This window comes from Microtus oregoni, unplaced genomic scaffold (assembly GCF_018167655.1).
Source record: "Microtus oregoni isolate MIOR12 unplaced genomic scaffold, Mior012 000001F_ref0000356, whole genome shotgun sequence".
NCBI classification, from domain to species: Eukaryota; Metazoa; Chordata; class Mammalia; order Rodentia; family Cricetidae; genus Microtus; species Microtus oregoni.
Genome location: NW_024543060.1, coordinates 72,350,594 through 73,504,026, shown reverse-complemented (window position 1 = coordinate 73,504,026; position 1,153,433 = coordinate 72,350,594). Strand labels below are relative to the sequence as shown.

The 1,153,433-nt window shown below is 38.5% G+C and overlaps 1 protein-coding gene and 2 pseudogenes across 6 annotated transcripts; 2 read left to right on the top strand and 1 right to left on the bottom strand.

The window, feature by feature from the left end:
- Positions 1-197,187: 197,187 nt before the first annotated feature.
- Positions 197,188-208,173, top strand: LOC121463701 (annotated as a pseudogene).
- A 109,101-nt stretch (positions 208,174-317,274) lies between these two features.
- Positions 317,275-1,026,618, bottom strand: Nav3 (neuron navigator 3). Of its 6 annotated transcripts, XM_041665541.1 has the most exons (39): positions 1,026,498-1,026,618; positions 804,007-804,414; positions 536,796-536,913; positions 536,090-536,142; positions 515,744-515,816; positions 515,122-515,305; positions 498,119-498,187; positions 495,000-495,139; positions 479,898-480,933; positions 468,140-468,255; positions 449,972-450,080; positions 448,785-449,168; positions 442,303-442,422; positions 402,038-402,170; positions 401,028-401,295; positions 399,419-400,127; positions 397,045-397,533; positions 393,194-393,235; positions 391,280-391,440; positions 384,679-384,867; positions 381,477-381,529; positions 377,481-377,504; positions 374,422-374,499; positions 369,325-369,408; positions 361,149-361,260; positions 354,397-354,518; positions 352,753-352,925; positions 351,094-351,247; positions 348,805-348,979; positions 341,694-341,791; positions 339,321-339,416; positions 338,527-338,695; positions 337,285-337,520; positions 330,468-330,622; positions 329,386-329,457; positions 328,574-328,770; positions 327,580-327,698; positions 324,087-324,290; positions 317,275-320,180 (listed from the first exon to the last, which is right to left on the bottom strand). In XM_041665541.1, exons 2-39 carry the CDS (start codon positions 804,076-804,078, stop codon positions 320,061-320,063), a joined length of 6,906 nt encoding a protein of 2,301 aa, XP_041521475.1. In that variant the 5' UTR covers positions 804,079-804,414; positions 1,026,498-1,026,618; the 3' UTR covers positions 317,275-320,060. The 6 variants fall into 6 exon arrangements, with proteins under 6 accessions (XP_041521475.1, XP_041521481.1, XP_041521499.1 ...); XM_041665547.1 differs by lacking the exon at positions 393,194-393,235; XM_041665565.1 differs by lacking the exon at positions 397,045-397,533.
- Positions 1,026,619-1,038,339: 11,721 nt separating this feature from the next.
- Positions 1,038,340-1,039,197, top strand: LOC121462622 (annotated as a pseudogene).
- Positions 1,039,198-1,153,433: the final 114,236 nt, after the last annotated feature.

The following is a 1,153,433-nucleotide window of genomic DNA, read 5'->3' as shown; positions in this document are numbered from 1 at the left end:
GCAAAGCTCTAATTGTGAGAATGTTCCTTATGTTCTATCCCAGCTTACAGTAACACTGAAGACAAACTAAGTTGATCCTTTCCCAGAAGGAAGCTATCAAAGATGGAAGGTAATAATATCCTGACGGACAAAGCCACACAACTGGTCAACCTTAGATCTGTTTCTTATTCATTTATATTGGTAGGGATTTCTTCCCTATATTTAAATGTAGCATAGAGATAAAGTAGGAATCATAATCATGTTGGTTAGCATTGAGAGAAAACAATAAAAAAAATTATATTACATTTAAAGTCATACCCAAGTGTAGTTTCTGAGATACACATTTTCAGGTTTTCAGTGAGTGGGTCTGGGATGTATAGGTAATTGTCTAGGTAGGCTCTAGCTTTGATTTTTGCATACATTGTCACACCAAATAATTTGAAGTCACTAGCTAAATGTAAATATTAAATCTTACTTGAGTAAAAAATATTCTTTACCAACTACAATCAAAGAAGACATCACTTAGGATTGAAGCAAGAAAGGAAATGCTGAAAGAAAGTGAAAACAGATTCAAAGATAAAAATTATAAATAGTATAAATAATAAACAGTATAAGCATCTGCATGCAAAACAAAAGCCAGAATAATTCCCAAGTACAGCAACAGAAAAAGGTGACGAATATGGCAGACAAAACTATGGGGCCCAGGGCAGCGTGGCCACACACACATAATGGGGCAGATGGAGAGTTCAAGCTTAAGCCTGAATAAAGATTCTTTGCTAATACAAAGGAGTGCCGACTTCGTGGTGGTTTTGGAGAGACCCTGCCATTTAGGCTTAACAAAAGCTTTAATCAGTTTCTGTGACCTCAAAACTTAACAAGAAAAATGCCTTTTTAAAGAAGAAATAGGGATAATTTCTAAAAGAAATCTGAATAGTAAGCAAAGAAAAGGGTTGTTTTTAAAAAGCAATCAGATACAAATCAAAACAGTAAAAGGACATCATGTATTAGCAATAAGGAAAAGTGATCAAGTATGGCTCCACTTCCTACCAGGAACCCAAAGACACCATATGTGGTACAGACCGTGGTAAGTGTAGATCTCACCTCTCTTCTTTGATGTTCCCTAAACCTTAGGTGCTGGAGCGTGTTAAAGATTTATCCACTGGGGCTGGTTATCTTGTGGTCAGCTCTTCTCTGTGTTGTGACTGACATTCTGTAATGGTCTCCTTCAACTACCAAAGAGGTGGCATACGCCTTTAAACTCAGCACTAAGGAGTCAGAGGCAGGGGCATTATCTGTGAGTTGGAGGCCAGCCTTGACTCTCTAAGGAGTTGCAGGCCAACCAGAAAGAAGGTATGTGCTCAAAAGAACTCTTGCCAACAGCGCACACAGTGAGTGTGAAAATGAGAAAATAGATTAATCATGGTTTACAGTGAAGTTTCTCTGTCAACTAACAGGGATTGTGCAGTCTGTCATATTACTGTTCTCCATCAGTGAATCCTGCAAATAAAAGATCATGAATTAAGTCTTGAAATGTTTTGTAGGTTTTAAAAAAATTTCCTTAAGCAAACCACAGTGTTATTTACAAGTTTTATCCTTTTGAACAAAGATTTCCTTTTGGAATAAATGAGTGATTGTTGTTGTGAGCATGAAGTCCTGATTCTTAGTCTTGTATGGATTTTTAGGCATTTGGGTGCATCACACATGCTAAAACATAGCTTAACATGGCTGCCTTCATCAGTCTGAGCTATAGAAGCAAAGAATCACAGATTTTAAGCAATCGATATTTATTTCTCACTTGTCTAGAGGCATGAACATCTGGAAGCAGAGATCCTGGTGAGAGCTTTCTTCCAGGTGACAAGCTGACAACTTCCCTTGATATTACATGGCATTCAAAATGTCTCTATTGGAGATTGGGATGTAGTTCACTGGTGGATATCTTGTCTAGAATGTACAAGGCTTTGGCTTCATTCCCCAACACTGGTAAACCAAAGCACTCCCAAGTCTTGATTTCCAAGATTGGGAAATGATAGAATCTCTAACAGACAGAGACTAGGGGGACACTTGAAATCACTGACAGCATACTCTCGAAGGGACTTTACTAGAATCTTCTTTTAAAAGTTGACCACAAGGTAAGCATTGCTTTTCTGCATGTTCCTACCAGGATGTGCTACTTCACTAAGGGCCAAGATTGACAGGGCCTACCTGCTTAGACTGAAGCTCTTGAATCTAAGCAAAGAGCAACCTTGTATCTGGACACTTATCCCAGAATTTAGCTCTGGTGCTTGCATAGTATCCTCTCATGGTACAAACACATCTAACCGTACCCCTGGCCTCTTATAATAGTAATAAATGACCAATGAATGCTTTCTTTTTAAAATGCAACTATTCCCCCAAGTTGGTACCTAGAGCATAGTGACCAACTAGATTATTGTATCATAAGGCTGGCCTTAGCTCTACTCAAAACATTACCAACTGGGTATTTCAGTCATTCGAAGTTAGAGACTATGCTTTATATATCACATGCATGCCCATCTGATTTCATGTAACATGTTCACGTACACCCCAAAAAGACACTCTCAGCAACCATTCCTGATTCTCTTCCTGAATGATCCCTTTGCCTTCCGCCATACTAACCCTGCTGTCATGTTCACCTCTTGCTCCATTTTCTCCTGTTTTCCCTTTACCTCACTTAGCTGCAGACATATTTCCTTTCCTCAGCTCTTCAGGCAGGCTTCTTTGGGCCTCCCCTCTTGGGCTCACATAGAGCTCATTCCCTTGACTTCCTCAAGTTTTGTTCAAATGTCTTCCCAACCAGATCTCCTGTGAGGACTTGATTTATAATTGAAATTTTCCTCAATCCATATTTCTACTACCGTTTGTCTTTTTTCTCTGATTCTTCTCAAACTAAACCATGCTTTATAATACGATGCAATTTTTCCTCAAAAATTTCTCTTCACACATATTCATGAATTAAAATGCTAGCTTTGAGATTGTTATATTTTCACTTTTGTTTACTGCTGTCCCCAAGAACATAAAGTCCACTTGCCCTGGGACACAGATGCATACAATACATGTTTGTGAAGAGAGTAATTAGTGAAGATATACATAATTATACCTTATCTAATAATTACACAGAATCTTTAATCTTAATTTTATCTAATATCATACAAATTAGTTCCTTTTTTTTACAAAGCTTCAACATTTTCAGAGAAGACTCATAACTGGATGTTTGCTAAAACTCTTTTATGCATTAAGTAGGTCAAGTTATGGTTGATATTAGACTTGATACTTTTTATAAAGCAATTAATTGTGTCAAGTTTCTATGGTCCCATCATCCACTTTGCCTTCTCCCATCTATTAACCAGTAACTAACTGAGGTGTCTACTGTCTCTTCCAATCTGTAATTTCTTTCTTGAATTATTTCTTATATTAAAATACCTATCATTTCTCATAATGACAGTCTTTTAATAAATCCATTCAGATGACTGGGGATTTAATACTACTTTGGTATTTATTCCATATATATATATATATATATATATATATATATATATATATATGAGAATATGCTGTAAGCAGGAAGATCAGCATATTCCAACTATATAAATCCTTGAAATAATTTCATCTACAAACATCTGACAGTCGAACTTGTGCAATATGTCAATTGACAACTCTGAACTTTTCTATTAATCCAATACTTATTTACAAAACAAAAATGAGCATATGTCAATTGCCATATTAAATACTACATATGCTTGGATGGATCTATCTTTTTATGATTCTGTAATAAACCAAAAAAATGACCATTTTTGTGTCATCTTTCTTGTTTACACCTATATATTCCCCCCAAAAAGTGTATAGGAACATAGGAGTGAGGATTTGGGGGTCGAGATAGTAGGACTGCTGGCTTCCTACTGCAATCTGTTCAGTTTGAAGAGTTGGGGTTTGGCAATGATGAGTGGGTTGATGAGTGAGTGCCAGTTGATCCCAAAATGTTCAAAACGATTTAGGCAGCCCCGGAAATAACGGATCTGACTTTTGCTACCCATCAGAAGGTGAGAGCCCAAAAGGAGTGGGTAAGCCTTAGCTTTGCAGGTGGCCCTGATACTATTCCTTGTTAGTCAAACTTGATTCGCATACCTAGGGCATCAGAATTACCCAAGAACTAACAAGAAATGAAGAGTCCAAGGTGACTATCAATCCGCTAAGTCAAAATGTGAATTTGCACAGAAGTCCCAGGTGATGGTACAGCCGTGAAAATAGATGGCTCTGTTTGTCACTTTGATTGAAATTTGTCCTTGTGGTGGTTGAAGTCCTTCCCTCTCCATTGATTACAATATTGATTAGAGTGACAATAAAACTGAAAAAAGTCAGAAGTCGAAATCTCTCTCCAGCGATGCTAGCACCAAGCTTTGTTAGACAACGTAGACAAATGAGGGTTTTAATGGAATGATGACAAAGACAAGTGGGGAAGTCACTCAAAAGTTTTGCCACCTGTTGACATGATTGAAAATGCCTTCAAAGCGATTTAAAATCCTCAAGCAAGAATAATAATGTAACCTGCCAGTCAGGAGCCTTTGGAACACTTGTAACTAATTGATGGCCGCCACTCCAGGCATCCAATGCAATTACTGTTCTGCTTGGGATACCATTTAACTTCAGGGTCACAAGTGGAATGCAGAGAAAACTGCAAACCATCAAAGAAGGAAAAGTCCACGGTGAAAGGGAGCACCTCTTAGATCTGAACACACAAGACATTGACCCAGCCTAGCACCACAGGCCTGATTCCTGGTGTTCAGTATCAGAGACATTTTAAGTTGGTAGGATGTGTCAGAGAATAGCTTGCAATAGAATGAATATTGGGACTGTATTTTTATGAAGATAGCTAAGGCCTTATTTCTAACCGTTTTACCATAGGAGAAATAGTTGGGGACTTATATTTCACTAGGTGCAGAATTGGATGCTGAGTCTTCCCAGTGGACTCTATTAAATGCTCAGAGCTGGGGATCAGCAGTACTAAGGACGGTGTGAGAGTGGCGGGTTATCTACATGCAAACACATCACACACCCAATAGTTTATTATTTATTAGACTTAGCCCAAACTATTTTTAACTCGAAATTTATTCTTTCTCTAAGTAAATTTTATTGCTGTAGAAAATGTAGTCCAAATTATGTGACCATCAAGCAATTCTGGTTTTTGTTTTTATAATTTTCTAGCAATGCATGGAAAGATAATAAGAATTTCTATAATCACTCAGTAGATTGGCTGCAGCTCTACTGCTTTCTCATGCTGCTTCCAGTTGCCACACACAAACACACACACAAACACACACACACAAACACACACACACACAAACACACACACACAAACACACACACACAAACACACACACAAACACACACATTATTTATATGATACATAAATTACTTCCACCTACAAATCATTTTGCTTTTGAATCCCTAGGCAAGTGTGATTTAATGGTTTTCTTTCTGCTCCTTTTAGAGAAAAAGTGAACAAAACAGATATATGTAACATCATATTCACTACTCTCAACCGATCAAGCAAGTTTACTGAAGCATGGTCTATTGATGTCATGGAGACTTTGAGATCACATACGATTAGACATTATAATGCTTTTAAAGAATAGTCTGTCAGATTTTTTTTTCTTTAAATTGCATATGCCCGTGACATGCATACACGTGTGTAGATATGTGTATGAGGAGAATACAGTAGCTTGGGTGTTTTTGTTGCCTGTAGATGCATCCGATGTAGCCACTGTGGTGCATATTAGCTATTTTCAATAACTCAATTCCCCTTCCTCCCAGTCACGTGGCTAGAATTTATTTCCTAGATGACTTTTAAGTTAGAAATGTCTGGGTAACTGTGTTCCATGCTAGAGAAAGGAAAGGTTTTATAAGTCCTGGTTCCCAGATAACTGACTATACTAAAATTTCTCCTAGAAAGCAAACATATTTATTCTTCCATAAATCTGCCCATTCCCCTCCCTAGGGCCCATTTATATTTGTGAGCAAGATAACCTCTGATTTTTAAACCACTATGATTTGAGTTTAATTGAGAGCGTAGCCAAAATATTTTCTCCGATAAGATTAAACCTTAATCTCAGAACAAGCATATAGCTGATTTAAGAAAAGATTGCCAGTCCTGATCTTGCTCTACCACCTAATACAGATCAGTGTGAATGTGGAAGAAAATTATAAGCGAAAAAGGAGGAGGAATGAAGAACTGTAAACAGAAATGGGAGTTTGCAAAGAAGCTAGGTTTGGGATAATGGCACCAAAGACAGCCTTTACCCCATGAATATCATTAAGGATCACATTGATTATTAACCTCCTCATTCTGAGGACTTCTTATTTTTCTGCTATTCACAGCTGCTCTCACAGCTGCCTTCTTCTGTCCACTCTCATTCCCATGTTCCACCTCAAACACAGCCTCCACTCTCTAACAGCTGCTGCTTCAGCCTCGTCACCTTGCTAATAACATTTATCTTGGTCAGAGTAACATAGCTCTGAGAAAAACTAAAGTTCAATAGTTTTTAACACTCCTGAATTTTGTCCAGCATCCTTTGGAGACAGCTGCTTTTTCTGCGCATAAAAACAAATTTGATTGAATGTGGAAGCATGACTGCAAAGATGAGGGACCACAAGCTAAGAATCAGACAGAGGTAAGAAGGTTCAAGATAGTCTCAGTAAAGTGTGCACATCCAAGGTGAAGAGGTTCTTATTTTAACTTGCAAAGAAGTTATGGAAGCTTTTTCAAATGCTGACAGCATATTAAGAATATATGGGCCTATATGCAAAAACATTTTATAAAAGAGCCCGTGAATTTGAGAAACAGAAAGGGAGAGTATAAGGGAATATTGGACGTAAGAAAGGGAAGTGGGGGAAATGATGTAATTATAATATGATTAAAAATATAAAAGATACCATAAATTAACAAAAAAGAAAAGAAAGCGTGGGCAAACTGGGCTCCTGCCCATTAGATGTCATAGTCTCTATCTTTGGGTAATCATGATAGGTAATGGGAGAAAAGATGGGAGGAAAAATTAAAGTGGTCTTTAGTAAACCAGAGTGGTAAGTGCCACCTGTAGGCCATCAATAGCACTGATGAAGATAACACAAAGAACATTTATTGTGGAGTAAAGGATAAAGGCACAAATTAAACAAGAGTCAGAGTTCTTGGGACAGAATAATACCCTGATAAAATAAGTCCCAGAAAGCCCTGCATCCCTCTTTCTACTTTGACTTAGTTACTTATGATAAAATACCACAACCAAATCAACTTATACAAGCATCAATCGGGGCTCAAAGTTCAGAGGGTGAGTTCATGACTACCCTGGTAGAAGGCACATGAGCAGGCAGGCAATCATGGCTCTGGAGCAGTAGCTGAGAACTCACCCCTGGAGACAACAATCACAAGACAGACAGAGAGAATCAGAGAAACATAGTCTGATGGAGAAGGAGACAGACCAACAGAGCTAACGGGGAATGGACTGGGCTTTTAAAGACTTAAAGCTTACCCTTAGAGACAAACCTCCTCCAACAAGGCCCACACTGCCTAAACTTACCAAAGATTTCTACCAACTGGGACCACGTATTTAAAGAAATGAGCTTATGGAGACCATTCCAGATCAAACTACCACATTCCCCTATGAAGATAAACAGAAAGAAATCTAAAAACTAGGTCATTCTCATCAGAACCAACCATCCTGATCTCTTGCTTCCAACATCCAGCACGTGAATAAATAAAATTCTGACACAAATAAGCAACCCATTATTGTGTATTCTTTTTTGGTTGGTTGTTTGGTTGGTTTCCTTTCTTTTCAACAGTTCAAAGAAATAAATGTAATAAATAAAACAAGTTACCAAAATAGCATTAAGTGGCCAAGTTGATGTTAAGTAGTTTTTACCTTTTGTTCTCAAACCTTTGGGTCCACAGATTTTAAAAGAATCAAAATTAGTTTTCTGTGTTTTGTCTTCACTGCACACATTACATTTCTGGACTGAGAGATTCCAGGCAGAAAGCAAGTGAAGTCTGCTGTAAGTGCAACAAGACAAGAAGCTACATATTAGGATATAATGCTAACGTCTAGCTTCAGCTTAGAACGTGTCAACTTAGGCATAAAATAGACATTTGAATGTGATCAACACGAAAACATTTAGAGCTGATAGTGCCTTAAGATTTGAAAATGAGGTATTTATAAAATACTCATCTAAAACCGAATATAAATCACATAATGTTCGACAGATGAGTTTATGTAAGACATGACAGTCATTGATGAGCATTCTAATTTCAAACATGAATTACAGTTACCTTCCTAAGAATATTTTAAGAAACTGTTGTTGTGTAGAAATTAAGAAACATAAGCCGGGCGGTGGTGGCGCACGCCTTTAATCCCAGCACTCGGGAGGCAGAGGCAGGTGGATCTCTGTGAGTTCGAGACCAGCCTGGTCTACAAGAGCTAGTGCCAGGACAGGCTCCAAAGCCACAGAGAAACCCTGTCTCGAAAAACCAAAAAAAAAAAAAAAGAAACATGTACCGTAAGCATCTCTAATGTAATTCCCAATTGTACTCATCACATATATAATGTTACTCATTTTAAGTAATTCTGTTCCTTCTCCTTCCCAAAAACTGCTATTCATGGAATATAATGAATTGTTTGTTTACAGTAAACAAAAACTAAACCAAAAATCCAAAAGAAAGAACACCCTGTGTCTTTCGCCAGAGGAGTTGACAGCACACACCATCCCTTCAATTTCTCTTCAATATCTTTTTTTTTTTTTATCTTCTACTTCAGACATGAATCACGGTCTACTAAATTTGATTCTCCCCTCCTATTCCTTTCATTTCATTGGCTCTCTTAGTTCTGTTACTGGAAGACCCCTATTATCAATGTCTACACAGAGCCATCATATTTCAAGAACTCACTGTCCGCACCCTGAGTACTGTCCCTATTCTGCCACCCCCACTACCTTTTCTTCCTTCCTTCAGTCTTACACTTGTTCCACTCCTAGTTTTGCTTTGCTGTGGTGGTCTACTTTACTAACTAGTCCTGATTTTCCTGTTGCCTTTTGATACTTCTCCCTCTTATCTACTCGAGATCTCATTGTTAGATTAAATTTAGGACCTTAAGCATTTAAGATAAGAAAAAAAAATTACTGATGTGTTAAATGTACATGAACATCTTTAATGTTTACAGCTTGGTGTAGCCTAAATATCTGTACATAGTTGTGAAACTAGCACAAAAATACATCACAATCTTATCCATCACATCAGTTTTTTTATTATTATTTTTATTGTGAAAAGGAAAAAAAAATTATCCGCCTACTCCCAGCCTCCCATTTCCTTCCCCCTCCTCCCACCCTTCTCCCCCTCCTCCAAACTACTCTCCCCCTTCCTCTCCAGTCCATAGAGCAGTCAGGGTTCCCTGCCCTGTGGAAAGTCCAAGGTCCTCCACCCTCTGTCCACGTCTAGGAAGGTGAACATCCAAACTGGCTAGGCTCCCACAAAGCCAGAACATGAAATAGGGTCAAAACCCCATGCCATTGTCCTTAGCTTCTCATCAGCCCTCATTGTTCGCTATGTTCAGAGAGTCCGGTTTTATCCCATGCTTTTTCAGTCAGAGTTCTGCTGGCCTTGGTGAGCTCCCAATAGATCAGCACCATTGTCTCAGTGGGTGCACCCCTCGTGGTCCTGACTTCCTTGCTCATGTTCTCCCTCCTTCTGCTCCTCATTGGGACCTTGGGAGCTCAGTCCAGAACTCCAGTGTGGGTCTCTGTCTCTATCTCCATCCATCACCAGATGAAGGTTCTATGGTGATATGCAACATATTCGTCAGTATTGCAATAGGATAGGGTCATTTGAGGTTCCCTATCCTCAGCTGCCCAAGGGACTAACTGGGGACATCACCATGGGCACTCTAGGGTCAAATTTCTTGCCAACCCTAAGGTGGCTCCCTTAACTAAGATTTGTGCTTCCCTGCTCCCCTATCCAACCTTCCTTTATCCCAATCTTCCTGTTTCCCCCAAGTTCCCCCCATCCTCCCCTTCTCACTTTTCTCTCCCCATCTCTTCTTACCCCCATCCCACCCCACCCCCAAGATCCCAATTTTCTCCCTGGCAATTTTGTCTACTTCCCATAGCCAGGAAGATAACTATATGTTTTTCTTTGGGTTCACCTTCTTATTTAGCTTCTTTAGGATATCAAATTATAGACTCACTGACCTTTATTTATGGCTAGAAACCAATTATGAGTGAGTACATCCCATGTTCATCTTTTTGGGTCTGGGATACCTCACTCAGGATAGTATTTTCTATTTCCATCCATTTGCATGCAAAATTCGAGAAGTCATTGTTTTTTACCTCTGAGTAGTACTCTAATGTGTATATATTCCACACTTTCTTCATCCATTCTTCCAATGAAGGACATCTAGGTTGGTTCCAGGTTCTGGCTATTACAAATAATACTGCTATGAACATAGTTGAACAAATGCTTTTGTCATATGATAGGGCATCTCTTGGGTATATTCCCAAGAGTGGTATTGCTGGGTCCAGGGGTAGGTTGATCCCGAATTTCCTGAGAAACCAAAACACTGATTTCCACAGTGGTTGCACAAGATTGCATTCCCACCAGCAATGGATGAGGGTACCCCTTCCTCAACAGCCTCTCCAGCAAAGGCTATCCTTGGTGTTTTTGACTTTAGCCATTCTGACAAGTGAAAGATGATATCTCAAAGTTGTTCTGATTTGCATTTCCCTGATTGCTAAGGAGGTTGATCATGACCTTAAGTGTCTTTTGGCCATTTGAACTTCTTCAGTTGAGAATTCTTTGTTCAGTTCAGTGGCCCATTTTTTAATTGGGTTAATTAGCATTTTAAAGTCTAGTTTCTTGTGTTCTCTATATGTTTTGGAGTTCAGACCTTTGTCTGTTGCGGGGTTGGTGAAGATCTTCTCCCAGTCAGTAGGTTGCCTTTTTGTCTTAGTGCCAGTGTCCTTTTCTTTACAGAAGCTTCTCAGTTTTAGTAGGTCCCATTTATTCAATGTTGCCCTTAATGTCTGTGCTGCTGGGGTTATACATAGGAAGCGATCTCCTGTGCCCATCTGTTGTAGGGTACTTCCCACTTTCTCTTCTATCAGGTTCAGTGTGTTCGGGCTGATACTGAGGTCTTTAATCCATTTGGACTTGAGTTTTGTGCATGGTGATAGATAAGGGTCTATTTTCATTCTTCTACAGGTTGACATCCAGTTGTGCCAGCACCATTTGTTGAAGATGCTTTCTTTCTTCCATTGTATACTTTTAGCTCCTTTATCGAAAATGAGTTGATCATAGGTTTGTAGGTTAAAATTCAGGTCTTCTATATGATTCCATTGGTTGACTTCTCTGTTTTTCTGCCAGTACCACACTGTTTTCATTGCTGTAGCTCTGTAATAGAGTGATAAACCCCTATCCAAACTAATCAAACGGCAGAGAGAGAATACGCAAATTAATAAGATCAGAAATGAAAAGGGGGACATAACCACAGACACAGAGGAAATTCAAAGAATCATTAGATCTTACTACAAAAGCCTGTATACCACACAACTGGAAAATGTAAAAGAAATGGTCACTTTTTTATATAAATACCATATACCAAAGTTAAACCAGGACCAGGTGAACAATCTACATAGACCTGTTAGTCGCGAAGAATTAGAAGCTGTTATCAAAAACCTCCCTACCAAAAAAAGCCCAGGACCAGATGGTTTCAATGCAGAATTCTACCAGAACTTCCAAGAAGAACTAATACCTATACCCCTTATTGTATTGCACAATATAGAAACAGAAGAGTCATTACCAAATCCCTTTTATGAAGCTAAAGTTACTCTGATACCAAAACCACACAAAGACTCAACCAGGAAAGAGAATTACAGGCCAATCTCACTCATGAACATAGACGTAAAAATCCTCAACAAAATACTGGCAAACCGAATCCAAGAACACATCCGAAAAATTATCCATTATGATCAAGTAGGCTTCATCCCAGAGATGCAGGGCTGGTTCAACATACGAAAATCTGTCAATGTAATCCATCATATAAATAAACTGAAAGAAAAAAACCATATGATCATTTCATTAGATGCTGGAAAAGCATTTGACAAAATTCAACATCCCTTTATGATAAAAGTATTGGAGAGATTAGGGATACAAGGGTCATACCTAAATATAATAAAAGCTATATACCGCAAGCCGACAGCTAACATTAAATTAAACGGAGAGAAACTCAAAGCCATCCCGCTAAACTCAGGAACACGACAAGGCTGTCCACTCTTGCCATATGTCTTCAATATAGTGCTTGAAGTTCTAGCAATAGCAATAAGACAACATAAGGGGATCAAGGGGATTCGAATTGGAAAGGAAGAAGTGAAACTTTCGTTATTTGCAGATGATATGATAGTGTACATAAGCGACCCCCAAAACTCCACCAAAGAACTTTTACAGCTGATAAACAGCTTTAGTAATGTGGCAGGATACAAGATCAACTCCAAAAAATCAGTCACCCTCCTATACATCACATCAGTTTTTTATGTCTTCCTAGTCATTGTTATTGACAGTAGAACAACACAAAAATCTACCTTCTAATGAAAAATATAAGGACAGTACAATACTGTTGGTCACTGATATCATACAATATGGTAAATAAATCCTAGGGTCCCTTCATCTTGTGCTAGTAAATAAAGCTTAATTCTTAGAATATCAAGCAAGTATCCAAAACTCTTTAATGACTATGTCCAGAATATTCATTAAGCTGTGTCTTTACCTAGTCTATTTAATATGTTCAATTTCTTCCCCAAATTTCATGCAGCTTTAGAGCCTGTCCTAGAACTAACTCCTATAACTAACAAGGCTGGCCTCGAACTCACAGAGATCTGTCGGCCTCTGCTTTCCGAGTGCTGGGATTAAAGGCATGAAGGAGGCAGAGACATGCCACGTTTCCATATGAAACATTTCATGCCATATTCATTATTGTTTTATTTACAATAACGTTGTCATACAATATATTTAAATCATTCTTTCACCTACCCTAACCCCCTTCCAGATTCTCCCTACCTCCACAGCTTCATGTCCTCTCTCCCTCTTATATATACATAAAACAAAGACAAAAACAAACAAATAAAGAAAATCCCAATAAGATACAAAATACCAAAACAAAGCATACTGCAAACAAAAATATAGAGTACACGTCTTGCTAGCCATCTCCTCCTGGTCATGGAGCCTACTCTGAGTGTGTCCGATATACCCATTGATGCTCCCCTGGAGAATACTGATTTTCCTTTCCCCAGCAGATAGCAATTGCAAATAGCTTCTTAGTTAGAGGTGGGACTTTGCAACCACTTCTCTTCTGTGTTGTAATTTTATCTGGTTTGACCTTGTGCAGGTCTGTCGCATGCTGTCCCAGTCTCTGTGAGATTATTAACGCTATTGTTTCTGGAAGATGCTGTTTTCTTGGATTCATCCACCACCTCTCACTCTTACAAACCTATCCCTCTTTTAATATACCACGCTTTGCAATAAAAGCAAAGCAAAGCATTCACAGTGTGTGATTTATTGATTTTACCGATATGCTCAGGTCCTATACCAGAAACGTCCACCAATTAGTTATCCAGCTCCCTGTGTGAGTTACCAACCACTTTTCAGAAGTAAAATAATACTACCTCTTCAACTATCCCTAACTTAGGTAAGATTTCTTTCTATATGACTGAACATTTCAGGGAGTGAATGGGATTGTCAATAAAAGGATAAACCTCTTTAGATTGGCTGCTGTTATTGTTCCTTATCCTTAGGTCTCTTGAGATTTAATGACTCTGCTTCTCATTTATCCTTTCCCTTCTCTTTGCGTACAAAGGGGGAAATATACAAGCATAAACCCGGTAATGATGCTAACAACATATTTTAATTCCCCAATACAGAAAAGTTTAGCTTTGCAAAGTCATTGATGTCAACTCAGGTCAGGGCTCCCCTTCTCATGTCCAAACTTTCAGTGGAGGCTTTGAAATGAGCACTTTGAAGCACCTTGTTAACCTGGTAGGCTCTACAGAATGTTCATCCTTTTTTATATAAACATCTGAGGTGGCAGGGTTTGAAGTATAAAAAGAGTCTTTGCACCAGTGTGGGTTCAAGAACCCACAAATACATTCTATTTTATTTCCATGGCTAGGGGTTTTTAGGAATTCCACTTTGCAAGACAAGATAGCTAAAAAATGGAAGAATTAAAGAATTCACCCAAACTTTATTGCTAGAGAATGCCCTAAATGGGAAGACGGCCAATGATTTGCTTGATCAAGCTAGATTATGTCAGAAGCAATCAATAGATTAATTAATTCATGATTTAAGAAGCCTAACTCGGTAATCCTCGGCACCAATCTATTTGAAAAGCATCAAGTGGAAATACACTGTGCAGAGCCAACTGAGAAGGCAACCCTATTTGAGTGAGCTCGAACTTAAGGAATAACTAGTCAGTGTGGGGGTGTACCACTGCAATGACATCAGTGCTCAGTAAGCTAAGACCATGGGAACATAAGTGAGCAGACAGCCTAGAACTACATAGTGAGTTCTAGCTCAGCCTAGGTAACAGAGAGAAAGCCTGTCACATCCCGCAAGCATAACAAAGAAATATCTACCATATACAGATGCGATTTTTCAGGATGCTAATTATCCATTTGAAACTAACTCTTTTAATGACATAAAAGCGAAGTGGTCCTTTGCCATCACTCCCACTTTCAGGCGAGCATGGCATATGCTACCCCATCAAAGTTCAGCTCATCAGAAATAGGTGACAGACTAGATTGAGAAAGCCAACATCCCAAAGCCCAGCTTTTGCCCTCACTGAAAGTATGGTCCTCATGCTAGTTACTAATCTCTTTTGGGCTTCAATTTTTTTTTTTTTGCTCTACAGAATGAAGATCAATGCAATGACCAAACAGAATTACTGCTAAGAACAAGTGAAATAATAGCTTTTTATTAGCAAGGAAACTTCCTCTTATTTGGGATGCAATGTCCTCGGCTTTTACTTTCTCCATCTGTAAAGTAAAAACAGTATGAGTTATCTGAATCCTATCAATGTTCAGAAAGTCTAGGAAGAGAATTTAGAAATACTGAAACGCAGTAGTAGCTGAATCTGTGGTTGTTCTGAATATTTAATAGTATCATTTGCTTAGATCTGTAGGATCTAAATGATGACATTCTAAACCTTCCCGAAGGCATTACTAATTATTCTTGACTTCAATGAGCTTAACTCACAAAAACAGTAACCACTTATTCATCATTTTTAAATCCCTTCGTTGACTCATAGGCAACTTTTGGCTAACGTTTTAATTTCTTTTCCTAATATTTCACATGTATGCAGTGTGTGCTTCCCAAGGAGCTTTTTATCTTTCATGTATGTCTGGACATGTGGAGGATCCACTTTGTTAAGTCACCTAGTATGTTGGTTGCAGTGTAGAAAAGAAGAAAACCAACCCCTGTACTTCAACCTCTCAAAGAAACCTCCATTACAACACATCATTGAGTATCCAGTTTCCCCATTACCTCTTTCTTGTTCCAAAATTCAAGCCACTTATTCCCATCTTCCTTTCCTTCACATCTTTCTACAGCTGACTTAATTGGAATAGCTCTGAAGCTTAATTTAAAAAATGAGCATCAAGTTTATATAATTTGTCCAGGTAAATCATATAACCTCACAGTGATTATTTATTGATGTGGACATTAAATTTGTGTGCTTTCAGCTCTAGTGGGCTAAACAACATTTAAATTTTTTAAGCACCTTAATGTCCTTGTTGTGGGGTTTAATTAATAGGAGGAGACAGTGTCGACAAAGCTCTCGGTCTTAACTGGTAGAAATTAATGATGGCAATGAGAGTAGTATATCATCTACAGAGTCCATGATTCATTTTCTGGTACTGGACTGCTTCTGAAGCATACGCAGGTAATTATATAATAATCACGCGCAGATCTCACCCAAAGCAGACATGAATACACCTTGATGATGTGTCTGGTTACAGTCAGCTGCACAGCGCTAGACTTTCATTTAGGTATCAAATATATTGCAGGAAGAACTAAGCACTTGCTATCTTAAAAGAGGAGATGACAAACAAGAGATATTCAGGATAAGGTGGGGCTTTTAAAGAATGAGAACATCATAGTTAAAGGTCTTAAAATGAGGTGAAGCAGAATGAAAAGCGGTAGTTTGATCCCTAAAGACTTTGTTCTCCCAATTAAAAATTCTAGGCTCAGGGTGACAGGAAGACTTGAGTTTGATTCCCAGGACCCATGTGAAGAGAAGCTGGGTGTGGTGGGCATAAACTTAGAATCCCAGAGGTGGGGAGAGAGAGATAGGCCAATCTTCCTGGTCAACCAGTCTAGATTTATAGGTGAGTTCTAGACCAATGAGAGACTCATTCTCAAAATAAGATGGATAGAATCCTTGAATAGTGACATAAGGGAGTACTCTGAACTCCGTTCTCTCTCTCTCTCTCTCTCTCTCTCTCTCTCTCTCTCTCTCTCTCTCTCACACACACACACACACATTCACACACTCTCTCACACACATACATACACACTCACACACACATACACACACTCTCTTTCTCACACACACACATGGTGAAGTCATTGTGAAAATAAACATACAAATGTTCACCCCGTATCAACCTGGTGTATTGGAAAGGGTATTCTGAGACACAAGTGACTATTAAACCTGTAGGCTGAAAAAAACAAAGATGAGTATGAAGGAGATTTCTGACAGAAGAAGTAATATGCAAATGGAGATCAATGCAGTTACAAAGCCTGCAGTTATACACTGGACTTGGGCAGTGTGGGGGAGGGGAGGTCTGATGGGAGATGAGAGGTGAGGCAGAACATGTGGGCATGAATGGTACTAAGATAAGCTTGACGTACATAGGTACCACTAGTCAACTTTAGTCTCAGGACAAAGATATTAATTAATGGAATCATTTTGTTTGTCTGCAGAAAGTCTTCCTCTTTGCCCAGTGGAGCAAAGTAAAAGTTACTATAACACATTAGAAATTATTTAATACATCCCTTTCTTAAATATCTACTATCTGCAAGGTCCTATAGTAGGCCCTAGAAGAGACAAGAAAAAAGATAGTAATAACCTCACGTCTTTGTTTCATTATTTGTGTGACTATTATTTTAATTAATTGCCTACTATGTGATCATTGGTTAGGACATAATGCTGTAGCAAACACAAGCCAAGCAGGGACTTTGCTCTTATTCAAATATGTGATAATAAGAGAGGTCTATGGCACTTTGGGAGAACAGAGGAGAAATGTCAAGTAACCCCTGTTTCTCTCCAGTGCTTTTTAAACATGGTAGGTAAGAGAGACTTTTACAGAAACAAATAGGAGAAACAGAGAAGAGCCTGCTGCACATTCTGGGGCTACTGTGAGATCTACTAAGTATATAACTAACTCTAGGACAAAAGTCAGACGACGGAAAGACCCTTCCAAAAAGCCTTTCCTCCTCAGTTCATAGAATTTGAGTGAAGAATTAGATGTATTCATTTGTTAAATATAAAACTCGTTGCATTCAGATGATAGTCGGTTAAACTGGACGGAGTCTAGGAACTGGGAGAAGGGAGCGTTACTATTTTAATTTTCAATAGCTTATTTCTATACCTCTAATAGAGGTCTGCAGCTGGGAAAGGGAGGCATAATGCAGATAACTATTTTTATTTAAATTGATGTGTTGTATTCATAGAGATTAGAGCAGGAAGCTGCAGCTGCGAGAGGAAATTTAAAATTAGAGCAGCTTCAATACGGCTACTCACATTTGCAGCCAAATTCCCCGGGTTTGCTCTATAGTAGGCATTTTTTTCTCCCCTGCATTTGTGACGTGTGTGCATATGCAAACTCACACGTTTAATATTTTCATGGGAAATTGAGACCCAGTCGCTCTAGGGTGTGAAAATAAGATGCTCGTCTGTGGGATAATTCTCATTCAGTCTCCTCTCTCTGCTTAAGTCCGTAGCTTTATAATCATGTCAAAACAGCCAGCTCCTACCCGCAGTTCCTACCAATAAAGCAGCCATGGTCACATTTCCCGGATCTGAGCAGGTATTATTTGTTCCATATACAGCAGAATTATAAAAACTTCCCCCTAGTGTTATCTGACCAGAAATAATTGCTGTGTTTCAAACAACGGCTTATATAACTAAGACGCCCTACATTCCTGCAGGCATCAAGGGTCACCTTGGCTTTTGAAGCCCAAACAAGAATAGTTCAGCCCCCTGCTCCCTCCATCTAAAGAGGTCTGTTTTGTTTTGCTTCTGATTTTTCTCCTTTCTGTAGGTCTGGGACTCTGCATGGAAGTCTCAGGCAAGCTCCATCGCAGTACTGAGTCTCACCTCCAGGAAGGGCACTAGGCAAACTCAATGATAATCTTTGTTTGGGTTTGTACAGAGGCTTTCAGAGGGCCCTGGATTGTTCATCATCTCATTCATCTGACATTGTCTGCTCCCCAACGCGACTTCTATGCTAATGACATACAGACTTAACTGTAGATGGGATCTATATTTTATGGTTCCCGGTCTGGTGCTAACAATGCATTGCATTATCTTGAGTCATTTGAGGATGTTTTCAGTCAAATGAGCTAATACACGTGAGAAAACACCGAAAAGGGTAAGAGCGTGCCAAATAATTCAATGTTGTTTTATTTTGGTGCCTTGTTTGACACAGCGGAAGGTGTAACGGGCCAGGCTTTGCCTTCTGTTGTATTCTTTGAGTAATGATCACATTAATCTCTCTGTGTTCAGCACCTATGACTCTGCCAAGCATATAGGGATGCTTAATTCTGAGAATGCCTTTGCGTACAGTCCAAGCTACTAAAATGCAACAGCGTTAGAAGTTTCTTAGCTCAGGGGAGTTTAGGAAGCTTGACAAACCTGCCTAAGGTATACTTCTGCTTGCCCTCCTCTGCCAGGCTCGCAGTGTCTCTGCAGACAATAGATGAGCCATTGGTAAAGTTAGCAGAATTACAAGGATTTGGGCAAGGACAAATGGGTGAGGATTACCCTGTGGGAAGCAGTGGCAGTCTGGCTTGCCCAAACATACTTGGCCACTGTTGCAAAGTCTTTTTCATGTGGTAAGTTCTCATCTGGCTGAGAAATTCCAAAGGAAATCGTGCATGACCCAATTTTCCGCCAGTCTTGCATAGAAACACCCAGTAATAAGTCCACAGAGCAGAGAGAGCACCAATTGCTTTCCAGTCTTGCACAGGCCACAATTAGAATGTCTCCCTCCTGCCCAGACATGTGCTGTGAATGGGGTAATCTGGAGACTCGGTGGGTGACTATTTGCAGGGAATAGTGACAGCACCTAAATTGCCTGAGACTGGAAATACATTTGAAGGATTTTTTTTTTTTATATAGCAAGCATGCCTCGGTTTCTCAGTGTATTCATTTCTTGCCAATGTGATTTACCTTCAGTTCTTCAACATATTCACATATATCACACCTGCTGGGTTTTTAATGTATTTTTGAACTGACTTTAAGAAAGCATTAAAAACTGTATAGTGATGGGTATGGTATATACAGTCTTTAAGTCAGACTAAACATATCTGCCTCTTCAAATTATTATTATGAGAATCGTTTAAAAACCTTATCTTCTAGTCATTTAAAATGTCCCTTTCTCCCATCTAACACTTCCCTCATCTATCAAGGTTCCAGGTAACTAGCACTCAGCTCTCAATCTCTGTGATACAGTTTTAGAATGGATATCTGAGTGAGATCAAGGAGTTCTTGGCTTTCTGTGGCTGGTTTATTTTACTTAACATGAGATCTCCCTATCCTTCTACATTGTTGCAAATGTTATCATTGCATTCCTTTAAAAGGGAGATAGTACCAGTGTGCATATGCACATTTTCAATTTCTTTATCTTTCATCAGCTAATGACACCGAATTTGTTTCCATTTCTTGGCTGTTACAAACATTGAAGTAATAGCATGAGAATACAGTAAATTTTTTTTGATGTGCTGATTCCATTCCCTTTTGATGTCTACCCAATAGTAAGTTTCAGAGTTCTATTTTTACCTTCAGATAGTCCTTCATTCTCTTTTTCATAATGGCTATTGATTTACATTCCCGCCACCAGTCTACATCCCCGCCAGTGTGTATCTTTTGTCTTTTTGATAATAGTCATTCTTACTGGAGTGAGGTGATATCACATTGTGTTTTTGATTTGCATGTCCATGAGGACCAGAGATGTTGGACACGTTTCATGTGCCTGCAATGCATTCATATGTTTTGTTTTAGGAAATCCCTACTTGGTCTCATGTCCATTTTAAAAATTAGCTCACCTTCGCTACAGAGCTGTTTCATCATTTTATATAGTTTGGAAGTTAGCCTTTTGCAAATATTTCTTCCTATTGTACAGACTGTGACTTCATCTTAACGGTTGTCTCCTTTGCTTTGTAGAATCTTTTAAGTTTGAATTCATTCTACTGGCCTACTTTCTTCTCAAGGCTGCTCTTTAAAACAACTGTTTCAAACTCTCCAAAGGAGCATGACACCCAGCTATTATTTCTGGCACCTTATTTTGACTATTCTGTGAGGTCATGGATTTTATAAGTACCTGTTGTTGCCACGCAAACAACACTTTGATGTATTATATGAACATCAAGGGATGATGCGTTTATTCCAATTCGAGTCTTGCTGATCTAGCTTTGGCTGTATGGATCTATGCATCAATTTTAAACAGGCTGCTTGTGTTTGTTTGACACCATAGCCACATCTGCTAATTCAGCACTGGATAGCACCATGTAAGCAGAGCTACAGGAGATTGCTATTGCTGTATGTCTGCTTAATTGTACAGGGAAACCTAACCTTGGGCTTATCTTAAATATGCTGTTCCTCTATTGTACCCTCCAAAAAATAGTCTACAGTTGTCCGTACCCACAAGCCTCTCCCTGGGCCAGGGTAGTCTCAGATGTCTTGCTGACAGTTACTAGTTTGAGGTTAAACCACGTTGAGATTCTGACAGAATTAGGATAGAACAACCATGAATAGAGGAGCTGCAGGTGCATATGCCACACCAGTAGCAACTAATGGTAGAAATACGTGTCACACAAGTGATCCCGCGCTCTTTGAAGGTCAACAATGCTCTGTTTTGCCTACTGGTAAAGTGACTTGGCTGATGACCTCTGTGTCCACCCACACATGATGCTAGTTAGAATGGATGTTCCACAGGGTCATGTATCTTTCTTTATTATTGCATTGGCAGCCTGCTCCAGAACCTCTCTGCAAAGGCAGGGCCAGGAATGAAAACCCACAGGGTATTCCAGTTGCTGTGCTTGTCTAACCTAGCATAAATTCCATTGCAAACTAGGTCTTATGCCATCCTGCCTTGCCCAAGGTTAGGGTAGCCCCTTCCCCACCCAAGCTGATGCTATGGTGTGCACTAGTATCATGCTTGAATAGTCTCAGAGGTGTACCAAAGCATTATTCCATGGTGCTGGGGCAGTTCTAAAGTCCCTTATGTAGTCAGGCTTCAACATTGAACCTTTGGGTTTTTTTGGGGTGCTATATTGTACCATGGTGGGCTTCCAACAAGAATCCTTCTTGGTGGTCATGTCCTGATCCCAGCATACAAAGTCTTTATTCAAGCTCTGTAGAGTTGTGAAGTGGGGGGTGGTTACATTCAGCTATCTGGCTAATACAATTCCAATTCTCAATCCATTAACCCATGACATTAAAATGGATTGGAATCATAGAGCTTTTATTTGTGAGGGATTTCCCTGGGGTAGGCCTTAGAACTACCTTCAAGCTAAATCGTAGACTTAAATTGCTGAAGGGTGATGCAAGTAACTCTCGCTTCTGGAATTTTCAAATTTTTCTCCTTTGATTAGAAGAATGACAGGTACTTATAGTATCTCACCAGATATCATTTGGTCCTGTGAAGGTATTGAAGAATGGAAATAGCTACTGAACTTTGCCTTTCTATGGTGCACACACATACACACACACACACACACACACACACACACACACTAACAGGTCTTCACTGCTGCTTTTAATCTGCCTTACTACTGTTTTTCCAGTTTTTAATGACATATAGAATGCAAATTAAGTGGTATTCCTATCTGCAAAAAAGATTTCATCACCCCACCTTTTGTCTCAGTTCCCTTTTACCACTATGGTAAAAATAAACATGGCAAAGCTGGCCATTATTGATTTCTCTATCAATGCATAACAAATATTAAAATGAATAATGTATATATTTAAGAATGATACTTTATAGATGTGAGTTCACAAAATTAAATGTAAATCAAGGAATATAGAAAAATAAGTATATAATGAGCAAGGAATATTATCATATATAAATAACATGCACCGTTTATGCTATAATAAAATATCTATATTTATATTTATGGCACATAATTCCATACCATATTTTATACAATATTTGATATACTTTTCAGAGAAAATTTAATCAATTTTCTATTATATCAATTGTAAAGGAAATATTTATATGCGTATGTGTGTATGCTTGTATACATATACATACATATACATATATATGGGTATACATACATAACTTTTTTAGTCTGTGTGTAAAAAGCAATAAATATATCGAAAGGGAGACTCTTACAATAGAACATTGACTTTTCACATTATATTAAATAAAGAGGCTTTATATTTAAACTAACCTGGTTCATATGTCTTGAAAATTTCTCATATCTTTCACGGGCTATCCAATGTAGCCACTATGAAAACTCATTATCATTATAGATACTGATTTTCTGTGTTTGTTTTTTTTTGTGAAAGAAAAATCCATAATTCCTAAACATTAATATGACATAAAATCATGCTTGTTAAACCATCTAGAGATATAGTATCAGGAACTAAGCAGGTAAAGAGATGGTGTACAGAATGTGAGAAAAATATTAGGTAAAAATATATCTGACAGAACACTGATATCTATAATATGCAAAAGAATCAAAACTAAACAACCACCACAAAACACAAACAATGAATTTGTTAATGAAATAAAGAGACAGTTCTGAAAAGATGGCCACATGACAGAATTTCCCCCTTCACTGGTCATGAGACAAATGAAAATGAATATTTCATTGTGTTTTCATCTTATCCCCATAATGTCTGTTATCAGGAAAACAGAAGCGATTCTCACATGAACACCAAGCTAAGAGCCATAACATCATATCCACAGAGGAGCTGGTATACACCCATGAAGATCCAAGGTTTGCCTTTTCAGTCTCAGTGAGCCCATTATTTTAAATGAAATATAGAAGAGTACATTTCTTTATTTAATTATGTTCAGCTATCTTGGTCTTCAGGTGAGTCCAGGAACTCACACCAAGTGAACCATAGATGTGGATGAGGGCTTCACTCATTCTAATTCTAGTCGACAGCAAGGAAACCTAAATCAGTGTCTGACTTTTTTCCTCCTAAGATATTTTATTACTTACACAGATATTCCCTAAATAGATATCGTCATACCCTCAGCAAATGTTCTCTGCAAAAATATCTTGGCATTAAAATAACTTTATCAAGTAAAGTATCTGTAAAAATGAATTCAGAAAAGTTCACTGCTACATCACAGAAAGTGACAGCAAAAGAAACCTAAAAAGATTGACATTAAAATAAGTAGGAAATATTTGCTAAATAAAATCAACTGGAAAGGTTATTATATATCCCCAAATTACAATCAACAACAAACAAAGACATTTTGAAATATTTTATCCATTTATTTTTACACACGTCAGAGACCAGCTTCTACAAAAATACCACTTACCAGGGTAGAGGTATGGGGATCAGAAAACTTGGTAAAGAGGACAAAGACACAAGTGAAAATAATGAAACAGGGCCGGGCGGCGGTGGCACACGCCTTTAATCCCAGTTCTCTTTGGAACAACTGGAGCTCTGTAAACTAAACTCATAGAGATCTGCCTGCCTCAACCTCCTGATTGCTGGGATTGCAGCAATTACTGCATGTGCCACCACAGTCAGGCTTCTAAGGTAGCTAATTCCAATGCACTTCTAAACAATTATTTTTCTGAATCACAGATTCTTCTCTAAGACATTTCCTTTGGAATCAAATGAACTTTTTTCCCGACAGAATACCCATCTTACTATGACCTAAACTCCTACATACTGCCATAGAGACTGATCAAATTGCATCAATTTGAAATCCTCTTAGTTTGACATACACAAAAAAAGTATATTTGTGTTTACAAATGTAATCAATATCAATAAGGCTATGTGTAATTCTGCCTGAAACCTGAAAGTTTTAAAAGTTATAAAAGATATTTTTCTAACCATATACTTACACCATATAAGTTTTAAATAAAAATCTACATATTTTAAGAAATTTGTAATGAAAATAAACATTTCTAAACATTGTATGAATCCATTTGTTTTAAGAATGACTTGCATATGAACTTAACACATTTTGTTCTGAAAAAGAAACAAGTAAACAAAATCATATTTAAAGGCTTTTAAAGTATGACAACAACATGTTTCTGGAATGAACTAAAAAGAGAGCTAAATGCATCTTTGATTATATTTCAAAACCAAAAGCACTCTCCAGAGATTGACCTTGTCACCAATGCTTAATGAACTTCTTTGAAGCTATTTTATTACTAACTGAAGAATTAGATGCTCTTAATTATATCCTACATTAGAAATGTTTTAATTTTCTCATACAACCATGGAAAAACTATTACCAGTCAGCCCTAAATATAGACATATGTATATATATAAATATACATATATGAATGATAATCAGAGAGGTCACTAATTTGAGAGGCAATGGGGAGTGGACACAGGAAGAAGTACAGGAAGATAAGTGGAAAAGATGCAAATGCAGTACTGACATGAAATTCTCAAAATAATAGACAAAGTATTTCAAATTAATAGAAAAATATTTTCTCTAAGTTAAGCATTCCTTACCTAAAATGTTTTGAGAAGAGAAGTGCTTCATGTTTTTATTTCATTTTCATTGAAAATAATTATAAAATAATAAGCACGGGACCAAAATCTAGACATCAAATCTACAAATTTGTTTTATTTATTTATCTATTTATTTATTTATTTCAAACCTCCATAATAGGAATATTCAACCTAACATGGTGCCTGCTATCTTCCCTATGCTCCAAACATGAAGACGATTGCAGCTGCAACCTCTAAGCATGAGAATCTTGGCACCAGTACATACTATGTCATTATCTGTCCTAGTGAGTTATAGCTTTTAAACAAAATTTAGGATTTGCCTTTGAAAATATATCTGTATTTAGAAATGAAGTATATGAGCTCCTTGTAGAATGTGAAGAAACAGAGAGAATAATTATTGTTGGGGTAGCGGTAGGAGAAGATAAGTAAAGAGGAGATGACTAAAAAACAGATTTCAGCTGGAAATACTTTTTCTAATCTGCTCTACAGAATAGTAGCTATAATTACTAATAGCATTGATGTGTACTTCAAAATTCTAGTTCCTTCTTTTTCTGACTAGTAATGTTAGAAGCAACACCCATATAATCCCACCAACATAACTGCTCAAACATGAGCTTTGTATGGACAACACCAATAGATATGCTCAGCTTCACTCGTGTTCATGTGGACTGCTGAACTCCACATAGTAGCTTTGCAGGTGGTTGTAACTGCTTCCTAAGAACGCAAGCCTTCTATCTTCACCGAGTGATCTCATTTTCTTTTCATTTTCTATACTCACTGCATTTTACTGAACTTTCAGAAAACTAGCTGGTGTTAGTAAAAGCAAATATCTTTATTTTTTAAAATTTATTAGATTTAAAAAAAATACCAATACATGTTCCCACTCCCTCTCCTCCTTCCACTCCCTCCACACACTCTCCCACCCCACCCTCACCCAAACCTCAGAGAGGGCAAGGCACATTGCTTTGTGGAAGGTCCAAGGCCCTCCCCACCATATCCAGGCTGAGTAAGATATACATCCAAAGAGAACAGGATCCCAAAAAGTCGGTACATGCAGTAGGGGTAAATCCTGGTGCCAATACAAATGGCCCATCTGCCCCAGCCATACAACTGTCAACCACATTCAAAGGAAGTACTTTTGTCCTATGTTTTTTTCCTTTCCAGTCTGACTGGAGTTGGTGTGCTCCTATTAGCTCAGGTAAACTGTTTCAGTGGGTGAATCCATCATGGTCTTGACCTCTTTGCTCATATTCTCATTCCTTCCACTCTTCAACTGGACTTTGGGAGCTCAGTCCAGTACTCTGATGTAGATCTCTGACTGTTTCCATCAGTTACTGCATGAAGGTTATATGGTGATATTCAAGATATTCATCAGTCTGACTACAGGGCAAATCAAGATCGGGCCCCCTCTCCTCTATTCCTTAGGGTCTTAGGCGAGCTCATCCTTGTGGATTCCTGGGAATTTCTCTAGAGCCAGGTTTCTGCTAACCCTATAATCGCTCCCTCAATCAAGATATCTTTTTCCTTGTTCTCATTTCTGTCCTTCCTCCATCTCAACTATCGCATTCCCTCAAGTCCTCCTCAACCCTCCCTTTCTCCCCTACTCTTCCTCTTCCCCCACCCCCATGCTCCCAATTTTGTCAGGTGATCTTGTCTGTTTCCAATTTCCAGGTGGGTCTATATATGTTTTTCTTTGGGCTCACTTTATTACTTAGCTTCTCTAGGATCACAAACTATAGGTTCAATGTCCTTTGCTTATAGCTAGTATCCACTTATGAGGGAATATCATATTCAAGCTTTTGGGTTTAAGTTACCTCACTCAGGATAGTGTTTTCTAATTCAATCCATTTTCATGCAAAATTAAAGATGTCATTGTTTTTTTTTTTACCGCTGAATGGTACTCTGATGTGTAAATGTGCCACATTTTCTTTATCCATTCTTCAGTTGAGGGGCATCTAGGTTGTTTCTGGGTTCTGGCTATTGCAAAGAATGCTGCTCTGAACATAGTTGAACAGAGGCTTTTGTAGTATGATTGAGCATCTTTTGGGTATATGCCCAAGAGTGGTATTGCTGGATCCTGAGGTAGACTGATTCCCAGTTTTCTGAAAAACCACCATACTGATTCCCAAAGTGGTTGTACAAGTTTGCGTTCCCACCAGCAATGGATGAATGTTCCCCTTACTCTACATCCTGTCCATCATAAGCGATCAATAGTGCTTTGGTTCTTAGCTATTCTGACAGGTGTAAGATGGTATCTGGGAGTTGTTTTTGATTTGCATTTCCCTGATATCTAAGGATGATGAACATTTCCTTGAGTATCTTTTGGCCATTTGAAATCTTCTGTTGAGAATTGTTCTGTTGAGAATTCGCTGTTTAGTTCATTTTTAATTGGGTTATTTAGAATTTTAATGCCTAATTTATTGAGTTCCTTATATATTTTGGAGATCAATCCTTTGTCTGATGTGGGGTTGGGAAAGATCTTTTCTCATTCAGTAGACTGCTTTTTTGTCTTATTGACTGTGCCCTTTGCTTTACAGAAGCTTCTCAGTTTCAGGAGGTCCCATTTATTTATTATTGCTCTCAGTGTCTATTCTATGGGGGTTATATTTAGGATGTGGTCTCCTGTGCCCATGCATTGAATACTACTTCCTATTTTCTCTTCTATCAGGTTCAGTGTGGTCAGATTTATATTGAGGTAATTAATCGATTTGGACATGAGTTTTGTGCATGGTGATAGATATGGATCTATTTTCATTCTTCTACATGTTGGCATTCAGTTATGCCAGCACCATTTGTTGAAGAGGCTTTCTTTTTTCCATTGTATAATTTTAGATTCTTTTTCAAAAAGCAGGTGTTCAAAAGCATGTGGATTAATATCTGGGTCTTTAATTTGATTCCATTGGTTAGTGTCTCTGTTTTTATGCCAATACCAAGCTGTTTTCATTACTGTAGCTCTGTAATAGAGTTTGACGTCAGGAATGGTGATGTCTCTGGAAGTTCCTTTATTGTACAGGATTGTTTTGGCTATCCTGAGTTTTTGGTTTTTCTATATAAAAGTTTGTTATTGTTCTTTCAAAGTCTGTGAAGAATTGTGTTGGGATTTTGATGGGGAGTGCATTGAATCTATAGATCACTTTTGGTAGGATCACTATTTTTACTATGTTGATCCTACCTATCCAAGAGCATGGGAGATCTTTCCATTTTCTGGTATCTTCCTTAATTTTGTTCTTCAAAGACTTACAGTTCTTACCAAATAGGTTTTTAACTTCTTTGGTTAGTGTTACCCCCAAGACATGTTATGTTATTTGTCGCTATTGTGAAAGGTAATGTTTCTCTGATTTCCCTCTCCACTTCTTTATAATTTGTGTATAGGAGGGATATTAATTTTTTTGAGTTGATCTTGTGTATACTGCCATATCACTGAAGATATTTATCATCTGTAGGAGTTCTCTGGTAGAGTTTTTGGGGTCACTTATGTACACTATCTGCAAATAACAAAAGTTTGACTTCTTCCTTTCCAATTTGAATCCCCTTGATCTCCATTTGTTGTCTTATTACTATTGCTAAAACTTCAAGACCTATGTTGAAGAGATATGAAGAGAGTGGACAGCCCTGTCTTGTTCCTGATTTTAGCAGAATCGCTTTGAGTGAGTTTCTCTCCATTTAATTTGATGTTGGCTTGCTGTATATTGCTTTTATTATAGATATATTACTTGTATCCCTGATCTCTCCAAGACCTTTATCATGAAGGTGTTTTGGATTTTGTCAAATGTTTTTTTCAGCATCCAATGAAATGACCAAATATTTTTTTCTTTCATTTTATTTATATAATTGACTATATTGATAGATTTTTTGTACTTTAAACCAGCTCTGCATCTCTGGGACCAACTTGATCAGCTCCTATCGCTCCTATTTCTCTCACTCTCCCCTTCCTTTGCTTCCTCCATATTTTCCTTCCTTTTCTTCCCTTCCCTCTCACTTTCTTTCCTTTTTGCTTCCAGAATTTCTTTAGATTATAAAAGAAATGGTTCAATGGCACATATTTTTTTAATATACCTCAAGGTCATATGACTTTTTAACATGTTATATACATCCAGACTTGTATTGTATCCGATGTGAATATATAACTGTGGATGGAATGATAAGTGGACATTTTTTTAAAATGGATCCTTTATTTTTGTCCTGTTACTTCCATGTTTTATTTGCAACTGTTACTTGCATTATCTACAAAACTGTAAATAATGATCCAGTGCTTCTCTGTTAGATAATAGGAGAAATGAGAAACGTCTTGTTAAGCTACAAGGCTACACAAATGATAGCTCATATAAGTTTTATCCCATGCTAAGTATCTAGGCAGAATTGTATATTATAGGAGTTTGCTTAACCCAAAAGCATTCAGTCACTTAAAATAGATTCCAGCAGGAGTGTATGAAGTCAAAGGCCCTTTTCTGGCTGTGCCTGAAGCTTGTATTATAGATTATCTTCTCTGTGGTGGCCTAGACCACAGCTCAGCATCGAACAGCAGGTGGTGTGAGACAAAAAGGACAGAAAGCAATTCAAAGGAGCCAGGAGGAGTAACGGGCAGCAGTACTGCCAGAATACAGGGCACATCCTTCCACTGGTCCTCTGAGTCAGTATTCCTTCTCCTTCTCTTTGTGCAAATTATGTGTAAGCACCATGTCTTCCAGCCCCCCACCACCACTCCCCTTGTTATTTCCATATTCTCCTTGATATGATTCTTATAGCTCTGGAGAGAGTACCTTTTGTGTTCAGGTTATGTCATCCATCTGTGGTGTTATCTACAAAGTTTTCCTGGAATCTTCTTACTTCTTTTAACATCTTTATTGTCCAAAGAAAAAAACTAAACCTTACCCCAAAGACTGAAAACTCTCATTACATTGCAAAGTAATAATCTCTTCCACATTTATCAGATTCTATGCTGTCTATAATTTATAACACAATGTGCTCTTAATCAATACACATTTCTCTACATACTTAAATATGCTGTCTTTTATGTTATGGATAGGATGCTGTATTAGTACTAACCCTATATTTATGATGAGGTTAAACATTTTGCTTGATAAAAGGAAAATAGGGAAAGAGTTTGAACAGAAGTATTTTACATGGAAGGGACACTACCTCCCTGAGAACATAGGAGTTACTTACAAATATCATTGTTGTGTATGGGGCACATTTCTATAAGTATTTAACCAGGAAATCTCAAGAGACCCCTCAAAAAACCCAAGATGTTGCAATTGCTCTTGGTTTCCCCATAGAAGACCCTGCTGCTGGAGCCACCACATTTTGGTTGTATACAAGAGAAACAGAGTCAGAAATGACCTAAAAACTTGCTCCTTGCTGACTAAATTTCGCAAGGCTTAGAAGTGCCCTGCAGGCCTCTGGAGGAGAAAAGCCATCAATGATGTTATCCAGTGGTAGACCCTGTATGCTATAAATCGTTCCCTCCAGACAAGTTGTACCCACTATTTGAATATTGTCATGAAGGTTCTATGATAACCAACCACTTTTGCAGTGACTGAAGTCAGTAGACTCTAGAGAAGAAACTATCACTACTTTGCTAAAACTACGTGTTATTAAATTTCCTTATAAATATTAATGCTTATATACATGGTTCAGTATTACCTTCGTACTTGGCAGGAGAAGATTCTTTCTGTAGCAGTTAGCAATTATTTCAGAAACTCAAAATGAGTGAATATGATTAAGATACATTGTTCATGCATTTGACATTGTCATAGAAAATAAAAATGTTCCCTTGAAATAAGAGGGAGCACCATCAAGAAAGATATCCAACCATGATCTCTGGTCTCTACATTTGCTCACACATATACATGCCCGCAAACACATGCAAATATCTATATCTATATCTATATCTATATATCTATCATCTATCTATCTATCTAGAGAGAGACAGAGACAGAGACAGGAAGAGAAGGAGACAGAGGGAGGGAAAGGAGGGTCCAGGTCATAATAACAGTGAAAATGCAATTCATAATATGAACTCCATGGTGGTAATGAACTCAGAGGGTGAATGTTTATGCTCTGTCCTCTCCCTGATGTGGCGCCACTTTATTACCCATGAGTCTATAGCAGGGATGTTGAGAGAGTTAACCTCCAGGGTTATGTAGCTTTCAGATTTCCCTACTCTGTATTGAGTAGTGTTTCTGAAGAAGAAAGGCTGAACAATGCTAGCTGATATCATTGCTATAACAAAAGCAAAGAAAGTAAATTTTTTAAGAAAGTGAATGAACAAGAATGAAAATGTGTTCACACAACAAGAATAATCAGTGAAACAGTTAACTATTTGTCCTAATAAAGAATGCAGCTAGGAGCAGCTGGTTCAAAGACGGTGTGAAGAACAGAGGGAAATAAAATGGGCTCTGGGTTGTGAGATGACAATGTGGGTAAAGATAATGTGATTGTGTTTCCTGCTATTATGAAACAGAACCATTAAGAATGCAGACAGCTGAGATGCATAGAGGAGGGGAAATATTTTATTTTTAAAAATTTTAAGCTACCAAAACCACTGTTCTTACTAATTTTATTTTTAAATGTTCTATAGAAATTGTTCTTACAGGGCACCTACTATGGTATATTTTAACATAGGTACACCATGCATAGAATTGAAATTAGGATGAGCATATTTCTCTTTTCAAACACTTTTTCTTCCCTTGGAATAAAAACATTTTAAATCTCTTCTCTTAGCTTTTCAGAAATGCATCGTACACTATCTTCATGTATAATCATCTCTCTACTTGACAGCACAATGGAACATTTAATTCTTCTCTGGTTGAGACTCAATTTCCATAGATCAGTATTTTGCTTTCCTCTGAAAGCTTACTCTCCCCACCTTCTGGGTACCACCATACTACTGACATCTTTAATGGGATAAGCCTTCCTCTTTTCGGTGAATGAGATTACACAGCACTGTCTTTCTGTAGCTAATTTCACTTTACATAATGATTTACTGTTCCATCCATGTTGACATGGATGACAGGCGTCCCTGCACTGGCTAGTGTACTGCATGTATACAATCGTATCTTCTCTATCCAGTCATCTGCATTTAAGATGTGATCAAATGCATTTGTTCTGAGCATCCTCTATATCTTCCTATCAGGAGACTCAAAGTTCATTTAAATACACTTATATACAACTCCAGGGGGTAATTATACATACATAGACATACATATACACTATATATATGTATATACATATACACTATACATATATAGTGAGTATATAAAGAAACAGTCACAGACAGAAATGAAAGAAAACAGGGAGAAGAAAAAGGAGGAGAACAGAAAAGCTTCAAAACCATTTCCATGTGTTAAGTGACCAGAAAGAAAGAAACTCAAAATTGTAGATTAGCTTCAAAGTCCAATGGTTATGAAGTATGTCCATTCATCATTAACAGAAGCTTAAAACAATTTAAAATCATCATACACATATTGGGCTCAGTGGCTTCCAACAGCAGGAAAATTTATGTAACTGAATAGTGAACCCTCTCTTAACTGTCTAGTTTTGTAAGCCTTAATGAGCCTTGTCTTTCACCCCTGAAAATTCAGCATGCCTCTCTAGTCCATATTATGCAGCTTTTGTGTGTACAATTACCGTCCCCTCTTAGTCCTACTGTATGCCAACTTTCTTGGCTTTTGTTTTCTGAAACATTTAATTCCCTTAAGCTGAAATGTTCTCTAATCCCTCCACTGAAAACCAAAAATCAAATGTTTAAAAGAAAATGTGTCCATAAAATCATATTGAATTACTTTTAACATCAGTTTATTAAGTTTTAATACCTATTAAACTTTTGCTAACATAAGAAAATGAAAATAAAATCTTTTCATAATTGTCTGTGAATGCAAAAGACTGAATAAGGAATGTTCCAACTTTCATCATGTTTGTTACATTTGAGTTTCCAAATAATTTTGTAGATTAGGTTCAAGGGGAGATATCTAATTTCAAATATCTATTTGTTGTTCCTATAAACCATTCAAATATCCTGCAAATTCCATCACCACATTACAAAAACTATCTCTCCCAGATGGCTTCTCATACCCAATAATGGAACTAAACAAATTGCTGGAACATGAGTCTTGATTTTGGATTTGTAACATATGGTCTTACATTTATATCACACAATAAAGCACTTAAAAATAGATGGAACTTGTGAAATTTGCATAAACTCTTCCTGTGTGCCAATATATTTGGGCTCTTTTGTCTTATTGCCTGTACTAATTGAAATTGCATTACTTAGTAATCATACCTAGTACTTGCTTAATGATACTTGATTTTTTTTACCTGAGTGGTGATAAAAACAGAAGGAGACCTTCACGAGAGAAAAGCTGTATAATGTCCGTGATTTAATTAGTATACACTTAATAACCAGAAAATCCAGAAATACCAATAAAAATATGAACCTTGCATTCATATTGTAAATATTTTTTATAGTTTTATGCATTCCTATCATTATATATATATATATATATATATATATATATATATATATATATATCATAGAGGGTCCATTTGGGATCTCCAAGCAACACACCAAACTTAAAACGTGCAAATATGTGCCAAAAAAGAAAGGTTCTTGCTTAAATGGTTGCACTTGACACATTTCTTTCTCATTTCAAACACAGTAAAAAATATGACCTAGAAAACTTCTCTAGAGGTGAAACAACAAGACCTCTGTTTATGAAGAAAGAAACCAATTGTGTAATCCTATTGCCTTGCCCTGGGCCAAACATGCTTATGTGTTGAAAGGGATGAATCTCCTTGTTATAGCTCTGTACATGTGCCCTTTTGAATATCCCCTTGGGTTAGAGCAGCCTCCAGCAGCTAGTTCTGATGGGTTTCACTCTGTTTTCCATTATTTGTATTTCCAAAAGCATAATGGTGAAATCAACATGCAGCACCCATTCCTTACATAACTCCATAGATGGCTTGCTAATTTCTGCTATATTAATATACTACCTCCCCCAAAAAATTATTATCTAAATTTGAAGAGATCATTGTCTTCATTTTAAAACCAAACACATTGGTTTGAACTAAGAATAGAATCTCAAAGTCAAGATCCTTAAAGGGAAAATACTTTAAAAAACTAGCTTGGCAATTTTTCTGGCAAAGATGATTCTAATGGCTTTTCCATTTTAAGTCCTACAGGAGTGTTTGCTGTTTATTTACATTAGAAGAAGGATTGCTTGGTTACAGGGAAGCTGATATCATGTTTATTAAATTCATGCTTCATGTAAATATTAAAATGTATATTGTTTCCTTGTGGAGCTTAATAAGAGCTTTTTGATTAATACAAGAATAGGAGTTAAGCTGTAAACACCATTAGTCAATTAAATTGAACCAACTTAATATAAAAATTTTGGTGACCTCTTTTACGTCTGTTAAGAAAAAGAAGAGAGAAACTCATGGAAACTTTATGCTGAGAACAAAGGGTCCAGTGTCCTGTCTGGAGTATGCAACACATTTTTAATACAGCAGATCCTAGCAAAGCTCATACTTCACACACCTGTAGAATAATCGTAGCATAAAATGTATAGATCAATGGCTGAAATTTTACTCTAAACTTACCTAATTGATTAAAACATAATTGAACTCAAGAATTTAGCAGATTAGTAAAAGAACTTCTTCTATTGAATTTTTAAGAAGTTAGGATTGTTTGAATTATCTTCACATCTAAAGCAGACAATCTCCGATGTAATGTAAAATTATTGCCTCTTCTTAAGAGATATGATAAACAATGGGAGAAGTAAATTCACTATGATCTCACCCGGAGTAAACAGGAAGGAAACCACTTCAGGAAGCCTAAGGAAGAAGTCACATTCTTTGAAAGGCTTACAAATAAAGGGACAATATAATATCAAAGTTCAATGTCAATGTCAAATCAAAACATTGTGGACCGTGGCTGAAGCAGGAGTATAGTTCTGAATCTCCAGACTATACCTTGAATTCAAAGCCACCCCAAACTACAGATAAGAGGCTGTCATAAGAAAAAAAAAAAGCAAGACAATAAATATTTAAAATACATTTGATATTATATGATGTCACATGTGTGCCCTGTGTATATATCACTCACTCCAAGGTTGAGGTAACATCATAGAAAAGGGGACAAAAGAATGTAGCACTCCAATGATGAGGAGAAGAGACCATGAAATGCTATGAGGGGTATAACATTGCCTGATCATAGCAGGTGAACTCACGTCAGGTGTGGTTGCCTTGAACAGGGCAGATAGGCTGCTGAGTCCAGGACCATTCAGCTATAGGTGATTGAAGTTCATGAAATTCAGCCCTGCCTCTCCAGGGGAGTTACTGGCAACTGAAGGCTTCTATGGAAGATCAGATAACTGTCTTCAGTGATAAAGCCACTGGCAAGTCACTCTGGATTTCTGGATAGCTTAACACTCATTCCCAAGCCAGCAGTTGTGGTTAAATCCCAGTGAGTCACAAAGAAAAATAACAACAACAACATAAAATCCCATAAAGATATAAATGTAGGACAGAAACTCGGTACAAGGATGAACGGGGGTGACTTAGTAAAGGATGGGAATGGGGGTGGAGCATACTGCGGAAAAGGAATGACGGGGTGAGTACAGCAGAAATATATGAATGTGTGGATATATGTGTATGGTATTGTGAGACTGTCAAAGAATAACATAATAATAATAAGCAAACAAATAGAAGCGACATCAGCTTCCTCTGTATTTGTACCCTTTGTTCTCACTCAAACTCGGAAAGATGAGTACTTGTATCTTTTTCTTGCCCAGGAGATAATAATTAGAGCCGCATTCAAAGAGAAAACAAAAGAAAAAAAAATGAATAGAAGGAGAGGTATTTGCAATGCCCCTACCTTTTATATCTTGTCATAAGAGCTTTAGGATGTGGACAAAATATCAATCTACATTACTGTCAGTCAGCACTAATAATTATACTACCGTATTCACCCCAGGAAAGACAATTGACAATCTTATTCAGAGGTTTATCAATAAAATAGACCAGTTTTGAAGCAGGATGTGAATAATTATAACACGAGAAACACACTGGCTATGTACGTGTTATGCATCCTGGTTAATTCTAACCCCCAAATTATGAAACATTGCCAAATAGCAAATTTGTGGCACTGGGTTTACTTAAATCTTTCAGTGTGACAAGACTAGCTACTCAAGTTTGTGAACTCAGGTTCATCAGTGATTTAGAACTTCAGGATTCCAACTCCAATTAGGAAAGTACTATTCAGAATACTAATAACATCACTACGGGCTTTTTCATAGCTCCCTCTCAACGTAATTACTCTGAAGCAGTGACATATTTTCTACTGTGGCCCCTGCACAATCTTCTCTGAGGCTCACTGGATTGATAGCTTCTTTTGGTTCCCCTCCCCTTCTTGGACTCTTCCACAAAGGTTTATTCTCTTCACCCTTGCTTTTCAACATTGAGGTTCCTTGGGTTTGCAGTAAACCTCTCTCTTATTTCTGCCTTCCATTTGTAGCTACCACAAAACCGTTGCCTTTTAGGAAAGAGAATCAACTGGTACATCATTAAGTCACTACCTTTACCTGATTTGCAAAGGCTTGTACTGGGGAAGAAGACCAATATAAATATTTAGCCAGAAAGTCACCTAATATTCTGTGAAATTCCAAGGTAGGCGGTAAAAACAGTTCTCTCAAGAGAAATAGACTATTCTTATGTTTTACTGACCGTTCATTTAAAATTTATCAAGAGGATGGTAGGGACAGGAACTAAAGTCAGATTCAAAAGGAATTTGGAAAAAAAAAAACACTGGCAGGTTCAAGGGCATATGAGGAACAAATGGAAAACATTTTAATCCTCTTTCAAGTTAATTAGCATAATCCTGCTAAGTACCGATGTTTATTACTTCCATTATCTTTGTTTTCAGCAACTTGTGTTTATAATCGCTTATTAAATTAGCAGAATATTACAATTTGGGAAGAAATGCTAATTTCTTACTGGACCATGCTATGCAGTAAATTATCACTGAATGAACAAAACATCAAGACTACATATTTTAAAAAGCAATATAGGCAAAATTGGCATGCACTTTGCACAGATCCTAAGCCCTGGGAAGTCAAAATAGCAGATGTGGTAGGGTTAATCTTCATTATCAACTTGACTAACTCTAGAATCAGCTAAGAAAGGTTTGTCTGTGAGGTGAGAAGATGCACCCTAAATGGAGGCTTGGAGCCACCCCTGAATCAAAGTGGGGGGAAGCCCAAAGAAAGCCGGAGGGTCACCAGCATCTACCTCTTCAGGTTTCCTGACTACAGATGCAATATGACCATCTGTGCCACATTGTTCCTGCATACCTTTCTACCCTCACAGGCTAGCCAAACAATATCCTTCCTTAAGTGATTTGTTGGAAAGCGTTTTGTCACAGCATGGAGCAAAGTGACTCATAGCATATATATTTTGAAATATTCAGCCAATCAAAACAAAAGTCATGTGTATAGAAATCAAAATGTAAAGACTGTTTTAAAACAGGAGTGAGGAGTTGGGGAGTACAAATAAAGATATCAGTGTAAAGAAACCTGATAGGGGAAAAAGGAAAAATATAGAGCCAAACTTAAGAAAAAAATAGGAATGTATTATAGCAGGGTGTGTTCTATACCAGATGAAAGAGAAAAAGCCTGAAGCATAAAACATCGGATGGAGAGATGTCTCAGGTTATAGCAACTGATAACATCGGGAATGTACATGAAACACCTTACCGTCGATGTCAGGTGAGACTTACCTACTCATGCATGGTTACATAAAATCATTTACTTAGATTGAAAGATGGGAAAAAGCAATACATTTCAAGAAACTAAGGAGAATGGAGATTAGCAACATATGGCTCTAGGAGGCCCCTCGGGAGTCTGACTGGCTGGAGCTGCAGGCTGGCTGCCAGCCCCTATTAAGTGGGGACTTGATTAGAGGAGACAACGGGAGCCTTAGCATGATTTAGGAAAATGGATTTCCAAACAAATTAATGACACTCTAAACATGAAATCTGCAAACGTGAAAATCTGTGCTCAGACCGACAATGCAACAGACAATGGTTGTGTTCTGTTCCTGTTCTGTTGTTGTTGTTGCTGTTGCTTTGGTTTTTGTTTCAGTACAGGTTTTCAAAACCTGTGCAGGATGTTCAAGATGCCAGGCTCTACTTTACTGCATTTCTGCAAGTCATAAATACATTTGAAAGGAAACTTCTTGAATGTTCAACCTCTACTACAAGCCACTCTGCCCTTTTTCTTATCTCTTAAACTCATCTTGATTCTCATCCAGTGAGCTTAAACGTTGCTTCCTGGAACATTCTACCTCACCAGTATGTATGTGTATCAGCTCACAACCACATATTTAATAAAAGCCTAAGAGTCAACACAGAGACACTATACCTATAAATGCATCAGTACTTTTTGTTTGGTTTTTCTCTCTTTATTCAGCCTCCCCTCCCTACACTCCTCCTCCCAGTTCCATCCATCTCCTTTACCCCAGACCCACTGCCCCTAGTTCACTGCATAGTTTTCAGCACCAATGAGTTGTTGACCAGCGAGGTCCTATAAACTCCCAAGCATCACAGCCCGTTGCCGTTACTCTAGGTTACTCTCTAGAATTTGGCGATACGATTTTACTCTCTTATAGTTTCCTAACATGCATTTCCCATGATAATGTTACTGAAACTGGTTTCCCATACTTGTAATCAGAATCTCGACTAATGCAGAGAGAACTAAAGATTTAGAAAAGATCATTTTGTCCAAGTAAAATATTCTTTTCAGATAGTTATCTGCATATTCAAATAAAATCAAAAAAAAAGTTCTGGGTTGCTTTGACATGCACACTGCACACAGACAAAATGAAGCATGTACCCAAAGCTATACTGTAATAATCCCAGCAAAAGTGCAGCTGGCTGTTCTATGAGTAGATAGATGTCCCTCAACACTGATGGATTATTAATAAATCTGAGTTCTGAACATGTATGTCATGTATGAATATATACATACATATAGCTATTCTGAGTAAGTCATGTCACCAGTAAAATTGAAAAGAATGGGCCACTGGAATGCTTTATATTTGAATGGATCCAATTTCTTGACAGTATGATCACCATTTATTGCTTCCACCAAATGTCAAATTGTAGAGACAGCCTCAGCAGGATTAAACACCAAAATAGGCTTCATATGAATTTTTGACATTTCTCTCTTTGGATGCTGTTGGGGGAACTGACAAGTACTTACTTTCGAAAGGCCTGCTCGACTCTTATGAATAATCAGGGAATTGGATGAGCAAGAGTTCTGATCATGTAAATGTACTTTAAACTATTTATACCATGCCTTAAAAGTTGGGGATGGTAACTTTTTTTTTCATTACAACTTCTAATCATTCTAATCTCCCATCAACCACTGGACAATGTGAAATGAGAATCTACTTATTTCTAGCATGACAATTGTTTGGTCCTGATATAAATAAAGGGTAAAGGAATAAACATTTGATGAGAACTTGCTGGACTTAGGCCAGAGAATTTGCCATGTTTTTTCATTTTCTTTAATAATGATCATTTATTTGATTCTTACTCTTTCAAAATAAGCAAGCAAACATTTGAAGAACAACACTCAGATTATATAACTTGCCTTTCCAATGACTGAGTCAGAGTTGGGATTGAAAGAAACTAAATTCTGACTGCAAGACTATACTCTTCCCTATTCTATTGTGCTATAATTATTTAGCTTGTATCTTAAAAAATTAGAAGTCAGGTTAGATCGACTTCACACATACATATATGTGTGTGTCCGTATATATAGCAACTAAATGTGTGTGTCTGTATATATATAGCAACTAAATGAAGTGTAACAAACCAATTTATTCATGTTCTGTTGTGTATGGAACTTTTGGCTTTTTGAATCTTAGGTTTGGTTGCTTTCTGTTACTGGCACTGAAACAACTTCTCATCTTCAGATACTTCACAACAACTGTGAAATCAATCCTCCTAGGGACATGCTATGAAGAGACAATTGGGAGATAAGATACAGAAAATGCACTTAAGGCATCTGACATTTTCTAGCCCTTCTTCTTTCCTTTCAAGTTAGTGTCCAGCATAGAACTTTCACTAGGAAACAAAACCAATCTGATGCAGAGAATTCAGAGAGAACGATTCTGAAATATGCAGTTCCTTTTTCTAAAATATAACTTAGAAATGCCAGCTCAAAGTTCTGCGAGATCATAACCTGCTGTAAAACTCAAAGAGAAATTAGTCCTCATGTGAACAGCTCTGCCCATGCATTGGCTGTTTTGGTTCTAGATGTAGGAGCCAAAATGCCCTGCTTGTTTCCTCCCGTGTTATTTGATGTGTTGTGTCTGAAAGGGAGGATTGGTGTCAGGAACTCCATCGACAAGGACTATGCAGTCAGGAACCTTGCGGAATTCATGCAATCCCTCCCCATTTTTAGGTAGGGGTTTCATATTTTATTTTCCCAGGGGCATCTTCACAGTGGAGTATAAATAAGCCTGCCTGCACCCCACTATGTCGTTGGGTGCTTCTGTATAAGAACTAAGTCCTCCAGCTGGCTCAGAACACAAGCATCGACTCTTAGGCTCTGTTTCTTTAAAATTTTTCCAGCTTTCAGTTCATTGACAATGTCTATACCATCCGTAGGTGGCAGATCATCATAGTGGCTGTCATGTATTTGAACCATTGGTGCATTCTCACAAGCTGCTAATCATTACTTTTGCAAATGCGGCACAGAATTCCAAGCCTGCAAGTAATAGATAATTAAAAAGAAAGGTTTTGAGATGCCTTTGTAACTCTCAGAGCTTGCCTTCCAGATGCTTAAATATACATCGATATCAACCTCTCCTCTCTGCCTGATTTTTATATGAATATAAATAAAATTGCTCTTTATTACATGACAGCTTCAATAAAGTAAAACTTAAGTTGCATTCAGGAAAATGTTTGCCTACCACATACATTTTCAAGAAAGTATTTGTATCTAAACCATGTGTATTATGTACATGAAATTATTTACATGCAAATTTAAAGGAAAAAAGTCCTCATTTTGTGAATGAGAAAGGTGTTCAATTACACATGAGTAAATGAGATTACTCAACTATTGAAGAAAGAGTTAAATCCTGAATGACCAATAAATATTTGTAGAGTTTTTCTTCCCTGTAGTTTAGAGTAAAGAAAAAATAAGTTAAAACATGATATGTCATTCCAAAGTCTCCACCATGCTAAAATATAATACCTTGGGAACTGGAAAGGAGATCAAACAATTAGTATTCTTCTGCAGAAAACCGAGTTTGCACAACCATTTCAAAGTCTAACTGATACCATGCCAATGCATTCCTACAGCCATTTCCTAACTTGGTATTCACAATGATTTGTTGAAGCTCCCATTGTGCCCCTGTGTTCTCTCTCTCTCTCTCTCTCTCTCTCTCTCTCTCTCTCAAATGGTCATTCCTAGTAAGTTATCAGTGAATGTGCTCCATGTTGCTTCTATACGAAAACTCACTCATCACTTGTGTCTCTTCTTCATTCAAGACAGGCTGTAGCTAATGGAAACCACTTTCCCAAAGGACATGAGCCAAAAATAATTTGAGAAAAAAATACTTTGATGGTACAGTTATCTGAGAGGTAAATTAGTTTTGGGGCACACAAAAGTTCAAAAGGAAACACGGGGAATGAAAAGTGTGGAGAGCATTGTAAAAAAATTAATATCACTTAGAGTTCTAGGCACCCATACATTATGAGCATGACACCATCTGGTTACTTGTGATTAGCTTTGTGCTCAGGCATCCTAAGGAATTCTGAGTCCTAAACTCTATGACCCTGAGCCTCTACTCAAGGGGAAAATAATGCTAAGCCACTTTTAAACTGTACCCAAAGTCCCTCAGCAAAGACTGAGAAAATTATCAGTTACAGCAATTTATGATCAATAAGTAGATGTCCACTGAATAAACTGAATGACATTATTGCTACTTCGTGGGCAAAAGCACAAGCTTTAGATAATTCATCACAATGTGGTCTCGGAGATGATAATATGTCTTCATCACGTACACCATCAGTCCCATTCTGCATGTTTCCCCAAGGCTGCTGTTTTAGAGATTAAACCCGTAGTCTGATAGGTCCTACTTAAGTGCTCTACCACTAAGCAACATCCTCAGGACTTTCTACTTAATTTGTTCATGTAAGTTCTCTGAAGTCTCTATATTTGCTTGCATACATTGACTTTAGACCTTAATTCTACTCCTCTTTCTGAATGCCCATGACATAACTGTCAGAATATGACCTTATCAGAGATTATTGGGGATTTTTTTTTTCTACATCTGTCCCTGAAACTGAGTGTCAGAGAAGTCTTTCACTCAGAGGGTGATCTTGTTGTCTAATAATAGAAAAAAACTTGGAGCTAAAATTGTTTCTGTGACAATTATCCAGGAAAGCAAAACAAAACAAAAAATGATTGCAGGAATTTGTGAAGTTCTTCCTTGTCTCTGGAGAACGACACCTGGCAATTAGTGACAAAGAATCACCTGTAGAAGATGAGAAGGAAGTGGCTATCAGCACTGACAGGTGCATCTGACCTTGTGACACTGTGACACGATATTGTTGTCCACAAAGCTCACACTCAAGGACTGCACGATTGCGATATGGATTGCAAAACAAAAATCCCGTAATGTTCTTTGTACATTTACTATTTTGTTTCAGCCTGTGTTCCTTGTTCCCCTGGACTCTGTGCAGTAGTTCATGGGTTCTGAGTAGGAAACTCCTGGAACTTTAAGCAAAGGTTGAAGCAAAAAGTGATCAATGCAAAGACTCTACGAACAGGTGTAATGTGTGTCCAGAAAGACAAACTTCGTGTAATTTTGTCAAAGTGATAGGAGCCAAGCCATGTAAAGGAGATCAGCTGGTCATGGTGATCGTAATAATGTTGAAATGTATTTCACTTTTGTCCCATGCATTTAATTAGAATAAGAACTCAAGACTCTGCAACCACCCTCCAAGTAAAATAATATTCCTTATCATTCTCTCCACTGCCTTTTCCATAGTGAAAATTCAGAAAATATTCTAAATACACACTCAAGCTTGTTACTCTTGGGTCATTTTGTTCATAACTACTTGCCAAACAGAAGATATTTTTACCCAAAATATTTGTCAGTATTAAAGTTTACTGATTGAAAAAGCTAAACATTGAGAAATAATAAAATGTAAAAGCACAAGGGAAGAGAGAAGCCTGCAAAAGCCTGTTCTACCCATAAAAGGCCTGTGAAATTCATTTGAGACCTCTTTGACCTCTAGATCTCCTTTTTCAGCTGTCTGCTATCCCTATTATCCCTATCTATCTATCTATCTATCTATCTATCTATCTATCTATCTCTGTTCTGCTACTCTAAGTCTTCAGAAACCTATATGAAAAGCTAGCATGAATTAACATTTAAAACCTTGGATTCAATCAATTCAAACCTACTATTTAAAACTCATTATAGCAGTCAAGCAGGGTCTATGTCAAAATCAACGTTCTGGGGAAACACCTTCAATCACAGTTAAATGTTTTCATTATCAAAAGAGCAATCCAAGATCTTTATTGATTAATGCTGTAGTCCTCTTATTGACTGCCATAAAAGAATACCCAGCAGCATTTTCATGTTGAATAAACTTCATTTTATCCGAGTAGGATATACTCACTCACCTGAAATAGTAAAAATTCTCATCTGGTTGGCTAAAAAGGAGAGATCATGGGGTGGGGGAGACTAAAACAGGAAAATAAATGTGTTCCTATTTTAATTAAATTAGATGGGGAGGATACATTCATGGAGTGAGGGGAACAGAGAATAGTGCCTCAACCTGGGTTTTAAAAAATAAGTAACCTTACAGCCAAGCCAAAACTTGCAGACAACCCAAACACTAATTCCTAAGTATTTAGTTCAGAGTAGTACTGATTTCTGGGGAACACAGGCAATGTGATTGAAACTGTACTAAATTTAGGAGGATAAATTTAGGAGGATTCTGGATTAAAGCTGTCTTCATTTGTAATTTACATTTTTTTTACTACTTAAATGTATATCACAAATCGATAATTCTAGCTTCATAAAGGACTTTGTGTGACGTTGTTAAAGGATCACACTTTCCAGTTAACACTTCTATTAAAAATTCATTTTAGAATCATTTAAATGAATATAATTGCAGATATCAGTGGGAATGAATTCAGGTGTGAGATCAATTTCCATGAAAGGAATTTGTTTCTCCCTTCACGTATTTGTTTGGCAAGCTCTTGGATTCAGATTTATGATTTTACTAAGTCATTATACATATATTGTAGCACCTTTTCTTGATAACAGAACAACTTAACTGCCTTGAATTCAATCAATTCCTTTCTTCAAACTTCTATTGAAGGGAAACTTGTGGCTTTGGAGAGAATGTTTATTCCTCTTTCCTTATACCACAAGTATTATCTTAATATTTCTTTCAAGTATAGGATATCATAAATATGAATGCATAAATTTGCTTCTGTCGACATTTCTGAGCTATGTTCAGGCAATTTTAGAAATATTTTTGAAGATGAAGCAGATAAACATGAATAAAAATTAAAAGGAAAACACTCCTTTCAAAGAAGAGTTCATGTCAATACTCCTCAAATTATCCCGCAAAATAGAAATGGAGGGAATTGCCCAATTCATTTTAAGGGCCCAACAAAGAAACAAATTACAGAACAACTTCCCTTGTGAACATAGGTACAAAAATATTCAATAAAATACTTTCAAACCAAATCTAAGATCAGATCAAAAGGATCATCCACCGTGATCAAGTAGGCTCCATCCCAGAGATGCAGGGATGGTTCAATATATGGAAATGGGTTGTGGGGGTGATACACAGAGACAGCGAAATTAGGGGACATTTGAGAGATAGTATAGAAATGTAATACAGTAGAAATTTCCTAAAATATAAACACAAGTGAAGGTGATCTAAATGAAATTGCTGAATATTGGGGAAGATGGAGTCCCAACTGGCCATCTCTTCTCATAAAACAAAACTTCTAGCACCAAGATTGTGGTTTACATAGAATTGAGTTCTTGGCCATATAGGAATTCTCACAGGGCAGGGAACCCTGACTGCTCTTTGGACTGGAGAGGGAGGGGGAGGGGAGTGGGGCGTGGGGAGTGGGGGGAGGTGGAGGGAAATGGGAGGTGGGGAGGAGGCGGAAATTTTTAATAAAAAAAAAGTTAAGAGTAAAAAAAAGAAAAAAGAAAGAAACAGGGAGTATACATCTGAAAAAAGAAAGCAACTCCAACAAATATTGCCAGTCAAACCAAATGGCTGCATACTTAAGAATGCAAATAAATCCATACTTATCACTTCACGCAAAATTCAACTCCAAGTATATCAAAGTCCTCAACATAAAACCAAATACACTGAACCTGATCTAAGAGAAAGCAGTAAATAGGCTTGAACTTCTTGGCACAGGAAAAGACTTTCTAAACAAAATACCTTAGCACAGGAACTCAGACCAACAATTAATAAATAGGACCCCATGAAAATGAGGAGCTTCTGCATGACAAAGGACACTGTCATTTTGACAAAGCAGCAGTCTACAGAATGGCAAAAGATTTTTATGAACTACACATCCAGTAGAGAGCTAGTATTCAAAATACATAAAGAACCTAAGAATCTGGCTACCAAGAAAAGAAATAACCCATTTTAATAATGTGGAATAGATTTAAACAGAATTCTCAACAGAGGAAAGTTAAATGGCTGAGAAATACCTAAAGAAGTGTTCGGCACCTTAGCCATCAGGGAAATACCAATAAAAACTACTCTGAGATTTCATCTTACACCTGTCTGAATGACTAAGATCAATGAAAGATGTGAAGACTCATGCTGGTGAGGATGTGGAGTATCATAGGTACATTCCCACTTTGCTGATGGGAGTGGAAACTCACAGAACCACTGCCTTGAGATCGAGCCATAAAAACTCTTGGGCATATACACAAAGGATGCTTCATCCTACCACAAAGACACTTTCTCAACCATGTGCATTGCTGATCTAGTTATAATAACCAGAAATAACCAATTTAGCTATCCCTCAACAGAAGAAGGGATTAAAAAATGTGGTACATTTACACAATAGAGTTTTACTCGACTGTTAAATAAAAAAAAAAAAATGACATCATGGCTGGGCAGTGGTGGTGCACACCTTTAATCCCAGCACCTGGGAAGCAGAAGTAGGCACATCTCTGTGAGTTTGATGCCAGCCTGATCCACAAGAGCTTGTTCTGGGATAGGCTTCAAAGCTACAGAGAAAATCTGTCTCAAAAGAGAAAGGAAAAAAGAGAACGACATCATGAAAATTTCAGGCAAATGGATGAAACTAGAGACAATCACCTTGAGTGAAGTAACCCAGACTCAGGAAGACAAATATGGTATATATTAGATTATATGCGGCTATTAGCTGAGAGCCAATGATAACTAAACTACAGTCCAGAGAACCACAGAGGGTGGGTATAGAGAACTAAAGAGAACAGATAGGTCTCATTAGAAAAGGTAAATAGAGTAGATAGTTATGGATGGATGAGGATTCTGGAATGGGAAAATTAAGTTGGGAGGGGAAATGGGTTGTGGGGGTGATACACAGAGAGAGCGAAATTAGGGGACATTTGAGCGATAGTATATAAATGTAATACAGTAGAAATTTCCTAAAATATAAACACAAGTGAAGGTGATCCAAATGAAATTGCTGAATATTGGGGAAGAGAGAGTCCCAACTGGCCATCTCTTCTCATAAAACAAAACTTCTAGCACCAAGATTGTGGTTTACATAGAATTGAGTTCTTGGCCATATAGGAATTCTCACACAATCCAGGATATTGCCAAGACTACAGGTTGCTTTTCTCAAACTGACAGCATGGCCCCACTGTTTAAGGCAATACCTCCACAACTTGTGGAAAGTGGTTGTCCAGAAGGTGCCCACATAGATACTTATTTCATCCCTATATTCCAGCATCCTTGGCATAGGAAAGTACTCTGCACATGCTCAAAAGAGAAATGTAAACACCAAGACAGCCACAAACCCTACTACATGCAAGATATGCTAGGGGAATGATGGCACAAAACTTTTGGGAGTAGCCAATTAAAAACCCGATTTGACATGAGAAGAAAATTATACCTGATGCTAATTGGGTGCCCAATTACCTGAGACTAGATAGCCCAGAGATTTAGGGTAACACTAAAAAATACTGGTGTAAAAAGGGAAATAAACAAAGTAGTGATCAAATGACTCTTAATTGTATTGTTATACTCATAGATCAATACCTTGTTTAGTTATCATCAAAGAAGCATCCTCCGTCAGCAGATGGAAAATATTGCAGAGAACCACAGCAAGATATACAGAATAAGGGACCTTGGAACACTCTGAGTCTGAGGTAGCATGCATAGGGTCTGTATGTGTTTGCTTTATTTTTCTCTGCTTTTATTACTATTTCCAAGTTAGTGTTTATATGGGATTCCTAAATGTACAAGAAAATGGGTCCCTGACTCTTGTGCATTCTCTTGGCCTCTTTTTCTTCTGATTGTTTGTCTTGTTCAACTTCAATGTGATAGTTTCTGTTTAATCTTAGTATTTCTATCTTTTAATGTTCCTCTCCCCTTTTACAAAATGTAGATTCTTTTCTCATACAATTTAATCTGAATAGAGTCCCTGCCCTTTACTTTGCCCAGTCCCTCTCTACCCGCTCTGCTCTCTGGATCTACTCCCTTTCTGTCTCTCATTAGAAAGGAACAAAACATGAAAAATAAAATATAATAAAATAAAACCAAGACCATCATGTCAAAGTTGGACAAGACAAGCCAATAGAAAACTGAGAGTGCCCCAAGAGCAGGTACAACAATCAGAGACCCACTTATTCACATATTCAGGAATCTCATCCAAGCACTAAGCTGAAAGCTGGAATATTTATGCAGAGGACCTGTGAAGACTTGACTTTCATTGCCCAGCAGCCCAGTCCTGAGTAATCACAGAGAAACTTATATTAATTACAAACTCTTTGGCTGATGGCTCAGACATATTTCTAACTAGCTCTTACATCTTAAATTAATCCATTTCAATTAGTTTATATTTTTCATTAGTCTCATGGATTTGTGGCTTGTTATCTCTTATCTTGTTTACCTAGCAGCTGGTGGCATCTTTTCCGCTCCTTCTTCCTCTCCATTTCTTTGTTTGGATTTTCTTCCCAACTCTATTCTGCCTGACCATTGGACAAAACAGCTATACTCATCAACCAATGAGATAAACACATATTCACAGTCTACAGGACATCCTACATCATAGACCTGTGTGGTTGTTGCTTCAGTGTCTGTGAATTCCTATGAGCTTTTCTCTGTTGATTTAGTGGGCCTTGATCTCCAGGTGTCCTTCATCCCCTTGGTCTCCCTCACTTCTTCTGACTCCCCTTCTTCGAAGTTTCCTGAGCTCTGAGGGAAGGTATTTGATGTAGACATCACATTGAGAACTGGGTGATCCAAGGTCTCTTTCTCTGTGTGATGCCTAGTTTTGGGTCTTTGCATCTGTTCCCATCTGCTACAGGAGGAAGCTTATCTGATGATGGCTGAATAAGATACTGATCTATGAGTACAACATAATATCATTAGGAGTCTTTTGTTAGTTTTTGTTTATTTGGTCTTTTTTTTAGATCTGTAGTATTTGATTTTACCCTAGGTCTCTTTGTAACCCAAGAATCAGAGTCTCAGAATGGGTTCCTTCTCATAATCAGAAAGAAAGAAAGAAAGAAAGAAAGAAAGAAAGAAAGAAAAAAGAAATGAATAAGTGAAAACCTAGTCACTAGGATCAAGGATAACAATTAAACTGCCACTTATACGTGTTGGAAGAGGGAAAACCAATTTTCCCCAATACAATGACTCTGGGTATATTAATCACTTCAGGACAGGCCTCATGCTCGGGAATTATTGACCAATGTGTAGAGGACTCCAGAGTTTTGTTGTGTGTTTTTATATTTGGTTACAGTTTGGTGTTTTCTTTTCTCTGGGTGGGACATTTTGTTTTCTTGGTTTTAGGGGATTTTGTTATAGAATTTGGTTTTTGTTTGTTTTTTTTTTTTTTTGAGAAAGAACTTGAAGTTAGCTGGGTAGGTGTGGAGAGGGGATTGTGAGACTTGGAAAGGTGAAGAATATGATTAAAATTTACTTAAATTTAAAATTTGTTTTAAATAATAAAAGTATAATTAAGCAGGCCATCTGAAGCCTTCTGGGTCTATTTTTAGCAGATGGACATTAGCCACTTGCAGAACTAATGAGCTTAAAAGTTAACAATCTGATTCTTTAAAATGTAATATGCTTATCCTAATTTATAAAATGTTCCAGAGTCTGAGGCTATCAACAGATTATCAGTGCCAGTGTCTACTTATTATTGCGTCGATAAAATCTCGTGAGCACCAATGTTTTCTGGAAAATCCAAGTTCAGTTTATAATAAGCTCACAGCAACCTCAGGATTCTGCCTACTGGTTAGTGAAGGCCATTGTAGATGAAAATATATAGGAAACACAGGTGGTAACATGAAATTATTTATATTATTTTCTCTAAATTAAATCCGAAAACCATTATGTTCTAATTTGGAAATTATTAGGAAAGAGTATCATTTAGATGGGTTAAAAGCAACATCAGGGTGGAAACTGAAAAGGTAAAATCTGATACTGTTTCCCTCTCACCCTTAACCTCCTGATCTTTTTTTCCCTCCAAGTTTAAGGTACTGATTTACATCATTAAGTCCAACTTCAAAAGAAGACCTACCTCAGGATTTCTGGAACATTCTCAACTAGCTCCACCTTTTAAAACTCACTAGAGAAATTACTAATTTCTACCTGCCATGTACCGCTATTCCCCTAACATAGCTGATGAGAATTATCTGAGTAAGTTTATAAATACACCTGTCAGGATCCCACCTCAGGTATTCTGCATCCTAATGACTGGAAGGAAGGCCTGCAGAACTGGTTGGTTTTGTGTGTCTACTTGACACAAGATTCATCAGAGAGAAAGGAGCCTCTGTTGAAGAAATGCCTCCATGAGATCCAGCTGTAAGGCAATGTCTCAATTATTGAACAGTGAGGAAGGACACAGTCACAGTGGTTGGTGCCATCCCTGTGCTGGTGGTCCTGGGCTCTATGAGAAAGTAGGCAGAGCAAGCCAGAGGGAGTAATCCAGCAAGCAGCACTCATCCAAGGCCTCTGCATGAACTCCTGCCACCAAGTTCCTGCCCAATTTGAATTCCTCTCCTGGCCTTCCTTCAGTGATGAACAGCAATGTAGAAGTGTAAGCCAAATAAACCCTTTCCTCTCCAACTTGCTCTTTGGTCATGGTGTCTTGTTGAAGCAATAGAAAACCTAGCTAAGACACCCGTAGATCATTAAGGCCATTAACTTCCTTGATGCTCTTGATAATCAAGTTTGAGTGATACCTACAGTGTTGCCTTCCAGAAAGGAGAGCTGGTGATTGTTAAAAATAAGTTCAACATAATTTGTCCCATTTGCATTCTTTGGGATCTTGTTCTTGCCAAAGATATGATGGTACTTGGGACACTTTTAGATGTGAATGCATTTATTCTTCAAACACCTATTCAATACTGTTTGCCAAGTTTACATTATCATGCAGAAGAGAGACAGCAAGAAATGGGATGTTACGCTTGCAATGACAAAGCCAGCTTAGGGTAATAACAAAATAAAAATAAAACAGATGAATTTTAAGCACAATGTGCTATCATGACATAATAATTATATTTTTAGTTATAGCTTCTGGCCAGGGCTCATAAAAGTGTAGTTCAATATCTTTGAACACAATTTTTAGTTTTTACTGAAAGTGTAAAGTGAAGAAAGATTTTTTATATTCCTTATGAGAACATGTAAACCAATTTGAGTTTATGTTGATGAATTGACCTGTGGAAATCTCCTGCAAAGGAAAGTTTGGTTCCCAGAAAAACAAATCACATGATTAGAAAGTTAGAACCATCAATCTTTAGGGAGGAGAGAGAAACTAGAAATTTAATTATTAGGGACCAACAATTTGATCAAACATATATATTACATATATTATTATATATTAAAATCTCCATCAGACTTTAAATAATTAATTCTATAGAATTTCTACACTGACAAGCCTGGAAGTGCCAGGAGAGCAGAGAGTCCAGACAGGGCAATGGAAACTTAACGTGTCCATGATGACATAGCCTCTTTATGTATGTCTCCCTTTATGATAAACTGTAAGTACATTCATGCATTCTAGTAAAATATCAAACCCAAGGAAAAAACTCTGATAATGTGTCTACCACAAGTATGAACCTCTAAAGGTTCAGCCAGGGGGCGGCAGCCTTTTGTGACCAAACCTCTAATATGGATTCTGTGGAAATGTCAGACAGCGTTGTAATTGAGGTAAATTACAGGAAAAAATTGGTGTGAGCAAAGAATTAGAGAACAGCTTAATGAAGAGACTCCCCACCTACCCTTCCTTCAACATACTATATTTGGTGTCAGAAGTATGAGAGTGACTCAGAACAAGCTGGTTTCCCCTTATTTACACAATAATATGAATATGAACAAAAGCATCCAAAAATTAAAAGTAGAGAAAATCTAATCCCTGCTGGTAGATAGAGACACAGTAAGATGGAACATCATGAAGAACGAATTAGTGTAGTGGTATCAAGCGCATGTGGCTTTCTAACATGGGTGAGATTAGAAAGAGAATGACTAGTCTCCATTGTTTAAATAATTTCTTTATTAATTATTTGAAATTTTCACATCCTCTCCTTCTCCGACTCCTCACGTACCACCATCAAATTTGCCAATTCCAATTCACTCAACTTCAACATTCTTACTTTTCCCCCATCGAGTCTAGTTTTTATTACCCTATGACTCTTGGGCCTGGAGCCTCTACTAGTGAGTGGTTGACCTACATACACATCATTAAAGAAAATTGACTCCCCTTCTCTCCACAGCTATAATGCCAATGGCTCCTCAGCTAGTGTTGGTATTTTGTGCCTACCACCTCCAACCATGCTGGCATTCTGTCTGGCTTGAGTTGTCTTAGGTCTTAAGCATACTGTGAGTTCATATGTGTAACTGCCCTGCTACATCCAGAAAACACTTAAAAAATAACTTATCTACCATGTTTGACCTTTACAATCTTTCTATATTTACTTCTACTAAGATCCTTAAGCTTAAGGTGAGGAGTTCCTCTAAAGCTGAGAGCTCCAAACTCTCTTATTTACTTCCCATCGATCAGTTGAGTCTCTGTGCTAAATGCCACGTACTTCAAGGAAAAGCTTCTCTGGAAAGTGTTGAAAGACTCACTGAACAATAAATAAGTCATTAGGAGTCATTTTAACACTCTGTCCATTAAACAGAATAACAGTATCAAGTTCTTCTCTAGGACCTATCTAGCCATAGGTTCTTGACTCATTATAAGGCCTTAGAGTCAACTATAAAGTGGTTGGTTACTCCCATATATTCATGATAGTATTGCACCAGTGGTAATAATATTGTCAGGCAAGGCAGTGTTGTTGCTTGCAGGGGTCAAATGTAAGTGAGACTGCTGGTTAATTTTCTCCTCTCAAAGCATGCAAGGTAACTTCCAGTACCATGAAAGCTAGCCAGTAGGGATCTAGCATACAGACAAGCTGCTGTTATATAAAACTGGATTCATATTTTATCTTCAAACTCATCCTATCTGACTTTTCTGATTTTCTGCATGATGACTTATTTCATAAACCCGGAACCAAAAAGAGATACCAGGTAGCATAGACTCAGGCCTTTCTAGGGGTTCTGATTCAGTGGAAGATAGTCAATTTGCATAGATTTTTAAGGTAGTCAAAGAGCTACAAGCTACTCCAGGGCCACATTTTCCTAAGGAATCTGGTCCTTGAATGATAAATGATTTCTCTCTGTCTCTATACTACATCTTCCAAGTTAATATTACTATACTAACTTTACTGTTAGTTCTATTCTGGGGAGAGGGTGAAGATAGGGGATACTATTGACTGAATACGGGAAACAGAAGCCTGAAGCACAGATGAAGGGTTACAGGAGATAAAGAAATTTGATTGAAAAAAAGGCAAAATATTAGATAATTAAATAATGAACATGCCACAAATTCTTTACATTTCACTATAAGCAGTTCATTTTCTTAATGCAGAAAATAGCACAAATCAGTTGTTAACACCAATTTCACCTGATATATTTTGTTATTTTGTGCCCCTCTACACACCAGGAGCTGAGGATCACACACAGGACCTTGTGCTTGCTTCACAAGTGTTTTACTGTGGAGCTAAATCCCCAACCCCATCATCTGATATATTTAATCCTTCCTACTTTCTGTCTAATACTCAATTTCAAATCAGTCCCTTCAATCATGAAACTTGATTCTCCAAAGCAGAATATTCTTCAAGCAACACTTAAGTCCATCTTACTTCATAGGAAAAGGTTATTTTAATCTCTATTTTCCATTTAGTACTTTCTCTTATAATTTATTGCAATATTACAATAGTGAGCTTTATATTTGAAGGTTAAAGTGAAGAGTCATATTTACCTGTTTGATAGGAAATTTTTCCATTCTTACTTTTCTCAGAGTCCCCAAACCATTATTTTTCTGACCCTCTGTGCTCTCAGGGGCACATATAATGATCACCTGGTATTGATTCCTCCTTGAGATCTGTGCCACAGCAATTGTGACCTCTGACTCCACATTTTCCCACTGAAAATGCACATTCCGCTCCTGCTAAAAAGCAGCCCACATGTTTTGTCTTTTGAAGCTGAAGCCTCAGCCTAAAATTTTATTTGCTCTTACATTTCCTTTTCTTTCAGCAAAAGGAAAGGTTCAACGAGTGAACACCATTCATTCAGCAGCATTCTTTTCTACTGGAGACTGCACAACATCTGAAATTGCAGGCTCAAACAGGGGGTCAAACGCATAGTAGCAAGTGATGGGCTTTGAAAGCTTTTTTTCCACTTTGCTCAAAAATTCTATGAGCTCCACACTGTTCTAGCACAGTGAGACTTTCCTGAATAACTTATATTCAAACTTTTGCTTTGTTGTATTCCTAGAATTTCACTTATAAAGTAAGGTTCACAGGGGTCAAAGAAATACAGAAGTATCTGAATGCTAAGACTGTTATTATAAAGCCAAGAACAGTATAAATTCTGGCATTTGCCTCGAGAGAACAGCTGTGTTTTTAAAACCTATTATTGTCCCACAGATTTTGCGTGTTTTCAAGCTTTAAATCAATACAAAATCCTATCAGAATGTTTTGTTCATTTAATAAATATTTACAAAGAATATCCCATGAGGCTGTGGAACAGGCCTTCTCTTCTTTTAAAGGGGATACACAGAAATGAGAAAGTTGGACTCATGGTGCTAATTAGACATTTATTTGAGGAACGCAATGGAGAATATCCACAATTCTCAAAATGGATTTTTTTCTCTGTTTTCTTCTAACCATTCAATAGTATATGACAGCAGACTATGGGGAAGGAACCATATTGTAGATGCCTTGCTTAAGAAAGAATGGTACAAAGAAAGCACACTGCCTTAGGGATTTTACTTTAGTCTTTTGTTCACTCACTAAATCAGGCAGTGAATGTCACCTATGTTTCACAAACAGATCATATACCTTCAAGCATGCTGTTGTTATCAAATCTCAAAGAACCTCAGTTCTCATGAAAAAGGAAATATATCAAGAAATATCACAATTATCCAACTATAAATCCAGAAGAGTTCTGTAAAGAAACCATGAATCTAATGCTAAACAACAGAAGCCATTCATAATTGCTCTATTCTTAACATGCAAATCAAAGCTGTTAGGACGTTGGGTAATTTTACAGAGAATAAAAATTCCTCAGTGAGACATCATTGTTGCCATACATAGACTGGTACTCTGAATATGTTCCCATGAACAGAGAAGAAATCTCTTAAAACCTATAAGCTTACGTGTTCTGGTCTTCACTTTATTCCCAGATGATAAAGCATGACCTCTTCCTTCTTTCATTGTTGAAGACCTAGTTCAGTGTCATTACAGAGGCACAATTTATGAAGTAACAGATCTCCCACTAGAGAGTCTTTATTCTAGACCTACATCAAATTTTTCCCATCTACAATATGGAATACTACTGTCTCCTGTGGAATTATCATGACAAATGAATTATACAATTTGATTATTCAATCTAATCTTGTAACTAATAAATGCAATGCAAGATAGAGTATCCTTCTGATGTCCTCTGTGTTGGTGTGTGTGTGTGTGTGTGTGTGTGTGTGTGTGTGTGTGTGTGTGGAGTGTGTGTGTGTATGAGAGAGAGATAGAGAGAGAGATGTTTTCTCATGAACACCCCCTAATTTGACTTGTTTTTTTTTTTTTAATGGTTCAGTTTCCAAGACAAATCATAGACAACTTCACAGATGACTTCTTGGTCATGTCATCTAAGAAACACTTCAAGCTGAACATTTCAAAACCCGTGACATTATACACTGTTTTTTTTTTATTTTTTAGCATATTGCCACAGTATTTCTCAGGGCAGCAGCAGAATTACAGGACTGCCCAAGTTTGAAGTCATACTTGTCTTTTCTTTATCCATGAAACTTTATGTTTATTAATCTAAAAAACTGTGTTGACTTTCAAATCCTACTGTGAGCCATATTAGCTCTCTGATTCTTGAGTCTACATAGTAAAAAGAGTGGCACTTCTTAAATAGATAACAGGTGTCATTCACCCACTCCAAAGTGTGACTTTGTGTTGCATTTGTAATGAAGGCCAAAGAACGGCCTAGAAGGTATGTGCCCCTTTATGATTTACTTTGTGAACTACATCCATAATTGTGATACTCTATTATCTCACTTCATTCTTTACATTTTTAGTCACTTGCTCTTATTCTACACACTATTCTGTCTGCTTGAAATGTTCTTCCCTAAATGTCCACCAAGGTCAGGCACTCAACTCTAAAAATGCACCCCCTAATTATATTCTTTTATTAAAATAAGAACACCACAGCCTGGTCTAACAGAGCTAGTTCCGGGACAGGCACCAAAGCTACAGAGAAACCCTGTCTCGAAACCACCCCCCCTCCAAAAAAAATAAGAACACCATTCTCCCATTTCAAACCATCTGTAGACTCCTCTAACTTTAAAATACAGGTGATCATGCCAATCTTCCATGTAGCAGGTTCCATATTCTTTCAGGGTAGCAACAATGAGCGCACTGTCTACCCTTCTATTTCACTACAACTTCTTCCTGTCTTAGTTTTGCCCCTGAAAACAGGGAAACATTCTTTGGCATTGTAAGAATAATGCCTGGATTCAAAGCAACTGCCTCTTCAGTTCTGACTCTCTATTCTCACAGTTATATCCTTTGAGGAAAAAAAAAGAACAGAAACAAAACAGGAAACAAATATAAGAAATTTGCCGTCGTTTTGATTACACACTGTGCTCTGATTTCCCTGTTCAGCTCTGTGCTTCGCAACGGCAACGTATTTTACAACTCTGGTCTAGCATCTGAAGTTAAGCTTCAGGCTTCCCTAGAGCCATTTGAAAATGAAAACCATTTTCCTCTTCATGCATTTAACTTCATAGGTGCCTTGCTGTCATCAACACTCTGCCCATCTCCAGTCAAGTGGAGATGAAGAACAGTAGGGTTGACCATTGCCACCAGACAATGGCGTTCGGTAATTGACTGTTGCTCTTCCATCTGCTGAGTCACAGCCTATCTAGAAGCCTCAGGGAAGTCTTTGACAGAGAGACAGAAAGTGTAGAGAAATGTCAACTGATAAAAATCGTCATGGCTAAATACATCTCTTTCCTTTAGATTCTTTTACCCATAACCCTAATATTTAGGTTTTACTCTGACATGTTTATGATCCTATTTATTTCATCCATTTTGCTTCCAGCCTACAAAATATTTATTCATCACCTCTTTTGAGTCATACAATTATTATAATGAGGATATAGGGTAAATAAAGCACACTGGCTGGCATATAACAGGTACTAAATTATACCTTTAAGTGAGAAATCGATGACCTGGAAACATATTACTGATCCAAGACAATATTAGGACATTATACATAATACAAATTGGTCTATAAAATAAACCTATGCAGTTTATTGACTCCCACGTGAATTAAATTATTTTAGAGGGGTATAACTGGTAAATAAGAAGCACAATGTCAAACCATATATTAATGATTATAACTTTATAGAAAATCAAGCACATATTTTAATATAAATATATAAGGAATAAAGGAGATTTAAGCTGAAGTAGAGTTAAAGTTTGATAACCTATTGGCCAAGGGGGCCCAAGGAGGCCCAAGGAATAATCTCACTGGCTACAGTAAAATGTGTGCTAGCAGATCCAGTTACTTAATTGAAAGGACCAAGAATAAGATGAAAATACAAGACTGGGTCTAGTGTAGAAAGTCCACCACATAGAAATATGAAGCTTTACCTTCATTTCCAAGTCTTTCCCTTTTGACATTTTTCTTGTTATCTCCCAGTTAGTAACATTCTTTAAACATTTTAAAATTTAAGACATGAGGCTAAATTGTACCATTTGTTCCTATTTAGCATTATCAACTTTAGGTGCAGATACAATAATATTTAAGACAAGTGAAATTAAAATAAATGAATTAAACAACTTTAATTTTCTAGAGCAATTATTATGTCATACATATTTCAGTCTTGCCAGAACACTAGAAATGCTGCAAACAGTACACAGGGTGATCCCATGCTTCAGTCCCATAAAGATCTATTACAGTGGGTCCCAAATTACAGATAATTTTATTTTTGAGCAAGTTTAAAAGGATAATGGAACAAGGTACAGCAGAGATGCGTACAATATATATGTTCAAATTTCCTTATGCAACTTGTTTGCACACATCATTCAAATACATAGGGGGAGAGTGGAGAACTACAAGAATAGGAAATGCATGGTAACCCCACAATTCCTTTTCCTTTCAGTCTTTTGTGGTTCTTCAATTAGCTAACATGCACAACAATCTTAAATATGTATCATGATATGAAATAAAAGCAGTTCACATGTTCTTAAAATGAACCCCGACTCTAACACACAGAACAAGAACCAGAGATGTGTCTATAAAATTTCCGTGAAAGAAGAATTTACAGAGCTCCAAGCTCCAAAAAAGGTGCAAACTATGACAAAGTGTGACTAGATAGGTAGGCCAGGGCAGATTTCCTTTTGTCCTTGTAACCCAAAAGACAACAAGCATTCACATTCAGGACTAAGACGCAGGTAGGGGAACTAACAGTGTAAGATGTTTGGCAATAAAGCCAGAGTTGAAAAACTTCTGCATCTGTTTGCTAGAGAATTCATAATTTCATCATCTTGGTTTCCTTATCAAGGTAAATTTGGAATAATTCCTCAATTGGGTTGTTCTTCAGAGGCGCACACTACATGCCCATCAAGATCACACAGCCTCTGAACTCTTCACTTGAATAATAACTAAGCATGCATTATGAATCAGGCACTTAGACAGTAGCAGCTGCAAGGTGAAAACTTAGTAAAAAAAAAAAAAAAAAAAAAAAAAAAAAAAAAAAAAAAAAAAAAAACAACAACTGTAGCTGAGAGAACCTGTGGACCTAAATTAGAAAGTGCAGTCCTACAGGAGAGTGTAGAAGCAAGCATTCATCAGGACAACACATGCCGTTGGAGAGGAACACTGTCTTACAGCTGGCTAGTTTAAGAGCTCCTTCATCAACAAAGAAGCTGGATGTTCTGAACTTATATACAGGCAAGTAAGAATAGATAGAGAGGGAAAGTTATGTCTGTATATATTTAGGTGTGTGTGTATACAGATATGGATACATGAAAAGAGGCCATGATTTTGAGAACATGCAGGGGTATGGTACATGGCAGGGGAAAGGGAAGCAGAAAATGACATAGATTAACTTAAAAAGATTCAAAAAGGAAATTGGGTATGGGCCAGTTTCAGTGTCAAAAACAGCACTCTCAGATATGTTACAGAAAGTCCATGAAAATGTAATTCATTCTGATGGGCTCCCTTGATGGAGGAAGGTCATTGGTTAAATAAAAAGAAACTGTTTGGCCCTCACTGGTTAGAAGATAGGTGGGAGGAGTAAACAGAACAGAACGCTGGGAGGAAGAGAAAGTGAGCTCAGACTCGACAGCTCTCCTCTCGGGAGCAGATGCCTCAGAGAGACGCCATGCTCCTGGCTCCTGGGCAGACGCACGCTATGAAGCTCCGACCCAGGATGGACATAGGCTAGAATCTTCCTGGTAAGCGCACCTAGGGGTGCAACACAGATGATTAGAAATGGGCTAAATTAATATGTGAGAATTAGCCTAGAAGAGGCTAGATAGAAATGGGCCAAGCAGTGATTAAAAGAATACAGTTTCCGTGTAATTATTTTGGGTAAAGCTAGCCGTGGGGGCGGCCGGGTGCCAGGGACGCAGCCCCGCCACCCTTATTACTACACTCCCTATGAAATGGAATATACAGTGATTATACAACACACAGTCTCATATTCCTCCTTGCCACATAACAAAGGGATTTGTCCAGGGTTAGAGAGATGATTCGGTTGTTAAGATTATCTCCTGTTCTTCAAGAGCACCTGAGTTTGAAGTCCATTACCCACATCATACCCCACACAAATATATGTAACTCCAGGTCCAGCAGAGTCTGATATCTCTGGTCTCTGTAGGTACGGTACCTGCATTTATGCCCATATGCCCATAGACAGACACGTGCACACTATACACAATTAAAAATAAAAACAAACTAGATATTTCTTTAAAAGTGTCATAACAAATGCTTTAAAAATCACCTATAAACTAGGAATTTAAAGGGAGATTTCCATAGCCAATTCCATGAGGTTTTAGTTATGATAGATATAGGTCCATCTCTTCATAAATGTTTATAGCTCATGCGTACAAATTTGCTCATTTTATAAAAGGAATATTTATTCATATGTTTGAAAGTTCTTTCCATCAGTAAAGTTCATAAAAATATTTAGGATAATTCTTAAGCTGAAAAAATTAATTGTTACTGTTCTAATTCAGAAAACTGGTTTGATATGTACCCACTCACAACAGGAATCAGTAGTCACCTATAATAGACTTCCATTTGTGCTCAGCCACATTTCACTTTTTCCAGTCTGCAGCAGAATTTCCAAGTTATAAATCAGGTATCACTGTACTGTATGAAACCCTTAAACAACAGCCCAATGCAATTAGAACAAAATCAGAACCACTCAAGAAAATGATAGACATTGATATTGTCTTCCACCTCCATTTCAGTTATGAAATAGCTCAAGAAGTCTAGTTTCTTGAGTTCTCTATATATTTTGGAGATCAGACCTTTGTCTGTTGCGGGGTTGGTGAAGATCTTCTCCCAGTCAGTAGGTTGCCTTTGTGTCTTAGTGACAGTGTCCTTTGCTTTGCAGAAGCTTCTCAGTTTTAGTAGGTCCCATTTATTCAATGTTGCTCTTAATGTCTGTGCTTCTGGGGTTATACATAGGAAGCGATCTCCTGTGCCCATCTGTTGTAGGATATTTCCCACTTTCTCTTCTATCCTTTTCAGTGTGTTCGGGCTGATATTGAGGTCTTTAATCCATTTGGACTTGAGTTTTGTGCATGGTGATAGATAAGGGTCTATTTTCATTCTTCTACAGGTTGACATCCAGTTGTGCCAGCACCATTTGTTGAAGATGCTTTCTTTCTTCCATTGTATACTTTTAGCTCCTTTATCAAAAAGGAGGTGTTCAGAGGTTTGTGGGTTAAAATCCGGGTCTTCTATACGATTCCATTGGTCGACTTCTCTGTTTTTATGCCAGTACCACACTGTTTTCATTACTGTAGCTCTGTAATAGAGTTTGAAGTCAGGGATGGTAATGCCTCCAGAAGATCCTTTATTATATAGGATTGTTTTGGCTATCCTGGGTTTTTTGTTTTTCCATATAAAGTTGATTATTGTCCTCTCCAGATCTGTGAAGAATTTTGATGGGATCTTGATGGGGATTGCATTGAATCTATAAATTGCCTTAGGTAGAATTGCCATTTTTACTATGTTGATCCTCCCAATCCAAGAGCAAGGTAGATCCATCCATTTTTTGGTATCCTCTTCAATTTCTTTCTTCAATGCCTTAAAGTTCTTGTCAAATAGATCTTTCACTTCCTTGGTTAGATTTACCCCAAGATATTTAATGCTGTTTGTGGCTATCGTGAATGGTGAAGCTTCTCTGATTTCCCTCTCTGCTTCCCTATCCTTTGTGTATAAGAGGGCGACTGATTTTTTGGAGTTGATCTTGTATCCTGCCACATTACTAAAGCTGTTTATCAGCTGTAAAAGTTCTTTGGTGGAGTTTTGGGGGTCGCTTAAGTACACTATCATATCATCTGCGAATAACGAAAGTTTAACTTCTTCCTTTCCAATTCGAATCCCCTTGATCCCATTATGTTGTCTTATTGCTATTGCTAGAACTTCAAGTACTATATTGAAGAGGTATGGAGAGAGTGGACATCCTTGTCGTGTTCCTGAGTTAAGCGGGATGGCTTTGAGTTTCTCTCCGTTTAATTTGATGTTAGCTGTCGGCTTGCTGTATATAGCTTTTATTATATTTAGGTATGACCCTTGTATCCCTAATCTCTCCAAGACTTTTAACATAAATGGATGTTGAATTTTGTCGAATGATTTTTCAGAATCTAATGAGATGATCATATGCTTATTTTCCTTCAGTTTATTTATATGCTGGATTACATTGATAGATTTTCGTATGTTGAACCAGCCCTGCATCTCAGGAATGAAGCCTACTTGATCATAATGGATCATTTTCCTAATGTGTCACTAAGACACAAAGGCAACCTACTGACTGGGAGAAGATCTTCACCAACCCCGCAACAGACAAAGGTCTGATCTCCAAAATATATAGAGAACTCAAGAAACTAGACTTTAAAATGCTAATTAACCCAATTAAAAAATGGGGCACTGATCTGAACAGAGAATTCTCAACAGAAGAAGTTCAAATGGCCAAGAGACACTTAAGGTCATGCTCAACTTCCTTAGCAATCAGGGAAATGCAAATCAAAACAACTTTGAGATATCATCTTACACCTGTGAGAATGGCTAAAGTCAAAAACACCAACGATAACCTTTGCTGGAGAGGTTGTGGAGGAAGGGGTACCCTCATCCATTGCTGGTGGGAATGCAATCTTGTGCAACCACTATGGAAGTCAGTGTTTCGGTTTCTTAGGAAATTCGGGATCAACCTACCCCTGGACCCAGCAATACCACTCTTGGGAATATACCCAAGAAATGCCCTATCATATGACAAAAGCATTTGTTCAACTATGTTCATAGCAGTATTATTTGTAATAGCCAGAACCTGGAAACAACCTAGATGCCCTTCAGTGGAAGAATGGATGAAGAAAGTATGGAATATCTACACATTAGAGTACTACTCAGCGGTAAAAAACAATGACTTCTCGAATTTTGCATGCAAATGGATGGAAATAGAAAACACTATCCTGAGTGAGGTATCCCAGACCCAAAAAGATGAACATGGGATGTACTCACTCATAATTGGTTTCTAGCCATAAATAAGGGTCACGGAGTCTACAATAGGTGAATCTAAAGAAGCTAAGTAAGAAGGGGAACCCAAGGAAAAACATATAGTTATCTTCTTGGCTAAGGGAAGTAGACAAAATTGCCGGGGAGAAAATTGGGATCTTGGGGGTGGGGTGGGTTGGGGGTAAGGGGAGATGGGGAGAGAAAAGTTAGAAGGGAAGGAGGTCGGGCCTTGGGAAAGCAGGAGGATTGGGATAAAGGAAGGTTGGACAGGGGAGCACGGAACCACAATTCTTAGTTAAGGGAACCACTTTAGGGTTGGCAAGAGACCTGACCCTAGAGGGGCTCCCAGGTGCCCAAGCTGAGGTCCCCAGTTAGTTCCTTGGGCAGTTGAGAATAGGGAACCTGAAATGACCCTATCCTTGAGCAATACTGATGAATATCTTGCATATCATCATAGAACCTTCATCTGGTGATGGATGGAGATAGAGACAGAGACCCACACTGGAGCACTGGACTGAGCTCCCAAAGTCCCAATGAGGAGCAGAAGGAGGGAGAACATGAGCAAAGAAGTCGGGACCACGAGGGGTGCACCCACCCACAGAGACAGTGGAGCTGATCTATTGAGAGCTCACCAAGACCAGCTGGACTGTGACTGAAAAAGCCTGGGATAAAACTGGACTCTCTGAACATGGCGAACTATGAGGGCTGATGAGACGCAAAGGACAATGGCACGGGGGTTTGATCCTACGTAATGTGATGGCTTTGTGGGAACCCAGCCAGTTTGGATGTTCACCTTCCTAGATATGGATGGAGGTGGGAGGTCCTAGGTCTTACCACAGGGCAGAAAACCCTGACTGCTCTTTGGACTGGAGAGGGAGGGGGAAAGGAGTGGGGTGAGGGGGAGAAGGGTGGGAGGAGGAGGCGTTGCGGGGGAGGAGGGGGAGGGAAATGGGAGGCTGGGAGGAGGTGGAAACTTTTTTTTTCTCCTTTTCTCAATAAAAAAAAAATAAAACAAAAGATGATTAACATGAAAAAAAAAAAGAAATAGCTCAAGAAATCAATTCCGCAAACTATGCCTTCTTCTCTTTCTCCTTCTTTTTCTAAAATAATAAAGACGGCTGGGTAGTTGTGGTACATGCCTTTAATCCCAGCAATCAGGATGCAGAGGCAGGAGGATCTCAGTGAATCTGAGGCCAGCCTGGTCTATAAGAGCAAGTTCCAGGACAGCCAGGGCTGTTGTACAGAGAAACTCTATCTCAAAGAAGAAAAACACACTACATAGCTGTATGGGTTCAAGACTTGCCCAGAGTTGACTTATTCCTTTGTTAAAGATGGGGTTTTTAAAATTTTTAATTATGTGTAAATGTATATCTGTGTGTGGGTATAGGCACATAAGTGCATGTGCCTGCAGAGGCCAGAAGAGGGCATCAAACCTCCTGAAGTTGGAGTTACAGGTGGCTGTGAGCTGCCTGATATAGATATTGGAAACTAAACTCAGATCTTCAAAGAAATCAGTACATAGTTTTAATCCCTGACTCATCTCTCCAGCCCACCTTCTTTTAGGATTACCTTGTTTGTTTGTCTGCTTAGTGTGGTAGGTATGTGGGTGTGTGTTCTTGTGTGTCACTATGTGGATAAGGAAGTCAGCTAACAACCCACAGGTGTCATTTCTCTCCCATGATCATACAGTTTCCAGGGATCATACTTAGATTGTCTGGTTTAGCAGAGAGTGCCTTTCTTTTCCTCTTCACCATCTGGCCACTCCCAGAGCTAACATATATATTTGTTTAAGTTGTAGTTATAAATATTTTCCCAGGAGAAGTCCTCTTCTCCTTCCTATTTGGTTTGTGTTATTGTTGCTATTTCTTAATTACAGGCTAGCCTGTATGCCTTGTGTTCATATGGTAGGCTTGTGTGTTTTATTGGTTTTTATCTTAAAATGTAACTATAAAAAAATTACTTATCAATCCATCACCCAAAAATCCACCCAAAACCAATTAAGTATTTGACTAACTAGAGAACTGATTGAGTAAAAAAAATTACCTTTGAGGTTTCCTTTTTGGGTATCTGTATTTTTCCATTATATAGCTCAGGGTGCTTATTAAATGTAAAAAAAAATTAATCACCTGGTGTCTAGTTGATTAATGCCATAGTGTGTTAATATTTGATTTGTAAAACTTTCTGTGGTTCATCTTTTCCAGGCAGCATAAAAATCATCTTATTTTCTAAAATGCACACCAATAATATGAACCCACTTGTTGTAGATAAATTACAAAGCACATGATACCAAAAGTACTACCTCAACAGTGTTAGCAACAGTAACTCCAAACACATCCATCTGGAGCACAGAAATCATTCATTCATTTCCCCATCCTATCAAGTTCTCTTCAATTTGTCAACTCTATGAACCATCCCTGCAACCTCGATTCTACTCAGTTATAATTAATAACTCATGAATCCAAACACCTACAGCTACTTATATCTACCACTAGAGTGAAAAATCTATTTAACTCTTCTGATATCTGGCTCTCACATAAAACCGAATCATCTCTTTGAATTCAGGTCACAGTGATTTATCAATTTTTCTCTCATACTTACTGTACAATAGTAATCAAATATTGTAATGAATTTACACTTTTAAACTAAACATAACATCCTCATCAGACTCAGTTTAAGGACATATATGGGCACCCATCACTAATCTTGGCACCTATCAATCATAATATTAAAAAATAACTAGCACACTATGCTCTATCATCTTAGCCCTATTTTCACGCACTAAGAATGATTTGTACAGTTATGAATTGTTATTTTTGTGATTATAACTTGATTATAATATCTTTCCTTTTACTTCTCTCCCTTCAAAATCTCCTACATATCTCCATACAAAAATGATACTTTGTGATATACAAGGAAAAAGGCACAACATCCTTAACAAAGTTCTACTGAAACTCAATAAGGTTCAATATACACTGCTCCAAAATGGAGCACCTATGTACCCGAGAAAGCAAACCAAGAAGGGTAAGGTCATTGCCAGCTTCTTGTCTATCCTGAAGTTAATAAAAATAAAGGCTAGGAATGGTTTCCTGATCACCTCTTTCAACATTTGCCGAGACCATCATAAGACCATAATTCTCTACCCAGAGGAAAGAGGGTGTAACTCGAAAGACAGAGAACACTGAGAAGATCATACTCCTTTCTGAGATATCCTCCTCATCTTTTGATCAGACCCTTTCTTTATTCAATCCTATTTTTCTGTGGCATCCTAATGTTTCATCAAACCCGGTAAAGGGTCTTATTAGGCTTAACTGTTCCTTTGGTTCAGAATTTCCTAATGAAGGCTTCTTGGCCAAGCAGGACTTGTACAAAATACACCCATATGCTTTATTTTGCTAATGTGCCTCTTTTTAAAAGATCTGGAGCCAATTATATATGATATAAAAGTTTTTTTTAAAGACCTACTCACATGGTAACATTGCGATATAGTTGAACAATGATGTTTTAAACTGTATAAATGACTGAACTTTTAATATTTCCTACCTGGTCTTACAGAAAGAAATCAAGGAAAGGGTTGCTATATTAGTCAGGGATATCTCACTGGAAAGCAAAAAAGCATTTATTTCCATGAAATTTTTTTGTGTGTGGGGGGGGAATTAGCTCTATTCAAACCTTCTCCATCTTCTATCCCCTACTGTTCAGTGTACAGACACTTGTGGGCAAGGGCACTTGGCATTCAACCCTACTAGTCTCGTTTTCTAAAGCAATGTCATATTTTCTGGGGCAAAACCGACACCGTTTCTAATTTGTTGACACTTGCAAAAATACTTCCTGAATCTATAAACTGACCTAAAAATTAAGGACATTCTTCTCAGGCAGTCCTTCTTACTTCCTTAACTGACTTCTCATGAAAATGGCTTTTGTGGGGGAACTATGCTGTTGCTCCACTCAGTGATATATCTCAAAAGAAAGTCAATATTCTCTTAAGCTTCCAGGACAAAATTAAAGAAAAGGAAGGAGGAAAGGGGGGAGAACAAAGAATAGGTTTATTCTTAGACTTTGTAAACTAATGGAATAAATAAGTTGACATTTTAATTTATTTGATGATAAATTCTAGGGTTAATTAAAATGAAATGCTGAGAGAAAATTAGCATGACATTTTTTTGTACCAAAAAGTCTTTCACAGATATGTCTGTGCTTTGTGCTTTCTTTTTATTTATTGACTTCCTCACCTCCATTTACAACATCCAACACAAGACTAGAAAAGCATGCTTGTCCACAAATGCAACTTCCCACTTCTCATTTTCCAAGTAATCAACAAGTTTGAGCGGCTGACAGAGTCTATGAATTGTTACCTAGCACTACCGCCCCCAATTAACATCTCCCCTGGGCAAATCCATGCAAAATGAAGTCCCGTTTGTCTCTAGACAGTATCTTAAGGAAACAAGATATAAACTGATGAAAGAGGGAGAGAGATCTTTTAGTTTGAGTCGGTTGGGAGTACATTTAAGCAGCTGTCTTTTTTTGGTCTCCTTAACACTTACAAAAGCAAACAAATGAACAAACCAACAAACAAACAACAGCAAAGAGGCCTTAAAATATTTTTCGAAGTAATCCCTTTCCAGAATAATTGCAAATGATATTCAATGATGGGTAGGAGGCCGTAAATATTATGCCCTGTATCTTTAGTGAAAGATGAAATGCAAAACCTCTCTGAATAGTTTTCATCATTTCAGGATAAAGAGTCAAATCACTCTCTCCCAGGTTCCAAAAGTCTAACTAAAAAAAATTAACATACATGGACACACACACAACTCAAAATTCACGGCACTATGTCTAACTGGAAAATGCTGGATATTTGAAAATTAGTCCAGCCCCATGGATTCTTTTCTACTTAGTGGTAAACTAAAAAACACTACAAGTGTTCTTTCTATCTTGTTCTCTTCCCCTTTGAAAGAAATAGCATTTAGATGCTCCTTGCCTCAGCCATGTAGCCGGAGAAAAGGATTTTACAATTTCAAAGCTGGAGAAAGAGCTACAGCATAAAGATATAACAGCTGATAAAAGTAATGCTGACCAGGAAGCTTTTAAATTCCTTTCAAAATCTTTTATCAAGCTATATTCTATTACAGAATATGGTAGGATTTTAAATTGGATTTTCCTGTAGCTGTAAAAGCAAGTTTGTTGTCTATTCCCTTTGTGGAAGCCCCAGGGCTATTAAACCACTACCTTAGCAGAGACAGAAAATGACCCAAAGCCTAAGGGAGGACATGAATCTATGGGTGTTCAGAGAAAACAAAAGAGTATGTCTGTTAATTCAATTGATATTTATGATGTACTAATATGTGCCAACAAATTGATAAAAATTCCTGCCAGTTTAGAGTGCTCACTATTAGCTGAGTGAAAGAAATTGTAGATAGTAAGCATATCACATAGGTGAGTGACTTATTAATCATACAGTAACGATTACTGCTGTGGAAAAAAAACAAAGTAAAGAAAAAGAATTGAAGATGGGGAGAATTTTACATGGTTTTATTAATTGGCACGCATTGTAAATTTTGTGAAGAAAATGATATTTATGTCACTGAAGAGTGAATATTCAGGAGAAATATTCTAGCAAATGAAATATATGCATAATGGTCTTGAGTTTGACAAACACCAGCTTGTTTGTCAAAGCACAAAGACTTGAGTAGCAAGATTATAAAAGAGTGACGCTAAATGCAGTTAATTTAAGGGTGAAGAGACGGATCAGAAAATGATTTAGAGTCATAATTTGAAACATGTTTAGGGCCCCACCAGCAGATTTGTGGAACAGCATGAATATACTATTATATTCCAGCTGTGTGATATGTACTTGGGGATAGCATGAGCATCTCAGAGCCTAAAATGTATTATCTTTTATGAAACATTTCTTGCCTCATATTAAATGGGGTAGTATAAAACTAGTGCCGTTAACGTTGTTTAGGACACAAGAGAATTTACTATTTTCAGGCTTTTGATAGGATTAGTGTTCTTCTGTTCCCCTAAGAGGTCATGAACAATTGTTTTGCTTTCCATCCATAACTCTTCTGATGGACCGAGAACTGTGACAATAACAGAGGAAAGACTAAAGTTTTGGGTCCGTCTAACTTGTCTCATAGCTGAAGTGTGGATGATGACCTTCATATATTCTAGATGTCACAGTAACTATACTGCTATCTATCCAAGCCAGAGTATTACTGCTGATGCTGCAGAGTCAAATTGCAGAAGGCTGTTCTCACCGTGAGAAGGATAGGATATAAGTATATGTAAAATTTGTACAGTTATGAGTAGGGGAGGTGCTGACAAGATGAATGCCAAGTATCTGTAACTGATGAGATCAGATCTGCTGTGCAAAGTGTAGGAGGAGAGGCTTAGTCTCAAGTCATGTATGTCACCAATGTTAAATGACAATACCAGTTGCTCTAAATGCTTAGTAAGAGAATGTGCCATAAGAATGCTTGGATACCAGTACTTATTTCCACAATATGACATGCCCATGTCATGGCTCAGGAGGGTAACTATACATAACAAGAAGTCTTGTAGTTAGGGTTTTGAATTGTGGCAATTTAAATGTAAATGGCTCCCATAAGCTCACGGGGAGTGTCACTATTAGGAGGCATGACTTTATTGGAATAAGTGGAAGAAGTGTGTCACTGTGGAGGCAGACTTTGAGGTCTCATGTGCTCAAGCCATGCCCAGTACCCCAGACCACTTCCTGCCAAATGTACATCAAGATGTTGCTTCTCTCCTCTTAGCTCCTTCTCTAGAACCATGTCTACCTGCATGCCAGCATGTCCCAACATAATGATAAAGGACAAAAATCTCTGAAACTTTAAGCCTCCAATTAAACGTTTTCCTTCACAAAAATTGCTGTGCTCATGTGTCTCTTCACAATAATAGAAACCGTAACGAAGACATGAATATACACATTATAAAGACCTAATTTTAAGATCATCAATATGCTAATTATCCTGATTTCATTGTAACTCAGTATACAAATAATTCAAAACACCACATTGTACTTCATCAGCACATACAAAACACCGTCAATTCTGAACCTGTCATAGCAAAGGCAAAAAAAACAGGTTCTCATTAGCTGAAAACTTAATAGAATCATGTTTGTTAAATGTCAAAAAATGAGAGTAAAATATTTCCTAAGATTATAACTATATAGCAAAATAACAATGTGCAGTAAACAAAAATGGTAGTATAATATACAACTACAATCAATTCATGTATAAGAGGAAAGTCAAAACTTATCCAAATCCTGACTATTGCATTAGCAAGAACATCAACAGCTAAAGACAAATTTAAGCCATTAAGACAGTGTCTCTATGAAGCATAGGGTTAAAAATGTAAATAAAATGAATTAGTCAGAAGTAGCAGCATTTCAGCCTCTTGACTAGAATAAAAGGAATAGGCATAGCAAATATTTTCTGCTAAGGGAGGCCTAGTAAAATAGAGATAGAAAACAGAAAGATTTGATGAAAGAAAATAATATCCATTGGCCTCCTGTAATTTTTGAAAATGATCTGTAATTAAATCTGAGAAATTCTACTTATCTTGAAAAAAGGAATAAAGAAATCAAGTGAGGAAATCCCTTAATACCTAACAAAGATACTAGAGGGATGCTCTCCACTTTTGCTGTTTTACTGGTAAACCTGCCATATATTGTGTAAAAACTGTTTTGTGTCTCTGTTTACAAATTTAATTTAACTTGGAAAGATCCCTGATGTAGGAGGTCCTTCTGTTTGTGTGTTGCTTTCATTGGTTAATGAATAAGGAAACTGCCTTGGCCTAGGTGGTAGGGCAGAACTTAGGTAGGCAGAGAAGACAGAAATGAATGCTGGGAGGGAGAAAGCAGAGTCAGTGGAATGCCATGGAGCCACCAGAGACAGACATGCTGAATTTTTCCCAGTAAGCCACTGTCACATGGTGATATACAGATGAATAGAAATGGGTTAAATTAAGATGTGAGAGTTAGCCTATAAGAGGCTAGAACTAATGGGGCAAGCAACGATTTAATTAATACAATTTCTGTGTGGTTCATTTGGGGCTAAGCTAGCCAGGCAGCTGGGATGAACAAATGGGCCCTCCTCCTACAGATCCCCTAAAGTCTTTAATCTCCATATAAGCATCTCTTCTCCCTGACAGCCCAAAAATTTACTCTGAAATTCATGTATCAATCAAAATCATATTCTTTATATTTATGTAAATATTACACAAGAATGAAAAATTCTTTAAATTGTTTATGGTTGTCCTACCATCATTTTTGGTGAATCACTTCTAATGGTTTTTACCATAAGAGTGAAACTGTTCTTTGTAGGAAAATCTCTAGTTCTTTTTTTAAAAGAGATTTCTCTTTCATTTTACATACCAATCACTTCCTCCTCCCTCTTTATCTCCTGCTACTTCTCCCCCCCCCCCCCAATGCCCCATACATGCCTCAAAAAGGGGAAGGCCTCCCCTGGGGAGTCAGCGAAGTCTGATATATTAAGCTGAGACAGAACCAAGCTGTTCCTGCCTGTATCTAGGCTGAACAAGGAATCCCTCAATAGAGCATGGGCTCCAAAAGGCCATTTCATGCACTAGTGATAAATCCTGGTCCTAATTCCAGTGGCCCCCACAGATTGCCCAAGCCACAGAGCTGTCACCCACATTCAGAGGGCCTAGTTCGCTCCTGCCCAGGTTCTCCAGCTCTCTGCTCAGAGTCAGTGAGCTCTAACTAGCTCAGATCAGCTGTTTCTCATCATGATCTTGACCCCTTTCCTTATAAAATCCCTCCTCCTTCTCTTTTACTGGAGTCTGCGAGCTTGAACCAGTGCTTAGGTGTGGCTCTCTGCATCTGCTTTCATCAGTTACCCAATGAAGGCTCTATGATGACAATTAGGGTGGTCATCAATCTGATTACAGAAGAAGACCACTTCAGGCACCCTCTCTACTATTGCTTGGAGTCTTAATTAGGGTCACATTTGTGGATTTCTGGAAATTTCCCTAACACCACTTTTCTCCCTAATCCCATAATGGCTCCTTTTATCAAGATATCTCTTTGCTTGTTCTCCCTCTCTGTCCCTACCCCAATTAACCATCCTGTTCCCTCATGTTTTTAGCAGACAAACAAAATCACCTAGTGCTCTTATCAAGTGCTCTAAAAATACAAGCATGTTAAAGGGTCAATCTCTAATTTTTAATTGCCTCCTATCATCTTACCAACAATCACTTTTTATTAGAACTTTAAGAACGAAGGAAACTATAGAGATGAGGTCATGAAGGCAATATTCCAAGGTAGTTCACAAGACATCATGACATAAAATGATATATATTCTGGGAGTTGAGATGGGATACAAAATTTCAAGTTAGATATCTTAATAACTCTAAAGGAAAATGTCATATACATGTGCACACATGCACAAAAATACACACATCTGTACAGAAAGGTAGCAAATTATTTTGAATCAGTCATTGGACTCAGTCATCGAATCAAGTCTGACCATCCTAAGTTCAGTGCTTTAAATGATCAAAACATTCTACTTCTTGTTCAACACAAAAACAAAAAGTCAAGGGAGTTGAGTGCTGTGGGATAATGCTCTTGTACCCTGTAAAGATTTATCACTTTTATTGGTTTTAATAAAATGCTGATTGGCCAGACTAGGAGAATTCTGGGAAGAGGAAAGGCTCAGTCTGCGGTCATCACCCAAATGCAGGGCAAGCAAGATGAAAATCCTGCACTGAGGAAAGTTACCAAGCCACATGAATTATGGGTTAATATAAGTTGTAAGAGCTAGTTAATAATAAGCTTGAGCTAATAGTTCAAAAATTTATAATTAATATAAGCCTTGATGTTTCTTTGAAATGGAATAGCTGCAGGACTGGGCAGGACAGAAATTTCTGTTTACAAATGGCACTCAACATGGGACAACTCCATCCACATAAAACCTTAGAGAGCTTGAGAAAGGAATTTTAGACATAAAAGAACAGAGTTAAGCACAACTTCTTAGTAGAAGCATTTTGTAGGGTTGACTCTGTCTTCTAGAGGCTAGCAAAGACACACCTCCTTTAAGAAAGGCTCCCTGACTCAGCATTAGCAGCAAAAACCTTGAAGCTCTTTTAAGAGGTTCTGCTACCAAACACTTAAATGGTGTCTATGAGCCACTGACATCAGGCTTCTAGGTGGTGGCATGGACCTAAAACCTCCATGGAGTTGTGGTAAAAAATGTGGCTTCTGTCAATACCTCCACCATGAAGCTATTCTCTCAGGAGGCCAAGGAGTGGGGTAGATTCAGTCACCCAAGTCACAACTTAAATCCTTGTCATGTCACTTAGCAGACTAAACACTCATGTGGTCAGAAAAAGAGAGATATACAGTAAAGATATATCCAGACGAAAATAACTTCTAAACAGTATACAGTGTTTTTAAAAATAAACATCAACTTGGGAGAGAAAAGAAAAGGGACAGAAAAAGTCATTAAAAAAAGAAATATAGTCAGGAGTGGTGGCACACACCTTTAATTCCAGTACTTCGGGGACAGAGGCAGGCAGATCTCTGTAAGTTTCAGGCCAGCCTGGTGTACAGAATGAGATCCAAGATATCCAAAGAAAACAGACTAACCCTGTCTCAAAAAACCAAAAGTCAAAAATAAAAGAAATAGAGTTTTTTATAAAAGCCACATAAAAATGGAAAATACACAGAGAGTCTATATACTGCATGTTATTGTGTTGTCTTTGAACTGACTAATAAGGAAGAAGCCATTCAATTATTAATCCAACCTACATACTTTGAAAATGCCTTGACTTCAAAAATAAGTTAGAAGATATGTTACTTTGGAGAAGAGGTTTTACTTTTGCTCCCACAAGAAATGAGAGGTTGTGGATTCATTCTGGGTTAAGAAAAATCAGGTTTGATCAAAAAAGACCCCCTGAAAAAATCTCCCATAGGAGCCTGTGGCCCAGATGATCCAATATTTCACAGTACTTCTGCTGCAGTTTCCTCTGTGTTCTACATCGAGAACAGCCTCGAGACTGCTGACCGAGATGATCCAACCTCACAGAATTCCCCAGTCAGGACTTGATAATAATCCCAAATTTTCTTTGGGTTCCCATAAGATTATCAGCATCCCCAATCAGCAGGAAGTAACCAAAAAACGATGTCCACATTCCCAAAATATGGATTATAGATGTTTCATTTTATTTAGCATATTGCTTACAAGCTGTTATAAATAATGGTCAGAAAAAAAGCTAAACCAAAGAAATTAGATTCAGGGCCTTGTTTTGAAAAGAAAAAATGGGGAAGTGCTGTGGGATAATGCTCTTGTACCCTATAAAGATTTGTCACTTTTGTTGGTTTAATAAAATGCTAATTGGCTAGTAGCCTGGCGGGAAGAATAGGTAGGGTGACCAGAATAGGAGAATTTGGGGATGAGGAAAGGCTCAGTCAACAGTTACAACCCAGACAGAGAGGAAACAAGATGAAAATACTACGCTAAGGAAAAGTATTAAGTCATGTGACTAAACATATATAAGAATTATGAGTTAATATAAGTTATAAGATAGTTAATAATAATCCTGAGCTAAAAGACCAAGCAATTTATAATTAATATAAGCCTCTGTGCTTTTTTGAGACTGAATGGCTACAGGACCAGAGGGGATAGAAACTTCTGTTTATAGCTGAGGTCGTCTGGGAATTGCTATTGGGAGCAACAACTGACAGAAAACATCAAGTCCATCCTAACAACTTCCTATTATCATTAAGGGAAATTCTTGATTCACACCAACAAAATGGTTCAAAAAGCAGCATCAGGCTTTTTTTTTTTTATTTTGTTATTTTCACATTTTACTTTTAATGTAGATGTAACATGATTTGCATCTGTATTATGTATTCCATGCAGGCAGGATTATGCATTTGCTAGGGAGAGTCATTTCCATTAACTTTCCTCCCCTTGCTTTTGTCTTTTGCCTCCTGAATGTATTGCTTCCTTGCCATCTGGATAAAGCAGATGCTTTATTTACCCTGTGAGATTCTGGAAAGAGTAGAAGCTAACAGGTTTTGGACACCTTGTAAGAGCATGTGAGATATCATTGATAAGATCAGATTTGTTTCTTTTATGTTTTTGAAAATCTTTCTTTTTCCATTACAATCATACTAAAAACTACAACACCTTACCTTTATGTAGGAATCTTTAATGGCTTAAAAGATTTTTAAAGGACCATAAATATTTGATTTTAAGAAGTACATCCTTTATTTCTTTGGAAATAGTGTCTTCCCAGTTAGGCCTATCTCTAAAGTCACCTGGCTCTGAATTGTTCTGTTTGGATTAGAACACTTCAGATGATAGAACCAATCTATCCGAACCTGCAACTCATTGCATTCAGTAACCTGGCTGTGTGACAAAAGCAAGTGCCTATTAAGGCCTGGTCAAGAAACATTCAACAGTAAAGCCAGTTCAACTGACTTGATTTCCATGGGCAGCTGCATAAAGCATTACATTCTGGGCTCTTCTGTTCTGCATGCTTTATTGACTAATATGTAAACGAGGCTAGGGAAATCCTACCAGTTCCTTGACATGCAGCCAAAGTTTTATTTTTTTATTACAGAATAAAATTCCTTCAGGAAAGAGATTTTTTAAAAATCACTCACTGTCAAGCAAGTCAGAAAATATTAGTTCATAATGCACCTTTCTAAATGCTTAAACATTCAAGATGGTGAAATACAAAGGAGGATGAAAAACACTGCACAGGGAATAAGGTGGGATCTTAAGAGTATACAAAGGAAAGTAGAGTCAGTACTGGGTTTTTTCTGCCTGCCTGCCTATCTATCTATCTATCTATCTATCTATCTATCTATCTATCTATCTATCCATCCATTTATATACCTACCTACCTATCTCTCTAGCTACGTATCTATCTCTAAATCTATCTATCTTTTATTTATTATGTATCATCTATTTATTATCTATCTTCCTCCCTCCCTTCCTGCTTCTTTCTTCTCTTACCCAATTCTTTCTTTTCTGTTTTTATTTTTTAACTTTCATTTCCCCATTGACTTCCCCCTTATTCTTCCTTCTTCCTTTCTTTGTTATTTATTGGAAAAAATCAGAATTAACTTTAGATATCTGACTGTAGCTATTGAGGCCCAAAAATAAACTTGCGTGACTCAGAGTTTGTGGATGGTCCTTCACAGCTCTCAAATCATGATGATCCTATTCGGAGAATCTCTTCTTTTATGCACTCATCCAGCAAATATCAAGAGTTACTACACACCAAACACCATCTCAGAGGACAGAGATCGAAATAAAAATAATACCTAGAAATATAGGCGATATGGGGATTCAGACAATGAAAAAAACAGATACATTTTCATAATATTAGGTCAAGTTATGATTAGAGAGGCCACAAGCAGCTGTCTTTTAGAGAATAATAAGCTTAGAAAGAATGACCTCATTTAAAACTGCACTAAAACACAGTGAAACACAATTCTATACTGTCCAGTACAAAAGAATAATTTGTCTGAGATAGTCAAACATATTAGCTGATAGCATAGTTCTTTAACTCTCAGTTTGCTAAAAGAAATATAAAACAATATTCTGATAAATACTAGTGTCACTTGTATACATATTATTTATCCACCATAGAGGACACAGTACTTAGCTGGACCTAGACTTGGATTTTTGTCAGTTTATAGTAGGATATTTATATAAACGGTAACTACATTCCAAAAATTAGACTAATAGAAACATAGGAACCTTTTTTAAAAAATCTACAGTTTATCACAGGAATTATTCTTTTATAACATCAAATAAGTTATGGCAAGCCTCAGCTTCAACCTCCAAATGGCTTCCTGTTTCACTCAATATAAATGTAAAAGGCCTGGCAATGACCTTCAAGGCCCTGAATGATTTGGTGACTATTATGTATTTGACCTTCTTTCTCACGCCTTGTCTCTATAGCTCACTGTTTTCAGTCATACTGAATTGCTTGCTGTTTTTTAGAAAACTTTTCTAAAATACTATCCAAGATGAAGGCCTTAAAGCTGTCTCTCTTTAAATATTCATGTGGCTAATCACTTCTCTCAGGACTTTGCTCAAATGTTACTTTCTCAGTGTTCGTGTGTTTGCTGGCAGATGTTAATATGACCTCTATACATTCCTGTATTGACTTCCTTATTCCACTGCACTTATCTTCTATCATACAGAGAAAGTCACTTGGGTGCTATATGTGCTATCATTAATTTCTGCTAATTAAAAACACAAACCCCATGTATCTGGGAGGTTTCATATCTTAATCCTATATGTATCCTAAGAATCATAACAATTTCTGAAACACAATAGGTTTCTGTATTAGTCAGGGTTCTCTAGAGGAACAGAAATTACAGAATGAGGATAAATATGTATGTGTGTGTGATTTATTATATATAATGGATATATATATATAATGGTGATGCATACACACACACACACACACACACACACACACATATATATATATATGTATGATTTATAAGAGTGACTTACAAGCTTACAGTCTGTCTTCCAGATAGTCTAACAATAGCTATCTACCAGAGGAAGGTCCAAAAATCTAATAGTTGTTCAGTCCCTAAGGCTGGATGTCTCAGCTGTTCTTCAAAATCCCAATACATAAACTTTAATATTAGCAAAGAATGATTACGCTTCCTTCTCTCATGCCCTTTATATAGGCTGGCAGCAGGTGAGGTCCTGATTAAAAGCAGATCTCCTATCTCCAAAAGCCTGGATTAGAGGTGAATCTTCCCACCTCAAAAATAACAAGTGTGTCTTCCAACTTCAAATGATTTAACTAAAAAAAAAAAAAAAAAAAAAAAAAAAAACTCTCAGAGCTGTGCCCAGCTACTTGGGCTTTAGTTAATTCCAGATGTAGACACGTTACCAACCAAGAATGGTTAAAGGAATACCTATAAGTTCCGATGAAAAATGAATGAGTGATAAGCTTTGACAGGAGTATAGACATAGTAAAAGAATTAGACATGACTTAGTATGTGAGAGAATACCATGAATATATAGACAGGGAAAGTGCTTCTGTCCAAATCTGCCTTACCTCGTATTATTGCCATTTCAAAGTGTTTAAGATACTTTCAAACAGAGCTAAGTTCATGAATCTTCTTATATAACTTTTTATTGAATAAGTATGAGTCACAGGGTATGATGGAAGAGCACATATATTTTAGTGTGTCATTGTCCAAGTATTTGCTTGCTTCCTTTCTACTGGGTAAAATCTCAGAGAGTATCGTGACTCTTGTGATCATTCTTGGAAATTATTCTCTTTGACTCAAAGCTACAATCTCAGCTTTTCAAGTGGAGTTTCAAGTTCATTTTTTTCAACAGCAAGACTTAATCTCTTCCTTCTGTCTATCATACTCAGGGAAAGGTAGGATGAGAATGAGGGAAGAGGAGCCAATGGTGAAGGAAGGAGGGGAGTTGAACTTCTCTTTGTCTTATCAGCACTTTAAGCACAGACCCCCTCCAAAGCTGGAGTCAGGATGGACAAGGGTAAACAGAAAACAGAGAAGACTTTAATTAAGAGTGTCTCAAGTAGATGCTTATAGGTTCTGATGGCTTTTTGGCATATAGCCCTTCTCTATTGGTATTTCCATTGTTTCTCAATCACCTCTGATCTCTTGTATACTGTTCCTTAAGCACCAAGAGAATCTCTATAATGAGTGCTCAGTTGTCTTCTCAGCTCACATAAGCCAGAGGGAAAAGGGATCAGCAGGCAGCCACTGACATGAGATCCAAGAACAATAAGTCTCTGAAAGTTTCTCCAGTTCCTCCCTTTTATAGCCCTATAGAAAATACTCAAACATTCACTCAACAAAGCATTTTGTCCTTATTGTATCTACTATCATAGATGTGCAACCATTTTTCTCTTTTGAAAATATTCAAAGCATGAACTGTCTGCCCAGTGTATTTGCTCACCTCTGTTTTTGAAGTCTCTTTCATAGTATAGCATGGCCTCCATTTTTAACATCTCTATTACAGTATAGAATGTTCTTTTAAAACTTTCCTCTGAAATTGTGATGCAGGAAAAGCATGTGCAACTTTTCTCCACCAGAATTAGGGCTGTCATTCATACCACAGCTGGCCTCAACCTGGGCTCAGTCTACCCTTAGGAAATTCCACATTCTCACAGCAGTATTGGATGAGCTAAAGAACTATAATATCATGAAGCACTGTTTTTAGAAAGCAAGAAAACACTCTATTCACGACCATCTTTCTACTTAGGGTGGGATCCATTTACTTAGAATTTGGGCCCTAACTTTTATTGTTGTCATCTAATTCCATTTACAAAATTTCTCTGCCTCTTCATAGCCCATAAAGTCAATTCCAAATTCCTAACCCTTGCCTCCAAAATGGTGACATGATCATATTTATCTTTCAACCCTCCTTCCCATCATGCATGTATAATATTTCCAAGTATCTTTCATTCTGTGAGATTCCCATTGCTTTCTTCCAGTCTACATCCTGCACCTTGGTTTGAATACATCTAAGATGAACATGACAGAGAGTTTCCTTTTTATCTGAACATATCATAAATTGTTACTTTCCCCTTATTATCCATGTTTTAGAATAATATTTTATTCTTCTTCAGACAGGGAACTCTATGTCTTACTCCTGCCATGCCCTAAAATACCCTTCTCTGTGGATCCTTCCCTGAATTCTATGAGCAGAATCCATTGGTTTTTTTTATGTTGCCTTCACATTGTATTACTTTCAGCCAACAAACTGATACGTTGTGTTATAAGCTGTGCATATCAGAGCTGCCTATGCATAGAGAGTTGTACTATGTTCACATTTTATTATAATAGTCACTCATCTCAGTAGAAAAAAATAGAATTTTTGTGTATATCTCTATATAGATATTTGTATTTTACATATAAATAGGTAGCAAAATGCTAGTAGGTCCTTTCTAGGTGCTAATAATATGTATTGGAGAATGGAAGACCTAAAAGCAGGTGGGGACCAGGACTGTGCTGTGGGCCAATTATCCTGTCACTTGTATTATTTTAATACAGTGATGCTTGGCCAGTAGCCAGGCAGGAAGTATAGACAGGGTGACCAGGCAGAAAGTAGAGGTAAGGCAATGAGAACAGGAGACTTCTGGGAAGAGGAAAGCTCAGTCTGCAGGTGTGATCCAAACACAGAGGAAGCAAGTTGTGACTGCCTCGCTGAACAAGTCACATGGCTAACATAGACAAGAATAATGTTATAAGAGTTAATAAGAAAATCCTGAGCTAATGGGTGAATAGGTTTATAACTAGTGTAGACCTCTGTGTGATTCCTTTGGGACTGAATGACTGAAGGACTGGGAGGAACAGAAACCTCGGTCAACAGGACTGGAAATGAAGGTTAGTTGGTGCTTACTGTTCTGCTCAAACCGAAGTGTAACCAGCCTGACAGAAATGAACATATTTTAAAGAGACGCTTGTGTCTTTCAACCTCTATAGACTGTGAAAGCATTGGACCCCAAAGAAATGGTAAACTCCCCAGAAATTTCATGTTAGAAGTATGAGACTCCATACTAAACTCCAACCAGAAAAGGAATTTGTCTCTTAGAAAGAGAGTTCACACAGTTCTACAGGTTAAGACTGAAACCCAGATAGTAATGGGCCAATGGTGAGCAGGGCCCACGCCTTTGTCAGGACTGCTTAGAAATAAAAATCCGTGGCCTTATTTGTAAACTTAGATCTTACTTCAGGACCCCTAAGACAGACATGAGGGGTATGCTGGTCTATTGATTCCTCTTCCCAATACGACCACATTAAAAAAAAAATCTTTTTCTGTTTTCAACTTTAATTTGGTCCTTTTATCTGGCATATTAAGGACAAGTGGCCAGACCTGAACTGGGCAAAAGTTGTGACCCCAAAGTTTGATAAGATAAGGACGTAAGTTCTTATTCCTCACATCCATATGCACATGGACATTAAACCCTGTGCTGAGGGCTGAGGTAGGAGACAGGCAGATCTCTGGAGCACAGCAACCAGCCAGTTTGGTGATATACTTGTTCATAAAGATCTTGTTTTAGAAAAACAAGGTAGAAAAGTATGATGGAAGATACCTATCAACCTCCTGTTTCCATACCCACATGGACATACACATGAACATTATACACACACACACACACACACACACACAGTTTCCAAACTAAAAGAAAATGAGACAGTAGGAAAGACATGGAGATGCATGTGTATGAACAAGCAAAAGAAATCTAAACATAATTGTAAAAAAAGACATTAACAGGCTAGAGCCTTAAGAAAAATATTCTGTCAGTATTAACACAACACTATTTGAAAGAAAACAATTTCCAGAGAGCTGTCATTAGAGCCATAAATGCACAACAGGGTATGGAACTGCACAAATGTCACACGAACCACTGCGGAGCAGGGAACTCCTTCATCAAAGCATCAGAAAGAGGAGCAGCAAAAGATGCTCTGAGTGATGGAAGGTGATTGGCAGAATGATAGCACAATTGCTATGGGAGTTCAGAAGGGGATGAAGATGATTCTGATTCTGGGTTGGACATGCTAATTTTATGGGCAAGAAAGATGTTCTATTAAGATCTGCAGGAGACAGACTGAAGCACTGGCGAGCTGATAGGGCCCACTAGAAAGGATGTGAGTCGAGAATTGCAATAGTTTGTGACAAAGCCCAGACCCTTTTCTGGTAATAAAACTCTATGAAGTGTATGCTGAGCTTTTTAATGGGTTACTAACTCAAAGAGTGACAAGAAGGATAACCGCATTATAATCATCCCAAGATAAGAAAAGAACACCCGTATGCAATTCTCCTTAAGAAACAAAAGGGGAAAAAATATCAAAAAGACACTGCCCCTATGAACCAAGAACTGAAAACAAAGAGAAGGAAAAACTTTTGATCAGCAGCAGTTACCGAATTTCAAAACAAATACTTTAGTCCGAATCGACAATTAGCAGACTTGACATTGCAAAAAATTTAATTAGCAATTTACAGGACAAATCGGAGAAGACACCAAAAGCTCCACAAGAAAAGGTCAAACAGTCAATGATGGTGAAAATAAGCAAAGCAGCAAAACCTAAGATGCAGTCCCTGTGAAGGAGACTCCATCAGAGGTAACAGGACACGTGGAATTTAAATAAGACCCACATGAAAATTTTGGGAGAAATTATCCAACTTAAATAAAACTGATATTTTGAAATGGAATAGTTATTTTCCAGAGAAATTAACCAAAGACACACTCCAGTACATTACTTGCTGATAATGCTGAGTTTTAAGCAAAACAAACATGTCAAACAGAAATACAAAAATATAAGAAGGTTTGACACAGCTTTTGAACACCAAATGCCAGAACACAAGGGAACCACATCCCTGGAAGTAGAAAAGAAAGATCACAACCAGTTTCCACACTCAGCCAAGTTGTGGGTCAAATGAGAAGGAAATTCCTGGGCCCAGTCTCATAAAATGAAAATGCCTTTCAACAATGAATCTGTGTGACAGGTGAACAAAACAAGATGGGGGACGATAAATCAGACAGTGAGGGACTGTGAAAAGGCACTAGTAGTTCAAGAGGGAAAAAATACGTGTAAGACTATTCAAAATGTGGTGGCTTAGTTAGGGTTAATTAGTTAATTAGTTAGGTTAGTAAGTTAGTTAGGGTATTACTGTGATGAAACACTATGACCAAACCACCTTAGGGAGGAAAGGGTTTGTTTCAGCTTACTCTTCCAGGTAACAGTCCATCACTGAGGATGGTCAAGGCAACAACGCAAATATTCTGGAGGCAGAAGCTAATGTAGAGGCCATGGAGGGATGCTGCTTACTGGCTTGCTCCTCTTGGCTTGCTCAGCCTGTGTTCTTATAGAACCCAGGAATACCAGTCCAGGACCCCACCATAGGCTAGACTCTCCCTCAACCACCACTAATTAAGAAAATGCCTTATTGCTGGATTTTATGGAGGTATTTCCTCAATATTATCAAAAGGAGTTCTGTCCTTATAGATAATACTAGTTTGTGTCAGATTGACATAATGATAGCCAGCATATATGGCATATCTATATGAAAAATTGGATAGTTTTTGTTCAAGGAGGGTTTTAAAAAAAAACATTTTTAAGGTGGTTGTGCCTCATGAAACTAGGCACAGCTGATGTAGAACAGTATAGACACTGAATTCTTTTTGCTTTTCAATATTTGTTTGTTATGTGTATAGTGTTCTGCCCTCATGTATGCCTGCACACCAGAACAGAGCAACAAATCTCCTTATAGATGGTGGTGAGCCACCATGTGGTTGCTGGAAGTTGAACTCAGGAGCTCTGGTGGAGAAGCCAGTGTTCTTAACAACTTAGCCATTTCTCCAGCTTTAGACACAGTGAATTCTAAGTATTCTAATTCACTACCATTGTCATTCACTCAACATGGAGAAAAGAGATAAGGTAGACAGAGAGCTTAAAGACTCAGGGTTATATTTTTATTTGAATTAAATATTATATAAATTCAAGAATATTCCATAAATTAAGTAAAACACATAGAGGAAATAAAAATAAAATAGAAAAAAATAAAATTCATAAAAACATTTATAGCACAAAGAATATTATTGAAAATATTTTTCATGTCATATATTCTGATCACAGTTTCTCTTCCCAGAGAAATTATAACTACATCTTAAATAATGGGCTAAAAACAATCCTCACAGAAGAAAAATACAGACTGGCTAAGCTAGGTGAAATTTATAGATACTATAATATGGTGAATAGGGCTTTGTGTTAGTTTGGATAAGATGGCTTTCCAGGCACAGCAAATATCTTTGGCGAAGTTTCCTCTGTTGTTTACTGCTTGAACACCTATCTGCTTTCTCTCATTAGCACATCATTGTCACCCATTCTTATTTTTAAGATGAAGGTTATTTGAAATTTAAAACTAAAGGAAATATGACTAAAAAGAAACTAAAGGAATAGTGTGGATTTTTTTTCTTGTTTTGCTTTTATATGTAGTCTTAGTAAAAATGCTTGGAGACAATTTGTGTTAAAACCTTCTATTTTCCCTCACTCTCTGGACAATCTCTCATCTATGAGAATGTTCCTCTTTCTCACCATCTCCATTGCTGCTTATACTTTGAGAATCACTGTCTTAAACCTCTGAATATTGCTACTTCCTGAAATTCTTTCCAAAAACTCACATTCTGCCCATTCTCCTTGATTCATCTTATACATCCATCCCCAGGGTCCAGTTACTATTTCTTACACATGGAGAAGATGACAGCTTTAATCTCTAGCCAGACTCCTTCCTGAGCTCCAGACTCCAATTTTCACTACTGTCTGAATCTCCATTTGGATAGAATTCTTCCTCCTGGCTCACTCCCAAAGTATCAGTCCTCTCCATCCCACTGAGCTGGGTACCCAAACAGTCTTCTTTAGTATTTTTCTAGCTCCTGTCTTTTATCTCATCTAATTATCCATATTAGGATGAGAATATTTTTCTAGAATGCTATTTTCATCACTTTAATTATTCTGTTAATAATGTTATGCTTTCTTCCTGCCCCTGGGAAGAAGGCTATCTTGCTTAACACCCTTGAAAGCATGGTAAGAAATGTCTAGCATTCACTTTTCTCTTTGTCGTCTGCTACAATGAGTTCTTACCAGGGTCCCTGTTATTTTCCCCACTTGACAATGTAGTCCAGAGTTGCATAGCGTGCTTTCCCAGCACACAGCATTTCCCATCTCTTGACTTACAAATTTTCTATGCCCATCTATATTAGTCAGTATTCTCTAGAGTCATTGAACTTAAGGAATGATTGTGCTTGTGTGTGTGTGTGTGTGTGCGCGCGCACACACACACACACACATACACACGCACATGCATGTGTGTGATTTACTGCAATGACTTACAGGCTGCAGTACAACTAATCCAACAATTAATGACTAGCGTGAATGGAAAATCCAAGAATCTACTAGTTGCTCAATCCCATGAGTCTATGTCTTTGAGCTGGTCTTCTATATAGGATGGAGCTCCAAAGACGTAGGCTGCATTCAAAGAGAATAGGATCCTTGCTCAGCCTAGATGTAGTACAGAGGGCCTTGGACCTTCCACAAATCAACGTACCTTACCTTCTCTTAGGATTAGAGGGGGTGGGGTGGGAGGAGGTGTGGAGGGAATAGGAGGAGAGAAGGGAGTGGGAATTTAAATTGATATTTAGAAAAAAATAATAATAATAAAAGAAAGAAGTAGGCTCCAATGCTAGTGAAGGAATGGGTGTGCTGAAAAGGCAAGCCAAGCATGCGAAGAAGGAAACCTCTCTTCTTCCATTGTCCTCATAAATCCAGCTGAATGTGTGGCCCAAATTAAAGGTGTGTCTTCCTGCCTCAAGATGTGGCTCAAACGCCTGTGTCTTCCAGCCTCAAGACCCAGATAATAGGTGAGCCCTCCACTTCTGGATTGTAGTTCAAGATATAGTCAAGTTGACAATGAAGAACAGTGGTCACACCATTTTTCTTTTTATTTAGCTTCCCCACTAGGCCACAATTTTGTGCAGGTATATACTGTGTTTTAAACACCAGTCTACTCTTAGTTCAAGACATGAGACTAAGTATTGTTTCAGGGTATGTATAAAGAAGCAAATGAAAAAATATAATTTTTAAATTAACTAGAAAAGCTACAAATAAAATATAGCAGGTATCTGTAGGAAAATACTATTTTAAAAATATCAAGAATAACAGTAATAACAGTGTGTAATTTTACATAAGAACTATCAAATGTTCAAAGCAATACATAATAGAAAAACATAATGATTCAAAAGTATCAAAATAATATTATGCTACATAAATATAAAATCAGAATGGATAATACAATATCGGTACCAATTCAAGGGCAATTGATAAATATATAATGGCATTGATAAGCTTAATTTAATATTCACTGTTACCTAACTTTTCAAAGTAAAATTATTAATCAATTTACTGCATACTTTCTAGAATAATTTATGTTTTAAATTTAAAATAGTAATTATTCTGAAAGTGACTCTTAAAAAAGATTATATGAGGAAAGAGAGTGGAATAAATTACCCCAGTCTTACTTATATTATTTTTTAATATTTCATTTCCCTTTCATATAGCTTTCAGTACAAAATTTCAAAATTTTATCAGCAATAAATATCACTTCTATCAACAGAGAAATTATAATTAGATTTTGAAAAATGAACCGAAAAATTCACACAGAAGAAAATTATAGAATGGCTAAGTCAATGAAGGTTCTAGGGATCATACTCTTGGTAAACAGGGCATTATGGCAGCTTGGATAAGATGGCCCCACAGGCTCATATATTTTAATGCCTGGTTCCCAGCTGGTAAATTATTTAGGAAGGGTTTGGGGTATGGCCAACCAGAAGAGGTGCATCACTGAGATCACTGAGGTTGGCTTTGAGGTTTCCAAAGCCCATGCCTGACTCAGTCTCACCGTCTCTCTGCCCTTTGCTAGTGGATAAAATATAAGCTCTCAGCTACTGCCTCAGCACCATCTCTGCTGACCTGCTGCCATGTTTCTGCTGGATGGTCATGGACCACCTGAAAGTGTAAGCAAGGCCCTGAATTAAATGCCTTTTGTCTTACAAGCTGCCTTGGTGATGGGGTCTCCTCACAGGAATAGAACGGCCACTAAAATACCATTTATGGTTTTCAGAGAGAATGTTCAGATAGGTGGCCCATCAATCAAGAGTGAGAACCTACTACTGCCCCATTACCAAACCAGGATAATTCTTAACTATACTCTAAGTACTTATCCTTATCCCCACATGTAATGGAAGATCTCACCTCCCATCAAAGGAGCTTCTCTTTGCAGTAGGCAGAGACCATTACAGAAAACTACAAGCAGTCTAAATGCAGGAAAACACTGAACATGGGGTGCCCGGTCCCAGTGGATACATCTACAACACAACCCTTAAACCTAAGGTTCAGTCGGGGAAGAGCAAAGGAAAGGGGCAAGAAGCGATTGTAAGAGTCGGGAGAGCATAAAGTTTGCAGTTGAGAGTGTATCTTTCAGCTATGCCAGGGAAGCTACACCAGAGAAATGTTACCAATATAGCTACCCAAAGAAGACCTGGAAAATTCCATCATCAGCTGACATGGCAAGATGGATGAGGGAAACCTCATCGGACCCCATGTCCAGATGAAGAAATATAGGAAAATAATGACTATTGAGAGTGGCAATTAGTCTTCCCCAAGGGATGAGTCCCCTTATGGATTTTCTAATACCAACTGGTATGTCTTTAAAACCTACACACTAAGTAAAGCCAGTAGCCTGCACTAATGTGTACTTGTGTATATGCATGCGTGTGTGTGTGTGTGTATGTGTGTGTGTGTGTGTGTGTGTGTGTGTGTAAAACAATAGTAATTAGAGAAAAAGAGACCATGAATCTGAAAGAGTGCCACAGGGATATATGTACGATTGAGGTGAAATTATATTTAATTAAAAATAAATTTTTAAAAATCAAAATTAAGGGCTGGGATTATTGTTCTGTGAAGTATGGTGTGTTTGCTCACCTCACTCAAGTACCTTGGCTTCATGTTCATCTGAAAAGGCACACAGACAAGAGAATTACTAAATAAACAAATGAATTTTGCCTTAGGAAGAGTGAGCAGGAAAGCAGTTGCAAATGGAGGCTCTTATGAAAAGTTCACTAATTAAAAAAGTGTGGCTGCAAGGGGTAACGAGAAAGCCGTCAAGGGAGAAACAGCCATTGTATTTAGAACAAGAAGACATGGATTTACTATGGTTGACGAGTTGCCTGCAGATGAAAGAGGGGTAGCTGCTTAATGGTGTGGACCAGGAAATCTATGATAGCACATGTGGATGCCAGCTCTAAACTGGAGATGCCTCTCTAACAGAAAGAAAACGAAGAACATACACAGATTTTTAAAAGTGCAGGAAAAGAAGGGAGCATAGAAAATAGCCAATCTGATTACGATTTTCAGTTTTTACAGGAAGGCAACAGACAAGGTCATAGGTAGGAAATGAAGGCTGTGGAAAGACTCAGCAAAGAGGAATGCAGTTATGGAGTTATTGTGAGGAGAGCTGGACAGATGGCTCAGCAGGTAAAAGAGTTTGCTACAGAGGAAGACCTGTTTTAACACCCCTGGAGCCCATGGAAGGGCCAGATAAGTAAAATGAGTGTCTATAATCAAAGCTCCACACAGAGTGATAAAAGGCAGTGGTACAGGATGATGGGAGGCAGGGAAAGGAGACTACTAGAAGCTCTCAGGACTGCAAACCTAGCCTGTGATCCAATATTGTAGAAGGTAAGAGATCCAACGCCAGAGATTATTCTCTTATCTGCATACACCCATCATAAAATACACACCCTCATTGATACATATAAATGAAGGCATCCACACATGCATCATACATATGGACGAGAATAATAAACAAAATATTCTGAAGAAGCAAAATAGATCAAAAGGAATTCTATGATTGAACTATAGCACAGGATAGGTAGAATTTGTTGTTTCTCTCTTCTTTCCCTATGTCACCAGTCCTAAAGATTTAATGTCACATTTATTCCACTTATTTTCTTTAAAGCAGTCTAGTTGTTTACTATATTCACAACACTGTGTTTTTTTTTCCATCTGCAATCTTCCTCTGAGGGATTCATTTCATCTTATTTGACATTTCCTTCGTATGTGGCATTGGTAAATGCTTCTTGGCAAAAGGTGATTTGAAGAGGCAACTCAGTCTATAAGCCTAAGTATAGTTCTTAGAAGAGAATTGGATATGCACAATGGCTTATATGCAGAAATCATAAATAGAGAGGGGATTTCAGAGTGTGATTTCTCAGAGTGTAGAGATCACAGATACGTATAGATTACAGAAAGAAAAGAACAGAATGAGAAGGGGAAAAGAGAAGAGAAGAAAAGAGAAGAGAGATGGGGAAGAAAGGGGAGAGAAGAAGATAAGGGAAGGATAATCTATGGGTACAAAAATCTGTGATCAGAGACGTTACAAGTGTTAATTAGGTTGGCAAATCTACATTTGCAAGTATACTCATTCAAATAGACACACCACTCTCGAATCGTCAGTCCACAGTTGGGCAGGTACCAGTAATACCTATGTTCCCCAAAGTAACCCAGAACCCCAGTCTTTTCCATCTCTGAACTCTGTCATCCCCTGACATCCTTCCATCATGCAAATAATCCAAACTCCCCTTCCATGACCACATCTTGGACTAGTCTACAAGAAAGGCAAAACCTTAAGGTGACCCACCAAGCTAGACATGGAACAGGCTTGAACTTAGTCTCATGATACATGTGAAGAGAATAAAAAAAAAGCAACAGTTGCAAGGACAGTGGTAATACATTCCTTGTTCTCCTAAAAAAGACTACAAACAAAAAGAGAATGAATGGATGGTAGACTGGTAGACAGCCTCAGATACAAAGCCAGACTACAGGTTGTATAGCAAGAGAAAGAATAAAAAAAAAAAAAAAAAAAAAAAAAAAAAAAAAAAAAAAAAAAAAAAAAAAAAACAGGTGCAAATCAGTATGAAAAGAAAACCTGAAACTTTTCCTGACACATAGGTAAAGAACTTCAAAATGGGTTTTAGAGTAGTGGTTCTCAACCTTCCTAATGCTGCAACTTTTTACTGCAATTCCTCACGTTGCAGTGGTCCCCACGCACTGAACTATTGTTGTTGCTCTTTCATAACTGCAACTGGGCTCCTGCACGTATCTGTGTTTTCTAGTGGTTATAGGTGATCCCTGGGAAAAGACTTTTTGAACCCCCCCAGGGGCTCACAACCCACAGATTGAGAACAGCAGTGTTAGATGAATACAGAATTACTGAATATCACTATCAATGGTATAACTTTCACATCTGTTTTTTTTTTCTGAAGCTGTTTAGGAGACTAATGACATTGCCTACCATTAGCCAACAATGAGGAGAACTGGGGTGGCAGCAATGAGCTCACTGGGTTGTATCTGTTGCTCTCATTGTCACTGGAAAAGCCTCAGCACTATGCTTTTAGAAAGGCAGTGGCCTGGCATATCACATCACATTTTGCATCAGAGCCCTTGAAAAGTCTTATGCCTGCTATCCGGTGACCTCTTGGCTATTCACTAATAGATTTCCAATCCACCGAGAGGCAAACCTTCACAGACACTTTTCAAACTTCCAAAGCTATGATTAAATGCGCCTTTACATCAGAAATCAATCTTTTCTAAGGCATTCGAGGGATTTGCTCTGCGGAGCAGAGACTAACATGCCAGACAGGCTTTCCTAGACTTTAAAAATATCTTTCATTTCCCCTTGCAGGAAGTCATTATTCCAGGGGCTGTTTACACAGGTAGGGTTTCAATGGTCCCCAAATCTCATTTAAGATCACATTGGCTTAAGTGCATGCTCCCGTTTATTGCTCAATATTCTTTAAAGGATACAAAAATTGCTTGCTCTTAATGTGATGATCATTAATTAGTAGCTGGGCCTTTTTATACTTGACTGGTTAGCCAAGCAGCAGATTGTCTTCACTTGTAGGAAACACTTAAGAGGTATTTTTACAGGCAGGCTATTATCTTTTATGGACTATTTGTAGCAGTTCTATGAAAAAAAGAATTTTTTGTTTTCTAGAATTGTCATATTAAAACCAAACAGCACACACACATTTATAAATAGCATTTATGTGGTTCCTGTGAACAAGATGACTGTTGTTCACACAGACAATGGTTCTTATTTAGTCTCTGTAGCTTTAATGGTTTCTTGTGTGGTTGAATAAAGCTTTTCCTATCAGATAAAGCCATTGTGAGGATAGACACCCCAACTTGGTTTTGTTTAATTTTGTCACCATGCTTAGCACAGTACTAGAAACTCTCAATAAATACTAATGATAAACCTTTAACAATAGAGAAACCCAATTACAGTTCTAAAGCTTTTATGTGGAAACAACAGCACTACTCACTTCAGGGTATGAACAGCAGATTGAGATCAAAAGGTCCTATCTCCATTGATCCAGTGTCATGACTCTTTCTAACGTCTCTGTTGTGGTAAAACTGTAATATTGAAGCAGGCAATTTTGACAATTGTCCTAAATGTCACACTGACCTCTTGGGCTACTTGGAGTCATTCTCTATTACATTAGCTTTTCTGCTATTTCCTTAACTTTCACATATTCTGCTACTCAATAAAATAGCATCTCTCCGTATTTTCCCACAGTCTTTGAGGCTTTCATGTTTATTCTGTTCATTTTCTAGCACACCCCTTAAGTGGACTTAAATTAATGGAGGAGGGCTATGTATGACCACAGATTGCTTGGCAGAGTCTGGGATAACAGAAGCCAACAGAAGGCTGAACTCATTTATCAGCTTCAAGAAGTAGGTCCTGAAAACCAGTAGCAGATGTCCGACAGGAACACAGGAGGAAATAACGGTGCCTTGTCTTTCTGACTGAATAATGCAACCATTAAAACCGAACCCAGAACTGAGATAACCAACTCTGTCTCAAATGCACTCTATGCCTCAGATTACGGAGCACTTTTGCCAGGAATCTTGCTGTCCCAGACTGCAGAAGTCTTTTTCATATAGTCAACCTTTAATGATATGATTATTCTATTTTCTTTGTATCTTTCAAATTTGGCTCATTTGTTCTTCTCCAAGGACCACCATTATAGATAGCTTCTGTTATCCCTCCTCTAGCAAACTGAATAGTCTTTCAATTCATTTCTACTCACTATGCTATCTACCCTTTTACTTCCCAGTCTCATAATTGCTCCTCTTCAGCTAAATATCCTTCAGAGATTTATTCATTCAGAATCTGAAAGATAACCATCCAGATTCTCTACCAGGACAATCATACTCCTTTAGATGCAATTATGGGGCAGCTCTAATCTTATGTTCCTTCATTGCTAGTGACATGGTCTTTTCCAGGAATCTTCCACTTTGGGCACGTTATGTGCTGCTGGTCTTTTAGCTGCATCCCATCCTCACACCCCCTCTGTTTATCTGAATAACTTCAAACTATAAAACACCCACACCATTTTTGCTTCATCTTCTTCAGAGTTCAATGCTTGTTTTATTTTTTTTAAGTCCTATTTTCTTTGTCGTTTCTGTCTATACTTTACTGAAGACAAAAGAAAATAGAGGTATTTCATCGGGGCATTTTGGGGAATCACGTGTACAGCTAAGCTTTAGAAACCTAAATGATCAAGACAAGAGCTATGATGTGGGATTCCCCTCTGCATGCTGTGAATATCATTAGTTAATAAAGGACTGCTTTGGGCTTGTGCAGGGCAGAATATAGGTAGGTGGGGAAAAACTAATGCTGGGAGAAAGGAAGGTGGAGTCAGGGAGAAGCCCAGTGAGCCACTGCCACGTGATGATACACAGATTAATAGAAATAGGTTAAATCAATATGTAAGAGTTACCTAATAAGGAGCTAGAACTAATGTGCCAAGCAGTGATTTAATTAATACAGTTTCTATGTGATTATTTCAGGGCTGAGTGACCAAGAAACAACAAGCGGGTTTTTCCACAGAGCTAAAATAAATAATAATAAGCAGCAAAATATTCCAGAGCTGAAATGAAACAAAATTGCAAAATTTGCTACAGAAATGTAAGAAAAGCAAGGGATACAAAGGATGGTACTAGTTCCACATGCCAACAGTGTTCTATACTTCACAGCTGAGAATAATAATCATTATATAGGAAAAAATGAAGCAAGAAAATAGAAATTAAATGTAACGAATGACCACAGATTAAATGTTGAAAGCAATGTAAATTCATTAGCTTACAGCTTGGGAGGTCAAAGGTCAAAAGTACAGCATCTCCTGTGGTTTCAGCCTAATACATTAGCTTAACTGTCTTCCTTTCTGAGATTACATTTTCTCACATTGTTCTTTACTTCTTCCACGCAATTTTATATTTCCTGATTAGTGCTCACTTTCTAGTAATCAGCAAAGTCCTTCTCATATAGAATTGCCCTAGCCTTGACTCTCTTCTTTCCTTCTTTTAGAATAATAATAATAGCTAATCAGGAAGTATAATTCAATCCATTTTCTTAATCTAGCTTCTCCTTGTAATCCACTGTATTCACAAACTCCTCTTAGTCCAGGAAGACCAAAGAGCTATGGATAAGAAAGAAAACCCCATGTGAGCATCCCCAGACAATTGCTGGAGACAGGTGTTGTGGTTGGCTGGCTTTGTGGGGTTAGAGAAGGCCACAGAAATGGAGAAAGCACAGAGATCACTTCAAAAAGCCCAACAGAATACTTCTAATCAATGGATCATTACCCTTCTGACACAAAGACAGTTAGGAAATATTGTACCTCTTTTAGCACTGTGCTAAAAACATCTCTTGCACTAAACATGAATCCTAAACATTTTCACCCTGAATATTTAGAAATCTCTGATTTTAATGGAAGGTAGATCACATAGGAAGTCTTGTTCTAGTGTATCACGGGGTATGATGAAAAGAACGACGCAGAGCAAAGCAGCCTGGGCAGCTGCATGGTTAGCTATCTGGCAGCAAACAGATGCAGGCGCATATGGAGAGTGAGTCAGCAGAAGCATGAGAAAAGGTCTCCAAATAGCCTACAGGAATGAGAACTTAGTTTTCTGGAGGAGGGTGAAGGTAAGAGAAGCTGTTGATTTCTAACCTCATAACAATGATGTTCCAGGAATTAAAGCTATCCAAATAGTTGATTGTGCCATGTGTTGATGACAGCTGATATTATCATGGAAAGAGATGATCTACGTTATTAGAGTACTAACAGAAGATCCTTGGGAGGCAAAACTAGATGATGGAGAGGGAGCCCCAGTAGTGGTCACCTCTACCCAGAAACCACACATTGAATAGTTAATCCCGCACATAACTGCCTTCACAAGAGCTAAGGTAGCCAACTGAAAGGTGACAACACCTGGTTTTTTAGCATAATAATAATAGATACATAGAGGTAGGCAGGAGGAAGAATTTGGGTAGCATCTCCTCACCCAAGTTTAAGCAAACCTGTGTAGAAAGATAACTTCTTGGAGAATGAAAAATAAGTTTAAACCACAGAATTATAATCCATAACCATTGAAATCCAGTACTAGAAAATGCCCCACAGCCCGTACTGCTGGTCTACGCCAATAAATAGAGTTACTGGACCTTGACATGAAAACCAAGAAATTTCCTTCAATCTCTATCATACCCATGAGTACATAGTACTGAAAAATAACCCATCTCCTGACACATTGACTAGGAAGAAAACCTACAAATGTTCCAGATTGGCCAAACCAAACACTGAGATTCCATTCCCTGTTTAAGGCCAACAGACAAGAGTTTCTGAAACCTTTACAGTATCAGATATCAATGAGATAGACTTCTATTCTTCCAGCAATATCTGCAACTGTGTACAGCAATGTTGGACTGCTTGGAGAAAAATCACAACAGGCTTACCTTAGACCTCTATCCCAGCACCAAACTTCATGCTTTAATTTCCTCAGCAATTCTGATCATAGAAAAACCTACCTATCTTCCTTCTAACAGGCAGCACAACATAGTGGGTGTCATTGTTTGCCAAGAGGAGAAGAACTCAAAGTAAAATGTTTTGCATACAAATGGATGGGAATAGAAAACACTATCCTGAGTGAGGTAAGCCAGACCCAAAAAGAGGAACATGGGAAGTACTCACTCATAGTTGGTTTCTAGCCATAAATAAAGGACATTGAGCTTATAATTCGCGATCCTAGAGAAGCTAAATAAGAAGGTGAACCCAAAGAAAAACATATACGCATCCTCCTGAATATTAACCTTCATCAGGCTATGAAAGGAGACAGAGACAGAGACCCACATTGGAGCACCAGACTGAAATCTCAAGGTCCAAATCAGGAGCAGATGGAGAGAGAGCACGAGCAAGGAACTCAGGACCGTGAGAGGTGCACCCACATACTGAGACAATGGGGATGTTCTATCGGGAACTCACCAAGGCCAGCTGGCCTGGGTCTGAAAAAGCATGGGATAAAACCGGACTTGCTGAACATAGTGGACAATGAGGACTACTGAGAACTCAAGAACAATGGCAATGGGGTTTTGATCCTACTGCACGTACTGGCTTTGGAGGAGCCTAGGCAGTTTGGATGCTCACCTTACTAGATCTGGATGGAGGTGGGTGGTCCTTGGACTTCCCACAGGTCAGGGAACCCTGATTACTCTTCGGGCTGATGAGGGAGGGGGCCTTGATCGGGGGAGGGGGAGGGAAATGGGAGGCAGTGGCGGGGAGGAGGCAGAAATCTTTAATAAATAAATAAATAAATAAATAAAATGTGGAAACTAAAGCCAGTCAGCTCTTGTACATTGTAAATATTTATTACTCATACTGGTTTCATAAAATGCTGATTGGCCAGTAGTCATGCAGGAAGCATAGGCAGGGCAACCAGACTAGGAGAACTCTGGGAAGAGGAAAGGTGGAGTTACTCACCAGTCAGATGTAGAGGAAGCAAGATGAGCATGCCTCACTGATAAAAGGTACTAAGCCACATAGCTAACAGACAAGAATTATAGGTTAATTTAATTTGTAAGAGCTAGTTAATAATAAGCCTGAACTAAGAGGTCAAGCAGTTTATAATTAATATAAACCTCCGTGTGTTTTTTTGGGACTGAACAGCTATGGCATGGCAGGGGTTAGGGGAAGGGGTAGAAACTCTGACAACATGCTGAGGTCCAATATTTGACAGAATCTTCCTGTTTGTCCACAGATCATTGACTATGGACCGGGCATCTGATGCTTCTTTTCTTCCAGGTGGATAAAGGCTTGTGGGGATGGACTATCTTTGTCAGAGGGTCTCCTAGTACAACCAAATGACTATATATTTCTAGGAAATTTTAACTGAGGAGACCCTCAAGTGACTAAAAGGTGACAAAACACCAATAACAGACTTGAGGCAATGCTGAACTACATGTGACCTCTGGTGGTAAGGTAGTAACAGTTACCACCAGCATAGAGAACAAATCAAAACCAAAATAAATTAGAGAGAAGGAAAGAAATACCTACCTCTTCAATTGCATATGTTAGACTTTAAAATACTCCCCAGTAGAGAAGAGAGAGTGGTAGAAACTGATCACACACACACACACACACACACACACACACACACACACACACACAATTGGCAAGTGTGATCTCATGGACAAAGGATTGAAAGTTGATATTCTTAGGTAACAAGATTGACCTTCAAGAAGAAGTAAATCAAACAAAATACTCTGAAGATTGATTATCATAGGAAGTTTGCAGAGATACTGTTGTAATCAAAATATATTAAACAGAATTCTTGATGCTTCATATATTCAGTGAGTCTGATTTCTCTTTAGAGTCTATCAATCTTTTGTGCTTAAAGTGTAATAAGTGACATCAGAAGCACAATAGAAAACACCAAACGCAGAACAGACTAGACAAAACAATCAGCAAGCTTGAAGGCGAGAGTCTGAAAATATACTGTCAGGAAAGGAGAAATCAGAGTAAAGGAGGGTCCAGAGGTGGCAGTTTCAATCTTACCACCTTTAAGCGTGGAACCGAAGGTGGTAGCACACAATCCCAACACTCCAGAGGCAAAGGCAGGTCCTCTGAGTTTCAGAACAACAAGAAGTACACAAAGGAACCCTTTCTCAAAAAACCACCACCACCAAGAACAACAACAACAACAACAAAGATAGAAAGATAATAGATAGATAGATAGATAGACAGACAGACAGACAGACAGACAGATAGATAGATAGACAGACAGACAGATAGATGATCTTTAGCTGGATGATGGTGGTGCATGTGTTTAACCCCAGCACTCAAGAGGCAGAGGCAGGTGGATCTCTGTGAGTTTGAGGCCAGCCTAATCTACAAGTCAAGTTCCAGGATAGCCAGGGCTACATAGAGAAACCCTCTCTCAAAAAATCTCAAAATAGAAAAAAAAAAAAAAAGGAAGAGGAGGAAAATGGATGGGGCAGATGACTTGGTTAACAGCACATACTGCTTCTGTAGACGACCATAGTTCAGGTCCAACCCCCAACATGGTGGCCCACAACTGCCTATAGTTCTAGTTCTAGAGCATTTTATACCCTCTTCTGGTCTCTGCAGGCACCAGCATTCACAGAGAGCACATATACTTATGCAGGTTCTCATGTATGCATATAGACTTAAAAAATAATAACATCTTAAGAGTAAAAAACCTGATATTTTAAGGACAACATCAAAGGAGTAAATGTTTAGATTATCAGTGTAAAATTGCTTGAGAAAGCCAAAGGGCTAAAACCATAAAACAAGTGATAACAGCAGAAAAATTCCGCCCTTGAGAAGTATCCCCTTCAAGAAGGCTGCCAATCCAATCCAATCCAACCCAGTCAGTGTTATACATCTTATAAGAAGGCTCTTCAAAGACACAGAGAGAAAAGAAACAGATGATCCCCAAGGGTGTGGCAATGTGTTTTATAGCAGACTGCTCAGAAAATAAGGTTTTCACGATTTTGAGGAGAAAATATAATGAAGAATTCCATACTCAGTCAAGCTATTCTTCAGATATGAAAGATGAAGCCATTCCAAAACCTCAAAACAGAGATCCATCCTCAGAGAAATACTAAAGAAATCTCTTAAACAACAATAACAAAAAACCCTACATGTTAATGAAAGGTAAAATCAAGAGAAGTTAGAAAACTCACCGGAAATAATGAACATGCAGATAGTATCAGAACACCTAATAGGCTAGACATGATACAACAATCATTTGACATATTTAACATGAGGGCTAACAGGATAAGACAATAACCAAAGTATTGTGTCGAGAGAGACTATAAAAAAACATGAAAAGGGGCATTAAGATCCAAACATGTGGAAAGAAGAGAAGGCAACCTTAGCAGTGTGTTGTTGTGATTTTCATTTTTATTTTTGATTCTTGTTTTAGTAGGAGTATTCATTCTTTTTTTTCAGTTTCTTCTTTGTTATCTTTTCAGCCAGAGTTAAATTGCTGTCATTTCAAAATTGCTTTATACAATCAAAAATAAACTGTAATAAACTTATCAAAAATAATAAGCAAGACACCAGAGAATACTTTGAGGGAAAAGAGACTGCAATTACCTTAGAGGAAAAAAAGTAAGAAAACAGTAATAATAAGACACTAGCTGTCAATAATTACCATAAGAATAAATAGATTAAATTCTCCAACTAAAAGAAAAAATGATACACAGTAGGTAAAAAAAAGAATAAAAGCTTATTCTAAGCTGCTCACAATAAACCCATTTTGCCAATAACATATGTGAACTAAAGGCAAAAGAGTGGAAAAACATATTTGTTAGAAATAAAATAAAAAGAAAAGCAAGACTTTCACACACACACACACAGCAGGCAAAACAGACTAAGTCAAAATCATTCAAAAGAGATCAGTACATAGAATGGTAAATGTGTCAATTCAGTAAGAGGAAGTAACACTTATAAATAGGTGTGCATCCACTATGGAAATTAACAAAAACATTAAATATTAGTATACCTAGGGGGAGAGATAGCCTGCAATCCAGGAAGAGAGGGGGACCCTAGCACCCACTTTTAGTAACAGGTAGACTACTCAGGCATGAAAATCAAGCACAAAAGAAGGCAAAACCGACACAAGCCCATAACCCAGGCTCCTTGGTTTGAAGACAGGAGACAGCCTACCTGTTCTACAGAGCAAGTTCAAGGCCAGACTGGTAAGCTTATCAAGACCCTATTTCAAAGATGTAAAAGAGCAAACAATAGGAAACAAGAAATATGAGTACCTCAGTGGTAGAACATGTAAAACCCAAGGTTCAATCTTTAGTAGGTGCCACCTCCTACCACAGACAAAGTTAAACCGGACCCTTGATCAAGCAGAGACCCAAAGGACACTCCACTCAGTAGATGCAAAACAATAATCTGATCAGCACATGGAACATTATCTAGAACAATATAAAAATGCTACCAAAGGAATTACTATGTATATTAAAGGACAAAAGGGAGACCTGGAAAGAGTAAGGAAAGAAAGTTAATAAATGCTCACTTTAGTGCAAAACACAAAAACACACACACACAAAACATAGCAATACAGTGATTATCATGGACCCTGTCCATGGGTATCATGCAGATTTGTATCACTGTCCATATTACGTTTTAATATAATAAGTAAACTGTGACATTCTGTAGCACAGCAAGATGAATGGAATTAATAGCCATATGTTATGTCTCAGTATATGAGAAGCAACCCCATAAGGAAGAATGGTTAACCTGTCTCAGAGCACAAAGAAATAAGAAAAGTGAAAATGTTTGGGCTTAATTTTTCAACAAGTGAATATTTTACCTTAAAAGATATAAAAATGAATAAATTATACAAATATTCAAAAAAATTCGAATTCGATTCTATGCTGATTAATTTGAATATACTTAGTAGGTCGCTAGAACTTGAACAGATTAACTTACAGAAAAAAGACATGTGAAATGCTTTTCCTAATTTGAGAACAATTCTAAGATTTTCAGAGCAATTGAGAAGTGTTCTGAAAAGATAATTTTTAATATAAATAAGATGCTATTTTAAAAATCTTCCAAAGTAAAGTATTCTTCCAAATAATTATGTCATGTTTTAGACTATTACATGAAATTTTTATGTAACAAATTTATAACCATAGCAATACAAACAGTTATTTATGGAACTAAAACATTTAGCACATAGGCCAAAAATAAAAGATGTAATCTTGATACAGTATCTTCCATTCTTCTTGAATACATCTTATTTCTTGTGGTACAGATGTTCCAATGACCTTTAGTTCTAAGATCTATTATAGATGCAGAATTTAGTTTATAATCCTTTAAATCATATTGTACCACTGCCAAGGATCTAAATAGTAGTAAACTCATTCACAACTAAATAAAACCTAAGTATTTCAAAGCCCAATTAAGTGTCAATTCAATAAAGCAACTCTGAAAGGAATGTGTACAAACACACGTGGGAACATTCCAGAAGCCCCACTCATCCCTGTCTTGGGATATTCAGGCATCTGTGAAACCTTCTCCAAGAATGAAAGGATGTAATTTGCTGCTAATTACTAGAGTACCACAATTCAGTCACCTCCAGAATTATACTTGAAAATTTTATGACATATGTCCAGCTGGGAAATCCCTTGAGCATGCTAGCATTAGTTAAGCAAGTGATCGTGTTGGGAAAACTCATTCAGGAAGGTACTGGGGTTGACAGAGATTGAAGAGCTGAGTCTATCAGTCCATGACAGCCCGTGTTGATGTGACTGCGTGAGTCTACAAGCCAATTTTTGGCAAGATGATACCCAGGCATGCCTGCTTCCCACTGGCTTTGAGACAGGGTCTTGCTATATAGCTCAGGTTGGTATCACTTTTCAACTGCTGAAATGAATACATGTCGAATTCAACCACTGGTCCCTGACTGACAATCCGACGGCAGCTTCTTACAAGATCTACCTAAGCCATGGCTAAATTTCTACTCATGAAAAAGAAACAAAACTGTGAGCAGAGAAATACAGGTCATTGAGAAACCAAGGTAGAACTGAGCTGGAAGCCACCCTTCTGGAGTTAGCACTTAACAGTGCAGAAAGGTCTATACAGGCTGCTGGGGAAGGAAACTCATTAATGGTCTCACCAGCTATAGACCATGTATCTACAAAGCCAAGGCACCAAGCAAGGTATGCCTACTAGCAGCACAGTTATTTGGTAGATAACCTGGTAGCTGTATTTATGGCATGCTCAATGGGAGCGAATACACTTGATACCTATACAAATATGCACAAAAGGCCATGACTACAAAGGCCATGGGTACAAGGTAGGGATCGAATACCATGGTAGATATGCTATTAAACTGGTTTCTAAATATTTATATATAATGTCATAGACTAGACCAACACTCAGCCAAGTACAATAAAGCTCCTTTGTTTAAAGGCAGTAGATAATGCATAGATTTATACCTGGTCAAATTGCTGCAGCTATGTAGCTGATAAATCTTAACCAGAAATGCCATAGCTGTTGCAGCCATGGGTGTCCAGCAGTTGTAGGTATCTGCCATCACATTGGGCCCTCCAACTTTCTATCACAGACAGAAGAGGGATCAACGATGTTACATCCTTTCCTAAGGAACTAATAACTATTAATGGTCACTTAGGAGTGGTATCATTTTCTGTAATGGTGCAGCCATGGGGAGATGAGGTGGGAGGAAGAAAGGGTTCTGATGAAAAAGAAGGGGACATCAAAAGATAACAGGGGTGAATACAGTTATAATATATTGTATACATTAAATTGTCAAAAAAGAAAAGTTTATAATGAACATTAGATGATGCCCCTGCAAACCCACAAAAAAAAAAAAAACAATGCATTCTAAATTTGATTTCTGTGTGTAAGTGCCTATATCCCTGGCTGCCTGCCTGCCTGTGTGGGTTTTGCACATTTTTGTGTTGGTATGTATATGAGTGCATGTGGCCACATATGATCCTATAGAAGCCACAGATCTTCACTGAGTGTCTTCCCCAACTGCTATGCAATATGGTTTTCTTGTTTGTTTTGTTGCGTTGTTTGAGACAGGGACTATTACTGGGCCTGGAAGTGACTGGTTGGATAGATTGACCAGTGAATCCAGAGATCCACTTGTTTCCATCCCCTGGCCCACAACATTGTGGTCACAGCCATGAACAACAAAGACCTGCTAAATATACAGATGATGGGAATCCTCATACTTTCCTGGCAGGGATTTTACCTACTAAGCTATCTCCACAGTTCTTAGTTAACATTTTAAATTCAAAATGATTTTGGCTCCTATGCAAGAGCCACGGTTACTGCAGATCTTATCTCATATTCCTTCCACTTTCCACAAATGGAAAATTTTACAATGAATATATTTCAATACAATCAAAAGCCAAAACCTTCCCATCACCCTAGGTATCCACTTGTTCTCTCTTCATAATGTCAATACTTACCCCCTCTATTCTATTCTCTACTTTACGCTTGAGAACCTTTAATATCCCAACCATTTCTGACACTTTGCAATTTCAAGAATGTTGTAAAAATGAAATCATGTAGTGAAGCATTATTAATTAAAACTCAGGGTCAGAAATTGGGGTTCAACCTAAATATCCAAAAAGCAAAACAGCCAACCATTGGATCTTACCTTGACCTCAGTCTGAAATGGCGATCCTGCCTCTTGGAATCTCAGAAGGAGAATGCATCTGAGAGCTGTTTTCCCCTGTCTTATATGCTTCTCTAGGGCTGGAATTAAAGGCATGAACAACAGTCATTAAAGGCATGCACTGCCCCGTTTCTATGGCAACTAGTGTGTCTCGTGGGATTAAAGGTGTGTGTCATTATGGCTACTGAGATTAAAGGGGTGTGTTACCATAATCTGGTCTGTAAGGCTGACCAGTGGGGCTGTTTTACTCTCAGATCTTCAGGCAGTCTTTATTTATTAAAATACAACTGAAATGCCACTACAATGTATAATGTAGCTTTTTAAATAGGTTTTTCTAACTATCGTGATTTTCTCAATAATCATGCAAGGTTTTTATTGCTGTTGCCTACTTGTAACATAATTTATCTTATGATATTACTCATAGAGCCATGGAGAGTTTACTCAGATCTGAAGGATATCTGAGTGGTTTCCATTTTGGAGATATTGCATAGAAGGATATAGAATATATAGAGTATATTCCAGTAACTGGATGGCTTTAGTTCTTTGGGATATACATCTGCAGTATAATCATTAGGTGACTGTTAGTTGTTTATCTAGTTTTTAAAATAAACTGTTAAAATGTTTCCCATTCTCTGAGTAGATAAACTGTAACATTCTCAAAAACACTTAGTGAAAAGGGAATTCAAGTTCCCTCCCAACAACTGGTATCCCCTTCCCTTTCTCCCTCTCTCCCTGACTCCCTGCACATGATTTCGATGCATATAGAGTGACCTTATTGTGTCTTTATTTCTCGAATGTATAATGCTATCAAACATCCTGTTGCGAACTTACTCTATCACATCAGTGAAATGTTGCTCCACTGCCACACCATCTAACTTTTATTCTATTACTAATCTATTTAATTTTAACTTTGACATTAATAATTCTTTATATATTATATATGCTACTCCTTTTGTACCAATCTTTTCTTCCAAACCATATTCTGTATTTCAGTTCTCTTCTCAAGCTCTCTTCCAGAGTGATAATTTTTAATTTTGATATAAACTAAATTACCACTTCTGAATTTTATAGAATGAACTCTCTTGTTATTCCGCCTAAGAACAATGTATCCAACCCTGAAGATTTTCTCAGAGTTTTGTGTTTTACAGTTAGATCCATGATTCATTTCTAATTAAAATCCCTGCCTTTCTAACTATTATAATTGTCTACTAATCATTATTTCTGAATTCTTATAGTGCATTAGGACCACTCAAAAACACTTTACAAAGTTAAAAATCCCCAGGCTTCAGTCCAGATTAATTACATAAAGCTAGCTAGGCATGAATCCCTTGAGTTAGTAACTTTTAAATGTATTGTTCAGGTGGTCTTGGAAGCTACCATTCTAAGCTTTTCTGAAATTATTAGCTGTAAAAGATGACCAACAATAAGACAATGGCATCTCTACCAAAATTTGCTGTAAGACATAGCGGTATGCAATCTAGTTCAGCACAGAGTACCCCAATACTGAAGCACAGTGTATGTTTTATGCCTGTGTTCATGGTCCAGCTGCCACACTGCTTAGTCCTCACAGACAACCCAGAACTTGACAGCCTATTTCCTCTTTCATTAGCTAGGAAAAAAAAATGGTTCTTAACTCAGTGTTAGTAAAGGTAGAAACTGGAAAATGTGCTTTAAAGAGGCACCTGCTCTGGGTACATTTGATCTCGTTCTTTCTTCCCAAGTTTTCTTTGCAAAATATGTGTTTAATCACCCTAGTCATGAAAACATTTCAGATGGAGTTTTAACTTTGAGGAAGAAGGAAGACATCTTTAACTAACCCAGAATTCAGGTGCTGTTGATACTATTTCTTCCTTCCTTCCTTCCTTCCTTCCTTCCTTCTCTTTCTTTTTATCTTTCTTTCTTTCTTTATTTTATCTTTCTTTCTTTCTTTCTTTTTTTGCCATTGATACACTGTGCTTTTCAGCAAGATACTCTTTGGGAGTTACTCAGGAGTTACTGAATTTTCAGAGACAAGATGTCATCCCCAAGGTACTTTTCTTGATTTTCTAGAAGGACTTCTAGCATATATGTGTATCTAGAATGCCTGTCCCAAATTGTCAGTCTTGCAAACTCCTGGGATATGCAAAGAGTTAGTTTTGAGATGTGTCTCTGCATTGCCTACTTTCTCTCACCCTGATAACATTTGTTCAGCATCCACCCAGGTGAGTTATAGAGTGTGTGAAAAAGACCTCACAGATTTCAAAGATGGAATGCAAATTCCAGAACTGTGTCAGTACAGCACAACATATCCACCCATCCAACCCAATCAGCCACTTATAGGCAAACACAAAGAAATATGTGAACACACACACACACACACACACACACACACACGTGCCAACATCCATGCACACATAATCTCAGAACTCTTAGGTTTGACATTTTGATTCAGTAAGCAGTGATATAACCCATGCTTCTCCTTATTTGAATCAACCAGAAACTAAGATTCTCTAACAGCCACATAATGTTTACACTGGAGACATCTATCTTAAAGAAATAAAACCACCCAGTCACTAGAATGTATCATACATATTTATCATCTCTTTATGTGCAATAACCCCAAACTGCATATGACCCAAATATCTTTTGCCTCTGAACAAACTGTCCATAATTTGTTCGTTACTACAAAATTATTCTCAGTGTGGCTAATAAACCAAACTATGAGATCCTCTGTCTTGTCTTCAGACCTATTTTATTTTTAGTGGTTGCAGAATTAACATCTAGAGTATTGCTTATGGAATTATATAATTACACTAGAATAGAAGTTGAGGGGCTAGAACAAAGGCTCTAGAAGAAAGAGAACTTTCTGCTCCTATGGAGGACCTCTGTCCAGATCTCAGTACCCTAGACAGAGCATTCACAACCCCTGTAACTCCAGATACAGAGTAGCCAACATCTTCTCCTGACCTCGATGGGCATCTGCACACAGAGGACAGACACACAGATACACAGACACACAAATAAATACATAAAATCATAAATCTCTTTCAAAACATCAAAATTTGAAATAATCCATTATGGAAACCTGACTGGCAAAATCCTTCCATCTTCAATAAAGACAATATAAAATGAAAAAGAAAAACACAGTGGCAACAGAAAGTTATTATACTGACTATTCACTAGCTATGAAACTATAATAAACACAGCTCGTTTTAAGGAGGTTTCACCAACGTATTTCAGGAAAAAAAAATCATCTACAACAAAACTGAGTCATTTTTAAAGATAGCTTATATTTTCTAAACACAATCTTCTGATGTGAGGCTGGGTTTAATTTGGGGGCAGTGTTTTGAAGCCTCCTCTAAAACGGTTATTTTTACCTCGGTCATGATATTCTTTTCCCTCTCAGAAATGGTTTTGTGGAATCAGATTCAGGGATGAGGAGGCTGAAAATAGAACAGAGAGCAACCCACAAAAGCGTGTAGCAGTGGTGTGCAGATGGGGAGTGTTCAGAGCAGCGATTTGGGGGTCCTAGCCTTTTGCTTCCTTTGCTTTTTTTTTTAATTTGAAAAGTTTAAGCCTTTTCATTTCCTTGACTCTAAAGAAGAGCAAAGCAGTTCTCCCCTATTTCAATCTACACCAAGCTCCCATTTTCCTACTGGAAAATACTATTATCTTCCCTCTGAGAAAGATAGCTTATAGAAGAGCCGAATAAACAGGACTCCATTTAGGCAACCTTGAGAGTGTGCACAATGAGCCCAGGAATCAATGGCAGCCCCTTTGACGGCTGAAATTAGATAGCTTCTAATGTTTTGCCAGCTTCATAGAGCATTGTGCGTTTTCAAGATGCCCTCTTTTTCTTGCGAGGTCTTATCTCGCTTTGCCTTTCTTCTCAAGAGTACAATTCTGCCCTTTTGCTAACATTTCATGGCTTTAGGGACGTACTTATAAGACCTGGCTACAAAAGCTTGAATTGGTGGCATAGACATCGCTAACAGCAAATTAACTTGGAAGAAAAAAATAAGCCTTGGGGCTATTCAATAGCGCATTATCATCGATAATTTCTGTTTTCAGGTTTACACCTTCCCTTCCTTTCATGGCCCATGATACCTAGACAAAAACAAACAGTGCAGAGAGTCGCCCTGACAAAAATGAGTACCTGTGACTGCATATCAGTGACAGTCCCTTGTCTGAAAACTCAGTAATGAAACGCAAGGTACAGGTTTCAAATGAGGAGAAAGAGACGGACAGCTAAATAGCCAGCTAACTCCAAGTTGTTTACTTGGGTACAGGGAAAACTGCCCATTAAAAAAGATTGACAGAGACACACTGTCAACTACAGGCTGCGTGCATTTTCATAAACTCTTTCGACCTGATCTTTAAAGATGATTTTATTTTATGAAAAAGGTAAGAAAATGACTCATTCCAGACCTCATTTCTTTCATTAATAAAAATAAAATTACAGTCCTTACAGGCTTTGGGGCCTACCCGATCTTTTGTTTAAAAGTCCCCATCTCACTCCCGATACAGCTTCCCAACTTAGCTTGTTTTGCCTCTTTTTATTTGCATACGCTACAAGAATTATGAAATGTGGGTTTGTTGTTGATTGTAGAGTTTATTGTACTGACATGTCAAATCTTAAGATCCTAATTCATTGATCTATCCCAAAAATGCAGGTTAATGCCAGGCACAACAAATTTAATGCATGGTATGAGATAAATATAGTCTGACTCTCAAACTTGGCCAGTAGTTTAATTCCCCAAGTGACAATGAAAGCGGAAGCCAAAGAGTTGGATGGTTATGGTGTTTAGAGCTTGGTTCCCAAGACTGGATCCTGGCCACTTCATGAGTCGAGAAAGACATAGTCATAGCCTTTACCTTACCTCCCCTTTCCATGTGAACCCAGTCTTACCTCCCAATAGCCCACCCAGCCACACATTCATTAATGGTCTAACCCGCTGATTAAGTCAGCACTCCCATCACCCACCCAACCACCTTTTAACAGAATCATCTCATGGTCATGGAATCTTTGACCCATGAGTCTTAGGAGAGGTACTTCATCTTCATATCAAAACCATGACAACCATGTTGAAATCTACTGTTCAAATATATATATATATATATATATATATATATATATATATATATACACACACACGCATACACTACTACTACTACTACTATTACTACTACTACTACTACTATGTCTCCATAATTTTATTGCTGGGCAGATCTTCCTGCTAGAGATTATTTCATTTTTCCCTCAAAATATGTGAACTAGAATGATAACATCAATTAATTCATAAAAGGCACAAACTGGAGACAGCCCAAACAGCTTTCTATGGTCAAATGAAGAAAGCAACTGTGAACTAGTCTTCTATGTGAGTATATGCGCTTATAAATGAGCAGTCTACAGCTATGTTAAATAGCATGAATGCCATAAACATAATGCTAAACTATATAATATAGTCATACATGCTATGTGGTTTCATATAAACTAAGTACAAAGGTCAGTAAAATTAATATAAATTGTTAAAAGCCAGGAGAGTGATTATCCTTGAAAATCAGTACCTGGAAGGGAGAACGAAATTTTTTCTGGGGGGCTGTTGTATTGCTTGTCCTGAGAATTCACTGAACTGCTAGTTTATGGTATGTGCTATTTATACCTGTTCATTATTTTCAATAAAACTTTTTAAAAAACTGTATGAAGTAGAGAAAGATAGATACACAAAGACTGGCATGTATATGACCCTCCTTTCTATATGATGCTTTATGTTATGTTGAAACTGCTTGGAGAAAGACTACCACCAGATGTGACATCTAGAGTGTGGGCCTGAAAGCCGGAATAAACAGTTTTTCTTGAAAATGTATTCTGCCTCTGGTATCTTTTGTATTAATGAGAAATGGAATAACAGAATGAAGAAATGAATAAATAAATGATTAAATAAATTGATGAATGGAGAATAACCTGCACATATTCTTCAGGATATTTTTGCATGTTTTACAGTGTAAATGCACTGGAGCCCGACTTTGATTTGACCTTGACATTTAGTATATGTATTAGTTATTTTCCATAATGCAATTTTTTAAAAATTGCTTTTATTTATGTGAATGTGTGTATGTTTATAACTGTGTCTGTGTCTATGTCAGGGTGTGTTTATGCATCATCTCTGTGGGTCTCCATGGTGACCAGAACAGGTGTCATATCCTATGTAGTTGGGGACACAGGTAATTGTTGTAGTAATAGGAGCAGCAGGGCTGCGTCCCCAGCACCCTGGCCACCTGGCTAGCTTATGCCCCGAAATAACAGTTGTATTTAAATGTTGAACACAAATTGTATTAATTTAAACACTGCTTGGCCCTTTAGCTCTAGCCCTTACTGGCTAATTCTGATATCCCGATCAACCCATCTCTAATAATCTGTGTAGCCCTGGTCTTACTGGGAAAGATTCAGCATGTCTGTCCTGGCGGCTTAATTCATCGCGTGTGTCTACCCGGGAGCGGGGAGCATGGCGTCTCTGCTCCAGAGAGCAGAGCTGTCGAGTCTGAGCTCACTTCCTCTTCCTCCCAGCATTCTGTTCTGTTTACTCCTCCCACCTATGTTTCAACCTATGAGGGCCAAGCAGTTTCTTTATTGATTAACCAATGAAATCAACAGATTGATATATGACACTCCCACATCACTTCCACTTTTTCTGTTTAAACAAAAAAAGGAAGGCTTTAACTTTAACATAGCAAAATTACATATAACAAAACGGTTATCAAGTAAAAATTACAATAATCTTTATCATAACTAAGGAAAACTATAACTATAACTAACTATTCTTAACTCCATCAAAGACTCCAGAAAGATACAATATTACCTAAGCAAACAAGAAAAAATCAACTTTCAAACTCTAGAAATGACAGAGACATCTCGCTGCCTGGACAGTCATCCAAAGTTTCTCTGTACCGTTGGGGCATCCATCTTCGGCCTACAGGCCCATAGTATCCAGAGACATTTCCATGAAGCAGGAAAATTCAAAGTCAGTTCAGTCACTATCTGTTGTGTCCTGCAGAATGTCTCGCAGACTCTTTCATGAATCAGGAACCCCGAAAGATCATCTCACCATTAGGCAAGTTCAGTAGTCCTCTCTCTGTGGGGTCTCTGTGTCCAGTTTATGCAATAGTCCAGGCAAGAGCAGTTTCTTGCCCAAATGGCTATCAAACTCCATAAGGATCCTCTTCGATGCCCATCTTCTTCTTGAAGTAGATTAGTGTTGCCAGGAGCAGACATGTCCCATTGTCATGAAAAACCCAAAGTTATTAAAACATTTAAAATGCCATATTCTATAATCTTTAAAAGATATGAAGAATGCCTATCTAAAATATATCTATGTACATCTAGAAAATCTTAACTAACATGACTACAAACTTGACTATTATGATTATCTATTAACAACCTATATACATTACATTTTAATTGAACTATACAATCTCAATACTTTAATCAAGATCAGAAATACATATAGATATAACAAAATTGATCTTAAATCTCTATCAATAAAGCAAAATCTATACAAATGCAAATTATTCATATTTATATCATATCCCCCTTTAAATGTAAAAGAACGTTTATAAACCATATTTGGGAACATGGGTCCAGTTTTTTCTCTCCAAACTGCTTCCTGCTGAATGAGGGCATCGTTAATGAGGTCTTTCATGGTATAACCTGTGTGCTAGTTTCATCTCAGTTGGCAGTTGAGTGAAGCAATTTTCTGAAGATGTTCACAGCAACCCTTCAGGAGGGCGTGGTCCATCATACCATATCGGAATAGAAGAAATGAACAGGGTCTCATCCTCTGTGAAAACAAAATAAGAAACTCCTTTCCAAAGCATCATGTCCTTAGATCCAAATTTCAAAGTCAAGGCATTTTCAAAATATCTATGTTGGATTAGTACAGCAGCATTTATAAATAAATATCTTTTAGCAGCTGTTGCTCTTTCCTCAGCATTCAAATAATTCAAAGAGCGCATAATAGCATACAGTATCAAGATTCTCTGTGTATTTTCCATCTTTGTGCGTTTTATTTTAACCTCTATTTTGTTTATTTTTATTTTTTGCTTTTTGAGACAGGTTCTCTGTATCTTTGATCTGGAATAACTCTGTAGACCAGGCTGTCCTTGAACTCTCAGAGATCTGCCTGTCTCTGCCTCCTAGGCATTGGGATTAAAGGTATAAACTACTACACCTTGAACTCACAGAGATCTGTTTGTCCCTGCCTTCTAGGCACTGGGATTAAAGGCGTGTGCTACCACACCTTGAAGTCACAGAGGTCAATCACCCTCTGCCTTCCAAGTGTTGGGATTAAAGGTGTGTACTACCACACCCAACTACTCCTTTCTTCCTTATTTTTGTTTTTTACTTTAAGAACTTTAATGTTTAGCATGTATATATTTTTAACACACCTCAAACCATTTAAACATTTTCTTTGACTTTGAATCTTTCTTTTACTGTATATGTCTCTTTTTTGACCACACGAGTCCTTAATTTAGCAATCAATATCAGTAGGATTAAAGCCGGGGCTTTGCCAGCTAGATCCAGTCCATTCCTTAGCTTTCCAGCCTCATGGCTGAGGTACTGGCCATAGCCATGTTAACTGCCACAACTCTATGGCATTTCAAGGTCCTTGCCAGCATGCGAGCTTCAGCAGCCTCTGCTTGCAAACCGCAGGAACTGCCTGCATAAAAGACTCAGAGTTTGCCCTGGCAGGACAGCCCCAAGAAGCTGTGCTTTAAAATGACGCAGCGTTTTTTTTTTTTTCTGCTGCTGTTGCCGAATCAGGAAATCTCTCTACAGCATGCCACCAACAAACAGCAAAAATCTGTGTTAAACTCTCTCTCCCTTATCTTTAAACTGTCTCAGGTTTTTAAGTGGATTTAGTCCATCACGTCTGGGTGCCACTCTGTCTGTACCTTAATTCAAAAGGTGTGGCTCTCTTTCTTCTTCTCCATCTTCCTTCTACCGGCAACTGCCAAGATTGCACCTTGTCTGCAATGTTATTTTTCTCTCGAATTTTCCTCCCCTCCAAAAAAAGATTTCAAGCCTCCCTCTAAGTCTCTTTCTAAATTATTTTATTAATAAACTAAGGGCACCAAATTCAACAATAACTTTATAAACTTAAATTCTGTGATGAGAAAGAGACTAGAGTTCCTTTTAGTCTAGATAATATTAAGGGCTTAATTTTAAAGGGGCTATATAAGTACCTAATATTCTGCTTTGTTTCAGCATTCTAAAAAATTAATTCAGTATTTATAGCCCACAAACCTCCATGATTTAAAATAAACAAAACCAAAAAAAGGACCAAAAAGGAAGAAACTATATCATTAGGTATTGATGTAATGGTTTCACAAAAGCTACATTAATGTGTTAAAAGAAATCACATTTGTAAGATGAACCACACAGCTCTGCAAGGAGCTTGTATGTCTCACTGTCAGGTTTTGAAGTTCAGAAAGAAGAGCCGGTTTCAGCCTGGAAAGTGATTCTGATATTTGAATGAGTTGTCAAATCTGTAAGCTTTCTTCCCAATCTGATACAACAATAAAGTGGTCTGTGCTGGGATTCTGTCTCTGCAAATGGTGGAGACAGGGCAAACATCTCCCAAGCAGTATGAGGATTCCATACTAACTCACCTGTGCAATAACAAGAAGGAAAGACGTTGTTAATACCTGACATCTAACATGAAGCATCTCCAGCAAGCCCAGTCTGGCAGCCATTGCCTGATGGTTTGTTTGCTCTATGACACATACCCACATCTTAGCTCACTGAAAACATGAACAGTTTCTAGCTCTGATCCAAGACCATTTGCTGACCACTAGATGACTCTGTCACAGGAACTGTCACAGGCTTCATTATGTCACTATCACCCTGTCCATCAAATTCTTATGCTGAGGGCCCAGTTCCCAAAGAGCATCACCATAACACAGGGAACCGTGGAGATTATTCAGTGAATAAAGTGCTGCTGCTCAAGAAGGAGAATCTGACTTCAGATTCCCAGAACCCACATAAAAGCTAGTCTTGCAGGAATCCATAGCTAAGTTCTGGGCTCAGGGAGACAAACCTACTTCTGGAGTTAATCAATCCAGCTCACTCAGGGATCTTACATTTAGTGAGAAACCTTGCCTCATGAAGTAGAGAGCAGACTAAAAACTATTCTAACTTCAATCTTTGTTCTCCACATGTACAACACAAACATGCACACATATCATAGCAATAAATGAAAATGAATCCCTATGTGTTAGAGCTTACAATATATTTTTGTTTGTTTTATTTTGATAGAGTCTTGCTATGAAACCTGCAAATCCCTGGTTGGCCTTGAGCTTGTAGCAATTCTCCCTCCTAAACATTGGAGCTTCTGATTGGAGCTGACATTTTTATTCCATGCTATCAACCCTGGAAAGCAAATATGAAGCTTTCAATCTTTCAAGTTTGCCTTGTCTCATCCCACAGTTGCAATCCGAACCCAGGTCCTCTAACTTCTAATTCTGGCCTATTATAGTGTCACCTCTGTGTTCATGTGGGTTTAATTCCTTTCATGCTAATTTGTCTTAGGAGAAAGAGTATTCTTTTCTTCAAAGCTTAGGTAAGGTAATTATGTCATTTGTAGCAATTTTCATGGTATAACGGTATTTATTTATTTTTTTATTGAGAAAAGGAAAAAAAAGTTTCTGCCTCCTCCCAGCCTCCCATTTCCCTCCCCCTCCGCCCACCCTTTTCCCCCTCCCCCCACTCCTCTCCCCCTCCCTCTCCAGTCCAAAGAGCAGTCAGGGTTCCCTGCCCTGTGGAAAGTCCAAGGTCCTCCCCTCTCCGTCCATATCTAGGAAGGTGAACGTCCAAACTGGCTAGGCTCCCACAAAGCCAGAACGTTAAGTAAGATCAAAACCCCGTGCCATTGTCCTTGGCTTCTCATCAGCCCTCACTGTTTGCCATGTTCAGAGTCCAGTTTTATCCCATGCTTTTTCAGTCATAGTCCAGCTGGCCTTGGTGAACTCCCAATAGATCAGCCCCACTGTCTCAGTGGGTGGGTGCACCCCTCGTGGTCCTGACTTCCTTGCTCATCTTCTCCCTCCTTCTGCTCCTCATTGGGACCTTGGGAGCTCAGTCCAGTGCTCCAGTGTGGGTCTCTGTCTCTATCTTCATCCATCACCAGATGAAGGTTCTATGGTGATATGCAAGATATTCGTCAGTATTGCTATAGGATAGGGTCATTTCAGGTTCCCTATCCTCAGCTGCCCAGGGAACTAATTTAAAAAAATAAGTTGAAGTTGCAAATAATTCTCATGGTGAGATTTCAGCTCAAGGCTCTAAAATTATTCAGCTGTGTAGGGTTGTTACCTGCTGAAATGTGTTATTTGCTATTTCAGCAGGCCCATGACTACAATACAGAAAAATTTCAATAATTTAAGCAGAATATAGTGGGTCATCATATTACTACTGAATATTTACTGTCATTAGATCACAACTGATTAATTTTCATTTGTATGTTTTTATTTACTGTTGTGTAATTAATCTTTCAAATGAGGAAAGGGTATGTTTTTCATTAGTATCTAGCAATTATATATAGTACACTTTACATACATGTCAAGAGAATGGAGACACAGGTTTTCATTAAATTTGAGGCCTACAACCATGACACTACATAGTACTTTGTGTTAGAAGGTTGCATTTGTTACTTTCTACTTTCGCTAGAACTTTGTATATAAAGGAGACTTCCCTTATTTGAAAATTTGCTTTCAGTAATTTTGGTGGGCATGGTTGATTAATGTCTCATGATATTAATGGAAAAGTCCAGAAATAAGTACATTCATTAAATATTCAATTGTTGTCTTTTGAGCGTTGTGGTGAAATCACATGTTATCCTGTTCCAACTCATATGCATAAGAATCATAGCTTTGTCCAGAACATTCATAATCTCTATGCTACCTGCCCCGATTGGCCACTTACTAGCCATCACATCCATTGCAGATGGAGGTTTCTGTCCTACCTGGTCCCACAGCCGTTCAGTTCCAATGAAATATACAGAGGTTTATATTAATTATAAACTATTTGGTCTTTTAGCTCAGGCTTATTATTAACTAGCTCTTACCATTTAAATTAACCCAGAATTTTTTCTATATTTAGGCATGTGGTTTGGTATCTTTTTCTCAGTAAACCATTCTCATTTTGCTTTCTTTGTGTCTGGCTGGTGACTGCATCTCTGCCTTTCCTCTTCCCAGAATGCTCCTAGTCTGGTTGCCCTGCCTATACTTCCTGTCTGGCTAGTGATCAACCAGCATTTTATTAAACCAATATGAGTGACAAACCTTTAGAGTGTACAAGAGCATTATTCCACGGTAATTAACTGTGGCAGCACAGCAAATATTATGTTCAAATAAACCTCACACTGCTTGGTGATGGGATAATGGTGACAGAGCACAAGAGTAGTGATGGTAAAACAGTTCCATGACGTGAAATATAGAAAAACATGTTAAGTTTGGTACTATGTAAGAACTCTGTAGTATATATATGAACAGCACATACATGCTTCAGAACTACTTATAGTTCCAGACATTTACTGGCATTATTAGAACCCACCAATAACTATGGATGTGGAGGAGAAATGCATCTTTTATCTTCTATTGATCCTGTACAATCAAGTTTTTAGCCTCATTCATGCTTGAAACCCCAACCCCTATCAAATTTATAATAGATGCTCAGCAAATATTGATTTCATAAATGAATGAATGAGTTAACAACAAATAGGGCTTCTATTCATTTATCATGCTTATTAAAAATGAGAGTCAAATGAGAATAACTCAGTAAATTAATATTTCATATCAAAGAAATCTTCTGTGCCAAAATAAGGGTATTTATGCTTTTGTCATATTTTAAACAAATGGAACACTCAAAGCAGATGGCAGCTCTTTCAACTGTGATAAATAAATGTTATATTAATTTATGAATGGAATTTATCAAATTCTTGTGGCAGAGAAGCATAACCTTCCTTAAATTCTGCCTTTGGTTTCTTACTTAAGGAACTTTAAGTTCATTACTTTGTTTATTTGTGCCATCGTCTTAGGTCTTTGGATTCCTTGGGACTGAGTCTTCTTGCTGCTTCAATTAACACTCTAGAACACTCATTATCTTCCATAGAAATTCTCTTTGAAGCATTACTACCCTTCATCTGAAAATATGGTGGTTTCTGTTGTTGCTGTTTGCTTGTTTTTCACTGTTCTGACAGAGAAGGCACAGGATTTTTATTTTATTTTTATTTTTTATTACTTTATAAATACTACCAATCAAAATTCCCACTTACTCCCATCCTCCCACTTCCCTCCAACTCCCTCCCACACACCCTCCCCTACGCCCCTCCAGTCTTAAGAGAGAGCAAGGTAACCTGCCCTGTGGGAAGTCCAAGACCTTCCCCCTTCCATCCAGACTTAGGGAGGTATGCATCCAAAGAGAATAAAGTACCCACTGAGTGAGAAAATTACAAGTGGAGAGTGGCTTAGACAAACCCTTTGAGAAAGTGATCACCAGGTCTTTACCATGGATCGTCAAACTAGCCAAGTCCTAATACCAGGGTACAACAGAGGTTTAAAGGCAGGAAACCTTTGTGACCATATATCCATAGCAGAGGACTTCCCTTTGGAGATATGTGCAATAGCAGGGTGACAAGGCCTGCCTCCTCACTCTGTTGCCCTAGAGCACTTACAGGACAGACAGCACTAAATTTTCCCCAGTTCCACCGTGTGACTCTAGCCTTTAGCCAATAAGGTTTATTGAACCCATTTTCTATGCAAATCTTGCAACTAAGCTGTGTATAGCACAGAAAGCAATCTGAAAATAACTCTAGCCTCCCAAGATCCCCAGCATTGGAGAAACTCACAGAAGATGTTCATTCAGCACCTCCTAATTCTCTCACTGGACTGCACAGAAAGCGACACAGATCAATACAAGCGGGTGCTGCCAGAGTCATTTCTTCTTCCTGTGTATACTGTAACGAGCAAGACCTGCGTGATAAAATCGGGATACTGAGCGTGCACAAACCATCTTTATTTTTAGGCAAGTACCCTACATGAATTTGAAAACACATGCCACTTACTGAAAGGTGGCCTTATTAGGAAAATTAGCACCTACATGCTGCAAAGGCACGAAATGCATGAGAAAAACATTTCTAAAAATACCCCAGTGCACCCTCACATTTTTAGGCAGGAGGTTTGATTCGCGCTGGTGAAGTCATGGCTTAGCAAGAGTGCAGTCTATTTTCCAAAGCCATTGTTTTACCATGAACAGTTGGAGGGTGTCCCACGAAAGGTTTTTATTACCATAACGGCTGCTGTTCTGCTTTGTGGTATTTCGTGTCTTTTCCTTGATGCTTTCTGCAATCTCATTCTATTGTTGGAAATAGAGCCTTCTGAGAAAACAGGAAAAAAACAACCCAACAAAACCTGGAGCAAGCCACGGAGACAGGGACATCAATTTCTAGAAGCATGGGTGACAGCAATTAATCTCTCCTAATACAGTTTCCCTTGCAATGTGCTTTATGATCAATCAATAAACTTTCTCAGTGTTCTTGGAATTGATTGGCTTCATTGAAGGCAAGGAATGTATTCTCTAGTTTATTTTATCTATCTCCAATATAGCTCTGCTCCCTGCTTACTCCCCCACTCATATTTTAGAAGAAAAGGAAATCAAAATTAAAAAATGTGACTGAGCTGGTGAGATAGCTCAGGCAGGAAAGTGCTTTCCTTATAAGAAATGAGGACTCACTTTGACTCAGTTTTTAACAATCACAAGGCTAGGCTTATAGGGTAGGAATTTCCCCCTATCAAAGTGCTCACCAAGGCAGGTGTTGTAATGCCCCCCCCCAAATAAAAGTGTTATTATGCATCACAGGGGGGAGTTGGTTGGGAGGACAATGTTGCGATTCTCAGGCTTTAGGGTTGGCTAGGACGGTTGATTACTTTTCTTGTTTAGTTGCTGACACAGCGTTACCCTGAGGATTCATGGAAGCAGGATAGCTCTCTTTCAGTCTGAGGATTTCTTACAAGTAAGAGCTCTCTACTGGCTTGGATGCTTTGCTTTTCTGATCTTTAGCTTGAACCCTAACATCTGACTCTGGGTTTCTATTAATCGTGCTACAAACACTATGAAAGCTAGTCTTTAGAGAGGAGGGTTTCCAGGGTGGTTCCAGCTTGATTCTGCCAAGTCTTATGTCCAAAGGGTGTGGTGTCTTCTGTAACAGAAACTACCTTGAAGCTCTGGAAGGCAGCCGAATACAATTGCAACAATTTATACCATTTGGGGAGTTGTTGGACATCCCCAAACCACATCTTTAAGGGAGGTTTGTTTTAGGTGGTGCTGGGATTTTCGCTAGATAATCTATGGCCCTTGTGGGGAATGTTATCACTCCATGTGACATAATTCCACATAAACTATCATGTGTAATATGTTTTTAAAATAGCCTTAATATGGTTCCTTATGGCTTATTCAATCATCCTTGTGTCATTTGTCTTTCCTTCCCCTATTTCTCTCTAAATTACTCCCCCACCCAGGTAGAATATATACCTTTGTCTCCCCTTCTAATGCAACTGTGTCCTATTATCCCTTCTCTACAGTTTTTTTTTTTGTCCCCCTCGTGGTTGTATTATACTTTCCTTTCATATGTGGTTACTCCAGGTTATATAAAGAAAGCTAAAAGTTAGGAACATAGATTTGCAAATAAGAGGGAACTGGGTCTGGGTTACAGACTCAATGTAACATTTTCCGGTTCTAATCATTTGCCTGCAAGTATCACCATTTCATTTTTCTTTACAGTTGAATAGAATTCTTTTGGATATGTGTGCTACATTTTCACCATTCATTTATCACTTGAGTTTGTCTAAGTTGTTTTCTTTTGTCTTTCCCTCCGCCTTTCCCCAACTCCACGCAGCATCCACTCCTCAGAGAGGGAAGGCTTCCCACGGGGAGTCAACAAAGTCTAGCACATTGCTTTGAGGCAGGACCAAAGCCCTCCCCACTACATCTAGGTTGAGCAACTTGAGGTTGTCTTTTGATATACACACACATACACACGTACACATTCACCCACACAAACACGAGAACACACACACATATACATATGCATACACACAAACATACACACACAAAGAAAAATTGTGATTAAAAATGATAGTAGATATTTCTTTGACAAATGGTTGCAGGGTGGGGGGAAGCACACAGTTAAAGGTGTATTTCTGGGTACAGAAGATCTAAGTTTTTTTATGAGAATGAAAGAACACCTAAATTTTGGAAACTCAAAAACATCAAATAATCGGTTCACAGTGTTAAAAGCAATGATTAACTGGTTCTGTTTGAGCAGACCTTTACTGCCATGAAAGAATACTTTCAAACTTGTGTGCCTTCTGAAAACATGGTATTTTCAGAGGTTAAAATAGCAAAGACTTCCCACTGACAAGATGCTTCTTCTTAATATTCTATAACAGAACATTTCCTGGGAAATTTTCTCTTGATCTGTTAAGCTGCTGCAGAGCCTAGCAATTGAGAGAAGCAGGGAAACTGGAGTTTTCCAGGAAGGGAGTGGGTGGGAATTTCATTAGGAAGTCATGGTAGCCTTCTCTAAGAAAGAAGTTAGTTCAAAAAAGAAGCATTTTAATGAAACAAAGGTAAATTAAAGAAAATAATTCCAAGTTCTATAGTTAATGCTAATAGGAATCTTATTACTTTGAAGGTAAGGTGAACCAAACTTTAAAGGACACAGCTGTGATATCTTTTTATTATTATAATTATTTGAGTTATTTAAGGCATTTTAGCATTTGACATGGACTGACTTTCATGTTATGTGGGTATCACTGTATATATTACTGAATGAAAGGGAACTATGATATTGTCTGCGTTTTAATTTCATTAGGTTTCATGCTTGAGACCTTTTGTAAATATGAAATACAAAATAATAAAAGTGTATGTGGGTATGCTTAGAATGTTAGATATTTATTTTTGCTCTGAAGGTAAGGGATAAATAAAACTATCCAATGATTATGGCTCTTTATAGGTTTTTAGGAATACACACAGTTGAGAGAAAAAGTTTTTTGATCTACAGAGTTTATAAGTAGAGAGAAATTATAGGGTACATCCAAATCCTTGTTGTTAAATAAAATGCATTCAAGATTATTATGTTACAAAGTTTTACAAATTTGAGAGAAGTAAAAGAATGGTAATTCTGTATGGACAAGCTATGAAAGCATTCATTAAAGTAGGAGCCCATGACTTGTGTCTCACATTCAAGCAAGAATTAGACGGTATAAAGGCATTAAATCAAGAAGGAAACTTTAACAAAAGTCTCAGGAACACAGTCTCTGAGAATAAATCAATCTCTCTACCTGGACAGTGGAGTGTGAATAGAAGACAGAAAAGTAATCCTAAAATGAACCTCTCATAATCTTGAGTGACAAGTGAAACAAAATCCTCAGGCAATGAAGAAGAATAAAAATGACTATAATTTACATATTTTTATATATAACTGAATTTTTAAAAGAGCTTCATAAAGAAAACAATTTTCATTCAGGAGCTCCTAAATGTGATTCCTTTACATGATCGTGCTGTAATCATGACTAACTTGGAAAATTCCATGAAGCTATCAGATTACTTCTCACCCTCAACTGTTTATGGACACAGATACACAAAATACTTCCTACACACAATGAACAGTTCTGTTCCCTTCAGAGATTCCTCAAAGTGTGCAAAAATATGTCTTTCTAGTTCCATAATTCGGTACCATTTCAAATTGGAAATATATTTTAAAATGTTAAAAAGTAAATTATTCAATACAATCATAATTTTTCACAATCTATCAATAAGGAGAAAATGTAAATAACATAATTATAAACCAATATAATTTCTTTACCCCATGTTTTAGAATGTTCCTGCTTTATAAAAAAATGAAAGAAAAAAAACAGCAAAGAAATTAACAACAAAAATCAGATTGGGTCAAATCTGAACCACATTAAAAATCAACTCCATTCCGCCAATGTTTCAATGGTTCTCCTTTCCCTTCTGTTTTGTATTTACTAAAAATCAAATCTTCTCTTTTTGAAAAGAGTGCAAATACCACTCTTTTTTCATATCTTCTGATTTAAATATGAACATTTTCCTCAATTAAAAAGTACTGTGTTTCATAACATACCCAAATATGGAACACAATGAAAGCAGTGTTAAGAGGAAAGTTCATAGCACTAAATGCCTACATAAGAAGCTGGAAGTATCTCACAGTATTGAATTAACAGAACATACAAAAATCTGTCAATGTTATTCACTATATAAACCAACTGAAAAATAAAAACCACATGATCATCTCATTACATGCTGAAAAACCTTTTGACAAAATACAACATCCCTTCGTGATAAAGGTCTTGGAGAGAGCAGGGATACAGGGAACATAAGTAAACATAATAAAGGCAATATACAGCAAGCCAATGTTGAAATACGGAGCGGCAGGCTGTGTCCCGCCACCCGGCTAGCTTTACCCAAAATAATTACACGGAAACTGTATTCTCTTAAACACTGCCTGACCCATTAGTTTCAGTTTCTTATTGGCTAGCTTTTACATATTGATCTAACCCATTTCTATTAATCTGTGTAGCCCACGAGCTGGCTTACCAGGAATGATCTTAACCTGCATCTGTCTGGAGTGGGAGAATCATGGCGACTCCCTGACTCAGCTTCTTTCTCCCAGCATTCCGTTCTGTTTACTCCGCCTACCTAAGGGTTGGCCTATCAAATGGGTCTAGGCAGTTTCTTTATTAATAAGAAATCACTCCCACATCATTTCCCCTTTTTCTGTTTAAACAAAAAAGAAAGGCTTTAACTTTAACATAGTAAAATTACATATAGCAAAACAGTTATCAAGCAAGAATTACAGTTACAATATTTATATCTATTTTATCTTTTATCATAACTAAGGAAAACTATAACTATCTATTCATTCTTCAACTCCATCAAAGACTCCAGAAGGATATAATACTACCTAAGTAAACAAGAAATAAGAAAACTCTAGAAATGACAGAGACATCTTGCTGCCTGGACAGTCACCCAAAGTTCTTTTGTATGGTTGGGGCATCCATCTTCAGCCTTCAGACCCATAGTATCCAGCAGACATTTCCATGAAGCAGGAAATTTCAAAGACAGTTCAGTCACTATCTGCTGTGTCCTGCAGAATGTCTCGCAGACTCTTTCATGAGTCATGAACCCCAAAAGACCGTCTCACCTTTAGGCAAGTTCAGCAGTCCTCTCTCTGCGGGTTCTCTGTGTCCATTTTATGCAACAGTCCAGGCAAGAGCAGTTTCTTGCCCAAATGGCTATCCAACTCCATAAGGATCCTCTTCGATGCCCATCTTCCTCTCAAAGTAGATTGGTGCCACCAGGAACAGATATGTCTCATTGTCATGAAAAGTCCTAAGTTATTAAAATATTTTAAATGCCATATTCTGTAGCCTTTGAGAGATATGAAGAATGCCTATCTGAAATATATCTCTATATATCTAGAAAATCTAAGTAACATGACTACAAACTTTACTATCATCGATGATTATCCATTAGCAACCTATATTTCCTAATTATACATTACATTTTAAAAATGAACTACACAATCACACCTTATTCAAGATCAAAAATACATATACATATAACAAAATTGACCTTAAAACCCATACCAATGCAAATTATTCATACCTATATCATATCCCCCTTTAAATGTAAAAGAACATTTATAAACAATATTTTGGGAACATGGGCGCAGTTTTTTCTCTCCAAACTGCTTTCTGCTGAATGGGGGCGTCGTTAATTAGGTCTTTCATGGTATAACCTGTGTGCTAGTTTCATCTCAGTTGGCAGTTGAGCGAAGCAATTTTCTGAAGATGTTCACAACAATCTTTCAGGAGGGCGTGGTCTATGATACCAAATTGGGATAGAAGAAATCCACAGGGTCTGGTCCTCTGTGAAAACAAAAGAAGACCCTCTCCAAAGCATCATATCCTTAGACCCAAATTTTGAAATCGTAATACCCTTATATCCATTCTGGTTTAGCTTGGCAGCCCATGTAATGAAATGTCTCTCTGTACTTAGCTCCTTTACAGTCAAAAATTTTAAAGAAAGCACAATGTACATAATCCAGACTCTCTGTGAATTTTCCATTTTTATGTGGCTTATTTTTCTTTATTTCTTTTAATCTCTTAACTATCTGTACTCTGTCTCTTTAAAGACTACCTTTTTTTTTAAACCATTAACTTTATTCTCTATATTCTTTTTCTTCTCTCTCTCAAGCCTACGTACATTTATCCAACAGTGTGGTATTTTATGTCTGAATCTGTTTTATTGTGAATCTCTAACATTTTTTTACTATCCAGGAGCATTTCTTAAAATGTTAAGCAGTTCTTAAAAACTTAAGTTGCACCATGTACAAGTAATACAGTACCACCTGTGTCCTGCCCAGTTGAAACCTTAAATGCGCTGTTTTTATGGTAATTACGGTAGTTTCTGCCTGAGACCAGCACAGTTCAGCATGGCAGAGCTGAGCCAAGCTGCTCCTGCCTCAGAGCCATTTGGTGCCCCTGAGCCACACACAGTTCCAGGCACACAGCAGTCCACATTGCCATCAAGCAAGCCATAGAGCTTTACTCCAAATGCTCCATTCAAAAGCTCTGTCTCCCACAGGAGCCAGACAGAGATCGAAATGGCGGCACAGCCCAGAAAGCCGGCATTTTAAAACAGCCAGTTTTTTCCTGCTGTTGAGTCAGGACAATCTTTTTGCGGCACGCAACCCATAAACAGCAAAAAGCTGTCTTAAATTCTCTCTCTCTCCTTTTTAAGCCCTTTCAGGTTTTACGTGGATTTCATTAGCATGTTGGGTGCCACTCTGTTGAAATACGGAGCGGCAGGCTGTGTCCCGCCACCCGGCTAGCTTTACCCAAAATAATTACACGGAAACTGTATTCTCTTAAACACTGCCTGACCCATTAGTTTCAGTTTCTTATTGGCTAGCTTTTACATATTGATCTAACCCATTTCTATTAATCTGTGTAGCCCACGAGCTGGCTTACCAGGAATGATCTTAACCTGCATCTGTCTGGAGTGGGAGAATCATGGCGACTCCCTGACTCAGCTTCTTTCTCCCAGCATTCCGTTCTGTTTACTCCGCCTACCTAAGGGTTGGCCTATCAAATGGGTCTAGGCAGTTTCTTTATTAATAAGAAATCACTCCCACATCAAGCCAACATTAAACTAAATGGAGAGAAACTCCCAGCGATTCCACTGAAATCAGGAACAAGACAAGGTTGTACAGTCTCTCCATATCTATTCAACATAGTTCTCAATATTTAATAAGACAAAAAAAGGAGATCAAGGGCATACAAATTGAAGAAGTCAAACTCTCACTATTTGCTGATAATATAATAGTTTACATAAGCGATCCCAAAAATTCTACCAAGGAACTTCTCCAACTCATAAACACTTTAAGTAACATAGTAGGATACAAGACTAACTCAAAAAAATCAGTAGCCCTCCTATACACAGATGATTAAAGGGCTGGGGAAGAAATCAGAGGAACAATACCCTTCACAATAGCCACAAATAGCATAAAATATCTCAGAATAACTCTAACCAAACAAGTGGAAGACTTGTATGACAAGAACTTTAAATCTTTGAAGAAAGAGATTGAAGAACACACCAGAAAGTGGAAAGCTCTCCCTTGCTCTTGAGTAGGTAGAATTAACATAGTAAAAATGGCAATCTTACCAAAAGCAATCTATAGATTCAATGCAATGCCCATCAAAATCCCAGCAAAATTCTTCACAGACCATAAAAGAATGGTACTCAACTTCATATGAAAAAGCAAAAACCCCAAGATAGCGAAAACAAACCTGTGCAATAAAAGAACTTCTGGAGGCATCACAATCCATGACTTCAAACTCTACTACAGAGCTACAATATTGAAAACAACCTGATACTGGCATAAAACAGACAGGTGGACCAATAGAAATGAATCAAACACCTGGATATTAATCCACACACCTTCAAACACCTGATTTTTGATGAAGAAACAAAAAATATCAAATGAAAGAAAAGCATATTAACAAATGGTGCTGGCATAACTGGATATGAACATGTAGAAGAATGAGAATAGATCCTTATCTATCACCATGCACAAAACTCAAGTAAAATGGATCAAAGACCTCATTATAAAACTAGTCAACCTGAACCTCATAGAAGAGAAAGTGGGAAGTACACTTGAATGCATTGGCACAGTAGACCACTTCCTAAATTTAGCCCCAGTAGCATACACATTGAGAGAAACAATTAATAAACGGGACCTCCTGAAATGGAAAAGCTGTAAAGCAAAGGACATGGTCAAGAAGGCAAAACGACAGCCTGCAGAATGGGAAAAGATCTTTACCAATCCCACATCAGACAAAGGTCTCATCTCCAAAATATGCAAAGAACTTAAGAAATTTGTCATCAAAAGAATAAATTATTCAACAAAAAATGGTTTACAGACCTAAACAGAGAACTCTCAACAGAAGAATCTAAAATGGCTGAAAGACATTTAAGGAAATGCTCTACACATCCTTAGTTATCAGAGAAATGCAAATCAAAACAACTCTGAGATTTCATATTACACCTGTAATAATGGTATAGATCAAAAACACTGATGACAACTTGTGCTGGAGAGGTTGTGGGATAAAAAGAATACTCCTGCATTGCTGGTGGGAGTGCAAGCTCGTACAGCCCCTTTGGATATCAGTGTGGTGAATTCTCAGAAAATTAGGAAACAACCTTTTCCAAGACCCAGGAATACCACTTTTGGGTATATATCCAAAGGATGTTCAATCATGCCACAACTATGTTCATAGCAGCATTGTTTGTCATAGCCAGAAACTGAAAACAACCTGAATGCCCCTTGACTGAAGAATGAATAAGGAAAATATGGTATCTTGAAATCTGCAGGCAAATGTATGAGTTAGGAAACATCATACTGAGTGAAGTAACCCAAACCCAGAAAGACAGTTATCACATTTACTTACTCATAAGTGGTTTTTAAACATAAAGCAAAGAAAACCAACCTACAAATCACAAACCCAGAGACCCTAGACAACAACGAGGACCATAAGAGGGACATGCATGGATCTAATCTACATGGGAAGTAGAAAAAAACAAAATCTCCTGAGTAAATTTGGAGCATGGGGACCATGGGAGAAGGTTTAAGTGGAGGGGAGGGGCAGGGGAAGGAAGCAGAGAAAAATGTAGAGCTCGAGAAAAATCAATAAAAACAAGAAAAAAGAAGTACTGTATTTCAGTTGCTTAAATGAGATGAAGGTTAATATAGAAGTTCTCAACCTGTGGGTCATGACCCCTTTGCCAAGCCTCTATCTCCAAAACTATTTACATTATGATTCACAACAGTAGAAAATTACAGTTATGAAGTGGCAGTGAAAATAGTTTTATGACTGGGAGTCACTACAACATGAAGAACTAATTCTGTCAAAAGGTCTCAGCATTAGAAAGGTTGAGAACCACTGGTTGATGAAAAAGTGACTACATCTGGGTCTTGCATTTGATCTTATGAGCATCAACATGTCACGCTGTATTTAAGACCTTAAAATTTTTTGCCATATTCTTTTTCAGTAAAACAGGAGTAGAACAAATACGTCTCCCCTCAGAGTCCTGTTACATGTAGAAGGTGTACAAATGTTCAGAATACCGCAATTAGTAGTGTTATTTTATGGTAACCATTCTGAAACATCTAGTTCTCGTACAGGCATTATATTTGGGAACTAAATAATTCTAGAAAGCAAAAATAGAAATAATAAAGTCACAGAATAGTAAAAGAGACACCTAAGAAAATGGCACTTAGGTGGAGTAAAAAACACACATAAGATACCAGGAGAAAACAGAAGAAGAACTATAGGATGATTCCTGTGGGGTGCAGCAAAATGTAACAACCAAGAGGAACCTTCCAGAAGGCGATCTCTAGGTTGACTTGGCTTATTTTAGAAGTGAATTTTATGTAAACAACAGATTTCCCTTCTTATATATGAGCCATGCAAGAGTGCTTAGGCTTCAGAATATATTTTTTCATAGGGGAAGATTGTTATAATATAGTATAAATGCTGCATTTAGGTAGCTATTAAAGCATTTGCATCATGGTAAAAGTACAATGTCTTTTTAGTTACATAGGGAAATTTATTTTATCCTTTTGTAATTTAGATATCACAACTAAACTACTTTATGTAAACAATATTTATATCACAATGCAAATTTGGAAATTTAATTTTCAGAGAGAATTTGATTTCCCACTATGTATAATCTAAAAGACTAGTCATTGATTCTTGACCATTCATTTATTCATATTAATTAGATTTTTTCTGTTGTTTAAAATCAATTTTATAGATTTTTCGTTTTTGTTTTTATTATCCACAGAAAAACTTTTATTTTCATCTGTGTTGGAGTGAATCTGGGACAGAAAGTTGGTTGGGGAGCAGCGAGGAGGAACAGAGGGAAGAAAGCTGTGTTTGGGTGTATTGTATGAAAGAAGAATCTGTTTCCAATTTTAAAGAAGGGAGGGAGGAAGGAGGGAGAGAGGAAGAAGATCGCAAAGACTAGGTAAGGCTGTCACAGACCTTCTTTCCTCTTTTTCCTGAGACCCAATGCCCAGAGTCTTCCTTAGCACTGCAACCAAACACAAGCTTCAACCTCCCCTCCCTCCTGTCCAAGCCTCCTATGGCTCTCACAGTCTAACTCCACCTGCCCTCACCCATGGTCTCCCTTCCCCCATCACTGCAGTGTCCGGTCTCCAATTCTGGCAGATAACACCCTCTCACCTACAGTCCATGTCTGCCAGGAGACCAGGCAGGCTGCCTGTGGACCTCCTGCACAGTTTCCCAAAACCCAGTCATCAGGGTCATCCCTAGTGCAGCAACAGATCACCAACTAGTCTCCCCTTCCTGTCTGCCAAAGTCTCTTATGGATCCCACAGACCACCAGCTTCCTATAGTCCCCTACCTCACCCCCACTTCCAGTGCCAGCAAGCATTCACTGTTAACACACCAGTAAGCAAGCCAGTAAACACGCAACACACAGACATCACAACCAGAGAGGAAACAAAAACCAAAGAACACAACACCCACCCTACAAAGACAAACCCAGAATCAGCACCTAGACCTATGATCATTTCAAACCCAGACGCCTAGATACCAGTGTAAGAACACAATCAATAATAGGGCAATGTTTCTTCAGTAGAGCCCAGCAACCCTAACAGCAGGCTCTGAATATTCCAGCATACCTGAAGCACAAGAATAAGTCCTTAAAGATGATAAAAGTTCTTAAAGAGGAAACAAAATAGATTCTTTAATGAAATCTTTAAAAAAAGTGAACAAATATTTGAAGGAAACAAATTCCTTAAAGAAAGACAAGAAAACACAATTGAAGAAAATGAATAAAACTGTTCAAAAACTGAAAATGAAAATAGTCATAATAAAGAAAATACAAATCCTGGAAATGGGAAATCTAGGTAAGCAAACAGGAACTACAGAGGCAAGCTTCACCAACAGAATAGAAGAGATGGAAGAGAGAATCCCAGGCACTGAAGATACAAAGAAGAAATGAATACTCTGATCAAAGAAAATATTCAATCTAAAATTCCTGATACAAAATATCCAGGACCTACTCTTTCCTGAAGGGAAATGGAAGGGCAGGGATATGAGGGAGTGGTGAGGTGGGTGGGAACTAGGAAGTATGAAGGGAGGGAAGCTGGCATTGATATGTAGTATATGAGGGAAGAAAAAAAAGTGATCACATCTTAAAATTATATTTATGGAATACGTCTATGCTTTCAAATTGAAATGTAAACTGTAATACACATTTTCATATTTTTTATTTCTGTAGTATGGGAAGCAGTTGAGTTTTCAGAAACTATTATCTTTGCCAGTAATATATTCCTGAATTAAGCAAAAATTACCGTGAATTTTCACAGATGACGGTGGGATTAACCAGTACATTAACACCTCTGATACATACTATCACAAATAGGGTTATGATAGTCAAGCACCCAGGCTGAGAATTACCAGATATGAAAGAGCACTGTTTGCTGGTACAAACACCTAATTTTCTTAGCTTTTGTTAAGGTAGTTGGTGGACAAATAACTGCTCAGCAATTACTAGGCAATATTTATTCAGATGTCATTGGATCCGTATGTGAGAGGTGGGTATTATTATTCTGTATTATTATTTTGTATTTAGCAAATACAAAAACTAAACATGAAAATATGGAAGAGTTTCTCCAACTAGGATATGGCTCCTTATAATGTTCCTGTACTCTATATGCCTAAATTTCTCATGGGCTGGAGAAAATTTGAACCTCAGAACTAGGTAAGTCTCCATACTTCATTACTCCTCATGTATTTATCCAATGAGACTTATTTTAATTTCCCAAACTTGATATTATGTGTTTTTCTTCAAGTATATGAGTAAACTGGGAACATCTGTAAGTCAAAAATTATCAAATTTCGCAGGGCGGTGGTGGCGCACGCCTTTAATCCCAGCACTTGGGAGGCAGAGGCAGGCGGATCTCTGTGAGTTCGAGACCAGCCTGGTCTACAAGTGCTAGTTCCAGGACAGGCTCCAAAACCACAGAGAAACCCTGTCTCGAAAAAGCAAAAAAAAAAAAAAAAAAAAAATCAAATTTCATCTATAGCCCCTTCCTCTAAGGCTAATAGTATACCTTAGAAGAGGGATAGGAAGAATATAAGAGCTGGAGGATGGGGAAGAAGGCTGTCCAATTTTGACTTCTGGGCATACACAGCTATTGCTGTCCTGAACTCAGTAGTGATTGTTACCTTAAAAAGATCTACACAAGATTGACTTGTTAACATCCCATCTGTTACTGAATAGCTATTACCTGTTAATGGTTGTTGTAGGGATGGAAAGTCATTTCTCCACAGTGATGTAGACACTGGTAAAACTACCTATAATATAGTAAACAACCCCCGCCCATGCCCAAGAAACTCCAGTTAAACTCATTGTGCCATGCGAAGTAGGAAGAGGTGAAATAGGATGGGGGAGTTATTGGGAAAAAGAATGGGTTCAGAGAGTGTAGGAAAGAAAAGGAGAGACTACTGGGAATGAATAATACCAAAATACATTATTATAAGTTTGTGAACATATTAAAAATCAAGAGATAATTTTTAAAATTTCCATCTTTTTTATATGAATACTTATTCCAGTATTCAAGAAATGTATTAGACTTTAGAACTTAAAATGGTCACCTTCACCTGTGAAGTCCATTTAGTCTGCTACAAATGGCAAATGCAAATCATGACTGCAATGTCACATGATTTGAGAGCACAACTCACACCCAGGTATTCAAGGCGGTGGAACATTCATAAATTATGTTAAAGACAACTTCATTTACATGGGTCATCGGTGCACGGAGTACTTGTATGGTTTAAGCATCAGATTTGCATTCCACTTACAGCAAGATATTTATTAATATTTATTTAGATAAGCAATTTCTAAATCTAAAGGTGAGACCAAGAAGACAATGCCTGCTGTGATAACAATATCTTCCCTCCAAAACACACAATGCTATCTGTCACTGCCACATCTCTTCATCAAAGACAAGTCAGAACAAAAGTATTTCTTCTGCAGGAGATTATTTAATAGAAACTTGAAAATTTAATGTAAATAAAAAAGGAATATACTCTCCTTCCCACTGCACGGCATATCTACAGATCTGTTGCTTCCTCCCACAGTTCTTTCACTGCTTCCTCTTACATCATGAGCTCCTCTGGGTAGTGATTTTTGTTTCTTATATGATGTTATAATTCCCAGGCACACAAGCCATGCTCCTTAAATATATAATAAGATGAATAGGAATACCAACCTCAGAACTACAAGATTAAGCCCATGGGTGATCAACCTCATGATTGGTGTGGGGCTTTAATTCCCATCTTTCCTGAACTTGGATGAAGTACTCAGTACTCTTTCCATCCCTAAGGAAGGACTAAACCTGACCTTCAAATCTGGAGCTCATCAAAGGTGGTCAGTCCTTACCAATCAATCATGGAATGATATGTTGGGGTCTGGTGGCAGTCCGGATCATAAATTATTTCTCTTGACCAGACCCCAGCATAAACTATCTCTCTCTTGACCAGGGTGCAGATGTGAGAGTAAAGATACAACTCACATGGCTATTTCAGGAGGGAGATTCACAGTGATCTCTCATGACTTCCTGAGTTCACATCCTGGAGAGTTTCTCTCATTTATTCTCCAAACAGCCTAATATATCAAAACATAAACTGAGGGGGAAATTCATTAGCATTATGTTTCCTAGGTAACCAGGTGAATGTCTCAGGTCACATCTACCTCTTTGACCATACCTTTCTATGCCCATTTTGTCACACCCCCCCCCCTTCTGTCTTCTTCCTCTGTATGCTCACTCAGTCACATAGGCTTGAATTAGCATCTCTATCCAGGCATCCCCCAAATTACAGAGAAAGGAGAAGAGCAACATCCTGACCTTTTGTTAGGGTAGTAGGCCTACAGTGATAGACATCACCAGAAAATTTATAAAGCTCAACAAAGAAATTTACTCATAATTAAGTTTAACAATTACCCCAATCCAATCCAATGAGGGGATGGATGAAGTACTAGGAGTCCACCATAGGAAAGAAAGTTTCCTAGTTGACTGTTTATATGGATTGTTTGGGAATATGAAATTAAGACCTAAGTACATACAGCAACTTCCATCCAAGGAAAGATTTGTCCAAATGTATCCTTACAAAATGCTGCAGGATGACGTATAACTGCAAAAGAAAATATCAAAGTAGAAAAATTGTATAGTATTGCTTTGAACAACTATAATGCCTTCAGTTACATAAGGAGACTAGAGTAGAGTCTTTTAGTTTTCTCTCTTTCTGAGGAAGGTATGTAATTTCTGAGCTAGAGGCTTCTGTGTACATATGTGTGGTATCTTGCCTTCAGAGTGCCTTCTTGGGGAAAGATAACTACATTTTGTTTAATAAATCTGGCCAAATCACTCCCTTGGTCTAAGGAAAGGTAAACAGGATAGTGTGCATAATTTCTAAGCTTATGAATTCATGGTTTTCATGGTCTCTGATACCTTATAAGCTCACTGGACTGACCAGAGTGACTACTAAGTTAGTTACGCTTGAGGCTAGAGCATCCTCCAGAGTCTCATCTGTTGAAGGCTTGATCCTCAGATAGTAGGTGCTGTTTGGAGAGGTGATTTAAAGTCAGAGATGACAGCTAGATAAAGGAAGTAGTTTCCTGAGAGTGGCACCTCTTATCCCTAGACCCAATCCCTATCTGACTTTTCCTTTCTCTATATGTGTGCTTTCTTTTTTTTTAACTTTTTTTTTATTGAGAAAAGAGAAAAAAAAAAACAAATTTCCTCCTCCTCCCAGCCTCCCATTTCCCTCCCCCTCCTCCCACCCTTCTCCCCCTCCCCCCACTCCTCTCCCCCTCCCTCTCCAGCCCAAAGAGCAGTCAGATTTCCCTGCCCTGTGGTAAGTCCTAGGTCCTCCCCCCTCCGTGCATTTCTAGGAAGGTGAACATCCAAACTGGCTAGGCTCCCACAAAGCCAGCACATTACGTAGGTTCAAAACCCCGTGCCATTGTCCTTGGGTTCTCATCAGCCCTCATTGTTGGCCATGCTCAGAGAGTCCAGTTTTATCCCATGCTTTTTCAGTCACAGTCCAGCTGGCCTTGGTGAGCTCCCAATAGATCAGCTCCACTGTCTCAGTGGGTGGGTGCTCCCCTCGTGGTCCCGACTTCTTTGCTCATGTTCTCCCTCCTTCTGCTCCTCATCGGGACCTTGGGAGCTTCTTTGCTCATGTTCTCCCTCCTTCTGCTCCTCATCGGGACCTTGGGAGCTCAGTCCAGTGCTCCAGTGTGGGTCTCTGTCTCTGTCTCCATCCATCACCAGATGAAGGTTCTATGATGATATGCAAGATATTCGTCAGTATTGCTATAGGATAGGGTCATTTCAGGTTCCCCATCCTCAGCTGCCCAAGGAGCTAACTGGGGACCTCGGCTTGGGTATCTGGGAGCCACTCTAGGTTCAAGTCTCTTGCCAACCCTAAGGTGGCTCCCTTAACTAAGAACCGTGCTTCCGTGCTCCCCCATCCAACCTTCCTTCATCCCAATCCTCCCCCTTTCCCAAGCTCCCCCCCATTCTCCCCCTCTCCCCCCTCTCTCCCCTTACCCCCATCCCACCCCACCCCCAAGATCTCAATTTTCTCCCCGGCAATTTTGTCTACTTCCCATAGCCAAGAGGACAACTATATGCTTTTCCTTTGGTTCACCTTCTTACTTACCTTCTTTGGGATCACCAAGTGTAGACTCCGTGACCCTTGTTTATGGCTAGAAACCAATTATGAGTGAGTACATCCCATGTTCATCTTTTTGGGTCTGGGATACCTCACTCAGGATAGTGTTTTCTATTTCCATCCATTTGCATGCAAAATTCGAGAAGTCATTGTTTTTTACCGCAGCATAGTACTCTAATGTGTAGATATTCCACACTTTCTTCATCCATTCTTCCATTGAAGGGCATCTAGGTTGTTTCCAGGTTCTGGCTTTTACAAATAATACTGCTATGAACATAGTTGAACAAATGCTCTTGTCATGTGATAGGGCATCTCTTGGGTATATTCCCAGGAGTGGTATTGCTGGGTCCAGGGGTAAGTTGATCCCGAATTTCCTGAGAAACCGAAACACCGATTTCCAAAGTGGTTGCACAAGATTGCATTCCCACCAGCAATGGATGAGTGTTCCCCTTCCTCCACAGCCTCTCCAGCAAAGGCTATCATATATGTGTGCTTTCTAACTGCCATGAAGTGTGTAGCCTTGTTCCTCTAACCTTACACCTTGATCTTCCAAAGTGGTTGCACAAGATTGCATTCCCACCAGCAATGGATGAGTGTTCCCCTTCCTCCACAGCCTCTCCAGCAAAGGCTATCATATATGTGTGCTTTCTAACTGCCATGAAGTGTGTAGCCTTGTTCCTCTAACCTTACACCTTGATCCTCAGCCTCACTGTGTCCTAGACACAATAGAGTCAGCCAGCCATAGACTATAAAACCTCTAAAACCCATGAGCCCAAACAACATTTTCCAACCAAGCTGTTTCTCTCAGGAATTTGTCAGAGCAACAAGAAATAAAAAAATGATGAACACAGTCATTGACACAGAACAAAGAGAATGTAGAGAAGAGCAACAGATGCCTCATAATGGACAAGTTGCTTTAAAAGGAAAAAAAGGAAAAATATCCTGTCATTTGTTTGTCTATGCCTTTTGATAAGCCACTAAAACTTATTGCAAGGAGGGGCTGCTAGTTCATCCAGGCTGCCCGGCTAGCTTAGCCCCAAAATAATCACACAGAAACTCTATTAATTAAATCACTGCTTGGCCCATTAGCTCTAGTTTCTTATTGGCTAACTCTTACATCTTAATTTAACCAATTTCTATTAATCTGTGTATCACCACGTGGCAATGGCTTACCAGTGTCTGTGTCTGGCAGATCCACGGTGTATCTCTGACTCCGTCCTTCTTTCTCCCAGCATTCATTTCTGTCTTTCCTGCCTACCTAAGTTCTACTCTTTCAACAGACCCAAAGCAGTTTCTTTATTAACCAACGAAAGCAACACAAAGACAGAAAGACCTCCTACACCAAAAACTTGTAACTGTTATCACAGAATTTAACATCACATCTGATCCACTACATCCTCTTCAATACACTGGAATTAGTCAAGGCTTTATTTCGAGCAGAAAACACCAAGAGATGTCATGATACCCTACACTCCTCAAGTCTGATTTAGGATGTGTTGTATTTCTGTTTCTGGAACCACACAATGCCCTAACCAGCAAGGCCTGTCATTTGACTTCCCCATGAGAAATGAATTCCAGTCTTTGTGTACCTTCCTTAGACATATCAGAAACAGCAACAGATGGAAGGGAATGGATGCCAGGAATATACAAACATTTTATTCTAGAAAAGTTTTTTTAAAAAAGTATCAATCTAAGAAAAGGGGAGAAGAATTCCCTGGATTGAGTGTTTCCAGGAAGAATAAAACACACAGGAGTGAAATATCTCAGAACAACCAAGTACATCAATGCAGTGCAGTTTTACTTTTGAGTTGTTAGCCTTTCAAAGTTCTTTGAAGGCAAGTAGAGGGAAGGAAATGTTCTTGTTCCTCAAGAGGATTGGCAGGAATTATAAAGATGAGCATGGAGAAACATATGCAGGAAAGATGGGGGTCTTTTCTAATTTAAAGACCAAAAAGATACAAAACACAGGACTTGACTGAGGCTGATGAGACACCATTTGGGAGCTGCCATGGAAAACCAAATAGACCCAGATTTTGTTAGAGAAAACTAAGGCATTTGTCTCATTCTCAAAAACAGAGCATCCTGTTTTGAAATTTTCTCCCAAATTGGATGATCAATTATAAGTTTAGCATAAGTTCCAAGGCAAAGGAATAGCCAGGCAAGGATGTGTTTTAATTCATTTTATTATTGCATTTACTTTTGTTTGCCTTATTATTTACAGTTGTATTGGAATTAAAAATCATAATGACTATTTGATAAACACACCTCATCACAGCAATCATAATGTCAACCTAGGCTATTTATGGAATATAACATCCTTATAAACCATGTTTCTGAGCACATCTTTTGTGTAATCTTTCCAACATGCTTTTTCTCAGCCCCCAACCATGAATGTGGCATCTGGCAAGGCTGCCCGATGAAACTTTGAACCTGCATTTTCACCTCTGGGATGGGCTTGATTGCCCTGGCCTTTAAATGTCAGGGGCTGTGAAGGAAAGGTCAAGACACTGCTTTTGGAAAGCTAGCAGTACCAAGGTCCTCCCTGCCAATGGAGATAGACAAATATTTCATTTCTTTTAAAATCTGGAGAGTTTACCTTCCTCAAATTAAACACCCTGAGCAAACATGTCTCTCTTTTGTCCTTTAACTAACAGAGAGCGATTAGACCTAGCAACTTTCTTAAAGGCAGCCTTTAATCTCCAAAATAGGTGTCTGAAGCACATTCTTGAAGGAAAGGGTGAAACAGAAGAGACAAAGCCATCTCTGGAGGTACAGAGTAAGAACTGAAGAAAAAGAAGAGCTTGGGTTACTAACAAATGCAGCTATTAGCCTTTATTCATTCAAGTGCAGTCTATCATGTGACTACAACATCAAAGTTCATAGAAGGAAAATACAAACTATAGAAGGGATGACGGTATAACTCACGCGTCTATTGAACCTCTGCAGTCATTCATACACATAGAAGGTTTGATGGAGGAAGGTCATTGGCTAATAAAGGAACTGTCTTGGCCCAGTTTATTGGTTAGAGGATAGGTAGGAGGAGTAAACAGAACAGAACGCTGGGAGGAAGAGGAAGTGAGCTGAGAGACTCCACAGCTCTGCTCTCCGGAGCAGACGCCTCAGCAGAGACGCCATGCCCTGTTCCCTGGCAGACACAAGCGATGAAGCTCCAACCCAGGATGGACTAGGCTAGAATCTCCCCAGTAAGCGCACCTTGGGGTGCTACACACAGATGATTAGAAATGGGCTAAATTAATATGTGAGAATTAGCCTAGAAGAGAATGGGCCAAGCAGTGATGAAATGAATACAGTGTCCATGTAATTATTTCGGGGCATAAGCTAGCCGAGCAGGCGGCCGGGGTGCTGGGAACGCAGCCCCGCCGCCACCCATATTACTACATATGGCACCCAGACGTGTGGACAACTAAACCCATTTAAAAAACCTGAGAAGGCTTAAAAATAAGGGAGAGAGAGTTTAACACAGATTTTTGCTGTTTGTTGGTGGCGTGCTGTAGAGAGATTTCCTGATTCGGCAACAGTAGCAGAAAAAACGCTGTGTCATTTTAAAGCGCGACTTCCTGGGGCTGTGCCGCCATTGCGATCTCTGTCTGGCTCCTGCGGGAGACAGACCTTTTGAATAGAGCATTTGGAGTAAAGTGCTACGATTTGTTTGATGGCAACTAGACTCGCTGTGTTCTCGGGTCTGCTCTGCTTGTTAGAGGCAAGCATGCGCCTTATCTAAGAGAGGCTTCCTGACTCAGCTTTAGTTGCAAAGCCTGCAGCTCATTAAGAGGTCCTGCCACAAAACACTTAAATGGTGTTGACGAAAAGCTGAACGCATGCTTTTTGGTTTTCAGCCGTAGCAGGAAAAAAGCTGCGCCGTTTAAAAATGCTGGCTTTCTGGGCTGTCCTGCCAGGACAAACTCTGACTCTTTTACGCAGGCGGTTCATGCGGTTTGCAAGCACAGGCTGCTGAAGCTCACTTGCTGGCAGGAACCTTGAAATGCCATAGAGTTGTCACAGTAAACGTGGCTACAGCCAGTACCTTAGCCATGAGGCTGGAAAGCTAAGGAATGGACTGGATCTAGCTGGCAAAGCCACGCCTTTAATCCTACCCATATTGCTCAGTAATTTAAAGGCTCGTGTGGTCAGAAAAAGAGAGATATACAGTAAAGAGAGATTCAAAGGCAAAGAAAATTTCTAAATGGTTTGAAGTGTGTTAAAAATATATGCAGACTAAAAGTTGAAGTTCTTAAAGTAAAAAACAAAAAAAGGAAGAGAGTTGTTGTGTGTGGTAGCACACACCTTTAATCCCAGTGCCTAGACGGCAGAGACAAACAGATCTCTGTGAGTTCAAGGTGTAGTAGTGTACACCTTTAATCCCGAATGCCTGGGAGGCAGAAACAGGCGGATCTCTGAGAGTTCAAAGACAGCCTGGTCTACAGAGTTACTTCAGGTCAAAGATACAGAGAACCTGTCTCAAAAAGCAAAAAGTTAAAAGTAAAAATAAACGAAATAGAGGTTAAAACAAAGCTGTACAAAGATGGAAAATACACAGAGAATCTTGATACTGTATGCTATTATGCTCTCTTTGAATTGTTTGAATGCTGAGGAAGGAGCAACAGCTGCTAAAAGATATTTATTTATAAATGCTGCTGTACTAATCCGACATAGATATTTTGATGCCTTGACTTTGAAATTTGGATCTAAGGACATGATGCTTTGGAAAGGAGTTTCTTATTTTGTTTTCACAGAGGATGAGACGCTGTTCACTTCTTCTATTCCAATTTGGTATGATGGACCACGCCCTCCTGAAGGGTTGGTGTGAATGCCTTCAAAAAATTGCTTCGCTCAACTGCCAACTGAGATGAAACTAGCACACAGGTTATACCATGAAAGACCTAATTAACGACGCCCCCATTCAGCAGGAAGCAGTTTGGAGAGAAATAACTGCGCCCATATTCCCAAAAAATGTTTATAAATGTTCTTTTACATTTAAAGGGGGATATGATATAGGTATGAATAATCTGCATTAGTATAGATTTTGCTAGAGATTTACGGTCAATTCTGTTATATGTATATGTATTTCTGATATTGATTAAGGTGTTGTGATTGTGTAGTTCATTATTAAAATGTAATGTATAATTAGGAAATATAGGTTGTTGATGGATAATCATAAATAATAGTCAAGTTTGTAGTCATGTTAGTTAATATTTTCTAGATGTGCGTAGATATATTTTAGATAGACATTCTTCATGTCTTTCAAAGATTAGAGAATAGGACATTTAATGTTTTAATAACTGAGGACTTTTCATGACAATGAGACACTCTGCTCCTGGCAGCACCAATCTACTTCAAGAGGAAGATGGGCATCGAAGAGGCTCGTTATGGAGTTTGATAGCCATTTGGGCAAGAAACTGCTCTTGCCTGGACTATTGCATAAACTGGACACAGAGAACCCACAGAGAGAGGACTACTGAACTTGCCTAAGGTGAGATGATCTTTCGGGGTTCCTGATTCATGAAAGAGTCTGCGAGACATTCTGCAGGACACAACAGATAGTGACTGAACTGACTTTGAATTTTCCTGCTTTATGGAAATGTCTGCTGGATACCATGGGTCTGAAGGCTGAAGATGGATGCCCCAACGGTACAGAGAAACTTTGGGTGACTGTCCAGGCAGCGAGATGTCTCTATCATTTCTAGAGTTTTAAAAGTTGCTTTTTTCTTATTTACTTAGGTAATATTATATCTTTCTGGAGTCTTTGATGGAGTTATGAATAGTTAGTAATAGTTATCGTTTTCCTTAGTTATGATAAAGATTATTGTAACTTTTACTTGATAACTGTTTTGTTATATGTTATTTTGCTATGTTAAAGTTACAGCCTTTTTTTTTTTTGTTTAAACCGAAAAAGGGGAAATGATGGAGGAAGGTCATTGGCTAATAAAGGAACTGTCTTGGCCCATTTTATTGGTTAGAGGATAGGTAGGAGGAGTAAACAGAACAGAACGCTGGGAGGAAGAGGAAGTGAACTGAGAGACTCCACAGCTCTGCTCTCCGGAGCAGACGCCTCAGCAGAGACGCCATGCCCTGTTCCCTGGCAGACACAAGCAATGAAGCTCCAACCCAGGATGGACTAGGCTAGAATCTCCCCGGTAAGCGCACCTTGGGGTGCTACACACAGATGATTAGAAATGGGCTAAATTAATATGTGAGAATTAGCCTAGAAGAGAATGGGCCAAGCAGTGATTAAATGAATACAGTGTCCGTGTAATTATTTCGGGGCATAAGCTAGCCGAGCAGGCGGCTGGGGTGCTGGGAACGCAGCCCCGCCGCCGCCCATAGTACTACAGAGGTTAATAAACAGAAATTATTTCTTTAAACTATCGCTGCTCAAATATAGACAATGTAAGTTACATAGACAACTTCAATCTTTCTAAAATATTCAGACTGCATAAAAGAAAACAATTTAATTTAATGATTGAACTTACAAAGTAATCAAATCAAACTGAAGATCCACTGCTTTGGTTTGCAACTTGACTTTGAATGAATTAAAATCAAAGTGTTTGTTTCTTGCTGGAAAGAACAGCAGTTCAAAAATCTAGAAATCGCATATGCCCAATGTTCCCAGGACAAATGGTGAAGCTCTAGGATTACCTTACAAGAATTTAGGGAAAGGAGTCTTAAATGGGGAAAGGAATGTCAGGCTACCCAAGCTAGAAAGGAATGTATCTTCGCTGCTGTTCTATTGCTGCGAAGAGACACTGTAATCAAAGGAAGGATTTAATTGAGAGTTTACTTACAGTTTCAGACGGTTAGGTCATTTTCATCATGGTGGCAGGTGGGAAGGCAAGGTAGTAGAGCAGTAGGTGAGTTTTACATCCTGATCTGCAGGTAGTAATGGAGAGGGAGAGGGAGGCTGGGTCTGGCAGGGGTTTTTGAAATCTCAAAACTTCTCTTCAGTGACACACCTCCTCCAACAAGACACATCTCTTGTCTTAGGTTTCCATTGCTGTGAAGAGACACCATGTCCATAGCAACTGTTATGAAGGAAAACATTTAACTGAGGTGGTGGCTCACAGTTTCAGAGGTTTAGCCCATTATCATTTGTAGCATGATTAATAAAAACCGAGAAACAGAAATTGGGTTCAATCTGAAGGTCATAAAAGCAAAACAGCCAGTCACCTGCTCTTACTTTTACCTCAGTCTGAAAATGATGATCCTGCTTCCAGTAATCTCAGAATGAGAACATGCGTGAGATCTGTCGCATTCCATCCTATATTCCTCTCTAGTGCTGGGATTAATGTCATGTACCCCTACTGCTCGGTTTCTCTGGCAAACTGGTGTGGCTACTGGGATTAAACGTGTGTGTCACCACTGCCTTGTCTGCAAGGCTGATCAGTGGGGCTGCTTTACTCTCTGAGAGTAAAGCACTATTTAATAAAATACAAATGAAATATCACTACAGTCATTGTGGTGGGGAGCATGGTGGCATGCAGGCAGGCATGGTGCTGGAGAAGTAGCTGCTGCATGTTGATATGCAGGCAAAAGGAAGCAGACTATCTCACTGAACATGGTTTGAGCATATTTGAGACCTCAAAGCCTGCCTCCACAGTCACACTTGTTCCAATAAAACCACACCTCCTAAAATTGCCACTCCCTATGAAGGCCATTTTCTTTCAAACCACCACAATTTCTAGTCTTTTCAAATAGTTCATTAACTGGGGAGCAAGCAAGCAAATATTTGAGGGCTACTCTCACTCAAACCACCACAGTCTGCAATCCCAACAATGCCCCAGTAAGTTTATAATAATTCTCCTAAGTAAAACTTGTTCACCTTAAATGAACAATAGTGAAAGTTTCAGTTTTACTTGCCAAATGGAGCACATTGAAGGCTTTCCCTAGCTCACATTAATAATGCAGATCTATGAAGAGGAATTTATTGATTATGCTGTAACACTCCAGGATTTCCAAGAGGTAGTCTCCCTGGCACACCCAGCCTGAATGTGAGAAGCAGGCTCACTGATGGACCACATGCCCCTTGTATTTTATTCTGGATCCTTTTATTCAAGAATCAGTCTAACATCTAAGTGGATGCAGGTATTCTGTCCCCTGGTTTTGTCTTCATCCTTTTTGCTGGCCATTGGGCAAACCATTTTCCTGAAAGCTCTAGAAATAAGCGCACACTGAGCCATAGCTAGATTCTTTTTTTTTTTAACATTTCCTTCCAGACAACTGGCCACAGGCTGAGTCACTTCAGTTATCTCAACTGTAACAGATGATAGATCTCCTTCACTGTGGGACTGCTCATTCATCAGAGAGCATACTGTGCCCTCTGTACAAATAATACATCATGGCAGGGCTCAGAGCCATAAGACATAAGAATCATAAAGAAAACTATACAAAGTTTTCTGCCCAGATGAGATAGGACTATGTCAAGGAAACAAACAGAAACTTAAAACTTTCTTGAAGTGTGAGCATATTTTCATTATGAGAGCCTGCTTGACTCATACTTCTGTCTGCTGTAGACAGACATCTTTTGTTGCTGCATAAAATTGAAAGTGATCATTGGCTTTTAGGCCTTCTATCTCTGTCATTGAATTAGTTCCTAATGCCCTGGACTGAACTGGGAACTGTCCCAGCACCTTGTCAACTCCTTTTATTTTTGTTATGAAGCAGGTTTTACCTGAAGGAGATGCCCATTTGTTGCCAAAATTAATTAGGGAGAGCTGGATCTTTCAGGACAAGGATGGGAGTCTCAAATAGCAAAGAACATTCTCTCTGTTTGCCTGTGCAACTAAAACATCTTGTTCTTTCCATCTAAATAAACAGATGAAAGAGAATATTCTCAATTGATGCTTACATGGTGCCCATTATTGATAGCCATTATCCCCATTTAACAGGTGGAGAGATTGAGATAGTGGGAGATAATTGGAGTTACCTAGGGCTACAAAATAGCATACCATGCTAGAAGTCATTAGCTCTGTCTGCTTTCCCCGCACCGCTGAGACTCTGTGGTTTTGAAAATGAACAGATGGTAAGTGAAGGCAAGGACTAAAGATGGAGGCCTTCCTTCAGTAACTTGGAAAGCTGCACGGTGCTATTCCGCATGCTAAACAGGATAGAGATTCCAGACACGGAAAGCAGGTCACACTGCTTTACATGAAGTTATAAAAGGGAATTCTTTTTGGAAAGAGCTTCTAAAATTAAAGTATCCCTCAGCGCTCTATTTTAGGGAGTCAAACTCTCACAGGCTTTTTTTAAAAAAGAAAAAGGTGGTCTTCGCAATGATCTGTGTTAATTGGGTTACCCTACAAAATTTGCTACAGTTATACCTTTTAGAGGAAATTCCAGAGGATTTTTTTTTCATTCAGTTATAGAGCAAATTCACAAATAATTTAAGACACAAACAAAGTCTATCCACATCTCTAATAAATATGTCCTAAACTATTAAGGTTTTGCTTTTCTCCCTGAAACCTGAAGCATGATTTCTTTTTCTGCAATGAAAAATGTCTTGAAGTCTAGATAATTTTCTTATGTGATATTATGTTCCATGTGCTAATGCTATTTTGTTTCCATGGTATACCAAAAAGGAAGACAACATTTCTTGTGAAGGCCAGAGAGTTATGGTATATCATTTCTTTCTGACATATTCTTATCTGTCATTGATAGTGCTAAATTTAATACTATATAGCTTTTTATAACATGGCTCCAGTTAAGTTAAACTATTCATTTTATGTATATATGTTAAAGCTTTGCAGTTTTGCTTGGTTATCTTGTGAAGTATGGCTAATATCAACTGGGTGATGCTAACATATAAAATATATGCTGACCGAGCAGTGATGGAGCATGCCGTTAATCCGAGCACTCAGGAGACAAAAGCAGGAAGATCTCTGTGAGTTCAAGGCTAGCCTGATCTACAGAGAGAGTTCCAGGACAGGCTCCATAGCTACTGGGAAACTCTGCCTTGAAAAAAATGTATGCAAGTCATTGAACACATTAAACATTAAACTATGAACACTAGGTAAGTATCAAAAACAATGTAAGGTATATTGATACTTTTTAAGGTTGAATACATACTGAAATAATAATCAGAATACATTGGAGTTAGTAAGATATACTCTTAACATTACCTTACTTGCTCTGTTTATTTTTTAATTTACATTATATGGTTATCAGAGACTCAAATCTATATATGTGGCTTATTATGATTCTATGGGGCATTATGATAGAGCACCAGTAATAAAATATTCCTTGTAAAGATCCAGAAAACCCAAAGAGTATTATTTTAAGATTTCTACACATCTAGTCTTTAGTTCAATTACTCATTCTGCTATTATAGCATAGAAGTGTGCAGAGAAAATAGATTCATAAGTGAACCAACATTTTATGCCAATAAAACTATTTATGGCTGAGAAATTTGAATTTCATTTAATTTTATGTATTATGAAATGTTCTGATTTTTCAATAACTTAAAAATTCATGTGTTAGTATAATCTTTATTGTGATATATTGATATGGAGCCTATAAGAGGTAATTATGTCGTGAAAATCTGCCTTCATGAGTCAGTTAATCTATTTAGAGGTTAGTAGAATTAATGGGATGATAATGTTCTGCCCAGTCACATGCTGCTCTCCTACCATGAGATAGTCAGCAGGAAGACACTATCAAAATATCAATCAGAGCCAGGTGATGGTGAACGCCTTTAATCCTTGCACTTGGGAGGCAGTGGCAGAAGGATCTCTGTGATTTCGAGGCCAGCCTAGTCTACAAAGTGAGTTCCATGACACCTAGGATTGTTACACAGAGAAACCCTGACTCTAGAGGGGTTCCCAGGTGTCCAAGGAGATGTCCCCAGCTTGTTCTTTGGGCAGCTGAGGAGAGGGTGCCTGAACTGGCCCTATCCTATAGCCACACTGATGAATGTCTTGCATATCATCATAGAACCTTCATCTGGCAATGGATGTAGATAGAGACAGAGACCCACATTGAAGCACTGGACTGAGCTCCCAAGGTTCAAATGAGGAACAGAAGGAGGGAGACCATGAGCAAGGAAGTCAGGACCATGAGGGGTGCACCCACCCACTGAGACAATGGGGCTAATCCAATGGGAGCTCACAAAGGCCAGCTGGACTGGGACTGATGGATCATGTGATCAAACCGGACTCTCTGAACGTGGTTGACAAGGACGGCTGACCGAGAAGTCAAGGACAATGGCACTGCGTTTTGATTCTACTGCATGTACTGGCTTTGTGGGAGCCTAGTCTGTTTGGATGTTCACCTCCCTAGACCTGGATGGAGGGGGGAGGACCTTGGACTTCCCACTGGGCAGGGAACCCTGACTGCTCTTTGTACTGGAGAGGGAGGGGGAGGGGAGGGGGAGGAATATGGGAAGAGGGGAGGGGGTGGAAATTTTTAAAAAGGAAAAGAAAAAACAAAGCAAACCAAAAAAAAAAAGCCAACAGGTATCGAACAGATGTTTTCAAATATCCAGATTCAGAGGTTAATGGAGATTCTGTTTGTTAGCCTGTCTGTGGTATTTTGTTAAGGCAATAGAAAATGTACTAAGACAATAAGTTAAATAAAAAGGGGATAGGGTATGGTCAATAATATTTGACTCATGAAATAGCTTGACAACTCCTACCATACAAAGGGAATTACAAAGACCCACTTAATAAGAAATAAATCAACTACGCACTGTTAGTGAAATCATAGTTATCTGTGGGGAATTTATAATCACTAAATTATTAAAACAGCATAATCACTAATTACAATAGGTAAGCATTTATCCTTATATCCACAGATAAGTGTTGTCTTCCTCCTCATCAAGAAAACTTTTTTTTTTTGCAACTGCCATTCAAGATTCACAGTAGTAGAGCCCAGGATACATCACAAAACACTTGTCTTCTGCCTCTTTTCAACCCCACTAGCCAATGAACCTATTGTACAAGAAAAGAGAAACTGAAACACAAGTAAACAGATGAACATCTATAGATCATCTCCCTTATGTTGTGACTTTATCATCTCTTTTATTTTAAAAAAAGTTGAAAAATAGCAGCCTAAGTATCATTTGAAACCATCAATAGTACCCATTCTTGAGTCAAAATACAACATGAGAACAGGACTGGATTGCTACCCTATACTCTCTATTTCTCTCCAGAGCCCAACTGATACTCTGGGACCAAATCACTAAATCTCAAAGTTCCTGGTTGTTGGAATAAGGCTGCTACTTAGTTTTCAGCTGCTTAGCCCTGAAATGATCACACAGAAACTATATTAATTTAAACACTGCTTGGCTCATTAGCTGTAGTTTCTTATTGGCTAACTCTTACATATTAATTTAACCCATTTCTTTTACTCTGTATCACCACATGGCTGTGGCTTACCGAGTAAAGTTTTAGCGCCTGTCTCCAGCAGGGCTATTTGGCTTATCTCTGACTCCACCCTTCTTTCTCCCAGCATGCCATTTAGTTTCTCCCACCTATCTAAGTTCAGCCCTATGAACAGGCCAAGGCAGTTTCTTTATTCATTAGTGGTAATTACAGCACACAGAGGAAAATCCTACATCACCTCCCCTTTTCTGTTTAAATAAAAAAGGAAGGTTTTAACTTTAACATAGTAAAATTACATATAACAAAGGAAGTATCAAGTAAGAATTATAGTTGTAATATTTATATCTACTTTATCTTTTATCATAACTAAGGAAAATTATAACTAACAATTCTTCAACTCCATCAAAGACTCCAGAAGGATATACTATTACCTAAGTGAACAGGAAGTGCATTGTAAGCAACTTCCAAACTCTAGAATTAACAGAAACATTGACTTTGCCTGGATAGTCATACAAAGTTCTTCTGTACTATATGGGCAATCATCTTCAGGCTACATGCCCATGTATCTGGCAGATTTTTCCACGAAACAGAAAATTTCAAAGAAAGTTCTGCCTATTTTGGCAGTTTGTCAGTAACTTTCTATCAACAGGCAAAGGCAGTTTCTTTATTCATTAACCAATCAAAGCAACACATAGACAGAAGGACCTCACAGACCACAGGACTACATGGCTTCTCTCTGACTCTGCCCTTCTTTCTCCAAGCATACCATTTAGTTTTCCCCACCTACCTTAGTTTAGCCCTATCAACAGGTCAAAGCAATTCCTTTGTTCATTAATGGTATTCACAGCATATAAAGGAAAATCCCACACCTAGTGGTAGATTTTTGCCTCTGGTTCCCTGATGTTTTAGGTACTTAGAATAATACTCATAAAAAGTTGGGGAACATAACTTGAATAAATGAATAACTTGATATTAGAGAAAATCACATGGAGCTCCTACCTTAGCTTGAAGTATTCCCAAGTATTCTGCTGGAAAAGTATTTCCACTGAGCCCTGGAACTCCCTTGTCTTTGGAACACTAATACTCTATCCCTGTTACTCTCTAATTCACGCTCAACAAGAATGGGTCTTTCCCCAAACCCTCTAAGGCAAAGATTATTGATACCAATTAAATATATTATCTCTTCAGTGACATTTGCATTTCTAGTATTGATGTCTCCATTAAAGTACTTTTCAAAGAAGTGACTTCCTGGGTGATGGAGTATAAGGGATGGTGACAACCAAATAGAAACAAACTTGATGTTTGTGTCCTTGTAGACACACTGAAGAAAAAAAACCATCTTATTACTAGACTGCAAATAAAATTAATGACATAGTCATTAATAATTTTCTATTCATTGAAGCTGGCATTGATGATGAATACTATCTCCTCTGACAGTAGAACTAGTGAAGCCATGCACTCTCAGAGATGCAAAGGATCTAAATTATAGCTTGTACAGTTCAACTATAGTTTTTAAGAGAGATTTTTTTCCTTCTTCATCTCAACTTTAAATGATCATACAATTTGAACTTCCTCATAAAACAACTCAGTGCATTGTGAGCACCCAGGAAATGAGACTAAGTTATTTCCACAATTTCTCTCTTCCTCAAATTTTCATTTGCTGGTTTTACACTAGATCTTCTCAACAGATATTTTAGTGCCAACTATATAGTGGGATATCACAGTGAGTCTGCCTGTGTCATCCTGTCATTGGGAGCTCATCTGAAGTGTGATTCATCTTCCCTGTGACACTGCCTCCATAGCTTCAGAGGACAGTTATCCTTAAAGATATGAGAAATGGTTCATTTGTCTTTCTGAGGGGTTATTTCGTTTGGTCACTCTGTCATAACTGCCATGTGTGAGTTGTTAACCCAAGCATTGCAATTATTTTTGCATAGGACAGATACAGTTTTTATACTCATGCACTTATAGCTCACTAAAAAGTTCATGCATCAGAGAAGTTGATATGACATCATGTATTATGCTAAGGCAAGAAATGAGACTAGGAAATGCAAACCGCCAGAGGGTGAGGTTCTGAATGCACTAGTCTTTATATAAATGGAAAAGGCTAAAGTTGATTGTGGTGGGAAAAAGAACAGAGAGATGATGGAGTTACAGGAATAGAGATCACACCAAATAAACAAAATATTACTTGTATTTGGAAGGAAACATGTTAGAAGGGAACCTTTTATGAGCTGAACTGGACGGGTCATCAGGATCCATGTTCTGAAGCCCTGTAACTTAATTTGATGTTGTTTTACCTTCTGAAGCCAAAAACCAAGGACACATGGTTGCGTTTTGAGCATCACTGTGACAAGATCAGTTTTGACTTGTATAATGATCACTTTGCTTCGGTTTTCCAAGTAAAGTGGAAGAGAATAACACTAGAGGCAAGGAGCTATGTCAGTGCTGCTTAGGAAGTAACACCCTGACAGAGCACCTACAGGTCTTCTCAAGATGCAAATGAGTATGTATGGTAGAATATGAGATTTTATGTCAAGTTTTCTGGCATGCACTTAAGTGATGTCGGTGTAGATAAACAGAGATTCTTAAATGCACCCGGGGAATCTGTAAGGTGAGAGATGAAAGAGATAAAAAGATGTGGTGAAGGGGAGTTGGAGCAGTGCAGATGAAGAGGAAGGTGACGTTTACATGAAGTTTAGGAAGTAGACTCATCAGGTCTTCATAAATGATTGGATGAAGGAAGTGAACACCAAGTACTTCCCCTACCCACTATGTGGCACACAAAAGAGAGGTCGTGGTGTCTTTAAACACATGATGTTACCAACCAAAGCAAAGCTAAAGTCCCAATTGTTTTCAGCTTCTCATAAACAGAACAATTTATTCTATAGTCAGTTGTCTCTGGTCCATGAAATCCCATGTATTCATTCTAGGATGTGTTTAGTGGCTTAGAAAATGTATGAGCTCAAACATATTACCTTGATAGGGTGTTTGGATTCTTCAATAACCAACAACCCAGGGATTAGTCTTCTGTATACATAGCAGCATGCACATTCAGAATCTCTAGCTTTGCAGGCATGCAGATCTATACTTCCAGGGCACACCGAGGATTTCTTCACTGGCTTGCACACCAATGGGCTTCATTCAGCTTCAATGGCAGGAATGGGTAACTAGAGAAGAAAAGGCTCATTTCCTAAATTTTTACTACTGGGGTGGTAGTAATAGTGGCAATCACATTTCCGTGATAAGCTGACATGCCTTTTAACAGCGAGGATTCTTTTCCCCCACACCCACAGCACATTCCCGGGAATACTTCTGTTAAACAGAAGATGTAATTTAAAGGTTTGAGTTTTATTATTATGGATTTTTGAAAGTTTGGCCCACAGAGCAATTACAGCCAGCCTTGCCAGAACATTTGAGAAGACAGAAAAGAAAAAACATGATGTGTTGAAACAATGAATCCACTTGTTGAGAGACAGCTCTGTTGTCTCCTGTCTGAAACATCATTAACCATTGCACGTTTCAGGACAAAGTGTTTATTTGCTCAACTATTCAGGCAGAGGAGTGACAAACTGGTCCAAGCTTGTTAGCCGACTCAGAGAGCTAAAATGTTCCTGGTTGCTAGGCTTTTAAATGATGGTTGCTTACGCTATATATTCTATAGTTTTCCATCTGCTTAAATTGAAGTTGAAAGAAATTCAAAGTCACTGTCTTCTTTATAATGAGATGCTTTGTGATGTAATTGCAGAATGATACATCTTGACTGAAGAAGGATTCTCTACCGAAGAAATGGTATTCAAAAGGTGTACAGGTTACTGATAAACAATCTGAGAAGCTAGGTGAGTAACAGTGCAAGAAAGTCAGTTTTTGTACATCTCCTGAATGCTGTCAGAAAATAATCTCATTTAGATGAAACAAACAGTTCAAACTGAGCCTCCAGAAGGAACAATCAAAGCAAAGCAAGGTGAGCTTGTCTCCCATACGAGACATCATTTTGCTATCTGCCCGGCATGAGACACTTCTTTTAACAATGTCCCTGCTGACTAACCAGAATGGGGTCCTGTGACAAAGATCACTCCATTTATTTTACTCTTGGGTTCTGGATAGAACAAATCTCCCAGCCTCCCTCATAAAGTTCAATACGCCCAGTGAGATAATGAGAAATAGAACGGGCATCGAAGTGCTCAGTGCCACTTCTAAATCAAGTCCTACAAGGGCTTCTCTACCTTGTTGTCTCTCTCCACTCTATGATCATTGAAGAAGACTCATTGAGTAATTCTGATACCACAAGATAAACCAAAACTCCAAAGTCACACCTTTAAAAAAAAAATAGCCTTTCATGTGAGTACTCTATGATCAATAGTCCCTAGAGCCATGTCATGGTAGGGTCCAACTTAATTATATGAAGTTAATTGTTCACTTTTGGTGGGCCATGTGCTAATGGCCTGAATAAAAGACTCCGTTGACCCCACCTCTGTAACTATGGATGCCAGGTTTGTGTTTGGAGCGTATCTGGTTATATGCAGAAAGAGATAAAATGCCATAGAAGTAAACACCTAGTTAGCCATCCCAGAAAGAAATCACAAATGCTTTTTTTTCTAGTTTCTTTTCAGTTTTCTGTTTTGTTTTATTATGTTTTGTTTGTTTTTACCATTTAATCTCACCTAGCCTTCCCTTCTCTCTCTGTCTCTGTCTCTCTCTCTCTGTCTCTGTCTCTCTCTCTCTGCCTTTGCTCTGTTTCTATTTTCTTTTTTTCCAGCAGTTCCATTGAGTTTTATAAGCTACCCAGAACAAAATTTCCAGGCAATTGGGAGTACTAAGCCATACATGGGACATCTATATCAACCTGTCGCCCCATCACTTGCTAAGCCTCAAGGAATATCATAGGAAAATACAAGGGCCAGAGGATAGAGTACTGTTTTGAAATGCTGTCTTCTGGACATTTTATGGTTATCAAATACATGACTCATAGCAGCTGTGGTTACCTACATAAGGCCCACCCATGCAAAACTAAGCCCTTTAAAAACTCCAGCATGGGAGGACACCAGGATCTTCTCCCAGCAGAGAAACTGAGTAGTTGATTACTCTGGAAGAGTCTTTTTTTTTTTTTTGTAGGTGTAGCTGCTTGTAAGTCATCCATCCCACAGAGGAGGAACTCCACACCCAGGAGGATACAAGCAGTGCTGGTTGAACTCGTTCAACTGAAAAGTAAAGAAAAAAAATAAATTCAAGTAGGAAGATGAAAAGCTGTATTGGAGAAAGTTCAAGTGAGCAATTGGGGGTTATAGGAGTCAGATATGACCAAGATGTATTTTATTTATGTGTGAAAGTTTCAAGCAATGAAAAGTATGTTTTTTTAAAAAAATATATATCATCTTACTGGTTTCTCTAGGTTTTGGGAAAGTTCTGAGAATGGATCTTAAACCGAAGTTATTTATTGCTTTTGTTGCATGAAATTAATATTATGCTTCTTCTAGCTAAGACTGATGAGGTCCAATCTTACTGTGTCTGTCCAGTAACAAATGGTGATCTCCCAAACTGCAAGTGGGTGGAAGAGTTGCTATCCCAGTTTCTCAGCATGTTGCTTGCTGTTATGATACACATTCTACAGAACCGACAGCTTTTAGCTAACCAGAGACCTCTCTGACTTTGATTAAAGGGAAGGGAGGACAAAAAAAAAGTTAGAGCATTAGGATTCAAAATAGTAAGAAATAATGAAAGAAGGGAGACAGAAACAAATACTAGTTAACAAGGAGCAGATTAGAAGCAGGAAATGGGAGAAAAACACATGGGACAAAAGATTGGGCTGGCCAATCTTAGCACTGCTATGAGGCAAGTTCTACAGAACAAAATGGAATACATCTTGCCCTGGTGACCTCCAGGAACGTATGGTACTCAATACATTTTATAGCTGTAAGAAAGAGGGAGTTTGTTCCTGAGGTATTGAGAGAAATAGGGTAAGAATTTGTGGATTAATGTCGCTAATTTTGTGCAGAAGTTTTCAACTGTCTGAAATTGTTTGCATGTATATATGGAGATGGAGTGGGAATCTGTATGCAGATAGGAAAACTAAATAAAAATTTGTAGGCTTCCCGAAAAGCCTTTTATGTATATAATACATTTTTAAAATGGGTTGGCAAGCCAACTGATCATTTTTGAGCAATGATCAATTATCCCCATTTGTTTTGGATTGTGTTTCCTATCTCATCTTTAATCTCCCTGTCTCTGTTTCCCCTCCACTCAATTCTTCTTTCACAGAGCTACCAGAATAATATGTTGACAACATCAATCTGACTGTCTATCCCGAGAGTAAAATATATCCAGGGGCTTTCCATATTTTCTTAAGTAATGCGTCCTTATCGGTCCACTGGAAGCTTCATTTACATAAATATTTGAACCTACGTTTTCTTTTCTTTTTCTTCTGTGTGCAATCACAGTGAGTTCCTGCCTCCTTCCTTAAAATGTGATGTGTTGTTTTTGTGAGTCCAAAGTGCCCTTTCTATCTACCTTCCTTTATAAATCATTGATAATCTTTAAAAAGGATCTTTAAAGGCTGTCTCCCTGGTTATGGATTCCAGCGCATAGATACCCTTTAACAGAACTGGCAAAAGAATAGTGGCATGGCTTCTCAACAGTAACTTACAGAAGAATACAGATTTTAGGCTGCGATGGAGTACACATCTGGTTATCTCTAGTACAGGTGGCCACCAATGGGTAAACATCAGATCCAATCAAATAATGTAAATCTTTCATTTTGAATTTGAAAACTTCTTTTGCTATTATTTCTATGAAATAAATTTCTCAATGTGAAATTGTCGGGGAGTTGGGCCTTGAAAGAAAATATTTTAATAGATCTGAATATAAAGGATTCTTTAGAGCATAAAATAATGTTCATTCTAAAACTTGTTAAAATGAATTATTCCATAATTTCAACATGGTTTCTCATAGCTTTTAAAATTTTTTGTTTTCCTACTTTTATTTTTACTATACTGATTTCACTAAAAATAATTACCATCTCAGTGTAATAACTATGTTTGTCCCTTAGTATATTAACTATGTAATTTGTGTAGCATGCAGTGGAAAATTAAAGTTTTCTTCCAATTTCTTTGACTATCATCCCGCCAAATTGATATTGTTTTAGTCTAGGTGGTTCCAATGGATTTGTATGCTAGACAGAGATGTGACCTCGTCTTTGGTTTGTCTCCATGCTCATAGCAGGAGAGTATGTTGTTTACTCATTTTTACATGTCTCATATGAAAGCCTTAGCACGCCTGTTAGCATCAATAGTCTGCAATTCTTTAAATGAAGTTTTTGCTGAATGCTGTCCATGTCATTTTTATTTTAAAATTTTATTATTTTATAAAACTATTTTATAAAATATAAATGATTTGTTACCAGTTACTTTATTTTCTTCCATGTTGTAAATATTTTTAAAGTCCAATGAAATCACATATAAAACAAGAATTAAAAACAGGGGCAAGGTCTTGCCCTGTCCCTTTAAAAGAACTCCTAAAGTTTTGTTAGCTCACTTCAAATGGCTGCAGTAATTGCTATTAATTAGACGTCTTGCTGCATGAGCAAGCAGCAGTGGCCCGCTGCTGTGTTCATTTTAGTATGGACTATTTGTTGCTGATTACTCGTCTTGTTATATTAGTATTGAAGCGTATTTTCTCCAAAAGAAAGAGCCATGACACTCCAATGTGCCAGAGACAAGCCTACACGGCCTTTCTCAAGAACACTGGACCAGAATATTCGAAACTTGGAATGCTGCACTGCCATCTGGGGGATGAAATTTTAACAATACATTTGCTGTCGGCTGAAATGGAGGGCAGGATTCCAGGAATCAGACGAAGCCACAAGCAACGGGGCTGTTTGGAAGATACAGTGTAAAATCCTGCACAAGACCTTGAGCCAACACACACACCACACACACACACACACACACACACACACACACACACACACACTTGCTTTCCTTGTGAGAACAGATCACTTTCTTTTATTGTTGATTGTTTATTTCCTTTAAGTTATGATCTGAGCTTGAAGAAACTTCAGGGCTCATTTACTCTCGGGCCTCGTGGTGAAAAGGAAAAATGGATGACCAGATATTTCTACAGTCTTCTCTATCACAAAGGCTGTTAGAGACTCAGCAAGAGTCACAGTTTTTCATTTTCCTCAGTGTATATTCTCTTCTGCAAAACCCAGCTCCCGTCTATGGAACAACAAAAGCACATCCCAACCTTCTAACACCAATTCACCCAGTCGTCTCAGAGAAAAACACACATACAAGTGAGTAACAGGTTTTCAGATCTTATTACAAACGTTCCTTTGGTGGACGGCAAATAAATAAGATATTAAGGTGGGAAACTAAGTGGAACCAATTGATTTCTGTTCTTACATTAGAGTTCAGTACATTCTTTCAGTCTTTTAATATTTCTCTCACAAAGTCCAAACAGAAGTTGGAAAAAATAGTAAGTAAGTAAATATCACTGTAAGACGTAAATTCTAATTCACATTAATTTGACCTCACATTAATTTAACTAATCACTGTGTCATATGGGAGTTAGAATTAAGTCATAATTTACCAAGACAGGCTGCATCACATTGGCAAACACGTTGAGGGTTGCTTTTCTGATATTTTGATAGATTTGCTGTAGGCAAACAATAACATCCCATTTTTGTCTGGTGCTAGGAAGCAAACCCAGAAGTTTGTGCTTGTGTGTGCTATACAACTGAGCTACACTCCCAGACCTCGTTTACTAAAGACAGATAGGGTCATATGTAGGGTAAGTTGGCCTTGAATTTGCTGTGTAGCACAGGCTATGCTTTAACGCATGGTTACCATGAACCTCCCAATTCCACCTTATAAAGGATTGCTACCATATCCAGCACCCTTCATTCATGAACCTTTGAGTTTCTATTATATAGCATTTCCATTCTAAAAATATTAGACAATTTAGTGATATGAACTAGAATGAAGTCATTACCTGCACTAAAATTAGAAGTCCCAAATAACTTCTAATTAATGAAATTCCCAAGTATCTAGGAAATAGCTTCTTGGTGTTTATTTAATCATTTGGGCCCAGGATACTGTACTCACTAGAGCTTTGGGAATCTCCAAGACAGAAGGTCTGAAGGGAGTGATTCCATTTGGAGTAACTACCTACAGACAACATTTCCAAAGAAGCATGAACGACAGTACAATTGTTATATAGAGACACTGAGTTCCTGACCTTTGCACCCACTTAGGCATCATGAAAACTAATCATGGCCTCACGACAAATAAAACAGTTAAGAGAACAATAGACATTTGATTTAAATCAAATTGCTAGAATTAGAGTAAGTGTAGCAGAATAGTCTATTTAAAGTTTTAAGAATTACTTCTTATAGCAAATAATAAATTTGCTAATAATACATATATATTCACAAATTAAGCTATCTAGTTTTATAAACAGTGAGACATGAAATAACGATAATTTTTTTAAAAAGAAGGTCATGTCTCTCTTCTTATGTTCACAGTAAAGGGCCTCGAATCCTGGATAGATTTCATATTTAATGGTATCTTCAAGCCACCTTTTTTTGTGCAAGATGGCTACACAACCTCTCAGCACTTCACCTGCACTCAATGAATGGGGAAAAAAGGAAGAGAAATACAAATTTCTCTTGAAGCACAGTCAACAGAAATTGTTATTTACAACAGTTCAGTTCATAGCCCATTAGCAAGACCTAACATGAAGTCCCATTCAGATGCAATAGACACTGGGAAGCATAGCTGAATAGCCACAGAATGCATTGATTTCCTATTCTAAATAAAATGCTGTGACACTGAGAGAAACAATAGCTCTGATTATTTTAGAAAGGTCTGCAAAATGCAAAAGAAGTTAAATAAAGTAAAGCATTATATCTGAGAAGTTTGGTATTCATTTAGGTAATTGGATGGATGTTGGCATCTCTATACATACCACATACCTCCCATTGTTATGAAGGGACAGAGACCATCCTCTCTTCAAAAGATGTGAATATGAGGAAAAGAGGTTGAGAAGGTATCTCTGTTTCTTAAAACACTGGTTAAAGATAGAGTTTTAATGTGTCTGTCTCATGTACATTTGTTGAAAGGAGTTATCTGATCCCATGTATTGGGAGAAAGGGAATAGAAACTATAATCCCTGCCGCAACATCTCCTCTTCAGGATCACTCTGTGCTGTGAATGCTATGATAAGTTTTGTGGAAAGTTCCTGTTATCCACAGCTGAGAATTAGAACAGACGTGGAAGTCGTCTTCTGTCTTTGGGACCATTGTCTATTTAAGTGACACTTTTATTCTCATCCATAGTCAAGATATAACCCTGCTCACCTTCATTCCATGACAGGCATTTTCCAATTTCATTCAGGTTCTCTAAAGAGTCTCTCATTTGTCTATGCTACAAATTTTGATCAATAAGAAATGGATCATCTGGGATCAGAAATTTATAAATCAAGGACAAGTTTTTGCCTCTCACTTCCCAGCCTAATATAGAGTATGAAGAGGAACAGGGCAGAAACAGTGGACAACACAATAATGCAAAAAGAGTAGAAAAACATGGCAGTAACTTGTCATTGTCACTGCCCCAGAGTAGGTCATCCTGTCAAGTGACTTGGGGCTCTGGAGTATACTCTATGGGGTACACCTCCTTGGCCAAAATCCTTCAGGAAAGATTTCACATGATCATTACCTCCATGGTCACAGATGAAATCAACTTTGGAGAACATTACAAAATTGGAAGCTTCAGAATATTGGCACACTGCTTCTTCATGTCTTGTTCTAGTTCACAAAGAGACAACTATGGCTGGCTTTCAGAAGCTTGGCGCACAGTGTGTTTAGCAATACGATGTCTTAACAAACATTTTAGTAGGCCTGTGGGCTCTAGTTCTATCAGTTCTGGATACAAACAAATAAAAGCAAAGTTCTCAACTCTATGTCCCCTTTTAGCCTGGAAACTCTGATCTTTTGTTTACTTTCTTATGTGCTCTTTCGATCACCCTCTTGCTCAATTTAATAGTGACTCCCTTCAGGAGAAATAAAACAATTGGCTTCAGTAGGAAGGCAACATCCTTAATCTAATGTCTCCCAGTCGGCTGACTCTCCTTGTCTGGTAGTCTTAATGGCTTTGCCCAGTCTTATCTCTTCCTAAGACTGCTTCTTGATGTAGAGACTCATTTTATCACTGCCTCAGTTTGGGCACCGAGTCTTTGGTTTCTGTCAGGACTGATTTACTGTGGCCTTAAATTATAAGACTCTCAGTCAATTTGATTCAGAAGCAGAAGAAACAGCAAGCCTGCCTTGCCAGAACCATATTCTCTTCCTATTCTGCTCTCTGGAGGCTGGTTCTGAGTTGACTGTATTTCTTTGGTAAAACTATGTGTGCTTATCATGGTAAAGAAATAATAATAAAAAAAATCAGTCTATAGGCAACAATGATATGAGAATATTATTTTCATTGGAAAATAGTTTTATGTATATTCTCTTCAAGACAACATAGGCTAGTATTATACCACAATATACTTAAGGTCAAAGGCTTTCTAGTACCCAGAAGCTGTCTTCATCCCCTGCTTTCTCGTAACTAAGGCAACAGACTAGGCAGATGTTGCTGCTATTTCTCCATTCAACATCATCACAGAGAATCCAAATGAACAGAATTTTAACCAAGAAAGCTGTCTGTCTATTAATTGGAAGTCACCTGGAGGGCCATGGATGACATGGAGCTGCTACAGTCTCTAGAACACCAGGTTCATTCAATTACCTTGCCCTGCCATTTTCAAACTGTGACATATCCTCTGGTACAAATGGCTACCTCAGATTCCTACAGTATGTCTGAATTTTAGCTAGAACAGTAGTTAGGAGAACGGGGAAAACAAATTTCTTGTAGCCCCAGTGAAACACACATCTTTCTGTCCACATTCCTCTCCAGAATGAAGTCACATGGCCACAAGGCTAGGGAATGGCGGGAAATGTAGGAAACATGCACTACGTACTTTAAAAAAAAAGAGAAGAGACTTGCAATAGGAAAACCTCCAGCATTTTTAAAATTGAAATTTTGGGGGACTTAATGAAAAATATAAGACCATAAAACATATTTTATTTATTTTACTTTCCATCATTTTCTATCGAAGTCTAGGCCACCAAAGTTGATAAACAAAGTCACACAAATAATTGATTTCCTTATGAATACATTAACACTATGGAATGAAAATCCTCCATGGGGCTAGAACTTGTGTCCAGGGAAGGACAAAGTCAGGTATGAGCAGCACACCCTTCAGCCTAGTTCTGTCTACAGGAGTGAAAAACAAACCTACTCTGAGACATAAGACGAAACCACAACAAAAAGAGAGGGAAGGTAAAACAAAACAAACCTCTCCTATAAGTCTTTTACTGGAGAAGAAATCCTTGATAACTAGAGAAAAAAAGGCTGAGAGGTGCCATTGCTGGAGGTGGTTTCATGGGGCTGTCAGTGGGGTTTAGGAGTTGTCTCACCCTGCAAGGTTGGCACGGTTTACCACACTTGCTATTCAAAATAAATATCATACCTTTATTAATAGATATCATATCCATGCATCCTCCTGGGCTCACACCCACAGCCTGTCTGGCCTTGACTTGTACCCTGCACATAATGAGGGTCTAGAAATTGGTGTCTTGTCTTATCAGTGGTCTAATGGTGTACAGCACATGCTTTCAGAAAAGGAAGGAGAAACAGGAGTGGTGAGAGACAGAGATTAAATAAAGGCAGATAGAGAGAGAGGCGGGAGGGGAGGGAGAAAGCGAGGAAGACCCAGAGAGCACAATACCACTGAAGATTTCAAAGAACAAATTTTCTTGTTTGCTTGGCTTTTTTTTTCTTTTCAAAATTTCAGTATTGGAATTACTTGGAACCTAAAGAAAAATAACTTGAGATTCTCAGTGGTTAAAAATTTCCAACAGGCAATGATGTTTTATAAGTGTTTGCTCAAAAACAAGACTCATTTTGAAGAAAGACTAGAATTAATGTGCTAAATCTTTGGAGAAGGTGTGGAGACTAACCTTTGATGTTTTACATATGATGTAAATATATATGTGTGTGTATGTATAAATACATATAGATGTAAATAAATGCATACACGCATATAAATACATACATGTGTAAATTTATACACGTGTAAGTAAATTTATATATGTGTACATTTACATACACACATCTATATGTATTTCCTATAAATTAGCTTCTGCTCTAAGATATTTTAATTTTAGAAATAACTGAGCATCTCATAGGTGTTTCCATAGAAGTTGTAAAATAGCACATCCATTCCAGAGTAATAACCTAGTATTGTGCATATTGTGACAAGCTAACAAAGAACCTCCATCCATCCCCAACAACCTCTTCTGTAACACTGGCTTCATCTAACATACTTGTCACTTTTCATTCCACTTGAGTTCAGTCACGCTGTAACTGACGACTGCCTAGTCCAACATCTCCAGTATTTTCACATAAGAGTATGTAATATCCAGAAACAAATTTTCTACTGATTATTAGTTTTTTTTACATAAATACCTGTTTTTCTACTAAAAAACAAAGAGCACTTGCAAGCAGATGGCATCCAGAAGGTCATATTTCAGAGTCATGTTTCCCTTTATGACTCCCTCCTCTTGACTCTACCAAGGCTTCCTTTAGCCACCACTGGGAGGAGTCAAGCTGACCTGGGGGGCTGTTTAGTTCACACAATCTGTGGAGTGACCCAGATTAGTGCCACCAATATGTGGGGCTGTTAGCTGCAAATCCCATCCCTCTTTATCTTGAACTAGTAACCCTGAGCAATGCTCAGTCAACCTAAATATTATGTGGCTCCAATCCAAGCTTCTTTTCGCAGCATCTGCTTTATCTGGAACGAGTCTCTTTGTGTTAGGAGCACCCGCCATCTCCCTCCTTTAAGTTCCTTTAAAAATCTCATGTTTAGGCTTAGCCCATATACAATTATTGCTTCTTTGTCTATGTGTGCTATCTTTTAGACCATGCAAATCTCAAGAACTCATTTTGCTCATTTTGTTTACTCCAATGTCGAAAACAACGTCAGCCAAAATAACTCCTTAATAAAGTCTTCTTAGATGAATACATAAAGATATACAGAGGAAAGGGCTGAGGACAGCCTGAATGCCGAGCTGGACAGCAAGACCAGAGGGAAAAGAGAGAGGTCAGTGGCTATGAATGGGGAGATACAGAACTAACTGTGCCTCAGGACAGTACCCATTAAACATTCGCATCTTGTAATTCTGACTCATGGATGGTTTCCAAACTTTCAGTTGGTTTGGATGTAACTGCAACCATATTTATAAGATATAGAAGCAATGATCTGGGTAAACATTTTTATTCTCTCAGTTAACAGTCTGTGATCTTGCCTGAGCCAACTAACAGACATCAGATTTTTATCCTAAATCAAGTTATATAATGTCTCTTCTGTGGTCTAAATATTGAAGCATCTGTAATAGTTGAGCCTAAAGTTTCATATGACTGATTGTCTGCCTTCCAAACCATCAAAAAAAAAATCTTCCAGAACACACCAAAATTGAGTCTCCAAAAGTGGTATAGAGGAAATCATCAGAGTAGTCGTTTCTGTTCTGACAAAAATATGCCAAAATAAGGCTGGGGAGATGGCTCAGCATGTAAGAATGCATATTGTGCAAGAAGGAGGACTTGAGTTCAAGTCCCCAGTACCCACAAAGCTGGTTATGACCATGTGCCTCTAACCCTTGCTATTGTCAAGACAAAGATGGGAGGATTTCTGTGGCTTGCTAGGACACAGAGTTTAGTTAAACTTTGTCTCAAGAGAATGAGACACAGTATGGAATTGTACTAAGGAGAATCTTTTTAAAATATATACATATATGAAGGAAATCTAAATGGAATCATCAAATAACCACAGAGACAAAGCACCAATTAGACCTCTTCTGCCACCAAGTAAAACCTCTAGTTCCAAAAATGGGTTGTATTTTAATTGAGCTGTTGGCCAAAGAACTCAATGGAAACCCCAAAACGACTCAGGCTGTTGCCAAGTATATTAGTTGCTCTGCCCAAACTCATTGTAAGGCAATATTGATAAAGAAACATCTACATACATCACTGAACACGGAGATAGTCAGATGATGCTTAACTAGACCCTTCATCCCTACTAACCCAGTTACAAACCTTGTGATGTACAATGGAGACCTGTCTGCATGACACACCGGTGCAATAGTAACACAAAAGTTGTGGGAGCAACCAAAGATTATCTGATTGTATTTAAGTCCTACTCCTTGAGATAAAACCCATGCAGGATACTGCTCGTGTGTCCAACAACCTGAAAGTAGACAGGCCAGGGAAGATATGATACTGTTCTGCTAAAAAGACACAGCAATAAAATGAGTACTATTGACATTCTGCTACACGCATAGATCAATGCCTCACTTAGCCATTAGTAGAGAGGCATCTTCTTGCAGTAGGTTGGAACTAACACTGAGACCCACAATTGAACAACATGCAGCAAATGAGAGGTTTCAGAACAGTCCTAATAAGGATGTCTTTATGAACTGCCCCCAACCAACGTCTCAGGGAATTCTTAAGGTGAAGGAGGCAGAAAGATTGCAAGATTGCAGTGGTCATGGAAGACACAAAGAAAACAAGGGCTTCTAGATACAGCAGAACTGACACATATATCAGCTCCCAGAAAACATGGCGGCATGTACAAGCCCTGCATGAGCCAGATAGGATCCTAGCACTGAAAGGGAATGTGGATTTGAACTCCCATCCCTAACCCAGAAGCTATTTCCAACTGACAGCTACTTGCAAAGGAACTTTTAGTTTTCTCCAGTGGAATTTCACTGGGTATACAAACCACACTTCAGAAAGCCCCATGCTCAGCAGCAGATGGCCAAGACAAAATGAACTCAGTGGTATTTGCGTTTTTTTTTTTAAATCATACTAGTGTTCCCCTTATTGCTTAAGGTTTCTGATTTTGTGCTTTTATGGGTTTTCTCATGTGCGTCTGTGTCTCTGTGTGTTTATGTCTCTCATGCATTTCTTCCTTTAATTGTCTATTTCTTTGTTTGTTTATTGGCCAGGAAAGAGAGAAAGAAGGCATGGAGTTGGATAAAAGGGAATTGGGGGAAGATCTGGGAGGAGGCTAGGGAAGGGAAGTCATGATGAGAACAAAATCTACAAAAAGTTATTTTAATTCAAAAGTAGCCTTGTTAATCTTTTTCCCTTGGTGTCAAATTAGTCTCAAACAATTAAAAATTAACTTGTGAATATCCTATTACCATGTGGTTATTTAATAAATGAATATTTCAACCACTTAGGAAATATGAGTAAATAAATTAAATAATAAAAAAACAAGCTATAAATAAGTAAGAAACAGAGAATTAGAACAAAATTCCCAATGTCCTATTTTGGCCTCACTCCACGTGCTTGAATACTGGTATAAGCAACTGCAGGCATAGATTTGCAAACACAGCACACATCACATATCCACATATAAACACATACTCACAAATAAATAAATACATAAATGAATAAGTAATTTAGTTGGGTATTGAATTTATACGGATATATAACATATAATGGGAAAGTAACAGATGAATTAACTGTTATTTTAAGCTTTTATGAAGATTCATTTTATTGAATATTTTCAAAGTGTATTGTGGTAGTTTGAATAAGAATGACCCCCAATAGGCTCATGTTTCTGAATGCTTAGTCACCAAGGAGTGCCAATATTTAAAAAGGAATAGGAGGTCTGACCTTGATAGAGGAAATGGAGGTTTTAATAAGCCTAAGCCAGGCCCAGTGGCTCTCTCTTTCTGATGCCTGTGGATACAGAAGTAAACCTCTCAGTTACTTCTCTATCACCATATCTTTCAGGCATTCCGCAATGTCCCCCACCCATAATGAAATGCACTAACCCTCTGAAACTGTAAGCAAGCCCCAATTAAATGCTTTCTTTCATAAGGGTTGCCATGGTCAAGGTATCTCTCCAAAAAAAATCGAACAGCGGACCAAGAAATATTTCACTTATGTTTGATTTTCTTACAGGAAAAACTTTAATTTATAAGAAAGACATTTGTACCAAAATTTTGTGGGCCACTGTGGAAAAAAATGTTCAAATAGTTACATATTATTTATCCTACAAACTTAAAAAGCACATTTCTTAAAATTATTCCTCAAAAGGAGTTCATAGGGACAGGCTTCATTACAAAGTCATTCCTTATTCTTTATATTAGAAGTCCTAAAAAATTCAACTGTACTTGGAGTGAGTTGGTCTTACACTTTGCATTATCCTACACTGTCCTTTAAGAAAGAATTTAATAGACAGTGATGCACTGCTGTGGGACTGATCAACAAGATAGAATTTGGCCTCTTTTTTATTTTTTATTGATTTTTATTGAGCTCTACATTTTTCTCTGCTCCCCTCCCTGCCTCTCCTCTCCCCTTCAACCCTTCCCCCAAGTTCCCCATGCTCCCAATTTACCCAGAAGATCTTGTCTTTTTCTATTTCCCATGTAGATTAGATGTATCTCTTAGTGTCCTCATTGTTGTCTAAGTTCTCTGGGATTGAGATTTGTTGGCTGGTTTTCTTTGCTTACTTATTCCAAACCAAGTTAATGAGAGCTTGTGCCAGCTTGTGCATAGCTCAGATGTTTTATGGGCCAGCAGGGGGCGACAAACATGTAATAAGGGCTATAGAATGGGTTGGTTTATGCTCAAATAGTGCCTCACTGTACAATGAAATAACGGGCACAAAGAAGTTGACCAGCTTGGCAGAGAGTCTTCATAGAACAAGACACACAGAGAAATGCAGCTACTGCAAGAAAAAGAAAAGAAGGAGGATCAGAGTGGAAATGGATGCGTGTAAGAGGGGCTGACAGAAAGGGAAGGTAAGAAAGATGGCCAGTAATACCATACCTGAAATATTTCCATCTCATGTTGATAACACCGAAGAACATGGGAATGGTATCTAAGGATGGAGAGGAAGATTGGCCAGGGAGCTTCTGAAGTAGCAATGGTCCAGAAAAAACAAGCTGATTGAATTAGAAATAAGAATACACAGAAATGGATAAAGCCAAGAGATGCTACTGGATTGCTACCACACACACACGCACATACACACAAGCACACATATATATCTTCTTATAATAATGAGCTCAGGAAAAGTCACTGTACACAGAATAGGTGAGTATCTTTTTTTCCAAAAAAAATAATCAACAGTGATAATAGAATAAGATCAGCATCTGAGGCCCAGGCCCAAACCTACATCTTGGAGTGCTACCCTCATCTTCATAGGGCAATGATTATGACTCCATGACGAACTGAGAATGGTGTCTGCACCTCTTTTTTACTATGTTCCTGGTATATATGAGCCCCAGTTTCCTGCATGTATAATCTTGGCCCATTCCAAGGCTGGTTTGTAGCTTTTCCCTCATTGGTCAGTCTGAGAAAATTTTTAAACAAATCCAGGCCAATGGTGTAACTAGGGACTACATTTTATAGACAAATATAGCACTCAGGTGAATGGAGGTAATATCAACACACAAGTGAAAGAATCCTTTATAGTATGGGATAGAAACATGGTGGGTAGGAAAAATCAGTCAAAATGGACCCTGGAACTCAACTGGGGGAAACCTTTTTTTTTGTTTTCTTTTATTTAAATATGCATACATGAAAAGCCCAAGACTTTTAAATTTGAACTTGACTTTCTACATTGTTATGAAAGTCTAAGTGGAAGACGGGAAGACAGATATTAGATATATCTCTCAATTGACAATGTTTAACTATGTATTTAATATGTGCAGATCTTTATGTGCAAGCAATTCAGAGTCATGAAATGAAATGGGGAATAGAGCTTCAGGGAAAATGTCATTGTGTAGAAAAAAGAACCAAATACAACTGGAATATGAAGTAAGATTCAACATATACTTTAAAGATGCAGGGCAGAGTCCACAAGAACATGGGGAATAACTTTAGTCAGAGAATAATACAAAATAGATGAAATGCATAAAAGAGTCTAAAAGAAACAAGGTAGACAATTAGAAATGCCTTTCAATTTAAAGAGGAGAATAGGGAAATACGTGGAATCAACTTGTTTTGAAGGAAAATGCTTGAAACTTAAAGAACATAAGAGTAACCAGAGATGATTTTTCAGTTTCAGGTTCCTCAGCAAATCCAATGCTAAACTAAGAAAACACAATTCAAACCCAAACTCCTGAGCAAAGTTCAGAAATCAGATGCTCATATAAGGACAGATTGTTTATCAAAACTAGCACATGCAAAAATTTTGAAAACCATCAAATCCAGAAAGGAAAAATAATGTGTCTCAAGTGTCCCCAGCTGCTCTTGAACTATGGAATTAAAGGTGACCTTGAACTTCTGGTTCTTTTGCTTCCACCTCCCTCGTGCTGGGATTATAGGCCTCCGTTATCATGCCTGATTCATGCAGTGCTAGAGACCAGTCCTAGGGCTTCTAGAATACCAGGCAAGCATTCGACCAACTGGATTACATCTCCGACAGATAGAAATAATTTAGAATATAAGTTTCATTTCTGTAGCAAAAATGGTTAACATGAATGAATTAAACCGATGTTGACAATAAACAGTAATATTTGTCAAGATCATATCTAATTTGCAGAGTGATGAGAAATGAAATATATCCTTCCAGCATCTTGGCCCTAATCTCTTGTGCTTCATTTAGAGAAAGGGTTTTTACAGAATTAATCAAGATAAAAGTGAGCACATTGGAATGCAACGTCATCCAAAACGAGTGGGTCCTAACAAGAAGCAGAAATGGCCCAGAAGCAACAATGCTTCTGGAAAAGGTTTAGGAGGTCGCAAAGATTGGGGACGTGTTTATTTCAGCAAAAGAGGTCATTTTTCAATACTGAAAATAAGGAGATGACATTACAATGAATCATTTAGTGGTCATTTCAGTCAGCCATGCTACTTGCAGCCAGTTGGTGTCATAGACTTTTTTTTAACCCACTTGCTAGGTAGTCACATGACATGCTATTTTTAGATAACATCTCAGTTGCCTGAGCCTTGTTTCCTATCTCTTAGCTTCATTTTATCACAATGCATCACTTTCTAAATGAACCAAGTACAGCAGTTAAAAAGATACTGAGGATTACCAATTCTTGTAGGCATTCACAAAAGACAAATGTAAAATATCTTGGGTTTTAAGTAAGTTTACTGTTCTAAATTGAAATACTGGGGGCCCATAAAATAAAATCTAAAAACGTATACTTTCTGAATGGTAGATTTTTTAGCCTTTGTATGAATGAATATATCACTGCATTCATAGTAGAAAACCCCTTTCTGTATGTCTTATCTGCTTTATGAAATCATTCTTGTACACTTTTCTGGGGATGGGGAATTATATATAAAACTTCAGTTAGGAACATCCAATATACACATTTTCACACTTTTTGGATAAATCATGTTACAGCCCAGCTGAAAACTAGTATAGTAATTGCTGTTAATGTTGAGAGATAACTAACAAAGGATGAGTGACTCCAATTGAGCAAAAAGAGTAATTTTAATACTAAAAAAAATATAACAGTTTTAGCTTGCTAGAGAAGCATTCACTATTGGTTAAACTCTTTAGGGATATGCTGTACCAATTTCCCAAAATTTAATCCACAAATGTATATTTTCTATATTTTCATATGTAAACTGCATCATCTATGTAATTGAGACGTGCTTTAGCCAATGTAGAATTATATATTGTTACTGTTTCATATTAAGTAATGGATTCACAGCAAACTTACTGCAGGCTTCCAGGAAAATCAGAGGTAACCATGAACTCACTCAGAACAGAGACAGCATGCATATTAGTTTTATGTGGTTAAGTCTAGAATTTCTCTACCTTAGCATTATGTGGGTGCACTTGTGTATATGGTTGAGTCTATACTCAATGGTAAATGTTTGCCATGATCAATACAAAAAGACTGGAGAATAACCTCAATTGTCAGTCTTTACCTACCGTTTTGGGGTTCAATGCAATGAATTCATGATCACCCATGAGTGTTCAGAGCCTCTCCTTTCTCTGCCTCCCATCTTGCCACATGAGTACTGGGATTGTATGCTACCACTTCTGGTGTTTGGCTTTGAAGGAGATGCCCCCATGAATCTCAGTCATTTGAATACTGGGCTGCCAGTTGATGGCTGTTTGCTGAGGATTAGAGGTGTGTTCTTGTGGGAGGAAGTATATTATTGGGAGTTGGCTCTTGACATTTTGAGATAGCCCTCTCTGTTTCCTGTTTGTGGTTTGAAGTGTGGGCTTTCAAAAGCTGCTTCACATGACTGCTGCCTGGTAACTCTGCTCTGCTGTAACAGACGCTAAGCCCCCGGGATATATAAAAAGAAAGTAAACCTTTCTCTTCAATAAGTTGCTTTGGTTATGGTATTTTATCACAGCCATGGAAAAGTAACTAAGACATTTGGAATTACATGGATTCTGGGAATCTAAAATTATCTTCACAATTGCACAGAAAGTGCCTTACCCACTGAGCTATCTCCTAGCTCAACCTTTTGGATATGCTAAAATACAGAATTCTTGACAAAGAAGAAGGATAGGAAGCTGGCCCATGTATTTAAGATGGTAGCAGATAGCTATGGACCAACATTTTCTAAACTATTCTAACCCTACCAAAGTATCTATAGACACTGCCAGGGGACATGGGGGATCAAATTATCATTGATTTAAGTTCATCCTTAATTAAATTGAGTCAAAGCATTGATTTAAATAAAAGTTTTCTTAAATTTCTCTTCCTTCCAGCTTTCCCAGACGAGAGTCCTTCATTCATTGTTTCACTCTAATGTAATTTTATTTTAGACTAGGAACAGGACCTACATGGAGTCCATAAAATCTCGTCTGAGATAATGATTGTCATTTGTATGGAAGCCATGATATCTATGTAAGGCATAGTTCTTGCAGGATATTTATAACATAGGTTTAGACACTTTTAGTTCTCAAATGTATGCACTGGGGAAGCTCATTAGCATTCTCTTGGCTGACTCTTTGTATTAGAGATCTTGGTTACAAATAGAATCTCAGTGCAAATTTAATTTACAGGAAGAGGAGGCTGAGGCTATTTTGCAGAACCCAAGAGAAAGATATCACTGGGCTATCAACACCCTGGGATACTGGGAGGCTCAGAATGTTCTCAATCATCTTATTTCTGTTTAAACATCCACTCTATTCTCTGATTTAAAATACTTATTGCAAAAAAATCAGTCATGCACAAAATTAGAAGAAATAGTATAATTAACACCAATTTACTAATAATTTAACTTCATTAACAGCAATACTCTGTCATTTCTGCTTCACTTTTTTTGAGGCAGGGCTTCTCTGTGTAACAGCCCTAGATGTCCCAGAACTTCCTTTGTAGGCCACACTGTCTTAGAACTCATAAAGAGCCACCTGACTCGGCCAAGTTTTGGGATTAATGATATCTGCTTTACGTTTTATCCTACCATATTTTACTCTGCTTGAAATAATTAGAAATTATGAAAGCAAATCCTATACATAACAACATTCACTACTAAACATTTTGGCATATTCTGTTAAGTATTCAAAGAGAATTCTGAAATGTAGCCATAAAACCACTGTCATATTTATATTAAAGAAAAATAATTTATAAAATTTATTTTATTTCACAGTGTTCAACTGTGTGAAATTTTTCATAAATGTCTTTCAATGACTGATATTTAAGTTAGAATTCAGAAAAGCTAGACATATTGTTGATGAGCCTCCTAAATCTGTTCTAATCTATAAAAGCCCCCCACACCCCAAATACAACCTTTCTTCTAATGTCTTAGCAGTGTAAAATAAATAGGTTGCCTACTTATATTTTCTAAATATTTCTAAATTTTCTAAATTCTTTATTTGAGTGACTACATCACCATGGATTACCCATCTGTCCTCTGAATAACCTTCAAGATTTAAATTTTGATGCTGTTCAGTCTCAGGTTCAAACTTTCTCACAAGTTATACTATATGAATTGTATATCACATAAGTAAAAATAAGACTTTTAAATGTCAGTCCATCTTTTTGTGACATTGTATATCTTTATCTAATTCTTTATTAAATTTCTATTTGTCTAAACACATATTTGGCGTTACAGTCTTTCTTGGTCCTCAAGACCGGTGACAGGTGATGCTAGAAAGTCAGCTTGTATGACCTGCATGGATATAGTTCCAGGCTCCTACCTGGGAGGTCATCTGTTGTTTTCCAGCTGGAGGGGACTGACAGTTGAGGTGGGAAGTCCTTCTGTATATGTGGTGCTTTTATTGGTTAATGAATACAGAAACTGTTAAAATGGCCTATAGTAGGGCAGAACAGAGCTAGACAGGGAAAACTAAACTGAATGTTGGGAGAAAGAAGGCAGAGTCAGGGAGATTCCATATAGCTACCAGAGCAGAAAGACATGAGCTGACAGCTGGAAATAAAATAATGGGTTAACACTAGATGTGACAGCTACCTAGCAATATGCTTAAGTGATTGGTCAAGTACTGATTTAATTAATACAGTTTCTTTGTGATTATTTCAGGAGTCTGGGCAGCTGGGAAATGAACCAGCAGCCTCATACTACAGACAGTATTCTAGAATCGAACTGTTTCCATAAACAATTAAGTATTTCGACCAGAAGCTGCGACTCAATTTTAATAATACAATGAGTTTTATTCAGTCATAACTAAGAATGGAATTACACCCTGGGCAGGGAAAATGTGTATGACTGGAGATCATTATCTGAAGTGAAGTAGGTCAAACGTAGACAAACGTCATGTTTTCTCTCATTTCTGGCTCCTCGTTACAAAGGCCTTAATATCTGTGAATTAAAATTTAACATGGCTTCATACCACATTGAACCGAGGCATTCAAAATTCACAATTAGATCTCTGGGAGAAAATGGTGACAATGGATAGTTGCACTGATTTCTAGTCAGGCTGAATAGAAAATGAGTAAAAATTGAAAGGCACCTTTGGATGCCCAAAACAGAAGCAATATTTAATTAACTTAGTTATATCATATATCTATGTCAGGGTTACATGCTAGACAGAGAAGTACATCTTAAGATTTAAGATGCATTTAATGTCACTGCGCCTCAGTAAGTGCTGAATGGGCTCTGCTGCCCCTTGACCCTACAGCTCCTGCTGCTCCTCCTGCACTGTCTGTTTTCATTTGTAAACAAACAAGTCTCCAGTCTGAGAAAGCCTGGCCTTTAAGATCACTAATCTTAAATGCTTGAGCTGGGGTATCTACCTAAGACTGAGCTAGGTCCTCTGAATGTGGGCAACAGTTGTGTGGCATGGGCAGTTTGTGGGGCCACTAGCAGTGGAAACAAAACTTAACCCTAGTGCATGAATTGGCTCTTTGGAGCCCATTCACTATGGAGGGATACCTTGCTTAGCCTAGATACAGCAGAGGGGGCCTTGGTCCTGCCTCAAGTGAGGTGACAGACTTTGTTGACTCCCCAAGGGAGGCCTAACCCTCTCTGAGGAGTGGATGGGGTTGGGTTGGAAGAAGGTGGGGAGAGCTGGAGGACTGGAGAGAGAGGGAAATGGAATTAGTATATAAAATAAGATTGTCTTAAAAATATAATAAAAAAACAAAAAAGATGCTTTACACACTCAAAACTATAGGATATAACACACAATTTTCCCTTATTTCTCTTTTTAGTTTAGTTCTATATGGCTACCTCTATAAATAAGATTAAAAAAAAAAGAGACTTCTCCTTTCACAGCTGGCATTTGTAGGGGGTTAGCTGAAAGAAAGTGTTCTTTCTTCTTATCTGGGTTTACTGCACTGTGAGTTGTTGGAATGACTCTGTTTCTTATCATTTACTTAAGAAATGTTACTTGTCTTTCAGATTAACACCTGCATGATTTTGTGGGTCCTTACAAGCTGGGTAGAACAAAGAGGGTTAGCAGAAGCTGGAAGAGAAGCTGGCAGAAATTAGCAGAATATAAAGAGGATAAAGAATATAGGAAAATGAAGAAGAGGAGAAAAAGAAAAGAATGCAAGAATTGAAATCAGAATTAGAATTGAGATAAAGAATTAGAGTTAATTCTGAATTAGACAGAAGAAATAGAATAGTAGGCAGAATAAAGAAACTTTTTGTAGAACAATAAAGAGAGGTGCTAAGGATAAGTCATGTCTGAATGGATTCATTTCTTTTATACTTAGATATTTCCCTCGCCAGCTTAGCTGGACCATAAAGGGGTCTGAAGAGTTGGTACACCAAGAGACCCCATTTATAGAAAATTCAATGAAGTGCAAGAACTAATGAAACTGATACAAGACTTCATCAAGACAGTATCTAAAGTGGACGAAACAGTAAAATACAGGCAAAATCCAAAATACATAGGGAAATTCAGTAAGGAAATTGAAAAACAGTAAAAGAACCAAATAGAAATCTTTAAAATAAATGTTAAGGCAAACACAGACACCATCAGAAAGCCTACCAATAGATCAGCATGCAGTAGAATTTTTTTCAACCATACAGGACAAAACTGAGACAATAGGGCACACACACATACACCATATATCCATACATATATTCATATATACCTATGAAAAGCAAGTTAGTAATCATGACCATTGTCACGAAGCCTTGGGTACATTCAAGAAGCTTAATTTGAGAAGCTATAGGATAGTATGAGGTATAGAGATAACAGGAAAAAAATGACAAACTTGTGAAATTATGGCAGAAATTTTATCAAGTTTTATCAAAGAAAAGTGATAGACATTGAAACAGTAGAGGTACCCCAAATAGACATAAAGAGAAATCTCTCTAAAACACACGGTAGTAAGTATGTCCTAAATATGAAATAATAAAACAATACCAAAAGCAGAATGAGAAAAAAAAGCCAACTCATAAAAAGTGTTTAAAAGACATCAGTCCTTTGATTAGCAACTCCCCAAACCAGAAAAACAGAGAATGATATATTTCAAGCTCTGAAAGTAAATAACTATGAATCAAGAAAGCAAAACCCATTAAAATTATCTTTCAAAGTTGATGACTAAATAAAGATATTTACGACAAGCAAAAGACAAGGTAATTTACAATAATTGAGCTATCACATCAAAAATAATGAAAGCAATGAAATATTGGGAGTAGAGAAGAAGAGATGAAAGCATATATTCTAGGGAAGGAACACATCAACAAAGAAGAGCTGGGAAAGAACCAATCATGTCTGATGCAACAAAGAAACCTTTAAAACTAATAGGGGAGAAGCAAACCAAAGCATCATGTAACAAATACTTAGAAAATAGAAAACCACTTTCAGTAGTAACCAATGACATAAATGTCTTTAACTATCCAGTAAAATATATGTATAGATAGATAGATAGATAGATAGATAGATAGATAGACAAATCTACTGTATTAATGCTCCCAAAACAGCTCTATGTTAACTCTAAGAAAGACACTTCTCTAGCAAATATATTCAAAAGCTGAATATTAAAGGGTAAAATCGAACACCTGCAAAGAGAGGCTATAAACAAACATGTATAGCTGGTCATTTATCTAATAAAATAGACTTCAAAGGAAAAATTAAAAAGGCTATAACACACAAATGAATGGAATAATACCATTATCAGTTACTGGAGCCCCCAACTTTATAAAAGAAACACTAAAGTTAATAAAAGCAAATGGGTGCTGGCATGCTAATGGCGGGAAACTTCAATACTCCCTCCTATATTTCCATAGTTCATCAAACCTAAAAATAAGCAAAAAAATCAAACTTTCATATATCATAGATCAACTGAACTTAACAGATATATGTATGTAGAAAATTCTGTCCTATAGGCAAGAAATACACATTTTTCTTCATGGCACATGGAACCTTCCCAATACTGATCTTATAAGTCACAAAGAAACCTTAACAGACAAAAATATAAAAAGAAGTGAAATGATTACTCATATCTTGGCTAATCACAGGGAAGCAAAAACTAGAGACCAACAAAAAAAAATCTACAAGAACTACAAAATAATTGAAGACTGAACAAATATATTTTGGAAAGAGAAATGAGTCATTGGAGCAATTCAACAAGAAATGAAAAGAATTCCCATATGAAAATGAGAACACAACCTACCAGAAGCAAATGCCCACAGCCAAGACAATCTGAAGAGGTTTGGAACTCTAAGAAGTTTGCTTCTCTAAACACGCACAGGTGGGCGGTCCTTGAACTTCCCACAGGTCAGGGAACCCTGATTGCTCTTCAAGCTGATGAGGGAAGGGGACTTGATCGGGGGAGGGGGAGGGAAATGGGAGGCGGTGGCGGGGAGGAGGCAGAAATCCTTAATAAATAAATAAATAAAAAAAATAGAGGAATCAAATAAACCTATTGTTGTTTTTTAAGGGTCTAGTAAAATAGCAAGAAGCCAATCCTAAAACCAGTAAATAATATAGATTAGGGAAGAAATCAGAGTAATAGAGAGTGATAGAACAATGCACGTAATTAATCAAACAAAAAGTTGGTTCTTTGAAAAAGTTATTAAGTTTTGTATATCTTTAGCTAAACTGGCAAACTAAGAAAGAAAACTCAAATTAACAGAATTAGAGATAAACTATTGTTACAGCAGATTTCAACAGATTTAGAACATCAATTGTGATGACTTTAAAAACTTCCACTAGACAGAGACCCACATTGGAGCACAGGACTGAAATCTCAAGGTCCAAATCAGGAGCAGAAGGAGAGAGAGCATGAGCAAGGAACTCAGGACCGCGAGGGGTGCACCCACACACTGAGACAATGGAGATGTTCTATCGGGAACCCACCAAGGCCAGCTGGCCTGGGTCTGAAAAAGCCTAGGATAAAACCGGGCTCTCTGAACATAGTGGACGATGAGGACTACTGAGAACTCAAGAACAGTGGCAATGGGTTTTTGATCCTACTGCACGTACTGGCTTTGTGGGAGCCTAGGCAGTTTGGATGCTCAACTTACTAGACTTGGATGGAGGTGGGGGTTCCTTGGACTTCCCACAGGACAGGGAACCCTGATTGCTTTTCGGGCTGAGTGGGGGGGACTTAATTGGGGGAGGGGGAGGGAAATGGGAGGCGGTGGCGGGGAAGAGACAGAAATCTTTAATAAATAAATAAATTTAAAAAAAGTAAAAAAAATAAAATAAAAAAGCTGAAAAAAAAAGATTTTAAATAAAGACGGGATTGATATGACAAAAAAAAAAAAAAAAAAAAAAAAACTTCCACTCCAAAATCTAAAAATCATAGAAGAAATGAATGAGTTTGTAAAATGCACAGGATCTACTAAAATTAAAGGCAGACAATATATACAGTTTAAATAGATCAATAGTAGGCAAACAGAACAAATCTATAATCAAAAGTCTACATAGCAAAAAGCTTAGTGCTAGATGAATTCACAGATAATTTTTAAGATCTATTTTTAAAGACTAATTTTATTTTTAATTATGTAATTGAGCACGTGGGTATGAGTTGCACAGGAAGATAAAAGGGGGCATGGGACTCACTAGAGCTAGACTCAGAGGCAACTGTGAGCCATCTGATGTCAGTGCTACGAACAGAATTCTGGGTCTTTTCCAAAAGCACTAATTGCTCTTAACTGCTGAGTCATCTCTCGCGACATCCTTATCACACTTTTAAGGAAAATTTAATCCTAAAACTTATCAAATTGTTCCACAAAACAAAAAGGGAAAGAATACTATTAAATTCATTCTTTGAAGCCAATATCATTCTATTATCAAAACCTAGAAGAAGCAAAAGCAGGCAGAGGAAGAAAAATAAAGACCATTTTTCCTGATGAACACTGAAGCAAAACTTTTCAACAAAATATTAACAAGGTGAATTCAGGAACACAGCAAGATCATAAATCATGACTTAGTGGACTTCATCCAAGAAGAGCAACATATATAAATCAATTAAATATAATACACCTAAAAATATTTAAAGACAGAAACCTCATCTCAATTGATGATGAAAATTATTTGAAACATTACAATATGTCTTCATGATAAAAGTTCTAAAGGCATTAAGAAAACAGTGAACAGTGAACATACCTCAAAATAATAAAGTATATATTCAACAAAGATATAGGTAACATCATACTAAAAGGGAATATAAAAGCATTTCTTCAAAAGTAAAGAATGAGATAGAAATGCTTGCTCTCACATCTCTTATTCAATATAGTTCTTGGAGCAATAAGACAAGAGATAGGCATAAAGGGGGTAAAAGAAATCAAACTATCCCTATTTAGAGACAACATGATTCTATACTAAGAGACCCTGCAGAATCTATGAGAACAAGCACTTAATAAAAATTTATAATAAAGTTGCAGGCTACAAAATCAATATACAAAAACCATTACTCTTCATGGCTATGAACAATTAACTTACAGAGCAAGAAATAAATTTAAAAAAAAACTACCTTATCGATAATAGCTCCAAAATATATAGAGTATCCAGAAATAAACCTAGCCAAGAAAGTGAAAGATCTCTTCAATGAAAACTTAAAAATATTGAAAAGGGAAATCAAAGAAGGTGTTAGTCAATCGGAAGAAATTATATGCTCCTGCGTTGACAGAATTAATATTACAAAGACGAATATTTTCTGAGAAGCAGTAAGGAGATTCAAAGCAATCCTTACCAAAATGATATAATTCTTTACAGATCTGGAAAAAAACAAATGAAGAATTCATTTGGAAACACAAACACCACAAATAGCCAGAGTCATCCCAAGGAGAAATATTAGAACTGCAAATATAGCGATACCTGACCTCAGATTACACTGTGACTCTATAGTGACAAAGACAGCCTTGTAGTGTCATGTAAAATGGAACGTAGATCAATGTGACACAAAAGAGGACTCCAGAATAACTCACAGAACTACAGCCATGTGGTTGAAAAGAGACCGTCTGTTCAACAGAGGGATCTGATGAAACTGGATAAACACCTACAGAAAATGAAATTAGATTCACCTTTCACGTTGCACAAAAGTCAGCCCAAGGAGGATCCAAATAGAGATGCTGAAACTGCTTGAGAAAAGTCAAGGAATGAGCTTTAAGGCATTAGTAAGTGTCAGCAGCGGTACAGGAGAATTGTCTGTATTCTGTCAATCATGTTTTAAATGAATGCTGATTGGCCAGACAGGATGTATAGATGGGACAAGCAGATAGGAAGTAGAGGCAGAGCAAGGGGAATAGGAGAATTCTGGGAAGCAGGAAGCTCCCTTGGAAGTCCTGCCCAGACCACCAAAGAAGCAGGATGTGACCTGCCCCACTGAAGAAGGTACTGAGCCATGTGGTCAACATAGATAAAAACAGTGGGTTAATATAAGTTCCAAGCGTTAACAAGAAGCCTTAGCTAATGGGCCAATCAGTTCATGATCAACGCAGACTCTCTGTATGATTTTCTTTGGGGCTTACCAGCTATGGGAACTGGACAGGACAGAAACCCCCACAAGCAGGCCCCTCATGTTACACGGAAGAAATATTCGACTCTATGTGGGGGTGCACATGTGTGCACGCATGCGTGTGTGTGTGTGCAAACTGTGTAGTTGGTCCTCTCCTTCTACCATGTGGGCCCTGGATACAGAACTCAGATTATTTGTCTCAGTGGTCAGCATCTTGTTCCCTATCCCATCTCACCAGCCTAGCCATAACTTTCTGAAGAGAATACCCAAAGCACCGGAAATATCCCAGAGATGCAATGAAGGAAACTATATAAAATTAAGAAGTTACCACAGAGAAAATAAAGCTATAAGGAGAGTAAACAGACATCTCACAGGTTGGCATAAAATCTTTACCACCTATACTTCTGACAGGAGGTCAATACCCAGGATATACAAAGAACGGTAATGATTAAATGCCAAAACTCAACTGCCTGTTAACAAAGGGGTTAAGAAAATAAACAGACAGTTCTCAAGAGAAGAAACACATATGGCCAATATTTTTCAAAAAGAGATCAACATGCCTATTCATGAGGGAAATGAAAATTAAAATTACTTAGATGTGTAGCTCCCCTAAGTCAGAATAGCTATTACCAATAAGTCTAACAGTAAATACTGGCAAAGATGTGGGCAAAAAGGAATTCTTTCTCACTGCTGGGAGGAGTGAAAACTTGAGCAGCTATTATGTAAATCAGCATGGAGGGTTCTCAAATATTAAAAATAGAACTTCATATTATCCAGCTACATTGCTCCTGGGCACATACCCAAAAGACTCTATATCTTACCACAGAGATACTTGCATGTCCATGTCTATTACTGCTAATGTAGTAATAACAATATCAAAAAGTAGAACCAGATTAGATGTCCTTCAGCAGATGAATGGATAATTATGATGTGTCAGACATACACTAAAGAATCTTACTTATCTGTAGGGAAAAATTAGATTTACCAGAGAATAGATATGAAGGAACAGTGTTCAGAGAGGTGATACAAACAGCAAAAAAGGAAAAGGCTCATGTTCTATCTTATGGATGGATTCTAGTTTATAATGAAATGTATACCATGGAAAATGTATATATGTGTGCAGATTGGAATAAAGCCTAAAATATTACAAAGGATACCAAAAGGTAAAATTAGGTGCTGAAGAAGGTTCATATATGGTCACTAGGACACATGAGACATGAAGAGAGAGAGGAGATGGTGGAAGAAAGTTACAAAAGTGAATCAGAACAAAAGGGCCTGGGATGGGGAAGATGAAGTGATTCTACTAAAATATACTTTGGTTAATAATGCTATAGTGATATCTGATACCTTATAGACTAATAGAAATGAGAACAAACAAAACCAGAGGCCTAAAAATAGCTTAGATGGGTGTGTTGGGACCTGCCTCTAATCCTAGCATTCAGGAGACTGAAGCAGAAAGATTCTGAGTTCAAATACAGTCCAATGACTACACATTGAACTATAGGCTAGTTTGCCCAACATGAAACCATGTCTATAAATAAAAAATTTTAAGGTCATGTCAATGTTATACCCATGGATGCTTTATAAAGCATTTTGCTTTTCTAGCATTGTAAAGAATGGAACTTATCAACAACTGATTTTCGGGGAATCATAATGCAGATAAAAATTGAGGGGAGGGGCTGGAGAGATGGCTCAGAGGTTAAGAGCACTGCCTGCTCTTACAAAGGTCCTGAGTTCAATTCCCAGCAACCACATGGTGGCTCACAACCATCTGTAATGGGGTCTGGTGCCCTCTTCTGGCCTGCAGGCATACACACAAACAGAATATTGTATACATAGTAAATAAATATTTAAAAAAAAAGTGTAGGGGAGAAAAGTAAGCTGAAACTGTGATGTATGATAGGGAGAAATTTTGAAACAGAATTTGAATTAGTAAGAGCTGTGCCGTAAAATTCCTCACCATACTGTTAACTGTTAAATATTTCAAAATAATTTCAACCAGCCTGTATATTTCATATTACATATTATAAAAGTTCGTATTACTCTTTGATGGAGAAATATGGTTTGTGTGGGTCATTTATATTCTAAAGTGAATAAAATTGTTTAATATTGCAGGTTTACTCCTGAGAATAAAGAGGCATTTAATCAAAAAAAAATGCTGTTTTAAGGATTTGAAGGTGGAGTACCGACAAGATATATGAGTCCCAGTGATGTCCAGGCAGAGCACTTTCAATTCTGTGCTGTAGGATGATGCCTTGTAGGACACTCACCAAGGTTATTTATTTGGTATGCAAATGATCTTTGATTCATGATGGGGTTATGTCCCAACAAGCCCATTGTAAATGGAAAATACAGTCTGTTGAAAATTATCTATTACAATACACCCTGCTGTAGCAACAGGATGCTGTGCACATTTGGTTATTTACCCCCAGAGTTGCTAGTTTAAAGACTGCTAGTTCACTGCCCTTGCTCTGAATCACAAATGATTGTCCTACTACCTTTGAAAAGACCCAAATTCAAAATTTGTAGCCAGGTGTGATACACACTTGTAGCACTTGGAAGACTGAGACATGAGGGTTGCTTGTGTGTGAAGCTGGTCTAAGCTGCATAAGGAAGACCCTATCTAGAAAAAAAGTGGGTGTGGATGCTGAGGAGATATTCCAACGGGGAAAAGCACTAGACTTTCTGTCAGAGAATCTCTGTTCAGTTCCCAGCACATGCACCACATGGAAGCTCGCTGTCTGTAACTCCATTTCCACAGGATCTAAGGCCCTTTTTTCTTTGCCCTACACAAGCCACTGGCATGTACATGGTCAATATACATACATGAAAAAAAGCCAATCATACCCATAAGATGAAAATAAATATTTTTTAAACAGGAAAAATTAAAGTGTAGCTCCTACAGAGCATGTAGTGCTTTTGTGCCATTATAAATTTGAAAAATCACAAGTCAAACCACCATCTGGGGCTGTCTTTGTGTGTTTAGATACAGTCATAGAGAAAGGTTCTTCTAGCAGTTTTGATAAAGACAGAAGAGGAAGGTGATGGTATGCACAGAGAGAACCAACAAATTATTAAAATAGGAAACGAAAACCTAGAAGGACAAGAGACATGAAGAGACAGCTAAGGCACAGATCATAAGGCCCAATGCCACCCGTTTCAGCAGATCGCTGTTTAATTTTTTGGGGTCCTTGGGTTTTTGTGCTTACACACCTATTCATTTCATAATAATAAATGCCCCAAATCGCATTACTTGGATAAGCACACAGATAACAGTTTCTTCGTCCCCAGCATACAGTGTGTCTAACCGTGCCTAGAACATTGTGTGTCATGAATATTTTAAGGTTCTTCACATATCTAAAATACTGTAAGCTTAGTAAAACCTAAAACCAAATGTGGGGCACAGTGAGATACCTTAGAACACCATTGTAGTCAACCTGTGGGTCATGACCCTTTAGGGGGTTAAATGGCCCTTTCACGGGGGCTGTCTAGAGTTCATTGGAAAACACAGATACTTACATTATGATTAATAACAATAGCAAAATTACAGTAATAAAGTAGTAACAAAAATAATTTTATGGTTGGAGGTCTCCACAGTATGAGGAACCGTATTAAAGGGTTGCAGCACTAGGGAGGTTGAGAACCACTACTTAAAGCATAAAGCTTCTTTTTGCTTTCAAGCCTCAGGATGTAGGTTTGCTACCTAAAACAAGGAGGAAGAAGGCAGCTGATTCCCCTCCCCAATTTGCAGGCTGTGTTATGACCTCCACATTCATGATGTGGCACATACATGCCACCTTCCAATAATAGCTGCCATGATCCAATAAATGAATGGAATCTTACTATACATTTGTCTTTATTTTAGACTGTTAGGAACCTGACTAGGAATCAGCATACACAATAACCACCAAACACCTGTGTATTTATTTCTATAACAATTCAATGATCATATGTATGCACATGATAAGTAATTATATCTCTCTTTAATTTCATTTTTCATGTCAATGTGGGTATATATGTGGTTATATATATGAATGCATGTCTGTGTGTTGATATGTGTCTAAATGGGTACCATGGGTCACTGATGTCCAGGCCAGAATTGAAAGACCAGGATGTACAAGGAAGCGCACATGCATGTGGACATTCAAAGTTGACATCAAGTATCTTTAGTGATAATTCTTTCCTTAAGTTATTGTGGCATCGTCTCTCATTTGAACCCAGAGCTTGCCAATTAGCTAATCTGGCTGGCAAGATTGTTCACGGATTCTCTGTTTTGGCCCCCTCAAGCATGGGATTACAGGCTGTCACTATGCCCTCCTGACTTTTTTATATAGATCCTAGGGATCTGAATTCTGGTCCTCATATTTGAACTGAAAGTGTGTTTTATGTACTGAACCATCTTCCTGGGACCCTAAAATGTATGTCTTTTGAGCCCAAATATGACAAGAATTCTATCACGAGTAAAAGAAAAATAACATAAAAACCAGAATATCTATAAGGTAGAAATAAAGGAATAATTATGTATTGATTTGCTACCGTCTGGAAAGAATAGAGAGCCATAATAAAAATCAGCACATAATTATTTGAAATAATAGAGTACGTTGTGTTTCTTCATATGACTGTGAAGCAGGCATAATTGCTGAGAGAAAAGCCCTCAGTGTATTGTACAGAACTGAGAATTTAGTGAGGCTTTTGCTTCCACTGTATATGCTGATTCAGAAAACAATACTATTCATCAGCCTAGTGAGGGATACTAGATCAATATAAGGCTAGTCTATTACCAGTCCCTTGGTCCCATGCCCCATACTAGGGTGCTGCTCAGAGTAGCATAAGGGTGACTTTCTCTCTCCCTTTCTGATATTTTCATCCTCTTTAACTCTCCTATATATTTTATGTGTTATAGATTTTGCTTTCTCTTTCATATTTAAATGCACTCAACACCTATTAAAAGCAGACTGAAATGTCTGTCAACCTGTGATGATTGACATGGTCTAGGTAGGATTCTTATACAAGAATACAAGGATACAAAAATTACCACTGATTGACCACCTCATGCACAGCCTCTGTACCAATACTAGGGTAGTCACATTCACTAATTTGCCCATGCATCCAAATCCATTCATCTATCCATCCACCCATCCCTCCCTTCATCCATCCTTCCCTCCATTCATCCATCCATCCCTCCATGCCTCCATCTATCCTTCCTTCCATCTACCCGTCCATCCACCCCATAAATATCTACTGAATAACTGTTTGTTACAAGTAATAGTCTAGCCTGATACACTGAATGATTTCCCTCTTGGAACTTACACTATAGTTGTTTATTTGGGAAAAAAAATGATGGGGGATGAACATGCAGTTTTCTAGCATACAGGAAGCCCTGAATTTAAGCAATCCCTGGTACCACACAAACTGGGTATAGTGGTACAGAAGGAACAGAAAATAGCAGGAGGAAGACCAAAAGGTCAGTGTCATCCTTAGGTACATAATGTGGTGGAGACCAACCTGGACCACATGATCCTGGCTTTAAAAAAGAATGGGAAAAAGAAAAAAAAATATCTCAAGCAAAAATGATATTAGGGAATGTCTAAAGAGAAAGATCCAAGGCTTTCTTCCTTCTGATCAACTCTGTACAGGCTGCTGCCAAAGTTTTGAGGCTGGCTATGACATATAAACTTTAAATTTTAAACATTTTAATATGAATTCTGAAGAGGATGACTGTCTATTATCTACAAATCCTAGATTTTGAGTTTGATTTCATATATGCTTGTTTTGTTTGAGAACAACTAGGGTATGTTAGGGTAAAAGAAATAATATTTATTTAAATATTTGAGTGTCTTCTTGGGGAGACAGATATTTTAGTCTCCCCAGTTGTGTTCTTTTGTGATTCCATAATAAGAGATTTTATTTTATTTTTTGGAAAAAGGATTGTTTAATTCTTCACATTTCCTGACGTTTGAAAATAGCTACGGCTTTGTTCAGGCCAGTGGGAAATGGTTGTGACTATCATGTCTCGTTTCCAATTCATGGCATTAAAGGACAGAAACGTACCTTTAGTTTTCTATTTCTATTGTTGCATTTGACTTCCCAAGACACCATTACGTCACCAGGCACATTTGGAAGCTTTGAATATTAAAAAGAAACAAATTAGAAATACCTCATATATTTAATCATAATGGAATTATTATACTAGTTTGGACCTAATCCATAGACTTTCCTGTGCAAGAGATTAACGCCAGATTGATTGAACCACTGGCACCTTTGTTCTCTACTAGAGAGCAGAGAAACACACAAATTAATATTTTACTCAATTCCATAATAATTTAGTAATCACCCTCTTCCCATGTGATATCTGGTCCTGTCAATGCCTTGTTTGCATTTTAGTTTTGTTTCAATGCAAGGTCTCAGTGTGCAACCCTAGCTGACCTTGAACTCACAAAGATTGCTTGCATCTACCTCCCAAATACTGAAATAGAGTATGTGCCACCATGCCTGCTTTCTTTAAATATTTTATTATGTTCAAATAAACATGACATGACATTATTTTCAAAAATATCATGGAGAGTAGCTATAGGCATTATATAGCATTCCAAGTAATATTAGATGGTCTTGAAGAAAACTATAATTTCAGTAGACATAGGAACTTAAAATATTAACAAATTGCTGTTCTTGATTGTCAAAACCTACAAATTTTCCCCACCTGTTATTTTAAGAAAATGCTAGCATTTGCCTAAAGTTCCTAATATAACTTTTTTTTTACACTACAAACTTTCCCAAAATAGCTGAGCAGTTTTAAATTTTTTTTATAGAAAATCATGTCTGGTGGAAGGCAATCAGCACAAAATCTCTGACATCTATAAACACTTAAGGGAAGATAATTTTCAGGAGGCTGTTGTTGAAGTACGGATCGGCGGGCTGTGTCCCGCCACCCGGCTAGCTTTACCCGAAATAATTACACGGAAACTGTATTCTTTTAAACACTGCCTGACCCATTAGTTTCAGTTTCTTATTGGCTAGCTTTTACATATTGATCTAACCCATTTCTATTAATCTGTGTAGCCCACGAGCTGGCTTACCAGGAATGATCTTAACCTGCATCTGTCTGGAGTGGGAGAATCATGGCGACTCCTTGACTCAGCTTCTTTCTCCCAGCATTCCGTTCTGTTTACTCCGCCTACCTAAGGGTTGGCCTATCAAATGGGTCTAGGCAGTTTCTTTATTAATAAGAAATTACTCCCACATCATTTCCCCTTTTTCTGTTTAAACAAAAAAGAAAGGCTTTAACTTTAACATAGTAAAATTACATATAGCAAAACAGTTATCAAGCAAGAATTACAGTTACAATATTTATATCTATTTTATCTTTTATCATAACTAAGGAAAACTATAACTATCTATTCATTCTTCAACTCCATCAAAGACTCCAGAAGGATATAATACTACCTAAGTAAACAAGAAATAAGAAAACTCTAGAAATGACAGAGACATCTTGCTGCCTGGACAGTCACCCAAAGTTCTTTTGTACCTTTGGGGCATCCATCTTCAGCCTTCAGGCCCAAAGTATCTAGCAGATATTTCCATGAAGCAGGAAATTCCAAAGACAGTTCAGTCACTATCTGCTGTGTCCTGCAGAATGTCTCGCAGACTCTTTCATGAGTCATGAACCCCGAAAGACCATCTCACCTTTAGGCAAGTTTAGCAGTCCTCTCTCTGCGGGTTCTCTGTGTCCATTTTATGCAACAGTCCAGGCAAGAGCAGTTTCTTGCCCAAATGGCTATCCAACTCCATAAGGATCCTCTTCGATGCCCATCTTCCTCTCGAAGTAGATTGGTGCCACCAGGAGCAGATATGTCTCATTGTCATGAAAAGTCCTAAGTTATTAAAACATTAAATGCCATATTCTGCAGTCTTTGAAAGATATGAAGAATGTCTATCTAATTGAAATGTATCTCTATATATCTAGAAAATCTAACTAACGTGACTACAAGATTGACTATTATTGATGATTAACCATTAACCTATATTTCTTAATTATACATTACATTTTTAAATGAACTACACAATCACAATATCTTAATCAAGATCAGAAATACATATACATATAACAAAATTGACCTTAAAATCCATACCAATGCAAATTATTCATACCTATATCATATCCCCCTTTAAATGTAAAAGAACATTTACAAACAATATTTTGGGAACATGGGCGCAGTTTTTTCTCTCCAAACTGCTTCCTGCTGAATGGGGGCGCTGTTAATCAGATCGTTTAGGGTGTAACCTGTGTGTCAGGTTCATCTCAGTTGGCAGTTGAGTGAAGTAATTTTGTGAAGATGTTCACAGCAACTTTTCGGGAGGTCGTGGTCTATCATACCAAATTGGGATAGAAGAAATCCACAGGGTCTGGTCCTCTGTGAAAACAAAAGAAGACCCTCTCCAAAGCATTATATTCTTAAACCCAAATTTTGAAATCGTAATACCCTTATATCCATTCTGGTTTAGCTTAGCAGCCCATGTAATGAAATGTCTCTCTGTAGTTAGCTCCTTTACAGTCAAAAATTTTAAAGAAAGCACAATGTACATAATCCAGACTCTCTGTGAATTTTCCATTTTTACGTGGCTTATTTTTTTTATTTCTTTTAATCTCTTAACTATCTGTACTCTGTCTCTTTAAAGACTTTACCTTTTTTTTTTTTAAACCATTAACTTTATTCTCTATATTCTTTTTATTCTCTCTCTCAAGCCTACGTACATTCATCCAACAGTGTGGTCTTTTATGTCTGAATCTGTTTTATTGTGAATCTGTAACATTTTTTTATTATCCAGGAGCATTTATTAAAATGTTAAGCAGTTCTTAAAAACTTAAGTTGCACCATGTACAGGTAATACGGTACCGCCTGTGTCCTGCCCAGTTGAAACCTTAAATGCGCTGTTTTTATGGTAATTACGGTAGTTCCTGCCTGAGACCAGCACAGTTCAGCATGGCAGAGCTGAGCCAAGCCGCTCCTGTCTCAGAGCCATTTGGTGCCCCTGAGCCACACACAGTTCCAGGCACACAGCAGTCCACATTGCCATCAAGCAAGCCGTAGAGCTTTACTCCAAATGCTCCATTCAAAAGCTCTGTCTCCCGCAGGAGCTAGACAGAGATCGCAATGGCGGCATAGCCCAGAAAGCCGGCATTTTAAAACAGCCAGTTTTTTCCTGCTGCTGAGTCAGGACAATTTCTTTGCGGCACGCAACCCACAAACAGCAAAAAGCTGTCTTAAATTCTCTCTCTCTCCTTTTTAAGCCCTCTCAGGTTTTATGTGGAGTTTATTAGCATGTTGGGCGCCACTCTGTTGAAATACGGAGCGGCGGGCTGTGTCCCGCCACCCGGCTAGCTTTACCCGAAATAATTACACGGAAACTGTATTCTTTTAAACACTGCCTGACCCATTAGTTTCAGTTTCTTATTGGCTAGCTTTTACATATTGATCTAACCCATTTCTATTAATCTGTGTAGCCCACGAGCTGGCTTACCAGGAATGATCTTAACCTGCATCTGTCTGGAGTGGGAGAATCATGGCGACTCCTTGACTCAGCTTCTTTCTCCCAGCATTCCGTTCTGTTTACTCCGCCTACCTAAGGGTTGGCCTATCAAATGGGTCTAGGCAGTTTCTTTATTAATAAGAAATTACTCCCACATCAGGCTGTGCTCCTGACCACCCCTGAGTATCACCACCTTCACAGACTTTGGGAGGAGAGCGGGAGACGGTCATTTTATCTTCTGTCATTTCATGGTTCTTCTGAGATTTGGGGGTTAGGCGTTTGTTTTTTCCTCTATCATTAGATTTGTGGTATTTTGCAAACATGTGTAACTGTAGCATGGTCATTGCAAAGCAACAAGAATGAGAAACTTGAAAGCAGCGAGGATGAAAACAGGCAATGCAATTTGGAATGAAGACAAGGAAATTAGGCAACCATTCAGGGGGCGATGCTACAGAGGTACACAGAAATATTTCATTATTTTTTTTTAGATGCCTGTTTGTTTTCTCATGAAAGAGGAAAAAAAGGATATAGATTTGGGTGGAAGGGAAGGAGGGGGAGATCTGGGAGGAGTTGGACATGGGTAAACCATAATATATTATATGAAAAAAATCTATTTTCATTTTTAAAAATAGGGAAAAGGGAAAAATAGCAGTAGGGAGCATCAGCCTAAAGAGTAAACCATGTGAAACACGGCAAGTTCTTTTACCTACATGATATTGGACAAACAGTGACAAGGGAAACCTCAATTTGGGAAACTGGAAATTCAGGTTTGTGTTGCCAGGTAAATTCTTTCCCAGTTTTTTTTTTTTTTTGAATAATGCAACCACTGGGAAAACACTAAAAATTTGACTCTTACATTCTCCATAAGCTGATGGCAAAACCCTATTGCAAGACAACACCTATACAACTCATTCAATATGGAGAAGTAGAGCTAGTGAGTACAGAGAAACTTCACCCCTATATTTTAACATTTTTGGTACAGGAAGTTACTCTTCATGCTACCAATAGAGAAACAAACACCAACCAGACCACAAATTTTTAGAATGTATGCCAGTGTAGTAGTAGCATAAAGCTTATGGGAGTAACCAATCAGTATCTGATCGAACTTGCAGCCTACTACATGAGATGGGAACTATACCTTGTTGTGGGACAATGGTCTGTACCCTGTCACTCATATTTTAAATAAATGCTGATTGACCAGTAGCCAGGCAGGAAATATAGGAGGGGTGATTAGGCAAAAAGTAGAGGTGGGGCGATGAGAATTCTGGGAGGAAAAAAGAGTCCTTCTGCAGTTGTCACCCAGACACTGTCAGAAGCCAGACACAGAGCAAGCAAGATGTGATTGCCTCGCTAAAAAAGGTACCAAGTCATGTGGCTAATGCAGACAAGAATTATGGGCTAATATAAGTTATAAGAGTTAATAAGAAGCCTGAGCTAATAGGCCAATCAGTTTATAATTAATGTAGACCTCTGTGTGTTTTCTTTGGGACCGAATGGCTGTGGGACCTGGTGGGACAGAAACCTTTGTCAACAATACTTGGCACTGTTTGGGTGACCACAGTCCTGAGACTGGACAGCCCAGATGATGTAGGGGAAATCAAATACAATTCTAAAACAAAAGAAAATTCACAAAAATGTTCCAATAAAACAACTTCTAATGATATTCTTCTCTACTCATAGACTAGTGCCTCGCTCAGCCATCATCAGTGGAGTCTCCTCCTGAAGCAGATGAGAACAGATGGAGCCAGACACTATATGAAGAATGAGAGAATATGGAACACAAAGCCCTAAATGGGATGTTTCCATCAAATTCCTCTCTTCAGGGATCAGAGGATCACACAGAAGAAGAGATGGGAAGAGTATAAGAGCCAGAGGAGATGGAGTATATCCATAAAATAAGGCCTTCTAAATCAGCATGATAAAATACATGCGAACTTCAGAGACTGAGGCAGCATGCACAGGGCCTATAAGGTCTGTACCAGAAAGTGAATAGGGGAGGAGGGGCTTTAGTTTCCCCCCGAACTGTGATGCCTGTGAATCACAACAATGACCAGCAAGGCAAGATATCCTTAAGGATGCTCTAATGACATCCACATCTCGGTAGTAACCACAGCTGTTTGAATGTAAGGCATGCTCAACAAAAGGAGAATAATTCCTGGTATTGTAAACCTAGCCAACTACGTGGGACTAGTAAGGTCATGGGTCATAGATAAAACGATTTCACCACTCATATTTGCTAAATATTCTAAATATTTATCCTTACACTCAGTAATAAGTACAGATTCACCCCTAATCAAGAAAACCTTCTCCTGTCAGAAGATGGAAACCACAGAAAACCACTCTAGTCAAGCTACAATGCAGCTCCTGCACCTGAGGTTTAGGGAACAATGAAGAAGATGAGGAGGAAAGATGGATTGAGAAGTATAACATCGTGTTTCCTAGAAACCACAGGGACCCATAGCCACAATACCACAACTTTGTGGTTACCAAAACGGACACCAACAACGGCAACACTAATAGGCACGCAGATATGAAAGGGAAATTTTAAGGGACTCCATTCCTAGACAGGGACCTACAAGAAATAACAGCTGCCATCTTTCGAGATGAGCTAGGTTATCCAATACCAAGTGGTCATCCCTAAAAATCATGTATATATAAGCACCACTAAATAGAATCAGAAGGTTGTATCTATATATTTATGCATTAATAGTTTTGGCTACTTTTAAACTTTAAGAAGTTTATATTTATGCATTATAGATAAGTTTGTGTGTTTGTACATGCATGTATTAAAATACAATTAAAATACAATAATAAAGAAAGGAGGGAGTAGGAGAAATTGGAGTCAGAAGAGAGATGGAGGGTAGAAAGGGAAAGGAGAAAATAATGTAATTTTATTTTAACGGAAACTAAAGAAAGTGAACAGCTGAATTATTCAAACCTTAAACTTGATTGTAAAGCAAATCTAATTGCAAAAACTATTTCAAGCTTCAGAGGTATTTTAGTTCCTTTTTTCTCTGCTACGCAATTTAACAGAAGGTTTATTTTAATGGGCTGTATAGGGTGCAGCTCACTGGGAAAGGTATGGCAATGGGGTGGGAACTCACAGCTAGAATGGCTCCATTCTACCAGCACTATGATGTATCAGGCACTATTGGTCAATGCCCACACCTACAGAGACTTTTGCCAGCGAGGCTGCCCCTCTGAGAGGATAGATAACTACCAGAATCAGCACCACCGTGCGGGGGCCAAATATGAAAAGACATGAATTATGGGGTCTTTTCATATTCAAACCAAGACAGTGAGCCAAATTAGAATAGTCCTCAAGAACAGGCATGGTTCTTAGGATTCTGTAAGACAGTACTGGTCAGGAGACCATGCCGTGATGGAGATACCCTATAGTTATTGTCCAACAGTGCAACCTCTCCCCCTGTGTGACTTTGGTAGACTGTTGAGTCACAGCAAGTACAGTGTAACAAGTCATTTTCTAGTAAGAGTCTTTAATATGTGATGCCACATTAAATTACTGTGATAACAATTTTAAAATAATTTGTATTTATTTACATTTTAAATACCATAAATGCTAATCTTCTTGGATAATGCAGTTGCAAATTAATGCCAGAAAAGAAATTAGAGCATTACCTGATCCACAGATTTTTAAAATTGAAAAAGGGAATTGCTTATTTTAAATAATCATGCCAGCTACAACATCATATGTTCAGGACAGAAATTACAAAACTTCTTAAAAGTGCCAAAAATACATATACACGTATTCTTGTGTTTACTAAATCTTAAACTTAAATCCTAACTTGTAGATCTGGAAATTATGCAAGGTTTATTAACAGGCTTTTAGAACAAAACATACATCATAAATACGAATTTATATGTCATAGATGATATTGGTTAAATCATCTCTATTCTTTCTATACGTAGATATATGTCAATAAGTTTCATTTCTAAATTCACATGGAAGCAAACATGTAGAAGTATATGATAGAAGCTGATGTCAGATTTTCCATCTTTACTAACTAGAACCATGTGCATTCCATGCGATAAATATATTAATGGCTTTATGCACACTTTATTTGCCCTCATAATTATCCCCTCAGGTACTTTCATCTGCAGTTGCCACATTTTAGGTAACTGAGGACATGACAATTCTTTTCCTGTATTTTACGCAGCTCATAATTTTTAAACCTGAATGCTATATTCCTGTCATGCCTAGTAGTAACAACTATCACACTATCTTTATATTGCAATATTTAGAATGCAATTTTATCGATATTCAACGTTTTAACTAGTCCATTGAAACAATGGCTCAATCAAGAAAAAAACAACTACTATACAAGGTGTTAAAGAATGCATTGTTAATTCCTTATTGTACCACTTGTATTTTATAACTCTCACCAACAATAACTTGCACTAAGTCAAATTCTGAAAACCACACAAAAGTACATTACTATTCATAGACAGGAACAATTGATCTGTTTCTATATCATTTCCTGCAGTTTTACTAAGGTGACAATGAGGGAAAAGCTAGATAATGTCATTTGATTTTCCCTTGCCATTTGGTTTTCTAACAAGTCATTAAGGATAATTTAACCAAAACACACTTCCACAAGAACTTGCTGACTTGTGTTATTTCTTCCAAATGCATTCACAGAGTGACAATGGCATTTCATGCCTAAAATTACTGCTAAGAGATATTTGAGCACTTGGAAAAAGAAAAAATTTTCCAAGCTGCTGAAGTATAAGAACGAAGAGACAAAATCAGGATAAAGGAGGACACAACTCTGGCACCACATGCCAAATGTCAACCTCAGCTTCTCTCCAGAGAAATGTCATGGCCTTTGGAATGCATGATGCAGCCATACCAGGCCCTTTTCACAGGGTGTGGGTTGAGTGTTCCATAGTTTACTTTATATTCCACTAGCAACCACCTCACCTTCATCAGTCAATGAATTTTCCAAGGTTATTCTCCCAATGTTTGAGGAAAGAGCATCCCCCAAAGCTTCCTTTCCTTGCTCCAAGTTGCCTTTTTGTTCTATCACATCACCTTACATTAGAAGATTCATATTATCCAATTTCCACGCTATCTTTCTGTTGTATAATATAAATATACATTCTTAATATATAATATAAATATATATTCTTACATGTTTCAATCTTTTCAAACCTGAAAGGTCACATAAATGAAGTCAAACTTCAGTAACTAAAGTAAGTGATTAATTGAATTCAACTATATGATAGACACTATGATTTAAACTCAGCAATTACTACTGTTTTCATTTTTTATTATAATTTTTTATTCATTTTACATACCAACCGAGTTCCACCTCCCTTTCCTTCTCATGCGCCCCCCCACACCTTTACCCTATCTCTTCTTCAGAAAGGGTGAGTCCTCCCTTGGGGAGTCAACATAGCCTGCCAAATTAGGTTGACGAAGGACCAAGCCCCTCCTCCCTGTATCAAGGCTGAGCAAGGCATCTCACTATAGGAAATAGGCTCCAAGAAGCTAGCTCTTGTACCAGGGATAGGCTGGTCCCACTACCAGGTGTCCCTCATACAGATCAAGCTACAAAACTGCTGACCTCATACAGGGGGCCTAGTTTTGTCCCATACAGGCTCTCCAGCTGTTGGTCTAGAATCCCTGAGCCCCCACTAGCTCTGGTCAGCTGTCTCTGTGGGTTTCCCCATCATGATCTTGCTCCCCACCCCTGCTCAGGTAATCCATCCTCCCTCTCTTCATCTGAATTGCAGGAACTCAGTCTGGTGCTTGGCCATGAATCTCTGCAAAGTCAGTTGCTGGATAAAGGCTCTCTGATGATAGTTGCGGTCGTCACCAATCTGGTTACTAGGGAAGGCCAGTTGAAGTACCCTTTCTACTCTTGCATAGAGTTCTAGCTGGAAAGAGACATTAGTTTCTTACTTTACCACAAAGAAACAAATTAAAGTTGAAAGGTAAATACTGCTCCCGAAATAACTCAGAAAATGGTAATGGTGTCTTGCAGGAATGCCATAACTCAACCATTCTGAGTGTAGAGAGAGGCATACGCCTCGACCCAGCTAAAAACATTCTGCTCCTTCTTGTCTGAAAATACACTTCCATAACTTCCATAGAAAATGGCAATTGTGAAGACATCAGAGGAAGGGACTATTAGTTTCTAAAATATCCTGTATTTTAATCTAAATTATCCAGAAATTATTTTCTAGAAAGAATTTATATCATTTATAACATGATAGAGTCATCTTTCCCCCACTATTATTAGTTAATTTAAAATTAATTAGTAAAGTATAAGCATGAAGACCCGAGTGTGAGTCCCCAGCACCCAAGTAAATACCAAGTAGGATGGTAAGGACCTGAAACTCTGGCATTAGAGGTAGAAAATAAAGGAAGGAGATCCTTGGAGTTCACTGGCCAAGCGGCCTAGCCAGTTGGTGAGCTCCAAATATAGTTCTACCTTGTCTTAATATAACAAGGTAGAGAATAGTAGCAGAAGAAACCCGACATGGACTTCTGACCTCCATAAACACACACAAAATTTAAAAAACTTTGAAATCATGAAATTATCAATTTTATTTGATAATGTTAAATGCTATTAAGATTAAAAAAAAAACCTGAGGGGAAGGGGCATTAGCACATCACTGCAGACCAATAGAAGGGATGCTAACCCAGTTTAAACAATATAAGCCCATTCTTGTGGCAGATCACATGACTGGGCATTTTCACAGTCTGAGAGTAGGAAGGCCTTCCAACCTAGAAGCTTAAATCCACTTAGTAACTTGTAATTCATTAATTTATAGGTGCAAATTCTCATATAAATATAAGTCGAGATATATGGATCTACAAAACATTTAGGCTGTTTAATGACAAGCAAAAGCAAATTTAAAATTATATTCCAGTGTACATATCATGGAAAGCATATATTAAAAGCTTTTAGGAATGAAAATTGAAAATTCACCCCCCGTACTAAGGCCCGGGAGGCAGGTAAGCTAGATGGAGATCTTCACCTCTCCCTCCTTATCTCCAAATCCAATGCCCTAGACTTACTCCCAGCTCCAATAAAACTGCCTGTGGCATTATCCCCTCCCTGTGTGCTGTGCCTTATTTCCAGCGGATCATACACATCTTCCCCATCAATTTTCCTTCCCCTAATTCATCACATTATTTCAGCCCCCAACTCCATCAGGCATTCCCTGAGAACCCAGCAGCAAAGTCTACCAGCGAAACAGGTCTTTAGATCTCCGAGACTTCAAAGTAGGCAGCCTTTAGATCGTCACTCTCCCTTCTTTCCTCCAACTTCAATTCCCCCAGCTCCGTAGCAGATCATCTAAAAGGCCTCTCCTCATTCTCTGCCCCCCTTCCCAGGGTACTAAGCAGATCTTGTTGGAACACCTTGGTATCCTGTGGTTCTTCTTAGCCATTCCTAGCCCATCTTCATTTCTCAATGTCAGGACTCAATACATAGAAGCACATTTTACCGGGCGTCCACAGTGGTCTCACCTGGCAAGATCACACTAGAGTCCCTATCAGGCAACATACAGCCAAAACATGATGCAATACGAAATTGATTCAATTAGGAAAGAAATGAAGAAATTCCCTTTGGCGTATAATAATTAAAACAACCAAAACTTACCCAAAGAGAAATGGAAGGACACAACATACTCAAAGAAAAATTCCTCAAGAGATCACTGCAGTCCTTAAATCGAAGCACCAAACACAATGGGCACCCATGTTGATAAGCTTAATGGGCACCCATGTTAATACAGCTTAAATCACATATTGAGTCCAGATTCTGAAGTGGGAGTCTTCTGTATGACACTGACTCCAATAGATTGGTGATCTAGACAACTAAACATAATGCTGGAGCTAAATGACATAATAGACCAAATGGACCTAGCAGATATGTATAGAACATTTCACCCAAATACAGAAAAGTATACCTTCTTATGAGAACTTCATGGAACATTCTCCAAAACTGACCACATACTTAGACAAAAATCAAGTTTCAAAAGACAAAAGAATTTGAAATAACACTCTGCATCCTATCAGAACACTATGGACTAATGTTGGACCTCAACAATGACAGAAACAACAGAAAGCTTACAAATTCCTGGAAACTGAACAATTCACTACTAAATGAAAAACGGATCAAAACAACAAAGAGTTTCTAGAATTGAATGAAAATAAATATAAGCATTCCCAAACTTATGGAATACAATGAAAACAGTTCTACGAAGCAAGTTCATAGCATTAAATACCTCCATGAAAATATCGAAGACATCTCATACAATTGATTTAACAGCAACCTGAAAGTTTTAGAACAAAAAGAAGGAATAATACACAAAAGTAGTAGAATACAAAAGTAATCAAACTTCACGACTGAAATCAATAAAATAGAAACAGGCAACAAAAAAAAACAGTAAAAAGAATCAATGAAATAAAGAGCTGATTCTTTGAAGAGTCAATAAGATAGAAAACACTTATTCAAATTAATTAAAAGGTGAGGCTAGATTATCCAAATTAACTAAATTAGAGATTAAAAGGGGAAAATGACGAATGCTAAAGAAATATAGGGAATTTTAAAGGTACACTTTAGAAACCAGTATGCCACCAAATTTGAAAAACAAAAACAAATTGACACTTTTCTTGACACATCCCACTTAGCAAAGTTAATGGAAGATCAGATGAACAATTTAAACAGCTCTAAAATCCCTAGAAAAATAGAAGCAGTCATTAAGTCTGCTAAACAAACAAATAAGAAAAGCTCAGGGCCAGATGGTTTTATCGTAAAATTCTACCAGACTTTAAAAGAAGAGATAATTGCTCAAATTATTCCACAAAACAAAAACAGAAGGAACCTTGCCATTTTATTAGGCCACAGTTACCCTGATACCCAACATAAAAACCTAACAAGAGCAAAACGATTACAGACAAATTTCCCTTAAAACTACATATGCAAAAATCTCAGTAAAATACTTTCAAATCATATACAAGAACACAACGAAAAGACTACCCACCATGATCAAGTCTGCTTCAACCCAGAGATCCAGGGATGATTCAACATATGTAAATTGATAAATGTAATCCATCACATAAATAAACTGAAAAAAAAGTGATCATTTTATTATATACAGAAAAGGCCTTTTACAAAAATCCAATTCAACTTCATAATAAAAAATCTAGAGAGAATGAGAATGTAAGGAATATACCTAAACAAAATTAGGGCTCCGTATAGCAAGCCAATAGTCAACATCGACTTATAAGGAAAAACACTCAAAGCATTTCTAAGAAAATCAGAAACAAGACAAGATTTTCCACTATCTACATACCTATTCAATATAGTTCTTGAAGTCTTGGCTAGAGCAATTAAACAAATGAAGAAGATCAAAAGGATAAAAATTAGAAAGGAAGAAGTCAAAAGTGTTGTTATTTGCAGATGATATTATAATATACATACCCTAAAAATTCCACCAGAGTACTCCTACAGCTGAAAAACACTTAGCAGAGTAGATACATTAACTCACAAAATTAGTAGCTCTCCTATACATGAATGACAAACTGAGAAAGGGAAGCAACACCTTTTACAATAACCTCAAATAATATATCTTGGGATAATCCTAACAAAGCAGGTGAAAGACTTGTATGATAACAACTTCAAGTCTTTGAAGAAAATACCAGAAGATGGAAAAAAGTTACCATGCTTATGGATTGGTAGGATTAACATAGTAAAAATAGTCATCTTGCCCAAAACAATCTATAGGTTCAATGAGATCCCCATCAAAATTCCAATACAATTCTTTTGAGACTTTGAAAAAAAACAATACTCAATTTTATATGAGAAAACAAACAAACAAAAACAGAATAGCTGAAAAAAATCCAAAACAATAAAAATGGTGCTGGAGGTCTCATCATTCCCAATTTCAGGTTTTAGTAATAAAAAAGCATGGTATTGGTATAAAAACAGACATGTTCATCAATGGAATCAAACAGAAGACCCAGATATAAATCTACACACCTATGGACACATTTTTGTTATAAAGAAGCCAGAAATACACACTGGAGAAAAAAAAAAGACAACGCCTTTAACAAATGGTGCTCCACAAACTGAATGGGTGCATGTAAAAGAATGCAAATAGACCCATACCTATTATTCTGCCCAATATTCAAGTCCAAGTGGATTAAAGGTCTCAACATAAAACAAGATACCATGAACCTGGCAGACCAGGAAGTCAGGAATAGCCTTGGATGTATCGGCGCAGTAGACAACTTTCTGAACAGAACACCAACAGCACAGGCACTAAGATTAGTAACTAATAAATGAGAGCGTATGAAACTGAAAAGCTTCTGAAAGGCAAAGGACATCGTCAATAGGACAAAATGACAGCTACAAATGGGAAAAGATTTGCACAAACTCCATATCCGATAGAGGGTTGATACCAAAAATATATAAAGGTACTAGGTATCACAAAACCAAGTAATCCAATTTTAAAATAGGGCACAAATCTACACAGAGCATTCTCAACAGAGGAGATGCAAATGGCTAAGAATCAGTTAAAGAAACAGTCCTTGAAGAAAGAAATTGAAGAGGATACCAGGAAATGGAAGGACCTCTCTTGCTCTTGCATTGGGAGGATCAACATAGTAAAAATGGCAATTCTACCAAAGGCAATTTATAGATTCAATGCAATCCCCATCAAAATCCCATCAAAATTCTTCACAGATCTGGAGAAGACAATAATCAACTTTATATGGAAAAACAAAAAACCCAGGATAGCCAAAACAATCTTATACAATAAAGGATTGTCTGGAGGCATTACCATCCCTGACTTCAAACTCTATTACAGAGCTAGAATATTGAAAACAGCTTGGTATTGGCATAAAAACAGAGAAGTCGACCAATGGAATCAAATAGAAGACCCTGACTTCAACCCACAAACCTATGAACACCTGATTTTTGATAAAGGAGCTAAAAGTATACATTGGAAAAAAAGAGAGCATCTTCAACAAATTGTGCTGGCAAAACTGGATGTCAATCTGTAGAAAAATGAAAATAGACCCATATCTATCACCATGCACAAAACTTAAGTCCAAATGGATTAAAGACCTCAATATCAGTCCGAAAACACTGAACCTGATGGAAGAGAAAGTGGGAAGTACTCTACAACACATGGGCACAGGAGACCACTTCCTACATATAACCCCAGCAGCATAGACATTAAGGGCCTCATTGAATAAATGGGACCTCCTGAGACTGAGACGCTTCTGTAAAACAAAGGACACATTCACTAAGACAAAAAGGCAACCCACTGACTGGGAGAAGATCTTCACCAACCCCGCAACTGACAAAGGTCTGATCTCCAAAATATATAAAGAACTCAAGAAACTAAACCGTAAAAGGCTAATCAACCCAATTATAAAATGGGGCACTGAGCTGAACAGAGAATTCTCAACAGAAGTTCAAATGGCCAACAGACACTTAAGGTCATGCTCAACCTCCTTAGCGATCAGGGAAATGCAAATCAAAACAACTTTGAGATATCATCTTACACCTGTCAGAATGGCTAAAATCAAAAACACCAATGATAGCCTCTGCTGGAGAGGTTGTGGAGGAAGGGGTTCCCTCATCCATTGCTGGTGGGAATGCAAACTTGTGCAACCACTTTGGAAAGCAGTGTTTCGGTTTCTCAGGAAATTCGGGATCAACCTACCCCTGGACCCAGCAATACCACTCTTGGGAATATACCCAAGAGATGCCCGATCATATGACAAGGGCATTTGTTCAACTATGTTCATAGCAGCATTGTTTGTAATAGCCAGAACCTGGAAACAACCTAGGTGTCCTTCAATGGAAGAATGGATGAAGAAAGTATGGAATATATATATATATATATATATATATATATATATATATATATTAGAGTATTACTCAGCAGTAAAAAACAAGGACTTCTTGAATTTTGCATACAAATGGATGGAAATAGAAAACACTATCCTGAGTGATGTAAGCCAGACCCAAAAAGAGGAACATGAGATGTACTCACTCATATTTGGTTTCTAGCCATAAATAAAGGACATTGAGCCTATAATTCGTGATCCTAGAGAAGCTAAATAAGAAGGTGAACCCAAAGAAAAACCTATAGGCATCCTCCTGAATATTAACCTTCATCAGGCGATTAAAGGAGACTGAAACAGAGACCCACAGTGGAGCACTGGCCTGAAATCTCAAGGTCCAAATCAGGAGCAGAAGGAGAGAGAGCAGGAGCAAGGAACTCAGGACCGCGAGGGGTACACCCACACACTGAGACAATGGGGATGTTCTATCGGGAACTCACCAAGGCCAGCTGGCCTGGGTCTGAAAAAGCCTAGGATAAAACCGGACTTGCTGAACATAGTGGACGATGAGGACTACTGAGAACTCAAGAACAATGGCAATGGGTTTTTGATCCTACTCAGCGTACTGGCTTTGTGGGAGCCTAGGCAGTTTGGATGCTCACCTTACTAGACCTGGATGGAGATGGGTGGTCCTTGGACTTCCCACAGGTCAGGGAACCCTGATTGCTCTTTGGGCTGATGAGGGAGGGGGACTTGATTGGGGGAGGGGGAGGGAAATGGGAGGCGGTGGCGGGGATGAGGCAGAAATCTTTAATAAATAAATAAATTTAAAAAAAATAAAATAAAATAAAAAAAACAGAGGTTAAAATAAAAAAATTAAAAAAAATACTCAAAAAAAAAAGAAAAAGAAACGGTCAGCATCCAAGCTATCAGTGAAATACAAATCAAAACTACTTGGAGAATTCATCTAACACCTGTCAGAATGGCTAAGATCACCAACACAAATGACAGCACATGCTGGCAAGGATATGGAGTAAGGTGAACACTCATCCCTTGCTTATGGTAGTACAAACTTGTACAGCCACTATGGAAAACAGTATGGTCGAACCTTAGGAAGATGTGACTTCATCTATGGCAAGATCCAATTATACTACTCTTTGTTATATGCCCAAAGGACATTTCTTACCAACACAGAAATGCTTGTTCAATCATGTTGATTCCTGGTATTTTTGTAATAGACAGAAATTGGAAACAACATAAATATCCTTCAACAGAATAACAGTTAAAGACAATGTGGTGTATTTACACTGTAGAATATTACTCACCTGTTAAAATTAAGGAAATAATGAACTTCATTGGTAAATGCATAAAATTAGGGGAAAAATCATCCTGAGGTATTCAAAGATAAAGAGAAAACAGTACAGTATGTAGTCACTTACATGTGGAGAGTAACTGTTAAAACCAATGATAAGTAAGACACAATCCATAGATTGAAAGAGGTTGTGTATAGTTTAAGGAACTACAAGGGAACAGATAGAGATCCAAGGGGAAGTGGAATAAAATTCATAGTTATGTATAGATTCAGGGGCTGGAACCAAAGGATCAAGTGAAGAAGAGGAGGAGGAAAGGGGGACATGAGGAAGCAATTAATGGGAGAAAGTGCTAACATTAAATGCCAATTCAGGGGTGGTATTGAAACCCTATAGAGTAGAAACTTCCGAAAACACATACATATTTGAATGTGATCTAAATATATATGTTTGCCAAAAAAATGGGAGAAACTGAGACTTCCCTGTACATCTCTTATCACCAAATGAAACTTCCCATACTGGGAATAGGTTACATCTAACTGAGCTGTTGGACAAATGCATCTCATGGGAATCCCAAACAACCAAGGCTGTTTCAAGGCTAAAGGCTGCTGTCCCCAAACTGACAGCAAATGTCCATTGCTAAAGACAGCACCTGCATAACTCAATGAACATGGATAAGTAGAGCTAGTGCCTATCCTTTGTACTCTACCAAAGAGGAAATGCAAGTTCTTTGGTCTACACTGGTTTCTTTGGTGGCACGGAGCTTGTGGAAGTAACCAACCAATATCTGATTTGACTTAAGACCCACTCCATGAGATGGAACCCATACTTGACATTAGTAACCAAGAACTTAAGACTAGATAGCCCAGGAATGAAGGGTAAAACCAAATGTTACGGTTCTACTGAAAAAAGTAGCAATAAAGTGACTCATAATGACATTCTGCTCTGTTCATAGATCAGTGCCTTGCTCAGTCATCATCAGGGAAGCTCCATCCTGCTGCAGATGGGAACAAATACAGAGATGCGTAGGGAGATGATAAGCCGAATGAGAGACCTTGGACCACCTAGCTCTAAATTGGTATCTCCACCAATTCCCTTCTCTTCAGAGTACAGAGAACCCTAGGGAAGAGCTGGTAGAAAGGGTGTAAAAGCTAGGAGAGAAGACACCGAAGAAACAAAGCCGTCAAAATAAACAAGAATGACACATTTATAAACTCACAGAGACTGTGGCAGCATACACAAGGTCTGCATGAGTATCTTAACAAATGGAGTACTGGAACTGAAAGGTGGGGTAGACACATGCCTCCATCCCTAACTCAGAAGTTATCTCTGGCTTAAACCACTTGCAAATAAAAATTTAGTTTTGCCAAGGGAGTCTTACTGAAGGATACAAACTCTCTTAAAGGTAGGCCTCGTGCCCGCAGAACATGTCCAACAGAAAATGAACGCAAGGGCATCTATGGATGATTTTTGTCTTCTGGCTGTGTCAGCGCTTTTCTAAAATTCTTTATCTCAATTCTTATTTTATTTATATTTTCTCTCTTTTTACCGTATACGTCATTTGTATATATATTATGTCTTCCAGTTCACTGTTTTATTTCATTCCTGAGTGTGCCAATGAGTTGGTCTCTGAACATATGTGTTTCTTGAGCCTTCTCTTGGGCTCTTTTCCTTCAATTTTTTTAAATCCTATCCCAGCATGTTTTTATTTTACCTTATTGCACTATAATTTTTTAAAAAGATTATCTTTATCCCTTGGAAGCCTGTTTGTTTTCTAATGACAGATGGGGGTGTATTTGGATGGAAAGGGAGGTGGGAAGGAACTGAGAGGTGAAAAGTGGGGGAGTGTAATCGGGATATATTACATAAGGCAAAAAACTATTTTCACTAAAAAAAAAAAAAGAAAGGTATTAAATTTTCTTTCAATTTAGTTACTTATCTTTTACACACCAAAGGATGCTATCGTTTGTGGATTAAAAGGAAAACATCTCTCCAAAATATATAAGCAAAATCAGAATAAAAGGATATTATATAAAGTGTTAATCACTGCCAGTGACACAAATATTTAACCTCTTATACATATGTTACACATATATTAAAGATCTAAAATATGCAACAACATTTTGTTGTCACATTTGTAAGAAATAGTTTATATATATATATATTACTAATCTATATAATAATGAGCCTTCAACTGGAAATGCATTGACTCTCCATAAAAGAATCATTCAGTCTAAAAAGATGCAAGCTTGTATAGAAGATAACATATACAGAAAACCATTCATCACCACATTTTATTATAAATATAATAGTAGAAGACTAAAAATATACACACATAATAAATCTACAATTATCAACAGGGCCATATTTCAAATATTTCATATTTGAGTTAAATACATCTTTGTGAATAAATCTTTCATATTTTAATTTTGTCCTCACATTTATACACCTCAGTTTTGTTATAAAAAGGGAAGATAGCTAGCCTATAACCACATGGAAATTTGAGATCAAGACCCAAAATGAGACACAAGACGTTATCTAAGACTGTCTGAAGAGAATTCACATGAATTCCCTTGCCTTGAAAAGGATCCAGCAGAGCATTAAGTCAAAATGAGGGAAGGGGCACTGACTCAGGTCCCATGCAATGATTACTTTTCAAGGGCATAGAACTCAAAGGAAGAGGATTGAGGTCATGGATTAGGAGAAGAAACAGATGGAAGAATCAGTTGACTCATATCCAGATATTCCAGAAATAGTGACAGAGCAAGCAACAAAGATGTGTGCTTCACAGATTTCTGCAGCGAAATTGGCCTCTGATGATTTGGGAAGCAATGTCAGAAATCTGAGGAGGTTTGGCAGAAGCTGGTGAGAAAGCAAGGAAGCCAATAAGTCCTCCGTAAGTGTTTAACCTTCACGAGGTACATTTAATATGATGGCAGCTTGTAGAACTGACAAGCTTTAGGTATTCCTCTAGGCACCTGCCATCCAACCATACAGGAGCTGTACAGGAATGTGTCAGAACTTGACTCATAGTTGGTATGCAAATTAGATGAAGAGATAGAGAAGCAAAATTCCCAGTGGCTAACAGTTCAGTACAGACCCAGGCTGACCTTTGCATCAAGTGAGAAAGACTAAAATGTGCCATAAATGAAAAATGCCATAAGACAGAATAACTGTCTTCCACTTACTGATTCTAAGACTGAATTCCCATGAGATGGATTTCTCAGAGAGAAAAAAGGGAGGGGAAGAGAATGTCAAAGGTAAGCATCTCTTGTATTGCATGCGGCCTGCAAAGTGTCACTCATTACTGACATTTTCCCTAATTGGTCTCATGAATAGTACAAGTTACACATTATTTTCTTCCATCATAAAGATGAGAACATGAACTCGGAGTACCTTCAACACTCATGTAGCTATGATCACAAAGAGGAGGAGACCAATAGTTTGATCAAATGATCTGATTCTAAAATTTTTGTTCCTTCAGGATACAAATGCCCACTGTCAGTGATACATTTCTGCAGAATACAGCTAGGTCTGCTGGGATTTTACAGATAGTGACAGAGAGAAGATCTTCGTGACATTCAAGGAGGAGGATGCTGCTCAGGAAGTCACAATAGCCGTGGAACAGCATTGTCACTTATATTCAAACAACACAGGCAATAGTGAAGAGGATCCGTGTATAGATGGTGGCCTGCAATACAAGATAGGAGCCCTGATAATAGGAGTCCATGCTTTCTAACTGGCAATAATCATGTACCCCTCTTGACTTGAAAAGACACATTGGATTATATAGGACTCAGACTCTCTATGTCTCAAGACCATTTTCTAAAGATATACTTGGAAAGATTTATCTAGATTAAAAATCATTGGAGCTCTGCTTACTAAAGATGTAAAAGAAAGAATTTTAAGGAAAAATGTTCATCAAAGCAAAACAATAATAGCAGTATTGTTAAAAAGTCACACCAATGTTTTGAAGTTAGTTTACAATTCCTTCAAATAGTCTGAATGTACTCTTTTCATAATATTTTTAATTGAGTAGGCACAGAAATAGTCTAAAATTAGCTTAAAGGGAAGTTATTTAATTTCTAGAAAGTAATCATATGCACACAATTATTTTGTATTTGCATTTTAAAATTCCTTAAGTTCAAGAATTGAAAAATATGTCTTATAGCATTTTATAAACACTCTATATAAAATAGATGCATTGCTTGTATGCAGGATAAGTGCTTATTTTTCTGTAGTATTTTCATTTAATTGCACTTCATTAAAAGAATGTAGCAAATTCATGAAATACAGAATACTTAAGCAGCATTTTCAAGGTTGTATTCTAGTAGAAAACTAAAAAAAAGTTGTCTCACAGTGTTGAGACAAACTCAAATTTCACCTACTTTTCCTAAAATTTATTTCTATATTGCATTGATTCTAGGTAATCTAGTTAAGTTATTAAATTTAGAATTGTACATAGAGTGACAATACACATGGATGAGAAAGCCTCTTGGTAAGGGGATGCAAAGTCCTTTGGGTATATACCCAGGACTGTAATAGCTGTACCATAGCCCACCTAGATACAGAACACCAAATAAATGGGTAATGAAGATGTAATACATATACACAAGAGAATTTTTTCAGGAAAAAACTAAATTATAAAGCTTTTAGGTAAATAGATGAAATTGATGGAAATAATTTTGATGAAGTAACCCAGGCAAAGTAAAACAAACATTATCTGTTTGTTCTCTGTTTTATGAGGACTCTTGTTTTTAATCTCTAAGTCTGAATGATCAATGCAGAATGACTGTAGAGGCCACAAATCTAGAAAGAGATCATTAGGAGGCTGACTTAAGAGAGGGATATAGTGGGATATAGGTAATATCAAAGTAGAAGAATAGTTGAGATGGACAGTTTAACAATGGAGGTGGTGGTAAAGTATGTGGAGAAGATAACTAAAAAAGATGGCATATTCAAAACCCCATATGGGAAACTACCGTTTCATGACCAAAATAAAACACACACACACACACACACACACACACACACACTTATACCACCCTCTCCAGCACTTAGGGAACATTGCATAAGAGGAAGAAAGAATGTAAGAACCAGAAGATTTGCAAAAAGGAGAGACATTTTGTGAGCAAGGCATAGCCATGGCTATATCATGAACTTTTCATTTCTGAGAATGACAATACTGAGTCTGTATGAGAACAGGTCCATAAACATCTGTACATGAGAGGAAGAAGTTCTCAGGGGCTCTATCCATCACTGGTAATATAATGTCTCCTGGTTGATTCAGGAAAGAGGTTATCACTGTCTTCGGTGCTGTACCCATTGGTGGCCCCACTAGGCTCCAATACATAGTCATAGTCCTAATTCAGAGGTCATACCTAAGATAATCACCACACAAAACATATTTTCTTCAAAGTATTTCTATATGTATTATCTGAGTTAATATCCAGAGAAAGGACATCATACATCACTTTATTTGACTGTATTCTTAGTTGTTAAATCCCTGAACTACTATACTTGACTTATGATGACCAAGCTTATTCCTTGAATATCAGGATGACTTTTTAGTGGCTCATACTCTACTGACACAGGAAAATTAGGTCACAAAGTTCTCTATTAAATTAAGGCTACCCTAACATGTTTTAGTTTCCTGTTTATGCTCTTGGAGCCATGTATAGTACATTTAGTCTAATTCCTGCAAGGAGGAATTTGCCTTTCTGCCAAATGCTCAGTTTTGAACACAAACATACCCGATGTTTGAGCTATTATATGCTTAATTATATAAAAATTAAATATCTAGTCACAAATGGACCGATGAAAGTAGAAAACAATTCTGTCCACCCTGAGCTGATACGCTGTACTTTTATTAGCTTGGAAAATTTCCATGTTGCTTTCTGTTCCTTTTGTGTCAATTACTGGTTCTGCACCTTATCTCAATTACCCCTTTCTTCTTTTTGTGGGATGGGAGAAGAGTGATACTGGAAGAAAAATGTTGAAATACGGAGCGGCGGGCTGTGTCCCGCCACCCGGCTAGCTTTACCCAAAATAATTACACGGAAACTGTATTCTTTTAAACACTGCCTGACCCATTAGTTTCAGTTTCTTATTGGCTAGCTTTTACATATTGATCTAACCCATTTCTATTAATCTGTGTAGCCCACGAGCTGGCTTACCAGGAATGATCTTAACCTGCGTCTGTCTGGAGTGGAGGAATCATGGCGACTCCCTGACTCAGCTTCTTTCTCCCAGCATTCCGTTCTGTTTACTCCGCCTACCTAAGGGTTGGCCTATCAAATGGGTCTAGGCAGTTTCTTTATTAATAAGAAATCACTCCCACATCATTTCCCCTTTTTCTGTTTAAACAAAAAAGAAAGGCTTTAACTTTAACATAGTAAAATTACATATAGCAAAACAGTTATCAAGCAAGAATTACAGTTACAATATTTATATCTATTTTATCTTTTATCATAACTAAGGAAAACTATAACTATCTATTCATTCTTCAACTCCATCAAATACTCCAGAAGGATATAATACTACCTAAGTAAACAAGAAATAAGAAAACTCTAGAAATGACAGAGACATCTTGCTGCCTGGACAGTCACCCAAAGTTCTTTTGTATGGTTGGGGCATCCATCTTCAGCCTTCAGGCCCATAGTATCCAGCAGACATTTCCATGAAGCAGGAAATTTCAAAGACAGTTCAGTCACTATCTGCTGTGTCCTGCAGAATGTCTCGCAGACTCTTTCATGAGTCATGAACCCCAAAAGACCGTCTCACCTTTAGGCAAGTTCAGCAGTCCTCTCTCTGCAGGTTCTCTGTGTCCATTTTATGCAACAGTCCAGGCAAGAGCAGTTTCTTGCCCAAATGGCTATCCAACTCCATAAGGATCCTCTTCGATGCCCATCTTCCTCTCGAAGTAGACTGGTGCCACCAGGAGCAGATATGTCTCATTGTCATGAAAAGTCCTAAGTTATTAAAATATTTTAAATGCCATATTCTGCAGCCTTTGAGAGATATGAAGAATGCCTATCTGAAATATATCTCTATATATCTAGAAAATCTAAGTGACATGACTACAAACTTGACAATTATTTATGACTATCCATCAACAACCTATATTTCCCAATTATACATTACATTTTAAAAATGAACTACACAATCACAATACCTTAATCAAGATCAGAAATACATATACATATAACAAAATTGACTGTAAAATCCACACCAATGCAAATTACTCATACCTATATCATTTCCCCCTTTAAATGTGAAGGAACATTTACAAACAATATTTTGGGAACGTTGGCGCAGTTTTTTCTCTCCAAACTGCTTCCTGCTGAATGGGGGCGCTGTTAACCAGATCATTTAGGGTGTAACCTGTGTGCCAGGTTTATCTCAGTTGCCAGTTGAGTGAAATAATTTTTTTGAGGGTGTTCTTAAGCCCTCTCAGGTTTTACGTGGAGTTCATTAGCACGTTGGGCGCCACTCTGTTGAAATACGGAGTGGCGGGCTGTGTCCCGCCACCCGGCTAGCTTTACCCAAAATAATTACACGGAAACTGTATTCTTTTAAACACTGCCTGGCCCATTAGTTTCAGCCTCTTAACCCATTTCTATTAATCTGTGTAGCCCATGAGCTGGCTTACCAGGAATGATCTTAACCTGCGTCTGTCTGGAGTGGGAGAATCATGGCGACTCCCTGACTCAGCTTCTTTCTCCCAGCATTCCATTCTGTTTACTCCGCCTACCTAAGGGTTGGCCTATCAAATGGGTCTAGGCAGTTTCTTTATTAAAGAGAAATCACTCCAACATCAGAAAAAAATGTAAGACTTGAGTTAATGGTTTTAGCCCCATATCTCCTAAGCCATTTTGACATCTTACTGTCAAAATACAGTGGATTTTTACATTGATTTTTTAAATTGATATTTCATATTACTTTGAATTTTGTGAATACAGTTATATAAATGCCCTGAGGTGAATATCATCATTATATAGAATAGCACAAAACTAGACATTTCTAATTAATAATGGTTGTAATTAATTTTGAATCATGTGAGCTCTTACTTGACCTGATGCTGAGCTGAACATTAAGTTTTATGATAAACAGCTTCCTACATGGCCTACCCTAGTTCAGATGTAGTAGCTGCTTCAAATTCATATTAAGCAGAGTATGAAAATACAGTAAAGCAGCCATTACAAAGTTCATAGCGAAAACCAGCATTGAAATGCTGACTGACACTTACTCCAGGCTTACTAGCATTAATCTAAGCAATTATGAGGAGGTCAGAATAATAAGGAAAAACTGGGCTGCAATCAGATATTCTGGCTATTGTAACAACAGATCTGAGGCAGTTGTTTAGAAATTTGTTATAGATGCATTAAAAATAACTACATAGATTGGTAAAGAATCACTTCAATTATGCATAAAAATACAGGTTAGATTTTCAATAGGCAGAGTCTCAGCAATATTAGGGACATGAATTTATCTTTTCTGTGAGTATGTCAAAAAGTCTTGCAAGTGCTAAGTCAATAGTTAATGAGCTTATAAAGTTGAAGGAGACCATATTTTAGCCATATAAATCTTATTAACTAAATTATTTCATACTATATAATTTAACTCTCAAGATAGTGAAACTGTAAAAATTATGACGTTAGAATGATGTTGTGGTCCTAAGACAATAAGAAACACAAGCTTAATGACACATATGGTCAGTATGAACGCCTTGGCTTAAACCAATAGTCAGCAAGTTAATCAGTACAAAACTCACCCAAAGTGATTTTGTTTGAACATACTGGAATTTTGCTCTTTAAAAACATTGTTTGGCTACATTAATTGATCATTTCATGCAAAAGAGTTTATTATGTGAATATAATTACTTTCTAAATCTCCATATCATAGAGATGGACAAAATTAGATTTGCTAATTAAATCTAAATGATCTGGTATTATTTATTTAATTAATGCAACAGTGAGTATTTGTGGTTCTTTTTCAAAGAATTCCTATCTCAAGTCATTACCATAAGAAGGAGTTACTTGAAGGACACATATATCAGCTAGAAAAAAAATTAAACCTCTCAGAATGATATAGCATGTGATTTGTTCTGTTTGAAATTATATTTACTCATGAATAAATTACAAACAATTTCATTAGAAGGGCTTTTGAGAGTCTGGTTTTTAGATTGATTATTTTAATAGTCTTGTCATGTATTATAAAGTTGTTTGTTACAATGCTTATGGAATTTGAACTGTAAGATTGAACTAAATTCATTCCAAGCCTGACAACATTATTTAATTAGATGAGACCTTGCAAATGGATTGCTTAGGATGTCAGAATCAGATAGAATGCTGCAGGAAATATTCATTTAAACTAAATATAAAAACCTTCCATGAAGAATATACATCGTTTGGGAGATTTCAACCGAATTCAGTCAACTTCTTTGCTTAAGTTTCATTCCGTGTCATAACAGCATAGAATTCAGTTGCTTTGCCTGTGAGAAGATTAACAGAATCACAGGATGGAGCCGTCTGTGGCAGAGGAAGATGTTTTCCTAGAATAAGAAGCCTAGACCTGCTGGTGATGCTGCTGTAGATTACAAGAGCTTATTGATCAAAAAAAGACTGATGGTCTAGAGAAAAAAGACAAGCCCAGCAGACACAGCCATCAACTGGCCCTAACTGACCAGAGATACTTTCAGTTGCTGTGCAGTATCAATTCAGATATTCACAATCCTCAAGCTCCAGCGATTATTTATAAACAGAGCAAGGGAGGAGCCAAAAACTTCAATAAAGATATTGTTCAAGATTGTGGATTTGAACATCTAGTTCCTATGGTAAAAATGTGGGCAGATGAACTGACATCTTTAAAGGTCAGAAGAGGTTGTCAGATCCTTTGGAACTGGAGTTATGGTTTTGAAGCATCATGTGGATACTGGGAACTTAGCCTGGGTCTTCTGAAGACCAACAATGGTTCTTCCTGCTAAGCCATCTCTCCTGCCCTGGGTGTGGGACTTCTTGGAAGATGGATAGGTTCTGAAATTGGACAGAGGTGGTACTTTGCACCACTGTGAAAAGATGAGAACCATAAAACTGTGCAAGTAAAGGATTTGTATAAGTCCTTAAAAATATAGTGTGCAGCACTTGTACATTGGCATAATTTAAAGAAAGGGGATGAAAATGAAGGTGTCAAAGTAGAAGATCTGTTGTTTATGGTAGATACCATGTTGGAAGAGGCTGAGAACAAGAAGGAGAGCCCCGACATGCCAAACTTTCAAAAGTTATGAGCTATTGTTTCTCACTTCCAAAAGCTATTTGATGTTCAGTCTTTAAAGGAAGTATATCCCCAGAGGAATAAAGGGTATACCAGGCTTGGAGAAAAGAACAATGTGGTCAGAGACCTGCGGGAGCTCTTAGGACTAGACAGTCCATCCTCATTATGTTTTGTGGTCAGCACAGTTGGAAAACTGTGTAAGATGATTAATGATGATGCAAATGAACAGGTTAGGAACTGAAGACCTACAAAGCATCATTCACAAATTGGAAGAACATGAGAAATTTTTTCCAGCATTTCAAGCTTTTGCTAATGATCTTCTTGAAATCTTAGAAATTGATGAGTTGTATGCCATTGTACCTGCAGAAAAGAAATTAAAAGTACTTTCATACTCAAAACAAATCAGAAGAAGAAGAAGAAGAAGAAGAAGAAGAAGAAGAAGAAGAAGAAGAAGCTTTAGTGTAAAGAGATGAAGAATACAGAGACCCAAGATCAATTTCAGTCTTAAATTCCCCTAAAGAACTAACTTTTGGAAACTCTGCATTTCTAGAGGTAGAAATAGTTAAAAGTCAAAATGATTCTAAGAAAAGGTATTAGAAATGAATAACTGTACACTGAACTATTGTGGAAGCAAAGCCCTAGCTCCAATAGGGTTGTTAGCTGCTCTGCTGATAATTTTTTAAAAATGGAAATGCTGATATGCTGGTATCCATGCTAATGTAGTCCACAGAGATGAGAAGTTGGTAGCCTCATCCTAACATCTTTTCTTTAATAAAATAAATGATTAGAACTCAGAATCATCCTCCCCTGAGAGATGGTGATATTCTCAAGCCTTCCCTGAAAACCAAGCTGTGGCTACATGCGGCGAGCTCCCTGACCAGCAGGAAGGAACAGCCACCAGACGAGGATTCTTCTCAAATCACGCTTTATTGGAGCCTCTTGGTTGTAGGGAGAGCAGAAAGCAAGGGGCAAGGGGCTCTGAACTATAGCTGCTTATATAGGGAGTCTGCCTAGCAACTTTTGATACTTTGATACTTTAACTATTTTTCTGGAGACCCACCGGCAGGAAAGAAAGCAGGGGAACATCCCTGTCAATTACAGACCAGGATGTTCCCCTGCCGGTCAGGGGAAGTGTGGGCAGCTAGATCACAACAACTCACAGTGTTTTCCGGTGGAAGCACTGCAACCCTAATATGGAGTTATCTATCAAGCAAGGCTGGGGCCAAATGTCATCTTGTAATGGCAGCTATTCAAATCGGCTCCCAGCAGCTACATGGTTGAATTCACAACAGAATAGCAGACTAATGACAACTTCCTCCAGTCTGTAAAATGAAACTGACTTTCCAAGCAGTATGTTCCTCACCAGTTTTCATGGGTCAGAGCTCACCCTACAATACCAAGCACACTATACTTGAAGACAGGAGATCCTGTAGGAAGGAAGTGCCTACCTAACATTGCTGAGAGCAGGTCTACCTCAACCACTGTGATGGGCCTGATTATTAAGTGAAATTGCCATTAAAATCAATTCTATTATATTTGTATAACACTAAAGTAGCAAATATAACATATTTAACACGAAACCATCTAAGCATCTTTATCCCAGGCCAAGTCTAAAATGCTCAAACAAATGATAATTAGTCTAGTCTAAGGCATGACTCCAGATAGTGTTAGAAGGTAAATTTATATTGTGTAGATGTCTGATATTATTTTCTCCCAAAACCTGCCAGTTTTTTTTTTTTTTTTTTTTTTTTTTTTTTTTTTTTACAGTCTCACATAGTCTCACACCATCAAAAGAACTTCATATATTTGAGGAAAACAGTTGCATTGCTCAGCCAGAAACTAAATGCCAATTCTTTCAACCTTTTCGAGGCAGACTTTTCAGCCCTTTAATCATTGTGTCACTGTCATGCTTGTCTGGATGGTGTGCAGTTTCTCGGCATTTCTTTAGACTATAATGATCACTTGTGAACGTTAACTGCACAGAAAGTGTTCAATCTCTACACAAAGGGCTCAAGCATCTTGAATCTATAAGCTTGGTAATGTTAGCTACTTGGAACCTCAGAGTCAACATAACATTTCCCTCACAGTCTATGAAAACATTATTCTTTGTCTAATTATTCTGGGCTGCTATAAACAACCAACTTTACTATTTGTGTGTTGATCACTGGTATTTCTTCCAATTGTGAATTTTACTATGTTCATGTAACTATATTATTTTTATAACTATTTATATATATATATATCATACTTGGATCTTAATTCATCATACTGAAGGCCAGTTTAGCAATAAAATTTCTACATGAATAAGAAAATATTCATTGAACAATCATCTAATATGTCCAGGTAGATTCAGTCATATCATTAACATCTGATCCTGAGCATCTATACAGTGTAGAGTTGCAATAAAATCTGCTCTCATCAAATGAGTTCTATTTTTCTTACCTGATAATTAGATTTTGTCTTAGTCTGGTTACTCTGGACTAATTTCTTTGGTTATGAACTACTTAAAACTGGATGGACTGTAAACAAAGAAGTAAATATTCAGCTCACACGCTTTGGAAGCAGAGTTAAGGAGTGGAGGGGCACATCTGACAAGGGTCTCCTGCTGAGTTATAAAATGACAGATGCCATCACGTGACAGGAATATCTGTGAGTGAGATGATCAGAAGCCTCCAGAAACATAAAACATGGGAAAATAAATTGCCTGATTAGAGCAGCGATGAATTCATTCCTGCAAGATCACGTGCTCACTTACTTCCTACATGATAGAACATCAGTCTTTTCATTAGGGGTTAGCCTCTGTGGCCCACAGACATCATTCTAGGCCAACACTCCTATTGACGAATCAGGAAACCAAGTATCAATATGAGTTCCAGTTCAGAATACCATATTCAACCAAAGAATCTTTTTATTTTCTCTAATGAATTGTTTTGACGTTATAAAAAATATTTAATAGGAATTGTTTTGTATAGAAATTTCGCCTATAAAATAATGTAAATTAACAAATAATTTTTATAAACAAATCTGTTTTGCAAAACAATGTATTACTTTTTCTTCTTTTCTATTACAATTTTTCATTTATTTTCCATGCCAAACAGTTTACCCTCCCTCTCCTCCTCCCATTTCCTCCCCACAATCTCCCCTGTTCCTAACTCTATCCACTCCTCCACTGTCTCTGTTCAGAAAGGGGCAGGCCTTCCAAGGTTGTCAATACAACAAGACATATCAAGTTGAGGTAGGACTAAGATTCTCCCCTTGTCGCCTGGGTCAGGCAACTAACTATGGAAAACAGGTTCCCAAAAGTCAATTCAAGCATTAGTATCTGGTCATGATCCCACTTCTAGAAGCTCCACAAACAGACCAAGCTACAGAGACTGTCACCCACATGCAGAGGGCCTAAGAAAGTTGCAGGCAGGCACTCTAGCCATTGGTTGAGAATTTGTGAGCTCCTATGAGCCCACGTTATTTGCTTCTGTGGGTTCTTTTGTAATGATCTTGACCATCCACCAGTGGCTCATACAGTCCTCCCTCCTCTCTTCAACAGAATTCCTTGAGCTTGGTTCAGTGCATTGCTGTGGTTCTCTATATCTGCCTTTCATCAGTTACTAGACAAAGGTTCTCTGATGACAATTAGGGGAGTCACCAATCTGGTTACAGGAGATGGCCAGTTCAGGCACTATTTCCACTACTGCTAGGAGCCTTAGCTGGGGTCATCCTTGTGGATTTTGGGGAAAGAATCTCAGATGTTGAAGATACAATAGAAGAAATAGATTCATGGGTCAAAGAAAATGTCAAATCCCTAAAAAGTCCTAACATAAAACATGCAGAAAATCTGGGACACTATGAAAAGACTAAACCAAAGAATAATAGAAATAGAAGAAAGAAAAGAACTTCAGCTCAAAGGCACAGAAAATATATTGAACAAAATCATGGAAGAAAACTTTTCTCGCCTAAAGAAGGACATACCTATAAAAAGTACAAGAAACTTACAGAGAGCACCAATACACTGGACAAAAAAAAAAGTCTCCTTGCTACATAATAATCAAAACACTAAATGTACAGAATAAAAAAAAGAATATTAAGAACTGAGAAAGAAAAAGGCCAAGTAACATATAAAGGCAGACCTATAAGAATTATACCCAACTTCTCAATAGAAACTCTAAAAGCCAGAAGATTTTAGACAGACATTTTGCAGATACTAGGAGACCATGGACATCAGCTCAGACTACTATACCCAGCAAAACTTTCAACCATAGACTCTTAGAAGAGAAATGAAGGTACAAATCAAGGTTCGCAGACACACCGCACAATACAAGATTGCTTGTCTTCTCATCCATAGTGTGTATCATTACCCTAATGGTTGCCAGTAGTTGTCATGTCCTAGAAGAGGTCAAATGGTACATATCAGTTTATGCCTTATCATCAGGAAATCTATTTCTCATCAACCCTACCTAATAAGCATCTCCTTTTACTCTAATGGCCCAAAGTACACCAAATGGCTGCACACCTTCCAAAGGAAGACCAGGAGGCTGTAGAGATGGATCAGTGATTAAAAGGGCATACTGTTCTTGGAGAGTCCAAATTATAATCCCACTATTCTGGCAAGAAAAGGAGAGATAGAGACTCATAACTCTCCAATTAAATGTGTCACAGTTTCCATTTTGGTCTTAGTGCACTTTCAGCACGCCAAGCAAATGTGTTGATTTTGTTTTCTCCTAGTTGGTTTACAGGACTACACTGTCACCACTCACAGGAGCACATTATGCTTTCCTTGTATGCTTTGGTGTTTCTCTTTAATTCTAACATCAAGCAGATTAAGAAGCAAGTTCATTACTTGCAATGTGTGTTCTACTCAGAAATTCTGCAATGACTTAATTATACCCAGTAAACATACAAGTATCCTGGGCATGCCACCAGGCTTATGTGGTTGTATCATTGTTACATTGTTTATAAATATGATAACTGGATTTTGGTTCTTGTGATTACAATCTTCGTAGGGAAATTAGAAACGGTCCAACAGGTCTTAGAGGAAACTACTCTTGCTTTAGGATAAGACAGAGATAACCAGGATTGTGGTCTTTATTTCTTATTATTGGGTGAATATTGTCAAGGCCAGTAACACTGATTTCTTTTCTTATCTGAAAATTAGGTTTAGGATATCTCCTTGTAAGACAAGGTTCACAATAACATCTATCACCCTGTATCTCCAACCTAGCTTCTTGCTAGAATTGCCTACCAGAAAAAGGAATTCATAGCATTAATTTCCAACTTTTGTAAAACTTTACTTCAGGAAACTTAAGCAAAGACATTGTTAGCATGCATCACACCTCTGAAAGCTGACAAGCATTAGAAAAAGTACACAAAAGCTGTTATTTTCCATCCTGCTAGCTCTAGAATTATAGATCTGTAGGCAAACCGTGGCCTTTATAGTTTTTATTAAAAAAAATTTGTTGTATGTGCTTTCCTAAAAATAATGCATTAAATGTTGAAACACTGACAGCTACAAAGATCAAAATGGGGTACCCACTCATCATAATCGTGTTCTAATCTCTGCTGTAAACTGGGAGTTTCTGTCTCTCGCTTTGCTCCTTTGCATATCATGTTCTTATAGCCTTCACTTTCATTATATACCCCTGGGCATTGTGGATGATTATACGGGATACTGAGAGAACTTGCTTCAAAGCGTTCTAAAATTTCTATTAGAAAGAAAACATAGTTCATTCGCAATCTGTGCTGACTTTTCTGGGGAAGTTTTAAATTCATTATCACTTAACATAAAAAATTTGGCTCTGTCATTAAAAATAAAATTGTAATAGTGTCTCAATATGCAGGGCTATATACAACTTCTCCAGGTTATGCATTAAATATTCTTGATCAATAATGTGTTCTGAAATGTATGTTAAATGAAACACATTTTAAATAATTAACATTCATATGGTGTATGTATTAATAATTAAATAACATATGGTGTAAGAGATCCTTCTATCTATGTTGCTTTTATTGGTTAATGAATAAAGAAACTGTTTTGACCTATAGCAAGGCAGACCTTAGCTAGGCATTGAAAACTGAACTGAATGCTGGGAGAATGAAGGCTGAGTAAAAGAGAAGCCATGCAGCTCCACTGGAGACAGATGCTGGAACTTTACCTGGTAAGCCACAGCCTCGTGGTAATACACAGATTAGTGGAGATGGGTTAGTTTAGGATATAAGAGCAAGCCAGAAATATGCTTTAGCTATTGGCCAAACAGTATCGCAAATAATACAGTTTCTGTATGATTATTTAGGGACTGAGCAGCCAGGAAAAAACAATTGGCAAAGCAGCCTCCTACAACAATTGTAATTACGTCCTGTTAAATCACATGAAACAACAGACTCTTAGGGAGAAAAATATGTGATCTTTCTGGTGTAAAACACAAGGACTATTTCAATTCTGACTTCAGGCTAAAGGATGAGATTGCAACCTGAATATTTCCACAGATATTGGCAGATAAGGCACCTCCCAGCATCTTTGGAGATAGGGTTACAGATCCCTGATAAACTCTAGGGTTGATGCTTATCATTTTCTCTGTCTACCATCACCAATATCTCAATATAGCCTTACTGGTAAGAAAGAAGAAAACTTTATCTGTGAGGTAGTAACTATTGATGCCTATGGCTTGAGGAATGCAGTGGTGGTTTGAATTGTCCCAGTATGCATCTCAGGAGAGAAGTCCTCTTTTTAACTCAACATTCAGCAGATATTCTTATTCTAGAAAATTTTAAGTGTCTGCTTTATTATTCTTAGGCTACCTATAGCAGGCACAAGTATAGCTTAATGATATTCAGTATGTGTATTGAAGTGACCTAATACACTAACAGATCTTAAATAATTTTTCTATTTTAGGAAAAAGTGAGAAGATAACACTTTCTTTGCTTTTTCTTCCAGTGTAAAATGGAAGCCAAAGGTGAAAGAGGGAATAGAATGTGACAACTAATATATACACAGTTTCTTTGGGACAACAAAGGTTTATGAGATTGGCTTTGAAAGATATACCTTTTCCAAACACTTTCCTCTAAAACATATATTGAATTGTATCCTTTCACAGGGTGAATTTTCTAGTATCTCAGTAAAGCTGTTATAGAAAAGGAGTGGAAGAGAGGTGGATTGCCTATGCTGACCTTCTCTTTGTAGTCTGGATGGTTTAATCATTTCCCAGCAGTACTCTAGAAATTTCTTCTTTATGTACATGATCACACTTTTAAATGATGAAGTTTATAAAGTTTCCTAAAAGACTAGAGTGTAGTTAGTGGTTTGTTTTGTTTGTATTTTTAAGGAGAAAGTAATAAGAAAGTCTGTTCTGGGGCCATTTTGAGTGATTACGGTGACTCAGGACATACAATCTGTTTTCCCTCAATTTTATATTACAGCGTGGAAGCTGGAAACTTGGGGACTTAGATTAGTTCCATGAGTGTCGTAGTTTTGCGGAACAAAGAAAGTCATAAATCAAGGAAAGTCTAAAATACATCAGAGGGGAAGGCACAAAGACAATCTTATAGGTTTTAGGAAGCAATAATGTGCAGTATTTAGGAACTCTCAAACTTATGGAGAAAAATGTTGTGTGTTCAATTTCTGCCTGTACGTTTGCTAGTTATACAATATAGGGCAAATCTATTACCTTTACGTAAGCACACTCACATAAGCCAACATACATGCTAAGTATGCTTATAATCTCACTGATAAAGATGATCAATGGCATATAGCAACTACCTGATAAGTTTTCAGTGGGATGAAGGAAAAATATAGCAAGTAAGAACAGTATTATATAAAATAATTTGACTTCAAATCCTAAAATTTGAGCACTATATATTACTATGACTTCTGAAAGTTGCTGTATTTATTTTCTCTTCATCTTTTTTATCCATAGCATGGTGTTTCTGGTCATTTATTGACCAATCATTCCAAAGACTGAGGTGGGCAAAATGAATAATTATACATTTCTTGCTCCATAGGCTGCTTGGTCATAGCTGCTCACTTCTCGCGTGACTTTAGGCAGATAGATGCTGGGACAGCATATATGGTCCTTACAGGTGGGCCACAAAGATGCCACCCATGGTTGACAGTATTTTTTTGAGTCTAAGAAGTCGGAAATAGAGGTTTATATTCCCATTGCGAGTGTATGACCATGCCTCACTCACCGACTTTCTTCCTGGGTATGTTTTCTCATCTGGAAAGTAGGGGGGCTTAGATTAGACCTCCAGCCCCTGGGCTAGTTCTACTCAACCCTATTTCATTACTTCTTCTGTGACATTATACATCCCATCACCAGCCCTGCATCACTCCTCTCAGATGCTGCAGTGAGTCAGCATTGATTTCCCAGAGCCCCATTCCCTGGTGGGAGCTGGTTGATCGAAATAAGAATGCTTCAAACAACATTTTCTCAGAGCAATGGAAAATGAGGCTCAGGTGCATATCCACACTAGGCGAAGTGACAGAGAAATGGCTGAGCACATTAAGGCCAAACAATATTAACATCAGGCAGCAGACGCCATCCAAGCTCATGGCAGGGCTGGGGGTGGGTGTTGGCAGATCCAGGTATATTACATGTCAGGAACGGGGACTTCTAAGCTGAGATGCAGGATGAGCACCAAGCTCTGAAGTCCCGAGGAGTTGTTACTCACTCCTTTTCAATGGGCATATAGGCACCTCTTTTCATTTCTATCCTTATGCGTTCCATATGAGTTCTCTGCAATACGTTTCTGGGGGAGACAATGCCTACCAGTGAAGCTCGAATTTTGTTTCTAAGTCAACTTCTAAATGCTTCTTTGAAAGTGACCTTCTTCTGGTTTGTATTCATTGCTTGCATGGGAAAATTAATTCTTGAACTAAGGTTTTTTTTTTTTTTTTTGCTCAGTCCACTTTTTGTATAATTCTTCTAAACTCAAGGCATCTGTTCATTCTAAACTCTTTCAATCAGTTGATTTTAACATGCCTTTTTGTTTATTATAGTTTCAATAGGGTATCACTCTATGAAAATGTTTTCCCTCAATGTCCTAATCCCCAGTTCATAAACGTGTGGCTTGTCAAAAATATCACAATCTTAGCAATGCAGGCAGGATTACGCTTGCCTCACACCAAGCTACATGCTCTAATTCATCCTCTTGGGGTCTATTCTGAAGTGTACAACTGAGTATTTCTAGAGCCAGATACTAATATAATAATAATGCACACTCGTCGAGTAATTACTACTTGACAGTCATGGTTGTTTGTTTTACACTGCTTCCTTACATTTTACATAACTGTTTTAGGTGGAAAATATTACCATACCAATAATAGAAAAGAAAATGAGTCACATATCTGTCATATATAGATACACACAGACATGTATCTACAAATATAATTTTTAACCCTGTTTATTTGATCTCGAGGTTCATGAATACAATTACTATGCAGATTTATTTTTTAAGCTAGCCTGGACTGCTAAAGCAATTTCCAATCACTACATATGAAAGCAGTTTTAAGAGACTACCATCCGTGCTAAGTGACGTTTGTGCCTGGTGTTAGCAAAGAAGCCATAGCAATGAAATGTTTTCATTATTATCTGCTATGGAACCATCTTTATTTTCTCAGCTTTCTTTTCCATCCTCTTGAAAAAGTTCCATATTCTGTATGCACAATACATAAACATGAAGTCAGGTGGTCCCTACTAAGGACTAACCTCTGCCACCCACTGTACTTTTCTGTGCTGCATCATAGCAAAGCATGAAGCTGTGATTATTTACAGCTCTGCCTCACTTTAAAACACTGTGATCACAATGCTGCCTCTGTGTGCCTGGCCAGAAACAAACATGAGCAAGCAATTCATTTATTCTAAGTCAATTACCTCGTATGATGCCTTGTTAATTATGTTTGTTGGTATTAAGACGAGCCACAAGCTTCTATTTTCCATGATGCAAATCTTTCTTAACAAATTTTGACTTGTTATTTAAAAAAAAAATAGAAACAAATCCTTTAGTTACCATTCAGTCAAGCTATGATATTTTGGAATATAAAAATTCCAGTCATAATATCAGCAATTATTTTGGGATACACAGAGCACTAGAAACATAAGCATGGAAAGAGAGCATGTTACGTAGCTAGCCCTTAAACTAGAAATCCTATTTAATTGGAATTCCTCAATGGTTTGTTCCTTATAAAACTCAAAATTTGAAATGAAGCCAGACATTGCAAACTATTCAACTCAAAAAAGTCCCAGAAGTACTACAATATACAAACAAATGCTTTGTGGGAAATAAAATAAATTTTGTCCTTATAAAAATAGAGGATTAATTATGAGATCAAAAATGGGAAGACAGGGATATAGGATATAGAGAAAATTCTGGCCAGTCTGGGCAAAGACCCTGAGTTTGATTCCAAGTGCTGCGAAAACAAAGAAATGATGCAAATGAAGAAGGGAAGCCATGAAAGAAGCTGAAGTTTGAGCAAGATGGTAGAGAAAACCCAAGGAAGATTATCTAAATAGAAAGCAAAAACGGTTGAAAGCCACCATGGTGACTTCGTAAAATGCCCAGCTATTTTCTATCTCCTGTGACTCTGGATAGGCTGTGAGGAAGAAGAACCACAGACATCCTTGTGGGTCTGACTCTGCTCTCTTGTGTATTAGTTCCTTGTGGCTGCTGTGACGGCTTTCTGCCAATAAGGTAAATTTGTGATCTGAGGATGATGAAGGTCACATGGGAAATTCAGAAGATAGGCTGGTGTGCACCCTTCAAAGACTCTAGGTAAGTTCCGATAGAACATCCCCATTGACTCAGTGTGTGGGTGTACCCCTCGCAGTCCTGAGTTCCTTGCTCGTGCTCTCTCTCCTTCTGCTCCTGATTTGGACCTTGAGATTTCAGTCCAGTGCTCCACTGTGGGTCTCTGTTTCAGTCTCCTTTCATCGCCTGATGAAGGTTAATATTCAGGAGGATGCCTATAGGTTTTTCTTTGGGTTCACCTTCTTATTTAGCTTCTCTAGGATCACGAATTATAGGCTCAACGCCCTTTATTTATGGCTGGAAACCAAATATGAGTGAGCACATCCCATGTTCCTCTTTTTGGGTCTGGCTTACCTCACTCAGGATAGGAACTCACCAAGGCCAGCTGGCCCGGGTCTAAAAAATCATGGGATAAAACCGGACTCACTGATCATAGCGGACAATGAGGACTACTGAGAACTCAAGAACAATGGCAATGGGGTTTTTGATCCTACTGCATGTACTGGCTTTGTGGGAGCCTAGGCAGTTTGGATGCTCAACTTACTAGACCTGGATGGAGGCAGATGGTCCTTGGACTTCCCACAGGGCAGGGAACCCTGATTGCTCTTCGGGCTGACGAGGGAGGGGGACTTGATCAGGGGGAAGGGGAGGGAAATGGGAGGCAGTGGCGGGGAGGAGGCAGAAATCTTTAATAAATAAATAAAACAAACAAAGACTCTAGGTAATGCTACATTTTTCTTCTATCTTCTGGTGCCAGTCACCCTTCCACATTACACTGTTGGTCTCAGGTCTCCCTCTTTTGCTCATAAGCAGTTATTAGGATCTGAGTCCACCTGGACAAATCAGGATGATGACACCTTTGGATCCACCATTCAATAATATTTGCAAGGATTTCCTTTTTTTAATCAAATATGATAAAACTAACAGGTTCCAGAGAACTTATTAATAGTTAATATCTAGGCCAGATATTTCCATTTTCTGGTTGTTTCATTGAAGAACAATATAAAGGAACATGAAAATTGTAAATCAGTAAAGAAACTTCATTCGAAAACAAAGCAACAGTACATTTCCGAAAAATGGTGTCACTCTTGAGAGCTGGTCACGTGACTAGTGCATAACCAAGGGCCCCAGTTATCATTTGGGGCATCCTATTATGAGATTCAGGAGAAAGAGGAGTTCAGATGTTAAGAGGTGTGACGGAAGTGGTTCTTGACTTTGATTGACAGGCTTGGATTATTTAAGCCTTTGTGTATGAGTTTGATTTGGGGCATATGATTGCCCAATTATGCACTCCTATATGGCGGTGAAAAGAGCTTCCCCTCCACTTCTAAAACCTCTCTGAGAAATCTCAGTCTGTCCTGATGCACAGGCATCCAAAACTATTTTAGCCCAGATCACTCCATCTTCCTCCATTTCAGGGATTTCTCTGGGATATATTTGTCCAGGTCTGGTGCTAGCTCCGACATAAACCCTCTCTCTGGACCAGCGTGGAGGTGCCAGAATAAATGGCTTTATCAGGAGGGAGACTCTCAGTGATCCCTTAGGAAATCCTGAATTCACATCCTGAAAATTCCTCTCGTTTATCATCCAAACAGCCTTTATACCAAAAGGTAAACTGAGGGGGAAGTTCATTAGCATTCTGTTTCCTAGGTAACCAGGTGAATACCTTTAGTCAAGTCCACATCTACCTAAGCCTGCTCTATAAGGTAAGCTGAAATAACATCTCAATCCCATGAATCCTCCAAGTTACAAAGAAGGAGCAAAACAATATTCTGACCCTGTTAGGGTAGCAACACTGGAAGGCTAAGTGACCACCTCAGGTGCTAATTATGGCTCGAGAGCCTGGCTGCCATACCATGTGGAAATATGGGCCTACACATATTTAATAAAAATGTGCTGTCATTAAGAAGATACTAAGTAGAGTCATTGATTTATCTTCAGGTTCAAAAGTAGCCTAATGTTTTGATGCAAATGTGAGGGTCACCAACGGGTTGCTAGGAGCATTACTATAAGAAGTTTATGCATATAGTGCAAAACAAGTATTAGTTCAGATTGCTAAGCCATACCTTATGCTTGCCTTCATTAGACAAACAGACATAAATGCCACTTGAAGGTCTGCAATTCAACTTTCTTAGTCATGACTTGCTTCTCCCAAGACTATCTCTGATTCAGTGAAACATCTCATTTCAGGTTGTGATCTTCCCTCATTCAGATGAGATGAGCTTGTCTTACTGCAGAATAAACAGGACCCAAGAGAAAAGGTTAAGAGAGGAACTCAGACAGGGCAAGACAATGCAGAGGTTCCTCCATCTTACATTCTTCCTGGGGTCCTTTCAGATTGTAACTAGAATTTGATCTCTTGGCTGGAGAATCTCTGGAAACCTACCCAACTCTACTCTAGGAAGCCAAGGTCAAGATGCCCAAGCTTACTTAGCTTCTATCAAATTTCCTGCTTGTGCGAACCTCTCCCCTCCAGTTAGTTGCTTATCTTAGCCTCCAGTTAAACTGTTTGCTTATGTAAACCTTCCTCTGTAGCTGCTGAGCGAGATAACAAGATGATTTTTGTACTTTTAAAAGCCCCTTGTTCTAAACACTCAAGACTCCACTTGTGTCCCGAAATACCTTAATGTAGTCCCACCAGAATAAAGACTTTCAATTGGATATAAACGGTTGCTAGGTGGTCATCTCTAGGGGGCTCCCCATAACACTAGCTCATCCTCAATATAATCCTGGTTCACTGAATGATATTATAATGTGTATTCTCAGTAGCATGATCTTTAAAACCAATGGAAACATAGATATAAAATTTCTATACCATGGAAGATTTTTCTGAGGATAAATTGGTTATTTAGAGAAAATATTCTCTTTCTCAGACCACTGGGGATAGAGTAAAGGATTCTAATACTCACAAATACTTGCATGCTTGAATGCACCAAAAGAAAACATGTTTAGTCTGCTCCCAGAACCTGAGAAACTGGTTTGCTGGAGCATCTGGCGAGAAGCCACACTTAAACACCTTTGCCTTTCTGCAGTAGGCACTGTCAGGTCAAAAAGGTACCAACCATATTCTCCTCCAAATGGGCAGACCCACTGATTTGGTCCTAAATGACAGTCTTGACTCAGCATGTGCTGGACTCTAGGATTGCTGGAGAACAATTTCATTATTCTCCAGGAACCAGAGATAGGGGTTTCTGTCTCCTAGGGAGAGTTACTTCCTTATCTCCCTTTCCTTCTGCCTTTCCCTCTGGCTCCTTATGGCTGTACAAGTCTGGTGCATACCATGGTCAATGCTAGCCTCCAGACTCCTCCTGTCCATAGCTACACATACTTCTTATACAGCTCAAAGTCCACAAAGCTAGAATCTGGACCATTCTCACCCCCTCCTCTACCCTAAACTCCCTGTCTGCTGCAGTTGAAGGGCTCCCCTCCTCTCAATCACCCATGTTTTTATAACCCACATGATTTTTCCACGCCATGCTTCCCCATCACTGGCCGTGTCCAGCTTGCTTTCTTTTCTCTGTGTTCTGAACTCTTCTGTATGCCTCTGGATGCTCTGTCTTTTTAGACGCAATCAAAACCTTCCAACTAATGACAGAATAACCCTTTAGGTGGTTTCTTTAGTGTCCCCTTGCTTACACACACACTGTATCATCCCTAGAGAATAAACGGCTAGCTTCATTTTCTTTTCATGTACAAGGAGGACTAATTTTTGACTGACCCAACACACAGTTGCATTTTTATTGCTCTCTCAACTAAACAATGTCATACCCAGATCCTGGAGTCCCTCCCAAAACCAACTAGGAGATCAAATTTTGTATGGAAAAACAAAGAGACTTTATTCTTACACAAGCTTGCAAACTCCGTCTCTCCATGTGTTCAACTTATTGAAGTGATAAGAGCCCCCCGAGCTCAGCAGGGTAGCAAAGGTGGGGGTAAGGGATTTGAGGTTCAGGACCCCTGATTGGCTGACATTTGTCTAGGAGTGTCCTGATGAAAAGCAATGGGTGTGTAGTGGCAGGTGATCCCATCCAAACTGGTTGGAAGGTTAGGAATTTCCTTTGGATGGTCTGTTCCTTGGTGGTGCCTGGGTAGTCCCAGTTTGTAGTCTTTCTTGGAACCAGGGTAAACTACTGAGACTCAGGCCTCTATTGACCTTGCCATGTCTGGGTCCTACAAACAACCCATTTGTTATCTTAAATACAGACAACTAAGAACTCGAGAAGCAGTTTCAGAAACTAATTCTAGTTAGACCCACAAAGTCAAGTTTTCCAAAATCAAATTACAGAATAATGATGCCAACTATAAAAGTCAATGCTTCTGAGAAAGCTAAAAGTTGACAATTGAGCAAGCAAACTCGAAGATTAACTCTCATAGTGTATACCATACCCTGTGTAGACACAAACACAAAAAATACTTCTCTCATCACAAAATGTATAAAGACATTTATTCTGGGGCCATGACCTGGGAACAGATGTTGCTGACCCCTAATTCCATGTTCCATTGTGAAAACAGTTTCATGGTTTAATCATTATATAGAAGGGAAAAAGCCATAAATCAAGGCAAATTTAAAATATACTGCTAGGTACATCAGATAGGAAAGGCTTATAACAAGATGGAGGAAGCATTCCTGTAGGCCTAAGATGCTATCTGATGCTATTCTTAGCCTTGGGGTTGGTGGAAGCAAGGAGTCTAAATAAGTTCAAAGATCCCAAAAGGTTTTGATCTATTTGTCACAGGATGTGAGTTCTGGCACAGAAGCGGGCAAGGGATGGCTGTTCCCAGGGCTAAAGCTAGCCCAAGAGGAGGTAATTAGCCTCCGGACCTGCAGCCTTCCAATCTCTCCGCAGTAGGCTGCTGCTCTAATCAGTCAGTCTGTCTCTGCAGACACAGCTCCTCTCCAGGAGTTCTCTTCACAGGCCAGAGAGGCAGAAAAACAGAAGCAAACAGCACAAATGGTCACACAATAAAGGCACAGGGGCAGCTCCAAAGTCTGACAAATGGCTTCCCCTTGTTATTGTTTTTAGTCACCCAAGCTTGTTTACCATGAGACCAGTACTTGGCCAGAGAAGAAGAAGGTGGGTAGTAGAACTGAGTTCTACCTTAGCTACTCTATTATTCTTTCAGTTTCCTGGGGGGTGGGGGGGGGCGGTCTTCTTAATTCAGGGCTATCATCATCAAAATGCCTTCTTTATTTCATAATTCCTCTTTAACCTTCATCTATTGGTCTCTTTAAAAACATAACTAATTCACTCAAATCTTTTGTTCCACTGGATAGCTTATGGTTCATGTTAATCTGGAGGAAAATTTCTGGTCATCTTTAAGATTGAGGGGTTAAACACTGCAAGACAACAACAAATGGCTTTGTCTCTTGCTGTTTCTCTTTTCCCTCTTCGTCCTCCCTTCTTATTCTCCTCTCTCCCCACTCTCTTTGGTTCCCATTCCCCTGGCTGTCTTTTCTCTGCTTCCAAATGAGAACCCAGCTGTCAGGACTGTGCTGCAATAAGAGGTGTCAAGGACGTTGTGCTGGGCAAGGAACAAGGAGCACTGATCATTGTTTTTCTGCGTTGTTTACAGAGCATGTCTAGGTAAAAGGAAGGGTCTTTTTCATGCAGAAAGAACTGAAAGTGCTGGAAGGTCTTTTTCTTTGCAGAACAACATTATTTAGGCTTATTAAGTTCTGAATATTTAGCTTGCTAAAGCGACTCAATGCATTTCATTCTTACCGTCTTGGTGAAAGAATGTATATATTTATATCCCCAAAACATAAATCCACAGTTTCCATACAGTGAATATGGGGAAAGCAATTTTTACCTCTGCCGTTCTATATTGAAGCCAAACAAAGTGACAAACAAAACACTCAGGCACAACAATTTTAGTCTTATAACTGCTCACTTTGTAGACAAAAAAGAACAAAAGCAAAGAACACTGAAATTACCATTTGCAAAATAGCCCTGAATTTTTAGCATACAGCCCGCGCCTCCGGAGCAACACACGTTGTTCTCTAAACGCACTAGATAAGCTTTTAAAGTTATGGATCTGCAGCACAAACAAATTTAAACCCAAGAAGCCATCCCGTTGCCATGACAATATGATCCGCCAGTTCCCTGACAGGATGAATCACGAGCTCCGGGATAGGATCACACCATTGTATATCAGGTTCTGTGATAACGGCAAGGTGCTTTGAAACCTTACTACTTTGACATTTTCTTTTAGTCTTTAATTTAGGTAAGTCTTAGGCAAACAATGCAATAAAGTTTCAAAAGCATGTCTTTGAAAAGAGGTTTTTAGAAAATATTGACAATAACAATGAACTCGACAGCACAATCTTTAGGATAGAGAGATGAGAAATTATTCAAAAGGAATTGCTTAAAACTAAGAATTACAGGGGAAAGGAAAAAAAACTAAGAATTAAAACTTGTCAGACTGCTAAATTTTAATAATTCTACAGACAAAGAAACAATTTTCTAATTTGAAATATTCACAAGGATATACTTTTAATTCATCAGATTTTAGTGACCATAATTATGCTCTAAAATCAATTTTTTTAAAAAAAAAGAAGAAGAAGAAATAGAAAAAAAGCAGAGGAAAGTCTTGACTTGTCACAGATCAAATGGTCAAAAAGAAGCTCTTTGAAGCACAAAACCAAAGGGTGAGAAATTTCTGTCAGGACAGGAAAGTGGCTAGCTGTTGTCAGTAGTCTGACCTTCCTTCCCAGCTGTCTCCTCCTTCTCTTATGATCTAGCTAAGAAGGGAAAGCTAACTGGAGCCACCATTAATTTAATCTTTCAGTAATACTGTACAATATTTGTTTAGAAGGAAAAAAAATAGAAACATAAGCTCATCTAGTGGTGAAGGCAAAGATGAGAAAAGTTACTACCATAGAACGTTAAAGTATGCAATCCTGGAATGTAACGGATTCTCTAAAATCACTCTCCAGTGTGGGCCTCCAACAGGCACAGTACAACTCCAGAGAAGTCAAAATTGTGGAGAGCATTTTCTAGGCGATAAAGGGGCGAAGCGGGGGCAAATGCATCAAGGAAAGAATGTGTACAAAGGGGCAGAGTTTTGGATTTCGGGTTCTATTTTGGGAAATCCCACCAAGCCTGTGTATGAGGTACATCTGGGAAAGCAGCATGAAAACAATTTGCTATAATTTGGAGTTGGTACTTTGTTCTATAAAGTACAGGAAGCCATCAAAAGTCCCAAGCCATGGGAAAACAGAGGTGGAGAAGTGGTGTTTCAAAACAATTGCTTAAACAGTAAAAAGAAGGGGTGCATTGGGATGAACTGAGAGAGTGAAGGAGTTGCAAGACTAATAAAACAGTGCAAATAAAGAAAGATAATGTGCAACTATCAGCAGAGAGACTTAGGAAAAGGGGGAGGGAATCTCACAAATGCTGTGCAAGTTGAGTGTACAAACTGAACAAATAATGCTTTTGATTGAATGCTATCGAATTTTTCACAATCAGGAAATCCGTGAGATAGACATGGAGAGATGATAGTATATTTTATTGAAAAGCACCAACCGCTAAGCTTAAGAGAACTAGAAAGGGAAAAACAAAAGAACAACGGATGTTGAGAGATGTATTGACAAGGCATACAGAAGAGAAATAGAAGAAATTCTTTTGACTAAAGCATCTTAAGAACAATAAAGTTGGCCATGTTAGAATGTATAAAATGACGGTTCTAACATAATGAATGCCCACATTCCTGTGGAGAGTTTACATATAATATTGAACAGCTTATGATTTTTACATACACAATCAATAAGCCTCATATCCATTGTCTCAGAACAACTACACGGTGAAATTCCTTATAGGTATAGACAGTCAATATCCTTTTTTTTTTCTCTGAACATGAACATGTTCACACAAAAACAAGGTGTGTTTTATCTTGTTTAGCTCAATGTGTTACTATGGGGCTCAGAGACTTTGAATTTTAATTATATGTAGTGATTTCATAGCTCAGTCTCATAGCAAATCACTTTAATAAACACTTCAAAAAAAAGCCTCATTTCTCTATGCATAATACAAGTATCAAATACAATGACCTTTCCCATATTCACACATTATTCATCTTAGTAAGGATAATGAATTCCTTTGCTTCTCAGTTTATTCTTTGTTTTGTGAAATATTAATCATCTGGTATTCAAAGTACTTCTTTATAAGTCAGATTTTAAACTTGTTTTGCTATCACCAAAAAAAAAAAAACAGAATTCTCGGGTAATAATTATGGTTTCCTTAAACTTCTCTACAGATTTTCGAGTTGGTCAGTAAAGCATGCCTACAAACAGGCAAACAAAGGAAAGAAAGAAGTCACAAAGGCTTTCTCCCTAGGATATTCTTATGGATTGATAGGATTTCCTGACTGTAGCTGCATCCTTTGGAGTCTACAGATATGCACATGGCAAAATCAATACTAGGAACCCAAAAAGGTATTTAGCTTGCTGATAATTAGGTTCTGTGGACATTTGTAGGGTAAAAGTTGTCTTCCTTCTCCTGAAAGTCTGATTAAAATATTCTGACCAATGAAACTGAAGGGATAAAGGATTTATTTTGGCTCAGGATTCAAGGGAACAGTGTGTCATGTCAGGAAAGCCAAGGGTGTAGGGACCAATACAGGTGTATCCCATTCTTTATCATGAAGCCAAAAGGGATGAAGGCATGTACACCGCTCTGCTCCCTCCCTTTCTCTATATCATTCATTCCCACTTTCCTTCCTTCTGACCTTTAACCATCTTGAGAATACAGTCAAAAAGTCCAAAAGTAAGATACAGCTTGCTGAGTCCATCTGGATAACTTATTTTGCTCTCTATAGCGTCATTCCCTACCTCCAACGTGCATATAACAAACAGAGTATAACCTAATATCACTGTGAAACTTCAACAACACAGGAGCATGGCTCCACATCAGAATACTTACCATGCATATGTGAGGGTGTGAGGAGATGCCCAGCACTATAAAAATTTAAAACTTCTCATTAAAGTAAATATTCAGTGACTAAATTAAGCAAATATTTAGCATCACTATTTTACATGGCTAATTGGGTATCAACATTGAACATTAAGATTGAACTGACAAATAGCTTAGAATGTACCAGGATCAACACTGGCTTAAGTAGTTCTGTATATATGACTATGGGCTTCTTAAAAGGAAGGAGGTATAACTAGCCCTGTACAAAGTGAACTGTTTAAGGTAATTAGACCAACAGACATAATGCTTTAATATTTGACATTAGTGTGTCTGCCTAAGGGCCTCTCTACATTGTCACATATCCATTCCAAAGAAAGAACTAAAGCTGGAACATTGCTTCGGCTATAAAGTAGATGGAACAGCTTATGGCGAGATAACCAAAATATATACATATATTATATTTTATATTACATATGTTATGTATAAGTATATGCCTAGCAACCATCACACACATATAGGGACAAAATATGCTGTGGAAATAATGAACAATGTTCGGCCTTCAAATTTCCTTTTGCCTGCCCAGCTCGGTTCTTCCTTCACACACCGTCTCCTATGCCTGCTATATAGTGGGAAAGGAGGCACATGGAGGTCAGTCACCTTGAATTTATAAAACCCCTTAGGCACCCTTGAAAAAGAAAAAGCAGAAAAATTGTAGGATAAACAATGTTTGAGAAATATAGGGTCAACCGAGTAAGCATGCCCTAGAATTAGGAGTAATAATAAAAAATTCAGAAAGCTGCCTGATAAATAAAAATGAAACATGTTTTTTTGGCCAGAGACCTACGTTGACCAGACAGGATGACAGTCACTTAGGAAAGGCCTGTACACCTAAGGTAACACATGAGCCATCTGCCCTCTCTCCATAGGGATGTGTGTGAGCTGCCAGAATATAGCCACAACATGAATAAGAGGAGGGAGAGTCCAAATTATTAGCTCATTCTTGTTATGAGACTATAATGAAAGCACAGACTGAATATCACATTTTTCTATGAAACAAAATTGTATTTTCCATACCAATTAGCAACTTAGGTTTACAGATACACATCCAAGGTCTGTCTCTATCTGTCTCTATGATCATCTAATGTGTGTGTCGCATAAAGAAATGACATCTGTTCAGCCATTAAATTATCCATTTAATTTCTAGTAAACTCTCTATGTGGGTACGACATAATTCTTCCTCTAGGAAACTACAAAATGGGTAAAGGCCTGTTTTATTTATTTTTATATCAGCAGCAGAAGATGATCTTCTAGAAATTAGTGAATATTTATGTTTTCAAATATTTTGTAGCTGATAGGGATGGGTCCATGTATGAATAAAAGCATGAGGACTTACATTCAGATTCTCAGAACCCATATAAAATCTCAGGCTTAGCTGTGTACATTCATAGAGAGCAGGGAGAGAGTAAGATCACTGGGGGTTATTGACTGCCAGGGTAGAAGAAAAACAATGGGTTTAGTGTCCAGTGAAAGACTGAGTCAGGTGGATCAGGCAGAGTAATGATAAAGGACTCCCAGTATTTTTCTTTAGTCACCATAGATGTCACCACTGATGGGCACACCCGTATGCATACACACACAAACACACATACGCACCCCACCTACACACACTGTAAATGATTCATGTATATATGTAAGAAGATTACATGATCAGTATGTTCTGAAAGCTATTAGTTTAAAAACTTCATGTAAACAGAAAGCAAAGAAAGCAAGCCTACAAACCACAATCCCAGAGAACTTAGACAACAATGAAGACAGTAAGAGACTTACATAGATCTAATCTACATGGAAAGTAGAAAAAGACAAGATCTCCTGAGTAAATTGAGAGCATGGGGACCTTGGGGAAGGGTTGAAGTGGGGAGGGGAGAGGCAGGGAGGGGATCAGAAAAAAATGTAGAGCTCAAAAAAAAAAAATCAATAAAAAAAAGGGAAAAAAAAACTTCATGTGAAAGTCATTAAAACCCCCGAGGGAAGTGTGCCTTTCTAAACTAGCTTGGTGGCCCTGGGAACAAAGAGGATGAGATCACCAAGTGCAAATGGGAACAACTGGGCAACTTTCCTATTTTGGAAGCAGAGGTCTTATGGACTTGAGCCTGGAATATATTTCTATCGCTCGGCAAGTGCTTAGGGGTGTGAAGTAAAGATTAACTGTCAATGATATTAAGAAACGAGTTTAAACAGTTCCAGGGAAGCCTGGAAGCAGGGCAGTCAAGTAGTTCATCCATTTAAATCCACCACACTTACATATTCTATCTAGTCAAAGCACAAACCACATCTGATAAGACTTTTCAAATACTCTTTGTATGTTCTAAACTATATTACTAGTACTGCTCTAAGTACCATTTTTAAAGTTATACTGCTGAAGCCAATGATCTATTACAATGACTGTCAACCACACAATTGCATGTGCTGGAGCCTGTCCTTTCAAAAAGATCTTAAATACAAGTGAAATTATACACACACACACACACACACACACACACACACACACACTATTTAAAATATTGCTCATTCTTCACTTATAGAAATATGGTAGTAAGTTCTGAAACGCCTGGGGTCCTTATCTTTAAACTTTGCTGAAATAGAGTCTTACTTAGAGAAAAATTAAAGAGATTTATGTCTTTATAAATAGATCGTGATGAGAATTAAAAATTTACCATTAAATGGCATAAAAGTTCACACTGCACCTTGTAAATAACAATGTATACAAGTATGTTGTGGCATTAGAATTTTGACTGAAAACAAAAAACAATCAGGGCTGCAGAAACAGCTCAGTGGTTAAGAGCACATCCTGCTCATAAAGAGGACCTGAGTTTGATTACCAACACCCATGCTGAACAGTGTGCAATCCCCCTGTAACCCAAGTGACAGGAGATCTGACACCCTCTTTTAGCTGTCACAGGAAATTACACTTAAGCCACATTCCAACACAAACACATATAAACATGAAATCTCTTCTAGAAAATTAACTACCCCCCCTCAAACCTTAAAAAAATCTATAGAATTTAATATCCATCCCATAGTCATTGCCTTAACTGCTTTATTTTCCAGAGTATGTGCTAGAACCAGTGAAGAATTACAAAGTCTGTCTAGCCTTTTATGAGTTCCTTTCAAATTTAAGGTTTTATATTTATTTTCTTTACTATAACCTATAAGGGAAACCAGGCCGTATCTCAGGGAACTTCTTTGGAAAATAAATTTGTGTAATAGAGTTTACCATAACCTCAATGTCTGTAACTATGCAATGGAGTGGAAATCGCTTTTGATAGTCCTGTATTTTTAATTAAAACATCAAGAAACCCAACAGTGCAAACCAAATAGCGTTAGTCACACGTTTAGCCAGAAGCAATCAAACTTGTACAGAAAGAAAGGCATGAAAGAAAAAAAGTTGCCATTACAAAAATGCTGGTATAATAATTGCCAAATGTACATGATTAAATTAAAGTGCAATACTATTCTTAGAACACTGAAAGTTTGTGTAAGACCTGGGATAGAAGCTGAAGAAGATGAGTAATGAAATACAATGATAAACAAGAATGGGGATGGGGGGGGGCAGTTGATGAGCGTGGACAAGTCCTGTTGAGGAAAAGGCAGAAAAATCAACCTGTAATTTTCCTAACTGCACGTGTTGCCAGCCTATCGGCCCCTCCAGTTCTTTTACTACCACCATTTCCCTAGGACTTGTGACTGCCCAGCTTACTTGTATAATGCCACGAAACCCACTTATACATTGCGATATATATTGCATACATTTCATTACTCCATTACTGAGTTAGTTTTATTTTATAAAAGGATAATTAAGGATAGGACAACAATAAATATCTCAAATTTCTACCACAACACAAGCAATTTAGATCAAAGTGACCAGTCCAATGCTGCATTCTATGAGGACGGTGACCTAGGCAAATGGTATCTGAGAATTCAGACTTCTGTCTCCCCCCTTGATTGGAAATGACTATACCTAATAGACTGCTTCAATTTCTCATCCACAACTACCTCTAAATGTTTCTCGTGGGGACTGAAATCGACATGAACTTCCACTGTTGTGGCATTTTGTGTAACGAGCCATCACTGTACAGATTCCAACAGTTATAGGCTGTATCCACTGACATAGCTACATAAGAGGAGCATTACTGTGTGCTGGCCCCACAGTTGTAGAAGTTGATCACAATTTAATTGCATCAGGCAAAGAGTTTTTGATGATAGAGATAAAACAACAACAGCAAGAAAGCAGAGGCTCATAAAAACATTAGAAGTGAGTTCTGAGCAGTAGACAAGAATTTGTTGCTGGGCTGGAGAGATGGCTCAGAGGTTAAGAGCACTGCCTGCTCTTCCAAGGGTCCTGAGTTCAATTCCCAGCAACCACATGGTGGCTCACAACCATCTGTGATGAGGTCTGGTGCCCTCTTCTGGCCTGCAGGCATACAAGCAGACAGAATACTGTATAAATAATAAATAAATATATAAAAAAAAAAAAGAATTTGTTGCTTGCAGGAAGAGCCATAGAGGGGGGAAAAAGGCATCTAAAGCATAGAATTCCAGAGCTAAAATCCCAGGTCCTGAGGCAGCAGTAAATATCCAAGAGCAACACTCCACCTTCCAGATGAAGTTCCAGTGCACAGAAGACCCAGCTACAAAGTATGTCCTGCTTTTTCCTTCTCCATATGCCCCTTTCTTCTGTCCATCATTATAATAAGCTCCCATTCTGTATGTATTTTCTCTAACCTAAAGGGAGAAAACACAAAAGGGCCACCTAGGTCTGAGAGAGAGAGAGAGAGAGAGAGAGAGAGAGAGAGAGAGAGAGAGGAGAGATTCAACCACTCATTAAAATGTTGAACATCATATCTCTTTGTCTGCCTTGCTTCCCTCCATGCCAAGATCTGCTAAACCACCGCTGTGCTAGGTCACTGATTGAACCCCCTGCTGTCCTGGTGGCTGGCTGCTCATACTTCCAAGGGTTTCTTGTCCTTGTGCATGCAGAGCTTTGGGTCAGTGCTGGCTCCAAAACATCAGCTCACTTTTACTGTCACTGTGAAAACCGGCTGCAGTTTAGAGGGACAAGGTCCTGCTGAGGTATTCACAAGGGCACCAAGGAGTTTGCTGCCTTCCCTCTGAGAGATGCTAGAAATTGTCTGAGAGACCTTCTCTTCTCTGACCCTTAGGATGCTACTGCTTATAAATAGAGGACTGGGATTCGAACTTGCAATGTCTTCAGTTGCCCTGTTTTAGAACTAGTATCTCACTGCCTATCAAGGCCAACCATAAGACTGATGTCAATCACATGAATGGGTTCAAGTCAGCAGAGCTGCTATTTCAAAAGTCACTACCATTTTTATCCTTTCTGGGTCGCAACAAGAGGTTGTTGCAGCTCTTTACTTAAAAACTTAGGTGGGGGGCTGAACAGATGATTCCCCAGTTAAGAGTCTTGGCAACTCTACCAGATGTTCTGAGTTTAATTCCCAGCAACCACATGGTGGCTCACAGTCATCTATAATGGAATCTGATGCCCTCTTCTGGTATGCAGGTATATAGATAGACAGAATACCATATACATAAAATAAATAAATCTTTAAGGAAAAAAGAGCTTAGGTAGTGACATAGTTATTTTTCTATTGCTATGGTCAATGCACAATGATTAAGACAAGTTTAGAGCCGTTTATTGGCTTCCATTTTTACAGAGTGAGTCCATGACCATCATGACAGGAAGTATGGCAGAAGGAAGGCAGACATGGCACTAGAATAGTAGCCGAAATATTACATGTGATCCCCAAACAGAAGGTAGAGGAGGAGGGAAGAACTAATGGGAATGGGTAGACTTCTGAAACCTCGGAGCTCACCTCCAGTGAGACAGGTCCTCCAACAAATCTATACCTCCTGATTCTTCCCAAACAATTCCAGCAACTGTGGACCAAGCATTCAAACAGTTTAGCCTATGGGGTCCATTCCCACTCAAGCACCACTGGTCGGTGTCCTCAGTCTTGGGGATTTATTTTAGTAAAGGAGAATAGAACATATGCTGGGTAGGCTTCACTATTTAGATGGGTATCCTGTGGCATTGTTTACATGTGTTTCCTTATTCTGCATGAACACTTACTTGCCAAAGTTCTCATTACTGCTTCCCTCCTGTGTACATAGGCCATTCCTCAAGACCAAAGAAAGAAGTCAGTATCGGTCATCATTGCCTGAAATTATTTCAACCTTAACTATTTGGTTAATGTCAGTACTAATTTCTGTCTGTCCAAAAGCTGAAGGTAGCTGTTTTCTTTTTTTTTTTTTTTTTTTTTTTTTTTTTTTTTTTTAGTTTTTCTGAGACAGGGTTTCTCTGTAGCTTTGGAGCCTGTCCTGGCACTAGCTCTTGTAGACCAGGCTGGCCTCGAACTCACAGAGATCCACCTGCCTCTGTGCCTTTGCCTTCCGAGTGCTGGGATTAAAGGCGTGAGCCACCACCACCCGGCCAAGGTAGCTGTTTTCTTTCCAGTCTTTCCCTAATCTCTAAGCAAAGGAAATAAATTCCTCTCTGGATTGCCAGATAATAGGGGATTTTTACACTTGGCTATGACTGACTTTTCCAAGGCATTGGTTCTCAACCTTCCTAATACTGTGACTCTTTAATACAGTTCTTCATGATGTGGTGACCCTCAACTATAAAATTATTTTTATTGCTACTTTATAACTATATCTTTGCTATTGTTATGAATCATAATGTAAATAACTGATATTTCCAATGGTCTCAGGTGGCCCCAAGGAAAAGGTCATTTGAAACCCAGCGGGTTACAACTCACAAGTTGAGAACTACTGCTCTAAGAAGTTCTAAAGAGCACATAGCTTACTCCCTGAGAAATGATTTGTAGCGAAGAGCCCTTTTAAATACAGATGGCAAGGGGTTTCTTCCTGTTACTACCACTCCAAATAAGTTTGCATATTTGATCAGTTCCAAGTCACAGAAAAATTTCAGAAAGAGTACTCATAAACTTGTTGCTTCCATATTCATATCTTCCACTATTACGATAACAGTTGTATAATTAGTGCACCAATAGTGGTATATTTATTATCATCTAAAGACCACAGTTGACTCATGCTTCTTTTGTTTTCTCTGAAAGATCATGCATCATACATTCTATGTAACTGTCATGTCTTTTCAAGTCCCTCTTTGTTGGGACAGCCTTCCAGACTTCATCTTTAAATATCTTTGTGGCTTTGAAAAGTTCTGACAAGTAATTTTTTTTTTCAATGTGTCTGGTCCTATGTCTGTTATAGTATTGGAAGAAAAGACTGAACAGGTAAGGCTGAGTCATTGGTTTTAAAGATAATTGCTACCCTCTTATCTCAAAACTACATATCCTCAGCTGGGCATGATGCAGCTGAGCTGTCACTTGCCTTGACTATGAAATCCTTCTCTCCTCTGTTTTTCACCAGTTCAGTTTAGAAGGAAACCATGTTAGAGGCCTGACATGCTTGTTTCACGTCTTTGAGGGCACAGCACATGCATACATTATTAAATATTTTTCTACATGAAGAATTTGTCTACTCCATTCCATTTGCTCATCTGTTTAACTATTTATACCAATATAGAATGCAGATATGAATTTTATATTTTGTGTAAAAAGAAACCTCATCGTACTTGATCAAATGGGTCCATCAACGGCACTTGGGAGCTCTTACAGCTGATGCATGAGTTACTCTAACATGCCTCTAACACATTGTACATGTGTCTGTCTTGGATTTTCTGAAATGACAACATACTTCAGGCTTCTCTGACCCAGTTTTAGAATTTTTCTTTTATTCAAAGAGCTCTAGTGACCAAGGTCTTCATCCTGTTTGTGTTCTTTGTTGTTAACGTGGCAATATCCATATTACTTGCATTCAAGATAACAAGGATTTATAAATGTGGCCTTGAGACAAAAGTCATCTGCCTCCCTTACAAGGCTGGTATTTCCTACTAATGATGAAATCTAATGTGTAGTCAAGAACTTTTCTCAGAGTCAAAGGTTGCAGAAAGCATTAGAGCCATCTTCTAAGGAAAGACATGGAACATCCCATTTTACCAACCAAGAGAACTGTAACTCTGTGCTCAGGTCACACTGATGAGAAAGATCGGGGGTTAAGTCTTATTCTTTTATTAACACACAGTCTACTGTTCCTTTGCCCTGAGAATAAATTTTCATCTACTGTTTATCCATGAACGTTGTATCTTACAAAGAAGCTGAAGAAACCTGGTTTATTTTCCATTCCTAAATGAAGATAAGTTGGCAGTGTTTATAGAAAGGCCAAGTGGGGATGCACCACAAGATGGTGGTGCACATGGCAGATGTCACTGATGGGATTCAGTATTTTGCTAATGAGTCTCCATGACCCTTGTAAAGTTTCTTATCATGGCTACAGCAGTGACTGGCAACGAGCCAATGTCACCATCTCTTTGTAGAACTACTTGGCAATATCATTGCAAACCAAATGAACATATGTGTATGTCAGATTAAACAGTCCTATAAGGGCAAGGGATGATTGCCAAGTCCCATTTAAAGCATACACAGTGAGTGGAGGAGTCAGTCTCCAAACAGAGATCTTCCAGGGCAAGGTATGTAGCTCTTGGAATATTTGCCACCGTGTCTAAAGCTCTTGGTTCAATCTGTAGAACCCATAATCAGAGCATGGTGGTAAAATCCTGCAAACCCACTAGGGAAGTAGAGGCAGGAGGATTAAGAATTTAAGGTCATCTTCAGTTAATTTACGAGTTAGAGACCTGACTGGGCTATATGAGAACTATCTTTAAAAAAAAAGATCAATTGATCAATCAAGCACATAATCGAACAAACAAATTACACATAAATACTCCAGACTAAGTCAACATGCCATGAACATGACCCCCTGATTCAGACATTTATTTTCCCATTACCAATATCATGCTTCTCCTTAACCCGAGTTCTGAAATGGAAAGGTCAAATTTATGGTTTTCCTCAATTTTTTTATCTATCCCCATTCCCAGCCCTGGGTCTGGATAAAATAGACAATCTTTGATGATTTATTTTACCAGGTCCGTGAAAGGTATTTTCTCACTTACAATGGGAATGGTGCAGCCTTCACCTTTGACAGGTGAATGACCACACATGAGAATTTGCCAATGTTTCCACGGAATAGAATTTAATCTTTCTTTCTTGCACTAGATTCTCAAGAAGAGAATAAAATTTTCTGGCAATATGAAGAACATGGGCCAAGACATTACATAAACAAATGTCTTCCCTCTTACTTTCGCCTTGGACAGGTAAAAGATGTCATTTGTTTTTTGTTGTCTAAGTTAAAGAGGGCATCCAAAGTCAGAAAAAAAAAACTGTACCTTTCTGAAATTTGAGAATAATTGCTGGCTGCTAAAAGAGTCCAACTGCCAAGAAGAATAAACTACCTTAAACCCAAAGTCCAAAGACTTTCTAGCAGCCTTAGTGTGGATCTGTGGTGGGAAACGGTGACGCTGCTTTATTTTATTTATCATAAGCTAACTGTCAGAGGAGAATAGAATTTGGTCTGTGGGAAAACCAATTTGAAGAGAAAGAATGATAACAACATAAATGTCTAAGACACAAACTAATGCTGCAACCAGACTCCAAATAGAGCAGCTTCTTTCTCATCTAGGAAATCAGAAGTCCTGTATGCTCAACTCATGAGGATCCATCCCCAAATTTCTCTAACAACATGCTTCATCACAACTGTGGATTTGCTTAAACAACCGATCGCTAATGAACAATTTTGATGAAAAATGATCTCTATGGGCATAAAATACAAAGCAATTATCACAAAGTCAATACAAAAAATATAAAAAAAAGCAAAAGGTGAAATCTAATCTCCATAAAACAGCCGATTGTTTATTAATATCAGCTAACTACCATCACAACTTATAGACTAACATGTTAGGTGAATCAAATCAATACAAGATAAGTTCTTTGCCTGGAGAGATGCCTTAGTGGTGATAAACATTTACTGAGAAAGCAAAAGGACCTGGGTTCAAACCCTAAGTACACCATGATACAGGAAGACTCCAGAAGCCTTCCTCTGCCCTCTCTCTGGATGCACATTGATGCACACATCTGCATACACACGTGTACACACACCATACACACAGGCACACCAAATTTAAGATTAAGGAAAGTTCTGGGAACTTGAGAAACTTCTCAGTTGCCCCCTACAAAGTATGTGGGTTTGAGGTGGGATCTCCATTATTCACATAAAAATCAGTTCTCCCCTAATCTCAATGCTGAGGCAGCAGGGATGTGAGGATATTTGAATTTGCTGACCAGCCTTTCTACCCCCCATCAGAACTCCAGATTTAGTGAGACCGAGTCTCAAAAAGCAAGGAGGAGAGTAACTGAGAAAGACACCCAAACTTGATCTCAGGCCTTCACCTGCACACCTGCCTGCACACACAAGATGTCCAAATACATACATGCACATACAAAATGGATAAATTTTCTAATACTTAAAAAATATACAGGTATCTTTACATGTCCATAATTAATATTCTACATATTTATAGTAGTTTAACTGTATTATTTTATATAATTAAATACAACATACTTAATTTGATATTAATGTACATATAATGTTACTCTAAAAGTTTCAAGACATTCAGTGTATGCCCTTCTGTATATGGTTGATGACTTTTATGATAAATTGTTAAAGGTAGAATTGTTGTATCAAATTTGTATATTTTAACAATGAACATACAATGCCATATCATTGAATTGGAAGCCCAGCTATAAATGTTCCGGCTAATCTATTAGGCTGCGAATTTCTCAAACTCAGAGACTGCTGTGGTCTGCATCTGTTCCATAGTCTCAAAGGTGCATCTATAATGGCCATGCAGTCATCACACAATAAATATTAGTTGAAGAAATTACTATTGATAACAAAAAATATAAAGGACCTAATCTGCATGGAGTTAATTGCATATTAAAATCAACTTTGGGGCTGGAGAGGTAGCATAGCATTTAAGAGTATAGACTGCTGCTGCAGAGGACAAAAGTTAGGGTCCCAGAACCACAACAGGGGGTTCGCAGTCACTTATAACTCCAGCTTTATGGGCCACTGTTCTGCCTGACCTTGTGCTCATTGGCCAATATTTTTGAGTCTCCAATTATTTTATTATTTGTAGAAAGAGTATTTAAAAAAAAACACTTTGTTTGCCTGTCAGGATTGTTATGTGATTTAAATATTATAGTGGGAGGCAAAATCTCTTTGTACCCAATAAAATCATCAACAAAAAAGAGATTAACAATTAAAGACAGGTTTAATGTTCTGAAATGTATTATATTCAACTCACATTAGCCTGAAAAGATTTCAGGAAACATCTCCAAGCTCCAGGCTTAGAGGCTAGGTGTCTTGAGTCCACCTGCAGAGGACACGTCAGAGTGATGATTTTTCTAAGATGGGAAAGTGGCATGTGTTTTCACTTTTATCTGTCACACTTAGCTGAACAATACTTCCTATTGATTTGTGGCATCAAAGTCGGTTCCTTTTTTTTCCAAGCGTGACATACGCTATTATCTCTTTGAACGCTCAGAAATCTAAAAGCAACACCATAAGAAAAAGAAAATCAAAACCTCAGTAGCTTAAGTATTGATTAAAAACAAACGTGGTTCATTAAAAACACTGCTGGGATTTGAAGCACTTAGAGGCAATCTTTTCTTTTCTTCAGCATTTAAAAACTAAAGTGATTTACAGATCTTCTTGGCACTAAGAAGGAGTTCCTGGTTCTTTAAATTTGCTTTGCATTAAAACAAAATCAAAGGATTATAAACTATCATCTCCCATTACTCTTCTTGATGCTTACATAGAGATAGTATGTTTGGCTTAAAATGTTGATACCTGTGCATGTCATGTAAAATTGCATAACAACTCTTCTATAATAAATATCTTCAGCTAATGTGCCCTATACTTCTGTTTTTATTTTGAAATTTGTTAGTGCTTTTTTAAAAAAGGGACAAGGTCACAAAACTGTTGGAGGAGATCCTGAGCAGGCAGAAGTGACTGTCTTTAGATATCCCAGAGAGGAAAAAACCCATGCTCCTGTCAGAAGGAAATATATGTCTTCATCTCTAAGTACTGCATCGTGTTCCCCTTCTTGCCAGGTGTCTCGGTGGCTAGAGGAAAGAAGGGTGAGTCATAAAATGACCCAGTCCTTGCACCCTCTTGGAAGGGCATTCAGCTCAGCTAACTAGTAGCTTCCTGTAAGCATGGTAGAGTCAAAGACACTGTATATTGAAAAAGTTTCTTAAATGTGCTTAAATCTTGGCACAATTGTGTAGTGGATTTATGTATTTAGCTTTCTATGTTTTTTTTAAAACTGATTATTTGGTAAATCTGTGCTGCTACTCTTCAGCATTAGCAAGTATCTCTCACAGATTTTTTTCTATGTCTATGTATCAATTATACCATTTTTTTATTGGTTCCTTTACTTAAATACGTTTTTTAACTATAATATAGAGGATAAGAACGTGACAATAGGTGCCCAGCCCTATTCTAGATGTATTATGCCATGCCACTAAGGCTGAGACAGTCACAGAAGAGGAAACAGAAAGAATGTAAGAGCCTAAAGAGGAGGAAGGATTGCAAATGTCTAAGCTGCTGGGCGTGGCACAGCCATGCAATCAATCTCACAGCAGCTACAGTGGGCAGCACAAGATGGAGTCTGAACTGTGAAGCACGGACAGGGTAGGGGCTTGTGGGGTATTACGAACACATGCTAAACTTTTAGCTACTGATGCATTATATTGCAAAGGATTGTTCACCATTGTGTTTAATTATGTACCCACTCGTGAGCTCAGCAGGCTGCAATGGATAGTTCCACACCCATGGTCAAACAGATGGTCCTGCTAACGTCACTGAGTCATAGAACAGGACAAAAGACTTGTAGAAAAGAAGGAAAGTTTGGGGTAAAAATCATGAGAATGCATTGTATGCCTATATGGAATTGTCAAAGAACAAGATTAATAAATATTTTCTGTTCTTTTTTGCTTATTTGTTTTTTGTCTTAGTTTGGTTTGTTTTTGATTTTTCAAGACAGGGTTTCTCTGTATAACCCTGACTGTCCTGGAAAGGAATTCGCTAAACAGATCATGCTGAACTCAAACTCATCGATCTGCCTGCTTTTACCCCTGAGTACTGGAATTACATGCATGCGTCACCACCACCCAGCAATAATTTATCACACTGTATAAATTTAAACAATTTAAAACCCAACACATTCAAAGCAGTAGTAAAATTTGGTTACTATCGATGACCACAAAGCTGTTTTTTTATTTTAAATGGAGTGATGGAAAGAGTTAAAGAAATCAAGAATATAACCGTAAAAGATGCTTGCCTCTGGTTGGTCAGAAGACCGGGAAAGAACTAAAAATAAAGTTCTATTCTCAGGCATTGCTTTGTGACAGTGTGCATGTACTCTCTGAAAGACCTTGCCCCAACCCAGTGACACATCATTAGGAACCACAGCTGTATTATGTCCCCACGGTGCATCCTGTCCACTGATCAGCATCCGCTTCTCATGCATCTGTTTGAAAGGATAACACATAACAAGCCCTCTGCCATGAAGACAAAATACAAAGTGAATGGCCTCATTTTCATCTGGATTAAGTGATACCATATACATTTGTCTCAGATACCCATGAGTGAAACCCTACAAGTAAGATCAGAAAACAGAAACCATTTTTTGTCTAGACGTTTTATCCAGAATCAGTCTCCCCCAAACACTTTGGATACATTAACACTGTGCAGGAATGCTTATACTTACCTGTACCTATCAATCACCAGAAGATGCTAAAAATCAAGTCTGGATAGACAGACCCTGAGATTTCCACGTTTCCATATGATGTTGATGTCTTGATTTAGTGGCTTCTCCTTGAGTAGCAAGAGCTCACTCAAAGACTAGGTGCCCCATCCTGTCTCTTGCTTTACCTGCTCAATCCCATCTGTTTTGTTCCCTGATTATGTGAATGTCAGCAAATTATTCAAGCTTTCAACTCCTATTTCCTCCTCTGTTGAGCAGCACTTGAAGGAGGGAGGTGCTTTATTGCATTGTGATAGAGAACACAGAGTTAGCTAATACATATAAAACATACTGGAAATGAGCAGCATCTTGATGAAACTGAGGATGACTGGAAAATTATGAACAAAATTATATCTGATTTGGTATCTACTGCTCCTAGATACGCTAAATTCCACCATCAAGGGGTATTTACCTCCAAGAGCAAATCAATAACCTTCAACTTAATAATCTTCTTATCTTGTTCTTTTTACCATTCACTTTATTACTTTGCAATAGCACATTAGCTCTTGTGGTTCCTTCATTAGTATGTGGAAACTCCCGGAAAGCAAGAATCATGACTTACATACCATCAATGCTAGGTAGTGTAGCATGATATCTAATGAGAGTGTTCACTATGCTGATTGGCATGGGGATGCTAAATATTTGTTAGATGAATGAAACTTGAAAATTTGTGTCCTCTCCTAATTCACACAAATTTCCTTGTGTCATAAAAACAACTTTAACGAGTCAGCATTCAGTAGATTCTGAAGGACTACTACTTTGAAGAATTTACATAACATGCCAGATTTACCCATTCCTCATAATTATCCATATGTTACAGGTAAACTTTTGGCATGTCTTGTGCATAGTTACACAATATGCATGCATGCATGAATGTGCTTCAAAACACAATGATTTTATACTACCATAAATATTTAATTTCTGAGCTGGCATATTTTTCAGTATGTCTAATAGCTCCATAAATATGACTAAATTAAGAACATACATTTATTGCATAATTATGGTGCAGAAATGTTCTTTCCTTTCTGACATTTGATGTTACAGGACTTTACCTGGGAATACACAAAGAAATGTCTACGCACTGTTGATAGGGAGGGTACCAGGAAACCAAATAAAGAATTCTGCCCAAGTCCAGTTGGTAAACACATAGATTTATTGTGGGTTAGTTGCAAGAGCATTGTCAACTCACGGGTTATCACAAGACTTGGGAATTCTCTGATAAATCTTACGCAGTCACACCATGAAAAAGCCCAGCCCCTTGTACTGCCAAAAGCCCTTATTCCCAACAAACATTCCTATATTTTCTAGTGACAACTGGACATTTTCAGAGGGAAGTTTCTTATGACGCTCACCTGAAAGCCTCGTGATGTCTTCAGATCCTTCTTCCTTACTCTACGGAGGACTGTTAATGACGCCTATATCTCCTGAAGGTCTCATATGAATGATCACAACTATTTTGCCTCAAAAGAGCAATAGCTTTGTCTATTCCAGAGAAGTATACACAAAAGATTTGAGACGTCCAATATAATTTCAAAAAAAAACATGGAATTTTATTATGCATAGTTTCATATTTCATGTACTTTTATATTATTAAATATGGGCATTTTGTGTGTATGCTGTTAAGGTCTTGGTCATGCTAAATAAACACACTATAGTAAGCTATATTCTTATTTATAATTATTGTCATTTTTAAAAAATAGGAACTTACCTGAAATTATAAGAGATAACATTTTCTTTACTTTGAATTATATAACATCATGTGTCTTAAAATAATTATCATCTTTGACATGATTTTATTATATTGAGAAAGCAAGAGCTTCGTACCATTTGATGAGCAGGTTCAGATGGTAACAGAAGAGATATGCCCAGAATTCGGTCAGAAAACTTGATGTAACACATGTAAACACAGTAAGAAATTTTGATCTTTTCTTGAGAAATTTAACTGCTAAGAATGCCTAAGATCTTTTAGTTACTCATGTTGACTGTCTTGTAGAAATACTCCTTGAAGGTTTCTACAAGTGAAGAGGTAAGAGTGTCAGTTTTAAGTCTGGCTATAATGGGATAGTTCTATGAAACCATCTTTTCCATCAAACAGCAACTTTAAAAGCTGGTATACAATGCATGTATGTTTATAGTTAGTGAACAAGCAAGCATATAGCCAAGATTTCAAAGTAAGATATATAAGCTTATTGTGATTACTGGTACATCTTTGTTTGTTCTTGCAGTATTTGCTAGATCATTAGTGATAGATGAACCACTAAATGGACTTCAGCAGTTTCCAAATGTGAACTCTGAAATGCTGCGGCATGACTAGTCTAACAAGATAAGCCCACTTTTGCACTAATGGCACAAATGTTATTGGAGTAATCAACAATTTTCTGATTGGATCTAAGGTCTGAGATGGAATCTGTACTTGGCACTGCTAAAAGGCCAAAAAGTTCTGGCTAGGTAGGTCATAGGCCTTAGATAAGAACTTATTGTTATTTTGGTCAATGAACATAGTTATTTTTGTCAATGAACACAGTAACTAATGACCTACTTTATATACATAGATCAATGCATTTTTCAGGCCTTACGAGGAATCTAAAAGTGTAGAGCATCTTTGACAGCTATACATGTGGTAGAGGAACAGTATCAGGACTATATACAGAGCTCAAAACATAAAAACAAAACCACCATTTTTGAAAACGAGCAAATGGATCTTAGCAGACTGTTCTCAAAAGAAGACATAAAAATGACAAAAGGAGTATCTCAAAGGATGTTCAACATCCTTCGCAATTAGGAGAATGTAAACAGAGAAAGCTTGGGGATTTCATCTCATACCAGTCAGAATAGCTAAGGTCAAGAAAACAATGGTCAGCAAAGCCAGCGAGGTTGCAGGGAAAGGGGGTGGGGTGGGGTTCTCATTCACCATGGATGGGATTGCAAACCGATGAAGCCACAGTAGAAATCAGGGTGGGGAATTATCCAAAGCTAAAAATAAATCTATCTTATGACCCAGTTTTATTGCAGCTTAGCACATGCCCAAAGGACTTGTTCGACATCCTACTGTACAGATACTTGCTCAACATGTTCAATGCTGCCTTTTTCACAATAGCTAGGAAATAGAAACAACCTAAATGCCATTTACTGATGAGTGGATAACGAAAATGGAATGCCTATACACAATACTGTTCTATTCAGCTGTAAAGAAAATTAAAATCATGAAAAGTTGGAAGTAAATGGAGAGAACTAGAACATACTATACTCTAAGTGAGGTGATAGAGACCCAGAAACGCAAACATTACGTGTTCTCTCTTTAGTGACTCTTAGCACTGGGTCCATAGACACGAGCATCTACTATAGAGTAATCACAGAAACCAGGAAGATACAAAAGGATGAGGAAGAAGAGGCGCTCTAGAACGGGAAAGGGTGTCTTATGGGTGCTGGGAATCAAACCTGGCTCCTCAAGAAGGTAAGTTAGTGCTCCTAATTGTGGGGCCATCCTCTATCTCCCCCCAAATTCTATTTGTAGGACATACAGTCTTGATTTATTTATTTGTTCATTTTGGGTTTTGAGACAGGCTTTATCTATATAGCCTTGGTTGGCTTAGAATTTGGCCATGAGACCAGAATGGCCTTCAACTGAGAGAGATTCACCTGCTTCTGCTTCTAGAGTTAAATTAAAGGCCTGAGGCAAGAAACCCTGGGGATGTCTTTGGTTTGACCACCAGCATGGCATAGATCAGACATGACAGTATGTGCCTCTAGTCCCAAAAGGAAAATCAGGCGTTCAAGGTCATATTTGGCTTTATAGAGAATTATAGGCCAGCCTGGGCTATAGTAGAGACTATCTCAAAAACTATCAGAAAACACACACACACACACACACACATACATACACAAAACATCAAAATGAACCATTCTTCTTTGTAAATTATCTTAAATAATTTGTTATTATAGTATGAGCTTGACTAGCATATTCACCTAGGAAGGTAGTCCTAAAAGCCATTCTTATGCAGAGGCTTCTGAACTCAATAAAACATATTTGGTTTGTCTCTTAGATAAGTTAAATATACAAAGAAGGAACTTGACTTCAGTTCAATATACTTAAAGGCATTTAATTTATCGAGTCTGTGACAGGGAACAAATGATAATCAAAATTTGCATCCAAATGAATGGTTTTGTTTAATATACAATCAGATAATATTTATAAGCTGAACTTAAAATATTAAAAATCCAACTAATATTTTAAATCAACTACAACTGTTATAAATGAAAGTTGACCTTGCCAACTTTTTTACTCAGCTAATTAAAGTTAAATGCTCTCCTGCTTCAGCAAATGCCATTTTGGAGGCCACTGAAAACTCACTTAAGCAGCACAAAATTTAGGAGCTGGTGAGTTTTTATCATAATTATAATTCACAATACAGAGTGATAACTTGCAACAAAAGTAATTAATTATGATGAGGTTATTATTGTTTTATGTCTTGAGAACGAAGTCTTCATGTACTACTGATCTCCAGCTAATCTTCGGTAGATGTGTCACAACCTATTAAATTGCCAGTGTGGTAATGATAAAAGAACATACTCACCAGAAGAAATTTATTCATTTAACTGATGAATGTAGACCAGATGTTTTCAATGGTATCTTTGTTACTATATTTAAATTTCAAACTTTGCATAACACATAGTTTTTCTCTGTCTCTTCACTGAGACATGACTATGAGTGAAATGTGTAAGAATAAAATGTCTGAGAACCGCTCAAGCTTAGAGATGGCCCTTCGTGAGGTGCAGTTTGGATGAACTAAACCACAAAGATGAGAGCGATACAGGTGCCATAGCTTTTTCGACAACTCATCCCTAAGTAAGGAAACACTCAAAGTTATTGCATTAACTGTCTCTTTGTTCCTGTCTTTCGTGTGAGGTGTTAATCCATTTACCTAGCACATTTTAACTTACAAGTACAGGACTCTACTTTTCACCTCTCAGGAGCCTGTGATTGTAATATCCTTTCTGACAGAAAAGCGAATTTAGGATGATCTAATATAGCTTGTTAATATTACAGTAGGATTTGCAGACATGGAGGTAATGTGCATCACCCCCACGTCTTTCACCTCATGCGCAGTCAGCCAAATTATGTATTTATTAATTTTGTTAAGCTGGCCTCATGAGTCAATAGATTGAATAGAGTCTCTGTTAATTAAGTTTGCTGATGAAATGACTAGAAGCTTGGAGAATAGCTTTGGAATTAAAAATGAGTTTAACCAGCTGGAGGGGATTTATGCTTTGGATAAGTATTGAAACAGATGACCTCGGTGGTCTTTCTGAACTCTGAAATTGTGTGAGACACTGAGAAATCAATACGACAAGAACTTATATTAAATGAATTTAATTTAACAAAAAGTTAGGTGGAAGACACTGATTAAAAATATTCACATGGAATCAAACGTAAAAAGGAACGCTACCCTTGTAGATTCCACTAGAGACAGGGTCGAAGTACATGTCCGCATGGCAGGCAGATTTCATTAGGACACTGAGACGATTCGTGTTTAAAACTCATTTCTAAAGAAGAAGTTTTAGTGTGATGGATATTAAACAAGACCTCTCTTTTCTACTTCCTCATTTATCAGCAGCGAGGCCGTTTCCAATAGCTAATAACACTCCTGTAGCTAATTAACTTTTAACCAGTAGATTGTGGTTAGAAGTCATATACATCAATTTCAGACCTTCCCTGTGAGTTTATCCTCACGGAAGTCTCCATTTAATTTCTTTCGCCAGGGAAGTGACCTCAAACCATCTCTGATGCTTCCTCTCAAAGATGGACTCATCTGAAATACTCACACACAAATGACTATGATTTTCTTAATGGGCATTTTTAGACAGTTAAATCAGATAAAAAGCATTACAAAAAAAAAGAATAAAGAAAAGGGATGTATATGTAAAAGGGCACTCAACTTTCTTAGTCATCAAGAAAATGCAAGTTAGAACTTTAATGAAAAGACTATTCTAGTCCTGTTAGAAATTGCACTGCTGAGTATGGTCAGGCTATGAATCAACAAAATTTCTTGCCCTCCGACACTGACACCTGGGAATAGAGGAACTAACGGAGGGAGTTGATTCTCTAGAGCCAACCATGAACACTATCTGTGCTCTAGCAACTCCACTGGAGATATTTTCCCAAACAAGAGCAATCTTCATGTTTCCAAGTGCTGGGCAAGAAGATTCAAAACAACACTATTGTTGAAAATCAAAATGGGGAAAGTGTCTCTATGTAGTCAAATGAGGAAATTGTATCACGATATTCATGATAGAATCACAACGAACAGTGAACTCAATTAAACTCTTTCATTCTAGAATTATAAAATGATAAAATATTGAAGAAAGAATCTCCCTAAAAGGCCATCAAATGATTTCATTAATATATTTCTCAAACTAGAGAAAACGCAAACAGGTGTAGACAAAAGAAAAACAGTTATCTTTAATGTGTGCCATGGGATATGGGAGAAAGGGATCATTACTTCCAGAGAACAGATGGAAGGTTCTGGAATGATGGGGTAATACATATTTTCATTCAAGCTATAATCATAATACAAGGATTTGTTTATATTTTTAAAAAGTACCATGGTACTATCAGCATCTATTTATCTTTAGGTTAAACATCGAAATATGTATCTGAGGGCTAGGAAGGTAGCTTAGCCGGTTCATTATTGTGTAGTACACACTTAAGCCCTTGATTCAGTCCCTAGCACTGTATAAAACTGGGCATGATGGTACAAGTTTGATATTTTAGCATTCTAATGGAAGAGGACATGCTCAGCTGTCTAGTTAGTTCAAGGAACTCCTGGAGAAAAGAGACCCTGTATCCCAAAACTACAATACACACCACACACAGGTCATACATACATGCATGCACGCATGCGCGCGCGCGCAAACACACACACACACACACACACACACACACACACACACACAAAACCACCCCAGTAACACGGCAGAAATGCTATACAATTCCTTTTCTCACATAGTGGTTTAAAGCAATCATGTCTAGAGGCAGGCTGGGAGATTAAGCGACCTTTCCAGTTCCCTTTCTGCCCGGCGATCCTCTATTATTTCCTACAGAGTGCTGTTTTTCGTAAAACCCCCTTCAGTCTTCCTCCTCCTTTGCTATCGAGTTGCGCAAGACTGGATTTAATACTCCAGAGGTGTTCTCGCAAGGGCAATGTCAGTAGAAAGTCCACCAGCTCCCTAATAGGTAATATGATAGGGCTGTATCCAGAGGGAACTCTTGGTGGCCTTTGTGCGGTGCAGCTACAGTTGGATGGATAATGCAAGGTCACATCCAATTCCCTCTCTGCTCTCACCTCTGGATATTTTAACATCATTTCTTCACAAGTTTCCCTTCATCTCTCATGCTTTGCACTGGATTTATTTTCTCCCCTGGAGGCACTAACCGACTCCCCTTTTGTCAGCTTTAGAAGAATTCTTTGAACACTCTCAGTCTAAATACATGGGATGCAGAGTTCAGGTGATTTTAAGAACACTTTTTTGTAAAAAAAAAAAAAAATACAATGGGATTACTACTAAATTAACAAGGGCATTAGCTGACCAAATAAATTTTTTCATATTAATATATACAATTATCAAACAAATTCAGTAAAAATTCAGTAAAGGGGAAATGAGAATTATTTAAATGATTGGAAATTTGAAATTTTTACTCTATGTTTTCACTCAGGGGAATTATAGAGATTGTTGGCTACCACTACAATGTCCCTTATTTTTTTGGGTGGGGGTGTTTTAGAGACAAGGTTTCTCTATAGCTTTGGTACCTGTCCTGGAACTAGCTCTTATAGACCAGGCTGGCCTCGAACTCACAGAGATCTGCCTGCCTCTGCGTCCCAAGTGCTGGGATTAAAGGCATGCGCCACCACCGCCTGGTTACAATGTCCCTTATTGATTGAAATTCAGATATTATAAAATAAACTATTTCATATTAAAGAACACTGTAAAGTGAGTCCGATTCTTATTGCTGATATAACTTAATAAATTAAAACGTGATACTATTATCTTTTTCGCTTTGTGAAATAGGCTACTATTTTGTGTTTTGACACAATGTTGTTGATTATCTCCGAAAGCCCAGCACTGGCTTGTTCACTCTCAGCACAGCCAGCACAGGGACATTTTATGTGGAGAGTTCACTGGCTCTGAGAAGCCTGTTATTTCTAGAAGTTCCCGGAGCAAAACATTTACTCTGGAGAAATAAGCTCACAGATTTGAAGACATCACCATTAATTGACACTGTAACATTTGTTCCCAGACTTTTAAGGCTCTCCAAAGGCTATGGTTTTAGGCCACCCATCCAAAGTTTATGTCACGGAGTGGTTCGGGGCAATAAGAGATAAGAGCACTGCACAGGATTTGTGAATCTGTGCATGCAACCACCTCAAAATGCAGCTAATGGAATCTCAGTGTGAAGCCAGAGAAGACTTTTTTCCTCCCACAAACTCATTATAGTCATAGGTTACTCTAGTTTGAAACTTGATTTTATACTAGCAAGGAAAAAAAATCTAACTTCACAATGTCATCAATCATTTGAAATATATAACTATTTCTATGCATTGAGGCATGGATATCTAGATACAGAGCTTACCCATTTACAATTCATAGAAAATTTCCATGTCATTCAAATGCTTCGAGAACGTCGCCATAAACTTGGAAATGATTTATCAGAATACAAATAGGAAATTATTTATTGAGGAAAAAAATATTTTTGAAATACAGAGGTACTCAATCATAAGACAACTCAGTCAATGAACTATCTAGTAGAGTATAATATCATGTATTAGCCAGAATTGCTTTTCTTTCAAAGGCTATCTTTTCCCTCATATCTAATGCGAAAGAAAAATGTCTAAATAATATACACATCTAAAGTGCAAATGATAAAGATTTTATTATTTCAATGATTAAACATTTTAATGTAACCATCTGAAAGCCTTCAAATGATGAAATTTCATTCATCATGAAGTTTTTCTGTTTTTCGGTATCACATGACCCAACTTCTTGGTGGCAGTAGGACATCTGTCCTCATGTTTTCAAAAACTAGGAACTCCAGCAGTATTTAATATCACAGGATTGGTTTTAACCTTCTGTTGAAAAATCACTGATATAAGGACTTAAAGATAATCACATCCTTTTAAAGATACTTCAGAAATACAATCACAAACCCAGTGTAGTGTGACGTTTTACTCTTAGCTTTTTGAGGTTCTCACCAACTAACTCCCAAATAAATCACACGCAGAGGTTCATTTTTGCTTATCAATGCCCAGACTTAGTTGGCTTGTCTCTTACCAGCTTTTCTTAACTTAAATTTTCCCAACTACCTTTGGCCTTTTTCTTTTTCTTAATTCTGTATAGCTTACTTTTACTCTTACCCCATGACTGGCTGGGTGGCTGGCTCCTGACATCTTTCTCCTCTTGTTATGTCATTGCTTCTCCTGCTCATCCAGATTTCTCTTCCTAGTTATCGTCTCTGCTTCCCAGCCCAACCTATCCTTGCTCTTGCCTTGCTATTGGCTAGTCAGCTGTTTATTAGGACCACCAGGTGTTTTAGATAGTCATAGAACCACAGCTTCACAGAGTTAAAAAGTGCAACATAAACAAAAGTCGCACACCTTAAAATAATATTCCGCAACAGTGCAGGCTAGGGGCCTGCTGCCACAGGCCCATCACACAGTCCTTATATAAGTCACAGAAGACTCTTGTTCCTATTCACAATACTAGCATCTTTGACATCCTCTTTAAAGATGTTTCTAACCTGCAGGACACATCCTGCAAGATAGCTGCCAACTTCCTGCTTCCTGGTACATGCTTTCTTGTGTTGCTTCCCTCAGTGTGGGGAAGGCTTAGGGAGTCATTTCTAACAAGTAGAACACAGAGAAACAGAGGGAGAATGATTCTGATTCCCACCTCTAAAGACACCTTCAATCTCTACCTTGGAAGCTCATTCTGTCTTGCTCTTTATCTCACTTGTAACAGAAGGAAGTCAATGTTGCATCCTCAAATTCACTATGGAAAGAACCACGTGGCAAGGAAATGGGGAGGCTCTATAGCCAACAAAGAGCAGAGAACCACATCCTGCTATCTGAAATGAGGCTATCTTCCTACCAAGCTGCCATAAAACACCTGATGCCTATGAGAAAGATCACTGAGGTTTTTTGGAGAGTCATAAATTTCAATGGGATGACGAATGGGTTCTGAAGCAGTATTTGTAATTACTCAAATTATTTTAGGATAAAGTTATAAGGTGTTGTTATAGGCGCCCATGAGTAATGCCTTTACAGTGATGGCCTGATTTCTTCTGGTAGAAAAAAAAAAATGACCTTTATTTTTCACCAATGCTTCATGTGATCCCTCTACCACTAGAGGAAGACATGGGGATGTTTTTCTGTTTCAATTGCTCCTTCTTAACACACATCCTTGAGTGTGGAGGACACGGGCTATGTTTTCTCCTTGTTCTTGAGAAACTCCCCACCTTTACTCATATTTTATGAGTAGTTTTATTTAGAATGACTGACATGTGTTCCTACTTACTTCAAAGTGGGGTTGGATTTCATTCTTATTATCACTCTAGACCCTAAAACCTAATACCTATCCAATATCATCATTCTAAGTCAAAACTGGCTCAAGTGTGTGAATTTTAGCCTAGAGCAGTGGTTCCTAATCCATGGGTCATGACCCCTTCAGTCATAGCATGCAGATATCCTGAACATCAGATATTTACATTAAGGTTCTTAACAGTAGTAAAATTAAAGTTATGAGGTAGAAACAGAATAAATTAATCTATTTTGTTTATTTAACTATTTTATTATTTTATTTATTTTATGCTGGGGGGTCAGCCACAACATGAGGAACTATATTAAAGAGTTGCAGCAAAAGGAAGGTTGGGAACCACTGACTCAGAGCCCTCCATTCTAAGTTCTAAAGTTACATGTAAAGAGAGTAGACTTTGAGTCTTTAAAAACTCTCAATCTATTTCCTAAAAAGAATTCACAACAATAAACTTTGACACAATTAAAAAGAATGTGTTGTTCACAAACTTATTAGATGAGACATTCTAATGTCAAAATCGTCAATCAAAGGGGGCTGGTACACAGTTTGCATGATACCTCTTAAGCAGCACCCAAGGTAGGAATGTGGCTCCCCAAGAATGAAGACTGTAGCATTGAATAGAATATCAAGTATCCCAGAAGTGATAGACAGTTTCTAACTGCCAAGCTTGATAAAATCAGCTGAGAACAGAGTCTTAATGAAGGAATTGTCTGAATTGGGATGATGTATATGCATGTCTATGGGGGATTTTGTTTGTTTGTTTATTTGGTTGGTTGGTTGGTTAAGTGATGTCGAAAGACCATGGCCAAAATGAATGGCACCATTTCCTAAGCAAGGGGTCCTGAATTTTATAAGAGGAAGCAAGCAGACCTGCACACATTTCTTTCTCTTTGAACTTAATTGTGGGTATAATGTGACTAGATGCTGCAAGATGCCACTGTGACTCCTCCATTAGGATGAACTATCTCCTGAGATAGCCTGTCTGCCCTAAGGTGCTCATTGTCCGGGTCTTTTTATACCGCATCAGAAATGAAAGTAGAATACCAGCTAACCAAGGCCCACATCAGTGATGCTGCAAGGGAAATGAAAGCCTAAGCATCATTACAGAGAGACAATTATTATTGTAGAAGAAGAATGGTCTTTACCAAAGAATACACAGTGCCTACCCTTAATTCACCTTCTGTGCTTCAGAAACCATTCCTTGTCACCGACTGAAAATAAAACTCTACTTTATTAATGGAGATAAAAAGAGGAGAAAAGATGGCAATGAACTACTTATATTTAAGAATTATCAGTGAATATTCACACATTTTTTTTCTTCAGTACACGTTCATTGGACATCTTCTTGGGGGCATGCCTTATTTATATACAAAGAATAAAGCAAAGTAGAGATACAACAGAATTTGTCTGGCAAAAGAAATTGAGTTATAAGTGAAAAATTAACAATCGAAGTGCAGTGTGTCATATGAAAACACAGAAGAATATCTAATCTGGATAGGAGGTAGAGAGGGAGTCTCCAAGAGGAGCGAGCTCTGAGCTTAAATCATGGAAGTGAGGGAGATCTAGACAGAACGACATTGTAAGAGAGAAAATAACATGGACATTTCAATGTCTTCTCTAAAAGTCAGCCATTCTGCACAATTTATGTGGGGAACATGGGGAACTTCTGCCGATATTAATTTGCCATTTTGACAATGTCTTTCATGAAAAGCAGCAAGATGCATCCCATCGTGAAGCTAGGCTCTACAGAGACTAAAAATTCCATTAGGCAGAGTTAGCCACACATGTTTTCCTTTTTTCCCCCCTAATTTTCCTAGTGTGGACTGTATACACTCTCCCAATAAACTGTGATTCTGCTTAAGTCAGCCTGTATAGGTTTCTCTTATTCACAGCCAAATCCCCGCAACAACTCAGCCTTTAAATATTTTAGCAGAAGAGGTCTAGGTAGATATGTATGTTTTACAACTGATATAGCTATGGATGCTATAACAAATGGGACTGCAACTATTATAGGATCGGGGACTCAGATCTGTGAGGTCACCAACAGCCTGACTGGAGAATATGATGACCTCACTGTTTCTAATGGTAGTACCTAGCCAGCCTGTGGCTTCAAGAGATGCTGAAGCAGAATTACAGACATTGTATAGAGGGTTAGGGAAGTAGAAAACAGGGATTGTTTTGTTCATTCCCATGGAAACTCTTTACTGACCAGCTTCTGGATTTATGTCTTTTGTATAAAAGCCTACCACAGAAGGCAGAGAAAGAAGAAAAGGATAAACCTAAAAGACCTAGAAGAAAGGAGATAATGAAAATATAACAGACAAGAATTAAATGTGGAAAAAACTGTCTCAAAATGTTTCCAGACAAGGTGCTGTTGGTCCATGTCTCTACAAGTTGAGTGGGAGATTTGACTTAATTAATCTAAGCTTGGATTTAATTCCATTGCACTGAGGATGACTCTTTCTCTTTGGGGGTATTTTCCTCTCACTTGGACAATGCAGATAAGGCATTTGAAGATGATGAATCTGGACTCAAAAGTGAGGAGAGAAAAGAGGCCATTTCTTTTTGTTTCTCTTAATGGAAATTAAGAGACATTATTCCAGAGCCTTTTGGAAACCTTTTTCCATTCACCATTATTACACACTGTGGTATGTCTTCATTCCTGAAATAATTGTGTCTGGAAGAATTTCATGTGTGACAGCTCAGGCCCTGATTCCTCCAAATTAAAAAAAAAACTGATAAAGAAAAAATTTTTACATGATACCAATAAGAAATAGGATGATACTAACAATTTCAAAATATTTTAAAAAGTAGAAAATTTTAACTAAAACCATCATCTTTAACCCTATTTAGTCTGATATTAGGCTTTATGAATCTTACATTTCACATATGAGAAATTAGATGATACTTATATGAAATTATTGTGAACTCTAACCTTTAAAAAGATGAAAAATAAAAACCAAAGCCTAAAGGAGTCTATTCAAGCAAATAGATTTTTAATAAACTCAAAAATTCAAAATGTCGGTTGAAATAATGTATTTTGAGTGAGCCACTCAATATAAAACATTGTTCTATTAAACTAATAGATTTTATGACAAAGATACACCACAATAGTCAATTGGGCAACAGAACTGCTATTTATAAAAATAGTCCATAGAAATCAAATATATTAGCCTAATGTAATGCTGTCAACACTATAGGCCATAATTTCTAATAGTAAAATATGTGATTATTTTCTATAATTTAAAAAGTGAAGCAAGTATTGATATATCATTAAGGTATTGAGTTTCAATAAACGCAATATTCTGTAAGATTTTCAAAATTAATCAGATGTTACCAGGATATACATTTGTAAAAAAGGATAAATCAAACCAGAATCACGTTTCTTCAGCATACTGATACTGGATAATTTGATATAGTGTTTATACTAATATTTGTTAAATTATTTATTTTATCATGCTGTATTTTTTAACTTTTCAAAAAAGAAGAAAAATCAATAAAAAAAAATGAGTTTCTGCAGAGAGAAACATGTTTGACTCTGTGAATCAATGAAATTAAATGTTCCACTAAGGTTATGTCCTGAGTAACCATTTTTGACAAATCTTCCACTTTTTGAGCAAAAGTTTTGCACAGAAGTAACTTGATAACTTAAAAGTATTTTCAGCTTGTGATAAAAAAATAATACTAAAATCTATTTAACAGCACATAGGGGAACCGTCTTAGGAATAAAATCTAAATTGCACAGGATACACACAAAATATCAAAATAATTTCGTCTCCCTTTCTTTGACATGGGCATATGGATCTGTATCACAATCTTTGTTTTAAAATTGTGGTCAATAACTTCCTCTGCTTACAAACAAAGCAGCATTATAGAACTAGGAGCCACCATGATTAAACCAATTGTGAGGCATAAAGGACTAAGTTCAGAGGAAGTTAATCTTTAGGGTTTTCAACATAGCCATTTAACCATTCTATTCTGTCCTTGCATGCCATTTATTAGTTGCTATAGCAACACATGATATATATTTTATGTCTGGAGATAGCATTGATGCCTCTCAGATGATCCAAAAAAGTTGGGATGCTTTTTCCAAAATTACTAAAGTGTTTCTTTCTAATCCAAAAACTGTTAGATATTTGGCAGTTTGAGATGGCTTAGATGACTTTAGTTAGACTTGGGATAGGTTTTATGGCTTCCTTGAACCAAGAGAACAGAAAATTTTTAAACTAATTTTTATGTTAGTTATTCTAAATTAACATGAGGACAATAATGACTGTTTTTTGTTTGTTTGTTTGTTTGTTTGTTTGTTTTATAGTACCAACCAGCAAGGGGAACTTGATTTTGGTGCTTCTCCTCCTCAGGTTGGAAGCTTGGGAAAGAATGGCTAGCTAAACCTGAAATCCACACACTGCATGACAATGAACTATGAATCCTAAGTATGCTCCTGCTGAAATATTTATCACCATTCATTCAATTATGAAGATTCTACATGATTAAAGTCCAATTTGAGATTCATTGTCTCTAAATTGTCTTCTCAATTTATTAAAATGGCATATAATTTCTGCCTGCAAGCTCATTTCAGGTGTTGCATAAACCATGTTCAGAATTGTACTGGGAGAGCTTGTCTGGGTCAAGCTTCCTTGATGGAGGAAGGTCATTGGCTAATAAAGGAACTGCCCTGGCCCATTTTATTGGTTAGAAGATAGGTGGGAGGTGTAAACAGAACAGAACGCTGGGAGGAAGAGGAAGTGAGGTCAGACTCGAAAGCTCTCCTCTCAGGAGCAGACGCCTGAGAGAGACGCCATGCCCCGCTCCCGGGATGAAGCTCCAACCCAGGATGGACATAGGCTAGAATCTTCCCGGTAAGCGCACCTTGGGGTGCTACACACAGATGATTAGAAATGGGCTAAATTAATATGTGAGAATTAGCCTAGAAGAGAATGGGCCAAGCAGTGATTAAATGAATACAGTTTGTGTGTTGTTATTTTGGGGCATAAGCTAGCCGAGCAGGCGGCCAGGGTGCTGGGAATGCAGCCCCGCCGCCCATATTACTACACTTCCTCCCAATGAGGAAACAATTCCCTAAGATAACAATGCTGGAAGTAGTTGGGACAGCTTTTATTAATCCCTGCTCACACTTACAAACCTTGGCAGAGAGTTCATGTGGCTTTTTAAATACCAAGTATCCCAATCCCCTCACTCTTTCACAACAGAGACACCAGAGTCTAATAAAAACAAACCTGAACATGCATAAGGGACATTTAAAGAATCCTCTGCAGCTTATATTGGTACTGGAAAATAACTGTTGCTAACTGCTGAGCCATCTCTCCAACCCTAATAGTCAGGCATTCTCTTATAGATGCTTTCTCAACTTGTTGGGAAACAAACAAACAAACAAACAAACACTTTCAGTAATTTCATCCAAGTATTTGTCAAAAAAAATCAACATTAATCTTTTTTCTTGTAGAGTGGTGGAAGATTTTGCGCCTCTGTTCATCTAGTTCCTCCTTCCTGGCTGCTGGGATTGCAGGCATGTGTTATAATGCCTTTTCTATGATGTGCAGAGTCTCCAGTCAGAGCCTCACGCTAGGTGACCACTCTACCAACTGAGTTACATACCCAGCTCTAATTTATAACTTTTAAATAAACATAAAGCCCCACTTGTACTTGTGTGTATGTTGGTTAGCAGAAATCTATGTGTATGTGATATATATAACATACGTATATGGAGGGTTCATATGCATGTAAGCAAATGCAATCTAAAAAACTGACAGCAAGCTTCTTTCTCCAATCCTTGCTGACTTATTAAGGGAGAGTGCCTCACTGAATCTGTAGCTTATTGATTTGGCAAGACTGCCTGGTAAGAGAGATCAAGGCATCTGTCTGTTGCCACCCGCAAGCACCCCACCATTACACCCCCAACTCCAGGATTACAGGTGTGCTTTGGCGTGCTTTGGTCTTTACATGTGTTCTGGGTCTGGAATTAATATCTTCATGCTTTTGTGGCAAACACTCTGCCAATGGAGTTGTCATCTTCCCAGTCCAGTACTTGACTTAAGAAGTGACTTTTTTTCTTATACTTGCTCATCTTTGGTTGTTTGTATTTTCGCTGGTTTATTTTTAGTGGCATGCAAAAGTGAATGGTTTTTAATTAGTTTCACTTTTCTAATCCCTAGATATCTCTTTTGGTGTTCAATATCGTTTGCCGTCTAGTCACTCTGATTACTGGCCTTTATACCTATTTCTGTAGCACCAAGCCAAATTACTGAATATGGAGATAATATTTAATTGTGAAATACTATATAGATATTAACTATTTGGGTATATTTCTTTAATTGTCATAGCCTTTTACTTTGTAGAAAGCTCATTTTGGAGGACTTCCTTGGAATTTCTCACCCTCAAAGATAAAAAACATGGAAAGAACTTGGATAGCTCTCATTCAATTTTAACAGGATTTCAAAACATTACCACTTTGCTAATAACTACATGACAAGAATTAATTAAAACTAAACAGGGATGTTTTGCTCAAAGTCTTTTGTAAGTTAATTGAATTATTTCAGTTGCATTAGAGAAGTAAAATATTTAAAGAAAGCTACGGTGAAGCCTTTTACAACTACAGCGAGCCGCCCTTTATTCGCCAATAATTCATCTGCTGAGTTTGGTGTTGCTCGAGGCAGAATCTGTAAGATACTAGCACTCTCGCTAGTGAGTTATATAAGTTTCACCCAGGATTTCTGCTAACAATTTGAATAGTTGTCATGGAAACTGGAAAAGAGACAAAGGGTGCCTCTGGAAAAAAAAAATAGCAGAAACTCTTGCCGTGAAGTATTCTAGTAAAAGCGATTTTTATCTGGAAGCAATTTGCTGGTACAGCCCAGCTTTATCCTTGGTGATCCCAAGGCGACCCATGGATTAAGTGATACTTCCCACCATGAAACCCACCCAAGCTGCTTCTACTTGGTGGATATTCGCGTTGTACCTGGGAAGCTTTGGGTTTTAAAGTCAGTGGTTATTTTTCTGCCCTCCCCTTCCTCTTTGTGGAATTGCACACGAGCATAGTTCCAGAAACTGCAAATTCTCATTTATGGAACAGACTATCTAGCCTCAACTTCCTGGAGTTGTAGAGTATTACCTAACATGATATATATCTATATCTATCTATCTATCTATCTATCTCTATCTATCTAATATATATATATATATATATATATATATATATATATGAGAGAGACAGACAGACAGACAGACAGATAGATATAGGAGCTAGAGTTAAATAATACGTATTACCTGACGAGCATGTGAGAGCATTAAACAGACAATATATTAATCACTGCTACAGAAAGCAAGAAGTTCCCATAAGAGAAATCAAGATAAGCTTACACTGGCAGCTTTTGTTTCAGGTTCTCATCGGAACCCCATTGTCCTGACAAAACTTCACAATAAGTATGAAATATGCATTTTCTGATGAAATATTAGGACAAAAAGGACAAAAAGTTAATTTCTCTATTATAGGTAATGAGAAGTACTTATAAGAACAGGGAAAGGTCTTATAATTAGGAAGTTAATTATTTATAAGTAAGTGGATGCTTCGAAATTTTATAAGCTAAAAAAAAATTATCAGTGCTGAAAACAATTTTTATTATATTTAATTCTTTCAGAATATTTTTTGACAGTACTGGTTACATAATTCATTATGTGTAGCACGGTATCTATTCATGGAATTCATAAGGAAGTATCAAAGCAGGCACTATAAAAAGAAATTCTAAATCAAGGAAATTCCAAATATGTGTAATCCTAAATTCTCCAGCAGTATGTTCTTCTGATTTTATATAAGGACAGCAGAAATAATGAGGCTGGGATTTAACCAGGGGTACCCTGAGTACCATTGCCCATAGAGTGGCATTCCTGGGATCTCAGTACTGGGGAAATGGAGGCAGGAGAATCAGAATTAAGGTCATCTTTAGATACATAGTGAGGGCAGCTGACACTTAAGACCCCCCACAAAGGAACAAAATAATAAGAGAGATATCTGGTGAGAAATGCACAAAGAAACTATCAGCTAAGCCTTCAAAAAACACTGTCAAATATCAGAAAATATGTGTTATTATGGGAAAGGCATTCAATTCTTGACAATTTCCTGGTATTTATGAATAATTTCCATCTGAAAGAAAACATGTGTTTCTTATAAGGCTTTTACAAAGGGAACAGATTTTTAAAATTGTTTTCCTTAAAAGCAATTCTCAACTATTATATGGATCACATTACCATGCAATTCTGTTCTCTGTTTTCAGTAAGGGCTGGTGTAAGGAAGCAGTCTGCAAACCAAACCAAGTTGTATTGCTTTCAGGCAGATTGAGTTTAGAGAGGAGCGATAGAGACGGGAAAAAGTGGAGAGCAACTTTTCACGTTGTAAGGATCACATAGTAATTGTGAGTGTGCCCTTCATGCTGAGTAAGTAATGATTACTCTGCCACCTTCCCTATATTCTAGCAGTTTTGACTGATACTTAGAAGAAATATTACTACATGTTTGATTCAATCATACTCTCCTCAAACCTGCTTTTCTTTTATTATTTGGAAAACTGACAATAGACGATCTACATTGCATTCTGTCAGAGAACTTGAAGGTTTCAAAATTGACTTCCTTAAAAGGAGAGTGTCTGTCCACCCAACCTGGTTGTGGTGATAAACAGTGTTGGTCTCTGGACCTGGGCTCACCACCTTCTGTTGAACTCAGTCATACCATCATTATTATGGGTTGTCTGCTGACTGGTTGATCTCAGCTGTCCTTTGTTATTTTATAGCCCTTTAATATTCAATGATAACAAGCTGTAAAAGGACAGCAAACATAGGGCAAATTAGATCATTGCCCTACTAAATTGAATGGTACTGACTTACACTGTCAAAATTTTGTGGGCAACATTTTCTATTTTTCCCTTTATCATTTCCAGCTCTGTTCCTTTTTTCATCAATGAATGAAATCCACTGGTAAAGCTGATGATCAAAAATCTGTTTCTTTTTCTATATTATCGCTAAGTTCTGAGATATTTTTCATTGGTTTCTTTCCGATTATTGCAAGTATTGTGGTTCATGATAAGCTCAATCAGATCTTGCATGTTAGAGCTGTACTTTAGTGCGCAGCTCCTTCTGGAGTAGAAACAATTCCGTGAGAACGGAGATTAGGCTGACATCCTAAAGCCTGTGAAAGAGAGCAGGGAACACTCGACATGCAAAGAGATGCATTTCCTAATAACACGATTGCTCTATGCAAACAGAAGAGGCAAGAAAGACACTAAGTCCAGAATAATAGAAAATCTGAGGGAGAGAGAAGAGACCCAGTTTAATGCTAGCACACTGATTTCTGGACTTTTCATCCCGATCACATTTCCAGCAAGCCCACATTGCTCACAAATTTACAATTCCAATTGATTCTGAAGATTATTGTGGATATCAAGTATGAACAATAGAAAACTGACAGTCGTTTTCTGTAAGTTGAGACTGAGAAACACTTTGTAACTTAGTTCTTTCTGTGAGTGAAATAAATTCCTTTCCTTTTGAACATATGCTTTCTCCACTCTCCCTTTTAATCTAAAAAGTTATTAAATAATGAAGTTGCACTTACTGTCCAATTATAAACTCTTATGCTTCTATAAGAACATCATGATGTCATGTAATCAGCAACATATTTTACATCTTTTCTTGTATTGCCTTTGATGACTTCTGAAACACTTCACGTCTTCTTCTAATTCGCTCATATTTAAGAACAAATGTTTTCATGATCAAAATTTAATTCATATCCTAACATCAAAATGTTTTATTTTCTTCTTCCTAATCTATCTCCTCCCTATGCAACCATCCCATACAGACATATGATAATGTTTTATGAGACATATGAATTCATATTGTGGAACATCAGGACAGCTCATCACCTGGGTAAACTTTATGGTACAAACATTAACTATTCAACAATCTTCTGTCAAAAGCCTTAAAAATAAGGCTTATTCCCAGACCTCTGAAAAAAGTTCAATATCAAAGTTATTATTTTATATATTTCCTGAAAGCAGGACTCATTAATGCAGAATTCTTGCATGTTTGTACTGGGACTGTGAGTAAATGTTTCCGGATAATGTTTGAGCTTTTCTCCTACAGCTGCAGCCCCACCATCATTGACTTCAAGTTCTCATTTCTGTGTTAGCAGCATCAGGAAACTGACAGTGAGTCTACTTGACCCACTTAGGCAGAGTCTGGGTATTCGGGCTTTTCAAAACAAATGCCTGTTGTACAATTCAGAGAGGCTAACAAAGGGCCAAAAATACCAGGTGAGTCAGTGTTTTTAAATCTGTGTGTTCTTCTCATGGTCATGGCATTAACGCCTTGAAAGTAGAGGGCTTCAAAGCACATAACATGAGCTTAAATGCATCACAAAGGTATTAGATTATTCCTGCAGCTATTTTGAGAAGCGGAATACTAGGATAAAGTTTTTGAAAGCTTGAGATATGAGGGTTTGTTTGTTCGCTTCTGTAGCATTGTGATTTTCTTTTGTTTTTATTCACGTTTTCAGCACTGTCTTGCTAGAGAAGAAATTCCACTCTGAAAATAGAGAGGGTAGAGAGGGTAGCAGTTCTCTGATTAAAAAAAATGGAATGAGCCAGGAAGCAAAAAGGTGTATATATATATATGTGTGTGTGTGTGTGTGTGTGTGTGTGTGTGTGTGTATGTTCTTCAAATAGGCAGAATGGTCCATTTGTATATTCATTCAATAACTGAAGCAATAAATATCTATTTATGATGTCTTTATGCATAGACATCCTTTCTTATGCTAAAAGTGAGGTAGCATAACAATATAGTAGCTCTGATGCCTATCACTAAAGAGCACCCCTCTAGTGGAGGAAACAAAACATTAACACATCTGGCAAATAAAGAGAACGATCTCATGATTATCTCACTGGTATACTGGGGTGGCAGGGAGAGAAGGCACAGTATGGCATATATAAGAAAGAAGAGAAATTATTTTATTGAAATTATATGAAAGAGATTTTGAAAGAAACTGTCATTTGATTCATGGCATATGGAGTAGGTGGGAGCTTCTAGAGCAAACATTAAGATTAGCGAGCACGAATGAGTGGAGTTGGGCAATGGAAACAGCCGAAATGTTAAGATACTGAAGGACATTAAAATGGTGCCATTTCTCCTCTCCTTCATTTTCCTCAGCCACCACTTAGATTTTTGTAGAGTTTGATTTTCTTGGAGCTTGTAAGAAACGAATGTTCTGACTTCTCTAAGAACAGTTGCCTTTTATTGTTGTTTTGTTCACTTTGGGTTTGGTATGGTGACTAGAGACAGTTGCTTGCTGTGTGGCTCAGAGTGGTGTGCAGCTCACTATATAGCTAGACTGACCTTGACCCTTGATCTTTTTTTCTAACCTCCAAAGTGTTAGGATTAGATATTTACCAGCATGTCTAACAATTACTTTTTAATGTTTTAAATCTAATCCATACGAAGTTGTTGAGAATCCTTGCTTCCATATCAACTGTGATTTTGAAGTGAATCTTGCATTTCATCCTTTGTTCCATGGCTTGAACCCATGCTCACACATTGGGCACACTCAGCATGGGTACTAAGTAGGTTCTACATGGAGAATCATGTATATAACCCCCAAAATAAGTCTGCAAGATTTAGTATTCTCTAAAATTTGCCTTAAAATTTTAGGAGGAATTCTGTAGTATTTGATTTCTGTCTTCTTTGTAAAACTATTTTTATTGTATAACACACCATACCTATTTTTATCTTGAAGTCTATAATCCATATTTTCCCCTTTATACCAACTATCATTTTCTGATTTTTCCATTGCTCATTTTCTTTCCTTGCTTAATGTTTTCCCATATATCACCCTAACAAAATCCTATTTGGCTTTAAAAACTCATTTTACAGTGTTTCTCTCCTGTGTTTGTCCTCAGTTAAGGACTGGAAGGAATTATTTATTTCCTCTCTTCTGGCAACTTGGCCTTGTATCAAGTCCATTCTACTTAGCATTGCTTCCAGAGCAGAGCTTTCCCAAGCAGGACAGAGTTTTCTACCTGTGTACATCTCAGAGGAGGAACAGCAAGAAGAAGAGATGGGGGGAAGAAGTTCATTGTGCTATACTTTTCATCCTGAGGAAAGGCAATGCAAATCCTAAGAAAGAAAGCACGGAAGAGCATAAAGACCCCCCTCTGCTTCCCAAAGGAACAGTAGTTGTGTTGATGAATAGAGGCAGTGATGGTAGCCTGAAGATACCATCCTGTATTTTGTTGAAACCACCACGATGTCTCACGGCACAGCCTCTGACTAGAAAGGCAGGCTCTGTGCATCTTCATTTTGCAAAGGTAAGAACTCTCATTCTGAAAACAAGTTTTGGGAGGGATGTTTGTATAACGTGTTTGTGATTCAAGCATTTGGAGGCCCAGATAGAATGTTCATGAGTGTGAGCCCAACTTAATATATATAATACACTTATGGACAGCTTAGGGCTCTAAGCAGTATCCTTTCTCCGGTAGATGATAGATAGACAGACAGACAGACAGATAGACAATGATATTTGGTAAAGAGAAATGTGCACATGAGTATGTAAATTTTATTCTAAAAGAAATAATATTGGGAAACTGGGCTATAGCCACATATCTGGAATATATATCTAAGTCAGCTTATTAATAAGAAAGTCATGGTACTGTGACCTTTAACTCTGCAACTCTATCTATAAAAATTCATACTAACCAGCCTAGTAAGGTATGTCTACAGGTACAAGAGAGACATGGCTGTTAAGGGAGCAAACAACCACTTTCTATTTGGACTTAAGGCCCATTCCACTGGAAAGAATTTATGTTTTCATGGATTACAGTATGGTACTGCAAATCCAACCGACATCATATGGCCCTAACGGATAATCTACTACTATTATTATGCTAAATACAGTCTCTAGCTAATGGATTAGTGAATTTTCTGGTCCTTTCAGAGAAGCATCTTTATGCACTGGATACTAGGTAACATGGATATTGAAAGCTGGTCAAATACAGAGAATAAACGACAGTAAGGTGCTCACCTCCTGATCCCCAAGAGTAAGGGAATGTAATGGAAAAGCACTGGAAAAAGTCTAAGAGCCACATATTGTAGAAGATTCATTTAGAACAGTGTCTTCTGCTCAAGACAGCATCAATACGCTCGTGAACTCATAGCAGCTATGCTTGCCTACATAAAACTTGCACAAGATCAAGCCAATCAACAACCCACCATGGATGGGGAAGGGCTCACAACGTCCCAAGGAGGAGCTATTGACAGTTGATGGTTGCTGAGGGAGGAAGAGTCAGTGTCCCATTAAGAGTGTAATCCCTGGTATGTTGTTCATGCTCCAGGGGATAGTCCTATATCCATGTTCATTGAACGCTCTGGGCCACTTTAAAAAAATAAAGGAGGAAGAAACTTAGAAAGACATTTTGAAGAATTTATGGAAGCAGCTCGGGGTAAGGTGGTAAACTTCAGGGTGGATATGGCTAAAATACATTTTATAGATAGGAAATTCTCAAAGAAATAAATGATTGCATTAATTTAAAAAGGAAAAGAAAAGTAATAAAAATTCATCATTAAGTATTTGATGGATGAAAGAATACCAACAAAGGCCTTATAATTCACTTGACTATTTCAGGCTTCTATTTTAGGCCTTAAGAGTCTCTCTCCATAGAAAATTAAATGAATTCAGATAAAACAAGAATGAAAAGTAATCAGTATTCTTTAATTCTATTGCCTCACCTGGCAATTGAAAAACCACATAAATGAGGCAAGTTTCTATTTCAATCTTTCTAAAACAAAGACTCTCTCAAGCTTTCAAGGTTAAAGTCCAAGCGCTAAACATCTTTCCTTTTTGTCACTGAGACACAAAGTCATCTGCAGAGCTCCAACTCCAGAACTGTGCCGCCAAGTTACAAAAAAAAAAAAAAAATGCAAAGCCGTCATAATATTGTATGATTTTGGGTTGCATTGCATGTATAGCTATCCTCAGCTGCAACAGTCCTAGACCTTGGGTGGCACACACCTGCAAGTCTAGACACACTGAAGATGCAGATTCTCTACAGGCACACAATCATTTTCAGTTTCAAGGAAGCTCTTGGCAAGAGCGAGCTCAGGAAAATTCTTTGCATTCTGTCTAAAAAGAGCATGTTTCTAAAATAAATACCATGAATCACATCAAAGAACTAGAAGCCTGAATTCATCAGCAAAACAAAATGCAAGTGAGAATCATATTGTCTTTTATAAAATGACTTTTAATCCTTTCCCACTGGTTCTTTGGAAAGTTTAAATACATTCTAGTGGTTTTTCTCTGTAATAAATACCCGACAATTTCTGGGAAGCAGATTATACCTACATTATTCTGCTGGAATGTAGCAATTACTTACAGTTTAATCATTACCAAGAAAAATTTTCTCTACATGCAGCCCTTATTTCTGCGGAATTTTAATTTAGATTTTAATTCATGTATGTGACAACTTAGACCATTTCCATTTTTCCTTTCCATGAATTTGACATTTATATTTGTGTTCACTGGAGGGGAACTAAAACTTAGCTGTCAGGGCCAGTGCGATCCCAGTAGACAGGCTCACTTCCTAATGACACCCAACAATGTCTGAAAGGGGAAACTCCACATCCTGGATTTTATGATCGCCGCTGAATCTCCTTCTGCTGGAATCTCACCATTTAATCACATTTTTCACAAGTTATAAAAAGGAAAGAGCCTGTTACATAGAAGAAGCACTAAGATTTTCTGAGTCTAAAAATGTCAAGGAGGAGAGGCAGTATAGTTGCTAGGCATGTACGACTGAACGAACACCAGATTGTACTGAACTATTACAACTCTGCTTGTGTGCAAATTGTCCCCATCGCCACTCAAAGTCAGAGTCCTGGCCTTTCAGGAATAGATAGCTTGGCACTTTCAGAGAAAAAGCTGGCTTAAAATATGATCTCTTGTGTAAATCAACTTTCCTAAAGGGGAATTTGAGGGTGGAGTCCGGGTCTTCAATACATCCACATATTCTAAGATGACTACCTCCTTCAACACTGAAACCTATCAGTCCCAAACGTGATGTGTTCCAATGGCCACAGAGAAAGATTCAGAGATATATTTGTAACCCAAACCAGACCAATGAGAGCTCTTCCCCGGACTCCACTTCACTAGGAGTTCTGTTCCTCTTCAGGAAACTCTCAAGTGCTGGGACTCAAAAGCACGCAGAAACTGCCACGTTCAGGATGAGGATAAAGTCTTTCATCCAAGTGAACATAGGTGATCAAAGAGGTAGACAGAGAATGGTGGGAAAGTTCTGGTTTCAACCAAACCACAGTTGCTTTTTCCTTAAGATCCAGGAATTGACAAAGTCTGAGCTATACCATGGTTATGAAAGAAAAACAAAGCAAGCAAACAAAAAAGACAAAAAAAAAAAAAACCTTCCTTTATTTTTTAGACTAGTTCAAGATTGGCTTCTGTCACTTGTTAACTAAAAAGTCACAACAGGCCATCCTTCAGGCTGTGAAACAGTGGTTCTGGATGCCTTGGTCCTAGAGAGAGTCTATTACAACAGACCACACTTCAGTCTATGAAATAGTGGTTCTGCATGTCTTGATCCTAGTGAGAGTCTTCTCTTTAACTGAGTTGCCAGTCCAAGTTATCAGCAGATTACCTTCACTGTCCCCAATGCAATACAGACTCATCCTTTATCCTTCATGACTTTCTCACTCTTTGTGAGGGGTATCATTTCGTCAGATCTGAAAGGTAATGGATCTCATCAAAGGACTTCCTTTTTGTCCCTTTCCCTCATCATTCTTTAAGATGTTCACTTGTCACCTAGAATTTTGGTCGGAATCTTACACAAAGCTGTTCATTTACTTTCTGTTACTCACTGTCTCCAATATCCCGCTTTTACAGCATCCTACCTGAAATACATTGGTGAGCAACTTCAGATGAGGGTTTTGTATGGCTCTGTTCTTAAAGTAGAAATAAAGAGACTCCTATTGACTTTCTGCTCTTCTCATAGATCAGTGCCTTGCTAAGTCATCATCAGAGAGGCTTCTTCCAGGAGCAGATAGGGACAAATACAGAGATCCACAGGCAGAAACTAAGCAGAGTTGAGAGACCTTGGAACACTCAGCTGAAAAAGAAGGTATCTCCATCAAATACCTCCTCGCAGGCCTCAGAGAACAGCAGAAGAGAAAGTGGAAAGAACCTAGGCACCAGAGGAGATGTGGGATACCACAGAAATAAGGTTTTCTAAACACAGCAGGACCTGTGCACATGTAAACTCCAAAGACTGAGGCGGCAGGCACAGGCCTGCATGGGTCTGAACCAGATGGGGTCCTAGAGCCGAAAGAAGAATTGGACAGAAGCCCTTATCCCTAACACTAAAGCTATCTCCAATTGATAACCACTAGCAAAAAAACAAACAAAAATTAGTTTTCTTCAGTGGGATCTTACTGGGGAAATAAACCACCTTGAAGGTAGGGCTATGCGCAGCAGTAAATGGCCAACACAAAACAAACTCACAATAGCATCTTTGGAGGTTCTTTGTCTCATGAATGCATAATGTTGAGTCAGGGTTTTTGTTTTGTTTGTTTGTTTTTTTCTCTTCACTTGACCATACAGGTCTGTTGTGTATATATTATGGGTTCCCGTGTTGTGTTTCTATGGAATTGCTGTGTATGTGAATTTGCGTATCTCTGCATCTATAATCATCCAATTTCTCAGCTTAAAATTCAAGGCTATCTTTGTGGCCTAAACCTGTCATTTCTGCCCAACTTTGTTTTGTTTTGTTTTTTAATCCCATAATTGTCTGTGTAATATTCCCTATTCCCATAGTTATGTTTCTTTCTCGGCAGCTTTCATTTTGTGAGAATGCCTTTCCTATTTTCATCTTATTTTCTAAGCTCTGTCAAACTCAAGCACGATTTTCCCCTTGGAGGGTGCCTTTGCCTGGAGGCTAGCTAAACTAATCAAGAGGAATTGAAACTAAATGTGAAGAGGAAGGGGAAAGCATCCCGATAAATATGTAAATCAATTTACTATGGAAAACAGAAGATGTGGTGTTCAAGGAAGATAAACATTGTGGGTGGTGCCAGTTATTCAGAGGAGAAAAACACTTGCATCCGCGGAGATAATGCTTAAACCCAAATGCAAATGTGTGTCCTTGTGCAGACCAAGTTACGTGAAACTTACATTTTAGGGGAAAAATAATAAGACAGTTTATGGATTCTGTGAGCTTTTCTAAAGCATCTCAGCATTTGAAGTCTATGTAGCAGATGTGCTTACAGTTCCGAGGACTTTCTCCAACTACCTAGGGAACAAAGATTCTCAAAGTTGGAGATAACTGATGAATATCTAGAGAATCCTAAAATAAGTAAACAAATAAGCAAAAAAAGCTTCAGTAAATGAGCTATATTCCCATTTTATAGAGTGAGTGCCTCGTGCGCATTGAGGCCCAGATATGGTGGCACAAGCCTGTCATCACAGAACTAGGGAAGTAGAGACAGGAAGATTAGACGTTCAAGATTCAAGCTTATCTTTCCTCTATACTAGTTTTAGGTAAACTTATAAAACAGGAGACCCTATTGCAAATGGGAAGAAGGAAGGGAGGGAAAATAAAAAGTCAATCCAGCCTAGCGGTGGTAGCTCACGCCTTTAATCCCAGCACTTGGGAGGCAGAGACAGGCAAGATCTCTGTAAGTTTGAGGCCAACCTGGTCTACAAGTGCTAGTTCCAGGACAGGCTTCAACGCTATAGAGAAACCCTGTCTTGGAAAAAACAAAACAAAAAGTCAATACAAGATTTTATAGAGATGGAATTCAGGTCTCATGATCAATATTCACCTTAAAAAATGATCCACAGGCCTTCCTACAGCCTGATAGTTCATAAGGCATTTTCTTAATCAAATCTCCCTCCTCTCAAACAACTGTAGCCTGTGTCAAGTTGACATAAAACCATCCAACATAAATATGATATGATTGTATATGTAACTGGTCCTAAAATTCTACCAGGAAACTCATATAGCTAACAAGCACATTCAGCAAAGAAGAAAGGTACAAAATTAATATGGGAATATTGGTAGCCTTCATACTGAAGTGAGAAATTGAAGAAGATATGAGAAGATGGAAAGATTCCCCAACCTCATGAATCAGCGGTATTAATGTATTTCACAAATCTATGACACCTGGTTTCTAATCAAGAAGCCAGAAATACACACAGGAGAAAAAGACAGCCTTTTCAAAAAAAAAAAAAAAAAAATGGTCCTCGTCAAACAGGAATGCTACATGTAGAACAATCCAAATAGATCCACATTTTCACCCTGTACAAAACTATAAATGATCCAAAGACCTGAACATAAAGTCAGAGACACTGACTCTGACAGAAGAGGAGATGGGTAATAGCCTTGAACTCATTGGTACAGGAAAAGTCTTTCAGAACAGAATACCAGGAAAAACAAACAAACAAATGAAAAATTAGTAAACAGGATCTTATGAAACCGAAAAACTTCTGCATAGCAAAGGACACCATCATCTAGACAAAATAGCAGTCTACAGAATGGGAGAAGATTCGTACCAGCTATACCTATGATAGATCTATTCTCCAAAACCCATTAAAAATAACTAGATATCAAAAAACAAACTACCCAATTTTGAAATGAAGTACAGATCTAAAGAGAGCATTAGTAAAAGAGGGAACTCAAAGGGCTGACAAACACTTTATAAAATGTTCAGTATCCTTAACTATCAGAGAAATGCAAATCAAAACGACTTTGAGAATCTATTTTATACTCACCAGAATAGCTAAGATTGATAAAACAAATGACAGATCTCGCTGGCAAAGATACGGAGTGAGGGAAGCATTCATCCATTACTGGTCGGGTACAAACTTGTATTGCTGCTACGGAACTCAACATGACAGTTCCTCAGGAAGATCAGAACTGAGGAATCTGCTTTAAGACCCAGCTGCACCACTCTTGGGCAGAAACCGAATGTGCCATCCTGCCACAGAGGCACTTGCTCAACCATGTCCCTCTTTTCACAGTAGCCAGAAGCTAGAAAGAACCTAAAGGTGAGGTACCCCTGACCCAGAAAGACATTATGTGCTAACTATTCAGTTATATGTGTGTGCTGTTAAGTCTTTAATAAGCAAGCTACAATGGGGCAGGATACAAGCTCAGTGTCCCCAAAAGGCTGAATTTTTATGGCGCCCGCTCAAAATGTAGAAAGCCACAATGAATTTAAGGGTTTAAGTGCCGAGTCTCTCTCTCTAGTCATTCAACACATCCAGGTGAACAGAGCCCCTGAGGAGCTAAGGTGCACTGTGAAATTTACAGAGCTCATGGTCAGATTAACCCGTGCATGAACTCCCCTGCGGCAATGAGGTAATCCTTCCTGGGAAGGGACACGTTGTTCATAAATCAACAGAACAAGCTTCCCAGAAGAAAAAATACTCCAGAACAAGATGAAGAAACAAAGCCCTATGGCAGAAGAATAAATTCAGCATAAATAAAGGCTATCACATATTTTAAAAGTAAATAAATCAACATTTATATCTAATGTTCTGCTTAATAGTGGACTTTTTCTTAAATCTAAGGATGCTGAAAAGTCAGAATAGCTTTTTGTTGCTGATCACTGTACTAAAAGTCTTGAAAAATTCAGTGAATAATGAAAAAATATTTATTGGAAAATTTTAAAAGTAAAAATTTAAAAAGAATTCAACTTTTTTATGGTTGGTTTGTTGTTTTTGTTTTGTTTGTTTTTTCGCTTTGTTTTTGTAAAATCGGAAAAAAACAACTAAAAAATAAAAATGTCAAGTTACATTTATATAGTGCTCAAATATTATATATTTGGAGACTTATAAAATATGTGAGAGGCACTAATAAATACCAACATTACTAAAATTATTTAAGAAAATGCCTATATGTCTGGTATTCTCCACCATGCTTATAGATTAAAAAAGTAATATTTATAAGATATTAATTTGTTCCCAGGTGCTGGGATTAAAAGCATGTGCTACCACTGACTGGCTCAATCAGGTTTATTTTCAACCTAGGATCAATGTGGAGCAAATTAATATCTTGTCTGTTTGTTTTTGAGACAGGGCGTCTCTGTATAACAGCCCTAGTTGTCCTGGAGCTAGATCTGTAGACCTGGTTGGCTTCAAACACAGAGAGCCCAGAAACAATAAAACGTCAAAAAAAAAAAAAAACTGATTCAATTTTGCTTATTTTTGAAAAAAATAACAAGTTGTAAAATTCATATGAAAGTATCAAGTATATAGGTCATCAAAAATCATATTAAAGTAAGAACAATCTTAGAGAAGTCATGCTTCTAGACTTTAGAGTTCTCTATGTGCCAACATAATCAAGACTGGGCAACTCTCCTATAAGAGTAATTATATACAAGATCAGAAGACAAATTCAGAGAGCAAGAAGCATCTATAGTTGGCTTAAGGTAAAATATTCAATGGGGAAAAGATACTTTGTGATAAATTGAAAGAGTGTGGTAAAGTACTATGTGCTCATGAGAAAAAAAAGACGAACCATAGTCCGCATTATCTCCTGCCAAATACTAGGCTCAAAGTCGATTGTAGAGCTAAACGAGGCTATGACTGATGTTATTTGAACACACAGAAGAAAATTTCTGCCATGTAGACAATAAGAAAGCACATATGATATTTCTGAGAACACAAAGAGGACACTGAATGAAGGGAAAAGAGGGACATGGTAGTAGCTTCAAAATTCATATTCACACTTACTCTGGCCCCTAGAGCAATGCCCAAAACATTAACTTGTTTTCTCTCCCATTCATTTTCTGATCTTTTTTTAATCCATATGTATTTTAAGAAATGCTGACACAAAGCAATTTTTGGTTAGAATAAACAATGACAGAACATTACTTGTATTTCAAAGAGTTCTCTGGCATCTCTTATCCCTCCCTCTAGGCTCAGAGAAGAGGTGCCTGAGAGAATGTAAGAGCCTTTTATCCGTCCCTCTAGGCTCAGGGGACATCAGAGGAGAGGTGGCTGAGAAAATGTAGGAGCTAAGATGACAGGAAGGAGGGCTGGGAAATGGTATCTTCTGGACAAGGGACAAACATTGCAATCAGCATCTCGCGGCAGCTATAGGCCTGCACAATGCTGGACCTGCCAACAGTCAGTCATGGATAGGGAAAAATCTCATAATGCCTTCCCTAGGTATTGGTAACTGATGGATACTGGGGCAAGGGAATCTTTGTCTTCATTTGTGTAGCTAGCCATGTGTGAGCCTACCATTATCCAATGGCTAGTTCCACCCCCATGATTATACAGACAGACCTTATTAAACTCAGTAGGGCACAAAACAAGGAATATAATGTGGGGCGGGGACTTGTAGGGAAGGGGAGCGGGTTGACAGAGTTGAGACGGCAATGTGAGGATAGGGTGAGGGGAATCAAAGAATTCTACATATGAATAAATTTTTCAAAGACTATATTTTCTTTGAAAAGTTCTTTCCTCTGATTTTTCTACATTAGGTAGGTTCTCTGGGGCCCAGCCCAGCAAAAGAAAGACAGCTGCTTGAATTTAAGCACCAATTAAATATTTTGCTGCTTTTAGACACTTTCTTGCACAAGAACCGTCTTCTGGCTGTGTACTTAGAAAGCCAGTACTTGAAATAACTTACAAATTCTCATGGTCACAGATATATTGCTAGAGATTTTCAACAGGAGCTTCAAATACTAGAGGGTAACATAAATTAGAACTTAGGTACAAAATGTAACTGTCAGTATTTCATGTGTACTGCCTTATTTGGTACCATGATGAAGTCTACCGGTGCTCCTAGAAAACTTCAGCCAAACAGGCAACTCACCCAAAGACAGTCTCCCCAACACATCTGAACTCAGGCAGTCTGACTCCACAGTCGACAGACAGTCTTTACAGCCCACTCTGCCGAGTAGCTTCTTTTGCAAAAATCAGCCCTTTGCAAGCTTCAGCCAACATAAGACTCGCCTGGGAGGTTCAAGCAACCTGTGTTCCAGTCCAGGGTCAGAGAATCTGGCTCTAAAGATCTCTCAGGTGATGCCCACCGAGCTACTCCCCAGATTGTACATTGCTAGAGGCTGTGTGAGAGAGGAGGAGGACAGTTTGAAAGCAAATCTTCTGCTAATTATATTTAAAACAAGACGGGTTTATCAGGCCTCTGCAGTAATAATATTGCACTTTAGAACAGGAGAATGGAAGGGACCCTTCAAATCCGCTGACTCCCTGAAACCCTTTTCTAAATCGGTGTGCTTTAGCACCCAGAGACATGATTTACAGACTACTCAGTGTTCTTTACCTGTCAAAAGGCAGAGAAAAGGAGTGCATTCTGTAAAAGCTTTTTTTTTTTTTTTAGAAGGCATTCTTCGGGGAAAATAGGGGCTGGGATAATAACACGGTGCACTCGGCAATCTGCTGGGTTTAAGGGCTGAACTCTGTCTGCCATTAGCTTGCAGGTTAAGAAGCCAGAGCAAGAATTTAAGCCAGGCCCCTTCTTCAGCTCTGCAAGCAAGATGGCATTCTACATGAGGAGCTTTTCACTCGGTTTTGCTTAAAGGAGGAGGTTAATTGAAGGAAACATACAACTCTTACCCCTAGAGGGAGGCTAGCAGGGAGCTGCTTCCAAGGAATCAGAGTGCAACATTAGGCAGGTTCTCTGGGGCCCAGCCTAGCTTCAGAGAGACAGCTGCTTGAATATAAGCACCAATTAACGATTTTGCTGCCTTTAGACACTTTCTTGCACAAGAACCTTCTTCTGGTTTGTGCTCAGAAAAACTAGTCAACTGCATATTCAGCTTACCATGAAAAAAAAAATGCAGTCATGTATCATAGAAGCAAATGTTGCAGGAAGTAACTGTCAAGGGAATTGTCAGCATAGGAGTGAATGGAAAACTCTTTGCCAGTTGTGAGTCGCTTATGCCCCTAAATGTCTAACTCATCACCTTCCAGCTGAACATGAGAATGCAAGGTTCACGTGTTAAAGGCATGCTTTTCTGGCAAGCATCTTTACCTAGCCATGTCTTAGCACATCCAAGTTCTCAGAAGTTAAAGATTTCTTCCTGTTTCTGCTATGTTTATCCTGGGAAAAAGAAAACCGGGGCCACTGTGATGACTCAGCAGTTAAAGATGCTTCTTCTGCAAGCGTGATGACCCAAGTTGGATTTCTGAACTCTAAATGACTTACTTATGATTATTATTGCTGTGATGAAGCACCGTGAACAAAAGGAAATTGGAGAAAAAAGAATTTATCTGACTTACGTTTCCACGTCAGTGTTCGTCACTGAAGGAAGTCAGGGCAGGAAGCTGGAGGCAGGACCTGGCAGACAGGCTGTGAGGGATGTTGATAACTGGTTTGTTCAGCTTGCTTTTTTTCGTATAGACCATCAACCTAGGGGTGGCACCACCCACAATCAGTTGGGCCCTCCCCTATCAATCACTCATTAAGAAACGCTTCACAGGCTTGCCTGAAACCTGATTGTACAGATGTATTTCCTCAATTTAGGCTCTCTCCTCCATCCTCTACCTTGTCAAGTTTACATAAAATTAGCCAGCTCCTCATGTAGAGGGAAAAGGAGAGAATAGACTCTGAAAAGGTGTCCTCTGACCTCACAAGGGCACCATGACACATGTACCCACAATATAATCATAAATATTAATAGTAATAACAATCATGGAACTAATTCTTTTAAAACCTGCATCGGAAAAATCAGTGGGGATAGAATGGAAAACATAGTATTTCTTGATGTCTCTGGTAGTCAAATAAAAACCAAAAATGAGAGGGATGTAGGAAAATGAGCACATTAATCCATGCCATTTGACGTAACAATTCTAGTATTGTCATTGGTTTCATTTAAGAAGTATTTCAAACTTCTGTCCCCCAGAACTATTACAGAATAAATTTCTAATGTCTTTCCTGTTTGAAAAAATTTAGACTGGGGCTAGAAAGATGGTTCAGTAGCTAAGAACATCAGCTGTTCTTCCAGAGAACCCAGGTTCAATTCCCAGCATCAACATGGCTGCTCAGAACTGTCTGTAACTCCAGTTACATGGGGTCAATGCCGTCTTCTGGTCTCTGCAGGCACCAAAACACACATGTATACAGACAAACACTCACACAAAATATCCATACACATAGAGAGACAGATAGATGGATGATTGATGGATGATAGATACTTTAAATTTTGCTTTAGCTAACTGTTCATCTTGAGGAGAAAGCTATCATTTGTGTGTCAAAATGCAGGCACAGAAAATGTTCATGACCTGCTTTAATGAACTTTGATCAATATTACTATAGCCCTTACAAGAAGCATATTTTTTAAAAATAAACTTTCTTGTTATTGGTAAAGGAGTTTAATATAGCTGTGTACCTAAAACCTCTCAGACGAGGCTATTTTCTGCTTGATTCCTCATACAGTTCTGAATGTTCCCAAGTGGTTGCTTTCACAATCCAGTGGCAAGCCCAGGAGATGCTGGATTCTACTAAGCTAAATCTGTTTTAATTTGTCCCCTGTTACTTAGTAGAAAAGAGCTATCAGAAGAGGAAAAGATGCCTATTGATACATTATTTGTGCTTACCATTATGTCTTAATTCTTACCAAACTGCTCTTCAAGAAAATTTATTTCACACTAAATACAATGGTCTAGCTTTATGCTGGTGATGTTACTAAATATCTGTCTGGTTTGAAGAGCCCACTAATATACAGTTCAGACTCTGTAGGGATTTTAAGACATGCCTTATAAAGTGCAAAAGGTTTCAAGATGGACTCCTTGCCTATAAGGAAATTATATAATTCGTGACAAGGAGAAAAAAAAAGCCACAGTCACACAGCCGGTAAATTTCAAAAGTCAATGCATGTGTTTGTTTAATATGCCACAGGAATAAGTCCTACGCAGTACACAGTGTAATGGAATGAAGGTACTTGACCTGCCAGGAAAGGAAAGACTGAGAACCTGACTTTTCATATGATGCTAAGTCAGTCTGGACCGGCTGATGGATAGGACCTATGGGAAGGAAAAGGAAGACTGCAGCTCACCGTTAAGAGTGACTAGGTGCGGCACACGGCGCTCTATGTGCCACCATACAGTTCGTGAACCAGGCGAGGCGCTGGAGATTGAAACACAAAAAAGGCTCACAGACAGAGACACGAGTCATCCTTGAAACAGGAATGCCCGAAGAATGCCTCCTTTGTTGTGCTCAGGAGCAGCTTATATAGAGATAGCCACGCCCCAGTCAAACACCAGAAACCACTCCTCTGCCATCAGGAACTCCTGAGGGTCGCCTCTTGCTCAGAGCTGTCTCTGAGCAGAGGAAAACAAGTTGTTTACAAGAAATTCAGGATCTGGGGGGTCACAGCTCCCAACAACAGTGGGTTTGAAACAGCAGTATCATTGAGGATTTGCCTCTAATAAACCCTCCTCGGGGCATTGCGGAGACATCTTTTGAGGGCAGAACTGGAAGCAGTCTACCAAGCATCATTGTTTGCTCTCTTCCAACTAGGAGAGTATCTCTGGACACCAAAGCGCCTGTGATGGAGATGAGTAGATAGGTTAATTGGCAGAGGGAAGATAGATAAAATGACATGATAAGGAATAAGGAGCTATCAAGGATGATTGGCAGATTTTTGGTGCTTCAATCTAGGCAGCTTCTTAATGTAAAGAAGTAATACCCTTTGTGGTGAAGCTACTGAAATCTGGGGAAGGACAACGGGGGCGAAGTTGATGGGCGTAGAAACCCAGGATACTTTTGGCCACATGTAAATGCATGAGAATTTCACTTTAAATTCCATCTTTAGGACCTTATCCCAAATATTGTACAATTCTAGGTAACTTTAGGGGATTTCTGTTTCCCATCTTAACAAGACATAGGGTAAAGTTTTACAATTAAGGCAGTTCCTAGGAGCCCTGCTAACAGGGGAGATTATATAACTTTGCTAGGAGATCGAGCATTCTCTACAGATTTACCAACACAAGCTAAACATTTGCTAGGCATTCGCTTCAGTCTGTATGCAGATACTGTTTGTGCAATGGTTTTCTCCCCCTAAAATTTAAATATTTATCTCCTCCCACTCACAGGACAAAGTGCCAAGTGCTATTCTCTGATCAGCTATTGATTTTGTGCCATCTGTCACCTGTGAAGCCTGATCTCAATGATGTGGCAATCTCTTAGCTTAAATTGTCCTAGGCAACCACGGCTTTCAAAGTGCTAGACAGGAGCCTGTTTATTCCCTGTCTGTCACTGTGAGTTGTTTATGATTTTTATTGTTTGTAATTTACATCTAAATGAATTCACCAACTATAGTGGAGATTTGCATGTGAGCTGATGGGCTGAACAAAGAGTTTCAAACCATTATTTTCCTCAATCAGGAGGTACTTATGGGTGTGCCAGTCATCCAAATGGACTTTTCAGGATGACATAATTTCCTAAAGGCTTTCTTTACCTATGCCTCACAAAGCCTTAAATTTCTTGTTTGGAAAAAAAAAAAATAGCAATGTAAAAAAAAAAAAACTGTCATTCTTTGACTTGAACTTTCCTATTTATTAAAAAGGAGATTGTGTCCATGGATATTCTTATAACAATCCTGGTCAAAATAATAAGTTTGCTTCAGTGTTATCATCAGAATCACAATTATATTTAGTTTTAAGAAGATGTAGCAATGAATGAATTGAACATCTATTATTATTTCACAAAATGCAATTTCCCTTTTCCTAAACCTTTGACCTCTCTTTTCTCTGCTTGCCCATCCCATCTAATTCATGTGTATTCTAATTATGTTCCCTTTGTTTCCAAGGACCTGAAATATATTCAGTCAAACTAAAAATGAAAAGGTGAGGCTATGATTACAATAATAACTGTACTAATTTATTGGGTGCTTAAATGGAAAACCATATCACTGCATCTAGCTGTGGCTAAGACAGGAAGTTGCCTCGAGGGCTAAGACAACTCAGTCTTTTTGTCAGGTCATCAAATCTACTTGTTATGCATTTATACTGGACAACATGGTTGTGCAAGGCACTTTCTGAGCAGCATAAAAGAGAAATTGATTCTGACTTTGCTCGTAGACTTGTATATGAAATTTCACTCAAAACTTCACCAAACCAGCAGGCACCAACAGATTTGGAAGGAAAATGGTAGATGTTTCTCAAAGGTTTTTCTGGACTTGAAGCACTAAACAGAAGGTGAGCAGGCCATGTGAGTAACAAAGCACACTTAATAGAACTGCATGCTGTCTAAAGCCTTTTTGTTCATTCTGCATACTTCAGACTTTACCCTCGAAGCTGAAGTATGTATGTTTCACATCGGAAAACTGAACCCCCGTTGTCTGACTCCGCTGTGGTCTCAACTGTTAAATGCAGACTTCGATCAACTCTGCCTGACTGTGGAAGACATGGTTCGCCTTAGCTGGGACCACTGGTCCACTTAGCTTGGAAAGGAGAGAAATTTATTATATCCTAAAATTCTTAGCACAGTGACTCAGGAAGCATCAGAACTGAGAGGCTACCACAGCTACTAATAGCTAGGCGTCATGCTTTGCATTTTTTTAAAAAAGAATAATTCAAGGTTTTCCTTACTAACATTAAGAATTAAATTTTTAATAAAATTAAAAATACAAGATTAGGGGCTGGAGAGATTACTTAGTGGTTAAGAGCATTGCTTTCTCTTCCAAAGGTCCTGAGTTCAAGTCCCAGCAACCACATGGTGGCTCACAACCATCTGTAATGAGGTCTGGTGCCCTCTTCTGGCTAACTGTATACAAAATAAATAAATAAATAAATAAATAAGATTATCTCAGTGTGATAATAGACTCCTTTAATCCCAGCACTTGGAAGGTGGCAGAGGCAGGTGGTTCTCTGAGTTTAAGACCAGGCCTGTCTGTATACCAAGCTCCAGGTGAGCCAGTTCTGCATAGAAAAAGTTCTGCATGTGTTAAAAGGGGAAAAAAAAAGAAAACATGATCACATTATCAACAATTTATCATTTTGAGCTATGTAAATTCTTTTTTATTTGAAACTGGTAATTTATGTTTTATTTTGGTTTGGAGATAAAAAAAAAAATTCATATAGCCGAGGCTGTGCACAAACTCTCCGTGTATCCGGGGATGACCTTGAACTCCTGATTCTCCTGTCTCCTCCTGGAAAGTGTGCAATAAATTGTAGGTGTGCACCATCATGATCATCTTTGAATACACTTTAAAGATAATCAGTCAGACACTAGATTGATAAAATACATAAGAACAAAAACTCAAGACCGTAGTTCCAAATTATATTTGGGAGAATTTATGAATAAATGGAGATTTAATTTGTAGGAAATGGAAATCCACAGACAAGAAACTGCTGACAACTACAAGTACGCAGGAGGACGATGATTTTCTTGAATCTTGGAACAATTCTGAATAAGCAGCTCAGAAGAGATGATTAGCAAACGTGGGCACACTCTCGACACCCCACAGATTTTCACATCATTCTGTACCAGTGGGTGCGTAGGTGGAGGGTGATGGAGAAAAGGCTTCCTGTTCTGTGGAGCACTTCATCTGTTCTCTGACTTGCCTCTTTTTATTTTTCCCAGTCTTTTTCTTCATCATTTTTCCTTTTAGTCTCTACCTCTCAGTTTCCCATGCCTTTCCCGGTATCTTTTTCTCTGAGGATGTTCTGATAAGCTACATTGTACATTTTCCAGATTGGGTGAAATTACAATGTTATTTTAATGTTGTTATTTTTAATATGTTTTTTATAGTGTACACTATCTTAGGGCTTCTACTGACGTGACAAAGTACTATGACCAAAAAGGAAGTTGGGGAGGAAAGGGTTTATTTGGCTTACATTTCCACATTGCTGTTCGTCAATGAAGGAAGTCAGGACAGGAACTCAAACAGGGCAGAAACCTGGAAGCAGGAGCTAATGCAGAGAGCCAAAGAGGGTTGCTGCTTACCCAGTTGTTTCTCCTGGCTTGCTCAGTCTATTTTCTTATAGAACCAAGAATCACCAGCCCAGGGAAGACTGCTGTGGGATAATGCTCTTGTTCACTGTGAAGATTTGCAACTTTTATTAGTTTAATAAAATGCTGATTTGCCAGTAGCCAGACAGGAAGTATAGGCAGGGTGACCAGACTAAAATAATTCTGGGAAGAGAAAAATCAGTCAGTCACTAGCCAGATACAGAGGAAGCAAGATAAAAATGCCTTACTGAGAAAAGATACCAAGCCACATGGCTAAACATAGACAAGAATTATGGGTTAATTTAAGTTGTAAGAGCTAGTTAATAATAAGCCTGAGCTAATAGACCAAATAGTTTATAACTGATATAATTAATATAAGCCTCTGTGTTTCTTTGAGACTGAATGGTAGGACAGAAACTTCTATCCAACTTCCAGATAGTGCCATCTACCATGGGCTGGACCCTCCCCCACTGATCACCAAGTAAATGCCTTACAGCTGTACCTCATGGAGGCATTTGCTCAACTGAGGTTCCTTTCTCTTGAATAACCTCAGCTTGTGTCAAGTTGACACACAATACCAGTCAGCACAAACACCATCTGAAATTACTGCTTTCAGGCAAAAATCAATGCAGGAGATTCTCTTCGGTCTCTTTATCTTAGTGATCTTTCACAACTAAAATGAAAATTCACTTTTAGAAACATGCTAGTTGTGGTTCACCAGCACACAGAGCTAAGTGTGTGCCATATTAGGCAATAGGCAAGCAAATTATTTGTTTCCAGCTTCAATATTTTTTCCCTAACACTAGCATTCTAGTGACAAATATTATACAGAGACTTTGCTTGAGATTTAAATCTGCTAATATATTGCCATTGCATATAAATTTGCATTTTGATATACATAAATTTCACAACCTGGTGAGGAGCATGGAACTCATAAATAGAGATCTGATAACCACAATGGCAATGATGGACCAGATACAAAAATTTCACAAAGTTTCTGCTACCTACTGAATATTGTTAAGAAAATAACATTGGGGCTGGAGAGATGGCTCAGTGGTTAAGAGCACTGACTGCTCTTCCAGAGGTCCTGAGTTCAATTCCCAGCAACCACATGAAGGCTCACAGCCATATCAAATGGGACCTGGTGCCCCTTCTGGCTTGCGGGCACACATGGAAGAAATGCTGTACACATAATAAATAAATAAATATTAAAAAAAGAAAATAACATTGTTTTATGATAAATACCAAGTGTTTCACCATACTACAAACCAGAAAGAATTTCTTACATAGATGAAAGTAAACAAAAGACCCTACAACAAACATGTAATGCTTGGTTTTCATCTTTTTTGGAAATTTTCTTTCCTAGTAATCAAATTATCTAAAGACTTTTCTTGTGGCTCGTCTTCAAAAGCATGCACGCTCATATACTTTGTGTGATGAACTGTGATATTTACCCACAGCCCTCCATCGTTTGTGCTAACTCAGAACTGACTTACCATCTCTCTAGGTTTTTGTTTGTTTGTATTTTGTAGCTTGATGTCATGTCTCCATTATTCATCATTCTCCAGGCAGAATAACCCAAGCCTTATCAGGTAATTCATGCAATGTTATTTAGCTAATGCACCTTTAGTTTAACTAGTGTGGCTGTGTTTACTACATGCCTGACCATTTGAAATGAATGTTCCCACTCATTAGGGGGCCTCTGAATGCACATATGGTGTTTTTATGCCTCATAGTCCTTTTCCCAAGGCACTGACATATCTTGACAGACGTTTTCATGCCTCTCTCTCTCTCCCTCTCAAAAAAAAAAAAGTTTCTTAAATGATTTTGCACTGATAGAATGAGACTAATGCAGAAGAGCTAAACTTGGAAAAATGCACACATATTCATTTGTTCAATATTTTTACACATGTTCAATAGATTACAGACATGACACCCTTCAGTTACTTTCGGAGAGTACATTGAGAAACTTTAAGATGTGTATTAGTTGAATTAAAATCTGTATTAACTAATATATACTGTTAAAACATGTGGAATTTAGCCAGGAATTACATGGAAATGTGAACAAATTTTAGCTCATTTTAAAATCTACAACCCAAGTTGGCAGTAGGTTCAATCGACACACACACACACACACACACACACACACACTATATATATATATATATATATATATATATATATATATATATATATTTCACTTCTTGTTTCATCAGTTGGGATGTCATCCTTTCTTTTAGGAGACCATTTACACCCCTTAGTTCCCCAGTCCTACAAATCATTTCCGTGCTGAATTTTTATCCTGTGAAACTAAAATGGGGAGAAACAGCAAATCCCCTTTGATGATTCATGAGCTCAGTAAGCAGCTCTTTTCCAACACCAAGAAAGCCCAGTCCATAACGATCTCTACCCACGAAGAACTTCCTTTTTCTCCTGTGGAAATATAAAAGGATTAGCAAAGCATAAACAATGTTCCCGGCAGAATCGCTGAGCAATATGGGTATAAACAGCTATGGTTCCACAGGTGGGACTTAGTATGTGTCAGTCAACGTCTCTCAGAGTGAGAGTGTCCTCTTTTCACTTTAGAGACACGTATATTTAAGAGATTCGAGAGTTCTACTGATCTTAAGTGATGCGAAACCTGAGACTACACTCCAGGTCTATAAAACAGAGTCAAAACTCAGGGGGCTTTCTACTGTGTATTTCTCTATAAGTGAACAGATTCATACTCATCCATCCATCTATTGATCTGTCTTTTCCTTCAACCTTTTCTGAATACTCATTTCAACAGAAATCTTATGATCTTGCCTGATTATATTCTATGTATATTAAAATGTTTGGAAACGTGTGTGTGTGTGTAGTTCTGGGAAATAAACCCAGGCCCTTTTACATGCTACTTAAATACTCTAAAAAGAGATATACTCCCAGGCCCTGAAGAATTTTAGATATTCCTTCAGAGGCAAAGAAGAGAGAGAGAGAATGGTTTGAACATTTCAAGGGTCCCCACTCATCATTCCCTTTAGCAATCGGATGTAACCAGGATGTGTGACAAGAGATGAGGCTGTGAGCTCTCAGCAGCTCTTACTTTCCATGTGGCTCTCATAGAAAGAGCAAGAAAGCATGAGTCAAGGAACTGAATATGATATTTGTATTTTTATGTCATATGTTTGTTTTTTGCAGAATTTATGGAAAATTATTTATGAGCCCATTTATAAATTTAGGATGATATTTTGATTATATATATAATAATTTTAAGTTCTTTATAGCTTTAAAATCTAACTTTATGCTAAATGTTTATTATTATCATAATTATTAATATTTTTTTCAAAACAGAGTATTTCTGTGTATCCCTAGAAAATTACTTTGTAGACTAGACCAGTCTCAAACTCAGAGATCCACCTGCCTCTGCCTTCTAAGTACAGGGATTAAAGGTGTGTGCCACCACTGCCCAGCTTGTTTCCAAAGGGCCTTCTATAGGCAGGCAAGAGTGAGCAACAGATTACAAGGGGTTAAAGAGTAAGTGGTGAAGATTTGGAAGCAAGAAGACCTTTCCTCTTATTTATAGTCTGATCTGTCATAGCCCCTGAAGAACAATGATGGAAATGAAGCAGTCAAAAAACAAAAAACAAACAAAAAACCCAATACTGACTCTAATAGTCTTACAACATTAATTCTCTGGGTTTGAATCAGCATGTAGACATATGTTTTTGACCCTGCTATATTAAAGGTTTCTTTATGTGGGGATATGTACCTATGTCATGTATGTATTGTGCTGTAGCATATACCTACCAGGAATTTGTTGGACAAATGAATGACCCAGTTGAATACTCAAAGTCTTAAGACCGCCCATTCCAAATCCCACAGGAAATGCACTACCGCTCGTGAAACAATTCTTCTTTAAAAAATTAATATGCAACTTGAAACAAAGAAGAGATGTCGAACCTTGGTTTATCTTGTGGTTTCTGAGTGACAGACTCTGGCATACCTGGGAGAAGAGCCACCAATGCACAGGACACATTGGCAAAGAGCAGAGGCATGAAAATGGCCACTCTGCTGGCAATTTTCTGAGACAGACTCTCAAGCCTAATGTGCTTTTCCATTTATCTGTCATCTTACAAGAAAAGAAACCTCTTTTTTCCCCGAGTAACTAGCTACAGGCATTTATTTAATTTCATTACTGCTCTCTGCACTGCTCCCAGGCAAATCTCCTCTGAGCCTGCTCTGATTAACACTATGGTTTGCACGTGTTTGATTCCCAAGTCCAACTCAAATGGAAGATGTGGTGTGGACCTACGGAGCATCTCCCAGCTCTGTACTGTTTGGAAAGGATGTTTGGGATGGACATAGGTGTTGGGGAGCACACCACATGGTACACACACGTAGGTGCAGAAAGGAAGGACAAAGGGAATATTCTGGAACAAAAGCAGCAGAACTGGGTTTTTCAGCAAAAAAAAATATTCAAAGGAAATGGGAATCAGAGTAGTCAAGGCAAAATTTCATAAGCATTTTATCACCCTGCTTGAGCCTTCCTCTGTAGGCTCTTTTTCTTCTGTGAAGCCTGAAAAATATGATCAGAATGTTTCTAGTTAAGCTTGTAATCCAAACATCTGCTTCTTTGACATTCCTAGTCTCTCCAGCTGGCCTTGGTGGTTACATCCACAATACTTGTGTGGACTTGACTTGAATTTGTTGAATATTTTATGACTATTTGAGTCAAGATGTGGCAGGCATATTTGCACGTCTTTAGCTTCTTCACCGCACACCATGTTCTACTCCTGAGCTCTTCTGTACGGCCAAGTTGTCCCCAAGTCTCATACTCGCAGGTCTTAAGCCTCTGCAACTGATACGTGTTTCATATTTTATTTAATCATTTGGAGACCAGAGGTGGGCAGATATAGTCACTTATCTGCACAGCAAGAAAAAAGATCTTATATTTAGTTTTATATTTATATTTATATCTTAAAGTTTTAAATCCTTGGCTTTTAAAACTTCTCTGGATTTTCTTCTTAAATCTACAGGAATTCCAGCTTTGTAGCGTGATGCTCCCTGCCTGTCTCAATAGACTGAGCTCATGTGCCGGTAGCTCCCACCCAAGGTTTTACATCATTTTTGCTGCACAGTGCTAGCTAGGCCTTTGTTTGATCATCAACCATCTGTTCATGCCCAAAGGGCCTCATTCTCATATTTATGACCAAACATGACTCTTCTCTCCCTAGGAGGAATTCTGTGCCAGCTCTTAAAGTAATATATTTTTTCCTCCTTCTGCTACTTCACAATAAAGCTTGTATGCTTGGCCCTCCATGCGGGAAATTACGTGTTTATGTTGTTATACTCTCATGGAAAGAAAACAGTGAGGGCATCAAGATTTGTTATTTTTACTTCAGGGCTTCTGGCCCCAAAGGATTCATCCTCATCTCCCTTGTCCTTGAACTCCTATTCCTTCCAGAAGTCTCAACAAAATAGAGTAAAGGGAACAGCAGAAAATTTCAGTTCAGAGCTGTTGGCATCTTCCCACACCGCACCACAACTCAGCACAGCCAGCAAGTTTGTTTCTTTCTTCCTCTTCCAGGCATACCCATTAATCCCAGGCTATTCAAAACTCCCAAACTCTTGAGTTCATATCAGAAACACTTTCTTTTCTGTACTTCCCATGTTAAGGTATCCATTTCTCTAATTTGTTACTGAATTATGTGTCCTACAATCCACTAAGGAAACAGACACAGCCTCACTCAACAAACTCATTTTTTGGAGACAGAAATGAGCAAAAGTCATCACTTTGTGTGACTGAAGAGTGGCGAAGAAGGTTGGATACAGAGAAGTGGGACAGAGAGTGGAGAAAGTTGGGATTTTACCTGTAGTGGGGAGAGACGAGATCACCAAGTCATATTGAAAACAAATATGGCTGTGTTTATTTCCTGTGTCTGCATTAACAACAAACTATCAGAAGTTTGTTGGCTTCAAACAACAAATGTTTACTCCTTTAGAGCCCAGTATCCCAGAAGTCAGGAGAGTTTCACTGGGAGCTTGTGCAGAGGGAGGCTGGGCTGCTCTTGCTCTGGAAATTGAGGGAGATTGATGTTTTCATGGGAAGTACCTTCTTTGGCTCCTTCCTCCATTTTCAAAGACAGCAGTAGACCGTGTGCCTCTTTGGTCACCTTACTACCTTTCTGCATCAAATCATCCCCTGTCTTCCAGGCAAAGGGACAGTAATGGCTATATTCTAGGCCCACTTGGAAAATCTGTGACATGTCTTTGTCTCAGAATCTTTTTAAATCTCGAGACAGGGTTTCTCTGTATAGCTGTCCTGATACTAGCTTTGTAGACCAGGCTTGCCTCAAACTCACAGAGATTCACCTGCCTCTGCCTCACAAGAGCTGGGGTTAAAGACATGAGCCACCAATGTCCAGAGCAGATCGTAAATGTAGTTACATCTTACAAATGTCTTTTGTTGTTTTGATTACTCCGGGTTCCAAAGACTAGAACCTGGATGTGTTTGAAGTGCTGTGAGCCTGAAACCAATAGCTAAAGAACAAACTATTCACATGTATGTGTGTGTGTGTCAAGTCATTTTCCTAATTTGTGACATGAGACAAATGATGGGTTCTGAGAACGTCAGCATGACTGGAATGAAGAAAGGAGAAGGGAGGAGCAAAAGAGATCAGACATATTAAGATGAAGGCCCACCAGTAGAGTTGTGTAGCCACACAGTTTATGCCTACAAAAACTAGTATAAAGATTATAGCTCCTAGTCTGAGTTGAGAGACTGCTGATGTATAGAATTCATGTAACTGCTCCTCTTCCATCCATTGACAAAAGTTTATGACAATCTATATACTTACACCTTCTTTCCATCACGTATCTATACTCAAAAATGTCACTACTAATTGTTTGTAAGGCCCTCCCCCAACCCGCAAAGTATTAAAAGTGCCTCCAATATAAAAGTTGAGGATTTTTTCCCTTTCCTAAGCTAAGTACTGTCGGGCAGCATTTTGGGTGATCACTCTGAAGTTCATTGTAAAGGTTTTGGTTTCTATTCTGATAAACAAGAGAATGTGAAGAGCCACTCTGGTGAACCTATTAAGAATGATGGCAAGGCCGGAGATATGGCTTGGTCAAGAACATGCCCACCATGAACACACGGTGATGTGCGTTCTGATCTGTGACATTCATGCAAAACCCAGGTTGGGTGGTATGCATCTCTATCCCTTATAACGGGAAGACAAGGAGATCCTTGAAGTTCATTATAGTGCCAGGCTAGACAATCAGTGAGGCCCAGGTTCAGTGAGACCCAGTCTTAGTAATGATAAATAATAATGACAATATTAATAATAATAATGAGGTGGAGAATGATCAAATAAGACCTGATAGTGGTCTCCAGCTTCTACACACTTTTACATTCATGTACACATGCACTTACACACTTGCACATACTCTCTGGTAAAAGCAGACGTATGTACTACAAACACACAGACACGTACACTCTAAACAAATTAAAAATAATACAATCCTGGATTCCCTTAAATCTCTTTGCAAGGTTCACTCTTTCCAATTTCCTTGCGCTCTTCTTTCTGTTTTGAATATTTTCCTTTAAAGATTGACGGTGAGTCAAAGCGGGGGGGGGGGGGGGGGGGGGGGGAAAGGGAGGGGAGACCAGCGGGGAGAAAAGCTTGGTAGAAGGGCAATGAAATGGGTGTCAGTACGGGCTCCAAGCACAGGCGGGACTTACCTGGGCACGTTCAGGCAAGTTTTAATAGGGAAATTACCTGGCATTAACAAGAGCTGCTAATGAGGCTCCCTAGCATGAGAAACACAATGAGCTTGCACAAATGGCATGCACGGGCTGCAGGCTTGGCTTGTCTCCCGTGCTTCTCCCTGGCAGAGGGTCTGACAACATTCAACAGTCTCCTGGCACTGGCCATTGTTTCTGCTGGAGGCTTGCAGAGCCAATTTGGAAGGCAAAAAATGAACCTTGTCTGTTTCTCTTTGCGTTTCTGCCACAACAGTCTAATTCTCCAGGTAACGTGCATCCCCCGACTCTCTAGGGGGGGGAGATCACATGCAAAGGAGTTCGGGTTCAATATTTCAATGTATTATCTCGGTGCACAGAGCAGTTACATATCCAGAAATATATTATTTCTCAGGAGGCAGGGGATAAAGTAAGCAAACAATTTGGAAGGAGAAAATTTAAAACTGGAAAGTGGTTATACTTTTATAGAAACAAAGTAGGAAATCTATAGACTTTAAAATTCACAATGATTTGGTTGCTTCCTCCCCTTTCTCCTGAGATATTTGTTCTACCTTCCTTGGGGTATAAATAAATCTATAGGATATCCTACACTGTAGTCCTTAGTAGCTGATGAGGTTTTATTCTGTGTCTAACGGGTATTCAGCACAATCCAGGTGGGTTAAACCCAAGTCACTTACGTGCTTTACCTTAGATTTTTATCTATAGAGCTTTGGTTGCCATTTGCAAGGGGACATTTGGGGACAAAGCATGGGCATTGAGCAGAAATAAGAAAGAGGAATGGGCAGAGTAGCAAATCCAGGAAGTGCTTCTAATGGTGGCAGTCCCCAGCCACCTCAGTAGCAACCGGCCTGGCATCTCACTCTGTTGGTTTCCCAAAGGTAAGATGTTTCTCAGTTGCAGCCCGTGTATGAGCCATTTATTACTGAATCAATATTTTTCTGCACCTACTACAATGCACACGTCTACCAGGTTGACTGGTACACTCTAGTGCTTCTGTACCCACAGGCACTGATTGTACTATGCTTGTTTTTTTACACAAACATGAAGGATGGCATGTTGGTCTGTAGTTTTTCTGTTCCCCGGGAGTGAGGAATCGCACATTCTACTTTGTGAATCTCTCTTAAGAAAGCCTCCTTTCTTGGATTCTAACGCATAAGTAAAATGTGGGTGCGTTGATAGCCAAGAGCCTATAAAGAATAAGTCCAATAATGTCAACAGTGGACACATGTCCAAGACAGAAAAAACAAAAATAAAAACAAATGAAAGGATCCTAAGTGTCCCTCAAGAAGGCAAGAGAATGGCTATGAGGAAGAAAGTGACATAAAGAAGTACAACCCCCACCCACCCCTATCCCCCTAAAAATAGCATAGACACAGGTGGCCGTCAAGGTCCACTGCTTTAGCTACAGTGGCCACATTGTTATGCCACCGATTAGGAATAGTTGACAGGCTAGATAGCTAAGATTAAGGCATCAGCACTGTTTCATGTTTCCTGAGGCTTTTCTGTGTGGCTCATAGATTACTTTTCTCTCTCCAGACAGACTGATTTTCCTTTACACACACACACACACACACACACACACACACACACACACACACCTGTGGCTCACTGTGTGTCCAGATCTTCTAAGGATACAGTCAGATTGGGTGACACCAGCACGACTGGCCTGCGGTGCACAATGCCTGTCTGCGCTCTATGTGCTACCATACAGTTTCCGAGCTTCAGGCAAGGGGCTGGAGGTTGAAACACACAAATACACACAGAGACAGAGAGACAGAGACACAGACCTCTAGTCACTGGTAAGAAGCCCTTTATTCAATAGCACCCTGAAGGCTTATATACCCAACAGTCAAGTGGGCCAACAGGTGAAAACCTTATCCTCTGATCCTCAAGGCCAAGGCAACCCATGCTCGTGAAGCAGAGCTGGTAAACAACTTTGACACAGCTTTCAGTAACTCAAATCAGAAGGAAAGTAAAGATCTCTAGCAGGGAAGAGCAGCTGGAGGCCAGGACTCCAAATGATCCCAACACTGGCCTTCTGCTCATTTAATGATCCTGTGAAGGGGACTATGTTCTAGATATAGTCAGGGTCTAAGTACTACAGGGGGCTGAGGGTAGGTGGGAGTGTGGTAGAATTTTAATTGTGTTCGTTTATTTGATGTCAGCAGCCAATTTCCTCCTAGGATTATTGCAGGAACCATCACCCTGGGGAGTCTGCAGAGAACCCCACACCCCTAATTGTGTTAAGAATCGTTCTATGGACAGAGCCTACCCCACACCCAAATTGGCTGTTAATGGAGAGCTATCTGTTAGCCGGAACCCGCCCCACATTCCAAACTATCTAGAGAACTAGGTGTGTCAACTTGTGACTTTCTAGCCTATGTGACCAATGAGAACCACATGACCAACGTGAAGCACGCGGCAAGAGCCCAGGCCCCTGTGCCCACCCCCCAACTCCTTACGCTATATAAGCTGTACCCCATCTCTAATAAACGGAGGCTTTGACAGGAACCCCCGCTTGGCCTCCTTCTTGTCTCCTAGCCCATTATTGTCCAGATAGTGCCTCTCCGGGACCCTGGAATAACTGAACTGCCAGGCGGGTTACAAACCCCTAGACTAAGTAACCCGCCAAGGCAATCAACAATTTGAGAAAACATAATAGCATAGCATTTATCTATTAGAAATACTATTTTGATTTAGTTTATAAAACAATTTCCAACCCTACTCATGACAAATTTCTTTAAAACAGAACAGAACAGAAAAAAGTTATTTTTAAACTTACATGTGCAGGGCAGGGTCTTGCCATGCAGCTATAACTGATCTGAAATTTGTGGCAATAGTGCTTCCTCTGCCTTCTGAGTATTAGGATAAAAGAATTCCTAGTCAATCTCAGCTAAAAATTATTTTTTTATAGTGTCAAGGACTAGGCATGGTTGAGCATACCCTAAATCCCAGCACTCAGTAGAAAGAGGCAGGGGGGTTTCTATGAGTTCAAATCCAGTCTGGTCCAAATTGTGAATTTCAGGCTAGCCAAGACTTCCTAGTGAGACTTGATATAAAAAATTAGAAAGACAAAGGGTGCCAGATGTAGATGTTTCATGACAAAATTCTATTAACTGCCAAAAAAAAAAAAAACCAGAACAATCCCAGTTATACATAAAGCATTCCAGAATACTGGAAAAAAAACGAAGATTCCTAATTAAAAATTTCAGCAAGAATTTTCATTTAAGATAGAGAGTATAAAGAAATCAAAAATGGAAAGATTTCCACTTTGAGATTCAAGGGAGACACTGAGAATAACTTTCATTTTAGGAAATAGAGGTATTGGTTATTAACTTTGCAGACAGATAGGTAGACAGCAACAGGATAGGGGCTCTGATGAAGCCAGGCTTGTAAGAGAGAATGGCACTTTTGGAAGAAGGGAGAGCTCTAGTCTGCTTTGGTAATGAGCAGTCCAGGGCACTGGATTGCAGCCAGGCTGCCCCTCCTCATTCCTGGGTCGCACATGGAGAGGCTCCTGCATTCTAAAGCAGGTGCGTGAGACTCCAGCATATGGGGGAAGTGAGAAAAGAGGATCCCATCCAACGGAGGGTTTGAGCGGCGTTTTGTGGACCACCAGACAGCTCCCATCTTGACGCGGAGACTTCTTATTCATTGTAAATACTTGGCCTTATCTTATGCTTGTCCCATTCATTCTTACAACGTAAACTAAACTGCTTCTCTTCATCTACCCTTCGCCTCCTGGCTTTTTATCTCTTTTATATTTTCTATGCCCTACTCCATGTCTTCCTGGCTGGCTGACCCAAGATGTCTCCCTCTCTTTCTCCCAAGCCTGGATTCCTCCTCCTACTTATTCTCTCTACCCACCAGTCCTGTCTATCCCTCTACTGCCTGCCTATTGGCCATTCAGTTTTTAATGAGACCAACCAGGAGTGCTAGGCATGCAAGTTGAAACAAATGCAACTCATCTTTACATAGTTAAACAAACGCAGCATTAACAAGTTCAACACACCTTTGCAGAGTTAATGTAATATTCCGCAACATAAACAAATGTTAACACATCTTTTAAGTTAAAGTAATATTCCACAACACCTTTTCTACCTGAATCTTTCTGATGTCTTGGGTCTGGTGATCTGAGCCTATAAACTCCATTGGGAACTCTGAAGAGTCTAGGCCTTTCTGGAGTGGGTTAGAGATTTAAACAAATCTTTGAGCGTGATTGTCATTTCCTATCCCTTGGCTGTAAGGAAGATGCTGCTGCAGGTGGGCGTGGCCTGACTGCCGTGTACCCTGAAACTAACAAGGTCAATATATTCATAAAAATGGGATCAGTGTAATGACATCCCAGTAGCACTGAGCACAAACAGCAGCCAAATATTGGATTTTAAACACTATTCTCCAATAAAGAGGAGGAAGGATCCTTGGAGAAATAATTGATTGCAGGACCCGAGCAGTGGAAATGCAATCTAAACGTGGCCATTATATGGTATTAGGCACACACACACACACACACACACACACACAAATAAATAAATAAAATGGAAGAGGCTTTGTCAAAAATCACAGGCACTAACATAGAGGACTTCATAATGACAAGAGCTAGGATTGAGAGGGAAAAAATAGCATTAGTTTGTAATCCATAAATAATAAATAACCACAAACTCATGCTTTTCTGTATAAGCAGCTGAACAAGTGAATAAGGGAGAAGAAACAGCTCTGCTGTACAAGACTCTAGTTAATAAGGTAGAGGAAAACACCAAATTACCATTAGCTGATTCCTTGGAAAACCTCGTAGCAGATAAAATCAACAGAGAGATGCTGAATTCAGTAGATGAACGCTTCCAGAGAAAATGGACTGACACAATCTCACAAATTGGTGCCAACACTGTGTATTAATTACAGAGGGACTGGAATCAAATTAACAGTAGGGGGGTCAGCATAAACTGCTCATAGCGATTGGTCCCGGCCAACCTCACTGGTACAAAGCATATGAGCATCATGGATCCTTAATGGAACAGATTGAAGGAAACTCATGATGGGACACACTGCATCATTTCTGTGAACATCATAATCAGAAACTCCTGATATAATTCAGTCCTAAGTAAACTCCAGTTAACCACAAGTTAAAGAACACTCGACAAAAGAGCAGATTGATAATATTAAAAATTATCAAAATCATATGTTATGGGAACCATTCCACGAGGCACACAGGACAGAGGAAGTGTCACATATGGACAAATATTATGGATAAATGGTAATGAAATTGGAAGTGGAATACCAGGTGGCATTTTTGGGACCTATTACTGGCGAAATCTGAGTCAGGACCAATGTGGGAATAATTTGTATGAAAAAAATTATTGGGTTATACCACATGCCTTGAATAGCCATATCCAAGGGAAATAACACACTGGAATTTTCATTTCTAGGTTTTGATAATTACAATATGGCTATGGGCTGTAAATAAAGGCTACAAATAAATTCTCTTTGCTAGCTATGGAGATTGTCTGGACATCTACAAGCACTTCAAATTTCAAAAGAAAAAAACGATGGAGTCTTCCCAATTATACAGCATAATTGTGTCTGGCATAATCAAACCATTTCTCCTTGGAACTCCCCTCCCATCTACCCTGTAAGAATGCTCCTAGTTCAGATTTTCCTTTGTGTGCCTTAATCTCTCTCCTATTGCTACTCAATAACCATGTTTGAGGCTCAAAGGATCAAAGTTAGACATTGTGTATAAACAATCAAAGAAACACAGCTGCTATTGGCTAGCTCACAAGTTAGAGTTCTCAACTGTGTTCAAGGTTTTGTGTTTCCCGGGACTTATAATTCAAGAGGAAAATTACTGCAAGAAAATAACACAAATAGCATTTTGTATAGTCTGTGTTCTTTTTGTAAAGTTGAAACTAAAAGTGAAATTCAAACAATTCTTAAATATAAATATAAGGATATAGATAGAAGAAGTGGGCATAGGCACAAGAGCATTAACCAATGATAAGTTTTTCTGCTCTCAATTTTAATATGCTATAAATCAACTTCCTGTGTGTCCTATGTTATCTAAATCTGAGAAACCACCCTATAGAACGGGAGGGGTGGACATACTAGCTAACTTCTTGCTTCTCATGGTGTATCTTCAATATGAGCTTGCTAATTTCTTTCTTTCTTCTAGTCCTTTCCTATATTTCTTTTATTTTTTAAATTCATTGTTGGGGGCTGTGAACTCCCAGACCCTGAATTTCCTGTAAACAACTTGCTTGCAGCTGCTCTGAGCAAAACAACTTGTTTTCCTGTGTTTGCACCTGCTCTGAGCACGAGACAGGGCAGGGGAGTGGTTTCTGATGGCCGCAGCTGAAAGATCCTAAGAGCTGGGGGTGTAACCAGAGGGTTATATAAGCTGCCCCTGAACACAATAAAGTTGGCATTCTTGTGTCCCCGTGTCTCTGTCTCTATGTCTCTTTCTGTCTCCCTCCCCTTCCCCCTTCACCGTGTGTTTATGTTTCCATACCCTTGCCTGAGACTCGGAAACCATACTGCAGAGCGTAGAGCACAAAACAGGCATAGTGCTTTACAATTTATTCATTCATTTATTTAGAAAAACTATCTTTTCTCATTTTGCATACCAATCCCAGTTCTTACTCCCTCCCCTTCTCCTACTCCCTCCACCCCCCTCAAACATCCCACTTCCCATCCATCCTCAGAGAGGAAAGGCTTCTCATGGGGAGTCAACAAAATCTAGCACATTGCTTTGAGGCAGAAACAAGGCCCTCCAAACTATATCTAGGCTGGGCAAGGTATCCCTCCAAAGGGAATGGGTTCTAAAATGCCAGAACAGCAGTAGGGACAAATCCTGGTCTCACTGCCAGTGGCCCCACAGTCTGCCTCAGCCATACAACTGTCACCCACATTCAAAGGGCCTAGCCTAGTTTGGTCCTATGGTGGTTCCCTTGCTGTCAGACCGGAGTTGGTGTGGTCTCATTATCTCAGGTAAGCTGTTTCAGTGGGTACTCATCATGGTCTTGACTTCTTTGCTCATAGTCTCACTTCTCCCACTCTTTTTGACTGGACTTCGGGAACTCAGCCCAGTGTGCTGCTGTGCTTCCCTATACCTGCTTCCAGCAGTTGCTGGATGAAGGTTCTATGATCACATTTAAGATAGTCCTCAATGTGACAACAGGGCAAGGCCAGTTCAGGCACCCTCTCCACTGTTGCTTAGGGTCTTAGCTGGGGATCATCCTTGTGGATTCCTAGGAATTTCCCTAGTACCAGGTTTCTTGCTAGCTCCAAAATGGCTCCCTCAATCAAGATGTCTCTTTGCTCTCCATCTCTGTCTAAGAAGTTTTCTCCATGCATATGGCTTTTAGTAAATTTGTGTCTTGAGTATGTGTCTGTAGCGTCATTTATTTAACACTTAACATGTTGATTACAAAACAAAATTTTCAAATAATAAACAACAGAAGTCTTACCTGGGAAAATCACTTAGGTTGGGTTTTTGGAGAATTTGGTTAGACAAATCCATGGGGATGCTATTTCCAATTTCCTTTTTCCCAAGATGACACAATATTTCATAGTAAAGGACAGAGGAACAAGGACGACTCTTTGTTTATTTTAATTAACTTTTTTGTTTATAAAATGAAGCTATGAGATGAGGCTGGAGGCAGAGGTAAAAAGATAATGCAATAGAGGATCTTTCATTACTTGACATTATCTTCCCTTTGAGAGTTGGCTTTACGGATCCCCTTGACTAGAGAAAGCCTGACTTCATGATGTCCAGATGAGACCTTTCCCTAATACAACCTGTCTGCTTGCATATTTTAAACTCAACATAGCAAACATTACCTCCAGACTGAACCTATTCTCTGAATTCCATTATTTTTGGCATTGTAGTCCACTCAGAAGTTAAAAAGTCCTTCTTTTTCCTTTAACTTTAATCTTTACTCTTAAGAGCTAATGACTGGATGAAAACCACTCCATATAATACAAAAGGCATTTATGTGATTGTAAATGTTGATCTTGTCTTAAACACACACACACACGTGCACGAGCATGCACACACACATTTATATTTATCTATTTATTTATTTATTTATTTATTTATTTATTATGTATACAATATTCTGTCTGTGTGTATGTCTGCAGGCCAGAAGAGGGCACCAGACCTCATTACAGATGGTTGTAAGCCACCATGTGGTTGCCGGGAATTGAACTCAGGACCTTTGGAAGAGCAGGCAATGCTCTTAACCACTGAGCCATCTCTCCAGCCCGCACACACACATTTATAACTTTCATGGTAGTATTGATCAGTTAATTAATCTTCACAGTTCAGTAAGTTAATATAAAATTAACAATTACAACAGTCGGTCATCCTTGACTATTGACTTGGAATCCAACAATCACCTGACCTCATCCGCTCCATTTATGAGCCTGGCCCAAACTTCAGTCTCTTGCCTGGATTGCTTCTTTCACATTCTCCAAGTTTCCCAAACTTTACCATTGCATATTCAGCACAGGCTCCCAACTTTCATTCCTTTGTCCTGCTCTTCCTTGTGCCCAACAATATTTTATTTCAAGCATTCAGATGACAGTTCAAATAATTTCCTGCTGGGACTCATTTCGGTGTCACTATGTTGGTCAGCTTTCTGTCGCTATAGCAAATGTTCAAGATAAACAATTTATAAGGATGAAGGATTTGTTTTGCCTCACAGTTTCAGAAATTTTGGGCTATGGCTGGTTGGCTTTATTGCAATTTCTTCTCTCACGATCAGGGAATATATGACCAGAGAACAGGAGAGAAGAAATTGCTCAAGTTTTGAGAGTGGGAGTCAAGAGAGGAGGGACTGTGTTCCAACGTTTCTGCTAACGGAACTTTTCCAAGTAGTCTTTTTTTTCACTAGGCCACTGGTACCGAACCACGGACTAGTGACTGAAGCCTTTAGCAAATGGGCCTGGGGGACATTTCAGATCTGAGCTACAGCAATTAGCATTCCAAGCAGACTTTCTGTGACTTCCTCTGTCTCCTATAATGACATATGTCTCTCTTTTCTGTTTTCTGAATTTTGTGGATCATGTTAATTGTTTTTCTCACTTATGAATTACCTTTCCCTCTCTAAAATATAAGAATTATGTGTGTGTGGCATGTACATATGGGTGTAAACAAGTGTGCACTCTGCAAATGTTATCAGTGTGTTCTAGATCCTCATAACTTGCATGGCATATAGAAGGTACTCAACAATACTAGTTTAGTGGTGGAAGGGACATCCAGATATTCACTCTATTAACGTTGTGTGACTTGGGTTGTAAGCATTCCAAGTCTATTAAGTATTATCCAAAGTAGAGGGAACAACAGTTGTGCAAACATTAACTTTAGACAAGACATGAAGAGGACAGTGGATAGTGTGATTCAAATGCTAAGTTCAAAGTGAAGGCAATTTGTATACAATGAATTTGGGTTAGAAAGGGGGAGTTGGTTATGAACACCTTGTATAAGCTTTATGCAAGGTGAAATAGGAAAAGATTGTCAGGGACGGAGTGGCAAGTTCCATTGTCACTGAAACAGATCACTAATTTTAACACAGATAAATATATTAGGGACAGACCAGCAGGAAGAGTGACTGCCTTAACACTGTCTCACAGCAACAGGATCCCATCCATGTCTTTGGGAGAGAGAGGAGGAAAGTGGTAACGTTATTAAAGATGGGACTTTATCCTCAACATTAAATGCAAACAAAAATTATTAGAAAAGAAGTGGCTGGGCTGTAGGGGAGGGAGTCATTTTGAAGTAATAAACAAATACAATTATAACAATGGTTTGGGCTCACACAGGAGGGGAGAGAGGAGGAACTAATTATTTTCACTCTCTGATGTACCTCCTGCTGCTCATCAGGTTTGCAAAATAAATGCTTTAACTCATTACATTTCCATAAATCCCCCAGAAGCACCTTTGTCTTTTATCAGGGCACAAACAAAATGAATTGATTTTATAAGACTTTCTAACACTTTTTTTTTGCAATTAGTATACTTTTATTAAATTTATACTTTTATTAAATTCAGTTTTGCAACATGTGAAATATCTTATCAACTTATCGCCATGAGTATAGATTTGAGAATCAATTAAAGTTTGAAAATTTAATTTCCTCCCTTATGAATATAATCCACCTCTTCTCACCTTCTGCATGATACCTACTGCATTTATTAAATCAAACAATCACGTGCCCTTATCAGGTTGAGGTGCTGAGCCTTAGAAAGACCTGAAAAATAAAACAAAGTATCCACAGGAGATTGCAAGCTACTTTTTAAAAATAAATTCCTGGCATGTATTTCTGTGAATGTGAATTGTTCATCCTCAGGAAGAATGTGTGGTTTGCAAGTTGATATGTAATATTATATTAAAGTAAAGAGCAATTCCCACCCTTTATTATACTTGTTAAGTAAATCAGAATAACAACTATGCACATGTTTGTGCTTACTGTGTTGAGTATTCCCCCCCCCCCCGCCAAAAAAAAAAGATGGAGTGTCTTTCATTCTCTCTTCCATTGTCTGAAAAGGTAAGACCCTAACTTTAGCACAAATTTTGCAGTGCAAATGGGCTTTACCCCAGTCCCAGTCTGTGTCTTTCAGTATCTTTTCACTAGCTCAATGGAGTGTCTTTAAAAGTGGTCCTGCTATTGGACAGCCCATTTGGGTGCTCGTCCCTAATTTTCCTGCTCTCAATATTTCTTTGTTGCCTATAGTTCTTTGTCTTTGTCTAGGGTAGGGTTGCAGGGTCCCCATGCATGTTAATGTGTTGATTGATGTCATCCTTCTTTGGGTTTTGTTTAGGCAGCCATGGCAAGAGGTCAGCCCAGAAATCATATACATACCAGTAACATTTTATTGACTGAGAAGATTGAATTTATATACTTACAAATTCATATTTATTACAATAATTATAAAAGTAGAGACCACAAACTTGAAATAGAGCAAGGAGATGTATATGGCTGGGAAGGCCAGGAGGGAGAAAAAGGAAGAGGGAAATTCAGTATTCTGTATTATATTTCAATTTCAAAAGTAAAACAGCCCTGCTTTCTGGGAGTTAATGCGTTCTCTTTTCTGTATTACTTTGTTACTGATTGTTGTTACTACAGTAGAAGACTGGAATAGCTCCTCTTTGTCTGATTCCATCCAATGCTGGTTTTCTCTAACACCTTCTAGACTCATGTCCTCTACCATACAGTCAGAACCCTTTGTAGACCATAGTTTTAATGGCTTAGCTCAAAGGGTCAAAAATGGCAAAACTGGGGAAAAGGATACACGGAAGCGTGTGTATAGATCAGAAGTCAGGGACAGCCTTCCTTTTGTGGGGGGTCCCTGGCCATGATAATCTTAAGTCTGGGCAGGTGACCCAAAGGAAGTTCTTTATTTCTTTTTTTTTTTTTAACAGTTGCTGAAATTATTCTTTTTTTTCTTTTCTTGAAACTAGATTCTATTTTCTTTTTTTTTTTATTTTTTAAATTTATTTATTTATTAAGGATTTCTGCCTCGTCCCCGCAACCGCTTCCCATTTCCCTCCCCCTCCCCCGATCAAGTCCCCCTTCCTCATCTGCTCGAAGAGCAATCAGGGTTCCCTGACCTGTGGGAAGCCCAAGGACTGCCCACCTCTATCCAGGTCTAGTAAGGTGAGCATCAAAACTGCCTAGGCTCCCACAAAGCCAGTACGTGCAGTAGGATCAAAAACCCACTGCAATTGTTCTTGAATTCTCCAGATGAAAGGAGACAGAGACAGAGACCCACATGGGAGCACCGGACAGAAATCTCAAGGTCCAAATCAGGAGCAGAAGGAGACGGAGCATGAGCAAGGAACTCAGGACCACGAGGGGTGCACCCACACACTGAGACAATGGGAGTGTTCTATCGGGAACTCACCAAGGCCAGCTGGCCTAGGTCTGAAAAGGCATGGGGTAAATCCGGACTAGCTGAACATAGGGGAAGTTCTTTATTTCTAACCATTATCACCTGGGACTCTTAAATAAGAGGCCTGAGTCACAGTAGTTTACCCTAAAGCAATACCTGGTCACAGGAAAGAACCACAAACTGAGATAATCCTACCCCCACCCAAGGGCAGACCATTCAAAGGAAATGCCTGACATTCCAACTGCAGTAGATAGGCTCACCTACCAGCACATCTCATCAGGACACCCCTAGACAAATGTGAGCCAATCAGGGGTCCTGACCCTCAGAAACCCCTCACCCCCACCTTTACTACTATAAAAACTCTATTCTAATAGAGCTCGAGGCTCTCCCGATATTCCAATATGTTGGACATGCGAAGAGACTGAGTTTGCAAACTTGATTAAAATAAAGGCTCTTTGCTTTTACATATAGAACTCCGGCTCCTTTGTTGGCTTTTGTGGGGACCCCGTGGATCTGGGCATAACACTTTGGCTTTCCTCTTTCCTTTTGAGAGTTGCCAGAAGATCATTGCCATGTCCCAATCTTCTATGTGGAAGCAGATAAGGTATCTGGCAACCATGGAGGACCCTGAAGAGTAGCTCTAGGTGCCAACCAAGTAAGTTCTCTGTTGTTTTTTAATCAATAATTCAAGTAAAATTTTAACCTTCTCAAAGATCTCTGATGCGGTTTGACAGCTGAGTGGTTTTGTCAGTTTAAAAGGAAAACCTCACCAAACATATTTCAGTAAAATACAAATACAAATTATTAAGGCGTGTACCTGCAAGTTATAAAGGTGTGAAGACAAATACAAGTTATCAAATTTCTCTGTCATGCTGCCTTTCATAGTCTTAAAAGTACTTTCATTCTGATATAAATATACTACTATTTAAAACTTACATTTTCACAAACCCAAAGAATTCTTGTGAGTTCCAGGGAGTTAAATTGAAAACTCCACCTTAAATAGGTCAGATATGCCCTTCTCAATTCACTGGTCATGAAAATATTTTTTTTTTTCTTTTTAAACTTAACTTTGTCCTCGTTCTGCCAACATCTTGCCAGTTCCAAGAGACACCGAACAGTTCCATACCACAAACCCTGGACCACCTACCCCACAATGTGACCAGCTCTCAGGTCCCCCCTCCCAAGATGATGCCCACAAATAAGCAGAAAGCAGTCTTGAGAATCCACCGACTCAATTCCTTTAACCTGTTGTGCCTAACATCCCACCTTTTTATTATAAGAAAGAGATGAGATTACTATGATCTGCTGGCCTGAGCTGTCACCTGGTTACCCTGTCCCTTTAAGAGACAAACCCTGCCCTCTCCCAAACCCTCCCCTTCTGGATATCCCACTTCCTTCAGCCTCCTCTCTCTCTCTTTCTCTCTTTCTCTCTCTCTCTCTCTCTCTCTCTCTCTCTCTCTCTCTCTCTCCCCCCCCCCTCCCCTGCCCTGCCTCTTTCTTTCCCCCTTCCCCTTCCTTCCATAACCCACTAAATAAACTCTATACTCACTCTGCATGATGTACCTATCTGACTCTCACCAGTTGCGGTCTCCCACCTGCCAAGGTGACTTGCCAAGGCCTCAGGGGACTCACCAAGGCCAGGGGGACACACCAAGAGCTCGGATCACACGTCCCTACCCCTCGTGGAACTAGCTGCCCTTCATAGGACCAATCTCTCACCACTATATCTTTAAAAAAGAGTACCAACCACAGTTTCTGTGAGTTCATATGAACTTAGATCATGTTGATGTAGAGGGCCATGCTTTCTTGGTGTGCCCCATCCCCCTGCCTCTTATACTCTTTCTTCTTTCTCTTTTGCAAGGTTTCCTGAGTTCTGAGGGTAGGGATTGGTGAAGACATCTATTTAGGGCTGAGTGTTCCAAGATCTCCCACTCTCTACTTAATATCTGGCTAAAGGGCTGTGTATTTGTTTCCATCTGCTACAGGAGGAAGCTCAGTGATCCTAGTTTTCTTGACCAGGAGTCTTTTTTCTATTGTAACGCATGCTGGCCAGGCAAACACGTTATTGACTGAACTATCACCAGCCCCGAATTTACTTTTAGCTGAGATGTTTTCTCAGCTAACCTATGTAACTTTGGGAAATCATTCCTGAGCCAGAAATTCAATACTCTATAGAGGTATAGGGGATATGAGAAAAGTCATACAAAAATCATACAAAACCAAGCATGATACAGCCGCGCCCACTCAGACCACTGAACCTAATGTTATTATTTTAATAACAGACTTTTATAGAAGTTGAAACAAAGTGTCACAAGCCTAACCTAATCCACTGCATTTCTGCTGATGATAGAAAGTGTTGACATGCATGTATTAAATAACATTTTTTTTTTAATTTTCGAGACAGGGTTTCTCCATAGCTTTTTTGGTTCCTATCCTGGAACTAGCTCTTGTAGACCAGGCTGGCCTCCAACTCACAGAGATCCGCCTGCCTCTGCCTCCCGAGTCCTGGGATTAAAGGCGTGAGCCACCACCGCCCGGCTAAATAACATTTTTTAAAACAACTGAAATAAGACAGTCTATATAAAATATGGGAAGGTCTTATTTCTTTTTTTGGGTCCCCTCAATCTGGGAAAGATAAGCATTTGACAGTGCAGGTGATGCAATGTTTTTTATACAGAACTAAATGCCCAAGATTTGAATAGCTACTTCCCTGTCCTTAAAGAGTTTCTGTCGCAAATATATCATGCTTCAAAGAGATCTCATTTTCTGTGAGCTTCAGAAAATAACGGTGTGAAGACAGCCACTTTCTGAACACCCATACAGGAAGGCGGAACCTGTTTTGTTCTTGAATAAATATATCTTGAAGATAGCAATTAAGTTACAACATATTCAAGAAAAGCCTGGAAAGACATCTCAAAAGGCTAAGGACAGAATAGTTACAACTAAGTGTAATTACAAAACAGAAACCAGGCAAGGTAAAGAAGGAAGGAATACTGGTGATTGATGAGAGAGGAGGAAGGGGACAGATGTTTGTGAATGGAATGTAGGAAAGCCACGGGTAAAAGCATTTGCTCTGGATGGATATTACTAAGAGCATTTTCTTTTTCTTTTGTTCTTGCTCTTTTATCGAGCAAGGAGTGACATTTTTAAGGACACTGTGTGACTCAGGAAAAGGAAGATACTGAAGTAAATTGCAGGTCTTAAGGCTGAGCTGTTTCAGCTAGAAAGGGTTGATCTACCTCTGAGAGCTGCTGGGAAGAATTGTATGCACATTGCTGAGGGAGACATTCAGACCTTTGAAGCTGCTCCCCAATTCAAACAAAAGCCAGGACACAATCAACATAACAAAAGAAGTGCCGATTACCTAATATAATTCTACCGCATATATCAAAAGCCTTTCTCTCTTGAGAAACCAGGTCTCCACAAGCGGTTAGAAACCTCACAGAGTTAATGAAAGCCATCATCCAAGAAGTACTTACATCCTCATTCACCTGCAGAAATGTAGGCTGGATATGCTATGCAAGAAAATGTCCATTGTAAAACCCCTTCCTCAGGGACATTGACCACAGCCCCAAGTACCAGGCCTGAGGAGGAACAGAGATTGTGAAAGAACATACCAGTCCACCATATCTTTCTTCGAGACTGAGAAGGAGGAGAGTATCTACCAATTTGAACATTCTTTGTTGCCACCCAGAACACAGCCATCTCTGCCAGAACATCTAGTTACCTAAGCAACCCATATTGGTCGATCTACACTTAAGGTAAACACCCTTCTCAGGACCTTAACAGAGATAATTCAAGAAATTATGGCCAGAACTATTGAGCCACAAGCAAGGCATGATGCCGTGGATAAACACGAACCCCAAGGCAGAGAGAAAGAAGCAGTATGATATAAAAGACGCGTTTCTCAACCTGTGGGTCTTGACCCCTATGGGGAGTCTAATGACCCTTTTGCAGGGGTTGCATTGGAAAACACGAAAGTTTACATTATGATTCACAACTGTAGCAAAATTACAGTTATAAAATAGCACTGAAAATTATTTTATCATTTGAGTCATCGCAACATGAGGAACTATATTAAAGGATTGCAGCATTAGCAAGGCTGAGAACCACTGGTATATATTCTGAGTAACTGAGGCAGAGGAAGTAGATGACTCTAACAAACTTGTTTAAAAAGACAAAAATGATCTTTATTATCTACCAGCAACTTTTATTCAGGTTGTATTTTTTACTTTTTAGAAATCTCAGTGTCAGCTCTAAACTGGATTATTGTAGTAAAGTGGGTAATACTTATTACCCAGCTACATTAAGAACTATTCTAATTGAATATGAATTTATTAAAGCAATCCTGTCATTATTTTTATTTTAGGATGGTAAGAAAACAGATGTTAGAAATAACTCGCCTAAAGTCATATATACTGGTGACAAGAGAGGGGGTAACTTAGGCTTTTCTGCTACTATAACAAAGCACTAGAGACTGGGAGTTTATACACAATTGAGACTTACATTTTTTGCTGGGACCCATATCAACTGATGACTTTCTCAGAGGTCCCCATAAAAAATCAAAGGGAATGTCAGCTCTGTGTCCTTACAGGGGCAGACTCTGCAAGGTCCAGGCTGGGGCTGGAGCTAGACCCTGGACTGGTTAAACTTTTGGTTCCTGGAAACATGGTTTCCTCCCCTGGAGAACTGTGGTTATCAGTCCTAAGACAGCTGTGTCTGAGGAATCCTGGCTTTTCTTGCCATCATTGTCTAATTTAGCTCTCTGCTGACCTTGATCCATTGCTGTGGGACAAGGGTCTTGTATACTGTAAAGATTTGTCACTTGTATTGGTTTAATAAAATACTGATTGGCCAGTAGTAAGGCAGGAAGTATAGGCAGGGCGATCAGAATAGGAGAATTTTGGGAATAGGAAAGGCTCAGTCTGTAGTTGTTACCCAGATGCAGAGGAAGCAAGATGAGAATGCCTCACTGAAAAAGGTACCAAGACATGTGGCTAACACAGACAAAAACACAGACAAGAATTATGGGTAAATATAAGAATTAATTAATAAGAAGCCTGAACTAACAGGCTAGCCAGTTTATAATTAATGTAGGCCTCTGTGTGGAACTGAATGGCTGAGGGACCATGCAGGACAGAAACCTCTGTCAAAAGTCCATCCTTCCCATATATATATATATATATCATGAAGTACTTAATAAATTTGGTTGGCATACATCAGCTTGTACAAGTCTATCTACCTGGTTTGTCCCAGGTAAGCATCTTTTTTATTTTTTATCCCTGGGCCTCTCTACCTCACCATTTGGGATCCTTATTCCTGTGAGTTCAGGTGACATTTCAGAGTTCTAGAGGGTAAAGAGTCCAAGATCATGTCACCAGGATTGCTATTTGCTTCCAGGATGACACCTCTTGCTGGTACTTCCACAGGGGATATTGTACTCTGTCCTTCCATCCCCAAAGGGCAGAAGAACAGAAGGACAGGGGCACTTTCCCTAAGCAATTTATAGATTTGCTAAAACCATTCAAGAAGGCTCATAACTTATCATTCCTAATCACCTTACTACTTTAAAATATTGATTGGGAATTAGTTGTAGTGCAAATTTTGATGGTTATACAAATATCAAAATTATAATTGGTAGGATTTGAACCCATACAGACTGGTTCTAAAGGCCATGTTTTTAATATATTAGTCCGCTGCTATCCTAAACTAAACCATTTCCTGTTAACTATAGGATAATTCCCCAACATCTTATCCTGTAATGAAAGTGTCTGATCATCTAACTCACACTTGCTTCTGTGGATTCCATGATTTTGACCATTTATTACCACCAGTCTCCACTACATGCCTTCTCTGTAGAACAAGACCCATCTTCCCCTATACCGGCCCCTCCCTCTCTGTGGCTATCTCTGCCCCCTCTATGGCTTCCACTTTATTATCCCTATATTTCTATCTGTAGTTCATTTCTACCTGTCTCTATCTTTCTCCATCATGAAGCTGGAAATACTTCCTGGATGAGTTGGAAACTCCCATAACAAACTCTATACAAAGAGCCTCCCCAACAACTGCCTTGGTCTCATACATCTGAATTCCCTGCAGAATGCAGCATAGATGAACAATGCGATTCCTTCAGCCTGTATTATAAGTGCTTATTTAGTCTCCTGCCGAAGAACAAGGCAAAGGAAATTTAGTCCCAGGCTCAGTGAGCATGCTTTTACTCTCCCATAATTTATTTTTTTATGACAGATTCCATTTTCTGCTGCTGGCATGATTGCGCAGGAATACATTTGTCCACTGAGAGTACATTTGTGTCATTTGCATGGGCTAACTCAGTGGTAGCATTTAATTTCTGCAATATCATCCACTTATCAGACCAAAAACAGTACATGTTCAGAATGACTAAATGTACTGAAATGTTATTATAAGATTCAGCCTTGAGAGGCAGGAGGAGTGCCAATGCTTAGCTCGAGATTGCCTCATTATCCTTGAAGCACAGCTCTTGTTGAGACGATTCATTTTCGGGGAAATTTGGGTTGGGAGAGGTGAGAATATGTGCTTTATCAGAAACGATGTGTTTTAGCATTGTCTACTGCTGTAGTAGAAAACTCAAATTCTTGCATAGGGAAGTAGGGAAGTTGGTTAGGAATATGCTAAGAGTGAGGGGGAGTTGGATTAGAAAATTTCCTCAAAGGGGGAAGTGGTCACCTTTAAGACATAATTAGTTGTTAAAACGGTACAATCGAGGCTGAGGTCAGAGACTGGTTTTTAAGAGAGAAGGCATTCCTGGATATGTATATGACTAGGTTGCAGTAAAGGTAAGACAAATTAAAAAAAAATATATAAATACTACTCCCCCCTTTTTAATCAAATAAAATTTGAAAGATTATTTCTATTAACTTAGGGATAAATTTCTACCCAACCCGGCCCTAAAAATAAAACCCTTTGGTTAATGTAATTTTAAAAATTAAAGATGATTAATCAGCAACCATCAATTCTAGAAGCCCTCACAAATCTCTTCTTATATAGTCAGCATCATTAATTGAACATCTATTATGTCCAAGTCACTGTCTTATAAATGGAAGAATAAAACTTGGCCAAAAGAGACAAAATGCCTAGTTATCTCCAATGCTCTTATTATCCCTGTTTTCTAATCTTTTTGTTACAATGAAGAAGTGAACATGTATAAGTTCTTTTTAAAATGCCAACAGAGATTTCCTAATCATACTCCACTATCATCCTACACAAAAACAGAGAACAAATGATACTTGAACTTGCCTGCAGGAGGAGAAGCAGAGGCTGTCCAGCTTCCTATCTGCTTCTGATGCCTGCAAAGGCCACTAGGAGCTCCTCAGCTGGATCTGAACACATACACATGGAGGGGGAAATTTCCTTCCCTTGTGGCATACTACATGCCATACTCTTCACACAAGGTGTCCCAAATGTGTGCTTTCTTAAAGAACATGTATGTAGGTTCATTGTTCTGAGTTCTACAGCATGGGCTAGCATCTGGTGTGGGCCTGCTGACTGCATTGCATAATAACATGTTAGAAAGTTTCATTTGGAGAACATGGCAGAGAGAACCTTTCTTTATTTCATTTTGGAGAACAAAGCCATCCCCAATAATCCACCAATCTATTCATCTAAGAACAGATTAAGCACTGAATAGGGCAAAGCCATCTTGAATCTAAGATCTCCAAAATGTCTGACTTCTAAATACCCTCAGTCTGTGAATTTGAGGAGTAAACTCCAAATACATGGACTTTGTAGACATGCCAACCTCTAGGCCTTGAGGAAAAGTCTTTTCCAGAGGACTTTTACAGATACAAAATGCTTGGGCCACGAGGCCCTCTGCTTTTACCATGCAACTTCAGATTTCCTAGCCCATCATTCATTATTTTGAGGGCTACACTGAAAGGTTTTCCTTGGCATTTTCTGTGGTGAAATAGCTTTTTCTTGCAACCCCAAAGAATCTACCCTTCATTACCAAGTAATTGGCCTATAAACTACGTATTAACTTGATACGGTTATAAAATATATATGAACAAACTAAACAAACGCCTCATTTTGAGAGTCACAGACAAGTGCTACAATTTATTTTAAAAGGCTGAGACTTATTTGAAAACATAGCTAGCAATGCTTTTACTTTGAGATGTTTCCAATTCGTGCTTTCTAGAGATGAAATGAGCATGTTTTTTAACTAACCACTTACCCTTTGCACAGCAGTATTTGTTCAGGGATTCTATCAACTTTTCCTTAGGTTTTGATATCGTATCCAAAATAAATTATTTAACACAAAAATGTCTAAACATTAGTTCCAATACTTACTTTGTATTATTAAAGCAGCACAACACACTTGAAGTTATATTTTATATAAAAAGTTGTATTTTTTCTTATGATTCCCCCCCCTAAATTAACACTGGTTCTGGAAAACTGCTTTCAGTCTTAATTTTCAAGTTCCCCTTTTTATCTGTGCCTTACAGATGTTGCTGAGATCTGCTACTTGACCTTTCTTTGAAACTAATGGTCACATACTGACTGTAGGTCTGACTCTAGCCATATCAATATTTGCTTGGCTGGAGAAATGCTTTCATCTGTTTGCACATGATCTATTTTCTAGTTCTCTGGAGGTCTTACATATCCTTTGCAATTCATTCTATGAGAAGGAAATTTCCAGGGCAGACTGCAAACCCACAGTGTCCTTCAGGAGTGAGGCGGGAGGCCACTTTCATAGTGAGGACACCAGCTGGCCACACAGACCTTTCTGCCATTATTTTCCATGCTGATGGCATATAGACACAGTATTTTCAAGTTCACAATTAAAACAAAATTAATGGTAATTCCAATTTTGATGGTAAAATTAACTAATTTTACTTAAGTCTTAATGCTGTTAGATATTGGTGATAGTAATAATTTCATACATCTGAACAATTACTCAGCATGAAAGGCATTTTCTTCTCAAGCTACTTAATAAAATTCCCAGTTGATGCCAAAGAAACCAAACAGCTAAAGGGCACATCAGAAATAAAATAGGTCAAATTGCTGTTTGTACTCAAAGAGGAACGACATATAGTCAGTCTTGTAACTTCTACAGACAAACTACATTGCAAGTTTCAGATGTTAAAAAATATAAATAAAGCACTGAAGAGTCAAAACAAAACTTTAAGTCTAATTATATTTATACAACTAATTTATACTAATAAGAAAGCATACCTAATCAAGACGTTTGTTTGATATTGAAAATAATCATTAAACATCAATGTCTAAAGACAAAGTTGTTCAAATAAAGGGGAAATATGTTTCACTTTAAAAGACTTTCTACAATTCTTGCTAGGAGGGAATAGATTCTCCAGTACAAAGCTGACTGAGAAGCAGTGAACATTGGCATAGAAGGTCGAGAAGTCAGAAGGAAGCTTTATGCAGGCTAACGACAGTGCTGCTTTAGTGGGCTTCCCCACCACACAGGCTAGGGACAGTCCTGTTTTAGTGGGCTTCCCCACCACATTTAGTCCACACACATAGTTTAAATGCATTTGTAGATTTTTCTTGCTAATTCTGGTATTCCCGCTCACTCTCTCAAAAGCTCCCTCATTTGTATTTGTAGATGTTAAGGTGATGTTTATCTGCAGTGAGATTCTGATCTTGCTTTGGGAGCTATTCAAGTCCTTAAAATACCTTTTTGTTGTTCTTAAAAAAGAAAAATCTACAGAATCTGACCTGAAAATTCAAATAATGATGATGATGAAGGTACTGTTACTACCCAATTATAGGAGTGAGAGGTTATGGACTGACTTTTGTGTCTCCATAAAACACAGGAGCCAAAATCCTAGCCTCTTATCTTGAACAGGTCAAGAGAGGAGATCTTAGTAGGTGATGGCTCCTGAGTGTAAAGCCATTGTCAACAGTATCAGTGTATGTAGGAAAGAGATATGAGATAGCCCGTTCACCTCCCAGTCATATAAGAATGAAGAGAGGACATTGTCTCTGAAGAACGAGCCCACCAGACACAGAATCTGTCAGCATTTTAATCTTGGACTCATCACCCTCAAGAAGAATAAGAAATGCATTGCTATTACATATAAAACAGATAGTTCATGGTAATTTTTTATAGTTACCCCAATGAAGTTAGAGAGCAAGAAATCATTGTTCTGCAACTCTTATTTTTTAAAAAAATTGACAACAAAGAGATGGCAAAATAGAGATGACAGATGACAGATAGATAAACAACAGGTTAGATATATGCTATTTGGACGAATAGGTTGATACAGAATTTTAAACTAGTTAAAGTGTAGTGACGTTCATTAACGTCATAATTAAATTCATGGCTTCATATACATGGTGGAAAAAAATACTAGGAAAGACAGATTTGGATGGCTGTTACCTATAATAGTGTTAGTTCTCAACTTAACCGATCAGTAATTACCTAGGAAATGGATCTCTGGGAGTGCCTGTGGGAGATTATCTTGAATCTATTCATTGATTTGGGAAGACCTGGTCATTGTGTGGGCAGCATCATTTTCTGGCTGGTATCCTGAACTGTGAAAATAGAGAAAGGGAACTGGTATCCTGAACTGTGAAAATAGAGAAAGGGAACATGCATCATCACCTCTCTGTTCCTGACTGGGCATGTGACCTGACCAGCTGCTTCGAGTTCTTGCTACTTTGACGTCAATGTCATAATGTACTGTACCTTTGACCATTTCCACCACCCAAAGTTGCCAGCATTCTGTCAGAATGCTTAACCCAACCAGCGGCTGGCACTTCTAGGTTCCTCTGTGCGTGTGCCACCAAGCATTCAGGCAACTTACATAGGCCCCCCCGGGGTCCTCACGACCTACGTGATCACGTGATCTATGTGTGATGTGGCCAGTCCTGGAACTAGCTTTTGTAGACCAGGTTGGCCTCAAACTCAGAGACCCACCTGCCTCTGCCTTCCTTGTGCTGGGATTAAAGGCATGTGCTACTAACACCCGGCTCTGTTAATAAGTGTGTTACGTTTTGTCTTGTGATCCATCCTCCTGCCTGGTAATTTTCATATCCTTGAGCCAGAATAAACCATTTCTTCCTTAAGTACACTGGTGACACAGCAACAGGAAACAGAAACTAAGACATTGTCAAAATCTGAGGATAAAGAAGTGTAGTTTCTGCCGGGAGGTGGTAGCACATGCTTTTAATCCCAGCACTTGGGAGGCAGAGGCAGGTGGATCTCTGTTGAGTTCGAGTCTAGCCTGGTTTACAAGAGCTAGTTCCAGGATAGGCTCTAAAGCTACAGAGAAACCCTGGTTCAAAAAAGACAACCAACCAACCAACCAACCAAACAAAACAAACAAACAACAAAAAAAAACCCCCAAAAACGGGGGGGGGGAGTAACTTCTGCATAGTAGAAAACTGTACAGTGAAATTCTAACTACCATGGGTCTGATCGTTTCTTCAAATAGAGACAATGCCCTATAAGGCGCCTGGGCTGGGCAGTAAAGGTTTCTCAATCAAACACTCTGGATACTTGATAAAGTGTAGCTAGAATTCTGTTGTCCTTTTCAAAAAGCCAGTTTAGTACTTGAGAACACTACAACTTAGGAATTCAACATTTAGTGTTATTTTTGTGGTAATTACTAACATTTAAATTCAAAACTGATGCTGACTTTCAGTATGTTTGAACAATTTATTTCAATCTTTTCCTTTCTCTTTTTGATATTTAAATGCAAGCAAAACTACTCTGATGGAAGTTTGATATCTAAATTGTAAGCATTTAGTATATGACTTGTGAGGGTTTAAAAAATTGCACAAATGATAAAAGATGAAATCAAGCAAAAAATAGTACTTTAAATATTTAGTTTTATCATTTATTGAAATAATATTTTTGATATATTAGTAATTGTTTCTATCAATGTGGTCACAAAAAAAAATCTAAAATTGCCAACATGGTTCTTGTATTTCTCCTGAGAGCCGTATTCGAGTCTGAGTTACATAAAGCCTCATAAGTGAACAGAGAAGATGAAATTCCCTTCCCTGAGAACCCACTGATACTCGATTTTCCTCTGGTCTCTACACAGCAGCCAAATTGTGAAGTGACATTATCACTACAGCAAGCTGACTCTGGTTCTGCATAGTTCTTATTTTAAGTCTCCTAAATTCAATCACGGCCAGGTTTCTGCCTACCAGTGCTTTGTCACTAAGTTTCTAATCCCATCAGGAAGAGGCTAAAGAGACTACCCAGTCTGAGGAACACCAGCAAATAAATCAACTAAAGGAAATAAAAAAGGGAATGCAAGCCACTTACCAGCAAGCCACTTGTCTGGGAACAGGATAGCCCACATTCAAAGAGCTGAAAATTCTTGGAAAATTTCCACTTCACTACACTGTCTAAATGGAGTTTGGACCAGTATCTATACCTCCCTTTATGCAACATGTCCTCAGGATTAACATAGGCTGACTAATAAAGTCACTATATTTTCTAATAAGCACATACAGGTTTTATTGGATAGGATATGAGAAGATGTGTAGACATTCTATTGCCTATTGGGGGATATTGGCTAGATACACATTCAATTTCTAAAGAATGTTCCCATAACATTGACTACATTTTGTTATCCATCATCATTTTAGGGTAAGAAATCTCATCCCAAGAACGGAATGGCTAGAACAGAGATATTCTGATCCATTTCAATAATTCCTCAGATACACATTCCTGACAAATGTCCCATTAAATTCATGCAGCTATATTAGTAAGAGTGAAACATTAGGTGGGAAAAACCCAAATGAACAATGAAGATCAGTGCTGCTCCCTTCCAATTCTATTCTTAGTTTTCTCTACTTTGTCAGGACCTTTCCTGTGGGGAACCGTTTCTGGGCTAAGGATTTTTATTTTCATATTTTCAGTTGGCACTGGACTTCCAGATTCTACCATTTCATTTTCAACGGCTTGTTGTCTCTTCTTTGTTAAAAAAAAAAAAAGCCTCACATATTCAAATTGTCCTGTACACGGCTAAGGCAACCAGAGAGTTGAAGAGCAGAAGAAAGAGGAAACTTAAAACGGAGGTATGCAGATAATTACATCTAAATGGGGAAAGAAAGCATTCTGAATTCATGGCAGTAGACGGCCTTTAGTTAGCCCTTAGGTTACCTGTTTCCTCCTCTAGCTACCAGTTAGCATTCTAATTAGTAGTCAGACTTCTAATTAGCAGTCTGGCTTCTGAGGCAGCACCACTCTCAAAGGTGATCACTCCTCTACTTAACACCCTTGTTTAACAAGTGGTAGGATTAGTTGATGTCTCCAGACTCAACGATCCTTTTCTTCAGTCTACTGTTATTAGAATGAAATGCATTTTAGGGTCTGAGAATGCCATATCATAGTTGGGTATCTCTCCTTCTCGTCCTCCACCCCACACATTCACGGACCGGTCCTCGAAAAGAAGATGATTCACATTCTTGACCTAGTTTGAGAGACAAGGAAGGCTTATCTGAAACATTGCAAGTTTGACCTGGCATATGAGAATATATAAAGAACAAAAGAAAGAATATTTCCTAAAATAAAAATAGCGCTCTAACCTGGACATGGCGGCACACCTGTATCAACCCATGGCTTTGGTTGAGGCAGAAGATGAACCATTTGAGTATCATTCCCAATCTGACACAGACAAAATGTCAAGCATAATATGATTTGTGAATTTCTTTTTGAATAAATTAGAATACATTAAGGAATTTTCATTAATGACTTAACAAAGTTTGAGATTAATATTTATCCTATAGAATCAGTCACTCACTCTTCTACTTGATTGCCAATGAACGACCTGAAACTCTTTCAACAAATAATTGTTTGGTTTGGTTTACTGACATTTTCTAAAAATATGTAGCAGGAAAGAACCTCTCAGGTTCTCCCTCTAAAGTTTTCAACATATGGGAGATCACAGTAGAACACTGACACATGCTCACATAGCTATACTGTCCAGAAAGTTATCGTCCTTGGTTTAATAATTGTCTTTAGATTCTTCATTGGGTATTGTTATAGCGAAGAGAACCAAAACTGTAAGCATGGTGAAAAAGAAGCTGAGGGTTGGGACAATCAGCAAAGACAGGAAGAGTAGCTATTTGGTCTATTAAAGAGTGGAAGGAGAAGACCGCATTTTATATATGTCTTCAGACTTCTGCAGCATGACCATCGAGGAGAAGTATGCCTGTCAAGTAAGCCACACAACATGAGCATGATATTTTGTTTTAAAGACACTCTCAGTCAAGTTGAAAGACTCAGGTGAATTCTAGCACTACAGTTAATAAACTGACAATAGCACTGTTTCAGCATTCAGTCATCACTAAAATTACCCAGCTAATGGTATTTCACGCGGAAGGAAGATCTTAATGAAGATTTATCCACACTGTTTTGATGTGGGGAGAAAATGGATGGCATCTCATGGCATCTGATGCCAGAAGAAGCCTGGCATATGTTAGGCATATAATAAAGTTCCATTGAATAATAATACCTAACACCGGGGAAGAATTTAAGATGTTCCGACTACTTTTTTCAGAGCTTTCTGCATTTAAAAATACCCAGTTTTCAAAACAATCTTATGAATAAATATGTGACAATACTAATAGATACATGAGCAATTGAGCAAGATACTCTTTTTAAGAAGGCACTCCCACACATTGCAAAAATCTCACACAAGCATGCACGCATGTACATAAACACTAAATAAATCTTTTTAATTTATGGCAATGCGAATATAACAATAAACAACTATTGACTTGGAGGCAATGTTTAGAGCACTTTAAGGTCCATTCCTCAGTACTCTTTACAAGTTTTTTTCCATAATATTTATTGAGCTCTACATTTTCCTCCGCTCCCTCCCTGCTTTTCCCCTCCCTCCTTCAACCTTCCCCCAAGGTCCCCATGCTCCCAATTTACTCAGGAGATCTTGTCTTTTTATACTTTCTACTTCCCATGTAGATTAGATTTATGTAAGTCTCTCTTAGTATCCATATTGTTGTCTAAATTCTCTAGGATTGTGGTTTGTAGGCTGGTTTTCTTTGCTTTATGTTTAAAAACCATCTATGAGTGAGTACATGTGATAATTGTCTTTCTGTGTCTGGGTTACCTCACTCAAAATAATGTGTCCTAGTTCCATCCATTTTCCTACAAAATTCAAGCTGTCGTTATTTTTTTCTGCTGTGTAATACTCCATTGTATAAATGTACCACATTTTTTAAAATCCATTCTTTGATCGAGGGGCATTTAGGTTGTTTCCAGGTTCTGGCTAGACAAACAAAGCTGCTATGAACATAGCTGAGCACATGTCCTTGTGGCACGATTCAGCATCCTTTGGATATATACCCAAAAGTGGTATTATTGGGTCTTGAGGAAGGTTGTTTCCTAATTTTCTGAGAAATCACCACGCTGACATACAAAGGGGTTTCACTAGCTCGCATTCCCACCAGCAATGCAGAAGTGTTCCCTTTTCCCCACAACCTCTCCAGCATAAGTTGTCATCAGTGTTTTTGATCTTGGCCATTCATACAGGTGTAAGATGGAATCTCAGAGTTGTTTTGATTTGTATTTCTCTGATGACTAAGGATGTTGAACATTTCTTTAAGTGTCTTTCAGCCATTTTGGATTCCTCTGTTGAGAGTTCTCTGTTTAGGTCTGTACTCCATTATTTTTATTAGATTATATGATCTTTTGGTGTCCAATTTCTTGAGTTCTTTGTATAAATGAGTATAATCACTGGCTTCATTTTATACATGGTAAAGCCAAATTTAAGATACACTCTTACCAACATTTTGGAATAGATGTGCAGTTCAGTCGTAGATCATGAGCTCACAGTACATGATTTCCTATGTTTGTTTCCAGCACCCAAAACCAAAAACCTATTCTAAAAATAACTTTTACACATACTATTTTTAAGAATACTGAAAATAGGGTAATGACTATTTCCTATGGCTTTTGGTGAAAATAGGGGAGCTATGCACTGCCCATAGCATTTTCATGTAATAAATAACATTCGATTTTCACAGTAACCTTTAAGAGGGGTACTTTCCTCACATTTTATAGTGAGAAAATTGAGGCTTACAGAGTTTCAATAGACACATGAGAAGAATGGTGGCATTGGGATTCTGACTTATGTAGTCTGATGTTTCATTTAAAAGAGTCATCTTCAGGTTTTGTTTTCTTCCTCTCAGGAAAAACAAAATAAAGCAAAACAAAACAAAACAAAACAAAAAAAACCATTAAATCCAGTGCCTCCCACATGCTAGGTAAGTGTTCGATCATTGAGATACGCTGCCACGATCAAGCACTGGATTAATTCATACTCTGAAAAGGAACTGTAGATGTGTCCTATATCTCTCAACTGACTATAGAAATAAGACACTGATTATAGTTCAGGATGGATCAGAAATGCCAGTAATTTATGTGTTAGAATTAAAAAACAGAAAACAACCAGATATACATCCTACTACTAGGATTCAAGAAATGTCCAAACTATTTTGAAAGGAATTATAATTTTAAAGGAAGTTTATTCCTATTTCATAAACTCTTTCTGCCTTTTTGTCTTTGTCTATCTCTCTCTCCCTTCCATTCTTTTTACACACACACACACACACACACACACACACACACACACACAGAGTTACTTTTATTTTAAAATCATCGTTATTACTAAAAGGCCCAAAGTGAATTTGATGGAATAAACACAAAGAAACACATAATGAGTTCATTTACCTCAGTGAATATAGACATTTTATTTTGATATTAATTTGTACTTCGTCATTCAGGCATATTGGAATCACACTCAGAATTCTCATAAAATATTCACTGGATAAATTAAGTCTTACTTTCGGAGCTGCATATATACTGCATGTAGTTGCATGTATGTACTTGAACCTTTGGAGCCCTTCCGATGATGCTTATAAAATATAGGTTCACAAAGATCCCTACTAAGGACATGTTAATAATGAGGCAGCATTTTAAAGCTTGACATGTCCCTACACATCACCATTCAAAATTTCCCCATACATAGACACCACACCTTGTTGTCAATAAATAATTCCACTTTAATGGCAAAGTAATAATTTAGACAGATACAGGGTGCACATTTGCAAAAAAATATATGCAAGCTGGTTTACAAGCTAGAGGAACAATAAACCAATAGAAAATACATCATTCAGTAAGGTCCGTTGACACCAAGTACTGATTGTTGGGGCTTTACAAAGACTACAAAATTTCTCAGGTGATTTCTTTCACTGCTTCTGCCTATTTACATGATATGTTACATCCAAAAAATGTACAAAATATAAAATGTATACAGACAAATGTTTCACAAACTAGTTTATGTTGTAAACTAGGCGTACCTACTGGGATGTATTGCAGGAAGTTCTGTTGATGCTCATGTGTGGACCGTGTTTCTCGAAATGGCAGGGAAAGATTAGCAATGTCCTTAGATCACATATCATACAAGGGCAACTAGTCACTCATCCAGCTACGTGCATCGATGTTGCACGGCAGATTTGATCCAAAGTTGAGGCTTCAAAGTCGGGGTGACAATTCTGTGTGCACAAGTTCAGTCTGATTTCCCTCGGGGCAATAGCACCATGTGACGACCCATTAACTTAATGACACTCTGAAATCTGCACAGATACCTCGTGTTGTTAATTTTGCTCTAGAGAAACCAACCCATAGATGGTCACAGAAGGTAGCACCAATAACATGTCCCAAAAGGCGCACAGAGCTACATCTATACCATGGCATAGACCTTAAGTTTCCTAAACTTTGAACCCATCCTTTGTGGGTGGTGTCACTTTGCCAGTGACTGATCAGTTTTCACACACTGTCTTCATAGCCTGCCACAAGAGATGTACTTTCAGACAGTTAGTCATCCAAAAGTGTACTGGCCTCATGTACAGTCTGGAAGCATGCTCACTCTAGCACGGATAGCTCCTGCATTGTCACAACAACTTGTAAGTACAGGACAAACACACCAGATAATAACAGCTTCGAGGGGTTGCATTCTGTATTGGTTTGCAACATACAGGAAATCTCAGCAAGTGGAACACCTCGTAACACCAACAGGATAAGATACAATTTTGTGTTAGTTTTGATTTTGTGCAAGTTTGAAGGAAAGGAAAATCATTATTTACAATACCTACCCAGTAGAGTGTGCAAATCTAACCGTTTTGTACAGTATAAATGCTTCCTCTTCCACAGCGGCTGACTGCCTCAGTGTTCTTTAATGCTGAATGTCTCGTGTACAACAATAGCAATCAAAACAACATGCGTCAAAACTAGCATTTTCTTTTCTTGGAAAGATAAAGACGAGGGAAGGAAAGCCAAAGAGTTGTGCCCATGCTAAACCCAGGGCTTGTATTTCACCTGGCTCCGAGTTAGAAATCTCCCCCCTTCCGAACTGCTTTCATTTAGCCCTGCATGGAATAAAGCCACACGTCTCTGCTTCGAAGTGATGGGCACAGAGGGGTTCTAGGGTTCTCAAATTATTGGCAGGATAGGCAAAGAAATCTCTTTATTCATAAGATAAAAAATACTGATCTTTCTCCTATCCATCTCTTTCAAGAAAAAGAAAATAAGAAAAACGAGCTCGAGGAGTGAGGCTGCTGTGTTAACTGGTGTGTTGCTTGGTTGTAAATGAAGAGACAGTGGAAATTACCAATGGTTTAGGATCGAAGCCAACTGTTAAACTGTTGGAGAAATCTGGTTTAAGGCAGTGAGACAGCACCATAGAAAATGTTCCTTCTTTCACTGAAAAGGCAAAAACAAATACAGCCCTAGAAAAGCCTTTTGTCAGTGTTGACTAATAATTGGTATAAAACTCTGGTTCAGGGAGTGGGCAGGTGGTTTGAAAAAGACCACTGTGGTAAAAACAACCTTATAAAACCCATGACTCATACACTAAGAGGGTAGCGCACTTGGGGAGAACACAGCGGTTAGAAGGAAGCTGGCCCTTCCCGTTTGCCACAGTAGTGTTTTCCTGGTGGTTGCACAATTCCCTTTGTGCTTACGGTGAGGACTGGCCTCCTGGAGTCATTCTGCAATGGAGTGAGTGCACAACACAGACACTCCCGCATCCCTGTCACCAGCACCATGTGGCCACAAAGGCTGTTGCATGGATCAGAAGAGCGGACCCTGCCTGAGGAGGGCAGTCCCTCAGAGGAAACAAAAGAAAGGCACAAAAAAAGAAAGGAAAAGAAAAGGAAAAAAAAAAAGGTCCTGCATTGTAAACTTTGAAAGAGGAAGAAAATAAAGTCCGGCCTGCTATCCCATGTGCAATCTACTCAGTTGCCCTGTCGTCAGCGTCCTTTCCAGTCACATAATGAGGCGCCCTTGCTGACTCCATGATTATAAAATGCCTACGAATAAAATAAACTAAGCTCCCATTTAAATTTAGCATCTCGGTGCTTCCAGCTTAATCTTGCTGCCTCCTTGGAGGTCACGACTGCTCTGGGTCAGGGCTCTGGACAGGGGACTTTCATACTGGCAGTGGTTTAGTGACAATACCTGTCTTTAAAACACCTCTGAAAGGCATCGTCCTTCGCCTAGCTCCTCCCACCCTTTAGAGAGTGGACTCAAGTGAGGAATCCAAACCGTCTTCATGGTGGTGGATGCTATCGCTGTCGCAGCTTTGTGTGCCCGAGTAGTTGGCTGCTTCCTGGAGTTTCATTAGCATATTCATCTGAAGAAAGAGAAAGAGACATCCCTGTGAGCACGGAGTCAGCCAGCCCCAGAATGAGCAGGGCCCTGAGCCATCTTGGAGATCCTTCTCTTTTCATCCCATCCAAACGAAATGCACAGGGCAGTTTTCGCTCACTGACCTGGCGCCTGAATTGTTTCTCTCAAATAGGACTACAGGTCTACACCGAGAGAACAAAATAGGGCCACAAGATAACTCTTTCATTTGGTACTGGGAATGAATTCTGCTCCAGCAGCGAGACTGGAAAGGAAACTATCACAGCTGGACATCTGGGTTGGTTGCTGGAGAACAAGCCAAGCTTCCCAGCTTTTTGGCTGGGAGAAGCAGAGAGCGCTGAATGGCAAGTGAAAGTCATGAATGTTAACACACACACACACACACAGACACGCACGCACGCGTGCACACACACAGGCTCGCAAGCACTGTCCTTTGAGAGGAGCGGGGGATGGAGTGGAATGAAGCCAGCCGCTGCAAACAGCACACCATCTGTTGTTCAGGAGCTGACCCCCCGAGAGGGGTAACCGGAGGAAGCAGACCATGAGCATTTGAAGAGGGAGAAGGAAAGAATCACTGTCAAGTGTTTGCTGTCACTGAGGCTCTGGCTGAAATATGATTGATACATCACGGAGAACAAAAGCCACCTTCTGGAACAATGGCAGCCTTCTCAAGCGTCTCAACTTCACAGGAGAAAGGTAGCATTTGTTCCAGGAGAGAGGATTGTGCCTGAGAGCACCTGGGGAGAAAGACAGCTCTCGGATGTATTATAAAATAAAAGGCTTGGATTTCAATAGATCTGCAGTTCCACTATTAGAGATCGGAGCTAGGAAAAAAAAAAAGGAATGTTTAAAAGCAGACTTGGAAAATAGATGGCTCAACAATTTCAGAAGGCACAGGGTAATTGGCGCCTGTCTTCGTGAGGGTTGGAGACTTGTTTTCTGATTGAAGGCTTCTTCCAGGACAATAAACTTTATATTGCTTAGTGCCAAATACTAACTACAGTACTTTCTGGAACAATCAGAGTTGTCCTTTATCTTTCAACTTAGAGAAATAGAGAGGAGATATCTCAAACAAGATTTCTTAGTCTTCAGTCGGGCCATGAATATTTGTATGTCAGTATAAAAATGTATGCTTAATAAAGCTTATGAAATAAAGAATGAACTGGCAATCATCAGTTCCAGCAGGAATGCCATTTTGACAAAGAGGCGGTGGTTATAGAGTATTTTGAAATCATTTTGATAATTTTCAGGGCATTTTTCAATAGCATTTCAGCCTTAACTACCATAATGTATTAAACCACCTACACAAGGATATGAGATGAAAATGGTTTGTGATAACATCTGAAACTTAAGCATTTGACTGAAGCTGGTTTATAGAAGTATTGTGTCTGAGCACCCTCCACACTTAACAAGAGAAAATACACTTTGAACCTCAGTGGGCACCAGGCATACGTATTGGCGCACACACATACATGCAGGCAAAAACACCCATATACATAAAATAAAGTAAATAAAAGAAAATGGTGCTGCTCTATAATAGGTTCAATCAGCATCAGCTCCCAGTCTCAGATCTGTAATAAACACGTACCAATGTGATTCACTCTGCTTTTGGCCATGTTGTTGTATTCAATTGCCATCAAAAGATATGATAAAAAGAAAGTGAGTTCACATACAACTCAGTTACCATTGTGATGGGTCTGGATTCTCTGAACATCATTTTCCCCTGGTCTCCCCTGCATCCTTCCTATCTATACTCACAGCCAAGATAATGCCAATTACTTTAACACATTCTTCAGTTTTTCTCAGGTAGTTCTGCCAGCTACCCCAGACCCATGCTTTCTCCTCTGCTCTGTTACTTAAATCATCTTAAGCTAAACAGATAAACAATGATGCCCCACTGTCTGTGTGATCAAGTTTTAACTACATGTAAAAATAAAATGACTCAATGAGATCTAACAGCTGGATAAGTCTATAGTTTTAATTCTTCTGACCAACTGTTATTTAGCCTCTAACTCTCAATTTTCACTGTGCTGTTTGGCAGTGTTTTGTGTGATGATGTGGGAGTGTCATATATCAATCTGTTGATTTCATTGGTTAAGCAATAAAGAAACTGCTTGGCCCTGATAGGTTAAAACATAGGTGGGAGGAGTAAACAGAACAGAATGCTGGGAAGAAGAGGAAGTGAGCTCAGAGAGAGGCCATGCTCCGCTCTCCCGGGCAGACACACACGATGAAGCAAGCCGCCAGGTCAGACATGCTGAATCTTTCCCGGTAAGACCGGAGCTACACAGTTTATTAGAGATGGGTTGATGGGATATCAGAATTAGCCAGTAAGGGCTAGAGCTAATGGGCCAAGCAAAATGGGACAAGCAGTGTTTAAATGAATACAGTTTGTGTGTTGTTATTTCGGGCATAAGCTAGCAGGCGGCCGGGGTGCTGGGGACGCAGCCCAGCCGCTCATATTACAACAGTGTGATAATTCCTTGATTTGAGAGGTTCTGCATTCAACTGCACAAACAATGCCAAAGCCTGTTTCAATACCCAGCTCAACTATCCCATCTGTCAGGTCCCGTAACAGACTCTCAACTTTGTCCATCAGTTCTCCCGTACCTGCTGCGGTCAATGCAAGCACACGTCTCGCATCGCTATTGCACTATGTCCTTTTAAGATCATAAACAGTGACACCTACTATGATCACCAAATCGCAGCATTCAGCACACATGTGTCAACATTAAACATTTTGACGATGCATGTTCATTTCATTTTAAAATAATGTTCAGTGTACTAGAACATACATTCTTGTTCAGATTCAAAACCAGACTCCTGATAATAATAATTTCCCTACTAGGTTTTCTAATTTAGATTAGACTGCAATATATTTTTGCTTTCTATCAGAGATTATACAAACATACGGAAACAAAGACAGAGGCAACATTTGTATGTTCACAACAGAATATATCTGACCCAAGGTTTAACTTTAGATGATCCTTTTTGTCACTGAGCATGCAAGGTAATAATTTCTTGAGGTTCTCACTAGTAGAATACTATGAGTAAAAAGCAGATACACTAAAATGGGTCTTTATTGCTAATCACAATACGTACTTAATACTCTCATAATAGTCAGACATTGGAGTTGTATACACTTAAACTATTGTAGTGCTTTTAAAACTAAAATTATATGGTCTAATACCATGAGGAACATGGAAAGACTACATCTTTTTTGATTGCCACAGAGATGTCTTAGCAGTTAAAGGAACTGACTGTTCTTCTAGAGGACCTGGATTCAATTCCTAGCACCCACAAGACAGCTCACAAACTATCTGTAACTCTAGTTCCAGGAGGTCTAGAACCCTCTCACAGACACAAATGCAGGTAAAACACCAATGCACATAAAAAGAAATAAGTCTCATAAACAACAGAGCTTATCCTTTCTTCCTGAAAGCAACAGAACACTAACTGTGCATTTAATATGGCTAGTTTATATATAGAAAATAGGCTTTGTTCTGTGTACATTTGATCATATTTTAGTTATAGGCAAACTTCCAGTTTTCTCTTAAATACCCAGTGGATTGTCAGGACAATTAAAATACAGATTATCTAAATATCAACACAATTCAATGTATAATCAGAGAAAAAGCATACTTACACAGTTTGAACCAGTTTCAGGGTTTCTTACATTTTTTTTGGACAAATAAGTTGAATTTTGTTTTTGTTTTTTTTCTTAAAGAATTTGAACAGTGGAAATTGCTCTAGTCGTAACAGTTTGAATGATCAGCCTCATCAGGCTGATTTCATACATTAACTACAGTAACTGGTCTTTGATAATGATGGCTAAATGCCAATGACTACAGACTGATGTGAAGATATAACTGGAATAGCAGGCCATGCTTACCAAGGGGTCCCCTTCTGTATCAGTCTGGGGAATGTGCTTTGATGCTGTGGCTTCCTTCGTCAATGTGCAGCCTTCATACCCAACATCTTCTGGCCGCAGCTGCAATAGTGCTGGGCCCTCCTGAGGCAGGGATACAGGATTCCACGGGTAGGTCTCAAGGACCCACTTGGAGGGATCTTCCCATGGGGCGCGTTTCCCGTACATCTAAAAGTTCACCACATTACAAAGGTCATTTATGTCAGTTGAGAAAAGAATCAGGTAGCTATTTTCACATTCAGTCCTCAGGAGAATTTTCCAGATTTTAAATGTAGGTACATCTACAGAGGTCACTTTAAAACCCCAATTCTACAGGATGAAAGGGAGCACCTGATGTGAGGGAAAGCACCAAGGAGGTTTATTATATGGAAATAAAGGCATTCTTGTACATGTTTGCTGTTACAAATAACTTTAAAAACCTAGGAGAAATGAACAAACAAACAAAATTCTCCAGGTTGATAAACAAGATCTAAAAAACAAAATCTGTTTTTACAATAAAGGGAGTTCTCTAGTAAAATGTACTTTGGAAAGATGAAGAATGAAGAGGTGTTTTCTCCATTCATTATACTGAGACAGCCATTCCCCTCCCCGCCCCGTAATTCCATCTCTTCCGTTTGGAAGACTTTTGATACACTTATAAATGAGAATACTACAAAAAGAGGGGGAAAATGGAAACCTAAATATGAGTTCTGTAAGAATCTATGGGAAAATCATGAGCACAGGTAAGAAGAAGATACAAGAGACTGGAGAAAGCAGGCTCAGTATAACACAGGGAGATGATGATCCATGAGTTTCTATGTTATAAACAATGTTATAAACTGAAGAGGAGATGGTGCCTGGCGGGATTTTGTAAACAAGGAGTAAGGCTGAGAGACCATGGAGGAAATGCTACACTCAGGAGGAGGCAATGGTGTCCTTTCTTTTCCTTTGTGACCTGCGTCACCTAGGATCATTCTGGCTACCAGGTGCTCTAGTGACACAACCTCAGAGGACAACTTGTGATTTCTCTGTTGACAGCCGGTGCTTTTAGAGTTTCATTGAGACAAAAGAAAAATACAGGCACTATGAGTACAAGCCCATGGAATGCTTTTAAGGTTCTCCAGAAATTATATTAAAATTTGAATCCATGATAATGCAAAAATTATCTAGGTCCCAATATTTCTTTTGTAGGTAGGAACTGAGGCAGAAATCTGAAGATTATTTGTTTTCCATCACTTTTTTGTTTTGTTTTGTTTTTTTTAAATATCTCTCATATGGGAGCAGGAAGTTTTGTATCAGCTAAAAACTACTTAACATAGGGTAAAAAAAATACAGATATGTGATCAACTGACTAAAAGGGAAAATGCACAATTCTTTTTGAGGGGGAATCAAGACAGGTTTGTCTGTGTAGTCCTAGCTATCCTGGAACTCACTCAGTAGACCAGAGATCCATCTGCCTCTGCCTCCCAAGTGCTGGGATTAAAGTCATATGCCACCTCTGCCTGGCAATGTACAATTCTTAAAAAGTTTGTGTTTAGGGGTTTGAGGGATGGTTTGGTGGTTAAGAGCACTGATGATGCTTTAAGAACAGCCAAGTTTGATACTTAGCACTGTCATGACAAATTACAATCTTCCTTAACTTTAGGTCTAGGGTAACTGACACCTTCTTCTCACCTCCAAAGGCTCAAGGCATATATGTGGTGCACATACATACATACAGGCAAAACACTTATCAACTAAAAATAATAAGTAAATCTCAAACAAAAAAAACTGTAAGTCTAAAATTGACATAAAAAGACTTGAGAGTGCATAAAGAGTTGATGCCAATCTTTATAAAGAATCAGCTAGGACAGCAAGAGTACAAAAGATCAATCAATCAATAAAAATAACAAGAAAATAACAACAGAAATCTAAACATTCAGAAAAAAGATGATTTAATCGCTGACATTTCAAGAAAGATGGAATCACCAGAAGAACTAAGATTGCGTGTGTCAGCAGCATCCTTTCCAATCTGAACATGTGTCACAGAGCATCCCCCAGATGGTCCTCAGTGAAGCACCAGCCTTCATCCAAAAATGACTTTCCTTTTACAATCCTCTAAAGTGACAGACCCAGAATCATGTCTTCACTTATTCCTCTAAGATAAGGTCACTATGAGATCCAATGACCTTTTCTGCCCTAGAGGTCATGGATGGGGCCTTCCAAGATTCCCATTATCTAAATTCTTTCGCATAGTAAGAATTTCCACTACAACAAAACAGTCCATTGTTAAAAGTGTACAGTTTCTGCCTATTCCATGTGCCGGCTCTAAGCTTGACTTCTATATCTATAAGGTGACCTATTTAGCTGCTTACACTAACCTAGTACCAAATTATCAGAAACCACAGCAAGAAACTTGAAATTGATAGACTTCGTCTGAGAGGTTATGATTACTAAAATGAGCAGGACTCTCACCCAAATGGAAACTTTACACAATCATAATGTTCAAGAAAGAGTTTTACAAATATTATTTACTATAATATAAAAAAGATGCATGTATCTCCAAAGATAGAATCTAAGGAAGTTAAGCAGTTTATGTATTACTGATTTGGGGCTCATAAGAGGCTTCTGTTGCTTTTTGTTTCTCAGCAAGCAAATATAAAACATCAATCTACAAACAAAGATTAAGAAAATAGCTTATTAATATGGAAACTGTATCTGAAGGGAAAACACTTCATCTAAACGTCAATTTTATCAAATAACTTCTCTAGTATAAGTGAGTTTTCATAAATGATGATACTATTTTTAAAATAAATGAAATTTGAGAGATCAGCTTACATTGTATGTAGTATAGTGGTTTTTGAAAATTCATAAAATGCAAAATGTTTGAAATAAAGTCATATCTTTTTCCTTGAATCCACTTAATAGTCTGTGTCTTACAATGGATAACTGTAATTACATATCTATTTAACAAGAACATTATCAATACCCATTGTAATAATTTTGGCCTTCAATGTATTGCTGGGAGAGTTACTTCTTTACAGACATGTACATACACACACACACACACACACACACACACACACACACATATATATACACCCACACACCTATACACACACATGTATATACACAATACACATATATACATCCACACATATATACATATACACACAAATGTATATACACAATACACATATATACATCCACACATACATCCACACATATATACATATACACACATATGTATACACACAATACACATATATACATCCACACATACATCCACACAGATATACATATACACACATATGTATACACACATACATATGAGCCTTGTGATAGGAGACACACTACTGTACATTTGTTGCTCTTTAGTTTTCTGCATAAATATTAAAAAAAAAAAGGAATGGATTTGTTTTTGAAAGAAAGAATAGGGGTTTGGCTTCTTTTTTCTTACTTTGTTTTTCTACACAGTAATACAAGTCAAATACTCTACCTGAAGGCCTTCCCTCACTGCCTCCAGAACATACGGTACCAAGGAATAATTCCAAAGGTCCATGAACCACACCCTAGAACCTTCGACATCCATAGGGCAAGGAAGAAAAAGCCGAGGACCTGAGAAGACACGAATGATAAAATGTTTCAGAAGCATTGTATTTACCAATCCAAACACATGTTTAGAGACATTTTGGAGAAATATAGCACACCTATTCCTAGAAAATTCTAATGTTGGTCAGCCCAATCGTCATGAAAACATGTTCATGGAAGGTCAAGCCTCCCCTCCAGGCCTCTTGTTTTCCTACCAATGAAACATTAATTGTTTAATAACACAGAATGAGAAGAAATAGTGATATTTCTGCTCCAGTCCTATTTTACAGACACTATAAAGTTCAGTAGCACAGACAGGAATTGTGGATTACGAGATGTCATTCATGGTAGGATTTGGAATCAGTCTAAATACTTTGAGCTGAAGATAGGATTCATGCCTGCAGCTGAGGATATTTAATGGCTGATAACAGTGGGAAATGTAGTTCTGCCATGAAACTTAAGGAGTAGACAGACACCACTGTGCTCCCCAAAGAGGGGAACTCAGTTTTATCTTTTGAAAAAAACGTGAAACACAAAACTTATTTACCAGAATGCTCTTATTTTTAACTGAAGTCTTCTCTCAATGACATATCTGAATAAGTTAATTAATAGGAAAAAATCGGCGAAGTATTCTTTTTAGCAAAAAAAATTACTCTGAGAACTTTTTATTTGGACGGGTGGTCTAATTTTTGGATACTTTTCAATTTCAAATTTAATTTCCATCAGATTCAATAAAATAATTGTAGCTGTAACCCCCAGAGAAAGATGGTTTTACGAAGGAAATAATCCCTTAATCTTTGGAAGCTTTGAGAAGCCTAGCTTTCTTTGTTGTTTCGTCATCCAGTCTGGCCACCTTTACACAATGCTCACAGGAAATGTGATATTCTAATTCTGGAACTTACCGATGGTCACATCAGAAGAACTATGTGTTTCCAAAAAGCTATTGAGGTGATGCCATGTCTTAGGAATCCAATCTATGATTTTGACTAGGTCATTATTCCGTATATTCCTTTCGATTTCCATCTCTATCAATTTCCTTCGAAGATACCTGCCTAAGAAGCCTTTCACTGGTTCTGTGTGGTTTGCACACAACACCCACCTGCAAAAAAAAAAAAAAAAAAAAAAAAAAAAGAAAAGAAAAAAGGAAAATCCAATGTCCTTTTGGAGAACTTAAAATGTATTTCCATAGTAATTTTCATTGCAATATAAAGCACTAATGTTCCTCTATTAATTAATAGCCACAGTGTGATACTTGCAAGCATTTAGAAAATCTATTATCATTGGAGTTTTACTTCATAGCTTCCAAGGAGCTTATGTTCCTGAGAGTGAGTGGGTGCATGCATGCTGAGAGGGCCGCTGTGGGAGAGTGTAGATCCTGAAATAGGAGCTCTCTTCACAGCCTTCACTCAGAAGCAGGATGCTCTATTTTAGCCAGGGAAGTAGTGTGCAGGAAGAGAAACACTTTTGATGACAGATTCAAGATCACAGAATGTCTGCTTGAGAAAGGGTGCCAGGAGAGTGAGAATTATCCCCACGACACAGGTCACTGTGGGCAGGAGTGTCAACAAGCAAAGGGAAAAACAGCCGTTTTTCTGATTAGAAAGAAACAATAACATGTGCACACAAGAGCACAGCTAGGAAGGCAGGTGCATGTATGCATGCGTACACACACACACACACACACACACACACACAGAGTCCTTTAAGTCCTTACCTGAAATTGTGATGTAGCTCTAAATTTGGTGACGAAGAGACTCCCTGATTCATTGTTCCAATAATATAAGGACTAGGAAAAATAAGAGAATGGAGCGTTTATACATGCTAGAGGGAAAAGTGATGCAATTGTCTCTGGCATGGACCACATGGCAACTGTTGCTGCTTGACCAAGTTCTGCATTTAACACTGCAGACCACACTTCATTTTTAATGATTCCCAATATTAATGCCTTTCCTTCCGGGAAGTTTTTGTTTGTTTTTGTTTTTGTTTTGTTTTGTTTTGATTTTTTGGTTTCTCTGCATAACAGCCCTAGCTGTCCTGGAACTAGCACTGTAGACCAGGCTGGCCTCATACTCACAGAGATCCGCCTGTCCCTGTCTCCCAAGTACTGGGATTAAAGGCATGTGCCACCACTGCCCGTCTCCCTCTGGGAAGTCTTGTGCAGGCTTTAGTAAAAGATAAAATTGTACACAATGGTAGCCTCTCTAAAAAAAAAAAATAATAATTCTTTGAAAACACTCCCACCACCATGGAACCAGGAATGCCATTGTGCCCTCCTAATTATACCAAGAACAGGAAGATTAGAGATTTAACAGATACCCCTGATCCCAAGAATGAAACATCTAGCTATCACATTCCCTATTTAAAGAATCCAAACATTACACCATCCACACTGGCATCCTAGACTTCTGGTATGTTTACGGAAACTAACATCATCAAAGAAGGCATAATGCTTGCATAAAAGTACCCAAAGATCAGGTGCAGTAGTTTGGGAAGAGAGAGGCAGGGGGATTACTGTGAAGCTGAGGCCAGCGTGGTTAAGATAATGATACCTTGTCTCAAAACAAAACCAGCATCTAAACAAGCAAACAAAGCAAGACAAACCCCTTCTAGAGACATAACTGTGGATAAATAAGTATTCTAAAGCAACACATGCAGATTCTACGGAAATTTAGGATACTATTAGAAGTTTTGCACTAATGGTATCCACTAGAAGTGTTAAAACATATAAAGGTACACAGAAGTCAATGGCATCACCATTTCTTAACATGATTGGTCCGATTATTTTCATGCGCTTACCATTTGTTATATTTACAGTTGAGGAAACCATTGAAGATATCACTCAAAGAACCCACATGGTGAAGATTATCCAGAATGATGACAACGGGGAGCTCCACGCCATTATTGTCAGCACTGCACTGCTCAGCCAGGTTGGCAAGATACTGCTGCAATTCCTTAAAGAGGCCAAGCGAACACATCAGAGATGAGCCTCCACCACAGGCAAGCAATTGACAATTTTAGGAATATCACACTGTGTCCTTTGATTTCTTTTTTTCATTATTGTCATGAACGAAGCCCATTTAAAATTGAGAGGCTCATATTTTTAAAGAGAAGAGGGGAAGGAACAGTATTTCCACAGGATATCTAAAACTGAATACAAGGTTGCATTTCAGTGGTTCCTCCTCAGAAGGAAAGCCAGAGAAGCTCAAGGCGGGAATTTACATGGTAAGCTATAAATGTCAGGTATCTTTTTCTTTTTGAAATTTCAATAAGGTAGATTTTTATCAAAGTTATTTCAGTTACAGACTAAAACCAGAACGGCACCTTTTAGGTCCTTATATACTTTCAACATTTTGATTTAAATTATTTAGATGAGTTGAATCTAAAAGTATATCCCTTGTCCTCAGACCACTCCCCCCCATAGTAGATAATTATTTATTTATAATCTGCAGGTGACTGCTGACATTTTAAACAAAGAAAGCACTTCTTATATTTTACAGGATAATTTCGTATCAGCGCTTGATATTTCTTCAGCTTCCTGGTTATTTTCCATGCATTATTCTTGTCTAATATCTTTGAACCTAAATATGATAACAAGTTCTCTGATTGACGGTTCTCACAGATGGGTAGGTCAGGAGCAAAATTAGGTTCCTCAGAATTATCCTAATCAGTAAGAACATTTCCATAATATTTGCATATTTATAATGCCATTCTCAATTTGTAAATCTTCTTCAGGGTTAAAACAATTCCACGATCCTGATTTCTGGCAGTCAGGTAAATACATATCCCCCCCCCCCCCCCACACACACACACTGGATGCTTCCTCACTGTATCTCCAAAGTTAAGCTAGAGAACCAACAGCAGAGCGAATAAAGCAGCAAAAGGGCATGGCAGAGCACTGAGTAACAGTCATTCAAGGTGGCCTTTGAGATGAAACTTGGACAATAAGTAAAATTCCAAGTGCTAAGTTTGAAGTTATTCATTGTTTCAACACACCTTCATTACGAATTTACTCTGTGCCAGGTACACTGGCATTGAGAACTCAAGGACTCAGTTTCCAAGAACATCCAGTAGATTAGCAGACAACCTAGGCAGTAAGAAAATCACAATACCATACAGACGGCGAAATGCATAAAACACCGCACTGAGAGTTAGAGGAAGCCTGCCCTAGGTTCAAACAACAAAAATATAATGAGGCAAAGTGTTTAAAATATTCAGAACAACCCTCCCAACATTATAGAGTGCAACTATAAGATATATTTATGGAAATAATAAAGAGTTTTGCTGTAGCAGTGGGAAACAGTGTATGGTCGTGGGATGTGAAAAGGATTGGAAAGAAAAAAGAGACTAGATTCATAAATAGGGAATTAGAATGCCTCACATAGGAAAGGATAGACCTATGGACCATTGATGCCTTTGTTTGCATGTCAGTAGGAGGGAGCAATTTATTTATCAAAAAGATACGATGACTAATGAAACTAAAAGCATCCCAGAAGCTTATTATCTACAAAGAAGCTAGGCAATATACATATAACTATAATTAAGATAAACTTGCATTATTTTCATATATTTTGTTTTACAGGATGTAAAGATTACTCACAGCCTCTGGAAAAGACTCTGAAATAGCAGAAATACTTCCCACTAATTTTTTTATGGCTAGGAAATATTGCGGTAGCTAAAAATGAGAGAAGAGCTTCCCATGTAGAAAGACAGGAATAGGGAAAGTCAGAAATGCAAAAATATGACGCTCGAAAGACAAGTGGAAAGAATGAGCTTTGTGAAAGGAAAACACAGGTAAATAGTTAAGAAGAAAGTTAACAATCTGAAATGGTAGGTAAGATCATGCAGCATCTCCTGGTGACCACACAGACACATGTAATATTCATGGGATGCAATAAGGCCAAATTACGATTGCATAAGGAGAAAAGGGATGAGCCCAGAGAACATTGAGACTTTTGAAGCCAAGGGACACTATCATTCTGAACAGGAAAAGTGTGGTATTTTGGATTGAGTGAAGAAAACAACCCAAAACACTGGAGGATGATAATTGAGCTAGATTTTAAATGAAAAGAGATTCTATTTTCCATGCCATGAATGGATAGAGCTGACAAAAGAGTCATGGGGAATTTTAGAGGGAAACTGTAGGAATCCGAGGAAACAGGAAGGTGGTTGGGTAGAGGTTAATAGTACTGGATGGGCCTCTGATGCAGGGCCCACATCTGTTGTTTCTAAATATAATTTGATCAGATAAACTAGAACACACCTGTAGGTTGAAAGTAAACCTTGAAACGGGAGAATGGGCATGGCTAATGATGCTCAGTTCATGCCTACCCTCCAGGTCAACACACAAGAAGGCCACTAGAATCATTCAAAGGGGAGCAGGAGAGACAAGGATAGAACATTAGGAACATTTTCATTTGTGAAGGTAAAAGCAAGCAGTAAAAATGGCCAAGAAAGATCTTACCACAGAAGCAGGAAGGAAAGGAGGAGTTAGAATTATGAAATCAAGAATTTTCAGAAAGGAAATTCTTCTAATATCAACATACTATACACAAGGAATCAAGAGACTTCAGACCAGCAGAACAATGGATGGGTATGAAATAGGTTCTGGAGAATATGATAAAAACCATGGGCCACTCATTTTTATAACCCTCCTGGAGATCACTTTGTGATTCTCAAGCCAGCTTATGGGATATAAAAGCTTAGATGAAGGGGGTGATGTACTTCATTAAGCCTTTGCCATTTTTACCAAGTTAGGCAAAATAGAGCAGCACCATATGCCAGATGGGCATGGCAATGAGACAAGTTCATGGTTAGACTTTGAGACCATGGACAGAGCTACTGTTCCAGTCCATTGCATCCTTGTTTTCTTGGGTTTTGACTCTAGACATTACTGATGAATCTGTCCATGCCAGTTTTCTGATCTTTCCCTACCTAACATTCCAAGTGGCTTCAGATGGCCACAGACTCTTTACTAAACCCATATCCATCCTTCTGGAGCTGTTATATCAAATGTCACAAAGCGTGATTGTTTGTGTGCTCTGCTCTCAATCACAATATTCCAGCTGGCAGCTTGAGGGGAGGGCGTGAAGTGTGGGAAGAAGAGGAACAGAATGTAAAATAAAGAGGACAGAAAACAAGAGGAGGCACTTTTCTTTTTCTCTTTGATGGCTTATTGTTAGATTTTATTTTTTATTTTTTGAGTAAGTGCTTTCTGGCCATGTCTCTTCAATGCTTTCTTGTGGCATAGCACAAAACAAAGCAGCAATTTCACGACTCTATTTTTTTTTGCAGCAAAAGACTTATTATTTCATGCCTCATTAGCATTTTATTTTAGAAAAATCTATATTCCTCATGGGTACCCCTAACACAGTCTTAACTTGTCATTCCTCTTCATTTATATCATCCTCCCACTCACACCCTCTCCACTCCAAAATCCAAAAACCTGTGGATTCTCTGTCAACTTGAAAATAATAAGACATAGTCTCTGGCTCTAATACTGTATCCAGTCTGACTGACAGCTTATTCACACATAACAAACCAAGGGAGAAAAATTAACATCTTTCATTTGTATTTTGTGTTTTCTCGATTAATATTATATGATTTGTCTAAGATTTCTTCCTATCACCAAGTTTTATTTAAATACTCCTAAGAATTCCACCCCTGACTACTTAGCAGCGAGAAATCTGAGCTGAACAGTCCCCTTGCCAATCTGAAAAGCAAAAACAAACAAACAAACAAACAAAAAAACCCACAGCCCACTAGCCCCACTGGAGACAGATGTGAGAACTTTACCTGGTAAGCCACAGTCTCATGGAGATACATAGATTAATAGAGATGGGTTAAATTAAGATATAAGAGTTAGTCAGAAACATGCTTAAACTATTGGTCAAACAGGATAGCAAATAATATGGTTTTTGAGTGATTATTTCAGGGCTGAACAGCTGGAAACAAACAAGCAATGTCCTCACAACAACGTATACATAAATGGATTTTCACAAGAGAATATTTTGCTAGAGGAATTGACCCACCAACTTTACATTGTCAAACTGCTTCTCATTGAATTTTAGAGCTGATATATTTAATTCCAGCCATCTATAAAATGATCCTCTGCTTTATCAAAGTCCATTGGTCTCCTCTTCCAAATCCATTTTACTTATTTTCTAACCACTTTTTTCTTTTGTTTATTTTTTTCAAGGCAAAGAACTTGTATAGTGTTCTGGCATGTCAACAATGAGGAAAAGCCGAAGAGAACATAGGGTATGCCCAAGAGACCTCAGAGTTCTTTTATCTTTTGATTGGAAAGAAAAGCACAGTGGGCTAAAGGGCTTTCATGTGGAGATACAAAGAAACAGGAACACAGCATACATTAAATATGCAGGTGGGAACAAATGAGCAACTGTCTCCTTCTAATGCAGCTTAAAGAGGAGTCAAGTTTTCCATGTCGGAATTTGTGCAGTTCTTCAGTCCCGATGACAAAGAATGGCACAACCACAATTTGAAAAGTGCTCAACTCCAAAGAAATACTCATAATTTACAGGACCCATGTATTTAAGCCTAAAATTCCCCATTGCACTTTATGTATATTACTGTTTGAAAAGAACTTTGAACCAAGGTATGTGTATATTGTAGAGTATGTGTTCTTAGGCAAGAAATCTCCATTGGTGTGCTTGCTATCTTTCACAGTTTATCTCTGTATTTTTCTGTATAGCCACCAGCTGCAAAGACAAAACAAAGCAAACCCACTTACATTTTCTTTGAGTTCTCACCACAACCTTCCATTTCCCCTCATCCCACAATTGAGAAAAAATGAAGGTGCTAAGGAATCTAGTAATAGTCCCCAATGCTCCTCCTAGTTAATGTACCATCCCACTGAGATGGGACTGCTCATTGTACCAAGGGGTGGCCGCTAATATCACCAATTGATCAGTCTACTGATGAGTTGATACTGAATGGGCTAATCAATGGGAGGGTCTGGTGAAAGGGTGTGGTTCCCTGGGGCACGTCTTTACAGGGTATGCAGGCCCTCCCTTTCTCTCTGATTTGAGGCAACCCTGAGATGATCCTCTCCACCTCATCAAGTTTTCTTATGAAAATGCTGTTCTGCTTTGGCAGGTTAAACAAAGGGGCCAGCTGTCCATGAACTGAACTCTCAGAAACTGAGCCAGAAAAAATCAACCTCCCTCCCTCTCGGTTTATCTCAGGCATTTTTATCGCAGGGAGAAGAAGCTGATGAACATGTTAAGGGGCTTGGTCAGTGTACACCATCCAACTAGGCTATTTTGAAACTGTGGCATGACTCTCTCTCACTAGGACTCCATCAAGGTATCCCTGGTGACAGTTCACTTTCCCAAGAGCCCCTCAGGTAGCAGCCTCTGAGATTTCAACAAACAGAACAGTAAACAGGTGTACTTCCTACTTTAGTGCTCTTCACTTTATGAAGTAGAACTGTGCCAATGAGGTTGGGCATTTTGTGTTGATTTGTTTGTTTTTCCAAGACAGGTTTTGTCTATATAACAGTCCTGGCTGTCATGGAACTCACTCTGTAGACAAGGTTGGCCTCGAACTCACAGAGATTCTGCTTCTATCTCTTGAGTGTTGGGATTAATGGCGTGCACCACTACCCCCAGTGACTTGCCAGTGAGTTTTACAGTCTCACATTGGTGTGAGGAGTCTGTCTGTATATTTTTTGTTTTTATTGGTTAATGAATAAAGCTTTTTCAGTCAATAGCTTAACAGAATATAGCCAGGATGGAAAAGATAAAAGATATACAGAGAGAGTAGGTGGAGTGAGCAAGACACCTTATAGCCACCTGAGGAGAAGGAAGTGAGTCACCAGCCGGAACCTTGCCAGTAGGTCACGAGCCTCGTGGTAAAATTTAAAATAATAGAAATGGGTTAATTTAAGATGTAAGAGCTAGTCAATAAGAAGCTAGAGCTAACAGGTCAAGTAGTGATTTAATTAATACAGTTTCTGTGTGGTTATTTTGAGTCAAGGCAGTCCAGGAACGAATGAGCAGCCTTTGACAACATCACAGGCCAATATAATAGCAGAGACAGATCAAATTGCTATAGTAGATTAGAATGGTAGCCAACTTCAACATTCCTCACTTTCCCAAACTTCTCGTGCAGAATTTCTCTAGAGACAAGATGTCAGCAAATTGCTACTTTATCAGTATTTCTGCAATAATTACAACTATCTCCAGATCAATCTCTATTCCTGCAACATCCCCATTAATTCCTGTTCATTGATTGATGCTTAAACCACACATTGCCTTTTTATACTGCCTGGCTCGGCCTATAGAGTCATTTAACCATCATCCTTTCCATAGCACCATAAATTGCTGCCTTTCTTGTACAACACTTTGTAAACACATAGTTTAGGGACATCCACAACAGAGGCTCTGCCATTGTATTAGACATAATCCCAGTGACTTTCCAGTTACTGTACAGTAACAGTAAGTGACTGTTACTAAAAACAGAAGATTTATGGACATTAATTAAAGCAAAATTTGTTGAGAGTGCTGACATGAAAATTGCATGTGATTTTAAAACTCGACTGCTCAGGACACTCCTGGATAAAAGACAGTTATTTTCTTAGTTTTCTGTGACATACCTTACTTGACTTGTGGTCCACATTAAAAGTAGCAATTGCATCTTCTGTTTTTTTCCTCCCAGATTTGGCTATTACATATTCAGCAAGCTTGTTGGCTAAATAGGTCTTTCCAGTACCACTTGGTCCTGAGAGTATAATTCTGTGGTGCTCCATCAGCAAGTTAAAGTACCTTTGGGTAATTGGTTTGGGGATCAGTGTATCAAAAACAAAACTGTCCAGACTATTTTCTTCTACCCCTGAAGGAAAAAAAAATCAAAGGCAATAATAAGAATTATTGTTTTTTCTGGGGGGGGGCAGAATTAGAAATATATTATGAACTCAAAATAAATCTTTGTTATTCATAAGAATGTAGTTCTTGCAAAATAATTTTCTGGCTATTCTTAACTCGCAAGCATTGGTTGTCATTTGAACACTGATAAGAAGGCATAGTGAACATCAAAGCTGCTTTCTTCTGTTCAAGCTGCCCTCCACTGCCAGCTGCATGCTCTCCATTATTAAAGAAAGAAATAGGGGCTGGAGAGATGGCTCAGCGGTTAAGAGCATTGCCTGCTCTTCCAAAGGACAATGCTTGGTCTTTTTTTCCACCCCATCCTTATTGCCTTCTCTTACTCATGAAGTACCCCAGCTGTATAGCCATGTAAGCTTTTGGAAAAAAATACAAATTACAGTATTTGTCTAAGGATTAAGAAGAGAGCAACATTATTTCATTATTTCCTTTTACTAACACAATTACTTTAATCACAAAACCAAATATTGACAAATCCTGCTATTAATCCACAGTTTATTTAGATACCTCCACATTTTCAAACACACTCAAACAGAGAACTAGAGAGGCAAGCCTGTGTCAGTTGTTGCATTAGCTATAACTAGACACAACACCCAAAGCATGACTCATTCCTGGCTCTTGACTTTCAATCTGCAAGCCCTGTGGATGTTTATTAAATACACATACTTTTAGCTTCAAAATATGGTGATGAATATATTAGTTCAGTAAACCCAATAACGTTAATTGAAAGCTTGTCTCAGAAAGAGAAGTTAGGAAAAAAAACGAAAAGCTGAAATCCCCCTAGTTACCTTTCTTCTACAAGTCTTGGGGATGGTACAGAATTATATTTCTACACAAACCAATATTCATTTCATACGTTAATACATTTTATAAAAGTATGCAAACTTTAACAAACTATAAGTGCAAAAGAAAAAAATGAGGTGTCTGGGTAAAAGTTGTCCTTTTTTATTTTTTACCTTTCAAGTTCACAGTGATGATATTATTATCTCCAACCAGGTATCCACAAGGCAGCAGTTCAGGCACTTCTAGGTTATGGGATCTAATTAAATCTCCTATACAGTAGCTAGCGATACAGTCAGAGCTCAGACCAAGACTAGAGGATGTGTCGATTCGGAACACATATTCCTAAGGTGGTCCACAAAAAAGAAAAGTCAAAACAGAGCTTCAACTCATCTGTAACAAAGATAAATTCATGAAGATACAAAGCTGGGTGTTAAGAATTTTGATTCATAATTCTGTCTATAGTCAGATCACCCTGAATGCACCCGAGTTCCTCTGATCTCAGAAGCTAATTGGGGTTGGGCCTGATTAGTGCTTAGATGGGAACCATTGGGATACTTAGTGCTGTAGGCTTTTGGGGTATAGAGATGACTCACTAGTTAAGAACAGTTGTTGCTTTTCCAGAAGACCTGGGTTCAATTCCCAGCACCCAGGTGGCAGTTCACACCACTTGTAACTCCAGGCCCCCAAAATCTGATTTCATTCGTTTGAGCACAGACATCAGGTATACATATGGTGTGCAGACTTAAATGCAGGCCACTCAGACACATAAAACCAATATATCTTTAAAAATTAAAAGAAAATTTGGACCAACTATATAAGAAGTGTTATATTAAACAGTGCAAAGAAAGAAATCTTTCCCTATTGAGATGGGGGAGAGGATCAGATACATTTAAGCTATGAAAGTTAAATAAATTATCAAAAAGGTGAAAACATAAAAATTTATGTCAGGCTACCTTTAAAAACTTACCTTAAAGAGACGCCTAATGACACCATCTAAGACATCCCATTTAGTTTTTCCACTCACACCAATGGATCCTATCAAATAAGCCTGAGACTTCTGGTCCTTAATGAGACAAAAAGAAAAGAAGGCCCAATAGTTTATTAATTTATCACTATACTTCCCATTAAAATGTACTAATCTAGTTCCTGCTTAAGACTGCATATGGCAGGTTATATAAAACAAAATATACCTCAGTGAATTAGTCAACTGAGCAAATAAAGTAATAGCTAGGACAATAACTAAAAAAAGAGCTTAGATGACAGAGTAGGAAAAGGGAAAGTGGTGCATAAGATGTTCAGAAGGAAGGCAAGGTGAAGGTGTCCCAGAAGAGCTGCTTTCCCACACTGATATACTTAATGTGTTCCTCCTATTAGCAACCGTGTGGAAGGAAGACACAGAAGACAGAATGGAACTCATCAAACAAACATAGGACTTCATCTTACTATTTTAAGATTTTTATCTTTGATAAAGCAAGTGCGCAGAATTTCTATCTTCAACTTAAATTTACTAAACAAAGCATCATTAACAGCAAAGATATCCACACTACTGTGAAATTTACCTATTTGGAAACAGGTGTGATTTTGAAGTTATCAGAAAATTTCTAAGAACCAGAAAGAAAAACTTACAGGACTTATTATGGAGCTCACTTTAATAGTAGAAGTGGTCGTCTCATATCTATATTATTTATAGGATTTATTATTAATTTTTTTCTAGGAATATGAGAGATACAAAGCTTCTGTCAGCTGTAGTTAAGTTAGAATTTTTTTATTGGTTAGGTGGAAATAATAATTGTGATGCCAGTAAGTAGAATTGATTAATAATTGCAATCCTGGTTTCTATAGTCTAGTGGTCATTAAAATATAGTAAAATAATTATTGAGCCAAACCTTTAGAATACAAGAATTCTACAGCACATAGTAGCTACAGTAAGAATGTATCTACTTATGAAGAAAGCATCTCCTTTTTAAGAATATGATGAGAGGTCAATCCCTCAGCTGACTCTAAACCTCAGTTTCTTTATCTGTAATAATTAACACTCGCAGTGTAAACATACATTACCCTTTCTACTGCCATGTATCTGAGCTAGAAGTCTAATCTTTCTTTCTTTTTTGTTTTTTTTTTAAGAAAAAGTTCACAAAAGTGTTTTTAATACTTCCTTTAGTGCTATTAGGAGTGAAATTTTTTATGTTCCCCAAATTACTTTGTTGAAGACTTGCTCTCAGTATAATAATGACTGAGCAATGAGGCTTCTGGAGGGGGGGGTGTTTGGGTCAGTGCAGACATGACAGTGAGGACATCAGGGTAAGAGTAATGTCTTTGTCACAGCCTCTCTCTTCCTTCCAGAGATGCCAAGAAAGGCACTATAAGAACCCATCAAGACGTTGACAATCTGCAACCCAGAGTGCCCACACCAGCATCCAAACTGGCTAGAAGCTCTGTCTTGGACTAGTCTGCCTCTGGAACTGGCGGGGAATAATTTTTAAAGCCATCTCTACTATGTCACCTTTTTTGTGGCAGTCATTATATACCTAGACAACTCTCATGAATTGTTCTGGAAAAAGATGTTGGAACACATTCATTGTTCCTGAGAGTTTTTCTGGGTAGGAAAACGTTTTCTTCTTCTGTGTTTATAGTGTAGTTTCTAGTATGTTTACTGTGCTTACACAATACAATAGAACAACTGCTTTTAAATTAGATGTAGTTCAGGTTTCCCTCAAACCACAAGACATAAATGGTCACGTGGGAAAAGGAGGCACAAGTCTACAGCTCAGGAGAAAGATTATAATGTGGGATTACTCCCAACATTTTCAGAAGCAGAATGTCATTATTAAAATTCAAGTGCTCTAACTATTCTTAAACTTTGAAATATTTTATTATTTTTGATTGAAAATATAAATGTGCATTCTGGGCTACTGAGTAACAATTTAATTAAAAATCCCTTTGGGTTAATTAGGACACAGAGTCAAATGGCATTAATTTAAAGAGAATATTTGAATACAGAAGTGAAGTTACATAGTTGCCTGATTAGATAGGACTATGCTTAAAATGGACATGGACAAGTAGAATTAATGGAGTATGAGCTACTGATTTCAATGGACTCTCTCTGATGTCCAGAGTATTCATTATCTTACAGGCTCCTGTTTGTACAAAGACCACACCAACAATCTGCACATGGTGATGTCCTTTCTTTGCTGTCTCTATACTTTCATCTTATAAAACATGTTTAGCTGGCACCAAAGAAGCAGGTAACTACAAGAGCAAACCCTCAGACATACACCACATCTAAATTAGTAAGTGTTTTAATTCCTGACTTACAGAGAATATAAGATTAGAGAGATACCTTTGCTCGACCATAGCCCTTGCTTATGGAGACTATAATTTTCACACTGCGGCCATCCTTATGTCCAGTTGCATCACCAGTGTCTTCTAGCAAAATATCTACAGAATCAAAAACAAACATAATTACTACAGGGTAAGATTAACTCAGGGTTGCTTCCAGTCCATCTTTTTCCATGTCTATATTGTAAATATTGTCCAATGGAATCTGCTCACCATATTAGCCTAGCTGATTAGAAAATCCTCAGCTCTCAAGAGGATGGATTATGTGATGGTACTAAAATTTCATCTTAAGAATTTATTTCTGCTTGCAAAGATTTTTACTTAAGTGTTGAACCATTGCCTCTGAATGAGGAAATAAGTTTTATTCTATTGCAGATAGGTCTAGATAATACTTGAGGAATATCCAGGCACCATTTTAACTGTAACAAACTGAAAAGGAACCTAAGTTTTCATTTTATGAATGCAAAGGTGCTGAGATGTGAGTGGTTATCAAATGAAACATCTTCCAAGCATATAGTATATGATATAGTTGTGATTGGACTTTCTATAAATCTATCATTACTAGATATTGTTATGACATTATACATACCTACTGAAGTATGTTATTCATTATTCTCCTGTACCCTACATTAACAGCTTCAAAACTAAAATTCTGTTTTTAGCAATATTCTAGTAGTTACTGAAGCATGCTAACTCTTACTGGCACTTATAATACTAGCTTTCAAATGAGATTAAATACTAAAATTTAAAATAAAGCAAATAAATACCCAATTTGAAGAATTGGTATGGAAAGCCTCCTACATGTATGTTTTCCTTCAGCAATGATGCTATTATTGAGTCATGCATGCCTAATATGAAGACATTATTCTGTAGACAAATATAATTTAGCTATATGCTAAGGAATCAAGTGTTTGATCCAACTTCACTAATAATTTCATACAAATACTGTGACTATTAGCATCATCAGAACAATTTATTAAGATGACTCCTAAAAATGATAAGTTTCTATTTTATTTGAAATAAGATATTGTTCTCTTATAGGCTAGAAGAGTTCTTATAGAACTCATGGCAATCCTTGTCTGGGATTACAGATGTGAGCTACCATACATTTTTGGCATGGTTTCTGTTATAGGAATAATAATAATATCTAATTTTGCAAAGAGGCAAAAATTACTTAAAGATCATATAATGAATAAAGAACTTTTAGAGTTATGGTATATGGAAAATTTATACAAAGTTTTATTATTATTATAACTATTAATACTATTAATATCATTTTATGTAGGGTCAATGCAGGGTTTTGTGAATTCTTTTTTCTTTTAAATTTATTTTGTGCTATTGGGACAGGCTTTCTCTTTGTAGCCCTAGTTGTTCTGGAACTCCCTCTATAGACCAGTCTGGCCTTGAACTCACAGAGATCTGCCTTCCTCTGTCTCTGGAGTGCTGAGATTAAAGGTGTGCACCACCACTACCCAGAATCTTTTTGTGTACCCACACACAGAGCTTAATCCCAGCCCTCTCCTTCACTGTCAAGTTTTAAGTCATCAAAGAAGATCTTTACTAGAATTTAACTTATTTTATTAGAAGACACTGTCAAAGACTTTTTCCTTTTTAGCTATTGTCTTCAAAAATAAAGGTTTATATAATTATTTTTAGCTATTCTTTAGTAAGAAAGGATAACTAACAGTCCAAAGAGTCTATGACATATTTCAGAATGATTAGAATGAATTGCTCCAAGGATAAAAGTGATTGTCATTTGAAGAGATGGAAATGTTCATCACCTTGAGCTGGTGACTACAGAATGTACATATATATTGAATCATAAAACTTATACAATTGAGATAAATAAATTTTAGCCTAATAAAATTGTTTCTAAAATTATTTTGTTCCGAATTTCTGGGGTTTAGAGCAACACACCATTGGTTGTTCATATTTAAACTTCTTATAATTCCTGGCCAAACTTCCTGCTCAGTTACTCATAAATATTCATAACTCTTAGTTACTCATAAATATACATAAGCATTCAGTAAATACTTAGTAGGCATAAAAAAAGAAAACTTCATCTGGATATTGAGGTGCATGCACATTAAAGTAGAAAAAAAAACCTTCTTGCTTCTCTGGATACATGTTCTCAACAAAGTGATTTTAGAATATGCTGGAAATAAACAGGGTGGTGAAATGGACAGGAATTGACAGGAGAGTATCCTAGATATTTAGGCATTTCTATCTCATGTGGGGTTTGGAGTAGACCACAAGGCTGAGAAGTCAGTCCTCAGCAAGCAAAAAGCCAGGAAAATTGGTTCAGTCAAAAAAAAAAAGAAAAGGAAAGGAAAGGAAAAAAAAAGTTACTTCAAGAGCTGAACATGAGCTTGGCATAGCAGTAAATGTAATCCAGCACTTGTGAGAAAGAGACAGGGAAATCAGGAGAGCACTTCAGTCCTAACTACATAACGAGTTCAAGTTTCATGCTTGGGGCTACTGGTATACCTACATAAAAGCCTTAGCCTAAAACCACACTCATTAAAAACACAAAAGGCTGGGAATTCTAGGAACATGTTCATTATAGAGAGAAGACAAAAAAGAAGGGAGGGCATGGAGTCCTTTGAAGTGATGTTGAGTGAGTAGTTGTCCTTCAAATGGGATAGACCTTGCTTGCTCACCCGACATGTCTATTATTCACTTCATGTTATATTAACTCATAAAACAAAGCATAAAATACGAAAATCTCCAAACAATTTGGAGTAAACACAACCTTTAAACGAATGAGTGATGTTCTTGGCCTTTACATAGATAGTTAATTAAAAAAAAATAAGTCAAAATGCCAGACAGTGATTCATGCAGAACAGGGTTTAAATACTACTTGCTGAGTATATGATCTTGACAAGTAGGACCACAGTCATTTTCCTAAGGCTTGGTTTACACCTATGTAAATGGGGTGGGGACTACCAACTTTGAAGGATTATTGAGGGATGAAAGATAATTTTAAAAAGACTCATCTTACATGGCTCATAAGTTGTGTTGTCTATGATATTACTCGTTTCTCTGTGAGCTCAGCATTTAAATTCCCCTCTTGGCAGTAGGATGGTTATAGCATGTCTCACTCTGATGAGACTCCCAGATCACCTGAGGGAACAACTCCCAGGAGAATACAAGCTCTAGTCATAAATTCTCCATAATTGTTTAGTGGAATAATAAGCTACAGTGATATGGGACAGAAGAAAACAAAAATTAAAGAACAATTTTATTGCCCCTAATCTCATAATCCTTTGTTATTTTGAGTCTTTGAAGCTTTTTGTGAGGCAAAAATATTATCTAAAAATTATAAGATTAAAATATATATTTTAAAAGTTTTTATCATGATATTAATGGCCATATAGAGTACTAACTAGTTCCAGTAAATGGCTTCATTGAGCTTCCTGTACATGATTTCGGGTTTGACTATCAGGTGACAAGGAATTAAGTTTTGAAGTCTAGATGTTTATAACAAATATTGATTCTTTAACTTCTTTGAAATGTTCTACACATGACATTTAAAATGTTTAACTTTTCTGTAGTGAACCAATACCATGCCTAACAGTGATATCTGAAGTCTTCAAAAGGAGGGTGGGACCCCACAATGATGATTCCACCATGACTATGATTATAACACCACTAAGCCTGAAAACCCAACCTAAAGACCAGCTTTGGACTACAAACTGCTCAAGACAATTTTGAGGTAGCTAGCTGGGAGATGATCCAGTATCACACACTGCTCTAGCCAGGATCTGAGATAAGCCCTGTACTTTCCCATTATGCAGAGACTGGGCTGTACAACAAATGATAGAGCTTTCTCTTCTAGTACTTGACATTTAACCCTAATTTTTCCTTTCTGGATTCCCTAAAGATGCCGTCAGCCCCAGACAGCAGAAAGCACATTTAAGAATATGATGCCCACATTCCCAAGAGGTCAGGTGGGTGGTTTCTTGTTACTCAGTAGGTTATGGATATTCATCATTTTTAGCGGGGGTGGTGGTTACAAATTGTTATTGGTTATGGTCAGGAGAAAGTTAAACAAAGAAGGTTAGAGCCACAGAGAAACCCTGTCTCGAAAAACCAAAAAAAAAAAAAAAGTTCTTGTTTTGAAAAAGAAGATAGGGCATATAGATATGGTAGGATATAAGGGTACATTATTGAATCTACTCTGAAAGAATTAGGGGGATATAGAAATAAAGTTAAAATGTAGACTTTTCAATCTACTTTTATACCAAAAAAGCAAATATTAGTTTTAAATATTTTACATTGGCTTGGATTTTTTTTATATTGATACAATATTGAGATTATTTTTTTTAGAATATACTGTACATACATTTCTAATTTTGCTCAAGGTATGGTACCTTTGTAAGTCATTTAACAAAGTAATTCAAAATTCTAGCTCTTGAAAGTTATTATTACCAACTATTTCGAATTAAAAGGAAATGCAGGTTAGCAATTTTTCACTTATTATAGTTGAACTTATAGTCATGTTAGGTATATTTTCAAGGTCAGAGATCTACAGGATATGGTATTTAAGGTGTTTTAATAACTATGTTCTTTCATTTTTTTATGACAATGAGTCTTGTCTGTTCCTGGCAGCACCAGTCTCTTTCAGAAAAGATGATGGGAAATAAATAAACTCCATATGGAGTTTACTCTCTTTGTGGCAAAGGTTAGTTGCTGGGTAAGAAAGTGTTCTTGCTTTGACTGCTGACAATATGCGGTACAAACTGGACAAGTGGGATAAAAAAGGACTGAACTTTATCAACACAAGATAGGACAGTCCTTCAGAATATCCTGCTTCACAGAAAAGTCTATTAGATATGCTAGGCCAACAGGACAAATTGGATGCCCCAACATTGCAGAAGAACCTTGGGTGACTATCCAGCCAGCCAGCTGTTTCTGTCATTTCTCACATTCTTTTGGAAGTTGCTTGCTTACAATTCCTACTTACTCAGTTAATATTAATTTCTTCTTGCATCTCTGATGGAGTTGAAGACTTTATAGTTATAGTAACAGCTTTCATTTTTACCAGATTCAGAAGAGAAATTCTCTAAAGAAATTTAAAGTGTATAAGGTTGAGAGACATAAAAAGATAGTTTTGGTAATACAAGTTAGAATAGAAAGGGAATTAGGTACAACTTATGGACTCAACAAGATAGGATAGCTATGGAGTATTTTCTCTAAATTTTTCAGTTGTTAATGGACTAGACATTGTTAATATATTTATTGCCTACATATGATTATTATGCTTATTGTAGAGAGTTTTTCTTATATTAATTATAACCTTTTAAAAAAACTTTTAGACAAAAATTAAATGGGAAAATTGTTGATATCTTGTTTGTACAAATAAAGCTTGTCTGAAGGTCAGATAACATAGCTAGTTACTAGCTAGCCACAGAGGTCTAGAGGACTGTACAGACAGACAGGAAGTGATATGTCTGGGCAGAGAGAGGAAGTGATGAGGCGGGAGGAAACAGGAACTCACTTTCTTTTTGGCTGGGAAGTCAAGCAGGTAAGGTGGTTGTGGCTTGACTCCTTCATCTCTCTGATCTCTCAGCATTTCCCCCTGTATCTAACCATGGACTTTTATTATAAATACCTATTAGAACTTGTGCTATAGTAGAGTCTTGGATGATTACAAACATATAAATGTCTGAATTATTCCAAGTGTTAGTTGTTTCACTGGTTATACAAGGAAGGAAAGTATTTTAGAGCATTTTTATATTATGAAAGGCCACTAAAATAGAATTTTGAAAATTCTGACTTCTATTTGAAGATGTCCTTAATAAAAATACAATCAATTTCAACATTTAATATCATTTCCTTATCTTCCTCCATCTCATCCTCTGATGCTTGTGCATCTAGGTGCAATTGATTTAGAATTCTGACTCCACAGTGCTGTCTAGTTACCCAGGAACATGTATATCATTGGTTTCCAGTGTCACCTGCTGGTTGTGCCATGCAATTACCACAGATCCCCATGTAAACAATTTCTAAAGGAAATGCTATGTCTGTGATTGAAAGTCACAGGAAGAGTTATATCTTATAATTGAATTATGCATCAGATATGAAGATGAAATTATGTCATATGACTCTATTTGAAATCAAATCAGATCTGTACCCTTGTTCTATCATTAGTATGCTGAATACAATAAGAGAATCCAGCATGTTCTTTTCCTTTGTTGAAAATTTAATAGAGCTACAGAATGGTGATAGAGGAGCATCATGCTCTCTAGCCAGCATCATGAAGGATAGCACAGTCATTTAGAAGTTGGCTCGGTGCACTGAAAACTCTATTAACTGGCATGGAGCTATTTTTGTTATATTCAATGAGGACCAATCACCATGGAGAATATTTATTCCTCGTCTTCTTATTCATGACCATAGAAGAAGTACTTCACTGTGATTTCTAGACTGTATCTATCTCTAAGACTCGGTATTAGAGAATGCTCTTCTAAAATTACAAAATAAGGTTTGAGGACTTGAGAGGGAGAGGCAGCCGGAGCTCGGTATGTTCAAGGTCTGTGTTGGCATTTCATCTGTACTTTAATAAACAAAACTGGCCCGAAGATCAGAGAGGAAAACAGCCCCACTAATTAGCCTTACAGTCTAGGCAGTGGTAATATACACCTTTAATCCCAGTAGCCACACTAGTCTGCCATAGATAGTACATGATGTTAATCCCAGTTGTGTGGACCTTTAATCCCAGCCCTAGAGAGGATTATAAAATGGGAGAAGACAGCTCACAGTTTCAGTCTCATTCTTAGATCCCTGGAAGCAGGATTGCTATTTTCAGAAGGAGGTCTAGGTAAGAGTCAGTGGTTGGTTGTTTTGCTTTTCTGGTCTTCATATTGAACCCCAATTTCTGTCTCTGAGTTTTTATTGATCATGCTACAATGGCCAGATGATTTATATAGCTAGTTTCAGGCCAAACCTAGTCTCTTCAGAACTAATTAAATAAACAATATGCACAAGTCTATATGATAAATTTTAGCTATTTCTGAGGATTTTGAAGATAGGTAAAGCTTTCCTGACTGACCCAAGGAGAATAAAAACGAAGCTTGCTGGACTTTGAGTACACACATGCACTGACTTACCTGAGGTAATGGACTCTGTGATGTTCAGGTTGTTGAGCGAAAGCCCTAAGGATTGGCGAGAGGAAGAGGATGATGCGGTGCTGGAGGACTCAGATGGAGGCCGAGCAGGTTTAGCTGTGTTACCGGTTTCTGCCTTCAACCGGTCATTTTCAGCTTTCAATATTTCAATTTCGTTCTGTTGAGAAGATGTAAAAGGTGAAAAAAAAGTTTGATAAAATGACACAAATTTTGTATCAGTAATTTTGTAATCTGTATGCTTATTAAATACAAATCTCAAGCAAACCTAAATTATGAAAACAGAATTTTATTCCAAAGGAGAAACTCAAATGTGTGAGTTGCTACATTATCTAATACAAGCACAATCATTAAAGACATTATGGTACTGAGTACTAAACCAGGGCCTCACACACATGAGGCAAAAGTTTCTTACTAAGCATTATGTTCCATCCTGTTGCTAAAATATACTTTTCATAAGTTTTAAAGTTAAGCATACAGCTCAACATTTGAGTGATTGGCTTGCATTTACAAGCTCCTAAATTCAGTTCTTGATACTGCCAAAAAATAGACTGAAGATTGTTTATATTGGTTATAAATCTAATTTTTATACCTGATATTTGTTCTTATTGTATATAACTTTGTATAAGGCTTAGGACTTTCTTATTTAAACAAGAGAGGGAGGTGCTGTAGGAATTCCTACTGCCAGTAGTCTTTAAGTTACCTGCCCACTTGGGCGTGGCCTCTGTTATACTATATATGCCAATGTAGAGCATGTGTTTGGCCTCTTCTGGCTGTGGGATTCTGTTGCTATTCCCTGTTCCAGCAAAGAATTGTAATCTTTGAGTCTACCTCTAAATAAATAGCCCTCTATTATACTCAGTTCGGAGCTAGTGTGGGATTTCTTTTAAATGCCCTTCTTAGATTCTAGCACAGATATAACAAGCTGAATATCCTGTGTATTCTTTTAACCCCAGTTCTTAGTGGGGCAAACTGGGGATAAAGGCAGGGGATCACTGTGGCTTTCTGGTTTCTAGGCTAGTCATAAGTTCAGGGAGAAATCCTACCTAAGTGGAATACGAAAAGAGTGATAGAAGACACAAAGAGAGGATAGGACCTTCCGGCCTATCTGTATGTACATAGATGCACACACATGTGCTTATATGTTCAGAAAGACAAAGACAAATGAACTAAATCTTAAAATGGTTCCTAACATGTTCCTAACATTTTAATTTTTAAAAGCAATTCAATTATGTGTCTATGTGTTTGTACATGGGTGGGTTTGTGCTTGTGAGTGTACTGTCTCCGGAATCCAAAAGAGGGCAGCAGATTCCCTGGAAGTGGTGTTTCAGGAGTTCCTGAGCCACAGCACTTGGGTGCTGGTAGCTGAACTCAGGTCCAGTGGAAGAACAGAGATTCATCTGAACACTGAGCTTTCTCACCAGACCTAATACCTTTACTGTTAAAAACCATATTAGACTTCCACAGGGCAACGATGCCGGTTACACTTCTGTGAATTCATGCCAAATGGAAAAACCAGGCAAAGCAAAAGTAATTACAAGATGGTTTGCGTTCCTTCCGCATCCTTCCTAACAAAGGGGAAAGGTTTTGTTTGGCAGAACAGGGCACGGCACTCATACAAACCACAGAATCCTTTCTGTTCATCTCGACAGCAGTAGGTAAATGGCTTAGCATTTGCTTTTCTTATTTGAAGAGACTGGGGGACCAAGTCATCCCTGCTTCACAATGATAAGATGGAAGGAGTCAGAGCACAGACCCTTTCTGAACTTCGACTATAGATGCTCCCCAAAGTGCAAAGTCTTTGCTGTCAAAGGCGGTGTTCAAAATCACTTCTACTCCTGTATCCTAAAGCCTGCGATAAATGCCTCTAGTTTTCCTCATTATTTTTGCTTTTCAACAGAAAATGGGTAAAAGCCAGATTTCAAAAGAACATCTTTGAAGAACCAACACAAAGGTAGCTCACGGGAAAGTAAAGAAGCCAGAATCATAGTAGTTTCTTAAAACTCAACTCCCTGCCTGTATCCATTCACTTGTCGGTGAATCTTGAATTGCCCTGTTTGCCCATTTGCCTTCCCCTCTGCCTACCTGGATTTGAGCAAATCCCCCATTTGGTATTAACAACTGAGTTGCAAAGACTGCAAAAAAAAAAAAAAAAAGATAGACTATGTTTCCATGGTGGTTTGAAAAGTAGAATTTGTTATCTAACGGCTGTGAGGAGAGAAAAGGCTGGCTTTTATCTTTCCATTTTGTTCCGTTGAAGTAGGACGCACAGACCTGCATCCGGTTCATGGCTTCTCGGATCTGATCAAGATGGTGAGCTGAGCTGAGGGCCTCCAGCCTGATGTCCGTTAATTTTAATTCCTTTTCCCTGAGCTCGCTCTTCAGCTGCAGAATGATCTCTGCCTCGGCCTCCGTGCATTCACAAATCCTAAAGGAAAGCCAGACACAAACTAGGTCGTCAGGGGAAGCCGAAGGATTAGGGAAAGAAATGGTTCTTTTAAAGGTTGAACTGCAGTAATCGCCGCCAGGTACAGATGTTTTCTGCTGTTGGCAAAACCTACAGCGAAGGAGAGTTTTACCAGCGCTCATTCATAGGTTCGAAACTGAAATCAGCTGCTTTTCTTTTCCTCTTTTTGTCCTGTTTTCTGAAGTTTAAAGGCAGTCTGGTATTAAGGAAGCAAAAGCGATCCTCAGAACTCCCTGGTGTCTGATATGGATAGAATAAACCATTGTGACATTTCAGTGCGTATTTGTCAAGGGGCTTAACCCTCCGTTTGTAACATGAAATTCTCCCTTTTTAAAAGCCAAATCATTATATTCTCAAAATGTTGATTTCTCCCTTTCTAAAACTGTGCAAACAATAACCTTATTTGCCTCCATGCTGTCAGTCAGCGTCCATGAAAATCCAATATAAATATTGTAGAAAATAAATTACAGAGATTAGTTTTGGACATTTAAATAATGGATGAGTGTTACATAAACTTCCTGTCGGACTCTGAAAACTTAGGAGATCATAGCTAATGAAGCTAAGCCACCAATTTCAACCCACGCCAGCAAGCTAACTGGAGGCTGCATGAAGGTCATATTCCCTATATCCTTACTACTTTGTTGGGGGTTTATGCATAATCTGTCAAGAGATTTCTTTATATTAACTAATAACTTAAAATCTGAAGGTTTAGACAGTTGATCACAAAAGTTTTCCTTATGTAAGTGATGAAATCATGTAATCACAGCATGGTGGTACTCTTTTCTTTGCATGTCTGGGATAGTCGTTTTTGCTGAACATACAAGAACATTTGCACAAAGTACTTTATAAAAACATATGAAATTATTTCGCCAATTACATTTTACATGCTGTGGTTCTTATTTTTTTATACTATAAAATTTGGCTACTATAGAAAAGTCATGATATCTAGTGCAACCAAAGGCAAACGGATTTGGGGTTGATTTGGGGAAACTATTGTTTAGTTGAAAAACAAAGGACTGTGTGAAGATGGAAACGCATGCAAAGGATTTTAGAAAAGGACAAAAAAATCCACGGCGAGGTTAGAACCTGTGTCTTTACAGTTTCATGCAAAACACGCTCTTTTACCGGGATCTATGCTTGTAGATCACAGGGCCATTTTTTCGTTTCTTGGGTGGCCAGACAAGGGGTGACCTGCATGTATGCACATTTAGACAGACACATGGATCAATGCAAGTAAAAAAAAAATGATTTAGAAAAGCGTAGGATGAGATTGCGAAACAGCAGATACTAATAGAAAATAGAACAGAAACAAAGATTGTCCACCATTCCTAGCAAGAACTGTAATGATGGATAAAAACAGATGAGCTTGTGAGAGCGAGTCGGACTGCATTTAGGACGTAGCCACTGGCCTTGGCTGAAGTCAGTTTTGAAAAGTTGGTCAAAATGATACCAAGGGAGTAACTTACGCTGAGGCCGACTGGGAGGGCTTCATGGATGTGGAACCACAGTCGCCAGCATTGTGGGGTAGCTTGGGGGATGCTGGCAGAGAGGAATCTGTCAGCTCTTCAATGTCCGAATGTGAGGAAGGTGGCTTCGTGGACTTTTTCTTCCCAAAGGCTTGTTTGAAAGAGCTTCTCAGCTGCAAGGAGGACAGAAGTTACCCTTTTGCCCATCTGAATGCAGAGGGATTATTGGCTGTGGGGAGTTAGTTAGCAGGCACCATCCTAGCCACTGCCTGGGGTGAGTATATGTAAGCAGAGTATTAACAATGGCGGCACAGTATCCCTAAGACATCAATACTGTGCTCTGTAGTTCCCTTTTGTTCTTGTATTAATCCAGCAGAGCGCAAACATGGAGGGCTTTTGAACAGCGCGAGGTCAAGGGCATGGCTGTCTGAGCACTCATTTAAAACTAAGTACCTTGAAGGGATCTCTGTTCCCAAGGCTTCTCTCTTCAAGGCAATTTGTTTTAAATGGCCACTTTAGCGCCACAATCAAGTCATGTCCTGCTGACAGTCCAAACTTAAAAAGCAAAATGAAATCAAATTCACCTGACACTTCATTAATTGTGATTTTTTTTTTGGTGGCTATTCAGATTTCCAATAACAAGACTATTCAAAACCAGAATTGGTATCCCCTACAGCTCTATTCAGAAAGTGGTTTTACTTCTCTTGAAAATTTGAGATTAAAATGAAAAGGCACAAAGGAAAGACATACAAGGTAATCTGTTTTTAAAAGGTATAAAAGCCTGCTGCCAAAATGAATAGCATTCATGCCGAGGTAGGGTGTTTTGTATAGATGCATGCCAAATGTCCACGGTTACATATTCACCTCACTTCCTCTAGAGTTCACCTTGCAGAAATATGAAAGAGTGTAGAATTACAAATCAAGGGAATGAAGGCTGATCAGTATTTTAAAATATTACCTGCATAAACATTTGTTTGAAACAAAAAGATATTTGTTTTCATTATTTCCAGAAAATCACCAGTAAAAGTCTCAACTTGCTTTGAGTGTCCTCAAAAAGCTTCTATCTGTATGAAGGTTGACTTCTGTCTCAAGGTAGTGATAGAAATTCTGTTCTTTACTGTATTACCTTTTTTTCTGATTAATATTTTCATAAATAATAAAAATATCTCTAGTAAATTTATGCATAGTTCTTCTAGAGTTCATTTCTATATTCCCACTATGGTCTACTTAGTATTCCTATTATGCTCTGTTAGATAAATACATATATGCCAATAGAAACTAACGCATTTGATTTCTTATGGGCTGGTGCTTTCTTCATTGTACATTCTGTAGAGTCCGAGTGTTGGGGAGGCCTTTGGTTTCAAGGTTTCTCCTTTCCCTCTCCCACCTCTATTTCCACCATCCTCATCCTAATCATAATCTTCCTCATCTCCATTGTGATAAGGAAGCCCCACCCTTGATCTCCATCCTAGCCCAACCTCTGTGCCCTTCAGCGCCATGTCTGCCTAACTTTAGAAGTAAAGAATCTGAATGGGGCTCTGTCGACTGCTGGAGATTTCTAACCCCTCCACCCCCAGCCCCAAGTAAACAGCTAAGTCCTTGTGTCACCCTAAGTTCTAACTTTCACCAGAGGGGATGTCTTACCCAGTTTTTCTTTTTCTTTTTCTTGGAGTCGGCATCATTACCACTGCCAATGCTGGAGTGGCTGGTGGCGCTGTTGATACTAGAAACGCTTTCAGAGGAATGCTGTCTTCTGATGCGGAGATCTAGCAACAGACAGAGGGGGTCAAGTTCACTCACCATCTCAGTCTGCAGGCAGAGGGTGTGTGGCTTTCCAGCTAAGCACGGCTTTCTACAGCCCACTGCAGTGCAGTTTTGGTCTGCTGTATTTAATAAAGTATAACTGTATTTGTTTTAATTAACTGGGTCGTACCCATGAAGCGTCAATGAGAATCTCAAATGGGCCCATGGCACCAGAGGTTTGAAGAGTTTTGAGTGTAGTCCAAAGCCGAATGGCTAAGCTCTGTGATTTTTTACCAATACCTAATTAGACAGCCCTTCCAAAAATGATTTGTTTCTAATGATTAGTTCCATGGAGCAAATGGAAATTCACAAAACGTGAAGAATGAATTCTGTCTCTCTAATATTTGTGCTATGAATAAAAGTACCAAGGCCAAATTCATTAACTTTCCACTTAATGGAATCATACCAGACCACTGCTGAAACATTCCTTGCAAGTCATGCACGCAAACTCTTCATTTCATAGGTGAGGGGCATGAACTGCAAAGAAGGTCTGTATATGATCAATGTTAAAGAAGGGGCGAGGAAAATCTCCAAGCAACCCCTGATCAGATAAAACTAACTCCCCCGTCTAACTCTTCATCTATGTGTTCTTAATTCTTGTGCAAGAGAAAGTGGAAGTGGCTATTTGAAAATTAAACAGACAATAACTTTATTATAGTACAGTTCTTAGAAGCACATCCCTGGTCCCTGACCCAACAAAGAATAGTAAAATCAAAAGCAATAGCAGCTGGGCAGTGGTGGTGCATGCCTTTAATCCCAGCACTCGGGAGGCTGAGGCAGGCGGATCTCTGGGAGTTCGGGGCCAGCCTGGTCTACAAGAGCTAGTTCTAGGACAGGCTCCAAAGCTACAGAGATGTCCAGTCTCGGGGAAAAAAAAAGCAATAGCAAATCTAGACGTCTCCTGATGTACTTAATTTTATTGTTAAAGCAATAACATGTCTTTAACTACTAAATATAATCTGCACACAGTTACACACATGAAAACTGATGGTGTGAGCATTGGTGCTACATTAATTTGTACTTCAACTTAGAGAAGATATTTGGAAGAGAACAGCTTTTGGTATTCAGTATTCTATAAAGGCATCTACTCATCCCAAGTAATTAGCTTATAGCAGGTAGGTAGATATATTAGAATTAAACTTATTTTGAAATTTCATCTATTTGCAACAACCTGATATTTTCAGTGGGACACTAAGACAATTGTAAAGAAAAATTTGCTTTTAGGATATAACTTGTAGTATATTTAATTTGCATCGGTATAGATTAGCCTAACAAATACAAATTTTGATGGGACTTGTAGGATGTCAAAAATTGCTATATAATTGCTATATAACATTTAAAATGTTTCTATGGGAAGCCTGGTCTTTTCTGAAGGGAAGCAGAGTAAGAGTGGATCTAGGGAGGGGGTAACTAGTAGTAGTGGAGGGAGGGAAAACTGCAGTTGGAATGTATTGAAAACAAAACAAAGAAAGAAAAGAATTCAAGAGAAATAAAATAAATTAAAATATAATAAAACTAGTTTTGTCAATAAAAACGTTTCCATAGAAATAATAGTGTGAAATAAAGTTTGATTCAGTTATCAAATTAATAAAAAGTAAGACTAGCAGATGTCAGTGGATAATAAATTATTCTAAAAAGTATTTACTGTTATCCAATTTCATACATAAACACTCACATACATTTCTGTATAGATAACATATAATATAAAATATCATATTTTATATAATTATATATAACATATATTGTATTTATTACAAATAACTGATCAATAGTTGATAACAAAGGAAAAACTCCTATAAAATGATATTATATCTGTGTAAAGAACAGGAAAATTTCCATACTTTCAACTTTCAACCTTGTAACATTTTTATTATACTTTTCAAATATAATCATATTCGAGGATGTATTTCTATTCCTTTATTTTAAATGTCATTTAATCTAGTAGATTAGTTATTTATATCTATTTCTTTATTTAAGACAAAATAGAATACCATGTACAAAAACTTTGATATATCTATAAGTGAATTCATATTTTTGTGATAGGTTTACTTACCAGACTGGTAATAAACATAGCATAAAAATTTAGAGAACAACAGTGGGTTAACAGATGGGACTTTTGCCAGATTGGCCTGTGTAGAAAAGTGTCACCTCGCTGCATATATTTATCCTAGGGCCAGATGTCAAAATGTAGAGAAAACTGCAGTTTCAAAGCTTCAAAGACAGCATTTCAACCTCATCAGCTGAATACCCAGTGAGAGCTGCATGGCTTGGACAGGCAACTATTTTCGCCATGCAACACTGGCTGTCAATAGAATACAAGCAACATGCTTGTAGTAACAGAACTGAATGATGTTTCAATACTTCAGAAATATGAATCCTGCTACATATTCAACTATTCTGTCTTCTGATTGTTCTCAAGGTATAATATTTAAACATTTTTAATGATTTTGGGTAAATTTAGACTTAACCGATTATCCAGCCCACACTTGCAAGCAACAAAATTCCTATATTTGAATTCTAGAAGATACAGTAAGCTACCTGTTGCCTAAGATAAAAGGCGTCATTCCAGAAAGCCTCACTTCAGTGACTTGTGTTGTATTAAGGGAAGGATTAAGCCTTTTTAAAGCCCTTCTGGACCTATTTACGACACGAAGATTTAGAACATAAGCTGCTTTATTATAGCTCTGAGATAAGCCTTAAATATGCAGTAATTTTCCATGCAGCATATAAATCAAGTTCCCTACATGGAAAGTTGCTGAATTTTTAGCAGAAGTAGCTCAAGAAAATAAGTGTGTTTTTCACAGTAAGTATACCCCTTTACGTAATTTTTTGTAAAACTTAAATTCAACCATATAATTTTTGATTTTGTTATTCCTTTCTATAAACTTTGGATAAGCTTCCATGTGGCGGTTTGAATAGGAATGACCTCTGTAGACTCATGACTTTGAATGCTTGGTTCATAGGGACTGGCACTATTAAAAAGTGTGGGCTCAATGGAGTAGGTGTAACCTTGATGGAGGGAAGAAGTTTGTCACCGAGGGGGTGGGCTTTGAGTCTCACAAGCCCAAGCCGAGCTTAAGGGTTCAGGTCTCATCCTGCTGTCTTTGGATCCTGGTGTAGAAATTTTAGCCCCTTCTCCAGCAGCATGTCTACCTGCCTGCCACCATGCTTCCCCTGATAATAACAACGATGGACTAAACCTCTGAACTGTAAACCAGTCCCAATTAAATGCTTCCTTTAATAAAAGTTGCCATGGTCATGGAAATTCTTCAAAGTAATGGAAATCCTAACCAAGACACTCCTACACACTTAAGGTATTGCCACAGCCAAAATACAAATGAAAAGATTTTCTAGCATAAATTTAAGAAGATAGATTTAATAAGTATAGGGGAGAAACGTAAATATAAATACTTTCCCAGAAATATATCACAGGGGACTTGAACCAGTTTAGGGGGCTAGGAGGCCTGCTTTGGCTAAATCCTGCAGTTTTCTAAAACGTTTTGATTTTTATCAAATAGAGGAGAATATCAGAAGTGAGCAGGGTATAATAAGAAATTCAGGCTGGAGAACAATTTCAAAATGGAGTGCACATTATAACACAAAAGCAAGAGGCAAATTCAAGAACTACGAATTACTGAATATTTGTTGAGTGAGGCAAGCTGGTAAGGAGATGTAGTGTCATATTTAATAGTCCGAATTTCTCACAGTAGACAATGGAGTCCTGGTTAGTACATGTTTTTACACAACTTCTCTGGCTTTGATGTGAGGGATGTTGTAGACCAGTGGTTCTCAACCTATGGGTTGTGATGCTTAAAAAAAAAAAACTAGAAAACACAGATATTTACATTACCAATTATAACAGGAGAAAAATTACAATTACGAAATAGCAACACAATAATTTTATGGTTGGGGTCACCACACATGAGGAATTGTATTAGGGGGTTGTAGCATTAGGAAAAGTTGAGAACCACCGGTGTACTCTGTAGAAGATTTTTCATCTGTGTGGTATTAGGGATTAGAATTAGGGCCCTGTGGATGATAGATAGGCACGCTATGGCTGAGTTATATCCCCTGTCCATAAGCAGGAAGAAGTCAAGAAACATCGAGCCTATGTAGAAGTCCATAGTCAGAGTTCAGGGGAGAGATGGAGGATGGTGGATAAAGTCAGAGAAAAGAGAATATTCAAGAGCTATTGAAGGCATGGAGTCAATAAACCTATAGATATATTGAATCAGGAGAACAGTGCTTATGACTGACATGTACCATTTCTGGCTATAAAAGAGAAAAGATGGTAATATTCACAGACAAAGGATGATGAATAGAGAAAGTCTGAGAGGAAAGATGGCAAGTACAGAATGTTGATCTTCAGGTGCCAGAGTTAAACCCAAAGGCATCCTAGTATATCTCTCCTTTGGCATTAAGAGGTGAGCTTGGCTTCAAGGCATAGTAGACCAGTTCGTACTAAAAGCAATAATTGTAGCTTGAGCAGTAGACAAATTCATAGACTTTTAGATAGAATATATAACATCATATGGTAAGACTCATAATAAAGAAGAATATAGGATACCAAAAATTAAAAATGGATACAGAAGAGTGAATGGATATTTACCACAGAAAAATTTACAAGGAATTAAAAAGGATTAGAAATATCACAGTAGCTCAAGAAATGATCCCAGCAGTTGGTACAAGGGATTGTGTGCTATTTAACAGTTTCTGTACAACAAAGAAAGCCATCAGGCAAAATAAAGAGATCGCCTACAGAATAGTAGGACATTTATCCCAACTAAACACACAACAGGAAACTAACATGTAGAAACTATAAAGGACTTCAAAAATTAAATATCATCCTTGAGAGATAGCTGAGTTGTTAAGATCACTGATTGCTGTTTCAAAGGACCCATGTTTGATTTCCAGCACCCACGTCACAGAACCCACATGACAGCACCCACGTGACAGCACCCATATTTGTCAGCCCAGTCCCATGGGATCCAACGACCTCTTCTGGCTTCTGTGGACACTAGGCACACATGCTTTGCTCAGACATCCACTGAGGCAAAACACTCATAAATAAATAATAAATATAAAAACTTAAAATATTATATACCAAAATAGAAGTCTCACCCAATCGATAAGTGGACTAGTGAATTGAATAGCTAGTTCTCAAAGAAAGAAGTTAAAATAACCAATATATATTTGATAAAGTGTTCAGCATCATTAGGCATCGGGAGATATAAATTAAAACAGGCTATGATTCCACTCTAGCCAGAGTAACTATTACCAAGAATGTCAATGGTAAACGCTGGCAAGGGAGAGGGGAGGATGGTAGCTGGTCTACAATAACAGGTACAAAGTAACTACTACAGCTCCTCTGGAAATAAGCGTGAATTACTCACAGAAACTAGTAACAGATCTATCATTAGACCCAACTATACCACCGAAGGTATATACCTGAAGGATTCTCGGTCACCATACCATAGAGATACTTGCACAGCCATGTTTACATGGCACTATCCTGATAACCAAGATAAAGAGCTAGCCTATACGTTCACCAACAGACACTAGGTAAAGGCAGAATAATGTTCAGGAAGATAGCAGACCAGAAAGAGGGAAAGAAGGATGAGAAAAGAAGACGGATTGTGAGGGAAGCAAGAATAAAATATAATGACATATATGTATGAAATATCATGGCGATTAAAAAATGCTGCATGAAGAACAATGTAGGGCAGCACGAATATTTGCAAAAATAAACATTTCAAGTGTGAGGGTTTGGGCATCACTAGTAGAATCTGTTTTCCTACCTAGTACAAGAAATTGAAATATTTAATGAATTAAGTATTACATATGTCACTATTGGTCCTGGACAAAATATTTTTGGTATAAGGGTGGGAATAGGGGGTGTCATCCCAGTGGGTTGGAGAGTGATGAGTAATTGGAGACATGGGAAGAATGCAAAACTATTTATCAGAACTAGTCTGGAGCTGAGAAAAGAGGGGAAAAGGCATTCAGGATTTAGAAAAGGATTTGAAATTGAAGGAAGAACAATGTACTTTAACATGCTGATGTCAGGATATAAATAAATAGAACATAGGTAAAGAAGAATTAGGACTTTAAAAAAATGAGCATTTTTTTCCACGGTGTTCCAAGGCATTGGCATGGTGGCAAAAAAAAATCACACAGGCATAGTACTGATACACTTTTATCTGGCTCCTTGTCACATTAAAACTCCTGGCTACCAGAACTGTACCTTTTCATTGACCCTTCCCATAAGACCTTGCTCCCGGTGTACATTGGATCTTGATTATCATATCCATTCTTAGGCTTGATTTGCTTGAAGTCAGACAATTAACCAACTTTCAACCTACCAGCTTCAATGTACTAGTTCAAGCAGAGAAAAATGTGTGCATGACTCGTTACAATTTCATAATCTAAAATTCACTGGATAATGAAAGCTAACGTTCACAAGGTTTGGAATTCTGGAGCAGTTATATTACTTACTATAAAAGGTGGCACCACTGAGTAAGTAAAACTACTGTGACTAATCCCATGCCCGTGTTTACAGTATGGGGTGACACAGGGCACAGCTTGAAGTATACCTTTGGGAGGGTGGTCTGGGCCATTCAGCGCACCCTGAATAGCCGCCTGGGCAGCAGAGTTCTGGGCTTTCAGCATTTCAATCGTTTCCCGTAGTTCTATGAGTTCCGATTCCTGTAGAATGAACAGAATTTGGTAGTTTAATGTCTAGAAAGAAATAAAAGGTCATTGTTAATACTTTCCTGTCAAATAGGTTTGATAGTATTTGGCCCTATACTCCTGAAGGAGTTGGAGTCTTGGCTGACCTTGTCAAATTGTATCTAAATTTTTGTTAGCTAAAGAAGGAATTTTAACAATCCTATCCTATAAAAGTAATCTCAGGAGTCCACAATCCTTTCAAAGGGAGGTACATGGCTGATCCCTTCAAAGCAAGGCAAGATAAACCGTCACTCAGTTTAGCATTACCTCTGGGAACATTAGATATTAAATCTCAATATTTCAACATAACACTATGTTGCCTTTGGTGTCCAATGGATACCCTGATTTTAGATTTTGTCTGAAATGCTTTGTACCTTGGGAATTGATTCTCTGTCTTTAAGCATAAATCTTGGCACTCATTCGAAGCTCATTTCTTTGAACTGTCACCCTACTGTGTTCGGAGGGCATATTAAAGTCACCTTAGAACCCTGATATGATTTTCATGCAGCAGTGAATGGAAACATAGGAAATACAAAGACTTTATATATTAAATTATAAATAATATCAGTGTCCTTTCTCGGTGTCTCATAGATTACAAGGAAAAGCTAAGCAATTTCATTGCAGAAAGTTGCCTCATATGTTGAAATGTCCAGTAACGATTCGATTCTAATCTTAGGTAGACATGGCAATTGCTTGAAACGACACGGGAAATTAGAATAGATACACAATCAGTGTCTCGTGATTGTTTTCCCACTCTCTTTTTCTCTTTTTTCGGAGAAAAGATTTCCTTCTGTTGCTCAGGCAACAATACAACGTCTTGGCCTCCCATGTGCTGGGGTTACAGGCTTGAACATCATGTTGCCTTTTATACATCTATTTGCTTGAGTATGTCACATGTTTGTGATGGACACTGGTTAGATTGAAAAATAAACTCTTGTGAACATTAAACAGTTTGTAAATACAAACCTCATAATGAAAATTAGAAGGAAATTACATATTCATCTCTCGTAAAGGAAGCATATCACATTGTAGACACAATTTACAACCCTGTCCATCATAACAACTTTGTCTCCCCCAACTTCTGCTTTGTGTCTCTTGTTCAATTACTACAAGTAATTTTACTAAAACTTGATGTTTCTACTTGAAACTCTGGAGAGAGAAAGTATTTACTGGAAATAGATTCACATAATTTAAAAATCAATTTTATAACCAGTGCTTAGGTGAGTGCTAAATTTTAATTAAAGTCAGAGTTTCATCCCTGGATTTGGAACCAATGATGCTTATGCTGCAGACTTAAAAACCTGCTAAAATATTTAAAATATTTGACTCTGGCTTTACAGAAAGAAATGGAAATAAGATCTTATGCAAATGTAATAATTGAGCTTAAGTTTGAGCTAGCTGAGTTATTTAAGTGCCAAAGCTTTAATCTCTTCTAGAGAAGTCTCGTCTATAAACTTTGTTTTTTCAAGACAGAGCTTCTCTATGTAGTCCTGGCTGTTTTTGAACTAGTTCTATAGACCAGACTAGCCTTGAACTCACAGAGATACCCCAGCCTCTGCTTCCAGAGTGCCAGGATAAAAGCCAGGATTAAAGGTGTGCACCATTACATTGATTTTTTTGTCTAACCCTTTAAAAGTGATTAAAAGTGAAATATTCATAGAATATGGCCTTTTTGCAACAATGCATTTAATACATCTTAGAAGAATGATCACTTTGTAAAATTAAGGTTTACTTTGAAAATGGCAGATATCTTTAGACCAATTGTTTTCTGTGATGGTTTAGTTAAACTAAGTGAAGGATAACTAGGTAAGAAATGTATTTACTATATGACTTTGAAAACTTCTATCTGTTAAAAACTAGCTGATATGAATTCATGTTGGTGTTTCTACAGGGCAGCTTTCTAAGCATAAATAACTGCCTATAACAAATTCTGTAAGATTTTAATTAAACTGATAGCTAAATTCCATAAGGATGGATATGATCTGTTCAAAACTATATTTCTTATTCCCTACATCTTCAAAAATTTCCAATAATGAAATCTACTCTCATTTTGTCATTCAAGCTACAACCATGACCTTTTTGAGAATTTCATATGATGTTTACCTTTTGCCAAATATTCTTTCCCTTACAGGCCAAAATGAAATATCCCTGTCAGAAAAATAAAATAAAAGAGGTCCCTTTTATACCATTTAATGGAATATCTTATTTTGCTGCTGAGAGATCATTCTTTTTGATTGATTTATAATTCAATTTATAATGCTGGAGTGATTTTATGAAAAGTTCTGGTTTACACGCAATAGATGTACTTGTTCTCTGAAGAAAAAAATTTCAGCTTTACTACTCACATATAATAGGATTAATGTGTTTTCAACTAGGGAGTACAGGTGTTATATGAAAACATCAAAACTTTCACAGTGTATTATAAACAGAAAGTCTCTGCAAGGCTAAGTAAGTAGAACTACCTTTACTGAGTAGTAAGGAAGTCACAGTTCCCTTTCTTTCTTCCCTGGTAGAAGAATAGAAATTAACAAAAAGTACTTTAAATATGTGAATAGGATTTAGAAAATTTCCAATATTATTCTGGCCCTCATTGTTCTTTTGTCATTAGAATTGGTTGTTCATATTGATTTTCCTGCACATTTTTCCAGGATTACTGTGATGCACTGAAATTACAATGTTGTCTCAAAACACGTACATGTATCTCCACCCCTACTTCTCTTTTGCTTCCTTGCTGGTGAGACAGTGGGATAAGGACTATGGTCAGTAATGAATTCCAGAAACAGATGATGACAAAATCGTAAGACAATCTGAAATGTCTTCAAATGGTCTCTATTTTGTTGTGGGCAACAGAAAATACTTAAGTCTAGAGAGTTACTGGTCAGCCTTTATGGAAATACTCTGAGAAATAATTATATCATAAAGATGACTGTTTAGTCTGTTGTTCAATACAGTCATTCAGACTTCTTTTCTGAAACACAAGAGAAAGCAGGTCTGACTAATTCCACAAGGATGCCTAGGAATTAAGATGTCAGATAGTATTTTGTTGTCTCTCTCCAATTCCTGTAATAAATTCAATAACCATTCCATGACTTCTGTAGACCATGTAAAAATATACTTTGATGTGGTTTCTAATGTGGATAGTTGCCATATATATTTTAGGCTATACAAGTTATGAATATCATCTTTGAAATGCTTCAAAAACAAAGTAATCAAGTATTTCCTTGATACTAGCCTTTGATATTCTTTCCAAACTAATTTCCTAGTTGTTCTTGGCCTCTTTCAAAACTTCTCATTAAGTTCCACTAAAAACCCTACAAGCTTGACAACAAATCTTGTGAAAGAACTGAACCTTCTAGGCAAGGCTGTTCAATTTTACACTAAATCTGTCTTTACTTCCTAACAATGGTACTCAGTTAATCTCACAGTTTAGTTGTGGTTTTCTTGAGAACATTCTTCTCTCCCCAGTCTTCTCTGCATTTGCTTTGAAATCTACCTATTTTTAAAATTCATATTATTTTCTTCTTACCTCATAGAAGTTAATAAAAATTTGCTGAAATACTAAATGGGCAAATGAATCTTGAAACTAGAGACTGAGATTAAAAATACAGTTCTATATTCTTGATGCTTTTTCTTAAGATTGTTGGATCAGAGAGTGATATACCCTTTTTATCTTAGTTCCCTGGCAAATGCCTTTCCTGAAATATTAAATGTTATGCCCTCGGCTTTGAGAAAAATGTCGAAGTGAACAATGTGTTTTGTCTTCTGTTATTTCATGACCCCAATTTAAGAACCCTTGAGATACATTTATCCTTAAATCCAGGGCCAAGATGTTAGTCTGTTCAATCTAAATCATACTCTTTTGGTCAGACAAGGAGAACAAAACACACCAAGAAATCTCTCTTTGTTCCTTAGCTTCCCTGAAAGCTGCTCAATTTAGGGCTTTGTCACTGGTCCATGCGGTTTAGATACATTGCATACATTCATCTCTTGATTTGATGCAGTTTCTGTCACTGAATTACACCATAGTCCAAGTTATTTTATAGATTTCTTCAAAGAAAAATAAATATGAATTCACAAATTCGAGATGCATAGAAAGCTATCAAGATTCATGTCTCTGTATAGCTCTGAACTGAAGAGGAATTACTTTATGCTTAGTTAAAAGTCGTAAAGGCAATATCACACATGATATTTCTGGACAATTTCCAACAATTTTGATGATGTCATTTGATATGTACTATGTATATAATAACAAAAGTCCTTATATTAAGGAATTATATTTTGTGGCTGACTACATCCACGTAAAACCTGAGAAAGCTTGGAAAGGAATTATAGAGACACACACACATACAAAACCACAAAGATTAGCCAAATTTTTTGGGCTGGTGGTGTGCTACCGCTCCCTTAAGAAAGCTCTTCATGATTCAGTGGTAGCAAAAAACAAAACAAAACAAAACAAAATGCGTGGTTTCAAACAGCTTCCTGGTTTGGCAGCAGAAATGGTTCTGACTCTTTTGACAGGTCAGGCTACAGAGCATTTAAATGGGGTCTATGAATGTACTGTTACAATTTGCTTAATGGCATCATAGACCCACTTTGTGCCTAAAAATGGGGCGATGAAAATGGCTCTCAGAGGCAGTGAAGGGACCTTCAACGTGCTGGACTAGGCAGGGCAAGCAGGCAGGGCCATGTTGGCCCTCACCATGCCCACTTAGTATTAAAATAACGTGCACTGCTGGCCAGAAAATAATTACAGAAACACAATAAAGACAAATTCAGACATAAAAGACTTCTAAATGAGACACAGTGTGTTTTAAAAAGGTACATAGGCTTGGGAGAGAGAAGAAAAAGAGTTTAGAGAGTTATAAAAAGAAGTAAATTTTTAAAAAAATAAACCAAAGTCTTTAAAGAGACAGAATACACTTGTAGGAAAAGTAATAGAGTAAGAAAAATAAATCATGTAAAGATGGAATATACAGAGAGTCTGGATTATATACCCTGAAATACCTAAATAACAGCACCCCCATTCAGCAGGAAGCAGTTTGGAGAGAAAAAAATGCACCCATGTTCCCAAATATGGTTTATAAACATTCTTTTACATTTAAAGGGGGATATGATATAGGTATGAATAATTTGCATTGACATGGATTTTTGTTTTAGGGATATAAATTTAAGGTCAAGATTCTTATATGTATATGTGTTTCTGATCTTGATTAAGGTATTGTGATTGTGTAGTTCACTTAAAATGTAATATATATAGCTTGCTAATAAATACATAATAGTCAAGCTTGTAGTCATGTTAGTTAGATTGTCTAAATGTACATAGATATATTTTAGATAGGCATTCTTCATATTTTTCAAAGATTATAGAATATGGCATTTTAAATGTTTTAATAACTTAGGGTTTTTTTCATGACAATGAGACACTCTGCTCCTGGCAGCACCAATCTACTTCAAGAGGAAGATGGGCATCGAAGAGGATCCTTATGGAGTTTGATAGCCATTTGGGCAAGAAACTGCTCTTGCCTGGACTATTGCATAAACTGGAAACAGAGAACGCACAGAGAGAGGACTACTGAACTTGCCTAAAGGTGAGATGATCTTTCGGGGTTCCTGATTCATGAAGGAGTCTGCGAGACATTCTGCAGGACACAACAGATAGTGACTGAACTGACTTTGAATTTTCCTGCTTCATGGAAATGTCTGCTGGATACTATGGGCCTGAAGGCTGAAGATTGATGCCCCAACGGTACAGAGAAACTTTGGGTGACTGTCCAGGCAGCGAGATGTCTCTGTCATTTCTAGAGTTTTGAAAATTGCTTACTTTTTGTTTGCTTAGGTAATATTGATTCTTCTGGAGTCTTTGATGGAGTTGCAGAATAGATAGATAGTTATAGTTTTCCATTGTTATGATAAAAGATAAAATAGATATAAATATTGTAACTGTAATTCTTGCTTGATAACTGTTTTGTTATATGTAATTTTGCTATGTTAAAGTTAAAGCCTTCCTTTTTTGTTTAAACAGAAAAAGGGGAAGTGATGTGGGAGTGTCATATATTAATCTGTTGATTTCATTGGTTAAGCAATAAAGAAACTGCTTGGCCCTCATAGGTTAAAACATAGGTGGGAGGAGTAAACAGAACAGAATGCTGGGAGGAAGAGGAAGTGAGCTCAGACTCGACAGCTCTGCTCTCTGGAGCAGAGACACTATGCTTCCCCTCTCTGAGGCAGACGCGATGAAGCAAGCCACCAGGTCAGACATGCTGAATCTTTCCCGGTAAGACCGGTGCTACACAGTTTTATTAGAGATGGGTTGATCGGGATATCAGAATTAGCCAGTAAGGGCTAGAGCTAATGGACCAAGCAGTGTTTAAAAGAATACAGTGTCCATGTAATTATTTCGGGGCATAAGTTAGCAGGCAGCCGGGGTGCTGGGGACGCAGCCCCGCCGCTCTTACTACTACAGAGTTTCTCTGTGTGACAGCCTTAGCTGTTCTGGAACTTGCTCTATGGTTGAATTCACAGAGATTCATCTGCCTCTGCCTTCTAAGTGCTGAGATTAAAGGTGTACACTATTACCGCTTTGCTAAGACTAGATAATTCTTAAGAGACACAGTCAGAATTCATGTTCAAGGTTTCCAGTTCCAACGTTATTAGATATTCTTTCATGCTTGGCTTATAAAGGACCTTATAATCATGTTTTCTGGGTTCTTATGCTACACAGTGAAGTAGCAATCCATAACAAAGAAGGAAATTACAAAAGAGGGAGGGAAGGAAAGGGGATAATGATAGGAGAGAAAAAGATGAGGCAGGGAAGGAAGGGAGGAACAAAGAAAGGGGAAGGAGTCGAAAGAGGGAAGTTTAAGAACTCGGAGGGGTTTGTTAGAAATCTTCTAGAAAGATTTGATGAAATTGGATAGAATATTGTTGTGGGCAGAAATCTAGGCTCTAAAATAAACTAGTGGACCTGGTTGTATTAGGTAATTATACAAGGATATTACATTATACACCTTTTAATTTGACTATTCATGTATTTTCTAAAAACAAGTTTCATGCACTTACAAAACTTGATAATGCAACACCTCACAATAGCTAAACACAAAACTGAAACTATCCCTATAGCAAATATTGGCACAAGTTGAAACTATCCAGAACTTCTTAGAATGTAGATCTGTATGGGAATCAGATGACTACAGGGACATCTGCCAATGCTTTGTATATATGCAGCTTTTATAAAACATTTCCATGAGCTCCAGAGACTACACCAGTTTCTATCAACAATATAAGAAGGTCAAGGACACAGAACAAACGACCAGGAAAGAAAACTGGTCTTCATAGGAGAGTGACCAACATCTTTCTTGCTAGATCAGGATATTTAAATGTATGTGCCTCTGACAACTCAATTCTGCTCCCTTCTTTTTGGTATTCTTTATTCAACACTATAAAATCCTTCACATGTCTTTTAAGGTTTTGATGTAACTGAAGTAATGTTACTTCAAATAAACATAGCATCTCAGATGCCCACTAATTTTTGATGCAAAAACACTTAAAATTGTTCCTATCATAACTGGTACATTCTCATGTCTCCTACTTCGGAATTCTAATGCTTCTAGGCATCCTTCCTGATGTGTCAGCTTACAGCCATGATTTACTTATAGGCTTCTGGACCACGCATTTTTGAAAGTTTTCATTTAAGTACATTTCGTATTAACTACATAACAATATGAGCATATTTGAATTCTCCTACACAAAGCTTCCTCTTGACATTTGGTTTTCATTTACAGATGCAGTTGGAGGTAAAGAGACAGACCTGTACCTCAGAACTTGGTGTGCATTTGTGTCTCTTTGTGCTCATGTAGACAATCTGATTGTGTCTTTAGGTTACAGCTGGAAAGGAAATGGCACCGTGTACTCATGGCTTCAGTTTATCGCAGAATGGGTGCTCTGCGGTATTGTTTTAAGGCACTAACACCTTCCTGATATTCAGCGTTCTGTGAAGTATACTTTCCCCTTTCGGGCCTCAGTGGCAATTACTGGTCATACCTTTTGTTCTGCTGTCATGGTCAGACTCTGCAGTCGGCCAGTCATATTCCCTAAACTCTTCTCAAAAGCTGCTACGAGGTGAGCCTGCAAAGAAAATAGAAGAAAGATAGAATGTCAGAGTCTCCTGTGACTAAGATAAAGTCCTTCGTTTTACAAAATGCTTAATTTGAGCTGTTCCAACGTTTTAAGTGACGTGACTGTCGTGGTTAGGTCTCAGTGCCGACGCTCCTTTAACACATATCTCCATTTTCCATTTCTAAATTTTGGTTTCCTAAAAATCAGCGTTTCAGTCTTTTGACATTTAATATGGCTCGGCTTCCAAAAGGGGGTGGTATTTTTTTTTCTTTTTTGCAAATAACAACACCTCTGACTTGCACTTCACGCAGCGATCTGACACCCTAAATGCCGAATGAATTTCCCAGCTGCCACATTTTTAGAAAAGAAAGCCCGAAAGGAGGTCACTGAAATAGTCAATGGACAAATGTTCCTCATTTCTCGACTTCCGTCATGACCTTTGCGGATATTGTTAGCGCGTCTATTGTGAGGACATTCTCCTTCAGGTGTCAGACATCTGCTGACAGCTAGAACATTATCTTTCCTCTTTTTCTACTTACAAAGAACTGGGTGGAAAGAGTTGTCTTCACTTTCAAATCTCTGTAATAAAAGGCCTTTTCTCCCTACTTTCGATTCCCTTCAGCGAAAGAAGTAGAGCTGGCCCAGGCAGAAGGAATCACAGGTCCAAATTTAACATGAAGCTTTGGTGCCCTGGGGGTTTTATTTTCAATTTTAGAGAATTGCACATATTATAGCATATATTTATCACACTTATGATTAGAAATGCTGGAAGATACAACTGTAAACAAGGCCGTTTCTTCCTGATTCCACAGCATGAAGTGTGAACGCTAAGTATGATGGGATGCTTCAGTCAGTCCTGTGAATTTAGAAACAACTGTGGGCACATTATCCCACACTGACGTTATTTATTGTATTCCTATGAAGATCTAAAGATTAAGTGTTTTCTAATATCGATCAATAACAAGCCCAAACTGGGTAAAATCTGGTCAATTTTGGCAAGCGATTGATTTTAGTTTTCTGAAGGGTGTGGTGTGATGGGACTCTAACACATCATTTTTATTGCTGTTGCAGAGCTAAAAGGTGGCACCTCCAATCAAATGGCTAGCAAAAATCCCCATGAAAGTCATCCTCTGGTGGTCCATAATTAGAGCAAGTGCCTTCGCTCATCATGGGCTGTGGTTCATGGATACTGCAGTAAGGAGAAAAACACTTTGTGGAGAACACAGTTGAAGCATTCATGAACACTCTTTGATCTCTTATTCAGTTACTGGGGTCTTTCCTTTCCTGAGATAACCATTAGGTCATCTTGATGTGGCTGCTTTCTTGATATTTTTTATAGCTAACTTTGCATTCCCAAATACTATGTTTTTTATTTATTTATTTATTTATTTATTTATTTATTAAGGATTTCTGCCTCGTCCCCACAACCGCTTCCCATTTCCCTCCCCCTCCCCCGATCAAGTCCCCCCCCTCATCTGCTCGAAGAGCAATCAGGGTTCCCTGACCTGTGGGAAGCCCAAGGACTACCCAAATACTATGTTTTAATTTGACCAATTTTACAAAGTACCCAAGTACTATCACATAGTTTTCATGAGTATTTCTTCTTTTTAATAATAAATTTGAAAATAACCATTCTTACCTCTGAATTTACAATATGTTTGTCATGCTGGATTTCTGTATTGATTACAATTTTGCCTTTTCAAAATAATCCCTTTATGCCCTTGAACAAAGGTGCTAATGCTAAAACTAAGGTTGCCACCCCCATAAAAAACACGTGAGAAGAAAAAAAATTCTTATTTGATAAAGAAAATAATCCTGAACACTGTGATATTTTACTTCTCAAAAAGACAAGAAAACAAATATTTAATTATTGGGCCTTTGATAAATACATTTGTAGAAAATTACTTAATAATTTATTTATGAAATCAAATTAGTTGGAATTAAAAATATGAGAATATTGGGATTATAAAAAATAGGTTGTATGCATAAACTATGTTGACTATATCTTATAGGTCCAAGTAATGATAAAGTATTTAACATTAGAATATTGTGCTATTTAGTCTTATGTCAATTTGACCCATGTTAGAGTCATCTGGAAGGAAGGAACCTCTGTTGAGAATATGCCTCCATAAGATCCAGCTGTAAGACATTTCCTTTATTAGTGATTGATGGCGGGGGACAGCCCATTTTGGGTGGTGCCATCCCTAGGTTGGTGGCCCTGGATTCTATAAGAAAGCCAAATGAGCAAGCCACAACGAGCAGGCCAGTAAAGAGTACCCTGCCATGGCCTGTGCATCAGCTCATCAGGTTTCTGCCCTGCTTGAATTCCTGTCCTGACTACCTCAAGGATGGAAAGTGATATGAAAGCGGAAGCCAAATAAGCCCTTTCCTCCCTGACTTTTTTCTGTATTGGTCATGATGTTTCATTGCAGCAATGGAAACCATAACTAAGGAAAGTATAAATTTCTAATCTTCGTAAATATGCTTTTAACTAATATTTCATGAACCCTTAATAATTGGTTACTAAATATCATCTTGAGTCAAATTATTTTTAGTGGAAAGTATGCTTTAAAAATGATTATTTCATATTCATATCATTTTGCCTTTGTTTATCAGGTTAACTTTATTACTTCAGAAGTAATAAATCTAAAGTTTCTCACTAAGTACAAAAACTAACAGAAGAATAAAGGGGTAAATGTGGGACAATTTTTCATCAATAATTATTTTTATTAGTTTGTCTGGGAAGCTTTGGGACTTTTAAAAGAAAATATGATTTTCAGGGTGGTTGCAGTGTTTACTAGATTGTAACTAATTTTTTCTAGCAATTTTTCCCCAAAATAGTATTCAAAATAGAGTAGAATGTATTAATATGAGATAAAACAAGAGATGCCTAAGTGTTAGTTAAGAGTAGCTATTTCTCATAATGGCCATGGAATTACACTATCTAATGTAATACAAAGAAAATTACTGTGATTTTTTAAGAGCAAGATGAAGTGTGATTATATATAATGCCTACAATGCATATATGAACATAGAATGAAATAAGTTTGTACACTAGCAGAATGGGCTTTCTGTACAGTCTCTTGTGGCTTGATACAGATGTTTCTGGAGCACATCTGTAAGGAGGAAAGGATTGCTATATGCTGCACTGACTGGTCCTGTACTCTGCTTAGCCCAATGAGAAGACGGCTCACTCAATATCATCTTTCTCTCACTTTGCTCTACTGAACAGTGATATAGCAAGTTTAAACAGATTTATTAATGTTAAGTCCCAGCGCGCAACACACAAGTCACAAAAATGAACTTAATCAGGTGAACTCACTAGGATCTAATACATAGATTAAGAGGAGGTGAATGTTCCTTAAATGATTATTAAATTGAAAAAAGCTCCTCAAAATCTGTCTTTTTGACATATACCTACTGCACTTTCATATGCCAAGCCATCCTGTAGAGAGCACACATTTAACCAAATACAATATTTACTTACAGTCTGAATAAGTTAATAGGCTAAGACTAATACAGCCAGTTCAGCTAATAAACTGTATACATTTGAATAAAAACACCTGGCTTTACCCACAAATAGAAATTGCAAATTAGAAAAAAATAACTCCAGGTCTAGATGTGGCTCCGGTGATAAAAAAAAAAAATAGCCTGGCGTATATGAGTACGTGGGTCCAAAGCCAAGTACTAAGAAAGCAGACAAACACGTAACAAAACATGTGATCATCATGGATGAGGTGCTCACTGAGGCTTCTTAACCACAGATAAACGCAATCCGACATGTCATCTGGGTGTAAGTTCGGGAACTCGCCAGTTTAGCAGTACACTATAGACGTAGAGTAAAATCTACATTAGTCTCAAAATTATCTCTTTAATAAACTTAGAGATCAACAGTGGATAGACTACTATTTTCTAGCAATGCTGAAAGGAAAAAAAATTCTGCTTTTATTGTTAGGCATTTCATAGAAATCTTTGTGAACAATCACAGTCTATCTCAAATGACTATTATTCCCTAGCGTTAAAGCATAATGTCAGCAGACACAGAGCTAAAATTAATTCCCAGTGAGTGAAATGACTTATTTCCTGCGGATTCCTATTACAGAGTCATACACTACAGTCCCGCACCTGCTCGTTTTTGGTATGTGATGCTTTGTGGGGAAGCAAGAACACCTCCACGGAGGGGCAGAGAGGCAGCAGTGGAGGAAGAAGGAGAAGCCCAGAGCCCAACGGCAGAAAGGACTGAGCGAAGACTACAAAGGGCATATGGCAGCATAGCATGACTTCTGCACCCCCTGCTCTTGCTTCTCACACTGCTCCTCCCTAGCACTGGGCACAAGGCCACATGCTCTCCCCCGGTTACAGTTCATTTAATCTACTTTGAGTTCTCCTAGGAGCGTGGAAAGACATTCAACAGAAAAGGTTAATGTGTTGACCGTCTTCCGGGTGCCTATTTTCATAAATGTAAGTTGCTTTAGTACCAGCAAATGTAGTCTTCTAAATTGCTCTGAGAAGTGGGGTCGGGGGGTGGGGTATATTTGAGAGAATGGTATTTCATTTACAGTCAAGCTAAGCTTCCTATTTAGATTCAAGTTAACTTATTTTAAACTTTATTGTATGTTTCATTAACCATTGAAAGGGACAGGACCCATGGATATTTTGCCTTCCACAGTCAAATACCAACAGACCTTATTAGGTTTCAACTTGAGCACACCTTCTACATGTGAAATGACAAAAATAAGAAACAAGAAAAGAGGCAACACTTGTTATCATGACCACTGTTTGTAATTTTCTAAGCTACAATCTTTTTTTTCCCCCGTTGATTTGTTTTACCATGTTGTTTCTCATCAACTTAGGTTTATATTTTATTAGTGAGTGGGCAAAACCCTTTCATTTCACATGAGTCCTACCCTCTAGTGCCTTCCATGGTGTGACCATGGACACTTTAACCTTGTGACTCAAGCTATTACCTCGATTTGGATACAAATCTGTTCTGGTATCTTCAAACAATAAAAGGCAACTTACATTCGCCGACAGCTGAGATGTGAGGGTAGCGACTTTCTCCTGGGATGCAACCAGTTCTCTCCGTAGCTTATGGATTTGCTGTGCAATTAAAAAGTCCAATGAACTAAATGATCCGTTACAATGAAGCTTTCGGTACAAGACAGCAAGTACAGTAACCGGAGGCGAATCAGTAACAAGTCCTTCTAGAGGGCAAACACTAGCTGTGCTGCAGCTCCCAAAGGCTACTTATCCAGAGAGGAATGCATTTCTAACTTTAATATTGGGACCCAGATCTGCGCACCAAACTAGTCTACTGACTTTACTTGTAAGTCCTGAAGGACTGACAAAATAGTTCTCTTTCTCTGTGGAGTCTCCTCCTTCTAAAACAATATTGTGATTAAAACTCAGGCATAAATTCTCTTTAAAAATTCATAAAGATTATCAACATACTTTTCCTGATTTTATGTAAATGATTTGCCACATGATTTCTTTGAAAATCTCACGTTTTCAAGATACATTTTAGTTTTCTATATTTTATAAGATTTTCAAAAAGTATAGACTATCAGCCGGGCGGTGGTGGCGCACGCCTTTAATCCCAGCACTCCACTTGGGAGGCAGAGGCAGGTGGATCTCTGTGAGTTCGAGAGCAGCCTGGTCTACAGAGCTAGTTCCAGGACAGGCTCCAAAGCCACAGAGAAACCCTTTCTCGAAAAAAACAAACAAACAATATATATATTATCTTAATAATGCAGAAGACCTGGATTTAAGTACTTAATGAGTCTATATTTGAAAAATAAATACTTTTTTTCTTTTTGAGATAGGTTTTTATGTAGCCCAGGTTGTCCTCAAACTTGTGATTCTCCTGCCTCAGGTTCTAGAGTACATGAATTATGAGCATATATCACTATCCAGAATACAAAGTAATTTTATGGAATGGAACTTTAATGGTGAATAGAGAATTTATAGCTAATGCTTCTTAGAATACCTTCATCCAGTGACCTATTACTAGCTCTGAGCAGAAATGCTTTGTAGGTATCCAAAGTATAAAATATGGGGCGAAATTATGAATATCGTACATTCACTAAATAAACCCACAGTATAAATATTCTTAAATGGTTTTTGTTTTTACTAATTTCACTTTAGTTACACAGACATATCAATATCATACCATATTATGCATTCAATCAGTCACATCCCATATTGCCAGGAAATGTAAACAGTGATTAAAATGGTAAGATATTTGCAAGCATATGAAAATTGCTTCTACAAGTGTATTTCTTGTCTCAAGAGAATCCAGTTCTTTAGATGCCAAGTATTCTACATGGATGCTTCTCTTAACTCCTAAAAAATAAGTCCTCAACTTGGAGTTGGACAATTTGAATGCTTTCTAAGTCTAAAAGGACATGTTAGAATGGGCCGTTAAATGCCTTATCCCCTTCTAGACAATACATTTTATTTTGGGAAAGAAATAGCAATCATTACTGAGAGGAGTGAGCAAAAGGAGTGATATTTATCTCAATATAGAAATAGAGAACAATTATACAGTTTCTACTCCTATTGCAGGAGAAGGAGGTAGTCATTAATATCCTGCTCCAAAACTTGTGACCTCTGTGATGTGCCCTTATACAGTTTCACCAAGTATAGTTTTCTGTTATTTCTTATTTTTAAAATGAAGATCTACTTCAGTCCCGATGAATGTTTGTGTTACTTTCCTATAATGATGCATTTAACCCCAGTAAGCAAAGCCTCTTTTATCATTCAGACAAATACAGACAGAAAGAGGCTTTCTCACCTTACACCTTTATTATATAATTCTAGTTCCTGTAGCATGTAGCCCAGAAAACTATAAAACAATGTATAGTACCTTTTTGAAAGCCCATGACCCCCTCTGAGCATCATAACAAAAGGAGAGTTGGATAGCTACTACAAAGGCAAACAGACACTGCTGAATTTCCAAACCTCAGTAACTGTTTCATGACCAACACCACAAGTCTTGCTGTGTGTCTATGTGATGTAAAAAGAGAGTTTCAGTTAAAAAATTGTGTGTGTGTGTGTGTGTGTGTGTGAGAGAGAGAGACAGGGAGAGAGGGAGAGAGGGAGAGAGGGAGAGAGAGAGAGAGAGAGAGAGAGAGAGAGAGAGAGAGAGATCAATATGTACTCTCAGTAGTTTTGAACATATTTTGGAACAAGTTTTAAATTTAAACATTTGTGAAATGAGCTCAGTCAGAATGACATGCTCTGCAAGATCATTTTTGAGGTATTTTTCTTATCAGCATCAGTGTAAACCTATGAGAATTGGTACTATGCCCTGGAGAAAGTTTAAGATTTACTTTTAAGTTGTATGCTTGTGTATGTGCCCATGGATGTGCATGTGCATGTGATTTGGAGTTCCGTTAGAAGTCAGAAGAAGGAGCCACATCCCTGATTGCTGGAGCTACAGATGTTTGTGAGTCTCTAGAGTGGGGTACTGAGGCCTTCTGCAAGGGCAGCACACTCTTCAGGGGCTGAGTCATCTCTTCAGCCTCCATGAATAAAGTCTTAATTAACTCTCACTGCTCTCATAGCCTAGAAATCTTTTTTAAAAATTTTTTTTAACCTTTTCTCCAAAGAGAAGGTTGATTCTGTACATGATTGCAAGCAAGCCAGACGTATTTGTGAAATGTTTCCCCGTACAGGAAAAGGTAATTCTAGAGGTGGCATAGGATGTGGTCCTTGTGTGGAGAAGGTCCTGCGCCTTGTACAGTTTCATTAATCCTAAACAGAGTGTATCAGGCTGTGAGGAAAGGACAGTGAAATGTTCTGTTTTAAAGCTCAATTCACTAATGAATGAATGAGTGCCAGCTACTATAGATAACGTAGTAGTTGTTATCTGGAACGACATAGCGGACAGAATATGACAGGAAAGTTCACTGCTAGAATTCACTTTCATTTTCTCTAAGAGTCAACCTCAGAAACCACAGATCAACTTCTAGAAGCCCTAAAGTTATGCTGCTGCATCAAGCACCCTCTAGTGGCAAGAAAACTGATTTCATCCTAAAATAAGGCTGGTTTGCAAGTAATAAAATGGTACAGAATTTTACCTCTGAATGAGCCTTTTCTTCAGCCTGTAAAAATAATAGAGATTTTAATTATAAAATTAATGTCAACTTATTCTATATGTATAAATGAAGAAGCTATTTGAACATGTATTTACAACTTTTATGATCTAACATGAGTAAAACACTAGACTGTTTAACTAATACAATAAACCAGCATACTAGAGAAATAAAATGGACAGTTATATATGACACAAAGTACTTTAGAGGTAATAGATTTATAACACGCCTTAAGACAATGAAACAGTTTATGATCTACAGAGACCACAAAAGCTCATTATAAACTTATACTCTAAATATATGGATGTGTGGGATCATGAAATGTTGTTTTATATATCAGACTCCATAAAATTATGTAAATCTTTAGCTAATATTTAGACAAAAGTTTGTCTTCTGATTTATGTATTATGAAAATGACAAATGGAGTTGAAGGGGAAATGCTGGCCAGTATTGTTAATAATAGAAAGTAGAGGATACTAATTCCTACTTGCTTTCTTTTCCTTAGTGACTATTAAGTTGATCGGCAGACACTTCAGCTAAACAACAAGATACTTTGTTTTAAAGTGGCAATAAATAAGACAGCCAAATAACATCAGCTGTGCAGCTGACGGGAATGAGAACTGCTGTACAAAGTGGCCAAATGTTTTGTGCTTCTATGCAGAAATTCCTAGGTCTTTTTTCCATCTGCATGCTGGGGCTAAGAAACCCCATCAAATGAGATATCTGCGCCATCCCATTTGGGAACCTGCCGCAATCTGGGAAGAACTGGAGGATGTGTAATGTTGCTGAACAAAATGACTCTCTGCCGGCTGTCATTTGCTGGAAAAGGCTGCAAAACCATCTTGTCACCTGTGGCTGCTTTGGGGACATTTTGTGATGACTTAATACATGGTTTTGGTCTGTTTTCTAGAAGCAAGAAAACACACGCATACACGGAGGCACGCACACACACACATATACATACACACACATACAAACATACATACAAAATGCAAATAGCACAAATGCCTAGGTATATTTTATTCATAAGCATTCTTTTTAAACTGAATTTCATGCTTTTTAAAATCTACCTCTGAAAAGTGTCAGGATGTATGTTAAGATATTTGCTATGTGCTACTATAAAGACTTTTATTGTCTTCATATGTAAACTTTGTATTTAAAGACAATGTTAATATTTGCCTTGGTCATTTTTAAAACTCAATTTTAGCTTTCAACATATTCATTTTTAAATTCTAGTAATATAAAGTTATTAAATGTGGTTTGGTATTCAGATGTGCAGTACATGCAAAGGATGTTCAGTCACTAACTTGATTAAGCCTTATTCATGATTTTCTTTGACTACATAATACTTTATACATTCATTTGGTTTATTATGGTTGCATTTTGCCTTTAGACTTATTCAGATTGCTTTAAAATTATAATGACTCAATAAATAATTGATGTGATTTTTTTTAAAAAAAAGATCTACTTTATTTAGATGAAACAAAATATGATCATCACATCATATTTTCATTAAAATAACTCCAAGTTACAGGGGCTAGTTACATATTAATGTGCTGTATGGCATGAATCTTCTCATAGCTGACTTTCCAAGACTTGTTTTCTTTAATCCTTGCCTTCTTTTCATATTCCATGGTTGTTTTTACCAGTCATACCCATTACCATAAAAATGGAGCAATGAGACAAACATAATATTCTATCTTCCCCCAGTGGCTTAAATCTGGGATTAATGATATTATGGTGAGGTTTGATTGCATGATATTTTTAGTGAGTGTGTTAGAGCAAGACTAGCATACTGAAGGACAGTAAATAACAAAAAGTATTCCGCCTAAGTAAAAATACCAATTGATTTCTGTATTTCTCAAGCCAGTTAAGTTTATTACTAACAACCACTTCTTAGTGTTGCTTTTGTGTTAAACAGTTTGTGAAGGACACGCACAAGGATGAAGCATGGACCTGCTTCCCATGAACTCCGTGGAAATTGGAATATAAACACAGAATGGAATCAATAATAATTTTATATTTTACCACTGAAAAATTATACTGCAGGAATCAATAATGTAAAAGTTTAACAGTACCATACATATAAAAATTAAAAGAATCAACATATTAAAAGTTGATAATCTAACAGCGCTTTACGCTACCCTTTATTTTGTATTTTAGCAGATATAAGTATTAAGAAATACAATGATGATCAACAACACAAACTTCAATGTAAAAGAGAAAAGAGAAGGTGGCAGAGGTGGTGGTTTATCTAAAAGCCCATGTCATTACCTAAAGAAGACTGCAAATGAGGAAAGATTCATCTAAGAGTCGTTGGATATTTCCATTATTATCACTATTATTGAGATACGGTCTGTCTATTTAGCCTTAGTTGTCCTGAAACTTGCTATGCAGGCTAGACTAGCCTTGAATTCAGAGAGATCTGCCTGGCTCTGCCTCCTGAGTGCTGAAACTAAAGGCATGCACCACTGTATCGGGCCTTACAAAAAAAAAAACACAAAACAGAATTCTGAAATTTACATTCTTTTGACAAAATCCACAGATTGTACAGTGGGTGTGTATCTTAAAATGAGCACACAGATTTTAAGTTTCTAGAGGTGACTCCTTGGCTGATGACAATAGACCTGTGACTTCCAGCTTGCAAAGACCTCTTAGGGGTGGAAGTCAGCTCTTGACTTGGGAAGGAACAGCCCATGACATATATAGTCATTGCTAACCGAATCAGGTTAGAATGAAAATCTATTCATTCGTCCCCTAGCATCCCTAGGATACTCTAATGGTAATTATAAATGGATGTTTCAGTTCATAGTGTGAAAAGCATGTCTGCAAGTGGATTTTGCAATGTAGGTAGAAGAGGGTGTCAGATCCCCTGGAATTGGAATTACAGATGGTTTCGAACCACTCTGTGGGTACTGGGAATTTAACCCAGGTCTTCTGCAAGAGCATCAAGTGTTTCAAACCATTATGCCATCTCTTTGGGCCTAATATAATGTTTTGGACAAACCATTTCTCATCTATGACTTCTTATTGTTATAGTTTGCCTTCCCATCCCTACCATTCTATTGTTTAAAACCCTTTATTGATGAACTATTGGCTACTGATAGATTCTGGAGGAAGATCCTATTTAGTGTATATGTACTGCTAAGTCTACCAGGCTTCAAGTGATAGCTCCAAACCCATGGCCACATAGATTGCCATGGTTAAACTCAGTAGATCGCAAAACAAAATGAATAGACATAAATGGGAAAAAAAGATTAGTGAGAAAGCGGGCTTCTGGACAGGAGGGTAGGGAGATAGAAAAGAGTAGAGAGATAGGAGAATATAGGAATAAATTTGACAAGTCAAATTAAATAGTTTATAAAATTTATCCTCTTGTTATTTTAATTAGCATGCCTCAACTCTGCATATTAAGAAGGTTCAGTATTATGCATTATGTGTTAAAAGAACACAATCTGCCTTTTTGTGCTAATTCAGTCTTTTTAGGTTTTTTTTTGTTGTTGTTGTTGTTTGTTTTTTTGAGACAGGGTTTCTCTGTGTTGCTTTGGAGCCAGTACTGGAACCAGCTCTTGTAGACCAGGCTGGCCTCGAACTCACAGAGATCTGCCTGCCTCTGCCTCCCGAATGCTGGGATTAAAGGCATGCGCCACCACTGCCTGGCTAAGCATAAAACTTGTATTATATAAATGAGCACCTTCTAAGCACACCTGCTCATTCAAATGGAGATTGAGACGAGACAAGCAGTCTGTAGATGCAACACAAACAATCAATAGTAACTTAGAACCCTCAGTTATGATATTAAATTGTGTAGAGAAGATGATTATTATTATAGGAAGAGCTGTTAGACCCTAGTGTAGACCGTCTGATTTTTTTTCCCTGAAACCTATGATCCATTTGCTTTTAAATCATAATGGAAATTTTATTTAGAGATACGGTTGTCTGTGCATGGCAAAGGCAGAAAATAAAAGGGACCAGACTTACCGTAGAGTAAAGAGAAGACGTGCTAGAGACCAATGACAGGGAAGAGCCATGGACTGGAGAAAACAAGAACATGGTTAAAGCAGAGAAGTCCACATGTAAAATCAGACATCTACTGAATACATAAAGATCAGTTGGCTAGAGATGTAAAATAACCACAAAAAAAGGACCTGGTTATGAAAATAATTGTCTGGGAAACTTTTAGAGATTTAGTTACTTAATGTTCCAAGGTCATTTATATGCTAGCAGTAGTCACCAGGTTACAGAGAGAAGTGGGGGCATGAGGCCCACCATATGTGTACATTGGAAGCTGCAGGAAATCCCCATATAAGATGAACAGAAAGCTAACATCTCCTTAAAGACTTTCAGGTCTCCTTTACTGAATTTCGTTTTCCTAACATACGGATTCAGGTGCAGAATTATTCTCTAACTATTTTCAAGGAAGTAAGTACTTGATTCAATTTGGTATTTCCTTTTTGTGATGAGCTGATGGTGCTATTTGAAATGGGGGAATTAATTCTTTATGAATTTTAGTGATATAAAAACATTCCCACTTCAAGAGAAAGATGACGGTGAAAATTTCATTCAGGTTCATTGATATAAATCAAATACACTGTCATCACAATTGAAGATAAGTCATTTCCTCAGGACTTACAATGCATTATTAAACTGAAAAGATGGGTAAAATTATACTTATTATATTTGTATGTAAGTTCTTCCTTTTTTTCCATATGAAACAGTGCTGTTCACTGCCTTTAATTCATCCCTTAAATAAATAAACATTAGCTGAAGACAGATAATGTCTGACACCACTGCAAGATTCTGGGATCACACATACATGGGATACAACCCTGACAGTCCAAAATGAAGCCAAAAGGCATAATGAAAACAACAGTTACAAGAGAGGAATCCGCAGTCTTTTGAGATCATTGGGTAGTTTAAGGGCTATGCCTCTAAGCTGGTTTGCAGAGGGCTCTGCAAGCTACCTGGGCTAGAGCCAACCCGGGTGAAATAAGAGGGTGAAGTTTGAGAGAGAGCAAGAAGAAGCATCTTTTCATTTTTAGTTTTGGTGTGTGTGTGTGTGTGTGTGTGTGTGTGTGTGTGTGTGAGTATGCATGTGTGTGGTCTTGGTAATAAGTACACAGAAGATCAGCATTTGCTCAAGCATGTATGCTAGTGACCAGTGCAGGGTGTCAGTTGCTTCCTCTGTCACTCTCCTCCTCATGTCATGAGAAGGGTCCCCTGCTGAAGCGAAACTTGCTATTTTTGACTAGTAGGCTCGTTCAGGGAGTTCTGGGAATCTTTCTGTCTCTGTTTCCCAGTGCTAAGCTTACATTGTGCACAACGGTTGGCTTTTTACATGGGTATTGGGGTTTCAACTTAGGCCACCATGCTTGTAAAGCCAACATTCTTACCCATGGTCCAACTCCTTTATTTTAGAAGTGTTTATTAGGATATAGATGTTTGTGAAAGGGGAAAAAATTACCTCTAAGGATTGAGAAATGCTATTACTTCATCAAGTGTGCAAATCATTTGAGTCCATTCTTTCAATGTTTATATAACTTTTTAGTGATGCTGAGAAAAATGACTAGAGTTATTTTGGGGGTACCAGAAGGAAGACAGACAATGGCTCAGAAAAGCCCACTCTCGTTCTCTTCTTGACACTTTTTTATTGTTGTTGTTGGCCTATGACTTCATAGCTTCTGGTTTTGTTTTCTCATATGTCAGTGTGGGCATTGAGCAAGAATTCAATCCAGTTCAAGACGGCCTTCATTCTAGATCACAATTTAAGCAGGCCCTAAAGGATTAGCATTCAGTGCATGGCTATAAAAGAGTTCATTTTGTCCACTAAGGCTAGCTCCAAGCAATTGATATTATTTAAATGCCATACACTGGATGCCAGATTTCCCAGCAATGAACATCATCCTACTTGTATATGAGGCCCTCTACAGAGCCACCCACATGTTTAGCAGAGTACAGAAGGCTTAATAGGTTTCTGCGCAAGCACACGACACTATCACTTCATAAACACAAGGGCCTAACATTTCAGATTAGAGATTTTGAACTATGCTGCACCATTAGCTGGCCACCATTTTTAACAGGAAACTCAGCAGTTTGTTTATTATTCCCAAAGGCAATGGCAAAGGTGGGCAACTTAGTGCTAGTACAATATATTTATAGTAGTGACCTGAGGTCATAAGATACATACATTACACAAGAAGATACAATGGTGAAAGAAGAAGGAAGAGCTACGCTTATGCCCATGTCATCTACATGAGAAATGTTCAAAGTGAATGGGACAGAAACTAGAGCTCACAAAGCTAAGAAACTTCCCTGAGTTCAGCCTATGAATAACTGACGGCTAAATGTTCACCTTCTGGTGTCTTTCAAGTTTAGGGGTTCTGTGTTATGTGCAATTATTAAATGGTGGCTTTTATGTTTGATTTTCCTCTAGTCACTTTGGATTTCTATGCTTAGTTTGGTTTTATCCTTAACTGACATGCTTTGTGATGTACATGCCATATGCCTTCTTCATGGGTAATTAAAAATGTTTCATTAAATTAAAGGAAAATTTCTGTGAGTTAAGTTTTGTGTAATATGTACACAAGGGAAAATATGTACTCTTGAGCATGTATGTAGCTTCCTGAGATTTTTGCATGGACTTCTGTAGAGCATTCATGTGAAATTGTATGACAAAATGACATTTATGAGGCAAGATACACATTTTATTATGGTTGGAAAAAATATGACCCGTATTGGAAAATGCAGGTAGAATATAAATTCTAAAATGGTACAGTAGCTAATATCACATAGACCTAGGAATAAAAATTAGCAACATAAAATAATCCTTTTATGACTTACATATCTTTATAGCTCTTTAATAAAGGTTTCAACTAAAATGTTTGTTTTAATATATGACATATATGTCAAGGTTCTCTAAAGCCCTATGTCTATCTATAGGAGAGCATTAGATTTACCCAAACCATTCTATAGTCAAGCACCAATATTTAAAAGAAACTGACACACTTCATAATATATAAAGAAATAGTAAAGTATCTTCAAGCTTTAGCAAACCTAAAGTGAGAATTAGCCCGCTGATTCTTCTCCTCCTTGAGGATCCTTGTGCTATGGATGATGAAACACGTTTCCGTTCAGACCTACATGAAATAACGTTATTCCTATCTTCCCCCATTCCCCTCATTACCTTCCTCCAAGCTGTCTCTGAATGAACCTGAGTGGCTGATAGCACGTGGTCTTTCCTCCAGAGATGTGGCGCTCCCACAAAGCTGGGCATCATCATAGAGGTCGAAGGAGGAGTCTTGGGCGGGAATGCTGTTGGAGCGCATCATACTGGGTCCAGGAAGATTAAACTGAGACAGGTTGGTGGGACTCACTGAAAAACAAGGAGCAGAGGCTCAGAGATTTGGGCAAGGAAGATAATAGGCTAAAATAAAGTAAACACAATGCCAATTCTTGTAAAAGTATGCATGTTACAATCCCAATTTTAGGGAGGTGGAGGTTCCACCTGAGAACTATCAATAACAGGAAGTTTGAGCCTTCCGCCTCATGCACTCTCATGGTAATAATCCTGCCAATTTCTAAGGCAACAGAAATCACTGCCAACAAGTCACCTTGGCTGTTGTGTTAGAGATATAACGACAGAAAATAATGAATATTTTCTGGCAAGTGATAAAGAAAACACTGGCTCTCCCAAGGCAACAGGCTTCTTTTCTAGAGAATAATCATCACTTTAATAGGAAGAGCATAATGGAAAAGAAAGTAAAATATGAAAAGAAAACTCTAATCTCCACAGGAAGAGCTCGGTAGGTATTTTCAGGCAAAATAAACTATATTGATGTGAGTTTATTAGAACAAGGTCATAAAGAAGAATAAAAAGCATTTTCTTTAAATAAAGTACATATGGTGTCTAGTCTTTTACAAAGAGAATCATAAAAAAGCCATTTTCTGCTGAGTCTGAGATGAAAATATCAGAAGGAGGTTGTCAAGACAAACATATTTCAAAGAAGTATCTTAAGTGCCCAGTTTCAAATAAGATTCTGTCAGTTATAGCTCTGCCTTATAGCTCTTATAGTAGCCTGTGATTTAGATCAAGTGTTAATCATCAACCGAAAAAGGAAAAAAAAAACAGATATGGCTGATTAAGTAACCAATTCAATCAGAAAACACCACAGTTTGAAACTTGGTATAGGATTGAGGCAAAAATTGGAAAACAACCATATGAGTTTGTCGTACTGAATTCCTCCCATTAAAGAAAAGTAAATTTGTTATTGCTATATGAGAAACAATCCGGAGCCTATAAAGGAAACTGCTATAAGCTATAAAGAAACTGCTGAGCACTCTTAAAAAAACAGGAGAACCATATCAGCTATGCTGAATTGAATTGGGTTGAGTTTTTAAAACCTGCTCTAATTTTTGACAAATGGCACATATTCATACAACGACTTGTCCTCAGGAGAGAGTTAAATTGCAAGCTAAACCCTGAAATAAGCAAAACTGTGTATCTACTGTTTACAAGGAACTATGCCTGATACTTCACAAAGTTAACTGAAATATGACACAGAAACAACCCTCTGATAGTTATGCATTGGAGTTAAATGAAATGTAGACAAAGAATCAAGTGAAGAAATATAATCAAAAAGGAATTAACTACATATTTGTAAAGTATATAACAGGAGGAAAGAAGATAACTCAAGGACATAAGGAAGTAAATGATAAAATAAGAGAAACAAAGACGGAGAAAGAGAGGAAGGAGAGATCAAGAGACTGAGAGAGACAGTAGGACGGAGGGAGGAGTAGAATGAGATTTTGGGGGGGGCATTCTTTCAGTCCATAGCAGTGACCATTATTTCTAGATCATTGTGGTTTCTGATAAGAGGCATTAAGCTTGCAATAGGTCATTCAGAACTTGAACGCTTATGTTTGAAATTATGAGGAGGGGTACATTAACCTGTTCAGTGTCTTCATCAAGAAATGACTCTTGTAAAGACGGCGTTCAGCCTAGTTACATGTGCATCACTTTAATATTTATACCAGCACTTAAAAGGACATTTGTCACCTGTTTTTTTGGTTACTAAAATGAACATAGACATATCAATGCAAGTATACTTCCAAATATACCATTTTACCCACTCCTGATCAAAGAACAATGAAATGTTGCAGAATATTTGTTTATATTTTGTGAAGATGTGTCACTGTGAGTGGTTTAATAAAGAGCTTGATGGCCAATATGTAGGCAGGAGAGAACAGGCAGGATTTCCTAGAGAGAGAGAGAAAACTCTGGGAAGAAAAGAGGTGGGGAGTGGCCAGTGAGATGTGAAACAAGTTGGACATACACTACAGAGGAGAGATAAATAGGCCATGTGGTGAAATGTAAATTAATAAAAACAGGTTAATTAGTTATAAGGACTACTCAGGAAAAAGCCTAAGCTAAGGCCTAGATTTCATAATTAAAAATAAGTCTCCATGCCATTATTTACAGGATGGTGGTCCAATAGTTTGACAAAAAAGCTAACTATAATGAAAGTTAAAAAAAAAACTTTATAGGAAGTAGATGAATTCGCAAGGATTATTGATTATTTTCCACTAGAAATATACCAACAATACTCAAGAATGTTCAGTTATAGTATTGATGAAAGGTTTGCTTGTTTTTATAGTTGAACTGGAAGGGAAACATAACATGGTATCTGATTTCAAAACTGTCCACCAGGGGGAAAGGACCAAAGTGGAGAAAAGCAACACGAAGTGCTGTGAGACAATGGCCTGTACCCTGTCACTTATGTTTTAAATGAATCCTGATTGGCCAGTAGCCAGGCAGGAAGTATAGCTGGGACAACAAGAATTCTAGGAAGAGGAAAGTCCTAGTCTGCAGTCTTGATACAGCCACAGAAGAAGATGTGACTGCTCAAAGAATAAGATACTGCGCCACATGACTAAAATAGACAAGAATAATGAGCTGATATAAGCTATAAGAGTTAATAAGTAGTCTGAGCTAATGGGCCAATCAGTTTATGATTAATGTAGACCTTTGTGTGATTTCTTTGGGACTTAACAACTGTGAGACCAGGTGGGACAGAAACCTCAGCCAACAACAAACTTTTATGTTGTTGTTGTTTTGCTTTGTTTTGTAATAGAATACAAAAACTACTATAGTGGTTACACTGATGCTTTAAAAAAAAGTTTAACTGAATCATCTACCTTTGGCAAAATAATCAAATATTACTTTCAGAAAATGATGAAAATAATGAGAGAATACATGACCTTTAAGATCTGCACAAAGGCAGGAGTCCATCTCTGAATAGAAGAGAAATACAGAGGGCAATCTATTAATAAAAGGAGGTGACTGACTTTGCCCTAAATCAAACACACAGAGTAAAACTATTGATTTTATTAATATTATGTGTTTGATAATTAGGAGAACAGGAATCAAGGGAAAACTGACTGGGATTTATGTGTATACTAGTGACTGAGCTATCTGATCAGCTTCTGGGCCAGGCTTTTAAATAACTTTAAGACAGTCCACACCCTTGCTTCTTTAGAGAGATATTAATCATTGGATTTATGACACTGTTTCAAATAAGAAAATCTTATATAACCTAAATCTAGAATGTTATGTGAAATCTAACTAAGGTCATGCTTGAAAATTCCAAACTAAAAAAAAAAAAAAAAAAAAAAAAAAAACAGGAAGAATAAAATTCTAAAATGTGTGTTCAAATTTAGATAGTTGAAATAGTCTCTGTTATGTTTAGTTTATAATGCTATGAAGCTTTATTTATTATGTGGGTGGCCGAAACAAATGTGTTTCTACCATGAGAGTCTTTTCCTCAGTACATATGGCAGGGTTCACTCTGAATATGCTTAAGGGTGAGTGAGGGGAATGATATTCTGATGTGCCTACCAAGTAGCACTTCTGCAAGGCCTGATGTGCACGACTGAGAAGGTGTCCATGACTCGACGTGAGGACACCTGAGACAAGGTAGAACATACACCTAAGTCCACTCATTTTTCTCACATTGACCTTTGTTCCTCCTGACTCCACCCTGTGGAGTGTTGAGGTTACCGAACCTACAAAGCTTCCACATTTTGTCCAACTGACTTTTCCTTTCATCTATAAAAAATGTGTAAATACTTAAAATGTTTAGAAATATTACTTTAAAATTCAAAGATAACAAATTTCATAATATAAGATTGCCTAAAACTTATTTCATTTTCAGTATACTGCACCAATCACTGCTAAAGCATGGTTTGTATGTAGTCCTTGCATGGTAACTGTAAATAGAAACAGTTGGTCCTTAAAGTTCTACAGAAATGGTCTGTTATCAGTAGAAGCACAATTCTTTCATGATGTGTTTAAACTCTTAAAAACTGTAAAAAAATATAATCTTAAACCATCAATTTTTAAATACCTGTAACCATAGGCATTTTGTCTTCAAGTAACACAATTTAAATTTTACAAACTTCAAAATATATCTCTATACAAATGTTTGACATTCTTGGTAGAGAAGCCTTAATTCAAATGTCATAGTTGTATTCTTATATTTTTGGTTGTGAGCCTGGATTTAATGGCTGAGCCCTCTCTCCAGCCCCATAGTTGTATTCTATATTTATATGATGACACTTTGATTTATATTCACATTAAATAACATAGCCACTAGTTTGAAATTATATTGAATTAAATGCAGGTAAAACTGACAGCTGTTCTTTTATAGTATGATATATGCTTTCTTTAAAAATGCTTCATTTCAGTGTCTTAAGTCTTCAAGTATTACATGGCCTTCCCATTCATGATATCAATCTTTCTTTGGAGGGTGACCTAGTTATTATATATCTGTTCAGCTAAGTTTTAATGACTGCCCCAAGGGCAGATAATAAAAATTAGGGAGGGGTTATGTTTTATCTAAGAATAATAGAGTAAAGGATTTATTTAGAATATCAAGCGTAGGAAAAGTATCATATATATTCAGCTAAATAATTAGTATCAATTAATAAAAACTTGATAGGACACAGGAGGTATTTAGGAAGTCTACAGTGTTTGGGGTAATCTGGATTCATATTTCAGATGTTCTATTACATGTGGTTAGGCTTTACATCCTCAAGATCCTACAAAAATATTTTCAATTTTAAAAAATGTTTCAGTGTTAGACTTTTTACTGTTTCATAATTATGCACCAAGTTAAAAAGAAGATATACATCTTTTGCCATTATGGGGCAAAGAAACATTATTATGTGCAGGTGCAGTAGTAAGTATTGATGTTCATACCATTCAGTAGCTCACATGCAACTGTGAAAAAGATTATAGTCTATGTCTTAAAAGTTCTAGCAATTATAGTGGGAAGAACTGAAATAAGCCTTGAGTCCTTTGGGGTTCAAAGTTGAAATGTTCAAATTGTTCATTTGTGAATGGTCTGTGGTGACATCTAAAAAACATTTTTTTTCTAGGCTGACAAAACAAAATAAGGAGACTACTTCATATATGACTTGACAGATGAATCAATTTTAAAATATTATTAATAACAATAATGTGCACACGTGCTGTGGGACAATGGTTTGTACCCTGTAAAGATTTGCTAATTAACCAGTAGCCAGGCAGGAAGTATAGGCAGGGTAACCAGAACAAGAGAATTCTGGGAAGAGGGAAAGCTGAGTCTGCAGTTGTAACCCAGATGCAGAGGAAGCAAGATGAGAATGCCTCACTGATAAAAGGCACAAGGCCACATGGCTGACTCAGACACAAATTATGGGTTAATATAGGATGTAAGAGTTAATAGAGTTAATAAGAATCCTGATAGGCCAACCACTTTATGATTTATGTAGGTCTCTGTGTGTTTCTTTGGGAAAGAACTGCTGCGGGACCTGGCGGGACAGACATTTCTGTCAGCACACATGTGTCTATGTGCAGTTGTGTGTACTGGGAGCCCAGATGCCCAGAGTCTGGAAGTACTACATCTCCCCAGGACCTAGAGTTATAGGAGGTTATAATTTGCCCTATATAGGTGCTGGGAACTAAATCTGGATCCATTGGAAAAGCAGTATCGGCTCTTAACTGTCGTGCTGCCTTTCCAGTCCAAGAAGTTAATTTTTTACATCATCACTGAGTCTTTTAAATGATAACTGCCATGCTTAGACATGTTCTATGCTTCCTCAATCTTCTCTATTTCTGTGACACTTACGTAAATGACTACACTTCCCACAAATGACACAAACGGCTAAGACAGTCATTTGTTTTTCAGTCCTCTAAAACTGTTCACAGGATGCTTGCTGTCTTCGGTGACATATTATGCATGATAAGGAGCACTTTGATTTCAATAATGTTTCAAGAAATTATCTTGCAGTCATATAATTGCATATTATTTTCACTCTAATTATTTCTATATTCTATCTCTCTCCATAAAGACCATTATTTTGTTCATCAACAACATAAACTAAGATGCCTTATTGAATGTCAATAAGGACTTTGGGATAGAATGGAGAGGGTGCTGGGCTTGAGGTCAAGTGTTTCATCATTTGTCCCCACATCTGATACTTACAGTGGTCTGTTTTGTGTAGTTCAGATTTAGCTCACAAAATGACAATAATTCTATTATAATATATTCTCAACATTAAGCATTTCTCATAAAAATAAGTGATACATTATTTGGAAATTATTCTGTGTACTGTAAGCAACATGCTGAGGTTCCCTCTCTCCCTTTCTCTGCCTCTCTCCCTCTTTATGGAAACACACTAACATATTTCCATATGACAGGGCTGTGAAAGAAGAAGAAGAGAATTGATGATTTAGAATATTTTACCCAAGTTGGAAAAGTGGTATTTTCCCGTGGCTGAAGACGACATGGAAGAAGGGGAGACCAGCGGTGACTGGTTGCCAGTATCCTGCAGCCCTCCAGTGGAATGGGAACGTAGCCACTCTTTGCCTTCTTCCTGGTTGGCCTGCCGAGATGATGGGGTGTATCTGCAAAACAGCACAGCTGAGACGCTTGAGCATATCTACAAGGGCAAGGCAACATTAGGACATGAAAACAATTGAGGAGAGCTCGCTATTCAGACTGCACAGCAATCACAAACAGATCGGATCTAACGACAATCGCTCAGTTCCTCCAGATGATTTGGCACCATCTGTTTGATCCCACAGGGAAAATAAATAGAGGCACGTGCAGAGAAAATGATGCTTCTGCGAGATATGGACTGGAAAGTCATAAGCAATGAGGAGACAGCCAAGTTAACGGAGAAGGACCCCAAACCACTTTGTTGGGGGAAGGGCATGGGAAGGTGACAACAGTGATTCATCATGGTAGACTGTGGTAGACCAGAAGTCAAGGGAGGCGCAGTGGGAGGCACAGTGACAGTCACAGGACAGCACAGGAAGTGGAACACACACTGAGAGCTTGGGTTTTCCTTCAGTTCTTTGGTTAAAATGCCACTTCCTGTTAGCTGTTTTCTCTGTATCTTTTTCTCAAAAAAAAAAAAAAGTGTAAGACAAGTTCATTGCTATGAATTCAATTTTCATTTTATTTTTATTCTAAATTGAACAACTATTTAGAAATTTCTAAGTGACATTAGATTAACTTGGATTTAAACTGATCTGGCAAATATTAAAGCAGGAAAGCAGAAATTGGGATTGAGTTTTTATAAAACACAATCTGTAAAATAATACCTTAATTGCCATACCTGCCCTGTGATGATAATTTTTGTATTTACTCCATTTATAGCCTACTTCAGCCTTCCATCCTTACTTGTCACGGGTGTAGACTATGTAGGTTTGGGGGACTATGGAGGTTCTATGGGCATCTGTACATGTATTAATGTCTATAGTATATGTGTGTGGGTTGTGTGCCTGCATGCATGCGGAGGTCAGAGGAAGAAATCAGGCACCATGCTCTATTGTTTTCTGCCTTACTCCTTTGAAAGAGAATCACTATAGTCTCACCAAACCCAAGCTAAGCTGTGAACCAGTGAGTGTCCTGTCTCCTTCACTCCTGTCAGTGTTGGAGTTAGTCCATGGAACTCTGCTCAGCTCTTTATGTGGGTGTAGGGGATTTGAGTTCAAATCCCCACACTTGCTTAGAAAGCATTTTTAACAACTGAGTCAAGTTCCTAGTTGCAGTTTTGAGGTTTGGCAAACATATACTTCCGAGGAGAAAAACCTGGAGAAGCAATTTTTTTTTTTAAAGTTCATTCTGGGACTTTTCTTTTTTTATATATATATTTATTTATTTATTATGTATACAATATTCTGTCTGTATGCCTGAAGGCCAGAAGAGGGCGCCAGACCTCTTTACAGATGGTTGTGAGCCACCATGTGGTTGCCGGGAATTGAACTCAGGACCTTTGGAAGAGCAGGCAATGCTCTTAACCACTGAGCCATTTCTCCAGCCCCGAGAAGCAATTTTATCTTAATAAAAGAGAAGTGGTTCTGCCTCCTACCACTAGCCACTCCCCTCCTGAGCAAAGCCTCAGAGGAGTTCCTTTTATTTGATAATGGTGATATCCCTAATGGAATCCATGCGAGTCAACACCTCCACACTCATTGGCATCCCTTCGTAAGAAGCATCACCACTCTTGCAGCCAGAGAAAGCATCAAGATTAAGAGTGACTTCATATTCCAAGTCAGATGCTACACAGCAAACAGATAAGGAAAAGACACAGCACACAGAGTTTACACGACAACAGAAAGAGGCAGCGGTTGTGCTGAGAGAAATATATACCTTAGTCCCTTTTTGGGTAGTGTATTTCTGTCAAGCTGCATGCTGTTAAAACAAAGAAAACCCCTAAGGACATAATGCAAACGAAATTTCCAAATCACATACTCAACAAAATTCATTCTCTGAACTACACAAAACAACGCTCTGCTAATACACACATGAATACTGAGCTGGCTGGGAAAAGCTAACTAAGTGGCGGGACCTTTGTCGCTGCAATAAACGTGGAATTTCTTTCTACCCTAGTGACATTCAAACTTAATTAGAAAATGCATTGAATCATGTTAGCCTAGCATCCCTGTGGAAGCTGTGGTGCCCTCCTTTTCCTGTGGAGTGGACTAGACTTTTGCTGTGACTTCATCTGCAGGAGAATCATAGGGATGATAATGACACCTGCTGTTAAAGTGACAAGGCTCAATAACAAGACAGGATGAAAAAAAAATCACATCCTAGTTGTATCTCATCTAGTTAATTTTAATAAAAATAAGGGTAGATTTGTTTCCCACTTACATATAAGAAAGAATTTAATATATAGTATGTATTCTCTTTAAACAATGTTTCTAGTATAATTTACTTAAATATATTACTGAAGTGAAGCTGTTTCATCTTTAAGAAATCATTGATTGGGTATTTGAAGGGTTATGTATTGTATCACCATTATTTTAACTAAATCGCAGTTCGTCGGACATAGGGCTAGAAAGATGTGCCTAAATTAGTGGGAAATGACTCTCTGGGATGGAAAAGAATGGCACACAGCCAGAAACTCCATGCTAACCTCTAGCACGCAGATTGCCAAAGTGGAAAATGAATATGGACTTGCAGAACTGCTGTTTTTGTTGCTGAGAATATCAGATGATCAAAATAAAATACGTAGCGTGTGCACAATGGGGATGATGGAACAGAAATGCAAAACAGACGGACTTCAGATTGAACCACTTAGAATCAAAGCTAAAATGTTTTCTTCCACAGGTACTCCATCTCTTAAACTATGCCAACGAGGAATTTGTTCTTGTCATATTTTATGATCATAAAAGTTCCTAACTGGTGTGAACAATCAAACCAAAAGAATCATATTAAGCAAATAAGACAGCTCTAAATATAAAATGTATTGGGCTATGCATTTATGCGATTATATGTCATTATTTCTTTAAAATATTATAGAGAATTAGACAACTATTATTTTTCCCAATGTTATCAGGTTGTATAAAAATTACAGTTCATATGTTCCAGTGAAATAATTCAGAAAACACACTTAGGTTGAATAATATAGAACATTTCTTAGACTCTAGAACAGTGGTTCTCAACCTGTGGGTTGAGACATCTTTGGCAAACATCTATCTCCAAAAATATTCACCCTAATTCATAACAGTAGAAAAATTACAGTTATGAAGATGCAACAAAATAAATTTAATGGTTGGGGATCATCACAACACTAGGAACTGTATGGCAGGGTCACAGGTGGAAAACCAGTGCTCTAGACATTCATGGCAGTATTATGTTGGCATTTCTGCAAAGCTTCAAGAACCAGTGTCAGCCATGGCTTGGGAGGTAGAGAAGCAAGTGGAGATTTATATTTATGCACTGTTTGTCTAAGGACAACAGTTGTGTGCAACACAGTTGTCAAATTTCACATTTAATGACAAACCAGACATTTTCAAGGTTGTCTCTGACTTTAAATTACTTTAAAAATATGCTTTGGCCACAATAAAATAAAATAAAACAAAGCAAATAGGGGCTTTCTTTATAGTTATAGTCATTGAACCACCAGTGACTACATGTGATGAGCATGGCAAAATGAAAAAAATATCATTTGTGTATTTTCATTTTTTTACTTTTTAACTTTAATGAAGAATAATTTATGTAAATATTGGAATTAGTATAAATACCCACTGATTTATTAGCCTAATATGTGAAGATCAAAGTGTAACAAGAGGAGTCAAGAGCTTACATACAACATATCATCTATCATATACATTTCAAATTAACTAAAAAAATCACACCTTGATACACTTTTATACTTTCAATTTAGAAATTTACTGGCCAGTTATGTCAGGATACGTACATGAGATATTCTTAAATAGACCATGCACTTCCTCATATTCACTGTTAAGAGTTAAAATGCACTGTTAGAATTTGCAACTTCCTTCCGAAGAAAGAGTATGCACAATGTTTTAAATCAAAAAAAGATTTATCTAGATATTTGCTGGAAGAAAATTATTACTATCAGTTTTATATGTCATTCTTAATAAGATAGCCACATTGACTTTATATGACTGAATAGTCACTAATAGATTTAAAACATATTTTAGAAAGTTTTTTATTTATTTGTTTATTTATTTTTGGTTTTTCAAGTCAGAGTTTTTCTGTGTAACAGCCCTAGCTGTCCTGTAACAGATCAGGCTTGCCTTGAACTCACAGTGATCCACCTGCCTCTTCCTCCTGAGTGTTAGGATTAAAGGTGTGTGCCACCACTGCCTGGCATCTTTGATTTATCCTAATATCAGGTTAAAATTAGACTATATCTAATATTGCCTAACTATTAAGAGGATTGCTTTAAAATTGTAAATAACTATATATTTATTGTTGTATTTCTTTAGTAGACATTTTTATAGAGCTAAAATGTAGGAAAAGTACTAAAACTGGATTCCAGTATAGCTATGTAACATGTTGATTTTAACATGAAGTTTTGATTTGATGGTGTCTTGTTTATAGTGATGTATTTGACTATGTATTTAATGTTTGAAGGCTAACAAATAGGTTGAAATCTATATGATCAACTTTATGTTTTCATCTTTATAATTTAAAGATTATCTGCATTTTGGAGAATGATTGCTACTAATAAATTGTAACCTGCTTGTTTGATTTAGCTATCAACTCATTGTTTTAATTTCTCACATATGCTCTCATAATTCTAGGATATATTACTTAAATAAGACTGTTACTACATTTTCAAATGTAATTCTATTTATTTGACATAAGTTTTATGCATGATATGTGATCATGCCCATTTACTTTATAAGTACTGAAACCAGGATCTGAGCTATAATTGAAAGTCTAATTTCTTTTGATAGACCATTTAGTCCCAGTTCTTTTTATGTTGTATGTACTAACAAAGCCTAAAAGGGAAGTGAATACATTTTTTTTTGTGTGTGTAGAATCCAGTTGTCAGGATTAAAGCTTTTTATGAATGGGAAAACACAGATTCTGTAATTACCAGCCCATCACAGCATTGAGCGCCAATGGTTCATTTAGGTCTCAAGTGCTTTAATGCAGTAGACGCACCGATTGCACGGCTGTCGGTGTGCACTAAGGTGATGGAATACTTGATTTTGAACTTCACACAGGCAAGAGAATCCAGAAGGTAATAGTTGTAAATAATAGATTAATGGACCATTTGAGCATTGTAGGATATGTCTTAATAAGGGATTAAAATTCCACATATTTCTTAGAGCACAATTGTAGAATCCATTTGAATTCGATCGTTGACAAGGTTTTCATTATCCTAAGGATCTGTGGTGTCTTGAATCTCAAGCCAATCATTAGAAAAGTCTTGAGAAGATATCACCCATTGCATGAATGCCTAGTTTTTCAAAAATTGCCTACAGACTAGAAAGGCATTCACGTTTAAAAGTAAGCCAATTGCCCTACCTTTAATGATTTCATTCCTTGTCAAATTTGGTAACAAGAGAGAAGAATAAGACTGGCCTTCCCAACATAAACTCTAAATTTAAGTTCATTTTTATGTCACTGCACAGTTGTGCTCACCGTGGAATAAGGGAAATTTAGGAGGGTGGGGTCATGGGCACAGTGCAGGAAGAAGGGGTTAAGGACTCATGGGTGCCTCCAGGGAAGCTCACCTTTCTGAGAGAGTAGATCTCACACTACCCGTTCTCATGAGCAGGCTCTGCACCTCGTGAGTGCCTGTGGTCAGTCCAGACAGGGAGCCATGATGGCTGAGGGGCAGGTCAATTGACTCAGAGCTCGTATGGAGACTAGTCATGGACTGGTAACTCGGAGTGTCCTTGCTGCCGGCAGAGGAACTGCTCAGATTGGCAGCCCACACAAGACCACCCGATGTGAAAGAGTGAACCGATGCTGGGCTGGAAGCCAAGGAGTGACTTAAGCTTATAACATCTGTAGGTAGGTCTGAGGGCTTATTGAAGAGAGGGCTGCTGCTGCCGCTCAGCCCACCAGCACTGCCCATGCTGCCCGTACCAGACGACGGTGACTCCAGACTGCCTTGTCGCGCTAATGAGGTACTAGGGCTGGGCAGTACTGAGGAGGATTTCACCCCCTCGGTATTAGGTGCAGAGGCAGATTTGCCACCTGCCTTGGCACCAAACAACCTAAAAGAAAAACAAATAACAACTTCAGTTGTTCCAAGAGACTCATATCCACATTCCATAGGGTTTCAGTCCACAGAGACAAGGGTGCTTTGGTGTAGTGAGCTACCAAGCACGTCCAGCCTCTATGTTCCTGAAGGTGATATGACTGGCCTTGGTATTAATCAACTATTAATAAGTTCTTACAATATCTTAAGGGGAAAACAGCACTGGGGCGCAACCAAGGTGAGCAGAGTGGGCAAAAGCCAAACACGACCATGCTTGACTTTTACATTTGTAGCGATCAGAGGGTCTCTTAAAATATTTTAGCGATTCTGGCAATGTCTATTGACCATTATAATGAAACAACTTCTACGCATTCGGTATATGACTCTTTAATGGAGTTTCCTCTTTGTAAAATAGGTTCCTCGAAAATCTAACGGGGACAGTTAAGGCAAGGTTAAGGAAGCAAGGTAAAGTCTGGAGGCTTGAGGGATTCAGCTGGAAATATTGGATATTGTTGGCAACTTTACAGATTTGGGGGAAATTTTCCCATGGAAAAACCACAGGGAGTTCTGTCAGTAGCCAGAGCTATTCAGATACATACCAGTGATTTGAAATATCATTGGTGCTAAGTTAGATACTGGAGTTTAGTTCAGAAAACATTTTAGTTTTGTAAATGAAACAGATGATATAATCAAATTTATGCAAATATGGAAATAACATGATATGAAGTAATGGCATAATGGTGACTAATTCAGCTGCAATGAATCCATATTTCCTGCAGTGGAAGATTTGTATGACGAATATGAGAAATTGTTTCATAGGTAATGGGCCACAGGAGGGCACTATTGGCTTTCACATAAACAGTGAAAATATTTACTCTTGCTAGAACTGTAATTTATTCTTTCTAAAGAATTGACAATTCAAGACATTCTTCACAATTAGTACTTCTAATGAAAAATTTGACTATTTTTCAAATAGTTATGCTTTTAAGGTTGCTTAAATGTGAGAGCAAATTTTTAAAGACTCTAATTCTAAATAAATTCAAAATTCTAGGTAAACCTGTTGAATAAGAACAAACCTTAAATATTTAACAAGTAACAAAAAATAAATGATACTATATTAATTTGAACATGAGGAAATAGAGGCAGGTATATTTAACTATTTGTCCTAAATCATCCACTAATTTCCCCCATGCTACTTACAGTATCTAAAATCTATTCCTAAACAGAACTTCATAATACTTAATATAATCGTGGTGCATACATCATACTTAATCCTGTCAAAGAACACTGACAAACACTTATCAATGTCACCTTACTCGTGAGTTCTTACCCTGTGTTAGACATCTAAATGTTTTAAAATCTAAGAATCACATCATACCTTGACCTTTTGTTTTGTATCTTACTATGTTAAGAGTAGCCCTATAAATTGGTCCAATATAAACAGTCATATGGAATACATCCTCTATATTCATAACTACCAATGAATGCATTAAGAGTTAGTCAAGATAATGTATATTAGAAGTAAGTGCAGTGTATATCAAAAGCCATGCAGGTTGATTTTTTTTTAACTATGGAAAGGAGAGATGAAAACTACTGAATTATTTTACAGGCTATCACTTATGTTATCACTTATGTTTTAAGCATGTTGGTATGCTGTTCATATTTCTCGCATACATCGTATTGACAGTAGAGCTGAATGACTTAACCGCTTCTCTACATGGGCATCACTTTTTACACTAGCAGTTCACACAATCAGTTCTATAGAACTCAATATATTTTAAACAAGTCTAGAATACTGAATCTTCAAATATTTAGAATAAATTAAAATACCTTTGTGTAGAATAGATACGTGTTATATACTACCTTTTACGTTTTCCCAGCATCCCTATACATACCCTTACCTTCGAAACGTAGGTGAGGCAATATCTGGATATTTGGACCCTGGCTGTCTGAGCCCTTGAGCACCACAGGCACTGGCAGAGGTGGGGCTGGATTTGGGGGAACCTGACAATGAAACACTCTCTGAATCGGACACTGCGACTTTTTCCTTCTCTTTGTCTGTTTGGTTGACAGTGACCGGACTCGAGCGCCCTGAGCCAATCTTCGTGGGTTCTCTAAGTTTGGAGGTGGTGGCCCCCGCTGACTTGCTGCTGACGTTAGAATCGATGCTGCTGGTACTGGATCTGTGGCCGCCTCGCCCAGGGATACCACTGGTGCTAGACTTGGAAGGGCGGGGCAAGCTGCGGTACTGAAGGGTGGTCTTGGAGCTCACGTGCAGGACAACATCATCTTGATTCTGGGACCCATCTAGGCTGGTTTTCCTTCCTGCATTGGACTTCCCACCAATGGCAGCCGATTTGGGGATCTTCCCCAGTGTTGCTGAGCCACTGGTTATGGTGGCCCCACTGTTGGTAATCATAGTTGAGGAGCCTACAGCACTTGGCTTCTTATACCCGAAAGAATTGCTGGCTGAGGATCTTCCAATGCCCGAAGGTGGCTTTTTCCCTTCATCTCCGCTGCTTTTTCCTGCATCTGAAGGAGACCTTTGCAAGGATGACCCTTTCAGGGGAGTTTTCCCTTTCTCTGACACTTTGGCATCATCCGTCTTCCCTAATTAAAGAGAAACACACAGATGGGTTCATTTCAACGCTTTGACATCTGAACACCTCCAAAACCAAATGTAAAACGTGAATGCTCTTTAGCTCTTTCTATCACTTCAGTTCTGACGTATTTCTTGTTTCAGATCTAAACAGGCACATTCTATGAGATGATTGAGACTATAGCTAAATATATATATATATATATATATATATATATATATATATATATATGTCTGTTGGTGGAAATGTAATGAGCTCGAGGAGATAAAGTGAAAATGTGATTTTCTTGTTTGTTGGTGTTTTTTATCTTACAACACTCCTGTTTCAGAAGGCTGTCACTTATTCCAATCAAGTTGACCACTAGACCAGTGGTTCTCAACCTTCCTAATGCTGCGACTCTTTAATACAGTCCCTTGTGTTGTGGTGACTCCCCAACCATAAAATGATTTTCATTTCTACTTCGTGACTGTAATTTTGCTACTGCTATGAATGACAGTGTAATAGACACTATTTATAAAATAAGGGGAGAGTCTTTCAGCTCTCAGATTTGCAGCAAAAAGTAGTGACGTCTGTGAAATCAATACTGAAAACATGGGCATTTGTAAAATCAATATTGAAAATATACATTAAAAAGTCAGGAAAAGTGAGTTATTGTTTATGCAGAACCAATACTTTACCTGTACACAATGTGACCGGATTGTAAAACAGCTCGTAACAACCCAATGTGACAAGTGTGTCCCCTATATGCGGACTGATCTGACCAAGTATGTGGATTATAGAATACAATTATTTAACTGTGTACAGAATAGCCTGATTATTAAAGGGAGAGTGAATACACGTGAACCCAGATGCAAAGCAGCACGATAGGTTAAAATTCTTCTGCAGCGCGGACCCTAAGTGACAAACTTACCAGGGGTCTTGAGTGCACTCGTGCCGGTTTTCTGCCTAGCTGGGGTTCCTCCCTGGGCAGACATGCCTCTCCTCCAGGAGCCTGTCTGAGACACAGACAGGCTGGCTTTTCCTGTCTTCTCTGGGTCTTCAGCCAGTCCAGAGGTAGCGCCCTTCCACTTGGTACCTCCATCACCGTGGCTGTCAAAATCTTCTTCGCTCTTCTTCAGATCCTCTGGACTATCCCAGGTTTCATCAGCTGTTGAACGTTTTTCTGCATCTGTTTTTAGCTATAAAAAAAAAAATTCCCATGGGGGAAAAACACCTATAAGACCTGAATCGGTAACTGGGACGCATTCTCAGATACATAGTAGGAAAAAAATAACGAAGCAGCGACTTCCACTCCTGAAACATGCCAAAACGATTCTATTTATAACTGTTTCCCTCATGTTTCATCAAATTCAGCCATATAATTTCCTCTCGTAGATATTAGAGAATGTCAGAATAAATAATGTTCAGAAAAGCCTAATTAAACTCTACAAAGGAAGGGATTTTTCTATGACAGACATGACAAGAAAATCCAAGACAAGATAGGATGCATTCAATGCTCTTTCTTGATTCACCGTTCACAAGGGAGCCTAGTAATTTGTTTTTGACATCATTAAAAAATTAGTCCAGAACAATCCAATGTTAGACTCTTTTTAAACTTGGCTTTTAAGTAAATCAGTATTAGAAGGGGAAAAGATATCAAGGTAGGTCTTTAAGGGTTAGAGGTCAGCAAATATGTCTAAGCTGTTTACAATCTTCAATAGAGGCTGGGGCTGGGCATTGCTATAGCTCTGAGGGGCGCAACTCTAGGGGACCTAAAATAAAAATACTTCAGATTCCAGTGTTGGTGAATCATTAGTATCTCTGCTTATTCAACTTGTGCAAATACTTCAGATTAAATAGTAAAACCACAGTTTAATAAAGTAATTTTGTTTGAGGAAGAAATTGATAGAATCACTGTGGGAGAGAGAAAATGGGTCTCACCTGAGTGTTCTTCCTGGAGGGGACAGTGATGTTGGAGTAAGAGCTGAGGGAGGATGCTGTGTTCAGGTCATCTGTGCTGATGTTATCAAGTGTGTCACTGAGACCGCTGCTCACTGAACTGCTATCATCCCAGCTAAAGATAGGGCACAAAACGGCAGTGAGCTGGTCACAGAACCAACAATGCAAACCACCCGTATTTCCATACAATGCTTTTGTATATCACAAAGACATTAAAAACACTTATTAGGAGAATTTGCTCACTATCCATTTTGGGAATATCATATTTAAAAGAACTGAACATCTACTCAATAATAGCCATATCTGGTATTTAGGAAGAACCAGAAGACATGGGTTCCAGGTGAACAACTGAAGTATGAATGGAAATTTTGAGAGAAGAGTAATACAAGAATACCTCATACCCACAAAAGCAACCTGGAATCAAAAAGTATCTAAGAATTAATTCTCTGTTCAAAAAATGTTTGCTTTAAGCCGGGCGGTGGTGGCACACGCCTTTAATCCCAGCACTCGGGAGGCAGAGGCAGGCGGATCTCTGTGAGTTTGAGGCCAGCCTGGTCTACAAGAGCTAGTTCCAGGACAGGAACCAAAAAGCTACAGAGAAACCCTGTCTCGAAAAATCCAGAAAAAAAAAAGTTTACTTTATTTAGTCAGGCATCTGAAAACCACTCCTCATGTTTCTATCTGAAAATTACAACCTTCAACCAGGCTGAAATATTGAAATCCACCCCAATTCCAAACAACATAAGATAGTCTCCTATCTGGTGCTCCTCCTGCTGTTGGCCTTTGCCACACAACTTCAGTGGCAGCATCTGAGTGAATGATCAAAAAGGTATATTTGGAGCCTAGAGAGATGTCTTAGCTGCTAAGTGCACTTGCTACTTTGCACAGGGCCCAGACTTAGTTCCCAGGACTAACCAAGAGAGGTGGCTGTGAGCTGCTGTGTGGGTGCTGGGAACTGAACTCTTGTTCTCCGGAAGAACATCAAGTAGCCTTAACCTCCGAGCCACTATATCAGCTCCATTATGAAAGTTTTGAGCAACATTTTGTTCAATATAGTTCTTTGTTAAGAAAACTTAAAGTAATACTCTTTGATGGTTAATGGAGTTATTTTTTTAATCTTAAACTTCCATGACATTTGACTTTCTTCTTTGATTTTGTAGATAACCAAATTCTCCATAGCCATGATGCAATTAATTCTGTTGATTGTCACACATTTAATTAAGTTGAGAAACCTTAATAGAAAATAGTTTTTAATGAAAGAATTATTAGCATAATTAGCTCTGAGTAATAGGTCTCAAAACTCATCAAATATTTTTTCCATCTTTCATTTTTAATTGCATTAAAATCTGAGGGTTTTTAACTATATTATGCATAAAGGGCACCTCTTTATTTTTGCCAAATTACACATCCATAATTCTGATGAATTTTTTTCCCTCACAATCTATAACAAATTCAAAATTATGGGATTTGTTACACACACAGTTTTTATTTACACATTGTATAGTTACTATCTTGAAACAATAGAAATAAAATCATTGAAACATTCACACACAAGTCTTCTCATGGACATGATCCTTTTTTTACTGGGTAGGAAGGCAGAGTTGTACTTACATATGTCTTATTACATTCTTGCCTTGGCCTCTTATTTTTGTCACTACTGTCAATCAACATACTACTCATCAAATTCATTCATCATTTTTCTAACTGAAAAACATTATAACAATCTGTGAAGGCCAAAGAGATTTATTTTGTCCATGTTTGTTTTTCATTATATCAGAGAAAAATATCTTGATTGTAAGAGGCACTCAATCAAAGCCAGCTTTTATAAATCAATCATTAATGGTTATTTTCTCATTTAATTCTCCATGCCGACAGTAATCACCTAAGTAGAATAATATATATTGCATTGGATGTCTGAAGACCCACATCTATTCGTGCCTTTAAGACACAGGTTTGATTTACTAAGCAGGTCTTGAACCATGCCCAGACTATATTTCCATTCTGAATTCTAAACGAAAGCTCAGACATAGTTGGCTCCATTTTTAAGCAATCCAGAAAGTTTGTAAAACTTGCAAATAACATTGGGAATTACATATAACTAAGCACAAATTCTGCAATCAATTTTTCATTAGTAAGCAACTGAGCCCTACATTTAAAATACTCATTCAAATTCTTGAGATCTATGAACAGTTGTCAAATCTCTAGGACAATATTCTCTATGTACTAAGAAACAGCCTGGTACTTCGATGATAATGGAGATGTACATTTATTTCACCAGTGTTGTCCTAGCAACATTTCTGTTGCTGTGATAAAAGACCCCGACAAAATGCAAACTGTCGGAAAAGGGTTTATTTTGCTCACCATTTCAAGTTTTACTGCATCACAGCGGAGAATGTAAGCAGGCAAGAGCTAGAAACATTTAGCTATATCACATCTACACTCAAGTGCGGAGAGAGAAATGAATGCCTGCACAATTAGTACTCGGATGACATTCTCCATTAAACAGTCTATGACCTAAACCCTAAGGAATGCTGCTGCCTAGAGTGGATTGGGTCTTCCCACCTCACTTAACACAACGGAGCCAAGAACCCACAGACAAACACACAGGTGAACTGAATGTAGACCATCCTTCATTGACATTCTCCTTCTGGGTGATTCCACAGTGTGTCAAGATGACACAAAAAATTAGCCTCTTCAAGTATTTATTACAATATTGGAATTTTTCAAGCATTGTTGAATTAGCTGACAGAAATAAAATTTCAGTCTAAGTACTAGAAGATGCAGGCTCCTCAAGTGTCAGAGAATGTCAGGATTCTCATGAGATAGTAGATGAAGAAAAACAATTATTTTCTCTCCAACCTAAAGGAGGCAAATGGCATAGAATACAATGTAGTGACTATTTTAAAGATTTTACTGAATATTTCTTAAATATGAAATAATTGCTTAATAAAAAGGAAAAATGTAATCCTCATGAGATTATTTTGTAAAAGTTTCTGGATATTTCATCCTGAAATAAAGGGGAAATTGGATAATATTTACACAGCAGAATGGAGTCACTAAAAATCCTTTCATATTTTAGGATGTATTTTTCTGTACAATTATTAAAATAATGGGATGCATTTTACTTTCACAGTATGTTCTAGATGCGATGACCTTTGCCATGTTAAAATGTTGAGAACTGTCTAGGCTGTGAATTCTAGAGCCAAACTATTAAGTCCCTGACACTGGTCCTCACAGCTATGTGAACATGCAACTACTTCTTTTATTATACAGATTTGTATGTAAACACAATTCAATCCATGCCAGCTTTGGATATTTAGCCACTGAACAGTAAATTCATTATTACTTTAGGGTCATTGATAGAAAACAACATAGAGTTATTTCAAGACAGATTAGTTGAGCATTTTATTTATTTATTATTTATCTATTTATTTATTCACTGTAAATAGAGAAATAAGCCATCAGCGGAGATTTCAAAGTGGGAAAACTCCAAATTGATATATTAATATCTAAATTTTAGATTAAATAGATAATCTCTCAATTAATAACCTTTATATGGCTTTATTATAGTTTAAACAAATTTCCTTATACCCACCCATGTATCATATTGCCACTGCATATTATCTGAATAATTTGGTTTACAATAGAACTGAACCAGCATTTCTTCATGAATCCTTCCATACCTTCCCAAAATTCATTAATTGTCCACGTCTCTATTTGCCTCTATTCAGCCTCTAATCTCCGGAGACATTCTGCAAAAAGCTGTTCCAGTCACAGCGTTATAGCCAAGTGCAAAATCAGATCCCTTTTCTCAGCCACAGAGCCCAACCTAACTTTGACTCGGTCTAGTTCCTTAATGTTTATAGACTAAATCAGAAAATTCTCCAGTCTCGTGATGTTACAACTCACAGCCATCATATGTGATTACTAGCCTCTGATCCTCAAATGAATTTCCTTTTATGAATTATCATAAGAAAAAGGTGAAATGGGAACAGAACTCAGCGAGGTCGGGGATGAGTAAGTTTGGATTTAAAAAAACCTGTTTACTTAAAGGAATCTCATTGAAAGAATAAGTGGGTAGACAGCTGAGAAGTAAAGCCTTCTGGGAGCGAAGAGTGAGAAAAGATAAACGTGCACAAATGGAATCCCAAAAATACCCAGACCCAAGAGACATATGGGACTAGAGTGGTGGGTGCGGGAAGAGTACAATTGTTCAGGGAGAGAGCAATCCGAATTCTCTGCTGGAGTCTGTGCTTAGTGGGGAGACAGAGCTTGCAACCAGGACAATGGAAATCAAAGTATTTTCAGCAATGAAATAAAGTGTGTGTGTGTGTGTGTCTGTGTGTGTGATAAGTGTTTATGTGTGGCTGCACTTTAATACATATGTGTACACATGTGAAGACCAGAAGTCAACATTAGGCGTCTTTCTCAATATCTCTTCAGTTTACCCTTTGAGTAGAGGCTCTTATAGTATATGGAGCTTACTGATTCAGAAAGACTAGTAAACAACCCTCCAGGGTTCTCCTGTCTCTGTTCCCCAGCACTGGGATTACAGGTACATGCTCCTCCATCTGCCCTTTTGCAGGGTAAGGGAGATCAGACTCTGGTTCTTACGACTGGAAGGCAAACACTTTAATAACACTTCCCTTCCTGAAGGTGAATATGATAGATATATTAGAAATAAGGCACTTAAGGAAGCAGATGAGTTGACATTTCAATGTTTGTAAAGAAAAAAAATATACATGCAAATAAAACGAAGAAAAGAGTTGCAAAAATCATTCTGAAGAAAACACCAGCCCTCCCTTAGGCTGAATGAAGGAACTGACCTGGGGACTCAGCTACCTCCTTCAGACTGAATGGTGTCCCAGCACAGCTGCTCTGATCACAGGGAGAAGCTGTCCATGCTAAACTAAGTCATGATCCTGAGGAGTTCAGATGAAGCAACTCAAGTTAACACAGATGGGCAAAGACGTCTACTGGGCAGAGGCCTCTTCCCTGACCTTTTCTCACTGAGGCAGTGTCTCTCCCTTCAATCCTGGAAATCCACTTCACCCTCCTAACACAAAAGGCATGGCCCCATCACAGTCATGCTATAGCCACTGTCATTAGCACTAGAGATGCCAACATCCCCAATCACTCTAAGGCTTGTATTGAAAATGCTTTAAGACATTTTCAACACATCTTGTACCTGAATGTGAACCAACTTGAGGGTACACCCATTCTTCTCATTCCAAATAAGTTAAAATCCCTATATATCAGAGGAAAGAGCATAGGGGCATTCTATTATGGCACTTACACACAAAGATAAGCCTTCAGAGAATTTATTTTGTTGATCTGAAATGCCAATGGCAAATTGAAAAGAAAAGCTCTGTAAAGTGGCTGCAGGTAGTTCAATTAAAAAAAAAAAAAGAAAAAAGAAAACACCAGAAGGTTTGCTGATACTTGGAATGTGGGCAAGAGAAAAGACTTGTACGAGCCAGAGAGGAAGACTTCTGGAACAGTAAGAAAAGAACTCATGAAGAGTATTCAAAACACAACCCTGAAGAATACTGTGTTTGAACTTGCATCATCTCCTTCCATGTCAAAAGATGCTGGTCTGTTTATTTCTTTGTAGCTAAGATGATAATCTTTAATAAACTGACAATCCATATAAAAAGGTTAAAAATCTTCACGATTATAATTTTAGTGTGATATAAAATTGAGTTTAATCTATGAAATGTTAGGGGATTACTATTAATAGGATGTAGATTTGGAAGCAGACAGCAATCCATCAGGTACGCACTGGCCTTCTCATTTCCTCTTCTGTTCTTGAGAAAACAAATAATGAAGACTTACATTTGTTCTCTTGGAGCATCAGATAAGGATAGATAAAGAACAAAATGAAAAGCTCTCGTTCTTTATCAAAGAAAGCCCCAGGTAATCTCTGTCAAATTTAATAAATAATGTTGGTTTAAAATGAATTTATGCAGTCAGGCAGAATTTTATATTTTAATAATATTTGAGGCAGAGAAGAAAAATAACTATTTTTTATCATGTGGGCTGAAATCACAAGAGCAATAAAATAATGCCATTAAAAATTCATTCAAACACATTACTAGAATAATGCCCATAATAGTTTTGAAAGTTTATTTTATTGCTCATTTTTATAATAGTGCTGTATGAATGAAAAAAATATCATATTTCTGATAAGTAGAGAAATTATGGCAAACACATATACATTAAAATTATAAAAATGAAGATTGCAACCTGTTTATATGGATTTAAGAATTCAAAAAGACGACTAGTATATATTTTATATCATATATGATTTAAAAGCCAATAAAGACCTATAATGTCTAATTTGCATTGTCTACTTGGCTGCCTTTGGAATCACTCCAAGGCACATCTCACAGTGTAACTCTGAGGAAGTTTCCAGAGAGGTTAAACTGAAGAGAGAAGACTCATTTCTGCTATGGGCTGGGGTCTTGGGTTCACAGATAAAGGACAATGGGTTTAGCACTGCCTTCTCTGCTTCTTGTCCACAGCAGCAATGTGGCCAGCCTTCTTCTCCTTCTCCACCATAGTGAATGGACAAAATAACATCTTTCCTCCTCATGCTGCTTTCATTCCGTATTTTATCAGAACAAACAGAATAATAACGAATACAGTACTTACTATTGACAACTGGCCAGAAATACATAACCATAACAGAGTTAATCATCTGTAATCTGCCTAGAAGTAGTCAATCTAAATATTTTAACCATTTCTGAATCTTTCTGGATGTTACACATATAGGTAGACATTTTCCTTCTTATAATAATGCTTTATGTGTATGCATTATGCATTCACTTTGTGCAATATTATCAGGATTTTAAATTTCAAGGCTGTCTAAATCATTACATATGTGTGCAATGACTATAAAATCATCTTATATAAAATATATATTTACTAATAATCTATAGTAACCTATAAAAAGTTTATCATTTTCTATCAATCATAAATAAAACTTTAAGGAGTATTACAGATTTATGTAGTATTAATCTTAATTGTGGTTATATAACATAGAAGGGTGTCCTTAAATGTTCTAAAATGTTTGAGATTGAAAAGAGTTGAGAATAACAGTTACATTTATCAAAAATTAGTTAAGTTGAATTTTCATTAATTTTATCACCTATTCTCCTTTAACTTTCTTTTATGTTTTTTTTGCAAAAGTATTAGATAATCCATTTGTATTATATTATTATAACTCTCCTTTGTTCTTGAGGAATTCTTAGATTTGTGCAATGAAATATGATCGTATCCTCCATTTTCTTTCTGTGACTTTTCCCATTTTTCCTTTAACATGTTCCCCTCTCAACTTTATTTCTTCTTTTTTGATAACCCACTAAGTCTAACTGATTGTAGTTAAGCTTTATATGTTCAACATTTAAACTATTTTCACAATATATTACTTTTATTAATGTCATTTTAGTAAATTTTATAAGATGTTGGTTTTTTTTTTACCTTATAAATAGTTCATGATCCTAGAGAAGCTAAGTATAATAAGATAAACCCCCAAAAAACCATATATAGACCCACCTGGGAACTGGAAACAGACATAATTTCCTAACAAAATTAGGGGCATGAGGGTAGGAGGAGAAGGGAGGGTAGAAGGGGAAGAGGAAAAGAGAAGAGGAGAGTTGAGGAGAATTTGAGGGAATGGGATAGTTGAGATGGAGGAAGGACAGAGATGAGAGCAAGAAAAGAAATATCTTGATTGAGGGAGCCATTATAGGGTTAGCAGAAACGTTGCTCTAGAGAAATTCCCCGGAATCCACAAGGATGACCCCAGCTAAGATCCTAAGCAATAGAGGAGAGTAGACCTGATCTTGACTTGCCCTGTAGTCAGACTGAGGATTATCACCATAGAACCTTCATCCAGCAACTGATGGAAACAGAGGCATAGACTCATGTCAGAGCACTGGACTCAGCTCCCAAAGTCCAGTTGAAGAGTGGAAGGAATGAGACTATGAGCAAATAGGTCAAGATCATGATGGGTTCACCCACTGAAACAGTTTACCTGAGCTAATGGGCGCTTACCTACTCCAGGAGGACTGAGAAGGAACAAGCATAGGACCAAACTAGTCCTTCTGAATGGAGTTGACAGACTCACGGGTTGGGACAGTCTGAGGGGCCACTGGCAGTGGCACCAGGATTTATACCTACTGCATGTACTGGCTTTTGGGGAGCCTAATCTCTTTGGATGTATACCTCGCTCAGCCTAGATATAGTAGGGAGGGCCTTGGACCTTCCCCAAAGCAATGTGCCTTACTCTCTCTGAGGACTGGATGGCGGTGGGGTGGGAGGGTGTTTGGAGGAAATGGGAGGAGGGGAAGGAGTGGGAACGTGGATTGGTACTTTTTTTAAAAAACAAAAAATTAAATAAATTAAAAAAAATAAAAATAATATTTTCTTAAAGTTCTGCACAAATATTTTGATTTCTATGATTTTTCATTAATTTTCTCTTGTTAAAAGAAACATTTTTAAATTTTATGTGTGTGAGTATTTGCCTGCCTACATGCATACAGTACCTGCGGACCCAGAGACGGCATCAAATCCCTTGAGACTGCAATTAGAGACTTGATTCTCTCTCTCTCTCTCTCTCTCTCTCTCTCTCTGTCTCTGTCTCTGTCTCTGTCTCTGTCTCTCTCTCTCTCTCTCTCTCTGTGTGTGTGTGTGTGTGTGTGTGTGTGTGTGTGTGTGTGTTAGGAACTCATTATCTGTAGGAACTCCAAGTGTCCTTGACCATGAAGCCATCTATAAAATATTCCCTTTTATCTCTTAGAGGAAAGCATTTAGTGACACCCACTTTTTCCTGTTTATTATTATGGTGTACTTACACAGTTTCAGCATGTGATATATGGACACTCTACATATTATCACATGTATTCCTCTCATGGCATCTTTTCAATTTTATTGTGGTAATATGCTGTTATAAATATGACATAGATGGCTGTATCTATAAACTGCAGATTACCACTTTAAAATGAATTTGTGTTTAAATTTAAATAAGTGTGCATTATTAGAAGATTCAGAATTTTAGATGTTCTATTATTTTAAACAACGATTACCATATTTATTCATTAGACCATCAAACATTTATCAAATGACATGCACAGAAAATATAGAAATAAGATGTTATAGGGACCCGACATTGACCTTAACTTTGATAACATATAATTCTCACTTTTGGGAATTCACAGATTGGTTTTTGGACAGCAGAACATTCGTTACTAGCTCTCTATTTAATCACAATCATAGCTATTAGGCCTTAGCTAAATTGTCTCCCTTCTCAAAATCCCCCTTTCTCATTTGAAATATTCTTGGCATTAGCTATCTGTTTCAGAATAATAGAAGTGCCCAAATGACTATAATTTCAAGGCTGAGTGAAAAAAAGAAAACATTGTATAGAAAAGAGGAGCTTAGGCAATGCTCACCAAGTTGGCTACAAATCCATGAGCAGGATTTGAAACACAACTCCATTTATTTCCTGCTTGCTTAAAGGAGTATGCATTCAGGCAAAAGCACAATGACACACTTTTACTTTATGTAGACAAATATTTTTAACAATGAAGAAATATTTTTGCTATAATATAGCAAAATATATATCATATAAAACTGCTATAATAAAAATCTATTTTTCCTTTTGAAAAATCAGAACATTGCTTCAATAAGAAGATTCCTTTGAAAAGGTGGAAGGAAGGAACAAAGGGAGCAAGGGAGGGAGGGAGAGAGGGAGGGAGGGAGGGAGGGAGGGAGGGAGGGAGGGAAGGAAAAATGGCACTCGAGTGAGCATCTTCAGAGGTCTTCAGAGGTGAAAGACAGTTCAGCATTAGGGAGCTATTTGCCCAGAAATCAGCTTCCCCTGCCCATGAAGGACAACAGATGGCAGCAGTGACAAGGAAAACTTGCAGCAGATTCTTCCTGGCACACTTACAAAACATCTATGTTTCTTTAGCACAAAGAACTAACTGTCCTTTCCTCATACTGTGCAATGACTTTAGGATACAGGATAAAATAGGAGAATGACCCTTAAAATATCTTAACAGATCGAAAGGATTAAACTGCAAAACTGGGCTGAGGTGGTGACATGGCCCTAGCTGGGCTGGTCTCAGCTTTCAGACAATTAACAGACAGGGTCCTTATTGTTGGTATGTCACATGAACTACGTTAAGATCTCATACAAAGCCAGCCACCTGCTTTGGGCCACTGCCTGTCTTTTGGCACGATGGTCACTATTTCTGACTGTATCTAGTAACTCAATTTTTTTTTTTTTTGCTCCTTCTCTTGCACAGAGGCTATCTGTGCAAGGATTGTCCTTGTTCATCTGGACGATCTCATCCTTTCATCAGATACATCAGACTCAGAGCTCTCACACAGAGATGCGGGTCAAACAGACGCAGGCAAGTGAGGGGGTCACTGAGTCTGCACACTGCCAGAGGCTGTGGATTTAAGGAGCGGCCAGTCCTCCGAACATTAACACGTGAGATGAGATACTGAGTGGCAACAAAATCCTCTGACAAATGTAGCCGCTCTTCTTAAGCAGAGGGGGTCACATCGTGAGAGGAGAGTTCCACAGGGTTTTACAATAGAAAGCAGAAAGGCCTATGAGGAAGAAACAATTGTAAAGGATGTGAAGTAAAATGTTTACATCGATAAGCCTGCAGGAACTCGCATCACGGGTGAAGGTACTTCTGATGAGGGGACTCTGTGGATTAATCTGAGTGGACCCCTTCTTTCCCAATTACTACCTCCATGTTTACTGCACCCATTAGAGACACTGAAGACTCAGGTGGGTAAAAGTCAAAATAACTGAATCAAGAAATTAATGATATCAATAAGTGTTATCCCAACCTGTGTCATCTCTTCTAAATTTACTTACTTACATGTATAGTATTAACCAATGAGGCTAGTACCTCAGCATACAGTTAACCTTCTAAGTCAGGGGTTTCTGCACATATGCATGAAATTAGTCACAGACTGAAGATACCTTGGGAAAATGCATTTCTGGCAAACATGCCCAGAATTTTTCCTTGCCATTATTACCTAAACAACAGAACATGACAATTATTCACACAGAGTTTACATGATTTTAGATGCAAGAATATAAATATGACTTAAAGTATATGAAAAGAGCCGGGCGGTGGTGGCGCAAGCCTTTAATCCCAGCACTTGGGAGGCAGAGACAGGAGGATCTCTGTGAGTTCGAGGCCAGCCTGGTCTAGAAGAGCTAGTTCCAGGACAGGAACCAAAAGCCACGGAGAAACCCTGTCTCGAAAAATCCAAAAAATAAAAAATAAATAAAGTATATGAAAAGATACACAGAGAATACGTGAAAATACACCACTTTTATCCAAACTACTGGGCAATGGAACCACCCCTAGCAGATAATGAATAATGATTACAGAAGTGTCATTTAGATTTCAGATGTGTACTCATGACTGGCGTGTAAACCTGCATATCCAGTATATCCTGTGTCCTGCTGTGGATCCCCATCCCTAAGACAAAAACTCATCTTTCTTCGACAAACATAATATCAACCTTCATTGAGCTGGCACCAAGTATAACTGATCTGTGTTCTTTGCATCTGTATTCCCAGGAATCTTGACATTTCTCAGTAAACTGTAGCTGTCATATCCTAATTAGTCCCCGAGCCTCTGACCTGGGTTTCTAATGCATCTTTCAAAGACCCAGAATGAATTCTGAAAATCATAGCCTGGGATGAAGACTTCAAAGTCTGCTCATCGGTGACTTGGCCTACTTCTCTACAGTTCCCAACACAGTGCCACAATGGTTCCATTTCAATCTCTCAGTTGTCCTTTTAATTTTATGGATCTGTATTTTCCTGACTTTCTGCACATATACATCTCCTGAATCTTACAGGTCCCCAGCTAAATAACTTTGCTTTAAAATCTTTCAAGCACACAATTCTCTTAAATGACATTTCTTGGTAGTTTGTGAGTCTACAGTCCAAGTACTTATAATCCCCATTAGAGTGATACATTTCTCATTACTCTGATTAATTTATCCAACTTTCAGTTATACATATCCTACTTACAAGTAGTTATGGATAGATTTATTATTACATACATACATACATATATAATTTTGTAAATATATTAAAATTCAAGTAAATTTAAAAAATATATTTATATAAAATTAGAAGATTTAACTCTTAAATAGTAATAACATTCCAACTCTCAGAATTAAGTGCAGTGTCTTTATTGGAGAGTTTAAAAGAGGTCATCATAATTTGTTAATGTTTTCTATGATACATACTAATACAGAAAAGGGTTATAGGTTGAATAAAACTCAAGGGAGACAGAAGATAAATATTTTGTGTTTTTAAGTAAGTCTTTCCTATACTCGTCCTTCCTTTTCAGTCTTTATTGCATAACAATGTTCAAGCCCTTTTGAAAAATTGTAGTTTCTCAATACAGCCCTGTATGAAGTTACTAGCTAATATTTAGAAGCTAAAATCTGAGAAAAGAATACATCTTTAAACAGTAAGCTAATGTTTATCACACAGTGCAAAAAGCCAGGGACAACTGAAAGCTAAAATTCTCACAAATAGCCTCTTTACACACACACATGCACACACACACACACACACAGAGAGAGAGAGAGAGAGAGAGAGAGAGAGAGAGAGAGAGAGAGAGACTCACACACACTCACTCACTCACTTTGGGGTATAGATGTTCAATTACAAAGGAAGAAGGAAATGCCAACATGAACTCCCCTCTGCTTTGCTCAGACTTACTCAGGTCTTCTCTTGCTCCTTCCTCTCTCTTGCTGTCATTTTTTAAAAAATTGAGCTTGAGATTGAAGGAGGTATAAATAGTCATATCCATTAATTAAAATATCTGCATATGGTATTTGTATAAGTTATAATGCATTCTTATATATTGGGCCATAGTACTATATTGATACAGCAAATATATTGCCTGAAACATCAGCTGTGTTACCAAGGTAGCATGTATTTTTAATAGCATTATGTATGAACAATTATGCTAAACATCATTTACTTCTTATTTATAATCTGATAATTAAAGTTACCTTTACTTTTATTCAATGTTATCATATTCTTCAGATTTTCTTTCTGAATAAGTAAATAATATATATTTATAATTATATATTTAAAATAGTATAATTATGACCTCAAAAGTTTAAATGATCCAGAATGTTCATAATATAATAATATAAGTGCTAATATTATTGTTAATCACAATGCATAATTTTTGCTTTAGGAAATTATTTTTATCTCCTTAACATATTACACCATTAAATTCAGTGGATCATTTCAGTTATCAATCAACAGCCCATTTTTTATAACTTGGATATAAAGGTATACCTCAGGCATTTGAAATACATGTTTCCCAGATTGCATTTGGTGTGAAGAACATAGGATTTTGCAGTTATAAACTGACAGCAAGGGCTCCATTGTCAAGGGCAATATTTAAACAGCCGATTGAATGTAGAGAGGTTGAGCTGGTGCCTTCAAGGAGCCTTCACCCCTTGGTTCTAGACTCTTTGTTATGGAAAGGTACTCTTCAGGCTACTAAAAACACACACACAAAAAAACAAAAACAAAACAACAACAACAACAACAACAACAAAACCTGGGCAGCTAAAACCCTGCCCTCACGGTGCCAAGTAGCAGCCCCTTCCCTGGGGGCTTATTCCAGACTGCTCTTGAGAAACCCCACCATAGGTAATTCCTCCCTAAAAGATGCCTGGGACCACACCTACTGGCTACTTGAGATAGGCCTGTAGATCTACCACTTGTGCCCTTGTGTTCTGTTCCCTGCCTTCCTAAGGGTCACCCAGGAATGCTCTGCTTTGCATTGCCCTGTTTATTAAAGATGGATTTATTAATTTGGTCTGATTCAGCTTATTGTATTGGCAGCAGAGGAATCCAGCAATTGGGGATCCAATACTTAACAATAAGGAAGAAATAAATTTTACATTTAATTATATTCTCCGAGGGTTTGATTTCTGATTAATTCTGTGTTAGGATTTGCTTTACTTTGACGGCCGGTGTCCCTTTGTAAAACCAAAGCGGATTGCCTGGCCTCTGATCCTGCGTTTATTTCATCACACCAGCAAATCTTACGTCATTATCAATGTGTTTACTTCCAAAAGTTCCAACTTTTGACTCATAGGATAATTTTGATCATAAGGTATCACATGAGATCCCAGGGCATTTTTAATTCCTTTACTCTGCAGTTGGTTAGTTGGATTTGTTCTGTTTCCAAGGTCCTTTATTAGTTCATGATTACATAAGGGTAGATAAAAATTATCTTTTATCCTCAAAAAGCATAAAAAGGCAGATGGTTAAATAACTGTAGCTGAAACTTGTTATTTTAGTTCTTTGAAACCCAAATAATAGAAAAGTAAAAATACATAATGTAAAGGCTATATTCAAAGTTACTTGTGCCTATAATAATCAATCACAAGTGGTATTATAGGCATGAGAAATTTTATTTCAGCAATTCACAATCATTGTTTATCATTATATCATTCTTATTTCACTTGTTCATTTAGACTCCAGGGATTTTTCTAGGTCTGTAATGGGCATATAAAGATCAACTGAAGAAAAAAAAAATGTCCTTGTCTTAGTTAGAGTTTCTATTGCTGTGAAGAGACAGCATGACCATGGCAACTAGTATAAAGTAAGACATTTAAATGGGATGGCTCCCTTACTGTTTCAATGGTTCAGTCCATTCTCATCATGGCAAAAAGCATGGTGGTGTAGAAGCAGATGTGGTGCTGGAGCTGAGAGTGCTACAGCTTGCAGGCACCAGGAAGTCAACTGAATGTCACACTGAGGGAAGCTTGAGCAAAAGAGACCTCAAAGCCCACCCTCACAGAGAAACACTTCCGACAACAAAGTCACATCTCCTAATAGTGCCACTCCCTTTGGGGGTTACTTTCTTTCAAACCACCACAGGACTCCTTCAGGATCTGATAAATGGAAATTGTCATAGAAAGTAGACAGTTTTGCCAGAGAAATTAGCCAACCAACTAGGTAACAGCTCTTGAGCCAAGAATATACCTTACTATATGCTTTGTAACAGTAAATGCATGGGCAAATGCATACATATGCACTCACACATACACACACACACACACACACACACACAAGAGACAGAGACAGAGAGACAGAGAGTGAGGGTTGTCGATATAACTTGTGAAGTCACAATTGATTATTGGTTCACAATAGAATAAATTCATCAGTGAAATCTAACTTGGTGACATTTAAAACACAAAACTAACAACACTCATCATGACTGTATTTTAGCATGGTAGGAACCAACAATACCTCTTCAAGGAATCTATTGTGATTATACTATGAAGTCAAACTTAAGAATACAGAAACAAAGTTCTGTTATTGCTACATTTAACTGAGTTTTTAAAACTTTATAAGCAAAGTCAGGGGATAATACGGGGCTAGATAGAAATGGGCCAAGCAGTGTTTAAATGAATACAGTTTGTGTGTTGTTATTTTGGGCATAAGCTAGCCAGGCGGCCGGATGCTGGGGACGCAGCCACGCCGCTCTTATTACTACAATGATCTTCACTACCTCAACCACATATATTAAGTAGACTCTCTGGATGTCAATTGTATAAAGAGTGGCATCTCACACAGGAGTTTTGAAACAAACTACACAGACCTCCAGGAAATGAAATTCTTTTCTAAAATATTTATTGAGTAAAACCCTAAAATTTGTATCAGTTTGGACATATTCACACATAGTATAAAAACAGATCTAACACTCGGAAAAATGCCACATATCTTTTACTTTATTTCTCGAGTTTGGAAGAGAAAGGATAGATCCCATCAAAAGACTGCTAGGAAATGTTCACATCTTTTTGACTTTTATCTCTGTTGTCAGTGAGTGTTAGAAATATGAAAGCAACTATTATAGTTGCCTTTAAAAATTGCCTCAGAAAGAGGTCATAAGGACAGTTGTATGATGTTCCAGTACAGTCATTTTTATAGTGTAAGAATTTTGAAAATATGTGTGCTGGCTATTTTAAACCTAACCTATAAAAATGCCCAGAAGTTATTCTGTTATCGAGCTAAGAATATGTCAACAAACTTTCACTCTATTACGTTACACACTTCGATCAAAGAAGAAATATGTGACAGAAATAATTTGAGAAAGGATTTAGTTTGGTTCATGTCCTCAAACGTAATCTGTTCACCAACGGCATAGGGGACATGACAGAGAATAGTCTTTCATAATATGGTGACCAGCTAACAGGAAAGGGAGATAAATAAGAAGGGACCAAAGCAAAACAAAGTCGCCAAAAATACACTTTGAGTGATCTACATTCTCCAATGAGGATTCATCTTTCATACTTTTCTTCATCTCATATGTCATGTTAGGGACCCATCAGGAGGTTAAGGGATGGCTTGGGTCAGATTCACCAAGATCCAATATAGCTTCCCCCAAACATACCAGTCAGCGACTACACATCTAAAGCATTTCATACGCAAACCACGACAGGCACCACGAACATGGGACAATATTCCCCAAAGCTCATCAGGATTTATGTTAATATGACAATGTGGAATGATTTATAGTCAAATGTCTATTGCAAACTCTAAGACCCATCTTCAAGTAATGTGGCTTACCTCAGATTACCCAGGATATAGTATGCATTTCTCATGATTTCTGAATTTTACATCACCTAAATGATAGCTTGTAGGTTAATTTGCAGCACTAGCATCAAAGAATTACCTTTTGAAGAGTATTTTCAATTTGAATTTAATTTCGCACACATACCGTGCATAAACTACAGGATGGTGAGCCTAACGTATACCCTTTCTAACAAGGATTCAGTTCTCTGTGTGCCTGAATGGTTTTATGCTTCAGCAAAGGATGAAAGTGAAAGGCAAAATGTAAGAATAATGGGTTTGCTGAATTTTTTCCCATTGCTCTCTCAAGCTGAAATATTTGCAGTACTAATTCTGTGCCATAGTGTATGATAACAGCGTTGCTTCCCTTGGCAGAAAGGCATTTGGAAGAAAAAGACAATGATGAAATAAGCCTATTCATTAACCTTTTATATTTCATACGTCCATCATGGACTATTTTACATGTTACTTTAAAATCAGCTCATGATGTATAATTTATATCCAACATCAATTGTATAGTTAAAGCAATAAAGATTAATGCTTACTGAAATCTCTAAAATTCTTTCAAGGGTAGTGATAAGAAGTAAAGAAAATTTAATGAATTTATGTGGTATCATACTGGTAACCCAATATCGAATATGGTAGAAGATGAGCAAAGAAAGAAAAGTGTTACATCAAGTTTTTGACTCACATAAGGATTCTTTTATTTAGAAAAAGCCTTTTGCAATGTCTTATTGCTTTGACAATAAAAACAATAGTTGTTATTAATTATGTTGATATATAAATTAAAACGAATATGCTGTTCTCTCTGATTTCATCATCAAAGAAAATAGGTTAATAGGGACTTAATTAAATACAAAATATCCACAAAGCTATAAAAATAATTAATTAAAAATGTTTATTTTCCAGATCTGTGAAGAATTTTGATGGGATCTTGATGGGGATTGCATTGAATCTATAAATAGCCTTTGGTAGAATTGCCATTTTTACTATGTTGATCCTCCCAATCCAAGAGCAAGGGAGGTCCATCCATTTTTTGGTATCCTCTTCAATTTCTTTCTTCAATGCCTTAAAGTTCTTGTCAAATAGATCTTTCACTTCCTTGGTTAGATGTACCCCAAGATATTTTATGCTGTTTTTGGCTATTGTGAATGGTGAAGCTTCTCTGATTTCCCTCTCTGCTTCCATATCCTTTGTGTATAAGAGGGCGACTGATTTTTTGGAGTTGATCTTGTATCCTGCCACATTACTAAAGCTGTTTATCAGCTGTAGGAGTTCTTTGGTGGAGTTTTTGGGGTCGCTTATGTACACTATCATATCATCTGCAAATAACGAAAGTTTAACTTCTTCCTTTCCAATTCGAATCCCCTTGATTCCATTATGTTGTCTTATTGCTATTGCTAGAACTTCAAGCACTATATTGAAGAGGTATGGCGAGAGTGGACAGCCTTGCCGTGTTCCTGAGTTAAGTGGGATGGCTTTGGAGAGGACAATAATCAACTTTATATGGAAAAACAAAAAACCCAGGATAGCCAAAACAATCCTATACAATAAAGGATCTTCTGGAGGCATTACCATCCCTGACTTCAAACTCTATTACAGAGCTACAGTAATGAAAACAGTGTGGTACTGGCATAAAAACAGAGAAGTCGACCAATGGAATCGTATAGAAGACCCGGATTTTATCCCACAAACCTATGAACACCTGATTTTCGATAAAGGAGCTAAAAGTATAAAATGGAAGAAAGAAAGCATCTTCAACAAATGGTGCTGGCACAACTGGATGTCATCTTGTAGAAGAATGAAAATAGACCCTTATCTATCACCGTGCACAAAACTCAAGTCCAAATGGATTAAAGACCTCAATATCAGCCCGAACACACTGAACCTGATAGAAGAGAAAGTGGGAAGTACCCTACAGGAGCTGGGCACAGGAGATCGCTTCCTATGTATAACCCCAGAAGCACAGACATTAAGGGCAACATTGAATAAATGGGACCTACTTAAACTGAGAAGCTTCTGTAAAGCAAAGGACATAGTCAATAAGACACAAAGGCAACCTACTGATTGGGAGAAGATCTTCACCAACCCCACAACAGACAAAGGTCTGATCTCCAAAATATATAAAGAACTCAAGAAACTAGACTTTAAAATGCTAATTAACCCAATTAAAAAATGGGGCACTGAACTGAACAGAGAATTCTCAGCAGAGGAAGTTCAAATGGCCAAAAGACACTTAAAGTCGTGCTCAACTTCCTTAGCAATCAGGGAAATGCAAATCAAAACAACTTTGAGATATCATCTTACACCTGTCAGAATGGCTAAAGTCAAAAACACCAAGGATAACCTTTGCTGGAGAGGCTGTGGAGGAACGGGTACCCTCATCCATTGCTGGTGGGAATGCCATCTTGTGCAACCACTGTGGAAGTCAGTGTTTCGGTTTCTCAGGAAATTCGGGATCAACTTACCCCTGGACCCAGCAATACCACTCCTGGGAATATACCCAAGAGATGCTCTATCATATGACAAAAGCATTTGTTCAACTATGTTCATAGCAGTATTATTTGTAATAGCCAGAACCTGGAAACAACCTAGATGCCCTTCAATGGAAGAATGGATGAAGAAAGTATGGAATATATACACGCTAGAGTACTACGCTGCGGTAAAAAACAATGACTTCTCGAATTTTGCAGGCAAATGGATGGAAATAGAAAACACTATCCTGAGTGAGGTGTCCCAGACCCAAAAAGATGAACATGGGATGTACTCGCTCATAATTGGTTTCTAGCCATAAATTAGGGCCACGGAGTCTACAATAGGTGAACCTAAAGAAGCTAAGTAAGAAGGTGAACCCAAGGAAAAACATATAGTTATCCTCTTGGCTAAGGGAAGTAGACCCAATTGCCGGGGAGAAAATTAGGATCTTGGGGGTGGGGTGGGATGGGGGTAAGGGGAGATGGGGAGAGAAAAGGTAGAAGGGAAGGAGGGGGGATTTGGGGAATCAGGAGAATTGGGATAAAGGAAAGGTGGATAGGGGAGCACGGAACCACAATTCTTAGTTAAGGGAACCACTTTAGGGTGAGCAAGAGATTTGACCCTAGAGGGGCTCCCAAGTGCCCAACATGAGGTTCCCAGTTAGTTCCTTGGGTAGCTGAGGATTGGGAACCTGAAATGACCCTATCCTAGAGCAATACTGACGAATATCTTGCATATCATCATAGAACCTTCATCTGGTGATGGATGGAGACAGAGACAGAGACCCACACTGGAGCACTGGACTGAGCTCCCAAGGTCCCAATGAGGAGCAGAAGGAGGGAGAACATGAGCAAAGAAGTCGGGACCACGAGGCGTGCACCCACCCACTGAGACAGTGGAGCTGATCTACTGGGAGCTCACCAAGGCCAGCTGGACTGTGACCGAAAAAGCATGGGATAAAACCGGACTCTCTGAACATGGCGAACAATGAGGGCTGATGAGACGCCAAGGACAATGGCACGGGGTTTTGATCCTACTTAATGTGCTGGCTTTGTGGAAGCCTAGCCAGTTTGGATGTTTACCTTCCTAGATATGGACGGAGGGGGGAGGACCTAGGACTTACCACAGGGCAGGGAACCTGGACTGCTCTGTGGACTGGAGAGGGAGGGGGAGAGGAGTGGGGGGATGGGTAGAAGGGTGGGAGGAGGGGGAGAAGGGTGGGAGGAGGGGGAGGGAAATGGGAGGCTGGGAGGAGGTGGAAACTTGTTTTTTGTTTATGTTTTTTTTTCTTCTTTTCTTAATAAAAAAATTATTAAAAAAATGTTTATTTTAATTGTTGTTTCAGATATACATATATACACACACACGTTTTCTGTATGTATCTGTTTGTGTAGATGCATGTATCTGTGTACAGACACATGTAAGTGCTGTTCATGGGTATGTAGAGGCTAGAGGTGAACAGTATGTCTTCCTCGGTTGCTCTCCATCATATTTTTTTGAGGCAGGGACTGTTCTTGAACTTGGAACTCAATAACTTGGCTAGGCTGACTAGAGAGCAAGCTCCAAGATGGATTTCTGTGCACTTCTGCAGTGGTGGGGTTATAGGTCTGTGCAGTCTCACCAGGCCTTTACCTGGGTGCCAGGGAGCCAAACACAATTCTCACATGTGTATGACCAATGCCTGACCAACCCCCATCTCACTTGTCCAGGGTGCATTCATTTAAATATCCGTTACTTACATATAGAAAATTTTCAAAAGTTGACAATAATTTTATAAATTTTCTATATTATTCTTTGTCGGAAAATGCTTTATAGTAAGGTATTACTTTGTACTATAATGCTGATCTTATTATCATAAAATATTTTAAAGTAAAATATTGAATAAAACTGAATGCTACATCTCACTGAGTAAACCACCCACCCCCACCCCGAAAGCCCCCCCCCCTTTTTGCCTTATAATCTCCAGGAGGCAGTGTACTGTTATATAGACTCTGGAGATTCTTCGTAATATGTCAAACTGCCTTACAGCCTCCTCTGTACAGCACCAAGCAGAAGACACATATGGACACCAAAATAATCTTTAATGCTTCCTGAGGCTGTCAGTTTTCAGCAAGGACTTCGATTTCTAGAATTAGCTCATACATGTCAAAGTCTGTTACAAAATCAGCGCTCCTAGAAAATTTATGTATCTTGGCAGCTTAACAAAGAAATCCTCAATTTCAGTGAGATCAACAGAACCATTTTTAGAAAATTACTGCCAGACCTGAAGCTGATTTTCCCTCATTCCACAACATCTGTACGTCTCCTATAGAAATCTGGGTTTGAATAAGCCCCGAGGCCTAACAAATGGATAGTGAGGCTTAAAGAAAATAAACACCAAACACCATTTGAAAGGAAAACCACCGGATACCATGCAAGAGAATACGGCTACAGGCTTTAGAATACTTGACAGTTTTTAAAACTGCACAGGCAAAAATAGGAGCAATGTACTGGGACCATATAGGAAACCTATACTACACTGTTTAGTGTTATGAATGATGGCCAATGATGCTCCTAGGGCTCCAACACACAGACGATGGCACAGAAATGCCAAGAAAGGAGAACATAGCAAAGGACAAAATGCAAAGTGGAATGGGACCACAAGTCAGCTAGAGATGCCGCTGAACAGGTGACTGCTCCCACGATTTTTAAGTTATAGCCAGCTTCCAGTTTGCTCTTGTTTATTACTTCAGACTAAATGGATGATCTTCAGTGGAGAGTAATCTTTTAAAACTTCTTTGCTCATTAACCTCTAACATCTCATTGGATACAAAATATGAAAGGATAAAGGGAAGCAGGAGCAGCTCCGCCCTAACAGCCTTTCCGTATGTCACTGTGATAACAACACTGATAAGAAGGCTGTGTGCCGCCGGCAACATTCTTACAATGATCCAGAACTGAGCATGTGGGAGACTACGATGTCAGTCAAAGTGTTGCACGTATCTGATAATTAAGTTTAATCTTATTTTCATTTTTCATAATATTGGTTAATAACATACATCCCAGACTTTCTTAAGCTGTCAAGAGAATGCCTAAGACTAGTAAATTAAGAACACATGCATTATCTAAGTCCATGGTTAATGCGAAGATAAATGGAGACAGAGTGAGTGTTTGCTTTGAGGTAATTCTGTTTGCAAACTCTTTTACAAGTTGTATTGAAAATGAGCCAAGGACTGTTTGACTATTTTCCAGGCATCATCTCATGTAATCCTTCCACAGTTCTGCAAGGGCAAATGCTATTACACTACTTTTCAAAAAGAAAAAGAAAAAGGCTAGAGCCAAAAGTAGAGGAATGTGCCCAATCTCGCCAAAAAATTACGAAGTGAGTGAGCAGGAAGATAAAATCAGTTCCTGGATGTTCAGATTTGTGGTTCTGCCATTGTTGTTTTAAGGTTTAACAGGAGCTATATGTGGAAGGGGTTTTCCTGCATTTATGGGTGTGTATCACTTGCATGCCTCGTGATCACAGATGCTAGAAGCTGGCATCAGATACCCTGAGACTGGAGTCCCAGATGGTTGCAGCTTGTCATCTGGGTGCTAGGAACCTTATCCAGGTCCAGACTGTCAGATCTCCAGTACCCTTTCCCTAGACTTAGTTTAAAATTTTCATGCCATCTGAAGTATATGATGAATTTACAAGATGTGAAACCCATTGATGAATGACTCTGAAACATTTGAAAGCAGATCAACAGTCTACATGTCTGTTGGGTTTTATTCTACCCAGCCTCTTATCATTTAAACTGGGCACTCTATTTTCTCTACTTCCGTAGTTTTAGTGTCCTTCACTAATAAGCACACAACTCTAAATAATTGGTTCTTGGATCTCTTTAGACGCTTCAACCCTGACCTTTTCCCCAGGCGCAATTTCTGCTTCAAGCTGCCTGCCTGTCATCTCTGCCTGGATGTTCAGCCCACACACAATATGCTTTTCACTGACTTCTTTCTCTTCACAACCCTTCCCTTCTACTAGATCTTCTGTTTCTGTCCATCATCTTGACAGTCCATTCGGCAGTGCAGACCCAGTAAAAATCATGAAAATGAGCTGTATCATTATTCACACGGTGCTCATCTTTCTCTTTCAGTGACTACACCTATCTATCCCTTTGACTGTGTCAGTTTATAGTAGAATGTGGCTCTTAGCACCAGGCCCAGACAAACACATTTCCAGAGCATTTTTCCCTCCCATTTCCTGCTGATCAAGGTGATTCTTTCTGAAGTCACATTAGATTATTTTCTCCTAGGCAAACAACCCATGTGATTTCTTAAGTGATCAAATAATAAAATGAACCTTTTTTAAAAAAAAATTTTACAATGTTCTAAGGAAGATAAATTGACATCAACTAGAGTCACCCACTCCTGAGCTGAGTCTTTCTGCATCAATTAACACAATTGAGACAATCTCCCACAGGCATGCACACAGACAAACTAAATCTAGACGATCCCTCACGACAAGCCCCCTCTCAGGTGACTGCAGACTGGGCCGTGTTGACAATCAAAAGGAGCCATCACAGCAGGCTACACTGTATGAGTGAGCTGCAGCCACACCCTTCCATTTGAATGAGTTTGAAAAAGTGTTTCCCCTAGTTACTTTCAAGCACGAAGAAGCAGAGTGGATGAAATAATACATTTACTTGGAGTATCTGTTTTGCTAGACAAATGAACCAAAAGATGTTTAGTTGAAAAGGAGGACTACTCAAAAAGGAGTTAATTTTTTTTTTTGATGAATTGTGGAGTCTAACCTTCACAAAGAAGGAAATGGACAAACAACAAGGTTATCAATTTTTGGCAGGTTAATGGATTGTGCCTATGGTAACATGCTGTAGTTTTAGGATAATAAAGAGATTAACTTAGAAAGGGAGTAATAGTTATTAGCGAGAGTGAAAGCCAAACGTTTATGAATAAAGAGAGTAAAGTTAGTATTAATGATAAATGATAAGGTGTGACTATGAGGACCAGGTGTCATGATCCTCTGCAGAGAGGCTACGAGAATATCAACATCTAACAAATTATTCTTACTAAGCAGATCTAGAAAGTGAGTAATGATTTGGAGCTCAAAGTTTGGATAATACAGGAAGTGGGACTTGAAGTTCTTGGAGGATCACATTAAGGATAAGGAATTGTGGGTACTGAATTCTAGGATACATAAAAGAAGGGTGTTTGATAATAGGAAGACATGGAAAGAGGAGTTTATTTTATGTGATGTATATATAACATTGTATATGATGTGAATGTATTATATTGCATTCACATTGTGTATAATGTATATAGCCACACATTCACATTAATGAAGCACACTGGGGTGAGTCCATGTGCATCTGTGTGCTTATGAATATGGATGGAAAGATCGATCTCAGGTGTCTTTCTCCATCACACTACTGTCTGTATAGACACAGGTTCTCTGCCTTAAATATAGAGACCTGTGAGTCACATGATAGTCTAGCTCACTAGCTTGCTCAGGCATCGCCTGTCTATATGTCCTGGGATGACAATAGGTTCACCACATGCACTGGCATTTACATGGGTTCTGGGATCTGAAGTCCCCTTTTTATCGCTTCACTGTAACTGCTTTTCTTACTAAGCCATATCTTGCACCCAAAAATGAAACTAAAAGTGGGAATTTAAAGAATTACAGATGTGTGGAAATATGAATATCAGATATAAATTTGACATATATATTTGACAGGTATTTGCTTATCAAATATCTTTCAATAAGACTTTAGTGTAAAAAAAATCATCACATCTGTTGTTCCACAAGAGAACATATAACAGAAATATGTATGTATATATGTGTACATAATGTATATTCATATAACAGAAATCATATATGTATCTAGTAAAAAAATCAGAATATCCAAAGCTCAAGTCACTACCGTAAAGTTAGAATTACGAGAAAGGTTTAAAGAGCATGTTCCTTTGAACAGATGTGTATAGGTATTTGTAAAAGAGGTCATAATTACATTAAGTATTAACAAGGAATAGTTAATAGAAGATTATCTTCGTGGTGTGGGTGAAGGCAGAAGTATATGCATTGATTACAAAGAAAGAACAAGGTCATTGTTGAAGTCTCAGAATGGAGGCCTCCTGACATCCTGAAGGACAATTAGGTTTTTCTCCCTGAAGGAGAAGAAACATTTCATTTCCTTATAGAAGCAATGGCATACAAAAAGCACCTCCACAAGCATTTCTCCTACTTCTCATCCATGTGTCCAATGAGATTTTCAATTAGGCAAACAGGATTGCTTTGAGGTTTTAGGAGAGAAGAATGCAGGATACAAAGGTAAATCGTGCTCGTGTTCAAGATCACAACCAGATGGACTGCTGACTTGGCTGAGAGGCACATCAATAACAAAGAGCCCTTCCTCTGCCTCGCACCACCCACTGTTCACAGCCAGGAGGTCACCACAAGGGCCCTCTTAAGCTATGCTGAGCATGGAGATCTGCACCTGCCCTAGTTATTCCGTGAGTCCTGAGGTACTGAACTGCCGAGCTCACTATTCGTATCTGTGCAAGAATAACAAAAGGCTTGAGAGTCTTCTCCTTTGAGAATATTCCATGCACCTGGAAAAAAATTGTTGCTTCTTTCGATTATAATGATGCAATAGTTCATGAGACCTAAGAGACATTACTGCAAGATAATTAATTAAGTATTCACATAAAACATGAAAGACTCATACAGTCTAGTATGTTTGTCTCTTAAAACATAAAATTCTAACTCTCTATTTATTGTTTTTAGGGTTGCTTCTCATATCTGTTAGCTTGGCATGTGAGTACAATCTCCGATAGCCACCACACCCCAGTTTGTGATTCCTAAATTCCTGCTGATAGGATTTCGAATTAGTCTATTTGATCCTATCATGCACATATGCTCAAATTAACGAAGACACAAACAAGTTTGAGATATTTAGATGCAGCTGACAATACCTGGAGTATTTACTTTACCTTTCTGATTAGTTCCCCTCAGTAGGCTGCACTCACCGCCATGCTCTAGGAGACACAGCATCAAAGTGGAAGAAGAGCGCAGGGACCCCCTACGACCCATAGGATAGCTGAACACTATTATCTAACCATGAATAAATTGGTCTGATACCTTGACAAAACTCCAAAGCAGCAACCAATCAAGAACTATGATCTATTTCAGAAGGAAGCTAAACTATCAAGAGAAAAATAAGATGTGAGCATTGTAATCAATACTGACACCCACTGAGTTAATGAGCCGCTGTCATTATGGTAACAATGGGAGAAAAATGTGGAGACGAGAAACTCTCCAGACTGCGGTGATTAAGCCTTTAATCTAGAGAACATTTATGCAGGTGAAATTTATTTTAAGGAGCATGCCTCTAAATGGAAAACACTGAAAAGTTAATTTAAGATTCACTCTCTGTATCACACAGACAACTTAATCTTACAAAAGGGTTGTATTGATCCTCGGAAACCAGAGATGCCTGCTGCTCCTGCAGCTTCTAAGACTTACATTCTAGTTTCCTAGTTTCTACTGGCCTGGGTACGTTTTTATATTTTATAGCTCAGCTTCCATTATGTGAATACCTGTGAGACAGGTATTTGTCCCCATGGATATGATATAAGACTCTATTGCCGGAAGAATGGGTGGGGAGAATGGGGAGGCTCGTGAGGCACTGAAATATGATAGATGATTTTACCTTCTGTGCTTCAGTTGGTTCACTGAAATCTGCAGAATAATGTATCTTGGATTATGATCAAAAAGCCCTTGACAGAGTACCTGCCATACAGTTAAACCAAAGTCAACATTCTTTCCCTTTGCTGAACTATGCAGAGAAGAGAGTAGCCATCCCGCCGGCAAGGGGCTGATGAACCTCCCTTTGGATCACAGGATGACCTGATCTCTACGCCAGGGTTCTTACTGTGGATCAATCTCTACCACATGGTAGGATCAGAACTCCTGGGATTCTGACTCATTCTCCGATTGAAGAAGGCCCAAGTTCTTTTTCCATTCTTATTCATAAAGAGTTTTAAATATATTGACTCTGACTAATACTTTCTTTTAACCAGAAAAGCAGAATTATGTCCTTTTGTAATACACAAATAGTGTACAATCTTATGTATTTGTGTTTCTTTTTAATGCGCAGATGATTGATTCCAGGCCGCTGAGCATGCTAAACAAAAGATCTATTGCTCATTTATATTCCCAGCTCCAAACATATTCACTGTGAACCCCTATGAAAATAGATTTGAGATCATTCATGAAGACACCATCAATATCAAATAACAAAATGTACTGCCTAGTTTTTCTGATGAAACATTTTCAACCACAACCGACAGATCAATGGCAGACCAATGAATGTTCAGAGACTGCCTTCCCTCAACAAGACCTGAACAATGATAACATCAATAGAAATTCTACTAAGTGGGGGGGGGGTGGAATTTCACAACCCCCATCCCTAGACAATGAACTACAAGCAACTAATGACTGCTAAGAGACAGAGAATAGGATGGAGTACCCTAATTGGGTAGCCAATACAAAGTGGTTAGACCTGAAATCGTATTTGTACAGCAAGCATCACACACACTCACACACACACACACACACACACACACACACAGAGAGAGAGAGAGAGAGAGAGAGAGAGAGAGAGAGAGAGAGAGAGAGACATCAGTTTTAGAGAGATTGGAGCATGGAAGGGATGAAGGAAGGAAAGAGGAGTGGAGAATAGTGTAATTCTAATTAATTTTTAAAAATTAAGAAAAAAATCTTTCTGAGATTAGCTGTATCGGGCTTTGTTTTAAAACACATTTAATTGAGACAATGGGCTAATTTCTACAAAGGCAGTTCCGAGCAACTAAAGTATAAATCTAAGTCCTCGTGTCTAAGAATGCTTTGCAGCATTTTCATTTAAAAAGCAGACATGTGGGGATCTCGAACTAGCTCACCCTTGTGCTGAATATGAGACTGAATGTTTGAACCAAATTTCCATGCTGAGACAGAACAAGCTGTAAAAGACACAAATCCAACAGCAAATCATATTCACACCCGGGGATTATGAGTAAAAGCTTCATCCTACAGTAATTCCAGAATGCTGCATGGGCACAGGAGTGTGTTATCTGTGGCAGAGTATTTTCTTTATCTATTTACAGAATCAGCATTATGGTGGATAAAGGCTGGCAAAAATACTTGTTAGACATAGGATAAAAAATGTTTTAACTCTTTTTAGGATTGTTTTTTTTTTAATTTTATTGATTTTTATTGAGATCTACATTTTTCTCTGGTCCCCTCCCTGCCTCTCCCCTCCCCTTTAATCCTCCCCCAAGGTGCCCATGCTCCCAATTTACTCAGGAGATCTTGTCTTTTTCTACTTCCTATGTAGATTAGATCTATGTATGTCTCTCTTAGTGCCCTCATTGTCTAAGTTCTCTGGGATTGTGATTTGTAGGCTGGTTTTCTTTGCTTTATGTTTAAAAACCATCTATGAGTGAGTACATGTGATAATTGTCTTTCTGGGTCTGGGTTACCTCACTCAAAATGATGTTTTCTAGCTCCATCCATTTTCCTGCAAAATTCAAGGTGTTATTTTTTTCTGCTGTGTAGTACTCCATTGTGTAAATGTATCCGGAACAATGGCTCGGCCATTAAAGGCTAGGATCACAAACAAAAATGTTTTAACTTAATTTGACTTTTCTAAATATTGCTTCTCTGCTGCTAGAATAACTGAACATTCATAAGATGGCCGCTATTCAATGAGATCTTTAGAGTTATTGGAAAGCAGGGAGAAGTGGGTCGCAGAGATCACCTGGCACTACCTCATTGTAGTTCTTTTTATCTGTTCTATGTGAGACAAGCTCTTACTTTATAATAGAAGAGAGGACAGAAGAAGATCTAACTCCCGCACTTTTAACTTGATCTTCTAAACAAAAGTCAAGTCTGATACAGGGCTCTCTGAGAAAGAATGCCATAGGCATATTATGGGTGTGTAGAACTCAGATATTGAAGTCCTTACCACTGGTCCCTCAGAACATGACCTCATTTGGAAATAAGGTCTTTATAGACATGTTCAAACTAAAATGAGCACATGGCTTAATCCAATAGAATTGGTATATAAATAAGAGAAGAAATTGGAATGTAAATATACAGAGGAAGACAACCTGAAGAGGTAGCCAAAAGTAGGGAACAAATAGATCATTCTTACCTAGGGAAAAGCAACACTGCTCCCACCCAGTTTACTACTGTTATAGCTCAAGACAATAATCTCTGTACTTGGGAGGCTGCAACAAGAACATGGTGAGTTCGAAGCCAGCCTGGGCTACACAAAAGACCATATTTCTAGAAGAAAAACAAGGGGGTAGAATCACATCCTTCCTTCAGTTATCTCTTATTGGAGGCTAAAAATGTATCATAGACCCTGTAGTTTGGGATAAGAATCTAAAGTCACATAATATGGGATAAATACATTCAGTATAAGATATACTATCAGTTGCTCTAAATATTAGTAACTATGAAGGTAGCACATAGTTGAATGGAACTTCAGAAAAGGAAGTGCATTCTTTGTGACAGGAACGATATCTGATTTGGGAGATCAGAGAAGAATTGAAGATAGTTCTTATTCATTAGGTCATAGGACTCTGGAAGGGACAGGTACATACGGATCCTCTAATAAGATAGCAAATCATGTAATTGACATAGCACAGAAAAGGGACACCACGGTTCCTGAGTGATCCTGAGGCAAGTTCACAGGGGAGACGGCACCAGTGGTGAGTCCTTGAAGAAGAATAAATTGTGAGAGATGACATCCTAGGTTAAATATGAGAACCCAGACATAAGCAAAAACAGAGACCTACAAGGAATGATGTGTTCTGGTGTGGCAAGGGGCAGCAACAGGTAACGGGTATTTGAAAAGAGTAAACTGAGCCCAGACAAGACAAGAAATAAGGAAAGTCCATAAACTGGAAGCCAGAACCAGAGGAAAGGACAGTGAGTAGAGACAGAATGGGTAATTCTGCACCCATGGATTTGGTGATGAGCATGGGATATGCAGAAGGTCTTGGCTTCTCAATCCAGGTTTCCATTAAGGACCTTGTAGAAGTGGGCTTCTGCCTCGCTGGATTTAAGCCTAGAATCATGGGGGACTGAGAGTGTATTGTGATCATGGATGAACATTTAACATACTCTATATATACTGCAGCCAAGCTAAGAGGTACAGAGAGGCAGGGTGTTGATAGGTACAACCACACCAAAATTAAAAGCTAATTATGGACTTCCCAGTTTGCAAGTAATCCATGTGATTGATATTATTTTATTTTTTCTTTATTTTGCATTCCAACCACAGTGCTCCCTCCCATTCCTCCTCCTATACCCTTCCTCTCCTACAGCCCATCCTCCACTCACTCCTTCCAATGGGTAAGAGCTCCCATGGGGAGTCAACAAAGTCTGGCATATTAAGTTGGGGCAGGACATGGGCTTTTGTCTTAAGGAAAATGTAATATGATTTTAGGGTTCCATCTAAAGAAGTCTATAAGTGTTAGTAGTCATTAATAGTTCATTCACTTTGCCATATAAATATCAGGCTGAGGGAAGTAAATAACTTACCTAGGTCTTCCAAAAAGCAAGTATCCAAGATACAACCAGAATCCAGGAATCTCTACTCTAAACCCCCTTTTAATAAACTAATTTATGGCAAATCCTATTCCCAAAACTTGAATGTGTACCAATGATGGGGATTAAAGAACTTGAAGATAGGCTTGGAAATACAGCCTATAATACTAGAACTCAAGAAAATGGGGCAGGACGTTGTCTATACATTCAAGGAGAGCCTGAGCTACACCTATAAGGCTTTTTCCAAAACACCCAAACCGAAGCAAAAACCAAACACAAATAAAAAATTCCCTTATGCTTTTGCACACCTTTGTGGTGTCTATAGGGTAAATGACGGTCTTGACTACAGACAGACAGACAGACAGAAACACACACCTGTTACCTGGATTATAGGTTCCAAATAGTAGAGAATCTTACTGCTTATGTAAACTTTAAGTATCCCACGGTCAACTCTCAACTGTACTTCCCCTGAGAGACATGAAAGCTATTTTTTTTCGCACTTCTTTTTCGTAGTATTCTCAGAGGTTGTTATAAACCTATCCAGCATAGGTTCACCAAGATCTCTGGATCTTTTGTGAAGGTGTAATTGCTGCTAAATGCCTCCACTATTGCCACTTGTGTGATGTGGCACCGTCAAGACCATTCTCGGCGGAACTGAAACCATAGTAGCACGATGCCCGGAGTCTCCAAAACTGTGAGATAACTTAATTTCTTCTATTTCTTAAAAAAGAAGCTACATAGGCAATTCATTAATCAAATTAATTCATTAATTAATAAAAAGACAATCAATCCATATATTGTTTGTGTGTATGCATGCATGTATGTATATCTAAACTATGTAACTAGAGACAGTGGGCAAGCCCAAGAGAAGTATTTCAAAACAACTTTGGTTGTCCTTACGATGGGGAGAAAAATGGGCTATTTTTATATTTCCTTTTGAACTTTTATAAATGCTAATTTTCTTCAATACTTACATGGAAATTTTTATAGGAACAAAACCACCAACATCTCTCAGAAGAGTAAGCACTCATCTTTAATGAAAACGCTTCCCTTTACAATTTATCTGAGAAACCATATGGACGTTCTGTGCATGCTGACAATAAACACGGCAGCTTACTGCAAATAACCGTTTCAAAAACAAATTAAGTCAAGCAATAATACAAATGGAGGACAGATGACACCAATAAATAAACCGTGGCCACACGCTCTGTAGAGTCACGGCGAAAATGCCACAGGCTTTATCAGGTACTAGCCAGAAGCCCTCCACTTAATGATTCTAGATTGGTGCCTCAACCCATTAGTTAGCCCATTAAAAAAGGAATTTACCCCCCTCCCCAATTCTTAAAAGAAAAGAGTTTCACATATTCATGGAATTTATTAAATAAAGCTATACAATTAAATTAGGCAACATAATCTCTCCAGTTTTATTGCTTTTCATCTAAAAAATTCCTATAGTATTAAAGGTCCAAGTTGCTTTTCCATTCTTGTAAGCTCTCTGTAAGGATTTATCTTTGTACACAAGAAGTCACTTCTCCTCACTTTACTCCTTCTTCTTTAAAGCCTAAAGCTATTTCTACAGTTAGTTATTCAACGTCAATAACAGCTCTAAATGCATAGGCACAGAAGCACAAACCTGCATTCTCAGTGCTATGGTGGCAAAAATGGGAAGTTTGAGGCTAGCTCAGGCAATATAGGCAATCCTTGTCTCAAAACAATTTCCAGTATTATGACAAAGAACAGAAATCTCTAACTTGCTTTACTGGCATCAATAGAGTAGACATTCCTTAGATCAGTGCTTCCCAACCTTCCAGGTCTGTGACCCTTTAATAGTTAGAGTTCCTCATGTTGTGGTGACCCTCAACTATAAAATTATTTTGATTGCTACTATATAACTCTAATTTTTCTACTGTAGTTAATCATAATATACATATTTGTGTTTTCTGATGATCTCAAGTAACCCCTGTGAAAGGGTCTTTTGACTCCAAAGGGGTCATGATCCACAGGATGAGGACCACTGCCTTCAACAACTCCAGAACAAGCACATTGGGTCTCATGTGTTTTTACATCTATTGACAGTTTGCAGTAGAAGTAGAATATATTCATATACTGAGCTGACCCACATTTAATTTTTCATTTCTGGAGCGGAACTAAAAAGTCTGTTCATATTCTAAACAGATATATTTAGAATAACAGAAAAAGTTTTCAGAAAAATCAGAAACTACCATTAAGACATGATAATCTTAATCTAATTTATTATTTTAAATAACAGTAAAAATACAGGAACTGGGTTCAAATAAGTTCTCATGGTTTATTAACAAATTCTTCAGGCAAATTACTTGATCTGGAAACTCTTTTTTAGAAGGATTTACTCTTATTATGATGAACATTTAGTGTTACTAAAAGGTAATAATAAAAGCTATCATGGAGCTGTTGCAAGATAAAATAATGTATTTTAACAATATAACCCATGTACAAACTGGTTCTTCTGTGCTATTTTCATTATAATAACCTTGACTCCTATCTTTCTTCTATTCTCATCATTACCATTTTCCAAAGGTTCAGCAATAAATCATATTGCAAACATACAGTGAAGAATCCTATATAAACTAGAGTTCCAAGACTATGACTTTTATTGAGAAAACCATTACAAAAAGACAAAGTTATATTTTGCCCAATCTTAATATTAAGAGAGTTTTGAGATGGGTTTTATTGTTTAGTCCAGGAGACCTTAAAATGGGCAAATAACAGAGTCTGGTCTCTAATTCCTAACTATCCTCCCTCACCCTCCAAACTTCCAAAATACTAGACTTACAATTACACTTACAGTACTACCCTTAATAAACTATATATAGCCTGCCCAACAAGTTTTTCAAAGAGATCACGTAGCATTTATAACATTTGTATATTTGTTCTTTTATTCTGAAAGATATTGAAGGAAATTCCAATTAAAGCATGTCTATGAGCTGGGATGGTTGCACTGTAAGTGTATATTTTGAATCAACAGCATTTAAGATTTTCACAATCTTCATTCCAGTGACCTTCTAAAGTCAAGACTTCTGAGTACAGTATCTCAGTGCATGTGTGGTATGATCTGACTTTAGGAGTTCTGCCTCCCATGAAGCTTATATGTTTATTCACTATGGGATCAGCCAGCCCTCATTATTGGGTGAGGGGAAGTTCATCATCAACACATAGGCCTGATATGTGAGCAGAGTAGAAAAGGGAGGATAAAAGGATATCAAACAATAGTTGTTACAGGTCCCTAATATTTTCCATTTAGCTCTCTTTATTTAGAGGCAAGGTCTATGAGCAAAATGGCAGGCCATTTGATTATAAAATTAAGTAATGACATTTACTTTATCTATTTTCACCTCAGCCTATTACTTTTTTATTTGCTTTTAATTACTATTGAAAGCTAATAAGCTAATGAAGGAAATACTGAAGGTATGGGACTATACTGTTTCTGTGATTACACCAGAGCAAACCAACACAGAATAGAGCGAGTCATTATAGTGTATGTAGACAAAAGGCAAACATAACGAATCTGAGCCAGAAAATATTTGCTTGCCCTCTTAGGAGAAATGTTGACTTTATTTTTTTTTTCTGTGTGGAGCAGGTATGGGAACAGCAAAGGCTTCCCCCTCTCATGCACGCTTCCCCACGCAGTTATGACAATGTTCTGTGAGTCTCTTTGCAATGTCAATGAACAATGGTAGGTTTAGACACCTGGTGTGACTATCTGCTTCTTTTTTCTCTGTATGAAGAACAGCCTCCTCATTTCCATCCTTTCATAAGACATCCCCAAGGACTTCTAAACTCCCACTGGATTTTGGAAACATTTGTCTCATGGTTTAGCAACATCCTGTGCTTCACCTCCATCTCAACTCAGCTTGTATCCAATCTTTATCATATGCAAGAATAATTATAATTTCAATCTTCATCATTTCACACACACACACACACACACACACACACACACATTTATAATGAGTCACAAATAGTGGCATATGCCTGAAATCTCAATAACCCAGAGTGTCTGAGACAGGCTAAGGAAATCCAAGGCTAATTTAGGCTATAATCCAAGATTCCATCTCAAAACTCAACCAACCAACCAACCAACTAGACAAGCAAAAACCAAAAACAAGAGCAAATCTTATTAGAGTCAACCAGCCAGTTGTCAATTCTGGGAAAATGTACTTTCTCTGCTCTTCTACACAAGCCACCAAGTAAGACATCAGAAATCATGTCCACTCTTGAATTTACTATAAACTAATTGCTTCAAGTGTTATCTGCCTAATCACAAGTTATGTCAAGTATTCTAGTACTGAAAAGAATAAAGTGCAAACATCCAAATTTAATATTTTGTGCTTCATATCCTTAAAACAAGGTATAAAATATTATTAACTCATGTTATCACCCTTGTTAATGAATTGCATCCAAAATTATACTGTTAAAAGGTGTTAAAAGTCACTAACTAGAGGATATCTCAATTCCAGCTCCCAAAAGATTGAAATGAAGGTTTCAACAAAGGAGTCATATATTTATACACGTACATATGTATAATACTTATAAGACAAAACTGGAATTATCATACTTTGCTTACAGGAATGGTGCTATGTGGCAATTTGGAAGACAGGCAATAATTTTAAAAAGTTAAACAAATTTGTCATAAGATCTAAACATTAAATATCTAGATATCAACCAGGGAAAATAAAACACATACCCCAACACAGAGTTACACATGAATGTTTATAGCACCATTATTCTAAATAGTTGGAATATGGGAATAATTAAATTGCCCACAAACTGATGAACCAATAACACACAATACTATCAATATCCACTCAATGATATAACACTTGACAGTAAAGAATAAACTAGTGAGATATGCTTCGTTCTTGAATCTCAGAAGCATACTTTGGGAAAGAAACATCAGGCTGCAGACTGTAGGAACCCATTCATGTAAAGGATACAGAAAAGGCAGTTCCATAGGCTAAAGCACAAGTGTTGCTGGTGATGATTGAGTATCTGATTATCGATTGGCAATAGACATTGGGGATAATTCTGGGGTACGGGGAATGTTCTATGGTTGGTTATGAGCAGTGTTTGTTTGTGTATATTTACTAAAACTTGCTCACATATCCAATGAAAGTGGATAACTTTTGTCTCCTGATTTTGATCCCAGTGAAGTTGATAGCATTTTAATTATGCTTTCTCTATCTCTCTAGAAAGGTTTTATCTGTAGTACTTTCATTAACGTTCAGCCATAATTGTAAATTTGGACTGATTTCTCAGGACTACAACCTCAATTTCAGTAGCAATTGAGTTTCTACAGAGGAACAGATTTAGAAACCGCAGGTATTTTTTCACCCTTCTGTACTAATGTTGACAGCACCTTTTCTGTTTTAGATGGAGTTCTTTTGAACTACTTCTCTCAAAAGCTACACCTTGCTTGTCTGTCCAGACATCCACAACAAAATTCTATGGACTTAGTGGCTTTGAAATGGCATCAGTTTGTTTCTCAATTGTAGAGGCTAGAAGACCAGAATACTTTAGACAGCAGCAGATATGATGTCTGGTGAGTTTCTGCTTCCTGTCACAGATAGAGATTTATTTATTTATTTATTTATTTACTTACTTACTTACTTATTTATCTATCTATTTATTTATTTGGTTATAACTTGACATTGAGAGAAATCATTAGCTCTCTGGAGACTTATTTTCTAGGGAAATAAATTCATTTATAAAGATTATACTCTCACAATCTAATGTGTTTCCAAGACCACACATCTAAATATCAAGAGGAGGAGGATAGGCATCAAATCTAAAGAATATATATAATCTCTTTCCAAATTATTTTAGTATCCTACATATGAAATCCACCCCTAGTTCAATGGATCTCAAACTTATAATGCTATGCCCCTTTAATATACTTCCTCATGTTGAAGTGATCTCCAGGCATAAAATTATGCTACTTCATAATTACAATTTTGTTACTGTTATGAATCATAATGGAAATATCTGATATTCTTGCTATCTGATATGCAACCCTCAAAGGCCACAATCATAGGTTGAAAAATGCTTTCCTCATTTGTCTAGAAATTTATTATGCAAGTTCAGATCCTTGCACATATATGATGGTTAATTATCACTGTCAGTCTGATTGGATTAAGGAGCAATGCATTATGAAGTACACGTGTGGATATGCCTTTGAGAGCTTTTCCACAGGAACTTAGATCTACAGAGCTCTGGTCTCATACCTACATGATCTAATTCATTTGTGGATTTATATGATACCACTGCAAGGCAGTGCTGCAAGGTGGGCCCCTTGTTTGTCCTGGCTGCCCAGCTAGCTTACACTTGAAATAACCACACAGAAACTATATTAATTAAAACACTCCTTGGCCATTAGCTCTAACTTCTTATTGGCTAATTCTTACATCTTAATTTAACCCATTTCTATTCATCTGTGTATCGCCACATGACTGTGGCTTACCGGCAAGATTCTAACCAGCATCCGTCTCAGGCAGAAGATCCATGGTGTCTCCCACTCTGCCCTTCTTCCCAGCATACAGTTCTGTCTTCTCTACACACCTAAGTTCTGCCCTATCCGGCCCAAAGAAGTTTTTTTTTTTTTTTTTTTTTTTTTTGGTTTTTCGAGACAGGGTTTCTTTGTGGTTTTGGAGCCTGTCCTGGAACTAGCTCTTGTAGACCAAGCTGGTCTCGAACTCACAGAGATCTGCCTGCCTCTGCCTCCTGAGTGCTGGGATTAAAGGCGTGTGCCACCTTATTAATTAACCAAGGAAAGTAGCACATGAACAGAAGAACCTTCTACACCAAGGCTGTTGTGAGAAGACTATGGGGCCTTTTAAAGAAAACAACTGAGGGGTGGGAGGCACATCTCTCAGTGCCGTTCCTTTCCCAGGTCGTTTCCTCTGTCCCTGCTATTTCCTTCTGGCCATAATGAACTGCTATGTTATGCTTTTCTTGCCAAGATAGAAGGCACACTCTGAAATCATGAACCAAAATAAATCTTTCCTCTATTAAGATGATTTCCAGTGAGGAAGAGGCAGCAAAATTAATCTCTGCGATACAGCAGAGCAGCTCAGCAATCATATTTACTTTGATTTGGCCCTTGTCCTCACTCCTGTTTGCATGAGCTTCAACCTTCCCCTTGCTGTTTTGACCTTATTGCTTCCCACTTAATTTTCCTGTTTCCATCACCTGGCACTTCCCTTTACCACTTCAGGGAAACTAGGTTAGATATAATGACTGGTAAGAAGCAAATGCTGGAGTCATTTGTTCACAGTATCTGGCACTGCCGTCTGTTATGTCCTATTCCATTTCCGATGTTTCAGTGACTCTCATGGTCCTTCACTCTACATTAGAACTGAATTTACCTCCTCAATAGTTTTATCCTCTTTATTTATTCTTCAAATGTCAAGGATGCATATTAAGGGCTTGGTTTCTCATTCTGCATAGAAATTCAAATGTGATTTCAGTGTGCATAGTGTTTGTGAACATAGCAATTTCACACATTTTAATTACTACCAAATTACAAGCCCTAGGCAAGCTTGAGGCCAGCTCTTCTCAGAAGTGCTCAGGTTGGGGCAATGACCTTAGATTTGTGCTGTTTGTATTAAAATTAACTGGGAGACTGAGAGAATAGGTTTTCACAGTTCTGCCTAGTGAGATGCTTCTCCCACCTGATGACATCACATTCTGCGGTGCCATCATCACCAGTTGTATCTCTTACATTGGCTCAAGAGAATTCATTTAAAAACACAATGATAGCATGTGTTTTTGTTTTGACACTTAGAAATGAATTAAAATGAGAAAAAAAATCTTATCATTTACTACTTAAATGACTAGACCTGATACTCTACCTCCTTATTTCTTGCCTCAATTTATTTGCTTACCTTACAGTGAGGGCCCTTTTGTCAGCCTGACGGACTACATACACTAAACGAATAGATTACTTATGTTCATTCACTAAAACAAGCTTTTGTTAATGCCTCAATGCATGGTGATCGTGACATCATTTGTACTGATGGATAAAGACAGAATGTGTTTAGGAAGAAGCGTACTTCCCCAATAATGTGACCTTGAGCTGAAACTGTAGGCAAAAAGGCCAACGGTGTAGCAAAGAATACACAGGCAAGGAGCAGCAAGTCAATGCTCTCAGTTAAAAATTAGTCTACATTGTTTGAAGGATGGAAAAAAATAACAGGGGTTAGGGATAAAGCTGCTGTAATAGTCAGTGACCAGAAATGTCTGTGAATTCAGAGTGCAGAGGAGAGAAATGTTTCCACACATAGTTACATGCTCCACATGCACCCACAAAGATATGTGTGCACACATACACATAGAGAGACTCAAGACTGGGCTAACGAGTGCAGAAGGATGAGAGCTGAGATTGCTCTTCTGGTTGACACGATTTATAAGGTATTAATGTAGAATGAACCAGACATGATTGATAAGGTATTAATATAGAATGAGTCAGAAGAATTCACTACCTCCCTTTTGGGTAGAACTATAAAAAGTACACTAGATGGACACACTCTTATTTCACAATGTGACTATCTTAAGTTTTAAGATGTTGTCTTTATCATCAATGAGCAATTAAAAAACTCTTCCATATATTCATATTACTTATAGAAATGTGCAACGCCAGCCAGGCGGTGGTGGCATACACTTTTGATCCCAGCACACGAGAGGCAGAAACAGTGGATCTCTGTGAGTTCAAGGCTAGCCTGGTCTACAGAGCTAGTTCCAGGACGGGCTCCTAAGCTACAGAGAAACCCTGTCTTAAAACAAAACAAAACAAAAAGAAAAGAAAAGAGCAATTGCCTTCTTGTTCAGTAAAATGAAAGTTTGGAGTGAAACACTAAATAAATCAGTTCCAGAAATATATTTTATGTTAGTTGACAAAGACATGGATCTCAAATAATGATGATTCTGAGAAAAGTCATCTGAAAAGTTCCGGTAAAACAGACTATGTCTGAAACAGGCGCACGCGCGCCCACACACACACACACACACACACACACCCTCCTTAAGGAACTGGAGCTAAAAGAGAACAAGACGTTAGCCTAAAGCAAGAGCAGCATGTCTTCAAAGTACTCTCAAGAGAAGTATCGAGCTTATTGTACCTATTGTAATTGATGGTTTGAAATGCATGTTTATAGTTGTATAATTAGCCTCCAGGTAAATCTAAGTGCATCTGAACTGATGGATAAACATTAACAACGTGGGTTCTTTTTTTTTCAAATTAGGAAAATTAATTTATGCTGCTTCTAAGTTTTCTCTTATAGCAACTGAAATTTTAAATACTTTCTATCAAGAATATGTTGTGTCAGCATTACCGACAATGTTCTAGCAAATGAAACTGCCTTTGTTTTGAAAATATTGCAAAGTAGAAGTTAGAGTTTATAGAGCAAAACCCTTGTGACCTAATAGATGGAATGACTTCATGCACGTCAGCATCTTCTATGCTGATAGCATTACCTGTCAGCATCCACTGTCACGTCATGAACCCCTCGCTGGATGACATCCCTGGAAACTGCTGTGTCTGGTACTCGGTTCAGACTTCTGCTATAGAGGCTGAGCCCGCCGTCTGTCATGTACCTAAAAGGATTTGCCAACATGACATTATCAAGAGAAAATTCAATGACCTTATCTACATGACTTAATAGACCTACCGAACTGTGAATACTTGAAACAAACTCTACAAAATATATAAATACTCTCAACAGAAAGAAGTAAAAACTTACTTAAAAATCAATATTCTTTACTATAAAAAGTCAGTAACCTTTAAAAAAAATTTTTTTTGACAGGGTTTCTCTGTGTAGCCCTGACTGCCCTGGAACTCATTCTGCAGACCAGGCTGGCCACAAACTAAGAGATCTACCTGCCTCTGCCTCCCAAGTGCCAGGATTAAAGGCATGTGCCACCACTGTCCCATCAGGACCTATGTTAAGTCATAAGTATATCAACAAAGGTATCGCCATTTTAAATGAAGAACACAGATACTATAACATTTAATAGCACCCTCTCTGTTGGCATTCTTCCCCCTCATGTCCCTTTTTCTAGTTTCCGGACCCTGCTGGTACCTCAAGTTAAATACACAACCTAAAGGTTTAAAGCTGGAATATATATACAAGCTGGGTTACATCTGTATAAACATATACACACATACATATGTAATATATAAGTATATTTCCAATTCCATCCATTTACCTATAAAGTTCATAATTTTAATAGCTAAATGTCCCATCATATATATATATAACACATTTCATTTATAGACTGATTGCATTTTCTAGCTATAGCAAATACAACAGTAATGAACATGAAAAATGCTCTTGGAACATTTTCTAACAAATGAACAAAAAGTTGGGTGGGTGATGTAGGAGGAAGGATAAAGCAGAGTGGGAAAGGGAGTAGGGGTATGATCAAATCATGTCGCATGAAATTCTCAAGCAACTAGTGAAAATGCAAAACAATTAAAAACTTGAATAGCTACTAGAGGAAGAATGGAATTACATTGATATTACTCACCCTGTACAATAATCAACTCAAAATGGATCGAAGACTTTAATTTAAAACAAAAATATGGGCCCAATGATGGCTCACTTGGGAAAACTGCATGCTGATAAACTTGAAAAGCTGGTATCCAAGATGGCAGGAGAAAAAGCTGTCTGTCCTCTGAGCTCCACGCTACTACATATACCAAGGCAGTAGACATGAACCCACAGGTACACACACACACACACACACACACACACACAAACACAAACACATACACATGTGCGTACACACAAACACATACAGATACAGGCACACAGACACATGTGAACACACACACAACCATATACACAACACACAAACACAGACTAAGTAAATAAATGTAAAACCTTAAATGTTGAAATGGCTAGAGGAGAAAATAAAGAAAGCCTTCAAATTACAGGAATAGGTAAAAATTTTCTTAAGTGGACTCCAGTAGCACAGGAAGTAACCACAAGAACTGACCAAAAAAAAGTGGTGTGGGGAGAATAATAAAATACATGAGACATGAAAATAGAATGAATTGTACACCTGCAATGGGGTAGGCACAGAGTCACAGATAGCGTGAAGGTGGGTGCAGAAGGGAACCAGCCAAAACTAAATATGTGCGAAAATGTCATGAGAAAACTAGTTACTTTGCCTGCTAATTAAAATAATTAATCTTCAAAAAGAAATTGTTTATGGCATTTTTGTGTGGGGTAAATATATGTAGCTTAGTTGTTTGTTCGTTTCTAGACAGAATCTCATCTTGCATTCCCACCTAACCTAGACTCTGTAATCCAGAGTAACCTCTATCTCATGGCATCCTTCTGCCTAAGTTTCATGAGTGCTAAATTTATAGACACAACACCTAGCTTTTGGTTACTTTTAAAATCTCGAGGTTTGTTCCTACCACTTTTACTTTTATTGATATACTGTTGAACTTGATGCTCTATCTATAGTTCTGCAAGGTACTAGCTGTGTGGGCTCTGAAAGAATTCCAATTATATATGACAACGTCTTAAACTGTAAAATGGAAATGACAGCAGTAATAAGCTTACTTCTGGTTACATTGAGATAGCAATGATAAAAATCACGTGGGGTATATAAATATCCCCAAAAGAAATTGCTTATGGCATTATTATCTAGGTTAAATAAATGTATGTGTATATGTATTTTATATGCATATATATGATGTATATAAATATGTATATGATGTATATGTGTATGTATATATTTATGTATATATATGTATTCAAGTATATATACATTTGTGTGTGTGGTCTGTAGGTGGGGAAGAGCATTGCCTATCATGGAATAGCACTGTGTACATAGTGACTGTTTGGCTGGTGTTTGTACTATGCAAGTTCCTGTGTTAACATAAAGTGTCTGGTAACTTGAATATGAAACCAGAGTCAGTGTTGGAAACTTGTTGAGTTCACGTGAAAGACACACTCAGGTTCTAGAGCCTTCCAGTTGCTGTGCCCATGTCATTCAGCCCATGTTATTAGGAGAATCGAGGGAGGAGCAAAGGGACTAAAGTGTATTTCACTTCCTATTTTTAGTTTCGTCCCTCAGAATTCTTCATTTCTTTCATGTTTGGGTCAAATGACTTAAATGGAATTTGGTCACCTGTTCAGAACTATTTCTCACTGTGATATCTAAAGATAATGTCAATTTCTACTCAATTAAAACATGTAACTTTTCTCTTAAATTTTCTTTTGTTGCTTCATAAATGTACTTTTCCAACTCATTATAAGTAAGAGTTCTTCCTCTGACTAATTCCTAATTACTGACAGCTTCGCATTCCCGAGTGTGTGAAGTAATTTCAAAAGGAGAAGTGTGAGATAAGGAAGCCTCTGCATGCTTCAACCAATTTTGAATTCTGAGAATACCAACTATGTAATTTTATCATTCCTATTCAGAGTACATGGAAAATGCAGCTCCATTCTCATTTGCAATGACCTTGTAAACAGAGTCAGTTTGTTTGTTTCCCAACCGCCCAGACCCAAATAATCACACAGAAACTATATTAATTACAACACTGTTTGGCTGATTTCTCAGGTGTATTTCTAGCTAACTCCTACATCTTAAATTAACCCATTTCTATTATTTTATATTTTAACCACAAGGCTCGTGGTTTGTTACTTCTTCCTTCTTGGGCAGCTACATAGTGTCTCCTTGACTTCCCCCCCTTTCCCCCCCCCCTCTCTCTCTTCCAGCCATAGGCCAAAGCAGCTTTATTCATTAACCAATAAAAGCAACATAAATACAGAAGGACCTCCTACATCAGACCTCATGGCATTCACAGAAAAGCTAAATAAAGCATTTCTTTAAATATTTAAACAATAACTGCCTGTTAAGCTTTTTGTTCCTTTAATCAGTAAACCATGCTTTTAAAATTGTGAAGAGCAAGCAAGTCTGTGATTCATTTTATTTTTCAATAAGGTGTAGCCATAGCTTTCACATCAAATTAAAACATTCTTGGACCACCTCTGATCTCATGTCCTCCACATTTCCATTCAACACTGAGATAGCAACAGTGGCTTACTATATACTCTGGAAAGTGGTTTTCCACGCATTGTTCTCCAATCAGCCTCTAGCTGAGACCAGCCTCATTTCCTGCAGAGAACAGAACTCTGCTGTATTTTAAAAGTCAGTCTCTATGTACGCTATGTCACAAAAGAAGTTTCAAACTCTAATTATAATTATAATATGATTATGTATTATAATATATCATAAGAAAATGATTCTTCTAATCATAGGCAAGAGAAAAACAATATCTTTCAGTGAGATTTGATACAATTTTCATTCATAAAACATGTAGATCACTGATGCACATATAATAGACTTCCTATGAAAGACTGGTGGAGACGAAATGAAAGAGACCAGAAGTCTGAATTGAGCTCCAAATGAAAAAGGAAACAAGTCAAGTAAGACAAAAGATCTGAAAACATTGCTTTCCCTCAGTAGGCAACTCAGTAGGGGTGACAGCCAGCTGTTATCAAAACAGTTTCCTTGTTCTCTAAGGCACACAGCTGAGCCATGTTTCCTTGCCTCTTGCAGGTAGCTGTGGCTCTAAAGGTCTTCTGGGCATGAGTGTAAGCGGAAAGGAACTGCAAAACATCCAGGGCTGAGGAAGACAAATTATTCTCCCGCTGTGCTTTCTTCATCACCATTGCTGTTTGTCAATTTAATGGTGATGATCAGGGTGATATTGGAAACCCGATTAGATAAGAGCAGAATTATCAAAATTCTAATTCTCTAAATAATTTGGGCTGACATTCCTCACGTGATGATCAGAAACATCAGGGACAGAGCTTGCAAGATAACTCAGTGATTGCATTTGCTGCTGAAGCCTGAGAACCTGACTTGGGTTACCTGGACTCACTTTGGGGGCAGGAATAAACCTGATTCCTATGAGTTGTCCTCTGACAACTACATGTGTACCATCACATGTGTTAACACACACACACACACACAGAGAGAGAAAGAGAAAATTAGTAAGTGAAATGTATTGAGAGAAAACACCAGGACCATCTGACACGAAACAGAAATGAGCTTCTTTGCCGCAGGCTTAAGATTTTTGAGACTTGTCAAAATAAAAAGAAGTATTAGCTAGCATATTTAGATGTCCGGAAAATAAAGGCTTGTTCGGTGGGTTGGGATGTTTATAATAGCTATCATAGGCAGAACTCGGGGGTGTATGTGCATCTATGCACATATGTAGATTTGTGTATAAATATACATGCATACTGTAAGCTCATTAAAAAAAAACCGAGTGCTCAAAACTGTAATTGCAAGTGTACAAGCATGGGGTTTCCCATATTGTATTTATTAATTCTCTCTGCCTCTGTGTGTGTATGTGTGTGTGTGTGTGTGTGTGCACATTTCATAGCATATGTGTGGACATCAGAATACAATCTCTGGTATATTCTCTTCTTTACCAAGACACCACGCATTGAAATCCACCACAGTTTGGTGGAAGGTGCTTTTCCTGCTAAGCATTCTCATCTGCCCAGGATTAGTTTTAACAGAAATGTCCTATTGATTCCAAAGCTCATCATCCTATACCTAAACCAAGTTGTTCAAGGTGTTGCCCAAACACCTTAAGAATTTTAGATCACAAACTATATTTTTTGGAATGTAATAGGAAAAAGAAGAAAAGATCACACTATTTTAAAGTCTGAAAACATCAACAAAGAATAAATCAATCTATCTAAACTATCAACTCTGGTACTGTAGAGACAGCTCAAAGGGTAAAGGCATCCGCTGTCAAACCCGAATTTAGATCCTTGGTCCCCACATGATGGGAGGACATAACCGACCGCTGCGAGTTGTCCTGTGAACTCCACATGTTCACCATTTCACACATGAGCCCACACACAGACACACAAAACAGAAACACACAAAACGCAATCAAAACTTCAAAAACCCTTTGACTCTGAAATGATTCCCCCTGCAATCAGACTGGAAGCTCTTGATTGAACAATGCCACAAAGTACTTATTCCTCACGGCAGTGTGAGCCACCCAGACCCAAACCAGAAATACAAGCAGTTCGTCACAACTCCTGTCTCCTTCTCATACCCTAAGTAACTATGAAATCTGTTACTTAGGAACACATAAGACTATTATGAAAGCTACTAAGGCCATATCTAATTCTCTAGACCAGGCTTTCCCACCCTTTCTAATGCTATGACCCATTAATACAGGGTCTCATGCTGTAGCTACTTCCAATTGCAACATTATTTTCATTGCTACTTCATGACTGTACGTTTGCTAGTTTGTGAATCATAATGTAAATATGTTTTCAATGGTTTCAGACAACCCTTGTGAAAGAGTTGATTGAACCCCATAGGGGTCGTGTCTTACAGGTTGAGAACCACTTCTCTAGACAAACAGCAGAAAAACTTAATGACTGATCAAAGGAATCTTTGAATTTTGAAGGAAAATAGATGGAGCTAGAAAACATTATTTTGAGTGAGGCAACCCAGACACAGAAAGACAATTATCACATGTACTCACTCATAAGCAGTGTTTAAACATAAAGCAAAGAAAACCAGCCTAAAAACCACAATCCCAGAGAATTTAGACAACAATGAGGACACTAAAAGAAACTCACATAGATTTAATCTACATGAAAAGTAGAAAAAGGCAAGATCTCCTGAGTAAATTGGGAGCATGGGGACCTTGGTGGAGGGCTGAACGGGGAGGGGAGAGGCAGGGAGGGGAGTAGAGAAGAAAATGTAGAGCTCAATAAAAATATAAAAAGAGAAACCTTCAGTATTTTTGCTTTCTACAAAGGAGCAGAAGAGGTCCTGACACATCATAAATCATCTCAGAGTATTAATGACCTAGGTATCATCTATGTCCCCTTCCCAGCTAACATATCCTCACACACCCCTCCTGGGCAATAATGTTTGCCATCCTGAGGGCCACTTACCCACTGTTGATGTCATCAGCTCTCAGACTCTTCCCAAGGATGTCTCCGTCACTCATGTACCCACCAACATCCACTTCCGAAGACACGTCCAGGTCACTGCTTGCTTTCTCGCTCATATCTGTTTGTGACATGTTTCCCAGACGGGAGACAGCGGCTCGGCGGAGAGGTGTTGTATACATGAACCTGGAGGGGTCTGTGTGGATGAACCGGCTGGTACCGCTTCGAGGGTATCCAGCGCCCATGGAGGGGGCATCTCCAGCCTGAAGACGAGGACATGCCTGACCCAGTCTCCAGGTCATGGGAGTAGGTCGGCTTGTCAGGTTGGGGATGGTCCTTCCATTTACTTCAGTTGTCACGGTAGTATCAAATGTTGTCTCCAGGGTGCTGTCAAAAAAAAAAAAATGAAGAGCTAACTAGACATTGGTTCACTAAGACCAAGATTCAAGGTGACAGAAAAGGCTAGAGTTGAGTGACTCTGGCTAGAAGCTCATCGCTCTTATGAATGTGAATGGTGCTCGGGTTCATTTTATGATCCCAATCGTCTCTGCAGATGTCAAAATGTAGGAAGTCACTCTGATTCAAAGTGATTGCTTTCCAAAGAGAGGCTGCCAGTACATTTTAGACTAACCAAGTATTGTTTCACTCTTGAAAAGTAAAATGCAGAATTTCACCCATCTTAAGATTCTCAGAAGCAGGGCGGTGGTGGTGCACGCCTTTAACCCAGCACTTGGGAGGCTGAGGCAGGCGGATCTCTGTGAGTTCGAGGCCAGCCGGGTCTACAAGAGCTAGTTCCAGGACAGGCACCAAAAACTACCGAGAAACCCTGTCTCGAAAAAATCAAAAAAAAAAAAAACCCAACCAAACAAACAAAGATTCTCAGGCCCATGCAAGAATTCTGCTGCAGGCATGCTTGCGTGGATCCCTGGGAAGCCCTCTTCTAGCAATCTCACTAGAAACATTTGTTGTTGAATAGCTAATTCAGACTAACAACAAAGTTCGATTGGAGACAAGATAGAAGAGTAAAGTACCTGACATCTCTCAGCTTAAGGATTAATGAAACTGATCGCCATGTACTGAGGAAGAAAACAGTAAACAACACCAAATTTCTTCTCTGCATCCTAAGAGGAATCAACTGTTGCATTATAGTTTTTCCTTATCCCTCCAAAGATAGGTAGAAGTTCTAGTACCTGTGACTTATCTGGGTCCCACGAAGACTGGACATGGTCTCTTCCAAGTTCTGTCTCAGGTCCGCTATGTTCTTGACTGTGCGCATTCTTCTTGTTTCAGGGTCTTCACCTGGAAACGAGCATAAGACATTCACTGTGGATGGCATGGTCTGTGCAAGGACAGATGTTTACACATATGAGCAATATAAGCCCCTCTACTTTAAAACAAAATGACAGGTAGAAAATTCCAGATAACTCTTGTCATCTAAAAATTGTAATTCATTTTTACAACCACAACACATTTAGTATCACAAATAAAAATTCTGAAGTTTTAAAACTACAATAATACTCATAAGTCTATGATCATAGTCATTACAACATTTTAGACAATTAGAAATCCAGTGTACAGTACTTCCAGCCGTTGGAGTGAATTTTAAAGTTTAAAATTATTTGGATATTCTGATTTTAACAATTAACCATTTCCTTCCCTTCCCTTCCTTCCTTCCTTCCTTCCTTTCTTTCTTTTTTTTTTCCAATAGGATTTTTCTGTAGCTTTGGAGCCTGTCCTAGAACTAGCTCTTTTAGACCAGGCTGAACTCACAGAGATCCACCTGCTTCTGCCTCCCAAGTGCTGGGATTAAAGGTTTGAGCCACCACTGCCTGGCAATTACCCATTTTCAAGCACATCTGGAGTAGCTGAGATGCACTTCCTTACCTAGCATTATACATGCACAGTAAAGAATGCTGACACACCTTTTCTCACAGAAATTTCTCTGTTTGTCTTCTTAGACTCATGGAACAAGATTCACAACACTCATTTTTCGTTAATTCTATATTTTGCTTAGGAAACCAAAATGTCCACTTGGAGACGTCACCGATCAAGCATAGCCAAAGGTATTCAAACCTAACCACATCTTTCTAATCCGCATGGAACAAGAAGTTCTGATCATGTGGTAACCACAGGCAGTCCGCATGAACAGCCATCTTTTGGGTACAAAACAGTCATTAAACAATGTTTATAGTTACAAATTTGCAGAGGAAGGATAATGGGTATACTATAGTGACAGAACAAGTTTGCACTCCCACCAGCAGTAGGTGAGTGCTCTCCTTTCTCCACATCCTTACTAGCATGAGCTGTCATTTGTCTTATTGATATGAGCCACTCTTATCGATATAAGAATGAAATATGATCTACTTCCCTTAGCCAAGAGGACAACTATATGTTTTTCCTTGGGTTCACCTTCTTACTTAGCTTCTTTAGGTTCACCTCTTGTAGACTCCGTGGTCCTTATTTATGGCTAGAAACCAATTATGAGTGAGTACATCCCATATTCATCTTTTTGGGTCTGGGACACCTCACTCAGAATAGTGTTTTCTATTTCCATCCATTTGCATGCAAAATTCGAGAAGTCATTGTTTTTTACCGCAGCGTAGTACTCTAGCGTGTATATATTCCATACTTTCTTCATCCATTCTTCCATTGAAGGGCATCTAGGTTGTTTCCAGGTTCTGGCTATTACAAATAATACTGCTATGAACATAGTTGAACAAATGCTTTTGTCATTTGATAAAGCATCTCTTGGGTATATTCCCAAGAGTGGTATTGCTGGGTCCAGGGGTAAGTTGATCCCGAATTTCCTGAGAAACCGAAACACTGACTTCCACAGTGGTTGCACAAGATTGCATTCCCACCAGCAATGGATGAGGGTACCCGTTCCTCCACAGCCTCTCCAGCAAAGGTTATCCTTGGTGGTTTTGACTTTAGCCATTCTGACAGGTGTAAGATGATATCTCAAAGTTGTTTTGATTTGCATTTCCCTGATTGCTAAGGAAGATGAGCACGACCTTAAGTGTCTTTTGGCCATTTGAACTTCTTCTGTTGAGAATTCTCTGTTCAGTTCAGTGCCCCATTTTTTAATTGGGTTAATTAGCATTTTAAAGTCTAGTTTCTTGAGTTCTCTATATATTTTGGAGATCAGACCTTTGTCTGTTGTGGGGTTGGTGAAAATCTTCTCCCAGTCAGTAGGTTGCCTTTGTGTCTTAGTGACCATGTCCTTTCCTTTACAGAAGCTTCTCAGTTTAAGTAGGTCCCATTTATTCAATGTTGCCCTTAATGTCTGTGCTTCTGGGGTTATGGGATCTTGGGGATGGGGTGGGATGGGGGTAAAGGGAGATGGGAAGAGAAAAGGTAGAAGGGAAGGAGGGGGGACCTGGGAAACAGGAGAATTGGGATAAAGGAAAGGTGGATAGGGGAGCACGGAACCACAATTCTTAGTTAAGGGAGCCAGTTTAGGGTGGGCAAGAGACTTGACCCTAGAGGGGCTCCCTAGTGCCCAAGATGAGGTTCCCAGTTAGTTCCTTGGGCAGCTGAGGATTGGGAAACTGAAATGACCCTATCCTAGAGCAATACTGACGAATATCTTGCATATCATCATAGAATCTTCATCTGGTGATGGATAGAGTTAGAGACAGAGACCCACACAGGAGCACTGGACTGAGCTCCCAAGGTCCCAAGGAGGAGCAGAAGGAGGGAGAACATGAGCAAAGAATTCGGGACCACGAGGCGTACATCCACCCACTGAGACAGTGGAGCTGATCTACGGGGAGCTCACCAAGGCCAGCTGGACTGTGACCGAAAAAGCATGGGATAAAACCGGACTCTCTGAACATGGCGAACAATGAGGGCTGATGAGACACCAAGGACAATGGCAGGGGGTTTTGATCCTACTTAATGTGCTGGCTTTGTGGGAGCCTAGCCAGTTTGGATGTTCACCTTCCTAGATATGGACGGAGGGGGGAGGACCTAGGACTTGCCACAGGGCAGGGAACCCGGACTGCTCTTTGGACTGGAGAGGGAGGGGGGAGAGGAGTGGGGGGAGGGGGAGAAGGGTGGGAGGAGGGGGAGAAGGGTGGGAGGAGGGGGAGAAGGGTGGGAGGAGGGGATGGGAAATGGGAGGCTGGGAGGAGGTGGAAACTTGTTTTTTGTTTATGTTTTTATTCTTCTTTTCGCAATAAAAAAAAGAATGAAATATGAAAGTAGTTTTGATTTTTTCTCATGACTAAGGAGCAGTGTTGGATGGGTGGGGGGAGTTTAGGAGAGATCTGAGAGGAGATAGGAGAGGGAAAACAGTGGTCAGAATGTATTGTGTAAGTTTTCAATTTAATAACAGAGAGAGATAAGGAAAGGAGAGAGCAAAGAAGAAAAGAACTAGAATGAATGGACTAATAGGGAAAAGTGAAGGAGAGAAGTGGGAGGAGCAACAAATGAGAGAGTATAGCAAGAGAATCAAAGGGAAGTGGGAAGAAGAGAACTGCATTATGAAAATGATCATGCAGATAAGTCAAAATCCATCACACACACACACACACACACACACACATGCACATTCTGTTTTAACATTCTAGGTCCCAGTCATTTTACTGATATACTTCCTTAGGATTCAGACCAAATTTCAAAAAAAAAAATGTACACAGATAAATTTTGTCTCTTTAATTACAGTTGTAGAGTTGATGGGGGGGGTGCAGAAACCCATCTATGGGAATGACCTGTGACTCCCAGGGGACAGGAACATCTATTTCACCTGCATCTGCAACACTGAAAAACTCTCTACCTCTCTCCTCCCAACATTCCCGGGGTCTGATGATGAATATATTTTTGAGGAATGAACCAAACTATCTCTTGAAAGCTCTACTCGGTGGATCCAAAGACTCTGAGAGCAATTGAACAAACTTACACTATCCCGAGGCAGCCCTCAAATCATGAACGACTACTGCTGTTTCCTTTACCATCTGTCTCAGGCACACATTACCACTTTGTTCACTACCCCTCAGCCTGGATGTCAGCCCACACAGCCCCTATTCTGCTGCCAGTGGGCAAACTTGTTGCCGCTCATTTACAAATGATCTGTACAGTTAAATTACAACTAACAGCAGCATTATTATTCCAAATTGAGCTTATATTATATTGCTTCGCTAAAAGAAACATACTTTAAGAAACAGAAAAAAAAAGTAAGACAGGACTCATAAATGTGGCAAAAAAAAATGTTCCCACATGAATCTGAACTATGCTATCTCTAATCCCATAAATTAACATTCTCAGAAACTAGGTCTGTTTCTAAGACCCAAGATGCCAACCATATCCTCTCTAGAAATGACACGCATGATCCCCATTAATGTGATATAGTGTGGTTGAGAAGTGGCCACTGAGATATTCCCTTTCCTCTTCTAAGTAATGTGCTACAACTATGGGGAATAAAAAAAAGGGGGGGGTGCTTGCAAAGAAAAATGTAAAGAGCGATGAAAGAATATAGTTATAGGCAAAGGAAAGGCAGAAGCAGCAGAGTGGGAGAAAAACAGTGAGGAAGTTTAAAGATGAAGAGACACTGGAGACTACAGGAGGGGGACAGATGTGTGGCCGCCACCCGGGGAGAGCAGGCACCAAGCACTGTCTTGAAAAATGTTTGTGGGCTATATCAGTACCTGTTACCCATCCCTGACCCAATTGCAGTCAGGCTGTATCCTAACCACTTGTCAGATAGACCAGTATTGGAATGGATATTTAAGTTATTGCCCATATATTTTAGTAATAATTTTAAGACCTATTACTGTCACAGGTTGCTTCTCTGAATGTTTTCCCTATCTATATACTTTTGGTTGTCCAAAAGGAGTGTTTGATTCAAGGACCCTTCCAGGTGAATTTTGGGGCTTGTTTATGTGTTTCTCTCAAGTATCAGAACTGCATTATTTCCCTTCCTCCCTCTTTTGATTTTATCCTAATGAGATTCACACATGACACCATGCCACTCATGGCAATCAGACAGATGGATCTCTGCCCTCCAACACTTACACACCACACCATCTTTGCTGCCTCATTCATTGCATGAAGGATACCAAGCAAAGCAAAATGCATTGCTTAAATAATTTCAGTGGCCCATGAAAGGCAAGATAAAAACTAAGTGTGTTTATAATTCCCGGGGGGAGTGGTTGCACAGTCTGGAATGCCCTTCAAAGTGATATTCAAATGTAGGAGAGTGGAAAGACCCAATAAAAGGATGCATGCATCTAACTGTTTAGCAAATAAAGAAAAGTTAAAAGAACAATACAGATGCAAAGCTTACTTAAACATTAAAGTGCTTCATTTCTTCCCATTGACCTAATCTCAAACCCAACTATTATTCCCAAGGGAGTCTTCTCATCTTTGCCGATCACTGTGGCAGGGACTTCCATGCATTTTTTAAGATGATATATTCTCTAATCTACTTGAATTCTCAATCTGGCACAAAATGCTCTCCAACAGCTTCCAGGACAGCAGGCTCAATGTAAATAAAACTGAGCATTTAATTTGGGTGGTGTGCCCTTGCTGTGCATGATACGTATTATAATTAACATTGTCACACTACCATCTTTTAATGGAAATCAACTGGTATATGTGTGAAATCTAATTTTATAACTAGATTCTTCATAAATTCATTCTTTATACATTGTTATTGAAAGGCTATTTTTTGAAAAGTAACCCTATGTTTGTGAATGACCCTACCCATGATTTTTAGATTAAAAACTTCAAACTTATCTTTATAATGTTGACATTTAGGAGGTTACAAAAATATGGTTGGTGGTCACAGAGTGGCATTTTAAAAACTGTCCTACACATTTCAAGCACAGATCCATGCCAATTCTAATGTATTAGGATACTCAATAGTAAAAAGTTGAACTCATGAAACCTTGGCCAGAGCTAACTTATGAGAGGCCATTTTGAGTCAGAGGCAGAACCTTATCAAGAATGCAGCAGAAATTTCATAAATTTCAAACAACACAATCTAGGGAATTTCCCTCTCACACCTGATATGGAAATACGATTATTCACATCAGAACTGTATGAATGTGAACCTCCTTCCTTGCTTGCATTTTTGTGTGCTGGCACCAGTGGGTGGGAGGGGCAACCCTTATGGAGAATAAGCACGTGAATGTGATTAGCAAGATCTCAGTTCAAAAATGCAGCATGGCTTAGACACTTCTATTGGGAGCCTGTTCCATGACAGCAATGATCCAGGTTATTTATGCACAACAAGCAAGATTTCATATTTATATCCAACCACATCTTGCAATAATTTAACACAGCAACCCCCAAATACTGCCTGGGGATTGCACTCTGCTCACATCATTGAAAATACTAACATGAAAGGTACTTAGAACAAGATGAATGCTACAATTTTACAAGCCAAAGAAGAATATTGTTTGATTCGACAGTTCCAGAGGATCAAAAAGAGATCGGAAAATAGAGCAAGAGACACGAGGACTGAGACTTCCTCTGGTCTTTGTACTATGCAGAGCTTTCTTTATGAGAAACAGCCCATCACCCTAACCAGACAATAATGTAGAAATACACCTCTGGCATCTGAGTCCTAGGAGGATGCAGAGTCAGAAATTACTATTCTCCAAACAGTGGAATCGTTACTCTTTGGAAGCCAAACTGACATGAAAAATTGAGCCATATTTTGCCTCAGCGGTCTCTCTAAACTTTCCCATTCCAAACCTGTTCCCTAAAACATCACAGGCAACCTCATTGAACACCTTGTCATAGGACATTCACAATGAGAATAAAAACAAACCTGCACTTAGCACCATCTGGGTGTGGGAAACAAAGAGATCACCAGGCAGGGGTAGTTCTTTTCAACTTACAGGACACCATAGGAAGTCCTTTCTGCAAATCTGCACTGACAGAAACGATGATGTGCTCTGTGGCTTCATGTTTAGGGAGTTTTGAGGAGACTACATGATGAAAATATATGTCCATGGGAAACCGGATGTAGAGAGATTAGATATGGACATTTCTTTAGGTACCCTTGTAAGGTAAGTGACAAGGGTGGCATTTCAAGTTTCACCACAGAACCCCTCATATCTAGTTGAAGATAATGTCACTGAATGTTGAGGCATTAAAGGGGCCCAGTTTGTAGAGTATGAAACAGTTAATGGTCAATCCCCTGGTTTACTTGTAACATCAATATACAGGAACAGCTCTTCCCAGACACCAGAGGAAAGAAAGGAAGGAAGAGAGGAAGGAAGTAAGTAAGGAAGGAAGCAAGGGAAGGAGGGAGGGAGGGAGGGAGGGAGGGAAGGAGGGAAGGAGGGAAGGAGGGAGGGAGGAAACCAAGGCATGGCTAGAGAGCTCAGGCCTCTGCATTCAGAGTGCTTGAAACATCAAAGAAGGGCAACCATCTATTTAGGTAACTCCAAAGCAGCACACGAAAGCATACAGAAAATGTACACAGGAGACCCTTCCATCTTCATTACACATGTAAGATAAGGTCACCTTGAGAGAAGTTAAACAAGACTCCGTAAATGACTAAGTGGATAGCATGCTGACCTTTAGGACTCCCTAGACTCCCCGTCAGCGATAACCTCAGCTGAGACTATTTACTTTTCCCGGTTAAATTTCAAAACAGGTACTCACAGTTCCGTTGGACAAGGAGAATCGTTTCAAGAAAGAAGAAAAATCAAAATTCTGAGCACATATATTTCATAAGGAATTAGACTAGAAAAATGGAAGACTCCCATGAATCCCTCCTCAGCAGCCTGGACTCACCTAGTAAGTCAGTGTAAAGTGCCTGCTCCAGGTCACCCAGCATGGTGAGGATCACATCCTCATCCAGGTGAGCGGTCCCTTCCCGCAGGCAGCTTTCGCCCTCCTCGGCTGCCCAACTTCGGCTTATGCTGCTTGGCTTGGAGGGCCCGTTTTCATCTTCGGACCTGCTGTCTTCATCACTGTCCCCTTCCAACCCTCTCCTTGCGGCCCAGTCCTCCAAGTCATCAGCACAGGACTGACTGCCTCCTGCAGGCAAGAGGCTCCAGGCTCCTGAGCTGCTGCCATGGTACAGGGACTGCACGGACCTAGAGAGAAACCTGGAGAGTGAGCCTCTCTCTGCATAGCTGGCTTCTCTCTGGCTAGCCTTGGCAGCGTTTCCAAACCAGTTGGAGATGCGCACAGTGGGTCTCCTCTCTCCCTCGCTGGTCAGGGAAAGGTTGGTCAGCGACTTTTGTTTCTGAAGGCAAGCTCCCTTTCTCTTGACTTCTTTACCCCGGAACACAGAGAGCTCCGCTGACTGCTGCATGATCCTCCCGCTTTTCTCTCTTCAATCGGACTTCATATTGTCTTTTGCCGCTCCAATTGTAACTGTCCCCCACCCCACCCTACCCCACCCCTTTTTTTGGTTTTAATTAGCACGTGCACTTCAACAAAAGCTCAGGCTCAGACATTCACAGGAGATTGCCGAGACGGGGTAGACACAATCATTTTCCCACAGCTGAGCACGCCACATCGCTTCACTGATCGGCAGTACTTACAAACATTTTGCGTAAATATGTCTTAAGCAGAAAAAGAGTTCACGGAAAGACTCTGCTCCAGCTGAAAAGTAGCGCAGAAGCCAACTACGTTTTCCCGTCTTCATCCAATCGTGTGTCTCAGCAGGATGGTGTGTCCACATTTCCCTCTAATGCTTCTGTGTTCCGAAACGCAAGGTGGTGAAGCGTCGCTGGATGTCTCTGGGTCCCGCCCCACACCCCTGCTTCTCACTAGCCCTTCCCTAATCCAGGTCTGCAAGCTGACACAGTGCAGTAAGTACGGCTTCCGCAGCAGAGCCCAGGGACAGCAGAAACGAAGCTCCGGAGCCCAGCCCTGCTTGAGCCTCTGTCGTATTTTAGTATTCCACCTGCATCCTCAGATCTATGGTTCTCCCTTGCTGCTGCAGTGGATGCTGCTGGCTGCCATGGCAGCAAACACCCTGCTAAATTAAAACAGAGGCACGGCAGCAGCTGGCCAAGCGAGAATGCCACAGGTTTCCGAGCCAAGCGAGAGGCTATAGGAGGATCCTCTGCAATTCTAAAAGACTCTCAGCCTCTCAGCCACCCCAGCCGCCCACACGGGAGCACACATGCTCTCTCACACACTCTTGCACAGCGTGCTCTTCCTGATTCCGAGAAAGACAGGCTAATTCTCTATAGCTGCAGGCAGCTGAAGCAGGCGGATCTGTCTTCTGAATGTCGGGATCCGTGCTGTAAAAGCACAAATCAAATTCAAGAGCTTTGTAAAGGACCTAAAAACTGGAGCCCGAATCTCTCTCCCCTCTGGCAGGTAATGTTTTGAAGGGAAAGCTCTCATCCTGCCTTTTAAAATCTTGAGATAATGCTTAAGAACAAGTTTAAATTCTTAAGATAATGAATAAAATTCTAACGTGATAATGAAAATCAAGACTTCTTCCTTATTTCCTTCAAAAACATAGCGGAAACAGCAACAACAACAAAAAATTTTAGTCAAAGCATTGTTACTCACAGCACAGACCAAAAAAGTTTATAGCCCAGTGCAGACATAACAGGGTGTGAAGTAAAATACACAAAGTACATTATTGTTATATACCAAGCAGTATCTTAAGTCAACCCATAAGCCTAGTGCAGTATAATTAATTCCTAATATTACATATATTGATGAATGCAGAAAACTTAAAATATAAGTATCTTATTTATAATCTCATAGTGTGTGTGTGTGTGTGTGTGTGTGTGTGTGTGTGTGTGTGTATACCATACTATTAGGATGCAATCCTGATTTTTAGGAAAATTTATTTTTGCGAATATGTGGTCTATCAGAAATCACGCATCACGTGGACGGTGAAGAAGGGTATTAAAGAACAAAATTTCTAAAGAATTTTATGTTCCCAAATATCACATGCTAAAAAGGGGGAGGGGAAAATAATTCAACAAGATAGTCACTGTATCAGTCAAATTGCATGTAAGTCTTGATCATCTTTGGAGATGGCAAGTGACATGAGCTGTGAGTTCCCATTTTCACTTATAAACCTCGGTGGGGAAAAATGTCTTCTTCACTAGCTAGATAAAACAGCACAGTAATATGCCATGCTTATTCTGTTTCACATGATGACAACGTTCCTGGGAAAGGTAATGCCGGCTCGTGGTCTCACTCAGTGCAGACTGTCCTTCAGTCCATGTCACCAGTATGCACGATTAGATGTGAAGAACCAACTGCTACCAAAATGATGCCATCAACCAGGAGTTGGCTGTGGATGCTGATTCTCAATTCTCACACCTTAGAAACTGTGTGCATGCAATATATGTTTAAATAAAACTAATGCACATAAATGGTCTCTGAAGTACAACACTTAGGCTTCAAAAACAACTTCTTTTTCAAAAACCACGTGTGTCTCCAGACGACCAGAACACAGTGCAGTTCTCAAGACGCAAACATTCTGTTTCTGTGCTCCATGTAACATATACATTGCTTGACATATGGAAATGTACCCTTAGGCCTCACTGATTCACAACATGGAAAACCCTAACATTTTATAGGTCAAAGAATTGAACTTCTGCGTGTATACATGAAAACGGTAATTAGACCCTTCCCTTTCAAGAGGGTGTTTATATGCCAATCACCTTAAACAGTGGTTTTCCAGTTTTTGCTAAGAACCATTAGGAGGACTCATTAAAGTCCCATTTGCAAGGCACCGGGCCCGCAACTGTTCATTTTGTAGGTCTGAGAAGGTCATGACATTGCTTTTCTAATCTTTTCCCCAAGTACTGCTGGCTCTGGGACCCTGCTTTTGTGAACCGTGCAGCTGAGGTTAGTGGTTTCTAACGGAAGATGACTTTTGTTCCCTAGGAGACATTTGTGATTCCAATGGGAGAGGGTAACATCTGAGGGCCAATGATGTTGTTAAACATCTTACGCTGACAGGTTCAGAGCCCACAAAAAGGAATTATGCCCCCTCTAATGTCAGTGGTGTCAAGGTTAAGAAGCATGGCTCAAAGTGCCTTTCAAACTAACATTTCTCTTTCCAGACACTAATATGCACCCTGTACCGGTTAACAGCTCCTGCTTAGGTATATTTTTCTCTCAGACCCATGACAAGACCACCGCCTGGCACATAATGCTCTTATGACAGAGAGCAGAGATGTGTACTCTAAACAGGGGATCTCACCGTTTCTGTTCAAGAGTGGACTCCTGTCATTTTTCTACTTGCATTTAATTTATCAAATCAAATTGCACGTTCCATCATAATTTTCCTGGCCCAGAAATACAGCACTCTCCTCACAGGGTGAAGACAGCAAAAGTGGGCTAAAGTCAATGAAATCGAAGAAGGAAGAAACCGCAGACAAACATCACCAATAATTTTGGAAACATATTCCAACAAAGGAAACACCAAATGGGGGGTTGCCATGTTTTGTATTTATTTAAAGGTTTTACAACAAGCTTGTAATTTCAGTAGTTTTGCCCCTGGAACTACTAGATGTAAATTTACCCTGACAACTCTAGGGAGTCCACTTACATCACGACAGGCATCCATCCCTGCTTTGTTGAGTGTGAATAACAAAGGCTATTTTTATTTATGTGGACTTACACAGAGAAATGCATGTTATACACGGTGGAGGAAAAGCTTCCACACAAAGAGAATAAAAACAGTGAACTGCAGAAAGGTGATTCATTCTAAATTTTATCCATATATAAAATAAAATATCTCCACTGTAACGTCCTGGAAAAGAAAGCTCTCAGGTCTTTTGTGAACACTGTTTTCCTATTTGGCTATTTGAGTAGAATATGTAAGCTGATTTGAATCACCAGAGCTTGATCTTCTCAGACTCCACAAACATTCAAGAAATGGGAAATTCTGGTGATCATTTGCAAAGGCCTTAAATGCCACACATTCCCTATTCTTTAGTGTGGAGTGTGCACAATCACTGCCTTTGGTTAAACCTATATGCTTGATTCTAAAATAATTCCCTGGAATCATCTTCTTATTTCAATATTACTTCTTAGAAATCAGCATACTATTTTTTATATTTAAATATATATTCCAGTTAAAAGGTTAAAAACTGCACTGAACAAATGTAAACAGAGTAGATACACATGGGAGCAGAGAATCTTAGGCAAAATAAAAAAGTAAAAAACAAAGGCCAATGTGATCTTAAGTAGAAAGCACAATCTGAAAAGCATTTTACAATGGAATGAACATTTAATCTCAATTACAGCTGATCTCTTGGCACTTACAAGAAATGGCCTCAGAGAAGAAATTCTCCCTGTCAAGGAGGGTAAAAATACAAACAAAGCTAACGCAATGAATGTACATGATAAATTCACCCAGAAATGTAATATCAACATGGTGACATGAATCCTAGAGCTTGAAGGTGCTTTGGGCAATTAAGAAGATTTATTCATTGCTGTGGGCTGAGCAGTGCATAGCAATGCATAGAACCCACCACTATCAGATCCGGGAAAGGCCATGGAGCTTTCTCCAGAAGAATGAGACAAGTAAAAGAAATCTGCGTGCCGGTCTCACAACGCTGGAGAATATTAAAAAGTCGCAAAGAGTCTTCAAAGGCCAAGTGAGGCCTCTTATCTCTAATGCTTGTCTTCAAGCCTAAATTCATCTACATTAAAAGAAAATCCACAACGTTTTCTTGGCAAAGACATTTTAACCGCTCCTAGTGAGGTATTACAGCAAAAAAAATTTAAACAGGTAGCCTCCCCCTTAGTGAATTCCTCTGACCAACTTACACTGCAGTATGAACAGAGCTTGCTCCTTAGGAGTGCTAGAATTTTCACAGGCTATACATCACGTGGTTAATGGAACAAAGATGGGTTTGACAACTTTTTAATTAACAGAAAAAGGACTCCCCTTCCCTGGAGAACATTATCAACCTTTATAGAGGAAGGGGGGGGGTAGTTTCATACCTTATATTTTTTTTAAAAAAAAAATCTATGGATAATATAATCAAGATTATTTTGTGTTTCTTTTCAAGTCTGTACTAGTTACATTCCTCATTGATGAGACAATGTTTGAGGAAGGTATTCCATCAGGTACAGCAGGCATGGCAAGAGCTGGAGTAGACTTGTCATACAGACTTTGAGAGTCAAGAATAGAGAACAGAGAAGTAGGTGACTGTGAAACTGAAAGGCCTGCCCCTAGTGACCCATATCCTCTGGCAGGGCTCCACGTCCTCAAAGTCTAACAACCTCACTGAGTAGCACCACTTGCAGGGAACAAGTGTTCAAACACCGAGTCTCATGGGGAAGTGTCATCTTGAAAAACCACAAAATTGTCAGTGTTTTCATTGAGTGCTAATCATTCTGCATTACTATGAGCCCTATTGACTGGGATGTCATCCAAAGCCCATAGTGGCTCTCCTTTTTTTTTTTTTTTTTGCATGTTCCATACACCTAAATATTGTTAGGGTTCTGTTATGGCTCAAAAGAGAATGTCCCCCAAAGGGAGTGGCACTATTAGGAGGTGTGGTTTTGTTGGAGTAGGGATGGTTTTGTTAGAGGAAGTATGTCATCATGGAGGCAGGTTTTGGGGTCTCTTTCTCAAGTTTTATTCACTGTGACAGTGGCCTTCTGTCAATGTCAATACTTCCTGTTGCCTTCTGATCATTATGTAGTCAGCACCATGTCTTCCTGTACACTACCATGTTCCCTGCCATGACGGTAATGGACTGAACCTCTGAACTGTAAGCTGCCACCTTAGTTAAATGCTTTCTTTTTAACAGTTCCTGTGGTCATGGTCTCTTCACAGCAATTGAAACCCTAACTAAGACAGGCTCTTTCTCATCAAGGGTCCCATTTATGCTTGCATTTTATTCATTTCATAAACACTAATTGGGTGGGAATTATGAACCACTACATACTAGCATACGCCAGTTAATAAGGGCAAAAATAGACATGCAAAGATGGACTCTATTCTAGATAGATCTCGAAAATATAATTATTCTATTTTAAAAGTGCCTAGAATGTTAGGTTTTGGGGATTTTTGTTTGTAGTGTTAAAAATTTAATTTATGAATTATCATTTGATAGATTAGTACTCTCCAACTGAGCTATATTATCAGAACAACACTTTAGTTCTTATGGAATGACATATACAGTGTCACCAGTGTTTATTGAGCTTCTGAGATCTGACAAAACAGCAAACCATCAAATACTGAGAAGTGTATCAAAAGCTTATTCCCAGTTTTCTGAAAGCAAAGAGAATAAGCCCTTCACGTAAGGTCAGTAACCTTGTGTAACCACTAGTCTTCAGGTGTCAGAGCATAGATGAGGTCACAAATGAGGCTTGCATTACCAGTAACCAAAATGGAGAAGAGGCAGACGAAGGGGCTTTGAAGCCAGATTTAAGATTTGTTTTAAACATAGTGTATTGGAAGTATCTGTGAGATATTTAAGGATATTTATTATTTAAGATATTAATGTAGGATATTTATTTAAGATATTTATGTATTGAGATATTTGTATAAGGAATTGGAAACTTGAGTCAGGTTACACGGGAGAGAACTAGAGTAGAGAAATGTTGGTGGTCATCAGTATATGGATCACATTAAAAGCCACAAATTACTGTTACTTATCAAGGAAGAATGTATCAATAAGTCTTGGGGGAGAAGCTGAATTGTTTCAATGATAAGAATTTAGGGTGAAAGGCACAGCTAGAAAAGATTACTAGGAAAGAACAAACAGAGAGCTATGGGGAAAATCAATGGAATTTTGACATCAAGCCAGAAATGTTCTTTTATAAGGGGATTTCTTTTCTAAGAGGGCAGCTTCCTGGTCAGAGGTGAAGAATTTGAGCCACAAGGCTTAATCCTTGGATTTTTCCAGGTCTCCAATAATATCAGTTTCAATTAAGAGCAATCTCAGTGCAGACATGAAGTAAAAAAAGCTAGTTCGAGTAACCTAGGGCAACAATGAGAATGGTGAGAATGGTTTCATAGTCGGTTTGAAGGCTACTCAGAGTAGGACAAAAGAACTAAATTACAACTATGTTGGAAGGCAAAGGAAAGCTGTATTATATTGAAGTTCTGGGTACATCTTCACTTTGTGGTCTAAAGAGATGGTTTGGCAGAGAGGGGTTACATGAGAAGGTGAAAGAGATGACAGCAGCAGAAACCAAAGGAAACAGGTATTAAGTAGATGCAAACAGGTACGAAGCAGCTGTAAACCCTGAGTGGGTAGACATAGAAGTAGAGCTCATGGACTTCCTTTCTTGTTTCCCATTCTGCAAAGTGACCTCGAGGTTAACAGTTAAAAATATTAGGACAGGCAGTGTTGGAGTTTGGTGACAAAAAAGGTAATCTAAGAATTTGAGAGACTGAACAGAATTAGGGAACCATGTTTACTGGGGTTGCTAGAAATGCATAAGGCTAAACTGATCACTACAGAGTCACCTCAACCAGCATGTAGATTTCCTCTTATTCGTTCATTATTGATATAAACAATTTGAAGAATTGAATTCATTTAATTAAAGAATTAAATAAGACTATACTTATTTGGTGAAGTGAGAAAGCACAAAGGAATCAGGGATGTGTGTGGGTGAGGAGAATAATTCTTCTTGTTACCACAATTACTATGCTGATCAAGAAGGAAGAAGACATTGGCAGTCTGATAAAGGGAAATGATAAGACATGAGGCTCATACTCTAGAAATCCTAACAGAATCATTGTGGAGTCAGGGAACAGTGGGAAGAGCACTGTAAAGACAGGGAACTTTAAGCAGTGAGAATAGGATTTATGGGGCTGGAGGTATGGTTCAGTGGTTAAGAGTACTGGTTGCTCTTCTAGAGGACCAGGGTTCAACTATGGTGTCGCATGGTGGCTCACAACAAGCTGTTACTTCAGTTCTGCGCCATCTGTCACTGTTTTATGTCCCCTGTGGGTACCAGGGACCCATATCCTCTGCAGACATACACGATGAACAAAAGAACTACCAACATAAAGCAATTTTTAAAAAACCAAATAGGATTCATGGCAAAGATGTTGTCGAGAAGTTACATTTCCTGATGGTACCCAGGCCTAGGCACCAACTATGAGAATGTGTAGCTCAGCTGGGATTATGACACAAAGTTCCTGGATGAGGCTAGGTTCTAGGGAAAGTCATTTATTCAAACCCTCAAAATATCAGAAATAAAAGCAGGGGTTGCAATGGAGGGAGGGACAGTGATCTAGAAGGAAAAGCTAATTTCAAACAGATAAGGGCAAAAATGATGTAATAGCACAGGACTCACTCCGGCATCTACTTTTTGTTTCCTTTTCTTCCTCAAATTTCCTACCCATATTTCTATGAATCACTAGTTCTTCTGCTAAATCCATTACATTATTACACAAATATCTGGTTTATATTACATTTTTCAAATATTCTATTAAAACACCAGAACATTAAATAGAAATATTAATTACAAATATGAAAAAATGATTCAAGGTAGACAGAATAAGATGCTGTAAAATTAAATATGGATTATTTGCTCCATGAGAGCTACTCATTGAGGTGCTAACTTCAGAAAACAGTTTTCCTTGGTGAAACAATGATCACAATTCAAATTCCACTGAAATTCACTTCCAACTGTAGATTGGAGCACTGCACTTCATACTCATAAAGCAGATGTTCATACACATTCAATATGGAAATTGAAGCATCTTCACACCACAATTTATAAAATAGCTTGTCACAAGACAGGGAGCAGAGAGCGCCATCTTGACACTTCCCTGTAAAGTCTGATGTCTATAAATACACCGCCAGAGCAATATCTTCACACCATAATTTATCCTGTTTCTCCTGCACTGGCCCTGGGTTGTATCTGCTATCTGAAGACACAGATGCAGATGGAAAAGTTGCACCTGGAGTATTGTTTTCTCATTTCTGTCGCTACCCAGTGATAGGTGTTTCAGGAAGAGCTCACACTAGCTCAACGGAATTTCTTGGTTATCAGTGTGTAGACCTTTCCAGTTGTAATTTTTTTTTTGCTTTTTTTGTTCTTCAAGATGGGAATTACAGGCCTTGAATTAATACAGACATGTTTGAAACTCAACTTGATTCTTCGTTTTTGCCATTGGAATTGGCAATGAACAAATGAGGGCTCACCTGCAGATTTGCTGGAAAAAGAGAGGCTCCTCTACTTGCAACCCTACCCAAATTTCTTAAATTCTCTGCAAATAATGACAATACAGCTTTCTAAGAAATTACTTTGGTCCTCATGAATGATTAAATATGAATATATTATACCTAATAAATATATACATAAAATTAGCCAGGTGGTGGTGGCACACACCTTTAATCCCAGCACTCGGCAGGCAGAGGCAGGTGGATCTCTGTGAGTTCGAGGCCAGCCTGGTCTACAAGAGCTAGTTCCAGGAGAGGAACCAAAAAGCTATGGAGAAACCCTGTCTCGAAAATCAACAACAACAAAAAAAATTATATACATAAAATTACACGAAAGGTTTTCCATATAATCCTAAGCTTATATGAATCAGTGGGAAAATACTCAACTCAAGCAGAAAAATCCTTTTTCATACAGTTAAAAATAATTGTATCTGGGAGATTTGCTCTTTTATATCACCTACATTTGTACAATGAAACATTGTTGTAACTAGATTTTTGCCAAGATGGACAATGTAGAACTGGTGCAAACATCACAGAATTATATATAGGATAGAACTGAATCAATTATAAGCTTCAAAGTTATGCTTAATCTTTAGTATAACTTCAATCTCCATACAGATCCAAGGACTACCTGATGTGGATTCCCCTCTGTATGCTGTGAATTCCATTACCTAATAAAGAAGCTGTCTTGGCCTGTGGCAGGAAAAAAGAATAGAGCTAGGTAGGGAAAACTAAACTGAATGCTGGGAGAAGAAAGGTGGAGTAGAGAAAAGCTATGTAGCTCAGCCAGGGACAGACATGGTAAGCCGGTAAGCTACAGCCTCGTGGCGATATACAAATGAATGGAAATGGGTTAATTAAAGATATGAATTATCCAGAAATACCCTGAAGCTATTGGCCAAATAGTATTGCAAATATCATGGCTTCTGTGTGATTATTTCGGCACTTAGCATCCAGGAGCAAACAAGTGGCCCCCTTACAACAACTACCCTACTAACCATGGAAGTTTCCCTAAAGGCAAAATGACTTGAAGCAAACTACAGTTTCAGGTTTTGAAAAAACCACCATGCTTTTCATACTTTTCAGAGTAACAGAGAGATCATCCTGACCACAACATTCAAATATGTGAGAAACTCTGAGGCATGAAATATATGGAACCCAGTCTTGCAAAATTCACAGAGCAAATGTGACTTAATAAAATAGACTTTCAAGGAGGTTACAAGAACTCTGTGGTTTGACTTTTCCATTAATCGGCAGCTCACTTACCAGAGATCTCTTCTAGGCACTGCTTAGCCGTCTTATTATATGAAGAGTCCATCTTTGTGGGGCTGGTACAGGAGTCAGCTGATGATAAAGAGGGGCCTTCGTTTTCTGAATGTGCTCTGAAGTTAACCAAAAAACACAGAGACAAACAACTGCGGTCACCAAGGACTCATCTTAGCATGAGGAGAAATCAGCTCATTACAGATTTTCCATTGGGTTCGGTAACTCTTTTCTGTGGCTGGGATGTTCCAGAGATATCTCTCTGGATGAGAATTTTAGAACTTATTTTATACATAACACCCAAGTATGAGTGAAGTATTGAATCATATCTCCTAATTTTTTCTGCATTTGTAAACCTATATTTATCGATAGTTGATTGCATTGAGTGAAACAAGAAACAGGGGGTCCATTCTATAGAAATCTGACCACATAAACATATATAAGCATAGCAAATCATTGCAACCACACCTGGAACTCTTTTTAATGCCTACCTTATAAAATGTATCCTGTAATATAATGCATAAGAATAAGTAACAAACAGGCAGTAAACTATAACTGCAAACGCTAATGATTTAGCTACATAGGAGTCTGGAACATTATAGACAGCCAGAACTGATCTTTCGTCTGTTTATATTTGTGTGCTTGTCGATAGTGCATGGGGAGAATGAGGTTAGCAAGTAAGGGTTTATCTAATAAAATGGAAAGCGTTCACCAAAGGAAGCAAGTGCCGTTGATATGCCAGTCTCGCTTTAAGGCAGTTTCTTTCCTCTATACACAGGTGAACATTTGAAGAATCTCTTGATTCAGACACAAATGCACACATAGTTCATTCAACAGCTCATGTTTGACAAAGTCACAGCAGGAACCACCGAGACACCAGAGTCAAACGGGCACAGCACGGTGTGCTGCTGGACTTGTTTGTTTGTAATAGTCTCCCCTTGTCTTACTTAAAATTCTGTCCACAGTACTGAGTCTGAAGCATGTCAAGTCATCTGCTATTATTTCTTAGTTTAGGAACATCTACAGAAATATTTATCTGTGAAGTAAATTTTAGTATACTTTTGATTTACTTTTGACTGATCTATGACTTTTATCCTAAATCTTGGTTTTGAGAAAAATACAATATAAGCATTGATATCAGAACTAGTTGATATCTGCCCATCACTTTGGGGCAAGGAAGTAATCTCAGTACTTCAGAGGTAGAGACGAGAGCATCAAGAGTCTAAAGCTAGCCCGGGATAGCCTCAGATATATGGTGGGACTGATCTGGGGTGGCCTTAGTAGAAAACAGGGAGAGGAAGAGGGATGGAGAGATGACTCAGTCTGTAAAGTGCTTGCTACATAAGCATGATCTGTGTTTGGACCCCAATGCCCACATAAATATTTAAATGCAGTGGTATGTCTAAAATCGCCCAGCAAAGATCGTTCAGTTCTGCTGGCTATGCCTCTCTTGTCCCTTACCTGAGACACAAAGTGTGTTCACATTTCTAATTCTAGCACTTAATTCAGATATTCCCATTATATTGTGTGATTGTGGGAGTACATACTTCTGACTGATTATCTTTTGATGTTTTTTTAGTTTATGGCACAAGAGAGTATTATTTATTTTCGAGTTCTTTGATGGCTATGTCATGGCATTCTCAAAGTGAGTAATTTACAGCAGCAAAAATATGGATACAGAGGTAGAAAGATCACTGGAACTCACTGGCCAGTCTATACATCTGAAATGGTGACCTCAACTTTTCAGTTGGAGACCCTGTCTCAAAATATAAAGTTGGCAGTAATGGAACATCCAACATTAACATTCAACTTCCATATGCAGGCATCCATATTCACTCATGCAAACAATGGACGAACATGTATTTATGCTTCAGACATATAACACGCATGCATATACACACACATACATATTCACAACTGTTATTGAACTGGCAGATACAAAAATTGAAAAGCTCATTATTTTTCAAGAAATCCCTTAACGCCATATGTCATCCTTGGATGGATGTGTCATATACATGAAGTGAGACTCATAAACAAAATGAAGCAAGAATTTTTATGTCTAGCCATTTTGACCTCCACTAATTTCTGGCAGAGGGGCCCTACTTTATTTTACCTTAAACAGTATAGCAAATTGAAAAGTGTCGGCTTTCAATTAACAGATCTTATACAACTGCATCAGCAAAGACCCCCAGGGATGCTCATTCAGCTGCCATCTTTATCCTTCACTTCGTTTGATAAATTGGGGACATTTTGAACATTAGACCTTCCATTTCTTCAAGAAGCGCTGGCCTTCATTTCTAAAACCCAAATTCTCCATTTTGCTTCCTCGTATCTTTGGCTTCTATAATATTTATTTGATGGATTTTTTTATTTGTCCTTTGAGTAAAAACGAAATCACTAAATGTTGCAGCTGTGGTTGGTAGGAGACCCAGGAAACAAAACTTTGGAAGGCTCTTCAAAGGCTCACCCTAAGAGTCTTTTGCATTTCATTTAACAATCTTCCCAGGTGGTCTCAGTCATATTCACTGAATTAAGTAGTACCTGTGCACATGTGATGGCCATTCTTGGTTGTCAGCTTGACATATCTGGGAGGAGGGGACCTCAACTGAAGAAATGCCTACATCAGACTATCCTAGCTTATGAGGCATCTTGTTGATTATTAATTTCTGTAGGGGAGCCAAGTTTATTGTGTGCAGCACCATCCCTAGGCAGGTGAACCTGGTCTGTTTTAGAAAGATCCGTGAACAATGAGCCTGGATCAAACCAATATTCAACTTACTAGTCAAGACTAATTTCTTGTGAAACATTGTATTTTTCTGACCTCTCAGCAGTCTGAATAATGAGGCAAATGTCCTCTCAAGTATTCTAAGACTTCTTATTACATGTTGAGCAAGTTTGAGTATGAATGAACACTTGAGACTCTTTAAAAAAAACTACCAGACTACTGTTCAAGCAGTGTGGAAAAGACACCCTGCCTTGGCAAGCTGGCTGGGAGCCAAGATTGGTTTGCAACCTTGCAGGTTTAGCATTTAGGGAGTTATCTCCCAGAAGCTGGGTTACCTTACATGTTTACTGGAATGACTGTCTAAAGCTCAATGCTGGCTGCTTCTTATTAGATCAATACCAGCAACTGTCATGGGAGGCAAAATATGCGATCACTGAAGTTATAAAAATCCACAGGATGTCCCTCTAGTAAAGTCTGTATGGACCATGAAAATATTTAGAATGTCTTGACAGTAGGGTTTTTGCTCCATGCAAAACAGATCTTAGAAAACACTTCTGAGATGAATGACTACCTTCCTCACCACATGAGACTGATCGTTCAGTTCTGCTGGCTATGCCTCTCTTGTCCCTTATCTGAGACACAAAGTGTGCTCACATTTCTAATTGCGAGCTCTTAATTCAGATACTCCCATTATATTGTGTTATTGTGGGAGTACATATTGCTGACTGCTTATCTTTTGATGTCCTTTTAGTTTACGGCACAAGAGAGTATTATTTATTTTCAAGTTCTTTGGTAGATATGTTATGGCATTCTCAAAGTGAATAATTTACAGCAGCAAAATATGGATACAGATTAACCATTACAAGGAAAGTGAGACACTAAACGTCATATCCTTTACATTATATCCACAAGTTCAGATCAGGCATCTGGATTCCATGTATTTTATAAAACTGCCACTTACCTATGGAAATACATTTATAAAAGTAGTAGCACTAGCTTTTAACTCTGGCCTACTGGGCTGTAATCAATGCTCATTAGTATAATTTTACCTTTTATTATAAATAATGAAAAAGGCAAATTTCTGGACAATTCCCAAATGCCCTCTATTATTGTGACTATTACATATTTAGAACAAGAATATTAGGGTCTTGTTATGACTCAATAGATGAAGACTTCAAACTCCACAGGTATAATTTAACAGAGTGAATACTGCAGGCCATCCTTGACTGTTCCCACAAACTGGCATGACAGTGGCACTCATTACATGGGCCTACTGAAGTTATGACATGGAGTTGGGAAATACTATTTAGTTAATGTAGAGTTCTACTTTTCCAGGTCTACAAAATGTCACTAAAACTTGCAGAACTAATCAATCTCAATCTCCACAATGATTAGCACAGAAATGAAACTCCATTTTTATGTACTGTCTGTGTAACAAGTATTGGTCTAGTGCAATATCTTTGCAACACCACTAAACTTCACTCCAATTCTGCAAGGTATGTGCTACAAATAAACAAATTACAGTTTCCAGCTGTCTGCCCAGGTACATGCTTAACCCATACTTGAACAAGGCTGCCTGAAAATGGTGAACTTATCAATCACTACTTTGACAGTTGGGCTGCATTTAAATGCCCCTGGACACTCAGTATTGTATTTCAAGTACCTCTTACTAATAGTCAGTTTAGTCTATAAGAGACAACATTGACTGTAACAGCATCAACTGATCTATTCTAAATGTTACACTTTCCTGGCCATTAAAGAAATTTGATAACACATATTAGGCACTATCAAAACTGAAATATTATAAAAGCAATTTTTATATTAACCTATATTTAACTGCATAATTTCTGATGGAAATGCGTATGTATATTCTTACCCAGATAACTTAGTTTTGACCACTTAGAAAACCTAGAAGCAATAACATGGTTTGAAATATAATTCCCCATGAATAGAAATTAGGGATAATTAAATGACAGATGAAGCTAATGTAGGGAAAGAACAGATGAGTCAAAAGCACGTTAGGCAGGGAGTTTCAAAGAATGGTCATGCTTGTTTAAAGGTTATACAAAGTGGCCTAAAGATGTCTCAGTAGCATAGTTAGGGAAACTGAAAACATGAAAATAAATTATGGCAGCAATGGATTATAACACGTGAAATAAAATTGAATTCTATTAATCATTACATTATAGAGAATGGGGAGAAACTGCTTTCTTACACTAAGGTGGCAGGAAGTAAACACAGAGGAAAAAAAGAATTATGAAATAATCCTCTTTAGAATACAATTTTAATTCAGGCAAGTAGCCTCAATGAATGTTAAAAGTTATGAATGAATGGATATAAAGAATAAAATGTTTCATATAGTTTCAAAATACCTTCACAAATGCTTATTAGAAATAGTGGAATTATTTTTTAAATAAAAAAAATCTATAGGAAGTATCTTAAAGAAGCAGACTAATCTTATGCCACAATAACAAAAATATAAATAATCATATAATAAATACCTCTAGCCTAAACAATGGAGTAAACATAGCATTATTTATGTGACATTGGAAGAAAATAAGTCCATTTGTCTAACAATGGGAAATATCAGACCTACCTAGATAAAAGGAAAGTACTGAAAATTGGCCTTCAAAATAGGGATTGTTATAAAAGTCAAGGAAATACTGAAGAAGAGACTGAGGGCTGCTAGAGGGACATGACTACTACATGCAACATTAACTTTAAATTACTGAGAGTGGTATTTGGGAAAAAATTAATAAAATTAAGTAATGTTTTAGGTACCATAAATACAGTGTGTGTGTGTGTATATATATATATATGTATATATATATATATATATATATATATATATATATATATGGTATTAGCAATATTGCTTTGCCTTTTTATAAATTTAATAGTTTTGAATATCAGACAGCAAAATTCAAAAGCCCAAAACAGGAAAGGTTGTGTATACCCCTCTATGCTTAGAGAACACCAGTTTTCAGCAGGATCCGATATAATAGCCCATCTTCCAGCAGCATCTCTGTATTTCATCTTTAAAACACTGCAGTGTGAGGGCGTTTAAACTACTCCCCAGTGCACATAAATATATCCAGCCTAGTAAAAGACAAGCTTGCAAGGCAAGAATTCAATAATCTTTAGTGTGTGCTGATGACCAATTATGCCCAGTTCCCATAAATCTCCAACCGCACTATAATCTGCAGAGGTTGCTTGAGGGCATACCGTGCTTCATCTGAAAGATGGTTATATGCTCCATATTTCAATCTTTGTGAACTCACAGCTCCTCCTACTCGATTTATTGTTCAACAAATAACCTAAGCCTCAAACCTTGTGAGGGAGCCAGCCAGAAACGAATGCTTTATAGTCTTTTCCTTTCAGAATACAGCGTATACAAATGATAGCTTTCCAAGGCACTCCCTGGGCAAATCTGGACTGTACAACATCTTACGACCCAAAGCTCTGCTAGCAGTCTAAGATGCTATCTCAGAAGGGGTATGATTTTACATCAAAGTGGAAAAAATGCTTAAAACCATTGTTAATTCATCTAATTTTATAAATATAGAGAGTTACAGAAACTTGCAACTCATATTTAATAAATTTCCAACACTTAAGTGATTTTCTTTTCTTCACTAGTCATGCTTTGCCCGCTAAGGATATTTTTCTCTTCTGAGAACTGCCCAGGCAGACCCTGCCTCAACTCTTTTGCTTGTAGGGGGCCTACACTATATTAAACACATCTTTTTATTGTCATTTACAATATATGAAAAGAAAGAGTGGAGAAACTCACTGGCATTTAGGTGGGAAGTGGTAAACAGAAATAGGAAGAAACGCATAACTCAGGTGGTGTTGTGGAAGAGTTGGCAGGACGAGTGAAAAGTGGGATACTTTTCTGGGGGAGTGGTTAAGAGAACAAAACATGAATTTTTCTGCGCCATTTATCTTCTTTAGTCCTTCAACCACCTGGGCATGAATCCATGATGTGGGCCTTGGCAGCTATTTTCGTTTTTAGGATGCGTATGGCACGCCACCGTTTATTCCTTTGCTCCTTTTAACCTAGATTGTAAAATTGCCAAATACCAGATCTAGACACCTGACAAAAAATCCATGTTTTTCTTCAAGTCTCGCTTCGTACTTGACACTAATTGGCCCAACATGCTTCCACATATTTAACAAGAACTTTTTCTTCGATATAAATTCTAAAGCAATGTACTTTTAGACCAGCAATGTTTACACATTCCAGTACAGTCTTATCATGTCCCCTTCCTTTGTGTCATTCTTGAAAGTCACCTAAAAGTGAAGGATGGGTGTATGGAGAGAATCGTATGTGGTGACTCCCTTTTCTTTAGCGTCTGTCAAATGATCATGTGACCATCTCATAGATGTTTCTGTGGACACATTAAGACTTACAAGGGCTGGCTATTCCCATTTCAAAGAGCTGTGATTGTTATGAATCTCTACTGTTGCGTTTATGTCTTCTATTAAATTCTCCACCTTCTAATGTTAGTTACTTCTGCTCATTAAGTGAGTATCACTCATAATATATTTACAATCTTCATTACTTTGTGGGGATAATTGAGTTACAAAAGTGATATAAAATATGTTATGTTATACTTTATTAAGAGTTAGATTGCATGAAACCCTTTAACGATCATAGCCTGACATTTTATTTATGCGACTCTGGATATACAGTTGGTAAGAATGAATATTAGGATGCAAATATTAATGTTCCACTAGGGATGATAATTAAGAAAGTGTGCTGGTGAGATTCTGTAAACTTGACACAAGTCAGAGTCATTTGGGTAGAAGGAACCTCAGTGGAAAAAAAAATGCACCTTCCAAACGGACTATAGCCAAGCCCGTGAGGATGTTCCTATATTAACGATTGACTCAGGGGAGCCCTTCACATGAGGGCAGTACCACTTACTGGCAGGTGATCCTGAAATGTACAAGAAAGCAGGCGTAGAAAGACATGAGGAGCTAAAAAGTTAGGTGCTCTTTTGGTTTATGCTTTGGTTCTTTTCTCTGGGTTCCTACCCTCCTTGATGCTCTGTTCTGAATTTCTCAGGGACAGACTATTACCTGGAAGTGAAAAATGAAATAAACCTTTCCCTCTCCAAGCTGGTTTTGGCCATTGTGTTTTATCATAGGAAAATTTATCTAAACTAAGATTAAGAAAGACCTCTATAAGGCTTTAAAGAAAAGAAAAGAAATCACCTGGGGTTTAATAATCTGTGTAGGTTACTTAAGTGTATTTAAATATATATTCATATATAAAATATGCATTATGTTAATTTATGCTAGTTAATAACAATTCACAATTTCTTATTATAAATGACTTTTTGAGGTGTACTCTTTCTTCTAGCAAGGCTGGCCATGACCATGCAGTCTCCTATCTTCCCACGTACGTTGTGGGATTCACAGGCGTACACCACCATGCCCTATCTATAGGGGAGTTCTGATTGAGAAACTTGCAAGCATATTACTGACGTTTTCCTAGTCTGAATTTCCTGGTAATAATGCCCATTCTTCCAACATTGTAGAAAGAACTGACAAGCAAAGGCAACTATGTCCTCACGTTCAGGCTCACTGAAGAGAAAATGTGTGCCGTCAGTCAGAAACTGTTTCACAGGCAAATTGTTGCCGACTCTGTAATTTTCAGAGATCATTACTACTCTGAATCTCAATCACTGGTTCTCCGTTTCTGATAAATAGGAGTAGTATGACATCCTCGTGGATCTGTGGTGAAGTTTAAGTCAGGAAATGAACATCAGTCTTACAGTGTGGAGGATTTCAGTAAGTAACCACTAACGGATGGTATTTTAAAAGATGGTACTGCCATTATAAAGTAATAAATCAAGAATATTATCATCTCAAATAATTAACGACCCTATAAAACATGTCAGGGTGCTTTCAAGAAGGATTCTTAACATGAGCAGGGATAGTTAGAATTAGGAAAGACATGTGGATCCATACTCAAAATGTTATGAATCAAGAATCCAAACCTCTCCCACACATGGTGGGAAAGTATGAGTATTGAAAACTCTGCTTTTAGAGGACACATTTTTATCATTCATAAAATTTTGTGATATGTCATAGCTGTACCAAATATAGAATACTGCAGAATGTGCCTTGATAGTTTTATTTATTTTATATTATTGACAATGCAATACCCCAAGAAGTATTATTGGCATCAATGATAATTGTTTTACATAGAATTACTTCCTTAAATCCCTTGAAACAACTAGTATGTATGAACCACTATATGAATGATTCGGAGGAGGCTGCGTAAGACCGAACAGATGTTCTTAACATAGTACACATACCAGCCACGATCTTCAAAAGAATCATGTGAGGTAGGCTCACTTACTTCATCTCCATTTTACAGACTGGAAAACTGAAGTGCAAAGTTAACCTACCCGTAAGTAGGTTGCTAGAAGTCACATGACCAGTCATTGGTGGCAAGCCATGGCTGTGACTCGAAGGGGCATGATATCGAGAACTCTAGACCAAGTTTCTCAAGAGTAGTGATGCCAGATTTTTTCTACTCTTTTTTTCTCCTAACCGGTGGGCTATATCACCCCCACATCTATAATATTCACTTTAAAGGGAGAAATGAAATTTCGAGGTGTAGAGAAAGTCTGTTTGGGTGACATGGCATACCCACAAGGGATTCCTGCTAAGCTTTTAGCAGGCAAATTGCAACCATAAATAGCTTTGTTGCTAATATTGATCACAGGTGTCGTGGAATATTTATCAAGCATAAAGATGGAGAACGCCTGTTATTTGAGGCAACATATCTGGAGGACAAGAAGGTACGTAAAGTAAGTCAGGCACAGAAAAAGAACATTGTCTTTCCTATACTTGGGATGCAAAAAAGAAAAATTACCTGATCTCACAGAACTAGAGAGTAGTGATATATTAGTGGCAATGATGTGTGTAAAGGGGTAGTTTGGGGAATTATTGCTCAGATACGGAGAATTTCTTTTTGAGAGGAGAAATAAGTTTAGGAGACCTAGTGTTCAGTTTAATATGATGATTATATGTGATAATAATAGACTGCATGCAAAATACTGTTGAGGGAGTATGAAGTATGCTCAAGACACAATTGGTAACTATGTGCGAAGATGCATATGTTAATTATCAACGCTAAATCATATTCAAAAAGATCATATACATAGAAATGTATTGATTTTAAAATTTAGCTGGGAACTGGTGATGCACACCTTTAATCCCAGCACTCGAGAGGCAGAGGCAGGTGGATCTTTGTGAGTTCGAGGCCAGCCTGGTCTATAAGAGCTAGTTCCAGAACAGGCACCAATGCTACAGAAAATACCTTGTCTTAAAAAACAAACAAACAAAAAATTAAGGAACTATGACCAAAGAGTTCTTTGTGGTATATAGGTAAATTCAATAGCAATACAGCATTATTTAAAATGTTAAAGAAGATTAAGAGTGCTGAATCAAAAACATATTTTCTAATGCAATGGAATCCACTAAATTTTCAGCTGCTGAATGTTTCATCACAAACAAACAAGCAAAAATAAGTCTGTTGTCACTTGTAGAAATAAAATGGATAAATAGGTAAACACAGGGATTCATTTCCATTGGCATTCGTATTTGATTTAAAAATGATTGATGTCTTTGCAAAATATGCTTGAAACAAACAGATTGCTAAGTGTGATGTATTTAAAGGTTTCTTGTTTTTCTTATACTGTTGAAATGTGGATTTTGATTTGGACATCTTAAATTTCGATTAGCCAGTTGGGGACTTTGGAGCCAGAAACAATGGACTTTCCTGATCCAGGTACAAAGGCTTAGATGTCATGTCACTGACGTCACGGCAATTTGGACGGAGATACTTACCAGGGATGTGGCAAGCAAGCCCCACAAATCAAATGTAACTATTAGAAGTTTGCTTGAATCAGTGTGTAAAGTCTGAGAGAAAAGCATTTAGTTTCTCTCAAAGGAAAAAAAATAATAACAATTACAATTCTTGGCTTTATTTTGAAAAAGCCATAATTCAATACATATAAATAAAATATTTCACTGCAGTCTTGACTCCATGGTCATTATAGCAAGTCCTGTTAATCTATTCTTAAAACTTCTTATCTGCTTAAAATCTGACAGCCTGCCAAAGGATGGGACCAAGAAGACATTTTTCTTCCCTTGGCTGGGTCTCTACTAAGCAACCAGTGAATTAAATTAGATCGGCAGTGCTCTAATTGATGAGTCAGGTCCCCACACTGGGAAAAGGGGCTACTTTGGTAACTGTGCAGAAGTCTGCATATTTTTAGATATAATATAAAACTGCATGCTTAATGTATACAGTGTAGAATTAATATACAAAATACAAGGCAGCAAATATTAATATACTGATTTTATAAATAGCTATTTTTATCTGCAAACTTAGAAGATTTTACTATGATTTACTTTGAAATGGTATACCTATGAAAACACTTCATGCTTTGCACTATACTAGAATACAGAATAAATAAATCAATTACCTTTGTTATTATTTTAATCTCTACTAAGAGTTGAAGGAATGAGACTAGGAAATTTGAAGCAATTTGTCTAACATCATAAAGCTGGTATATGGCACAGCTGGGAATTCAGTACATATGTGTATGCTCTCAAGGCCACCCTCTTTAACCGTTATGATCTACTTCATCCCAAACATGACAACAAGAACTTGGCTGCCAGCACCTTTAGTCCGACGATTATTTTAAGGGACAGCTTGAGCTAAGGACAGTTGCTAGGAACCAGAGGTTACAGGTGTGATGAAGACCCGAACATGAAAAAATCAAGGCACCTCAATTCCATCGTGCCCTTGAAAAGATGTACGTTCATTTTTGAAGGCCTCAGTGTCTAAGAGAATAGGGTCTGACACGTGAGAAGATGTCCCCAGACTAAGCTTTTCTACAGAATTCTAGTCCCGTAGCTTCGAAGAGAAACATTCTGAAATGGCCATTTAACTTAATATTACACATCTCACTATGCAGATCAGTGAACACGGGGCCAAGGGGGCCATCTCACCTGTAAATGAAGGGAGCCACCGTGGCAGTGTTGGGGTGACTATGTTGCTGTTGCTGGGGGAGCTGGACGGCTCCATTGCCGGTGCTCTGTCCACTGCTGTGTGCCACCTGCACGCCACAGGAGCTAGAGGGGGACGCATGGCCAGCTTCCCTCCCCTCCTGGGGAGCCTGGGGAGCGGAAAAGCCGTGTGTGCTTGCTTTCTCCGTGGTGATGGGCTTGGGGAAGGCCTGAGAAGGGCTTCCCTTGGTAGTCCTGAATTTTTCAGACTCTTTGCTTGCTGCACTGCCGGGTGAAATGCTTTGCTTTGCCGTGGGTACCTTTGACCCTGGCTTTGGGATCCCACTGGATGATGGAATTAAGCTCTCTTTCTTGGCTGCTGCGGTCTTGCTGCCCTTGGGGATCAAGCTTGCGATTTTAGAGGTCTTTTTGGGGGCTGTCTCAGTAACCTGGTCCTTCTCTTCCTTTCCGGACTTCTCAGTGCAGGCTTTATTTTTGTCCCTGTTCTTTTCCTCCTTTTCTTTTGGCTGCAGCAAAGACTTTTTATTGCTGAAATTTTTGCTTCCTGCTTTCGGAGGGGTTAATTTAGGTGACACTTTGGGACTGCTATTTGTTGAGCCACCGCTATTCAAGCCACTATTAAAACCTTCCGTGTCTCCAGATTCAGAAAAGGCATCATCGTCTTTCCCACCATCACTAGGTCCCGAACTGGGAGACTGAGGGGGGCGCAATGCAGTCCGGGCGTTCACCAGCTTGAATTTTTCAAGCATAGATTTCTGTCCCGAGGGAGCACTTTTAACCCCTTCTGTGGCAGGAGGCTTCAGTCTGTCAGAAGGTGGTGTGGGCGAGGTGGCTGGGCTGGCCTGCTTCACCGTCAGCATGCTGGAGGTGGCACTGTGCTTGACATTCATGGACTTGCTGCGCCAGGGCTTGCTGGCACTTGGGGAAGGGATGGCAGAGGCTGGGGGTTGCCCAGCAGTGCTGGGAGGCTGTGTGTTTCCATTGATACCTGAAGATGGTTGAGGTCCTTTGGAGGAATCTGTACATAATTAAGGGGAAAAAAAAGGGAAAGATTTATTTGTCTTGGTTGCTTATTAAACACAATTACACATTTACTTTTTTTTCTTCCTTAAAAAAATATAGGTATCTCTGTGTGTATGTGTGTGTTGGGGGAGCATGTGCATGCCTATTTCCATGTGAATGCAGGTATAGGCAGAGGCCAGAAGAGGGTACCAGGTTCCTTGGATCTGAAGTTGCAGGTGGTTGTGAACCATGTCTTCTCAAAAATGTTCTACTGTACATTCTGGGCCACTTAGCCATCTCTCCAGGACCCCTTATTTCTTAACTATAGACACATATTTATTCTGAACTGAAAAGCAACATATTATGCATATTTACTTACTTCTGTGATACAATTTTCTTTGTTTGGAAAGTATCAGTTTCGCATACTCCAGATACTCTTACCAAATGGAAGTTATTAGTCCTGTGTATTTATATATTTGAAGATAAATAAAACAACATCCCTCCTTTATGAAACTCTTTGTTATCCAACCACTACAGCTCAATCTAATAAGTGAATATTCTACATTGCCTATGAAATGAAGAATTTTTAAAGTTATAAGGAGATTAGCTACTTGTTATATGGCTACATATAAATGTAGCCTTTTAATTAACTGTATTTACTAGCAAAAATTACCACTAAAGTTATATTTTGTGGTGTGTATGTGTTTGTGTGTGTCTGTCTGTCTCTATGTCTATGGTACTGATACGAAAAACAGGATCTTGTGTATGTTAAGCCTGCATTGATTAGAGCAAACAACTTAAGGATACATCTCTATTATTTTAATCTTTGTGTGTGTGTATGAGTGTGCATGTGTGTGTGTCTATCTGTCTGTCTTTCTGTGGTAGTAAGATTGAACAAGTCTGCATTGATTAGGGCAAACAATTTAAGGATATATCTCTATTATTTTAATCTTTGTGCATGTGTGTGTGTGTGTGTGTGTGTGTGTGTGTGTGTGCACGCATGCGCACACATACACACGCACAGGGATCTTTTGGAGTTGCTCTCTCATCTTTTACTTTGTTCTGAGGCAGGGTCTTTCTTAGTGTTTCCACTTCTCCATGGTGCCCTCTAGGCTAGCCAGGCTGTGACTTCTATGTGGCTTTCCTGTCTCTGCCTCCCTTCCTTCTCTTTTTCTAGCTGTAGAAAAGCTACAAATATGGGCTTTTGCAATGCACTCTCTACATGGATTCTGAAATCTAAATTAGGGTCTACGGAACTGCGTGGTGTGTGCTTATAGACATTGAGACTTCTCCCAAACATCAAAATCTATTGCTCCTTTTCTTTATGATGATCCTGAGATGGGGGTATCTATTATCAGATCCCCCAGGGAACCTCCAGTACCTGATTCTCAGCATACATTTACATGTTTACAGATTTTAAGAAATTACTGTCATACTATTCTGCTCTTTCTGGGAATATTAATCAATTTGATTTAATTACTTCTATCTAAAGAACCTAGTCTAATCATATCATCTGTTAGTATTTACTGAGTGGCTTCTGAATTGAAGGCACGCCTACATTGTATAATCCTGTTTGAATAAAGAAAAGAGCTGTACAATGAATGTCACTGGATGCTGATATATTTTAGACATCAGAAGAACAGGATATAAGGAAGATGTGGTAGAAATGATGAGAGTTGCCTGAGGTCATGCAGGGCTGCCTAATAAAGACAGGACAGATGACATGGGGGTGGGGATATAACTGTTGAAGGCAAGAGAGTATTCATGAAATGTCTTTAAGGAAGTATACACGTTTTCCACCTATAAAGATTTATATACATATGTGAGGAAATAGGTTTGTAAAAAATGCAGTCACACAAAATTTAACCATGTTTTACAGAGAATACAATTCAGAGGGCCATTACTTCACCAAACTCTTCACATTGGCATCAAAATCGATTAGTGTATTTGCCCATTCGACAAGGAAAATAATGTTAACATTGCTAACATAACCATTCCATACATAAGCCTACTGAAGATTCCTTAACTTCACTATTTCACAACAGCCTTTGAGGTGGGAAGGGCTTATGTTTCAAGCTTATTAAACTCAGTGAGTCTAAGTAACTCCTTCAACAGTTTGCACCAAACAAGAGTTCCTGCACTGTGTGACTCTGCAGTTGGCTTTCTTTGAATGCTTGGTATTTGGAGCACAGGGGGTTGTATAGTTTAATGTGATCATGTGCTATCTGGGGATCTTACTGCATGTGATATGCTATGATCTTACTGCTATGATTCAGCAGTTCTTCCAATTCTAATAGTCTACAAATTTAACAAGCTACCAGATACTGTAATTGCTACCCGTCACAAGCTATGTTTGGAGTAGACAGGGCTGAATTCATTCTTTGACCTTGTTTCTTAATATTATATCATCCATGTTGGCTAAATTAATAAATGTTCCACAATTACGCAGTACTCATATTTTTGGTTCTTTGATGTTTGAGAACCTTGTTTAGGTCTGAGCTCATCAGGGCATTGAGCAGTTTGTGGTGATGAATCACTAAGGAATAATCAAGCATATGAAGAGATCTAAAGTCTCTTTTATCCTCATTTTAGGCACAAAATCAGTCCAGTCTACTGTCTATTTGCAACTTCATTAACAAATCAAAAACATCCTGACCGAGAGAATCAGGCACTGTAGCAAGGATAAGAATGGTGGAAAGGAATGAGGCAGGATGCTGTTGAAATGACTGTCAGTGGTAGACAAGAAAAGTAATGATGCTCCTTTCTTAGAAAACAAGCTGAGGGTGTTAACTCCATAGACCACAGAAGTTCAAGTACAGAAGAGGAAGGTATCATGGCTACACCCAGAATAAGACATGTGGGACTCGATGTTATGGCACTCACATACAACACATAGCAACAGCTGTAACATCAGCTTCAGCTGAGATCACTCGTCTAAGACAGATTTCCATGCCTGCCTCTAAATCTATCCCCAGTCTGTTTTTTTTATAGCAGCAATAAGAAACCCCAGATTTCTTTAACAGGACAAACCACAGTGTCAGGTCTCTCGGTGTCAGAAAGATGTTCGGATGGAGAGAGCTCCCCGGACTCCTCATGATAGAGTGTATAGCAACAGCAGCTGAAATGGCAGCATGGTGGGACCCAGTCATGACAAGTTCACTAGAGGCCTGGGTCTCAGAACTGAGACTTTCCAGGCTCCACCCAGGAACAGACCATCCAAAGGAAATTCTTAACATTCCAACCATTGTAGATAGGATCACCTGCCAGCACACACTCATCGTTTTTTTTCACAACAACACTCCTAGACAACTGTCAGCCAATCAGGGGTCCTAAACCTTAGAAATCCTTCACCCCCACCTTTGCAACAATAAAAACCCAACTCTAACTGAGCTGGAGTCTCTCTGATCACTCCAATACATTGGACAATCAGGGAGACCAAGTTTGTGAACTTGTGTAAGAATAAAGGCTCTTTGCTTTTACATACAAGACTCAGTCTCTTAGTTGGTTTGAGGGGGGACTTTGTGATCTGGGCATAACAAGCATCAGTACCTTCTACAGAATGGGTAAAGCGGAAACCTTAGGATCTGTCAGTCACATTTTCAATATTAAGCATCCTACGCCCAATAACATGGTTCTGAAGGTTGATTAAGTCTGTTTATCACTCACTCAAAATTAATCTTTTTATAGAAAGAAAAGAACAGATGCCTCATATGCAAATGTAAAGGTATTTAAACAGTGTGACTGTGCCTTGCATCTTTATGGCCTTTCTTTGTTTATGGTGATAACCTGTTATCTCTGGTCTCCAAATAACAATTTTCTATTAATCTTCCTCTTCTTCCATCTAGATACCAACCAACTCTACCATAACCACTAACTAGGGGTTCTCAATGAATTGTTCAAAGCATGTTGTGAGATTTTTGTCCACAGTATCATATTAAATCTCATAATAACCACCCATACACACAAGCGTTCTTTTGCCAGAAATAAGAAAATGAGAGCTTCATGAGAGAAAGCAACTTGTACCCAATAATACACATAGCAAGACTTAGAAAACTCCAACACACTGAACCAGATTTATCTGACTCCAATACTTGGAGGATTTAAATTCTGACAGTATTTCTTACCATGGAGAAGCTAAATGGGTATCTGAATTCTGTTTGTCTTCTTCCTCACTGAGCAGAATTTAAATATGAATAACATAAAAGACTCTGCCCAGTGCACTACTCTATTTCCTTTGACAGTCTGCTCACACACATTCCTCAGAGTTAATGTAAAAATATATCTCTTCATTCAGGCTTACAAATATGCCTAAACTTCCTCAGTCAATGTTTGGCTTCCTCACCTGGCAAGCGACACTGTCAACAATTCGGGTGCAATTCCAATCTACTCCTAAAGTGAATACACTGAGGTAAATATGGTGACGGCAACAGACACAGGAAAATGAGGAATGAGGCCATTGATAAACTTTAGGGCTTTAGAGCTTAGATACAATAGCTGACAGTGTTACCAGCTTCATAAGCCACACAGAAAACATCCTGAATTTGTACATCTATTTTTCATTGCACAGTATCTTAGATAGAAGAAAACTAACTTTTTAAAAGTTTGTTCATTTATTTTACATCCTGACCACATTTTCCCCTTCTTCTTCTACTCACATTCCCTCCTCTCCTTTACTGCTGCACAACCTTCCCCCAATTCACTTCTGCTCTGTTTCTGTTCAGAAAGGGGCAGACTTCCCATGGGTGTCAACACAGCATGCTATATGAAGTTAAGACAGTACTAAGTTCCTCCCCTTGTATTAAGGGGATAGGTGGCCAAAAGCCAGCCAAAGTGTTAGGGACAGGCCATGCTCACACTGGTCCGACATGTAGACCAGTAGAACAAGCTACACAACTGTAATATACAGAGGGTATAGGTTGGTCCCTTGCAGGCTCCCTAGCTGTGGGCTCTATGTGAAATGTGAGTTTCTATGAGCCTAGCCTAGGTTAGTTGTTTCTGTGGGTTCCCTTGGGATGACATTGACCCCACCCTTTGGTGGGTATAGTTCTTCCTCCCTCTCTTCAACAGGATTCCCTGTGCTTGGTGGATCAGTAGAAGAAAATTGAAGACCCCAACATAAATCCACACACCTGTGAACACCTGATTCTGGACAAAACAAAAAGCCAAAATTATACAGTAGGGGGAAAAAAGCATCTTCAACAAATGGTGCTGACATAACTGGATGTTGACATGTAAAGAATGCAAATAGATCCATATCTATAACCCTACACAAAATTCAAGTCCAAGTGGATCTTGGACCTCAACATAAATCCAGTTACACTGAATGTTACAGAAGAGAAAGTAGGAAATAGCCTTGAGATGGCATAGGAGACAACTTCTTGAATAGAACACTAGTAGAAGAGAAACGAGATCAACAATTAATAAATGGGATCTCATGAAACTGAAAAGCTAGGACACTATCAATAAGACAAAATGGCAGCTTATAGATGGGAAAAGATTTTCACCATCCCCACATCTAATAGCGGGCTGATCTCCAAAATATATAAATACTAAAGAAATTACACATTAAAATACCAAATAATCCAATTAAAAATAGAGTATAGAGCTAAACAGAGAATTCTCAACAGAAGACTCTCAAATGGCTGAGATACACTTAAAGAAATGTTCAAAATCCTTACCCATGAGAGAAATGCAAATCAAGACTATGAGATTCTGTCTTAAACCTATCAGAATAGCTAAGATCAATAACACAAATGACAGCTCATGCTGGAGGGGATGTGGAGCAAAGGGACCACTCCTCCATTGCTGGTAGGAGTGCAAAATTGTACAGTCACTTTGGAAATCAATATGGCAGTTTCTCAGAAAATTGGGAATCAATCTACCTCAAATCTCCACTATACTGCTTTTGGGTATATACTCAAAAGATGTTTAATCATACCGCAAGAACATTTGTTCAACTATGTTGAGAACAGCATTATTCATAATAGCCAGAACCTGAAAACAACCTAGATGCCCCTCAACCAAAGAACAGATAAAGAAAATGTGGTCCATTTACACAATGGAGTATTATTCAACCATTAAAAGCACTAACATCAGGAAATGTGAAGACAAATATATGGAACTAGAAAAAAATCATCCTTAGTGAGGTAACCCAGACCCAGAAAGACAAACATGGTCTGTACTAGTAAGTGGACATTAGCTGTAATAACAATGACCAGGCTACAGTTTACAGTCCCAGACAGGCTGAGTAACAAGCAGGGCCCAAAGTGGAATGCATAGATTTCCGTGGAAAACACAAGGATAAGAGATTTCTTGGGTAGCTTGTGGGTGAGGGGAGCAAGAATGGGAACAGGAGGGATAAGTTTGGAAGGTGGAAAGAGGGAGAGAGAACTGAAAGTGATGTTTTCATATGGGCTCATTTTGGGGTCAGAAAGAAACCTGGTACAATGGAAACTCCCACAGATCTACAAACGATGAGGTCAGCTAAACTTCCTAGCAACACTGGATAGGTAGCCTAAACTGACCAGGCTCTGTAACCTCAATTATCGCGAGAGATCCTTAATCCAGTAACTGATAAAAACAGATGTAGAGACTCACAGAAAATAAACCTTTAACTAAGAATCTATAAGGTGATAATGAGGATGACAATATCCGCATTCTATGAAGTGTTCTTTGCAGAGCAGGCAGAGAGTTGGATAATACTGATAGCCTTGGATACAGGACATCCTAAGCACAATAATTCTTGCGGAAGGAAAGAAGCAAAAAGAGTTAGAGGTTGTAATAAGATTAGAAATAATCAGTCTCTAAAATACCAATCTGTTTCTCGATAACATACCGAAACACCTTTGAAGAATGTGAAAAGTCATAAAGGATGGCCCAGATGCAAATGTCTTCTCTTGCCTCTATCGTGTCGCAGTACGTAACCTTGAGAAGGTAACTGCTTGTGAAATGTTCCAGTCATCAATTTTATAATGGCTCAACAAAAACCTAGGATGCTATTGCAGAGACAATGTCCTCTCCGCATATGCTTTCCTATACTATTTGCAAAGTCAGGGAGCTGCTTTGTGAAAGGGTGTGATATTTGGGACTGTTTCTATTTATGCACCAGCTTTTATTATCTTCAGTAATAAACAAAGTCCCTCACTATACACATAGAAACCAGCAACATATTTCATGAATATTACTTAGTGATAGCACCTTGTTTGTACTGAGTGTTGACTAAGAGTTGAAAATTTCTTAGATTTCAGAAATTATGGTATTGCTACCTTATATCAAGATAAACAAAGAGTCGTGGAAAGCACAATAAAATTATCAGTAATTAAAAATAATAAACATACGCAGTGAGGCTAGTCTTGTAAAGGACCCATGTTAGGTTTCCTGAATCCATGGACTGCTCATAGTTGTCTATAATTCCAGTTCCAGGATTTCCAACACCTGACTTCCATAGGAACAAGGCATGAACGTGATGTGTATACATACATGTAGGCAAACACACACACACATACAAAGCAAATAAATAAGTCTTTAAACATACATATTATCTAAGAGAAAAAAAAGAACCACACTTTAGTTCCCTACAGATATTTAAAAAGAATTATGGAACAAAAGAGCCAGAAAAAAATGTGTTGAAGAATGAAATATCTTTTGCTTAGCTAACAGCAAGCAACTGAAATTCAGTAGCTAATACAAAACTCACATGAACTGTAATGGCTTACAACAATGAGTCAAAATGTTGCTAGATCTTTGGCATCAATCCTGCTAGTTCCAGGTTGGGGATAAATAAAAGAAAAAAAATGGCTCATATTAGATAGTGCTTGATGCTGTTCTCTTCCGTAATGGTACATGTTCAGTGTAAGAACCATTTGGGAGAGACAGTGAGATGATAGTAGTGTTCCCCTGGGTACTGAGGCATGTTCCTTAGCAACATGGAAAAACACATCTCTAAGGAACTGTGTCAGGCAACCCAAGTTTAGTAACTCGGGACTCTAAAATGTAGCTCACAACTGGGTCACAATGAAACAGGGGAATTTACATTTACAATAACTGAGATATTTAGTATTCCCTTTCAAACACATTGCATGTACTTTGTAGAACAAACTAATCTATTAACGTTTCTTGAAACACATAAAATGTGTGCCCAAATGAGTCACAGCATGGTTTTCTCAAGCTCCAATACCTAGTCATCCGGTATGCGTTTTATTTTCAGAGGACACATCTGCCTAGAGCCCTCTTTCAGAGGGCACGGGCTCTGATAAATGCAAGGATCGCCTGCATTCTTCATTGTCAGCTTTTGAATGGCTGGTGATCAGGAGGAGGAAGTGAAGGGGAGTCTGAGAAGCCTAACAAAAGATGCTCTTTTAATTTCTCGATGTATTCTGAGAAATTTGTTCCTACCTCCCACTTCCACGGAACAGTGAGATGGTATTTCATTCTCCTCTAACATTTCTATCACAGCTGTCTTTACAAGAAATGATTTATGGCAATGTGCACTTATATTTTAATTCGTCTGCTAAAATGAGCACACCTGTTTTTGGGAAATGCTTAGTATTGAGACGGTATTAGGTATTGAAGTGAGGTTGATGGGTCTCTGGTGATTCCATTCAATGTCACGGTTTATGGAAATCACCCTGTATCCTTCTACCCCCAATCATACCAACTAACACTGCTGTGCTTAAAATAGCTTGGTTTTCTTCAGTATGGAAGTAAAATTGTTCTTATACATACATAAATATTTTTTGCAACTTACAAATTTTAGAGAGTTCTGAATTTTTAATTTGTTTAATTCTTCAGACAAAATCTCTCTCTCTCTCTCTCCCTCTCTCCCTCCCTCTCTCCCTCCCTCTCTCCCCCTCTCTCTCTTTGAGATACTGTAAGCTTGAAGAACTGGGAGGCAACCATAAGTTCCAGCCATTCCAGGCTCTATTACTGAACTATATACACTTGGCCCTAAAAATAGATCTTCTCAAGTATTCATAGAATAATAAAATAAATTCAGCCTCTCAAGCTACCTCTGATGAGTTACTTTAAATTTATTTTTGATTGCCCTATTTGCCTGTTGTTTCTTGAAGGCTTGCTTTTTTTCTGAAAAAGAAATAGAAGATGTGGCAATTTGAATGTAATTGGTCCCCGTAAGTTCATAGGGAGTGACACTATTAGGAAGTATGGCATTGTTGGATTAAGTGTGGCCTAGCTGGAGAAAATGTATCACTGTGGAGGTAGACTTTGAAATCTCATATGTGCTTAAGCTATGCCCAGTGACTCAAATAACTTCCAAAATCCTTTATAAGAGTTGCCGTGGAGCCGGGCGGTGGTGGTGCATGCCTTTAATCCCAGCACTCAGGAGGCAGAGGCAGGCGGATCTATGTGAGTTCAAGGCCAGCCTGGTCTACAAGAGCTAGTGCCAGGACAGGCTCCAAAGCTACAGTTGCCGTGGTCATGGTGTCTCTTCATAGCAAGAGACACCCTAATTAAGACAGAAATTGGTACCAGGGACTGGGGAATTACTGTGATAGACCAGATCATGTTTTTGTTTAGAATAATATGGATCTTGGCAGTTTGGGTTAGGAAAGCAGTGGAATGCTTGAACTTCTGCTTCATGGCCTAGTAGGAGCTTGGAAGACAGAGAGCTAAGAGTTATTTGAACTGTGGGGACCTGCCTTAAGAGGTTTCAGAGAAGAATTTTAGTATGCTGTCTAGAGGTCTTTCTTGTGTTCTTTTGATAAAGAATGTGTGTGCTGGAGACTGAAGTGAAGAGTTTTGAATTCTTTCCATTGACAGAGGAAATTTCAAAACAGTCCAACATAGCTTCTGTTGTATGACTGTGAGTGGTAACTCTAATGAAGAATTATGATGAAAGGAGCAAGCAGAGCAAGTTAAAATAGAAAATATAAAATTTTAGGAGAAAAGGACCACCAGGGAGTAGAATGGAACTAAGTTCTTTGTTCAAGGAGATAAACAGATTAAAAACTGGAATAAAGGAGGTGGTGACCTCAGGGCACGATCCACCCAGCTACGGTTCCAACTTGTAAAAAGGAATTAAAGAAAAGCTTAGAGTTGTGTGTGGTGGTGCACACCTTTAATCTCAACACTCCAGAGGCAGAGGCTGGTGGATCTCTAAGTTTGAAGCCAGCCTGGTCTACAGAGCAAGTTATGAAACAACCAAACTTAGGCAGTGAAGGTAATCAACAACAACAGGAAGCTGGGAAAGATATAACTAAAAGATCTCTGAGTGCAAGGTCAGCCTAATATACAGCTTCAGGACAGCCAAGCTTAGGCAGTAGAGGAAACTTTTGAAAACAGAAAGCTGGTAAAGATGTAATTGAGTGAGGTGGCCATGTTCCAACCCCAGAAAGCAGTAGAACTTATCAGCTTCAGCCACATGGTTCTGGCTTTAGAGTCCAGGACAGAAAAAAAAGGGGGTTATATAACAGTCCTCTGAAACTAAGGAAAGATGCTGAGGTCAGGCATGTGTAAGGGGTGTCTCTACGAACCAGAGAGGTCATTGTGTGTAGTAATAAGAGTGGCGGGGCTGCATCCCCAGCACCCCAGCCGCCTGCTAGCTAATGCCCCGAAATAACAACACACAAACTGTATTCATTTAAACACTGCTTGGCCCTTTAGCTCTAGCCCTTACTGGCTAATTCTGATATCCCAATCAACCCATCTCTAATAATCTGTGAGCACCGGTTTTAGTGAGCACTGGTCTTACCCGGAAGATTCTAGCCTACGTCCATCCTGGGTCGGAGCTTCATCACGTGTGTCTGCCCGGGAGCAGGGCATGGCTTCTCTCTGAGGCGTCTGCTCCCGAAAGGAGAGCTGTGGAATCTGAGCTCACTTCCTCTTCCTCCCAGCGTTCTGTTCTGTTTACTCCTCCCACCTATCTTCTAACCAATGAGGGCCAACAGTTTCTTTTTATTTAACCAATGACCTTCCTCCATCAATTGTGTGAAGTTGTGAAGTAGAAGCATAGATTGCCTTGGATGCCTCAAATTAAAGCTTGTAGTACTTGCTCGGACACAGAGTGGGTTATAATTTGTCGCAGTGTAGTATTACAACTGAAATGGCTCTGCATCCAATGACACAAATAATTCTAACAGCAAGTGCATTGTACATGCAAAACTGTTTTCTATCATGCGAGTTTATCTAAACTTATTGACAATTTACTTACACTTAATGCCCACATATGTGTGACAAGTCTACAAATCTGTAAAAAGGATCTACAAAGTACAGCTTTCATATTGCCTCATTATCTGGATTATCAATTACACATCCCTCTCCTACAACTCCTTAACCCAAAGGGCATAAGTGACAAACTCTTCAAAATATTGCGAAAATTTCAGGTAGCTTTATTTAAAGCGCTAAATGTTAATTCACTATGTCTTTACACCTTTTGCTTTCTCTGGTAAGTGATCAAGACTACATATTGCATTGTATCTGTCTCCATCTTGTGGTAATTAGAAATATTGCTATATACAATGTTAAATTTCTAGACATCCATGAGAAGCTGAGCATCTTTGGGAGAACCTGGATGCTTATCCATCTTTGGAGTTGTACTTTGAGATACCAGAAATAAAAACTTTGAAAAAGCAAATATAGACACTTCATTTCATCACCTTATCAAAATATTTAGATCACTTCTAAATCTTCTAGTATCAGATATGTATGTGTAGAAACTAATATAATAATATATATGGAGCAATATATATGTATATACACATATATACAAACATAAATGTGCAGATGGTAGCATGACAATTTTAAATAAGTATTGGTAGTTCGTTCAACACACCTCTGTTTGCAAGTTTGTTAGCCTCCTCTAGAAATTATAGAGCATATACTTGTAGAATTTGTTTGAAATTATCGAACGCTTTCTAAAGTCCCACAATGAGGGGAGTGTTTACTTCCAACCAGAAGTTCCCATTTCCCATTTGCTGTCTTCCCAAGAAAAGTAAAAGGCTCAAGGGTATATTTTTATTTAAGTGAAAGAAAAAATAGAATGCTCAAAATCACTGAGCCTATAAAAGAAGAGAAACCAAACTTGGGCTTGAAAAGTAGGCATATGTGTGGTATTAAACATTATAAGAAATAATTGAAACTCTTTTGATGACTGAAGAGAATTTTTTTTCTTGTTTTAAAATGTTCATTGGAATCATGTACGCATAAAGCTGCCAACCAGGAAGGTGAAAACCAGTTGATTTTAGAGTATTATGAAGGCCAGTGGCACTCACAATTATGCCAGCAATAACTTTTTTATTAAAACTTTAAACGTACCTGGTCATTATGAATCAGTGAATGCGCAATCACTTGCTGACAAAAGGAGACTTTCTTCTTAATTTTAAAGCTTCAGACTTCAAAATGTATACAGTATTTCCTCTCCCCTTCCCTCCACTCGAGTCAAAAGTGGGAGGCATTTCAGGCATTAAGACACACTGCTTTGCTATCCAGGGATTATAATACTCCAAAATTTGCTTCAGTCCAAAGGAAAGATCCTCACAAAACAGTTTCTTGTTCAAGGTTGACCCTGTCAATTTATGTCTGAGTAAGAGAATGCTGCCTAATTCCCTATTGACATAAGTGGTAATTATCTAACCTGTACAGAATAGTCCATGCTTCGTTTAGCCATTCATACTCAGCTTTCCATAGTTCTCCTAACTAAACATATGAATCACTTCTTAATTTCATAGACTACCCTGCACTGGGTAGGGAACGACAAAGGGAAATAGGACATTTCACTGATGTGGAAATAGTGTTCTAACTGTCACAGTATTTGCAAAGCATGCCTTTTTGATTTCCCTTAGGATTCAGGCATAGATGTACATCCATTCTATTGAGCCCTGTTCCAAATAGGACAGGTTCTAAGTCAGAACCTTTAAAAATACACACCTTGCCGGGCGGTGGTGGCGCACGCCTTTAATCCCAGCACTCGGGAGGCAGAGGCAGGCGGATCTCTGTGAGTTCGAGGCCAGCCTGGTCTACAAGAGCTAGTGCCAGGACAGGAACCAAAAAGCTACGGAGAAACCCTGTCTCGGAAAACCAAAAAAAAAAAAAAAATACACACCTTGCATATCATAGAGAACTGTGTGGCTTGTAGAGCATTTATAATCTACTATTCACATATATATTTGTGTCTTTTTTACCTATTCATTCTGTGATTTTATGTTTCTAGTAAGTACTTTAAGAATATATATATGGATAATTTGATGTTTTGGGAACAATGATGTCATAACGTTTCCCATTACTTCTGCTTTCAAAGACAGACACTAGTGGATGGAGATATGATCCAGTGGTTAAGAACACTGGCTGCTCTTCCAGAGGACCCAGGTTCAACTCCTAGCACCCACATGGCAGCTCTCAACTGTATGTAACTCCAATTCCAGAGGATTTGATACCCTCACACAGATTTACATGCAGGCAAAATAACAAAGCAATAGAGTAAAATAAATAAATCATTCAAAGACGAAAGCTTATCACAAACATATATCGACTATTGTTCCTACTTTTTTGGAAATGCTCACATACACTGTTATCTTGCCTAATTGGGGACTTACTACATAGCCCACATTGGCCTCAAATTTGCAGTAACCTTCCTACCTTAGTCTCCTGAGTACAGGAATTCCAGGTATATAGTCCCACAGCCTATTCACTATATCTCAGCTTTTAATACATCCACCTTAATTACTGTCCGCATTTTGTCAGTGACGTAAGGATTAACTGACACAGGAATTCAAATAAGTTTAAGTTAGCTTCTTGATTCCAGGATAAATTTTCATGAAGGACGAAAGGCGTAAGAAAACTCTATGCATATACATCTGGGGTAACTAATTCTTTTGTGAAACAGATTTTATGCTTGGCTCTATAATTAACAATCTACTTTAAAATACATGAACTCATTTCCTTGAAATGTTCTGCAGAATAGAAAGGACCAGGAGGAAGCCGCAATTCATGATGGCGGGGGTTAGGAAACTTCTCGTATAAGATTCTCATCCCTAAGCTGCCCCATTGTTCAGCTCTCAACATCCCTGTGTCAATCCACAAGGCATACATTAGACTCGGACCAGGCTGATGTGAAAGGTGCACACTTACCTTTCTCATTTCCGTTTGCATAATTTGGAGGCTTGTTTTTGTCAATGCTGTTAAAGCTCTGACTTCTCCTATTCAGGTTGGAGGCTCCTGGAGCCTTGTTGCTGCTGCTTGCAGCTGGCACCCTAGAGGGCCCTGGAAGCCTGAAATAGCACGAAAAAAAAAAAATACATCATTATTGTACACTTCAAAAAATAAGGAGAAGGGAAGTATGAGCAAGGAAGAGTTGGTGGGAAACCCACAGTACGGGATCGTCTACGACCTACTTAGCAGAAAATGATGGGTTAAGGGACAAACAGCTGGGCACCAAGTAAGAGACTGGGAGGAAAAGCTGGGTTTACTTCTCAATAAACATGCCTCTAAAGATAAGAAAATTAAAACAAAGTGGCCTTTAACCATAAAAAAAAAAACTTGCTCAGATGAATAAAAGTTTATGTTAAATATACCATTCAATTATATGAGAAGAGCAACACTGGCTTTAACCTCATAGAATTTTTAGCCCATTACTCAATTATTTGTAGTTGCTAAAATTTCCCTTTCAGTGTACGGAACATAGTTCTAGCTAATTCAACTTTTCCTAAGCCTTGAAATTTAACGGCAAGAATAAATCATTGAACAAAAGGCAAACACCAATGGTATTTTGACTAGCTAAGCTTAAGCTTCTAAGCTACATTAAAACACAGTGCCAGGACCAAGGTCGCGATCACGCTATACACAGCTGGGCTGCTTCACAAAAATGTTTCACTATCTTGTGAAGAAGGGGACTGAGATATATTTTTGGTGATTATTCGCATGAGCCCACCGCATTGCATAAGGCAGAACGGGATGCTAACCAACCTCGAAGGAAGAAAACCACTGTGAGTACAATGATAGTTGAAATATCCCTAGAGCGAAGGAAGTCTCGGTGATTTTTGTGTATGAAGAACGAGTCAGGTGGAAACTCATGCCCTTTCTCTCATCACCAGAGCAGCGGGGTAGATGCCGGTCACCTGACACTATTGGATTAAGACTAGCATCAAGTTTCAGTTTGGATCAGTTTACATTTTACTATTTTTTTCTTTAAAATTATACTTCTCCATCATTTCATGAACTGTACCTAATTTTTAGTTTACATTACTATTGCATTTTGCATATGTACCATAAGCTCAGCCCACATGACTGAAAACCTAGAATTTAATGGCCACCTAGCGTTGACAATTTTGAGACTTGACGTGGATACTGCCAGCATTGTGTGTCTGTGCTGCCACCGTGTGGATAAGCTTGTGTACTGCTCTGAAAATTCCTGCCTGAAAAGAAGATGGATCAATCTTTCCTAAGAAACAGTGCGGATCTTTTCACAGCTCTTCTTTTAAAATAAAAAAAATTTAAAATATTTTTATAACTGCATTATATGTCCAAATTGCTCATCTAGTTAGAACAGCAGATTTCAGCACATCTCTACTGTTCTACCAACTTTGAGAAAGCAACCCCTCCCCAAATAAAATGTTTTATAGTAGTAGAACTTCAAGATGCAATGAACACCAGGAAAATACAAATACAAAAACTGCACTTAGAGGCTCTTAAGAGTGTCAATTTTTGACTGCACTTTCGTGATTAACATGTTTAAACACATCTGGCTAATAAACAGTCTCTGCAACTATTCTAATAGTTTGAGGCTGTGTCAAATACAAGATTAGAATCTTTCCCAAATGACTTCAGCTTTTTATTTTTTTCTCAAATAGCTATACAAGGGATTGTAGCTACAACATCATAACCACAGACTCTAGGAATTTACGGCCCCAGTGATTACTCTGCACAGGAAGAAGTCAAATAATTAATTGGGCTATGTGTCCAATCTCAATAAATATGAGAGCAATTTCTGAAAACATAGCCATAGACTTTGAAATTCATTCCATACTCATGTGTAAACAGTGTGTCCTCCAACTTGCCCTGTTTGCAATGAAACTTGACCCACTTCTAGAAAGCAATTAAGATGCATTTTAATCTTTACTGTGACCCATGAAGTTAAGTGATCTTCAGTCCTCAGAAGAACAAATTAAAACAAATTAAAAGATACATTTGCTCTTCTCATTACCCTAATTTGACTGGCAGCCAGAGCCTCCACATCATTCATCAAAGCAGTAAAAAGGGAAATGAGATGGAGAAAAAAGAGAGAGAGAGACAGTGTGTGACACAGGAAAGTTCCATTAGGACAAAGTGCTTAGAGGATGTCGTGTATGTCCACATTTTACAAGAGTCCTGAAGGTGCTTACTGCTCATGGGTGTCACTGCCCTCACAGATGTCATAAAATGACATCTGTTGTCATTTTAACTAAACCATTTGAAACATGCTGTGGAAATTCATGTAAAAAAAATTAAAACAAGGCACTAATGTCATTGAGCCATCAGAAGTAGCCCTCATGGCGAAGCCCTGGACAGCTTGATTCATGGCTGAAGCAATGACTGACAAATCACCACTTGACAGCTCCTAAGAAAGGAGAATGCACATAGCATCATACATCAGAGTGCAAACTTTTGCTTTGACTACATCCAGCTGACTTGAGCTACCATTATTCCTTTATCAGTAACATGAACAAAAATAAAGCTCTCCAAATACTTTACAAATCATTGTTTTATAAAAAGCATAAATATATATTGATCTTTAAATCCATATGTTATCAAAGCATAAATTTGTTATTATATGTAGAACATCGTCCTAAGTTAATTTCCCCACAAAAATCATCCAACCCAATTCTGCTTTTAGAGTGTATAGTAAGTACCACATGCCTATTTCAAAATAGTTAAAAATCTTGCTGTGTAACTTTCAGATTATGAGACCTTGAAAGGGTCAAAGGGCTTTCAAGGTCATTTTTCCCCACTTACTCTAAATCTAGGACACAGCTTTCGCCCATCACATAACTGGACATCACTAAATCTCAATCAAAGCCAGACCTTTAAACCCATTTAATCACCTAACATCCTCATCCCAAAGTCTCCATATCCACCGGGGAGAACCGAGTACTTAAAACTTAGTACTCTTAGAAGTGTATACTGCTTTGGACAATGTAAAGTGGTAGGACAGCATATCACTGGCGTTTACTTGAACAGCACTAACAAACAATAGATTAGAGACGTGAACTGACCTAGTAGGCTTTTTCTGACTGGTTGCAATTCCACTGTGATTACACTGAGCTGCATATCTGGCTGTCAGACTGTATGAGGAGAAACAGAGAAATGGAATTAAAGGGATTCTTTGACCATGGAAAGAAAGTGCAAACTTACAAGAAAGTTATGAGTCAATGAAATGCAATTGAAACACACAGAAACAAATATATATATACATAAGAACATCATGGTAATGCAACACATATGCCATGAGAATGCCCTGTGAAGTAATGGGGCCCATCTCCTGTATCAAAAAAAAAAAAAGGGCCTCGTTGCTGACTTCGAAGTTATAATGTGAGATGCTATAATTATAGATATTTAATATTATTTTATCTAATAGAATCTTAACCTTCATCTGACTGTGAAAACATTAAATAGACTAAAGTTTTAATCATAAGATTCCTTTCTCCAGAATAGTAAGAAGAAAAGTATGAGTAGAGAATTTTGTCAACTCTAATTTGCTCTGTTAAACCAAATATTCTGAAAAGCAATTTATTAAAACTGAGTTTATGACACATACACATTATTATTGACACCTAACACCGTGCAATTTAAAAAGAGTTTACAATATAGCAACTTTGTTTAAAGAAAGCTGTGTACCAGAGTTGAAAATTACTTAGAGTTAAGGTCTAGCAAAAGAGTAAAAGAATAAAAATTCTTAAAACATCTGATAATTCCTGAATATTCTTGAATTATATTCAACAAATTATTTTAGTGTGTATAGTGGGGTGTGTGTGTGTGTGTGTGTGTGTAGGCTGATTCATGCCATAGTATGCATGTAACATCAGATATCAGAAGGTAATTCTGGGATTGATTCTCTCTTGCCACCTTGTAGGATCAGAAAGCTGAACTTAGGTCTTCTAACATACAAACTTTATCCACTGGTCCATCCCACTAGCACCACAACCATTTTTAAATTGAATACTTTGTTCAAAGAAATAAAAGAAAGCATTACTTAACTCAAGCTTTGAAGAGTAACACTTTATCCACAAAAAATGCAAATTTGGACCTTAAATTGATATCTGTGTTGTTAAAAGTTGAAGAGATGCTGGGCGGTGGTGGTGCACGCCTTTAATCCCAGCACTTGGGAGGCAGAGACAGGCAGATCTCTGTGAGTTTGAGGCCAGCCTGATCTACAAGTGCTAGTTCCAAAACAGGCTCCAAAACTACAGAGAAACCCTGTCTCAAACAAAACAAAACAAAACAAAAATAGTTGAAGAGATAATGTTTAGGAAAAAAAAAACATTCAATAGATTTGAGTGTCTATTGGCACACCCAGGGTAGGCAAGATTAAACTTCTTGGAGAATCACTTCCCAGGGGCATTAGATCTCTGCATGATCACATCTGGCATGTTTGAACAGTCACTAGTAGTCAGGAGGACTATAGATTAGCACTGGGGTGACAGCATCAGCAAAAAGGGTCACTGGAGCCCTATGGTAATTGATTAGTTTGCTCTGTTGCTTAGCAGAGAGGATTTGGGCAAGAGAAACTTTTCTTCTGGTCTTGTTTTGTTCTCTAGGACATTTCTCACTCTTCTGAACCAGCCTGTGTTGGGAATGCGAGTGTCCTTACTGTAGCCTAGGGTAGAGTGAACACATTATCATATGGAAGGTATTTTTGTGTCAATAGAGTGCATGTTCCTCACATTCATTATTTGGTACATTGGTATTTGTATACAAAACAATCTGTATTTTAACTAGACCATGAACTGAGACAAGTGGTCAAGCTACTTACTTTGCTGTCAAAAATATCATAGAATAAATGTAAAAGAATAAGCTGTTTCAATGCAATCAGATAGAAATTAAATAAATCCAAATACATTTTTAAATGCAAGCAAGGTGAGGAAATCTCTTTTGAATTTCCAGTTAACTTGTAAATCCTCCAGTAAAAGGACCAATTTTTCTTTATTGATCTCCCCACACTGAACATAGACAAGATTAGTGAAAATGATACGAGACAAAGGGTTTTCTGGTAACTAAGGCTAGCCCATCATTTCTATGTATAAGTTTTAAAGAAATAATATAAATTTGGGCATTCAATTAGGAATAGGCAATAGGAAATTCCTGTGCTATTAAATGATTCAGTTAAAGTCAGTTTGGCTTTATGGCTGTGTTTCTGATTGGCTGTGAAAGAATATGTTGCATGCTGACTATCTTTGTACCAACACCTCTTACTTTATTTAATTCCTTGGTATTTAGTATCTTCAATTTATCTCTTGGTTTTTTTCTGCTTGGTTTACTGAGGCACGATGACACTACACAGCTCACACTGGCCTGGAACATGCTATGTAGCTCGAGCTGGACTCTGAGCCATCATCCTTGGTGGCCAGTGTCCTAAGGGTTGTGATTATAAGTAAGACCTATTGCTAAGATGTGTGACGTCACTATCTTGAACAACTCTGGGGTTTTGTTCATTTTTACTGCTTTCTAAATTCTTGGTATTATTCATAGTCTCTGCTTGTTACACCGTCCCCTACCACAGCAACCTGACCTGTGTACCTGCCGCTCTTGTCTATTTCTTTTACTTTTTCATTACACCTGTATCCCTCAACTCTTAAAGGCATCATTTTCTCTGCAGAGACTATGGCCCCTATACCTCTTTACTTCTAAGATTCCAGCTAAACTTCTTCAAACTGCAACATGCATATCAAGGATTTAAAAGACTTGTCCAGTTACATAATGTTCACGCTTACCCACGACAACGAACTTACCGTTCGTCTTCATTCATCTCCAAAGTTCCAATATACTTCTTCTATTCACTCTTTTTTTATTAATAGGATCATGATTTACCCATGTGTGCTCAGAATTGATTTTCCCTTTCCCTCTCAGTCATTGCAGATGTCAGTGTCTGCCCTGTTATTAGACAAACACCAACCACATGCTTCTAAGTTCCCCTTCAACCTTCATGTCTATTACACTGACTCATTCTCTTGGTGTTTTTATAAAACACAGGTGACCAACCACCTTGGCATCACTTGGGACTTGTAAGAAATACACAATCTCAAATCCAATCCCAATACATTTGCATTTTAACAAGGCCCTCATTATTTTCTCTCATCTTGAATTTAACTTTCTCTTATCTTCTCTTATCTCTTATCTTATCCTCTCTGTATAATAAATCTTACTTCCACAGTAGAACATAAACTCTTTTAATAACTCTTTTTATAAAGTACATAGATGCTTTGAAAATAATTTACTTTAAAGTAATAAACAAGTAAGACAGAAGCTTTCCATTCAAAAGTTTATAAAGTGAAGAACACACATAGCTATTGGGATAAGTGTTCTGGTGTTATGGTCCTCTCATTATAGTAAGATTATTTGAATTCATGAAACAAGACAACGAATGAATCATGAAAAATGATGCTGAGTGACTACTGGCTACGTATTGCCAAAATACTTAAAAGATTTAATTTATTAAAATAAGTTTAAATGGTAATAAGTGGTGCTTTGCCTACAGAAACATAGCTCATAATCATGTATATTAATTTGTAAGTTCTCCATAAAAGTATAGTTGGATATGTAACAGGAACTACATTTATTTCCAGCTTAGATATAGAAACACAGAAATGCCCAGCAAGTGGGCAAAGAGTGATGAGTGACATATTTACTGTGAAAGAATAAACTAAGAATCTAGAATTAAAGAGCTATTACATTGTTCATACCACAGACCCTGGAAGTAGACCGTTATGGCTGGCTCATCACCCACTGTGGTAGTTTGAATGTAATTGGCCCCCAAATCTCATGGGGAATGGCACTAGTAGCCCATGGCTCTGTTGGAGTGGGAATGGCCTTGTGGGAGGAAGTGTGCCACTGTAGTTGTGGGCTTTGAGTTTTTCTAGGATCAGGATACCTTCCAGCATGTCAGTTGACTTCCTGTTGCCTGCAAGATGTAGAAATTTCAGCTATTCTTCCAGCACCACATCTGCCTACAAGCTGCCATGATCTTTGCTATGATGACAATGGACTGAACATCTAAAACTGTGAGCAAGCCAACCCAATTAACTGTTTATTTTGATGAGTTTCTGGATTCATGGTATCTTTTCATAGTAATAGAAACCCTAACTAAGACAACCACTTAGTTGCTCTGCTTGCTTCGCCATCTGTTAAATGAGGTTGATAACTCTATGTATGTCAACTTTTTCCGAGAATTTAATTTAACATGACCAAAAACAAGTATCTGGTACAAACAGATCTTTATAAAAATGAAAACTAACATGTAATGGAATAAAGAATTCCTAAACAGTCTAAAATTCTGAAGAACTCAGTATATAACATGACATTCTTTATTTATTAGAAACAACCCTGCCTTTCTATGCTTCACTGTTTTCTTTGTTGGATACAGGTCACTTGATGTATTAGTATTCTTATCAGGAGTTCACAGGTATGGTCCTTTCAGGATAATGTCTGAGATTTCAACTATGGCTCTTAGTCTCTACAGTGGCCCTGCCTTATAATATTACATGCCCTGCCTTATAATATTACATGCCCTGCCTTACAATATTACATGACCTGCCTTACAATATTACAGCGCATTATTTACTCTTCTTAAATCCTGAAGTTGACCATATGAACCCCTAAAAAACCTTGTTCTACAATGAATCAGCACATGCTGCTTCAAGAAGTACCTAAGAACCACCATGCCCAAAGTAACTCTTAAATCTATACATAATCCAACAGCACCAAAATTTCAGACATGGTATTTAGCCTCCAAAGACTAAAACTGCATCTCTCTTTCCCTTTTCTTGGCTCTATTATCATATTATCTTTTTTTCCTATTAAAATGTATCATCAGTCAAGTACTCAATAAAAACAGAAATGTAGCCTACTCCTGTCACCAAAGGCTGTCTTTCTATGTTAGTAGAACAATTCAGCCTTCCACTGAGAAAATCCCTAGCCACTGCTGAAAAACTATTGGTAACAGATGCTGCTAGGGAGGGAGGATTAGTTCTTTTCAAGGATGTGGCTCCCAAAAGGCTGTATGGTTCAGTAGATAGTCTTATAACCATACATTTAAAGGAAAGGCAGTCCTATGTGAATCTAGTGGGTTCTAAGATACAAAAGCGCACATGAGAATGGGAGGGGAAAGGGTCCAAAGGAGCTATAGAAAAATTTGAAGACAGTAGAGAATGGATTTAGTCAAACATGCCATACACATGCAAAAAACTCAATATAATTGAACATAATACTCAGAATCAAGATTAAAAGATCATTTAAAAACCTGTATTATAGAAGATCCCTCTTTTGAAAACTCCTATAAAATGATAACTGACAAGCTAACAGCTTGTAGAAAGAAAGGACGGCTTCAACAGTCATTTCTTTTGTATCTTCAAACAATCTAGTTTCCTTCAAAATCCACATAAGACCTTTTGTTGATATTTGCACTTTAGAACTTGTGCCATCATACAATGGACACATGCTTAAATTTTGCTAAGAATTCACAAAACCATGAAGGAATTAGAAACTTAGCTTCTCACACATGTTTCTTTTTAGTGACTGGGTGGCTGAAATAACATCCTCGTGGCCTTTGAGACAGCTTACGGTGATACCTTATGCCATCAGCAGACTGTGGCATGAACACGCGTTATAACTTCCTGACATTTCCACACACAGTTAGTGAAGCCACCTGCACAGTCTGCTTCTGTGCGATCTCAAGACAGTAACTAAAGAGACAGATCACGGAAGAAGATATTACAGAAATAGTCTCCTGCTAGTTTGCAGCATCCAACTCCAAGATATAGGAAGATCAGGAATCTAGATTCATATTTCTCTCACTGTTTCATCATAAACTACATTTCTACAATGTTTTCCCTCATACTCGGCTTTTAGAAAATCCTCTATTGCTCTGTACCTCTTTTTTTATTTAAATCTACAGTCTTCACTGCACAGCAGAGCTGTATCTCAATACACCAAGAGCGTAATCACAAAAGTCTATTAAAAATACAAACCACCTTAAATGGACTAAGATATTTTTCTAACTCATGAAATTAAATTAATTTGACAAAGACTATGCAGGTTAGTGAGAAAAAAGAATAAATAATATTCCCAAAGATTTAAAACACACAGTAGTCTGTACAGAGTATGTTTACAAATTATTTATTAATCTATTTATTCATAAAAATTACTCTTTTTATCAAATTTATAAAATAATAATTTAAATCCATTTCTCTAAGTTATATAAATAGTTCCATAAAATAATTTTTGAGCTTTTATCTTTGTGCTATTTCCAATTTATTGTAAATTATATGTGATCATCAGCATTTGTGAGTTCACATAATTAAATGATGGCTGGATTTCACATCCTTTTTTCAAGGTATACCTCTCAACCTTAGGGGAAGAAAGGGCGAATGTAAAATACAACTTATAAAAAAAAACCAAAAAGTAAAATACAACTTATAACATGAAAAGGTTAACCCAAAAGCACTTAGAAACAAGCGATGGGCAAGACAAGATGTGAAAATATAGAAATGAGACCATAAAGAAGATACCTGTGAGATAAGGCTTTGTAATAGAGATAAGTGATTAAAATCTCATGGGAGAGATCCCTCCAGTTGTTAAAGGTTTGCTCCCTAGATTGGATTCTATATTCACCCTCCAGGCCTTTGATTACTGCTTGATTTTTCCATATTGAGTATTATTGATAGGAAGATGATGAAATCATCACACAGGTAGAATTATTGTAGTTTTGCCGACAGTTGCTATTTCCATTTTAAATCAGTAAGTTGAAATTTGGGGGAAAATTGTTCACTAGAAAACTGATTACCACATGATAAGTTTATAAAATATAAGAACGTCAGTAAAATAAACAAGCCTTTGTGTTATGCTTTATTTGCGAACTAAAAATAAAGTATAATTGAAACCAAATTTCTAATATATAAGGAAAAGATTATAAACTATATAAACAGGACATTAAAACTTCCTGTTGCAAACTTTTAAAAAGGGATGAATCACACATACTTTTCCTGAGTTATAGCTCTAGATTAATAAACATTTCTCTCTTTCCAGAATGATATAGAGTCAGTAATGATTTGCATACCTGCAATCCCAGCACTGGGAAGTAAGGGGCCTCAGTTACTTGAGTGCAAGACTGCTTAGATTATGTGAGACCATGTTTCAAAGACGCACACACACACACAGAAACATTGATAGTTCCTTTGAAAGGCCAGTATATAAAGTAAATTATACCTTTTGATACCCAGGAAACGTTCTTAAATGATTGTTATTTTATGAATCTAAAACCTTACAATCTAGGATGACTGTCCCCATACCTTCTAAAGTTTATTTGCTGTTCCTTGTTTTTCTCATATGATGCCATTTGATAAAGAAATAATAAAGAGTTAAGTTCATTACTTCAAAGAAAACAGGTAAAAGTCATGAGCTGACAATAAGCAAGAGATTTTGAAGAACCAAAAGGAGCAGAGGAATGTTGATTAAAAATGTTGGCATGGAAGAATGCCTTTATGGGTTTGATATGGTCCAACCAAAGGACTTTAAAATGAACTCTAGTCAATATCAAAGTTATCTGGTATTTTATGCTCAAATTTAAACAAATAGCAATAGAGACTTTCAAAATCAGATGACAAAAAGAGTCATATTCTTAATTCTGAATACTTTTCTGACATATGTACATTTAACAATCAGATACTACATTGGTTTCAAACTTTCAAATCAATCTATATTAGGAATATGTGAAAATAATTCACAGAAGAGTTATTAATCTTGTGGACACTGAAAACAAAGCAAAAAAACATGTACAAAATCCAAACAAACAATAAAAGGAAACATGTGGACCAGACGAGGGAAAACTGAGCAGCTGTATTCTATCATGTTTTCTGTGAGGGGAAGACAAAGGAAACTTAGATTAATAGATTAATTAAAAAGAGATAAAGATGTCTCTTCATTATATAAGTTTGCAAAGATAGCCAATGGAAAGTCAGAGGGATAAAATGTAATTGCATTAGTATAATTCATTTTCTATAATTTAATTTATAAAAAAAGTTATTTTTTCCTTTCTCTCATGTTAATTCCTACGGAACAGATAGATGTTAACAGAACTACCACAGGGTGAACTTCACTGATACTGACTGATGTCAGCTTGGGTTACTCTGCAGTTCTTGTCCTATTGGCCTGCAAGAGTCCAAGCAGCCGAGTTTCTGCGGACATATTTAGGAAACAAAGTTCCGTATTATAGGAAACAAAGTTCCAGGTCACATATCCTGGATTCGACTTTAAGATGAGTCTCTGTGAAACTTTGCCAAGTTAAACTGCTCTATCTACTTTCCGTTTCCTTAGATGGAAGGTAAGATCACCTGTATCACATGGTTGCTACGAGGACATAGTGAGAGAACACAGGCATAGACTATCCAAAGGTGACTGGATCGTGGCGGGGGGTGCCTCTCTGATATCCATCATTATTTCCATTCTTCTTAGAACATTTTTTTTCACTTTCTTTCCAGGATACCAAGCTTTCTTAATTTGGGCTTGATTTTGTAATCTTACTCTATAATTTCCTCTACACAGTCCTACTCTATGTCTGATCTCTATAAACACTGGTGAGCTGCCGACCGAGGGACTTAGTTTGATCACCCGTACATAGCTTTTGGTGATTTACTGCTTCTAGTCTCATAGAGTTTTAAAGCTAAATACTATGTCCATAATGTGTATTAATAAACTATATCTGCTTCATATACCCCATTCTCCCAACCCCAATGTCCTTCTTACAGACATTTTAAAGCTGACGTGTGGGCCACCGAATTAACTTCTTTCTTCCTATACCAAACTCACTTCTCCTACACGTATTTTCTTTCCAGTACAAAGATACATCTTCTCACAGCTAATGCCAACAATTTAGAATCTCGTTTCTAGTCATCCAATGCAAATCTGTCAGCTGATGCTACCGACACTTCCCTCCAACCACATTTGGAATTCAACTTTTTAACCCTACCTCCCAGGACGGTACAGACTTGCTCCATCAATCAGCTATAATTAGCCTCTCTTTACCTCAGAGTAACAGGAGGACTCTTCCACTTCTACTCTGTTGCTATATCTTGTCATGGAAAATGATAGCTTCTCATTGGACTAGGGAACAAAAGTCAAAATCCTTACTCTGGTGGTAGAGTCTTTCTCTGAATTGTATCTATCCCACACTTCGCCTTCTTTACTGAGATCCAGCCCAAAGGGCTATTTCCTCTTCTCAAAACGAAACAGACAGTACTCTGGGATAGACAGCCAGCAAGTTCTGTACTAGGGCAAGGTCATCATTTGGCAAGGCTGTTCCTGAGTATCATTTTTATAGTCATAAAAACATAACTCCTGTATGTTAATTTCCCTTTTCCCAATTGATCTTTCTTCGCCTGTCTAATGATTACTTGTAGTATTTCAAAATTGTTCCAGTTTATTACCAGAATGTGGTCCTCATGCCAGCAAACCCCTTTCTTCTATTTGACGCTATACCCTACCGTCAATGTCTCCACAATTGTTTGGGATATATTGAAGCTTAAATATTTCTATTAGGTAAACCAACTGTAAGATAGCTCACTGTGAATCAGCAGACAATAAAAAACAGATGAACTAAAACTAATGGTAGAATAGTATTTTATTAACAATAGAGGAGCCATTGCTAAATTATTTAAATATGTGTGTAGTTATACTGAGTATGGAAATGATTGAATATTCTTTAACTCTTAATTATAGAGATATCATTACTTGGAAATAATTGTACAAGTTTAATAAAATTTAGAAGTGAAATGGACTTGGTTGATTAAAGGATGTGGTCCAAGTAGGAGGCAGAGTTGAGACTCATAATGTTTCTGGGAAGCCAAATATTTGATAATACATGAGATATGAGGTTTAAGTGAGAGAAGGAAGTGAAAATAGTGAACTTGGTGGTTATGTGTGTTAGCTAGTTTATATGTCATATCTAGGCATGTTGCATATAAATCTGTTCACAGAGCCTCTTCTACAGCCTTCTCTAACTTTAGGGGTGAGATCAACAGTCCATCAGGGGTTTCATCTCTCATCCATGTTACTCCACTGGCAATTGCTGAAATTCACATGGGCATACTCTTTAAAACAAAAATCATAGAGCCATGTCTTCACAGCAACAGAAGTGTCAGTGGTTGTCTAGTCTTTAAATAAAATGGTAGATATATAAACACAAGAAAAATATATGCATAATATTAGATACTTGCATGTCTGTGCATGTGCTAATATACATGGTGTGCATGTGTGTGCACACACATACACACACATACACACCTGCCCTACCCACGTATCCACTCACACACATGTTGTGTTCAGATTTGTTTCTGATATTATCACCATCAATCTTCTTGGTTTTTCAATATCTTTAAAAAAAATTCCCTTCATTTATATGTGCCCAGAGATGAAAGGTCATACTTTTGTTTTCTTAAGATTCATAAAATATCCCTACTTGTTTTCATTTTCTTAAAACCTTGAGTCCTTGACTTAAGAAAGAACACATGATAGACCACAACACAGAACTGAGCAGAGTAACTAATTGAAGCCAGGATCCCGAGGGCTTAAATTACCGCAGTCTCTCTGTCATCCTAAATTAAAGCTCCCTATACACATTTCATGATTTATAACCACGCGACCAAAAGCTGAAAAGCCTCCCAGACTTGGAGCGCATTTCCCCGAAGGAAATGGTGATTCCTGGAAGAGAAGTCCTGAGAGGCAAATATCCGCAATGGAAGAGGACACTCAGAACAAAGTGTGTGGCAAGGGTCATGGTGTTCTGAGGGGGCCTCCCTGGGAACTCAGAGCGCATGCCCAGGGGTTCTGTCAATCAACTTTGAGTTCAGTCAGAGCGACTCCAGGCACAGGGAAAGTAGATGCCTCTGTGACCTGCTCTCCAAAATTAAATGGGGCATAGCAACTGACCACCCGGGGATAAGCCTCTGTGTTCTTCTTAAGAACACTTGTTATAACCACACCTTTACTTCTCATGTCATCCAGTTGCATATTTCTTCAACTCTACTTCACTTCCAGGGATTTTTACAATTTAGTTCTAGAAAGTATGTTTCATGTCATCATGTGATTTAATGTGTGAGGTGGTGAAAGTCAACCATTATCTGACAGGAGGGGTAGAAATCATTTGCTCATCTTTAACAGAGATTTTTTTTTCAATTGCTTGTCATTTATTCAGTTTCATTTTTTTTTTATGGAGCTCTACATTTTTCTCTGCTCCCCTCCCTGCCTCTTCCCTTTCCTTCAACCCTCCCCCAAGATCCCCATGCTCCCGATTTACTCAGAAGAGCTTGTCTTTTTCTACTTCCCATGTAGATTAGATCTATGTATGTCTCTCTGACGGGTCACAATCCTAGAGAATTTAGACAACAATGAGGACCCTTTAAGAGAAATTTTTAAGAAAAAAAAAAACCTTATTTTTATTTATTTATTTATTTCCTTTTGGTAAACAAAAGATTATCTTTCCTATATCCTATCATTTAACAACTTATATGAACTAGATGAGAGTAGTCTATTATCTCCGTGATTACTATATCTTACCAGATAGTCCCCCATTAAACGCAGCCATTCATTAACTTGGCATTATTCGTTGGATTCCTGGGTTGAGAAATGAATGGAGGTCCTCTGGAAGAGCTGACAGGGCTCTTAACTGCAGAGCCCTCTCTCCAGCCCAAGGGTGGCATTTCTGTCCGATTAGTCATGCTATCAATATCTTTATTAGCCTCTAATTAAAACTGTATCACTTCACTATGCTATCAATTGTAAATTAGCTGTGTCCTCTCTAAATACTAGATCTGTTACCTTGTTTGGCTCTTCTAAGCAAACCATAACACAGAAGAAAGGCGTGATAGTCATGAACGGCTTTCAGCTGTGAGTGACATCATAAAGCTAAAGCACTTCGTTCATGTAGCCTATTTATTTTTTACAGTTCTTCAGATGGTAACAATCTTGGAAATCTCTATATCACATTCTGAGTGCAGAAATCACATGCAGAATCAGAAAATAAACTATGGACACAGGCAGCAGTAGTGATTATCATAAACAACACAGAAAAAGAAGGTAAACCTAGAATCTATACAGACTGGACAAAGAAGGCATGATACCCACTAAAGTAGAAGCAAAAGTTTCCATGCATCTTGATACTCTCTGGTTATTCTAATTGTCATACTGAGACCAACCATAGCTGAATATTAAGAGTAACTCAAAAATGTATTTTAATTATCATATTATACTAGACTGATAAATTTATAAAAAATTAATTATAAGGCCAAAATTATAACTATAAACTTTTTCAATGCTTCACCTTCCATTTGCATTTAAATTGACACATAGTAATAGTATATTTGTGGAGTATAGTGTGAGGTTTCTATACTTGCATACATTTCAAGATGATTTGATTAGGGTGAATGGCATTTTTACCACATTATACATAAATCATTTTTGTGTTATGACCATGCAAAATCTTCTCTATTACCTACTTTGAACTATTCAATCGTTTGCATATCAGTTACCCTGTGAGCTATAAAGCATTAAAAATAATTACTCCTGCCCATCTGTACCCTACATCTTTAACTACTCATTCCCCACTTCCCTCTGAATTCCCAGTGTAGTCAACAGCTATTCTTCTTCAAGTTCTTTGAAATCAACTGTCCAAGTCTCATTTATTATCATGAACTCATGATAATTGTCTTTTGGTCCTTTTAGAGGTGTAACTATAACATTTCCCTAACTAAATTGGAAAGAGAAGTAATACAGAGTTGTTGTTATGCTTCTTTAAAAAATTTATTATGAAGAATCTACCGAGTATAATGTTCTCTGATAATGCTTGCATTCTAGTAGTGACAAAAATGGGGGGGGGGATTTTTATGTTTACTTTCCAAATGGTGACATTAGAGATAATGAACAAGGAATATAGACAAATAAATTTTAAGTTAGAAGGTGATTAGAATTTGGACAGAAGAGAAGTAATTTGAAGACCAATGCTGGACAGGAATGGGAAGACTGCAGTATTTAAAGGATGGCCAAAGAATCATCAAGAGTTCTAGTAAATCCACACTACAGAGAAACATGAGCCTGAGCAAGTGTGGTTTGCTCATCATGTAGACCAAGCTTCCAATATGGAGGACCATTTGTAAGATTCATAACAGGGAAGAAGGACAAGCCAGGCAGGTTCTGTCTTATGTGCATATACATATAACTTCTTATACAATCTTTTGACATCTCATTTTATTTTCTTCACGAAGTAAGGAGACTGAACCAAAAAGATGCTTTGTAGGGATGCTAGGTGTCACCTGGCAAAACAACTGGAGTCCTAGGGGTGACAGGTCTTCCAAGTACATCTCTGAAGGCTTATTTAGCCTCAGTGTATGTCTGTAAGGGATCATCTTGTTTAGGTTAATTTATGTAGAAAGTTCCACCTTAACTGTGGGTGGGACAAATACCTGGGCAGGGATGCTGAGCTCCGTCAAAAGGAAAAAATGTACTGAGCACTGGGAAGCATCACTCATTCCTGGTTTTGGATTCTATGTGAATAGCTGCCTCAAGCTGTGTGACTTCCCTACTATGCTGGAATTTTCCTTTAATTGGGATCCAAACTAACCCCTTCCCTCTTTAGGTTGTTTTTCTAAGGTCTGTTATTATAACAAGAGAAAAATGACTACTAGAGAAGTTACATAGATTTCATAGTTTGGAAAGAGTGACTTGGAATGCAATCTCATCTGTAATTCTAGAGGTGAGCTTTTAATGATGAAATTTTTAGGTGTATGCCTAAGTAAGAGCTGTTTAAATGATGAAAACACATGAATTATTTTCAAAATGCCAAAGAAGACAAAATTCTTACTGTATAATGTGGAGACCTATACAATTATGATTATTTTAAAAAGAGCAAAAACCACTTTCTCACTGAGCTGCAAAAAGGTGGCCTATGAAATTTTTATTAGTCTACAAAGAAAAAGAATTCTTGCTAACTATTCAGAATAGATTAAATTTTCATTTAAACCACACAGTGAGGAAGAACTCTAAAATTAATACAAAGGTATCATAAATCATACTTAAGGCTCATGCCTTCAGCAATATGTGACAGTAGGTTTTTTCTGTATTGATTGTCTTGATTTTAACAGAAAGACATTATACTGCTTTTTTTGTATGTTACTACTATGGGTTTTTGAAAAATGCTTAAGGAACACTGCTATGATAAGTTCACATAAATTATAATTATAGACAGTGGGCTTGTATGAAGAGAAGAAAATATTGATGACTGAAGCATAAAATTACATCTTTCAAAATGTGTAGGAAACCGTCTACAAGGTGACACTGAACCCCACTGTATCAGGGCCATCAATGCTATACTTACCAAAGCAGGTGCACTAAAAATTTATTAAATTAAGTATCAATTTAAAAACTATGAAGCTTTATGGCTTCAGAATGGCCGTTATAATGGCACAGTTAGACTTGGGTCAGGTTAATTTTGGTGTATGACTTTTTTGATTCAAGTATTTACAATAAAGTTTTAATAAAAAACTAATTAAATCAATTTTTGTACAATAAAAATTAAAAATGTATCCAGTCTTAAAAGAAAAGTACAGAAAGAAGAATACTTTTATTAAATCCCTGCCACAAAAAATAATCTACGTCTTCCCCAAATGGTATGAGTGGAGCCATTTTATATTTAAAAATAACTTGTAATTGGAAACCATCCATGCATATCTCATGTGGGAGTGATTTCTTGTTAATAAAGAAACTGCCTAGACCCATTTGATAGGCCAACCCTTAGGTAGGTGGAGTAAACAGAACAGAATGCTGGGAGAAAGAAGCTGAGTCAAGGAGTCGCCATGGTTCTCCCACTCCAGACAGACGCAGGTTAAGATCATTCCTGGTAAGCGCACCTCGTGGTGCTACATAGATTATTAGAAATGGGTTAAGAGGCTGAAACTAATGGGCCAGGCAGTGTTTAAAAGAATACAGTTTCCGTGTAATTATTTCGGGGCATAAGCTAGCCATGTGGGCAGCCGGGTGCCAGGGACGCAGCCCCACCGCTTGTATTACAACACATATCCACTGAGAAGCAGAAGAAAAGAGACATTTATTCCAAAAAGGAAATACTATCAAGGAATTCTGGGCAAGAAATTCCGCATCATAGACATAAGAACAGAGAGGGGGACACTCTAACAAATGACACTTTGTCACTTCCAAAACCGGTTTTCTTTATACAAAATCACTTCATTTAGATTGCTCTTCTACTACTATTACTGCCTCTTGTCCACTCAAATTGCTTAAATCAGTCTCTAGGAAGTATCTCTGCTGTCGGTAGTAAGAACCGACATGTCCTTGCCAACTGTATGCAAACAAACTAGTAATAAATAAAAAGATTTCCTCTCCTCTATTCCTTCTTCTGAAGAACATTCAGTAAATTATCTTACAATGTTTCGTTTGATTTTGATTGTTCTGTCTTCTTGTTCCCTCTACTAAAATTCAAAAACTTCACTAGATATCACAGAAAGACAAGGTGTGCCTAATAAACAGAAGACTATCCATATAACTGAATTCGGGATAGTGAAAACCATCTTCATTGTTCTATGAATGAGGAACGCATGGCATCTTCGTAAAATTATGTTCTTTCATCATTTACAAATCAGCTGCTAATCAAAGCTCTTTACAAAGAGACGAGAATTTGCATGCAGAGGACAGTGGGTCCACAGCAAAGCTGGCTGGAAATTCTCGAGTCAAACAAGTAACACTTGGTAGGGAATAGTTTTTGAAAATTGTTTTGATATTTTAAATTATTTTCTGTCAAATACTGAGTGGTAAACACAAAAAAAAAATCAAGGTAAGTTTAAGTTGAGTACTTTAGATTTCAAAGATAGAAAAAACCAAATACTTATGTGTGTTTCTTATATTCATATATTTTTAAGAAAGGTAATGCATATTTTTATGCTTTCTCTCTTTAACAAAATATTATTCCTATTTATGCACAAGAACAAATTACTCCATATAGCTTATCTTTCTTCAGGAACAAAGCTAGGGGCTGACATGAAAATTGTTGGTTGAAATTATGCTTGTCATTTTCTGATATTTCAGACAAGGTGACCCATAGACCTAGTTATCCCATGAAATACTGACCTGCATGCTGCATGGATATTATTAGAGGGCAGCAATTCAAGTCCATGATCAATTGCTAAATAATCCTGATGTAAATTCAGCCAGTTGAAAAATTCTAAACTTTGACCCAGGCTTTCTAGAAAGAGGGCATTTCCTGCCCTCCTGTGGGGTTGCCTTACAGATTTCACTTGCCTCTTCAGCACCACTAAGCACACAGGCTGCACCTGCAAGGACCAAAACTCAAGCTACATAAAACACACATACACGTGTGTGTGTGTGTGTGTGTGTGTGTGTGTGTGTGTGTGTGTGTATACACACACACACATATATATATATAGATATAGATATATGTATACACACACACATATATATATAGATAGATAGATATAGATATATGTATACACACACATATATATACATACACATATATATACAAAACACATATTCCTAAAAAGAGTGTTTCTCAAATACTGGAAACAGGGGGATCACCATGACTTGCCACCTTTTGGCCCAGTTTTGAAAAATGTAATCAGCACAAGCTATCAATAAAAGGTAACCATACCTCTTTACCAGGATTCAAAAGACACATGATACGCACTAAAGTATTTGACTGGAGGAAGAAACCATACCACTTTTCTTCCACCAGGGACATCTTGCATGGTACGATATAGAAAAGTCACCACTAGAAAATAAACAAAAGGTTGCATCCTAAAAATATGATAGACCTTTCTTGTCAGATCCAGAGAGAAGGGGTTTGAGCCTTTTTTTTTTTTTACACAAATCACATATCTGGGTCACACGAAAATGAAAGAACACAAAGATAATTTTAAACTCACAATAATTTAGAGAGTCAAACTGCGTCCAAACAAACTCGTTTGAAATGCGTCCCCGTCCTTACCTAGACTGCATATCTTGCTGGGTTTTGACCTGACTGGGTTCCGACTGAGGAGCGGTGTGAGTCACTCGCTGCTGAAGCTCCACCAGGGACTGGTAATACTGCTGTTGATGGTGTTGTTGCTGCTTGTAGCGAGACAAACTGAAAAACAGTCCTAGAATGGCTTTTAAGTTTCCATTTCTTATTTCTGTATCAAATGGAAAAAAAATGTAAAACATGGTCAAATAAATCGAATTGATTTTTCCTATATGACTAAAAGTCTAGATGTAATCCGCTTAGGCGAGATCTATGAGGATAAAAACACAAGTTGCTCCCTAACTCGCAATTTCAACTGATTATGAACGTCTCAGTTCTGCCAACATTACAAAGTGACTTGTGATAGCATGGGGCTCGGGGGAGGGGGGGACAGAAGGAACAAACCCAACTAAACAAAGATGCTCTATGGGTTGTGGTTTTCCTTACTCTTGAAAGAGGATGTGCTCACTGCCTTGGGGTAACGATTTTATTTTGCACACAACTTCTCTCCCAAATGCACACACAATAGCCTACATAGGCTTGTCTATGGAGAAATGAAACTGCTCAAACATCCACCGAGGCCGTTTGGGACAACAGCACAGTTCCTTACCTTCAGCCGACAGGCCTTGGACATTGACTCCGCGAGCTGCTAGAAAGCTAAGGCAGACCTCAACATTTTCAATCTGCAACATGAAAAGCAGTGAAAAGGCCCCTTAGAGGATTACTCTTCGGTAAGCGCATGAGCAAGAACGAAACATGGGGGGAAAAAAAACAAGAAAGAATTAATACTTTACATTCATTTCATTCTAGGGAGAGTTACGAGAGGTTTACGAGAGTGATCTTGGCCGAATACAGAGTGACCATAAAGCTCCCATTGTGCACTTTGGTGTGTGCACACAATTGATAAAGGCACAACCAAGAATGGCATTCCTGCATCATAGCAACCCACCTACGTAGCATAAAACCAGATCTGTGTTTTACAAATAAGCCTCAATGAAAACATCCATATGAGAAGAGATTGTAGCCCTGCAATTATGAAAATATTAGGATGTGGGATATTGAACTCAGTCGCTACTATTTCTTAAGTTTCCAGAAGCTGGATAAAAAGGAGAGTTATTATATGAAATAAATGAGGCTTATTTTTAACTCTACACCAGAAAAAAAACTTCATTTTCAAAGTTGTCTTTGCATTTTGACAGTTGAGGAAGCCTATGATTAAATGCAAATATGACCTTTCAAATTTTAAAAGGGGCAATGTACATGGCTTTTAAGTAATCATTTTAGTATGACAATCAACTTGTAAACATTTGAAATGGAGGAGAGATACTGAATCCACCAGGCAAAAGACTACTCTCAATGTTGATCATGGAATTACAAAGTTAAGTTACCTAGAGGACTGTTTAAAGCTAGAGGCTTCCGATTGATTGTGATTTTGTTAATACTCTAAGAGTAGTGCATGATAAAGAAAATATTTAAAGTTAACAACTAGTAAGGTATTAATTTCTGTCTTATTTACTTCTCATCAAAAGCCATAAAGACCCATAAACTTCTGCCAATGCCTTTTTAGCTCAGCATCACAGGAAGACAGTTATGCCTCTGAAAAATAACAATATATCAATAATCCCTCTATCCAAATGAGAAGGTTATATTCCTTCTGGAATATAATCTTGTACAAAATGAAATCTAAGCCATAGCATTCAATGAGCTATTTTTATTTATTTATTTTTTTGGCTCACAAATAAAGCCAAGGCATACACATTTTCTTTGAGAAAAAAAATATACTGGTAAGAAAGTATTATTTAAAGTATTTTATTGTTAAATTAATAGAGCTGAAACAGACTGACCAAAGTGTAACCTAATATATTTTATTCCACCATCAATATCTGAGTCTTCAGGAAGGGTATGATGTTGAAACTTACATCGGATCTTTTCCCATGCTGCTTTGCTATTGGAAAAGAATGAAATAAGAAACAAAGGACTAGGGAGATGAATCAGTGGGTAAAAACACTTTCCATGCACACATGAAAACTGGGTTCAAATCTTCAGGCCTCCAGGAAGAAGCTGAATTTGGATGTAACAGCTACAGTCACAGTGCTCAGTTCCGGCAAAACTGGAAACAGGGGGATCACCATGACGTGCCATCTTTTGGCCCATATCCATCGCAAGAAAGATTATCTCAGGGCAATAAGGAGGTGAAAGAACGGGACATTAGATCTTCTGCTCCCTTTAGTGTAACTGAAGGCATCAAGCCATACTTTCTGAAGTTTCGTAAGCATGCGCTCTCATTTATTTGGTTGTTGTTAGCAAGGTTATGTGTGTGTCTTGCTTTTTTAATGTTTTATTTTTCCCTGTAGGTATGCGGGTATCTAGCTGTGTGAGAGTAAGGTGTATGTGAGTGCAGGTGCCCACAGAAGCCAGAGGCATCAGACTCCCCTGAAGCTAAAGATGCACGCAGTTGGTAGCCACCTAACGGGGATGCTGGGAAATGAAGTCTAGTTCTCAGTAAGGGGAATGTGGGGTTCTAATCTTGAGCCATCTCTATAGCCCCTAGTGTAGTATTTTGAATGCAATGGGTACTCAACAATGCTTAAAAAACAAAGGAGAAAAATAAGGCTATATATATATATATATATATATATCTCACATCTATCTTCGTTTTTATGAATGAACTAGATAAAACTAAAAAATAGCAACAGTGAACCAGTGGTATTTTAATTTAAGTCTACACATTATAAAAATCACACCTATTTCCTGTATCGGGCTCTAGGAAAAAAATGAATCATAAGGTTTATTGAGTGGGACAATCTATCAGTAGGAATTTAGATTGTAACTCTTAACCTGTAAATCTCCTGTTGAGATCAGTGAGTCACCAGATCCTGAATTTCTTGTAATCCCCTGATCTGAGTGCCTACAGCTGCTCTGAGCAGGAGACCTTCAGGAGTTCCTGATGGCAGGAGAGTGGTTTCTGGTGGGTTTGGCTGGGGCGTGGCTATCTCTATATAATCTACCCTGAGCACAATAAAGGGGGCATTCTTGAGGAATTCAAGGATGACCCGTGTCGCTGTCTCTCTGTCTGTGTGTGTCTGTGTATTTTAACCTACAGCCCCCTTGCCCGAATCTCGCTAACTGGGTGCCAGCGCACAGAGCACAGACACGGGGGCGCGGTGCGAGGCAAGGCAATATATCACATCTATCTTCGTATTTATGAATGAACTAGATAAAACTAAAAAATAGCAACAGTGAACCAGTGGTATTTTAATTTAAGACTACATGTTATAAAAATCACACTTATTTCCTGTACCAGGCTCTAGAAAAAAATGAGTCATAAAGTTTATTGAGTGGGACAATCTATCAGTAGGAATTCATATTGTAACTCTTAACCTGTAAAGCTAACCTGTTTTTTTCCACGCAAAGCATCAGATATCCATAGCTATCATAGAGATACTCAAACGAAACAAAAAACCAAGAGCACACTATATAATACTCAAAGGATATGAGTTAAAGAACAGTGAAGAAAAACAATAGAAGCAAAAACTATAATGCCTGTGAACATTAGATTGATATAGTCTAAACATACCGGGATACTGGAAGTAGAAGCTTTTGACATAAACAACAGATGCATATGTGTGTGCGTGTGTGTGTGTGTGTGTGTGTGTTTGTGTAAATCATTCGGCTATGTGTCCAGTGCTACAGTATTTTATGTATCATTGAAGCATGTTTAATCTGCATTTCTCTTAGAGTACTTTAACCATTTTATAGTGTTTTATCTCAATTTGAAAACAAGGATAAGTTACTGGTCTCTTGTAGTAAAAGTATTACAAATAAAACTGTTCTGAGTTTCACGCCTGCCGTATTTCTCATCTAACCCCATCATTCCCAATTTCCATTGACGGATAATCACTCCAAAGACTTTTGCCTTCCTATTATTGTGTGCGCAGTTGTAAGTCCTTTGTTCTCTAAGTGACTTACCTTTGACTGGTATGGAATGCCTAACTTCCCTCTATCATGTGTTAAATTTTATACTGACAGTACAATGAAAATAAAACACAAAGTTCCTATCTTCTATATTCAATAAATATATTCAGAAGTATCAAAAGTTACAGATAAACTGAACATTTAAGCTTTTGGACCTCTCTAAACATTTAATGGTATTATAAGCACCTAAACTATAACCTTACTGTAGGTAGTAATTAAAATATACTTTCTGACTTACATGTTTGTGTGTGTGTGTGTGTGTGTGTGTGTGTGTGTGTGTGTGTGTGTGTGTACAGGTGCAGAAATCTGCAGAGGCCAGAAGGGGACATCAATCCTGCTAAATTATATTTACAAATGGTTGTGAAGCACCTAACATGGGTATTAGAAATTGATCTTAGATCTGGTACATGAACAATAAGCTCACGGCTGGAGAGATGTCTTAGAGGTTACGAGCACTGGCTGCTCTTCCAGAGGAATTTAAAAAGAAAATGAAATTTATGCCCTGGGAATGCTGAAGCATGCATGGGAAGCCCATATATGGCGGTTCTGTTGAACTTGTCCATATATCGGTTTCATGGTCTAAGTTGATGAGGATGAATGACTAGGTCTCTTCCTCAGGAGGGCACCAGATTTCATTACAGATGGCTGTGAGCCACCATGTGATTGCTGGAAATTGAACTCAGGACCTTTGGAAGAGTGGAAAGTGCTCTTAACCCCTGGGCCATCTCTCTAGCCCTTTTCCAGAGGTCCTGAATTCAATTCCCAGCAACCAAATGATGGTTTATGACCATCTATAATAGTATGTGAAATAGAGGCATAAAGCCAATGGAGTGTATATATATATATATATATATATATATATTAATCTTTAAGAAACCAGCAAGCTCTATTAACCACCAATCCATTTCTCTAGTTTTAAGGTTCATATTATGAATTGTATATAGCTTCTATCTGTATAATTTTTATCATATTGGAGCACGGCCATTTAGGTTTATATTATAAAAACTAGATATTCATTCATTCATTCATTTATTCAGTACTTATCTCCATACCTAAGAAAGAGACACTGTCCTAAAATGTTTTAAAGAACATTTTAAGAACATAAAGAATTGACCAATTTCCAATAATTTCATATAGTCCCATAAAAATAGATTCAATTCGCAAAACATCAATAACTTATTGACTTGTAGTTATACATTTAAGTTGATCCTTAAGAACTTATTAAACATGGACACGTCTAACTGCTAAATTACAAACTGAATTTCAAATGAAGAGAGGGAGAAATCTACCTATCTTTTCTCATTTATAAGAAACTCAAAATAGTCAAAAATAGCTTTGATTATTTTAATTACAGGTTAATGTATTCTAGATATAAACACAACATCTATATTACAAACAGCTCCATTTATTGATTTGGGCATTGAAAAATCGACTTCAAACAGAATCATCTTTACAGTGAAATAGTGTACCTGGCTCCATAATTATTATAACACCTTTGTATTACAGCAAAACTGAGCTAACCTGCTTTAAGAAATGAACTTGGAGGAATCTTTTACAATATCAACAGACTTTGTGTGCTCACATGTTTCTTTCCTAGTTAAGAATATTTAATGACTTTGAGACATTAAATGACTGAACGAGATTAATAGTATCCTTGGCATCCATGTTTAAATATTAGCCATGGTGCAACAATTAACACCATGTGATTGGTTCATCCAGCAAGTCTTCACTATTTATTATGAGCAAAAGGGCGCTGTGGGATGGTGAAGGGATATAAAAATGAATTACAAGGTCTTTGGTTTTGTGAGCTTAGAAAATAGCTGCTGAGACAGTAAGATTCATCACTACGATACAAGACACTGTATAATAAATTCCAGAAGAGATATAGAAACAACATGGGACACTGCTAGAGAGAATGGAGCCATCAATTTCCAGTACAGATCTGCAGACGCCTCCACAGAGTGTCATTTAGAGTTGAAAGATAATTCGGGTTTTGGTAAAACTAGACAAGCAGCAGAGGGTAGAACAGGGCTTGTCAACCGGAGCTACCACACAAGAGACCTGCACATGGGTTGTTAAAGAGCGCTTAACAGCACCTCTCTCTCTCTCTCTGCAGTGACATACTCAAGAGATGATCTTCACCTGGCCCGGAAAGGGTCCATTCTGCCCTTTGACTCAAATACCACGCAACAGGAAGAAACAAAGACGCACAGTCTAAGCTGCAGGCATGACAGAGCTGGAGTCATTTCCTGCATGACTCAAGTAGATGCCTATTGTGAAGAAATCAGGAAAGTCTTACTTTAGCCCTCTATGGAGAGGACTTTATTAGGATTTTATTATCATCATCATCATTATTATTATTGTTATTGTTGTTGTTATTGTTGTTGTTGTTGTCGTCATTATTTTTTGTTTTTATTATTAATTTATCTTTACTTTGAGATAAGACCAAGCTATCTACCCCAGACTGGACTGAAATCCTGATCCTCCTGCCTCAGTTTACCCAGTGCTAGGATTATAGGCAAGTGCTGCTATCCCTGGCATCTGCTATGCTTCTGTTTCCCATGATGAACTCCTGACTATACAAATTAGTCAAATAATTATGTAAATTAAATATATATATCATTTCTACCAAAATAAAAATGAGATGGCCCACTGTCATCCAAATTGCATTATAATATATTTAAACAATTAGATTTCAGCCAAAATATTCAACTGAATATAAACTCGTATAAAGTAAAATATAGTGACTATTTTGTATTAGAGAAAGATTATATGATGACTGTTTTTGTTTATTACTTTAGCAATTGTCTAAATTTTTTTGGAGCTCAATGAGACATTATTGGAAAGGAAAACTATCCTGGGTCAGGCAAACTGTAAATGTTAGAAGATGCCCAGGGATGTAAATGGAGGAAAGAAGGGGTTATCACTGCCCTTTGAGGTTGTACATGGCAGAGAAGCAGACACATGTTCAGAAGGGTCCTTAGAGAAACCCTAAAGAAGCCCCAAATAGTAGGAAAATATTTTTTATGGCAGACACAGAAATAATAAAATGAAAAGTGGGGCTTTTCTGTGTACTTCAGAGAAGCAGGCAGACTTTGAAGACTCCTGGCTGTGGCCCCATACCTTCTGTATGAAGGCAGGAATTCTGGGGGGAAGAGTATAGTATCCCACCAAAGAACTGATTATTCTCCCTACCTCTTTAGCATAGCTTACCACAAACCCCAATCAGGTAAGAGATTCTATTCTCTTGACCAGAACTTCACCTTCGTGCCTTTATTACAACTAGCACAGCTCCACTGAGCCAACCCTGATATTATTTAGGAGCCAGATTTTGGATCACAGCCCTCAAGCAGACCTCCTATTCACAGAATCAATCTCAAGTTCTGAAAAAGCATTTTTTGACTTCTATTGTTGGTTGTTGGACAATTTGGTACCCATATAGTGAGCGTTCTGATTTTCACCCTCATTTCCATCCACCGCTCTTGTGCTCCCTCCTCTCTTCAGCCCCTTCTTGATTCACGGTTTGAAAAAAAAAACATATTTTTATAAATGAGAAATAATTCAAATGTAAAACAATGACTTAACGTTATGCTTTGAGAGACAGACTCCTGAAATCAAACCAGAAGTCGATTTTCAGTCAGATGCCCAAAGGACCAAGAAACAATAAAGTCTGAAACCTGTATAGAATTGTTACAAAGGCATCTTCTTCTAAAGGGGCCAATTTTATACCCCATTATAAGGAAAAAAGTACTGGACCATGAACTGAACTGATGTATTTATAGAAACAGCCTACAGTTTTCACCTCCGCAGTTTGCTGATTGAAAAGAAGCCTGCTTGGTCTCCAGGCAGGCCAGGGAGGATTAGCTAATTGAGGAGAGATGGTGTGAGGTGAACCCATGGGCCAAGTGATGGCTGAGCATGTCACAGACAGGAAACATCTGAGGTTACAGGACTCAACTCCAGAATAGCCAGAGATCCAGAATACTCAGCCTCTCCAGTGTCTTTCTCTACAGCTCCTGTTTGTCAGTGTGAAAATCCTAAGTATCAAGGTTTATTGGGGTGACAGCCCCCTAAACCTCTCAGAATCCAGAAGGAAGGCTACAGTAGGTGAAGACTGAATAGAGGGGGTCTGAGGGTGACAGGAACGAATCAGCTCATGTATGTCTGTCTCCTCCTGTTCCATCATGTATGTCTGTCTCATCCTGTTCCATTTATTCTTCCAACATTCTCACCAATGCTCTCTTGATTCTCTCTCTCGATTTTTCTTTTGATCCCACAAGGCTTCTAGTTTATATACGCACACAGACACAATTAGGGATTCTCCGGCAATAGCCAGGATAGCAGGGTCAATAAATCACATAAGGTTGGTATCTGTTTGCCTACGTAGGTCTCAGAGGGAGCGTGGCTGTGAAACACCTGGGCATATCTGAAAAGGGTGAAAAGAAGAGGCTGTGATTTCTAAGAGGGGGAGAAGGGAGTTTATGTGTTAACTACATCTGGGTGGTTAGTTAAGCTAGTTTGTAACTGGTAAATGTAGAAAAAAAGGAAGAAGACCACAGCAGGGCTGCTCACTCTCCGAGCGCTTTCTTCCACAGCTGCTGGGAAAGCAGCTTTCTGGTAACCACTGCAACTAGCGTAAGCTGTGGAAGGAAACCTGATTTTGCTTGATCCGCATCTAGCATTTACTCAAACGCTGAATTAAGGGGAATTTCTTAGTCCTAGAGATAACATCCGAGGTGGCCAGATAACAAGGGGAAAGTGGTAAGGTAAAATCCAGAATCTAGCAATTCCAGCCTCCAGGTCAAGCAGTGGCTTTGTTCCCGCTGACAGCTCCCCCACCAGCCGCACCCCACCATGAGAAGAATTTCCTTTCTCCAGGACCTTTTCGAGAATTCAAGGCACCTAGTGTGTGTTCTATATGTCAAGATTATGTAGGGAAATGAAAAGTCATCCAGTAGAGAGTACATGAGAGAGTTATGCCTTTGGGAATTGGTGTGGGGAGAGAAACCTCCAGCTACAAATGGCGCACAACGTTCAGCAAATATATCCACATAAAACCTGAGAGAGCTTGGGAAGGAATTCTAGACACAAAAGAGGAGAGTCAAGCATGACTTCTTGGTCGCTGCATTTTCTTAGGTGGGTTCTGTTAAGCAAACATAGGCCCGGCTCCTTTAGGAGAGGCTTTCTGACTTAGTATTAGTGATAAAAATCTTGCAGCTCTTTTAAGAAGTGGGAACCCTGATTGCTCTTCGAGCTGATGAGGGAGGGGGACTTGATCGGGGGAGGAGGAGGGAAATGGGAGGCGGTGGCGGGGAGGAGGCAGAAATCTTTAATAAATAAATAAATAAATTAAAAAAAAGTTCTGCCATCAAACAGTTAAATAGTATTTATGAATGGCTAGTGGCATGTTTCTTGGTGGTGGCATGGACCTAGGAACTCCATAGAGTTGTGGCAAGAAACATGGCGCCCACTTGTACCTTAAAAAAAGAAATAGAGTAGGTGGATGTGGTGGTACATGACTTTAATCCCTGAACTTGGGAGGCAGAGGCAGGAGGATCTCTGTGAGTTTTAGGCCAGCCTGGTCTACAGAGTAAGATCCAGGACAGCCAAAGATGCAGAGAGAAATCCTGTCTCAAAAAAACAAAAATTAAAAATAAAAGAAAAAGTTTTTAAAATGCCACGTAAAGATGAACAATACAGAGAAAATCTGGATACTGTTATTGTGTTGTCTTTGAATTGTTTGACTGTTGAGGAAGGAGCAACAGCTGCTAAAGGACATTTAATTATAAGTGATGCTGGATTAATCTAACCTATGTATTTTTAAAAAATGCCTTAACTTCAAAATTTAAAGGACATGTCACTTTGGAGGAGAGGTGTTGCTTTTGTTTCTACAGGATATGAGAAGCTGTGAATTCATTCTTTTATTTTACATAGTTTTACTGATAAATGGTAAGAAAATCTTCACAAATCAATTTTACCTATGATGGATTCTTTAAACAATGATTTTAATGTGTTTCATTTTTACAGCATAGCCCTAATACTCTAGTTTCACAGAATGCTGCATGGAAAAGGAGACAGTCTACACATCTTATATTACATGCTAAGTATCAAAGCAAGAGGAGTAGGCTAGATGCTACTTTTCAATTTTCACTACTCCAGACTTGTCAGAGCTAGCAGCGGGAGAAAGTTGAAAAGCAATTTTTAAGCACCCAGCTATTTATAAAATAAAATAGAAACCTTTCAAAAAATCTTCCTCATAATGTTTGATATGATTAACATTGTTTTACCCATCTACAAAATAACTTAGTGAGTCTGCCTTGTATTGTGTGTGTACACTGTTAATAAATTATACATCCAAATTGAAACACAAACACAGAAACCTGCAGTAAAGCTGATATTTCTCTCACTGTTCTGACAAATGTAATGTAGACATTGAACTATTTCTTCCCCTGGCTAAGTGTCTACACCATTGGCACATGGTTAAGAAACACAATCAAGCATAAACGAGTTGTCTAATAAATGTCTGGTGGGTGCAGTATGTAAAGATAGAATAATGTGTGAACTCTATTTGCCCCACATATTTTGTAAATTTACAATGTTTAAATACCTACGAATTATTTCTTAAGTACCTAATACCTTTGTGCATGTACCGAGAGCAAAGCATGTGATCACTGATGTGACCACAATCCATGGACTTTAAGCATGCACCAAAAGCCAGAAATGACACAGAATGAAATTCTGCTCTGCCATTGTAAAGAAACATAGGTCAAATGACATTTTGATTTTGACCTGGTGATAACTACTTCGGTCCTGGCCTCAAGGTCGGGATAATATTTCAATGCTTTTAATTCACTGGATTGGTGATGATTAGGTACAACAGTTCCCGGAGATAATTCAGTTATCTGCAGAGGAAATCAATAGAAATCGCACCTTGTGCAAACCAGGGCAATCTGGGCCAAAGTGGGCATCGCCTCTCCAAGTTTCATCTTCTGAAGTTGTGATGATTTTTTATTAGAAAAAAAGAACAATTCTTCAGAGAGAGAGAACAAAAAGTTCGATTAGGTGCCAATGTCACTGAGATGTAAAGCTCCCATGTTTCCTGCTCCCAAACTTGTCGGGCAAGACAGGGAAAATTTCAAGAGAATTCTATTTGTCTCTTGTATATATGTTTTCCTTGTTTTTTCAGGATTTCGATTTTCAGCTGTTTCACAGTTAGATAAGTGAAATGCTTTACTTAAGAGACACCATGGTGAAGTGTATAAATGTTTTGCAGTCAAATAAATCTAGTCTTCATTTGGGCATTGCAATGTATACCTTATTAGAAACTGAGCTAATAATATCTAAGTCTTATATTCCTAATATATAAAATGGAAATGAATATACTTTTATTTCCTTTTTTAAAATCTTACATGAGGATTAAAAAATGAGGAGATCAGCTGTATAGTAGCAACTAGGTGTGTGTGTGCATACCTATGTATCTTTCTCTAGGAATATAAACATATACTCATATTAAAAATAGAGAGGAATTAATTTCTGTTTATATGTAATTGTATATATATATACACACACTGTTCATATGTAAAAATAAACTTATCCTAAATACATATTTGCTGTGATACAAGTGTGTACATCCTACATGTATGTGTCTATATGTTGATAAATATAGGCACAAATATTGAAAGTTCACAAGGATTTTATCAGAAAAGTTTTCTTTGGCTCAAGATCTCTTCAACTTTCCTTTAACCAACTTGGTAGATAATAGTAAGTGTCAAATGTTAACAGTTGTTTTCAGATACAAATGACAGTGAGTCATCATGACTCTGCCCATTCTAATGGGCAGCATGAAGCTGCATTCTAAAGCTTCATCAGTGTCCATTGACCTCAGGAGTTCAGGATTTTAAATCAGTTCTTCCTTTCCAGTTGGTCCTAAGAAACAAAACCAAAATGGAGCCTGTGTGTTTTCTCATGAAGTCACAAAACTAATGAGTAATTTAACCATAAAAATCTACAAATAGTATTTCTGTCTTATGACCACACCCTTCCTCAAATACATGGGCATTTATATTCCTGCCACAAATGGAAGAAACACATGTGGTCTTAGAAAAGAATGCTTATTTATGTCACAAGTTTGCAAGCAGGAGAGGAAAAAAGAGATATGAAAATGAGAAGAAAATGAGAGGGAGGGAGGGAGGGAGAGAGAGAGAGAGAGAGAGAGAGAGAGAGAGAGAGAGAGAACAATCTCAATCAAACCTCAGGAAGTAATTTTGTAAACAATGAAGAAATGATTCCAATGTATGAAGAGGTAAAAGACACAGAGTAGCTGATAGAACACCACAAAATGAAAAGAATAAAATTGGCTACTCATAATCCCTGATGTCAATGCTTACAACAGAACTACAGTATCAAGGCAGTGTGGCAATAAAAAAAGAATATAAAGATCACAATGGACAGAACAGAGAGCCTATAAAAAAAAAGAGGCACAAAAGTATAAACAACTAAATTTGACCAAAAATCAAGGGAAGTATTGTCAAAAAGTAGATGCTGAAATAACTGGATACCACATGGAAAACATCCAGCCTAAATGGAGGTTTTACATACTTTCTAGAAAATTAATTTAACAGTGAACAATAAATTTAGATGTACACCACCAAAAGTTAAACTGTGTGGGCACAGGGAAAAAAATCTGGGCCATCTAGGATGTGGCAATGACTTTTTTAATGCATCATGAAAAGTAGGGTCTGTGAAAGAAATGAGAAACTAGACTTCAAACTTCTTGTCTGAAAAAGAAAATGGTAAAATAATAAAGGAACAATAAGTGTATGGAAATATTTCCCAGAGATGTCTGTTATCTAAAATATACATGGGATATATAAATTTGAATAAAATGCATACACTGGACATGTACACTATTTATATATATTTCAGATATATGTTATTTATAAAGTAGACATGACTAATGAGAGAGGACATAAAGCTAATTGTTTTCATAGTTCCAATTCTGTAATGGATCTGTTAATTTTTGTTTTGATAGTGGGTAAGTATATAAAATTTATCCAATAGTAAAAGCAAAAAAATTAATGTAAAGCTTCCGGCTTCCACATCAAATGCCAATTCTTGCTGCAATGAATGTTCATTAAGTTGTATAGAGTTTGGGTGTATTAAATTTTTGCGTATTTGTAAGGTTTTTATAATAAAGTTTGTTAAAAATAAAATGCACAACGATCCCTTAAACCTCAAAAATAAGGAAAACAATCTGATAAGATGGAACCAAAGTTCTTAAAAGAATGCAGCACTAGGGAAGACATTCTGACAGCAAATAGCTTATGAAAAGATGGTTATGACCCTCTGTCACCAGAGAGCCATATTAAAACTAAATAAGCTAATACTACATACCTAACTACTGTATCCAAAATGTAGAACAAATCAAGCTCACCAGATGTACAGAACTGAACTTCCATTTCAAATAGGGATACAAGCACTGCTGAGGCCCTTGTAGGTAGTGTCACTGTCCCACAGAACTATACAAAATTACTTAAATTGTACAATCTACAATAGTGATCTCAGATATTAACTAAGCAATTTATATAGGAAAACATGTCCATATAAACATCTGCTCAAAGACAATGTTAGCAACTTCATACAAACTTCCCAAGACTTGGAAGTCAACTGGATTACCTTCAATGAGCTAAGGGATGAACACTGAGTAGTATAAACACAGACACAGTAGGATGATATTCAGCACTAAAATGGAATGCGTTATCAGATCAGGTAATGATGTGAAGGGATATTCAATGCACACAGCTAAATGAAAGAAGCCAATATGAAAGGCCACTGCCTATAATATGAAGGATGTGAAGATTACCATAACGGAATTTCAGAGAGTTGAAACTATTTCACTGGTGAATAGAAGCCAATATACCTTTTCCTAAACCATCACTAGTGTAAGCTATGGACTGTGAATAGTAAGGGTGTAACAAAGTAATCAATACATTACAAATGACTTACCACAATATGGAAGGTTGATAATTGGGGAACGTATGACTATAGCAATAGAAAGTCTAGGGAAAACCTTGGTACCTTGGAAATTCGCTGCATGCCTAAAACTTCTATTAAAATTTATGTGTTTTAAATCAAAGGAGGGGGAAGAGAAACAGCCAAAAATCCAGTGGCCTAAATTCCAGATTGCATTCTGTCCTACCATTTTTATAAACAAATCTGAAAGTTGTCAGGCTTGGATTGAGGCATGAGTTCAAGCCACAGTGTCCACACTTACACAATATGGACCACATGTATTCTCGATGAGGCTTAGTTCTTATGTAGTTCTGTTCTGATGACAAAAGAGTGAGTGTAAGCAAATCATCAGTTCCAGCTGTGTATGTGTGTGTGTGTGGTTTTGTGTGTTAAAAAACCAATCAACCAATTATCATGACCAATTGTCAAATTCTCAGAATTACCTCGAAAATCTGGATTTGACAAAATTAATTTCTAATATTTCTTTGACACATGAAATGTGAACAAAGTTTTATTAAAATGTAATAAAAGTTTTGCTCATGACTATCCACATGATTAATTAAATTCTTGTTAGAATCATTTAATTATAATTTTGAGAAGCAAGTATCTTGGACTCATCTACTAAGTTTTGAACATATATCTGCTGAAAGGCCAGCGTTTAAATGGTATACCGAGACCAGGTAGAGCAGATGTCTCCTGCTTCATTGTTGCTTCTCTTTACTGCATCTAATGCAATTTAGGAAACATCTTTTTTACTCTGTGATGAAAGCAAGTTAAAACATCTATAAAGATAGAAAATGGCATGTATTATAAGACAAAATGTTAGTAAGAAAAATCATATTTTTTCAGAATTAAAAAAAAAACATAAATCCTATCAAACCAGAATTCCAATGGACTTTGATATTGGTTGTCCACTTTTTTTCATAGCAAGATAGAGCCAAATTCCAATTCCCTTTTCTGGGACACAGCCAGAAGCAGAATTAATTCGACCAATTCATCCCATATAACACATCTTGACAGTTCACTAAAAAGTCAAGTAACTCTATAGAGACTTTCACTTTTGAAAAACCATCAGTATAAAAGCCTCAAAACTTAAACATACATTCACTAAAAGAGCAGTTTATTATATTCCTTCCAAATTTAGAGATATGGAAACAATGAAATCAGTAAGGGAACTATGAAGCATAATTTTCCTGTAGTGTTTCTAAATACACCAGGGAAATATTTGCATTAAAACACGTGTTTTCATAAGTCTCTTGATCTCGCCATTTCAAAATCAGCAACTTCAAAATGGCAGGGGGACCATGCGGATACCTAAAGTTGGGAACTGGACATTCCTGTAAGTTTCTACTCACAGGCTAGAATCCTAGAGTGTGCATAACATAAATTTTTACTAAAATTTAACAGCACTCTAGTATTTTATCTCTTCTTATCTTATGTAAAAAACCCTCAAGAGAACAACAATCACAGGCAATGACTCAAGGAATTACAACTTTGAAGGGCACAAAACTGGTGAAGATATGGAACACATTCTCATCATAAGCGGGTCACTTCCCAACAAAACTAACTATAGAAGTGGGTAAAACGTCTGTGAAATTTGGAAAGAGTTTCTTTTAGAAGCTAGTATCTTATGGATCATGGAATCATATAGAAGGGCACACTAAGCTCTACTTTTCCATCTTCTAGGAACAAACTTAAAAGAAATTAAGAGGGAAAAACATTCCAAAACATCATTTATTGGCAAATTTTACACAATAACCTACAGAAGATGATAAAAGAAAAAAGAGTGCAGCTGAAGACTGTGATTAAACCATAGTTGAGCTAAAAATAGGGTCACGTAGAGGACTTCAGTTTAAAGACCACAAGACAGACTTAAGCCACACATTTGTAATCCTCAACGATGTCAGAGAAAATAATTTTTGCCTGGCAAAGATTCCGAACCATCAAATTCCTAAATCATCTGGGCACTTCTGAAGATCCCTAAATATAACAGTCTATCTTAAGAGGAAGAAAAACTTGTTTCAAAACAATTTTCCTACATGTCTGAGATTCTTGCTTGAGAATCTCACACTTGTGCCTCTGCCTTTCAAATAAATGTTGGGCATTTTTCTTTTGCTATTTTTAATCTATTAAGCATTCGGGATATTCCTGGTATTTGTAGTTTACAAATTTATTTCCTCATGTAAGCTCAGCAAAGTTATGTCATGCAGCATGTATTTTAGATCTTGAGTAATACCTACCTAGAAATGACTCAACAGGTGTCACCCATATTAATAACTTCAGCTTCAAATGATGTTAAATATAGTGTTTGTTCAAATCCCGCAAAACTATTTCAATGTTTCAAGATGATGATGATCTGAAATTCACTGATAAAACATAGCTATTTTTTTTTAAACCCAGAGTGGGATAGCCAGACATTTCAAAGGGGATAAGTTTATATTTTTCTTACATATGTGATGTCTGGACCATGCTTTCTAAAGTACGATTGTTATATTCCTTTTTATGCATGTACATACATAAATTTGCTTTCATCTTACAAGGTACTATATAGTTCAGAGTGTATATTATACAATATATTAATGTTTTATTTATTATAAGAAAAACAATAGAGAATAACAAAAAGAGTATATTAGCATTATCTAAACTTCTGGTCCTTACTAAAATGATTTAAATTTCTGAAATTTTAGTTTATTCTACTTAAAATACTGACTCTTCATACATTTACATCCTCTCTGACTTATATAACATGACATAGAGGAAAATGGTTTTGCTTTGTCTTTATCATTCTTCCATAACAGCCAATTTTCTATAAAGACTTCACAATTTCTTCCTGTGTCACTTCCTTTAGCAACTCATACCATCACTTACATCCTTGCGGCCATGAATCCTCTTCTCTCTCTGCTGCTGCATTCTTTTTTTAAAAGATTATTTATTTTTATTTTATGTGTATGAGTGTTTGGCCTGAATGTATGCCTATGCACCCTGTGTACCCGAAGCCCATGGAGGCCGAAGAGGGTGTCAAATCCTAGGAACTAGAGTTAGAGACATTTCAAGTTACCACTGGGGTCCTGGGTATGGAACCTGAATCTTAGATAAGAACAGAAAAGACTCATGACCTGAGCCATCTTTCTAGTCCCTACTGCAATCTTCTCGACTTTTCCCACAACTGAAACAAATCTCCCTTCAGCCAAGATGTCTCTCAAGCATCTTTTCTTTTTTTCTCTTTGATAGGCTCTCCTAAAAGTGATGAGTAGTTCATTTGGTACCACAGTGGCCATTACAACTTAATAGACTATCTCTCTGTAGAAGGATCCTCTTGTATCGGTTATGAACGCTCATCTGATTACCAAAGCTGACTTCATTCCAGCATATTCGCCAGACTAGGCAGCATGTGACAGCATCCTATTCAACTCATTTTACTCAGTATTTGTGCTGAAGTAAACACTGTACCTTAAACTATAACATTGATCCTGAGCATTAGCAAGTTACACCTGTGACCCCACTGTCTCTGTGAGGGCTGTCTCACCATTCTCCCTCTCCTGATTCCTACCTTATAAATACTAATGTCCGCCATCACAAACCTTTCCCCTGCTGAATTTGCACAGGCCTCCTGTAAGATTTCCTCCTTGCTGTCCATCACCTATATATGAAATGGTAGCTTCCCCAGATAGAAGCTCAAGGTAGCAACCTAGTTATTCCTTGCTTTATGTTCCAATGGGCATCAAACTTTACCTGTCAAAATATAGACATGTCATTTTCCTTTCACCTTTGAGCCTCACCTTCTTCATTTGGCAAAAAATAAAAATAAAAAAATAAAAAATAAAAACCAAAATGAAGTGTTTGGAAATCCCCCTTCTTTGCCATCCTCCACATCTAGGTGAAGTCTAATATACATCCTATTATCTTCAGGTAGCCCTGTAAGCAATTTTAAACACTTGTATCAGATATTGACAAAGACAAGCATTAAAAGTGATCCAATTTATCCTCTCCTGATTTATAACACCAACATAAGCTCTCTACATGGCCCTTCCATGATTAGGTTCTGTCTTCCCCTTCTGACATCCCTAGCCAGACTCAAACCCCAGAGTTCGTTCTAGAACACATCAAGATCCCTCCCCTCCTGGGTCCTTTTATTCTTCCCCATTCATTTCTGTTGTTGTTCTGCACTTATATTGCAACTCTGATCTTCATCTAGACCTCGGTCAAATGTCCCTCTCCCTGCTCCTTTAAGGCTTGAGGCAGAGAGGGACCAAGTGTGAATGACCTGGTTGTTATGAAAATGGACCAATACACGGCAGCTCCATGTCACCAGAAACTCTAGTATTAAGTGCTTCAAATGATTCTAGAGAGGTCATAGAGCATGAAACATAAATCCAGATAATCTAGTACTGGAAGGCTTTGTCCTCTTTGATTGTTGTTCATGTTTTGTTATTACTAAACACAGACTTCAGCCAGGGTGACAAAAGACAGGATATGTAAGATGTGCTGAAAGTTCTTGTGAGCAAGGATGGCACTCTATGACTAGGTAGCACCTTGCATGGTGCGATAACAGTCAGCTGCATCCTCACTAGAGCAGACGCTTGATCCATTCACCTAGTCATGTTGCCATACCTAGCTGTCTTTTCCTTTCTGGTCTCGGCTCTAGTCTGGGTCTTGTACTTATTAATTACACAGTGCCAATAAAAACTCTAAAGAACAGTGACGAAAACAGTCCAGTCAGACATTACATTTTTTTTCACAGTGTTTCTTCTGAATTAACATTGAGAGTTCATGCTGACTTCAGACTTGAAGTTCAACAAGTCAGAAAGAAATAAACCAAGACATCCTCATTCAAGACGAAATATAACTCCAACTAACACTTTAGAGGGAGCCACAGTTTTCACAACATCATCACTTTCGAATCTTTGGGTTTCTTTCTGTCTTCAGAAGCAGGGGTACCATGCATATCAACCGTTGCATAGCGGGGCTAAGAACAATCAGGAAGCCATAAGAAAGTAACAGAGTCTATGCTGAGATACTTTTCCAGATGGATAAAAATGCTAGGTGCAGATACTTTAGATAAACATCAGAGGATTGCCTGTCTAATGTTGAGCTTTGGAGATTTTTTCCCTGTAATCAAGTATGAGCTTGTCTGGAATTCAGATCCTCAAAAAGAAGTATAAAATTGGGATAGCAGAGTAGATGGAAAGCACTAGACCATTGGTTCTCAACCCATGGGTCACGACGTTGGGGGTCAGATGACCCAGGGGTCACCTAAGACCACCAGAAAACAGATATTTACATTCTGATTCATAACAGTAGCAAAATTACAGTTATGATGTAGCAACAAAAATAATTTTATGGTGGGGGGGTCACCACAAAGTGAGGAACTGTATTAAAGGGTTGTTGCATTAGAAAGGTCGAGAACCACTGATCTAGATTTAAAACCATTTATAGTGTCTACCACTTCTTCTTTGTTAAAATAATGAAAACACAATCAAGTTTTAGGGTTAAGAAGACACATACATGAGTTCCAGGGACAAATTTGTCAAGTGAAATGCATTACAATATTTGAGCAGGTGTTAATCCATTCATATGCTACTCATAAAATTTCCAATAAAATTACTCTGTATTTGCATATTATGTTAATTAGTGTATATATAGGCACTAATTTTTATGTAATAAATAAAAACATTCAATTAACATGTCTTTTGCAACTGAGAAAGCCCAGAGAGTTTGTGTGTTTTTCCAACATCACACAATTATTATTGCAGCAGAATCTGCAGTTATTCTATTGTAGCATGCCAACAGTAAAACTTTACAAAACAAATGAAATTAATTTCCACAGAGAATCATTTACGTGGGGGAGTAATTAGATCAGGAAATACCCATAAAGCTGAAATCTTTTATAGAGACCTTATCTTTTATGGTGAATTTTATTTATCACAACAAGTATAGATCATGACATTTTAATAGGTTTTTTTTTTTTACTTTTCAAGTTTTAAGCAGTCTAATGAATCACTCTTGAAAAATAAAATTTTTATTACATTGGATTTCAGTCTTTTGACTTTAAGTGAAGCAGGTTTAAGTGAAGGGTTTAAGAATTCCATGAGTTTTTCCTTTGAACAAACCCATGACAGGGAATCATTAAACACTCAAAATGCCTACATTGTGCTAACAGGAGGATTCTCTGAAGCAATCTCACTTGGAGAGACTTGGGCTGTTTGTTATTCGGGTTGGAAACTGCCTGGAATGTCTTCACTGGAGGCATTCTGTCTTCAGTTCACCCCAGAAAATGAAGTGGTGGCTTTGTGATTAGGGTTTGCTTGTTTGTTTGCTTTTATCTCAGCAGCCTATCAATCTATGCTTCTATTTATAAATGTTAAGCTTCGCTAGTTGGGAAAGGGGAGGCATGGCTGGAGTAAGGGACCTTCAGACAGAGGGCTTTCTGGAAGGTACAATGGGCCTTATCTCAGAATTGCACATTGTTTTGAGAATATGCTATAGCACACCTTCAGAGCGGTTTCCAAGGGTGGCAAGAACCCATGTGCTCACCCTGAACTTCGTGATGAACAAGTCACACAGTTATACTTTCAAAAGGCACATGGCTAGCTCTATTATTTAAAACAGCTGCTCCAGCAAAAATGTGTGACTTTCAACTGGAAATCAAGTTTACTGACAGAAAGCCCAGTGTAAAGTATTACGAACTATAAAACATCAGAACAAACAAAAGAAGAAAAGTAAAAGAACAAAAAGAAGTCGAGGCTCAGAATAAACACCTAGGAACATGTTACACAGTAGTCCAAATTGCCCTCTGCATGATGCTTCCTCATTGATCCGGAGGACACGGAAATGCAGAGGGCAGAATGGGACCCCATGGTCTTTTACACAAGCAGGAAGGCATGCAGAAAAGTCTCTAAGCAACGGTGCAAACGCAGTTGACTTGGAAATGGGACTAAGTGCGGAGATTGAGAAGAAATCAGATTCTTACCATCTGAGAATGACTCCTAGGACATCCATTGATATCTTCCACTTTCTCATTGGCTAAAACCAAAAAATAAAACAAAAGAGAGAAAAAAAGAACAACATGCTTAAGCAATGAAGTGAAACACGCACAGGGGTGAATAAAAAGAGGCGATCTTTAAAATAAAATAAAAAATTAAAAAACACCAAGCAGAAATGCCACTGCTTCCCCTACTCAGCCTCCCAAGCCAGGGACAAGGGAGCCAACTTGTTATCAGCCAACAATTCCATGTGCACAAATCAAGCAAAGGAAAAAAGGGTAAAAAAAAAAGTGAGTGAGTGAGGAGGAAGTCGCTGCTGGCTTTCCAGCTGTGCCAAATGACGGCTGACATGAAACCTTTCACAAATGTCCCGGCTGGATCAGGATCCAGTTTCAAGGAGTCTCCGTGTATGAGCTCCTCCGGTTAAGGAAACACACACATGGGAGGCATATGGTTTAACGAGGCTTTCCTGTCTGATAATGCTATATATGTAAAGACACAGTTTGAGCTATTGCAGAGTGCGGCCAGAATGCCCTTTTCAGTCTCACGTAAACATACTCAATTAAATCGGAGACAGGAACACTCCTGTCTTGGACACAGGAGACCATTCGGTAGGTATCAGACCTAAACTACAATGTAGCAAAAGAGTAGCGAGCAGAGAGCCCCTCCGAGTTGTCAGAGGGCAGGTCTCACCGATGATCTGGATGATCTCAGCCAGAAGGACCCCGTCTGTAATGTCCTGCTGCAAATCCTTAATCAGCCGCTTGTGGCCAGATTTTGCCAGGTAGTGGTTGGCCCAGTCAGTGTAAATCTGTGGAAGACAGGGAGGGAAGAAGTGAGATGGGGCGTGGGAGCAGAGAGACAAGAAAACTGCTCAAGGCAAATGCGAGACTCGGAGGGAAACCGTTCAGGATCGCATTCCAGCTAAAGAAGTCACAGCTCCAAAGGAAACAGTTGTAAAGTCATTTTTAAACGGCTCTTTCCCCCACTTATCTCTTGTTTCAAAGGACGATGAATCATTCCTTTCAAAACCATGGACTAGTCAGTTGTGACCAAGCAAAACTCCCTTCCCAGCTGACTCGGGAGGAGATCGCTAATGGAACCAGTTCGGGTTTTCTCTTTGCTCTTTTCCTCCCCCCTTTATGTTGAAAATAATCCTGTCTGTGTAAAGGGAAGCCACCTGGTCTGACTTATGGAGAAACTTTGTAAAAATGTGTTTCTCCGAAGAGACGTTATTGAATTTGCCATCTGAGATACTATATGTGACAATATTTTGGCATCCTTTTATGAAATAATTGCAAATGCCTTCCTGTCTAAGATATTTTGTTTGGACTGTCATCTCTTATTTTCAACCTCCCGAAATGTGTTTGTATTAGAACAGGGAGGCAGCAAATGGAGTTACGATTACAATACAGAACAGAGAAGTGTATTGTAAACCACAGGGTTGGCAATTTGGCTTATAAATAGGTGATCCCAGAAACTGGCCGGTCATGCTATAAAGGAAACCTGAAGTTTCAAGAATGCCACACACATAAGCACAAAAAGAGTTACTTCTTAAAACCTTACTAGTCTATTAGGCTTGAAGATGTTTCAATTGCATGGGTGGTTCATTAGTAATTGTGTTACAAGGTAGATTATGATAGGACATAATATTTTTTTAAAAAAATTGAAAGGAGAAGAGAGAAGGGGAAACAAGAAACAGACAGAGGTGGCTGCAATCATGGCTCCGAGGTTGAGAGTATGCGTTGTTCTAACAGAGCACTGACTTGGGGTTGCTCACTGTCACCTGCTGCGTCATCTAAGATCCCGGGGCTCATATGCACTCCTCTGGACCTCGAAAGCAATACACACCAATGCATATTCCCATACATAGACATATGTAGGTACACACGATTAAAAGACAAATCAGTTTTAAAAAGCATACAAAAGTGGTATAAGAAAATAGTGGGATCAGAGCTGGGATGATAAAACTCAGTTATGAGAAATCCATGAAAGAGTCTTCCCTTCAGAGGGTGTGACCCAGGCAAGGAAGAAGCTTCAGAAATGCGGAGTCTAAGGAGAAACTGTGGTAGAAACTGAAATGAGTACAGCCTAGGTCAAGAGAGTGAGTTTTATCTCAGCCAACAAAGGCCAACAAAGCGCAAAACTACTATTTAAAGATTTAGGTGCTGATTTGGACCTTGAGATTTCTGTCCGGTGCTCCCATGTGGGTCTCTGTCTCTGTCTCCTTTCATCGCCTGATGAAGGTTAATATTCATGAGGATGCCTATGTGTTTGTCTTTGGATTCACCTTCTTATTTAGCTTCTCTAGGAACATGACTTATAAGCTCAATGTCCTTTATTTATGGCTAGAAACCAAATATGAGTGAGTACATCCCATGTTCCTCTTTTTGGGTCTGGCTTACCTCATTCAGGATAGTGTTTTCTATTTCCATCCATTTGTATGCAAAATTCAAGAAGTCCTTGTGATAGAGGTGGGCAGTCCTTGGGCTTCCCACAGGTCAGGGAACCCTGATTGCTCTTCGAGCAGAAGAGGGAGGGGGAATTGATCGGGGGAGGGGGAGGGAAATGGGAAGCAGTTGCGGGGACGAGGCAGAAATCCTTAATAAATAAATATATTTAACAAAAATAAATAAATAAAAAAAAATCAACCACAAAAAAAAAAAAAAAAGATTTAGGTGCTGGAGAGACTCCTCGGAGTTAAAAGCACTTACTGCTCTTGCAGAGGACCAAGGTTAGGACCTTAGCACCCACATGGCAGTTCCAATTCTGAGGGATCTGATTCCCTCTTCTGTCCTCTTTAGGAAACAGTTAAGTATATGGTAAACATATATGCACACACATGAAATAAAAATTTAAATAAGCTAAATGTATTGTTTTCTTATAGTAATAGAGCTCATATCTGGTCCCTTTCATAGGCAAGACAAATACTTTACCACTGTGCTAGAGATAAGCTCTCCCGAAAGTGACTGGGTCAGCCTTGAGTTTCTACTGTGGCTTACTCAATCATAGACACTGTGATCCTCCTGTTTGAACCTATGGAATAGCTAAGGATACAGAGCTGGAAAATAAGACCTGGCTACTTCTGAGAAAACAAAAACATACGTTGTAATTGATAAATCAGAAGTATATGAGACAAAACAAAACTGGGAAGGTTTCCCAGAAGTTGCGACCCTTCATAATTTTGATTGGCTTGCTGCAAAATGTTCTATAATGAGTATGGAGTATGCCTAAACAACAGTTTACCATTTTAGCACATTTTTATACACACATACACATAGGCATACACACACACACACACAGAGAGAGAGAGAGAGAGAGAGAGAGAGAGAGAAAGAGAGAGAGAGAGAGAGACAGGCAGACAGACAAGGGTTACACAGAAACAAAAACACAGACACACACACACACACACAAAGACACATACTCACACACAGACACACACATATAGATGATACACAGACAACACAGACCCATACCCTATTAGGTACAAAATTAAAACTGCATTCTATAATTTTTGCTTTTTAAATAATAATTTAACAGAAATTCTAAAAGTCATTTCATGTATATTTGCATCAATATTCTTGATAGCATATTGCAGAAAAAGTTCAGTACTCCTGTGAGAGGATAATTGATATTTCTGACTATGACGTTACTGAATTTATAACTGAATATTTATAGGAATACTAATACACTGATACTTTATATGGTTAAACATATAAGTGGGCCTGAAAAATGTTTTCAGGGTATTACTAAGTAGAAACATTCCAAAACTATAAAAACATATAGATGATACACTTTTAGAAAATATCAAGGAACATCTTAGGTATATCTGGTGATTCTTATTTACCTCACTGTGTGAATAATTAAAGGTGTATAGATATGTAAGAAAGACTAGGTTGGTAAATGCTAGTTGATGTTTAATATCTATGATCTATATTATTGTAAAGTAACAAAGCTCTGATTCTCTTGCCTGCTCATGGGACCCTTTTCTGCCTATTGGGTTGCCTCACCCAGCCTTGATATGAGGATTTGTCCCTAGTCTTTTTGCATGCTGTTATGCTATGTTCATCTGATATTCCTGGGAGGCCTGATCTTTTCTGAAGAGAAATGAAGGAGCAATGAATCTGGGGGAAATGGGGGGAGGGACGCTAAGAGGAGGGGACGGAGGAGAGGCTGAAGTCGGGATGTATCATGTGGGAGAAAAATAAAGAAAAAGAAAATGACTCACAGCTCACTCTAAATCACAATGCGAACAATTTCTAAATGCATTTATTTGGCAGTCCTTTCATATCTACTTACTTGGTGAAACTTAAGGTTGTTTTATATTTGCAGGATGGAAAATATTTCTTTCGCTGTTTGTAAAGATTTATACATTTAAAACATTTAGTGTTATCCTTGTATCTGCACTTCATCCAAGTAGTAGAGTTCCAAGTTCACCGTTCCAGATGAAGAATGCCCTGAATTTGACTTGGATTGTAGAAGTCTCTCTCTCCATAGGCAGGGGTCACTGAGCTCTTGGCTGACAAATCTGAGGCCCTGGAGAATTCACCACCACTGTGAACTTAGGAAAGTTACCTACGCTAGCTAAACTGTAAAATAGGATAAATAATAAACCTTGCATCACAAAACTGTGCCAGGATGAATAAAGTAGCACCTCTATAAAGCCTGTGACACAGAGTTACTCCCAAAGAATTCCCTGACACCACGGCCAGCATTGTGGCAGCTAGCTGTTCTTCGCTAGGCTAGCTTGAGAGAAAATGCTTACTCAGGTTATTGCCTCATGGAGATAAAGCAACTGGAAAAACCAGGGCAAAGGCTGAAGAACTTGCAGGGCTGACTTCTGGCTCTATACTTCTGTCAGATGCTTATCTTCTAATTAGCTGCGGCTTCTGGGTTCTCTGCCTCCTGAGCTATGAGACTGGATTGAAGGACAGTGGTCACCTCAGTACCTCTACTAAAGGCTACTGCATCACCTTCCATGCTGCCTGGATTTTATTCGAGGAGGACACTAGCTAACATGAAAAGAAATGTTCATTTTAAATAACAAACTGAATGAAGTATATAAAAAAATCAAAATAATGGTTTTACCCACCAATGCATGCTGAAAGAGCATTATCATGTGTACAACTCTTTCAGGAAATTTGGGCAAACAAACGGAAGCCAGTCAGCTGGCTTTAACTACCGATAAGAAAGCCTCAGGCTGGTCCGGCAGACCTTGTGTGTTTGCTTCCGGATTTTCTCCAGGGGATTTCACACCTGAGGTCTTTGCCTGAAAGTATGCCCTGACTTTCATTGTTGACAGCAAAATCAGTGACTAAATGAATGAACTAAGAAGTCATTTCTGATTAAAAATTGCACACACAAACTTTTTGTTAATTATCCTTTTGCAAGAACATATATACTTTCTGTAAGTAAAAGAAATGATAGCCTATGAGGAAATCACGAGAGGGGAAAATTGTACATCCCAGAGGAATGTCATAACTGGAAAAACATAAAATAATTACAGCACAAAATATCATTATATGTTATAAATGATTAAAACATATTTTATATAGATTACTTATTAACTCATTTATTTATAAAAGATCTGTTATATATCTCAGGTTAATTTTAAATTCATGTTTATGCCCCAGATGACCTTGAAAGTGCAGCTATCCCCCTGCCTCGGTTTCTCAAGCACTAGGATTACAGGCATGCACCACCCTACCCAGATTGTTTCTTCAAATTCTTAAATTGAAACTATGTGAGTTGAGGAAAACAGTGGTGATGTGGGAGTCCCCTCTGGATGCTGTGATTAACATGAATGAATAAAGAAACTGCTTTGGACCTATAGCAGGGTAGAACTTAGGTAGGCGGGGACAACTAAACTGAATGCTGGGAGAGAAGTGGAGTCAAAGAGAAGCCATGTACCCCTGCCAGAGACAGATGCCAGAACTTTGGGCAGTAAGCCACAGCCACTTGGCATTACACAGATTAATAGAAAAGGGTTAAATTAATATGTAAGAGTTAGCCAATAAGAAGCCAGAGCTAATGGGCCAAGCAGTGATTTAATTAATACAGTTTTTTCATGGTTATTTCAGGGCTAAGAAGCCGAGAACAAACAAACAGCCTCATTACAACACAGTGGGGAGAAGGAGGTGTCTCTCCAATGGGGAAGTGGGCATGAATAGAAGACATGGTAAGAAGTCAAAAAACTCACTAGTCAACTTTCTGTTATGCTCTGATGAGAGAGAATGCAAACAGCCCTGTCAATTTTCATTATCTTCTGTTGTTTGAACTGATGTGGAGGGATGATAAATTATGTTCTGATGCTGGGTTTGGACTGGAGCTTCCTTTGGTTCATTAACATACAACACAGTCATTCTATGATACTTTTCAGCTCCAGTTGATTGAGTTAGGAAACGTTATATTTCCCAGAATTAAACTGTGAATTAATAGAAGTTCTTAAGTGAAGAAATTCATATAAATGGGAGTAATATAAAATGAATATAAACTCAATATTTGGCAATTTCTATTCAAACTCATTGAGTATTTTCATCACCAAGCTTTAGGCCAATGCTTCAAAAGATTCAAATATTGCTAACTCCTAATTTCCAAAGTCAGTGTTCTTCAAGTATTTTACCTAACAAATGGTGTATACATCTCTATGAATTATATACTTTGGAAATTAGATAAAATTTAATAAGATTACATTAACCAAAAACTAATCAGAAATTATATTACAAGTATTTATACATATATATGTGTGTATTTATGCATATATAAGGTCATTTACATTAATTAGAATAAGTCAAAGGTATCATGCATCAAAATGCACTTTTGGCCTATTATATAATATGTGCGTTTAGATGATGCATTCTACAGCATTAAGTTTAAGTTCTATCACTTCCCATCCATGTAAGGTCCACTAACTGAGTACTTATTTACTCAGTACCAGGGACTCCTCATTCATAAAACAGGCAATATTACCATTATCTCTGAACAAAATTTCTCTGAAGTGTAAATGAAATCTGACATAGCCTTTCACTTAATACACTTATTGTTACATATATTACAGCTAGTTTGCTATTTTAATATATATTTTCATTATAATGCGAATTGTAATAATTTTTAAAGAACCATAGTTACTGTTAACTCCTTAAACCTAAAATATTCATCTAATTATAATAATATGAAACAATTAAGGAAATCAGTTACAAGTTGTAATGACCTCTTAGGAATATGTCCTTATTATTATTTAATTTCATTTTTATTGAAAAGAGACTTTTTTCATGCAATACATCTTGATTATGGCTGGTCCTCCCCAACTCCTCCAAGATCTCCCCACTTGTCCCACCCGTACCCACCCAAATTCACAGTCTTTCTCTCTTTCATTCAAAAACAAACAGGTATTTAAAGTAATAGTATCAATAAACTAACATAAGATAAAAGTAACAAAAAAAACAAATGAAACAGAATATTAAAAAACAAACAGAAGAAAAGGGGCCTAAGAAAAGACACAGAGAACACATACAAAGGCAGATACACATGCATTCCCGCTCACAGAAAACCCATTAAAAACAAAGTTGGAAACCACAAAATATTAGAAAAAGACTTTAAGGTTAAAAAGAAAAAATGACTATAAGGGTCGAAAGAAAAAAAGATCCCAGACAAATTATTATGAAACAAAAAAAAAATCTACAAAAATACCATTGAGTTCACTTTGTGCTGGCCATCTACCGTTGACCACAGGGACTTGTCCTTGAGTGTGGTTTGTATACCCAGTGAGACTCAGTTGGAGAAAACTGACTTTTCCTTTGAGTGATTATCAATTGGAAATAGCTTCTGGATGAGGGATGGGCTCTGTGTCCACTTCTCTGCTCAGCCCTGGGACCCCATCTGCCTTGTCCGATGCAGGCCCTGTGCCCGCTGCCATAGTCTTTGTGAGTTCATGCGTATGCCATGTAACACATATAATAAAATACTTGTTTTATTATGAAGTTAAAAGATGATATAAAGCCAATACATATGAATAGTACATATATATATATATATATCTATATATATATATATATATATATCTTGTGCCATGAACCCATCACAGAAAATAACATCAGAGGAAGATGTATTTTGATGCCCCTCAGAACCCTAAACTTGATTTGTGTTATTGGCAAAAACATACTGCTTTTTATTGTTATTTTTGGTTTTATTCAATTTTTCATTTATTTTACATATCAACCACAGTTTACCTTCTCTCCGCTCTTCCCATTCCTTTCCCCACCTCCCATATACCCTCCCATCCAATCCTTCTCCCTTCAAAAGGGGCAGGATTCCCAGGGGAATCAACAAAGCATGGCATATCAAATGGAGGTAGAAACAAGCTTCTCCCGCTGCATCAAGGCTGGGCAAGGCATCCAAGTATGGGGAACAGGTTGTAAAACGCCAGTTCATGCATTGGGACAGGTCCACTGCTAGGGGCCCCATAAACAGACCAAGCTACACAACCGTCACCCACAGGTGGAGGTCCTAGGTTGGTCCCATACAGGTTCCCTAGTTGTCAGTTCAAAGTCTACAAACTCAGGTTTGTGTCTGTGACATACTGCCATTTAATTCATCCAGGTAAACTGCTCTTAATTGTGTAAACCATTGCTCATTTTTCTTTCTTTCTTCTTCTTCTTCTTCTTTTTTTAATTTGTGATAAGGTTTTTCTGTGATCTACCTGGCTCTGCCTCCTGAGTTCTGGGATTAAAGGCATGCGCCACCACCACTTGCAAGTTCAATTTAGTTCTTGACGAGTGTGCAAGGTATAACCTGCCATTCAGCTACATATAAACATTTAGGCCTGTTTGATTTACTCCATAGATAATATTAAGCTACTTATGTGGATGCAATGATTTATGTTCAATGAATGGCAAGTAGTCTACGGAATGGAGGCTATCAAGATTCTTCAGTCGGAATTAGATTTATCTGAATGAAAAACATGATGATCGCCGGCGTGTTTTATAAATGCAGCATGTGTGACTAGATTTCCAAGCAGCGGGTGAGTCAAGGTCACCCTGCACTTATTCATCACATACTCCTTTCTTCTCTGCACTAAGGCAGTAACACTGCATTCCTTAAAGAACTGTTGTTCCCCAGACACAGAGACTCTTCTTGTTCTAGAATTAAAATTAATCTATTGTAAGATAACAAATTATAAATTAATAAATATCTCTTGGGTTTCAAGAGACATTAAGGTTCATGGTTACAATGCTAGTTTACATGTCTATCAGCTTGAATGTTCGTCATATTTTACTAATGATATTTAAAAGGTACTTTTCTATTTTCAAAACTATTTTGCACTGATATTAACTGTAAACATAATACTTACAGTTTATATATATGTATAAACCTCAGACAACAACAAACGAATAGGTACACTGAGATCATGAAGAGCGGCTGAAGGAGAGTGACCAATGATGTGAGCATTCCTTGGAACCAAACATTAGAAAGAAACGAAAGGCCAGAGAAAGAACCTGACAGGCATCCCTTTGGACTGAGTTTCACAGGAGCCCTTGGCCCAGAGAAGAAAAAGCAAATGTTCAATGCCAGAGCCTAGGAAAGCATTCATGCCTCGCCCCTTCCACAGGCATCTTCTCAAGAAAGAAAGTAGTGAGCCCAGAGATAACGGGAATCAAAACAAGGCAGGCAAATTGACCTGACACTGGGAAGTAGGAAGGCCAGGAGGATGCAGACAGGGTATGGTCACTCAAGTCTGACAGGCATCATTACATCTGGGCATTTATGAACAATAGTGGTGTTGTCACGATAAGCAGCAATCTTGCGCACTAACCAGACAATAGTTTCAGACAGAAAAGAGAGAGAGAAAAAAAGGGAGAACCTGGATATGAGAGAGCCTTTTTCTCAAAGACTGAATTTCTGAATTTTAACCCATAAGTAACTAAAGCCACTTCTAATACAGAGCAGCATGTTCTTGCAAATGGTACAAAACCTTAGGCTTGAGAGAAATTATGTATTATATTTTTATTTAATAAATCATGCATATAGTATGTTCTGATCCAATCTACCTACTGTTTCCTTCCTACCAATTCTTCCCTTGTTCCCCATCACTTTTCCCTACCAACTTCATGTACTCTTTTAAACCCATTGAGTACACATAGTATGGGAATGGCTGTAAGACCATCTTTCCTGAGTAGCTTCTCAGTGTCGGCATCCCTAAATAAAACAGGTTCTCCCTACATCAGCAATCACTTTTGTCAACAGAGGACTGGGACTCCATGATCCCCTCCCCTATCCCTGCTAGCATGTTGGCAGGTTTAATCTTGTGTAGGTCTTGTGAATAAAGCAACAGCTGCACAGAATGTATACAGAGCCCTGTCATGTCTGACAAACATGTTTTGCCTCAGATATCTACTACCCCTGACTCTTAACGTCTTTGTACCCCCTTTCCATGATGATCTAACTACACATTCTGTTTATGTCTTTACAGTCTTGTAGACTTTAATTTTTTGAAGAAGAAATCAAGAGTGGTTGGACACAATCAACAAAGAAGGTTGGAGAATCACTTAAGACTCAAAACAAGGTACTTTTGCTTAGCTTGAGAGAGTTGATCACAGGCTGCACCTTAAATTGGCTACAGAACTCAGGGGACCAAGAGATCAGTGAATTCCCATTCTGGTTGCAGATTGCTAAAGTTTTGATGCAGTTTTTCCTTGAGGAGCTCATGTTGAGCCTCAGTTCTATTTGTGGCTATGCAGGCATAGGATTATTTAAGAGATGGAGCCTAGAGGAAGGTATTTAGGTCACTGGAGAAATGCCACTAAAAGGGATCATTCTCCTGAGATTCCTGAGTTAGTACTAATGAGAGGGTAGTCATAAAAGACAAACCTGACCCTTGCCTAGTCACTTGGTTTCTTGCTTAGCACTTTATTTTCCTCCTCTCAACGCCCACAGGGATGCTGTTATCTACCATGGGGAGATACATCCATAGGAAGCTTCACGGTAGCTTTTTCCAAGTTGTTGAGTCTCCAAACTGTGAGCTAAATAAAACCCTTTAAACGTACAGTGCAGACTCAGATATATCAGACTCACGATAGGAAAAAAAAAAATGACTAAATCACAAAATCTCTAAGAATCTCAATATTGAGCATCACTTGAAAAAATTATCTATTGCATCCATTTGAAAGTTTTTGGTATAATAGATACCACCACAATACACATGTAATAAGCTTACCATTAAAGAGAACAGCATGGCTACACATTTCCCAGTTATGAAGATTTTTTAACAATGAATACATATTAATGAATAACCTCTAAAAATAAATGGATGGCCTATGAAGTCAAGTAGGTTTGTAAGCCAACATGTAGTCTAATGACTTCCTTTTGAATTCTTTTTTGCATTTATTGAGTCAATAAATGAGCCAGTCTTGAAAAATCTGTTTTCTTCATACCTATTGACCCTGAGACATCATCAGAGTTTTAACGGCCTCACTTCAATTTCTCAACCCAGTTCCTCTAATATTGCAGAAATAGTCTCGGAATTCAGGTGTGACAAGCAATAAAGTATACCTTATATTATTTTAGCCAACTATAACTTTAAAATAAAAATAAGAGTATATTATCTTCCAACTAAAAATCACATAATAGATCTCAATTACCTTAAAAATGTTTCTTCAAGCCGGGCGGTGGTGGCTCACGCCTTTAATCCCAGCACTCGGAAGGCAGAGGCAGGCGGATCTCTGTGAGTTTGAGACCAGCCTGGTCTACAAGAGCTAGTTCCAGAATAGGCTCCAAAATCACAGAGAAACCCTGTCTCGAAAAACCAAAAAAAAAAAAGCTTCTTCATAAAACAATTTTTAATAGTCCATTTTTAAGAATGAATCATTTCATTTTTTAGAATGAATTCAGTTTAATAATTTATTTTTAAGAATGAATTATTTTAAAGAAAAAAAGCTGGCAATGACAACAATAACAAAAACCATGGATGAAGCTAACAGAAAAATGATAGAGAAGTGACGCCCACCACACAAAGGGGACAGCTTTGGCAGGAGGAGAAGATTCTTTCATGAAATACAAGGATAACTAAAATCTACAAAGGAGCAGAAAAATTGGACAAAAGAGTAAATTCAGAGAATCATGAAGGTTTTGATTTGAATAGACCATGGAGAAAGCACATATGGGAAGTCAGAAGTAAGAGGTTAGAAAACAGGAAAGCACCAGGCAAAGAAGTAACTCACATAAGATAAGGTAGCTGACCTCAGATTTATCTTATCTTCTTATTATTCCCTAGATGCCTGTTTGTTTTCTAACAAGAAACAGAAAGGGTGTGGATCTGGATGAGAGGGGAGGGGGAAAGGGAAATTGTAATCAGAATATACTGCATGAAAAAAAATCTATTTTCAATAAAAGACAAAAAAAGAAGAGATATCTTCAAAAAAAATTAAGGACTACCAAAAATTTGATGAGATAAATTTAAGTATTATTAATATACACAGATACAACAATTCCAAGTAAAACAGTTCAAGTGAGGAGCAGAAGAAAAGTCAAGGAAATTATAATTAATATCCTGTACTCTACTAAGAGGAGACAGTATATCCACCAGGAGAAAGATACACACATGCAAACAAACACATAAATATTTGAAGAAACATGGCATAAGGTGTTTTGAAGTCAAAACTATTAGAGCTAAAGAGGTTAAAAGACTAGAAGATTAAATTGGAAAATTTAAAAATGAAAATTTAAGCAATACAAAATAGCATAATATGTAGCATCATGTTGAAGAATAAGTCATTAGATTAAATGTCAGTGAAATGTATATTTCCAATAGAAGAGACATTTTGAATAAAATCATAAAAGTTTTCAGCGTAGATAAAAAGTTAAACAGTAATACCAATAGTCAAGGGATAACAAAAATATCCTAATAGCTAAAGGGCCACAGAGAGGAAAACAATTTCAAGTTCCTGTCAAAAGGAAGCATGAAATGACATCGCCAGTCTCAATAACCCTCCTAAGTCTAGCGGTTTTAGAGAAGTTCCTAGATTCTGGAGAACGGTGGTTTCCAATCTCAAATACTATGCAGGCTGCCAGAGGACACAGCTAGAAAAATCAATAGATAAAAAAACTTGTTCAAAGTGTTATGAAAAAAATCTTCTTATCTATAACCCCTTAGGAATATATGGATAAAAATAAGAAAATTCATGCAGGTGGCCGAACACAGGAGGAAGGGAAAAAGCATTTTCATGTGCATGCCTTGGCAGCATGTCGTCTTCCTGTGAGACAGAATAGAGAGCTGTCATTTCAATGGAACACAGAGAGCTGACTTTAGAATTATTGACAGTGGACAGATACTACAAGTAACACGCATTCTGACTGCTTAGATAAAGAAAAATTTTACGGAGATGCCCTTTACAGAGCAATTGGAAACCATAGAAAAAAATTGGATACTGGTTTTTAAACATCTAAATTAAAAAGGGGTGCTATGATTATCAGCGGTAGGCACAAAAAAAGGACAACAAATTTTGCTTTAGAAAGGGCTGTAATCAGGGTATATTGTATGTGGTTTGGCAGTGAAGGATATTTACATGGAAATAACTTAAATATATGGATTTAGATGAAAATTATAATGTAAGTATATTGGGGATAGGATAAATGGAATGGAAAAAAGAGAGGAACCAAATCTCGTTTTTATAAAAAGCAACATAAAAATCTCTATAATCTATACATTAATATTATGGCATATCACTTGGAGATGTTGAAATGAGAGTCTCAGGAAACTGTTAAATAGTACAAAATCAGTTTCCTCTGTTGTGAACAAGAAGGGGAGGTAGTAGAGGATGGCTGTGATTTTTTTGAGATTTTATTCGTTTTTGAGATTTTATTAGTTTTATTTTCTTAAATGGGTGGTTTTTATCTCCATGTTATCTGTGCACCATGTTCATGAAAGCCTGTAGAAGCCAGGAGACATCAGACGCCTTGGGAATGGAGTTAAGATGTTTGCTAGACTCCATGTGGATGCTGGGAATGGAGCCCAGGTCCTCTGGAAGCCAGCATCTTAACTGCTCAGTCATATCTCAACTCCATGACTCTTGAAGCTATTTTGCATTCATTTTCTGATAATTATTTAAATGACTTTTTGAAAATATGAAGATATGGGAAGAGCCAGAGTAAGAGATATTGCAGCCATTAGCCACAAAGGTGTGGAGATATAGAAAGTGCAATGTTCAGTAAGCAGTCAGCAGGGTGTGGGGGTCAACCAGAGTCAGTCAGTGGAAAAGTTCAAATTTGTAATTTAGGCTGGCACTAGAACTAGTTATATTGTTAATCACTTAACAGACACTGGATAGAGATTGGTTTAAAGCTCATAGAGTCATCAACAGGGAATCCACAGGTATTCTTCTAGAGCTGGTCATATCAGGCTAAAACAAAGGAACTCAGCTTAATGAAGTCTATAGAGTAAGGATATATTTCAGTAGTAGAATGTTTGCCTAGAGAATTCTGGGTCAGTTCCTAGTACTGCCCTGCCCCAAACAGATAAACAAACCCCACAGAGATTCCAGTAGAGCCAAGTATGGAAGTGAACATCTATAATTCTAGTAACAAGAGAGGAAAGAAAGGAGGCCAGGAATTCAGAGCCAGCTCCAGCTATTTAGAGAGTTCAAAGCCAGCCTGAACCACATGGGATCAAAAAAGAAGGCAAAATACACACTGACTTAATTTTTAATGTTTTAAATTATATTATTTGACTGCTTATCAATAAAATTCTGGAATGCGCCATGAGTACTGTTAACTTCTTGACGTGTGTGATTACCAATTAAAGAAAATAAAATATGACATTCATATTTGTAATACTACTTTCTTTTGTCACCATACTGATCTTAATACTTTTGGAGAACGGCTTCCTCCCTAAATCGTTACACCTTGGCAGGCTACTGTGGTGATTCCTATCATAAAGCAAGATTAAATCGATCATATCATTAGCAAGCTAGTCTACCATTTCCAGACCTTCTGTGTTGGACAGACATCAAACACACACTTAGCTCAAGGGTTAGATGTTGTGGAACAGAAATTAGGCGGATATTTCTATTTACAACTGCATTTATCATTGTAAATTCGCAACATGAGTTGTCTCTTTGGAATCCTCTGGTGTCTCTCTATTTCCATATCAGCCATGGGAAATTTTTAGATGAACAGAAATAGACATATATGTAAACTGATCTGAAAGGAACGGGAAGGGTTTACATACTAACTATAGACCAGTCTGATTTTTTTTTCATGTGTAGTTTCCTTATGGAGAAAATGACAGACCAGACATAAACTGTCCCATCCATAACCAGATGAAGTCAGCCAGCATTTATGGGGAAGTGCTGTGTTTGCCATTGTGGCCACAGCATAAATGCTAATGTCCATAGTTTGTCCTTGAAGACGGCCAGAGAGGGGGAAATGGTAAGGGAGCGGAGTCTGTGAGCACTTTCCATCTGAAATGATGACGGCCTAGGCTCCCCATGCTTCTGCTTGCCCAGGGGACCTCAGCACTGCCCCTCTATCCAGTTCATCTCCCTCACATTTTCTTTCACTCATCTGAAGCCATGTTTTCCACTCCCTAACCCTTTTTACTGTTTCAAATGGGCTAAACCCTTTGGTAACTCAGTCAGCATTTTCTCCCCTAAGTGTCCCAATCATCCGGGGCAATTTCATGGTCAGTGTGAACAATCAATCAAACCAGCCTGGCAGAAATCAAATATGTAATGAAGAACCGTCTACACTGCCTCTGATAGATGATCTTGCTTCCTACAGTGCATGCTTTTAATAATTGGTGTTAGGGAAGGGACTGAGTGTTATAACCGTACAGCACAGTCGTTGACTTCATTCCCATTGCATTTCCATTGCCAACAGCAACCTGCTAAGGCTGTATAGTGTTCTTCACAACACTGTATTGTGAGCGAGACGCCTCCACTCAGTATTTCAGAGTTTAACTTACTTGATCCTAGGAGGAAGTTCCCTGAGAGTGACACAATTCCCTTACAAAGAAAAGGATCCTGAATCAAGGGTGAGATGTTTTCCCAAGCTGATGGTGTTAAACACTGTACAGAAAACACAAACAAACAAAAAAAGGCCCCTGTCTCAAGATTTGTGCTCCTGGTGCATGCAAAAGGACTATGTCACTCATGACATGGTGTCAACTCTAATATCCTCCAGCTATTCCCATTACTTGAGACAGCCGTCTCACAATATGGGGAAAAGGCTCCTTGGCTATTACCATATCTGGTACTTAAAATGAACACTGGGAAGACTCCACACTAATGCCTTGCAAATGTTTAACAAGGCAAGGGAATAATGGAATTTTTTTTTTTGAAAAAGAACAGCACAAAAACTTTTAGATTCCATTTTGATTTTAGGACAACAAAATAGAACAACTTGAGTTTTTAAAATATTATTTTCAATACTTGAAGATATTCTGCTATGGTCACCGATTGGTGTCTAGCCCAATTGTCACAAAAGAGGCCTCACCCAGCAACTAATGGAAACAGATTCAGAGATCCATAACCAAACACTATGCAGAGCCAAGGGAATCCTGCAGGAGAGAGAGAAAGGATGGTTGAAATGAGAGGTTTGAGGATACCAGGAAAACATGGTCCACAGAATCATCTAAGCAGGGCACATAGGGGCTCACACAGACAGAGGTGACAATCATGAACTCGGTGTGTTTGAGCAGGTCCTCTGCATTTGTGTTACAGTTGTACAACTTAATAGTCTTTGGTGACTCCTAACTGTGAGTACTGGGTGTCCCTGGTTCTTGCTTTTGCTTTGGACCCTTTCCTTCCTATTAGGTTGTCTCATTCAGCCTTAATATGAGGGTGTGTGCTTTGTCTTATTGTTATTTGTTATGCTGTGTTCGGTTGATATCCCTGAGAGGCCTGCTTTTTTATTTCTTATTCTTTTTTTTAAAAGAAAATGCAGGAGGAGAGAATCTGGGGAGAGGGGTAGTGTCTGAGTATATAATATCTCACTCTAACAATTAATGACAAACCGATTGATGGAACCTCATTAGCATGGGTCAATGCTTCTCCAGGTTGACACGGAGACCATCACCATAAGAGCGATCTATGAACTTTCATAGGTGCATATCATCTGGACCCACCCAAATCTATTATCTTATAGGCTGGGGATGATGGAGACAACCAACTGTCTTAAGGAGGCCTCCGCCTGGGTCTAAAGGTGGAGGTGAAATTCTGTTTACAAATACTAGCATGAATAAATACTATTTACAAATTTAAAGCAATCTGATTTAACAGTTAAGCTCCTTTCAACACACAAGACACGTTTGCTTCTGAATCTATAGACTATACAAAAGCAGCATCTCTGCTTTTCTCATGTCCCACCAAGAAAACACAAGGTCACAAGAGGGCATATGCAAACGTTCTTTGCACAACTCATTCCTATGATGGAAGCCCTTAATATCATCAATGATAAAGTTGGTAAATTTTCTCAAGAGAGAGAAATAACATTCTTTCTTTTTCTACCTTCTTCTTTCTTTCTTATTCTGGTTTGCAGTTTCTTTATTATTAACTGTCTTGTGGGAAAAATCATACTTTACATTTGCTTAGTCTTAAAATCACTGCAGTTAGAAACTGAGAGGGAACATTCTGTCTGCTGTGTTGAAAGCCACAGTGAAAGTAATAGAGCTAAGAACTCAACAGCCCAGGCATACTTCTGTACATCCTGTATTGACAGGAAATAGCAATGAAACTTTCAGGGCAAAAGAGACTTTAAAACACAGAATTTCTTGGCATTTTTATTTATTTCTTGCTTCATAAGTTCTAAACAAACAAGCAAGTAATTAAGCAAACAAACAGCAAAAACAACCAATAAATCCCAAAAATGATCGGGAAGGTTTTACATATATGTATACATATATGTATATATGTTTGTATACGTGTATGTGTATACATAAATAATATACACACATATATGCAAGTATTTTATATATAAATACACATACATTATGTATATACGTACATATAGACATACAATATATGTATTTATATATGCGTATGTGTATGTACATCTAAACATAATATAATAAATACATAATACATGTAATATATATGCATTTCTATATACGGATGTGTATGTATATATAAACATTACACATGGTGACATCTGGCTTCTGTCTCTTGTTAAGGTCACCTTAACAATTACAAAATTTTGGACGTGTACGATTCCCTTTCCTTCTGCAACATGCTATAGCTACTAGCACCACTGGGTGGTGCACAATGAACATGCCTGCAAGACAATCAGCCAAGAGGCAATGTGTCTGAGGGCTTTGTCACACTGAAAGGCCAAGCAGCTCACTGATTCAGAGAACCACAGGACCACCACAGAGCACCAAGACTTCAAATGTCATCATATTAACAGCCACCTTAAAAGCGCCCAAATTTCATCTCAGAATCCTTTCATTTCAATGGACCACAATTGCTAGATGGCTAAGGAGATCATCTGAATCCATAACGAATCATCAGACTTTGTGAAATAAAGTGGAAAATAAAAGCGACAATGAAAACAAAACAAACCAAAACCCCCCAAATGACAGACGTACCATCTCCATATCATGTCCACATGTCATACTGTGTTTATGAACATGCAGGTTCAAGTCTCCAAATGATTTTTTAAAAGATTCTTTTTTTCTTTTTATAAACTTTGTCCTGTGATTGAAGCAGTGTCTCAAGAAATACGTGCAACAATAGGCTCAAGCATTTTTAGAACACACAGAAAATACAAGCAGCAAATTTTCTTCCCAGACAGAAGGGAAGCTGACCTAAACTGATGTGTAATTTCCCCAATCCCTTAACCTCTCCTCCCCAGCCTGCTGCCCCCTCTCCGCCATAAAGTTAAATTACTGAACCGTTTAGAAGGACAGAATTTGGAGCCTAGAGTCAGAAGCACTGGGCAGCTCTCCCAGTCCCACCACTTACTACTGGGGCTGGATTTTCCTTCTCGAAAATGCTGGGATCGGATTCTTATCTGCCTTGCCTATCTCACAGCAAGGATTAACTCTAATGGGAAACATCTGCAAAAGCAAAGTTTATCACGCAATATAAAGCATCACTATTATGATTAATGGAATGTGGTATCTCTGATTTACATTTTAAAAACCTATTCTACAGTAATAGAACGCTTTCACGTTCTTATTTCTAAGCGTTCCACAATTATTTTAAGCCATTGCACATGTCTTGCTTCATATTGCTTGATTTTAATTATCTTCTAAGCAAACATAAAATAATTTATTTTCACACACTACCTTTATTTTGAACTTATTCTCTGCCCACATTTAATATATCCCTGGGAAAAATATATTCAGATACAAATTTAGACACAGTCCTCTGCATATTTCTTTATGGTTAACTATGTTGAAACAGGGGAGATAACTCAGTGTGTAGGAAGCTCGCTTGAAAGCATATGAACCTAAGCTTGTGTTGCCAGCATACATGGAAAAGTTAGCCATGACTGTACGTGTCTGCGACACCAGCACAGGGCAATCAGAGACAAATAGACAACGGGGGCTCATGGATCAGCCAGTGTAGCCATCCCAGACTGTTCCAGGTTTAGTGAAAGATCCTTAAACAAAACTCTAAGAGAGATAGCAACAGAATATGACTCTTGACATCAACCTGTGGCCTCCATCTGCCCACATACATGTGCACACAGACTCAAACATATACATACACAAGTCACCCCACACACTTGAGTGTTGTGTATTTTTATGCACTCAAAACTGACTTCGAAATATTGCCTCACTGAGATGAACGGAAATTAGTAAAACAAAAAAGTGGTGAAGCCATTTTTCTTTTCTTTTTTTTCTTTTTTCTTTTTTTTTTTTTTTTTTGGTTTTTCGAGACAGGGTTTCTCTGTAGATATGGAGCCTGTCCTGGAACTAGCTCTTGTAGACCAGGCTGGCCTCGAACTCACAAAGATCCGCCTGTCTCTGCCTCCCGAGTGTTGGGATTAAAGGCGTGCGCCACCACCGCCTGGCTAAGCCATTGTTTGAATTCCTAGAAGCAGCACAGTAATCTGCATTCAAAGCATAAACATGAGATTTCTTATGTACTATCCCCACATAGAGAAGCATGGGTATCATGAGTTTTCAATGAAGGGCACTGGCCGAGATACCTAGAATCACAATGGACAGCGGTTGAAACAGTGCTAGCATAGTGTTCAAAAATAATGAGGCTTCCATTGCAGGCATAGCAAGATCCTCCACAGGAGAGTAAGAAATCCTGGACACACCCGAACTGCCAAAGTCAGAGAAAATCACCACTAACGATGCAGAATGTTTCCCAAATAGAGGAACTTATATTGGGGATTAAGGGATAAAAAAAAAAAAAAAAAAAAAAAAAAAAAACAGAATGCTCTTGGGTGCCCTGGTGACAGCAATGAAGGTGATCTGAAGGACTTGCCTCAGCAAGGGCAGAGCTTTGGGACGTTCTGTTATTTGTTCAAAGACAGACTACAAAGAGTTGTAAAATTATCCAAAGTTGGATGGTCTGGTATCTTCTAGAAAATGGGTAGTTAGAACCCCAGACTGAACTAAGAAACACCTTCAACGACCAGAGACTTACTTCAAACTCAAGGGCAAAGGGACTCAGAGAGAACTTTGATCAACTGCTGCATCCGCTCTTAAGTCATAAGGACATGCCTCCCTCTGAAGGCGAGCTTTTATTCCCCATGTGTCAGTCACTGTAGTTCTGCTCCACATCGTCCTCCTCTGAGCCTATGTTTTTATGGACTCAAAGATGACTGCATCCGTTTGGGGACCTTTCATGTTAGTCAGACGCAAGTCAGCTATGACACTGTCCCTCCCTTCTCTAACACCTATTAATTTTTACTGACACTATTCCGCCTTCATTTGCATGTACAATTAACGACCAGTGTTAATTAGTCAAGCTACATGGCCTTCTGTTTCTTAGTATGCAAAATATTCTTCTCAACAATGTTTGATTTTAACTCCATAATTTCCAAACATCTCATGTCTGTTTGTAACAGAAGCACCATATTAACTCCTAGATAAAGGACTTTAGCTATACCATGTAAAACATTTTTCCTAAGTCAATTCCAAATTGTGCTTCCTAATAAGAACATAACATTCAGAGTCTAGTGTACTTTTATTAATAGTTACAATTTGTTGATCATTCCAGGCTCCCAGTGTTTATTTATAAGCATTGGGAATTGCAACTATTAATACGCGTCTCCTCTGGCTGTCGAGGTTTCTGTGGGTGATCTGCATGATTGCAGGAAGATGACGGCCATAAGGCTCCTTAGATAACTATGGAGGGCTATGATCAAGCCATGACTTATCAAGGGCAAGGCTAGGTAGAAAACACCTGCAGCTCTGAAAACATTAAATGCATTTGGCAAATATAACTTCAAAGGGTGCTAAATGCAAAACCTGCCACAACACCTCTAACATGTTCATAACAAAGTGATCATTTAGTTTTTTTAGAGATCATGTGTTGTTTACATCAAATTTCAAACCAAATTGGCCCCAAATGAGCCGGGACCATCAGATAATCATAGTCTTTAGTCTTTTAGTCTTTCAGCAGTGGTAAATAGGCAGTGGATTTTGGAGTGCCAGCATCCTAATGATGAGAGCTGGCAGGAAGCATGCCGAGTGTGACTGCCTCTGAGCACAGTGCACAGCAGACTCTCTCCTTGAGAATGTGAATGTTCTCAGAAGGAAGCAGATGTGGGCTAAGTTAATGTGATTTATTTTGCCTTTTCTGAAAAATACGAAAAAAGAGAGATGTCTTTCAGTAGTTGCTAGGAAACGTATTAAAGTTTAAGAAATAAGCTAAATTACAGATCTTGGAACACTTGCCTAACATATATCATGACAAACAGAAGACACGAAAGGAGATAAATACATAAGACAGTTGAGTCATTTGAATGGTACTTTTTTTTTCCTTTTTACTAGACTTGTTTCTACAGATCCTGAATTCCTACAGCATCTCTTGGGTTAGGATAGCTACTTCAGATCTTCCAGAGGCGGGAGTCTGAAGCACATGGATCTTCTGAAACATTCTAAATACAATAATTATCTTTTGTTTACTTCATGTGGTGAAATCAATATTTCAAACCACATCAGCTCCCCATCAAGAACTGAAAGAGCAAGCCCTGACCACAGCCTGACCTTTATCTCAGACCAATCTCTGACTAGAAACTGGCTCTCCATTAAGTCATTTCTCCGTTGACAGATACCAAATGTCCTTTTTGTTTGTCCTTCTTTCTTTCTGTGATGTTCATTCTCATTTGGAAACTAAGGCTAAGTTTATAATTCTCCCATTATCCCATAGAAAAGTATCTTCCTGCATGCCCCACTCAAAAACAGTTTTAGTTTATTATATGCCCTGGTATAAATGAGATACTGGTCCAGTTATACATCTTCTATGTGGTGGATTATAATGATAGTCACAAAGTCCACTCTACGGAGTTTGTTTCTCTAGCACTGAATTGGGGTTGGACACCTAACTGCTTCTGTCCAGTGTGATTGTCACACACATATCAAATGGTGATCTTTGCTCACTATTCGTGGAACTATTCATTTGCAATGTACATCTAGGGTATCTGAAAGGTTAGTGAACATCATATGGACTGATCAAGCCTTCATCACCTATGCTGCTAAGAGCCATATGATCTCCCAAAATCCCCACTTCCATGTCTGGATGAGATGGAGTAGATATGAGCTTGATTGGTATGAGTCCAGACCAGGTGACCAATCAACAAATTGCTCACTAAATAAATGTTTACTATCTTAGGACATGGAATACTGATTTATTTTGTTATCATTGCTGTTTCTTTCTTTTCTTTATTTGGTTAAAGGAAAAATTTATTCAGTGCACCTCTTCTAATAACTGAAATGACTGTAAATATGTGTCATATGACTGTCATGGAGGTCCAAATGATATCAGCACTCATGGTATCATCAAACATTCAGTTTAGTTTATGAATTATTGGTGAAGACAATGCAGAAGCAATATACAAACTGATACTTTTCTGAAACAAAACAGCTTTGACTATGAAATCCTAACTAAAGTAAACTCATAGTGATGTTAAATGTATTTCACTTGGAGTGAGCTCTAATAAACTGAACTATAGTCAGTCAGTGGAACCCCTGGGGTCCACATGAAAGGGGAAAATGTTATATGCATTCTATATGGATGACAGATGACAGCTGTAAGCTCAAAGAATACTTCTTGTATATGATTAATTCAATCTGGATTCCACACGGTTGACACTCCTGCTGGAAAACAACGTTCCTGGTTGGATGTGTGAGTTAATTTTCCTAAGTTTTATTTATTCTTTTCCAGTTCAAGAACAGAATTGACCAACTATGCAGATCCATTTAGCTTCAACCTTTATACGAAAAATGTGATTCTATGAGTCCAGGATCTAATTGAGGAATAAAAAGTCTTCTAGTTATTTTGAATACAAGAAATCTGCTTTGGAGATTTGATTAGAAATTATGGAGCAACCACGAAAATAAACAGTGTGTGTTTACATAATCCAGAACAGGAAGCAACTGTCACATTTATAACAGGAAAAGAGATAGAAGGTTATCACAAAATCTCAAATGACTGAAGAGACAGAAGAACGTAGAACTAGACAGCGAGAGAAATATTGCACAAAGGGCTTGCCTACTCACTTCCAGGAGTAGGGGACAGCATCCAAAATGTATCCTGCCCTTCCTATGCTTCCTGCCCTTCATGGTCAGACTTGGTACTTTCCACAGCTGCAGACTTTGGCTAATAAGTTAAAGTATAGTTTCATGAGAAGTTGGGGGGGTAAACAGGCAACTCTCAGACACCACAATGAAGACCACCGGAGAAAAGAGCTGCTTAGCATGCAAAGCACTGGTTATACAGAATCTTGTCAGCTCCAGAAGGCAATCTGAGTAATACACTTCAGTAAATGACTAAGAAAGATGACATAAAATATATCTATTTCCTGCTCATTCAAATTCTTCTTAAATAATGTAATAACTTAAAAACATTATCAGTATTTCAACCCAAAAGTTAACATTCAAAAGTAATGGGATTCATGAACTATAGGGTGGTGTACCAGCGGCTCACTCGTACAAAAGCAGAGACAGATTACCCTGACTTGAGATCTCCATTTTGGGAGGGAATAACTTTGCTGTTGTTAGGAAAGTAGTGAAGTCACAGTTTTCATGTGCAGAGAAATGGGCAATGATACACTGGTGTGGGACAATTCTGTATTCTGTCAATTATGTTTTAAATAAATGCTGATTGGCCAGTAGCCAGGCAGGAAGTATAGGCGGGACAACCAGACAGGAAGTAGAGGCAGGGCAATGAGAACAGGAGAATTCTTAGAAGAAGGAAGCTCTTTCTGCAGTCCTGGCCAGACACTGAAGAAGTAGGATGTGACCTGGCCCACTGAAAAAGGTACTGAGCCATATGGCTAACACAGATAAGAATGATGGGTTAATATAAGCTATAAGAGCTAATATGAAGCCTGAGCTAATGGGCCAGTCAGTTTATGATTAATGCAGACCCTCTGTGTGATTTTACCAGCTGTGGGCAGGACAGAAACCCCAACAAGCAGGCCCTCCTGTTACAATACACTCTATGTCATTTAGTTATATATAAGATTGAAATGCTAAGGCAGCCTAATCAGTTTGCAAAGCATATGGCATGGAGTAGAACATTAGAAGATAGGCTGAGTGGTGAGCTCTTACACACCGAAATGCATGTTACTGGAATTATCTTATGTGTTAAGATTTTAAAGATCTTGTATTGCTCATTATTACTTTCATTACATCGCATCATTTACAATCAATCAAAATATATTGATTGTATTACAATCAATATAAAACATGGAAAGGGAAGATACTATTGACTTTGTCTTTTGCATTAAATCTGTTTCCTCTGTCTTTGGTGTTGACTTTTTAATATTAAACATTAAATATGTCATCACTCTTTGAACATTATATTTTCTAGAGTCTACCATAATAATTGATAAACAGTTATGTGGTCCTTGGGAATTATGTCAATTCCTATATTGTTATTTTCCACAATTTATTGTTTGATCATGTTTATCAACATCTATTTAGACTTTTAACTCAAAAATCAATAGAAAGATAGCCTTTGCATATGCTTTGTTTGGGGACATTGTAGGTGAAAGGTCACTCACAAATTTAAATCCTTTTCATGCAATGGAGAAATAAATCTTGTATATTTGAAATTTCAAGCTTCATTGAAGAATCTGTGGATAGCCTTCATTTAATCCTTCCAATGAACACCTAACAGCCTTTAGTACAATCACTGTATCTTTTTTCTCACTCAGTAGGATGAATAATTCTTTCCCCTTTGCCTTTGTGTTGTTTTTCTGAGGAGCTGTCAAGGTACAATCAGTTGTGGTCTTTCGTCTGTTTTCCTTGAGAAGTCCATGAATGAATGCGGAATGCTCAAGGCCGTGAGAATACACAGCAAAGTTAGCTACCAATTTAAAATTTCCTCCCTTTCATAGCTCTACTAGGGAAGATAATAGTGTTGTGAAGTCAGTTGCTTCAGACAAACTGACTACCTTATCTTGAAGATACGGTTCCTCCCATCTTGACCAAATTTTCCTGATCAAAATTGGCAGAGTTACATTCAAAATTTTCTATAAGGAATACATTCTCTGGATGCATTTCTGGTTTGTGGCTGGTAGATCTTTGCTTCTTTCTAATATAAAGAGACCCAGTGGGAAATCCCTGGCTGAGCGTCTGGTTTTATAAAGCATGCAACTGTAGCTGGTAATCTCTACATCTGCTATTTATTTGACAGGTCTCTCGAGGGCCATGGAGGGGAAATTTCAGAGAATCACTAAGCAAACTCGCAAGCTCCACTGAGTGCCAGAAAGCATGTTTAGCTGGAATATCAGTGTTAGGTTTAAATGAATCGTTAGCACAAAGGGTTCTGACTCAATTCCCCGTATGAAACATATCATGTTAGATTCAAGGAGGGCTTTCTATGGTGTTGCGAAATAAAGTTAATTACACATTGAAATCAGGCCTTCCCAGCTCTAGGAGGAGGAGATGCCAAAGAAAATTGGTTGCTGCTCAAGAAATACACCCAGGATGGAGTAATTTTCCCTAGGGAAGGAGGACATGAATGATTAAAAGATACCAAAGAAGAATTCAGGGGTTTGAGGATTTTTGAGGGGGTCTAACAACTAGAATCCCAACATGGCATGTTCTCATCACTTGAACACATTTGAATAAGCAGAAATATCATTAGAAATTAGTTGTGCTGCATTTCCTTAAGTTTGAAAATGTTCGAGGTCAATCTGGTCTACAAGAGCTAGTTCTAGGACAGGCTCCAAAGCTACCAAGAAACCCTCTCTCAAGAAACCAAAAATAAAAAATAAAAATAAAATATAATTTAAATTTTGTATTTTGCAACTTATTTGCATTTATTGACAGGTTTTAGGTGTAATGTAGAACACAGCACACCCCTAAATGAAACACAAGCCATTCTGAATTTTGTAACCTCGCAAAGATTTCAGTTTATGGATATAAACTTCAATGGGCAGATTTGAAATTAAAACAGATATCTGAAAACTGTTCTGCACACTGTACAGCATTAACTCTCTTCTACAGCACACTTGAATGGCCCGTGGGTTGTCACTCCCTATTCACACAAGGGAAGGAACAGCAAGAACAGATTATCCCACAGGGTATCTGATAACCTTTGAGAGAACTGAATCAATGCCTACAATAATAACTTATTTTAATGGAACCTCCCAAAACCAAGAAGCTGCCCTTCAAATGTGATTTTTAAACAAAAGCCAAGTATTTATCTTGTGATTTTCATGACATGGGAACATCTACAGTAAATCACGAGAGAGTAGCACAGACTAAAATGTCAAAGTCACTGGTTCTTTTGGTGCCAGATGAAGGCTGGGCAGCATCAATCCTATGTGTATCTCTGAGACCATTTCCCTTGTTCTCGGATGATTGACTGATTGACTGTTGAGCAATTGCATGCACTGAGCTCCTGGCAGCAGCCTCTTTACATGCCAGTAGGGCAGGATTAGTCTTCCGAAGAATGTTTGCTGACGCTCTCTGAAAGTCGTTTCCAAAGTTGGCAAAGACACAACGTGTAAAATTTACGGGAAGTATTAACCAGCTAAACAGCTGCTGAAGTTTTCATTCAATTAAAAGCAGAGAGTCTCATAAAACCTCAATTTGGCTTCCTCAAAATGTCATGGCTCTGAGGTGGGGTGGGCTTTTGCTCTGGATGTGATTAAAATCCACAAAGAATTAAGAATTAACAACATCTCATAAAGCCAGCATTCACTGAGTGGATGGTACACATTCAGACACTAGGACAGGGAAAAAAAAAGAAGCTGATGGGAAATCTGTTTCAGTTCAGACTGGAAAGGAGTATGTTGAACAGAAGGAAGAGACTCACAACAAAAAGATGCTTTTAGGGTCTCAGGTCCTCTAGAAAAATGTCTGAAGCCCAGGATAAAGTCAGAGTTGTGTAAAGTGCTTGGATCTCAGTTGTGGGACACAGCTTTTCTTTGTTTTGAGATAGCTACGCTCCTTGAGCATGAAAAGACCTTGCATAAATGAGTCAGGGAGTTAAATCATGTCTTATATGTGTGTGTGTATACAATATATCTTTAAATACAGATACATGTATATGTAGCACAAATGTGATTTGAAGGCCAATTTTTCTATCGTAAAGTATCTTTTCTTATACATATTATTCATGTCATAATTGAACTTTGAAAACTTCATCAAATCTGCCAGGACTTGGTGTGATTGTACAAAGCTGCAACCCCAGCCCTTGGAGATGACAGTGGGAAGCTTGCTGTTAGTTCAAGACCAGTCTGTGTTGCATGGAGAGTGTCTGTCTCAACAAACAAACAAACAAACAAACAAAAAAACCCAAACAACAACAGAAACCCAAATACACCACCAAACAACTGTCATTATAATGTAAATAGCAGTATGGTTCTGAAAATAGAAAATACTATTAGGATTTCGTGAAATAAGTGAGAGAATGGAATAGGTGACAGAAATTATCAAAATATTTTGTGTAACAAATTCAAGTCCACTTTACTTATACCACACAGTTCTTTAAAATATTCATGAAAGCATCCATACCAGTACCATCATACATACTGAGCAGGTTATATTTAGACTCAGCAGTTAAGAGCACTGCCTACTCTTCCAAAGGTCCTGAGTTCAATTCCCAGCAACCACATGGCGGCTCACAACCATGTGTAATGAGATCCGGTGCCCTCTTGAGGAAGAGACTTAGTCAGTGCATCTCATCAACGTAGACTATGAACCCAATAAGGACAAGTTCAACAGAACCACCACATATGGGCTGCCCATGCATGCTTCAACATTGCCAGGGCATAAATTCCATTTCAAAAATTTCATGTATATATGTATATGGATACGATAATAATTAATTGAAAAAAGAGGTGATGAATTTTAGGGAGATCGGGGAGGGGTTAAAGTTCAGAAAGGAAAGAGTCAGATGGTATCGTACTATAATCTCAGAAAAATTCATGTCACAATCCCAGAGAAACTAGACAACAAAGAGGACTCTAAGAGAGACTTTCATAGATCGAATCTACATGGGAAGTAGAAGAAGTCAAGATCTCCTGATTAACTGGGAGCACGGGGACCTTGGGAGAGGGGACGGGGGAGGCAGGAAGGAGATCAGAGAATAATGTAGAGTTCAATAAAAATCAATAAAAAATTCATGTTTTGGGGCTTAGAGAGATGGCTCAGTGATGAAGATGACTTGCTTCTCTCAGAGAACCACACCCACATCAGTGTCCCCACAACTGTCTGCAATGCCAACACCAGGGAATCCAACACCTCCTTCCAGTCTCCAGGAAAAATTCTGGGCTCACAAGCACATACTCACAAATAAAAAGGAAACATATTTCAAAAATAATGTCTAAATGTTAGGGATTTATTTAGTTTTTATAAAATGGATTGGTCATTTCAAACTGAGGAAAATGCATACTGGTTGACAGTTGACATAAAAAACACTCCCAGTGAGAATTACAGCCCTTCATGTCATGGGTTCAAACTACATGGATTGACTTCCTTTAGTAGATTTTTTATTTTGGAGATTTCTGATAATTAGAAAATATTTACAGATTGACCAAATAGCTATGATGTATCTAAGAATTGAGAGAGATGAATAGATCATAAATGTTTAAAATATATATGCTAGTTTATTCTGCTTATTCATTACCATAAATACATATACTTTAGAAAATGCACCAAAATACACACATATAGACTGGGAACGGTAACACTTGTAATCAAAAATAAATATCAAAATAGGGGGCACTTTGTGCATGTTTACATTAAGACTAAAGAGGCTGAGCAGGCAGAAGAATCATTAGTTTGATGTGAGCCTAGGCTATATAATATACTGTCTCAAAAATAAGTGAAAATATAATATTTAATTTCAACTGCATATAATTAAACCTATTATATATTAATTTGTTAATATGAAATGCTAGAATTTTCATATTTGGATGCACAGCTAACTAGCCCTGGATGTAGTGGGGAGGGCCTTGGATTTCCCACAGGGCAGGGTTCCCTGCCCCTCTCTCAAGCAGGGAGGGGGAAGGAGGAATATAAGTGGGGGAGTGGGAGGGGAATTGCCGGAGGGGAGGAAATGTAAATTCATGAATGGAAAAATTAAAAAAAACCCAAACAAACAAAAAAGAAAACAACAACAAAAAAACTACCAAAAAGCCCTATGGTTTTTGATAACATTTCATAGAGAAATGGTATTTTACTCCTTCCCTAAATATATTGCTGCCCTATTATTTTAAACCTAATGTTGTACAGAGTGACACATCACTCTAAGGGCCACGATTCACTTGTTCCATCATATAGTTCCTTTATGTGTGCACACTATTTGATAGGTGACATAATATTCAGGTTGAAGAGGTAGCAAACAAATTTCACTCACTTCTTTTCCAAATGCATTGCTTTTGCGGTCTTCCCTTTGGTCTTGAGTTACTGGTCCCCACACATCAGTATCGATACTGGCCCCATCTCTCACCCTTCATGACTTATTTTATTGCCTTCCATCTTTTCTTCTACATCTTCAACCTCACATACAATGACTTGGTGGGGGCAGAAGACACAAACCTTATTGCCCAGGTTCATGAAACTATTCTGAGCATTGAATACCGGCCTTGTTCTTGCATGGAAGTCATGTGTTTGGGGACACAGAGCTTTGTGTTGAAGATGTGAAGTGGTTTTATATATATATATATATATATATATATATATATATATATATATATATTATAGATTCTGGTATAATACACCTGGTACACAGATGGAAGCCACTTGATGGAAGTGAAGGTCAGACAAAAGTTTACACAAAGGTAAGGGTGGTTTGGGATAAAAACAATTTTGGAGCAATAATGGCTCTGAAAAAATGTCCTAATTTCACGTTTTTGTTTGGCTTTTGTTTTTTTGTTTTGTTTTGTTTTGTTTTTTGCCTTTATCGCCCTACTCCAACCTCCTCAGCACACCTCTCTTTCTGGGTCTGAACTCAAACACTATTTACACTAAGCACTTGTTCTGCCACAGAGCTATATTCCTTACTCCAATTCCCTTTGTGGTTGAGCTCTCTGTAGGACATAGTTTAAGAAAGGCTTCATGGTACCATAGTATAATTCTAATGAAAAATGACATAAAAATAGTACAAGTATCACAGAGAAGGCTCACGAATGACAAGAGTAAATATATTTGCATAATACTTTAACCATAGTGGACTACCTTAGTTGTCCAACTTAATCTCACAAGAAAAAAAATAGACATCTAACCTATATTTAGACATTTATATTTCGGAGTATAAAGTATGATTTGATACTTAAGTTTTTCCAATCCAGCTGGGGCCTACACCAATAATTTTGATAATACATTTGACTTTCCTAAAGTTGAAGAGAGATTACTGTATGATTTTATAATTTTCATGAAAAATGGTGTACAAAAATTATGAAACAAACTGTCAACTTCTACACTATCATAGAGTTATATTAGAACATAGATGATGGGACACACATCACCTAGGGGCTGTCTAAGAATCTTCCAGGAGCTGACTTTAGAAGGAAAAAGGATATTGTGTCTGCTAATCTTTCAATAAAGTGACATTCTTATTTAAAATAAAAATAACAAGTTAGTCTGACTTTCCTCTGTGACTATAAGGCCGTACTGTACCTATTTTGCAGATAAAGAAACTTAGGCAGAGTGAAATTAAGTATCTTGAGCAAGATCAAAGGACGAAGGTCTTGATTTAAATTCTATTTCTACTCATTTTCTCTGCTCTTGACTATGGAATTTTGGATTTCATTTCATATTCAATTTCTTTTAATATAAACTATGCCATATAGTTACATAGGTAAGACCAAAATATGTAAAAGAAAATATCTCGTAGGAGGATATACTGTATTTATCTCTGAGATACAGTGAATAGAAAATAGTTTAGAAAATAATCATTCATTAATCATAATATTTTTGTGATCACTAAGGACATCATCGAAGGAAGCAGATGCTTTTGTGACAAACAGTATTCACATACATTCAGTAGAAAATGCAAATATTACTCTGAAAGGCATTAAATACAAAAATCAGTAAATTTGTTTAGACTCTAGAAGTCAAAGGGATGCAATATATACTCTCTTGAAATTGTACTATACACCCCTAAATCCTAGTACCTTTATTTCTCTTGCCTCTGAGGAATGCATTTGCGTGCATTTTAGTAAATGCTGCCTGCCCATTTGGAAACCATTCTACGTAAGAGGCTTCCAAACTCTTCAGTGAATCACAATGTATTTAGCCTATATGAAGTCATAAACCATATGTCAGTTCCAATACTTTCTTGAGACATATGCTGTTGGCTTTATACTCTATTTACAAAATAGTGATTTTAATATTTATGTTTATTATCCAATATGTAATTAGAAGTCTATGTGGAAATAAGCAATTTTGAATATAAGTTGTTTTGGAACATCCTGCTGACGAACATAGTTTGTAACTGCTAATTATGCACAATAGCCTATTATGTTTTAAAGTAACAAAGCATGAGAAAATATTCTAAAACCCACAGCCAACCACAGCCTATAGCTTCTGTATGGGACTAGTTTATTTCTGGCTTTTCAAAATAATATGGAAGTCACATACAGCTACCACTGTGTGTTTTATACACAGGCCACAATCTTCATTCAGCTACTTACTCTGAGAAAGGGAAAATCATGAACAGCTATTTCCATGTATGTGATACAGAGGTAGCGTAGGATGTAAGAAGTGGTCAGTTAACTTCTTTTGATCCTGTTTACTTGCCCAGCATAATGCATGTGCCAAATATATTAATAAATTACTCCTCTTCTAAGAGTTCATAGTCCTAAGAAGTAGATACCAGTGTCTTTATCTTCTTAGAAGCAAACAAGGTCTCAACAACAACAGATATTCTGTAGAGCGCTGTGGACACATTTGTCAATCAGGCAAAGAGAGAACTGGCTACCAGGCTGTAATCTAGAAAGATGTAACACTTAAAGATATCATTTCAGATCTCAAATGAGTTGGTAGATGCTACACAGAGTCTAGAAGCCTGCTGGAAGGTGAAGGATGATGGGGAGATAGACCATCTGTTGGTGAAGATGTGAAATCATGCAATTGAAAAAACATATGAGAAAGAGACCACTCAGTAGACAAACACCTACACTCTAGGAATTATTTCTTTTCCTCAAGATTATGAAGACTTTGGTTGTTTTAATTCTAGCAAGTAGAAGTAGTAATAGTTACATTCGTAACACTACAATAAACCAACTCTGGCGAGCATTCATTTGAATCCTTCCGTGATTAAAGCCAGTAAGTCCTCATAGCAACACTATGGTTATGCTTCTGTCTCCTCTTGCAATGGAGAGATCGTGAAATTGGTGTAACCCTCAGAACATATAGTGGAATTGGAATTTGGACTCGAGCTACATGGCTTACATCTGTAGGTATTTCTACATATTGTTTTAATGTGTCATTCAGATAAAACAACAACAACAAGCTTACTTTCTTGCATTGCTCACCCTGACTGTAAACTCTGGAGCGAGGATTTACCTCACAGGAGAGTTTGTTATAATGATTCAAAGCTCAGCCTCAATTTATGTTATGCCAGAGAAGTTTAATGTAAAAAAAATAAGAATAATGGTCCAGAGAATTGGAGGAAAGTTAAGAATCGTAAAGTTAGCCCCCATCTGAAGAGTTAGAAGGAGCACACTCCCAGTGAGCTTCATTTTCTACGTCAGCCTTAATGGAACTTTCTTCCTGCTGATATTCTTTGTGCTAAATCTTCTCGGTGTCCTGAAATTGTCCCTTCTTCTGTCCTCATACTGATTAAGCCCTCAGTGTAGTGCTACAGATCAAGTGACAAAGAAAAGATGCCAAGATCCCCTTTCAGAAATAAACAGAGCAGCTGACAGCAGACCCATTTGTATGGAAACTTTAATGGAATTTTAATTTAGAAGAAACTGGACGAAAGGGAAACTGTCTCTTTTACTGAGGTCTATCTTCTAGGTTCAAAGGTGAAAATATCAAAAGGCAGTCAAGATGTCAAAGGGTAGCCAAGGAAAAGATCTATTTTTATACAGTGGAAGAAGCTTTAGGACAAAGAGAAGGAAAACAATTATTATGAATGGATATTAAGTTGATTACATGATGGGTTTCTGGCAACCAGTGAACCAGTCGTACATTTTGAAATGGTCTTCAAACTTGCATTTCTTAACACAAAATATCTTTCTGTATGAGGATTTGCAATCCTTTCCTCTTCAAAAATTAACAGTAACTCCCACCCTGAATGAGCAATCATGCCAGTTTTCCCCAGAAATTTTGACCACTCATTTGTATTTACATAGATGTACCCGTTGTATTTCATGAGCCTATCTTTTATCCTTGCCACACATGTGTGGTCAGGCAATATTGTCTTATCAGTGGCCAGCTGTTATTTTCCACATGGCTTGTCTGACATGTTTGACTTAGAAAATTGTCCTTCCTTCATGTGGATTCAGAGATAACAATCTCTATGTTTTCTCCCTGCTTTCCTGCTTCCATCTCTAGTCTCCATCAATCCTTCCTATTCATTGCTTTTGTTCTACTGGAGCACTATATAAATGCCAAATTTCAATTTGTACCTTTCCTTTAAGAATATATCAACTTAAATCCCTTTAAATGTCTTTTTTTTTCACACACTACCCACTCTGGTATTAGCAAATATGGTGTTGACCTTTTCCTAAATATTTGATTCAGTTGTTCACTTAGGAAACTGGCTTGATCTCCATAAAATTCTCAAATAGGATTTAATTCCAATTTTTACATGCTCATTGCTATATCTGGTGAATCAGTTCCTCCTTTATTCTTCTTTGTCCCTTTCAGGCCAGCTCTTTCCTTCCTGTAATTTTCTCTATAAACAAAATTTTATGTATTTGTAAAAGTATATAATTCGTCATATAATCAACCTAGTTTCTATTCATAATCATCATTTTCCTCCTCTTTGTCCTGAAGTATCTTCCACTGTATAATAATAGATATTTATTGGCTATCCTTTAGATATCTTGACCAACTTTTCATCTTTTCAATTCTGAACCTAAAGGCCATACCTCAGTAAAAGAGACAATTTTCCTTCTTATTCAATTTCTTCTAAATTAAAATTGCATTAAAGTATCCATATAAATGGATATGGTGTCAGTTGCTCTGTTGAATTGAGCTAATATCTTGGTGATATCATTGGCTTCCCTCTTTTCATATTCTTTATATGCTCTATCCACAAATTAAAAACCTTATGCTTTTATAAAGATCACTTTGGCTAAGCAGTCATTAGACTCAGTGGAAGCAAGGAAATAGGAAGCTATTAATGTAATTTAAGGGAGAAATCTTGGTGGTTTGGATGTAGATGGTAGCAGAGGAAGTGGTAAGATGTAGATGGATCATGGTCATAAAAAGCCAGCAAAGTGGATAGTTTATCATCTATAATAAACCTATCTATGCTCTCCAAGTCTTGGATAATTGTAAAGATTTTTTACTTGGGTTAAAAAATCCAAGTTAATTCTGACAGGAAATTAAATTAATTGTTCTAGATCTAATAGAAAGGACATGTACTAAAAGGCCTTACACACAAACACACACTTTAGGGAGAGAAGGAGAAGGGAAGAGAGGGAGAGTGGGACAGACACAGGGAAAGGGAGAGAGAAAAAAGAGAGATTGGATGAATGAGTGCACTATTTCATCCTTAAAATTGCTTAATGAAATTACTTAAATTTGAGTTAGTTCATGCAGTTTCTCTGAAACAAAAAAAAAATCCAAAACATTTGAGCTTCTTATTATAATTCTGGTACATTTATTCCTGTTGACTTATTTATTCCTCTTATTATAAACATAGAATAAAGTCTTTATGTGGGATTCTTTATTGCTACCCCATTTTACTGTATTGTGAAAGTAGCTCAAATGTATTATCTGAGCTTTCCACACTTAGCATGAATTCCCAGGTTCACAGTTACTGTGGTTAGTTAACTTTCAAGCTGATGAACCTGAAAATGGGACAGTAACGATGCACTTTTTCTTTTGAGAACGCTCTAGCTTAGTGTATAAGAAACTAAGGTAAAGTTTAAAACAAAAATATAGCCTTGCTATATTGCTCAATTCATTAACTTGTTTACAATAGTAATTTTACATTCCTTTAAAAGACTTCTTCTAATCTAAAAATAGCAAAAGAAAAGAGTATTCCCTTTTTATCATAAAACTGAGATCAAAAGGCAAACTAAGTGACCACAGAAGATCAGAATATATTAAATTCCACTTTCAGTGGTTATAAATCATAATTTATATTTTCATATGATTCTTCTTGTGGGAAGGAGTATGGAACATTAGTCCTCTTTTACCAGATCTCTGTGTTAGGTTTACAAGGAAGCATAGGGTAAATGGTTCCAGACAAGACTTAGAAGAAAAAGAGAAACTTTCTCTCTCTCTCTCTCTCTCTCTCTCTCTCTCTCTCTCTCTCTCTCTCTCTCTCTGTGTGTGTGTGTGTGTGTGTGTGTGTGTGTGTAGTAGCAGTAGCACTGCTGCTGCTGTTGGTAGTAGTAGAGGGTGAAGTATCATGGAAGGAAAGTATATCCAAAACAAAACCATGATGCCCACTCAAAGAGATCAATCTATAATAGTTAACAAAGCACTATCTATGGTATACACACACACACACACACACACACACACACACACACATCGGGGGCAACATATTGAGAGGAGAATTTCTGAAAACATTAGCAACATCAAACGAAAGCCCTTGTTCGAGAATGTTCTAAGCATATACTTTCCAACTATATGCCAAGGACTCAAAAAGCATTCTTGAGTTCCATATAATGGCTCTTCAGAAAATTTGAGAACTTTAATCATCCACAATTCAATATTCTCTGCTCTTCTTTGGAATATTCCCAGTCAGTACCACTTCCTTCTGAAGTGGTTTTAACAAGGTCATCTGACCAACAACTGATAATTCTACTGACTTTCCACCCTCGGTAACTCGTGTTAGCATTGCTCAGTTCTGCAGTGGATGAACTGGGAAAACATGTTTTTACTATGATTTTACTGCTTCTTTTCTCTCTTCTCCTTCAGCCAGAACATACCACCCTTTAGCTCTCTCCTCCAACGTACTACAGGCTACTAATATTTCTGTCAATTATCCATCTGCAGCCAGGACATTAGATGACATGAGAACAGGACAAAGGAGAAATTAGCCATTCAAGTACAAGTAAAAGTTGGATCAACTACCAAAAAATGCTTCATTCAGTAATCATAAGGTTTTAAAATAATTAAGTATTTTAGAGCTAAAAATATTTCATATCAAGTTCCAGATTTTTAGATACTTCTTGAGAACAAGAAAAATCTATAGGTAGTCCAAATTTTGCATGTTGGTAGTGACTACTGCTATTTATTTCCTACAGATTCTAGAACCCAGCCAACCAGCTTTATTCTCTCTTACTGATCTTCAAAGTAACATTCCTCCCTGAATTTAGGGACATTTGAGTTTACACCTTTTTGTGTTTTTGAGATAGGGTTTCTCTGTGTAGCTCTTCCTATCCTGGAACTTGCCCTAGAGACAACGTTAGCCTCAAACTCTGAGATTTGTCTGTCTCTGCTTTCTGAGTGCTTTGAAGCAAATCTGGCAACTTCTTGCCAGTATTGTTGCCCATAGATGGCAGCATTTGTCAAAATGATGAAGTCACAAAGATTTTTTTTTTGTTTTGATTTCTTTTGTTTAATTTTCTAATAATGAATCCTGCCATGGTTTAGCTGTCAACAGATTGTTTTCCATTGCTACATGACTGAGGTCTTTATATTAAAATGCAGTGTCATTTGAAGTAAGAATTAAAGCAATGTAACAGATGTAGGGTTTTTTTCTGACCTTTACAGCGGCATATAGATTTTACTCTGAATCTTATTTTGGGGATAGAAACCTTTCTAGGTTCTGCTCGTAACTGCCATGCTTAGAGACCAGTGACAACATCATCTGGTGAATCATGTGGAAAGGGATCTGGGGAAGTATTGGGAAAACTTCCAACAGCAGCAACCAAAAGCTAACTGCAGCAGTTTCTGGAAGCTGAAAGGTAAGGAAGAGGCTGGAGTTCCAGACCACAGTCAAATCCTGCTTTTCAGAAGGGAAACAAGGCTAGAGCATTGAAGTGGAGGAAACAGTCATGGATGGGTAATAGGAGCATGGTCTGAGCCATCCTTTGTGTTTTCTGCTAAAGTTGGAAGGCTTTTGGTACCCAGTTCTCTTTAACATAACTGCAGTAAAGAAATAAGATACACTTCTCATGAACATAACATACATACACTGAAAATCAGAAGGATGTTCTTAAAAGGCCTGGGCAATAGTTCTCCACCTTCAATACTCTTGCTTTCCTGAAAATAGCCCTGGGGCAGTTCTGATTAGGAGGTCCTAGGCCTTACTTCATACAGGAGCTTTTCTTCCCAATCAGATTTTGTTAATGATTCTGGATGCTTGATTCTGCTTCTGAACAGGACTCATTATGTGAAACTCACAATCAGCTGCCCTAATATAACATACATTAAAAACCATTTCACTTTAAAATAAACTGTATCATTTCCATCTTCCTTTTCATTCCCTTTTAACCCTCTCCAGAGCACCCCCAATTCTCTCTCAAACTCATGGTCTTGTTTTTTTTTTTAAGTACTATATCTTATGAATGAATATATATGGCAACCTACAACCTGTTGAATCCATTTGGTGTTTTTTGAATCTTTATGTTTTAGGTCTGATGAGTTGAACAATACTGGACAATATACATTTACTTAAATTGGTTATCTTAATTTTAAGATATCAAATTACTTATAAATAAATAGGATTCTCTCTAAAAGACACAATGTCAATCTTTGTGATCTATGCTATTTATCACTAATATAAGCACAATAATATTAAGGACTTTGCTTCCTTAACTTTTATATTTACTATTTATATATGAGTATTTGCAGTTCTTCTAGAAGGCAGGACAACGTGAGAGGAGTGTAGTGGCTGCAGAATAGGGTTTTGTAGCCACATCTAAAAAGACTGAGATCATACACAAGACTTCAGGCTTCAGTTTCACTGGCAAATGTTCGGTAAATTGTTAGTTCTGCTTGTGATTTATATGACACAATATATTATATTAAGTCACTTTAACTTAGGTAGTTACTGATACAAAAAAATATGTGACAAGCCACAAATAAGCAGACTGGAAATCTACTAAAGTGTCTGGAAAAAAATAACCTAGGCTCGAGAATAAAAAAGCATAACAGTCACAGGCCCAATAGAAGGCATTCATTTATCTACCAAAAAAAAATAAGGAGATATAAAACAAGATATTTTATAGACTATGTTGAATTCCATACTCTGTGCAAACAATGCCAACCACAGTAACGTTATATTGTATCACAGCCCAGATACAAATGACCATTCCTAAAGCACTGGGTACATTTGATTTACATACTTCAACATGTTTCATTTATCAGCATTTCAGACACCAAAACCGGAGAGGCATTCTAATGTTTCCCAGGGAACCCTACACAAATAGGAAGTTCTACTTAAGAAATGGGATAATCCTGCCTAAGAGAAGAAAGGGTGGAGAATATTCGATTACTCACAGACAGTTTCAAAGAATTGTCTTGTGTCTAAACCCTTTATCCTACTACAGTATTGGGCAAGATCTCTTCCTTTTGAACATCTTTATGAAAAATCATTGGCTTGAAGCTTTTCTCAGGAGACCATAGGAGGCTTGGGAAGTGTACACAATCCTAACCAGTACGTTTTAAATATATCCAATTGGCATTTACAAGGCACTTACAACACAGTACTTAGTTTGAAAGAAGTTTCTACATAATATAATTCTAATTTTGTATTGACTTTTATGTGAGTTTCCTCATAAAATGAAGAAGACCACAAGAGATACTGCATATATAGCAATAGAAAGTGGATTTTCTTGTAGATTTAAAAAAATGAACGGTAAAAAAAAATATGCCACTTATGGCCCAGCCTAAGACTAAATGGACATGAAATAGATGTGTACTTGTATTGATCAGATAGTCTTATTTCATATTTTAAAACTAAAGAAGAATAGATTATGAGTAGCTAAATTCTCAGGCAGTTCATTTATCAAATAAATCATACCGAGAACTATGATTTCATTTAATTATAAATTGATAAAATGAGTTTATAGAACAAAAGCTTATAACATTAATATAAAACATATGTCAATGTAGAGTATCAATTTCTATGACTTATTTTCCTAACTTTGATCACTTACTGGCTTTAACTTTTGGTTTACTGAAAGCCATGGAAAAAGAATAGTAGCAACTGAATGTATTTATAAAGAGAAGATTTTTGATAGCTATTCATGTACATCTAAGAAAAGACTGTTGATGCCCAACAGCTGAATGATGACCAGGACATATTTTCTTATGTCAGTCTGAAGACTGGCACATCCTTCTTCCCTGGACACATATCTCTTACCTAGAAGTAATATTAAGAATATATAAAAGTTATCATTCAATATAGAACTCTAATAGCATGAATCCTAGTTGAAGTAAATGTTGGTGGAGATAATGTTACTTTGTTTCAGTCTTGAAATAATGTGAATCAGCATGAGTCTGGCATGACATTAGTTCAGCATAATATGAATGATGGCAGATCAAAAGATTAATCACTGAGCAGCAATTGAAATAATCTAGGTTGTTGGCAGAGGCTGTTCATTCATTCCCAGCCACTCAGACCTGATATAATCACACAGAAACTATATTATTTGCAATATTGCCTGGCCAGTAGCATAAGTGTATTTCTAGCTAGCTGTTATATCCTAAACTAACCCACCTCTATTAAACTGCGCATCACCATGAAGTCATGGCCTACCAGCAAAGATTCAGTAGGCTCCGGAGAAGGCATCTGTCTCCTGTGGCAGCTACATGGCTTCTCATTGACTCTGCCTATTTTCTCTCTATATCTTTTGCTGGCTCGCTTTACTCTGTTAAACCATTGGCCAAAAGCAGCTTCTTTATTAACCAATGGCAATAAAACCCATTTATAGCATACATCACCTCCTACATCTCCAGGTTAGTAATATATTGTAATGCATCTTCCATTAAATGTCTAATATTTCAGTAAGTTCACGTGTATTAGCCAATCTTTTCTTTAAAGGTGAAACAAATGAGAGGTAGATAGAAAGAGAGAGAGCGAGAGAGACAAAGAGAGAGAGAGGCATAGAGAAAGAGAGAGAGAAAGAAGAGAGAGGGAAGACAAAGGTACAGAGAGACATCTGAATGTATTTATAAGGAGAAGATGTCTGATAGCTAATCATGTACATCTTGGAAAATGTCATAGATGCCTAAGAACTGAATGATGACCAGGACATATTTTCTTATGTCAGTCTGAAGACTAGCACATCCTTCAGTTAAATTATCAGCCCTTCCAGAGACTGGGCAAAAAACACACATTGAAATAGTGTTTCTAAGTCCTTGGCAAAGCTAAGGATGAACTCATATCTAATTGCATCACCCTATACAACACCAGGAGAACTTATGGTCAGGACCCACTCCTGAAATAAATTATCAAAGAAAAATAATACAATGAATACCTTCAGGAGATAGACTGAGAGACACAGAAAAGCATAGGTAGATAGGTAGATAGATAGATAGATAGATAGATAGATAGATATGAAAGATGATAGATAGATAGATAGATAGATAGATAGATAGATAGATAGATAGATAATACATCTGGAAGCTGAGAAATCCCCAGAGCTGGAGCTATACTCTAAGTCCTTCAATACACAAGGACCTTAGAACTAGAAGAGCTCATTGTACCAGCTGACTACAGGGTCAAAGGACAGAATGCTAAAGCTGTGGATCAAGCAGGCAGGCAGGCAAACTCCCTCTTGACTGGGGTTTTCTTTGGGAAGAGAATCTTAACTGTCTAAGTGCTCCCCATATGAGGCAGAGTGATCTATTTAGTCACTCTACTGATCCCAAAGGTAATTACATCCAGGCCTACCTTTATTCGCACTTTCGGGATAAATGTAGGATCAATTGACACACAGGAAAGGGTACATAGAAAAAAATCATTTAACCAACCAAAATTTGGATATTAGTTCTTTTGAGTAGGGTAAAACACAGGGAGGTGTAGAGGGTTGACGGTTATTCCAAGGATAAACACTCATTGATATGACACAGGGTTTCGTCAGAGCACTGGTGTAAATTACTGAACAGAACACTGGCCCTATTCTCATGAGTTCACATACCCCATACCTATGAGAGAACAAAAACAAAGATCTGCTAGGCTCTAGAATAGTTAAAGTTTCATTAAATATGTATTCCAGATAGCATGCTTAATTCCCATGCTTCATTCTCCATCAATGTAAACTATAGACCCTTAGCCAGGAATGACATGCAAATAGGAACAGCATGTTTTGGAGTCATACCTCCTTTATAATTGTTTATATTAATTAAAAAATAATTGTTTGAAATTATCAGTTCTTCCAGAGACTGGGCAGAACATACGCACTGAAATAATGTTTCTAACTCCCTGGCAGAGCTGAGGATGCACTTGTATCTAATAATATCACCCTATACAACACCTTGGAGAACTTACAGTCACAAAGCACTCCCAGATCTAATTAGCAAAGAAAATAATGCAATGATATTTGTGTCTTTAATGTGCTTTGCTGTTTGTTTTATTACATAATTATAATTATAAGCTTCAAAAGGTTTCAATTACCTCTTTCATCTCTTTTATAAAGCTGGAAGCTGAGATAATTGGAGTATAGTCACATAATTAATTATTTTTTAAAACTTATAATGACATCAATTTATTGTTTTATTGAACATTGCTTCTACTGCTTAAAAGTTGTCTCTCTGGCTTAATTGCTTTGGTAAAATGAAATATTTTTCTTTTAAATTATATTATTTATTTTTAGATGAATTAATTCATATGCAGTAAACTAATTTAAAATTCTAAAAGGATGAATTACTGCTGCAGGAAAATTAATTAAGGAGAAAATATAATATTATATTAAAAGGAGAGTGGCTCAGAAATGGAATGTGGCACACCCTGAGTTGAATCCTCATCACCACACAGGTACACACACACACACACACACATACACACATACACACATACACACACATATACACACATACACATACACACACACACGTACATACAATTCCTTAGTGAATCTATCTAAATAACTGAAGAGAAGATAATTAACATAATCACTCTATTCATCTCTCATCAATTATTACTTAATTTCTAGTATATTAGGGATTTTCTAAATGTTGATCTTGTCTGAGTGAATAAAGTCATCATAGAGCTTATAATGCCATAGGTTTAAGAAGGATCATACAGTCACATGAATATACACCACTTTTGATTGTGAAAAAATATGGCCCTAGATACAGCAAGTCAAATTCTTACCTTGGATATCGATTCTGAAGTTACTAAATAAGGCAAAGATTACTCATAATACATTTTTCTTTTAATCACCCTCACCTTACATGTAAAGTACAGGGTACATAATTTACTATACTCAGCCTATAATGCTGTGTGAAAATTCAAACCAACTAAGGTGTTCTTAGCTTCTGACTTATAATCACCAAAGGGTATAACTGATGGAAGTGATGGACAGACTTTCTCAGAACATTGAATTATCCTCTTGGTCCTTATATCATTCCCATGCCAGTCTCTGTCATTGAACTTCTATGAATTTACTTATGATGGCACACCATTGTGAGTGATTCCTCTATATTCCAGAGTAAGAACAATTTGAAGGCAAGAACAGGGTTTGCATTATTGGCACCTTACGCTATAATACTGGAAACTAATACGTGTTTGGCTAACGAGAATGGCAAAGTGCTGTGATATTCCAGTAGTCTCTGGAAAGATGCTCCTTTCTCCAAGAGCTTGGCATCTATTTTATGCAATGTGCAAACAATGGAAAAATCTTATACAAAGACGTTTTTGACTATGATGACTAAATCAAATGATAGAGTTATAAATCATGGCCAAAGGCAGCACCAAATTGGAACCACAATTACGCAGATCATTTCAGGCCAGTAATAATTTACTGCTAGGCACTGTTCTAAATATTTATTTAAGAAGAAATACTTTTTCAAAGTATCTTCAAATACAGAAAGATAAAGAGAATGATATTAAACACATATCAGATTTGGGTGCACCATATTTCAAAGCAAGAGAATGAGGGGGAGAATATGAGATGTATTCAAGCAGAGCTCACCAGGCAGGTCTACTGAGATGACAATGATACCCAAGGCCAACAAGACATAATTTTACATTAAATTGTATTCATTAAAATATGAAATCTGTGCCCTGTACTAATAAAAAGAGCTGGGTAATGTTCACTCTTTATAACATATGAAATGCAAAATATAGGGGCAAAAGCTGCACTCTTTGTAGAGAGGTTATGGAAGTTTAAGGAGTCAGAAGGAAATATTAACTATGAAGCAGCAGGAAGTATGAGGAAAGGCATCTAAGGCAATTACAACAGAGTAATGGATCTTAAAATGAGTGTGGTGCTCTCAGAACATCTTATCTGCCCTGCTGTGCAGCTGGACGTTCACTCTGATGCCCTGGAGAATTGGTACTAACACAGTATGGCCATAGTGACTTTGCTCAAGGAGCAGCTAAAGACCACATAAAAGGCAATAAGATGGTGTGGGGACAGTCACGTAACAAGATACATTTAGAACTTAAAGATAATGATTGAAACTAGGGAAGTGATAACAGATGAGGTGATTGAAAAATATTTAAGAAGTAAAGTAGGTACGACATGGTGACTGCACTGGCTTTAGAAATTAAGGAATGATAACTGCCTGCATGCATAAACAGTAAAGATTTTTACTGAAAAGTATTGTGCCTGAGTCCTGGGAACCCCAAGAAGACCTCCATGGAGCCACACTTCCAAATGCAAAAGCAAGGTTTTGTTTATTAAGTATGGGCTACCTCGGGTCCTCTGCCTCAGAGTCTGACAGAGCAGATGGAAGGAGAAGGACCCCGTCTACTATTGTAAAAGGTTTATAAAGACAAAAACCACAAAACAGTCACAAGGTTACAGAATCAAAATACAAAATTACGTATCCTATACTACAATTGGCTAAAGATTAGGTAAAGCTAGCTGTTTGTTCCTGATGGGCTATTATTATCTAAGTTGGAAAGCAATAGCCACCCTCGTTACCTCTTCCAGACATCTGCTGACCCTTTGCTAACTGCAGGGGCTGGTTGAAATATTACCCAACTGATAGGGGGAAGTTGGGTGGTCAACATTCTCTGTATGACTACTGGTGGGCTGCAGTCAGCAACTTTGTGTAATTTAGGTTTCTCCATTAGCTAATGCTTCCCCTAAAGAGGGGTCCTGAGGCCTTCAGCTTTTCCTGGGGCCAGCACAGAAATAAAATCTTTTCTACCTTTCAAAACGAACGTCAAAAGTCAACTATTTGTTTAAGTAAAGTGTTATTTAGCAGAAGAGTACAGATGATTCCATTATCAAGGAATGTGAGAAAGTAAATGTAACTATAAGACTCATATTGGATGAAAAATAGTGCCTGAAGGAACAGACAGGGGATGCAAAATGGCTAATTTGCCTTAGAAGAGTTCCTTTAAAAATGTCACAACTCCAAATTATTGTAACGGACCATCACTCAACAGAGAAACTCAGCTCAGCAAGCAGGTACAGGAAGTGAGAATGGATACTAGAAGTCTTTGCAGTATAAGATCTGAACATTTTAGAATATATTATTTTACCAAATTCAGTACCTCTGGTGCTGTCAAACCTTCTCGAAGTAACAGATGTGTATAAACCTCCAATATTACTTTTGATTTTATGTTTCACTGTAGCACAAACCCAGAGTCATATATTGAGTATTCAGTCTGAACCAGATACTTTGTATGTTGCTATATTTTGTCTTTTCCTAAAAACAAGAGACAAGGCATGCAGTTAGCAAAAAATAAAAAAATAAAAAGGCAAACAGTGGAGTAATTTTTGGCAAAAGGCTTGGTCTTCTTAGATTTTAGACAGGCAACGGGCACCCTTAGATACCTGAGTTTTAGTGGTCTCTGAGATGCCGTGAAATAAAGGAGAAATCTACTAACATGTTGAAAAGGTTGAACTATTTTCCCTAGCTTATATATTCATAATCCATCTCTACAAAAAAAAAAGAGAAAGACTTTACCTTAAAAGAAGTGACCAACATTTTAACGTGATGCTTTTACTAACAGAGAAGATTCTCCAATAGCTCCACCCATCACTGTCACCTCTTTCTTACTTGACTGATGCTATTTATAACATCATTCCTGGAGCTAAATCTTTCTTTTTTCTCTAAAGAGTTATTAAATTGCTATAAACCTGAGGATTGTTGAAATAAAGAAATAATCAGGGCTATATTCTGTCAATAATTGATACTGTTCCTACGATTCAGATAAAAAAAATACCCTATTGGTATGTTGAACAAAATGACCTAAGGAGCAATGTTAGCATCTTTTACTTGAGTCCACTTACGACCAATGTGACGTTACAGTTGGACACTGCGACAACCTGAGAGGTTACTGCTAGTTTTATTTTAAGTCGAAAGACAGATGAGATTTTAGGTGTTCAGATACAATTTTCTGCATCTTAATAAGAAGATAATGGCAGCAAACATCAATCATATTTTTTTTTCTAGGAAAGAATTCTCCACAGAATTTGAGTGCTGATTTAACATTGTAAAACTGGTACTGATGAAAGAGAACTAGAAAACCAACAATATAGTTGTAAGTCGTGACAAACAGACAAATAATAATGCAAAGGAGAACAGATCTTAGGGAATAAAAAAATATCTTTTTTTTTTTTTATTCAGGTGAAAGTGAAGAACCAACCAGGCTGCCTCCATCTTAGGCTTAAAGGCCATTTCACAGTAAAGACAAATGAGGTTATTTCCTGTTTATGATTAAATCTCTGTTTCTCAAAGATTGGGTTATGTCTGCCTATAACCTTAACTACAAATGGTTCTGTACCGCTTGTTCCAGGAGTAGCAATCATGTCTTTGCGTAAAAAGTTGTCTAATTCGTCTTGCAATGCTATTTTTGTTTCAAAAGTTTATATGACCAAGTATGACTATCTTGTAATCACTATAACTACTTTGCTATGCCCACCTCGCAACCATGTCTTTGTTTTAAGAGGTCATTAGGATTAATTTCTGTTTGTCCTGATCGTATAACCCCTCGTATTTTGCCCTCAAATCTCTCATTTGGAAATTCCCTACTCCTGAATTATAAAAGCCTTTTCTTTACCTACATTCAATGCTGACCTCTGGAAGCCCACACTAGGGGAGGCAGCCTCTGCAAATGAATAAAAGAGAAGCTTGATTCCATTAATTGCTTGTTTTAATTAATTTGGCCATGACGATTTGGGTTGGTGGTCTTTCTCCTCCTATCTCTAGGATTTACAGAAACAAAAATGAATTCTACAGTGAAAATGTGGTCATTGCTATGCTTCAATATTCTATTCTGACCATCCCTCATCTCTGTGTGTTTGAAGAAAATATGTATTTGACTAACTATAATTTCAAATGGTATCTTAAATGATGTGTTTACATATTTTATTGTAGGGTCAAACTAAGTTACTAACTTTTTCAAATATATCTATATTGAAGATTTCACCTTCAGTAATAAAGTTAGCATTAGAATGTGTGAAATAGGACAATACACAGCCATCACGTCTACTATATAATAAATTCTTCAGGCCAGCTCCTGAAGTCAAAATCAAATAATATATAATGAAAATTCTTTTGTAAAGGTTATACTCATAATAAATTTATATACCCTCATATTTTAGAGTTACTAGTATGGCTGCCTCAAGAAAATATGAAAGAGTATGTGGCCATTCTATCTTGAATATAATTATACATTATTATTTGGCAGAATGAGTTGGAAGAGCATGAATGAACTACATAATTCCACAGGTCGCCATCCAGATTTCAGTATCTATGAGATACTCTGGTCTCAGTGACGCTGCCACATAACTATGAGTGGAGACAAAAACTATTTTGCCTGCAGTGTTTATCCCTCTTCTTTCAATACAGTAACGAAACACTATCATAAGCATCCACTTTCCAGGCCTTTAGTGTGAAACGACACCTTACCTGATGGTTAAGCACTACCGGGTAAAATGTCTTGCCAAATAAAGATATCTACCATTCATTGGGCTTTCTGTTGGTCCCTTCCCCGAATTAGAGGAACAATACACCATAAGCAAAATTATACCATTCAATATGCCTTCACTACTTTAAGGTGGAGGTTTTAGGTCAATTTTTAGGAGGCTTCACTGGGAATTTAATAGGGCTTAGGGCCCTGTTTATCTTGACTGTTGTTGGATCTTAAAAGAATCATTAACAATAACTACTTACAGTTTAAACCTTTAATACTACACATGTAAAGAAATATGACCACACAATGCTCCTATAAGGCAAAGTCACAATGTATGTATATGGAAAACCAAAAGTAATCAGTTTAGGCCATTTTTCTAAGCACTGGGTAGTAAATAGGTTAGCGCTTGCACTCTTTTCTGTAGGATTTAATTATCAACTACTTTGTTCTACAAACTATAGAAAAGTGACTTTTACCTAACTTGACAGATCACGTTTTAGCAATTTACAACTAACAGTGAAGCAAGCTGTTTTCCAAACTAGCAAACTCTACTAAGACTATGGAATAACAAGGTGCATCTACAAGAAAACCACTTTCCAGTTGTCATTTCTACATGAATAGCTTCATTCATGGCAGTCCTATGGCCAAATATCATTTGCTTCTCATTTTAATACGAATTTAGTTAACTGTGCACCCAGAGAGAGACATATTTAGATTTCTATATTATCTATAACTTTACGACCCTATAACTTTTTTGCTTCCTAAGCATGCACAGGGTTATTCTGGACATTTCCCAGGTTACTAACTTAAGCTAGACTAAACTGCAGTTCTTGGTACCAACTAAAATTGTTTTTATACCATCAGCTGTATTTGGCGGCATGATCTACTAACATGGAGGCACTCTTCCCTCTATTTAGACCTGCTTCCATCTTGAGTGAGAATAAAAATAAAGAAACAGTTGTCTGAAACAAATGGTATGTAGGCAGTAGGCAAAAATATAATACACTGTGATTTAACTCGGAAGGTTCAGACTTCCCTGTAAACACCTTAGTATGTTGGTTAGAAGTTCCATCGAAAGAAAACTGTGCATAGGAAGTTAGCACACCCTGCTCTCTATCCTCAATTTCAAACCAAAGTTATTTTTGAGAAGTCCTAAATTTATAGAGAATTGAATAAAATCATATAAATGAAGAAGTCTCATGTCATTATCATCCATTTTTTTCCCTATAATTTTCTTAGTTTGCCATAGTGGACTCGTTAGAGTTAAAGAGTCACTAGTGGTCCATTGCTAACCCAACTCTACTTCTCATCCGGACTTCCTCAGTTTTTAATTGGTCTTCCTTGTTACATGCTCCATGATCATTCCACGAGTCTCATTTTAGGATTTCCCACTTTGTCAAGGTGCCCTGCAGTCATCAAATAAGCAATATTATGAATTAAACTGAAGCACTAGGCATACTCACTACATTCCTTACCTCTGAGGCATCCTAATTTTGAACGCTGCTCACTAAATGGGGAAGGATATCTGTGTATTTTATAACATTTATTCATAAATATGTAGCTATCAGCACTTCATATTTAACAACCCACAAGCACACTAAGTAAAATCTGAATGTATAAAATTATTCCGAATTCTAAACTATTTCTACATTTGCCATTATATAATTATCAACACTTCTTCAAGTTGTTTACTACTTTCAGATGAAAAGTACACACACACACACACACACACACACACACACACACCAGATACAATCCCTGCGTGGCTGTGAGGGACTCCTCTAGACGGCTTAGAGAAAAGTTTGCTCATTATAATGCTACATTTGCACACAGAGGATGGTCTCCTGAGCCCTGTAATATTCTCAGAACTGAAAATTTGGCAGGATAAGAAGTGGAACTATAAGCAGCTCTCGTTTTTAACGACCTCAGTGTTCTAATTTGAAAAATAAGGATACTTATAAGACATCAATAAGTGCTATGCAGAAAAAGTGTGATAAGGAGGGGATGACATATTTTTTTTTTAAAAAAACAGATAATATCAAGAAGTATTAACGAGAGAGCCAGAGGAGTAGGCTAAAGCCCTTGAGGTGGAGAGAGACCGGGAGGGCTCTGTCCTGACGACACCATGCATAGACTGTCCAATACCAGCACTTACCTATCTAAAAACTCTTCAATGTTGGAAGGTAAAGAGGTTTTTCTAAAATATTTGGAAGAAAAATAAACTTAAATGCATCTATAATAACTATAACAAACCAACATGACCTAGTTGTGAATCAATCTCTAACAATTATTTAATTAACTACTTAAATAAAAGATTTGGTTTAATGTCCAGCACTTGGCAATTTGAGCTTGGTTGATAGGCAGGAAATCAGGGATCAGGAGCTATCCCTAAATCACTCCTCATGTTATCCTTCCCTTATCTTACACTGAATAATACTCCTCTTATCTAATAGACAGGAAAGGAAGTTAGACATCAAGGCACGGCTGTGCATGCGGCGTATAGGCCATTCCCCTGGTAGTGTTCCACAGACAAGTGCAATTCAAGGGAAAACTGACTCTTCTGCACCCAATATTCACCTTCGAAGTAAAATATACATGTCCTCAAAGCATGGTTGTATAACTAGTTATATAACTTAATAATCAAAAAAGTGAAAACAGTCTGATGATTCCCACTAGGCACTTCCTTCTTAACATCTCTGGGCCACAACAAAAACATCCAAGTTCCTCTGATGAGGTCTGCTGTCCTGCTGCTCCCCAGTGGGTCTGGTTTTGCTCTCTCAAGCACTTCCTCTTCTAAATAAAGCTTTTGCCTGTTTGCTTCTGTGTCTGTAAATTCTTTTATAGATGAGAGGAAGTACCTAACACAAAGATGCCTGATTTCCCCTATAGACATCAGCAACAGAATACCGGTAGGGGCTGAGGTTACAACACATGAATTTACCATTGCCAATGGCTTGTACTTGTAAGTTAAAACAAATGCATTTTCTTATAATGAAATATAGACAGATTTTGCTTCCTCCGTTGATTACCTTATACCTTTCTCATCAAAGATTTTAACTTAAAGCAAAATAACGAAATCCACAAAAGAAGGAAAATTAAACAACCTTTTCCTGTGAGAAAGAAAAGAAGGAAAAAATACAAAAGAAACAGAGGAAAACAGAGAGGTAGGAGAAAAAAGGAAGGAGCCATTGTTAAATGGCCTTAGTTGGGACGGGGCACCCAATGCTCAAAATGTACAACATACAGATATACAAATGTAGTAAGATGATTTTTTCAGGTAGTGAATGGATATATCATTATATCAGTGACAAGTTTTAGAAAAAAACTATTTTGAATATATTTATCACTTCAAATAATTTTATTTGATATCACTAAACATGCAAAAATTTTGGCCTAAAACAGTTTTCTTATCTGTTAAGAACAGTATGTTGGTCAGGTGGTGGTGATGCATGCCTTTAATCCCAGCGCTCAGGAGACAGTGGCAAGTGGATCTCTATGAGTTCTAGGCCAGCCTGGTCTACAGAGCTAGTGCCATTACAGACACCAAAACTTCACAGAGAAACCCTGTCTTGAAGAACAAAAGAACAGAAAAAGAACAGTATGTTGCTATTTCAGTGAATCCTCCAAACAGTTAAGAAGTTCTAGCTTGGATGGTAAGACAATTTATATGGAGTTGTTACAGACTTAAATCAACCCTCTCTAAAGATGAGTTATTATTTGGCCTAATTTCCTTCACATAGAGAAGGATTTAGTAAAACATAACATGTTTACGCCCACCAGATTACTTTAAACAGCCCACACTGACACTCTGGGGGAACTTTTCATGGTTTTATTAAAGACACTTGTCCTTGTAAGTAAAGCGGGTTTCATGCAAGAGAGATATGTTTTTGTAATAATTCCAATTTTAGTTCTTAGAAAAAAAATCTGGTTTTCCCCCCTCATCAGATTATCTGCAGACCCCCGTGCCCAGCATGCTGCCTTTGGGTTCTCAAGTTCTTGGTAATTTCTGTAGCCTCTAACTCAGATTCCTATGGGAGGTCTAAGGACAGGAGAACACATGACTTCAATTTGTCTAAGATCACTTCCTCTTTGCTCTGTTATAGAACCAGCAATTCCACAAGCACAGACTGGGCTGGAAATACAGAGACTAGTTGGTGTGAGTTAACTCATCTTTCTGGTCCTCTACAATAACCTAATATTTCTATATTTTTATAAAAATGTTTCAGTCTGGCCGGGCGGTGGTGGCGCACGCCTTTAATCCCAGCACTCGGGAGGCAGAGGCAGGCGGATCTCTGTGAGTTCGAGACCAGCCTGGTCTACAAGAGCTAGTTCCAGGACAGGCTCCAAAACCATAGAGAAACCCTGTCTCGAAAAACCAAAAAAAAAAAAAAAAAAAAAAAAAAAAAGTTTCAGTCTTCTATATGATGTGTGGCCAGATCCTTTCTCTGAACAAATATCAATAAAAATCAATAAAGTCACACCATGCACAAGGGTCCAGAAAGAACCAACATGACTGACTTTTCTACCCCAGCTGGAGGCAACGCATCTTTTAGCTTTGGGTCTTGTGGATAGAAACCATATTCACCTATACATGCTACACAGATGTTCTTCTACTGTGCTATACACCAAAAACCACCTAGCTACTTTTTACACTGGCATTAGTCATGCTCTTATTTGGATTTTCACGGAGCTATTTGTATTTTATCAAGGAAAAATAAATAATTTTTCAAATTTGTTTAATTAAATTGAGAAGGAATCAAAAGGTTGTCAAAAGTTCTCCTGAGGATTTTTGCTGTTCAATAAGAGAGTCTTTTAAGCAATTCTTTGATTGGAAAATGATTTCTTCCCATTTGGTACTAAGGTATTGAAGATACACACTGAGTTACTCAAGAGCCTTGAGCTATGGTAAGCATTTCAAGCTTTAAACAAGCAAGCTTTTAAACATTCATTAAATGATACGCTTCTTGTAACTAATGTGATGCTCAAATTACCATTTCATTTTTTTAAAAAAATTCTTATGTGATTGTAGTTAAGTTATAAAATCTTACCTATTGAACTTGATATGGTATATAAAAGGGTGTATGTCGGGAGAGGATATATTGTAGCTTCCTAACTTTCCTGACCTAAAGCAAGGTGGTATCATAGATGCAGACACCAGGAAGCCTGTGGAGCTGACCTGGGTCAGTATGATGGCAAGGGTTTCCAACATTGCTCTCTGTTATCTAATATCATTGAATGAACTTTGAAATTATTCTAATGAAAATGTCATCCTTGGGTAGTCAAGTCCATCTTCCCAATAGAATGTGGAAAGAAAATGTTCTTTGGATCACATAATTCCCCTGCCAGCTGTAATTCATTCATATTTTATCTGTGTTTGGTGGCTGTCACTCAACATTAACATAACTGTTCAAAATTACTTTTCTATTGCACATCTGAAATATTTTTAGATAAAGATAAAGTGTCTTTGGCATTCTTCCATTGTTAGAATGGATTTGGAAAATTGACATTACAAAAGTATTAATGCATTTTGTATGGCACCAGAAAGGCAAGATCCCAGTTCATGTGAGATCAGGGCACAACACTCCTAAAAATGACTTTACATTATGTTCTTCTTACATTAGGATATTGATTATCTATCATGCATAAAGGACAGGATTAAAAATCTTAATAGAGAGGGGTGGTAGAATTTTTTCTAAGCAGCTACTAAAAACAATAAGAGGATCCATCATAAAGGTTAAACACAAATTGATAGAGACACCATCAATATTCCGAGGATAGTCATATACACCAAGGCCCACAAGTGTTTCTTTCAAAATACATTTGTAATAATAGGCAACAGGACAACAATAGTCCACTTTTGTTTTTTGAAGAGAGACTTTAAAAGGTACTGTGACAAGCATTGTGCTGCAAAGGTAAAAAATCTATTGTTTTTCTTGTAAAATAAAAATATTCATATCAGTTTTTCTCCAAACTCTAAGCAAAAATGGTATAAAATAGAGTAATAACAAGTGGGTTCATCATGAACAACAAAAGAGCCTTGAACTGCATGGCAAAAACTCCAGCTTAATTATTTGCAAAGCAGACACTCATGAAAATAAACACATCTGAAGTTCAACTACTATTAACATCTTGTCTAAATTTTTCATCCATTGGCCAGAAATTATCTCATAAGTTTATTAATTTAATGTCTATAAAAAATTATAAGACCAACCAACTACAGGAGGGCCATTGCACAGAACAGCAAACATTCTAACTGCTTGTGGGCCTGTTCCTTAGGCTAGCTTACTCATCCGTTATACTAGGCATTTATTGAACATTGACTCTGTGCAAGACATTAAATACATCTTATTTTAGGGTCAAAATAGATAATCAGGTAACTTTTCCATTTTTAGTGCATGCAGACCTCTTTTTAAGCTAAACAAATGAGTCAGAGAATTACATGTCGATATAAACTCTGTGGGAAGAGTAAAGTTAATGTATGCTTACATGGTTAATGTATGAATGGAGGACTTTAGAGAGGAATGGGTGGGCCTGCTTTACTAGAGTACAGACCCGAGGACTGTTTTCTTCTGCACCAGGGAGCCCAACTGTTTCCATCATCTTTGTCTCCTCAGTGTTGTGTTTAGGATGTAGTTTGTTTCCAATGACTCGTGTGTTGGAAGTTTGGTCCCTAGCATGTTGGCATTAACAAGGAGTATGGAACTCGTAAAAATCTGAGACTAGTGGAAGTCCTCAGAAGGTATAACTGGATCCACATTGCTCTCAAATTCCTACCTAGAGAAATCACTTGTTATGACACAAGCTTCTTCATGATGCCACCAAACAGCAGTCTTGCATAAGGCCAAATCAATGGGCCAAACTGTTGTTGTGTGACTTTCATTCTCCCACACTGTGACCTGAATCAACTTTGCTGCTTTATAAAATAGTCAGCCCCTAGCAATTTAGTATAGTATTTCAAAATACACTAGCACACTCAAACATTTATATATTAAGTCATCCTTTATCAGAACTCTAGAACTGCTTATTATATGTATTGGCATTTATATAGCAAGAGACTACAAGATATTGCATCAAGAAAACACTTATAGTGGCCATATTCCATTGTTGATGTGATATATTTAAAAGAAATTAAGACTCATACCCAAAGCTGTATCTCACCAAGGCATTTAACCAATTACACTATCTTAGATAATTGAACTTATAAATCACTCGCTTTTACTGGTGATACTGAGTAATTGATTAAGCAAGGAAAAAATATGTTGGTTTAATTCAGCGAGTCATAAAGGCAGGAAGATGATGATGTTTTAAGCAAGGAGAACAGAAAAAAAGTTGTAGAAAAAGTAAAGTATAAACCAAACTGAGATGCCTGAAACACTAAGATAAGTAATATCAGATTTAGGAGAGCTCAACAATGTTCCCAAGTCCTGCCACCTTCATGTGATCATGTCACATGAAGCATGATGATACTAAAAACTAAATTAGTATTTACAAGTTTGTAATTATGATTCCAGACTCTTAAGGGTTTTGCTTCCTCTTTGGTCTTCTGGCTTGATAATCCTGTCACAATATTAAATGGAACTATTGCTGGAATTTGGGACAGGACATCCATGCTACAGACCCCAAGTTCATGTCCAGCTCTACAAAAGCCAACCAAGCAGAAAGACACAGGATAAATAAAGTAGACAAGTAACTGTTTCCATCTTAAGTCTACATTTTCCTGCTTTCAAATGCTTTTCTTACTATGTCTCATTGATTTGAGGATTATTGTTCTCAAAGTAAAAAATTCAAACTTTTTTGAAATCCAAAATGACACCTTACACCCTATAAAAATTTTGCCATACACTTCTGTGTGAAACACTTCAGGAATTGTAAAATAGAAAGATCAAAACTGAGGTCTGTCAAGAGCCATACCATAAAATTAGAGACGTTCTAAAAAAATTCAAAGATGATTTTCCTCTTATTTATTTTAGGACAAATGTAGTTGAAATAATTAGGAAAATTCCAAACAGCTGTTGATCAAATGGAGCCTACAAAGAAACATGCCAGATTTTACCTGGTACCAGACATTGTCCTCCCAGGCTCTTGAAGAGAACCAAGTTCCTTTATCTTTAGTTAGGTGTAGATGTTTCACTATAATGATGCTTCGATCACTATGTGAAGGTGTATTCTACAAATATATATTTGCATACATTTATCTTTATTAAAATCCCTGCTAGTTTACATTTGTGTTTCTTTTTTTTTTTTTTTTTTTTTTTGGTTTTTCGAGACAGGGTTTCTCTGTAGCTTTGGTGCCTGTCCCAGAACTAGCTCTTGTAGACCAGGCTGGCCTCGAACTCACAGAGATCGGCCTGCCTCTGCCTCCTGAGTGCTGGGATTAAAGGCGTGCGCCACCATCGCCTGACTTGTGTTTCTTTTATCTAGTGCCAGTTAATTTCATATTCCCATCCCATCCTTTTCAAATAAAAGCTTGTTTTATTTGATATGAGTAACCCCAAGTAACTTCAATAAGAATTTTTACGAAACCAAAGTCTTAAGCAAAAGGTTTTTGTTCATCAAGAAAAAGGTAATCGAGGGTGGTTACACGATATGATATTTTACAGAAATGAAGGAGGAAAACGCTTAATCCTGATTTTTTTTTAAATGAGAGAAAGGAAGGTGACCTTCTAAAACTGAGCGTGACAATATACTCCTTCATCCTGTCTCCATTCAAGCCCCAAAATAAACAGTTGTTTCTTCCAAAAACTTCTGCCTGCTTGAAAATTGAAAGATTAGATAGCTATTGTTGCACAAAAATGATGATGTTTTAAGCACAGAAGTGACACTTCCTCTTTGGGATTTCATGATTGAGAAACTTAAACTAAGCTAAACTATTGATGCTGTCCCTGCGCAGCTCACAGTCATAATAAGCTAAGATACCCATTGGTTTTGGCAAGAGGAACTGCAGAAAGGATTATTGATGAAACACATATCTCCTCTTCCATTCCAACTCAGAACATCAAAAGGCGAAGGAAATAATTCAACTTAACAGAGCCTACTGATCGGCCACAGTAGGCTTAGTACCAGTCTCAGAGGACCCTTCAACTCTTCATCCATTCTCTCCTGCACTCCCCAGCATCACAAAACTAAGCCAGTTTCTTTTCTGAGATGCAGACCTGCTTCAGGTAAAGCAAGATCCTTCACTGTCTTATTCATTAACCATCAGGTAATTAAAATACCATAATTCTCCTCTAGTAGACACTTCAAGAACAATCAATGAAAAGCTTTTTGATGCATCTAACCCAAAAGTATTTAAAATACATTTCAATGTTAGAAAAATATAAGACCAGAACATGCCAATAGTACTCAATATTCTTCAAAATACTCATGACAAGAAAGAGCTCATTCTGATGTGTGCTCATTTTGTTAAGTGAGCCCAAGGCGCTGAGTACACAGTGCCAACACCAGAAAACAAGTCAGAAACGAGACAGCACAAAAGGAACTTTTTTCTAATTTATGAAATTCCTTGACATCTGATGGTTGATGTTTCAAAGCAACTTTAAAGAAACAAAATTTCCATCAATTGAACAAACGGATTACACTCTAAATATTCACATGGAGGAATGCAGTTGCATATTGAATGACTAAAAAAACCCATTTAGTCTAGATTTCAAAATGATGGCGTCTAAAGAGACTATATGATAAAATATAGACAAGTGAATAGCTTACAGGAAAGCACTTAAGATTTCAGGAATTTCACAGCTGCCATAAAGATTTCTGTTTTCTCCAGAACCTACCTCCTTTTCAACTCCAGCAACAGAACATAAAACAAGTCACAGAAAAGTGTCCTGTGGTTTATATAGCAGGCAATGAACGTCGAGGAGATTTAGCACGTCATGTTTGACTTATGATGCAAATGTGTCTGCTTCATTTTCTTTCACAATACAACACAAAGTCCATTTGCGATGCTGAAATGTTTCTTAATGTTATACAGAGACATAAAGACAGGTTTTATTAGTTCAGACCTTCAGGTTAAGTAGCAGGTGACCAGAACGCAATTGGCAGGAATTTGACTATTTTAGTATTGCCCTCATACATCCTGGAAGATACTGCATGCATGGTAAACAGAAAGCCTGAAGGAAAAGTAAAGATCTGGATGGGTCAGGCTAAGTATGAGTAGGGTTAAAATAGATGCATTATAAACTTTTTAAATAATTAGAGGCATGCAGAAATTATTTTTCTAAACTCCAAAAGGTTTTAATCAATGATGATCCCATAAATACCATGGAGCTATATGGTTACAAAGTCATTAGCTAAATATTTCATGACATAAGATGCATACTTGGTTACAGATTCGAAAAGCTCCCGGCATTCGTGACAAACAGCTCCATGATAAAGAAATAATGGGATTTCTGAAAGTAACATTTGAAGTGACTTTTCTGAATGTCTTCTCATATGAACATATACAAAATTAATACTACCTAGCCAAATAATTCAGACCAAAATTGTTGGGCCCCATGGAGGTGAACCATTCCTCTTTGACCAAAGGGTCAAAGGTCAAGGCCTATTCTTGCTCCTTCAAGAATATGACAGGAGGCTTGACCCAGGGTGTGTTTGTCTACAGGATGCTTGGCCTAAGGTATGGTTGCTGCATGTCCTGCCTAAACAACAGAATACTTAAGTCAGGATTTTTTGTTTGATGTTTTGGGTTTTGAAGAGGTAATGACTTTCTTTATTCCTTGTTTGTATTGTGGTAAAGAAGTCTTGGCTTCTTCCTCCCTTTTAGGATTGGGACATATAAAACATATGGAAAATAAACCTGGGTATATTAATGAGGGCAGGTTGTCCTCCAGAATCTATTATGTTTCTCCTCTGTCCTTTTTCTTTAATCTGTTATTTTTTTCTGCCTGATATTCCTAATCCACGTGCCCTTACTCTGAAACAAACCTACCCACGCTGGACCCCGATGGATGTTGCCCCAACATGGGACCACAACACAATGAAGGATAGTTCTGAACATCACACCTTTCTCCCTTTTAGAGGCGAATTAAAACAGTTCAATAAAAAAATTATTGAAATGCTAAGCTTATTGCCATTCAAATCATATAAGCTATTACCAGAAGCCCTCCCCACTTGGTTTTAAAACCATATGGAGCTATATTTAAAAACTTAAACTTGACTTTAGACATTCACATCTGCATCTAATATTTTGACAGTAAAACCAATTCACTCTACCTGAATGTCAAATGCAGACTTAATATTGTTTTTTGCTCAAATAAAATCATGTCAATTCATTATAATCCCAAGTAATAAAATTTTATTTAATAATTATAATTAATGGCCTACCAAGACAACACTTAACTTATATAAAATATTGTGTAGCTATTACAAAAATATTGGTAACATTTCCCTGTTGGAATATTCATTATTGTTTGCTTTGATAGGACACTATTCTGGTAGTGACTCTTTCTGAATTATATGTAAGGAAGACATATAAATTTTGATTAAATTCCAACAAGCTGTTGGTGGAGGAGCTCAAATTTTGAGTGATATAAATGATAAAAATATTAGATAATATAAAACACACATGTACATGCATAAATAAATATCTATATACAAGTTCACACATAGTTTATTTCTCTGTATAGTGTATCTAGTGCATAAAATCTAATCTAAATAAGAATTGATACATTTACATAGGATTTACTTAAGTGTACATATATGCATATATGTAAATTAATGAAATCTTATTTCCACAATTGAATCTTAAGGTTCTCAGTTACTCTCCATTCTAAGAACCAATGTCATCATTTTCTTATACATGTATATAGAGACAACTTATACATGTACAAATTCATGCAAATATAGTAATATATTCTCAGACATATAATGTGTTTTATTACAGACATGGTTGCATACTACCTTTTCCCCAAAGCAACAGAACTTAAGGCTAAAAATAAATTCATGTATCTCCCCTACATTCTTTTTCATTATGCAGAGAAATACTTTAAATGTGCCTTTAAATTAACTGGAGGAAGTTGATTCAATTATGATGAAATAAAATTAAGTGCAAAGGAATAATGAACATGGCGACAGTTTGAGTGGGAAAAGAAAAAAAGAGACTAGGATTATGAGGTTTCTCGGGGTTCAAACTAGAACACAGACATTTCCCTCTTTTGTGGAAAGCAAGACAACATCACAAAGCTCACCACCTAGGTGTTTGCATTGCCTGAAAAGTTCTCTGAGAGAACCACATCAAAGTTTCCTAGAGCCTGAAAATTACTGTAGGTTACAACCTTTTTCTTAGGAGCCTAAGCCTTATTTCAGGGTGCTCTTTCTACATTTATCTGAGGAAAAAACAAAACAAAAATTTCAAGATAGGGCTTGTATATTAAAACATTTCAGAAACAAGTTTGTAGGAAAAGTTTCCAAAGTCTGACAGCATAATTACTAAGGGGACAATTTAGGGACATGGCTGAATCCTGAGGCAATTCATTTCAGATTTCAGTAAATACTTTAAGAAATGCAGGAACTAAAGAAAATCTCAGCTGAAGTGGAATTAGAGATTCCATGTTGTTGGCAGATGAATTTCTACTTCTCACTCTTTGGAAGAACGATCGAAAGTATACATTGTTTTAGATAACACAATCATTCGTTTACAAATACCCAAAGGGTCAACACTTTCTGTAACCCCAGAGAATATGATGGAAAGAAATACCTGTGAGATCGTGATGCCAGTCAATGAACAGGAACATTCTATGGGCTCAGGTTGGGGTAAAGAATCTTGTCTCTCCCTCAGCAGGAAACCACAGCAGAATGGCCCAGAGAAAGCTCTCTGGGAAGCCCAGCATATCCAGTTGTGACAAGCTGCATATTTCAAGAGATTTAGTTCCGTTTCATTTGGATTGGGGTTTCAGGAGAACAGCCATTGTTGTATGGATAGGCATGCTTATGAAGCAAGAGTTTCTTTTTATGTCTGTTCCTGGGGTTTAACATGAGCAAACGCTTGATTTGTGAGCTTTTGCTTTCCCTCAAAAAAAAAGCGGTTAGACTGAAGTGAAAGAAGAGACCCTCTCCATCCCGATCCTGGAAGAAGAATTCCCACAGTGTCAAAAAACCACAGTGAGATAGTGTAACAAAATATGTCTGTGAGTTCCCATCTGTCCTCAGAATATCTGTTCTCTCAGCCATTCTTTCTGCAAATCTCTATTAAAGTTGTGCGTGTCAACAGCTGGAATCTTCAGATACTGAACTGAACTTGGTTACACGTATTAAAGGGTTCCTGAGACTCCGAGATATGCTTCAAACTTTGAAAGCCATAATTAACAACACAGCCCTACAACAACCATTCCCTAGAACATGTGTGTTTTGAGTCAAGTTCTTCATCCACATGGAATCCAATACCCTCTAAAACCCCGGCCTCCCGTTTTCATCTTCTTTTCATGTTTTCCACCTCCCATGAAAAGAAAAATCATTAAGTCGTACCCTAGAGCTTAAATGGCTGCAGTGTGCTTTACAGTATGGATGACAGGTAACTTTTTTTGAAACATTGTAAGTGATCGAGCTTTATTTCAGAAGCCACTGCCAGAGGAAAATCATGGGCCAGATTCCTAACTCCCTTGGAGCTCTCCTATAGAAATGACCCCGTGAAATTCCTCAAGCCAGGAAATAAATATGGATTAGACTTTGTCTCAAATGCAGAAAGCACTTTGATTCTTGGCAAATTGCATGGATAGCTTTGGGTTTGGATGTAGATTTTCGTTTGACCCATGTACTCTCTGCCTTATGGACGTACTGACAACCAAAAAGCAAACATAGCAATAGAAACTTTGTGTTTTAATCCTGTAGCATTGGAAACACAAGTGGGTACGTTTCAGCCATATATTTTGCTTATGTGATACTGACCACTTTCATTAGCTCCAGTTTTGAATCAATGACATTATATCTATTTTCTCAAATATTAAAATATGATTAAGTCCTTTGATAAAAATTAATCCTAAGGAGACTTTTCAAAAAGACGTTATCCTCTCTATAAAGGAATTTAAGAAATACCGCATATATGTAAAGATGTTTTAATCCATCAAAAGGAATTTCAAAAAGAAATATGATAAACCAATACTTTATTAAAACTATTGCTAAATAATTGAAAAATAAATATAATCGGTCATATCTTTTTCATGGAAACTAAATAAAAGTTGACCAATTAAGAAGCCTGAAACTTCCTCGTCCCATGCTTTTGTTACCATAAAACAATTCCCTTATCGTCTACTGATGTCTTATGACTTTTCAAAGAATTAAGGTCCAAACTTTAGAGTTATTTAAAAGAGATTATCGTTTATTAAAAAGTTGAATAGCATTCTTCTGAACACGAGAGTAAGATACCTACTTCTTATACAATCTATAGAACGTCAAGTTGTACACGTTAGACATTAGAAAACTCTCATAAAACTGAAGTGACGCCTCAAGAGAAGCATGGAAGCTTAATCTTCCCTCGATTTGTTCTTTATTTTTTTTTTGATTACTCAAAGGCATGCATGTACTCTAAAAAATATCAAAGATTTAATTAAGCCATCAAAAACAGTTGCTAAAATTTGATACGGTTAAATGAAGCTTCAACAATTAGCACAGACTCATTCTTTCATTGTCCAACGTAAGTATGCCAGGTTAGAGCCCATCAAGAATTGGAGTGTGTTCTTTTTCCAGAAATCATAAAGAAACCATTTAATTCTACAATGGCTGGGAATACAATTCAAATACTATTTCACATTCATACACTACTTAGGAAAGAGATAAAGATAATTTCATTCAAGTTAAGATTTTACTGTTATGATTTTCACAGAACAATAAAATAATTTAAAGGTATTTATTTTCATTATTTTATGTCTCCTCATGGCATTTCAAAACCATGACATTTTTCCTATTAGAAAATGGTTCAAAAGATAATAATTATCAGGTTTGGTAAGACAGCTCACTACTTAAGAGCAGCGACTGCTTTTCCAGCAGAATTGGTTTTAATTCACAGCACCCACACGATGGTTCAAAATCTTCTGTAACTCCAATTCTAAGGAATCTAATGGCCTACTCTGACTACGTTTAACACTAGCACACACGTGGTGCACATACATACAGCAAGTTAAACACCCACAATACACAGAAGATAGATAGATGGAGAGATAGATAGATAGATAGATAGATAGATAGATAGACAGATAGATAAATAGATTCTTTAAAGGTAATTTGAAGTTATATTTGGAGAGAGAATCTTAAGTGGAAGAGAAATATATTTCTGATGTGTAATGTTACATATCATAACAAAGGTGACATATCTTGTTGTGGGGGCATTCTGGGTGAGAATACTGTCCTCAGGGCTTGATGGCATGAGTCATTATTCATCGCCTCCTAGGTTTTCACCCTGTCATCATTATGTAAGAAAGTGTTGTTTATTTTTGAAGGCTTTAATATATACATGAGAACAAAGGATAAGAATACAGGAACATGTAATTTTGGCTCAAGCCTGCTAAAAGGTCTTTCTGCCATTTTGTCTGGGCTCACTCAGTTATAGTAAGTGTGCAGCCCATCACTGACTCACACATAAATATAAGGGGTACATTTGCTGGCTGTTTATTGGAGCCTGGGGTATTGTGACAGTGATTATCCAGTAGGCTTGCCTACGTTTATTTATGTGGGGTTCACAAGTACAAGAGCCTTGCATTGCTAAAGTGAAATTGTGGAGGCTGGTTCAAATTCAAGGTGGCTCTAGACAGACATCTCTTCCCCACCTTGAAACTAATGTACAATTTTGATGTGTTTCAGAATGTCCAGATAAAGACATTGTAATAAAATAGAAGCGACTCATCAACTACATTTTGCCTAAATAATACGTAATCCCAGTGGTATGATAGAAGGGTAGCCTATATTCACAAATATTTAATTACAATTTAAGAATGCTAAGATCACTGTTTGCTACCATATTTTTCAGAATTATGCTATGTAGTGTTTATTTCTAAGTAAAAAATGAATAGGTGTAATATTTGATAACCTTCCATTTGATAGAACATTAACAAAGAACTAAGAAAATAAACTAAGAATAGGCAGTGTGCCAGAGAAGAAGACAACCTTGAAACTAAGAGACTGAATTTTAAAACACTATGGAATTACACAGGAAAGACTGCAGGAATATGTTGGAGCATTTATTTCCAACTGCCCCAAAGCATGTTTGCCTGTCCAGCACACAACACAAGCACATGATTATATGGTGTACTTGTTGCTTTTCATTCTGCTTTTTTAAAAAAAAATTATCTAGAGTAAAACACAGTTTTTCAACCATGAAAACTTGTTAGAACACAAAATTTCTAAGGACCAGCAAGTCTTCTGTTTTCAAAAATTAACTAAAAGCAAAGGAAGATACCTGTTGGATAATAATCATAAAAGTAACACTTCAGGCATTTACTCATGTTGGTTTGGGTTCAGTATGCACATATTATGAAGCACAACCAAAAAGATGTTATAGTTGATGTAGGCCAACTGCAGAAACAGGCTGTCTTCCAGGTGAAGAGAATAATGGAGCCATTCATTGTGTCTGTTGGCAAAACATCACTTGGCTAGTTTGCTTTCTATTAATTCTTAACTTTAACTTTGAAATGCTAGTAGCTAATTTGTCTGTGTCTAAAATGACTAACCCAGATGAGGGCTCTAAAATGCATACAATGTGTGGAATTCAGAGAAGCCCCTTTCAGAGCAGAGCAGAATAACGTGAGGCATTTCATATCCTTAGTACTGTGTAAGACAATGAGCACTCAGAAGGTCAAGATATTCTCTCTCCTCTCTCTCTCTCTCTCTCTCTCTCTCTCTCTCTCTCTCTCTGTCTCTCTCTCTCTCGGTGTGTGTGTGTGTTGGGAGTGTGCATTTGTAGTGATATAAATCCAACATAGGGCCTTGAGCATGCTAGACAAGAACTGACTCCTGAGATTCAATACATCATATGTTTTATACATTTCTGGTTTCTAAAGTCAGCTTTTATTTCTATTTGCATGACTAGAAAACATAGATGGGTGTGTAACAACTTAAGATTGTTGAATACATGAATGAAATAATAAATTAATGAGTCAAAAGTAACAAATGGAAATTAGAGACAGTTTTCTAAATTGGTATAAGAAAATATGTTTATCTTCCGAGATGCTAGACCCTAATATTAGAAATAGCCTGCCTAACTAATCATGAAAAGATACTACATTTATTGAAGTTTTATTAAAATATTTTATGAACCAGCTATCTTGTGAAGTTTATATCCAGAATAGTAATAAAGAAACTCTACTTTCTATAAATTATTGGGGAAAGTGGATTCACAGTCATCAGAATAGGCAGTAAGCAAAACCAGACAGTATAGGCATCTAATGTCAAAGAATAGTCAATGATAGATTAAATTACAGAAAAATGATCAAATGCAGTAGTCATCATATAATTGTAGATCTCAACTTTACTAAAATCTCATTACACACAACCTAAGACTATGATGTCATGGTAATAAATTACCTGGGAGCTTAGACAGAAGCATCTAGAGATATATTCCGCGTGGTAAGAAAGCAATTTGTCATAACAAATTTGAAAACGAACTAATAAATTCAAGCATATTCATCTCTGATGATTTAGCAATTTCACTATTGACATTTCTTCATAGATTCTTACTCTTTTTTTTCTCATTGTAAGGTTCTGACTGTCCTTGAACTCACTCTGTAGCCCAGGGTGACCTCGAACTTGCAGAGGTCCACTTGCCTCTGCCTCCCAAGTGCTGGGATTAACAGTGTGCACAGTTACCACACGGCGATAATCTTAACGTCACAAAATAGAATAGCAGTGTTGTTCACAACAGTGCTGTTCATCAGGCTGTAAATTACACATGATCCAAATTCATACATTCGCTATAGAATGAATATACACTATGGAAAATTTATACAGTGGATAAACATGTGTATGTGAATGTGTTTTTTTGCACGTGGTGTGTAAAAACAATCCAAGCTGCAATTGTTCGTGTCAGACGCTGCACATGTCTGTTTCCTGTTTTGTACTAATTTCACAGGTGTATTCCTTAACTGAAAACTCATCAGCCCACATTGGTGACATGCATTAGACATTAATACACACAGTAAATGCTTATAGCAGGCTAGCTATTTGACAAAGCACTGTTGGGAGCTTACAGAAAAACGCTTGCTTTATAATTCTTTGACGTGAAGCTCTTTTGAGATGTGTTATTTCATCACCACATGGGGACTCTGGCAGTCATGTTATTTCTACCTTTACTTTACAGAGCTATGCCGTCTCGTAAGTTAGATGCACTGGCTTTGTCTTCCAATCTTACTATTGAAACAATAACTCAAGTTCGATCAACGGAAATTATAGAACCCGCAGTCTCTGGTTTCTCTTACTGTTGCTTGGCACTTTCGCACTTTACTTGTCCCATTTGTCAACTACACATGAAGACCAAACGAGGAGGCACTTCCAATCTCTCCAGCAGTGCTGGCCAGTACACAAGAGGTCGATGTTATTCCTGGCTGTCGCTGAAGTTGCAGGGATACATGCATATTAAAAGGAAAACACCACGGAACATCCCAGTAAATTGAATTCTTTGAGAAGGCTACCATACCATGATTATATAGTCATTTTCTATTTGTGGCAGTTTGTGTCTGAAACTATCCAACACTATTTTGGTTCCTCTTTAGCTCTTTTTCTCAGCTAACCTATGATTTCTCTATTCACTGAGTTAATGGAAAAAAGAATCCAACCTAGCTAATGTAATTCATTGATCAGTTTTAAATGTATTAAGCCCGTGGAGATAAAGAAGTCCTGAAAGCCTGGTTTTACTGAGTGAGAAGATAATTTTCTGAATTCAAAAGCTCCCCATGACCCACCAAATGCAAAATCTTTGGCGCTGGAGCAAAGAGCTGCACCCAAAAATCGAATGCAGAGGATGCAAGACAGATTTTTCAGAGAAGCCATAAATTGAGATAAGTAAAATGTCAAATAGCAGAAAAGAAACAGATATATTAAGAAAGGGTTTATGGAAGGAGATGAAAGTATAGGAAACTCAAGATGCTTGCAGTGCTTATTCTCTTGCCACCAGGCCCAGGATTAATAGGTAATAGAAGTACTAAGAAAAGTTTCAGAAAAGAGTAGAGAAGGTGTCTGTTCCACATGCACTCAGTAGCTGCTGGGCTTTAGTACCCCTTCCATTTATGCAGCTTCCACAGCAAAGGGGACATGATAAGTCTTTATTAGATAGCTGAGGTTCTGGGTTTGGGCTCTAGGTCACTAATGGAACAGGTGCCTAGCATTTCAGAAGTGATGGACTCAATTAGGAGTGATGCATACACACAATTCCAGTGTGCGTGAATCCAGAAATTCTTAGGATCTTAGTATGTTTATGTAGTAAGGCTGAAAGGCCTTTAGTTTCCCAAATAGGTGTTAGGACAAGGCCCATGGCAATGTAAATGACACACAATGGCCACCAGTCATAATAAATGCTCACATTTCAAGAGAGAAAGGTGCCCATATCAATTGATCAGGCTGGATGTGTTATCTCTGCAGAGAGGCCAAGGGTATAGACAGAAACAAAAGGTCATCAATTATTTCTGTTCAGCAACCTTCTTTCATCAGGAATCGAGGTTTGCGATGAAGGAGAAACACATTACAGAATACTGAGATACATTTTCTTATGAAAGGAATAGTGTATTTTAAAGACATTTGAGTAACAGCTATAAATTGCGGCATACTTGGTTGATTTACTATACTGCAAGGGGATTCTGAGTTCTTAAAGGAAAATTTAGATAAGGCATGGTTATAGATAATGTGGACTCTATTAATATTCATGAAACTACTGTAGCCAGGACTATGGATGCCATGACTGAATACAATTGTCTTTCCAGATCACTCTGACGAGGAAATGAAAAATGTCAAGACACTCTTGCATGTATCATATCTTGAACATATCTCATAACCCTACTGATTCGTTTTGTTGTTGCTATTTTTTGTTTGTTTATTTGGTTGGTTTGGTTTGGTTTGGTTCTTCTTCGAGACAGGGTTTCTCTGCGGTACAGTCCTAGCTGACCTGGAACTAGCTTTTGTAGACCAGGTTGGCCTCAAGCTCCCAAGGATTTGCCTGCCTCTGCCTCCCAAGTACTGGAATTAAAAGTGTGTGTCACTACTGCCCAGCTTTAACCCTACTGATTCTTAAGCACAAGGTTCTAACTAGCTTCTTGAAGACTCTGAGGCTTGAGTGGAATTCAGAAGTCATTCATTTTCTCATCAGGTTAGATAGTCAAGTCTAAGTAACAGTTCTGAATAAGACATGATATGATATAGACTTTTATATACACGTTTAAAACACAGACATGGAAATGTATATATCTCCTTTTTAAAATGATACAGTTTGGGAACCAATAAGTATTAGGAAGGAGCTTGCCATGCAAGTTTAACTACCTCAGATCAATCCCCAGAAGGCATATATAGGAATGAGGATAGAAGTGAACATAGCATGTTGATCTCTGATCCCCTCATGCCATCACTCCACAGCACACATGCATTCTACCACACGCAAGCATTCTATGGCACACATGCATTCTACCACATGCAAGCACTCTATGGGACACATGCATTCCATGGCACGCATACACTCCATGGCACACATGCCATAGCATAAATGCCCATATATATGACATATGCCTCCATGGACAATAAATACCACTTTAAAGTTGTTTTCAAATGACAATTTCAGATGACTCACTTAAATTCGCTAAGCTTTAGTTTTAGCTTGGCATTCAAAAAAAGATAGGTCTTGTAGAAGCCCCTCCATTATTCCTTTCATCTTCAATATTCTGCATTTTATGATCTTCAGACACCTAAGATCACCAGTGATTGGAGGTAGTTTTGCTCTAGATGATTTGGTCACAAACACTAAAACCTAAACTATGATACTTTGCATCACTGTTACACAGAAATGGCAGAGGTCATGTTCATAGTCATGAAAATATGAGTAGGATCTAGTACTAAACTTTATGAAACAGGTACACACAACCCACCTGTCAATGGAATAATAGTATAAAAATCATTTTCATTTTCTCATTTCAACAAATATGTTTCAACTTTTAATCATATTTAAGAAATTGTGTTAGGGACACTTGTGAGACATAAACATGAATTATATGAGCCTCTCATTAAGAAAGAGTTTATATGAGAAATTTCCCTTTAAACAGGTTGAGTGAAGCTCAAGTAATTGGCAAGATCGTGGCTGTTGGAAGAGACTATTTGTCGAATAATGTCTCTGAAGAGCAAGACCCAAAGACTTTCCTGACACTTACAATGTACAGCGTCTAAAACTTGACCAAGGGGCAATTAGCATAAACTTTACTTTTATGTATGTATCAAACTGCATACAATTATTTGGAAAACTGCTCTCTTGGCCTGTATAGGGATTTTTTTTCCCTTTTACCAGACTCTTCCGTTTAGAGAAGAGGTTGACAACCTTCCTCATGATACAAGCATTAAATGTAACTCTTTATGTTGTAGTGACCCCAAGCATAAAATTATTTTCATTGCTACTTCATAACTTTAATGTTGCTATTGTCATGAATATAATGTAAACATCTGTGTTGTAGGATGGCCTTAACTGACCCCTATGAAAGGGTCATTTGACCCCCAACCCACAGGTTGCAAACCACTGATCTCAAGTACAGAACAATGGAACCTAATCAGCCACTGCTCCACAGCGCATGCCAGAGGCAGCTCAGGGCTCTTCTAAAGAATTGAAGGTGGTTAGCACACTGGCCTTTATACTTTTGCCAGTATAAATGCTCCATATACTTTGCAGATCATGAAGCATACTGAAAGAAAATATGAGCTCATTCTTCAATATTTGTAGTGGAAGACAAGCTTCCCATGGTCTCCAACTAGACTACACCCAACAGAGAGGAGGTTTGGATTTATTTGGACTGAAACACTTGGACTCCAGTGGAGCACAATAAAGACTTCTCATGGAGGCTTCTTGCCCAGAAGTTTCAGGCCAACCCAGAAACTCCACAGGATGGCTCTCTTATTCAGTCGGCTGCCATACCTCACAGCTAGTAGGGGCTTTGGCTTCACTTGGAGTGCTCTTGTTATTTTAACGTGGCTGTTTCTATTTATAAAGTTACACTATCCACTTGGTTCCTTCTTCCTCCCTGTCTGAGGCATGGTTTACAAAAAAAAAAAAAAAAAAAAAAAAAAAAAAAAAAAAAAAAAAAAAAAAAAACCAGTCATCCCATTAATGCATTGTCAGGAAACCCAACTATTGTCTGCTAGAACAGCCTGAGGAAAAAACAAAACAAAACAAAACAAGGCACACCTAGACTTGTGTCTTGCTTAGCCCTCCTCACCTCCACTCTCAGAGACTCTTCCTTCTGACTGAACTCTGAAGTTTCACTGTGTTCATGTGAAGGCTGTCTTTGCTATTTTGCTCATGTGGTCCTTTCTCACAGGCCTCTAAAATGCCCTCTAAGCGAAAGCTTGACCCACAATGGGAAGCATCCACTGCCAAGTTCTTTGATGAGTAGCAATGTGATCCCAAGGAGATCCAGGTGTCAAGACATTTAACGAGAGTTTCAAACAGCAGCATTTGAAGAGAAGAGAGACAAGGGAAATGAACCACTGAGTTTGAGCCCAGCTCTTGCTAACTGCACCAACTTAGATGTGTCAGACAGGTCCACAGAGGGTATTTATGGGAACCATCCCTGGACACTAAAGGAAACTGCATTATGGCAGAGTACACACGGGGATAAGAAATCCGAGTTTCTCTCACAGTTCTTTAAAATATTCAATTTCATCAAAATATAATTGTGAGTTGATCAAGGGTGCAGAAGAGAAAGGGAAACACGACTGTCTATGAATCCATCCTCTGGGAGGATTCTTTTCTCGGGTACATCATGAAAAAATGTCATAGAGGAGGAAATCCAAAGAAAATCTGGATACCTCATGTTCTTAATTATTTGTTTATGATCAACTCTTCGCTACTTAGTGATCCAAACAGTTACCTCTCAGTTGTGTTTTGTCTTTCCACTCTTTTAATCCTCTCATTATAGTCCTGCGAATATTAATCCACAGGGTGGTATAGCATACAGACGGAATAATGAAATACACTACACTTCAGTGAGGAATTTATCCGGTGTCTAGTTTCTCTGATAAAGTGAGCTGTAATTCTCTCTTTGAATTAAAAGAAAAGTTCTTATTTTGGAAACAGTTTTCCATATTCAATCCAAACAGGTTAAGGACAAGGGTGACATTAAAAAACAGATCCTTAAAATCTATTATTAACATGTAGCAAAAGCCTCTGATAATTTTAGGTGTAGACATATCCTCTCTTCCTCTTAGCATGCCACCAACTTTCCGTCAATAGTCTATTGTTAAAGCATGGACGTTCTCCCAGACCACATCCTGTCTGTCCTATAGAGAGGCATCACACTGTTGAAGAAGAAGAAAAATCCTCATCTCCGTGTGCAGCTGCTGAAGGAAAAGAGAAAACAAACTCAGTGGGATCCAAAACACCATTGTATTGAACTTGGGGTCTAAAATTTATTTTGAAAACTGTCGAAAGAATTTCAGGAATTACAAAAGGAACTAAGACTTTAATTCAGATTTTTGACCAGAAGTTTGGTAATATCTGATGATACTACTACTGTCTTTACACTATATTCAACAGACAATTCATATTTGGATTATATGAAAAAGCATGTACATGTAGCATATATGAATATATACATGAATGTATTCCTCCTTTCCAATGAGTAAATGTTCAATAGACTAACTAAATGATCTTCAAGTTAGTCACATATAGAAACACAAGGCAAGAAAACAGTCACTAAATCTAAACAAAAAATGACAGAAAAACTGTCACAGAATTAAATCTAAATTAAATGCACATAGGACAGATTTGTTTCATGGCTAGAGGGTGAGTCTTCTGAGCAGGCATTAGTTGGTGGAATAATACCTTAATAGTAATTCCATTTCAATGTAGCACCTTTGTAGATACTTTCCGGAAAGGTAATGAAGTCGCGAAAATATATCCTATATGTAGAAACCTAGGACCATGATGTAAGGACTAAACAACCAATCCACTTTGGACTGGCCTTCCACCCCATGAGAATGTATCACTCCTACTTCCTCAGAAGAATGCAGCAACAGAGTGCCATCTTGAAGGCAGGGACAGCTTGTGACACAAAGTTTCTGAGGCCTTAATGGTTGACATTCCGTGAGAAGTACACCCACTTAGTTATGAATACCCTGTGAGTGATGTAAAGTTAGAGCAGTGCAAATGGATCAAGACAAAATAACATCACTGGACTCCACCTTCAGGCCACAGGTATTCATACGCAAGTATGCTTACATATGAGAAATAGGTGTATGAGTGTGCATATATGTGATATATATGCATATGAGAATTCTCAGTATATGTTTTTATAGATAAACTTTTTCTCTGAATTATCTTTCCCCATTGCTTGGTACTTCTTGCATTTTTATTTTTTTTATTTATTCTATTTATTTACATTTATTTATTTGTATGTATATTATAAGCCCATATTTCTATATGGTATGGCAGGCAGGCTCTCAAGTCATAGGCCACACCCGAGGTGGTCATGTAACCTTCCAGATATGCTACCCTAAGAAGGGGTCAGGATGTTGTTTTGCTTTTTCCTTTGTAATTTGGAGAATGCCTGAATAGAGATGCTAATTCAGGCCTACGTGACAGAGCTAGCATACAGACCAGGGAGATGTGACAAAATGGGCATAGAAAAATGTGGTCAAAGATGTAGATGTGACCAGAGACATTCACCTGGTTTCCTAGAAAACAGAATGCTAAAGTATTTCTCCCTCAGTTTGCATTTTGGTATAAAGGTTGTTTGGAGAATAAATGAGAGAAATTTTCAGGAGGTGAACTCAGAATTTCATGAGGATCACTGAGAATCTCCTTCCTGATTAAACCATGTGAGTTGTGTCTTTATTCCCACACCTCCACTCTGGTCCAGAGAAATAATTTATGGTGGGGCTGGCCCTACTATGACAGTGTATGAAATCTTACACACACACACACACACACACACACACACACACACACATATATATATGCTAAAGCCGACTAACATTTTTAAGTAAGTCATGTTCTAAATTAGTGATTACGAACTCTCGGCAATCACCGTTACATATGGAGAATAGAAACCTATTTAAAATACAGGAAGCATATCTCAAACTTCAAATAAAGGTTTTTGAAAAATGACATTATTTCTGATATTGTTAAGTTATATTATATAGGTGTTTGCTTTCCCAAAAAGAATATACTGAATATACAGTCTCAAGAGATCCCCAATTGTTATAATTACACTTAATACAGTGTATTTGAAATTATTTTATTATATATGCACACATTTACACTAAAGTAGCATATATGTGAACATGTCATGTGTGTGTATACACACGGAACAAACATGTGTGGGTACACCGAAAAACTCAATGAACAGCTAACAAAGGCAAAAAAAGACATCTAAGAGTCCATGATGCAGACATCGGAGTGTTGCCAATACGGAGATTTATACTTACTGAAAAGGCAGCTTTATATAGGATATAAAAGGTCTAGCATAAATCTGAGAAAAATAGCTCTGTGAACATAGTGTTGAAGAGGGTGATCAGCCAGAGTTCAAAGGAAAATGCAAACCACAGTGAGGATATCGAGAAGTCAGCCAAAGGAAGCAAGAAATGGCTATAAAAAGCAGACGGCTTAAAGAGAAAAGAACTGTGACATGACTTTTTAAAATGGGCCAAAATAATGGCATAAATTTTTGGCAAGAATTAATCAGATATAAAAACAATAAAGGCAGAAAAAGATATTAAAATATAAGAATTCAGAAACAAAAAAGAAAGAATATACAATCTCCATGATTTAGGAGACTGAAAACTGATCAAGTTTTTTTGAATGAACGTACAATAAAATAACATCCATCATTGCACTTAAACATCTTTGAAACCCCCAAAAATATTTTGGTGAATATACAAACAAATAGGCTGCATTGTGACAATTTTATACATATATGATTATTCATTTATTCATTCTATCATTTATTTTTGAAACAGAATCACTCTGGTGGGGACCTGCTATGTAGTTAGGGTTTACCTTAAACTTATGATCCTCCTGCCTCTACCTCCCCATTGCTGGGCTTACAAGCATGCCTCACCATGCTGTGTTAGGATGGAAGCCAGGGTTTTTTGCATGCAATGTAAGCGTTCTGCTGAATTTCGTTCCCAGTCGATATTTTGTCCTTACTCATCTCTACCCACAGGGAAGTCCTTTAGTCCCCCTCTTCACTTTTCGGATCTACTGTTTCCCTCTCCAATTCTCACTGTTGCTTTCATGACATATATTCCAATAATATATTAAATGAAGGGAGAACCCAAGATACATTGTCATTGCACAATGTACTGTAATGACAAGTTAAACCACTCAGCATTCATCTCATGACTCAAACGAGGTATTACAAATACTGTTCTTTATAAATCCTTTTCATAGAATCTAAGGATTATAGTATGATTTTCTTCTTTCAGTATGAGGGATGAATTTTTTTCAATGATCTGTTCCCCAATTCCCACTCAATGGCTCCTTGGAAATGGCATATAATGTGTTGACAGATGTTGCAGAATGCATCCAAGTCAAGAGCAGACATTCCATTATACACCTGTGTAGCCACCCACTGACCAATATGGAAAAGTCAATGAATGCTGCTTTCCTGCTGGGTCAACTCTCTCTACCGGGACTCTTTAAATTTCACTTCTAAAATCCAGATATTACACTTCCTTAGCCTTCTGGGTCATATTGCTGATGGAGAATTTCCAGTAACAGCAAAAGACCAATTCTAAAGCCCGTGTACTAGAGGAAGTAGGAATGAGTGTCAGGTCCAAGAGTAACTTCAGGATACCAGTATGGATCGACATGTTAAAGCACAAGAAATATAAAACTGTCAGTTAAATCACATAGTGGAAACAGCCAGAGAAGCCAGGGAACCACAGTGAGCCTTGTATATGAGAATTTTTAAATATATGTCAGTTTTATGTACTTGTTATATTTTAAAAGTTGGATACATTTCAAAATCCTTTTCTTCTATATTTTGGGAATTACGGTTTTCCTCTGATGTGGTGTTCTGCTTTTAGGTAGATATTCTTGCAAGTCAATACAACTGAGTGACAACATTTAAGACACTATTGAGTACTTTAGAAGGATTTTAATATAAAAAAAACTAATCTTAAAAATCTGATGTAGTTAGAGATTTAGACCAATTCCTAAAATAACAATATGCCCGTTAATACTTCATCAAGCTATGCTCTTCTTGTTTTATTCTTCGTTCTTTGCTTTTCTTTTATGAGAATGGCATTATATTATTTTGGTAGGGAAAGGATACATTTGTGCCATGATCGCTCTCATCCAGTGACTTTTTTTCTAATTAAAACCATAATACATTTTTATTGATTTTTATTGAGCTCTACATTTTTCTCTGTTCCCCTCCCTGCGTCTCCCCTACAATAATTTTTAACTTTTTCTTCAAAGGTCATTGAAGAAATATTTAAGTTCATGCATCAGATAGTTCTCTATTATGAAGATTCATCTTTGATACTCAGTCTGAATAGGAACCACAGACAATGCATATAAAGCATGTCTGTGTTCAAATAAAACTTTACTCTAAAATGTATGTGCCAATCCAGGTGTATCTTATATAAGTTTGTCATTCCTTGGCTATGCCTGGTCATGAAAGGAATGAAATACATATTTCTACCGTGTTAAGTGCGGGATATCAAAGGATTATACATTATAGAACTTAGTATCACCTTAATTATCAGGGTGTCATTTTGACTGTATCTAAATTTATTGCAACTTATTTCATTATAAACAACTATGGACTTATCCAAACTCAGTTTTCTGGTTTTCAGAATCAATATGACAAAAAAAATGCTTTCTTTGTTTTATTCTTTGTCCCTTCTTTTCCTTTTATGAAAATGGCATTAAGTTGTCTTAGTAGGAAAATGATACATTTCTGCCATGATCTTTCTCATCTAGTGATTTTTCTCTAATTAAAACTATAATGCTTTTATTAAATTGAGTTTTATTGAGCGCTACAATGCTTTTTAACAAATGATTCCATAATTTGGAAAGGGAAAGTCCTGCCATGTAAGCAATTATAAAACTCTCCCAGGATATCGAATTCCTCAACCAGGCCCCAGTAACCAGTATTCCAATGAAAGACAATTCTTTCTTTTCCAAAATCTAGAGCAGCAGTGGGAACTGAGAAGAAGAAAAGAACAGAGTGAAACTCGTCAAAGATTAATTCAGCACTCCTGGCATGAATGCATAACTTTCTCCACTTTTCTCTGGAAAATGGTCTCCAAACGTTAGTGAAGGGGAAAGAATATTAGGGATATAAGAGTCAGGCAGAACTCTACTGTAATCCAACCCTCTACTGCATCTCTGATCTGTCTATAATTATTGATAATAATAAATTAGAAATATATATCATCTAACATGCAGTAGATGCTCAGAACATTGTGAAATATCATCATTTTATATGTTCCAAATTAAAAAGTTCAAATTGTGTCAAACATATCTGTATTCTTTACATAGAGAAAATGTATTTAGTGACTGTTACAAGACTTAGAATGTGGATAATTGATAACGGGTGAGTGAATTCAAACACCTATGTCTCTTTTCCTAAAGTGATATTCTTGATTGTGTTTGGACTTGGTTCTGAAATAAAGAAAAATCTATCTTTTATGCTTCTATATTCTGGAGCTTCAACCTCTTCCTAATTTGACCCTTCCATGCTACACTTCATCATTATGCTTCTAAAAACTTGATACACATGTCACCTTGATACCTGGCCACGTCTGCTCATTCTGTAGAGGGTATATCCAACCTCATCACTGAGACTTCATTTCCCATCTTTCCAGTGTGATAATCATCTCTGTCTTGCCCACATTCTATTAGTTAGACTTTGGTAATATTCTCTTCTTTGATACAGTAGCATTCTATTTCATACCTTGGTAAACAATATTATCTCTGAAACACTTTGAAAAGTACTTTATCCCATGTTTTCTTGGCCAGAAACAAAAATTCATTCCAAAAGACATGGTTCAAACATAACTTTTACCATAAACAAATATTTAACTAATAACCTTTGCCCTAGTACTTTGTTAGAGTTTTATATGAAATGATTACTTTTATATTATATGCATATTAATAAATGTTGAATAAATATGTATTTTCATTTGATCTATAGTTATATACACTCAATTATTTAATCATAAACAAGCTTATGAGTTAATTTATATCATTATTCTCATTTTAGAGACAGCTAGCCTTAAGTATTAATTCATTTGCCAACATCATTTGCTAATAAAGTCTGGATTGTTCTAGAAAGACTATTGCTAGCAGATTTCAGATGCTGGCTGTCTTTGTCTTCCACTCTTACTTTTCTTAGCATCTAGAGATAATTTTTGTTGTCATAGCTGACATAACTGATTTGTAAGTGGGGAGGAAGAAATGCTACTACATATTCCACAGCTTTTATAATAATTTGATGTGGGAATCCCCTCTGTATTCTATGAATATGTTTTATTACCATTGATTAATAGAGAATCTGCTTTGGCCTACAGCATGGCAGAATATAGCCAGGTTGGAAGAGATAGAGAGAATTGGTGGAGTCAGAGAGACACCAGGTATGAAGAAGAAAGAAGCCAGAAACCCTTACCAGCAGTCCACACCCTTGTGCCAATACATAGATGAATAGAAATGCATTAATTTAAGATATAAGAGCTGGCCAGAAATATGCCTGAGTTATTGACCAAGCAGTGTATTAACTAATATAGTTTCTGTGTGATTATTTCTGGTCTGGGTGGCTGGGAAATGAAAGAACAGCCTCTGCCTACAAAATGACCTACCCTTGGCACAAAAACTATCAGGTTCCATTGTTACTGGTATTAAAAAAGGTTTTATAATTCCTAGTCCAAAGAACTAATAGGAGTGAAAGAAATTGAAAACACGCTAGGGAAAACAAGATTTTAAAAAAGGGAACAAAATCAGGAAAGAGAAAGGGAGAACATTGTAAAAAATGTTACCCTTGAAAAACACTAAGTGTATAGAGAGCAAGCCTAGCATATCAGCGGTCCTGGTCAGTTTCCACCATCTCATAAATGGGGTAGTTATGGCAACAACACGGGCCTAGAATCCCAGACACTACACATGTGGCAGTGTGGAGGATTCCAAGCATTTTCATCAGGAATTATTCTTATTTCACTGAAGTTTTTGAAGAGTAAAGACTGAATTACCTATGTTTTTTTGGACTGAGCATACGGTTAGTTTATGGCCTAGAGGGCCTAATACAAACTCCTCTTAATTATACTTCATAAATTACTTAATTATACTTCATAAAGAAAGTTTCACATTGATTATGGGTTACAAATCGCATTGTAACATTGAATCGCAACATTGTTACAATACAATGTACCATTGTTCGTCGCATTGTAACATCATTACATTGCGAAATAGTAACATTGCATTGTGACATGTTACATTGTAGCATTGTAACGTTGCATCGTGACATTGCATTGTAACATTGTAACATTGTTACAACTTATATTTAACATGCGAGCCAATAAAAACTCGGTTCAAAAATCAGTAACACATCTATTGGTTTCATGTTTGTATAAATAATATAGTTAGTAGTTTTTCAAGAAAAGAAAGATGGTTATAATATTGAAAATATTCACTTAACATATTAGCACATTGTCACAAATATACAAATGAAGTAAAAAAAAACAGACCAAGTCTATAGAGAATTCAGTAAGATACATCACCTGTAAAAGTTATGACTTTTCAATATGATTTTGCTGTTTAAATACTGAGATAAAATATTTGATGACTTTGCATAACACAAAAAAGAGACAGCCGTTTCTGATTGCCAACATTTACTCAAGACAATAAATCTATTGTAGTGAAAAATTATTCCAGCCAAGAGAAAAAAAAATATGTTCAAAGGTAAGCATCATTTCATTATTTTTATTCAAGTGCTACCTCAAAGACAAAAAACAAAAACAAAAAACAATGAAAGCATCCCAAACAGCTTACTGACGGAAGTTATCACTATGAAACGGAATGAATGATCATGTTTCTTTAAATGCCAATAACAGATTGTACAAGTACATCAGGGACAGGCAAGCCAGGCCCACTTACCTAGGGGACTGTGAGCTGACCAGCAGCTGCAGGGCAGGCCAGCTCAAGAAAAGCTGCCCTGTGAAGGAGCCAACAGGAGCTCTGACAGCACTATGCAAGCAGGCAACCTCTCCAAGAGCAAATAGCTGGAAGCCAGAGCCTGGCTCTACTCAGTTGACATCTGCAGCTGTATTTCTATCTTGGGGCTACTTCTATTCATTTCTGTTTCTCATACAATCCCGTAGAGGCCATGCATCAGCTAAATTGTCTTCTCCTAATAACTGTACATACCTGAACATAGCCAATGTCTTACTTACAATTTCTAGAAATGGTGATTTGCAACCTTAAATGTATCTACGTAGAAATCAAGGCTACCAATAACCTTGTAAGTCCATCTGCTATTGTCAAGAGTCTTCATTTTGGTATTTTAATTAGTTAAGAATTAACATTTTCTACAACCACATACTCCTACTTTGAACCTGAATTCCACTACAATTTAGTCTCAAAAAAGGGGGTCAGTATTTTTACCTTTCTAAATCTCAGTTTCTTCGTGTGTAAAATTAGAGCAAAATACATCTGTTATCCAGCTGGTTTGAGAACTAAATATGATATCCTACAAAGCACCTAGGTCAGTACCTAGAATATTGCAGTACATAATGTTAATTAAAATCAAATGCTTTTAACCATGGTTTATCTAAATATCACTATCATGGTAATTATGTCTAATTCTATTTTAAGATCCTACTCCTCAGCCAGACAGTAATGAAACCTTCCTTTAATACCAGTACTTGGGAGGCAGAGACAGGGAGATCTGTGAGTTCGAGGGTAGCCTGGACTACAGGATGTGTTCCAGGACAGCTAATGCTACACAGAAAAAGCCTGCCTTGAAAAACAATGACAAAAATTAAAAAAAAAAAACAAAGAAAACTTTTTCCTTATCTACTTAACTAGCTCAGCCTCCACTGATCCAATCCTGCTACTTCCCATAAACAATATCCTTCAATTATAATATTCTACTCGCTGGGACATTCTGCACATCATTTTCACTAAAACCCACTTTTACCCTCTGTACCTCACCGTGTCCCACCTGCCCACTAAATACCAACTGTTACTTTTCTACATGGGCGATTCACAAAAGACTTCTCATAGCCTTATAAATTGACAAAACAAGTTCTCCCATAAGTAATACTACCTATCCAGTGTATTTGCTTATCTGCCTTGACATTTGGGTTGATTTTGAATATGAGAATAGGGCGTGATGACCCACACATGTAGCTTCAGCACTCAGTACACTGAGGCAAGATGGTCACTGAGTTTGCTGCCATCCTGGATTACATAGGGGGTTAAGGGTTAGCCTAGGCTACAGGGTGAGGCCTGGCCTCGAAACACACTGAGGTAAATGGAGATAGGGGAATTTCATGGGGAGAGAATGCTCAACATATTATATACATATGTGTACATAAATATATGTATGAGTGTGAACTAACGTTTAAAATAACTAACTGACATGTCTCATCATAAATCACGGTTTTGATTGTCTTTTGTTTGAAAGTATTAGACTGAATCTTTTGAAAACACATGAGAAAGAAATAATTTCTCATATGACTATCCTTAGAAAACATTGAGTAAGATCACCAAACAGTAGATTCCTATTAACATGGGTCAAATCCTCTCAAGAAATACTTTAGATCTTCTCAGAAGGACACAAGTTGTCTTTGTGTTTACTACAATAATGTATATTTTAAAGCACTTTTTGAACATTTGGAATGAACTGTAGGTGGATAATATTTGCAGAATATGGTAAACCTAGAAAACATACAGAAATTATTTTGTGGAGAGAGCGAGACATAATAGAGAATCAAAGGTTTATTTCTGAGATTTAACTTTAAAAATCTCAAGCAAAGACTTCAGGTCTACAGTTATATTAAGCTTCTTGTTTATGGAAGAACCCAGGAAGAGTCAAACATCAAATGTGTATAAGGAGAGAGGTTAGATAATTCAGACTCATAAGTGGTTTTTAAACGTAAAGCAAAGAAAACCAGCGCACAAATTACAATCCCAGAGAACCTAGACAATAATCAGGACCCTAAGAGAGACATACATATTTCTAATCTACATGGGAAGTAGAAAAAGACAAGATCTCCTAAGTAAATTGGGAACATGGGGACCTTGGGGGAGGGTTGAAGGGGAGGAGAGAGGCAGGGAGGGGAGTAGAGAAAAATGTAGAGCTCAATAAATCCAATAAAAAAGAACATTCAGATTAAGTAAGAAATCAGAAAAGATATAGCAAAAGAAAACATGTGGGAGCCCTTGACATGTTTATGGAACATTTTCCAACTGCACATGGTAGAGAATAAAAAAAAGTGTGTGTGTGTGTGTGTGTGTGTGTGTGTGTGTGTGTGTGTACCAGGTTGCAGAATAGGCTGGACTTGAATTTATAGAGATCTGCCTCCCTAGTGATGGGATTACAGGTGTGCACCACCAATGCCTGGCTGACAATATCAATTTTAATGTAAACCAAGAACAGAGATGCTGAACTGAAGGCATTTCTGACATGGTCAGAGGTTATGTTCTCGTTCTCTCTCTCTCTCTCTCTCTCTCTCTCTCTCTCACTCTCTCACCACATTAAAAAACTGTTTGGTGCAGTGAGTAGCTGCATACTCCACAAAAATGCTTTTTAATGACAGTCATTTATTGTGGTTACTATCCAGGGTTTGCTTCTCTTAGAAATGGAACCCATAATTTTTAGATGGGCACAGAGCTGCTTAGGATAAACACTGCATTTTTTAGTTTCTCCCACAGCTAGGTAAGGTTGAAGAACTTTAAGGAGGCCAATAGGATGTCATAAAACCTATCTAAGTAGGGTATGTCTTTAACCAGAATGGAATTCTATAATCCACTTAAGATGGAGAGGTGGAAACCACTAATAATGGAGAGGATCCCGCTCTCTGACAATGTCCTGACCCCACCATTGATCTCCAGATTGTATCACCTGACAGAGAAGCAATCTATCCTGTTGTCCAACTACTATGATATTGAATACCGTGTTACATTCAACCAAGTCTAACTATGCTTAATATATGTACCTTGATCATTTCTGCTATTTTCCTTAGTTCTTTAATTTAAAATATTATAAATATGTTTCTTACATAGAAAGATTTTTAAATGCTGCTGAAACATTCTTTACATTGGCTGAAAATTCAGGTTTAAATCTGATAAGAGATATGGTGAAATTATTCCTACATATATAATAATTCTCATGATTTTTTTATACCGTGGAATTTAATTGAAATATTAGATGCTTATTTTATATTTGTTGAACAAAGTGATCTACCCAAATTCTATTTAAAATAGTAATTACCGTAGCGAAGTTCTAAATTATGGCCATTTAGCACAGTAGAATTTGAGCAAACATAATAGGTAACAGTCATGTATTCTACAGAGACAATAGATCTATCTATCCATTTATCTATCTGTATATTTATTTACCAGCCATCTATCTAGCCATCTAGTTATCTCTCTCTATATATATTACCAATAAAGTATCATCTATATAATTTTCTATTTAATTAGATAGTCATTAAGTGAGCATAAACTATAATAGAGTTGTGTGATATTCACTTTTAAATATTTTCATAAAGTTAAAAATCCTCTATTTTACCAATGTATTATACTTTCCCAATGTTACTCAGAATTTTCACATTGCACTGAGAAATCTGTGTATAATCAAGTAATTATTTAATTGAAATTTTTAATTGAAATCTTGTTACAGCTAGAAAACTTTAAAATGTTCTTGCATTTAAAACTTCCTTTTCATATAGAAGAAATGACACCAAGAGATTACTGATCTTTCTGTTTGTTCGTTTTGTTTTCTGAGACAGGGTTTCTCTGTGTAGCTCTGGCTATCCTGGAACTCACTCTGTAGATCAGGTTGTTCTAGAACTCACAGAAATCCACCTGTCTCTGCCTCTTGAGTGCTAACATTAGAGTGTGCCACAACAACTTGGCAAAATCAATGGTTTTAAATGACCTTTCTTGTAATAATAGTTTTATTCAGTCATTGATTCATTTACTCTTACATATATTCACCAAATTACTGTTTCAAGTGTATTATTATATGTGAAACCTGAGGCGGAGTAAGAAGGCGCCTCAGTCCAGACTGAATATAATCCCTACTTTCCGCATAGTTACACCTGTTAGATCAGCAATACAATATAAAGTGTATGGAATTAAACCCACAATGACAAATATAGACATCGTAGCCATTTCTACAGACAAAAGAAAAGATCCCAATAAAGTAAACGAGTTAGGTGATACCTGAAGGCTTTACAAAGAAAGGCACATCTGGCCCACGTTTAAAAACCTGAACAGGAGAAGACAGGTCAACTAGGCATCCTTGAGAAAGGCTCTGGCATTACTGTGCCCTGGCAGGAGTTTGTGTACAGCAGACACCCTCGATTACTTTATAGCTTGCATTTGTATGTAAGCAAGTAAAATACCATTATTTCCTGTAAGTCAGAGAGGAGACGGGGACCTTGGAAACCTTTTGAAAGATTGATACCATGTTTTATGCTTCACTCCAAGTGATACTTATGAAGGCTTAGACCAGTGGTCCTCAGCCTTCCTGATTCCAGGACACTTGAACATAGCTCCTGTTGTGGTGGTGACTGATCCTCCACTGTAATATTGCTTCACTGTTACTTCATAACTGCAATTTTGCTACTGTTGAGAATTGCAATGTAAAGATCTATGCTTTCCCCTGGTCTTTGGTGACCCCTGTGAAAGGGTCATTTGACCTCCCAAAGGGGTCTCGACCCACAGGTTGAGAACCACTGCTTTCGATGCCTCCCCAGTGAAGGGCCTCAGCTGTTGGGCTGAGGTAGCACTCTGTCCCTGGAGCAAACAACCGAAGAAGAAGGCTCAGCAACTAAGAGCTCACAAAACACAGGGCAGTAAATGGCTGAAAAGGTGATGCCAGTGATAAGAAAAACAGAGGTTCAGACAAACGTGGAAGGACAAGTCTTTACTTTCTTCACATTACAATAAATTAAGCAGCTAGTGAGCAAACGCTCAAACTGTGAATGTGAGCAAAGGGATGGCATCTGCTGGGGACTTTACAACCTGATCTACTTTTACAGGTAAAATAGATGAAAGCGTCCCCCCCCCCACCCGCCGCCCATTCCTTACCATTGGGACTAGTTGTAGGTCAATGACAAAGCAGTATCGAGGAGTAAGTATATTTATAAGTAATTAAGCCTGCCACCATTAAGTGTACTTGTTATTACATATGCATATTCAGAATTGTGTTAATGACTTTTGCAGCTTTGGGCTACAATCCAGTTTTCAGGTAAATGCTCAGTCTCTCAAAATTCTGCACCCTAGTACACAAAATTCAGGGCGCATCTGAAGCAAAATGTATCTCTGAGTTCTTTAAGTCTGCAGCGCCCTTCAGTGACTCACCTTGCTGTCTTCCCTCTCCTTAGCTGTTCTCTGCGGGGCTCTCTTCTCTCCAAACTCACAGGTTGATTTTAAGGTGAGCTGACAGGAAAGCATCGAGCACTCCGGTGTAGCAAATTCCAAAGGTCTCAAAGAACGCTGCTGGGACACTCCAATGCCAAGATTCGGTATCGGTGGAGCAGTGTGAACAGGCTTTGACCCAATAGCTGGCTGTCTCAGTTTGGAGGCAACCCCAAGGACAGGCATGGCTTCTATACAAGTATCTTCTTGTTGCCAAAGAAAATGCTCCTAACCTCAGTCTGGTAGACTCCAGTTTTAGTATTTCCAGAAAAAAAATACTTTAAACAAAACTAGCAGTCATCTGGATTTAAGACACACACACACACACACACAGAGAGAGAGAGAGAGAGAGAGAGAGAGAGAGAGAGAGAGAGAGAGAGCAGAAACAAAAAACAGATAATAACTTTCAAACTAACTTTCAGGAAGAGACAAAATTTTTCATTGAGTTCAGATTCTCACATTCATAATCTCTCTCTCTCTCTCTCTCTCTCTCTCTCTCTCTCTCTCTCTCTAGTTCAGTAAGTAGCATCTGCAAAATAAATGCTGCAAAGCCCCTTCTGTAGGATTATAGCGTTTCTAGTTTCTAGCTTTGCTGTCTTCCCACTACAAGAGCAGAGTCTGATCTTTTTCAGAGGAGGGGGTGGGGGAGGTGGAGGACTGGACGACAAAGGAAAATCCCTTCGGTCTACTTTCAGTCTAATTGTGAAAGAAGCCAAAGCCAAAAGACCACAATAGCTAGGAGTTCTTCCTGACTTCAGAAATAACCACAAAAAAAAAAAAAAAAAAAAAAAAGAGCAGGTCAACGGCCAAAACAAACAGCTGTTGGAAGAACTTTTAGCCCGGAAACAATTTCAGCAATGAAGCTGTTTGTCTAATTTCCAGCTATTTTTCACTCTTGACAGCCAGGAGCCATGGTGTTCATTCTGCTTCATCCCATGAAATCAGGCTAAACTGGAGTAACAGGACAGCCAAGTAAGGCAGCTGAAGCCTTCAGCAGACCCTGCCTGCTTTGGTTACAAACTGCAGTAAACACAGGAAGCCAGGCACTGGGTGCACTGTGATTTCTGAATGCGAGGATGATGTTGTCATTCCCAGGACATCCATGCCCACGTGACAGTTACAGGGCTAAGCACATCGGCAATGAGCGGAAGTAACTTCTGAAATCACATGAAATCCACAAACTTATTGTATGCACTTTGTACAAATGGGGCAGAATAGAGACTAGAAACCCAAAGATCAAGATTAACATTAAAGAAGCCAGTTTGCAGTTTCCAACCTGGAGCTGTGGGGCAAAAGCAAGTCAAAACTGGCAAGGTTGGCATTCTATATATGTCTTCTAACTGGGTTCCGTTCTCAGCTCACTAGACCACTCTCATCTTCACACTCTTTCTTTAATAAGCCATCCTATTTCTGTATCTAATAACATTAGATGAGCTTGAAATCAGGTGCCTTCTGAACCCAGGTCCTCCCCAGTTCCTTAATTTCCAGCATGACCTTCCCAACACTCTTGGAATTCCTTGCTCTATTTCTAACCCGTATCTTAAAAGTCATGACTTTTTCTCCATCTCCTCTCTCTCGTGGCTGTTGGAATTTTCAACTTGCCTGCCCAACTGATTCACCTTCAAACTCTAATAAGACTGTCTTTGAGCTTCCTCTGACTCTGCTTTCATTGGTTAGACAAAGAATCAACATAAAGCAAAGAAAATCAGCCTAGAAATCACAATCCCAGAGAATTTAGACAACAATGAGGACACTAAGAGAGACTTACATAGAGCTAATCTTCATGGGAAGTAGAAAAAGGCAAGATCTCCTGAGTAAATTGGGAGCATGGGGACTTTGGGGAAGGGTTGAAGGGGGGAAGAAAGAGGCAGGGAGGCAAGCGGAGAAAAATGTAGAGATCAATAAATCAATTAAAAAAATCAAAAGCAGGAACGCCAAATTACACTGATAACAAAAAGGAAATTTTGATTCTCATTTGGGTGATGAAACCAAAGTCAGGAATCAGAAAATCAAGGAGTTTTCACCTTTAAATTTTAAAAGCTCTCTGAAAAGTCAGTTAGACAATAGCTTTTCAAGTGTTACCCCACTTGAAGTTTTATGCTCCTAAACAGTCTCCAAATCTCTACTCATTGAATAATACTGATCCAATCTGTAAAATATCAGATTCTGTGTTGGTTGAATGCACACAAGGATTTGTGTTAAGAAAACATGCAATATGCAGGTATCAATGTCTTGAAGTACATGTGTACACAGAAAACTTCCCACCGGTTAATAAAAAAAAAAGCATGTGTGTGTGTGTGAAGATACTGATATGTCAGTAGTGGTTCTTACCAATAAGACGCTTTATTTTGTATCTCTCGTGTTTCTATTAAGGAATTCCTTTGTGTATCTCTTTTTATGAATTAAATGTATTGACAGTTTCATACATGTTTATAATATGTTCTGTTTGGTCACATTCTCCAGTTCCTTTTCCCTCTCACAAACTCACCCTATCCATTTCCTGACAACTTACTACAGTCACATTGTTCTGGGTTGTTTATTTGTTTGGTTGGCTGCTTTTTTGCTTGTTTGTTTCTACTGAGTTTGATCAAGGCTATTGGTGGTGCTTATTAACTGGTATCGAAAGCAATGACTCCTCCTCTTCCAGAATCTACCAGTAGCCAATAGCTTAACAGCGAGAGATATGACGTCCTCAGCATCTTCTCAAAACATATCTAAACGCTGAGGCATCTGTACTGCTCAGACTCGCTATAGGCATTTAGAACTGCAATGTCTGTGTTATGCCTAGAAGACAGCATTTGCAACCCTTCTTTCTATTCTCTGTCTCTTATATTCTTTCTGCCCTCATTTCCATAGAGGCTTTTGAACAGTGATAACAATGTCTTGCTTAGAGATGAAGCATAACCTGTCTCTTCTTAGTATTTTGGAAGTCATAAGTTTCTTGAGTCACCACTATTTATTGCAAAGAGAAACTTTTTTTTTATTAAGTCAGAGTGTAGCATTTATCTATGGGTATAAACAGACACATTTAGAAGGCAGTTTTATACTATTTCAATTTAGTCGAAAAACACTACAGAGAGTTTATTGTTAGGTCCTGTGATCTCACCAGCCTTTGTTATATTATACCTAAGGTTATAATACCAGGGATTAATCTCCTCCTGTGATTCAGAGAGCAGTTGATTATCGCAATAACAGCTATACCACTATTGTACAGATAGATATACATTGCCCGAGAAGTCGGTATAATTATAGAGTTGACATCTGAGGCCTTTCACCTTTTCTCCCAGGACACTACACAGTATGTTCAGGAACTAAGAAGGCTATCCAGGATGGAGGACAATTCCAGCTTAGATTTAGCCTCGGTCTTCTCTATCTTGCAACCTAGATTTGTTACATGTTATGTGCAATAGGATCTACTTCTGATGGGCAATCAAGACTAATAGCAAGCACCTATATTGTTCTGGGGTCTCTCTAACCAACAATGTATAGGGAAGTGCCCTACAAGTGTCATTGGGATTTTTGTCTTGGGATCAATTGCTTCTAAGAGTAGTAATATCTAGCCATAACAGTTCACTCCCTTTAAAGTCTACTTTTTAAATTATACTTTTAATTAGAAAAAAAGTACTATGTTTCCACATGGCTTTGTAATAGCATACATCATTTACCTACTCTATTCACAATGTCTAGAAAATGAAATCAGCCTACAGATCTATCACCTGTGTAATTGACACACATACACAATGGAATTATATTCAGTTGCAAAGTGATGAAATTGGTAGAAAAATAACTAGAAGTAGGAAAAAATAACTATGAGATGAACCATGGCCAGGGAGACAGACACAAGTTCTCTCTCAGATGTGAATCCTACTGAGCTATAAGTAATTCATTTTGTGAGTTTTATTTGAAACCTACAGAAACCAGCTACCTGGAAAAAAGTCATTGGTGTATGACTCAGAGGAGAACAGACAGAAAATACAGGTGGGTGGTAGGAAAACATAGCAAATATTGCGGTAGCAAGGGTTAAGCAGGGTGAGGGAAAGAAAACAGGTGAATGGATGGATGGAGGAGGACAGTTAATTCTTCAAAAATGTCTAAAGGTAGATTTTATTTCTGAATTTTTACTTGTTTAGGAATCTGATATTCTAATCATCAAAAATAAACAAATTGAATTATACAAAGTCTCTAGAGAAATAATACAAATACAAACTTGAGTATTGTCAAGTAATATAATCATGATTATTACTACAGAAAATACTGCTCTACAGGAAAGAAATTAAATTTCTTTCTTTTTTTTTTTGGTTATTCAAGACATGGTTTCTCTGTAGCTTTGGAACCTGCCCTGGAACTAGCTCTTGTAGACCAGGCTGGTCTTGAACTCACAGGGAAAGAAATGATATTCTTAATTGGTGGTTTACTATAATACATAATCTTGCTATGCAATTAGACAATTCATTGATTTTCCACAAAACGATATTTTTGCCTATTCTTACTAGCATCATAAATATTATTTTAAGGAAGAAATAATAAGGTGAAAGAGTCAATAGGTAAAGTAAAACATGTATGTTCTTTCTGGTGCAACACTAAAGAAAACTGAGCACAAGCCAGAATTCTTAAAGAATTTTTTTTAAAGCAAATCAGTGTGCTTTGTAGAATAGGATAATAAAAATGAAGCCATCATGAGCTGTAACTGAGAAGTGAAGTCCTCTGAGAAAGTACATTACTTTATACTTAAAAAAAACATTTTAAACAGTGTAAATTCCAGAAACTATTAATTTACTGAGCTAAGGACTGTTCATGTTAGCACACAGTATTAAAGTGATATAAAAAGAAATGTACCTTTTAAAATCCTCACATTGAAAACAAGATGGTCCAACTATAATAAATGCTTGTGTTTAAAAAAGAATTCTAGGAATATCATGCAAAATATGTGCAATCAAAAATTCAGCTCAGTGTAGTATTATTTAAAAATAATTGATTAGAAAATCTGGCAAAACTTTAAATAGAAATGGTGGGGGAAATCTAGCGAGAAGGCAGACTCTGAACCAAAGAGCTTGCCTTTGAAATACAGAAAGGATCTCTCAAATGTATAAAAGCTGAAAGGATAAAAAGGTATACCTCATGTTGAATGGAATTAAAACACAGGGCTTAGATGTATGGTTCTTATTTCTATTTTTAGTATTCTTAAATATAACTCCAAATCCTGTTGAGTACAAATCTTTCATGATTACAACTTTTGTTTTCTCAACTAAGGATTCTTCTCTGATTATTCTGTTTCTCTTGACCTAGAATAAATCATGGGAATGATAGACATGGCTTTACATGGCTTCACAGAGCTCTGCAATGTGAACATTAACACAAAATAATTAACACTCTTATCAATAAACAATTAAGTGACATTTTAGAAAATATTTTGAAGTACAACACACTGTCACTCTGGGAATGATCAAAATGGAAAATAAGGGTGTATGTTTTTTAAACAGTATCTATTTACTTTTCATTTCAAAAGGTCTTTGATATACTAGGCAATCACATGACATTGGGATTAAAAGATGGAGTAGAAAAGTGTTGCGGGAGGTCCTCCCGCTCCTCCAGCCTAAAGCCGCTGAGATACCAGCCCATTGGGGCTTGGTCTCTCTCCCTTTAAAAAAGCGGCCACTTCCCTCTCCTCTCTCTCTTCACTTCCTGCTCCGCCGGCGACTAGACTCCCTTCCTGGTTGCGCAGAGGGCTGTTGTCTGGGACGGTGATCTGTAAGTTTTTTCCCCTTTAAATAAATACCATCCTATTAATCATAATACCAAACTGGTGTGGCATTGTTTGTGACTTACGCCTTCAGTTGGCGCCCAACCTGGAGCAGCAATTTCTTGGGTCTACTCTGCTTGCTAGAGGCAAACAAGCGTTCTCATCTAAGAGAGGCTTCCTGACTCAGCTTTAGCTGCAAAACCCTGCACCCCATTAAGAGGTCCTGCCACAAAACACTTAAACGGTGTTGATGAAAAGCTGAATGCATGCTTTTCGCTTTTCAGCCATAGCAGGAAAAAAGCTGTGCCGTTTAAAAATGCCAGTTTTCTGCGCTGTCCTGCCAGGGCAAACTCTGACTCTTATGCAGGCGGTTTGTGCAGTTTGCAAGCACAGGCTGCTGAAGCTCGCTTGCTGGCAGGAACCTTGAAATGCCATAGAGTTGTGGCAATAAACATGGCTACAGCCAGTACCTCAGCCATGAGGCTGGAAAGCTAAGGAATGGACTGGATCTAGCTAGCAAAGCCACGGCTTTAATCCTACTGATATTGCTTGCTAAATTAAGGACTCATGTGGTAAAAAAAAAAGACATATACGGTAAAAGAAAGATTCAAAGTCAAAGAAAATGTTTAAATGGCTTACAGTGTGTTAAAAATATATGCAAGCTAAAAGTTGAAGTTCTTAAAGTAAAAAAAAAAGGAAGAGAGTTGTTGTGTGTGGTAGCACACACCTTTAATCCCAACACTTGGAAGGCAGAGGGAGATTGACCTCTGTGACTTCAAGGTGTGGTAGCACACGCCTTTAATCCCAGTGCCTAGAAGGCAGAGACAAACAGATCTCTGTGAGTTTAAGGTGTAGTAGCATATGCCTTTAATCCCGAATGCCTGGGAGGCAGAGACAGGCGGATCTCTGAGAGTTCAAGGACAGCCTGTTCCACAGAGTTATTCCAGGTCAAAGATACAGAGAACCTGTCTCAAAAAGCAAAAAGTTAAAAGTAAAAATAAACGAAATAGAGGTTAAACAAAGCTGCACAAAGATGGAAAATACACAGAGAATCTTGATACTGTATGCTATTATGCTCTGTTTGAATTGTTTGAATGCTGAGGAAGGAGCAACAGCTGCTAAAAGATGTTTGTTTATAAATGCTGCTGAACTAATCCAACATAGATATTTTGAAAATGCCTTGACTTTGAAATTTGGATCTAAGGACATGATGCTTTGGAAAGGAGTTTCTTATTTTGTTTTCACAGAAGATGAGACCCTGTTCATTTCTTCTATTCCGATATGGTATGATTGACCACGCCCTCCTGAAGGGTTGCTGTGAACATCTTCAGAAAATTGCTTCGCTCAACTGCCAACTGAGATGAAACTAGCACACAGGTTATACCATGAAAGACCTAATTAACAACACCCCCATTCAGCAGGAAGCAGTTTGAAGCGAAAAAACTGCACCCATGTTCCCAAATATGGTTTATAAACGTTCTTTAACATTTAAAGGGGGATATGATATACATATGAATAATTTGTATTAGTATAGATTTTGCTTTATTGATAGAGATTTAAGGTCAATTTTTGTTATATGTATATGTATTTCTGATCTTGATTAAGGTATTGTGATTGTGTAGTTCACTTAAAATGTAATGTATATAGGTTGTTAATAGATAATCATAATAGTCAAGTTTGTAGTTATGTTAGTTAAGATTTTCTAGATGTACATAGATATATTTTAGATAGGCATTCTTCATATTTTTCAAAGATTATAGAATATGGCATTTTAAATGTTTTAATAACTTAGGGTTTTTCATGACAATGAGACACTCTGCTCCTGGCAGTACCAATCTACTTCAAGAAGAAGATGGGCATCGAAGAGGATCCTTATGGAGTTTGATAGCCATTTGGGCAAGAAACTGTTCTTGCCTGGACTATTGCATAAACTGGACACAGAGAACCCGCAGAGAGAGGACTGTTAAACTTGCCTAAAGGTGAGATGATCTTTCGGGGTTCCTGATTCATGAAAGAGTCTATGAGACATTCTGCAGGACACAGCAGATAGTGACTGAACTGACTTTGAATTTTCCTGCTTCATGAAAATGTCTGCTGGATACTATGGGCCTGAAGGCTGAAGGTTGATGCCCCAACAGTACAGAGGAACTTTGGGTGACTTGTACAGGCAGCGAGATGTCTCTGTCATTTCTAGAGTTTTGAAAATTGCTTACTTTTTGTTTGCTTAGGTAATATTGTATTCTTCTGGAGTCTTTGATGGAGTTGAAGAACAGATAGATTGTTATAGTTTTCCTTAGTTATGAAAAAAGATAAAATAGAAGTAAATATTGTAACTTTTACTTGATAACTGTTTTGTTATATGTAATTTTGCTATGTTAAAGTTAAAGCCTTTCCTTTTTGTTTAAACAGCAAAAGGGGAAATGATGGAGGAAGGTCATTGTTTAAGTAATATAGAAACTGCTTGGCCTCATAGGTTAAAACATAGGTGGGAGGAGTAAACAGAACAGAATACTGGGAGGAAGAGGAAGTGATCGATAGCTCACTCACTCGATAGCTCTGTTCTCTGGAGCAGAGATGCCATGCTCCCTGCGCCTGGGCAGACAGATGCAATGAACTCTGACCCAGCATGGATGTAGGCTAGAATCTTCCCGGTAAGAGTGATGCTACTCAGATTATTAGAGATGTGTTGATCAGGATGTGAGAATTAGCCTGTAAGGGCTAGAGTTAATGGGCCAAGCAGTGTTTAAAAGAATACAGTTTGTGTGTTGTTATTTCGGAGCATAAGCTAGCCAGGCACCCAGGGTGCTGGGGACGCAGCCCCGCCACTCCTATTACAACAGAAAGTATAGTCACTGTTAACCAACTCTGTCTAACAAGATCTATTAGCAAGAACCAAAAACAAATCTATCCAAAAATATTTACCATCATGAACAATAACCAACTCTATCCAACACTATCTACCACTAAGAACCATAACCAACTCTATCCAACAAGGTCCACCATCAAGAACCATAGCCAACACTATCCAACAATATCTACCACCAAGAGCCAATCAAGAAAAAAAAAATCAACTTTTAGAAAATCTCGCTTGTGCCTGTCTGCACTTATCACGTCATTTCATTCTAATGAATATCATTGTTGGAGAAGTAAGAGAAAAAAGTCAATCAGATTCACTTGTGTTGGTACATGCATGTAAGCTCAGCCCTTTAGAGGTGGAAACAGAAGGATTATTTTAATGTCAGTCTCAGCTATACACAACTGAACCTTGTCTTCGAATACTCCAAATGAAAAGCATTCTCAAGGAGTTAGTAAACTAAGGTCACAGTTACTCAGATGACACACCGTAAATTCAAAAATGAGATTTTTTTTCCTGCTCAGTTCAGCAACCCACCACCTAGATGGAATGCTTGTTAATATCTATCTCAATTAACCCAAACCTACACAGCAAGAATCATAATGATGGCACAAGTCTAAAAATCATATTAAATATGTTGAGCTTCTTCATACACTAGAATTTAAGAACTATAATTTATAGTACATATCACTTGATAGCCGAGGAATTATGTTCTTAAACTGATCCTCCTGTAATCAGATACCAACTTAGTTACTTAGTAGCTACAAGAATAAGAAATAGGTAGGTCTCCATTTTATGAAATCCTAAAAATTGCAGACATAATAAGAATCAGAGAGAATACACACACACACACACACACACACACACACATATATTTATACATACATACATTTTTAGAAAACTACATTAAGTAAGTGTTCTCTGGACGTCAGTATTATATCACAAGAAGAATTAAAGTCTCGTGGAATAGAGAATTGGGAACAAGGGGCATACTATAGCTATAGACATAGCTCTAAAAAAGACTGAACACAAAGGCAGGGGTATGAAAAGTGGCCCTCCTTACTTCACCTCATCTTCACTCTCCAGTTTCTTTTTTTCTTGTGCTGTTTAAGAAGCTAACATCCCTAGACTTTTTGAGGACTAATAACTTTTTACACTGCAAAATCAATAAAATGTCTCGACTCTATTTGAGATGTCTGTCCCACAAATATATAAATAGTGCCTCTACAAGTGAGAGGGGATACTTCTTTCAGGGACCTAGGCCTTTGACAATTGTTTAATGGGTCACTAATGTTTTATAACCTGTACACATATTCAAGTTAAGCGGGAGGTTTGAGTATAACCCTCAATACAATTTCAATGCAAAAATTAGGACTTGCATTCTTTCCTGCCATTAAAACAAGAAAAAATGTTGAAAGTTGTTAGTTTATCATTAATTCTCAAGAAATTTTTATTCCATATTATTCTTAATTCAGCTATCCTCCATAAACTTTAGAGAATAAATTATTCCGGTGGGTTGCAAATTGTTTGACTAAGATGGCATATCTTTAGATTTAATGAAGACATTAAGTTAGAAAAAAATAAAGTAGATGCAGAGTTGAGAATATTCTCTACACCTGATTTACAAAACATAAAATCCTATGGTCTATCTTGTAATATCTTTTGCCAGATTACCTACTAGTGCCATTGCTGTTCAGATATATCTGAGGGGAAATGGAACATAGAAAACTATTGTGTTCGTGGTGTATTTGAAGAGAGAGTCATCCAAGATATTCCTACACTGTAATTTAGGAAAACAAGAGTTCACTGGCTGGCTAAAACACTGGGATGATCACCAGGGACAAAAGACAAAGTAATAGTTAAATGATCTTTTTAACTGAAGACAGTGCCTGGGAGAACTGGAAATGGCCTACACATTCTCTATGGCACATATATACTATACTATTGATGTCATCAATTGACCAAGTAAAATTCAGAAGGCCTTGTAGCTATAAAAAAGAAATGAAAAGCAAATGCATTAAGGTTTGGAGTCATATTGCATATGAATACAGGGAGATGTGAGTCCCTCCTGCCAAGTCCAAAACATACCCATATGGAGCTGGGTCAACTATTTTATTAAAACAAAATCACTTGGCTAATTTGACTGATAAGTTCCAGTGCTACAAAACTATAACAAGAAGACATAGATATGAAACATATTAATAAGGAAAATTAGTATCTCTGCAGAAATATTGAAAGAAGCACTTCTGTTGATATATATATATATATACATGTTCATATACAAATACATGGTTATGAAAGTTGAGAAAAATACCTTGAAAAATGCTAGAACAGTTTGGTCTTGAGAAATGAGTTCAAATATCTTTGGATATAAAATAAATCCTGACTGTTTATAAAGGAATCCATTTTGAAACTGTCCCCTTGTCAATCTGACTATTTTTAGTTACTATACTCATCAAAATATACTAAAACAAAACAGGTAGCTTACTAATGAGTAAAACTTAAAATATATCAATAAAATGTTATTTTGAGTAAAAGTACTTGTGATATAATTGAAGCACAAAACAGGTTTCTCATCTGTCAGATTTAAAAATTTATAGAAAAATTAGCATCAAATAGTTTGCACAAAATTAGACTTGGTGTTTTAATGCAATAATAAATTGAAAAATCTTTTTAATGTCATTTGTTTAAAGATGATAGGAAGAAAAGTCGGTTCATGAACCTACAGATCCAGAACAGGATCTCCAAGACAGAGGACAACAGGATAACCAAGAGCAGCCTGGCTGAGGGCCCTTATCAGCGGTGTAGCAGAAGTCAGAGGCCTCCAGCCAGACAATGAGGTCAATGGCTCCTGGGACTGAACACTTGCAAGCAAAGATGAAGGGACTAAAGGGTGACTCAACAGCCACACTAAAACTTCCAGGGATTCTTCTCCTTTTTTTTTTTTTTGTATTTGTTTTCTCTTTGTTTTGTTTGTTTGCTGATTATGTTTGGTCTTTGTTTTTTTTTTAATTTTTTTTGAGGGGGGTTGTTGGGATGGCAGAGAGGGGATGCAAGGGGACAGAGAGATAAGTGGGATTAGAAAACACAATGTGAAATCCACAAAGAATCAATAAAAGGTAAAGAGATTTTTTTTTTTAAATAAAAAGCAGCGAAACGAAGAAAAAGGTAACATGGTATTCAAGCAATGACCTACAGAAACCCACTCACATCCAGACCATGCGTAGCCTACTTTGAACACTGTCATCACTATGTGTGGATTTTGTGGTGACTGAGTAAATAAATTAAAGATATAGTTTTTCTGAAGGCTTTGCATTATACTTTGAGGGTAAACTAAAAGAAAAACAGTGGTTTAGGCACAGCCCATTGAGTTAGATTCCCTGGGCCCACAGGACAGGTGGAAAGAACTGACTTCATCTAGGTATCCTCTGATCTGAGAATACACTGTGACGTGTTTGTGTGTGTGTGTGTGTGTGTGTGTGTGTGTGTGTGTGTGTACGTGTGTGTGTGCGCGCGCATGTGTATATGTGGATGGGTGGGTGCACACTTGCACACAGAAAATAAAGTTTAACAAACATTGAATAATAAGGTTAATATTTCAAAACATGTAAGCTCCAAATGTATATGCAAATACGTTTACATATGTACATGGAAATAAGTCTAAGTGGATACTTCCATTTTCCTTTCCCGTCTGTGTTTCTCTTTGTAATATTGGTGTTGGTGTGTGTGCGTGTGTGTGTCTGTATATGTCCTCTCTTCTGGGTGCCGCAGAACCCAATCCAGGGCATGGTGAAAGACACAAAAGTTTCCTACCATTTACCCAAATCGCCAACTTATCAATATTTTATTTGGGCAATGACTTTGCTTTCCATGTTTCTTGGCCAGCTTGCTTTCTTACTGGAGGTGTGATTCTATCATGCTATCTCTGCTTCTGTGAAATCCATAGACTTTCTTCTCGAAATTTCACAATGAAGAATGACTTGACACCAAACTCAACCATTGCCCAATTGTTTTTGATGATTCCTTTGCTTATTATTTTAATGAACTCGCATATTCATTATCCTAAAACATCTTTTTTGCTTTAAATACTTTTGTAATGATAAATATGATCATAAATTAAAAGCACAATAAGTTTTTTCTTCTTCTGTAGCTGGGATGCTATATCCAAGAAACGATTAATATTGATAATATAAAGTTATAATTTTTAGCAACATTGGAGCTTAGGGTAAATGTTCTGTTTCTTATTCTTTCCACAATGTGTCCATCAAATTATTTAAAAAAAATTTAGAGGACGGACACAAATATAAGTAGAGTACTTGAAACTGTAGATTGTAAACTTTAGAAGCTAAGATCTCATTTTATTTTCCTTATACACTAATCACATTTTTAATGAACTGAGGAAATTACACAAAATTTAAAAGAAACAAGAAATTAAACAGGAGAAGATAAATATTCTGTTAAGTGGAATACCTCAAGCAAAAGATAAACCTTTCTCTCTTGTGGATATCAGCTTAAAATTTAAGGAATACTAGCCATTTTCATTTTAACTAATACATTTATATTTACTTTAATGATAATTTCAGATATAAACAAAAATGATTATGATTAAAATAAATATCAAAAATATTATGTACTTCTTAGTGGTAATTACAACAATTCCCAGAAATGCCTATTCCAGTCATGAGTTTGCACTGCCATACTTTTCAACAGCAGCCAGAATCTTGAAATCAATCAATCCAAATCTCACTGACACTTGCCTGAGACTCTAGAAATATCATTGATTTATTTTAGGAAAGTGGATAACAGGTTCACATTCCCCCAAAAAGGTGGAAACAAGGGCATTAGACTCGCTGAGATGGACTCAGCTCAAAACTGAACAATGTTTAGGACACAGACCACTTCTGAAACTCTAACAAATTATATGTAATCACAGAATTGCATAACAAAGCGATTGGGCAATTCTTTAACATCCTTAATTTTTCATGAATCAAGCTTGTTTTAACGCAAACACATATTTCCTTTATCAAAAGCAAAATGAACACTTAAGCAGTTTCTGAACTTGACTGCATATGTTTCTTCTCCTAAATAAACAGGATGGAGTGTGAAGATGTTGTCTCATCCCCTCTTCATATTTTGCTGATGGAGACAAGCAGACCCTACCCTGGATTCATGCCCTGATTTGCTCAATGCTCTGAGAAGGGGGGACAACTTGAACATGAGGACACTCAGAGTGAAGGAGAAGACACTGCCAACTTTCCACACTTTGTGACACTAAACAAACTGTAACAAAAAGCAAAACAAACAAACAAAAAATCTTTGAACAAACACAAATGGAAAATTTCGCAATGCTAATGGGATGGGAAGGTCTCTTCTCTCATAAAGCCAATTTCCCTGTTTTCTATTACATATTAAAACTGCTCATTAGAGAATATATTATTTTCCACAGGACAGTTAAAAAGGCTTGAAGTCACTCACACTGCTGAAGTTTGTTTCCACAGTTCTTTTCTGGAACAAATCTATTTCTAATGTTCACATCCTGGATTTCCATGGAAGGAGGTAGTTGATGTTTTTGTAACAATAGCAGTGGGGAAGGTTAATATGTGATTTAAACTGTAGCAATGTTTCTTTTCTAAATAAGGGTTAAAGGTCAGATATCAACGTTTTTCTGGCCAGGCAGTAATTATTTTAAGATACTTGGACAGAATTCACCAAGATTCAGTGGCTTCATGGGATCATATACACAGGTAAGCAACATATATTATTACTTATTTTAATGTAGAAAAACTATGTATAATTTAAATACAAATGTAAACATTTTATGTAATATGTCTACTACTAAATATGCCCAAATATCAAATATTTTAACTTTTCTGGGAACTTTTATTTATTGGCATCTGAAATGTACAATGAACAAATCATCATATAAGATAACAAACAGACAAACAAAAACCTCAGCCAGACGTAGTGTGGCACACCTTTTATTTCAACACTCTGTAAGCAGAGGCAGGCAAATCTCTGCCTTTGAGGCCAGCCTGGTCTACAAAGCAGGTTCCAGGACAGCATGGCTACACAGAGAAATCCTGTCTTGAAAACAAACAAAAAGGGGTGGGGGGGGGAGGAAAACCAATATACTAGGGGGAATATGTTTATGTTTGATCTTACAGTTTATTCGCACTATTTTTTTTATGTTGTAAAATTTTCGTTTTCTTTAAATAGTTATTGTTTATATACATCAAGAAGAAATCTTTCTGCCATTTGTTGTCTGGCTGTGGTATTTGAGATGATAAAAGAGGGAGATAAATAGAAATTCAAGGCTAACCAGGGGTATAAGGTAAGAATTGCTCCCCCCCGCCCCCCAAAAAACACAAACAAATGGCAAATCTTTGTCATCTTTCCTTTGTTTATCTCCTCACAAAGGAGTTTCCAATTCCTTGAATTTTGGCTAATCTCAAAAATCTTATCTCAGTCTCGCAGGTACTATCAAATCCTCTAGTTGCCAGCATCTCCCTTCCTGATGTTGAGAAACTATACATATATACTCTAGGACATCTGAGAGATTCTTAGAAATACATTCAGCTAGCTTAACTCACTTCATACTAAAATGCAATAAATGTAGATTAGCATTGCTTTTTCTTCTTTCTTTAACCGCTTACATCCATCAATTGTTTTAAGAGCTAGTGTAGCCAATGTGGCAAACTTACACACCAAGAAGAAAACTGTTGAGAATAACATGTCATGAGAACGATCATTAAGGCACAGTGTTAACTCCACTGCATATCTGGCTTTTGCAAAGCACAGGACTGTGGGAGAGATACTACTGTGAAAAAAAAAAAAAGTAGAACATGGTCCTGATGGAATTGCTAGAAAGGCTCTGCAAAGCATCAAAATTGGTCAGAAGAGATCCCAAGGATACTTGGATGAATAAAAAAGAAAGTTTTAGACTAATAAACGGCACTTTGTCCTCTTGGATTTTACTCCCGAGCACTTGATTTAAACAAAGCATCCCTGGCAGAGAACAGGACTTCCTAGTGTGTCATGGAATATTCCAGGAACTTATAAAATTACTAGTAGCTCTTAAGGAGGATGTGGAAGTTACAGGCAAACGTAGAGCGAGCTGTTTCATATAGACAAGGTTTAAGTGGATTTGTTCTTTCATTCAAATTTTACTGCGACCCTTCCTCCCTCAGCCTCTTAGCTCCTAGAAGAACTCTTCCATTAATGAATCATTAAGGCATACACAGGAAATTGGTATTAAGGGCTTCTAAGAATTCACCCTGAATATGGGACTACAATATAAACTTGACAATAGAATTGAAATAAAATGAAATATAAAAACCAGTTATCCATGCAGACACAAACAGTTCAGTTGGTCAATAAGCAACTCTTCTAACAGTTACCACATACATAGCAGCTAACTTTCTCTAAATGATTCTCCATCAATTTTTATCTCTGTTATTTCAAGATTTGAACATGGACAGAGCTGTGCTGAAAAAAAAAACTGTCTTAAATCTACGTGACAGGCTGCAGAAAAACTAAGCATCCTGTTTCCTATGATACAAAACTCACGTTCTGTTCCTTTTCTGGCTAACGAAGCAAAGGAAGCAGGGTGTAAGTGTGGGCCTAAACAGAAGAAAATAATGTATCTACAAGTAGTGATCTATCCTACCAGGCATGGAGAGATATACAGAGTTGACTAGTGTGTGTAGGATTCACAAATAGACACCGAGCAAGAATGATGTCAGTCACTTTCACAGGACCCAGAATTTTTGGGTGATACTATACAAATAACGAGAGGGGGGGGAGGGGAGGGGAGAGGAGAGAGGAAAGTGTATCAAATAACGCGATTAAAGAGGTTAATTAAAGAGGTTACCATAAGCAGTGGCCCAGTAATCAATCATAAAAATAAGTGAAAACAAAGACATTGTAGTGCATCTACATCGAATCAGTTTGACAAGTCTTTAAATTCCCTAAAAGTGGGTCCTCTTCTCTCACTACACTGTGCTGAAAACTTACATATGAATCATGTACACATGAACAACCATTTCTGAGAATGTAGAATATAGGAGGAAACATGTCAAGAGTACAATATAAAATTAAAATCTAGATTTCCACATGTTCTGCTTGTAGGATTTTAAAATCTACACTCTTCATCTCAATGAATGTTAAATTCATCTTCCCAGCGTTTGGAATTACAATGAATTTCCATTAATTTATGCATAATTATTCTTATTAGACCTTTGCTTAACTTTGAAATTCCAGTTCATATTTCCCAGTGCTCTGTTCTTAGCTCCAAGTCTTTGAAAATCATTTGATATGTGACACCAATTTTACATAAAACGTATTGTGTTTCAGTGTCTCATCCTGTTGCAATTTGTATGAAGTTTCTAAACATTATTAAATATTGGTAGACATTCATCCTGTTTTATTTAGCCATTAGGTTATTATTGTACTGAACTCTGTAGAAGCTGCTGAGGGCTACAACCAAGGTCTCATTTTGATAGATCATACTTGGCAAACATAAAAATTACACTGTAATTTTTTAGAAATGATGTGGAGATGAGTTGTAAGGGTCAAAAGATTTGATGAATTATGACATCTCTGTAAGCCATGACCACACTTTAAATTAGAACTAAGATATTTTAATATAAAGTGAAAATTATAAGGGACTATGATATAATTTTGAAGAGCTGCAACTTACTGGAGACCATAATTTGGAGAGCCATTCATTAGCTGAAGCAGGAATTTCAATGCATTCGATTCAAAATATTTAACCATTGTAAAGACCTTGGATTTCCCAAAAGCTTAAAAAAATACTCAATATTTACATATATTCCTGAAAATACATATGCTGTTATTCTAGTGAAGAAAAATAATCACATAATAACATAGCAGTGTCTTCACAGGACACCTCTTACGACTTTTAATGAAATCACATCACTGTCCATTTACGTATTTTCCTGACCCAGGGATATGTTCATTTGCTTTGATATAAACAATGTTACTTTAATCTCATCAGTAAAAGACCATGCAGAGCTAAATAGCAGTTATGACTAAAACACATTATTTGCCTTCCCCCCTTTTTATTCAGCCTAAAATTTTGAGTTGGAAATAACAAAGAATGTCTGATTTGGGAATAGAACCAGCCCTGGAACATGGATCCCTTATAGCTTCAGGGCCAACACCCACTCCAGTACAGTGCCATGCATGCAGGGCCAAGCTTATTCCCCTCTGACAGAGCTCAAGGACCCCTTCCCAGCACAGCCAGTTGACGTGGTAGTAAACTTGGAACATCTTGTGCAAATGAAGAAAATTCTTTCCCTTCCCTGAAACGTGGGAGTCCCACTGTAGCAAATCTTGAATTTTCCCTCCTTTAATGATCCGCTGCAGCCTATAAACTTCAACGAGAGGGACACCTAAAGTCACCTGGACCCACTTGAAAATCGCCCATCCGGAATATGACTTTTTGGCTGCTGGTTTTTAGTCACAGGTGAGTATCACTAATGGAGCAATTTCAGACTCATCAACGAGGAAAGTAGGCCTCTGCTCCTGGGGACGCAGTTCTGAGTAGACATGGCGCTCCGCTCCTTGGCAGTCCCTTCCCGAGGCCCTGATGTTTTTCCTTCCGTCCTGTTCTAATTGCCTTTGCTTACCACGCATGGCTTGCTTTCCTTGGCTATAAGCCAGTTACTCTCTTTGAATTCTACCTCGTGTTTTCTTGGTGTTGTTTTTCAAATAGACATCTTCACCACCCTGGCGCTTCTTTATTTTTCTTTAATTTGCATGATGGAGAGCTTGGTTACTGTGGGGTGCAACGTCAGAACACTGCAGAAAAAACAGAATGCCTGATCTGGAGACACAATTTTACAGTGGACTCTTCCGAAATCTGTCACAGGGCAGGAAATGTTAGGAAACATTCGGAGGCTCTTCCAGCATCGGCTCTATCTCACACACATGAGGCTTCTTTTGTTGACATGTCCGGAAATGTCGTTTAGTCTTGTGTCCGACATTTGCAGGCCAGTTAGAACAATGGTTCTTTAATGATCTTGCACCTCAGGCCTGTTCAAACGCTAGAGATCATGCAAAAAACTCAGAGGCTGGAATCTGCCATCTCTAGAGAGGTACCTGGAGATAGGCTGGTTCCAAATTAGTTCCTAATACTGCTGTTGCCGCTGAGTCAGGAAGCTTTGTGATAATATTGACCAGAACAAGGCCACAGATTAATTTCTAATAATAATTCAGTTGTATTTAAATTATGCTCAAGAAAAGATACCATCGACCAAGCAAGTACAATGAGGTTGTACTTACTGCTATTTTACTGAAACGTTTTGAATCCCGTGAGTACATATTTCCTTTCAAAACTTCCCTTAGAGCTAAAGGCTTAGAAATATAATTACCCTGTCTGCTTTGAGTCCTTTATGCTAATGGGATCTGTGATCTACAGGGTTGTTTTTTAGTGAAATGAATTTAATATCTGAGATATTTCCTTCAAAAGTAATGAAGAATACACAGAAATACATAAAAAATTGTAGGAAAAAATAAACTAGTGATGTCTAGTGATCTGAGAGCCAGTAACTAATGGGCATTTCCAAAGTATGGTCCAAGATCAATTCCCGATTTGATGTTCCACTTGCGGATCATATTCCTGGAAAAGTAACGTGAGATTCAGAGAGTTCCAACTCCATGTTAATACTCACTTCTCTGGGTATTTGCAATGCATTCCCTGTTAATATAAGCATTCAGTCAGCAAATATTTCAGAGCCAACTATTTGCTAGGAATTTAAAAAGTATGAATAAGCCTCTTTTTGGGACTGGAGAAATGGCCCAGAAGTTAATAGCACTGGCTGCTCTTCCAGAGGTTCTGAGTTCAATTCCAGGAAACCACACGGTGACTCACAACAGTAATGACATTTGGTGCCCTACATGGCAGAACACTGCATATATAATGAATAAATAAATCTTTTTCAAAAAATTGTAGAAGAATATAAAGTTATATGATAAAGTAAGGTTAGGTATAAAACTTACAACCATTTTTAACAGACTGATCATATAAATAAACATAGGATTAGAACTGGTAGTGATAAATGAATGGTCCCTGTGAAATGTATTCATCATAAATTAATTAGTTGTTAACACAAGTTATTTTTCCAGTAAACTCATAAGCATTCAAAAAACAAAACCCATACATTTTGTGATAATATACAAAGGAAAATACCACATAGATGTCTATGTTATAGATAATACTGAAAAATAAAATATATGATATTTTAAAGTTCATAAGTTCTACTTGATAATAAGAAGAGATAAAAAGAACTAAATGAAGAGACATTAGTACTATACATTAAAAGACTGAGAATAATTAATAAAATGTTGAAGTTTTAAATTCCTCCATTATGCATATTTAACTTGTTAAGTTTTTGTATGCGATTTTGAATAAAAACATTTTTCACTTCATGAACCTAGTTGTTTTCTATTATCACTTGTTAGATGAGGAAAATTTGGTTTTTTTATTTTACCTATTTTTTAAAATTTTGATTATGTATACATATATATGTTTGTGTGTGTGTGTATGTGTGTGTATGTGTGAGTTTGTGTGTGAGTGTGTTGTGTGTGTGAGTATGGTGTATGTGAGTATGTGAGTGTGTTCTGTAAGTGTGTGTGTGGTGCGTGTGTGTGGTGTGTGTGTGTGAGTGTGGTGTGTGTATATGTATGTGTGTTGTGTGTGTGTGTGTGTGTGTGTGTGTGTGTGTGTATGAATGTGTGTGTCTTATGAGTAGTATATGCATTTGACTGCTGGTGCTCTTGAGATCACCAAAGGGTGTGGCATCATTGTGATTTGCATTGCAGGTGAATGATGTCGGTGCTAGGAAGCAAACTTGGGTCTCCTGGTAGAGCAATAACTTAACTGTTTACTACAGGGACATTTCTCTAGCTTCTGGAAATGTGAGTTCAAAAGCTTTTATTTTTTTTCTCACACTTTACGTGATTTTGAAACAGCTAATCATTTGTTAACCAAGGAGAATAAGTAAAAACAAAACAGATTTGACACAAAGAAAAGACTTAGAAAACAACTTAGAAAATGGGTTTACTTTTAATTTTGCCAATTTATATTTACAGTGGCTACAAAGAAATATTTGTTGAAATATAGAAAAGAAAAACAAGTAACCAAATACTGAATGGAGATATTTAATCAGAAACACACTGGCTGGCATTTTAACTACAATGTCTTAGTCCTACTTTTATTAGGACCCAGAACACATTTCCTGCAGAAAAGAACAGTCCATTCAATCTTTGCGTGTCTGTAAGAATATACTAAGTGAAAGATCAGGCAAGCCTTTAATCCCAGAATTTGGGACGCAGAGGCAGAAGGATCTATAAACTCATGGTCAGCCTGATTCACAGAGTGAGTTCCAGCACAACCAGGAATATATAGAGAAACCTCATCTTGAAAAAGCTAAATAAATAAAAAATAAAAACTTAGAAGTGGTAAACCAATTTCTGCCTCAAACAAAGTTATTAGTCTACTAATAGAATCAAGGCATGCCAATCCAAATACCCCAGCTTTTCACTGAATAGTATGTAAAGATTAATTTGTAAAAATATAATCAGTGTCATTAAAAATAATTTGTAAAAATGTCTTACAAAGTTCAGAAAATCAACCAGCAGAACTTGAAATTCAATTGGAAAGGAAGGCAAAATCTCCCTCAAACCCGAGCAAAACAGAATAGTCACAGGCATGACAATCTGGTTTTAATCTGCCCATGATTTGGTATTTTCACAACAGCAACAGTGACAGTCCAATAAAAATATTTAGCAACTCAACTTTTGCTGCATCAGAGCAACAGGGAACCCAACCAAAGACAGACCTGAATCATGAAGGAAGCAGTTTGCCAGAGATTAGAGCCAAACTGATTTGTAATCAACCATGGAAAAGCTACACCACACTGACATTGCTGTAGAGTGGAAATAAGTTATTTCACCCAATTCACGTGATAGAGTTCAACTACAATAAACAAATACGTAACAACAGGTTTCATTTGTTTTATGACTTAGTAAACAAGAATCCTGGTATCTCACACCTATAAACCTATGCTTCAAAAGACTAGGAAGAAGGATCAGGAGTTCAATGCCAGTGTGGACTATGTAGTGATACCTTGTCTCAAAAAAATAAAGTAAAAATAGGTTTTGTTAAAGAGGGTAACATAATCTTTGGGTTCACTGGCTAAAATCCAAAAAAGAATATTTAGGAAGAAAGCTAAATGATGGCATATTTTTATGGAAGTATCACAAAACGCAGGATTCCTGTCATTAATGCCCCCTTCTACACTACCTTCAGGGGATTTAAAAAACTAGGTTTGTAAAATACCACCACGTCCTGGTTTTTGACCCTGTTGCATGATTTTCTTAGTGGTACTTAACTTTCAAGCTAAGGAGGAGAAAGGTGAAAGAAAGAATAAAATAATATAGTACATAAATCACATAATTAAAGGCTCACTTGAACTTAGACAAAATCATCATCACTATCATCCTCACAATAAAAAATAATAAGCATTAGTATTTCTTAACAATCACAGCTACTAAAGTTAGGTGCAGTCACTTCTGAACTAAAATTTAGAATTAAACAAGGCTGAATAAGGGAACAATACAATTCTCTTCTAAGTTTACTTTATGCTAGGAGCAGGGAAATAATCTCACATAAAAGATTCTATACAATTATGAAAATTAAAAAATAAATAAACTGTATGTGGTAGCCTGGACAATCCCCCCATGAATCTTGTCTCTTATCCACAATCTTGCAGCAGCTGCTCTCACATCCATGATCCTACTGTGTGTTAGTTCAACAACAGAATACCAAACAAAGACTGTCTATGATGTAAAAGAAATTAATTTCTGCTGATAGCACCAGAGGTTCAATTTCAAGGGTGTTCTATTGTTCTAAGCCTTAAATGTCGGTAACATATCATACAGAGAAGGGGGTCTCCTTCATGCTAATTTCATGCCAGAAGGAAAGGCCACATTTCAAGCTAAACTGCATACCATAAGATATGACAGTCCATGGCTTTATATCTTTTGGGTATGATTCAATGATCTAAAGATCACTCACTCAGTTCCCATCAATTACCATGCAGATGACCAAGTCCTTTAATATTCCACAAGCATTTGGGAAACATCCAACAACCCAACTCTCCTACCAGTTTGCATAACCAAGGGAAATGAGAGAAGCAGGAGACATCTGAGCATCTGAAGGTGCCTCCTTCTGTTTTTACTCAGACTTGAACCAGTCTTTTAAAACACATGTCCCCTGCGAGAATGCAAGTACCAATCACCAAAGATACACGAGCTGGTTCATTAGGAGCCGCCTGGAAGTCAAACCACATGAATGAAACACAAGGCAAAGATAAAGCCATAGCAGTTGAACCACAGAAAATTTTCCCAATAAATAGTGGTTTGGGATGTTTTTGTTTTCTTGTGTTGTATTGTAATGTAGCCAGCATTAGCTGAAACAAGAGCTCTCCTCCAAAGAAGTAATTTCTAAATTATTATTTTGAGTTAAAACTGGTCTCATTTCATGATTTCAGTAATTCATTCAGTGGTACATACATTGACATTGATGGCCAACATAGTGAAATGATCCTATATGAAGCCTGCCTCAAGAACTTCCTCACAGTATCATGGGATTGGGAAAAGGATATACCCAAAGAATAACCTTAACTGAAAAACAGTGAAAAAAATAAAGTTTTAAAAATACAGCATAACTTAGTAAAAAATCATATAATATCTTGGCTAATTAAACAAACAGTCTGTAAAATAAATTTACCTAAGACTAAAATCTTACTCTTATTCCTGAGGTAAGAAAAATTAAGCTAGAGAGGTTAAATGACTAGGCCAATGTGTACATCCATTAAATGGAATATTTTCCTAGAAATACAGATTTTCAGGTATGTATTTATATGGCTGGTATAGCTTTCTATGCTAAAGTTTTCAAGTAATATTGTTAGAGTTAGGGCAAAATTTATTTCTGTAGCACAGGTAAATATTAGGCAAGGGTTGTAGCTCAGGTGGTGCAGTAGGGTTTGACCCCTGTAATATACCAATCAAGGACAGTGGCATATTCCTGTAATTTCAGCACTTGAGAGATTGAGAAAAAAGGATCAGAAGTTCAAGGACTTCCTCAGCTACATATTGAGGTCGAGATTAGCATAAGATATATCAGACCCTTTTTCATACGTGTGTGTGTGTGTGTGTGTGTGTGTGTGTGTGTGTGTGTGTGATGCTTAATTTCAACTTCCTTTTATTAAGGTGAATTTTTATTCTCATATCTAGTATTACTACTCCAAACCTACTTTCTTTCTTCAGCTATCCTAGACTATATATGAATTCAAAACACATTTAAAATTTCTCTGTAGAAACCTTAGACAAAAACCTAAATCAATAAACTAATATGTTAATCAAATCACTATACCAAAGTTTACAAAATATACAGTAGTTATTTTAATAAATTTTGCACCTACAATGCATGTAGACAGCTAAGTGGCATTCTTTTCTTAAAGGCCACAGGTAGAAAAAAATAATAAAACCAAATGAGACCCTGCTCTGCAGAGTGATACTCTTGTGAACTCTATCACTCACTTGTCAGACAAAATTGAGCTTTTTATGCTTTGGCTTTCTGTTTGTTAAACTCAACACCTTATTTCACTTAGATAAAATTTGACATCTAGGGAAGGTTAGTATCACATAAGGAAGGCTTGAAACCAGGTAATCTGTCAGCTTGAAGGCACATTACTTACAATAGAAATGAAGTTGAATTGCAAGCAAGGATTGCTTTATTTGCTCTTCACTTATACATAGGAACTAAATTTTATACTTGGTACTTGTAGGAGATTAAAGCACTCCAAACAGTAGAGAATAGTTGGTCTGAGAATATGTAGAGTGAAAAGGTAGAGAAACTAGAAGAAAATAGTGCCTCCATAAAATATTAATGAAAGTAAACATATATAGAGTTGATAAAACGATATAGGATGTCTTGCTATTAAATTTAATAGTGCATGTGGGTCTCAATAGTATATTAGACTCTTCACACGCCTAAAGTGAATCATGCAGTTCTTAGCTTTATGAATCAACCTCTACACAATACATTCTAGGATGTTATATGGATTAAATAAGATAGTATGTTTAAACCACACATTCGAGGCTTCAGAGAATTGAGACGATTGGAGATTTTTCATAAAATTTACTCATTATACTATGGAAAATACCTGTTTCTTTGTTTAGAGTCTATTCATGAATGAATCAAGAAGGAAAGAAATGACCAATTAGTAAGGAAAAGTACTTATTGTTCTATGGAAAGAAAGCAAGCAACAAGATAGAACCAAGCTTCCTTTAACTCCTCTTTATTCCCTCCTTTCAGAGAAGATTCTAGAGCACATATGTGGGAAGGGAGTGGTGTTGTTTAAAAGGTGAGTGGAAGGAAGCATGATGGCAAAATGGACCTTAACCAACACAGATCAGTGTCTAACAATGACTTGAGAGTATGGCCCTGAAGACCCTGTTTGTTGTCAATCTACAGACTACTACAAAGACCCAGGGCCACAGAGCCAGAAAACTGTCACCGCTAGAAGCTTCCAAAATGAGGAAGTGGGAGAGAGAGGGCCAGATGTGTTCAGACAGAAAGATGAACGACCCAGGAACCAAATGATAGATCCCACTGAAGTGAGGTCCCTCCTGCAACGATCAGGAAGCAGATGGACAAAGATGAATATCCTAGAGATCAAAGCAAGTCGGTGCCTCTTTACCAGGAAACTCATTTCTTTAGCTCAAAAACTATCGAAAGCACTCAACCCTACAAAGCTATGCCTGAAATGATCTAAGATAGAAGATAAAAACTGCACAAACAAAAGTGATGTCTTTTCTTTTAGAGATGCTGAGTATCACCTGAAAAGCCAGTTTAATATATTCACTGAGTTCTTGGTAAGTCAGAAAATAGGGGTCTTTGTATAGACCAACTAAGGTTCAAGACAATCCACAGCCACCGTGCATCTCAAGTAAAGCAAAAATAAATTGACTATTATTTAGTAATGAGAGCATGGTGCCAACCAGACTCATTATCATTAGCATAAAGTGGTGTGGTGCATAAAAATTTAAGTTGTAGAATCTATCAGGCATAGTCTTGCTGGGCAACTGGAGTTCAGTGAGCCATCACCTAAAAGACACCGAATAGATGAGGAAAAGAAACCACTGCATACAGTGAGAATCAGGAATAAAGCTTGGAGACAGGTGCTTAAAAGAAATACAAGGAAAAGAAAGTATACCAAGGTTTAGAGCATAACACATCAAAAAGAAGAGAAACTAATGATCTACAAATCAAGTTAAGCAGCAGGTAGTTGACAAAAAAATTGGTAAAAATTTGAATGCAATAGTGATATAAATCCCAGGTATTTCAACCTTGGCATACAAATGGTGAAGGAATGGAGATATTTGAAAGCGGAATAAGTTTGAATTTGGTTGTACTAATCTAGGCAAACACTGCAGCCTTGTCTAAAGCAACAACAAGGAAAAAGGAATTGGAAGGCTGAATAATCAAGGAACAATTACACTAATAACTTTGGTGCTCGACTATTGTGGTTGGGGAAAATGGGGTCAAGGGACTCTTTGAGGGTGGCTTCCACATTTGAGGGTGGTTTCCACATTTGAGGGTGAAATAAGTTGAAGCAGCTTAAGAAGGGAATTTGAGAAGTTAGAGAATGGAAGATAAGGTCAAGAGGCAAAATTAAGTTTTAGCATTGTGTTTATCCTTAACTTATGCTAAGATTTTAATCCCTTGGAACCTCAACAGCTATATTAGAAACGGAAGTCTCCTACTTTCTACTTGAATGCATAGATTCTAAAATCTCTACAGATTTGGCATAATAGGAGGAAGGAGGAGGAAAGGGGAGAGGATTGGAAAGAGGAGGAGGAAACACCTGAAAAAATTTTTTGTTAAAAAAAAGCAAAACAAAGCTGGAAGCTCTCAAGAGTGCACCATGTGCAAAACTCATTAAGTCAAAGCACACTGATAGATTCATAGAGTTTTGGAGTCACAAGTCACCTTAGAGATCACGTAATCCAAGGCAGCATTTTTATTGATGAGGCAACAGTGGTTTAGAAATGTTAAACCACTTGACAAGATCGCACAGAGAGGCCATCTCTAGCCTGGTTCCCAAGATACCAATGTTGCCCGTACTGACCACACTTAGGAATGACAGGAGGTAGAATCATGCAAAGACCAAGCATCCACTATTACACATGAGCCTGTCACTTTGTATCCAGAGTAACATCACTGAAACATCTCTACACGTTTCTAAATAACCTTTCAGAAAGTAAACTTTTAATTTACTTGTAATATGCTTCCACTAATCATGCAGGAAAGATAGTATTTATGTCTGTTGACATTTGCTACAGTCCCATGGAGATAGTTCATATTTTATAGGCACGGGACATGTGAAATGCCTTACTTGTGTTCACAGAGGTAATAATTTTGGGGATCATAACTTGAGCCCTGGAAATCCAGTTGCTGGATCTATATTCTTATTGCCATTCAGAGTATCGTGAGGACATTCGTACACTCAATCACTCTGAAATATAGCATAATTTTAAAACAACTACATTTATGCTATCATCATCTGTATTAACTTCTAAATGTGCTTCGAAGTCGTCTAGGTAAACCATTTTTTTTTACATAAAGTGCTCATTTTTGAAACTTGATAAAGACAAGACAGAGTGCTTTAAAAAAGTTTTTAACTTAGTTCTAGTACTGCCTACAAGGCAGAGGCTTATAAATCCAGAATTATTACATTGACCACAGTGTAAAAATATGCAATAACAATAAATTGCATACCTAACACCAGTATTTGTAAGTAAATTCTTCTGTGACTACATAGGTCAGAGCTTCTGATGTTAAAGAACATGTGTAACAGGTAGGCTGTATAAGTTGGCAAACCCTTCACTCCATCCCTGAACTCATCAACATTTCAACCACAAAGATGTCACAGCCCAAACAGGCAGGGGATTAGAGGCAGTTGTTATCAACAACTGAAATAAATGTTTCTCAAATATGGTTCTAATTCTTGTGTATGCTATCTAAGCAGAAGTATTGTGCAGTAGGATGGATTGTGAAGTACACCAAGTGTTTGAGGAAAAGGCAAGCTTCAGAAGAATCATATGGGCTCCTCGGCCCTGACTCCACCATGGTGTTGGAATGGGAAGGAGACTCTGAACAAGTGTGGCTGACAGAAAACGTTAACTGACTAGGGATAGGGATGACAGCAAATCCACTAACGTCAGGAGAATAAATATGTCGGTTTGTTGTTAATTATTCAGGGATTTTTCCCACATGACTTTCCTTCTACAACCCCACCTCATCAATTTGAACATTTCCCCTAGTGTTGTGTGCTATCTGCATGTTAATTAACTAAAAATGTTAAAAAGAACTATGCTTTTTGCTTGAGCTACAGGGCTATTCACATGCTGCCCAGTGTGGAAAAAAAAAAAAGCCACAGGACTTTCTTTACCATGAAATAGAGTGATGTTTGAAAATATTTTCTTTCAATATCATAGTGTCACAAAGACAAAGCTGCCCTGCAGTTTTATCATATGAACAACATTAAAAGGACACAGGAGGAATATTAAAATACATATATTGGAGTCAGCCTTTGAAAATGATGGCAGGCAGAGGACCGTATGATGAACAATCCAAAAACAGATTTTTAACTCAGAAAATGAGCAAATAATTACCAGTGTTCTCTTATTTCAAAAGGCCCAGGGCTATGTTATCATTCTCAAAATATAGTAACACATAGCAGTGCAGGGCATAGAAAAACAGATACCTTTAATTAATTTTGAGAAATGATTTAAATGGGGACTTTTAAAGAAAGAAAAAAAAAAGAAGGGACTATCTGGCCAAAATCTTAAGTACAAAGATTTTTACTGGAACGACTTCAAGAAGCTCACAGCTTTGGTGGCACTGTTTGATCCTAAATCCCAAACCACAAATCTTACCAATCTCCACCCATTAGGTAAGATTACACCACTCCTCATGGGCCCTAACTTGTTCAATGTGTCAGATGACAAGCAACTTTCCATTGTAGTATACAGGGTTCTCTGTTGCTAAGAGACAGAGAAGAAGGTCACATGAGTGGCTCCAGGTTCTGGGGCTCCAAAAGATGCCATGCAATGCTGTCCATTACAAAACGCATCTTCAAGTTCATATGACAGCTCACTTTGATCCCCTCCACAGGACCTTTGGGTTCCCCTTCCCATTTAGCATTCACCCAGTGATATCCTATGAGGTCTCTTTCTACTTAGGTATGGGAGGAAATCCTATAGCTACCACTCAGCACCATTGTTGTGTTGATATGAGCAAGGCTTCTGCTTTTATTTTGACTTTTATTATTTTTTCTTTCCTCATAGCTACTGATGACTGAGGGTTGTTTACAGAATTGAAATACTGTCATAAGCCCATGGGCTATGAGATTGCCATTAGTGCCTTTAAGTTTTTAATAAGGAAAAGGCTTTTTGACAAATTTCATTTTCACATCTTCAAATCATGTAAAATTACAAGTAAGCCATGTTCTTAGATGATACGTCTTTTGTCATAATACCCTTTATCAAAGTCTCCTCTCAGCACTCCATTTTTAGTCTCTTATGATCCGGGTCAAATGTTCACTTCAACATCAAGCTTACTGTTCTTCCTTTGGAAACAAATGACCTCTTGTTTTAATTCCCTTATCACTTGACTCTCTCCAGAGCAGGCTTTCCTTCCACCCCATCCACACACTGGGCTGCTCAGCAGCTCACATTGTGGTTTTGTCTTCTCCATCCCCCGTCTGTGCATTGTGTCCTTCCATGATAGGTTTCAACTGTTGGCTTCGCTTAAGCACACTGCCTGGATATATTCCCAGCACATCTTGTGGGAAAGAAGTGTGGCTGCCAGACACTGAGCCTCTAAAGCCACCAGAACTGCACTTGCTCCTTGTCCTTTGCAAGTTGCAGAATTCATGTTCTCCATCTGTGAAGGTTCTTCCTAACCCTGGGTCTGGGCAGGCCATATGCTTATACTTTACAAGTACAAAGGAGAGGACTGTCAGTTCCAACAAGGAAATAATAAAAGAGCAACTGAAATCTATAGCCAAACCTGGGATTAATGCAACAGCTTTTAAAATGGTATCCTCACCATCACAAATTGAAAAACAAACAGTCATTTGGAGAACTGATGCTACAAATGATTATTTAAAAATATGTTTCAAGGATGACTTTGATTGGATGCCCAGTAAAATGATGAGAGAAACAATTGCTAAGATGTTTCTTCCTGTGCCCCTGCCTCCCACCTCCGCATCACCTCCAGAGAGGCTGCTGACTCAGACTGAGACACTGCGTCATCATACGTTCATTATTTTCTCTAACACTATTAGGATCGGCAGCAAAACTCTGCCAATGAAGAGAGGACAGACAAGAGTACCCTTATGCATATGGAGGTGCCTGTGCACAGTTGCTCACTTAAGTAAACGCTAACAGCTCTCAGCAAATGTGCCATGACTCCCTTTAGGGACACTAAGGTTGACTGAGGCTGGAAAGAGTGCCACAAGAAAATAACAGCACCTATTCCAAAATGGGTTCTCAGTTCCACGGGAATACCCTTATAACATGTTTACAGTGAATTACATGTTCACAGGTGTACATCATGGGGGCATAGCTGTACCTGCTATTTTTTTAACCAGTGGACAACTTACAAGAGGTCAAAGATTTCTTGAGTGTTTAGAGTATGCACAAGCTAGAGAGGACTCGGTTGTAGAATGTGTCCCTTTCATTGGAAGAACTTATGTTTAGGGCTTTGCATAAGCCATGTTTATCAGAAACACAATGACAGAGTGTGATATCGGCATTTCTCGAGGTCCAGGGAGGGTCAGTGCAGTACCTTTGTCCTATTTCTGGTGACTTGTGGGTGCATGAATAAATGAACTCTCCATAATCAATGGCTAGAGTTTGTCAACTAAAAGCTGATTATTTGTAGAGATCCTATAACAAATTGTATACTAATGCTCTTGTGTGTTTTTGTATAGGGTGCTCACATCAAGCTCCCAGGAAGCATGTGGCCTAATAAAAAGTTCTTAAATACCAGAAGAGCATAACATTAATCCAAACAGAATTTTTTTTAAAAAAATTAAACATGTGTCTATCCTACTGCATGGCCTTCCTTTTCTGTGAGAGGAAAGCTGATTAATTTTGCATATATGTTTATAAAAATGTCATCTAAAACCATCAACTTATATCTCTATTCTCTTTTCCTTGGCCAGTCTCATGTGGAACATAAAATATACTTCTAACTTAAGAGTAGACTCTGGGAATGTGTCAGTCGGCAATGATGCCTCCAAAACTCAGTCACACATTGCCTGAGGATCCAGCAGCTAGAGTCATTATGACACTTATGAATCAAGGACATGAGTCTTGATCTTACTCTGAGTCCTTCTGGAGAATATAATATCTATGTTTCAGTCATGCAAATGGGATTACATAGACTGTGGCAATCATGTGTGTACATAAATCATAATCATACGCCTACAAACACTACTCTCTGCCCTAGATGTAAAACCTGCTTCTTTTAGCACACTCAAGAAAGTAAACAAGGATTTTTACCCTCAATTCTTACCAATTGTAAATGTGTGCTCTTGCTATTAAAGATGCTCAATAACTGATTAGCTTTAGTGATCATTACCTAACATATGTATTTTACTTCTTTCTTGTTTATTGTCTGCAGGCTCACAAGATCTTGAATTCCATTAGGACAAGAATTATTTTTCCACTTCCCTAAGCCGGTGATTGCAAAGCACCAGGAGAGATGTGTCTCCCATCTCCTAAGCACTTGATGACTACCTGTGAATGACCAGAGTAATTTGCAGTCATTTTGCCTTCAAGTACACAGAAGACCTTGCACAGACCAGTCAAATAAGAGTGGCATTAGGCCGAGTTTTGTTTTCTTTTGTTCACGATGGAAGATGCCATTGGCTACATTTATAAGTAAAAATTATATAACCTTTTGACTTTTGTCTACAACAACTTCAGTCCATTATTTGTAAGAATTAGACTAAAAAACATAAAAACCTAGTAGTATTAGCAAAGAGCATTCTGAGAAGTTGATGTAGTAATGACTATCAGTTGATGAAATATGGGGGGGGGTTGATGATCCATTGTTTATTTGTGATAGACAATGCAGCCAGATCAATAAAAATAATGTCATTGGATATTTTAATAATCCCCAAACATACAGGCAGCATCTGTATATTTCTGCCTCTCAGGATGGATAAAAATGGAGATGGCAGAATCTCAGAAACTAAGCATTTTATTTTCTACTATACAGGTAAGTGTGTGTGTGTGTGTGTGTGTGTGTGTGTGTGTGTGTGTGTTGAAATGTCTGGATTTATATATCTGGTGTTCATGAAGAGTCACAATATGGACCGTGAAGGATGATGGGAACATTTGGGAGGGAAGGCTGCAATCTGTTTAGTGAGTTAAGTCAGGTCTTCTTGCTATCATGTAACATGTGTGCCCCAAAGGCACATTTGAACTATCAACAATCACCATACAGCTCAGCAAGAATTCATCAGCGGTTCCAACAGCTTGAGCTATCATGATGCATCCTTTGCAACCTGCTTCTCATGTGGCTGCAAGTGTAGCCACTGAAACGGGACCACTCAAGCGAAGGAAAGAAATTTAAGACAAAATGTTCCCCTGACACTAAACTCAGCTCAGGTTTTCTGCATCGGGGTAGTCCTATCTGCTAATTTTCTATCACGGTTTGTCTCAGGAAATCCAGTGCTGGTGTTCAAATTGTTTATCACCAAACAGCATGAATTTTCGTGTGCAAAGAAAAAGACTCATAAATGTGTGATGAGTTGAAGGCAAACCTTCGTGAATAAACACATTTAATTTATCACATGGCACTATTTATTTCCTAATTAGCAACATGATTTTATACCTAAAGCTTTACTGTTATGATTTGCAATCATCTTACAGTGTTCTCATTTGTTGCTATACCATATAGGCTTACTGAATTCTTGATAGACCTTGAAAGAACAACTATTTTTAAAAAGAGACTTCATGGATATAAGTTCAAACACTGGCTTTCAATTTTCAAGGTCGATTTCTCCAAAGTTCTGAAATAGTTTGGGCAAAAGGCTTTACTAATATCACTCTGATAGCCATTGTCAATGCCAAAACACTAATTGGTATGACCCTGTGATATACTTCAGATATACTCAGCTACAACGCTACATCTGTAAGGAGCCTCTGGGTGGTATCTGGACTCTGTTCTGTTCATTCAGAAATGACCCATCATCTAGAGCAGCAGTTCTCAACCCATGGGCCACAATCCCTTTGGGGGTCTATAGAGGTCACATATCAAATATCCTTTGTATTAGATATTTACATTATGATTCATAACAGAACAAAAGTAGAGTTAGGAAGTAGCAACGAAATAATTTTATGGTTGGGCATCACCACAACAGGAGGAGCAGTATTAAAGGCCCCCAGCTTTAAGAAAGTTGAAAATCATTAATCTAGGTCAATTCCCCTGAACATGACTGATCTTGTCAAAACTGCCTAACCATGGAGATCACAAGCATACATCCTACTTCCATGCCATGGGCATATCATCTTCATTGCTTCTGGAAGCTTCCTTCCTGACATTATACACTTCATCACCACAGACAATTAGCACCCGTAAGTGCCTAATATCACCAATTCTAAGAGAGAAAGAAGGAGGGTAGAGGAGAAGAAAATAGAAGAGGAGGAAGAAGCAGAGGATGAGGAAGAGGAAGGGGAGGAAGGGGGAGGAGAAAAGCTATATCTCTAGCCCCAATCACACATTTACTTCAGTCATATCCTTCCAAATGCATCTTGGTATGTTAAACACAAGACATACAAATTCAAAGCTATTCATTTATACTAAAAACATCCTTATTCATTCTCCTTATCATTATAGCTCTATGAATCAAAAGTATATTTGACCAATAAATTTAATATTTCAGACATATGTGGAAAATTCATTATTAACACCTTTCAATCATTCTATTTACTAAACATACTTACTGATAATTAAGTCTTGTAATAGAACAAGACAGTTTATTTGTTTTTTTTTGTTTGTTTGTTTGTTTTCTCTTGGTTTTTCAAGACAGGGTTTCTCTGTGGTTTTGGAGTCTGTACTGGAACTAGCTCTTGTAGACCAGGCTGGTCTCGAACTCACAGAGATCCGCCTGCCTCTGCCTCCCGAGTGCTGGGATTAAAGGTGTGCACCACCGACAGTTTATTTTGAATTGATATGTGTTGCAGAGTTAGGTGAAATTATCAATTCAGGAATGATAACAATAATAGCAACTGTTCACTTCCATGATGAGAAGGCCAACTTCTTAAAAGACAATATATTTTAAACATGGGATCAAAAGACATTAATTCAGTATCAACACAAACAACTTTAGCTGAGATTATTAATAAAATATTTCAAAGATTCAATTTTTCATTATTAGTAATAAAAAAGTAATAATTGTGTATGTTAACCCATGATCAGAATTATTTTCAATAATCTTATGATTTTTTTTCCTCTTTTGATATTTCTGAGACAGGATCCTGACGTATGACTCAAGTTGTCTTTACCATATGGCAATCCTCCTGCCTCAGCCTCCTCAGATCTGTAGTTTATAGAGATGAATTACTTGGCTCTTGGGACTTTGCTTTGGTAGATTTATATCTTCTCTTATATGGAAATGTATATATATATATATATATATATATATATATATATATATATACACACATATATATATAGTTTCAAACATCAAAGTCTTTATCTGGAACAGTGTATAAAAACAACCAACAGCCCCTTTTCCCCAAAATAACTTTTATATGAAAATACTTCTGACAGAATAGAAGGCCGCTCAGAGAGTTAAACCTCTGTTAGTTATTACTGACAAACTAGGCAATTTACATATGTCTAAAGTTAGACCAAAAATGATATTTGAAATCTCGAAAGGCATATACAACAGACTTTGTTAAAAACAGATATAATTTATACCAAACACAGAACTGACTAAGAATTATATCATAAATATTCAGTGATTCTAAAGTACTAGGGTAAAAGCATAGGCTTTGGGATAGGGATCAGGTTGGATTGCAATCTGGGCTAAATTATTCATTATTCCAGTTTATATTGAGAAAAATTACAAAATCTCTCCATGCTTCTGTTTCCCCAATTATAAAAGAGCAATGAAAACAACCAGATTTTATAAGGACTAAATATAATATTTCATTCTAAGGACTTAATCCTGTTTCATAAAAAGGCTTAATCGTTGTTCGCTATTGCTTTTGGAGGAGAGTAATATGTCCAACTCAAGTTAAAGAAGAGGCTCATAGCAGATCATCAGGCCACACCATTCCTCATGCTTGAGCTGGCTGCTTCATACGTATCATCCTGGTGGTGTCACAACAATTATGTGGATGACCATGAACCTACCCTTATCCTGAAGTCCCAATGGAGCCCTAACAAGTTCAACAAACCTAGGTCAGGACACTCATCTGCCAGTCTAGAAACTAAGATTGGAACCTTAATCCTATAACTACATGGATTTCCACACACAAAAAAATCCTATTGTCATGGGTACCCCATATAATTTTTACCATAATTTTAGAATTTGAAATTTTAAGGCTGGGATACTCTAGAGATAAAATATACACAGCCCAGAATTCAAGAAGCTTGTCTGGGACCCTGCAACTATACTTTTTTTTCTGTCTTTGCCCATGGTATATACATATCTTACTTTGAGAACATTAAAAAGCATCCCCTTCGTCATTGTCCCTAGGAAAGAACAATCTGAAGACTGTCAATTTAAGGTCATAGTAATAAAGGGACAAAATGGGGCATCTTACAGGGGAAATCATGATTCAAGTTCTAAGACAGATAAAAGAACCATCACTGCTGGTCTGCTAGAGTTGAGCTCCATTTCACGTACACAGGAAATACCGGGAGAGAAGGAAGATGGACTGATACATGAAACGACCTGACAGATGCTCCAAACCTTATGTTAGAGCAACCATAATCCCTTGTATTTCCTTTATCTTCACTGCCTTCCTTTCTCCTATCCCCTTCCTTTCCCTTCTGTGAGCAACACATTCTAAATTACCCTAACTTGGAATGAGGGACAAAAATAGATCGCCTGAATAAGTCTTAGTTGGCACTATGTTTTAATCCCCAAACAGGCACATGGCATCTGTGTGTTTCTACCTCTCAGAATGGTCTTTCTGTAGTCACCGCTCAATATAATCTTTCCTACATCTCTTACATTTTAATACGGCAACTTAAATCTCTTCACTGCTTATCAGAAAGCAATCGTATTGTGAAATTCATCAACCATGTCACTTTTTTCATTTGGCTTCATGCCCTTGCTAGACATTTCCGTCACTAGCTCTTTTCTCCTTTGTCACATCCTCATATTCCCATGTTATAATTCTCTCTGGGTTCCCCTGTTGTTATCATCTTCTTCCTCCTCTTCCTCATTTTTTCTCAGTATCCTTATCTTTACTAGTCGGAATTATCTTCTGTTAGCAGCCTGCAGCCTAACTCGGGCTTCTTTAATCATTTCCCCTAACTGTACCCTATCCCACCTTTCAGGATTGATTTCTTATGCTCCCCATCTAGACTCTGACCATGAGGGTGCTCTGATACCTATGTTGTTTCAGAACTTCTAGCTTCTATTCAAGTTATTTCTTCATCTTCCTTCACCTTAAAACATTCTGCATTGAATGTATAAAATACATCCTTCTTCTGAGGTTTCTGAGTTCAGTAAGGTCATGCAATCCAATTCTTTTGCAATTACATTTCTCCCTTGTAGAATCTTTCCCTCCCCAAAAACATTTGAAATAGACCATTTGTCTTCCTTGCTTAGAGAGTGGATATGGTATCTAGAATTCAGGAGCTTCTTTCACAATTAAGTGTATGATCAGTGAAGAAATATGGAGTGGTGGTATCTAAAAAGGCATCCCACCAACAATTTAAGAGGGCTGGAAAGGGGTTTCTGCCTGAGAGTCTCGAAGAGGCTAAAGAAATATGGGGATGAATTAATATCAATAGTCAGGAAATGCCCAACTGCATAGGGTTTGAAATACTTATGTTCATCCATCAAGATTTTATTATAGAAAGAAGTTGAAAAGATTACAGTTCTAGGAGACTTCACTTTCAAAATGTTGTTTCTACACTTGACAGCCTTCATCATGTTTTATGCTGATGGAACTTTTAGGCAGGTTTTTAACGTGACACGTGTGATAATGTACCACTGAGAGATTTTTATACGAAGGCATAAGTAGGATATTCTTGCTGCTGCATGTCCAGAGACTTTCTGGAGAGGATATACCAACTATGATGTAGGTTAGTTTCCAAAACGGTGACCTGGAGTTGCTGTTCCTGTATGACAACCCTAACATAGAGAAATGAGCACTGTAAGCTACTCCATTTGTGAGTGAAATACTCACTGGACCTGCTTCAGGGACATAGAAATCCTGTGACGAAATAAAATAAATATTGAAAAATAAAACTCCATGATAGTAGCCCCAATCAAACACTGTGCAATATTTCAAAGTATTGTTAATGCCACTTTAATAAACCGATCTCTCTTATTAACATGATTGAGAGTAAATTAATAAAGAAAACTAATAAATAGCCTGCTCTGGTCAGTGGAGTATCAACTTCGGTCATGTTGAGTTCTAGCTTGGAACTTGATTAAAGTGGTCATGAAATGTTTCAAAATTGAATTTGTTTAAAACCTCTAAAACAAAATTGTTCCATTTAGTTTATTTTCATCGCCTTTTCATGAAAGACTGGTACCAATTAAAACGTGGCCAGGGCCCCCAAGAGCCTTAAAATGGGAACCATAAAAAGTGACTGATTGCGTATGTGGTAATACGTGCAATTGAGAAGTGACAAACAGTGTGATTGGAGTCTGAATAGATCCTCCTCCTGGGTACACAGATACAAAAAACAGACATGAGTGCAGAGATGATGCATTGCACTACACGATACCAGACTATCTGTGCAGAGACAGCCACACACAGAAAGGAACGCATCTGCACTATTGTACTGCCGAAAGCAGTGAATCTCTTGAGGGTATGGCTGAAGGCATTGAGGGAGATGGTAGATTTGGGGAAGAAAAGATGGCTTAGTGTAATAAATGAAGCTGTTTCTTATAACTAAATATCTGTGGTGGTGAAGGCTTTCTTTACTACAAAGAAAGTGACATCCCTATCCTGGTACCCATTTTTTGAATGAAGTGCCTTTCTGGAAATAGTCTTTATCTGATGCTTGGACCTACCGCCATGATCTTCAGGAAATGGTCTCCAAAACCAGACTAAAACCTCACAGAATATATCACAACTTTGCCTAGCTGAGGCTCCCCTTAATACTTTATCCCAAGTATAGTGTTGGCCAGAAGTTCTGATGAGCTTAATAATTCATACCCATCTCAAAACCTGTTGACCTTGTCCTTTTTCATGAAAGTACCTTGGTTAGGAATACTTCACGTGATGTAACAGGGAACTTATTTTAGAGAACTTATCAGAACTGACTGTAAAAATGAAATAAATTTTGGGTAATATTCATTAGGCATGGCATGTTCAAATTTTTATTTAACTGATAGTCTACCCCTGGTATTGAAGTTTTAGCCTCATAAATATATGCATCTTTGTTCAGCTTGTCTTGTTCCAAAAGCACTAAAACCATTAGTCAATAGCACAGGGACGTAGCAAGGATAGCAGTAGACATTGTATATCCTGTGGCTCTCTTTCCCACTGGAAGCAGGCCTTCTTGGCTAGTCCTTCTTGTTCACAGGAACAGGGAACGAATTCTGTGGTGAGGAACAAGTCTTTGTCCTCCTAGACAAGCATCCAGAATTATTTTTCTTGAACAATTACTCATAGGCTCCTCTCATAGAAGTCCTATGTTGCCTCCTACAGCGACACAGTGATACCATGCTTCTCAAAGACTATTTCTTTCCCTTGAATGGCACAACTTTTCTTTCTGTACCCAAGGATATCTATCTTCCCACTCTCTACTGACACGAGCGTGCAGCAAACAAAGCATCCATCTGTATTTAGAAATCATAGTTTAGTAATAGCCCAATGATGTCAAGAAGAGGCAGAATGCTAGAAAGTAGAATAATCGCCCTTTGAACATTTTTTTTTCTGTTAGAATACAAACAATGATGACCAAACTGTTGATAATGTTGAGAGAAAAGAGCAGCACCAATCATTTTGACTCCTCTAAGCAAGCATCCCTATTTTGGAGACTATCTGACAATGGGGACCCAGGAACTACCACACTTTATGTGAAGTGTTTGCTCTAGTACTTTGTCATTGGCCTTTGTGTTTGTTCTACAGTCTTTGGTATCTACCACCTGACAGACAAATGCTGAGGTATAATTGTAGCTCTTACAGATGTTCCTGACAGCTTTGGCTCTCTGGAGAAGTCCAATAGAATTATTAGGAAGGATTTCTTTGCTTGAAATCTCTGTGTCTATTTGATACCCAAAAGTCTAGTCTGAAGCCTGAGATGAATTTTACACCTCAGCTAGAAATAGAGTATTCTTGTTGTTATTGTTTGATTTTAAAGTGGTCAGGATTTATATCATCATCATCATCATCATTATTATCATTATTTGCCAATAAACCCATTTCATTGATAAGCTCATATTACTTAAAGTTAATTATAGTCCTAACTTCTATTATTCTTAATTGATAAAATTACAGGTGAACAGGCAACATTTGGATATCAAGCACACTAGGGTTATGATCTTTCTTGCATCCCTTTTTGAAGGGTATGTTTTCTTCTGAACATATTGAATCTTATCCTGTAGGTCAGCAATAAAATAAGTCACATAATAAAGTTTATAAGACCGATAGTGTTTCTTTTGATTTGTAACAAGAAGCTCCTCTAAAATAGGATTCTTTATAATGCAACTTCTTCATAATGAACACCTTGAAGTCCTGCTGCTAACATCCTCAGCAATATTAAAAAGCAAGACTGTAAAGACTTGGTCTTCTAAAACTCTCCAACTGCTACTTGCACAAGCGACATTAGCCAACAGCCAAAGTCAGCAGTGCAGGCCCAGGGATGTTGATGCAGGCTAACATTTGACTTTGAAATTCGTGCACATGGTGAAGAACCTTACATCCAAAGCAAACTCTCCTGCTGTTCTGTGGTTCCCCAGAACAGGGTCTCCCCATTCCCAGTGAGAGCCCTGGTTACCAAGCCAAGCCATTTATTCAGCATAAAAATGTTCTCCACCCATATGCGTAACAAAAATCCTAAGAAAAAGAACACTGCTTTGGGATAAGAATCAAAGTGCTTTGGCATAGTTACCCAGTAACTTAAAAGACTATGTTCTCCTTTTATTTAACACACAGCTATTTCTTGGCATATCTGGGGCTAACAGTGATTGAAACTATAGTATGAGACATTAAACTTATTTTGCACCAGATATAGTCTGACATTCATGAATGTTCAAATGCCTAGGAAAATTCAAGCCTTCATTAAAAGGTTTTCAAATCCCTTGGATCTATAATTTGTCCTAGGATCAAAGCATACATGCATTCACATATATAAAGATGAATTTTCCAGCCACTTTTGGGACATCTGCTCTAATAAAAATCTCACTGCATACAGCAGAACTGTTACTTCAACCTGGTTAGGCATCATATGCTCAAGGGTTAGTGTTTTAGGCAAACAACTGGACTAAAAAAATCACAGGACGATGGTTGGTTTGTAATAAGTCTAATGCCAAAATATTTTCTTAAAAAAGACTATGCCTCTATAAATAACGTTTACTTTTGCACATTTATAAGAAAAATAGCCTCAACAAGGCAGATCAACATTTTTTAATTTGAACAGACAAACAGGTAAATTATGAAATACAATTCATTAAGAACATTTCTCAAATTCACCTTAGCTACATTGGGTACTAGGAATGGGTTTATTTGTTATGATAGAAAATAAAGCTGGAGAGATGACTCAGAGGTTAAGAGCACTGGTTGCTCTTCCTGAGGTCCTGAGTTCAATTCCCAGCAACCACATGGTGGCTCATAACCATCAACAATGAGATCTGGTGCCCCCTTCTGGCCTGTAGTCATATATGGAGGTGGACCACTGTATACCTAATCAATAAATAAATCTTAAAGAAAAAAAAAAAAGAAAGCCTGGCAGTGGTGGCGGTAGCAGTGGCACACACCTTTAATTCCAGCGAGTTCGAGGCCAGCCTGGTATACAGAGTGAGTTCCAGGACAGACTCCAAAGCTACATAAAGAAACCCTGTTTCAAAAAAAGAAGAAATAGAAGAAGGAGAAAGAAGGGGGGAGGAGGAGGAGGGGAGGAGGAGAGGGGAGGAGGAGGAGAAAGAAGAAGAAAGAGGAGGAGGAGGAGGAGGAGGAGGAGGAGAGAAGAGAAGAAGAAGAAGAAGAAGAAGAAGAAGAAGAAGAAGAAGAAGAAGAAGAAGAAGAAGAAGAAGAAGGAAAACACAGAAGGCTCTCATTAGAACTTTACATTTATTTCACTAAATACAGCTTCATATTCTATTCTATTAAATAAAGTCTCACTAATTGCTCTCTAAAATCTTGGGTTCCACACTTATTTCTAAAACACACACACACACACACACACACACACACACACACACAAAGAAATCAAAGGTCTGAGACTGAATCCCAGTCCTACCATTTAAATTATGTGGATTTTAGCAAATTTGTTAACCTTTCCTGATTCAATGCTCCTTCTTACCTTATTCTTTTTATTACTAAAATTTAAGTGAAATTTTAAAGCAAATTTTAAAAGTGATTTTAAATTTTAAAAGGTATTTTTAAAAAATCTCTATGATCATAGGACAAGTGACATGATAAACTTCCCACTAAGCAAAATTTTTTTAAATTCATAAAATATGCATATTTTTGTCTTTGTTAAACATCATTAGGCGGGACAACAGCATTTTAAGCTAGCAACAGAAAGTATCATTATAAATTGGTGAAGGGGGGAGGATTAGAACCTTTCCTAGCAAAATGGCAACTAGTAGCCATAGCAACCCACAATCTCTAGAATGTTTTCAGCACAGACTGATATGCATCATAACCACAAACACATGGCAGGCCAATTGAGTCATATGAATCATGTCACCGATATTAATAGGCTTATACTGAGGATGAAATGAAGTCTATGTCAGGTGACAAACCCAAATAAACAAAGCAAACGAGTGAGGGCAGAGAGTGACACAGGCCCGATGCTCTCGAGCATGGTCACTAGCCTGTCTGATGAGACGGTCCTGAAGAACAATGAATGCTGGGAAAAACTTCACAGATTTTGAAGGAAGCATATCCTAGCGGGAAGAGAAGAGGCTTCGATGCTGAGGGTGGGGTTTGTGGACACAGCGCAGGTTCTAGATTGTCAATGAACCCATTGTCCATGAATGTGGATCCATTGACAATCTAGACGCCCGTATCTCTAGTAAGGAAAGGAGCTATGCCAACAACATGGAACATGAAGCACACAAAAGGCTTCTCTGATTTCTTGGTGCAAAGAGGTGTATTAACGGGATCTGATGAACTTGACCAAGAGCATTGCTTGTGGAAGGATGTACAGCCAGCAAGCTGTGCCACACAACTCATCCTGAGTGATTTAACATCAGAGGTTCTAAACTGTCTCCTGGAGAGAAAACTAAAGATGACAGTGATTAAAATAACCAAACCCAAATAGCTAGCAAATCACAGGAGTGGAATTTCCACTTCTGTTGCCCTCACTTTATATGTTCCAGTCATTTGAAATTTAGCATCCTAAAGATCAAGAGAAGATTAATTCATAGCAAACTATATTTTCCCCAGTATATATAGAAGAACAAAAAGGGTGGAAGTTTAAAGTATCATTAGCTTTCAACATATGCCCATTTCTGTTGAAGTTTATATATCTAGAGTGCTAGATGTCCCGCGTATAGTTAGGGCATTATAGGTACATTGCATCCCAGGAAAGAACACCACTTTTCTTAAGATAGCAACCATGAAAAAACTGCAACACAACCATTCCTACCAAGCCCAGAACACTTTTTATCATGCCATCTACAGATTTTACCAAGCACCTTGCTTTGCCTATAAGTTAATTTTGAATCATTTGAAATTTGAATAATTTAAAAATCATTTTATGGGGTAAGGAACGACACTTTAATGCTGAGGGTATATTTAGGAGGTTTTGTTTTGTATTTTTAACATATTGAATTACTAAGAAGAATCTTTTAAGGAATAAAATAAATCTATTCCATAGACTTTTTAACAATACACAGTGGTTAAATAAATAACCCAATTTAAATGTGTCAACTGAATCTAGATGACAAAACTTTGCAGCTATTTTATGACTCACAGACTTACAGAGTACATACTTGCAAACAAGGCAATAAGATTAGCTCAGAATTTCATTTTAAACCCATTATTGGAATTTCAATAAGAAAACATTCCATTGCGGGACAAAATTAAGTATTATAGCTTTCAAGAAAAATGGAAGAGAAAAACAAACTTGCCCCAGTTGGTGAGATGGCTCAGCCAGTACAAGTGCTTGCTGCAAAACTGGATGGCCTGACACCCAGGAGCCGCACGGTGGTCTGAGAGAGGTGATTCCTTCACATCTTCCGCCCATCTCCACATGTTCGTTGTAACATGTGCATGAATGCACACACAAAATAAATCAATGCAAATAAAAAGAATAACTGAAGGTGCTGTGAATGCTCAGATATTAAGCCATTGCCTATGAATATTAATGAAGGAATATAAGTGATTATATATTCTTTTAATATAAGAAATAATCTTTCTCCAAAACCGAAAGACTGATTCAAAGTATCATATTCAAAGTCTGATAACTGATTCCCTATTATGCCAATAATTTGAAGTGACTGTCTTTCAGCAATAACTATCTGAGAATGTGCTTTGGGGTTTAATGTAAAAATAGGGGCAAAATAATAGTATTATAAAAATCACAACTCTGGCATCAGTTGTGTCTTAAGGCAGAGGAAAGGAACCTCCAAAATCACTGGTCTCATCAGAAATTCAGATAACATTTCACATAAACAGCGAAGCCATTGGAAGCACAGCCAAAAGGAGCATTAAGATTTTCCTAGGATTTTCTTAAAGTCTCACTAATTGTAATCAACATGGTTGACATTCTACTTTTTAGTCACAAGAAACATGACATTCTGATGAAGAAACTTCCTTTCTACAGCTGTCCAAGTTTTACTGGGTAAAGATGAGAAACTCAATTAAATTCAAAGTCTGGGAACAACTGTTCTATGTGGAGTTGAGAGTCTGGAAGAGAAAGACTGCATCCTCATCACCCGAGCAACCTGTATGTGAAATGGTCAGAGTATAGCTGATATCATAGCCATGCTCTCCAAGAACTTGAATGTGTAGCTATTCTTTCTCCTAGTGACCATATAAAGCTAATTAAGCCTGCGAGTAATTCAATTGATATCCTTCAAATTGATACCAAGTGACTGAATCAATGCAACCCATTCTGTGTATCAGCTTGAGGAGAGGACCAGAAGGCAAATGATTACAATAGGACACAGAAGCAGATGAAGCTGGAAGAAAGATATGTCTGTGTGAAATGAGAAGATGGTTATAATTTCACTGAAGAACCCCATTAAAATATTTACAAATAATCTCAGTGATAAACCTAATGAGCCATGATCAATTTAAATGATCAGTTGCCCCCGAATCAAAACTAAGGCCTATGAAATTGCACTTGTCCCCAGGTGAAGATTCAAAGTATCAGGTTCAATTCTAAAGCCTTTTAGTGGCACTAAAAGTGGTAATTGACTAATATGAAGAAACTTGAATCCTTGTTAGTGAATAAAGGCGAAGTCATAAATTATCTTCAGGCCAAATATCCTTCGGTGCATTAAATTATGATTTCAATGAGCAATAATTACTTTCATCCTTTAACCATTTCATGGTGAGCAAGAACTTTTCATATAATGTGTATCACTGCTATGGAATGAAATGAATTTTATGCCCGGGGAATGCTGAAGCATGCATGGGGAGCCCATATATGGCAGTTCTGTTGGACTTGCCCATATTGGGTTTCATGGTCTAAGATGAACTGACCAGAAGAATTGTAGAACAATAGAGATTGCATCAATCCCACTCCTACTAAGCTATATCATGCCATTTTTTAAAGAAACTTTATGACACTTCATTTTGAAGGCTAAGATCATTTTCCATATGATCTAAGCAGTAAAAACTTTTGTAGATAGATCCAGCCCTGGGGATTGAGGAAGAGAAGAAACACACATGGGAAGCTGTTGTTAAGGGCTGGAAGGAAGTTTGCTTTCAGCTACTATTATGCCCAGCCACTGCTACTGCTCCACCACCCAAATGCTTATCTACAATAAAAGAATGTGATTCAGAGAATATTTTCAAAGGGAAATTTGCTGTGCGGGCTTTGTCATAAACCTCAGTTGCAAATAAATTTTATGAGGTGCCATGGGATGTGTAAGACAGTGTGCTCGTAAGAATGGATAAGCTGTTCTCTCTTCTGCATGGGTTGAAGACACTTAATAAATATAAAGGAATGAGTTGATCTGACAGAAGTCAGCAGGAATTTCTTTATTTTTTTTTCATGTTATGGTTGCTGTAGGTACCTCTTTACATAGCTCTTACAGAAGACCGTTGGGATTTTAACCAAAGTATTGATGCTTAAATTACCCCCTTGAAAAACACTAGCTCTTAAAAATTCCTAATTGTCAGGGCTACCGGGGATGCATTTCAAGTCTCCTGCCAGATTTGATAGGTGACGATAAAGAAGAGGAGGCTAGGGTACCCTTTGTCATTCACCCTACTGGTTATTTGCCTTTTTAATACTTATGACAGTTCTAAAATTTCAAACAATATGTTAGTTTACAGACCTAAAAAAAGAAACGCTTCAGTGAAGCTAAATATTTAAATATATAAATAGAGGCAAGATTTAAAATGAGGTCGTCTGATTATAGACCTTCTACACTAGCCAGTCAATTCTATAGGATTTCAGCAACAAAATGCCCATCATATCCAAGAAAAATGTCTGTCTTAACTTGCTCTGATTTCCATTAGGCTGAAACATTCTGGGTGCCCATATCTGCTCTTACCTACCAACTAATAAAAGTGAAATCTTGCCTGGATGCCTTCTAAAGTAAACCCAAGCCTGAGCTTGTGGGTACTGGCACTAAGGCTTGGGCAGTAGTTCTGTCCTGTAAGACAAACACAAACATCCTGTCTACATGGCCCCTTAGAAAATGGTCAGCAAACAGTTTCCTTCCAAGCTTCCATGTCAAAATGGAGTATGTTTCATGTTTTACACCAAAGACCAGATCTGAGCCAAGTTTAAATTAAGAACAAAAGTTAGAGTAAGGGCGCATCAGTTGTGGGTTTGGCAGTGGCAAGAGAAGATAGCCTCAAAGAAAACTCATACCTTTTATGGAAACCAAATATTGACCACAATTGGCACACAGAAAACTGGATGGACAAACAAAACTGCTGGATAAACAAATCCAAATTACATAGGAATCTGACACCCATTCTTTACGGTGGAAAAACCAAAGATAAAAATGAGTCATAATTTCATATTCTTGGAAAGGATAAATGCTCACCCATCTGGTAATATGTTTTAAAAATAAGGATATCTAATATTTCCAATATTTTCTTACATAACAAACCAAGAATAACTTTGATGTGTTAATGTCACAAAAGAAGTGGTTATATACTCAGTTGTGGAAGGAGAAAATGCCTTTCATTGAATAATGTGTGATATGGATGATGTGATTAAGAATAAAGAATCTATTCTTGTATTCAGATACTATTTCTAGAAAACAAGAGGACAGTTTGCTCATATTTATGTGTGTGTAGGCACGCACAGTTATTGGACTAGAGAAGGAAAACGTCATTGCAAAGGTGACTTTGGGCCATCTCCCTGAAGCTGCGTGGTCCCAACGCATCTATGCAGTTTATTTTGTAACAGAGTAGCTTTATATATACCATAACGCTCATTGTCAACAAATTTCTATGTGCTTATTGGAAAAAGGAAGAATATTTTATTTGTTGAAAGACCTATTCTGTCTCTCTAAAATCATACAGAAGAACTCTTACCCACTCTCCAAAAATAGTAAGAGAAAAGGGGTTATTTTCAGAATCAGTTATAGAAATGCAGACATTCACAGCACATGAGAAGAAAGCTCACTGAGCCAGACCCTTTCCACTCAGGCTTGAGTGAACTAGACTTCAAAACGCTGCAACCCTGTTAGTTCCTGAAAGCATTCAAAGTTTATCCACAATCACTTCCAGCGACTGTCTTGTTCTGTGGTTCTAATTTCTCTTTCCCAAATTCTAATGAAACCCGTGTGTCACTTGCGGACCTTCCCTTTAAAATGTTAATGGTGTGCTCTTATCCCAGTTGTCTTTACACATTAAAAATTTGTGTCTGTTTCTGTCTTACTTGTTGCCCCGAGGTGCACAGGACCTGCTTCCCAAAGCACAGAAAGCTAATCAAAGGTGAGAGTGCTAAGAAAACCCGCCTCACTGCTGAGGCAGGGGGATCTTTCTTCATGCCTTCAAATAATTTCACTGCATTACTGTCCTCTGTAAGAAAAGGTAAGATCCATCATTTAATCCTCACTAAATGGAAGAATCCACATTATGCAGCTCTCTCGCAGTGGCTGTGCATGGTGGAAGTACCAAGGCTACTTCTTGAAGATTTTTCTTCAGAGAAAAACCTCAAGGGTGAGAGAGATGGTCCAGTGAATAAAAGAGCTTGTCAGGCATGCTGGGACAACTGGGGTCAGATTCTTCAATCTGAGGGTGGAAGGAAGCCACCTCAACTGTGGGTCATAACAAATATGTTTGTATGTGTGAATATTCTTCCCCCACACACATACACACACACAAAGAGTAAAAAGCTAAAATTGAATTAAAATTGTAATAATTAACTCAGGATTAGTACTTTTGGTCATTTAAATAAAGAGATCTCCCACCAGCCTCCTTTGGATCCATCTCTTCTATCAGAAACTGACTTGAAACAGTTATGGGCCCCTCGGATATATGGCCACCCATCCGGGAGCACAGTGTACCCGTGACTTTCTTTGATCCTTACTACATTGCTATCATGCCTACAGTTTTGATGTTTATTTTTAGCAACCGCATCATATTGCTGGCTCATGTTAAATTTATAGTCATATAAAAAGCCTCGGCCCAACCTTCAAAACAACATCATTTGCTATCAAGCTGTGTCTCTGCGATTTAAAAATTCCTCACATTGATTTTTTTTAATATTAAAAATGTATTTTATTAACAACACTAAAAACATCAAGAGGAATTCCAATTCCCGCTGGTTCAGTATTTCTCAAACATGATAACCAAATGAGGTGAATAGACAATTAAGACATTTAAATGTTCATAAGTAAGGACTTAAGAAACCACAGACAATAGAGTAATTTTCTTTGGTGTAATAAAGAAACCAAAGGTATTGATTGATATTGATTCAAATAAGGTACATAACAGCAACCTTATAGTTAAATTATTAGATAAAACTAATCCTTTGTTCTTCCTGGTGAAAATTCATACAATCTCAAAAGCCCACACCAGTTCCAGTTAACTCTACCTCTTACTTCCAGATCAGATGGAACCAGGCATTCCACTACTGCTCCAGAACATGCTTGCTTGCCGCCATGCTCCCCAACATAAAGGTCACAAACTCATTCTCTGAAACTGTTAAGCCCCAATGAACTCTTCTATAACACCCTTGGCCAGGGTGAATATCCCTCACATTGATTTTAAAAAAAAATAAGTATTTACATGTAAATGTCACACTATTATTCTGATGTGCTCTGTCATCCCTTTATACTTCCATGCCCGGTTCTTTCATCTGCCACATTCAAACTCGCACTGTTTGATCACCTGCCATATATATATTTTATGAATTCATTTCAGTTTTACAACTTTTTAAAACCATTTTCTGCTTGACATTAACAGAGCCCAGGCCTGATCCTTGAATGTCCCTCAACGGAGTTCTCAGCGTCAATTCAATAGATAGACTTTATTCCTCCCATTCTGGTTATATTCCTTTCCCTGTTTACTTCCTGTCCGTTTATCACAGAAATGTTGTTCATACAATTTTCCTTCTCTTTATGATGAAACTTGAATCTTAAATGTTCCCTTCCTCAGCAAAGGCCCATGCTATAGATTTGATCACCAGTCAGTGTTGCTATAGGAAGTAGATGCATGAAGATAAGCCATCGGGAGCATACCCATGAACAAAGTATTGATATTGGTTGGCATATCCTTGAATAGAATACTGGGATTGAACCCCCTTTTCTCTGTCTTATCTGATAAGCTGTCATGACATCAACAGGCCTCTTTCACCATGAACCCTTATCATGAAAGTCCTGGCCTGGCCTAGGACAAGGCCAAACAACCTTTGAAACTCTGAACCTAAATAAATCTTTTCTCCAATTAAGTGAATTTTTACCAGGCATTGATCACAGATAAGAAAATGTGACAAAGACATAAACTCTTGTCAGATCCATGGAGAGTAATTTTTCAAGATGAATAATTTCTAATATGAATTTGTGCAAACTATTGATTTCCTCAAATGTAGACTGGTAGATGTATACATCTGAAGTGCATGGTGTGACAGATTGAAAAAAACATATGCTCAAATTAAAACCACAAGCTATCTCACACATGGGTATTCTTACCTAGTTATTATTTTTGTTGTTTTGCTTCATGACAAGAACATTGGAATGTGTCTCAGCAAATGGTAAATATCTAGCACAATATCATAACTATAGTCACCATACTGGCCAATGGAGCACTGGAACTTGCCCATTTAAGAAGTCCATACCCTTTGACCAACACCTGCTCATCTCTTTCAGTTCTGGTGTCTGGCCACCACTATTACACTATTACTATTCCATTCTGCTCCTCCTCTTCTTCTTCTTCTTCTTCTTCTTCTTCTTCTTCTTCTTCTTCTTCTTCTTCTTCTTCTTCTTCCTCCTCCTCCTCCTCCTCCTCCTCCTCCTCCTCCCTCCTCCTCACTCCTCCTCCTCCTCCCTCCTCCTCCTCTCTCTTCCTCCTCCCTCCTCCTCCTTCTTCTTTTTTGAGTCTCCCCTGAGAATGGGATCATGGAACATTTCTCTGCCCATCTCTAAGCTTCATCCACTCTGCTGCCAATGTCCTTGGTGTTTTCTACTGTATGTGATTGCATGCAATGACTTTTTGATTTTTAAATCATGAAAGGACACAGGTTGTTTCCCATGGTTGGCTATATTTATCAAAATTCATGAGGCAATTTTTAATCTAAGCTTCCATCTAGGAAAGCTTGACATGTAAAGGTTTGTTACTAAGAATATAATTTTGGGGTTGCCAGTGGGTTTATAAAAAACTTGGAAATTGGAAACTGAACAGTTCTCAGAGTGTGGCAGAGATATGGCCATGACAGTAAATGCCTGATCAAATTTTCATCCCAAACTATCAGATTGCCTTTTATTGTGCAATTACCATTAGTGGATGATGGCTCCAGGTACTTCCAACAAGCTATTCTGTAATAGCAAAAGAAAGTAAGTTGATAACTGTTTTTGTTAATTTTTATATACTGTTTTCTGGCTACTTCAAAAATTGGTTGCACTCATTTTAAGAGGTTTTCTAACATGATAAGTGATAAGCATTAAGGAAATTCATCTACCATAGCTTTAATTTTCCTTATGAACAACATTACAAAATGTAACCAAAGGACAGGAATCTATTGTCCTGTAAACATATAATATAGAAATGTCAGAACTACCCCCTTAAAGCCTCACTAACATGGCTATCGAAACATGACTGAAACAAGAAAGGCACCAATAGATGTGCTAATAGGGAAGGGGTAAAGCTCACAAGGCCTGAACCCTAAACAAAGAACTACAGGCCGCTAAAGAACACTGAGAGGGGGAGAAATAGTCTCCCCAGTAAAGAGAACACCAATAGATTCTCCAATACCAAAGGGTCAGCCCTGACATACATACATACATACATACATACATACAAATATACATACATAATACACATATACGTATATACAAATAGAATTATAGGAGTCGAGAAGGCCATATTTAGGCATCCAGGAATATGTGTGTGTGTACACATATGTACACACGTGTGCATGCACACACAAACACACATACACACTATAATATTAAATAGAAGCCATGAGTTTGAAAGAGAGAGGGGGAATACATGGCATACATGAGAGGGTTTAGAAGAAGGAATGGAATAGGAGAAATGATGTAATTACATTTTAATCTCAAAAAATAAATTTTTTAATTGCCAAAATGTTAACATATTAAAGCATAGTAAGGTCGTAGTTTCAAGGCACCAAATATTTTAGGAAAACATTATCTTAGCTGCTAAAGTGTAATTGAATCTGAAAACCATCTATTTAACTTTTCGATATATTTCACTCTTAATAACAATTTAGACTCTGACACTTAGCAGAATGAGGAAGCAGAAATAATAATCCTGGAAAGATGAGTCATTAGTTCATCCTTCCAAACCGGAAAGTAGCTACAGTGTGGTGTGTAAGAACCAAGTAAGTTCCCAGTTGGAGTCTGCCTAAAATTATGACCTCAGGGCCAAAGATAGAGAAATTTTCCTTCTGTGCATACAAGCATTCTATATTTATAGTCCTTGAGAGTCACTTTGTTTCATATTTTATAATTACTACAATATTCCCGATGTTCTTTTCATCACCTCTTTTTATAAACACAATAGCAGTTTTCTGAGGAGAGGTTAATTTTTGAGCTTGCACACGTACTTCAAAGGCAATGTAGTCCAACATATATGCACACACATGCCTATATAGATGTGTTGATGTAGACAGATAAGTAGAGCAAAGCTCTTGAATAAATCACTGAGCAGGTCAATCCATTTCCGTAAGGACCTCATCACTGTTTGCAGCTAAAAGGTGGCTTTGCTCTCATTTCTAGCGCACACAACTACCTTTCTTCGTATAAATACACTTGGATATCATCTCAAGCTGTTTCCATGCTGTGAGAGTAGAGTTGAAGGTCAGACTTAGAGACTACATGGTCCTCTGCCCCTCCCCACAGTCAGATATACTTATCATCTACTACGGTAAAGCAAGGTTTGCCAGCTCCCCGTGTAGGTGGAATACACAGCATGGTGTTACTTTTAGCCAATATCAAAGTCATGTTATCATGTTATCATTTGCCTCTGTTTTTCAAGAGCGTTATAGACTATCCAGTGACTCGCTTACTAACACTCACTAACAGAGCCAAAACTACAGCCCTATGTTGAGCTCTTAAGCCATTAATCATCTTCTGAGTCTGCCTGGAATTTTATTCTGAGTTTCGACTGCTAGATTTTCTTGATCCCATGTAAGAGTCTGTGCTGCCATTCATTTTAGTCTTCCCTGCTGTCCTCTGTATTTGAGGGTTTATTTTTCTTTGTTATTTTCTGTAATGGACTTCAAGACAGCTTACAAGTCATTCTGAGGGACTCTAGTAAGTAATTTCACCAGAGCTCACTGCCGTTTAGCAAAACCTTGACTCTATACTGATGTCACTGATTCTTAGGACAAAGGACCCTGAGCTCTCCTACTATCATCAAATACCCTTGGTGACCCTTCTCTCCTGTGTACCTTCTCTCAGCTCACTCTAAGGTTGTTTAAAGGAAAATTATCTACATGGAAAATTATCATCCCTAGGGATGGCATCTTACACTCCTTCCACTCTGTCTGAAGATGCACCTGGCCTGAGTCGCATGGAGCATTTTCTTCAGCTCCACTTCCTTTAAAAATGTGCTCGATACTTCTTTGCTCATGTTCTCCCTCCTTCTGCTCCTCATTGGGACATTGGGAGCTCAGTCCGGTGCTCCAGTGTGAGTCTCTGTCTCTATCTCCATCCATCGCCTGATGAAGAAGTCAGGACCACAAGGGGTGCACCCACCCACAGAGACAGTGGGGCTGATCTATTGGGAGCTCACCAAGCCCAGCTGGACTGTGACTGAAAAAGCATGGGCTAAAACCGGACTCTCTGAATATGGCGGACAATGAGGGCTGCTGAGAAGCAAAGGACAATGGCACTGGGTTTTGATCCTACTTGATGTTCTGGCTTTGTGGGAGCCTAGCCAGTTTGGATGCTCACCTTCCTAGACCAGGATGGAGGGGGGAGGACTTTGGACTTTCCACAGGCCAGGGAACCCTGACTGCTCTTTGGACTGGAGAGGGAGGGGGAAAGGAGTGGGGGGGAGGGGGAGATGAATGGGGGGGGAGAGGAGTGGGAGGAGGGGAAGGGAAATGGGAGGCTGGGAGGAGGCGGAAACTTTTTTTTTTCAATAAAAAAAAATGTGCTCGACATGAGCTATTGGACCCAGTCATCTCTTAGGCTAATCTGACCCTTGGGTTTCCTCTTTCATTGCTGTCTTGTCACCCCATTCAACTGACTCTTGGTAGTACAAGGGAAATAACTGCCACCTAGCCACAAATCAATCAGGATAATAAAGTCAAAGAAAGTCTTAGCTGCACACAGAATGAATAAAACCTAGCAGTAGGAGACTTCTTATTCTCCCATTTGTCCTCAAGAAAAAAGGGACAACAAAGAAATTTAGTATTACAGATCTGGTCCTACTGAGATACTGGAATTTTCCAGTACTGAAAATACACCTTTATTAATTTATAATGAGTTCTAATAATAATTACAAGCTGTAATGTTTAACATAGTACTTCAAAATAATTTTTAAATTAATAGAAGAATGAACAGCAGAAATTACAGCAAAGCTATTATATAAGGGGGAAACGGAGTTCTAAATTACTATAATCTTAATGAAGGATATTTAACCAAATATATGGCATTATATTTATATAAATATTTGGCAAATATACTTAACCAAAAACATGACAATATAGCTGGATACTTCTCACAATGTGTTTTATATAAGGATCAATTAAAACGAAAAAGCATGAAGTCAGAAAAACTCATAACTAAAAAAAAAGGTTAATTTCTTCTCATGCCTATCTGTGAAATTAAAATCCTGGGTAAATATTGAGTAGCAAGGACAATTTTGAAGAGAAAAAAATGATCTGACTTTCTTATTGAAAAGAGTCTTTTTCATACAATACATTCTGAGTATGGTGCCTCCCCAGACCCTCTCAGATCCTTTCACCTTTCTATCAATGCAAAGGAAACCATTCTTTGTTCTCTTTTATTAGAAAATTTAATTAAATAAAGAAAAGAAAACTAATAAAGATAGACACACCTTAATTGGAAAAATAAACAAATGAACAACAACCAACAACTAAACAAAACACAAAGAGCCAAAGAAAAAGCACAAGAAACACACGTAGATGCTGGGACACACACATCAAAAGGCACAGAAAATCCCTAAAAACACAAAACTCGAAACCATAATGTCTAAGCAAAAGATTTATAAGGATAAAAAAATAGAAAAAAGCCCAGACAAAGCATTAAAGAGAAAATTATCATTAACCATTAAATTTATAGCCATCCAATTCTTACTCATAGATGAAGTTATAAAAAGATATTATCAGTGATACAAATACTATTTACCAAGTAAACTGTTTGCACATGTACTCTAAGTAACTTTGAAATCAAAAGTCAGATTCTGAGTTAAGGAAATGTTGGAAATAGAATACTGGCAATGAGAAATGAAACTGAATAATAAAAATATGATTTATAACAAAATAATAAAACTATAACAAGAACAGCAACTCCGAGAGCAACACACAAAAACTTAAAGCATTCAGATCTCTGAAGACAGTCTATCAGATGTGAGTCACTTCTTTGCCCAATCACCCACTTGTTGTACTTTTAATTCTTCCTACAGGCCAGCCTGCTCTTTTCCAAAATTTCCCCAGTCTGGTTTGATCTTTGGGAACCATTAAATGCTTCTTAGTATTACATCTATTTTCTTACAAAAGCCTCACATGAATTAATTCAGTACCACAGTAGTCCCCGTGAGAGAATGGAATTTACTGATATGAACAACGTAGTAGGCAAATCAATATATTTAACTTGAACTGTATTCATCTTATTAAAGTATGATGTTCCCTAATTCCACAATAGTGATGTAATTATAATTAGGATTAACATAGTATTTCAAAATTATATTCAAATAATACAGACATACTCCCCATTACATTCTTTCTTTAAACAAGAGTGAGAAATCTTTATTTTATTATATAGTGTTTTGTGTGCATACATTTGTCATCAGAGAAGCTTCATCAGCAACTGATGGAAATAGATGCAGACTCTAAACCAGGCATTAATTAGCCTAAGCTCAGAGAATTCTGCTGAAGAGGGGGAGCCAGACAGGTCAAAGACACAACAAGAAAACTCACAGAATCAACTGATCTGGCCTCATAGGGACTCCCAGAGACTGAACCAACAACCAGGGAACCTATATGGAATTGACATAGGCACTCTGCATATATGTTAGTTATAGAGTGAAAGGGGAGGGGTTGGGAGGAGAGAAGGAAGAAGAAACTGTGACCAAGATGTAAAATAAATAAATACACTTATTAAAGAAAATAAATATGGTTGTAAGCTGCCAGCTGGGTGCTGGAAATGGAACCAGGGTTCCCTACAAGAGTAGCAAATACTATAAATCACTGGGAATGTCTATGTATTCATTTTCTCAAAAATAATATTTTTTCATCAGTGAAGTCCATTTTTCCTTGCCTAAAACTCTTATCTCTGTTTTGCATTATCTTTTACAGTTGCTAAACATTTGACTCTATACTTAGAAATGCTACTTTGAAAATAAAAGATTGATATTTGCATATTTTATATAGATGATATTTTATATAAAGCACATACCAGTGTTAACTTTATCACTACATTTCTTATTTGTTCATTTCTACATTGGGTGAAAGTTATAAAAAATTAATAAGAAAGATACAAAATCTATCAAGTATAGGAATTGAAAATTAGCATATCTTAAGTTGTAATTATAACTTTTTAATAACAAAGGTAAATTAACTGAAATTTTTATTTATTATACTACTAAAGGAATATAAAAATTGTTCATGATAATATGGCTAGAATCAACTGACAGACATAAATCAAAGTTGTCTATATCTTTGAAGCATTGCTGACATTCTTCCAATCCACATAAATGACTGTTCAACCACACTTTATAATTCCTTTTATAGTTTTATTTTAGGTGATTATAATGCAAACCTTCGGGAATTGTAGAAAAAGTATCATAATATTTATCTTTTATGTTTTAATACTGAAAGCTCCTGAATGAGAGCCACTCTCTGTAAGATACTTCGGCGTGTGGTTCCAAACTGCCCCTCATCTGACATCACTTGTATTACCTTAACTTTCTGGAATCTGCTAAGCTGAGTAGAATAGTTGAGGTTCAGATAAAATCTGTTTGCCTCTCATCAACTTCTTTTCATATCACTTTTATAATTTGCTACTAGAAAAAAAAGCTATGTTCTGGATGGGCTTAGCTTAAGTTTGTATGATATGATATTCACTATGACATAAGAGTTTTCTATTTAATCAGTTTTCCCACACATGTGTGGAGGGATATGAAGTGATTTTAATACACAGTGTTCAATCAGCCAAACATGTTAATTTTGTTTTTACTCATTGTAGAACCAAGTTCAATGTTTACATACATGCAGAGGTAAAATACAAAGGCTCTATTTTCTTCATGAAGATGTATATTGTCTTAAAAAGATAATGGATATACAAAGAAAATGACTGATTCCTTTAAAGTATGTACAGATATGGATCATATTAAAGAATATGATGCATTCACACCCACCTACCCCATCTATCCATCTATCTGTCTATCCTACCTATTTTAATGCTATTTTTCATATGACAAATTTCTTTAAGTTCAGCAGCAAACCTGTGGACAAGAACAATAACTATCACGCATGTTACATGATATGTGTCAGTCTATGTTTTAAATCTTGTGTTACAGTCCTTGAAACAACAGATCCGTAAGGCAGGTACAATTTATGCGGAAGAAAACACTAATTATATTCCTCAGACCACACAGATACCTAAGATAAAGCCAGGCTGGAACTCTAAACCTAATTTTAGAAGTCACAATTTTAACCACTATTGTTTTATGTGCCTATATAATCACAACCTGTATGTACATGAATATTCGCTTGTATTGCATCTGTCTTTCATTCATTATGCTTGGTTTATTTTAGCTGTGTGTATAGGTCAGAGGACAGCCTGCAGGAATTGGTTCTCTACCTCTCCCATGTAGGCTCTAGAGATCAAACTCTGATTGCCAGGCTTAGTGGCAATTTCTTTACCCACCAAGTCATCTCAGTGGCCCTAGGAAGAGGAACAAGTCAATTATTATCAAGAAAACAATAATAGTTGATACTACTTATGCATTCACTAAGTAACTACAAGTGGTCCAGTTAGTACTTCCTATAATGTTGAAGAACAATGCAACCTTGTTTCCATTTCACAATGGAACTGAAACACAAAGAAATTAAGGAGGACACAGCCACGTCTGGGCACTTTCATTCCAGGAACTGACAATTCAAATATTTTAGAATAAGAAGACATGACAAAACGTGAATTTAGACCAGTTTTTAAAGTTCGGAAAAGAATTTCAATTATCAGTTTAAGTTTTATTTGCAAGCCAGAATCAAACTCAACTTTGTGGGATGTATACATTGAGTCATTACTGCACTACAGACCAGAAGATTTTAAATCAAAAGTGCAGATCCAGGAACCTGTGGGGGGAAAATGAACCGAAGAGCCTCCTTCAGGTTTTTCTTGAAATACGCACAGATTTTGAAGACTGCAGGACGATGGTAGAGGGAGAAGAAAGAAGAGCTACACCACAGAGTGGTCTCAAGATTGATGAGAGCTAATGAAACTGTCACCAACAATGACAAATAGAGAAATACGGGCTGTCAGTGTAGAAACTTTCAGACTACATTCCTATTCATCAGACCAATGTGTAATACTGGAAAGACTTGTAACTAGAGACACGGTGACTGCTGGTGTCATAAATGATGGAGGATGTACCCATTATACAAGAGGACATGGGTGACTGTAAATCCTCCCCCAAAGTTCATTAAGTAAGTTTACCCATAAATATCTCAGAAAGCTACAATTTTTCTATACTAAGATGACATTTATAGATACACTAGCAGATTGCTCTATCATACTGACATTTTCCCCTGTATTGAATGCTCACTCTTAATACTCTTTGTCCTTGCTCCTTGGTTGTGGGTATAGCAAAGAATCTCCTTGATAATTTTGAAGTAAGGTCTATGTCTGCTAACTACTGGGGAGAAAGCATATACAAAACATCCTTGCTAGGAATTCAAAGTAGGACTTTTTTTTCTTCATTCTAGAATTATGAAAGAGTAGGAAATTACCAGAATGGAGGGGTTTCATTTATCCTAGTAGATTCTATATACTTCTCTTTAAAAATAAGACACATATTTCTTTGTATCTGTAGATATGTGTAAACCTCTCCACAAATCTCAAAGCTAATGACCACACACTTTTCATTTGTACTCTGTATCTACTTCTTGTTCCAGATGTATATAGCCATCTGGCTACTAAGTCTTCTACTTGCACATCTAAAGAAACCTCAAGCCAAGTAAGAATGCTATGATTCTCTTTCCCCTATACTTTTGATTCTTTACCCTCTTTCAGAGTTACAAGGAGGCCAAATGAAAATTTAGACAAAGAGTAGCCTATGTTTAAGTTCAATTCATTTCTCCCCTCAATTATTATACAGTTCTTGAATTGGCCCTAGTTACCATCATGTTTCCCCCTGCAATCCATCCTGACAGTGCTGCCCAGAAGGCTGTCGTGACCATTTCAATAATTTTTGTAAATCCATGCAATGGGACCATCCACATAGGGAAAAATAAAAACCAAGATGAATCTGGCAGAATGCAATGCCCTTTAAGAATAATGAGCACACACAGCAGCTAGAATGTAAATTCTTTAGAACAGTAGTGCACTGTTGGCTGCCAAAGACCAAATTCTTCAATATTCAAAGGCTCAAATGCCCTTATAGAGTCTGACCCATGGAGCTATATTTTTCTTTAAGTATAACAGGTTCCCTACTTGTTCTGGCACAGTGGAAATCCCTATGTTGCATGTGTGAAACCCATTCTTGTCCCTCTGAAAAAGAAGCATTAAAAAAAAAACAGTCACTAGTTTACCCAGAGGCAAAGAGATAAGACTTGAGGGGTCAGGACTCACTTTATCTTAGCCTCTCCCCAATCTGTTAGCCACAGACAGTTTAAGTAAACACTAGCAAGACTAGATAAAAATTCTGTAGTGAAAATATCAGAACCTGATTTGATAAATTTTATGTTTGAAAGTATTAACTATTTCCTTGGGGGTACTTACTATGAATCAACAAAAATAAAACCAACACAGATTGCATATGGCTTCCTAAGTGAATGTCCCTTCTATTTAATATATAGGTGTGCATATGTAAAAGCCTTCATAATGATAAAAAAGAACTTGACTCATAACCTTCCAAATTAATGACTATTTAAAGAAATGACCTATAGTCCATATGACGTGAATAACATTTGCTTGGATATTCCACACGAAGAATATCATAGTAGGCAACACAAACTTTCTCCAACTCTCTAAACCTGTATTAAGGATGCATTACAGAGTAGGAATACCTGGATAGAGAGCAAATTTGATACATGGTATTTACAATCAGTTTTGATGAGAAATGAAGAAATATCCAAGCAAACCTAGTTGTCCTGTTCAATGAGGTGATAAAAATATGGACTACTGAATTTATAAGTCCCTTTTAAGGTTTTTTTTTTTGTTAATGTAACAGGCACTGCATTCATTTGAGGTAAATAGGTACCGTTTGAAAAGATATGAAAGTAATCAATATTTTGTAGTATAAGAAAAAATAACAGGGGGTATTTTGTTATACTTCTCTGTTCTATTTTAAGCAGGTTCTTGTTATGCAACCCAGGCTATCTTCAACTTCACAGTCCTCCTGCCTCAGCCTCATTGGTGCTGGGAACAGAGCTATAAACCACCATACTTGGCATGGAAAGTAACATTTTGAAATAAAATTCTATATATGAAAATGAATTGTAAGGCATGTTTTACTAAATTCAAACTATATTTTTCAGACATTGTAATACCAAAAAGAAGACAACTGAAAGAATATTCATAATTTTAAAGGAGAGAAAATATACCCCAAACCTAGGTATAGTCCTGTTGGAGGAAATGTGTCATTTGGGATGGGCTCTGAGAACTCAAAAACACAAGCCAGGTCCCAGTGTCCCTCTCTTCTTGCTCTTTAAGAATATGGATGTAGAATTCATGTTCCTCACCATTGATAATCCACCAAATCTCTGAAACTGTAAGCCAGCCTCAATTAAATGCTTTCTTTTATAAGTTGCCATGGTCAACACTAAAACAATGTTTTTACATATTCATTTGTATTATACTTTAGATCTCAGTTAATAAGTAAAGCAAGCTTTTGTATTTAGCATTAAACATTTTAACACATAGTTGCTTAAATATGTTGAACAAATGAAGTTTCTGAAACTTTAGAAGAAACTTCAGTTTTTTCACACCTCATTATTTTTACAATTTATATTTAACATATTTTACAAAAATTTGCAACTATGTGAAGAATATCATATTCCTAATATATGCAGAAAGAATTACAGTATTATTCAGGGGTACATATATTTAATGATATTTATACATTTATTTCCATATCTGTATTTCTCAGAAAATTGAACTTCACCTTGTTCTTGGTGGGTTTGACTTTTTGTAAAACATCAAGGTTATCAGAGGGGAAAAAGAAACCAAAACAGATTTCAGATTAAATGAAGGAAGTAACCTTGATTCTGCCCTTGAGTAGAAAGTGTGCTGTTTTTGGTTCTTTGTGTTGACTTTTACTCAGTGGGGACAGTCAAGGTTGTCACATTAGGCAGTTCCATGAAGCAGAAATATTTTTAATAGAAATTTTCTGCTGGAACTGGCTTTGGGCAGTGCAAGGTCCCTGAAACTGGCACTTTCAAGTCCCAAACAGGCTGACTCATTCCTTCCACATTTAGAGCCTTAAGAATAAGTAAATAAATAAATAATGAGACACATCTTGCAATTATCTGCATGCCTATCTTTGAGGCCAGGTTGTAAATCATCTGTGTGGGCTGTAAAATTATATCCCATACGCAGACCTAAAACCTCAGTTGTTATTACTGCCTGACTTCCATGGGTCTCATTGATTACTGCTTCAACATTCAGTTTGAATTCTAGGTAAAGTATTCATTATGTGTAGACAGCAAAAGTTTTACTTAAAACTTAGCATTCGGGCAACCTATATCCTGACTCTGGAAATGAGAAGGACACAGAGGCATAGCTTGGGATGTCAAGTGCACAGTAATCCTGAAGCTTCAAAGGAACACAGATGAAGATTACAAATGCAACAAGAATTCAGAGATAGGAGAAATGGTTACAGGCAGAAAGGTAAAGTAGAGGAACTTGCCAGATTATAAGAACTCCAGTGTCTAATGCTACTTCTGTCCTCACAGTACCATTGAGCAAAAACATGTCCATCCTGACTGCATCCAAGTTCAGTGTCCTTTCAGGCTGGTCACCACCAAAATGGTTTTCAATTGCTGCCCCCCTTCTTTTTGACATGATCTCTTCTTATATCTTTGGTGATTTTTCCTTCATATTTCTTAGATAATAAAATTATAGATATCTATGACGGTGGATCAGTGGATAAAGTAATTGACAAGTGAGGACTGAAGGTCAGATCTCCAGAAGCCAGGTAAAGTCCACACGTGTGTCGGCTCACCTGCAATCCCAGCCCTGCGTTGGAAGAAACGAGGTCCCTAGGCAAACCGGCTACTTAGACTATGCAAAAGACAAAATACAGATTTAGCAAGTCACCTTACCTCAATAAATAAAACTGAACCGTGATTAACACACCTGGCATCAACCTTGAGGCTCCACATGCACATGTACCCTCACACATAGTAACACATGTGTCCATACCCAAAATACACACACATGAAAACTCTCCAACAGAGTGGCATCTCCATAGCTGAATTTACCATCGTTCTTTCCTTCCTTTGAAATGTCTAACGTCTATCTCTTAAACTGTGTTTATTCCCTTATTTCTCTATACTCTGCAAATAAGTTATTCATTCATTCTCTAAAACAAAAAAGAAAGGGGGTAAAAGCATAAAGAAATGAAACCAAACCAGTAACCAGTAACCAGTAGAGTCTCCAAAGAGTTCAATGGCACATTAGTGAAACCAGCTCACTCCCATGCTGGAAGTCACTCCTGCTCCCCTTTGTTAGGTGAGCCCATTCTTTGCTGTTTTCCCTCAGAACTCTGGCCCCTCTCTAGTATCCTCTGTGGTCTTTTTTTCTGGCCACTATGTTCATGTAACCTCTCCCTACAAATATAATTCTAATGCTTGCTCTTCACCTCTTAGTTACAATTACTTACCAAGTGAGCACAGATAAGGTTCTGGAACTTGGCTCTATCTCCTTGGAGTGTTCGTCACGGTGTCCAGTTGATATGGGTAACCTGAACAGATGATCTACACAGAAGGAAGCTCAGACCCGTCTGCACATGCCCTCTTTCTCCTAGTGTCTTGAGACTTTAAGCCATATACTACATATTTCCACATGGAATTCCACATACACCACACAGACTATGTATCTCTCGAGCAAAACTCACATATTTTGCCTCCCAAATACTATTTCTCCCGCTTCCCCCATCATGTCACTGGCTCTTCATCTCTGCTTACCCAGCTACACATGCAGGCATGAATGCCCTTTCCTCTCCTATCTCTATCCCTCCTTGAAGCATCTCATCTGCCCTGCCTCTTTCCCTCTTACGGATACTTTATGTATTAGCCAATGGCAATCTAGTAAGTTTCCTCATTATTCTACCCATTTTTTTGTAGTTCCCCTTACTTTTATAATATTGCTGGAAAATCCTTTAAAATACAAGTCCCAAACCCATTGCACGGGTTTCCCATTTCAGTGGCTCCTGCTAAGGGTCAAGCTAAAGTCTTAATGTCTTCTACCCAATTCTGTTCATGATCGCATTTCTCTTGTCTACAGACTTCCTCTGTAGGAATGTTCTTTCTGGGTCAAATTCTTCTCCAGTCTGGCTAATGTGCATCTCCCTTCCCCAATCCATACCCATCTGTTCCTCATTACAGTTCAACAACCCAACACTGATCCTTCTCCGGAGCACCTCTTTGAGCCCCCTGTAGCACTTCGGACCATGACCTCAAGGGCAGCTGGTGAGCTGAGAGAGCAGAAAAAAGCTAGGAATCCCTGACAGAAAAAAAAAAAAAAAAAAAAACATACCTCAGCAGAGACTCTCGTCTTTTGCTGGGGCTCCAATTCTAGGAGTTCGATTTGTGTGCTATTTTTCCTGTTCACTTTGTTTTCAAATTCTTCCTTGTCTGCTGACTCATTCCAACAGCCTAGAAGCCAATTCCTACTTCTCCCACAGGAAAATGCTCTTCCCCTCAGGCCAACTGCAGGGGTGGGCCTCTGTGCACTTCCTTCTGGCCTTGATGGCTTCATTCTGACTGCCACTGGGCTACATTGGTAGTTTCTGCTTGTTCAACCATTTTTTTTTAATTTAAAACATAATTTTATATTAAAAACACTTCCTGACACATTTTAATGTCTAATACCAGTCTCATCAGCAGGTTCAGTTCACGAAAGGCAAGTATGTTCACCCATTTAGCTATTTCTTTTTAAATTTTTTTCCAATGGGTCAGTGTTATCCACGCTCGTCCCCAACATTTGCTCATTCCACAGTTTTTTTCATTTCTTATACTGGAAAAGGGGATTTTTCCCTCTCTCCTAACTTTGCTTTTCCTCCCTCATAAGACTTCTCCGACCACAATTTGAACAGAAATTAGCATTACAGTAGAGTAACAAATCAGGTTGGTGCTGGGTCAGAGATTACTCTGCAGATAATTTATTTTATTGCTTCAGTGACTGGTTTTCATAGATATTTCATCTTCTTTTCTTTTAAATAAAATATAAGGTAAAATAAAAACTAACACATCGATATTGGACAAAACGAACAAACCGAAGGAAATAAGCCCAAGATAACGCATAAGAATCAAAACCCGCTCATGTACATGCTCAGAAAACCCATAAACACACTGGACTTCAAGGCATCATATACAAGCTGGGACCCTCGTGCAGACCCAGATATGCCTTGTGTATGCGGCCTCAGACTCTGTGGGTTCACATGAGCTTTGATTAGGCCTAATTAGAGGACCTTGCTATCTATCTCTTCTTGCTCTTATATACTCGTTCTATCTCCTCTTTCATGGGATTCCCTAATCCCAGAGGGGAAGAGTTTGAAGGAAATACCCCTTTTAGGACTGAGTGTTCCATGGTCTCTCACTCTACATAATATCTGCCTGTGGGTGTCTGTATTTGTTCTGATCTGCAGCATGAGAAAACTCTATGAGGATGAAAAAGGTAGGCACTGATGTATGAGTGCTGTGGGATAATGGCCTTGTACCCTGTGAAGACTGTCACTTGGATTGGTTTAACAAAATGCTGATTGGTCAGTAACCAGGCGGGAAGTATAGGCAGGGCAACCTGAACAGAAGAATTCTGGGAAGAGGAAAGGCTCTGTCTGTAGTCATGACCCAGACAGAGAGGAAGCAAGATGGGAATGCCTCACTAATAAAAGGCACCAAGCCACGTGGCTAACACAGATGAGAATTATGAACTAATTTAAGATGTAAGAGTTAATAAGAAGCCTGACCTAATAGGCCAAGCAGTTTATAATTAATGTAGACCTCTGTGTGTTTCTTTGGGACTGAATGGCTGAGGGACTGGGTGGGACAGAAACCTCTGTCAACAGTTAATAGCAGAAAGTTATTAGAAGACATGCTATTATTACATTCTTATTTTGTAGAAAGGTAATATTTGATTTTACCCTAGGTCCTTTGGCTATCTGGTATCAGATTCTTGGTCACCCAAGCATTGTGACCATCTTCATTTTTTTTAACAGGAAGAAAGAGGTGTTTATAATTTTTTCCTAGTTCTTTCACTTTTTGCCCCCAAATTTTCTTAGTAGAGCTCTGGATCACAGAATCCTTGCTTACTTCTCTGTGGAAGTCTCATCAGCTAGAATAATACAAAGCATACAATATATTTAGTATAAACTTACCAATCATAATAATTATGATTCTAAGCTTCTTGGTGGATTTTGCTTAGGTTTCATTTTTGATAATGATTCACTTTGCCCTTTTCACCTACTTCTAAATCCTTTCCTAATTTCTAGCTTGTGAACTTATTATTACTCCATAATTTCTGGAATGGTATTTTCATGTTTCAGACCTTTATATTCAATAGTAATTAGTTCACCTGTGTTATTTTCCCTCTGAGTTTATTTTAATAACTAAGAATATTTGCTTTTCTTATGAGTTAGTTTCTATCTGATATTTGATCTCATAAAATCATCTCTTTGAACACAGTCTTACTATATAGCTCTAGCTCTTCTCGAACTTGCTATGCAGACTAGTTTGGCCTTAAACTCACGGATACCACCTGTTTACGCTTCACAAGGTTTGGGGTAAAAGTTGAAAGTATTTCTTAGGTGTTTTGAATATGTAATATTCTGAATAATTTGTATTCTACAATGAGACACAATAAACAGATTTCAAAGTCTAGTTAATGAGTGATTAATGGCTTCATGAGTTTTACAGTTTTATGTCATGAAATGAATAGGAAAATGCTGTTTTTTACTTTGTTTAAAACTAGCTTCAAAGGTAAAACTACAGACATATCTCATACTCCAAACCAAGACTTCCTGAGAAAGGAAGCATTTACCCCCCCCCCCCCTCTCTCTCTCTCTCTCTCTCCCACTAGTCAAAATACTTCTGATCGCAATTCATAATAACCTTCTCAGAAAAGCTCAGGCATTCTGTGGACAACATTACCTAAATGCGAAGAAGGTGGCTTGTCTAAGTGGGACTCGAGCGACTCCAGGATCTGAATTCAGGAAAAGGTCTTTTTTACTTTCTTGTGTATACTAGGTTCCTGCACTAACCCTGAGTGTGCCCACAGAACAGAGACCAGCCATTTAAAGTGCTTCTCTCATCAACTTCATTGGCCGAATGAACTTTTATATCCTTCTTCTAAATTGTTTAAACATAAACGAATTCAGTTTTTTTCCTACCCTCATAGTCCATGGGTTGGAGAAGACTGATAGAATTTACTAGAATGGATAGGGGTGAAGTGATATACCCTAAAAAGAGTACAGCTAGAATTCTTATGATAACAGATGCCTACTGTGCAATCCAGATTGATTGGACTTGCATCCTAAATGTAACTTAGATGAACCGATCTTTTCAAAGGCCCCATTACCTCAGGTATGAAAGACAGACAACGGGAATAATTATCTCACAGACTTGTTGACTTTGTAACTATAAAAATGATATAATACTCCGTAGTAAGTGCTAGATAAATATATGTCACGAATAAACAATATTAGTTCTTCTGGTTATGATAAAGTTCAGTATAAACCTTCCTCTATGGTCAGTTGAGTGTGACTCAGAAGTGGATGACCAACGTACATTTTCATCCCTCTTGGTCCTTTCCTGAGTTGTTGCTATGAGCTGATTTTTCCTAATTCTATCCGCCTATGTCAGCTAAGTTTTATTCCAACAATAAAGTGTGTTTAACTTCGATTTTGCATTTTTTATGATATGTGATGCCCAAAGTAACCAAATATTTATATAAAGGAATTTTAATAACTGTTAAGAGTCAAAACAATAATAAATCTTTTACTTTCTCTCTTGACTTCACTATTCGGGGTGCTTTATGTAAAGTTTCCTGCAGACAAAACACCTGTTGGTCCAGATGCTTAGACCTTTAATATACTGTAAAGCTAAGCACGGGATTCTCCATGTTGATAACTTAATGATATTCTAACAGCACATAACCAAACATGAACTTCATCTTCCAATGACCATAGATATTCCTCTTCCTCTAAGAGTCCTTGTAAACATAAGTATCAAGATTACTTACCACACACACATGAGGAGCTGAGCTAGGATATCAAGCATATAGGTAAAATGTCAAGCATGATGGTGCATATCTGTCACCTTATCCCTGGGGGAAAGGGTTTGATGATTAAGGAAGGTCATCTTGGGAGTTAGCTAGCCTGTCTACGTGATCAGGGACCACAAGGCTCAGTGATGTAACTCATCTCAGAAAGTAAGATGGAGGTTAGATTATCATGTAGTTGTTGACATGAGAAACCACAAACCACAACCATGGGTGACAAGTACTAAGAACAAATGAGTACACAGAAATAATGTCCCAACTTTGAACATATCTAGAAAATATGTATGAGGTGGTAAAACAACCCTTATCAACAAATGTCCATACTATGATCTTAGACGGGAAAATACAGTTTCCAGGATATATAAATAGGGAAACTGTATTCTATCACGACCTATTTTAGTCTTCAGCCCTTCAGAATGGTAATAAAGTAGTTCACTTTTTAAAGACTCCATGTCATAGCAGCTTGTTACAGCAGCAACAAGCAAACAACACAAGAGGATGCTTCAGCGTGGGACAGTTTTCATCTATTCTCCTTTTCAAAGTCTGTATGGATGCACAGGCAAGAGTTCTATAATGGCCATCTTTTATGTTTACAGCTTTGCTTCTCATCAGAAACTATAGTATTTTCTTAAGACTGCTATATTTCTCTTTAGTAGTTGAAGTAAATAAATAAAATCAAGAGCGACCATTTGGCTCACAACGACCTTTGACAAACATGTATTAATTACAAAATATGTCAAATTTTGTATTTTTTAGCTAAAGCACTTAATACATTTTGTCAGCTGCAGTAATAGCACTAAAAATAAAACCTAGAAAGGACCTATAGGGTGGTGGCTTTTTATAATGAAATATAGAAAGCAAAGTGTTTACTTTTAAATGCTATTTTAGCAATAATTAAAAATAAAAATAAATATTTGATTAGGGGACCTAGGGATCATGTTGTATTTTCTAAATGAGGAAGAAAGGGGAGAAGGCTATCAAAGGGAAAACATATGTTAACAGTTCATTTATACATATTAAAGTTTCTATGTGGCAGATGGACGTATGTGTGCAGCAGGGCATGCCTGTACTTGCACACAGGCCACAGAAGGACATGGCGTATGCTTCTATCACTTTCTACCGTCACTTGTAAGATGGAGTCTCTCACTGAACCTTGAGCAAGGTTAGCAGCCAGAAAACCCCAGATACCCTTCTGTCCCACTTTTCCTGAAGGTAAAGGTACAATAACCCATACCTGCCTTCTAAGTGGGTGCTGGGATCAAAACTCAGACCCCTATGCCTTCTGAGCAAGCCTATAGCCCATGGAGCCACTGCTAGGATCACTTGTGGATATTTAATTCTTAAAATTTGTAAGAGAACACTGTTCAACCTTAGATATTCACTTTAAAGATTGTAAAAGGAATTCACATGGCCACGCAGCCTTCTGCCCTCTCCTACTAAAAGAGTGTAAATCTGTACATAAAGGTTAATATATGAAATAGTGGTATATGCAGCCTTTGCTTATAAACGTAACACAAATGTGAATCTCACTGCACAAGCCCTACCCCAACTGCACATACACATATATAAATAGTTCAAGGCATCTCTAGTCATTTCTTGGTGAATGGAGAATAATTTTTTGTTTTTGTTTCTGCACATGATCAGATCTCAGTGATATATATCCACACAAAGAAGGGGTCATCAAGAGCAAACAGGAAACAAAACAAAACAAAAAGGGCAAATCACTCACTCAGACTCCTGAAAACACATTCATTGCTTTTTGTTTCCCTCTAGCGCCTTCTTGTGGCCAGTACATGTATTGCTGAAACCTGTAACATGATATTTATAGCAAACCCCATGCAAAATTTGAAGTTGTTTCTTTTCTTTTATTTTAATTTAACCTGTAAACAGCTTAAACATATTTTAAATCTACCTTCCCAGTCATGGACTTATAATGTAAGCATATCCCATAATTCAAATTGTATTGCCTTCCAGAATTGAACATCTCTAAGTTAATTTAACTGCAGACACAGTTTTCTCGATGTTTTGCAAGCATTACAATGTGTTATATTGTCCGGATTATCTGTAAAATTAAAGAGAAACACACACCACCTTCCCTCATTATCTTGAGAGTACTGCATTTAACATATGTGGGATCTAATGCTTCCTGACACTTTACGTGTACAACAAGAAGTTTTTAAATTAACATATTTGGTCTTTCTGGGGGTAAAAAAGGTGAGAAGTGTTACGCCTATTTAGTGGAAAAAGAGAAGTGATACTTTGCGCGGCAAATAGAGAAACTCAAAAAACAAAGAATCAAGTGCACTTTCGTGTTCAAAGAACAAATGATTGCGAACACATATTCATCAGTTAACACAGCATATGTAGCAAGGCCAAACATTTGGGACTGCAGCATGGAATGGCCTTTAACTACAGTTAGAATTCTTACTGCATAAGTTGCCCGAGGCAGAAATGAAGCTGAGAGTAAACCATGGTTTCCTTTCGTAGAAATTCATGTGTCAGTGGTCAGGACTGCCAGGGACCAGTAGTAAAAGTGTGTGGAGACGCAAAAGGGGCACCAACTCTTCCAATGCAAGCATTGCATGCAACTGTCAATCTTGACTGGCAGCTTGTTTGGATTAAGAAGCACCTGGGCAAGGATGCACACCTCTGGATGGGTAGACAGCGACATTTCCAGAGATGACCTAATCCTGCAGGCTCGGGTCTAATGCATGGATCAACGGGTTGATGGATTCATTGCATACTGCTGTTATTGAGAGTTAACAAAATGTAGGGACTGTGCTCTCACAGGAGGAAGTAGGTCACAGAGGACAGAGGGGTTTGACCCAAAGCTAAAATCTGTCCTAGCCTCTTCCTGTATCCTTTCTCCTTTTGTATTTATTTGTTGTTTTGGTTTTTCATTACAGGGTTACTCTATGTGACTTGGGCTATGTGAATCCTAGGATTCACTCTGTGGATCAGACTGACTTCCAACTCACAGAGATCAGCCTGCCTCTGTCTCCTGAATACTGGGATTAAAGGCGTGCGCCACTACCACCTGGTCTGTAGCTGTTCTTTCTGCTTCCTCCCCACCATGATTTAAACTGCTATGTTGTGCTTGATGCCCATAAAAAACCAATCTGCAGAAACTGAGAACCCAGATGAATCTTTGTCGCTTGCAATTGCCAGGTCCAGCAATGGGTCACAACAGCGCCAAAGCCTAACTAATATGCCTCTTCTATACTTCCATGATCATTAACCAACCAAAAAATTACGATTTGGCTGTGCACCTGGATTTCCTGCAGGGAGACGACGTGTCAGCCAGAACACTCGAGCTTTCCACGGCATCTGTCTTAATTTGAAATTTATTTGTACGAGTGGGCACAAGTCATGTCTATTTTGTTTATCACTGACTTCTTAATAGGTACCAGAGTGTTGGGCACACAGGACAGCCTTGTAAACATCTGTTCGGCTCTGTTGGCCTCAATAGCCTGCCAGCCTTCCGAAAGCAACATCTCGGCCCAAGCCCTTCACAAGTCAATTTCTCTTGCGTTTTTCAATAGCATTCAGTGTAACAGGGAGTTGGCATGGCTACACAGAACTGAAAGGTCATCTGGGCATATGGTTTTGTTTATTGATAGTTACTGCAGCAAGAGGCAGGGCTAAGTAATGGAAAACTAGATGGAGCACTAAAAGGGGGGAGGGAGATATTTAGCACACCGCACCATCTCCCAGAGGCCAGCAGTGACACTGTTGTCACCTCTGCATGTGGCCACTCTGTCCTGTGTGCGGCATGTAGTAGGTAGACAATGAAATACCTTTTGAAGAGTATGAAGACCTGGTGGGCCCTCCCTACATGGAGAGACTATGAGTGTATTTGAAGGAACTCAGAGCAGCAGAGGAAATACTCAGTGAAAACAGGGCTGGACGGAAAGACCGCACATACTCACCTGCATCCGATCCCGCTGAAGCTCGTGCTGCAGCAAATACAAAAAGACAGCAATACCATCACTTTCAAATTCAGAGGGCTAACTTTAATGAGTAAGAATTTTTGTTTGCTCAGAAAATTATTATTCCCCAAAACCATTTCCAAGGAACAAGAGGAAATTTCTATCAGCGATGCCATGCTATAAATATTTGGCCTAATTCAAGAACACGCCAGATCACTCCTTTATTGAAACCAGTTCCCTATATAAACAAACCAAGAAAACAGCCTGGACTTTCTTCAAAGAAGCCTAACACAGTCAATGACCCGTATAATAACATTATTTAACATAATCCCTTCAGGCTTGAGCTGAATAATTTTCCATTTTTTTCCCCACAATCCCATGACGTATATGTAATCTGAATATGGCCTTTATAAAACTGTTTCATAGTTAGATTGATATTAAAGCTACCGCTAACATGAATAGTGGGTTGATGTTTGTGCAGCACTGGTCAGCAGCCTTCTTGCATTACCTGATGCTTTAACAATCACATCAGCCTAATGCTGTTCTGGAAAATGACAAGTGTATTTATTACAAGGAGACGTGATCTTTTATTTTCTTCCTTAACAAAGGGTATTTACAATTGCTATCAAGCAACATATGTTAGTCATAGTCGGTTCACAGTCCAGACCAAGCGCAGCTGAACCCTTCTCGTGTTTTCCCTTGTCTGCAGAAGCCCACTCCTACACTCAAACAAAAAACTAAAGGAGAATGAGCATCGTGTTGACGAGTTGTCTGCCGGCTTCATTGTTGCTCTGCTTCAATGAAAACCTTTGTCCAGCAGAAAATTGAGTCAGGATTTCAGCGTTGTAAACTCACAAAGCACAAGTGTGCTGCTGATGGACTATGCTGTCACAGTTCCTTGAGATGCTGGCCTCGTGTTTCCACCAAAGGAAAACCGAAGCAGTGCAATGGTTTCTAGGCCTGGGTAGAGGTACCTCTCTGGGATAAGACGAGCCCGTGGGGACACCCTTCCTTAGTTCACAGTGAACTTTAAGAAGACACAAACATATGCTATCTTCCACTATTAGACAATGGTCATGAATGACTTTGAGTTTCTCCAAAAAAAATCTGCAGTGGAAAATGCCACACCTTTGAGAAAGGTAAGGAGTTTACTGTGTTTTAAACCCCACAGAATTAGGATCAATATCTTAATTGTTTTAATGGGCAGGATAAACAGAGCCAAAGGTTTAGGAAAGAAACATATAAATGGGATAATTTTTTCCATCCGTGATTCTGTTCCTCATGTTTTATGGTATTTTATCACTCAGAAATATCGGGTATAAACGTAAATGCAAGGTAGCTACCCAAGTTATTGAATTTTACAATTTCAGGATATCGGGAAAGAAACAGGTGCAATCATAAACAAGAAAGTTAAATGAAATACAGAGGATACAGTAAAACTTATAATTTAGAATAAACTCATATTTTATTAGTTTGTTAAATGTAGAGGAAAGAAAAGATAGCCAAATTAAACAACCTGCATTAATTAGTTAGCAAAATGCACATGCTCAAGATTTAATCTGTAATGATTACTTATAATCAATGCTATGAGTTTAGAATTTCCAGCCTTACAAAATTTCTACAAGGATCCTGATGAACAGTTCACTGTTATCCATGTCTCCAAACAAAAGATTACATGCCTGGGCCCCACGGCTTACACTAGGGCTATCTACTAAGTTTGCATGGCGATTCCATTCCTCGCCTGCAATACCGCATGCTTCTCATGTTACCGGAACCAAAACCAACGATGAAAAAGCCAATCTGGGAGCTTAAGCAGTAAGTAGCTTAGAGGATAAAACCACTGACTACACTAGCATCAGGAAGGACCCGAATTCAGATCCCAGCATCCCTGTCAAATGCCAGATGTGAGTGTGCAACCTTAAGTCCAACAGTGTGGTTGCCACAAGCAGGTGGCCCGATGAAGCCTGCTGACTTGCTATGAATATGGTGAGAGTCTCCATCTCAAAGGAACAGCGGGTGAATGCTAGACACTGGAGGTCCTGCACACAAGCAGAAGCACATAATAGACTTCCACAGTCATATCTGCACACACCACCACACTTGCCACACTGTCGTAAATACACAGACTCCCCTTCTCTCTCTCTCTCTCTCTCTCTCTCTCTCTCTCTCTCTCTCTCTGTATCTCTCTCTCTGTCTGTCTTTCTCTCTCTCTCTCTCTCTCTCTCACACACACACACACATATTTATATATATATATATATATATATATATATATATATATATAAACCTATCTTTTAAAGGGTCATAACAGATTCACGCTAGGTAGTGGTGGCGCATACCTTTATTCCCAGGACTTGGAAGACAGAGGCAGACAGATCTCTGTGAGTTCAAGGTTAGCCTTGTCTACCGAGCAAGTTCCATGACAGCCAGGGCTATTATACAGAGAAACCTGTCTTCAAAACCCAAAAACCAAAACAAAAAACAAACCATAGATTCACATCACAATGTTGTGCTTAGGTCTATAGCCACAAAGTGAGGATTGGTATGTAAAATATCTCTGTTCATTAACTGCCAAAGAAGATAAAAAGGAATGCAATATCAGCCAGGTGCTAGGGTAGAAACTCTGAGCCGCTACGTTCCCCCCTTCAAGAACACAATTCAACAACAACATGGACCAGTTCCCTTTGTGAGAAATCCAGAAAACAGTTACGAGGCTTCCACCACAGTGAAGCTGAAACCAAGACAAGTGAACCCGGGAGGAAATGAGTCGGCTGTTATCTCTCTCTTTTCTCAGCGCAGAATAACTAGAAGAAAACGTCCAGCTTCTTCCTAGGAAGGGAAAAGCATGGAATTTGCAGTCAACATGGATTAGTACTGTCTTACCTCCTATAGCTCAGTGATGGGACTACTCTCTGGGGCCTGCAGTAAGAGAGAAGAGACAGCTTGTAATAGAGAAGGCAGCTAGCTATAGTATAGGAAGCTTACCTCCTATAACTCAGTGATGGGACTACTCTCTGGGGCCTGCAGTAATAGAGAAGAGACAGCTTGTAATAGAGAAGGCATCTAGAGGAAGGTTGAGAAAAAAATGCAATACTTCAGGTAGGCACTAGAATCATCCAGAGATAAGCTTCCTGAAAATGGTAACCAGCTAATCCTTATCATTGAGAATTTGCATTCATTTAGCTAGGGAAGATATGTCTATAGAAAAAATGAGAAACTCACAGAAGCCTTCCCCAGACTAATAAGTGAAGGTGTTTTCTACACAGATGCAATCCACACAGATCAAGAGAGAGCCAAGCCTCATGGTGCTCACTGGCATTCTCAGTATTAGAGCCAAACAGGAGGGCAGGCTAGTGAGATCCTTTTTGAAATAAAGTGGACCGAAGACGTCCTGACTACCCGTCCATCTGTGGAGTACTGAGCAATAGAACAGTATCAGACTTCAAGCTGGGAGTGATAGCTCTGTGGTGAGGCAGGAGAATAACAGAATTGAGTGTACCCTGAGCTGCATAGCAAGACTTTCTCCAGCACACTTCTCTCACCCCCTGCAATTGGGAGAAATAACCACTGATATTCACTTATGCTGATAGCAATGCAATCAAGAAAGGGGTATGAAGAAATAAGGAAACAACCCAACAACAGAAAATTGGAATGTACTTTGCAGTTTTTGAACGGATGAAAAATTTTGACAAGCCCATACATCAAGAAACAAAGACTCAAAAATCAAAATAAAACAGAATGCATCATAAATGACATGATACGCATATAGATGCTCCTTAATTTATGACAGTTGTATTTCCCGAAATACTTACAGTAGTCAAAAACATATTTAACACACTTAGCCTACACGTGATGGTTACTGTGGATTTGGAAACAGGAACAGATTGACAGACACCTAGGAATTCACTTAAAGCACACTTCTGTGTCTGTTCAGAGGTAACGGGATCATGGGTTGGGGTTGGAGTTTCCTAATTAAATCAATTCATTGACTGATGGATTCCAATTTTTAATAAAATAATGGGGAATACTGGACCTATGAGAGGCTGGACTCAGTTGGAAAAAAGCAGATGAACGGCGGTATGTCTTGGGAGAGTATACTCATTCCCATGACTCTACTCTCATTCCCAGATATCACGTGACCACTCTGCTTTATCCCATTCCATACCAATGATATTCTACCTGGGGCACAAAGTCATAGAGTCAGCCAATCTTTGAATAAAATTAAAATATACATAAAAGGAAACTGTTCTCTACTTAAGTTCTATTTACATGTATCTGGAACAGTGGTAAAAAGCATAGCATAGCATAGCATAGCATCGCATGGCATCGCATAGCATCGCATAGCATAGCATAGCAGTATACATCATAACTTAAGGCACCATAAACTGTACTTGGCTTATCCTCCTGATCATACTATCAATATGGAGGGCCTGCACACTGATATTGCTTAGAAAGTATAAAAGGAGGGGTAATGGGAAACTCTTGAATGCACAAAGTCTCAGTCAGGCAAGGGAGAAAGGGATCTAACGATCTAATGTGATCCAATGACGTGCACACAGCCAATGAAACTGTTCTGGACTCTTCAAATTTTGTCAAAATGATTGACTTTGTTAAGTATTTTCACGACACTTCTAAAACCAAGCACAATGAATGAAGACCTCAGCACTTCCTTCTGCACAAAGGCATGCCCAGCACCTACGTAGAGACAGATGTTTCCTTTGTAACAAGCTGGGAAAACAGTGTTTTCTTTCATACCATGTTCCCCTCCCACAATAAAGATAACAGGTAGTTCCTAACAGCCTGGCCGTAGAGGATTTGTGTTGCTAACACGAGACGTCTTATGTGCTTTCCAGATGGAGTATGCTTCATGCACAGCTAGTTTAATATTCATGAAAACCTGGTATGCTGGGATGTGCATCCCCTTTTTTTTTTTTGCTAGATAAGAAAGTTGAGCGTTAGAAGTGTTAAACAAGAGTAAGTGGCATAGGTCAGATTGCAATTAGACAGACTAGTCTATGATCAAGGTTATTACTCAGGATTCTAAACCAAGAGGAGAACTGTGAATTCAGATTGTTGACAATCTGAGTTGTTATTATGACAAGGAAGTCAGAGAAATAATGTCTCTTCTCCATTTGCAGTTGGTAAACATGGAAAACTTACAATTAAAGAGATGTATAAAGTAAGAATATAAAGAAATAATATGTCTTATTCAGACCAGCTTAAACTTTAGAAGAACTGCAGAAGCACAGAGAATTGGTGATTCTGTGTATAAAAGTTGCATGCAGTATACTTATTGTCAATAATTTCCTCCTCGTGACAGTTTGAAGTTCTGGAAGAAAACAAAACATTTCTCATCTACTCTTTTTGTTAGCGAAAATATACTCTTACAAAAAATTCTGTTGATTTCAATCAACATTTTATACTATGTATACAATGTACTCCCTATATGAAAATGACCCTATAAAGCAGTATAGGAGGAGAAGTAAGAGCTACGGAAATATTAGTTTACCAAAGATGCTAATATTAGAAGTAAAGTTCCTTTCCCAATGTCAGTTGCCACAAAGTGTAATAATCACCTATGAGCTTAGTATCTAAATTTGACTGAATTGGCTATAGCTTTATATCATGTCGCATCCATATCCTTGCATAATCTTAGTACAGGTGAATCTCTCCTTGCTTTGTCTCTGAAAACTGACAGCAGAAAATCATTTTAGTTACATAGTTAAGCACCTGTAATTTGACGTCACCACTGAAAGTGTTCAGGATAATTAAAGTTCATATGAGTAAAATTAAAGTTTTTATTAAGGTTGGTATTCCTGTAAGTCAGTTTGTCTTCCAGATAGATAAGTGCACTCAATCAAATAGGTGTCAAGAAAAATCTCATTACCCTTCAGAAAATCCAATACTATTTCTAGAAGCTCCAACTTAAAAACCACATAAATACCATAATATTCAATTTAAACTCTTTGTGTAAAAAAGTCTCAATTATCTCTGTGTTTACATGATAGGGAAACACCCTTAATGACTAAAGTCATTTGAATCTCATCCCAAAAATGTGAAGAAACTTAAGGGGTACAATGTTGCCGTTACAGACTACACATTGAAATGTAACTTCTACATGTTAGACGTTAAGCAACATTATTCTCCTTTGCCTTCAAAATATTCCGAGTGGGCTCACATTCATATAGCTCTGGACACCCCACTCCTAGGATGAAGCTACACCAAAAATGTAATGCATCAAAGTTATAATTTTATAAATACCCAATGTCCTCATCATATAAGCAAATATTTCACAAAATGATGATGGCAATGATAATGCTCCCACTCTAGGTAAAATGGCACACTGCAGAAGAAAGGATATGACAGGATGTGAAAAATATGGTGAGCCAGCAAAACTTAGTTTTCCAATCCTGTATGTGACTACTACACTTTGTGATATAACAAAAGACATTGGGAAAGGGACTTTACTTCTAAAATTAGCATCGTTGGTAAATTAATATTTTATAGTCCTTACTTCAAGCGGTGATAGAAGAACTCTATCCATCAGGTGTGACCTATCACGTAGAGACATATATATGGTGTGGCTCTTGACAAGTGGTGGACTTGTGAAAGCTCTTCCTGATTCTCAACTTGAACTAACTGAAATAGAATTAACTAAATACTAAACAGAATTAGGTAAAACCCAACTACCTGGGCACATCTGTGAGGGAGTTTGTCTTACTCATATCAATTAAAATGGGAAGATACACCTTTAATCCCATTCTTTTTAGATGGAAAATCCATCTTTAATCAAGGCCAAAATTTTGCTGACAGCCTGATAAAGGGTATGGAAGAAGGAAGCTTACTCTCTCTTTGCCTGCTTGCTCTTGCTCTTGTTAGCAAGTCCATTTCTCTACTGGTAGTAGAGACAACTTCCTTGGGATTCCAGAGAATATCAAATGAGCCATTCACCCCTGTAGATTGAGTAACTACTATATCTTGGACTTTTATTTATAAGAAATCATTGCTGGATTCGCTGCACTACGATTTGTAAATGATTCTGATAAAATCCCCTATAAGTTGTTTCTCTAGAAAACCCTGACTAATACATGTGGTAATTATGACATACACACCCATATGACTGTATCACACCCTTGAAAGAAAAGAAAAAAAGAGTAGCAAAGAACTTCAAAAGACAGTTTCTCTCCCATTGGGATACTTATATAAATTACCAGTAGACACGGAGCAATGAGGATTTCACGCAGACATTTCTGGTCTGTAGATGTTCCCTCCCTGGGAAGCCCTCTGTCTCACTGATTTCCTGTCTGGCATCTGAAGAAGCAGGACTGGCAGGCCACCAGCAGAGTCTGCCCTTCAACTGCCCCAGACACCACACTTCACAGCAAGAAGAAAGTCAGATCCTACTTGGAACTTCCTTTGTTCCTTAAAAGATAATTTCGTGGTCAAGTCAAGTCTCGCTTCTTCTCTCGGAGTTCAAAAGTTGAAGGATTGGGACAGAAAACTAGACCAGTCGTCTTTTCATTTTTGACAGCTCCTCCTAAGGTCAAGGATAGAAAAATCACAAGAGTACCATGGAGGTCCTGAGAATTTCCCACAGGGCTAGCAATGCACTAGCAGGAAAGGCAGGACCAAAGCCTTAAGCAGAAGAGACTCAGAGATCTGCTACCAAGATTGGACACCACCGAAGTTACTTATGAGAAATAAGGAAATGACACAGGCCTTGAAAACTGCTTGCTTTACAAGGTCTCCAGTTTGAAATGGAATCAATAAGTATCATGATACAGAAGATCTGAACAACAAACACTAACACAAAATTCTTAGAAATAGTGCTTTACAAACTTTGTTTAAAAGAAGCAGACAAAATAATTCAAAGACAGGTTTAACAAGCAAATTAGATAAGCATGTTTAATCCTTTGCCAGGAGCTAGAACAGAGAGGAAAAAAAAAAACCTGTGTATGTCTAGAACTAAAAGTGATGTGAAATGCCAGGTTTTTTTTTCAAATGCCATTAGCCATAAAACTTCAAGAATGCAGAAGCAAAGAACAAATTCCCGATTCTGCACAAGTCAAACACACTCTTTTAGGACTCCGTTCTCTAGAAGTTACATAATAACACATTTATTAAATTAACCACTGAGCAATAGTGGTACAATCTATCAAGTTCTCTAAAGTAATTTCTGCTGGCATCTATGGGGGAAGGATTATAAATCACACTAACCTCCATTTTCCACATGGGAGACTTGGTACAAAAGAAGACAAGCGAGTTCTAGCATCACAGAGAACATTGGCGGACTCAAATTTGACTCATTTGTCTGCTGCTGCCTTTAATCTGCTGTGCCAGTGACTTTCAGGGCACACAAGATGTTAATTATTTGCCATCAGTGTCGATGAGGCAAATAACCGAGTCGGGTAAATCTGAATAATTTTAGAACTATGAGATAAATCTAAGTTTTAGGATTACTAATCTCACTTCCTAACAGCCCATCAAAGGATACTGTTTATGATAGGTTGTTGAGTGGTATGGAGTGAAGTCATTTGATCATTTAAGTGTGCTATGCTTGGACTATATGAGGATATTTGAAAAAACGCATAGCTTAATTTATAATAATTCATTGCTGCATTTTAAGTTCTATTTGGGTCTCATGAATAACTACAGACTATTGAAATGAAGCTAAGACACAAACTAACACTGGCTGGCATTTGTCCCTGCAGAAAGAAGTTCAGACTCCGGTCATATTAAAATAGTTTCTGATTGTGCTAATAATTCACCGGGATTTGTGTTATGTAATTAAGTGTGCTGTGTTTGGTTTGGCCCAGTAAGGGCAGCAAACAGAACATTGTTTAAAGGACAGTTTCAAAATCTATGTGCGAGCAGAGATTTGTTGATTAAATATCTGTTGAATTGATATCTACATGATGTTGGTGCAATACTCCTTGTTGGAAATGCAAAATCAATATTGGGAAAGTGGCCATTCAGCCAAGGGGTGAGGCAAATTCAGAAGAAGTCGTTACATTTGTGCCAGGGAGATGGCTCGGACAGAAACATGCTTGCTGCGTGATCACGACGAACAGAAATCAATCCCATGAAACGCACATCAAAAATCCTGTGCAATGTTGTAAGCCTTTAATCCTTTCGTCTTAGTACTTGGGAGGTGGTCGCAGGAAGATCTCTAGGGATTATGGGTCAGCCAGTCTAGCTCCAGGTTTGGTGAGAGACTCTGTCTCAAAAAATAAGCATGGAGAGCAAGCAAAGGAGACACCTGAAATTGACTTCTGATCTCTACATGCAGACACACGGACAGCACATGCACCTGTGTATTCATATGCTCCCACACCCCTCTCCCCTCTCTCCCCCCCTCTCTAAATTTGCTAGTAAATTCCTTGCATTAAAAACCCCTTTAGCAGACAATAATAATAGACACATTACCCAGGAATCTGATACCCCAATTTTCTTTGTATTTTTTCAACTATCATATAGGACATACCAAACTATTTTTTAAAGAAAGCAGAGTAGCTTTTATATTTAATAAATGTTCTGTAGTTTAAAAACTATAAATGATACTTTATAATACTTATCAAAGAAATTTGTTTACATATATAAGTGATATATGCACATGATACATAAGTAGCTCAAGTCCCATAATCTCATTTATTGATGAGATTGAGGTAAGCATATTCTTTAGCTCTTGAAGGTCTACCTGGACTACAAAGATTGCTCAAGGTCATTCTGCGCAACTTAATGAGACCCCAACTCAATGTAAAAAGTCTTTTTACATGAACAATAGAAAAGCATCTTAGACTCAGGAAATATTGGAAAATAAAATCCAAGAAGTATAATTTATTCAATAAAATTGTGGTGTAATTCTTTCAGCATTCAAAAATGAAACTATTAATGTTAATTTATTTGGCAATGTGATTAACGGGCTCCCTGGGGGTATTTTGCACAGTGATAAGTCTACATAAAAATTTATTAAACTTCTATTAATTCATATCTGTGAACTACTCAACAGGGTGGCCTTTGATTTGAAGCATGAATAAAATAGTTAGAGATTGTTTAAGTAATAAGTTTCATTCTTTTTATAAAAGATCTTTACTTGCTCAGTTATAAATAGCTTAGACTATAATATCCCCATTTATTACAAAAGCTTTGGAAGGGAAAATACAACCACAGTATAAACACATAGACTCAATCCATTTTCAAAAACACATGTGGAAAAATACGGAATTTACAACCAGGAAATGACTATTTCCCAGTATATGAAAATTCACATAGCATGCATAAAAATAGCATGCATAATCAAAAATCCATTAAAAACAGCAGAAATTACCAAGTCTGATGGTACATGCTCATAATGCAAGCTGAGACAGGAAGAGTGAAATTTCTAGACCTACCTGAGCAACAGAGTGAGTTCAAGACCAATCTAGGTACTTTACTAGGATCCTGCCTTAAAAATACGATGATAGTGGTGGTGGTGGTGGTGGTGGTGGTGGTAATGATGGCGGTGATGATGGCGGTGGTGATGGTGGAGGTGGTGATTGTGGTGGTGATAGTGGTAGTGATGGTGGTGGTAATGATGATGATGGTGGTGTAGATGGGGGTGGTAAAGATGGTGGTGATGATGATGGCGGTGGTGATGATGGTGGTGGTGATTATGGTGGTGATGATAATGGTGGTGGTAAAGATGATAGTTATAATGATGGTGGTGCTAAAGATGGTGATGGTGATGATGGTGACAGTAAAGATGGTGGTGATGATAATGGTGGTGGTGGTGATTATAGTGGCAGTGGTGATGGTGGTGGTGGTGATGGTGGTGGTAAAGATGGTGGTTATGATGATGGTGGTGGTAAAGATGGTGGTGGTGATGATGATGGTGATGATGGTGGTGGTGATGATGATGGTGGTGGTGATGATGATGGTGATGATGGTGGTGGTGATGATGATGGTGATGATGGTGGTGGTAATGATGATGATGGTGGTATAGATGGGGGTGGTAAAGATGGTGGTGGTGATTATGGTGGTGGTGATGATGGTGGTGGTATGGTGGTGGTGGTGATGATGATGGTGGTGGCAATGGTGGCAGTGGCAGTTGTGGTGATGATAAAGCTAGTATAGATATAGCCCAGTGGCAGAGAACTTGCTGTCATGTGTAATGCCACACTGTAATCCCTAGAACTGCTCTTTCCCTGTAGAACTAACAATTAAACTCACTACATCGTCAGTCTGCTGCTAGGGATCCAGCTCTATGGTGGGATACACTGAAGCTGTTTGTTAATAACTTCTACCCTAGTACCTATGGTCCTGAAGATGCTTAACTACCTCGCATAGTATGGGTAGACACTAATCCAGGAGAAACCTTGCTGGCTCTGCTGAACTTAATACACATCTTGTCTTGTTCAAAGGACTGTGGTTTATAGTCTAGGCACACAGAAGGAAATGCCACTAAAGAATAGAGGGAAGTAATTTCAATGATAGAACCGTAGGGGTGGGTCAAAAACACTTCAGAATTACAAGTTCCCTGTCACTATTGACCAACAAACACCCTTTGCACATCAAAGTTACCTTAAGCTCATTTCTTCTAGACTTCTCATCACCAAGGAATAACAAAACCAGATTACTCCAAAACAATGGAACATATTCACCTAAGAAATATGACTGTGACCCTCTGCCTCTTCCTACCTCTAGGATCCTAAAAATACGAACATTTCTTACCAAGTTTCTAAAGTGATAACATGGAATCACTTCATAAATACCAATAATATTTAAAATTTATACCAGGAAGAAGAATGCTATTCTAAAGACTTCCACTAGAGTCAGAAACTGCCTAGTTGCTTAACGGTTTTATTTAATAGGACACATCCGACGCATGATTGATGGAAACCTTGTCCTGTACATCTTTAAGGCTCACTGGGTGAATTTTTTCATATCAATCCCTTTAGCCCAGTTTCTTCACTCTTTTACATTATTTCCTCTATCAACAAATAACTGTGGAAAGCATGAAGGCTGGATAATTGAAGACTTTTTTCAGGAAGAAAACACGGCATGCTTTGCTTGATATTTTACATGAAATGCCATAAAGTTGCTAAAGGGTTTAGTGGAACGATTGCTGAGCTACCAAGGGATTTTCCTGAGCCAGTGTACACATCCTACTTTGTAGCTAAAGCCAGCAGGAATCATAACTACTGCAAGGGCTAGCATACAGGATACAGCGACTTTTCTGTGTGCTTCAAACACAAGCTCTATTAATTATGTTTCACCAAAGTCTGAATTGGCACCAATACTAATCCAATCTAAGATCAACCCTCGCCAATTATTTTTAAGTTCTATATATGGACATGAAAGAAATATTTGCAAAATTAATACATTAAAATCCAATTTCTTTTTAAATTGTACATTTTAATCACAGACGATAGAATATATTATAATAATTTGATGAAAACACACAATGTGTAGTGTTCCCCTTAGACAAATTAGTATTTCTACCTCCATTTCAATCCTTTGTGTTCAGAACCTGTGAACACCTAAGGCTTCATAGAATATGGACTAGGTCTTTGTGCATTGGTCATCACGCAGTGCTGGTCTATAGCAGAAAATATTCTCATTATCCAGTCCTGTTTCCTCCACATTATTGAACTGCCCTCTCTTCAGTCTCCCCCCCCCAACTTCCTATCATCTAGAAAATACTCTTCTACCCTGTTCTTTGAAATCAACCATTTTAGCTTCTGCATATGAGGTAGGAGACAGCATTTGCCTTTGTGTGTCTGATTTACGACACAGAAGCCTTGATTTCCAGAGCCTTCCATTTCATTGTAAAAGACAGAATTGCATTCTCTTTATGGATGAACAACTCAGCCTCTCTGTTTCTGTCTACCTGTCTGTCTCCCTTTCTTATACACACACACACACACACACACACACGTTTGTATGTGTTTACACATGTGCTCACGCCTATTACATCCCTTTATCCATCATCTGTCAACTGCTACTTAGGTTGATTCTGTGTCTGGATGTCTTAACTACCATGAATAGTTCTACAATATATAGGAGAATATAGTTATCTCTTGGTTAGACTGATTTTATTTCCTCGCTAAATGTACAGACTTGAGATAGCTCATGCAACTAAATCTATTATCTACTTTAAGGAATTCCTGTACTATTCTCCATAAAGGTTGCATTAATTTGTGATATTTCTAGCAACTGATAAACTGAGATTTTCCTTGCATTTCTAATAAAAACACTTTTTGCTTTTTTTAAAAAAAAAAAAACGTCATGCCCATTCTGAGTAGCATAAGATAGAATCTCATTCTAGCTTAGATTTGCACTGTGTTGATGCTAGAGATATCAACGATAACTTCTGTGTAACCCACTTGCTACTTCTATTCTTTAAAAAATGCCATTCAGTCTATTTGGATATATTAATGCAATTACTTAAAGGGCATTACTGTGTCACCAAGACTTTCATATTTTTTTCTGTCATAAGAGCAATTTAAAAATACTTCCTTCCAATGACAGCTGCTGTCTTCACTCCAATGTTTCCTCCCCTGTGCCTAAAAGTTTGGTTCTATATAATTTCATTTTTCTATTTTTGCATGCTTTGTCTCAGAGGTCTTATACAAGATTTTGTTGCTATTGTTTAGTTGGTTGATTGTGTGTGTGTGTGTTTGTATTTGCCAAAGGCTTAGTAATTCTGCGATTTTGTCTGTTTTACAATACTAGATAACTGAACCTGAAGCTTCATGCATGCTACACAAATATTCTACCATTGAGCTGCATCTCCAGCCCTCTCTTTATTTACTGAATTTAATTAAATTTTTTGGAGACAGGATGTCACTAAATGATCTGTGATAGCCTTGAACTTGCAGTTTTTCAGGAACCTTCTAAGAACTGGGATTCTAGTCCTATAACACAGGCTTGGCCCTCCCAGTCGGGTCCCTTTACAGTTTCATAGGCTTGGGTTTGGGTCTTTGATCATTTTGCGCTGACGTTTTAAAGGATGAGAGACAGAAGGTAAAGTTGTATAAGTTTTCATATGACTATCCAGTTTCTTCATACTATGTACAGAAAAGGCTGTTTCATCAATGACTCCTTTTAATCTCTTCATTGATAAACAATTGATTATAGAATCGTGGGTTGATTCTTGCTATCTATTTTGTTTCACCAGATGATAAATCAGTTATTATACGTGAAGCACATTGTCTGGCTTATTATATTTCTGTAATATGTCTGGAAAATTGGTATTAGTGTTGCAGCAACAGAGCTTTGGCTCTAAGTAGCTCTGGTGTATCTGAGATCATCTTTCTTATGAACCTTTGGGAGATTATTTTCTATTTCTGTGAAGAATGTCATGGTAGTTTGATGTAGACGGCACAAAATCCAGAAACTAATTGGGTACTAAGGCCATTTATGAATACAAATCTCCCAGTCATTAGCATGGGAAGCCTTTCTGTTTACTCATTATCTTTAATACGTTTTCCCTGGGAAATTTGAAATTCTTGTTCACAGGTTATGTACTTCCTTAGTTCACATTTTTTGTACATGTTTTCATTTGTACAGCTGTTATGACTGGCATTATCTCTGTAGTTTAGTCCACAAGTTCTGTGTTGATACCAATAATTTTACTAATTTCAGAATTAAAAACAAGAAAATACCCACTTTGTGGGTTTAATACACCGTCCAAAAGTCTATAGAACAAAGAAGAAATCACGAGAGGTGCTGGAGAGGGTTCTCAACTTAATGATAATCAAGATACCATACAAATTTTTTGTGGGTGCAATTCAAATGGTGCTTAAGGGATATTTGTATATTCAAATATCTTTACTAGAAAAATTAAACAAGTTTTAACGTGTTTCTATCATAAAGATCTAGAAAACAAAAAGAAGTAGTCAAAAATAAAAACTTTATAAAGTTGTATCTTTGCATATTTATTATGTTAATTAACACCTTTGATAAATAGCTACTTTTGGAACTGAGGGATCAGAGGGGGAAGAAAGGAGAGACGAAGAGAGAGAATGAGAGAAAAAAGGGAATACAAATTTCATTCATAATAAATCAAAGAAGTCTGTTGTGCTGATAGGCTTGTGTGTCAACTTGACACACACTAAGATTTTACGAAAAGAGGCAACCGCAATTTAGAAAATGCCTGCATGTCCTTGACCTGTAGGCAAGTCTGTGGGACATTTTCTTAACTGATGATTGATAGGGGTGGCTCACTGTGGGTGCTGCCATTCCAGACCACCAGGTCCTGAGTTAGAAGAGGTAAACAGGCCGAGCAAGCTGGGAGGAGCAAGCCTTATGGCCTCTGCACCAATTTCTGCCTCGAGGTTCCTGTCTTTGGTTCCTTCCCAGATTTTTCTCCATGATAGACTAAAAATTGTAATGCAAAACAAACCCTTTCCTCTTAAAGTTTCTTGGAAATGTGCATTTTGCCACAGCAATAGAAAATCTGTCTAAGATACCTATGACCAAAGATCATAGATGCTCCAAGGAACAGTATTAGGGAGCTGGCAATAACTCTGGCAACTTTAATTACAAGCTTAAATTTTTTTGAAAATTAAAATACCCCAAAGAACCAAATCAGAAAACTAAATTAGCTTTATATAAAAGATAAATTCAATGTTTGCCCAACTTTTCAGCAAAGGAATGCCATTCCAGACTATTTTATGGATGGATTCCATTTAAATTCTAGAAAGAATCTTAATCTTATACAAAATTTCAGAAAAAGATAAAGATGGGACTCTCCTAATTTTTTAAAGAGATCTGTCACCCTAATACCAAACCTCATATGTGCAAAGAAAACATAAATCAAAATAACTAGGGAGATTTAATTCAAGACAATAAACCTTTTATGATTAAACAAAATTACTTAGTGAGATATAAGGAAAACATGCTAAAATATTTAAAAGTCAATATTCACTCACTCAATAGAATCTACTGCATGGATTTGAGAGTATATTTTAAAAAATCATTCAGTTCAGCTGACAGTAATGATATAAAAGAGAAAAAAACGGCGGAGCATCTGCATAGAGGTATGAATATGTGTGACAAGACAAACCTCTATTCATAACAACTAACTGATACTCAGTGAAATCGGAGGGGAAGGGTACACAGTGCCTGTCATTCTGATAGAGGACAGTCACTGAAAGCCACAGTCAACTATGAAACAATGAAAACGCGGCGTGAAAAGAATGTTACCGCCAGTTGAATATGAGAAATGAGATTTGGGGGCTAAAAAAAAATGTCCAGAAGCACAAAATAAATCATATTTATTTTGCATACGGTTGAAAGAGATTCAGAAACTTGCTTGTGGCTATAATTTACAAGCAATCAGGATTATATCTACATTCTCTGAAGCTTTCAGCTCCCGTGCATAGAAAATTACTTGTAGTTATTTTGACGCGTCCATCACAGCAGACGGGTGTCTAAGGACAGTTCTAGGGAAAGGAAGGGGAGGGTGAGGACGATGACAGGAAGACACTGTTTTCTGTAGGCAAAGAAAATGCTGGGAAAGTACGGGGCTGGAAGAAGCCTGAAGGGCCAGGTCACTGGGAAGAAACAACACAGAGGGAGTTCGTTAGCCACGACAGCCTCTTCCAGGCCTGAAGAGGTACACAAGACTCCGAGACCTGGCACCTTTGGGAAGCAGAAAACTGGGCCAGAAGCAGAGAAAAAGGGCTCTTTGATAGGGTGAAGTGCCCATCTGCCAGAGGCAGGGTAACAGTCAAAGGAAGTTTGCGACGCTATCACCACACGCGGAGCTAATGAGCCAAGTATCAGTGGCTATGTAAGCTGAGATTTTGAAAGAGCAGTCGATAAATTATCAAAGCGGTTACAATCTGTAACATAGGAAATGCAGGTAGTAAGCATGAGCAGTTTGAGTATATTAATATCCAACTAGCACTGCATTAAGAACAAGCGAGCAGTGTGGTGGGAAAGCCTGTACATCGTTTCTATACAAACATCACATAATATCATTCACTCAGGCAGCGAAAGCATTTGAAGTACCCTGCCTTGGGCATAGGGATAGTCATCAGAGGGATAAGAAACGGCTCTTCTGAGAACTCAGAGCTTTGGCACATGCCACAAGGGGGAATAAATAAGAGCCTCATATGTGGTAGAATTCTAAAAAATCAGTTTTGGCAGCTCCAGAGACAAATTCGACAGTGGCAGAAAAAAGAAAAAGAAAAAGAAAAAGAAATGTATGCTAAATGTTTTAAAGTTTTAAAAACAATGTAAAGTGCAGAGTCTGTGACTTGCTGAATCTCTCTTCTCTAATGGAGCCACTGCTTCTGTGAGGAAGGAAGAAAGACTTTTAAACAATAAAAGTAACCTGCTTAGGAGTATGTTGTGACAATCAGTATCTGAAAAAAAAAAATCGCAATAAGGATGGCCATCACGGTTTTATTTCTTCTCCACACGCTGATCTCTTTCATGGAAAATTTTCTGCCCTTTACCCACGAGTGGACATGAAAACACAGGGAACCACTCTTCAGCATCCCTACTGTGTAGGGAGCAGGAGCTGTATCACAACCATTCGTTCTCATTGAAGGCCTCATTTCCACCCCAGCATAGGACCGTGAGGGCTGTCAGAAGACGTCATCCCGGGAAGGGTCACTTGGTGTGTGTGCATATGTGCAGGGCAAACATGCATACAGAAATGAGGAGGTCGCATGCCTTAGAGAGCAGCAACTAACATACAGGGAGATGTTATCGTTAGGATAGATGCATCCGCTCAACTTGAATCCCTGCTAAATTTCCCTCATTTGATAGTCCAGTTCTATATTTCTGATTAGAAAGTTATCATAAGCTGAAAATAATACACTGTATTATCACATAGGCCTGTAAGGAAAGGAGGTCAAAGGCAGGTGACCTGAACCTTTTGCTTCTGATTTCCTGTTCTGTGGAGGCTACAGTGAGGCTCATGGACAGGACTGACATCTCATTTAAGGGCTCACTTTGGAAGAAATCCATTTCCAAAAACTGTAAAGCTGTTGGCGAAGTTTAATTTCATACAAACTTTTTTAAACTGTAAGTATGTTTTCCCTGGCTGTTAGCCAGAGGCAGCCTGTAATTCTTCACCACTTAAGTCTCGCCAGCCAGCAGCTGTTTCATCAAAACCAGCAAGGGAGAATCTCTGCTAGCAAGATAGGAGTTGCAATGTTGTTAAAATACTCACAGAAGGGTAATATCCTGACTTTTGCTATATTCTAATGCTCCAAAGCTTATCAAGAGACTAGCCCATATAAAAAAAAGAGGAGCTCTTCCAAGGTCCATTGGGGACATTATGAGGGTACCTGCATCTCACAGTGGTGGGACTAGTTAAGATTTAAGAGGTGACCTTCCTATGATACTTTCATTACCTATTTCTTAGAATGATTGAGCACCATCCCTAAGGACAGGGATGTCAATAGCCAAGGAGATGGCAAGTGTAGCTTCAATATAAGGACCCTTTACAATCATTGCTGAGGTAAAAAGCTGGGACATGAACACTGCCAACTACAAAATTTTGAGGGGGAAAATTTTATAGGATCCTATCCCTGGATAAAGAGGTATGGGTAATCAATGGTTGCAGAGAGAGGGGTAGTCAGATTTATCTGAGATCCATGATAGATTATCCAATCTCAAGTGATCAGCCCCTAAACACATGTACATATGAGCAATGCTAAGTGGATTCAGTAGGTTTGTATGCATTTATGTAGTAATGTAGATATGTGTGTGTGTGTGTGTGTGTGGTACTATATTTCTATCTCAGTGTGTGTATGTGTGTTAACAGTAATTTAAATTCTATGATGTCCCCCATAAGTCTCTAAACATTTGATTACTTTGTTCTTAGTAGAACCATTTGAGAAGGATTAGGAAGTGTGTAACTGTGGGTGAGGCTGAGGTTTCAAAAGTCTCCTGCCTTCTCCAGTGTGTTATTTTCTGCTTGCAGGTGTGTGTGTGTCTGTGTGCACATGCGCGTGCACGCTCGTGTGTGATAGATCTGATAAAGAGCCAAAGGAAACATGTTAGGAGCTGGTAGGTAGAGGAGAGGTGAAAATCCTGTAAATGAAATACTTCAGTTTGAAATTCTGAAAAGATAATACAATTAAATAAGAAAGAATAGCTTTGCAGTAAGCTTTCAAATGTCTTCACATGGTTCAGATTAATCTTGTTCATCCCGGACAGCTCATAAGACATCTTACTGTTTCAAAGAAAGAGAGTACTTCTTGCATAAACACCCATGGGAACAGACAGCGTGGCCATGATAACATCTGTTATAGATTGAATATGAAAGGGCCCCCACCAGCTTATGCATTTGAACACTTGATAGCGAAAGGTGGTGGTGTTTGGGGAGGTCGTGGAAACTTCAAGAGGTAGACTTGGCTGGTGAAAGGAGGTCAGTAACGATGAGTTTATGAATTATTGACTGACCCTGGTTCCTGCTCAAGTTCCCCTGTCTGCTGCCATTCTTCAGGAGCTGTGTGAGGAGTCTCAAGTTTCTACACCTAGGCAGGAGTCTTAGCCAATGTGTCTCTTCTTCATGAGCTAAAAGAAATCCTTTTGTCTTCTAAGTTGCTTTTTGCCAGCTATGTATTGAGTCGCAGCAACTAGAAATGCAGTTAACATAGCATTCAATCCCTAAGTTCTATTGCAAATTTCAGAATTATAGAAGAAACTTGGAACTACATACAAATAGAGATCCTGGGTAATTTGTTGCTTGATGTAAGAGATAAACCAGGGCATCACAAAGCAATAGCAAAACCCCTGGAGACTGCAAGATACAGAGTTTGGGGATAAGGAAGAAAACATCCTCCCCACTCTCCTTGAGTATGGATGTAAGATTAGATAAATATAAACAGAGGAATGTTCTCTTCTATGCGTGCCCATTTGCAGACATTAAAGGGTACACACACACACACAAAAAAAACTGTACTGAGTTTTTCAGTCTAGAAACTAATAGAGTAAGTTTTTGAGAATGTACAGAAAATTCAGAGTGAATGAATGATCAAACCATTTTTGTTTTAATAAAAGCCACCAGGACAAGAAGTCACCTTGGCACCTTTCCCAAGGCCTGTTAGGTTTGGCAAATGATAACAGGTGTTGCCTCATATCAGAATAACAGGGGAACAAATTGCTTATCTCCAAGACAATTTTAAAGTAATATATAAAGGTAATAGGGGAAGCTTCAAGTGTCCCTAACCAATAAGTAGAAGCTAATATAGTAACAAGTTACCAAAAGGGAACTTCTTCCAACCTAAAAGTGATTCTGTTATGGGCATGTATGGAGTCTCACAAAATGATCCCTCAGCTGATGCTGGATTATGTTTCTGGTGAGAATGATCTCTGGATTTCAATAGTTAATAAATAAAGGGACTACAAAATCTTGTAATTGCCTGTTGCTGAGCTGTGAGGCAGAGGCACTGGTGTGGGGACACGTGCTTTGGGCTATAGAGACATAGATATCCCATTTGTGAATGGAGATTGCACTTTCATTTCCCAGCGACCCAGCCCCGAATAATCACACAGAAACTATATGAATTGTAACACTTTTTGTTCAATGGCTTAGGCGTATTCCTAATTACCTCTTACATCTTAAATTATCCCATTTCTATTAGTTTATGTATCACCATGAGGCTGTGGCTTACTACAGTAATGTTTTGGTATCTTTCTCCTTCATCATCTCCCAGACTCTGCCTACTCTTTCTCTCTGCATCTCTGTTCAGATTTCCCACCTAGATTTATTCTGCTAAGTTTTTTTTAATCAACCAATAAAATCAACACATATACAGAAGGACTTCCCACATCACACATGGCATCACATCTCGGGATTCTGCAGGGTTCATTCTCCATACTCTCTTCTCTGTATTCTGGGTACTTCAGTCTCCTTTCTGACACATAGAAGACCTCCATACATGCTTCTCTATCAAGGATGTCCATCAGGAATGCTTACATTTTCTAAACCGTATAATCTGATTATTTCCTATTGTTCATATTTTAATTGAAGCAGGACTCCCTCATAGGAGACTATGATAGTTCCCTAATTAGGGCATATCTATCTGCTATTCCATTCTAAATCCATGTGCTTAGACTTTGTATTCCTATCACGCTTATAGTTTCTGTGATTCTTGTCTTTCCTAATATTTTCGTAAAAGAAAACCCGTGTTCTTGTTTTTATAACATTCCCTTTTCACATTCTTCTCATGTACAATAGAAAAAAAGTAACTTAGACAAAAATACCTAAGTGTACCTATAAAATAGTCTTCTTAAACCTATTTTAAAATATAAACCTATTGCTTTAGTCTATTCATTATCATGTATTTATATCAACTATTAATTCAGAGGTGTGGTATAATAAATAGGAGCCCCTGTAGGCAGTAGATTAGTGTACATTCAAGGTATATGGTACACATGCTCAATGGAGAACTCAGACAATTTAGTCATATCCTTGCTATTATAAGCAAAGCTATAAGGGCTGGAGATATTTGCATATAATTTATTGACACACTAACACTTAGAAAGGAACAGAGTTACTCAACAATAAAGGGCTTCTAAACAGTACAGCGGTTCATTTGACCTGAATTGTTTAAGCCCTGGTCTGTTTCTCTTTCAAAACGGTAATGGCTGGCCAGGGCTCAAAGACAAGAAAATTGAGAGAATGATAATAAATTACTAAACAAGGAAAAATTCATCTTTTGTTGGTATAATCTTTGTGTACATTGTATAAGGATGTGCTGTTTAAACTCACCTACCTAAGACACCTTCCGATTGGTTTGATAAAGATATTAATGGCCAATTGCTAGGCAAGAGAGGATAGGCAGAACTTCCAAGGAGAGACAGGAACTCTGGGAAAGAATGAGAGGTATGGTAGATTCACCAGCTAGTCATGGAGTATCAGACATATGGTACTGAGGAGAGGTAATGAGCCATGTGGTAGAAAATAGATTAATATAAACAGGTTAATTTAAGTTTTAAGAGCTAGTTATAAACAAGCCTAAGCTGAGGCTTTCATAATTAATAAAAAGTCTCTGTGCTATTATTTGGGAGCTGGCAGTCTATAAAATGAGCAGCTACAATTCCTCTTTTAAGAGAATAAGAAAATGCATGCAATTATAAACAATTTTTGTAAAGAACCTGGTATGTGAAAAAACTATATATACAAACTATATAGAACTATATATACAAACAAATTAAAGACAGTACTTCACACAATTTTTAATTAAAATTATAAGACAGAATATTGTTTTGAAGAACTATCTCTTTCAGTCTATCAATGGTGTCTTAAACTGCCATCTATACATTTTTATGTAGTCATTTTCAGCCTTCCCCACATGACATGCCAGACCCCCAGTCACCATCACCACTGGAGCATCTAACTAATACAGATGCAGGTCCAGATAGAACAATCAGAAACCAGGAATTCTGTATTCTCCCATAATTCCTATAACAAAATAATTAATGGAAGTGACTTAAGGGAAGGAACCTGCATTTTTATCCATGGTTCAAGGGACTGTAATCCATCATTGTAGGGAAGGCATGGTGACTGAACTCCTCCTATGGTGGCAGGACCTTGTCACAGGTCCAGGGATTGGAAAACAGAGAGCTTCTAGGGGAAGTGGAACTACCTACAACTTTCCAGCCCATTTCACGAGTGTACAACTTCCTTCATATTGGTTCCAACTCCTGAAGATTCTAAAGTGCGCCAAAACACTGTCTTAACTCAAGACAGTTGATCAGTAGTAGACTCAAAAACAGGGGATCAAATCCATTCTAATCTACCTTGCCAACTTATACCCAATCCTTGGATTTCTAGCTATTTAATTTCCCCTGATACGTTCTTATTGGAACTGGAATTTTCATTAATAAGTGAAGCTGCAATGCCTAAATTTTCTTAAAAATGTAGGAACAATGCTTTTTTAGATGCACATCAGAATCACAAGTGCTTTAATTTAGTTCTTATATGACAGGAACCAACTTTCTATGTTATTTTAATGAGGCTGACCTTAGTAATTTATATTTTCTTTGACTAAGGCTTGGTTGACTGTCACTCAAAGCATGTACTATTTGATATTTAATTGCTGAGAAAAGAAGACTAATAGATTTATCTGACTTAGATGCTAGAAATTTTATTTTTTCCTTACCTATCCTTAGGACAGATATACTATAATATCTTTCTGAAATTGTTTTATCCAGAATATTTCTTCCGTTTAATATTCCTGAGTATAAACATAATTTAGTTAGATTGCTTTTTAACTGAAAACTTTCTATAAAAAAAAACAATGGATACAATTAAATTTTATGGAACAGAGTCAAAACAAATTTATTGTGAGTCTTGAGATGTTACTTAAAATTTTAATTTTAGCAATTTCATTTACGGAAACGTGAATTAATTAAATAGCTAACACTGAAAATCAACCATTTTAAATCCATTTTATATAAGGGAGAGAAAGAAAAGAAGCAATTTTGAGATTATATTAGTATAGACATCACATTTTCATTTAATTATACACAACCATTCATATTGAAAATGAAGAGAATACCCACTTTAATGGAACACAAAACCGATGTTGCAACTGGAACACCTGTGACCCTGAACAACCCACGCGTCCCCATGCTGCCATATTGCACTTAGCACAGAAAACATGAAACAAGAATGTCTTTGACAGCAAAAATGATATAAGCTTTCAGAATTTGAGACATATTTTGAAATGGGGTTTTTAAGGACTAAAACATTTTAAAGGACTTATTGAATTTTAGATCCTGTGTTTATAATAATAAACAATCCCCTTTCTAAATAATTGATTTTTCTATGAAATTGTACTTATTGCCAAGATATGAGTGTCACCACCTTTAGGCATATCTTTCTTGCTGGTCATTGTCATTGTTCCTAGACATTACATCTGGATGGGACTATTGATTGATTCCCTCCCTTGGTAGCTTGCACAGCATCTTTTGATACCACAAAAGTTGGCTACAGGTAGGAGATTTCCCATGCTTAGCACATGACTCTTAAGGGGAGTATTCCCAGCCAAAGTACATAATTTCATTTAAGAGATAGATACATAGGCAGCCACTTACATGTATTATATATAATTTAGATAAATATAAAATAGTAACTTTTCAAGTCTTTGCCAAATATCCTTAGTGTTGTGTTTTCCTCCCTCCACACTACCCAATGAAGGCCCCTCTCCTCGTTTTCACATTTCCCTCTTTGTTTCACATGGTAATAACAGACAGCTATCTAGTTGGAGTTAGGGTCTTGTCAGAAGGAGGGAAATCATGCCTAGTACCAGAAACTTAGCAAATTGCCCATGGTTAGTGAGGTCATTGATCTTAGAGGACAGCCTACCACTACCACTTTACTAAACCTGCCTTATTCCTAACTGTACTCTAAACCTTGTCTTTATAACCACAGATACGTGGCGCTCTCCCCACATAAAAGAAGCTTCTCTTTGCAGAAAATGGAGGCTCTTACAGAAAACCACATGGGAAACAATTGAGAAATCAGCTGATCCGGGTGAGCCCAGCGCCAGTGGATACATCTACAACACAACTCTTGGACCTAGGGCTCCGGGAGCATCACAGAAATGGGAGTAGAAGGATGTTAAAGACCAGATGACCAGGAAATCTGCTGTGAGATTGTGTTTCCTAGAATTGACAAGGAAACTATTTTCATGAAAACTTGAATGTGTGGGTGCCTAAACAAGACCTGAGAAATGATAGTATCAGAAGATATGCTAACACTGAAGGAGGAAATCTCGTAGGCTCCCACCCCTAGACAAAGTACTACAGGTAAATAATAACTTCTGGGGATGAGAATTAGAATAAGTTTTCTAAAGTGATTATCCAATACAGATTGGTCAGTCATGACATCATAAACACACAAGCAACACAAAGTAGAGTTAGCAAGATATACTTATATTTTTATGCATAAAATATATTAATATATTATTACTACATATATGTATATATATATAATTGTTATATTGTAAAAATACGTAACAATAATAATGAAAGAAAAAGAGGTGGCCAATTTGAGAGTGAGGAGGGGCTTGAAATGATATCCTAATAATATTTTAATCAAAACAGTTAGTAATCCTTCTATGAACTAAGTGAATATAAATTTATTTGCCTTCTTTGGAGTCACTTACTTGTCACCCACACATCCCAGAGGCATCATGCTGAGACTTGTTATTTTTTCCAATGTTGTCTAGGAACCATCTGCATTGACATAGCCTGTGGAACTGAGATGGATTCAGCCCACTAAAGCAGAGCACTTGAGAAAAGGACCAGACAGGTGACATTTTATCAAACACCCCTATCACTGTGATATAAACAACCCATAGATTAGCCTGGTAAAGCTGATGGCTATACACTAATACAAAACATGTACCTATGAGAAGAAAAATAAAGTTCAATGTTAGTGATTATTCAGTTTTGGTTCAAAATAAAAGATAAATAAAGCACCATGCAGTCATATTTATTTCTTCTATGATAATCCCCCTGGGAGACTGAATGCTGCGGTCAATAGTGAACATTCCAATCTGTTATCATTAGTCATGCAATAGTGTGACTACTAGAATATTAAAATCTAGCTTTAGGCTGAAGGTATGGCTCCGAGGATAAAGTCCATGTCCTATAAGCATGAGATTCTGAGTTAAAATCCCATGAATGAGGCAAAGCTTGGCACTGTGGTGGGATGAATCTGTAAGTTCAGCATCCCTATGCGCCTACTTTAGGAAGATGGAAAATGCAGATGGGACAATGTGCAGAAGCTTGGGAGCCTGCTAGTCTAAAATATAGCAGAGAGCAACTGAAAAGGTGTAAAACAAGGCAGAAGGCACAGATCAAAATTCAAAGTTGTTCTCTGACATCCACAGTCATGCTGTGCCACGCATGTGCGCTCTCTCTCTCTCTCTCTCTCTCTCTCTCTCTCTCTCTCTCTCACACACACACACACACACACACACACACATACACACACCATTCAACATCATTAAATTATAATAGCACTGAATATGAACATTTCTTAGAGTACTGAATTCCTATTTAATTATTTAAATGTCTAATTATAAACTTAAATAAAAATAACTAAAAAGGAACTTCCTCTTTGGTAAGTTATGCTGCCTCTATATGAAACATTGACTCAGGTGAGATTTCTTGTTACTTTTCTTTCTTTACCTTTCCTCCCCCTTTCCCCCCCACACTTCACTACAGCTGAAAACTAAGATATTATTTCTACAGTCAGCTCTCAGGGAACATGTCTAAGTATTGTAAGTTGCATCAGTTGCTATGGTAACCACCTTCTGCTCCTCCATCAAAAGTTCTGAGTTCATTTTAACACACCTTTCTCAAATACTCAACATAAAAGCCACTGCTGAAATAAACTTGAGCTCCTTTGTATTCGTTTTACATCTCAGATCGGAAAGCTTTTGGCAGCAAAAGACAAAGGTATTTTCAAAAGATGTTAGGGGGTACTAAAATGGAAATTTGCACGAGTTGATCCTGATTCATTTAATGATGTCATCACTACTTCTACGTGAACAAGGAATATAATCAGGTTTTCTGAAGGTTTTGTTTATCGTCTCGTGGCTTCAGATGTTCATGACACTAGAAAAGCATATTTTTCTTGGCAACACACGTAGTAGTTGCAAGAGGGAAATTTTATCTTCCTAGGCTTATTAACGTTCATCCCCATCATTTCAGTTCATTGAGATCTCCTGTATTCTGGCTACTGATAAAGTCTCTAATCGTTGTCTTTTTCTCTTTACTCCCACTAGTTCTAAATCATGCACTGTCCCTGTTTTTCACCTTCTGTTACCTTGGCTTCCACTAAGCATCTTTACAAAATACATAAATCTGTTGCTTCATAATTCAGGTTTTAAATTTTTAGTTGGCCCAGTACTCCTGGGAGCTCCTTTCAATGTGCTTGCGGTGAACTGCCCAAAAGTACTTCAGCCTAATCTTCTAAAGCTGCTCTCTAAACCATTCCTCATTCACTAGAATTTCCATTGCTTTTCACTGCCTTGCCTTCTTGACTGCTCATCAGTCTCTAATACCCCATGGTGTAGCTTCTTTGCAGTCTGTTGTAATAAAATTTCTCTGAATTACTAAAGATATTTCCACTACCAAATGCAATTGGAATAACTTACCTCTCACTCCAACTGTGCTTGATTTGATCACTAGATTTTTGTCATGCTCAACTCGTCTTGTCATATTCCCCTTGGCTCTAATATTGTATCTTTCACACATTGATTGCTTAATCATAATAGACTGGACAAATACTCCTTTTGCATCTATTACTATCCTCCTAGCCCTTGAAGATGAAATAGTCAATAAAACAACAAGGATCTTATACTCATGATGGCTAAACCTAGAGAGAACAAAAACCCTATGATAAAACAGTCATTAAGAAAGTGAGAAAAAAAGAAGTACATGCACAATAAACACAAACAGGAACTGAGTATAATCTACTCCATGGGTGCAAGGTCAGCTTTTCTCAAACTTGTACATCTGCAATCACATGCTGTTCTCACTACTTCTTAATCCCATCAGAGATAGGTTAGGAATGAATATTGGGGTAACAATAGCAAATTTAAGCTCATGAACTTTATTACTGTTTTCCTGTTTTGAGGCAGTGTTTCCTTTTAGCCCATGATGGTTTGGATATTATTGTCCACTGTCCCCAGTCTCTCCAGTGCTGGAAGTAGAAGCGTGCAACCCCACACATAGGTTATACTTATTATTGGATTATGTTTTTATATTAATGCCTATTGCTGATGATGTTTGTATGGGAGAAGCGAACTGGAGATGAAAATTCTAAAATAATGTTTAATAGCTTAAAATTTTCCCATTCATTAAAGTTGAGTTGAAACATATAGAAATTAAATGGATGTCAGCTGGCTTCAAATAGCTCTAATACACTCCACTGGATATAAGAAAAATATGGAGAAAACACATATTTATATAATTAACATTGATAGTGTTCTGAAATGTTTATCTGTATGAATATATGATGAAAAATATAAACTCAGTCTAAAAGATTCTTTACATGAATATTTCAAAGGAACACTCCAACAAAAATTTTAAAATCCATATGAAACGTGTATTTAAACATTGTTTATAATCAATCAGTAAGGTGAAACATACATCAGAATATGCCTTTATCCTCAAGAAACCTACAATCCACAAAATCTTGGCACACAGCCTTCATTAGACCTAACTTACAGAACCTGAGTTCTTATTAACCTCTGATAAAGTCTGCAATCTCTACGTTCCCTTTAATGAGCTGGAATGCTTCCACATGTTTGTTTCCGATGTGCAGAATAAATGCGGTCTGTTACTGATCAACTCAAAAGTCCATTGAAACTCTGGTAAGTATAAGCTTGCTTAATTAAGACCTTTCTTATCTCTAAGCATTTCCTGGGTCCATTCTAAAACTCTAGATTGTTCTCATCATTAGGAATTTAATTAGTATCTTCTTAGAATGCAGTTGGGAATAAACTTGGAGATGGAAGAGTAAAACATATACATAAGGCCTCCTAGATGAAGATCAATTCAAGCATAGTTTTCTTCCAGATGTTTGTTCTCATGCTTATGCCTCTCTCTCTCTGTCTTCCATTACTTCCTCTATCTCCACCTCTCTCTTCCATATGGTCCAAATATTGAAGAAAATGAATAAAAACCAAGCATGGTATCTACAACAATAAAATAATCAATATATTACCCTTTTTTGTTGCTAATTTATTTCCAGTTAAAAAACTAAAAGAGAACACTACAAGAAACCCTGTCTCAAAAAAAACAAGATGAAAAGAAAAAAAAAGAGAACACTACACATGAACTGCTCATACACTCAAGCAATTGTAGAAAGAAGAGAAATCAGACTGACCTAAGATATATATTATAAATGAAAGTAGAAAAAAATGAGATATACAATGAGACTGAAGCATGGGTATTCCCACAGTTGAAAGAAATTAGAGATTGCATTAATTGAAGATACATGGAGACTAATGGTGGCTCCTGCTGATGTAATTATCATCATGGAAGAGAGACCCCATCAAGAGACAGCATTACATCATGGATATGTACACGGCCTTAGTTTTGTTTCTTTTCCTAAATTTTTTCTCACAAAACTGCATTTGATTATTTCAACATGAATTTTTAAAGAATTATTTTAAAAGTGTTTTCATATAATACATTTCCATCATATTCTTTCTCCTCCCTAACTTCCTCAAGATCCTTCCTACCTCCTCACCCAACTTTAAGTGGAGTAACTGTGATTTGATAAATTCAACACAATCTTTTAAGAAAATCATTATAAGGCATAAAATAACTGAAATAGCAAGATGGATAGTAATATGCATTAATGATTTGAATTATGATGTCAGGAAGACTAAAGCTTCATTCATCATGAGAAGTCTGTACAAGACACTCCCAGACTTCTATCCTCAGCATCCTTATTATAGCTGGGACTATGATTAAGTAGAAGGATGCACAGGCATATGTAGCACTTAGTGTTGTCATGAGTTCCTAAAATGATTTGGACACTTAGAATATCTTTATGCAAAGATGTGTGAAATTTCAGATATTGTACACATGAAACATAGGTAACATTACAGAATCAATGATTGGTAAGTCTGAATTCAATGTCAAATATTCTTTAAACAATTTTTAAAGCTCTGGATGGTCACTCTAAGACTTGTAAAATTAGGTTTTAACAGAAAGAGGAATTCTACATGTAGGTGCTTCATCTGTCAGTCCGTCTCCTATCATCACCCAATCCAAAGCTTAAACATTTCTCTATAGTCACACCAAAAAAACCTTCAATATGTTGGCTAGGAACAGTTTTGAGTCTACAGGAAACATTTTCTACAGTTTCTTAATGTTCTCAATCATTCAAAATGGCAAGAGTATGAAAGAAAGATATATTTTCTGTATTTAAATTCTTCTGTTCAAAATATTCATAATTCATAACCATTATTCATAATAAAAACTGTTACACTATTAGGACAGAGACCTTACAGAGCAGTTAAGAAATGCTCAAAACAATAATCTTTAGTGAAGTTTGAAATGGACAAAGAACTGATTTAAAAAATCTTTCTTACATCCTCTCAGGCTTTCTTATGTCCTATAAAGAAAATTTAAAATAGGCTTTGAAGAGACTTGGTAATGGGTCATGAAAACTAAAAGTAGATAAGAAACAAAACATAAATAAATCACATAGTGCATACATGTGTTAGCAGTTTCTTAAATATGGCTGGATAATCTGTCATTGAAAACATTGAACAAACGAAGAGAAGCAAGCTGAATTACTAACCATGAAACAATGTCAATCAGCAGATGGAGCATATGAGAAAAAAAATGATGTTTCTATGCATAAAAGTGTTATTTTAGATGCTATTTATTTATAAACATATAGATACATGTAACAGAATATAGAGGGCAGAAATGTATTACAAATCTACTCAATTACTTTCTAGCAAACAGGTTAAGAGCACACAATAGAAGAAACGGTATTTTTTACTAATGGTGTTTAGAAAGATGAATATCCAAGTGTTGACAAATGAAATTAGCCACATCATGCACATATATCAAGATGAATTTTATTTCCCTCACTCTGTATGTATGCCTCTCCCTCTCTCTAAACAAACAAACAAAAAGAACAAGTAAATTAGACCTGAGTGTAAATCTAATATATGAAACTCCTAGAACAAAATATAAAGGAAAAGCTTGATGACATTGGACAAGAACTCTTTTCATACCACACCAAAATGAGACTACAAAGGGACAAGCTTAAAGTGAAAGCCTACTGCATGAGATAATATTTTTGAATGGCAGAATTTATTTGATTACAGGAGAAGCTGTAATCAAAATATATTGCATAAAAATATTTTATTCAATAAAAAGGGGGAAAAGATTGCTTTTGCAGAAGGGTCTGGTTCAGTTACCAGAATCCATATCAAGCTGCTCACAGACTGGTAATCCCAGGAACATAGGATCACATACTCTCTGGGCTCAAAAGGTGCCCACATGCATGAATTTTTTTATTTCTTTTTTTATTTAAAAATATCTATTCATTTTACATACCAATCCTAGTTCCCCTTCCCTTCTCTCCTCCTGCTCCCCCCACTTTCCGCCATTCCTTCCCTCACCAACTCCTCAGAGATGGTAAGGCTTCTCTTGAGAAGAAAACAAAGTCTGGCACAGCATGCTGAGGCAGGACCAAGGCCCTCCTCCCTGTATCTAGGCTAAGTAATGTATCCCTTCAAGGGAATGGGCTCCAAAAAGCCATGCCATGCACTATCAATAAATTCTGGTCCCATTGCCAGCGGCCCCACAAACTGCCCAAGCCACAAAACTGTCAACCACAAAGGGTCTCTAGTTCAATCCTATGCCAGTTCCCCAGCTGTTAGTTCAGAGTCATTGGGCTCCCTCTAGTTTGGGTCAACTGTCTCTGTGGGTTTTCCCATCATGATCAGGAGTGTTTTCTAAAGAGAGTTTTCTAAAGAAACCTTTGTGTGGGCCTTTTAAAAACCAGAGCCAATGTGGGTCTATTGGAGCACAGGACTGAAATCTCAAGGTCCAAATCAGGAGCAGAAGGAGAGAAAGCACGAGCAAGGAACTCAGGACCGCGAGGGGTGCACCCACACACTGAGACAATGGGGATGTTCTACTGGGAACTCACCAAGACCAGCTGGCCTGGTTCTGGAAAAGCCTGGGATAAAACCGGACTCTCTGAACATAGCGGACAATGAGGACTACTGAGAACTCAAGAACAATGGCAATGGATTTTTGATCCTACTGCATGCACTGGCTTTGTGGGAGCCTAGGCAGTTTGGATGCTTAACTTACTAGACCTGGATGGAGGTGGGGGTTCCTTGGACTTCCCACAGGACAGGGAACCCTGATTGCTTTTCGGGCTGGGGGGGGACTTAATTGGGGGAGGGGGAGGGAAATGGGAGGCGGTGGCGGGGAAGAGACAGAAATCTTTAATAATAAAATAAATTTAAAAAAAAGAAAAAAAAACAGATCCAAGCTGGTGATGAACCTACTTTGTCTTTCTCAGCAAACCCTACTTACTTACCACCACAACTGGTAAATACAGAGACTTACAGCCAGTCATTATATATATAGAGAAAAAGGCCTTGGAGCACAGCTCTAAGTAGAATGTCTCCATCAAATCTTTCCCTTCAGAGCTCAGGAAAACAGATGGAAGGGGAGGCAGAAAGAATTCAAGAGCCAGAGCAGATGAGGACACCAGGAGCATAATTCCCTCAGAATCAACTAAGCAAAGCTCACTAGAACTCACAGAGACCAAAGCAGCAAGAACAGAGCCAACAGAGGTCTGCATCAGGTCCCCTGCATATATACTATATCTTTCACCTTCATATTCTTATGGGACTCCTGAGTGTGCGAAACTGTGGGTCTCTGATTCTTGTGCCTTCTCTTGGGGTTCTTTTCCTCAGTAAGTTTGCCTTGTCCAACTATTATGTGATGAGTACTTTTTTACCTTATTATATTTTATTTTGTTACATTTTCTTATTATATCTTAGAAGCCTGTTCTTCTCTAATGAAATATAGGAAGGAACTGGATTCAGAAGCAAAGGAAAGTGATGAGGAATGGGGGCGAGTAGGGAAAATAGAAAGTGTAATCTGAATATGTTGTATGAGAAAATAACCTATTTTTGATAAAAGCGTAAAAATAAAAAAAAAACAGAGCCCAACGAAACTCAATTTTAAGGCAAGGGCTCCAGTCTGTACGCCAGAGGGGCATATGCTCCCTGAAGATTTGCTCCATGAACTGAGGACTTGACCTTGTCACCCGTCTCCTAATACAGAATTCTTACCAGTTCTGTTCCTCTTACTGAAATGTGACATGGATAGAATAATGTTTATCAAGAAAATTAAAGTAATAGTGAATAACACAAAATATATTACATTCTAATACACACATGATATCATGTGTGTATTAGAATGTATAAATAATATACTTCAAAGATATCAGTGCTGGCCCTTCTTTACCTTTAATTCATTCATCCTGTACTCCATTCTTCCAGTCACAGCATAAAGACCTTAAGAAATTCTATCTTGGTAATCAACAGATCAATTCAAATCCTGCTATTATATATACCTACAATGTTTGTTTTAGTGATGTAGCATTTACTTCAGCTGAAATGAATATTTGTTTGGCGCTTATCTGTATTTCTCTCTAGAGCTTAGGTTCTATGAACATGGATCCTATGTCTAATAGGAACATTAATAAATCTTTATTTGAGTATTCTCAATAACACTCTTTAGGTTACAATGTGGGCATTCAATGGACAGCATTGGTTGGATATATAAAAATAAAAAGCTATTTTTCAAAAGCCTCAGATTCAAAATTTGAATATGATTTGAAAATACCTGCATTTGGTAACTGGTCCTTAGATGAATCTTTCAAAGAACACTTGGCTAGCAATCAGAATGAAGAATTAAGGGCTAAGAAATAGGGTCATAAGTATCTAGCTTTGACTATGTGGACAGACTATTCAATTTTATGAAATTCTTTTTACTAAATATAACCAAATTACACAAGCTAACAGTGACTCCAAACCACCACTTCCTGAAGAAAATCTAATAAGGCTGTTTCCTAAATGTATACAGAATTTTTATATATAGATACAAAATTACAGATTTTATGGCTCTGTAAGACAGTTAAGTATCATATTTTCTCAATATTCTTGATTGTATTTTATGCTCTCCTTAGAAATAATGATTCATCTCATAACTTAAGATATTAATTTGGAAATTAAATTTAAATAATAGGAATATAGAGAGCTGTAATTGTTTTAATAAAAATATACAGAGACACTCAATACAAACCAAATTCTTGTTCTTTTAAAGAACACAGTTGAATGTGAACATCAATTACCACTTTGAAAAGCAATATTATAATGTACATGAATCATGAAATGTTAAAATAAAAGCAGATATTACAATATAACCTAATTTTACAGATTTAACAGAATAAAAAAGAAATATGTCCCTTAGAGCATCCCATTATGGAAGAATATTCATCCATCTCATGTTTTATTTCCTTTGTAAGTGGCTAAAATTATGAACTATGAAATCAAGTTCACCATATAAAACTTAGAAAAAGAAATGCACCTTCAAGTGGATTGCACACCAATTGTGCAGCAGATTTCTTGTATTTGTATTAAATTATTAAATATTTTATATTTAAGCAGACAAACATGTTCATCAAAAATGTTTCATACATGAAAGTGGATTTAAGAACTTTAAAATTCATATTTTGTGTTTGATATTTAGAAAATTGCTGTAACAGCCTCCATGGATAATACTAAGGCTTCCAATGAATTTTAAGGATTCAGTAGAATACCATTAACTAAACATTTCACTACAAAATGTTTAGCATCAATGATACTGTCAGATGGTCTACTTTTTGAATATAAATATATATTAACCGTATCTCTGATGACTATTCTTGGTTGCCAACTTGACTATATCTAGAATTGATGTGGGATTCCCCTATGTATGCTCTGAACACCACTGGTTAATAAAGAAGCTGTATCGGGCCTATGATAAGGTAGATCAGAACTTGGTGGGGGAAACTAAACTGAATGCTGGAAAAAAGAAGGCAGAAAGAAAGAAGCCATGGAGCCCCACCAGAGACAGACACCAGAACTTTACATGGTAAGCCATAGCATCATGGCAATATACTGATTAATAGAAACAGGTAAGCCACAGCCTCGTGGCAATATACCAATGAATAGAAATGGGTTAAATTAATATGTAAGAGTTAGCCAATAAGAAACTAGAGCTAACGGACCAAGAAGTGTTTTAGATAATATAATTTCTGTGTGATTATTTCAGGGCTGAACAGTCAGGAACAAACAAGCGGCTCTCATTACAACATAGAATTAACTAAAACTCAGATAAATGGGTATACCGATGAGGGGGATTTTTTTTTAATTAGATTATTTGAAGTGGGAAGATTCACTTCTAATCCAGATCTCTTAGGTGGGAACATCCACCTCTAATCTTGGCCATGGCTTCTGCTGGTAGCCTATGTACAGCATATGGAGGAAGGAAGCTTGCTCCTCTTGGCCTCCTTGCTCTCATTCTCCCCGGCAAGTCCACCCCTTCACTGGCATTACAACACGCTTCTTCAGGATTTCAGCTCAGACATCCAGTCTCATGGACTGAGAAATTACTGGATTCTTGGACTTTCTTACATAGTCCATCATTGCTAGGTTAACTGGATCACAGTCTGTAAGTCATTCTAATAAAGTCCCCTTTTATAGATGAGTTCAATGAATTTTGCTTCTCTAGGGAACCCTGAGTCATACGGTGTCAAATGTGTCAAAGTTTTGAATGTTTGCAAGTAAAGGAATAAATGTTAAGTATGTTATGAAGACTTTCATTGGACATCACCAGGAGTATATATACAAGGGCACTGTAGAATATTATTCTGACTTGTGTTAAGGAAGATCATTTTCATGAGTGTTTAAAGGGAGTTTGAGTTCATACACTGCTAAAATTGATTAGTTCAATCATCATTACACATTCACCTAAGTCCGCGTTTTATTAGTGTGACATGAGTTAAAGTCTGAATTACATGGTGTTTTTCAATTTTGATAAATTTATATTTATCAAACTCTACATAAAACCCAAGGGTTAAATCTACGAAATAGTTTATATGCCCTAACCTCTGAGAAATACTACACTAAAGTGTTCCAACAATAATTCAAAATGAAAGGTAAAATACATTAATTGCTTATTGTATGTTAGGCATTGTTGAATCAAACTATGCACACACACATACATATATATACATATATGTATATGTATGTATATTCACATACACAGATATATACAATGGGATTATCTCATACAGTTAAAGAAAGCTAGCATAATCCACAGCCAAATTTAAAAAGTCTTGGTATATTGACTCTATTTTGCATGTTTGTGCTGTACAATAATTTTTATTTGTGCCTTTACTTTACAAATTCATTCTGTTTTATAAATGACAAACTGAAAACTTCATGAACCTGCCATTGAACTAGAATGAGGTGTGTACTGACCTATATCTTAAGTAATCAGAACACAATAAATTTATCATTGCACAAGCCAATTTTATGGAAAAAACGCAGTTTTTATTTTATATAGTTAAAAATATCCCAATAAATTTCCTACCAAAGCATAAAATGAATAAACTTAGCTTAGACAGTTAGTTTATAAGACACTTAAGATGAATAAGAGGTTTATGTTTAATGTATTTTTAAAGAATATAATTTACAGTACTTAAATGAAAATGAAATAGAGTTTTGTGGCTGGAAATTGCAAATTATACAGCGAGAATGACGAGATGAAAAGAGTTCTCTGTAATGAAATCAAGACTAAGAGCGATATTTGCTAACATGGTATTGATAAAGCATTCACTTTAAATACTCATTATTGGGGCAACAGGGACATTTTACCTACAAAGTTGTATAAGGTAACACAAATCTATTCTATTACAAGTATGTAGGTTCTTTTTTTTCTCCACATCTCCAATGTCTTCCAGAAATGGTGCTAAAGCATGGAAATTAGTAATTTTAGCTACAAGGAAATATACAAATATAATAATCAGAAATGCATGTATAGTTTATTTTTATAAATTATTCATCATAGTTAGATTAGCATGATACCATACAGAAATATATGCTATGATCTGTTGTGTCATCTAGGCACTCATCAAATATCTCCTATATTACTGACAACATAGAGTCTGTCTCTGAGAAACATCCAGAGATGGGGTGGCTCTATAAGGAGTTTACTTGACCTAATAAAAGTATTCAGATACAAAAATGCAAAATTAATATAAAAACAATTATAGTTATTTGTATTATGGGTGAAAAGAGTCATTAAAAATAATGTGGCAGCATGAAATGAATACAATTAATTAAAATTGATTTAATAGATGTTCAAGACCTATGAATTAAAAACTCTAAAATATTGTTGAAGGAAATCAAAGCACAATTAAAATAATGTAATCCATATGTTGAGATGGAAGATTCTATACTGGTAGGATGGCAATCCTCGCCAGCATGTCCTACAACAGAACCTCCGTTAAAACCCAGCTAACACTATTGTAAAACTTTACAAGCTAACCCTATATTTTATATGGAACAGCAAAAATTCTAGAACAATGAAAATAATTTTAAAAGAGAAAATCAAAATTAAAACACTCATTTTATAAGTGAATAGACAGCTATAATAGCCAAGACATGTCCTATTCTCATGGATCTGGGTATATAAATACTCATTATCCAATAGAGCATGATGCCATATAGAAATATGGCCTCCCATTAATCAATGATTAAGCCATGCAACAGGGAACTCAACTCCCTCTTAATAAATGATCTACAGATTTATCTTTGAATTACAAAATGAAACTAAAATTTATCATATATCTGAATATATTAAGAAAAACTACGAACTATCTAGAAAATTGTGAATAGCAATAAAACAAACATCTCTAGTATATTGTACGGTATGGTGTCATACCAAACAATGGTCTGAAGAAAAAAAGTGGTGAGGTTCTTCAAAATCAGTGTTCACAAAGTCAAAAGAGAATATAGATAGTAAAATAAGGCACCTACATGTAAGCCACATATTCACAATATGTCTGGTCTCTGCATGAAAAATCAACCAATGGATAAGAGATAAGGCATCTGCACAGACATTTCTTTAAAGTTAGTATATAAATAGCTAATACATAAAAGCATCCTTAATATCATTACTCATTATAAAATACAAACTAAAGCTACATATAAAAGTATGCTATTGCACATACATACACATACACACACACCTGTATAGCTACACAAAGACAGGCTAAACTAGCAAAACTAGAACTGACATACAGTACATGGACAAATTTAAGAGAGCATCCATATTAGAGATGAGTTTTCTCACAAAGCTAATCAGCGTGTGACTGAACTTACACACGCGCACACACACACAACACAGAGTGATGAAGACCTAATTATGATTACTAGTAGGCACCGGTTTCTAATAACTACAAACTGACAAAATTCTAACTGTTAACATCTGTAAAAGTGACTGCATTTCTTCAGACACAGAATACCATCATCATCTATACTGAAGACATTTCAAAAGTTATAAACAACCCTTGCAATTGAAACCAATGGGCTCCACATCCAGGACCTCAACAATTATGGATTAAATATTTGGAAAAACTTCTATAGGCACTGCACATGTACAAATATTAGACATTTTAAAAATATCATTAATATACTACCTATGCACATCACATTTGTATTGTAATGGCTATTATAGGATAGATGATAGATATATGTATGGATGGATGGATGAATAGGTGATAGATAGATAGATAGATAGATAGATAGATAGATAGATAGATAGATGACAGATTATAGATAGATTGTAAACTGATATTATCCTATAGAAGGAAAGTAAGCATTCATGCATTTGGGTATCCATCGGTGATTCTGCAACCAGTCTTTGATAGATCATGAGCTATAACTCTATTTTGTAAATTTCCTGTGTAAGATTTGTAGCTCTTTTACAAAAGAAATACGGACACACCTAGTGTTGTTCTCATTTATCAACTCATACTTATTATTTTATTTTTACATAAACAAATACTGCTTGATAATGGAGTTGACTATTTTTTCAGACAGTCTGGTTGACTATTTTTTCAGACATTTCCATGGATATAATCTATAATTTAACACATATCACTCATACCAAAGATGGACAATCCATTTATTTTTACTAGTGTTTGGATATTGTTTTTATTTTTCTTACATATTTGATTCAATCTTTTACATCATCTGTCAAGGTGTATGAAACTGGGTGTATTGATTATAGGTGTTTTGCCTCCTCTGTTTTTCAGACTACATATTTTTGGTACACTAGCTTGTCTTATGATTGATTTGTCAATTTTCACACTTTTATTGCATCTGAAAACAAAAAAGAAAAATAGTGCAGAACTCTGACTTTGAAATTTGTAGCCTCAAGACAATCATCCATTAATGCTTATTGAAGGTTCTTAAATACATATAATAATAAATTAATTGAACTTACCCTTCCTAGAGAGCTTACAGGCTTAGCTTTATCATTTATAGACTATAATCCTGGGAAAACATACAAACTGGTGCCTTTAGTTATATAATTAAGATAATTTCGTTATGCATCTCAGGGGACCTCTGGAAGGATCTACAAGAGGTTCTGAAACATTCAAACTGAGTGAAAACACCACATCTTTATGCAATTGGTACACATTAATTGTATATTCTTGTATCAATATGCTTTTAATTATTAAAATGTCTCTTGCCAAAATGATAGGAACCTGGTAGCATTTGCCTGCTGACAAGAGTTAAAAAACAATTGTAGGTAGAAGACCAAATCTCAGAATAGAAATTTTGAACTAAGAAGTTACTGTGCTAGAATCCATGGACTGAGTATATTTAACCACTCTAAGAAAAATTTTCAACATCTAGGAAGTACAGTTTCTATTACTGGTCTCTAAAAGAGACAATATGATTATTTTATCAAATAACATATGAGTTATTTTAGGGCAAATATTAAGAAATGAGCTTGTAATACTTGAAGGAGTAGAATTTGGACTTTCTAGGGATTGATTTGAGATATTGGGAAGAAAGGTGCAATAACACAAGGAAAAAGTTTAAAACTATAGAGCAGACAATGTGACTATGTAGATTTAGTCTGAGACGGCACGAGTGTCACCTCAACCAACCCCTCCAGTGTGACCTTGGACAGGTCATTTAGACCTCCCTGAATCACAATTCTACCACTGTGAACTGAAGGTGATTATGCCAATGAGTGCTTATGATTTGTTAAACACTAGTTTAAGTGCTTCTACCTTCACTGCTGATGAGTTTTGACATAACAACAATATGTTCATTTGTGGCCAAAGACACCAGAGGTGAATCCCAGAATGCAGGGTAGAAGATCTGCTGTTTCACCTTCTCAAAGCATTTTTGATGACCGTGTCCCTCCTACTGCTGTGAAAGCTACTACTTCTCCACCAGTGCCAAGACTTTACAGAGGCAAAGTTAGAGAATAGGGCAAAGTAAAGGTGACCAGATTCTTATTGAAGTTAGATGTCCAAATTCAGGGCTTCTACTGCCACTCCATGTAGTCTACGGTCTCTAATCTTTTAAAATATAGGTCTTCAACCTCACCTTTACTACACACATTGGCAAACATTTTTCCACAGTCAGTCTATGTATCACTGGCTTGTTTTACTCTGCTACATGTAACTGAAGTAGAGAAAAACATAATAATAAATGCTAACTGAGTTAAAAATGCATTTCCTAGTCCCTAGAAATTTATAATGGGTCTGGCCCATTAAGCATTTGATAAAGTGTTCACATTGCTAATTGCCATGCATGCAATTTGGTTCAGGGAGGTGAAGAAAGAGAAGAGCTGTGTTAATTAAGGACAAGTTTTAAGAGGTTCTGTGTTGATTTTAGGTATTTTAAAAATACAAACGCCTGCTAAATAATCTTATCTAATCACCAATCATCCCAGCAGGAAGAACTACTGACAAAAAAAAGCCTGGGAAAATATTTGAGAAGTAACACCTTGAATCAATAACAAAATGGGAAAAAAACTTAAGCCTTAAAGGATTAAGGGCTCACATAGGAAAAGCAGTAGAAAATTCACTTCAATATTTTTTAAAGCCAGCATAAACATGATGGGAATGCCCTTGTGTTTTGATGAACAAATGTTCTAAAGAATTGATAAAATTGTGTTTGCCAAATGAAAATTATAAAATAAGATAGAATGATATCACAATAGTCTTACAGATAATTTCACTCAAAGGGATTGTGGATAGTTTTAAACCTTCTTCCTTGTAAATGTATCAAAATATACAGCATATTTGTCCGCTGATGTGCCTTAAATGTTTAACATCCCACTTTAATGACTTTTCCCAGCTATTACCTGCATAAATTCTCTCACATATAGAATATCTGGCAAAATTATGAGAAATCTGATTTGTAATCCTCAGTATTCAACTAGATCCAGTCCCTTGAAATCAGAGAGCTTTGGTGCTATCCCAATCACTATCAGTATATTCATTGTTGATCATAATAGTGGCCTAATCATAGATATCAACAAGACTATCTCTATGAATCTATTAGTGTGTTAGTAAGCAAGAATACAAATGGAAATATTAAGACAGTATGCTTAATTAATGTCCACCCACATTTCCAGGCTTATGACCACTGTTCAAAAAAACAAAAATGTATAAAGTTTTGTCATAGACATAGTAAACAATAGAAACAAGTCAAAGTTTAGACAGTACCATACTGGCTTACTCCTCTCTGTTGATCTTTTACATTTTAATCTTTCTTCTTCCAATCATGAAGTAGGTTAATTCAACATATACAATACCAAACATTTACTGCTAGACCTCACTGAAATGCATCATCCCAAGAATCAATTTCTTTAGTATTATTTGTTGTTTTCTCCAACTACAAATATTCACCATTAATATTAATGTCAATCTTCATAGAAGACAGTGTGGAGCAATCCCCATAATGGTGAATAAATTTTATTTCTTATCACAATTTTAAAATATACACCATAAGTGGTGTTTTTGGATCTTGAGGAAGGTTGTTTCTTAATTTTCTGAGAAATCGCCATACAGATATCCAAAGGGGCTGTACTAGATTGCACTCCCACCAGCAAAGCAGGAGTGTTTCCTTTACCCCATAATCTCTCTAGCATAAGTTGTCATCAGTGTTTTTGATCTTGGCCATTCTTACATGTATAAGATGGAATCTCAGAGTTGTTTTGATTTGCATTTCTCTGATGACTACTTTTCGGTATCTATACAAAGGATGCTCAATCGTCCCACAAGGACATGTGCTCAACTATGTTCATAGCATCATTGTTTGTTATTAGTCAGAACATGAAAATGACCTAAATGCCCCTCAGCTTAAGAATGGATAAGGAAAACATGATAGATTTACACAACAGAGCACTACACAGCAGAGAAAAATAATGACATCTTGAAATGTGCAGGCAAATGGATGGAGCTAGAAAACATCATATTGAGTGAGATAACCCAGACCCAGAAGGACAGTTATCATATGTACTCACTCATAAGTGGTTTTTAAACATAAAGAAAAGAAAACCAACCTACAAACCACAATCCCAGAGAACCTAGACCACAATGAGGACCCTAGGAGAGACATTAATAGATCTAATCTACATGGGAAATAGAAAACAACAGATCTCCTGAGTGAATTGGGAGCATGGGGACAATGGTAAAGGGTTGAAGGGGAGAGGAGAGGCAGGGAGGGGAGCAGAGAAAAATGTAAGGCTCAATAAAATCAATAAAAAAAACAAAAAAATACACCATAGTTCCAATATATTAAATTTAATACACAATGCTTAGGTGATAGCTCCATCTGTAAAGTGCTTGCCTTGCAATCACAAGGACCCATAGTTGAACCACAGAATCTATAAATAGGAGAGAGACAGGAAGCACTGTAATATCAGTGCAGGGAAAATAGAAAAAAGCATATTTGGGTCTCAGAGACCAGACACCCTATTCAAATTGGGAAGCTCCATGTCACAGAGAACACCTGTCTCAGTGAACAAGATAATTGGCTCCTGAGGAATGACCCTTGGGGTTGTCCTCTGCATTCCACAGATAAGTATATGCATGTGCACATGTACCAACACATACAGAAACAGACACACACATTAATACACAAGCAAACTATTCAATTTCTCCTCATAATTATTCAAGGAAAGTTTAAATTCTCTGAAAAATGATGTAACTATAGCAGGTAACGAGGACATTAGCTAAGGCCATATGAGGTAAGATAAAAGTCTCAGGCAACAGGGAGATGTAGAAAGTCCTTCTGTATATGTGCTGCTTTTATTGGTTAATGAATAAAGAATCCGCTTGTCCTTTGATAGGGCAGAGTAGAGCTAGGCAGGGAAAACTAAAGTGAATGCTGGGAGAAAGAAGGCAGAGTCGTGAGTTGCCATTTAGCCACTACCAGGGATGATCCAGAGACCTTGCTGGCAATATACAGATTAATGGAAAATGGTTAAATTATGACGTAAGAGCTAGCCAATAAGAAGATAGAGCTTATTATTATCACTAGGATAAGCAGTGATTTAATACAGTTTCTGTGTGGTTATTTCAAGTCTGGGCAGCTACGGATGAACAAGCGGCCTCCTATTACAGCAGAGGAAAGAATAGTATAACCATATCTTGGACACAAAAATGTATCTCTTATCATACTTGAACCATGATCTTTATTTCATCATATACTGGTTAAATGATTCATGAAATACACCAGTGAAAATTAAGGAGAACATTAAGAACTTCTTAGTGAATAAAATAAAACTACTGCCAAAAAAGAAAGATCATCATTAACAAAGAAAAAAGAGCTATTATATCATTCATTTTTGAAGGCTTGGGTCAAAATCTTTTGGCATTTAAATTACAGCACATAGAAAAAATAATATAAGCAAAATCATTCTTTCTGTCCCAGTATAGAATCCCTATAAAGATCATTTCTAATAAGATTACAATATAAAACCTGCAATGTTTTAGGTATAATAAACATGAATTTCAGTCTGTTGTTTTATAGTTCCAAGAGAAAGCCAGCTTTTCCTGTTGCCATGTTGAGTTGTACTTTGTGACTCAAACGTAATCCAAGAATTCAACAGTATAATGAGACACAAATAATATGATGTGTTAGTATATTTCTTTTTATTTATAATTAAATTAAAGCTTTAAATGTGTGCCAACAGAACAAAAACTAATATCATTGTACGACATCTCATTAGAAGTGCCTTTTGTCATTTGATTAAATTATTATGGCATTACTATCATATACAGAAATAGAAATAGACAAATAGCATTAGACTATGAATTACCTAAGTTCGTTTTATATTTTGTTCTTTGTATTGTCCTCAATGCCTACGAGACACATCATCTGAATATATCATAAACATTTGTGGATCACACAAATGGGCATTTCGCCAGCCAACTAAGTTCTCTCTGTAGTTACTGCCTTAAGCAAGGTTTAATCCAATACTCTTATATAATTTTTAAGGAACTCAAGATGAACACAACACTGAAAGAAACATAGATCTTAAGGATTATTTATGGTGGGCGTAGGAATGAGTTATGGAGGCAGCAGATCTCTGGAGCCCTAGTCTATCAGAGTTCATCTGTGACTTGCAGCAAGTATTAATGATGATTAGTAAGACACTGTGAACAGTAAAATCAGAGGATTTTTCAATCATAGAAAAAACCATATTTCTTCAGGAACAGTCAATCACTAATACGATTTGCTAGGCAAACACAATAAAATGTATGATAGCACCACAGAAATTATATTTTAAAAAACTTCCAAAGTCTCCACAAGATATATCTTTCATGCACAAGGAAAACCTTAGATAGCAGTTAAAAGAAAACAAAGTTCATAGTGCTACAATTATTAAAAAAGACAGATAGCTAAGGCTCCACTGGGCATAGGTAATAATAAATTCAGAAGATCTCTTTCCCTGGATCTACAGCTCATAATCAGGAAGCAGAAATACTTGAATAATCAAATTGGCTCAGATTGGTATTACCATTTAATAACCAGTCAGTAAAAGAATTTTAGACTCTGTAATTTGTGAGATATAAATACTGCTATCCAGCTACTTGTCTGCAATATTCACCGTCTTTTATGTCTTTGACTTACAACACCACAAATGACTTAGAGTCTCCAACCAGGAGCCCAATTAATTAAGTAAAATTAGTGGTGTCTGAGCATGTGTCTGAGCTTGCATTTATGAAAAGATAATAAAGACCAGGTCTCCAACTACAGCTGCATTATAAAACAATTCAGCATCAGGCCATGTTTGATGGTAAATTCCAGAAGCTTCTTGGCTTTGATACTCCCCCAAAGAAATTCCTTTGAAGCCAGTGCTTTGTAGCAGGCTAAGCAGAAATACCCCTATGCCTTTCGAAATAGACATGATTGTCCAAATAGGCACAAAATCTCATTTTGGCCAATGATAAATACTTCAACATCCAGGAAAAAAAATCAAGCTCTATTTTTTTTCTCTTTGTTATGTCATTATTTTGAACTGCTGTCAGGTTCTTCCGTGGTCTTGAGGGTCCAAATGTAGTATTACTGAATTTCCTCATCTGTTTTTCAGGGAAGTTGAGATGTACACTATAAATTAAAATAGAGAAAACCACAGCTTTCGCACATGTGTTATGGGAATTGTACGACTACGCTTTTAAATCAAGCAATTTCCTGAGTGGCAGCCTTTATTTTTCTCAGGAAGTAAAGCACAAGAGAGCAGAAATATCAATAGGAAGAGTGTACACCTATATTACATTGTTCTATCCCCATAAGAGTGGGCACACTTGAACAATAAAGCTGACTGTAACATGTTCATAAATCACCTCATTTCTTAAAAAAATCAAATAGAATAGGATATGAAACGTTCCTGAAATAAGCGGGGACTAAATTCTGATTACATGTCCTTATGTATGTTTCCGTAAGAGCTACATGTCCTTACATATGTTTCTATAAGAGCTATCAGTCCTTACATATGTTTCCGTAAGAGCTACATGTCCTTACGCATGTTTCTATGAGAACAGGAGTAAAGAAAAATGGCCATGAAATCAATGCTCCTAAATGTTTTTAAATGTCTGAGGTTAAAAGAAGGAAATGTCTACATAGTTTAAATAACTGAAACCATGCCAAAGTTATGCAATTTCAGAAGACGAATAACTTCAGAATCTGTAATTTTAGCTGATGTACAAGTAAAATAAAACTTACAGTGTGTCGGTTAAGGCACTTAAGTCTTTGTTTTAAATGTCCAGGGTACCACTGTTCCTCTGTCAAGAAAAAATTGCCATATTTTTAACTGTAAGTAAATTAATTTTCCAAGGTGGATATGTTACACTTAGGTGTGTATCAAGTCATATACAACTGACATTTTTTAGGTTAAAAAAATAGCTAAATATTGGTGATTTCAATTGACTCAAAATATTTGAGAGTACAGTTTAGAAAACTGACCTCTAAAATGGTTATGCTTTCCCAAGTGTGTGTATATGTGTGTGTGTGTGTGTGTGTGTGTGTGTGTGTGCGTGTGTGTGTGTCTAACAGGATCTTACTCTGTGATCCAGAAAAGGGTAAAACTTAGTCCTTCAGCATCTGCCTCACAATTGCTGGACCATATTCAGTGTATCTGCTTTTGTTTATTATTATTATATACACAAAAGGTGCATGACAAGGTATAGTATATATATAAATATAAATATTTAACTTATCAATATAAATTAATACACACACTACTTTTCAAAATGATCATTTTTGTATGCTGTAAGAACCTCTTATTTATTCTTGATGCTTCAATGTGCACTATGGTACGATTAACTTGAATACTTATTCTGTAATTTAAGCTATTGAAGAGCATTCTGACTTCCACTAGAGACAACAAGGATAGATAGGTCGTGCTAAGTAAATAAGCAAAGCTCAGCAGAAACGCTACACTATTTTTTTCATAAGAACCGTGAAAGGGGAAGAATGTTTAAACAAATAGAGGGTAGACCTGTGCTCCAAACAAGCTCTGGGGAGTAGAAATGAGATATAGGAGAAAGAGGAAAAACTTCAGGTTTTTAATGAAGAGTATTGCTACCAGGGGCTAAAGAGACGGTTCATAAGTAAAGATCACTGGCTACTCTTCCAGAGGCTGTGGGGAGTTCACAACATTCGGTAATTCCAGTCCCCTTTTCTGGCCACCACACAGTTGTCACACGTAGGTGGGTATCAAGCCATATACACTGAATTTTGGATGACTCAATATATTTTAGCGTAGAATTGTTTGGTTACTTCAGGTTTGTTGGATGTGAGAAAACTGACCTCTAAAATTGTTTTGCATGTGTGTGTGTGTGTGTGTGTGTGTGTGTATGTGTGTGTGTGCACTGCATGTGTGTTTGTGTGCATGTGTATAACAGCATCAAAAAAGCACGTTTCTTAGATGAACATGCAGGCAAACACCCATACATATAAAATATTCTAAAATTAAAAATCAAATATTAACGAAGTTCTATTTTAGTCCTCTGTTTTCTGAAAAGCAAATGTCTATGCCTTGACCTATGAATGGTTTCTTCACATGGGCCACACCCAGCTTTCTCCACTGTGTGTCTGTAATTGGCTTCCTAGAGGCACCCTTTTCTCTGCACCGTACATGTGACAATTGCCAACCTCTGTTCCTCTGGTACAGTATAATACCCTAGAAATCTAAATGAATGGAAACCATGTCTGTTCAGGGAAGGAGTCTGATGTACGAATGGTTCTGATGACTTCATCTCCCATATCAGGACTTGGGACTTTACATTGTAATCTCATTTTATTAGGGTGCTGTCCTTAACGGATAACCCTTTAGCCGTCTACTTGATTCCTTTCTGCACCATAGCCCCATTTGAAATACTTGGCATGGACCTTTATTTGCATGGGCTCCAGTATGTTCTGTAGCCTCGAACCAACTTCTTGTCTGCCACTTTTCTTTGTGTCTGTGTGGCAGAGGCCATATGAAAGTGAGGATGGCTAACACTCAGATGTTTAAATACTATCTTCTAAACATGTCTGATGGAATCCTCAAAATAATAGTCTACTCAGGTAGTGACACTGAATGAAGAGTAATAAAATTCACATGCGATCATTAAAAATAGTATTCTTTAGTTAGAATGGCTGTATTATGTCTAATAACTGATTTTATGTTGTTTGTGGAGATTTGAGCTTTTCAAGTATGATACCAAAATAATTAGCATACAGAAATGTCAAAAATACAAGATAATCCAAGCTTAGATTTTCACATCTGAAAATCCAAAATCTAAAACATTACAATCTGAAATTTTTTATTAATGCATTTGTTAACAGAGGTTTCTGTCCTGCCCAGTCCTGCAACCATTAAGTGACAAAGAAGCACACAGAGGTCTACATTAATTATATACTGGTTGGTCTATTTGGTCAGGGTTCTTATTAACTCTTATAACTTACATTTAACTCATAATTCTTGCCTGTGTCAACCACATGGCATTGTACCCTTTATCAGTGAGGCATCCTCATCTTGGTTCCTCTGTGTCTGGGTGATGACTGCAGACTGAGTCTTTCCTCTTCCAAGAATTTTCCTGTTCTCATCACCCTGCCTCTATTTCCTGCCTGGCTACTTGTCAATCACTGTTTTATTAAAACAATACAAGGGACAGGGTACAAGACCATTGTCCCACAGCACACATATTTGTAAGCATATATTTATTATGGATATTTACAGAGTATACTATGCTGATTTCAGATACATATAAAATAGCTAATAGATAATTAGAGTAGTTAGCTTTCTATTTTCCTCAGGGAACTCAAAATTTTGAATAGCATTAGCACTAACAAGTTTCTTTGGAAACTGCTAATTTTCAGATGGGGGGGGGCATCAATTCATGAAATTCCATTCCTAATATCTGAATACTCAGAAATCTGAAATACCTCTGGTCTCAAAAATATCAGAGAGGGCCTCTTTATCTATTTTACTCTATTACCCATCATTTTAGAGCATGAGGACGGAATTTAGCACCTGAGAGATTTGCCGTTGAAGAAAAAGATAACCTCAGTCATACAAAGTACAAAGTTATGATTTTACATGGAATGTATGTGTCCACACTTGAGAGGGTGATGTGGGAATGTCATATATCAATCTGTTGATTTCATTGGTTAAGCAATAAAGAAAGTGCTTGGCCCTGATAGGTTAAAACATAGGTGGGAGGAGTAAACAGAACAGAATGCTGGGAGGAAGAGGAAGTGAGCTCAGAGAGACGCCATGCTCCCCGCTCCCGGGCAGTCACACTCAATGAAGCTCTGACCCAGGATGGATGTAGGCTAGAAGCTCCCTGGTAAGTCACCTCGTGGGCTACAGCAGATTATTAGAAATGGGCTAGTCCAGGTGCGAGAGTTAGCCTAGAAGAGGCTAGATAGAAATGGGCCAAGCAGTGTTTAAATGAATACAGTTTGTGTGTTGTTATTTTGGGCATAAGCTAGCAGGCGGCCGGGGTGCTGGGGACGCAGCCCCGCCACTCCTTTTACAACACATGAGGACGGAATTTAGCACCTGAGAGATTTGCCGTTGAAGAAAAAGGTAATCTCAGTCATACAAAGTACAAAGTTATGATTTTACATGGAATGTATGTGTCCACACTAGAGAGTGTAGCAAAAAGATAACATATTAAGAAGTGTAAACATATTTGCATGGATAGTCCATATATTAACTATTGATGACATTGAGGAGGTAAAGAAAAAAATATATTTATTGGGGTTAGAAAACTCCAGAGATAAATTTCAATGCTTTATTCTTTTTGTCTTCAAACCAAAAATAAGGAGATATAACCATGAATTTATTCCTGGAGCAGGATGGTATTATGAATTTGGTAATTAAAAACCATCAAAATAGTCTATTTCTAATTAATATATATTTAATTGGGATGAGATAGTACTTTTTCCCCTAGAACACTATTGTTTCTTACTTAATGAGCAATTGTGAAGGAACTCTATACAGAAGAAGACTAGTGTGTTGTCCTCTAGTGCACAGATAAGATGACAAATGACATCACAACACATCAAACAGTTTTGTACCAAATAGTATCAGCTGAGAATGTATCAAAAATGTCAATTAATTCAGAAGTTTTCTATGACAAGAGTCAGATAGGAAATAGTATTGAAAACAATGACTCCTCCCAACACAACTGAAAAACACCTATGCACTTTGGACTCACGGCAGACATCCCACAGTCTCTTAATAGAACACAGAATTGTCAAATACATGCATCATATTTAAAATAAAAATAGTAGACTTGTATTAGGTAATAAGAAGATTATTTCTATGAGGCAAAATTTAGCATGGATTCTGGAATTACAACAGATTGAAATCAAATTACTATTTTCATTGCCTATAAAATACAAGGAAGTTTTCAATGCCCCTTTTCTTCTATAACTTGTATAAAACTTGAAAAGATATCATATTTTGATCAATACTGGAAATTACTTACAATCTAAATACCCAAAGTAAATAACAAGGTTTTGTTGTTATTTTATCTTTATTTTTACATTTTTGTTGTTTTTACAAAATTCTCCAATTTCCATATCACAGAAGTATTTTCTTGCAACCCTAAAATGACAGCTTCAACTATAATTGCAAATTCAGAAGTCAATGTTATATCTCAGAGATGGTTGAATATTGCAAGGTCTGTTATTAATTGCTATTATTACCCTAATAATCTCTAAATAATCTCTAAAATAGTCATTTACATAGTTGAAGTAATTCAGTTTTCCCAGCTTAGGAAATATTTATGTCCATATTTTTCTGCTGCAATGAAATGTTATATAGAGGCTAAGAGATGGATTTTGGAATTCAACTTATCGATAAATTAATTCTGTAATTTTGTCAAGTTTATTTTTCTGGCCTTCTAAATAGGAATATTCCCACTTCACAATGTTTTTGTTGAGAAGATGAAATGATTACATAATAATATTTATCTCAAAGTCTAGATTACAGGGCACTCTCAATAAATGAGGTGCAAGAAGACACATATAATTCACGTTAAAACAGAAACTGCGTTTCAATAAACCAAAAAAATTAACAAGTCTCAACCGATCAAGAATTACAAAGTAACATGATTAACATTTTAGTGATGGCAAATTTTCTGAAAACAGTCTGTAATTTAAACTCTAATGAAACATTGCTATTGGCCTACATTTATGGAATTTATCTTTAAAAACTGATGTACAGTAAAACCAATTGCTTTGTGCAATGAGTACATGCTAACAAAAAACTGACATATTTTGGTAGGAAATTCTGTGTAGGTTTCCCAATCGCAATTACATTTATCATTTTATATAACTGATTCCTTCATTTAGAAGGCAAATAATCTTTAAAATATTTTCTTGAATTATACTATGAAAAAAACATTCAGAAGTTTTTACAATTTTTATTATTGTCTTACTGTTTTCTTTTAACTTTTATTGTCTTAGAAAATTCAGTTGTCATAGACACTATGTATCTTCTAAATGATGACTAGGAATAAAAACTACAAATAAATTAAATTACTGCTAAATTATTTTAAAAGGAACAGAGAATTTCTATCATTTTACACAGAGAAATGCTTTCAAGATATTGCCAAAATGGAATAAAGATGAGTCCTACTCTAAAATGTCACACTGAGATTTTCTTGTTTTCTAGGTTAAAACCTACATTTTCATGTGCTTGAGAATACACTAGTTACCATCTGTTAAAGACAGAGATGTTACAAATAAAACGACACCTCTTTTTAAAATGTTTTCATATCCACTTAGCTTTTACTTGTTGTGGTTCCCAATATATATTGATTTTCAACATCAGAAATTTCTATAATCCCAGCACTTTGCAGGGTTAAGTAGGAGGGTTAGTAAAAATTTGAGGTGATTCTTGACTGAAAAGTGAGTTCTAGATCTGCCTGGAACACAGACTGTGACCTTGTTTTGTTATAAAGATTCACTAGCATGTTTTAAGATATGACATTTACAACAGAGAACTTACTGTATAGACTGATTGATAAAGTTACCTACCTAATCATCTTGTCTATAAAACCAAGAAGCACATAATTTCCGGTACGAAGCCTGCACTTAATTGTGATACAATTTCTACTGTAGTAATACACTTCTCAAGTACCGCATAATACGTATGTTTTGTTATCCTTATGCAAAAAAAGTTAAAGAGTAAGAGAAACATTGGGCTTTTTAACCACTCCATTAATAACATGTTAGTTTAAGTTTTATACTTTTATTTAAGAAATAGATTGTATCATATATAGTTGGAATTAAGCTAATGTTAGAATATAGATAGAAATAAAAAACATAGTTAAATAAATTGGCACATCTGCCTGCCACTTTTAAAACCTCTCTCTCTCTCTCTCTCTCTCTCTCTCTCTCTCTCTCTCTCTCTCTCTCTGTGTGTGTGTGTGTGTGTGTGTGAGAGAGAGAGAGAGAGAGAGAGAGAGAGAGAGAGCATGTGTGAGACTATGGGTGTAGGTACATGCTTGCCACAGCATCTTTGTCAGAGGTCAGATGTCAGAGGATGGTTTTCAAAAGTTGGGTCTCTATTTTTACTGTTGCAACTGTGTCCTCCTCACTGCCTTCTGGGCAATTCCTCTGGCACCACTTCCCATCTCCCTGAAGGACAATTGGGATTGCAGATGCATGCCACCAGACCCAGCATTTTAATGTGTATTTTTCTGAGAACAAACTCAATTGCTCAGGCTTGCACAAGCTAGCATTTTTTACTGACTGAGCTGTCTACCCCCCAGTCCTCATCACACTTCTGGGGAAACAGCTAATCTACTTGGTTGGTTATGGATAAAATTATTCAAAGTGGAATCGTGGATATGCAGAATGAAAGCTTCTGTTATCGCTTTATTTGTATAGAAAGTATTTGACTTAAAATTCATATTCATACAAGCTATAGAGCAGTTTTAGAAACATAATTCACTGCTATCAGTTATGTATGATTACTAACTTTAATATTAACATAATAAAAGTACAACCTTAGACAAAAGTGGTTTTAATATTTAATATTAAAAAGTGGTTTTTAAATATTTAAGCAAAAACACTTAATATTTGTGAAAGGATTTGAACTCTTCTGAATTATCTTTCTCACATAAGTGTCAAAAATAAGGAAATACAAACAACAACATCAAAACCTTGTGGATAGAGAGGTGGCTCAGGAGTTCAGAGTGCTTGTTGCTCTTGCAGAGGACCCAGGTCCTCAGTACTTACACGGTGGTTTACAACCCTGGGTAACTCCAATTCTGACAATTCCAACACCCTCTTCTGACCTCTAGGCATGGGGCATACCCATGGTTCACATACACAATCAGTCAAACACTCGTACACACCAAATAAAATAGATAAACCTAGAAAAAAACAAACATTAATTTATTTCTTTTAAAAGGTTCTTCAGTGCTTGAAGCGATTAAGCTCTGTGAGAAACAGATTTCAGAATACCCTTTGACATAGCATTAAAATTATGAATATTTGTCATTCTTAAACAAGAGTATATTGAAAATAGACAGCTATTAATGCTTCTATAGAAAAGATTTCACAACCTAGCCTCATTTCTTCACATACCTTATTAGAAAGCACATATACATCTACCATAATGAATAGACACAGCTCATGCTTAAGTTTTCAGGTGGTGTCTCTAGGAGACACGACAATAAAGGACAATATTCATTATTCTACATCCCTTCTGCCTTACCATGTGTATCTGAATCACAGCGATGTGAGCAGGAAGGTCCTCAATCTGAAACTTTTTCCTCTTTACATCCCACCTATGACTTGGTCAGTTGATGGGACTGGATAAAGTTCTAATGACTTCTGGGTACCGGAAGCAACATTGGAGGCTGCCAAGATTCAAGCAATTGCTGCCATGAGTCAAGCAATGCATTTTGGGGGCTTGAAAGAAAGGACTAGGCTCTTTTACACCATCATGAATAACCTCTATGTACCACAATGTTTTCAAATGTTAAGATGAACTATATGATAAAACACTATTTCAGTATCCTGTACTGAATCCTGAGGTCTATGCATTCTAGACAAGCATTCCACCCCAAGCTCTGATAATACTCCAAATTAACACGTAAAACCCACCTGCACCAAGAACCAGGTAACCTCCTGGAATGATGGGAGGTGTAATCCTTGATAAACAAGAAGACCTCAGTAGGGCAATGGCGGTGAATGCCTTTAATCCCAGCACCTGGGAGACAGATGCAGGAGGATTTCTGTGAGTTCCAGGCCAGCCTTGTCTACAAAGCCAGTTCTAGGACAGGCTCCAAACCTACAGAGAAACCCTGTTTCAAAAAACCGAAAAGAGAAAGAGGGAAGGAAAAGGAGAGAGGGAGAGAGGCAGGGAGGGAGGGAGGGAGGAAGGGAGGGAGGGAGGGAGGGAGGGAGGGAATAACAAAGTTTCATGGGAAAGTTTGTGGCTTGTGGGTTTTGTCTTTATAAGCACCTGCATTGTGTGTCTTGGGGCCACTCAGCTAGAAAATTCCAGGCAGAGATTGTCATCCATGTCCTCTTGGTCAGTATTTAATATTTAAATAAAGTTTCTTCAAATTTGGCTCAAAATGGCGCACTTGGTTTTTCTCACACAAATATCAGAATTAACACTCTATCCACAAGTCTCTTTTACCTTTATTTCAATATAGAACCTCATTAATTTAAAGTTCTGTCCTTGAACTTAGTCTGTCGTCAGCACAGCTCACGAACATGCCGCCAGATTCCATTGTAGCTGGGATTACAGACCTATGCCAACAGGCTTGCATGAAATTATTTTGGAAGTTCACTGTCCTCAAAGGCTGACAAGTTAAGATATCCTGGCATAAAAAGGAAAGATAAATCTAGCTAAATTCTTGTAACTATTGGTTCTGACACTGTCCCTGTGAGGTGTGGTTGAGAATGAGAATGTTCACTGTCCCTTCATTTGCAGCACAGGGAAAGCTAGGGCTTCAGGTTTCTGGTTTTATTCAGAATCTCTGCTTGGATCTCAGACTCCAAAGCCATTCCTGTCAGCCACATCTTCCTATAATCTGCTGATGCGCTCTATGTTTATACTTTCAGGAAAATTAACATAATGCCTCTTTCTGCTTTCCAGGGACATTTTTGTACATTAAAGCAACACTGCCTTAATCTCTGTAAAACGGTCTTTGTTCCTTTCTACCCCTTGCCCCGGGATGAATTTGTTCCCTGGGGTAGTTTGCCAAATGGTACCCTGGTGTCCAGAAAGAGTTAAGGCAGCTTGTACATTTGCATAACTTACCACGAGAAAGTAGCTCTGGGATTGGGCAAATCTGGTTCAGTAGGCCATTTAGAAATTCATTAAAATTTATTCACTCTTTATGCATTAAGAATTTTTAGAACCTGAAAACATCAAAAACATCTTTCTAAAGGTAACACAGGAATTAACATAAAACTGGTATGTTTATATCTGCAGCTATAAACTCTTATACCACCCCAATGTTTTGGGGTAATTTTTTTCCTTAAGTATCAAAACGTATTCATATATTCACGTTAGGCACTTAATGTAACAGAATAGAGGTTGCTATAGAAACCATGTGGTATGCCTAGTACTTAGAGAGGAAATGAACACTTCTAATTATCACCAAATGTATGATATTCCTGCCTCTGTAGCCTACATTTTTTAAAGTACAATCTGTTTAATAAGCAGCAAGTTGTTAACCCAATGTTCAGAGATGGAAAGGGCCCTAAAAATAGACAATAAAATCCTCAGATCTTATCTGAACATTTTATTGACATAACACAATAACATTTGTATCCATCTTCCATCCAAACAAGAAGACGAAATGTATTCACTTCTAAAAACTTTAAGTATAAGTGAAGGAGGATTATAGTAAAGCACCAGAAAGAAGAAATTATCTCCTATCTCCCTTAGTTCTTTAAGCTATTTCACATAGTCAGTCAAACACCAAAGAAAAAAATGAATAACACCTAGCTAAGAAGATATTTCAGCAAGCAAGATACTGTGGAAAACTGGAGGTCTGGTCTGATGGCACATGATTGATTTGATTCCAGAGCCAACTCTATTGGGTTCCATAAGGAATTACAAAAAAGCTTGCTATTGGGAACACAGAAGGTACCAGATTAAATTTACGCCAGGAAACTGAAGCAAGCCATTCTGAGCTGATATCTTTGAAGGAAGTTACAACTTCTGGCTGAATGAGGTACTCAGAGCTGCCAGAGGCAATGATTAGCTAATCTGGAGGCAGAGTGTACTCCTGAACTCAGCAACTTAGATGGATGAATCTGGAGATTCCTCACCATAAGGAAGAGGAATCTGCAAATGAGGGACATGCTGTTCACACTCCTGCCCATGAGGGGCATGCTGTTCACACTCCTGCCCACAGTTTCAAACAGAGAATCTAGCAGCCATTCTGTTAGATTTCATGACTTTCATGCTTGTCTGTTGCTTCCTAGAATCTATTATCTACACAGTCTAATAACTGTGGTCACACTTTGTGTATACATCACCACCTGATAAGCGTGGGGACCCTCAGATGTGAGCCTGTTCCACCTAGACCAAAGGTCAGAGAGTTTGAGTGTATTTTTGCTCTTTCAAGGCTGTTGACAACAGGCGTGGCTACAATCAAGAGATCTTGACCTAGGGTGTGGTCAATTAGTATTTTGAGTATAGAGGTGGATCTGCTCCACCTTGCTATTCTGCTCCTTCGAAGGAGGTTAGGAGGTTTCAGGGAGTAGCTGCCTGCAAGATACTTGGTGTATTCCATATATCATGTTAATGAAGTCTGTTGCCTCCTTCCCCCCTTTTGGAATGCAGGATATAAACATATAAAAAATAAATGCAGATGGGTTCGGCATTCACTGAATTTTCCTACCAGTGCTGTTCTGTGTTTCTTGTTTTTTTATTTCTGTCATATCTCTGTTCCTTTTGCTTAATAATTCTAATCCTTACACCCCTATCCTGGAATGTGCAAATTTCAACGTGCGGCTTATGACAGATAAATCCATGGTACCTTCTTCAAAAGCTATTTCTGCAACTCCAGTTTCTGTTAATTGGCCTCTGCACCAACTCCTTTGCAAAGGCTGTGGTTATGCCATAGTGGGAATTTTGAGGCCAAAGACCAGAGTCATAGCACTAATTGTAATACCTTCAGTGATCTTGGCGTGGGTTCACACTCCCAATTCTTCTCAAGTCTGCCATATTTCTATTTCTAATATTTTAGGTACTTTGCATAGTCTATATATTTTCAAAGGAGATGGAATGAACCGAGAGAGTTCAACTCGAGTATCAAAGTAGATATGACAGTTTAAGAAGATAGAGTGCATTATGGCAGTAATACTTTAAACACTAACCTTGGTGATGTAGATCGGTAACACATTGCATACTTGATGTTAGAGAATTTATTCTAGGGCCACACTAAAGTTAGCAAAAGGTATGACTCACTGCAACAGTCCAAAAAACAAAGAGGAGAACCAGGGAAATAGGAGCTCTATCACACATAAGGTTCTAAGCACAATTTTAGGTTGAAATCACAATGAACATTAAATAAGGACCACTGGACCAACATCTGTGAATATGCTAAGGTTGTCAAGTCAACTTCAAAATGTCAAACTAAAGGCCACTTATCTTAAATAGACTTCAAAAGCTATATTATTTTATGCTTGGTTTGATTTGTACAGCATTCTCAGAATCCCTATCTCACTTCATTTAGCACACAAAATTTATAAATAGACATTAATCAAGCTACAAATGTTCATTGAATACCTACGTCAAGCCAGTTGGAATCCTATTATTACACTTCAAACAAAAACAGTATTAATGAACTTTTTTATAACTTTATTATTTTATGAGAAAAAATTAAATTAATAGATAATAATATCTGGTAACTCTTTTAGATATTTCTAAATTTTTTTAAATATGATAAAATTTGTTTTCAAACTAATGAACAGTTAAGTTCATATACTACACACATTCAGTTTACTATCCTCAGTGAAATTCAAAGTGCCTCTAAGACACTTAAAATTTTGGAAGATGCCAAAATACTTTTAGCTTATGGATTCTGAGAAAGAATTTGCAATATTGAAAAAACATCAAATGACGGAAAATAGATGGATGATACAAATAATAACTGGAATACTTTTATAAAGCATTGATAATATGCTTCTTCTCACAGAAAATAAATATAAAGCAAGTTACAATGCAAGAATAATAGAATGCATAAATTAGCATGAATCATTACTTTTGTGCAAACCTCATTTTCAGTTGCTCATTTTGGCTTGTTCAGTTTGTTGATTATTCAACTTCCGGGCTTCTGTAGCTTCCTATTTTTATTCAAATCACTATATATCTATTCTTATTATCAATGGTACTAATAGGTGATAAAATTATTAACATAATAAAAAGTCATTAAGTACCAAGCATTGCACAGAACATTTTTATATATTAAGTAATTAAATCCCCTCAATAACCCTAGAAGCAGGCAATATTATGATTTCTTACTTATAGATGGGAATACAGTGGATAACTTTCTTAAAATGGACGATGTTTAATAGTGCTCCCACAATTAAACCCTGGCAGGCTGCTTCTAGGAAACACAACCTTAATCAAACTATTATTGATACTTCACTCTTCCACCAATCATTGCTCAAATCTCATCATGTGAATTCACTCTTCTTAGTACCAAACTGTAGAAGGGAAAAACCAGCTGATAGAATAAGCTGCAACGTAAAGTGCATCACGAAAATGCTGTGAATCAGGCAAGAGTGCCTTATATTATATTGAAATAGCTGAAAGGTCTCGAGGTGGTTAACACTGTGATTAAATGAAGTATTGTAACTGAGGAATAAAATGCTAATTTCCCTTACAAATATCAAATAAACTTTTAGCAACGAATAAGCATGGAGCAGTCCTTGACTTCTACTTCCATCCCACCTCCCTCTATCCCCATATGTTTAGAGTCTACGTTCATCATCCATCACACACCTTCCATACTTCTGCAGCTTGGCCAACTCCAAAGTCCTCAGTCATAGCGGCAGTACCAGCCTCCCGCTTCCCTTCTCATGATTTCTACACTGAAATCACAGAGTTTCTTTGCTTGAGAGGTTCATCAGATCATAGCTACATCCCGGGGCTCGTCTAGTAGCTTCTCGAGTAACTGCCAGTAAAATGGTTCCATGAGTCCCAGAGTTTCTCCCATGCTTGGTTTGGGCTGCCTCCTTTCCAACTTCATTCTCTGTGTGTAGGCCTCCTTGTGTTTTCTGGTTCCCTCCTGTTGCTCATACGGAAAATACACTAGGAGTGATTTGCTGCTCACTCTGCTTATGCACTTTGACTCCGCCCTTTATTTTCTACTTGAAATGCCCCATCTAAAATCACACTTTTAAATCCTCACCTCACACCCTGATTTTCTGGTGTCCCCACACTACTTGGCTTATTACTTAAAGTCTTCTTCTAACTGTGTGATTTCTTTTAAGAAACTACTGGATGCTTCATTCTTAGAGCAATGTCTGGTGCATCAAACATCATTTTGAATGAGGTAACCCAGACACAGACATACAATTATCACATGTACTAACTCATAAGTGGTTTTTAAACATGAAGCAAAGATAATCAGCCTACAAATCACAATCTCAGAGAACTTAGACAACAATGAGGACACTAGAGGGAGATACATGGATCTAATCTACATGGGAATAGAAAAAGACAAGATCTCCTGAGTAAATTGGGAGCATGGGTACCTTGGGGGAGGGTTTAAGAGGAGGAGAACGTGGGGAGGGAAGCAGAGAAAAATGTAGAGCTCAATAAAAATCAATAAAAAAAGATGTGCAAAGAACTTGTGTTAAAAATGGGGTGAATCAGAGCACAAGTCTCTTCCCGTACTCATTTTACTAGTACAGAATGAGTAGACAAATTCAGCTCTGCATGATCCTACTTTCCTTGAGGGGATTTATTCTGAAAGTCATATTTTTTGAAGAGATGCTTATATCTATAATTCTTCCCTGGGAGGTATTGTCAACTATTTAAAGGTCAGAATGCTTGTCATTAGGATACTAGAGAGAATTATCTTTCTGATTCTTTTAAATGAGAAAAGCAAGGAACTTCTTCGTGTTAGGGTGTTTTCTGACATGTACATAAAAATTCCTCTTCCAGACAGCATGCTAGACCCCTGTAGCTGCAAGAAGGAACCAAACGGATTTTCCCAGAGGTCCTTAACCCTAACAGCACTGCCTCCCGGGAGACATTCCCCCAGACTCCCACGGGCCTCAGTGTGTCTGTCATGTGCAATAGTCTGCACCAGAACTCTTTGGATTGTAGATCTCTTACAATGCAGGAAATGTAACCCTCCTGACGCCCACCTTCTGCAATATCACAGACTTCCTTCAGGCACTGTAAAATCTGCAAACGACTGCAAACTTTGAAACACTCCAAGTTATGACTTCCTTACAGCACAAGGCCCTTGAGGTTTGCTCTTGTTCTGCAACATTCTCCACGCTGACTTAATCATGTCTTCCTTCTAGTCCACTGCATGTATTATTGTCAGATTAATCTCACAGATGGACGTCACCAATCAAGATGATCTCATGGCTCTCCACTGCCTAAGGGAGAGTGGGACAAGGATCTTATTTTTTAAACTTATTTTTATTATTTTTGCAATAAGAGAAATTTAATAGAAGCACAAATCTGGTTTCAGTAGCAGGAAAATATCATATTTTATTCAAAAAGAACGAATTGATGAACACACTAATGTGTTACAGCCTCAAAAGCCACCCTGCACCCAGACATCCAAAGCAGACACTTTAATGAATCACTTGCTTGCCCTGATGTATGTTCAGTGGCTAGTCTCTCCACATGGTTTGGTACCCATCAATTTCTAATAAGATGCTGCCTGACATGAAACTGTATTACCAATGTTTCTGTTTGAAAATTTCTGTGTATCTTCCATGTTCCCTGGGTATGTCCAAACATGTGCTTTATATACCAATATCGATGGCAATAGAGTTAATACAAATATGCCTGCTTTCAGCAATGTTTACATAATAATGCAATTTTTAAATATACATGTGTGGGTATGTGTGTCTGTCTATATATAGATGCACAAATAGTTCATCATATTTCAGACAAATTCACATTTTATCAATTAGCTACATCATAATTAATTAGTAAATATTACACAACTACTATGATTCATACAACAAAAAAAGCAAGGAACTAAAACATAAGAACTAATTTTTTTATACCTTGGAACAATTACATTTAGCTTTAGATCACGTTTTCTTAGTACTTACACAACAATTTCTCTTCAGCTTCCAATTAAAAATTAATATGGATGAACGCCATCCGGAATGTAATGGACCCTTATCAATGTGATGGGGTGAGAAGCAATGAGGCTTTCAACCACTATGGTCCCCTGCCTTCTCCACTCAACTGAAATAACGAAATAATAATAATGCCTGGAACAAGTGCTGTGCCAAAAAGGCAAGGGCTAGAATATCTGGTGAGAAAACCATAAACCTTGAATTTGAATGGGTCTACCACTCCCTTCTTTCTTTCACAGACGTTTCTATCCTGTAGTCACTCAAATATTTATGTTCCTTGAGTCCTAGGATATAAAATGATAAAATGCCGGGCAGTGAAATAAATTATGTGTGTGTCCGTCTCAGGGAAGGTCGACTTCGTTTGCTGGAGCGGCTTCATACCATACAGGGGGTGCAATAAATCTTTCTGGTTAACGGCTAGAGTTGCCCGAATATAGTATTAGCATCTGGCTCCTCTCTGAGGGTTTAAACAGAACATGTGCCAGCTTCTACCAAGTGGCTACAGCGGTTCATTTCTCACATCCTGATGAGTTGTTGGCGGGGGGTTCTGGGTAGAAGGGTATTGCTAACATGTGTGTCAATGTCTGTAACCATGGCAACAACAGCCCAAACTGGGAGAAGGAAATATAATATTAACCATCCCCTCAGCTTTTGTCTCAAGTGATGCAGAAAATATTTAAAAAATAATCTTATAAATAATAAACTTGTAGGAACCAGAAGTTGTCTACTAATTTCAGAAATATACCATAGAAAGACAATTTCAGAATGGGCTTTCAAACCATCAAACCCTATCGTTATTTAATAATACCTTATTTTATGCATTAACAACCTGTCCCACTCATTTTACACATAGTGAGCTTCTCTGAGTTTCAAGTTAACTGATGTTGCATCATACACTTGATTCAAATCATCATCAGGAAGTTACTTATGTTTTCCAATTCTTACTCCCCCAATGCTCTGTGAGTCAGTCATAATCTGTGAAATGTCCAACACCTTATTCAATTCTTATATACATGGGAAAAACGGTTCCTTTCCTATTCTTTCAAAGCTAGCCATCTTGGATCCTTTCTTCAAAGAAGCTCAAAAAAATGGGTGATGGAAAGGCTGGAAAGATGGCTTAGTAGTTAAGATCATGTTCTGCTCTAGCAGAGAAATGAAGTTAAGTTCCTAGCATCTGGGTTGGGTAGCTCACAACTATCTGTAATTCCAGCTTCTGGTATCTGACACACACACACACACACACACACACACACACACACACACTTTTCTAGCCTCTAAAAACATCGGCACTCATGTGCACATACCCACATACAGAGACACAGAATTCAAAATAAAATAAATCCCTTAAAAATGGGTGATCTAAACAAGAAATGCAAATTTAAAGACAGATCACAGGCATAACCATATTTTTCTATATGGAAATTCTACTGGGATATTTTTTATTTTATAGAAACACCTGACATCACCATCACAACTAATAAATCCGACTGTTGGGGTGCTGGAGAGATAGGTCAGTAACTAGTTCATCTGGCAGAGTACCAGGGTTCAGATCCCAGAACCCACATGACAGTTCACAAAAATATTCAACTCTAGTTTCGGGGAAATCAATACTGTCTTCTGGCCTCCATAGGCACTGTGTTTATGTGGTATACATATGTAAATATAAATATTCATACATGTAAAATATATAAATAACTCTTTTTAAAACTAATTTATTGAATAATGACAATGTGTAAAATATTGTGTGATAAACAATATCCAAAACCACTAATGTTAAGACAGTCGTATCTAAAGATGAAGATGGGTCTAAAAAAGATGAATGGCTCTTTCTAAAACTTCATATCTAGCTAATGAGTGATGAAATTTGGCAATTTGAGGAACAAGCTAAACCATGAAACTTAAGACCACAGCAAGAGCCTCCTAAAATTACACCTCTTTATTCTGGGCCTGAAATGAAAATGAGTAACTTTAATCTTACAAGGAAGGAAATTCATTCACATGCAACTTGAACAATGACACTCAGAATAAAATACCTTTTGTTCAGAGTTCCCTTAAATATTTTAAATGTCCAAACCACCGTGTGTGTGTGTGTGTGTATGTGTGTGTGTGTTTGACAGAGAGAGAGATACAGAGAAACAGAGAAGTTGTCACCTTAACTTTCCATTTTCCCAACTGTAATAAAATAAAATCAAATCTGTCCATTCTAATTCATTTAGAGAATGGAATGCCTCCCCATGTTCCTTTAAAAAGGGAGAAAGAAAGGCATAAAAATAAAAAAGTGATTTAAACGAAGCAATTCATACCACATCAAACTATACTTATTCACTTTCTTCCCCAAGTCCCCTGTGATAGTAAATACAGTTCCTTCAGCAGTCCACAAGCAATTAATGCCATACATCATGTGTATCCTCAGCTGGCATACGCACACCATGAATAGCCTCCACAGCGTGTCTGCTCAGAAGGCCAAATAGACCTGCAGCCACAACTCAAAGAGAAGAATCTAGGCTGAAATTGACATAAATATTTTCAGTGCATATATTCTAGTTACTTAACCAAATGAGGAATTGTCAAAATTAGGGAAATACAAAATGCACTGGGCCTAGTCAGGAAGAATGGTCAGTAGAACAAGAAGTCTGATTTTAGATCTGTCTGAGGCAGACAATAGCCTTGATTAGCAGAAGCCTGTGGGAATCTCAAATATGTTATCAACGCGTATGGGTTCTTATGAGATATTTCATGACATTTTGTGACTTAAGATGGTGTTAGACATAAAAGGGTAGCAATGAGGACAGGGCTGTGTAATCAGAGAGAGCACAAAGGTCATGCCTCTATGCCAATGTGATAAACCATCTTCACAGAATAATAAAGCAAGATAAAATAAAGTTACGAAGGTCAGCTGTGTTAATCGTCCAGTGTACTGACAGGGTTTATAAGAATGTGTTCTTTCCAGTGATGATGGCAATACTATTTTAATATTGTAAGCAAATACCCTGAGCCAATTGTTACATCTCTCACAACCCGTAGCTCTGGTTCTTGATTGATTCATACAGAATGCATCCAGACAATGGATAAAGAAGAAATGTACCAGACGAGCTTCATCTAGATAACTGATCGCTTATTTGTTCATTTATTATTTGTTACCACGTACTTTCCTTATTTGATTTGTTCAAGAGGGCTAAGGTATATGCAGTTAGTTCTCTGTGTCCTTCTTTTTATTCCTGTATCTAAAACATGTTGGAAAAATGGCAGCAAAATAATACTTAAAGATTTTACCATTTTATGAGGGTTGAAATCTCTTCACATGACAATATTATAAGACATTTTTCATATGTGTGTGTTTAAATGCACTGTCCCATGTTTAGAAGTGAATCACATACAATCGTTCATAATAGTGTTAACACTAATATTATAAATGCTTTCTACAGTTAATTTATTTTAAAATTACATGAGTGCCAGTAGCATCCATTAATTTAACACCTAACATTGGGTTATAATAGTGAAAAAATGAAAAAAAAACACTTATTTCAGTTTGAATAGATGACCATAAGCAAGGAACTTAAATGTATCTTGTACATTTCAAGAGATTGTCAAAAAGAAGTTTAAAGTCACTCCAATGACTCTTATCTAACTGTGACTCAGGGAATATATTCTTCCAGGTCCATGTCTTAGAACATGAATGTCATTTCATAGTGTCTGAGGGTGATTAATTTGTAGCAACTCAAGCTCAAGCTTTTCATGAACATGTTAGTCTGGTGACAACTAAGACCACTGAGGACATAGGATTTTCCTCCTACATATCATGTTGAAAGTGAGACAGGGGCCTTAGTTCTTTAAAATGTGGGTCTTTCCAAAGAGTTGGTTAGGTGATCTCATAAAATTGCGGTCATATTTATTCCAGGTGGAAAAAAATCCAAAGGAACAAGACAGAGACCCTGGTGGATTTTATAAGCTGCTGTGACACTCCTTTCTAGCAACACCTTATCTGATACCCAAGACATCCTACTCTGTGTAGGAAGACCTGCTCAAACATGAATGCCAGGGACCTGGGGCTTTATCAGTAGACCATACAATAGAATCACTAAAATCTAGTTTTTTTATTCCGAATTCTATAATTCCCCAAATTAAAGACTTGTACAATCTGCCCTTGGAAATGAGTGTCCATCCTCCAAAGGACTTCTAAGAGGTCCAGAACTCAGAGAGGAGATGAAGCATGTCAAGATAAAGTCACAGGAGACTGCTTCAAGAAGCTAGCACAATGGGTAAAGGATTATTTAACATCTTACATCGCTTTAATGACTTATTCTCTGTCTAACGCAAATAGCAAAGTAAACAATAATCCCAGACACTTGAGCAGAAGTTTAAGACTTTAAAATATGGATAAGATGCTGAGCTTCTTTTCACAGCATCATTCTACCCTGGTAGACATGCTACTAGCCTTTGACAAGGGGCGTAGCCACATAGCCATATGGTTCGTGCCTTAGTATTTTACTCTGTATATAAACAACAAGATCTGGTGTAAGACAGACTTGGTCTAATGAGTTAATAAAGGATAGTAACTCGCTACTGCTGAACCCAATTTAATCACCTGTAAACCTGCTCTAACTGCTCTACTCATTTTTCTATGGGTCACAGAAGACCGTGTGTGTGTGTGTGTGTGTGTGTGATCAATACCATACCACGAATATTTTAGAAAGGAGTAAGATTTGATTTTGAATACCAGGCGGCTGGATTTCATCATGTTCCGCTCAATGTTGATTATGTTCCTCTTCCCATATAATAAAATAGTTAATGTGAAAACGGAAGGCAGACAGACATCTATTAAGCACAAATTGGGCTTTAACATATTTTAAAGGGAGATGAAAGAATCAAAAAATTAACTTGGATTTTCTACTTCTGTGACTAGAAGAATTCCAAAATTAGGCAGGACTACCCTTGAGATCTCAAGGATGACTAAAGGGTCCAATAAAAACTCATTAAGATGATATAGTGAATACTTCATAGAGTTTTCTAACACAATGAGCTTTCATGAATTATGAATATGAAGAAATACATATTGGCTCCAATAGACTGCATATTTAAGTAGTTCAAGGAAACATTATCTAATTGTTTTTACTTCGTAAATTATATTGTCAAAGGAAAGGTAATATTTACACTGAATGCCCTTCTGCCAATTATGATCTAGTTATCTCTCAACTGAGGGCTGAAGGCCCATTTCTTCCCCCTAGAAATGCCCCCGATATTGCTACCACCTCTCCACTCAGTACTGGAGGCTACTGACACATCCCTGATGATATGCTGTGGATGAAGATGCTGGTGTGGACCACAGTTCCCATTCCATAGCAGTGTGGTGCATGTAGTGCCTCTGTGTGAATCCTTCACCCTACAAGTGTGCGCAAGCAGACAGTATTATCTTCACGGTTTTATTCTCTATGGTGAAACAGAGGTTCTCACAGTGTTCCTCAAGATCACACACATAAAGAAAGGCTACTAAGGAACTACTCCTCCAACGTGGGTATTTCACTGCAGTGCTAATAGTCTCTACCACTAAATGAGTACGGCCTCATCTCATTGATTTTAAATGTTCATTGTATAGGAAAGTCCCTGGCTAACAATGAGTCTCAAGTCCACAGTTCAAAATCATGTGATAAATGAATTGAAATATTCCATTATAATGACAGATGCTTAAAATACTAATAAAATGTATTCTCTTAGTAGCATAAATGAGGAAATAAGAGGGCATCATGTGTGGCTTAATGACTTTTGCCTAACCTAAAAGTATCAACAATGCAATAAAGTTAAAATGTCTTATATATGTATATTTTTATGAACATATTTCTTGTATATTACATATTAAATATATATTTCATATTGAATTTTAATACACTTACTAAAACTTAGGGGATCTCCACTATTTCCAAAAGTTCTATAACTTTCATAGATTGTTTTAAATTATATTTTATTTACTGTTTTGTGACAGATGCACACGGAGGCCCACAGGCCACGCATTCCATGTGCAAATACAACTTTCAGAAATTGCCTTTATTTTGAATGATGTGGGTCCTGCAGATCAAACCAACTCAGGTCCCTAGGCTTGGTGGCCAGCTCCTTTACCAGACTGCTCCATCTCACAGACCAAACATTTCATATCTAAATAATAATTTTAATGCATAAAATAGTCTAATGAAGAAGAGATAGAAAAAAAAGCACTACCTTAGGAAGGATGAATCTTGACATCTGATAGCATAGAACCTCATAAAAAGTTATTGTGGAAAAGAATTATTGAACTTATTTACCCTCTTTTGGCCACTGGTTATATGCCAGGAAACAACCCAATATCCCTGAATGTCTCCACCAAGAAGAAATGCTGTCTCAGCAAGGAACAGAGGCCTAGTTGCTATCAGAGACAAGACTCACAGTCATAAAAACATTCCAAGTCAATCTTCCCACATAGCACAAGCAGATAATTGCAGGGAGAGAATACCAAGTGGAAAGATCTCAATGTATATCAAACTGAAAATCAGATGTCGGGTAAACAGTAAATAAACAAATGATTTCTGGAGGAAAGTCCCTAATGGGCAAAAGAGACAACTCACAGTGAAGCCATAAACTCTCAGTAAATTGTGATGTGAAACAAAGAAAATGGGAGTATGTGCGGTTTATCTCATACAATATCTCTTCACATGCAGCTGGTCCAGCCTTGCCCACACACACTAGAAACAATGACTTTTTGCATCTCACAGGAGTGCTCGCTGGAAAGAACCTGGGTGCCTGGAATAATAAGAAGGGTGCTTCACTTTTCTCAATAAAGCAAAGTTCACACGATGGCAAAGGAGAATAATGAGAGAAAATACCTGCCTCAGGGAAGGGGCAGGCTGTGTCTTTGAAACATGAATTTCATTTAGAAGGCTATTTATCCCTTTCTGTCACTAAGCAATGCCGCTAAATCATTTTAAAGACCTCTTTACTGCAATATCCCAGAAGGTCCCCATGTATGCACCCCTATGGCCAGCTTGCTTCAAAGGCAGAAACACAGTGAAAAGAAAGCTATTGGATTTTTTTTTTAAATAAAAGACAAAGACAACAACTTACAACACAAAAAGAATGATACATACATAAAATCCACTGGCAACACTGTTTAGAATTCAGCCCTCAGCAAAGAATACAAACAACTGGCAACCACAAAAATAAAGTTATTCTTCTGCCATGGCAAAATGAATAGAAAAGTCAATGAAGGATTAAAATGTACTGCTAATGAAGACATTTTCCAAATTGGATGGGGGTGGCATTTTAAACTATGAAGAAAGAAAACAGGTCACACAAAATACTTCTGTACAGATAAAATCTCAAAACACAATAAAAACAAAATAAAAGAAAAGAATATATTCTTACAGTCACAAATCTGTTGGTGTGGCCAAGGAATTTGCAAAGAGCAGGCATAAGTTTTGGAAATGCTTGCCCTGGTTAAGTCAAATTAGAGTGGAGAAGCAACAAAGAGCTGGCCTCCTCCACTGCTTCCCACTTTGAAAATGTGGGTGAGGGAACACCAATTCTGATAGCAAGAGTTCACAGAAAACTAAAACATGAGGGCGAGCCCTTTACCTGTAGGAGCAGACGACCAGCCTTCACATACCTGTCAAAACCTGACGTAGAAACGTTGCAGAAGATGCTTGACATTGACCTCTGACCTCCTCAGGCACGTGCATGTTGACGCACACACACCTTCATACACATGTGAATGTATACATAAACACACACATACCACACATGAAAATACCATATTTTAACTCCAAAAAATACCCAAAAGATTTTATATGTTTTTAACCACAAAAATGTTGGATATGATTTAGACATTATATCACACACATGTATATATGCACATACACAGGAAATATTTTATGACCCCCATTACCATGTACAATTTTTGTCTTCAAAAAAATTAAAAATAGATTTTGTTTTATAATAAGACCTATTTTTGAGAAAAGTCAATATAAAAAGCAGGCTGTTTGGGTAGTTCTTTATCAGAGCCCTGCCTAGCATTGTGGGGAACTCAAGTTTGATACTCAGCACAGAAAAAAAAAAGTCAAATTATAATTAGTTAGAAACAAAATTAGGTAAATGATGAATGAAAGTGTTCTCTTTTCTTAAAAGTGAAAGTATTACTGTGTGGTAAAAAGCTTGCTTTATAAACAATTTTCAGTCATTTCATTCACCTCTATAACAGCTAGAAAATCAGAACACCTGGGCACACATGGATACACACAAGATGTATATATGTCCTGTTTTACATTTCCTTCCGGTTGCTGTGCAAATAATCATGATCAAAAGGAACTTTGGGGTGGAAAGGGTTATCTGGCTGATACTTCTAGATCACAGAACATCACTGAGGGAAGTTGAGGCAGAAATTCAATGTAGGAACCTGTAGCAGAAACAGAGGAGGAAGGCTGCTTGCTGGCTCATCCCCTATGTTCTGATAACTTTCTTATATGCACTAGGCACACTGCCTAAAGAGTGTGCCACCCTCCATGGGAGGAGCCCACTCACATCTCTCATTAATCAACAGTCAGACGTGTCCACAAGTCAACTCAATTGAGGAAAGCTCCCAACTGAGAGTCCTTTTGATCATACTATGTAAAGCTGATGACAACTGAAGCTAACTAATGGAGTGAGGGAGGTGTGTGTGTGTGTGTGTGTGTGTGTGTGTGTGTGTGTAGAAAAGCATACACAAAAACTAGTTAATGGATATTGTCTCTAGGGAATGGAATTTTGTTTCAAAGCCTATTTCTGAATGACTTTTCATTAATCATTTGGATTTTATTTGTGTGCTTACATTTTTAAAATTTAGAAGAAAATCGCTTTAGTATTTTCTAGTAAAAAACAATGTTTCATTGGAGAAAAATAGCTAGTGTTTATAGCTATCATTTTATTCTTTTGTTCATCCTCTCAAACACAATTGGAATTATAATGTGTTTTTTTCCAGGAAGCACAGGTATAAAATTTTAGACCCTGAATCTAATTTTCTCTAACTCAGGGAAAAAGCTTTTGACAAGGGGAAAAGATAAACAACGTGGACCATTAAAATAAATGGAAAATTAGGGGGAAATTGCTTGTCAGAGCCGAGAATTTTCTAGAAATGAAGGCCTTGATTGTTATCTAGGTTTAAACACTCTGATTTTCACATTCTGGTATTGAGTCCTCCTATAGGATTAAAGTCTACTTTCATATCTTCATTTTAAATGAAAAAATGCATATGAAAAATTCAGAATTAACAAACAGATACTACTATTAAGAAAATCTAGTTTGTAATCAGATCTCTAGCATCTGACTACTGAACATGCTGCAAAAATCTCAAAGGCTTACTTTATGCCTCTTTCCTATTTTCTCTGTTTTATTTCTAATATATTACCGATCATACAGACGTTGATCAAACATTCCTAGACTATTAATGTGCCCCATATTTCAAATACAAAGGCAGAGACAAGGCTCCAGTCTTGCATCTTTCAGCAGAGCATACTGTTTCATTGTACAGTCAGGAAGCGGAGAGCCTATAGTTGCGGGCACATGAGAGACAGTCTACAAAATTCCTCTTTCTCCAGTCTAGCTGATGCTAAGATGCACTCTGGCACAAGGAAGGGCTGCTCCTACCCTCACTTCACAGGCGATAAGTCAAGCATGACAACCATGGTCTTTTCTTTCTGTCTTTTACTTTTATTTATCTATTTACTTAACCACCATTGTTAACCGCACTAGTTGGCAGCATGGCACAGCAGGAGTCTGGGAGAGCAAGTCTTAAAAATAAGGCAGACTGAAGTCTTATGCGATAACTTACTTTATTCAGAGCATCAGACAATTTATACTCTGAGAGTTAAGGCGAGTCACCTGAGTAAAGTGGACAATCACAAGGACAAGCAACACATGGTAAATACACGTTTTTCCATAGAGGCCCATAAACAAATAACAACAGCAAGTACAATGAATAATCTGAATTGTACTCACTTTTATCCACTACACCTGGGAGGGGCTTGGAAGCACAGTCCAAGAACAACCCATGTTATGAAGGAGCAGAGATTATAAGACCTCGGTTTCCTCACACCATCTCACAAATCTTGCCCAGCTTCATTCACAGTATTGAGACATAATGTGATCTTTGGCTCTGAAATGATTTCATACACAACTACATGATATTTTCGTTGTTTTACCTCTGTCCCTCCAACTCTTCCTGTGTCCTCCACATTCCTCTCTCCAACTTCTGTACTTACTATTGGGACACAGGCACACATAACTTACTGAGTCCAGCTAATGTTGGTTATATGTATTGGGGTGTAGGGCTATGAAAAGAACCTAATTCTCCTTCTGTTGTGAGAGGTAGAGCCTTGTAAGCTCTTAGCCATACAAGTTGTTATGTTGGTTGGGGCATTTCATACACACACACACGCTAAAAAAAAATGGTATCTGTTTTGTGTTGGCCTGCTAGAGCACATGGCCTGCTTTGTAGTTTGGTTGATATAGACACTGACACTCCATTGAAGAAAACTAATCGCCCCTAGAAAGTATTGACTACAAATGGCTTCTCTGTTAGAAGCAGAACTTTGTGTTCACTTCTGCCTTCTCAGTGCTGGGAATTTGTCTGGTTTGAACCTGTGTAGGTCTTAGTTATTCTGCTACAGTCTCTGTGAGTTCAGAGTCATGGATGACTCTGAAGGAAATAGCATCTTTTAGCTTCTTAAGGAGAAATATTACTCAGGATTAACTTGGGTGACTAAGAGGGGGAAGCACTGTATACAACCTTGAAGGCTATCGGTCAAAGACAGAAGCAAAAACCATGGCTGAAGTTTCCAAGCAGTTGATTTCCATTCAAGAACGTAGTTTGAACTTCTCTCTGACCGATCTCTAAACCGCAGATATGAGAATCTAAGATTGGGCAGGAAATGAAATGAATTCTAGAGGAGCATGAAAAATCTCATTTTGATTGAGTAGGCGATAATGTGATAAGAGGCAGAAATACATGCCGGGAAGCATGCTGAGGAGTCCTGCCATCTGGAGCCTCGGGGTTGCTCCACAAAGACAGTACCTGAGTTATGGCAGCTGGAAAAGGTAGAAAACATAGCCTTACAGTGCCAAGGACTAACAGGAAGCTGTAGATCCCGAAGGGGATTCCCTAGAGCAGCAGCATTGGAAACCACCTGGAAAGTCTCAGATAAGCAAATTCCCAGGTTAGGGACTGTATATGTATAACATTACACAAGGGATTATGTTCTGGATGACTGACGAGCAGATTGAAATGCGAATATTACTATAATATATAAAGGAATTGTTGTAAAAGCAAGTTTTTTCAATCACTGATAATTTTCAAATTCAGGATCAGTGAGTTTGTAGCATCAGAATAAAGCAAAGAAACAAAGCTAAAGCCCCGTGGAATAATATGGATTCCTTCTAGTCCACAGTGACATTTTTCTAGGTTGTATGGATGAACTTTGATCAAGTTTGGAAACTGCCAGATGAACACTGATGGGAACCAAACTTGAGATCAGGATGCTGACAGGTCTAAATGCAAGCTTGATGAGTATTTTAGCCATGTTTCTGTCGGTGTAAGGAATATCTGTCATTATTAGCTTTTAGGAAATAAAAGATGTATTTGAGTTCACATTTTGAAGGTGGTGGTCCATTGTTGATTGCTTACCACTGTCAGAACTCAGGTGCGGTGGGGGTGGGAGGGTTGTCCGAAGCACAGCATGTAACAAGAAATGGTTGAATTCGATATTTCACTCTGTGATGAGGAAGTGAAAAGGAAAGAAAGGAAGAGAACAGGGTCCTATGATGCCTTCATAGCATGTGTCCTGCACTTGAAGGTGTCCACGCATGCCCTAATCTCAGTTTCCACCATCTCCTGATGTTGCCATGGTCTGAGAACAGCTATTAACAAATGAACCTTTGGTGCAATGATTCTCAACCTGTGGGTCATGACCCCCTTTGAGATGATCAAAGAACCCTTTCATGGGAATCGCATATCAGATATCCTGTATATTAGATATTTACATTGCAACTCATGATGATAGCAATATTACAGTTATGAAGTAGCAATTAAAAACATTTTATGGTTGGGGATCACAATATGAGGGACTGCATAAAAGGGTCACAGCATTAGGAATGTTGAAAGACACTGTTTTGAAGGATGCCAACCAAATCATTGCAATGAGTCAAATTTCATGGGAATGTCACAGAAAGAGCCAACTCAGTGTTTGATGTTTAAAGAACAAAACAAAAAAACTTTTTAAATTGAAATGTATAAAAGTAAGTAAACTGAACAAGTTATGCATAACAGAGCAAAAGCTGTATCAGGCTTGAGTACATAAAATAGTAAGGATAATTACCAACCATTGACTTTCTTGAACAGAGAGACAGATATTGAGAGGGAGCCAAGCAAATGGCTATTGCCACCACCAGCACAATATACCGCACTGCATCCAGAATGTTGCCATGGGACTCTCTGGATTTGATGTTACCAGACAGGAGAAAGTGAGAAGAAAAACCAGAAAATATAGATGTCCTGACTGAGGTCACAGAATACCAATAAGAACCAAACTAAAGCTAGACATTCCGACCCCCAGCTCATGATCCTTCTATTATATCACAGTGCATGCCAGAAAAATAAGGGATGTATCAACAATTTCCAAGACATAATCAGTAGGACTTAACCAAGGAGTAAATGGAGAGAATGAATCGCAAACTTCCAGGTCACTATGGAACCCATGGTTCTAGGTAACTAAATATGGCTACCAGTATGGACAATTTAATAGACCTAAAAGATGTTATTATTGAACACGAGAGGAAGTAGGCTCGGGTGCTTGGAAGACCAAATGGTATTAGCATCTTCATATGGCCTCATTCCATATCTAAAACACAGGAAATATTCTACAATATGATAAAGCAGTCTGTTTAAATTTCATAGAAAGGATAACACTATGATTAATTCTAATAAGAGCTTGCTCTAAAGTGTTTCTGGCAGACACCAAAGGCAAGCACTTCATTGTCTACAGCAGCAAATATGGAAATAATAATAATATTGCACCATCATTTCTCCTTCCTCTGGATCTGGTTAAGAAGGCTGTTTCAATGACATTAAAGACGATATCCATATCTTGAAATTTTTATGGAGGGAATGTAAATGTAATGACATAGCCATAAAATATCTTCCTTTATTATCCATTTTGTTTGAAAGTCATTGGAAATCTGGCATCAGCGAGGCAAGTAAAGTTATTTCAAATGTGTCCACACTCTATGAAAGTCAATTCTTTCCTTTCTTGTGGGTTTTCTTTTAGTTTTTCAAGTATTTACATATCTTTTATTGTTAAGAAAAGGCAGTTAATAATCTTTCAAGTGAGCACACAAACAAAATAATGAGTTTCATTCACACAAAGACACGCACCCATATGTCTAGGTCAACATACCGATTCATCCTCTTCCCCAATAGTCTCCTGCACCCCTGTACCCCTGCTCCTGCAACCCAGTTTCTCTCCACTTAACTTGTCTCCCTTCTACTTTGTGTCATTTGTACCGCATCCCCCTCTCTTTTACTCCCTCTCAAGAAACTTTTAAACTAAGACTCTCTCACCACCTTAGTACAACCGCCTTTACCCAAGTCGCCATGGAACACCATGTAACTGAAACCACACAATATTTATTCTGCAGCTATTCCCTGTCAAAAGATATAGACTGCCAAAGTGGGTTTCAGGTGGGAATGAGATAAAAGTGTCTCTATCTGCTTGTTTTCTCTCCTCAGCAAGAAGGTGTACAAATGGAAGCAGTTATGCGAGACTACAATAAAACACCAGGTCAGAGAATTTGCAAAGGGCAGCACTTTTGTGAGTTTGAAAAGACAGACTGCAATAGCCTTAACTGCCTGATGTTCAGGTTGAGGTTTTATACACAAACAGCATCACCCCCAGGACGAACGGGGGGCATAGGTATAATGCCCCTCCTGAGGAGTGCTGGCCTTCTCCTTTCAAACTGTAGGTACACACATAGACCCAATCACTTCTTGAGAAGTCAGAGCATCAGTGGTGACCCCTGGCATGATTGTGAGTCTGTCATTTTGACGCCTTACATTTTCCCTTTTGAATGTTTGCTCCTCTCCATCTAGTAATATGGACAACTAACTATTATCAACACATAATTCATCTCTTCTTGAAAACTAAACTTACTCATAGATTTTAGACTTTCTAAAACAGTGCAAAGAAACTGTCCACTATAACTTCCAAAGCAGTAGACATTTGCTCACAAATGCACCACCAAATTTACTTTCACCCATTTAAATATCTTTACCCAATACTTTTTGTGTTTGAAATAGTGAAGAACAGTATTTTTCAGATTTCTTTCAAATTAAATAGAAAAGCAGTCTAATTTCCATACATGTTATTGACAAATACTAGAAACTTGGAATTGAATCTTTCAGTTATGCTGGGTATTTTTTAGTGCATCCTTGAAATCATTTTTCACACCCCTGGAAAAGCAAATTCATATATTCTGTGCCTGCCCGTATCATTGATTTAATGATGGCTTACTTAAATAGTATCTGCAGAGTGTTTCAGGATAAGTGAGTTGGGACAGAGATTCTTTATAACTCTTAAACTGGTCCTGCTTGCTGAGTGACAGGTCAAAGAAGGTTTGCACCACCACACTCAGCAAACCCATTTTTCATATAATTTTCCTTACCAAGCAACAAAGAAAACCATCACACACATATGCAGTTCATGAACTCAAAAGACATTTGGTGATCACATACAATATGTTAGGTTCTGAGACTAAAGCAGAAAGAAAATTAAAATAGATTCTCCCTTCCCTGAGTTATCACTACTCTAACGGATTACTAAAGAAATAGACTGGTCTAATATACTAGGATGATTAAGAAGCATTGGTAGAGGATAACGTAACATGAGAAAAGGGGGACTTATAACCCATGACTTGGTTCATTAGAAATGAGCTTAGTAACAGCTCAGCAGGTAAAAGACTTACCCTGAAAGCTGCCAACGTGAGTTGGAATTCAGAAGCCTTGGAAAGGAAAGAGAGAACCAACTCCACAGGGCTCCCCTCTGACCTCTAGATAGGCATCCCAGCACATAGGCCAACACACAATTAATTAAAAAGTAAAAAGAGAAAAAAAAGCTGTCAGATGAAACACCAGTCAGTAAACAACACAATTAGTTCTTTGCAATTGAGTGTGAAGCGCCTCCGGCTTCAACAGTAAATTCTCTCATGACACAATGAAACCCTTGGAGTTGCCAATTCCCTTCTAAAATAAATCACCGTTTATTGTAGGCATGAGAAAGACATTTCAATAGATGAAACACAAACTATTTACTCGAGTTCCTACCCGGTAACTTATTTTACCGGGTGGTGTTGCAGAAGGCACCTCTCAGGATCATGAACTTTAATTCAGAGAAGTAAAAAAAAAAAAAATCAATCACTATTTAGCAAAACCTAAAAAAGGTAAGATAGTAGTTAGATATTAAATACATACTTCTGTATGCACAAATGTCCCTGGGGCTCACACACAATGCAGGAAATGAAAGCAAGCCAAAGATTAGAATGAAGTCAAGGCAAATGCCAGTTATTGCCACCCATTTTATGTCTGTGTACTCTTTTACTATGATCAGAGGTGCAGAGGTGCCCTTTCCTCTCTCAAAAGATTGCATCTTTAATTTAGAGGACATTATGAACAAGGTAAAGAACTCCCAGTGGAGATTATCTTGCATCTCACAGGGCAAAGAGAGCAGTTGGCTAGAGAAATCCCCATCTAGATAAATATGCAGAAAGAAAGCTGTGTGGTCCACATCCTTTTGCTTGGGTTTGTAAAATACAGCCAAATGATACTGAAATTCTGCTGGTGAGCATAGAATACAAAGGCAAGTAATTCAGGCTTCTATGAAAACAGAATTGCTAGAGAGCTACCCTAAGCACCGAGAGTTAGTGGCCACAGGAGAAGCGCTATCGATTCAACCCTCGAAGCTGTCTTGTTGCAGTGATCATTTTCATTTCACAAGTGAGGGTGTCCACTGTAAGGGAGCTTTAAGGACAAAATTGAAGGACTTTATTAAGGTACACAGTGAGGCATGATTTTTCACTGATTTCACAATCCTACCATTTTAATTTCTGCAGCTAACTGGCATCTCCAAAGCTCATCAAGGGTTCCTCTTTAGCCGAGATACAGATACTTCATTACTGTCACCTCAACACTAAATCCTAAACGCATTCTCTATCAATTGAGCTTCATCATAACATGGCAGTTCATGGAGAGCCCACCTAAAAATGTGAGCAATCAAATTTAACCAATGTGTTTCCCAGGCTAAAGATAATTTCTGACTATAATTTTTTTTCTCTGCTCTTATTGCTCTAAGAATTTCCAGCACATATCTGAGCTTATCTCAATGTAGCATAAACTCAAAGCCAGAAGGAGAATCTGATTGTGCTTTTTCTCAGTCCAAACCCTCTATGGCTCCTCAGCCCACCCTCCCAAAGAGGCTTAAGTGGATATTAGAAATGCAAGAATGATTGAATCAATGGGAAAATACAATATGTTCCTTGAAAGAAAGTATTATCAATGTAAATTCTCCATTAACTAATTACTGTGAATTAAATACAATTTCATTTTAAATTTTACTGGAGACATTTAGTAACTTAAATAATTTATAAAGTTCTTCTAAAGAATAATTTTTGTTACAAATCATTTAATACTTAACTATAACCATTTTAGTTAGAGAAAAAAGAAACGAGGTTATGGAACCAGTTGGCACATCTAGACTATAAACATGCATGGTAAATACACAAATACATAAATGTACAAATAAAACTTTTGAAAAGGAGGCTGTAGAGTTTATGTTATCAATATGGGTCCATAAAATCACAATGAAAATGTACAAGTATAATTCTAACACCACACACACATAAATGGTATTATCAGCCCAGTTTATGAAAAAAAACATTTCTGGTATTCTTTTCAAGTACACATGAAATACTGTTTAATAAATTTAAAGCAACAGATATGTTTCTACAAAGAGAATGATGCTAATATGCTCTGTAGCAGATACTGAATACATTTTCTATATAAATATATCCTTAAGCTAGTTTGAACTTTACCAATAGGAACTGTTATTTACTACATTTAAGTCTGGCTACAGTAATAAAGTCACAAGGACTATAACTGAACTAAGAGCTATCATTGATTCTCAAGGATGACTCTTTTAAATTTTGACTTTATATTTGTAAGAATCAGTGTTCACAGAACTATTATGCTCGATCATTTTCCATAGAGTATTCAACAGAATAGATGAGATACTTTCTGCCACATTATAATAAGTTTGTTGGATGATTTTTGTTAAAGGGTTCTGAGCAAGTTTAATGGTGTCACTAGGTAAAGTCACTGAGTTTATTTTAACCGATGGGTTTTTCAGTTAGTGGTTGCTTTTATCAGGATTTAACTGCTTCATAAACTAAAAAAAATTCATACTAGATCAGGACAGACATCTTCAAAGATGGTAAAAAGAAGAAAAGGTGTTATCGCAAAGCAACACAGTCCTTTGTCCAACCTGTTTCTGGAGAAGACAGCATTCTGGGGAGGCTTTGTCCCCAAAGTAACCTCTATTCAAAAACAAAAGCAGAATGAAGAGTAAAGTTATGTTCTCTAAATACACAAACGGGCAATTATTTTAAGAATATAGACTTTGAGTTTCTCTCCGTTTAATTTGATGTTAGCTGTCGGCTTGCTGTATATAGCTTTTATTATATTTAGGTATGACCCTTGTATCCCTAATCTCTCCAAGACTTTTAACATATATGGATGTTGAATTTTGTCAAATGCTTTTTCAGCATCTAATGAAATGATCATATGGTTTTTTTCTTTCAGTTTATTTATATGCTGGATTACATTGATAGATTTTCGTATGTTGAACCAGCCCTGCATCTCAGGAATGAAGCCTACTTGATCATAATGGATAATTTTTCGGATGTGTTCTTGGATTCGATTTGCCAGTATTTTGTTGAGGATTTTTGCGTCGATATTCATGAGTGAGATTGGCCTGTATCCCACTTAACTCAGGAACACGACAAGGCTGTCCACTCTCCCCATACCTCTTCAATATAGTGCTTGAAGTTCTAGCAATAGCAATAAGACAACATAATGGAATCAAGGGGATTCGAATTGGAAAGGAAGAAGTTAAACTTTCGTTATTTGCAGATGATATGATAGTGTACATAAGCGACCCCAAAAACTCCACCAAAGAACTCCTACAGCTGATAAACAGCTTTAGTAATGTGGCAGGATACAAGATCAACTCCAAAAAATCAGTCGCCCTCTTATACACAAAGGATATGGAAGCAGAGAGGGAAATCAGAGAAGCTTCACCATTCACAATAGCCAAAAACAGCATAAAATATCTTGGGGTACATCTAACCAAGGAAGTGAAAGACCTATTTGACAAGAACTTTAAGGCATTGAAGAAAGAAATTGAAGAGGATACCAAAAAATGGATGGACCTCCCTTGCTCTTGGATTGGGAGGATCAACATAGTAAAAATGGCAATTCTACCAAAGGCTATTTATAGATTCAATGCAATCCCCATCAAGATCCCATCAAAATTCTTCACAGATCTGGAGAGGACAATAATCAACTTTATATGGAAAAACAAAAAACCCAGGATAGCCAAAACAATCCTATACAATAAAGGATCTTCTGGAGGCATTACCATCCCTGACTTCAAACTCTATTACAGAGCTACAGTAATGAAAACAGTGTGGTACTGGCATAAAAACAGAGAAGTCGACCAATGGAATCGTATAGAAGACCCGGATTTTATCCCACAAACCTATGAACACCTGATTTTCGATAAAGGAGCTAAAAGTATAAAATGGAAGAAAGAAAGCATCTTCAACAAATGGTGCTGGCACAACTGGATGTCATCTTGTAGAAGAATGAAAATAGACCCTTATCTATCACCGTGCACAAAACTCAAGTCCAAATGGATTAAAGACCTCAATATCAGCCCGAACACACTGAACCTGATAGAAGAGAAAGTGGGAAGTACCCTACAGGAGCTGGGCACAGGAGATCGCTTCCTATGTATAACCCCAGAAGCACAGACATTAAGGGCAACATTGAATAAATGGGACCTACTTAAACTGAGAAGCTTCTGTAAAGCAAAGGACATAGTCAATAAGACACAAAGGCAACCTACTGATTGGGAGAAGATCTTCACCAACCCCACAACAGACAAAGGTCTGATCTCCAAAATATATAAAGAACTCAAGAAACTAGACTTTAAAATGCTAATTAACCCAATTAAAAAATGGGGCACTGAACTGAACAGAGAATTCTCAGCAGAGGAAGTTCAAATGGCCAAAAGACACTTAAAGTCGTGCTCAACTTCCTTAGCAATCAGGGAAATGCAAATCAAAACAACTTTGAGATATCATCTTACACCTGTCAGAATGGCTAAAGTCAAAAACACCAAGGATAACCTTTGCTGGAGAGGCTGTGGAGGAACGGGTACCCTCATCCATTGCTGGTGGGAATGCCATCTTGTGCAACCACTGTGGAAGTCAGTGTTTCGGTTTCTCAGGAAATTCGGGATCAACTTACCCCTGGACCCAGCAATACCACTCCTGGGAATATACCCAAGAGATGCTCTATCATATGACAAAAGCATTTGTTCAACTATGTTCATAGCAGTATTATTTGTAATAGCCAGAACCTGGAAACAACCTAGATGCCCTTCAATGGAAGAATGGATGAAGAAAGTATGGAATATATACACGCTAGAGTACTACGCTGCGGTAAAAAACAATGACTTCTCGAATTTTGCAGGCAAATGGATGGAAATAGAAAACACTATCCTGAGTGAGGTGTCCCAGACCCAAAAAGATGAACATGGGATGTACTCGCTCATAATTGGTTTCTAGCCATAAATTAGGGCCACGGAGTCTACAATAGGTGAACCTAAAGAAGCTAAGTAAGAAGGTGAACCTAAGGAAAAACATATAGTTATCCTCTTGGCTAAGGGAAGTAGACCCAATTGCCGGGGAGAAAATTAGGATCTTGGGGGTGGGGTGGGATGGGGGTAAGGGGAGATGGGGAGAGAAAAGGTAGAAGGGAAGGAGGGGGGATTTGGGGAATCAGGAGAATTGGGATAAAGGAAAGGTGGATAGGGGAGCACGGAACCACAATTCTTAGTTAAGGGAACCACTTTAGGGTGAGCAAGAGATTTGACCCTAGAGGGGCTCCCAAGTGACCAACATGAGGTTCCCAGTTAGTTCCTTGGGTAGCTGAGGATTGGGAACCTGAAATGACCCTATCCGAGAGCAATACTGACGAATATCTTGCATATCATCATAGAACCTTCATCTGGTGATGGATGGAGACAGAGACAGAGACCCACACTGGAGCACTGGACTGAGCTCCCAAGGTCCCAATGAGGAGCAGAAGGAGGGAGAACATGAGCAAAGAAGTCGGGACCACGAGGCGTGCACCCACCCACTGAGACAGTGGAGCTGATCTACTGGGAGCTCACCAAGGCCAGCTGGACTGTGACCGAAAAAGCATGGGATAAAACCGGACTCTCTGAACATGGCGAACAATGAGGGCTGATGAGACGCCAAGGACAATGGCACGGGGTTTTGATCCTACTTAATGTGCTGGCTTTGTGGAAGACTAGCCAGTTTGGATGTTCACCTTCCTAGATATGGACGGAGGGGGGAGGACCTAGGACTTACCACAGGGCAGGGAACCTGGACTGCTGTGTGGACTGGAGAGGGAGGGGGAGAGGAGTGGGGGGAGGGATAGAAGGGTGGGAGGAGGGGGAGGGAAATGGGAGGCTGGGAGGAGGTGGAAACTTGTTTTTTGTTTATGTTTTTTTCCTTCTTTTCTTAATAAAAAAAATTATTAAAAAAAAAAAAGAATATAGACTTGTGGATGATTTGTTCTACGTGCTGTTGGGGGCTCACCATCAAGTACCTCTGTCATGTTACTGAAGTAGCTGTGTATATAATTTTAAGCCCACCGAATCTTTTGGGAAATCTTTTTTTAATCTATTACTGTTATATCGCACTTATTTCCCTACACAGTCTCAAACTATAAACATCCTCACTTCATTCTTCTAACCTATTTGCCAATCTCTTTACCTTGGAATAAAGATAACTGTTGAGTCCTCCCCAAGTCCTTGGAACTTAAAGTGTTGCAGAAGAAAGTCACCCATTCATACTGGTTTTAGTATCTGAGTCCCTCTAAAGCAGGGTTTTCAACTTTTGGGTCATGACCACCAGAAGGGTTGCCTTTCAGATACTTACATTGTGGTTCATAACAGTAGCGAAATTACAGTTTAAAAATAGCACGGAAGTAATTTTATAGTACACGTCATTACGACACAAGGAACTATATTAAAGAGTCACAGCATTCAGAAGTTTGAGAACCACCGAGCAGGACCATCATGTTCTTCCCCTCTCTCTGTATTATCTCGTAAGTCCCTTCTCACATAACCCCTCACTCTCCTGGAATACTCAATCTGCCAGTCCAAAATAGTTAGTAAACTAGCTGTCTAATTCACAGGGGGGAGACTAAAATTAAAGAACTCTCAAATCTGTGCCCTCAAACTCCATCTCTAAACTTTTAACGTAGACTACCCTACTTCTGCCCTTCGCTTCTATATTGCATCGGGCGGTCTTTCCCCACATTGAAATATGTCTCTCTTGTGATGCCTGCGCATCTCGTTCTTCCCATCATCCTGAAAATAAGCATCAAACTTCCACAGGCAGACAACAGAAAGAGGAGGAAGGATAGTGAAAGAAAGATTTGCCCACAATTACTGGCACTGCCCCACCTCCCCCACATCCCAAGAGACACAATGCTTGTCCTTGGGGGTCTTTAAAAGCAGTCCGCATTTTCTGCCTTCACTTTCTCAATTTTCATTAGCCACAGAGCACTGTATTCTGTCCCACGCGCTGTGCCAGTCCTCCATCTGTTGAGACTAGCTAGAGCTGAGATCAGAGTTCACTATGCGCCTCATACCCTTGTTAGAGTTCTCAACTTTTCAGCACTTGTTAATTCCCAACACTTACTCAGTTCTCACAGACAGGCGTGCACGCATTGCTGTGCTTGCACATGAGCGAAAGGCAAAGATCCTTTGAAATAATTCTAAAGTTTATCATCCATAAAAGCCACCATCAGGAGGCCCGAGGCGTTCTGAGGATACTTTCTTCCATCTCCTTCATAAGTAGAGAAATGACCAAAAAGCAGCGTCAGGAAAACATACAGATCCCCCCTGCTGGGTCTCACTCCATGTGGAGAAGTTAAATGATAAATAATTTCGGGAAACTGAGGGAAAGTGAATCGTTCATTTCCCAGAATTGACAGCGAAGAACCTTACAATTTTGGGAAATCCCCTGGTGTTTAGTAATAGTCACTTGTGACTAAAATGAATACTAGGTTGAGGCCATGTTGGAATTAAGAATGGACCCTGGGAGAACCTGGGGGATGTTTTCTCATAGGCAAAAGGCTGCAGGGTAGCTTCAATTTTACGGGCATGAAGTTGAAGACAGCTGTTACAGAAGCAATAAAATGGGACCAATGGCTTAGAATTCACAAGTGAATTCGAATGTTATTCTTTCAGATTTTTCTTCATATCTTTCCCTCTGCCATTTTAAAAATAAAATATGACTGTGTTCTTTTATTTCCTGTCCCGGCCTCAATGCTGCTGGCCTTTAGGGTCATGTCCTGGTTCACAGAATTCTCCATTAATAGTCTTCTCAGACTGTGTGACACAGCTTCAAATTGCTGAATCTTTGTCAATCTGCCCTCCCAACAGGACAAAAATCTTCATACCAGACTATGTATTGGACATATCTATTAATACACGTTAAATGTGTCTATCATTGAGGAAAGATAGACATATACCAGCCTTTGTAACACTGAAGACTCTATATTAGGATTGGGCTGAAAAATATGACTGAGAAGAAAAATTTCCCTCCCTGTAAGTTCAGTTGGACAATCTGAACCTTGTATAGCAGTTAAAGCAGTATTTATGTAATACACAACCAATTCTGCAGGCTTCATTTTCACAGACTTTGCTTGAACAACAACTGTCTAAACCTCTGGCTTAGAAGCGTCTGATGACTAACACCCCTCAGACAGACCACAGTTTATTCTTCAGAAATCTCATATAAAACACATCTTGTTCATCAGAACGTCTGAAATTCGTCATTATGTACGAAAGAAAATTGAACTGTCTCTGTTTGGCATACATATATATTTGAACTCCTCACTTCCTATCTCTTCCAAATATGATGCTCTTAGCACACAAAATTCTTGTTATTGTGAAACGACCTAGTCATCCTGTAACATGGCACATTCACTCAAACATGCTTATGACTTCAAATTCTGTTGGCCAGGAAAGATCCTTCTTAACCCTTTGTTCCCCATATAAACTTCAGCAATCCTGAGAAACCTACCAGCAGAGAGTTCTTTATTTTCTATGCTTTCTTACATTTACATGCTTTTACAGAGCATAATAAATCATATTTTAATTTACTTGTTTGTATGTCTGAGACAGTTTGTTTCTGAAAGACGAAAAATCACCTCTAATTCATCTTAGTATCAACATCAGCCTGGCTATAGACGGTGACACTTGGCAGACTAATAGCTTCTCAAAAGTTCAAGAAGCTATACCACTTGCCATTATGAAAATAAAGACACCTTTGACAAAAAAATGCAAAATGGCTAAAGTCCCTCCACCTGCCCCAAAAAATCAGCCTGCAATCTACCATTATAATCCTTTCTATGTTCTTCAGAGGAAATACAAAGCTGTGGTATTAGCCTGCCTGGCAGTCATAAGATACATGATCCCCTTTTCAAATTTCACACTAACGTTCAACAGCCGCATGACTTTGAACATGTCACCCACCTTCTGGGTTTCATTTAGCTCATGCAAAACGTGAATGATAATTGCCCTACATCATGGGGTATTTGTAAAGACAGAGGTATTTAACAAACAAACGCACTCAAACCAGACACTATATTGTCAAATAGTAAATTAGGGTGTTGATGATTAAAAATTCAAACACAAAGTGACTTCTGTATTAAAATTGCATAATTAAACCCATTGCTGTGTATGAGGTTTTTCAAAGTGGGCGTTACTGAGTTTGCATCTATTCTCAAATTTTTTTTTTTTTTGGTAAGAACACACTTCTAAAACCTATTAACCATGAAACTGATTATTGACTGTGTTTTCATGGTTAAACTCATCATAGAAAAATCAGCTAGCTATAAAATGGCAAGTTACAGTGGGGCCAGATTGGGAGGATTAGTATCTGGAATATATAAAGAACTTAAAAAAAACAGCAAGAAATGAACAACTTATTTTTTAAGATGCATACTGGAAGTGAATAGATGACCCAACAATAACACTCCTGGACACATACCAAAGGACTCTACATCCTTCTACAGAGATACCTGCAAGTGTTCATTCATATTCATTGCTACTTGGTTAATTTTCAATGAAAGTCTGTTAAATGTCTTTCTTGAAAGCACAATTGAATGGTGCAAGATTTTCTAAAATATAATTGCCATGGATGTCACTAGTGTGCCATAGAGTATTCAGATTTGTCTTTAGGTTCTATCACTAATCTGCCCTTTATCAATGACATAATTTTATCTCTTTCCACTCCATCTATCAGCTTTACCTTCTCACAAAGGCATCTGGATGCTCAAAACCACCAAACTGGCTCAGGTTTCTTATCCCTTCAAATGGCTACAACCTTGTTCCCCATATACATAAGGGAAGCCAGCAGAGCCCAGGAGCCCCCTCTAGTGGTCAGCCCCACTGTGTTCCTTATGTCATCTTGGTACCAAACACAACTGTGCTTTCCTCTGTACACCATTGAAATGTTTTTCTTAGTCTTTGGTCACCTTAAAAGTGGAGAAAGTGCCATCTAAGGTCTGTATTCTTAGCACATGATTTAGCAACTGGAAATGAAAAATTGCTCCTTGAACATATTGTTCAGGTACTCCTATTTTGAAAATTCCAGTTTACTACAGAATGTTGAACATCCTATATAATCTCTGGAATTGGTTTAACATGTGGCTGTCCAAAATAAATCCCAGAGTGAAATTTTATGCAATTTCATTTAAGATACAAGAAATTTTAATAGTGAATTTTATTCTCCAAACACATTACACCTAGATTCTTATTTTTATTTTGATTAGATTAAATGGTAACCACTTATAGTAAATGAACCTAATTTGATCTGTTGACACTATCAGGAATTGTTACCATGCATCATGGACGTAAAGTTTCACACTATGTTGTCTTTCTAGCAACAGTCCCAAGGATGCTATTGTTAACACAGCCCAGAAAAAAAAAATCATGTTGAAGAGCCAGAAGAGACAGAAAGCTGGGATTTGGACCTAAATTTGCCTGGCTAACCTCCCAGACACTACTAGTTACCAGACTGGAACTATTGTTATGGTAAGCCTACTTTTATATGAGACATATATTTTAAAAATTTCTCTTTCTTATATCATCACCAGAAACTCAACTGTTAGAATTAAATCTGAATGAATATAACAAATATTTAAGTTTAAACATAAACATATGTCAGATTGTATACAATGTTTCATCTCTTATATAAAATTTTGCTTAATATTAAGTATTGTGGCAAAAATAAAAGTAAATTATACTGGATCCTATAAGTAGTCACTTACAATGTACTACATATACAGCACTGAGCTTCAACGAAATGCCAAAGCATTCTTTTTAAAATAAAAATTATGTATCTTTTGGGAATATAGGAATGCATTTTGCTACATATAGAAAAATGTTTACTGCAGTCAAAGTAACCCACAAAGCACCTCCTTACAGCGTTACTGTATGCATTTATGTGAGAAACTTGAAGTCTAACTCTCTCAGCCTATTCCAAGTACACAAAAGTATTAATGATAATCACCTGGCATAATAAGATCCCTGAACTTTCACATCTCAGACACTTGCAATCTTACGCTTAGTGAACAACCATGCAGCATTTTCCTGCCTCCTGCCCTGGGAAATACCTTTCTAGTAGCCATTTCAATGTCTCTGGCCATGTCATATGGCATATGTAAGTGAGATCACACAGATTTGTCCTCTGGTACTTAGACTCATCCACCTATTATAAATTATAAGATGTCCTTTTAAGATCATAATTCATTATATATAAAGTCACAATATGCAACATATAGTAATGTATATTATCTATAATAGATTCCATAGGCATGCATACTTCTTTATATATATGTATCACAATTATATCTACTCATCCATTCACAGACACTTACACCATTTTTGCCCAATGCCCCTCAATATTGATGCAATGAACAGGGCGGAGCCGTTATTTCTTCGAGGTTATGCTATTTATATGCATTTCTGTATTGTATGTCTGGCTTATTTGTAATTTTTTGAGGAGCAAGCTTTTGCAATCATTCCCATCATGGATATGTAAATTTGTATTCTCAATAGCATATCAAGATTTCCTTTTGTTCACACTCTGGCCAACAGCCATCACGTTGTATCTTCCGGATGGGAGAACTGCACAGGTGTGAAGTAGAGCCTCTGGGTTATGACTTGTATTTCCCTGATGATTGCACATGTTGCATTTCCCTCTGTTATCTTTTGACTGCATGTGTATCTTCTTGGGAAAACGGTCTACTTAGAGCCGGTGCCCATTTTTAATTAGGCTAGGTGGGGTTTTTCTTTGTTTAGTTACTGAGTTTTACGGATTCCTTGAAAATTTTGGCTTTTAATCGTTTGTCAGAGAAATGGCTTTCTCCCAATCCATTGGCTACCTTTTTATTGTTCTGTTTTGTTTGGGTTAGGTTTTCTCAATATTTGAGGTGGATCCCAGGGTCTTATACCAGCTAGGCAAGCTCTTCACTGCTGAACTGCCTCTCCAGGCCCTGTTCTTCATTCTGTTATTACTTCTCTGACTTTGGGGTACCATTTTTATGTTTCTTTATTACTTTGGGTTTTTTTGGAGGTTTTTTAAATTGATTTTTATTGAGCTCTAATTTTTTTCTCTGCTTTGTTTTTGACAGTGTAATACATGTATATAACATTTTCTGGTCATGCCCCTTCCTTCACTCTGTCTTGTCCTCCACTTACCCCTACCAACCCTTTCCCCTGCCAATCCCTTATCCCACTTCCATATATTCTGCGTTGTCATTACAGATTTTGCTTTGTGACTCATTAAGTTTAACTGAGGTTACTTTTCTGGTTATGGGCTTGAAGCTAGCCACTAAGTCATGAAAAATCCATCAATGGCCACATTGGAAGACAATGGCTTCCTGCCCCTCAGCAGCCCCCAACTGCTAGTAGCTCCACTGGACAGCCAGAGTCTCATGTGCCTCTCCCTACCTATGACTGAATGTTTCAGGCTCTACACAGGCAACCATGGCAGATCTGAGTTCATGAGTGTCATGGCCAAGTCATTCCACTAAGACCATGTCTCACATTTCTCCTCCCCATGGTCCAGCTCTTAAAATCTTTCTGTCTCTTATTCTTCAGTGTTCTTGGAGCACTGAAGGGGGTAATAGGAATGTCCCTGTCCCTTTTAAAGCATGGTACTCACCAGCTACTTGCTCTCAGCACTTTGACCAGCCATCTTTCTCTACATTAGCTCCAAAAAGAAGTCTCTCTGATGAAGGCTGAGGACAGAGTTAGTCTACAACCATGTATATTAATTTTTAGGAGACAGTTTGACAGTGTGTCTCTTTGGGAATACAAGAGTAGCAGGTTTGGCCCTGGTGACCACTGCAGCCATGAACCTTTGAGCAGGTCTACAATGGAGTACTGTTTATACTAACAATGCATGTTTTTATCACAAGGAAATTTCAGTCTATTCAGGAGACATTCCTTTGCTCCAGTTTTAGGCAAACAGGGCATGTCAATGATTGTGTCAATGTATTCAGTCACCCAGATTTATTTCAACTCATTACTACCATAGAGAACTTTTTGGTTAATGTTCTTCAAGAAAATATACATTGTCATGAGATCCTTAGAAGTAAATAAATAAATAACAACAACAGAAACATTTTATGATCCTGATCACAAGCTATAACAAGCCATTTATAGAAGTCAGTTTTGGTTGAGACAATAATGAACTTTTCATTATTGTTAAAATCACACATTTATGAGAAAAATATCAAGCCACCACACAATGCCCCAATACATGCCAGACATGTTAGACAAAACACAGCCAAATTAGGACATTTTCCACAATCAGCACCACATTGCAGTCACTACGAACTTGTACCATAGAAACACTTTGTAAGTATTGTATTCTGGTAATGAATTCTTTTCTTCTCATAATGACATTTTATTTCCTGGCATTTATTAAAGATAATTTCCACTTAAGAAAAAGAATAGCTAACTATAAGCAGTATCAAGTAAAACAATTATAGACCAGGTACCGTCTGCTTTCTATTTAAAAGACTAGCTAGGAAATCTTGGGATGGGGTGTTGTCACCGAAGTCCGTGTATGACAAGGGTCTCATCCCATCCTCATCGGCTTTAATTGACTAAACTGTCTGCTGCCTCTCTATGCTTTACGCTCAGAGCCCCGGGCTGGCACTTCAGTGCTCTCAAACCAAACAGCAAGCTTATTTCAGTTGGGGAACATTTCTTCTACGAAAATATGCAGGCTGTTCTACCAGATGTTCAGCTAACAAAATCAATTACTGAGCAATGCTCTGTCCGGTATTGCTGCTGGCAGACCATTATGATACACAACGACTTTTGACAAGTCAGTGATAACCAGTTATAAAATTTGGGTACATTTACTTAAAAGCTGGAAAGATCAAGATTATCACATTTATTCTTTCTGCATGAAGGTAGATGCCAGTACTCTCATAAGTAAAGGTGTTTTGCTTTTTTAAAATATCTGTGATAATATGTTCAATATAGTAAAATTATTACCCTCTTCCTTCCTTCCCAATTCCGCTTTGGCCATGAATGAATGATAGGAACAGATAAAAAGGTGTCTACAGTTGAAATGCATGGGAAAACCCCTCCTCCGAATTCACTAATGTAATACATGAAATTGAACAGTAGCTCTTATTATTGTTCAATCATGCATGGGTATTTGAGTAAACTATACCATTCTTACATTATTTTTTTTATTATTGGCATTGCACAAATTGTTGAAAATGACAACAGATAAAAAATTATGTAAAAATTGTTTAAAACTCAGTACCTAAACATCACATGATACAAGCTGAGCCAAAATATATCCAAGATATAAGAATCATGTGACATCAATGGTGACATAAAATACTGAGAAAAACATTTGGCAGATTACCAAGTTTTAAACTCCTTCCTATTTTATCCCTCCCCCCAAAAAACAACCAATCACAAAGAAAACACATGTTTTCACATTGGGGAGAAGAAATAGAGTATCTGGGGAGAAAGAGGAAGGTAACAGTGTCAAGAAAAATAAAGTCCTCAGTTTTATATTATATAAATTTGATATAGGATTAAATACACTGGCACAGACAACAATAAAGAAACACATATACATCATAGGGTTAACATGTGTGAAGGTGGAAGTGTAATAATAGCATCCATTTTCTATCAGATCCCTTATTAAACGCTGATGGCTTCTAAACACCCAAGGGTGATTCACCTCACTCTGTTCTGAGATGCAGTCAGCCTTCTCCGAGAGCTGGCTTCCCTTTTCCACGCAGGCTGGAAGAAAGCAGGGCTGCTTCATGGCACCGTACCAAGTCCTTTAACTGGAGACTCATACCATTTCGAAGCGCGGCTTTTTCTACCTCCATCTGTTGCCCAAGAAGAATTAGATCCCAATTGTCTAGGCCACTGAGAAGGGATGTTTGTCGAATTCCTCTGGCATTTACTAATACTGGTGGCCTTTCCATTCAAATGTCAGCATTTTCTTTTCATTTAAAAGACTTTGCTGGACAAAAACATTTATGAAATGGTTTCATAAACGTAAACCAAATTCACAACATCCAGTATACTGACAACCTGAGCAATCTAACTGCCAGAAGAAATCACTCAGCCAAAACATCCAGCAGAATTTAGGAGAGCTTAGCAATTTAGCATATGTGAACAAGAGCGGCATACGTAGGAGCAGCGACCAAGACATCACACCAAATGACTAGTCGCAACTGCTAGTCTATGGGGCACAACATGACTAATAGGATTGTCTTCATTAAGGGGAATGCAGCACATAATGCATTTCTTGAGGCTTTGCTCTATGACAAAGGGATTGACTGAACATACAGGGATCACTGAGTGAATGCAAAGGGCTACTTCATTAAAGCTTCAGGGGGAAATACAAAGAGGGCCATTCAATTCATATCAATAATGCCTGGCAAGAAACCTAAGAATGCCCATTCTCTTATTTGAAACTTAAAAAATAGAATGGCAAACACCGAAAACATTCCACACTTTGAAACTCATACACTTCTGGCCTGTTGACAAATTGGAAACACCCTGCGCCAAGCCCTGAACAGCATGAGCTCAGGTCTCCCAGGGTGACCTGGGAACCAGAGCTGACAGCCCCAGCCCCATGTTGACACTCACTGGGTTTCCTAATGACACGCAGCAGCTGGCCTTCAATTTTGTGATCAAGAAGCCTGGGAGGGAAGCCGAATGAGTAGGCACAATCCAAAGCAGAATCTGACACCAGAGACTATGCCAAACACCCACAGACTCTGTCTATCAAGTGGCCTAAAATGTCTAGTTTCTAACAACAATGAAACAACCTATCATTGAACTCCACTTCGGATGGCTTACTTCAACAGAAGGGAAACACATTTAAAATCAATCAACCATCTCGGGAATTCCTAATATTTAATTCAACAAAATCTCTGATAGGCATCTAAGTAAACCACAGTAATTATGCCATAAAAATATAAATATATATATATATATTTACAGAAACAAATTCATGGTTATATTAATGTGTACCTATATCTTTATGCTTTTACTTATGGCCTTATGGGTACAATTATTTTCATACTAGCAAATCTAGAATAATTTTGAACTCAACTGACAGTCTTGGATATGACTGATCAAACTGTTATTCATTTGATTTCTGATCAAGAATTTTATGGTCTGGATCTAAACATACAAGAAATTCATTAATCTCCAAACATCAGTTTCTTCCATCTGTGCAAAAATAATACTATTGACTCTTTATTTTATGCATGTTCCAGAAATATCTTTAACTTCAGAGTTTTCACAGAAAAAAATAAATGAGAAAAATCATAAGATTTTCCAATCCTATAACATTTTCTACTGAGAAAAATACTAAAAATCTACATGGAACTATGGCTAAGATACATCCTATTATCCATCAGAGCAAATATATCAGCCTACAGAGGTGAATGAAAGGAACAGGCTATTGAATAGTTCCCTGATTTTTTTTCTCTTATACAGAGAAAATTTATGTGACGCAACCTAATTCTTGAGGATATTTCACGCTTTCACAATAGGACATGAAGAAATCAAGTTAATGGTGATTTGGAAAGCCCTTCCTATGTAATAGTAGTCATAATTCCAGAAGGTGCTATGCATTCTGCTAGGAGAGAAAAGTGCAGCCTTACCCAGCCTGTGAACCCTTATAGCTACAGAAATGACCAGCCAGGCAAGATATGCCCCTGGAAACAATAGTGGCATTAGTGTTAGAGGCGTAACAGTTTTCTAATTGTATTTAAGAACTAGCACACTGCAGAAACTCATTCCTTATACCAAACATCTGGCCAAAAACTCAGGGCTAGGGGACTCCTTGACCCTATAGGAAATAGTAACCCTACTATTATTATGTTAAATGTATGTAGTTTTGAACTGTCTTATTTCTATACTAATAGATCAGTGTAGCTCTCAGTCCTTATCAGAGAAACTCCTTTGTATCATGAACGACGATTAATACAGATACACAACTGGGTGAAAAGTGAAGAGATATTGTCTATTTTGTACTGATGAACTATTTACAGGACCCCCTACATCATAACCCTTCCCCAGAGCCCAGGGAAATAGAAGGAAGAGAGAGCAGAAAGATCAGGAAGGACTGCTGCAAACCGTCTTCTTGACATGACAGCTCGGATGATTCTCTCACAAACTCACACCAGATGTGGGTGCCCACACACGATTAAGCCAGCATGGATGAGGGAAGGGTACATTATTTCAGAATAGCCAAGAGGCTTTATTATGGGTATTCAACAGGAAATACAGACTCACAAATACAGGACAAAGTGAAAGCCACCATGGGTCCAACTGCCATGTCCCACCGTTCTGCCCAGAAGAGATGTGAACAAGCAAGACCCACGTCTGGTCTGACCTCCCAAGAGAGAGAGACCCCTCCTCTTCCTTATAAGAGATCATGTACACACACAGAGCCATGCCCTAAGGTTGGTACCCCAAAATTATTGGCAAAATGAATTCCCCTAACACTTCCCTCGTTTGTCTAAATAAAAAGGTTCTAAACCTAATAAAAACCTATATATAATAAGAACAAATATCAAGCATTGTCCAAGAAAAAAAGGGTAATAATGTACACAAAAATAGAACTGCAACCAACAAGAATAACATCAAGCAAGGAACACAAACACATACTAAATGTTCAGGCTCTAGGTAAAAGGCAAATAACAGAGATTATTCCATAGCTGCCCTATTCTGAGGAGTCTAACTCTTGTACCTAAAATGTCTTAGTTAAGATATGAGAGGATAGTAACTGTGACTATCAGGTGATAGGGGTTGTCCTTCTGTGTTCTGTAAATATGTATTCCTCCCATTGGTTAATAAAAAAAAAAACCTGCTCTGACCTATAGCAAGACAGAATAGAGTCAAGTGGGAAAGTCAAACTGAATACAGAGGCAAAGGAAGGCGGGGTCAAGAAAGATGCAAGCAAGCTTTGATAGAACAGGATGCCAGAACACCTAGGGTAACACCACGGCAATGTGGCAATACACAGATAAGCAGAAGTGGGTTACTATATAAGAGAGAGCAAGCCAGTAATAGCCAGAGCCATAAGCCAAATATTAATATTAGCCTTTGAGTGATTATTTCAATAGCAGCTGTGGGGACCACCAGGAGGGAGAGAAACTGGTTCAATGGACCAGAAGGAACAGAGAATACTTCCAGCTACAGGTACAAGAATCCCTACCCCCAGCTGAGGCAGTATTGGAAATTGATGGTTGCTAAGGGAGAGAAACTCATTTTCTTCAGGGATCTGCCCCAAGGAAGTTTGACCAGTGAATTGCTTCACAGCCAGGCATATAGGAGCAGAATTGGTTGGATTCAGTGGGTTATAAAAAGAAGGAAATGGAAGTGGGAGAGGCATGGGTGGGAATACAGAAGGAATTAGATATGAACAGTGGGGGAAATTTTGTTCAAAATGTGTTCCCTCTTTAAAGAAAAGAATAAACACTATATAGTTTTGAATTCTCTATAGGGAGATGCTAAGTTGGCATCATGTTTGTGGCCTTAGCATGAGCATCCCAAGACCAATGCAGCAGCAAAGTGTAGCAGTCTATGTCTGTAACACCAGAACTAGGGGGATAATACGGATAGATTCTGGGGCTTCATAGTCAACCAGCCTAAGTCATAGTAAGTTCCAATTTCAATAAAGTCTGTCTCATAAAAAGGGATAGAGACCAGTAGAGAAAGACAGCTGGTGCCAAGTTCTGTCCTCTGTACCAGCACGCATGAATGAATGAACACACACATAAATCCACAAACAAAAAAATTAAATACTCTATGAAAAGAACAGTATTTATCTCACAGATATTGTGCTATCTCCCAGGATTTTCCAGCTGAATGGTGTCTAGAAGCATTCTAAGAAACCACTCTGTGAGGAAATACATTTGTTTTGTGAGGTTATTCTTTTCCTCCTCTCTGGTTGTTGATCATTCTTATTCAGTGGTATCTACTATAGAACTCATACACCTGCCTCATTGTCTCTGAGTATGTTTAGTGTTCAAAGTACACGAGTACTTTGAAATTGAAGGGATTATGTGAACACAAAAGTGAGATACAATCTTGCTATTCATATCTGGGTCTACAGGGCTCTGCAGTCTGCTCTTTCATTCACTGTAATATCGCATGTAAGGTTGTGCAAAAATTCCAATCCAGACTTATTGCAAAATTGTAAATCTGTATGAGTAAGCACAATTATGTGAATAACTAAAACTAGAATGTGGAGTCTCTTTATTTCTTCTTGAGGAGAACATGCTTTGAATTCTTTTCATCTGAACTGTATTTTAATGCTAGCAAAGTGCAGGGAGCTAATCTATGATGGAGCATGTACAGCTCTCTGCGGTATAGCTAAGTTCATTCATCAGCCTGACATAAATTGCTGAAGGCAAATTTAGATACAAAACCCTTCTGTGCAAATTCTTTCCTAGTAAGACTATGTAGTGGTGATTCTGTACATAAACAATGTTCTTGCTTCTTAAAGCGTGCAAGCTGTTTTAATCTCATCATGGTGGACTCCCAGAAAACAATGCAATCAAATCTTTCTGGGGGATTACTGCGTTTCACGTTTGCAGCTGTTATCTTCTTTAATGTTCTTCAGACCCATGTGGGAAAATACTACAATCGCTCCTAGTTTATAAATAAATTAAGCAAGTCTATCAAAGTAATTTTCAAATTGATCAACTTGGAAAGAACAGAAGCAGTGTTTAAATGCAGAAGAACTCTAGAGCTGAAACTCTATACCTTTATACTTTGCAAAATGCAACCAGCAATTTCTTCCAACATGATTGTGTTTAGGGTCATGCATACCACACAGAGGCTCTTTATTGGTTTCTATTTAAAAATCAGCAGCTTTAAGTTAGTTTTGCAGGAAGAGACTCAACAAAGTTGGGAGTGACTCAGATTCATAAGAAAAATCAACATAGCTTAAATCAATGAGTCAATTTTATTGTTATTGATGATGGGCATGATATCACGTGCTTTTAATCCAAGCACTTAAGAGGGAAAGGCAGGCAGATCTCTTTGAGGCTAGCTTGGTCTAGAAAGCATGTTCCTGGACAGTATGGGCTACAAAGAGAAATCCTGTCTCAAAAAGAAAAAGAAAGAAAGAAAGAAAGAAAGAAAGAAAGAAAGGAAGGAAGGAAATGTAATATACATTTGGCATTAGGGTATTGTGGGCATCTCCCCACACACTGGTCTGCACTGGCATCCACACTCCAACACCAGGCTGAGAATGCCTGAGGGTATATCCACAAAGACACCATGGGGTAAGCTAGGGGAGTGAGAGAGAACTAAAGCAGAACTTTCTTTTTCTACCCCAAGCCGATGAGACCCGTGAAAGCTAGCACAGAGCAGGCCAGACCTGGGTTCATGCCCCACCTTTCAAGCTCCAACCTTCCAGAGTAGCTGAGTCCTAGAAGCAAAGATTAGGCCCAACACTCCACAAACTCTCACTGCCCTCACTTTGGACAGAGGGAAAGAAAGGAAGAGCTGATCCCAAAGGATGCTATGCAAAAAGTTAAAAGATTAAAAACTTACTGGGAGAAAGGTTCCCATGCCTTTTTTTTCTTCCAGTGTGTTAGACGCTTTCTGATAAAATGGGAACCCAGAGAAAGGTTGGGGTACCCATGCCTCACAGATAATCACTATGCAGTGGCTCTCCAAAGCTGGAGTTTTTATTTGCGAAAGTTTTTGTTTTCTTGTGGGATGTGGGGATTGATGGAGGGGAAATGAGCCAGAAAGAAGTTTTGGCTGAAACCCAGGCAGAAGTCTTGGCTCAGACCTCAAAAGGCCCTCAAAAGGCCATGATGTAAAAGATCTCTGTACCGCAAACTGACCACCACATACAGGGTTGGGTGCACTGCACAAATTCAGTGCTGTTACCTTGGCGAGCAACTCACAGACAGTTTCCCATGGGCTGTAGCTACTCCATCAATCTCTGGAACTTGGGGGGAAAGCACTGATTAATGTTATCCTCTGAGAAGTTGAGCTTTGGACCCATCTGCTCCATGATGCTCTTTGGCACAGCTCAGGGTTAGCAGGGACATCGTCCTTCTATTGCCTGTGCTGGGGAAGGTGAAGGATGAAGCTCCCAGAAGACCTGATGCTCAGAAGCATCAGATGGCCAAGTTCACATCCCTTTCTTTAGAGGATCTGGATCTTAGTTATCGTCCATCTTACAGGTCTCAATCAAGGATTCTATCACCCAGAATAGACTCTATTTCAGATTCACAGTGGCTTAGCAGACCTGAAGAAGAATTGATGGAGGAAGGTCATTGGCTAATAAAGGAACTGCCATGGCCCATTTTATTGGTTAGAAGATAGGTGGGAGGAGTAAACAGGACAGAATGCTGAGAGCAAAAGGAAGTGAGCTCAGAGACTCGACAGCTCTGCTCTCTGGAGCAGAGAGACGCCATGCCCCGCTCCCGGGCAGACACACGCCATGAAGCTCCGACCCAGGATGGACTAGGCTAGAATCTTCCCGGTAAGATGGGTTCTCACAGATTATTAGAGATGGGTTGATCGGGATATCAGAATTAGCCAGTAAGGGCTAGAGCTAAAGGGCCAAGCAGTGTTTAAATGAATACAGTCCGTGTAATTATTTCGGGGCATAAGCTAGCCGAGCAGGCGGCCAGGGTGCTGGGAATGCAGCCCAGGGGCTCATATTACTACAAAGAATATCCTAAGCCTTGACTTCCAGAAACCTAAAACAGCCCAAGGAGCCACGTGGTAAGTTTTTTAAGACTTTGATTTGAAATCCAGCTAACTTTTTCAGATATTCATAGTAGTATATATAGAATATGCATGCATATACATATATAAGTATATATGAATTGCTCATATATAAACATATGTGCACACATACATGAATATGTATGTGCTTATATATATATGTTCCACTTAACAATAAACATTTATTTACTGGAGGATACAGTGAAAAATAAAGAGATGCTCTCTGAGTATACATGTTTGAGAATATGGATGCATGTGAAATACTGTTTAAAATCTTTAGAAAATTGTTAACATGGTACACATGCAAAAAATTCAAAAACAAAAACACGGCATTGAAAATATAATTGTAATTATTGATATGAATGAGGTACTCACAGGAAAAGATAAGATGAAATTCACCCTTAAAGAAAAGAAAGTAGTAAGGTATTTACTATTATAATGGGCTGCTTGATTTTTTTTTTAAAGAATCAAGTGGTGGGCTAGAAATCATCACAAGTCTCTAGCCACAGTGTTGACATTACTGAGGAGCCAACCTTGGGTGAGCTATGCTGCTGACCCTGTGTCTTAAATACTGTTCTACTACAGTAGCCAAACACCATAACTGAGGCCATTTATAAGTTAAAGCTCTTAAACTGGGCTTATGGTTGCAAACAGTTAGAATGCATAACCATATAGGCATGGCAGAGACTGTGGCAACAGTCAGATCAGCATGGCATGCACAGGAACAGTCCAAGTGAGTTGTAATCTTTAGCCAACAGTGTGACATAGAGAGGGAACTAGAAATGGCATGGGCTTTTGGAATCTCAAACTTCCACCCCATCAGAAATATACCTCCTCCAACAAAGGACACTTCCTCATCTTTCCCAAGTAGTTCCCTCAACTGGGGACAAAACATTCAAATACATGAGCCTACGGGGGCCATTCTCATTCAGACCATCACCTTGGCACTATGTGTCCTTATTTTCATAAGAAATCATGCAATTGCTAATGTTATCTGCAACTGTAATATTCTGTAGCTACTACACAAATAAATTATACAATAATTTCATAATCAAAATGTCCCTAATAAGAATTAATAAACCTTATTTGAGGTACCACCTAAATCCATCCTACTCAAAATCCCCAGAGGGTATCACAGTCTTACCACACATTTCTGGGTCCTTCTTGATTTTTACCATTGAGCCAGAAATGCTCTGCTATTAACGAACTGGAAATGAAATAATTGAAAGAATACATGTTTCAGGCCAATTCTTTCTGAAACATAAACTTAAGAAGGGATACATTTGATGACAGACTAACATTATACTACTTTTAACTTTAGCAAATTCTCCATCCAGGAGGAGCTTAGAGAACATATGGTTCTGTTGTTCTTATCATTTGACTAGGAGAAAATAAGTGCATGAGAAGGATGAATTGCACTACAATATTAAGGGATACCTTCATGAGTTTAAATCATTTGCAAAATGATGGAAAATATTATGTATGAATTCTTCTAGATATTCTATAACTCTTTTTTGACCTCAGTGCTTTATCCCGGATGCTAATTTGTTGGCTGACCCGATTGTAGTCTTTGAAACAGCATTTAGCCCACCATGAGATCATGGAAAGTGTTTTTACAAGTCTAGATACGCATTTCACAATGAAAAGTTAACAAGTAATTTATTATGGATGACTTCCATAACCATGAAATATTCCAATACTCATATGCTTGATGCTGAACTGATTCGTGCATAAGCTTCTGGTTACTCCTTGATAACAAGGCTAATGTAAATAGTTCAAATACTTACTTTAGTGACCAATATATCCGCTATATAAAGCAAAACATTCAGTTTTGCTAAATTTAAACCAGGAGAAAATATTATTGTCCTTGATCTCTAGAAAGGTGCTGTGCTCGCTTTCTAAACTTATGCTCTTGATTGTAAGAAAATATACAAAAAGCCCTTCTGTGGCTGTTTTTGTCCAGTGGTCTAATGTGGACTTTGGTTTTTATGACATATTTTTTTATTATCTCTTAAAGTTATTCGTGTGTGTGTGTGTGTGTGTGTGTGTGTGTGTGTGTGTGTGTATGTGTGTGTGTAGAAGTCAGAGGACAACTTGCAAGAGTTGGTTCTCTCCTTCTGCCATACGAGTTTGAGTTTCAGACACTGAACTCAAGTTACTAGGCTTGGGCATAAGTACCTTCATGCACAAGTTCTTATCATGGTCCCCTGACTTCTTTTTCTGCATGCCATTCTAACTAGTATCTCTGTCCAATAGAACGGTGCAGTGCTGGGAGTGTTCTGTGCCCTTGCCACGATGTCTTCATCAGCCGTGGGCTATGGTTCAGCACATGTCATGAGGCTAGTGAAACTGAAAAGCAATTCTTTATTTAATTTCATTTAATTCAAATTTAAATAGATAAATGAAGGTAATAAAAGTGACGTCACTCAAAAAGGAAAGAAAGGAAAAGAAAAGCAGCAGAAAGCAGCAATCAGATACTTTCAAAGCTCTGATTTCCAGGGTCTAAATTCCTACTGGGTACTCTCTAATACTTTGAAAAAAAAAAACAAGCACCACTTTAGTTAATCAACGTTCTATTAGAATTAAGCTTTCCTTGACAAAGACCAATTTTGAATGACGTTGGTAAACAAGTGGATGAAAAGTCCATTATCTTTGAGAAAAACTGAAACAACATTGAGTGCTAATGGACCCCTACTACTTCTGGATATAATAAGAAATCTATAAACTAGGTGAATATGATTTTACTTTGCTCATCCAAGAAAATATTTCCTATATTAAGTACCCAAATCAAAACCTCCCAGGGAAAATTCTTTATACTCTCAGTCAGTCAATCATAAAACCTTACACGAAAGAGTTCCTTTGGTATGGAGCATAAAATTATAGCAGTAAAATGTAATTCTAATTTGGGTTTTGGACACATAGCAGGAGATGAAACCTAGGGCCCGCTGTCTGCTTGGTAAGCACCCTACTAGTCCTGAGCTATATAAGCACAGCAGATTTTGAATATTTGTCATATTTGAGTGGTAAAGAAACCAGAAAGCTTTGATGCCATATGTTTTATAATACTAGTAGGTCTCTGTAGAGAATAGAGTTTTATCCATTTTCCGATTTCTCTTTCCTAGTGAGACATTTCCAAAAACTTAGCTTGGACTCTTTGAAATTGACTTTCTAGGAAATTTTCCTTAAAATGCCATTAACCCAGAGAAGGGAGTGTGAACAAGAACGCTGTGAGAGGAGAAAAGGGAAGGGATACATGACCATGAGGAACGAAGCTGAACAATAAGAACCTGGAAGTAGGCCAAGACAATGTCTCTGATCCAGTTGATGCCTAGAAGGCGGGTATGTATGTGGCATGAAATGCTGGATATGGCAGCTGCAAGTTGCCAGAGAAGATCCTAGCTTAGCTCTAGGAAATAGGCTCGTGTTTCAGAGAGTACCCTGCAGGAGACGGGCATCACCAGTGAAGCAGTCCAGAACACCTGCCAATACCATCTGGTTACAGGAAACAATGGCGTGGACTAATGTGCCTGGATTCAGCCTAACTTGAATGTTGCATGAATGAGCTCGCCTCCCCATTCGTTCACCTCCATCAACACTACCACTCAAGAAACCAATACTAGACTCTCTGCTCAAAATCCAAGCACTCATAGATGACCCAAAATCTCAACAAAATTTGGCAATCTCTCTATCCTCCATGTATTGAAGAGTAGAAAAGTCTTTAGACAATGATCAAACTATGACTTTGATATCTTTATACAGCCAGTATGAACACTGAAAATTAAATTCTTGCACAAATACCTGAATCTGTTAGTATCCAATGTTTCAATGTCCTAGGTAAAGTTTCACTTCTGACTATAAAATATCTTAAATAGATTCATAAGTAAATGGCTAATTTGTAAGAAAAAGTATAAAATTTTAAACATGCCCTTCTGCTATGGGGCAATGGTCTTGTACCCTGCAAAGGTTTGTCAGTTGTACTGGTTTAATAAAATGCTCATTGGCAAGTAGCCAGGCAGGAAGTATACACAGGGCAACCAGAATAAGAGAATTCTGGGAAGAGGAAAGGTCAGTCTGCAGTTATCACCCAGAAGCAGAGGAAGCAAGATGAGAATGCCGTTCTGATAAAGGTATCAAGCCACATGGCTAACACAGACAAGAATCATGGGTTACCCTAAGATATAAGAATTAGTTAACAGGAAAGCCCAAGCTAATAGACCAACCAGTTTATGATTAACGTAGGTCTCTGTGTGTTTCATTGGGACTGAAGGACTGAGGGGCTGAGCAGGACAGAAACCTCTGTCAACACACTTCCTCTTGTTTGCAAATGCTTGAAGACCTTGGAGACTAATAAATGCAGGAGGTTACATCAACCATCATGCTTTGAAAGTTCTGTTCATCCTTCATAGGGAGCAGCAATAAGGAACCACAGAATGTATTTACCCCAGTCAGGAAGACCTCACTGTAGTGTTTTCCTACTTTCTTAATCTAAGTTTTATTTCTCTAAGAGTGGCTTTGGAGTGAGAATATAGCTTTACATTTTTTTTTAAATCTTTGCTGCTGTCACTTAGATTTGTATTTTAAAGTGCACGTAACTAGAAAAATCCCAATTATTATTATTTTCTCTGAGTAAACTATAGCTTAAAGACTCACACAGGCATTTTTTTTCCTGGCTTCATTGCAACAGCTATTGAGTTTGTATCACATGCAAGGTGGCTGATCAAATAGAAGAGTAACCAAACCAGGAACTGTCCTTGACTTTATAGACACAAGCCATACATGAGTGGCGGCAGCAATGGAAACGGTTGTAAAGAAGACACCAGCATTCTTCCTATATAACAAAACCCAATGACACATGAGTAAGAGGAATACAGGATTGAGAGAGGAAATAGCATTAAGACCTGATAGGTGAATAGTGTGAAACCTGCACATGCAAAAAAAGGAAAAACAACGTTCAATGAGGGCTCACAGCAGAGATCCTAAAAGTGGGAAAGAAGCTGCTTTATCCAAAGAACTTAGACATGGCTTTCCAAAAGAGCTGGAGAAGAAGGGGGGGGCAGGAATAAGTTGAGACTGTGCAGGGTTTTCCAGTCTTGTTAAGGAGTGGGCATCATAACCAGAAGCTCTGAAGGTTTCAGTCAACAGTTTTAGATTGTAGGAAAACGAGTGGATGAGGAGGTGACCCCGGCACATGTTTAGCGTTATAGCTAGTCACATCCCTGATTTGGTTCCTAGTGATGGATATGCAAGAAATTTGTAAGACAGAAAGTGCTAGAATACATCTTTATGTATTGGATTATCTTATAATTTTCCTCCAAAGCAATGCAGGAATCACTTCATCAGTTCTTAAATACATAAAAATATTTTATGAATAAAAGCACACGAAGACATTAATTAAGAAGTTCACATTGCTTTAAAAGTGTTACCTTAAGTTCTTTCCCAATGTTAATTAGAAAATAGTATGTACATACAAGGTGTTGTTTATCAGCTATTTGCAAACATTGCAATTTGCCAATACTGGCAACTGTTAAAAGACAGAGAGCCTGGCTAAGATAGCACAAGGTAAAACTGCTCCATCTTACCTAACAATGCTATTTAATCAAGCAGCAGCTAAAAGTCTATAGGAGAACATTGAACTTTAATGAAGAATATAAAAGAAAATTAACTACCAGCAGCAAAATGTAAAAAAAGTAGCAAGCGTCTGTTCGGTTCAGTCTTAAGAAAAAAAAACTAGCATGAGAATTTGTATTTGATAAGTTTGCAACAGCTCTGAGCATCAGTGAAAACACCAATGTTAGGGAAATATGATGCTTGTAACTGCAGCCCTCGTTAAAGATATTTATGGAAATAGAAAATCTGAGGGGACATAAAAACTGTGTAGGTATTCATTTCATTGTACCTACACATATCAAGCACACTTGTAAATGAGGCCCAGAGGTGAACATACCTCTACTTTAAAAAAAAATCTTAAAAAGATAATGTTTCTGAAAAGACTAGCAATCTTATCCCTGTGACAGGCTGAACTCTCATCTATTTCCAGCATCAAGAACAAATGTTCAATGTGAACAATGTCCAACAGCAAACCTTGCCTCTCTCTGGGAGAGAAAGGTGGCTCACATCCATGCCTGTTCTCATTAGTCATCTGCACCACATAGAGAGCAGAAAGCTTTGTGGTGTCTGATGATCTAGCGAAAAGTGAGAAACTAAGATTGAGATTGGACCTTTCCTATGTGGACTGAAAGTTTTCTCTGTGTAATTTAACAAATTACAACATAAAATATTCCTAGCAACACATTTTTACAATATTGGGAAAAATAACTTCCTAATAATAGATGAGCTAAAAGTAGTTGAAGTAAGACAGGGTTTTATTTTGGCTCAGTCCATCAAAGTAAGAAATAGGGAGCAGCAAAGGAAGCGGTAATGAATTGATGTGCTCAGTTCACTTTAGACTTTATTCAGTCTGGGCCTCCTACCTTTAAAGTAGGTCTCCCCTCATCATTTAACCCAGAGTAGATTTGCTTCGCAGCCAAGCTCATAAATTTATATCTTCAGTGATTCTCTCTATGGTGTGGTGGAAAGCCAACATCAACTCTCACAACTGTCTGATCAATATTAAACTGCACAGCCATCAGCCATAGGGTGATAGTTGTAAGTTGCTGTTGATGTCCTGTGTGTTGTCACCTGTCAATTGAATGTTTCAGAGCCAATCATACAGAGCAAGTGCTGATAGTATCACCACCTGGATAAACATCAAGGATGTCTACGAAGAAAACAGGAATGAATAGAAAGGATGAAGGACGTCTTGGAAAGTTTGGATTCGAAATGACTATGCTATAAAAAAACTGGCATGAAACAAATCCATTATGTCAATACCAGAATTGCAGGCATAGAGTACCTTGATTAGTGCTTCCTCAGATGAAACCCAGCACAATAATACAAGTACAAGGAGTTCAGTCACTGGGGATACCAGGAAATACTAAAAGTAGGAGGGGTCAGGAAAGGATTCAAACCAACAATTTGAGAAAGCAAAATATAAAGAGTGAGCAATCAAATGCATCACAATGCTATCTATTTATCTATGTCTATGTATATTAAATAAAATATATAATTTCTCTACCAAGGATCTCTCAGCAGTGCTCGCTAAGTTGTCCTCCTCAAGCACAGATGAGCATTATACACAAGCTGTTTATTTTTTAAACTCAATTTGATTGAGCAGGTATAGAGTGGAGCCAGAGACTACACCTTTCAGTTGTCACATGCCAGCGGTACTCCTAGTTCTTACAATGTACAGATCAAAGATTTCGAAGGTTTCCTACTGCCCTTCTCATTTAGTATGTGCAAATCAAAGAGAATTCATTACCCGCACCTAAGGGAGGACAGATATGATTTTGAAGAATCACTGTATCGTGTATTTATGTGAATGTGTGCCTGTCTGTGCATAGAGATAAACAAGGAGTCAGATGTGGACCTGGAGTCACGGGTGGTTGTAAGATGACTGTCATTGGTCCTGGGAACTGAATTATAGTCCTCTGAAAGAGAAGCAAGTGTTCTTAACAGCTGAGTCATCTCTCCATCCCAGGGTGTATCTTTAAATCTGTTTTGTTTCTTATAATTCTTATCCAAGTCACAGAGTAATCAGAGAATATCATCAGTCTTGGAGGGGATTTTTGGCCACATTCTGAGTAATATATTCCAACCTTTCTGTCCACCCTACCCTGTTGCTCTTCTGCCAGACAGTCTTGCTCTTTAGCAGGCAGTGTACCATCAATAGAAGCAAATCAAGTAGGTCATCCTCCTTCTGATGTCTCCCCCCTCTTTTCTGCTCACCCTCTTGTTCCTCTTCCTCGCTCTTTTGAATGCCAAATCATGCTTTGACTTTTCTGATTTGTCTCAAACCTTTGACCCTTGCAGATGAGCAAAGATCTATTTTACTGGTCCTGACACTCAAAGCTTCCATGAGATAATTACAAGTACTCCTGGGTTCTTAAGCACTTGACTGTCTCCCTGCCAAGCAATCTGGAATAGCACCATCTGGCTAAACTATAGGGTCTCCAGAGAGCTAGAAATATACCATGGAACTACTGTTTTTATAAGACTATGCAATGTTCAAATGACTATGTATTTTTGGGTGTGTCAAATTGAGAGATCTCAACCCTCTAAAATACAATCTAAAGGAAAAATACGTATAAATCTAAAAATCACATGGCATATGTACAGAATGCTTAGAGAAAACCGGTGTGATGGTTTTTTATTCTGTATTTTGGCATTGATGGTATATACACATTTTACAAATTTTATAAAAGAAATTTAAACTCATTCTTAGTTAGTAGTTTTTACAATGGTAATGGCCATGGACAATTTCCATGTTAGTGTCAAGACAAGAGGAAGGAACTCAAAGAGAAATAGGAATTCTAGAGAGATGGCTCATTGGTTTAAGCATATGTTGCTCTAACAGATACCCTAGGTTCTGTTCCCCGTACTCACAGGGTGACTCATAACCACCCATGAGACCTACAGGATTCAACACTCTCTGCTAACCTCCTCCTTGGGCTCCAGGAATACATATGTAGGCAAAACACTTATACATATCAAAATAAACTTTGTAAATTTCAGAAAAATAATATAGGAATTAAAATGGGCTTCATGGGGTTTGGAGAGAAGGGTCAGTGGTTGAGAGTGTCCTTGCAAGGGACCCAATGTAAGTACCTAGCATTCACATCATGTGGCTCACAATCACCTGTAACCCAAACTTCAAGGGAGGCACCCATCTCCTGACCTCTGCTGACACCCACACTCATGTGATCATACCCACACAGAGACACACTTGGACACATAAATAATAAACCCACACACCAGCACACACACATACACACACATAAAAAATCCAAACACAGACAAACATGACACATTAATAATTGGAAGTAAAATCAGCACTCAGGTGAACATACCCACTCACAGATACACAGATATACATTAAAAAAATAAAATCAATCTAAAATATACTGAATCTTGTATATTAGTTATTATTTTATTATCATCAAAATTATATTGAAAACCACTGTTCTTACCTGTTTGGGTATAATTTGTACCTTCAGTGCTCAAAAGATTTGTATGGCTGGGGCAGACTGTGGGGCGTCTGACAGTGAGACCAGGATTTAACCCTACTGCTTGTTCTGGCTTTTTGGAACTCATTCTCTTTGAAGGCATACTTTGCTCGACCTAGATATAGGGGAGAGGGCCTTGGTCTTGCAGTGAGTGCTGCTTGCAAATGCTACATTATTTAACCACCTGCCTAAACTTCATTTCAAGTCCAAAATACTGCAGGGGCCAACCTTAAAGTGGCAGGCTTTTCCTACAAATTAGCATTTCTGTCCAGCAATTAATATAATAATATCTTACTTTAAAATATTCTCCACATTTCGAACATTCTGTCTTTAGAATGCACTATTTTTTAAATAATGGCTGTCTTTTATAAAGGCATTGTATAACAGAGGTTCATCATGAGCTTTTTCACAGCAAGTATTGTTATTTGCCTATAGCATATATAAAATACTTGATTTGGTGAAGTAAAACCTGAGAGAAGATTAATCCTAAACATTTCATAAATTTAAATATGCTCTATGTGTATATAATTTATATGTATGTGTATATATGTGTATATATGAGCATGTGTATATATATATATATGAGTATGTGTATATGTTTGTATACACATAGTCTTAATCTCATTCTGATTAAAGCAATGAAGCAAAAAAATGTCTGCAACAGGTCACCAAGCATGTATTGCAATCCATTGCCATAATTTTAAAATGTGTATAATACTACCATTTTAATACTATCTACTACATCATTGACAGTGATAAATGCTTTCATTGAACACGTAAAATATTCATGGAGCCATGAACTTGTGTCCTAGGGTTGTGTGAAATGCAAACTGCTTCTGTTACATTGACAGTAAAATCTATTGAGCTCAGCTTTTCAGATCAAGGTCACACCTAATTATATGCCAGTGACATTTGTATCTATTGGGTTTTCATCGTCCTATGGGTTTCGCAGAAACAATCCCATAGAGCAATAAAAATTAATGGAAAGCAATCTGCCAACATTCCCAGCATGAACATGCAAATAAGGTTGAAAAGGGAAAATTTTAAAGATACAGAACCTCATTGTGTACACGTGGGAGATTTGAAATGTCTTGGTAACTTTTCCATCTGGGACATTCTAGAAACTAAAGGTCAAAATTCAGACTGTGGTCTGGTATGAACTGTAAGTTCTACTGATCCTTAGACTTACTCTCTTTAATTCCTAAAAGATCCACTCCTCTGTTTATTGATAATAAAGTGTACTTTAGATAAAACTTGTGTTCACGAGACCTTGTTAAATTTCAGGTATGTTTTCTTCTGTTCAGACACAGGCAGCACTACTTAAAAGCAACACCCTAACTCACACATCTTTCTAAAACCGCACTTTTGAGGTTATATGTTCTTGAGTAACTGATAATTATTTTTGCATTTGGTTTATATAGTTTAATAGAATTATAACATTTAGGAAGTGAGATTCCAGGAAAAGTGTCCACCAAGAACAAGGATATCAGTACCAATTAAAAATAGTGATTGCTACACAGAAGTGATGTTTATTGTCAGAGAACCAAAACACCTAAGACAGTAAGTGCCGATTTTTATCTTTGTGGGAAGATAGTATATTAATAAACTGCAAAGAACCAGCATATTCCTGAGATCACAGAAAGGGCTGTAAACACTCTTTTCTCTCATTCACCTAATCACCTCCATAGACGGCTTGCCAATGCACACACTCTCAGAAACGAAGCACCAAAAGCATAAATCCATTTATTAGAGAAATAAAACTAAAGCCAGGCAAGGTGTTTGTAGACCGAATGAGAGATTAGCTGGGTAGTAGATGGAATGGGTGCCTTTGACCGCTCTAGTTTGTTATATATTATCTTAAATATCTAGTGTATTCTAATTACTGAAAATAAGGTACATAGGTAAAAATATTGGTGACACGTTTACCTCTGCAGGAGGTGACAGCTAGGGTGTGCACATTTTATTTCAATGGTGTGGAACACCAAACCTATGAAATTCATTCTTCTCGAAGGATTGCAAATACTTCAAGTAATTACAGGCATAATTTTATGATCTCTGCTAGAAATTACGTGGTGGCAAACCTGAGGTCAGTTCTTTGTCTGCAAAGATTTATGATAATTCATTTCCTTTTCCACTACAATGCAAACTCACAAAAGTGTCATTGACACTAGATATTCTAGCTGACACTTAACAAATCTGAATTTAATTTCAAATGCCCCATGTATCTATTTATCTCTCTATCTCTCTATCTCTATCTATCTATCTATCTATCTATCTATCTATCATCTATCTCATATGCTTCTATTGCGTGCCTAGTTATCAATATATGTAATCTAGTATCATTTACTTATTTATATATTTAAGTATCCATCCGTCTATGTTACCTTCTAACTTATTTGTCTGGCTTGTATATTAACAGGCTCCCTCTGAAATATCCAATCAATGGGGTGGTCAAAGGGTCATTAGAACCCATTTTCCATTCTTCTTCTTACCCATTGAAAATGTTCCCTCTCTTCTACTTTCCCCTCAAAAGGCTAGAGTAAAACAGCACAAATGTTTGGAACCCTGCAATCCCCAAACACAAAGCTGATATTTCTAGTTTTCCCACAGAATTATGACTCTCTATGATTTTTATAAACTCCATTAGTATGAGTACATATTTTATGAGCTGAAGAGTCTTTTGTGAGCTGGCCTGGGAATTTACACATGATTACAGACCATTGTTTAAAGTTTCTTTGAAAGCTATGTGGAAAACTCTGTGAGAATTCATTTCATTCTTTGGCTTGCATTCCCTTTATGTTAACAGAAAATGCCTTATATAGGAAATGAATAAATGACTCTCTCATAGGTACTTTTCATTCCTGTCAATAAATCAGGGAATCTAACCAAAGTTAGGCCTTTTTAGTAATAAGGGTTTATTCCCCCCTCACCCTGATCTTTGTCTAACAACGGTAGGTAAATTGTCATCAGCGTTAAAGACATTTTAAAAAGCATAAACAAGTAAAATGATTAATTGACTCCCCTCCTGCAGGGAGCTGAAGATACTTGTAGCTCAGGAGTAGAACACTTGACTAAACTACAGGTGGCCCTGGGTTCAATCCTTCTGAGAACTACCAAATGAAGAAATGAAGGCAATCAAACAAAAAGAAAAAGAACTGTAGTGCATGCCTTTAGGCTGAAACCAGAATAGAACTATGCAGGAAAACTAAGCTGAATACTGAAAGAAAGAAGGCGGAGTCAGGGAGACACCATGTAGCTGCTGAAGGAGGTAGATACCCCAATACCTTAGCAGTAAACCACGAGTCTTGTGGTAAAATACCCAATAATAGGAATGGGTTCATTTAAGATGTAAGAGCTAGTTCATAAGACATATAAGCCATTGGGACAAGCAGTGTTTCAATTAACACAGTTTCTGTGTGATTATTTCAGTTCTGGGAGGTGGGGAATGTGGAAGCTGTCTCTGCCTACAACTACTCATCTCCTTTGAGTTAGCAGCTTATTGACAATGGAGAAAAGTTCTATGCTTTAATATAAACTGGTTATAATTAATAATATTCTTAGGAATACACTCAGATTCCTTTCTGTATGTTGTAAATATGTTTTATTAACACTGGTTTAAAAAAATGCTGCTTGAGCCTATTACAGTTCAGAATAGACATTGCAGTAATTTCAAGGAGAGCTTGAGGAGAAAAGAAGGCAGAGTCATAGAGATGTCATGTAGCTGCCAAAGGAGACAAATGCCTGGAAACTTACAGGTAAACCGCAAGCCTCGTGGTAAAATATGAAATAACAGTAGTGGTTTAATTTAAGATGTAAGAGTTAGTTAATAAGAAGCCCAAGATAATAGGCCAAGAAGTATTGTAATTAACATAGTTTCTGTGTGACTGGGTGGCTGGGAAATGAACAAGCAGCCCCTGCCTACACAGGTGTAGCAATATAAAGTTTACAGGCACAAGGAAGGGAAAAGTGGTTCTAGGTACCCTGGACTTTACTATCCTTAGTGTTTTCTGAAATTTACTTTCCTAAAAGTACAGCCGGACGGTGGTGGCGCACACCTTTATTCCCAGCACTCGGGAGGCAGAGGCAGGTGGATCTCTGTGAGTTCGAGGCCAGCCTGGTCTACAAGAGCTAGTTCCAGGACAGGAACCAAAAGCTACGGAGAAACCCTGTCTCGAAAAATAAAAAAAAAAAAAAGTACACCCAATGAATGACTCATAATAGCCATCACCCTCAAGAAAAGAGGTACCCATTGCTGTTTTTTTTTTTTCATCGCTAGGGGATGACTGTGACTGTCCTAGGCACAGTAAACAAAAGAGCAAAAGAAATTAACCAGCATTTGACTCAACATAGCCTCTTTTAAACTTTGTAACACAATGGACTGGAGTTTTTAGGAAAATGCAAAGTGACTGGTAAACAAACAAGATTTCTAAGATGCATGTAAAATCAACTCATTTTTATTAGTTCTCTCGTACATGACATCCCTACTGCAGTTCCCCCCTCCATTCTTCCCAGTCCTGTCCCTTCCATCTCCCCCATATGCACTCCTTCTCTGTTTCCCTTCAGAAAAGAGCAGGCCTCCCAGGGATATCAACCAACCATGGCATAACAGTTACCATAAGACAATGTACAAACCCTCATATCAAGGCTAAATGAGGCAACCCAATAGGAAGAAAGGGGTCCCAAGAGGAAGTGAAAGAGTCAGAGATACCCCCATTCCCATTTCAGAAATCCCACAAGAAGACCAAGCTACACAACCATAGCACATATGCCGAGGGCCAAGGTTAGACCCATGCAGGTTCTATGATTGTTGATTCAGTTGTAAGACCCTATGAGCCCTGTTTAGGTGATTCTATCAGCTGTGTTCTTTTCTTTGACCCCTCAGACTTCTACAATCCTTGCCCTCTCTTCTTCCTCAGGATTCCCCAAAATCAAATGTTTTGTTGTGGGTCTCTGCATCTACACCCATCAGTTGGTAAAAGCAAATCTTCATCATGATCTGTACATGCTTAAAAACTCCATTTATCTCACATTCTTGTTCATGTGTCTTAGCGACTGGATCTCCACATATGTGTCCTGTGCTAACAGGAGTCAATGGAAACATCGCATAAGGTAATATATTCATTATTAGCAGAGCCTCATCTCCCAGTCATTATCATTGACCCTTCTTATAAGCGACCATTAAGTGGATCTCACAAGAGTGCAATACCTGAGCAAGGAAGAGTTCCTTAATAGGTTGAAAATTGAATTTAAATGTGATCCCTCAGGTGTCTAAGCTTCTTACTCCACAGCTTCCAAACTTAATCTTCTAAAATTCTCAACAACACCCTCTTTTGGATATATTTCCATTAGTTGTATTGACATAACACATAAGTAATTAAATATAAGCTCACATTTGTCTGAACTTCCAGCACTATAAAAGTGATAAGGTCTAGGTTGACATGCCGAAGAATAAGAAATGGAATTTTACATGCACCTATGCCTTCTCATAGCAAGAAGGCAAGTGTTCTTCATAGCAGAACTTTAGTTCACTCTACTCTTTCAAAATTGTTTTACTCTTTATATGTAAGAGTTGGTCACATGATGTGAGTGTAACATGTCACTAGTCACTAGCATTGAAGACAGTACACAGCAATACTTAACAAGCTATTGAAACATGTATGTGTGTGCATGTGTAGAATAATATACATATTCTAGAGAACCAATCCTAGAAATAAAATCTCCAGCTGACAACAAAGTCCAGATTCATAGCACCCTATACTTTAAAACAGGTTAATTTTTATGAACTAGCATACCATTTTACCTCATCTCATTTTACAATGACAAAAATTTACTTTCTACATATAAGCAGATGAAACAAAGGAATTTTTACATCTCTTACCTTCTTCTGGTCTTCCAACTTGTGACTCACTGGATTCTTCCCATGTCTATTCATCTCTGAAGATAAATCCATCACATTAGGTCCTCACCCTACAAAATGCAATCTCGTCAAAATGGCAGCAAACTAATCCAAGAGGCAGTGAGTAGAAAAACACTGGCATGCCACATGTCCCATCACACGCCGGCTTCAAACTTCATCTCTTCCAAGAACCAATTAAAAAATCCATGGATCAAATGACAAAAGGAAAGTTTGCAACTTAGTTCCAGCTCCTTCCAAACCAGCATAGCGTTCTGTAATGCTGACTTCTCCTAAGTGAACTATTCATCCAGGAACATCATCTCCAACTGCTACCTCTTCCTCTCTTCAATCTTCTCCATTTCAATACAAAAGTACAGTACTCCTATACACCTGTAAGAAAAGAAAAACCAGTAAATTCCCTGTGCCTTGTATCATACAGTTAAGGAGATAAATTGTTGTTTGAATTTATTTCAGATAAAAGTAGAGTAAAACATGTACTATTATTTATTACTAAATAATGTGTAATGACTAAATAAAGCATGAATAGCAGTAGTTAAAAGCCTTATTCTTTGCTGTATGATAACTATAACATCAATTAATTAATTAAACCTATACAAAGTATTAATACCAGAGACCTACATCACACTGAAATAGAAATCAAGAAGAGATACGAATGTGATCTACCAAAGAGTAGTTTTAAAAAAGATTGCAAAACTACCAAGTTCTGTACCGTATACTTTTCAAAAGCAATTTTATTTTAACTTCAAAATGAATCAGTAAGATGTTTGTTATCCTTCTGCTTTAAGATGAAGAAAGGAATGCACATTTTTGACAAGTCTTATAATTACTAAAAGAACTAGAATTTGAATTGTGATTGCATTGGCTTTAAAACTTATTCAGTTCTAGATTTATTCTTGCCAATTCATATTTCATACTTTGTACACAAGGATACCATAGAAACATGGTTGACTCTTTGGAACATTACATGCATACCATGTATGTTGATATTTTCCACCACATCCAGAGCTCCCATACACTTTTTAATGTATTTATACAAATCAGCAGTCTCCAAACCCAGCCAAAATAATAAAATCACTGAATAACAGTATCAAAAAAAAACCCTCAGGTTAATTGAAGTATATCTACATACATACTATTATCTATTTTAATGAATTTGATAAATGCGTCCATGGAAACCTAACTATAAGCAAAACAAATACAGAACATTGCCTGCCCCACCCCCAGCTGTTGTTTTTCACTCAGTCCACATGCTCCATCTCAACCCTGGACCACAGTTGATCTACTTTAGTCACTTCACGCTTGTGTTCCCTGATACTTGCATGTTTGGCATGTCTAAACATCGAGTCTTATCTGTGGACATCTTTCTTTGAATATGATGCTTTGGAGATTAACCCATGCTGTTATATGTATCGGTAGTTTCATTGTTTTTACTGAGAACAATTTTGATGTAAAAATGCACCATGGTTCATTTAGACTAGCAATCTTAAAATCCACAGTCCTTCCTAGAGTTTTCCAAACTTGTAAAACAGTGATCTCACTTATGAGCTCTCTCAACCTTTGATCTTACATTTCAACCCACAGCAAGTAATTTTAGAATCACTGCTGCAGCCTAAACTCACTTTAGACAACTGACTAGTTAGTGTCTGAATACATTAAACAATAAGAAACGTACTGTCTAAGAAGACAGTTCTTTATAAATGGAGGCAGTTAATAGTCTTTCTTTAATTTTAATTTTTATGTGCATAGATGTTTTGTCTACCGTTGTATATCTGCACTATTTGTGTGCCTGGTGCCACAGAGGGCAGAAGAGGGCAATGGATGGTTGTGTGCTGTCATATGGGTGCTGGGAATCAAAACCAGGTCCTTTGGTAGAGCAGTCTTTGGATCAACGTTCCCAACTTTGAGACTAAGTCTACCTTCCCATCCTTTTGTTCATTTGCCATTGCTGACAATCTTTCTCAAAGAAATAATCTTTTTGTACACTGTAAAGATGTGTCACTCAGACTGGTTTAACAAAAAATTGAATGGCCAATAGATAGGCAGGATATTCTGGGCAGAGAGAATACTGGGAAGAAGGAGAAGCCAGCCAGATATGGAATGAGTCAGACACACAAAATGGGATAGAGGTAAAAGTCACATGGTAGAGCATAGATTAATAAAAATATGGGTGAATTTAAATTATAAGAGCTAGCTAGAAACAAGCTTAGGTCATTGGCCCAGTTTTCATAACAAGTCTCAGTGTCATGATTTGGGAGCTATCAGGTAAGACAGAAAAAACCAGAAGAAACATTTTGAAATCAGCTAATTGTTCTGTACAAATCCCCATGCATTTTTCCCTCTCTAAATCTTTCTAGTGACCTTTGCTCATTCTTTATTTCTTCTACTCTGCCATGGATGTATTTTACATTATACAGTATATGGTTCTGGTATAAGAAAAAAATATGGGAAAGGGCTTAGCCATAAGCAAGAACATTGCCAATTTGAAGATCTGAAAGAAATCGAAGGAGGAACCACTGATAATTTGGGCTGCTCCATTGCCTGACTAAGAACCAAGATTCAGGAAAGCAGATCCACCTTTAGTCATGCTAAATAAGTACGAGGAGAAGCTGGAGAGATGGGTTAACAGGTAAGAGCACTTGCTCTACCAGTATCCTTGTTGGGTAGCTCACAATTACCTGTAGCTCTAGCACTTGGGTATCTAATACCTCTGTCTGTGAGCATCTTCACATGTGATATAAGGATTCAGAGACATCCTCACTAAATAAGATATGGTGCTCTTCCTTACCAGAATTCCCACTTCCTACTGCAGTGGCTAACAGAGCTTTGCAAGCCTGCTCATTGGTCTGAAATACTAAAATCACTTTTCTTGTCTTCTGTGTTTTCTCTAAGCATACTTCCTATAACACTCTTGGACTCGCTGTTTCTCTAAAATTCTTCTTTCTACCATGTGGCCACTTGTCAGTCATGTGGCTGACCTCCATGTCCACCTAACTCATAGGGCATGACGTTCTTCCTTATTCTTCTCCATCTCGCTCCTCTGGGCAGCTGCTGAGATTTGGTTTGCTTGCTTTGGGGTTTTCTTTTAAACCTTAATAAAACCATCACTGAATTTCAAAAAAGAGGGGGTCAGGAATATGGAAAAATGGGTAGGAAGATCCAAACCTATCACCAAGATCCATTATGAATATCATTAAAACAATTTAAGGAATAGACAATGGCTATCTTGGCCTGGCTTATGAATTGACTGGAGGGAGTGAAAAGTGAGTGTTGTATAATTTGAAGGCTGCTGCGGATGGAACTGGTTATTAAACTAATCTTGGGCTCATTGTTTGATGGCTCCTGAAGATATAAATGGCATAATTACCTGAGGGAACAAACTCAAGAAGCACTTGGGGGAAACAAGTTTAAAAAACTAGTTACAAACTATAAGTATTGCCAGAAATTTTCAAACAAATGTCATGATTGAAAAAAATCATAAAATACACATGAGCAAATGGAATCCTTCAATGTAAAAATATGAATAATATATGATGTCTAAGTTTGTATTATCCCTGAAATGAAAAATTGGCTGGAGGTTTTAAACAAATCAGTGTAATTTACCACATTAATGAAATAAAGAAAAATGATATGCTCATCTCTAATGGAGTAGAATTATAAAATGATAAATACTGACTCATGAGCAAAGAAGATTTCTGAGCAAATGTAGAACAGAGGGAGGTCTTTTTGTAATCTTTATCTAGAATAGCATTTTCAAAAACACAAACATGATACACACTGCTTAAGTATTTTTAAAACTGCTCATCTAATTAAGAATAACACACATCTACCTCCTAACAAATATTTTCTTCAACATTAAACTTAAAGTCCTAGTTAGGCAGCAAGACAAGGAAATATGAGAGTAAGAAAAAAGAGAGTAGGGAATTTAGGAAGGCAGGCAAGCAGCTGAAAGGAATAAATAAAATTTACTTGCAAATGTTTTAATATCTACATATAAGTATGTTAACAAACCCAAAGATTAATTACTAGGATTAATGAATGTGCTTAGAATGTTTCCTGGATAAAAAGCCACCTTATACAAATCCCTTCTGTTTCCTTCCAATATCAGCAAACATTAAGAAAATGAAACTTTAAAAGGACAACATTTACAGTAACATGAAAAATACCAAATGCTCTGGAAAAGGTCTCACAAAATAGTAAGACCTCTTTGATGAAACAATTGAACAATGACAACCACAGTAGACATGTTAAAGAGAATGGGGGAAACCCACAAGGCCTCAAGACTAGAGAAAAAAACCAAAAGCACCTAAGGGATGCTAAGAACAATCAGGTGACAAGGGGCAACACTGTCAAGGAAGGGAATGTAGGGAGTGACAGTTGGAATTGATGGGCATTGCAGTCATGTTGTGGGAACTTAGAGAGGTAGAGATTTCCTAAAATACATGAAGGAAATCCTAATAAAGTCTCCTTATAGTGGGAAAGCTGAGTCCCAACTGGCCATCTCTTGTCACTAAACAAAGCTTCTGGTACCAGGATTGAGTTACATACAATTGAGTTGTTGGCCAAAGTGGTCCCATGAAAATCCCCAAACAACCTAGGCTGTTACCAAGACCACAGGCTGCACTCTGCAAATTGACAGCAGGGCCCCATTGCCCAGGACAACAACCAGTAACTTACCGAATATGGAGAAGTCTAACTGGTACCTATATAGAACATTCCCCTACATTCTAGTGTCTTTAGTATGGTAAGGTACTCTGCAGGCTAACACAAGATAAATGTATACACCAACCCAACAACAAAAGTCTTTCAACTACAATCTGTCCTGCCTACAAAATAAATATGCTAGGGAGTGGTAACAAAGCTTGGGGGAGTAGCTAACCAATGTCTAATTGACTTAAGGCCCACTCCACAGGATAGAAACCATACCTGATACTCCTTGATTATCAGAAAAGAACCAAGAGACTAGGTAGTCCAGAAAGCAAGGGAAAAGCCAAATATGATTAATCTTAAAAAATTAAAAGTAACAATAAATGATTCCTAATGACTTTCTGCTACATTCATACATCAGTGCCTTACTCAGTTATCATCAGAAAAGCTTCCTCCTGCAGCAAATGAGAACAAATACAGAGATCCATAACTGGACATTACTCAGAGAGTGAGACCTTGGAACACACAGTTAGCTCTAAACAGGATGTCTCCCTGTCCTCTCAGCTCAGTGAACCCCACAGAAGAGGAGACAGAAAGAGTTTAGTAGTCAAAGAGGATTGAGGACATCAGGAGAACAAGTCCCTCGAAATCAACTTATCAAAACTCATTTGAACACACAGAGCTAGAACAAGACCAAGAGGAGTCTGCACCAGGTCCTCTTGGAAATATATAATAGCTTTTAGTTGAGTATTTTTATGGAAATCCTGAGTGGGTCTCTGATTCTTGTGCCTTTTCTTGGACTCTTTTCCTTTGCCTTGTCCAACTTTGAAGACATTGTTTTTGTTTTATCTTATATTTTACTTTGTGACACTTGGTTGTTATCTCTTAGAAGTGTGTTCTTTTCTAATGAAACACAGAAAAGGAGTAGATCTGCATTGAAGAGGATGTAGAGAGGAATTGTGAGGAGTAGAGAGAGGGAAGACTGTAATCAGGATATATTGTATAAGAAAAGGATCTATGTTTAATAAAAGTGGAAAAATTAAAAGAAAAAAATGAGTATATGTCAATACAAACTTGAACAATGAGCATATCAAAAAAAAACATGCTAAGGAAAATCATTTGAAATCGAACTTCTCACTAGCCAAATTAAATCAAAGGAATGACAAACCATTGACAAAGATGTGAGATAAAAAGAACCATGTACTGAAAGAATAATGTCAAAAAATTAAGATGTTTACTAAGTTTAAAGATCCATATAATTCATGATACATCAATAGTAATTCTAATTGATAACACTTAAGATAGGTGTACATGTATAAGACAAATACAAAAACTTTGTCTTTAAATAACATTTTTAAAAAGCCAATAACAAAACAGTCCATCAAAGTAAGAATAGATGAATGTTAGCTTGACTACATATAGAACTGTTAACTATAAAAATGATAAAAAAAAACAAACTATAGATGTATTTAACAATGTATAAATCACACAGGCACTGATTTTTCCAGACCAAATAAATGCACACTGAATGATTCATTTCTATAAAGCTGAAAGGCTTGTGAAAGAGTCAGGATAGTGGCTACCTGTGAAGATCCAGGAAAAATAATGGTTGTAGCATAATGGTTATAGCATATACAAACTGTTCCTGGTTGGGTTTGAGACTTGCCCCACAGAAGGGAATTCATATGTCATATTATAAACCTACTCAAGAGCCCATTGTCTCTGGGACTGAATCTACTATTGTTATTTAGCTGAGCAGGTATGTTGTCAAATTGTCTGCTAGGTATTTCTGTTTATAGCCATAGACTAGGGATGCTCCCACCATGATCCATTAAACATCTCTTTGCAGTGAATACCACTCAAATAAAGATGTGCATAACTGCTCAAACTTCTGAGAATGAGAGATTGAGTACTCAAACCTTTACCACCTTCTTCTCAAGTTTCTGACAGCATTATGGAAGAAGAGATAAAAATAATATTGTGAGACCTGAAGGCTAAGGAGGGGTGCTGTGGAATGCTTTCGTCTGGATATGATGTAACTGTTGTACTCATGAACTCAGAGCAGATGTGACCTATCCAATTAAGTCAGCCAAAATTTCAACATGTATAAGGTATGAACTCAGAAAGGTCTGCTCCCAAATGAGGAGCAATTGCTGTTTGTGAATGCTGAGGGAGCGAGAATTATTCTTCTTTGAAGGTGTGGCCACTAATACGTTTCACATGCTCCCACGGATGGCCTCACACCCATGTAAATACAGACATCTTTAATTATAGAAGGTCATGAATTTGGGAATGGGAAATTGAGGGTGGTCTTCTGGGTTATTATTGTATTTAATTATATGTGTGTGAAATTCTTAAAAAATTAAGTCTTAAGATTAAAATATCCCATGAAAAAAAGACATTAAAATTTCACCTCTAGTTAAATGATTGATAAAACATACTACACCCATGCATGCAGCAAAATCAGAATACAAAAAAGTCAAAATTGAAACTATATACATGTGTAAATAAACATGTGCAGGAATGTGTGTTTTCAATGTTTACAGGTCAAAGTCAGAATTCTTACAAAAACAAAGATGATGCAGAAAAACCTAAAATGAATAACAATAGAATTTAATTTATTCAAGGAGAAAAATGGATGACAAACATACACATTAAAAACTTAAGTGGGGGGAAAAAAGCAGCTGGGCGGTGGTGTCACACACCTTTAATCCTGGCACTCAAGAGGCAGAGGCAGGCAGATCTTTGTGGATTCGAGACCAGCCTAGTCTATAAGAGCTAGTTCCAGGACAGGATCCAAAGCTACACAGAGAAATAGAAAAACCCTGTCTCAAAAACAAACAAACAAACAAACCTGTTAAGTGGTAATGAGAGAACTGTTGTGTTTAGTGTGTTTCTGGAACATTAACATTTTACCTAGCAGAAAGTTACAAAAAAGTTGAAATTTTGCAAACAGCAAATGTTGGAAAAGACAGAAATAAAAAGCACCCTCCTAAGCTGTGGATTACTGTAGAACCGGCTGAAGTAAATTGATAGGTTTGGCAAAATTTAATAAAGAGGGATGCCTAAGACTAGTCATTGTTCCTCCCTTGGCACTAGTAAAATATTAGAAATATTCATAATTTGCATCATCAAAAATTTAAAATTAGTAAATTGTGGCATGTGTCTGCATGTCATACAGCATTAAAATGAATGAAAACATCTTTATACTTTACTACTACATGTAGAACACTAACTACAACTTAGCAATACCTATAAATATGGTTAAAAAAATCCTACAAATTTCTAAAATTTTATAGAACTTAAATCAGGATAGGAGGGTTCGGGGGTTGCTGTGGGTCAAAGGTCTTGTATTATTTTAATAAAACGATGATTGGCCAGTAGCCAGGCGAGAAGTATAAGTGGGACGGCCACACAGGAAACAGAGGCAGGGTGAGCAAAATAGGAGAATTCTGGAAAGAATCTGCAGTCTGCAGTTGTCACCCAGACAGAGGAAGCAAGATGTGAATACTTCACTGATAAAAGGTACCAAGTCACATGGCTAACACAGACAAGAATAATGGTATGATGTAAGAGTTAGTTAATAAGAAAGCCTGAGCTAATAGGCCAAACAGTTTATGATTAATGTAAACCTCTTTGCTTCCTTGGACAGAACGGCTATGGGACCTGGTGGGACAGAAACCTCTGTCAACAGGGCTAAAGAAAAATGATGCCGCATGACAAGGCTAGCTATTAAATACACTGAATTATATATTATTTTATTTGGTTTAAGGAGAGATCACAATAAAAAGTATTTTAGGGATGGGCTGTAAGTTCAATGACAACACATGCTTGCAATCTCCGTGATAAGAAGCTAGACAGGCAGATCCTAGAGGTCCCCCCACCCATACTATTGTCCTCGGTAAGAGCCTGACACCAATGAGATACTCTTTAAAAAGGGGAAGAGCCCCTGACAAGGTCTATGTGAAGTTGTTCTCTGACATTCACATGTGACAAACATGCATGTGACACCCTCCATAAACAATTAGCCACAGGAATATGCACCTACATCCATATGCATACATACGCGCATGCGTATACATATGCATGCACGCACCGCGCGCGCGCACACACACTCACAGAAAAAGACAAAGAATGTGAAAGGAATGTTGAAAGACAAGCCAAACAATAATAAAATGCTTGGCATGTGATCTGTATGAGCATACATATCATTCAGAAGTAAATGGAGGGACTCTATACAACCGTCCCATGCATTGGTGAATACGACTGCTACTTACTGCTGTCAGTGGTGACAAACGTCCTTTAGTACCTTGGCATGACACAGCTAAAGAAAAAACAATTCCCATGGATCGCTGTTGACAGATAAAGATAGGCAATCAGCCTGCTAGACCACAATCATGATCCCTTGTCAAGATCTTTGGAATCTTTCTTTAAAACAATTTCTCCACAGCCTGTTATGCCTCAGAGATTATACAAGGACGTAAGTACCATGTTCTCCCCCTAGTCACTGTTTCAAAGGTGACCTTCTTGTTCAGCCTGTTAGCCAATAAGTTTGGATTCATCAAATGAGCTCCAGGAAATCTGTACACTCATTCCACTGCTCATAAATAAACCTGCCTTGGTGTGATCCTCAAAAACGTCCCCTTTACAGAAATGACTTGCTTTTGTGGCACCAAAGGTAACTTAGCAACCAGAGAGTCAACAGTAACCCAGCACAATTTTGTGGGTTAGCTTTTAGAGAGCAGCAACCCAGTTACGTAAGACAAAAACAAGCCGTCCTCTTGTGTACCCAATATTCAAAAATATATCAAAAAACGCTGCCTTGCATTATGCCTCCCAGCTCAGGGTTCACATAACATCCTGTCTTTTCCTCTTGTGATGCATGGGAGAAATAAAAACAGCAGGAGAAACATTATGTTCCTTGCAACGTGGCTGCACAGCTTCATTTCTGTAGCTTGGAAATGGAGGGTTCTTTGCCTTTATAAGATAAATTGGCTCTGCAGCCCACATTTAAAACAGCATACACTTGTCTTCAGCAGGAAGTTTGGACTTGATTAGTTCAAGATAAAAGGAAGCCAGGAAGGCTGAGCATCATTCTGGGCCAATAATTGCGTGTGTAATGGAGATGGAACAGTATAAAACATTCATATTCTTAGGTACTAATGATAAGTAGGGAGAAGCTTGTATCTTTCAACTAAGTTTGTTTATTGCCTGAAAACTCAATGTAGTAATTCAAGGCCAACTGACAGGAAATTACAGTTTCCTGGCTGACATCAATTCCATCTTCAGTAATAGTTCTAAAATGGAGTTTCTGAGCTCTCAAGAGAGGGAAAAGCACACACGCTATTTCCCAGTACCTTGGGTCACAATGCAGATACTATAGCAAACATTATATGGATAAAATTATGATGTATCTTTACAAGCATGCAGTGCTGTATTATGTCATTTTAATCAAACCTTTTATTTGATCAAGTTCTTATATTTAATCTGTACATAGTCTGGGTTACTTAAGGAGTACAGGCTGCCATAAGGAGATTTGAAATGCATGGCTGTTTCTTGTTGCAATGGCAAACCAACAATCATTTTATCTACATAATTATAAAAGCAAATATACTAAGAACTGGCAATCTAAGAAGATTTAAAGTTTAAGTTAAAATACATATCTTGTCTCATTGTTTGAATTTCTTTTACCTAGCATCTATTTCATTTTACATCCATTCTTATGCCCACACTAAAGATTCTATTAATATTTATTCAAATTATCCTAAGAATAGACTGCCAATTGACACTGAAATCCACTCTATAATAATTAAGAACATTCTAGCTGTGTTCATCACAATGAGAGACTTTGTTTCCCTGCTTCCTTTGCCCCTTAGTGAGGCTCTAGATACTAGGATGCAAATATACAGGACACACGTCATTTTCAGATATTAACATTTCAAGAAGAAATTGCCCCAGTCTCCTTCTCACTGGCTGGAAAGAAGCATCAAACTGGTAAGGCAATTTTGAACATCAAAGTAGGGGAAAACCATAAAGAATCACATGATAGTAAGATAAAGGGTCCTGGGATTCTTAAATAGAGCCTTTCCCCTATTCTGAGATGTAGAGCCACCTTTAACTTGTTATGATGCTAAGAAACAAAATTTGCTGTATTTTAGTATCTTTCCCTTTACTCTAAACACTATGAAAATATTGACGTGTTATAGATTGTGAGAAACTGTACCATTACCAGAAAAACTGTTCTCTCCACTCCCTGTTCCAAGGGTGTGAGGCTTGATTGGCCTAATAATAGAACAGAGAAGATGGAGGCAAATCACTTTAAATTGCTTGCCCGCCGTCTCTAGTAATACTATAAAAAGAGAGCAGCCATCGCTTACTGAGAAAGAAGCGGGGTTAGAGAGATGTCTCAGCCGGCAAAGGTGCTGGGTGCTAAGGGTCATGCCTTGACTTCGGTCTCAAAGACCCACATTGGTAGAAGAAAACAATTGGACTCCCAAAGTCCTCCTCTGTATACACTATGTTGATTTAATTGTTTAAATGTAAAAGGAGGAGGAACTATATAGTGAAGATAGCCCTAAATCTAAACCATGGGATAACAGTAAGATGAGCTAAACTCAGTCGACCCTTGGAAAGGAAAGATGCTTATGATTATAAGCAATTGAACTTGGCAGCCAGAGAAGATGATAACAGTGGAAGATTAGGTAATATTACTGAAGCGATATTAACAAATCCCCAAAAAGAAGAAGTTATGGCCACATATTGAATGTATTTGGACTTCATGAATTCAGAATTGTGAGTTCTGAATATGTTTATGTGTAAGTGCTCATGATTTCAATTCAGTTTCTTGATTATAAAAATATAAGTCTATAATATAGGATAAAATATATAGTTTCTAAAGATTATTACATTGAAAATCCTAGCATTTATGAATATCTTGATAATTCCTGCCACTTCCTGAGCGAAGACCTTGGTGAACATCTATGGAAATAACACTATAGGAGTTTCAGCGTGTATGAGAACCAGACTGGGATCCATCAAGTCATCCACTGGTTAGTATGTGAATGTATGTGACATCTCTTTGCAGAAGAGGCTATGTTTTCATATGTATACATTATTTTTTTTGATACAGCATTTCACTGTGTAGCACTGGCTGTCCAGGAACTCACTCTGAAGACCAAGCTGGTTCTCAACTCTTAGAGACCTGTTTGCTTCTGCCTCCTGAGTGCTGAGTGCACCACCACCACCCAGCTGTCATTAGTTTATTTTTTTTAATTGTGGATATTTCAAGTTAAAGGTTGTAAATCTATTAGCAGATAAGTCTTCTCCAGAGACTTCCTTTCCTATATAGGTATGACTATATGACACAATTCTGATTGAGGCAAGTCTCACAGATGCCACCACCCTTAGAGGAAAGAGAAATTTGTTTACCTACCCCTTCTCCATTAACTAGCTAGAATACAAATACTATGGTGAAAGCAGCTACCCTGGACCATGATGTGAGACCTAAATGCTTAGCACACATCACAGAGAGGAACTATGAAGATCCTCATAGAATGGGATCCCTGGGACTATTTTCTCATGTTTACCATTAAAGGCAATGGTACCTCACTAGCCTCCACTTCCTTAAGTTTTAAGTGAATTCCTTTCTCAGCCCTGCTTCGCTAAATTTGTTGATATGAGTCACTTTTAAGTAAACTTGGTCTTCTTTTCCATTTCATTATCTTCTTCAACCCTGGATACTATGGCCACATGTGAGCCCCCAGCAGTGTCCTGGCAAGGGTAGCTGCAGAGAGCATGTTTTAGCATGTTTCTTGGTTGTGGTACCACACATTTACCCTAGCCCCACTTCTACTGATGTTCTCCTCCTAGAACGCATGCATACAATTAAGAGCATGGCAATCTCAGAGAAGAAATGGCATATGAAGGGAAGATAGATCTGTGAAACTCTGCATTTAACACTTGTAAATTCAACGTTTGATTTCAGCACTTGGTGGTAGATTTAAGTACTCAGAACTTCTTTGTATCTGCAAATTGTGCACTAACTCAGTCATTGTTGCTATGGAACTGCCCACTCCAAGCTGAAGGGAGAGAGAGAGATGGAAAGAAAATAGAGATATACTCTCAAGGGTACTGAAAGAGCCAACTGGAGGTGGGAGGCATTTTGGGTTGAGGTAGAAATCTGATACAAGAGAAACTCCCAGGGATCTACAAGGATGACCCAAGCTAAGACTCCTAGCAATTGTGGATACACCCAAATTGGCAATGAATTGTGCCCAGGCAAGACTTTCATTAGCAGGATTAGAATGCCAACCTAGTTACATAATCCTCCAGCTACAGCCTGTCCTGCCTATGGGATGTGCTGGGGTAGGGGTGGTGCTGAGACTGTGGGAGTAGCCAATTAATGACTGGCCCATAGTGAGACCCATGCCAAGAAAGTGAGTCCACCCCTGACAGTGCCTGGATCACCAGGACTCAGAGGCTGGAGGACACTGAGACCAAGGATAGAATCAAACACCACTGGAGGAAAAAAAAAGTCAGTGTAATGATGTCTAACAATATTCTGCTATACACAGAGATTGGTGCCTAGCCCGAATGTCATCAGATAGATTGCATTCAGCAACTAATAGAAACAGATGAAGAGAACAACAGCCAGACATTACACTGAGCTCAGAGATTCCTGTTGATAAGAGGGAGGAAAGATTGTAGAAGCCAGAGGGGTCACGGACAGACACAAGAAAAGCCACAGAATCAACTGACCTGGGCTCATGGAGGCTCACAGAGACTAAACCAACAACAAGGGAGCCTGCAAGGAACTGATTTAGATCCTCTGCATATATGTGACAGTTGTGAAGCTTGGTCTTCTTGTGGGAGGAGGGGCTGTATCTAACTCTTTTGCTGGCTTTTTTGACCATCTTTCTCAAACTGGGTTGCCTTAATACAAGGGGAGTTCAGTCTTACTGCGGCTTGATATGCCAAGTGTTGTTGATACCCTTGAAAGGCCTGCCTTTTTCAGAATAGAAACTTATGGGAGTTGATGGGGGGAAGTCAAACAAGGGGAAGGTTGAAGGGAGGGACTAGGAAGTGAGGAAGGAGAGAAAACTGCAGTTGGGTGTAAAATAAATAAATAAATGTAAGTTTTAAAAGACAAAAAGAAAAGGAGGAGGAGGAGGAGAAAGAACAGGAAGTGAAATAAGAGAGCAACAAGGAGAAGGAAAAGAAACAGGGAAGAAGAGAGAGCAGGATGCTATGTTAAGGTCTTGTGGGAGCCAGTCTATGAGAATATGGGAATAGCCCTATAGCAATACTATGAGGAGAGGATAGAGAACGAGAAAGCCAAGAGCTCTCCGTCAAAGCTCCTTGGAGTTTGGGAGCTGAGAAATCAATCTAACTAAATTAGAGGACTCGGAAGAGGCAGGTAAACCAGTGAATGGACTTGTACTGCTTCTGTGGTCAGAAGAGGAAAGGAGTTCACATATCTGCCGACTTCCACCTGTAAGGAAGTTCATAGCTATCTGAAAAAGCAGATTATGCAGCTACTGCATCATGGAAATGGCTCTGGTGGGGCTGTGGCCTAAGTCACTTCAAAGAGATTACATCCTTAGCAAGTAAGAAGCCTCAATTTTCTACAAAGAAACAAACAAACAAAGCAAAAACAACTCTATTGACTCAATGGTGGGAAAATAATGTTCCCAGTCTAACCTTCAATTATAGAAAAAATTGTGGTTCTTTTTATAACAAGAAAACCTAATTTAGAAAGGAATATTTTTTAAAGGAAATGAGTCTGTTTGAGAAACCCATAGCACTAAGATAGAAAATCCTTGAAAGGTATTTTAGGACTTGATTGTGATTTAAAAATCGATCTCTTGGAAATAATGAGAATCCCTTATTTTCATGGAGGATTTCAATAGAATAAGTATTGTTTAGAAGGTTATAACAATGTTGGAAATAGTCTATTTCTATAGAGCTGACAGGAAACTCTTAAAAAAAAAGTATCCTGCTTTGGTGTGAAATGTTGTCTTCAAAATGGTTTTTCATTCATGTGTGAAGGAACTGCTGAAAACCACCACACCCATTCATTACGGCACCGCAACTGAAAACCTAGAAAGTGGACATTTACTGTTTTCTTACACAGCCTATGCTGCAGAATTAAAATATACTAGAAGATGAACAGGTGTCTGGGCCATTCAGCACTTACTGCTCTTGCAGGGGATAAAGATTTGGCTCCTAGTATCCACATGGTAGTTCACAATCATCTGTAACTCTCGTGTCAAAGAATCTGACAGGCTTTTCTGTGTGCACCATGCACATACATGGTAAATGTGCATACATACACGCAATCAAACACCTATAAACTTGAAATAAAATAACATAAAACAATAAAGTACAATAGGCCAGGTGGTGGTGGTGGGTACTTTTAATCCCAGCACTTGGTAGGCAGAGGCCAGCAAATCCCTGTGAGTTTAAAGTCAGCCTGACTAACAGAGTGAGTTCTAGGACAGCCAGGGCTACACAGAGAAACACTGTCAGCAACAAACAAACAAATAAATGTTTAAAAAGGTTTAAAATAATAATAAAAATACTAAAACCTTACTTGATTTTCATCAAGTACAGATTTTTAAACATGTATTAATGAAAAGAATAATCATAAATTATACTTGCTGAATAGTACGATTTCATATTCTAACATGAGTAATTTATAATAAACCAACAATTTTAAATATGTCTTTTTTTTAAAAAAAAATCAATAAACCTCCAAGTGCCTATCATTACTTAAAGTAGTCTAAGACCTGGTCCTTGATCAGTGAACAGACATAGGCCACAAACTCTAAGTACACCCATGACTATCTTCATCTGATCTAAACGTCAACAGGAATACTCACTGATGCTCTTTCAAGGTAGACTACCTCAGTGTAGTATATGTTGTCTCAGATCCTGTGACGTAACACTATATAGGTGAGATGTCAAGTTTTATTTCTACAATGTAGGAAGAATGGAGGAACAGCAAAAGTTAAAGGAATATTTAAAATAAATTGGCATAAAGAAACTACACATTATGCCGAAAAATGCACTTGGGGTATTTAGAATTTTATGTATGTCTAATGAGGAAAATTGTTTCAAACAAATTATGCAAAGGAAGACTATCCTAATGGACACACTTTGAAAGGATTTTGTGTGTTCAATACAACTGGTTTCCATGCATAGACATGTACGTTAGTGTTCTGAAAGCAAGCAGGCCAAGTACACTTCACACTTTGCTTCCAGTGGCCAGTGTTTTCAAAACTTGTCTCTAGCCGGGCAGTGGTGGCGCATGCCTTTAATCCCAGCACTCGGGAGGCAGAGGCAGGCGGATCTCTGAGTTCAAGGCCAGCCTGGTCTACAAGAGCTAGTTCCAGGACAGGAACCAAAAGCTACAGAGAAACCCTGTCTCGAAAAATCAAAGAAAAAAAGAAAAAAAAAAGAAACTTGTCTCTATGCTGCTGTTGTTGGCAAGCAGGGTGATCTTCTAAGAGTTGGGGTCCAGTGGGAGTTCTTTGGATCCTTCTGGACATGCCCTTCAGTGGATGCTGAGAAAAGGATTTCTTTCCCTTCCTGCCTTTGCTTCCTAGCAATAAGGTCTGGAATGGCTTGGTACTGCCATATAGTTTCACCACGATGAGCTGTTTCCAGACTAGGGAACTAAGAGCAAGGAGTGTGTCCAATCCTGCAGTCTCGGTTCTAAAACTGAAGCAACGCAACCATTTTCTGAGTTTGGTATCTCAAGCACTTGTTTAGTGTTGGAGCACTGATTAACCACACACTTTTCTGGAGGAATAAAAGTGAACCAGAATTTTGTAATTGTTTCTTGGTGCGGGATAATTGTCTGTATTCTGTCAATCATGTTTTAAATAAACGCTGATTGGCCAAGCGGGAAGTATAGGCGGGTCAACCAGACAGTAAGTAGAGGAGGAGTGATGAGAATAGGAGAATGCTGGGAAGGAGGAAGCCCATTCCTCCTGAGTCCAGCCCAGACCACCAAAGAAGCAAGATGTAAACCTGCTCTGATAAAAAAGATACTGAGCCATGTTTTTGAAAATCCCCATGTGACATATGCGTGGCTTCATGCACTGAACTGCCTGTCCCAGGGAGAGGCTACCCACTGTAAACAGACGTTCTGTAGTTAGCATGCTCAGAGGGTTGTACAGACAACCTGAGTCCCCATCAAACAGCTAAGTGGTATGGGAAGCTAAAAGCTTGTAAATTAAAATTGTGTATACATAAGGGTATTTTGTGATTTACATAAGGACAGGGAACTATAACCATTCAACATGGTTTCTTGATTCAATCAAAGGACAGGAGCAACTCCAGGATGTTACACGGTTTCTCCTAGCAGAATATAGCTTTCTGTCTTAAACTATATTTGGGGAGAGATCCATCTACCTCTGCCTCTCAAGTGCTGGGATTACAGGGGCAAGCTGCCACACCCGACTTACAATGTACTTTTTCTATTATATAGAGTGTTCACTCTAAAATAACAAAAAAGGATAGTAATATCAAGTAAAATAGTCATTCATTATCATTAGTAGCCATGATTGAATATTACATGTAATTTATAGGACTCATAGATGAGAATTTTTTTACATTGGCATCATCAGCATCAATTATTTATGTAGCCTGAACTCAACCAAAATATTAGGAAGCATATAACTGCAGTTATCTTTATGAAGTGTGACAAGAGATTTTTCATGTTTCTTTCAACTTTTATAAAGGTTTTCAAAGGTAAGTTGAAGAGATGTGATGAACCTGTGTTTTTGTATACCAACAATCTACCGTTGATTCCCTAAGTCAAAACACTTTGCACCGACACTTCATTCCCTTTTCTTTTTAACATGCTTCGTTCTTTTATACTATAAAAATGACTAATAGCCAGCAAAAGAAAAAGGGGAGCAAACCACAACCATGAAACCATCCATGGTTGAAATAAACTATCAAACCATATTAATAATAGGGGTTTTAATTTTACCACTTGCTGTAAAACTGGGGACTTAAGAATTTCTAATTCCAATGGTCATTTTACTTATTTTTAAGCACGCGTTAATCCCACAGACTAATAGGTCTCAGGATATTCTCATACCTGTGTACAACATATGTTAGTCATATCACACACCCACTTTCAGAGTCTGCCCCCTCAGAGCACACCTGTACTTTTATCATTAGCATTTTAGTTCCTCTGGGTTTGCTGTTTTGAATGAACCGTGTGGATCTTTGAACTGCAGCTTAGAAATACCTACGAAACACAGATAAATAATCACAGCAAGGATCCTGCTCTCTCCTCCACACATGAATGCAGATTTTCCTTCTGCCTTTCTGCTTCACGTTACCAGTTCTGCACGCTTTAGCATCTATTTCCACTTCCTTTGTGTAATCCAAAAGACATTTAAATGTTGAAGTGGTCATGGCTAAGGTATTTGCATACTTCAAATCGACTGAGAATTACCTACAGTTCACACTGTAGCTTCAAAATATGTGCTCTATTTAAAAATCCTATTTGAGAATTGAAATAAACTATTTTCCAAAGGGTATAATGCCATGGCCCTTTTGAGAACTATATTAAATTTGAAACCTGAAATAGGAAGTAAAATAAGCTTTTATCTAAAGCTATTACCTGCATCCAACATAGGCTACCTGTTGGGAAATGAAGGTGATCTGTAAGAAGCAGGCTCTCAGAGAGGTCCCTGATTATGAATAATCTAGCTTCATTCAGCCTTATTCTTTGAGACAGGTCCTTGGTGTCTTATGGGTCAAATACAGAAACCCAAATATGGGTCTCTTTCATGCATCACAGAGGGATCACATAGCCTATGGAGAATAACCATGAACCTCTTCTTTTTGAAAGTTTTCAGCGGATGGGGAAAATTTAATAGCTATTTTAATACAAAAACTTGAGGTCAATTATGGTGACTTGAATGAAAATGGCCACCATAGATACACATGATTGACGACTTTTGTTCCCAGTTAGTGGAACGGTTGGGGAAGGATTAGATTGTGGCCTTGTTTGTCAAATCGTGTAACTTGGGCAAACGCTGAGGCTTGAAAGACTAGTGTTATTCCTAGTGTATCTTCTCTGCCACCTACTATGTATGGATCAAGATGTGAAATCTCAGCTGTTTCTGCCATTGCTCCACTTTCATGGACTCCAACCCCTGGATACTATAAGCCCAATTAAATATTTTCTTTCCTTGTTACTTTTTAATCTTGGTTAAGGTGTTTTTTCGAAGCAGTTACTAAGACACCAAAGATACTCTCTTTTCTGTAATCAAATAAACCAGAAAAGGGGGTGGAAAAACTTAAAGATGAGGAGGAATTGCAAGTACCAAAGAGAGGAAGAAGTAATTCACAGTTTATTTCTACCAAGGAAATCACACTGCACAGCAGAGCACTTTCAAGGGATTAGATTCAGCAAACTGCCAAAAAGAGTTTCTCGTTTCATCCAGAGCTCAGTTAAACACCTACGGAAATCCCACCCTATGCCTTCTTACATTAGTTTATATAATCTAAAAATAATCCTTCTCCTAATTCTAATTCTAGTCTAAAGGAGGCAGTGATGAGACCACTGTGCCTCCATTTGCTTTTCAAATTGTGAAAACACGGTTTGAGTCACAACCGCTTGCTTCCTGCCAAATCAGACCAGGAAATGAATGTGTTGACTGTGATGTTCCTTTTGCATCTGGCTATTGTCAGCCTCTCAGACCTAGCTGCTGACATCACCCCGGGGTGAATAAGACTGACTGATCAGTTACCTAGCAGACACAAAGGCAGGGGACAGACTTCATTCTCTCCCAGGAACCATACAAAATGCCCATGTTCACAACATGGCAACAGAGAACAGACACTCAGCTGGTAACCCCTGACTACAGTTGACATAATAACCAGAATTCTTATCAAATAAAGCAATTAAAAAGGCCAGTTCTGTGTTGTGGAAATGACTGGCCCAGCTTTCTTGCCAAAAGATGTCTTAGGTAGCAAAATGTGAGAGGAGAGAATGTATTATTTACTGAACATTCATACACAAGAGAGTAAGAAGGCAAAGTGTTGTCTCAAATTAAATAGGAGATCAATAAAGACTCACTCCATTCTATTTCAAATAAATATCTCCAGGGATTATTCCATAACCCTGTAAGAACAAAAGTGTATCCCTGTTAGACTACAATTAATAGTTCACTTCCTGTACTTGCTGCTATTTCAGTGGAAGGCAAAGGATGTCTAACACTTAATAAAGACACCACACATGATGTTGCATTTAGCAATGCAAATAGCATGCCTTCACTTCACTTCAAAAACTGCATATGTTAATACAGATTTATAATAATCATTAATATATATTTTAATGTATATTTATAACAGTCATTAATGGTCCTTTGTATAATCACTGTTCTTCAAATGTTGAATATGTTTCGACAAAAGCACTGTATTCAAAAATCTATGATAATGATCTATAATTTCTAGCACATTCTGACAGACAAAATAAAACCTGCAAAATAATAAACATCAGACTATGTAGAGTACTTTTTTTGTTTCAAGATAGGGTTCCTCTGTAGCTTTGGAGCCTGTCCTGGAACTAGCTCTTATAAACAAGGCTGGCGTCAAACTCACAGAGATCTGTCTACCTCTGCTTCTGCCTCTGCTGGGATTAAAGGTGTGTGCCACCACCACCACGGCAGAATACTTAATTTTTAATAAACTGCTATTTTAGAATTAAGAATTCATAAACCAAGGGTGTTTTGTTTTTTGTTTATTTGTTTTTGTTTTTGCTAAGACCTATTAGGCTATGCCTCTATTATGAAGGACAATGCCTTGAGAAAAGGGATATCTGCTCACTGGTGGAGGGTAGGCATTTGTCCATGGCAAGGAAATCAGTGTTTCTATAATAGTACCACAAATTTTCATTTCAGATGACCTCACATATCACACAGAGTGTACTGAAATTAAGTCCATGATAAAACATGCAGCACACATCCACACAGGATGTCCTTTCCTCCTTCATGAGCACTTTTGTAATAGCAAATCACAGCTGCACATCTTCCACTGTATACTAGCATTATGATTATTTTACTTACATTTTAAAAACACCATTACAAAACTTGCTGCATATCAGACACTGTGATAAAAACCTTAAGTGCTAGCACACCTACCTTTCCTCATGACAACCTCGTAAGGCAAATATCTGACACTCACCATAAGTGCTAATGCGCTCAACTTGACAGTGTCCACTATGACCTGGGAGAGGGACCTCTGGGCATATTCTAAATGGTGTCTCTTGTTTATATTAATTGAAATGGAAAGAATTCCCCACACACACACACACACATACTATGGGTAGATCATTCTCTAGGTAGAGAATCATGACCTATATAAATATGATAAAGCAAACTAAGCAGTAAGTATTCATTCTCTCAGTCCCATCAAGGTTGTGGATGCAAGGAGACGTGAAGCTTCAAGCTCTGTTACTTTGACTTTTCACCCCTTAAACAGTATGGACTAAAGGCTTTTCCCTTAAGCTGCTTTTATCAGAATACTTTTATCTTGTCATAGTTAAGGAAAAATACACTAGATATCATATTATATGTCAGTCAGTCAAATGATACATAGAGTTTAGTCATTTTGCCAAGATCTCAGCACCTGAACACACTAATAAGTGACAAGTTGAGATCCAAACTCATGAATGTGTTTATACAAGAACTCCTTCTAACTACAGAACACACAAACCAGTGACCTTGCTATTTTAAACATATTTTTACATATTTGTAATCATACTGATTGAGTGATTCTAAAGTTTACTTGGACGATAATTATGTGATAGGGAAAAAATTCAGAAAAAGGATAGCATTTTACCCTACTGTCTAAAAACATAAGGAAAAATCGACATAGGAAGATGATATTACACAGAGACACTTGCTCATCCAGATTCATTGCTGCTCTATCCATAATAGACAGCAACTAGAAACAACCTACATGTCTAGCACCAGATGAATGGATAGTGAAAATGTGGTACAATTGTACAATGGAATATTATTCAGCTGTTAAAAGAATTAAATTGTGTAATTGCCAGGTAAATGTGTAGTGCTAGAAACAATTAGTCCAAGGAATGCAGCTCAGACCCCAACCGACATATATTGCATGTCTTCCCTTTTAAGTAGATGTAAGCTTTTTAAATACAAGGCTCTCTGCTAAAGAAGTGGAAAGAAAACTGTGTATGCCAGAGATTGTGGACTTCAAGGAAACAATGTCTTCCAGAAACAATAGGATTCATACACACGTGAACTCACAAAGACTGACAGCCCATATTAGGTCTACACAGGTTCATATGAGACAAAACCTCAGCATCAAGAAGGACAAGTGGACACAAACCTTCCATTTCTAATCAAAAAGCCATTTACAACTAATACCTGTTGGGAAAGGAAAATCAGTTTTCTCCAATGGAGCATCACTGCACATATTAAATGCACTCCAAGGTAGGCCATGTCTAGAAATAGTTGGCCAGCCCAAAATGACCTTCATGTTTTTTGTGTGTGCTCTTTGGTTTGTTTTCTCTCTCTCTCTCTTAGTTTCCACTTTTTGTCTTTCTTTCTTTAGGGAGAAAGAGAGCATAAAGTTGGGTGGTTAGTGAGTAGAGAGGATCTTGGAGGGGTTAGAAGAATGGGAAAAATACAATTAAAATATATATTATGAAAAATTTTAAATAAAAACTAGAAAAATATGAAGGTAATGAAATGGTTTACATAAAAAACGAGAAGGAAATTTCAGTGTGTGACACAGGAATACTAGTTAACAGTAAGGCAATTTCGGATGTCAATAAACATTTTATATGGTCTAAATCCAAGTTAAATGCTACAAAACCACAGTACACAAACTCCAGTGTAGTCATGGCCATTGTATGCTGTCGATTCAAGATTCTATAAAACCTAATTTAAAAAAAAACATACAAAGGAAAAAGTTTTATTAACAAAGATATAAGGTAAATTTAGTGTTTGCTTTATACCTTAAAACTCATTTTTTAAAATAATCATTGTATCTTCAAATATCCTGGAAGAGGTTTCTGGTGTCCACCCATGTCTGGCTCTCATTTCATTATAAGAAAGATACATTTTCATAAGCCAAGTGATGACTGGTGGCCAACAAGCTGAAGAATTGGGTCTTAAAGATGTGACCACAAATGTGACCTAGCAAAAGGAGTGTTTAAAACAGTGTAGGGCTATGTCTAATGGTTATGTCTGAGTATGACATCATAGAACATTACAAAATAGTGTCTCATTGAATAAGATTTTAACATTGACTGCTGTGATGTAATTATTGGTCCAGACACAGAATTTCTAAAATCCTAGTGATTTTCTCATACTTAGGAATGAACTTTTTCTAGTGAGATGAGCTCCCAGGAGAATCCAAGAATGCCTTATTAAGGGCTGATCATCAGAAAGATCAAGCCATGACCTCCACTCTTATCCCTTTTCTCCCACGAGGAATGTGGGATTAGAGATTGAATTATTAATCATTCCTACCTGCATATCTAAGCCTCATGATATCCATAAGTATTTCGAGAGAGCCACTAAGTTGGTAACTACAACCACATGCAGCGAGAGTGATCCGTCCTTGCTCCCTGGAAAAAGAAGTATACTCTGCTTGGGACCTTTCCTTGCCTTACCCTATGGACATTGCCATCTGGTCGCCCATCTGTGTCCTTTGAAATATCCTTTATAATAAACTAGTAAAAGCATCTTCCCAAGTAATGAAAGACAATACAAAAAAATGTGATCTAACCTAAGAAGTAGGCTATGGAAACCTCCCATTTGTAAATTCGCTAAAGGTTGTAGATAATATTATAGGTCTGAGACTTTAGCTTACTGAATCTGAGCAAATTCCAAGAAAATGATGTCAGAATTGAATAAAATCTGAAGCCAACCTCACTTCATGCCGAAAGTCAACTAGATAAAACCTTGATATGGACAAACTCCTCACACACTTGGTGCTAGAACCAACGTATACACATAGTGGAGAAAACAGCTTATTTTGCCCATACACTTGTGTATTTTTGTAGCATCACTGTTCCAGCCTGATGAACACAAGTGTGTTCATGACAATCTAATAGGAGAGGGCTTCAGAAAAAAATGACAGCTCATTTTCAAAGTCATGCTGAAATCAAAACAGCATTAGAAATGATAAACACTAAACATAAAATCCAAATTGGAAATTACAAATCAAATCTGACAGGCTTTCAGAAGCAGAATAGGAAAGAAAACTACAAGGGCTGACTCCAATAAAAGGCTTGATGACAGAAATCAAAGATAATTGATTTACAACATATGGATGATGGGCATTTTCTTGAACAGGCTAAGACAAGCAGAATAAACCTAATAATTCAACATATTAAAACCATAGTTCAATAGTGATCTACATGATTAGATGGAAATACTCAAAATATATTATGTAAGTCAATAAGAATTTAATAATCTAAACACAAAATATGGACTCAACACAAATACACTAAAGACCTAATTCCAAGACCTAAAATTATTAGAAATCTAGTAGAAAACATCACAGAACTACTTCAGGATATTGGCACAGGCAATCATTTCTTATATTTCCCCAAAAGCACAGGAAATAAGAAGCAAAATAGACAAATGGGAAGAATTACAGTGAAAAATCTTCTGCACAAGAGAGAAAACGATCAATACAGTGAAGATGGGCAATTATTTGCCAGCTGTTGAGCTGATACAGGATTACTATCTAGAGTACATAAAGAATCCAAACACCTTACATAATCAATCCAAATTAAAATTTGATGTATAGCTTCATAGGCATCTCTCAAAGCAAAACAATCAAGTGGCCAATAAAATCACAATAATGATTCATTATCCATCAGAAAACTGAAAGTCAAAACTTTACAGAGATATGGTCTCATCCTGGTTAGATTGCCTGTTGTTAAAACCAAGATGTGGATGAAATAGACTCTTATACAGTGTTGGTCATGGAAATGCAAACTAAAATGGCTATAGCAGAGAATATGAGGTTCCTCAAAACAAAAGAAAACAAGTTAAAACATCTACCAGCTATCTTATTAATGTGTATGTGCCCAAAGGAAGGGCAAATAGTATATAAAGCAATACCCAAGCTTTGTGTTCATTAAAGCTTTTCTTTAATCACTATAATTGAGATCATTCAAATTTTCATTGATGAATGTCTGGATTAAAATGCAGCATAAATACACTGTAGAGATGTAGGCAGCCATAAAGAAGAGTGAAATGCTGTCACTTGTGGCAACATGGATGGAATGGGAGGACACTCTGTTAGGAGGGTATTATGCTAAGCAGCAGACACCGAAGAATGAACATCGTACACGGGAAATAGCATTGGCACACTTGAATATGGCATGGTGACTGCCGGAGGCTGGGAACAGGTGGTCAATGAGAAAAGGTTGGAGAACACACCAGACACACTCAGTAATGCTATGGTTCTTATCATACCACATTGTAATAATTATCTTCCTGTCTTAAGGGAGGGTTATTACAAAGAAGTCAAAAAGCAAATAATAATAATAATAAATTATAAAGTTAAATATGTTATTGCAAACTGAGGCTAAAATTATACTATAAAGTTATTTTTTATCAATTTAGTGTAACATAATTGCATAGTTTATAAAGTTTCAAGTCACATACAATGTTGTTCTAAGTCCTTGCCCTCCACCCAGAGTAAATTCAATTCCTTCAGCTCTTCGGAAGATGAAATGTCCTAAAAGGGGGCCATATTTATTCTTTTATAACACATTTTACTGTATCTTTTCTGTGCTAACACGTGGAAATACTTACAACTGTTCTGAAATTCCCTACAATGTTTACTATAGTAACCTGCTGTTCAGACTTGTATCCTGGGGCAGGGGCATGCTGTGCTATGTGGTCTAGGTCCACAAAATACTCAACATGTGAGTCAGTGATCACCCCGAAATACTGTCACAAATACAAGTTCATCTAACAGATTGTTCATCTGAATGTATGTGAGGAATGACAACTGGATGGGGTTGGAAAAGTACGTTCCAGTAAAGATACAGGTAAGGGGCTGACACAAAGAGAATAAACTGGACAGGTTAGAGACACTGGCTTTGAATTACCAAATAATTAAGAAGGACCTAGAATATAAACACGGGGCTCTAAATTTCAAGCACTGGGCAATTCTATATACATACAGCAAATTCATCTTAAAAGTATTTATCAAAGGTCTAGGCTAGTGAGAATTTATTTTCTTTCAGTTTTAAATAGCAGTTATTTCTATTAAAAGCATCAGAGACTCCAAAGTACAATGGGATCCCAGATGCCACATAAGTACAGTAACTGAAGTAGATCCTCTGAGGAAAATGAAGTGCAAACCTTTAATAAAGACAAAATTATTCTTGTGTATTTCCTGAGATTGATGGTTTTGGAACTGAGGGCTTCTGACAGATGGCCAGCTCTGCCAATGTCCCTTAACCTCATGTAGCTTTTTTCATTTTCCAGTTAAGCATTTCTACATCTGGCCAGGAACTGCATGAACACCACTAGCAATACCAAATACTTGCATGATCGGAATTTGATTGGTTATGACTTACTTATAGAGATTTGATTATGTTTCTATTTTGGAAAACTCTATCTGTTGCAGTAATGAGAAAATAATTACTGTGCAAAAGCATCCACCAAAAAAATATCTTTTTATTGGTGCTCTGCATAGACTTGATATACACCAAAATTACAAATGCAGTAATTCCATGATTACTTTACACATTATGATGAGAATAGGAATAATTTCTAGTACATTTAACGTCCTAGGCATAGAGTTGTGTCTTTGTTGTTATAAATTAAATGTTTTCCATGCTATTATCAACACATATCTACATTTCATTACATACACTTTAATCAGTAACTATTTAATCAAAATATTCACATATTTTTATTTTTAATTTTTTATATATTTTTATATCATCATTTTAATTGTTTGGATAGGCATGAATTATGCATTTCCCCTGCTTGCTGTCCTTTCTACCCTCTCCCCTCCCACCCTCCCCTCTACCTTTCACACTCCCTTCCTAAGCGGATCTATGGGGGATACTCACATATCTTAATCAAATATTTAGGAACTAGAACTCCAAAAGGCTCCCAAGTATTTAGCAATGGAGGAAAATGAGAACAAATAAAAAACAAAGCCACATTAAAACTAAGCAAAATATTTCATTATTCAAACAAATAGAACTCAGTGCTAATCATACAAATGTTAAAGAAAAAAGTCAATCTCTTAAATGTCAAAAGTTGCAAAGACTTCAGAGTGTAATTGAAAATGGACATGTGAACACTTTTGTATGTAGCCACATAACAGCCATGCAGACTGATATCAAAGCTGTAGAGCAAGAGAAAGGATCCTAGAATATTGATTCCTCCCTCAGATTCAGGCATGTTTAAGTCTAGAAGTTCTGGACCGCAGAAAAGCAGAGTCCACTGTTAGGGCCACTGATTACTGATTTTTTTTTTTTACAGCAGCCCAACCACCTGGTGAGGCTCCCTACATCAGACGCCTGTATCTACATCTTGAGTCACTTTCAGCCTCTACTTCTATGTTCGTTAGATAAAAACCCCCTTCTGATCCTACATCCTACGTTCCTCTTCAACTTGACTTAATGGCCCTGCCACCTTCACTTATCAGCTGGATAGATGGCAATCTTCCTTTTTCTGGAAGCCACCAGTCAGAGAAGGTAGACTCCATGATGATACTCCACTCTTCAGATGATGCACATCGGCTCTCTGTTTGCCCAACTGTGCACTGTAACTTACAAAGGCTCTTCAGAGCACGGTGCTGGGTTACTCTGTTCCCACCCTGATGACTGTTCTCAATAACACTTTGCCATCTTTGCTTAAGTACTGAAAGTTGAGTTCTTTCAATGAAGCCATATTCTTTTCTGTCCCTGACTTTATAGAAATTTTCTTTCCCATCCTTATATAATTTCTGCTCTATACTTAGGCTCTGCATAAATGAAGCCTTTGAATTCTTGACAGTTTTACCCTTCTTGGCATTCCTCCTAACTTAGGACCTGAGACAGCTTGCTCTCATCCGTATTACAGCATTACGTACGCTGCATTGGCTGTATTCTGATTGGTGTCATCTTGCTAAAATTCATATATTCATGTTCCGATTCCAATGTGATATCTGGAGGTACAGCTCTTAGGAAGTTTTCAGGCTGCAGCATCTAAACTCCATCCTTACAATAGGATTAATATAGTTTCAAAAGGAGGAAAAGACAGAAGAATCCACACCCTCTACCCACACGCGTCAAAGGAGAACCACCTGAACACAGCACCAGGAAAAGAGGTAATACAAAAATTTTGACCCCTTAGATACTGTAGCTCTAGACTTTAAAACAGAAAGATGCATTATATCCTATCCACCCAGTTGATGCACTCTTTTATAGTAGCCCAAATGAGCAATACCTTCATCATTCACTCTTTGTCAAAATCTATAGCTAGAAAGAAAGCTCCTTGGGAATGAGAATTCTGCGTCAACACCATTTTCTTAGCACTGATATGGCCTTTCCATAGCAAAAAAAAAAAAAAAAAAAAAAAAAGACCTGTTGAATAGAGTAATCTGAACAGGACCTGAATTTGACTGAGTTGATTGTATTTCTTTACAGAGTCCCTCATTAAATGAGATAGAATGTGTTCTTTGGTGCTACCTTCCATATTAAAAAAAAAAACAACCTTTAAATTGGGATTTACAGTGTTAACTTAAAATAAAAATAATATGCCTAATATTTGTGAAGTGAATATAAGATGATAAAAGGAAAACTCCATTGGCACAATTGTACTTAAAAACTAAATTCAAGGTAATTCTTTTTTGAACTGTATATCATATTTTTTGAAGTCCATATTGATTATACCCTTGCTCATTAAACAATAGAGACAAATCTTCCATTTGACCTCAACTGCAAAGATAAAACAGAATTAGTCTATGTGAATCATGGCCATTCTATCCCCACTTCCAGTAATGATTTTTAGAGATGAACCTGTAACTCAGTTGGAGCTAATGGGACAGGAATTTCAGGGGACGTTTCAGAGAGTCGCAGGAAGTAGCTGCTGATTCTGAATGAGAAGATATGATGCCAGAGCCTGTTGCAACTGTCTTGACTCCACAGGAAGAGTACACACATGCCCTCATATTTGCACAGTAAATACTTTGCCAAATAAACTACTTCTCCAACTCTATAAAGCATGCTCTCGAGGGACAGGTAAGAACCTCCACATAATGAAATCCCTCAAGCTCAAAGCCAAATTAGAGACTTGCCTTGGCACAAACCATGGTGTAATGTTTAAAACAGCTCAAGGACTTATGAACCAAAATGACTTCTTCTAAAATTATAATAACTCTATGAATATATATATATATATTTGATATGTGGAACACATAAATTAAATAATGCTGATGGAGCAACAACCAGGCTATGAAGGAGCCTTTGAAATTGCTCTGTAGAGAGTGACAAGACAGACATATGAAAATGGCGCTCCCTTGTTCCCTAATGGTTATGGCAAGGAATCATCTGAGCCTGTAACTCCTGTCACTAGCTGTCCTGATATTGTGCTGGTATATCTCTGAGAGGTTACAGACTCAACACATCTGAACTTGAATTTCAGCTTTTGATCTTCTACATTCCATTTCCCCTTGAACAAATTCATGTAATGTCATACAATATGATGTATACAGGAAAGACGTATTAAAACTTAAGAAACACTGGATCTTTGCTAAGACTGACTGGGCACACACATAAGGACTAAAAAATAGAAAGACAGAAATATAAACTTGTTTTTTGGTGAAAGAACAATAAGCATTTTTATTTTGAATTTCTTTTATTGCTATTATATCATTACTTTAATAAAAATGTAATAAGAGGACAAGAATACAGAATGATTTTAATCAAGCTTTATTTCTTTATTTTAAAATTAATATCGTTATTTTCCTGGCATGTAATTACAGAATTGAGGCCATTTTCTCTGGCAGTGAGAGAAGGAAGCAAATGAAACCCCAAAAGCTTTCTTTTGTGATGTTGAAAAACAACAGCAAAACATGTTTTATTGAATATCAACATTTAAAGATCTTTAAAACACATGCTTATTTCTTTATCTACCATATGGACCTGAATCCATCCCTCAACTAAAATCTATATACCCCTTTTCAAGCAAAAATAAGATTAAAAAATAGAAATAAGAGGTCATTGTATTACATAAAAAATATAACCACATTTTAAATTCTAGAAAATGTCAGACTAGCTTATGTTCAATGAAATATTGATAGAATGTTGTTAGAGGACCTGTTTTGGTGCCTTCCCTAAACCCTACCACTGAAACACACATAAAGAATTCATCTGCACGTCTGATTTTTATAGCAGCCATTTTGGAGATAAACAAAGGTAACTCCAATCATATGTTTTAGAGGAAAACATATGACTGACATTATTAGCTAAAATTAAAAATATTACGTAAAAACTTTCATATCAGCCAAAGTTTATTGAATTATTTGGGATTGATTCTAAAAGTGTACCCTTGCATTCTTAAGATTGTGGGAGTTGTGTAGGCTTTTGGACCCTCTGTCTCCACCTCTCATTATAACATTCATCTGAAGAACACCACTAAAGGTGGAGTTCAGAGCTCATTTGGACTCCATTATTGGCCTACACAGTTTATATGCAAACGCTCTAAATTGGTATGGATTGTACCAACTGCCTTATAAAAACTTCAGAAACTGAATTTCCCTTCAGTCCACTAATCAATTCACTGTTGGGAAACAGCATTAAATGACTATTTTTTTTTATTCTGCAACACTTCCTGAGCAAGTTGAAGATGTCTTAATAGTAAGTAGCATCTTTATCAGAACTTAAGGATGATTGAATAATCATAGAGTTAGAAATAGTAAATTTCTCTATTTTTCAAGACTTTTTTACTCACTCTGCCTGTTTACATTCTAAAAGTAATGAAAGAAAAGTCTAAGGGCTGTCCCTTCATCCTCTCTATTTATATTTGTTTCTTCAGAATGGAGAACAGTTGGATATACCGGATGCCCTAGGCTCTAGCTTTTAAAACATACTTTTGCTGACCATGGGCAGAGAGGGTACCCATTCCATCATCTCAGCCATAACAGCTATCACTAACCAAGTTATCATGGTACACCAGGATTTATTTAGAGACCTCTCACTCTAAATGGTGTGATCTCAGGGCAAGATTAGTGTGGAACCTTTCTGACCAGACCACAGAAAATATTTTTTTAAATAAAGGGAAATAATCAGTTTGTGATCACACAAAAACTTCTTGTGTAATGAGCTATATGTCAGCTTCAACTTGCTGATCATACGCTACAAAACAAATCTTTTATAGGTGAACAATACCATTTATGAATATGAGTACAAAATCCTCAACATAATGATAGCAAAAATGAATTAAATTGCACTATAAAATATCACACTGTGCGCAGCTGGATTTTTTCCAGAGATACAACAGTCATTCAACCTATACAAATTACAAAGAAAATCATATAAAAAGAATAATAAAAACCATATAATCATCCCAGTAAATGGAAAAAAGTCATTGAATAAAACTCATTATTCTTTAATGATAAGATCCATAACAAATTAGGTGAAACAGAAACATATCTTAAAATAATAAAGGCTATATATGAAAAAACTCAAAGCCAACATCATCCTGAATGTAAACCAATTTCAAAGCACTTCCTCTCAGGAAAGAAACAAAGCAAGGGTTTTGTTTTGTCTTTTATTCAATAGGACAGACTCTTAGCCAAGAAAGTAGGCAAGAGAAAGATTTGAAAGACATATGAAAAGGAACAGAGAAAACAAAGTACACCTGCTCAAAGATTAGATGACTCTAGAAAAAGAAAAACCTAAATATGTGACAAATAAATTTTTAAAAAATTAACCCAGTAAAATAGGAAGGTAATGAATGCACTCCATTCTCCTAAATTTGTGAAGGATGTACTGCAGTAGCAATCATGGAAATCGTCCTACTAATAATACCTACAAAACCACCTGTGAATTAATTTAATTAAGAAAGCAAAAACTTACGCAATAGGATTTATTAAACACTGATAGGAGAAACTGAAGATACTTGGTGATGGAGGCGCCTGTGATGTGTAGCAACTGAGAGTGAGCACCACTAACATATTGCTGATAATTTGTCCATACCACCCAAGCTACTCACAAAATCTATCCAACTCTCATCAAAACACCAATTACTTTCCTCACAAAACTAGAAAAACAATCCTAAAATTCACACGGAAGCACAAAAGACCACAAATAAGCAAAGCAATCTGGAGAAAGAGAACAAACATAGAGAAACCACAATACATGATTTCAGGACATATTACCCAGCCATTAACAGCCAGAACAATATAATATTGGCATAAAACCAGATGCATTGACCAATGGAATAGAAAAATTGCAAAAATAACCCCCATGCATCTATAGCTAAAAGATTCTTTGAAAATACTGCCAGAAATATACAATGGCAGCCTCTTCAGTAAATGGGACAAGGAAAACTGAATCACCATGTAGACAGAAGGCTCAAACTTGACTCCTCTCCCTCTGTATAAGAACAAACTCTAGACAAGAGATGTAAATATAAGATCTGAAACTCTGAGCTACAGAATATACAGAGAGAACACCTGCAAAAATTTGGTAAGGAAAATCGTCTCTAGACATTGCAAAAGGATAGTAACAAATAAATAGGATCACATCAAACTTAACAGCTTTACACAAGAAACAAAATGAAGAAGACCTTGGGAAATGGGAGGAAAGCTTGACTAGGTATCCACCAGGTAGGAGCTAACATCCACAACATGTTAATTTTTTAAACACCTAAATATAAAATAAGTGATCAGATTAAAAGTAAGGAAAATTATCTGAACAGAACCTTTTCTATAGAAGAAATTTAAATGACCAATAAAGACAGAAACATTACCTAACAGCACTAGCCATCAGGGAAGTAAATACAAACCACAAACCTAAAATCTGGTAATTTCTCATTTCATCTAAAACAGTCAATATTTAAAAAGCAAAAATGATTGTGAGGAAAGCTGGTGGGATGATGGCCCAGCTGTTACCCAGGCTCAGAACCTGGGCTATGAGTTATTCCACCCCAGTATCCACTGCATCTATGAACTGCTGGACCAGGCATAGGGGACAAACCTATAGATTCAGAATGGCATGATCTCAACACATAAGACAACAAGAAATCCCAGAGGAGCTTCAGTGAGAGCCTGTTATCAACAGTGTAGCAGAGTCAGAGGCCTGGAATGAGACTAATGCAACTGGACTAATGACTCGTGGCAATGAACATTTACAAGTAAAGATGAAAAAACTAAAGAGTGAACTGTGTGACTTGATGGGCCACACTTCAGCTTCCACGATGAGACTCTTCTCCTTTTTTATTTTCTTTCTTTTTTGTTTTGTTTTGTTTGGGTTGGTTGGCTGTTTTGGTTTTTTGGTTTTGGTTTTTCTCTTAAATTTTGTTTTAGGAGGGAGATTGTATGGGCCAAGGTGGGTGCAAGGGTCCAAGGAGATAAGTGGGATCGGGATGCATGATGTGAGGTCTACAAAGATCCAATAAAAGTTATAAAACTCTACACTGTCGGGGAAAATGTGACATAGTAAATCCAATATGCAGGACATTACAGAAGTCCCCCCAAAAGCTAGGCTCTGCAGAAGAATGGGACCATCAAAGTCAGACATGGAGAGAGGAGGACCTGAAGGGGCACTACCCTTCACTGCTGAAGTTTTCAATATAGCTGTTTGCAGAGAACGGTGACGTCACTGCCTTTAGTACCCCACCACCTGACTAGGCACCAAAGGAAAACTCTGATCTAATGGTCACACAGACACCCTTGATTAAAGGGGTAACAAAACAAAAGTAAATGCCATAAACCTGGAAAGGGGGATTGTACTGATAGGGAGGATGGGAATTATAAGGGAAGGTAGGTTATAAGAGAGAGGGAAGAGAAAGTAACTAGAATAAAATAAGATTTTATTCATGTATAAGATTGTCAAACAAAGATCAACAAAAATGCTTGGTTTGAAAATAATTTTGAAAGAATAAGAAGGAAAAAAGTGAACATGAAGGGATGAAAAGGTGAAGAAAATGTGTTGTGCCAAAATGAAACATTGCATAAAATAAATAAATGTATCAAAGGGAAAAAAATAATTATTTTATGGTCCAACTATCCTACTCATGGGTATATATTCAAAGGGAATTAAATCAACAAGCAAGTTAGGCATTGTCATGCCCTAGTTTGTTTTGACACCTTTCAAAATTAAGATATAAAAGATATGCAATTTGCCTAGATATCTAGCAACAGGTGAATGAATCAACAGCACAGAGAGATGAGGAGAAAAGGAGGGAGGGAGAAAGAGAAGAGGGAGGGAAAAAGGGGGGGGAGGAGGGAAGGTGAGAGAGAGTATTATTCATCCATAAAGAATGATGCAATCCTCTTGTCTAAAGAAAACCAGGCAGAAAGGGAGCAGCACACGAAGACAAGTGCTGAATGTTCTCTGTCAATCAGGAAACTAAAAAGGCCACACCCAGCAGCACCGTGATTGGTGAGAAGAGTGCAGGTGAGAGGGAGAGAAGGTGGGAGCAGAGTGTGGTTACATATAATCAGCCATATGCGGGAGTGCTGGATGTCTTCTGTCAATTCCTCACCAACACAGACGTGGTTGGGAGGAGGAAAGCTCAGTTGAAGAAACGCCTCCATCCAACTAGCCTGTAGACAAGTTTATGGGGCATCCCCTTGATTGGTAACTGATGTGGGAGAGCCCGCTGCCCACTGTGGGTGGTGCCACCCCCGGGGTAGTGGTCTTAGGTACTTTACTGAGCAAGCATGAGGAGCTGGCCAGTAAGCAAGTGTTCCCCCTCTGCTTCTGCTTTAGTTCCTGACATCTTTCATGATGGATGTGACCTGAGTTGTGAGCTGCAATAAACCCTTTCCTCACCAAATTGCTTTTGGTCATGGTGTTTATCACAGCAAGAAGAACCCTAAATGAGATAGCATGGCTAAAAACATTACAATTATACCACTAATATGTGCAATTAATATGCTAATAAACTACAGAGCATCTAAAAGTGTATTCATGTCAAAATCTATAGACCTAAATTTCCATAAGGTTTTTTTTTTTTTTTTTTTTTTTTTTTTAGGCATCGCATATGTTATCTTCTAAAATCTCTTAATTTTTCCAATTTTCTGTTAGGAAATGTTCTATCAGCCACTCTATTAGTCTAGGATAAAGTAGGGTATATACACCAAATCACAGTAACATTTTGATATACTTTCATAGCCTGTCTCTTCTTCTTATATTTTGTATGCCAAGAAAAATACACTTAGTTTCCCTAAAAGCAGAAAGGAAATGAGAACAGGAAACAACCTTCTAAAACAAACAGATTGATGCTTATTGCAGTATCGACTATACCATGAGGTTAATTTGTCAAGTAAAATACTACCATGTTACAGCTTCATTCCAAAATCAGATTACCTAGGACAGGAATCAGGTTTTCTAGGACAGGAATACTGAAAACATATAGTTTGGAAAAGAATGTTTTACTAATTAAGAATAAATTATTTCCATTTTATCCAGTCAAATTGTCCATGTATTTATTACTGCTGCATTTATGTGAATAGCAAATGGACTACTAGATATCAGAGCTTTGAATATTAGTCAAACTAAGTGAATGAGTTTTCTTAGCATAAAATACTGCCTTCTACTCCTTTTTGACTTGCCCACCATAGATTCTCTGTTGAAAGCCTAGTAGAATCTAAAAGTAGAAGGTTCTGTCTCTAGCAATTGCATTGCAGAGTTGAGAACTGAGGCTCTACACAAGAGATATGTAATGAAAATTTATCATAGTGTTGTGTTTGTCTTTCTAATGCACAAGCACTCGATGAATATTTAAACCAAGCAGCCATTCATTAAATAGTATCTTTCATTTTCCATTTTTGGGTCATTATTTCTGAACAAAAAGAAAAATTTGTATTTTCCATAGGCTATATCCAAAACTGGCAGCTAGCGCAGGCAAAAATCACTCAAATGCCAGAAAACCAAATTCACCATTGAAAAATCAAGACCAATTTTCGCTCCAATCAAAGAACTCCATCAGCATCACATTCTGAGGTCACGGGGTTTCAGTAACAACTTATTGGTGCAAAATTCATAATTCACATTCCTAAATAATTCATCCTTCTAAGGTGTACAAGCAATATTGCACAAACATCACTATTATTTAATTTCAAAGCATCTTCATCATTTTTTCAGAATCCTTGTGCTTGCTAATTGTTATTCCTCCTTCCCTCATACCCTAAAGGTCTAACTACCACTACTGTGTTTTCTATTTCTGTGAACCTGCCACTTAGGAAATAGAACAGGGCATGGCATTTCATATGTCAATATTTACCATTTCTTGTCAAATCATCTTCAGTTGTATAAAGACATCAAATTAATGGATAAGCTGATGAATAACCAGGTTTCCAGTTAATTATGAGTCACTGAGCATCTTCTTTGGAGAACACAAATTTAGACATTTTGCTTATTTGTTAAATGGATGATTTTCATTCAAATTGAGCATGATATTTTTGTGGTCTAGATAAAATTGTCTTATGAAATATCAACATTTTCTTCTGTTCTGCAGAAGACTGACTCACTTTATGGTGCTCCTTCAAACACAAAAGTTAAAATTTTGATAAATTCCAATCTAACGCTCTTTCGTTGTTGCTTTTGCTTTGGATGTCACATCTAAGAATATATCGACTGATGTAAGATTACTGAAGCTTACTCCTATGCTTTACACAAACAGTTTGGTAGTTTTTATATGCAGCTAGACCTATGCTCCATTTTGAGTTAAGGTGCCTTTTGTAACTTATAAGTGAAACAGATTCCAAATCCATTCTTCTTTGTGAGGCATTCAATTTCCCAGTACCTTTTGTTAAAGGTTGTTATCTGAGCATCCTTGCTGGACATTTAAGCACCTACCTGGAAACAAGCTCACATTTGAATTCTCTGCATTCAAAGTAACAAATAATTTGATACAATGTTATCATTCTAACTCCATATAATATTTCAAATAGTAGCAACTCCACAGAGTTTCCTTTCAAACATAAAGCTTTTTAAAGGTGCAACCTTTATTAGTGAGGAACCATGCTAACTACCCCAAACTGACTCTTACCTAAACTATGACAGCAATGCCAAAGCTGCATGTTCATTTATTATAACTCTACACATGGTTGTACAATTGCTGGAAAATGGTCTACAGTTAGAAACAGGATTAATTATTAAAGCCTGACTGTGATTAAGCCCTTCAATTTATGAAGATTAAAAAGAAAAAAACAGAGTGGATAATTCTTGCCTCAGAGCTACACCAGAGGCATTTGCTTTGCTCACAGTGTAGAGTTCACTCCAGGGCACAAATTCGCCTTTATCATAGTGAAGCTCTCAATCAAGAGCTGCTCACCGACTACAGATTGCTCATCAGTTCCTGCTGGTTCCATTAGATTGCTCATCAGTTCCTGCTGGTTCCATTCATGTACACGAAAGGTGTGTGTGTGTGGGGGGGGGGGGGACTTAGAAATTCATGCAGGGTAATGGAAAGACTGGTTTAACTAGTTGTGTTTACTAATGTCTATCAAGTGACCTGATTGTTGGTTCAGTCTCTGTGAACCCCTATGAACGCAGGTTACTAGATTCTGGTTTTTTGTTTGTTTTTTTGGGGTGTGTGTGTGTGTGTGTGTGTGTGTGTGTGTGTGTTGTCCTGCAGTCCTTGATGGGACTGACCTAGACCCTTTGAATATATGTTACAGTTATGTGTGTAACTTGGTCTTTGTTATAAGAGGCTGCCTGTTTGTTCCAGGCTGCTCAGACCTGAAATAACTACACAGAAGCTGTTTCACTTGCAATACTGTTTGGCCAATAGCTTAAGCATATTTCTGGCTAACTCATATCTTAAATTATCCCATCTCCATTAATCTGTGTGTCACCACAAGGCTGTGGTTTATTGGGTAAAGTTCCCGCATCTGTCTCTGGTGGGGCTACATGGCTTTTTTTGATTCCTCCTTCTTTCTACCGGCAATAAGATTAGAACCCCCTCACCCTGCCTAGCTCTACTCTATCCTATCACAGCCAAGGCAGATTTATTTATTAACCATTGGTATTCACAGTATACAGAGGGGAATCCCACATCAGGTCTTCTTGTAGGACTCCTAACAGAGGAGAGCAGGGGTTTTCTCTGACTCTGTTGCCTGATTTTGGGACCCTTCCCTCCTATAGGGCTGCCTCATTCAGTCTTAATAGGAGAGGAGATGCCTATTTTCACTACAACTTAATGCCATCCATGGCTGGCTGATATCCAGGAGAGGTGTGCCCTTTTCTGAAGAGAAATGGAGGAGGAAGGGTATATAAGAGATGGAAAAGTTGGGAAGAGGAACTTGGAGAGGAAAGAAGGGAAATTGTGATCGGGATATAGAAACAAAAATAAATAAATAAACAAACAAAAAAAATGGATCCAAGAAAGATCTGTAACATTTTCTACTCCTAAGAGCAGCATGACTGTGTCTTGTTCCTCTCTGCTTGAAACCTGGTCTGTAAGATTCTTTTCAATTCACAATTAAAACATAAACTTCCAGCCAGGTGGTGGTGGTGGTGGTGCTCGCCTTTAATTCCAGTACTCTGTGAGTTCAAGGTCAATCTGATATACAAGAGCTAGTTCTAGGACAGGCTCCAAAGCTACAATGAAACCCTGTCTCAAAAAGACAAAATAATAATAATAATAATAATAATAATAATAATAATAATGATAATAATGTTCCAACAAAAGCACGCAGTTGCTTAAGCTATCCATACTAATTCATGGTTTAAGATAAACCCTGTTAATGTGGGAGCTGGAGAGATGGCTCAGAGGTTAAGAACATTGCCTGCTCTTCCAAAGGTCCTGAGTTCAATTCCCAGCAACCACATGGTGGCTCACAACCATCTGTAACGGGGTCTGGTGCCCTCTTCTAGCCTGCAGTCATACACACAGACAGAATATTGTATACAAAATAAATAAATATTAAAAAAAAACAAAAAACAAACAAACAAAAAAGGATAGATCTAATTCTCTAATATTTCTCCATGGATAAAGTCTGAGAAGTTCCCTTTGTTTAGTAGATGCATGGATGAAACTTAAGAAATTCCTTAATCATGCTTCTCTTAGCAGGTATGTTATATCACAAATATTTACATACGGTTCCTATTTGTCGGGGGACACGATCCACAAACATGTACAGAGCTCTGAATATGTAAACAATCCTTTATTAAATTAAAGAAGGCCCTTTGTTTGCATTTTTCAAAAACTATTGATTAGAAGACATGAAAATCTGTCAAATGTGAGGTAGGTGAAGATCTTTTCCCATTCTTTAGGCTGCTATTTTGTCTTATTTACCATGTCCTTTGTCTTATAGAAGCTTTTCAGTTTTAGAAAGTCCCACTTATTAATTGTTGATCTCAGTGTCTGTACTACTGGTATAAAAATGGTATGTACTCACTCTAATTGGTTATTAGATATAAAGTAAAGGATAACCAGGCTACAATCCAAAGCCCCAGAAAAACTAGGTAATAAGGAGACCCTTAAGAGGGATGAATGGAACACCCTAAGAAGGAGAAATAGATAATATCTCCTGGGAAAACTGGGAGGTAGAAGGGTGAGAATGGGGAGTGAGATCTTGAGGGAACAGGACGGTTGAGTTGGGGGAGGGACAGAGAGGGAGAGCAAGGCAAGAGATATCTTGATGGAGTGAGCCATTATGGGGTTAGGGAGAAACCTGGGGCTAGAGAAATTGCTGAGAATCCATAAAAATGACCCCAGTTAAGACTTCCAGCAGTATTTGAGAGGGTGCCTAAACTGGCATTCCCGTGGCATCAAGTTGGTGACAACCTTAATTGTCATCGTCATTCAGTAACAGATGGAAGTAGATGTAGCGATCCACAGCCAAGCACTCGGAAGAGCTCTGCTGTGGGATTTCCCCCTTTACCACTGATTGATAAAGAAACTGTTTTGGACCTATAGCAAGGCAGAACTTAGATAGGCAGGGGAAGCTAGGCTGAATGCTGGGAGAAAGAAGGGAGAAGTCATGTTGCCCTGCTGGAGCCAGATGGAACTTTAGCCAGTAAGCCACAGCCACGTGGTGATACACAGATTAATAGAAATGGGTTAAATTAATATGCAAGAGTTAGCCAATAAGAAGCTAGAGCTAATGGGCCAAGCAGTGTTTTAATTAATACAGTTTCTGTGTGATTATTTGGGGGCTAAGTGGTCAGGAACCAACAAGCGGCCTCCTTACTACAGAGCTCCAGGAATCCAGTCGAAGAGAGAAAGGAAGGATTACATGAGCAAGGTGGGTCAAGAGACAGCTGACCCTAGCTAGTGGGAGCTCAGAGACTCTGGACTGACAGCTGGGGAGCCTGCATGGGACCTAACTAGGCCTTCTGTTGTGGGTCATAGTTGTATGGCTTGGTCTGTTTGCAGGGCCTCTGGTAGTGGGACGAGGATCTGTCCCTGGTCCATGAAATGGCTTTTAGGAACCTATTCCATATGGTGGAATGCCTTGCTCAGCCTTGATGCAGGGGGACAGAGCTTGGTCCTATCTCAATTTGATATACCAGGCTTTGTTGACTCCCCATGGGAGGACTTACCCTTTCTGAAGAGTGGTTGGGAAGGGAGGGAGGCCGAGAGAGTGGGAGGAGGGGAAGGATGGAGAACTGTGGTTGCCATGTAAAATGAATAAAAAGAATTTAAAAAGACATGAAAAACAGAAAAATAACTGAATTTTGACATTTTAAACTTAAATAAGCAGTGAGTTATACAATTTTTTCTGTACCCAATTCTGAATAGACTGTATGCATAAGCAACCACACTAACCAGATGAGATGCTTAATCCTGGATAACCAAGACCCCAATGCTATCCATCATGTGAAGTCCTTCCTTGCTAGGGCCACATTCTCCACTTCCTAGAGGAGGAGGATGTAAACACTGACATATCTGAAGCTGTTAATATATGATTATTGCTTAATGAAGTACTGATTGCTGACTTTAGAATCCTTTAGAAAATTTAATATAAGACACTAACATTTTAAAGCATACTGTATTAGTTAGATTGATCCAATTTTGAATATTACAGGTTGGGTGGCTCAAACAGTGACTTTCTTACACTTCTAGATGCTAGAACTCCATACTTGAACTAATTTATGTCTAGAAATTATTTGACTCCTTTTCTCATCAAAAATTAGAGAAAGGATCTCCTTGTCACGTCCAGTACAGTTTGTGATGGGGCTTTTCTTCCTGGATTAAACATGGCTACCTTCTTGTTGTGCCCCATACAATCATTTATCAGTGTATACTTACAGAAAGATTTTGTGTCTAACATGTATTTCTCTTCTTGTAAGCATACCTACACAATGAGAATCCCTCATGACTTTGTTGAACCTAAAATATCTTCCTCAAGGCCCAATCTTTAAATATTGTAGTCACAATGGGAGGGTGTGGTTATAGCTTCAGTATATAGAACTTAAACGGGGGATACATACATATTATTCAATCCACAATGCTTACTATTCAGAACTCTTCGAAATAATTTATGCTCACTCCGTTTCTTTTTTCTTCTTTTCTATAAAGATGCATTTGTTACCACCAGATATTATCTCATATCTTCTCACATGCATTATCTTCTTTAGATTTTTAATAGCCTAGAGATATTACCATAAGTAAATAGCATGCCTCCCTGGGGTATTTATAATACTAACACTGCATATCATTGCCTCTCATTTATAATCAGTGTGGGTTATGGCTTGGATCTACAAATGTCTCCCAAAGGCCCCTTCATTAAATGCTTAGTTGCCAAATGATAGGCCTTGGAGAGATGATCGGACCCCTGATGGATCTGAAGCAGAACAGACTACTGCGGGTCATGCTTTGCTGTGTGAACCCTCACAAAGAGCATACTTTTGAAATAGTTAACCCTCCCCAATTTTTGTCCTCACTCTCCCTGCTTTCTGACCACTAGTCAGTGAGCCACTTTACTGTACTACATCTGGATTTCCTGCTATCATAATCCACACACAGTTCCCGGAATAAATAAAACCAGGGAAGTGTGGATTGAAACTTCTCAAACTGTGAGTCAAAGTAAGTAATTTCTCCCTGTTTTTGCAGGGTATTCTATCACACAAATATACTAAAGATGAAAGTTAAAGTAAGCTCTCAACTAAAAGCAAATCCACATTTATCTATATGCTTCATTTCAGTACGTCTTTGTTTATAATTTTTCCTTTGACTCACCTGATAATATTTGATATCATATGCTACAAGCGTGAATAAAGTACACTGAATTCATTTAGGACCTATTGTGTCAAACACTGGACCACACATATAAGGTGATATAAGCTAAATACATACACTGAATTTCAAATTATGACCAAAGATTATTTGGCCTTTTCCCATCAAGAAGTAGAACAAATGTCCCATGTCCAGTGTGGTTGAGAACATATTGTGTGGCTTTGGTCTCTCTGAAGTAGTATTTTGGTCTCTATGTAAACAAAGACTTAGTGACCAATTCCAAATCTCAGAACTTTGCTCTCAACAGTTACCTCCAATTTGGATGGGATTGCCTGCAATGTCCCCCAAGGTGTCCAAGTTTTAAGTTCTAACACATGTAGAAACATATGTTCCATCCATATATTGAAAGGCAATTGAGATTATGGTTGGCCAAAGCTGTTGATCAGCCATGCTTAAGATATGTAGGCTGTTCCGGATCACCGAGATGAGCTAGTGTAATCAGCAGGGATTTTATACTGTAAGGGGCGGAGGTGGGGGTGGGTAGACAGGGGGAGGCAAATCAGAGAAGAGTTGAAGCTATGCGAATAGATCTGAAATCGGAAGAAGCATGGCAGAGGGATTGCAGGGCGCCTCTAAAGTTAGGAAATGCAACAACAGGCTTTTTCTTAGACACATAAGAATACAACCTCATTGACATTCTTTTGTTAAATATTCCCAAGACTTAACAAAATCCCTGGTTTTTCAGAATGATAATTTTGTGTTGGTTAAGTCATTAAGTCGGCGATAATTTTTGAACAGTGATATGGTATAATTCAAGTTAGGACACATGACTTCTCTTACTGGGTCATAAAAGGTCATGCAGCTTACATTTCCTTCTGTCCTGGATCATAACCCTCAACAGTCTACATGTAGGTACTCGAGCTGACAGTCCTGTCCGAGCAAGCTTTCAGAGTCATCCTTGATGAAGCATCAGGTTGCTGAGCCACAAACTGTATGATTCTATCTCTTACCCATGAAAGCAGCCCCTGCCCTTCTACACATTGTATACAATGCCTTAGAGCATGCCACCCCTTCCACTCATTAAGTAATGCCTTAAAAACATGGAGTAGAGAGGCTATGCAAACACAATAGGGTGGTTGTTTTATATTAGTGATAAATTTTTGTTTGTTTCTTAATACATTAACCAGAACAGACAATGGTTTCTTAAAAAAAGGAAAGAAGGAAGGAAGGAGAGAAAGAAAGAAAGAAAGAAAGAAAGAAAGAAAGAAGAAAAAAAGAAAGAATACTACCATGGTGGAATGAAAATGTGTAGCAGGAACAGTTTTATCCTTTAGGGGATGTGTTTGGCGAGGAGGGTAAGTAAATGAGCCACACAAACAGAAGTGCCACGGCATTGGCAAAATATCTGTGCTGGTGTGTGCAGCACCTGTACCTGACTCCATTTGGGATACTCAGTGACATCTTCATTGAGAGCAGGAAGGTAGAAAGGGGTATCCTAAAGCACACAAGGAAGACAATGTGTGCAGGGTATGTAGGACACAGAATTATGTCATATATTGAGGATCTAAACTAAATTCCTCTATTCTTGAGAGCTTACTTAGCACATAGGAGGAAAAGGCAAGTCTGTGGGGAGAAAAAAAAAAAAGAGACAAGGCTTTAAAACACTTCACGTAACATAGCCAGTGATTCATTTCTGATGCAATAGATGAGACCCCTGATCTTTCAACAAGGAAATCCATGATTGCATTTGAAACCAGAAGCATAACTAGCCAAAGTAGGAAGAAGACGTCATAGTGAAGAAAATGCAAACTCCCTCCAAGGCAGAAATGGCATGCTGGGTTAGAAAGGAAATTAATTGGCTAAGTAAAACTTACAGAGATGGAAAATAGAAAGAAGCTTTTAGATGAGCTACTTAGTAAGGAGAAGAGTGGGAATCTGGAGAGTATATGAAATGTTGCTGTTTGGGAAGTGCATCGAGGCTCTGGACCTGACACAAGGTGCCCACAACTGTAACATCTGGTAGGATCATAGGGTAAAGCCTAGGAAATGTTTGGATTCCTTAGTTATCAAATAAGAGATGCTATGCCTTATACATGAGTCTATTCACTCTGGTAATTCTTCAAAAATAGATGGTGAGAGAGGGAAAAAAAGTAAAAATCAAATGTGTTGGAATATTAACGATGGAAACATTTAATAGATTCACTATGTGGAAAAGGAGGTCAAGCCAAAAAACAAAATCAATGGCCACCGTTTTCAGGTTTAACATTTGCTGCATAAATATTTTCACAAGAAGGAAGCAGCTAACCTTTAAAGTGCTACCTGCTCGGAAGCAAACACTCTACTCTTTCAGGAAATGGGAAATCAATGAGAGTCTTCAGTCTGCTGTGCCAGAATTTACTTAACAAGCCAATCGCATGGTCAATCAGCCAAATTATCTGTCATATCACAGCACAGCACCCCCCACTGCGAGGCCAGAATACCTATACTCATCAACAAAACAAACACTTCCTTCCCTCCCATGTTTTCCCTCTTCATTTAGCTGGAGAACACAATGATATCCACTTTGATTGGCACAACGTTTTCAGATGTAATTGTATTTTTTGCTTTTATTCTGAGCACAGTGAGTTTTCAGTAAGAATTCCAACAGAAGTGGTTAATTCACACGTCAATATGAATCTAGAAGTACCTGTAATAGTAAGTGTCTGTACAGTTTGCAAATGGAAATGATAAGTTGTCAGGACCAGAATTTATTTTGTTGAAGAGTTAGCATGACTGGAGCTAATATAAGAGCCTTACTGGCCTTTGGGGTGATTTAGGAAATGTTTTTTTACATCTAGCACCTCTAACGCAGGCTAATATGTTTTCAAATCAAGGCCGGTGAGTACACGGTATGTTTGTGTGATGGAGGCATTGTGAAAATTCTAATAATAGCCAGAAAGTAAAAGTAACCTTCATAATTCAGTGATTTTATCAGTAACTATCCTATTAACACATTGGTCAGTTAATAACACACACACATACACACATAACATTCATAATTCAGTGATTGTATCAGTAACTATCCTATTAACACATTGGTCAGTTAATAATAACACAGACATACACACATTAACACACAAAACAAAACAAAAATGTCTTTTAATACCATGGCATTGTTCACACCCTTATTAGGCTTTGTCTTCGACACAGAACCACTCTGTATTTAAAACTGGCCTACAACTCACTATGGGGTCTAGACTGTCCCCACACTTCTTCAAATCCTCTTGTGTCACCCTCATAAATGCTAGGATTGTGGGTTTGAGCTACCACACATGGCCATTCAGTCTTATTGTTGGAGTACTGATCAACTGTCCCTTGCTCAGAGTCATTATCTCCTGACTCTACCAGCATTCCCCCTAGGCATCTAAGATTTTAAAATTGCCTTGGGGATCTATTCCCATCTCATCTTGGTACAGAATTCCTCTTCCGGTGGCTGCTTATCCCAGAAACACTGGAAACATCTCAACCCTTGGGTCCCTTCCCCACATCAAGCCTCATTATGCCAGTTACAGTTACAAAGCCCTTAAAAGTACTCATGAATATTCTCCAGCTTCTCTCCATTTTTCTAACAACAAAAGAAAAAGAAATGGGAAAAAAACAGAAACATATCACACTGAATACTTGGAGATAATATGAAGCCAATTTCTAATATGAATGTACAATTAATTGCACTCCCTCAATCCATTAACAGCCTTATTGAACTCAACTGTACATTGTTCTAAATTCCCCTGCACCATTGTGCTTGTCATTGAAATGATATATTTGAATGAACCATTGCCAAAACTAGCGAAATTTCAATTTTAGTTAAGTTTGGGTTTTTGTTAAACTAGGTAGAATTGTTAGATAATATCTAAGGAATGTTTCTAAATGAATTGTTTTAACATAATATATAAGTAAAATTAAAAGATAAACTTTGAAGTTCCATGCCCTCACTCTCATCAATCTTGCAAGATAATTTCAGAGATGCCTTTAACTTTTTTGTCTCATCTTAAATGAACCAAAATATGAAATAACTATGAATATGGTTCATTTGTGCAAACAAAAGAATTGCTCCAGAACTCCAATTCACAGAATTGGTCCCATTCAAGAAATGCTCTCAACAACTACATCCAAGATTGACAATGCATGTTTATTTACATGTTTGGGGCTTAAATAAAATATTTAAGTATATATTATTTAGTGTTTCCTATCTATAATCATATTTGAATTAACCAATGCAGAGGTATAAATCCCAGAAAAAATGTGAATAATCACAGCTAGTATTTATACATTTCCGACTTGTGGAAAGCAATGAACCTGAATCTACAGATAATGACATTGCAAGCATACTCTACACAACTCAGCTTTGCCCACTTCTGTCCATGTGCACTGTCATGACCCTTGGTCATTTGCACCAAGAAGCTTTTAGCCTGCCTCCATAGACTGATTCTCATTCCTTCTCTAATTTCTGTAGTCAATGAATAGCAGCAAAAAAAATTTCATTGTGATTTTTCATCTCTACTTAAAACTCTTAAGAGAAAAATAAACACCATTTAAAATCTTTACAGTGGCTTCCCAAGTCCTTGAGGATCTCTCTCTCTCTCTCCCTCTCTCTCTCTCTCTCTCTCTCTCTCTCTCTCTCTCTCTCTCTCTCCTGTGTGTCTGTCTATATCTCACAGCACACTCTTTCTTAATTGATGCATTTCCTTTATTCCCTTTATTGATGTATTCCCTTGCTTTCTAGTTCCCTCAGTGTGTACCAACCCTTTCCAGCGTCTCTGAATTTCCCACACTGATTACTCTAAAATAGGAGTGTGTGTGTGTGTGTGTGTGTGTGTGTGTGTGTGTGTGTGTACCTGACTACTCTAGCTACTCATTCTTCAGATCTTGACTTGAACATCAATGCCTGAGTCTCATTCTTATCCTTGGGCTAATTATCACCTAGAACACTCAACATTTTCTTTCAAAAGTCAAAATCAATCCTGACAAGTGGCCACACTTGCCGTAAACATGCATTGATATAAGCTCATCTTATGAACTGATAGAGCAGAATCCATCCAGTCATCAGAGGAACTCATCCTAGTACAATCAGAGAGGGAAATCTGGCAAGCACAGCCTACGGCTTGAGTCAGTCAATAAAGAATTTCCAGTCACACCCATATCGCCAGAGATGAGCAGTAACAGTAGACATGGAAATTGAGAGAGAGTGAGAGAGAGAGAGACAGAGAGAGAGAGAGAGAGAGAGAGAGAGAGAGAGAGAGAGAGAGGGGAGAGAGAGAGAGAGAGAGAGAGAGAGCTGTATGGATTCACTTAGCACATGGTCAAGTCGGGCTGTATATTTTACATATTTTAATATATCTTGAGCACAGTATTAGAAGTTCTTAATGATGATTCCTAGAATAAAGATGTTTATGTGGGAAGTACCAAGTCGCAGAAAAACAAACAAACAAACAAACAAGCATCTGAAACAGAATTCTGAGGTAGAAGGCATCCTTTCCTGCCATGTCAAAAAGTTAAGGTATTGCCACTTTCCAGAGTTTGAAAATGAGTCTTCTTAAAGTAATAAACAACCTCTATAACATTTGAGATGTAATTCTCACTTTCCTATTTTTTCCAGAAGTTATAGGCACCAGTATGAAAACATAAATTGCCAAAAGTCAAGGGTTTTTACTCTACATTAGTTGTTACATAACTATAAGTTGCTCAGGAATTGGGAAATACTTGGACTAATCAGGAACATGAGAGAATAATGAGGTATACAGCTTTAAAGTTTCCTAAAGAAATAAAGTTCTCCAATGTGGCAATTCTCTGAACTGTAAATAATGTGGAACACTAGTATTTCAAATTAATGCAACAGTGCCAAGTGCTAGTTATATACAAGTTTGTGACTATAATTGATTAACATACATAATACTCCACTCAGCCCATGAACTGCACACTTTCTACTCAAGTACAGCTGGGGAGAAAAGGAGACATCAAATGATATCAATTTCCACCTGCCAAATTATATCCTAAAGTAAATACAGTAACTTCAAACCTACATAGTTGATTACTACAAAGATTGATAAACAGATAAATGATAGATAGATAGATAGATAGATAGATAGATAGATAATATGATGGATAGACAGATAGATGATACATAGAAGATACATAGATGCTATATGGATGATAAGTAGATAGATAGATAGATAGATAGATAGATAGATAGATAGATAGATATGCATGCAATAGCAGTTTAAAAAAACAAGCCATAAGTTTGAAGGAGGATAGTGTGGGGGGAGGCTTTGAAGGAAGAAAAGGTAAGAGATAAATGTTGTAATTATATCATAAATCTCAAAAAGAAAGAGGAAAAAAGACAAGTAGAAATATAATTGCCAACCAAATCTACATACGTGATCAAATGTCAAAGATAAAACTGTTAATTAAATAATATTCACTATGTCTCAATATAAACCTAGGTCATCATATCAGAATATTTCATTTACTCCACACAACAAAGTTAAAAGACAGGAACCATAAAAAGTACATGGCTAGTGAGTATCAAAAACAAAGTGAGAATATTAAAAGTCCATTCTCAAAACCATCTTTGAGTCACCACCAAAGCATCATTAATGAAGCCTTTAATTGTGTCACTACAATAAAACTGTTCACTGTTTCATTTTTATAAAATTATTAAGTTGAACAGTAATGAAATATACATAAAACAAAGTTTTGAAGATATTTCACATGAAGTACTTATTATACATAATAAATACACAGAGTACCAATTATCTAGTTCAAAATACAACATATCCAATAAGCTTCGAAGACATAAGTAATCAACGACAGTCATAATGCTGGTACAATGGTAAAGTCACTTGCCACCAAACATAGGGATTCCATTTCCATCCAGGAATCAAATAAGGAGAAAACTAACTAGTGCAAATTGACCTCTGACCTCCACACTTTGTGCACACACACACACCACATACACACACACATGCACACACATACACATGCACACACCACATACACACACACCACATACACACCACATATACACACACATGCACACACATACACATGCACACACACAAAACAAATAAATAATTAAAAATAAGCAAACAATTATACAATTTAAACAATATATTATGGAGAGAATAATAAGTACTAGGTCGCCCTCAAATGCTTCACAAACCAGCTGCCTATGTTCTATCAACACTGCACTAAGTATAAATTAGCAACCTTAGGCAGTGCTTCTAGTTCTTTAGGCTAAGCATAAAGGCAGGAATTACGCATGTAAATGAGAATCTGTTGAGTTTTATTTTTTCCGACAATCTCGGATATGTTTATATAGAAGCATTATTGCTTACAATGGACATATGTTGCCTAGCAACTAAAACAGTGTATTTTCAGCTAGATATCTACAACTCTCAGAAAAGAGGCGGGGGGAAAGAATGTGTAATAATATTAAAACTACTATGTTAGCACAAAAATGCTTTGGCTAGAAATTTCTATGACATTCTAAAAGACAAAACCGCCCATTCAAATGCTCTCCCAGGCTAATTGCAGGCTGCTTTGATTGTATTTCCTAGTATATCTCATCTAAATAGCATATTACATTTTTCACAGACTCAAATATGAATTAGGAAGCGTGCTTATGAATTGGAGATTTGTTTCTCTGCTCCTTTATTCTATACATTCCCCTTTTTAATTTCTAGGGGGAAGGAAAACAGGAAATAAAGTATTCAAGTATTGTAACATTAGATGTTTGAAATGTCTTCCTTCTCCCAGTCTTTGACCTTTTTCTGATTTTATCACCTCCCTTACATTAAATTTAAGAAGTCGCTCTTCTTGCACACTGAATTTTTTGAATGCCCAAGATTCCAAATAGTTACAGATTGGTTTAGGATCTTGGGAACTTGAACAATCCATCTATATAGTAAACATTGGTTACTGAGGATCGAGAGAGATGGATCTATACTCTAGCATGTTTGCAAAAACCTTCATGACTTCAGTCCACACACAGAAAAAAGCTCAGTGAAGGCGTGCCGATATTGTCCTTGCTGTCCTCATCTACTGGTGATATTTTTCACCTAGCCCGATGCTGACAATATTGAATTATACAGCCCTCTCCAGGGAAGACTGAGCTCTGCTAATGCTCTCTACAGTGTCTCTTGAATGACATGTAAATACGGATATAACTGGGTAGAAAGAAAGTACTGAGAAATATCCTGTGTCCTGCCATCATGAACCTGATTCCCCTGAGAAAGCTCCTTGGCTTGACACACATTGTAGACATTTCATCTCCCCTGTGTAACTAACCAGCAGCTGGGAAAAAGTTTCTAAGTTAAAGGTTCATTCTTATATTGCTGAAAACCTTTAGCAATTATGGCTGACTACTTTCTCTGTTTCTGTTACTTGTCTTTCTTCATCTTTAGGAATAGGTAACCCGGAAATAGGATGATTCTGTCACTTAAATGCCCTTAGTTCAGACCTCAGCTCATCTATCTCAGGCAACAAAAGAAACTTCCTGCACAGGCTGACCTGATAACCAAGGTAAGTATTAACATGTTTTTGGTACCCACATGGCAGAGTTGGATGAGTTGATCAAGGATACCCTGTATCAGATACTAAGATTACCAAGGTAGGACTGGAGAGATAGATGGTTCTACAGTTAAGAGTGCTTGATGCCAGATCAGAAGACCACAGTTGGTGCCCAGTACCTGCATGGGATGACTCACAAACCCCTGTAACTCACATTCCAAGGAAGCTAATGCTCTTTATGGTCTCCATAGGCAAGTGAACACACATGTACACACAGCAAGAGAAACATAATAAATTCTAAAACAATTATTTTTAACGCACAATATTATTAGCATACACTAAAAATATTATTTGCATACACTAAACTAAATACTGACATTAGTAAGGACTACCTTGACATTTTGAAGGCTGTTACACTGTGTAACTGTATTGAGGATGCTGTGGAATATTCCTTTATAACGTGTGAAGATATTTCACTGTGATTGGTTTAATAAAAATCTGAACAGCCAATAGTTAGGCAGGAATTCCAAAGAGAAGACTGGAAAGAAGAAAGGCAGAGTCACCAGCAGATGCAGAACATAGATAAGGTAAACACGCCTCTGAGGAATATATAGATTAATAGAAATAGGTTGATTTAAGTTGTAAGAGCTAATTAGCAAGCAGCCTAAGCTATCAGCCAAGTTTTTATAATTAGTAAGTCTCTGTGTCATTTATTTGGGAGTTGGTTGGTGGGACAGAAAAATCTGCCTACAAGAGGCCTCTACTCCTAGGTATGACTAGGTTACACGGAAATGAAAGGAAAAAAAAATACCAGAGACAAAAAGTGAAACAAACTGAAAACACATACCATGGAAGGTATTTGTAGGAATCTTATTATTTCATTAGGTTTCCAGTACTCTTTAAAAGTCCAATGACTGATATCTTATTAAATAATAAATTTATGAGTCAGTCACTATTAATCTCTAGTTAGACAAAGGCCTGTTCATATAAACTTAGAGGTGATTGGTAATATAGACAAACACCAGATGATGACACAGCCAGAAGGAAATCTGTTTAAAGTGAGAACTCCAAGTGTGGACTGAAGCAATAAAGTGGTGGTGCATGCTTTTTATCCCCAGGACTCAGGAGGCAGAGACGGACAGATCTCTGTGAGTTCGCGGCCAGCCTGGTCTACAGAGCCAGCTCCCGGAAAGCCAGCACAAAGAAACTCTGCCTCAGAAAAAAGAAAAAAGAGAAGAAAAGAAAGGAAAGAAAAGACACAAAAGAACTTTTTCATTGGATTGCCCTAAGAAATATGCTCCCTCTATATGACTTGCCCACTCTATAGTCACAACTTCACTGTCACTAACAAAAAACCACTTAGTTTATAACAGAGTTTTGGGGCTATAACAAAAGGAAAAATCTGCCTGATTAAAAAGCATAATGATTTGACCTTGAGAACATCGATGTTTTATTTAAAGATAAAAGAAACTTCTGTGCAGATTCAAAAGACATTTGAGGTTAAAAAGGAGAGAAAAATCAAAGGGTTTCTAATTATGTGAAATTGGCATCTTTGCTTCCAGTGTTAAGGGAGGGATGGGAGGTGACATTTTACAGAAGAAGTTTACAAACTTTCCTTAGCCAAGTTATAAAGGTGAACATCATCAAAAATAAAATAAAATAAAAACCCTACAGATTCAGATACCTCTCAATATATGGTTAACAGAAGACATCTTTCTGTTGTTTTTCTTCCCAAGATCTTAATGCAAAGGTAAAATAAGGATTTAGAAGATCTCACTAAACCAAATTGAGGGGTATTCTGAAAATCAACTTACCAGTACCACTGAAAACTGCCGAGGTCATAGGAAATAAAAAAAAAATTCCAACAACCTGGTAAAAATAGCCAAGACTAAACAAAGGTCACAGAGAAGAAGAGACCTAAAGTTGACCTCACCTGGATCATCAACAGAAAAAAAAAACACATTAGAGGAAAAAGTGAAATCCAAACAGAAGTTCAGAGTTAGTACATTAGTGTGCTATTAGTGTCCTCTTGTTTTGGACCAACACGCAATGCCTTGCCTCGATAGCAATGAAAACAAAATATGAACAATACCTACCATGTTCACAGGCTTCCTACAGCAAGAAAGCAACTCCAGATTGCAATGTATATTTATGAATACACTTATTTACAAAAGAAATAAAGAAATGAAACTAAATTCTGCCTCTCTCTTCTTGAATCTCTGTACATTTCAATTAAACTCTTCCAGGGATGCATTCAATCTCTAGTTAAGTAATGAGAAGAAGACACACAAGGCCAATTCTAATAGAGGTATGTAAAAACCTCAGGCAAAATTAGAAGAGAAACTTAATACTGCATTGTAAAATATTATTTAGACTTTAGCTTTTTTTTCTTCCTTCTGATTTTGAGCTTGTTTTCTGCCATTGTGTCAGACTTAGTTTTAAACATTAATGAATTTATTGAATGTTACTGAATGCTACGGAATATACTCTTCTGGACACATAGCCTATAGCAACTGAGTCAAACACCTCTATTAGCTTCACCTTGTGATAAAGCCACCTTGGGCACAGAAACTAATACAAAAACGCAAACATGAAGAGTCCTTCCGAAGTCTAAGTGCTATCAGTTACTGTACCACATGGTGGGTTTACTTTTCAAAGGTGAGGCGAATTTATTCAGAATTGCCAGCTGCGCACATTTTCTAGCTGAAAACACAGATTCAGCATGCCACCTCTTAATCGTGTTTCAAAAGACAGCCTATGACAACCAAAATGTCATTTAAAAATAACCAAATGAAGAATGAAAGAGAAGCGTACTTTGAATCTGATGACTTGATATAATTTGCATGTTTTAGATTTATACATCTTTATGTATTATATTGTGATGTTTTGGTACATATATATGTATATTTACATATATATATATATATATATATATATATATATATGACATAATGAGAGAACAAAGCTAATCAGAATATCCAGTACCGTGATCAATTTTGGAACATTTTCATCGTCCCCAACATTTATTAGTTGCTTTTCCTTATCTTGCATCCCACCTCAATTCGTAAGTTACCATAAACCTATTTGTACTTCCCTTTACTATAAACTTACCTATGCTAGATACCTTGTGTTAATTACAATATGTGGTTTTTTGTGAGTGGTTGAATTCATTCAATGTTGGGTTTTCTAACTCCATCCCTACTTTACCATGTATCAGTATATTATTTTCTTAGTATACGATACTCATTGAGTGGGTAGATGACCCTCCACCCATTGTTGGTTAGGCATTTGGGTTGCTTTCACACTAGGCCTGTTATAAAACACATTGGGATTTTGTGTGGACTTTCAAAGCTCTTAGGTGTCCAGCTGGGAATGCAATATCTTCAGCTCAGTAAGACAGGTGTGGGGGTGAGAGAGATAGACAGTCAGACAGAGACAGAGCAACAGATTCACCTATCTCTGAGGTCATTGGGAAGGTATAAAGCTGTGTCAACCTGCCAAATGCTAGAATCATTGTGTGCACTTGTATGTGAAAGTCCGATGGTCTCCATAGGTGTGCGTGCTCAGGCACTTCTTCCGTGCTTCTTGAGGTAGTGTCTTTTACTGACCTGGAACTTGCTATAGTTAATTGGGGGAGAAGGAGCCAAAGAGTGTTAAGACTCAAAAATAGCCAACTGTTACAAGTAAACAGTATTTTCTGGTTACAACTGACTAATTGTGCAGACAAAGTCATTACAGCTGTGATAGCATGCACAAGACCCATGCAAGCTCAAGTCGAACCAAATCCCAGCATGGAGGAGGAAGGCTGCACAAAGTCCCACCCTGAACTGAGGAACTATTGGCAATACTGTTGGGAGAGGAAGAACCAGTTTTTGTCTAAGGTGTGGCCCCTGAAAGGTCCACATATCCAAGAATAAATAGACAGCACGAATTGGACTTTAGGGGTTATTTTCCTTAGACCCAAAATTGGGTGGGTGGAAAGGGATGGATTTTTGAGAAGGTGAGGGGGATGAATATATCCAAAATACATTATGGAATTCTTAAAGAACTAATAAAATGAGAAAAGGGAAAATCAATACAAGAGTTTAAAAAAATGATAGAAAAAGGGAAAATATATGAATTTGAGAAAAGAAACAAGTTTAGTAAAAGTTGAGTATGAGCTCCATGCTTTATTTAATGTCTGCCGGAAGTCAGAACAAGTAAATAATCGAGTATGTTTTTTAATTATTTGGGTTCATAAATTTTCCCTCTTGCAAATTATGTTGCTCAGCAAGTAAGTAATAAGACTTTATTTATTAAGTTTTTCAGATATTTGCATATTTCTGAATAGGTACTCATTTATATAAAGAAACATCTATCATAAAAGATGGTGCAATAGCTTACCAGGGCATGCAAACCATTTGCTCTTTAGAGATGACAGTAGCTTACAACCTAAGCTGTAGAATCAGACAAAATTCAGATAATCTCAGTTCTATTTTCAATGACACAAACATAAAAAAGGGCATTTCTTCAACCAATTTGAGATGCAAATATCTTTGGAACCTAACCAAGATGGTTTAAAAATAATATTGGATATATTAAGCAACTTATCACAATGTCCTTGGGCTAGCCCATAGCTACTAATCAGTAAATGGAAACTCTTCTCATTAAAATAACTTCACAAGCCATAAAAATATTTAAGGCAGATAACTCAATATTATAGCCAGTGATAATTACAAGGGAATGGATACGTCCAAAGAAGAATTCTGCTTGGGAAGCAATCAGACAAGGGCCAGCACAGCACAACTTAAGACAATCCCATCCTTACTCCTCTTCCCATAAGCATTATGTTCATTTTAGGAATAAGAGGGTGACACATTAACAAGCTACATTGTTCATTGTTCTTTGTGCTTTAGTCTTCAAAAATTAAAAGAAAAAAGGTATTAAACTGTGATGTACTCCTTTATAGACATTAATGACTTCAAATCAAAATAGGTTGTCTTAAGGTATAGACAGGCAGAAAACACTAGGAGTCACTCTAACTTACATATTTCATACAACTTTTATTGAACATCAAAACACCCCACACTGACAGACTAGCATAAACATCACTTGTCAAATGTGAAGTGATCAGGATACTGCTTGAAATCAATCAGCACACTTACAGAAAAGCCTGGTCAAGCAAATCTAAGAAATTGCTTGCAAAAACAAAAGGAAGTAATAACATCTTTTTACTCATTTTCCTGTTCTGGCTATCCCAGTCCTTTCTAACTGATTTGCCCAAGAAATGTCTCAAAGGACCTACAATGCTTATTTCCACAGAATTTTTAAATGTTAGGAAGGTTCTGTAACCAGCCATGAGCCTCCTAGACCTCCTGAAATGGGGAGGGGGTGCATATCTGAGACAACTGGTTATCTCATCTGCTATACATAACTATAGCATGTACTTCTAAATATTTCATAGCTGTTACATATGAAAGGAAGCCTATATCATAATTAGAATCTAATCTAGTATTGAATACATGGTAGGGCATATTAGGTATAATATTATAAAATTATATTTGGTATTATACTATGAATGTATTAGGTCTAGTATATTTTTAAAAATCTGTTGTAGCAAAGAGAGTAGACACAGTAAGACCTCCTGTCTTAAGCAACACCTTCATTTTCTCTTGTGTATGTAGAATAAATATGTCCATGCTTGTGTGACTGGGTGCATATGTCCATGCATGTGCAAGTCTATGTCTGTGTGTGAGGACACATGTGCACACATGTATTCATGCATGGACATGGATGTGTATACATAGAGGCCAGAAATCAACATGAGGGATCCTCCTCAATAATTCTTCAGAGTTGTTTTGAGACAAGATCTCTCTTGGAATCAGACGCTCACCTGATTCGGATAGGCTAAGTGGCCAGTGAGCTCCGGGATCCACCTCCTCAGCCCTGAGATTATATTACATGGAAAGGCTGTACCCAGTCTTTTAGGCCGGTTCTGGGGACATTTATATTTGTATGGCAAGCACTTTTACAAGTAAGTCATCATCCGATCTTCCCAACTAACTTGTTTCAAACTGCACTCCCTAAACAAAGACTTTTTATTATAAAATAAACTACAAATATTTGACGTGTGTGTATGAGGGACTTTACCATGTGAGAGGGTCTCCTACATAAAAACTTGTTTTCGTGTGTGTGTGTGTGTTTGTGTGTGTGTGTGTGTGTGTGTGAGAGAGAGAGAGAGAGAGAGAGAGAGAGAGAGAGAGAGAGAGGCTTTACCATGTGATAGAACATCCTACATTTAAAATAAAAAACAGACATAAATGGTCCATCAGACATAGAAAAACTCAGTAGAAAATAAATGTAAGATTATATTAAGATACAAAATAGACATAACTGTAGACTAATGGAAAGGGTTAGGGGACCATTTCTTTCTCTACAACCTCAAAAGAAAATTCTTAAATTCTAAGCATATGTGACCTGATTTAAGGCTGGAATTATATGTGCTTTTGAAAAAAAAAAAAGCTGGAGATAGAACTAAACGATGGAGGAGGCTGAATGTAAGGAGCTTCCCATGCTAAGCTGTGAACATTGCTTTTGTTCTGCTAATAGAGGACAGTGTCCCAGTGCTTGGCTGCACACTAACCAGAATGGGATTGTAGACAGCTTTCTCAAAAATGCTGTGTTTCATAACAGCAGCACTATTGACCCTTTGGCCAAGCCACTGTTTGGTGTTGGGAACAATCCTGTAAACCCTAGAATGTTAGCCCTTGATTTTTGCAGCCAGAAGTCTCAATTTTGACAATCCACAATGTCCACGGATATTGCAAAAATTCACCCGGGGGAAAAATTTCTCACAGTTTAGGAACCCTTGCACTAAATGCTTTCTGCGGCATAGGACAATAAAATCCAAGGCAGAGGAGGATTAGATGAGCAAAGGCGGAAATGAAAAGTATCTAAGTGACGTGGTGGAAAGGAGGGAGCTAGAGTAACCCTGTCTGATCATGGATGTTGAGCGAGAATGAATCCACAATCGCATTCAGCTGTGTGGATAAGACGATGAGCCCAGCCAAAGGAGGACTGAGCCACATTAGTTCAATAGACAGAGTTAAAAGTTGAGAGTGGCCTGGGTTATTCATTCATCTAAACACTGCCTGCTGTGCACACAGCTACACTTGAGATGCTAATGGGTAAGCAAAAGCAACTGTCTTCTCATGAAAATTACATTCTAATGGAGGTAGGACAACAACGAAACTCACAAACACCTGAGATGGATCGCAACTAACTACCACAAGGAAGTTTAAGGAATCTGCTGCTGGAGATTCAAAAGTGGTTATTTTTAGAATCACAGAGAAGCCATTTCATGCAGGAGAAGAATAGGAAAGCCTGATTTTTATGCCAGTCCTATTATTAATTGGTCAGTTGGGTTGGGAACATTGATCGGATTCTCGAATCCTTGACGTCCTAATTAAGTCATGAGGACGAGACTATTGTGTGGGGTTGCTATGGGTTCTAAATAGGAACAAAAATATCCGTATATGAAAACATGAATGTCTGTTTATGTGTGTGTCATCGTCTCTGAAACAGATCACTGTAATGATTATTAAAATCAGTCAGCAGTGTGGAGGAGAGAGTGTCCGGCATTTAAAGCCTTTCTCAAAGCCGTTCAGTGCTCATGGTTTCCATGCCCCGTGCTTTCAGTAACAAATTTACATTGTGGACCCACTGTAGTTGATGCGGTGCTGGAGCCAGGGATCCTGCAGTGAACAAGACAGGCAAGGTTTCCGGCTTCAGCCTCAAAGCTGTCACTGGCAGCAATATCATCCTTAGCAGCTGGGTCCTTCCACTTCACAGCCTGTCTAGGCAGCTCCTTGATGTAAACTCAGTGAAATTCCCAGTGTGACTACACTGTGCTCCTTTTCAAGGGCAATAGATACTAGCCAAAGGCTTCACCAGGGACTGACTGGGGTTAGAGATAAACCCAGACAGCTGGTTCACCTTGGCTAGTCTACAATACTACCTTTAAAGCTCTTCACAGGAAAATAGCTTGGCTCTATAGAAAGCAATTCTAGCCCACACTGGCAGCCAAGTTGGAACCTGCTAAAAACTCCAGCCTGGGGCCAGTTGTGCTTGACATAATGGTACTGGCATCTCCTAAGTAGGAACAATAGGAGAAACACTGGGAGTGAAGAACAGACGATGGCTGGCAGACATTTTTGAATGAATGGGTTCCAGGAGATGGGGGGATGCTAACCTTCATCCATGTCCACTTTTGAGTGCATGTATGTGCAGGTTCATAAAATTATCTATCTTCTCTCAAAGTAAAGTTGCTAGGACATGTGTGAAATATGCATGGGTAAGTGATATGGCTCAGCAGATGGAAGGGCTTACCATGTGAACCCATGACCAGAGTTCCACCCCAAGAAGAAGAGAATTAACTGCACAAAATTGCCCTCTGGTATCTAGAAGTATACCATCACCGTACCCCCACTGCCTGCTTCCATAGGTCAAACAGCAATAAATAACAATGATAACAATAATAATAATAATAATAATAATAATAATAATAATAATAGATTGAAGTAGCCAGAATGGGGTCTCTTGTCACAGAGGTATGCTCAGGCACAGAAGGAAAAATTTCTCCCACTAGATGCAGATGACTCTAAGGTTGACAATCTTCTCTAGGACTATGGGCAGCAAGTAAAATTCAAAGTATGCCTTAAACATCAATGTTTGCACCAGGGAAAGACAGAAAAACCATCAAAATAATTAGGAAAATTTTCTGCAAATCATGGTTGATATGGTTCTTCACCAGATTCTATTACTGTTTTTAACTTCAAGCTTCCATGATAGAAAGTTATTATTAATGAAGCAATCAATATTAACCCTTATAGCTCATATTATGCTAATAACTACTGTTAGGAAACTGGCCTTTTATTTAGCAGGTAGCACAAATAAATTAACATAAATTCAAAATAAAATTCCTTTTATTAATCCAAGAAAATAACTCAAATTTTTTTATTTTTATTTTTTTAATTATTTATTAAAGATTTCTGCCTTCTCCCCGCCACCGCCTCCCATTTCCCTCCCCCTCTCTCGGTCAAGTCCCCCTCCCTCATCAGCCCAAAGAGCAATCAGGGTTCCCTGTCCTGTGGGAAGACCAAGGACCACCCACCTCCTTGATTTTGATTTTGATTTCTATCATCTTTTCGTCAAATTTTTTGCTAAACTAGGTGCGGGTTCCAGATTAGAAGGCATCAGGTATCCATCTCAACGGAGCAATGATGACAGAGAAGACACGGCACTTAGATGGGGATGTAGTCACAGAGCCAGGGACTGAGAAAAAGAGGAGTGGTAGTGTCCCTTGACAAAGCATGTTCTGGCACTATGAAAAGTGAGTTGATCTGTTTTCAGAGATTATAAATTATGTTATAGCATGCTTCTGTGTAATTTTATCAAAAATGATTTCCAAATTTATACTTGCTTCTTCTGACTTTGCTTAAAGTATGGTAGGATAACTTGCTTTTTCATGTGCAGGATAGGTTGGTAACACAGGTAAGAAAAGATGGTGTCATGGGAAAAGGAGATGCTGAATGTAGCCTACTCTTTGTAGGTAACTATCAGTCAACCATTTCATGTTATAGTAAGCCTTGCTCCATGTTCAACATCATAAGCAATCATGGGGCCTCTATGTGTATTATTTTTAAATTATTATTATGGAACAGAATATACTGATTAACCATGATATTATAAATGATCAAATGAACACTGCCTCTTTATAAATCAAATATAAAACCTATACTCTAAAAATATATTAAATGTACTACTCTGAATGCTCTAGAACACATGTGGAAATCAGAAGGAAGCTTGGAGGAGTTGGTTCTTTCTTTCCACTGCATGGGCTCTATGGACAGTATTTCTAAAATGTACACACCATCTTTGTGGAATTTCCCCAAGTATTTTTACCAAACAGAACAGAGAAAATCTTTCCTCATTATTTCTGTGGAATACATCCCTCACTTTCTAACTTAGAAGATCAGAAGGGCACATTAATTTTATTTCACAGATGGAAAAAAGTGCATGTATTTATATACAAGCAACAGAAATTGCTAAAAGTAATATATTATTTTCAAGACATCTTTATGATTCTTCAGCCTATCTATATATTATGATTAAAGCTAATAAAACAATTTCTTCAAATGAAATTCACCATCATATAGAATTCATTTATTTTATTCCAAATTTAACATAGCTAGAGGCTTCCAAGTGTTTAGGGCATGCTCAAACCACTATGGCGACTGACCTAAGTAAGAGCTGTTTAAATCACCAGGGATGAGAATCATCATACGTCTACTGATAAAAGTGTCTCTGCCTGGCAAGGCACTTGTATGACTTTGCTAAACTCCCTTTGTTCTCCTTGTTGCCTTCTTCCTTCCTTACTTTGAAATTCTCATTTGTGTGATTATTTATTTGATTGATGTTCAACCATTCTTCCATACTAAAAAAATCTCATAAAAGTCTCACTGTACATCTATTATATGACTAATTATATCCTCAATACATAATGCAGTGTGCATCAAAATGCTGGTTTTCTTGCTGCTATAAGGTTTAACATGTAGTCCTTAGAGTAATGGAATGGGTTCAGATATATATATATATATATATATATATATATATATATATATATATAGTACCCTAAGTTCTGTTCTTATTGCTGTTATTTGTTGAACACAGAAGAATTGAAAACAGTACCATAGCCTAATGCAGCAGAACAGTTAGCTTTTAAAATCTCTGTTTTAAAAGACTTTTAAATTGGTGCTTGGAGAAATCATATTGATCAATAGCAGCTTAGAGACTAAGTAAATCATTGTTATGTTTGATTGTGGGAAAAGCGGCAGGAGGGGAGAGATTGATGTGTAATGTGGTTGGCTTGCAAAATTAAAAACATGAGCTTGACCCCCAAATCCACGTTGTAAAAATGCTGGGTGTGATGGTACACACTTCTAACCCCACTACTAAGGTAAGGACAACTGGGGCTCACTTGGGAAGTGCCAGGGAAGAACTTTCTTCAAAAACAAATGGGCAGCCACTAAGCAATACAACAACAGGTTGTCCTCTAGCTTCCATGTGCATGTGCACACACCTACATATACATGCACAGATGCAAAGATAACAAAGAAAAACATGTCTACGTTTGTCATCTCTTAATATATAAAAAAAGCAGGAGTGTGAGATCATACTATAATGTGGGAGTCCCCTCTGTATGCTGTGATTACCATTGATTAATAATAAAACTGTCTTTGGACTTATAGCAGCGTAGAACAGAGGTAGGCTGGGAAAACTAAACTGAATGCTGGGAGGAAGAAGGCAGAGTCATGAGTAGCCACGTTGGAGACAAACACCAGAACTTTACCCAGTAAGACATAGTCACGTGGCAATACACAGATTACTAGAAATGGGTTAAATTAATATGTAAGAGTTAGCCAACAAGAAGCTAGAGCTAATAGGCCAAGCAGTGATTTAATTAATACAGTTTCTGTGTGGTTATTTTAGGAGTTGGGCAGCTGGGAAAAGAGCAAGCAGCCAACCTCTTACAACAATACTAAGCTGACAAACCAAACTTCATGAGCAAATTGCAATCCTCGGTTCCAAAGAGTATCCAATTCTTTTGGTTAGAATGGCAGCCTTTGATTTCCCAACATATTGATAGCCACATTTATTTTGCCTGTGTTCTCTTTGCAATATACCTGCCACCTCTCAAAATGAGAGGTGAAGTCTAATTCCCTCTGTCTCTAATCTGGGTTGGCCTTACTGTTGTGTTGTGTTTGTTTGTTGCCTATATTTCTTTTGTTTTACAAAAGAGTATGGTAGAGGTGGAATTTTAATATAAGACTAGATTGTAAAATGATTTGCATCCTTTATTTGGGTGTAACTATGTAGTAGAAACTAAACCTCATAATGGAAGGAGATAAATAGTATACTCACCTATCGCTAAGGGTGGAGTGCTTACATAGCAATTAGTCACTTCAAATTTCAGGAGCAATACATACTGTTACTTTTGTTTACAGACTTTATACTGCTTATGGTTTAGAAGATTTGTTCTGGGTAAGGATACATAGCCTAATGGTGATACACAGATAAATAGAAACAGGTTAATTCAAGATGTAAGAGTTATCTAGAAATATACCTGAATTGTTGGCCAAGCAGTGTTTTAGTTAATATAGTTTCTGTGTGATTATTCGGATCTGGGAAGCAAGGAAACAAATGAGCAGTCTCCACTTACAGGATAGGATTTGGTTATCACAGTCCCAGACTGAAAATATCTAACAGTCCCAGGTCATTAACATACAACTCCCATGTAATCATTTTGCAATCTCTCTGTAGTTCATGGCTTATGTTACTCCCTTGATTTAGCCAATCACTATTCATTCTCAGGGTGCTAAGCCCTCCTTTTGTACACTAATACCCTTGTGGCATTTAATCTAATTCTAATCATTGCATTTGTGTAATTATTAACTTATCATATATTTCTACTAATAAACAATTAACTCCACGAGAAAGGAAACTCTCCTCACTTATAGTACAGTATGTCTAGGGTAGCACAGGTAAGATTTTTCTCTTTGGTCACATGAATGAATGGACATCACAGCTCTGTTACTGAACTGATTCCTCTCTAATCTGAAGCTTTCTAAATTTGTGCTTGTCAAAAACAAGCACTGTACTTTCCAGTGAGCCCTAAAATGTCCTAAAGAACTGAGGAAGAAACTTTTGCAAAGTAGAACTAAAAGATGAACAATAGTCGAAATCAACTTTTTCAAGTCCTCCCTGGATATTTCCTGAAGACTTCTGGTATCAAAATCAGTTACAGGAGAATGACCCAAGAGGATGGCAAAGCAACAAATACACAATCTTTGCAATCAGAAGGAATCAGACAGTAATACATTCTCACAATACTACACTAAATTGCTAGTTTTGTCCTATAAAGCCAATGACTTCCCTGTGCTGCATTTCTTTAATGTAAAACAAAATAACAGAGACAATGTTATCCATGGATTGTTCTTGACAAGAAGATTATGACAAAATTAGTGTCCCCCATTTTTTAGAATGTGTGCCCATGATTCTGCCACATCTTAAATGAATATCTCACTGTAGTACACCCTGAAAACATTAATTTACAGGATTCATTGACTTAACTTAAGAAGGCAGAATGTGAATTCATGAAATTGTGATCTACTTGATGGTAAGTTATTGGTTAAATGCAAGGAAACATTTGGAAAGCTACGTACGCGAGGAGCAGGTATGTAGACAACACGTTGCCTGAAGCTCTCTGACACACATTACACACCCACGTGCATTTTTGCGTATGCATCTCCAAGGTAACCCAACAACCGCTTTTCAAGTTTGAAACTGCAATTTTGAGACATAGCTTATGTACTAGAGAAGAAAGAAATACTACTACGCATTTCACAATGACTACAAGTCTGACAAAGAAAATGACAACCTCACTGTCAACGTCATAGAACCTAGAATTGACAGGTATGTCAAGAACTTAAGTCATTGTCATCTTCATTCTTGTACTTCATTCTTGTAATAATTTGGGAAATTTCAAATGAAACATATGCTGACAGTGTCAAGAAGAAAAAAGTTCACAGTTTTGATTTGAGTAGGATTCCCTCCCTCATGATGAAACTCCATGAACTCATCCAAATGCCTCTCTATACACACAGTTCTTATCACTCATGTCTAGTATTATATTTTTACTATGTGCAATACATAATCAATATAATGCTAAAAAATAGATTTGAAAAGTTTTATAAGATCATATTAACCATTTCAAGAGCTGTTAAAACAAAATGTCTTCAAAAATGGATCAAAAACCATTTTAAGGAAGGAAATGAGAGCCTTTGGAAAATATTTTAGAACTATTTCCCAGTTGAAACCAAATTTATCACTGAGCTAAATTTGTGGGATTTTTTTAATCACCCCCTTTCTCTGAAAGCAAGCTCATCTGAAAGGTAGGTTTCATGGCATTAAACTCTAGAAAGAATTATTATGTGGGTATTTATATAAGGAGGTACTTAAAATATAGGAAATATTCTTTTTAAAAATGAAGACACCAGGAAAATGTGGCCCACATAATCAACTAAGCAGGGCTCATGAGGGCTCACAGAGACTGAAGCAGGAATCACGAGCTTGCATGTGTCTATACCAGACCCTCTGCATACATGCTGTTGTTCTTTAGCTTGGGGATTTTTGTCGGACTCCTAACAATGGGAATGGGGGTGTCTCTGACTCTTTTGCCTTCTCATGGGACCCTTTTCCTCTTACTGGGTTGTTTCATCCAGCCTTGCTATGAAGGTCTGTGCCTAGTCTTATTGCATCTTGCTTTGCTTGGTTGATATCACTGTGAGGCTTCTCCTTTCTGAAGGGAAACAGAGGAGCAATGGATCTTCGGTGGGGAACTGGGTGGAGGGGTTGGAGGGGAGGCTGCAGTTGGAATATATTGTAGGAGAGAAAAATAAATAAATAAAAATTTAAAATTCTATTGGCATGTGTTCATTATACACAGATACAATTTTCATGAAAACAATATTTAGCTACTAAGTATATCATATATTATCACAATGTTGGCCCATACAAAATCTCCATCCACATAACTCCTTCCTGGCCTCCAGTCTCTCAAGGTTGCCATATCCCTTCTAGTATATGGAAAGCATCTTTTGAAGTTTGAATCACATCTCCTTCTGTCCATGTCTAACATCCTTTTAAAGAATCGAAGTCTGAATCAGGGAATAGGAGGAGCACTGAACTGACATTTCACGGCTCTTTCTCCCAGAGCAGAACACCCTTAAATTGGTCCTGAAAAATGCTAATGTCCTCTATTATCAGTCCTCTGGTACACACACAATGCTACCTCTTAAAGAGCCTGCCAGAATCAATTAGCTTTAAAAGCTGCACTCGAGTACTCGTGTGGCCCTCACAGCTGCACTGCGGAAGAGAATAACTGCATCTTGCCCATGTGAATATCGAGAATTTACACACAAGACGCTAGCCTATGTTTGGCACTACTGAAGTTAAAAGTGTTTTCCCTGGCAAGCATTTGAGAAAGTATGGCACAGCTTTGGAGCAAAATCCATACACCCTTTAGTCCAACTGGTTCTGATACTTCAGAACTGCAAGAACCTAAACAAGTGATTTTCTCTACTTATAAAATGATCCCAAGATTACTGAGGTGCCTCAACTGACAGTATAATAATGAGGAGTGAATTCTTTAGGATGATCGACTGTGTAACCTTTACTAGATATGGAGACTAGAGATCGGTGTCCAGAAACAGTCGGTAGCTAGGAAATCACCGTTATGACATTCACTTCCTCGACACTGGGAATATGTCCCAAAGCTGTTACTGTTTCTATAAGTCTATCTTCCTGAGAATACTCTGCATTTTCAGCTCTTTTTTACATCAACTAAATGCACCTGTCATTGTTCACCAAGTTTCTCACTCCACAATTTGGCTTTTCATGTCCATTTGATAAAACAGTGGGCTGGGGGAACCAACTGAACCTATCATACTTCATGTCTGAATGTATGTCTGTTTGAATTTGGTGGCCTTGCAAAATTCATACTGTAACAAACTAGTCACTACTAGGGTGGTACTAGGTGGCAGTGTCTTTGGGGATTAAATCATGTAGTCTCCTGTGAAGGGAATCAGTATACTTACAGAAAAGGTGCCAGGGTTTTTGCCCTGAAGTGGTGTTTTTCTTTTTATTTGGAAGTTGGATTTATCAAACCTATGAGAGCACATCAAGAAGGCGTATCTAGGAACAATGAATGCAACGTCATCAAACTACAACTTTCCAGACTCCAGATACATGAGAAATAATTTTATTTTTCCTATAAGAAGACAGCCAAATGTTTTGTCAGAGCAGCCCCAAGAAAGTGGGAATGTGATACTTTTAAGGAATTCAATGGTTATATTGACCTTTACTTTGTGTGTTCCCACCATAGTATGAATTTCACCAACACAAAGACCATGATTCAAACACCATTTTCAACCATAGATTAGTTTTAAAAATATCTAAAGTGTGATCAGTTAAGAACTCATCCCACAATAGACCCTCACTAACTATTGATGTCATTATCCATCAAATGAGAACTTCCTTCTCCATTTCTTTTAAAAGAATCTGGGTACGCTCTTGAACATATATTTCCCTGTAAAACACTAACCACCTACTCTTTACTGGTTTCTAATTGATAAGCAATGCCAGTATGATTGATATAGATGAGGAAAATTCAGCATTGAAACATTTTTTATTCATTTCTGGTCCAACGATCACCACTACCGCAATGTTTTCTAAATACCGGTTGTGGGTTTAAGTATTTCATGATAAACTAAATGAACAGTTGGACAGTCTGCTCTAAAATTCCCTATTCTGTGGATACAGCTAAAGATATGCAGCAAACCAAGGGCTCTAAGAAAGAGGTGCTTCATTATAACACAATCAAGTGCCTTTTATAGTAGGACGTGACAATAGCCAGCCTAGAGAATTCCTCCAAGATTTACACAGATTACAACATATACTGTTGATGTTTAAATTGAAGTTGGAAGGGGAAAATCACAGACAGAATTAAAACATCTTGCATTGCATCATCTTTTTAAGACCTATGCTAAATACGTCTCATATCATATGTACTCCAAATGACTGTAACTTACCAAAATTTTCTAGAGTGCAATATGTGGATAAAGTATACATATAAAGAGTCATGTGAAACTGTGTTGATGACTGTTATGGATTATTGTCAGTGTCTTATTGCTTTTAATTAAATACTATTCTAATAACTCTTTCAGAATTTCATGTCACATATTTCATCAGCCTCCACCAAATAGAAATTCCTGTATGTCGCAGCCATGGTATACCAGTAGAGTAGTACTATACAACACAGTGAACCTCAAATTTTCCTTTCAATGCATGGAAATCATGGAGATCATGGTCAAAATAGATCACTGGGAACCAATGCCAGGGTCTCTACATCAGTGGACCTGGTAGGGTCCCTGAGAATCTGCATCTTCATATGTTTTCAGGGATGCCAGAGCTGCTGCTCTACCAAATACACTTTGAGAAGTGTTGGTAGAACACAGTCAGTACCAAGGAGACATAGCACCATGCTCTTGCCCCAGATTTTGACATGGGCAAACACAAGAACAAAAGTTCCCTTGGCAAGCCTAAAATTTCAGCACATCCGTGATTTCCATACTCCTTGAATGTTTTCCTCTACTTGAGGGTATTTCCACATAAGTCATGTCATATTGCCTACCACGAGGTTAAACTCAACTTGCAACCAGATCACCAACATGATCATCTAATTCACAAATGACAATGTGTGTTGACAGGGTCCCTATACAGCTTCCATTTTGCTGGCATGGGAGGCAGCAGATGTCCTGTTACCTGAGGCCCCATGTTTTATAATTACAAGTATCTGGTGTTCAAAAGGCTTCAGTACAAGGTCAAGTTTCTGGCATTCATTATCATTTGGTTCAACCCACTTTTTCAACAGGCCAGTGAATCAGACAAATGCAGTCACTGACGAAATTCAGGTATGAGTTCTGCCTCTAGCTGCTCAGTGTTCTATATGACAGATAATATTCATCAGGAAATTTCTTCCTGAAGTTCATACCAAACATCCCTGCCTGGTACCATTCAATTTCAAGTATCATCAATCAATATGTATTAAAGCTTCAATTTCTCTCTTTGTGCAATAAAAGTTGTGTAAAATGAAGACCAGCTCTCAACACATAAAAGAATGTGCCAACACATGTGTATATACTGATACGTATTGATTTTCTTAGAGATATTTGCAACCTCACAAAGACTTACATCTGGTCAAAAAATGAATTTAAAAATGCCTAATAGGCATATAAAATAATGTTTCATGCAATTTTTCACAAACAAAATCTTCTGTGTGGATGGCATCAATTCTCAAAGTGAATTCATGTATTTTTCCTCCGTTTCTTTATATAATCTGGGGCGTTTTCAAATAAAATATTCAGTATTTCAAAATGAAAAACATAGCTATTAGTGAGAAATAGCTTCAAAGGTGAATGTTTGCAACAAAGAGGCTTTCCCTAAGCTCTGCTAAAAGAAGGAGAGAAATCAAAATGTATTCTTCTATCTTGATTTTCGACACAGCCTCAAGAAGGCCTCCTGGCTAAGCTGTCACAGCCAATCCGGTCTTACGTTCCTGAGTGCAGTCTACCAACTTCTCATTTGTTTAGCAGCTGACAGGAATATGACTACAAGAAGAACAACAGCAGTTCTTCATTCTGATGGCAAGTTGCATTTCGCCTCCAGTCCTCAGCACAGATCCTGCTGACAGACAGACTCCCGACTTGAACTCATTTGACTCATACAGAAGGAATAGGAGCAAGCTGGATCCCACAGTTATCATTCATCTCCATCCCACATTCATTCACCAAATAAGCCATCAGGGACCAACAACCAAGGCCAGAGTCACATCACCCATTACCACAGATGTCTATTTTCAGGATGACATAGGTTTGGAGAGATCTGTACATGTGTTCATGCTCACACACCTAGAATGTATTAGAAAGAGTATGTCCTTCAGTTATTCTCGCTCTTGTAGTCTTTCACTGCTTGCTATGCTGTACTATCTTTTAAAATGTATGAAATAGGAATTCTATTTATTCTGTAAACCTTGAGAGCCATGGTACTTACTGGTTTATATTGCTCTATGTTATATAAAACATGTAATATATATATATATATATATATATATATACATGGATATGTATATATGTGTTCTATGTAGAAATAATATGAACAAGGTATTTACATGTAAACCATCTGCTTATTTATTACAGTTCTTATTATGATAAGAGACTGTTATCTTTGTCTTGCTTCCTTAAAAATCCAAGTGAAATATATCTGACATGCTCAGATTTCACAGAGTTACAGTTCCCAGACTTGGAGAAGGGACCAGGAGAAAAGGCAAGCACAAGGATTGAAAATGGATGCCCCTACAAGATGCAGCACCATGAGACGTCTCTATGAATGAAAAAGTAACACAGGCACATGGGTTGCCTTCAGATAGCCTGTGGGGACCTCAGGACAATACAAGAGACAAACTCATCGAGATAGTTCCAGACACGTCTTCCACACAGTCTTCAGTTGTGATGGCCTGGGGTGGGAAAAGCACCGCAGTGAGATAGATGAAGTACCAAAAACAAGTAGGAAGTTAACTTCAGAGAACACAGAATCTTGAGGACCAGCTCCCTTGAGATTGAGGCAGAGTCCTCTTGGGTTCAAAAGAGTCCTTCAAACCAGAGCTGACACACTAATAACTTCAGGTCAAATCAGACATCAAAAGTTAGTAAGCTGGGCCAACTATTTGCATAATTGACAACCACAAAAATATCTTCCCAGCAATCTTAAAACATGAAATTGTGGGTTGCCCTTCAACTCTCCAATTTTAGTAGAAAAAAATATTAAATATTTTTGTATCATGAAAATTAAGAAAAAAAACAGCTGGGTATGGGGGAACATGCCTTTAATCCTGATATTCAGACAGACATGTGGATCTTTATAAATTCAAAGCCAGCCTATCTAACAGAGAATTCCAGGCCAGCCAGGGTAATATAATAAGACAAATTCTCAAAATAAATTTTCTAATAAATAATCAATACAATAACGATACTGAATAAAGGTTGCCTATCCTGTTCGAGAACCAGTTTATACTGGATTACATGAGTGCCACATCTTCTCTTGTTCGATGACACAACACTGGTAATTTATAACTAACCATGTGAGGGACTGTCCAATACTACATTTCCACTTTGACATTCAGCAGATCCTGGTCACAAATATCAACCACCATACTGCCATCCGTGCCTTCAAGAAATCCTCAGTCCTGTACTAAAGCAAAGAGAGCACTTGAAGGTGACAATGTACTATAATTACAGAAACACACTTTCTAGGTAAGTGTGCAGGTTTCCCATAGGAGACTTTCCACAGATGCCAGCAAGTAAGAAGTAGAATCACTGAAGCTGAAGTCTTTAATGGTTAAATATCAGATTGATAGGCTTTCTAAACATCTCCCTATGATAAACTGGAATTCCTGGCCTTAAGCATACAAATCCCACTTTAAATCAAACATGACTCCAAAGAGAATTCTATATGTATCCAGTTACACAAGAGTATGAAGACTGAACCTTCATTATTTTTCAGAAAGATTTTTTAAAGACATTCTTTAGACTTTATCTCAGATGAAACTACCTTTTTGAAAGATAGCATTATTGTTGAGAATTTATCAAGCTATCTGGAAGTCATAGCTATATCTACAAGGACAGTGGGATACAAAGTCTTTTGTTTCTCTTCCAATGTTCCCCTTAAAATAAGTTCCACTTTGCTGATTTTTAAGAATACCCTCTCCTAAATGAACTGGGTACCTATGAAAATATTTCATACAATTTGAACAAGTAATCTTTATTGCCTAAGAAACAAAAGGGAAAAAGAGGGGGGCAAAAACAGGCTTTTATTCTGCATTCCAAATTATGTTCTATTGGAATGATGGTACGAAGCAGTGTAGGAAAGACCCAGAATCTACTCCGCACAGAACCTTATCTCAGACAGACCCTGGGGATGCCCCTTGCCTTGTATTAGAACTGCTACTAGAATATTTTACATCATTTATGAGTTTACTTCACTGACTCCTGGTGAATTTGATGCTTTGAAACAAAATGTCACTTGCTCACCAAATACTCATTCTTCCTGTTTCTTTAACATGAGTATGCTTTTCCTGAGTTCTCTGCTGCCCCACTAAAGCTGCCAGGCTACATGTCTTGTGAGGTGTTTAACACACATCCCATCAAGAATCTTGGCTAGGTGAATCAGGAAGCATCTGCTGAGAAGAAGCTGCTGAGTACCAAGGACAGCGTGTGAAAATGCCATCCTGCACACAAACAGATGCAAAAGAGACATTCCTCTCCTTTAGAGCCCCATCCTGAAAAACTGCAGTCCAAATCTGCTTTCTCTTCTATACCACATTCCACATGCCAATCAGAAATATCTTCTATGCCAACTTCTACGATGTACATGCACTGTTTGCATGCAGTCTAAATGTCATTTTGTCGTATTTTTTTTCAACTTTTCTGTGTATGTAACAGAATTTTATGTATGCGCGATTGTATGGGAACATATGAAAAACCTGTTTTTAAATAGTCAATGCATTTTTCTTAACTCCTAAGAACAAATTTTAGGTAGAGTGTCTCAAAATCAAAACAGTGGGTGTTCTAGCCTCATTTCCCATTGCTGTCATAAAACATCCCGAGAGAAGAGACTTAGGGGAGAGAGAGTTCATGTAAACTTACAAGGCCAGATTCTATTTCACCACTGCAAGGAAGATGAACACCTGGTCACATCCACAGGGAAGACCATGAAGAGAAAGAAAGAATGCATGAACCCTTGTGCTCAGCTCACTTCCTCCTGTTTTTACTCTGCACAGGACCTAAACCTAGGGAATGGTGCTGCCCACAGTGGGTGGGTCTTCACACCTCAATGTAATCAGGAACTGGCATGTCCTCAGTTCACCCTACTTAAACAGTCTCAAATCAAGACTCTCTTCCCAGGTGACGTTAGTGTCAAGTTGACAAAATAAAGCAATATCTTGAGGATAATGTTCTGTAGGAAAACCCCAAGGAAATCAAGAAGCACAGCAGGACACATGCTTATATGTTTCCCTCTGAATTTACAGTCATTTGAACTTGAACTCTACCCAGCATCCTTTTTCTTTGTAAGTGATTAAACAAGGAATCGCCTTCACATTTCTTTTAAAACCAAAATAATGACCTCCAAATTTAAATATTTCTAGTATCTCCCTACAATTAGAAATTCAAAAGACTGTCTAAAGCATGCAAACTGGACATAAGCCCACAAGCTTCAGCAAGCTTCTTCCGCAACCCTGGAATCATTATTATTCTCCCTAAGCTTGTCCATTACCAGGAACAGACAGAAAGAAATAAAGTCAATAAACAACAAAGTAGTTGTTTCTCAGATGCAAATGCTTTGGCTCAAGTTGAAAGATGATTCTGTTTATAGGCCTAATATTTTAAAAGAGCAACCCAGTGGTGTCTTAAAACACACCACATGTTGAGCAGAAATTATGTAATCTATTGCAATATTGAACAGAAAATCATTCCCATTGCATGCAGCCATGTGCATGAGGAAGATTAATAAATATCACTTAAACACCATGACTAGAGAAAATAATTTCACCTAGAAAACATGATTTTCCAGATAGGACACAATGATTTTTCAGATTTTGCTAATCTTATTTATTAAGCATAATTATTACTCTACTCAGATTCTTTTGACAAAGTTTTTAGAAAGGAAATAATAAACAGGATACAACTTTCTAAAATTAATATAAAAACAGGAAACAAATCCCTTTTCAGTGACTAACTCAGTATCCTAGCTATTGAGGGTCAAAAGGACAGCTTTTGCATTTCATGACTTAGGGTATCATTTAATCATTTATATATTATATGTATTATTTATACATACAAATAATGTGTTATTTATACATAAATATTTATGTATATATCATATGTAATACATATCATATATAATACATATATATGATGAGTGGATGAGTGTGTGCATTTGTGTATATTAGTGTGTGTGCATACACACCTTGCCTGGTCAGATCACATGTATGACTTGAAGGGTAGAAGAGCTATTCCACTGCTACTATAGATATTTCTGTGTATCCAAAAATATAAACTTGTTAGCCTTAGTCATTGTTAATAGACACTTGGTTGTAATGCTCTTAAAACAAATTCTGAAGTTGTACTAGAGGAACATAGATCGGCAGGGAAAGCCAACTCAGCCCCGCTCTGACGAGAGTATTTCTCAGAAGACTGTGAAAACAGTAGGAAGGTACAGGGGTTGGCATTTAGCCAACTCCTAGCCTTAGGCTTCTGCAATCCCGAATGTATAAAGCTTTCCCTTTCTCTGCAGCTTGGTTTCTTGGTTTCTGTCATTCAATTCTTTGTTCTTGCCGTGGAATGGACTCAGCAATCCCCTAGCAACCGCTATCACCCCAGTTACAATTTCATCTCAATGCACCTCCCTTCCTGAAGTCCTTGGTAGCAGCGAATCACTGATGCTCCCTGAGTACACTTGGCTTCATCTAGTCAAACATAAAATGATGGGCAAGATAAATGACCTAGCAATGTAATATTAGGTACCTCATCAAGGCTCTGTCTTTCAGAATTCTTAGCATGAAGAATGTATGTCCTTAAAAGACCTATATTTAGAACATTTTAACAAATGACCAAATGAATAATCCCAAAGTTACTCGTCCAGTGCCACCAAGTTTAGCAGCTCCTAACCTCTCTCATGCTACTGAGATAGAAAAAAAAAAAAATATGGCTCAGTCACCTTGCAGGGAATTGTAACGGGTAGCTCACATGCCTTGTCTCTCACAGACTGATCACTGAGACCTGAGGTGCTAAAAGTTTCTTAAAATTCTCACACTCACCAAGGAGAAGACAATCAAGACTTTCTTGAGATCCTTCAGGATAGAGATGAAGCTGAAACTATGTGTAGATCCCTAAATGAATCTTCTATTGACCTGAAATGAACTAGCATTTGAGGGCAACCAAAGACTTGCTCAATGCTAGTGGAGAGACCAACAGCAGCCTTTCCTCCACCTGACCTGAAGCCACAGCACCAATTCCTCATTGTGTAGATTCAGATGTCTCTGGAAACAATTCTACAAGAGATCAATATTTGTTATAAGAAAATATTAGTGCCTGAGCTGAGAAATCACTTCTAATAAATCAATATGCCGGCAGACTTTCCATATGTCAAGGTCTTGGCTTACTTCACACTCAGCTGCTCGTAGTCATTTATAAGCTATTATTTTCACACCACGCAGAATGAGCTAGCAGGGGAGAGAAGGGCTAGCAGGGAGAAAATGATGCTATGAACCGACCCCTCAGATGTACCCCTGGTAACTAATTCTGACTGCCACACAGCCAAATTTCTAGTCCACCGCCCGTGTTCCACAAAGCATCTATATGTGTTACGGGAAGGGGTGTGAGCTACTGTCAGCTGCTGTCAGGCACAACAACATGGCTGAAGGGTTGTGCCTTTCAAATCCATTCCACTGCCAAACATCTCAGCGACTGTGTCCCTGAGCATACGAGCGCCTGCCGTTTTCTACATGACGCTCAATGTTTGCCTCTTAAGTACCGTCACGCAGCATAACAACCGAAGGCACTTCTCCAAATTCAGCTCTGTCAGGCTCTGTGTGTCTTCACCTTCCATTACTCCGAGGCCATGTGAAGACATACACCGACTGCGGGGAGGTCCACTGAAGCCTCACAGAGCTCTGCTTCAAGGTAGCCACTTTGGGCAGACAGTTTTTTCGCTGACATTTCTGGAATGTTCTGTCCTCATGTTAAGCATAATCTCCGACAAAGCATGACAATTCTAATTATTTCACAATAGATTTGGATTAGAATTGACTTCTGACTTTCCAATCCAGGGGCTACTTTCTTGCTTTCCTCTCCGGACTCCCACAGTCCATTTAATCTGACCTTGTCCACTCCTCTCTGCCCTCCAGAGCCAGTTTAACTTGGCCTTCTCTCTCCCCACCCACTCCCTCTGGACAATTGTGTAACACGCCCTTCCTTCTTGCCTTCTCATGTGTGCACAGGCCATTGTGCACTTCGTAATCACCCTGTGCTCTTTATAAAGGCAATGTCACCCCCGATCTTCCTTCAAACTCTCACCGATCTCATGTTCGCTTTCTTGATTAACCTATGCTAATGCCTGGGCTTGTCTCATCTGTCTCCAGGCGAGCCACTGGGGATTTTGCATAATACAATCAATTAATAATCACAAATAGTTATAAAAATGTTTCCTAGTCTCTGCAACTTAAAGGTGTTTACAAATGGAGAGTAATTCAGAGAAGGGTAAAGCGGGGCAGACTTGGGCACATCACACTCCTCACACGCAAATAATGAACAAAGTTCCATCACTCCAAACGCTCCAGGGTGCGTTGCTCTGCAATCATGACCTTTCTAAGTAGAGACAATATCCCTTAGTGAGAAAGAAGTAGCATAGATTTCAGAGAGTATAGTTTATAGGATTGGAGAATTTCTTTTATTCTCCTCCAGAAAAGGCAGACAAAAGACTTATAGTACCTACTAAGTCAGAAATGAAGCATCCGGCAGACTCTGCAATCATTTTTATGCCTATCGTCTCGTCAGAAAGATTTTCAAAGTCTTTAAAAGAACTATAGCACAATCAAACCACTTAGGTTAATGATTCTTTGGTAAGAACCATTATATTTATTGTATGAATACTTTAAGAGTTAAGCAACCATCGTATTTTATAACAACACGCTATGGCAGTTTCATGGTGAAATGTGTTACTCATATTTTCTATTATGACTTGCTTTAGCGTGGACATTAGGCATTGTAGGAGGATTTCTGACCAGATCTAATGACAGTTCTAATTTTTCACTTTGCTAACTTTATAATACTTTAATTTTTGTTTTTCTTTTCTTTGTTTGCTTTCTTGTTTTTTTCTTTTTTATATTTTTATTATTTATTAATGATGTCTGCCTCCTCCCCGCCACTGCCTCCCATTTCCCTCCCCCTCCCCCTGTCAAGTCCCCCTCCCTCGTCAGCCCAAAGAGCAATCAGGGTTCCCTGCCCTGTGGGAAGTCCAAGGACCACCCACCTCCCTCCAGGTCTAGTAATGTGAGCATCCAAACTGCCTAGGCTCCCACAAAGCCAGTACGTGCAGTAAGATCAAAAACCCATTGCCATTGTTCTTTTTTTTTTTTATTTATTTATTAAGGATTTCTGCCTCGTCCCCACAACCGCTTCCCATTTCCCTCCCCCTCCCCCGATCAAGTCCCCCCCCCTCATCTGCTCGAAGAGCAATCAGGGTTCCCTGACCTGTGGGAAGCCCAAGGACTGCCCACCTCTATCCAGGTCTCGTAAGGTGAGCATTCAAACTGCCTAGGCTCCCACAAAGCCAGTACGTGCAGTAGGATCAAAAACCCACTGCAATTGTTCTTGAATTCTCAGTATTTTTGAGTTCTCAGTAGTTCTCATTGTCCGCTATGTTCAGCAAGAACCAGATTTGATAATACTTTAATTTAAATGAAGAAATATAGGGGCAAACGTTTGCAGTAACCGTGCCAATGAGATGGTTTAGCAGTCGAATCCTGACAACCTGAGCCTGAGCCCTGAAGTCTCTGATAGAGAGAACCAGCTCCTTAAAGTTTTCTCTCATGTGCACATGTGCACCAAGTCATGTGTGCTGCCATGCACACATGCACAAAACACACACACACATGCATACACACATGCTAATTAATAAAAAGGTTTTCATCCACAATTTTTAAGAGAAATGCTCAAGACAGCTGTAAAAACTTGACAAAAGACTTAATTCTGGTGACAGGAGGCAGGCAGGGAACTCTGCATGGATACACCATACGGTCTACACAAACAGAACTTTGCCTGTGATTTCTGAAACCTCCATAGAGGTTTAAATACCCACAACATCTGGCCAGGGTGACGACTCAGGGAATAAGAGTGTTTACAGTTCAGTGTCCTATAACCTGAGTTGAATTTGTGAGCCTATATGCTGTAGCGCTAGTATGTGCTTCACATGTTTTTTGACCATCCCGAGTGGGCTGTGCTATGCACAGGTGCATACACGGACACATGGGCACATAAAGGAATGGAAATTCAAAAGATGGGTGACTGCACTGGAAGTTCTTAACAGTGCCTGCTCTATGTTGAGAAGTTATGATCTCAAGGTCACTTTGGGGTAGACTCTAGATCAGTGGTCCTCAGCCTTCCTAATGCTGTGACTTTCTAAAAAGTCCCTCAATGCCGTGAAAACCCCCTACCATAAAACTATTTTCATTGCTATTTCATAACTAATTTTGCTACTGTTGTGAATTACAACATAAACACCTGACATGCAAGATATCTGATATGGGACCTTGAAAGGGTTACTAGACCCCCAAAGGGGTCGCAATGCACAGGTTAAGAACCACCACTCTAGGTGAAGAAAAGGAAGCTCAGCTCTGCCCTCTCCCTCTTTGTGTTTCCCTGATGTCATAATGAACAGTTTTCTCTGCAACAGCTAATGCCAAGATGTTCTGATCAACCATGATCCCAAAAGCAATGCAGCCACCACCCAAGGGCTGAAGACTCTACAATTGTCAGTCAGAATGAAATCTGCTCCTACCAAGTTGTTTTTTTTTTCCACTTAGGACATTTTATTGGCATATGAAAATTTCCAAGGGTCCCTGCTGAAATGTACACCACACTGAGTAAGAATCGTTTAGCCATCTACATTCATTCTCATGGGGTAAAATTTTCCCTCAAATTATAATTTATATCCCAACACTGATTTTAACTGTAACAAAAGGGAACAATAACAATGCCTTGAAATGGAGTGCAACTGGAAGAGACTTTGCTGTTTTTTAAAACTCCTAAGATGTTGAAGAGCATACACATCTAAGAATTGAGTCATGGTCTTCTGAAACTGCTTTTTTTTCCCCTGTAAAGGAGATAATGCTTATTCTATTAATGTAAACTTTTAAAGCTTGTAAGTGTGTGGCTCATTCATTCTCTTTTGATGATTTGCAATATGTCTTAGATGTTGAATTGCTAAGAGCTGTTGGCAACACACTTAAGCTAAAACCATGTCAACATTTGTTGTGTTTATCTCACTCAGTATTGCATGATTTCTCCCGTTAATTGTCTATCTGGAATTATTTAGTAAATCAGAAATATCTGCAAATCAACTTTATTGTGTCAACCTGGACATAATTAGTACCATCCTCTTCAGATTAAGACTTAAATATAAAAGTAATATGTATTTAATTCCCTAATGTTTTTCATACCATTCTATTTTATCTGAATACATTTAACTTTTATTTTAACAGTTATTTGGTTACACACTGAATCTCGGCATGTTTAGCTTTACTTTTTCTACAACAGAGAAAAGTAAATTTACTGAAAAATAATTTAATAGAGAATAAGGTCATATTTTAAGTACGATTGCAGTACTATACCCTTCGGTTACTTTGATTTTAAAGTTATATATAGAAAAGCCCACTACATTAAAGTGTGGTGATAAGAATTCTGCAGTAGAACACTGCTGTGAATCTTCTCTTTTTCAGGGCCACACATACAACAGCTTGTATGTATTTTTTGAGATCACTATTTAGTTTCACATGTCATAACATGTTACAAAGGCTGAATGGTTCCTCTTGGTAAAGCTGCTTGATTATAAGTGCTAGGAAAATAACTGTTAAGAGCTGCATTCATGTACTTCTTTGCCCAGAGAAAGAAATAAAAATGAACCAAATTGTTTATCTTCATTCCATTACAGCAACAGAAAGTCAAATGGCCTTTTCGATTAAAATGTAGGACTTCTTCTAGTATTATACATAGTACTACATAATAAATAAATAATAAAATGCTTGGAAACTCTATTTGATTCCACTTTTTAAATGGAAGTACAAATGTCTCTTAAAAGACTCCATACCTGACTTTCCATTACAGTCTCTAGGATCAATATGGAATATCTAAAAATCTTCAAATATTAATATTCTAAATTGATGTATAGGCTATTTCATTATATTGCTAACCTTAGTACTAAACATTATTTAAATTAAGGTCCCATCAATAATATACAGAAATATTGTATAAAATGTAAAATTTTATGATTAAAGGTAATTTCTTTTATTTCTTGGATGTAGCTACTATAAAATTTACACTTGTCTGCATGGGTCTGACCTAGTCCTCTGTATATATGGTCCTTGGTCTTCTTGTGGGAGTCTAAATCGTGGGAGCAGCAGCTGTCTCTGACTCTTTTGCTGCATTTGGGACACTTTCCTCATAATTAGTTCCTCATGCAGACGTAATATGACGGCTTGGGTCTAGTTTTATTTTAACTTGATATGCCATGTTTGATTGATATCCATAGGAGGCCTGCCCTTTTCTGAAGGGGAACAGAGAAGGAGTGGATCTGAAGGAAAGAAGACGGGGTCAGGACTGGGAAGAGCAGAGGAAGGGGAAACTGTGTTTGGAATATAATATATGGGATAAGAATAAATTTTTAAAATTAAAAAGAAAGAATTTAAACTTGTCTTTGTGGACTGTGATATATTTCAGTTGGGAAGTGCTAGCCAAGACAATATATGTCAAGATGAAGATCAGCTATACCTTGAAAGACAGAGTTTAGTGGGTACAACAGTGTAGCAGGATATGAAAAATAACTTAGAAATATGACTGCCCAAACATGTGCTGAACAAGTACGGCACCAACAAAGATGGCGAAGGGGGACTGGGAAAAGTCTACGAGGCATCAGCCCTGCACAAAAAGCCACAGACAACAAAGCAAAGCTGGGCGTGGGAGGAGTGGTTTTCCCAAGTGAAAGCACAATAATTAGCTGTCCATGGCCAGATGGTTAGCCCTGGAAAAATACATGCAAGTAGCATGTATGGACTGACCAGGTTGTATTTAGGAATTGTGTATATGGGATGAAAAAAAGGCCATGGATTTAAAGAAATGTTTGGAGAAAAAAAATGGAGAAAGAAATGTAGTCATAATCTCCAAAATAAGAAATCTTATAGTGTTTCTATAAAACAATAACATAATTACAGTGGACAAAAAATTGAATATTTCAAAGTAGCAATCTGACAAGTAGATATGCAAATTCACCTGATTAATTATTACATATTGTGCGTGTGCATTAAAATGCATACTCTTCTCCATAAATATGTATAATTATTATGTGTCAGTTAAATATATTTTTAAATATTTAAATTACCCACCATACATCTAAGTAGACTATGACAATCACTCCCCTAGAGAAAACAATTGCACACTGTACTCAGAACGGACTCTGATGTGGGAACACAAGGATGGAAACCAATCTCTGCGCTGCCCCTCCTTTATGCCACCATGAACAGTGCCCTTTGTCTCTCTACCACTTTATTGTTAAGACTTTTCTTGTCACTGATCAAAATATTTGACTGATAGATAAAGCTGTAGAAAAGGATTTATCACAGCTCCATTCTGGTTGGGTCCATCATTTCTGGGCTCATAGTCAGGAAGAACATCCTGGCTATAGAAATATGTGGAAGGAGCTATTCCTGGTGGAATATTGGAATCTGAGAGCAAAGAGCATCCCATGTGGCCTATACTTTTTCAATTAAATCTCAGACCGTAACGTTACCAGAAGCTTCCAAAACAGTGCCACAAATTGAGAACCTATTTCCCAACATATGAGCTTATAGGGGACATTTTGCACAAATCAAAGTCACCTACATATCTTCCAGAGCATTCTGCTTTCAGCCTTATTTCACACCATCCTCTACCACTGCTGTTTGACACTGAGGGCTGAAACACCGCTGCCCTCAAGACACTTCATGCTATAACTTGTTGGTCTTCTTGTTGTTTCGTTTTCTTGCTTATTTTGCTTTTAAGGAGAAAAATAATTGTGTTGTAGCACATTGGCCTCAGTAAAAGTGAAAATCCTGTCACCTCAAGGACTCTCCGCCCTGAAGAAGTTCACAGCATGCGCTTACACAAAACACTCAAACAGCGATAAGACAGAAATAAAAGAAGAAATATATCCAACTGCTTAATTTTGAGAAATAGGGTTCAACCACTGCTTAAAAGCACACCTGAAAAACTTAATACAATATGCCCTCCAAGTCTTCTACCTTAAACATCACCAGCCAAAGGACACAGGGATAAGACCTCCTCTACATACTTCCAAAGAGACGTGTGAAAATCTAAGATAATGTCCTGAGAAACAAACACACTCAAGACAACCATTTGTTCAGCACTTTTGATAACTATAAGCAAAGACTGTCGTGTACTCAAATCTCAAGCCCAGACACAAGGAAAATTTATTTTACATTTTCTGTAAGCAAAAAGATATGTTCATACATGAGAAATTCAGTTCCTTGAGACTGAAAAGCATTCTGAGGAAATTTCAAAGTAGAAAACTTTTTGTAATTACCTAAAACTCAGAACCATACAAACCAGTTTAATTATTACTGATCCAAGTAGTTAAATATTTTCTGAGTGTTTTGTTTGAGATACACTAAGATTGTGGACTTGAGCAGGCTCAGTTTGTGTATTTATGAATAATCTGCATCACTCAGTTTGTGACTGTTTTCATAATGACATTCCTACCATCTTGATAGTATTTCCAAACTGGTGCATAATGCCAAGAATATCTGTTTGTCAAGCATTTCACCTTGGTCTAAGAAATGAGTGACAGACAACAAAGTCAAGTCCATTGTCTCTTTAAGACTTAAATTTACATACTAGAAATGTCTAGGTCCTTCAATACTCTAAATGTGATTCACCCTTTAGATTAACCTTGCCTTTACTTGGCATTACGATAAGACCTGTTGAACCGCGGTAACTGATTTTGTTTATGACTGGGTAGCACAGCAGTCAACAAAGCTACAGGGCTTCCCATCACTTCATGTGGAAGTGCTCTTTTCAGGACTCTGCACGGGACTCAGTGTGTATGCTCAGCAGTGATACGGAGATAAAAATTCATACTAAAGAAGCCACCAAAATACTGAAGGCATCGGCATGACAGAAAATGAAAGTGCTGGATAAATTATTTACAGCTTAGAAAATTGATAAATAGGAGAATTTTGCATTATTCACGTCAGTTTCTTATCCATACATGTTAGGAAGCTTTGCAACAACAACAAAAAAGTATCAGAACACTGTATAACTCACTTGTTTCTCTATGCACACATTCAGTATTCTCTTCTCCTGTTTATATATGTAAAATTATACTTAAGACACTTACTACGCTATGCAAATTAAGTCTAGAACAGTATGATCATGGCGAGTTCTTTCTCCTTTATGATAGTATGTATTTGTTGTGGGAGCGTGTGCACCTGTACACACTGAACTCAAGTAGATTTGTTTTCTTAGGGCATTTTCTCTCCTTCCATTGTGTGGTCTCAGGGATTGTCCTCTAGATATTAGGCTTGGTGGGAAGGATTTTTACACACTGCGTCATCTCACAGGTCCCTCAAATCACTTCCAGGCAAGTTTTCTAGCATCCATTCTCTATAGATATAATTTTACTTATACAATACCAGGATAGTAAATAATTTGTCGGATGAATAAGTAAATGTTAGGTAAATGTCCACATGCATAATCCTTCAGACAGTGTTTATTGAAAACCAGAAATAAACTTATACAAAATATAGGCTCTCATGTACTTCTGTTCCCCTAGACAAGAAGATGCAGACATTTCTCAAGATTTGCTCTTTTTTCACAAATTTTTTATTGATTCTTTGGGAATTTCACATCATGCACTCCAATCACACAATTTTTCTAGTCCCTCTGTATCTTCCCTTCACCTTTGTAGTATCCCCCCTAGGAAAGTTTATAAAGAAATAAAAATAAAATAGAAGTAAATAAAACTACAAAAAATAATTTTTTAAAAAGAAAAACAAAAAAAAAACCACTTTTTCCTCTGTCTTTTCCACATCTTCATCACCTCTTCATTAGGCTTACTGGCATTGGGAGCTGTAGTGTATCCCTCAGAATACCTGAAAATGCTCATTGTGCAATGTGTGCTTGGTCAGGTTCAAGGCCTCTGGCCTTTGGCACCATCAATCCTGGATCCTCACCAAAACTTCTTTTCGATATCCTGCTGTTGCCCCAAATCATCGAGATCCTACTATGGTCCACATGAACAAGCCCTTCACGTGCTCCAATAGGTCACAGATGGGGTAGATGCTGGGATGCTCTAACTCAAAGCCTGGAGGTGTGCCTGGGAAGTAGCTGAGCTGGTCGGTCTGGCCACTGGGATCATCTCCCTCAGGTGAAGTGTGGAGTCAGCTCTCCCAAGCCCATGATGAGGGGTGGGGCCATTTTTCCCAAGTAGGAGGGGGAAGTTCTCCTATGAGTGGCAGGTCAGCCCTCCCAGGGCCAACAAAGGGCAGGGCTGGCTTAGCATAGCCTCGGGACTTCAACAACGAACAAGTATGGTTCACATTGGCTCCTACAGTAACCTGGAAACGGACATCAACACCAACCTCTGACCTCAGCTGTAGCAGGAACGTGAACCCAGACATCACACAGCAACAATTTGGGTCCCAGGTGGCAGTACATGCCACTAAGATTGGCATGGACCCAGAGGCAGCATGGTCCTCACCTCCAACATGGCACCAGGTGGTGGCCCAGACCCCTGCATCCATGTGCCCTTTGGTAACATCATAGACCATGTGCATCAACACAGACCCGGGCTGAGGTTGGACCATGGACCCAGACATCGCCCTTGGCAACAGCCGCAGCAGGATGCTAAGACATACACTTATCTGAAGATCAATGGTATGAGGTTGGTGGAAGGCAAGAGTGGCAGATTCACACAGCTAATTTTATAGCATCTATCTCCTTGTAGAGATGATTAGCTCAATAGAAAGTCAGCTTCTGGTAATTTACTTTATATTTTAATTTAATTATTTGGAAAGTAAACAAACTTGATATATGATATTTTTGGATAATACTGTGGGCACCAGTGAAATCACAAAAATCAATCTGTTCTCTATGAATAGAAAACAAAGATATATAAATTCATCTCAGTTGAAGCATGGTAAAGAGGAATCATCCCATCCAAAGCAATAGAAATCAATCTGTCAATAAATAAATAAATCTCTGTAAAAGTTAAAATTAGAAATAAGCATATAAGCAGTGATAAAACAAAATAAATTTCTAACAGTGAGTATGACTTATTGAAGTATTATTCCTTGATTTCATTTAGTCCACTGTGGTAATGAAAATTTAAGAAAACATCTTTAAGTATCTAAAGCAATAAGACCACAGTGCTTCTCTAGTTTATGCAGTAATAGCTCACCAAGGTCATGTGCTTTCTAAAATCTAGCAATGAAGCACGTGACATGTGTTTGTAAGCTCACTTTCCTGCCTCACATATTCATAACAAAATCAGTTTTCCTAGCATTTCTTGGATTCTATTAAAATGATAAAAACAAATTAAGATCTCGGAACATTTAATGAGCATTACTGCGTAGTTAATTAAATAATAACAATATAGGACTTTGTGTGAGTGTGTGTGCATGTGTGTGTGCGCTTGCACACGTGCGCACATATGTGTGAATACATGTGTTCATGCAAGAATGCAGTAGCTGCATTCAAGTCGAGAAAACTAAATTTAGAATGGAAAAACTTGGTGGTAATAAACTAATGCCTGAATTTGTAATTTTGTACCTACTTCAATTAAAACTGTGTGTGTGTGTGTGTGTGAGTGTGCGCGTACACATACACGTGCACATGCACACACAAAATGGGTTTCACTTTCTTTAGCTATCAAGACATGCAATGAGCAGGAGAACAGCATAAATAATAGTTACTCATGATAGCTTCAGGCTTCAAAAGGATATCAGTCGAGAGAGTAAGGATCCTTGAGAAGTCGCCATTATCTTTGTTAAGGAACAACTAATACAAAGCAAAGGACTAACCATGTGCCAGAAATAGTTTTAAATGATAAAGTAAGCCAGGCAGTGGTGGCACACAACTTTAATCCCAGCACTCAGGAGGTAGAGGGAGGCAGATCTCTGTGAGTTCGAGGCCTACCTGGTCTACAAGAGCTAGTTCCAGGATAGGCTCCAAAGCTACAGAGAAACCCTGTCTCAAAAAACAAAAACAAAAGAAACAAAACAGCTAAAAACAAACAAACAAAAAAGATAAAGTGATTTGGTTTGGCCCTTACAATTCTAGGAGTAGGCATTAATATTAGCCCCTTCATAAGTGAGCAACAAAGCCTTGAAATAGGTCACACAAGGATTAAAACCAAGACCTCCTGGATGGAAAACATACGTTGCTAATTTGAGGGCAACGTATCTGTGTATGGACAGCCCTCAGTCATATAAGTTTCCCGGCGTAGCACACAGAGGTTCCAACCTTAATGGTCCATGCTTCCTCCCAGACACTGGCCATGGAAGACACAAATCTTTAGCTTCTAGTGACTCAAATCTCTATGTCACCTGCTCACAGACAATAACCCTTTGAAGTACTTTTTGTTCAAGTCCATAAGAAACAGTATATGTAAGGCTACAAATTAAACAGAAGGGGCACCTGTCAAAAGGACAGACACAAGAAAACAACACTAAACGGGAACGGGGTTTGATTTCTATTTCAGGAGACTCTAAAACACTTGCTCTCTCTATTATGGCCCACAGTGATACCATGTATGTAGCTCAGGCTGTCCCCACATGGATAATCATCTAATTCCATCTCCCCAGCACTGGGATTAAGGGCATGAGCCACCCAACATGGCTTTAAGATGACTGTAGTACATTATTTATTTATTATTCCAGAATCAGAAGATGAAACTAAACACTATACACTGAACTGCAGAATTCTCCTCCATGGTATAATAGCCTTACAAGTACTTAAATGGAATCAAACTTAATTTTAAAAAGGTGGAACGCTGTCTGAATAGTTCAAACTGTGCTGTTAACCTCATCTTTGAAGTGATCAAGAACTAAGTGTTCGGGATTGATAGCCAATCCCACATACAGCCAACTTCACAAAAAAAGAGGAGAAAAAACCCCAATAAAAGTCCTAAGAATTTAGAGCTCCTATCATCCAAAGCCACCATAAGAAAAGCTTAATGAAGCGTTCAGAGCTCTTCCAAAAGACTTTAATTGCCCTGACCTCATTTTGGCTGACATTACCCCAACTCAGATCACAGCCGTGAGTGAATCTAACCACCGGTCTGCTTCAATATCCGCACAGTTGATCATTGCTAGTCAGGTTGCACCTGCTTTCTGATTGCCTGCGCCCATCTCCAAGTTGAAATCAATGAAGCCTATTAGCATGCTCTGTACTGCAAACTTTAATTTTGGATAGCAATGTATTATTAATGCAATCATCCCGACAAGCCTGGTTCGGCATCAGAAGTGAGACTGAAGGATTCAGAACAGAGAAGTTTAATAAGACCATTTATTGAATTGTATTGAAATCTAAATAATTGAATGTGTCTTTGATATAAATTTTAAATTGAAATGGATTATATCCAAGTGGAGGGACAGCAATGGAGAACAGACATTTTTTGTGCCTCTGAATGACAGAATATACCCCTTTTAAGTATCATTACACTCTTGACACATAGCCCAGATTACTTACTTTTACACCTGAAGATGACTTCATTTTTACAGAAAATATTCTGTTATACTGGCTTTCTTATTTTTATGCACATGTGTATGGTGTTTGTATGTGTGTTTGCTCCCATTGCACATGGATGGATACACTTATTTAATTTGTCTCACCAAGAACCCTCTACTATTTCATGATTAATGTTCACTTTTCTTAGTACTTGCCTTGGTAAATATTAATATGAGGACATGATCTTCATAATGAAATATACATATAAACATATTCATTCCCAGTGTACTCCAAGTTGCTTAAGCAAATTCACTTTTTTTTTCTATGCTAGATGCCAGTAATATTAACTTGTTTCTGAACCAGACATCAAAGAATATGAAAAAGAAAATTCTAGGGCAATCGTGCTTGCACACCTTAACAGCTGATTATGAATAGAAGAAACTTGCCAAGAGTATGGGAGACAAAAAGAGTGAGACCATTTGACTTTACCTAAACCCTCAGAACTTACAGATACATTACTGGTCATGGCATTTAAAACGTCTTTTTAGATGATGGTGGTTCAGGGCAGCGCCGGGATAAGGCTAGGATAAGAGGATTGTTGATAAAAACAATCCTCTTCCTGGAGTTACTAAGACATTTTATTTAAACTGGGATTGTACAGTTCTCAACTTGTGGAATGATCTCCAAATAAGCCTCTGGTTTGTGTGAGATCATCTCTTTCCTGTCCCATATGAACCATCGGCCACAAAGAATACATTCGAGGGACATGGAAGGGGAAATACATATGAAAGGCATTGGCTGTAGTTCTGGCAAAAGATCATGGAAGTCCAAGTCAGAATACATGCAATGAGGGTGAAAAGAATGCATAGTGATTCTCTCTTATCTACAATGGATACATGACATGCCAAGACCTAGAAGAGTATTATGTATACATGTATAATATATGCATATATTATATTATAATAAATATATTACATATACATTATAGTATACTATATACTGTATATCATATGACATTATATATGTTATGATAGGCAATTATATAACATATTGTGTATATGTATATATATATTATACATGTAAAATATACATGTATATTCTTTGTGTACATGTGTATCTATGACAGTTTGATTTACAAACTATACAAAGAGACTAAGTGAGCCATCATAGCAACATGCTATAATGAAAGTTATATGAAAGTATGCTCTCTGTTTCTTAAAATATTTATATGTACTTTCATCTTTCCCCTTGAGGAAGTACATTACAGTTTAATTATCAGCGATCTTGTACCTTGTAGCCAATACTAAGCAAAATATGGGCTATGTGAACACAAGGACTGCAGTACTACAAACAGTGATGCAGCAAGCGATACCTGCAAAGTGATTGGCAGGTGGTAAATACAGTGTGGATATGCTGGGAAAGGAACTATACACATTTCATGTAGCCTAGAACACCAACACACAACATCACACACAGGACAGAGGAAAATCTACCACTAATAACTTAATTTACTGAATCTTCCATATCATATTTTTCAGATGAGTCGGCAGCAGATGACCAAAACTACAGAAATCAGATAGAAAGGACACCAATTGTCCTATGTCTTTGTGAGTGTGGCATGAAAAATTAAATCTACGGTCTCATATACTCCAGGCAAGTGCCCTATCACTAAGTTACATATCCAGGCCACATACATCTGTTCCTCGGTGTAATTAGGATGTCAAGTTGAGTGGCATTGGAAATCACTTAGATATGCGCTGGGAATCAAATGGGATGTGAAGCGACGAGAGTCTGGGGGCGCTAAAATACAGAGGGTTCCTCCTACTGTGAGAAAAGAAGAAGACACAACTGACTAAGAACACACAACATTTCTGACTATTCTAGCTTATTTATTTTTGTTTTCCTGTTTGTTGTCTAAGGAAAGAGAAAGAAAGAGGAAAATTGGGCAGGTAGGGAGGCAGGCAGGATCTGGGAGGAGGTAAGGGAGGAGAAATCTTATTCAGAATATATTGTATGAAAACTTTTCAAAAATTAAAACCTTTTTTAAAAGAAATGTTTAAAAGACAAGGAAATAAACTTCATAGGAAGTTGGGAGGGAGACACAGTTACAGGGATCCTGGGAGAGTTGAAACAAGTGAACACAGTCAAAATGAATTCTTTATATGCACTAACTCCTCAAGAAGATAAAAAGAAAATTTTAGTAGGTTACGATGAGGTTCAGACTGAGCAATAATCAAACAGTTAGCATGTATTAAAATGTTGGATCTCAGTGGGAAAGGATGCAATTATATTGCAATCTCAAAATAAAAGAAAACAATAAAGTTAAGAAGAACTAGAGAGATGTTTCAGCAGATAAAAGCAGTGGCTAGTCTTCCCGAAGATCTGGGCTTAAGCCCCAGCAACTATAGGGAGGTTCACAAACATCTGAAACTCCAGGACTTGGGATCCCAGGCCTTCTTCTGGCTTCCATAGACACCAGACAAAGACATCATACACACATATAAAATATATAATTAAAAAACTAAATTTAAAAATAAAATAGATATATTTATTTAATATATCTAAATATATATATAAATAAATATATTTAATAAATATATTTATTTAATATATATAAGCATGAGACAGTGGTATAATATAAGATTGCAGTGTGATTTATGCTAAGATATCTACAGATTGGACTATCCCAGGCTGATTCTAGAAATATTAAGCTATTCTTCCCAAGTAATTCACAAAGGACAAGAAATTTGGCAAATAATTCCCTTAAGTGAGACATCAAACCATACATATCTAACAATGTTTATCAGCTTCCCCCCACCATGTTCCTCCAAACCAATTTGAACCCATGGAACATTATTCTTTATCATTCTTTTTTTCTTTTAGTTTTCAGAGCTCTTAAAGATGAAGTTAAAAATCCAGGGCTCCAAAAATAGTAAATAGAGGCTTACATCATGTACCTCCTTGGCCATGTTTATTCTCAGAATGAAGCTGCATGAAATAATTCTGCATAATTGAGAACTGCAGCCAAACAGACATCTACAAATTTTTTGAGTAATGCTTTTGGGAGTTTGCATGATGAAATGAATGAAAGATGGAAGATGAGGATTCTTTGCTGATTTTAAAAATAAGGCGTTCATCTAGAGTGGTCCTGTGCCATATGGGACCACCTGGCTCCTTGGAACAAAATCCTATCACCATGACAACCAAGCTCCCTTTCCCTAACATCTTCAGGATTCTTATGACATACTCTTTCCTACATTTCATTCTTTTTCTCCCCCAAATTAAATTATACACCTCACAACAAGCTATTCTTAAGCAGAATAAAGATTATCCTTTGATGAATTTTCGAAGTATTCAACACTTAGAAGAAAACAGTCCACAAACTTTGTTGGTAGAATCAAAATAGCAGTTGACTACTGGGAAATTCTACAGTGCTACAGCAATCTACATAGGGAGGTAAAAAAAAAACCACAGAGCTGTAGACTACTTTAGAATGTATATAGAATATTACTACGAATCAACCTATTAAGATTAATAATGCATATCATATATAACACAAAATATAATAATAATAATAATATATAAAAGAATGGTAGGAGGTGGGAATCATTTCCACTAACTTTCAAATGAGGATAGTGTGAAGATAGGGACAAAGATTTAAAGACAAGAATTGTGTTATCATAGCAGAAGACCTTCCTTAGACTCATGGAGTTCCAGGAAAGAGTCAATCAGGAGCTTGGGATATAGCTCAGTGTTAAAGGCCTTCCCTGGCATATGTGAAGTCCTAGGTTCAATCCTCAGTACCTCAACAATAAATAAAGGACAGAAGGAAGGAGGGCAGAATGGGTGGTAAAAGTGAGGGAGGGAGCTACAACAAAAGAATAAGAAAAGAACTCCTTCATTTGTCTTTCAGGTGCCAAACACCAAATTCCAATGACTCTGCTGGGTATGTTTGTGCAGGAAGTCACTGGGCTGAACACACACACACATACAAACACACACACACACACACATGCGCAAGTGATACTGTTTAGCAATAAGAATGTTTTTCATCTCTGAAGATGTGCAACTTTTCAGGGGACAGGCAAGGGCATTATGACTAGATTACACTTGTTTATTTGTCTGTATTTGCCTTCGTGGATTTTGTTTTTTTTTTTTTTCCTTTTCCTTACTAGATTTCTCGATCTCCCTCTTAAAATACTCAGGCATTTGGTCTTCAGAATGCTTCCGCTCATTAACACACTTTCAGAGATCTCAAGGGAATAATTAGCTGGGCTAGGAACCTCAACTATCTTATATGTATTTCTAATTTGACATTCAGTGAACAGCAAAATTATAGTCCCTCCAGTTGTGCTGTGCAATACCTATATAAGTTTAATGAAGAAAAACATATCACAGTTGCCATAATTTGGGTAAATTATAGTACTCAGTCATCAGAGAAGGCCCCAGACCAAAGCATAATTAATCCCATTATTATGTACTTTTCGAAGTAAATTAGAAATAAGGTTTAAACAATACTTGAAGCAAGGCAAGAGAACTGTCCCAAGTAAACAATATTCTTATCCAAATGCCGAACACATCTGAGAACATTCATAAGGACAGTAACAAAAGAAAAGGGTGGAAATACTTCTCTTCTGGACTATGATGAACACCAATAGAAAGCCTTTTTCGTCTAGGTCTGCTTCACACATGTTAATAACCTGCTGATAATTATTGTAGTCTAATGACCGAATATCTGTAAGCCTTGTGCGTTTTCTCCTCCTAAGAGAGGATGTTGGTCCTGTAAGCAGTGCTGTCTGGGAAGCTATTAGCAGCTCCTCCATCTGCACTCTTCTTGTTTTCTTTAATAAAAGTTTTACTCTTTTAGATTAATCTTTTTTCATCATTTTTTTATTTATTTTACATACTAACCTCCTCGCTCCTCTCCTCCTGCCTCCTCCCCACACCTCCTCCATCTCCACTTAGACGGAGTAAGGCCTCCCATGGGAATCAACAAAGCTTGGCACAACAAGCTGAGCAGGACCAAGCTCCCCCCCTTTCTCAAGGGTAAACAAGGCATCCCACCATAGGGAATAGGTTCCAAAGAGCCCGCTCATGTGTCAGGAACATGTCAGGTCCTGGTCCCATGGTTGGGGTCCCTTACTGACTCTTAAGGGTTGTTCACTGGGAGTACAAGAGCGTCACATTGGTGAGAAATTCCTGAGTGATCTGCTCATTCATTGAAACAAAAACCAACCAAAGAGCAAGGGAGCCACAGAAGACTTCTTGCTTTTTAGTGACATCCGCAGTAGGAGCAGAGATTCTGATGACATAATTGTTTTTAGATATTTTCCAGGACTCTATTATGGAGAGTAATGTCATCTCAGATGGTGTGGCCCAAGTCCTAGGCCTTATCCTCCAAGAAACCACTGAGTTTTATGAAATTAATGAAGCAACTCTGACTAATTTCTAGGACTTCTAAAAACCTGTTTGTTTCACTGGGATAAAATAATGTTAAAACGCTAGCTTCCCTTCTAATTTCATATTTTGGGGTATCTAAATTGACCCATTAAAAGTAAGTCTGAGAAGTCCTGGCATAAGGAAGCCCAGGGATCACTCTGTTGAAGAAGTTTAGGGTCTGAGGACAGATATTGTTGCCGTGGTAAAGGGATGTGAATTCTAGGAGACCTGCTTCAGGAGGCTCAGAAGCAAGGTGATTGGTGAATAAATGAATGAATGAATGAATGAATGAATGAATGTGAGGGCCAGAAGTTTATTATTGTTATTCTGTTGTTATGACTGACTCTTTTCCTTTGGAAGTTTCTCTTGGGTTCTCACCTTAAGATACCTGAATTTGAATTAAAATGCTGAACTAGTGGTCAGAACCCAAAGGAAACATTCGGTTTGGAAATGATGGTCTATTCGCTAGTGACCATAACACTCTGAAGACCTACTGAGAATGAGGCTTCCCGGAATTACATAACCCAGAGCTCTAAATGAAGCAACAAAATGAGTCCAGCGAGCATAAGCACATGGACTGTGACTCACAGTAGCTGTCTGGGTTGAGACTTTCCGGAGAGTCTGTTAAAACTAAATACTTGCCACAGTAAGGCCTCGTGCCAGCCCTGCTTCACTGAGGAGTGGAGCACTAGATGGTCTCTGTGGTCAATGGGAGGTAAACTTTGACTTCACAGTGGTCATTGACCTAATCCGCCACTCTAGGCCACTTCTGCTCATATCTGACACACACAGCAAGTGTTCCAATGGAGAGACCAGAAGCGTTCACAGCCAACAGTGTGAATTTGAGTTGATTCTGTGTGCAGATCACAGGTAAACTCTCCATAAGGCCTTTACCAAACAATACTTGACGGCTCTAAGTCTTATTATAGACACAAGGAATATACGGCAGCAGGGAAAAAAAAAAAAGGCTTTGTCAACAGACAGCCCAATACAGGAACTGCTCGTCTCATAATATGCGTCAAACAATAACAATTACCATACAGAGTCTGGAAAAGACTAAAAATACGGAACCAAGCGTCTGCTCAGGGGAGGGAGCCTGCCTTTAGAGGCTCTGTCATTGCGAATTGCTCAGAACAGAACTACAAAGAGATCATAGCGGCTCACACTGCCAAGCATCAAGTATCCTTAATTATTCATGAGAAAGCACAGTTCAGAAACTGTGTCGGGCTCCTGAGAAAAGTGCCTCGGGACCTGAAATACACAGTGAGCTGCCAGGTCCTTAGGATCAGACTGTGGGCATTTCCATTCTCCTTGGTGCCACCTCGGGAAGCGTTGCCAGGCGCTGGGCATATTTCTGACTCTCAGTTCCTGCATCTTTAACATGGGTGTAAGTGAGAGTTATCTAAATTTGAAAATTATCTGGGGAATGGCATCCAAAAAATGTACGCAAAGCCCCAGGCAGAGGCCAGTGCCTAATACACAGCCCTCAAAGTGTCAGAACCCATTACAGTTATTACTAATATCATCAGACACAACTCATTGGAAATGCAAACTGGGAGGTGGCTATTGTCTGGGAGCCAACACATGTATTCAAAAACAGTGTGTGTGTTAATCATCTGTCTACACACAGACTATTCCACCTGCCCCTTCCCGAGAAATGTTAGCTACAAAAAAAGTACACAAGTAAACATGGCGAAGGGTGACATGCTGAAAGAGCTGAGGGATGGAGTGTGACAGGAGCGTGTCCTTAGTTTGGGGTCAGGAAGGGAAGAGGATATATTTAAGCTGATCTCCAAATAATGACAAGGCGCTTGCCAGGGGCAGATCTGGGTCGAGAACTTCTGGAGAATGGAATATTAAATGCTGAGGCCCTGAGTCACACAGAGCCTGGGGGGCCTGGGAAGCCGTTCCTGTCCCTCAGTGATCATAACAGCAGAGCATGCACCAACAGAAACTGCTTTCTTAATATGCAGCTTGTGTCTCCAGGGAGTGGCATCTGCTTACAGTTAGACACACAGAACCAGAACCCCAGTTGAGATCTCCCACCAATTAGCTCCCTCCCTCACTCCTCTCTCTCTCTCAGCAAAGAGTACAAAACAAGCTGATGTGTTCACTTCATCCTGAATCTGCAGCAGCCTTCCCAACACAACTTAAATGCTGTCTTTTCTCAGTGTTGGGCCTACCACACTTCTGTTTGGGAAATTGGAGGACTGGGATTTATCTGAGGAAATTGGTAGGCAAATTAAGATTTCCCCAAGGTTCACTGGAAGAGATGATAATCAAGGAGGGTTATATTTTTTTCTTTCGTTTTTAGGTCAACAGCTCAAGTCAAACTTGTTAAATAATTTTTTAGGGCAAGTCTCTACCTGGTCTTTTACAGTGGAAATTAGAATATAAAAAGTGGATTCAGGGGTGTGGCCTCTTATATGCTGAAGTGTACTCAAGGGTGTGGCCTCCTGTAAACTGACAGGGAAATGGAGGTGTGGCCTCCTATGCTGACAGGGATTCGGGGGTGTGGCCTCCTGTATGCTGAAAGTTACTCGGGGGTGTGGCCTTCTGTATGCTGCTGATGGATCGGCTTACACTCTTGCACACACTCACAGCTCTAACAGTCAGGGTTATTTTGTGGGGGATAGGAAACTGGAAAGAAGATGCTGAAAGGGGGTTTGGGAAAAGCTGGGGGTGGATATGATCAAAATATTGTTTATGTGCATGAAATTCTGAAATAATATATAAATCATTTTAAAAGAGAAAAAAGGGAAGGAGGAAGGGAGGGAGAGGAAAAAGGAAGGGGGAGGTGGGGAAGGGAGGGAAGGAGGGAGGAAGTACTCTCACACAACCTTATCTGAGCTGTCAACCACATCCTATAAGTCCTTATAGGCTTTAGAACTGAACGTCAAAGGGTCCAATAACAAGGATCCACAACAAACTCCTGAGATACTCTTAAGACACTCTTTGCAAAACAACTAGCAAGTTCCACTACTAGCTCCATCAAGACAGAAGACACCAAACATCACATATTAAAATCTGCATCTCACTGGGGTCCTAAAAAAAATAATGTAGTATTCTTCTGTGAACAGCTATCCTTTGGAATCCAATGAGAATCACACAACACAGAGAAAGTTACATGCTCCCAAAAAAGACCCATTGCTCTAGTGTGTTTTTAAACTAATTTTCCAATAATGATTCATGTACAGAATATTATTAGAGTATTAGCCTGATGGATTTTTTATAACAGAGGGACTTAAAAAATTGTATGAGAGTTGGTCCATTGAGATAGAGTTTGGTCTCAGTTTTCTGCGTCTATTTATACCTTCTGTATTTCTAATAAACAGCCTACTATTGTTTCTATTAACAGAGATGTGTCCGTCAAGTTTTGTGGCATAAAATTGTATATCTAATCCCTTTTTTTCCTTCCAGTTGCTCTTACTGAAGTCAGCCCAGAAGCAATGTGGACCTAAGGACCAAAACAGCTTTAGGGAAACAAGCAATAGTTATCACATGAGAGAATTAGTGAAACAGCAGCTTTAGCACAAAAATGAGCTACAAAGCAACATACAAAGTTAAAGCTACTATTTCCATGCATTCATTTCTGCAAAGACATCGAAAGGAAAACTGTAAGAAATAAATGGCTACACATCCAGATATCTCATCATTAAATGGCACTTTGTCTCAAATTACTCTAGCTGAATACATGCAAAGAGGCTCATTCTGTGTCTTATGGAAAACTGAACAAAGCATTGGCTTCATTATTGTCTCCATGTTTTCTCAAAATTCAGTTAAATTCCTACTCCAGAGGCCATTCCAGACCTTGAAACAGCTGGACATTATCACAAAAGTGAGAGCATCATACGCTACAATAAGTTTTCCAAATTTGTACCGTCATTGTCTCTACTACCTCTTTTAAGCTAGACCAAAAGAATATCTGAGTGCTCAATTGTAAAGCTATAAAAATTTTACCTTTAAGAAGAATGGTCTACTGACTTAGAGTCCTTAGAACAGACACACAAGAGACATGTACATGGTCTCACTTAATCTGTCATTTCTAGGGGAAAAAAATGGACTCACTGCTCAAAAATCACTCATGACTGCCAAAATTTCTAGAAATGCAGAGTAGAAAATGATCATTGTTCTCTCAAATAAACAAGAGTCATGGATGAAGTGAATGGTTTTAGATTAAAGACAAAATAGATAGGCACTCACAAATCAATGCATATCCTTTTATGATATTATCTCAAGACACAATAATGTGAATTTAAAATCAATCAGACATGGTTATACTCATAAGATTCATATGGTTTTTATATATTTAATAGAAAATACTCTAACACAAATTAAAACAATAACATAAACAGTTAAGAGTTGCAGAACACATATTTAGTAAACCCAGTTACATCCAGAACCCAATCTTGTCCCTCAGACATTCCTATTGGATCATTGTTGTTGTCACACACAGAATTCAATGGAAGAACTGGAAAAATCAGGATTTCAGTTATTTTCTTGGTTTTACCACTTATGAAATGGTAAGATGATAAGAACCTGCAGCTTGGAGTTAGGAGGGCAGCAACACAAAGGAACTTTTGCTAACAGTTATCCCGGGGCCTGCCCCACTGTGACATCTGCGGTGGTTCTTATAACTAGTGCTGCTATACACATTGCACATTCTCCAAATTTGTCAACGCTGCCCACCCTATTGCTCACACTACCTCTTCCTATAAGCAAGAGAGACCTTACCATGGAAAGTGATCATCAGATGGAATGTTTGCAGAACAGTCTCAGATCTCAGAAGGATGATGGGCCATGATCAGCCGTGGTGGCAACATTAAAGGCAGGAACTAACTTGTAAGGGGAGCAAGGTCCAAATTATTTAGAACTTGGTAGACCATAACCAGTTTCCGGAATTGCACTCGCAAGCAAATTGGCAGCAGGGACTGAGGTAGTAAAGAGCCTACGGATAATGTGCTCCCTGTGGCTCGCTCACTTAGCACTTTAAGCCCACAGTTTGTTCTATATGCTTAGTTTAGAACTCAATAAAACGATGCACCAGGGTGCCAGGCACACGAAGAACACTTGAACGTTATACATGTCCAGGAGAAACTAACAGAGGAGAAATGACACTACCATTCTTTCTGAACCTGTGGGTTTCAGCCGAGATCCAGGACATTCGTAATTATGAAAAGTTGTGCCTAACTTCCTACTGCATAGTAGTAATCTCATGCATATACGGGTCTCCCTTTAATCTTAGCCACAGAGCACAGGTCCCTAAACAAAGACGAACAAAGTGGAACGTGGATTCTAAGTTTACCAAACTTCTAGCACTTGAACTTCAACTTTAGTCCCTTGTCAGTCTTAAACCATGGGCAACATTCAGATCCAAATGGATAAACGACTTAAACAAATCCCAGAAACCATAACTATATAGAAATATAAAGGAAAAACTCTCTGACTTTGAACTTTGCACTTCCTAAATATCGCACCACAAGCTCAGGCAACAAATCACAAATAAATAAATGGGTCTAAATCAAATAAGAAGCATCCCACAGTACAAATCAATAGCAAACAAAAATCAAAAAATATGGTTTACAAATTATGAGAAACACCTGAAAATCATATATATATATATAATTTGAAAATCTAGTGTAGATATAATATCTGAGATAATAATTTAACATCTCAGCAACAAAATTCATTAAGAAGCAAATTAAATCAACGAAAATCTGAATGAATATTTACCCAAGGAAAGCTTACAAAGGGACTTTGTTATATAAAAATCATATTCAACATTACCAATCAATTAAATGTAAATCAAAATAAAGAAGTGCCAGATTACCTCTATAAAAAGACTATTTTTAAAACAGAGAAAAAGTTAATGCTGGTGAGTAAAGAGAAAGGGGAACTTTGAACACTATTGGTGGGAATGAAGGGTGGTATAACAACAATCAAATCAGTATGGATTTACAAAAATAAAATTAAAACTTGAACTACCACATTGCTCAGAAATTGTAAGGACAAACCCAGAGGCCATCAAGGTGTGAACTCCAACTGTAATGGTTCATTAGTCACAGAACTGAAGACACAGAAACAGTGAGCTCAGCAGGAGATTGCTAGCCTGGCATGCAAAAGGTTCTGCGGTCTCTCCAAATCACTACCAAACAGCAAAAACTCCCAGATATGGAAACAACTGAAATACCCATCAATGGGTAAAAGGACAACAATCTGTGGTATACATTTACAATGGAATGGGTTTCATTTTCTACCACAGGACCAACCTGGAGGAGTTTGTGATATGTACTATGAGTCAGACATACCAAGAAAAATACTATGTAATCTCACTTGCATGGTAAATTGAGAAGGCAGTCAAATACATGGGCCTAGAGTTGTTACCAGAGAAGTAGGAAAGATGGAGATTTAAGTCAAAGAAAAGAAAGAATCTGGGGTCAGAATATGAGAAAGAATATGATTTAGAAATTACATTTGCTAACATCTTTAATCCTAATATCATGAAACATCACACAGAAATACCTACCAATCACCTATCAATCTCAATGTGATGATTTAAAATTTTCTAAAATTGGGAAGGATAAACCTAAGGTTAAATTGAACGCTTCCTCTTTCCCGCTAAGCAGCAGTCCCCCCATCTCTGATGTATTCTCCCAATAGGGGACAATGGAAACATGACAATTTTAAATCTATGGGCCAGATTGGAGCCTCCCATGGAGAGTTCATCACACAACCTGAGAAAGCATTTGCTGAGACTCCAAAGCAAATAAACCAGCCACTACAAAGAGTTTCTTGGGCTCCTAAATGGATCAACTGACAAGGGGAGCGTGCTCACAAAGTTTAGTTCAACTGTGACTCAGTCCAATGCTATCTTGGTAGCTGGAAAGGAATGTCCTACTTAGGTTGCCACTGTCCTACTTGTCTCTCATAGGTTCTGATGACTGGAGTGGCCAAGTTATTTAATTGCCTTGGGCTGAACAGAGTTGCAGTGCATCTGATTATTCTTGCGGTGCAAAAGCAATGAGGATCTTTGTCATTCTGTCATAGTAGGTCTCCATCAATCCATCTCTCTAGCGTGCTCTCCCCCCCTTTCCTCTTCCCTTCTGCCTAACTTTTAAATGCCCCATAGCCTGAGGAATCCAAAGCCATATAAAAAAAAAAAAGAGCAGTTGTGGGTCAATTGAGTTTACATCATGATGATTTACTTTTGTGTGAGAATCAAGTTCTTGAACTTGGCAAGGTGGGGATACTATTTGACTGTGGACCTGGAGCCCAGAGAAGCCACTGCTAAAAGATAACTAACAGATCACACCTTCCAGAAAAAGCTGTCAACTGTCATCTCAAAGTCAAATATGAGGTTGGTTGAGCTTATTAATTCCTAAATTGGAATCTATCTAAAACCAAAATGAAATGAAATCGGTATTTAATGAAAAGTCAATAGATGCAAAGACGTCTCTGCAGTTATTGCGGTGTCCAAAGCATGAACAGCTTCAGGGATGTCGTGCTGTGCTTTGGAGACAGGGCTCTCTCTAGTTTGGCCCTCTTTCCCCATAACTGTCAGATTGGATTTGCTTAGGAGCAGCATGTGTCCATACTAGGCCATTTGTAAAAACAAACATTATGGAAAATCGGCACAGATTCGATGCAGCGAACATAATACTACTTAATAATGACCATGACTACTTGGCAATCCTTAATTAATCTCTATAGCAATAATACATAGCTTCCTCACGCCACTTTCAGGATCCCTGGATGCTTTTAGAGTCCTCTTGTATTTATCCTGCTTTCTGAAGCTCAATCCTAGTTTACAGGCCATGGGTAGCAAAGAATTATGACACTCTTGCATGTGGCATTTAGGATCAATGGCTCAGTTTATATACTTTCTCTTCTCTCTCTGACCAACCAGGGCATGGTTTAAAATCCCAAAGATGGTGGTTGGGGTACAGAACCATGAGATGGAAGAATTCTGGAACCCTGAATCACCAAGTGAAGCAGGGGAAATTCTGCTAAGGATCTGATTTCCATTTTACTTAGCTATTGATGTTGTACTTCATTCTAAGACTCCAAACTCGTCAGAAAAGAGAGACGCTATGATGGCTCTAGCAATGAAATATGAACCTCTTTAAGCACCAAATGCACCCCGGGCATGTCCCTGATGCTTCCTAGAACACAATCATCTTCTGTCCTCACATGTGTCTTCCGAGCCTCAGAGTCTCCATGAAGTATCGAAAGGTAGGAAGCCCATCAATGACCCCCCCCTCTCAAAAATGAGGCAGTTTGTTAGGCTACACAGACTCCTGAGGGAAGTGGTTCTCAGCTTTCCTATCACTGACACCTCTTAATACAGTTCCTCATGTTGTGGTTATCCCCAACCAAAAAAAATACCTTTGATTTTATTTCATAACTGTAATTTTGCTACTGCTATGAATATAATTTAAATATCTGCTCTGCAGGATATTTGACATGTGATCCCTGTGAAATGGTCATTCGACCCCCAAAGGGTCCATGACACACAGGTTGAGAGCCATCGCCGTAGAGCTCACACAGGAAGAAGAAATGAAATTTCTGTTCAGGATATTCCAGACACTGGGCTAAGTCACTGAGGGGCAGAGAATCTGGAGAAAGTATGGCTTTGAGCTCCTCCCCGTGAAGAGGGAAATGACTGTCACTCGGACGACACAAACTGTGCTAATGAAGAAGCTGGCATGTGTCTGATGGCAGCGACATGGGAGTCTGCTACCATTCTCCTCTGGTCTGAAATGAGTCATATCATGGGCATCGCCTGCCCTACCACAGATCCCTTGAGGAACTAAGGGACCAAATTGCCTAACATTACTTCCCTATACTCTGATTCTTGGAAGGATTATTAAGCCATCTATGCTGCCAAAGGGGTTAGTTACAAATTATGTATCCTCCTGATTAATTGAGGACTGCCCATTTGGAACAATATTGCTGATTTCAAGGAAGCAAAAGCTATTCTCTTTAGCCTATAGGCACGGCTTATTTTTTTAATATTTTCATTTTTGGTTTTTTCCCCCCACTTTATGTGTCTTCCTTTGCTTAGCAAACCACTCTGCATTTTTCTTGGGTCTTATCACTGGATCTTCACTCCTGGCTGGTCAAGCTACAACCCAACCCATGACTGTGAACCTCCTCTGATTTTCAAGCGATGGCTCCCCGATGGCTTGCCATGAAAATCTCCTCCAACATTGATTTTAGATATGTTGTAAAAAAAAAAAACAATTTAATTAGTATTTACTGACAACTTCCCAGCCTTTGGGCTAGATGGCCACAAGAATCCAACAAGGAAAAACAAATGCATTTTCACCATCCATTCCAGTTTGGTTTGGGACAGGCACTGGAGGAAGGATAAAACCAAACAATGGCATTGCGTGATGTAGAAGATAACAAGATATATCAGGAAAGAGAGGAGGAGAGGACAGGAGGAGAAGGCGCAGGAAGAGGGGGCGGAAGAGAAGAGAGGGAAGGAAGAGATAACAAAGGATGAGCACAAGTTAGCCAGGTAGGCTCAAGCTGGTGGGAAAGGCACTTTATGCGAAGAGTCCAGTTAGTACAAGGACTAAGTGTATGGAGATAGAGGCAGAATAGGATAATATATATGAGTGAAACAGAGAGAGAGAGAGAGAGAGAGAGAGAGAGAGAGAGAGAGAGAGAGAGAATGGGTCAAAGGGTGTTTTAAGGCAAGATACACCTGGAAAGTCAGACAAAAGCCAGAGATTCATAACTCATTTAAAGACAGAAAACCACGGCATGCTTTAAGGTGTTATTTATGCACACCCTGTGAGCAATTTCTCATGTAAGAGAGGCCATCTAATAGGAAAAGTGGCATGGAATTGCTTTTAGCTGAAATGTTCTGTGAAACCACCTCGGCCCTGGAAGGCATTCAGGTCAGTCTCCATGCACTGATCTAGACTTCCCCATTTGGGGACAAGGCACAAGATATACAGATCACAAATCCATCCTGCTCTGCCTGGGTTGATGCCTTAAGACAAGTAAAGGAGTGAATAGAAAAAGGAAAGAGGAAGCCACCAGGTTTGTACAATAAAACCTGGTGATGGTAGGTTTAGTCCAGTTCACTGGGCTTGGATCCTAGATCCGAGCTGGCTGGGGCTCTGGGGGATGAGGCTAGTCTCAGCATGCCACATGGAGTCCTACAGATAAAAGCCTTAATTAAGTAATGTATGAAACAAATCAAACAGATTCGGTCCAGTTTCTGCCAGCCAGATTAATTAGGGCGCCCAACGGAATAACACGCTCATGAGAAAATTCCCAGTAGCCAAGATGGCATAAAACCGAAGCGGCAGTATGACCAGCAGGCAGTTTTCTATAGGTCCCCGACACTTACACATATCCCGTAAATAGGTACACATTTGTTTTAAATGATAGCTTTTGGAATTATGACAAAATTAACCTGAACACGTATAATCTCTCAAGGTCTCTCTCCTTCTTTTCCCTCCTCTCTTCTTCCCTCCTTCCCTCCCTCTCCCTCCCCCTCCCTCCCCCTCCCTCTCTCCCTCTCTCTCCCTCCCCCTTCTCCCTATCTTCCTCCCTCCCTCTCTCTTTCTCCCTCCGTCCCTCTCCCCCCCTCTCAGAAAGAGCAGGTTTGTTCACTGCCAAGTATGATAAAGACCATATTTCTGGCCAAGGCAAAGGTCAGGTGAGCTCCCGGCAGTGTAATTAGGAGAGATTTGGTTTCCCTGATGAGGGCTGAGATTCCCATTCTGTACACTTTTGGCCTTACCCTGCAAGACTAGTGACTCGGAGAATCACAAACGTTCCTTTTCCTGTAAATGCCAGTGTTGCGCTAAAAACCCTCTATAACTGATCCATAGAGAGCAAACATGACCTGGGAAAGCTAGTTTCTCAGCTCTGAGCAGGGCAAACTCTCAGTGGCCTCACATCTTTTGATACCCATAATGCTCTGGGCTAGTGTATTCGTCGCCTTTTTCATTGCTGTGACAAAACCCTTACAAAAATCAGCTTAATGGGGGAAGGGTTTGTTTGCTCTCACAGTCTAAAGACCTGTGCTCCACCACGGAGGGGAAGCAAGAGTCAAGAGTAGTTTTACTGTGACCTGACCAGTGCCCAACTGCCTTCCATTTTCCCTTTGATCTTGTCCAGGCCTCCAGCTCATGGGCAGCCACCACCTGCATTCAGGGTCAACTTTCTTACATCCCTCCTAGTGTCACCTTCACAGGCACACCCAAAGCTCCAAGTGTTTCCTGCTCCACGTTCACAGTGGAACTTAGCCATTGCTGGTGGTTGTTGTGATGCCCACAATTCAGATGAGTAAATTAAGGTTCTCCCATATACAATCGAAGTACTGAATTACCAATGTACATTTTCACCAATCAAGTTTTTATATTGTCAGTCCAGAACTAACACTGGGTGATTCCATGTTCCTGATACATTTAACGGATTCATTAAACTACTAATTTTACATTTTCATCACTAAAGTTTTTATGTTGTTAGTCCAGATGTAACATTTGGTGATTCCTTGTTCCTGATCTCAAATGTGTTTATTCAGATACTTATCTTTAAATATCCCTCATTTCTTAAAAGATAATTTCTTTGTTGAGGAACGATGACCCTGAAATAAACCACTTAGCATCAAATTCTTCTAGATGCAGAGATTGTCACATGGTACAAAAGTTCTTCCAAAGAAACTATGCCCCACGACTCCTGTCCAGTGATTGAGAAATGACATTATTTAAACTTTTTCATAATTTCTGTGGTATAGGATGTGTAGCTTAGAGCTGAGCATTAATTTTTCCTATAAAGAAAGTCTTCTAAAGAGAAAATAAACCACAAAGAAGACTATGACCAAGGTAGTGACAGAAAAGCAAAGCCGGGGACAATATAAAGCCATGCCCAGTGAGAATCTTTTACTGGCCTTTGCTTTATAAGTAAACGGACATTACTGCATTTGACTATGCCTTACAAGAGTCAATGCCCAGGTTCCTGTGTGGGGACAAGGGATCTATTGGGATGTGTGGCTCTTCAACCAGAAATAAATTAATGTAGTGTTCCTGGGAGAAGCTTATTTTTTCAGAGGAGTCCACTGTTCTAAGGGTGAGTTGTCTTGCTTAGTCTCTTGCTCCCAGAATCTCACCAAATTGCTGTGTTATGAAGCATCAAGAAGGCCATTTCCAAACGCTGTGTAGATGTCAGTATTATATCCTGAAGTCTGCAAACCAGTAGACACATGAACTAAATAAACTTTTCTGTATAAACTGTCTAGTCATAGCTGACACAATGATCTAGCTAGTAAAAACTCTGGGTGCCAAGATTGACCATTTGAGTCAGATCTCTGGAACCAACACAGCAGAAGGAGAAAACCAACTCCTTCAATTTGTCCTCTGATCTCAGCACGTATGTTGTGCCCCTGCCACCAATCATAGCAAACACACGATGAACAAATGTAATTATAAGGATTTTTTAACTGTCTACCCATGATAGTTTGTGACAACAAAAAAATCTAAAATACTTTTATTAAACCAACTTTCAATATATTTATCAAACTTAAAACTTTCAGTTTGCTAATCAGTTGTGATTTACCCTAAATTAAAATCCATCTTAATAATGGTGATATTGGCACTAACCTTTTCTACTCTAAGACATTTAAAAAGCTGTGCGACATTTAAAAAGTGCAGAGAATCAAGACATATGAATGTCAAGGAAGACTAAATAACTATCCCAAAGTTTTTACATGTTACAGAACTGGTCGTCTTTGTTGGGTCTGGGCTGTCTAGATAACCATTAAAAGCTGATAACTAAGTGGTAAACCCAAAAACAGAGGGGATAAAAATCACTGAAAGTTATCTATTGCACTTGGCAAGGACATCGAATAGCATCCTATCTGTGAAAATGCTTATCAGACATTGAGAAGTAGATATCAACTTCCTGCAGGCAAAATCTGAAAGTTAATTTGAACTGATAAGAGCACAATGTGTTTGAAGAATTTCAAACAGAGAAATGTTTAGGGAAGGTATAGCTTTAGTATGAATCTGGAGATGTCAGTATTTAGGATTCTGGTCAGAAAGAGCGCCATGTCTTGGTCTATAGACTAAGCAGTTTCATCTTTTATTCTACAAATCAGTTGCTTTAATTTGGAATATATAGACTATATGTGTACAATATGAACATGTTGTGGCTATGATTTTATCAGGTATGTGTATGGAAGACAAACACAGGATAAGGACCTGTAACTACATTTCAAGTCTGATCCTGCAGTGGAAAAAGAAAAGGTTTATGAAATCGACTAGAGATATCTGTGGGAGGATAGCTCTCTGGCATGCTTGGGAGAGACGAGCCTGGCTTCTGAACTGTGAATAGATAGGGCAAGGGGTGTGACATGTCATTCCCTTAGGATCATATAAGGATCATACCCTAAAGGTGCATGAAGTTAGACAGCTCAAGAATAGCTGAACTAATAGGCTAAGAAAACTCAAAGAACAAGGCCATTCTTGCTATCTTCCTACATAACCATAATGATTTGATGAATGTGCACATGTTTTACATTGTCCACATTTAAATCCAACTGTATCTGATCAAAGATCATTTACTGGTAACTCTAGCTCCTCTTCAGTGTGCAGACGGTGTTAGGAAGTTCTAGAGAGTAAGATGCTCATCTCAGAAATCAACTGCAAGGAGGTCTCCCTCAGATGGCAATATGAATGGGGAAAAGTGGGAGAAAAGGTTCTTAGGCAAAGCAGGAGCACAATAGTTTATGGTGATGTTTAAGAAACTACAGAGAGTGCAAAAGGAAGAGTGCTGGGCGTCACCAGCGATGAGGAAAAATAAAATCTGGAAAGAGACAAGAAGTTAGAAAATATCCCATTTGAAGGGAAGTCCCTTTAGGAGGCTATATTTAAAATTTTCAAAAATGGACACGGAAGGACATTTTTGGAAGACTTTTGACTGTTTGGTTTATTAAATCCAGGCACAGTTTTTAGATACATTGTTCATAGTGACGTATATAAAGATAACCTGACCGCACAAAGACCTGTAAACTTCCTAAAACCCAGAAAAGTTTGGAAACCACGGGAGTTCCCACACCAACTTGCCCACCGCTAACATAGGAAAGTTCTTTCATCTCAAAAGCTAAAGAAAACCATTGCCAAATGTAAAACTTGCTGCAGTAAAATATATCCAGCGATCTGAACCCTGAATTACAGAAGGCTGCAATTGTCATTCTCACTTACCCCACACACTCATCTTGAAGCTTGAATGTGAGAAAAAAAAATTACAAAGGTTATGAAAGTAACATGCTTCGGAAGCCAGAAGATGAAATGCAAACATGTCAAAAAGATTTATATCATCCCCATTGTAAAGATTTCAAAATACTACCAGGTGACTAGGTGCTGATGGCTAAAGCTCGTGGGAAAATAGGACAGTTTCCCATGGTCTATGGACATTTCCTACTCAACAGAAATAAAGACAGCATACGTAGGGAGAAGGAAATGCGCATTTCTATATCCTACCTTTAAGCTTTTCCCTGTGGAACAGAAAAAATGGCTGGGAAAATAAAAGTGGGAAACCACACGTGGAAATCTGCTACAGAGATATCTGAGGAAAACGAACTGGGTACAACGTAGGCAAGAACTGTCTACCACGGCAGCAGCACCCTAATGCAAATGTGTTCTTGGCTTCTAAAGAAGGGCTGTTTTTAGCCTGGGACACCAGTAAGAATATATGGAGATAGATAGCAGCGCCAACAAGACGACCCTGTCCTCCATACCTCGGAGAGGAGGGAGAGCCACGGGAGAGCCACAAACAAGAGTGGACAGCCACGAGAAGCACAAATAAAGAATCTCCATATCTTTGGCAACCATGTTTGGACCCTGACAAACTTTAAAGCACTCAGCAGCATCCTCTCCACCAAATCTAGCTCCCTTCTGATAGGCATAGACGTCTTTGAAGTGCATTGAAATTCTACCCGGGGTTTATCTCACCAAACTCCAACTCAGTTTGGAGGGCATGGAATTTTCACCTACCAGTGGGGCGTGTTTGACTCTGTGTGACTGGAATCACGGCTTTTCCCATGTACAAGACTGTTGATTTTAAGATTAATCATGTAACACAACCAGGAAATAAATTAAGTTGCTTTCCCCAAAGCTAACCATCTATAAGTCAGCCATTGGTTTATCTTTAAGAGTTATTTAGCCTTGAACAATCAAATAGAAAAATTAACTTAGATAAGGTGAGGAATGAGGCTCAATGGTAGAGCACAAGTCTAAATTCAAGGCCCTTAGTGCGAGCTTCAATACTGAGAGATTAAAAAAAACCTAACTAGATTAAAAACTAGCAGTAGATAAAATCAAGATGAAATAATAAGGAAAGGGGAAGCATTACTTTTGCTATTTCTGGTTAAATAGATTGCTAAACTACTACTGCTCCTAAATACATGAAGTAAATTTCCCCAACACAATTTTTATCTCACAGGGAGAAGCCTAGTATATCTTATGGGAATCCACCACAGCCAACGTAATCTTCTACCTCCCAGATTCATGTGTGGTTATCAACACTAAATTTAAATTCTGGAACAAAGCCCAGAACCTCTTGTAAACTAAAAACCAAGCATCCACCTTAAAAAAAAAAAAAAAGGTTTTCTCCTCCTCAGAACACACACACACTCTCTCTCTCAAACCTTTAACATTCTTGGAATCTTTATTTCTCTGGCCCAGCTGTCATATCAGTTCTCAAAACAAACAATGTGTACTTAGCATAATATGTACACCACTTTCAAAAGTTACGTTGAAAAAAATCAAGTCAAATCGATTTCATTTTCATTTGAACAATTGTTTGATTGAAAGCATTATAAAGTTCATAAAACAACATGACATTGAAGAAAAAGTCAACCGTAATGCCCAAGGAGCTATGTTTACTAGAATGGCTATCACCAAACTGTTTCAGAACTAAGCATATTTCAGCTTTTGGGAAAAAGATTTGGTGCATGCACTATATATTACATAAGTCTGTCAAGGGAGTTAGGGCTTCATGCTATAATCAAACACATGTGCATTCCTAAAGCAAAACATAAGTGTGCTGGAAAGGGGAGTGGAAATAGCTTTATGCATGCTGCATCAGTCAGGTGGCTAGGTTCAATGAGATGTAAACAGATTTCTGTTACCCAGAAAAAGTCTCCAAAGTTGTGCTGCTGAAGCAAACAGAGTAGAAGAAAGTGAGACTTCAGAAATGAAGACATGGCTGCATACGGTGGCACCTGCAACTAAACCCACCACGCCACCACTCAGGAGACACACACAGGAGTACCTCTATCTGTTGAAGCCAGCCTGGTCTACATAATAATACATGACAAATCACAAACACACACACACACACACACACACACACACATGCACATATGCATACATGTGCACACACACGCACGTATGCATGCATGCATGCACACAAGCACACATACACATATTCACACATGAAGAAAGGGAGGGAGGGAAGAAGGAAAGAAAGATATTTGCACAAAAGTGAAATAATGTAGAGAAAAAATTACAGGTTAAAGGAAAGTAGAGAAAGTTTTGAGCCTATGTAGTGTAGACAAAGAAACATTTGATGCCTCAATACAACATATCCAATAAAACAAACAGAAAGATAAAGGTCCCACAACCAACTTGGGAGGAAACACAGAGGATGAGTTCTTGTGCCGATGTGTATCACCATTATAGAAGGCAGACAAGTTAGATCTACACTCCGGTCCCCCTGGGTCTGTGACTATGCTGCATAGCAACGAGACCTCAAAGATGCTGTCAGAATTAAACACCTTATAATGGGATGCTTTTCTCAATTGCACAGGACGTATTATCATTGAAGTTCTTCAAAATGAAGAGATTTCTCTGGGTCATGTCAGGCACACAATCGAAAAGGAAACTACGAAGGTACATGAGTCCGTGATCCACTCTGTTGATGGTGACGACACATATGGGAGTCATGGGAAGGAAAGAAAGGCAAGAAGAAAGACTGTCTGGACTGACAGACAGGAGGGAAGGACTACCTGCTGAAACTGCAAGGTAATGAATTCTACGCCAATAAGGATGAGCTTTTGGAAATGGATCCAGCCTCACATTCTCTAGGAAGAATGTAACCACAAAACAGCCAGACGTCAGCCTTCACAACAATGGTGGCCAACCCATTCTACACCTGACCTTCTGCCCACAGAAGTCAGAGGCGATAAACAGGTGTTGTTTGGGGTCATTAAATCCATGTTAATAGCCTCACCCCTGGTGGAAAGTTAGCCATAGTCAGAGAGATATTGCAAATATGGACCATAATGAAGAGAAATGGGTGAAAGGTGTGATTCTTTTTGCTGGCAATTAAGATAGACTGGAACACATTCATGGAGCATCTAATGTGTGCTGGCAGAAGCGCACTGATTGTTAGTCCTGCTCATAGATCCACTTTCCCCCTCCTTGTAGTGCTGTTATAAACAGAAATAGAGACCAAGATTCTTTTACACAAATTGATTATAAAACTGCATGCAGTAGACAGACGTTGTGTCTTCCCACTTTGAAAACATTATGCATTAAAGATAAATGAAGCCAGTTTAAGGGCAAAAGACCTTCATCTAAACACGCTTACATTGCTTTTAATAATTTCTTTTACTTCTTGAGCTTTTAACATAGTTACGTCATTTTTCCCTTCTCTCTCCTTCTTCAAAGCCCCACATTTACTCTTCTTTTCTCTCTTTCAGAACCATGGAGTCTTTTTTTCAATGATTGGTATCACGTGTGTGTGTGTGTGTGTGTGTGTGTGTGTGTAATACGAAACCTGCCATATCTGTAGGGTTAAAGCCTCTTGGGATTTCTTTATCCACCTTAGTATTTATGTCATTGTTGTATATATTTGTATTACATATTTGCTCATGTTTAGGCAGTGCACTCAATAAGTTTTATATCAACTTGACACAAGCCACAGTCATCGGAGAGGAAGAACCCTCATTTAAAGAAAATACATCCATAATATCAGGTTGTATGCAAACCTAAAAGGCATTCTATTAATTAGCAATGGATAGGGGAGGGCTCTGCTATTGTAGATGGTGCCATCCCTGGGCTGGTGGTCCTGGATTTCTATAACAGTGCACTGCTGTGCAAGCCGTGAGGAGCAAGCCGATAAACAGGACCTCTCCAGGGCCTCTGCCTTAGTTCCTGACTCTAGGTTCCTGTCCTGTTTGTGTTCTTGTCCTGACTTCCTTCATTGATGGACTATGATGCAAAGTTTAAAAAAAAATAAACCCTTTCTACCACAGTAGCACTTGGCCATGGTTTTATCACAGCAATAGTAACTCTAACAAAGACAAAAAGTCATGCTGGTGAGACTTTCTGGGTGCAGTTTCTGACATACTTGGAGACACAGTCTCACAGCAGACTCCCTGATTCTCTGACTCTTACAATAGTCCTGCCCCCTTTTTTTCCACAATGACTCCTGTACTCCAACATCACTTACCAAATGCTTACAGAGGACAATCTTATTTATGGGATATAGAATGTCACTGAAGTCTTGGAAGTTGAAAACGTACAGCTTCATAGCAAACCTACATGTCTCAACAAACAAGAATTCCAGAAATTTGGACTTTATATTTAATCAATCTTATAGGAAGCTCTCTCTATAAAAGGACTTCAGATTCATAGATGATAATGCAGTCTGGTACCTATGAATCATCTCATTATAGCTCGCAAAGCAACACTAACAGTTTGAATGCACTGATATCTCCTAGCATTCCAGAGATTAGACCCAAAGCCAAAGTCAAAATGGACATATATAGTACACACTCTTAAGCATCAATAAACAGGAGGGGTGTAATTTTATAAATGGAGACTACATTCAAGCTCAAGGTCCAGTTACAAAAGTCCGTAAAAAATTGCTCTAAATCTTATGCTTCCCATATTTTCAGCTCTGTGCACCAGGAAATTTTCAAAATTTGGTAAAGTTAAGGAAGTCATTATCCAAGCATATCATTGTTTATTAATACTGACCAGAGTGGTATAGGTGTCCCTCTACTGTTTTCACACCATACCTCACACCCTAGAATTCAGACAAGACTCCTCAGAAGGATATTGACGATGTCATCAAAAGGATTACAGGCAACATTATATAGACTGAGCATGCTTTATTTATATATTTAGGTATACACATGTGTATGTATAGGAAGACAGATGATAGATAGATAGACAGACAGACAGATACATACATACATAGAGATAAATACATACATATAGATAAATAGATACATACAGACAGATTAGATAGATAGATAGATAGATAGATAGATAGATAGATGATAGATAGATGACAACACAAATAAAAAGGACTATGAATTTGAGAGAGAGAGAGCAAGGCAATACATGGGAGGGGTTGGAGAGAGAAAAAATAAGGGAAGAAATGATGCTATTATATTTTAATTTCAAAAATAAATTATTATTTTAAATGATGACAGACCTCCTGATTATTTTGAAGGTTTTTCCTGGTACACTTTGCTGTGTGTTGTGATAATTCTGCCTCCATCCACTCTACTCTTGCATATCAAGCTGCACCTTTGTATCCACACTGAAAAACACCAACCCCTTCCTCAGTGCGGGTTATATAGTGTGCGCATCGCTCTCCCTAGTCTGGCACGTAATTATGGACCTATAAATTACTCACCGGCTACATTTGCTTTCTATCTAAGCCATTAACTTAAATTTATTGAACTAGAAAATTGGAAAATAAAAATAGACAGGTGACGACACAAGACTTAAACTTAACCATAAAATGCTGGGTATGCGTATTAATATGTGTGCTGGATTTCTTAATGAAAGCTATCTTACCAGTGAAGCTCTCAATCGCCAGCATGTATTTGTCTGAGTAACTACAAGCATGAATTTAACAAGAAAAAAAAATGATGACACAATTCAGGGAGCGTCCTCATCCTAACACCTGGATTTACATTTAACTCTCCATTACCTCACGCCTATTGTTTGTTCAGTAGTCACTGTTTCTGAGTGGGTGCAGAAAGACCACAAAATCCCACCATGTGACTGCCTAACTCATTTGGCAACTGCATTTTTTTGTTTTGATGAATAAAGCTCCAACCTAAAGTTTAAACATTTTCCTAAATTATTGGTCATATTCTTCTCTCTTATGATTCTGGACACGCATTGCAAAACACTAAAAATTGGGTTTGCATCCTTCAGAAAACTGAGAATTGGCGCAGAGCATGAACCTGGATAGGTTCAAAGTTGAGTCCCAGAAAAGCAAGAATATTAATAAAAGATGATTTCCTTAGCTATGGGGCTAAAAATACGCCTTAGGACACAGCTGCTCTCTGCCATACAATTTTAAAAAACAAAACTTTCACAAACTGACCTTTCTCCAGGCTAGAATTAGAATGATTTTGAAATAATCTATAAGGCTTGATATTTTCTTGGCCCTCAAGGTAGTTTCTCGCTCTAATAGATGAGTACTTTTGCTTAGAGTAAAAAAAAAAAAAAAGCCTGTCCCAGATTTTTGAGCACTATGGGTTTTGGGTTTGGAGAAGTCCTCCTTGTGTCAATCATACTCTTTCCAGATTTGGCACTGAAATGGTCACTGCTGAGGCACAATCACATGTACTGGAAAGAGCACCTTGTCAGGCACAATGGCCTCCCCTGGCATCTGTCTTTTGCTTCTTGAATTCAGTACTCTACTAAAGCAAGGCATTCCCACTGCTCCTTTGTAATGTTTCCACATGCCTTACCTGGTCATATAAGTAACAGCACAGAAGAGAAGGGCTCGCTTCCAGTCACAAGGCATCCAAAGAGTGAGAATAAGCACCGTGGGAGCAAAAAGAAGCTGGTAAAGGCACATGGGAAGGGTGATTTCCAAGGCATTAGATGCCCACTTCCAAATTCCCCCATCTGTGTGCAGCTCGAAGACCTGGTATCTGATCGCTTACACAGCAAAAGTTAAAAATAAGGCCGAGGGAATGAAGCTATTCAAAGCTCAAGAGTGTGTAGATACATCCAAGATTCTCATGACCCCTGGTAACATTCGTTCTCATCACAGTAACCAAAGGTCCCTCCATGCTTTTGGGAGCATCACTCACTTCAACACAGGCTGGTGAATATGGGCTTGATTTACAGGCATAGACAGCCCAACTGTGGCCTCTTAACTCTGCTGGGTGCAACAGGAGGCCTCCCAAAAGATTATCAAAGAAACTTTCATTTCTTATGTGATTCGATCTTCCTGGCAAGTAAATTCTTATTATCTCACTCGCGTGGTAAAGATGTGTCTGCAGTCAATCCTTTTCTCGCCCCACCTCCCCACGGTAAGATGATTCAGAAGACATATAAGATGATCTTTAGCATCCTATGTAACCAAGGCATTAGTTCTGAATAACCTGAAAATGAATCTTACAGATAACTAGTTAGCCACGTCTCCTTAAATAACAAATTCAGTATCTGCCTAAGATTTTTGATGGGGGGGGGTCTCTAATCCTTTAGACCATGACATTATTTTGTTGCTACTTCATAACTGTAATATTACTACTGTTATGAATCATAATGTAAATAAATATCTGATATGCAGGACATCTGATATGTGACCCCCATGAAAGTTCGTTTGACCACCAAGGGGCCTGCGACCCATGGGTTGAGAATCACTGATTCAGACAGACATCTGTGGTCGTCTTTAATCTCTTCTAGGGTTTCACAGCCTCTGTACTACTGATACTTGAGAGCAGGTAATTGTCTGCTGTTCAGCTCTACATTGTGTGGTGTACAATATCCAGAAAAGGCACAGTCTGTATCTCTTATGTGCCATCACCTCACATCCTCGAGTGGCAACCAACAGAACTATCTCTAGACACCGCTCAACGTAGCAATGCATACAACAAATGCATGACATGATCCCCAATTAGAAGTCACTGATTTGGCCCCAGACCTTTCCACAAACTTTAACAGCCACAATCTCTTTTGTAAAACTTTATTGCTCATTTGGAGCCCTGACTCCTACTGGAACTTTGTTTCCATTTCATTCCACTGGTTGAGATCGGACAGTTTATCCTTTAAAGGTCTTGATTTTCTCCATCGTACTGAGCTTAGTAGTTTTGTTCACATACAGTCTCTGAGTCTGTAGGCTGTTTCTCATTGTTTATTGACAATGATAAAATCCAATCTGTGTCCCTGGTAACAGTGAAAGGCCAATAAGATGACACACATGAATGTACAGAAAATAAACAAATATAAATTATTATTAATAAACTACAAAGCGGAATAGATACATCACAGTTGTACTTATTTAGTTTTATGGGTGATGGGGAGGTGGAAAAGATCTGGAAGGAGATGAGAGGGCGAAATTATGATCAGAATATACTGTATAAAGAATGTATTTTCATTAAAAAAGAAAGACAAAAATTTATAGTTAACCACTTATAAAAAAATCTTGCTACAGAAATTACATCTTCACATCATCCAATCTTTATTATTGTTGTTGGTGGTGGTGTGGTGGTGTGGTTGTGTGTGTGTGTGTGTGTGTGTGTGTGTATGACTCTGTGGACAGGACTATAAAAGAATGCATGTGGACATCACAGGGCTTTCAGAAGTCAGTTGTTTCTTTCCAACTTGAGTTCCAGGCATTGAACTCCGTTCTTCAGCAAAGCAAGGGCCTTTGCCTGCTGAGCCACCTCCCCTGACTTCTTCCAAACCTTAAAGCTTATTGCGAGCAGGTAAAAATTCCCCCAGATTCTCTGCTACAGCATTTTCAATAAAAACCTGGACAACTTTTTAACAAACAAATTAAACTACTGAGCAGAAATTGAACTGTTTAGTGATCTCATTGCAAGAAAATAAAATTTCACTTTATATTTCCCTGTGTTTCTGAAGTCACTGATTGCTCATACATAAAAGTTATTTATCAGATATTTTTATCAGCAGATTGAGACCAAGTCTAAGAACTGAAGAAAGACTAAGGTGGTCAAAGCAATGTGGAAACATTCAAAGGTAAAGTACTAAGACAGTGTCCAAGGCCCTGGCTTTGGATCCCAGGTATTCAAAGAAGAAAAACATACTTGAAGGAAGAGAGTTGAAACCAGTAATGACTATGGCAAGCACATCCAAAGTCAGTATCTTCTACCTGTGCTAAAAAACAGCTTCCTTTGGCAACTTAAAAAATGTTGGCTATTTCTAAAAGCCCATTGTCAGGACTAAGCATGTCCCCAAAGCACTGTGCAGAATCTATATCCATCTTCATTGTTACAAGATGGATTTAATTTTGGATTGCAGCCAATGCTTTCCATCAAAGGTTAGTGCATTCTACTATCAGTCAATTCAGGTAAAAATAAATTCTTAGCAAGGCTTTAATTCTATTAAAGTTAGCCTATGGAACTCAATATAGGTACTGAAGAGAGAAAAAATGTTTCAGGTGCCAGGGACACTTATTGATGGTGGTTGCAATCTCCCACGCAGGAGTGACTGTAAAGCAATATTCATTTCATGTACTATAAGTTTGATGGCTCAAATTTTTAAAAAGTCATTTAACGCTGGAGGCTCCTATGGGGGAAAGCACTTCCAAAGTAGAAATAAAATAGCATGGAATCCCAGTCTATGGTGTTCTGGGTTTCATATAATGAGTTTGTTACTGAATGAATCCTACTTTCATTTAAGGATCTGCAAATATGACTGAATCAATGCTTCTGAAGAAATCTCTAATAAACACTATCTTAGAACAAAGACTCTTTTTAAAAAATTGGATTACATGTAATCTGTAAACCCCAATGAGTTGGTTTATTCAAAACAGAATATAACCAACAGAGATTAACATAAGTAAGCCAGGCAGATTTATTTAAAAAAAAAAAAAAAAACCTTTGCAGTCTCTAATGTTGGGATGAAATTTTCAAAAACAAAACAGACTTTAAATATGGGAGCCTCTACTTCCTGCTTGCATTAAGCCATGAATACCCATGGGTGGCACATTTAAAAGAAACAGACACAGATTCCTGCAACCATGTTCCCACACTTCACTGGGAAAGGCGGAGGGACCGTAGGAGTTACAGTTCAAGTCTGCATATGAATATACACAGAGACTCTTGGGGTTTCTAAGTTCTATCCAGGATGAGAACCTTTTTAAAAAATCAATCTGCTTCCTAATTGATCCACTGCAAGTCTCATTTTGACAACGAGGAGTGGAGTCAGAAATAGTCTGTGGTTGGTTTAATTCAGCACTTTACCACAGCAGGCTGTGATTCACCTGCGGTTAGGAAGAAATCTACGGAGACCTGGAGCTGGATTCTTGTAGAGGCTATCTGATTTCTAAAGCAGCTGACTTGACAGTTAATTGATAAGTTGGAATTGTAGATGAGTTGGAAAGTTCGGTCGATTTCCCAGGAGTTTAAGAGGAAGGCCTTACACACGCCAGTTCCCATAATGGATCTGAAGAAATACATTTCAGAAAATATTAGAACCAAGTCGCTTAAGCCGAAATAAAATTTAATTTTTCTATTTCTCAGATCTGTGTTTCAAATTGCCTGCTAGTAAATATTAAAACATAATAATTTTCTGTAGTGTGTGCAACAGTGTTTAATGATGAAATCAAAAGAATACTAAGGCATCGAATATCAAAAATTAGATATACAATAGCCAAAAGTACTTAACAAGCAAAATAATGTGCTAGGATGTTTTTCATATAAAATCTTTTAAATAAAGAAGAAAAAAACTAAACTCCCTGTTTCATTGAAAACATACAATTTTATACTCTAAATTGGTCACATACAATTACTGAAGGTCGCATTGGTCCATGAAAGACAAGCTACCAAGTAATACTGAGGAAACAAGAGGAGCATAAATAGCTGTATTTGTCTGTATTTTCATCTGTGTCCTCTAGACATAGAGAATTTTGTTTGCCCTGATAGTTTAAATCTCCAAGGGAAAAGGTTATGATGATGCTGGAAACACAAGGTCAGGGGAGATAGACCCAATGCGAAGGCTCCAAACGGGACTCAACAAAATCGACACTTGCATTTCTAGACAGCTCGACAAACTCTTAAACAGTTGTCCAGTTCTGAAAGTAAATGACCACCACGAATACATATTCAAACGTTCTAATCACTAATAAAGGCTAACACCAGTGTTAATACCCAAGTAACTCACGAGGGAAGGTGAATACTCTCTAGTCTCCAAGGCCACATAGCTGGTACCTGGTGAAACACAAATTCTTAGCCATGGCTGTAGCTGCTTATGCTTAGACAGGTACTGCCCTGTGCAACCAAGGTCTGAGACTTCCTAAACTACAGGGCTAGTAATCACAGAAAAGGTTTCCGTCTGGAAAACATACTGCTGAATTTACCACAAAGTTCCCTACCTAGTAAGTCATCGGTGATTTGGGAATTAAATACAAGGTAATAGTAATATCTATTTCTCTGTGGAAAAGTAGGAAAATGAAATGAGTGATACAGCAAGAAAATGCTGAACACCTACTAAGAGTACTACTCTCCTTGCAGGCTGATAAAAACGAAGATGAATCATTCTATTTGTTCAATGGAACATCAGCAAGGTTTCTTCCCAGGATCTTGTTGTGTGCAAGAAGGAACAAGTAAGGAGTAAGTACACAGGTAATGGAGTGCAAAGGATTCCAGTTCAGTGGTAACTACTCTGCAGATTCAAGCTTGTGCCTTGAGAAAGAGCAAATCTGTCAAAGTTTATATTGGCTTATTCACAGTCAAAGTCTTCCACATAAACCCAACATTATGCTTACAATTTTACTTGCGAGGTTACAAGTATGGCTTAGTGGGGAAGTACTTGTCTAGAATGATGGAAACCCTGGGTTTAACCCCCATACCAAGAGGAGGAGGAGAGGGGGAAGGAGGGAGGGAGAGGGGAAGAAAAGTAACTTGTAGGAATTATGAACGTTCTACATTTATTTTGAGTGTGTGTTAGTTTAATATGTGAGCTAATAGTGGTTATTTTTTTCTGAATTCCTTGGCTTACCTCCTCGAACCAAAAGGACCATGTGGGATGTGCAAAAGTGACATTTAATTTTTAGAAGTTCTTTTTCTTTCTATAAGGAGTCTACCAGGAGCTGAAGGAGGTGGTGAAATAGACCTCCCCTTTTTTCCTCACAGGCCTCTTAGATTTTTGCTACGAACCAGGGAAATCTTAGCTTGTGACTAAAATATTTGCCTCCTCATTGAGGACTCGCACCAGAGACACCTACTTATCATCTGCTTCTGTCTTCTTTAATACCCAACCACCCCTTGCCTCCTGGATCCAGAGTAATATAAACTCATGGATCAAATGGCTGTCATAGGAATCTGCCAGGTCCTCTTGTGCCCAAGGTCGAGCATAGAAGTACAGTGGCCATGGAAGTTCCATGTTTCTGCAACTATCACTGTTAATCATTGAAGGATATCTAGTTCTGTCCACTTCTCATTTTCCCTAACAACCAAAATTTAAAACTTTGTATGAAAATTCAATTACCAGCTCAAGAGCTACAGATTGTAGTATCCAGCTTGTAAAATGTAGGCAATCACTGTAAAGTTTTTAAGTGGCTAATACCTTTGAGACCTATTCTCCACTTCCAATGATGACACCAACCAATGTGGAATAATTACATTACTGCCCAGTATGTGTTAAAAAAAAAAAAACACCTTGACATTCATTTGTGCCTTATTTATCACAAGCAATAGTAGCTAACTGTGATAGAAGCGGCAAAGAAGCCTGAACCCGTTTCTAAGCACTCAACGTATCTCTGTAGTTGAATACTGCTGGACTGTGATAGACAAGATCATTTGCTCAGTTGAAACCCTTGCCCTCGATGGGGCCAGGCTGTCATCATGACTATCTGGGGCTCAATAATGAAAGCCATTTCTCTTGTACTACAGTAGGGTCATTTCCCAAAAGAGTTTTTCTGCATGAGAAATTTTAAAAGGGATTCTTTTTCTCCCCCCAATTACATGGCTTCTCGTATTATTTGAATTGTTTTCTCTGGTACTGAATAACCAAGGACCTTGTTAATGACAACGGCGTTACTGATAAAAGTTATCACTCATGTATGCTTAATCTGTGACAGTCTGGCATTGTTCCAAGCATGTCCTAAACATTAACTCACGTTAACTTTACTGCAGCTACATGCTACGGTTCTCATTTTAATGAGGAAGATGCTGAGGTACAAAGACACATGGAAAGGCAGCCGTGGAACCAGAATCTTATCTCAGGCAAACTTACACCCCACACTGCCTCTCCACCACTCACTAGATTCAATTCCAATGCTACAAGAAATGACTTGGAGCCACCGGAGAGCCTATTCAAATTTCCTTTACAACGACAACTATTAGTAATTTGCCCCTGTTCATCTTTCCTGAACACCTATATCCTATTACAATCCAAGGCTATTTAGAAGCAGTTCTGTAATAAAGTAAAAGAGTAAATGAGGAGGTACAAGATACTGTTTTTTATAACATGACCAAAGAACTTACTTCACACAAAGCTATGTGTCAATAAAAAAATATTTTTTGTGTTCATATAAGTGCTTTTACCCCTACCAAACTGGTGGTAAAGTCAGTGGGTAAAAATGTCTAAAACACCAGGTTCTTGAACCAATACATGCTGTGGAAGGTTATCATCAGTATATGCAAACCAAAGCACGTGTCAAGAACAGGCCACGGTAAACAACTCATTTGTGGATTTTGATGTTGCAATTACATTCTACTAAACAACTATGGCTTGTCAGGAACATTTCTTTGAGAGCACAGAAGAATAGGTCCTCCCAGTCCAACGATGTGAATTCCAGAACATTCTGATAGGTTTCTTTTTATAGACCCCCAACATCAGACACTGTGGGACAGATTAACTGGACATAACAAAAGTTATCACACTAGCCAAGGATGCTGGTGCCTGCTTTTAATCCTAGCACTGGGAGGCAGAGCAGGAAGATCTCTGATTTTGAGGCCAGCCTGGTTTACAGAGTGAGGTCCAGGTCAGTCAGGGCTAAAGAGAGGTCTTGTCTCAAAAAAACAAAAAAGTAAATAGTTATCACACTATACAGAGAAGAAAATAATTAATATAATGTTCCAACACAGAAGCCAGAGGCTACATCCAGTAATGCTACTTTATCTCATAGGAGTCTAATAAATAAAGAAAGGAAAGAAGAAATGTTGAGTTTTGAATGATATACTAACAGCAACAAAGGCTTGAGGAAACTAATTTTGGATTTCTCTTTTACCCCTGGGCTGCCTAGAGAATGAGGAGGAAATCAAGTCAAATAAGAACTGAGATAGGCTTTAAAAACCTGGAGGAAGGGAGAGAGGGAGAGAGGGAGGGAGGGAGGGAGGGAGGGAGGGAGGGAGGGAAGACAAATATAATACCTACACAGACTGAATTCAGTCACTCAGTCCTAATTCCTGCTTTAAACATTAGTCTCACCCCGTAGATCTCTCTCATTAACCCTTCACTTGTTTTTAATCTCTTTCAGATCCTGCATTTTGAAAACCTTTGCTATAATCACAAGCAAAGTCAAAGGATAGTGTAAGTAGAACATGTATGGACACCAATAAATGCATTGCTTCCTGGAGACTAAAAAACCTTCACACATTCCATTAGAGTTGTTGAATTCAGGCTGCAGAGCCAAGCGCCAGCTTATCATACAGCTCATTCCATTTACAGTTACCTGTCAGACACAGAATCTAAAAGAAGCTTCTGACCCCTCTGACCGCCCCTCCTATGCAAAATGTGTGTGCTCTCGGCACCTACCACGGAGTCGTCACACTGAATGAGAAAATCCTTGATAAACACGGCACCTGCCAAGTCTTCCACAAACAATAACTGTTGTTTGCAACACAAGAGATTGCTTGAGGTCTCCAGTAAGATGACAAGTAAAACCATCACGCCAATAACATCTTTCAAAATGCCAAAACTGTTGCCAAGTAAGTCATCAGACGAATATTCCTTTCTAATAATCTATTGTGAAACATATACTTCAGCGAGCTAACACATTAACGACCATCTCACACTGACGCTCAGCTTTGAGCCCGTTTGCAGTTTTCACTGTTTCTTCAACATTTCAATAGGACAACATATGTCTTCCAAGTGTTACTCTCCATCTCATTATAAGGCAGACTCTGGACTATCTGAGTGGCAGAAGGCCCTTCCATCAGAACTGAAAGCTCAGATGTCGAACTTACATAGTTCGCTTCCCAATTTACACACATGCTCGGTGGTTCTCAACCTTGCTAATGCTGTGACCCTTTAATACAGTTCTTCATGTTGGGGTAACCCCCAGCCATAAAATTATTTCCATTGCTACTTTGTGACTGTAGTTTTGCTGTTATGAATCATAATGAAATTATCTGATACTGCTGATGGTCTTGAAGATATCATGACCCACAGGTTGAGAACCACTGCTCACAGCTACAGTAGCAAAAATGTATGAGTATTTAATACGTCTTTCCTTGGAAATCTTTTTTTCTTAATTTAAACTTCCAAATAGCCTTTTTGTGGGGAGACAAAAAGTCAAAAACGAAAGAACACGCACACGTAAAACCTTGAAAATCTTCAAACCTTTGGAATCTTAAGCCCCATATTTCATTTGAGGGATGATCAACACTTCAAATTCTGTGGCATAGAAAGTGATTCTAAGCACCCAAGATGAGTAACTTAGCACTTAAATTTTACCATATGCACCAGAGAAGGAGGCCTGAGTATGGAACTGGAAGCCCCGGATCTGGATTCTGGTTATGCTCTCAGTAATAACTCCCTCATGAGACGCCAGTCCTACCCACGTGCCTGGATTTGGAGAGGACCCCCTGCTGAAGTGCAGCCATGTTTCTGACAAACGAATGGTTAATCTTCATGCCAAAGAACTTCAACCAACCAGTCCCTAATGTGCAAGGCCTGACGCCATATGGCCTAAACGTACTTCATTTCCAAGCTTTCAATGTCTATGAGGCTACATTGGAATATGTATCTCTTACTTAGGAGAGGCTGGGAGCTATTTTTCTCTTTCTTTTCAACTTATGGTTTTAAAAAAAGAAAAAAAGCTTAAAACACGTGAGCTCTTGTGAATTGTTTTCAAACCTGGGTCTCCTAAGTTGCAGGGTGGATTACATTATCTTCATTTGGTTACTATGACATTCTAGCAATGAGAATGTTTAAAAAAACACCTGGGAACGATCAATTTAACAAAAACTTCAGAAGAACAATTCTAATCATCCCTAATAAATAGTCTAAATTCTCAGGCAGTGAAATCATAGCCAGTGATCAAAGTTTTAACAGTCATATCGGCCATGTTTATTTTGGGGATTTTGAGCTTTAGGGCTTCAATATTTAAACATAAGTTATATTAGAACACCACAAAGGATTAAGAAATCATTTTATCCCATCTATAAATGGAAAGGTGTTAGATGACAATACTGAATTTTAACTGACACTTTTTTTTTTCTCAGGTGGGATTTCACTATGTAGAGGAGGCTGGCCTGCAACTTGGGTGGATCTGATGGAGGAAGGTCATTGGTTAATTATAATAAAGAAACTGCCTTGGCCCATTTCATAGGTTAGAACATAGGTGGGTGGAGTAAACAGAACAGAATGCTGGGAGGAAGAGGAAGTGAGCTCAGACTCCACAGCTCTCCTCTCGGGAGCAGACGCCTCAGAGAGATGCCATGCTCCGCTCTCCCGGGCAGATGCACGCGATGAAGCAAGCCGCCAGGTTAGACATGCTGAACCTTTCCCAGTAAGACCGGTGCTCAAAGATTATTAGAGATGGGTTGATCGGGATGTAAGAATTAGCCTGTAAGGGCTAGAGCTAAAGGGCCAAGCAGTGTTTAAATGAATACAATTTGTGTGTTGTTATTTCGAGGCATAAGCTAAGCAGGTGGCCGGGGTGCTGGGAACGCAGCCCCGCCGCCCTTATTACTACAAATGGCGCCCACGTGGACAACTGCTTCCACATAAAGCCTGAGACAGCTTGGGAAGTAATTCTAGAACAAAATGACAGCTTTGTGCATGGTTTCTTGGTAGCAGCACTCTCTCGGGTCTACTCTGCTTGGCCCTCATTGGTTAGAAGATAGGTGGGAGGAGTAAACAGAACAAAACGCTGGGAGGAAGAGAAAGTGAGCTCAGACTTCACAGCTCTTCTCTCGGGAGCAGACGCCTCAGAGAGACAGCATGCTCCGCTCTCCCAGACAGACACAATGAACCTCCAACCCAGGATGGACATAGGCTAGAATCTTCCCGGTAAGCGCACCTAGGGGCGCTACACAGATGATTAGAAATGGGCTAAATTAATATGTGAGAATTAGCCTAGAAGAGGCTAGATAGAAATGGGCCAAGCAGTGATTAAATGAATACAGTTTGTGTGTTGTTATTTCGGGCATAAGCTAGCCGAGCAGGTGGCTGGGGTGCTGGGAACGCAGCCCCGCCGCTACTTATTACTACATGGATCTCCCCATCTCCAAATTCCAAGTGCTCTGAGCACAGGCTCCAGCCACCATGCCAGGCCACTGTCAGTTTTGTTTGCTCGTATTTTACAGGGCTCTCCTGTAGAGGTGTACACCACTGAAAACCATTCTTCTCCTGAGAAGTCCAGGGTGCTTTTAGTTCATCTCCTGGAGCTCCACATTCTCAAATCAGGGTTAGAACTGAGAGCAAGGCATGTTTGAGAAGGGTAAACTGGTTTCAGAAATACCCTTTTGAGCCCCAAGTGGTTTTGACGTACAATCTCTTTCTATATGCATTATGGAGATCAGTGCTTACTAGCTGCAGATTTAACTCTGTGAACACGATGTTTAATAACCACCATTTCTATGCAGGTAATATTTCCTTTACAGAAAATAATTTATTTCCTTTCAGAAAAATGTAAAGAAATCAGAGATACTTTTAAATGAAGCCAATATATGCTAGTCTATGACTGTGCTTCTGAGAGCAAGGTAACAATGTTAATTGCTCAGTAACCCATGAATCTTATGTGATATGTAATCTTTCCCTCATCCTCTTTCCCCTGACCTGTCTCGGCTCTTGATCTATTGCTGTCACAAAATACCCAAGGCTGAATACTTTCTGAAACATTGTGCAATCCCAGCAGCTAAAAAGTGCAAACCATATGATGTCAATAGCTTCCCTGGGAGTCTCCCTGACAAGGTTGCAATACAGTAGAGAACTAGAAGTACCAAATATGGTGAGCGGCATTGCACTGTAATACTCTGCTCTCCAAAGAGTTATCCAGTCGCAAGACCTGATCTACGCCCATGAATCAGCATTAATCTATTTGCAAGAGTGGCACCTCCCTGATCTAACCACACCCCTAACATATAGCTTCGGAGGGCAAACCATATCCAAGTCAGAGCACTGGTCCAAGTATTGCTTTGCCGGGAACAGTTTTCAATTGAAAATAATTCTCTTATATCATTTCTTTGTCAACTCAAATTTATAGACTTAAAGTTGGTTCCACAGAGGCCATTTTTAATGGAACACCTTACCCTTGCAAATATTGCCAAGTTATCTTTTTCCTGTGGGCCTGAAAATTGCTTGAGAGTATAAAAATGGCTAAACTGTCTCCCTCGGAACGGGAGCCTAGCGGAGCAGCATCAGCAAATAGCAGTTTAATGACTAAAGTAGCAGGGTTTCCAGCTTGAGCTTGATGCGATGCGGTCTCCACTGCGCAGGGGGCTAATGCAGAAAAAGCACACAGAGCCTTTCTCTGTGTCGCTCAGTTACGTGTGTCACTTCCAGCATAGTCTCTTCAGTTTCCGCCCACATTAAACTGCTTAAATCATTACAATTTCATCTCGGGAGTTGACTTAAGAAAACTTAACCAATACACTATGCTCAAGCGGAAGACACCAAGAACCTAGGATCATCTTGAGGAACCTGAAAAAAGTCCTAGGCTCAGAGTCCAAATTTAAATTTATACTACAAAGTCAAAATTTGGCAGCAGATAAATAACTAATTGCTACTTCTGTGAACACCCTTGAGACTAATTGTACTTACAAGGATAAAGGCAGTTTCTTACAGAATTCACTAGATTATTTTAAACCAAAATGAAGTTATTGGCATTGCAAAGGTATTAGAACTTCTGAATCAGAGATGAACAAAATGGCCATTGGATCCCAGGTGGTCTACAAATACCCACCGGGTGCCCTTTAAATAGAGATTTATTGTGATTTGCCCATGCTAGTAACATAGTAACATTGTAACGACTGATACAACACTAAGGGGAAAAAAAAGAATTGTCTGTTCACAATAAGAAACCTTGGTTCTGTCTCTCCCTCTTATCTCAATGAAGTAGAGGACACCTGGGTTTTCAACTTGTCAGATACCTCCTTTAAAAGTTCAATGTCAGGTGTCCTTGAATGAAAGTTAAACTGTCTTTGGACAAATGGGACAGACAAAGTTTGCTCTTTTGGCCAGTGGTAGCAACTCCCAAAGAAGCCAGAGACAGAAAGAATGCAGCTAAACTTTGCTCAATTTCAGGGAAAAACCAAAAAAACTTGTGTGTGGTCAATGTTTTATTTCCAACAGAGAGACACCTCAAGCCAAGAAAAGATCCGTCCAATGGAAATTTCTATGATGAAAAGGCTTTAGACTTCTCCAACATCAGCCACTAGGCTAAGGAGCCTTCCACATGGCCAGGGTCACTGAGGAGCTAAAACACTAGTCTCAATTTTATCTCATTCAAATAAGCAAATATCTGGTAGCTACCTTGTTTATTATAAATATATTAGATCCTCATCCTAAGTTAAACGATATCTCAGCAAGAGACATGAAAGCAGTTTAATATGAAAAGCATAAAGAAGAGAGGAACTGGAATGAAGCGGGGATAGCCAGCTCATTTCCTCATCACTGTAACCCCAAAGGAAGGCTTCACAGTTCCAGTCATTTTTATAAATGAGAGAAAAATAACACTTCTTATATTATTACTATTAAATAGCATAGGCGGGTGGTATATTGGCCTAATGATTTTCAGTAATAAAGTAACATCTGTAGATATTCTGAAGGCCAGCCACCTGAGCCAGAGGGAGCCTAGCAGAAATTGTCATTCCAGTTCTGTGTCTTCGGTGGGTGTGAAAGCTCAGAGCACTGGCTGGCCCTTTGTATAAGGGGCCTTTACCAGTTCTGGTCCTACGAGAATGGAACACATACTACACCTTGACTAATTTTAATACTAAACATGTGTACATGCATTAAACCCATAAAAATTGGGAATAATTTTAAGCCCATAAAGTGGTTTAGTGGCCAAGTATCTTCCAATGTTTCTTTTAATGGTAGATCTGAGAACTAATTAACTGCCTTATAATATTTAATAAGAGGCAATAATTAAAGAAAAGGGAAGATTCTTCTTACTATTAACAGGGATGAATTTGTACTAGAACTTAGAGCCCTAGATGTAATTAGGAGGAGAAAATATGTGTTGGAGGATAATTAATAATTTTAAACATAAGAACACAGAGGAGAATCATCTTAGTGAACAGTTAGTGAGGTATCGATTAAATAATGCTGGGCATCATGGCTGGTATTTGTGATCCCAGCCTTAGGAGATAGAGGCAGATGGTTCACAAGTTCAAGGACAGCCTCAGTAATAGAAAAGGTTCTCACAGTAAATATGGGTGATGCTATGTACCTAAGGTAGCTTTTGTTGAGGTGAGACCATAGCCTGTCTTAAGATGCACTATATTGTGTGAAAGTCTAACCTTGAGGGTGGTCCTTCTCCTGGGACCTCCATTTTATTAGCATCATTGGACTCCAGTTTGAGCACAAATTCACAAGCAGGATGATTGTATCTCATTTGTACATACCATTATCTTTCCAGCATCTCCTATGAAGCACAGTCTGGCAAACTACTTATTCCTAAAAACAAAAGGGACTGCCACATGAATTTCTCAAACTACACTGAAGCCCCATGAGCCCATGGGAATATTAAAACTATCTGAAAAAGATAGGCCCAAGAACTTATCAGACCCACAGAACCAAGAAAGAATATTAAACCTTGCAGACGGTGGTGGCACACGCCTCTAATCCCAGCACTCGGGAGGCAGAGGTAAGCGGATCTCTGTGAGTTCGAGGCCTGCCTGGTCTACAATGGGAGTTCCAGGACAGGCTCCAAAGCTACAGAGAAACCCTGTCTCAAAAAACCAAAAAAAAAAAAAAAAAAAAAAAAAAAAAAAAAAAAAAAAAAAAGAATATTAAACCTTAACCTGGACCCATTAAGAGGAATAACTTACCCCAACCATCCCTCCTCTGGACTTCCTGGTATGTGTCAACTGATCAACAGGAAGAGAACACCAAACTTTCCTATGGCTTCAGATCAGATCGGTCTCTGCTGCTGATGTGTCCTACTGAGATTCCACTGGTCAATCAAGACCTGGTACTGCACCTCACCTCTGTAGCTCAACTCAACGCTGAGGTCCAGATTAACCCAAAGATCTTCAATCAAAGCCCTGTGAACACCTCCAGCGATTCTCCAACCAGATTCATTAGGATCTCAACAAAGGACAGCAGCAGGTTACCCCAATTTTCTTTCTCAGAGATGGGGTCCCCTGGTTGTCCAGTAACACATGTTATAGACCCAGAGGGACCTTGAACTCAGATTCCACCTGCATCTTCCTCCAAAAAAATTGGAACCACGGGTATACATCTCCATACCCAGCCTAAGTCACTACATCATTGTCAATTCTCTGCTTCTGCTCTAGCATCCATGGAGTATAATCCAAAATTTATGCCTAAAAATAAGTGGTACCACCATATCAGCTTATCAAACTACACTGAAACTATGTGAATACATAGAAATATTAACACTGTATTGTAGAGCTATAATTGCTATCTTGCATGTAATGTGTGGCCTGATTTTATAGTAGCAATTAATATCAGAATCAAAGAACCTATGATGGCCTCAACCTGCTATCAAAGGAAACTGGGTAAAGGCCAATTGGGTAACAGCGTTGAGTAAAGCCTCTATTGTTAAGGATAGTAAAACAAGAAAAATATATACTAAGAAAATCCATAAGTTATTTCAAACACTAATGAAAAGTAAATCAATATTTTTCACTATTAGAGTTTTCACACTGTTAGATATGTTCCAGCCTCACTACGATTATTGATTCTCATTTACATCTGTGTAAGTCTCCAAATAATAAACAAGACAGCAATACCAATTACAACCAAGAAAGAGGCCATCTCCTTTACAGCTTACACCATGGACTAAGCACAATGCTGGGTGATTTTCATGTATGTCCTCTCCTTCATACAACAATACAATGCAGACTGGCATCATCCGATTTACAATGAGATACTAGGGTTAAAAAGACAGAGTGGTCATTCAGCTAGTCATCAGAAGAACTGAAAATCCAATCAAAGTTATCTTAAAGTTCTCACCCACAGACAAGCTGTCCTTTGGGCAGAATGGGAAGAATGAGGCAAAAGATGGGCTGGGAGGAATGTATCTCCTCTCTCCTGAGCTGCCCTCCTCCTGATGCTAATGTCTCTGTCAGCAGCATTCCCTTTAACAACCCTGGCATGGCAACCACCGTCAGCAGCCAACACTGTCATCACTTCCAGGGTGCTTGTCAACAGCCAAAATAACAAAATCCACGCGAAGCTGTGACCTTGTGTGAGACACACAGGAGGCCGAGTTAACCAAATGATATGACACCTGCTTTTCAAAACAAAGCCTCGGAGGTAATTCTCGGCACTCTCCATCTGTCTTACAGAATTTAGTCAAACCAGACAGAGAATAAAATGATGTGAATGTCCTTCTGTATAAGTGTTGCAGTTGATGAATAAAACTGCCTTGCAGGGCAGAATATAGCCAGGCTGGAGGGGATATATACAGAGAGAGTAGGCAGAGTCAGGGAGACGCCATGTAGCTGCTGAAGGAGAAAGACTCCCGCCAGACCCTTACCAGTAAGCCACAGGTTCATGCCAATACACAGATTAATAGAAATGGGTTAATTTATATGTAAGAATTAGTTAATAAGAAGCCTGAGCTAATAGGCCAAATAGTGTTGTAATTAATATAGTTTCTGTGTGATTATTCTTCTTTGGGTGGACAGGAAACAAATGAGTAGTCTCTGATTACAACAAAACATTTTTTTCCTTGTGGTGTTAGAGATTAAACTTCGTGAATACTAGGTAAGTACTCTATCTCTCAACTGTATCCCCAGCCTCTCTCCTCTTTCTATTTTGAAACAAGGTTATTAAATTACTCAAGCTGGCCTGCCTGAAGCTCATGGTATAACCTAGACAGGCTTTGAACTTGAGATGTTGTAATTTTAGTTGTGGCAGTCACTCAGGTTACAGGCATGTATCACCACATTCAGTCTGGATGGCTTAAGAAGCAGAGTTCTTGGAGATTTTGTCTTCCTAAAATGATGTAAACAAGGTGTTAAACTCAGTATTTTGTGCTTTATAAAGTAACCTGGTGTGTTTGCATTGGAACCTAAGAGTATTAACTCTGCAGCTGGTTGTATGTAGGACTTTTCTTCTAGGTGTTTGTCCAACAGTAACATACACAAGGATTACATCACTCTAAGGAGCCAAGGGGTTCCTGCATTTCACCAATGCCCACAGTGCTCACTTAGGCCACCAGGGTTCATGCCATGATTCTGTATTTCCTTCCCTTAATATATGTTTTAAAGGTTTCTTCTGAGACACTTCTCTGGCTCCATATTTTCAGCATTCCAATCAGCTATCCAGTCATAAAAATAAGTTAGTAGGGTTTGTCAGTGCAAGAATTACAGTAATGATACCACGTAATAATTCCTAGATACCAACATCATAAACCATCATATTAAAATGATAATGTGCTGAGCTTAGTGCTAAAAATTTCTCATTTCAAATGCACAAATACAGAACGAAAAGTTAATCTTTAAATGACAAGAAATTGATTTATTAATCATACTTGATAAAGGATGTATCTAAAATTACAAAAAATGCCTGAGTATACGAACAGACAAAACAGATATTTTACCAAGAAATAAGAACAGTATCTGATAAGTATGCAAAATCATAATTATTATAAAATTTAAACTCAATACTATCACACACCTTCCATAATGAATGAAATTTAAAAAAAAATAAAAATTTTCTGGATTACTTATAAATTTCGTGTTTAAAAAAATGTTTCGGGATGGAGAGATGGCTCAGTGGCTAAGAACGTTGCCTGGTCTTCCAAAGGTCCTGAGTTCAATTCCCAGCAACCACATGGTGGCTCACAACCATCTGTAATAAGGTCTGGTGCCCTCTTCTGGCCTGCAGGCATACACACAGACAGGATATTGTATACATAATAAATAAATATTTTTAAAAAAATGTTTCTGCCACTGTCCTAGTTTGTTCTTCTGTTGCAGTGATAAACACTGACCAAGAGCAGAAGGTTTATCCAAATGACAGATTACAGCCCATCATTGAGAAATATAAACAGGAACCCAGAGGCAGGAACCAAAGCAAAGACACGACGGTGGCAGAACACTGCTTAGTGATCGGCTTGACCTTTGCATGCTCTCTCTGTGACTTTGCTACATCTAATGCCTAAGCCACCTGTATGTGAATGGCAGAGCCTACAGTGGGCTGTGCATTCCTACATCAAATTGTGATCAAGAAAAGCCCCAAGAATATGCCCATGGGTCAATCTAATAATGGCATTTTCTCAGCTAAGAATCCTTCATCACAAGTGTGTCACGTTGACAAGATTTAGCCATCACAGCCACTTTGGAAAACAGATTTGCAGGGTTTTGCTGTGGGACAATGGTGTTTATCCTGTAAACGTTTGTTTCTTGTAATTGTTTAATAAAATGCTGATTGGCCGGTAGTCAGGCAGGAAGTATAGGCAGGACAATCATGCAGGAAGTAGAGGTGGGGCAATGAGAACAGGAGAATTCTGGGAAGAGGATTCTGCAGTCTGCAGTCGTGGTCCAGACACAGAACAAGCAAGATGTGACTGCCTTGCCCCCAAAAGTACCAAGCAACGTGGCTAACTCAGACAAGAATTGTGGGGTAATGTAAGTTATAAGACTTAGGAAATAAGAAGCCTGAGATAATGGGCCAATCAGTTTATAACTAATGTAGACCTCTGTGTGATTCTTTGGGACTTAATGGCTGCAGGACCGAGTGGGACAGAAAACCTCACTCAACAGGGTTTGTTTTATTTTTGTATATATTTTGAACTGGGATCTCTTTAGTTTCAAACTCACAATCCTCTTATTTCCAATTCCCAAGTGCTACAGTCATACACGTGCCAACAAGTCCAACTTGGTAATTTCATATAAAATAAACACAGCCATATCATGTGATCCAAAAATTTCACTCTTAGGAATTACATTTCATCTTCATAGGAATAAAAACATATGTTCATACAAATTCTTGTACATAAATGGTTCGGGAAGCATTGTTCATAACAGTCTAAAAATGGAAAAAAAGCTCATGCCCACAAATAGGCAAACATATTACAGTCATGCAATCGAACACTCCTGATGAATGAAAAAGGAGTGGAGACCTGGAGAAATATGCTTAGTAAGTAAAGTACAAGCTATACAATATAAACACCGGAGAGGGATCCTGTGCTGACTAGTTTCATGTCAGTTTGACACAAGCTAAAGTCATCTGAGAGGAGGGAACCTCAATTAAGAAAATGCCATCCTGACATAGGCTCTGACAAAGCCAATAAGCAGCACTCCTCCATGACCTCTGCGTCAGCTCCCGCCTCCGGATTTCTATCCAGTCTGAGTTCCTTCCTTGGCTTTTCACAATGGGTTATGATTCAAGAAATGTAAGCCAAGCAAACTCTTTCCTCCCTAAGTGCTTTGGGTCAGGGTGGAATACCATGTCAATGGCCACCCTAGCGAAGACATCCCCAGAATCCATTTTTAAGAGGGGGCTGTTGGGTATGCTGGCACATATTTGGAATCCCGGCACTGAGTCTGGGGATCCCTGAAGCTTCCTGGCCAGTCAGTCTATCTGAATAGATGAGCTTCAGGTTCAATGAGAGATACCATACCTACAAATAAAGGTGACACCAGAGTGACTTCTGACCTTAATATATGCAAGCCCATATGCACACATCCATATTAACAAGCACTTTATACATACACACATACACACTCACACACACACATGGAAAATCTATAAACAGGTCCTGTGAGACAACAAGCCTCAAAAATATGCTAAATGAAAAAAAGTCAGGCACAATGGAATGGAGAGAGTGCGTATTGGTTAAAAACTGTCACTGCTCTTGCAGAGAACTGGATATGGGATTTTATATTATACAGAGGCTCACAGATGCCTATAACTCCAGTCCCAGAGGGCCTGACACTCTTTTCTGACTTCGACAGGCTCTGTATGCATGGGGTACACACAAAGACACTCTTCTCTAACACATAAAAAAATAAGAATCTAGGTAGACAGTGAGATTGGATAGAAAGATAGGGAAAATTATGAAGCCATGGGAGGAAAGGATCCCACCACCAAGGAAGCAGGTGAGATTCTTAGAGCTATGCATTAAGAACCCCAACTCATTGACAGTATTTCCTTAACACCTTTCTACTTCCCCAGCTACAAACCTACATTTCCTACGCATCTCACCAGTACAGAAAATGTCCTGTCCTAAAACCCTTTTCAAGCCTACTGGTTTTAACTTTTAATTGTTTAATTTTTTTCTAGTTTCACTACATCAGATTATAAAACCATCCAAGGCACTTCGGGACATATCTTATGATTTCATATGTCAAAGAAAGAGAGAAAAGTAAAAGACAGCAGTTCTTAGCAACCCATGGAGTCATGGCAAAACCACCCAAGTAGGGGATATGACTACTGATAAGATTCTTACTTTCCACTCACCCTGAGGAACCCAGTCTTTTCGAGAACATTTCTCTCTTTTATAAAAGAGAGACAGACAAACAGACACCCAACTCTGCTTCATGGCCCATCTTAAATTTCTTTTCTGCTTTGAAGTCAAAGACTTGGTTTGTCTGAAGTTGACGTCCTTAAGGCATCATATGAACATCTGAGGCTGCCAAGGACAGCCCTGGGGAACTCTGCCTCCACCCCAGCTGCCACCCAACAAAAGACTGCGTGTCTTCTGCTTCTCTGCCTAAAAATAAGCACGAAGTATCTATAGAGCGCAAATTTATAAATACAGAAAGAACCGCAGTAATTGCCGAGACTGAGAGTGTCTACAAAAACACTTATAAAGACTGGGAATGGATGGAGGTTTTATAAAACTGAATTGTTCAGACTGGAACCAAACTTGGTGGATATAATTTCAGGCTACTCTTTTCTGTTGTGATTTTTTTAAAAAGACTGACCAAAAGCAATTTAGGGAAGGGCTTATTGGAATTACCAGTTTCAGCCCATTATCAAGGAAACCCAAAGCAGGAACTTGGAGCCCGGAACTGTGTTCGAGACCATGGGAGTTCTACTTTTCCCCGGCTTGCTTTCTGTGGGCTGCTCAGCCACATTTCCTCTACAACCCAAGCCCACCTGCCCTGGGGGGGGGGGGGTGAGCACACCTCACAGTGGGCTGGACCTTCAGTTAGCAATCAAACACTGCCTTACAGACATCCCCACAGGCCAATCGAATGGGGACAATTCTTTTACTGAGGTTCCCTCTTCTCGGATGTATCAAGTGACAGCCAGGATTAGCCCTCACAGATATGTTGAAATAGACTTTGAAATTTTAATCATGTCTTTTGTGTTCATACTCATTTCCAAACTGAATCAAAAAAAAATATGCAAGGCCAAAATATGCAAATGCTATCAAGAGAGCCACGCAGACATAAAAAGGGTTGCTATGCTTGATATTTTCCCAACTCGTTTCCCCTTCATCCATCCACATCTACTTGAATTAAGGAAAGAAAGTCAGCCTGTTATCCAAATATTTCATAAGAAGGATCGTGAAGAAATTAATAGAACTAAATTCATATGTAATTATAATTCAATTTACCAAAACCAGAACATCATTTTATGAAGTTTTAAATTGCCTTTGCTCCCAGTTCTTCAAGATGCATCACACTTAAAATTAACAAGCCAAGCTGAATTTATTTTTCCCCAAAGTTCACAGGTTAATTCCAGAAAAATTAAAGGTTGTCGGAAAGATCATTGTTTCCGACGACATGTGCGCCCTCAGACAGAATCTCAGCTACTCCCCTCCTGGAAGCAAACAATTAGCGCCACTTTTGAAAACAGGATGCACCCGTTTCGTTCCTGCTTCTTTCCTCCCGTGAAAAACAGAGAGAGATGCGTCCCTGCTCCTGTTCAAGGTCGTGGCAGGGACGTCACAGCCAAATCACACTCATCCTGTAAACCTGAAACTTAAGTTTAGCGTTGTAATTAATCGTACATACAACTTCACTGCATATGGAAAAGCCCCTTTCGTGGCTAAAGATGCTGCTGAAACTGAACGTCATGAGCCAGACCCGTGTTAGACAACAGCAGGTAAATGTCACTGTCAACAAGGATATTATGGCCTGGCTGGGAAAGCACATCATTCTCCGTGAAATACACTCGCCTCTTACTCTTTTAACTTCTTAATACGTGTATAGGCCACACAAGAAGACTCTGTGCAGTGGTAAAATTTCTATATAGCAAATGATTTCAGTCCTATTAAAACCGAGGGCCATGTTACAGTTTGGTGGATTTACATAGTTACTGTCCCATAACGATGATTTCGGTAAGCTTTAGGACATTCTGTACCCAGCAGAAGACAAATCAAAGGGTCCCCGCAAGCCATGCTTTAATTGCTGGCCTGGTGACAACTGCCTTGGGTGAAAATGAACTATATCTATAAACCGAAGATCCGCAACTTCAAAACAATTTATAGCTTAATTGCATCTATTAAAATTGGAATCACTGGTTTCATGAGAAGGCAGTCTAGGGAGGGGACCAAACACATTTCCACAATGGCTCCAATTGAAGGCAAGTAACTTATGTCAACCAAAGCCTCTTCATCTGACCTCAGTGAGGACAAAAGTGTCTGTGGACTCTTGCTTGGGACTGAAATGAAGACCCAGTCCTTCCTCCTAGAAACTGGATGTACATTATAATGTTACTGTCTGTCTTCTTTTCCACTTCCTATAATCTGTAAAAGCATTCTGTTTAAACACAACTGCTTGAACACTGGCCAACAATGTGAAATTCTGAAAAGTTGAGTTGCATCTCCCTGTATCAGTGAGATCTTTTTAAATTCAGAGCATCTCTCCGTTGAGCTCAAAGGAAGGGACTGCTGGCTGTCCGGTGGAGAGGGACATTTACAGCCACGCCTCCAAGGCCCTGCTGTCCAGAACCCTAGCTATTCCTAATAAACGTAGAGGAATACCGAGTTCTTGGCCTCTCTCTTCACAGGCAGTAGCCTGAAGACCATAAACAGCAACAAAACACTATTGTTCTTCTGTGCTTCAGTTAATGTGAAAGCCACTAAAACAGCTACGCCTTCCATTTCTAAAACTGAGTCATTCCTGATGCAGAATACAGAGATGTCTCAAACCTCAATATTTATTATGTAAACAAAGAAACAGAAATACCACCCTCCACTCTCAACGGGCTGGATGACTCCAAGGAAATCTTGTAGAGGAAAAGACCTCAGTCAAGGGCTGTACTTCTCCATGTCTGGAGAACGTTGGAACTTTCTGCTGTCTCTGGTCTCCACAGATCCCTACTGTGGTCTGTGTGGATCTTAGACATCAGGAACGTTTTCCCTCCATCAGCTCTGTGCCAGGCATGTAGAATGTGCTAGGCATTAGTGGAGGAAAGGCGAAACAAACGTCACCAAGAGTTGATTTGGGTTTAATAGTAACAATACTCATGAAACTCAAAACAGATACATTTCATGGGATTTTTTTTTTTTTTGAGTCTGGAACTTTGGGAAACTATTACTGTGACGTCCAAATCAAAAACATCAATAGCAGTCCTGCAGTGTTGGTTCAACCATGGATAGCCAATCCATGCCGCCTTCTCTTCTGAGAAGCACTGAGGTGGTGGGTTCTTGCTTGAATTAGGAAAGTGACAGAGAACTAAGATGAAGCAGTCACACAAAAGGCCGTATGTGATACTTGAGGGACTCCATCTCTGGGAAGCTATGGGAAACACTGACTTCTGTCCCTTTATCTTGGGACAGCAAGTACATTTCAGAGTCTCCACACTGCTTTGTATTCACAACTGTGTAACTTCAAAAAGTGGCAAATAGTCATAATAAAGCTATTCTTTCATCAGGTTCTAGAACCTTCTCAGGTCCACATCCCATCGACACCAGGTTGGGTCAGGCTGCATATTTGAATATTTCCTTGTTTACATGTGGCTCCTAGCACTATTAAGATGATCCTTCCTGAAAAAGAGAGGAGGTTTTTGAGAAAGGCAGGAAAGGTAACAGAACACGCCATAGAAAAGCAGAAAGAGGAAGTCTGATGGTGGAAAGTCATGAGGACTGGGGGAGGAAAAGCAAGGATAAGAGCCACAATGGGGAAACCAACATGAAATATGAATGGAAATGCCAAAAGGAAACCTGTTGCCTTGTATGCTAATTTAGAAATATAAAAGTAATGGGAAAGATCACGCTTCAATTGTATCATCTTCATTTTTTTCTCCCAGAATTTACAGAACAAAGATGGACTCAGGTAATTCACCAGTCCTAAGCTGCTTGCCAGCAAGCACATAATTCACTGTAGGTTTGTCCCAGTGCAATTCAGTACACAGCTTCTACTTCCTCAAGCTGATACATTATAATCACTAATGTGGTATTGTATTAAAAGCTACACAGGATATACATGCTGAAGACCCAGAATAACATCTATGCCTTGCACAGTCTAACCACAGCAGGATGGAGGGAAAAAAACTCTTAAAGGGATCGCAGGCAGAACTGAATCCTGGCTGGTAGGATGACCTGTCTTAAATACCCCGATAAATAATGCATTAGGAGAAGTGAAGCTAATGCACCACCTCAATTTGTTGCAAAGGAAAATCACTTACTTTTAACTAGATTTCAAAGTCACTGGGCCCGCTGAATAAACAAAGAACTGATGCCAATCAGCATGTTTTTACAACCACGACGAGAGAAGCTTGAGAAGGGCAGCTGTATCAATAGGAGATGTTTGCTAAGTTCCCGAGGTCCATGAGTTATCACAACAGCAAATGGTTTAGTGCCCTGGGCAGTGACTTTTAAAATAAGACCCTACACACACACACACACACACACACACACACACACAGAGAGAGAGAGAGAGAGAGAGAGAGAGAGAGAGAGAGAGACAGAGAGACAGAGAGAGACAGAGATACACATGTTCAAGTAGGTTTATGCAAAACTACAGACCCTTGATCTATATTTTTTAGTCCAAGAACATATTCAAAGCTTGCAATGAAAATCTCAGCTTAACTCCTGAGTCAAGCATGTTGAAGGGTCTATGTGTGGTGTATGTTTGACATGCGTGTGATGATATGTGTGGGGTGTGTGTTGGGGGTGTATGTTTATTATGTGCATGGTATTATGTTGCTGTGTGTTTTTATATGTACATATGCACGTGCATGCACATGTGAATGTATATGCATATATGCATGTGGTGTGCAAGCGTGTGCACGTGTGTATGTGTGTGTAGTGGATGTACACGCTTCATATGACTACCCAGGTTCACAGGCAAGCAAAGGACAAAGCAGAACACATACTCTTTCTTGATGTCTCCCAGTCCTTTATCTCCTGAGGCTGAGTCTCGTTAAATTGGAGACTCCCTAGTTTATCTAGGAGGCTGGCCAGGAAGCTCTCTGGAAGATCTCTCTCCGACTGCCTCCAACACCCAAGGCTGGGATTACGGGAGGCCACACCAAGCTTTTCACAAAAGTACCAAGGATTCAGACTCGGGTTCTCACGTTTGAACAGCAAGCACCTTTTTTTTTTCCCCCACTGAACCAACTTCCCACCCCAACTTGCTGAGTATTTTCTAGCCACAGAAAACCTCTCCTCATTTGTTGCTTTTCTCATATGACTGCGGTCTGTGACACTGGGGTGTCTACAATACAATACTGTACTGTTGCCAAAGTCCATGACATTTCTACACCCTTTATGCAGCTGGAGAGAGAATGGTGACAGATGCAGAAGTCTATTTGTACCACTTATGCTCATTCCACTGCCCATAACTTATGGCTGAAGCACATAAAAGGCAGCTGTTTCGTCATCGCAAAGTTGCATTGTGCAATTACCTGGGTTTGTTGTTCACTTCCCAAACTTGATGCGATGAATGCTTTGGTCTAGGAATTCAATATTTCAATATTGCTTTCTGACATTTTCATCCAAACAAATTTAAATGCTTTAATATGTAAGGTATATCATTCAAAATCTAAGAGCAAATTATGCTTGTCGAAGGTGAAGACTTTGTTTTCTTCTGGTAATAGTAAATGTGTGTATGTATGTGTGTGTGTGTGTTTGTAAATATAACTAGGCAAGATTACACACAGATCTATGAACTATTTCTAACTATGATTTAATCTCACAACTTAAACACTTATTAAAAAGAGAATAAGCAGTAAAAATTTTAATGGCTTTCATATCTACTCCATGTATTCATAGTGAATAACCAGAAAGTATCTAAGCTTGCTCCACAGGATCTGTCCTGAAAAGAACATGTATTTTAGGTTTCCTCTCTGGATTCCTGTTTCTCCTGAATTTCCTCGAATCCTGGGTTTCCTGTGTAGCAAAGAAACCCCTTCTTTTCAAATGTGGGTGATCAGTTAAACCCATAGGAGTTGTGGATGATTTAATCCTGGGAAGACAGGAAGTCCTTACACAGCCAGTATTTGCAAGTCTTTGGCTGAGCTCTAGATGGAATGTCCTGGCACACCGCAGGTGAACACAACCTGCATTCCCCAACACTACACAGCAAAGAACGAAAGACTTATATTAGCTCAATAGGTAAAATACTTGATGCGCAATCATGAGGACGTGAACTCAGATCCCGAGAACTCACAAATAGGCACAGTGGCATGCCCTTATAACTCAAGCGCTAGAAAAGCAAAGCCAGGAGGAACTCGTGGGCTCACTGGCCAGGCTAGCCGAAATATCCAGCTTCAGCTAGATGAGAGGGCTTGTACTCAAAACAAAGTAGATGTTCCCAATGGGTCTGAGCTCCCCCATAATCTGTTAATCTTTGCATTACGACCAGTTGTGGTTTTCTGTAATTGGTCTCTATTTGTTGCAAAGAGAAAATTCTTTGATGAGAGGTGCGAGCTACATTTATCTTTAGGTAGAAGGATAAATTTTAGAACGTAGTTAGGTATTAAGCTGGTGTAATACAGTGGCAATAGTAGGTTTTCATGTAAAACCGATGCCCTCAGTAGCTTTGGGTAGTTGGCTAGGTTTCTGTACTAGGCATGATTTCCCTTCTATTTAGTTGGCCTTCAGTTCAATTAGACTTTTGTTGGTTGCTGCTAAAAATATGAGTGTCCCTATGGCACCTTTGGATATCTTGCTTTGCTAGTTACAGTTCATAGAAGTCACAGCTGATTAAGGCTATTGAGGTTTCCCTCCTTTGGCCACTTATATAGTACTTTCTGGTATTACTTTTGAAAGCTGAACCATAGGAAGGAAGCTTTCAGGTTAGTAAGCCTTGAATCGTTTGAGTCCTGCGTCACAAGTGTGCTATGTCTTCAGCAGTAGGGATTGTCCTTCAACCACTGGGAGACAACTAAGGGTAACTATGATAGCCTATATTGTTCAGAAAGTCACTTGGAACTACCCTGACCAACAACTTGGAGGTTTCTGATAACTAGTACTGAGATTTTGGTACATTGTTTGGGTAGTTAGCACCAGTCAGTCAGCATAACTTAATCTGTGTGTATGTGTGTGTGCACGCACGCATGCACATTTATAAGTATATAAAATATACTTCCTAGAGGTCTTATTAAACATCTGTGGTGTCATTTGTTTCTCCTTCCTCTCCTTCTGTACTGACCTTCCTTCTCCTACCTTCCTTCTCCTTATGTATTGACCTCCCCCTCCTTCCATATTGATTCCTCACCCCCACCCTCTCCAATTAGAGACCCCTTCTGATTTTCTCATTTCCCCCTTCATAAACCCTGTATCCCACACTCCTATGGATCAAAGAATTTTATGCCAAAGGGGGCGAAAAGATTCCAAGAGTCAAAAAACCAGGAAGTCAGCTGTGGGACTGTTTCTCCTAGAAATAACAGAAGCTACACACATGATAACTCAACAACATAGCTGCCTAAACAAGACCTGAGCAGTGACAATATCAACAGACATACTAACACAAAGTGCAGAGCTCTCAAGGGGGTTCCACCTTAGACAAAACATTACAAGCAACCACTGACTGTTGAGAGAGGGGGAATAGGCCTCTACAAGGATGAGCCTCTGCTGTGATGTTTTGTGTTCGTTTGGCTTTTTGAGGGGCCCGCCACCCAGCTCCCAAATAAATCACACATGGAGACTTATTCCTAATTATGAAAGCCCAACCTTAATTTGGCTTGTTTCTTGCCGACTTTTCTTAACTTAAATTATCCTGACTACCTTTTGCCTCTGGGCTCTTATCTTTTTTTTACTTTTGTATGTCTTACTTTTACTCTTACTCCAAGCATGGTTGGGTGGCTGAGTGACTGACCCCTGATGTCCTCCTCCCCTTGGTCTCTTATTGTTCCTCTTCTTCCTCATTTCTCCTTCTGTTTATACTCTCTGCCTGCTAGCCCAGCCTATCCTTGTTCCTGGCTCACTATTGGCCATTCAGCTCTTTTCTTAAGACCATCAGATGACATGCAGCATAAACAAAAGTAACATACCTGAATATAATATTCCTCAACAAGCCCCTACCTAGTTATCCAATACACAGTGCTCAGTCCTGACATCATAAACACTCAAGCCACACCAAACAAACTCAGCAGGTTGTATTTACATATTTAGGCATTTGCATAATATAAAGAGAGACACGTAAATTTTTAAAGGTTTTCAGTTTGAGATGGAACGATGAGGGGGGGACATGGGAGAAGTGGGAGCTGTTAGAGCAAAGAGGGCATATAGTCATAGTTTACCCAAAAGTTTTAGTAAAAATTAAACCCACCCCAAACTGAGATCAAGAACAGAGGAAGACACTGATGCTCACTCTACCCCCACAAGTCCACACAGAGACACACACTCAGCCATACACCACACACACACACACACACACACACACTTTAAATTTTTTTCACTATTCTAGATACATCTCATTATTCATTAGTGAGGTTGTGTATCTTCAGTCTGGGTACCATACTGAAAATACAATAATGATAATCAAACACTACAGCTCGCCTCTAACCGAGCCCTGGCAAGCTACCAAGATAGTTCACCCGCGTTATAATGACCTTACAAGTTGGGCTCAAAATCTAGGATTTGGTAATATGTTGCTCTGTTCCAAAGCCAGGAAATCCAAATATGCTTCTCTAATCGCACAACAATTGAAAATAATATGATCTGCGCTGGTAACATCCTCTAAGTTTCACGCTGCTGTTGGCTCCTCAGGATATTACCACTTCAGACAAAGTGAGGGCTGTTGAACAGTGAGGAATCTTCAGTCTTTGATGTTATGCGTCAGACAGGGGAGGATACAGACGTATCCTCCACAAACCTCAAGCTGCAAGCCCTGGAGCAATGCCAAGGAGACATGGGCATTAATGAGTTATTTCCTATTGTTTCTCTTTCTATGCCAGTGCCTTATAATTATGCAGACTACTGAAGGGACAATTTAAAATCTAATCAGGATTAGGAAAAATCCTTACATTATCTTGTTTTTTTTTAAAAACCCATTTTTTGTTTTAGAATGTGCTTAACTAAGCCCATGTGGAACAAGCCTCACCAGCCCACCGTAAATCAATTGGAGTCTACTTTGTCTCTCATGTTTCTCTCTAGGATCCAAATAAAGTGAGTTAGAAACTGACCTCCCCCTAAAGATTAAGTCAGACCTTATCAGTTTATATGAAATTGACGAGATGGCTGAATCAATACCACCTTTTCAGGTTGTAGCTTTCATATGCATTTTCTTCACAGGAATGGGTGCCTGATATTAAATTATGCTGCTAGGAAAATGCTCATATCTAATATAGAATATTAGATACTTCAATGTCTAAGTGTCAGAAAAAAACCCACTTCCATAACCAATTTTCCACAAGAAATCAAATTCAACAAAGTATGCAGGCCTTTGAATTGATTTTGTAGTATGCACCTAGCGAAATTCCAAAATTATAGCACCATAATCTCTGGGACCCATCTTTCAAACTGTTTCCTCCATTCAAAACTTAGAAAATTCATATATAAGGCAATACATCCTATTACATAAATATTGACACATATGCCTTGGGGAAACAATACTTGCTCATAATAAAAATTACAAATAAATTAAAGTTACTCAAGAACACATTTCTATTTTCAGGTAACTCATTGCTTATTGTTTTATACATTTTAGTAAGATGAGAAGCATCTTTCAGATTTGTTTTCTACTTAATATGTGTTATTAATACATTTTCCTCATTGATATATTTGTCAGCCTTCATAATTCCTATACATTTTCCCTTAAGGATTCATGATCATTTTATCATTAATACTAATTTATGAGTATTTCAGTTATCTGCTATTGTAGAATATTATTTTAACTAGGCAAAGATGTGTCTTATTTGTTTATGCTGCAAAATATTACTTTAACTGTGTAAAGGTGTATTACTTTTGTCTAGTTGCATTTTTTAATTATGAAAAGATGTGCTGAATTTGTGTTATCACTTTGCCCTCCTAAGGCACCTGACCTGTCTAATAAAGATCTGAATGGTCAATAGCTAGGTAGAGAAAGGACAGATGAGGCAGGCAGGCAGAGAGAATACATAGGAGGGAAAAACCTGGGCTCAAAAAAAAAAAAGAAAAGAAAAGAGGAAAAAGAATGGGAGAAGGAGAGAACAAGGGAGACATCAGGGGCCAGAAGCCAGAAAGCTGCCAGCCAGCACACACAAGAAGCATGAAAGTAAGATACACAATGGCAAGAAAAGTAAAATTCCCTGAGGCAAAAGGTAGGTAAAGAGAAACAGATTAATTTAACTTAAAAGTGCTAACTAGAAATGTATAGTTAAGAAATACAGGTTAATAGGTAGTGACCTATAATAATCACACTTGTAGTCATATTAAGTATGTTTTCATGATTAAACACGTAGATAGATAGATACATACATACATACATACATACATAGATGATAGATCATCTTCAGACTCTCCAAAGATCTACAGAATATGATATTTAAAATGTTTTGTTAACAAAGGTCTTTTCATGAGAGTGAGACAGGTCTGCTCCTGGCAGCACCAATTTAATTTAGAGATGATAGGCATCCAAGAACCTCCATATGGAATTTGTTTTCTTTGTGGCAAAATTAGACACTGGGCAGAGAAGTTGTTCTTGCCTTAACTGCTGACAGTATGCTGTACAAACTGAATGAGCAGGGCACACACAAAAAGTGACTGCTGAACTTTGCCAAGACAAAGAGAAACAGTCCTTCAAAATTCCTGCTTCATAGAAAAGTCTGCCAAAAATTTTGTAGGGCACAAAAGAAAAAGACTAATGAACTTCTGGCAAGATGGGACAGTCCTTCCAAAATTTCTGCAGCACAGGGAAAACCTGCCAGATATTCTAGGCCTGTAGGCTGAAGACTGGATGCCCTAATTGCAGAGGAACGTTGGGTGTCTATCCATGATGTCTGTCATTTCTATAGATTTGGAAGTGGCTTGCACTGTATCTGCTGTTTACTCAAGTAAAATTAAATCCTTCTGGGGTTTTTGATGGAAGTAAAAATTAGTGATAACAGTTGTTTTCCTTAGTTATAATAGAAAGCAAATGAGGTACAGAACTTCGGACTCATCAAGATAATATGATAATGGAGTATTTTCTTTGAATTTGCTAAAAACAAAAGGACTGTACATTGTGAATGTAATCTTTACTTGATAAATGTTTGGGGGGTATATAGCTTTAAAATATTAAAGTTAAAACTCATTTTTATTTAGACAAAAGGGGGAAATGTTGTGGAATATTATTTTAACTAGGCAAAGGTATATTACATTTGTTTATGCTGCATTTGTTTAATTTGTTTAATTATGAAAGATGTGTTTCACCCTGCCTGCCTAAGGCACACGATTACTCTAATAATAATGTGAGAGGCCAATAGGCAGAGAAAGGACAGGCAGAGCTAGCAGGCAGAGAGAATAAATAGGAGAAAAATTTAGGCTAAAAAAAAAAAGAGGAAGAAGAATTTGAAAAGAAGAAAGAGGGAATGAGAGATACATCTAAGGCCAAAAGCCTGGCAACCACCAGACAGACAGACATGGAGACAGCAAAAAGAAAAAAAAAAGATAAAAATCCCCAAGGGAAAAAATAGATGAAGAGTTACATTATAAGAGCTAGCAAGAAAAGAGCTAAACTAAGGCAGAGCATCCAAAACTAATAATAAGTCTCTGTCGTGGTTTGGGAGCTGGTTGGTGGCCCAAAAGAAAAAGCCTGGTCTGAGCACCTTACTCTTACACACCCTAGGAATTTTACCTATGGCTGCAGAGACATGAGTGGCTATGTGGATGAGCTAGGATTGTCCAAGTGTCACCTGCAAGGCTTTGGATTCCTGCTTCTGACAATACCAGTTTGTGAAACTGTCACATCCCCAAACTTTTGTCATAAAGGGTTACTTATCTATTGTTCTAACTTGGTGTCAGCATTTTAACACACATTATTTCATTTCCTACTCTCAATGCCATTCTACAAACTTATTGCCTTTACTTTAAAAAGATAAGTGACAAGTTTAAGAAAAATGAAGCAAGACAGACTTTAGGGAATCCCATTCCTCCATTTCTAATATTCCTAGTATAATAGTACATGTGCCAACTCATTCTGTGCTCTGAGCTAAACTTCTAAAAATCTATGCTGTCAGCCACCTTAGGATATTCGCCTGACAAAGTCAAAGAGGACTGAGAAATAGTCCAGAATATCTGTTTGGCAGGTACCTAAAAAGGACACCCTACTTTCCTAACTATGTAAGGAAAGGGTCTGGAGAGATGGCCCCGCAGCTAAGAGCACTTGTTGCTCTTCCGAAGGACCTGAGTTTGGTACCCAGAACCTTTGTTAGAGGCTCACTACCAGAGTAAATCCAGCTCCAAAGAATCTGACATCCTATTCTGACCTCCACAGGCACCTGCCTGTAATGAAGTGAAACTCTTTTTAAAGGTAAGAAACAAAAACAGCTACATTAGGGAATGGCAGAAAGAGAAGCTCTTATTTCTTTCCAGATTCTTTAAAGAAAATCCTACCTACTACTCTTGGGGAAGTAACTCCACTAAAGCACTTGACCTTGGCACTCCTGCATTAGGAGGCCTTCTCAGCCTCTACACTCTGCAAGCTGTAATAATGGAACTCATGAAAGCAGTCTTGGTTCACAACCCTAGATTTGCATTGTTGTTCAAAAACAAGGTTCTAGATCTCCTGGATGCCAGCAATCACCAAGAGTTAACCAAACAGTCACATTTGCTGCACCAATTTATTAAACACACAATTAAGCAAAACAATATTGGCTTCTTCAGCTGGGTTAGCAAGGGACGTATTGGGAGCTTCAGGATATTTGCATGTCTTAGATCCCCAAGACTAAGCAGTCTGTGTTTCCCCCAGGTATTTTAGACATCAAAATCCTCTCATTACCCAGCCATGACTAGAACTCAGAAAACAATGTTTTCCGAGGTTGGTTCCAAGGCATGGAGTCCTTCCCCAATGATTTGAAACACCTTACTTTTTCAATCACATGAGAATCAAATTGATGATTAAGTACTAATTGAAATTAACCTGTCTTACATTCATTACCATGACCCTGAATAGGTCAAGAAATTATAATTTGTGGAAGTTATTTATACCATAATTTCACCCATGATTTGTTAGCAGCAGAATGAGTCCTTTGGCATTTAAATACATCACCATGAAATACAATTTCAAAAGGAACACAGTGATGTGGTTCGAAGAGAATTTTAGTGTCTTAATACATTACTATTTACAATTTAATTATAAGGCTAATTTGGAGTACAATTTACATATTTGCAGTACTAAAATTTCTTTTTCAGATGCAATCCAAAATGAAATATTACAGTCCTACTGAACACAGAGATGCTAATGAGGCTGAGATTTCTTTTACTCTACAAGACTATTCTTCCATAATGTATAAAAAATAGACTTACATATAAGTATCAATAAATCTGTGCAATTTCTTAAGCAAATCTACCCTCTGAGTGGAAAGGGTTCTAAGGACCAAATAGGATGATAAAGGTATCTTAGATTAACCCCACTAAACCAGTTTCAAACACTGTTTCCTGCTGGAAAGTCTCAAATGCAAGCTACCTCTCCCAAATCAACATGTTGAAGCCACATTAAAATATCCCAGTAAATTTCGTAATTCAACAAAATTAATAATCTTTTGATTTTTTATCTGTCTGTTCATGAGGAAGTGATTAATTGCTACAAGTTTACTATCATTATTATGTCAAAAAATGGGAACTTTGTGTTTCATGCCACTAGCACCTGGAATTATGCTTAGACTGCAACAAAAGTCTTTGTTTTTTGAACAAATACACAGGTTTCTTACTGATAAAACAACACTGTATTAGTAATCAGCACGGGGTTGTGATAGAAAAATGAGAAAATGTATTGAATCTAAAGACAAGATAAAAATAAAGAGTTCCTGAGCAGGAATGACTGATAACAGACATTAATACCAACAATCAATAAATGGAACCGCAGGAAAGTAAAAGTCCTCTCTATAGTGGAGAATGCCAACATCGGAGCCAAGAAGAAACGTGCAGAATGGAAAAAGCATTTACTAACTATACATCTGATGAAGGGTTAGTATCTAGAATGAACAAAAATCTCATAGAACTGAGCATCAAGAAAACACCCCAATTAAAAATGGGATATAAAATTAAACAGAAATTTCTCTAAAGATAAAACACTAATGACTGAGAAACACTTGAAAAAAATGTTCAATGTCTTTGACCAGCAATGCAAATTAACTTCTTTGAAATTTCACGTTATCCGTAGACTGAACACCACACCTTATTGTCAATGCTATAGGTTACCCTCCACAACTTGACAATGAGATCCTATTACTGAAGATAAATGCATGTCATCAAACATGGGGAGATCTAGCTGTTACTCGACTAGAAGCATCCTTCTACCAGATACTGCCCAAGTGCTTGACAATGCTATGCACACAACTGGAATATAAACAGAAGAAGCATCAATCTCACCCAGCTATGAACCCTATAATCTACAACAGTGAACTGCCTGCAATTATACATCCACTAATACAATAGTGGCAACCTTTGCTTGGTTATTTTTTTCTATTGGATTTAAGGTCCACTCTATGAGAATGAAGTTAACACTTCATATTGTTAATGATGCCAAGATCCTAAGACTATATATCATGAGACTAGGGGAAATCCTAGTATTGCTATTATTATGCTAAATGGACATAGCAATTAAACAACTCCTAATGACATATTGCTGTACCCATCCCTCACCCCTCAGCCAAGAAGCTTATTCTTGTGGTAGATGATAATTAACGCAGAGACCCACAGCTAGACAACATGAAAGCAAGAAATGTTGGAATGTTCAGCTCAGAATGGAATGCTTTTATCACAGTTCTTCTTCCCTCAAGGTGACGAGATCTATGCAGAAGAGGGGGTGTAAAGACCGTAAGAGGTGGTGGGCAATTTCAGGGAAACAGCATTTTCTAGACAAAACAGGGCAGATGTACATATGAACTCAAGAGACTGTGACATCATGTGAAAGGCTTGCACAAGGTCCAACAAGACAAAAAGCCCCAGTGCAAAAGAGGGGAATGGAGCACAAATCCCCTGTCCTAGCCAAGAAATTAATCACAAATACAGCTATAGGAAAAGGGAAGATCAGTTTTCTTCAATGGAGTGAGACTGGATACATCAGCCACACTCCAAGGGAGGTCCTAGGCTCAGAAATAGTTACCCAACATAAATCCGTGTGTCTTCAGTGGCTTTTTTCTTTTGTATTTGTTTTTGGTTATGTTTAAGAGAGAGAAAGAACATAAGGTTGGTGGGTAGAGGATCTCGGAGGAGTTGGAGAATGAGAAAAAAATATGGCAAAATATATTGTATGAAGATCTCAAATACATATAAAAAGAAATGGAAAAATACTTATAACCTCACAGGTTAAATTTCATGTCCATTTGTACTTGGGTGCATATAATATCAGAAACTAATTTTTGCAGTTAGCATGATATCATACTGCAGAACACATTTCCTTAAGTCTATGGCCATTGGTTAAAGATATAAAGCTTCATTATCAATAGCTACCCAGGCAATCATAGTCTGAGTACAGAAAATTTGAGATGATTGCTACTTAAATCTTAAGTTATTTTATCTCCTCCACCTCTTCAGCTCAACTTCTATCTTGCCTGGAAGAAATATTCTTTTGTTAAATCTTTCCTCATACCACTCTTTCTTGGTAATATATTTAAAACCACATATACATTCTGAAGGCCTTTACAGGTAGACACAAGGGGGAAGTTCTCTAATCCCAGTACTCAGAAGGCTGAGGTAGGAGAATTTCAAGTTCAAGGCCAGTCTGTGCTACATACCAAGATCCTATCTCAAAACAATGATATAACAAGTCTTGGCTACGAGAAAACCGGAACCTCTTGTACCCCACACCACACAGAACCAAAGAATGATCTTCAGAGTTTTAGCTAAAAGTCAGGGGCTGTGACTCAGGCATTCTCTTCTCGTGGCTTTCTACCTTCACATCCACAAATGGCACCGTTAAATAACAGCGGGGCTGTGAAAGCCGCTATGCCATATGGGGCTTTAAAAAGCTAACCTTTCCTCCAGGAAACCAGCCTTATAAAACTACTATAAAGAAAGACTTGTCTTTAAGCACACCAGAGGGGCAAAGTCTCAGAGCTTAAAACAGAGAAAATAACAACAGTGTGAAAATCTTAGAAAAAAAGCATGAGCTTTAACAGGCTTAAATCGGAGAGCTTTTCTTCTCTGCCAATGAGAGCACGAACCCTATAACTCATTTTAAAGGTGGGAACCTAGGTGTTTTCCAAAGATGAAGCCCACATGACCACACCTGGGTAATGTCCTCAGGAAAGAGTACAGGATATGCTCAGTAAAACTCTATTAGAAATTACAAAGGGCTAAATTTAAAAGCAGACACAACAACACACATTGACAAGCAATACAAATCCTGGCACAAGAAACCAAAGATCACCATAACTCTCTAAGTCTTGGGAGTGGAATTGAAGCAGGTCAGCAGAAATAGCAACTCCTTAGCATGCCGCGGACTTCCACCTATTCATGAGTCTGTTGGCCTTCAGTGTACCTATCCCAGCCATCCTCCAACAGATTTACACTAGCTTCTTCCCCAACTCCTCCTCCAACTATATTATGCGGGCAGCTATCTTTCAATTTATATGACATTTCTAAAAAGTCCAAATGAGGCCATGCTGGTTAGAAAAACAACCATGAACTAATTTGGAATCCCCCAAGGTCAGCAGAAGAAATCTAAGAGGAATGGGATGAACGTAGGAGCTGGGATTCACTGGGAAATGGACTGAGTTAGCCTGCCTGAGCCCAGACGAAAGGAGGAAGTTGAACAGTTTTCTCCTTGCTTGGCATGATTTTTAGGCTGAATTATTTTCCTCCCAGAGCAATGATCTCTGCCCATAAGTAGTGCTTGTACCCTAAGAGGGCACTATTCCCTGCCATGGAACACCAGTATATTGGAAGGCCCCTGTAGAATGACGTCTGCAGGGAAGACGGACTGCTCCATCTCACAACATAGGGATACACTCTGGACAAGGAAGAAAGTAGAAAAACCAATGTACTGTAGCCTTTATCCAAATATTACCTCGGGTCCAAGAGCCAAATTTTCACTTACATGATGTAGAAAACATACACAATGACGGATTTACAAAGCACTTTTTGGAATACATCACTGTTTTGCTTTGTTTTTTTTTTTCCTTTCACGAAATCAGGCTTTTATTCGTGAATAAATACATAAAAATAAAGAATAAAATAAAGCATCACTTCTCCATCTTGAATTCTTAACCATCTGGTAATAATCAGGAGTCATATTACTAAGGACGCCAAAATCAATGAGAACCCCAAATATTACAGGGTACACTTGATGCTCACACCCACCTTAACTCCTTTTCAGTATTTAAAGCATAAAACATAGACGATTCTAGCACTCTTGCTACCATTGTTAGAGCTGTTGTCATGGCAGTAAGCTCAGTCCTACTGTCAGAGTTTTCCTTCAGCCCCTCACCTACATCTTAGCCCCAGAAGACTTAGAAAAGAAAGGCATCTATTGCTCTTGATCCCATGAAGGGATGTTCAGTTTGACTGAACAGGATGTCAATTTCATACAGCTGGAGACAACTACACACTTTATGGTGTCTTGTCTTAATTTTGTTTTCTAAAATGATTTTTTTTTTAGAGAAAGATATCAAGATGTATGCCGTATTGTCAAGAGACAGGTATCTTGATTTTATACACTTAGGAGATTTTTACAATCCTTACTGGCAACATTGGGTGAAACAAAAGTTTATGAGAAAAAGGTAGGGTTTAACCCCCACCTGCTGTGGGAGCATATTCTGCTCCTTCAGCCAATAGGATTTAAGATACGAGCCCACTTGGGCATGATCTCTTATACTGTAAATGCAGTTGAAAAGCTTGTGCTCTTTCTGGCTTTCACTACTGGCTGCTAGACTCTGTTCCTTTCTGTTCTGTTATCTGTAAGTTTCCCTTAAATAAATGACCCTTTATTATTGATAATTCTGAAATGGTGTAAGATTATTTTGTGATATCCACCATCACCCACCCCTCAAAAAATTGGGCATCTGATAAAGCGAACTTAGAGTCTGCTAACTGAGGGAACTTTCAAGGCCATTTTGCAGGGGAAGCTTCATACTAAATACCTGTTTTTCTTTACTTTTCGGATGGTAAGAGCAGATTTTCAGTTGCTTTTTCTGAAAAGCCTTCTTTTGCCTTCTTCTATACAACCACACAGCCCAGAAAGAAAAAAAAAACTACATTAAAATCTCCACTGTAAATTCTGTCTCCTCTTCCATTATAATATGAATTATTAAGTAATTAAATCAGGAAGTGAATACAGAGCACTTTTGAACCACACACCAGTCTGGAGAGGAGGGGGCCTATAGACAAAAGCAGGCAAGCCATCTCTGAAGCATGCGTGATTTTCACTCCCTGAACTGTATGTTGACTGACAAGTCACATAGTTCCATCTTGAACTAAACACCAAACACATGCCAAAACCTACAAACTATAAAACCCACCCTCAAAAAAGCTATCATTAACACATTCTTTCCTGCCAACTTCATTGCTGTTTTGGCTTTATTCAAAGCGGAGTCCACGAAGCTTCAGACTCCAGTTGGCCTAACCAACAAGATACACACAAATAGTAGTAACCTGTGTGGAGAATGTCAAGAACCTTCCACTCATTTTCACAGTATTCCCACCTTGTAGCGATAAAGAAAACTTCCCTGGGACCTGTGGTAATGTTGATAAACGTGACTCTGCTCGGAGCTGGGAAGTTCAGAGAGATCGCCTGAATCTTTCAATTGTGTCAATGCCTCCTCCTACATCCCTTACTCGCATCCCGCATCTCATATTCTGTCTATGGATTGAACCTTTGTTCACATTTTTGCATTTTCATTAAATGATACATTTGAGTTGCACTGTCTTCCCAGCTAAGGTCAAGTATATTTTCTTTGGTTCCTACACACTGAAAGATAAGCCTCAATAAGATTAAGACGCAAAGTTATTCAAAAGAGATTTCATTTAATTAGATTTCTGGACTTTGAAAAAGAAAATGTATATTTAGCATGAGGAAATGAAAAGGCTCTAAGCAAAGCTACACACAATAATTTTTATAAAGGTTCACCAGGTGGATTACAATTAAGTCGTCTCTGCTTGTATTGTCATGGAATTTGAACATGGACGAGGATCGTGCATACAAGACAAGAAGAACAAACAAGGATAACACTGGAATGCATCATATAGGACAAGAGCAATTCAGGGGAAAGCACGCTGGTACTAATTTAGTATCATTTTAATGTTAATATCAAATATTTAAATATCTGAAAAGGTAGAAGTGATTTCTCAGAAATGTTCACTTAACCAAGTGTATAGTAACACAAAATACGCTTTTAAATGGCACATGAGAGACATTAATTATCTCTTATAGTAATATATTACTTGTGAATGTGCAACATATCATTAACTGTAGCATAAATTATAGATGTACATATGTATATATTCTCTTAACCATAAACACATATCTTTGTATCATGAAACTGATAGGATCTGGGATGCTGGGTCTGAGACGTGTGTTCACATGTATATTCATGCACACACACACACAAAATCTGACTACAAATAACTATCCTAGAAGCACAAACAATGTGCAATCATGGCACAATGATGTTAGCTTGCAGATGTGAACGTGTCTTTATTAAAAGTGTTATTCCTCAAGATGAGTGCAACAACACCAATTACTTTCTATTTCTGATCCCCCCAAGTACACAATGAGGGGATCGGGACTTGAAACGGTGCCATCGTATAAAAAAGGAAATGGCAGAGAAGAAATGGGCTTTGGATTAATGAGCTGGCATATACACTATGGCCTTAATGGGCAGCGCTGACAGCGTTCAATTATAGCAGAGTGTGCAGCCTCATTACTGCCAGGGGCTGTCACTTAGGGCGCTGATGCAGAGGAGAATCCCATGTCTGCAGACAAAGGGGAGAGAAACATGAAAACAAAAGACATTTACAGAGCACCCTGAGGGGCAAAGGCCCTACCATCTCCGAGATACACATACACACACAAACATACACATAGACACAAATATACATATACAACACAATGTACATAAAGAACACACACATACACACACACACACACACACACAGGCTCTATGTATTTATACTATGTTAAGTCTCTTTGGCCTGGCTTGCTAATTGATTATTTACACCTAGGGCTTTTAGTCAGTAACATAATTGAATTAAGGACCAGTGTCAAGGCAGCATTTTTAAAGGGGACTTTAACTGCTATTCTCCCTAAAATAAATAGAGCCCCATTAACATTGCTCCTCTTTTACTGAACACTGACTGTTATTCTTGCCATTTCACTACCCTGCATTATCTTATGAATAATTATCACCCTTTACTATGTAATTTCTATTGCAAAGTTTGAGAGAGTTTTGAAGGAAGTGTTTTAGTTCCATAAATAGGTCCATGTAGATATTTAAATTATCTTCATGTTCTGATGTACAAGTGCAAGAGGAAGATACATGAAGTGGAGACTTAGGAAGACATGACTCTTAAAAGTTTGAATGGTGTGGGATAAAGCCTTGCCACAGAAGATCCATTCTGAAAACACGTTCTGGGGATTCACAGACAAAAGACAAAAGCTGAGCTGTCTCTTTCTTATGAAAGGAGCTCCCCCCATTTCTACTGGGACAAACACACATTCACCCACTGGTTCTAAAGCAGTGAGTTCATACAAAAAAAAAATAATCATTTACCAAGATGGTATGTGCATTTAAACCATTTAGCTGTAAATATTTAATGCAACACAGTTAGCATTATTTGATAAGCAGTATAATGTTTCAGCGGTTACTTGAAAAGCAAATTATAATGCTGACTTTTTTCTCAAGGAAAAAAAAACATCTGTAGGTAACTCTAACGACCTATCTTTAAATAATAATTGGATGACTTTTCAATAATATATGAACGGCAGAAGCAAAATCAATCTTAGTGGAGATAATTCAGGAAATGCTCTTGTGGTTTTGAAAAAGAAAGAAACAATAGAAACTTTCGGTTACTCAGAAGAGAGTTTCCATCCCCCTTTCCTGAAACCATAATAAGAGTGGCTGGCTGAGACTGATTTAAGCCAGGAGTTCAGTCCCCAAGGCAGAGAGAGACTGATCCATAAGTGCACAGTACACAGATTGTCGGAGCAAGTGAAGCTAAAATAAGAAGAAACAAGAAATGTCTCAAGTAAATGGCATTTTCCATACCGAGCAAACCATAAAGAAGGTGACACACATTCACATCTTTAAAAGAGGGGGGTTTAGAGAGCCATTTTGTAGAAGGAACTCAAATAAAGAACTTTTCTAATAAAGACAGATGCCAGGACCTATGCATAATGATGATTCCATTTCAGAAAGCACACTGAAAACAAAAAAATATATATAAGCATTTCCATTTGTGTCTATATTTTTAGATATGTCCTCATTCTAACATTTTGAGGTAATTCAACTGGAAACAAATTAACTTATTTCTGCAAAATTCCTTACAGCAGATGGTGATACTCTGGTAATTGATTTCCAACTTGAAAGTGATTCTCAACTTTCCTACTGTTTTGAGACAGTTCCTCATGTTGTGATGACCCTCTAACCATAAAATTATTTCACTGGTAGTGTGGGAGACAAAATGACCTCCCACACCACACTGGTACTTCATAACTATAATTTTGCTGCTGTTATAAATTGTAATCTAAATATCTGATATACAGAATATGTAATATGCCACCCCGGTGAGGTCACAATCCACAGGTTAAGAACCACTGACTTAGACCAAAGGTGGTCTAGTCACCCTTGCATGCTGTTGGTTCAGGATCTTCAGGTGACATGTTCTAACCTTGCATCTGTCAACATCCCCAGCAGTTACTGAGTCACCAAGCATCTAGTTACAATAGCTACCACAAAAGCTAACCTTCCAGCTGGACCTGGGATAGCTTCAGAATGCTTCCTGACTCCCTAGATTTACTTTCAAACCCAGGTTCCCATTCTCTCAATGACCTTGGTCATTGGGCCAAAGTATCTAGATCTACAATGGGAACTCAGAAAGTCAGCAATGGACTTGAGAATTCACTACGTAACCTCCAATGTGTATAAGCGAGCTGGCGAGCAAGGTGCAGAGGATATTCCACCTGGCACCCAACAGCGCCATGAACATAAAAGATCAATCACTTAAGCTCATAGATGGCAAACTGAATGCAATTTTAGTGGGCTAAAAATACACAAATAATAAAGAGAATATGATGCCCTGAAGTGCGAGGACCGTAGCTATTGGGAAAGGTTGACTTCCCCATCACCACCCTTTACTGTAATGCATGACTTCATTATATCTTCAGACCCATAGCTCTTTGTGGTTTATGTTCCTTCTCCTATCTGCCAAGTTAAGCCACAGAGTGGAGGCTGAAGACTGCCGCAGCTAAATGCTGTGCAACCACTAAAAATATACTTCGCATATACCTCTGATCTCACTGGCGTAATTGGCAGGGACCAAAATACACTGTGACCCATCTCATCATTTCCTGCCTACAGTGTTAAAAGAGTTCAAAGAAAGATCTTTTTTTTTCCTTTTGGCCTTTAGTAAAGTCTTAAACAGCCCTGTACATTTTTATTCAGTATGTTTGTGACTAAAACAGGCTCTCTTCTCTTCTGGAGGTATCAAATGACTAATCTTTTATTCTTAAGATATGGAAAGCCATACACAAAGTCATAGTATGGTTACCAGCTGGAAAGAAAAGGCAGCAAAAGTAGGAAGAAACACATGTGAAGAAATAGACCATACTAAAGACGTCATACTAGAGAATAGACTGGTTTATGTATTTATTTACTGCACAGCCTTTTGACTTCTAATATAATAAGCATATTTCTACTTGTGAAAGGAAACTGACATTAAATTAAATTAAAATATATTACTGAGACTAAAACTATTACATTTTAGTTTAAGAAATAATCACTGGATTTTTCCCAAATATAAGACAGAGGGTTTCAGCAGAATGTGTGTTTAGCTGTTCCTCAAATCTCCTTTAAATGTGGTTTCACCTTAAGGTTGGAAAACAGCTCCTGGCCACTGGCATCTGGATCGAGCACCCATCGACAACAATCACGCAGCAGACTAGGGAGACGGGCACAGGTAGGTGAGGTGTGCCAAGCAACCCCTCAATAAACGGCCTTTTCTCTGGAGAATAAGATTTGATTGGCTTTGACCTTCAGGCAAGGGCATTCATTTTCCCCACTTGAGTAGCTCAAGTGTTCCATCCTCACCAAAATGCCAAGCCTCCGATTAGTTCCAGCATCTAATAGCAGCCAGATTCTACGATCAGCCAGCATCTGCTCCACTCATAACCATAAACAAGATCATCCATGATCACGCCAAAAGATGCCAAGCAACAGTGGAGGTTCTCACTGGGGCAAATCACTGGAAACAACGGCTATCACTCCTCTCACACAACACATTCCCAGTACTTTAAAACTAAGACTCATCTATCTTCCCCTGATCCCACGACCTCTGTCCAGGCACAGAGTTCACCATATTGGATACCCTAATTTCTTTGTCTCTTTCCATTATTACTACCCCCATTCCATCTTAGAAACTGTAGATCAATGACCCTCAAATTTTAATGTACATACCACCAACTCACAAGCTGTTTAAACTGTAGACTTTCACACAAGGTCAAGGTAGTACCACAGACATTATGTTTCTAAGCTGCTCCCAAATGGTGTCCTTCTGTAGCACTTTTCTAATTTAAATATCACATTTCTGGGTCCCTCTGCTTCCCTAAACTTTGTTACCCCATTTGTTATGCTTTAAGTCTAGTATGTCACTTTTTTTAAAGACAGGGTTTTTCTGTATAGCCCTGGCTGGCTGTCCTGGCACTCAAACTGTAAACCAGCCTGGACTTGAACTCATAGAGATCTGCCTGCCTCTGCCTCCAGAGTGCTGAGATTAAAGGTGTGGGCCACTAGCACCCAGATAGTATGGGCATTCTTATTTTAAGTGTCAAGTATCCAAGGCAATTCCGACGGGGTTGGCAACACATCCCATTACAAACATAAGCCCATGATGACAAAACACCCAGACTGTAAGGACAGTCACTTCAATTATTTCCAGTCATAGAGCCCATAAAACTATCTTCTCAACCATCATAGATAGATTCATGATGGGTAGATAGATGATAGATAGATAGACAGACAGACAGACAGACAGACAGACAGATAGATAGATAGAGAGATGGATGATAGGGATAGATGATAGACAGACAGATGGAAGATAGATAGATAGATAGATAGATAGATAGATAGATAGATGGATAGTGAGAGAGATAGAGAGATAGAGATGGATGATAGGGATAGATGATAGACAGACAGATGATAGATAGATAGATAGATAGATAGATAGATAGATAGATGATAGGGATAGATGATAGACAGACAGATGATAGATAGATAGATAGATAGATAGATAGATAGATGATAGATAGATAGATAGATAGAGATATAGATAGACTATTAAATTACAAATCCATTTTAATTAAAATGATATATTAGATATAATAACCAAGAGAGAGTCCAGGTCATTTTCTGCTACTGTGATTAAATTAGTGTCAGTCTCAGCTCCCACACTGACATTATTGAAGTCCACAGACCTGCCCAAGGTTTACTGCAATTTCTAAACATTCAATAGCTGCATAGCACCTGACTTTACTGCATAGGAATCAGATCTACATGACTTACCAGTAGCTGTATCTTCCTCCAACAACTGTATAGGTTATATAATAAAATAATCCATGTATGAGCAAACTGCTTTTCTCTTTCACTGTTCTCTGAGGGCTCTTTTGCATGAACATAAAAAAAAACAGCTCTTTTTCAAAGGATTTAAGGGAAGGAGTGTCAAGCAATGTTTAACACCACAGTTAGAAACTCAGACGGCTCTGAGCCTCTGGGCACACATAAATAAAGCTAGATTTCATTATGGGCCTGACAGCATTATATAGCCCTAAATTTTTTATTTTATTTCAACCCTAGACAAAGGCATAGAGAAGGAATAGACACTTCAAAGAATGCACTGTAAAATATCATTCTAAGAAAATAAACATAGGAAAGGAACGTGATGAAGCAAGAAATGCCTTCCATGTATTTCCCAACACTTTCTCAGAAACATAAAAATTCCCCATGCTCTCTACACTTTAACTTAAGCCCTTAATTTGATCCATATTCTCAATGCTGAAAGTATAATTATTTAATTATTTTTTCAAAACGTATCAGTAATGTCTTTGACAATAACTTCTCTTTATGACTCTCCTATGTCATCAAATGTAACTCCCTTTTCAATTTCTGTGTCTCAGTACACTGGTGCCCTTTCTAGTTAAAAGCACCTTTTTGCAAAGTAGCTTGCTGTCTGCTAAAAACCTTTCACAGAGCCAAGAGACAATGGTGCACAGTCTCAATGCAGCAGTATATTCTAACACAGACAAATAAAGCCAGCAAGATGGCTCAGCAGGCAAAGACTCCTGCTACCATGCCTAATGACCTAAAGTTCTACCCTAGGAACCCAACTCCCAAAGTTGTCCTCTGACTTCTCTATGCACATATGAACAGTCATAAATCTACATACACAGACACACATAAATAAAGGTAACCAGAAATAAGACAATCAAATCTAACTGCCTCAGATTTGCTTCAAATAAAGTCGCATGCTATACCTTCTCATAATAGGAAATACATGTGACACCATAAGGAATAAATATGACACCATGGACATATTGACTTTATTGACAAGTGAAAAACATTTCCAGTTTTACCAAAGCCTCAGAGTCCTAACAATACATGGACATTAACTATGCTTTAGATAGTTACCTAATTTTCAATCTTTCTGGGACATCCCTTCAAATCATTTTTCTTCATTGTCAACACAAAACCATTGTAATACATGATGCATCCCTTAGTATTTTTTAAAAAAATGGATAGCATTTAGCGTCCTTTCAACTCTTGCTCAGAAACATAAACTCTATTTAAAACCATGACTTACTCATCTTCATATAAAATCATTTTCAACTCCTCTTAACTTTTGCTCATAGATTATACTTCCCAAACCATTAGTCATGTTACAGATGTTTCTAGTACAGAATACTGAGGAAGACTTGCCATGTTACATTTGTTTTTTAAACATTCCTTTTTCATTTTTTTAAATCTAAATTATTATTTTGAAAACTCATACAATATATTCTGAACGTAATTTTTATAATCTAGTAGTTTGGGGGAGGTAGAAATTTCACTGAAGTTAATTTTTCTTGAGTAGTATAAATAGGTTAGAAGCAAAACTAAATTCAACCAAAAGATAAAAGATGTGTTTCTCAGAAATGATACCAAGAAGATTGAGTCCAGTGAAACTTTTCCTTTTAAGGACTGAAAATATTCTTAACTGTAATTGATGGTTGCTACCATAGTAGTATAGTGGCTGCATTTTCACCTCTAGTAATGGACTTTATTTGCTAGATTTTAATATCCTTGAGACTGGCAAGTGCACAAGTCTTTAATAAGAAAGGTGGTTCACTTGCACAAAACTGATTAGCTCTGAGAGATCTTGAATGGCCTTGCCTTGAAATGGTTTTTGGTGGTATAAAATAAATAATGGGAATTTGAATTGGTCCCGCTTATTATAGTATTGAAATTAAGTCTATTTAATTTCAAGTCATGTTCATGCCCTGATTTTATGTATTTGTATCTATCAACAAACGTTCTGATACTTGAAAAAAAAGACTGCAACATTTGGGATTCTGAATACAAAGTTTGAAAAGAAGAATAATCCAAATCTATGATGTACATAGTGCTGGGAAGGAGGTTGAATATGGAAAATGAGAAAACCGTGACTTCTCAGCAGCTGGCTGTTTAGCCCACAAGGAAATCCTCATGTTTCTAATCCATAATTTTAAACATTTTAAATCACCATTCTGGCAACACTCAAACTTAATGGAATTGGCTATTCTTTACCCTAGTTGCAAATAAACTGATCTTTCTTTTCTGAAATTGATCATATTTGCCCTATTTTTTTTTCTAAATCACAAAAGGTGACAAACTTAGTTGGAAAAAGGTTTTAAGATCAAATGTATCTTGCCAGTGATGGGTTGGGTGAGGCAATGCTCATTCTCCCTTCCTAAGTTTGTTCTTCCTTTATAAATCTAGGCCGTGAGTGCCAGCAGGCATACTCTACCTGGGATTTCATGACACTGCTAGGCTTTTCTTGTCCATAACATTTCCATAATCATAGAAGTTGAGCAAACATAGTTTACATCCCTGACAGAAACTAAGGTAATATAAAAGAAAATTTTTGGCATTTTCTCTTAGATTTGAATTGTGTCTTTGATGCTAAAAGTGATTCATGCCTATCTTTTTTCTCCTGTAAGGGACACAGATATGATTAAAGTACCCTGGTTGATGTCTAACTCAGTCAGATTGTGCCGTTTACACATACTCTTTCTGAACTTTATGTTTTACTCTTGACCCAATCTTGCATTTTCTCCAGACAGACATCTCTCATTTTTATAGTCAGTCCTACACAGGAATACTATCTACTTTAAGTCACTCACTGTATCTCTGACTTGGAACTGTATCTCTTCTCTTGGTTATATTTTTTTTTCGCATTCTGAAGAGAATAACAAGGTTGTGATGAATGGCAGCAAGGAACCAAGCCCCATGCCTGTATCAGCTCAAGCAGTGATAATACATCCATTTCTCTTCCATGTCATTAATTCCCTTTTTCTACAATGCTATAGGCAAATTGGGAAACCTGCCATGGCCTTTGCAGTAGAGAAATTAGAATATCTCAATCTTAGAAAGCTATCCATTTCAATGTGAAAATAAATTCATTTTTCAAGCAACAGAAACAATTCTAATTCCATAAAGAAACAAGAGTGGCTACAAACAGACATATAACTAAGGATACTATATGCTATGACCCAGTTGAAAACTTTAACTATTGGTACTTCTTAAGTTAGGGATGCGAAAACACAATCTAATATAGGAAACACAAGTGTCCAAGTCACAGAGATGCAAAATCCATCTCTTTTCTACTTATGCATTTTACTACTAGAATAAGAACTGAAGGTTGGGTGTGGTGGCCCCACAAAAGAAAAAGTGTATAGGTGAATTGCATGGTGGTAGAAGGCCCTCCATTAAAATGGGAGCTGCACAGACCCATAGAATTTCAATGCAATCCTTCACAGAAGATGCAAGAACTACAATACCTCCAGAGGAGTTTTCTAGGCTTCTTAAATGCATCCTGAAATTAAAGCCAATCTCTTAGGGAGGCTTAGATAGCCTACCATGTTCCAAGAATCCATGCATAGGAACAGAAGATGAATTCAGGAGAATTCTGAGATATTCCTCTAAACAGAAAAGTTAGAGGATGCCTGCTTCATCCAAGCACCCATTTCTCAACAGCCTCCTCTGCGGCTAACCCCTCTTGGAAATGTGTGAAGAACAAAGAGCCTTCGTGCGCCATTTGTATTCCACACCAGTGGGTCTGGGTATTGTGTGCTGGCTCCATTCTGATCATCAAGCTTTTGCAAACTGAGCAAGGCAAGCTATAATTTGGAAATGGCTACTGTTATATTTGTTTGATTGTGTGTCCCGCTTTGGTTTTGTCTTAATGACATGAGCATACTGCAAAATGCCTGGGTATTATAGACACTTCATGAAGCACTCATTAAAGAATAGCTTAAACGTTACACTCTTTGTCTGATTAAAAGCCTTCTTTAATTGCATCCACATTGACTCTGTTAATGTGTCCTAGAGATTATCCCAAACAAAAGTTGGAAGCATTGAGAGAGAAAACTGAGCCCCTAAATTGTTAAGATAAGAAAGCATCAATACTTGGAATCTAATAATAGAATGGAAATGGGCAGGGTGACTCCCCTCCTTGGAGCTCATTACAGTGAAAATCAGAGAGGAAAGGAAAAGTTACATAGATCATGAGCATCACTTTAGACAAGGTTTTGGCAGTCTTGCCTCTTGCTTCGTGCTTATGTATGGTCCTTTTCCACAGACTTATGACTTACAGGTTTCATCTAGACTCAAATGTGAATTTGTCCTTTAAAGTGTTTACATGTGATTAATTGAAAACTTTTGATTGTGAGGCTTTAGAATATTATAAAACAAGTATCAAAATAATGTCTTCTCATAACAGAATATTGGACCTGGAAAGGGAGCAAGTCAATGAATGCTCACATTTATACATCACAAATTCTTCTTGTATCCAGAATTACAAATGTCTTCCTAAAGGCTTACAAATCTTTTGCTGAATAATTTTCTTGATAATAGCCAATCCTTTGACATATATTTTTTCAGCATTTTATCTCATACAAAATCATTTCTACCTTCAAAATAAATCAGTTGTTTCCCATTACCAGAACTACCCACTGCCTGCTACAAAGTCTCAGATGTAATTTGTATGTAATTTATACACACAGTTCTGAAACTTAATTTCCATCCCCTGTCAGCTTACAGCAATGTACTTCTCTCTCTCTGTTCAACTTCTAAATCTAGTGGCACACCACTAATATTGAAAAAGAAAATCACACCAATAACCGATATCAAAATTTGTGTAAGTAGAATAGATTATTATATCCAACTGTGGAACTGTATGTATTTTGTTTGTCACTATATAAAGTGGTTGTCTGGGAGACATGACTTAAGATGTATAAGGAAGACTTGCATCTAAAACTATCTCTCCCATCTGCTGAAAATTCTTCATTTTACTTCAGCACAATCCAAGAAATTTATTCCTTCAAGTTACAAAAATTTAACAAAATACAAATGCTAAAAGGAAGATACCAGCCAATCCTATAAAGTATTTCCAGTTTCAAATACATTAAACTGATTGCATGACCCGATTACGAATTAGCTAAGATCTAATGCATATGGTACTCCTTAAAAAGTAAGGACTGAAAGGAGAAATGTTTTTGTTATAAAGAGTAGAGGAGGAATGAATTTGAAGCTTTGCAAATGGAACGGTGAAAGGCATGGGGAATTAATGAGGAAAATTAATCATAAAGACAAATGTCATCTGCCTCATAACTTTAACAAAACTTGATCCTTCCATGACCAAGAGGAGCAAAAGCAAGTCTTTGACTTCCTGGAGATTGCCGTGGTCTCGGATGCTTTCAAGCCACTGAGCACTTCAGAAACAGCTTTGGTCCTAAACATTTACACCGACCTGGGGCGTTTTAGTAATTTCTTCAACCTGAGAAAATGAAACTTGTCAGCACATGGAGGCAAAAAATTGAGCTGTGGGAATGAATGAGAGTGAGAAAGAAAAAAATTAGAAAGTCGGTCAGTAGTTGAAGGCAGAGACCCAACACAGGAAGCTTTACATCAGTGGTTCTCATCTAGGATAATTGTTTGTGTGCCACAGAACGATGGGCAAGTCTGCAGGCATCTTTGGTTGTCCAAAGTGGGAGGGAGAAGGCACCTGACATCCAGACAATGGAGCCAGGGATCTTTTGCTTGGGTTTGGTCTTTTCTTTTCTTTTCTTTTTTTTCTTTTCTTTTCTTTTCTTTACTTTTCTTGAGACAGTGTTTCTCTGTAGCTTTGGTGCCTGTCCTGAAACTAGCTCTTGTAGACCAGGCTCCAGGATGGCCTTGAACTCACAGCGATCCACCTGCCTCTACCTCCCTAGTGCTGGGATTAAAGGCATGTGCCACCACCTCCCGGTGGGGCCAGTGATCTTACTTAGCATTCTGTTATGCACAACCTCCCCTAATGAAGAAGACCCCAGTGTCGGCAACTGTGAAGTTGAGACGAATCTTATACAAAAGGTAAAACATGCTTGCAGGAGCAACTAAGAACCCAAACTGATAGTGATCAGTCATCAAGAAAAAACAAATTTAGGGTCAACCTAGTTGCGTCTGCCTTAAAAATTCTTATTTTAAACATCATGTCTTTCTAGCATAATAATACAAGATATTGATCTAAGAGAAATTAAGGAGAAAAAAAACACCTACATTCAGCCACTTGTCATCCCTCAGTCATGTTCCTGAGTGCTTTCCATTAGCTCAGGGCACAGCCATGACAGGCAAGTGCTTTTATCTTAGAGAAGAAACCATTCAGTGAGATAGAGAATGTCCAGAGTAGAATCTATTACACTCTGATCAACCTCTGCAGTCCACAAGGCCAAGAGAAAAAGAGGCTGTACCTAGAAGGATAACAGTATAACTACAGTTTAATCATTTGTTGAATCCATGTCTGTTAAAAGTCAAAAGATAGATTCCCTCTCCCACTTCCCTTTGCTTCTCCAATCTCTCTCTCTCTCTCTCTCTCTCTCTCTCTCTCTCTCTCTCTCTTCTCACTTCTCTGTCTCCCCCTCCTATCTAAAGGATGGATAAAATGGAGTGAGGGATTTATGGATAAGAATTTGAAGCCCTTGGATTTCAAACTTTAAGTCGCCAAGAATCACGAGGGGAACTGAAGTGTCTTGAAATACTCGCAGGCTGTGGACGCAGCAGGCTGCTGAGAAAGCTGCCACGTGTCCCTGGAGCATCCCCGTGTAGTGCAGAGACTACTGCGGAGCAGGAAATCCCTGTGAATCCTTGGGTTCAGACTGTGTTCCAGTCACAGCTTCATCACTTGCCAACCGTGACCCTGAGCAAGTGAATTAACCCTCTCGAAATCATCATGTCCTCACCTACTAAATGAGAGGGACAGCTTCCCCTGCCTATAATAGATAATGCCTTGAGAAGACACAGCAAGCTGTCAAGATGAGTCACTGTGCTTGGTATCTGATTTTATCCACCTGTACTTGTTAGAGGTCAAATATTCTGTAAGAAACATGGATGGCCAGGAGAAAGACAGCACACCATGCCTCTTCCATGTCCGTTACCCAGCACCACCTGCAAAACCACAGGCACTGGCATGTCAAGACCAGAAGGCTATGATCTCTGAAAAGATGGAACTAGGGTTTCCTCTTGTCCCGTTTCCATATTTATTATCATCTTATAAACGTAGAAACAAATGGGTGGTGTGCAGTCAGACCCTGTCCTGTTTCATACTTAAGACCACTTCACTTCGGAAGACTACACAGATTTCCTACCACACCCCAGCACGTATGTGGGGACTCTTCACTTGGTTACATTTAGGAGTTCTGTCTGCAGCCTGTAACGGGGAAGCACCTGTGACGCCTTCCCTATGATACCACTGAAATAGTGGTAAAAACATTTCTGATGGAAAACGTACCTGACATCAATTGCTACTGAAATCCTCAGAGTAAACATTAACCAAATAAATGTGATGAATGATACATTTTTGTAGCTAAGTGCAAAGACTTGACTTTTTACATCTAAGTTAGAAACTATGCAATTATCGCTGCCTTCATACTGGTGGGTGGCCACGTCCCCAAACAAGCTCAATATAGGCCATCATAATGTCTGAAGCTAACTGTCATGATTATGCAGTAGTGTTTCCAAGTGTGGGCTCCAAATCGTGCCATCCATGTGAACTTAAGCAAGGTATATATATGATCTCACACAAACTACTTTTTTTAATTCTCTGCTACTTCATGTTAAAATGAAGACAACACCACCTTTTACCCCTAGAGCCAGTACGAGGATGGAATGAGATGAGCCGAGTGTGTAAGACTGTAGCTGACATTGTGTGTGTTTGGGTGTTACTGGTACCTTTTTATTCTAACTGGATGGTCCCAGTCTGCTCTATCGACTTCATTTTAATTCTGAAGCATAGAGGAAGAGAGCAGACATTGAAGGATGCTCCTCTTACTTGCCAATAAACTAGAAGCTGCAAGTGAAGGCCGAGCAATCTGTGTAGAAATCAAGCAGCGAGGTAGCCACTGGAGGGAAGGCAAAGTTTGAGTGGCGTCGTACATGGAACTGAACTCCCAGCAGCCCCCACGTTATTGCTCAGAAAAAAAGCTCAGAAAGGATGATGAACAGGCAGAGGCCAAGATGACAGAGGCGGCAGTTCTCAGGAGCAGCAAAGGTCAGAACAGCTATTACGATCATGGTGACAATTTCCACGGCAGTGCAAAGGTTCAGCATGCAGATGTTATCAGAGCACCACGTATGTCCAAACAGACTGGGGAGAGGTTTAGAGAAATCGTAATGACCTTTTAAAATGAAAGGGAATGTTTTTTCAATCCTGGAGGTAGGAACAGAATCCTTATCCTGGAGCCGCTCCAACTTTACTCTCCCACCTTCTGCATGACCTTAAAACAGTTCCGTATATTGCCAATGCTGCTATAGCACATACATATAGAGAGAGAGAAAACATGTTATGAAATAGTTTCATGTGATTCTTGCTAATTAGAAAACAGCTTCATCATTATCAGACAGCCCGCTTTTTTATCCACAAATTCATCTCTGAGAGACACCTAGGCAAACAAAGCGAAATGCACCCGGCTGGACCAAGACACATCAGAGCCCAAAATATAAGGGCCCAGGCACCTAACTCAACGTCCACCATCCTTGTCAGCATCTGCATTATGGGCCAGACCCATTGGCAATTACTGTTACAATCTTCACTCAATGGAGACCACCCCCCGACCCCTTCACAATAATCTCCAAGCTGGAACCTCCCTGAAACCAAGTCTTCAGATCTTTTGCAAAAGTGAAGGCTGCGCATTCAACATTACATTGACACACTGCTTTATCCTTTAACATGCACCTGTGTTGCCATGGTTATTAGGTTTTTACTCTTCCCCTCCCCACCTTAGTCGTCACTGGCAAACTTTTTCATGTTTTACCATTGAAATTCTCTTTCCCTTATCATGGTTTTATGTTATTGTCATTTCATTTTCTCCTGTGCAATGCTGCAACTGTGATTTTTTTTTGTCTTTAGGAATGAAGCCAGAAATTTGACTATATCTTATACTGTTTGCATGCACACTCTTAATTTTTCATTACATTTATTTTAATTAGCATACAGAGTAAAGGGTTTCATTATGGCATTTGCATGCAGACATGAGATTACACTTCATTTTTGCACATTCAACCACCCCACTGCTCGCCCAAACCCTCCTCCAGCTAGCTGCTCCCCGTTTCATTCAGGATAAGGATTCCACCATTATCTCCATTGCTTGGGCCTACATATGAGATGTATATAAATATGCAGTATTTGTTTCTCTGTCTTATTTTAACATAATGATCTCAAATTCTATTTTCCTGAAAATGTCATGATCTCATTTTTCTTTCATCAAACAAAATTCCACCGTATTTATGTAACACATCTTCTTTATTTATTTATTTATTGGTGGATGAAAAATAACTTATTCTATTCTTAACTATAATGAATAATTTTGCCATAAATATGGGTGTGATGATATCTTTTTGGTTATGCTGGCTTCGAGATCTTTGGACACATACCCAGGAAGTAGCATAAATGGCAACCCACAGTTTAATGTAATCAAATAAAATTATCCCCATTAGCTAGTTATGTTTTGCCTGCAAAGCCTATGTCCAACCTCTTTCTCAAGTTAAATCCTGCTTTGTCTTATTTCTGTCTTATTTGGAGCTATCCCAGAGTGGTTCTGTGGGAAATTATGCCTTAAGGATAATGTTATCTCCACCTCAAAAACAATAGCCCATTGTACATTTGAGGACACCTTCAGCGAAGTACTGAGAACAGTGAAACAGGAAGAGAAATCATTAACAACCTACTTATAGCCTCACAACTCAGCAACATGGATGAAGGGAGGCGACATGGAAGAAAACTATCACAGAAAGTACGAGCTGAGTGTGTTCAGATGAAGAAAATGCATGCAAAATTCAGGGCCTCAAAGTCCGCAACAAAGAGGGGGAATTATATTAATATTTAAGAATGAAGTATCCAAAAATACATTTTAATAACTGCTTTTCATGTATGAAGAACAAGACTACATTGCATCTACAAAATAACCTCTCGCCAACATTTTCAGAAGTAAGAGCTACATAGTGTTTCGCCTTGCTAAACATTTTCTTCTGAAGTCATACTTTCTATATCTGCCATGGGAAAGGTAGCACATGGGAGGCTTATTGACATTTGACTTGTTCAACCCAACTTAAGAGTTGATTTCCCATCATCCCAAAATGCAGACCAAAATGAGACATAATGTAAGGTTCCTGTTAGCACAGACAACTTACATCATGAGTCAGACTGGCATTCAAAGTTTACCATACATTTAGAAACCACATGGATCAAAACACTCATCAAAGATTCTAAGTGAAAGCCTTGAAAGAACTTTCATTGGGATAAAATTTACAGTCAAATGAGGGGAGGGGTGGCTTACTCTTCAAGCCCAAGCCTAGCATGCCGAAGGCTTTGGGTTTAATACCAAGTATTAAAAATAATTCACAAAATTAAAAAATTGTCTTTATTTTTGCTTTCAATGCTGTATACTGCGTGCAAGGCAATGATTATCCTTGAGGCTCAGATGTATTCACAACTGTTGCGTGAACTCAAGGTGAAGATCAAACAGAAACTAAATCTATTAATTCTTTCGTTTCACTGGTAAAAAGGAATCATCATCCAGTTGGTAAAAAATAAAACAAGGGAAAAAATAAAAAGACAAAAAAAAGATTGCAAAATGAAGATATAAATAAAGGGAGAACCTTAGTTCACAAAACTAACGTAAGTATGGGCAAAGAGAAAAGGGCACCTGGTAAATGACATCAAGTAAATAAATACACTCCATAAATGAAAGTGAAAAGAAGAAAAACAAACAAATAAAAAGACTTGGGGAAACATTTTTACTTATGAAGCATGGCTGAGAGTCGGAATGCTGTCATAGGCAACAGCCAGACTATAAAATAACAAGTGTAATTTTAATGAACTTGTGTGACTATTAACTGTTGCAAGCAAGAAAAATAATTTCAGGAGGGAAAACTCTCCTCTGAATATGAACTGAAAACACACACACACACACACACACGGGTGAAAACAGAACAGAAATTGTTATAAGCCAGGTTTTCTTTGATTAATTTATACCAACCCCTCAGCCAACCACTCCTCAACGGATGTAATCACATCTGTGTCTGTCATTCCCTTTGATGCCACATGACTCAGAATTGTTCATGGTTTAGTATTTTGAGCGACTTTTCTTTCTTTAACTTTTTATTGATTCTTTGTGGATTTCACATCATGCATCCTGAAACCACCCATCTTCCCGCCTCCTTGCTTCCACCCTCTGCCCGTGTGACCTCCTACACAAAAGAAAACAAAATTTAAAAGTAAAATAAAAAAGATACTAATAAACAAAAACAAACAAATTGTCCTCGTGGAAGCTGTAGTGTGACCCAGTGAGTCACACAGTATACCCTATAGTCCATACTTCTTTATGTGTACGTGTTCATTGCAATGAATCATTGATCTGGTACAAGGCCTGCAAGTTCTGCTATCCTATAGATTCTGGGCCTGCACTGGGACTCCTTTTGGATATCCTGTTCTTGTCCTGTATTGTGGAAATCCTGTAGCTTTCGCTCTGCAGGTCCTACCCTTACATATACACCAGCAGTTCAGAGATGAGGTGGATGTTGGGGTGGGCTAACTTATAGCCCTGGTTCTGGATCTGGGTGGTAGTTGGTTTTCCCTCTTCTTCACCACCAGGGTGAGCTCTCCAGCACTGCCAGGTTAGCTCACCCAATGTAGCAGACGCCAAGGAGCAAGGCTACTTCTGTTTTCACACCCTCATGTCTAGCTTACCCGTACTCACGCCACCAAGGTCAGTTCTACTGTTTTGCCAAGGCAACATTCAGGGCCCTCTCCCCCAATTGCTGCAGGCTGAAGGAGGGACAGGGCCAGCTCTTCCATCCTCCTGCCTCTGAGGCCTGAGGCCAGCTCTCTGCCTGCTGCAGTTAGCAAGGGACTGAAGGAAGGGTATAGTTCCCTCATCCATGCCACTACATGGCATACAAGAGAGGGGGCATAGACCACTCTCATCTCCCATCCACAGGACCAACAGACCTGTGCAAATGAGGGGGTGATGAAGTCCATGCCAGCTTAATACATTCTGGGATACAGGCCTTTAGAATGATGAGAAAGACATATGCTCTCAAAGGAAACTACACTCCCAATTTTAAATGTTGACCCTTCCTATGTTAGCAATACTTCGTTAAGATGCTCCCGCAGGATGCCGAGACACTTCGGAAGTTCTCCATCAGCCCAGCAACCATGAGAGAAAACAACTAATTCCTCATAAGCATGCCCCTTTGACACTATGGCACGGCCCTGTCATCTGCAAGTTTGCCCTTGAGAGCCACGTGATTGCATTATAGACAGAAATGCAGAAACACGTCCCAGTGTTTTCAATAGCTCCAAGCTTTCTTCTTGGGCCACAGTCATAGCTGTGCCGAGACTTCTCTCTCAGGGAGGTGCTGTATTATTGTTAGCATACTTGCTTAGTTATGGGCATGATATGCATTTTCTTTCTCATGCTATTTTTTAACTTAAACTGAATTTATCAGCATATACCCCATCGCAAGTCAAGGATGATCTGTAAGCGGTTTGATTCTTCAAGTAAATAATTAATTCTGCCCCTGTTCGACAGGGGAGAAAACTGAACCACAAAGTTGAAGAATTCACCAAGGTTACACAGAGCTGAGATTGGCATTCAGATACTCTGGATCTCAAGCATCCCTATCCCCAGGAATTAACAGATCATATTTATCTAGGAGTATCCCTCTACAAAAGTATATTTGAAAACTCTATTTTGCAAGCAATACGCACGACCGAGATCCATGCTTGCCATGTGAGTCCCGTTGGGGGAATATGGTCCAAAGGAGAGCGTGCAGCCAGAACAACATTTGCAGTTAATTAGCGACAACCAAGGGACTGCATCCGAGAGGCTCACCCCAATTTGCTCAAGGGCTACAGAGTGCCATTCACCAGCTAGGAGAGAACAAAACATACACAACTACCCGGCCCAGCTCCAAGAGGGCAAACAGCAGGCTGTATCTTTGCTCCAGAGGCAACGCTTTCCCCCTCTTTTGAAAACTGCTGACCACTGCTCCTGTTTCTGCTCCTGAGTAATTTCAGTAACAACTTCCCCACAGCCAGAGTTAGCAGGACAGCATATCACCTCACCGCAATAGCGTGAATCCTAGAATTGTGGGATTCATTGTAGAATCGCTTGTAGTGATTGCTCTTGCCAAATACTGATGGCCAACTCCATTCCTCTGCTACAGAGGAAAAGAAGAAAGCTGGGTAGCCAGTATAACGATGCTTCTGAAATTCTGGGTAGAGTTACTTGGAAGTTTAGGGTGCTATGGATGCTGTTCCAAAATCAGAAAGGACAAATGTCATTGTCTAGCTAGGAAAATATACAGTAGTTAACATATTTGGAAACCCAGTTGTATTAGAAAGCACAGAAGTGATGTTTACTACCCCTCACACATGTGCCTCGCTGTCATTAACATCTGAAATCTCCAATGCTTCTAACAGTGGTTCTCAACCTGTGGGCTGCAGGTTTGCATATCGGATATTCTGCATATCAGATATTTAGATTAGGATTCATCAGTTTCATTTGTTTCATCGGATTCATTTGTTAACAGTAACAAAATTACAGTTAGGAAGTAGCAACAAACTAATTTTATGGTTGGGGGGGTCACTACATGAGGAACTGTATTAAAGGGCTGTAGCACTAGGGAGGCTGAGAGCCTCAACCAGGGTTACTGGAGGTACCCTGGAAATGCATGCCAGTCACACTTGCCATGGTACATCTCACTGCACAGTGTGAAATGCAATTCTCTACCTACTGCTTGCAGCGTCACAGGGCTGGGCAAAAGCCTACGCCTTTTATACTTGTTGCATTAAATACTATAGGCCGAAGTAGCCAGCAGATACAAAACACAAAGCCACCATTTGGGGAGTGAGAAAATGCTGGAGATCAGGCTCAGGACCTTCTGTCTACTTGGTGGGTACCACTGAGATGTAGCACCAATGCATATGAAGTTCAAAGATAACATGACCTAGATTAGCATCCAATCTTAAGAAATTTGTAAGATCTAAAGTTAATCGTGAATTCCCTCAACTCTTTGAGGAAAAAGGGGGAAAGGACATGTTCATCTTGGATTGGCACTTCTAGAATGGTTAAGAGAATTGAGCACAAAGGGGACAATTAATAAAGACATATTTGATTTATAACTTTCATGCCACATGAATGGAAAAGACCCATTTAGAAACTTACGGTGTAATAATAGGTGATACTTTCTCTTGCTTTATTTCTGCTTTATCTGTGAGCCTGTATTTTATTTCATGGTTTGGTTGCCTTAAACTGGAGACTTTCTCGGAAATCACTAAAATACATATTTAACTGAATTTTGATGTGCCATGTTTCTTCCCAGTGTATTTAAGAGAAAAAAAGCATAAGCAACATTTTTATAGCTCAACAATTTTATTGCCTCAAATGTCCTTTCTCAAATAGTCACTTACATATGTTACACTTATCAATCTGTTCCTTCTCCATAAGAGCAAAGCCAAGTGATTCTCATATTTCTTGAGCTGACCAGTTACTATTTCAATTGCACATATTGAAGCTTTCAAACACAAAATATAGAACTTAAAAAGACATCAAATAGAAAAGGGAAAGTAGTATAGAAAAGGAAGGGATGAGACCACACTAGTAGCACAGAATACCAGCTAACACAAAGTATGGAAAGAGTTACATTCAGTCATCAGATTCCAGGGGCAGAAATATATGTTCAAGCCACCCAATTAGTATCCATCTGAACTCAATGGATTCAAGTTACAGTTTGTGATACAGCCATACTCAAACAACTACTTATGCATCTGACCACCGTCTCCAGTAACAAATACACTGCAGAACCACCTTTGGGCAAGAAGGACATTCCCCAAAGCATAGGAACGTTAGGAATTACCTGAAATCAAGAACACGTCAGAGGTACTCAGCTAACCCAGACTTCTTAAATCCCTAGCATGCATCAGACACTGAGTTGGTGTAGGAGGTCCTTCTGTTTGTGTGTTGCTTTCATTGATTAATGAATAAAGAAACTGCCTTGGATTAGTTGATAGGACAAAACTTAGGTAGGTAGGGAAGACAGAATTAAATGCTGGGAGAAAAAAAGGCAGGGTAGGGGAGAGACACCATGAAACTACCAGAGACAGACATGCCAAATCTTTCCTAGTAAGCCACTGCCAGGAGGCAATATACAGATTAATAAAAATAGGTTAAACTAATGTAAGAGTTAGCCAATAAGAAGCTAAAACTAATGGGCCAAGCAGTGATTTAATTAATACAGTTTCTGTGTGGTTATTTTGGGTAGCAGGGACAAACAAGCGGGCACTCACTGCAACAATTGGCACCCAACATAGTGCTTGAACCCACAACCTTGAGATTAAGAGTTTCATGCTCTACCAACTGAGTCTTTGGGATCGCGAATGAAATGATTAGCATTTACAGACTTCAGAATCTATAAAAGATGAAAACTCCATAAAAAAAGCAGATCATGTGGATGCAGCTAAAACAAATATACACAGTACTACGGTGAGGGGACTGGTCCAGGAAAGGTGTGTTCAGGGTCTGAACACTCCACAGAAGACCAACACTGTGGAGACTGTGAGTGCATGTTTGCAGCTTTGCAAGTGCTGGAAATTATGTGGCAGGGGTGCAGAGAGAAAGGAGAAGGGAGGACATGATAAGAGCTAAGATGTGAACGTGAGAGACGGCACACGAAGCGGCTGAAAGTGATTAAGGCAGAAACTTTGAGGCAAGAGAGGCAAGGAGATCACCAAAGGATAAATCTGGCAGCAAAGGGCCTCAGAGACATATTACGAAACTTGATTCTGACAGCTGGAAAGGGCTGAAGTTTTTGTTCAGGGAATGGTCATAATTGTGCCTGCCAACTGACTGGTTCATACTGCACAGCTTTTGAATACATCATTGCCACATCAGGACAAGTAACTGTGTGCCAGGGGTAGGTGAGGGGCAGCACAGACTTCGTAAGGTACACAAAAACCAAGTTCAGCACGTGAGTGTTCTACGTAACGAGCAGAATCCTGATATGAGTTCACTGGAGCAGACAGAACTCTGGATGTATGGCAGTAATTAAGCCTTTTACCCCAATGCCAGTGTTATAACGTGTTGGTAATTCAATGGTATTACACAATTTACAACTATAGAACAGATCCCTTAAAAAAGCATTCATGTCTTGTGGCACAGGAACTCCACATGTATACAAACAGCCACAGCTCCAAGAATAATCTAAAACTCATGAGCATATTTACACACAAAGATCTTCACCTTGGCAAATCCAAAGCAGCAATCTTTAAAAGAAATATCCAACAATAGGGAAATAACTGAACAAAGTGACTGGATTATCCACTCAACTTTATACCTTTATTATAAAGTTATTATAAGGGTGTCATGCTCTACTAACTGAGCTAGCAGGGCACATATGAGGTTGAACCTAGTGAGGACTCCTAGTAATGGATGATATGGAGCCTCAACTGGCCATCTTCTGTAACTAGGCTAGGCTCCCAGTGGTAGCACAAATACTATGGCATACAACCTTCCCTGCCTGCAAGATGTGCCGGGGCATTGGTGGTTCAGAGCTTGTGGGAGCAGCTAGCTAACGATTAGTCTAACATGAGGCTCATAACATGAAAGGGAACCCATGCCCAACACTTCCCAGATGGCCAAAATCTAGCAGCTGGATGGTTCAGAGACCTAGGGTAAAGTCAAACATGATTAACAAAAAAGGAGCTCAGTGAAATGATTCCTAATGATAGTCTACTATACTCATAGGATGAGGGCATAGCCCAGTTATCATCAGAGAGGCTTCTTCCAGCAGCTACTGGGAACAGATGCAGAGACCCACAGCCAGACATGATGCAGAGTTCATGGAACCCCACAAAAGAGGGGGATGAAGGATCGTAGGAGCCAGCGGGATCAAGGACACCAGGAGAACATGGCCCACAGAATCAATTAAACATGTCTCTCCGGGACTTACACAGACTTCAGAAACAAACACAAACCCTGTGTGAGTCTGCACCAGGCCCTCTGCACAAATGCTGTGAATCTCTAGCTCCTAAGAATCAGTCAGGTGTCTCAGACTCTTCTGCCTGCTCATGGGACCCTTTTCCTTCTTCTATATTGCCTTGTCCAACCTTGATAGGAGGGTTTCTGCCTAATTTTATTGCAAAATTCCAAAAGTGAAACTCTGAGAACTTTAAATAGCAAACAAGAGTGATTTACTTTTCAAGTTAAAAAAATCATTTATGAATAAAAATTATAATGTACAGAATAACTGATGATATAGATCACTTCCTAGAGTTGGGATGTTCTTCAGGTCTTTATGTCTCTACTTTGACCCATCAGTGGTCCCAAGTCCCAGAGGGACATATTGGGTGAAGACAGCAATTTTTTTTCTCTTCATGCCTGGGGAATTTGGAAACTAACACTCCTTTCTCTCCTCCAGCTCAACCCCATCTCCCCCCTCACCCATTCTCTCTTCAGAGATGGCAAGGCTTCCCATGGGAAGTCAACAAAGTCTGGCACATCACTTTGAGGCAGGAACAAGGATCTCCCCCCACCACATATATCTAGACTGAGCACATGGCATCCCTCCACCTCTCCAGAAAGCCAGTTCAAGCACTAGAGATAAACCTGGTCCCATTGCCAGTGGCCCACAGACTGCCCCAGCCACACAACTGTAACCCACATTTAGAGGACCTAGTTTGGGCCTATGCAGGTTCCCCCAGTGTCATTCCAGAGTCAGTGGGCTCCCACTAACTCAGGTCAGGTGCTTCTGTGGGTATCCCCATCATGGTCTTGACCCCTTTATTCATATTATCGCTCCTCCCCCCTCTCTTCTTCTGGACTTTGGATGCTCAGCCCAGTGCTAGTGTGGACCTGCTTCCATCAGTTGTTGGATTAAGCTTCCATAATGACATCAAAATACCAAATAATCCAATTGAAAAAATAGGGTATAGATCTAAACAGAGAATTCTCATCAGAAGAATCTCAAATGACGAAAATACACTCAAGGAATTGCTAACATCCTTAGTCATCAGAAAAATGCAAATCAAAATGACTCTGAGATACCATCTTACACCTGTCGGAATGACTAAAATTAAAAACACCAAACACAGCTTATGCTGAATAGGGTGCTAGGTAACAAGGCAGACACTAGGAGATACATACATGGATCCCCTGGAAAGGGGAAATAGACAAGAACACCTGAGAAAATTGTGGGGGGGGGGGTGAGGGGCATAAGGGAGGGGGAGGGGAGAATGGAAAGGGGAAAAACATGAGGAACTGGATGGATGTCGAGATGGGGGAAGGATAGAGAGTGAGAACAGGGAAATAAATTTCTTGATTGAGGGATCCAATATAAGGCTAGTAAGAAACCTGACACTAAGGAAATTCCCAGAATCCACAAGGATGACCCCAGCTAAGACGCTGAGCAATAGTGGAGAGAGTGCCTGGACCGGCATTGCCTGTAGTTAGATTGAGGGAAACTAACTTCTATTGAACAAAGCTATAGAGGGATCCTCTGCTTTCCTCCCAAGCTCTTTACCCTTTGTTGTCTTAGGCCTTCTCAGGGTCACCTTCCTTCACAAAGTTGTGTTAACTGATACAGCTGTGACAGCGGCTTTTAAAATCTAAGGAAACTCACGTCTCTGAGTCAATGGAACCAGCATCATGAACCCACAAGGATGAGGTGTGTGAGAGCATCAGCTTTTCTGACTTCACTCCCGCCCTCCCCACCCCACCCAACTGATCTGAAACCAGTTGAGCATCACCCTGTGAGTCGGAATGTACCTGGGAAATCCCGCAGAATAAAGATAGAGGAGTGAAATCTCCAATGATGGGGATGGAGTAATCTATGTACCAACCTCACCCTAACACGAAATTGTATTGCAGACACACTGAGACCCAACAAAGGCTTCCATCAAAACCATCATCCCAAACCCAAGGAGATCAGAGTGGAGAACAAAACGGACCTGAAATAGCAAAGAGTGAACACAGAATAAACACTGGACAATCTACCCAGGGAGTGCTGTGAGCCTCAGTGGTTTGATTGTAGCAAGGAAAAGGGGGGAGGATATTAAAAAATATGTGCTTGACATATACATACACACATACACAGCCATATATATACACAACCACATACACACACATACACATGCACAGATACAATCACATACACACACATATATAAGCACAATCACACACACACATTTTATATATATATATATATATATATATATATATATATATATAGTCTCAAGAGGATTTTTAACAAGACTCAGAGTCTCAACTAATATTCAAAAGGTTCAAGATATAATCCAAACTTATTCAACATATTAATAAACAAGAAAACTTCACAATTCACAAAGAAAGCAACACACAAAAGTTAATGCCAAGATGTTCTACTTATAACAAGGGTTTTAAAGCAAAAGTTAGAGCAATAGTACATCTGTGTATATGCATCCACAGATATGCATATGTGTGTGCATATGTCCTTGTAATTAATAGAAAAGTAAAGGCCTTTAGTAAGCCAAACCATCTTGTTCTTCCCTTCTAAGTCTGCCTTTCATCCTGACAATTAAAACAGTGTAAGAAAATTAATTGCAGACTGAGAAAAAAATAGGGGAAAAAAGTCATTGAGCTGAAGAAACAGTAACAACCAGCCATTTGAAAAACAGAGAAAAGCTTTGTAAAGAGAGGAGAAATCATAGAGGCCTGAAGAGAATAAATCATAACATTGAAGGATAATATATTTCAGAAATACAAAATAATATATTTCAGAAATGAGGTAAAAAGAAAAAAGCATTGTCAGATGAGTGAAAGGGAATAGGAATTGTCACCAGAAGCCCTGTGTTACAAGACGTGCATGATGGTGGACACCAGAAATCCAAACCTGGAGAGGCTAAGGGAGAAGAATGATACATTGGCGAGCAGTGTGGGCCCCATAGTAAAATCCTGTCTCAAATCTAAAAATGAAAGATCATAATAACGATAGAATATGGGCTGGAGAGATGGTTCAGTACTTAAGAGCACTGGTTGCTCTTCCAGAGGTCCTGAGTTCAATTCTCAGTGTCTACATGGTGACTCACAATCATCTATAAGAAGATCTGATGCCCTCTTCTGTTGTGCAGACCTACAGGAAGACAGAGTAAATCTTCTTAAAAGTAAATCTTCTTAAAGGATGATAGGGTGTGTTATTTTCTCAAACTTTTAAAAACATGCATGACATTTTATTTTTTTTCCAGTTTGAAACCGTATTTTATTTTAGCATCTTAGGAATATTAACCACATATCTTTAATATCTTTAAGCAAAAAAAAAAAACCTGCATCATCTTATAGTATTTTTCTTATAATATCTTTAGTGAAAGAAAATACCCCAATATTTCTGGTGTAGAAATGATACTGAGTCTTTATGAAATAAATGAAGCCTGTATTTTTTTCTATCTGTGGAACTCAGAAGTCTAAAAGCAAAGGACACAATTTTCAGAAGAGCAATTTCACCCACTTATGGACATTTTAATTGTAAAGTTTCTAGCACTTTGGGTAGAGAAAACATAGCCCCATAGACCAAATATAACTTTAAAAAATATACCCACCCACTGAGACAGTGGGGCTGATCTATTGGGAGCTCACCAAGCCCAGCTGGACTGGGACTGAAAAAGCATGGGATAAAACCGGACTCTCTGAACATGGCGAACAATGAGGGCTGATGAGAAGCCAAGGACAATGGCACGGGGTTTTGATCCTATTTCATGTTCTGGCTTTGTGGGAGCCTAGCCAGTTTGGATGCTCACCTTCCTAGACCTGGATGGAGTGGGGAAGACCTTGGACTTTCCACAGGGCAGGGAACCCTGACTGCTCTTCTGACTGAAGAGGGAGGGGGAGAAGAGTGGGGGGAGGGGGAGAGGAGTGGGAGGATGGGGAGGGAAATGGGAGGCTAGGAGGAGGTGGAAATTTTTTTTCAATAAAATAAAATATGAAATCAGAAATGGTCTTTTGGAAATGATCAACCAGTGAAGCCCATAGAAATTTTCCAAAATTCATCAGCCCCACATTCTAAGATACTTCAGGTCCCAAACATTTCAGACAAGGAATACTCAAACTGTATAGGATTGGACAAAATCGAAGTACACTATCAAATGTAGGGGTCAAGAACATTTTTCCGTTTGTAGAGTGCTTACTTTACAAGAACGAAGACCTCAGTTTGAATTCCCAAAACCCACACAAAAAGTCAAGGGTAGGTGTACATGGCTGTAACCCCAACGTTGTTTGAGGAGGAGAAAGACTGATCCTGAGAGATCCAGTGAGCTTAACCCTGGGGTAGATTTCTGGTTCGGTGAGAGACTGACTTATCCAATAACGCAGGCTGTGATAAAGACAATCAATGTCCTACTCTCGCTCACCTCCATAGGTACTGGGATGGGCATATGTATCTGCATACGTCATTTAGAATCATATATATACAGATGCTCCATCTCCCTTCCAAACACATCCCACCATCATTACCATTACCCACTGCATGGACATACGCAAATTGCTAACATTAATTGTATATGTTTAACTACATGCAATCCATAGAAGCTCGTGTTAAATATATTATGAGTGTTTTCAGAGAAAAAAAGAAAAAGATAAATTATATAACCTTAGAAAGCTGGGTAGCTATACCCATACTAGTTAATATATGTTTCAGAAAAAAAAACTAAATAAAAGTGAAGCAAAAGGAACCTCTTGTGGTTATCAAATAATCAATAAAATGATAAATGCATGTAGGTGTAACCAAACACATAAATAAAAAATCAGTAAAACAATAGAAGTAAGTTGATATGACCATGATTATGCTCAAGGACATTGACCTTTCTCCACCTCAAAAAACAGAAGATTGGGAAAAGACAGGTAAACTGAGGCACACCACTGAGTATGGACCTTCTCTTGATCTGCTTTCAGCAGAATGTCTATTCCTTTCACATGAGGATAAAACATGAACCAAAATACGGCAGAGGCTGGGCCACAAAACACAAAGTCAGGTAAGATAATACTCTGCAAAGCATATTTTCCAACTACAGCACAAGGAAACAAAGTCAACACTAGAGAGTTATCTGCAACTTCCCAGGTATCTGCTTATCTCCAGATACATAGAACTCGAACAGCCCATTCCAAAATAATCCGCAGAGCAAGCACAAGTTATCTAGGAGATTTGAATATATTTTGAATTAAATTAAAAGAAAATAGAATTACAATGAATAAACATCTGTCAAGTCCAGCTAAAGGAGCACACAGAGTAAGTTAATAGCACTAAATGTACACATGATAAAAAGAAGGATCACAAATCAATTAAGGTAGAAGCTTCCACCTTAAAAACCTACAAAACACACACCCAGGTATTCAATCATCTAATTCCAGTGCTCATCAATTATATGCTTTTCCATTTAACCTTCTATGAAAGCAAAGGAGCAAAATATATATGCTAGTGTGGCTATGTTTAAACTGTTTTAACATAAAGCCCTCCTTCAGTCTGAGCCTGATTCTGTGAACAGTTAATTCTTGTATAGCCCTGGACAGGGAAAGCCAAGTTAATAAAAGATTTCAGTACAGGAGTGACTTTTCATCTAACAGAAACAAGAATTCCAAGCCACTGCCGGGTGTTCCGAATTCAATAGGGATCAGAAAGGGGCAGTCACTGTCATCAGAATGCCTACCAGAACATGCCTTCCCAGGGAAATTCTGCTGCAAGCATTACCTGAGGTAACAAAGTGGAGGGAGCTTTATCTGCTTCCCACACACAGCCATAAGCCTTTGATATAAAAAGTATACATTCATGTGCACGCGGAGAACGCAGGCAATCACAGCCAACAGACAGCTGGAGATAAATATATTACAAAACAAAAACCTGCAATATGCTGTGGGGACTCCTTCAGCCAACAGCCTTTAAGATACTGGCCCACTTTGGGCATGGTCAAATGTGCTACATATACAGATGTAAAAATGTGTGCGGCCCATTGGCTGCTGGATTTGGTTCCCGTTTCCCGCTTATGCAGCGGACTGCTGATCTGTGAGTCTACCCCTAAATAAAGAAACCTTTATTATACTTCATTCTGAGCTAGTGTGGGACTATTTTATTACATCAACAGCAATGTATTTTTAATTAATTTAATTTGTTCTTTGACAGTTTCATACATGTATATGGTACAATCTGGTTACTCCCTCTCCCATCCTCCAGTTCCCTCCCATTCCTGTTTCTCTCGATCCTATAAGTTTAACCAGGGGATCTGTATGACGTGAGGACAGTGCATGTACCAAAATACAGCCCATGATAGCCCACAAAACACAACCAAAGTCATACAAAATAACACAACCAAAGCCATACAAAGTCATACAAAATAACACAACCAAAGTCATACAAAGTCATACAAAATAACACAACCAAAGCCATACAAAATAATACAAACAAAGTCATACAAAATAACACAACCAAAGTCATACAAAATAACACTCTAAAAAAATATTTTCTGACTACAGCTCAAGAAAACCAAAAGATAGTAATGGGAAATCTTTAGATTTATCCAAATTTAGGGGGTTACCCATTGGAAGTTGGCAGACTCGGCCACGGGTACAGACCCAAAGACAATGACCATCCCCTCTCCCAGAATCTATCAACTGCCAATTAAAATATTAAACACACATCCATGCAATAACTATTAGTGGGAAAAAAAGAATTTGAAAAAGAGTGGAGAAGGGTATATAGGAGAATTTGAATGGATAGAGAGAAATGCTGTTTTTAAATTATAATCTCAATTTTTTTTCAAATTTAAACATTCATTATAATGAAAGATCTTTAGGTTTACCAAATAATTGCACACATTTCAAAATAATGTTAAGCATCCAGATAACAACATGAAGTTGCAACAGAGATACTTCAGTGTAGTGGCCCTTCACAGTAGCCCCTCTCTTTCTATTCCAGGGAACAGCTATTCCTTTACGTTTTACCTGATGTGTCATCCTATTGCGGGGAGGGGTAACAGAATCAGAAGCATGACCTTTCAGAGACCAAAATGAAAAAGAAGTTGTGAAGAAACACAATGGCCCACCTTTGGGTAACAAAGTCTACACAACACTGCCATGGGAGTTTGCCTTCACTGGTCAAGATAATGGCTCAGTTTCAAACATTCAACAAAAATTTAATCTCTACTAAGAAGGATGAGCTAAATGCAACGCCATTAGTATGAATGTCACCTGCACATTGAATGAACCTATGCAAGGGAGTTCCGTGAAGAAGACATGATCTAAATTTTTTCAGACTTGAAACAAAGCTGGAAATGAGGAGGTACCCATTCCATACCAGGTCCTTTTCATCCACTGCTTGGCCTCACAAGGACAGGCTGCTGCAAAGGGTTAAGAAGTCATTTAAGCAAAACTAAAGAGCTATTACAAGATGGGGCCTGAAGTCACCTCCCCAAATGGTATTCATGCCCTCTTCCTGTAGAGGTCAGGGTGCTTGTATACAGTAAATGCCAAATGTAATTCCAAAGGCTTGCAAGATAGTTTCCTAATATCAGATACAGCACAGAGAGAGAGAGAGAGAGAGAGAGAGAGAGAGAGAGAGAGAGAGAAGAGAGAGAGAGCATAGAAGAAATGTTTGCTAAATTGAATGCCTTCATAAGAAATAACAAACTACAAAGTAAAAAAAAAAAATCCCACAACAATGATCCTGCAGAACATTAGGCCTTTGTGTACATTTGTATACACATAGGAAAAAGATATAAAGCACACAGGCACTGGCATTAAAGTGCAGTTTGTGCAAAACCCAGAACAGCTACCTTCGAAATGTCTTAGTCTTTCTTGGGCTCAGTCTCCATACCTATATGAGAAAATTTTAACTATTTTGCTAATTGCTTTCAGGATTATTGCAAGAATGTGTAGCAACACCTACCAGAGTACATAGACCACAGCAAACGAACCAGAAATACTAGTCCCTTTCTTCATGCAATACAGTGGAATAAGAATCTAACGGAATAAGGATAATTGGGAACTAAAGCAACATATATCTGTGCTTCTATAAACACCCGCTTAGATGAAGCCTCAGAAGTGAGCCGACTGCCCCGTGTTTTTCCCCTCCAGCCAGATGCTTTATTCTAGCCCATACAGGGTGCCAAGCAGGTCCTTATCTGACATCTCCTCAGCACCCTGCATGAAACAGGTCTAGTTCAGACTCCACAGGGCAGCCCCACTGCTGACAGCCCCCACACTGCAGCAGCAGGACCCTGCTGCAGGCTGTCACTCAAGCAAGAGGGAGGGCAACAAGAAATCTTTTTCCAAAGCCTGCTAAGTAAACATTCTGTCTCTTCCTCTCCTAGTAACTGAATATGTCGATTCAAACTGCCAAGAGTATGCATATAAACATGCAGGGCTGCCCATCCTCCCCTCCATCCTTCATTCCTTCCTGTCTCCCCCAACACACACACACACACACACACACACACACACACACACACACACACGCTTTCAGCATAGCTGAGAAGCCTTTACAATGGACTGCTCCTACCAACACTCAGATATGGTGTTTTAAGGAATATAATGATGGAAACATGTGCACACTAATTCACCGCTGTATCACCCTGACAAAAAGAAGGGAGCGAAGAAATGAGTTCTCCCTTAAGATCTTAGTGATTTCTTATCTCCTTTACAAGAGGATTACTGAAGAAACTGCCATTACCACTTAGCAATGGCCTTCCTGGTAGCTAAAGGAAAGATGTTAAAATTCAGTACTCATCATGAAAATACTAAGAGGTTTATCAGAATAATGTGGAGGTGTCCATCATGCTAATTAGTTCTAAATAACACACAAAGAATCTGTGCATTGGAAGTGCACATTAGAAGGTGGAACCACCTTCTACCATAAATGTATTGAAAATCCTCATGACATTCATATAAAAGACATTCTGGGAAACGAATGCCATTCTCAGGTAATATGAGCTTTTATTCATCTATGGCGGTGATTACAATTCTGGGAAAGCACAATTTATTCTTAGAGAAACATTGTTTTTAATAGCCCTGACTTTATATTCTAATTGCTTTACAACAAAATTCCTTGACAACTTTTTTCAAAGGGTGTCCAAATGTCTAAATCTACTCATCATGAGGAACTGTCTCAAAGCAGCTATAGGCAAATAAATAAATAAATAAATAATAAATATCAGAAAACAGTATCCTAAGGTGTCTTTTGTTTCTTGGACTTTTGTAGAAATACATTGTATCAGATAGAACTGTCTTGCGTTAAAATAGTTTAAATATAACATGGACATTATCAATAGGGGGGTTGATTATATATGGTGACATACAGCTTGGCATGAAACGTTTTATTCCGCAGCCTTCTAACACTAAGCTCGGCTTTTAAAAGGGAAGGCGACATGCTGCTGTAATATTCTAGGCAAGTTCAAGCCTACAGTCATAGAGTGCTTCTTAAAATGCAATACTGTTCTCTGTGAAAATTCAGTCTGATAACAGCCCCTCTCAAGTCATAAGGACAATAATATGGCCATGTCAAACCTATAGTGTCAACAGGTTTACGGCCACAAATACTTGATGAGCTGAACACTGTACCTACCCTTCAATAAGGCCTGCAGTGTGACAGGATCTGACGGTTACCATAGTGATCATGTGGCAGCTTCTGCTTTATTACCCTGTTCCCCAGGACTGTGATGGTTTCCTAGCTGTACCTTCAACGGCTATTTCGAATCTGAGAGATACACTGTGATAAATATCCGCTAGCTCAAAGATATGCTCAGCAGAATGTAACCTTGGAAAGCAGAGCTTCCGATGCAAATTCCCTGCTCTGCCTTCCTCTCGGAATATAAAAGCATGATTCCAAAGTCATAAAGCAGGGAGACCTCTGCCCTCGGACACAGGGACTCTTCTCCTTGGGGACTGTCAATTACAGAGACGCTACCCACTGAATATTTACGCCGTCTGAAATAGAAAATGAGGTAATGAATTCTGCCGAGGCTAGCCCAGGCAGCGCATTGACTGCAAAAGCAAGCGTGGGCCAAACCAATTAGTGCGGCATTCTGTTATGTGGCACCAAATGTTCAGCGCAGTCAGAGAGTCGTCACCATCAGTCAATAAATTATATCATTCCCTCTCCACTAACTGACACAGTGAATGCCTCCACACAGAAACCCAAAAAGAGCATTTTAGCGAATAAAACCTCACAGCTGGGGTCCATTTGCCAAGCTTCCTAATAAAAAGCCAAGGGAAGATGAGTGTATTTTAAAAGAATAAGAAAAACAATACAATACCTATCCAGTTTCTTTTTCCGGTGTTTGCTTCAGGGATCACACCATGCATAGCATTAGGCTTTACATCCTGTCCAAAGAGGTCAGCTGCCATTCATGGCTACGTGTGCACTATCATGCCGGAAGACGATGACTCTATTATCTTATTCTGTTGCATTGTTTCCGATAATTCTTTCATTTGACTGCGTGACCATCAATGCCAAGAGAACATGGCCTTCCAAACTCAAGCTCATAAGCACCACGCACTAATTTGTGTATTAGCCAGTCCCAAATGGTTTCCAAGTTATTGATTCCGCCATCTAATTCCCTAGCTTTGACAGGCGGGATATTGCTTTTAGGATAAATAAAAACTATGCCCCACAATCATTTACATGCAGCTCTTGGGATGGTGTGTGCAGAAGCCTTTGCAAAGGAGGAAACGTGACATTGTATTTTTATCCCATAGGTCCCTATAGGTCAGCACAAATGAAGACTCCTTGTCTGTTTTTGCCGACCCAATATCAGAGCATAACCACAACAAATGGAGAAATGCAGTTTCTGATTTGTGGATTCATCACATCTGCGCAAACCCTGTCTATGCAGTGTGTTAATGGGCTCTCCATAAATCATTGCTGACTTGGCCAGAAAGGTACACATAATACCAAGTGTTGTTGTGCTTTACTGGGAGATGGGCCACAGGGGAAGAGCAAATAACTCAAAAGATCTCTCATTAGCAAACAGCTGGAATGCAGACAAAGACCTGCAGCATAGTTTCAGGAACTTCCTTTATGAAGCATATATCCCAGTCAAGTATGTGCGGGGTGAGGAGAGCGGGGAAACAAGGCAGAAATTGATTGCTTTGAATTACCTATTTGATGCTGTACTGAGGGGAAAATAAAACAATACAATCCCCTCTCTCCACCACCGTCACACAACGTGCCCCCTAGCTCTTTATAACAAATGGTTACATACAGCAAGTACTGTAATCCATTTAATAGAATCTGATCGGTGTATCCCAACAATTTAGAATTCATGGGTACCTCACAAGAGATCAATTATAGGATTATTACTTATTTTTTACTTTAAATCAATACATAAGGAGGATTAATGCCATCAGATGAGATATTAAGTCATAAGATATCAGCATCTAGAATGGAATTTTTATTTCCAAAACAGGGCTGTCTAGTGTCAAAACTATCAAGGTTACAAAAAGAATTTGTTTAAATTTCATTGCACTCTTCCTCTGTACAAACACAAATCAGGCAAATGAATGACTTGCAGAGTGAACGGAAACTCCATTGTACACAATAAGCAAGTATTCTCATCCAAGCCCACACTCATACAATCCTTCATGCTAAAGCACAGCCCCAACATTCTGGGCATCTGGGCTTTCAAAACCACTTCACATCCATCCATCCCGTCACTGATTCGACATCTTTATATGACTCAGCCAGAACTTTTTCCTCTAAGGACAGAATGTGGAGAAAGGGAGCATTATAGCATTTTCCTTTGTCTCTCCTCACCCCCACTAAACCGTAGTGATCAAGTGATCAAAGCACGTGATCAAATCTAAAATAACCAATGTCCCAAATGTGGCTGGAGGAAGAGCCCAGTGGGAAGGTGTTCAAATGCTGGTTTTGATGCAAAGAACTACAAAAACAGGGAGAACAGACAACACAATATTGAATTATGAAGTCTGATGCAAACTAAACACCAAAATATACTACGTCTGGACAGGATGGTATACTAAAATCCCAGGCTACAGAACATGCCTCAGAAATGGCGGGAAATGATACACTACAGTAGAGCTAGAGGGATCAGCAGAGTTGGAGCTGGTGAAAGAGCAGACACTGGGATAAACCACTGGAACAAGATGAACAGACCTGCATAGAAACAGGACAGCGACCCAAGACACAAGCTGCGCTGCAAAACAACGAGGCATTCTCTCCAACAAATACTTAAAAATAACTGGACATCTATCTTTTTAAATTCTCTATAAAGACCTTATACTGTTCAAAAGCTGCACAAACTGGATCAGAGGCCTTGGGGTAAACGACAAATCTATAAACACACCGAGAGGTAAGAGGAAAAAACTAGAGTTTGGCAATAATTTTATACAAATCATGAAAAGCACAAAGAATGGAAGAACGGAGAGCTGGATTCAACTCTTAAATTTCTACTGCAACGAAAGGCTGGCTTGGAGAACACACTGCAAAGGATAAACTTCACAGAGGATTGCTATCCAAAATATAAGACAAATGTGTTAAAACTCCAGAGTAACAAACAACGAAGAAACAAACTAAAGACCGAAAGAGATACCTCAGCAAACAAAATGTTCAGACTGTAAAGAAGCATGTGAAAACGGGCTCCACATCATATTTGGACAAGGGAGTGCAACCTAAAACATCAGCTAGATGCCACAGCACACCTGGTGGAGTGATCAAAAGCCATACTTACTGATAGCATTGAGCATTGGCCAGGATACAGATCAACAGAAATTCTACCTCATCACTGAAAGGAATGCAAAAATGGCGCAGCCACTTTGGGAGATGTTTTGGGAATTTTCACGAAAGTAAATACAGTCTTGCCATGGGATGCAACAATTATACTCTGTTATACACAAAAACTGAAAACTTATATCTGTAGAAATAAATGCATGTGGCTATTTAAAACTGTCAAAACTTGGAAGCAACTAAAATGTCTTTCAGTGGGTGGAAAAATAAAATGTGACATACCCCAGCTACTGTTTAGTTCCGTGAAGAAATGACCCACCACAGCATGAAAAGACATGCGAGAAACTGATGCCTATTTCCTCCCCAAAGAAGCCAATACTAAAAAGTTACATGCTATATAAGTGCCATTATATGCATTCAAATGGAGAGAGTAAAAATATCAGTGGTGACCATGGGATGGGCAAGAGGGAAGGACAGCTAAGGACAACCAAGTAGAGGATTTTGAAAGTAGTGAAATTATTCTGTATTACACCACTAATGTGGATACAGTGTACATTCATTCAAACTCATTGAATGTACACTATACTACTCTGATGGGGAACATTGGTAATGGATGAGACAAAGGAAGTGTGCAGGCAGAGAGTGCATTAGCAATCTCTGTACCTTGCATTCAGTTCATTAACTTCAAATTACTAAATTTAAGAAAAGCATTTTAAACGGCAAAGTAGAATAGGAACGCACCAACCTTTTCTTGAGCTTTACTTCGAAATCAGCTGAATTTCTACCCACCTGGTCCCAGAGCTACCCATGGGGGGAAAAGGGCATTGACAAAGGAGCCCCTCACCTTCAACACCTTCCCTTTCAGAGGCTCCTGGGAGGTCTCTCTCCCCCTGCTTTTCTCACCTAGGCAGCCCACCAGGAGTTAACAGCTGTCAGGCAGGCAAGAGGCACTGTGGCCCTGAGGTCAGCAATCTTATTAAATCCCTATGCTGCCAATGGGACTAAGTAATGCTCACATTGCTCAGTGTGAGGCCAGGAGAAAATGATTGAAGAGAAAGAGCTAGAAAGGCCAGAGGGGAAATGAAAAAGAACAGGAGTTGAATGAGAGCAAGAAGTAAAGAGAAAGCCCCGCAATTCTACACAGAGACAGACCCTACTTCTTTCTAAGGATTTACCAATGGAGAAATCATTTGCTGCAGGTAAACAATCATTGCACCTGGGAAATTCCCTAAGACAGAGCACGATCTTGTACCTTTTGTCATTTTTTTTTTTCCTGAGAATGCATAGCCCACACTCTGAAGTACTGGGATAGTCATCCTTTGGCATTTTGTAGACAAGTGCTAAAAATTCCTCTAGTATGAGGCATATTGACTTTTATTTTTGTAATGGCAATGTTCCAAGAAAAAATGCACTCTGCCATTTTAATGAACATGAATTGGGCTCGAACAAATGCACACGATACAACGTCTCATTTTTAAACCCATTAATAGATGCTACATACACAACTAGACAATCTTCACAACATTAAGTCTCAGCTCCGCTATTGAAAGTTTATGTCCACACTGTTTGTAATTGTTTAACTACTGATCATTTTCAAAGACTATAAATTGAAGAAAAGCTTAGGTTAAGAAGATTATTTGCAAGCCAGTGGTGGTGGCACATGCCTTAGGCAGGCAGATCTCTGTGAGTTCGAGGCCAGCCTGATCTACAAGAGTTAGTTCCAGGACAGGGTCCAAAGCTACAGGGAAAGCCTGCCTCAAAAAACCAAAAATGAAAAATGAAAATAAGAATAAAAAATAAAAGATTATTTGCTTCATAACGCACACAACGTTACTTATTTTCCAAAAAGGCTTCTACATAATTATAGTCGTGTATGGTCAGATTCTGTGTTCATATCATCCAAAGCTTTATAACATCCAAAATTGCATGTAACAAAAGAAATAATCAATCTAAAGATACCAAGATGGTAAGAATATAGCATCTGAAAAGGAGTCAAAGGTCTGTGGTCATCAAACCTGGGGCAGTCAACTCAATTCACAACATATATAAACACACACATACACACAAATATATCCTTGATGTCATATATTATATATATACTCTTGAATATATATATATATATATATCCTTGATAACAAAATAATTAAGTGGCCGTTCTCTACGATTAATTAGCAACTCAGTTTCTTGCTGCAATGCCAAAGCATCTACAACAAAACTTAAGTAACCAACATTTATTTCCTTTCTTTCAAAAATGTGGGTTGAATCAAACAGAGCTCAGTAAATGAACCAAGAAAATACTCTAAACCTTCAATGTGGCACCAAATGCAGTTGAAATACTTCATTTCCCTTCCCTTCGCCTAATCGCAGGCCATTTTTCCCTGGCAGACTAGATGAAACAGAAACAGACTGAGTAAATATAACAGAAAAATTGGTTCTGATCTCTCAAATCAACAAGCCACGTTGGTGCCCTGTCAGCAAACATCTCAGATCATTCTGGTCTAATTTTCCACGACTCCTCTACAAACAGGGGTCTAAGCAACAGGCTAAGAGGAAAACACTTATGGATTATGTCTCTTCTCTATATTACTTATTACCACATACGTGACATTTTCACAGACACTCTAGGTAGAAAAGCTCAATGAGATCACTTTAAATTCCCTTCCAAACTTGTAAGTTCATGCAACTCAGAGATTAAAAGGCAAACTAAAGGCAGCAGGCCAGAGCAGAAGAATTAAAGAAAAAAAAAAGCTGACATTATTTCCATCTCAGGGAATATAGGGTATACTCAAATGACTAATTTATTCAGAATTTAGTGAAGACCTACTGTGTGATAGATATTGTTTTAGGTACTAGGACTACGGCAATGAATTGTACAAAGCTAGTGTTTTCATGAGCTTACCCTCTAGCGGAATATAAAGCAATTTTAAAATGCTTGAACTATTAAAAAAAACTGAGATCATAAAAAAAATATCCATTTGGGGCTGAAGAGAAGCAGCAAGACTTAATTTCAGAGCCCCAGACCCCACATAAGTGTGGAGTAAGGATTTTGGCTTGTCTCTAATCTGTCTTCTCCAATCACAACCTACCATCTCTTTTGAGGTAGGGTGTGTCCCTTGAACCCTAACTTGTTGATTCAGCGTCTCTCTCCACACAGATTATTGCGGGGATCCCTTGTATCGAAGTCCTCAGCCTTGGGATTACAGCTGGGCATTTATACAGGCATTTGAAATCTAGGTTCCCATCTTCTGCTCACACAGAAAGCTGAGCCATCTCTCTAGCCCCCAGTTCTAATTCTGTGAGAGCTTTTCAGGTTCTTCTGCATCTGTCGTCATTCTACAAGCACCAAACACCTCACGGGCATCAACTGGACCATTCATTTGACTTTAATATGTGCAAGTTCAGACGGGGGAAACAGAGGCAAATGCTCATAGTTCAAGTCATGTACTAGACAATACACAAATACAGAAATCTGAATGGAATTTTTAAATTATGGTAAGACAAATTTTCAATATAACGAACATCCTATATCTCATTGAATATTCAATGCCAGTAATTATAAAATAAACTATCACATTACAAGAAAGTAAGAAAAATGCTAAGTAAAAACACAGTATTCTAATTGTAAAAATTGTATTGTAGTTGATGTAATATAATAGGGAGAGAAGAAAAGTTAAAAGTGTCAAATAACCAAAAGGTATCAGAGATAACAAAATATATCCTGGGGCTGGAGAGATGGCTCAGAGGTAAAGAGCACTGGCTGCTCTTCCAGAGGTCCTGAGTTCAATTCCCAGCAACCACATGGTGGTTCACAATCATCTGTAATAAGATCTGGGGTCCTCGCCGGGTGGTAGTGGCGCACGCCTTTAATCCCAGCACTCGGGAGGCAGAGGCAAGCGGATCTCTGTGAGTTCGAGGCCAGCCTGGTCTAGAAGAGCTAGTTCCAGGACAGGAACAAAAAAGCTATGGAGAAAACCTGTCTCAAAAAAAAAAAAAGAACTGGGGTCCTCTTCTGTACTGTAGGATACATGCAGGAAGAACCCAGTATACATAATAAATAAAAATCTTTACATACACACAGATAGATAGATAGATAGATAGATAGATAGATAGATAGATAGATAGATAGATAGATCCTGGAGTTAGGGCAGTGGTTCTCAACCTTCCTAATACTGTGACTCTTTATTACAGTTCCTCATGTTATGGTGACCCCCCAGGTATAAAATTATTTCATTGCTACTTTGTAACTGCAATTTTGCTACTGTTATAAATCATAATATAAATATCTGATATGCAGAATGTCTGATATTAATACCTGTGAAAGGATCATTTGACAACCCAAAGGGGTCTTCTCATGTTGAGAACGAGAGTTGGCGTGGAGCCAAGCGTGAATATGACTGAAATATTCTAAATGAATATATGAAATTCTAAAAACTTTGATAAAGATACTGTCTTAAAAATTAAACACATCCTGTTCACAGAATTTTTTTGGCGTGGGACAATTTGTTTATTGGGATCGAGGGAAAAAATGATACTCAAAAATAGTTCAGTTAATCCCTTCTTATAAATCCAAACCCAAACGCGGAGGTAAATTATCCATGCGTGCAGGGAAGATTATCTCAGTCACAGGTGGAATATACCCCATGATGGAGAGGCACAGACCTCGGAGCGGCCCCTGCAGAGCATCCTTCTAACCAGACCCGCATTTTCTACTATGTTTCATTCTACTTCCCCTAATAGACAATGTCTCACAGAAAACCTGCACGTGTATGCTTCTCCCCTAACTTCAGAATCCAGATCCACAGGAGTGCTTTGAAAGTCACAGATTATAAACTTTTTCCACTTCAACTTCATTCTGACATGTTCACAGGTGAGTGCCGCATTTATATCGTCTCCACCCCACGCTCAGTCCATCCAGCCCCTTCCGTGCCCCCTCTCAAATCCATGACTTCCTCTGTGGTGGAATATTATTGTAACTAGGAAAGGTATGTTACTTTTCTTTCTGCCGCATTTGCCGGATGATGTAAGGATCTGCATCTCTCTGTGCTGTGTTTAATTACGTAAAGATGAATTGCTGTTTCATCGTGCCTGCCTGAGGCACCTGATTGGTCTAACAAAGAGCTGAATGGCCAATAGCTAGGCAGAGATAAGGATAGGCATGGCTGGCAGGCAAAGAGAATAAGGAGGAGGAGAAATCTCATTCTATACAAGAACAAGAAGAAAGCCAGGCATAGAAAGAAATAGGTTAAGTTATAAGAGCTAGCAAGAACCAACCCTAAGGTAAGGCCAAGCATTCATAATTAATATTAAGTCTCTGTGTCATAATTTGGAACCTGGTTGGTGGCCTAAAAGAAAAAGCCTGGTACATTCTTCTGTAATTATTATTGTGATATCGAGAGAGAGAGAGAGAGAGAGAGAGAGAGAGTCTTCATTTAGTGCTGATCATAAGATAAACACATAAGTCTATGTGTTTAAGGCCAACCATCTAGGACTAGATATCTTATCTGAGAGAACTTGTCAGTGGCAAAGACTGACTCTCCCTCAGCAACTGGATCCTAGCCTAGTTCAGTGCTAGTCTGATGACTCAGTTAGTGAATGGCTCTTTGGTGTACCCGGAACAGCTAAACCAGGTCAAGACAACATTGAGATTGAACTGTAGCATGTAAAGAAACGGCATAAAAGCACAAATATGTTCAGCGCTCTCAACCCACTGCATACGAAATATATCTCGTCAATATCTGTTTGCTGATACCATCCAGGAGAAGTCTGAGAAGCACCATTGCCTGACTTTACAAATTAGCCTGCAGAAATGGGATCCAAAACAGAGGCTAAACAAGACTCGGATGATGCATAGAGAAGGAAAACTCTTGCTTTAAAAATATCCCAGCCAAGTAATCAAATGTGAACTGGCTGTTGGGACTTTCCCTCTTAACTCGGGGGAAAAACATGAACAGATCTGAGTGAGATCGGAGTGCACTGAAGACACATATCAGATCAAGTTACTGGGTGAGGGTGCGTAACTGGAAAGTATCTCAGTATTACCGTCTCGTCCTCATGTAAGAAAGGTGACCACAATGTCCCTGACAAGTTAAAATATATACATATGAAAGCGCCGGGTCCTGTGTACTCAGAAGTGAGCCTTATAGAAAGGGCGTCTACTCTAAGACAAGCCCATCTCTAACACATCCTCTACAAGGCTAAAGTCCCAATCTTTGTACCAAGCTTTTATTTTTCTCTCTGGAGAGGTAGCTTCTAGAACCCTGAGCACAGTACACAGCCATGATACTCTGGCCATGATACATGATAGGTCCTGTCTATCCTTCCAGATTTAAAGACGGCCCCATCTAACCACATGCTCTATGTTTCTCATGGATCTTCCCTATATTTTTAGCACCCTATGTTGGCCAAACTGCCTCATTCCTTCATGCCTCCTCTGAACCCAGAATATGGGCTTTATATACCTCAAAGTCCCCTGCCCCATGACACAGAGTTCAACAGACAAGGCTAACACATATGACGAACCAAAGATCGAGTAATACCAACACAAGGCCTTCCGTCTGGCAGCTGGCAGAGGCACGGAAAACACATGCAATAGAGTGCCAACACATCTCTTCCTGGGTTTCTTTTATCTGATTCTCATTAGGTTCTGATCCTGTTTATGCCCACAGCATGTCTTATTTTTACAGACTGACTGAAGCAACCGGAATGACTTCCTTTTCTGCCATGCCTTGGGTGGTAATTTTCTAAAAGGCAAATTTTCTATTTCCTTTCCCTTCTTATTTTAATCAACCTAAACATGCATTTTGCACTGCATCATGCAGGAAAAGTGAACCGGTGCTAATGGCACCTATAAAATGTACAAAATGCTAACATTTCTGAAGCAAAGGAAGGACTTGCATAGCCTTGATGTGATTTACCTCCTAAAAGTAATGGCTGAGTACTGCATACCAGGAAACACATTTTCAGTGGATAAATATGTCTTATGTATATTCCACTTTCTCTAGCTCTTTTTTAGTTTTTTTCCTAGAAATTATGTACTCATATGAAACTAGCTATTATGTTTATTGAAAATAAACAAAGTCAGCACTTTGGTTGTCATACATACGAGTCGCTGTTTCTTTTCCCTGCATGGAACATAATGCCCAAATATTTCAAAACATGTTATACCATTCTGGGTTATTATCTGTTCATTACCACTAGGTCTAATTTTATATAGGCAAGGAAGAAAATTACTTGAAATTTTTAAATTAAAGTTTATAATTGAGGGTTCCATTATCAAGTTACCCTAGCATACAACTCCTCTGGCAAACAATATAGAAGGTATTGCTTGGATCCAGCTTCTTTGCTTAGGAATATATATATATACATATACATATGTATATATATAATAGAATGTGCATGCTAAAATATGTTTTTCAAAAATGTCCACGTTATTGCAGGAAACATTAAAAGAAAAGAGGGGAAAATAGAGGCATTCCTGGTACATGCAAAAACTTTACCAAAGGCTAACAATGGTCTCAACATGATCAAGTGACATCCTTATATAGATACTAGCAATGAGTAAACACAGAACACAAACACTGTTCTGAGTTTTAAAAAAAAAAAAAAAAAACACTGACTCAGCTAAATCACAACATACACTAAACACTAGCACTCATGGGATTATGGCCAGATACAAAGCAAGCCAGCCCAGCCAGGAATGAATCTCAGAGTAAATAAATAAATAGTTCTGAAGAATATGGGTTCTGTCTACTTGGTTAGTCAGATGTGTTACCCTCTGCTCTTCTGGATTGAAAAAAAAAGCAGACAATAGCTTGGATAAAGATGTGTACAAGAAATCACCTAAAAATTCTAATCCTTATGAAGAGGGTTTTATCAAAATAATAATAATAATAGTTATTATTTTTATCATATTATTATTATTATTATTATTATTATTATTATTATTATTGACAATGCAACAGAGAGCCAACCAAAAGGAAGACCTGTTTTCTCCCTTGCTGCTAGTTAAAGAAAGGATGCCATCAAGAGGGGTTTAATAAACCTTGTCTAAGGATTGTTCCTTCGATTTATTTTTAAAGGTTACCTATTGTGAGACAAACAACTACAACGTTGGGGGAATCAGGAAACCAGATTCTATAGCCAGGCCCTGTCCTTAGTAATGTTACCAACTCACTTCTTGCATTAGATATAATTTTAGATCTTTAAGATGAGTGGCCAGCTTATGCTAATATGCTCTCCAGTATGTCTAAAGCACCTGGAGTCCCTTTAATTATTGCTTTGATGGTTTTAAATGAAGTAACTGTGACTTTTTTGAGAAAAACACACCTTGCAGTATGTATATTCAGTTTCTCCTGGAAGACTACACCCTAGTTATCCCCCTGAAAGCAGTGGTCAGTCCTCTCCTTCAAACCTCTCCAGAGAGCTTTTATTCCACCTCAGCAATACACACACATACTTAAGAGTAGGAGATGTTTGCTGAAATCTGCTCAAAGCAATGCATATATAGAATCCTGGGTGTCACATACCAGGAGAAATGGCCTTTTTAACATGCAGCGAAGGAAGGAGGCAGAGGCAACACAGCAGTCCTCGCTGAAGAACAGAGTACTGAATCACCACAGAGAGCATGAGAAGGAAATGGAAAGCCTGATGCTGGTTTCATCTTCACAATTACTGCTCAAAGGTGTTATTCCACAAGCGACAGCCCATGAGATTGTCACAGATGCTTACCTGGACAAAGAGCCCCACAGCCCAAAATAGAGAGAGAGAGAGAGTTCAACTGTTTTCTCCATGACTAGACTCCAGAGCCTTGGAACACAGACAATGCTCTGTGCCTAACAATGAAGGATAAATACCAGATCACCATCAAACTGTCTTGGTTTCTACCCAGTCCCCCTCCAAAAAAAATTCCTACGAATCCTACTGAAATACAAGGAACATTATTCTGGCTACCAAAATATAAAGCAAAATCTGGATCTAGGATTTTGTTCAAATTTTCTGCTGCTCAGCCCATTGTGTCCCAAAAATAAAATTTAATTTCTACTAAAGATTACTTATCATCAAGGAAGCACTATGCCATTTCTGGCTGTCATATAAAATGTTGAGTGAGAAGAATTCCCACTTCCATGCATTCCTCCCAGCTTTCCAGAGTATGTCAAATACACCACATAAGGATAAATTAATGTTATTTCAAAGATTTTTTAAGGAGGGGACAAATCATTGATATGTATTAAGATACTCTGATATTCTCCTCTAATATGGATTCAATCATCTACCTCCTGCATGCCTTGCCAATGCCCTATACACAGTCGCGTGATCTCACGATGAAATACCTAAAAACAGAAAAACATCACAGCTGCACCAGTTACTCTGGCGGCGTCTCTTTATGCAACCTCCAGCTAAAGGAGGGTCGGAGGCATTAAAAAAATGTGATGACTTTGAAATGTGTGTCATAAAACACGGTTATTTATCAACATGCCTGACGAGGAGAAGGTGAGAGCCCATGTCAGCTAGTCAGAATGATGGCTCTACGTCACACTCTCTAGCAGTCAGGCAGACAGAATGAGTATTACCAAGTTGTTATGGTAACTAAATTGTAGCTGGTTCCGTAAAGCAGGAGCTTTGCATCCTGGGAACCATGTTTAAAATGCAGTGCAACTCGGTGCCTCACATCCAAATCAGGCAACTAGTAGTTGCATCCAGGTACAAGAAGCCACACCAAGAATAAACTCCACTTGAGTGGGCACAGCAGCTCGCTTCCAGACAACAGGAGAACAGAGAGGCTGTAGGCTAACCGCCTTCACCTCTTAAGCACCAGGGCTGTGATGTCATGACCAAAGAAAGAGGCATTCTTTTCTGGCCTACTTCACCCACACTAAGCACAACCCGCCACTGAAAGCCAAACAAAAGTCGCTGAAAAACAGTCCTTGAAAGCAAAACCTTCAAGAGAGCTGCAAGGACCATGGGCACAGAGAGAACAGCATTTAGGGCTGGGAGCCCGGAGTCTAAGGCATCCGGGCAGAATGCTGGTCCTTCTCTAATACTGTGTGAAGAGGACGAAGCACTCCTTTCATGGAAGCTGACCTACACTACAGAGGTAATCCCTAGGGGACTGTGGAGTGGCCTCAAGTATGAGAACTGGCAACACACGGCTTGGATTTCAATCTTGTCTGCAGCTGAAAAATTGCATCATTTTTGTCGGGTTGTTTAACCACTTAGAGCCTCCAGATGTGAAATAGGAATACCACAATGCACTTCTTACAGCTGTGAGAATGACAAAGAGTATCTCTCTACTTGCAACATAGTGCGAACTCAATACATTGTGTCAAGAATGTATCATTGCTGTGTAAGATAGTATTATGGTATAAGGTTGTATTACGATCATGTTGGTGCGGGTAGTTACAACTAGTGGACAAAATAATTGTATCCCAAAGGAGTATATATCCCACTATCTGGAGCCCGTGGCCTTACATGTCAAAGGGAACCTTGCAGATGTGATTAAGTGATGCACCTTAATATAAGAAGTTTGTCCACAGTCATCATCAGTGTCCCCTTAAGAGATAAAAACTGCCCAGAAGAGGATATAGAGACCAATTAGAGACAAAAGAGAGAGAAAGAGAATTGTGGATGATGCTGAATCATTTGAAAACAGAAAAAGGAGTCACGTGTCAAGAAAAGTAGGTAGCCTCTCAAAACGAGAATGTCTCTGACAAGGGAAATTCCCTGGGTCTCCAGAAGGCATGCAGACCTGCTGATAAGATGGTTTGGGGACTTTGACCTCGAAACTGTACAACAATGATTTTGTGTTTCTTTAAGCCACCATAGGTAGTAATTCATTACCATAGCAACAGGATGCTAACGTAACACCTTACTGCTAATATTAAGGGAAACTGTGACACACAGTTGGCTTTGGGCAACTGGAGGCTAATGGATCACAACTGAGGAGTAATGAAGACATGGGGAGACTCCCAGCATCCCAGAACAACCATATTCATACAGTCACCTGCTGCAGCTAATGTGTGTTACCTGTAGGATCCGTGTGCCCCCTGCTGCCTATCAAACAGCTGTAGACAAAGCACAGCCTCTAACCTTGCATTCTCAGATGATCGTGCCTGAAATGGAGCAGATCAGTCAATGAACCCGGAACGAGATGTGCCATCAACCCAGAAGCAGTTGAATCCTGAAGAGACGAAGAAAAGCCTGGGTGGCAGTCCTTAGCCCAAGGCTGACTTGTACCATGAAGCAAAAGAAAGCCATGGAACTTTGAAAAGAGATAATAAAACCAGGTCTGTTTGCCTCGGGTCGAGTCTTCAATCACAGAGTCTGCCAATCTAGTAGTACCATAATAAGGACATTTCATGTAACCCAGGAGGAGACTACAACATCAAAGTTCAAATGCATGGCCTAGACAATAGCAAAGAAAGGCACCAGTACACAAGGAATCATACAGGGTGCCTTTCTCCTCACTCCATGTCCAGTAAGAATGAAATATTATGATAGATAGATAGATAGATAGATAGATAAAGAGATATAGATATATCTTGGTCTCGATGTACATTACTGATGTACTGATTAGGGAAAGAAGTGTTGAGATCATGCTATGCCTGCTGCCTATGTGTAACCCAGGTAGAGGAGAGATGAGCTTAATTTAAAGAATTACACAGACACAGAGTGGGTGTGGTAGAAGCAGACACAGGAAAGCCCCGACAAGACAGCACAGCAGAAAAAAGTGCTTTGGCATGAGCATGAGGACCTGAGTCTAGTCCCGGGGTGCAGGGACAAAAGGCAGAAGTGGTTCCAGAAAGGTAGGAAGAAGAAACAGAAAAAAAAAATCACCTGGAAACTCACAGCTAGCAACCCTGGAGTTGGCAGTGTAGCAGAGACAAGTGAGAGCATGCGTCAACCAAGTGGAAAAAGAGGACTCCCCAATGTTGTCCTCAGTCAGACATGTGCTGGGCCTGTGTGTCATGAGTGTCCAAGCACATAGTGATATGCCAAATAATAAATAAATGAAAACAATACAAAAGAGAAACAAGGGAGAAACAAACAATAGGCCCACGAACTATCAAACTGGGGAACTCAAGGGGCCAGTCACCTTGACTTTCTGTGCATATTCACCAAAATTCTGAGAATTACCTTATTGGTACAGTGCATGCAACAGTCTCAACACCAGAATATCTACCATGGTGATTACGTAGAGTTGAGAAACAGCCTTTCATCGCTGTGGCGCATGAGAATTTTGAGCTAGATAATTTCTTATAAGGAGTCACACCTAAAACAAAATTCCTCAGCTCCAAGTATTTCAAACAAGAGTTGCCGGAAAGGACAGAAGGAATGGCATACTCCTTGAGCTCATACTCAACACTGTGAGATGTTAGTTAAGAGGGAAAGAGACCATGTCAAGCCCCAAAGGATGGCCTGCCATGTTAGGCTGCATCCCTTTGCTTCTGCTAGGATTTCCAACTTTCTAGGCATGAAGATTTGCCATAAGATCTGACCAGAGGGTCATGAACGGGTGAAATGACTCACAGAATGTCAACATTTTCAAAACTTGCCCCAGATTTTACCAACCCAGCAGCCCTGAGTCATGTATGCAATGGATAATTAGAAAAGGGCACCCTGCCCAACCCATGTTTCAAATGGAATTTCTATGTGTTTTACACGTGGGGCTTACTGAAAAGAATACATGAAAACTGTTAAACTAATCATTTCATTTCACCTAAAGATCAAATGATCCTGTCGTTCAGGAAAGTCTAGGCTTCTGTCTGAAGACCACTTGCTATGTACAAAAGCGTATCTGCCTTCCGCTGATGCCTCTTGCTTGTATCAAGTTGACACAAAACCAGCCAGGGCACCATTGCTGGTGGGTAGGGACTTCTTGTCAAAGTTAATCTCACCTGTAAGACGTCCATACTCTTGTGAGCAACTTCAATTAAACTCATTTGGTTCCCTACAGCAGATTTAGGTGAAATCATTTGAGTTGTCATTGGTACCCTATCTGGGGTAAATGTGTGTTTATAAACATCTCCTCCTGTAAAAATTAATGCACCCTACATTCACAGCCCTGCAGAAGATCCAAGTGCATAAAGAACAAATATTCTAAGCCCTTTATCAGTATACTCCAAATACAGTACACGCTCCAGCTCACAGCTGTATGCCAAAGCTGTTAACATGAGAGAAGACAACTTCTGCTACGTTTCTAATGCACACATAAAACACTACAGGCTCCAGAAGACAAATCCCAGTAGAACTGGACATTGGGTGATAGAAAAGCACCGGAGAGAACTGTATCCTGTCTTCCACAGCATCCAGTTTGGAACAGTATGCTCAACTCTTGCAAAATAAGGAATATTCATTGTATGTGCTCAGTGTAATAGATGCCTAACTGAGATAAGATTTCCTTTGCAACTCAGACTGCACTGTAACTAGGAAGATGGAGAGATTATTTCACCTTGGTAACATTACCGTTGAATTTGCTAGTGTAAAGCCAAAGTCTGTGAGAAAAATTATCTGATTCATGTCTCAGTCCTAACACCTGCCCTGATTGTAACAGCTCCTACATTAACTGATCCTCCTGAACCTCAACACACACACACACACACACACACACAGACTATATGCATAAACACATATATGCACAGATATATACATACATATATACACATAAAAGGCGTGTTTTTGTGTGTGCATGTGTACCTTACAAAAGATCTTTGTGATAGTTTGAGATTGGCTCCCCCAGGCTCATGCATTTGAATACTTGGTTCCCACTTGGTGAACTCTTTGAGATGGATTAGGAGGTGTGGCCCTGTTGGAAAGAGGACTGCCTCTGGGAGTGAGTGGGCTTGGAGGCTTGGAGGTTTCAGAAGCCCAAGCAAGACTCAGTCTTTCTCCCCCTCTCCCCTTCAGACTGTCTGTCTGTCTCTCTCTCTCTCTCTCTCTCTCTCTCTCTCTCTCTCTCTCTCTCTCTCTCTCGTGCTCATGGATCAGGAAAAAGTTTTCAACCACTTTGCTAGCACCATGCTTTTCTTTTCTGCAGCCATGCTTCCTGTCACGTGGTAAGGATTAACCCTCTGAAACTAGAATCAAGACCCCAGTTAAATGTTTTCTTGTATACCGTTGTCTTTGTCATAGTGTCCTTCATAGCAACAGAATAGTGACTATGGCAATCTAGAAATAGCTAAAGACATCTAGTGTATGTCTTGAGAGAAGGACTACAGAAAACCTAACAACTCTCACCTAAGAAGTCTATGAAACTGTCCCTGTGGGAAACTGGTGATCAAGGCTGCAGAGGTGGCTCAGTGGTTAAGAGCAGGGAAACAGATGATGTCATTATTAATTTTGAAGCGGAAATTGTTCCTGGGCTGCTCAAAGCCTCAGGATACCTGAGGAATATGGAGAGAACGGGTTAATATAATAAGGGAAATGTGGACATTAGTGGACTTATTGGGAAGGACATAGGGATGTAATACCAAATGAATTTTCTTTCCTCCAAACACCAAATGCTCCCATCCTCTCTCTAAAGCAAAGAGAGACTATTCCTAAAGGTAAGACCACGCCAAGCTGCATGGTCCATAAAAGTCATATAAGTTCTAACAAAAGTACAGGACCAAGCATGGACGCCACCTCAGGCATGGATGGCATTACCCTTGCTAGTTCAGCTTCTTCCAAGGACTGTTGGGCTGGAGAGGGGAATTATTGAGTATATGTGCTTATGGAATTATTCCTCCCCAGTCATTCATTTGGCAGAAAAACCTGCCATGCTTTATATAATTAACTGATTAAAAGTGGTTTGTGATTAAATTCTAACCAAATGAGCTTGCGCTGATTGAAGGACACATTCAAACTCTTCAATTGATGGTGTCTGTACTTGGAATAATGTATCTTTATTCAAGGAGGAAAAAAAACTACTATTTGTACAGTGCTAACACATTGTAATAACACATTTAGATTAGCTGACTTGGAGACCTGAAAAAAATCACACACAAGGAAACTTTAAGTCATCCATTTCTAAGAAAAAAAAATGTGTAAATTATTCACAATGCTCACTTCTAGTGAGAATAAAACAAACAAACAAACACACACACACAATGTTTTATCCGCTTGTGATCTATAGAGACATTGTCTGTGGTATCTAGAATTCAGTCACTGACCTGGCAGAACCCTGCTCTAAAGATGAGACACCCCAACATGAAACACAAATAGGAAAGGCTGCATTCTTTGCATACAGTCCTCACTGAACGAAACCACTCAGTCAGTGCCTCACTCCTCAGCTCCCAAGCACTGTTCCTAATTTGAAAATGCGTACAGCTCCTCCCAGTTCTGTACAGACATAGAATGTCCAGCAGTAACAGTTCACATGTTCGCTTTTCTTGGTCAACTATGCATTTATTTATCATCTTCATGAGTAGCAGTTCCAAAGTCTAGAAATTGACGCTTCTAGGTTCTACTTCCACCATGCCAGTCAAGGCTTTGGGAAATTGCAGTAAATACTAAACCTTCCCCTAAGCCCCACTGTAGCTACCTGTGAACTGGGGACAGACACAGCGGCATGCAGCTTCCAAGTCCCAAGCCATCAGATGCTACAGGACTTTGGGGAATGTCAAAAGAAAGCTACAAATACAGCAGAGAACAAGAAAGGATTCCTTATTAGCATGAAATGACCCTGAGGGCATCCCTCTTTCATAGTTCAACTAGCGATTTTCCTAAACCAGTTTGTAGAAACTGGAAATGATCTAACCGCATCTCGTGTGCTTTAACAGCTCCTTTGGATCACATTTTCGTGAGAGTTTACTGAATAGCATCTGAGAACTTTCATTGCTCGGGACTAAGGGATTCTTTTATTAGGAGTTAGAGAAGGTCTGACCCCGCCTACAGACTGTTTCAATTTACCCCCCATCGGCATTGCTGCCTATCATGGCCACTTGGTTCAACTGGGCCCTTGTGAAGGAAAGACAAAAAACCTTTTGAACAGATAGTGAATTTGGTTTAAAAATCAGATTACATTTTCAAAAGACAGGTGGCTAACATGTAACTTCACCTCCTCACATATAAAGTCAGTCAGTTGTCGTTAAACTGCTGATATCTATCATCTGACTCAATCATTCATGCCAGTGGTTTCAAGCTTCCTAAATCTGCGATCCTTTAATACAGCCCCTCATGTTGTGGTGACCCCCAGCCATGAAATTATTTCATTGATACTTCCTAGCTGGAATTTTGCTACTGTTATGAATCATAATGTAAATATCTGATATGCAGGATATCTAATATGCGACCCCCCCAAAAGAAGTCTTTATGCACAGGTTGAGAACTGCTGATTTAGAGACTTATAAGGACTCTTTTCACCATACGTCAGTGGTCTGTATCCCCCTAAAAAGACAAATTTAACCCTGTTGCCTCCACTTGACCCTCTCTCAATTCAACAAAAGTTCAGTATCTGCAGAAAAAAATCTGTAACCCTTTCCACTGTGTGGCTATACATACAGAAATCAGCCGCATACCATTCTGCAAATGTCCAGTGGCTATACATACAGAAATCAGCCGCATGCCATTCTGCAAATGTCTATAGAGCCATTGCCTTCATAGCATCCCCAAGCTTCCCAGACCAAGACGCTTACAGCCTGTGTGGGGGCTGAAATGTAAACAAGATTATTTCTTTGCTGAGCATGACGGGAGGGAAAATAGAATGTAACGCTGCCCGCTTAACAATTAGAAGGCAGCCAAGGTACTGTCTGCTGCATGAATACTGGATTTCAATCTATTCTTCTGCTCGAAGCAAGCCAAGGAATAAAGGAAGTCGGAACATCAGGCATACGACACAAATTCTATTACCCTGGAAGCTGGGAAGGCACATAATGAGATCTCTTCCTGTCTGCAAGGTCATCCTTCTAATTCGTGGAATTCACTTAATCCTTAGGTCCAATTCACCGCACGCTAGTCTTCAAAGAAATCCATACAGGCTCCTATCAACAACCCTAAGAGGAGGCTCAGAGTGCAAAAGCGAAAAGCCACCACCACAAGGTGGCCACTGGTAAATTGCAACTGCTGAGTAGCTGCGTATGCAATGCTCCCCCGCCCCAAAAAAAGGTTGTTTTCAGATTTAAATACCTTTTAGAAGGCAATAAACTGCTGTATCAAAAAAATTAAGCTGTAACTTTAAGGAAAAAATGAAACTAGTAACATTTGCAAGAGGGTAACTTTCAAGGACTTGAATGTATAATTTACCACCCACTCACTACCTTTTCATTAGCAGGGCCAACTCATCATTGAAAACTTATCTCTACTTTGCCTTCATCCGGTCCCTGCAATTCACCTGCCTCTAAGAGTAACAATTACTCATCACCTGGTTTCCAAAGTAACTCATCAAAAGGGCTAGGGTGTGACCTCTTCTTTGTAGTCACATTTGACAGGTTGTATGAGAAGCCACAAACATTAGAGGCACTGTGGCTTGTATTTATCAAAGTAGAATGTTTCACTGTTAATTGAAAAGTCAGTAAGAGAAACCACTTTCCCACCAAAAAGAAACACACACACATACAATAGTTATTAACATAAAACTAAGATGTAGTAAATAAAATTCATAATGATTTAAAACCTCAACACAAACAATTTTGTATTAACAAAACTATGAAGGTCTGTGAAGTATCAAACTATTCACTTTACAAAATAACACTAGGTGGGGCTATAGAGAAGGTTCCACTCAAGCACAGAGGCATAAGGTTGATCCCAAGAACCCATTAGAAAAAGAAAAAGCCAAGAATGCCGGTACACATTTTTCATTACAATCTCACTACTGGAAGGAGATACAGACAATGATTCCTGGGGCAGCCTCATCTACTAGATGAATTCCAGGCCAATGAGAGATCCTGTGCCAAAATTAAAAGGTAGATGGTGCTTGAGCAATACCACCCAAGTCCCACTCTGTCCTCCATGCGCAAGTGTGCACACACACGCCTGCACACACGCGCACACACCATGTATACATTAATGTTATTTTTACTAAAATAAAGGTCTTTTACTAAAAGGTTCTTCACCCTGTGATATGCATAATACAACTCGGTCTGCAAGAATTGTACCGATTTTGGAATGTACACAGGGGTTTTTTAATGCAAATTACTTCAGAGTCACTCATTAAACTCTTCGATGCATACATGTTTAACCAATGAAAGCAGTCAGTCCGTCTCATCCTGTTCTGGATGTGTTTTTTTTGTTGTTGTTGTTGAATACAAATTTAAGTGGCTACCTCTGCACAGGATGTGAGGAATTTTCACACGGCCAGTCAAGCAGAAAGTGTTATGGCTATCCGCATCTCATTGGTCATTCATTATCCAGTCCTAAAAGGCGGGCTGGACTCAGGGTGCATCCGTACAACTTGAATGTCTCAGGCTTCAGTTCATATAACTCTAGACACCAAATGGGTCATGGTAGTGACATCTAAAGGATCAAACATACCCTAGTTTTTGTACATCGCTTTTTGACAATTCTACCTTGGCTCATATCGACACACAAAAAAATAATACAAAGAAGAGGGCAGAGTTTCGGTATCGTCCCTGAAATCTGACTACCCCCACTCAGGGTTCCACACTGTGTTTGTCTTCTACATTGTTCATTTTTTAATTTCTATCACTACTTATTTTTTAATTATCCTTCCACAGATAGATAATATGATAATTTCAGATTTAGAGACATATGGGGTTTGGCCATTAAGTGGGTAGGAGATGGATTGCCCTTCCAGAGGACATGAGTCTGGTCTCCAGCAACTATGTTGGACAGCTCACAACTATTGCCTATAACTCTAGCTGCAAGGGATTTGGTATCTTCTTCTGGCCTATATATGATGATGATCTGCACTCTCATACACATGCCTAAAGACAGAGACACAAACGTAGAATTTTTTAAAATGATACAAACAAAGAATTCAAGGCATATTTAGAAATCATCTTTTGGCATTTCTCGTGAGTTTAACATTATACACACTGAAATTGCCTTTGGAAAGATACTTTCAGTTCCCATATGAACCAGCCTCCTCCTACACATATAGTTGCTATTCTTAATGAAATTAGCATGCATGATAACGCATGAAATTGTGGTGCATTACCTATAATTGATGAGTTCTTTAGCAATAACAGTCTATAGAATCCTCACACCAATTCTAAGACAACCACTGCTATACTCTCACTTGGCAGATGGCAGAACAGAAACATGAAGAGATTAATTGTATCATGTCCATCGCACCTGTAACACAGGTCAAATTATGAACTCAGGACATGGTCAGCACATTAGACTGTTTCTCAATAAACAATTATATATTATGATGAGATAGCCTTCATTTTGTACTCAAGAAGCATCATATATATTAATGAACATATTATATATATATACTAGTACCTATATTAGTGTGTATGTAATTATGTATATACACATATATGTACATATGTATGCATGCAATTTGTGTTTAACACTTTTTAGTGCTGACCGCCATTTACAGCACCAAGTATGGACTCTTTGATCTACAATGTACACACATTGTGGGCTTCCCAACCTGCTAGCTGCACCTGTCTCCCCTTTGCACAAACTCTTTCCTTCTGAGAACTAATTGTCCCCCAAACTTTTCACATTCCCTTGTGTCTGTGTGTACTGGCAGAGGCATATCCTGAACCACCCCTCTCCCCTGGTACTGTGGCCATCTGGCGGGTTCCCACTCATCCTCCATGACTCAGTGCTAGCATCTCTCTGGGCACCCTTCCCTAACGCCCAGCTACCAACAGAATTCTCACACCCACCTCTGCTTTGTATGCACCCCCTTCACACAATTGGTACAGTTTTTCTAAATTCCCTATCTTAAAAACTTAGAAGCAAAAAATATATTGTCAATCCCCATCTGCAATGAGACCCTTAAGAGCAAGTTTGTCTCTTGTCTTTGTCTTCTTGGCATTGACCAGAACAGACAAGCTTCGATAACACAGGGATGTGTACATGCCCTGAGTGAAATCCAGCAAAAAATGCATCCGCTACATACAAGCACTATAATTCTAAGACTTTGTAGTTGATGGGATTAAACTACGAAGATACAATTAGCAAATTCCTATATGTCAAAAATCATCAATGGAGAATTCATATTGCACAGAATTATTTGGAATTGTGTCTATCATCACAGATTCAAAGTAGAAGAGACCTTGGGTCATGTAGGACCCAACTAGCTCCAAGAAGCTGGAAGGCATGGGAAAGACGGCCAAATAGAAGAGACAGTCGAATCCTACAGGCCTGCCTGCCTGCCAGGAACACAGTCTTGCTTGAAAACCTAGTTAGCTCCTTCTCCATTAGAATAGGCTTCCTTCTGCCAGTGCATATCCAAATGCTACCTTTCTGGTTCAAAGCCAGTTGCTTGGTAGGCAGCCTGCATTTTCCCCCTTTGAAGACTTCCTTCCTTTAACATCCCTTCTCCAGGGATGACCACACAAACTCCAGAACTTACCATCTTTGCCAATCTTACTTCCCCTGCCAGGTACCAAATCAATAAGGACAAAGTTACATCATTTTGGCCCCACTCAATGTCAATGTCTAATTCACTACAATACAGAGAATAAAGCACTCTAGGTTCTCCAGCTCCTTTAAATATATACATCAACTAAAATTCAGTAGGGTTAATAAATATTGAAAATGATCTATTGATTGCATATAATAGAAATTTCAGAATGCATTTCAGGTAAGAATTTCTATTAGATGTTTTTTTTTTAACTTGGATTCTTGGTCTAGACAAAATTCTTTAAAACTTGGCATCAGTGGCCATCTTGTTACTGATTACCTAGACATAAGAGTCTCATAATGATTGCATGTCTAAAGTAAATTGCAAGATTAGTTTTTAATTCCAATGTTTTTATCCAAAGCTCAGGGAAGATTTCAGACGTGTAAAAATTATGTTGGGGACAGGAAATGCAGAGGTTAAGGACAAGGAGGACAATTGCTTTGGCTGAGAGATGAAAAGACTCACACATTTGATTGTAAAGCACAGCTGCAAGCTTGGCATCTCTCTGGGCACCCTTCCCTGACACCCAGCCACCAACAGAATTCTCACACCCACCTCTGCTTCGTATGCACCCCCTATGTAAGGATGAAAATAACACAGCCATGAACATGCATGCAGTTGCTAGGCAAACTAATACACATTCTCCTCGTACTTAGACATCAAAAGAATCAATAGGACAATTGATGTTCCTAAAGATTTGGCCTGCTGCAGACCAAGGACAGTGCAAGGTGTATGCTTGAGGTTACAGCTCTCATTTGAATCAGAGTAACATCACCATTCTGACTTAGTTCACTGAAAGCATTCACTAAAATATGACTTCTGACAGCTACAACTGTCTCTCGATAATAGAATATGTTAAATATTTATCACAAAACAAAACAAAAGCTGCCTTCCCAATGTGACTTTTATCCTTTACGTTAAAACATGGTTTGTAACTTGTAAAGTCTCTTCTCGGTCATTTTCCACATGGAAACTTCATTCTGGATCCTGCCACACGGAGGACCCAAGAATGGATAGTACAAGCTCCGCTTAATGAAATGGTGAGGGCTGACACCATTTATGGGATACACAGGTGAGTCCAAGGCTCTTCACTGGCCAGGTATTCATGACAGATGCCTTTGCCTTGGCAGCTGCACACACGGTGGAGGTTTAGGCTACAGACTTGAGCTTTACAGTACCAAACTGAACCATAAGCCAAGTTGACTTGGAGCAAGTATAAAACCCATAATATCATGCAGGGAGAATTGCTCAGTCAAGAGAAGTGTTTACCTGGCAAGCAGGAGGGCTTGAGTTTGATCTTGAAAACTCACATTGAAAAAGCAAAACAATACAATACAATACAATACAATACAATACAATACAGCATAACAGAAAACAATGCAAAACAAAATTAAAAAGTCAGGCAGTTATATGCATTATTTGTAATCTCAGCACTGGGAAGAAAGAGACAGGCAAATAGATTTCTCAGACTGACTGGCCCTAGTCTAATGGGCAAATGCAAGACCAATAATAGACTATCACAAAATAAAGTGGACGGGAGCCAAGTAACAGTACCCAAGGTTGTTCCCTGGCCTTCACATGCACGTGTGCCCCCAGAAAACACCCAGATCCATAATAACTAAGGAAACAAACAAAAAGAAAAGTTAAAAACATCTCAAAATAGTTAACTAAAAGGGTTTGCTTCTAGACAACTCTTCCAAGCACAGTAAAAATAAAAACAAAGTAGAATGATATTTGAAAATACCAAGGGGTGGGGATGGTGGCACACGCCTGTAATCCCAGCTCCCAGGACAGGTCAAGGACAAAATGGACTATATCATATTCTAGACGAGCTTGGAAACTCTGTCTTAGGGAGAGAGAAAAACCCTGCTCCCTATGTGCTGGCCTACAGTCTCCAAATGCAATTCATACCCAGGAGCTATGAAATTCCAAAGGGTTTTTTTTTTTTAACCTGGTCTGAAGCAAAATAAAACCATGACCTATATTCTACTGTATCCACTTTCTATTGTGTCTATAGTAAATTATTATAATCTCGGTGGCTGGAGAATTCAAATGCGTTGTCTTACAGTGCTGGAGGCCAGGGGTCCAACAGTCTCACTAAACTAAAACCCAGCTCATCAGCAGAACTGATTCTTTTAAGCATCCAGATAAGATTCCACTCGCTGGCTTTGCTGTGGCTTCTAGAATCCCCTGGATTTCTTCACCTATGGCCCCTTCTTCCATGTGCAGAGACAATCATGCAGCCCCTTCTGAGCCTGTCTCCATTATCATGTTTCTCTCTAACCCTCTTTGGGAATAATTCCCAGCCTGACTGCTTGAATGAATTGTGTGACCAAATCGGTCCCAGCCAAGTATTCCATTTCCAGTTCCTTACCCTTTAATCACACACCCACAGATTCCATTTTGCCACGAGATGGCCATCCCTGTCCTGGAGCATAGTGATGTACACCCTGAAAAGGGGGGCATTCTTTTATCTAACACATCCATGTGATTTTATGATATGTTCTTTCCGTGTACTTAGCAAACACCAGTATCAGAGAACCTACGTAAAACTTAGGAAACGCCTTCCCACTCTGAAAACTAAAATCCTAGCTGCAACAGAATCACGCTCTATAGGGACTAGCCTGAATAGTTATTCCTTGGCAGAAAAGAAAAAAGGAAAAAGCTGTAAGTAGTGGCAAAGCTTCTAATGCCTCTTCCCGTGACATTGAGAGTTTATCTGCTGGAGGCAGAAAAGCCTTTGTGGTTAGTGAGGCCATGCATAGGAGACCTTCACAGGAACATTAGCGAGCATTAACAGTGCAGGACTCGGAACGACTCTCAATTATGGTAACATAATCCCACCCAGTCTTGTGTTGAGCACAGCCCGGCCATAATAAATTGTAATGTCTCACTATAAATAAGCAACTAAACACTCTGGAAAATAAATATAAAACTTTTTGCATTAAAAATTAAACACAGTCCAACTTCAAGGACGAGGACCTTGTTTTATTCATTCCTGTGTTCCTGTTATGCTCATGACAGTGTCGACGGCAGTTAATATACATCTACAAACTTTTGTTTTTGTTGAGACATCATGTTTAGTTCATGGGATAGATTAATTCAGTGTCTGATGTGCCGAGCACAGATGGGACACATTATTCAACAATAAATAAATAAAAGCATGCTTATCAAGAAAACTCATTTTTAAAAAAGCATACCCAAACTCCAGACACATCTGCCATAAATCAATTTCTCTGGCAACAAAAAAATAGTTCAATTTTTATGTATTGCATGAAGAATATAAATATTGGATCTGTAGCCATCAATTCTAAATGCAGATCTTACTACACAGTGTGCTCAAATATAAAACTATCAAGAACTACTGATTTCATTAACTTTGTCCATAGCTTTGTGATGCAACTTAACTTGCAATGTCCTGAAAAGTAGTGGTTGTTGGTGTTCCTGATCCTTCCCAGGTGGCACTCATTTAAAGAACAAATGTCTGTAAAGAAAAAGGAAGAAGACAGGAAAATGGGAGAGAGATGAGGGGAAAGGAGGGAGGGGGAAGAGAGGAGCAGGAAGGGGAGGGGAGGGGATAAGGAGTGGGGAGGAGAGGAAGAGGACTGGAAAGGACAGAAGGGGAGAGGAAAGGAAGGGAGAAGAAAGGAGGGAAGGGGAGAGGATGGAAAGGAGAGAAGATGAAGGGAGGAAAGGGGAGAGGAGAGGAGAGGAGAGGAGGGGAGGGGAGGGGAGGGGAGGGGAGAGGAGAGGAAGGGAGGGGAGGGGAGAGGAGAGGAGAGGGGGGAGGGGAAGGGAGGGGAAGGGGAAGGGGAGAGGAGAGGAGAGGAAATGAGAAGGGGGAGGGGAAGGGAGGGGAAGGGGAGGGGAGAGGAGAGGAGAGGGGGAGGGGAGGGGAAGGGAGGGGAGAGGAGAGGAGAGGGGGAGGGGAAGGGAGGGGGAGGAGAACGGGGAGGGAAGAGGAGAGGAAAGGAGAAGGGGGAGGGGAGGGGAGAGGAGAGGAGAGGAGAGGGGGAGGGAGGGGGAGGGAAGGAGAGGGGAGGAGAGGGGAGGGGAGGGGAGGTGAAGGGAGGGGAGAGGAGAGGAGAGGAGAGGAGAGGAGAGGGGAGGGGAGGGGAGGGGAGGAGAGGGGAGGGGAGGGGAGGTGAAGGGAGGGGAGAGGAGAGGAGAGGAGAGGAGAGGAGAGGAGAGGAGAGGAGAGGAGAGGAGGCTACTTTCTATTCCCAGAGAACATGATATTGGTGCTGGTCAGGTAAAACCATCACTGATATATAGCAAGGTAACCTTGGATCTGAAGCTTTTTTCAGAGGCAAAAATCCTATTAGTGACCCTACTGGACAATAGCAAACATGGAAACCACAGGAACCACCAACCCACATCTTGACTGTTTGTCCATTCACATAAAAATGCCTAATACATACATTAAGTATTTAAAGAAGCAACTTTACCTCTAGCCTCCAATGTTCCAAAAACATATATATATATATATATATATATATATATATATATATATTAAAGTTCAGTCACTTCCAAACTTTTTAAAGGATAGTAACTAATTTAGTTAAAATTAAACAGTATCATAAAGCAAAATGTAACAGTTACCTCTTTTTATGTATGAGAATGCAACCAAATCCTTGCATTCATAAATCATCCATTCTTCTTACAGAAGCATGTATTTTAGATCTTTGGCTTCCAAATACATGTGAGAATAGCTTGACAAATACAGTGTAGAACCATGCTTAAGAAGGACAGCTTAGCATTCCACCAAAAAATAAAACCTAAACTTGTGAAAAGAAGTTGTAATGATAACATGCCATGAACTTTATGTAGGTCATATTAAAGTGCTCGGAATCTATAGGATAAAGTAAGATAACATACAAAGAAGGGCTTCTGTGGCAAGCCCACACCATAAAGGCTTCATGAGCACCATGAGAACGGGAGTGCATTTAGAGTAACTTGGAAAACTCCCATACATAATCGAGTCTACCACGCGATTCACCAGAGTATTTTACAGTTCTTGGCCCCTATACACCGCTATTTTCTTCTAAAATTCTAAAAATAGCTGAATTTTTGTTTTGGGTTTTGGTTTTAGTTTTTCTAGACAAGGTTTCATTTCTGTGTAGCCCTGACTGCCCTGGAACTTGCTCCGTAGACCAGGCTGGCCTCAAACTCAGAGATCCATCTGCCTCTGCCTCCTGAGTGCTGAGATAAAAGGGTTGCACCATCACCACCATTGGGCAAATACTTGAATTTTTAACAGACATACCCTGAAAGAAGTCCCTGGATTGACTTCCAGGTAGCTACCAATAAAAGAGAAACTGTCTCCTGCTCTCCTTGTAGATAATGTCCACCAGAGGCTCATTCCTGGGAGCCTGAAATAAAGGAAGCCATGGTGGCGCTTGCTATTCACTGTGGAAAAGGAAGGATCAAGTGGCATTCTGCCAACCAGAACTCTATGGGCTGTCTTTTTTCACTGTCTATAAAACGGCACCAATTCATGTGTGCAATTAAAATCCAGGAGGCAATTTAAGTTATCTATGGATGCTACGTAACAAATGACTCCAACACTTATCAGTTGTAGGAACTAAGAAGTTACTAACTCAAAGAGCTTCTCTGGGCCACGATTTTAGGAACTGCACAGCCAGGTGGTTCTGGCTCATAGACTAAAGAGAACATGTTCAAATTCTGCCCTAAAGCTGCCATCTCAAGACCTTGCTAGGGCTTTCGGCATACTGCCCAGGGTGGCCCTTTGGCACGTCTGGTATAGACTGGTGTTGTCTATCAGTACTTCATTTCTGGCTAGATCAGTCTCCAGGGACCAAATGAGTATGCTCACAACATGGCGAATGGCTTTTACCAAAGCAAATGGCCCAGCAAAGAAAAGTAGGTATTGCAACGTAAGGGTGGCACACAGTCATACATCATCAGCAATCTGCCACCTTCTACAGGACATTCCAAGCACATGAGCAGGAACAGGCAAACTGGTTAGAGTCTGATTGTTACAACTTTGAAACAAGTTTACAAATGAAATAAAAATAAATTTTTGTTACAGTTTTAGAACTGCTTATTATGGTTTAGATTGTTGTTATATGTGACAATACAGTATTAATATGTGACAATATAGTATTGATCAGGACACTAGAGGACACATTAGTGTTTCATGAGAAGTCCTTATATTTTTGTTGAATAAAAATAATACCACATTTTTAACCAAGACTTACAGCAATTGTTCCATATCAGCAAGTTTTTCATGCATAATTGTGTGTGTATGTTATTTGATTGATTTTCCATTAAATGCCTACGATAATAATCACATCATTTTAGTACCAATTTTATTGATGGAGAGGTCAAAATTTAAAAATCAGTTATGCTGGAGTCTTAAAATCAGAGAAAATTAGGATCCCTATCCATTGATAACCCCAGAATCATGACACTGAGAAGAATCCTAAGAAATTACCTCATTAGCTGAAACTCAGTGACGGGTCTATTGGAATACAATAAAGCATATTTACTTTTATTCTTTTTCAAAACTTCCCATCAGCAAAACTCTTTAGAGCGATGTGGCAATCCAATAGTTTGTTTTCAAATAAGTCATGACACCGGCGTACAAAGACAGTTGCCTACGTAGTGAAGTTCTGCATATTGGAAATGAATTTAAAAAAAAATGAAGCATGACATTCTCACCCAAATAGCACCTTCTTCTCAATGGAATTTTAAATGACTGCACGTACAAAAAAAGGATTCAGCACCCTTCTGTAGGAGGAACTTGTAGTGTGCCGTTTTAGGATAACAATCTTGTGAACAGTTAGAGCTACAGATTTTATGCTTGCCATGTTTTTACCCTAACATATCACGACTATAGCTAACTCTCATTTAGATTTTCAATTCTTGGATAGCTGTCCTAGGGTTTTTTTTTTTCTATTGTTGAGATAAACACCATGAGCAAAAACCACTTGGGGAGGAAAGAGCTGTTTGGGTTTGCACTCATAGTCTATCACTGAGAGCAGTCAGGACAGGAGCTCAATCAGAAACCTGGGGAAAGGAAGTGAAGCAGGCCCTGAAGAAATGCTCTTTATGGACTTGCTTCCAATGGCTTGCTCAGTTGGCTTTCCCATACCACCCAGGACCACCCAGGACCACCCAGTATAGGTGTGCCACCACCCATGGTGGGATAGACCCTTGCACATTAATCTATAGTATAAAAAAAAAATGGCCCCAAAGATTTGCCTACAAGTCAGCCTGAGGGAGGCATTTTCTCTATTGAGGTTTCTTCTTCCCAAATGACTCTAATTTGTGTCAAGCGGACCAAAAACTAATCAGTACAACTGACCCCTTGTCAGCTTGACACATGAACATAGCACTAGAAAACTATAACCTTTCCTTTCTTGTTTGCTCAAAATATGTCACGTTAACATCACTGTATAAAACATTGTATAACTTGAAAAGGTCCTACAGGTTTTAAAAGTTTCACAGTTTAAAAGTTCGAAGTCTCATAACTGTGGGCTCCTATAGAATCAAAAATGAGTAAGATATTTCTTATATACTTTCTCACTCCCAGAGGGCACGTTACCGGAGCACAGCTACAATCAGATCATGCAAAACCAAATTCCAGCATCGGTATCCAAGGTGTGGGATTCATTCGTGATATTCCTGGCTCCAAATGGCTTAGGTAGCCTCACCTCTGACTGTGCATACACAACATACATAGCTTGTCTTACGGGCTAATGCCAACCCCACTGCATACCTGCCCTATCCTTCACGATCATCGCATGGTCCTGGCATCTGTACTATGTGGATATCTCTGTTGCAACGGGGACTACGCTATCACCAATGGCGTTCTGGCCTCTCTACAGGGATTCTGACCACAGGGTGTTAAGACTCAACTTTGATACATAACTCTTCCAATCCTAGGTTCTCTCCTGCAACTGAGGCTACACCTGCACCAAAGGCCTTTCCTGCCTCTCACAATACCAAGCCTCACAAGTTCTCCATCTCCATAACCCAGTCAAAGCCTGCAGCTTTCGTGATACCAAAGCAAGTAATGTATGACCAAGCTTGACTCCAGCTTCCTCTGCAGCCTTGGCCCCGCTGGACCCCCTCACTAGTCAGCTCCTGTGTGCTGGCCCTGAGGAAATACTTCCCATAAAAATCCACCTCCATGCTTCTGCTCTCTCCTTCATCACGTTTGATTTCCATCCCCAACTGACCAGCATCATTTGTTCCATTAAAGTAAAGGCTTCACTGCGGTGGTTCTGGTCTCTTGTTTATTACAGTTGATTCTTCAATCCCAGCTGACCCAGAAACCATATATTAACCCAAAATATCACATAAATGACCCTGACAAAAAGTGTTTGCTTCCCTTTGAAATTTCATAAACCAGGTCTCCATCATCAGGACTCCTTCAGTTTTTACATCCTCCAAGTTTCCAAAAACAAAAAAAAAAAAAAAAAAAAAAACATTTACTAAGTTCTGAGGACTCAATAGCTTTTCCATCCCAAAGATCTAAAGTTCTATCCATAGCCCACCACCATCTAGAACATGGTCAAGTTCTGACATGGAGATAATACAACTACTGTTAACAATGTTTGCCCTGGTTTTCTTTCCGCTGCTATAATAAATCACAGGCCAATTGGCCAACACTTCCAAGTGACAGCACCTAATCAGGGAAAGTCATGGCAGGACTTCAAGCAGGAACCTGGAGGCAGGAACTAAAGCACTGGCCGTGGACGTGGACAGCTTATTATTTTTGTTTTATTTTTTTCTCCATGACTTGTTCAGCCTGCTTTCTTGTACTTTTCAGGACCACTCACTCAGTGGTAGCACTGCCCACAGTGGGCTCAGTTCTACTATATTGATCATAAATCAGGAAAATGACCCTGCAGACTTACCTGTGGGCCAATCTGAAGGAGGCACTTTCTCAATTGAGGTTCCCTCTTCCTAGATGACACTAGCTTGTGGCCAGCTGACAAAATGCAAGGAGCAAAATGATTCTCTCGGTATAATCTTCACAGTCTGTATTTTAAAAGTTAGTCCACCTTTCTGGAAACCCAAAGAATGGAGTGCCTACCATCATACAGATATAAGAATTATTTTTCATACTTATCTATCAGCTTGAGATTATGGATAAAACTAAGGTGAATAAAGAAGTATATAGGTAAGTATTATGGTTCATATTCAAAAGCCAAAGGAAAATAATTGTGGTATTCCAAAAGCAGCAGCAGTAATATCAACAAGCAACTAATATGTGATAAGATTTTGCTATATACTAAGAGCTCTCAAATATTAGGATAATATACATTACCTCATTTTATCATCATCAAAAATGTTTAATGATTTTCAGAGATGCAGACATGAGCATAGAGACATAGATATTTAGAATATATCCAGACTCTCTCTATCAGCGGTTCTCAACCTGTGTATCACAATCCCTTTGACAAAACCTCTATCTCCAAAAACATTTACATTATGATTCATAATTGAAGAAAAATTACAGTTATGCAGTAGCAATGAAGATTTTATGGCGGGACATAAAGGCATGAGGAGCTGTATTAAAGAGTCCCAGCATCAGGGAGGCTGAGAACCACTGCCCTAAAGATATTGGGGGTCACCACACCATGAGGAACTGCATTAAGGGGTCCCAATATTTGGAAGGTTAAGAACCACTGTGTTACATAGGAAGTGGTACAGTTGCAGTTGAAGATAATGGATATCTGTCCCACAAATCCCATTTGGACAACTGATTACAATTTGCTGGACAATATTGCCTAAAAATGGAGCGATACAATCAGGTATCCATTGGTCATATTCCGTCTTAGGTAAGTAGCACATGAAGATGTTCAAAACTCGAGTGTTTCTTTTGATATGAAATAACATCTCCAACAGAGAGGACTTTGTGGTCACTTTTGAATATATAAGGTATTCTCATCAGGTTTTTTACTATCCTTCCAAGAGCCCGCGGGCAGGGATGAGGATTGAGATGACTTTTCAAGTAGAAAAAAAGTGGAAGTTTAATATAAAACCCCTAATTCTACACATAAAAATATACAATACAAGATCAAGGAGACAAACATTAAAGTGTTTTTTTTTTCTTCAAGCCTTCCTGGCTATACCTGACCCACTTTAAATTCCTTCTAGTCTAAACAATGACTTTATTCTCAGGAGGTCGCCAAACCTTGAATCTCTAGGGTCCCTGTTATCTCAAATAGGGGGAAAAATGAACACAATTCCTATGAAAACCATGCTGCAAAGATTAGCAACAAGCATTGCCATACTAAGATTGTGCAATCCAGAGTCATGAATCAGCAGCTTTTATACACTCACTAATATCAAGTTTATTTCTTCTGAACACTGCAAAATCACTTTAATAAGAGAATGCTAAATGCATATCATTTCAAAGACCTGAAGCTTCTATATACGAGACAACTGAGTTCCATAACTAACTAGAAAGACACAGTAAGATCAGAATCTATTTGACTGCAACGCCTATGCTTCCTGTTCTGAGATATCATCCGGGACAGTAAAGAATGGTGACCTCCACACACATAAGCACCCCAGCGTCACATCAGATGATGCTGCAGTTAGACTTTGGGAGGAAAGATGATCTATGGACAGAAAGACAATCATGGAGACCTTTGCTACCCTCAAGTTTATCTTATATTATGAAAAATGATTTTTTCCCTAAAAAGAGGGGTAAGAGATGAGAACATTCTTAAATGTTTTCTTCTTTTTAACTGGAGCAAATGTGTTTCCCACTTGTATTCTTGTAGGTAGAAGGTGATACCTGCTGGGCTTAAGCAGTTCTGTATCTAATAAGAAGTGATTAGGTACCAGTATCTACTGCCTCTGTACAGTGACTAGAGAGTCTAAGACATTCCCCTTCTCCTGTACATCACTATGATCCACCCATCAATGGTTCAAAGAATCCCTTCTCCTGCCTCTAATTTTTCTTATGGGAAAATGTAACACTGGGTCACATCTGAGAATCTAAGGGCCACTGCAAAAGTAACTCTTGAAGATAGTGTCAGGTAGAAATATAGAGACCTACCGCTTCTTACTTCCAGCACCAATTCCTTGACACCCATCATTTCTAAGGTTTGATATGGTGATATCCCCACCCTAGTGACTTCAGCTACACACAAAGGCACACGTCTAAGTTCTTTACTATAAAGGTGGAATTTGGTGTATGTGTCGCACAAAGATCCTTATATCGCCTCTCGAGTGAATAAAATCTACTGCAAAGCAAACCTGAGACATGTTCTCAAAGTCAACACGTTAATATCCATCTGTTCGAAGGAGCCAGTACACTAATTCTCTTTATATGCAGTCTCTGAAATAGTCAGAAAGTGTGGGCCCAGGTCCATACTTCAGCTTGTACTGGAGCACAACCATTTTCCTGTTGCCATGGGTTACAAGGATGCGTCGCTCAGAGTCCTCCAGACAACTTGAGGAAGATCTGATAGCAATTTCAGAATGAGGTTACATTCTTAGCAATTACCAACTTGCTACAATTCAGTATATTAAGTGACCAGCTCACAAACTTTACTTAACTCATTACATGAAAATATGGATGCGAGATAGGTAAACTCTAGGGGTTCTGTTTTCCTATCAGAAAGCAGCGGTCTCATCACCACCAGCCTCCCATTAAATGATCTACATAGACATCCAATCACAAACGGGGGCGAGTAGTTTCAGAATTGATGTATTATATACCAGGGTGATGTATAGCCATCACTAAAATATCTTCTAACCTCAAATCACATGACACTTAGAAGTCTTTATGCTGAGTCCTTCATAGACACACACTTATATTAAAGTGGCCAGAAGGCATGATAACTCTGATATTAAGAACAATAAAAAACAAGCATTTTATTGTACCTATATGTTTATTAATTCTACATTCAAGTTGCATTTGGACTACTGGAGGCATCTTGTTCATGTGTCTGGAAAAAAAAAACCGATTCATTCAGGAAATGCCAGAATTGGGAGTCAGGCATGAAAAATGTAGCATCATACCTATACTATCCCTGCTTAAAGAAATGTGCTCAGAGCATGCCTTGGTAGCTCCACTGACAAATGAGTTGTTAAATATTCTCTAAATGTTCCCCCTGAACATCTGAACTGGATAAATACAACCTCTGGTTCAATCAATATCGTTTGAACAAATAAGAAAACGAAGCACATTGAAGATGCAACGCTTCCTAATTGGCTAAGCACAAAGATGACGCTGTGGAGTGGCATGGCAATTGTGCTTCCTCTGCTTGGGGTTTGTTTCCCGTTCTGTCAGCGGTTTGTCTTCTTCCTAATCCATTCTCTTCCCCCAGGATCCTTCATCCCGTGTTAATAATTTAATTTAAAGACAAATGTGCACACAAAGAAAAGGAGCTGGTTTGGATGTGCTCTGAAACTGAGCCCTTCCCTGCATCAACTCCTGACATCACCGAAAGTGGAGGAAATCACTGACAAGGACCATGTTCCACATGGGAAATACTGAGATCTCAGAAAACTTGACTGCAACAGGGTTTCTTGTTTAAGAAAAAAAAATTAAATCCCCATAAACCCCTTTTTGGCTAAAGAGAAGCCGCCCACACACATACAAACACCTTTTGTTTTCTCATGATACATGTCTCTTAGATGTCAAACAAAAATTAAAGGCATAACATAATGAGAAAGCATCTAACTCAAGCAAGGCGGGATAGGTTCGATTCTAGCGGCTTGGTTTAAAATAGCAGCTACTAGCTTACACCTTCTTGGTATGGCTGTCCCTGTGTCAATGGCCAAAAACAAAAGGCCTGACTTGATAGTATTTTCACATGCTCAGCACCAAAGTCCAATCCTAATTTCACACATACAGAAGTTGCTAATGCTTTTCTCTTCTTTGGTAGGGTCAGAACAGAACAGCCCGTTGGTTCTCTGGACTTCCCACTTGGACCAGTTTGGCTTTCAGGGAGCAGGTACCAGAACCTTAACATTTTCATTCTACTGCCTGGCTAGTGCAAACTCAATCGGGTCCCAGAGAAGATAATTACAATAAAAGTTGCATGTTCCTTATAAACTAGAGGAGGGAAAGGGGCTGTTTCCAAGTCCCCTACAATTAAATGTCAAAGAGGAGGAAAGAGCAAAACAATAACCAGAGAGGGAAGTTTCACTAAAATAAGTCTAGATTTTTTTTTACAAAGATGCATTTATTTATACCCATGGCTTATTTGGATTCGAAAATCAGGTTGTCTTTACAATTCATGTGATACTTAGAGCCGCAGAAGTCCGATGCTGACATACAGTCGCCCAGCTTAGAATGCATTTCTGCACAATCCGTGGAGATCAATAGACTCAGGAAACAAATATGTTGATGGATGAGGACTGGTCTGAAAACAAGCAGGTTAAGGTAGCCACGTTGCTGGTTTCATAGGCATTCTCATGCTGGCAGAACCAAAGGGCTACAAAGGATTCCTCCCTTTTTGTAAAGGGAAAAAACGGGAAGGAGGGGAAGAAAAGGGCAGGAAAGGAAGGGAAGAGAATGGTGTGAATAGTGAGGAAAAGAAGAAAGAAACAGAGGATGGTGAACAAGAAAGAGAAACCCAGAGAGGGGCGGGGGAGTAGGAAGCAAAGCTATGATGTATGGATGCTAGCCAGCCACCCAGCCAAGTGCTCCATCACCCGCAAGCCTACACCTCCCCCCCCCCCCCCCTTCTAGACTCTGAGCTCAGTATGTAGACTTAGGGCTCCCCGGTGCTGACAACCCTCCTCATAACCCCAGTGCAAGCAATGCCAATGCGTGATGCTCCAAGTAGCCCAGAGCATCCAGCCCATCGGAACCCGCCACTCCCTGGACCATACTGTACTTATCACCCCCCTACCCCCACCCCCGACTTCTCCTTGGCACCCCCCATCACTAGTCTCAGGGTAGGGGGCAAGCCTGGAAGAGAGCAACATGGGGGGTGTCAAAAAAGGGGAGCGAGTGGAGGAAGCGATCAAAATAATTTTTAAATAATGTGATAATAAATGCTGGGGAAGTGCCAGGGGAGGGTGCCCGTGGCAAGCACCTGGGTAGCACAGCACGCTGTTGCAAATCCCCCAGGCTGCGTGGGGCTGGGCGATTTTCCACAAAAGGAACTTTGCAAGAAGCGCAGCGGTTTTGCAAGGCGAGGAGAGGAAGAGAACGCAGCGTTACCTGGCCGAGGTCAACGCCGGCGGGGCCGCCGAAATCCTCAGGTTTGCACGGTCCTGAGCCACTTGATCGGGTTACTATGGAAATCGTCTTAGGGAGGACGCGGGCAAAGCACGAGCCGGGCACATCGTCGTCGGCCGCCGAGCGAGCGGGCGCGGGACCGGGCGCGGCGCCTCTCCCGGGCCCGGCTCGCTCTTTCTTCGCTCTCGGCCGGGCCGCGCCTCCCCGCCCCGCGCCGCCGCCGCCGCCGCCGCCGCCGCCGCCGCCGCCGAGCAGCCCGCGGGCGAGCCGAGCCCTCGCCGCGCGCAGCCGGCAGCCGAAGCGCGAGCTCGCAGCAGCCGGCCTGGGCGGCGAGTGGCGCTGTTTCCCAGCCGCGCAGCTGGGATTTAAAGAGACAGACGCTTCGCGCGGCTCTAAGGGGCCCTGGCCGGGAGGGGAGTCACGCAGCTTGCCCAAGGTCCCTGCCGGAGCCCAAGATAGCCCCAGCACGCTCGGCGAGCAAAGTTTCCTGCGGAGACCGCCCCTGAGAATTGCGTGAGACCCGCCTCGGTCACCTCTCCTGACTGCAGAACAGGCTGCAAGGAGAGTAAGGGATTTTTTTCCCCCGTTCCTCGGAGACTAAGGGGGAAATGATTTGTATGCTCAACAAGTCATGCACCTATTTTCAGCCGCTTCAGTCCTTGTGCACCGACTTTTTCACTGAAAGCACACAGGCAAACTGGGGGTATGGGGGCTCTTCGTTTCATGTTAGACTCTAAGCAGGGATGCGTGGTTTGGGGGGAAGACGGTGACAGAAAGATATAGCTGTCAAATATCTTGGGCTTCCCACCACCACCACCTTCCTCTTCCAGCTAACATAGCATCTCCTTTTCTCTCCCCTCCCAGACCTGGAGAACGTGCTTAAAGGTACATTCTAGACGCTACTCCAGCATTACCCATGGGCTCACCTTTCTCTAAGTGGCTTTTCCCGCGAGCTAGGAACACAGGAATTGGGGGGGGGGGGGGGTAGCAGAATGAAGACACTCATCTGATCCCTTTCTTTCTACCCTAACTCAAAGCCAGTTCTCAGTGAGCAGCTTTTAGGATGTTGGAAACAGAATGTGACGAGCAACGTACATGGTTTGTTACCCCTGCGCACACGTAGATCCAGAGAAATTACAATCCACTAGCTTTGTTTTCCATGCTAACCATCCGTTTTCACTGCCTTATACACGACCTTGGATCTTTGTAGACTGAGTTCAACCCAAACTTGCCCCCTGGAGGAGAGACAGAAAGAGAACTCTCTTGAGATACCCAGGGTGGTAGATGTTTCATAAATAACGACAGTACCCTATAACTGGGTGGAGGGAAGGTTTCCTTGGGAAGGGGGGGGGGGTCCTGTAACTAGATTATCAACACCTGGCAAGCAGGATTTACACTTAACCCCTCTTTCACTCTTGGACGTTATAAATGTTATGAGCTGGGAACATAGCAAGGGAGATAACGATACCTTCCCATCCCAGGGTCTTCTGCTTCCCTCTTGTACCCACCCCACTCTCCACTCTCCAGCCCTCACGCCCTACCATGCAACCTTCATGCTCTTTCTTTGTCTACCTCTCCTCCAGAGTAAACATTTCAAACAATGAAATGTGCCCGTCCAGGTCCCTACTCCCTTCAAGAACGTGAGCACGTTCTTATTATGATATGGGACAGTGGCTAACAAGACAGCATCATAATAAAACACAGAAAATGCTGTAACAACATACCCGAGACTCTATAACATGTCAACAACGTAATCTCATTACTCACGGTTCTGGGTTTGTGTCCACCACCTAGCTGGCCAGCTGGACTGGTTGCTGTCTCTTTGATGATGTTTTGCACGTGTCTGCACGTGTCTTCCTCATGAGGGAACGTGCTTACGTCCTGGATCGTCTGTCTCTTAATTCTGTTCACCAGGGGAGAAACTTCATGGTGTTAACAACACCTAACGACTCCACCTGTTGATCCTGTTGCACTGACGAAGGTTTCAACACAAAACGTGGATGGAAGCCGGGCGGTGGTGGCGCACGCCTTTAATCCCAGCACTTGGGAGGCAGAGGCAGGCGAATCTCTGTGAGTTCGAGGCCAGCCTGGTCTAGAAGAGCTAGTTCTAGGACAGGAACCAAAAGCTACAGAGAAACACTGTCTCAAAAATCAAAAAAAAAAAAAAAAAAAAAACCGTGGATGGACACCAGCCCTCAAGGCCACACCAAACTGTCCCTCAGCATGTCACATTGCCTGCAGGACTTACTAAAGCAAAGATTCAGGAGTTTCCAGGACCACCTTACCATGTCCTAGGTAGCACAAAAGCATTGATGTTTCCAACCAAATCCAGCCTGATGTTTTGCTGGTCTGAGAACTACACTTTGAGAAACAGTAGCAGGGAGCTTTCCAGCTCTTGGTCCTTTTGCCTCTTCATGCCCCACACCTGCCCAACAGCACCAGCAGGGGACAATTACTACCTGTGCTATGTAGCTTTTCATATAGGACACATTTGCACCCTCTTTCATAGTTGCTGCCCCCTGTCAGGAATTCTGCGCTCCACGATGTTTGCTTCTATGTTCCCCCCACTATATCCAGCTAACTTTTACTCATCTTTTAAGAGGACATTTACTCAGAATATTCACCAAATACCTGAAGGTCCCACACCTAAATTTGGGGGGGGGGGGTCACTCCCTTGTGACATCCCTGTGCCCAACTGTCATACAATAGACATTATAATAATATGTTTATTTATCTCCCTAGGCTGTGTGGGTACTGATAGGAGCTCATTTGACCTCCATATCCAGGTACCAAACCCCTAACTCAATTGGTGGAGCACAGCAGGAAGTAAAGGAACCATCTGATGGTTGGTGAACACATTGCTAACCAAAGTCAAAGCTAGTTAATAGCGTTAGAAAAGACAGAGGGCTGCAGGGGACATCAGTGTTTCTGAACTGCCAGTATGTATCAGGTATGGGTTACATGCTAAATGAGTTATATTGTGCATTGATCCAAACACCCTTGCAAGATAATCACATGTGAGGAAACTAAGGCTTTCTGAAAGTTAAGTAGCTTGTTCTGTGTCACGTGGCTGCTACAGAGGTGGGGGTGGGGCAATATGCTTTAGAATAAACTGATAGTTTTCTGCAGTTCTGAAATGAGATGCGGCTTCAGTTCGTATTTGTGAGGGTTTCCTTACTTTAGTTGAGGCCACTGAACCTCTGCCACCCCGCCCAGGAAGCCTTTGCCACCTTGCAGCCTGGGCTAGAAGGCTCTGTGTTGTCATGACAATCCCCTGACTCGAGGGTCCCATGGTCTGTGTTCTTCCCAGGCTCACGGAAAGGGTTGCTTGGGCGGCTAATTGTAAGTTCTTGTTGCCCTTCTCTACCTGTGTTCCTGAGCCTGAATACAGTGTAAATGTCTGGCTAGTCGGTCAGAGTAGGCAGGGAAACCTCTGCTGTAGAGATGGGGCCAGGGGACCTTGTTTCTCTGCTTCTTCTGTGCTACATTTGACTTAATAGAGAGTGACATTAGTTAGCGTGGTAATCGGGGAATCAACTAAAAGAATAAGAAATCAAATTATTTGTACCCCCTTTACACACTTCCCCAACAAGAAATAGACATACAATGTAAATTTACAAAAGTAAATTTGGTTGAATATGTGTGTGTGCACAGCCATTGATGGTAGTGTTTAATTAAGAATTTAGATAATTTACTCCAAAATTACAAACTCAGAGACATTAGGCTCCATTCAATATAAACTTGGAACCTATATGGTGACTAGGAAAATAAATCAACATAGAAAGTTTCTTTCCTTGAGTACAGTACCCTTTACAGAGAAGAGGACGCCATAATAAGCTTACAGCCGCACAGGGTATTTAGGATAGCAGTGCCTAACCTTATGGCATATTAGAATCCCTTGGGGAGCTCTCAGACTCGAAGTGCACAGGTCCCATCTCAACCCAATTATACTGGAACCTCCGGGATTTGAAATCCAGGCATGAAGGTGGTTCAGGCTTGCCAGGTGGTTCTAATGGGAACTCGGGATCGCGGGCCACTTCTTCAGCGCGAATCTCCAGTGGCATCCGGACCTGTCTGCTCATTAGCATCACTTGGGAAACGTTACAGACTCTCAGGCCCACACCCACCTGCAGAGGGTCGGAGTCCTCTCTGTATTTAAGGTTTAAGGAGGCTGATGTTGAGTCAGGGGTAAAAGTCACTGTCTCAAGCCAATGCTTCTAAAACTAGAGACCGAGAACATTAGCGTGAGTGTTGACTGGGAGATGCGTTAAAGATGCACCCTCTCACTCCCGCTCCAGATCGACAGGTGCTCAGGGCGGGGTCCATTAATCTGCAATTCCACAAGCCCTCTTAAGCGCTCTAATGCACAATAAGTTTGGGAACCGATGATTCACAATATAGCACTAGTGATACTATCCTCTTCCAGTTTGAGAGCCAGCCTCATCGTCAGCAAACACCTACAGGCCTCCACTAGAGCATCTAACTATCATTTCTAGCCAGTTTCTGCTATTGCTGATGCTGCAGGTCCTAAAAGCCCACTTTGAGAAACACTGTTCCATGGCATGCTGGGCTCTACAATTATATGAAGGAATCTAAAAACGGTTTTTCCTCTGTAAAGAAATATCCCAACATAAAGTCAAAGTGTGATTTTGACTTTGCTGCTCTGTCAAGAGAGCAGCTTTTGGGTTCCCAAGATGCCCTCAGCAGAATAAGGGTACTTGCCTTCATCTTTAACAACCTGGGTTAAATGTTGGGGTCCAGATAATGACTTCTGTGAGTTGTCCTGTGAGCTCCCTGCCACACATGCACCCCAGGTTCACACACACAGTAAATCAATAACTATAAATGGGTAGAGAGTAAGACACCTTGGAGCAATCAGCCCTAAATGGCTGTCGTTATCACATCCCTCTGCTAGAGGGTTCTGCAGCTATAGAGAAGGCGAAGTGGAAAGATTGTGTGAGCCGGAGATGGCGCATGAATCCGAGGGCACAGCAGGCTTGGTGCACATACCAACTCATAGAGACTGTGACAGCACACACAAGACCTAAAGAAGTTCAAACCAGACATCATCAAAGCAGGCAGCCTCCCAGCACCGAGATGAGGAAGTGGACACAAAGTCCCACCTCTAACTAAGAAGCTCTTTCTAAACGATAGCTTCCGAGACAGCGAACATCTGTGTTCTTCAATGGAGTGGCTTTGGGTATATCAAACACACTCTCCCGCGGGCCTCGTGCTCAGGGATAGTGAGCCCACACAAAACAAACTCCATGAGTTGTTTTGTTTTTGTTGTTGTTGTTTGTTTGTTTTTTTTAAGAGATAGGAGAAAATGAAGTTGGGTAGATTTGTGCAAAAGATCTAGGAGGAAAGAATATGATCAAAATATACTGCATGAAATTTTTAAAATAAATAACTGGTAAACAGACTTTTAAACTTTTTAATCTTAGTTTATGCATATCCATATTTTGCCTGCATATTTATATGTCCACCACTACATGGAAGTCAGAAAAAGGCATTAGATCTTCTGGAATTGGAATTACAGAGGGTTGTGAGACCGAAGATAGGTGCAGAAAACTGAACTTGGTCATTTGTAAGAGCAGGAAGTGGGTTTAACTGCTGAGTCATTCTTCAGCCCTGAGAGTAGCCTTTAGGAAGAAAACTCTTGCCCCTAGTTCCCCACGATGTGAGGATGTAGAGGGATTCTGTATGTGTGTGCACTCTATAGCTCTGACTTACGAAGTGGGTGCTAAGTGTTGGCCTGCACAACTGAAGTCCTGGGTACCTGAGACCTAAGTCAGTTCTGAAGAGCTTCTTGGCTGTACTAGACAGCAAGCAAACCTCCGGAAAAGAGACAAACCCTCTTTTCCTCAAATCAAACCACTTGAAGACTCGAGAAGAGAGCTAATCAAGTTTGCGGTTTCTGTCCGCACACAGGAGCCCCCACCTGCCTTGCTGTGCTTCTTTGCCTGCAGCTGCTCTAAGGGGAAAGAAAAAAAAATCTGCTTTTTCCCGAAAGCCAATTGCTTTTCTTCTCGACGACTTAAACTGAGAGCAGCTATGTAAACCCCATCTGTCCCGAACTAACAATCGTTAAGAGGACCCTTGGTTCCCACAGGCCCGCTTCGTTCCAGGGAGAGGAGCGTGGTAGAAGATCGCCATGTCGCTAATCTTCGCCTCTAGTCAGACTGTCTAAGAGAACCCCTGAGTGAGCCAGATCGCTCAAAAGAAGACACCCCCAGACTGTGAAATCGCCTTTCATCCTTTCAGCTGCTTGAATTGATTTCAGGCTTCTAACGTGAATCCTTGGAGGGGGACCCGTCAGGCTTAAGCTCTTCCTTTGGGCTTGAGGCCGAGCCTCACCTCGCTGTTGCCTTGAGAAGTCTTCAGACTGCAGAACCATGTTTCCTTCCTGGGAATTTTTTGGAAATCAATGGACCCTCTCTGTCTTAAGAGATGGGAGCACCAAGGACAAGACAAAACATCAGGTGCAAAGTTGCTGACAAGACAAACGCCTTTCTAAGGGGTATCTACCAGGGTGTGTTTGCCTGGGCTTTTGCAAATGGCCATATCGGCTGCTGAGCTGCTTACTCCAGGCTTTCTGAAGGTTCGAATGAAATCTCCTTCTACCGAGGCTAGAGGAAATAACAGCCAACGCCAAACTGCAAAATATCACCTAGATTTCTTTTTTTTTAAGTCAGATCCATTGTTAAAAAGCGTTGCAGCTCCCAGAAGTGTAATTAAGTTCCTTAGCTGTCTGTGGCCTTTAAAAATATCAATTGCCAGGGAAAACCGAAACGGGAACACAAAGTAGAGAGAAAACAATGTAAAGAAAGGGCAGGTAAGAATAATAAGGAAGGAGGCTCCCGTTCGTGGCATGGGGTCTCCATTTGCAAGGTGCCAATTATAAAAGAACATCTGGGATTGTTTTGTTATGAAGTTGATATCCTTGTAAAAAAAATAAAGAACTGCTTCTTCGTCTTCCCATCAGATGATTCTCAAGGACAGGTTTCTACCTGAATTGCAAAGTAGTGATGGGGTTTGAAAATCCATCATCTTGTTCTTAGAGGGTAGACTGGTCTCAGGAGACTACCCTAAGAGGATAGACTGGTCTCAGGAGACTCCCCTATATGAGCTGCTCCATAAGGATAAGAAGATGTTAACACACAGGAGTGTCTGTGTGCATGCGTGCATTTGTGCAGACACTTGAGAGTGTCTGTGTGCATGCGTGCATTTGTGCAGACACTTGAGAGTGCCTGTGTGAGGACATGTTAGGGAGAGGCACACAGAAGTAAATGCAGATGCGTGCAGATGCTCCGAATGTGTTTCAAAATAAAAAATTAAATGGAAGACTAGAATTGTGTGGTAGTTCACTTCTGTGATCCCAGCACTCAGAAGGTTGAAACAGGAGGATAGCTGGGAGTTTGAGGACAGCGTGAACTGCACAGTGAGTTCTAGGCCAACAGAGTGAGACCCTACCTTAAAAAACACAAATAATAATAGTAGTAATAATGCAAAATAAGTTACCCACAAGTACAATAACATTTAAAATGAGGTTCCTAGCCGGGTGGTGGTGCACTCTGGGAGGCAGAGGCAGGCTGATCTCTGTGAATTCAAAGCCAGTCTGGTCCACAGAGCGCATTCCAGGACAGTCAAGACTACACTGAGAAACCCTGTCTCCAAAAACCAAAAATAAAATAAAAATAAAAAAGAGGTTCCTAGGAAATTGGCACCTGCTCCTCTCTTTGACCATGACTGATGCCATTAGAAATGGAACACACAAATCGTAGCATGCCAGGTGCTTCAGCCTGCTACCTTAGATCACAGTGACCTTGAAAGTGCCCGCAAATGGATTCCCAGGCCGTCCCTACTCTCCTTGTTGATAACCTTGGCCTCCTATATGAAGATGCATGTAGTATTAGGGGCGGCGGGGCCTCTTCCCCAGCACCCCAGCACCCCAGCCGCCCGCTCGGCTAGCTTATGCCCGAAATAACAACACACAAACTGTATTCATTTAAACACTGCTTGGCCCATTCTCTTCTAGGCTAATTCTCACATATTAATTTAGCCCATCTCTAATAATCTGTGTATGGCACCCCAAGGTGCGCTTACCAGGAAGATTCTAGCCTATGTCCATCCTGGGTCGGAGCTTCATCCCGGGAGCAGGGCATGGCGTCTCTCTCAGGCGTCTGTTCCGGAGAGGAGAGCTGTGAGTCTCTGAGCTCACTTCCTCTTCCTACCAGCATTTTGTTCTGTTTACTCCTCCCACCTATCCTCTGACCAATAAAATGGGCCAGGGCAGTGCCTTTATTAGCCAGTGAAAAAGCGGCCACTTCCCTCTTCTCTCTCTCTTCACTTCCTGCTCCACCTGCCTCGGGAGGAGTAAACAGAACAAAATGCTGGTAGGAAGAGGAAGTGAGCTCAGAGACTCACAGCTCTCCTCTCCGGAACAGACGCCTGAGAGAGACGCCATGCCCTGCTCCCGGGATGAAGCTCCGACCCAGGATGGACATAGGCTAGAATCTTCCTGGTAAGCGCACCTTGGGGTGCCATACACAGATTATTAGAGATGGGCTAAATTAATATGTGAGAATTAGCCTAGAAGAGAATGGGCCAAGCAGTGTTTAAATGAATACAGTTTGTGTGTTGTTATTTCGGGCATAAGCTAGCCGAGCGGGCGGCTGGGGTGCTGGGGTGCTGGGGAAGAGGCCCCGCCGCCCCAAATGAAGGCGTAAGTCACAAACAATGCCACACTAATTCGAGGTTATGATTATTAGGGTGGTATTTATTTAAAGGGGGAAAAAACTTACAGATCACTGTCCCAGGCAACAGCCCTCTTCGCAACCAGGAAAGGAGTCTAGAGGCAGGTGGAGCAGGAAGTGAAGAGAGAGAGAAGAGGGAAGTGGCCGCTTTTTTAAAGGGAGAGAAACCACGCCCCAGTGGGCTGGTACCTCAGCGGTGATAGGCTGGAGGAGTGGGAGGACCTCCCGCAACAGATGCACGCGCAAGACAAGCCAGCTGTGGTTCTTGAATGTCTGTGCTCAACCGTGCTCAGAATTACACTTCCCCCTCCCTAAGCTTCGATGACATCATCATGGTTGGTCTACAGAACAGCAGCATTGTGAGTCTTCTAGAAGGAAAGATGTAAGGACTGTAAGCAGTTAAATGAACTCATCACATGAGCCTACCTCAAAGAATACTGCTGATTAACACTTTTCTTTATTTTTAAATATGCTGGATTATAAATCTCTAGAGTATGGGCACCAAAGATGTAAAGCCTTTGAAACTACAGGGTCATCCAGATCCACGTGTACTTTACCATCGTTCAGTCAGCTTTACCCATTTCTTCATGAATTTTATGCATCACAATGTCTTTTATGTTAAATCTGTATGGATGTTGATAACATTAATTCATGCTATAGCCTAAAAATAGCCCTGTGGTAATCTCACCTGAGAAGTCAGACCCAAATCATGAAATACAAGAAAGGTGGTTCCTGTTTTATACTTATGATTAGAATCCCTCAGATGCAAATATTTTCACAAGTAACCCCTAAATTTAAATAATTTGAATATGTTCTTCAATCGTGTTTGTCTCTTTGAAGGGGCAGGGGTTCGAGACAGGGTTTCTCTGTGTAGCATCTCTGACTGTCCTGGAACTAGCCCTTGTAGACCAGGATGGCCTCAAACTCACAGAGATCCACCTGCCTCTGTCTCCCGAGTGCTGGGAATATAGGCATGTGCCACCACCGCTGCCTGTTTTTCTAAACACTCTTCTAGCAATAAAAAAAAAATTTTTTTTTAATTTCTGCTTCAATCTTTATTCACATAAGGATTCTTGTCTTTCAGGGAAAACAAATGAAGACAAAAGAATTACCATAAGCAGAGAGTGATTTGTTTTTCATATGCCTAACTATAAAGAGAAAAAGACGAGTTGAGAAAGTTCCTTGCATCTTACCTCATGAAGTCGCGGTTCAGGGGGAACTCACTGGGAAGCCAAGAGAGGAATGTTCCCTCTCTGTTCAGGAGGAAAACACCAGGTGGAGAATATCTGTATGAATAACTCAAGAGGCAAGGGGAGGATTGTGCACATCAAATTGTTCGTCCGAGAACTCGGGACACTTTTTCAATCGTCACCCAGCGAGGAAGCTGTCAGGAGTGAGAAACCATAGGTGTTCCTCGGTGATGGAGCTCCACAACTCGTTCCTTCCGATATGTTCAGAAACACGGGAGTTTGTCTTCTTGAATCAGGAGGTCTTTGTACAGTTTATCTCCTGTAAAGATGGCGCGCATGTATTCATTCGTATTTATTCAAAGTTCCAAACCGTAAGCTGCAAGTTTTATAGAACAAGGAGAAAAGGGAGCACCCCATACACTCACCAGCGTGGGCACAAGTGGGCATCAGTGGATTTTCACTCACCTCTTATTTCACAAAGCATGGGTGCAGAAAATAGATTTTTTTTCCCCCCAAAGGAGTGGTTAAGGTCAGTTTAAGGAAGGTTGCATTTCTGCTTTTCTTCTTCTTTTTTTTTTCTTGTCTCTAGTGTATTAAGTTTCTTCTAATGTTTTTGGCATGTGAACTTTAAGAACAAAAAAAAAAAAAAAAAAAAAAAAAAAAAAAAAAAAAAAAACAAGCGCTTACTAACCAAACACCCCACACACAACTATAGCTGTTGAAAATTCAAATACAGAAGAGTCAACAGAGTATATGGATATAGCAAATAGCAGGGATCATCCACATGAAAAATAACTGGTTATAACTGTCATGGAAACATCTTTTATCCCATAGCCTCATCTAGCCCAAAGTTATTTGTCACTGCCTGCAGCCTCAACCTCCTCGAGCTACTCATTACATTTTCTGAGGTATAAATTTTATTCTATAGTGTACCAGATATTGCTGAAACCCTCTTAATCCTCAGCACTCCGCATTCAGTACAATGTACTTGCAAGCGTCCAGTTTACATGTTTGACGAGGAAAGAACAAGCCCGTTTCTGATCTATGTGTTTCATTCAAATTTGCCATTTAAGCTCTTTCTCACGGGCACCCAAACTGTAACGAAAGTATACGTTTGTGAGTGTGTCTCTGTGTGATGGCTGATTTTTGACACTAAAAAAATTGCCCAGACATTTTCTGTTTATTAGAGGGAGTACGTTATTTCACTTAATTAGGGCCCCAACTCTTTTCACAACAATTTGCGATACTTCCTTTTGAAGCCGCTGACACTTTAGTTACTGTATAATCCTTGTGCATAAAGGCTGACTCGAGCCACAGTCTACAGCCTGAGGTACCAACCACATGGTTGGTGGGGCACAAACCATGTGATATGCAACTGGCAGCCATATCTCAGCTCCTATAATGACTGTCATGGGAGAGGGGATGTGAGGTGCTAATGCCTGTCGGCTTGACGTTTTGCAGACTAGGAAGTTTCCCTACCGATCTATAAACTTGTTGAAGTCATAAGCACTTAGGAAGGCAGTTATGTGCCCCACTTTTCTTAGGGGTCTTGCTAAAAAGAGCATCCTTCTTACTTTTAATCAACAATGCATATTCTGTGTCAACATCAATGATCATTAATCAATCTGAAAATCAAAGCTAAATTAAGCCCCTTCTCCACTATTACTTGGATTCAGGATCCAGTTAATGCAGTTACTAGGGATGGTGAAGACCAACGCTTATAGCATTTAAAGGAAAATTACCCTGATAGTTCCATAAAAATCTACCCAAGAGCCATTTATTTCCAATCTCCAAGTAGCATATCAGTGGAGAACACCTAGAAATATTTCATTAATTTAAAAATATAATAAAAGCAGCAGCCTTCAGAGATCCCGTGGATCTGTGTCTTGCTTCAACAGTGTATGGACGGAACAGACCCCGGGCCTCCCTTTGTTAGCTTCCACCGCTCCTCATCTGCAGCCACAGCCTCCGGGACCATCACCTCGCTGCCTTCAGCTCCCAGGACCAGCTAACACCGTCTCTTTGCGGGTAGCTCCAGACTGCGTCTCAACCATGACCTCCCAGATTCGTCAGAATTATTCCACCTAAGTGGAGGCTGCCATGAACCGCCTGGTCAACCTGCACCTGCGGGTCTCCTACACCTACCTCTCCCTGGGCTACTATTTTGACCGGGATGACGTGGCTCTGGAGGGTGTAGGCCACTTTTTCCGCGAATTGGCCGAGGAGAAGGGCGAGGGTGCCGAGTGTCTCCTCAAGTTGCAGAACGATCGCGGAGGCCGTGCACTCTTTCAGGATGTGCAGAAGCCATCTCAAGATGAGTGGGGTAAAACCCAGGAGGCCATGGAAGCTGCCCTGGCCTTGGAGAAGAACTTGAACCAGGCCCTCTTGGATCTTCATTCCTTGGGCTCTGCCCGCACAGATCCTCATCTCTGTGACTTCCTTGAAAACCACTTCCTGGATAAGGAGGTGAAGGTCATCAAGAAGATGGGCAACCACCTGACCAACCTCTGCAGGTTGGGTACTGGGCCCCAGGCTTCTCTGGGCGAGTACCTCTTTGAGCGGCTCACTCTCAAGCATGACTAGGAGGCCTCTCCTTCCGAGGGGCTCCCACCTCTGCTCTGCACCAGCCCGCCTCAGGACCTTCACCTGAACCTCTCAAGAAGCCACTAGGCAGCTTTGTAACGCCCTGGAGCCCCTCTCAAGTTTTGGACCAAGTAAAAATAAAGCCTTTTGAAGGAGCAAATATATATATATATATATATATATATATATATATATATATATATTAAGACAATGAAAAATATCACACGAAAGAGGGCAGAAATCAGAGAATGTGTTCCTTCCAATTTCTTCTCTTAATACTAAGATAATAGGATGGGATAAGATTTTCATAAGGAAAGTGTTGTGTTAGGAGCGGTGGGCTACTTTCCCAGCACCCGGCCGCCCGCACTGCTAGCTTTACCCGAAATAATTACACGGAAACTGTATTCTTTTAAACACTGCCCGGCCTATTAGTTTCAGCCTCTTAACCCATTTCTAATAATCTATGTAGCACCACGAGGTGCGCTTACCAGGAAAGATCTTAACCTGCATCTGTCTGGAGAGGGAGAACCATAGGGACTCCCTGACTCAGCTTCTTTCTCCCAGCCTTCTGTTCTGTTTACTCCACCCACCTAAGGGTTGGCCTATCAAATGGGCCTAGGCAGTTTCTTTATTAATTAACCAACGAAGGCAACAGATTAGAAAGAAATCACTCCCACATCAGGAAAGGGTTGATATTATTGCCTGCACACATTTCTTTTACAGAGTGGAGAACAATTGTGAAAAGCACCTATATTGAAACATATGCATCCGTAAAATATACTCGGGGACATAAGACTCCTTCAAGCATTTAAAGACATGACTCAATTGATGTATTTGTTTGAAAGCCAAGACCAAAATCTGCTGTCAAAATTTATGAACATAGAGCCGGGCGGTGGTGGTGCACACCTTTAACCCTAGCACTCGGGAGGCAGAGGCAGGCAGATCTCTGGGAGTTCGAGGCCAGCCTGGTCTACGAGAGCTAGTTCCAGGACGGGCACCAAAGCTACAGAAAAACCCTGTTTCGGGAAAAAAAAAAAAAAAAAAAACAAACCATGAACATTTGATTCCTTCTTTCCCTAAAATTTCCAACAGGCTGTGTAATCTGATTTCTGTGGGAGATTTCCAACCCGGGTTGCAAACACAAGCAGCATTTATAGCACCTTATTTCTGTGGACCATCTATCTTTTGAAATCCTTCAAAACTCTGCAATAGGAACCCTTTGCAAAAATAGAGTCTACTCATATCAAGCCATTGTGTTTGTATCCAGCGCATCAGTTTTAGATAAAGAAGTTTAGAAATGACCATAATTATGATGAACAATAGTCTGTGATGTTTTCAATCCCAAAACACCGCACTCAATAGCTGGGAAGATGGCTCAGCAGGAAGAGCACTTGTTATGAGGGTGTGAGGACCACAGTTGGAGCCCCAGAATCTCTTTGCAAAGCCGGATAAGCATGGAGGTCCACCTATAATTCCAGGCCCTGGAGACAGACACAGAGAATGCCTGAAGCAAGCTTGATAGCCAGGCTGTTGGAAATGGTGACCTCCCAATCTGCCTGTACTGAAAATACCTTGTTTACCTAGGGCAATAGCATAAAAGAGAAAACAAAAGGTACTACTTAAGAATCTGTGCTTCTGCTGGGCGGTGGTGGTGCACGCCTTTAATCCCAGCACTTGGGAGGCAGAGGCAGGCGGATCTCTCCGAGTTCGAGACCAGCCTGGTCTGTAAATGGAGACTATGCCTTTTTTCCCCGCCACCCAGACTCAAGTAATCACACAAAACTACATTAATTATAACACTTTTTGGCCAACAGCTCAGGCATATTCCTAGCAAGTTCTTACATCTTAATTTAACACATGCCTATTATTTTATATTTTATCACAAGGTTCATTGTTATCTCACATCTTGCTTCTCAGGCAGCTACATGGCGTCTGCCTCCCTCTGATTTCTTTCTCCTTGCATTCAGTTTAGTTTTCCTGATTAGTTATATTCTGCCCTGCCATAGGCAGAAACAGCTTCTTTATTAACCACTAGTAATAAAACATATTTATAGCATACAGAGGGGAATCCCACACCAGTCTAGAGAGCAAGTTCCAGGGCAGCCAGAGCTACACAGAAAAACCCTGTCCCAAACTCCCCCTGCAAAGACTATGTACTTTGAACAAGTCAGATGTCCAAAGATCAGCCAGCTTAATGATGATGATGACAATGATGATGATGGCTGTCACTCCAGAGGCAGTGGAGTTAAAGTAAACCAAGTTGGAGGTGTTTGCCTACATCTTACAAGCTGTGGGACTCCAAGTTCGGTCTATAGGACCAATGGCAACACATCACCTGGAAGCTGATTAGCAATGCAAAATCTCTGACCCCAACCAGAGACCTGTAAGTATGAAGCTTCTTTTTCCAAGTCAAAAGGTCATCCACGTTCCTGCCCTACTTGAGACAGTTATGGTGGAAGTAATATGGTAGCTGGTGTTGGAAGAATAGGGAGAAATTAGAGTCATAAACAGAGTTTAGGAGAGTAAAGACCTTATAAGTTCAATTGAATTTATTTTGGGCTTTGCTGTGGTCAAGTGTATCTTGTAGGAGCAAACTGTGCGCATCCAACTACTGAGGAGTGGTAAAAGGATGGAGAAAATTCTCTATTATCTCCCTTCTTTACTACACAAAGATGGGCAGGCAGCTTCCTGTCCTTGCTAGGATCTTGATCAGTCAACGTAGCTAAAATCCTTTCCCAGGGAAGACTAAAGAACGCAGAACCCATTGCCTTACATCCTAACAACAACCTGAGGCATGATTCCACCAACTTCACTCTGGTAGATCCTGTGAATTTACTGGGCTTCCTTACAGACCGTAGGTGAGGGGTCACTTACAGGGATATGGGCATTCCTCCCCTAACTAGCTGCACACGAAAGCCTTACCCAGCTAGGATAAGTGAATCCTGTAGCCACATAGATGGACCCCCTCTTCAGTCTCCCTTGGCCTCTATCTACTCTTGTCCCTCCCCTGGACTACATGCAGAGTTACGAGGAGGTAGGAAACAACTGGAAAAATAGCTGCATCCTACTTGGGTGTAAATCATCGACAAGCACAACCGGGATGATGTGTTGCAAGGGGGGTGAGACACAGCCAGATTCCCCGAGAAGGCAGTTGTTTGTCTTGGATGGCAGTCAAGTACACTAAAATTTGTGATGGTTTTCACATTGTTGTTTAGTTGTGTTGTGCTTTTGTATAAGGGCCAAATTCTCAAGATGTGATTATATATCAGAAAAGTTCTTCCCTTGACTCAAGAATAGAAGTGAGGGCTTATAGGAAGGGTAACCATGAGGCACAGCATCGACAAAACTCTTCTGAACTAAATCAGAAAATGCACATAAGCTGAGATCACCTGGAGCAAATAAGTATCATTCTACAAATTATAGTGTGCATGTATCTGAAGTGGTATCAAATGCACTAAAAACTCAGAATGTAAATACAACCAATGTTTAGAAAAATTTTCCCAATAAAATCTTGATCCCTTAATACCCTTATTAGTATGTAGATATATGTCTTTTGATAAAGTTTATTTCAGAAATTATGTCTTTTCACTGAGTGGGACATTGAATTGGAAATATCTAACATAAATTTAGAATTTTAAATCCTTTTTGAGAATTTTATTTATATTTACTGTATTTAAATGATTTCCACACTTCCTACCCATCCCAGCCAACTCCTCCTGTGCCCCCACTCTCTCTCAAATTCAAGACCTCGTCTTCATTATTATTTTATTATTATTACATATACATATATGTTATATAAATATAACCTGCTGAGTCCATTTTGTTTTGTTCACATGCATATGTCATATGCACGCGTTTAGGGTTGACCACTTGGTATTAGATAACCAACCAGGGAGCTCATTGCTGGAGAAGATTGAATCTCCATTTCTTGATTGCCATTAATTGCCTGTATCTCTTCATCCAGTGATGGACATTCTCAAGATCTCTGCCCCCACCATCTACATTGAGGGTTACTACAGATAGATGATTTTTTAAGGAAGCACGATTAGTTTCAGTATAGACAAGGCAATCTTGCACTTCTTAGAAACTGGTGGGAGTCTTCTGGATGAGCTCACGCAAGGGAAAGAGTGGGATTGATAATGATAAGCCATCAGGAAGGACATGGAAAGTGTGACAGAGTGTGTGACATGTGGATGGAAACAAATTCCAATGCAAAACAGAACTCCACGAGAGATAACGTGGAATCCCAGGAGAGGAAAACAACCAGGAGGTGAAGTCAACTATCAAACGTCACGGAAAAATCAGAGGGCCCAGAACTCCCAAAACTCAACCTAAGTAATTCACACACAAGAGAAAAGCAAAGACATCTGAGTCCAAATATCGACTAGACGCTCTTACTTACATTTACTCATATTAGAAAAAGTTTAGCAATGACCTTGAGAAGAAAGAGAATTCTGACAGGGGAGGATTCAGCCACACAAAGTGGCATCTCGTGGGGATAGCAGGGTCGAGATAGAATTAGTTTCTGTTTTATTATTCTACAGTAAAAGAGAAGGAACTGCTTGCTTGAAGGCAGACAATAGTAAGCCTATTGAGAAAGAGATTGGAGGGGCGTGGATGAAGCTAAATGGTTGAGATGGTAAAGGGTAAAAAGCTAAAGGCTTTAGTTAGCAATTTTGTGCTTTCTCTGAAAGAGTTGAGTTAGTTTAATAATGCATGGAATAAGAGTATTTTTCAGTTTCAGCCCTCTTTGTCACTCTGCCATGTGCTTTTATGGTTCTTTATTCTTTAAAAAAAATCTTTTTTTATTCCACCATGTCCTTGTGAACAGGTAATTAATTTTAATTTTACCATGACATACAAATTTTGAATAATCAGCCTAATTGTTGATCCAATTCCAAATGAATAAATTGGACCGGTATTTTTTTTTTCCTCTTTTTTTTAACCACTAGGGAATTTCAAATCTGGAGAAAAAAAAAAAAACTTGTGGGCCCTATAATTCATTTCAGTAAAAATTCTGTTCTGTCTCATGAAAGTGATACTTCTATAACCCCAGATCAACTTACCTTAGAAAACTTTCTCTAAAATACAAATATATCTGGGAAGTGGAATAATTACCCAAAAGCAATGCCTTAGCTATTTCAAATACCACCTATTACAATCAATAATCTAAAATTGGCACTTTATTGCCTCTGTTCTGGCTGTAATGCGTCTCCTAAACAAGTGCCCGCGGTCCCTTTCCTTGCACCTAAAGTCCCTCTCCATCCCTAGAAGCCCAGCAGCACAATTGTCTAAGACAGAGATCCAACCTCAGCTACACCAGCTGCTCTCCTGACATTTCTTGGCGAATGTCCCGAGCCTAAATGTCCCTTGGGCAAGATAAAATTTCAGTGTGATGGGATATCAATTTCTCTCACAATTAAATCCTGTCCTAGACCTGCAGATATATAGCCACAGCCTCATCGCTGCCCGACAGCTAGTCACTTTGGGGGAGATGATGGCTTGGTAATTCCCTCAGAAACCAGAAGCAGGGATAGGCAAATGAATCATCCACGGATATTTCCTTACCATTCTCTGAAACGAGGTGAGGGACCGAAAAGAGATGGAGCAACAGTCCTTGGTGTCTGTCTTCGCTACGTCGAATATAAATAAGAGCAAAACTCCGTCAATAATTACAAAAATAACCAGCTTCCTGTTTAGGCAACAGGAATCATTCTGAATTAAACAGAAAGAGGCTACTTATGCAATCCGTTCCAAATAAATATGAAGCCATATGGAGGTGCTCCATAAATATCTCCAGTTTGGTTGTGTGTATATGTTTATGTAGGTGTGCAAGTGTTTGCAAGTGTGCATGATCACACATGTGCATATGTGCAGAGGCCACACATCAACCCTGGATGCTACTCTTCTGATATGGTCCATCTTGTGTTTTGAGACAGGGTCTCTTGTCCTGGAGCTACCTGTTCAGCTACGCTGGAAGGCCAGCAAGATCCACATTTCTCTGATCCACCCCCACCCTCACCCCCCCCCCCCCACTGCTGTAAGCATCAATACACCCAGGTTTCGTTTTTAATGTGCTTTCTTGGGATGGGGCCCAAGTTCTCATGCCTGCAAGGTAAGCAGTTTATGAACTGAGCTATCTCCCAATCCCCATAAAGTTTATTTATAATGTGCATTTCAGGCATCTTATGACAAAGGGATAAGCAGATGGCAATCGTGACGTATTGTTATTTAGACAAGAGTAAAACTGAAAACTCAGTAGGAATATAAAGTTTTCCTCTTTACCAAATTATTCCCCCAACGTTATACAAAAATTCTCCAGAAACTCCTTTGCTATAGTCTCCCTATTGTGTCTCTCCTGAAGTATTAATGTCAAATAATTATAAGGTTCTTTTATACTCGAGAAACATAAATTATAGGCAAAGACTTCAAAACACGCTGAAGAATTGCTTCACAAACGTAATACGCATACAGTTCACCTCCCCAGGTGAACTTGTCATAATGCTGATTCTAATTCAGTCAGTCTGAGGTGGGGCCTGAAAACCCTGAGACTGTGTTTCTAATAAGCCCCCAATTTTGAATAGCAAGAATCTGAAAGGAATATTCAAGGTTGGGTACAGAGGCTGCCACAGAACCAGAACCAGATATAGGTTCTGTGTGTGAATATATATATATACTGGTCAGATGGTAGAAAAATAGCAGAATTATGTAGGCTAAGCAAGAGGAAGATTTGCAGTGAGCAAGCTGTAGGTTGTTTCAAAAGCTGGTAGAATGGAGACCCAAGAAAGAATATAGCCAGTTTTAAGACCTAACACAGAAAGAGCAGTGCCCTATCAAGCAGCTAAGCAAGAGGAGTTTTTTCTCAATTGTGAGGGGCTCAGCTCCCTGGTTATTTGGACTTTCAAATGCGTGCAAGAGAACTGTAAACATTAGCAAGGAGAATCAGCTTTACTTGGTCTACAATTCAAATGTTAATCTCATCCTAAAACACTCTTATAATCCTACCCGAATTACTGTTTGACCAAACATCTGGGTACCAATGGCCCAGTCAAGTTGACAGATAAAATTAACCATCGAAAAAGCTATTGTAACTCTGACACGTTTTTTAAAACTCAATAACCTGTTTGAAGAAATTATAAATCTTTCAAAGCCACAATTCATTAAAAGCCTGGCCTATAATAAGTTAAGGATACAAGTCGTGTTGCCTAGTTATAGTATTTGCTATAGGTAATAAAAATCATTCTTATTTAAAGAAGCCAGATATTTGCATCAGAAACCCAATTTCAGATGCTGACAGGCCTTGAGAGATGGTGGACAACATCCATGCAAGAATCTCTTGAGAACTAACAAGGTGGGGTTGGGGGTCAGCTATCCTAAAATGGAGTGACAGAAGAAAAAATGAGTATTGGTAACTAAAAGAATGGAAAATTTTTGTCTGGGACAAAAGAAGGGGAGTTCAGAGTCCATTCTTAAAGGATTAGTCTCAGTTGGGTAGCATTTTCCACACAGGGAGAGAGAGAATGCAGCTGCTGGGGGCTGGAGTCAGTGCTTAAGACAAAGAACCCCAGAGAGTCTGCATTGCACACTGTACTTTCAGTAGCAGATACTTTAAAGGAGAGAGAGAGAGAGAGAGAGAGAGAGAGAGAGAGAGAGAACAAGAGACCTGCATAGATGGCAGCTGCATCAACAAAAAGAGGGCAGGAGCCAAGAAACCTCTCACTGGAACTTGACCAAAGCAGAGCAGCCATTTTTAAGAACTTGCTGGCCTAAGATGCTGAAACACCCCCTCGCCCCCCAGCCACACACTCTGGGAACCCAAAGCCAGTACCCTACATCTGGTCTGTAGCACCCTTCTAGATAGGGACAGATGTTCAGAACATCTAGAGAGTGTTCCCTGAGGTAGAAAGCTGGTCTAAGCTGTAGTCTGGAGCAGCCACACAGCTACAAGCTTTGACCCTGTGTGTGTCCTGATATTGTGAGGGACCTCCCAGAGGCTAGACAAGGGACAGTACCAGGTGAGAGACAGTGTGGAGATGCTGCACTTTCACCCCCTTGTCTTCCCTTCATTTTCATACTTTCTTTATTGAATAAATCTGTTTAGTGGGTCAACTTCATTTCTTCTGTGCTTCTCTCTGTCTCTGTCTCTCTCTGTCTCTGTGTCTCTCTCTGTGTCTCTCTCTGTCTCTCTCTCTCTCTCTCTCTCTCTCTCTCTCTCCATTTTATTTTTCTTAATGTCTTCTTAGGCTGTCCCAAGGAACACAGACTGGTCTGGAGTTATGGGGTTCTCCCTGCCTCAGTCTGCCAAGTACTGAGATGCCTTAAGTTTTCTGACTATATTCTTTACTTTTTCTCCTTTAGCAAGAGTTGTCTTGTCTCCTCCTTGTGTCTTTATTGTTTACTGCCTTACTTACTTTTTTCTTTTTTTTCCTCTATCACCCTGAGCCTATTATCTCGTCTTACTTTGTATATTTACTTCATATTCAGAGCCTTAGTATATACAGTACTTTCATGTTCATTCCATGTTCATTTCCTTCCCTGAAAGTATTGGATTGAGAGGGTGGTTATTTTTAATTGACTGTTACTGTATTCTTCACACCGGGCTTACTCATCAGCTGTGATTGTTTCTGTTGGTATAAAGACTGCTTTCAGATTGCTACTGATGACTGAGCCCAAGCTCTGGCAAACGGGCAAAGAGTCAAACTACAGAGCTCCATTTTCAGCTGCTGTGGTCTCATCCTACTTGAACACTAGAAGTTCTTCCCGTGAAAGAGAATAAGAACACTAATAAAATAGTCTAACCACTGACCTAATTCCAGAGGCAAAGTACCATTGAAAACAAGAAACTTGAAAAACCTAGGCAATATGTCTCCTCCAAAACTTATTAATTCAACAATAGCAGCTTCCAAGAGAGTGAATTAAATAAGATCCCAGACAAAGAATTCAAAATCTTGGTTATAAGAATAGGTGATGAAATCAAAGAGGTCATGAATAAACTCCTGAATAAGTCCCAATAAAAAACAAACACATCACAAAATAAAATCGTGGAGTTCACATGGGATATAGAAGAATTGAGTAAAGAGAATGATTGGAAAAAAATAAACTGAAATATTAAAATATCCCTTGTAGGGTCCTCATTGTTGTCTAGGTTCTCTGGGATTGTGAATTGTAAACTGGTTTTTCCTTGCTTTATGTCTAAAAGCCACTTATGAGTGAGTACATATGATATTTGTTTTTCTGGGTCTGGCTTACCTCGCTTAATATGATGTAATTTAGATCCATCCATTTGACCACAAATTTCAAGATGTCATTTTTTTCTGCAATGTAGTACTCCATTGCATAAATGTACCACATTTTCCTTATTCTTCATTCAAGGGGCATTTAGGTTGTTTCTAGGTTCTGGCTATGACAAACAATGCTGCTATGAACATAGTTGAGCACATACATGTCTTTGTGGTATGGTTGAACATTCTTTGGGTATATACCCAAAGTGGTATTGCTGATTCTTGAGGTAGGTTATTTCCTAGTTTTCTAAGAAATCGACATACTGATATCCAAAGGGGCTATACCAGTTTGCACTCCCACCAGCAATGCAGAAGTGTTCCCTTTACCCCACAACCTCTCCAGCATAAGTTGTCAACAGTATTTTTTGTCTTGGCCATTCTTACAGGTGTAAGATGGAATCTCAGAGTTGTTTTGATTTGCATTTACCCGATGACTAAAGATGCTGAGTATTTCCTTAAGTGTCTTTTAACCATTTTAGATTCCTCTGTTGAGAGTTCTCTGTTTAAGTCTGTACCCCATACATATTTTTATTGGATTTTTTTGTTCTTTTGATGAACAATTTCTTTTGTTCATCAAAAAATCTTTGTAGATACAAGGTGACTCTCAAGAATCGTAGTAGGGATTGAGTTCACTGTTCTGAATGCATAGTTAATTGACTTACTCTTGAAATAGACTTTCGGTACAGTGGAGAGAATGGCACCCTCTTGCAGACACTATGATTCTGTACACAGGACATCTTTACAGACTCCAGAAATCTCTTAGAATTGATAAACAGGTTTATCAGAGTAGCAGGATGCAAGATTAATCCACAGAACAAGTAGCTTTTCCATGTATCAATAAGGAGCACCCTGAGAAATAAATCAAGGAAATAATGTCTTTGTCATGGTTTCAAACGTACCTAATAATACACTGACTTAGGTAGGAAAAGACTTATACAATTAAAGTTCTAACACATTAAATAAATGAAGCCTTAAAAGATGAAAATAGTTCCCATGCTTGAGAATCAATAAAATTAATACAGTGGGACTAGCTATGTTACCAAAAGTGATTTACAAAGTCAAGGAAATTCCATCAAACTTCCAATTCCATTCTTCACAGAACTAGAAAAAAAACCCTGAAACTTAAATGGAAAATATAGACTATTTTGGAGAACTAAAGTAATTTCCAGGGAAAGATAAACAGTGCAGGTGTCACGATAGCAGACTTTAAGTCCTACTACAGAGCTGTAATGATAAAATCAGCATATTAGTGGTACATTAAACAAGCATGTAGATCAATGGGACAGAATAGAGGACCCAGAAGAAAACCCACGCAGCTACAGGCACCTAGCTTTTCACAAAGATGCCCATTTGCCGATAAGTTCCTTTTTGCCTCTGAACATTAATATTCTAAGTCAAAGGAGACAACCCTGGTCCTCTGTAGCTTCACACAGTTGCTACAAAAGCCAGTCCAACAATATACATGCAATAAAATTATTCCAAATTTTGCATTCTGCCAATTATGCTTTCATTATTGCATTACTTTAAAATTCCCACTCTTAATTTGAATTTGGTTTTGTTGTTTATCCAAGATAAAGTGTGAGGTCCCCGGGGAAACTTTATCATTGCTTCCTGGGTAATTTTGCCACCAAAGAACACCATTAAACAGGAATCATTATGAAATTTCTGAGAACTGTTTTATTTGATATTGTAGCCGTAAATGTATAAAAGTGAGTCCCTTGTGGCTCAGTAAACGCATTCATTGTGGACTTCCTACAATATTAATTAAAAATCAAAGGGTTGCTTTGGTTTGCAATGAGGAAACCTGAGGACGATAATGATGGAAATCCTGCTACTATTAATGAATTTCTTATAATGTGTGAAATTCTCTCATCAGCATTATCTACTGGGAACTTATAAAATCCTGGCAGGGAGTCATAGCACTGTGTTTTACAGATGACAAATTTGAAGCTTCAAAAGGTTGACTGCCTGGGATAAACCGTCTGGCCCACACATTCAGGCACAGCTGAGGTTTCCATCTTGCAATGCCAGGTTCTCTAATGTATTAGGATTCAACTTCAGCGCCTTCGACTGTAGATTGGGCACAACCTTGCTTTGGGGGCGGGGGGACTGCACTGAGCACTGAAGAAACTTCAGTGGAATCTTTAGCCCACTGACTAGATGTTGTTGGTACCCCATCTTTAATCCAGGACAACAAAAACATCTCAAAGTCCTGTCAAATACCTCTTGAGAAAGGGGTGGGCATGACAGCAATTGTCTCCAGCTGAGAATCTATCAGATCCCTCCACCTGTTTGCTACTATGTGTCTAATGTTTCAAATAGTCTTCATGCCCTTCTTCCCACCACTTTGGTCCAATAACAATGGATATTTAGAGTCTGAGTGTGTTCATTATCTGGGGTTGCCATAAGAAATCATCTTTAGCAGGGGGCTTATAGCAAGAGACTACTTCCTCACAGCTGTGAAGGTCAGAATCTGAAATATTGTCAGCAGAATTACTTCCTCTTGAGCAGTGGTCCTCAACCTAACTGATGCGATGACCCTTTGATACAGTTCCTCGTGTTGTGTGTGGTGACCCCAACGATAAAATTATTTGGTTGCTACTTCATAACTGTAACTTTGCTACTGTTATGAATTGTGATGTAAATATGTGTGATTTCTCATGGTGTTAGGAGACCCTTGTGAAAGGATTGTTTGACCACAGTAGAGTCATGACCCACAGTGCTTTTGACTATACTGGTAAAGAAGCCCCTGCTGCCTATGTCAAATGGCTTTCTCATTTCTGAGCTCTCCTGTACCTGTACTGTTGAGTTTAGGGACCACCAAGGAATCCACGATGGTGTCAGATCACAAACAAGGTCTCACTCATAGGTTCTGGAAGGAAGGAACTTTTGGGGGGTGGGGCAACATTCAATTTATCACATAGATTACATGGACCATAACTGTTTTCTAAAAATTCAGAGCAATTCCTATGTCACCTATCATCTATCATCTCCTTAATTTCATAAATACTCTAGAAAATAAGAAAAAATAACAAGACAGCATTGTACAAACCAATTAAAGACAGTTTTGGTAAGAACAATGATTATGGTCATTAGAAGTATCTTGTAGTCTTTGCCCAGGTTTTCCACATTAAGGGATCACAGGATGGGTGACAGGAACGAGTTGAATTCCCTCACAGGTAAGGAACCATAAATGTTATATAGGTTCTTGTGAGAAACCGAAAAGCAAAACGATAACATGGCTGGATTTTCAAATATTACATCAAAATAAAATCAGCTCTCTAAGATCAACAGGACTTTGTGAAATCCAGCAAAGGCAAACAGGCATGGAACATGGTCAGACCATTTAATAAGGCAGCTTCCCAGTGTGGAAGTCTCCTCTAATGCCCATTTCCATGAGTGACGCGTCTTAATTTTAAAGGATCTGTGGTTATGGAGCCGTGAGCAGAAACAGACATTAGTTTCGTAAAGCGTGTACTCATCACACTCCCGTCCCCGAAAACCGATCCTCAGAGAAACCGTGAGATCACGCTATCCCGAGAGGGCTTAGTCACAAAGGAATGGTCTGCTGATTTCCCCAAAATGCTGCGCTTATTTTTTTTTTTGATACCTCTGCAATTCATTCTAAGCACTGTCGACATTTTAACCAGAGTATCCAGTAAGTGATGAATCACCAGTCGACAGCAAATGACTCAGTTATGAAATTACAACCATCATTTGCACCAAAAAAAAAAAAATCAAGCCCTCTTTAATGCATGGCATCATGAACAAAGCTCCCTCTGATTTCTCTCATAGGAGCCTCTGTCTGTCACCCGAAGGGGACTGGAGCATGCCTTGTCTCTTGTTTGTCTTACCTGTTTACTACTGGAAGTCATAATTCTGCAGTTTCATCCTGTTACATTCCCTATTGTATGTGTTGTATTTTATGTGGGCATTTCTACTTATTAAAAAGCCATAAATTCATGTGGTTTCTTTTTTTTAAAATAGAAAGCAGAGGGACACGATGCCAAGTGACTTTCATTCCTGGCCCATGTCTCTGTTCCAGCAGAGACAGCCAATAGTTTTAAGTGTGCCTTTTCAGAAATATTTTATGCATATTCATAAGTGCCAGTTATTCTTATTTAATCATAGAATTGCTGCATTTTTCTTAAGGCACAGACTAGTAGAAACTTTATCCCAATTCTGAGATTTCACCAAGTCTTTGGTCTCAGTATGCACCATCTCACAACTTGAAAACCTTAGCATCTTTTTAAAGTATTTTCTCCTTTTATGGAAAATTATTATTTTTTATCAGATAATATATACTGATTATGGTTTCCCCTCCCTCTATTCCTCCCAGTTCTCTATACAGACCCTCCCATACATATCCACCCATTTTCTATCTCTCATTAGAAAGCAAGCACTCTTCTAAGGGATAATGATAAAACATAAAGATAAGTAAATATTAATACATCAAAGTAGTATAAAACAGATAAAAAAGAACTTAAGAATAGGTACAAAAACCATACATAGACAAACACCCATTCATTCACACACTCAGCAATCTCATAAAAACACTAAACTTGAAGGTGTAATGTATAAGAAAAGGAATGTGTGTATATATATTTGTGTGGTGTGTGTGTGTGTGTGTGTGTGTAGTACTCCTTCTCTTCCACAGGGTTCCCTGATCCTTGAGAAGAGAGATCTAAAGGAGAGATCCATCATAGGGCTGAGCGTTGCAAGGACTCTCACTCTCTGCATAGTCTCTAGCTCTGGGTCTCTGTGTTTGCTCCCGTCTGCTGCAGGAGGAAGCTTCCCTGATGATGACTGAGCAAGGCACTGATCTATGAGAATAGCAGAAAGTGCCAGACATGGTGGCACACTCCTTTAATCCCAACACATAGAAGACAAAAACAGGAGGATCTCTGTGAGTTCCAGGCCAGGCTGGACTACATAGAGAGTTCTAGACCAACCAGAGCTACATACTGAGACCCTACCTCAAAAACGTATATTATTGTTATGTTTCTTATATTGTTGTTATTGATTGTTGGTTTGCTGTGTTTTGTTTTTTACAGCAGTATTTGGTCTTACCCCAGGTTCTTGCACTTCCTAGTCTCAGGATCTTGATCACCCATGCACTGTCAAATGGGGGTTCTACCTCATAAAGTGACCCTTGAGTCAAATCAGATATTGGCCAGTTACTCCCATAATCTTTGTGCTACAATTGTTCTGGCATATCTCGCAGGGCAGGACACCACTATAGATCAAACAACTTTCAAGTATGTGGTTAAATTACTAGTCTGAGAGCGCTCCAATTTTTATGCAGATACTCAGTGCCTCTTGCCTCTAAGAACAGCCTCATGTGTTCCATAAGTTTGGTATGCTGTGATTTCATTGTTTATTCAATTCTAAAAAGTCTTTAATTTCTGACTGGACCCATTTTTCATTCATTAGTGATTTTTTCAGTTTCTGTGAGTTTGTAAGTTTCTGTTGTTGATGATATCCAGCTTTAATCCATGATGCTCAGAGAGGATGTAGGGTGCTGTGTCAATTTTCTTGTATCTGTTGGGACCTGCTCTGTGTTGGAGTATGTGGTCAGTCTGGGAGAATGTCCTATGAGGTGCTGAGATGGAGGTGTGGTCCTCTGTGTTTGGGTGAAATGTTCTGTGAATATCTGTTAGCTCCATTTAGTTTACAATGCCCATTAGCTCCAGCATTTCTGTTTAGATTTGTCTGGAAGACCTGTTTAGTGACTAGAGCAGGTGTTAAGTCCTCTACGGTCAGTGTGTGAGGGTCAATATGTGATTAAAGCTGTAGTAGTATTCCTTTTACACACTTGAGTGTTCTCATGTTTGGTGTATAGATATTAAAAATTACAATGTCAAAAACAAAAAAAAATTTACAATGTCCTCTTGGTGGACTTTTCCTTTGATGAGTGTACAACGTCCTTCCATATGTCTTCTGAGTAGTTTTGGTTTGAAATCTATCTTGTCGGGTATTAAAATGGCTATACCAGCTTGCTTCTTAGGTCCATTTGCTATAATCTTTTTCAACCCTTTTATCCTGAGGTGATATCAACCTTTGATGTTAAGGTGTGTTTCTGCTTTGACACAGCAGATAGATCCTGTTTTTGAATTCATTTTGCTATTCTGTGTCTTTTTGGGGGGGAGGAGGATTTGAGATCACTGATGTTGAGAGATATCAATGAGCAATGTTCCTTGATTTCTATTACTTTGCTGTTATTGTGTGGTGTCGTGTGGGGTGTGTGTGTGTGTGTGCTGGACCGGATTGTATATTCTCTGAGTTTTCTTGGGTGTGGTTACATTCTCTAGGTTGAAATTTTCTTTCTATTGCTTTCAGCTAAGATGGATTTATAGATATATTTTGCTCAAATTCAGTTTTACTGTAGAAGTTCTTATTTTCCCCATGTATTGTGATTAAAATTCTTGCTGAGTATAGCAGTCTTGACTGGCATCTGTGGTCTCCTAGAGTCTGTAGAACATCTGTCCAGGTTCTTCTGGCTTTTAGAGTCTCCACTGAGATGTGAGGCATTATTCTGATAGAGCTTCCTTTATATACTACTTTACCTTTTTGCATTGCAGTGTTTGATATTATTTCCTTGTTCTGTACATTTAGTAAATTGATTATTATGTGCCGAGGGGAACTTCTTTTCTGTTCCAGTCTATTTAGGATTATGCATGTTTCTTGTATCTCGATCGCCATCTCTTTCTTTCGGTTAGAGAAACTTTCTTCTATGACTTTGTTGAAAATATTTAGCCTTTAACCTGGGTTTTTTTTCCTTCCTTTGTTTTTATTATTCTTAGATTTTTGTCTTTTCATAGTGTCCCAGATTTCCTGAATACTTCTTGCCTGAGTATTTTTCTTCATTATCATTTAGATTTCCTGAATATTTTTCCTCATTACCAAGCTATTCATTTCTTCTATCATGTACTCAATGCTGGAGATTCTCCTTTTCATCTTTTGTGTTCTGTTGGTGGCGCTTGCTTCTGAGGTTCCTGTTTTGGTTTCTAAACTTTTCAGTTCCAAATTTTCCTCAGCTTAAGTTTCCTATATTGATTTCATCCCCACTTTCAGGTCTTGAATAGTTTTATTCTTTTCCTTTCATTCACTGTCTGTGGTTCCGCAGACTTCTTTAAGTGATTTATTCATTTCCTCTTTAAGGGCCTCTATCACCTCCATAAAAGCTGTTTTAAAACAGGTCTTCGTCTTGTGCTTCAGCTATGTTGGAATACTCAGGATCTACAGTGGTAGCATTACTAGGCTCTATTGGAGACTTCTATTTTATTTTGGTTTTTCGAGACAGAATGTCTCTGTAGCTTTGGAACCTGCTCTGTAACTACCTTTTGCAGATGAGGCTGGCCTCGAACTCACAGAGATCCCCTTGTCTCTGACTCTTGAGTGCTGGGACTAAAGGTGCACCACCACCGTCCAGTTCTCAGACCTATTTTTATAGCTGTTATTGTGTTTTATGCTAGCATGTAGGCATCTGGTCTTGAGAAAGTTGCAATTCTGATATCTGGTCTTATCTTTCCTGTGTGTCTGTGTTGTTCCTTAATTTCAGTTGCCCTCTCTGGTTCTTAGGAAGGCATGGTGGCTGTCCTTTACCTAGTAGGAAATTTTTCCAGGGTCCTGCTAGGGGTGGCCACTGGGGGCTCCTGGCAAAAGGTGTCTGTGGATTGAGGGATCACATTTAGAACAGGTGCTAGGCTGGTTGGGAGGTGGCTGAAAAGATCTACAGATGAAATGAAAGCAGGGTTTTCCACCAGGATTTTCTTAATCCTCTGGGAACGGGGGCAGAGAATGAGAAGAGGTTTTTTGTTGTTGTTGTTGTTGTTGTTGTTGTTGTTGTTTTCGTACTCTTTGGGGCACAACACCCAACTCCCAAATAAATACATGGAGACTTATTCTTGCTTATGAATGCCCCATCTAGTTAGCTTTTCTAACTTAAATTATCCTGTTTCTTTTAACTTTTATATTTTGCTTCTGGGCTTTTTATCTTTCTTTATTCTATATATCTTTCTTTCTTTCCTTCCTTTTCCACAGCTGGCTGTGTGGCTGAATGAATAGCCCCTGGTGACCTCCTCGCCTCCTTTTGTTGTTCCTCCCCTGCCTCAGCCTCCTTAGTTCTGGGACTAAAGGCATGCACCACCACCACCAGGTTTAGCTCTTTCTCAAACCAAGCAGGTATTTTAGGCAGGCAAAATAGCACAGCTTTGCGGAGATAAACAAATGCAATATACAAGGATGCAGCACATCTTTGCCTCATTAACCAAATATTCTGCAACACAAGCGAATGTAACACATCTTAAACTAATATTCCACAGCAAGTGGGGAGCAGAGGGTGAGGAGAGGCCACAGCAGGTAGTCTGCCACAGAGCTGGGGATGAAACTGGGGGTGCTGGATATGGAGGAGAGGAGGGAGAGTGAAGAGCTGAAGCTCGCCTGCCTGCTTCACTGGCCTGTGCACTTCTCTCGCAGGGATGCCTTCTGGAGCTGAGGGCTGGGATAACAAGATGAGGAGTGGGGAGGAAGGCTGGAGAAGATCTGCATGGTCCAGTGAAGATGGGGGCAAAGAAGACGGGGAGGCCTCAGCAAATGTGTGGAGGTGAAACTGGGGGACTGGATACAGAGGCAGAGAGGAGGTGATGGTTCAGTTATGCTATCTGCTACCCAGGACATGGCTGCTGGGGCTGGGGACAGGGCTGGGATAAAGTGATGATCTGGGGGAAGGAAGTTTGGAGGGAAGACCTGTGTGACCCACTGGGGATGGGGGTGGTGGGAAAGAGGAGTGTGGAGCAGGAGCTTTGCAGAGCTGAGTATGAGACTGGAGGATTAGATCTGGAGGAGAGGAGGGAGAGGTGAACTTAACTGCTTCCCTGGCTGGAGTAGCCCAGGGCTTCTCAGGGAATGCCTGCTGGAGCTGGGGGCTGGGATAATTGGATGAGTTAGGGGAAGGACTAGGAGGAGATCTATCTGTGTGATCCACTGGAGGTAGAGAGCTTGTAAGTATTATTTTTAATGAGTAATTCTCTCACACATTATCCTTAATGCCCTGCTTACCATAATCTGCTCACTCTGCCTTTATCCTCTAAGTATCTTTTTAATTTAATTCACACAGAGAAATAAGTCTCCCTAAAATTAGATTAAAAGTCACAAATATTTTACTTAAAAAGTAAAGTATCTCGAGGGTTCTCTATTGCACATTGCCGAGAACCATTCAGCCCTTATCTTTACTTTGATTTCTTTAAGGGAAAGGATTGTTAATGAGCTTATCCATTAGAGTGGAAATATAGAGGAAGCTGTAAATCGCTGATTTAAACTGGGGAATAATAAAGATGCACATTAGAACTTCAAAAGTTAGCGTCTGCCTGAAAGAGATCAAGCAAGATTTAAACAGCCCATGCTTAGTTCTGATCATGGCGTGATATTTAGCAGCATCATAACAATAAAAAATGGCTTAGATCTGTTCTCAAGCTACAGATGGCTCTTGTCGCCTGCTACATGTTTACTGTCAAGAAGGTGTATGAGAGGGCCTAGTACATGCTCTACAATCTTGACAATGTGTCTGAATGCTAAAGATGCTGCAGATCTGCAGGGAGTGAGTGGGGGAAAGCAAGAAGATTGAGTGTGCACAGGAGGGAGTGTCTGATTGTGACTCCTTCTCTCTGCCCACACGTGCGAAGAGTGCATGGGTTTTTAATCAAATCCATCAAGAAGCAGCATGGAGATAGAATGATACAGGAAAGACATTGGTACTCTCTGGTGAGAGAAAGCGGGAAAATACATAGAGGGCCAGAGAGTGAGCAGTCAGACAGAGGCAGGTCTATCCAAGAGAAAATGAGAAAGGAAACAGAGAAAAGGGGGAACTTGGATGGGTGTGTCATCACTGTGGTGTGTTCTAACACATTCAGCAAAACCAACCCAATGCTGGGTAGGAGGGGAAAGATCTTGAAGCCAAAGTTGCCTTCCCAAGAGATTCCTCATCTCCCAGGGATAAGCAAGCGTGTCTGGGTATCCCAGCTGTGCCCCTAATTGTATTTTTAATTGCTAGGCATTCTAGCCTTCTTACAGCCACCGTTCTGATTCCTACCAATACAAATTAACTTCACCTGTTCTTAAAGCTAATATAGATGGTCTCAGCGTACACAATTTGTGTATGGATTTTTTCACTTGAGTATTTTTGAGACTCACCTATTTTATTTCAAGTGTGGTCCGTATTCCATTACACTTTATAGCTGTGCATATTTTGTTGTGTGAATATATCATGGTTTGTTTATGCATTCACAGATCGCTAGCTATGTGGATTGTTGCCAGATTGGGGCTATTTTATGTTAACCTATTTTTCGCTTCCGAGGGTGAATTCTCAGTCCTAATATAGGTAGTGTGATTACTTAATAATAAAGTAATTCCAATGAATCTATTTATATATTTATATAATATGTTTAAATATCTCTAAAGCTTTTACCATTTTGTTCTTCAAAAATATTTAGAAAATATTTAGAAAATATCATAGGACATTTTAGACTCTACCTAAAATTATGCCAGACAGCTAACTCTGGCAGGGATAAAAGAAAGAGTCCATGTGTTTCTTCTAGCCAGTGGCTACAGGTGTCTATCATCCCCTGTTCTACTGACACAAGGAGTTCAGGAAACACAGTTAGATGCTCAAAATAGAATAGCTGGCGCTGTGATCAGTATCCAAGCTCAACCTTCACTCACTCCACAGTGAAACAATCTTTTCCCTAAACGAAACTCCGCACACAGCACTGAAGAGAGCCGCGCTCTAGGCATTTGCCAGAGGCCAGAAGCTGAGTCCGACACAGTCACTCAACAGTGGTAACCTCTTCTGGGACTACAGCAGGCCAGGAGGTGGCAGACCACCATCTTTCCCTTACAGACCCCGCTTAGGCCTGTAACTCAGTCCTACCTTCTGGCTTAGAATCATCAGGATTTTGTTAAAACCTCTGATGACTCCAAGAGATTCTTCTTCTTATTCCAGTTATTGATAATTAAAAGGACAGGACAATGGATCTCTCTATTTATATAATATGTTTAAGTTTTATAGATTAGTGCCTTTGGCTTCTTAAAGTCAGAGGCTATTATGACATTATTTTAATATCATCCCTGCCTTGCAGATGAAAGGCAATGAGGGCTACTGGATCCTGATTGGATGATAAATGGAGCCAAATTGGGCCTTATTGCTTCAGGTTCAGAAGTCTCTCCATTAGGCAATATGTACTAGAATGCTATAATCCTTTTCCTCTGTGTGTGGGGGGGTGGGGCATGTTTTGCTATGTGGGCGGGTACATATGCATCAGTGTGGAGGTAATTGTGGGAGTCAGGGCTCAACCTTTGGTGTCCTTTAGACGCTGTCCATCTTGAGTTTTTAAACATCGTTTCTCCCTGAGACCAGGGATTCACAGAGTAGGCTGTCTGGCCAGCGAGCCCTAGGGTTCTGCCTGTCTCCATCTGTCCAACACTGCTATGAAAAGCGATTGCCACTATGTCTGCTTATTTCTTTTTAACCTGGATTTGAGGATCAAATTCACCCTCATGCTTGTACAAGTATTTCACTGACTGGGCCCCTATTCACCCTATCTCAGATGCCCATATTCCTCGCTTTTAAAAACCTGAGATTGGACAAGACGATTTCTAACATATTGTTCAGTTCAGCAAGGCTACGTCTCCATGAGTCTGCATTCAATACAAGATTTAAAAGGGAGAGGGTGGGATTTTTCTCTGACAACACTTTGTATTACCAAAGAGAGTGATCCAAAACCTTGAACACAGCCAGGAAGCCTTCTGTAACTAATGAGTAAAGGCCCTGTGGGATAAGGGCTGTGTAGACACTGACAGCTAATCCAAAGGTGACTTTAGACACATTCCTTCTCTCAGATGGCACAGGTTTGAAAACCAGATTTCCATTTCTGGAGCGGACGTTCTGAAAAGTCATTTACATGAAAACTTTAAGAACTCTATTTGCATATGTGATAATAGCACTCTAGGGAGAAATCAGAATATAAGTTATTTCGGGGAACAAGAAGAGTAGAGAAATCACTCACAACACATAAAAACAGTTCCTTCCTGCTCACATGCCCAACCACAGCCAGTCCCTAACACCGTCTGCCTCCTTTTTTTAGTCACCAGACTCCATGCTGTGGTGCTGCTTGAGCACCTGCCTCTTCTCAGATCAAGTGTCAGAGCTGAACATCTTCACTTTGCCAGGTTGCTGCCTCTGGTACCACCGAGGACAGACACTGTCAAACCGATGAAACCTGCTTTCTCTTTGGAGTTAGAAGTGTTGCCAATCCCCAAATCACAGCCCATGTTTATACCTCAGTCCAGATGTTCAGGCAACTTGTTTGTCCGTGAAATAGCAAGAGATATTATGTGATACCTCTACTCTCCTGCACATCTGTCAACTAAATTTAATCTGTGGGTAGATATCAACCTGAACAATAAGCTGATCTGTTAGTTATTTTTTTAAGGAAAAAAAGTTTTAATTGCCACATAGTAATTCCCCGTGTTTCTGGGGGCACAGTGCAATATCTTAGTACATGTTCAGATGTATAATGTTCACATCAGGGTAACTGATGTATCTATCATCCCAGGCATTCAACATTTTCATATAATTTGATGAAACTCTAGTTTTTGGTCCACTGAGAATACTACATCACCATCCTCAAAGCGTTTTCTTAGACATAACACTCAGTCTTCCATGAAGCCAAGATGATAAGGAAAAGTGAGGCAATTAATGGTTATAGAAAAAGCTGTTTTATTTCTACTAAGTATTCAAATGTTCAATTTGTACTCCAGTATGAAAAGAGGACACCCTTTCTGCTATCAAGAGAAAACGCGGCCCTATTTTTATGTCTGGGGAGTTCCTATTTGGCTACTTTAGTATGTCTCTCTGCATGTAAGACCCAAAATGTCATAATTAATTTTCTAACAAGTATTAACTTAAACTGAGAAAATAAGGCAAGACAAATCGTATCTTTTTAAAATGGATCCTTCAGCTCCAATTATGTTCTTATAAGTGTCAATAGCTTTTCATTATTACAGGAGAGCAAAACAAGCCCCGTCTCCACCCCACATTTAAAGGCAGCAGAACAGGATCTCCCAGCATCCTCTGCAGAGCCTCCATGCTCTCTAGGATCCACCCCACCCAAGCCCAGCCTCTCTTTCTTCTCCACCAGATTTTGTTTCCCTCTATGTCCAGTAAATCTAACACACTGAACATCTGTTTCCTACCTCTGATACTCACTACCCTTTAACTGAGTAGGGACACTCTTCTTTGCAATTTCAGTCCAAAATCAAGTTTTTCCGGTAGGTCAGAAAAGTTCCCCTCTCACTTGCTTGACTTAGGGTTTCTATTGCTGCAATGAAACACCATGGCCATAAAGCAAGTTGGGGGCAGGGATTTATCCAGCTTACACTTCCACATTGCTGTTCCTTGTTGGAGGAAGGCCACTAGTTAGTTGCTGGACACATAGCCCCAAAATAATCACACAGAAACTATATTATTTAAATCACTGCTTGGTTTAAATGAAAAAGAAGGTTTTAACTTTAACGTAGTAAAATTTCATATAACAAAACAGGTATCAAGCAAGAATTACAGTTACAATATTTCTATCTACTTTATCTTTTATCATAACTAAGGAAAATTATAACTATCAATTATTCAACTCCATCAAAGACTGCAGAAGAATATGATATCACCTAAGTAAACAATAGGTTTATTATAAGCAACTGCCAAAACTGACAGAATTGACAGAGACATCTTACTGCCTGGATAGTCACCCAAAGTCCTTTTGTAATGTTGGGGCATCCATCTTCACCCTGATTTCAGGATCTTATGGGAGGGAATATTTCCATCTGGAGGAATAGCTACACGCAAATCTGATCATTTAATAAACCAGGATGAAATCTTTACCTTAAAACGCTACAAACACTGAAATGTCAACTGAGAATAAATAAACATAAACCGTAAAACTCAATTGAGACTTTTAGAGTAAGTGAACGAATTTGGCAGTTGGAAATTGCGACCACTATCTGCTATGACTTGGATAGCTGTGCCACAAGGACCCCCAGAACACGAAAGCTTGGTGCCCAGAATACTGATCTGGGGAAGTGCTGTAAATCTATAAGTGGATATAATGTTTGTACAAAGACATGTTGGGGGAGATATGTGCTGGTGAGGAAAATGGAATTAGATATGATATGATTATATTATATTGATATATTATATACAGCCAAAGATACACAGAGAAACCTTGTCTCAAAACACCAAAAACTAAAAATAAAAATAAAAGAAATAGAGTTTCAAAAGCCACATAAAGATGGAAAATACAATGAGAATCTGGATACTGTATGGTACTGTGTTGCCTTTGAATTGTTTGACTGTTGAAGAAGGAGCAACAGCTACTAAAAGACATTTTATATAACTGCTGCTAGATTAATCCAACCTATATATTTTGAAAATGCCTTGACTTCAAAATTTAAGTCAAAAGATATGTTACTTTGTAGAAGTTTTGCTTTTGTTTCCACAGGAAATGAGAGGCTGTGGAATCATTCTGAGGAAGACCCTCTGAAAAATCTTCAATGGAAACAGATGGCCCAGATGACCCAACATTTTAGGGCACCTCTGTTGCAGTTTCCTCTGAGTTTTGCATCCAGAATGACCTCATAATTACTGGCTGAGATGATTGAGCTTCACAGAAAACTCCAGTAAGAATTTGACCATAAACCTAAATTTTCTGTGTCCCCATAAGATTATCTGTACCCCCAATCAGCAGGAAATAGCCTAGAAAACTATGTCCACATTCCCAAAATAAAGGGCTACAGATGTTTGTCTTTGTTTAGTGTGTGGTTACAAGTTGTTATGGATAATGGTCAGGAAAAAAGCTAACCAAAGGAGAAATATTTAGGGTCTTGTTTTGAGAGAAAAGGGGTGGAGGGAACTGCTGTGGGATAATGCTCTTGTATACTGTAAAGTTCTGTCACTTGCATTGGTTTAATAAAACAATGATTGGTTAGTAGCCAGGCAGGAAGTATAGGTAGGGAAACCAGACAAAGAGAAATCTGGAAAGAGAAAGGCAGAGAGATTCAATCACAAGCCAGACGCAGTAGAAGCAAGATGAGAATGCCTTACTGACAAAGGGTATCAAGCCATGTGGCTAAACATAGATTAAAAATTATGGGTTAATTTGAGTTATAAGAGCTAGTTAATAATAAGCCTGAGCCAGCAGCCAAACAATGTTGTAATGAATATAGCTTCTGTGTGATTACTTGGCTCTGAGAAGTCAGGAAATGAAAGCAGTCTCTCTCTACACTTTCTCTAAAGTGGAAACAACCTAAATGTCCCTCAACAGATAAATGGGTAAGAAAATGGAATGAAATACTATATACAATGAAATGCTATAAAGGAAAATGAAATCATAAAATTTATAGGTAAAGGATGGACCTAGAAAAGAGTATATTGAGTGAGGTAGTAAACACCACAAGGTCTCTCTCATCTACAGTTCCCAGCTCCAAAGCCTCCGGTGTGAGTATACAATATGGAGTAACCACAGTAACCAGTATACAGGGACTGTGATGATTAGAATGGGAAAGACCCACATAGGCTCATGTATTTGAATGATTGGTCTTCAGTTGGCAGTACTATTTGAAAAGGTTGAAGGGGTATAGCCTTGGTAGAGTGGATGTGGCCTTGTTCAAGAAAGTGTGTCAGTTGGCTGAGCTTTGACATTTAAAAAGCTCATACCAGGCCCAGTCTTGTTCTCTCTCTACCTGAGACTTTGGGTCAGATGTGAACTCCCAGCTACTGCTCCAATGCTGTGCCAGCCTGTCTGCTGCTGCCATGTTCCCCATCCTTATGATCGTGAACTAACCCTCTGAAAGAGTAAGCAATCCCCTAGTGATATGTGTTACTTCATAACTTGCTCCAGTTGCTTCTGAATAGTAATAGATCAATAACTGAAGCAGTAGGGGATCAATTCAAGAGTTCCTGCAACACCTGTGAACCATAGTGACCAGCATGGCACGATTTTGGTAGACGGCACTGTGGTGATGGTAACCAAAAACCATCTAACTAAGCTTTAGGAGGAAAATTATGCTTGGTACTGAAAACCTAGTTAATTTGCCAGCATTAGTGAATTCATAGACACAAGAAAAAGCATCCCCTGCTACCACTTTGCTAGCCCAGCATGATTCACTACTACATTCTAAGTCCTACTCTTACACCCCCAGAGATGTGTAGCTACTGCCCCTCACCAAAGAAGCCTCTCTTTACAGCAGAGAGACATGTCAGAAAACCACAGCTGCAATACAGAGCTTCATGGCTCCATGGGATCCCACCGCAACATGGCCATCTGAATCAGGGCATCATCGGTGCCTTGGAGAACATCATGGAAGAGGTAACAGGAAGATTGGGAGACCCAGAACACCAGGAGGCCTCTTCTGAAACAGTCTCTCTTAGAAGTGGCTACATAAATAAAACCAAGACAAGAACTGCAGACAAGCAGTGACTGCTGGGAAACAAAAAATTAGTCCCTCCCCGGGATCGGGCCCTAATGCGTTGGCCAGTGCAGAGTGGCCAGCCCTGAAATCATATACGTGCAGACATTACAAAGAACTCAGCAGGTTGTATTGATATATTTGTTCATATGTATGTGTGTATATATACCTATGTAACTATGACATTCAAAGAAAATGAGGCTATCAATTTGAGAGTGGGGGAGCAGGGGAAAGACGAAGAGAAAGAGTAAACAGGAAAGTGATGCAATTCTATTTCAATTAGAAAGCATTTTTTTAAAGCTACTGGCAAAAATAAAAAAAAAAACTTTTATGCTTTGGGGGTGGAGGGAAGACAGCTGCCTCAGCTACCACAGCCACAAAGTATTGCTCAAGACATTTTGCTATCCTTTCCTACAAAAAGCTACCAGAATTTGGCTTGGAAAGATGGCTTAGCAGTTAAGAGCATTGGCTGGTCTTCTAGAAGACCTGGGTTCAACCCCCATTACCCCCCACATGGCAGCTCACAACTACCTGTAACTCCAGTTTCGGTGGCTCCAACACTCTCACATGTAATGTACAAACACGCAGGCAAAACACCAATATGAATAAAAAACATAAGCAATGTGTCTGTTTACTTGTTGCTTTCATCTGAGAGATCTGGGAACCTTTGTTTCTGAACCTACTTTTTCTTTTGCATACTACTTCCCAAGGCTCACAAAGTGCTAATAACAAATGACTCCCAATGAATCTATGTAAATTGTGCTAATCTTGAGTCGCTTGACTGTGTCTATGTACATTGCACTCAATGGGGTGGTTAACCCAAACCTTTGTACTTTTTTTTTCAAACAGAAAATGAGAAAATAATTGCACTTTAATTTTATTTCAGCAATAAGAAAATTAAATTTATATTAAAAACTTTAATATGCTCTGAAAATCGCAACATTTTTTTTCATAATCTGAAATGACTTTAATGGATTTTTCTCTAGTAGGCCATTATTACAAATCCATTTTGTTTTATTGAGGTCAAGCTACAGTCCCTCGTCTTTCCCTTGGAGAAGGAAATTGGGTAAAAAATTAGCTCACTGTGGTTGTATTCCCATTAATTGCTGCATAAAGAGGAGGGGTAACTAGAGGGCAAACTGGTACCTTGCAAAGATCAAGCACTTTATATTAAACTAGAGTTCCTGTGATACAAGAGAAAAATAAGAAAATGGGAAAGACAATCTATAAATAAGAGCCAAAGAACTGTGGAAAGTAGAAGTATTCTCTTTTTTAAAAAAAGTACAGTCAGGTAATGGTGGCGCACACCTTTAATACCAGCACTCAGGAGGCAGAGGCAGGCAGATCTCTGAGTTCAAGGCCAGCCTGGTCTACAGAATTGAGTTCCAGGACATCCAGGACCACACAGAGAAACCCTTTCTTGAAAAGCAAACAAAAAAGTACATGTCTTATTAGTTATTAGTTAGTACTTAGTTATTAATCCACCATGACAGGCCCTCAGAGACACAGACACATTTGACTGTATCTTCCCTAGCTACAATTAGTGATAACCACACGCACTTGGCGGGGGGGGGGGGGGGGAGAAGGAAGGAGAGAGCAGGAGGCTAATTATTATTTTCCTAGGAACTATATTTGTAACATATAGACATATAAACAAAGCAAAAATACATATAGCACAAATATGCTTAAAATCGTAAAAATAAAAAGCATATGTGTGTTACTAATATGTATATATACTCACACACGAATAACATCAAAACATGAAACACAGCAAACTTATAGTGGATGTTAGGGCTTCATGCTCTCAAACTCCACTCTACCTTTCTTATAGCTGAAGAAATTAGGAAACTTAAGACTAAATATTTAGGTGTCCTTGCATTTAAGATTCTTGATGCAACTTAACCTGTGTTAATTAATTTATGTGTCCACATGAAATTTGAGAAACAAAAATAAACTGAAAGATGGATGGTCCTGCCCCTCGCTGGATACTGCAGCAGCAGAGCTGTGTAGGAGAGAGGGATGTTTGTTCATGCTGGACACCCAGAACTGAAATAATCACACAGAAACTGTATCAATTAAATCATTGCATGGCCTATTTGCTCTAGCTTCTTATTGGCTATCTCTTACATATTAATTTAACCTGTTTCTATTAATCTGTATATTACCACAAGGTTGTGGCCTACCAGCAAAGTTTCAGCACATCTATCTCCAGCAGTGGATCCATGGCATTCCCTGACTCCGCCCTCTTTTCCCAGCATTCAATCCAGTCCTCCCCGCCTACCTAAGTTCTTCCATATCAACAGGCCAAGGCAGTTTCTTTATTCGTTAATGGCAATCACAGAACACAGAGAGGACTCCCACATCAGAGTTGCTCCTTCCCCTCATGGGAGAGCTGCCCCTCATTGTCCCTCTTCCCCACCCCCACCCCCAACCCATTTCTGATTCACATTGTCCCATAGCAATGGATGCTGTTTTTTAACCAGTGATCTATCGTGATGCATAGTCCATTGATGTGCTACTATAGGAGTTTGAGACACTTTATATATGCATCTTACTCCTGACTTTCTGATCTTTGGATTGCGGCTGCAGGTGCCTTCCCCAGATTCCTGTGTGAAGAGAACATATTGCTTGTGTCTATGCTTGTACTTGCTGTCTGCTTCCCACCAACCTCAAGACGACAGTTCTAGGGCACGTCCTGGAACTCACACACCAATGTGAGTGTGACTAGTGTGCTGGGAGACTCGCGGAGACTCGCGGAGATTCGCGGAAACTCGTGGGAAATCGTTTCCTGTGCTAGTCCCTAAATGGAAGGCACAGTGCTTTTGTTCTTACACAAAACTCCGGTGGGTTTCATATACTCTTCTGTGTGGTTTCTTCAATGTACTCATCTGTTCTCTGGTAATCCCCCTTGCCATAGCTGTGCTGGCTTTTTTAGGTGCGTCCTGACAGATGAAGGCACTTAGTGTAATATTCTAAGAATTCGCTTCCATTGTTCCTCTCAGTAATTGGCTCCCATCCAAAGCTGTTGTAACTTTCATTGTCCAACATACTCTAAGGATATTTGCTTACGAATTTTTCTCCCTGAGTCTTATCATTTTAGATCTCATGTCATTTGCTATCTTCCTCCTTAAATTTCTTCTTTATTCTAATCTTGTCGGCACTTTTCTGCTCAAAATACTTAGAAATCAATATTTTTTTATCTCTGATGAAGTTATTTTTCTTTCCTCTTTCCTCTTGCGTATAGGCAAATTTTACAGAAAATCGTTCTGCTTTGGGTTTTAAAAAAATAGCAATAACAAATCATCAAAATACATCCACTATGGTTCTTACTCCCTGTGTGGGGAAATGAACCAATAACAAAGCCAGTTGGTGATTCAGAGTTAGCTCCAGAAATAGCTTTTGTAAAGTCTGCATTTCTCTTCTCTACTTGGAATGTCAGGGATTTTTTCCCCCACATCTTTACTCCTTTCTTCTGTTCTTAGGACTCCCAGGGGCAAAGCCCATCAACACCGTGGACCAAGACTACTAAGAGAGACCATAGGAAAGCAAAAACAGGACTGTTGCCCCAAACATTTGTAAAAGGCATCTATATTCTTTTAAACATGGGGGTTTAACATTCATTTTCTTTGGAAAACGGTCTCTTGCCCACTCTATGAGATCTTATTGGAAATGTCACAGATAATAATCGACCATGTCCTATCTACAAAGTAGTTTCTGGTTCTGGATGGCCAATCAGTCACTCTTTCCTCTCTCTCTCTCTCTCTCTCTCTCTCTCTCTCTCTCTCTCTCCCCCCCCCTCTCATTCTAACATGGAATGGAAAGCCAAATCCTGAACACAGATAGCTGGGCATGTATTTTGTAGGTACTCTAAACATCTGTCCTCCTTGTATTCCTTCACATCCCCTGGTGTCCTGTGATTTTTGAGGGGTATTTTTTATGTGTATTTACTCCACCTGCTCTTGATTGTGTTTTGAGGTTTGAATTTTGTTTCTTTTCAACCAGAGGACCCTAAAATGTCCCTTGATCTAATGCTCCCTCCTTGCCCTATTTCACCAGAGTTGAATCAATGCCACAAGAAGTAAATTTTAAGCTTCCTATCAGTCAACATTCCACTAAACACAGATGGGGATTTTTCTGACTGCTGATGGAAGCTCAGCTTCTACAAGAGATAACAAAATGCAGAGTGAAATTAAAGGAAAGGGTTAGCAGAGGAGACAACCTTACAATTCTATTGGAGGGAGAATGCACATTTTATCAGATGGAATTAAAGCAGGGAGGGCAGTCTGGACTAGGAAAGGATTGTATCCAAACTAGGAGAAACTTTGCCTTGCAGACTAGTAGAGATACGATAAACTAGAATCCAGATGAAACTAGGAAGTGAGGAGCAAGTGAACTGGAATGAGGAAACAAAATAAACCAACAGAACAAGACATTTTTTTTTCATAAGCTAAGATAGCGAAGGGCAGATAACATTAGAAGTTACCTCTTCTATTCAACTATTGTTTCCAGGTTGCTAATCTACTTTGTAAAGAGAGCCACAGCAAAATCTACGCCTCTGATAGACAAAAAAAAAAAAATGTGTGATAAAAGTCTATAAACATTTCAAAAAATTAAGTTCTTTTCATTTTTTGAGACGAGATTTCTTTGTGTAGCCCTAGCTGTCCTGGAACTCACTCCGTGGATGAGGCTGGCCTCAAACCCAGAGATCCACCTGGCTCTGCCTTCCAAGTGCTGGGATTAAAGGCGTGCTCCACCATAGACCAGCTAAAATAAAATATTTTTAAAAATTAACTTCTCACAGTCTCCTCCTTCCTCCTCAGAGCATTTGTAATTTTACACTGCGCATATCAATGCAAAACCCAAGAATACATGTGCCAGCTTCTCTTCTCCCTAGTTATGTCTTTTCTATTAGATATTATAAGGTAATGATATCATTTCCTCCTTCCCTTTCATCTCTCCAAACTCTTATGCCTCTCGGTATTCTCTTTCAAATGCATTGCTTATTTTTAAAAATGTTGTTACATACATATATATCTGTAATATGTTTGTATATGGTGTGTATGTATGTTTTCAGGGCTAATCATCTGATATTGAATAGTTAGTCAGCTTTACGTAGCTTCAGCCTTAAGTAGTCACAGCAGATGGAATAATAATCCAAGTGTAACAAAATAAGTTTCAGTTAAATTCATGCCTTAGAACAGACATTAGAAAGCTGAACTGCAAACCAAAGTCGACCCATTCCTGCTTTGGAATAAGCAGTACAAAAAAGAATGATATTTCAGAACACATGAACATTGTATGATGTCTTACTGGGATACAGTCACACCCATCCATTTATTTATTGTCTATAGCTGTCGGTGTCCTGTAAAATCCTGGCTGAATATTCGGACCATGTATCAGGTGGTCTGGAAGTCTACAATATTTACAATGTATCTATCCCTTTATAGAAAGAGTTGGCCAACCCCAGTTTCCCATGATTGCTTCAATAGGTGAAGCAAATTTTCTGAGGATAACGAGACTAGAATAAAACAAGAGCCAAGAAGAGAATAGCTCAGCGAGCAACGGGGAAAAGACGGGAGGGAGGAAACCAAATTCGGAGCAGTGGAGAAAGCAAAGTGTTAAGGGTATGCTCAGCTAATGACACAAGCACACCTGAGTCTCAAACCCACAGATGCACTGGGGACAAATGAAGGTTACCCTTCCTATAAATTATATGAGCTTGACAAACTGTCAAGCTACAAGATGATGATGTATATATATAGCCTTTACTAGGTATCATCTTAGAAAGCTCAGAGTCACAATTATCAGCTTCTCTTGGCTTTATAAACACTTATTTTCCCCCATCTTAATCACAGTAATCTCTGAACTTTGTCCTCAGAAGAAACTTCCTTTTCTCTGGCTTGTCAGGACACTTCTAGAGAACTTCTCCCCAATATTTATTGCACATAGGAGCAGGGTGACTACTATGCCATCTTCAATCCTGGATCCAACTATTTCCTTCAGATTTCAAAAAAAAAAAAGGCAAAAACAAAACCACGACTGTTCTGGGTTCCAAACTCTTGCCTGTGACCAAAATTACTGCATATGAAATTGCATAGTTATCACCTGGCACCATCGTGTGTGTACCTTCTCTTCTTTTATAACTAATAATTAAGTCAAGCCATATGTGAGCACATTTTTAACCAGTCTACTAAAAATAATCTTTACAGTCATGTTTTAAGACCTCATAAGCAATACTCAAACCCCAAATAAAAGTCGCATACCCTGCCTTGGCATTTTGCTCTGATGGTTTATTGGGGACATGACTTTAATGGATGGGTCTCTACTCTGAATGCACCAACATGATATAAGCATCGCTGAATTCATTCATCATCCATTCATCCAATTAACAGCATCTTTACATCATTATTATGATTCAGGAGGTCCGCCTGGCACCAGCAATCCCAGACAGATACGGCTCCTTTTAGTAAAAGGACCAGGTTATTACAGCCTATAATGATGGTTAGGATCTAGAAAACAAACATCCAGCACAGATTGGAGGATGTGGGGGGAGAATTCCTCTTAGAATGGCTAAACTGAGAAGCAGAGCCTGAGTAGAAGGCATCCAAGAAAAAGAGGAAGAGGGGAAAAAGCATACAGGAGTGGCAGCAAGAAAGAACTGGAAGAATAACAGACTCTGACCCCTACGTGAAGTGTGTGTCTCCTCTTCTATCACCTCTCTGCCCCTTTCCAAATAGATACTACCTTGATGCATGAATTCAGGGACAACAGCTGGTATTTTGTGCCCCCCCCAAACACATCACCAACAACACCAACACCTGTATTCTTACTGATTCCAGATATCCAAATCGTAGCAAATGAAATCGTAGCAAATGAAACCCCATGAGGATGTACCCACTGGAACTGGGCTACCCACCATCAGTTGATCTACACATTGGATTGATTTGTGGTTTTCGGTGATGGTCTCCACCTTCTGCAGAGAGAGGATTCTTTTTTTTTTTTACTGAGAAAAGGAGAAAAAAAAAAACAAGTTTCCACCTCCTCCCAGCCTCCCATTTCCCACCCCCTCCTCCCCCCCTACGCCCCCTCCTCCCACCCTTCTCTCCCTCCCCCCACTCCTTTCCCCCTCCCTCTCCAGTCCAAAGAGCAGTCAGGGTTTTCTGCCCTGTGGTAAGACCTAGGACCTCCCACCTCCGTCCATATCTAGGAAGGTGAACATCCAAACTGGCTGGGCTCCCACAAAGCCATCACATTACGTAGGATCAAACCCCCGTGCCATTGTCCTTTGCGTCTCATCAGCCCTCATTTTTCGCCATGTTCAGAGAGTCCAGTTTTATCCCATGCTTTTTCAGTCACAGTCCAGCTGGTCTTGGTGAGCTCTCAATAGATCAGCTCCACTGTCTCAGTGGGTGGGTGCATCCCTCGTGGTCCCGACTTCTTTGCTCATGTTCTCCCTCCTTCTGCTCCTCATTGGGACCTTGGGAGCTCAGTCCAGTGCTCCAGTGTGGGTCTCTGTCTCTATCTCCATCCATCACCAGATGAAGGTTCTATGATGATATGCAAGATATTCGTCAGTATTGCTCAAGGATAGGGTCATTTCAGGTTCCCTATTCTCAACTGCCCAAGGAACTAACTGGGGACCTCAGTTTGAGCACCTGGGAGCCCCTCTAGGGTCAGGTCTCTTGCCAACCCTAAAGTGGTTCTCTTAACTAAGAATTGTGGTTCCGTGCTCCCCTGTCCAACCTTCCTTTATCCCAATAGAGAGAGGATTCTTTGATGATGGGTGGTAGCTACACTTATCTGTGGGTGCACGGTAGGATTTAGAATGTAGGAAGGAATTATTCTGGTCTAGCAAAATGGAGGTAAAACTTCTTTTCTAAGGTCTATGACCTCACTAGTACCAGGCATGATTTCCATTGTGTTGAATAGGCCTTGATTTCAATTAGACACCTGTTCATTGCCATGCGGGAGTGCCACTCCATGTGCTTTTATGCTTATCTTGCCATACTGATCAATGTCATGGGTCATAGGTGCTTCATGGTAGGACCGTTTTAGATCAGATCCAGCTTAAGTCATCAGAGTCGTGTGTCCTAAGTGTGTGGTGTCTTCAGCAAAAGGCGTCTACCCTCAACCCGTAAGAGGCAATAAACTATGTTTCGTGTAAATCATTTGGACTGCCCTGACCAACCATTGGAAAGATTTCTCATATCTGGCCCCTGGGTCTTTGTTAGTCTCTGGTTCCTGTGGGGAGCACTGTCTGTATATGTGTGCGTGTGTGTGCGTTTGTGTGTGTGCACATGTATATGCTTATATTTTATTCATAATTGAGATGGAAGTGGTGAAAATATTGTAAGAGTAAGCATATCAAGATGTATGAGATTCTCTTTTAGAAATGACTTCATAAACAAGAACAGAACAGTGGCAATGGGCATGCTAACATGTTAACACAAAGGCGGGGAATTTTATGGAGTTCAACCCCTAGATAAAGAACTGTAGGCAACCAAGAATTAGCTTCTGCTAGGGATGAACTTCTTATTGGTTGTCCAAAGCAAAGTGGTCAGCCATATATATATATATATATATATCCCCAAAAAAAGTGAAGCTATCACCTTGCCAGTGGAGGTGAATATGGGAAGGGTTTGAGAGAAGACAGCTGGGAGAAACTGAAGGGAGGAAAAGGAGGAAGAAACTTACATAATTCTGTTCCAATTTAAAACATTTGGGGGGGGGAAGGTAGAAAAAAGAAACTCCATATGGCTGAAAATCCATGTAAAGGAGCATGTGAGGCAAGAGCAAGGGCAGAGTCTGACAACCTGGGATTTCTGTCGCTCTGGCTTTGACAGCATCCATTTGCCTGGGGGCGCGGTCCAGAAGCACCATTCCTGGGGCCTGCTGGCCAGTAATACCTGCCTGTCACTAACTGAAAAGAACAACCACATGGCACACCCACGCCTGCCTATGCAGAGGGAGACAGGAAAAGGGTTTCCCAGCCCCTGTGATGTTATGTATGATCCAGAACAGGAGGAGGAAGAAAACAGAGAGGGTAGAGTTATTCTATGATCACCCATCACTAATCGTACTGTAATGATGAGGGGCTTGTCTTCCTTTCGAGGTAAACATTAGTTCAGGCTTTTTTATGGGAAGGTGTGCTTTCTCTGGACAATACACAGTCAAGGACTTGGCAGCTGCAGTCTTCCGGAAGATGGAAAGACATAAAAGAGAAGTCAGAGCATTGTGAGTTTGGAACCAGGAGGCAACATTAACAGGAAGCTAAGCTAGTTTGCTTAATTGTATTCCTATTTTATATCCGGGGGGGGGGGGGGTGGACTCACTGTACCTAACTTCTTCCCTTCATTATCCACAGCATTTTAATGTCCTATTTCCCCCACTCCAGCCTATGGGACCATGATTTGTATTGTTGTTGAGAGACGTTTTCCATAACATAAGCAGAGGAGAAACCTAAGTTGAGAATTCTCAGAGCAAGAATTTTTAAGGAACAGAATAGTTACTGAAAATTACTTCGTGTTCATTGATATCCTGACAAGTTTGATTTAGAAAATTTCAGTGGCACAGCAGACAGACAGACTTGGTGGATTTGGCGGATTTTCTCTGGACCTTCTCGGCAGCCACCAGTGAAATAGTTTATTTCTTGATGGATAGATGAGTCCAGACTGCAGACAGTTAATATGGAAAAGAGCACAATTTCCTCTCTTAATAATTTGATGTAAACTGGACGTAAGTAATGAAAACAAATGGCAGCGCAGCCCAGGAGCGACATCCACCAGCTAAGCCTGCAGAACACACAAGAGACAGAGAGAATTCAGAAATCTCTTTTCATGCACTAGTGACTAGGACCTTGTTGAGCCACCACAGGAGTCAATGGGGCTGAATACAGGAATTAGAAGTTGCCAAAAATGCTATTTGATCAGGTTTATAAATATGTGTGATCTGTCCTTGTTTCTTGATACAAACAGACAAATCATATCTTCCATTTGTCTCCTTCTGCTTATATGGCAGAGTACTAGGTTTCAGCCACACTTTTCTAAAACCTAAAAGGTAAAAGGAAAACAAAGAAAACGGGGGTAGAAAGATATTGCCAAACATTTTATGTGATTTTGGTAGACCAGTTTTATTAATCGGTTTACTTTTTAAATTCCCTCTCCCCCCCCCCTCTCTCTCTCTCTCTCTGTGTGTGTGTGTGTGTGTGTGTGTGTGTGTGTGTGTGTGTGTGTGTGTTTGTAGGTGCACATAAGTGGAGGCCAGAGGACAATCTCAACTGTGATGGTTCCTCAGACACTATCTATACCTTGTTTTTGAGGCAAGATCCCTATTGGCCTTGAACTCACCAAGTAAGCTAATCTGGCCAGTGGAATTTAGGAATGTCTCAGCTCCATGTTCCTGGTGAGATTATAAGCACATACCACCACACCCATCTTTTTAAGAAATGCTAAGGATTTAAGTTCTCAGCGCTTGCAAGGCAAGTATTTTGTGACTGAGCCCAATCGACTCATTGGCTCATGAAATGAATGATTCCACAGTCTAAACTGGCTTTCCTCAGGAGATAAAAAGTTACAGAGATTACAAGTAGGCTATACACACAAAAACAGACAGGGTCCCAGAATTGCTATTTTTATTGCTATGTTTTATTTATACTAAAATAAAAATATTTTAAACTCTGGGAAAGAGCATCAGGAAAAATCAGGATTGTAGATAATATTAAGGCATTAATTATTGACTTCAGATTTTGAATGGAGTAGGAATTATCTTTGGCTTGCTGTAATTTGTAATTGTGTTTATAACTTGCTGTATTTTCCACCCAATACACCTCAGATGTCTCAGATTTTTAAATCATTTTGTTGATTCTTACAAATTGTTAAAGTGTAGTTTTGCTTAGTGTGTATTTCTGTAGATTAAAAGGCTAGTTTAGCCTGATGGTTTACAGCTTTTTACCCCTTTATGTACATTTCTCATTTCACTCTTCCAATACTGCTGAGAGACATTTTTCCTTCCTTTTACAGATACAAAGGAGAGAATCAGTGGAATTCAAAAGCTAGCCCACTGCCACACATGCAGAGAAAAATGACAGAATCAATATATAAACCCATTTCTTCTAGCTCTCTAACTTTTTTTAATAAATGAAACAAGGTATCAGTACAGTGGGTAATCAAATTATCACCAATTCTTACTTAGAAAAATGAAACTGATATGTTGCTACATTGTCATAATTCTGAGTTAGAACTCTAAGGTCCACACAGAATGGCATGCTGCCAACATACATAGTTACACCCATGGTTTAGGATCTGGGTGCTAATTATTGTTCTTTCTTTCTGAAACTGAAATACAGCAATTTATCCATGCCTTCCCCCTAAGATGGATGGAAGCCCTCTGAAACCAGGAGCCAAGATAAATGTTTACGCCCCTAGATAGTCACTGTTAGATACGTTGTCACAGAGATGCAAAACTTGCTGACACCGTACTGAAGAGATAGTTTGTCATGTTATTAAGGAACTCATTTAAAAACAATCCAGTCCATGTACTGGAGCAAATGGGAAGACTGATGTAAACTGAGGTGCTGTGTTCATACATGATACTGTAGCAGAGAAGCAGAGAAGTCATTCTGAAGGTGGTGTTTGCACGTGAACTTTGTAGCTCATGGTTTTACCTTCTTAAAAACTATGCTCTTGTCCAGGCAATACTGGTGCACGCCTTTAAACCCAACATCAAGAGGCAGAGGCAGGTGATCTCTGTGAGATTGAGGCCAGCCTGGTCTACAGAGCTAGTTTTAGGGCAGCTAGGGCTACACAAAGAAATCCTTTCTTGAAAAAATAACTAGTAACAACAACAACAACAATAATAATAATAATAAAAGAAAAAAACACTGTCTATTGATTTATCATATCTGCCCCCTCTGTATCCATCTCACTCTGATCTTTTCAGTCACCATTTAAACATGCACATAATACCAATACGTTCAGATGCACACCCACATTCCCCTCCAGATCCTTGGCTTGTTAGACTGGCTGGATTGTTTGCACTTGCTCCCTTCTCCTCCTACTCCTTGGAACACTCCAGTCTGCTTTCATCTCGCAGATTTCACTGAAGTCAAAAGTGATCCCCACCTCCTCTGAGCTTCCTGTCATCAACATTTGGCATGATTCCTCTTCAACTGTGTCTCCCCTGACTCTAACATCACACATTCTCTGCCCTCCCTTTTGTCCTTATCCAGGCAGTGCAGTCTCGATCATCTTTAAAGATACAACCCCCTGCATCTTTCTGCATCATCCTGCATCTTTCTGCATCATCCTGCATCTTTCTGCATCATCCTGCATCTTTCTGCATCATCCTACATCTTTCTGAATCCTCCTGCATCTCTCTGCATCCTCCTGCTTCGCTCTGCATCTTTCTGCGTCCGCCTGAATCTCTCTGCATCCTCCTGCATCTCTCTGCATCCTCCTGCATCCTCCTGCATCCTTCTGCATCCTTCTGTTCCCTCTTATCAACGGTGGTTCTCAAACTCAAATGTGCATCAAAAATACCTGAAGGCCAATCACTGGGCATGATGATGAGCCCCATTTCAGAGTTTTAGATGCAGTGGGATGTTTTTGGCTCTCTCTCAGATTTCCAGATGGTTGGAACAAGGGCTAAACCTGAAGAGCCACACCATTAAACATTATAGCTCCTTCAGGCTCAGGTTTAGGTCCCTTCCCCTTTCACTTTCTCTTCCAGCTGGGGACTTCTTGGACATGCCCACTTTCAGTTATCCACTTGATATCAAGTGCATAAACTTACATTTCTATTCTGCACCTCTTATCTTAGATGCGTACTCAAATGGAGTGAAGTCTCTACTTGCATTTACACAAATTACCCAAAACTCTAAGTATGTCTTCAGATGAACTGTCAAGCCCATTTCTTTACCAGGATTCCGTCCCAAGTAAATCAAAGTCTTGTCTATTATATTGTGGAGTCACCCTCTTACTATGTATAAAACTCGAGTATTTCTTCTTACTGTAGCTCCTAAGCATCTCTCCACAAATTCCTGCCTCTCTGTGTATTTCATACAATACTCGTGATGGAGATGAAAGGAACCCCAGTTGAAGTCGAAGAGGCAGCGTTAACGGCTGGAATGAAACTGGAAGGAAGCATGAAAACCCCTGCTAGATTGAAACTAACTTGAAAAATTCAAGTGCAGTAGGTGCCAAACACGGGCAAGCAAAGATTGTAACGAGCAATTGGAAACAAGCAAACACAAAGTATTCCATGGCACCTTTAACAACTGGGAACCTCCCTCCCTGCTGCCACCAATGCAGGAGGCGAAAGAGACCACTGACAGTATTGCAAATCCTGTCAGTAGGATCCCTGTCTTCACCAGATGTAACAACTCTCTCTGGAGTGGTCTTTGTTTTAGATTTTATTTGCACACGCATGCATACGCACATAAGCAGGCCCCAAGTGGTTCTACATAACGAGCAAGCTCTTGCGCGTCGGACTTCTGGGATCTGTAGTTAGAGAAGAAAGAAAGAGAACACTGACTTTGGAACTGGTAACAGTCTCTTCAGAATCTTGCCAACCCTGAAACTTCTGTCACAGGCAGGGAACTCATCTGTTGCCCATTGCTTCAGCCCCCAGGGCTGCACCCACAACTGCAGACACAAGACTCATGCCCACACTCGCCGCTGGGACTGTGCTGTAACTGAAAATCAGAATTCATTCATGCTGCTCCTTGACTCCCAAGATTCGCCACTCCCGAGACCTGCAGTTGTAGCCCCTAGCCCCTCGGGAGCTGCAATACTTCTTCAACATGAAGACTTGTAACATTGTCACCTGGCTCTTGGCTAGCATGCCACTCTGGGTCTTCTCTCATTGTTTCATGGGACTGTCACTCCACACATAGCAACCTGCTTTCCCATTCGACTGTCAATCCTGTGTTAATACGGTTCTCCTTGTTTGATCACCTCTCTCTGCCTGCCCGATTAGTTCTTGGAGAGAGCAAGATAAGAACCCATTTGGAGAGAAGAAAACTAACCACTTCATTTGTCCAAATTACCATACACCCCCCCCCCCCCCCGTGACTCTGGCCACAAAAATCTTGCCTTCTCCCAAGCTTTCCTTCATATTTAGCCTGGAAGCATCATTTCACAAGACTTGTGATACCCCTCTGCCTGAATGTCACTGGTTTTTCATTATTTACAGAAAAAGAAAGAAAGAAAGAAAGAAAGAAAGCCAGACAGAAAGAAAGAAAGAAAGAAAGAAAGAAAGAAAGAAAGAAAGAAAAATCTTTGTGGCCTGCCTGGTTTAGTGTAGTGGTTCTCAACTTTCCTAATGCTGTGACCCTTTCAGACAGTTTTGTTGCTGCTTCATAACTGTCGTTTTGCTACTGCTATGAATCTTAATGTAAATATCTGATAGGCAGGATATCTGATATGTGATGCCCGTGACAGGGTAATTCAACTCCCAGGGGGTTACGACCAACAGGTTGAGAACCACTGGTCTATGAGCTGCCTAGCCAGCTCTGTCTCAGTTCATGGCTTACTCCCTCTGACTCTCCTGGCTGTCTTAGTCTCTTAAATCCTTGTGCCAAGACTCTTGACACGTATTTTCCCCCTTGCATGCCTCATTCTATAAGTCCTAACAATGCCTCATATCCCTTTAACTCCCTTCCTGGTCTGAGTATTTCCTCTGATAAATATTTTTCCAGCACTAGACGCCTTTGCTCCAAAGCGATTTTCCTAGTTTGCAGATGCACATTGAGTTATACGGATGGCTCGTTAAACCCCATCTCCCTATAGTCTTTAAACTCCGTGAGGTAAAGATAGAATTTGTAGTTTCTCGCTTGGGCCTCTCCAGGGTGTAAGCAACACTGACATAAAGGAGGGCTTCGCTAAGTATATGTTGAATGAATAAATAAGATTCACTGTTTGATTTGGAAACAAGGAGTGTATCCCTGGTTTCATAGAGAGCTTTGTTGTGAGCCTTGGGGGCTCTACTTCAGCATCAGAATTTCATCAGCACATATCAGCATCTTGGTTATTGTTATGCAAAAGCTACTAAGTGTACATCCCTGAAGTCTGTATTTCCCTTAGACCCTCCTAGGAAACGTGAGTGTGTGCATGCACACAGACTGCGGATATTGAATATTAGCTGACCTCCTCCTGTGTTGCTCAAAAGGCAAGTTGTGATCTGCCACCACTTTAATTTTCTTCCTAATATTGTATCATGACTTCTGAATCCTCGACAGGTTTAGAGCAGTTGTTAGGGGATATAGGAAGTAAAATTTGATTGTGCCTGGGAAATTGGCTTGCATATGAGACAAATAGATTTGGTTTCTTTTCCCCATTTACTGTAGTGCAATTATCTGAAATCCAAACCTCATTGGGTTGCAAGAAACTGCAGCAGCTTTAATTAATGCTTTTGCCACTGCTCCTATTGATTATTGCAAATGTCTGCATGCCTCCCTGAATGTTGCTTCAGAGGGTTCTGGATACTTCAAAGAACTCCATTGTTGCTGCAAGAGAGAGCTCATTACGGCTCCTATGAAAAATGACCCCTCTGCCCCTCTTTTTCCAGATTTTACAACAGCAGGTCCCATGCTGGTTTCAGATTCCATCCCTGCACCCTGATTGGAGAATTTCTGCCTTCCTACGATGTACCTCTGTGTTTCTAAATATCAACTCACATTCCATTTGTAGCCATATTGTTTAGGGGACACTTGTTATAAGATCCCCGGGTGTATGAGCTTTCAAATGCCATCTTACAGTTTGCTAAGTGGTATCATCAATTACAAAGAAAATCTCCGAGAAGTTTTGGCTTTGTGTTTTGAAAAGGCAAAATGTGACACTGTTTTAAGAAACCTCTTCCTTGATTGGCTGCTGATGGAGGGAAAGTCAGTTTGGGGATTTGGCTCTTGCAAGGCTATCCATGTTCCAGTAGATGGTCCTACACCATGATCATACAGAGAGCGCTAATGGGACTCAACAGATTCTCTTTGTCATGAAATCGAGAGGGGAAAGTGGTGGGAGCAGAGGGAAAAGATTAAAAGACAAGGATGGGAGAACAGATGTTTAAAACATGTTATAAGCATGTACAAAATTCTCAAACAATAATAAATAAAACAATACACATAGCAGTTTGAAAAAAGAAATCTCTTCCTTAAAAAAAAAAAGTCAGTGTCCTGACTTGTTTAAGGGGAATTATGTGAACTATAAAATGCGTAATGTAAATTTTCAGGTCACTTGAATGGTTACTCTTCAGTCTAATCAGGACCCATAGGTTGTGGAATGCCTAAAGCAAATCCATTAACACTTATGCACTGACCCCCAAGATGTGATTGTTACACACTTGATGGAGACTAATGACATACAACAGTCATGATGTCAATGGTAGAATGTGCACCGTTACCGTAAGAATGGCAGGGAAGAGAAGAAACATTTACAGATATGCTCCTCCCTCCTTTCACAGGAACTGGAGCAGTGGCAGCGGTAGAGAAATCTCCAGTTCTTATCTGCAGTGGCAGAGAAAAGATCCTACAGTATCAAGGTCTTCTTTGTAATGATGTCTGTCTGGAAACGCAGTATGTGAGGGGAGGGCTCACCTCCCTTGTATGTGGGCGAGAATGTATGTCAGCATAGATTCTGTGTTCATCAGTAACAGCTTCATCTTTGGCTAGGCTAGGTGATGAGAGATCTCTGGGGGCAGGCAGTAGTGATTGCAGTTACTCCCCAGTGTTCCCAAGGGTCAGGTAAAGTGACAACATGCTGTAGGATGTTGCGAGGAAGATGGTATTGAATGAATGACTAGGAAGTCTTTCCCAGGAGACAGGATGGCTTCCGTGACAGTCAATTGTTGGAACCAAGACAGATTATAGCAGAATAATAGGAGGAGGGACAACTTCCTGGCCATTCAGAGGTACAAGTAAAAAGTAAGTCAGTCAGTCTCTCCATCTATCTATCTATCTATCTATCTATCTATCTATCTATCTATCATCTATCTATACACACACACCTTCCTCTTACTCTCTTTCTTTGACTTATTAGAATTTAATCATTATTTATTCTTATCATCTTTAAATTGGCAAACAAAATTCTAGTGACTGTAAAGCTGCAACCACCAGTTGGTTGAATTTTTAACAAATGCTTTTACATTATATAAACAAGTCCATCCCTCTTTTAAAAAAAAAAAGAAGCTAGTTCTTTAAAGCCTTCTACTGGTCTTGCACCTATTTAGGAATGGCTCTGAGAACCTGTGACACAGTCTTTTGATACTGTCCAGAGCAGCCAGTCTGCACTGACTCGGGGTCTATCTAAAACAGAAAGACGATGATCAAAGAAGTCATTCAGAGACAGGTTCAGTGACTAAAACAAACGCCTAAATTGGAACAAGGCTTCAGTATGGCATTTGGTTCGACACTTAGGGGTCTGTTTTTCTCTGTCTGCTGGTTGACCACTCCCACTCACCAGCCCACCCAAGGTAGCCACGCACCTCCCACTGGTGTGTGTGTGGCTTTTATCTAGTAACACTCCTCTGCCGGTCCTTGGACTTTCATGTTAGGGGGGATTGCTCAGTTCTCTCATCTCCGCCCTACTCCAAACTTCCAGACCTTGCTATAGAATTGGATATTACCTCCAGGTGTCTGAACAGGATGCTGAAAGTGTTTTCTCCAGTGTATGATAGGACTTTGGCTGAAGTGTAGGCAGAGGCTGCTTGTTCTTTTCCTGGATGCCCCAGTCCAAAATCATCACATGGAAACTGTATTAATTAAAACACTGCTTGGCCTATTAGCTCGGGATTCTTATTAACTAACTCTTACATCTTAAATTAACCCATTTCTACTATGTTATAGTTTACCATGAGGCTCGTGGTTTCCTGGTAAAGTTCTGGCTTGCTTCTTTCTCCTTAGTTGGCTACATGGTTTCTCTTTCACTCCACCTTCTCTCTCCATATATCTCTTTCAGTCTGGCTATATTCTGCCCTGCTACAGGCCAAAGCAGCCTTATTCATTAACCAATAAAAGCAACACATATACAGAAGGACTTCTCACACCACTGAAGAACTCCGAAGGATCAAAGGATTCTAACCAGTATAAAAAGTTCCTACCTTTTATTGAATTTTTCTTTAACAGTTTTACACATGTATATAACACACTCCATTTACATTCCCTGCCTGCCTTCTTTAATCTCCCTCACACCCCGTTGTGTATGTCTCTTCCTCTCATTCACGTCTTTTTTGCTTTGTTTTGTGACCCACCAGTTTAACAGAGCAGTCTGTGGAAATGTGTGTATTCTAGGACCACAGGCACATGCTGCCACACCCAGCATTTTATGCGGGCCCCGAGGATCTGAATGTAGACAGTAACACTTGAGTGTTAGGCATTTGCCTCCTGCGCCATCTCCTCAGCCAGACCTTTAAGGTACAACTTTTAATAGCTCCTACCCATGTTTAACTGTTTCTGTTTATTTGAAAGTGTTCCCTCAGACGTAGTTATCTAAACCAGGATCTAAACAGGGTGAAGCCATAACACTTAGTGTGCCTCTGTTGGATCTTTTCATCTTAACATGTACAGCCAAATTATAAAGGAAAGTTCACCGGTTACATTTAAGTAGAATTGCATGGCTGGATTGAGCATACAATTCTCATACAAAACATGTTGCCGTGAAGAGAATAAAGGAATAAGCTCTACAACCTGCTAAATGAAGAGGCGACAGGTGCCTAGGACCTTGATTTTGATTGACCTCATGTTTTAGCTTCTTCCCTTCCAATTTCAATTTATAAAATACGAATGCCATTTTAGAATAAATTTAGTGTTTGTAAGCAATATTTGTAAGCATCTGCCTCTTATCTTCCAATATGAGCTTGCAAAAGTAGCTTATCCTAATACAGGCGCTCTTGATTACATTATCTTCCATCCCTTTATGCTGCACGGCGGGATCCCTGCAGCCTTCACAGTGTAACAGGAGTCAGTTGGCAATGTGGGTTCACACTTTGAGATTCTGACCCCAGGAATCTGAATGTTTCCTTTAGACATATTTAAATATAACACAATCTGATGGGAACTATTCTTAGGATGATTTTCTCAATCTTGCATGCACAACAAAGCATACCTGGGGTTTAAAAGAAAATGGCCTCCAAAGGGAATGGCACTATTAGGAAGTGTGGCCTTGTTGGAGTGGGTGTGGCCTTGTTGGAGTAGGTGTGGCCTTGTTGGAGTAGGTGTGGCCTTGTTGGAGAAAGTATGTTGCTGTGGAGGTGGGCTTTGAGGACTCATATATGCTCAAGCATGCCCAGTTTTTCAGACCACTTCCTACTACCTGTGATTTGAGGTGTAAGAACTCTCGGCTCTTTCTCCATCACCATGTCTGCCTGCATACTGGCTTGCTTAACACCATGACAATAAAGGATTAAATCTTTGACTGTAAGCGAGCCACCCCCAATTAAATATTTTCCTTTATACGAGTTGCCATGGTCATAGTGTCTCCTCACAGCAATAATAACCCTACCTAAGAACAAAGTAAGCTAGATATAGTTCAGATGTGACTACATCAAAATTCCTTGTAAAGTACCTGCAACACCTACCGTAAAGATAGGTCCTCCAGTCTGACTGAGATAAACAAGTTGATGAGGAGGGTCTGGAGGAGATTATGCAAAGGTCACCAGGCTCGAAAGCACATCTATCTGCCCCAGCTTTCTGGGTAGAGAACAGGCTTTATGTCCTCTCCTTGAAGGAACAACCTTGTGTCTTTAACATTCCAGGCCCCCAGGACATGTCCATGAGCACAGAGACCTTCATGTTCCCTACACTGCATAAATCTGGAAGACCATACACTCAATATACTGCATAACAAAGAACATTTCACATAAAATTGGTAGATATTTTCCAAAACAGTATCCAGTGAGAACAATATCGTTTAATTTCTATAAAATCACAATAAAGCCCTAACTTTTTGCCTGATATAGGACCTAACTATAATCTAACTGGCAAGGTAGATGAGGTAAGAGGATTGATAAATTGAGGACAGGATGGAGTACTTAAAGGGTTTAAGTCAAGAAAGTAAGTTCACTAAAGAGAGAAAGAGAGAGAGGAGAAGGAGGAGGTGGTGGAGGAGGAGGAGGAGGAAAGCAAGGAAAATCCTATTTAACTGCCATCAATTTTATGTTTTAATTATCTGCACTTAAACTACACGTTTACCCTGCCTTCCCCTGCCTTCTTATATCTCCAGTTAGTGTTGCCCTTCTCCAGGGTCTATCTTCAATCTAAGTTTTTCCACTGTATCCAGATTCCACTGTAGCAACACAAGTAAATATAACATAGGCACATAGGTTTATCTTCTTAAGATGAATGCCATCTTGGCTTTTACAGACTCAAACCCTTTGCCAGAGTTCCATGCACAATTGCACCTATGACAACAGTATCTACATTTCAGGTGTGAAAATACCCATGCCTATTATCTGTGTTTGAAATTTATTTTATCTAATAATATACCTATAATATAGGTATTTATCCAAATATATACATAATATATTTATATGTATATTTACATATAGATATGAATTTACTTAAATATTTAAGTAACTATATAATATATTTACATTGGATGTCATATAAACATAGCTATATTTTATATAAATGTGTCTGTGTATATATGGTGTGAAATATATATGTGTATAAATGGTGTGATGTGTGTGTGTTTAAATAGTGTGATATATATATATATGTATGTGTGTATAAATGGTGTGGTATATATATGCGTGTGTATAAATGGTGTGATATATATGTGTGTGTATATAAATGGTGTGATGTATAAATACATTAAAATTTATATAGCTATTTAAAGTATATATATTTATGTAAATATGTTACATAGTTATTTAAAGTGTGTATACACACACACACACACATTTTTCCTGTTCATGCTGGGCACTAAATCCAGAACCTTGCACATTCTAGGAAAGTGTTCTACCACTGAGCTGCGCTCATATCCCAATCCTATTGTTTGACTGGTAAGGTAATATAGCATCATTATCCCAACTCTTATAGATATGCTGTATGCATGTGCAAACACATGTAAACACACACACCTAAAGTCATACTATAAGCTTGAGGGAATTACACACAAAACAAAGCAGTTAGACTTGGGACTGTAACACCTTTAGAAGAAATATATATATAAGCGTATCCATCTAACATTCTGATCACTTTTTAAATAGTAAACCTTTAAGACCTAGCAAGAATTCAATTTACTTGCTCTCTCAATGAGTTCTCTTGAAAATTCTCTTTAGCGTGTGTTTTAGTTTAAATGGGAGACTGATTTTTCAAAGAACTCTCGGGGCAATTTCTTCCATATACAAAGGGAAGAAAGAATACAAAAAGGAAAGAAGAAGCAACCCTCTATCTTTCATCCTGTGACTAATGATCTGCGAGATTGCTTATACACTTCAAGCTTTGTAAGTTTCTTCTAAAAGAAGGCTCCGCCAGACCTTAGCATTGTTCGCGGATAGATAATGAATTCCGCAGATTATTGAGAACAGCTGGCCAACTGTGGCTTCCCCACCTGAGGCCTCAGCAGGTTGCTAGGCCAGGACAGCTGGGAAAAGCCAGCCAAGACTCACACTGAAGAACTAGAGAAATGAATGGCCTGGTTTCCAGGGCATGTACTCCAATGCTTCCCAGACATAAATGCAATTTATTCTTACAGCTTTATTGTTGTTGATTTGAAAACCCTAGTCTAATTTGCTCCTTTCCAGGGCCATTTCAATTAATATAGACAAAAGAAAGTAAGCCACTGTGGGTAATGGCATATATATAATCTTTTTCATTAGTCCAATTATTTATCAGACGTCTAACATTAAAAATGTAATACAGAAATTTAAAGGCTTAATATACCAGAAGATACAGAGGTTAAAAGATATTGATGGAATAGTTTGCGTAACAACTTATAGAATACAATAAAAATAAAAAGCAATTGAGAGATATTTTTTACTAGCAATTAAGTTTGAGTTCTTCTAGACAGTTAATCACGTTATTCAGAAAGGTTATAGATTATTAGTTTTCTACCACTCTTAATCAAGATTTTGGCCCCCATCTCAGGTCACCTCGTGAGGCTGGGGATTCAGCGCAGAATCCAGCCCCATACCCAGTCACCACCCCGCTCTTACTGCCCTCTCCAGCAATTCTCATTCATGTAATACCCATGCTCAACATAGCAGGCCACCTGGTCCCTCGCTGTCTGTGCCTCTTTCTCCCTTCGTATCTTATTATCTTTCTTTTATCGCTCCCAGAGAACACACAGTGTCTAGTTTACAGGCTCTATGACTCAACCCCCTGAGAAAAGAGACTGTTCTGCATTATCTGAGTGCATCTTAGCAGAGACTCCCACACCTCCCACCCCTCTTTTCTTTCCTTTCTTCCGTATTCACCTTTCTTGACTTCCTCCTTGACTCCCCTTCCTCGACTTCCTCCTCAGCATACTACGAATCCTACTCACTAATCACAGTGTGGTTTCTTTTTTTTTTTTTAATATTTCTTTATTTATTATGTATACAATACTCTGTTTGTGTGTATGCCTGCAGGCCAGAAGAGGGCAGCAGACCCCATTACAGATGGTTGTGAGCCACCATGTGGTTGCTGGGAATTGAACTCAGGACCTTTGGAAGAGGAGGCAATGCTCTTAACCTCTGAGCACAGTGTGGTTTCTTTCTCTTTATTTTTTCCACTCTTACCCACAGTAATTAATGTACTAGTTCACTAGTACAGGCTCCCGAAACGTTAGTGACTAATGACGGTTTAGTAAGTAATCCACTGACACTGCGGGTTGACTGCTGGACAGTGTCCACAGTCTCAGACAGCACTTAAGTCATGGTAGTGGTCTGGAGACATGACCTAGTGTCCTGAAAAACAGCCTAAGAGAAGAACCTATGTTGTGGACCCTGACACAACATAGTCCCTCCTGAAAACTAAAAACACCTCTTCTAAAAGTGAATTGGATTAAAAGACAACAAAAATCTTAACTGATGGTCTCTTCCTAGGACAAAACAACAAACGTGAAAAAAAAAAAAGGCAACTAGTCTCCTCCAGAAGTTATCAGCGCCACAGTAACAGCCCCCAATGAAAATGATATAGATAAAACTCCAGAAAGAATAATGATAGCTGTTTTCAAACAAACCAAATGGTAAGGGAACATCAATAGCTGCATGAATGAAGATGGTCAATTTGTGATATGAAAAGAGAACTTAATAAAGAGATAGAAATACAGAAGTGAAGAGCAAGCCAAAGTGACAAAAGAAATAAGAAATTCAATGGGTCAAATAAACATTTCACTGGAGAAAGCTTCATCAACACGATGCATCTGTGGATCAAGTGGAGGATAGACTCTCAGAGCTTGGAGGCGAGGTAGAGGAATTGATCATACAGCCAAGGTCAATAATAAGTTTCAAAAAAAAACATATCAGTGAGACATTCAAAATCTCTAGGAACATGTACAAAGACAAAATTCATGAATTATGAAAACATAAGAAGGATTCATGCCAAAGGAATAGGAAATATTTTCAATAAAATAACAGAAGCAAATTTATCAAATATGGGGGAGGGAGCATTGCCCACCCAGAACCAAGAGGCTCACAGGACACCAAGCAGAACCAGGAAAGAGCACAGCTTAAATACCAAATAAACAAAACAAAGAAGGCCCATTGCATATTGCAAACTTCAATGGAAAAGCACCAAGTCACTGAGAAAGGGAGGCCCATCAGAGTAACTCCCATTTCCAGGGAAAACCTTAAAAGTCAGAAGGGCTTAGAGAGATATATTTTAAATTCTGAAAGATCATAGCTGCCAACCCAGCATAATATACTGGGGAAGATTATCAATCATAATTGAAGGACAAGAAAAAATCTATGACAAAAGCAGACTGAAAGAATTTACGACTACCAAGTCAACCTAGAGAGGGCATTGGAAAGATTGCTTTAGATAAACACACCCAAGAGGGTACAGGGAGACATGTATGAGATGGAGGCAACTGTGAGACAGAGGAACACAAGAAAACACACCTATGAAACTATTGGGATCAATAAGCAACAAGCAGCTTTCAATAATAACTCTGAACTGAATATGGACCATCTCAATTCCTGGACCAAAGACACAGATAAATGGATTGAATTGGAAAAGAAGATGAGCCTTTTGATGCCTCCAAGAAACATCCCTGGTCATCAAACACAGGCACTGTCTTACTGTGAAGTAATAGAAAAGGGGCCTTCAGAGCAAATGGGGTCCAAGGCAAAGGGGCATTGCTACTCTATAATCTGAGAATATAAACATAGACTACAAACTGAATCTAGTCAGGAGCCACTTCATATGATGAAAGAAACGATCCATCAAGAAGAAATTGCAACTCTAAAAATATACATACCAAGCACAAATTCACCCAATTTAAAACAAAAAAAATACTACTAATATATAAAGACACAAATTAATGTCAACACAGGGATAGTCTGTGATTTCATTACTCCACTCTCCCTACTGGACAGATTAACCAGTGTGCCATTGTTATACCCCCACAGAATAAACAAACTCTGTAATTAAATGACCCCCATCGATCAAATATAGCCTTGATTTTACCAGAAGCACAATATGTTTGGAAGGTCAACATTGCAGCATGCAAGACCCCACACTGGGTAAGACCATAGATGTCTTTTCTTCCCTGACGTTCTGCATAGCATTTCCTGGTACTATAAAATTTAGCCAGAAAAGGAAGGTTTCTACTTCATCTGAGATTGGTTTTTCTACATCCTGCTGCCAAACTGTGTGATATCTTCAAAAACGGGGTCTTACAGTATAGTCATGGTGTGGAACCGAGGGCAATGGCAATAGCCTGTGTCATTTTTGAAGACTTCTGGAATCTCTCTGACCCATAGCTGACAGCTCCCATATCTCCTACTGTAGTTTTCATTTAACAACCATTATCTTCTGGGAGGGACCTAGTCCACCTGTGCCTACACAGTAATTCCATTCTAATTTTTTTGTTTTTTAGAGTTGGACTTTGGGTCAAGGGTGAAGAAGAATGATTTCAAACGCTGTCCTCTGGACAAGACGTACTATCAAAATCATGAATTCATAGCTGCTGTGGTTACCTTCACAAAACCTATACAAGATTAAATGAGCCAAATTGTCAGCATGGACCAGGCAGATGCTCTCCAGATCACATCCTTTGCTGAGAAGCAGTGGGTGGTTGCTAGGGAAGAGGGAATCATTCTGTTCTGAGGATGTGGCTACTTTTAGGTTTCCCAGGCTTCCGTGGATAACTCAGTATCCATGACTATATGGGTAACACTAGCTGGACTGGAGGGAGTGTATGTTTTTAAGACATGAAAATGAAAGGGAAGAACATTGGGTGATATGGGGCTTAGATGGGAGAGATGGGGTTGGATATGATAATATTTTATTGCATACTGCTGTGGGACAATGGTCTTTTATCCTGTCACTTGTATTATTTTTAAGAAAATGCTGATTGGCCTATAGCCAGGCAGGAAGTATAGGTGGAGCGACCAGGCAGGAAGTAGAGGTTGGGCAACGAGAATTCTGAAAAGAGGGAAATTTAAGTCCCAGTCATGACCCAGTTGCAGAGGAAGCAAGATGTGACTGCCTCGCCAAAAAAAGGTACCAAGCCACATGGCTTACTCAGACAAGAATTATGGGCTAATGTAAGTTATAAGAATTAGTAAATAAGAAGCTTGAGCTAATGGGTCAATCAGTTTATAACTAATGTAGACATCTGCGTGATTTCTTTGGGATGAAATGACTGCAGGAACCAGGCAGAAAAGAAACCTCAGACAACAGTATACTATATAGAATTCTCAAAAATTAAGAAAAAATGTTTAAGTGTAAAGTGTCACTATCAGAGAAACTCAAATTAAAAGTGCTTTGAGATTTTTGTCTTACAGGCTGTCAGAATAGTTGTTATCAATTAAAAAATGGCAAAACTGGCAAGGACTTGGTGACAACTGAACTGACTATATTGAAAAATGCATAGAAGCATATTATGTTATTTCATGATCTTATTTTAAATGTAATCAGGAATAGAAATGTTTGAACAGAGGCATACCGTCCATGAATGGAAATTGTTCCTAACAGAAGCCATTGGTTGTTAAAAGAAAACCCAGTGCCAGGTATGAGAAACCTCCCAATGAGTTGCTCACCAGAGAGATCCTATCATTTTTTCAAATTAATGCAAGCACTTGGCATTGCTCTTGGTTGATCATCAAAACTTGATGGTAAGGGCCTAATGCTGTAGGCAGTGTACACTTTTGTCATAGGACATGGAGAATTCAAGCTAAAGCTGAGTTAGACGCCTCTACCCAGGAAGTGTCCTGCAGGATCCTGGAAGGAAAGAATCATCAGCAGTTGTACACAGCTGTGCAAAGCATACACGCTAGCACGGTGCCTCTCAGCCTGTAGGTCACAACCCCCAAAGGTCACACATCAGATATCCTGCACATCAGCTATCTACATTACAGCTCATAACAGTAGCAAAATTACAGTTATGAAGCAGCAATGAAATAATTTTACGGTCGGGGTCAGCACAACACGAGGAACTGTATTAAAGGGTCACAGCCCTAGGAAGGCTGAGGACCACTGCCTAGCAAAATGGTGACATGATGGCTCTGGGAACAACCGATGACCTTCTAAATAGATGTGCAGCCTGTAGAGGCAGGAAGTCATGACCGTTTCTGTGAATCCTGCTGAGGTTATAGGCTCTAGTAGGGAGGCTAAACGATCCTGCAGTCAAACTGCCTTCTAACACTCAGGTTTCTGCACCTGTTCTTCGTCACAGAAGCATCCTAGGGCAGCAGATGGAGGCTAATGCAGAAACCCAGGATGCATCAAAATGCAGAGAGTAAGTGATGGTGAGGTGCTGAAGGAGGCAGTTACATCACCCCCTCCAATGCTCAGGGAACATCGCCAAAAAAAAAGGTGGAGAAAATGTCAGAGCTAGACAATGAAAGGGTGTGTAGCAAAGAGACATCTTCTGGACACATATTGCCTTTCACACTCATAAACTCAAGTTGTTTCGTCATCTGTATGAGACCTGCATCTGACTGGACCTGTCAAAATGTCCATGATGCACTACTCTTCTTTGAGGAGCTATTGGCTGCTAATGACTATTGGAGAAGGGGGTTCCTTTTTCATTTTTCAATGATATAGCCTCTGATATGCTGCCCATGTTCCAGTAAACAGTCTCCTACCAACACTAAAGGAAGAAACTAAATTCATTGATTCACACACACACACACACACACACACACACACACACGACTGGAAAGGAGGAGGGGAACCAGTTGGGAAGAGGGGTTTCATCGGCAAACAGATAAGAGCAGAGTCTTAGGGGTGAAAGTATCTAAAATTCATCGCTTCAGTGTATGAAACTGGCCAGACAATAAAAAAATATGAGTTTTGTTTTATTGTATTATTATTACAATGTATGAAAAAAGAGCATAAAAATTGTGGTGATATTTTGTCTGTGCTTTAACAAATAAAGCTTACCTAAAGATCAGCAAGGAAAAGGAACTAGCCACTAGAGAGACCTTTTACTGCTACTGAATCCTCATACCAAAGTGAACAAGATTCTGTTTTCACAAATCCTCAAACTGAATGGGCTGAGCTCCTATCTCCTCCCACCTTATATTCCTCTCTCCGCCCAGCCATATCCCTTCCTGTCTCTGTAGCTGAGGGTGAGTGTTACAGCTCTGAAGCTGTAAAGACATCCTGACCTATCAGGAAGCCAGGCTATTCTTGGAGCTGCAATAGGACAGCTCTGGAGGGGTAGAGAGACACAATAGGACAGCTCTGGACGGGTAGAGAGACACAGTAGGGCAGCTCTGGAGGGGTAGAGAGACACAGTAGGACAGCTCTGAAGACTGGAGCCACTATAGGACAGCTCAGCCCTAGGGGGAAAGTGTACTGACTTGTCAGGAAGCCAGGCTACCTGAAGTTGGGGCGCTTTGGGGTATGGTCTTCCCACAGGATAGAGCAATCCCGTTCCCCTCCTGGAGAGCAGCTACAGCTGAACTCTGCTGTGACCCTAAGGGAATGTCCTAGCAGAACTATCAGCTTCTTCTTCTGCCCAAGAAGTTCCTTCTTTTGCTAACACTCTGTTAAAGGGGAAGCAGGTACAGAAATGCAGCAGTCTCCTCTGGATCCGGCAAAACTTTTTCTGCTCAGCCTTGCTCAGCCCAGCTAAGGGAGTATCCCAGCAAGGTTCTTCAGTTCTGTTCTGCTCAGCCTTGCTCAGCTCCCCTAAAGGAGCATCTCAGAAAAGTTTTTCAGCTCAATCCCCTAAGGGACATCCCAGCCAGGTTTTCCTATTCTACCGTGGCAAATTAAGATCTTCACCCAAGATTTTATTTGGGAAGGAGGAGTCCAGGGGAGTGACTGCCTCTGCCACGGTGTTGAAAGACAGCCTCCAGCTGAACAGGCAGAGGGGCTTATATAGGACTTCTCAGGGGTAGAGTTTTACCTGGCAGAAGAGGGATTGGTTAGTTTAGTTGATCAGGGGCAGAGATGGATGTGATTTCAAAGCATGTTTCTTCATTGATCCTTTCCAGCCTTTTGGCTCTAATCTTAGGGCCAGGGCATATTTCTTTCACAGGCTCTGATTCTAGGGACAAAGTGTGTTTCTTTGGCACTGGTCTCAGATTCAGGGCATGGTTCTTTGGTTCTGGGTTCAGAGCTGAATGTGGTTGGTTCTCAGGTGTCAGATCCAGGATGTGTTTCTTTCACTGGCTCTGTGTTCACAGTCTGGGTGTTCATGGATTGGTTTGTTTCCTGGTCAGGGATTGGTTGGTTTTGCCACTTCAGTTGGTCATTTTACCCTATAGACTCCACCTCCCTAGTGTTGGGATTAAAGACATATAACTCCCAAGTACCGAAATTAAAGGTGTGAGCCACCAATGCCTGGCTCTCTTTTTCTTCTAGACTGGATAACTCTTGTGTAGCCCAGGGTAGCCTTGAACTCACAGAGATTCATCTGCCTCTGCCTCTGCCTCTGCCTCTGGAGTGCTGGGATTAAAGGTGTGTGCCACCACTGCCAGGCCTCTATGGCTAACTAGTGTGGCTACCTCTGCACTCTGATCTTCAAGCAAGCTTTATTTATTAAAGCACAAATAAAATGTCACCACAAAAAAGTAAAAAATTATACTTTCATTTGTAATATTCCTCAACCAAGAAATCATTCCAGAGAATGTCTTATACCTTAAACCACCCTCAACTCTATTAAAACATTCTTTCCTAAGAGAGGACCACCATAACAGATAGATAGATAGATAGATAGATAGATAGATAGATAGACAGATAGATAATACATACATACATACATGCATACATACATACATAGAAACATAGATATATAGATAAATGATAGATAGATAGATAGATAGATAGATAGATGATAGATAGATACATAGATGGATGATAGATAGATAGATAGATAGATAGATAGATAGATAGATAGATAGATAGATCATCCTTTACTATCTGCTCTGCTTCTACAGTTATCTTCTGAATGGGAGCGATTTGCAAAGTTCATAAAACATTTGTTACTTGTATAGGTATTAAAATATTTTGTGGGTTAAAGTTGGTATTAAAATAATTTGCTGAGGGGGTTGACAGCACTCGGTATGGACTCAAGTTTGATTCCCACACCCACTTGGCAGCTCACAACCATCTGTAACTCCAGTTCTGGGGATCTATCATCTTCACAGGTCCAATGTGGTGCACAGACACACACATAGGTAAAACACTGATCTCCTGGGTAAATTTGGCAGGGGGGGGATGGGAATGGGGTATGAGAACATGAGGGATCCGGATGGTCAAGCTGGGCGAGGAACAGAGAAGGAGAGCAATGAAAGAGATATCTTGGGCTGTTGGTAAGACAGTTACCCCTGCCTGATGCCTAACCGCTCAGCTGGGGTCCAACTGGCAGTGGTCCTTAATGTCCTCCAGATCCAGTTGCTGCCATGCTGGGGTTCATGGTTTTACCTTGTCTGTGGTCTGTGCTGAAGTCTGGGCCCTGCACTGCCACCAAAGGTCACACTGAGGTCCATGCTGAGGGCCACAACCTGAGGCCTTGGTGGTGTCCATATGGCCGCAGGAACCATTCCCACCTGAGTGGCCATTCCTTCCACCTAAAGCCACCCGGGCCCAAGCTGCTGCAAAGGGCCATGTCTGGGTCCATGGTCATGTCTGTGGCCCATGTCACCTCAGAGGGCCTTAAGAACCATAGGAGATGAAATCAGAGGGCCATGCTGAGCCAGCCCAGGCCTTTTCTGGCCCTGAGAAATTGACCTTCCCTCTCGCTGGACACTACAGCAAGAGAGCTAGTCTCTAAATGCTGGAAAGATGCTCCCATCCCTCACCACAGGCCAAAGTGAACCGACCCTGTGAGCATGCGCATAGGGGACCAGACCCAACTGTTATCATTTCCACCATCCAATGTTGCCAGCGTTCTGGCAGAATGCTTAGCCACTCCAGGCACTGGCACTTCCAAGGTCCATGACCACGCATGTGCCATCAAATATTCGGGCAACTTACATAGCTTCCCAGGGTCCGCAAGCCCTATGTGACCTGCGTGGGGCATGGTCACGTGATCTGTGCATGCCATGGCTACTTAAGCCCCTGTGCAGATGTGCTAGATGGCCTGTAAAAGCTGAACATGCTCACTGCACACTATCTTCCTCCACCACTTTTCAGACAGGATTGAACACTCCTCTCATACTCCTCCCTTCTTTGTTAATAAACTCTTAAAGTGGGTTCCATTGTGTGTCTTGTGATACCTCCTCGTACCTGGTAATCTTTCATCCACCCCCTTACCAAAGGCAGGTGGCCCCAGTGGCCTGGATTGGCCAGCTAGGCTACCACTCAAACCCACAGCCAGGCCTTGGGTTGACCCATCTCAGCATCTACTCCCAACTAGGACCTACTGGAGCTGGTGAAGGGACTGGTTCTGTGGAACGATACCCGGAAGATCTCCAAGGCTCCTGGCCGCCTCAGGATGCTCCAAAAGAGTTCACATGAGGATGCAGTGATGGTGGTGTACCAGAAACCAGAGGCCCTGAACCAGACCAGTGTCTCAGTGCAGTAAACATTTGCCAGTAAAACTGACAGGACAGAGAGGTATACTATACGGCACACTGAAGCTTCCAATGCCACCAGGATGAATGAAGAGGTATTGGAGAGGCAGGAATGAAGGAGAAGAAAGGAGGTTTCTCTGTTGTGGTTTTGGTTTTGCTTTTGTTTGCTTGCTTACTTAACACTTCGATTTGTTTCCTTTTGCGGGGCAGGGATGAGGGGAGGATTATGGGGGTCTGGGAGGTGAGGAGAATTTGGGTTCAGGATATGAAACTCCCAAAGAGTCAATAAAGATTTTAAATATTAAAAAGGAAGGAAGGAAGGAAGGAAGGAAGGAAGGAAGGAAGGAAGGAAGGTTAGGGAGAAACATAATGACAGAGAAAGTCCCAGGAATCCACAAGGATGACCCCAGCTAAGACTCCCAGCAATAGTAGAGATATCTAAAGGAGCCTTCCCCTGTAATCAGATTGGTGACTATCCTAATTGTCATCATAGAACCTTCATCCAGTAACTGATGGAAGCAGATGCAAAGATCCACAGCCAAGCACTGGGCCAAGCTCCCGGTGTTCAGGCGAAGAGAGGGGAAAAAGGATTATATGAGCAAGGGAGTCAAAATTATGATGTGAAAAACCACAGAGACAGCTGGTCCAAGCTACTAGGTGCTCACGGAATCTAGACCAACAACTAGGGAGCCTGCCCCGGACCAACCTAGGACCTCTGCATGTAGGTGACAGTTGTGTAGCTTGGTCTGTTTGTGCGACTCTAGCAGTGGGACCAGGATCTATCCCTGGCCGTGAGCTGGCTTTTTGGAACCTATTCCATTTGGTGGGATGCCTTGCTCATCTTTGATGCAGTGGGGAGAAGCTTGGTCCTGCCTCAACTTCATATGTTAGGCTTTGTTGATTCCACATGAGAGGCCTTACACGCTATTGGAGGAGTGGATGTGGGTGGGTAAAAAGGAGATAGGGGAGGAAACAGGAGAAGAGGAGGATAGAGAAACTGTGGTTGGTATGTAAAATAAATTAAAAAGTTAAAATAATTTTTTAAAAAGGTTTTAAAACATAATTTGTTGATAAGGAATTCTTGGTGTGCCAATATGAATGTTCTAATCCTATTGAGTTTAAATGATATTAAAATACCATCAGAAGAACATTAGAAACCAATACCACCATGGAAATAAGAAACTTATTGCAGAGTCATGGAGAAACAATTAAACAGAACGTACAAAATGTCTCTCATTTTTATTGTTCATTGAAGCAAATCTCACAAATGCTGCTTAGAATATCCTAAGGACAGCTCCCTTCAGTGAAGCCATTTCTGTCTCAGTTGCTGTCCCTTCTGTCCATCTGTGACAGATGGCTAGGCTGCAGGCCTTCCTGGTGGTCTGGCACTAGCCTTGTCCAATATTTAAAACGAGACAATATTATTTTGACTATAAAGACTCACACAGAACACTTACTTTCCCTATACATAAGTATAAAAATACACACAGACATATATGAGCGGAACCTTCCTATATATAAAACTGTATTCTTAGAGCTGCTATTTTAGGCACCTCACAGAGCCTGTACCACTTGCTGTTTAGCTGAAGTGCACAGAAGCTTAGACACAATTTCCTCAAATGTCCCTCAATGTGGTCATGCACCAAGCCCCCATAGCATTGCTCCTACAGCCCAGAATCACACAGTTCAAAGGTCTCGTCTTAATTTTCTGGCTAAAATTCTTAACCTTCCAGATCTACAGGAAAGCAAAATTCTTCACTAGGATTCAAAATGTGATCTGGCATCCATAACAGATTTTGCTTTCAAAATCTCTCAAGGAAAACTTAAACTAGATGTTTGGGAGAAAGAAGAAAGATGTTATTGTGATATTATATGGGCTGGAATTTCCTACAAATGTTCCATGTAATAATTATCTGTGGAAACAATTGCACCATTTAAAAATGTTATAAAAGTCAGAACTCCAAAGAAGGTAAATTCCCTTTACAAGTTAATTTACTCTTGGGTAGTATCTATATCTATCCAATTGCAGTAACTCATTATCATAAAGAAACTTTAATGGTATTATTTATTATTAGGGTAAATAAAATAATACATTTAAAAGATACTTCTAGCACACATTATATCATGGTACTACATGATGTGGGATGTCCTACTGTATATGTGTTGCTTTTATTGGTTAATGAATGAATCTGTTTTGGTCAATGGCTTAGCAGAATAAATTCAGGCAGGCAATTTGAAGAGAGAGAAAGAGAGAGAGAAGAGGCAAGGGGCTGAGTCAAAGAATACACCATGTAGCCACTGAAGGAGTAACATGCTGCACCGGTAAGCCACAGCCTTGTGACATTATATACATTAATAGAAATTGGTTAATTTAAGATGTAAGAGCTAGATAGGAATATGCCTGAGCCATTTGCCAAATAGTGTTGTAATTAATACAGTTTCTGTGTGATTATTTGGGTCTGGGTGAAATGAAAGCACAGTTTCTGTATATGCCTACTAAAATGTAAGAAAGCTTAGATCAAGGGGGGTGGGGGGGGAAGCAAAAATGCCAAAACCAGATCCTTACAGTTACTCTTCCCTCAGAGGCAAATTTTCACCACAATAAACAATGGAACCAAACTGAAAGACACGTCTGTAGTGTAGAAATAGCTGCCTGCCATCCTGCAAGTAGGCAGGTGACATTTTTCCACCTTCCATCTTTCCTCTGCTTCATAAACACAAAATTGAACTCAAGCAGAAAACCCAGTGGCTATCTTTATACCATGTGGAAAAATAAAGGAAATTAAAGTGTAACTGTTCTTGCTACAAATATTTTTATCTAATATTGCAAATGGAAATTTCAAATACCAAAATACAGAGTATGAAGCTGTGGGCAGAGGTCAAATGTGATCACAGCACTGGGAATCAAAAGATTGCTCAAAATCCAGGCCCCAAAATGGAAATGAAGCCAAAGACTAAAATTTATTTAACTTAGAAACATGCCAGCATTATAAGTTGGTTGCAAAACTAAGTCTAAATGTCACCAGGAATACTTTAAAAAATGATGAAAATGTAATTGTATAAGGATAAGTTAGGTTTTGAATCTAGACTGTATAAACAAATGGAGAGTTGGTGCAATGCTTCCTCTCTTGTCTTCTCAGATCCAGTTCATCTGTGAGTCCCATTGGTCCTGCCCACCTTCGAACTGTGTGCAGACCCTAGCCACTTCCCAACCTCTACACGAAGGTGCTTTCTTCTTCCCTTCAGATTGCTACAAGCAGCCTGCTAGTTCATGGTCCCTTGTTCCCTTCTGTCATCCCTTTGCAACACACTGGACTCAGCAATGGCATCCATTTGCGTTTTCTAGTCTTTAATCTGCTTCAATGTGTAGACTAAAAGTTGAAGCCTACGGTGGCCATGGGATCCACTAGAAGATGACCACTGTTTGCTTCTCCAACCTCGGTTATCTCCTTCCCTGAACTTACTCTCTGCCTTGAACAGGCTCTCTACAGTCTAGACCAATATCCACATACACGGAGGACTCTTGACTGCTTCTCTGGGTATTCATCTATACTGTTCTCTCCCATGGCTACCAGATAGTCTGGAAAACTAGCACTTCTCAGTGGGACCAGCAATCTGTCAAGCTAAGAAGCATACAGGCTATGCAGTACCACACCCTCCCCCATAGTTTCTCTCTCTACTCAAAGCCCACCTCTTCAGGAAAGCAGCACTTTGTGCTCCCGTTTAAAATGTAGCATGTCTCTAGAAGTCCCCATCCCCCTTCTCTATGTATTTTTTTACCATAGCATCCATCTATCACTACTTGACAAAATACTGTATTTCATTTAATGAAAGATCTCATCAATTATGAGCTCACCATTTTAAAAACACTCTACTGAAAAAGACACAGCCAATTAAACTGTGATGTGTCATCAATTGTAAGTTGCATCTTGACTTTTAAGATGTTAAATTGTGAAGAAACTGTATTTGATAAATCAACAAAATATTTTTATTCCTTATTATTTATTATCCACATGGCCATTAGAATTAAGTTACATGAAGGCAGGGATTTATCATTTAGTTTTGTTTGTTTGTTGTTTTGATTTTTGTTTTATTTGTGCAGACCAAACAATGTCAAGACATAATTCAAGAAAAAGTTTTAGTTGAATGAATGAAATTATATCTGAGAACTTTAAATTTTCATATGGGACAATCTCCCCCATTTCATATAGGGAAGATTTAAAAATGGATAGTTCTGTACTCTAAAACTGGTCCAGTCTACTATGTCTCTCAGTTATAGAAGAGAGAGGGGCTCATGGACCACACCCCTCACTACTGAACTATGGGTAGATTCAGGAAGAGGAATGGGTCATCCTCTAGTTGCACGCCCTTTGCTGGTTTCACGAGGCTCCAAAGGCTAGCTCCAAACCCTCACACAGGTGGCCCTGATAAAAATCTGTGGTCGCAAAAGAAAACACATACAGAGGAATGTGAAGAAGAGATGTGGAGGAAGTGTAGTAGACTGACAGGGTGGAAGGTCATGAAGGGAAAACGAGACCACAACTGTCTTTGCCCTGACCAGTTCCAATGTTCCCTTGGAGGTCTCTCAAATTCCTTATTCTGCATGAGACACCAAGAGAACAGAAGGTAGAATCTTGGGCCTACCCCAGTTAGGAAGTTAAAAAAAAAAAGACATTCAGGTAAACACTCTGCCTGTTATCCCTCAATCCAATAATAAATAAGGAGGGAGGAGAAAGCCTATAATTCTACTTCTTATTTGCCATCTCATCTTTTAAACTTTCTAGATAAAATACACGTTTGCTAACATTTAGACAAGATTTAATGCATAAACTTCTATGAGAGCTTGGAGCAAAGAGAAAGAAAACAGACCAGGCTCTGGCAGTTTACCCCTGGTTACCCTCTCATCTGCTTCCTTCAGCTTCATGACCTTGTAGGAGGTTCTTCTGCCTATGTGTTGCTTTCATTGGTTGAATAAAGAAACTGCCTTGGCCTTTCAATAGGGCAGAATTTAGATAGGTGGAGTAGACCAAACTGAATGCTGGGAAGAAGGGCAGTGTGGCAGATGCCATGGTTCTCCTGCCTGAGATGGATTCTGGTTAGATTCATGTCGGTAAGCCACAATCAAGTGGCGATACCCATTAATGGAGATTGGTTAAACTAATATGTGAGATTTAGCCAATAAGAGGTTAGAAATAATTGGCCAGGCAGTGATTTAATTAATACAATTTCTGTGTGATCATTTCGGGTATAATCTAGCCAAGCGGCCAGGACAAACAAAGGGCCCCCTCTCTCAACAGGCCCTGGCTGGCTGTCAGGGTCCTTTTCTCCTAGTCAGGTCGTTTGGATGGAGCTCATTGTTATCCCAGCACTGATGACATAACATCTGACCTTGAGGATGAAGGTCAGCCACAGTGACAGTTATCAGTGCCAATCACAGACAAAATTTATCTCAAGGGTTTCATAAAGCAACAAATAGAGACACTGGTTCTTCTAAGGGAACAGAATGGATGTCTACGGCCACTGGAAGTCATCTTATACCACAAGGAGCCAGCCCTTCTGAAAATGGAGCCAATGTAAAGAACTACGATGGAGAAAGAGAAGGCAATATCATCTGAGTCCCTGGAGCCTGTGTGGACCAAACCAGGACTTCTCTGGATGGATCAGAAACGTGCACCAAAAACATAGTCTCCTGAATTCCTTAAAGCAGTGGTTTTCAACCTTCTGAATGCTGTGGTCCTTTAATGCAGTTCTTCATGTTGTGGTGACCCCCAGGCATAAAATTAATATCAGTTCTACTTCATAACTGTAATTTTGCTACTGTTTTGAATTTTAAATATCTGATATGTGGGATATCTGATATGGGACCCTTGCGCAAGTGCTGTTTGATCCCAAAGGGGTCATGACCCACAGGTTAAGAATCGCTGCCTTAAAACATGACAAAATGTGTTTTGTGTGGTGGAGTAGATACGGAGCTGATACACAAATGTGTGGCCGTGCCACTCGTTTCTGGGACAGCTAAGTGAACTGCTGGCAACTGTTCTGACTGATTGGTGACCATGCCATGCTTACTGTTAAATCCTTTATTCTGTCTGCTTTCAGTCAAAACAATTCCACTAATACCAAAAGTATAATTTAGAAGCACGAATACATCAAGAGTGAAGAGAACATTTTGGTCCATAAAGGAGATTAAACAGAGTGTGTTGGCATATGTCTGTTTAGTCCAGCACGCAGACAGCTGAGGTGGGAAGCTGGGAGGTGTGAATCTAGTGTGACCATGACAGTCCTCTTGTCTGTTTAATCAAGTTATAAAGAGTCCAACCCACTATTTCAGTCCAGGAAAATAATTTGCTCCCTAAGAATGAGTTTTATTTTGAAATAAATGGAAATATTTTTTAAGGACTGATCTGTCTCTCCTTTTAGCATTATAAGTGTTAAATGGGATTCTACATACAAAAACACTTTAAAAAAACCATTTTGTATGATGGAATAATAATAATGCTTCCTGAACACTTCATAAATGTAAAGTATTATTGTCCCAGATGGTTCTAATATTCTGCGTTTAGGGTTAGTTCTGTTTCCTTTTAAAAATAAAATATCAAGTGAGTTGTCGTGTTAGAGAAGGACTTTGTCATTGCAAACAACAGTAGCATTTTAACACCTTAGTCTTTAAAAAAAATCATTCCCACTTTATTTTGGGTACATTTTCTGTTTCTGATTCTCTCTTCTCAGTTCTCTCTATAACACCAGTCAGAAAATTAGGAAGTTGACTCAGATCACAATCTTCCATTTAAAACCATCCAAATTCTCTGAGACCCAAAGTATGTTAATCTTCTTGTTACATCGCATGATCTCAGTGTCCAGAAAAAATGACTAATAACTTTCCAAGACTAAAGTGGTGTTTCTCAGCCTGTCCATGTTATATAATGATTTTACATTGTAAGAGTAACATATACATATTTTTGGATTACTTTAACTGATATGTTTATTAATTCTTTAAGAATCTTGTAAAAGGAGTTTTGATCATATTTACCCCACTACTACCCTAATGTCTGCCAGATACATCCCCTGTCTCCTCCCAGATTCATGTCTTCTTTATTTTTATTCATAGTCTATTGGGTTTAAATTTTGCTGCCCATATACTTGTGGGTATGGGGCCATCAGCTAAGGCATGGTCAACTAATGGGGGTCACCCCTTTATAAAACAACTGACTCTCCCTTCCTAGAAGTCATCAATTAACACTAAGGATGCTTGAAAACACAGTACTTTATAAAGTTCATATATAAATATATAAAATGTGTATAATATAGTATATATTGATATATATCATAGATAGATAGATAGATAGATAGATAGATAGATAGATAGATAGATAGATCACATAGATGAGTACAGTTGAAGCTACCCTACATGGGGATAATGCTCCTCTCAGAAGCCACAGCTTACCAAATAAAAAGCCCAGTGCCAGTTATAAACACCTTCTGCCTCCAGTTGCTGACCCTAGTGACCTGAAGACCTCCAAAACAATTCAGGTTATTGCCATTGCTCTAGATATCCCACCAGAACTTAATGATAACACTCTATTCCTGAAGACTACACACACTTTGGCCACAGGACATGAAGAAATCACATTGGTGATACTAGGAATTCTCCTCCATGATGACAAGCTTTCACAATACTGGCAGCTGCTATGGAGCCAGCTCAAGGGATAAAGTCATCAATAGTCTTGCCCATTTGTAAATCCTTCCTTATTAATAACTGTTACTTTAAAGAAGTCTCTGGTTCATATCTTAAAGTAGAATTGATTATTATCACTGTGTTACTCTATGCAACCTGAGCATAAAACATTTTAGGAAATATACTAGGCCACATGCCAAAAGATCAGTTACACTAGACAATTTGAGAATGAAAGAATCAATAATTCTTTGATCTACTTTACTTTAAAATAATTTATTATTAAATTTGCTATAGGAGCCCACAAAGACTTCAGGCCTATTCTTGCTTCCTAAAGCAAGAGACTTGAATTAAGGTGTGGTTATTAACAAGATATTTTGACCTGGGGTGTGATTACTTGGTGTTTTTGGTTATTTAGATGGCCCACAAAGGTAGGTCCATTCCACCTTGACAAAGGTCAGAGGGTTCAGGCCTATTCCTGCTCTTTCAAGCATATGACAAGAGGTTTCACCCAGAGAGTGGATGCCTACAGGATGCTTGGCCTAAGGTGTGGTCACTAAATATTCTGCCTTGTAAACAGAGACATCATTTTCATCTACCAGCTGCCCAGACCCAAATAATCACACAGAAACTATGTTAATTACAAAAGTGTTTGGTCAATGGCTTAGGCATATTCCTAGCTAGCTCTTACATCTTAAATGAGCCCATTTCTATTAATCTATGTATCACCACGAAGTTGTGGCTTGCTGGTAATCTTTCTCCTCCTGTGGCTACATGGCATCTTTTCAACTCCACCTACTGCCTAAACAACAGAATACTTAACTCAGGGTATAGTTGCTTAATGCTTCAGGTATTGAAGAGATAATTTCTCTGTTTGTTTTTTGTATCATATTACATAAGTCTTTTGCATTCTTCCCCCATTTTTTGGATTGCTGTATATAAGCATATGGAAAATAAATGTGAGCAAATTCTGTATTCACTGAATTGTCCTCCCGACTCTATTCTATGTCTCTGTCTTTTTCTTTCATTTCTCTGTTTCTTCGGCCAAATATTTCTATTCCACATGCACCTACAATAAAACGTGCAAATCCCATGGAGGATGGACCCCGACAATTTGCCTCATCTAGGGGTACCATGAACTATAATCTTAATAGCAACAGCCATGTTGTTTGATTTTTAAGAAGGAAGGCCAGAATAGAAGTAGTGACAGTCACTGATACAGAAGTTCCAGTGGTCCAAATCAGTGTTGCATAACCACCATGTCTTTCAAACACAGCATTCACAGTTCAACCCAACCCCCATTTACCAGCCTGGGAATGACTAGAAGATATTCTACAAATGCAGCATAATTTAGTTATGCTTTGAGTCAAAGCCATTAATGACTATTAGAGAGAACTAGATTTGAAGTGTAAATTGATATCTTTATTATTCAGTATGCATGTTGACTCAATTTCTAGAACAATGTGCTCAAATAAATCATTTGTCAGTTCTTCAGCTCATCGAATATGTCTCCAGGGACATCACTGGATGGTAACAATCGCTGGCAAACTGCACAAAAGCCTCTTGTGTGAGTTACAATTTATTCAACAAAATATTTCTTAGGCAAATTTATCTTGAACACTTTTTAGCTTTTGAGGAATTACCAACATTAGCCTTTAAAAGTTATGACATGGGGCCTAAGAGTATGTAGATAATATTCAAAGAAGCAGTTCGGCTACCAGTCTCTCGGAGCTTTCAATTCCGTTGTTTACACGAGAGAGCTAATATGCTCTCTTTAGCAACATGAGACTCCAGTGGGGCCCGGGGAAGGAATTTGCTGAGTGGGGTGCAGTGATGCAAGTGGCATTGGCAGTGACTGGTGGGCCAAAGGCATGCTGGGACTTCTAAGTCGGCATTACATTTCATGAGATAGTCTCTGGGAAATGTTTTACAGAGAGCTGGACTTAGAGAGATGTCAGAGTAAACCTGTCTACGGATTAATCAATCAATACAAAGACAGAGATTAAGAGTAGAAGGAGATCATCTATTCTTTGATCAGATGGAGGGGTGAGATTCAATTAACACATTTTCCATTTTCTATTCATTCTAATAAGATTTGACTCCGTAGTCCAAGAAATGTATTATAATTTTTTAAAAGATGTTTTGATCAAACTCTTAGATCTTTTCTAATATAATAAAACAAAGGAGAAGGAAATAGAAGTTATGGAAAATTAGGAAAAAATACAGAATTGGATTCCTTCAAAGATTTCCCTGCACTAAAATGTTTGGTTTTGTTTTAAAAAATTAACTTTTGATCTGGTATAGAAGTCAGAATTACTGAGCTATCCATCATGTAGACTCAGGAAGTTTATTAGCTGCTCAACTTCTGCTAACCTGTCATTTGAGGAAGGTGGATGAGCTATTCCCTTTTAGTTCAGGAGCGAACACAACTCAATTCTAAGTGCTATGCACGCAGCTGAACATTCACGCTCTTCATCATCGAGCGAACTCTTCTCACTACCCAGCAATCCTTTTGTGCCTGTCTTGGCACATTCTTCATAGGAATCTTCAAGGCTTGGTCCTCCCTATCATCCGCATCAGGGGAGTGTGAATTCATGTTCTGCACGTGGGCACAGGCCTACCCCTAGCAGCTGGTTTGTAAGGAGCAGGAAGTATGAAGATAAGACCTCTCAAAACTGACTTGGCAGAGTTAGCTCCTGCCCGGTCTTGATGAGCAATGCCTGTGGGATGCAAGGCTTTTCCTACATGCTGATGCAACTGTCATTTTTCCCCCACAGACATCTGCTGAAAGACCAAAGTTGGAGAAACGCATTAAGTGCCACGAGTTGTTTTAAACCCTAGATGTATGCCAATTATATTAATTATATTTTACACCTTTATTTTGCCCTAATTGTTAACATTAAACGGTTGGTCCTGAAAGCGGAGCCACTTCACAGTAACAGCGGAACTGGGATATTATGTTAAAATTAGAATAAGCTTTATAAGGAATTACACATTCTGACCAAGGTGGGGAAACCGGCTAAAAATATCTGCCAAAGGAAAATGGGAAATTCTAAGGCACCAGATGTCTCTGTGGGCTCCAAATTTGGAATTCTCTGCTGCCTCTCAGAAGTAGCGAGCCTTACAATAGTACATGCGGCTGTATATGTGCTGTCATCTTCTGCTTCTAGAGTCTGAGTCTGCCTTCTCAGTCAGGATCTCAACAATTTTACAAAGCTCCATGGTAATCTAGGGGTACTGCGCTCTCAAGAAAATTAGCAAAATTCTGTGTGCACGAGTGTGTGAATGAGAGGGAATATCCCAATCATAAAGAGCCAGCAGACAGGACTCAGAGTACACTCTTCTTTTTAAGAATGTCTTTTTATCACCTGTGATGGGGGCTCACACCTTTTATCCCAGCACTCAGGAGGCAGAGGTAGGTAGATCTCTGTGAGTTTGAGGCCAGCCTGGTCTACAGAGCAAGTTCCAGGACAGCCAAGGCTACATAAAGAAATCCTGTCTCTAAAACTTAAAAAAGAGAAAGGAAAAGTCTTTTATACTGTTTATATTCAAAGTAGAATAGTAGATACAAACAGACTCCCCATATCAAAAGTCTTCATATATATATATATTTTAATCTTTTAATATAGGGCATTTTAGACCACTATACGAGAGCCATATATTTCTCTTCGGTACAAGCATTTTGTTAGTCCAATTATGTAATAAAAACAATAGGTGGGGATACAGGTGAGCTGGGGGGTTGGGAGGGGGCTAGAGCAGGAGAGTTGCCTCTCCCTCAGATACCATGGAGTGGCAAGGAAAAAGGAAATATGCTCTGCCTCCTGCCCCTCACCACCTGCACCATGCAGGCGACCTGGCCTCAGGAGCATGAGAACCGAAGAGCTGGCCCTGCCCCTCAGCAACTACAGCAATCGGGAGAATGAGCCCTGCACCTTGCCTGAGAAAAAGAGCAGAGCTGCTTCTGTGGGTGTGGATAAGCTGGACCTGAAGGCGCGATAGCACAAGAACTGCCATGTTCCTTGCCGTCTGCTACATTGGGTGAGCTAGCTGGGGCAGCGCTGCAGAGCTCTCCAGGGTGGAGAAGATGAGGGAACGCTGGCAGGCTGACCAACACAGCTACTACCCACAGCCAGAACCAGGTCTATGAGTCAGCCCACCCCAACATCCACCTCATCTATGATCTGCTGGAGCATGTGAAGGGGCTGAACCCGAAGATCCAAAGCTACAAGATTTAATGACACAAGGCGATAATAAAATACCCAAGAGGAGTCCAGTGAAGGGCCAGTATCAAGGATGCAGCAGAAGCCAGAGTCCTCTAACCAGACCAGTGTCCCATTGCAATGAACACTTGCAAGTAAGGATGTATGGACTAAAGGATAAACTGTGTGACTCACTAGGCTACACTACAGCTTCCTCAATGTGATTGTTTTTATTTGTTTGTTTTGCTTTTTAGGTTTTGATTTTGGTTTTTGTTTATGCTTTTAAATTTTGTTTTGTGGAGGATGTTGCGAGAGCAGAAGGTGGGATCAGGATGCATAAGGGGAAATCCACAAAGAAGCAATAAAATGTTAAAAGATTATTGCCTTCCTTATTTTAAATATTGCTTACTAATAAACACAGTAAAATAGTTCTTTAATAATAGTGACAAACCTTTTTGAAAAGGGAGTTCTATAATGAAAAAAATTATATATACACGCACACACACACACACACACACACACACACATATGACTAAGCATTCCTGGAAATGGTAGAGAAACCACAAGAATGTCTAACGATGGAAGAAAATACAGATGCTCCACACTACTAGCCATTCCCAGCAGAGGTTTTTGGATCCAGAAACTGGAGGAGATAAGAAGGGATTATCTTTCCCTTTAATCTTATACACAGAAGCAGCAGCCATAGGGGACGAAGAGATATCAAAGACCTATTATGAGCCTAGGTCCTCTTAGGCTTAAAACTTAAAAGTCAAAAAGGAAGCCCAGAAATACAAGGTTGTTGATCATATGTGGCACGCCATGCAAACGGCGAAGTAGGAGAATAGAGGAACATCTGCCTCTCTGGCTATAATCATGAGACTTACGGATTGGAGCAATGGGTAAGACGAAACCCACATCCTAAAGATCCCCACGGCCATATCACACAAGACTGAGGGAGACATCACAGACGTGGCGGTCTGGGAACCTGGCAAATATAATTACACCACAGCACCTTGATGTGCATTTGAGCCTCGCTCAGCGGGTGGTTCCTGCACTGGCTTCTGCATCAAAGCAATCTTATTCCCTGCCAATCATGCTTTCACGTTTACCAATGTACCTTATAAGGGGTTGTGAGGGCAGGGGCCATCCTGTCTAGTTCTTGCCAACAAGTCTCGAAGAAAACTCTAAGAATCGGTTAGAATATTGACTTCCTGACCTAGAAAAGTCCCTTTCTCCAGTCCATCCTCTGGATCGAGCGTGATGGCACCGGGCGACAGTGCTTCCTTGGCAGCCGCCCTGTAGCTCCGGGTCTCACCCACTGATAAGATGAAGACAGCAGAGCAGGGCATGGAAAACTTCTGGCTCCTTGATAGTCTCCAAACCTAGCACCACTTACTCCCACACTGACTACTTCGGGAACTAATTAGCGATATTTTTAAAGTAGTAATCTACTCCATCTATGAGCTGCTAGGGCTCATGGAGGGGCCGGTGATGTAGAAGCACAGCTGCAGGATCTCTATGTCACAGGACAACAAGAAGATACCCAAGAGGAGACCCTGGGACAATCCAGTACTAATAGTGTAGCAGATGCCAGAGGCCTCGGACCAGACCAATGACTCATTGCAATGAACATTTGGAAGTAAAGTTGTTTGGGACATGCCATGATACAGCACAGCTTCCATGGTGAGATTTTTATTTTTATGTTTTTTATTTTTCTTAATTCTTTTCTTTTGGGGGCAAGGTTTCAAGGGCTTGAGAGCAGATATGGAGGGAAGGGGAGAATGTGGGATTGGGATGCAAGGTGTGAAATTCACAAAGAATCAACAAAAGTTTTTTAAGATAGTAATAATGCTTTTTCCTTTTCTTTACCCTAGTGTTTTATTAATTCTTTGAAAAATGTTATACATTTTGACTGTGTTCATTCCCCTCCCCCAACTCCTCCCAGGTCCACCCCTTCCATCCTCACCTCCTTGCCCACTTAATTTTGAATTTTCTTCTTCTTTTTTGCTTTTTGAAACACATTTAAATCTAATTTGGATTACCCAACAACTCTTGGGAAAGGAGCCTACCCTTTAAATATTAATTAATATTAATCAATTAATTTAAATCAATTAACATTGATTAAAATATTATGTATCTTTATATAGCTGGTAAAATTATATATTACATATGATATTTTAATCAATTTTCTAAGAATTTCACATGCATATAATATATCCTTACCAGACTCCTCCCCCTAACTCCTCTCAGATCCAGCCACATCTTTCATTTCCCCACCCCACGTCATGGCCTTCTTTATTAGGATCCACTGAATCCAGATTTTGCTGAGCATACACTCAAGGATGTAGAGCCACCTACTGCGACAAGACCAACCCACCAGAGACCGCACCCTTAAAGAAAATCTCGACTCTTCCTCTCCTAGCAGCCATCAATCATCAGCAAGGGTGGGGGTGGGAGCTACTTCTCCTTCTGTCCTGGAATGTAGGGTGGCTTGATCTTGTCCAGGCCTGGTGCAGGCAACCACAGCCGCTATGAATTCAGGGGTGCAGAACTCTTTATCTGCAGGAGATGCTGTGTTGCTCTAGTTCCCCCAGCCTCTACCTCTTACAACCCCCACCCTCCCCCTTTCTACAATGAATACCCCATAAGCCTCGAAGGCTGGAGGGATGACACGGATGTTTCACTTACAGCTGAGCCATCTGTGGACATTTATGCTCTGCGCTTGAGTCACTTGTATGTTTCTGTTAACTACTGTACCCTGCACTAAGAGCTTCTCTGATGAAGACTGAGAGATGAATTATCTCTGGGCTTACTGATATTTTATCTCCCAAGCTGCACACAAATCAATTCCAAATATATCCAAGGAGTCAGTGCTAGATCTGAAACCCTGAAACTTCTAGAGGAAAGAGGAGAGTGTATACCTAAGGACATGAGACCAGATTAAAAACTTTCTAAACTGAACCCCAGTCACACACAAGATATAGGACTAAGAAGCAACAAGTGGGACCTCACAGAATTAAAAATCTTCTGTACTCCACTGGAAAGGTGGGCTAAAGGTGTATGCATAGGGGCAGGGAATCTTTGCCAGCTATATGTCTGGCAGAGGATTATTGTCTAGAATATAAAAAAAAATCTCAAAAAACTAAACACCAAAAAAATTAAGAGTCCAATTTTTAAAATATATGGAATTGAACAGAGACTTCTCAAAAGAAATATTTTTACAAGTGTTCAATATCTTTAGCCATCACAGAAATGGAAATTAAAACTCCTTCACAGTTTCATCTGACTGCCATCAGACTGATTAAGAAAATAAATGACAGCATAGGTGGGTAAGAATGCGGGTAAAGGTGATCTCCAATTCACTGTTGGCGTCGAGGGTGCAATGGTACAGCCACTATGGAAGTTGGTGTCAAAGTTCCTCAAAAACCTAAAACAGATCTACCATAGGATCCATTCATACCACTGCTGAGCACACATTAAAAAGTCCTAGAACATCTTATTATATTTAAGATTTATATTTAAAAGCTCTATTAGTTGAGAATTGCATTACTTGCTGGCAAATGGGATATCTTAGTTTGAGATTTTTATTGCTGTGAAAAGACACCAAGATCACAGCAATTGTTATAAAAAAAAAAAGTTTAATTGAGGGTGACTCACTTAGAGTTTCAGAGGTTCAGCCCATTATCCTCTTGGTGGGGAGCGTGTCATCACGCAAACAGATGTGGTCCTGGAGCTGAGAGTGCTACATCTTGATCAGAAGTCAACAGAAAGTCGATTGACACACTGGGCAGCATCCTGAGCGTAGGAAACCTCAAAGGCCAACCCCACAGTGACACACGTCCTCCAACAAAGCCATTCCCAACCCAACAAAGCCACAGGTCCTAAGAGTGCCTAAGAGTGCCGGTCCCTATGAGTTAATGGAAATCAATTATATTCAGACTACCACATGGGCCCTCACTGATATGGAGATTTCAACTGATGTTTTGCCATGAGCAATAAATGGTATAATAAAATGCAATTCTTTTAATGTAAGAGAAGCTTTCTTTCCATGATTTGTGGGAAATCGTCCTGCTTTGCTCTGTTTAACCCAGAGACGAGTGGGGAGAGATGAAGAGACAATATTCTGCTGGGAGACAGAGGGCAGAGAATCCATATTCAGGATACATGCCTATGCTAATTCTCTCACTGGTAATGACCGTCCCCATAATCATGTATGAGAGGACATGTTCTTCTTTAACAAAGGAAGTTAAAAAAAAAACTAGCAAAATAGTGAACAGACTCTTCAATCTGTTCTGTATCTTGCCCGTGACATTTTGTTTCATTTGGCCTCTATATCAATAAATTAATTAAAGATAAACATTTTGCTTCAAAGAGATAACAGGGAATTCACTAGTGCCTAGAAATCTCTCAAATTTTGGTTTATTTGTGTAGAGCTTTACATACACTTTGTTGTTTCATTTAAATATGTATTACACATGCGTGTGTGTGTGTGTGTGTGTGTGTGTGTGTGTGTAGGGCATGGAGGAAGAGATAGACGTGAGAGGCTATGTTTAAAGATGGGAGATAAACTTTTTATTTTCCATTTTAAACTCCCCAAGCTCAGTGAACAACTGCAAGTCAGTGTGTTGTATTTACTGGACAAACTAAAATCTCAATAAATATTTATTTTGCATTATAGACATTACTTGGGTATTATATAATATTATGTCTATGTTCTGCATAATTTTTATGTCATAAATATCCAAGGAAAGAAATGAAATGATGATAACAGACTCTCAGAGCTTCCTTTTGTCAGTCCTGGGTTGGATTGTGTGATTGATTGGGAATCTAAATTTTACTGACACTTCCTGACTTTTCAAAGTCTATGCCAATGCCCAACTTTGCTTTTTGCACCCCTTGCCTTTATCGTGAGTACCAAAAATATACAGGAGCTTCCGTTTCTAGACTTTGGGGAAACATTTTCACACTTGCATAACTCATGCAGTAGAAACAGCTTGAAATCAACAGTCTCTAGAAAGGCAACCTTGAACATAGAAAGAGCTTTAAAAAAAAAATCAGTGTTTCAGAGAAGGACTGGAAAAGAATAGTAACGGGAGTTCCTGTGACACAGGACATGGAACTAACCAATACCCAGAGTGGGAAGAACTTCATTCTGGAAACACGGTGGTTTAGATATTTTCACATGTATGAACTGGGGGTGGGGTGGTCATCACTAAAATTTTCCTGAGTTTACAAATGTTTGAAGTGGCCATGTCATCTCAATGCCTCTTAGCAGTAGAATGCAGTTTTCAGAATAGCTTTCATGGTGACTACAATATTTAGAAAACTGGCATATATGAAAAACATAAAGATTGAAGATGGCTAAGCCCACAGGAAAGGAAAGAGGGAAAATGCGGAGTCAAATAAATAGCAGAGAAGAGGCAATATGATGGGTTGGGTGGCATGGGAGAATAAAATTGTTGAAACAGCTGAGGGAAAGGGCACAGTTGGGGGAGGCTGAGTGAGAAACACCTGAAGGAGATTTGCTCAGAAAGAGAAGTCTTCACAAACCTAATACTCTGAGCTTCTCCGTGTGACTTAGACAATCGGGCATGTGTGCATGCGAACACACAGTTCCCTATAGGAGAACAAGGCTGATGCCCAATGTCTGTGTGGGCAGATAAAGGGTGCCAGGGCAGCTGTAAATTAACATTCCCAGGAACGCACAATTAGGCACTTGGGTCCCCAGGAACCAGCAATACCACTCTTGGGAATATACCCAAGAGATGCCCTATCATATTACAAAAGCATTTGTTCAACTATGTTCATAGCAACATTATTTGTAATAGCCAGAACCTGGAAACAACCTAGATGCCCTTCAATGGAAGAATGGATACAGAAAGTTTGAGATATATACATATTAGAGTACTACTCAGCGCTAAAAATCAAAGACATCTTGAATTTTGCATGCAAATGGATGGAAATAGAAAACACTATCCTGAGTGAGGTAACCCAGACCCAAAAAGATGAACATAGGATGTACTCACTCATAATTGGTTTCTAACCATAAATAAAGGACATTGAGCCTATAATTTGTGATCCTAGAGAAGCTAAATAAGAAGGTAAACCCAAAGAAAAACATATAGTTATCCTCCTGGATATTGGAAGTAGACAAGATTTCCGGGCAAAAATTGGGATCTTGGGGGTGGGGTGGGGTGGAGTGGGGTGGGGGTTAGGTGAGATGGGGAGAGAAAAGTGAGAAGGGGAGGATTGTAAAGACTAACATAAGGGACTTTTATAATGGCTGTACCTATTCTGGGATCATACTTCATTCACCTTGTAAATGACAAGATGAACTGTGATCCAGACATGAAACATGAGGTTGGATTTTTATTTTGTACATAAACTGACTAGGTATACTGATGCATCCACTTGGTCTACAACTGTAGAGGAAGTCAGGTGTATATTCAGTTAGCTGGCTCTCAGAAACTCCTTGTTAGGCATTGTTAGTGAAGAAGGTGGGAGACTACTTAGTTTTTTCTGCAGAATTCCTTGACCAACTGCAAGAGATTTATACAGATTGGGAGTATCAAATTGCTGTGGGATAATAGTCTGCACCCTGTCAATTGTATTTTAATAAAACGCTGATTGTTGAGTAGCCAGGCAGGGAGTATAGGTGGGGCAAACAGGCAGGAAGTATAGACTGGGCAGTGAGAACAAGAGAATTCTGGGAATAGGAAAGAGTCAGTCTACAGTCGTCATCCAGACACAGAGGAAGCCAGACAGACACAAAGCAAGTAAGATGTGACTGCCTCGCCGAAAAAGGTACCAAGCCACGTGTCTAACATAGACAAGAAGAATGGGCTAGTATAAGATGCAAGAAAGAGTTAATAGGAAGCCTGAGCTAAGAGTTTATGATTAATGTAGACTTCTGTGCATTTCTTTGGGACTTAATGACTGTGGGACCTGGTGAGCCAGAAACCCCTATCAACATCAAATAATCCCAAATGTGAGTTTATGGGATGATTATTCAAGTTCAAACTCTACAAGAGTGTAGACAACCCTTCATACCCACGTGCATTACATGGCAATTACTGAGACATTTGTTTTTCAAAACATTTCCTAAGCACAATTCTTTATTTTTAGCCTTATTTGATTTCTAGCAGCCATGAAGACTTAATTGTTATTGTCACAGTAGCCAATATTTCCTCTTGAATTTTTTTAACTAAAAATCTCTTGAAAATCATGTTCTAGATCTTTTACAGAACCAATTTGAGTCTGTGTCAACACAAAGGTATTCCTAAACCTGCTTTTGTAGAAAATGTGCTATGATTCTATAAGACCAGTATCTAATGTTTCATAGGAAATCACTTTTTATCTGTTTGAAAAGCAAAAGTCATTCAATAGATCATGCCTGTTCATAATGTAATGACAGGAAAGGCCAAAATATAACAACTTTGAACTTTCAAAAACACCAACTTGCATTTCTGAGAGGCTCTCCTGCCCCTTTTATTTCTCTATCTATTTTCAAGTCCTCATGTGTGTGTGTGTGTGTGTGTGCGCGCGCACGCATGAATCTACAATGTATGCATGTGTGATAACGGTGTGTGAGAGAGGGGGGGGGGGAGAGGGAGAGAGAGAGAGAGAGAGAGAGAGAGAGAGAGAGAGAAAGAGATTACCTTTTTAATGAAATAAAATGGAGAGCTGAAAAAAATCAACAAAAGAATGAGAGTAACCTTGGCAGTAACTCCACATCAGGACCATTTGGGTCATCATTCCAGTCACAATGACTGAGTACCAAATATCATACTGTGTTTGTCTGATTCATCTACTTGAGCCAGTAAAGACTTTCTACTTGGTCAAGATCATGCAAGTCTTTCCCAGACCTTCTGTCCATCAAGCCCCACACTATGAAGTACAAACCTTGATGTTCCTGCCCTACAAAAATACATACAATGAAGGGAGAGCATTTCATCAACAAAAGGTGTGATGTTATTGAAAGATACAGATTATAAATTGAAGGCTGGGAGTGAAAGCTTGAACAGCTGTATGTCATAGATACTCCCAAGTGGCATAATCATCGTATACATGAAAGGGGCTTGGCAAATATTTGATGAATACTGAGTCAATAAAGTCCTCCCACTTCCCAAATTCTAGTGAAAGGTCACCTTGAGCCGGATTACTTACACAGTTATTAATTTTCAAGTCCGTTCTGCTGTGGTTTCTTCCTGGAGCAAAGCCAAATGAGTCTCTGAAGGAAATAAAGTGTGAGGTCAGATGCAGGTTGAAGTGAAGACTGCAGGAGATGGGGAGCGAAGCCACGAAGCACTCAAGCTCTTTGTGCTCCCCCCCCCCCCCCCCCGTCTCACTCACTTGTCTCTCTAGTTCTGTCACCTTCCGTCACTCTTTAACTGTTTGGGACACCCATTGTTTCTGTTTCCTGCTTCCAAGGCAAAAAAAGGAGTTCGTTATTTATTGTGGACTAATGTCATTCCACAGGACTCTGACGAGAAGTAGTCACATTCGTTAGAAACATCTATGTGGGAATTCATTCCTTTGACCAACACAGTGGGCTTTTTTTTTTAACGTTCTTCGAAACTAATTTTATTTATTTTTTCTTCATCAGAACACAGAGCAGCACTTGGGGAAGGAAGCCCTGGCAGACCTGCACTTAGTGAAAGATGTGCATCCCTCATCTCTTCCGTGGTACCCTTCCATTAGTCCATGGACTAACATTCAATTATTTTTGAGAATGTAACCTTTTGTGTGGTTGCTTCCAGTGACAATCTTCTTAGTCAAGGCTTTCCTTCACCATGAAATGAAAGGCAGTCCTTCATTTTCTTCTGGAAACTGATTATGACCATTAGTAAGTGCTCTTTCCCCAGTTCCTTCTCATGCCAATATGTCTACAACCAGTGAAACCAATGGTTGGTAGGAAATTTCTCAACTTGAGAAAATTTTTTGTGTCCTGAGAAAATTAGTGTTATCAGCAGTTATAGCCAAATGCCTGACATAATCTACAGGAAAGAAGGCTTCTTTTGATAACAACTTCATAGACTTTGGTCTGTGGTTTGTTGATCATGCATGAGTTTGGTATATGAATTTTTGATGGTGCATGCTTGAGAAGACCATCATAGTGGTAGAATTACATTAAAAGGAATCTCTTCTCGTTCTCCATTTTTATTGACTGGGATGTAGATAGAACCTTCATAGACATGTCCCCAGCTAGGTTCCACAACCTCCCAAAATAATGTCACCAACCCAGGACCAAACTTCCAACATACAAGCCTTCATTTTCAACTGTTACCATAAACAGTACTAATAATCCATTAATGATAGAAGGAAACAAAAGTAAAAAATGTCATTCAATTATTACAATTCAGTTACTTTCGGTATAAGTTCGAATACAATTTGGATAATTGTTTCAATCTAAAATATGACAAAGTTGATGTATGTATTCTATAATCAAGGACAAAAATAAAGAAGTGACAATCTGAGCTCAAACTTTTCAGAACTCCAACATCTAGAATGCCACCTTATGCACTTTTACAACTCCAGTCTCCTCAGAAACAAATACCCTTAATTCCTCTTTCAATTTAACAAACAAACTGAGATCCAGAGCAGAACCTACAATGGGAAAAGACACACAATCAAGGAAAAAATGCTCATGTTCTATCTGAGTGGAAAAAAACAGCATGAAGCAAAGTGTCCAAGAAGGTGGTTCCAAGTCTGTCTTCCAAACCACACATGTGGGGAAAGACATAACAAATGCTTTCAGATCTGTCAGTCCACTGCAACTCACCTGGACACACCATGGACCAGTTGGCTGGAAACTATGAGCACATAAAAGGAATGTTATCATTGCCCCTGGGAAAAATCTCTTTCCATATCTCTGCAAACATGAGGAAATATGCTTACAGCCTCTTTACTTTACAGTCTTCTGTGGGCTGGATTTGTGATATTTATAAAGGTTTAATTCTCCAAAGGAGACTGCAAAATGAAATTTGACTTCTTAAGCTAACACCGTAAAATACATAAAAAATATTGTATTTCTAACACATTTCCTTGCATAAAAAATTAATATAAAATAGAGAATACCACTTTATGTCTTAATAAACTATGAAAAACATATCTACTCTGCATTTTTAAAAAAAATAAGAGTATTCTTCAAGGTACAGAAACAAAACAGGCAGAATTCAGTGGTACTTAAAATGCTGGGCACATGCCAAGAGTGGCCTCTCATCCCTCTAGCTGCAATAAAAGATTATACTGAAGAATGTGGATGTCATAGAAACAAGGACCATCTCATTCCAGCATCCCAAAGCTTATTGAAAAGGTTGGTGTTGAGTTGATGATAAGACTTCAAGAGTTAATTTAAAGTGAATGTGTAAAAATCTACTGAAATATTTTGAAAGGAAGAAAAAACTCAAAATAATTCTGAGTAAATTCAGTCTGTATAAGACAGCAGTTCTCAACCTGTGGGTTACAAGTTCTTTGGGGATCGAATAATTCTTTCAGAGGGGTTGCCTAAGACCATCATAAACCACAGACAATATTTACATTACGATTCATAGCAGTAGCGAAATTACAGCTATGAAATAACAACAAAAATAATTTTATGGGGGGGGGGGTGGTCACCACAACAAGGGAAACTATATTAAAGGGTTGCACCATTAAGAAGGTTGAGAACTGGGGGGAGGGGGAGGGATATAGGAGGAGGGGAGGGAGGTGGAAATTTTTAATAAAAATAATTTTTAAAAAAAGAAGGTTGAGAATCACTGTCTTAGCCAAAATGATAATAGGGACTAAGATATGGAAATTTTCTTGACTTGTGGAAGAATCTTTTAGCTCTTAGAACTTAAAGAAACGATTCTGGGATGTCTCACAGAGAAACAGTTCTCCACCATTGGCAGTGGACTAACGGAGTCCAACCAGCCACACCATTACTACCGCTCATTTGAAGAGCTCTCTGCCATGTGTCAGGGTCTACAGTAAGTGCTGTGCCTGGAATATTTCATGCAGTCTTTCATCTCCCATCCCATTCACGATATTATTCTTTCCACTTTGCAGAGTACATGAGACACAGAAGATATATCTTTCTCAAAGTCATGGAAATAATAATGTCTTAGTTACTGTTTTATTGTCATGATCACAAATCATGACCAAGACAACTTATAAAAGAAAACATTCAATTGGGGGCTCATCGTTTCAGAGAGTAGTGGAGTCTGTGACTATCATCGTGAAGACCATGGTAGCAGTCAAGCAGGCACGGCACTGGAGCAGGAGCTGAGAGCCTACATCTAATCCACAAGTTAGAGGCAGAGAGATAGCTTACTGGGAATGGCATGGTCCACCCACAGTGACACACCTCCCCCAAGACTACACCTCCTAATCCTTCCCAAACAGTTCTACCAACTGGGTACCAAGCATCCAAACACATGAGCCTGGTGAGGGACTGGGGTGAGGAATTATAATTCAAATTACCACAAATAGTAAGCAGTTGAGGTTTTAAATTTCATTATGACCCCAAGTCAATAATACAACATTCTTTCACTAGGGTTGCTATGTGAAAGACTCACACAGGGTTATTTCCAAGGGACAGCTAAAATCAATGATCTAATATTCATTTGCATAATGTGTTTTAAAACCTGGAGACTTTACAGTTCTACAAATATGAAGACTAGATAATTAATGGATGAGTGCCACAAAATTAATCATGGTGAAGTTTTTACTTTATAGAACTTACTTTCTTGACTCAATCAGTATTGTGCTCTTTGCAAATTATTTCTCCTTCCTAGGATAGATCTGGGTATAGGGAGAAGAGAAGAATAAATATACAGCATAGAATACTCTATCCAGTTCATGCCAAGAATAAGCAAATCTGGCAGGAAAGGCATATGCTTTTCAAATGGTAGAAAATGGATAAAGAAAGAGGATGTAGCCAAGAACTCAAGTTTCATGAGTCGATGAGAAAAGTTCTCAAAGCCTGAAGGAAAACTGAGCTTCTACAAGTGAAGGCATACATAGATGCTGCCCTCCCCCACACTCATCCCGCTCTTCTCTGAACAATGGAAAGGCCATCATGACGGCAGTCACACACTGATGTGCCTCTGGACTCGCTAACCTCTTCATTGTCACCTGTCATATGCCCATCATGTATTTCCTTCTTCACTCATTTTGAAGCTAATCTACTTTCCTATCAATCTTCTTGTCAAATGCTCATTAATAACCTTTCATATCAACAGGAACTACTATAAGCCTGTGTTCATTTTATAAATAAAGTGAGGGCCATGAAGGTGATTAAAATGGCATGCAGTTCACACATGGCCAAATAAAATAATGGGGATGTGCTGACTTGCAGATCAATGTTCTTATACCACATAGACTCTCTTCCCCAGAATATAGAAAGGACATGGGGATCTAAAATATAGGGGACCTAGAAATAAGCATATCCTTAGTGATGTGTACCCATGGCCTTCTCCCATTATTGTTTATCTTTATAAAGCCTAAAATTTTTCACTCTACAGAACTGAGGTGCAGACAAATCCTTCATGAAGCACAGTTGTATATATCTGTTATTTACTCCTTACGTTTCAAGGAGAGTCCTAGATTGGTGTATTTTGAACATTTTCTTTGGGAGCTGAAGGAATGACTCTTATTAAAGAACATGTCGTACAAACTGGAGAAGCTGAGTCTGGCTCCCAGCATGTATGTAAAAGCCTAGGTGTTGGAGTGTACTCTCATAGTGCTACAGCGGCAGAGGTAGGAGGATCAGTGAGCCCAAGTTACAAAAGCAGTCTCTGTCTTTCAAAAAAAATTAAATTTAATTGGACTGTTCCCAAGGAATGACATCCGAAATTAAACTCTGATTCCGATGCGCACACAGATATGCATGAGCCCCACGCCTGTGCATTTGAACACACAAACCTTCATGTGTACACATAAATAGCAATTAAATGTTATGTTTTTAACACATCCAATGGCAACTGTAGGTCTTAGATTTTTATGTATTTATGAAAACTACACAATAAAAACAAAACATGTTTGGAAACTGGTATATGAGTTGTTTTAAACGAACGCTTGTTTAGGTACAGAAAAGACTGCAAGGGGAAAAAACAGAAATCAGGAATGTACATCTTAATAACCTATGCATGAACCAGGTCTGAGCGCATCTGTAATCCTGGCACCTGGGAGGCAGAGAAAGGCAAACCTCTGTAAGTTAGAGGTCAGTCTGGTCTGTACAGTGAGTTCTAGGACAGCCAGAGCTAGATAGTGACATCTAGTCTTGAAAAAAATACGAGAACAACAACAACAGCAATAACAATAATAGTAATATAATCTACGCATGATTTAAAGGTATATCCCAGGGAAATAGTATTTTTAATTTGTTATTGTTTTGTCTATCTATATCCATTTTTTTATAAAACTAATTTAGAAAAATTCAAGAGTAATAAACTAGAGATCAAGTCCCCCAGATCTCCCTGTTTTGGGAGGATGGGGTTAGAGAAGTCAAAAATCTTGATAACATCAGGAAGACTAACACTGGGGCTTGGAAGGCTTTTACAGAGATCAAGGCATTCACAAAGGAAGCAGCGCAGCAAAGGAAGAAAATAACTGGCTTGTATCAGCTGTAGATGACAGGCTACAATTCTGTTTTCAGATCACTTCATTGTTTGGGAATTGTAGTCTCTCCACAGAGAATCTTCCTGCTTACCTGGACTGGCAAGCAAGAACCCTAACAGAAACATGTGTCTGGATTTCGTTGCTATTTAATTATTTATCAGAAGAAAACCTACTTCTTAATTACAGAAAATAGGGTCCTCATAGATTATAGCTCAGAGCAAAAACCACAGAGGGGAAAAAAACTGTTTCTCTTCCCCTCCCCCTCAAAAAATTGTCTACAAAGTAATTCATGTATTTGAATGTGGGCAACATATCGCTAAGAATTAACATCTAATTCTAACGTGTTAGACACTTGTAGTCTTGAGGGTAAGAAAGTACTGGAATATAATGGACAGTCTTGGAGTACTCTAATCAAGGCTATAAAGGCCAGGTTTCCAAGGAAACAGTACCACACATGTTCTAGAAAGCTGGATTAAACCAGTAGGCAAGGGGTACTTCAGAATGAAATATTGACATGGAAAGATGCTGTAACTCAAGCTCATCAAAACCAGAGACACAGAATTCTCTCTTTTTAAGCAAAGTACACCAAAAGGGAAGTCTGTGAAATGTAACACAGAGCATGTATGCATCCTGGAATCACACATGTGCTAATAGACAAGATATTCTTAAAAGAGTGTCTATTATTCCCAGTGTGCACATACAAAGTCCCCAAACACCTTTTTCATCTGAGCGTTCCAAACTCATCCTTTTATCTCCTGTGTGGCATTCATCTCCTCCTCCCTGCCCCATGCTTCTATGGTGATGTCCGATTATAATCATGGGCATGCTAACTCTCAATGAACATTTATTCATTTTATGTCAAGTTCTTCATGTGTCATTTCATTTGCATGCCTCAAATCTGATCTCAGAGGGGTGAGGGAGTTGCCCAAGACAAATGATCAGGAAGCGGAACCAGTATTCTGATCCAGTCTGTCTGTTGCCGCAACCTGACCTCTTCCCCACTGCACCATATTTAGAAGGTTCAGATAATGCACATCCTACCGACTCAGTATTGGTAAGGAGATAATAGCATAGCTATGAACACTGTGTTTCATATTTTCTTTAATGCTAGGACTATTATTCTATTCTGTGTCTACATGTAGGCTAAGTGGTGTTAGTGTAAAACCATAGCTTCATTCAGGAGCACTTACTGAAGACTCTCACATTCCAACAACAGAATCAACACAGGTCAAGTTCTTCAAGATTTCTACATCGACTTACGATATTTGGGGTTGGTGAGACAGTCCCGAAAAGGCCATGAACATATCTAGGCAAATCTGAGTTCAAAATAGGATACATTTTAGAGACAATTATATATTCTCAAAACATTGTATGTAATTCTGCTCCAACTCTGGTCTGGTGGTTTTTTTTTTTACAATGTTTTGAGAATATATTTTTGAGAAATAGAAACAAGACTAAAAAGCAATCATTTTAAAATGTCTTGTATATATATTATTTAAAATATCTATATATCACAATTCTTTGGGAATTTCACATCATACACCCCAACCCCAGTCACCTCCCAGGCCCTCTATATCTGCTCCCCACCTCTACAGTGTCCTTCCAAAATAAGACTCCACAAATATTTATTTAAAAACAAAACAACAACAACAGAAAAACTACCTTGCTCCTCCATCTTTCCCCTCTCTCCAGCCTCTCCTCATTCGGCCTAGTAGCATTGAGAAGTGTGGTGTGTCACACCGTGCACCCTTTTGTCCAATCAGACCCACCCACTAATGTTCACTTCCATGAGTCATTGGTTTGACTCAAGGCCTCTGGCCTCTGACACACCAGCATCACTGGACCCTCACTTAAACTCCCCTCGGAGATCCTGTTTTTGACCCGAGTCATGAGGATCCTGGGGCGACAGTTCTACAGGACCAGTCCCTCATACACTCCAGCGGCTTATAGATGGGGTAGATGTTAGGGTGGGCCAGTCCAAAGTCCAAGATGTACTTCTGAGTGGTAGCTGAGCAGATCAGTCTGGGTCACTGGAACCGCCCCTTGAGGTGAGGGGCAAACCAGCTCTCCTAGGCGCACACCATTAAAGCCTGCTTTCTCAAACCCTTGGTGACGAGTTGGGGCATATCTCCTAAGTACAGGGACCAGCTCTCCCATGGGGGCAGGGCCAGCTATCCCAGGGCCAGTGAAGGGTGGGGCTGGATCAACCCTGTCCTCTGATTTCAACAGGCATGGTTACTATAGCCCCCTGTGCTTACTATAGACCCCAGCTGCAGCAGAACCAAAAACCCAGACATGGCCCCCAGAAGCAATTCAGGCCAAGATGCCACCATTGCCCTAGTGGCAGCATGGGTCGCCCAGATAAAAATGGCTCTGACCACTGCACGGCCCATGGATACCAACATGGTCTCAGGTGACTGACCAGATCCCAGGTATCCGCAGGGTCCTTGCTGGTAACAGGAGCCATGGACATCAACTCAAACCCAGGATGCTGTAGGTCCAATGACCCAGACATGACCCTTAGTAGCAGCCCAGGCCCAGATGTTACCATGACATTGCATGGGAATGCAGGCCACTCATATTGGCATGACCTCAGAGGCGGCACGACCCTCAGACGAGAGCATAGCCACAGATTGTGGCCTAGACCACATACAAAACACATATAATCTCAGAAAAGGAATGTAATTAATTAAAAAGACACACACGCACACAACACACACACACACACACAACTTTACAGCAAATAGGGAACTAGCAGCCATTGCACAGGCTGCAGAGTCTAAGCTTCATTCGGTTGGGGAACATTGGGAAAGATGTTTTCTTTATTAAAAGAAGTTAGTATTAAGTGCTCAGAAGATATTTGCCAAGTTAAGGTCAGTATAAAGTTAGCCGTAACTTAAAGGGAGGAAATTAATAAAGCTGTAGCAATTCAAGGCGCCAGAAAATCAAAGTTAGAACTTGAAGGATGCCTCCATTTTCCATTATGGGAAAGTTAGGCAAAAAATTGAGAATCATTTTCACTTTAGCTACTCAAATGTTTGGCACCAAATTTCAAGCTTAATTGTAACAAGCTTCAAATCGTTAAGCATTGTGGTTCTAACAAATCATGCTTCTCCTTCTAGGAAATTAGACTTAACCCTATTCCTAAATCTTACCTATACTTTATTTAACCAATTCACTATATATAAGCTTTTGAGGACAAATTTTGATTATATATAAATAATCAGGAATGATAAACATAATAGATTATCAGTAGATGATTGAGAAACCATTGAAAGGGAGCAAGGAGAAATTAACAGGCATTTGTGACTCAGTGAATATGAGGCCTGAGAGAATTAAAGGACCCCAAGACAGCCTCATTGGCTCTGTAGCTCATTGACTGTGCAGAAGGTAACTCACATATAGGATAATCAGTTCAGTTTATGCTTGCCGAATAGCAAAAGCTAGAAATAACCAGAAAATAGTTTTCAAAATGAGTCCAAAACTTGAGGAAAAGTTCTGAGCTAGAGATGTACATTAGTTTTCGGCAACAATGTAAAGTATTTGACATGGGAACGAAAGCAGTGAGAAATCACAATGAGAAAATGTTTGTTTTTCCTGAGCTTGGCAATAATAAGCTTTAGAACAATTCCAGGATAGAATTCCCATAAACACCAGAACTGATGGGGAAAACAGGAGAGGAAAGCAGGCAAAGGGTCCTGCATGGAAGCAGGGAAGCACAGCATTTAGAAAATAAAGACCAAGTGTCCAGGGGAGCAGAGAGGACCAGTAAGGAAATGTTAGAAAGGCTGAAAAGCTGGGACAGTTTGAAACTCCGCTCAGTCACAGTCTCCAGAACCTTCTAGAAGACGTTGTCTCAAGAAGTAAAGGAGAATGGGAATGTAGAGAGCATAAGCCCCCACTGATGTAGGAGACTGATGGAAAGTCAAATCCAAAAGGGAGTTGACTTTTCTACTGGGAAGCCTTTTAGACAGGTACTGAATGGGTTAAGAAAGGCAACTCGCTGTGCATCTGGAGAACAGCCCTCATGAAGAAACATGTAGCTCAGCCCAGTGTCCAATAAACATCGTGATGGTTTCTTCTCCATGGCCACCAGAGAGCACATGGAGGTGCGCTGCTGCAGGATCCAAGAAGCCAGGGGTGTATTCGGCTGCGTTGCAGAAAACCACAGGCCACAAGGTCCATAGAGAATGCATCTGTAGTAAGTGTCACTAATGCATGTTAACCCTGGGGCACACTCTGGAACAATCCTAAAGATGGATTTTAAAACACTGACTCTTTCCCAGTGATAAACAAGTTTTGAGGTAGTTGAGTGTGTGTGTGTGTGTGTGTGTGTGTGTGTGTGTGTGTGTGGTGTGTGTGTGTGGTGTGTTGTTGTTCTCATTATGAGGTAAATAGAAGGTAAAGATCAAGATGAACCCAATTATTTAAAAAAATACCAATACATAATATATTATATAATATTACATATGTATATTATATAAAATACATAATATAATATATAAATATACTAATATATAATACATAATATTATGTATTAGTATATATTATATATATACAAACCACAACATATAAATAGTCACCTTTCTATACTTTCAAACAAAAGCCATACTCAGTCAACCAGGAGACTTGTCTAACTGTGTTGTAGATCATGGTGATGAAATAGTGCCCACAATTTTATTCAGTGTGGAGAGCTCAACAATAGGAAAGTAGGTGATGGAAACAAGGGGAAAGATGTCATCACACATGCCCGGATCTTTAGTGAGTGGCAGAACTTTTCCGAAGGGAGATCAAAGAAGAATGGAATTGCAGAAGCTCACTGCAGAGAATAAGGGCACCATCCTTCATTTAAGAAGAGCCAATGGAAATCTTGCATCATTCACAGAGAAGCCATATTTTCAATAGTATGGGAAATTAGCAAGTGCATCCTGTAAGTATCGGCTTATCATGGATGAAGTTTGTGTGCGGAGGGACAGTGAGGTCTGGTCCTCATCACAACTGGAGACAAGAGAAACCCATAGAAAAGAGTATACCTGGCCCATGGGTAAGGTGATACTATGAAAAGAACATTGGTGCAGATGGTTTCTGTAGAAATTATAGCTATGTGTAGAGACTCTGTGAACATACTTACCTGTAAATCACCGAGGTCAGAGTCAACCAGTCACACACAGGAAAAGGAACATGAATGGTAGGTTTGGAGGTCAGTTCTGATAAAGGCTCTCATTAAAACTGATCTGGATTCTCGCTAGAAATCTAGAGGTAAAGTCTCTGCCAACAGAGCAATGAGCCCAAGCTACCTCTGTTTCTATTCCGTGAATAACGCAAGCTAACTCTAATTCTATTTGGTGACTATCCCAAGATATCTCTAGTTGAATCTGGTGAATATAATCATCATACCAAAGTGCAGACAGCTCCTAAATCACAAAACCTCTCACCACCCAAACTCTCTGGTTCATCAGTCCCCTTTTTATGGAATATTAAGTTCTACTGAGAGACAGCTATGACTCAGAGAGGGAAAAATCATATTTAAGCGATAGGAAGGAAATCAAAGCGTTAACTGGTAAATTCCAGAGAAATTCTGTAGGTCAGTCAGAACTTATGGAGAGCAAACGATACTGGAAAAACAAACTGCCAGTTTTATGGAATGGTTTGAAGTATTTTAACCTCAAGGGTGAAGGCCATCAAGACCACGGTTTTACCAAGCAGAAAAGTCTTATCCAAGTGTGTGACATTGATCCACTTCTGTTCCTCCACCTTAGAGAGAGTTTCTGTTGTTTTGCTTGCCTTGTACTTTTGTGGAATATTAGCTGAAGATGCGTTGCATTCATTTATGCGGTGGAACATCTGTTTAATAATGCAGAGATGTGCTGCATTCTTCTATGTTGCATTTGGTTAACTCTGTGAAGCTGTGCTACTTTTCCTGCCTAAAAACACCTGATTGGTCTAATAAAGAGCTGAACAACCAATAGCGAGGCAGAGAAAGAAAAATAGGCGGGGCTGGCAGGAAGAGAGAATCAACAGGAAGAGAAACCTAGGTGAGGAGAGAAAAGCAAGTAGCAAGAAAAGGAGAAGGAGAGGAGGACGCCAGGGGTCAACCACCCAGCCACATAGCCAGCCACGAAGTAAGAAGGAAAAAAAGATATAGATACACAGGATAAAGAAAGATAAAAGTCCAGAGGCAAAATGTAGTTAAAGAGAAACAAGATAATTTAAGTTAGAAAAGCTGGCTAGAAACAAGCCAGGTTTGGTGACAGACCCTGTCTCTAAGGAAAGAAACAATGAAATGAGTGATAGAGCAGGGTAATTGATGTATTTCTCTGGGCTCCACACATGCATGTGCGCACACACATACACACACACACACACACACACACACACACACACACACCATTAATGATGGGCTCTAGCTGGAAAGGAAACTAAAGGCAAAAACAAAATTGTACTGCACGGGCTTAGCCTTGACCCAAATAGTGTGAGCTCTCCGGGTATTTAACCTTTTGAAAATAAATTCCTCACCCCTTTCCTTCATGAGGACCCTGAGAGCGCAGCCCAGAAAGGAAGCACCTCACCTCAGAGGAGACAGTCAACTCACCTAACGTCTCCCAGAGCCCCTTCCTTCTACCAGTGCTTGGCTCTTGCATTTTATGACTTGGCTTTTTATTCTTTGCTTATAGCTTGCAATTTATTCTCTCCCTGGAGTGTGACCTGTCACACTGTATCAGAAGTGTCCTTCTCTTCGTGGAAGAAGAAAACCAGCTGCAAAGACTTCCCCTGACACCACCCCTAAGCCACACAGGGCTAAATTCTCAGCTATTCCAGATGAGACTGCCAAGCAAATGTTGCATATAGATGGGGGGGGGGATTTGTTCACAGCGAAACAGCCAATTCTGTGGACTTCTTCCTTTGGAGGAGGCAGTTTAATCCCTGAAAAACGCTGACATGTATTCAGTTGAACAGCCTGGTGCCTGGCGGAGAGTTGACACTCCGTCATATTAATTAAATCTGGTTCTGAGTCTTACCCTTAGCAGGAATCCATAGGCGTGCTTTTAACTGACAGAACTGATAGTGAGAATAGTCATAAGGAAATGACCACATCTTAGAGTAGGAAAAGCCACCAGCAGATTCTGTATGATACAGTTGAGATGTTTTAGATCTGGAATACTGTAGAGAGTGCTCAGGAGATCTGTTCGGGAAGCATCTTCAACTGACCAGCCTACAGACAATCTAGCAACTTCATTTCTGAGCCTATAAGAATGGATTTGTTTATGCTGACCTCCTGCCTGTTTTACGTTTTCAATTTAGTGGGACGCTCCGTTCTCGATGCCCCTGTCTCCTTCGCAAACAGCGTTTCCCATCTTCTCCCTCCCATCTGCTGCCTCTTTGGCAGTCTGGTACTCCATCACTGGCCTTGGTAGACCCAGCCTGAGAGCCCCGATCTCTAGGAACGGCTCTGTAACTCACAGACTGCCGGAACAGCACCAGTGACACAACGCGGAAACCTAGACCTCCTAGAGTGTGTTCTTGGCAGCTCGAGAAAGAGATAACCATGCTCCGTGCCAACTCCAAAATAAAGGATGGTTCCTTAGAATAACACATTTAAATGTTATTTTTTTCCTCTTTCTCTTTTTTAAGCCTTTAAATGCTACAGTTCCCTGAATTTGGTCCTTTGTCATTTTCGTCTTCTTCATCTTCACTCTCTCTTAAGGGATTTCATTAAATCTCATGGCTATAAATATACTCCTTTACTTTTGACTTCCAAATTTTTATCTACTACCTAGTCCCCTCTCCTGAACTCCTGCCTCATATACTCTGGCATCTTCACTGAAAATCTATAAAGTTTCCAAGCATTAAATTTCCGCAACTGTGCCGGGCAGTGGTGGCGCACGCCTTTAATCCCAGAACTGAGGAGGCAGAGGCAGGAGGATCTCTGTGAGTTTGAGGCCAGCCTGGTCTACAAGAGCTAGTTCCAGGACAGTCTCCAAAGCCACAGAGAAACCCTGTCTCAAAAAAAAACAATAAAAAAAAATGCCACATCCACACTGGCCTCTTGATTTCCTTTCTGAAATAGGCTTCTTCTCTCCTGCAGATCTCGCTGTCCAGCATGTTCCAATGTTCCAAGGGAGAGAAAGAGGGAAGAAACAGGGTTGCAGCGGTGACTGAATAATTAAGAAGATAATGTGACAATGACAAACCCTCTTAAAACTGCTTGAGGGGCTTACTTCTGCTTCATTTGCTGATTCAGATCCCAAATAAACTCTGAAGAATGATAGCCTGGCATCATCCACGAATAATAGTAAAATAAATAAATAAACATGAATGGTCAGCAAATGCCATTTAAAATGTCTCCCTATCATCAAGATACTACTGAAAATGGTGTTGCCTGTTGTTGTTTGAAATATAATTGCTAAGATGGTGTGGGGACTCCATGATACACATGAAGAAAAGATTAGAGCATAGTCATTTGTGCGGTGTCTAAATGCATGTTAAGAGGTTTTTTTTTATTATTATTTTCATTATTCCAAGGCAGGATTTAAACCCAAATCTGATTAATCAGGGCTTGAAGATGTGCTAAAAGGAATAAGGACTGGGAAGGGTCTCCGGCGCCTTCTGCTTATCTTCTTTTCAGATTGTGCGTGTGTGATCCTCACTGACCGCGTGTTCCCTCCCAAGAATTCGCCCTTGGATAATAACCAACATCTGGCTGTGATTAGTGTTTCCACTCCTACAGGTATCCATTGTAACAGTAGACAGCGCCCTGTTCCCCTACACACCGCCAGGCAAGTCCACAACCATTTATTAATTCGGTGCCCCTCGGGCACACAGCGTGTGCTGTGCCCAGGAAGACACCTTTCTCACTTCAACCCTTCCTGAGAGTCGGAACTCCTTATTATTTTAATTATCACTTGTTATTAAATTTTAACTAAAAGTCTATGCCGCGGTGTTAGCACTACCAAAACACTTTTTCTTTCCAGGAGAGAACAAACTGTTAATTAAGAGCTGATGGGAGCTTAGGGTGATGAACCCCTCACCTCCTCTAATTCCAGGCATTTTTTTTCTCTTCCTTTTGGCTCCATCATGAAGTAAAACAGCACACCGATTCCAGAAATTCCACCAGATACCACTGACTAATGGCTGTGGGACTTCTGCCAGGTGGCCTGTGAACACATCCTTCCCATTGGCTTATCTTGACCTGCTATTCTGTTCTTTATGTCCCTGTGCAAAGAATCTGAAGATTACAAAATAACGAGGTTTTCCAATATGTTGGTGTCCTTAAAGATGTGATCATTTAAAGGGTGGGGGATAGTGCAATGGGGGCATTTGTGTTTAATGTCCAGCCAAGGTCAAAGCTGAGAGCACTAGAAATAAAAGACATTTTGGTTTATTCTCTAGAGGCTAGGTGAGCGCACAACCATATAAAACCTACCCTCCACACAGCATGACTTATTAAACCCGGACAGTGGAACCAAGTAACACCCTGAGCAGGGGACTAAGCCTCGGTGCAAGGTTTCCACGGGTGGAGCAAAGCACCACAGTGAACTGAAAAAAAAATATTGGTGTGCTGATGCCAAATCTTCAGATACAAGCACAGATCACAAAATACAGATGGGAATTTTCTCTAACGAGTATTTGCCTTTACAAAATGCTGATGGGAGTTACGCAACAACATGAAATACGAAATTGCAGTCTGATTCCAGCTTTTTGACTCGGCTTCCTATATCAGTTCATGCATTATATGGGGCCTTATTCCCAACACACTGTCATAAGATAAAGCCAGCTTTCTATTGGCTCCTGGGTAAAACAAAATGCGATGTTTTCTGAGGTGACAATAAAGCACACTTAGATTTTTAAAGAGGCTTTTAATGTAAGAAAATTAATGAATTTTTCCAATAATTCAGCTTGAAAAAATTCATGTTTCTATAGATATTCAATATAGGATGGGGGGGTAGATTGCAGGGTGGATAGCTGTATTTTCATAAAACTAGGCACGGGTCCAAGGCCAGAGATGGAGATCTTAAATATGAAACAGCCTTTTGTTTTGCTTTTCTTATCCTTTGCAAAGCTCATTTTGTGGCTTTAAAAATATTTACTCAAGAGATGCTATCCTCCAGAACTAGAATCACAGAGTTGCTGACTTGATATTACTTGAGGGGTTGCCAAAAACGGGTCCTTGCAGAGACCACCTTCCCTTCCCCCCTAAGATGCCTGTGATATCACCAGCTCTAATTCATTCCATGGTGTTGATATCTGACATCTCCCTGTGGTAAGGAGGTGGGGAGAACAGGAAAAGATAGGACCTACCGCCCAAGCAGCCTCAAAGAGATGCCTGCGCTATGCTCCCACAGAGCGTGCATTCTCCGTATGATTGACAAAGATGCTTTAATTCCTTCTGCTAATTGACCGGTACCGAGTACACCGTCACTGGAGAAAGTGTTAGCAAACATGTTGAGAGAGGGAAAGAGGGTTTCCTAAACAGTTTTTGGGTAAAAAACAAAGGATATTGCAGCTTATGTGTGGGCAGAGAAGAGTATACTCCTATGTACATGTGTGCCTAAGTATGTATATATGTACCAGTGTACCCATTCCACCTTCTATCTCTCTCTCTCCCTCTCTCTCTCTCTCTCTCTCTCTCTCTCTCTCTCTCACACACACACACACACACACATGCACATGCACACACACACATGCACAAACACACACACACACACACACACACACACATGCACACTCTGAACACCTTAGAATGAAGATGAGGAACAAGATTGGCTTCTGGTGACCTCCATATTTGCTTCTAAACACTTGGGAACCACACTCTGGAGATCTTCTCTGCAACTTAACCAGAAATTCCCTCTCTTTAAAAAAAAGAAAATAGGACATTGATCCATTTTAGGGTCTCCAGATTTTCAGCCATTGCTGGGAATTTCAAAGAGTTCTAAAATAAACCTAAAATGTTACTTCAGCATCCTTAAATATAAGTTGGTGAAGCGTGAGCTTGTGAGTTCTTCTAAAGTAGGTCATTTTCTCTTTGCATCTTAACCTATAATAAGACAGCAGCTCCCCTATAGGTTACTTCATAGACACTTTCCCGTCTCAAGACTGATAGAGAAAATTGAATGGAACTAGAACTGGCTGGCTTTTTTTTTTATGTTAAGGGTCTTTTGTCTTAGCAAATCTAATAGAACTAATTGACTAATCTAAATGTGCGTGTGTATATAATACCTGATTTTTAAGTAGCCCACAATAAGGAACCAGTGGCTCTGGTCTGTAATATTCCAGAGGCATCGGTCACATTTTTTTTTAAGAAACTATATAAAATCCAAATCATCTCCCAAATTTGGTTCTTGTACTTTTCATCAGGCACTGAGCACTGCAAAAAAAAAAAAAAAAAACAAATAGAATTCTCTAAATTGTCTTGATGTCTACAGCTTCCCAGGCTTTATTGTCAAAAGGCCTTGTGGATCTATTTTATGTGAAAGACCATGGTGTGGTTTGCAGCTCCAATTCTTTTCCTCATGAAAAAAAAAAGGATATAAAAATTCAAAATGATGGGGTTAAAGAGAAGTGATGAATGTTGGTGTCCAACAGCACGGCCGGATGGCGGTGGTTCAGATAGCCTGTTATGTATTCATGAAGGCCAAGAGAGACTCAAAGGCTCCAAATAGAAAAGGATGACAAGGAGAGAGGCTACTTAGTGCCCTGATTTCATGAGTACGTTGCATAAGTGTGCTGAAACATCATACTGTATCTCATTAATATTTGATAATAAAAATAACCGAGGGCTAAGCAATGAAGTCAATGACTAAGAGAAAGAGAGTCTTTGCTCATAGAATAAATGGGTATAAGATGACCTGTTCCTTTATGTGACAACAGCTACTCACTGCTAAATTACTGAGCCATTTATTTGCTACCAACAGACACATAGAACAAAACCTAGAAAAGAGACAAAGAAGATAGCAGTGAAGGCCTTTGGGTTGAAGGGACTTCGCATTCCTCCCTGGCTCCCGAAATGTCCCCTCTGCTCTGCAGCAGAAAAATCTGATATGCTCTCAGGGAAGGGAAACCTTAACTTTACCATTTCCCTACTGAGCCGTGCAATGGTGGTGCACGCCTTTAATCCCAGGACTCGGGAGGCAGAGGCAGGCCGATCTCTGTGAGTTGGAGACCAGCCTGGTCTACAGAGCTAGTTCCAGGACAGGCTCCAAAGCCACAGAGAAACCCTCTCTCAAAAAACCAAAACAAACAAACAAACAAACAAACCATTTCCCTACTGAGCCTGAGGGTGCTATACCAATGCTAGCAAGATAAAAAAATCTCCCGCAGTTTCAGGAAGAGAATACTATCTTTACCCATAATTCCTTGCTCTGCCGGAAGAAGCTGCTCCAGAGACTATAGTACGAACTTGGAGGCAGGTGTTCCTTCTTTTTTTTTTTTTTTTTTTTTTTTGATTTTTCGAGACAGGGTTTCTCCGTAGCTTTTGGTTCCTGTCCTGGAACTAGCTCTTCCTTCTTGTTTAAAGATAGAATAAATTTGTTTGCTTCCTGCACTGTCTAGAAATTAAGAATGTGTCTTTATTAAAAAGCAATGTCTCTTTGATTCTTTTAAGTTTGAGAACTGGAAGAATCTGAACAGCAGTTTCCTGGAAGTTCTGAAGGGTTACCTTGCATGCCAGCTCCTCTGTCTGGGGGTTGGGAAGTAGAGAAGCCTCATCGATGGATTCTCATCATCCACCTGCTGTTTTGTGTGCTATTCAGTGTCTGGATTCACGTCTTTGAAGCTTGGCTTTTTTATTGGCCAAGTGGGTTGTCCTCTAAGTAACACATAGAGTGCCCTTGTCATGTATTACACAGTAAGTCGCAAGGAGTTGCAGTTAAACAAACATAATACAACCTTTCTTATTGTTCTACCACATTCCGTGCGCCCATCCTATGCTTTCCAAATCTATGCCAAGTTCATGAGAAATTCTGCAGGATTAGTGATGGGACCAAGACCTTTGGACAAAAAGGCCGTAAGGCCAAACAAGTCTGATTATATTAGCCCATTTTCATTGTTATAACAAAATACCTAAGGATGGGTATTTTATACATAAAATTAATAGTCCATTTTCATTGCTATATCAGAATGCCTGCGGATGGGCACTTTATACATAAAAATATTTTTGCTCACAGCTCAGAAGCCACATTGGTATATTGTGACGAAGTGCCGTATATACCCACCTCATAAAAGAAAAGGTTTATTTGGTGCTCTTGGTTCCAGAGAGCCTCCACTCAATATAGCATGGCTGAGCATAGAACAATGGCTGGGGAGGGGGATGACAGCCTCTGTTCATATGACATCAGACCCAAAAGCCGAGAGAGTAGGACCTCAACCAGAACTAGGCGCTAACCTTCAAATGCCCTCCCCTAGTGGCCTACTGCTGCCAGCTAAACCCCACCTCCTAGAGGTTCTGCAAATCCCAACATTCAAAACATGAAAGATGGTTTGGTTTCAATTCATAACAAAGACTGAATGTCCACGATTGCATGGCTTTCTTGTTCATTCTCTGGGGAGGTCACTTTGGGGGTGTCACAACATGACAGAATTAGAGTGAAAAGTAAGACCATACAAAAAAAAAGATGAGCAAAAAAAAAAAAATGAGGAAAAAAATGGGGTAGCCTCGCTTTATCAGAAGCTACTGTTTTAAGAAATAGCAGGATCCTACAGTATTAGTTATGTTAGCCTAATCCCTTCCAAGGGCAGAGCATGAAGGACAATCTCCTTCCTCTGGGTTTTTCCATCAGCCTCCAACAGAGCCAGGGTTCCGAAGGAATCCTCTGTTCATATGCAACCCTCTGAACAGAATGAAGTGAAGGGAGTCCCCTGGCCACACAAGTAAGAAATGTCCCCCGAGATGCTTATTATCACCGGGAGACTGGAAGCTTCCTGAGATGCCCAAGTCGTTCCAGCAGGACAGCTAAGACAAAACTGCCAGAGAGGAGCAAACTACCTCAGAAACCTGGGGAACCACTACAACAAAAGGGGAGTCCTAAGAAGAACCGGCCGGGTGCCGATGACGGCAGACGGGGAAGGGGAGCAAACATGCTCTTAGTACCCAGCGGGACCCATAAGAAGTTAAGACACTGATGATGGATTTGCAAGAGGGGGGAACATGACTAATTTTATGTCAAACTGACCGGGAAGTGGTGCCCAAATATACAGTCAAGCATTATTCTAGACATGCCTGCGAGGCTCATAGTGGATGAAATTAGCATTTAAGTCAGCAGAAATTTCTCCTCGTGTTGTGGGCGGTCCCCATCTAATAGTCGAAAGTCTGAGGAGAGCAACAGCAAATGCCCTTAGACGGTTCGCGGAGAATTATCATCTCCCACCGTGGACTGGGTGAATTGGAAGTTTACCATACTTTCCTCTCTCAAGAGGGATTTCCACTGGCGGAACTGAACTTGAATGGCAGATATCCTCTGTTTTAGGCCTTGCCCATTCTCTTCCTGATTGCCAGCCTTCAGCCCAGATGCAGGTTTTTTTAAGCGTGAACGCTGCCATCATCCTGGGAACCCATCACTTTAATAACCTTCTTACATAACACAGACGTTTGATTAGTTTGGCTGGAAAAACCTAGTACAATGGAGTTAGGTCAGGGAAGGCCCTATTTCTCACCAAGTGTATAGAACTGGGTTGTAGCTACTATCATCCTGGCTCCTCCTTGTGACCCTTGCTGATCTGCCCCCTCTGTATACTGGAGCAGCCTGAGGAAGGAAGCAGCAGCCACAGCTGAGAAGCAAACATCTGTGCACTTACCTTGTCTCTGTTTATTTCCATGAATTGGTTCACTGGGTTATTCTCTCTCTTACTCTTCCCATATGATTCAGAGGCAGCCTGCTGAAAACAAAGAATGCAAACAATAAGACTATTAAAATAATAAAGATCATGGCCTGCTAATGGGAAAATACCTGGAAGATGTTTAGGGAAAAAGCTGTCCTAGAATTAGAATCTCTGAGTTTCCTGTAGGCAAAAGAAGTAGTTGGCGACAGTGCGTTTAGACACGCAAAGAGGATTGAGTGGCACTCGCTGCTCCTGGTCCCTCTTTTTTCTGAGGAACACTGCCTCTATCAGCTCCTTAAGGTCGGGCAGGGGTAAGGAATAAATTTTTTTAACCAACAAATTTTTAGCAGAAAGAACACACGTACTTCCAAAGGGAAGCCACGCTCACTGGCACCAACTCCCTGGGGCACTGCGATTGATTTGGTGGCTTCGCCACATTCAGGCAGCTTGGATGGCAAGCAAGCGGGAACTCTGGAGAGTGGCATGACCCACAGAGGACATTGTCTAAGCAAGAAATAATTTGTGTGCACTCGGGGGCGGGGGGTGGTGAGCTTCAGTGTCTGCTGCCCCAGCAGGAATCAGCCCATTCTAAATAAGACCCTGGAGCTGGTGTCTGGCTAGGAGGCACTGTGCTACACGGCCCCGTGAAAAAGTAAAACAAGTATCTGTGCATTTTAAGAGCAAGGTGGAGGGTGCTCAGAGAGCTAAATCCTTGAAGAAGATTTTATTTTGCACAATTTTATTCTATTTTAGTTTTTGGAAATAACAATAATCTAGGGATCTAGAAAAGATCTTTAAAAGTAGATTTTATAAGTGGTAGGGATGTCTTCTTCGCTATTAACAAAGACAGTGAAAACTTGGGCTCACCATTGTAATGTAGCTTTAGGGAATGAAGTCCCTAGGTCATTCTTGGCAGTCTGAGAGAGAGTGTAAATACAGACTTAAGGCAGACATCACAGATGTGTGGCCTGTTAGGCGAATCTAGGCCGCAAGACTAGTTTAACTAGCGCGCTTAGGTGTTTGATTGTTTGTTTGTTTCAATAATGGCCAACATGGAACTACAAAGGACACCCATTCATATAAAGCTCTAGGTGAGTCCTGGCTTCTCTTGCATGAAAACTCAGTTCTACGTACACTAAGTACACATTCCCAACTGGCAAGGAGCCCCCCACGGTGGATTGGTTGTCATCTGTTTATCTGTGGCCTGCTGTTCAAGTCCCAGCATCACCACTGGGTGCATCCTTAGTAATCCTGATTAGATCTTTGGGGCATTCCCATTTATGACACTAGGTGGCAAGAAGTCAGAGTTCTTGAACCACCCCAGGGAATCAAGAGTGTATGTTAGGCTCCAATTTCACACGTCATCCATACTGGACTTCTGTATTCAATAGAATTGCCAGCTGGCAGAAAGATAAAGACACCCTGAAAGTGAGATACATTTGGGGCTTTTTCCTGTGGGGACAGGGTGTGGGAAGTCACACCCTGACCTCGGATGGAACGGACTGGTCAAAGAGAGATGGTACTATAGAGTGTCATCTATGGAATCCACCAGCAGTTATGGTCTTCAGAAAAGGGACCAAAGGCTGGAGGCCTCAGGCTCTGCCTCCACTCCGCTTCCGAACCCCTTGCTTGCTTGTGTTTCCTGTGAGTTGAGCTTGAAGACAAGTCAGTGGGAAAAGCCTGTTGATTCTCTTTTATTAATTTTCATTTTAAACTTTTTATTTAATTTTTAAATCGTAATATGGATATAAGTTAATGCACAAAGTGATGGTGGATCTCCTTCACAATTCCCACACATATGTGCCTTTGTATTTTGTCCTTACTCATACCCGTCCGAATCTCTCTCATCCACCTACTGCTGGTCCGTCCCTCCCTCACTGATCTCGCAGATAGCATTATCCATTATATTCAAAACAAGAAGAGGGGTAATGGGAGAATCAGGAACAGCCAAAGCCTTTAAGTTAAAATGCAGGCAAGAAATAGTGACATTTCTGCTAAACAGATTGTAAGTGGGAAAGTAATTCCACCGAGGCAGAGAACCAGACACCAGCTATGTGGGATCACTAATGTAACCTTAATAAAGCGTAGGTAGCTCCAACAATGGACACGTATTGACACAGTGCAGGAGCCTTAAAGTCCAATATCAAAGCGCTGGCTGGGTGATTTCTCTCTGAGGACCACAGAGGAAAATCACCTTGCATCTCACTCCTGGCTTCCGGAAGTCTGGGGCCACCTTTGGTGCTCTTCGGCTTGCGGCGCTCATACTGCTGCCTGCCCGTGTATGTGTCCACATACCCCCTTTCTATGTGGATACCAGTTACGGTGGGTCACCCCACACACACACGCAGTAACCTCACATTGACCATCTGCAAAGGTCACAGTCACAGGTTGTCATGGCTTGAGTGTGAAATGCATCCACAGCTCCTGTGTGTGACGTGGTCCCCTGCTGGTGGTGCCGATTCAGGAGATCATCCACACCTTAGGACTGGGGGCGTAGCTAGACGAAGTGGGTGTCTGGGACAGTGTGCATTGTGGGTTGTGGGCCAGCACTACCTCTAACTCTGGATCTCTACTTGGCTACCAAAGTGAGGGGCTCCACTGCCTCCCGCTCCCGTTGTCATAGCTGCTAACAGCCCTACCCATAGCAGGCGTTCTTTGCCATGATGTCTTTCAAATGGTAAGCCCAAATAGATGTTTCTTCCCTTACTTTTTTCCGTCAAGTGTTCTGCCATAGCTTCGGGCAAAGTAACTAATACACCAAGGGGTTAAGGCATCAGCATCTTTTAGGAAAACACCAACTTCAAGTCAGTGGTTCTCAGTCAACAGTGCAGAATCAGTCGTGAAATGCGGCATTCACTACATGCAGTGAACGGTTGCCCCCAAAGATGCCCCAATTTTCACGCATGTTTTCTCACACTTCGATCTTAGCAGGAAAATGTGTCCCCAGCGTTGGCACGGCAGTCATTGTTTTCGTGTTTTCCAAGGCACTATAGCATTTAATTGTGTGCTCCAAAGTATTGTTTTGATTTTCAAACACTAATGTAATTACTGCTTTGGGTGGTTTGTGCGTTGACGTTTAAAAATAATTCCCAACAAGATAACAGCAACGAAAAAGGTGTAAATTATCTCTATGCTAACAGTATGGCTCTAAATATAAATACATAGGAATCATTGGGGAAGAAATGAGATGTGTTACCTACTATGGTGAGATCTAGGTCATCAGATAGGAAGTGAGTTCCACTATCTGGGAGGTTCCAATGATCCTTCTGTCTGATACCTGTTGTAATAGCAAAAACAATGCAATTGTGCTTAAAATCACACACATTTAAAGAACCTGTTCTTCAAGACTTTGTCATGACTTGAACTCCTGAAGTATCAAACAAAATTTTACATCTCTCCAGGTTTAAGCTGAGACACTACAAGCAAGTTTCTACCTCCATTAGAAAATACTAGCCAGTACCTCGCCCCAGACTACATGGGCAACTGGGCAAGACCTTACTTGACAAAAAGGCTGGACATTTTCCATCAACTCGGTCTATAATGATGAAGGGCCGCACTGGAAATACTTCTGTCATTTTGTTTGATGTCTGCTGCTGTAAAAGTAAAGCTGTCTAGGCACCTATTTTCATGTCTCGGAGCTGTGCTCCAAGGCAGAGCCAGAGCTTGTTCCCCGCAGAGCCTATTTCAGACTCAATCTTTATCCTTGGTCCACTTAGGAAATCATCTGGGCTAGCATTTAGCCTGATGTTCATTCTCTCATCCATTCATTTCTCCCTTCTGATTTGTGAAGAGTCCAGGTACAGGCTCTTTATTGCTAAAGTAACTTCTAAAGCATTATCTTCAGAATTCTCCTTTTGATCAATAAATAGAATTGGCCTTTCAGGACCTTCATCCTGTACTATACTCATCCCTACTTCTGGTTTTCCTTTCTTAGAGACTCTAGAAACATCTTGGGACTATGCAGATACTGAACGCCATGGGGACTTTGTTGCGATTATTTTTTAATTGCTTGTGAGATACAGCACAAGATTTATTCATAAATTTCTTTGGGGGCATCTTCCTAAGGCTTAGCATTGAAAATATGGCAGTATTGACTCTCAGCAAAGATGGTAAGTTTGTTTTAGAAGGGGTCGGTGGCAATGGACTTACAAAGCAAACTTAAATTGACAGTATGTATGAAGGGAAAGGTCCTAGCCCGGGGGAAACCATGATGAATGGAATCAGAAGGAAACAGATGGAAACTTGAGAACCAAAATAAGCTCCGAGATGTGAACTTGGTTGGAGCGAGGCATGGTGGCTCATCCCTGTTTTCCCAGCACTTGGCAGGACACAGCAGGGGGGTTATCATAAGTACAAGACTATTCTGTACCAGATGGTGAGTGCCAGGACAGCGTGGGCTGGAGACAGAAAAGTCTTCTTATTTAAAAGACTAGAACTGACTCAGAAGTCTCCATGTGAGGCCCCAATGTCAAGATTGGACTTGAATTAGGGACACATCCAGCTGAGTCACCTGATGACTCAGGCTCTTGGGTGACTCCTGACACCCAGGACGGTTGCTGGACACAGGCGCCTGTAGCTGAGCATACAGGGAAGACCAGGGTATCAATGGCAAACATGCTCCATCCGCTCAGAATTTCATGCACTGCTTTGGATCCCAGAATCTCACAGAAATCTCCACCAAATCACTGAGTTAAATTTTGGTGGGCATCTAAGCTAAAAGAATCTGCCTCTCTCTCTCTCTCTCTCTCTCTCTCTCTCTCTCTCTTTCTCTCTGTCTCTCTCTCTCTCATGTGTATGTCTCTGGGGTGTGTGTGTGTGTGTGTGTGTGTGTGTGTGTGTGTGACTGGTAGAAATACAAGTACACGTACAAATATATAGAAATTAATATTTGTTCAAATGTATTACACCTACACTTGTCATTGGTACTGTATTGTGGATAAACTAATGCACAGATAAGGAAAGACAGTAGTGAGGAAACAGCGTTGGAAAAGCAGGGCCAGAGAAGGAAGGAAGGAGGGTGTCCAGATTGGGCTAAGGATAAGTCTCATTCCAATCTCAGAGATGCTTAGAAGGACCCGTGATCCTTTCTGTTTGTTTGTCCTAATAAATATCACTTGACTGCTAAGGGTCCAGAGTAACACAGACAAGTCCACTTTGAGGGTTATCATAATGACTCTAGCAAGAGGTCTTAGTGCCTCAAACTAGATTGGAATAGGGAAGAAGAGCGTGCTTGTAGAACTAATGGTTCTTGCTAAAGGACAGGTGCAGAGCTGAAAGAAAACGAGTGTGAAACCACAGCTGCTGAGATGGTCGTGCTGGGTAAACTGCTTGGTGCACAACCATGAGGACCTGAGTTCACATCCTCAAAACCCACACAAAAATCAAGCATGGTACCACACGCTGTAGCCCCAGCATGAGAAGGAAAAATATAGGAAGACTCTGGACTCTGTCCAGCCAGTCATTGCAAAAGAGCCAACTCCAGGCTCTGGAAGAGACTGTAGTTCAAAACTTAGGGAAGTGCAGTAGAAGAAGATTCCCAAAGTTGGCCTTTGACCTCCACACATACTCATAGATGAGCATAGTCCACGTATACAAATATACTCTACACATGCATGCATGTATACATATATATATGTGTGTGTGTGTGTGTGTGTGTGTGTGTGTGTGTACTTACATTAAATTCAGACATGCATGCAGGCACACACACATAAAATAAAATAAAATTGTTGGCCTAAACGATTGACTGGATGAAGATAGCACTGTGCAAGATGGACAAAAAGAGAAGAATAGTGAAGTCTGGGGAGAAAATAAGAAATCCTACCTGAAAAAACATTAATATTGTAATATGAGACATCCAAAGGGAGCTTGTAAACAGGAGTGGAGTGGGACAGAAGTCAGAGTTAAAGCGAACCTGAACACATGCTCCAAATTTTCTTATGACTTTTGTTTCTGAGATGTCATTTAATTTCTATGTAATTGATGCATCCATAAAGTCGCTACCTTTAAACTATGCAAAATAAAACTTGTTATAATGCACCTAGGCTTTAAAATACTTTGTGATGCTTTTTTTGCTCCAGGGAACCTGAAAACGCAACAGGAGAAATCTTTGGTTTGTGAGGATAAATGATTATCCGTACAAGGAAGATGAGAACACGGAGCTCTTGTTGATGTGGGAGTGATTTCTTATTAATAAAGAAACTGCCTAGACCCATTTGATAGGCCAACCCTTAGGTAGGCGGAGTAAACAGAACAGAATGCTGGGAGAAAGAAGCTGAGTCAGGGAGTCGCCATGATTCTCCCACTCCAGACAGACGCAGGTTAAGATCATTCCTGGCAAGCCAGCTCGTGGGCTACACAGATTAATAGAAATGGGTTAGATCAATATGTAAAAGCTAGCCAATAAGAAACTGAAACTAATGGGTCAAGCGGTGTTTAAAAGAATACAGTTTCCGTGTAATTATTTCGGGGCATAATCTAGAGCTAGCCATGTGGGTGGCTGGGTGCTGGGGACGCAGTCCTGCCGCTCCATGTTTCAACATCTTGTCTCTGTGGAGCTCTGGTTTTAGACATGAGACAATTACGGGGAACTCTGTAATGTAGAATCTAAGGCACAGAAAGGTCAGTGCACGTGGGTTGCAGTCATAGCTTCACTTGAAATACAAAGAGTTGTCGCTGAAGTTAGATAATTACTGGTAGACTCTAAGCGTTCTAAAACAATTTGGCATTTGCTTTTGTCCCAAATTTATAGGTACACCGAATATTTCCTACTTTTTATGATAAATGTGCATTGCATGTTGAATTGTTCCTTCTTCATGAAGGTGCCCAGATCTGATAAAATATATTATGTCCCATGTGGAAAAATGAATAGTCCCACAAATGAGGCTATGAGCGAGATTACCTCATTCCTTTTTCTTCCCTTCCCTCTCGAGATCTCCCTGTAATTGACCACAAAGTGATAAGAAAGGACAGGCTGAGGCCTTTTTATACAGCTGGCCAAGATTGATTTAACTGGTCTGGCTGAGAAGCAACTGCCCTCACTCCCCCTCCTTCCTGCCTGCTCACTGACCCCTTGCAGAAAGTGAGTTCAGTACCCTCCTTGAGGGAGACTAAGCTTCCACAACCCAGATGTGGAAGGCAGGTCTCTTGCAAGGTCTCTTGCAATTGGTCCATGCTTGTGAAATACAGTACTGTAGAAAAGTTAAAAAAAAAATAGATAAATAAATAAAAAGCTCCTCTTGCTGGGAAGGGACGTTTTTGCCATGTTTGAATATGTCTGAAGGATCATGAACAACGTTGGCTCTAACAAATGCCACACGGGATTATGTATTAGCCATCCTCGATAGCTTCACTTATTCAACTTACCACACCCTTGACTTCTGGGGAGATCGTCATTCACCTTCGTCCACCACAGATGAAACCACTTTATCTGCATGCTGGGATTATGCGTCAACTATTGTCTCCCTTCCTTGAAAAAGATAGCTTTTTTTCTTCTTAAACTAAGAAGATTCATAGATTTGTAGATTAAGATGATTTTTCTTAATTAAAAAACAAAGGCTATTTGACATGATACGCACAAACTTAGCTGCACAATGTGTTTCTTTGCATGATAGTTGGGGGGGGGGGGAGATTATTTCTAGTGGGAATATACTGCTCTACCTAAAGATAATATCCAGAGTATTCCTGCTTTAGTTGTTTTCAAATTACTTTTAAGCACTTATGGTTTTAATAACAGAAAACCCACCCAAGTTCAAATTCCTTTGTTGTGATGCTTGTATTAATTTTTCAAATTTTGAATTATAACTGTTCCGTAATTGTACTAAAAGAAGTCTGAGATGTTCCTCCAGGTAGCAGCAAGGGTAGTTCATCAAGAGTCCCGCATCACTAGACCTTGGTGTGTTCTAAGTCCCAGAATGGCATATATACATGGTATCTCTCCTACAGAGCCTTTTGAAAAATTGCGTTGTGAGATTTGTAGCCTAAAGGACCAAAAAGTAGAGGGGAAATGGAGCCAGGGTAACTTTTGGAATTTATTTCTACCACCTTTATTCTTTATCCATGCCCTATTCTTGTCTATGTTTCACGTTATTTTTCACTGTAGGCTTGCCCAAGGATGCACCCACATCCCAATGACACCACGTCCAAGAGTGTCTCCCCAGGTCTTCGTCCTGTGTACCATGCTCATGTATCACTAACTTTTCATCTCCGCCCAGATCTCACAGGCAACTCCAGCTCTACTTCATCAAAGCCGATCTCCTGAACTCTCCGTCTCCAGGCAGTCCTATTAAAGTCCTGTATGGCAATGCCATGTATCATCAGTTCAGACAGGAGCATCCAGGCTCTTAAGAACCTACCTGGGACTCGGGAGCGCTTCTAGACATACATGCGCAGAGCAAAGAAAAATAACAAAGTCCTGGAGAAGGCGACCTCTGCACTAAAGCTTAAAGCAAGTCGGTGTGTAGGCTCTGTCAGGCAGTCGCGTTGTGTAATGTAGGGTTGAGCGAAACAAACTGCAGGCTTTTTAGCACAGCTGGAGGAGCCTGAAGCTCCGCTGACCTGGGATGGGGAGAACTATAGGGAAAGTAGAAAGACAAGTCATAAGCGGGGCCTAGTGAGTCTAGTTTTGTCATCATGAGCAGCTGAAGTCCCTACAGAGCTTTAAACAGGAGAGCGATAAAAATCAGATCCATAGTTTGGGGGAGTCGCTGGGCAGCGTAGGTGGTAGATAAGGGGGAAAGAATGAAGATGCTGCTGCGGTGATCCAGGGGGGTCAAGGAAGAACACTAAGGTGGACTGACTGAGCAGCTTGAAGGATGGCAACACACAGCATGAGGCTGAAGACCTGAGACCCTCCTGCCCAGACTCTGGTACCCACTGTGTCCTTATCTGGTGCATATCTTATGCTGTTGCATAAGCTTTTCTCCTTCAGCTTGGAAACTTTGATCTGCGGAATCAAGCATCCCAGGGAACTCTGGGTTATGGAAACTCTAGGAGACTGTCACCTCTTCCCTCTTCACTCTGTACCTGTGCCTCCTCCTCTCTGCTTCTGCACTCCCCCTCCCCGCCTGCAGCTCCTCCCTAAGAGGGTCAACACCTCTTTTGTCTCACAATTTCCGTGTCATGGAGGAGGGAAGGTATATTTTTTTCACTGCGCCCGCTTGTGTACTTCACTTAGTAAGTAGCTAAAACTGCTTGTTAACACCTCCCTCCCCACCACGCACATATATGTAACTGCATTAATTACATTGGAAATTTTATGACTTCAAAGTCAGTTCATGCCACAAGAGCAAATTACAGGTGAGATTACATGACAATGTAGACACACATGATACTGCTCCATACCTAACCACCATTGGGATCATACTGGGAGATAAGTCTTGCAGGTGAATGAAGTAATACAGAATGTTTACTAACCCAGCATGCCTGTTAGGCTCAAAAGAAAAAGAAACAATCCCTAGCCACACTCAACACAAATGACAGTGGCTACTATTATTGGGGGGGGGGGGGTGTACTCTTAGATGATAGCTACTGAAAAGATTGGGGCAATCAGAGCAATCAAGTCCCAGAGGATCATGGGGACACTTGGCTATTTTGAAGATATCAGGAACCAGGTTTTACTTCTCATGTAATGGCATCATAGACATCGAAGACCCTATGGCGTCTAAATGTTACTAGAGAGTGGGAACTCTATCTCAACACTAATAAAACTACAATCCTGGGGAAGACATAAAGAAAAGGAAGAGGAAGGAAACATTGCAGATTTTTCTGCCTATGCCCTTGTAAACTTGTGGATTTCTGTTGCACCTTGAGAGAGAGGTTTTCTTGCTAAGAACAAAAGGTCTCTCGATGATACCCATGGCAGATTATGTGAAATGCTTCCCTTAGACATACCATCGAACGCAAATTCAGTATCTTTATTAAATGTCAATTTAGCAAAATCTACACCCACCTGTGACGATGAACTTCTGAGTATGCCTGAGGGAAATTATCTGATTCGGTTCATTGAGATAGGAAGACCTGCCTACTGTGAGCGGTACCATTCCCTGGGTATGGGGTCTTCGACTGTGTAAGAGTAGAGGAAGTATATTGGGCGCTAACATTCTTGCCTCTATGGCTCTCTTTTCCTGACTGCTGATGCATTGTGACCAGCTACTTCAAGTTCCTCACACTTTGATTTCCCTGCCAAGATTGACAGTGACCTGTAACTTCAGGCTAAAATAAACACTTTACCTCTTAAAATGTTTCTGTCGGGGTGTTTTATTATAACAGCTGTAGAGAAATTAAGAAGGTATCTTCTATGACAGTCAGTTTCATTGTTGGACAGCTAAATCTTGGGATCTTGAGTTTAACCAGAACATGTTTTTTTTAAAAAAAAAAAAAGACAGAATTTTGCAAATTGCTTATTGAAAGCGAGACTGAAAAAAAAATCCTAATTCTGGGTCAACTACATTTCTATAAATGCCTTTCAAATATCTTCAAATATTGACTATGGTAACAATCAACCTCGGGTTAAATGTAGCCACTTCTATCTTTGCCCTCACAGTCTGATTCTTTAATATGCTCATTAATAGTGTGAAATTCTTCTCAGCTGTATTACAGTAGGGAAGGGAAAATTGTGTTCATCTTACAATTTTCATGAATAAGACTATCAATCTGATTAGCAGTTTTTTAAAATATTCCGAGCAGTGCTTTTTTTAAAAAACCTTTTGTTGATGCTATAAGCTCACAAATGAATGAGAACCCCAGCGAGGGGCACAGGGAGACTCTCCTATGGTCAATAGAGTTTTCCCATGGTCACTAATTATACAACCCTCAACAGAACAGTTAGATATGAGGTGTGGAAGAAACAGCCCCTGAAAAGAAGAGCAAACACGTGGATTGATTGCCCTGCCACATTCTCCAAAGAGAATCAAAATAGGTTAAAAATTAATGAGGGGACTTGGAGAGATGGCTCAGCAGTTAAGAGGGCTGGCTGTTCTCACTGAGGACCTAAAGTCTATTCTACTCCCAGGAGGCTTACAGCCATCTATAACTCCAGTTTAAGGGATCCAGCTCTGGCTTCCGTGGGTCCCAGGCGCACACATGGTACATGGGCAAACATGCAGAAAAAAAAAACACATACAAATAAAACACAGTGCTAAAGCATTTTTTTTTAATTATTGAGGGAAAGCCCCTTCAATAAAGCTGGCAGTCTAGGAACAAAAGGGTTAAATGTGTTTACAGCTCCCCGGTTAGTTTAGAGATAGCAATAAGGAAGTTTCATGGGACTTTGAACCTCTGTAGACAATGGAAGGTGTTTGTTCAGTTGACTTTTCCAAAAAATGACTTCCTGCCAAGCAGTAGGCTGTGACACTCACACACAATGGTCTGCACTTCCCACACAAGCCACTGAGAAATATTGATTTCCTGTGGGCTGTTTCCGAGGCTGCCTTTGCGTTACAGGCAAGGAAAAGTGTGGGAGGGGGGACGGAAACGCCACGTTCAGTTCTTGCAGTCTATTTCTAACGTGCCTGAGAAAGTTTTGAGCTATTAATGTAATGAGCTTAAATCCAAAAACAAATGGAGAACCTCAAAGCAGCCAAGGCCTGCCATGAAGGAAAGATAGCCGAGTCCTTAAGGATGCTAACATCTGTTCGGGTGTCATATGGGATGTCATTACTCATCAACACACATTTAATTTGAGGAAATCCTGATTAAAAGCAACTATGCACAGTTAATGAATTGGCTTTCCCTCTGATCCTGGTTTTCGTAGTCTACAGAGTGTTTCCTAATGCTCCATTGTGCGCCCTCCGGGTTTCGTGTTATTACATACTTGTGGGGGACAGATTTGCACCCTGATGGTGCTCTAAGGTCTTTTATTTATTTATTCATCAAAAAAACATGGATTTGCTCACAGGGCTGTGATCCAGGACAGGTATTGATTGTTGAAACACCGAAGGAATAGCTAAAGCTAGGACAATATCAATCAAGGTCAAGCTAGCCCACATTTCTATAATACTGTGGAAGCCATACCATAATGCTCTACCATTCGATTCCAAAAGGACAAAATAATCAACAGCCTCTGCTTACAGCAAAGGCAAGAATTTTAGGTGCTTTTTAAAATTATCTCCCACAATTTCTCCCTCGCTTCATTTGACAAAAGGCCGGTTTGACAGGCTGCTTCCCGGTGAGCCAAGCAGACACTGTTAAGAAAACAGGAGTATCAGCTGGAGGTGTATCAACTAGTGGGGTGCTTGCCTCTCACACATGAATTTGCAGGTTCAGGCCCTAGCAGAGTCTAAGCTGAGAATGTGGGCACATGCCAACAATCTCTCAGGAGGCAGAGACAGGAGGATCAGAAATTCAAGACTGTCCTCCGTGACATGGTGAGTCTGAGGACAGATGGGGCCTCAAACATGACACAGGGCCTCCCCAATAAGACTCTGTCTCAAGAGGACATCAAAAGAAGTAACAGCAGCGAGAATTTATTAAGAACCTGTTAGTAAGCAAACATAGGAGTGAGCATTTCACAAAGGGCATTTTCGTTAGACTATCTTTTGTACTTATAGAGGATAAAAGCAGGATTCTGTACACTGGTTGCTTGCTAAGGCAGTATTACCAGTAAGTGATAAAGCTATTTTAAATCAAGGTCCATCTCTCTCAAGAGCCCTGAGGTTCTTTCCTCGCGTGTTATTCCACTTTCTTGGGGTACCCTGATCATCATGAGAAGCTCACACCTAAAAGATAGTTGGCTTTCTTCTCAGAGACTCTTACTCAGACCCGAGGCACGGAATATACTGGTGGGCACACCTCCACCCTTTTCAATCCCGACAAGGATGGAGGGAAGGGAGGTGGAAAGGAGAATAGATGGACTGCCATTCACAGCCCTCACGCACCCTGCACCTTTGACACTTGCATTTCAATCTAGGAGAAGCAACTTCATGATGCTGATTCGCTTCCTTTAAATGTGGCTTTATTGTTTGACAAATTTCAGCCTACAAGTCCCGTGTCTGCGGTAAACAGCCTACTACCCTGAATAGTCCGCAGAAGAGGACCGTGGTGGGGCTATATCATCCACCATACCTCTGTCATAAACCCATAGCTAGAAATGTCTGTAAATGTGTCTAAAACTAGAGCACAGCTTGAAAGTGTCTGAAAGGTCAAGAGTAATTAGCAAAGGGAATAATAGCGGAACACGCTTCAGCTTGAAACAGAGGAGGAGAGAATAGCTGGGAATGCTTCAGCTTGAACCGGGGCAGGGGTGGGGATCAAAACCGAGGCTGCCCAGATTCACGCAGAAATGAGTGGAACTGGTTTCTAGAATGGGATTCGCTTATTTGGGCTGATTTCTCAATTCTCTCAGCTTCTTGTATTTCTCTCCTTACCACCCTCGCATTCCATGTTGGGCCTCGTTTGCCACAAATCTTTACGCCATAATATAAGCTAGGACAAAAATTGTGATTCTTGACCAATAGACGATTTTGCTAATACTAGGGTAAACAGACAAAAATAACTGATATTTCGACATCTACCTAAAATAATTTTTATTGAAAAAAGATTCTTCTGACCACAATTTTTCCACCCTCCACTCCTCCCAAACCTTTCTCCCATCTCCCATCTCCCCTCTCCCCCAGATCCACTCCCCTTCCATTTCCCTTCAGAAAAGAGCAGGCCTCCAGGAGACAACAACCAGATATGACAAAATAAGATACAGGAAGACAAGACAAAAGCCCTCATGTCAAGTCTAGACAAGACAGCCCAAGAGGAGGCAAAGAGTTCCAAGAGCAGGCAAAACAGTTAGAGACACACTCACTTCAACTGTTAGGAGCAACATGAAACTATCAAGCTAACAGCTACAACATCTATGGAGAGGACCTGGTGCAGACCCATGGATGCTGGTGCTTGTTGCTTCAGCCTCTGTGAGCCCATATGAGACTCTTAGTAGATCCAAGAGTCCCTGCTAAGTTGCACGATGCTCTCCCAGTGTTCTCCATCCCCTAATACTCCTGCAGTCTTTTCCCACCCCCTGCCATGAGATTCCCTGAGCTCCAGTCTAGGAGAGGAACCCAGTGGAGACCTCCAATTTAATATCTCTCTCTCTCTCTCTCTCTCTCTCTCTCTCTCTCTCTCTCCCTCTCATACACACACACAGGATGTCACAGGCAAATTGGAATATAGACTACACCCATGCATAATTTTGTAGAATCTGTAAACCAATAAACTAAGAAGAATTGGAGAGCAACTCTCCTATCAGATAAGTGACTGCAGAACAAGAGATAGTCTCTGTTGCAAGGCAAAGAGAAAACCTTAGAAAATGGAGCAGGGGAGTACGTCCAGCGTCATCTCCTGGAGGCTCAGCCTCAGTGCGAATAATTGCACAACCAGTGAACTGTGGAGGTCGAAGCCGTGGCTTAGGACAAGGGAAGAGTCTCAGAAAACTCACACTCCACTCTCAGTAGCCAATAATTAGACAGGGTGGGAGAGGAGGAGGAGTCTAAGAAAAGGCTCACAGTGATCACATGCACGGACAGAGGAATGGGAAGAGACAGAAAGGAGAAAAGACAGGCAGACACTCAGAACCACTACAGGACGCACCCCTCAGCAGATCTGCCGTCCCACAAGGCAGGACTGCTAGGATCTGTACTTTACATGGACCTGGTGAAATCCTCTCTTCTCCACAGACAGGTGGTTCTAAAGGCCAACGTCCTTCCCTGCAGGAGTCACTCTTGGAGCCAGGACTATTCACTGAGCCCTGGAATGCTGATTAGCTCCTTCTGGGGAGGGAAACTCGAGAAAAGTTTCACTGAGGCAGAGATCTAGGCTGAGCCATAGGCTAAGACTCTCACTAGTTCCCCAGAAGGGGGCAGATGAGCGCTAAAATGTGCCAGGGTACAAAGTGAGCCAGTGCCGAGCTTACAGACCTTCCTTTCCAATACCTAGAAGCTGAACGGCGCCTAATTACAGGAATATTCTAAGGCCAGGAATAATAGCACATGCCTTTAATCCCAGCACTTGGGAGGCAGAAGTAGGCAGCATTTGTGAGTTCAAGGCCAGCCTGGTTGACATACCAAGCTTCAGGACAGTCAGAGCTCTGTAAAGAGACCCTGTCTGGAGAAAAAGAGGATTACAATGCCTACTACCTAGTCCATGAGCCCTATACCCCAGTTGTGGCGCAAACAACATAAAGGTAAGTGCAGAAAGCACAACAGACAAAGCATATGCTTGAGTCAGAAGACATCATGTTGACAGCCAGAGAAAGAAAAGATAATATAGAGACAGGATCTGTGCCTGTGCTTGGGGAAGTGACTACGTGGAAGCAGACTCTATTTAATACCTGATTTTAATATTGTCAATTGCTTTCTCCCGTAATGTTTACTTCCTTAGTCTCCTCTTTCCCCCTCTCTCTCCTCATCCTACCATCTTCACTGTTCAATGTAAAACAGGCTCTTACAAAGGACATGGAAGAAGAGGGGACAGAAATAACATGAGATCCAGAGGAGCTGTGAGTTTGCTGTGAGATTGTGTCTCCTAGAAATGTCAGGCAGTCCCTCCATAAAGTCTCAACAGTATGGCTGCCTAACATGAGCTGAACAAGAACAACACCATTAGACACATTAACACAGGTAAGAGAAAACTCACAAAAACTCTGTCCTGGCTAGTTTTATGTCAACTTGGGACAAGCTAGAGTTAGCTGAAAGGAGGGAATTTCAATTGAGAAAATGCCTCCATAAGATCTAGCTGTTGGGCATTTTCTTAAATAGTGATCATAGGGAAGGACCCAACACATTATGGGTGGTATCCTGGGCTGGTGGTTCTGGGTTCTATAAGAAAGGCTGAGCAAACCATGATGAGCAAGCCAGTAAGCAGCATCCCTCCACAGCCACTGCATCAGCTCCTGCCTCCTGATTCTGGCCCTGTTTAAGGCCCTGTTCTGACTTCCTTCAATGACGGACTACGATGTGGAAGTGTGAGTTAAAATCACCCCTTTCCTCCCCAAGCTCCTTTGGCCATGGTGTTTCATCACCGTGCTAGTAACTCTAGCTAAGAGAGACTCAACCCTGCACAAAGAACTACAGGCAACTAAGAAATGGTGAGAGCAGGAGAAATAGTCTAACCCAGAGTAGAGAACTCAAATTGGTTATCCAGTACTAAACAGTCAGCCTGAAAACATATCCATATAAGTCACATTATACAGAATGAGCAGGTTGTGTTTTACATATTTTGGAATAGATATACATATAGATAATATTTAATATATAATAAAATATAAGCATACAATTAAAGAAAAATAGGCTATGTGCTTGAAAGAGAGCAAGAATGGGAAGGCACATGGGAAAGTTTGAAGGAAGAAAAGGGAAGGGGAAATTATATAACTGTATTATAATTTCAAAAAAATAAAAAGATTCTGAAACTTCATATGAAACAATATTCTGTTATGTGAAGATAAGGTATACTTACATATTAAAACACAAGGAGATCAGAAGTGTTTTAAAAGACATACAGAAACGAGGAAATAATAGAGACAGCCTGGGATCAGAGCAACAATATATGTAAAGGACAGAACAATAGCAACACTATAAAAAGCATGAAGAAAAATTGAAATCCAGCATCAACATCGTAAAATTACATGCAGCAATGCAATAATTATAAAGCACGCCTTTAATCCCAGCACTAGGGAGGCAGAGGCAGGCGGATCTCTGTGAGTTCGAGACCAGCCTGGTCTACAAGAGCTAGTTCCAGGACAGGCTCCAAAATCACAGAGAAACCCTGTCTCGAAAAACCAAAAAAAAAAAAAAAAAAAAAAAAAAATTAACTAAATTACCTCAGCACATCAATCAAAAGATACTATCCTGATAGTTTAAAACCAGGCCTTACTATAAGGCTCATATTAAATAAGGGTGTACCCTCAGGTTGAACGCAAAAGGACGGTGCAAAAACTACCATGAATGCACTCAAAATAAACCTGGAGAGGAGCCCATCGTGTTAGTATTTTTGAATGAAGATATTACCAGGGATGATGTTAAAAAGAAAATGACAGAAGGCTAGAGCCACAAGATGCCATAACTCTCATAGATGGTACTTAACCCAGAAAATAAATAAATAAATAAATAAATAAATAAATAAATGCCTCACTGATGTGGGAGTGTCATATATCAATCTGTTGATTTCATTGGTTAAGCAATAAAGAAACTGCTAGGCCCATTTGATAGGCCCACCCTTAGG

Bases quoted from the DNA above. Each gene is read 5' to 3' on its own strand.
- Nav3 (XM_041665541.1), bottom strand. From the start codon at position 804,078: ATGGATTTATCTTCAGAGATGAATAGACATGGGAAGAATCCAGTGAGT. The intron at 377,505-381,476 runs GTAAGTCTGGTC...TTATTTTTACAG, and splicing joins CGTCTTCTCTTTACTCTACG to GCTGAAGAAAAGGCTCATTC. The intron at 351,248-352,752 runs GTAAGTTACTCC...GCTTTCCTTTAG, and splicing joins CCCTCCCAGTCGGCCTCAGC to GATTTGTGAATGCACGGAGG.